At 42.5% G+C, this 975,175-nt stretch overlaps 5 protein-coding genes across 5 annotated transcripts; 4 read left to right on the forward strand and 1 right to left on the reverse strand.

The window, feature by feature from the left end:
* The first annotated feature begins 89,555 nt into the window (after nt 1-89,555).
* DESI2 (desumoylating isopeptidase 2) lies at nt 89,556-129,746 on the forward strand. Its single transcript, XM_054979273.1, has 5 exons — nt 89,556-89,958; nt 105,117-105,189; nt 106,615-106,708; nt 107,141-107,282; nt 125,592-129,746. The coding sequence occupies exons 1-5, from the start codon at nt 89,920-89,922 to the stop codon at nt 125,826-125,828; spliced, it is 585 nt and encodes a 194-aa protein (XP_054835248.1). The 5' UTR covers nt 89,556-89,919; the 3' UTR covers nt 125,829-129,746.
* Nucleotides 129,747-173,778: 44,032 nt separating this feature from the next.
* LOC129343720 (cytochrome c oxidase assembly protein COX20, mitochondrial) lies at nt 173,779-179,768 on the forward strand. The gene is made up of 4 exons (XM_055000098.1): nt 173,779-174,028; nt 177,228-177,342; nt 178,238-178,301; nt 178,936-179,768. Exons 1-4 carry the CDS (start codon nt 173,993-173,995, stop codon nt 179,072-179,074), a joined length of 354 nt encoding a protein of 117 aa, XP_054856073.1. The 5' UTR covers nt 173,779-173,992; the 3' UTR covers nt 179,075-179,768.
* A 5,227-nt stretch (nt 179,769-184,995) lies between these two features.
* On the reverse strand, nt 184,996-195,957 carry HNRNPU (heterogeneous nuclear ribonucleoprotein U). Its single transcript, XM_054975653.1, has 14 exons — nt 195,096-195,957; nt 194,413-194,524; nt 194,238-194,311; nt 192,110-192,249; nt 191,610-191,709; nt 190,560-190,672; nt 190,051-190,314; nt 189,735-189,854; nt 189,124-189,252; nt 188,638-188,806; nt 187,949-188,194; nt 187,168-187,379; nt 186,351-186,422; nt 184,996-186,078 (listed from the first exon to the last, which is right to left on the reverse strand). Exons 1-14 carry the CDS (start codon nt 195,781-195,783, stop codon nt 186,025-186,027), a joined length of 2,493 nt encoding a protein of 830 aa, XP_054831628.1. The 5' UTR covers nt 195,784-195,957; the 3' UTR covers nt 184,996-186,024.
* Nucleotides 195,958-208,438: 12,481 nt separating this feature from the next.
* Nucleotides 208,439-268,140, forward strand: EFCAB2 (EF-hand calcium binding domain 2). Its single transcript, XM_054981154.1, has 7 exons — nt 208,439-208,734; nt 239,340-239,424; nt 244,730-244,802; nt 261,847-261,926; nt 264,698-264,740; nt 264,831-264,897; nt 267,852-268,140. Exons 1-7 carry the CDS (start codon nt 208,662-208,664, stop codon nt 267,965-267,967), a joined length of 537 nt encoding a protein of 178 aa, XP_054837129.1. The 5' UTR covers nt 208,439-208,661; the 3' UTR covers nt 267,968-268,140.
* Nucleotides 268,141-308,991: 40,851 nt separating this feature from the next.
* KIF26B (kinesin family member 26B) lies at nt 308,992-974,921 on the forward strand. Its single transcript, XM_054994402.1, has 15 exons — nt 308,992-309,054; nt 309,692-310,093; nt 493,957-494,490; nt 559,086-559,252; nt 706,282-706,465; nt 822,102-822,311; nt 825,133-825,226; nt 827,129-827,391; nt 829,986-830,169; nt 835,355-835,514; nt 911,005-911,167; nt 928,385-931,802; nt 969,842-970,041; nt 971,538-971,688; nt 974,738-974,921. Exons 1-15 carry the CDS (start codon nt 308,992-308,994, stop codon nt 974,884-974,886), a joined length of 6,342 nt encoding a protein of 2,113 aa, XP_054850377.1. The 3' UTR covers nt 974,887-974,921.
* Nucleotides 974,922-975,175: the final 254 nt, after the last annotated feature.

Raw genomic sequence — 975,175 nt, forward strand, 5'->3', positions numbered from 1 at the left:
TATCCCGAAAATTTTCTGAAGCGGAGAGAAATTGGAATGTGTGGGAAAAGGAGGCATTTGCTGTAAAAGCCGCTCTCACTACCTGGAGGCATTGGTTAGAGGGAGCTCGTCATCCATTCGAGGTCTGGACGGACCATAAGAATTTAGAAGCCCTACGCAGTCCTCGAAGACTAAATGCTAAACAGCTGCGCTGGGCAGAATACTTTTCCAAATTCAATTTCACTTTAAACTTTTTGCCGGGCAAAACTAACTTTCTTGCTGATGCCCTCTCGCGCATGCCCCAACACAAAAGTAAAAGGGAGGAGACTATAGACACCGTCTTTTCCCCTACGCAATTAGGGGGTGTGGTAACAACGCGCAGTCGCACTGCCCAGCCCCCTCAACCCGATCAGGGGTGGAGGTTGAAGCTGAAAGCTGAAGTGGAAAAGGAGGGGGGAAAGTGCCCAAAGACAAACTGCAACAATCGAAACAAGGGGAATGGCTTTGGGGGGACCGCTTTTATTTTCCCGACAGTTTAAGAAAAGAAGTCTTACAGCGCTGTCACGATGCCCCTACAGCAGGACACTATGGGTACTTAAAGACGCTTCATTTAGTACAGCGCCAATTTTGGTGGCCAGGCATGCGCAAGGACATCTCCCAATATGTAGCATCCTGCCCCATTTGCCTCAGTGCCAAATCCCGCAAGGGCAAGCCTCCCGGATTATTACAACCGTTAGAAACACCAAGCAGACCGTGGGAAGTGATATCCATGGACTTTATCACTGATTTACCCCCCTCCAAAGGTCACAACTGTATTCTGGTCGTAGTGGATTTATTCTCCAAGCAAGCACACTTTATACCTTGCACCACTATACCCTCAGCTAGAAAACTGGTGGATATTTTTTTGAAACACATTTTAAAATTACATTCTTTTCTGTCTAAGGTGATTTCGGATCGCGGCGGACAGTTCGTTGCCAACTTCTGGCGGGAGCTTTTACAAATGCTAGATATTGAACAAGGTTTAAGTTCAAGTCATCATCCGCAAACCAACGGGCAGTCAGAAAAAACTAATCAAATCCTAGAACAATTTCTTTGCTGCTATATTAACTTCCAACAAGATAACTGGGTCGATTTGCTCCCCCTGGCCGAATTCTCTTACAATAACAGCGTGCACGCCTCCACAGGAGAAACTCCCTTCAAAGTCGTTTATGGCTTCCACTTCAAACCCTTCCCGTTTGAAGCGCTTCCCCCTCCTACTGCGGCTTCCAGAGACGTAACAGAATGGTGGGGGGAAGCTGCTCAACAATGGACTCAAATTAAAAAGCATCTCGACAAAGCCAAAGAGGATTACAAACGATACGCTGACCGCCATCGTGCGGCTGGTTGGGATTTACAACCCGGCGATCTTGTCTATCTTTCCACAAAGAATCTGAAAGTGGCTCAAACCAGCCGTAAGCTCGCATTGAAATTTCTGGGACCCTTTCCTGTTCGTAAAGTGATCAACAAAGTGACTGTTGCCTTGGATTTACCAAAGAATTTGTGCCACGTACACGATACTTTTCATGTTAGTCTGTTGAAAAAAGCTCCTCCTGCAGACCCGTGGCATATCCGTGCCCCTCCAATCCCAACTTTGATTGATGATCAAACTCATTACGAAGTACAGCAAATTTTGGACTCTAAATTGAAAAGAAATCAGCTGTTTTACCTTATCAGGTGGAAGGACTTTGACTCTGGGTTTGATGAGTGGGTGAATTCTGTACATGTTCATGCTCCTAGATTAGTCAAAGCGTTCCATTCTCGCTACCCACATAAACCTGGGGGGGAGCATCTTAGAGGGGGCAGAATGTCAGGTTCTGAATGCTTTCATGTATGTTCTTGCCTAACTGACTCCATTTTTAATCCTTTCAGTGTTTAAGTGCTTTCTTCACAGGTGCCAAGGTTCCCAGGCAGCTATCTCACAGAGAAGGATTGTTTTGGCTACCGCTGTTCCACCAAGAACCGGCCTTGAAGGACTTTCGCTTTCCTAGCTTCAAGGGGATTGTTTTGAGAACTATGGGGGGAGGTTGAGCCTGCTGGGATCTGTTACTTTGTATCTCATGCTTTGCCTGTCATTGGTAACAATTCACATGTACCATCCTGAATATTGTATTCAGGCCAGTGGACTATAATGAACTAATTCTTCAGTAAAAACCTTTTGGAAACAATGGACTGTTGTCTGATTGCAGAAGGTAGTCTGGAGTAAGGACATTATCTAGACACAGCTCTGACAATAATAACACCTAGCAAGTGTTCCAGACCTGGTGTTGGAGGAGTCAGGAGGACCCTCTATTTCACTTAAGGGCATTTTAGCTTTCCTACAGGAAGGATTAGAAAAGGGTCTTAGCACTAGCACCCTAAAATGCCAGATGGTCACTATATCAGCTGTTAGGGGATGTAGCAAGGGAAAATCTCTAAACCAACACCTTCATGTCAAGAGGTTTCTCAGGGGTACTACAATTCTAAGCCCCCCATAGGTTCATAGGTTCCCCACGTGGAGTCTCAACTTGGTACTTAAGGCTCTGTCCAAAGAGCCGTTTGAACCCATGGCTACATGCCCTTTAAAGGAACTAACCTTCAAAATTCTATTTTTGTTGGGGATTATTTCCACTCAAAGGGAATCTGAGCTGAATGCTCTATCAGTGCATAAGGAGTTGTGTATTTTCCATAATGATAGGGTAGTTTTACGACCAGACCTACCTTCATCCCTAAGATCAACTCTACCTTCCATAGGGGGGAGGAGATTAATCTACCCTCCTTTTGCGCAAATCCCCAACATAGGAAGGAAAAGGAATGACATTACTTAGATGTAAGGTGAGCCTTAAGATTCTATATAGACAGAACCAAAAACTTCCGTAAATCTGAATCCAAGTTCGTATCTTTCAGAAAGTAATATACGGGTAAAAGAGTGTCCACTTCCACTCTGAGTAGGTGGATTAGGGGATGCATTATCCTGGCCTACAAGGCACCTGACTTAGACCCTCCTGAGGGTATTATGGCGCACTCCTTAAGATAGGTAGCAACCTCAGCGGTCTACAGATCTTTCCCCTCCCTAGAACTGATCTGTAGGGTGGACACCCAGAAGTTGGTGCATTCGTTCAACAAACATTACAAGGTAGATGAGATAGCTTCAGCAGAGGCTGCATTTGGAAGGAGGGTGCTGCAGCACATTACCTGAGTCTGGAAATTTATTTAACCCTCCCTGGGGCAACCTGCTTTGTTATGTCTCAATTGTAAGGAATGCCCCACTCCCGTTTTGACCACCGGAGAATGGAAGATTTTTTTCACTTACCGTGAAGCATCCTTTCTTGGAGGTCCGGGAGTGGGGCATTCCTGCCCACCCTGTAGTGGTGAATGTGCTGCAGTTCCCTCTTTTCTCTGTGTGGAAAATAAATAGAAAAGGGGGAAATTACGTGAAATTCCAGCTAATGGTTTGTAGTTGTGTTGAGTTTGATGTTTAGAACTTGCAGGAAGGCGGAGGGGGACTGAGTCTTCTACAGAGGACAGAGAATCATGATCGTCAAAGGCTTGGAAACAAACTGCCAAGATGAGGGAAATCCCCTCCCCATCTGTGATCAATCAAAAGTCAACTGACCCTGCATTAGAGGAGGAGCTGCTTTCCCAATTGTAAAGAATTCCTCACTCCCGGACCACTGAGAAAGGAAGCTACACAGTAAGTGAAAATAATCTTCCATTCCATACAGCTTGCCTGATCTACATAGAATAATCTCTCTCTGAGATATACACAGGCTGCTCCAGGTGCACATACAGTTTGCCTGTACACATTGGTTTTCATAAGTGAAACTATATTGAATAACAAACTGGCAATTTTAAATCCAAGTGAAAAATCGAGAATAGGAGGCTTCAAAGTTGCTCTCTAGTTTTTTTACCTTTTAAACTAATAAAGAATGCTAATGCAGTACTGTTCCAACAGATTAATGCTTTTTAGATTTTAATTTATTTTACCTGAAACAATCTATATGTCCATCATACCTCTGAGAAAAATACAGCTTCTGGCAGCAAATCCAGTTTCTAAAGTGTCTGATCTTGTTTTTTGGAATTTTATAGCAAAATTATCTAAAGACTAAAAGATTGGCAAAGAATTATTTCAAAGCTGTCATCTGTGGGTTTAACTTGTTTTTTAAAAAATCTGAATTCCTAAAGTAGCATAATGTCATTCCGTGGCTAACCCTGTAATAAGAAGACAAAGGAATGCAGGCAGGCAGGCAGGAAGACTGCAGCTTGGTGGGAGTTCCTGGTCTTGTCCGAGCTACTAGGATTTCCAGGGGGATAATAAAGCACTGTCACCAGAAGTTAATCAAGAGAGGTTCCATTTAAAAGCCCTTTTTGTCAGAATTATTATGTATATTTACATATCAGAATTATGTATATTTATATTCAAGAAAATGCTTTAAAATCAATGTTTAAAAACATGCTGAAAAAGACAGAGAGCTGGATTCAAAGGATTGCAAGTGGAGTACCACTTGTAAAATAGATCTTTCCTACTTTCCCCTTTCCGCTGCAGCCCATTGTATTCCCTGAGAGGCTGGTCTTGAAGGTCAGGGGATCTTCAGAATTATGATGTGGGGTGACATTGGAGTTTGCAGTAGGAGGGAAAATCAGTGAAAATCTCCTCTGCTATTGATGGAAGTACCTTTCCACAGGTAGAAGACAATTTTGAATCCAACCTAACGGTATCTTCATTAGGCATTGTCCCAAAAGTCTCCAGAACCCTAATTATAGATAATATTCATACATTTGAATGTGAAAGCATTTTTCGAAGAATCTCTGTTAGAGGTAAGTAATTTCAAGTGCATTTGAGGTAATTTCATTTTAAGAATGCTATGTATCCATAAGCACCAGGTAGTAGATCTCAGACCGCACAGGCAACATTAACACTGCAGTCCTACGCAGAGTTATCCCAGTCCAAACCCACTGAAATTAATGGGTCTAGACTGGAGTAAATCTGTTTAGGATTGCACTGTAGGAGTACTTCTCATACAGTGGCATTCTCTGAGGATCCAGACATACTAATGCATATTAGTAATATGAAAATGGAAATGTTACAAACTGTTTTAAAGCACATGTGAATGGTAACATCTGTTTTTCTTGGGGTGGGGAATTTCCATTTAGCTCTAAATCGACAGGTGTTATGACAATTGAAATGAAACCTTCTTCATTTGGAAAAACATGTGTATCAAGCAATGTGGTATGTTAACAGAAAAAAGATTAATCTTAATTAAATATTACTAACAAATATATAGTGTTTTAAGGCATTTTAATTAAATATCACTGGTATTTTAAATTAAGAGTTCTTTGCATATTATTGTGCCCATGCATTCTCTCCATGTTTAAAGGAGAAAATATTCTTATATATAATGTTTATTGGAGGTAGATCACCCCAAAATTCTTTGTAATTTTAATAAAAACAGGAAATATTCAGTAAACAGTACAACATCTGACAATTAGATTATAGGTTAGATCTTACAAATTGCAATTGGAGCTCAGCCCATAGAACTCCCAGCCCCTTTTGCCTCCTGGAAAGGAACTCCTGAGTCCTGAACACCATGGGATATGACACAAGAAGGCTGCAGCTGGAGTGGGGAATACCTTGCAATGAACAACTCTATGTATCTTCTGCTTACAAAAGGGGCTCCCTTAGAACACTGTAGTTTCTACCTAACACTTTTGGTCCATTAAGACATAGTATGAAACCATGATTAATTCAACAATGCTTAGTTTGTGAAATCATGAACCAGTCTAGAAAAAAATCCTTGAAACCTGTTCCCCCTCCCCCCTCCCTCCACACACCACCTGTGGATCATTTCAGTGCCATCTTTGTTCCTCTGCCTCCCTATCAGGGTCCTGGCTGTTATCCCAGTCTGTTTTCCAGTGCCCAAATAGTGGCAAAGCCTCTCTATGTTACTTACTGGCAACTCTAGAGTGCAGCTGCCAAACCACACACGCTCCTTGCAGACTAGCAAAGAAAGCCTACTGGTTTTCAGAGTAACCATTTCCTCACTAGAAACTGCAGAAAACAACCTGCTGCTGCAGATAATAGTCCCTCTCCCCTTAGGGTTGCCAGGTCCCCTCATGCTCCTGGCCGGGGTGGGGGGGCGGAGAAACGACTCTGCGCTCACCTTTTTCTTTCTGTTTGGGCCCAAATTGGCCTGTCACACCACCTCAAGAGCATGCCTGGGAGGCCTGTTCCCCTACCTCCCCCCTGGCTGGCCAGGTGAGTAGTGGCGGGGCAGAGGGTGGAAGTGGAGGATACCTTGCCCCCACCGGGGACCTAGCAGCCCTTCCTCCCACACACACTTAAAATTAAACACCTTCCCAAACAGCCTGTCTCTGCTCCATGCTGTGCAATATTTTTGTACCTGAAGTTTGGCAGCTCTAAGCCTGAAAGTCCAGAGGGGCCTAGCCTAGGCTGCAATCCCCATTACCGGGGGCGGGGGTTGAGGATCATGCCTGAGAGAAACTTGTTTCCTTGTATCTATGTATCTATTGACCTGATCTTGTGAAATTTGCTGAAGCCAGTCAGAAGCAGGGCTAGAGCAGCAACCTCAAGCAACATTCTGAAATGCTGGTTCGTCGTCGTCCTTCTGTGCAGCCCCACATTGGGACTGCGCGTGCGCAGGCCGGCCGCGGAAAGATTTGACTAGCTATAGAACGCTGAAAAGGGGGACGCTCGCCCGTTCCGCGCGTGCGCGGTTCCGTTCCCGCCAAAACCGGCATACTTAAAGCGAGCGTCCCCCGCATTCCCTCAGTTCCTTTTTCGCCGCCGTCGGAATCGGTTCTTCTAGCGTGTTTCTCCTTCCACTCGTCGTTATGGCCCTCTTCAAAAAGTGCCAAAAATGCTCCACAAAAATGACCCACTCGGATGGGCATGATTTGTGCCTTCTCTGTCTCGGGGAAGGACACATTGTTCAATGCTGTGCTATTTGCCAGTCTTTTACGCCGAAGGCTCGCCACGACCGCTCTGCTCAGCTGAAGGCCTTCCTCTGGGGGTCTAACCTCCTTCCCCAAGACCAGGCGGGTAAGCTTGATGCGCCTCACTCGGCCGCTTCTCCCGCTCCCGGGCCGTCGTCTGACCCGGTTCGTGGTTCCTCGGATCCGACCCCCTCAGAACCGGCTGCGGTGCCGACTGCCTCTCCTGTGACCGAGGGCGCTGCGCGCCCGAAGAAGCACTCAGCAGAGCGCTCCGCTGTGGAACGGGCTGCTTCGGCGCTCTCGGCAAAAAAGTCAAAGTCTCGTTCCAAACATCACAAACGAGACGTCTCCGCTCCCGCCACTCGAGGCCCTTCTCCTGTGCTGGCAACTCTTTCAGTTCCTCCGGCTGATGCCTTGCACACGCCGTCGCCGCCGCACACGCCTCCGCCGCAGATGGAGGATGATTACATCTCGGTTCTGAACCTCCCGGATCCGATCATGGCCTTCGAGCATGGCTTGCCATCCGCTCCTGCCTCTGCTGACCCGTCCGTTCCGTCCTCCTTCTGGCCCCAGCAGCAGGTCCCGGACCCCCGTTCGGTTCCGACCCCATGGCTGCCTCCGGTGCAGAATTTCCCGGGCATAGGTGATGTGGCGACCTGGTCATCCTTCGTGTCCTGGCTCCAGTCTTCGGCAGCGCTTGTCCAACGCGCTGGCCTGGTTCCACCGGTACCTGCTTTCCCTGCTGCTGTACCAGAGATGTCCGTGAGACACCTGGGACACGCGGTCGCCCCTCCGACGCTGCCTCCAGTCTCCCGCACGGAACCGATGCCATCTGCCTCTGCGCAGGTGCCGGAGTTCTCCGGTTCAGAGGATGAGGAGGGCCTGGCTTCCCCGTCGGAAGCTTCCTCCGACCTTGCGTGGGATCCGTCCCCTGACGACGCCGTCGGTGAGTCCAGAGCGTCCTCTCCCACCGAAGATCATCGTATGCTTCCTGAGCAGATGATCCGAATGGCGGAAGCTTTGGAGCTGGATGTCACGTCTTCTGCCACGAAGCACAAGAGTAAGGTCCTCCAGGCGCTGTCCTCTGGTTCTTCAGCCTCTGTAGCTTTCCCTCCGGTGGAGGATCTCGTTGATGCCGCGCACAACTTGTGGCAAGCACCGGCCTCGGTTCCGGCGACTGGCCGGAACCTGGAAAAATGTTATCGGCTAAAGCAGGAGGATTGCCCTTTTCTTTTCGCCCACCCGAAGCCTTCTTCCCTAGTCGCCGATGAGGTCAACGCTTGGTTCCGTCGGAATTCCCAATCCGCTCCGGTAGATCGAGAAGGCCGGGAACTGGATGCCCTGGGACGCAAGGTCTACTCCTCAGCATCCCTTGCTTTCCGTATTGCCAACTTTCAAGCGATAATGGGATCGTACAATCTCTTCCTATGGAACCAACTATCCTCCTACATCGCTGACTTGCCCGCTGCCAGTCAACCCTTGGTCAAGGCTCTACAAGCTGAGGCTGTTAAGCTCGCGAAACAGCAAATGACAGCCGGAAAAGATGTGGCTGACTGTTCAGCTCGCTCCATGGCTTCCTCTGTGGTCCTCCGAAGGCATGCTTGGCTCCGCTCCACAGCCCTGCCTCTGGACAAGCGGACGAAGGTTAAGGATTTCCCCTTCGAGGGAAGTCTCTTATTCTCGGAGAAGACCGACGAGGCCCTTTCCCTCATGAAAAAGAATCACCAGATGGCTAAGTCCCTCGGCGTGATTGCTGACCAGTCGGCTTCGAGGTATCGTGCTCCTCAGTTCCAGTCCTTTCAAGCGCCCTACCAGTCTTCCCAGCCTTACCATCAGCGCCAAGGCCGCTATTCTTCAACTTACTACGGCCGCTGCTCCTTCTCCGGTTCGCAGAAGAGTGCTGCTAAAAGGTCTTCTCGGAACCGAGGGAAACAGGGACCTCAACACTCCCCGAAGGGTCCTGCGTCGGGTCCGAAACAGCTCTTCTGACTGGACCTGGACGTTGCCTTGCCTGCCTCCCAGGATGTTGGCCAGACCCCCTTGTTTGGGGAGAGGCTCTGACCGTTCCTGCCCGTTTGGCGGACTATCACTACTGACTCCTGGGTGTTGTCTATTGTAGAGCATGGCTACAAATTGTTGTTCTTTTGCACCCCCCTCTCTCTTTGCCCCCTCGTTATGCCCCAGTTTCTGGTTCTCTGTTGAATAATAATGTTCAGGAGTTGCTTCTAAAGGGTGCTGTGCATGTGGTTGATCTTTCCACCTCTCCCTTTGGGTTTTATTCTAGGTATTTCCTAGTGGATAAAAAGGATGGTGGTTCTCTCCCTATCCTAGACCTCCGGGGTCTCAACTCCTACCTAGTGACCCAGAAATTCCGAATGCTCACCTTGTCCAAGGTTATAGAGCTCTTGGACATTGGAGTCTGGATGGCCATTATTGACCTGAAAGACGCCTACTTTCACATCTCTATACATGAGGATCATAGGAAATACCTCAGGTTCTTCTGTGGGTCAGTGGCCTATGAATACACTGTTTTGCCTTTTGGGTTGGCTTCCGCCCCCCGAGTATTTACCAAATGTATGGCAGCGGTGGTGGGCTTCTTACGCTCTGAAGGGTGTGTCATCTACCCCTACTTAGATGATTGGCTCCTGGTTGGGCCCTCTGCCTCTGGACTTAGGGATCAGCTCTCCCTTGTCACTTCTCTACTCAATAGCCTGGGCCTTCTCATTAATTTTGAGAAGTCCATATTTTTGCCTACGCCAACGATACGGTTTATTGGGGTAGTTCTGGACTCCTCTTTAGGGAGGGCGTTCCTACCCCTCCCGAGGATCGTTTAAACCGTCTGGTTTCTATGGTGCGTTATTTTCTGTCTCACTGCTACCAGACAGCCTTACTTATTCAGACGCTCCTTGGGCTCATGGCCTCCACTACGAGTGTAGTGCTTCTGGCACGCCTCCATATGCGGGCCCTGCAAACCTGGTTTCTTAAACGCTTTAACCCACTTCTGATGTCCTCTCATTGGAAGTTCTCCATCCCAAGAGGTGTGCTGCGCTCTCTGGTTTGGTGGTCTCTCCCTGAGAATTTATCCAGGGGTTCTCCCTTTGGTACTTTTGTGGCTGACGTTACTGTCTCCACTGATGCCTCCAACCTCGGCTGGGGTGGCCGCTGTGGTTCTTTAACTGTGCAAGATGTCTGGTCGCCCTCTGAGGCTTCCATGCACATCAATGTGTTAGAACTACGTGCAATCCGGTACTCCCTTGCTTCCTTCACAGATTTGCTCCGGAACAAGCGGGTCCAGGTCCTGTCCGACAACACGACGGCCTGCTACTACGTGAACAAGCAAGGGGGAACGGTTTCACTCAGGCTCTGCAAGGAAGCCGCAAGGCTATGGTCTTGGGCGTCCCACAACAATGTCTACCCCAGGGCGATTCACATCGCGGGGAAGCTGAACGTGTCCGCAGACACCCTCAGCAGGGTGTTTCTCCCGCAGCACGAATGGTCCCTTCAGCCCAAATACCTCCTTCCAGTTTTCCACCAGTGGGGGTTTCCGGAGGTCGACCTTTTTGCTACGGCCTACAACAAATGGGCCCCTCTGTTTTGCACCAGGGCTGGGGTGGATCCTCGATCCCTAGGAGATGCCTTCCAGATACCCTGGTCCCCAGGCTTCTTCTATGCCTTCCCTCCAACCCCGCTCCTTCACAAGGTTCTTTGCAGGATTCGAGCTTATCGCACCCACTGCATCCTGGTGGCTCCATATTGGCCTCACCAGGAATGGTTCCCCTTCCTGCTCTCCCTTTCGAAGGGATGTTGCCTGCCGTTTCCACCCGCCCCGGACCTCTTGCTATGGGACGGTGTGTGGCACCACAATGTAGGGGTACTGAAGTTGACAGCCTGGCTCCTGCTGGCCACAGCATGACCTTCTCTGCTGAGGTCTTGCGGATCCTTTTGAACTCACGGAAGCTCTCCACTAGGCTGTCTTACCAACACAAGTGGTCCCGTTTTTCCCGTTGGTTGGCTCCCAAAGGGGTTTCCCCTTGGGTATGCCCTCTGCCTGTAATTTTTGATTACCTTGTGGGGTTGCACTCGAATGGTCTGGCTGTGACCAGTATTAAGGTCCACCTGGCTGCAATCTCCGCCTTTCATGAGCGGATTGATGGGAGAACTGTGTTCAGCCATCACCTGTCCAAGCAGTTTCTTAAAGGGCTTTTCAAAACCTTCCCTCCCAGAGCACCCCCGGTTCCACAATGGAGTTTGCCTTTGGTTCTGGCCCAATTAATGCTTCCACCCTTTGAACCGCTGGCTACCTGTCCGCTGGCATTGGTGACATTAAAAGTAGTGTTTCTGGTGGCTATTACCTCCTCCAGAAGGGTTGGGGAGATCTCTGCCTTTCGGGCTGATCCCCCCTTTCTTCAGTTTTTCCCAGATAAGGTTGTCCTGCACCCTAGTCTGGAATTCCTCCCGAAGGTGGTAACCAAATTTCATCTTCAACAGAAGGTTATCCTCCCCACCTTTTTTCCTAACCCCTCTTCCCCAGGGGAAAGAGCCTTGCACGCTCTCGATTTAAGACGTGCTTTATTGTTTTATTTGCATGCAACAGCAGCTTGTAGAAAGTCCCCTGCATTGTTCATTTGCTATTCTGGACCCCGGAGGGGTCTTCCTGCTTCCCCACAGTCCATTTCCCGTTGGTTGGTGTCTGCCGTTAAACTTTGTTACGCTAAAGCTGGTGTGCAGTGTCCTCTGTCCGTGATTGCCCACTCTACCCGGGCACAAGCTGCTTCTGCGGCATTCCTACGAGGGGTTCCGCTTCGAGACGTCTGTCAAGCTGCCACCTGGTCGTCTCCGTCGACATTCATCAAGCACTACTCTGTGGACGTAAATGCAAGACATGACTCGGCTGTTGGGACTGCTGTCCTGCACTCGTTGTTCCAGTGACTCTCACACCCGCCCCCATTGGTGAGTAGCTCGCTATACTCCCAATGTGGGGCTGCACAGAAGGACGACGACGAAAAACAGTGTTTCTTACCAGTAACTGTTGTTCGTCGAGTATCTTCTGTGCAGACACACATTCCCTCCCTCCTGCCCCGCTGTGAGTGCTGTTTGATACTACTTGGCCTCCGGCTGCTCAGGGGAACTGAGGGAATGCGGGGGACGCTCGCCTTAAGTATGCCGGTTTTGGCGGGAACGGAACCGCGCACGCGCGGAACGGGCGAGCGTCCCCCTTTTCAGCGTTCTATAGCTAGTCAAATCTTTCCGCGGTCGGCCTGCGCACGCACAGTCCCAATGTGCGTCTGCAAAGAAGATACTCGACGAACAACAGTTACTGGTAAGAAACACTGTTTATCTCCAGGATCTATCATATCAAGAACTACCAATCCTAGAGTTCCTTTTGAATAGGCAGGTGGGTAGGAAGAGGAAAGCAAAGCTCTATAAGACAGTGGGAGCAAATGCTTTTTCTGCTAGGATTTGCAGGCCTCAAAGATATGTGTTAAATTCACTTTCAGTCACAAACTGACATGGTCCATGCTGCCATGTCTGGTGATGAATATAAATAAAAATCAGGCCGCCAGAAACATAAGGAAGTAAAAGAAAGGGAACTAGCATTGCCAACTCAGGTTATGAAATTACTGGAGATTTGGGGGCTGGAATCTGGGGAGGGTGGGGTTTGGGGAGAGGAGGGAGCTGAGAGAAGTATAATACCATAGAGTCCACCTTCTAAAGCAGAACTTTTCTCCTGAGGAAGGGATCTCTGTAGTTTGGAGATCAGTTGTAATTCCAGGAGATCTCCAAGCCCCTTGTAGAGGCCAGAAACCCTAAAGGGAACAAAAAGAAGCCAAAGAAAACCAATCGATGCTCCAAGTTTTTTCAAATCATGCCTTTCTTTAATATGTCAGTCATAGAATTGCTTATGCTTGGTCAGCATTTATTTATCTCTCTATTGGATGTCTGCTGGTATGTAAATATTTACAAATTTGCATGTATATACCCATTACATGTTTATTGAAATGTTTTTGATATTAAATGTACTTTGATATTGACTGTTCATCTTCGTTCTTCTGTGAATTCCCACATTAGGGACTGTGCACGCGCAGGCCCACCAATGGAGAAACTTCTTAGCTTCTTTTGAGCTCCATTAGGGGCTGCTTCTCCCCGGTAACGTAGACTAACCATTTTCCCCACCTAAAATGGGTCCCATGACCTCAGAGGAGCAACTGCCTCTCCCTCAATTCTCTCTGAGTCGCTGTGAAGAGAGGAACTTTGCTTCAGAGCTGGTTTGTTTTTCCTTCTTGACTATCGAAGTACAGCTTGGACTGGACCTGTTCTTTGCTATTCTGTTTATCAATTCGGCTGTGTCATCTTGTGTTGTGAAGTTTTTCGGTGTGATTTTTTTGGACTGGACTTGGATTTCATTGTTTGTATCTCGATTCGGCTTTGGTGTATTTGGACCATGTTTCCCATGTTGTAATAGTTGAACACAGGAGCGGTGAGCCTGGCTGGTATGTTGGAAAAGTCTCTGTTTAAGCAATGTACCCAGTGTGGTACTAAAATGGCCAGGTTTGACCAACATGATCTGTGTCTTCTGTGCCTAGGTGAGGGGCATATGGTTGCCTCTTGCACCTGCTGCCAGCAATTTACTCCAAAGGCCAGAAATGAGAGAGCCCAGAGATTGAAGGCTGCACTATGGAACAAGATGTTTGCTGGGGCTGAATCTGTGATCGAAGAAGTCGGGCTCTTCTAGAAACTCGGCTGTTTCTACACAGAAAGCTAACAAGCCCTTAACCACTCCAGATTGCCATTCCAGAGCAGGATCTGTGGCTTCAGTAAGATTAACTCCAAGGTCAGATCTGACCACTTCAAAATCGCTGGCTTTGCATTCTTCCTTGGTACCAAGACCGTCTTCAGATCCCCCTGCTAAAAAGGCAAAGAAGGTGAAACATTCATCCAAATCTAGCTGGAGTCTAGAGCATTGGAGTCGGTCTAAGGAGTATAGATCCGAGGAGGATGTCATCTTAATCCCTCCCAGAACTCCGTCACCTCACTTCCACTCCTCGAATCATACTGTCTCGGAGGGTGAATCAAGAGGTGTGGATCTGACATCATTGGTAACCGATTTGGGCCTTTGGATGACTGAGCACAGTTTCGAGTTGGCATCATTTGCTGAGCCCGTACCAGTGCAGGAGTCATTGGGTTGGATTGGAGGCGAGACTCCAAGGCAATCTGCAACTTCTAAAGAATGGTCACTTACTCCAAGGTGTTCTGTGATCCCCAAGAAACCACTCACTGACTCCGAGTCGCCGGAGTGAGTATGGTTCCAAGCAGAGACACTCTTCGGATACGAGGGGAGCGATTCGACAGGAGTATCTTCTGGCCAGTTGCATTCCCCCACCATATCATTAACATTCAGCTAATGGCCCTCATGGGTTCAACACATCGGATCAAAGACCCTAGACTTCATCTGGGAGGGTATGGCTTCCACTGCCTTCACCAGCCCAACTTCACCCATTTTGCAACTCTGATGATGTGGATCTTGATTTCCGCCCGGAACCATTGGATAATGGATCTGAGGTCTCGTAACTGTCACTGGATGAGAACATGGCTCCGTCTTCAGGTTCACCATACAAAGATCTCTATTTGTATGCTGAGCAGATGGCTCGAATGGCACAGGCACTTGACCTCGATGTGTCATCTTCTGTGCCAAAGACATCGGGCAAGCTTCTGGGCAGACTCTATAGTAATGCTCCAGCTTTGGTAGGGTTCCCTATTGTTGAAGTTCTGGATGAGGAGATCCTGAAGACATGGGAGAAGCCAGTGGAGTTGTCAGCAACTTCTAAGAGGGTTGAGGCCATGTACAAGGTGAAGCAGGACACATGGCCCTCCCTCTTCAAGCATACAGTCCTCATTAGTGACAGGGGAGTTCCAGAAACAAAGACAAGGCTTTCACTCTATTCCAGCTGATAAGGAATGCAAGAAAATCGATGGATACGGCAGATGGCAATATTCTATTTCAGCCTTTAATCTCCATATTGGGAATCACATCAGGTTCTAATGGGGGGCTACCAGTTGTATTTATGGGAGAAGTTGGTAGAGTACGTTACTGGGCTCCCAGAGGATAAGAAGGCCATGTTTGATTTGCTACAGACTGAGGCCACAAGGGTCTCAAAACAACAGATGAAGGACTCATGTCATGTTTGGCCAGGTGAGTTAGAGAATTGTCAGCACTGAGGTCTGACTCTCCCTTCTTAATATTCATAGTAAAAGAGTGGTCCTTAGACCCAGTCTCCATTTCTTGCTCAAGGTCTTGTCACCCTTCCATTTAAGCCAAGATATCTCTTTACCTGTGTTTTTCTTCAACTCACAATCAAAAGCAGAAAGGGCAGTCCACTCTTTGGAGCTTAAAAGTGTTGTTGTTTTATTTGCACAGAACACAGGGGTGTTGTACTGCTCCTCATTTGTTTATGTGCTATGGGGGTCCAAACAAGGGTAAGTGTGCTTCTATGCAAACAGTCTCTAGGTTGTTTGTTTCTGCTATTCAAACTGCATATCAGCAGGCAGGTGTTGAATGTCTGTTGCATGTCAGGGCACATTCAACTAGGTCTCAGGCATCCTCCTCAGACTTCTTGAAAGGTGTGTCTGTATCCCAGATTTACAAGGCAGCTACGGGGTCTTTGTCAGACACGTTTGTTAGACAATATGCAGTGGATGTTGGTACATCATGGGATGTAGCTGTGGCAAAAGCTGTGTTGTAATCGCTATTTAAATAAAAGAAAGAACATACAAGTGTTACTGGAAATGGTCTCCTTGCATTAAATATGATTTATGGGGGAATTAGCCAGCAAGGAAGATGGCTATATGAGAGGTGGAAACTGGGATCTGTCACCTTTGTATACCAGGTCCCTTCCGACAATAGAACAGTGAGTCTGGTGCTTAATATCAAACAATAACTTTTATTGAACACAAGAACTTCATGCACATACACACAAATTACTGGGGGAAAATAATTACACACACAGAGTCCTAGGAAATGTAGCCAGAGATTGGGAATAGAGAGAGAGAGGGAGTAAGTATATCTACCTATCCTGGAGAGTGGTCCAGTCCGCAGTGAGGAGAGAGAGAGAGAAGCTTCAAACGTCCAGCATCCTCGGCAAGGCAAGAGGCTTAGAGCAAACCTCAAGGGAACAGCGCTTGTGGATCCGGAAATGTGTTCAAAGGAAGAGAGGCTTAGGGAAGAGACCCTAAGGGAGCAGCATCCTTGAAGCTTGCATGATTTGAATGGGGTCAGAGCTCTACCTTTATAGGTAAAATGTGCCCTGAGGTGGAGGAGAGTCCTCCTAGCAGTTAGGACAAAGACTCCAGTGGTCAGTTCCTGGGTTAGACAAAAGGTTTGAGTACTTTGATTTGTGTGAATGCAGATGCAAAACTAGTTCTAGCGCTGCACAAAAGGGACAGTTTTCTGATGAAGTATACCGGAGCTAGGTTAAGTGTTTTTAGGGAGGGAATGCATGGTGCCAGAAACAACTGTCTATACTTATGAATGTCATTTGATTAGCTCCTCAGTCATGGACAGGAGATCTCATCATGGAAGGAGGGAAAGGAATGTGCTAAGTGGGGGTGACTCTGCGAAGCCTTTGTTGCTCTGGGCACCAGCGGGGCTAGGGTAGATAGTAAAGCCAATCAAACCGTAATCACTCTGCATTCCAAGGCAGCATTTTTTCATGCCTGGTCCTCACAGGTGGGATGTAGCAACGGCAGAGGCTCTCTGGTGACTATACGGTAGCCATTTTAAACTCCAGAGGCTTGTAAACTGCTGTCCAACTGGCAAAGGTCGGGCTGACTGCTTACATAAGTATGTATAGTAGGACTGTGGCACAAGGTTGATCATGCTTTAAGATGTACATATGCAGGGCTCATTTTGAGGGGGAACGCACCGGAACACTGTTCCGGTAGTTCCCTCAAGTCAGGTGGCCCTGCCCACCTGACTTTAAAACATTTTCGGCCATTTAGGCCTTGATTGGAGCCAAAACAGCTACAATCGAGGCCAAAATAGCCCGGATTGGGTCGGTGCCAGATGGGGGAATCGTCCCCCGCCTGGCACTGACCGGATCCCAGCTGTTTAGGCCCCGATCCAGGCTGCAGGCCTAAAATGGCCATTTTCAGCAATTTTGGACCCATTTCAGCATGGATAAGTGTCGAAATGGCCCAGATTGGAGCTGAAATGCTGGGCAGAGGAAGCCTCCCCCGCCGGGCACCGACTGGGTCCCAGCCGTTTCAGCCCCGATTCTGGCTGAAACAGGTCAAAAATGGCCATTTTTGGCAATTTTGGGCCTGTTTCGGCGCGGAATGGGGACGAAACAGCCCAGATTGGGTTGGTGCCACGTGGGGAAAGCCTCCCCTGCCCATTACCAATATGGTCCCAGCCATCTCGGCCCCAATCGGGCCAAAACGGGACCAAAATGGCCATTTGGGGCTATTTTGGCCCCTTCCGGCCTGGATAAGGGCTGAAATGGCCTGGATTGGGGCCAAAATGGCCGTGGTCAGTTCAGTGTTGGTTGGGAGTCACCCCCCCACCCGGCACCAACCAGGTACCAGACATTTCGGCCCTGATCCTGATTGAAACAGGTCAAAAATGGCCGTTTTGGGCCCGTTGTGGCCCAGATCAGGGCCAGAATGGCCCATATTGGGTCAGTGCTGGGTGGGGGAAGCTTCTCCCACCCGGCAAGGACATGGTCCCAGATGTTTTGCCCCCAATTATGGTTGAAACAGGTCCAAAATGACCATTTTCGGCCATTTTGGGCCCGTTTAGGCCTGGATTGGGGCCAAAGGGGCCCAGATCAAGTGAGTTCTGGGTGGGGGTGGGTGCTGGGCCTTTTAGGCTCTGATTTGGGCTCAAATGGGCCCCAAATGGCCTTTTTTTGCACTTTTGGGCCCTTTTGGGCCCAGATCTGGGCCGAAACAGCCTGGACCGGGTCAGTGCTGGGCAGAGGAGGGTTCCCCTGCTCAGCTCCAACCAGATCCAATCAATTTTGGCCCTGATCCTGGCCCAAAATGGCAACTTTTGGCCATTTGGGCCATTTTCTGCTGGGATTGGTGCCAGAACTGCCGGGATCTGGTTGGTGCCAGGTGGGGGAACCCTCCCCTGCCCAGTACTGATCTGGTCCAGGCTGTTTCAGCCATGATCTGGGCCCAAACAAGGCCCAAAGGGTCACTTTCAGCCTTTGGGGCCATTTTCTGCCGGGATCAGGACCAAAACTGCCAGGATTGCGTCGGTGCCTGACATGTTGTTCGTGTCTAATGTTAGCTCATCATATTTTGCAGTTGATGTTGTTAATAAATAATGTTCTTTGTGAGATTCACCTTGCCTCCTTATTGTGTGCAGCTTAGTAACCTCCCAAACTGGGACTGCACAGAAGAACAATGATGAAAACAGGGTTGTACATACCTGTAACTATTGTTCATTGAGTTCTTCTGTGCAGGAATACATCCCTCCCTCTTGCCCAGCTGTGAACTCTCTGGCTGGTCCCATTGTAGCTCGCAGCAGCTCAGGAGAACTGAGGGAGGGGTGTCGCTTCTCTGAGATGGTGACGTGTCCATTTAGGTGGGGAACATGGATGTGATTCTGGAGAAGCGGTCCCTAATGGAGCTTTTAAGAAGCTAAGAAACGTTTTCTGGGTGGCAATCCTGTGCACATGCACAGTCCCAATGTGTGCCGGCACAGAAGAACTCGATGAACAGTAGTTACAGGTATATACAACCATGTTTTTTTCCCTGAATAGCACCTCTGCATTCCAGATAGTAGGAGGTTAATGATGATGTCATGGCCAAAACTCATTTGAACCATTGCCCAGACTGTCAATCATTCCTCTAAAGTTTAATTCCCAAACTCTGATTCATTGAATACAAAACATTCATAACTTTGGGGAAGTATTTGTACCTTTAAAGCAGTGTGTGCATATACAGAAATGACATCGTTATGCTGTTTTGATGTGCGTTATTAAATTGTAAGGTTGATACAGGCTAGCCCAATCTTGTCAGATCTCAGAAGATAAATAGGGCAGGCCCTGGTTAATACTTGGATGGGAGACCACAAAGGAAGTCCAGGGGTGCTACACAAAGGCAGGCAATGGTTTTTCTCTTGCCTTGAAAACTCTATGAGGGAGGGATCACCATAAGTTGGCTGTGACTTGACAGCATGTTGCACACACAAGAGTTATCTATACAGTAATAAAAGATGCCTATTTTACAAATGGAATGGTAGCCTGTATATTGCCTCTTTCTTTTTTGGAAGAAAAACCCTCTACACTGGGAAAAGCCAGAAAATAAAGACAATATTCTTGATTTTATAGCATTTTGGTTCATTTACTAGTGATGTGAACAAGCAACAAAATGGGTTGGTAGGGGGAGGGAGGGGAATGTACATTTATAGTAGTTATAGATTTCTTTGTGTTGTATTGTTTATATTGTTAAATCCAAACAATAAAAAATAAAATGTATGTAATATTAATTTGAGATTTTTTTCTCTAGTTCTTTCACATACAGGTTGGCTGCCCTTCCTTTAGACACCTGGTTGTTAAAAGGCAAGTTAGTATTTCATTTCCATACTCTTTTTTATTTATTTAGTAACGAAAGCTCAAATAAATAATAGAACTGATCAGACTCATGTATCTACACTTGCTATTTTTAAGTATGAATAATTACCCTTGATTTATTCACATATTGAAATATTCAGGATTATATGTAGCAAGCCCAATTGCTGGCAGCATGATATATGTTTAAACAAGTAGGGGTACATTTATATCACCTCCTATGGGAGGACAAAATTGTGAAATGTTGACTGCACAATAGTGCAAGGCTTTTGAGCAACAAAGCTAGTTGGGCAGCTTCATGCTCTCCTAATTCACATCTCAGCAGTCTATCATGCTATATTGTATACATGAGTATTCATTTATCTAAGCTAGTTCTCTCAAATGTTTAAAAGTTGCAATATTTGCAAAGAATCCTGTTTTAAATATTTCCTTAATTCTGTTTCTCTGTTTTGCACCCACAGACCTTCAAACTGTGAGGATCTGAATTTTACATTCACTATACCTCGGTAAGAAACACATACTAACTAAAAACAAAGCGGCTAGAAATATGTTTTTAGTATTCTTCTGATGCAGAAATCTCTAGCAAGCAATAGGCTGCATTCATATTGTTTCATACCAACAACTGTGCACTCCACTCCAGCAATGAGAATGCTGATCAGCAGTTTGTGCGTTTATATATGTTTGGTCTACTGGAATCAGAAAGAGTGCTTCTTAAAGGACTGACTTTTAATGATCTTCCATTATTGGTCAGCCTACCTACATCCCCACTGAGCAGTTTTTATTTTCATTTTGTTCTTTTTTCTAAAAAATACATTTGTTTCCCTTATATTCATTTTTACATATTTCATTTCACCTTAATGTCAGGCACCCTGCAGACCATAGTTGCCAGGGTGCACTAAAATGAAGCACCTGAGATATTCAAAACATCATCCAGTGAACCAGGGGAGGGTCTCCCATCCAAGTATTAACCAGGGCCCGCCCTATTTATCTTCTGAGATCTGACAAGGTTGGGCTAGCCTGTATCAACCTTACAATTTAATAACACACATCAAAACAGTATGAAGTACAGAGAAGAGAGGAGGCAGAACATGTGGTAGCAGCTCTGTCCTTGATGACTACAGTCTCTCTTCCCACACAGGCACTTCCTTTCAAGAAGCAACTCTCATTCCAACTTCCAGGGGTTAGAGGAGAAGAGCAGAGCAGGTGGTATCAGCCCTGCTGTTGTTGGTAACAGCCTCTTACCCCAAGCACAAAGCAGAGAGAGAATCACAGTAAAGACTAGAACAACAAATGAACCATGACAAACTAACTACACAACTCATTAATACATAAATAAATACCATGTAACAAACATTCTTATATCAAAAGTGCAAAAGTATACAATTACTAAAGTGCTCGAATATTCACAGTGAATACTTCCAGCTTAATTAACATATACAAACTGAAGCTCCACCAAAAACAGAACTCATAACAAACATAATGTTTAACCAATTTACAGATGGTCATATGCCACAATTAGACATGGGCACGAACCCAAAAAAATTAACGACTCTGCGGTTCATGGTTCGGTGCCAACGACAATCCCGAGGTCGTGAACCACAACGAACATTTTCCATTGCCGAACCAGTTCGCAGTTCGTGGGGCGCAGAACGGCCCCCATGGCACTTAGAGAGCCCATATTTTTTCTACTGCAGGTGAGCCTGCATCTGGTACTAATGTGAGCTCTCTGCCGAGGTGCCCACTGAGCTTAGCCCCAGGGCCTGGCAGCAGCCCTGGCACCAGAGGCTGAGTCTAGAGCCCTAGCCCAGCAGCACACCCACAAGCCTGACCACCAGATCAGGCAGTGATAATACTGTGAGCCCTCAGCTGAGGAGCCCACTAAGCTTGGCCCCAGGGCCTGGCAGCAGCCCTGGAACCAGAGGAGATAGATTCCTATCCCCTAAATCCAAGCTGGATTATACTCTCAGTCTCTTTCCCCAAAGGCTAGCAAGTGGCAAGCAAGAGCTCTGTCCCACTCCACTGCTCGCTGAAAGTGAAACCCAGCCTGGGAGACCACAGCTATTTATAAGCACAGGTCCCATTGAGCAACGCAGGAGATCTGTGTTTGGCCATCAGAGCTGCCTATCAGGGTTTGCAGGGATGAGATTGGAGAGCCCATGGCTACAGAACACCCCATTCCCCCTCCCTCCCCTGGGTGTCTTCTCCCAACTTGTAACCGCTTTGCAGCTCCGTGGTTGGAAGGAAGACCTGCTGATCAAGGTAAGCTGGGCTTCCATTCGGGTTTCCAGGGCGACAGAAGGAGCACAGACAGAGTTCAGGCATTCCCCCGGCTCCGTTTCCAGGGGAATTGATTGCTGGCACCTGACTGTCTGGCTTCCCGAACCGTGGCTGAAAGCACCAAACCAGGCTTCTTCCAAACGCTGGTTCGTTGGACGAGGACAATCACGAACAGCCGGATCGTGATCGTGCGATCGCCAATTTCGTGGTTTTTTGACGTTCATAATGCGGTTCGTGCCCATCTCTAGCCACAATTGTGCTTCTAAGCAGTTCAGAGTAACTTGTCCAAATTCAACACAAACAGCCTTTTAGTGTAGAAATGAAATGTACAATGGAAAGCAAAGAGCATATTTGGCTTCTAATAGATGCAATTACTGGAAAGCCGGGCAGCTTCATTGTCCCGACGGCAGCCAGCTTGTATCATGTTTTAGATGAACTTTCCTCAAAAGTTACAGCTGAACCAACAACAATTTATACCGTGTGTATCATATCATCAATCTCATTCTCCTGGCTGTTTGTTATGACTGGTTTTTGGCAGGGCTGTGCAATTATGTCACTTCTGGGAAGTGACATCATCACACAGGCCTTGTGCCGCCCCGGGAGTGCTCCCACACTCTGCAGCAGGCCAATTTTGGCCCATTTAGGGCTGAATCGGGCCCATTTGGGGCTGAAATTAGCCCGCTGCTGAGTACAGGAGCGCTGCCAGGGTGGTGCAATGGATCCTGGAGTGCTCCTGAACTTTGCAGTGGGCCAATTTTGGCCCCAAGTGGGTCCAATTCACCCTGCTATGCAGCATGAGAGCACTGCCAGGAGGACCCTGGCAAGCTCCTGCACTTCACAACGGACCAATTTAGGCTCCAAATGGGCCCAATTTGGCCCATATGGGGCTCAAATAGGCTTACTGCAGCACGCATGAGCACGTCACCTGGGAGCGCACCCCAGGAGGCACGTCCCCCACCTTTTCCTCTGCCAGCCAGATAAGTGGGGGCAGGGAGTGGAGGGTGAGAGCAGGAGATCCTCCCCCCCTAGCGGGCAACTGGCAACCCTAGCTGGACAACATGGAAGGAAGTGATCCTTCTAGTACCCAGGCAGTCAAAGGGAGGTCTGATTTGGATTGGCGTCTCAGAGACAATTTAAAATACGCACATTTCAAACCATTTCCCCAATAGAAATTACCTGCTGGATAATATAGAATAAATACTGGTGTTCATACTGTATTTATTCCACTACCACACCACTGCTAATTACAGGTATATATGGTGATTTTTAGTCAAGAAGCAGTACAGGGAGGAGGACTTAAATCCCTCCTCTAGAACCACAGTTGTAATACTAATCCATACCCCAACCCATCACCCAGCATCTGCTTTTAAACATAAATTTTTTTTGGATGGTCTTCTCATCTCCTACCTAACATGTGGTTTGGTCCTAACTTTAGGGGGGAAATCCCCTTAAAATAATCCAACTTGTCCATATGAAAGAATATTTAAGGTATGTTTGTTACCAAAAATGGTTCAGTTCCTGGGAAAATATTTAATCTTTTTTTCCTTTGCCATGTTCACAGTCAAAATCACTGACACACACCCCACTATATTTTATTTCTATGGGCTTGCTAGAGAGGCATTTTTAATGGGAAAATAGTATGGAGGGAAAGTTGAACTCACTCCCCTCAGCACCTGTTCAAAACAAATTAACAATCCCCCCACAATCACAATGCATTTTTTAAAAAATGAGAGATCAGTCTTAAATTTGCTATGAAAAGTGTAGTTTAGTTCTAAATCAAACAATTATATAGCCTTTTTATTACCTATTCCAAACACATATTATTGGGCTGTCCAATTCACTGACAGTTTAGAGAATGTTCTATTAAGAAACTGTTTTTAGTGATGTCCAGTAGTGTTCATGTATTCATGTATACCTGTAGCTAATATTACACATAAATTACACCGCTCGGTATAACTTATGAATATTGCCCTCCTGTTCAAAAGCCCAAACACCTGTTGAGGCACAGAACATCATGTTTAGTAATGTTGGAGATCCCAAAAACGTTTATGCCCACAAAAGCAAAAACAAAAATCAAATCATGAAGACCTTGGATGTGATATAAAAATCTACTATCTCCTCCTTCTTACAGCATTCTCATTTTATGGCAATATTAGGCTTTAAAGTGAATGTTGGAGAGTTCAAAAGACTTCTATAAGGCTTTTTTGATTGATGGAAGCCATCCTTTGTAAACACCTGAAACTTCCTAACCATTATGAAACCTTTCCTATCTGCACTTGGGTTGGAGCAAAGGTATAGGGAACATTTCGACTACAACAGTAGCTACAGTAGCTGTATATCTGGTTGGTTCTTAAAAACATGAAGAGATCATCAGGCTGTGGCCTATCATTTTTCTTGGTTCATTCTTGAAAATATTCTTTTTGTTGGGATATTTAATATCTAGTATACAATGGAAGAAGCCCTCAAACAAGTTCCAACAATTTCCCCCCATTGAAAGATGTCTCCTAATCCAATGAGGTTTACTGAAGATTGTTGGACAGAGTTGGGTGGGGATCCACCTCTGGGTCATTTACTGGCATGCTCCTCCTCTATATACATACACATTATATTCCATTAAGTCATAACCAACCTATGGCAATCCCAGCAAGGGGCTTTTAAGGCAAGTGAGAAGCAGAGAAGGGTTGCCAGTTCCTTCCTCTACAGAGACTTCCTTGTATTGTTGAAGGCTTTCACGGCCGGAGAACGATGGTTGTTGTGGGTTTTCCGGGCTGTATTGCCGTGGTCTTGGCATTGTAGTTCCTGACGTTTCGCCAGCAGCTGTGGCTGGCATCTTCAGAGGTGTAGCACCAAAAGACAGAGATCTCTCAGTGTCACAGTGTGGAAAAGATGTCGGTCATTTGTATCTACTCAGGAGGGGTGGGGTTGAGCTGAGTCATCCTGTAAGAGTTTCCCAGGGTGTGGAATGCTAATGGCGGGAGGCTTCACTGTATCCTGAGGAGGTTCTTTTCCATATGGATTGGTACTTGATGTGCTAATCTTCTCTGCAGGGCTATTGTCAAGGATAGAATGTTTTGTTAGCCTGGTGTTTTTCAGAACTGGCAACCATGCTCGGTTCATTCTTAAGGTTTCTTCTTTCCTGTTGAAGTTTTGCTTATGCTTGTGAATTTCAATGGCTTCCCTGTGCAGTCTGACAAAGTAGTTGGAAGTGTTGTCCAGTATTTTGGTGTCCTGGAATAAGATACTGTGCCCTGTTTGAGTTAGGCTATGTTCAGCCACTGCTGATTTTTCAGGTTGTCCAAGTCTGCAGTGTCTTTCATGTTCTTTTATTCTTGTCTGGATGCTACGCTTTGTGGTCCCGATGTAAACTTGTCCACAGCTGCAGGGTATACGGTATACTCCTGCAGAGGTTAGGGGGTCTCTACTGTCTTTTGCTGATCGTAGCATCTGTTGTATTTTTCGGGTGGGTCTGAATACTGCTTGAAGGTTATGCTTTTTCATAAGCTTTCCCATCTGATCAGTAATTCCTTTGATATATGGCAAAAACACTTTTCCTGTGGGAGACTGTTTTTCTTTGGTTGTTTGCTTCATCCTGGGTTTGATTGCTCTTCGGATTTCATTTCTGGAGTAGCCATTTGCCTGAAGTGCGTGGTTTAGATGATTAATTTCCTCATTTAGCAAGTGCGGCTCACATATCCGTCTTGCACGATCCACTAATGTTTTCATTATGCCTCTTTTCTGTCGGGGATGGTGATTGGAGTTTTTGTGTAGGTACCGATCAGTGTGAGTTGGTTTCCTGTAGACCTTGTGACCTAACTGAAAGTTTGCTTGCGGATGACCCAGGTATCCAGGAATGGGAGTTTTCCCTCGATTTCTTTCTCCATGGTGAATTGTATGTGAATTGTATACAATTCGCCATGGAGATAGAAATCGAGGGAAAACTCCCATTCCTGGATACCTGGGTCATCCGCAAAGCAAACTTTCAGTTAGGTCACAAGGTCTACAGGAAACCAACTCACACTGATCGGTACCTACACAAAAACTCCAATCACCATCCCCGACAGAAAAGAGGCATAATGAAAACATTAGTGGATCGTGCAAGACGGATATGTGAGCCGCACTTGCTAAATGAGGAAATTAATCATCTAAACCACGCACTTCAGGCAAATGGCTACTCCAGAAATGAAATCTGAAGAGCAATCAAACCCAGGATGAAGCAAACAACCAAAGAAAAACAGTCTCCCACAGGAAAAGTGTTTTTGCCATATATCAAAGGAATTACTGATCAGATGGGAAAGCTTATGAAAAAGCATAACCTTCAAGCAGTATTCAGACCCACCCGAAAAATACAACAGATGCTACGATCAGCAAAAGACAGTAGAGACCCCCTAACCTCTGCAGGAGTATACCGTATACCCTGCAGCTGTGGACAAGTTTACATCGGGACCACAAAGCGTAGCATCCAGACAAGAATAAAAGAACATGAAAGACACTGCAGACTTGGACAACCTGAAAAATCAGCAGTGGCTGAACATAGCCTAACTCAAACAGGGCACAGTATCTTATTCCAGGACACCAAAATACTGGACAACACTTCCAACTACTTTGTCAGACTGCACAGGGAAGCCATTGAAATTCACAAGCATAAGCAAAACTTCAACAGGAAAGAAGAAACCTTAAGAATGAACCGAGCATGGTTGCCAGTTCTGAAAAACACCAGGCTAACAAAACATTCTATCCTTGACAATAGCCCTGCAGAGAAGATTAGCACATCAAGTACCAATCCATATGCAAAAGAACCTCCTCAGGATACAGTGAAGCCTCCCGCCATTAGCATTCCACACCCTGGGAAACTCTTACAGGATGACTCAGCTCAACCCCACCCCTCCTGAGTAGATACAAATGACCTACATCTTTTCCACACTGTGACACTGAGAGATCTCTGTCTTTTGGTGCTACACCTCTGAAGATGCCAGCCACAGCTGCTGGCGAAACGTCAGGAACTACAATGCCAAGACCACGGCAATACAGCCCGGAAAACCCACAACAACCAGAGACTTCCTTGTTGGTCTCCCATCCAAGTACCCACTCTGCTTAGCTTACAAGATCTGATGGGACTGGGCTATATCATGCCACCTTCCCTCTGTTCCAACTCTAGGTTTCATACAATGCCATCCTGAGCAATGTTGCACCCTTGAATTTCAGTGGATTTAGAAGGGTGCAGTTCTGTCCATTTATGAAGTAGTTTCCACCTTTGTAGAGGAATATCCTTATGTGATTTATACTTCTAGCGTTCCATCTAAAAGAGCTTCATTTTGAAGGGGAATGATCAGTTCCATTTAGTGCTTAGCACTGGAGAATATTGAACAGCCAGAAACTATTGACAGAGGTGTGCATGTAGCTCTAGAATACTTTTCAGAAGGTGAGAGGTCCCATAATTTATTTTGATTATGGATAAGTACTGTTCAAGAAATTCACAGTTAACAGTAGTGTAACCTCTTTTTTTACATTAGGAAATATACATGGTTTAAAACAAGTGAAGACTTGGTAAGCATTAAGCATTTTATTTCAGTCAGTATCTGGTACAAATAAATGAAAAAAATTCTATACTAAATCACCTTGTTCCCCTAGACAATACGGTATAATAAGAACATGTTTGGTTGTCCAATTGATGCCTATTATGGAGATCCATTTCGTCCTTTAGTTATGCTGTAAGTATCATCATTGAAACATAAAATCTAATAGAAGAAACTTATTAGCAAGCTGTTATGTATGGGCCCTTCCCCCAATTCCCCATCAAATGACTTTGGTTTTATGATTAGGATTACAAGGATAAGAGGTTGAATTTCATTGATAGAGGATATGAGGAGGTATTGTTCATGCAGAGAGATAGCTCCCATGGTAGAAAAGAAAGGAAGCAGGGAAATATGGAAATAGTGAGAATAGCAATGGGTTTGTTGAGATTTTTAAAAGCTGTTTGATTGTAATAAACTGCATATGGTTGTAAGTTGCCCAAAGCATATGAGATCAAGTGAGCTTTAAAAAAAATTAGTCTACAAGTAGAAAATCTATATGTGGCAATCAACCCCTAAGTCCTGCCTATCCTTCAGGACTCTGAACAATCCTGGTGATTTAAGCCTTAGGCAAATCTAGGAGATTGCTAGCCAATCAGAGTCCATGGAACTCCACTGGTTGGGAAAGGGATGAGTCAGCCTCAGTTTAAGAAGGGAGAAGAGGTAATTTTTCATTGTTACATATCTCACAATTAAATACTATATTCTGTCTGCCTGCCTGTCAACAGCTAGGACAATCCAATAGGATATGGGTTATAGAAATTTGAAAAACAGATGAGACATTGCTGAAACAAAGCATAAATAATTAAACATGACATCTTTCACAACATGGAGACTACCCAGCAGGAGAGTATCTACATCCACAGACAGTACGCAGTAGAATAGTCTACAGTCCCTGTCCTTGTACCAAGGCATCTCTCTGAGCCATTTCTTATAGTACTGCCCTATTACCTGAGTAAAAAAGCCCTCCTGGTCCTGAATAATTCAGTATTGCATCATTTGTAGAAAGCTCACAAGAGTGGAAGCTTTCCTGATCTCCTCAGGCAAGCCATTCCATAAGGTGGGGGCTGCCACAGAAAAAGCACATGTACATACAGGCAGCTGTAGAGTTTACTCAGCTGTAAGTGGTATCTGCGTGAGGCCCTATTCAGATGAACAAAACTGCTATGGGGGGGGGGGCGTGTCGTGCAGATATGAGAAGGCCATGAAAGGTGATAATAAAATCCTTGAACTGAGACTGGTAACTGATGAGTAACCAGCAGAGAGACTGTAGAATGGAAGTAACATGCATTTCTGCCTAGCTTCTAAGTAAATGAGCCGCAGTGTTCTGTACAAGTCTCTGAGTTGACTTCAAGGAGAGACCTATGCAGGTCTGCCAAGATATGGAGAGTCTCTCTACATGTTACTTAGGAAAGAGTCCTGTAGTACCTTTAAGACTAACCAACTTTATTGTAGCATAAGCTTTCGAGAACCACAGTTTTCTTCGTCAGATGCATGGAGGGTATGAACAGTATGAAGAAACAGCCTCCATTGCCTCCAGAGCGTCAGGAGTATGGATCAGAAAACTGATTCCACTTCTCCCATACAATAGATGCCCCCCCCCCTTGAAGGGGCAAATGAAGAAACAGATCAGGCAAGTGAAGAAACAGGCTTTGGGTAGTGTTCATACTTTGGTAGTGTTTATACTTTCTGTTTCTCAGTGGAAATGCACATTCAACCTCCAGTGTACGTCTTCAAAGTTCAGCTGTTGCTTCTCTTTTGCAATGATTTGATTTCCAGGAGAGAAATAAGACTAGATCCTTATTAACTTTCTTTTTTATTGTTTTAGTCAAGATATTATACTATACTTTGTTATTTTCAGATATGACAGTGATACATTTATTGATGTTGTTGAGTCAGAATATGTATTGTGGGAGATTAATGGCAGGACAGATTTCTTTTACAACGCAACCATGAATGAGGTATATGATGTTTGTATGTTATATATCATATGAATTGGAATATGTGTACAGTTTTTATATTTCCTTTCATAAAGCTAAGCAGCTCAATCGCTAACCCCAGATGCCAATGTAATGCTGATTGTGGCACTGTGACAGCAGGTTTAATAAATATCTTATGCTGCCTGAGTAAAGAAATGAAACATTAAAAAAGAAACACTTGTTCTAAGGAGTTGAGAGCACAGTAGGTACACTGGAGTCCATAGTGACACCACCACACCCACAATATCCCTATGTTAGTAGCTAACCGATGCCCAAGCTAAGTTGACCCCCCCTGACATCAGCCACCACCTCCTCTTCACACACCCAACACTGCAAGGGAAGGAACATAGGGAAGACAGCACACTGTACTGTATTGAGGACCACACAATGCCCAGTATGAGCCCTGTAACTACCACACCCTTGCGAGCTCTGCAGATGAGAGTTTGATTTCTCTCCTACAAATAACCTTTTGAAATGTGATTACATAGGGAAGGAAGCATGGTCAATAGAACTGTATCACCCAGCCACATCCATAGTTTACATGCCAAACAAAATCCCCACAGAAACCCCAGGGCCTCTTTCAGGTAAAAGTTCAAACCGGGGGCGGGAGCGCATGCCACAGAGCTGCAGCCTCCTATCCCTCCCACCCCGCGTGTGCTGCCGCCAACACACGCCCCTGGCCGGGCACAGCCGCCACAGGCAGGCATCTGCGGCGGCTCAGGCAACCGAGCAGGAGAGCTCGGAGGCCACCCGTGCACAGTCAGAGCCGCCCGCCGCAGGCGCGCACACTCCTGTGATGACATCACACGTGACATCATCACACAGGCCGGGACGCACTCGCTTCCACACACTCGGGGGGGCGCCCGGCCAGCCGGCCGGCCACAAGCACCAAAAACCCTTGCCCCGCCCCTGACCCTGGTGGAATAATGCTCTGAAGAGTGGGCTTTTTGCAAGGCAAAGGACTAATTGATACTAGGACAGCAACAAGACAAAACAGAAGAAAACATTGCCAGAAGGTAGAGGGTAGTTGGCTTAAGAATCAAGCTAAATGTGATACTAGGTGTGTGTTCTTTAACACACACCTAGTACCTAGGTGTGTGTTCTTTACCCCGTAGTTCCCTGGGGTAAAAAGCTCATGGGCGGGGGGGACAAGAATGAGATGGTTTGAAACCCTCCAATAGAGAAGCTGATAATAAGGCAAGGATCATCTTTTGGCTGTCAACAAGCCAATCAGTAGTAAAATAGGAGAGAGAGAATCTAATCTATTCAAGCTAGGATTCTGGTGAATACAGGGAGCATGTCCTCCATGGTGTCAAGATGGAGAGTGTGTGTGTGATGAAGAAGAAGGAAGATAGTTCACCGAGCATAGCAATCTACATATCAAAGGGATTGCATCAGAGAGCAGATCTTCCTCTCTATCTCTATAGTAAATCCCCTCTATAACTTGAGACCAGAAACAAGGGACAGTGTATAAGTCCTTCACTTCTTATATTTTGCTCCCACTTGAGTAAACAGCCCAGCTGGCAACCCTAATGTGATCACCTACTCAGACACAAGCCTTTTCATTTGCTGCCCCTGTACTTTGGAACAGCTTCCCAGAGAAGAAGTGGGGGGAGAAAGTTCCCACCCTGCTAATCATCCAGCAAGTCTGTAAAACTGAATTGTTTAGAGTGGCATTTGGTGTAGACTCAGTAGAGCTTTTGGGGACTGTGTGTGTGTTATCCACTGTCAAGTCGCTTGACATGGCAACCCTATGAATGAAAGACCTCTAAAACGTCCTATCATTAACAGCCTTGTTCAGATCTTGCAAACTGGAGGCTGTGGCTACCTTTATTGCTTCCTCTTTTCCATCTGCCTTCCACTTTTCCTAGCATTATTGTTTTTTCCATTGAGTTTTGTCTTTTCATGATGGGACCAAAGTATGATGACCTCAGTTCATCAGTTTAGCTTCTAGGGAGAATTCAGGTGTCCAGGGGCACAGGGCCCCCTCCCCCTGGACTTACTCCTCCAATGCATGGAGCTGCTCCAATGGGCACACCAGGAGCGCTTGAGGCCCCTCCAGAGCTGGGCAGGCCTGCTGGGACCACAAGCGCAACAGGGAATGACAGGCCAGGCAGAAGCCTCGTCACAGTCTCTAACCTTGCAGCCCAGCCCCCAAAGAGGCACCCGGCCCACCAGGCGCAGCCGAGGCCCCCGCCCCAGAGTTGGTAGAGCCCACCAGAGCAACAGAGAGTGACAGACCAGGCCGCAGCAGCATTGCAAATCTCCAGTGCCATGACCCAACCTCCAGTGCAGCACCCTGCTTGCCACACATCCTGGCTGGCTTGAGGGCAGAGCAGCATTTTATATTCAGCATTATTCAGTCATATCTGGACAAAAATCTGCCTTCCATTTTGTTGCATATACGACTCTCACCACCGTCACTATATATTTAAAAAATCACTGTGCTCTTTTATTATATTACTTGGAAGAATATTTAATAATATATTTTTAGGATTCATCACAAAGCAGAATAATCTTTTGCATCTCATCATGTATTTTTATCCAATATCTTCTCGCCTTCCAGCATGTCCACCACATATGATAGAATGTTGAGTACATACATACATTTCTGACACCTTCCACTGTAATACTTGTTAGTTTTTACAATGTCCGTAGGGGCAATATACTATCTAAAAAACATTTTATACCAGGGCTGTTTTCACACATTGTTAACGTCGTGCAACATTGAGCAACACTCACAGAATGCTAGTGTCTTTATGGTGCAGTTTTTGACGTCATCACACCACAAAAACAGAATTGTGATGGGGTGATGTCAGAAATCGCTCCATGAAGACACCACCATTCCATGAGTGCTGCACGATGTTAGGTGGGTTGAATTTTTTTCATTCCCTGGATTTTGTGGAACAGATCTGTTGTTCTGCCTTTTTTTTGTTGTTCTCTTCTATTTCTTTGCACTGGTTATTATAATAGATCTCTTCGTTGCATGCAAGTTGTTGAAAAGCTGCGTTTAGAATTCTGATTCTATTTCTGTTACCTTTTAGTTTTGCTTCTCATATATTTTTGCAATTTTAAGAGTTTTCTCTGTCATCCACCTGGGTGTCTCCTGTCTTTTGGCTACAGGAATAGTCTTAGCACATTCTTCCTTGATGGTATCTCTGGTTTTGTTAGCAGTCAGACCCCTCCTCCAGCTAAAGGGCAGTTCATAGATATGAAATCATAAACACTCCTTCCTCATATAGCTGCCCGGACTGCAATATGCCAGTCAGGTAAAAGGGCCTGGAAAATATTTCCAAAAAAGAGTCAAAGTGGCTGGCTGACTAAACATCCCCTCCGTACCCCAGAAAGATGCAAAGCTTAGGACAATGAGGATCCTAGGAAGCTCTTGACTCACCTTGTCAACACCATACCTTACTTCCCCTCATGCATTGTCACCGCCAGTGCCAGGGTTTCTGGTGCCTGCGGTCAGCCCCACGTGTGCGTGCACTGTGTGCATGCGTGCACGCCAGAGTGTGTTGATGTCATCACATTATGATGTCATCACGCTACAAAGCTGGGCCTATTGGCTGGCGGGTGGCTGGGGCGGCGTGCGGAGGCTGCCCGCGCTCTGCATGCCACCCAGCTGCCTGCCGTGCCTGGCCCATGGCTGCTGCACCCTGCCAGGGGTGTGTAGTGGTGGTGGTGGCCGCAGCGGCTCAGGGCTGGCCATCTTGAAGCAGCTGGGGGGCAGTCACGCCAGCTCCGTGGTGTGCACCTCTGCCCCCAGCAGCCCCTCTGGAGCCCCTCTGGCGCCCCAGCACCCACAGCGGCCACCTCACCGCCTCAATGGTGGCACCGGCCCTGTGCATTGTCTGTGTGATTTGCCTGGCAAAGTGCAGCCATTGCCTGCACTGCTGCAGCAGCTACCAATTAGTAAGACTGAAGAGTACATTTTAAAATTTTCCTAAGAGCTAATTTCGTAGTGAGATAGCAGCATAAAATATATCTTTAAAATGTACTTTAGCATTTTACCATTAAAAACGGTGAAATGATGCTGTAGCATGAGGTACTGTTTTATCTTCAAAACATTAATGCTGAACATCTTTTATTTTTAATTGTATATTATATTCTTTTAACAGGCACAGTGCTTACGTTATGCCCAGGTTTGGCACAGTATGATTCATGAAGATGATGACCAAGACCTCTCATATGAGGAAATAGATCAAATTTGGGGACCACATGTAAGGGAATGTGTATTGTATGCTATCATTGGTGAAATCAACCAACTTTGAACCTGTTTTTCATGCTACTGTTTACAGTATTAGTACTGATAAGTATAAGTGAGCTAAAGAATTCCAGATGGCAATTCTATAGTTATAATCTTACAAGCAGGGGGCCTACAAGGACTTGGGGGTCATGTCTTTTTCTTCTCCCCCACTGTTTCCTCTTTCCCTTTCTGGAAAGCCCCACTAGTCTCCCCTTTTCTGCTTCCTTCTCTGTTTCTCTCCTACCTACCTTTATTTGCCCCCCCATGACTTCCGCTTTCCTTTCTACCCTGCCCAAGCAGCCTCTCCCTGGGAAAACTGTGGCCCAGTTGTGCAATGCCAGCTGAGCCAGTTACATTTTGTTTGGTAGCAGAGTTACCCAGTAAGAGGCTTTTCCCCCAAAGTGCAGTAATAAATCGTTGGGCAATGAAATTGCACCAATTTTCTTGTAAAAGAAAAGCATTACTTTTCCTGCACCATAGCTGACTAGCATCATAGCTGTTTGGTTGCAAGAGGGAAATTCCTCATTGCAAAGGAGAGAGATGTAGGTGTGACCTCTTACTTTGGAGACCACCAGACAAATGAGAGAATCTCTCTCAATGGAGACAAGAAGAGAGGAGGAATCAGGATGTTCATTGTTGTGTCTTCTGTGCAATCCCACATGGGGGAACTGTGCATGTGCAGGCCAAAAAGCACAAGGAACTCACCCAGCCTTTTCGCACACTTTTCTACTGGATGCAGCTATAAAAAGGCAGGGCAAGTGGATCCCTCCTCAGTTCTTCTTCAGCCATTGACGTAGACTCCAGAAGGGATGCAGCAGTTGGCAAAGCAGTCCTGAAGCGTCTTTTTCAATAAAGAGTTTCATGCCCACCTCCTGGGTAAGTTAGCTCATTAATCTCCAATGTGGGTACACATAAGACATGATGATGAAAACAGAGTTGAACCTACCTGTAACTGTTGTTCATTGAGTGTTCTTCTTTGCAGGCACACTCCCTTCCTCCTTCCATGCCATATGCTCTTTGCTATGCTACTTTCCCTTCTTCATCAGTGGCTTAGTGAACTGACAGAGGGATCCGCTTGCTCTGCCTTTTTATAGCTGCACCAACTAGAAAAGCACACTAAAATGTATAAACTTTTATTGAAATTTGATATGGAAGAAGAATGTATTAAAGATTGTACATTAAAATGGGTGAAACACTTTGTGTATAATATACAAATGGACCAGTGGCAAAATATGTGGGTAAAGGGGCACAAATTTACTTTTCTAAAATGACGTATCAGTGGTACGTCACCAGATAAATTAGCAAAAATGGGTAAAGGTATCTCAAACAAATGCTGGAAATGTGAGCAGGATAAAGGAACATTTTATCACCTTTGGTGGACTTGTCAGAAAGCAAAAAAAAACTTGGTCACAGATTCATATGATGATACTGAAAATTATGAAGAATATACAATTTAAACCAGAAGCCTTTTTGTTGGGTCTAATGGGCAAGCAACTGGAAAATAAATATGGTATTTTATTTCTATAAATGACAGGAGCGGCAAGGCTGTGCAGAAATGGAAAGGTACTGTACTGCCTTCAACAGATAACTGGATTGTGAAAATGATGGAGTTAGCTGAGATGGCTAAACTTACAGCTTTGATGAGAGATAAAACATTGTCTACATTCTTAACAATCTGGAAATCCCTTATTGACATTTTGTGTGAAATGGGAAAAGAAGAACTGATGATTTGTGGATTTGATTTCTAAGAAGATAAAATTGGGGGAAATTAAATAAAAGGGGGGATAATATAGAAAAGGTAATTTTTGAGGTATTAAGACTACAAATATAACGTTTGTAAGAATATTATAGGTGTTGTAGAGAAAATGGAAAATGATTTATTATATATGTATCATTTTTCTCTAGTTTCTGTTCTTTCTTTTTTATTCTTTTTTTCTTTCTCTTTCTGTTTTTTCTTTCTTTTTCTTTTTGTTTCTTTTCAGTTTTTAATGGGACTTTAAATTTATCAATAAAATAAAAATTGTAAGATTAAAAAGAAAAGCACGCAAAAAGGCTGGGTGAGCGTCTCATGCCTTTTGGAGCTTTGGATCATCCACAGCTGGCCTGCGCATGCACAGTTCCCCCATGTGTGCCTGAACAGAAGAACACTCGATGAACAACCGTTACAAGTAGGTGCAACCCTGTTTTCTCCTACCTTAGACAAAGAGAACTAATTTGCTAATCAAGAAAATAACACATACATGCAGAGAGACATTCAGTGCACCCCAATCTCCATATGGAGTTGCCTATCACAACAGTTGTATGGAACAGTACTTCGCTTTTCCCTGTTTCCCCCCGCAAACTATTTCCTTTACTGCTTCTCCTAGCAGTCCTCATTTCCTCATCTTTTTCTCCTTCCCACCCACCCACCAATTTACCTTTTATCTGCCCCCATCTTCAATTAAAGTTATTAATTATTTAGTTCATTTATGTCTAGACATGGACATGAACCAAAAAAATTAACGAACCAGCGGTTCGAGGTTCGGTGCCAATGACAAACCCGAGATCGCAAACTGCAACAAACATTTACTGTTACCGAACCGGTTCACAGTTTGGGGGGGGCGAACAGCCCCCGTTGGCACTTACACAACCCATATTCCCGGGGAATATTTTGCACGCTCTCCTACAGCCATCACCCACGTTTGGAGAAGATTGCAAAAGGGATCTTGGAGTTATACCCTCTCAAATCCAAGGCCCCAGGAAACTCCCACTCAATACAATTAGAGCCACCGGTTGACATTGGCCCAGTGTACAAAAGGTGGGTGTCGACAGCAGACACCGGGCCTGGTGGGCACGGGGAGGTGGGGGGTCTGGCCGCTCGTTGGTAGCACCCCCATGTGCTGCCCCCGCCAGTCCAAAGAAGAGCGCGCTGGTATTCCCTGCGACAGCAGGAATGTGGGTGATGGCGGCGGCTGCCGGGCTTGACGGACATGGGGAGGTGGCATCGAGCCGCCTCCCTTCAAGGGGTGAGGGGTATGGCCACTCTCTGGTGGCACCCCCCATGTGCCTTCCTGGTGCAGGCTGGAAGGTGTGTACTGGGGGCAGCTGCCGGGCCTGGCAGGCACAGGGAGATGGCAATGAGCTGCCTCCCCTCAGGGGGTGGGGAGGTCTGGCCGCTCTCTGGTGGCACCCCCCATGTGCCTGCCCGCCAGGCTAAAAAGGAGCACACTGGTATTCCTGGCGCAGGCTGGAAGGTGTGTACTGGAGGTGGCTGCTGGGCCTGGTGGGCATGGGGAAATGGTGATGAGCTGCCTCCTCTCAGGGGGCGGGGGGTCTGGCCACTCACCGACGGCACCCCCCATCTGCCCACCCACCAGGCCAAAAATGAGCACACTGGTATTCCCAGAGTGGGTGGGAGAGGACCTGTCATCATGAGGAGGGGGAATATTCCCCAGCATCCATGAGTCCTCACAAGGGGTGTGCAAAGGCTAAGTAGTTCGGCTTTCCCGATTCGGGAATACCCGAATTGAGAAGCTGATTCGGGAATCGCTGTCCCCCAAATCGCTGAGCCGATTCGGGAATGGCGATTCGGGAATGGCGATTCGGGGCGATTCGGGAATCTTTTTCAATGGGAAAAAGCCTCCCCAGGCTTCTCTGAAGCCTGGGGGAGGCATTGTCCCACCGAATCAACCCAAAATTGGTGGGAGCCTTCCTCTCACTCCCCTCTAACAACCCCCCAAGTTTCAGACCGATTGGACTTTGGGGGGCCATGTTATGGCCCCCCAAACCAGGTCCCCCTATCCTCGCCTAGAAAGGGCATAGCTTTAGGTTGCTGCTGCTGATCTTCATTCATTTTTTCCTATGGGGAAAAAATGAAGAGGCAGGCTTCCTTTGCCAGGGGTGGCATTTTGCATGCAAAATGCCCCCCAACCCTCAGGGGCCCTTCTCCCACCTCTACTCCCACCCCCCACCAAGGCTCAGCCTGCTCCCACTTGGGGGGGCCATTTCATGGCCTCCCCAAGTGGGTGCTCTTTTCTCTACAACCTACAGCTGGGGGAGGCTTGTCTTGCCAGGGGTGGCATTTTACATGCAAAATGCCCCCCAACCCTCAGGGGCCCCCAACCCTCAGGGGCCCCAACCCTCAGGGGCTCAGCCAGCTCCCAGTTGGGGGGGCATTTCATGGCCTCCCCAAGTAGGTGCTCTCAGCCCCCAAAGTCCACCCCCTACAGCCCCACACAAACCCAATTCCCCCCAGCTGCCACACACAGACCTAAAAACCCACATTAGCCCCTCACAGACCCAAATCCACCCCCAGCAGCCCTACACCCACCATAACCCCAGGAACAGGTTGGCCAGCCCCTCCCCTTTGGGAACTTCTAAACTCTCTTTCCCAGGGCAAATCCGCACAGCCCAGGGGTGCCACAATGGGAACACTCCTGAGTGCCAACTTGTCCCTGGGAAAGAGTACCTGACCTGACACACAGACAACCACCCCCTGACACCCCCACCACCTACAGAGAAGGCTGGCCAGCCTGCCCCATTGTTCCCAATGCTGGGAACCAACCTCACATCAAAGAAGGGAACACACATACAATGATTCAAGTTTAAAAAACCTTTATTTTCTCACTTTCAAAGTACAATAGGTCAACAAATCACATCAAATCACACTAATTGTCCCCCACACTACAGGACTACACAATTCACTACACATCAGAGAATCTTAATTTTTTTTTAACAAACTAAAAATTTTGAACTGAATTGGGTTATACAGTAGGAGTGCACAACAGGGCATGAAAACAGCAGTCCCCTAGACAAAATTAACACAACCAACTTCAAATCAGAGATTCAACAAAACCATAACAAGACCTTTCAAAAACACTTCATTTCATGAACTGCTTAAATTTACACAGCAGCAGGGCACAAAAGGGCATGAAAACAGCATGCTTGCGGTGAGTCACACTACACAAACATAACTCAACTAAATTAATATTAGACAATCAGCAAAACTTGAAAACAGCATTACAAGATGTGGGTTGCACAGCGGGAGGGCAAAATGGGTCAAAAACACTTTCTGTCTTGGACAGATGTAGGCAACACGGCAGCAGGGCACACCCACAGGCAGGACAGCATTGTCTTAGACTCTTAGTCAGAAAATAACACAACTATCATGAAATAAAATACTAATTTGCTCATCCCCTCGACACCTCCTCCATAACAACAAAATACCACACAAAAAGAATTTTTCTCTCTCACAATTTCTTTATTTCTAGGCGCGTGAGCCCATCTGTCAACCACCCCTCCATCACCAAACTTAATTGGGGGGAAACCACTGCAACAAGGTCCAGCAGAACCAATGTCATTTCCTTGGTCTATGCTTTCAGTTCAGCCACACAACGCTGGAGCTGGCACTGCCAAGGCACAGACCACTGGTATTTGTGGAGCGGTGTTGCAGAGTTCCCCCCCACACACACACACCAGCCTCAGCATGTAACTGGAAACATCTGCGAGACATCATTGGCTGGTGCCCATCCCCAACAAAATACCACACAAAAAGAATTTTTCTCTCTCACAATTTCTTTATTTCTAGGCGCGTGAGCCCATCTGTCAACCACCCCTCCATCACCAAACTTAATTGGGGGGAAACCACTGCAACAAGGTCCAGCAGAACCAATGTCATTTCCTTGGTCTATGCTTTCAGTTCAGCCACACAACGCTGGAGCTGGCACTGCCAAGGCACAGACCACTGGTATTTGTGGAGCGGTGTTGCAGAGTTCCCCCCACACACACACACACACCAGCCTCAGCATGTAACTGGAAACATCTGCGAGACATCATTGGCTGGTGCCCATCCCCAACTGTTCCCGCTCCCCCCCCCAAGCAAACCAAACAGCAACATTTCAACTTTTTTTTTGGTTTTTTTTTTTTAAGAACATTTGAACTCTTAACAAACATTTCAACTTTTTGGGTTTTTTTTTTTAATTCAACACTGAAAAACATTTTAAACATTCCAAACAGAAGGATCATCTGACATTTTCCCATTCCCTAATCCCCACCTAAGCAATCCCTATCTAACCTATTTCTCCCTCCAGTGGCAATCCATGTTTCTGGGGCATTGTTTTTCAGAATAAATTTGGTCCCACAGGATCTGTCTCAGTGCTGGGAGATGTTTTGAATTCCCTTGGGGGGCTTTCAAATTCCTGGGTGGATTCCCTTTGCCACTGGTTCCTAACCACCCTCCCTCTACTGGCCGGTTTTAACTGCATCTACAGGGTTTTATGCAGGGGAGAGCGCAATTCCAAAGGATTGGACTCACAGAGGATGCAGGCCACAAGTTGGGCTCACCTCAGTCATTCTGGTAGTCCAGTCCTGAGAAATCAAAGAGGCGAGAGTTGACCTTCAGGAAGGTCAACTGCTTGACTCTCCATGGGAAAAGGTGAGTGCGATGTGGGCCGACAATGTCGCCCGCATGAGAAAACACGCGCTCGCTCTCCACGCTTGTCGGAGGGCATGAGAGCAGCCGCTGCGCCTCGAGGGAGAGGTCTGACCAGACTGACTCCTTCTTGGCCCAGTAGCTGAGCAGATTGGTGGATAACGACTCGCAGGGCTCCGCGAGGTAGTCCCTGACCATTGCCTCCGCCAGATCCTCTCTCACGGTCCTCACGACCCCAGAGGGGATGAGGGCCCACAGGAGCATCTCCATCTCCATCGGCACTCCAGTGGTGGCCGTGGGGGGGGCTGCGCAGAGGGGGCGTCAGAGGGACCCACATGGCAGGGCCCCTCTCGCGTCCCCCCTGTCAACAGGTGTCCCCTCACAGCCTGCCTGCACCTCACCCAAGAGCAGAGGGCGTTTCTGGCTTGGGTGAGATTCCCGTCCCGCTCAGCGAAATTGCCCTTTATGCGCGGGTCACACATGGCCACCAACATGTATGACTCGTTCTGAGTGAGAGGAGTTAGCCTGGCAGCTATGCCACGCTGCAGCCTTCTCACCAGTGCGTGCACCGCTGGAACGAGGTCAGCACAAGGTGCGTCTGGGTCTACAAGGGTGGCCAGACTCCTCTGGAGCGTGTGCACCAGGGGAATGACCAGACCGAGGGTCGCCATGTCTGACGAGACTGCCACAGTGAAGTCCTTGAAGGGCTTCAGGACCTCCACTGTCTGGGTGACGGTGAGCCAATCCTCCCAGCTGAACTCACCCACCTGACTCGCCCCGCGGCTCTCGGAGAGCCACGCATGGAGTGCGGCCTGCTGCTCCACCAAGCGCTCAAGCATGGCGCAGGTGGAGTTCCAGCGAGTGCTTACATCAGTGATCAGAGCATGCTCCGGCACACCTGTCCTGACCTGTGTCTGGCGCAGTTCGTGCGTGGCTTTCACGCTGCGCGAGAAGTGACTCGTGAGCCTCCAAAATTTCTGGATCAGTAACTGGAGTTCACGAGTCCGGGTATCAAGGGGTTCCTTCGAGGAGCCCAACCCCAGTGCATCTCTCACCACTAGGTGAAGTTTGTGAGCCACACAGTAGATGCACTCTTGGCTCACTAGAAGCGCCGCTGCCCTCGTGTTCTTGCCACTGTCTGTCACCATGCATCCCACGGTGGCGGGTCCCTGGCCTACCCACTCTTCCAACTGTCTCCTCAAGGTGGCAGCGATGTTCTCCGCCATGTGGGACACGTCAAGCACCTCGGCGTGAAGCAAGGCCTTGCAGTAGCCGGCCCGGCGGTCTCCCATCTTTCCCTGGCTAGCTGTGCTAGGCACCTCCCCCCGGCCCCCACCCAGAACCGCCTCAGGTTCCCACCAGTGAGCAGTAAGCGAGAGGTATGCTTGCTGCACACTTGGGCAGGTCCAGATGTCGGATGTGAAGTGCACAGTTCTCCTGGCAACCCGGGACAGCTGTGCCTTCACATGGTCCCTGACAGCCCTGTAAAACGAGGGCACCACTGATCTGCTCAACGTCGTGTGAACAGGGACGGCTTACCAGGGAAAGAAATCGTGGAGCAGCCCTGAGAAGCTGAAGTCTTCCACTATGGAGAACGGTCTCCCATCCACCGCTACCATATTGACGATGTGGCGTGTGAGGCGCCGGCTCACCCTCCGGATCCCCTCTCTGGGCACACTAGGGCCCTGCATACCAAGCATCTCCGGGAGAGAGGCTTGGCATCCCTTCCCTACAGGAACCCTTGAGGGGAGAGCACCAGAGGAGCCTGCCTCCTTCTGACTAGCTGGCGGCCGTGTGGCGCCACTTGAACCCTCCTCCCGAAGAAGCACCGCCTGGTGGTGCCTCTTCATGTGGTTTTTCATCCCAGATGTGGTGAAATGCTGCACATCTCTGCCACGGCTGACGAGCCACCCACAATGCAGGCACTGGGCTGTTCGGGAATCCTCCGTGGTCTGGAAGTGCTTCCAGAATTCGGAGGTAAGGGGCAGCCCACACTTCACAGGAGAAGCGCTTTTGGGCCCACCCCGAGGCACCTCCTGTGAGGTGCTCTGGCCGGACACACCGTGTCCCACTCTCGGCCGGGCAGGTGGGGATGGATGAGGCTGAAGGGGCAGAGATGTGGGATCTTCCACCACAGTCTCTGCCTCTTCCTCCTGCATCCTCTCCTCCTGCACAGCTGCGAGAGGCCTGTTGCTGGCCTCAGAGGAAACTGGGCTGGACCGCCCCAGGGGGGGGTCTCACGGGCAGTTCCTCCAATATCCTCCGGGTTTCTGGGGTGATCGTGAGGGATGGAAAAGTCACATGCTCCACGTCCATCCCAGGAGACACCATATGCTGCCCCTCCTCCAGCAGCTGGCTCGCAGCCACTGGAGGAGGAGGAGCCTCAGCAGCAGGCCCCCGCCCAGTGCCAGCCCCTGCCTCACGCACCCGGGTTGGGGGTGGCCCTCCAGCAGCTGCCTCAGGAAAGAGAGTCTTGCGAACCCTCTTCCTGTCACCAGAAGCCAGGTTGGTGAACAGCAGCAGCGCAGGGGAGGGCCTCCTCCGCTCAGATGGGGGGGCTGCCGCAGCAGTCCCCCTCTCCCTCCCCTCCTCCCATCTAGATTTCTCCCTAGCCTTTCCCCCGGGGCCCCTCTCTGCTTTCCTCTCTGACATACTTTCCCCTCCCGAAATCTATACTGACTAATCAGAAAACCTTGGGAAAGCAAAGGTCAACTTTGTTTTTGAGACCTAAGTTACCTGCTCTAAATCTGTGCTTCTAGTGGCTCTGTGACTTGGAGATGAACAATCAAGTGCCTTTTTAAGCGACCCTATTTATGTCGGGGAACCTGAGCCTGCCAAACAGCTGAATTCCTCCGGAATTGAGCTGGCCCTAAACCCCAGTAGGTGACAGACAGCCTTAGACACTCACACACTAGTATGCCCGGGCCGGCCTGGCACCACCACGGGTGCCAGAGATGGGCAGTGGAACCCTAGTTATGGGGGCACTAATGGGAAGCCTATTGACAGCTATTCCAAATTTGTATATATATAGAATTCAAACCTAACTCTCACTCACTAATGCTTTTCTTGCTGAGTCCCTATTTAGTTTTTTTTTAAAAAATACACTTGGTTTCCCTATCGATTACGTTGAGGGCAATTAGCCACTGAATACCTACCAACTGGCCTACCTACCTGAGCCACTATTTAGCGGGAACAATGTTTCTGTGGTGTGTCGGTGTGGGGTGTGGATGTGGTGGTCTGAAAATGTGCCTCCCCCCTCTCAAACTAGCAAGAACCCACCCCTAAACCCACCCAAATGTAAACCCAGACTCACTCACCAGTCCTGCAGTCCAGCGATGTTCAGGCGGTCATGCAGTTGGTCCTCCTCTCCTCCGCGATGCTGTCAAGAAAGGTGGAATCATGTTAACAGAGTCAATAACACGCTGCACACACACACAACCCCCAAAAGTCAAGGCCCCGATCTGCTTTATGCCTAGACAGTCCAGAAGCCATTGTGAGGAAGCGGTGCCATAGTTAAAAGTCAGGTGGCATGCAGGAACACCCCCCCCCACAGAAAGGCTAGGGCCAACCAGTGGTAAAACACAACACATCCACCCTGCAGAGCAGGCCTATGTGTAGGCCCGAATCTGGAACACTCATTTTTTGGTGGAAACAGTAGATCAAGACCACCCCACACTCAAGCATAACAAAGGAAACAGTACAGAAAGCAAGCACAACAATCAATACTGACCCCCAACCCCCAAACAATGTCCTCTTGCCCATCTAGAAAATGTCCCTCCTAGCCCAATCCATAAAGACCAAACGTAAGCATATGCTAGCAGATTGCCACAGCAGCAGCAATAAATTCAAAAAACAAATTTGAAAAAAAACCCTTCCAGTCCTCCTCTCCAGATGTCCAGCAGCAAGCACCTAGCAAAATGGCACCCCGAATCACCCCGAATCGATTCGGGGCATGGCGATTCGGGATTCCCGAATCGATTCAGGATTCCCTGAATCACCCCGAATCAGAGTGATTTGGGATTTTTTTGGGATTTGGATTCCCGAACTGCACACCCCTAGTCCTCACCCAAGGGTCCCACTGAGGAACAGTGTGGCAGAGGCAGCCAACAGTACACACCTTCCTGCCTTGCTGGAAAACATGGGAGGGAGAGGACATGTCATCATGAGGAGGGGGAGGGAGAATATCCCTCAGCATCCACGGGTCCTCTCCCAAGGGTCCCACTGAGGAACAGTGCAGCGGCAGCAGCCAGCAGCTCACACCTACCTGCCTTGCCGGAAAGGATGAGAGGGAGAGGACCTGTCATGTGGGGGGTAAGTGGGAAGATCCCACCCCAACCTCCAGGCCAAAGAGGAGCACACTGGTATTCCCGGAGTGGGTGGGAGAGGACATGTCATTCGGACCAGGGGCCTGATCCCCCAGCCACCGCAGGTCCTCACCCAAGGGTCCCACTGAGGAATAGTGCGGTGGTGGCAGCCAACAGTACACACCTTGTATTGTCGAAGGCTTTCACGGCCGGAGAACGATGGTTGTTGTGGGTTTTCCGGGCTGTATTGCCGTGGTCTTGGCATTGTAGTTCCTGACGTTTCGCCAGCAGCTGTGGCTGGCATCTTCAGAGGTGTAGCACCAAAAGACAGAGATCACTGTGTCACCAGTCTTTTGGTGCTACACCTCTGAAGATGCCAGCCACAGCTGCTGGCGAAACGTCAGGAACTACAATGCCAAGACCACGGCAATACAGCCTGGAAAACCCACAACAACCATAGTACACACCTTCCTGCCTTGATGGAAAGGACGGGAGTTTTGGGACACATTCCCACCCAGCTGAAAGAGGTCCCGTCAGTCCCGTTGACAGAGGTGCCGCCACATTGTCAACCGACTGTATCTGTACACAATACAATCGGCTGTGCGAGCGCAACCAAGCTGTGTAACCAAGGAGGGAGCAGTAACAGGATAGTCCCTCGTGAAGCAGGGGCTGACCTGATCCACCGTCCTGCCTTTGTGGAAAGTAGGGGATGGGCAGGACAGAAGGCATTGTTTGGATGGGTCAGAGTGGTTCCTGAGACGGGGAGACGGAAAAGGGACAGCAGCAGCTGACATCAGCCACTTTCCTGTCTTTGCGGGAAGGACATCAGTCGAGTGACCCATTCCCCCCTGCTCAGAGGGCTCTGCGTTTGCAATGGATGGGGGCACCGTACGGCTGAACTATATGTGAAACAGTTCCTGAGCTGCTGCGCAAGTGCCCAAAGGAGCACTGAGGAGCTCAGAGCAGCATCACCCACCTTCCTGCCTTGCCGGAGAGGATGGGAGGGAGAGGACCTGTCATGTGGGGAGGTAAGTCGGAAGATCCCCCCGCAACCGCCAGGCCAAAGAGGAGCGTGCTGATATTCCCGGTGTGGGAGGGAGAGGACGTGCCATTCGAACCGGGGGCTTGATCTCCCAGCCACCGCGGGTCCTCACCCGAGGGTCCCTGTCATGGCCCAGTCTGAGAGTGTGGTCTCCTCTGGAGGAGAGGAGCCTCATGTAGCCATCCAGGACTCGTCAGGAGAAGAGAAGCCCTGTGTAGCCAGCCCTAGTCCTGATTCAGCAGAAGCCAGCAATCAGGAGCAACAGCTGCTGGCTGATCAGAGCTTGCAGTCAGCAGCTGAGACACCAGCACCCTCTAGCTCCGATACTACAGGGGAAGCTCAGCCAGGGACTTCTACAGGTGCAGCGCAGCCAAGAGCCTCCACCCCCCCCCCAGGTTCACCCACACCCAAGGAACGCTGCAGGCATGCCCAAGGAACGCTGCAGGCTGCGCCAGAGACTGGAACTGCAGGAGATACGGCGCAGTGCTCGCCTCTCGAGCCAACGCCAGCTGCTGGAGAGTGACAATGAGTAACATCAGGATGAAGCCCCAGCAGCTGGCTGAAAACCACGCCTGGCTATAAGAGCCAGTTTGGAGGAACTGCCGGGCGTGGAAGCAACGTGTCAATTACCTGCAACCACTTCCTGGTACCTTGCATCTCACTCTTGCCTGCACCTTGCCTTTATACCCTCGTGCTCTGACCTATGGACTGGACTTGGCTTGGCTTTTTGGATCTTGGACACACCCCTGGCGTTTACCTTGGGCTCTGACTACAGACTGGACTCGGCTTGTGACTCTTGAACACTCCTTGGCTTCGTGTTAGTACCTGGGCTACCAGCTTGGGCGGGCCCAGCCCATGACAGATTGCTTCCACCATAAAACTTCCCAGCATGGACATGGTGATGCCCACCCTGGGGAGCCTGGCGCTGCTGCAGGACCAGGTACTGCAATTGACTCAAGCACTGGTGACTTTGCAGCAGCAGATTGCCACCCTACTTGCTGCCCCTGCTGCACTGCTGCCTGCTAAATGCCCAGTGAAGCTTCCTGACAGTTTTGAGGGCGACATGGAGGAATTCCCAGCGTTTCTTGCCCACTGCCAGCTGTATATTGAACTCCGGGCCAGAGACTTTCCCACAGATAAAAGCAAGGCTGGCTTTATCCTCAGCTTGTTAAAGGGGCAGGTGGCAAGATGGGCCACACCCTTGTTACTGGCCAAATCCCCACTGCTAGGGGATTTCCCAAACTTTGTGGCCCACATTTTGCCGCCTTTGCGAACCCCCTGAAGGCCATCAAAGCAAACCAAAGAATACGTGCCCTCACGCAGGGGAATGGGACTGTGGCCCAATACACCACTGAATTCCAGTTACTGGCCCAGGACCTGGGCTGGAACGAAGCTGCCCTCGCCGACCAGTACCTGGAGGGCCTATCTGAGGAGGTATTGGATGAAGTGGCCCGATCCGAACGACTGAGAGAACTACAAGCGCTCATTCTCCTATGCTTGCGAATCAATGGGCGGCTAGAGAATTGTAGACAAGCCCATGTGCTAAGCTGTCCTCCGCCCCAGGCCTCACCTGCCAAGGCAGCAGAACCAGCACCCTCGAGCATGCCTTGTACTCATTTGCCTCCTGAGAAGGAGCGGCGTCACACCCACAACCTCTGCTGGTACTGTGGTGGGGTGGGCCATTACGCCAATGACTGCTCTGCAAAAAGGAGGGCCCCAGCTATAGCTCTGGAGCGGGCTCCTGCTAAACAACTTGTTGGAACAGCCAATGCCTCCTGTGACCATCCCGAACCATTCCTGGTGCCTGTAAAGCTGTGCCTGCCCAACAGCCAATGCCTATTTGTGTATGCCATGGTAGATTCAGGGGCATTCCACTGCTTCATGGATGTCAAGTTTGCCGCACAGCACAGGATTCCCTTGCGGGCAAAGAAGACCCCCACCGTAGTGGAGTCCATTGATGGGCGGCCTCTGCGTTCTGGGCTAGTGGTCAAGGAAACCCAGTACCTTCTCTTGCAGATCCAGCATCACCGTGAGCAGCTGTGCTTTGATGTTGTGGGCATCCGCCACTTTCCGCTGGTCTTGGGGCTCTCCTGGCTCTGTTGCCATGATCCGGTTATTCGGTGGGGCCAGCAGGACCTTCGCTTCCGGAGGCCATGCCCACATGAAAATAAACGCACTGGTCCAATTGCAGCCGCTGCACAAGGAGCCTCTGCACTACCGGAGATATATGCAGATTTTGCAGATGTGTTTGAGGCAAAAGGGGCAGACCAACTCCCCCCACATCGGCTGTATGATTGTGCTATTGACTTAATCCCCGGCGCCCCCCTGCCAGTGGGACGCCTGTACTCATTATCAGAGCCTGAGCTGGCCGCACTCCGGGACTTCCTCACAACCAATCTGCGTCGAGGGTTCATCCGCCCCTCCACGTCGCCCACCTCTGCCCCAGTCCTCTTTGTTAAAAAGAAAAGTGGAGAACTCTGGCTCTGCAATGACTACCGGGCCTGAACAAAATCTCTGTCCGAGACCGGTATCCACTGCCGCTGATCTCCGACCTCCTGGAGCAAGTTAAGGGAGCCCAGATCTACACCAAGCTGGATCTTCGGGGAGCCTACAACCTGGTGCACATCCGGGAAGGCGATGAATGGAAAACTGCCTTTAGTACCAGGTATGGACAATACGAGTACATGGTAATGCCCTTTGGCCTGACTAACGCGCCCTCGGTATTTCAGAGGTTTATGAATGACATCTTTCGTGACCTGCTGGATCAGTTCGTCATCATTTACCTGGATGATATATTAATTTATTCCTATAACCCGGCTCGACACTCCCAGCACGTGCGCGTGGTGCTGCAAAGACTCCGGCAGCATGGGCTGTTTGCCAAGCTGGAAAAATGTGCATTTCACCTGCCTGCCGTAGAATTCCTCGGCCATGTGATCTCGCCCTGGGGCATCCAAATGGACCCAGCTAAGGTCGAAGCTGTACAGACCTGGCAAGCCCCCTGCTCATGGAAGGATGTGCAACGATTTCTAGGGTTTGCCAACTATTATCGGCAGTTCATCCCCCGGTTTGCATCCATAGCTGTTCCTCTTACCTGGCTTCTCCGGCCTCGAGAACCCTTCCATTGGACACCGGAAGCCAATGAGGCATTCCAGACCTTGAAGACACGCTTCGTCACACAACCGGTACTCCGATACCCAGATACCCTGCTACCCTTCACAGTTGAGGCGGATGCCTCCAGCACTGCCATCGGAGCGGTGCTCTCACAATGTGCAACCTCGTCCAGCGTCTCCCAACCCTGTGCCTACTACTCTTGCCAGCTTACCCCCGCAGAAAGGAACTATACCATATGGGAGCGGGAGCTGCTGGCAATAAAGGCAGCCTTCAAGGTTTGGTGGCACCATCTGGAGGGGGCTCAACACCCAGTCCGAGTGCTCACTGATCACCGGAACCTTGAACATCTCCAAACCGCCCGCCGCCTCAACCAGAGACAGATCCGCTGGTCGTTTTTCTCCCGCTTTGACTTCAGGATCACGTATGTCCCCAGTTCCCAGAATAAGAAAGCCGATGCTGTGTCCCAGAAACCAGAGTACAATTCACCCCCGGGCTGGGAAGAGCTGCTAACTACTATCCTGGCTCCCGAAACTTTCGCTGCCACGCAACCCTCCCAGGGGCTGGTTGAGGAGATACAGGCTCAACAGGTACTGGACCCAGTTGCCCAGAAATACCTCCAGAAGGTCCAGGAGCCGCACCAGCTCCAGGCGGATGGCTTCGCAGAGGAAGACGGGCTACTGACCCACCGAGGCCGGATTTATGTACACCAGGCTCGCTGCGAATGAAAGTCCTGCAACTGGTCCATGATTCCAGACCCGCTAGGCACTTCGGCCGCCACAAGACAACCCATCTCTTGACCCGTGACTTCTGGTGGCCCTGGGTGCAATCAGATGTGGCTCAGTATGTGGCCGCCTGTGAGATGTGTAGGCGGGCCAAGGATCCCCCTGGCAAACCCTCTGGCCTTCTGCATCCGCTACCCACACCCACCGGGCCATGGAGGACTATTTCCGTGGATTTCATTACAGACCTGCCCTGCTCCAAAGGCCATACCTGCATCCTGGTGGTGGTGGACTTATTCACAAAAATGGCCCATTTCATTCCCTGTTCTGGACCCCCCACTGCTCAGGACACCACACACCTGTACCTTCAGCACATCTTTTGACTTCACGGGCGACCAGACCATGTAATTTCCGATCGGGGAGTTCAATTCACCTCTAGGTTTTGGCGGGCACTGCACTCCCTTCTTGGCACCCAAGTCCACTTATCCTCAGCACACCATCCCCAGTCCGATGGGCAAACGGAACGCACCAATGCAACCATGGAGCAGTATCTGAGATGCTATACAAACCATCAACAGGATGACTGACTAGCCCTACTGCCTTTGGCTGAGTTCGCATATAACAATGCAGTGCACTCCTCCACCCAACAGACCCCCTTTATGGCTAATTACGGCCATCACCCTCGCTTCTTTCCTAGCACCGCACCCTCGTCAGGAATCCCAGCCGCGGATGATCGCCTCCAGGAACTCCAATCCATGCATGAGCTGTTGCGGGAGCAACTCCAGCTTGCCAAGGAAAACTACAAGGGGGTGGCGGATCGGAAACGGCAACCTGGTGTTCCCCTGTCCGTAGGTGATCAGGTCTGGTTATCCACCTGCCATATCCACAGCCAACAGCCCTCCAAAAAGCTGGATGCTCGGTTCCTTGGACCCTTCGTGATCACAGACCAGGTGAACCTTGTAGCCTACCGCCTGCAACTACCACCGGCCCTCCCGATCCATCCTGTGTTTCATCGGTCCCTTCTAGTCCCAGCGTCACCCCCGGACCCGCACCATCCCGGGCCACCACCCCCTCCACCTCCGAATACCATTGAGGGGCAAGAAGAATATGAGGTCGCCCAGATCCTGGACTCCCATCACAGGCGGGGGCAAGTGCAGTACGTGGTGGACTGGAAGGGGTATGGACTGGAAGACTGCTCATGGGAGCCTGCCATGAACATTCATGCCCCCCCCCTGCCTAGTCTGACAATTCCATCGGGCCTATCCTCAGAAACCGGGGCCGCCCGGGCCACAGAGGAGGGGGGGCCTTGGGAGGGGGGATGGTGTCATGGCCCAGTCTGAGAGTGAGGTCTCTTCTGGAGGAGAGGAGCCTTGTGTAGCCAGCCAGGACTCCTCAGGAGAAGAGGAGCCCTGTGTAGCCAGCCCTAGCCCTGATTCAGCAGAAGCCAGCAATCAGGAGCAACAGCTACTGGCTGATCAGAGCTTGCAGCCAGCAGCTGAGACACCAGCACCCTCTAGCTCCAATACTACAGGGGAAGCTCAGCCAGGGACTTCTACAGGTGCAGCGCAGCCAAGAGCCTCCACCCCCCCAGGTTCAGCCACGCCCAAGGAACGCTGCAGGCAGCGCCAGAGACTGGAACTGCAGGAGAGACGGCGCAGTGCTCGCCTCTCGAGCCAACGCCAGCTGCTGGAGAGTGACGATGAGTAACATCACGATGAAGCCCCAGCAGCTGGCTGAAAACCACGCCTGGCTATAAGAGCCAGTTTGGAGGAACTGCCGGGCGTGGAAGCAACATGTCAATTACCTGCAACCACTTCCTGGTACCTTGCATCTCACTCTTGCCTGCACCTTGCCTTGATACCCTCATGCTCTGACCTATGGACTGGACTTGGCTTGGCTTTTTGGATCTTGGACACACCCCTGGCGTTTACCTTGGGCTCTGACTACAGACTGGACTCGGCTTGTGACTCTTGAACACTCCTTGGCTTCGTGTTAGTACCTGGGCTACCAGCTTGGGTGGGCCCAGCCCATGACAGTCCCACTGAGGAACAGTGCGGCGACAGCCACCTCCTGAGCCATCAGCCTCAAGGTTGTAAGCGGCGCTGTCCCAGACCCCGAGGGGACAACCTCTACCAGCTCAGCCTGCCAGAGCACTCTGCTCTCACCAGCATCACCCTCAGGGCAAAGTGATCCTCCCACTGACCCCACTCAGAAGAGCTGGTGGCCCCCTTTCTCCCCCCCATGGATGTTTCACTGGGTGAGGAGGGAGACCACAGTCTCAGGTGGTCCTCTTCAGGTGGCGAGTCAGGGCCGTCGAAGACAGGAGCTTTGGGTTTTTGCCCCTGTGCACCAGGACATCACAGGCACGGCACCGTACCACACAGGGGTCATCAGGAAGGGCCCGAAAGTGCCTTCATATGGAGGCATTGTAACGCCGACCGCTAACTGTCCCAGGGGAAGGAGGATTAACAGTTACAGGCTGCGCTGCAGGGCTGGACATGGACGACGGGGTGAGGGGTGGACTGCGGGAGGGGACACCACCAAGAGTTTGGGATGGGGATGGGAGGGATCTTACATAACACACATACCATTCCTCTAGGGATCCATCGCACACCCACCCCTCCTCAAAATGTTGAGAGAGATTCTCTCCCCCCTGCGCAAAGACCTCTTGGGCCTCCACAGCCCACATAGGTGAATTGGGGGGAGCAGGAGGACTCCCTGCAGCCCCTGAGCCACACCCACAACTGCTTTCCACAACTGAACCAGGAGGACTGCCATCGCACTCCACCCCACAACCACCCTTGGCAGCCAACCCCAGGCGGAAGACTCATTGTGCCACCAAACTAGAATTAAGGAGGTCAGGAAAGGAGATGACTCTGTGTGCCCTCCGCTGTGGTGCCCACTGAGCTCGGCTCCAGGGCCTGGCAGCAGCCCTGGCACCAGAGGGAGGGACTAGAGCCCTAGCCCACCAGTCCCACAGACCTGACTAGATCAGGCACTAATGTGAGCCCTCAGCCGATGCGCCCTTCGAGCTTGGCCCCAGGGCCTGGCAGCAGCCCTGACACCAGAGGGAGGGAGGGACTAGAGCCCTAGCACACCTCGCCCACAGATCTGAACAGAACAGGCACTAATAACACTGTGTGAGCCCTCAGTTGAGGTGCCCACTGAGCTTGGCCCCAGGGCCTGGCAGCAGCACTGAAACGAGAGGCTGAGGCTACAGCCATAGCCCAGCACACCAAGATGCCTGGGCAGAACAGGCACAGTGACTAAGAATAATAATAGTAATAATAAGAATCATAATTAAAATGATTAGGATTGTGATAATATCACGAATCATTTGTTGACCCCTCAGCTGAGGTACCCACCGAGCTTGGCCCCAGAGCCTGGCAGCAGCCCAGGCACCAGAGGGAGGGAGGGACTAGAGCCCTAGCACACCGCTCCCACAGACCTGACCAGATCAGGCACTAATGTGAGCCCTCAGCCAAGGTGCCCACCAAGCTTGGCCCCATGGCCTGGCACCAGCCCTGGCACCAGAGGGAGGGACGGACTAGCGCCCTAGCCCACCACTCCCACAGACCTGTCCAGATCAGGCACTAATGTGAGCTTTCAGCCGAGGTGCCCACCGAGCTTGGCCCCAGCGCCTCCACATAATGGTCTGACGCAAAGTTTCCCAGCGGCTTACTGGCTAGCAATACTAAGCAGGTTAGATGCAGCAGAGACCACACCAAGTAAGGTGAACTATTTACAGATTTATTTACAGAGATATATATACACAGTCCAATAGCCTTTACAAATCTGAGTGACAAAGTGCTTCGCCAGGCTCTGAAACCTTTGCAGACACACAATACACTGTACACAGAATACATTTATACAACTTCCATCCAATCAGCTTTTACCTTTGCACTCAACACATCTGGGTGATGCAACCTTGTAACCTTGGATGATCATATGACTTAGCTGTCACTGAGCTGTCACTTAGATGAGAACGATCTGACAGTGTCTGAATCTTGCCAGAGTTATTTACACACTCTGACACGCCTCCCAAGATTTCAGCATGTCAGACATAGCTCTCCTCTGTGTTTCACAAATTTTTCAGTAGATAAACATTTTGTGAATACATCAGCTACATTTTGTTCTGAGTTACAGTGCTCAATGTTTACATTCCCTTTTTGCACTGCTTCCCATACATTCTGATATCTAATATTGATATGCTTGCTACGAGTACATACACCTTGATCTCCAGCCAATTGTTGTGCTGCTGAGTTGTCACACATAATAGTTACAGGCTGTGTACATTTTACAGACATATCTTTTAACAATTGATGAAACCATTCAAGCTGTATAACACAGTCACTCAAGGCCAAATACTCTGCTTCACAAGAACTTGTGGACACATGAGCTTGTTTAATGGTTTTCCAATGTATCAATGCTCCAAACACATATATTGCAAATCCTGAGGTTGATTTGGAATCAGCACGATCACCCCAGCTTGCATCACTGTATGCAAATAGTGCCTCATTTGTGTTTGCCCTCAGAACTAATTTGTAATCCATAGTACCTTTTAAATACCTCAATACTCTCTTGGTAGCTTCCCAATCCTTTCTGTATGGATTGGCCTTTTTCTGACAGAGCCAGTTTACTGCTACACATATATCAGGACGTGTCCATCCTGCCACATACAACAATGATCCTACCAGTGATTGATACAATGCTTTATGCATAAAGACTTCATTATCTGGTTCCTTGCAGAAACTGGTAGTCATTGGGGTGTCTACACAGTATGCATCAGACATATTGTATTTTATTAACATCTGTTCTATTTTGTCTCTCTGACACAATTCATACCATCCATTCTCATTTCTGGACACTTGTACTCCTAGATATTGTTGAATAGGTCCTAGATGTTTCATTCTAAACAGACCCTGGATAGTATTCATGAACCAATCCAATTCAGACTTTGAATAGTAAAAGAAACAGACATCATCTACATAAATTAACAATTTGCATACTTTCCCCTGTATGTTTACTTCATACAGACACGGATCAGCTATACTTTGTTTGAATCCATGCTGTTTCAATGCATTTGTTACACATACACTCCATGCAGGAGTACTTTGTTTTAACCCATATAAGGCTTTCTTTAGTTTCAATACTTGTTGTGGCTTGCCACACAGAAATCCAGGTATTTGAACCATATATAATTCCTCACTTATGTCTGCATGTAGGTATGCAGTTTGAAAATCAAAGTAATCAATTCTCATACCCTTCTTGGCTGCTACAGTTAGTGCTGCCTTAATGGTTTCTGTTCTCACAGTAGGTGCAAAACACTCGTTGTAATCTTGCCCTTCAACTTGTGCAAAACCTCTCACCACAAGACGTGCCTTACATTGTTTACTTCCATCAGGCTTATTTTTTACAGTGAATAGCCATCTGCAACCAAGTGCTTTTTTCCCTTCAGGTAGTTCTGTTATAGTAAACACCTCATTACTTAGTAAAGACTCATATTCCGCCTCCATCACTTGCAACCAGCTCTGTTTCTCATCTGCATTTAGAGTTAATACCTCCTCATAACTTTCTGGTATCCTAACCATATTTGCAGAAGGAGAATATCTTTGAGGCGGTACACCCTTATTAATTCTTGAAGATACCGGGGTGCTGGTATTGGAGTTTGCCTAGGTGCTGGTATTGGACTTTGCCTACTATCAGAGGTTGATTGTACTGGAGCTTGTACTTCTTGTTTAACCTCTAAATTGTTTTCTGCATCTGCAGATAGTGGCACCAATACAGATTGCGGTAAATCATTTGCATGTACTTTTCCCCAACCAATTCCCTCACAAAATTCTGCTGATCTGCTGAAGCTTAATACATTTTCACCATTGGCAAACCTATATGCTTTCATTCCTGGCTGATACCCCAGGAATGTAAGTTTACGTGATCTGGCACCTCCCTTTTTTCTTTTTCCCAGAGGTATGTTTACCCAAGCTCTAGTTCCAAACACTCTTAGATGGCTTAGACTTGGATCCCTACCATACAGCACTCTGTAAGGAACATCATAAATTGCTTGAGTCCAGATTCTATTTGTAATGTAACATGCTGCCCTTGCAGCTTCTGCCCAAAATGACATAGGTAACCCAGCATCTGTTAACATGGAATGCATCATCACTTGGATCATCCCTGCTCGTCTCTCTGCAATTCCGTTTTCAGCAGGTGTGGCAACATTAGCAATCCTATGCTTAATGCCATTTGTACTAAACCATTGTGCTAACTGATTAGACATATATTCACCACCCATATCAGTTTGGAATGCTTGTATCTGGCTTTGAAATTGCTTCTCTACTCTTTTAGCCCATGTCTTAATTGTTTTATACACTTCAGACTTATGCTTTAAAGGATAGCACCACATAAATCTACTGGCATCATCTACTAGCAGTAACAAATACCTCCGTTTTGAATGGCTGTTTGGAAAAGGCCCAACTACGTCAGAGTGGATTAGACTCAGTGGTTTATCAGTGACTCTTTGACTCTTTTTGGCAACGGACTGCTTGTGACTTAAATTGTTTACAAATATCACAATCTAAGTATACTTTACAATCAGATATTTTCTCATTTTTTAACAATGCAAGTGTTTTCTGTATTGTTCCAAAACTGGCATGCCCCAAACGCCTATGTAGCAAATGAATGCATTTATCATGTAACCCATTATTTACCACTGACTGTGCCTTCCCTGTGTCAGCTTTCAACACATATAAGCCATTTTTCAATTCCCCTTTAGCAAGTTGCTTACCATCTTTCAGGATATTGCAACCCTTATTTTGGAATTGTATGTTAAAGCCAGCTTCATCTAACACAGAGATATTTAGCAGATTATTTTCTAGTGTGGGAACACACAAGCACATTGTCAAATACATAGTTTAGTGCTGGAAACACCGCACTCCCTTGGCAGGTCACCTCAGCACAGCGCCCATCTGCCATACTCACAGACTTCAAAGCTGAATACCTTGACTCCTGCAACAAACTCTTGTTTTTTACAATTATTTGAATTGCACCCGAATCGAGAATCCAAACAGATTGCTGTGCAGGTTCAGTAGCAACCACCAAGGTAGCTGTCTGCTTCTGTGATGAGATGGATTTCTTCTTTCCACGACTCTTCCTCCCAGCTGGGCAGTACCTGGCAAGATGATTTGCAGACCCACATCCAAAGCAGCGTCTCACTTGATATGCTGAAGAGCTCTGTGAAGATGAGCAATTTCCTCCAGCTGCTGCATTTCCACTGGCCTTGGCATTCCTCCCAGGCTTGGCTCCATGCCTGGACTTGGCTCCGTTCCTGGACTTGGCTTCATTCCCGGAGTTGACTCCCTCCAACTCACGCTGCAAATTTATTGCCTCAAAGTCCAGAATTCTGCCAGTAATATAACTCAAATTCAACCTTGTAGCTTCCACTGATTCCAACGCAGAAATCAAGGGATCGAACGAGGACGTAAGCGAACTCAGGATCAAATAGACCTTATCTTCCTCTGAGATATCCTTCCCACTCTGAGCCAATAACTGGAAATAGTTAGTCAGTATATTTAAATGCTCTCTCACTGACTGGACTGGCCGCATTACAGCTCTATACAGCTGTCTCATAAGCAAGATAAGCGACCTGGCAGAACTTGGCACAAAAACAGCTTTCAAGGCATCCTATGCCACTTTTGCTGTCTGCGTCTCGGCTACATGAAGGAGCTGTGAATCTCCAACACTCAAAATTATCAGGGCTAACGCTTTTTGATCTTTCACCGTTTCCTCAGCTGTCAGAGCTTGAGGGGGTGCATCAATGCAAGTCCACAATGACTCACGTATCAGCAGATGTCGCATCCTGCACGACCAAACAGGATAGTTGGTGTCTGTAAGCTTCTCCACCAGCAAAGACATTCCTGCTTGAGCTTGAGCCATGACTCCGTTGTTATCTGCCACCGGCTGCACACTCGCCTCCTGCTCCACCTTCTCCTCCGTATCCTCAAGGTCAGAGAGAGCTGGACTGCTGCCGGCACTGGACTGTATCTCCTCTGTATCTCTGTCACTCTCACCGGTCTCACTGGCTGACATTCACAGCTGCTGGCTCCCAACTACTCCAAACTCCACCGGAGCTTCCAGAGCTCAGCACACACGGCTGTAATGCACCAGTCTGCACTCCTGCTATGCCGCCAACTGCCAGTCTGGGCCCATAACCCTGACACAAAGCTTCTCAGCGGCTTAGTGGCTAGCAATACTAAGCAGGTTAGATGCAGCAGAGACCACACCAAGTAAAGTGAACTATTTACAGATTTATTTACAGAGATATATATACACAGTCCAATAGCCTTTACAAATCAGAGCGACAAAGTGCTTCGCCAGGCTCTGAAACCTTTGCAGGCACACAATACACTGTACACAGAATACATTTATACAACTTCCATCCAATCAGCTTTTACCTTTGCACTCAACACATCTGGCTGATGCAACCTTGTAACCTTGGATGATCATATGACTTAGCTGTCACTGAACTGTCACTTAGATGAGAATGATCTGACAGTGTCTGAATCTTGCCAGAGTTATTTACACACTCTGACATGGTCCGCAGCCTCGTCCCACCAGAACTCCTGTCCGCCAGTGGTGATTACTGGGCCCTCCACTTCCACGGAGAGTTGGAACGTCTCCCAAGTGTAATCCACCCCGGCCTCTTGCCCCGGCTGGGTCTCCGGTATAGCTGATAACTGGGGGTCCAACCCGCTGCTGAGCCCTGTGCCCGTGGAGTAGCGCGCAAATAAAGTCCCGTGGTGCTGCTCCTTCTCCTCCCTCGGCCAAGGGGCCCATTGTTGCAGGGTGGGCAAGGTGGACCACGAAAGATGGGTGGTCCCGCTCAGGGGGATCGCCCCCGGGCCCACAAAAGTCCACCTGGCCATTGGCCCCGGATCGAGGGGCAAGACCGGTTGGAGAGAAACGTCCTCCTCATCCATCCCTCCCAGCTCGAGCAGCTCTGTCGACAAGAAGCCGGTAGCCATCTCTCCGGGGTACGGGTTCGGAGGTAAAGATGATTCTTAGCAATATGTCAGTCTATGGAAGACAGGATACGTTGAAGGTGACTCCCAACCCTAGCAGCAAGAAATCCAAGCTCTCTTGAGTAAATGGGTCTTTATTGGGATATCATAGGCTTCTCCATACATATGTCCATAGGTTACACAGAAGCAATTACAGGCGTCTGGCTGTACACAGGTCTCTTGTTAAGAATACGCATTGAGTACATGATACATTATATCAACCCTGCCACAGGTTCCCCCACCTCTCCGGTTCTCCCAGACGAACATAATCAGTAGCGGGCCAGGAAGGAGCTGTCCCAAGGCCCGCTGCGGTGAGCCATCCGAGGTAAGGGCTCGACCGTCCTGGAATCTGGAAAGCAACAAGGGAACAAGTGCAAGAGGCTATTGCAACATATCTTAAGCTGGATAACAATATGGAGGGACAGTGGGCAACAGACCTGACATTTGTTCAGTTCTCTGGATGGAGCTTCTCTATTTTTGTCTTCTTCAAATTAACAATGGGACATTTACCACAAATCACTGGGGATGTAGGGAAAGCATTATAATCTACTTGTTAGATTGATTCATATACAACCAAGCATTTCCAAGCTTTCTATTTGTTCTTTGTTAAGATTTATCATGTTAGACACTATATGTGGGTGCAAAGACCAAATAACACCAATTTCAGGAAAAAATAACTACTTGAAAAGCAGTCATTGAGTACAGAAACCAATAACATACAGTTGAACACATATTGACTAACAACAACTGAGCAAATTAAAATTTAGGCATTTAAATGCAATTTTACCCTTTGTCAAGGACTTACTCCTATGATAGTAAAGGAGGTAGGCAGAATATCCTTAAAGTTTCCAGATTTTTTATTCTGTTCATCTCTTTTGTCTCTGCCATCTTGTTGCCCTTCTTTGTTTGCAGACCCACACACTCTCTACCAGAGATCCCTACCATGTACTCCAACAATGTGTATCTGCTCATACTTCATTTTAAAAAAACAGAGATTCTCTAAATATCCCACCGATCACTCTCTTGCTCCCAGTAGAAAATTACCAAGTAGAAACAGGAAGGTTCTGGTAGCTGTCATTGCATATGTTCAGCCACCCTAGGCAACGGACAAGCCTGTTTGTTTTAGGGACTATCTCCATCTTGCTACTTTTGCAGACTGAAAACTAGAAAGAAAAAACAATTCTGCAAGTTTTTGACTACCTGGCCAGCTGATTTTATGTTAGCCGCTGCGCTTTCACAAAATACAAATTCCATCATTCATTTTATTTATTATATTTAAAACATTGTATGTCACCTTTCCATCCAATTAGAACCCTCAAGGTAGCAAACAATTTAAAGGTCATTAAAATTGTGTGTGTGTGTGTGTAATCAGCAATTAAAAACAAACAAGGAGGGTTAGTTAGGGTAGTCCAGATGAAACAAAGCGTCATTACCCACAGGTGGAAGATAATCATCAAGGGAGATTGATGAATCTCCCTGGGGAGGGAATTATATATTTTTAAATATTGTGAAGTAGTAAACTCTTATACAGATTGCTGGAGTGAAGTATCACTTTACCACAAAAACAGAACCTACAGAACCAGAATCTTATTTGTAGAGCAGCATAAATCATTATCTTTGTTTTTTAATTTTATTTTATTACCGCAAATGACAAGCAAAGGTTCACATTGATAGACAAAAACATACAAACAAACAAATAAACAAGAACATAGAGGGAGACATACCATTTAAACATTTTACAGAATGTTTTTCCTTATTACTTAATAACTCATCCGTAATACTCATATCTTAACATAAAACTTCAGCTTTACTACGAAGATATCTGCATTTTTTCCACTTGCTTCAGCCTATCATTTGTTGCCACCCTTATAACCCTAATTTTCAAATCCACAGATCATTAGTTCTGACTTCTCTTTTATATACAGAAAGTCCATGAAAGGTTTCCAGATCTTCACAAAATTTGCTGTTGTTTTATCCCTCAGCAGTTCCGTTAATTTTTCCATTTCCGCGGGGACTTCCGGTTTGGGATCCATGGAGGTCTAACGCAGCTCTAAGTGCAGAGCTGACCGGGCTGCCGTTTCAGCGGCCGGAGGGGCACAAATAGCCCCCGGCCACCTGCTCTCAGGCGGAGAACAGGCAAAGAACGCTCAAAGACCTCAGGGCGCATCGATCTCGGGCGAGGGGGGGTTCTGTGCTAAGGACTCTCTCTCGACCCTTGAGGTCCCACCCTTTGACAGGTCGGCATAGATCTCTGCGGCAGACCCGGGGCCAGTGCGGCTGGCATAAGACCTTTGTGCCCAAGCTTCAACAGGGGGAAAACAAACGGAAAGAGAACTTAAGATTGAAGCAGTGATTACAACCCAAAAAGACGTTTGAAAAGGTAAAGATCACTATCTCCTGAATTGGGATGGACTGTTAAGAGTAACGAAGTTTTAAAAGGACTTTTTAAACTGCAACAGACTTATTATAAGGAGGGGGAAACCCGGCAAGAAATAGATTGGAAAAAGGACTAAGTAAAAAGAAGTAATTTAAGAAAAGGGACATTTGTTTATCATACCTGTGGTTGAGAATCGATAGCAGGCTGTGGGAAAATTGCTACCATCGCGAGAGCTGCAGCGGAGAGTCGGGAAACAGGAAGTACGTAATAGTGATAGAGTCGTCAGAAGGAGACGGCCCCTACTGGAAGACAGGAAGAAGGGCATCGCCATTTTTGAACAGGGAAGGGCTTTGGCTTCAGCAAGGGCGGAAGTAGGACATCTTGGATTGCAAAAGGGTACAGAGAAACCATAGAGAAAAGACGCCCGACATTTTGGATTTTCGGAGCGATTTTTGTTTATTTAAAGGACCGGGACTTTTAAATTAGTTAAAAGGATTTTCAATTTGGACGCTACGGAGCTAAGAAAACGTGCAGACTCGTGGGAGCGAGGTAAATCAAGCCCCACGATGTCGAAGAAAGAATGGCAAGCAGCCATAGAGAACTTGGACAAAAAATTCTGTGAAATGCTAAAGGAGCTTAAAGAAACAAAATTGGAGTTGGTGAAAGAAGTCAAAGATGTCAAAGAGACAGTTAAAAATGAGCTGGCAGAAGTAAAAAAGGGAATGGAGACGATACAAACCGACTTGCAGGCAGCGCAGCAAAAAGTTAACGATGTGGAGAAGGCGATGGACAATCTTACAGAGACGCAGCGAACGGATATGAGAGTAATGAGGGGAAGAATGGCAGTTGCGGAGAGTAAATACATGGAGAAGCAGCTGAGGTTTCGAGGTTTGCCGGAAGTAGAAGGAAAGACAGCACAAGAACAGGTGACTGAAGTGTTAGCTGAATACCTGGAAAAGGAGGAGGAGGAGGTTGTGGCTTTCCTGGATGTGGTGTACCGAATAAATTCCAGATTTGCGACCCAGAGAAAGGTACCAAGGGATGTGATAGTGCAATTTACGACAAGGAATGTAAGGGAAATGATAGTGACCAAGCAATTTCAAGATCCACTGATAGTTGATGGCAAGACAATTATCATTATGAAGGAGTTACCCAGATCGGTGCTCTTGGACCGGAAAAAATACAAAGTGTTAGTCCAGACTTTGAAAGACATGAAAGTAAGATATAGATGGGAATTACCGGAAGGGATATCTTTTGAATTTGGAGGAGTAAGAAAGCGCATCAGATCTGAATTGGAAATGGAAAGGTTCATGACAGACAATGAAAAAGACTTACCAACAACAAGGCTTTGAATATGGAGTGCAAAGTTTTATCGTGGAATGTAAATGGACTCAACTCACCTAATAAGCGAAAAAGTATTTTCCACTGGCTATTAAAACAGAAATGTGATATAGTTTGCTTACAAGAGACTCATATTAGAAATCAGGACGTAAAATACCTTAAAGTAAGTAAATTGGGCGTTGAATTTGTAGCGGCCTCAAAAAAGAAAAAAAGGGGAGTGGTATTATATATAAAAGAAGAGCTACAGCCAAAGGTGATAATTAGAGATGGGGAAGCCAGATTTATAGCAGTGGAATGTATTTGGAATTTAAAGAAAGTGTTGGTGATTGGAATATATGCACCTAATGGAGCTAAAGAGTGCTTTTTTGAGGATTTAAAGAAGCAACTAGATGAACTTTCATATGATCAGATAATACTTGCAGGAGACTTCAATGGAGTTACGAATTTGGAACAGGATAAGAAATCAGCCACTACACAAAAGAAAAGAGGACTATTACCAAAGACTTTTTTTGGATTAATGCAACAGGAAGCGTTGGCAGATGTGTGGAGAACACAGAATCCCACAAGCAGACAATATACCTTTTTCTCTGCAAGACATTCTACCTTATCGCGTATTGATATGATCTGGGCCTCAAAGGACTTAGTACTTTGGACTAAGGAAGCAGAAATAATGCCTATGGTAGGCTCAGATCATAACCCAATTATGTGGAAGTTTGGAAAAAGAATTAAGAGAAAAGGATGGAGAATAAATGAGGATTTGTTGCAAGAGGGAGAAAATATGGAAATGTTGAGAAGGGAGACTAAATTCTTCATACAGTACAACATGAATCAAGAAGTACCAACCAATAAGGTATGGGACACGTATAAAGCAGTAATCAGAGGTGTATTAATGGACTTAAATGGAAGACTTCGAAGGAAAAAAGAGGAGAAGAGACAGGAGATTATGGAAAAAATAAAAGCCAAAGAAATACAGCTGAAGAAAAGACCAGGGAAAAAGAAAATATATCAGGATATTAAAATCCTTCAGGAGCAGTTGACGGCTATGAACAATAAAGAACTGGAATGGAATCTTAAAAGACTGAATCAAAAGTCGTTTGAAGAGGCGAATAAACCTGGGAAATTTTTGGCATGGCAATTGAAGAAAAGAAAGGAGAAAAAGATAATAAATAAAATATGTGATGACAATAAAGTACACTTGGAACAGGTCGCTATTAGCAGAGCCTTTTATAAATTCTACGCTAAATTGTATGATAAGAAAGAAGTGAATAAAGATGCGATAGCCGCATATTTGGAGAAAATGAAGCTTCCAGTAATTTCCGAGAAGTGGAGAGTTAAACTAAACAGCGAAGTAACAGAAGAAGAGATAAGGAAGGCAATACAGTCAACAAACTTAGGAAAAGCGCCAGGGCCTGATGGACTTACAGCTAAGTTTTACAAGGCAATGGCCAATGAACTGGTACCGTTTTTAAAAGAGGTGATCAATGGTGTTTTGAGGGACCAAAGGATCCCAGATACCTGGAGTGAAGCAAATATATCATTGATCCCCAAAGAAGGACAGGACTTGACCAATGTCAAAAACTACAGACCTATCTCTTTACTCAATAATGACTATAAGATTTTTGCAAAGATCTTGGCGGAGAGAATAAAGGGATGGCTAGCCGAAGCTATTGGAGAAGAACAAGCAGGCTTTTTACCAAATAGACAAATTAGAGACAACCTAAGGACAGTTATAAATGCTATAGAATATTATGACAGGCGATGTGATAAGGAGGTTGGTTTCTTCTTTGTAGACGCTGAAAAAGCATTTGACAATTTGAACTGGGACTTTATGTTTGCCACCATGGAACAGCTACAAATGGGGGAAAGGTTCATAAGAGCAGTGAGAGAAATTTATAGAGACCAGAGTGCAGCAATTGTGGTGAATGACGAGCTGACTAAAAAACTGATTATTGGAAAGGGTACAAGACAAGGTTGCCCGCTATCCTCATTGTTGTTTATTTTGGTTCTTGAAATTTTGATGATGCAGATTCGAGAAGACAATGCAATCAGTGGTATAAAGATAAAAGACTTTTCCTATAAGGTCAGAGCGTTTGCAGATGATATAATGTTAATTGTGGAAGATCCAATTGAAAACATGCCTAAGGTAATAGAAAAAATTAAAGAGATTGGAGACTTGGCAGGTTTCTATGTAAACAAAAAGAAATCAAAGATTTTATGTAAGAATATGACCAAACAAAAACAACAGTTATTAACGGAAATAACAGATTGCGAGGTAACAAGTAAGGTGAAGTACTTGGGAATTGAATTGACTGCAAAAAATATAGATCTATTCAAGAATAATTATGAGAAATTATGGACTCAAATAGAGCATGATTTGATTAAATGGAATAGACTGAACTTGTCATGGCTGGGAAGAATTGCAGTAATTAAGATGAACGTGTTACCAAGAGTTATGTTTCTGTTACAGACGATACCAATCATTAGGGACTCCAAGCAATTTGATAAATGGCAGAGGAAAATATCAGAGTTTGTGTGGGCAGGCAGGAAGCCTCGAGTGAAAATGAAAGTGTTACAGGATGCAAAAGAAAGAGGGGGAATGCAACTGCCCAACTTGAGACTTTATTATGATGCCATCTGTCTGGTATGGTTGAAGGATTGGATCATGTTGAAAAATCGCAAACTGCTGGCCTTAGAGGGATACAAAAAATTATTTGGATGGCATGCATACCTATGGTATGACAAAGTAAAAGCAGATTCTATGTTTCTGCATCACTACATTCGGAGAAGCCTCTTCACAATTTGGAAGAAGTATAAAGAATACCTACAAGAAGGAATTCCCTCCTGGGTGGTTCCATATGAAGTAATAGATCCAAGAACGGTTGACAATGAACAACAGTGTTTAACGTACAAGGAGATAACTCAAATAGAATCTTCTAAAATAAGAATAAGAACGCAACAAGAGTTGTCTCCAAATTATGACTGGTTTCAATATAGACAAGTCAGAGATCTTTATTACTCAGACTGTGCGAAGGGAGGGATAAGGATGGAGGACTCAGAATTAGAGAAAGTAATTTTACAAGAAGACCAAAAGGAAATTTCCAAGGTTTACAAAGTGTTGTTAAAATGGTATACTGAAGATGAGATAGTAAAAGTGCAAATGGTGAAGTGGGCTATAAACTTTAACAAAGAAATAACAATGGAGGCGTGGAAATACTTGTGGAAACATACATTGAAAATCACGACATGTACCAATATTAAAGAGAATATTTACAAAATGATCTACCGTTGGTATCTGACGCCAAAGAAGATTGCGCTAGGGAACTCGAATATGTCTAATAAATGCTGGAAATGTAAAAAACATGAGGGATCAATGTATCACATGTGGTGGACTTGCGAGGTAGCTAGGCAGTACTGGGGGGAAATAATAAGAGTAATGAGTGAGATTTTACAATTTCAAGTTAATAAGAACCCAGAACTCCTGCTACTGAACTTGGGAATGGAAGACATTCCAGCACAACATAGGACATTGATATTTTATATGACGGCAGCAGCCAGACTTTTGTATGCGCAGAAGTGGAAAGTACAAGAAGTGCCAACTATTGAGGACTGGATTTACAAATTGCTGTACATGGCGGAGATGGACAAAATGACAAGAAAATTGAGAGACCTTGATCCAGGGCAGTTTAACACGGACTGGGGAAAGCTGAAACAATATCTGGTGAAAAAATGGGAGGTGGGAGGAGAACTGTGGCAGTTTGAAAACTATTGAGGTACACAGGAGGAGAGAAGTGACTATACCGAGGGGGTGGAGAGTTAATGGAAAAATTCTAAGCAACTTTATATGATTTTTAAGTATTATATTAAGTAGTGTTGATACTATGAGAATTATTGGGATAGAAATTAACTAATCTATATTTTTTGGAAAGATAACCGCATAACATAGAGTGAATATATACATACATACGTAAATTTAAAGATAGGTCTAATTGTTAGACTTATGGTATATGTATAGATAAAGAACAATATATAGAATAGAAGCCTAAGCAAATGACAATAAGTGTGTATAATAAGTATGTGTATAGCAGTATTGGAATTGATGTATAAAGGGGGGCAAATTGTTTGTCCCATATCGAAGAGAATAGAAGGAGTAAGATAAAACACAGGTTATCAAAATGAATATTGTTAGTAGTTTTAATGAAGAAGATAGATTAAGAGGTTTCTATTTATATGACAACTTATATGACAATCTATATGTGAAAGGAAGTGGAAATAGTGCTTAGAAGAATCTGAAAGTATATTATAATAAATAAATAAAATAAATATGAAGGGAGTAGAGGGAAAATGGATAGGGGGTTGGAAAACTGTTGGAAGTCAACAAATAGGGGGGGAAAGGGAGGGGGTTAGAATTAGAAGAAATTAAAGAATGTGATTATAATTGTTATTATATGTTTCTAATCCAATAAAAATTTTTAAAAAAAAAAATTCCATTTCCGCAATCTCCAACATCTTTATTAGCCAATCATCTACTGCTGGCAATTTATTCGATTTCCAGTATTGTGCATAAATTATTCTTGCAGCTGTTGTCATGTATCTAATCAAAATTCCAAATTCATTTTCTATTGAAATATCCACTAAACTCAATAGACACATCTCTGGCTTTAGTTGCAGGTTGGTCTTTAATTTTGTTTGCATTATTAGATGTATTTGTTTCTAATACTCTTTAGCAACCGGGCAGGACCACCACATATGGTAGAAGGAACCCTCATTTCTTTGGCAGTTCCAACATTTGTTTGACCTCCCCTTATACCTCTTCGCTAGTATTTGTGGTGTCATGTACCACCTATACATCATTTTATAGAAGTTTTCTTTCAAGTTATAACAATGTAAATTTTATACCATAATTCCTCATTTTCTCCCATTGCTCCATATGGATATTATATCTAAAGTTTTTAGCCCATTTAACCATACAGTCCTTCACTTGTTGTTCTTCTAATTCCACTTTTAGCATAAATTTATACATTCTAGATACTAAGTGATCTTTTTTACATAGCTCTTTTTCAAATGTACTAGTAGTTTCCTCCATACCATATGTTATGATGCTTACTTTCTCTTGAGTAGATTTTACCTTTAATCTTTCCCTTACACCCTCTGGGTAGATTGCTGCCACCAGGAATATTATATTCCAAGATATTTTATTTAAATTTTCCCTTTTGTAACGTGCCTAAGCGTCAGGCTCCTTCGTGGTTCTATGTGGCCCTGAGGATAGGAATGGGATATAGCAATGACAGCAATGACAAAACTTTTATTTTTTCGAGAAGCGTATCGGTTTCATAAAAGTAGTTCTCAGTTCTTAAAGTTACTTCATTTAAACTCATTCACACAGATCTCTTCTAAGGCTTCACATACAGTTAGCCTCCTTCTCTGACTCAATATTTCTCTCACAGAAATGCTTAAAACTCCTCAGGCAGCACACAGCTAGCCTGCTTTCTTCTGACTGATAAACTTTTTCTCTCCACTTCCAGTCTAAACTGCATTCACTCTGCCCACACTCTCAGTCATCAATCAATCATATGCCTCTCTTTCACCCCTACTCTTCACCTATCTCACACCAAGCATTTAAAGATACATGCATATATTTACTTGAAATCATTACACAATACGTTTTAAAATCGTTTTTAAACCTTTCTGATAGTTGCATATATGCAAACCACTGACAGTCAAAGCCTTTCTCTTTCAATTCCTCTCTAGAATGCATATTTGTCTCCCCTTGTGAGAAATTACATAGATCATAGTATGTTAAACACCTGTTTTTATACACTATTTCCCTTCTAAATAATGCCTCATGTGGTGAAAGCCATAATGGTATTTTTATTGTTATTCTTGCCTTGAACTTATTCCAAATTCGTGTCAGGGCTTGACGTATGATATGGTTCTTAAAATCTGCATTTACTTTAATCTTACAATCTTATCGTACCACAGGTATCCATATCTTAAGAACATAAGCATAAGAACATAAGCAATGCCATGTTGGATCAGGCCAGTGGCCCATCCAGTCCAACATTCTGTCACACACAGTGGCTAGAAATCCAGTGCCATCTAAAGGACTGTCAGTGAGGCCAGGACACCAGAAGCCCTCCCACTGCCTTCCTTCCAGCACCAAGACAACAGAGCACCACCTCCCCACAAAGAGAATACCATCTATCTCCTGTGGCTAATAGCCACTGATGGACCTCTGCTCCATATATTTGTCCAGTCCCCTCTTGAAGCTGGCAATGCTTGTAGCTGCCACCACCTCCTGTGGCAACGAATTCCATGTGTTTATCACCCTTTGTGTAAAGTACTCATGTAAAGTAAGACATGATCTTAAATCATGTCCTTCTAATTCCAAGAGTATCCTGTTCTTTAACTTTATCCAGTCCTTTAACCAAACTAACAGGCAGCTGCATAATATAGTTTTAAATCCGGCAGCCCCAAGCCACCTTTCCTTTGCATCTTGCAAAAGCTTTTGCTTAATACGTGTTTTTTTTCTTTGCCATATAAACTTCATTATATCTCTTTGCCATAACTCTAAGTGCTTATCAGAGCTTAAAATTGGGATTGTCTGAAACAAAAACAGCAATCTTGGCAAAACATTCCTTTTAATAACAGAAATTCTCCCATCTTTCTAGGTCTTTTTAAATTTCATTCCATACCTTGACATAGTTGTTTTGGAACAACGTCGTATTTTTATTTGTCAGTATTACTCCTAAGTATTTAACCTTTTTAAAATTGTAAATCCTGCTTTTTCCATCAGCTGGCTTTTCTCTCTTTCCTGCATATTTATTGTTAGCATCTTTGTTTTTCCTTTATTAACTTTAAAACCTGCTACCTCACCTAATTCCTTTAGTTTGTGCATTAATACCTCTATTCCCTCTAGGGGATTTTTTAATGTGAAGACCAGATTGTCTGCAAATGCTCTTAGTATATATGCTTTTTAACTTTAATACCTTCGATCTTACTTTCCTCTCTAATGGCTCTATTTAGCACCTCTAGTACCAGTATAAACAAGAGGGGCAACAGTGGGCAACCTTGTCTTGTTCCCTTTTGCACTTCGCATAAATTGGGTAGTTCTCCATTAACTATTATTCGGGCCTTTTGTATATTATAAATAGCTCTCACCTAGTTAATAAAATTATCTCCAAAGTGCATTTCTTCCAAAACTCTTATCATAAATTTCCAGTTTCTATTGTCGAATGCTTTTTCCGCATCGAGAAAGATTAGTGCTGCTTGTACCTCGTTATGCTTTTCCAAATATTCAATTATATTCAGCACATTTCTCATATTGTCTTTTATCTGTCTTTTTGGTAAGAATCCACTCTGATCTTCTTGAATACATTCTTGTAGGACCAAGAGCAGCATAAATCATTATCAATTGGATCTTGACATGGAACCCACAAAATTTCTCTGCCTGAGACACCTCAGCATGTGTTCATCAAGTGTAGGGAGATGCAATGTCAGCCAGGAAGCATAGTTTTAAAAGACAGAGCTGGTGGAGATTGCTCTTTGAAGGGTTTTTTAATTTCATCTTCACGTCCCCGAAGCCTCTGTCAACTTTACCTCTCCAGTCTAAAACTGTGTGGAATTGCAACCAGAGGGCAGTGAGGAATGGAAATGGGCTGGAGCTGCCTTCCACAAGACAATGTTGTGAAAGGTTGGCCACCATTTTGTGTTTGCTAGGCTACCCCATACAACATCATTACGGGCTCCCTGGTTCATGTATGTCTGCATACCTACCATTAATGTGTTTTGCATTTTATGCTGATCATAACTATTTGCTAAGGTTGTATTCTGTTGTATCATCTGAGAATATGTTAACTGCTAACATATAATGTAATGGGCCAGTGGGGGTTGACTGTTATCTGTTGGAAATATTTACTTTCACTTTTTGTAGCAAGTGTCCTTGGATGCAAGCTGCGGGCAGTGAGCAATATATCTTTTCTCAGAGACATATGATTTCATTCTGTATTCTGTCTAGCCAAAACTAATCAGTCCCCATGTAACTGGGGTTTTCACGCCAGAATGTTAATGAACCCAAAGGGTGGGATGTTTCCCTATAATTAGTAGTGGCTTTTTTTGAATAGTAACTTCTGCCAATTGCTACCTTTGTGCGAACACCCTGAACTGTATGGATCTCTAATAAAGTTGCTTCAACTGGAACACCTGTGTGTTAACTGTGGAGAACTTAAGGGACCTAACTGCCAGGGACTGACATTTTGGCAGAAGTCCTTTTATTCCTCTGAACCCAAGACCTCTGACATTCAACTACCGGTGCCATGCTGTACGAGTTGGGCCCAGGGACGACGGAGCCAGAGGAGCCCCAAAACATTCTAGAGCCCCAGCTGGACCCAGGCCCAGGAGATGGAGCAGCTGGGGGACCTTCTAATGAGATGGTACCCAGACCCCAATATAGCTTGGAGTACCTAATGGACATAACCATGGATAAAGATCCCGCAGGGATGCGTGGGCTCGGGGCATCAGTGGCTGCTCCGATAAACGAGGAACTCAGAGCGATCCTCAGGAGGGGAGCTACTCATCTGAGCTGGACATTAGCTACTCCCTGAGAGTGGGCACCATGCCAGTTGGTGACCCAAAGGACAAGGGAGGAAAAGCTACGGTAGCATGGCACAATTTTTTGCCACCGTTCTATTGAACTGGAAGAATTCTTCAGGCTAGAAGCGGCCAAAAAAGAGGAAACCTCCAGCGAACTTAGAGAACCCTTGGATTACTGAACCCTGCCACTAGCAGTGATCACTGTCGAAGACCCTGCAGGAATGCATGGGCTCAGCGCAGCAGTGGCTGTGATGATAAACCAAGAGTGGAATATGGCATCGGAGCATTATACTAGAACACTGATGATAAGGGGTGGTGGCACCCCTCCCGGAGAGCAACTGTGTGACTCTCCTAAAGTTCACCTAGAGGGTAATGGACCCATCAGGCTGGCATCCTGAGAGAGCATTACAGGAGGAGGCCAGTAAACAACTAAATCACAATGGTGGGCTGTATGGGCTGAAAAGGATGAACTTCAGCAAGACGTGGGACCATGACCCGTATGTCAAATGGAAAACGGGAGGACTGTATTTTGATGGGGGGAAATGTTGAGAACATGTATGGACCCAAGAGTGGGGCCAAAATGCACCCCCCCCCCGAGACTGTGTTGCTAACTCAAGAAGAGGTGGAACAAATCCCCCCCGAATATCAGGATTTAAAACAAGTGTTTGATGAAAAGGAAGCTGATGAACTCCCCCCCCCACAGGGCTACAGACTGTGCTATTGAACTAATCCCAGGGCAGAAGCTGTCGAAAGGGAAATTATATTCAATGAGCCAGGAAGAACGGGAGGAGCAGAGGGAATTCATTGATAAAAACTTGGTGTGAGAATTCATCCATCTCGCCAGCTCTCCCGATGCCACACCTGTATTGTTTTGTAAGAAGAAAGATGGAGGCTAAGACTCTGTACTGATTACCGGGGAATGAATGCTGTTTTGATGTCCAATGCCTATCCCCTCCTTCTCATTAAAGATTTGCTGCGCGTGGTGGCTCAAGGAAAGATTTTTTTCTAAACTGGACTTAAAAGATGTGTACTTCCAACTATGAATAAGGGAGGGGGATGAATAGAAAACTGCTTTCAACACCCCATTGGGACAGTTTGAATACTGGGTCATGCCATTTAGATTACAAGAGGCTCCTGGAGTTTTTATGAATTTAATTAATGAAATCTTACATGAATACCTGTACAAAGGTGTGGTGGTTTATCTTGATGATATGTTGGTTTATTCACAAGATTATGAATCGCATGTGAAACTGGTCAGAAATGTACTGAAGACCTTAAAGGACAATCACCAGTAAAACTGTCTAAATGTGAATTTCACAAGGAGAAGTTGGACTTTTTAGGCCAACGGGTGTCAGGACAAGGTCTAAAAATGGAAACGGCTAAAATACAAGGTGTGGGGTGGGATCCCCCTAAAACTAGGAGACAATTACAATCCTTCCTGGGTTTCACTAACTTCTACAGACTGTTCATAAAAATTTTTTCTCAAATCTCCTTACCCTTGACAGATCTGTTGAAGACAAAAGGGAAGGGACCCCAGGGAACAAAACCCAGTGCTAAACTAAACTGGACCAATGAATGCCAAAAGGCATTCGATCATTTAAAGAAACTGTTTACTTCAGAGCCGGTCCTGCAGCACCCAAATGAGAACCGTAAATTTATTGTACAGGTGGACGCTAGCAATGTTGCAATGGGGGGTGTACTCCTGCAAGCAGATGATGAGGGGAAAATGCACCCCTGTGGGTATGTTGTCTTTCTGCCTTTTGCCTTTCCTAGCTACTGTGTGAGAAGCTGAGGGTGAGTGGGTTCTGTGTAACTTGCTAGAGAGTAGTTCTGGTTAAGTTCTGTGTGAGGCTGTTGGGGGCTGAGTGAATTGCTGTTGTTTGCAGCTGGTTGCTGTTGCTCGTGGTTACAAGCCCCATCCCCTAGTGTCCTGGGGCCCTGCTGGGCTAGGCAGGAAGGCACCTTTTGAAACAAAAGGCTCCTCCTCGCCAGAGGCAGAGCAGAAGCACCTGAGCTGAGGCAAGAGCACATGGTGGAGAGCTGAAGCTAGAAGGTAAGGGTTTGTTGTCTTTCTGCCTTTTGCCTTTCCTAGCTACTGTGTGAGAAGCTGAGGGTGAGTGGGTTCTGTGTAGCTCGTGCATGCCCCAACATGAAAGCCAAAGGGAGGAGGTAATAGACACAATGCTCTCTCCAGCTCAATTGGGAGGGGCAGTGCTTACCCGTAGTCAAGCAACAAAGACAAATATGGCGCCTAACCTCTCAGACTGGGAGGAAAGAGTTAAAGAGGAAGTAACAAATGAGGGGGGCGCTGTACTGAAAGCCAAACTGCAAGAAGGGGACAATGGCAACTGGTACAGAAAAGGTAAACTGTATGTTTCAGCCAGCCTAAGAGGTGAAGTGTTGAAACAATGTCATGATTCCAAATTGGCTGGGCATTTTGGATACTTGAAAACATTGCATTTAGTGCAGAGACAATTCTGGTGGCTAAATATGAGAAAAGACATTTCTCAATATGTATCCTCTTGTTAAATATGTATAATGGGGAAACCCAGAGGAGGGAAACCCCCTGGACTGTTACAACCATTAGAAACCCCCTCCCGAACATGGGCTGTGGTCTCAATGAACTTTATCATTGACCTTCCCCCTTCAAAATGGAAGACTGTAATTCTAGTGGTGGTTGATCTATTTTCTAAGCAAGGCCATTTCATTCCATGCACCACTATTCCCATGTCAAAGAAACTGGCCACTCTCTTTATGCAACGTGGTCAGGCTGCACTCTTTTCCAGAAAAGGCAATTTCCGATAGGCGAGTCCCAACTTCTGGTGGGAGCTACTGAAAGTAGCAGGGATTGAACAAGGACTTAGCTCCACCCATCATCCTGAGACAGATGGGCAAACAGAAAGAACTAACCAGGTGTTAGAACAATTCTTAAGGTGCTACGTCAATTATCATCAGGATAATTGGACTGATTTCTTGGTTTTTGCCAAATATTTTAATAACAAGTAAATGCATAGTTCTGCAGGTGCCTCCCCATTTATGATAGCACAGGGCTATGAGGGCACAGCAATGCAATTTGCCCAAACCCCAAAATCTCAACAACCAGGAGATCTGGGGGAGTGGTGGACTAAGCTAATGGACCAATGGGGAGTCATCAAAAAGACTTTGTAGATAGCCAAAGAGGACTATAAAAAGTTTGCTGACAGGAAACGATCTGTGCCATGGAAATTGCAAGCAGGAGATTATGTGTACATCTCCACCAAACATTTGCGGGGGGAGCAACCTAGTAAGAAACTTGGATGGAAATTTTTAGGACCATTCCCAGTGAAAAAATTAATAAATGAAGTGACTGTAGAGGTGGACTTAACCAAAGAACTTTAAAAACATTCACGCAGTATTTCACTTTTGCCTCCTGAAAAAAGCTTCCCCTCCCCCCTGACAAATGGCATCCAGAGCGTGGAGCTCCCTGCCCCATCCTGGTGGATGGACAAGTGCACCATGAAATAGAAAACATCCTGGACTCTAAACTAAAACGTGGAAGACTTTTATTTAGTTAGTTGGAAGTATTTTGCTGAAAGTCACAAAGAATGGGTAGAGAGCTCAAACATGAATGCTCCAAATCTTATACGCAAATTTCATAGACTCTGCCCTGACAAACCTGGCCCGATATGAGGGGGGCCAATCTTGGGGGAGACAGTATGTCATGTATGTCTGCATACCTGCCATTAATGTGTTTTGCATTTGGCCTGAACATAACTATTTGCTAAGGTTGTATTCTGTTGTATCATCTGAGAGTGTGTTAATTGCTAACATGTAATGTAATGGGCCAGTGGGGGTTGACTGTTATCTGTTGGAAGTATTTACTTTCACTTTTTGTAGCAAGTGTCCTTAGATGCAAGCTGTGGGCAGTGAGCAATGTATCTTTTCTCAGAGACTGAGATAATTTCATTCTGTACTCTGTCTAGCCAAAACTAATCAGTTCCCATGTAACTCTTTGGGGGGGTTGCACCAGAATGTTAACGAACCCAAAGGGCGGGAAGTTTCCCTATAATTAGTAGTGCCTTTTTTTGAATAGTCACTTCTACCAATTGCTACCTTTGTGTGAACACGCTGAACTGTATGGATCTCTAATAAAGTTGCTTCAACTGGAACACCTGTGTGTTAACTGTGGAAAACTTGAGGGACCTAACTGCCGGGGACTGACATCCTGCCTTGGATTTGCACTATTTGCTGAAAGGCTTTAGAGACCTTTCTATGCATCAGGTGACTATTATTTGTTACATGCATAAAGTACATGCTTAATGAATTTAGTACAGGCCTAAAGTACTATTTAGTCAGCGTTAGAACTGAAGAATCCTTCCTCTCTGAGCTCATGTTTTTGTATTCAAAGTTTGGTCTTTTTTATATATTTATATTTCAATTTATATACCGCCCATCCCCAGGGGCTCAAGTTTTACAAATTCTTTCTTTGATGGTATATAGAAATATAAGAATGTGAATGTATGGGAGTTTCTAAAAAGATAAACAATTGTGTATTTGTTTCTAGAATTACAAAACATGTTTCAAATTTGAACGTGGACGTTTAAGAAATATGCATGAGTCATATCAGATTTTGAACCACTCTGGCATCAATTCCATCATTTGGCCTCAGTACCATACTGGCGTTTATTTGTTCAGGTTGAGGATACTGGACCCAAACTTTAGGTAATGTTAACATTTAATTTCATATGTGGACCCAGTGAGCATTATTCCTGACTTTGTAACCTCAAAACCAGTCTACTGAAATGCACTTTATGTGGGACTAGCTGCATATACTGTTGTATGCTGCTGCAGACTCCAATAACTCACTTCCTGAGAGTAGGTAGTATTTATAGTCCACTTTTCTACCAACAGGCACTCAAGAAAGCTTATAAATTAACAATTACAATATGTATAGTCTCAGAATAAAACCAATACACCACAACATGAAAACAAATGTCATCACATCACTTTTCAAGCCAGCTGTGCTTACTTTGGTCAGGCTGGTCACACCATAGAGCCAATGCATAGCCCTGGTGGCCCTTATCTCACACAATAAACATGCATATAATCAGAAATAAACAGACATCTGAACAGCCAAAATGCAATTGAATGTTTTAATTTTAAAAGCTTTAAATATTTCTTGGTCTTTCCAAACTTTCGTTATAGTTACTTTATTTCTGAGAGGGCACAGGAGTCCTCTCAGGAAAAAAACTGGTAACCATATTCCAAGCTCACAGTGTATGCACAGAGTTGACTGTTCACCCAACTATGTAGGACTCCTTTCTGTTCCTCAAAATAATAAGCTGAGACTTTTGAAGAGGCAAAAAATATTGCTTGGGCTTCTTTGGGGTAATTGAAGCAGTACATTTAATACATATCTTATTCTAATATTTTTATTACCTTGCTACTTATGTAGAAAACCTCCCTATCCCACAGGGCAGTTTTCTTATAGGATCAAGAGTCAAAACACTCCAAGCTGGAAAGTGAATCCTCACTTCCAGGATAGCAAGGCCTCCACCAGCCTCTTTGATTAACCATCAACTCAAGATCAAAAGGCAAATCTTAAGTCCTACCGGATGTTAAGCAAAATTAGCCAACCCTGCAAAGTAGGACACTTTGCAAACTTGAGTCCCACAAAACATTGACTCGGATAGCTATGGCAATAGGCCAAGGTGCTGGATTCAGACTGAAGCACTGGAACCCAAATAACTCCACACAGTATAATTAATAAAGTTTATTAAAAGAAGTGCAAGAAAATATCATTACAAAGGTGTGCAAAACAAGAGAAGAAAATAATAACCAGTTATGTTGTTGAAGGCTTTCATGGCCGGAGAAAATTATTTGTTGTAGATTTTTTGGGCTGTATGGCTGTGGTTTTGGCATTGTAGTTCCTGATGTTTTGCCGGCAGCTGTGACTGGCATCTTCAGAGGTGTAGCACCAAAAGACAGAGATCTCTCAGTGGCAATGTGTGGAGAAGATGTTAGCAGGTAATTTATATCTACTCAGGAAGGTGGGTTTGGGCTGAGTCATCCTGTAAGAGTTTTACAGGGTGTGGAATGCTAATGGCAGGAGGCTTCACTGTATCCTGAGGAGGTTCTTTTGCATATGGATTGGTGGTTGATATGCTAATCTTATCTGCAGGACTATTGTAAGATGTAGAGTATTTTGTTAGTCTGGTGTTTTTCCAGGACTGGAAACCGTGCCCTATTCATTCTTAAACTCTCTTCTTTCCTGTTGAAATTGTGCTTATGCTTATGAATTTCAATGGCTTCCCTGTGCAATCTGACAGAGTAGTTGGATGTGTTGTCCAGTATTTTAGTGTCCTGGAATAAGATACTGTGTCCTGTTTGAGTTAGGCTGTGTTCAGCCACTGCTAATTTTTCAGGTTGGCCAAGTCTGCGGTGTCTTTCATGTTTTTTTATTCTTGTCTGGATGCTATGCTGTGTGGTCCCGATGTAAACTTGTCCACAGCTGCAGGGTATGCGGTATACTCCTGCAGAGGTGAGGGGGTCTCTACTGTCTTTTGCTGATCGTAGCATCTGTTGTATTTTTCTGGTGGGTCTGAATACTGTTTGTAGGTTGTGCTTTTTCATAAGTTTTCCAATCTGATCAGTGATTCCTTTGATAAATGGCAAAACCACTTTTCCTGTGGGGGACTGTTTTTCCTTAGTTGTTTGATTTATCCTTGGTTTAATCACTCTTCTGATTTCATTTCTGGAGTAGCCATTTGCTTGAAGTGCGTGGTTTAGATAATTAATTTCCTCATTGAGAAAGTGTGGTTCACATATCCGTCTTGCATGGCCTACAAATGTTTTTATTATGCCTCTTTTCTGTCAAGGGTGGTGATTGGAGTTTTTGTGTAAGTACTGATCCATGTGAGTTGGTTCACTGTAGACCTTGTGACTTAATTGAAAGCCATCAAGACCCTCGATGTGGATCCAGACATCATTATTCTGCCAGCTGACAAAGGCAATGCCACAGGGATCATAAAAACAGAAGAATACAAAAGGAAGATTAAGGAACTTCTGGACCCTTCCACATACAAAAAACTAAAACGAGATCCAACCCACAAAATGACCAGGCTAACAAATGCACTGATCAGGAATTCCTCACTTCATCCCGACATGCACAGACAGAAAACTATGCAAGACAGAAGCACAGCCACCATGACTATATGGACTCCCTAAAATTCATAAGGATTCAATCCCATTCCAACCCATCGTGAATGCCATTGGTTCACCGACATATGAATTAGCTAAACATCTGGCCAACCTTCTACAGGACCACATCGGAAAAAACACGTCTTACATCAAAGATTCAGCACATTTCATCATCAAAATCAGTCCTCTGAAACTCAATCCACAGGACATACTCATAAGTTTTGATGTTGTATCCCTTTTTACTAATGTCTCAATAAAAGACACAATAGCTCTTATTCATCAGATTTTTACAGAGGATGTAACAGCCTTATTCCACCATTGTCTGACAACCAGTTACTTCCAATGGGATAACGAATTCTATGAACAGATGGATAAGGTGACCATGGGAAGCCCTCTCAGTCCGGTTATAGCAAACTTCTACATAGAACATTTTGAAAAAATAGCTTTAGAATCAGCACCCCACAAACCTGCAGTCTAGTTCTGGTTTGTGGATGATACCTTTATCATTTGGATCCATGGTGAGGAAGAATTAATGGAGTGTTTAAACCACCTCAACAATATCCACTCAAACTTACAATTCACCATGGAAAAAGAAATCGAGGGTAAACTCCCATTTCTAGATACCTTGCTCATCCTCAAAGCAAACTTTCAATTAGGTCACAAGGTCTACAGGAAACCAACTCATATGGATCGATACTTTCACAAAAACTCCAAACACCACCCTCAACAGAAAAAGGCATAATAAAAACATTAGTAGACCATGCAAGACGGATATGTGAACCGCACTTTCTCCAGTGGTCAATTGGGAGTGGGTCAGTCCTCAGAAATGGGAAGTGACTCCTCTCCAGTGCAGTGTCAGTCAACTGAACAATCCAAGAAGGGGAGGGGCTTCCTTAGCTCTTCAGTTTTTCCTGTTGTTGCTTGGGTGCAGGACGTCGACTGGAAGTGCTCCATTGAGCATGCGATGCCAACTACAAAAAAAGAAAAAAAAGAAAAAAAGAAGAACAAAAAGGAGATCTCCACACCCTGTAAAACTCTTACAGGATGACTCAGCCCAAACCCACCTTCCTGAGTAGATATAAATTACCTGCTAACATCTTCTCCACACATTGCCACTGATAGATCTGTCTTTCAGTGCTACACCTCTGAAGATGCCAGTCACAGCTGCTGATGAAACGTCAGGAACTACAATGCCAAGACCACGGCCATACAGCCCGGAAAATCTACAACAAACCAGCTAAATAACCAATCTAATAGCACTGCAAGGGCTTTCACTCCTAGCTAAACCAGATACTAAAAAGTCCAGTAGCACCTTTAAGACTAACCAACTTTATTGAGGCATAAACTTTCAAGAACCACAGCTCTCTTCATCAGATGCAAGAAGGCTGTGGTTCTTGAAAGTTTATGCCTCAATAAAGTTAGTTAGTCTTAAAGGTGCTACTGGACTTTTTACTGTTTTGCAGCTACAGACTAACAGGGCTAACTCCTCTGGACCTAAACCAGATGTTACCTTTCAGCTAGAGTACAAAACTCCAGACAAAACTTTAGAGTCCATAATCCAGAGAACAAAGGCAAGAAACCATATGGCTACAGGATTCTACCAGCAACCATCTCAACAAGAATGGCATCCAGGAACAAAGGACTGATCCCCAGCCAGGACCCAATCCTTAGGAAGGACAGAACGAGGGTTCAATCTTTAAGGCTACTTGCCCGCAGTGTAGTCCAATCAGCTTGACCAATCAGTTAAGGGCTCAACCTGGGATGATGTGCCTCTGCAGCTGGCATGTCTGCACAAGTGGGAACAAATCACTCCAATCCCAGAGTGCTGTGCATTAATGAGCTGGAAAGTGGGTGCGAAAGCTCCCTTCAATGTTCTGTCCTTGAAGCTCTCTGATCTTGCACCAGTGGCTGGTTCCATCTCACTGTCTTAGCTATCTGGGAACTTGCAGTGTCATCCTGATTGCACTTTCCCAGAGAAGGCTTCCTTTCTTCTAACTAGCTTCTAACTAGGCTGAAAAATCTGAACCATTGCTTAAAACAGGCCAAGAAACAGACACGGTTTTGCCAGTCTCTTGACAATTTATATATCTTATTACTTACAAAACTCTTTAAAAACTGTGGGTTAGCAATCTGTCATCTTGCTGAGAGTTGTTTTGTTGGTTACCTCCCTTTCTGTATTTACATGCTTGGTTAAGACTTTGTTATATTTGAAGGCCTCCATCAACCAATCCATTTTACTGGAACTGATGGGTTTTATGCTGTTGGTATTTTTGTTCTTGTTCTTTATTATTTTCTACATATTTACCTTATTTTATTGCCAGTCTCATTCTGGACTTGATCATTAGTGGGTGATTTGGGGGGAATGGAAGGGGAAAAAATGATGGAAATTAGCTTTGACAAGGCCCCTTGCCTATGCTATCACATCAGTGTTGATATCAGCACAGCAAATATTCAAATACAGTAACATCTTGTTTAACCCCCAGAGGGTCCCCAGGGTCATCCCTTCATAGTGTAGTTCTTATCATGGGAGGGAAGGAAAGTGCACTTTCAGCCACTGCATATTGGTATTATGTTTACCTAGGTTTCCCACCCGGAGAGTTGAAAGTATTGCTAAGACAGATTTCAGTTATTTGCAGGGCTTTTGTACATATGTGTGATGCTATTCATAAGTACTGAGTACCAGCCTAGTGCCCTGGCCTGTCCCATCAACCAGAGAAAGAGAAAATGGACCCTCAGGAACAGCCTAATGGGGATCTGCAGAGCGAAGGGGAGCACTGTGGAAATCAACACAACTTTATATATGAGTCCTGGCACTTTTTTTAAACAAACAAAAGAAAACCCAACTAGTTATTTGGATACTCTTTTTGGAAGAAAATTGAATTAAGATCAATCCAGTAGAGGCAAGCAGAGTAAATGAGCAAAATGGACACAGCTGAGGAAGGACTTTTCTATGCTTACTATGTAAAAAGTCAACCACATCTAATGCATCAAAATATAAGATATGGCAGGCTTGGCTTAAGCAAGGACAGCTGTGAAAGCCAGTGGCTGCTAAAATGCATGCAGAGGCTCTACCAGTGGAGAGACTTAAATTGCCTGTCTTAATGGAGTTCATCACAGCTTTAATATCAATGCTGGCATAACACCTGGAGCTCTAGTTTTCCAAAGCATTGCAGATAATAAGCATATGCTTCCAAAGAAAAATCTATGCACAGTAGTTAAAATGCAAAAGTTTATTTTTAAGACCTAGAAACATGCTGGCTGAAATATTTAAATGATCACTATGCAGTTTAATTATATATTTTAATTATGTTTTAATATTTTGACATATATATGTCAGAACTACTAAAGTAATATATAGTGTCTTCTCTGGATTTGTTACAGTTTTTGTGACTTGACTGCATTATTTGCTGTCCGAACATATGGTATCATTGAAAGGTAATTAAAAATAGACCTGGCTAAATATTAGATATTGTAATAGCACTGGAAAAAATACAAAGTTTGGAAAGCACAAATAACAAATAGCTTTCCTATATAGTTATCCCTCTTAATAATAGCAGTAACAAACTTGAAAATGGTTCTGTCATTACCATCTGTTTTGTTACCCCAGTCATGGTGGGCAATGTGCTCTCATTCTTTAAGGATTGCTCTAGCCATGACACAGGATAAGTATGTGATGTTTATTTTATTATCAGGTCTATACAATATTAATTTAACAGCATAAAGTGGATTATGTATTTGAGTTAACACAAACTTTAATGTTTAGTATTAGTTTCTGTTAAGATTAGTTTTATGTATCCGATGTTCAAGACAGAGAAACAAGGTGTAAAGTAAGAGCCAGCATATTGTAGAGGTTAGATTGTCAGACTAGGGTCTGGGAGACCCAGGTTCAAATGCCCACTCTCCCATAGAAGCTCACCAGTCATATCCTCTTAGCCGAACCTGCCTCATAGGTTTGCTGTGAGATCAAACAGAGAACAGGAGAATGATTTATACCACTTTGGATCTCCGCTAGGGTAAATAAATCAATAAAATCCAATCTAGAGATATTCAGGCATATCTTAGTCTGCATGAGTTGAGAAATAGGAAAAATAAAAATAGAAACCATCAACATAATTGTGATAAAGGGAGTTTTCCAGAACTCTTAATTAGGTTGGATGTTAAAACCGACAAAAAGGGGGGGAGGATATTTCAAGCCATGATATTGAAGCCTCATCTACTCATGCTCATAGTACCTCTGGATAAAATTAGCCACATGAAACCACAAGTTGTTTAAAGAGTAAATTATATGTCCTTCAAAATACCACCATTAAGTCTTCCCAACTTTAATCAGAACCAGTTTCTGAAAAAAAATTAATAGCTTTTGCTTCTGAAATTTAATTTTTATTTCCATGAACTACTGAACTTCCATGGACAGAGAATTGATTATTTGCATGGATTGAAGCAAGCATCTCTACTTTTTCATGTGTTCACTTATTTCCTGATTTAATATTTCCCCCCCAACCTAGACAAGTTTCTTTCACATGTTGCAGAAGATGGAAGAATTTTAAAGGCATCCAAGGTGGGAGAGAAAAAGTGGAGACAGAGAATTGGAGGGGAGAAACAGCAGAGATGACAAGGATTGAGGAGAAAAAAAGCAGTTATAGCGGGCAAGAAAACAGCAATGAGAAGTTTGGAAGGAGAACACCCCGCTGAGCCCCTTGTAGATTATTGTACATAGTTAAAAAGCCTTTTGAGGGAGTAAAAGGAACCATGTTGATATTTTAACACTGTGTCTTGAAAAGCATTTTATTATTCTGAAAGAATGTTTTTAATAAGAGGCTTTCCCTATTTTTTCAAAACCACCTGGTTTTTATTAGAAAGTTTGTTCCTGGGCCTTCTCATTTTGAGTTAACTTATAGCTCTTAATAGAACCATACCTTTTGAATGTGTGCTTTTCATTCAGATTAAAGCCTGCCAGAAACTCACTGTCATTGGCCAGAAAGGAGGGGAGAGCTGTTCACCAGAGATGTAGTTGCTATGCAAGTTGTAGATCCTAGTACCATTTTAAAAATACTATTTAAGAGTTATTAAAAGCTCTGTTTGAGAGTTATTAAAAGCTCTGTTTTCTCTCTGGAATCAATTGCAGTTTGATGGACAGTTTAAACTGGGTAAAAGGCATAAAAGGAAAGGATCAAACGCCCCTTTCCCAGTCTTCAAAGCAGCATGTGAGACCGCTAATTAATGTTTAGATCGCAGAAGTTTAGATCAAGCTTGACTTAAACTGCCCAGAACTTTCTAGAAGTGGGTAGCTTACTAGCCAAACCAGTATTAATCCATGACCGAACAAAGACTGCAATGCTATGTAGACTTGGAGAAAAGTACTACTGAAATATGTAGGGCTTTTTGCTGAGTAAACTCATATAGGATTGCTCTGCATGGATTTTGGTAGTTATTTTCTACTTGTGCTTGTTGCAGCAGTAACTTTACTTGGGATGTAGTATACCTGAGATTATAACATAATCCTGTTACAAAACATGAAACCCATACATATAAATGATGTTTGGTTTCTCTTCCAGCCTGAATGGTGTTAAGGTTGCTTGTTTCTCTATCATGATAGTAACACTGTTTTTGGGAGTTCTTGTCTTCAGTTACTTCAGATATGTGAAGATATTTCGGACAAGTGCTTTTGTTGATCCACCGCAGTCCCTTCACCCACGTCGTAGCGCGATAACTTCAGCAGATGAACTGAAGAAAGAAGAATAACTTGTCTGCCTTGTAATAAACTGTAACACAATGTAATTTTCCAACAATTTTTAATATATAAGTGTAACACAAAGATCTTTTTACCCTTCCCACAAAAATATCATAATCCAAAATGATTGTTTCTAGAGATATGGCACAATTAGCCCTGAGGCCCCTCTGTTATTATATATTTTATGCTAAATGTTGAGCATTTCCTGATAGCTCTGTTGTTTCCTTTGTCCTACCACAATGACTGTATAAGAGTAGTACAAATGTGAGATTCCACTGCTTTAGGGACAATTAGAGGAACTGATACAGTACTGAATTATCACAAGGTGTGGGACCTCTGAAGCCTAATCCAGTGCAGAACTGGGCATTCCTAAAACTAACTCTGCATATGATTGAGGTATACACTTGTTTTGCAGAAATCTTTGTGGCATACAGAAGTCACAATTTTTAATATTTCTTTTAAGATTTTTAAGTCAGTCAAGATTATTTTAATCTATTGTGTTATGTAGTTCAAACTGTTTGAGTTTATTATCCATTATATGACAATATATTTAAAAATTCTTGGATGTTTTTTGTTTCAGAAAATAAGAGTTTTCCTGTAACTTTAAAAGAGATTCAAATTGCATTCATTCTTAAATCTAAATAAAATATAAATGTATGAAATATACTTGTTATTTTATTATAATAGTATTATCTTTATAGTTTCTGTACTGTGTCAAAAAAAGGAACAAAACATGATTCTGCAACTTTTTTTAACAATTGATTATGGTACTAAGTTATTGTGTAGCATTATACAAAATGTGGATGTGGTTTTCAAAAACAGGATAGGAGACTTGGCATTACATCAAGTCTATCTATATAACCAGACTGCTTCCAAATCATTCTCTTGGGTGATTAGTTAGATGGTGTTTGTGCTTTTGCTGAATGTCCCAAATGATTTTCTTCTTTTGGTGGTTTATGAAGGCGATTAATACCCGTCTCCCAACATGTAGGGGATACTCATTATCATTAAGACTATCCCAAAAGAATGGCTAAGAGAAGTCTAGTTCTTCTCTACTTCAGTCAGAGCTAAGGAGATAACAGGGCATGTTTCCATGCTCAGAGCCTCAGCCATGAGTGTAAAGTGCTATCAAGTTGCAGCTAATTTAGGCAATCCCATAGGGTTTTCAAGGCAAGAGATGGAACAGGGGTGGTAACAACCTATAGTACATAGTAGTAAATTCTATGGTTCCTATTTCTTTACTGATGCATCTCTTTGAGACAACTTCCTTACAGTACAGCCCTTCTGAGTGAAAAGTCTTCTTGAATAATCCAGTTTTGCATAATTTGCAGAAAGCCAGGAAAGTGGGAGCCTTCTTGACTCTTCAGGTAGGCCATTCCATAAAGCAGGGGCCACCACATGTGTACAGGCAACTTGATTTTGCTCATGTGCAAGGTGGGACCTGCAGGAGACCCTGTTCAGATGAGTCAACCTTTTGTGGTGGAGAGAGAGGTGATCCCATAGATAAACCAGACCAAGGCCATGAAGAGCTTTGCATGTGATAGCCAATACCTTAAATTGAGCTGGGTAGCTGATGGGTAGCCAGTGGAGAGACTGCAGAATGGGAATAATATTCATTCTTCCAGCTCCCAATAATAACTGAACCACAGAGTTCTGCACCAACTGGAGGGGAGACCTACATACAGTATGTTACAGTAGTGAGGTCTTGATGTTACCATGGCACAGATCCAGATAGGCCATGTTTAGATAGGGGGCCATCTTCCAGGCTAGACTGTAGTTGTAGAAAGCATTTTTGTGACTGCCTTAACTTGTTTTTCTAGCAGTAGTGTTTTTATTTATTTAATTTGTTGGATTTGCAAGGGTCACACCATCAAAAGTGGGGAGAACAATGTCCTTCAAATTCTCTGCTTTCTCAATTAGCATCACTTCCATCTTGTCTGGGTTCAATTTCTATTTGTTTGCTTTTACCCATTTGACCACAGCTGTCAGGCAGTGACCCAAGATTTCTACTGCAACATGCAGTGACTTGGATAGCTAGATAAAAGAGTTGGATGTCATCTGTATACTGATGGCATCCAATTCCATAGCTATGGATAAGTTTTCCTTAAGACTTTACACAGAGGTTGAATAGCATGGGGGTGGATTTTGAGGTGGATTCTAAAGAGAATATTTCTCCACACAAAAATAGCTTGAAAATGTGGGTATGCACAGGGATTTTCATTATTTAATAGTGTATTTGATGTTACATAAAAATTTCATTATGACAAAAAATCCGGAGTGATTAAAATTATAAAGCGAAAACATTTTCCATTGGAAAAATGGGGGGGGGGTGTTATGGGAGGGGTAAACAGGCTTTCCCCAGAGCAATGTTCGCTCTAAATGGTGCAGTGTTGTGAGCCAGAAATCCAATTTGTGAGCAGCAACTTGCAAGTTGTGAGTGCGCCTTTTCAAAAACCAGAATCCATTTGATTAAAAGACTTTTGATTTAGGTTGTCTGGGGCATTGGTATTGGGTGCCATCAATATGCTGATGACACCCACTTAGGAATGTGGTTCTCAAAAGCTTATGCCTCAATAAAGTGGGTTAGTCTTAAAGATGCTACCAGACTCTTTTCTATTTTGCAACTACAAACTAACACAGCTAACTCCTCTGGATCTACGGAGAAGAAGAATTGTGCATCATCCAGCTCCACAATGCACTCACTCTCTGGCTATTCCCGTCTGTGTTTTATATAAAAAGGTGTTGTGAAGCATGCCTGCAAATGGCTCAGACACCATTTCTTTCCACATGCATCAGTGTATTGCCAGAGTTTTCTTTGCATTTTGGGCAACATCAGGCAGATGAGCTTCAGTAAGGGTTCCTCTTTGCCCACAAGCAAATCCTAAACAGAATGTGATGTGCAGTCATCCCTCCCTCTACCTCTGCTCTGTCTATTGGCATTTCCTGTCTCTTCTGTGGCCAGGTCTGCAGAAAGAAGAAAAAAGCTGGCTGAAGTTGCAGGGGGAGCACCTATTTAGCTTCCAGCTGAGAGCTGCTCATTTGGAACAGCCTAGAACTGGCCTTTAGTCACCCTAGAGGCTTCATGGCTTTAAAAACTCTTTCCTCTTTGTGAGTTATGATCATGGAATCTTTGAAATGAAATCAAGTCATAAAGCATAAAGTCAGCACTGAAGTCCTGCCTTCTCCTTGCTTGCCATTCTGTTTTATTACACTATACTGGAATGATATAGTCTCCCCTGAACATATAAGCAGAATGCCATTAATGTACAAAAATACTGGTAAAACTGAGGCCTTAGCTCCCCACGGAATAATTTAACTAGCGGAAAGCCTGTCGTACCAGCCTGCTGCGGCTCTTACCCCAGAGCCCGGTGAGGGGCTGGGAAAAAGCTGTGCGGGTGCCTGCCATGGCTCTTCTTCCAGAGCCCAGCGAGGGGCTGGGGAAAGGCCGCGCGGGTGCCCACCATGGCTCTTCTTCCAGAGCCCAGCGAGGGGCTGGGGAAAGGCCGCGCGGGTGCCCACCATGGCTCTTCTTCCAGAGCCTGGCGAGGGGCTGGGGAAAGGCTGCACGGGCGCCTGCAGTGGCTCCTTCCCCCCCCCCCCAGCCAGGCGAGGGGCCAAGGAAAGGCCGAGCGGGCGCCTGCTGCGGCTCTTTCCCCGAGCAAGGCGAGGGGCTGGGGAAAGGCCGCACGGGTGCCCGCCATGGCTCCTCTTCCAGAGCCCAGCGAGGGGTTGGGGAAATGCTGCGTGGGCGCCTGCCATGGTGCCTCCTCCAGAGCCCGGTGAGGGGCTGGAGAAAGGCCACACGGGTGCCTGCCACGGTGCCTCCTCCAGAGTCTGGCGGGGGGGCCAGGGAACGCCACGCGGGCACCTGCCATGGTGCCTCCTCCACAGCCCAGCGAGGGGCTGGGGAAAGGCAGTGTTGGAGCCTGCCATGGCTCTTCCCCCCCCCCCGAGCCTGGCGACGGGCTGGGAAAAGGCCGCACAGGCGCCTGCCATAGCTCTTTCCCCCGAGCCTGGCAAGGGGCCATGGAAAGGCCAAGCGGGTGCCCGCCATGGCTCCTCTTCCAGAGCCTGGCGAGGGCCCGGGGAAAGGCTGCACAGGCGCCTGCCACGGCTCTTTCCTCTGAGCCTGCCGAGGGGCCGGGGAAAGGCCTGGAAAGGCCGCGTGGGCACCTGCCACGGCTCTTTCTCTGAGCCAGGCGAGGGGCTGGGGAAAGACCGTGCGCACGGCTCTTCCCCCCCCCCCGAGCCTGGCAACGGGCCAGGGAAAGGCTGCATGGGCGCCTGGCATGGTGCCTCCTCCAGAGCCGGGCAAGGGGCCGGGGAAAGGCTATGCGGGCGCCTGCCACGGCTCTTTCCCCGAGCCCGGTGAGGGGCCGGGGAAAGGCCGCGTGGGCGCCTGCCATGGCTCTATCCCCTGAGCTTGGCAACGGGTGCCTGTCCTGGTTCTTTCCCTGAGCCAGGCGAGGGGCTGGGGAATGGCCACACGGGCACCTGCCATGGCTCTTTCCCCCGAGCCTGGCAAGGGGCCGGGGAAAGGCCACGCAGGTGACCACCATGGCTCCTCTTCCAGAGCCCAGCGAGGTGCTGGGGAAAAGCCACACAGGTGCCTGCCATGGTGCCTCCTCCAGAGCCCGGTGAGGAGCTGGGGAAAGGCTTCGTTGGCGCCTGGTACATGGGCGCCTCTTTCCTCTGAGCATGGCGAGGGGTTGGGGAAAGGCTGTGCGGGCACCTGCCGCGGCTCTTTCCCCGAGCTAGGCGAGGGGCTGGGGAAAGGCCATGTGGGCGCCTGCCGCAGCTCTTCCCCCCCCCCCAGCCCAGCAAGGGGCCATGGAAAGGCCGAGCGGGTGCCCACCATGGCTCCTCTTCCAGAGCCCGGCAAGGGGCTGGGGAAAGGCTGCACAGGCGCCTGCCATGGTGCCTCCTCTAGAGCCCGCGTGGGGGGCCAGGGAAAGGCCATGCAAGCGCCTGCCACGGCTCTTTCCCCAAGCCCGACGAGGGGCTGGGGAAAGGCTGCCCGTGCGCCTGCCACGGCTCTTTCCCCCGAGCCTGGCAAGGGGCCGGGGAAAGGCCACGCAAGTGCCCACCATGGCTCCTCTTCCAGAGCCCGGCGAGGTGCCGGGGAAAAGCCACACAGGTGCCTGCCATGGTGCTTCCTCCAGAGCCCGGTGAGGAGCTGGGGAAAGGCTTCGTTGGCCCCTGGTACGCGGGCGCCTTTTTCCTCTGAGCACGGCGAGGGGTTGGGGAAAGGCTGTGCGGGCGCCTGCCGCGGCTCTTTCCCCGAGCTAGGCGAGGGGCTGGGGAAAGACCACGCAGGTGCCTGCCACGGCTGTTCCCCCCCCCCAGCCCAGGGAGGTGCCGGGGAAAGGCCTCGCAGGTGCCCACCATGGCTCCTCTTCCAGAGCTCAGCGAGGGAAAGGCCGTGCGGGCGCCTGCCATGGGGCTGCCTCCAGAGCCCGGCGAGGGGCTGGGGAAAAGCCATGCGGGCGCCTGCCACGGCTCTTTCCCCCTAGCCTGCCGAGGGGCTTGGGGACCTGGGAAAGGCTGTGCAGGCCCCTGCTGCAGCTCCTCCTCCAGCGCCTGGCACCTGCCCTGTGCTGGGGCTTCTAAGCTCTGCACTGAGTTGTGACAATTCCTGCGTCATAGGGCATGAGCATTTTGGTGGGAACCCTAAGAATTTCTTCCTCCCTCCCCCCTTACATCTCTAATGCTAACTCTTCTTGCTACTGTCCCCTCCTTGACAGAGCAGCAAATCCCTAGATTGCAAATGGGGGGGGGGTCACATTACTAAGTGCTGTAATTAAAAAGCACGTAATTAAAAAGTTAGTTCTTTCCTGTGTACCGTTTTTAAAAATGGGGGGCATATTTAATAAAGGACGCTGAAATGGAACAGCCCAGATACCAATTTACCCATTTCAGTGAGAATAAGAACAGATATGTATTCAAGAAGCTGCAGGAAGCAGTCAAAAACCAAACATTTGAACTTTCCACCCTCGCCTATAGCTCCATACGCCGAGTTCTACCCGCGTAGCCTGCCGGGAAATGGGTTCCTCCTGCGCTGTATACTGGGAGCTGTAGTCTTAGTCTCATCTCCCCACTGCAGATGTGGGCAGACTTGTACGGTCGTGTTTTAATCCCTTGACTGAGATCGTGGGCGACCTGATACCTGTTCCTCATTGTAGACTCTCCGCCCGAGGAGCCGGCCTTCGGTCCAGAGGCCAACAGGGCTGAGCCGGGCCGTCTAAACGCAGCCGCGAGTGCCGATCCGTGCTGTACGCGGGGCGACGGCGTTTCCTAGGGGCGCAGCCCCGACTCCCCCTCCCCGGAGGTGGCTCCATGCTGCCGGTAGCCTCCGCCGCCTCCTTCCCCCCTCAGCAAGAGGCAGGACGAGGAGGCGGCGTCCCCCCGGGGTTCCGCCTGAGAGGGACCCCAGTGGAGAGCAGCCATCACGGGGCGCGGGAGGAGGATGGCGAACCAGCTGGTGATCCTCAATGTCTATGATATGGTGAGTGAGACCCGAGAAAGAGGCTACTTTCCGGGCGGGGCCTGGTGTAGAGCCCCATTCCCCCCCCCCCGTCCTTCCCCCGGGCCCCGGCCGAGAGCTGCCTTCAGAGTACAAAGAGGGCTTTTTGGCTAGTCCCTCTGGCTCTTGTTCCTTTTCGAAAAGCAATGAGACGCTCCGTGTCCTGTTTGTCGCGTTTAAGTGCATGCAGGGGTTTGGTTGCCCAAGTAATCTCCTCGCCTGCCGTCTTGTCGGGTGCAAGGTGGGTTACACAGGCGCTTCAGCCGGACAGCTGGAGGCACGGATGAGGCTGGCTGGCTTTCCCCTACCGTACCGTCCTCTCCACAGCCCCCCCCCCCCCCGGAGGCCCACGCGGTCAATTTACTTCCCCTTGGTTTTAAACCGGCTTTTTATGCGCAAGCTCACTTTACTCGCACAGGCGCGTTGCCGTAGATAATATACTTGTTTCATCTCTTACAAATGCTTGTAAATCTATGTCCGGTTTTAAATCTGGTTCAAAAATAGTTCAACTTTTCAAAAGTAGCGTCTGTGGAATTAAGAGCGTGAATGTTCAGCAACAGGTGTCTGAACTTTTTGTTTGCTTCTGGAGGTTTTCAGCTTCGAGAAAACTACCTGGCCAATAGAGGCAACCTTACCAGAACCTATTAACTTTTACAATATTTTATATATAACCGAAGACAGAAATAAGAATCAACCAGATGGTGCTTGAATCTCGTTATCACTATAGGACATTAAATCTATCTGTAATTCTTAAAGTGTTTCTAGTTGGTAAATTATCTTGATCAGCAGCACTTTAGAGGGCACTCTTAAACTTCAGTGGATTTAGAAGGGTGGAACTGTGCTTAGTGGGCATGGTAATGTTTCTGGCTCTCAGAAGAACCCAAAAGGTGGAAGTAATTAAAAAGGCAAGGGGGAAACATAACATCTTTTTTCAAATGGATCAGTACTGGCATAGTTATGTAGATTTAAAGCCTAAATCATAGAAACAGCTTGCATGTGGCAGTATGTGAGAAAAATCAAATACGTGAAGATTTTAATTCATTCTTTCTTTAGGCTAAAGTTCTCAAATCTTTTATTTTGCCAAACCATATGACCCATGTTTTAACAACTGATTTTTAATAACAAGGTACCAAAATCCCATGAAATAAGCTTTGGTTTGTGGAGTCGCTGAAATCTCTGCAAGTCTGAGCCTTTTTCACATTCTTCGGAAGCTAATTTATAGAACAAGAGCAACCACTGAGAAAGCCTGAGCAGAAAAAGTTCTCACTCTCTTAAGTGGAGGAGCTTTAGTAATCCCTGGTCTGATGATGGGGGTTGCCTTTTGGGCATGTGTGGGTGGAGGCTGTCCCAGGTGTGAAGAGTGTTAAAGGTTAACACCAGCAACTTGAATTGAATAAAGAGGCAAATTGACAGCCAGTGTAGCAAACTTACATTTGGGATATGTTCAAAATACCACCTTTGTCAATAATCTAGCTGCCACTTTCCACACCAGTTGTAGCTTCCATGTTGTTTTCAAAGCCAACCCTGTGTACATTAACTGTAGTTCAGTTTCAGGGTCAGCGTGGATTAAGTTGGCTAAGTTAGCCAAGTCTTTCAAAAAGAATAATTTCTGTGCCACGTGAATTTTTTTTAAAAAGGCATTTCTGGCCACTCGGTTTACCTGCTTTTTCAGCAAAAGGGCAGGATCCAACAGAACTCCCATGCTCATAAGTGATTTTCTTTTTGATGCATTTATGCTTTTATCAGCTGCAAGTGTCCTTTAAAATTGAATGGGTAAGCAACTAAACCCACAATTCTCTGCATATTTTAACAAGATACACAATAGGTTCTAGCTTTTTGTATATAGAGGAACTTTTCAGCAGCAAAAGCAAGAGTTTTTAAAAATGATAATAGTAGTTGACAAACTCAGGGGTGGGCTTTCTATGACTAGATTATGAGATGGCCACAGCTTCATCCTGGAAACTCATGTAATTTTAATTATTTTGGGCAGTAAGTGAGCAACTGTATCTCCCAGACTTGGTTGCAACGCTTACAGGCAAAAAACTGCACTTATTACTAACTCACTGTTCAGAGTTTTCTGGCAATTCTAGCTAAAACCAGGCTTAAGCTTTCTCTCGCCTTTGGATAATGAAAAATTGACCCTGCATCTGATGAAGAGAACTGTGGTTCTCAAAAGCTTATACTACAATAAAGTTGGTTAGTCTTAAAGGTGCTACTGAACTCTTTACTATTTTGCAACTACAGACTAACATCCTCTGGATCTATGACCCTGGATTGCATCTCGTATAAAGTACTTATTTTTCAGTTTAGAAGACAGTATGTTGGACTACCGCCAACATCCAGGAAGACCTGGATTTAAAATCCCCATTCAGCCATGAAGCTCCCTGGACGACATTATGGGTCACACACACTCTCTGCCTGATCTACCTTTGGCAGTGAAATGAAGAGGAGCAGAGCTACTTGGAAGGATGGTGAAACATAATAAACATTAACTCTCATTGGCTTATTCTGTTGCTTTCTGCCTCTCCCAGCCTTCATCTAGGTTGATACCAGAAGATTTTCTTCTCCCAGTAATAAGCAGAAGAAGATTTTCTTCCCACTCCCCTGGCAATTGGATGCCTAGTGGAAGGCTAGGTAGCTGCTGCTGCTTCTTCCAGGGATATACGTCCATCCATCTGGGTACCTGTTTGTTAAAATAGGCTTGAAGTGTGAATAGAGGAATTAACTTTTATTGTAAGGAAGGAAGTATCTAAAATATTCCCTAGCAATCTGATTGTCTTCTTTGGTGTAATTGCTGCCCAAATATATCAGTGATGTTAATACCTTGCAAAGTCAATTCCCTTATTACATCCTTGCAGGCAAACTGATTGTAACCATTTTAAGTGTATTTCTTTAAATGCTTGGTATGTTACGGAAGAAGAATGGGGTGGGGTGAAAAAGAGGGATGAGTGAGGTGATTGGTTGATGACTGAGAGTATAGGCAGAGTTGAGAAGTGTGAGTGGAGTGAAATCTGATTGGACAGTAGCAGTACTCTAGGAGCAGAGTAAACTGCAGGAGCTTTTAGTTACTGAGCTGAGAGAAAAGTATTCATTTTGGGTAAAGCAGACAACCTGTGGGGAAACCTGAAAGGATTCTTATTCTAGTTCAGTCAGGCAGTCTGTGTGAAGCCTGAAGTGTGTTTCTGAGAGAAAATACTCATTCTGTCTAAGTTAGGTAAACTGTGTGTGCGCCTGAGAGAGAAATTCTATGTATATCTGAGTGAGAGATTAATCTATCTAAAGCAGGCAAGTTGTGTGCAAAGGCCTGAATGAATCTGTCTCTGTTGAGTTTATTCACTTAAAGAAGACCTATGTGGAAAATTACTTCGTGTGACTGAATCTATGGAGAAAAACTATAAGAACAGATAACTATCTTTGAAACCACAAAGCTTAAGAAATAGTGTGAAACCAATACACTTCACGTAATAAAAAAGGTTTATTTTGGGTTTTTGTTCACCCCAGAGTATTTGTGATTTCTATGTATCTCTGTCTTATCCCCAGGGCCACATAGTCCCACAAAAGAGCCTAACTCTTGGGCACATTATTCAGGGAAACATTAAATTAACTAGTTGGAATTGAGTTCCTGGTGGCAGCATTACCTACTCAAAAGGGGGGGAAAGAAGAGGATTTAAGGCACCAAATTGAACTACATGATACAAAGGGAGTTGTGACACTGATATTCTTGTAAGTTGGGGTTGGAGATGTTGGCATATGTTCAGCACCCTTAAACATAAAAGGAGTATTGTAGCATCTTTAAAGAGTTGAACAGTGCAATCCTTAGCAGAGTTACTCCAGTCTAAATCCATTGATTTCAATTGGCTTAGACGAGTAGGATTCTTAGGATTGCACTTGATCATACCTTGCTCCAGCAGGTTGTTCCCCCCTAGAATCATTATGCACTCACCCAGAATTCAGCCACTTCCCCAAGGATGTGTTAGGATGAAAAAATACACAGCTATGGCTGCTCCCACCTAACAGAAAGTATATGACTGCAGCTTTGTATATTCATATAATCTGGGAATTGGCTGTCAGAACCAAGAAACACAAGGTTGCTTTCATGATGGACTCTTCCTGTTATCTGTTGGGATTCATTGTTATTAATCAAATATGCCAGTCTTCCTGCATTCTTGAAGAGCTTTTAAAAGAATGTGAAAGGATTTGCTTCGTACAGTGTTGTTTGTCTTGTAATTTATTTGTAACTTAAACTTAGTGGGCACTATTTATACCACAAATCTATCTTCGCCCCCGTAATCGCCAAGCCCCCTGGTACACAGAGGAGCTAAGGCAACGAAAGTGGGAACTAAGACGACTTAAGCGCGCATGGCGGCGATCTCGTGATGAGGAAACAAGAACATCTTATAGATTGCTTACAAAATCCTATGAGATGGAAGTGAAGGCTGTGAAGAAAGAATTTTACACAGCCTCCATTGCATCAGCTAGCTCACGCCCAGCTAAACTGCTTAATGTGGTACGTTCATTGGTCTCCCTTCCAGGTGGAGACCACCAAAATTTTAATTCGGCCATAAGCTGTGAGGCTTTTGCGAGCTTTTTTGCTGATAAAATCTTGTCTCTCCGCTGCGATTTACCGGCCACAGTTGATACAGTATGTGAACTAGAGGCCCCTTGGCCATCTTCAGGGGTGATATTCAATCACTTCAGCCCTCTTTCTGGGGAAGAGGTGGACAGGATTCTGCGGGGAATGAGGCCTACCACATGCCTCCTGGACCCGTGTCCATCATGGCTAGTGAAAACCAGTGTTGACAGATTACAGGATTCCATGGAGGCCATTGTCAACATGTCCCTGAGCTCTGGGGGTTTTCCCAGAGCACTTAAGGAGGCTGTGGTGAGGCCTCTTTTAAAGAAACAATAGTTGGATCCAGCCGACCCAATCAGTTACCGCGCAGTCTCAAACCTCCTGTTTCTAGGAAAGGTGATGGAGCAGGCGGTGGAGAACCAACTGCAGAATTTCCTGAAGGAGACCTCGGCCCTAGATCCCTTCCAGTCTGGTTTTCACCCGGGACACGGGGTGGAGACATTGCTGGTCACCCTCACGGACAATCTTCACAGGCACCTGGATCGAGGTGGATCGGCGCTGCTGATTTTATTAGATCTTTCAGCAGCATTCAACACGGTCGATTACGACCTTTTGACACACCGCCTCACCAATGTGGGAATTCAAGGGACAGCACTACAGTGGCTTGTCTCTTTTCTTCATGGTCGGGGGCAGAGGGTGGCGCTAGGGGATAAGTTATCGTCCCTTTGGCCACTAGTATGTGGTGTGCTGCAGGGGGCAATACTCTCCCCTTTACTGTTCAACATCTATATGCGCCCCCTCACCCAGTTGGTGCGAAGTTTTGGGCTTGGGTGCCCACCAATATGCGGATGATACCCAGCTATATTTGCTGATGGGCAGCCAGCCTGGATCTGCCCCAGAGGTCTTGGAGCATACTTTTGAAGCCGTAGCAGGATGGTTGAGGCAATGTTGGCTGAAGTTAAACCCTGCAAAGATGGAGATCCTGTACTTGAGTCACGGAAACGTGGATTCGGGACCCCGGCTCCCTGCACTCGATGGGGTGGTGCTTACGCCAGCTCCGAGAGTCAAGAGTCTGGGGGTGATCTTGGGTGCCTCCTTGACAATGGAGGCCCAGATCACTGCGGTTGCCAGGTCCTCATTTTTCTATTTTCGACAGGCCGGGCAGCTTGCCCCTTATCTTTTGCCCTGTGACCTGACTACAGTGGTCCAGGCAACGGTCACTTCTAGGTTAGACTACTGTAACGCACTCTGTGCGGGGCTTCCCCAGAACCTGATCTGGAGGTTACAGCTGGTGCGGAATGCGGTGGCGCGTGTCATCACAGGATTGCCGATGCATGAGCATATAACTCCAGCACTCCATCAGCTGCACTGGTTACCGGTGGAGTACCGAATCAGGTTCAAGGTTTTGGTACTAACCCATAAAGCCCTACGCGGACTGGGACCGGTGTATCTGCGGGACCGCCTCTCCCCATATGAACCCCAGAGGACTCTACACTCTAGTGAGAAACATCTGCTAAAGGTCCCTGGCCCCAGGGTAGCCCACCTGGTATCAATCAGGGCCAGGGCCTTTTTGGTCCTGGCCCCAGCCTGGTGGAACGCTCTGTCTAATGAGACCAAGGCCCAAGAGGATGGCCGGTTGATGGTGGAATAGGTCCTCCCTACTACCAATACCCCCATTTAGTAATCTCCTTTACTGCTAAGATTCTCTGGAGATGGCTAAGGTTTGGTCGGTTGGATTTTGTGCTGCTATGTTCATGTTTATATGTATTATAAATTGTGTCATTTTGGATGTTTTTTATGGTTTTTAATATATTAATTGCCTTATGTATATTAACTTGAATGTGTTGTAATCCACCCTGAGCCTGCTGGTGTGGGGAGGGCGGAATATAAATAGTAAATAAATAAATGAATGAATAAATAAATAAATAGACAACTACGTATTCTCCTTATGAAGTGGCCATTCTGACTGACTACTCTTAAATTTCACAATCTGCAATAACTATTGCCCTGACCTAGAAGGCCCAGGCTAGCCCAATCATCAGATTTCAGAAGTTAAGCAGGTTGGCCCTGGTTAGTAATTGGATGGGAGACCACCAAGGAAGTCAAAGGTCACTACAGAGAGGCAGGCATTGGCAAATCAGTTCTGAACATCTCTTGCCTTGAAAACCTTACAGGGTTGCCATGAAACAGCTGTGATTGGATGGCACTTTGCACTTACACAATCTTAATTGTCACAATATACAATAAGTATCAGTGAGTTTAGAGGATAGATTTTGCTTACAGCTGATTGTTGTGAATAGTAAAAATGCCTCATAGCACAATCCTGTTGTTTACCCAGAAGTGAACCACATTTTGTTCAATGGGGCCTATTTCTAGGTTAAGTGCATAGCACTACCTCTTTAGACCAGACTGTCTTACATAATCTTTATATACTTTGAGCAAGTAAAACTGTCTTAAAATTGTGAAAGAGAAAATATTTAATAGTGGCTTTTTGAGTACATACTAAATTTTTATGTACTGAAAATGGCCTCATAGGGGGAAAACATTCTCCACTTCCCCAGGATTCATGTCTCTTTATAAGCATCATAATAATACTGGAGTGTATCCAACCATCTATGGATTTTTGGAGCATGGTTTTTTGCTTCCTCCTTCCTACTGTAGCCCATTAAACACTTGAAATCTTGTTCCTGGGGATCAGCAGACCTTCAGGAACAGCATGAGAGGCAAAGTGGGGATCTGCAGTAGGAAGAGGAAATTGGTGGACGTTCCCATTCCCTCTTCTGCAAACAGAGATGCTGTCCTGTCAGAGAAACACCAGATACAGTCCAATATCCTGTAAGCAAGTAAGCATGCATAGCAGCAGAGAATCCTAAATCTATACTGTGATCCTGCATAAAGAGTGGAACCACCACCACTACCCCGCAGGACAACTAGCATTTAACTCTAGGTTTGACTATCATGTTCTGAATCAACAGTATCTCCTTAACAAATTAACTTACGGCAGGGCCAAGATATTCCTACTCGTTGCAATGAGACTTGTGAAAGCACAGCGTGGGTGTACTCCTTCATGACAAACAATCCGACTTGTTTGTTTATAACTTGTAGAATGACTGGTCTGAATGGGGTTATCTAATACAGTCTTCTGTCCCTTATTAACCCGAACATGCCCCAAATAGTCACATTTTTCTCTTTCCTCCTTAAGCCTTCATATATTTCTTTTTAAATCCAGCTCAAGGTAAAGTAGCTTCTGTAAGTAATGAAAGCACACACTATGTAGAGCAAACGAGTAATCAATATACCAGTGAGTGTTCTGCACTTCCAGAAAGCTACTTAATAGGATATACCAAGACAATCAAAAAGCAATCTATACATGGCACATGGGTGGGGAGATACAAATAATTTCTCCTAAGCAGCAGCCAAAGTTTTCTTGTTTGTTATGGTGATTGAAAGTATTAACAGGACCCACCAACCAAGCAACTATCTACACAGTTTAACTGATTGCCTCTTTAGTGTCTGAATTTCAGGTGATGCCTTCATCTGATATTTTGTTGAAGCTTTAAAAAAATAACAGGCTGGAAAAATAACAGGCTGTCCTCTGTAAGCAACTGAAGAAGAATCAATGAGGACTTGTGGGACATCATTAAATTAAAAGTATCTAGTTTCTTAACTCATGTGCTTATTCTTAGCATATTTTAGACATATTTTTACCTCTTGAATAAAGTTGAACTGTGAGCTTCAAGTCCAGTAGCACTTTTAAAGACCAACAAGATTTTCTATAAGCTTTCAAGAGTCAAGCTGCCTTCAACATATACAAGTAAGAATGGAGATCCCTGAACCTTTGAATCCCAATTACAAGGTGGGCGGGGTGTTGGAAAGAAGAGAGTCAGGATGCAAAGGTACCAATAAAATTGATTATTTTTTTAACAGCCTGAATAATTCATAAGTAACTTATATACTATTATTTTTGTATCTGCTGGTTCTCTGGAATTTTCAGAGGTACAAATTCTACCTATGTCTTTTTTGCAGGTTTTTGGATGTAGTCTGTAAAGTTAAGTACAATATTCTTTTTGTTTGTTTGCACAGAACAAACAAATGCTTTTTAAGGTGAATTCCCCCAACTTATTTCTGACTCTGAGTTAAGGTTGCCAGGTCCCCTGGAGCCCAACCCAGGGGGTAGTGGGGCATGAGGGGGACACCCCAAGGGGCTGATTTTCATCAAATCAGCCCTGTGGGGGGGAATTCCCTTCCTTGTCATGCCAGAAATGACGTCATTCCCAGCATGACAAAGAAGAGCTCTGGAGCTCCTGGGCCCATTCCTCATGCTTTCCCTCCCACCAGCCAGGATAGTGGTGGTGGGGTGGGGGGGGGCAGAGGCAGGGAGCAGGACATCCCGTACTCCCACTGGGTCCAGTTGCACAACCCATGACCCAGCACTTGTTGGACATACCATGAAGCTTGGCCCTTAGTTTTCAACAGATACCAGATGAGAGCAGTATTTCTCCCTCAGCTTTGTTCTCTTTTTCTGTCACTTGACTTAACCAGGGATTATGCTGGTGTGGTTTCTTATTCTCTTACTGGCCACATGCCACATGCCTAAGTTCCCAGATGAAACAAGGGAGCTATGTGTGTGTGAGAAAATACTGCCTTAACCAATCAGTTTCCTTTTCCACAGCCATTGCTCATTCTCTTCTGTTCTCTCACTCTTGCAATGGCTAGCAACAAATCTCAGCAATTCAATCAACTTTTGCTCAAGCAAAATCCATGACAAACAAAATGTGTTGATTTGGTGCCTAAAACTAAGGAGGCTACATGCTAAGTGAATGTCTGTGTAGAGGGAGCTCCACTGAAGAAAAAGCCCTCTCTGCTGATTATTCTTCTGCAACTTTAAGGGCAGGGACTTACAAGCCTCTGTCAGAAACCTTAGCTAATGGGATGTAGTAATGGGATGAGAGCCAGTTTGGTGTAGTGGTTAAGAGCGTGGGACTCTAATCTGGAGAGCTGGGTTTGATTCCCCACTCCTCCACTTGAAACCAGCTGGGTGACCTTGGGCTAGTCACAGCGCTCTGGAGCTCTCTCAGCCCCACCCACCTCACAGGGTGATTGTTATGGGGATAATAATAACATACTTTGTAAACCTCTTTGAATGGGCATTATGTTGTCCTGAGGGGCGGTATATAAATTGAATGTTGTTGTTGTTATTATAGGGTCAGGCAGGAACAGGTAAGAAGTGATGTGACAATGGGTGAATCTATGTTTAAAAGCCTGTCCTATGATTGCATAGTATAAGTAGAGCTATAGTTGGACCATTATAATACAGGTCAGGTTGTATGTCTTGCCTACTATTTTCAGGCTGGATTCTAAAAGAGATAAGGAAGAGTGACTACCACTGTAGGACAGTGTGATGTACTCCTAGATTCTTCTGAATCTCTATGCTGCAGCATTCAGTTTCAGGACTGTTTTAAATGGCCGCTTGCGGTGTGGTGTCTCTTTAGTGACAATTGTCTATGGAAGCTTTGTGCATGAAAGTTATCGGTAGGATTCTGGTCTCGTAATGAGATAGTGGTTAGCTCTTTTCCTCCTCCCTACCCTTCCCCAAATTTCCACGCAGGTTTGCAGTTGTAGTCATCAGCTTAAGTAAGGATAGCCAGCTCTCCATGTGGTTAGAACCATTACAGGGTAAGTTAAACTGGCTGCCAGGTACAAGTGCTCTTCTGAAATGACTGCTTGGTATTTCTTAGAGTGAAAGTTTGCATTATTTCACCAAATTTGTGTTCCTAAACCCCATTTGTTTAGATAATACCAATACGAGGATGGATTTAAAGCTTCCTAAGCTTGCTGATTCTCCCCTGCAACTTTTCCTCTGGCCTATTCCCCCCCTCCCAGTCAAATTTATTTCCAGTACTGGAGTCAAAACAGATATGTTAGCTTAGAAAAATGACCTCTGAGGGGAGCACTAATTTATAAATAACATGTGAAATGTCTTGTAATGAAACACATAGAAAGTGGACCCACTGGAAGCAGGACAGCGACTCAACCTACTTTAACCTCTGTAGGTTCAAATTCTTATTTGCAATATATCACAGGAAACTGTAGATGATTTTCTATGAATCCTTGTTATGCTGTTCAAAAACTGCTGTGGATGGATGGGTTGTACATTGTTTGGAGTGATAAAATAACTTGGAAGGCCCTGTGGTTTATTTAATTACTTTATTTTTATTTTACTTCATTTATATCCCATCTTTTCCCCCAATGAGAACCCAAAGCAGCGTAACATCATTCTCCTCTTGTCCATTTTTCTTCACAACACTCTTGTAAAGTAAGTTAGGCTGAGAGTGTGTGACTGGCCTAAGGTCACCCAGCAAGCTTCCATGGCAGAATGGGGAATCAAACCTGGGTCACCCAGATCCTAGTTCATCACTCTAGCCACTACACCACGCCAGCTTTCCTTTGCACTGACACATCTTACCTCACATTTTATGATTTGAGACAAAGTTGCTTCCTGTCTTCTATTATTCTTACATATTACTGGCTTTTGTTAAATGTGAATGCTCAGAGTCTAAAACTTCTGGTGAGTGCTATGAATACAACAGGTGATAAATCTAAATGGCTTGTCATAATTTGTTTTTTATGCATGTGTTGAATTAGCCAGAAGTTTTGGATAAAGAATTGTCAAAGGTGAATAGTCTGTTACCTTATTATATACTGTAGAAATTCTAAAACAATTGCATTTGAAATTATTTGCTGAATTGTATGATATTTATAACCTTTTCGCTTTTGAGGTGTTTGGTTCATGACATCAGCGTGACTAAGCTTTTGATTTAGGTACTGAAGCAATTACTTATAATTGCTGTTCCTGTGGGGGAGAAAACTAATCCTCTTTTACAGGAAGAATTATAAAACTTAGTAAGATTGGTGGCTGTTTTAATAGAGGACCAATTTCATGGATTTTTTCAGAATAGTTCACAATTCTGTTACTGATCACTGTTGTTGATTAGTAACTTTGTGCAGCATGTGCTTATACAGTGTTGAAAGCTCACATTCACATATGTATTATGTAAAAAGATTGTATAAAATCATAGGCATCTGAAAGAATAAGGGTGAAAGCTTCTAGGAGCTTTTCTTATAATGTATTTGAAATTGCCTTTCCTCTTTACTTTTTATTAGGAAAAAAAAGAATTATTTTCATTATATATACAGTTTAAATAACCAGCTATATGTATGAATAACAGTACAACCTGAGCCTCCAGGATGGCACAGAAAATGGTGATAAGGAGCAAATGAACAAGCTGTAAATTATGTAAACTTCTCTCATTAACACTTTTTCCCATTGGTATAAAATCCATGAGACCTGCTCATGATGTTAAAGTATTATTTCTCCAAAAGTAATCTAGCAGAAATAGCTATACATCCCACTAAGCTTTAAACATACTGGATGTGTAAGGTTTCTGTATTCTTCTTTTTTAAAGTTAGTATTAACTTTCTTCTTCAAAATAATCATGCCCTGATAGGTATTGGTAGGATCCTATGGAACGTTGGTGGGATACTATGTACCTTCACGCTTTTCCATTGGGGCCAACTGCTGCAGAGTACAGTGATTGCAAATAAGAGTTAATATCAAAAGTGTAGCTTTTCATGAGATTCTCATGATGTCTTTATCTAGTCCTGATAGTCCTGGGCATCTAGTCCTGAGCAGACAGCAGAGGGCAAGAAGGGAACCCTATTGCCTGACATGCATACTCCCTAACAAAACACCACTGAATGCAAATGACAAGACGTTATTTATTTATGTATTTATATTCCGCCCTCTGTGTGTGTGTGTGTGTGTGTGTGTATTTGTATAAACACAGTGGCACACTGTGTAGCCATCTCTGGAGTATTTTGGCAAGGAAATATGAGAGATGGAGGTGTCACTAGTAGGGAGGGCATATCTGCACTCCCCCGGCTAGGGAGCACTGCCCGGCATCAACCATATGCCTGGCAGAACAAGTCTGTCTTACAGGCCTGGTGAAAAGCTAATAAATCTCGCCGGGCCCTGGTCTTATTGGACAGAGCGTTCCACCAGGCTGGGGCCAGGACTGAGAAAGCCCTGGCCCTGGTCGATGCCAGTCAGGCCTCCCTAGGGCCAGGAATCTTTAATAGATGCTTATCGCTAGAGCGAAGAGTTCTCTGGGGTTCATATGGGGAGAGGCGGTCCCGCAGATACACTGGTCCCAGTACGTATAGGGCTTTATGGGTTAGTACCAAAACCTTGAACCTGATTCAGTACTCCACTGGCAGCCAGTGCAGCTGACACAATACCGGCGTTATATGCACATGCATCGGTGTTCCGGTGATGAACCATGCCGCTGCATTCTGTACCAGCTGTTACCGCTGGATCAGGTTCAGGGAAGCCCAGCATAGAGTGTGTTACAGTAGTCCAGCCTAAAGGTGACTATTGCTTGGACCACTGTAGTCAAGTCGCGGGACGAAAGATAAGGGACAAGCTGCTTGGTCTGTCGAAGATAACAAAAAGAAGACCTGGCAGTCGCAGTAACCTGATCCTCCATTGTCAAGGAGGGATCCAGGATCACCCCCAGTGTAAGCACCGCCCCATTGAGTGTAGGAAGCCAGGGTCCCGAGTCCACGTTTCCGCGACTCAAGTACAGGATCTCCGTCTTCGCAGGGTTTAATTTCAGCTGACTTTGCCTCAACCATCCAGCTACAGCTTCAAAAGCACGCTTCAGAACAGCTGGGGCCAATCCAGGCCGTCCAACAGCAGATACAGCTGGGTGTCGTCTGCATATTGGTGACACCCAAGCCCGAAACTTCACACCAACTGGGCTCGGGGGTGCATATAGATATTAAATAATAATGGAGAGAGTATCACCCCCTGCGGCATACCGCATACTAGTGGCCTACAGGATGATATCTTCTCCCCCAGTGCTACCCTCTGTCCTCGATTGTGGAGAAAGGAGACTAGCCACTGTAACGCTGTCCCCTGAATCCCCACATCAGTGAGGTGGTGGGTCAGAAGGTCATAACTGACGGTATTGAACGCTGCCGAAAGATCTAATAGAATCAGCAGTGCCGATCTGCCTTGGTCCAGATGTCTGTGAAGATCATCCGTGATGGTGACCCTAGAGCCCAACATATACATTCCCTAGCAAGACACCACTGATGGCTCTGTGTTGGGCCATTCCCACATCTGCCAGAATGATGTGGCAGGGAGTGCAGCAGCTGTCATAAGTGGCAACATGGGTGCTAAAGTAATTGTAGTGGTGCCCAACCTCTGACAAGGTTCCAAATGTTTGAGAGAGCTTTGGGAGCCCGCCATTCCTGTGCATCTTACTGCATTTTATTTCAGGAAGAAAGTAGAGAGGTGGTTGTTGTGGGTTTTCCGGGCTGTATTGCCGTGGTCTTGGCATTGTAGTTCCTGACGTTTCGCCAGCAGCTATGGCTGGCATCTTCAGAGGTGTAGCACCAAAGCATATAACGTCAGAAGATGACTGTATCGGTGAGCTGAAAGGGTCCAGGAAAAGTGGCCCGGCTCATACTAGAGGAGCGCGAAAAGCTCCAAGGATCATAAGGATCAACTTGGGTAGCGTTCTTAAATAAAAACAATGAACAGTAATCTACAATTCCATCCAAGGAATACCTTGTTTTCCTACATTCCTGCCTGCTTGTGCATCCTTCTTCTGAAAAATAATTCCTGGGGTTGCAGGAGTGCCTGTGTTCCTTACCATCAACTTTTTTCTGGCCTGTTTTCATTTTCAGATGGAAGATAGGATACTTCCCAATGTGTTAATTGCAATTCATTCCAAACAGTAGTCAAACTGCATTTTGCGTCAACTGAAATTTTTGGGTTTGCTTCAATGGCAGAACCAAATTAACTAAATGTTCCTGCTTAATTATATGGTATGTAGCCTACCTCAAGTAATTCGAATAAATATGTATAAATATGTACAGCTAAATTGAAAATCAAGGTGATGCAAGCTGGTGAATATCAGTCTGTCTATGGTGAATATCAGTCTGTGATATCTTTATACATTAATGTATAAATGTTTGCAATGGCAAACCACCCTGTAACAAAAAGTCTGCCAAGAAAATGTGATGCGACGGCCCATCCATGGGTCAGTAACGACTTGGTGCTTGCATAGGGAACTGCCTGCAAAATCCTTTCTACTTTCTTATCTCCTTGACCACTTTTACTGAAATACAAGTGCATATTCATCACCCTGACTGGAGATCTCTCCTTGAAAATTGTCTTGTTCCTCATCTGCTTTCTCACAGTTCCTTTTTACTTTACCTTTCCTTTGTTGTAGTTTTTTTAAAAAATTGTATATATTGTTTATAACTAAGAGTATTTGCAATTCTATTTGGTTTATATATATGCAGTGCAGTAAAGTCTAAAATGGACATTCGCACCAATATTGCACATCATCAAGCGTATAATTAAAAAAAGAGCTTAACCACATATTTATTTACCCTGTACTTACTATCTAAGTTGGCTTTGACTTCAAAAATATACATGAAGTATGTGAAATGTTGAACTAAAATTAAATTCCTCCCTCCTCCTTTTTCTTTTAAGTACTGGATGAATGAATATACCTCTTCTCTTGGAATTGGAGTATTCCATTCAGGAATAGAGATATATGGCAGAGGTGAGTAAGAAACACAATTTAACATTGTTGCTACAATTTGTCAAGATGTGTCAAAAAAATTCTCTAAAATGTAAATTGAGTATGCAGTTCTTGATAGGCAGTTTAAAAGGCAAGGAGATTTGTCTAGAAGGAGGGAAATGTGTGCATAAAAAATAAAGTAACTTTGAGTGACAGATTGAGAGAGGGATGGAGCAAAGCATCTTTTGAATGAGAGGATGTGACTGAAAGTGGATATATTGGAAAGGCTTAGGAGAGAGAAAAAGGAGAACAAAATTGGGGCTCGGAGGCAAAGAAGTTCATCATAGAAAGGGGTAGGCTGATAGGTAGGGCTTTGTAAAGTGAGGTCGTTAGGAAATGAAAATGTTAAAGAAGGAAAATATTATAAGTAAGATTAGAAAGGATTAAGTTTATTGCTTTGTAAATTTTCCTTTGATTTATATTTTTTATATTTCTTTTGATTTATGTTTTTCTAGTAATGGGCTGAAGGTCGAGAGAAGCACTTGAATATTCTGAACGTTATAAATATTGTGTCCTCAGCAGTTCTTCACCTAAGATTAATTGTTTCAGTAGTATCATGCTAGTCGGTCTTTGTTACCAAAAAGGGGGGGCTTAAATGAGTGAGGATCCAGAATGATCCTGGGGGCAGCATAGTGTTTTGGTATTGAGGGAGGCAGGAAAACATACTGCACCTTAGGTTCAAGAGATCTGAGCAGAAAGGAAAGGGATTACAGATCTGATGGGATATAAAGAAGTAAAATAAGAAAATAAGAGAGAGGGAATGACCATATGCTGGTAAGGAATAATCTCACTTTGTATGTTTCTCCCTCTGTGCAGGAAACCTGAGTATAACGTTTTGATGTTTTAATCATAATTTAGATTAGAGATATATACTTAAATAAAACCTATTCATTTTATGAACACACCATACTGTGTAATTTTATGTACTTAGTTATATATAATGGGTTTAATTCAGTGTGCCTTTCTGTGAACAGAAGGCATGGTTGGATCCAACTCTTATGACTTTTATGCTCTTCTTTTTACTCCTTTACATTTTAGATCTCATGATAAACTTGCATAGATTTCTTCAACGTTTGGGAGTTGTGAAGCGGGCAAGAAAAAAAACAAGCTTATCCCATGGCTTCAAAATCTTACATCTCTGCTTCAGATACAAATGTATTTGGCAGAAACTAGCTTTAATCATATTTATTATTGGAAGTTAAGCCAAAGGTATCCAAATGTAGTGTAAAAATTGCCTTTAAACATAAAGTCTGCGGCCTTATGTATGTGTATAAAGTGGCTTTACATTTGATCTGCAAAAATTTAGTTCTAAGCATGTGTAACAAATTATCAAGACATAAAAGGAATGACTTGGTAATTACTGACTTAAAATGTTCTATATAAAAATCTGATTTTTTTTTCTTTCAGAATTTGCTTATGGTGGCCATCCATATCCTTTTTCTGGAATATTTGAAATTTCTCCTGGAAATGCATCTGAACTAGGAGAAACATTTAAATTTAAGTATGCAACCTTTTCATTTATTGAAGTAAACTGAAATTTCTTATTTAATGTTATCGATAGATAGATGGCTTTTATCTGCTAATTTCAAATATCTGTTATATGTTTTGATCAGCTGAAAAGTGTCAACTGTAAAACATCTAGCTGTAATAACTGCTGACAGAATAGCATTGATAAGAATTTTGAAGCAACAGAGTTTATAGGGACACACACCTAAGTATGAACAACTGTCTGTAGCTGTGCACACACAAACTTGGAGTAAGACAGGAAGTAGTATAAAATTAAAAGAAAAGGGGTTTCTGGGCACGATGTTAAAAATAATTACAGGAAGAAATAAGACCATTGGTCTTACAGTATGTGGTGTCCAGCAAATTGGAAATGAGAACTTGTCCGGTTTGATAGTATACAACAGTTTATAGTAATCTTTTATTTTAGAGAAGCTGTTGTTCTTGGAAGTACTGACTTCATGGAGGAGGATATAGAAAAAATTATAGAAGAACTTGGAAAAGAATTTAAAGGAAATGCCTATCATTTAATGCACAAAAACTGCAATCACTTTTCTTCAGCTTTATCAGAGGTAAGTGCTAATTTAATTAACCTCAGACTGTGCTGAATGTAAAAAGGAACAGAATTTATAGCTTTCCTGGCAGCCCTGGATCTCTTTCAAACAGTAACAGGCCCCACGTATGAGAGAAGCCATACCTTGGACAATATTTTGCCTTGAGCCTTTGAAGAAAGGTCTTGTTGCAGTGTTGGAGATTTGGCCTGAACCATGATCTGACCATTATCTACTGAAGGCAAAAGTGAATATGGCCCCAACACCCTGCAAAAAGGTGAGACCGTTACAATGGTTGTCCCACAAAGGCTCCTGGACCCTTCAAGATTCCAAAATGCCGTGGGGGATTTTAGTATTTCAAACACATGCTCCATTGAGACTGCAGTATGGAATGTGAAGTTGCTTGAAGCTATTGATAATATTACTCCTTCCAGCTTCTCTGACCCTTGGGACAAAAGCCAATCCCGTAGCTTACCACAGAGCTGGGTGACCTAAAGAGGGTGGAAGACATCTAGAAAGATGCTAGTGGAAAACTTGAGAGGGGTTGTATAGAAATTTTATTTAAAAAGAAAAGATATGACAATAGCAAGTGCATAAAAAGAAGCTTATACAAATAGTACATTAAGATTAATTTGAGACTTATACTAATTTATACAAACAGTAAATTTAAGATTAGTTTACAACTTAAGCACTACATTTGAAATTAGATAAGAATGATAAAAATACAGTCAATTTTTTTTAATAACAGAACTTAATTGTGTAATAGCTTTCCTTCCCTCTCCTCAGTTACTTATGCAAACTTGAATATCAACTATTTTGATTAATCATTTCCCTATGTTTTATCCTCTTATCTTTATACTGAGTTGCCTTAATTAATCTTAATTCTGGCCTAAACAGTCAAAGAAATCCTTCCATTTCCCCCAAAATTCAGCTATTGATAATTATGTACATAAGTAGTTAATTTGGCCATTGATGCATATTCAAAGACCTCAACACCTCAGGGTACACATCTGCTTTCTATCTCGCTGTGTAGAGCAATCTTGCTGCCATCACCATGTAATGAAAAAGGTCTCCCTGTTCTTTTCTGACATTATTTGGTAGGATGTTTAATATATGTTTTTGATTCAACTCACATCTGAATTTGAAAATCTTCTGCATCTCTTCATATATCTTTATCCAATATTTTTGCGCTTTCTTACAAGTCCACGACATATGGTAAAATGTTGCATCGTGCTTTGGCATTTCCAATACTGTCCACTATAACCATTAGTGATTCTCACAATGTTTTGGGGGGTAATATACCATCTAAAAACATTTTATACCAATTCTTTCTTAGTGAGTGACAGCCTGTAAATGTAAATCCTTAGTCCATAAATCTTCCCATAGGTTCATTGGAATAGTTTATCCGGAATTGTCCATCCATTTTATCATACAAGTTTTAACTCTGTTCCATTTCTGTGTGGTATTGCAATAACGTTTTGTAAATTTTCCCTAAAAGATATTTCAGATCTCCAGATATTAATAGTTCAAATCCTGGTTTTTTTTCTTAACTTACAGCCTTCTTTAAGAGCCTGTTCTTTTAGCCTTGATACTGTTTGGTGATACATCAGCCATGGAATATTTTTGCCCTGATCTTGAATTTCTTGCCAAGTTTTCATATTTCCTTTATGATCAATCATTGACTCATAACTCAGCTGATCAATTCTGTTTCTAGTGGCAGCGTCATAATGAGCATTTATTGGTGACATCAATGGGGAGACCAGTGGGCTCTGTCTCTTTTTGCATTGAAACCATGTTTTAAGTAGCCCATCACTTAGTATGATTTCAATGATTTCTTAAGCCATAGATAATTATGAATGCTTTCTTTAGCATTCACTGTCTCCACTTTGATGTGTCTGCTACTTGGATTTATAATCCAATCTGTTATTCAAAATAGTGCTGCCAATTGGTGATACAGTATGATGTTCAGTACAGCCAGTCCTCCTCATCCTGTAATAATCTTACCTTTGGTTTCTTCCCTTTCCATATTAAATTGTTTATTGCTTTCTGCCAATTATTTAGGATCTTTTGGTCTATATACATTGGAATCATTTGAAATAAAAAATCCAGTGTTGGTAATATATTCATTTTAACAGCAAATATTCTTCCTAGCCTTGAAATTTTCAATTTTTCCCATTTCTGCAAATCTTCAGTAGTTCTTGTCCAAACTTTTTGATAATTATCCTTATAAAGAGTCCCATTCCACGCTGATATATATATATATCCCTAGGTATTTTATCGGCTTTGTAGTAATGGCACAATGCATTATTTTTTCTATCTCTTCTTGTTCCTCTGCCATTGTCGAAAATAACATTATCTTTGTTTTCTTTTTATTCAGCTTGTATTCAGAGTACTGTCCAAATCTTAATATTTGTTCCATTACATAAGTCAGGGAATTATATGGGTTTGTCACTGATATGACCACATCATCTGCATAGCTTTTCATTTTATATGTCTCTTTCCCCTCCTTTACTCCAGCAATTCTTCTGTCTTGCCTAATTCTCACTGCTAAGATTTCTAACGCAGTAATAAACAATAGTGGTGATATTTATTTATTTATTTATTTGCATCATTTATATTCTGCCTTTCTCACTGAGACTTAAGGCGGATTACACAGTGAGTGATTCTGCACACGTTGGATAATGCACTTCCAATCCTCTTTATAGATCATTGGGAACTGATTTTTTCATGCGCGGAACGAAAAATCCACCTCAAATGATTGATAAAGTGCATTGAAAGTGCATTATCCAATGTGTGCAGAATCAGCCAGTATGAGGTTAATATAATCAGTATCAAGTAAGTACATTTCAATACAATACCATAAGGTAAACATATACAAGTTTAAAGACATAGCATTAGCAAGGATCCAAGACAGTAGAGATACTGAAGCAAAACATAATCAGTTCTAGGACTAACATTAGACAGCATGGAGCACAGATGGTACATAGGAGTACATATTTAAAGCAGCAGATAATATATGAGGCAAAAATGATGATGAAGTCTATGATCCCCAACTTGTTAGTGAAGCACCTGAGACCCCATCCCTACAATGCAGCTGTCCTATTTGAATAAAAAGCCTTTTTGAACATGGGACATCCCTGATGTGTTCCTTTTGTTATCTCAATTTTCTTGATAAATCAGCCGTTTATTAAGATTGCAGCTTGCTGGTTGGTGTAAATACTTTGGATCCAATTCAAGAACTCTGTCCCACAATTCATTCTTTGCAGTGCTTTCATAAGAAACTTCCAAGACACACTGTCAAACCCTTTTTCAACATCTAGGACAGTGATGGCGAACCTATGGCATGCGTGCCATAGCTGGCACGCAGAGCCCTCTCTGTGGGCACGCGAGCCAAGTTGCCGATCACTAGGTCCAGGGCTCATTTGGAGGGGGAACGCCTGCAACGACGTTCCAGTAGCTCTGAGCAGAGATCACATGGGTTTTGGCCCTGCCCACGTGATTCCTTTTCCTCAAGGCTGCCTCCCTGCTGCCCATCTCTTAAGCAGCAGGAAGTGGAGGCATTAGCCAGGCTGCTGGGCCTGGCTTTCTAAAGAAGAGTAAGCTGCTTTGATTTAACTTGCTTTACTTTCAGTCATGGCTCTTGAGTGAGTGAGAGAGAGAGAAAGAGAGAGAGAGAGAGAGCTTGCAAGCCGGGCTGCTGGTCTAAAGAAGAGCAAACTGCTTTGATTTAACTTGCTTTACTTTCAGTCGTGGCTCTTGAGCGAGTGAGAGAGTGTGGGGGGAGTGCTTGCAAGCAGAGCTGCTGGTCTAAAGAAGGGCAAACTGCTTTGATTTAACTTGCTTTACTTTTAGCCGTGGCTCTTGAGAGAGAGAGAGAGAGAGAGAGAGAGAGAGAGAGAGCTTGCAAGCAGGGCTGCTGGTCTAAAGAAGGGCAAACTGCTTTGATTTAACTTGCTTTACTTTCAGTTGTGGCTCTTGAGTGAGTGAGAGAGAGGGAGAGTGCTTGCAAGCAGGGCTGCTGGTCTAAAGAAGGGCAAACTACTTTGATTTAACTTGCTTTACTTTCAGTCGTGGCTCTTGAGTGAGAGAGAGAGAGAGAGAGAGAGAGAGAGAGAGAGAGAGAGAGAGAGATGTTAATTAGTTGGGACAACTGTATGAGTTGTTTTTTCTTAACTAAAACCTCAGTATTCAGGTTTAATTGCAGTGCTGGCACTTTGAAATAAATAAGTTGGTTTTGTGTTGCAGTTTGGGCACTCGGGTTCAAAAAAGTTTGGCATCACTGATCTAGGAACATAAATGCAGTTTTTTCGCCTTTTCTTCTTGAATATTCAATTGCATTGAGGAGATATCCAATATTATCCTTCATATACCTCTTCAGGACAAAGCTTGTTTGATCTTCATAAATCACTTCTGAGATGCATCTTCTTAATCTTTCAGCCAATATTGTTGTAAATATCTTATAGTCCACATTCAATAAAGAGATGGGTCTGTATGATTGTGGTATTATGGGTCATTCCCCTCTTTGTGTATTAAAATTATGTTTGCTTCTTGCCACATCTGTGGTAAGATCTCCATGTCTCGTATCTTCTTCATCACTTTTTGCAAGGGCATAGCTAATATATCCTCAAAACACTTGTCATATGTTTCTGCTGGTGGAAAACGTGTGCTGAAACTGATAGAACATGCTACAGAGCCCACTGAAAGTCCTATGAAGCGGTGATGAGATCAGGACAGAAATGTTATTTTTCTGCAACCATTGCAACAGTTAGTTCATGACCATCCAAACTGTTCAAGGTATCTTAACATATTCTAACTCCTAAATCTGAATCTTTATAGTCTTAGCTGCCTTGCCTTTCCAAAGTTTTTTGCTGATAAAATAGCACAGATGTGCTCTGATCTGGATGCCAGGTGTAATATAGGCGAGGTGAAAGAGATACTTAATACACTGTCTGGTTCATGCATGGACCACTTTGAACCAGTTACAACAATGGATATTGACAGGATCCTGGAATCTGCAAAGGCCACTACCAGCGTGCTGGATCCTTGTCCATCTTGACTGTTAAAATCATGTGAGGACCGCATAAATGAGTCCTTGGGGCCTATCATAAATCCGTCACTAACTCAGAGCACCTTCCCTCAGCCACTCAAACAGTTAGTTCATCTTCATGGCTTCTGTGCATGTACACATTGGGACTGTACACACACAGGCCAGCGACAGAGAATATTCTCAGAACTTTCTAGAAGATTAGGAGTGCCTCTCCTTCCTTTGGTGCTTTCCCGCCAAAAACATCACATTAGCATAGGAAGAGGGGTGCTAATGAGAGACCTCAGGTCTCTTTTTGCCACCGCAGAGAGAACATTTCCATTGCTTTTCTCTGCTTTTCCCTCACCTCATCCTTGAGTCTGAGAATTATTTCTTTTAAAAGTTTTTAACACTCAATAGACATTCTAGAGAAGAATACAACTACATTTAAAGAAGAAAAGTTTCTTTCCCTTCATCATTATGGTTCAAGAGAGACTTCTTCAATATGCTGGAAAATGTCAGTCTGATTAAAGGCACCTCTCCCTCCCTGCATCCTTTATTACCAAGGGCTAAGTCTAAAGGTGTGGCCTGTCAGAGCCTCCTCACAACAGCTCTTTCTCCATGGCTGTGGCTTCATGCCAGCCTGATTGCTTCCCTAGCACCCTTCAGTACCAAGGGCTAAATCCAGAGGTGTGGCCTATCAGAGCCTCCTCACAACAAGACTGTGGCTTAATGCCAGCCTGATGAAAGGTAAGTCCAGATTAAAGGCAAGTCCAGAGGTGTGGACAGTCAGAGCCTTCTTACAATGGCTCTTCCTTCAAGGCTGCACTTGCGTGCCAACCTGATTAAAGGAACCTGTCCCCTCAATTCTGAGGGGAGAAGTCTGGAAACATGGCTTGATAAAGCCCTTGGTTTCAAGGCTCTTTCCCAGAGGCTTTGCCTGCATGGCTGACTAAGGTCCCTCCACTTCCTTGGCTGTGTCAGCTCTGAGGGGAGACACCTGGAGGTGTAACTTTGCAGACGCCTGGGATCTGAGATTCTCAGTCTGAGGCTTAGAGGCTTTTCCCTAAGGCTTTTGGAAATGTGCCTGCCTGACTTAAGGAATCCCTCCTCCTCTCAGGCTGTGCTTGGTTCTGAGGTGCAGTTCCTGGAGGCATGAATTAATACAGCTGACACAGTGACATAGCAGCCTGGATCCATCAATGTAATGATTGGGGTTCCTCAGCTGCTTCTATTTTAATACAGATGATAAATCTGCCCCTCTAAGCCCACTTCTTTTTGAAGGCAGTCCCCCCCGCCCCGGTCAGTTCCATGCATGCCCCTTTTTCCTACCAGGGAATGGTGCTGGCTCTCCTTAGAGTTCTCAATCTCATTGCTGTAAGATTCAGCAGTCATTTAGGAATGTGTATTTTAATCAGCACAGAATAACTTTTTTCAGCAGAAACAAAAGAACACAATGCTTAGCTCAGACCTTCCCTAGCACTCCTTCAGCCAGTTTACACAGACAATAATATCATTTGATTTATATACTGCCCTTCAGGACAATTTAATGCCCACTCAGAGCAGTTTACTAAGTGTGTTATTATTATCTTCACAGTAATCACCCTTTGAGGTGGGTGGGGCTGACCCAAGGTCACCCAGCTGTCTTCAAGTGGAGGAGTAGGGAATCAAACCCAGTTCTCCGATTAGAGTCCTAGAACTCTTAACCACTACACCAAACTGGCTGTAAAACCTGGACAAGAACTGCTCCACATTTCAGTATTCTGGGACTAACATAAAACATGAAACAAATTCCACAGCATTACAGTTGCCACTGCTAGGAGAGAGCTCTTGTTGCAGTTGTGTTCATCCTGTCTCTAGGGTTATTTCTGTATGACATCGTTTCTAACAAGAGCCATTTTGGTGTAGTGCTTAGAGCATTGGGCTGGGATCTGGAGAGGTATGACTGGGGCAGAAAGGTGGGGTTTAGATAAACTCCACACCCATCTTTTTAAAGGACATCTTATGTTGCCACTCAGAAAGGGTCCCCAGGGTAAGAAGTCATTGACACACAACATACATTGAATTGATCGCTGTAAGGGCTGCTGCTGCAAACCTTTAGCAAATTTCTATTTCATTCCAGTGGACATCATCATTGTTGTTGATGGCCTGCAGATTATAGTACTTAATCTCTAATTCGGTCACTGTAGACTGTGAATGCTGAAAACTGTTACCCTATGTGGGAAGCAGAATTCCCCTGCTGCAATTTTTCCTTTAAACTGCTAATCAACAGGTCATTATGATCCTTTTACCATCCCCTTTGAAGGAAGCATGAAACATGTTTTAACCCTATTCTGGGTATAAAGGGTACTGGCCAAAGTGCCTGCTCTGTGGAAGCCCTACTATGAGGGTGTGTCTCCAGGTGGCTCCTAGTCTTCTGCAAAATGACTTTGTCATATTACTACTACTTTCACCAAGAGTACTGGACATACTTTACCTTTCTCTGTCTTTTGTTTTACTGCATATGCTCCATGTCATTGCAGTGCATTGCAATAATGTTTCCTCGACTAACTGGCACGACCTCTAGATCCTCTGACTGGCGGCATGGACTGTTTGGCCTTGTGACACACTGTGATGGTCCATGGCCTGCCCTATTGTATGCTCCTTTACTGCCAGGGACACCATTGGGGAATGCCCTTGCTAATCCGCTGGCAAGGTAATCTGTTTTTGTTTTATCTCTTGGCTGTTTTTTGCTGTGCAGATCGTTCTGCTAACAGCACAAGGTTCATTGATGGTGCATACTGTTTGTCCTTTCTTTAGCTCCATCACACCTGCTTCACTGTTTTTATTATTCTGGTTTTCGTTATTCTGGTGTGGGCCTGCTGTGTTTTCACTCCCATTGATGATTTTGGCAGAATTTTTTTTATTTTATTTTTAACTTTTTCAATAACAACAAAAGGGAAGATATTCAACAGCAAATAAGATATTGTACAAAGATTTTTAGCGTTACATTATCACAAGGATTCTACATCTAAAAGCGATTATCGTTAGAGCTATGAAAAATAATAATTTGGAAAATTTTACCAACATGCCTTAACATTTACGTAAACAGATGTCTACCCTCCCTCCTGCTGAAATTGCCCACCCCTCCCTCCCTCCTTAACAAACCTTCCCTCCCTAACCTCCCCCTACCCCTACAAAGATAGATACAAATTGCTAGATGTATTGTCGAAGGCTTTCACGGCCGGAGAACGATGGTTGTTGTGGGTTTTCCGGGCTGTATTGCCGTGGTCTTGGCATTGTAGTTCCTGACGTTTCGCCAGCAGCTGTGGCTGGCATCTTCAGAGGTGTAGCACCAAAAGACAGAGATCTCTCAGTGTCACAGTGTGGAAAAGATGTAGGTTATTTGTATCTACTCAGGAGGGGTGGGGTTGAGCTGAGTCATCCTGTAAGAGTTTCCCAGGGTGTGGAATGCTAATGGCGGGAGGCTTCACTGTATCCTGAGGAGGTTCTTTTGCATATGGATTGGTAAGTACCAATCCATATGCAAAAGAACCTCCTCAGGATACAGTGAAGCCTCCCGCCATTAGCATTCCACACCCTGGGAAACTCTTACAGGATGACTCAGCTCAACCCCACCCCTCCTGAGTAGATACAAATAACCTACATCTTTTCCACACTGTGACACTGAGAGATCTCTGTCTTTTGGTGCTACACCTCTGAAGATGCCAGCCACAGCTGCTGGCGAAACGTCAGGAACTACAATGCCAAGACCACGGCAATACAGCCCGGAAAACCCACAACAACCACAAATTGCTAGATTCGCTAATCAAGTGTTATGCACTAAACAAAAAAAGAGAAGAATTACAGTTAAACTTAAATCACTTGATCATGTTATTTAAACAGCTCTCTGTACCTTGTGGGTATATACCCCACTCACGTACTTGGTATCATTTACCAAGGTAGAAGAGCTGTAATACTCCCTGGAGCTGAACCTGAAATAACATAATGCTTTAACTTTTCCCACCCCTGAACCTTAATTAGTAAACTAGAACATTGTATTTGTTAGAATATATACAGCTGCTTCTATGCAGAAAAGTTAGAATTATAAGCAGGCTACAATGAGGAAAATAACTATTAAGTATGTCTGATTGGAATTTTACTACCCTTTTGGGGGGTAGGAGGCTGAGATCTTTTCCTTTTAAGAGATACAGTCTCTGGGTCTATGGGTATCTCCAGATCCATATTCTTCAGCAGGGTCAAACCTGATTCTTGGTCTTCTGCCAAATAAGTGTTCCCTTTGTGTGTGACTCGGAGCTTTGTAAAGCTCGACCATCTGTATTCAATTCCTGCTTCTCTAAGAGTTCCTGTGATTAGTTTAAGTTCTCTTCTTTTGTTGAGGATTTCTTTCGGCAGATCAACAAAGACAGCAATATAAGACCCATTATAAGTAAGTGAGTTCTGTTGTCTGGCCATTTCTAAGATCTTTCTTCTTGAACTCCCGTCTGAAAAAGTTGCTAAAATGTCCCTGGGGCTTTTCCTTCGTGGATTATTTGGCAAACCAAGCCAATGTGCTGTGGTAATTAGAGGGGCAGTATGATCTCTGAGGTTTAGAATTTTTGTTAGCCATTTGTTCAAGAAAGCTGCAGGATCTTCATTTATTGCTTCATTTTCTGCAATCTAAATTTAAGATGAAGCTTGCGATTTGAAAGTTCTAGGGATTGAATTTTGCTTTTCATTAAGTCATTGTCCTTTTGCAAGGCTTGGATTTCATTTTGCAATGAAGTACTCAGATCCATTGCACAATCGGCCTTATGAATGGCTCTAGTAATGTCCAATTTTATATCTGATATCTGGTCAGTTAAATTTGTAATTTTATACAAGATTCTTTGCTCCATTTTTTGCAGCAACAAGGGCAGATTAGTTTCAGACAAAGTTTTACCTGTTGCATTTGCCTCAGGCGCCATTTTGAGTGCTTCTTCTCCAGCATTGTTTTGAGTCTCAGGCTGCAACGGCACTGGAAAGTAATCCTGGAGCTTTTTAGCTGACTTGCTATTTGCATTTTTCTTTTCTGCATTGTTCTTGCCTGTTATTTGAGTGTTCTTGCTTAAATGAGTTGCTTTCTTATACTAATTGGCTCAAGGGGGAGCAGAGCTCAGGTTTCTGCGACTGTCTTCATCCGAAGCAGCGCCACGCCCCTTTTGGCAGTTTTCATCAGCTCCTTTTCCTGCTCTATAGCAGTAGTCTCTGTTTTTTTCTTAGTGACAACTGCAGCTCCTTGACTACCATATCTTGCATCTCTAAGTGGGCAAGAGTCTTTACTTAAGGCTATAGCAGGATTTGGACCCTTCTTGTGCTGTTGACTATGTTCGAGAGACTCAAACACTCTAAACATTCCTCTTCCTTACTGGAGCTCCAAAGACATTCAAAGTAGGGGGTGTAACCCCTTGTTAAACTTTTGCTCTTCCCTGGTGCTTCATTTTTAGTGAACAGCATTTCCATCTGTGGAATGAGGACCCTGTGGGCTTCTATTCCATTCATAGAGTTTCACAATGTTAATGTGCCTAGTCCTAGCCAGGATTCCCTACTAGGGACTGGCTTTCAGCCCTCATGTCTCACAACACTATCAGTTGTATTAGTCATTCAGGCTCCAATAGAGACCTAGCAGTATCCTCACACAACTCTTCCTGTGTGGGTTGGTAGAGGCTATCACACTGTCCCTTGAGTGCATGACTGTCCAATGCCCTTTCCCTATCACAGCTCTCCCCACCAGAGTGCTGTTTTTTCCTTACTGCATTCCTGCTTGTACTTTGGCAGAGACATTATTAGAGAGCTCCCAGGTTCTTTAGAAGAACCTCTGGGCAAATGTCAATGAGATGCTAAGCATCTGTTGGGAAGATGGTCCTCCATAGTCTCTTATTTTGAGCTTCAAACCTACGTCCTTCAGTGAGTGAGCTTGTTACTATCCCAGTGTGGGACTGCACAGAAGTCAGAAAGATGAAAATAGGGTTGTACTTGCCTGTAACTGTTGTTCATTGAATGGTCTTCTGTACAGGCACACATCCCTCCATCTTGTCCCACTATGAACTCTCTGGAACCTTAGTTTTGGGGAGGGGTCTCCAGCGGCAACATGGAAAGAACTAAGCGAATAATGCCTCTGCTCCTGGTCATGTGATGATTTTCGTGGGAAAGTACCAAAGGGCAGAGGGACGCTCCTAGTCTTCTAGAAAGCTCTGGAAATCTTCTCCATAGCTGGACTGTGTGTACGCAGTCCTAGTGTGTGTCTATACAGAAGACCACTCGATGAACAATAGTTACAGGTAAGTGCAACCCTGTTTTATCCAGCTGTTATGTCTAGACAAAAATAACATGGCCAATTACTGCCCAGTCTCGAATCTGCCCTTTCTGGGCAAAGTGTTTGAGAGAGCAGTAGCTGACTCCAGGTTGCCTTGGATAATTCTAGTGCTTTGGGCCCTTTTCAATCTGGATTCAGGCCATGCCACAGGACGGAGACTACTTTGGTGGCTTTAGTTGATGATCTCAGCCTGAATATAGACAAAGGCCATGCTCCTCCTGGATCTATCTTCAGCCTTCAATACAGTAGACCATATCATCTTTTTGAGGCATTTGAAGGCAGAAGTAGGTATCAAGGGATGTGCCTTGGACTGGTTTAAACCGTTTCTCATGAAATGGACTCAAAGCGTTGCTGTTGGAGACCAGCAGTAGCGATCTTGGGGTGCTGCTTGACAGCTGCAGTTAATTAGCTGAAAGCAAAAAAAATTGAACTAAGACAAGACAAAAGTGATGGCTGGTTGAGAAGGAAGAGATCTTGGAGGGACATTGTACTCCACACTTTTGATAGAGCTCATCTGACCCTTGCAGACTCAGTTACGAGCCTAGGGGTTATACTTGATTTATTGCTACTGCTAGAAAAGCAAGTTAAGGCAGTTGCAAAAAAACACTTTCTACAACCTCAGTCTAGCTTGGAATATGGCCAACTACCTTGACATGGCCGATCTGGCCACCTAGATCCACAGTTTAGTAACACCAAGACTACTTGCATTGTACATGGGTCTCCCTTCTAAGTTAGAGACTTCTGTTGGTGCAGAAGGCTGCAGCTCAGCTACTATTGGAAGCTACAAGGAACATTAATATTACTTCCATTCTGCAGTCACTTCATTGGCTACATATCAGTTATCGAGCTCAATTCAAAGTATTGGCTATCACATACAAAACTCTTCATGGCCTTGGTGCTTCATATGTGTGGGACCACGACTCTCCCTGTGTTCCAGCATGACAGCTTTGCTCATACGAACAGCACCTTTTGCAGGTGCCACTTTGCACATGGGCAAAATCAACAGCTTCCCATACACGTGCATTCTCTTTGGTGGCCTCTGTCAGGGCCTGTCGCTGCCCCCACTGGGCGGGGCACCGGCTGGGCTGGCCCTGACATCAGAGGGGCGCCAGGGACGCTGCAGGACCCTGCTCTGTGGAAGGAGGGGCGGTATACATCACCCTGACTCCCTCTCAAGCCACTCGCTGGCCTGCTCAACCTGGTCTGCTTACCCTCTGTGTCTTCCATCATCTCCTCCTCCCAGAACTCTCCTCCAAGCCTCCACTCTCGCACTGCTCTGCTCTCACTCCACACCATCCCTCCTTACTCAAACCCACCACCTCAGAGCTCTTCCCAGCCAGCTTTTATAGGGCCATCTCTCACTACCCCGCCCTCCTTGCAGGTCCTGCCTGCCAGGCCACGCCCCTCTCTGGCCTCCCAGCATTGGCCTGTGCTGTCTCAAGCTGTTGCGGCAGGAGTAGCTAGCTGGGCTGTCTGGATCAGTAACAGCTGCATCACGTTGGCTGGCTGCTGGCCCTCTGTGGCTGAGCTGATTATTGAAGGTAGGCCCAGCTGTGGCCCCTTGGCTGGCTGCCCAGCTCTTCCCACAGAATGCCTTCAGCACCTCCACCTGAAGGGGCTGGTTTCTGAGCGTCTCCTGAGCCAGGTTGCTGCCTTCAAACTCAGGTGGAGGCTGGGGCGTGGCTCTGAGTTGCTGTGGCTGCTTCTCCTCCTTGGCAGGTAAGGGCTCTATTTGAGCTGCTGCTGGGTCCCTATTCTTCCTGCCTCTGCCCTCTCCCTCTGTCCTGCTCAGCCCTCTATCCTCTCCCTGGAGGGTGGGACTAGCTTGCTCCTTCATTCGGTGTATCCACTGGAGCGGTGCATGATCCGTCACCAGCGTAAAGGTGTTATTGGCCAGATAATATCGCAAAGCCCCCACAACGAGGGCTTCTCTCTCGAGGGTGGCATACTTCTGCTCCGCTGGCTGGAGCTTGTGACTTAGGAACAAGATGGACACCCTTTCCCCGTCTCGCTCCTGCATCGAGACCGCCCCGAGGCCTGAGGCCGATGCATCCGTTGCCAGGATGAAGGGCTTCTCAAAGTCTGGGTTCCAGAGCTTTGTGGTGTCTGACACGGCGGTGTGTAGGTCTTGGAAGGCGGCCGTCCGCTCTGGTGTCCTGCTGAGGCAACTAGAGCCGCCCTTCTTCAGGCAGTCTGTCAGGGGGGCTGCAAAATGGGGAATGAAGCACCCGTAGTAGCCAAGGAGCCCCAGGAACCGCCTGAGCTGCCGCTTAGTTTGAGGTTGGGGGACATCTCCGATGGAGGCCACCTTCTCAGGGGGAGGGCGGACCTGCCCACCCCCTATGATGAACCCCAGGTACTTGAGCTCTTGGAATCCCAAGTGGCTCTTCTTGGGGTTGGCCTTCAGCCCTGCCTTCTGGAGTGCGGTGAGGACTCTCCTCAGGTGTTGCAGGTGGGTGGGCCAGTCAGGACTGAAGATGACGATGTCATCAATGTAAGCCATTGCGAAGTCCTGACAGTCCCCCAGGACTTGGTCCACCAGTCGCTGAAAGGTAGCCGCTGCCCCATGGAGGCTGAAGGGCATGCAGCAGAACTGGAAGAGGCCCCGGGGGGGTGGCGAAGGCTGTCTTTTCCTTGTCCTTGGGGCAAACTGGTACCTGCCAGTACCCTTTTGTTAGGTCGAGGGCGGACAGGTACCATGTGGGCCCCAACTGTCCCACCAGGACATCCGCCTGGATGCATGGGGTACGCATCGAACTTGGCCACCTTGCTCAGTTCGCGGTAGTCAATGCAGAAGCGGGTCGACCCATCTGGCTTCGGCACCAACACGATGGGGCTGCGCCATTCACTTCGGGATGGTTCAATCACCCCCAGGCACAGCATTTCCTCCGTCTCCCGGTCCACCGACTCCCACTGCTTCCGGGAATGGGTTGCCAGGTGCAGACTGCCCCGTCTGGGTGGGGATGGCATGGTGCACCAGGTTTGTGACCCCAGGGTGTCTTGAAAAGACCCCAGGCACTTGCTTCCACAGGGCCTGCAGCTGGGCCTTCTGTGCAGGGTTGAGCTGCGGGTCCACCTTTGGCTCCTCGAACTCCGGGGCGCTGGCGGTCCATGGCAGCTCGCTGTCCGGGAGGTCTACGGGGTCTTCGGCCAAGACGCACTCGTCCTCTGGCCACTCATGCCACCGCTTTAGCAGGTTCACGTGCAGGGTCCTCCGTCGGCGCTGGCCCGACCCACATTGCAGCTCATAGGTGGTGGGGCCCAACACCCTCTGTATTTGGTAAGGGCCCCTCCAGGGGTCCCCCTCCTCCCGTGGGAACACTGAGTGGTGTACCAGGACCTTCTCTCCGACTTGGAAGGTCCTCATCCTTGCGCCCCGGTCGTAGGCAGCCTTTTGCTGCGTCTGGCTGCGAGTTAGCCAGCAGTTTGCCTCTGACTGGGACTGCTGCACTCGCTCACGGAGCTGGCTCATGTACTCCTGTATGGGGGAGCAGGGCTGCTGGTGCGGGGACTCCACCGTTCTGCCAGCCAAGAGAGCATCCCCCGTGGCTTGCACCCATATAGCAGTTCGAAGGGGCTAAAGCCGGTGGATGCCTGCGGGGTCTCCCTGAGGGAGAACATGAGGGGGTCGAAGTATAGGTCCCACTGGTGAGGCTTGTCCCATGTCATCTTCCTCAGGGCTTCCTTGACGGTCTGGTTCAGACGCTCTGCCAAACCATCTGTTTGAGGGTGGTAAGCCGAGGTGAATACCTGCCAGATCCCCAAATTCCGGCAGAGTTGACACATGGCTTTGGCACGGAATGCCCCCCCCCCAATCTGTCAAGATTTCGTCAGGCAGTCCCACCATTGCAAAAAGCTTGGACAAGGCCCGGACCATCCCCGGGGTCTGCATGGTATTCAGCGGGATAACCTCGGGGAACCGCGTGGCATAGTCCACAATCACCAGGGCAAAGCGGTGGCCCCAGGGTGTGTGTGGCAGCGGTCCGATGAAGTCCATCGCAATGCATTGGGCGTCTCCATGACGGGCAGCAGGGAGAGGGGGGCCTTTGGCGGGCAGCAGGCTGCCACCCGCTGACAGGTGGGACATGAGCGGCAGTGGGCCTTCATGTCTGCATTCACGGAGGGCCAGAAGAACCGCTCGAGGACCTTCCTCAGAGTCTTGTGGTGCCCCAGGTGCCCGGCCCAAGCGTGCTCATGGGCCGTGCGGAGGACCTGCCCGATAGGCTGCTGGCACAAGTAGTTGGCGGACCTCTCCCTGGCCATTCGGGGCACAGGCCAGGTGGACCCACACACCCCCTTGCCTCTCGATGCGAGGAAGCCATTGAGACCTCTGCTCATCCCGCACTAGCTCCTCCTCACGGGCTGCTGTCTCTCGCAAGTGCTGCAAGGACTCATCTGCCCCTTGGGCATCGCGGAATGGGCAGACTGCCGGGAGTCCAGCTGGGTCTTCAGCCCATGGTTCTGCCCCTGGTCTGACAGAGGGACCCTCGTCTGGGTCGGCGGCCTCCTCTACTTGCAGAACTGGGGCAACTTGTGGGTTTGCCAACCCCTCTGCCACTTCCCTGAATAACCTGGAGAACTGTGGGTTTGCCAACCCCTCCGCTGCCCCCCTGAGTAGCCTGTAGAACTCCGGGGCATCCCTTCCCAGCAGTATTGGGTGAGGCAAGTGGGTTACCTTGACGACCTCTATGCGGCAGCGCGCCCCCAGGTATTCCACTGTGATCCAGACCGCAGGATATGGCAGGGTGCGGCCCATCACATCTGTCACTGGGATCCAGCGGTGCACTGGGGTGGCAGCTGGGACGAGTTGGGTGTGGATGGCCCGAGACTGCGCTCCCTGAGTCCAACAGGGCCTGTAGGTTCTGCCGGCCTATCCTCACAGCGGCACATAGACTCTGCATCCCCTTGCCCGCTGAGTCGGCTGGTGGGTTGATTTCCCAAGCCAATGCACATACCACTGGCATCCTCGCTGTGGGGGTGCAGGCTTGCATCCGCTGCTCCACTGCTTGCGTTAGCTGTGCCTGAGCTGCTTGGAAGGCCACCTCCAGCTTCCTCCATATCCCGTCCAGGTGTTCCTCCACCCACAGTCTGAGGTCCGCTGGGGCTGTGGCATTGGGATACATCCCTTCCACTGGCACCTGCGTCGGAATGACCTTCCCTGTATGGGCCACCAACTTGTCAGGGCCTGTCGCTGCCCCTGCTGGGCAGGGCACCGGCTGGGCTGGCCCTGACATCAGAGGGGCACCAGGGACACTGCAGGACCCTGCTCTGTGGAAGGAGGGGCGGTATACATCACCCTGACTCCCTCTCAATCCACTCGCTGGCCTGCTCAACCTGGTCTGCTTACCCTCTGTGTCCTCCATCATCTCCTCCTCCCAGAACTCTCCTCCAAGCCTCCACTCTCGCACTGCTCTGCTCTCACTCCACACCATCCCTCCTTACACCCACCACCTCAGAGCTCTTCCCAGCCAGCTTTTATAGGGCCATCTCTCACTACCCCCACCCTCCTTGCAGGTCCTGCCTGCCAGGCCACGCCCCTCTCTGGCCTCCCAGCATTGGCCTGGGCTGTCTCAAGCTGTTGCAGCAGGGGTAGCTGTCTGGGCTGTCTGGATCAGTAACAGCTGCATCACGGCTGGCTGCTGGGCCTCTCTGGCTGAGCTGATTACTGAAGGTAGGCCCAGCTGTGGCCCCTTGGCTGGCTGCCCAGCTCTTCCCACAGAATGCCTTCAGCAGCTCCACCTGAAGGGGCTGGTTTCTGAGCGTCTCCTGAGCCAGGTTGCTGCCTTCAAACTCAGGTGGAGGCTGAGGCGTGGCTCTGAGTTGCTGTGGCTGCTTCTCCTCCTTGGCAGGTAAGGGCTCTATTTGAGCTGCTGCTGGGTCCCTATTCTTCCTGCCTCTGCCCTCTCCCTCTGTCCTGCTCAGCCCTCTATCCTCTCCCTGGAGGGTGGGACTAGCTTGCCTCTCCCTGCCTCCTCTAGCTCTCTGGGGCCTTGGCCCTTGGCCCTCCTCCCCTGGTGTAGGCAGGTTCTGGCCCTGGCTGCTGGCTGAGCCGGCAGGACTGCTGTCTTCTGGCTGCCTCCCCCTGCTTCCTCCTGTTGAGGCTGGGGGCTGTGCCTCAGACCCCGGACATTCTCCACTTTATGGAATGGCCTACCTGGTCAGGAAAGTTCCCACTCTCTTAGCTTTGCTGAAACTAAGCAAAACTGAATTATTCAAGAGGATTTTTACTTTGATAGGAGGGCTGTAATGTAAGGAAGTTGTCTAAAAGAAATGCATCAGTAAAGGGATAAGGAGGGGCTATAGACTTTACTAGTATTGCTGTAAGTATGCTTCTATTGGGCAATTCCTATGTTGTTTAATATGTCAGTCTTAGAATTGCTTATGTTCTGTTTCAGCATTTCTTCAACTCTATATTGGATTCCTGCTAGTTTTAAATCTTGTAGATTTGTATGTATATACCCTATTACAATGTTTATTGGAATGTCTGAAATTGACTGTACTGATTCATACTGTGCAATCCTCTTTGAGTCTCAGTGAGAAAGGTGAACTATAAATAAATAAAAATAAATAAATAAAACTAGGGTATTCTTTTCCACACTACTAAAAGTACATATAAAATATAACTGTAGTTTTATTTTAACTTCAGCTTCTGAAACTATACTGATGATTCATCATGTCATTACTATTGTTATCCAGTCATGTTAAACAATACATAGCTGAGTTGTTGACACTACTATTAGGACAAAAAAAGACATCTGTTTTGGATGCCCACCTTGAAGTTATTTTCAAAATGGCCCGTTGTCTGAAAATTATACTTATTATACTTATCTGACAGACAACATCACTAAAGGCTGAAATGTTCAATGTACTGTACTTGGTGTACCAGATGTTCTTGGTTAGTGACATGTATTTCAATTGATCAGAAATCTACATATTATTAAAAACATTGAATGCCTTTTTGAATTTCATCTAGATTCTTTGTGGAAAAGAGATTCCTCGTTGGGTGAATCGCCTTGCTTACTTCAGCTCCTGTATCCCATTTCTCCAAAGTTGCCTACCAAAAGAATGGCTTACACCTGCAGCCCTTCAATCTAGTGTAAGTCAGGAGCTTCAGGAAGAACTGGAAGAAGCAGAAGATGCTGCAGTAGCAGCATCTTCCCTGTCAAGCTCAGCATCCGGGTCAAGAACAGGACATCATTCAAAAATATAAGTTCTAAAGTACTATTAAATTGGAGTCTTTGGAAGCCTTGTTAGTAACTGACTTCATTAACAGAACTTTGGAGAGTGCTTCTTTGAATATGTCTTTGGTATGCAATTAGCTCTCCAGCTCAAGCCCTTGGTGTCTTCTGCTCAGGATTTTATATGTAATGAAAAAATTTCTGGGAGAAATGGGAATTTGAGGTGGACGTGCTGTCTTTTGTCTGATCAATAGCCTTGGACTTACTGAACTGCTCGTTTACAGTATTGTGTGCTGCTGTTTACAAGTCCCACAGGGACATCTGCCATTGAAAGGCAATGCGTTATTTAGCTCGATTGGACCGTCATAGTTTAAACAGCATCTCTTCCAACTGTTGCTGAAAATGGAGCAGGAATTGTTGAATACTGTGTGTAAACAGGGTACATACTGATCAATATAAAGTAATCTGTCCTACGAAGCAAGGTTACTTTGATATATAACTGAAATTGTGTGTTCTTTAAAATGTGACTGTCAGTTAAGTCATGGTTTTTAACCACTTATGAAGCGCAAATTAGTATTTTATTGCAAAGCCTAGTGGATTCAGCTAGATTTCAATCTTGTAAGTTATTTTTGTATTTTTTATTTTGGGGTTTTGGGTTTTTTTAAAAAAAAATCTAAACGTTTTGTCATGGAGATTTGAAAAAAACATTCTGAACTTCAGCAGATTTCTGAGTCCTCCGCAGTGCCTGTTTCACATAATTTAAAAATGTGGAGCTATAAGATACAGATGGAATACATAATTGATTGGTTGACATTTTCCTATAACATTAGGCAACATAATTCAGAAAACGTTAATTCAGCCCACAGTTGCAATGAGTTGTGATTTTTTAAAATAGAGCTAGTTTTCTCAGTTGCAAGAAATATGAAGGTCTCTTCTAACCCACTGTGTTAACAAGAACGGACCTTGTTATAAGTAAGTCATCCACATGTGTGCCCAGTGACACTACTTTTTAATTCTGCTAATCTATCATGACAGTATACTCTATAAGCTATAAAAAAATTAAGTAAAATTATTGAGACAGTAAAGGGATTCCATCTATTTGGTGGCTTTCTCATGGAGGTATTGTGTGTATACAGCCATGGTGGCACCAAATTGGAACGGACTTCAGATTTGCATTATGTATGCTGTCTTAAGGATCTTCCAGTTAAATGGGAAAAGGTCAACTGAAAATAATGTATAAACTGATCTGCTAGTTCATAGAAATCTGCATTGATGAACAAAATATAAATCTTGCATGTGCTATTTATGTTGCCTGGTTTGCTGATACCATTTAAACTGGAGATAGCTTTGGTGCAGATATCAAAAACGACGAGCCTGAAAAAAATAGGGCTGATAAAGTGATATTATGTATCATACATTTATTTTACAAATGTAAATTCCTAGACAGCAAAATGATCATATGGTTTTTGATTATCTACATTTTCAACCACTTCAATTTATATACTGGTGCCAATTAAGTCCTCGTATGTTCCATGTTGACAAACACAGATTGAGAGTTCCACACTCAGAACATGATTCCTAGGTGTATACAACAACCCTGTACACAGTGGAGAGAGGGAGCCCCCCTGCACAAAATTTTCCTGATCTGAAATGGCCATAGTATAGTACTGTTTGCCAGTGCTAGAGAAATGTGTGCCTAGCCTATTAGTACATCTAAGATTCCTCAACATAGTAAATAGAGAGCTCCCCAAGGCCATTTCAGGACAGGATAACAGCACTGGGCAGGGGTGAGGCATCAGTTCCTTGTCCCCCATATACCACTGTCACTGATTGAATCAAGCCCAAGAACATAATTAAATCTCAAGCACAGAAGTCTCAGCAAAAATCTCATCAATAGGTCTGTGGTAGAGGACTTTGTAATGTGTGGGTTGCCCTTACTGTGAAATCCTAAACAGAGTTACTCCAGTCTAAGCCCATTGAAATAACTGTTTTTTAAAGGGGAACTTGATGTAAAAGCTGCTTTATTACATAAAATACTATTATGTAAAACCATCCCGTTAAAAGTAAATTAATTCTCCACGATGTAATATGTCGAGAGTGTTTAGAATTTAGCAACAAAAAAAACCCCTTGTCTTAACAGTGCCATTATCATTGTAATTGAAACTTTTTATTTTGTAACTGTTCAGCATAACCCAATACTCAAAGCTGTTTAACTCTACTTTGGGTTAGATCTTAAAGGGCCATGAATGGATGGAGTTGGTAGAAGGGATTTTTGCTCTCGTGATCCCTCTTCCCAATTCAGCCTCCTGTGCATGTCCACAAGCGACTCCTGAGTGGGGACAACAGGAAGTGTGTGGAATGTAGCATGAAGGGCTGCAGTCAGAAGAGGAAATCAGCAGAAACCATCTCTTGACCTTTTGCACAAGCTCTTCCATGATTTTAACAAGAGGGAGGGAAATATTTCTGCCAGTTCCCTCTTTCAGTTGCAGCCCTTCATACTGCATCCCATGCTATTTCTGAGGCTGGCCTAATGCCTTAGAAGTGGCTTTTCAAGGAGTGCTAGAGCCTGCAGTGTGAAGGGAAAATCAGCATAAATCCTTTATGAAGTCACTCTATGGCAATTTAGGAGCCAACTACTTTCTTATACTGACTTCCTGAACTGAGATTTTGAAAATTCTTTTCTATGAAGTGTTGCTGGATTATATAAAATAGCTAACTAGTAGCAAAACATAAGACAATTTTTTTCTGCTATAACTATGGTAGAAATGATATTTTGTGTTTCAGATTGAAGCTGATGAAATTCAGATTCTAGCAATACAAGCTCTGGTTCAAACACCTCATTGCTCTGTGATGCACATAACTATTCCATATAAAATCATATTGGAATTGTCCTCCCCACCAGTAAACAGACAGTCCTTGTAGTTCTTTATGGAGCTGCTGGATTAGGTGACTCTGTAGATTTTCATAACATTCCAGGCAAACTTGATGAAGCAATTTAATCTAAATCAAATTTCTAGGAAACAATTGATTTTGTTCTGGTAATCCTAACAACACGATACTTATACATTTTACAATTTCATAACATAAACCACTAGGACATGTAAGAATTGCAAGGACATACTTAGCACAGGAACTAAAAGCTAATAACTTGATGGAGCATTCATTTTATTGGACTTTCCCATTATTTCTTTTTGATCCATATATTAGTGGTTCTACATCATGAACAAACAACATCTGAACCCTGAAGTTGATGCCACATTTTAAGTAGTGATGGTACCTTTGTACTTTACCACTTTACCGCTATGTACTCTCCACTTGATTCCTTAAAGCAGAAAAGCAACCCTGCCAAAGGCTGTTCTTGTATGTTAGCAATAGTTCCAGTTACCTTTCACCAGCATTACTACACAGCAGGGAGCACTCTGTCTACAATGGCCATATTGTGAGTTAAAAACTAGAACGCTCCTCTCAGCTAAGAGAATACTGGATATCTGTGGAGATTTTTCCAACCAAAACGGGTAGAAGAAATACGTTCAGGGTTCTCTAATCTGTTCAGTTTCCTGTACTTGATTTTTTAAAAGTTGATTAGTATACTTTTGTTTGTCTAACGAAAGCCATTTTTATTAAGATGCCACTTTTATTCAGGAAGCCAAAAAATGAATACTACATACTGTCAGTGAGCATCAATAATTTGAGAGTAGTTTCATTATAAGAATGAATGCAGTGTGTTTCTTATTGAAAACATGCAGTTCAGTTTTAATCACAACTGATACATGAATTTTCACTTTTAGATGGTTAAAGGTAATGAATCTTCACTGATACTTTTTTGTAAACTTGAAGTCAAGTTTACTGTAATGCATAGTATTTGAATGAAATAGAGAATATTGACTTTTGTTACTTTGATATGTCAAATGATCATAGACTTGAATCCATCCATTTATTAAAGAGAACTCTTTTTATAGAAGAAATAACACGTGTACTGTCGTCAACTTGAATTAGTACATTTATATTATTACATTTCTTTGTATTGTTGCAATAGTCTATCTTTGCTGGAATGCAACATTCTTTGAAGAAAAACAGACACCTCATTTAATATTCACTTTACTTTGTAGATTTAAAAAGAGAACAAGGCCAGTGTGTTGTATTATGGGGAGATATTGGGAAAATAAAACCCCATTAAAACCTGGCACAGCATATGATAAGTGGCAGCATTATACTTTTGAGATGGAGTTAAAGATGGGGACACATCCTTCCGTAGTATAATTGAAGAAAGGAATCATGATTCCCACATGAACTTCTGTACATTCATAGATAAACGAAAGTACTGACAAACCATCTAGTCCAATTGATTGCCCAAAGACAATGGCAATGATTCGTCAAAGTCACAGACATGTCATTCCTAGTCCTGCTAGCTAAGATCCTCACATAACTGGAAATTTTGGGGATTGTACCTGGTAGGCAAAACATCTCATAAACTGATAGCGAATTGGCCCTGATCTGTACATTCTTAAATCTGGAGATAGGAGCAATGAATGGACAAGACAGATCTTCCTACAGAGCTAAAAAATGTCCCAGGTTTGCAGAAAAATCTGAAATCTAAAAAAAAAATACTTTGGGGTTTTTAAAAAACCCCAAAATGATTAAAGGAGCTCCTATAGCTCTAACCAAAGGCCCTCATCTGCTATTGCTAGGAAACCAAAACTAGTCAGTATTCCAGGATTGGTTTCTGTCCAGAAAAGGCAGGATGGAGGGGGCAGGTCTCTTTCAAGGGCTGTTTTGGCCTATGAGAGAAGATTCATTGGGGCCAGGCCCAGAAACAACCATCAGATGGCTTGATACCACATGACTTGCATGATTCACCCAGGCCTGGTTGCTTACTACTGCTTACCAGTAGCCCCCCCCCCCCCAGCCAGTATAGTATACTGGTTAGAATTCAGAGAAGGATGTGGGAGGCCCAGGTTCAATCACCATTCTGTTGTGGAAGTTCACTGGGTGACTATCCAGTCACACATTCTCAGCTTAACCTACCTCTCAGGGTTGTTATGAGGGTAATATGGAGGCAAGCAGCATGATGTAAGCTGCTTTGAGTCCTCACTGTAGAAAAGTGTAGTATATAAATGAAATAAATTAGTAAATATAGATGAAGATGGGGAACAGATAAAAGGTACGTTTTTATTGGGTTTGAGGGAGAAAAGGACATATGAAAGGTGAGCATATGGGGGCTGCCAGGAGGAGGGAAAGAGGAAATAGTGTGGGGAAGGAGATGCAGGGAAAAGTAGAGTACTCTACACAGGTTTCCCACTATGCAGCTGGGGCCAGCTCAGCCAGCACCACATAACTGGTCATAGGGGAGAGGCTGCCTGGGGTGGAAGAAGGAAGGATGAAAATGGAGGCAGACAATGGTGGGTGGGAAGGAGAAAAGGAAGCAGGAAAATGGGGAGAGACTATGAGGGGAGAGGGAAGGGAAAGAAGATATGATGGAGGGGAAATGAGATCCTCCCCCAAGCCCTTGCGGGTCCTCCACTTGTATGTTCCTTCCCCCTTCCTCTTCCAAATAACAAGCAGGTCAACCAAACCAAAACAAAGCAAACTCTTCTAACTAGTGCTTCTAGCCAGTTTTGAGCAAGAGTTTGTTCCCAACCTCACTTATGACAAATCAGACCCTGTGTAATTAAAGCCCCATTAAATATCCAAAAACAAATGGTAGGAGGAGTAGGTTATCCAAAATTTCAGATGTTGACAGTGAGAGTATTAAATAATGACAGCAATAAGTTAGATTAAAATATCTAATTCCACAAGGAATCCACATGGTCCAGATGTTACCATTGCTTAATACTATCTATGCTAAGATTTGAGATTCCTAATAATATGCATGATTGGTATTTATTCCAAAGTCAAGGATGAGTAGGTTAAAATTCCCTGATGCCTAAAAGCCCTAGTTGTGGTTATTCAATCATGGCTCAAAGGGGGGGGGGCGGAATCCATCCAGACTCTTAACAGGATGCAACTGCATCAGACTGCAAATCACAAGGTGTCATTTAACACATTGATCATCAGTCCCTGGATCAGATTCCTTGGATGGGTCACAAAAGTGTCATGAGTTGCACTTTCCCCTCAAGTTCTAGAAGGAATTGCTGCTAGTGCTGTATTCCCTGTCAAGCACAAAGACGAGCAGCAGGACAATGAGGCAAAGTCACTTAGTGGAGGAGAGTAGACATGGGCACGAATGGGGAAAAAAAGAACATGCTGTTTGTTGTTCGTTGCCACTGACGAACACGAACAGAAGAACAGTAACGAACATGTCCCGTTAATGAGCATGTTCGTTGTTCTTTGGCGCCAGAGCGGGGAGACTTAGAGAGCCCATATTCACAGGGAGTGTTCAGCAGGCTCCCCTCCAGCCATCACCCAAGTTTGGTCAAGATTGCAATGCGGATCTTGGAGTTATACATTCCCAAATCTGACACCCCCAGGAAACTCCTATTTGACACAATGGAAGCCACCAATTGTCTTTTGCCCCATGTACAAGCAGTGGACTCTAGGGGCGGGGGCTTTGGCTGCTTGCTGGTAGCACCCCCCATGTGCCCCCTCTGCCAGGCCTCCCAGAGGCAATTTTCCAGATGGAAGTAAGTAAGGTGGGTGATGAGTGCAGCTGCGGAGCCTGGCGGGCTAGGGGAGGCGGCGGTGAGATGCCTCCCCTATAGGGGGTGGGTGGTGTGGCTACTCACTGGCGGCACCCCCCATTTGCCTGCCCACCAGGCCTAAGGTTTTTTATTCTCGATGTAGGCCGGAAGGTGGGTGATGAGTGTGGCCGCCAGGTTTGGCAGGCTGGGGAGGCGGTGGGCCGCCTCCCCTGTAGGGGGCAGGGTGCTGCTCGCTGGCAGCACCCCCCGATGTGCCCGCACGCCAGGCCTGTTTTTTTATTCCCAGTGTAGGCTGGAAGGTGAGTATTGAGTGCAGCTGCCGGGTCTGGCTGGCTGGGGGAGGTGGCTGGTGGGCTGCCTCCCCTGTAAGGGGTGGGGGTCTGGCCACTCGCCAGTGGCACCCCCATGTGCCCACCTGCCAGGTCTCCCTGAGGCTACTTTCCGCCAAGGCAGTAATGTGGGTCATGCCTGCAGCTGCCACATAACCAAATGACCCAGAAACAGTCTGCAAAGAAAACCCTCCAGCAAGACATGATGGCATGCGCGGAGGCCTTGCACACACAAACACACACCCTGGTGGGTCAGAGACACCAGCACACGTCCACCAGATGGGGACATTATTGCATTGGAGCCAATGCTCTTGTCCACTGCGTGTGGTGCAGAGGCTGTTACTGCACAAACACACTGGCTGGACATGGAGCATTGGATTAGGTGCATGGGATAGATAGGTTTATCAATGGACAGGTGCATAGCTGTATGGGATAGGTGTATAGGATAGAGGGATGCATGGATACATGAAATACCTGTATTGGATTGACAGGAGATACAGATACCATGTTCAGGGATATTGGGGAGACAGGTGAATCGCATTACTATCTGCGTTATCCCATCATTGGAAAGTTGGAAGGAAAGAATCAAGGGTGGGAGATGGGGCCCGCCCCTAACGTGTAGAAGTGGAGATTCACATGCTGGCCATTGACGTGGTGGAGGATGCCCTCCCCCCCTCGTGCGGGAGGAATCATTTCCCCTAGGAAAGGGGATTGTGGGCAGACAGGTAGGTGCCCACGTATGCAGCTGTAGGCTGCCCCCTGCATCACCCACCTTCCTGCCTTCGCGGAAAGGACAGGAGTCATGAGACCCATTCCCCCCTGCTCAGAATGGACAGCAACTGCTTCAGAGCTGCCCCTCGTGGCCAAAACCAGCAGCACCAGGCAGCACCCACCTTCCTGCCTTGATGGAAAGGGCTGGATGTGCAGGACAGGAAAGGTTAGGAAGGGTCATAGTGGTTCTGGACAGGGAGAGGTTTAAATAGGGACCACCATCCCCAAGAACTGAGTGGTGATAGAGCAGTCCACACCAGTCAGAGACACCTTTCCTGCGCAGGCAGGACAGGCACTTCAAATAAGTGGCATAGGCTCCCACCAGCATCTCCCACCTTCCTGCCAATACGGAACGTATGGGATGGACAGGACTAGAGGAGAGGTCATTGGGAAGGGTTGGAGTGGTTCCAGAGAGGGCGAGGTTCAAAGAGGGACCTGGAGCTTGACCGGGACAGGAGGACCAAGGGTCACCAGCCACATTGCACAGCAGGACCGTGAGGGCCCCAACATCCACCATGTTGTATTGCACAGACTGCTCTGGGAGAGGCTTGTCTGCCCCTCTTGTGATGAACTGGAGGCTGCCGCCAGCATCACCCACCTTCCTGTCTTCGCGGAAAAGACGTGACTGGTTATGGCAGTTCCCCCTTCCCATCTGCCCAGAGGGGACAGCGGCTACCGTTGATAGGGGCCACTGCAATGTACAGTTTTATGCACAACAGCAGCAGAGCTGTCCCTCATGGCCAGAAGCAGATGCAGTGAACCTCACCCACCTTCCTGCTTTCACGGAAAGGACGGGAGGGACAGGACAGGAGAGGTCATTGGGAAGGGCTGAACTGGTTCCAGAGAGGGATAGGTCAAAAGAGGGACTGGGAACTGGGAAGATCCCAACAGTTGCGAGGCCTCATCCAAGGAACCCACTGAGGTGCTCAGCGGCGACAGCTAACATCACCCACCTTCCTGCTTTCGCGGAAAGAATGGGAGGAACCGGACAGGAGAGGTTGTTGGGAAGGGTTAGACTGGTTCCAGAGAGGGATAGGTCGAAAGAGGGACTGGGAACTGGGAAGATCCTGACAGTTGCGAGGCCTCATCCAAGGAACCCACTGAGGTGCTCAGCAGTGGTAGCTAACATCACTCACCTTCCTGCTTTCGCAGAAAGGATAGGAGGGACAGGACAGGTTGTTGGGAAGGGTTGGACTGGTTCCAGAAAGGGATAGATCGAAAGAGGGACCGGGAACTGAGAAGATCCTGACAGTTGTGAGGCCTCATCCGAGGAACCCACTGAGGTGCTCTGCGGCGGCAGCTAACATCACCCACCTACGTGGTACGTGGGAGGGACCTATTCCCAACCCCCACTCCCAGAGGGGTCAGCAGGAGCCCATAGATAGGAGCCCCAGAGCTGTGTTGCCCTATCATCATCAGCAGCAGCAGAGCTGTCCCTTGTGGCCAAAAGTGGTGGAAGCTGACATCACCCACCATCCTGCCTTCGTGGAAAGGATGGGGTGGGCATGACAGGAGAGGTCGTTGGGAAGGGACATTCCGGTTCCAACCACAGACGGTGAGGATGAAAGGATGAAGGAATTGTCAGCTAGAGGACAGGATGGGCAGGACAGGTTGTGGGGAGGGGTCGTATAGTTGCCATCAAGAGAGGAAGAGGTTGAAAGAGAGACTGTCGGGGAACTTGTCAGGGAGAAGAGGACCACAGGTTGCCTGCCATGGAAGCAGCCATGAGAACTGAGGAGTGCTGGAGCCCGCTGCACAGGAGCTTGGCCGAGAGCCACAGTAGACTTGGGGAGGCTCAGAGGGCAGACAGGTCCAGGTCGAAGGTAGGGGTGTGCAAACCCAGACCGATTCGGTATTCCTGTTTCGGTTATTACCGAAACAAGAAACTGTTTCGGTAATCGCGAATACCGAAACGGCGAGCCGTTTCAGTATTCACGATTCAGTAATCGTTTCGGGATTCCAGCTTGTTTTGGTAATAGATTTCAATGGGAAAACCCTCCCCAGGCTTCCGGGAAGCCTGGGGGAGGCATTTTCCCACCGAATCAAGCCAAATTTGGTGAGGACCTTTTTCTAACTATCCTCTAACTACCCCCCAAGTTTCAGAAAGATTGGACTTTGGAGGGCCATGTTATGGCCCCCCAAACCAGGTGCCCCTATCCTCGCCTAGGAAGGGAAAGCTTTTTGCTTGCTGCTGCTTATTCCCTATTATTTGCTTGCTGCTGCTGATCTCCATTATTTCCTATGGGGAAAAAATGAAGAGGCTTGTGTGGCTGGGGGTGGCATTTTGCATGCAAAATGCCCCCAACCCTCAGGGGACCTCCTCCCACCTGTCCTCCCACCCTCCACCAAGGCTCAGCCTGCTCCCACCTGGGGGGGCATTTTATGGCCTCCCAAAGTAGGTGCTCTTCCCCCTTTCTCCACTATTTCCAAGGTGGGAAATAACAGAGGCTTGTCTTGCTAGGGATGGCATTTTGCATGCAAAATGCCCCCAACCCTCAGGGACCCTTCTCCCACACTTTTATAAACACTTAATTTCTGGAACTGCTTTAGGTTACACAGTAGGAGGGCACAACAGGGCATGAAAAAAGCATTCTAGACAGAATTCTAGACAGATTTAAAACAACTAACTTCAAATCAGAGCATCACCAAAACCACAAGACCTTTCCAAAAACACTTTATTTCTTGAACAGCTTTGATTTACACAGCTGTAGGGCACAAAAGGGCATGATAGCAGCTCATTACACAAAAATAACACAACTCAATATCAGACTATCACCAAAAACACAATAACCGCTATAAACACTTTATTTATGGAAAAGATGTGGGTTACATAGCGGTAGGGCACAAAAGGGCATGAAAGCATTTCACCAGACAAAAGTAACACAACTCACTTCAGATCACAGAATCACCAAAAATACAATTCCTTTCAAAAACACTTTATTTATTGAAAAGATTTAGGTAGCACAGTAGTAGGGCAGACCAAGAGGCATGCCAGCATTATCCTAGCCAGAAAATAACACAACTCAGTTGACATCAAGTAGGCACAACACAATACCTGAAAAAACCATCTTATTTGCTTAACCCCTCCAGATAACACATCCTCCATTGCAGAAAACAAGGACAGAATAAAAAATGCCACACACACACATTTTTTTTTTCAAAATCGTTAATTCTTGGTGCGTGAGGCCATCTCCCATCCCTCCAAAAACAAACTTAATAGGGGGAAACCATTGCAACAAGGTCCAGCAGAACCATTGTCATTTTTTGCAGCCATGCTTTCAGTTCAGCAACACAAACCTGGACCAGGCACTGCCACAGGCACTACACAGTGGCATTTATGGAGCAGTGTTGCAGAGGTTCCCCCCTCCCCCACACCAGCCTCAGCATTTACCTCGAAACAACTGTGAGACATCATCATCAGCTGGTGCCCATCCCTGACTCTGCCCCAACTGTCCCCCAAAACCAGCAAGCAAACCCAACAGTAACATTTTAACTTTTGGGTTTTTTTTTAACATTTAAAACATTCAAACAGCATTTAACATTTTTACACTGCACATCAGCATCCCATTCCCTACCTAAGCAATCCCTCCCTATCTCAATCTTAACCCTATTTCTCCCTCCAGCGGCAATCAACGTTTCTGGGGCATTATTTTTCAGAATAAATTTGGTCCCACAGGGTCTGTCTCAGTACTGGGAGATGTTTTAAATTCCCTTTGGGGGGGTATTCAAATTGCTGGGTGGATTCCCTTTGCCATTGGTACCTAACCACCCTCCTTCTACTGGCTGGTTTTTACTGCGTCTACAGAGTTTTATGCAGGGGAGAGTGTGATTCCAAAGGACTGGACTCACAGAGGATGCAGGCCACAAGTTGGGCTCACCTCAGTCACTCTGGAAGTCCAGTCCTGAGAAATCGAAAAGGCGAGAGTTGACCTTCAGGAAGGTCAACTGCTCAACTCTCCATGGGAGAAGGCGAGTGCGATATGGGCTGACAATGTCGCCCGCATGAGAAAAGATGCGCTCGCTCTCCACGCTCATCGGAGGGCATGAGAGCAGCCGCTGTGCCTCGAGGGAGAGGTCCGGCCAGACCGACTCCTTCTTGGCCCAGTAGCTGAGCAGATCGGTGGAGAGTGACTCGCAGGGCTCCGCAAGGTAGTCCCTGACCACTGCCTCCACCGAATCCTCTCTCACGTTCCTCATGATCCCAGAGGGCCAGAGGGCCCAACAGAGCATCTCCATCTCCATCGGCACTCGGGGGGGGGCGTGGGGGGGGCCCACTCAGAGGGGGCATGAGAGGGACCCGCACGGCAGGGCCCCTCTCCCGTCCCCTCTTGGCCTGCCTGCGCCTCACCCAAGTACAGAGGGCGTCTCTGGCTTGGGTGAGGTTCCCGTCCCACTTGGCGAAAGTGCCCTTAATGCGCGGGTCACACATGGTTGCCAACATGTATGACTCGTTCTGAGTGAGAGGAGTTAGCCTGGCAACTATGCCACGCTGCAGCCTTCTCACCAGTGCGCGCACCGCTGGAACGAGGTCAGCACAAGGTGCGTCCGGGTCTACAAGGGTGGCCAGACTCCTCTGGAGCGTGTGCACCCGGGGAATGACCAGACCCAGGGTCGCCGTGTCTGACGAGACCGCCACAGTGAAATCCTTGAAGGGCTTCAGGACCTCCACTGTCTGGGTGATGGTGAGCCAATCCTCCTGGCTGAACTCACCCACCTGACTCGCACCGCGGCTCTCAGAGAGCCACGCGTGGAGTGCGGCCTGCTGCTCCACCAAGCGCTCAAGCATGGCACAGGTGGAGTTCAAGCGAGTGCTGATGTCAGCGAACAGTGCGTGCTCCGGCACGCCTGTCCTGACCTGATTCTGGCACAGTTCATGAGTGGCTGTCACGCTGCGTGAGAAGTGACTCGTGAGCCTCCGACATTTCTGGAGCAGTAACTGGAAGTCACGAGTCCAGGGATCACGGGGTTCCTTCGAGGAGCCCGCCCCAAGCGCATCTCTCACCACTAGGTGAAGTTTGTGGGCCGCACAGTAAATGAACTCTTGGCTCACTAGATCCGCTGCTGCCCGCATGTTGCTGCCACCGTCCGTCACCATGCATTCCACGGTGGCGGGTCCCTGGCCTATCCACTCTTCCAACTGTCTCCTCAGGGTGGCAGCGATGTTCTCCGCCATGTGCGACACGTCGCGAACCTCGGCGTGAAGCAAGGCCTTGCAGTAGCCAGCCCAGCGGTCTCCCATCCTTCCCTGGCTAGCTGTAGGCACCTCCCCCCCACCCAGAACCGCCTCGGGTTCCCACCAGTGAGCAGTAAGCGACAGGTACGGTTGCTGCACACTTGGGCAGGTCCAGATGTCGGATGTGAAGTGCACAGTTCTCCCGGCAACCCGGGACAGCTGTGCCTTCACATGGTCCCTGGCAGCCCTGTAAAACGAACAACGTCGTGCGAGCAGGAACGGTGTACCAGGGAAAGAAATTGTGGAGCAGCCCTGAGAAGCCGAAGTCTTAAACTATGGAGAACGGTCTCCCATCCACAGCTACCATATTGGCGATGTGGCGCGTGAGGCGCTGGCTTGCCCTCTGGATTCCCTCTCTGGGCACACTAGGGCCCTGCTTACCAAGCATCTCCGGCAGAGAGGCTTGGCGTCCCTGCCCTACAGGAACCCTTGGGGGGAGAGCACCAGAGAAGCCTGCCTCCTTCTGGCTAGCTGGCGGCCGTGTGGTGCCACTTGAACTCTCCCCCCGAAGAATCACCGCCTGGTGGTGCCTCTTCATGTGGGTCCTCGTCCCAGACGTGGAGAGATGGTTCACATCTCTGCCACGGCTGACGCGCTGCCTACAATGCAGGCACTGGGCTACTTGGGGATCCTCCGTTTTCTGGAAGTGATTCCAGAGTTTAGAGGTGAAAGGCTGCCCACGCTTCACAGGAGAAACGCTCATGGGCCCACCCTGAGACACCTCCTGTGAGGTGCTCTGGCCGGACACACCGTGTCCCACTCTCAGCCGGGCAGGTGGGGATGGACGAGGCTGAAGGGGCAGAGATGTGGGCCCTTCCACCACAGTCTCTGCCTCTTCCTCCTGCACAGCCACGAGAGGCCTGCTGCTGGCTTCAGAGGAAACTGGGGTGGACCGCCCCAGAGGGGGTCTCACGGGCAGTTCCTCCAACATCCTCTGGGTTCCTGGGGTGAGCAGGAGCGCAGGGAAAGTCATGTGCTCCGCGCTCATCCCAGGAGACACCACATGCTGCCCCTCCTCCAGCAGCTGGGTCTCAACCACTGGAGGAGGAGGAGCCTCAGCAGCAAGCCCCTGCCCAGGGCCAGCCCCTGCCTCAGACACCTGGGTTGGTTGTGGCCCTCCAGCAGCTGCCTCAGTAAAGAGAGCCTTGTGAACCCTCTTACTGTCACCAGAAGCCAGGCTGGTGAATGGCAGCAGTGCAGGGGGGGCTCCTCTGCTCAGATGGGGGGGCTGCCGCAGCAGTCCCCCTCTCCCTCCCCTCCTCCCGTCTAGATTTATCTCTGGCCTTTCCCCCGGGGCCCCTCTCTGCTTTCCTTTCTGCCATCCTTTCCCCTCACGGAAGCTACACTGACTACTCAGAAACCTAGGGAAAACAAAGGTTCACTTTGTTTTTGAAACCTATCTACCTGCTTCTAAATCTGTTCTTCTTGTGGCTCTATTACTTGGAGACGGACACTCAAATGTCTTTTTAAGCAACCCTATTTATTTTTGGGAACCTGAGCCTGCCAAACAGCTGAATTCCTCCGGAATTGAGCTGGCCCTAAACCCCAATAACAAGTGAAAGCCTTATACACTAACGACACTAGTATGCCCGGGCCAGCCTGGCTCCACCACGGGTGCCAGAGATGGGCAGTGGAACCCTAGTTATGGGGGCACTAACGGGAAGCTTATTAACAGCTATACCAATATGTGTGTGTATATATATATATATATATATATATATATATATATATATATATATATATATATATAAATCAAATATAACCTTACTCTTATTAATGCTTGCCCTGCTGATCCCTATTTACTGTTTTAAACAAGCTATGCTTGGTTCCCTATCGATTAAGTTGAGGGCAATTAGCCACTGAACGCTTACAAACTGGCCTACCTTCCTAAGACACTATTTAACAGGAAAAAATTTTCTGTGGGGTGTCTGTGTGGGGTGTGAATGCGGTGTTCTGAAAATGTGCCTCCCCCCTCCCAAGCTAGCAAAAACCCACCTCTATGCCCACCCAAATGTAAACCCACAGACTCACTTACCAGTCCTGCAGTCCAGCAATGTTCAGGCAGACAGGCATGCAGCTAGTCCTTCTCTCCTCCTCGAGGCTGTTAAGAAAGGTGGGATGTTAACAGAGAGTCACAAACTGCACAACACCTAAAAGTCAAGGCCCAGATCTGTTTTGGGCCTGGACAGGCATAAAGCCACTGTGGAAAGCCAGGCCAGAGAGTTAAAAGTCAGGAGACATGCAAGCAGTTGTGTGTCCCCCCCACCCCCCAGTAAACAAGCTCCCAGACAGTTTCGTTCCACTGCTTGCCCAGAAAGATGGAACAGGGAGCGGTAATCCAAGCCATAAGAAAAGCGAGGCCTACCCTGCAGTGTAGAGCCTGGCCTGGTTTCGGCCTAGCCAAGCCCACAGGGCCAAAGCCACTGTGTGGAGCCAGGCCAGAGATCTGAAAGGCAGGCAACATTCAAGCAAGCAAATAATCCTGTTTCTCAAGCAGAAATAGTAAGCCAAGCCATGGGAAAAACAAAGGCCCACCCTGCAGAGCAGGCCTGTGGGCCATAGGCAACACAGTGAAGAGCCAGGCCAGAGATTTAAAAGGCAGGAAACATTCAAGCAAGGAAATAATCCTGTTTCTCAAGCAGAAATAGTAAGCCAAGCCATGGGAAAAACAAAGGCCCACCCTGCAGAGCAGGCCTGTGGGCCATAGGCAACACAGTGAAGAGCCAGGCCAGAGATTTAAAAGGCAGGAAACATTCAAGCAAGCAGTGTTGAAACCCCCCCACCTCCCAAAATTATCCTCAATCCAAGCCATAAGAAAACCAGACTAAACTGAAACATTTTTTAGCAGAGGCCAGCAAATTGGCCCGGCATCAATTAATTTAAACAAAATCTGTGCCTTCCCTTCCTCCCATCATTCCCCTAAAGAAAAAAAAATCCTACCAGTCCTCCTCTACTGATGAATGTCCAGCACAGTTGATACTCCACAGGCAGAAGTCCAGGCAGATGTCCACCAGGTGCAGTCCAGAAGTCCACGAAGGCAGGCAGCAAAGAAGCAGTCTCTCTTCTCTCTCAGCAGCAACAGAGGCAGACCCAGTCCTGCCACAAATTTAAATCCCCTGATGCAGCTTCTGCCAAAGATTTGAATCTATTGGCTGGAAGAAGGATGCAGCAGTGGGATTGGTCACTCCTAAGTCCCCCCTCCCTTGCCTTACCTCCCTCAAACTCCTACTCTATCACTCCTTCCTGCTCCCCCACCCCTACCTGGGAATTTTGGCAGGAATCTGCTTGCTTCCATTGCTTTTCAAATGCAAAGTACAATGCTAGCAAGCAATCAAGCACCTTGCATTTGCAAAGCAAAAGGATTCCCTCCTTTGCAGGAGGGGTGAGGGGTGAAAGAAGGTAGTGAGTCACTCACTCCTTCTCCCCCCTCCCCTCTTCAAAGAGCCTGCAGGAAGCTGTACCTTCCTGCAGGATTTTGCTAGACGCTTGCAATGTAAATGGCTAGCAAAATCAAAATGGCGATTCTCGGTTACCGAAATGATTACCGAAACATACCGAAACGTTTCGGTAATCGCTGTTTCGATATTACTGAAATGTTTCAGTAATACCGAAACAAACCGAAACAGGTTTGTTTCAGTATTTTTTCGGTTATATGATAACCAAATTGCACACCCCTAGTCCAAGGAGGGATGCCCAAGGAGGTTGAGGTTGACCTTCATGAAGGTCAACATGTCCACCAGTTCTGAATGCAGATGTGCATGGCAGGGATGGAGGAGGTCTCGCAGATGGGAGAACACCTGCTCGCTCTGTATGTGGGTGGGAGAGCAGAACAGAATGTTGGTTGCCATGATGGACAGGTCCAGCCATATGGAAGATTTACTCGCCCAATACTCCAAGGGATTAGAGTGGGGGGGGCTCAGTGGGCTCTGCCAGGTACTCTCTCACCATAGCCCCCGCCAAGTCCTCCACCGTGAGCAATGCGCCCACTGTGCTGCGTCCAACCACACAGCCCACCGACAAGGCCCAGAGATCAAATGAGGCCGTTTGGGTGGGTCTCTCCTGGCATGGCTCTCTTACCAACTCCTCCCACCCCTCCTCCTCCTCCTCCTCAGCTGCCTGCCCCTCACCCTGCCCGGTTTCCTTAGGCCAGCCTTCTCTTTCTGGTAACAGAGCACTGCTATGCAGAGCTCCTTTTTCCAGTGCAGCATCTGACCCGCCCGCATGGCGATGCTGCCCTTGATCCGGGGATCACAGAGAGAGGCCATTTCGTATGGAACCTCATGGCACAGAGGATGCAAGCGCTCGACCACGCACACCTGGATCCTCCTCACAAAGTCCCGGACCCTGGGGAGCAGCTTTTTCTCATGCTCAAGCTCCTTGGCCAGGAACTGGTCGAGCCCGTGGATCAGGGGGATGACCTGACCCAGCCTGGACTCGTAGGAGCAGAGGCACTCATTGGCCTCCTTAAAGGGTTTCAGCATCCGGGACATCTGGCCAAGGACTCTCCATTCCATGGAGCTGAGGCTCAGCTCCTCTCCCCTCCTTGGAACGTCTGTGGATGACAGAATATCCTACAATGGTCCCCTCTGCTCCACCAGATGACATATGTCATAGGTGGAGTTCCAGTGGGTGGGCAGGTCCTGAGAGTTGGTGCTCAGGGTCCCCCCTCCCCCTGCCTGTAGAACAGCTCATGGGAAGAGTTGATGCTGCGGGAGAAGTGGGAAGTGATGCAGTGGCAGCTCTCCAGCAGATTGCATGCCCACAAGGTTCCCTCATTCCAACTGTCCCTTGGCTTGCTCCCCAGCCCAAGCAGCCTCATCACCAGGTGCAGCTTGTGCGCCATGCACACCAGGCCCAGGAGGGATGCCTCTTTCAGGGCTGCCAACATGTTCCTTCCTGCGTCCATCACCATGAAGCCACAGAGAAACCCTTCTGCCGCCGCTGTCCAGTCCCTCAGAGCTGCCTTCACGGTGGTGGTGATGTGCTTCCCAGTACGGACCTCATCCATCTCCTGGGCCTGGAGAAGAACTACCCTGTAGCCCGGTGTCAAACATGGTTCCTTTTTATGGGGGCTAGTTCGTGGCCTGGGGTGGCGGAGGTCCTCTGGTTGCTACCAGTAGGCAGTTATGGCAAGGTACCCATGATGGCAGCCACTCCAGAGGTTGCCCGTGAAGTGTACAGTAAGGCCTTTGGTGGCCAACAGCTTCCTGACCACCATGTCTCACACAGACTGGTAGAGGGAAGGCAGGACTCAACGTCCAATGGTGCGCCGTGACAGCATGGAGAACCATGGGCCAAAATGCTGAAGCAGCCTTTCGAAGCCCACACCCTCCATGACAGACAGAGCGAATCCTTGCAGGGCAATCGTCTCAGCCACCACACAAACGCCTGCCTCCTGAGCTCTTGACCTCACCCTTTTCAACGGAACTATACTCGACCCCAATGAAACAACCTCCCCAAGGACAGCCTGCCTGACTGTTCCACTCCCTCCGGCAGCACCCTCGAGGCAAGGCTTCTTGCTTGGGGTGGATTCCGGTGACCCTCCCACTGATCCTGGCTCAGAGGAGCTGGTAGCCCTCTGTCTCCCCCGCCAGATGTTTCGCTGGCCGAGGACGGAGTCAACAGGCTTGGGTGGTGCGTCTTCAGGCACCTGGTCAGGACCGTCGATGACAGGTGCTTTGGGTCATTGTCCCTGCGCACCACAGCATCACAGATATGGCACCACACCACATGGGGGTCATTTGGAAGGGCCCGAAAGTGCCTCCATACAGACAATTTGAACTGTAGCCAACTAACTGTTCCTGGGGAGGGAGGATGAAGGGGTACTGGTTGTGGCACGGAGGTGGCAATGGAAGACAGAGTGAGGGGTGGACTGCAGGCAGGGACAGCACCAGAAATTTGGAATGGGGATGAGATGGATGTTTCATCGAACTCAAACCATTCCTCCATGGATCCCTCAGCCTCCTCCTCAAACATTTTAAGGAGTTCCTCTTCCCCCAGAGCCCCTTTGGCCTCCTCCACATCCTCCTCCACAGCCCCACAGGTGAATTTTGGGGAGTGGGAGTCTCTGCTGCTGCAGAGCCCTGCCCAGTACTGCTTCCCACGGGGCAACCGGGACAATCTTTGTACTTCCCCCCATGACCACCCTTCGCCCCCGGCCGAAGCCTCATTGTGCCAGCAAACAAGGAGAGAAGAAAAGGAGACAACGCTGTGAGTCCTCAGCTGAGGTGCCCACTGAGCTTGGCCCCAGGGCCTGACAGCAGCCCTGGAACCAGAGGGAGGGGCTAGAGCCCTAGCCCAGCACTCCCAGAGACCTGACCAGATCAGGCTCTAATAATAATATGAGCCCTCAGCCAAGGTGCCCACTGAGCATGGCCCCAGGGCCTGGCAGCAGCCCTGGAACCAGAGGGAGAGGCTAGAGCCCTAGCCCAGCACTCCCAGAAGCCTGACCAGATCAGGCACTGATAATAATGTAAACCCTCAGCCGAGGTGCCCACAGAGCTTGGCCCCAGGGCCTGGCAGCAGCCCTGGAACCAGAGAGGATAGATCCCTATCCCACCCACCACACACAGAAAAAATCCCAGCTCCAATGCACTCTCCCTGTCTCTCTCCCAAAGGCTAGCAACAGCTCTCTCCCACTCCACTGCTTGCTGAAACTGAAAGCCAGAACTGGGAGCACAGTGCCCTTTTATAAGCAGAGGTCTCATAGGGAAAAGCAGGAGGTCTGTGGTTGGCAGTCAGAACTGCCTAACAGGGTTTTCAGGGATGAGATTGGAGTGCCCATGGCTATAGAACACCACCCCTTCACCCTCCCTCCCTCCTAGTCTCTGGTGCCATGTAAACAATTGTAACCAATTTGCAGCTCCACACTTGGAAGGAAGACCTGCCCATCAAGCTAAGTTGGGCTCAGAATGGGGTTTCCAGGGTGACAGAAGGAGTGCAGACAGAGTTCAGGCTTCATGAACAGTGGACGAACGTGATGAATGAGGCTTGCGACGACCGCTTGTTCATTTGCAACGGTGCCTCATGAACGGCTTGTTCGCGAACGGACAAACAGGCTGTTTGTGGGTTTTTTCTGTTTGTAATGCTGTTCGTGCCCATGTCTAGAGGACACTTCCATTGTTTTGAGTCTTGGTTTGTTCTGAACTAAAGAAGACCTCCCAGTGGTCAGCCTGTCTTTCCTGTGCTAGCCTTGCTCGGTCTACAACTCACGGTCTTGGCCTGGACACTGGTAAGCTCAAAACTCCAGTCCCCCTTCCCATCATGTGGTTGTAGCATTAATGTTATACAAATTTCTGTCAAATGCTTGCAACTTCGTCCCATTCTGCTGCTAGTAGCTATGTACTTGTAATTAGGTATACTTGCTCCATACCTGTAATAGGTATAGAGTCCAATGTTTTACTAAGATAGGCCGATTCCAGACGGCCCTCCCCATGCCGAAACGTCGCGCGGCAAACGCGAAATATCGCGTTTTCTCGTGCGAGTTTTGCGCGACATCGCGCAAAACTCGCGCGAGAAAACGCGATATTTTGCGTTTTCCACGCGACGACGCGTGGCGTTTCGGCATGGGGAGGGCCGTCTGGAATCGGCCATAGTTACCTCCTACACTGAATGCTTTCTGTATTTTTATTGATTAGACTTTAATTTTACATGATTACATTACACTCTATATTTCATGCAATTTTTTTCATGCCTCCTGCATAAAAAGTTTGCCTCACAAGGAACTCACTACATTGCATCTGAAGATGTAGGATCTAATTCACAAAAGTTTATAAGGAAATGAAAACATTTCTGTGTGCCGCAATGCATGTACCCCCAATTAGCATGGAAGGCATTATTTTCCAAGTTACCAGTGCTCCCGAGGTTACAAATTCATAATGAGAGGGAATGACAACTCAAAAATAATTGCTTTGTTGGCTCAGATAAAGATTAATCTAGTATAACCTTGTGATCCAGCAGCACCCACATAAAGATGCCTCTGGAAACTCTTTTTTATTTTAAATAATATTTTATTTAAAAAAAAATGTGAAAATAAAAAGTGTTTAGTAAAAGTTTATACAAATACTAGGTTGGCAATTGAATTGAGACTTATACAACCTATACAATCTATATAAACAATATATATAGAGTTATTTTGAGACTTATACAAACATTGCATTTAAACTTACATTGAATTAATACCTCTGGAAACTCTTAAGCATGACATGGTCATCTCTTATTTATTCCTGCTAAGAGAGTGGTGTAGCGATTAGAGTGCTGGGCTGCAACTGGGGAGACCCAGGTTCAAATTAGCTGAACTTATATTCTCTCCACCTCACAAGTTTATTGTGAAGGTAAAACTGAGCAGCAAATCATGTACAGTGCCCTGACCTCCTTGAAAGCATGGGATAGAAATATATGATAAGAGGTCCCCTATTTAGCTACAATGGCAAATATATAATGTTAGAACAGTAATGGTAACGCTACATGCCTATTACCACAAAGGAAAACATAATCATATTAATAATAAATTATAAAAACATAATGCATTATTTATAAACCTTTTAAATGGAAGGAGAAATGTATATTATAGCAGGTGCAAAACAGGTCCATACAAAATAACCTAAGTCATCTCACAGGAGGAAAGTGTAATAAATCTAAAAGAATCAGTTCCAGGTCTTCCTCTACTGCTGGTTTATGATTTCTCCAGGCACTCAACCTCTTAAACAGTCCCAGCAAATAAACATTTTTCCTTTTATTCTGGTCTAGCCTTCCTTTCTTTTCAAGCCTGTTTTTCTCAGTCTTGTACTTCCCAAACTGTTGTTGATTTTTTTCTTAAGAATAGCTTAAAATACCATCAGTTGTCAGCAGCAGCACACCTTTGCTCTTTGAATTTTTGTTCTGATGTTCAAAGAAGTGTTGAATCTGTTATTCAGTTTCTTAATACTTTCTCTAAGCTCAGGTAGTTTTTCTGACAGTTCTAGCATACTCAGATTAATCCATTATTCTTTAAAGAAGCTATGGTTTAGTGATTTCAAATTTTGAGGATAGAATGATATTGTTAATTGTAATCTGTTTAAAAACCTTAATAATTAGACTTCTATTAAAACAACCTCCTAGGGCTCTTTTGGTTTATAAACTAAGTACATTTCCATGGATTGAGTTGATAAATCAGTATCTAGAAGCGCATATCTGTTTAGCCAACAATTATTAGTATTCCATGAAACGAATGACATCATTATTGCTTCAGTGACCTCACAATAACAAACAGCTAACTCTTATGTCCCAAACTAGACGTGGTCATGTGCTTAAAAAGTTCTGTGCTTGAATAGGTCTGCTGAATGCAGAAGTGGCAGAGGGCAGGTATCTGCATCTAGTTCAAAGTTGTGAGCTTCTTGAGTATGGAAGTGAAGATTCATGCAGTGCTAAGATCAGAAGCACATAATCTGACTGGTTACAGTTACATCCAGTAAAAAATGTTAGGGGGTGTATAATTTTTTTAGGTGAGGTATCTTACATTCAGGGTTGTCTTCCTTTTGAATAAATATGGTATTACAGATCAATTTTCCTGAGGAGAAGGACATTGCAGAGGCAGCATTACCTGGAGGAGAATATACTGGAAACTTTTGGTGTCTCTAATATTTGCTTAATTTACATGATTAGGATTTTTAAGAAATGCCACCTTTGCAGTATACTGTTACAGGGAAAAGATACCAAACAAGGGTAGATGGAAACTCCTCTGAATATTTGGGTTTTTCTGTTCTGTACATACCACATAGAAGAATGTACATTACTTTATATAATGGCTTGGGGGAGCACTAGTTATAAAGTGTGGGTGCTTCTCACTCTGTGTAATGTGGGTAGCTGAGCCTAAACCATGAGGGCACGTTCACAGGGAAAGAAGAGAGAAAGTCCTGGTTTGTGCTTTACTATAAATGCTGATTTTGCTTAGTGCTTTTGGAATTACAAAGGCCTGAAATTGACATAATGCTGTTTGAGATTGTCCTAATCTTTGACAGGTGATTACTCCGCTTTGTTGGTAAGGAACAGTATTCCAGTCCTGCCCAGCCTAGAGTTTATCCGTTTAAGGAACCAAAGCTGTTAAAGGAACTGAACTCCACTGACCAAGATGAGGCAGCTTCCAAGGAAGTGGAGTCTGGTGGCTGGAGGCTTCTGGAGTCAGTATTAAGAGAAGGCACACCTTGCATTTCCTTACAGTGTCAGATCCAGCTTGTGTTCCCTGTGGTTATCCAACAAATACTGATACCCACGAGACTACTATGGCATTTGAGTAATACAGCTTGGTGACCTGATCAAGGACACTTTAAGGCTGCCTCTTTAAAAGACTACAACTGGATACCCCACAAGGACTTGTTGGTGGTGGCGGGCATATAATTTTCCTCAGTATCCCCCTCTTCCACTATTTCATCTTTCTCTTCCCTAACAGCCCTCAAAGCCTCTCCCCTCCATTGTTCCTTCTCTCCTTCCCATCCACCTACCTTTAACTACCCCTGCCTTTCCTCCTACCCTCTCATGAGAAAAGTTCTGTCATTTATGCACACATCCATGCCATTTATGTATTCTCTGATATCATGTACTGATCTCATGCCATGCTAATATCGTTGTACTTTGTAATGTAGTCACATAGTCATGCCAATATTGGCCTGCCTAAAACCAAAAGTGCCTTGCTTTGCTAATGCTGATTTCACAGAACAAGTAACCAGCCTGTTATCTCTGAAAATATACTTCACTGACCTTGCAGAAGCAACCAGAAATGTAACCGTTTCACAGGGGAAAGAAAGACTTTGATTTCTTTGTAATCTTCTACCTTTTTCTGTCCAGACTAAGCTATTGTGTTCTCACATAACTTCTTAGGTTTTCGCACCTAAATGCAAACTTCTCCAAGGGAGGGGGAATAGTGCTAACTATATCAATAGTGCCTTTACCTGAATAATCATTCCTGCCAACTTTCCCATCTATGGATGTATCCATGAATTGATCTCTAAATAAAAGTCTTCCAATGCACTGGATTGCTTGCTGTGAGGGACTTGGGGGTCTATCTGCCATGGGCTGCCGTCCCTAGAACTGACAAATCCGGCTGAGTTATGTGCCAGGCCACGTTGTGTGAGTAGTGAGTCCTGTATTCACTGTGAGCCTGTCCCCAGCAATTCCTTCTTCATCAGGAAACATGAAAGGAGAGGGGACCTTTTCCAGGGCTGCATTGATCTCCTAGTTACAGAAATCAAGGTTTGAAAGGCTCAGCAATATTGTTGTGGTTGTCTAGTAAGTTCCAAAATGGCCACAGAGAGCTCAGCATTCTCTTTGTAAAGCTATAAGCACTGTTTCTATTATTTGTGGAAGTTATAATCCCCCAATGTATTTTAGATTTCATATTTTTCTGCAAACCTTGAACTTCCCCTATAATATCTCTAGGTTATCTTATTTATTAAACGTATTTAAAACATTTTAATGATGCCTTTCCACCCAAATAGCACCCCCAAGGAGGTGAACATGAAAATATTTGAACATTAAAACCACATTTAAAATAATATATAAAATAATGCAATAAAAACATAAAACACACAAACCAAAACCAAGGAGGAAGTGCAGTAACAGATTTTAGAGGTATGTCAAATAATAATTTAAAAAGCCTTCACTCAATAGTGGAAGACAACATTAGCGAGAAACAGACAAATTTCTCTGGGGAGCATTCTCCAAAGTTTTGGCACCACAACTAAGGAGGCCGTTTCATGATTGCCATCTGTCCAGACATAGATGGTGAGGGCACCCAAATCAAGGCCATTCAAAGATGACCAAAAATATAATGATGAATCATTCTAGCTAGACTCTCCTTAAAGACAAGACAAAGTGTAAAAGATGATCCAAAGGAGAAAGCAACTTTCCTTACCTCATTATTTGATTCACATCTAGGGATGTGCGTTTCGGCTTTCTGAATGCCGAAAGAAAGCCGAAACAAAAGTGTTTCGGCTTCTTTCGGGTTAGCCGAAACGTTTAGGAGAAATCCGAAACGTTTCGGCTAGCCGAAAGAAAAAAAGCCGAAACGTTTCGGCTTCTTTCGGCTTTCTTTCAGCTTTTCAATGGGAAAATGCCTCCGTCTTCCCGGACGTCTGGGGGAGGCATTTTCCCACCGAATCTGCCCAAAATTGGTGGGGACCTTCCTCTAACCCCTCTCTAAAAAACCCCCAAGTTTCAGACCGATTGGACTTTGGGGGGGGCAAGTTATGGCCCCCCAAAGCAGGTCCCCCTATCCTCCCATAAGAAAGCGAAGGAGCACCATATTGTTAGCATGCTGCTGCTCATCTTCTTCATTATTTCCTATGGGGAAAAATGAAGACGCAGGCTTCCTTTGCCAGGGGTGGCATTTTGCATGCAAAATGCCCCCTTGCCCTCAGGGGCCCTTCTCCCACCCTTCCTCCCACCCCCCACCAAGGCTCAGCCTGCTCCCACTTGGGGGGGCCATTTCATGGCCTCCCCAAGTAGGTGCTCTGCTCTCATCTCTACCACTGGCAGCTGGGGGAGGCTTGTCTTGCCAGGGGTGGCATTTTGCATGCAAAATGCCCCCCAGCCCTCAGGGGCCCTTCTCCCACCCCTCCTCCCACCCCCCACCAAGGCTCAGCCTGCTCCCACACAGCAGGGGGGCACACCAAAGGGCATGGCAGCAGTATCTTACACAAAAATAACACAACTCACTTAACATCAGAGAATCACAAAAGCACAATTCCTGTCAAAAACACTTTATTTCTTGAACAGCTTTAGGATACACAGCAGGGGGGTGCACCAAAGGGCATGATAGAAGTGTACTACACAAAATAATACAACCCACTTCACCGTTTTTGACAGCAGTTGTGTTTGTGTGATTCTCTGATGTGAAGTGAGTTGTGTTATTTTTATGTAGTACACTGCTTTCATGCCCTGTTGTGCCTTCCTACTGTGTAACCTAAAGCAGTTAAGGAAATAAAGTGCTTTTGACAGCAATATTTTGGGGTGATTCTCTGATGTTAAGTGAGTTGTGTTATTTTTGTGTAGGATACTGCTGCCATGCCCTTTGGTGTGCCCCCCTGCTGTGTAACCTAAAGCTGTTCAAGAAATAAAGTGTTTTTGACAGGAATTGTGCTTTTGTGATTCTCTGATGTTAAGTGAGTTATGTTAATTTTTCTGTGTGGGGGACTGCTGGTGTAATGTGTCATAATGCTTTGCCTACTTGTACTTTGAAAGGGAGAAAATAATTTTTAAAAAACTTTATTTTGTGTTGTTCGTGTTTTATTCTTTGTTGTGCAGTTGGTTCCCATCATAGGGAACAATGGGGCTGGCTGGCCAGCCATCTCTGTAGGTGGTGGGGGAATTTGAGGGAGGGTGTGTGTGGTTCAGGTGCTCTTTCACAGGGACCAGCTGGCACTCAGAAGTGTGCCCACCATTGTGGCAGCCCTGGGCTGTGCAGAATTGCCCAGGGAAAGAGAGTTTAGAAGTTCCCAGCATAGGGAACAAAGGGAGAGGGCTGGCCTTTGCCAGCCTGTTCCTGGGGTTATGGGTGTGGGGCAGGTGGGGGTGGATTTGGGTCTGTGAGGGGCTAATGTGGGGATTTGGGTCTGTGTGTGGCAGCTGGGGGTAATTGGGTTTGTGTGGGGCTGTAAGGGGTGGACTTTAGGGGCTGAGAGGACCTGGCAAGACAATCCTCCCCAAGCTGTCAGTGGTAGAGAAAAGAGCACCTACTTGGGGAGGCCATGAAATGCCCCCCCAAGTGGGAGCAGTCTGGTGGGGGGTGGGAGGAGGGGTGGGAGAAGGGTCCCTGAGGGCTGGGGGGCATTTTGCATGGCCCCCCAAAGTCCAATCGGTCTGAAACTTGGGGGGTTGTTAGAGAGGGGTTAGAGGAAGGTCCCCACCAATTTTGGGCTGATTTGGTGGGAAAATGCCTCCCCCAGATGTCCGGGAACACGGAGGCATTTTCCCATTGAAAAGCTGAAAGCCGAAAGCTGAAAGAAAGCCGAAACAAAGCTGAAAGCCGAAAGCCGAAATGGCTTTCGGCTTATTCGAAAGAGATTCTTCTTTCGGCTTTTGGCTTTTGGCTTTAGCCGAAATTTTTTGGCTTGCACACCCCCTATTCACATCCCAAGTCTTTGTTCCATCTATGCTGAAAAATCAGATAAGTAAGAATTAAGAAGTATTTTATAAACCTTTGACAAAGTATGTGTCTGAGACTGAGGCAAAAACTTTTCAAAATCTGTAAGACTTCTTGTTCTACAATCCCTCAGAATTCTTGTAGTTAAAAAACGTTTAGGTTAGCAGGCTGTCTGTAAGCAAGAAAAAGGTATGTGGGAGGGAAGTGGTACAATCCAGCATGTGTTGTAGGTTGTAGGCCATTAATAATGTGTTGAACTGGCTTGAGTTGTGTGAGCGGTAGGTGACCACCAACGGCGTTCTGTTGTTATTCTATTTGGGCTTGTCTTGTAGCAAGCTGTCCCTGGGAGTCATTCTGGCCTTTCCAACCATCTTTCTCACAATGTCAGGGAGATACTGTTGTAGATAGGTGCTACTGGACTCTTGCTCTTTTCTACTACTACAGACAGACAAACACAGCTACCTATCCTGATCTACCTCTAAGTAGGTATGAGTCAACTGAAGCTATAACAGGACTTGGACCTACTTCTTGTCCTATTGATTATGTTTGGGACTTAATCACACTAAACTTTCCTCTTCCTTATTGGATTTCCAAAGACATTGCAATAGGGTCATATCCCTTGTTAATTTTTTGCACCTCCCTGGTGCTTCACTTTTAGTGTATAGCACTTCCACATGTGGAATTTACTGTGGGTTCTAACCTATGTTCCCCCATTCATAATTTCACAATGCTAATATATCCAATGCCCTGACCAGGATTCCCTACCAAGGGTTGGCTTTCAGTAATCATGTCTCACAACACTATCAATTGTATTAGTTATTCAGGCTCAAAGAGCAACCTGACAGTATCCTCACACAACCCTTTCTTTGTGGGTTGGTAGAGGTTATCACACTCTGTATTAAGTGCATGATTGTTCAATGCCCTTTACCTAGCACAGCTCTCTCCACCAGAGTCCTGTTTTTCCTTGCCATATCCCTGCTTATATTTTGGCAGGGACACTTGTAAGGAGCTCCTTGCTTATTTACCTTTGGGTGAATGTCAATGAGATGCTAAGCTTCTGTTGGGAAGGTGGTCCTTCATAGCCCCTTACTTTGAGAGCTTCACACCCACCTGCTTCAGTAAGTGAGCTTGCTACTCTTCCAATGTGAGACTGCACAGACGCCACAAAGATGAAAACAGGGTTTTTTAAATTTTTGTTTGTTTGTTCGTTCAATTTTTAGCCTGCCCTCCCCGCAAGTGGGCTCAGGGCAGGTTACAATAATATAATTTGTACAAAGATTAAAACATTTAAATACATTTAAAACCAAAACAACAGTACATATACAGTCAGAGTGTCAAGATGGCGGCCCCCTCCATTCTTCCCAGCCACAATATAAACAAAGATGGGGTGGTGGTGGCACAGTCAATATCATTTCCATGAATTCGCATGTAAGGGAGGGAGGTGTTTTTATAGCCCCCCCCCTGTGGGAGACCGGTAGGGAACCTTCCAAGCAACCTAAGACTGGCCTCACTAAGACAGGTTGCACTTACTTGTAACTGTGGTTCATTGAGTGGTCTTCTGTGCAGGCACACATACCTCTCTCCTACCCCTCTCTGAAGTCTCTGGAACCTTAGTTTCTGGGGGATCTCCAGTGGCAGCATGTAGAGAACTTCCTCCTGGTCATGTGATGGTTTGGCAGGAAAGTGCCAAGAAGAGGAGGGGCTCCCCTAATATGTACAGAAAGCTCTGTAGCTGGCCTGTGCATGCATAATTTGAGGACATAATTTCAGCTATGCTCCAGTTGAACCATGGTTTCTTGCCTGCCCAGATAAAACTCTTAATCATAGTTTGCCATTTTTTTTACAGCAGCATCAGGAATAACTATCAGGCAATTAACTAATACATAGATCATCATAGGGTTCACCATCATAGTGTTGATTTGTCCACAAAAAACATAAATCAAGTGAATTCCAAATAGATATTCTTGCTAATCTTCTGTGTATCGATGGTTGTTGTGGGTTTTCCGGGCTGTATTGCCATGGTCTTGGCATTGTAGTTCCTGATGTTTCGCCAGCAGCTGTGGCTGGCATCTTCAGAGGTGTAGCACCAAAAGACAGAGATCTCTCAGTGAGAGAGATCACTGAGATCTCTCTGAGAGAGACACAGAGATCTCTGTCTTTTGGTGCTACACCTCTGAAGATGCCAGCCACAGCTGCTGGCGAAACGTCAGGAACTACAATGCCAAGACCACGGCAATACAGCCCAGAAAACCCACAACAACCATCGTTCTCCGGCCGTGAAAGCCTTCGACAATACATCTTCTGTGTATCATTCCAATTTTAGTATATGTGCTGCAGAAGCAAGCACCCAAATATATATTCTTAATGTCATTAATTACAAAATTGAAGTTATCTTTAATCATAGCACGGATATCAAGGCCAATTTACACCTAAGTATATGATAAATGTGGTGCATGTATTCATTTTAGAAAGCTAATATTTAATTTATAGCCCACTACTGCAGAAAAAGAATAGTTACTTTTAGCTGACTGGTTCATTTTTCTAGTGTCAGAAACACCACAATGTTATCAGTATAAAGACTAATTTTATAATGTCGCAAGCCAACAGTTATCCCCTTGATTTGCTCAGATTCTTGTATGGCTGTGGCAAGTGGTTCCAACAAAATGTTAAAAAGCAACATAAGAAGTAGGTTGAAAGGAATGCTTCTCCCTTATACTAACTGTACCATATACTAATTGTACTCTTCATATCGAAAGTTACTGATGGTGCTTTCCATAAGAGTGGCATGTCTTTCCACCTCCCGACCCATTCCCAAGCCTTTTCAGTTACGAGATTCCTAAGGTGATCTGTCAGATCTCTTCATTTCAGGCCTTCAGACAGGCCGTGGAACTGTTTTCAACATGTGTTCTTGTGTCTGAAATTTATTTATTTTTATTTTATTTATTTATGTCATTTATAGTCCGCCTTTCTCACTGAGACTCAAGGTGGATTACACAGTATGAGATTAGTACAATCCGTATCAAGTACATTTCCATACAGTATCAAGGACATTTCCATAAACAATACCATAGGGTAAATAGATACAAGTTTTAAAAGATACAGCGTTAGCAAGAATCCAATACAAAGTAGATGAAAATACTGAAACAGAACATAATCACTTCTAGGATTGACATTAGACAACATAAAGCACAGGTAGTACATAGGAGTACATATTTAAAGCAACAGATAATATGTAAGGCAACATAGTGGTGAAGTCTATGGTCCCTAACTCATTAGCAAAGCATCTGAGACCCCATCCCTACAATGCAGCCCTCCCATTTGAGTAAAAAGCCTTTTTGAATAATTTAGTTTTGCATCGTTTGCAGAAAGCCAGGAGAGTGAATTGTTTGGTTTTCAGTATGCTGATTGTATTGTTTTATTCATATTGTTTAGACTATGTAGACTAATTAGTTTTAATCATGTTTAGGACAAGTTACCCACCTTGACCTCCTAAGAGGAAAAGTGGGATAAAAATGCTTTAAAATAAAATAAAGAATACTGCTTTCAGATCCTGAGATTCTGCATACCAGTCTGTCTGTCTCTCTCGTACCTATTTCTTCACATATATTCACTTGCTCCTTCCCTGAACTCAGATGAGTCACCTCCAAGATCAGATGGTACTTGTCAGTGTTGGAAAAAGCAATGTCTGGTGTACAAAGAGAAAAAGAAGAAGACCCTACAGGGGCAGCAAGGGCTAGTTAGATAGGAACGTGATGACAGCCCCTCTCTTTCTATTGAGTGTCATTTCCTTGTCTTGTCTCCAGATTAGTACTCTCAGGGCAATATCCTGGTCCTTTTCTGAACTCCTCTCTCTCTTTAATCTCTATCTCTCAACTTTACTATCAAATATGTTAGTTCCTAAATAAACTTTCTTTACTCTTTAATCAGTTTGCATGGCTAATGTTGTGCAAACACTCTGCCAACAGTCAGAGATACCAGTGGACTATCTCCTAACAATTAGTACCTATTCAGAAAATACATTTGTAGCCATTAACCTAAAAAAGGATGGTAGATCAACAGCTATTGCAATATTTTGTGCAGTGTTGTTTTGTGTTGTTTACAGTTCATCTGATTGTTTGCTGCTGTGAAGTGCATCTGATTGTTTGCTGAGAATCACCACAAATGTCTCCTCTTTTAGAGCCAATGAACCATCTCCAGTGATTAACTGGCATAATTTACTCTCCATCTTTTTAGGTTTTCTCCCATTATCTGTTTAAAAATTTAGCAAGAATTGTGCAATGTGCACTTGCTGGTAATGATTGCATTTGATCTATTTATTAAAAAATCCTGCATCCAGCACCCAGACTATACCCATTGCCCATCAGGTATCAATACTGTTAGCTTTTAGCTTTGACAACACCAATTGCTTGTTTCCCGAGTGTGATGTTCCAGATATTTTCATCCTCCTAACAAGTGGTTTAACATTGACATCTTGGAGTGAATTGATCATATTAGGAGGAGTAGGACAGCTCAGCAAGGGCAGAAGCATAAATGCAGCACTCTACCACAGGTTCTTAGAAATTTTTATCTTATCCAAATATTCTTTCTAACTGTTGAAAATATGTAAATTATATATAAATATATAAATTGAGCCTGCTGGAAATGTGGGGAGGGCGGAATAAAAATTGAAATAAATAAATAAATAAAATATGTGTATGTGCACATACATTAATCAATATATTAATTCTTAAGATGGCCCTATCTGTGAATACTTAAATCCAGAGACTGGGACCATAAGCAGACAAGATGGTTCTTCTTTCTACAAACTGAAAATCTCAAAAAAAAATCTCAAAAAATACATTGGGGTGTTAAAAATAATAGAAATGGTGCCTGTAGCTTTAAGAAATGAACACCATCTTAGTGGCCACTGCTAGTGTTGCTAGGCAACCACAACAGTATTGCCAGCTTTCAAGCTTGGTTTCTGTCAGTAAAAGGCAAGGGGAGGGGGCAGGGACCTTTTTAGCATTTGAGGGAAGAATCATTGAAGCCAGGCCTGCCAGCAACATCTGAACAATTTGCTACCACCCAACTTGCATGAATCACCCATGCTTTGCTAGTGTCTACTGTTCAATAGCAACCACCCCATGGAAGCCAGTGCAGTGTAGTGGTTATAGTTTCAAACTAGGATCTGAGAGACCCAGGTTTGAATCCCCATTCAACAATAGAAGTTTACCGGGTGACCTTGGGCCAGTCATATACTCTCATGTATTCTAATATACCCTAATGTTTTTTAATATAAATGCACCTTCCAGCAGATGTTTTTAGGAGGTTTGGGGTTGGATGCCAGCAGTATGCTGAGGACACCCAACTCTACCTTTTACTTGATAAGCAACCAGAAGCAGATCTCTGTTCCTTGGCCCAATGCCTGGATGCCGTACTGGAGTGACTGAGGAGTAGGTGGCTGAAGTGAAATCCTTTGAAAACTGAGGTTCTGTAGCTGGGAAGGACTTCAGCTGTGGAAAATTTGTCACTCCTATTACTCAACGGAGCCCAGTTTTCCATGAAGAGTTTGGAAGTTTGGCTTGATTCTAAGCTTTCCAGGGACAAACAGGTTTCCATGATGGCTAGAATAGCATTTTCCATCTTTGCCAGGCCCAACAACTTTCCCCATATCTTTCTCAATCGGACCTTGCCACATTGATCCATGCAATAGTCACCTCTTGTTTATACTACTGCAACTTGTTCTATGTAGCACTACCCTTTGTTTTTTGTTTTTTTTAATTTTTTTATTGGATTAGATGTCATTAAATTGTACATTACAATCAGTTTCCTTTAATTTTTCCAATTCTAACCCCCTCCCTTTCCCCCCCTTTTGTTGACTTCCAACAGTTTTCCAACCCCTTGTCCCTTTTCCCTTACTCATTTCAAATTTATTCTATCTATCAAACATAAACTTTCACTTTCTTCTAAGCTTATCTATATAACACAATGCTCCTTCTGTCTTCCTACTTACTTTAACAACTAAATAATGCATAACTAAATAATACATTCTTGGCATATTTTCTTTTGATAATAATCATTTAGCTAATTTTGGTACACTATACTCTATCTTATAATCTCATCTTCAATATGGGACAAACAATTTATCCCTCATTTAGCATAATTTTAGATACTTCTATAAACAGTACATTCAATATAAGTCAACCAATTTAACTTATACTCTATATATTACTTTTTCTACATATCTTCATACTGTTTTAATTATATAATTATATTATTCTTCCATTATGCAACTATCCACCAAAAATAGTCAACCAATTTGACCCATATATACCTCCAAACTAATTCAATCAATTTAATACATGATCTATACATTAATATATATTTTCCCACCTTACTTAAATTCCTTCATTGCAATTATAAAATTATCTCCATTATACGATTATTGCCAGAAATGAAATTAATTAGTTTCTATCCTTATAATTAGTTAATTTCTATCATTATAATTCTTATAATAACACCTATAATACTTAATGCTATATATAATAGTCTAATAAAATAGTTGATTAGAAATTCTCATTTAACTCTCCACCTCCCGGTAAAGTCACCTCCCTCTACTTTTATTGTATTTCAGTAATTTTCAAACTGCCACAGTTCTCCTCCCACCTCCCATTTCTTCACTAAATATTGTTTCAGCTTCTCCCAATCCATGTTGAACTGACCTGGATCAAGGTCTCTCAGTTTCCTTGTCATTTTGTCCATTTCCGCCATGTACAGCAATTTATATATCCAGTCCTCAATAGTTGGCACTTCTTGCACTTTCCACTTTTGCGCGTACAAAAGTCTAGCCGCTGCTGTCATGTAAAATAGCAATGTCCTATTTTGTGCTGGAATGTCCTCCATTCCCAAGTTCAGTAGCAAGAGTTCTGGGTTCTTATTAATTTGGAATTGTAAAATCTCGCTTATTACTCTTATTATTTCCCCCCAGTACTGCCTAGCTACCTCACAAGTCCACCACATATGATACAAAGATCCCTCATGCTTTTTACATTTCCAGCATTTATTAGACGTGTTCAAATTCCCTAGCGCAATTTTCTTTGGTGTCATATACCAATGATAAATCATTTTGTAGACATTCTCTTTAATATTGGTGCATGTCGTGATCTTCACTGTATTCTTCCACAAGTATTCCCACGCCTCCATTGTTATTTCCTTATTAAAGTTTATAGCCCACTTCACCATTTGCACTTTAACTGTTTCATCTTCAGTATACCATTTCAGCAGCACTTTATATACCTTAGAGATTTCCTTTTTATCCTCTTGTAAAAGTGCCTGTTCTAATTCCGAATTCTCCATTCTTATCCCTCCCTTCACACAGTCCGAATTATAAAGATCTCTGAGCTGTCTGTACTGAAACCAATCGTAACTTGGAGACAACTCGTCCTGTTTCTTTATTTTGGGTTTAGAAAATTCCATTCGGGTTATCTCCTTGTATGTTAAACACTGTTGTTCATTATCAACAGTTCTCGGATCTATTACTTCATATGGAACCACCCATGAGGGGATTCCATCTTGTAGGTAATTTCTGTACTTCTTCCAAGTTGTGAGTAGGCTTCTCCGAATATAATGATGTAAGAACATAGAGTCTGCTTTTACTTTATCATACCATAAGTATGCATGCCATCCGAATATTTTTTTATATCCTTCTAAGGCCAGTAATTTCCGGTTTTTCAGCATCATCCAGTCTTTCAACCACACTAAACAAATTGCGTCATAATAAAGTCTTAGGTTGGGCAGTTGCATTCCACCTCTTTCTTTTGCATCTTGTAACACTTTCATTTTCACTCGAGGCTTTTTGCCTGCCCAAACAAAATCTGATATTTTCCTCTGCCATTTTTCAAACTGCTTAGCACTACCCTTGAAGGTGCTCCGGAGACTTTTGATGGTGCAAAATGTGGCTGCTAGGTTGCTGACCAAGTCATCATGTTCAGCTGATATAATACTGATTTTGAAACAGCTATACTGATTACCAGTTAGCTTCCGGATCCAATATAATGTGTTGGTCCTCACTTTTAAAGCCCTTCGTGGTCTGGGACCATCATAACTTTGAGTCTACCTCCCCTATTTTTTTTAATTAAATGTTTTTATTAATTTTTTCAAACACAACAAGAAAAACTACTACCAAAACAACATACATAACATACAGTGTTACAAAGAAGAATAAAGAAAGGAGCATATAATACAACAAAAAAAGGATTAAAGAAGAAAGTGAAGAAAAAAGAGGGAGAAAGAAAAAAAGATAAAGAAAACAGGCAATGTTGAATTGCCTTTTTTTTCCTTTACAATTTTTCTTTATTTAAACTATAAACTATACACCATAACATAGTAAACAATAAACATAGAGAATAAGAAAAAACACACAGTTCTAAACATAACACACTAACAATACATATATTTATATAATTAAAAGGAAAAAGGAAAAGAAAACAAGAAAGAAAGAAAAAACAAAATAAAAACAAACCTAGATTACACTACAGGTTGAGTTCTGATTTTCTCCGCAACAAGTATATATCATTTCTACACTTCTTCTAGGTTAGTCACAAATCCCCTCTTTTTTCTATTGTTCATGTTTCTTAATCCATAAATGCAGATGTCATCAAGTCCTTGTTATCCATTTCATGCAAAAAGTCTATTAACGGTTTCCATTCAGTCAAGAAGTTAACTAATGTCCTTTCTCTAATCAATGCAGTAAGTTTAGTCAACAATTCCTCCACTGTAGGCAATATTGTAGTTTTCCACTTTTGTGCATAAAGTACTCTTGCTGCTGTAATAAAGAATAAAAACAGTGTTCTAAAGCTTTTTTCCAACTGGCTGCCCGTTATTCCCAACAGAAGTCTCTGGTTTCAACTGAAGTTTAATCTTCAAAATCTTCTGAATTGATGATTGTATCTGCAACCAAAAACTCTTTGCTTTCTTACATGTCCACCACATATGAAAAAATATCCCTTCTTGTTTGGCACACATCCAACATACATTTGACGCCCCCTTATACATTCAATCCAATTTTTCAGGAGTCATATATCAATGATACATCATTTTGTAAAAAAATTCTTTAAGACTGGAGTTTAATGTAAATTTCAGCCCTCTTGTCCACATATTTTCCCATTGTTCCATTAATATATCGTGTCCACAATTTTTCACCCATTTAATCATACATTCTTTAACTTGCTCTTCTTCTGTCTCAAACCTCAACAAAAGTTTATACATTTTAGAAATAACATGTTCATCATTTGTACAAAGGGCTATTTCAAATTCAGTTTTAGATTTCTCAAAGTCATAATGACGCTTGTCTAATTTGAATCTCACCAGAATTTGCATATATGGAAACCACTGACAGACGTGCCCTTCTGCTGCTAAGTCCTCTCTTGATTTAATTTTAACTTGGTCCTGAGAGAATTCCAATAAATCCTGATAAGTTAACCATTTAGGTGGACTAACCATTTCCCTTCTAAAATGAGCTTCTTGTGATGACAGCCAGAGAGGTATTTTCGAACAAAACCTAAGTTTGTAATCTCAAATCTGGGAGGCCCAAACCTCCTCTTTCTTTTGCATCCCGTAGAGCCTTAAATTTAACCCTTGGCTTTTTGCCTTGCCATATAAATCTCGATATATCCTTCTGCCACTGCTTAAATGGTGCCTCTGTTATCAATACAGGAATTGTCTGAAATAGGAATAACATTCTAGGTAAGACATTTATTCCGACGCAAGGAGGGATTCCCAACCCTTTGTCATCAAGTGTCAACGCACACGCACTGGTTACAAACTTAAATGGTTTTATTTAACTTCTTCATACACGTAAGGAATCTCTCTGAGGTGTGAATGAACAAAAGAGGAAATGGCCTTAACAAGTTTTGATGGGCTTTGAATGCCCCAGAAACTGAACCTGTGGGGAAAGGCACTACAACTCCCAAGATGCACTTCTCTTAAAACTATAGGCACACATTCTAGTCTGGTACATATTGATTAATATATTTAGCTTGCTGCTGGAACAGTACAACATTCATTTTAATTGTAGCTATTCTTCCCAACGGCGATAATTGAATTTTATCCCATCTTAGCATATCCCTTTTAATTTCTTTCCAAGTCTTAATATAATTATTTTGGAATAACATACAGTTCATATTTGACAAAGTAATACCCAAGTATTTTACCTTTTTCTCAACTTTAAACCCTGTTTTGCTCTCAAGTTTCATTTGATCTTGTATCTTCATATTTTTAGTTAAGACTTTGGTTTTCTGCTTATTAACCTTAAAACCGGCCATTACACCAAATTCTTCAACTTTGTCATTAGAGTTTCAATTCCGTTCAAAGGGTCCTCCAGAATCAACAACAAGTCATCTGCAAAGGCTCTCAGTTTGTAGTTCTCCTGTTTCACCTTAACACCTCGAATTCTATCATCTTGTCTTATGTCCCTATTCAAAACTTCAAGCATCAGTATAAATAACAAAGGTGACAATGGGCAACCTTGTCTTGTGCCTCTTTGTATTCCACATTGTTTGGGTAACTCTCCATTCACGACTATCCGTGCAGTCTGGGTTGTATAAATCGACTTAGTCCATTTAATAAAATTGTCCCCAAAATCCATATCTTCCAATATCTTAAACAAAAATTTCCAGTTTAAATTGTTAAAGGCCTTCTCGGTGTCTAGGAAAATCAAAGCAACTTGTCTTTCATTATGTTTTTCTAAATATTCCAGAATATCCAATACTGTTCTTACACTGTCCTTTAGATGCCTTCTAGGTAGGAATCCACTTTGGTCCCATAGGATACTTTTTAAGATACTGCCAAGATCGATGCAAACAGCTTATAGTCATTATTTAACAGTGATATTGGCCTGTAGTTTCTTGTCAATGTGTGATCTTGTCCATCTTTTGGAATAAGTGTTATGTTGGCCTCCTTCTATGAGTTCAGCATTTTCCCTCCCTCTAAAATAGAATCCATCATCTTTTGTAAAGGCTGGAGAAGTTCATCCTCAAAACACTTATAGTAACTACTTGGGAGGCCATCTGGTCCAGGAGCTTTTCCCAACTTACTCTTTTTTATGGCTTCTCCCACTTCTCTTACTGTTATAGGTCCATTCATAATTTGTCTTTGTTGTTCCGTGATCTTAGGTAACTTCTGTTTATTAATATATTCATCTATTTTTCCACTGACACATCACAACTCTTATACAGATTTGTATAGTACTGATAGAATGCCTTTTGTGTATCTGCAGTGTCTGTTAGTGCCTTATCTGCCTCTTGTATTTTCAATATCATTCTCTTTTCTCTCTCCTTTCTCAATTTATAAGCAAAACATTTTCCAGGCTTATTTGCATATTCAAATGTTCTTTGTTTAGCATAATTCAATTTAATTTCCATTTCTCTTGACATTAACATCGATAGTTATTGTTGTAAGATCTTGATATGTTGCAATATATTAGTATTTCCAGGAGCTCTCGAGTTCTTCCTCTTTGCTCTTCATCTCCTCCAAGATACATTGCTTTTCCTCTTGGTTCTTTGTTCTCAATTGAGCATTATATTGAATTAGGTAACCTCTAATATATGCTTTATTTGCATCCCAGACCATTCTCATATCTGTACCTTTGTTTAAGTTTAATTCAAAATATTCTTTTAGTTTATTTTTAAAGTCTTTGATAGTCCCTTCATTTTGTAACAGAGCTTCATTTAATCTAAAAGTACCCCTTTCCCCCTATAAGTCATGGATAATGGATTATGATCTGAAAATGTCTTAGGTAGGACCTCTATTTTAACTACCTTGATGGCAATGTCCCTTGGTGTCAAAATCATATCTATTCTTGAGAAAGATCTATGTCTTTTTGAAAAAAAAAAGTATACTCTCTTGCGTTACCATTTTTCTGTCTCCACAAAACAATCAGACCTAAATTGTCCATTAGATCAAAAAAAACTTTCGGTAGTTTACCCTGGTTCATCTTAATATGTTTCTCAGAGCATCTTTGGATCGATCACTCCATTCCAGTCCCCCATCAAACAATAGTTTTCATATGCTTGATCTGTTAAGCAATCCCCAATTTTTTTTATAAAATCCAGTTTTATTCTCATTTGGCGCGTAAAGACCCACCACCAATGTTTTTGTCCCCTGTACATCAATTTCTGCTGCCACATATCTTCCACATTATCAATTTAGGTTTTAAATGTGGCTTGATGTATAAAGCAATTCCATTCTTCTTTTTGGTATCTGCTGCTATAAATTCTTCACCCAAAATTTTATAAGTCAGGAATTTTATATCTTTTCTCCTAATATGGGTTTCTTGCAAACAAATAATATCATATTTTTGTTTCTTTAAGTAGTGGAAAAAATTTCTTCCTTTTTGGGGCTGGATTTGTTCCATTAATATTCCATGTTAAACTTTGTAATCCATAGTGCTGTGAGATTTTAAAATTTAATAAAATGGGGGGGGATCCCAATATATGTAAAAGTAAAGAGCAGAGTTAAGTATGGGCATCCACTTCCTCCTCCTCTTTGCTCTGCTTCAATTGATGCCTATATTTTTCAAGAAAGTCTCTGGCTTTATGTACTGAGTTCAGTCTAAATCTTTGCCCTTGAAATGTAAAAAGCACACCTTCTGGAGTATCCCATAGAAAAGCAATATTTTTCTGTTTTAGCTTTTCCACCAGAAAGCTATAATCCTTGCGTTTACACAGAAATCGGATGGGAATTTCTTTCACAACTATAAGCTGGGCACCACCAATTATTAATTTTGTGATATAGTGCTGTTGTAGAATTTGCTCCTTCACTCTTCTTCTTACAAAGTAGACCAGCACATCCCTTGGGAGCTTTCTCATTTTAGCAAATTTAGAGTTAATTCTGTATATTCGATCAATTTCCATTTGCATTGCACTCTGATCCCAGTCCAAAAACTCCGCCAAAGCCACAGTCATTTTGTCTACAATATCCTTACTATCTTCTTCTGGGATCGATCAAAACCTCAGGTCAAATTCTCTTTCTTGCATTTCTAACAGTGCCAAGCTAATTGTTTTTCAATCAAAATATCATGAGAATCTACTTTGTTTTCTATTGTCTCAACTTTCTGCTTGATTCATTTTTACAAAAACTTGTTTCATAGATTGGTCCAATTTTTGAACTTGCTCTGTCATTTGATCTCTCAAAGCAACAATCCTTTTGTCTATTTGTTTTTCAAGGGAGTCAATTTTGGCCCCTAAATTCTTCCCCAACTCATCCATCTTATCAGTCATTTGTTGAAAATGTTTCTGAAATTGTTCCATTTCTGGAAGATCTAGAGATCCATGGTGAGTTTTTTTTGTAGTTGTCTTACTTTGTAAATATTTCTGTAGTTGCCAGAAGGTGTCACAGGGTGGCAGTAGACGTCTAAAATTCTCTTAGTAGTGTCTCTCCTTCACTATAGCAACTGTATCTCTTCCAAGTCCTGTTGCCATAACAACAGAAAGAAAACAATAACACAGTCCAGGTGTTCCTTATCTTGGATAGCCAAAACAGTCGTTTTCCCAGTTTCACTTTCCCAGCTTAACTGTTCATTTACTAAGCAATGCTTTTAATTGCAAAAGTACTTTCCCCCTAAAAATGTCCAAATCTACATTAATAAATCTTGAAAAAACATTCAGACTTTAGACTTTTCACTTCCCAGGTCTATAAATCCTCCAAAAAGCTGGAATAAGAAAGATTTATTCAAACATCCTTTATATCTCCTTTTTTAAAAGGCTCTCTCCCCAAAGTATATTATCTCATTGTCTTGGAGAAAATCTCTCTTCGTTAATTTAAATTAGTCTCTTCTAATATCAAGAAATGAGGAGCGGAAAGCTTGATGCCGATTATCAGCTCCAGCACTGCTATGAGTGAAGATAAGTTTCCCAGATTCCAAATGCTACGGCAGGGACCAATGCCAAAACCTCCTCACCAAAAACCGCCCCTGGCAAGCAATCTTAGGAATGCAGATGGGATAAACTCACGATCTGTCTTTTGATACAAGCAGATATTCGAGTGGAAAAACTCCCACATGGCAAATTAGCAGTGCTGTCCCTCAGCTCGCTTGCTGGGCATCCTCCTTCCTTGCCCTCCTCACCGGAACTCCCTTGAATCAAACTTTTAATGGAGAACTTTTCAAATTTATCCTGCACAACACAAAACATAGAGAGGAAATTTTCAATGGCTAATCTCTTTTCCATAATTTGAGAAAGGGTTCAAATAAATGTTGGTATTGGGTACTGTTCTGATTAGTATATGAAATGAAGACTTGCCATGTTTCCTAAAAATCTGACATTCTGGCAGTACCTTTAACAGCTCTAAATTGATGTGTCAGTTTTTCTATTTTCTATAGCTATTTGCCATAACTCAGAGTACCAGTGATGTAAAGATAACGATTATGCAGACTTCCAGCACTTTGGATGCTGCCATCAATGTGAACACTATTAATCCCTTGGATGACACCTTTCTGTTTTGTTCTCCCCATATTGTTGATGTGTGATATTTTCCATTTCTATTAATATCTTCGCCCAAAATTTTGATACTACAGGGCATGACCACCACATGTGAATATAATCGCCTAGCTGATTGCAACTTCTCCAACAGTTTGTGTTATTTGTGTTATTTATTCTAGCATGACATACCGGGGTGATATACCGTCAGCGTAAGAGCTTCAAGAAATTTTCCTTAAGGGCTATTGATACTGTTTTCCTTGTTTGAGTTGTCTATAATTTTCCCATATATTTTGTTCTATTTTTATCCCAGTGACATTTTCCCAAATTGTTTTCAATCCATTTGATGTGCTTGTATCTATTTCAATTAAAGATGAATATATTTTGGAGGTTATTCCTTTTGTGCTACTCATGTTGTAGTAAGATCCCTTCAAATTTTGTCAACTTTCAAATCATAGTTCACCTTACTGTAGGATTCACATAAAGAAGTATCTAATTCATTGGGATTCCTTGCAATTTTTCTTTTAGTTGCACAACATTAAGTGGAGCTCCATTTTCATAAAGAGCTCTCATTCTGTGAATCCTTTTTTCTTTCCATTTATTATATTCTTTCATTTTCTCTATGTAGGAAAAGTTTGGGTGTAATGTAAATGGAATTAGTGGGGATATTTCTGAGATCAGTTTGTTCTTCCATTTATTCCACATTTTTAATGTGGTGTATAAAAAGGGGAGAAACCTCTCCCATTATGAACCCCTCCCCCTACCTGCTTCATTCATCTTTGCAGGGCTTGCTCGTGATTCCTGGCCCTAGGGTGGCATGACTTTCTTCCACTTGGAAGAGGTCCTTTATTATTGTGCAGCTCTCCCTTTAGAATGCACTGTCAGAAGGCATTCATGCTCAGCAGGACCTATTGATATTTCTGAAACTGCAACAGAACTATTCCAGTGTGCCTTTGCTAATATTCTTTTGTGAGGCAGAGCAAATTGCTGTGCATTTTTATCTACCTGCATTTTTTATGTTGTTCATAGGGTTTTATAGGCTGGGGTTGGGATGAGAGTGGTTTTTAATTATTGAATTAGTTTGTTTTATTGTGATTTTATTGAATAGTATATTTTTGTATTGTTTTTAACCACTGTAATTGTTATGAACCACTTTGAGATCTTAATTGAAGAGAAGTGATAGAATGAATGAATGAATGAATGAATGAATGAATGAATGAGTCACAGGGTTGTTGTGAGGATAAAATAAAGGAGAGGAGAATGGTGTACGCTGCTTTAGGGTCCCATTGTGGAGACAGTAGTACAAATGAAGTAAATTAATAAATATAGCTGAAAGGAGTAGATAAAAGGCCGTTGGCTGGGAAGGAGAGAAGAAAGCAGGAAAAGGGAGACATTATGGGGCTTTCAGAGAATAATAATAACATTCAATTTATATACCGCCCTTCAGGATGACTTAACACCCACTCAGAGTGGTTTACAAAGTATGTTATCATTATCCCCACAACAAACACCCTGTGAGGTGTGTGGGGCTGAGAGAGCTCCTAGAAGCTGTGACTGACCCAAGGTCACCCAGCTGGCTTCAAGTGGAGGAGTGGGGAATCAAACCCAGCTCTCCAGATTAGAGTTCCACGCTCTTAACCACTATACCAAGCTGGCTCTCAATAGGGAATAGAAGGGAATTAGAAAATAGTGGAGGAGGCAGAAATGAGATACCCCTTGCAGGTGCCCTGCTTATTATATATTGAAGGGACTGAGGGTGCATACAGATGCACCTACAAACAGGGGTTGCTCCCCTCCCTCCAGCTTCAGACAGCTGTTCACCTTTAAAAAAATGTCTAGCATCTTCAAATTATTAACTTTTGTTATTTTTTTTAAACATGAAACATCTACTCTATAGAGGAGGGGAGGCAGTCACAAAGGCCATCCAAACAGCATTGTGTACACTAGTTCCCGCAGATGCAAACAACAATAGGTTTTTCCCCAGACCAGTCTACAGAAGAAGACTATATATTTGTCCAAATGCAGTGACTTCTTCCACTGCAGGCTCAATGCTAAGTTGTACAATATGTGCATGAAGGCACAAGCTACGCCTTTTGAAAGCTAAGGCAATTTCACATGTAACCACCAGATGGCACACAGAGTTAAATGTTTAGTTTTAAACAGTTAATATTTTACAAATACAGGATTAAGACACTTGAGCAATCGCTTGTAAATCTGTCCCAGTTATATGAGCTGGAGAAATACTGCATAGTCTGTAATATTTTCTCACATACAAGACCAGACTTGTCTCAATCAAGAGAAGAAGCTGCAAGCCTTCCCCTTTCTATGCCTAAAAGAATTCTCTTATCTTGCCTCTTACTTTGTCTCAAGTAACCTGCTTAGGGAGACAACTGCCATTTGAAAAGCAAGATATGAACACAGGGATGAATACTTACAAGCAGTCTCTCCACAGTTTCCTTCCTGGTTTTCTATTTCCCCCCACAAGAGAGGGAGATTCTGTTCTCTGAGGAGAACAGAACCAACCCACCCCATTATAACAGAACTTGGGGACACCCAGTGAAATTGATTGGCAATTGATTCAGGATGGACAAAAGGAAGTATTTCTTTATTCCTGGGAGTGACAGAGGTGGCACAAACTCCCAGTGGCCCTTGGACCACTGGAATTGTTGAATTCACTACCACCACCAGCCTAGTAGCTAGGGGTGATGGCCACTAGCATAGATGGCTTTGAAGGCAGGAAACCTCTGAAGACCAGTGCAACGTTGGCGGGGGCAATCCAGAGGCGTTAATCGTGTAAGTCTGTAGTTACAAAATAGTAGAGTCCAGTAGCACCTTTAAGACTAATCAATAAAGCTACAATATGCTACAATAAAGTTGGTTAGTCTTAAAGGTGCCACTGGACTCTTTAGTATTAGGGGGGAAGGCCTTGTTCATTTGTCTGGCCAATGTGTGAATCAGGATGCTGGTCTCTTTACATGTGCACTAAACACAAATGCAGAGATACAGTCTCTGTATCAGGCATCTGACGAAGAGAACTTGATTCTCAAAAGCTTATGCTACAATAAAATTGGTTAGTCTTAAAGGTGCTACTGGACTCTTTTTGATTTTGCTAAACACAAATGTGATTGAAGTAAACGTCAGCTCAACTCGCTTTTAAGATGTGACTTGAAGCTTACCTTTTAAAACCGTGTATGTGGGTAGGGGGAAATTCAGCACCCATCTGTGTATGGGTGGAAAGAGTGTCTTCATTTCCTCCTTCATACCCCGCATGCTTTAACTAGCAGAGAAGGGACCTGAGGGGAGAGCTATTTGTCTTACAGCTGGCTTCACGCATCTGCCCGGAGTGTAATTAGACTATATGGACAAATACTGAGCAGATGCGCTAAACTATTCCAGGGCTGGTATCAGTATTTGGTACGCTCAGCATCAAGAACCTCCAGTGTCTCCTTTAGTTTGGACTCAAAGTAGAAGGAAAGAAAAAATAGGGGAAAGGAATGAAGGAGGGAAAGGGAGGGAATGGAAAGGGAAAATGGAAAGAGAAGTGAGGGGGGAAGGATGAAAAAGGAGAAGAAAGAGAAGAGGGAATGGGTGCTGTAATCATGACAGGGTCAGTGTGTGCCTCTCCACCTGGTTTGTCCACCTCAAATGTGGCAGCCTTACAAAGTGAGAAAGGTTGGCTAACTGGGAGAAAAGCACTTTTAAATGGTGCTTGATCCAGGAGCAATGGGCAAAAAGGGTAACTCCTCAGGGCCCACTGCCACCAGGAGGGCAATGGGGCAACACCTCTAAAAATTGTAATGCCCCCTCTAGCTGTCATCTCAGATGCTCAGCAGCTTCTTACTTGCCCTGCAATTATGCAGATGCAAATAGCTGGGTGTTGGGTGGAAGTTTTGAGAGGGGATGCTGTTGCAGTGTAGCTCTGGCTGGCCAGGTGGGAGTGTCTGGAGGAAGCTACTGCTGCCAGGCTGCCTGGAGATGGCACTGAAGGAGGCTGCACACTGGCCTCTCTAGGTGATAATCATCTGCTGCCATGATCTTTAATTTTGAAATCTCAAGAGGCCTAGCTCAGATTACAGCAAAGATGTGGGCTCATTCCATGTAACACACCATCTGAAGATACAGATTATGGCCTATGGGGTTGAATGGGAATAGTATACAGGCACATAGTATAGAATGGGAATAGTATAGGCGCATTCCATGCTATTGGGGACCTTGGTCTGCCTTCCTTCTTTCCTTGGAAATGGACTTCCTTGTCAAGAGGCCTTGAATTTCTCCAAGCACATCTCTGCCATTCCAAAATATAGATTATTCCTTATTTATGCATCCTGGAGAAATATCCCAAAAAGGTCTGGGATTTTTTTAAAAAAAACCTTACATTGTAACTGCCCATCCACACTACATAGGATCTTCAGGCTGATCCTCCTCTCCTGCTCCTTCCTATGATAGCTACCCTCTCTGGGGATCTGACTGCTGAGTAGAGTTCTTTCTGACAAAGAAGCAGTGGAGAGAACAATAAGGAAAACTCTGGAATGCAGCAGTTGGCAATGATGTAATCTGGATTCTCTGTTCAAACTAAGCAGACCAGTTATGTCAATGTCAGACTGAACATTGTGAAAGCAACCACAGGCACCATTACACCCTGGACATAACTTTGCACACTGAGCAGGTAATTTACTGAACACGAGTGACCTCATCTTTGAGAAAGAAGCCCTTTTAGCAACAGAGTGTTATCTTTACCACCCACAATGATCCAAATTGTGTCGAGGTATGTTGCCATTCCTGCCACGCTCCAAAGTCCATTAGTATTATTCCTGTTCAGCCCTGATAGAATGATAGGTACTACAACTTTATTGCTCTATACATAATAGCTTGGCTTCAATATAGAGGAATGATCTATTATGCTAATTCCAATCTAGGAATTAGCGTAATAGAACGGCAGGTTAGCTGCCTATTATGCTAATTCCTCTTAAGGCTACTACAGACTCGTGTTTACTCTTTCCTCCTTTCCTTACCATTCCACTGGCTTTTAAAGTTTTTTTTTAATCTAATAGCCCTACACATGAATCCTCAGGAAAGGTTTTTTGGGTCAAATTACAAAATGTTTTCTCATCCCACAGGATCCTTCTAAAATAGCCAGTTGTAAAGGCCTCATCTGGAATACTGTGTCCATATCAAGTACAAAAAAACCTGCAGTGCTGGAAAAAGTTCAGAAGATTTCTAAAAGAAAAACTCACCCCTAGAAGACGCTCCCCTTTCAAAAATTTCTGGAAATTCTACATCTCTTAGCATCTATGCCCTGTTTCTTTAATGTCCAGGGCAGCTGGTTTGCTACTATGTGAAACAGGATGCTGAACTAGACACACAGTGCTCTGATTCAGCTCACACCCACTAACACACCTCTTGTACTTTTCATTGATGAACATGTATTAAAGGTAAAGGTACAAGCACTAAGTCATTATGTCGCATCACGTTTTCTTGGCAGACTTTTGTTGATTTGCCATTGCCTTCCCCAGTCAGCTACACACTTTACCCCCAGGAAACTGGGTACTCATTTTACGGACCTCGGAAGAGATGGAAGACTGAGTCAACCTTGAGCCTGCTAGCGGAACCCAGCGTCCGTCAGGATCAAACTCAGTCCTAACTGAGCAGAGCTTGAGCTGCAGTACTGCAGTTTACCACTCTGTGCTACAAGGCTCCTGAACATGTATTACAGCTAGCTTTATGACACTCGAAGTTACAATACCCTCCCACCCTCTGCCAGGATTATAAGGACTCCTTCCTTTTTCCACTCCCTGTATCTGATGAAGGGCGCTTTGACTCTCTCGAAAGTTCATAATGGGAAATCTAGTTGGTCTTTAAGGAATAAAATAGTGTTAGCAAAAACCTCAGCATGTACTCATTTTGCCGCTCTTAAAAAGTATTTAATATTATTATACGAGGCTGTCACACGAGAATTAGTGATCATGAAAAAGCTGTCTGCTTGCTTCCTGAGAGACTACAGCCTCGTGCAAACAACTCTGTATCAGGCATCTGAAGAAGAGAACTTGATTCTCGAAAGCTTATGCTAAAATAAAATTGGTTAGTCTTAAAGGTGCTACTGGACTCTTTTTGATTTTGCTACCACAGACTAACACGGCTAACTTCTCTGCATCTGTGCAAACAACATTAACTCTCTTATTATAAACCTTTATGCGCGCATAACCTGCCCTCGCATCTCCCACACCTTTCATTCTCTTGCTACCTAGCATATGCAGAACCCCATTACACCCTTTCTCTACTACTGCATGTACCGGGCAGCGGTCTGACAAGACATTTGCAGCGAGAGCGAGAGCGAGAACTCGGAGACGCGCAAAGAGAAGTGGGCGGGACTGGCTCAGAAACTGAGGGAAGCGGCGCGCGCGCCCAAAGCGCGCTCCCTGCTCTGTGACCCATCTCACTGAACAAAGGATTCTTTCTCGAAATCTCCTCTCCAGACCTAAAATGGCGCCCGCTCTCTCAGGATACCATAGAGACGAGGGGCCATACCGATAGAAAAAAGACGGATAGGAAAGGCGACTGGGTAGAGTGGCTGTCTCCAGCGCGGGGCCTCTCTGCGCGCCTCAACTTCCAGCTCTCTGGTTATCACTTGCGGACAGGAGATTGAAACGCTGTTTGTTATGGCGGGTGAGGAGGCGCCCAGGGACCCGAAGAAGGTAAAAGGCTGGAAGAGATGGTGGTCGCTGATACCTATCGTGTGTTATATTTAGGAAGGGTTGCGTCTGCTCCAAAGGAAATGGCTTATTTGAGGCTGTCTTCAAAAACATAAGATTATCAGGCTCGTCTTGATGGGCCAGTGGAGGACTCATGTAATTCCCATCCAGATACCGGTGGACGATGAGCGAAAGCTATGCTGCACTGACCTTCTTTACACTCGTGATAACAAATTAGAAAAATCTCTGCCTTCTATGTGGGAAACGTCTAATATTTGAAATGGCCTTTAGGGAGCATACGAGAAGGTTGGTGAGGATGGAGGATGTGAAGCTGCAAAACATCAAAAAACGTTGGCGCTTAAGACTGGAGAGGACGGCCTAACATTGGCAGTTTAGTAGTTCAAGGAGCTGAAAATGGCCCAGCCCTACTTGATTATGAGGCAGGCTACTAAATTATGAAAATAGTCCTTTTCAGTGCTCTACTATGTGCATGTAGCAGTCCTTAAATGTTTTCCTGTGCATACACAGGTGGAAATTTTGTTTCCACAATATTTATTTTTATTTACGTTATTTATAATCACTTTTTCTTACTGAGACTCAAGGCAGATTACAGTGTGAATTAGTACAGTTAGTTTCAAAAACATTTAAATAAACAATGTAATTTACAAAGATTTAAAACCAGCGGGACTCAAATACTGAAGTACTGAAACAGCATAAGCAATTCAAAGACTGACATTAAACAACATAGGATCTACCCAGTAGAATCATATTTACAGCAATAATAGTAAATGCCATGGTCTGCTGAATTATTCAAGAGGGGTTTTTACTCAGATAGTAGGGCTATACTGTAAGGTAGTGGTTTCATAGAGATCCATCAATAAAGGGATAGAGAGGACCACTGTGGACCATAGATTCCACTAATATTGCTATAAATATGATCCTACTAGGTAGTTCCTATATTTAAAATGATTAGGGTCTGTTTCAGCATTTCTTCAACTCTGTATTGGATTTCTGCACGTTTTTAAAATCTTGCTAAATTTGCATGTATATATCCATTACATGTTTTATTGAAATGCCTTCGATATTGATGGTAATGACTCACACTGTAATTTGCCTTATGAGACAGTAGTGTTCCTAGGCCACTATACCCTCCTGGCAGAAGGTGAGGGGACCCGCTATTTACCGGGAAGCTCCTTTTTGCACATGCACTCCCAATGCCAACATGATGATGTCAATTCTGGAAGTGACATCATCATGCCAGCTGCAGGAGTGCTCCTGTGCGCCGTGCAGGGCTGATTCTTTTAGAATTGGCCGCTTTGGGGGCAAAATTGGCTCCAAACAAAGCATGGAAGCACTCCCGCAGCTGGTGTGACGTTTCTTCTGGAAGTGATGTCATTGTATCTGCCAGGAGCATGTGCATCGTATATGTTCTCGGGGCAGGCAATTGCCGGTTGCCAGCAATCGGCAGGCCAGCAAGCAAAATACTGGGAGATTGCCTGCCACCAGCAGGCACCTGGGATCTCTAAATATTAGTGAGAAAGGTGGACTATAAATAATGTAAATAAATGGAATACTTACAGCAATAGTAGTAAAGTCTATAGTCCCTCCCTATCCTTTTACTGATACATCTCTTTGAGACCACTCCCTTACAATACAGCCCTCCTATCTGAGTAAAAAGGTCTCTTGAATAATTGTTTTGTATAGTTTTAGGAAAGCCAGGAGAGTGGGAGTTTAAATAGGTAATTATTACTTCTGCTCCATAAAATCATAATAGGCTTGTTTTACATCTTTTATTTACATATAAAAACAAAATTACTGGAAGGTGATAACTACCAAACATTAAGTTGAATAGAAATTGCACTGCAATATTGTAGTGCAATATTGGTTTTAAATATGGAGCATCCCTTGGATTTAAATATGGAGCATCATCTGTACCCTCATGATGTAATAGAAGTGTATTTTAAATAGAAAAATCAAAATCTCTGAATTTAAAATGTTTTTTTCTAAATTAATCTCATGCTTAGTATTTACATGACAGTGCAACAGTACTTATAAAGGACAAAATTCTTATATCATGCTCCCTCTTCCATATGTGGTGAAAAGTACATAGCATAAAAGGAGAGTCCGTTTGATTTTGGAAGAAAACGCTTCATAATCAATATATCTAATTCTCAGTATGGCAAAATTGGTGATATTTAAATCTGTGGATTGGGACCACTTTGGCAGAAGAGAGATTTTTCTCCATACTTAAAGGATGCCTCAAGCTTGCAGAAAAATCTGAAACCTTTAAAAAAAAATTTCCCAAAAAACACAGAGAATAAGTCTCCTGGGAGCCTCCTTCACCCTGCCTACTGCTGAAGCAGCTTCACTGAAAGTGGTGTGGGCCAGCCAGGCAAAGTTCCAGTGCCCCAACACCTCTAAAACAGCTGCTGAAGCAGCAGACTGGAGGTGGGTAGATAAGGAGGCGAGGGATTCCACACTCTCCTAGCATTCCCCCTCTACCACCAGACCTGGTGAGGGGGATGAGAGAGTGAAAGCCGCTGCTCTGCGAATCTCTTGATGAATAAGGAGAAGGGGGAACAGCAAGCTGGCAAGTGGTTGGGGAGGCGAGATGTGATTTCCATCTCACCATGAGTCTTGTAATCTTTGTGTAATAGCTATACACAAGCAGCAGTGGCTTTGGTCCCAAAGCAGTAATAACAGCTTGGAAAATCAAGAACTACTTTCCAGAAATCCCTTGTCCACTTTCTCATCCAGCCCCAATGCTTTTTTTCCTTTTTGTTTTTGCTCCCCACACTCCAAACTCTGAAAGGAAAATCAGTTTCACAGCCTCTTGCAATCTCACAGGTGGAACTGATCTGCTGCACTGTTTGTTAATAAGAGATTGCTGGTGACTTTGTTAAAAGAACATGTTGAATAACCGGATAGCAAGGCTGACCTGCAAGGTTTTTCCTCTCAAAAATCTATTTGTGCTGGTGAATAACAGAATTAAAATTGATTTCCCAGAAAGTCACAGAATTTTAGTAGGAACAACTCTCAAACGGAGCACAGTAATAGAAAAGGCTGTATGTGCTACAAAACTATTAAAGGTACAGGAATCTTCTCTGTAGTTGAATAGGCAGATAATTTTGATATTTTGGTCAGTAAACTAGGTCATTTAAATGCACAATTCTGTTAGGTTGTTTTGATGTAACTTTTTCAGTCTTTTAAACTGCTGGGAATACTTGATGTTGGAACCATTCCTTGTGCTCGGGAGTCAGTGCTGTATGGATCACTGGGTGCTTTAACTCTGGGCCTTGGCCACTTCTTAGCTACTAGTAAGTACAAATGAACGTTCATATAAATTTGGGGGGGCACCTTCTCTGTTAACATTCACCCCCTCACTTAATCATACACATATATGTGTACTCTCTTTCACACTTGTCATCCTCATGCTACTGAAATACATGCGCACAATATAATAGTTGACCATTAGTATTTCCCATTTCCTTCTTTACTCAACCCCTTCCCAGCAAAGGTATATATAGTCCTTTTTGATCCCTAGACCTTTTATATTGGGAGTTGTTCCTATGCACTGTAAGTGGAGCACAGTTCGTGGAATGAGCTTTCGAGCTCTCCATTCCCTCTACAACATCAGTACTCTCCACAGCACTGTTCCTGGAGTTGGGTGGACTCTTGGAAACAGCATGGGATGCAATGTGGAGGTCTGCAATAGGAGATGCATATTGGTGTTGTTTGAGTAGAAATGTTGTTTGGGCAAGTAGAATGAGGCTTAAGATCCAACCCTGCAAGTTTTTTAAATTTCATAGCAGTTGAGATATTTATAAACATTCTGTAATGCCTGAGCAGCTCAATCAGCAGCTAAAGCAGGCTCATTTCAATCAGCTGAAGCCAGAAATCTTGCTTCTAGAAGCTATGTTTTTCTTTACAATTTGCTTTCCTTTTATCAGTTTTATCTGATATTTTGGGTAAATTAGCTGACAATTTTTCTGCTAATGGTCTTTCTGTGCTTTAATTTAGTATCTTATTTGTTTCCTTATAACCATACTAAATACCTTCATGTTTACCCAAAATGGCTTTGGTGTCACAATTGAATTTATCAAAACTTCTCGAGTATGTAGCTGTATTAATTTGCTATGTTTTGTTTTGTTGCCATTATCCAACTGCTAGGTTAAACGTATTCAAGCTATGTGAATAATTTTTCCCCCTCAGGTAGAGTGAGACGATCCTGTCACTTGGGAGCGGGAGGCTTTATCCTGACAACATTAGGATGCTGGTGTGTATGGTTTTTCTGGAATTGATAGACCAGTGCTGCACGATACAGTATTAGGGCAGAATATATCCCCATATAAGCACAGCAACATGTAGAAGCATTGTACTAAACTCAGCAATGCCTTTCTCCTATAGCAGACCAGGCCAGTATCAGGAACTGTGCACCTCCTCCAACTCTATCCAGCTGCCCAACAGGGTCTTTTAAATTCACATAGGGATACAGTATAGCCATTGGTGTATAAAAATGGACAAATTTGTGCTTATTAATGCTTCTAAGCAAATGTCTTGTTTTTCCTAATTCCAAAAGGCAACTTTTACATTTGTGTATGCAAGCATCTTTATTCTCATAAACATTTGTTTGGGAGACTATGAGAGAGTGGAGGGTAGGCCCTTTAGTGCAACATCCCTAAAGACATTTGGGAGAACCTTCATCCCGTATAAGCTATACACATTTGTGCCAGCTGAAAGCTGTAGTAGAAGCTTATTCCATCTTTTGTTCTCCAAGTACTTCTGTTGCTTGCTGAAAAGTTTTGTGAAGATAGACAATTGTTTGTAGACTAATAGCTGGTTGAACTAAACATTGTCTCACCTAGTATTTGTGAAGCAAGAAGGATCATACTCCTTTTTTTCTGTTTAAGGTTCTACTGTCGATATAATAATGCAAAACTAAGGATCCAGCAGCGAATGATTCAAGAAGGGATGAGAAACAAAGTTTGGTTTGAAGGCACACAGTTTGATCCAGAGAAGCAAAAAACAAGCATTGAAAGGAGTCATTGACAAGTCGTTGTGCAGCAGAGATTGTGGGGAATTCTCTGTAAGCACATCTGCATGAAAACCAAATTGAGACGTCATAGAACATGGTTGTTGGTGCACACTGGGTTGAATCTGGTGGAAAAGTTTGTGAAAGGATGTGTTGGAGTGGATCTTTTCAAGCCTTTTCCAATCAGCCACCTTCCCACCAAGGCACCACAGTACAGTACATTGTAGCAACAAGGGGTAATCAGGTAAAATAGTCCTTTTTCTGGCATGGGGAAAGTGGAAAGATACCTACTCTGCCAGCACCTTCTGACTTATAAGAGAAGCAGGTTTCTTGCCTTTGGGTTGCCATAAAATTGGATTTGTATTTTACTTTTATATTGCTGTACACACCATGAGTGCATTAAATATAGCTAATTTGCCTGGAGTTCATAGGAAATACCACATCCCTCCCCTTCTCTCACACACACAATTTAGTCTTAAGAAGAAAAAATCTTGCTTTAGCTTAGTATATATTAAAGAGGATGCTGAAAATGTCTTTAGAATGGGTTACGCTGGTGTTGAATTAAGTTATTCAGCAACTAATAGATTAGACTTTAGTCCATAAATAGAAATATAAAACTTGTGAGCAAGATCTAATCAGATGTAAACACTTCCTGAGTCTTCTAAAATATGTTAAAGTTTTCCTATTAAATTATTGGGAACATTGGCTCGATCATGGTTTTGTGTGCATATTTTATCAAAGAAAAACGTTTGCTAAGCATTCTTTGCTACAGCAGGGCTAATGAAAATAATGTGTGTATTATCATTTTTTAAAGTTACAGGAGACAATGATGCTTTGCACTGAAGTGTGAATATGACTTGACTAATAGTTACTGCACAAAATGTTTACCAAACTCTATACATTAATGCACATCTAAAAACCTTAGATAATATATTAAGGCATTTCACCAAAACAGTCACTTTTTCACCAGTTTTATTCCTTGGGCTTCAGCCTCATTTCAGATGTTTCATGCATCTTCAAATTGCCCATGCCATCACTGAGACACATTCTAATGCAATACTGGATGACACTGTAATACCTAGGATTTTACATGTTATAAAGTTGGTGATACGGAATGCTGAATTTGTCCCTGCACTACTCTATTTGTGGTAATGAGTATCTTGACTGCTCTATGGCCACAATTCAAAGCTATTTAATCACATGAATAAAGAAACATCTATTCTTTCTTGATGTTTAGCCTTATCCACACTCCTGAAGCTTTTTTTTTTTTAGTTTGCCTCTGTTGCTATTTGAAAACTGCTACTGCACAAAGAAAAGTGTCTCCTTATGCACATGGGGTTATGTAGACCTAGAGTTCCCTAGGATCACAGTTTACTACATATATTTTACTGCCTTTTGGCCCGTTTACAAGGCGTGGGACCAAAAGGCACACACTCCAGGCAGTGTAATATCAGTTGGGGTGGGAGGCAATTCACCTCCCATGGCAAGCTCCCTTCTTCTGTGAGCATCCCTGACCATTAAGAACATGAGTTCAGAGGGCCACAAAGAGGTGGGAGAATACTGTTTTAACAAACTATTCTACTCACAGTATTTTGGATTCTGTCCCTAGATCACTGTTGAAACTACAGCATGGTCTGGTTTCAGCTGAAGATACTGAAAAGTTTATTCAGCTTTTATTTTTAACATCTATTTTAGACAATGTGTCAGTTCTAATAGTAGAAATTATAATCAAATCCATTTGTCTTTTAAAATGTGACTCATTGTCATCATTTATAATGTGCCTGGTAAGTTTTATAGATAGGTTATGAATATTAAATTTGGGGCATTTTAATTTAATACTATGTGGAAGCAACATGCAGAGGCATTTACATGAAGTTAATACAAACTAATAAAATGACTTGAATCAGGAAGAAGCCCTTTTAGAACCATCTATTTTTGTATCTGGAAAGTGAACCTGAAACAAGACCTATCTACCTCCTGTGGGGTGTATTTACTGTCCCAATCCTTGCTGAAAATACGGGGGGAGGATACATAGTAAAACGATACTATTATACTCTAACCTTCATTAGACCAAGAAACCCCATATTATCCTAATAGTAACTTGTAAAACAGGTAAATTTGTTGCAAGTGATTAAAGAAGTTGAGAAGCCCACCTGACAAATGTTCAAGACTAGGTTGAATATATGAAAAATCCTCCATCTTCAGTTGTTGCATATGACATTAGCATCTCAGACTCTAGCTCGCAACAGCATCTATTAGCATTTAAATTACCACAGGATTCGTTTCATCATGTATTAGAGCTTAACACCACATTTGTGTGCCTTATTAACATCGTCTTGATCTAACATTTGTATGCATACACAATGTTAATTACAACTATCAGTTGGTTCTTGAACCAACCAACCTGAAGAGTGTTAAATGGTAGAACAGGTACTTTGAAAATAGCTTTGTAAGTAACCCACTAGATGCTTGACAGCTTTTTTTCCTTGATGGCACAAGCTTAGTGCAGTTCCTGCCTTAGAATTCCTCCATGCATGTATTGTTTATGTATATCATGAAAAGCAAGTAGTTGAGAATGCAGTCTCTCATAGAACTGGAAATTGAGAGTCCAGTAACAGAAATTGAATTTAGCACCTTTCAAAAGGGCAGCTAACTACACGAGACACAGGCCCTTCCATGTTAAAGAAGCTTGGTAAAATGGGTAGAACTAACTAGCAGCCTACTCTTCATCGGTTTGCCTCCATGAACTGGTATATACCACTAGTACTCAAAAATACTGTATCTATTCATGTTTTGAAGCATTTCCAATTTCTGGCCCAAGGACACGTGAAAGACATTTTAAAATTTAGTAGCTGCCACTAAACCGACCAGAGGCATCAACTTGCATTAGACTTTAGACAAGAATTTCTTCTGTCAAGACTGAAGGGCCACGGTTGAATTATGACCTCGGCTGTATCATTTTATGAAAACTGTACAAGTCATGCAAATATGGTTCTTAAACCAAGGGAAGACTCAATGGCATCATCAACCTACACACGTAGTTTGCTTTATTTTGTAACACAACAGCAAATACACTATGCTCCCATTTTTCCATTTAGTGAATATCCTAATAAATCCAAACTCTATTTAAAAATGTAATCGAGAGCAGGCTTTGCTGCTGTATAAAAAACACCTGCATTTATCTTTTATATTACCCCTGAAATTTTTAGGGTGGTACAAAGCCCCATATGATGAACACTGTAGACAGAGTTGCTGCACCATAGTGGTTAAGTGGCATGGCTGCAAATTAGCACTCTACTGGTTCAAATCCCATGACTGCAATGAGCTCAGGTGGTGGCCTTGGGTAAACCTCTCAGCCCCAGCTGTATTGTGGGGATGATAATCACACTAAACGTGTTCACTGCTCTGGGCGAGGCACTAATCTGCCTAAAAGAGTGGTATATAAGCAATTACTACTACAGTGGCAAAAGAAAAGGTTTGGTACAACCCATAAGTGTGCTTGCTTTCTCACATCCCTTTTTCCACAGCATACCCATTTGACTTTTAAAAAGCTGATGGGGGGGCACCCAATGCCTGTCCCATACAGCATGAAGAACTACAGGGAAAGGGAACGAAGATTTTTGTCTATATAGGTCTCATGGCCTCCAACATCACGTTTTCAAGGACCAGAACATTATGTACACATGGTTAGCAAGATGAGCTCTTCCTCGTGTTATAAAAAGCAGGTGGTGAAATTCTTGATGCCTCTGTGGAATCATGTCTCCTTGTGCAAATACTACTTCACTCCATCACCCAAAGAGCATGTAACTGAATCTTCCAAGAGTCACTGTTCATTGGAGGAATATAATCTACTTTAGGAAGATGGAAGACCTCACATTGTTCATTGTAAGACTATAGGTAAACTAGTACTTAAATGTGCATACTCAGGCTTGAAGTAGCCCAAGAGTTAATTTACATTTCAAACATTACAAATGGTTGTGCAAGTTCCCCATTTTCCTTGTAGTTTTAGACAATTTAAAGAATTCAAGAGGCTGTTTTTTTTCCTTGGGAGCAACTATAATGCTCAAGTCCTGACAAGCAGAGCCCAGCGTGGTGTAACTGATTACATTGGACTAAGCTCTGGGAGACCCAGACTAATCAACTCTGCCACAGAAACTTCCTGGATGATCTTGGGCTAGTTGTGCACTTTCAGCCCAACCTACCTCAATAGTGTTACTGTGATGGCAAGATACTTAACTATGTAAGATACTTCAATGTATTGTCAAAGGCTTTCACAGCTGGAGAACGATGGTTGTTGTGGGTTTTCCGGGCTGTATAGCCGTGGTCTTGGCAGTGTAGTTCCTGACGTTTCGCCAGCAGCTGTGGCTGGCATCTTCAGAGGTGTAGCACCAAAAGACAGAGATCACTGTGACACTGAGAGATCTCTGTCTTTTGGTGCTACACCTCTGAAGATGCCAGCCACAGCTGCTGGCGAAACGTCAGGAACTACAATGCCAAGACCATGGCAATACAGCCCGGAAAACCCACAACAACCATAAGATACTTCAAGTCTCCAATTTCCAATGGGGAAAAGGGCAGGGTGTAAATGAAGTAAATAAATCCACAATTTGTAGAACCACCCATGATCATTCAAGTTTCACAGAATAGCTACGTTTAACATAAACAGACCCTGCCCCATCAGACCAGTAGTCTAACTTAGGATCATGCTTCACAAGAGGTCAGCTAAGTACCCTGGAGAGCCAACACACAGGACAGAGGTCATGGCGTTCCCCCATTGCCTCTTAAGTACTAATATCGAGAGCCTCTGAGTATGAAGGTTCCCTTTAGTTACTATTTCTAGCACCACTGAGGGACTTAAGCACCATGAAGCTAATCTTTAGAAACCATCTATGCTGGAGCTATTGCTACATCCACTAGCCATAAATATCAATTCCCTGCTGACAAAAGTAGCATTTCTCCTTTGTCCATGTTTTATCTGTTGCTTATGAGCCTCAAAAGTTGCACTGAGTACTATTGTTTAGAGGGGATGTTGCTTCTGTTCACGGTAGCAAGAATGGTAAAAAATTGCTCCTCTTTTCTAATCTGCTTCTGCTAGTAGTACAAGAGGCAGAGAATTTTTGCCATTAGGTGTACCCAAGTTCTCAATTCCATGCATAATTATATAACAACTGGTAATTCCTCTCACTTCAGTCTTTTTTTTTTAAATAAAAAGGCAATAGATTCCTTTCCTCCAACTCTAATTAATTGCACTTGCTCTGTTCTGCAGTTTTTCTGAGCTTTACTATATATTCCAACCTTTGCAAAAACCACCAGCCAGAACTACACATTATTCCAAATCAGAGTTGGAAGGGGCCATCTAGTCCAACGCCCTGCCCAATGCACACCACAGATCTAGAGGCATTACAATATTGGGTCGTTTTATTTTCAATCTTTCCCAATAATCATACAGAAACTGACTCTGCTTCCACATACTGAGCCATCATTTTCACTAGGATTTGCACTACAAACCTTTAACATTTAAACTTGCCATTGCAAAACCCAGACGTAACACAAATCTCTAAAGCTTCACAGACCTAATTATAGCTTCAAATTTAACTTTTTACTGGGTAACCCAAACCACCATCACCTCAAGGGCACGATACAGGGAAAACAACTGACTTTATTCAAGAATAAGACACCCTGAGCAACTCTAAGTGCAATTATATTTCCATGACTTTCCTGAAATTCAGAAATTTCCTTATTGATCACTGGACTACTAGAGAGCAGGAGGGCATGGTTCAGAAAGCTTGTTAAATGGTAACTTACTTAAACACAGAAGCTATAGTTAAGCATTTATTTTATGCTTGCAAAGGCATGCATGCTATGTGTATGTCCTTCATTAGAATTGTGTATTCTGCTATTAAAGGGATTTTAGACCAATATGGTGAGAATCCCAAAACAAGAGTAAAATGATTTTATTTTATTGCAAACAAACGTCTAAAGTTAATTTCTCCACCCACTATCTTTAAAGAAGTAGTAATCAGCAGGCTAAGGAGACACACCCATTTGAGAACTAACATGATTAAAAATTAGATATAAAATGGGTGAATCACAATTTCATTTGTTTACAAAATGGTGGAGTTTACTACTACAAGCACACTAAATACACAGTATTTTGTGGGGAAAAGGTTACAGACACAGCTAACTTCATATAGATCCCATTAGACAACTGGATTTACAACAAGTTTGTTTAATAAGAAATGGGCAAAGCCAGCTTTCAGAATCAAAATGCAGAACAAATGGGAAAAAATTAATGGTGTACCTTCACAAGTTGAGTCTCCACAGACAAATGCAACCAGGTTTTATACACACTCCACCTTCACTATTTAGCCTTAGGTTTGCTTTGCCTCAACCCAAACCATTTGCCAAATGATTAAAAAACCTAAACTCTCTAGTTTATTGCCAAAAGACGGTTCCGATTTCTCTTAGTTCTTCCATACCTAGAAACTGCATAGGGAGGATGGAGTGGAAGATGGAGTGTAATGAACATTATTTACATATCAATAATCATAGGGCCACAAGAAGCCTGGTTGCTCAATTTTCTGTTCTGATGACTCACGACTGTTTCTTAGAAATTGGGGAGGGGAGGAAAGGAAAAAAAAATCTTTAATAAGAGGACACCAGATACAAAGCAACATTTTACTTTTGTTGTGGTAAAAAAAAAATCACATTTTACAGATAAAATGTAGAACCCTGAAATACTGACACATTCTCTTATCGTGCACAATGCTGAGGTTCTCTTAAGAATCACTTTAAAACTGCAATTAAAAATGTACAAAAAAAAAATCAAACCCACAAAGCTTCTAAAAAAGGAACCTGCAGGCACTTCCTCTTGTGGAATGTTTAAAAAGTTAGCCTACTAAAGAAAACAGTCGACTTCTTGTGAAGGTTTTTGAGAAATATGGATCAGTTCATTTTATTTGGGAATTCAATAGTATCCTTGGTGATAATGCTGGCTCCATGGCTTCTGACCCCAGAATTGCTGCAAAAGACAAGATAGAAAATACCAATTACTAACACTAAAACACTATTTTGCAGTAGACTAATTACTAAGAGCTTTTGAGTTTGGAGGGAGGAGGAAGGACAGAACTTGTGAAGAGATCAACTACATGTGTCTTAATACTGCTTTTATATTTAGCTTTTGAATATACTTGAAGAAATGCAAAGCCCTAAAAAAGTATTATCTAACATTTAACTGATATGCTAAAGATTAAAGCTGTCTTCCATGATAGAGCAGTAATCTAAGTTACTTACACCCTGCTGCCACTGGTTGTAGCCCTGAGATTGATTTTTGTAGCCACGATTATTTCCCCTTCCTCTGAAGTTCTGCAAGTCAAAAAAATTAACATATAAAGTCTAATTGCATTCATACTGCAAACCACAAGCCTGTCAGTCTTCAGCCAGTTTGTTCAGTATAGCCAAGATGCTAGCTAATTCCAACTTGTTTCAGGTTAATGACTTGCATGAATGGACATGTTGGAGCATTTGCTGGCTTAATTTAAGACTCCTCATGTCAAGAAACTTAACTGCCAGTAATACCAACAAGATATATTAAGTATTAGAGCACTTCTGAATTCTTTCTATAGAATTAATGCTTTTATAGGTGACAAGTTAAATACTGCTCTTGAATATATGGAAACAGGTAGGAGTAAGTTGGACTAGAAAACAATCCATTCCTACACAAAGTATTCTATGCACTGCAGTGGCAGACTACATGTGAGATTATGCAACACAACCAAACTCATATAGCTGTGCTTCATGGAAAGAGACATGGGACCTAAGCATTTTAAAAGCAAATGCTCTTTTAGATGCCATACTTTCTTTAAACCCATGCATTCCCTACCTACACCATATTCTAAGCTTCCATTTGCTCTGAAGTTTAGCAGAGGCCAGTGCTAAACAGAGTCCAAGCATCTGAAGTTCAGCTAAGTGGCTGTGGACATCATGAGTCCCTCTCAGGGAGGGAATACTGGTTGTTGCTTATAACAGCAGTGTAGAACTTCTGATTGGTGGCAGAGATGCCACACAAGCTTCCAAGGAGATTGAAGGGCCATCTTCCTAGGTATAGTACCTGGTTATAGTTCCCTCTGTTGGGCATTCCACCTCTGTTGTAATTCCCTCTGTTTGAGTAACCGCCTCCTCCACCACCACCTCTGGCTGGAAAGACAGGTCCACGAGGATATAGATAGCCTATTGCTCCACCACTGCCACCACCACCACCTCCTCCTCCACGCTGGGGCATATTGCCACCTCTCCTGTTGTATCCACCACGATTTCCAGGGACTGTGGAAATATTTGTTAAAGCAACAAGATTGGACCAATGCAATTAAGTCTGTAAATACAACAACCAGCATATTATAATAAAAGGTGACTTTGATTAAGAGGTCAAAATACAAATCCCGGGAAAATCAACATCATCTGAAAGAGCCTGATCAGGGCCCACAGTTGGAAAAACTAGTGCCACAAAGCAGCAGCAATTATAAATGCTATACTGCAAACTACCAAAATGCTGTTCAGTCACTTGTCCGGCTTTAAAACTTCAGCAGTTATGGTCGTTTCAAGCTTCTCTTCATAATGTAAGATACAGTTAGTGACTTTTAAAACAGCACATGATGTTTAGGATGTTGGATTTCCCAACAAGTATCAAATATGACACTTCTGCACACCCACAGAAACATATCTTACTTCTTCTATAAGCACATATTCACTCCCTTTGCCTGCCTACACTACATTGAAGTGGAATGGTACTGTTTCTACCTCACATGAGCGCTCTCAGCACACTCCTCCTGAAAAGTGAGCAACTAAGACCCTGTGGATGGAAAGTATGGTAAAACTTAGTAAGTAGGTTCTACCTCCTCCTCTGAAGTTGCCACGCATGTTAAATCCACCACGTCCTCTCTGTCCACCTCTGTTAAACTGATTTTTACCACTCTTTTTGTTACTTTTCTTTGAACCAGTGTTTGGTTTCTTTTCTGGAGGAAGGGCCTTCTTGCTCTCTTCTTTGTACTGCTCCAAGAGCTTCTGGGCTTCTTCTTTTTGCAACTCTACATAGATTATTTCATCGAAACATTCCGACACTTCTGGTAGGGTAAAATTTCCTGTAACAGAGAGTCCTAGATATTCAGTATCTATTTTTGAAATTATCAGAATAAAGTCAAAGTCCCCCTCCTACATAAAGAATGCAAGACAAGTAATGGTCACTCAAGATGCTAGGAGTCCAGAATTCTTGATACATTCTCCCTATGAAGTTGTACTCTGAATACATGTCTACTAAATATGTTTAGCTTAGTTTTCTAGGGCACTTTATGCCAAGACAGCTTTGTGCATCTGCATGAAGCATATCACGACTGAGTAGTGTTAAGGGCTGCAGCAGAGGGAACACAATATAGTGTTGTCTTACAAAGTTACAGAAGTCTTCCAGTTTTTTTTTTAAGAGGCATTCACTGTTTTAAGGCAAGAAATTTTGAATCCTTAGATTTTACATTATTCCTTTAAACAGATACTCAACATCCTAGAACACAGTATAGATTATGTTCCATGCCTTTCATTTTGAGCACTGCATGCTCTGGAAGATCTTTTCCCTCCACCTCTGCCTTCTTTTGTGTTCTTTGCTTGTAGTCTTCATCTTTTGGGCAAACAACAACTGCTTTGCGCTGGAAGCCTGCAAACAGGCACATTTTTCTCCTCTGCGCAGCTGCAGACACATTTGTCTGAAAAAAATGCAGTAACTTACTACACGTAGCTGTCATTGTTAGAACTAAGTTAAATTAGTGTGTTTAGATTTCACCTCCACATGTATAATGCAATGAATGATTTTTTACAAGGAAGTTACGCACACGTTAGGCTCTAGATTCTAGGGTAACCATTCTCCCAATTTCAAATATGTTACAAGCATCAGTACAACAAGCGTAATTTCAGCTTTATGCCTCAAATTCATAATCTCCCACCAAAGTTTAGAACCTATCCCCTTACGCAATTGTAGCTTAAATGTATTCTGTAACTCACAAATGAATTTTGGCCCCCATACCTGATCCAGAATGAAATTCCGTTTTTTACGAGCAGCAATCTCAATGAACTTGCCAAGACACTGTGGCGCTCTCTGCAACAGTGTATTAAGCTTTCCAGTATCAGCCATCTGCCGCTTAAAACCAGCAACCTATAAAAACAGAATTACCCACTGTTGGTTGCCATTGTTCTGCTTCACTATTTTTCTTTTCTTATTGTTTCCTTCTATCTAGAAGAAATTAGTTTTAAATGAAATCTTGGTGGGGGGGGGGTGTTAAAAATTATTCCATATAAATCCCCAGCATACCTTCACATTCTATTATTTGGTATGCTATGCAAATCTCAAACAAAGTAGACAGATTTGAATAATAGCCAAGAGCTAAATACCTAAAATCAAGTTTTATCTACTTTTGTTGAGCTCCAGCACTGCAGTTTCAGAGTTACATTTAGGTTTGGGGGAGGCCATGGGGGGGGGAGTCCAGCACTGCAGTTTCTGAGTTGTGTCTGGGTTGGGGTGAGTTAAAATCATTTAACCTCTAGAGTTTTTGTTAACATAAGAACTCTATGTTGACGATTTTATAGTCATTATAGTCACCTTCTAAAGTAACTTGTTCCACAAAAGTCACTACTTACCATCATTTTGTCCATAATAGTATTTGTTCCAAGAATGTTGTACTTTCCAGGATTGTCTGCTGCATGTTTGGTAACCCAAGTAGTCTTCCCAGCTCCAGGCAAGCCAATCATCATTACTACCTAATAAGAGTATGAAGCCATTAAAAGTGGAGACTTAAAAAAAAAAAGCTGCATATTCTCCATCAGGGTTGCCCTGCGAATAAGCTCTTATTTGAGCTACTTTGCTTTAACTATCATAAACTGTTCTGAATCACTAAAGGAAACATTTATGACAAGGTGGCATTCACACATGAATTCAAGTTCAACCCTTACTTACTTCACATTCTTTCTTGTGCTCTGGCCCCTTGGGTCCCCTAACTCGATCCTCCAGGGGAACATTCTGGATGAATGTGTACCCCTCTGGTATGGGGAAGTAAGGTTCTTCCTTCTGCCCAAAGTTGAACTCAACTGCACAATTATGGCAGAGAACATGTGGGAAGATGGGCCTTCCAGAAAGAACTTCTTTATTGATTTTGAAAGCAACTCCAAGCTCTTGACCATTCTTTGAATAAGAGAGTTCTACTTCATCACCATCAAAATTCTGTCAAACCAGAAAATTGTTACAACTTGTATGGCAAAATTAAAACAGGTTCTAGTATTAAGTTTGAGATCTGTTCCTAAGATGTTATTACTGTAGTCTAATCTTATACAAATCTAATCTTAATAGTGAAAGAAAAAATCAATTATGTAATAAAAAGTTATGCAATTACTTGCGTTGCATAATCATTAAAAATAGAAAATCGCTAAACAGTGCCTGAAGTTCAAAAAAAGGAAACAAAAACTTACAGCAAAACATCCAATCACATCATTTTCATCAAATTTTTCACCAAAGTCTTCAATCTCACAATTGCATGTCTTTATTCCTTTTAAAGAGTATCCATAGGAAAATTCCTCTTCACCTGATAGAACATGAACAGGTGCAGTTACATATATAATTTGTTATCTTATATTGTATAGATCTGCATTGGTTCCATTATTTTTATGATGCTAGATTAACCTTTCATTACTGTATTTTCCTTACTGTATTTCTTCTAAAGTTTTGCTGATCTTACATCACAAGGACTGAACATAAGAAGGTATTTTTACAGTTCACATGCTATTTCATGATTCTCTATCTTCTTTCCTCCAGATCCCTATCCTGCATTGCAGAACCTTAGGGTCTTTGGGCACATGGCAGTGAGGAGGGCATGAATCCTGAAAATGGGAACCTTACAACAACTATTAACAAAAAAAATACTAAGCTCTCTGGGTTAGTGCAAATGTAGTGGGCAATCCCTTTAACCTCCCCCCTTGTTTCACATAATCTATCTACCAGGAGCATTGATTAAGTTTTCACCCTCACTCTACCAGGAAAGCATGTCGGTGCCAATTCTATTCCTTCCAAAGGCTTCACAAGCAAATCAAAATTGTGGAACTACAGCTAGGCAAGAGAAACATATGGGGTGTGTGCTCTTGCTTAAAAGCATCTTTAAGAATTTAACCACACTATTCCACTTTGATATCCTCAAGAAATGCACTGCTCTGCAGATACTGCAGGGTATGACTGGAATGAGAGTTTAGATAGCTTTTTTGGTACAGCGTATTTCATACGCATACAAAGATGTTTTAAGCAGGCTACATTTCACTAAGCAGTGTCATAGGTCTTGTATCTTCTGCCTTGAACTACAATAATTAACAGACAAGGCAATGGAAAAAATTCAGAATACTGTCATAATACCATGAGTAGAACTATACCAACAAAAATAAACATTCTACAGAAGTCATAGCTCTTCACATCCATTCTGCAGACAGCAGAACAACAGTTATGATTTAGGTTTTAAGAGGAAATACACTTACCAAGCAGCATCCCACTTGTGTTCAGCGACCAGCCAACTCTCACTTCATGTATGTCAATGTCTTTTGTATACAGATGCTTAACAGGGATCTTCTCAGTTACCTATTTTTTTCAAAAAACAGCAGCTACATGCTACAACCCATAGCCACAGGAATCTACTTTCCAAACTGTTTAAGTACATATGCAAGATTCATAGTTGAAATTGAACAATTATCCAAACTGGTACGCAAATAGTACTTTATCCATTGTTATTGAAGTTCCTATTACAAACTCTGAACAGAACTGTCAAGAGCAGAACAGTTTTAGTCACTGTCTTACAGATTCAACAGGACATTAAAGAAGGAAATCATTTTTCATTTGTTTGCTACAAACTAGATCAGTTTCTTCAAAACCATGGTAAAGCCACGTGTTTACTCCTCATGCACTATACGTAACTAAAGTGAACAGACTTCAAAAGCATTTTTTTCTTGCCATAATAGTGTTAGGTATTAATCTGGTTTACCTTCATCTCAAAGCAGACCTTTCCTTTGGATACTCCATATGAGGCTCTCCCTCCAGCCCAAAGAAAAGCAAAACTTTCCATAGTCAGTGAGGAAGCACTAAAACGGTCTCTTGAAATTTTAAAGTGTAGATCACAATTATCTGTTAAAGATAAAAACCACAGCTGCAATCCATTCCATCCTACAGATGTTTCAAACATTAAAACAGAATCCCTGTGATTACATCACCCTAACCATCACTGCTCAACATGGAAGACCCCAGAGACTACATTAACAGTTCAACAGATTTTAAGTACAAAGCATATTCATTAGAACTGAGAAGTAAATAGTGATTTAGTAGTCAGTGAATACAATTAGGACTGAAACGAAAAAGACATGAAGGATGCCAGGTGACTTTAGCATAATCTACCTCACAGACTTATTATGAGGAAAAAAAAACAGAACAGGGGAATGACATGCAGCTCATACCGAGCTCCTTAGAGGATATATAGGATTTTAAAAGGTTGATATCAAAATCAAAGCATTAGGTATATAAATTTGCCTCTAAATTGGCTGGGAGAAGGTTTAAAGGCAACAGTGTCCAGCAAGCACAGAGTGCCACACAAGAATACCAATGTTTCAGTACCCTGAACAATTATTCAAAATATGTTAAAGACTTTAAGCTAACTGCTGCCAGAGATGACTTGATTAATATTATAAATACCTGAAGTGCTCTGCCAGACAGTACTGTACAACTGCTGATATGAAAATGTCATGAGAAGTAAATAACCCAAGTTATATGAAAATGTTAAACTAAATTATGTGATTTGGGGTTCTTTTTACCACACTTCATATATTTTACATCATTGCCATAATTTTAAGAGCCCCGTGGTGCAGAGTGGTAAGCTGCAGTACTGCAGCCCAAGCTCTGGTCCCGACCTGAGTTCAATCCTGGCAGAAGCCGGGTTCAGGTAGCTGGCTCAAGGTTGACTCAGCCTTCCATCCTTCTGAGGTAGGTAAATTGAGTACCCAGTTTCCTGGGGGTAAAGTGTAGATGATTGGGGAAGGCAATGGCAAACCACCCTGTAACAAAGTCTGCCAAAAAAGTCATGATGCAATGTCCCCCCCCCCCCAAATGGGTCAGTAATGCCTCAGTGCTTGCACAGGGGACTTTTACCTTTTACCTACCATAATTTTAAATACTGTAATGAATCCTATAAAAATGAGTATGTTAGGAAAATTTCTCCCTGAGACTTTATCAAGTAAACCTAGAATGACTGATGATTTTGTTTTTGTTGATGTTACTTTAGTATATTTTCATTACTGTGCTGTAGCAATTTCAAACATATACTAGACAAATCACAACAGCATTTTTAACAGGTTTTAAAGTTTTAACTAAGAATCTGGAGCACAACCTTATCAAGACCTGTCTTCAAGAAAGAAGTCTTTTTGAAGATTATCTGAAAAGCAAACATTGTTGCAAGAAGAATTCACTGTTTACATTAGCAATGAGAACCTACTAAAACTGCTAGTCTGCTGCATGTTCCAATCAAATAAGGTCTTACTGTTCTTACAAGAGCAGAACTCTTCCACTGAAATTTATGCAGTGTTAAGGCTTAACTACAGCTGGATTGGTACAGATGTTGATAATTAAAAACCAGTTATGAACAGTAAAGAGTAAGAAATTGTAACACTGATTATACCCAAGTCCAAGATTATTCCATATCCCTACCCTTTTACTAATGCAACTCACTACTAGCTTTGCACTGAATTTTATCCACTCACTCACTTACAAACACCCTCTGATTTCATGCAATATTATAACTGTTGCTGTCACCATCCTGCTCTGCACAATCCTCATTACCATCCCTTCATTTTAAAGATACAACTGGATAAAAGAATTATATATTACTCTTTAGAAAATGACACAACCTGCACCCAAGAAGCCAAAACAAACATGATTTGGGAAATTTCAATTTCTCAAACAATCTTAACCAAAAGTGATGTATTTAAAAAAAAGAAGTCCAACAAGAGCTTATATACGAAGGGCGAACAAGAACTGCATACCTCTTATATGGCAGTATAACTAACATACTTCTTTTAAAAATTCTGGAGTCTTACCAAAGCATGTTTAATACCCAGGGTACTTACAAGTATCAAGACAAACCACTGTGTCATCAAAGTGCTCATCCTCCTCTTCAACAGGTGGTTGAGGAGATTTGGCCCTGATCAATTAAAATAAATTAATCTTAGATCATTCAATAGATCACAATACTGTACAATTAATCTCTCACAGCAACTAAATATACTGAGGAAAGTACTCTACCTGCTATATTTGTTTTCTTCGATATACTCAAAATACCCTCGTCCATGGTCTTCACGTGGCCTCTTCACACCCCTTTTCTTCTCGCCGGGTTTTTGCTCAGGTTTAGGTTCTCCTTAGTATTTTGGGTAAGAAAAAAAGGCCCGTTGGAAATCAAGTGGTATGGGGCACCTCACATTAACCTTTTCGCCTTGCGTTAACACCGTTACTATATCCTTATCTGCATTTCCACCCACTTTCGATTTCAACTCTCAGATTACCCGCCAACCTCAAAAAAGGCCCGCCTGTCTCTACACTTGAAGGATTGTGGCGCAACGCGAGGTCAGCCTCTACTAAGAAGAGGCCTCCGCCTCCATTGTGTTGAGTATTTGAACTCGAGCCCGCAAGGCCTTCTGAGCGGATGTGACGCTCAACGCCACGAACGTTCCCTCGCACGTTCCACAGCGCGCCCCAGCGGCTCCTGAGAGCCGCCCCTCCTTCCCTCCCGCGCCCCTTCCTCACGAAATGGCGCAGGTGCCCCTCCCCCACGAGGCACGCGGTGCGTATGGGCTGGAAATCCCCAAGCGGCGCATCTCTCTCTTCCCCTCCCCCCACCCCACAGACAAATAAAATGGCGGCGCGCCCTGACCCCGCTCCCGAGCCACAAACCGCCGCCACCGCCCATCCGGGTCCCACGCGCTACTCACCTCCTGGGCGCGCAGGCCCTCCAGCCTTTTGCTGCTGTTGCTGCGCGGGCGAAAGCTGCTTCGCGCCGGACTGGGCCGAAGGCGCGGAGGTCGACACCGAGGCTTCCGATGCGGGCCCGCTCGTGCCCTTTCCAGGCGCATCCTTAGCCGCAGTTCCTTGCGGCGGCGGCTGCTGCTGGGACCCGTGGCCGTTGGCGTTCCCCTCGGAGGCGGCGACAGAGGCCTCCTCCTCGTCGTCCTCTCCCTCCTGGAAGCCCTGATCGTCGCCATTCTCGTCGTCCTCCAGGTCCTCTGCCGCCTCCTCCTCCCCTGCGGCCACCCCCTCTCCGTTCTCTTCGCCTAGTTCCATGCCCTCCTCCTCCTCCTCCTCGTCTCCGTGGCAGCCGCCAAAGTCGGCCTCCTCATCGTCGTCGCAGGCCGCGGCCTGGCCGGAGCCGCCGCCTCCTGGCGCCATCTGCTCTTGGGCGCCGCCGCCGCCCGGCGCGGCCTCCCCCATCTCCTCCATGTTGCCATTGCCGGGCTCTCCGCTACCCAGGCCTCCGCCGCCGACCTCCTCCTGGTCGAGCGCGGCCTGGAGCCGCTCCATGAGCTCGGCCTTGAGGCCCTTGTCGGAGAGGCGCCGCTTCTTCAGTTCCTCCTTCAGCTCCGACACCTTCAGCTTCTTCACGTTCACCGGCGAACAGCTCATAGTGGCGGCTGCGGAACTCGATGCGGTTTGGGCGGAGGTGGCTGGTTCGTGCGGCTGCGGCAGCTGCAAAAAGGGACCCGCCTGGCGCCAAATCCTTTCACCGAGGCTCGCGAGGCAGGGACGGTGAGCGCGCCTGGCGAGGTCGAGCACGCAGCGTTGTGCTCACCCCGCCCCCGCCGCGCGCTTCATATACCCGCGCCCCTCCCCCGCTACCGTAACTGCCAATTCTTGCGCAGCAGTACCGTAACTTGCGAGTGCGGCAGACTCTGCCGATTCAGGTGGATGTCGCCTCCTAGAAGTAAGTCACACCGAATCCAGGAGGACTGAAAAGCCAAGCGCGCGACGAAGTGTCTTTCTAACGGAGCAATACTATGCACAACCACAATCCTAACACACCTGCAATCAAAAGGACTGGTTTCTGAGTAAACGTGCCGATATGAATTGAGAAACGTACAGTAAACATAATTAGTTAACGATATAGCTAGATGCTACGGTTAGGATCCTTTCCAGTATCTTGCACACATCGATCTTGGTGGTGTACAGTAAAAAGAACCATTGAATATGACCATCAAAGCAGCATAGTAATAAAGTTATTAAGAGATGCATCATCATTTTGCTCTGATTGCAAACCAAGGAGGGCATGTACAAATGGTACCTAAAGTTGAGGCATCAACCATCTCCAGAGTTTTAAGGTACAGAAATTTCACTCCAGAACCACATACTTACTTCTGCATCATGGACCTCAAAGAAAATCAAACACACATTTAATCCATTGATTACAATGAGATTTGAGCACGATTAATGTATTCTGGGTTAAAATATTTGTACTCCGCCTTTTTTGCCCCAACAGAGTTTACAAGCAATAATTAGAAAATGGAGGGGGGGAGGTAATCCGGTTTTAATCTATAGATATTTACTTTCCTCCCCCCAACGATACCTGCTGTTCATATCCCATCAGAAGCCCTGGCAAAACATTGCAGCGCCTCCAGAAGATCTCCAGCAATGGAGCTCTCTATCTCTTCAGGGAAACCGTTCCACAAAGTGGGGGCTGTGATGGAAAAAGCCCATGGTGGCTCTGCTCAATGCAAGGCAGGCCACCCTAAATGAGAAAACAGCCAGCAGTTAGCAGCTTGAAGACTGTAGCTGGTACACAGAAAAATACAAAATGTATATATAACAAGTTGATTATACAGCACCAAATACACCCAATAAAATTAAGAGGAATCACAACAGCATAAACTGGACATGTCATTAGTGAGAACCTATATTCATTTGCAGAGGAGGGGGCCCAAAGCAAAAAGAGGGGAGGGATTATGAGTGAAATAACAATAAAATCCAGCATTATCCTATGTTTTAATTGATCTGTATAAAAAAGCAGTGTCAACCAGCAGAAGTAAAAAAAGGAAAGCAGCAGCTTCTTCCCTACAATTTACCAAATTATTCAAAGCAGTCAAAATAGCCAAATAAACTATGCAAAGGCAAAGCGCATCATTTAATTTGCTTGATATATGCAGGCTGCAGATTTAAACATATCTGAGAGCAAAACGTAAAGCACGTTGTGGCTGTGATGCAACAGGAAACCAGAGGTGGATCTAACTTTTACCCAGATCAAGGTCTTGACTGGGTACTCCATGTTTTTTTCTGAGTTGGCCAAGTGGAAGGTATTGGTTGCTGCCTTCTGCATGACCATGAGATTCAAATACCCTCTACAAGTTAATACCAGTATGTTTAGGATGAAAGTGTGATGCCCTGCAGTATATTCAAGTGTTGTAATTAACTAAGAAAGAAACAGTATTATCATATAAGAACATTGACTGTGGGAAGATTATTGGACAATGTATGTCAGGGGTAAAACTAGTTTTATTTTCCCTGAAACTAAATTTTAATTCATAAACACAGCTGTAAATGTGGGGCCAAATACCTCCCATTCTTGCCAGTACAATACAGACACTTGACTGAAAACTTGAAGATGATCTTTTTAGGGAAACAAGTACAACCAATTCAGTTATTTGAAGTCTGAGGAAAGTATCTCATCATTATATGTTGATTAAAAGAACAGTGTAACAACAACAACATTCGATTTATATATCACCCTTCAGGACGACTTAACATCCACTCAGAGCAGTTTACAAAGTATGTCATCCCCACAACAATGAACACCCTGAGAGGTGGGTGGGGCTGAGAGAGCTCCGGGAATCTGTGACTGACCCAAGGTCACCCAGCTGGCTTCAAGTGGAAGAGTGGGGAATCAAATCCGGTTCTCTAGATTAGAGTCCCATGCTCTTAACCACTACACCAAACTGGTAACTGATAACCAAGTCAGTAATATAACCAGCATAAGCCACTGTAGAAAAAGCCATTCTTAAATAAGTGCTTAACCTTAAAAAAATTAAACGTGTAATTGAAGAAGCAACTCCATGAGTTTAGAGGACTTTTTGTTTGGACTTTGTATATATGAAAATTGAATACACCAGCAGTGGGGACCAAGAAGTTCCAATCCTACAAATACATACATAAATAAACAAACAGACTGTTCTCTCTCTGAGAACCTGATTTTCCTTTTGGCCAGCAGCTCTTCCAGTATCATTCTAGTTGACAATAGCCACTTTTACCAGGAGCATTTAGCAATGGTCAGATTGGCAATTAGCATCTGGTCAAACCTTAAATCTAATATAATGCCTGTATGAAATTGGGTCTCAATCTGTTTTCTCAGAAGACAGTACAAGAAACATGCATCAGAAACCAAATACATGTTTATTCAGAAGTAAATTTTATTGGGTTCAAAATGTCTGTCTTTTTTTTTAATCACCAGTGCATCAAGATTCCCTTTCTGTCATTCTTTACTGATGGACACATGCTCCTATGTATTGGCAAAGCAAATCTTGATGCAACTTGTGTACAGTCATATGAGGTTTGCTTTGGGAAGGGGCAGTATTTCATTAAAGCACATGTGGTCTGTGAAATTTGGAGGAAAGCAGATGATACAGTGCAGGAATCCTGGTGCACTGATTCTCACTTGTGAAGCTGATTGAGCTGTTATGTAGTTACAGTCTTTCAAATAAAACAGTGGAACATACAAATAAAACAGTATCATATTGATACTGACACATTGCTCACTTGTGTGTGACTTATATCCAAGTGAAACTGAACAAACATATTTTCCACACAAAGGACAGGCATGTGTAGTTTCCCCATTGCTGCTGAGGCTGTTAATACAGCTTAGCAGCAATGGGGCTTCCACATGGCATGTTCCTTAGAGTTTTCCTGCTCCAGTACCCCCAGTCACCCTACCATCACCAGGGCTTTTTTTTTAAAATCAGCAACTGAATATTGTTATGTCGATACAGCATTTTAAAATGTATTTAAGACATATCTGTGTCATCTTTCCGCCCAAATAGGTTCCTAAAGACAGAAAATATTTAAACATTAAGACATTTAAAACATTAAAGCTGCATTAAAATAAGGTCTATACAAAATACTTAAACAAATCATTAAAAATACATAGACATACAAACACACATAATTACGTAAGTAGGGAGGAGGGCCAATAAGAGGTTTTGAGGGTACACCAAAAAAAGTTTTCACCTGCTGGTGGAAGAAAACAATAGAGGGAGACGACAAAATATTTTGGGAAGGATGTTCCAAATATTAAGTGCCATGACTAAGAAGGTCCTTTGTCACTTGTGTAGCCAGGGCTTTTTTTCTGGGAAAAGAGGTGGTGAAACTCAGTGATGGAACTCAGGACCGCACAATGATGTCACTTTGGGTCAACTGGAACAAGGGGGGAGTTTTTAAAAGTTTAAATCACCCTTCGCGAAAATGGTCACATGGCCGGTGGCCCCGTCCCCTGATTTCTAGACAGAGGGGAGTTTAGATTGCCCTCCGTGCTGCCACACGTAGGGCAATCTAAACTCCCCTCTGTTTGGCGATCAGGCCATGTGACCATTTTCAAGAGGTGCCGGAACTCCGTTCCACCGTGTTCCTGCTGAAAAAAAGCCCTGTGTGTAGCTACAGAGAGTGGGGTAGGATTGCCACGCCTCCCTACTTTGAAACTGGGGGGTAGGGGGCCTCCTCCTTCTTGTTCTGTAATTCCGTAAGTAGTGTGAAATAGATAGTTTCTCTGGTTTTGGTTAACCCATCCAACGTATCATCAGTGATCTACAACCCATCCTGGAAAATGATGCCTCTCTCTCAGAAGCCCTGGGTGGAAGACCTTTCCTTGCCTACAGACAGCCCCCCAACCTGAAACAACTTCTCACTTACAATCATGAATCGACTAGCAGAGTCACCAGCACAGGTACCAGGCCCTGCAACAGACCCAGATGCCAGCTCTGCCCTTATATCTACCCAGGAAATACAATTACAGGACCCAATGGCGTCAACTATACTGTCTCTGGCTCTTACAACTGCTCATCCTCCAATGTGATATATGCCCTCATGTGCCAACGATGTCCATCTGCTCTGTACATTGGACAAACCAGCCAACCTCTGCACAAAAGAATAAATGGACACAAATCTGACATTAAAAATGGCAACATCCAGAAACCAGTGGGAGTACACTTCAATCTACCAGAACTTTCCATCAAGGACTTAAAGGTCACTGTAGTTCAACAGAAACCTTTCAAAAACAAAATCCAACGGGAAGCTGCTGAATTGGAATTCATATGTAAATTTGACTCAGTCAAGATGGGATTGAATAGAGACTATGAATGGTTATCTCATTATCAGAAGTAACTGACTTCCTTAACAGAAGCAAACTGATCTCCGTATCAGAAGCTACTGTTTGCATCTACTCCTCCCTCCCCTCCCCACTTATATATCTGACCAGTTTCGAAAGCTTATGCTACAATAAAGTTGGTTAGTCTTAAAGGTGCTACTGGACTCTCTTTGATTTTGCTACTACAGACTAACGCAGCTAACTCCTCTGGACCTACTATTAAAGAATTCTTCCTTTTGAACCATTTGCTGTTCCTTCTTCATATGGGAGAAGGCAATCCTTCAGCTATGTTGGCTAGCACCTTGAATTGGGCCTGGAAGCCAATTAGGACCCAATATAAATGGAACAAGAGTAATATGGTCCCTCTCCAATTAACATTCTGACCATAGCATTCTGTACCAACTGTAGCTTCCAGATAGTCTTCAAGGACAGTACCACATAGAGCGAATTGCAACAATCTAATCTAGATGTTATCAGGGCATGCATCATAATGGCAAGAGCTTTTCCACCCAGGAATGGCTGCAGCTGATTCATTAACCAAAGCTGGCGAAAGATACCGCTGGCCATCACTGCCACCAGTTTATTCAACAGGATACTCAGGTCCAGCAGGTCCCCTAAGCTACAAACCCGCTGATTTAGGGTAAGTGCAACCCCATCCTGGACAGAAGATATCCCATTTACCAGCTCAAACCTTCCTCCCACCAGTAGCACCCACTGCCAGCGCCAGGGTTTCTGGCACCCGCAGCCACCCCCATGTGCATGCGCACGCAGTGCGCGCGCACACCCCCTGGACTGTGTGATGATGTCATCATGCAGCAAAGCCGGGCCCATTGGCCAGCGGGTGGCTGGGGTGGTGCACAGAGGCTGACCGCGCTCCGCACACCGCCCTGGCCGCCTGCCATGCCTGGCCAGCTGCACCCGGCTGGGGGTGTGTGGTGGCAGCGGCAGCGCGCGTGGGGCTGGCTGGCTGCAGCAGCTGCGGGCCAGGCACGCCAGCTCCATGGCATGTGCCTCCGCCCCCGGCACCCCCTCTGGTGCCCGCCTCACCGCCTCAATGGTGGCGCCGGCCCCGGTAGCACCTCTGTTTTGTCAGGATTAAGTGCCAAACTAGAAGTGCAGTTTTTTAAAAGATAACCAACTCATGTTCCCTGCAGCCACACAGCAACTATGGGAAATGGCTGTTAAAAAATATAAGAGAGTACAAATAGGCTTGTAATGCCACTACAGGAATGGGCTCAAAATGCAGCCATTTTCCTATGCCAAAATAGCATCAAAGATAGATTTTTCTCCATTATTGTTGTTCCCTGTGGAGTATTATGTGCTTATGGAACAGCAAAAACAGGGAAATACCTCCCCCGATTTCAGTGTGGGAAACAGTTTGGGGGGGGAGCCCTTCCTCGCACCATGGCAGCTTTCCGAGTCCAGTTGGGCTCTAATTTATTTTTTACCAGTCATTGCTCACAGTTGTTGTGTGGCTGTGGGGTACTCACACCCAGCTCTTTAAAAACCTTGGTTTTGAGGTTGAGCTTGTTCTCTCTCATCCATCCCCAAACCGCCACCTGTTCAGTTTTCCCAATCTCCCTGGGATTTGCTGGAAGTGCAAGATGTACATATGTGTAACAGGTTCTCTGAATTCCCAGCTTTCATTTTTAAAGAAGTAAGATATGCCTTTTCCTTTATCTCTGTAAGAAAGTGGGCTAAAGACTTACTTTTCAGTTAATTGGAAAGCTGGGAATTCAGAGAACCTGGCAGTTATACATATTGCTGTAACATTATAACCATATTCAGTTGCCAATCACATCAAAAATAAAAGTCCTCCATGACAGAGGGAGGAAATGGCTACTGCAGAAATGGGGCAGGGAAAATGGCAGCTATGTGGGTGGGACCAAGAAAATCTGAACTTTCCCACATGCACAGCAGCCATTCAGGCTTTGCTACAACCTTTCCCAATCTTCTGCAGCAAAACAGGTTTGGGAAAGATTGGGGGAAAAGCCAGGGAAACCCTGGGAAGTATACAGATCCACCACAATGCACCCCAGTAGCATCAAATCTGGGGCAAATAAGCTGTGCAGAAACCTCCTAAGTAGCATACGCCCTGGAACTTCAAACCACCCAGAGAAATGCGGAGCATGCAACATTGTTGGCAGTGGGACTGTGTTTCCTTGGAGAAGAACTGGTGTGATTAAGCCCAGATAGAAGAAATAAATGCACTCCTGAAAAAAATCAGAGGTTTATTGTAGCATAGGGTTGCAAGATCCTCTTACCTCTTGGCAGGAGGGGGCAAGACCCAGCATTCACCTTTTTTCTTTCCTTGCATGTGTTATACGCGAGTGCCCCCATGCAACATAATGATGTCACTTCCAGCAGGCCTCTTCACCTGCCTTTCCCTCACCACTGGCCAGGGAGTAGGGAATCCCCTGCCTCCACTGGGGAGCCTAGAGCAGCAATATGCAGAGGAAATTAGATGAATCATGAAACAGAAGAGGATCTGTTTGACCAAAGAACCGTAAGGGTCAAACTTGACTCAGAAACTTAGTTGCAGAGCACCCAGTAGGAGAGGCACAACTTGCAACCATGGAACTTGTTACAGACTTCTTCAAACTACGTGCACTTGTGGACCAGAAATTGCAGAAGTAACTGGAGGTCTGGAAGTATATCAGGCGTACCTGGCTGCTTTCACATCAAGGTTATTTTCCAAGGTAGTCTGGTTACTGTTGCGATTTCATACCTAATGTGCATTAAAACCCTCCCCTCACTGTGTTCTCATGTGACCCTCAGGATTCTCTGCCTATCCTAATTTTTTAATTTTGAAAAATATGGATAACACAGCATAGAAATAATGTAATACCTTTAAAAACATTTTAAAATATCTTACCTATTTGCAGATACTGCTGATGAGCCCCTCCCCCCTTCCTAAAAGGCAAGGTGAGCTGATAGTGATTCTCTTCTGTTTTAAAAAAATTAGCATGAATATTACTGGATAGGAATAATGCAATACCTTTACAACTTTTTTATTAAAAAAAACCTTGTCCTCCAGCAATCCCCTGCTCTCAGTCTAAAAGGCAGTCAATTCTCTTTAGTTAATTTCTGCTGGGTACTACAATGGCTAATTATCTATCATACCTGAGTAGCTCTAGGCAAGGAAACTAGACAGATTTATAACATCTATTGATGGCTAACAGCCATCACTGGTTAAATTAAACCTCCATGTTCAGTGGCAGCAGACCAGTTGCTGGGATGAAGCAGAAGGAAGAAGCTCTTCCCTCATTCCCTGCTTGCAGGCTTCCTGGAGGCATCTAGTTAATCACTGCAAAAAATGGAAAACTTGACTAGATGAACATTTTGGTTTGATCTAGCATGGCTTTTCATGTTTTTTGTGGACTGTCTAGGGTCACAAAGAAAATGCTTCTACTGATCAGATAACTGGATAAATAATAGGGAATGCCTCACTTTCATGTCTGGCTTGAAACCTGACTACAGTTGGAAAGAGCGTTTGGCTAGATCACTGTTCTCATGAACCAAGCGGCTCTCTGGCAATTCTCATTGAGATGTTAACAAGTCGATACTATACAGAGTTACTCAAGTCTGAACCCATCAAAATCTGCAAAGGCTTGTATCAATAATATCAGACCAGCTTCCCTGAAAGGCAGCTTGTTTACCACTACCAGTACCCACCTAAAATCTAGTTATAGATGTTTAGTGTGTTCTGAAGTACACACTTGGTTGACTGGAATGGTGGTAAGTCTCAACAGAAATGGAGATAGCACGCATTGGAATAGATTTTTACAGATGTGGAGTCAAGTTTATTTTTTCTGCACATGCATTACATAATCAGGATCTTCAAGTAAGGGTCATGACATCATCAGTGGCATCACCAGCATCATAGCACATACACTGTTTATTTTTTGTGTGTGCTTATGTCAATAGATTAATATAAGGATTGCATTTGTTAAAAAAGATTGAAAAAGAATGCATGGGGAAGTCTTTGCACGAGGAAGTCTAAAAGGGGAGCAGCTCCACCACCCATATGTAATTTCTGATCATCCAGGAGGTGGATGCTGCACCAGTGGGGCAAATTGACCGCTGTTGGGACAAAGCTCAGAGCAGCAGCAACTATGTGCTTTTCAAACCATGTTGCTTTTTCTGGCACCAGAAGTGGCTACACCCCCTCCTCCCTTGGGCCACCAAGGCTTTTGCAATTTTTAAAAAAAAATCAATGTAATATTGATAGATTGACCTAAATTGTAATAATACATACGAAATAATACATACAACACATTCTCTGAATTCCCAGCTTTCCTTTCCTTAAAATATCAAGAGGGACTCAGGGCTCTCTGCAAAGTTTTTATGTTGTGTTGCAGTGTTTCCCCCCCCATCAGTTGCAAGGGTTTTTGTTTGTTTAAAGGCATTTTTAAAAAATTAAAATTCAGTGAAAAAAGGGATTGGTTGCTGTTCAACTAATCAGGATTCGGGGGATAGAGGGGAAGGCAAAAGGCAGGGCCAGGCCTCACACTGAAGAAAGCATTCTGCACTTTAAAAAAGTTGCAGTTTGACTTCACAGGAAAAAAAATTATTGGGTATGTGTGCAGGGAGAAAAGCTGCAGAAAATGTGGGGAAAGATCGATTCTGTGGCAGGTGCGGCCTTTCTACATGCAAAATGCAAAAAAAAAAGTCTGGGAAGCAGTTTGGAGACTGAATCGGGGCATTTTGACTTTGCATGCAGAACTCTGGAGAGAAACTCATGCAGTATGGCGCCAAAAATCCCCATGCGGTATGGAGCCAAAAATGCAGTATGGCGCCAAAAATCCCCATGCGGTAAAGACCAGAGATTTGTTTGAAAGTTTCAGCAAATTATGTGAAAAGGAGTGATCTGGTAGACATTAAATATTTGTATTACCAAAGGGTTAAGAAAAAGACTTTTCCAAAAAGTTTTTAAGAAAATGTATCAGAAAGAGGTCACATGGGCTGGTAACTAGATGTAGAGAACAGGTAGTAATAGATAAGTTTTCAAGACAGAGGGAAATAGTGAGGTCTCCTAAGTACCACAGTATCAGATCTGTGTTGTTGAATTTACTAAGAAATTAACTAGAACAATGAGAGAACGGTGAAGCAGAAAAACATTGTCTGGAAAATACCCAGGTATTCATGGTGGTGAAATCCAAAACAAACATGGAAGTGCTCTAAAAAAAAATCTCTTTAAACTTCATGTATTGGCAGCAAAATGACAGACATGGTGTTCTGTTAGTTCTGTTAGTTAGTGCTGATAGAGTGTGAATTGGCTGGGACTACCCAAGAAAGATTTTATGGTATGATCTCACTGAAAAACATCTTGGTGCAGTTACAAAGGCAAATTCAGTGTTTGGAATTATTAGGAAAGGCAGAGAAATTCTACTAATGAAAAGACATTTGGAGCATTTTAGTTTAGAAAAACAGAGAATAAAGGGAATGTAACAGAGACCTGTACCTTTACAAAAATTAGCAGAACTGTTAAAAAGAAGCTGAAAGGGAAATCCATAGAGGATGCTTGCAAGGTATTTAAAAACATACTAATTGGAGCCCAGACAAAATACATTCCTCTGGTTAGGAAAGGTACCTCCAGGTCTAAAATAAGGCGTGCATAGTTAATGGGGGAACAAAATAGAGGGGTTAAGTAAAAACCTAAAAATATATTAAAAATATTTATTATAAATGTGCACAAATGTAGATTAAAAACAAGTTTAAAACATAAGGCCTGAATGGCAGGCTACATGTATATGCTAAAACTTGCTAAAACATCTCAAGGTACAGATGATGGTACAGTGCAATGACCAACACAAAAAGACCAAGGTACAGTAAAAAATCAGACGCGTTTTGGCCCTAAGGCCTTCCTCAATGGCCAATTGTATACAATTTATAATCAAACACACCCACACATATAGAAACCAATCATGAAATGCTCCCAGTGTTTTATCTAGAGCTCTAGTATTGTGTAATAAAATACCATTATTGCAGTAGACCCAGGACTGCATTCACACAATGCTCTTCATTTATTGTTGTACTCTGAGGCTTGGTTTCCAATGTATAAGGGTGTGTTACATCAATCTGCAGTAAAGATAGAATGGCCATGAAGAGCATGAATGTGAATGAAATTAATGGGGTCTGAACTTGCAGAGACTGAAAGGGAAAGAGACGTCAGAGTCATTGTAGTGGATAGCTCAATGGAAGTATCAACCCAGAGTGCCACAGAAGAGGAAAAGGCAACAAATTATGCACAGGGTAGAGAAAACGAGTAGAGAAATTTTTTCTCCTTCTCCTGAAATAGTACAACTTGAGGACATCCTTGAAGCTGATGGACAGTAAATTAACAATGGACAAAAGGAAATATTATACAACAATTGAATAAAATGTGGAATTTGCTGCTAGACGATGTAGTAATGACATAGCTTTAAAAGAGGATTAGACAGATTCATCTAGGATAGGTCTATCAGTGGCTACTAGACATGGTGACTAAAGGGAACCTCCTCATTCAGAAATAGTAAATATCTGAACACAGTGTCAAGAAGTAACATCAGGGGAAAGCCTGGGCCTCCATGCACTGTTGTTGGCCTTCCAGTGTAAATGGTTGGCCACTGAATGAAACAGGATGCTGGACTAAAAGGGTTATTGGTCTGATCCACTAGAGCTCTTCTTCTTCTGTTCTAAAAAAAAAGAAAGAAAGAGAAGGGAATATAAATGGTATGAAAAGAGTAGAAAGAATTTTCCTTCTCACCTTCATACTCTTCAAATTCTCCAGATGTGTTTGCCTGGCTGCTGTCAAAACAGAAAGCTAGTCAAGATGGACCTTGTACTGATTCACTAAGGCAGGACTTATGTACATATTTTACCATCCAAACAGCTGGATAATTTTTTTTACAATTACTAGATTGTAATTGTAGCTATACAAATATAAAATTGGTGTTATATCTACAGCAACTGAATTCAGATGGGATGCATGTATGCCTCCCAACCATTCTAGGTATCATTTTTGTAGACCAATTTTATTTAAATTATGAAATCTTAATTAAAATGGACACCTCCGTGAATTCTGCTGTATCAAGTCAACAGGAAGAACCATAGGTTTCCCCAAAGACAAGTATAGCTTCCTTTTTTGAACTTCTACAGAGGTGAATTTAAATCAGATCTCAGGCCTAGTTCCTATTATGTTATCAGTGTTTAGCCCCCAATAATAACCTCTTAGCATTTACAGTTTGCAAATGTAGTTTTATAGATCTCGGCTTAGGTATAGGTAGCACTAGCTTTTATATCATAGTATGTCTTTGTACTATCCCATTTTTCAACTAAAATGGTTCCCAAAGCAGTTCCAAGGCATCAACATCGAATGCAAATACAACAATCGATACAAAATATTCTTTGGGAAGTGGTTTCTAGCTAGAGCTGGACCCAGGCAAAATGAGGGGTACCTGATTGCTTGTAGGCAGGCTTGAGCCACATCAATGCTCAATAGCAAGGAATTTCTGTATGCCCTTCCTCTATTAAAAGGTGCAGAGCTTCTGCAAAAAGTGTGCTAACTCTAATTAGGAAGTGGTGATGAATTCTACATTGTCAGAATGTTTAAATTAATTTTTCTTAAAGGCTACCCACTTAAGAAATTTGCTTAATAAAGGTGTAGCGTGGGTGTTTATATTTTTCTGAACTGTAGCTTAATGAAACACACGTAAACGCTTGCAAAACTAGCTTACCCACCACCCTCACCAAACAATTGTACAGTGTAAAGGTGCTCACGTAGGGCTCATAACTTTCTCTCTCTCTCTCTCTCTCGTCATTACAACGCATTGTGGCTAGTTTTCAGGTGAAATTAGTTTCACAACCAAAGGTAACTATGGAAACAGAAAGTACAGCTCCCCCCCCCCCGTAAAAAAGTAGGCTGTCACTAGCTTGTTTCATTTCCCGTCTGTTTGTTCCTTCTAACAAATTTTCCTACGCTGATGGAAATTTCCTTTAACTTTCGACCATATAGTAAAGGGGAAAAGGACACGAGAAAGCCAAGCCCGAAGGAAAGAGAAATCAGCTTCTTCTAATCGGGCTACGCTGCTTGAGACAGGCAGAATCGGAGTGTTTGCCGCCAAATCAGGTAGCTGGACGAAGAGGCCCGAGGAGGAGCTGACTGGGCTACAGCGAGCGCATGCCCTCGCATTTCCAGGGCAACCATTGTAGAAACAGCATGGCGACCGAAGAGAAAGAAGGAGCCGCTGCGGGTAAGAACAAACCGCCTGGAGGCTTCGAAAGCAGCTCTGTGATCTTCTTTTTCCGCCAGGGCGCCAGGGCGGCATCTTCTGGTGAACAGCCACCCGCTGGAGCCAGTGGGAACACACGCCCTTGTTATAAAAGCGGCAGCGCTCTCCGGTCATTACGTTTCCCCCATACCCTCATTTCTTCAGCAATTGGTGCCCACAGTTGATCAGATCTTAGGGTTGCCAGCTCCTGGTTGGGAGATTCCCGGAGATTTGGGGGTGGATCCTGGAGAGGGCGGGGTTTGGGGAAGGGAGAGACTTTAGTTGGCTATAATGCCATACAGTCCACCTTCCAAGATAGCCACTTTTTCCAGGGGGACTGATCTCTGTCACCTAGAGATTGGTTGTAATTCTGGGAGATCTCCAGCCACCACCTGGAAGCTGGTAACCCTATCTGATCTGCAGTTTCTGGAGTCAGCGCTTCACTGTTATCGACTCCCGCCCACCAATGAGCTTAGATTGGAGTAACTCTTAGGATTGCACTGCCAGTGGTACTTACTGAAGCCAGTTTTAAGAAGCATCAAAAGTAACTGGGACAGAGATGGTAAAGAGGGATGGTGGTCACAATTATTGCCCCAAAATGGCTAACTAAAGTCTTTGCCAGTGTTCACACAAATATCTTGAAGGCACTAAATGCCTTTAGTGAAAGGTATATCTTTACATCCTCGGTGAAAACTGTAATAGAGCTATCATTCAAAGTTCCAGAGTACTTTTTAAAAAATGAATACAATTCTTCAGAGAATCAACCCTTACATCTGTAACCAGTTTTTCTAGGGCCGTTTCCAGACGGCTTACCTGCACCTGGGACGTCGTGCCACGTTTCGGATCGTGCCGGGGAAAACGCGAAATATCGCGTTTTCTTGTGCGAGTTTTGTGCGACGTCGCGCAAAACTTGCGCGAGAAAACATGATATTTCGCGTTTTCCCCGGCACGATCCGAAACGTGGCGCGATGTCCCGGGTGCAGGTAAGCCGTCTGGAAACGGCCTAGGTCTGTTACTTGCTCTATTATAGTGGCTTGAAACATTCAAAGAGACAATAGAATTTTTTTAAAGTTTCCAGTGTCTTGAATTGATGGAAGAAAAGCACAGAATTTAAATATTGGGGGAGGGATGAGTAATTGCAGAGGGACATAAAGGCTTAGGATAATCCTGCATATCACAATAGTGAGATGCTGCTGAAATTCAGGGCTTGATGGGTAGTTACCTATGACATAATGGTTGAGACTTAACCTCAACAATTGGGTGTACAGCTTGAGTACTGAGATTTGGGCAAAGTGAACACCAATCTATTAATGAATCCTGGAACTCAATTGAATCCTGGACTGGAACATGGGGGGAGGAATTAAGTCAAATGACCACATACTTTGCTTCACATTCACAATTAATTCCTTCTCTGGGATTCTATAAATTGCTAGGGGTTTGGGCAAGTTAGTTCACCATCCCCTCTGCTTTCCTTTTCTTTTTTTTCAACTGACCTTAGCATTCCTTGAGCATATTCATTTATTTGTGGAAGGGTATCCCCATTTTAAAAACTTTACCAACTTTATTCTGTATATCTGGGGATATCCCTGAGTATACAGAAACCTTTATGTGTCCACAAGTAAGAATGATTTTGCTCCTCTACTGATAGGCATGGGATGAAGTTTAGAGGGTGTGGTGATATGATAATTTCACAGAGCTAGAAAGAAAAAGTAAGGTATTGAAGGCAGACTAAAGAGTGGAATTAGAGAGCATGTAATGAATGAGGGACAGGAATGTGGGAGCCATGTAGAGGACTCAAAATCAAAAAGAGTCCAGTAGCACCTTTAAGACTAACCAATTTTATTTTATTGTAGCATAAGCTTTCGAGAATCAAGTTCTCTTCATCAGATGCCTGATCCGAACTGGTCAAATACAGAAGAGGAAGGGAGGGGAAAGAACAGGACATATATCACAAGAAGACAGAATGCAATTAGTGTGAAGGCAATCAAAACATTCCTTTGCTTGTAAATGTAAACATCTCCTTTTGGTGTGGAGTCAGTTTGCCGCAGTGAAGGTATACAATTCCTATGTAGTATAAGCCCTCGATAACCACAGCTCTCCCTGCCAGCTGCATCTGACAAAGAGAACTGTGGTCCCCGAAAGCCCACAGGCACTCAGGCTGAGATAATTGACAAACAAAGCCCACACCAGGCGTCTCTGGGCTCCCCCAGACCACGCCTCTGTAAAGGAAATCTGTTACCTGTGATAATGTGATAACCATTCATAGTCTCTATTCAGTCCCAGCTTGACAGAGTCAAATTTGCATATGAATTCCAATTCAGCAGCCTCCCGTTGGATTTTGTTTTTGAAGGGTTTCTGTTGAACCACAGCGACTTTTAAGTCTTTGGTGGAATGTCCTGGTAGATTGAAGTGTTCTCCCACTGGTTTTTGGACGTTTCCATTTCTAATGTCAGATTTGTGTCCATTTATTCTTTTGCGTAGAGGTTGGCTGGTTTGTCCAATGTACAGAGCAGAAGGACATTGTTGGCACATGAGGGCATATATCAGATTGGAGGATGAGCAGCTGTAAGAGCCAGAGACAGTGTAGTTGATGCCATTGGGTCCTGTAATTGTATTCCCTGGGTAGATATAGGGGCAGAGCTGGCATCTGGGTCTGTTGCAGGGCCTGGTACCTGTGCTGGTGGCCCTGCTGGCCGATTCATGATTGTAAGTGAGAAGTCGTTTAAGATTGGGGGGCTGTCTGTAGGCAAGGAAAGGTCTTCCACCCAGGACTTCTGAGAGAGAGGTATCATTTTCCAGGATGGGCTGTAGCTCCCTGATGATACGTTGGATGGGTTTGAGCTGGGAGCTATAGGTGACAACCAGTGGTGTTCTGTTGTTAGTTCCTTTAGGTATGTCCTGGAGCAGACTGTTTCTGGGTACTAGTCTGGCCCTGTTGATTTGTTTCTTCACTTCATTTGGTGGGTACTGTAGTCTCAAAAATGCTTGTTGTAAATCTCTTAAGTGTGAGTCTCGGTCGAGAGCATCGGAGCAGATACGGTTGTAACGTAAGGCTTGGCTGTAGACAATAGACCGAGTGGTATGTTTAGGGTGGAAGCTGGAGGCATGTAGATATGAGTATCGGTCTGTTGGTTTCTGGTATAAGGTGGTATTTATTCGTCCATTATGTAGTTGTACAGTGGTGTCCAGGAAGTGTACCTGTTGTGTAGAGTGGTCCAGGCTTAGGTTGATAGTAGGGTGAAAGTTATTGAAGTCCTGATGAAATCTCTCAAGGGCTTCCTTCCCATGGGTCCAAATGATGAAGATGTCATCCAGGAATCTTAAGTATAGTAGTGGTTCCAGTGGATAGGAGCTGAGGAAGCGTTGCTCCAAGTCCGCCATGAATATGTTAGCATATTGTGGTGCCATGCGTGTGCCCATGGCTGTGCCATTCACCTGTAGATATAAGTTGTCACCAAATTCGAAGTAATTGTGAGTGAGTACGAAGTGACAAAGTTCAGTGGCGAGGTGTGCTGTGGTTTTGTCCGTGATAATATTCCGTATGGCTTGCAGTCCATCTGCATGTGGGATATTGGTGTACAGGGCCTCCACATCCATGGTTGCTAGGATGGTGTCATCTGGTAGGTTGTCAATGGACTGTATTTTCCTGAGGAAGTCAGTGGTGTCCCGTAAGTAGCTGCGTGTGCTTGTGGCATAGGGCCTGAGGATAGAGTCCATGTATCCCGAGACTCCTACTGTGATGGTGCATTTTCCTGAAACAATTGGGCGTCCTGGGTTACCTGGTTTGTGGATTTTGGGTAGTAGGTAGAATCTTCCTGGTCGTGGTTCCTGGGGTGTGTCCATATGGATGCATTCTTGTATGTCCGTGGGGAGTGTTTTTAATATTTTTTTGAGTTCCCTTTTGTATTGCTCCGTGGGGTCAGAAGGTAGTATTTTATAGAATGTTGTGTTGGAGAGTTGTCTTTCTGCTTCTTGTATATAATTTTGTTTGTCCATGGACACAAATCTGACATTAGAAATGGAAACGTCCAAAAACCAGTGGGAGAACACTTCAATCTACCAGGACATTCCACCAAAGACTTAAAAGTCGCTGTGGTTCAACAGAAACCCTTCAAAAACAAAATCCAACGGGAGGCTGCTGAATTGGAATTCATATGCAAATTTGACTCTGTCAAGCTGGGACTGAATAGAGACTATGAATGGTTATCACATTATCACAGGTAACAGATTTCCTTTACAGAGGCGTGGTCTGGGGGAGCCCAGAGACGCCTGGTGTGGGCTTTGTTTGTCAATTATCTCAGCCTGAGTGCCTGTGGGCTTTCGGGGACCACAGTTCTCTTTGTCAGATGCAGCTGGCAGGGAGAGCTGTGGTTATCGAGGGCTTATACTACATAGGAATTGTATACCTTCACTGCGGCAAACTGACTCCACACCAAAAGGAGATGTTTACATTTACAAGCAAAGGAATGTTTTGATTGCCTTCACACTAATTGCATTCTGTCTTCTTGTGATATATGTCCTGTTCTTTCCCCTCCCCTCCTCTTCTGTATTTGACCAGTTCGGATCAGGCATCTGATGAAGAGAACTTGATTCTCGAAAGCTTATGCTACAATAAAATAAAATTGGTTAGTCTTAAAGGTGCTACTGGACTCTTTTTGATTTTGCTACTACAGACTAACACGGCTAACTCCTCTGGATGTAGAGGACTGTTGATAATCCAGCCTTCCAGTCATTTTCATCCCTGTTTCACCTTCTTCTAATGTGTCTTTATTCCCCCCTTCTGATGTCCCAGCCACATTATGAACTTTTAGCAAGTTTATTGATCTGTATAAGGGTACAGAGAAGAAGGGTTTGTGTAATGATGATGATGACAAGGTATTGATGGAAAATGAGAGAGTACAGAAGGGAGAGATTTCAGATAGCTAATTGAGATTTCACAGGTAGATTCAGATAGCCAATGTTCCCATTGTTGTGAGGTTTATGAGGAAAATGAACATATAAAAGGACACAACATTGGATAATTTCCATAGTAACAAATATTTTTAGCAAGCTGAGTGTTCAGGCTTGCCAAAAACATGGTAGCAGCAGAACAGACTGAATACTGAAGATGTCAGTATTGTAGATGTCAATATTGTGGCTTTGATATGTAGGTTGATAACATCATTCATTGGTAATACTGGCCAGATGAACTTGTATTAACACATTTATAGTACCTATATAGTTGTCTTTTCCTAGTAAAATAATTACTTGACCCCTTTTCTTGTATCTAATCAGAGATGTAACCTGATGTTCCTATAAATGAAACTTTCTTATGCTAGGACGACTTTTTATTATTATTATTATTATTATTATTATTATTATTATTATTATTATTATTATTATTATTATTATTATTATTAATTACATTTCTAACCCGCCCTTCCCACAAAAAGCAGCCCTAACTGCGTAACACGCGTAATGGACCCACGTGTTGCTCTCTGGGTGATGAGAAATATATTTATGAGTACGGGGTCCACCAGCCCCTGAGGAAGTCATCAAGACGAAATCTGCCGCTTAGCTGGTTGCAGTTAGGGTTGCTTTTTGGTTGGACACCATAAATAATATCTGGGAAGACACCTGTATGAAAAGAAAAGAGAAGAAAAGATATAAAACACTAAGGATCATGTGATTCATACTTACCACCTCTTCTACTCACGGAGTACTTGCCTTGTTCCAAAGAGGATCGGAGCGGGACATGGAGTTCCCTGCATGGATTGGACTGTGAGAAAAGGACATTCTTAGAAATAATTTAAGTATATGAATGCACTGTTTGCACACTGTATGAATTTTCCACGCATATTTGATATAGCAATTGTCCTTTTGCTAGGAAATAATAATAGAATATTTTTCTTAATATCCGGGTGATTCTTCATTGTGTACATTTTGTTCTATACCGGGTATTGCCTTATTATATTGCATGTAGCCATACGTCGGGCAGTGGGCCAGTGGACACTGTACAACCCCACACTTGGTGGGAGACTGGTGGGAGGCTCAGTAAGGATCTCATGCTGGCCTCAACCATATGCCTGGTGGAACATCTCCGTCTTACAGGCCCGCCAAAATGATATGAGATCCTGACAGGCCCGGGTGTCCTCAGACAGAGAGTTCCACCAGGTTGGGGCCAGGACCGAAAAGGCCCTGGCCCTGGTTGAGGCCAAGTGAGCCTCCCTGGGGCCTGGGACCACCAGCAGATGTTTTCCAGCTGATCGGAGCGTTCCCCGGGATACATACGAGGAGATGTATGTAAAGACACCAGGTCCGCAGCCTAAGAAGAGGTGGCATCATCAACATGGACATTGAAATCACCCAAGACCAACAGCCTAGGGTGCTCCAATGCCCACCCTGATACCACCTCTAACAAGCTCGACAGGGTAGCTACTGGTGCACTAGGCGGTCGGTACACCAAGTAGATAGCCAAACTCTCCTCAGCATCCCACGCCAGACCAACACAATCAGTGCCAGTGATCTTAGGAGCAGGGAGTGTCCTGAAAGAGAAAGACTCTTGAATAAGTATTGCTATCCCACCCCCCACCATCTGTCCGGGACTGGTGAAGGACTGAGAAACCTTGGGGGGGGGAGTTCTTTCAAGGCGACTGTTTTGCCTTCCCTCACCCAAGTCTCGGTCACACATGCCAGGTCCACTCTCTCCGCTGCAATAAAATCCTGCAATGTTTTGGTCTTATTATTGATGGACCTGGCATTGCACAACACCAGTGCCGGAGGGTGGCTATATCTCCTAGCCCCACTACCAGCATGCCTTGGGATGGGACGCAGGTTGGAAGGACACTGAGCCCTATCACATCTCCGTGGCCTTCCCTTCCAGCCCCGCGTCCCACCACCATACCTCCCTCGACCCCAGAGTACTGGGATCCCCAGCCCCACCCCATCTCCTCCCTCATATCCACCGCCCTCTGCAATGCCCACCCTTTACTGCCATTCAATCAGCTAAAGTTACTAGAGCCTGAGCTGTTGTTTCCCGGCAACCAATCCATGTACACTTCTTGAAGCCTGAATGTGGCACTTAGGAATTTGAAGATTTGATTGAATTCGGTGAACAGATAATGTCTGTACCTGGTGTGGAGAACACCCAAACTTGGAGAGGTATATAGGAATTTGAACTCATGATCAGTTAATATCAGTTTCATGTATGCAGATCAGTGATCTCATCTGCCTATATTTTTATTTCAAGAAATAAGGATTTTCTCAGGTTAGTTGAACAACTTGGTTGTGTCCTCCCACGTTTTGTTGCCATAATAACAATGTTAACCCTAAAGTAGTTTCACAGACTATAAATAGTGTTGTAAGATGATAAAAATGCTTTTTACCTTTGAAATTTATGTGGTTCTGGAGTGAAGGTTAATAATTTCAGCTAGGTGTATTAATTCAGGTGTATCTTACAAATAAGGACAAACTGCACTTAAAAGTTGTATGTACCTCTTCTCACCCAGCTACAACACAGGGCTATTGGGGAAAAGGGAACTTAGAGGTTACTTTCCCTATATATACACTGCCACCATTTAAACTTGGCCCATTGATCAGGACCAGAGCATTTGGGGCCTGTGTGTGTCTTATTTTTCCTCAGTTAATGAGTTCAAGCTAGCCAAGGTTAAACAAAACAAAAATAAATTTTATTTATAAGATGGAATATAGGAGTGAACGGATTTTAAGCTAATACACAAATTGGAGTTAAACATGGAATGTTTCAATGTAAAAGAACAGGTTTGGAATCACCCAGTAATATCTGCTCCCTCTCCCAGGTGAGCCTGATATCATCAGATCTGATGATAAGTTAAGCAGGGGTGGCCTTGGTTAGTAATTGGATGGGAGACCCCCAACAAAGACCAGGGTCACAGAGGTAGGCAATGGCAAACCTGTTAGTCTCTTGTCATGAAAACCCCACCAGGAGTTGCTATAAGTCAGCTATGACTTGAAGGCACTCTCCACCATCACCACTCCTCAGCAGAGTCAAAACCCTTCTCACTCAGCAGCTCCCCAATGGACAAACTCTCATAAGCCCAGCAGTCCTTCCATTCCCATTGGCTGTTTCTCAGGAGAGAAGAAAGAGCTGGAGTCAGTCCTGTCTGTCACAGAGGGATCCTTACTAATAGCATCAATGATCTAATTTGTTTCATGACATTAGTTTCAAGTGGGTAGCTCCCTTGGGCTGTAGTAGAACAGCAAAACTCTAGTCCAGGGGAACCTTAAAGAACAAGAAGATTTCCAGAGTATAAGGTTCTGAGAGTCAAAGCTCCATTTTTACTTGTATCTAATGAGAAGGATCTCCATTCCTACTTGTATCTGACAAGAGGAGTTTTGACTCTCAAGAGCTGATTCCCTGAAAATCTTGTTGGTCTTTAAGGCACCACTGGATTCAAAACTTGCTGATTGTCTTATGAGGGGTCTGACACCTCCCAGCCACAATCAACTGGCACAAGTCAAGTAGAAAGAATAAGAAGGGCTTCCCAGGCCCTGCCATCTTTTGTTAGTTTTCATCTCTGTACTTCCTTCCACCACTAACACAAAGTAATTGTACCTTTTCTTCAATACAGGTGGAGTATAATTTAATTTCATCTGCTCAACTTTTCCTTCCTGGAATCTTACCTCTGCATCTGGCTGACCTACTTGAGTCCTAGGTGGCTGACCTTGGCCGTTTCCACACAGCTCCCCGCTGCTCGTAACAACCCGGATGATCATGCAAAAATGCGGAAGATCACGTTTTCTTGCACAAGATTTGCGTGACGTCACGTGACCTCACACAAATCTCTTGCGAGAAAACACAATCTTCCGTGTTTTTTGTGCGATCTTCCGGGTTGTTACGAGCAGCGGGGAGCCATGAGGAAATGGCCCTTGCCATCTTTTGGATTCCTGCAGTCTTCCTCTCTTGGCCAGGTGACTCCAGGGGGGCTCTGGTCCTGAGTCCCTGGGGGTGAAATAAAACACTCTGGGGGTCAGGAAACCCTTTGCATCCCAGGGCAGAGAACTGTCACAAATCTCCCCTGACTAATCCTAAGGTCAGAGTGTGAAGAAATGAACTCTTAGGCCATACTAGGTGTTAACTTGGAAGTCAGCCCTGAAAGGTAGACCACTTGCCAGCAAAACTATTATATGGTAGCTGGGTGAATTGACCAAGGTGCTGGTTTCAGATTGAAGCCCAAAACACAGGCATAGGATTAAATAATAATTGATTTTTTAAAAAGGTTGCACAAAAGATTGTATATTTAGAAAGTGTGCAAGGTAGGATAGGTGATTAAACTAAATAAAGGCTAATCAAACTAGAAGTCCTAAACATACGTAGCAGGGGCCTTTGCCAGGTATATAAGATATTACTTTGCAAACATTATGTCAAAGTCAGCAACAAAGCTCCAAACAGAACACAATGACCAAGAACTGACACTCTATCTGAATGCTGGTCGAAGAACAGAGAACTATAATGTAATTTCATTTTTATCCATATTGGCCAACAACGTGGGTAGAACCAATCTAGGACACGTGGTCATGGCTCTCGGAAGCTGATTCACACCACCCATCAGAGCAATTATCCCAGACTGGATTCTGATAAGCTTAACAAAACAGAATGCAGGGGACAATCTTCCCTCCTGTCACTTTGCAATGGGGTCTATATGATCTCACTTGCACTTATGTTTCACAAAACATGCCAGGGCATACCTCTCTGGGAACTGTTTTTTCCTAAGTTTAACTGAGTTACCAAGAATCCTTCTGTGGGCTCCCCCCTTGTCAGCCACCCCCCTTGTCGGGTCCGTAGCTCCTTGGTGGCCTCGCCTCCCGTCACACTCCCACTGCGGGGCGGGTAGCCTCTCTTGGCCTCAGAATAGGAGCTGGGGAAGGTGGTTGCAGCACCAGCATCCTTCTCCTCCCCCGGCTGCATGTGCCTCTCCTTCCTCCCAGGCCACGTCAACCGCTTCCTCCCCGGCTTCACTGAGAGGCTTCCCTTTATACTCTTTCTCCCTGCCTTCCCCAATCCATGCCCTCCCTTCCTGATCTGCTCCTCCTCCTCTAAACCCTCCACCTACCCTGGTGCCACCCCAGATTCCCTCCCCCAATGGTGGTTGCCCGCTGCCTTCCTGGTCCTGCCCCTCACTCTCGCCATGTCCCATCCCCTGCTCTGACACTCTGTCCTCCCAGCGAGTGGCCGCCATCTTGGCCATCACGCCCCTCGCCCTCCCCCATATGGCTGCTGGCCCTGACCTTGGCTGCAGCCGAGCCTGGCCGGGCTGGGCCCAAAGCTGAGGGCGAGGAGGGCCTGGGTTGCGGCTGCTCCGCCGCTCGTTGCTTGACTGGGGCTGCCCACCGCGGAACAGCGGGCTGGCGGCGCAGCAGGCTGGCAGCGGCATCCATCCGCATCTCCCGGCTCCTGGGAGCACCATAACTGGAACGGACCGGTAATACCTTCGCCAGGGTTCCTGCGGCGTTCTCCTGCGTCGGGGACGGGAAAGAGGGTGAGTGGGCCAGCCCCCCCCCCAAGTCTGGCATGGCTGCCCCCGCTGGACACCTTCTTTGAGCCTAATCAAGTAGGCTTACCTTAGCATATGCTTTGGCCAAGAAGCAGGCCTGGTTCTTGACACTTCCTGGAATCTTACCTCTACATCCTTCTGATCTCCTTGACTCCCAGATGGCTGACCTTGCTATCCTTTGGCTCCCTGCAGCCTCCCTCTCTCAACCAGGATCTCCCTCCCCATTTCTCTATCCCTCTTCTCCTACCTAGCCTCTAATCTTCCACATTTTTTCAACAACATGCAAACACCTTTTCCCATCTCAGGTGGTTTCTCCAGAGACTAGCCATGCAGAAGGAACACACTATGGGGTAACTTTAATCCAAGTTGAACATAGGGGGATTATAAATGAATGTTGTTATTGAATGCATTTGATTGCTATCATAAATTGTTTCTTTGTATTGTCGAAGGCTTTCACGGCCGGAGAACGATGGTTGTTGTGGGTTTTCCGGGCTGTATTGCCGTGGTCTTGGCATTGTAGTTCCTGACGTTTCGCCAGCAGCTGTGGCTGGCATCTTCAGAGGTGTAGCAGCCAACATCTTTTCCACACTGTGACACTGAGAGATCTCTGTCTTTTGGTGCTACACCTCTGAAGGTGCCAGCCACAGCTGCTGGCGAAACGTCAGGAACTACAATGCCAAGACCACGGCAATACAGCCCGGAAAACCCACAACAACCATCAATTGTTTCTTTGTTTATCATTAAACTGCTTAGAACTATCTTGTTTTTTACTTGATAGATTTAATATTAACTTGAAAGCCACCCCCTTTCTCTTTTTTGCTACTCTGTATTCTTGACTAGGATAACACAATTACCATATGGTTAAATATCTGTCTCCACTTTATTCTGTGGAGATATATAAAACTAGGCCACATCTGTGTACAGTGGGATGAAGCGTATGGGAATTACACGAATAGGGACACTTACATGTGCATACCCTAACATGGGTCTCCTTTTGGTGATAATAGTGTATGCTTAAACGTTCTATGGATTGTATCCTTTATGTAATTCTTGTAGTATTGGATCAATGGTTGATTTTGTGCTTGCAGAAAGGAACTTCTATTGGTGAAAGAAGAGAGTGACTGTGCCCCATATAGCCAGGGATGCCCTGATCCGCAGGGTAGCATTTCAGGGAATGTTGGGAGTGGGGACACCAGCATGATGGGAGAGGTGAGAATGTTCCATTTCCTGGAATATTTTGAATCCAACCCATAATCCTCATATAAAGCAAGTAAAGTCTTTTTTCAGCACATCATTGTATATGGATATAGTAGTGATTTACTTTATTAGTTATTAAAAGTTAAATTAATTTGATATTGAGTATTTGTTAGAAGAATGGAAATGTTCACATTCTGAATTATTTATACTTACTTCAGAGGATAACCAGTCTTTCTCTCAATCAAGGGAGAGCCAGTTTTGTATAGTGGTTAAGAGTGGCAGGACTCTAATCTGGAGAACTGGGTTTGATTCCCCACTCCTTCACTTGAAGTCAGCTGGGTGACCTTGGGTCAGTCACAGCTAGAGATGGGCACGAACCTAAATACGAACCAAAAAACCCCCATGAACCAGCCCAGTTCGGGGTTCGCGAACCAGGGTTCATGGAAGCTCGTTTCCACAAACTTCCACGAACTGGACTACTGGTTTGTTTGGTTCGTATTAAAGGGCCAGTTTAAATGGCCATTTCCTCAGGGGAAATGGCCATTTTAACTTTTCCTGCCACTTGCAAGCAGCAGGTCCCCTTTAAATGATCAGCTGGCAGGCAGCAGGGGAGAATCCCCCCACTCGCTGACTGCCAGCTGATAGTTTAAAAGCATCTGTCTTGCAAGCAGCAGGGCCCTTTTAAACTGCCCAACCCCCAGCCCCAGCCCCTCACCCCTCCCAAGCCCCAGCCCCAGCCCCCCACTTACCTTTCGTCTGATGCTGGGGTGGTGGAGGCCTCCTTCACTGCTCTGCAGGCCCGCGCAGCAGAGTAGAAGGCCAAAAACGCCCTTTCTGCCCCTCAAATGGCAGCCCCAGCATCAGAGGGAAGGTAAGTGGGGGGCTGGGGCTTGGGGAGTGAAGGACTGGGGGTGGGGCTGGGGGTTGGGGAATTTAAAGGGCCCTGCTGCTTGCAGGTGGCAGGTCCCTTTAAACTATCAGCTGGCAGGCGGCAGAGGAGGATTCCCCTGCCTGCCAGCTGATAGTTTAAAGGGTCCTGCCCCTTGCAAGCAGCAGGAAAGGGCCCTTTAAACGATTAAATGCCCTTTCCCTGCCGGAAGGGGGCATTTAAACCCCACGAACTGGTTCGTAACTGGGCCAGTTCCCTGCCAGTTCGTGGTTCATGTTTTGTGGAAACCTCATGAACCATGAACCCCATGGTTCAGTTTTTTTCTGGTTCGTGCCCATGTCTAGTCACAGCTCTCCAGAGCTCTCTCAGCCCCACTCACCTCATAGGGTGATTGTTGTGGGGATAATAATAACATACCTTGTAAACCTCTCTAAGTGTGGCATTAAGTTGTCCTGAAGGACGATCTATAAATTGAATGTTGTTGTTGTTGTTGTTATGGGGGTATTGTTAATATGGAAGCAGTATGTAAGAAAAAAAATTATTTCCTCAAAGAGGAAACTGATTTAGCAAATACAGTGTTAGATATTGGAAACTGATTCCCATAGGTAATGGAACAGTTTCTAAAAGCTCATCCACTTTTTAAATGTTATGATGCAAAAATTTTGTTACAGATTTTAGTCTACTAACCAGGATTCCAGTGACAATTAGAAACTACAGTTGACATTCTCAGTCTTACCCTACTCTGAACAATAACAGTCATCATACTAACTATAATTAATCTTTAGAGTATTCTTATGGATGGGTTTCCAAGAGCTTTCCTAGCCAGTGTCCTTTGGGTCCTATTAGCTTGAACTATGTCTGTTGTATTTTGCTGTAATTTTGATTGAGGTTGTGATACATAAACCATTTAGTCTGATTAAGGCCCTATTAAACTTGGTGAGACTGGCAGAGCAACTAGCTTTTATTTTCATTTTTATTCAAAATTTCCAAATACATTCAATATATTTGCAGAATCAAATAGCACAAGTGTATGAGAGCCAGTTTGGTGTAGTGGTTAAGAGCGCGGGACTCTAATCTGGAGAGTTGGGTTTGATTCCCCACTCCTCCACTTGTAGCCAGCTGGGTGACCTTGGGTCAGTCACAGCTTCTAGGAGCTGTCTCAGCCCCACCCACCTCACAGGGTGTTTTGTTGTGGGGATAATAATGACATACTTTGTAAACTGCTCTGAGTGGGCATTAAGTTGTCCTGAAAGGTGGTATATAAATCGAATGTTGTTGTTGTTGTTGTTGTTATGTGACATTTGATAGCATTTATAGCTCAATTTTAACAAGAAAGTTTCTAGCTTCTTTGGTGCTAATGTGCATAGTGGAGTCTTCTGCATAAACCAAACAGAATGACTATGCATCTAGCTGATTTTACACTCTATAAGCTAGCTGATTTGATAATGATAATGTATTTTAAAAAAATATCTAAATGTTCCTGACCCAATTTTAGGGGGCTTTTTTAGTCAGGGCAAATTTTAATTGGCAAAGCTGGAGTTTGCAGTCAGGGTTGGCATCAGCACATGGTGAGGTGGGACAACTGCCAGGGCCTGTGGCTTCTGATGGGGCCCACTGCTACTGAGTCCTTACTTACACATCTCTTCTGATACCTGCACACACACCCTTCCACTGCCTACTTGAGAGTGCTTTGTCATCTCTGCTCCCACAAGAACATAAGAAAAGCCATGTTGGTTCAGGCCAATGGCCCATCCAGTCCAACACTCTTGTCACACAGTGGCCAAAAAACCAGGTGTCATCAGGAGGTCTGCCAGTGGGGAAGGGACACTAGAAGCCCTCTCACTGATTGCCCCCCCCCAAACACCATCCCAGTTGCACATGCTGCCTAGTGTTGCTGCAGAAGGGCCTGTGGTTGGTTGGTGCACAAAGCAACAGCATTCTTGGGGGCCATAGCAGTAGTGCACCCACTACCCAGTACCATCAGGGAAAGGGTGTGCAGGCGGTGTGGGCAACTGTGACTGCAGGTGGTAGGATAGCTTGCAAATGGGCAAAGAAAGGACACCCAGGCAAGTGGTGGCAAACGGGTGGGAAGGTAAGAAGGGGAGCCTAGTAGTGAGGGTAAGTACCCCCCAAACCTAGAACTGGCACTGTTTACAGAATATTTGTTTATTTTTGTGTCTACTTTAGTGTTGGCATACTTCAATAGGAAATAAAGAAAAAACAGTAAATATGACCATTGCTTCTAACAATCAGTAGCAGTTATTATTTACTAAACTGCAAGTTATATTGTGCAAATATATATTTAAATTTAATGATGATTAAAAGTCCGATAATTAATCATACAAAACCTTTGATCACTGAACAAAAGCCCCTGCATTCTAAAAAGGAAGTCTTTCCGTTTTCCTTTTAGTATATGTAATAAAGGTAGGGCTAAGGCAGGGCTCTTTCTAGGACTACAGTGTTACGGAACTGAGCCTACTATTAAGAAGGCCCAGCATTATACTGTTGCCTTGACCTTTCAGCCTCCATTTTGTGGCATCAGGGTCTTACCTCCTGGCCTGTGATCAGCTCAAACTCAGGAATTTCTGATCAGGCTTTACCTACAGGTTGTTCTGGTGGGTTTTTGCAGGATGAAGGGGGTAAGCAAGTCAGAAAAGGTATGTGCTGGCAGGCTGCTTGGAATGATGAAATTATAGCCACAAAAATACAATGGCTGACTTACTAAGATGCAGACAAGCCTATACTCAGTGGGACACCTAACTCTGTATCTTGCTATCCAGGTCCCACAGGATGTAGTAGAAATCATGGCTTGCTGCCTGACAGCCATGGTGAAATGACTGAAAAAGAACACATTGAAATTGAACCCCGACAAGACTGAAGTGATGCTTGTTGGGAAGGCAGATATCTTGAAAGACATTGTACTCTCCACTTTTGATGGAGTTTGTCTGACTCTTTCAGACTTGGCCTAGGGATTATACTGGATCCAGTGCTACTACTAGAAAAAAATAAGGCAGCTGCAAAAAATGCTTTCTGTAACCTCACTCTAGTCTGGAAGATGGCTTCTTACTTTGACACAACCGACCTGACCACCTGGATCCATGCTATGGTAACATCAAGGCTTGACTATTATAATGCACTATACATAGGTCTCCCATCTAAGTTAACTAGGAGACTCCAATTGGTGCAAAATGCTGTGGTGCAACTGTTATCAGGATTGAGCAGGATCAGCCAAAGAAATACAGCTAAAAAAGAGACCAGGGAAAAAGAAATAATACCAGGAAATTAAAATACTTCAAGAGCAGCTAACAGCAATGAGTAATAAAGAATTGGAGTGGAATCTTAAAAGACTGAATCAAAAAGTGTTTGAAGGTGCCAATAAACCTGGGAAGTACCTGGCATGGCAATTGAAGAAGAGAAGGGAAAAGAAAATAATAAATAAAATTTGTGAAGACAACAAAACGTATCTGGAGCAGACTACCATTAGTAGAGCCTTTTATAAATTTTACGCTAAGCTGTACAATAAGAAAGAAGTAAATAAAGAATCAATAGCGACATATCTGGAGAAAACCAAACTTCCAGAAATTTCGGAAGCTTGGAGAAATAAATTGAACAGTGAAGTAACTGACGAGGAAATAAGCAAGGCAATACAATCCGCAAATCTAGGAAAGGCGCCAGGGCCAGATGGACTTACGGCTAAATTTTACAAGACAATGGCTAATGAACTGGCACCATTCCTAAAAGAGGTGATGAATGGAGTTTTTAGGGATCAAAGGATTCCAGATACTTGGAGTGAAGCGAACATATCATTGATCCCAAAGGAGGGCCAAGACTTGACTAACGTGAAAAATTATAGACCTATATCGCTACTTAACAATGACTATAAAATCTTTGCGAAGATATTGGCGGAGAGACTGAAGGGATGGCTCTCGGAAGTTATAGAAGAGGAACAAGCAGGCTTTTTGCCAGACAGACAAATAAGAGATAACTTAAGGACAGTGATCAATGCTATTGAATATTATGACAAGCGTTGTGATAAAGAGGTTGGTTTCTTCTTTGTTGACGCTGAAAAGGCGTTTGATAATTTAAACTGGGACTTTATGTTTGCCACTATGGAAAAGCTACAATTGGGAGAAAGATTCATCAGAGCAATCAAGGAAATTTACAGAGACCAGACTGCAGCAATTGTGGTGAATGATGAAGTGACTAAGAAACTGACGATTAGTAAAGGAACAAGACAAGGTTGCCCGTTGTCTCCACTGTTGTTTATTTTAGTATTGGAGATTCTGATGATACAAATACGACAAGATGAGGAAATTCGTGGAATAAAAATAAAGGACTATTCATATAAGGTCAGAGCATTTGCGGACGACATAATGTTAATTGTAGAGGACCCATTGGAGAACATGCCAAAAGTGATAGATAAGATCAAGGAGTTTGGAGACTTGGCAGGTTTTTATATCAACAAAAAGAAGTCAAAGATATTATGTAAAAATATGACTAAGCAGAAACAACAATTGTTAACGGAAACAACGGATTGTGAAGTAACAAGCAAAGTGAAATATTTGGGAGTTGAACTGACTGCAAAGAATATAGATTTATTCAAAAACAACTATGAAAAACTATGGACTCAGATAGAGAGAGACTTGATCAAATGGAATAGACTGAATTTGTCATGGTTGGGCAGGATTGCAGCAGTTAAGATGAATGTGTTACCAAGAGTAATGTTTTTGCTACAGACAATACCAATCATCAGAGACTCTAAACAATTTGAAAAATGGCAGAGGAAAATATCAGATTTTGTTTGGGCAGGCAAGAAGCCTCGAGTGAAAGTAAAAGTTTTACAAGATGCAAAGGAAAGAGGCGGAATGCAACTGCCCAATCTGAGACTTTACCATGATGCAATCTGCCTAGTTTGGTTGAAAGAGTGGATGACATTAAAGAACAAGAAACTATTAGCCCTAGAGGGATATAAAAAATTTTTTGGATGGCACGCATACCTATGGCATGACAAAGTAAAGGTCAACTCGATGTTCCTGCACCATTTTGTACGGAGAAGTCTATATATAATCTGGAAGAAGTACAGAATTTACTTACAAGAAGGAACTCCCTTGTGGGTGGTTCCATATGAGGTGATAGATCCGAGAGCTGTTGATAATGAACAACAATGTTTAACGTACAAAGAAATAACTAAAACTGAAGCATCTAAACTTAGAATAAAGACGCAAGAGGAACTATCACCTAATTACGACTGGTTCCAGTATAGACAGATCAGAGACTTATATAACTCGGACTCTGTAAAGGGGGGTATACGAACAGAGAACTCGGAACTAGAGCAGACCCTTCTTAAAGAGGACAAGAAAAGAATATCCAAGGTATACCAAGTACTGTTGAAATGGTATACCGAGGACGAGACAGTTAAAACACAGATGGTGAAATGGGCTATAAATTTTAATAAAGAAATAACAATGGAGGCATGGGAATACTTGTGGAAAACTACAATGAAGACAACGACATGTACTAATATTAAAGAGAACATTTACAAAATGATCTATCGTTGGTACATGACACCAAAGAAGATTGCGCTAGGGAATTTGAACACTTCTAATAAATGCTGGAAATGTAAGAAGCATGAGGGCTCCCTCTATCATATGTGGTGGTCATGTGAGGTAGCCAGGCAGTACTGGGGGGAAATAATAAGAGAAATGAGTGAAATTTTACAGTTTCAAATAAATAAGAACCCAGAACTCCTGCTACTAAACTTGGGAATGGAGGGAATTCCAGCCCATCATAGGACGTTAATATTTTATATGACAGCAGCAGCTAGACTTTTGTATGCGCAAAAATGGAAAGTACGAGAAGTGCCAACTATTGAAGATTGGATCTACAAATTGCTGTATATGGCAGAGATGGACAAGATGACAAGAAAACTGAGAAATCTGGACTCAGGGCAGTTTAACACAGATTGGGAGAAGCTGAAACAATATCTGGAGAAGAAATGGGAGGTGGGAGGAAAACTGTGGCAGTTTGAGAACTACTGAAGTATAATAAAAGTATAATAGAGGGAGGTGACTTTACCGGGGGAGGAAGAGATAAATGTGAATTTATAAGCAGTTAGATTAACAGATTGATATATATATAGATATATATAGGTTAATAGATAGAATATTGATAGAAAATAATTAATGATAAGGTTTAAATATAAGGATTGAGTAACCAACAGTATTTTCTTTCTTTGATAAGATTTATATAATGCACCAAACTGAATGTACAGAAGAGTCAAATTGATTGACTATGTGATGAGCTATATAGAATTACCATAAAAAGATAGAATGAGTTATATAGAGAATAAGTCAAATTGTTTGATTTAAATGTAAGATTTTTATGGTTTATGATATATAGGTTTATGATATATAGAAATATTTAAAACTGGAAAATGGGATAAATTGTTTATCCAAGATGGAAACAAAGACTTACAGTTTGGGTATATAACAAGAAAAGTAGTTAAGGATGTACTGCTTAATATAATGGAGAATGTATATCTGTTTTAGATAGAGGAATTTAATAGAAGTAAGGGAAAAGGGACAAAGGGTGGGAAAGCTGTTGGAAGTCAACAAAAGGGGGGGAAAGGGAGGGGGTTAGAAATGAAAAATTTGGGGAAAATTGAATGTAAATGTAAAAATAATGGATTCTAACCCAATAAAATTTTTTTCAAAAAAAAAAAAAGGATTGAGCAGGATCATGAGCATCACTCCCATTCTACAGTCACTCCATTGGCTACCTATTAGTTACTGTGCTCAGTTCAAGGTATTGTTTATCACATACAAAGCTCTTCATGGCCTTGGTCCGGCATACCTGCGGGACTGCCTCCCTCCCTATGTTCCCCTACGGCAGCTTTGCTCATCTGAATAGGGAACGGCCTGCATGAGGAGGTCAGGAGAGCCCCCAGTCTACTGGCTTTGCACAAACGACGCAAAACCGAATTATTCAAAAAAGCCTTTTACTCCGATAGAAGGGCAGTATTGTAGAGAGGGGGTCTCAGATGCTTCACTAATTAGTTAGGGACCATAGACTTCACCACTATGTTGCCTTACATATTATCTGTTGCTTTAAATATGTATTCGTATGTACTACCCGTGCTTCATGTTGTTTAATGTCAGTCCTAGAATTGATTATGTTCTGTTTCAGCATTTCTTCAACTCTATGTTGGATTCTTGCTCATGTTATGTCTTTGTAAACTTGTATTTATTTACCCCCTAGCATTGTTTATGGAAATGTCTTTCACAGGGTATGGAAATGTCCTTGATACTGATTGTACTAACCTCACACTCTGTAATCCGCCTTGAGTCTCAGTGAGAAAGGCGGACTATAAATGACATAAACAAACAAGCAAGCAAGCAAGCAAACCTACAGAGAAAATGATGCAGTCAGGCACTACCCGTTCTGTGACTATTATTCTAAGTTTCTCAGTCCAATAGAGGTGCTCTCTGAAATAATGTTCTTTTGTCTTGTCTTAGTATTGCCCCATAAAAGAACCTCTGGTGACACCAGCCTATTACTTAATGAATTATATTTCCAAGTCTCACTTGACACCTCACATTCCTAATGTGCCTTCTTTTTCCTTTCATTGGAAAGCTGTGTGTCATGAAAGCCACTCCGAGTTTGCATCTCCTCCCCAACTTAAGTCTCCCCCTGTATCAATCAGAAGGCTTGCCTCTGACTTCACTTGAATTTTCCTCACCTGGGAAAATCAAGCACCTGTTTCTATTATATCTTGATTCATATCAGAACTGTCCTGCCTCCTCCCAAACATCCACAATTTTTGGTTTTTAAACGTTGCCTGTTCTATACATTGAGTTCTTGCTCTGCACAGCCTTGCTGTACATCTCATTCTGGATCTCCATGGATTATTGTCTGGATTTCTGCTTGACTTCCCTACCAAGATCTCCCTTCTGGAACTCCAAACATTCTTATTTCTTATGCAAGTGTGAGGTCCCATTGGATCACTAGATGCCTGGATGCCAGCCTCCCTCAAAGGCTTCTCCATGCAGAAGAGGATGGGTAGACCCTTTCTCATTTATTTCCAAGATGGAACATAGGAGTGAACAGATTTTAAACTAATAAACAACCGAGTTAAACAGAGAATGTTTCAGTGTAGCAGAACAAATTTGGGATCAGTCATCAATATCTCTGCTGACACTCAGCAGAGTCAAAACCTTTCTCTTTTCAAAAGACACTTAACTCTCATTGGTCCAACATTCCACCCACTCCCATTGGCACTCTGTCAGGAGTGACAGAACTGGAGCCAGTCTTGTCCGTCACAATAGGTTAAGATGGGAAGCAGGAAAATGGTTAATTGATGGGTAGCTTTAATTTCCCTGAGGTTCCAAACCATGCCCTCAGCCATTCTAGATGGTCGTTATATGGATTTTGTATTTGTGGAGCTTCAGTCTCCAAAGACCTTCCACATTATATTTGTTTTGCCCTTGTATATGGAGTCCAGAAATAAATTTCTTGGTGAAACCCAAAAAACATTGATTTCTGCTCCTGTAGTGGAAAAACTAACCCTCCTTTCTGATTTGAATCCATGTATCTCTTACAGAGTAGCACAGTTTGCCCTGGCAGCTAAGAAAATCTGGTCTTGAAATGTGCTTAATTATTGAGAATCCTTCACCTGTGTATTATGAAGGTGCTAATGTGCTTTGATGTGTTTTTAATATTATCGTTTTATCGTTTATTTTTCATGTTTTACTTATGTGTTTCATTTGTTTAATTGTGATGACCCATATTTCAAAATGTTGCAGCCACACAGGATATAAGCATATAATAATTCCTTACTTATGTCAATATGTATATAATTATTTTTACATTTTGAAGTAAATGAATGAATAGGATAAAAATAAAAGGTGGTATGCTTTGGTGGCTGGCCAGCAAAGAATTTTGGAAAATAGCAAAGCAATTTTTTTGCCTGTCTATTAGAAATACATATTATGTTGGGAAAATGTACTGTAATGCTCTAATTTTTGTGTGTGGTGGTTCATCTAGAAACATGTATAATGATCACATTTTGAAAATGTTGTACTATAAAGCTGATAGACTGAACAACAGCTGGTTAAGTAGAACTGAATGAAATGCTTCAGTACTGGGGTATACACCAGAGATTAGGCGGCCAGATATATAAGAAAACAAATATTTCTTTTTATAATGTGAGTACAGGAAGAGTATAGTAGAATATACTTCATTGATTTGAAGGCAGCTTTTGATTCAATATCACGACAGAGACTATGGCAAAAATTGGAGTGGTCTACTATAGATAAAAGATTATTGGCTCTTATTTGTGCCCTCCATGATGAATCTTTTCTTTGGGTGAGGTATAACAGACAAGGGCATCTCAGTGACCCGATAAGAACCTATAAGGGAGTCAGACAGGGCTGCCTTTTGGCTCCCACTTTATTTAACTACTATACTAGTGACGTAGTTAAACATATGTCAGACCTTAAATTTCATCCACCAAAACTCGCCTCACGCCATCTACCAATTTTGTTGTATGCAGATGATGTGGTACTCTTATCAAGGACCCCTTTGGGGCTTCAGAGAGCATTGGACAGTTTTACCACCTACTGCCATAAAGAACACCTGATAATTTCAAAAAGACCAAAGTGATGGCATTTGCCAGGCGCCCGAAAAAGAAGGCTTGGTCAATGAGAGGGAATAAAATTGAACAGGTTAACAGCTTGGTATACTTAGGGGTAGTCTTTCAGGAGAATGGATCCAAGACAGCCTATTGTAATCTGAGGGCAGAGTGCGCCGAGAAAGCTTCACTTGCAATTTTGAGATTCTACCGAGCTAAAGGTGGCTCTTATGTACCGGCGGCGCTGAAACTTTTCCAGGCTAAAGTCATTAACCAACTCCTTTATGGCACCTTTTTGGGCAACTCAGATCGTGGTCTACATTCTCTGGAGAAAATTCAATCTAAGTTTCTCCGATCCATCTTACAAGTTCCACCTGGGATGCCCAATTCCCTACTCCGATTAGGAACGGGACAAATGAGAATGGAGGCAAGAATTTTTCTGGCCTCAGCCCGCCAATGGCTTAGGACACACAAGAATCCAAAAGGCCTTTTCCATTTAATAATTGAGGATGGCTACCAGCCAAAGTGACTACAGCTAACTCAGAGTAAATTAAAAAAGATGGGCTTCTCTCTTGAAGCTCTGTTGTCCCAAAGTTTGGATGCTGCAAAATTACAAATAAAACAAAGGGTATGTGACATTGAGCGTCAGCAAGACATAATAAAAAATCCTAAATTTAGAGCATCAGAGGAATCCAGATACCATATGAAGATGGCCGAATATCTAAATAATTTAGAATTCCCTCCCTATAGGAGGGCTTTCACTTTAGCGAGATGTGATGCCATGCCATCCAAAGTATTGGAAGGGAGATATAAGAAGTTACCATATGCGCAAAGGATTTGCGGGTGTCCTCTTGGAGAGGTGGAAACACTGGAACACGTTTTTTCACTGCCCCTTCCAGAAAAGGACTAGAGACTTGACAATTCTTCCCTTGTTATCTGGTCTGGAGGGGTTACCAGATAACATATCATTGGCAAAGCTATTGTCTGACAAAAATCCAGCTGTCACTAGAATGACAGCTAAGTTTTGCGCCCAGGTGATTGCACAAAACAGACCATCAAATACTGGAATGGCCACAAGGGAGTCTCCTCATCCTGATTAAGTTTTAAAGACATCTGCCTAATACCGTTTTTATATCAGGGGAATACAGTGAAACAAAATTCACTCAGGATTTGGTTAAGCTTACCACTATATTGCTGTATTAGGATATTTTATTAGAAGTATATGAATTTTAAACAATGTATTTTATTTTGTTATGCTTTGATTTATTATGTATAGCTGGTCTAAGGACCGTTACAATAAATACCTACCTAGTGGAATATATATATAGCTACCAGGGCTCATTTCGAGGGGGAATGCACAGGAACGCAGTTCCGGCAGTTCCCCAAAGAGGTCACATGTCAGTGGCCCCACCCACCTGACTCTCGGCCATTTTGGGCCTGTTTCGGCCTGGATTGGGGCGAAAACAGCCTGGATCGGGCCTCTGACAGGTGGTGGATCACTCTCCTGCTCATCAGCGGTCTGATCCTGACCATTAGGGGGCCCTTTTCAGCCCCTTTTTGCCATTTTGATGTCAGGGGGTGTGGCATATGCAAATCAGTTATACTAATTTTTTTTTGTTACTTACATTAACTAACAATACAGAGGGAAAGAAGGGGGCAGGGGAAGGAAAGAAAAAAAACAGCAACATATAACAACACTACACTACAAATAATGCTTTCCCTTCGTACTGCCATTATTAAAAAATTAAAACTTTGTAAGATATTGATGGAGTGGTTGACCTTGCAAAATACAGATTACAATCCAAATTAAGTCTTCCTCCCCCCGCCCCCCCGGGCCTCGGACGCAGTTCTCTCTGAGCAGCTGCAACCGCCCCCCTTCAGACTTCAAATCCTTTTCTTCTTGCTTGGTGTCTTGCTGAAATTCTTGGTTTTTGTCGTCAAAATCCCTTAGTTGATCTTCTGATGTTATCTTGTAAGCTTGATCTTTGTAACTAAACCAGATACCTTCCGGAAATAACCATTTATACTTTATTCCACGTTCCCTCAGAAGAGCTGCAAACCTTTTATACTTAAATCTCCTTTTCCGAACTAGGAATGGAACCTTATTACCCAGAAAGTCCAGGTCCGCATTGTATGAGTTATATAGGATAGTGTCTCGGATCCTCTTAGATGAAAAATCGATGATGATCTCGCGAGGCAGCTGACGCTTCGTTGCATATTTTGAAGAAGCCCGACGGACTTCCAAAATGGCGCTTTCTACCTCTTCTTTAGTTGCCCTCGCGGGTGTCGCCAATAGTTCCGAGGCAAGATCCCTTAAACCCTCATTTTCCTCCTCTTTCACGTTCTGGAGGCGCAAAATTGTCTGTGTTCGTTCCACTTGTAGCCCAATCAGCTGGTTCTCCACCAGCTTTAACTCTTTGTTCGTTGCCCTCACGAGTGACGCATTTTCCCGAGCAGATTTCTCTGCCCCCCCGCTACTTCCTTAATGGTTTTCACTTCGCTCTCAATTAAGCCCACCCTTTGATCTGTTTCATTCAGCTTGTCAACAAAGGGTTTTATGGCTTTGATAACCGACCTCTTCACCAAGTTCTCGAGCGACTCTCCTTTCCCCTGCAGGGCAGCCGAGATTGACTTGCCCAAAGCGGGACTCTGCTTTTTCGCCGCCATTTTAGGGGGGGGGACCGCCAACCAAATTCTGAAACTCAGCGAGGGGGAAGAAACCCGAGCCTTCTTAGCTTCAGATCCCACCTCTCCTTCGCGTGCGCTTGTAATAACAGAAGGGATTCGCTTACTTACAGGCTTCTGCCTAGTTCTGCTCTTTGCCGTTTTCCATGGCCCGGCAGCACACGAGGTGCCGCGCACATCTGCCGGCCTCCATAGGAACAAACGGGCAATTTACCCCCTGCATCGATTTCAGGGGGCTCTTCCCGCCGTGTTCCGGACCCTGCCTCCCTCACTGGGAGTTCTGGGGGTAATCTTCTCAGATCAGCCGCCCGGTCAGGCTGCTCGGGCGCTTCCTCCCGGACCTGCGGAGAGGAGCGTCCGACATGGCCGAGAAAACGAAACTGAATCGCAAATCAGTTATACTAATGACATGCTTCCGGTGATAGCAAGAGGCGTGGCATATGCTATTGAGTTATGCTAATGAGTTCCTCCAGCTCTTTTTCTACGAAATGACCCCTGATAGCTACTATTAGAATGTGTATCTATAAAGGTCCCTGCTTTTTAATTTTGTTAAGGCAAATTCATGTTGATATTTCAGTGGCAGATGGGTTAATATCCTATATTTATATTAATGATATAATAAAATTCAAACTTTTCCTTTGCTGCTTATATAGAATATGTAGATACATGAGGATGCAAAGAGGTGTTTCTTGTATCTTTTATGCTATTAAACTGGAAATATCTTTCATGAACTGACTATATTGCGTTATATGTGTCCTTTCAGGAAATAAACTCAAATTGAGCTGATTGTAAAAGCATCTTCAAACCTTAGTTAAATCAGTAGAAACTAGAATCCGCCTGAGAATTAGACTATACTTTGCATGGAAGAAAAGAGCAATTCAGACCGTCAAATTTTAATATTCTGAGGCTAGACTTTTCCCCATCAGTGGTGTGGTTGCTGGCCCCATTTGGCAGACTGTTTTATCTTTGTCTAGACGGTCTAGTTTTTCTGATGGCATTCCTTCTTCAAAGAATTTCTACTGCTTTGTGACGTTAAAGAAATTAAAAGGATTTGAAATTGATATGTTTCTAATGGATAGATACAACTGATGGTAAACATTTGCTAATATAAACTCTTCTATGATGGAATTTAGAAAAATTCATCAACTGAAAGCCTTTTTCTTAACAACACTGATTGTTGTATCTGTGTCAGTATAATTGCTTCTTTCCCCTTCACTGATTTCAATAATGGTCCTTTGAAGAAGAAATTTTAAAGCAGACAGAATGCTGCTTTGAGGATCCTGGTACTCTAGGGGAAAATGTTATCGCTGCTACGTTCAGATGAGAATAGTCAGAAAAAAATGAGAATTTCGTGTTCCACTGCTCACAAAGAGTAATCTAAAAGTCCTAAAGTATTGGAATTCAACTCATAGCATCCTGACAAAATCTCATGCAATCATACATTCTTCAAGATCTTGACTGAAAAATAATCAAATGCTCTTGAAATCAATGGTAATGCTGTAATTTCCAATAAAGAGAAAAGTTGTCTGAATAAAAGGTCTGCAGTTCTGGAATAAAAGATCAGGATTGCATCCAAAAAGTTGTGGAGAATATGAAGAACAAGAAAGGGACCTGCAAAGACCTGTGGAGAGGGGGAATCTCATTTCCCCTCCCCAACTATTTTCTTTCTCTTCCCTGAAAACTCATACCCTCTCCCTTTCTCCTGTTTCTCCCCTCCTTCCTACCTACCAGCCAACCTACTTTTATCCTGCCGCCTTCTGTCATTGAACCCAATAATGTTGGGAGGTACCCTGATCCCCCCCCCATCTTCACCTTTCCTTCCTTCACTCCCCTTGGCAGCCTCTGGGGAACCTGTGAGGACTTGCAGGGACCACCCCCCTTTCCTCTGTATCCTCCTCCCCACACCATTTCCTATTTTCCTCTTCCTGCCAGCACCCATATGTTCCTCCTTCCCACCCACCATATGCAAATCAGCATCATAATATCAGTAATATATTTTCCCCAGGTGGAACCAACAGTTCCTGTTAGTAGCATCAGAGGGAGGTATAACAGCAAATCCTCCTTCATTGGCCTATCTTGGACTAACTACTATTTGGATATTCCCTCCCATACCTGCGGTGGTGATTCCATCTGGTCATGTCACCATGGTATAAATAATGTAAGAGTTGGTACCTGAGTTTTCTCCTTTTTCTTTTTTGTCATTCGTATTATATTGCAGGCACTTGTTTTGAATTTTAAACCATCTTGAATGCAGTGGCAGAAAGGTGGTACATAAATGTAATAAATAAACAATCCGTTTAAGTGTGCAGAATTGGGAATCAAACTTATATTGACCAGAACCAAATGAGAAAAACTTCAGTCAAAACCAAAACAAAATAAGAAAATATAGTTCTCTGGTTCCTTCCAGTTCACCTGTTTTCTTCAGATTAAGGAAGCTATTCACCAAAATGGCATTTGGGGAGCAGAAAAAGAAGGAAAAGAAATTATTTCTGGCAGTTGATCAACAGCTGTTGGATGTATGTTCTTTTTAGAAATGTTAGGGGAGTGAACCCTCTGCTTCTCTATATACATTCATGTTCCAAATTATATTACTGGTAGAGAAGGTGAATTGTATCTAGGAGTGCAGTTGGTATAGAGGCTGATTGGGTGAAGACAGTGGCCGTTTTCACACTGTCTATAAATCGCGTGAGACTCACAGAAGGCTGCCAGCTTCCTTTCGCAATTTTTGATGCCATCTGTTTACAAAACGTCACAAACAGGGATTTACGGCGTTTTGTAATCGGATGGTGTTAAAAATCGCGAGGAAGCCGGCAGCCTTCCGTGAGTCTCGCGCGATTTATAGACTGTGTTAAAATGGCCAGCATTTGGTACCTGTTACAATCTTCTGTTCCATCCCTGTGCCACTACATCATTGTTCATTTTGGAATCGTTCCAATTTTAGTATATGTGCTGCCGAAACAAGCCCAGCCTACTCTTTTTAGTTAAAAAACTTACACAGACACTAGCTGTCAGGTTAAATTCACCCTTTTAGGAAATCTAACCCCTAAAAGTCCAATTTGCAAAGGGGTCAAACAGGGCAGCATTCTTGCCCCCTCATTGTTTAATCTGTTTCTAAATGATCTGGCCCCTACCCTGTCCGAAATTGACGGTCATTTTCCCAAAATTGGCTACTGCCATATTCCAATTCTCCTATATGCGGATGATACCATTATATTATCATGCTCTCCAATTGGACTAAAGCGACTTCTACATCAATGCTTGATCTATTGTAATAATAACAGGCTAACTTTGAATTATAAGAAAACAAAAGATTATAGTCTTTGCTAAAGCCTGGAAACCGTTTGCATGGTCAATTCAAGGAAATCCTATTGAGCAGGTAAAAATTTTTAAATATCTGGGGATTAACTTTTTCTACAAAGGTGGATGGGCTACACACTGCAAAGGTATTATCAATGTAGCAAGAAATAGTGCAGCCGCTATCACCCAGTTTTTCTATCTGAGAGGCAATAGACACGTTCGCATGGCTTTAAAAGCCTTTAATGCCAAATCGAGCTCTCAACTCCTTTATGGAGTGCCCGTATGGATTAGTACAGTCAATCACTCAATAGAGGGGGTACAGTCTTATTTCCTAATTCCTACGGAAAACTCTGGGTCTTCCTAACTGTGTCCCATACGCTGCAATCTGTCTTGAAACTGGACAGATGTTGGAAACTTGGGCCTGGCTTCTAACAATCAAATTCTGGCTTCGCCTTCTATTTAATTCCAACTCAAATTCCTTTACTTTTCTAATGCTCTCAGACTTCCACGAATTCAAGTGGTTGGAGCTAATCCACAAAAAAGTTAGGTGTATGGGTATATCTTGAGAATCACTTTATCTTGCATCTGCTCCAACAGCATTTCAGACAATTAAACGGAGGCTCTTAGACATTCAGTTTCAGGACCTGGCTGAGGCAGCTAGGAAAACCTGTACCCCAATTCACTTGGGACTGCCTCTGTCATCTGGCCAGTTAGCCGCCTATTTCTGCTCTCTAACTGATCCCCATCAAAGAAGGGCGCTAATGCTGGCAAGATTCAACATACTGCCTTCGGCCATTTTCATTGGCAGGTGCCAAGGGACCCCTTATGAATTCAGAAAATGCCCTTGTGGCCTGGGTGTCATTGAATCTGTTTCCCATGTTCTATTATACTATTTATTTTATTCTAAGATCCGAGACAAACCTTTGAACTCCTTTATTCATGGTGCAGCCTTTCTGATAATGTCAAGGTCCAGCGATTACTATCTGGTCACAACTTTTCTATAACCTCTAATATGCCAAGTTTTCTTCAATCTGCAATCTGTATCAGGGAAGCTATCAACTAATTTTATTGTACCTTTTTTTGCTCTGACATGCCAATAAAGGTTGTGTGTGTGTGTGTGTGTGTGTTTGTGTGTGTGTGTGTGTGTGTGTGTCATTTTGGAATCACATAATGCATAAAGTGACAACAGAGTTGATCTTCAAGAAAACTAGAGAAAGTTAACTGGAATATTAAGATCATATTAAGCCCTTGATTGATTATTACATTGATCACTAGCAAGCTCCATTAGAATTATTACATGCCTTTGGAGGAATTTCACACCAGTAGCATAAGGTTGTTTTAGTTGGTCTAGAGCAGCGATGGTGAACCTATAGCATGCGTGCCACAGCTGGCATGCAGAGCCCTCTCTGTGGGCACGCAAGCCAGGGCTCATTTGGAGGCGTGGGTTTTGGCCCCGCCCACATGATTCCTTTTCCCAGGGCTCATTTGGAGTCTAAACGCACAGGAATGGCGTTCCAGTAGAGCTGAAGAGAGGTCACGTGGGTTTTGGCCCCGCTCACGTGATTCCTTTTCCTCCGAGCGCAAGCTGAGTGGTGCTGGGCTTCAAAGGAACAGTAAGCTGCTTGGATTCCTTCTGCTCTGCTCCTTTACTTTCATTTGTGACTGGGGCGGGGGGGGGGGGGGAGGAGAGAGAGAGAGAAAATGAATGAGTGCAAGGTGAATGGTGCTGAGCTCCAAAGGAATGCAAGCTGCTTGCATTCATTCTGCTCTGCTCCTTTACTTTCATTTGTGATGGGGGGGGGAGAAAATGAATGAATGAGTGCAAGGCAAGTGGTGCTGGGCTCCAAAGGAACGCAAGCTGCTTACATTCATTCTGCTCTGCTCCTTTACTTTCATTTGTGACGGGGGCGGGGAGCGCTTTTAAGACAAAATATGTTAATTAGTTTGGACAACTGTATGAGTTGTTGTTTCTAAACTAAAACCTCAGTATTCAGGTTTAATTGCAGTGTTGGCACTTTGAAACAAATGAGTGGTTTTGTGTTGCAGTTTGGGCACTCGGGCTCAAAAAGGTTCACCATCACTGGTTTAGAATAAGCTTTCTAAACTTGCTGTATTGGTAGAGGCTACTTCTGCCCAGTAGGCCTCTCACAATTAATTTCTCAAAAATAAAGAAAAATTAGAGTAAACTTAGCAGTCCCCCTCTATTGCTTTCTTCCACCAGCAGGTAAATACTTTTTTGTTCTGTCTTGCATATCCCCAGTGACTATTATTGGCCCTCCTGTGTGTTCTTTGTGCCGTGCGTTTGTGTAGTCAAATGAGAATGGGAAGATTAAGATGGGAAGTTAAAGCATAATCATTTGGGTGTTGTTTTATTTTCCAGAATCTATAATAGCAGAGACCCAGAAGAAGATCACTGATGCTTTTGAGGTGTTTGATCATGAGTGCAATAAAACTGTGGATGTCAGGTTTGAAAAATCCTTCTCTAAGAAATATTACATTGATTTAGGCAAGAACACAATTACTGCAAATTCTAACAGCTTTAATTTTTTAAAAAAGTGTTATATTATTGACAAAAAGAGGCAAATAATTGTTCCAGAGAAGTATTTATAAGGATTATTTGTAAAACAACCAAAACATTCTAGATAAATTTTACAATAAGAGTTGTGAATAATATATAATCTAGGACCATGTAAATTGAAAGTCGAGGTAAAGTACATTCTGAACCTGTGCTCTGCCAAACAGTGTAGTTTGGACTTGCCACTATATTCCAAACATTAGTCCTCCAGTGCTTCAAACCTGCCTTATTCCTTGTGCTGGAGCAGTAGCCACCATCAGCATTGCTTTGACTATGTTCCAAGAATGCTTTATGGTTCCTTATAATTCCTTATGGACTGCACTGAGAAGGTGGTTGTTCGAGACCAGATATCATCAGTATGGAACTGACCTTTAAAGCTCTATACAGCTTGAGACCAGCTTAAGCTCTGTCTTCTCCAATATGTACTTACACGTTCACTCTGGTCATCTTTGGAGGCCCTTCCCCTGATGCCACCACCATCTGAGGCTAGACAGGTGGCCTTCTCAGTTGTTGCAACAAACCTTTTTTTCTCCCCCTCTATTGCTTTCTTCCACCAGCAGGTAAATACTTTTTTGTTCTGTCTGGCATATCCCCAGTAACTGTTATTGGCCCTCCAGTGTGTTCTTTGTGCCGTGTGTTTGTGTAGCCTTATTTATTGAATTGTTTTAATACTTTTTAAAATGTTTTAAATTTAAATTGTTCTGAAATGTTGTTTTAAATTGTTTTAGTGTTTTGATGTTCACCACCTTGGGGAACTTGTTTTGGGTGGAAAGGTGGCATACAAATGTTTTAAATAAATAAATAAATTCTATTCTGCAGATTGTGCAAACAGCAATGTTAAGGGAGGCATTTTTATTAAAAGCATTAGAACTATAGTATAATGGAACAGTCAGAAGGATGCTTTAATAAGAGAATAGGATCACATTGTATGTATAATCTCAGTTTTACAGCATTGTCTTCTACATCCACTTTCTGCATTGTTTACCTTCTATCATTCCTTAGAAAGTGTTTTGTTTGCACTGTTTTCTAATTCTAATGCTGTCCTGCTGCTTTTTATTGCATGTCTTATGTAGTCTGATTGCCTTGCTTTTAATGCCCTTTGAGTCTCAGTGAGAAACGCATGCTATAAAGTAAATAAAAATAAACAAACATTAAACTGTGCAGGAGCTTTTAGGGGCCACTTAGATCATTGGGGAGAGATTGGCTTGCTGGTGACCCACTATGCCTTATCTTACAGGTACTTGCAGGACTCCTCTCTCCTTAACATCAGTCCAAAATGAAACACTTTTTGCAAGATAGTTCTGGAGGCAGTTATGCTAGAGGTAGCGAGGATGCCTCTTAAGCTTTTGTGACAGAAATTTCTTCTTAAATAATAGCAGCTGATTTAGGAAGACAGCATAGTAGCTATAGGATGGCTTGTTTCCACATAGACTTGCAGACAAGGAATGTACTGGTTTGGGAGAGGAGAATTATGTAAGCCACCTTGGGTTCCTATTGGGGAGAAAGATGGAGTATAAATGAGGTAAATATACTTTGAAACACCCCCCCCCCCCAAATTTTGAACCATTTTCTCACTTAGCAAGAAGTTACAGTTCCTTTGATTTGAAACAGAGTTGCTTGCTCGTGTTTAGTTAGCCAGTGTCTTTTGGAGGAGAAAACCAAATAAACTGGAAGTAGTTTTAAATATACAATTCATCATAACTTTAAAATGTGTTTCTCAGTATAAATGTTTTAGATTATTTATTCATAGCAAGTGAAGGAATGTCAAAAATTAGTCATGTTGTCTGCAAAAAGTTGTGACAATTTGATTTTTTTACATTTCTGTGGTCCATTGTCATCTTATAATCTGAATAAAAGAATTTTTTCTTGAAGTTATGTGCTACGCATCAAGTCTATTAAAGATCAAGCTGACTTAAGTTTGTGGGAAGAGTTCATAAAAGTTCAGTTTATACATTGATATTTAAGCATATTTAGCATAGAAACAGTTCCAGTCTTTTTGTATTGTTTTCTGCCTAAAGGGTGTCTTTTTAAGATCCTGTATCATATGGTATTCTTTCATTTATGAAATTTGCTCATGTTCTTTTTTGCAGATGAATTATTTGAAAGGAGGTTATGAATAGCCAAACAGATTAGTTAAACCTGTATTTCAAATTATGCAATGTAGAAACTATAATAGCCCCAATCCAGAAAAAGCCTCCACTGTATGGCGATTGTACATGTACAACTGAGTACTTTTCTTTACAATCCGGCAGGCCCATTTGATGAACTATATTCTACAATGCAATCTTAAGCAGAGTTACGCTCTTCTAAGCCCACTGAAGTCAATGGACTGAGAAGGGTATAATTTTATCTAGGACTGCACAGTTAAACACTCACATGTGTAAAATGTAGTTAATGATTTGATATGGAACTGCTTGAATGCAAATATAAAAATGTACATGCAGATTTTTGTATTGAAGCCGGCAAGTATACATTGTCAAATACAATGGTGGTGGGGAGGAGACCATAACATTTGTTTGCTTAGCAGTAATTAATAATTTGTGACAGGAGATGAAAATATAGCATTGTCTAGTTAATCAAAGTACTAAAAATGTCTTCTATGGAACTCTCGGATATCCTTTGTAACCTGAATGAACCAGTTTTGTCCCAGTTTTATTCATAAATCTTGAGGCAGATTCCACCATGCTCCAACAAGTCTTGCTTCCGCTTAGTAGTAGTAGTAGTAGTAGTAGTAGTAGTAGTAGTAGTAGTAGTAGTAGTAGTAGTAGTAGTAGTTGCCTTTCTGGACAGACTAGTGCCACACTCAGAGCAGTGAACAAAGTCAGTGTTATTATTATCCCCACAGTACAGCTGAGGAGCTGGGGCTGAGAGGAGTGGCCTACCCAAGGCCACCTGCTGAGCTCATGGCAATAGTGGAATTAGAACCAGTAGAGTGCTAATTCACATCCCAACCACTTAACGACTACGCTTCCACTTAAGTTGGAGGAAGTCTTCTTAGGGTGGAAGCAGGATTCCAACTTTGCTCAGTGGTGTGGTAGGATAGAAGTAGGATCTACTCCCTTAAAACTAACCTTCAAATTGGAGGTGTTATACCCTTCTTATAGCAAAAATGTCAACTGTTGGTTAATTTCTCTAAGATAGTAGCACCTTGTACTGTCTCTCTCTCTGACGAAGAGAGCTGTGGCTCTCAAATGCTTATGCTTCAATAAAGTTGGTTAGTCTTAAAGCTGCTACTGGACTCTTAACTATTTTGCTACTACAGACTAACACGGCTAACTCCTCTGGAACTCAGTTCACAAGAACAGTAAATTAAATCTAATCAAAGTTAAGACCTCAGGCTAAATGTTAATAAAAAGGGGGGTGGGTGGGAGAGATACTGAGAGAGGGTAGGGTATGTGAAAGGGAGATGGGGTTTAACTGTTCCCTAGTGTCAAACTGACTGACCCTGAAACTATTAGTCCTGTATTTTTTTTAAAAAAAAATGCAGCACATGAAGGCACTGATCTTATTCATTTATTTGTTTAAATCTTAAAACTTTCTAGGTTGGTTTTCCATTATTTAAAGTGTCTTAACAGATTATTGAAATACATAAAGACAATAAGTATAATAACAAAAACTGAAATAGCCAACCAATGTCATTCATCAGTAGCCATGCCGAATAAAAAAAGTCTTGCAGTTTCTCCAGAAAGATAAAAGTGATATGGCTTTCCATACCTGATGAGGAATATGGTTCCATAAAGCAGAAGCTTCTGTAGAGAAGGCCCATAGCCTTTTCGCCACAGTTCTAACCTGGCAGGTGAAAGGCACCACAAACAGACTTCACTGTTCCGTTCAAGTCTTATATGGGAAGAGAGAGTCCTTCAGGCATGTGATAAGTGGGCACCAAGTGATAAAAGACTTCAAAAAGTAAGACCAGTGCCTTTTATTGAACCTGGAAGCAAATAGGCAACAGGTTGTATACATGCACATTATCCAACAGCAATCTGGTAACTGCATTCTATAATACTTTTGAGCAGAGGCAGCTCTATATAAAGTACATTCAGTAGTCAAGCCTGGAAGTTAGAAAAGCATGGTCAGGCCCAGGGGTTTTTTTCTGGGAAAAGAGGTGGCGGAACTCTCAAGAGGGAAATGAGGGAAAAACACACAAGATTCTTTGAAATAATATTATTTTCACGTGCTGTTGCTGAGTATTTTCAAGAGGTGCTGGAACTCCATTCCACTGCATTCCTGCTGAAAAAAGGCCCTGGTCAGGCCATTCTAGAAGTGATGAGAGCCTATGAAGTAAGTGGAGATGGAAAAATATTCTCTTAGCAACAACTCCTACCAAGGTCTTGTAAAGCAGGCTAAGAACAAAGAGTATTTTCTGATCTCTCAAGGAAATCTACACCCCATCAATCACAGGTAAATCAGTCTCTTCCAAAATGATGGCATATACAACTAACATCACTTCTGTCTTGTCTGAATTCAATTTTGGTGTGTTTCTGTCTTCCGATGACTGATTTAGGACCTAGATACCTGCTGTAGAGCAGATACATACTGTCGAGCTGAGTGTCATTAGTATATTGATGACTGCTTACCCCAAATAAATGAATTTCATTCAATGGCCTCATGTAGATATTAAATGATACAGGTGATTGTTTTGATCTTTCTGGTATCCTATTCAGCAAATCCAAGAGAAATGAATTGGAATCTTCACTGTGACCTAGTCAACAAGAAAGGCATGTCATTCCTATTAATTCAGCCAGGTGTTCCATATGGTAAAAAATAATATGATCAAGCATATTAAAGTCTGCTGAAAGGGCTACAGGATAAACAATGAGGTACTCCCTATGTCTTTCTGTAGATGTATATCATCCACCTGGGCTGCTAATGTATTGTCAACCCAATAACTAGCTGTGACGCCAGATTGGAAGGGGTCAAGGAACAATGTCTGCCTTGTTATGTAGTGCCAAAACCTTGTCTATTTTGAAGCAAAGAAGCAATTATGATATTTTAAGATGTTTTGATATTATGAATTCATTTGTGACAATTAACTCATCTTGGATTTTCACACTGAAAGCAAAAAAGCAACATAGGTCCCTTCATGCAAAAATATCTGATGGTTTTTTGAAAACATTTATGATTTTAAAATTCTGTTGATAAGGAAGATTTACATTCTATTGTAGATTTACTAATGAACATTTTCTGTATTTCAGAGAGATTGGCACAATTATAAGGTCACTAGGTTGCTGTCCAAGTGAAGGGGATCTACATGATATGCTTGCAGAGGTGATTTACATATTTTTAAATTCTACCATTTTACACCTTTAAACAATGCAGGGTATCTGATCTTTTTTCCTATATTAGCAGAAGTTAGAAGTATAATGCATGGGATTTTCATTCAGCAAATACAGCATCTCAGTTTGCCTTGTAGAAACACCTAGGGTTCCTATAGGAGCAGCATTGGTATTGTTACCAATACCACTTCTCTGAATGTGAAGTCCAGGGACAGTGCTACACTGTTCTTGTGTTAAATTAGAGAGCTCTGGCAATGTACGGGGACACAAGTCACATGGGAATTGCTTTTCTGTGATGATAATTCCAGAGAGGTAGCTGTGTTCGTCTATTGCAGCATAATTAAACAGAATTCCAGATTAATTACATTTACTTCAACACAAGCTTTCATGAGTCCAGAGCTCACTTCATGAGATTGCTGCTGGACTTCTGTTTGACTTTCCATGAACAGCTGCTATGTGGATGGGGTAACTTTTGAAAGACCCAAATGTATGGTTAGGGCCAGGGCCACTTGAACAGGTCTTAACAATGTATTTGATACTTCACCAGGAAGACTGCTGATTCCATCCCATATGATTGGATTTCATCCATGCAGCAGTGTCATTTAAACATTATTCAAGTTGGGTTCAAGCTGTTCTTGGAAAAAGCAGTTTTGACATGGCTTAGGTAATATGTAAAGGGGAATATACTGTATTGTCAATGTATTGTCAAAGGCTTTCACAGCCGGAGAACGATGGTTGTTGTGGATTTTCCGGGCTGTATAGCCGTGGTCTTGGCACGGAAATATACTGTGTTTGCAATCTGTTTATTTTCAAATAGTTTCAGCAAGAAGAACTGTTTATAAATAAAGTAAATAAAATAAAGTGAATAAATATGCCTCCTCATGGATACACACCTTAACGTCGTGAGGGGTTTGAGTGTGTCAGTGAAGCTGAGAGCAACACTGTCAGGAACACAGACTTAGTCATGAGTCTAAACTCCTAGCAGAGTCACTCAAGGTGGAATGGTCAAAGCTGAGGCACCTGAATAAGATGCATCCACCCTCTTCAGTAATCAACAGTCACATCAGAAGAAGAGAACTGACTGTTCCAATGGGGATGGGAGTGGAGGAATCCTTGAAGGATAGCCACTGAGCAGCAGCAGTAGTGGAAGGTGACATTGGCGGAGGATCTCTCACAGACAACGACAGTGACACCTCAGCTAACCTTGATTAGTACTGTGCAGAAGGTGACAATGGTAAACCACTTCTGATAATCTCTTACCTCAAAAACCTTATGGTGAGACAATCCAAAATGAAAGAAGATATTGTGGGGGAAGGACCCCCAGGTCAGATGGCACTCAGTTGGCTAATATGGAAGAGCAGAGGACAAGTATGAATAGTGCTGTTCTTAATGATGGGACTGGATTAAAGCTGAAATGACATCCAGTTGCTGATGTGAATAGATGCAAAAGAAACATTCAAAGCCACGTGACTCATATAATAGGAACATGGAATGTGAAAAATATGAAGCCAAGTAAGCTAGAAATCGTAACATAAGAAACGGAACATTTAAACATTGTAATCTTGGGTGTGAGTGAAATAATGCGCACTGGATTAGGACATTTTTCAATAAAATTACAAAACGTTTTATTGTGGAAATGATAAACTCAATGGAAATGGTATTGCTCTAAATGTGAAGCAAGAAGTAGCACAAGGAGTCAAGAGCTATAGTTCAAAGTCTGACTGATTAGTAGCAATCAGAATTCATGGAAGGCCTGTTAATATAACCATCATTTAAGTTTATGCCCCAACTACAGTTGCTGAGGAGGTAGAAATCTAAAACTTTTACACAAGTGTCCAAGAAGAGATTGATCATACAGCTAAACAAGATATGCTGATAATCATAGCTGACTGGAATGTAAAAATAGGAGACAAAGCAGAATCAAACATTATTGGAAAATTTGGACTAGGATCACAAAATGAAGCTATTTTAGCTATGGATACTGACTCCATCAAAATCTTAACAAGAATATGTCAACAAATATGGAAAACAAAATAATGGCCCACAGACTGAAAATGCTCAGTCTGTCCGGGGTCTGGGTCCCAGCCCCCAGACTTGGTAGGAGGGAACAGCAGGTCAACCGGGCTGACGGGCATACAGAGGGGGCAGCCAGCAGCCAGCAGGCCAACTGGTCAGACAGCAGACAGCAGGTCAACTGGTCGGCCAGCTGACAGCAGGTCAACCGGTCTGACTGGCAGGCAGAGGGGGCAGCCGGGGGACAGCAGGCCAACCCCTCCCATAGGCAAATGGGGCCAGAACCTGCCAGTGCCAGGGGCAAGGGGCAAGGGGCAAAGGCCCAGGGCCTCAGGAGGCAGGGGGAGACAGAGAGAGGCCAGCGAGTCCCACTCCCCTAGGGAAGGAAAGGGGACTAAGCAAGGCGGAAGGGGGCAAGGGCAAAGGGATTGGGGGCCCAACAGTCACCCACCCAAAGGCCTTACCTGAGGAGGAGAAGCAGCAGCAGCCCCAACAACCCAAAGCCACGCCCCAGCTAGAAAATAGTAGCCTGGCCCAGGAGTTGCCAAAAGCCAAGCCACTCCAGGTGGGGCTAGTGGAGGCACTCTGCATGAAGCCCTGGGCAACCAGCCAAGGAGCCACAGCTGGACCCACCTTCAACCATCAGCTCAGCCAGGGAGGCCGGGCTGCTAGCCAGGGAACTGCAGCTGGACAGGCCTTCAGCAATCAGCCAAGGCAGGGAGGCTGGGCAGCCAGGGAACAAGGCACAGCTGGTGCTGGTCAGTGGGGCCAGATCAGCTACCCCAGCTGCAACTGCTTGGTGCAGCCCAAGACCAGGCTGGAAGAGGGGTGGGACAGTAGAAGGAAACCCTATAAAAGCTGGCTGGGAAGAGCCCTGGGGTGGTGGATGTGAGTAAGGAGCGATGATGTGGAGTGAGAGCGGTGCAATGCAAGAGTGGAGGTTTGGAGGAGAGTTCTGGAAGGAGGGGATGAAGAAGGACACAGGGGGCAAGCAGGCCTGGTTGAGCAGGCCAGCGAGTGGACTGAGAGGGAGTCTGGGTGAGGTATACCGCCCCTCCTTCCACAGAGCAGGGTCCTGCAGCATCCCTGGCCCCCCTATGATGTCAGGAGCAGACCGCCCAGTGCCACGCCCAGCGGCAGCGGTGGCAAGCCCTGACACAGTCTACATTCCAGTTCCAAAAAAAGAGAATGTCAAAGAATGCAGAAACTATTGGACCTTTGTGCTAATTTCCCATACAAGCAAAGTGGTGCTTAAAATTCTACAGCAAAGACTCTTACCATATATGAATTGACAAATGCCAGAGGTAAAAGCTGGATTCAGAAAAGGAAGAACCACTAGAGATCACATTGCAAATGTATGATGGATAGCCCAGATGAGTCTGATCTCATTAGATCTCAGAAGTTAAACAGGGTTTGCCTTGCTTAGCAATTGGACGGGAGACCTCCAACGAAGACTAGAGTTGTAGGGCTGCAGAGGCAGGCAATGGCAAACCACCTCTGTTAAACTCTTGCCATGAAAACCCTGCCAGGGGTTGCCATAAGTCAGCTATGTCTTGAGGGCACTCTCCACCACCAATGGTGTATACCAGGGAATTTCAGAAGAAAATCAGCCTGTATTTTATAGATTATGGCAAAGCCTTTGACTGTGTGAATCATGGAAAGTATGGATAGTGTTAAAAGAAATGGGTGTGTCACAACACCTGATTATTTTGATGCACCTGTACTCTGAACAAGAAGCTACTGTCACAAAAGAATATAGAGGAACAGAATGGTTTCCAATTGGCAAAGGTATCAGAGAATGATGTATATTATCTTCCTATCTGTTCAAGCTATATGCAGAACATAGCAAAAGGAAAGCTGGGGGGATATAGTTAAGGTTATGTTGGATATTTTACAAAGGAATGTAATTAAAACCCCGGAATTGTTGTTACTATGTATGAACCTAGAAGACTTTGATAAAATGGACAGAGTTATGGTATTTTATATGATTACGGCGGCCAGAATGTGTTATGCCCAGTTGTGGAAGACTCAGGAGATACCATCTATGGAAGATTGGATTTTGAAAGTTCTGAATATGGCAGAAATGGACAAACTAACGAAATTGAAAGAACAAGAAGTATTGGAATATACATTAAGTTGGGAAAAATTCAAGAAATATGTGGAGAAAAAGTGGGACATGAAGGGGAAATTGTGGTCTTTGGATAGTTGTTAAGGGGGAGATAGAACTTTACTTAAGGTTAAAAGGGGGTATATTTTACTGTATCTTATTGGATTAGTATAAAGTTATAGTATTATAGTATTATAAAGTTAAGAGTAAGATAGTGTATTCATATGGGAAGTAATAAGGTTGAATCATAAGGCTGAATAGGTAATAGGGAGTATATATAATATTTTTGTGATGTATTAGAAGCAATAGATTTATAATATAGATAATAGGTATTTAAGGATTAGTATATTATATATATATATATATATATATATTAGTTAGTATATGTACCCATTATATACTTATATATTTTGTATACTCTTAAGTTAGATAAGTATTATATTGATATAGTTAATACAGTTAAATAGACTAGATTAGTATGTATTATATAGATATATATTATACATATTATTATAGATTTTAAGAATTTATAGTATATATTCTTTAGGTTAAGTTAGGTATGGAAAACTGTTGGGAGTCACTAGATAAGGGAGGGGGGAAAGGATGGGGAAAATGTAATGGGGTGGGAAATGATAATGATTATCATGTTTATGTTTGTTAATTTTTTTTTTAAAAAAAGGAAAGCTGGATTAGATTTAGAAGAAGGTGGAGTGAAACTTGGTGGAAGGAACATTAACAATTTGAGATATGCAGATAACACGATGTTACTGGCAGAAAACAGTGAAGACTTGAAATGACTTCAGTTACAGGTTACAGTAGAAAGCGCCAAAGCAGAATTACAGTGGAACATCAAGAAGACAAAAGTAATGACTACAGAGGAATTATGCAATTTTAAGGTTGACAATGAAGAAATTGAAATCATTAAATATTTTCTATTCCTTGGCTCAAACATCAACCAAAAGGGAGACTACAGCCAAGAAATCAGAAGAAGATTGAGACTTGGAAGAGCAGCCTTGAGGGGACTAGAAAAGTTCCTTAAGGATAAGGATGTCTCTCGGGGACCAAGATCAAGATAATTTATACTACGGTATTCCCCATTACGATGTATAGATGTGAAAGTTGGACAATGAAGAAAGCTGACAGGAAGAAAATTGCTTCATTTGAAATGTGGTGCTGGAGGAGAGTTTTGTAGATACCATGGACAGCCAAAAAGACAAATCAAGCCTGAATTCTCCCTAGAAGCTAACATGACAAAACAGAGGCTATCATACTTTGGTCACATCATGAGATAACAAAACTCTTTGGAAAAGTCAATAATGTTAAGAAGAGTTAAAGACAGTAGGAAAAAAGGAAGACCCAAAGTGAGATGGCTTATTTCCAGAAAGCGATTATGTAGACCCTGTAGCAACAGGCTGCTTCCCTGATTTTTTAGCTAAACCACTAACAATGCAAAGTTCTTTGTCTGACCTCCTCTGTCTTCTGATTCAGATTGCAAAACTGCAACAATGTCATTTGTCTGCCCCTCTCACTACCTGAAAGGAGCCCTCTTCCATAGGCAAAAGAGATTGATTTCTAGTCATTAGCTGCAATTCATGGAGTATCTCTATTAGAAAGCACCTTCAGCTTAATGAAGGATAGTCAGAATGGTCATCCAGAAATTTTGATGATATATAGACCACCACTCTACCCATGTCCTGCTCCAACAGCTTCACTCATCTGAGCAGAGCCTTCTACAGGTGCCACACTGATGATGGGCAAAATCAACAACTGCCCATACAGATTCCTTCTCTGTAGTGGCCCCCACTCTGTGGAATTACATGTCTGAGGAGGTCAGGAAAGCTCTCATTTTCGTGGCATTTTGCAAACTATGCAAAACAGAGTTGCTTAGGAGAGCCATTTTATTAAAGAAATCATGCCACACTGTAACAGCTTGGTCCAGCAAAATGCATTGTATCTCTGCATATGTAATATCACACTGTACATTGTTTAACATGTTGTGTTAAATACTTACGTTTTGGTCAGATGGCAGATCTGTTACAAATTTCTACAATCCTAGTCTTATTACATTGCTATTATTAGATGAATTGTTGTATTGATTGTATTAATCCTACACTGTATAACCCACTGTCAATCTCAGTGAAAAAAGTAGACTATAACATAAATAAATATTACAGAATAGATTTTTATTTATCTCAGGCCAAGAAAAATTAGTGGAACTCAGTATCTATTCTTTAAGAAGTTAACATAAATACTCATAATGCTAGGTAAGGTAAAAAAAATTATTGTGTCTATGATTTCTGTTAACATATAGTTGTTATTTTTGCCTGGTGAGTATGATCTTTCTGAAAAGACCTAAACATCTGGATCATTGGCATAATAGTAAGTAGAAACGAAAGTTGCATACAGTGTCTGTGTGGTACATTCTAGTCTTATGTGGAAAAAATGACAACCTGGTGCCATAGCGCCAACACATATTCTAAGGAGATTGGAACAAAAATTATAACTAAAACATAGTGGCTTTGGAAGGCCAAGTGGTTATGTAGTCACTGTTGTTTCATTTTGGACAGCTTTATTCACCTTTCTCAGCAAGGTAGTGTCTCTCTTTGGTCTAGCTTTGCAATTTACCCTTCTGCCATCACAGCAAAATTCTCTGTAAGGCAAATACTTTATTATAATAATGTCAAAATAATGACTGCGGTACAGATCATGAGCTGCTAATATAAACAATTAGAATAAAGCTGAAGAGAAATAATAAAAGAATTGTAGTGCCAAAATACAATCTAAAGGATATTCCTGAAGAATTATCCATGTAAGGAATAGATTTTCAATACTAAATTTAATAGATTGTGAACCAGAAGAACTATGGGCTGAAACCAGAGAGATTATCAAGAAAGAATGTGCAAAGACTATTCCTGTAGCCAAAAGAAAGGAGAAGCCTAAATGGATGACTGAGGAAACTCTTAACATTGCTAAAGACAGTCAGGAAGCAAAACCTGACAGAAATAGAGTCAGAATTCTAAATACAGCTTTTCAGCAATTTACATGTGGAGACAAAGAAATCTATTGTAATAACCAGTGCAAAGAAATAGAAGAGAACAACAAAAAAGGAAGAATAAGAGATCTGTTCCACAAGATCTGAGAAATCAAAGGAAAATTCAAGCCACAGCTTGGGATGCTGAAAGATCAACATGGAAATACAGTATCTAATCAGGAGAAAACAAAGGAACAATGGAAACAGTACATCATAGAAGAGATGAAAGGATGACAGATACCTTTGAAGAAGAATCCTTTGATGAAGAACCAGAAACCTTAGAAAGTGAAGTAAAAGCTGCACTCAAAGCAATTTGAAGAAACAAAGCACCTGGAGTAGATGGAATACCAACAGAGCTATTTCAAGCTACAGAAATGGAATCTACCAAAATCTTAACAAAAATCTGTCAACAAATACGGAAAACAAAACAATGGCCCACAGACTGGAAACTTTCAGTCTATATTCCAGTTCCAAAAAAAAGAGATGCCAAAGAGTGCAGCAACTATTTGACTATCATGTTAATTTCCCATGCAAGCAAAGTGATGCTCAATATTCTACAGCAAAGACTCTTACCATATATGGAACAAGAAATGCCAGATGTTCAAGCTGGATTCAGGAAAGGAAGAAGCATTAGAGATCACATGGCAAATTTACGATGGCTAATGGAGCACACCAGGGAATTTCAGAAGAAAATCAGCATGTCTTTTACAGATTACAGCAAAGCTTTTGATTGTGTGGATCATGAAAAGCTATGGATAGTGTTAAAAGAAACGGGGGTGCCACAACATCTGATTGTTTCAATGTGCAACCTGTACTCTGCACAAAAGGCTACTGTTAGGACAGAATATGGGGAAACAGAATGGTTTACAATTGGCAAGGGCGTCAGACAAGGATGTATATTATCTCCCTACCTGTTCAACTTCCACAGAGCATATCATAAGGAAAGCTGGATTAGATCTAGAAGAAGACGGAGTAAAAATTGGGGGAAGGAACATTAACATTAACACCACGTTACTGGCAGAAAATAGTGAAGACCTGAAACAACTACTGATGAAGGTTAAAGGAGAAAGTGCCAAAGCAGGATTACATCTGACCATCAAGAAGACAAAAGTAATGACTATTGAGGAGTTACACAATTTTAAAGTTGACAATGAGGAAATTGAAATTGTCCAAGATTTCTGTTCCTTGGCTCAATCATCAACCAACAGGGATATTGCAATGAGGAAATCAGGAGATTGAGACATGGAAGAGCAGCTGTGAGGGAGCTAGATAAGATCCTTAAAGATAAAGATCTTTATCTCTGGAGACCAAGATCAAGATAATCCAAACTATGGCATTCCCCATTACTATGTATGGATGTGAAAGTTGGACAGTAAAGAAAGCTGACTGGAAGAAAATTGATTCATTTGAAATGTGGTGCCGGAGGAGAGTTTTGCGGATACCACGGACAGCCAAAAGGACCAAAAAGTGGATACTAGATCAAATCAAGCCTGAATTCTCCCTAGAAGCTAAAATGACAAAACTGAGGCTATTGTACTTTGGTCACATCATGAGAAGACAAGATTCTCTGGAAAAGTCAATAATGCTAGGAAAAGTGGCAGACCCAAAATGACCCAAGACCCAAAATGAGATGGCTTGATTCAGTAAAAGCAGCAATGTCCTCCAGTTTGCAAGATCTGAGCAAGTCTGTTAATGATAGGACATTTTGAAGGTCTCTTATTCATAGGGTCGCCATAGGTCGGAGGCGACTTGACAGCACATAATACACACAATGTGTTTGGTTAGCTTCAAAAGATTGCCCTAAGTCATGAGGTGGTTTCCTTTTCCCCATAAAAACAATTAGCATCCTTTAATATTTACAGTTAGTATGTTAGTTTATTCTCTTCTGTCTTTTCCATTGGTATTGTGACATTATACTGGTAGTTACAGTGATCATACCTAATCAGTTTTATAGAAATATGTGCCCTCCCTCCAGTAAATAGCATCTTTCAGGAAACATTCAAATTGAGAAATTTTCATGGATGAGGCTAATTCCCATGTAAATACACATAGGACTGTAGCCTTAGAAATGCAACTTCACCTCTGCAAGGAAACCCTTCTGCAATAACTTTTTGACTTAGTTCTGTTCCGTGCATTACTATCAGACTATCTGTATTCTCATTTTATATCTAGTACTTATGGTGACTTTCAGACAAAAAAATTTTGATCTTCAGTACCAGTGCTACATTGTTTCTTCAAGTAGGCTGTTTTAGTTATTCCAGTGGAAGCAGATCAATATAGCAGCACTTTGTTCTTACAGTAACTAACATTTTTATAGAATTCGCAAAAAAGAAAACAAAAGGCAGGTAAAATGAATTTTGAGATAAGCAGCTTTGATCAGGAAGGAAATGGATGTAAACAAACATTCTGTGAAACAAGCAAAATTTTTTTTTAATAATATTTTGCATAAATGAACTATTACCACTAGAGGACAATGTTGAGTTATTAAAGTGTCCACTTTTGCTTGACTCAGGTAAGACTTAGGATAACTGTGAGAATAAATAAACTGGATAAGTACTCAGTATAGATTTTTTAAACCATAGATATTTATTGTGTAATAATTGAAACCCCGTTAACTAGGCTGTCTTCACTTTAAAATATAAACACAACCTTGTATTTTCCATTAATGGTTAGTGATTAGGGATACCTCATGGTCTATCTTACGGTAATATCTTTTTATCCACCCCTTCCTCCAAGAAGCTTAGGGTAGCATATATGGTTCTCCCATGCACTTATTCTCACAACAGTCCAGAGAGAGAGAGAGATTGACTCTCTCTATTGCACATACTGCTTGTATTTAGCATATACAGGCATGTAGCTGCATGTATAAAAATAGAATATGTTAATAACTGCACATATAACAAGATTGATAGATTTAAAGCACAGCTGCCCATTCCAAAATTGACCCTATAGAAACCCCAAACTGCTTCTTAAAATCATAAGGTTAGGCAGATGTGATCTCACCCTTGAACATAGGAACAAGCCACAGCCATGCTTAATGTAGAGATTCCTCACATCTCCTACTCACAGTCTCTCTTCTTCGTTACGGTATTGCAACTGAAGCATCCTATTTCTCTTGCATTGATATTTACATTGACATGTCCATGAGCAGCCCCTTAATGTGCACATGTTGCCCATCCATGTCCCCAGTGATAACGACTAGCCATGCGAAGTTCCCAGTAGATGCTTCCTGAGTCACTGCAAGGCCAACCAAGCACTGCTGACCCCAGGCCACAGCATCTCTTCTCTCACGTCTGGTTTTCAGCTGCTCCTTTTCTGAGGAAATGCACTGGCTGCAGCATCAGACCAGCCCAGGGTGCACCACTATACCACTAGCTTTCCGTCCCCCATCCCATCTAAGAATATGGAGATTGTTAGCAATCAGACCCCTTCCTCATACTAAAAGGGCAGTTTATGGATATGAAATATCATAAATCCTTTGCCTTAAGTCCCAGACACTGCCTGGTGCCAGGCAGTGTGGATGCCAGCTGGCCTGGAGCCTGGAAAGTTACCAAGGAAATGACTGACTGAATGTCCCCCATGCCCTGGAGAGTAGCAGAGATAATGAGGCTTCCTGAAGAGACTCCTAGCGTAATCCCATCTACACCCTTCCATGCTTCTCATCCAGCTAACCTAATCAGGCTATTCAGTGAACCTGATAGCCTTCCTGTCTAACCCTTACCAGGTCATTAAGCAATATTTTTACCTATAGTCCAGCCCAGATAGTCATATCACACCTTTCCCAACTTATTGTTCCACCTCTGGGCAAAAGTATTCTTTTTGGAAAAGTAAAAGGTAAAGGTAGTCCCCTGTGCAAGCACTGAGTCATTACTGACCCATGGAGGGAAGTCGCATCACAACATTTTCTTGGCAGACTTTGTTACGGGGTGGTTTGCCATTGCCTTCCCCAATCATCTACACTTTACCCCCAGGAAACTGGATACTCATTTTACCGACCTCAGAAGGATGGAAGGCTGAGTCAACCTTGAGCCAGCTATTTGAACCTGGCTTCCGCCAGGATTGAACTCAGGTCATGAGCAGAGCTTGGGCTGCTGTACTGCAGCTTACCACTCTGCTGCACTGGGCTCTTTTTGGAAGCAAGTATTCTTTTTGGATGTCAGTTTTGCTCCAGGCTACATTTTGCTCTATAACTGGGCTGCCCAGGCATGTGCTCAGTGTGTCTGTATTCTGGATCCAAAACACCCACCCTGAAGTTTGCTTGAGCCAGCGTGAAGTGCTGGTTGTTTTGCTACTGTTCCCATGGACCTCTACTCCCCTCTGAGGCTGGTAAATATCACCCTTCTCCTGAAATTGCTTTCCCATTTCCTCACTGTTTTCCTAGTTAGCTCTGTGTGTATGCTGTGTGTGATTTTCTGTGTGTTTGCCTTTTACCACTCTGTAAATAAAGAAACCTTTCCTGTAGAACATCTGCCTGTTTATTTGAGAGTTCTATAGGAGAGTAATCCTAATATACATAGGTGTAAATTTTCCTGTTTATCCCCTCTCGTTGCATCTCCTTGAATGCTAATTCCCCCAACTCACAAGGAAATCCCCCATTAGGGTAACATGTCCACTGGGATGGCTCATCCATACCTGGTTGCCCGGGGGATTCCTTGATGCCCAGGGATTGGAGGGTGACCCACCTGGTCTCCATGGATCATTTTGAAGAGGTGAGGGGGCAAAGATGCCCCATGACACCAGTGGAGAAGGTCAGGGTGACAGAACCTGGGGGAGCAATGGAGCAGCACATTACTTGGAGGGATTCATGCAGGCTCATGGCCATACCCTGCACCCAAGGCCACTTCATCTCCATCCTTGTCAATTCCTACCACAAGAAGGAACATCAGTGAGTGGTCGCTGAGCTGCCCCTGGTAGGCCACAATGGCGTCAACAGCCCAAGAAGAAGAAGAAGAAGATGCCGCCGCTGCCTGCTGCCGCCACCATTGACTCACAACCAGTCCTTGTGACCCCTTCAGTGGGGCATTTTAGGCATGAGATGAACAGAGGTGGTTTGCTCATTGCCTTCCTTGTGTAGCAGCTCTGGTCGTCTTTGGTGGTCTGCTATCTAAGTATTGACCATGGCCAATCCTGCTTACTTCCCAAGCCCTGTCGAGTTTGGAGCACTTTCTCTACCTTGGTCAAGTTAGGTTGTTGGTGGAGAATCTTCTTTGCCCTTTGGGCCTGGTTCAACTATGGCAGCATGCCACAGGTGAATAGAGGGGCAGGCACTGTGGAAACCTCTAGACTGTGAAAAGTATCCCCACCCCCAATGGTTACAGAATGGACATGGGAGGGGCTGTGGCTCAGTGGCAGAGCACCTGCTTGTCATGCAGAAGGTCCCAAATTCAATCCCCAGCATCTCCAGTTAAAGAATCTGACAGTAGGTGATGTGAAAGACCTCTGCCTGAGACCCTGATGTTCCACTGCCAGTCTGAGTAGCAAATACTGACTGTGATGGACCAGTAGTCTGATTCAGTATAAGGCAGCTTCTTGTGGGTCTTGTGTGGGCAGCAGCTAGGTACTTCCAGGCTATGGACCTCACTTCATGGGGATAATGGTAGGCGATGAAGTTTGGTGTGGGGAAGCAGCATAGGTTCCAGGGTGTGAGGAGACCCCCACCCAGATCCATGCTTCACTCCCCCCAGCCACCAGATGACCCACTAGGATGGAGGCGCCCTTTCCAGGGATGGAGGCACCCCTGCCAGGGATCCGGCAATGCACCTCTTGCCCACTCTGTACATCTAAGTGATACCACAGGAGGCACCTTGCCAGTGCACCTTGATACACCTTGATGAGTGCATCAGCACCCTGCAGCTCTCAAATGACACTTGCCAAGAGCAGTTCCACCTCAACAGGATGGTCATCCAAGCCCTCTTTGATGAACTTTGATGAACTGCAGGGCCAAGCACCTGCCACCAAAGCCATACCCATTCTGCAGAAAATGCTGTTGTCCTCTGATTCCTCAGCATGGGCTTGTTCAAAGTAGTGGTGGCCAGGGTGCTGGAGGTGTCTCAGTTCTTGACAAGCTGCTGCCTCTACAGTTTTCTGGATGCTGTGCTGCTGTGCCTGTAAGAACATGTGAGCTTCCTCACAGAGGAATTGGAGCTGGCCTCCATCCATGCCTGGTTGTCCACCTACAAGCTTCCTGAACGTCATGGGAAATATAGACTGCACCCATATTGAACTCATAGCTGCCCGGGACAAGCCACAGGTCTACTGCAAGCAAATCTACATCTGCAGCTTGAACGGGCAGGTCAGCTGTGGCCATCAGGGCATTCTCATAGACCTCATGGCTAAGTTCCTGGGCATCATTCATGATGCACAGATCTTCACCACACCTGGCATTAGCTGCCTGGCTGGAGACTGGATCAGTGCCCCCGCTGGGGGGGAGGAGGCCCCAGAAGGCTGTCTTCCCATCACAGATGACAAGGGCTACCCCCCCCCCACTCCTGTACTCGATCACACAATATGCCAGGGATGAGCCAGTGGACTGTGCTGCTTACATCCAGGCACATCATCAGACCCACTTGGTCACTGAGTGGGCATTCAGCCAACTAAAGGTATGCTTCTGTTGCCTGCATCACAGGGGCCACAGTGACAGTGTCAGAATATCTGGAACATCACCAATTGTGAGCGGGTCCGGGAACACACACAGTGGCAGGGACAATGATACAGGGCAGTCCTTCTGGCAGCCCCTGAGGGTACCTTGGCAACTCTGGCCCATGTTGCTAGTCCATGGTTCAGTGCCAGTGGTCATGTGAATAGATGCAGCCCCTGTCCAGGACTGTGGCATTGCCACAAGCCCCCATGTGTCCTGCATGGCACCATGGGCCCTTTCCCCATATAATGTCTCCCCTGTCTCCCAGCCTCACAGCAGTGATGGACCAGTCTGCATCCACCTCCATGGATGCACTCCATGCGGTCCAAGGTGAGACCATCTCCAACAGTGAAGAGAGGGCTGAGGCAACCATGGCCTTGGAAGGTGTTGTCAAGGGCTACAGTTTTGAGCCAGCAGGGCCCACGGGGCTTATGCCAGAGGTGGAAGCCATCATTCATGAACAGTGGCTCCTCAGCTGGGACCAGCAGTGAATCCAAGGCATCCATAAAAGCCATGCAGCCTTGGACCAGAATGTGATGTGCCCCCTGGCCCTCCCTAGTCCATCCCATTGAGGGAATGCCCTGTGAGAGCACAGGGGGCTGGCTATTCAGTGGTCCACAAGTGGACTGTATCAGGTGCCCAGCCACTCATATCCTGTGGCCTGGATGGGGGCAGATGGGGGCAGAACTGACCACGATCTATCCAGCATCCATTCCTCCCCCAGGCACATTGCTCATGGCCATACTGGCAGTCCTGCATCAAATAGAGGCTCAGCTGGGTCAGACGGTAACTATCTAGCAGTGCCTTTGTGAGGAGAGTGGTCAGCATCCGAGTCCTCATGCATGAGATGGAGCAGCACATGTGTGGTCTCCTGGTGGCTGTTGCGGACCTGCCATGTGGCAGCTGGCCCATGGGTCTTGAGGATACAAGGAAACATCTGCACCAGCTCACTGGGGCTGTGGGCAGGTCCTCCTTGATGCACTGCCTGGAGAAGGGCACCATGGCAGCAGTAGCTGCCATGCTCTTACTGATTGGCCCGCCATTCCAACAGGCAACCTGTCCCACCATTCCACTGGGCCACCCCCTCATTGGTTTGCCAGTGTTTCTTATACTGTTGCTGTGAAGTGTTCAGAGTAAAGCATTCTGAGCAATGTTTATAGTTTATTTAGAGTCGTGTTCTGTGTCCTATGTCATGGAGTGGGCCCTGCCTAGCCCAGTCCCAGGCTACGTCCACCCCATGGGCTTAGTGTCCCCAAGGGGGCCAGGGTTGTGTCACATGGCTGATAGCTTAGGAGTTTGATGGATGCTTCCAGGGGTACTGTGCAGGTCCTCAAGCTGCCATGGATGTTTCTGGATGCCAGCTGCTCTCCTGCATGTGAATAGATCACAGATGGTTCTTCTTGTGGGAGGACATCAACAGTGGTGCATCTGACCACCAACGCATACACACCTGCATGGTTCAGAGGCCATCTGTACACCCCAGCTGGGCTGCGGTGGATAGCATTCCCAGCTCTTTGTTGGGAATATCCTGGGGAATGGGGTGAGTGGCCAGGGGAGGGTGGGATTTGGGGCTGGAGTTCAGCAGGGATGTGATTTTTAAATTTTTTATTTAACAAAATGTATATCTCGTCTTTCTGCCCTCAGAAGGGCCACCAAAGAGGCTAGCAAATTAAAGCATACATAATAAAATAGCATTATAAAACCTTTAAAATAAACTATTAAAACAGTTAAAACCAGAATTTTAAGAATGTACAAAGATGCACAAATAAGAAAAACGTATAAAACAATTAAAACATTGGGCATGAAGGAGAAATCAATGAGGGTATGCCAAACAAGACAAAAAAAGTCTTCACCTACTGGTGGAAGATAGCAACAGAAGGGGACTGGCGAATCTTCTTGGGGAGAGAGTTCCAGAGTTTTACTGCCACAGGGTCCACCTCCATAAGTTGCTACTATCCCTAGGGGAGCTGATCACTGGGGGCTGGTGATTGGTTGCACTTCTGGGAGGATGCTGGGCCCCATAGTTGCTAACTATGGAAGCAGGGCATTGGATGTTGACCAAGTAGCCCCCCCCCAGGGCTCTGTTGGGATCTGGCCTCAGCTGTGAGTACAGCTCAGGGTGGCATGAAAGGGTCTGTGGTTGGCACCTGCCCCCCGCCCCAGCAGTCCAGCACTGTGCCACTATCTGCTGTGGCTGCTTGGGTGCAGCCTCAGCCCCTGCCTGGGAGAGTGTGGTGTACATTGAGGACCTGCAGGGGGGGGCTTGAACTGACATTATTTTTACTGGAGTGTCTATACTGTGGCCACTGTTCTGGGATTCTGCCATCAGGCACTGGCCTGGTGCCTTGGTTGCTCTGGGTTGACGTGCCTGTGGGAAAGATTCAAGGTGCACCCTTGAGGTGGGAGGGGCAGTCTCCATTGGGGGAATCAGGTCCTCTCAGGCTGCCAGCCCTTTGTGACTGCTTCCTCTGCTGCCCTGTCAAATGAATCATGCTGCCATACGGTGCATCCATTCCGCAAGTGTTTGAGCCAGCACTGTGGTGCAAGATGCTAAGTTCTGTGTACGCTGTGCCCCACAGCTTGGCATCTGGCCTGATCAAACACGGACTGGAAACTTGCCAGAAGCTGACATTGGCCAGAAAGGGGGTGGGGGTTCAGCAGGGGCCAATGGATGCTGGCTGTACTTCCTGTTAGCCTCCTGTGGTCTTTGGGGACCAAGTCTATGATAGCTAGTAGAGAGTGGTGGTCTTGGCCTCTAGAGTGCCTTTGTAGATTTTGCTATCATAACTCTGCACTGATGCTGGCAGGGGAGGTGTTTTTTCCAAGCTGGGATGGCTTAGGGAGCTGACTAACTCTTGCCATGCTACCAGGCCAGCCCTCTCCTCCACTGACACAGAAGGCTGTGAGTCCTCCCCCCCCCCCTCACCTCCCAGGGTTTGTGCTAAAACTCTTTAAGAGGGGGGCCTGGATAACTTGACGTTTTGTATAGAGGAAGTAAGCTCTCTGCCCAGGGCAATTTATATGTGGCCAGTGTTGCTGGGGAAAGAGAGATGTGGGTTGATTTGTCATGCCCAATCTCTCCAGCTATTTCTGTGGCATGTTACAGGTGTCCCATTTTGCCACATCAGTAGATGGAGTAAGGTACAGGGCAGGATTTTTGTTTTTCTTTTACTTTTTCATGTTGTTATTGCCTTGTTTTAACTTGATAAATAGTTTTCAGTTTCCAGTTTTCCATTTTTTATTTTTAGGTAGAAGAAGAAGAACCAACTGGTTTTATTCGTCTGGAAAAATTTCTTCCTATGATGACTAGAGTATTACTGGAAAGAAGGTAGGAGAGAAAATTTAAATTGTGCAAGTTGGGTCTAGTTATATGGTTGGTTTTAATTAAGATCTGTTCATAGTTGCATGGATAAAATGTTTTAGTGATAAAGAATAAATTTCATTGCAATGAAAAATTATAGATTTTTCTTTTAGAATATTTTTAGGCAAATGGAGAGGGAAGCAAACTGGGCCTATAGATACTACTGTACTTCTTATGCCTTACTGGTTTCATTTTTATGTCTTTCTAGATAAGTTAATTTAGATGAACTTCATTCATATGTCAATGTTTTTAAAATATATATATTATTTTCCTATTTATTTATTTGCTTACTTCTTTACACACCACATTTCTCCCCAGTGGGGATCCAGAGCAGCTTACATCATTCTCCCCTCCTTCATTTTATCCTCACAACAACTCTGTGAGGTAGGTTACCCAAGGTCACCCAGAACTTCCAGGGCAGAGTGGGGATTTGAACCTGAGTCTCTCAGATCCTAGTCCAAATTCAAACCACTACATCACATTCGTTTTGTGATTTTTGTGTCCTAATAGATGGATATGTACAGGGGCGGTGCAAGGGTTTTTGGCGCTTGAGGCCAGCCGGCCGGGCGCCCCCCCCCCATGCGTGCACAGTGCGCGTGCACCGGCCTGTGTGATGACGTCACACGTGACGTCATCATGGGAGCACGTGCACCGCCGCCGGCCCGATCACTGCAGTGGGTGGCTGTGACAGTGCACGGGTGGCCTCCGAGCTCTCCTGCTTGGTTGCCTGCACCGCTGCAGATGCCTGCCTGCAGTGGCTGCGCCCGGCCAGGGGCGTGTGCTGGTGGTGGTGGCGGCGTGTGAGGGATAGGAGGCTGCAGCTCTGTGGTGCGTGCTCCCGCCCCCCCGCGCCTCCTCCAGCGCTCCCTCCGGCACCCCACGCCTAAGGCCACCACCTACCTGGCCTCAAGGGTGCACCGGCCCTGGATATGTAGATGTAGATATGATTAATTTCAGATCATAACATTAATTTATTGGAAGGATATACTGTAAAAGTATCTAGCAGGTACAGTAAATGTACCTCACTAGTAGAGCAGAATTATTTTGTAAACCCTCAATAGTTTGTTGTTGTTGTTTGAAAATAGACTATATGGGCTTGGATTTAAATTTCACGTTAGCAATATTAAATTAAATTTTGCTGAAAAACTTTCTGAGGCAAATTTTTGAACAGATGATACTAGATATTGCCCGTACGTCTACATTTCAGTAAAAGAGTCTTGTCAAATTATTACAGAAGTCAAGTAACGCCTTACAGACTATGAGGTTTATTCCACTATGTACTCATGAAAGTGTATGCTGGAATAATTTTTTAGTCTTTAAGGTGCCTCTGATTTCTGCTTTATTTTATTGCTACAGATTAGCAGCAGATTTTGCTGCAGATAACCTCTGGGATTATTGTGATTATTGAAAGGTTCTTATTTCTAAAATGAAAGTCTATTCAGGAGTCATTTCTTATCATGCTAGCCTGTTCAATTAATCCCATATAGGCTGGGGCTAGTACTTGTTATTAAGTGTTCAAGCAAAGGCACCATCAAAGATACTGCTTTTTACTATTTACTTTTACTACTTTTTACTATTATGCAGTATGTTCCAGGGCAGAGTCCTGGTACTAAAAACAAATTTTGGGACAAAGCCAAATTTTGGGACAAAGCCTACAGGTTTGATTGTTCTTTTTTCACATTGCTTATTTTGGAATGTTACAACTGCTCATGCTGTCCTAAATAGCATGTTCCTGTACAGTTGTGATCATGGTTGTTTCTGGTAATATTGGCCAACTTATTTCAGAAAGTTTAGGGTCACATTATATATGATGTTGGAGTTCAGTGACTGGAAATCCAAAAGTGTTGTGTGGTCCTAAAACGCAGCTGTGGGGAGACCTGAAATGGATCAAAGCTACAGTACTGGGGAAGGGACAATTAACTCTTCTTTCTCTGTGCCCTTTATCCAATCAGAATTGCTCTCCCCCCCCCTCAAACCTGTGCTTGTTGTCTTTCCTTATAGGGACTTAAAAATAATTGGGGAGATGTATTTTCAGTCAGGGAAACAGTGCGGGGGTGGGGTGGGGGTAGAATGAATTACTCCTTACCCAGTGCAACAGCCTTACAAAGTGTCTTTGTAGCTGCTTCTTAGGACTATATAACAGGTTTGGCATTCCAGACTGAGTGGTTTGTTCCATCAGATAGCACATGACATGTGAAGCTGCTTATGCTTTAAAAACATGACACTAAGAGTCAAGCAACAAGTGACAGCGGCCATAGGTTCATTGTGTGGCCACCAATACCATTTTAAAAGCAGTTGTAATTCTCTAAAAATTGCCCCAGAGCTCTGATCCGGATCATGTGTTCAATGTGGTGGCCTTAGGAGTCCTTGTGCCCCGCCCCCATGCCTTGTCAGGTGCCAAAACAGCTCCTCATTGCTGTTTCAATACCTGAAAAGGTGCTGTGGAGACAGGGGACAAGAGCTTCTGGGAGCACTGTACCACATGCATGATCCAGATCCCTGTGGCAATTTTTAAGAACTGCAACTGCTTTTAAAATGGTGTTGACAGCCATGAGATGGACCTGTAATCGCTATCACTTGTAGTTTGGCTCTAAAATGAAGTGCCTTGCCTTGATGTTATACTGATGCCATAGACAGATATACTAGCCCAATTGGGTGGGGGATGGGGAGCAGTCCATTTTCCAAAGTAACCCTTCACATTTGTGTTACAGCACTATTAATTACTTTAATAATTTCAGATACCGACCAATTCCAGAAGATATTCTTTTACGTGCATTTGAGGTCTGTACCCCCCAAAAATCTATTAATGGGGAAAATATTTGGTAAACCTTGAGGCAATAGGAATAAAAATCAACCTTCTCTTATTTTTAGGTTTTAGATCAAAATAAATGTGGACATCTTACCAAAGAAGAATTGGTGAAGTACATGACTGAAGAAGGTAAAAATGTCTTCATTAAAATAAACTTTACATTTGAAAAAAATAAGGACAATTCTTTTTAGTATGGTACCATGCACACTGTGTGACAATACATATACACTGGGGATTAGCACTGGGAACACTGTTAATAATGGACAGATTACTACTTGCTCAGGTTTAGACTTACAGGGGTACCAAAACTCTGCAGGGATGGGGGATCGATTAAGATGGTCTGTCCCCATAGCAAGATGGATTCAACTGGTTTTCGGACAGCAGTGGGGGATTTTCCTGTTAATAGGGTTGTCGTTCCTGTCAATACCCTGGTTGACCTCGGGAATGAGGAAATGATGTTTGACACAATTGCTCTTAGACACCCTATCTCCTGTCTAAGTGCCCAGGGAGCCCCTTTTGCAGAGAGGCTTTAGGCAATGAAAGGCAGGGAAGAAGACTAGTTCAACAGTGGATAAGGACTTGGGATGAATCCAACAAGGTATGGGTTAGAGCTTATTTTAAAGGCTACTCTGGGCAGTGATGGCGGCAAAGAAACAATATCTCTCTGTTGCTATTGCATCTACACAGTGTAGACCTGAAGAACTGGTCCGGGTGGTCAAGGGTCTATTGGGTTCTGGCCTACAGGAAGAGATGGACCACTCTACAACTCACTGTGATAAGTTTGCCAAACATCTTGCAGATAAAATCTCTTACACTCATTCTGACTTGGACTGTACATTAGCAGTGACAAGATCAGATGGCTTCAGGATGCCAATTTGTCCAGTTGTGTGTGGTACCTTTCAGCTTGTCCAGTCTGAGGATGTGGACAGGATTCTTGGAAGTTTGAGACCTACCACCTGCTTGAACAACCCTTGCCACTCTTTCCTGCTTAAATCCACCACAGGGGAGCTGGCGGACTGGGTATGGGAGACAGTAATGCCTCCCTGAGAGAGGGGATGGTCACTCCTGCCTTGAAGTAGTCTGTCCACTCCTAAAGGGCAGTGGTCTGTACACTCCTAAAGAAACCACCTATGGGCCCAGGAGAGTTGAGTAACTACTGTTGAGTCTCAGATGTACCATTCCTCAGCAAGGTGATTGAACAAATAGTGTCTGGGCAACTTCAGGGATTCCCAGAGAAGCGGATTGTTTGGATCCATTCCAATCTGGTTTCGTACCTGGTCTCGGGACTGATATGGCCTTGGGGAATGACCTGTGCTGGGAGATGGATGGGGGAATGCAACTCTGTTAATTCTTCTGGACCTCTCAGTCATTTTCAATACCATTGATCATGGTATTCTTTTGGACTGCCATAGGTGTTGGGACTGAGAAGCACTGTTCTGTGGTGGTTTCAGTCCTACCTTGAAGATAAGTTTCAGAGTGTAGTACTGGGAGTCTGCTGCCTCACCCTTGGCCTCTTGCTTATAGGGTTCCACAAGACTCTAAAGGTCGTAAATGAGCAGGTTTGTAGCTTGCTGTTGGACTCTGATCTCCTGTTGATAAACGGGTGCCAGTGATGGCCAACGGTGCCTTTCATCAGCTCTGGCTGGTGAGCCAGTGCTGGACCTTCCTGGGTGGGAAAGATCTTGCCACTTTGGTGCATGCCTTGGTAACATCCAGATTAGATTCCTGGAACAGGCTCCATGTGGGGCTGCCTTTGAAGACTGTCTAGAAGCTTTAATTGATACAGAATGCTGAGTTGACTGGAATGTTGACTGGAGTGGGTCATAGGAACTGTATTACTTCAGTATTGTTCCATCTACACTGACTCCCAGTTTGCTTCTGGGCCCAATTCAAGGTGTTGGTCTTGATCTTTAAAACCTTATACAGCTTGGGACCAGCATATCTTAAGGACTGCCTTCTCCCATATGAACCTACCCATCAGTTCTGGTCATCTTGGAAGGCCTTGCTTTGAGTACTCCCACCATCTGAGGCTAGACCAGTGGCAACCTGAGAAATGGCCTTCTTAGCTGTGGTGTTTGCAGCTCCCTTCCCAGGGAGTTTTACCTGTCTCTCTCTGTCATTGTCTTCCGCCAGCAGTGAACTTTAGGTTTGTTTGGTGTACTCCCAGTAAACTCTTAGTGACTCTACTTCCTAGTTATATGTGTGTTTGTATATATGTTTTTAGTACATTTAAATACACATTTAAAAATTTATTTTAATGTTTTAATTATCTGTTGTTTGCCACATTGGGGATGCTGTTTTTGGTGGAAAGACAACAGAAAATGTTTTAAATAAAAAACAAATAAGTAAAAGTTTCACATGGGTAGCCATGTCAGTCTGCAGTAGAAGGGCAAGAGCAAGTAGAAGAGAAAGATTTGAGTCCGATAGCACCTAAGAGACCAACAAGATTTTCCAGGATATAAGCATTTGAGAGTCAAGCTCCCTTCGTCAGATACAAGTAGGAATGGAATTCCTGTTTATTGCAATGGAATTCCTACTTGCATCTTGAGAAGGGAGCCTTACTCTCAAAAGTTTTTACCCTGGAAAATGCAAATTTTGCTCTTGTTTACTAATGCACAGGTGACATTGTCCTAAAAGTCCAATGTTGTTGAATAATTTCCAAATGTCTTCTGCCCCCAATGTGCATCCAGGGTGGAATTTCCCCCCAGGTTATTTCTAGATAGTTTTAAGCCTCATTTATTTTAACATAACCATAGGTTCATTCAGACTTTTGTGATAGGAAGCTTGTATTTGCCACTTCAGAGTATACACATATAAAGGAGCCATGCTTTCTAATGAATATGCCTGTGTAAAACACACTTTTAAACATATGTATTTACCACATTCAGCCAATATACTTACAGATGATCATATATAAAATAGTATATACATTTTGATGCTATATGAAGCAGATATCAAATAATTATAGATATTAATGATGTAATGAAAGATCAAAGTATATTTCCTTATAGTTTGGGGAAAAATCACACCAAGAAGATTAAGCAGTAGAAAATATAATGTTCTAAATATTCTTTCTGTTTCAGGTGAACCTTTTACACAGGAAGAAATGGAGGAAATGCTCTCTGCTGCTGTAGATCCAGAAACAAATACTGTGCGCTACAAAGATTATATTACAATGATGGTTGTGGATGAAAGCTAAGCATTTCATAATGTATAAGTCTGAACCTTCTGCCTGTTGCATGTAAACTAATTTTCACTAGAGTTATGCTGTATTTGCTATGTGATTGCTGCATAGTCAGACTTTTAAAGGCTAATGTTGAAATCATTTATCTGTGGAAATATTGTCCTTTTTCCTTAGTAAATAAAAGATTTTTAAAAGGTAGTGGATAAAATTATGAATCTGTTTGGAAAAGAAGTTGGAAAAAACTATGATAAGACATGTAGTATTCAAGGGATAAATTTAGAAAACATTTTGAGGACAAAAATAAGTAAATTATTTAATGAATTCAGATATAGGCAAAGAAGCAAATATTTGATGATATAGCTAATATTTTGAATTGTAAATCATATTTCATTTTTAAACTGCACCTTATTTTTGTTCAGTGTAGGCTTGTGAATTTTTTTTAAATTAGCTGTTCAGGAAGTTCTGTGAAATGCTGCTCAGAAGTCATAAGGAAACTAGTTGTTTATTAAGTCCAGAAATCTGTGGAGGAGATTTTGTTGCAACTATTTTCTGGAAACTAAAAGCAGAGCATTGGCAAGGATCCTTGACTTGAGAACACTTTTCCCCTATTGTTTCAAGACAAGCTGTTGACTTTTAGGTATGTGTCACAAGGTCTCTCTTTACACATAGTAGGTTTTTAATCCATCCCAGGAAACTGGATTGCATCTAAGAAGTTTCTTCAAAATGAATTTTGTTTGTGCTGAAGGCCTGTTCAGAGATTACAACATCACAGTTTATTGTTGATTCTATTTATTATTTACCTAGAAGTAGTGGGGGGGGGGCTCATTAGGACTTGGGTCCCATTGTGCTAAAGGCTTTTAAAAACAAGTATGTTTGGAAACGTATATCTACCCACGTAGTTAGCAAACTACAATCAAAGTTGTAGATAAAGGCTGTAATCCTAAACACGATTATAAGGGAATAAATCCTTTAAGCTCAGTAGGGTTTACTTTTGAAAAAATGTTCTTAGGATTGTATAGAAGTGTGTGTTAGCACAAGACCTCTGCTGAATGGGCTCACAGAGAACAGAAACAAAGACCAATGAGATGATATCTTGTACAGAGTCATCTACCATTTGAAATGATGGAGGCATAAAATTATGAGTTATTTAGAAATCTCTTCTAAATGCCACTGTCTCCTTAGTCTTCTTGTCATTTCCCCCAGCTTTCCTAGCACTCCATCTTTTCCCTTTCCTACCAAGAGCAAAGAACCTCCTCTCCCAGTCTTGTGATGCTATATGATGCCTTACTTCAGTCACAGTATCTGAACTAGTTGTCAATATTCAATTATTGAAACTGTTAAAATATTCATGAATATTTCATGACATCAGCTGATGTCAAGGAAGAGGAGCATGTTATAAGGGAACTGCAGTTAGGAAGGTTTTTAGCCCATTACATTTATGAGATCATGAGGGAAGGACAATTTATCAATAAACACACATATAGAAGCCCTGTGCTCAAACCTTGCTATAATAATATTAAACATATATTGCATCTTTTGAGGATTTCGCATCTTTTGCATCTTTCAAAATGATATATCTATTTCCAAACTAGGCCATAGAGTGTGGATTATTTGAGCTGCAAACGGCTGTACCTAGTGTTCGTGGCTTTTTTTCGTTCATATTGCTGTTCATGCCCATGTCTAGCCATGACTCCTGGGTGCTCAAAAATTTTTAGTCAAGGTTATTGTTTACTTTTTCAGAGTTGCCTTCATTGATCCTACCAAGGAACGTTCCTTCTTATTCCTCTCAGAACCTCTATCTTGCCATTACTGAGTTGCTTTCCAAGGGAAGTATCCAGAGGGTACCCCAGAAGGAGTCTTCCCTGAGATTCTACTCACAATATTTTCTTGTGAACAGGAAGGATGGTGGAGTCTGCCCTGTCTTAGAACTCCATGGTTTGAATACGTTTATTAAAGTTGAGAAATTTTGAATGTTAACTCTATCTAGTGTGATACAGTACTTAGAACCAGTAATAGCTCTTAAAGATACATATTTTCATATTACCCTACACTCTGGGCACAGAAGTTACCTCAAGTTCCTATACAAAAATGAAACCTTCCAGTATACTGTCTTCCCCTTGGGTTAGCCTTGGCACCCCTTGTCTTCACCAAGTGTATGCCTGATGTTGTTGCTTTTCTCAGGTCGAAGGGGTGTTCTAACTACCCCTACCTAGATGATTGGCTCCTCATTGCCCTCTGAAAAGAACTGCTTTTAGAGCACATTGACATTACTATATGCACTATGTCATATTTGGTCCTCATGATTAACTGGAAAAAAATCTTTCCCTACACCTACCCAATCTATTCAGTTTATAGGGGCTAGGTTTGATGCTGTGGTAGGGAGGGCCTTCCTCCTGCTAGATTGGGCAGGATCACTCCAATCCCTCACTCTGCATTTCCAGAGTCCCTAAGTAGACTCCCTAAGTAGAGTGTTCCATCCACACCACGAGTGATTAATCAACATCAACTACATACATCCCATATTCCAAATGTGGGGATCCCCAGATGAGGATCTCTTTGCATCCTCCTCCAACACTAAGGCCAGAACCTTTTGTTCTTTGGCAGGCATGGCTCCCAACTCTATGGGGGACACTTTCCAAATCCCCTGGGACCAAGTCCTCTTCTATGCTTTCCTTCTGACAGCACTAATACCCAGTGTACTGTGCAGAATCCACCACTTCCAAACCCACTGTATCCTCATTGCATCCTTCTGGCCACACCAGGACTGGTTTCCTACCCTGTGGGCCATATCCCAGGGACACTTGGTATACCTGCCAAACATACCAGACCTCCTTCACAGGGGCCACATCCTCCACCACAATATATCCACCCTCAGGTTCACAGCATGGCTACTGTTCCCCAGACTTCCTCCTCGAAGGAAGTAGCCCTGATTATATTGAAAGCTCACAAGCCCTCCATAAGGTCCTCCTATGGACATAGGTGGAACCACTTTGTTACCTGGGTGGCCAGCACTACACATTCTCCCTTCTTATGCCTGCTGATTCTTATCTTTGAGTATTTATTATCACTACTAAAACAAAGATTAATTGTCTCCTCAATTAAGGTCCATCTAGCAATCATCTCTTCATAAATTGATAGATGGCAAGACAGTTTTTCCCACCATGTTTCTAAACAATTTCTTAAGGCATATTTAACACATTTCCTCCCAGAATGTCCCCAGTGTCATAGTGGAGCCTTTCACTTGTACTAGCGAAACTCATGCTGCCTCCATTTGAACTGTTGGACCACTGTGCCCCCATGTTACTATCCTGGAAAGTAGCCTTCCTGATAGCTATCACTTCTGTTAGAAGAGTTGGGAAGTTAACTGCTCTCTGCATAGATCCTCCCCCCTTTTTTTCCAGGAAAAGTAATATACTCTAGTTTGGAATTTCTTCCCAAGGTAGTCTTCAGGTTCCACCTACAACTAAGAGTCACCTTGCCTGTTTTTTTTCCTAATCCTACTTCTGACTCAGAACACTCTCTTCATATCCTACATTCGCTGTTCAACTAGACCTCTCAAACCCTCCTCCATTGGTGAGTAGCTTACTATATTCCCAATGTGGGACTGCACAGAAGACTGACAACGAAAACAGGGTTGTGCTTACCTGTAACTGTTGTTCGTCTAGGGTCTTCTGTGCAAGCACACATTCCCTCCCTCCTGCACCACTTTTAAGAGTTGACCCCTGGTGGCTCAGAAGAACTGAGGAATAGGGGGGCATTCTGCCCAACAACATGTTGTTTTGGTGGGAAAACTCCCACGCATGCATGTTGGGAAGAGGGAGTGCCCCCCACAGTTTTAGAGCTAGAGAACCTTTCTTCATGGCTGGCCTGCTGCTGAGCAGCCCCAATGTGTGATTGCACAGAAGACACTAGACAAATAACAGTTACAGGTAACTGCAACCCTGTTTTCCTTCATGCACGCATGCTCTCAGGCCTGGTGCAGTGACATCACTTATGAAGCAACATCATCGCTGCTTACCCCTCCAGTGCCCAGGAGGTTGGGCCAGGCACTCCTCCGGCACTCAAGCAGGCTCTTGTTTCCTGGGCATGGCAGAGGAGGCTGGGCCAGCAGGGCCAGGCGCTCTTGCAGTGCTCAGGCAGGCGAGGAGGCCTGCCGCTTCCCAGGTGTAGTGAAGGAGGCTGGCCTGGCTGGGCCTGGCGCTCCTCCAGCACTCGTATGGGTGAGCAGGCCTGGCTGCAAGTACATGCAGATCCTCCACTTGTATTGTTGAATTATTATTATTAACAACCACATATGTAATGGAAAACAAGGAGGAAAGGGAAGAAAAAGTTGCCCTATTGTATTTGCCTAAGCTGTGAATCAATTAAAAAATCTATCCCAGAAAAAATGTCTTTACTGCTGCAAAAAAATAATTCTGTGTTTACCTATATGGGTAAAAAATTAGTGACAGGGACTATAGAGAAGGCAACAGGAGGGCATTAATTCTGTTGTCATTAAATAAATTATTTGGTGTTTCCACAATGAACTCAGACTACCAAGTGCACTTTGTTTGAACTGAATATGAACCACAAGGAAAATGGACAAGCATCTGCTCTGCCAATAAATATTAGAAAGTTCAAACATGAGCCATAAAAGTTTACGACTCTTATGATAGCTTTGGCCTCTGCAGACAACTATGAACAGAACATTTAAAGAGAGATCGAAATGGAAAGGGATTTGTCTTTAAATAACTGAGATTTATGCTATTCTTGAGCTGTTAATCAGGCTTTTTGTGTATGAGATTTACACAACATAACTGACATTTTACAAGGAAATTTCATGGTTGTAGCTAAAGTGGTAGCCAAAAGAACCATTACTGCCCTGGATTTTTCAATTTCAGAGGCCTTCTGATTATCATAACATAGTAGGAACTTCTCCTTTATTAAATTCTCATGAACACAAACAGTGAAATTCTAAGCAGAGTTACTCCAGTATAAGCCCATTGATTTCACTGATAGTGTACTAAAAGCCTGGTAAATACAAAGTCCACAAATCCAGTGGTGCCAATTATCTTACTGAAACAGGTTACATTGCAGGAACTCCTCTTCCATGCAAAATAATCCCCCCTTTTTACCATTTCCTCCCAATTTTACTTAACATAGATACAAAAAATGAGGGGAGTGGGGAAGGAAACAAAGGGGAACAGATCTAAGTACAATATAGCTGTACAAGCAACCATAAAAGCCTACCTTACACAGATACAAATGCAAAACCACTAAACTGTTATCAAACAATATTTTCAACATATATTTAGAGTAACTTTTTAAAATATGGTTAATAAAGATTGACCATATTCATTCAAGATTGTGATTTTTTTCCTCTCGGTAAATAAGTTAATTTTATCACATTATAAATGTCTTTAATCTAGTAATGATTTTAAATATGTGTGTGTGTTTCTTTAAATGCTTGGTGTGTTACTGAAGAAGAATGGGGGGTGTGAAAGAGAGGGACGAGTGAGTGAAATGATTGGTTGATGACTGAGAGTGTAAGTAGAGTTGAGAAGTGTGAGTAGAGTGAAATCTGATTGGACAGTAGCAATACTCTAGGGCAGTGGTCCCCAACCTTTTTGGCACCAGGGACCAGTTTCGTGGAAGACAATTTTTCCACGGACCAGTGCACTTTATTTCTATTATTACATTATAATATGTAATGAAATAATTATACAACTCACCACAATGCAGAATCAGTGTGAGACCTGAGTTTGTTTTCCTGCAACTAGACGGTCCCATCCGGGGGTGATAGGTGACCACCTACCTTAGCTGCTCCCTGGAGCTGGCTCTGCACTTGCCCACCACTCACCTCCTGTGTGGCTCGGTTGCTAACAGGCCGCGGACCGGTGGTTGGGGACCCCTGCTCTAGGGGCAGAGATTTTTAGTTACAGAGCTGAGAAAAAAGATCAAGTCTGAACAAAGCAGGCAACCTTCGTGGAAGCCTGAACTGTGTGTTTCTGAGATAAAAAATTCATTCTCTCTAAAGCAGGCAAACTGTGTGTGTCTGAGAGAGAAAGTCTATGTACGTATATCTGAATGAGAGACCGGTCTGTCTAAATCAGGCAAGCTGTGTGGAGAGGCCTGAGTGGAATTTATTCTCTTAAAGAAGACCTGTGTGGAAAATTACTTTGTGTGACTGAGCCTATGTAAAGAAACTTTAAGAACAGATAATTATCTTTGAAATCATCAAGCTTAAGAAATAGTGTGAAACCAATATGCTTCATGTAGTAATAAAAGTTGATTTTTTTTGTTCACCCTTCTGCATGTGGGTTTTTTTCCCCCACCCCAGAATATATCTGATTTCTATATATCCCATTCTTATCCTCTGGGCCACATAGTCCCATGAAGGAGCCTAACACTTGGGCCCATTATTCAAGGGAAAAATTTAATTAGATTGGAATTTAATTCCTGATGGCAGCATTATCTACCCAGAGGATGTAAGAACAAAAGGGTTTCAGGCAAAATCTAACGACATGAGAGAAAGTAAGTTGTGACAAATCTATTCCAATCATAAATAAATACTGGATGGAGAAACCTTCCAGTATGCTGCAAAGTTTATTCTTGCTGTCATCTCTCTATATAAAGACAAGTGTCCTGACTGACTCATCAATGCCCAGCCCAAACCCCCGTACCTAGAAACATGAAATTTGAGGAGAACATTCCTTTCATGATGTAAACACCCACTAAGAAGAGATTTTAAGAAATTTGCCCCCTAAGGGGGTATAAAGGGGTAAAATGTGTTTCCCAAGAGAATACAGCTTCCCTGTATGGCTAACAAGCTGCTGCTTGCTTGCACCCTAGCCCACTGCCAGCTCAACCACTCTTCCCTGATTGAGCCAGCCTTTCAAGGTCATTTGCATATGCAGACTGATTTGGGCTTACAATATTCCACACCTCATCCCCTCCTCAGAGACAGTTGGAACACAGGTCATTTGTGTATGTGGACTGATTGGTTCTCGCCCCCCTCATTCTAAACCGTATGCAGTTGCTATTGGGAGTCATTGAATGTATCCTGAGGTAAAATGCACCTCCCAGTCTTCTCCTAAAAGTTCACTAGGGGTGCCAATCTCCCTGTGGAGCCTGGCTTTCCTGTGTGTCTGGCAGGCTCTTGCCTGCTTGCACCCCCCCCCCCCGCCTGATTGGTCAGCTGTGGAACTCTGTGTTCTGAGGTAAAAATCAGATAAAGGAAACTGCAGACAGTTAAAGAAAGACAGTACAAGACTTCTGAATAGGGATAACATGCTTCACTTTATTCAAACACCTTTGTGAAGCTCATGTACTAGGCTCATGTACTAGGCTACAAAACCAAGTAAAAAAAACCCACACAAACCAAAAAAATGTTACATACTCATAAGTATTATAACTGGATTTATTTTTAAAAAAATATTTTTATTAGTTTTTCCGGTAGGGGTAGGAGAAAGGGGGAAAACAAGAGACAAAAGTATCATACATTCTGCTTGAAACAGCGCTCTGCTTATCTACAAGTATTATAACTGGATTTAAAGTAGTTAAATACTGTAGCAAAGCAAGGGTATCAAGCTAGTTCCAGAATATAGAAGAATGTCATGATATTTCCTTGGGATGATTGTAAGATAGTACCGAGATTGCTAAGAATATGCTAGATAACACTGAGATGTTCAAATTAAGAGCTAATTTAATTTAAAATAAAAATAAATTCATGAAGTCTCCAATAATCATTATCCTGACAAAGACAAACATAATGCAGGATGGAAAGGACATTGTTCTTCTCACCATTGATGGAGTTCAGCTGACCTTTGCCAGCTCAGCTAAGCTCTTAGGGGTTATACTGAATGTGTTATTACTACTGGAGAGGCAAGTTAATGCAGCTGTAAAAAGTGCTCTTTTCAAACTTTGTCAAGCATGGAAGATGCCCCCCTAACTTGATTCAGCTGATCTAGTCACCTGGATCCATAACACAGTAATATCAAGATTAGACTATTATATTGCACTCTAGGTGGTTCTGCCCTTGAAGTCAACCCAGAGGATCCAGTTGGAACAGAATGCATCAGCTCAGTTATTATTTGGAGTGAGATGGGGGCCTGGCCTGGCTAGCTCAAGCTAGCCTGAACTCATTAGTATGGTCAGCCTGACTAGTACTTAGATGGGGGACCACAAAGGAAATCTAGGGTTGCTGCACAGAAGCATGCAATGGCAAACTATCTCTTAATATCTCTCGCCTTGAAAACTCTACAGAGTTGCCATAAGTCAGCTGCAACTTGATAGCAAAAAAAAAGCGGGGGGGGGGGGGGGAAGGGCAGGCACATTATATCCATTTTTCATTCGCCCCATCAGCTACGGGTTCAGTTCAAGGTACCAACTGTCACAATACCTGATCCAGGCCTTTCACTTAATATTTTTAACCATCCTAAAGCATGTCCCTCGGGTGTAAACTACCTTATTTCCCACACCCTCCTTTTCTACTGAAAGACCCATCTTCCCCCTTAGGAATGTGAGGGAAGTGGATTTCTTTTATTTTCCTTGGTTTTTCTACACAGGAGCTATTAATCCTTAAAAAGAGATCACATTAGATACCAAGACCCCTTTTCCCTGGATCCTACAGAGTTTGCCATGGGTTATATGGGTTGATGAGAACACAGGAATTAGGGAAACATACTCAAGGTCATTGCATTTCTAAGTATTTATTCATTTCAAATTTCTATTCCACCCTCCCAGCGAGCAGGCTCAGGGCGGATAACAACATATTAAAATACAAAATACAACTTTTAATGCCTTCCCACTCCAGTATGCTAGATGACACAAGTGACCAGAGCTTGGAGATGCTCTTACTTGGAAACAATGATCAGACAAGCATTAACACTTCACTCTTTTTAGAGCATCCAAACCCTTCCTGTCTAACTAATACTCTGACGTCCCTATTGACGCCCTGCCTATTCCAGGATACTTCCTGTCCCTTCTCCCTCCAAAATCCAATTCCCCTTTTCCCATTGGTTGTTGGAAGTTAAACCACCTCACGATCTACTCCCTCCTTGCAGCATTCCATTCAGCAGTTCAAATCTGGTTGGTCCAAGCTGAATGGGGAACAAAAGAGGGCAGAATCTTCTCTTATACATCACATTTAACTATCATGTAAAAAACCCTGTATGGTCTTAGACCCTCATATCTGTATGACTGCCTCTCCTCTTATATTTTACCATGAAAGCTCTGCTCATCTGTTCACGGCCTTCTGCAGGTGCTACCCTGCAAATGAGGAAGATCAACAAGCCTCAATATTCCTACAGCAGTAACTAGATCATTACTATGATAGCCAATGGATTCCCACTTGTTAGAAGGAGTGGACTTTGGTTCACCCAAGACTGAGGCCACAATCACTACAGATGCTTCAACACTTGGTTGGGGGTGCTCATTGTGGACATTTCTCTACCCACGGCACATGGTTGGAAAACAGGTTGCATATCAATATTTTGGAGTTCAAGATGATATGTTACTCTCTTATCTCCTTTGCAGATATGGTAAAGGGCAAAAATGGTCAAATGCTCATGGACAACTGCACAGCAATGTTGTATATAAACAAGCAGGGAGGCATGACTTCCAAAACCCTGTGCATGGAGGCCATACTTTACTGGGAATGGGCCAACAGGCAGAATGTATTGCTTTAGGCCATTCATATTTTGGGAGTGACCAACCTCATTGTAGCCAAACTGAGCAAATTAGGTTCCTCTACTCACGAGTTGTCACTGAAAGAGTCGTGCATACTGCCACTGTTCCGACAGTGGGGCTTCCCGGGTGTAGAACTGTTTGCAACAAGGAAGAATCAAAAGGCCCCCTTATTCTATTCCAGAGGGGGGTTAGACCTAATGTCCTTAGGGGACACTTTTCAACTAAATTGGTCAGGGTACCTATTTTATGCCTCCCTTCCCTCTAATTGCCCAAATGGTTAGCAAGATACTGGCTGAAGGAACGAACACCATTGAAGTGACTCCATTCTGACCTCGCCAACCGTGGTTCCATTGGTTACCACAACTGGCCAGAGGCAATTTTCAACAGCTGCCCATGGTTCCAAACTCATTCACCTACAAGGGAGTCCAATATCATGTTATACCCAGACTCAAACTGACAGCCTGGTTAATTCTTCAGTAGGGAGGCTCCCAGAAGGCATGGCTGAGGTTATCTTAAATACTAGGAAACATAACATCAGAAAATCCTATGTCCATAAATAGGACCAGTTCATTGATTGGGCCACGATAAGGAATTAGATCCTTCCAACTGTCCATTGGCCCAGATACTGGAATACTTACTAAAGCTTAAACAGGATGGTCTATCCATCTCATCTATCAAAGTGCATCTAGCTGCTATCTCAGCATTTCATTCCCCTATAGACAAAAGGACAGTTTTTTCTCACTACACTTCTAAATTATTTCTAAAAGGATTACAGAAGATGTTCCCACCTGATCACAGATTATTCTTCAGTGGTTAATGCACCTGGTTTTAGCAAAACTTATGACAAAATTGCTTGAGCCTTTGGCTACTTGTCATTTAAGGGTCTTGTCTATGAAGGTGGCCCTTCTAGTAGCGATTACTTCTCCCAGAGGGATAAATGAACTGGCAGCATTGCGTGTGGACTTACCTTTCATTAAGATCCACATGGAAAAGTTAGTCTAGAATTTCTCCAAGAAATTCTTAGAGGTGTTCTCTAAGTTTCATACGTCTCAGGAGATAATACTTCCAGAGTTTTTTCAATCCCCAGTATCTGAGGCTGAGAGGACACTTCCCACTTTAGATGTACGAAGGGCAATTCTTTTTTCTCTGGACCGCCCTTCAGGTCAAACGTTAAGTTACTTGACTGCTATGCAGGTCCAAATAAAGGGAAACAGGCTACTTCTCAGTTGATTGCTAGGTGAGTAGTCCAGGCCATCAGGATGTGCTACAAACAGGCCAACCTGCCTTGTCCTTTGGAAGTCCACCAGGTCTCAAGCATCCTTGGCAGCACTCCTGAAAGAGGTACCTCTGCAGGACATATGCAGAGCTGCAACATGGACTTCAGCTGATACCTTCATCAGACATTATGCTCTGGATGTACTCAACAAAAAGGAAGCAGCAGTGGGTCATGTGGTCCTACAATCGCTGATCCAGTGAAAAGCCTAATCCTCCTCCTTGTGTAAGGGGCTTGCTAATCTCCCATGTGGGACTGCACAGAACACCGACAATGAAAACAGGGTGCACTTACCTGTAACCGTTGTTCATTGAGGTCTTCTGTGCAGGCACACATTCCCTCCCTCCTGCCTTGCTTTGTGCTCTTCATGTCTTACCTGGAGGGCTTGGTGGCTCAGGAGAAACTGAGGGTTGGGGAGCGCTTGAACAACAGTTTCAGGTAAGTGCAACCCTGTTTTCTTCTTCAAATAAATTTTCACTTATGCTTTTTAATGACTCCCATTTCATACAATGCTAATGACTAATTAATTCCGGTTTCATTTCATTTCAATGCAATAAACAAGTAATGCCACAGTTTATTTTTTAAAATAAGGAATAGGAGTACAGCACATTTGAATGCAAGGAATGAATACAAATCAAGGCTGAATAGCCTGAAATGTAATGAGAAAAACTAATTTAGATTCTTTTTCATCTGCCAGTGCTGTTCTTCTGGGAGATGATGCAGTATAGTAGATAGAAGGTAACAGTAACAATCTGTGATGGCTCAACTGGGCTATACTATTTTAGACTGCAGACTGAAGTCATATTTTTATACAGCACTATGGCATGGCCTCATCTGGAATACTGTGTACAGTTCTGGTCACCATATCTCAAAATGAGATATTGCAGGATCTGGAAAAAGTGCAGAGGAGGTCAGACAAGATGGTTACAGAGATAGAGCACCTTTCCTACAAAGGAAAAGACTCTGGGACTTTTCAGTTTAGAAAAAAAGATAATTTGGGGAAACATGAGAGGGGTTTATGTAATTCTGCATGAGTGTCATGGGATGAAGACTCCTCAGATGTCTCCTCAGAAGAGGAGCTTCCCATGCTTTCCAATATGCCCCACTTTGTGTGCACTCCAGAAGCTCCCAGAGAAGACCACATGCCTCGTCTCCAACAGCAGGCTCCTGTTCAAGTTCTCTTAGGACCAGCGGACGAGGAAACCCCTGAGTAGACCTGGCCATCTCCTGCACTTTCAGAGTATCTCCCAGGAATGGAGGAGGCATGGACTAGATAGAGGGGTGTAGGCTTGGGAGCTTGAGACCTCCCACACTCTAGCCTCTCTCAGGAGGAGGAGGAAACTCTAAAGCTCTTTGCAGGAAGGTTTGGCAACCTATGTCTTGAGGAAAGGGAGGAACTCTCAGTTCCCTATGTAATCCTGCAGTTGAGTTCCAACCTTTGCTGGTTCAACATTTCCTTTCAACCAGCTTGTGCTTTAGTCTAGAGTAGCTGATTACTAAGTTCATGCATTCTAAGGCCACTCTCCCTTCCCCCCTCCCCTCCCCTCCCTAGGCTTCAGCTTCTGCCTTGACCCTTGGATCCAGCCCTGCTTGTTTCTTGCCTACCTGTGAAACATGAACCTTGCTGTCAACTTGCCAAAACAGAATGGGGTAAAGAAAGTGGATAGAGAGAACATTTTCCCCCATAATGCTCTCAGATGAGGGACCAATATCCTATCATACCGAGGATACCTCTCTGGGGTTGGGAGGAGGTGGACTTTTATAGTGGGTGATTTGATTATTGTTAGGAATATAGAGAGCAGGGTCTATGACAGGCATTTTGACTGCATGGGACTTGCCTGCCTGGTTCAAACAGGTTGATAGATAGTGCTGGGGATCATGTTATGGAGCACATTGGTACCAATGACATTGGGAAATGTGGTCCTGGAGGAAAAAAATAGGTTATTAGATAAAAGTTAAAGGCCAGGACTTCAAAGTGAGCATTCTCAAAATTGCTATTTGTTCAACACACAGGGCCAGCTAAAGAGACACAGAACAGGGTCTCAGTGCATGAATGAGAAAGTGGCGTCAGGAGGAAGGATTTAGGTTTGTTAGGCCGTGGAGAAGTTTCTGGGAGGAGCTATACAGAAGAGACAAGCTTCACTTGAACCCAAAGGCTGGCACTTAAACAGATGACAGAGCAGATTTTCAACTAATCCCAGGGGGAAAGCTGATAGGAACTGGAGAGCCTCCAGTTCCGGCCAAGTCAGTTCAAAGGAGAAATAGTGTAAACATTCCGGATAATATTGGTAGGAGCACAATAGAACCTGAGAGTGAGAGTAGGATGGCAAAGGAAGGCCATGTGCAGAGACAAAGGGGCCAAGGGTTGTTGGAGAGGGGAACATGTCACAGGTGTCTATATGTCAATGCTAGAAGCCTCTAAGCCAAGATGGGGCGCGGGGGAAATGGAGTGCTTGATGCTAAATGACAACTTAGATCTAGTGGGTGTCTCAGAAACATGGTGGAACAGGGAAAATCAATGGGATATGGTCATCCCTGAGTATAAGGTCTAAAGGCAGGACAGGGAGGGATGTAATGGGAGAGGTATTACGTTGTCTATCAAAGAGGGCATAGAATCAAATAAGTCAGAAAATATTAGGGGAATAAACTCTCCAACAGAAATGATATGGGTGGAAATACTGGGCTGCAAAGGATACTTAAAAGTGGGGATGAACTATCACCCATCTGATGAAACCCTTGAGGCGGATCTTGAGATGGAGAGAATATAAGGAAGCTGACTAAAGCAGATAATATTGTGATAATGGGTGACTGCAATTACCCTCACATTGACTGGGTAAACGTATACTCTAGTCATGCTCTAGAAATGAGATTTATTTATTTATTTTATTAAATTTATATTCTGCTCTCCTTGCAAGTGGGCTCAGAGCAGATCACAAAATACAATAAATACAATAAAAACATGGTAGCATAGATTAAAATATCAGTCAATAAAATCCATTTGAAACAGTCGTGCACATTTTGTACAATCCATCAGGCATTAACAGATCCATGGAGCAGGGTGGCCAGCTACCAAATGAAGACACAATCTGGGGAGACTACACCTAGTCATTCCTAGGCATCATAAATGCCTGTGCTGTGGAAATGTTAGTCACAAAACCAACCAGAGGGGCAGTGATCCTGGACTTGGTTCTGAGCTGGGCTGAATACCTGGTGTATGTAGATATTGTTTCTCCCATTGGGAACAGTGACCACAATGCTATTAAGGTCAGCATTATCGTCAATGGAAAGTTACTCCTAAAATCCAAACAGTAAGATTGATTTCAAAAGAGGAAACTTTACAAAAATGAGGGAAGTAATTAAAAGGAAGCTGAAAGAGAAGCACGAGACAGATCCTTAGATGATGCTTGGAAGCTATTTAAAACCACATAAATTGATGTGCAGGTAGAATCCATTCTCTTCGTTTTCAATAATCATTTGGTAAATATGGGAATGATTTGTAGTATGACATCTGATCAACAGTGATTGTCAACAATTGACAGTAAACTATAGACAAAACTAGAATATCAGAATGACACCACTCCACAATAAGAATGTTTGCACTTATTTTATAGTCCATCTTTGGACTATAGTCCATCTTTGTTGCTGAGACTCCAGGAAAATTACAGCGAAATTTGAAAAATTGAAATTAGAAAAAAATGTTGCAGAGAGAGATCGCAATGATGCATACGTGGCTAGATGTATGTATTTACAGTAATAAAACACACCTAGAGTAATAAAACGCACCTACATGACTGGGAAACTAGATTTTTTAAAAAAAATTGCAGATGCATGGAAACATTTAGAATCACAGAATGGGAAGATACACAAACAGATGTGCAACGTGAATGGTATTCATACCACTTCAAAACTGCATCAGATGTACTGGGCCTTAGACATACTCCAAGTAATGCTTCATTGCAGGATGGGAAGATTTATGATCCAGCAGCCAATTTGCTGAAACTAGACAGGTCTGGGTCTGATCAGCTGGGCACCCAAAGAACCCTATTTATGTCTCCTTGTATTCTTTAATGGAAGAAAAGCAGAATATGTGTAATGCAATATTGCTACTGCCTCTATGAGTAATTCCACTCTGATTATACCAAACTTTCATAGAATTGCATTTATTCGACCTCTAAAACACAAGGCTTAATCTACTTGTCGATTATACCAGATTTTTTTAAAAATATGAACATATTTAAAATTCTTGGCTGTTTTAAACTTAGAATCATAGAGTTGGAAGTCTAGTCCAATCCGCTGCTCAATGTAGGAACTGCCTAAAGTATCCCTGACAAGTATTTGTCCAACTGTTCCTTGAAGACTGCCAATGAGGGGGAACCCACCACATCCCTAGGCAGCCAGTTCCATTGATGAATTACTCTTAACATGAAGTTTTTCCTAATGTCTAGCCTGTACCTTCCCTCCTGTAGTTCAAACACATTATTTTGAGTCCTATTCTCTGTTGCCAACAGGAACAGCTCCCTTCCCTCCCGTAAGTGACAGCCTTTTAAATACTTAGAGACAGCCATCACATCTCCCCTCAACCTCCTCTTCTACAAACTGAACATTCCCAAGTCCATCAGTCTTTCCTCGTAGGGCTTGGTCTCCAGGCCCTTGATCATCCTGGTTGCTTTCCTCTGTGCCTGTTCCAGTTTGTCCACATCCTTTTTGAAATGAGGCCTCCAGAACCACACACAATACTCCAGGTGGGGGCTAACCAATGCCGTAAATAGTGGGACAATGACATCCTGTGATTTGGATATTATGCCTTTGTTGATACACCCCAAAATTGCATTCAACATTTTTGCTGCTGCATCAGACTGACTGTTCATATTTAGCTTTCCATCCACCCCTGTTCCGAGATCTTGTTCATAAACACTGCTACCCAGAAGAGTATCCCTCATCCAGTATGAATACTTTGCATTTTAGTTACCCATGTGAAGAACCCAACACTTATCCATATTAAATCGCATCTTATTCAAATCTGTCCACTTTTCCAGTATGTTCAGATCCTGTTGAATTCTATATCTTCAGGGGTGTTTGCCATTCCGGTTTGGTGACATCTACAAATTTAATGAGTAATCCCTTCACACCCTTGTCCAGATGATTTATAAAAGTATTAAAAGTACTGGACCCAGAACCAAGCCCTGTGGCACTCCACTGGACACCTCCCTCCAATCAGACGTGGTGCCATTGACAACTACACTTTGGGTACAGTCATCCAATGAGTTCCCTATCCATCTAACCATCCTAGAGTCCAGTCCACAGTCCTCCAGTTTACCCATTGGAACATCATGAGGAACCTTGGAAACAGACTTCTGGTTTGGGATTCATGAAGGTCTAACGCAGCTCAGGGAGCTGAGCTGTCCGTGCCGCTGTTTGTAGGGGCTGGAGGGGTGCAAACTGCCCATAACCCCCTGTTCTCAGGTGGAGAACAGGCAAGTACGCTCAAGAACCTGAGGGCGCATTGATCTCGGGTGTGAGGGGGGTTCTACATAACGAGCCCCCGTCCACCCTTGAGGTCCCACCCGAAGAAAGGTAGCCAAGATCTCTGCAGCGGCTCTGGAGTCAATTTTTGGCATAAGACCTACATGCCCAAGCTTCAGCAAACCAAGAAGGGAACCTGAATCGATTGGATAATCGAAGCAGCAACTACAACCCAAGAGAAACATTTAAGAAGGTAAAGATTGCTATCTCTCAATACGGGACAGATTATAATAAGAAATAAAGTGACAAAGAGAATTAGAAAACTGCGAGAGACTTGATATATAACTGAGAAAACTCCGGCAAATAAATTTCTAAAAAGTGACATTGTAAAGAGAAGTTAGCGCGGAAAAACGATTATTGTTTACATACCTGCGGCTAGGAAGAGATAGCGGACTGTGAGAAAGTTTTAACATCGCGAGAACTGCTGTGAAACGGAGAGGAACAGGAAGTGCGTCAGAACCATAAAGAGACTGGCGAGAAGTGGCTTGTAAACAACGGAAGTGGAATATCGCCATTTTGAAGTAGGGCAAAGCTGCGACTTCTAGGAAAACGGAAGTAGGCCATCTTTGATAAGGGTAAGGGCGGTTGCCTCAAAATAAAACCATAGAGAAAAGACGCCTGACATTTTGGACTGCGTAAATACTAGTTTTTAGAAAAACAACCTAAATCTGGACTTTTAAAAACAAAAGAAAATAATAAAGTAGCGCCATGGAGTTAAGGAAAAGAGCAGACTCGTGGGAGCGAAGTAGAGCTAGCCCCACGATGTTGAAGAAGGAATGGCAAACGGCGCTGGAAAATTTAGACAAAAAAGTTTCGGAAGGAAATAAAGAGCTTAAAGATATGATGCAAGAGATGGCGAAAAATTTGAAAGATTTTAAAGAGGCACTTAAATCGGAGATGGCAGAACTAACTAAGAACATGGATCAAGTTCAAAAAGACTTGCAAGTTACACAGCAGAGAGTTAATGCAGTAGAAAATGCGGCTGACACTTTGGCAGATGTGCAGAGAATGGAGATGAGAGGAGTGAATGGAAGAATGGCCGTAGCTGAATGTAAACAAACGGAAAAACAACTTAGATTTTGTGGAATCCTGGAAGTTTTGGAAAAATCAGCCCAAGAGCAGATTACAGAAATTTTGGCGGGTTACCTGGGTAAAGTGTGTGTGTGTGTGTGTGTGTGTGTGTGTGTGTGTGTGTGTGTGTGTGTGTGTGTGTGTGTGTGTGCAATTGGTTATCTTGAATACTGTTTATAAAATGCATGCTGAAATATTGTAATAATTGGTTTGTAGGAGTAATTATTATTGTACTTGTTAGTTAGGCCATCACAATTTTTTGTTTTGGCTACTGTTTCTCTCGTGACTCTCTCCTTTGCTGGACCCTACAGAAGACGGCAGTTCCACAGAATCCACACCGCTCAGAGACACCTGTGCAGGCAGTTCAGGCACTAAAAAGTAGTGTAGGCTGCTGCCAGCATCACCCACCTTCCTGCCTTCACAGAAAGGACAGGAGTCACGGGACCCATTCCCCCATGCTCAGAGGGGACAGCAGGTGCCCTGGATAGGAGGCACCATGCGGCACAACCATATGCCCAAAAGCGGCGGCTGCAGACATGACCCACCTTCCTGCCTTCTCAGAAAGGGCGGGATGGGCAGGACAGGAGAGGTTGGGAAGGGTTGTAGTGGTTCCATCCAGAGAGGGAGAGGTTGAAAGAGGGACCATTCGAGAACTTGTCAGGGAGAGGAAGACAAAGGGTTACCAGCCGCATTGCGGAGCAGGACCGGGAAGACCCAAAGGTGGTGGCAGTGCCGTGGTAGTCCCTCGTGCCCAACAGCGGTGGCTGCAGACATGACCCACCTTCCTGCCTTCGCAGAAAGGACAGGATGGACAGGATAGGCAAGGTCGTTGGGAAGGATTGGAGTGGTTCCGGACAGAGAGGTTGAAAGAGGGACCAGCAGCCCCAAGAACTGAGGGGGGCTAGAGCATTTCCACAGAATCCACACCACTCAGAGACACCGCACCTGAGCAGGCAGTACAGGCACTCCTAATAAGCAGTGTAGGCTGCCGCCAGCATCACCCACCTTCCTGCCTTCGCGGAAAGAATGGAAGTCACGGGACCCATTCCCCCCTGCTCAGAGGGGACAGCAGGTGCCCATGGATAGGGGGCACCATGCTGTACAACCATATATGCAACAGCAGCTGAGGTATCCCTCGTTCCCAAAAGCAGCGGCTGCAGACATTACCCACCTTCCTGCCTTTGCAGAAGGGACAGGAGTTGCGGGACCCATTCCCCCCTGCTCAGAGGGGACAGCAGGTGCCCATGGATGGGGGCACTATGCTGTACAACCATATACGCAACAGCAGCTGAGGTATCCCTCGTTCCCAAAAGCAGCGGCTGCAGACATGACCCACCTTCCTGCCTTTGCAGAAAGGACAGGAGTTGCGGGACCCATTCCCCCCTGCTCAGAGGGGACAGCAGGTGCCATAGATAGGGGCATCGTGCTGTGCAACCATATGTTCAACAGCTCCTGAGCTGCCCCTCGTGCCGAAAAGCAGCAGACAGCACCCATCTTCCTGCCTGCGTGGAAAGGACAGGAGTTGTGAGACCCACTCCCCCCTGCTCAGAGGGGACAGCAGGTGCCATGGATAGGGGTCACCATGTGGTACAACCCTATCAGCAACAGCTTTTGAGCTGCCCCTATCAGCAACAGTTTTTTGAGTGGCAGGAGAAGTTGTTGGGAAGGATTGTGGTTCAATCCAGAGAGGGCATGGTAGAAAGAGGGACCGGGAACTTGTCAGGGAGAGGATGCGATAGGCAGGACAAGTCGTGGGGAAGGGTCGTTTTGCCACCATCCAGAGAGGGAGAGATTGAAAGAGGGACCAGGAACTTGTCAGGGAGAGGACAAAGGGTTACCAGCCGCATCGAGGAGCAGGACCAGGAAGACCCCTTCATTTGTGAGCCATGAGCCGAGAAACCCACTGAGTTGTGGGACAGTGGCAGCAGCTGACATGACCCACCTTCCTACCTTCGCGGAAAGGATGGGATGGGCTGGACAGGAGAGGTTAGGAGGTGTCTGGCGGTTCTGGAGAGGAAGAGGTTGAAAGAGGGACTGGGAAATTGTCAGGGAGAGGATGGGATGGGCAGGACAAGTCATGGGGAAGGGTCGTTTTGGCACCAACCAGAGAGGGAGAGGTTGAAAGAGGGACTGGGAACTTGTCTGGGAAAGGAGGACAAAGGATTACCAACCACATCGAGGAGCAGGACCGGGAGGAACCCTTCATTTGTGAGCCATGAGCTGAGAAACCCACTGAGTTGTGGGACAGTGGCGGCAGCTGACATGACCCACCTTCCTGCCTTCGCATAAAGGACGGGATGGGCTGGACAGGAGAGGTTGGGAGGTGTCTGGCAGTTCCGAAGAGGAAGAGGTTGAAAGAGGGGCTGGGAAACTGTCAGGGAGAGGATGTGATGGGCACTAAACTATGTAACAAAATTCAAACTAAATTAATGAAGTTCTCAAAATACAGTTGTGTCAATACAAAAATGTCTATTCATTTAGAACGTTTTGGAGTGCGTAGAGCTGTGAGCACTTGATAATTTTGAACTTGCTTTATTGGAAAGTAGAAAGTTTATTGTTTTGGTGGACTACATATCGGCCCCTGAGGAAGTGGACATCTCTGAAACAAGCTGATCAATTCTTGCCGGCCGCTTGTAGGGCAAATAAGGGGGGACCCCCCATGGGTTCCTCTTTATCATTACTTCTCCACCTGAAAGATACAAGAACTCACAAGAACTTGACTCATTCACGGGTTTTCGCCGCTTGATTCATCTGTTCTTTGCTCCCTGCTACACCGGGCAGGGAGAGGAATGGCGTTACCCGGCAGTGTTTCCTTATCTTCATGTGGACTACAGGTCCTTGTTCTCTAGTGTGTTAGACAATACTTTGAACAGAGGACTGTGTCTATATTTGAAGACTTTGAGCAATACATACTGTGAGATACAAGTGACGTTATACGGTCTATTCTCTGTATATTGAATGTAGAAAATGTGTTTAGAGTTGATAGTTCACTTGTTATGAACTGAATAGACATTTTTGTATTGACACAACTGTATTTTGAGAGCTTCATTAATTTATTTCGAATTTTGTTACATAGTTTAGTGGGTAGCATTCCCGGGAACTGAGTTTGTGGTAAGGTAGCCATGATGGCAGCCGCTCCAGAGGTCGGCCGTGAAGTGTACGGTATGGCTTTTGGCAGCTGACAGCTCCCTGAGCACCATGTCTCGCACGCATGTCTCGCACCCTTTTCAGTGGCACTGTCCCAGACCCCGAGGGAACAACCTCCGCAAGGGCGGCCTGCCTGACCGTTCCGCTTCCACCAGCAGCAGCCTCGGGGCAAAGCTTCTTGCTTGGGGTAGATTCTGGTGACTCTCCCACTGATCCCTGGTCAGAAGACCTGGTAGTCGTCTTTCTCCCTCCGCCGGATGTTTCACTGGCCAAGGACGGAGACCATAGTCCGGGTGGTGTGTCTTCAGGTGCCTACTCAGGACCGTCAACGACAGGTGCTTCAGGTCATTGCCCCTGCTCACCAGGCCATCGTAGGCACAGCACTGCACCACATGGGAGTCATTCGGAAGGGCCCAAAAGTGCCTCCATACGGAGAGCTTGAAACGTGGCCCACTAACTGTTCCAGGGGAAGGAGGACAAAGGGTTACAGGTCACGCTGCAGAGCTGGCATTAGAAGACAGAGTGAGGGGTGGACTGCAGGCAGGGACAGCACTGAGAGTTTGGGATGGGGACGGGATGGATGTTTCATCGAATCCCGACCATTCCTCCATGGACCCATGGCCCTCCTCCTCCTCCTCAAAAAGTTTGAGATCCTCTTCCCCCAGCAGCAAGATCTCTTTGGCCTCCTTCACAGCCCCCACAGCTGAATCTTGGGGAGCAGGAGGTTCTGCTGCCCCTGAGCCCTGCCCAGTACAGTTCCTGCGTGGCAACCAGGACAATCTTTGCACTTCCTCCCACGACCACCCTTGGCCCCTGTCCGAAGCCTCATTGTGCCAGCAAACAAGAATTAAGGAGGAATGAGAAGGAGACAACACTGTGAGCCCTCAGCTGAGATGCCTACTGAGCTTGGCCGCAGGGCCTGGCAGCAGCCCCGGAACCAGAGGGAGGGGGTACAGCCCTAGCCCAGCACTCCCAGAAACCTGACCAGATCAGGCACTGATAGTAATCAGTGTGAGTCCTCAGCCAAGGTGCCCACTGAGCTTGGCCTCAGGGCCTGGCAGCAGCTCTGGAACCAGAGGGAGGGGGTAGAGCCCTAGCCTGGCACTTCCAGAAACCTGAGCAGATCAGGCACTGATAGTAATCAGTGAGAGCCCTCAGCCAAGGTGCCCACTGAGCTTGGCCCCAGGGCCTGGCAGCAGCCCTGGAACCAGAGGAGATAGATCCCTATCCCACCACACACACAAAAAAATTCAAGCTCCAATGCACTCTCTCTGTCTCTCTCCCAAAATGCTAGCAACAGCTCTCTCCCCTGCTTGCTGAAACTGAAAGCCAGAGCTTGGAGCACGATTCCTTTTATAACCAGAGGTCCCATAGAGAAAAGCAGGAGGTCAGTGGTTGGCAGTCAGAACTGCCTAACAGTGTTTGCAGGGATGAGATTGGAGTGCCCATGGCTACAAAACACCCCCTCCCTCCCCTGGTCTCTGCTCCCATATAACCAATTGTAACCAATTTGGAGCTCCACACTTGGAAGGAGCTATGTTGGGCTTTGATTGGGGTTTCCAGGGCAAGAGAAGAAGTGCAGACAGAGTTCAGGCAGTCCCTGCCTCCATTGCCAAGGGAATTGATTGAAGGTGCCTGACTGTCTGGCTTCACGAACAGCAGACGAACGCAACGAACGAAGCTTGCAACGACCACTTGTTCGTTTACAATGGGGCCTCACAAATGGCTTGTTTGAAAAACAGCTGATCAGGCTGTTCGTGGGTTTTTTTAGTTCGTATTGCTGTTCATGCCCACCTCTACGTATAACTCAAGAAAAGCTAGTATAGCTTCTAAGTGGGAATAATTGTGGTACAGTGTTAAAGTACATGCTTTGCATACAGAAAGTTCCAGGTTCAGTCCCTGGCACCTTCAGTGAAGGGTCTCGGGCAGCAGACAAAGCTACAAGAACACAGCATCCATTTGCTACATAAACTTCCAATAACTTTGTGATCTGAGAAAGACTGAGGAGGTAAAGGATGAAGTTGGGAATATCTCAGCATTCACATGATAGTAGACTGAGATACTCCAGCTAACAAATAGTTTATTTCCTCCCATATTGTCTACCCTACCAGTTAAGATCTGCCTCACAAGCCCTGCTCTCTGTGCCCCAGCTTCAGAAATGAGGCTGGTAGCAACCAGAGTCCAGACTTTTTCAGTAGTGGCACCTACCCTTTCCCTTGATTATTGCCTGATGCCTATATTGCTTTCTTTTCGGTGCTAGACCAAAACATTTCTATTCACCCAGGCTTTTAATTTTAATTTTTCAATAGAATTTTCTGTCTAAAACAGTGTTCTATTTTAATCTGGAAGTTGTTATTTTAAGCTGTCTGTGGTCTTTTTTATGGTTTATGTTTTTGTGCCAGGCTGGGTTTTTAATGCTGGATTTTACTTAATATCTTTTAATGTTTTGTTATTATTATTTTTATTTTTTGTAAGCCACCTCGACCAGGCTCCTGCAGAGTTAAAGGAACTATGGTATGAAAATCCCTTCCCTAGAGGACAGTTACTGCCAGTCAAAGTAGAAAATAGTGAAAAAATGACATGGTATGAGGTACTTCATATGTTCACAACTGAATTTAGCAAGCAATATTACTTCATTTAGCAGGGAATACCCCGCTTTATCGTGTTATATTAGGAGTTGGTGATTTCTGTCATTCTTCATGACAAATCCAAAAGCATACCACCATCCATTCATTGTACACTTGAACAGATTTTACTTTTCTGTCCTAATAGAAAAGAAACAGCAAAGACAGAAACTAGGATTATGTATATTTTTAAAAAAGAAATTAAATTCATAATGTGATAAAACTGAATTCACTGACATCCCACAGCTTCAGTTCCCTAGGGGCAAATGAGTACAATGGTGACCTATCTCAGAATGCTGGTCAAGTATACACAAAATAAATATTGTAATTTACCTAGTAAATAAGGGCTGGAATCCAACACACCTTAACCTGGGAGAAAGCTGCATTGTACATGGTAGGATTTACTTCTGAGTCACCATACCTAGGATGATACAGTGTAGATCCTTTGCTAAAAAAACTCTGTTGCCTTTTAAAAACAGGTATTTTTCTTTTGCATAAGATTTCGAGCTCTTCAATTACTGTCCCCGTGTTTTGTTTAGTTACTTTTACTATCATCTGACTCATATATACAAAAAGCAGGAACAATCTAGCCAGAAGTTTAAATAGTTTTAAATACAATTGATTTCCGTGGTGAAAACTTAACATGTAAATCTGCCAGTGAAATTAGTGATACTTAAAAGCGCTTAACTTTTGATAGCTTGTGCTCAGTATTTATGACCCTCAAATCTCTGATGGTTGTTTTTCCACATCATTCTCAGTTTTGTACATTCCCTAATTATGCATGATTTCCTTGCATTTCTAGATCTACAATGGAAAATTATGTCTAGGCAAGGGGAAATTGTATTCTGTCAGATATAAGTATTTGGATTTATAAAAGGGAAAGAAGAGGTAGAGTTGTCAATATGATGCATCCACATACATGAAATGATTGTTGACTGTAAAATCCATGCTTCATGTCTTTATGGCTAGCTGAATGTGTATAACACACTTTTATTGGTCATAAAACATGTATCGATATGATATTAATAAGTAGGCATTGATTTCTTCTGAGCAGAACACAAGATTTATGAAAGAAGGTACAATTGCATAGCAAAAAATTAGAACAGGACTTTGTGTCCAATCAATAAAACACTTTGAGATCCAAAGACAAATTCCACTCAAAATCAAATAAAACCAGTGAAATAGTCCCACCTGGAAAAACAAATTGCTTTAGGTATGAGTTGAAGTCTGCATTTATCAGGTCATTGTCTGTGAGACAGAACTGTTCTTTGAAATAAAATTAGAATTACTGACTGTGATTGAATACTAATATAACATAATGAACATCTCATACAGGAGTAGTCGATTGCTTATCCTCTCTGCCTACGGTTTTCTGTTATATGGGTAAAAAGATGACTTGAACTCCATGGGAGGAAAGTAACTTGGAGACTGAGGTTTGAGTCAATGGAAAAGTAGGGGGAAAGGGTTAACCAGCTCCTTTCTCCTGCTTTCCTTCTTTTAAAAAATTAAGCTGCTTTGGGTCTCTGTTTGTGAGAAGAGAGATCTAGAAGTATTCCAAACAAAGATGCATGTTAATAAATAAGCATCCCCCTTTCAAGCAACTTTTCTTTTAACAAAAGCTGTTGGACTTTTCTTATACATTTTTGCATATCAAGTTTAGACCTCATTTAAATGTAATTCTGGCAGGACAGAAGCATAACTGTTTGAGTTTGAACTTGCTTAGCATGTTATTTAAATCAGGCCTATGGACACAAGGTGGCCATATGTGCGACATTATCATACCAATGCAATGTCCATCTGTGCTGATGTTGAACATATAATGACTGAGGGCCCAGTTTCCATGAGTATTTACTTATGGTTGTTGTGGGTTTCCCGGGCTGTATTGCCATGGTCTTGGTATTGTAGTTCCTGATGTTTTGCCAGCAGCTGTGGCTGGCATCTTCAGAGGTGTAGCACCAAAAGACAGAGATCGCTCAGTGTCACTGAGAGATCTCTGTCTTTTGGTGCTACACCTCTGAAGATGCCAGCCACAGCTGCTGGCGAAACGTCAGGAACTACAATACCAAGACCACAGCAATACAGCCCGGAAATCCCACAACAACCATCATTCTCCGGCCGTGAAAGCCTTCGACAATACATCAGTATTTACTTACTTTCTTACTTGATTTATACCCCACTTTTCTCCCCAGTGGGACCTAAAGTGGCTGACAACATGTTCTCTTTCTCTGTACATTATCCTCACAACAATCCTGTGAATTTGTTTAGGCTGTGTGTGTGATTGGCCCAAGATCATGCAGCAAGCTTCCACGGTAGAGTGGGGATTTGAACCTGGATCTCACAGATCCTAGTCTAACATTCTAACCACTACGCCATGCTGCCTCTCTCCACAGTAGAGTAGGAGAGGTTTGCTTGACATGCCTTTTTGAGAGAACAGATAATGGGCTAAGAAGGAAGGGTTGGCAACTCAATATTATAAAAGGATGAGGTGTCACAGAACTGGATCTGACCTGACTTCTTAGTACTCTTCTTGCAGGCAGAGGACGGCCACATGCCATAAACCTCCACTTTGAAGGGACTCTGCCTTCCAAGTAGATCAGTGCTGTTTCCTAGTCCAAAGCCCAGTTCTTGTACTGGTTATCTGCTGTAGAACAGCAGGATTTGATTCCAGTGACTTCTTAGAGACCAAGGTCTTTACCGCACAGGGCTTTTTCTGTGGTTTTGCATGCACAGTCAAAATACCCTGATTCAGTCTCCAAACCGCTTCCCAGGATTTATTGCATTATGCACAGAGAAAGGCTGCATCTGTTGCAGAATCAATCCTTCCCCCTGGCTTTTCTGTATCTTTTTTCCTTGTGTACATACTCCAATGTTTTTGCCCCCAGCAAAGTCAAACTGGGGCTTTTTTGAAGTGCAGAATGCTTTCTTCAGTGTGAGGCCTGGTCCTGGCCCTGCCTTTTGCCCTCCCCCTCATTCCTGTACATCCTGATTAGTTGAACAGCAGCCAATCCAATTTTTTTCCTGATTTTTTAAAAATTAAATTGTGACATTGCAATGTGGGGGAAGGGGCCATTCTGCAATAGGGCTCACAAAAACTCTGCAGGGAACCTTGAATCCTACTTGATATTTTAAAGTTTTCACCCGTGCTCCCTGTACTTTTTAGTCTATTCTTTTTTGGCTTTTCAAAATTTTAGACAGCAACGTTGCAACTTTGGTGCCTTTAAAAAAAGGTTTAAAAACTCTTTTGGGTTTCCTCAGCCAATCAGCTGAGGAAACTGATGAGTCCTCAGCCAATTGGTTAACGAAACTGATGTGATCTCAGCCAATTGGCTCAAGAAACTGAAATATCCTCAAAGCTCATAGAAGAAACGGGGCATTTTTCTAGTGCAGTAATGAAAAACAGACGCCACTTCAGTTCAACTCCCTCAAAACGTAGAATTAAAGAATCAAAGCAGCATGAGGCTGGAACTGATGAATAAAATGGATCTGATCCTCATTGACTGAATACACAGAAAGACTGATGTAAAGTTCACCATGTGGAAGAGGCCTAACAAGATTTACAGAGTAGACCATCAAAGATTAATGCAAAACTAAAAGATCAAACACAAGAAATCTTAAGTAATAAAAACACGCAAAAGGAAAACGATATATATTTAGAGACAAGGCTCTCCGAATGAGAAAGCAGAACAAAGAATTGAAATCTTGGAAACCCAATGCAGAACCAATAGCCTGTGTTTTAGAGGCATTGGTAGAGAAATTTCAGGAACTGATGCAAGACTACTTGAAGATGCAAGGAGATTTTTCTGATATTGACCAGATATTTAGAGTGAATTCACGATTTGCATTCAAGAACAAACTACCTTGATATATACTAGTTTGCTTCACTTATAAGAAAACACAAGATGCAATATTTAAGATGCAAAGAGAATCCCCACTTAAAGTAGCTGTAAAAGAAGTGCCAAACAGGAGCTCCTTGTGCCAGGACCAGTGTTTGGACCTGACACTAGTGTATGTCTTCTGATAGGGGACAGTGTCTGGAGTGTGGGGATGGTCCAAAGATTGTTTTGGGGTGCATCTCCCCCCCAGTTTCTGCATGTGCTTTTTTCTTGGGGGTGCCCTACTTTGGAGCTGCTAGCACAAGAACTGGGCTTTGGACCAATAAACAGCACTGGTCCATTTGGAGAACAGAGTCCCCTGACCATGGGGGTGTATGGCATGTGGTAGTCCAAACTTGATGTTGGGTTACAGAGATTTTCAATTATCCCCATATTTGTAGTTTGGTTTGTGAACAGTAAATATGAACTGGGAACCAACTTAAGTGTCATGTAATATACTGCAAATAAAGAACGGAGAGCTACAGGAAGAAATGGCAAGAACAGGATAAAGATAAAGACTGAAACAAGCTTCCGAGTACTACTCTATTACCAGTGTTATTCTGATCATGTGCGTGATTTGAAAGAAAACTATAAATGTTGGTCATGTAAGCGTGGACTCAGCGTCAGGGTCGTATGTTCAAAATGGCTGTAACCTGGTCTCTATGGCCACAGACAAGAAGGTAGTTGTCCCCTAAGCCTCATCTAGTAAATGATGTGCTCCAGAGAGTAGACCGAAAATTAACCTTTTAAACTAGAAATAAGGGCTACGGCTGTGCACAGCACTTATAAACCCACTTATAAGCCACATTATCCTTCTTATAGATTTCTGTTCATACATATTTTTGAAGCATAAGCTGAAACAGGGAAATTTGCTTCCCTTAATATTTGCTGATGGCATGGAACTGAAACAGATTGCCAAATACAGACATCATAAGGTCAGGTGCATTTTACATATGTCAAATCAATACTGGCTTAGAGCAGATAATACTTATCTGTTTTCAGAGTCTTAACTTGATTGTTGTCTTTTTTATTTCTTACCTGATTATAAAAGGCCATTTGATTCTCCTCTTTATCATTCTGTATCATGAACCTTGTTATTTCAAAACTGGGTGTACCTGTTTTAACAGCAAGAAACTCACCTATAGAGCAGTCCTCAACAGAAGAACCCTGCTGCATGGGTCTTACCATCATGCCCTTATATCTATAAGATTAACATGGTAAGAACCAGGTCAGTATTCTGGAATGGCATACTGTCCCAGGGATATGATTGGGGGGGGAAGCCACAGGAAGATTTAAGTAATTATCTTTCATCACGTAAATAAAGAATTCCATCTCTCACGAACACTTTCCTACAAACTAACAATCATTCCTTTCAGTATAGTGTGTCAGTATAGTGTGTCAGAAATACTATACTTTCAAATATAAACATGCACTTTCAAATATCAGCCTTCTGAAATTTTGACAAAGGATAACTGATGCCAGTTTGGAACCATTAAAGGTTAATGAACAACAATAAGATTGAAGAGTCTTAGAAGAGCATTTTCATTTTCAGTAATTGCCTCGCTAAAATAAGCTTAAACATTGCTATTTTGATTTTTTAAAACCAAATAATATTTTTTAGAAAGTTCATGATTCCCCAAAAGACAATCTAAATGCTCTGCGTCTTTGTCTCCAGTAAAAGGCTCCTATAAATCTGGCTAATGTACTTGGAGAGTTACCAGAAGATCATATGGTCAGAAGAACTCCAATAAATTATATACACATGTTGCATGCATAGCCCACCAGACCCCACATGGACAGTGAAAGCTGCTTTAATTAACTTTCAGGAAGAGCACAGCAACTCCTGGCATGTCCCTACTCTTGACTCCACAGGCATACTGTTACTAAAATTAACATGAAAATTAGATTTGAAATACATAACATGACTTAGATTTTGTTCTGGTTTCCATCAGATTTAAATCTGAATACCACTACTGTGGTAAGGGATAACATTAATTCGATTCTACATTACATCATATTCTTATGTATGTAATACTTGTATCCATTTAGCAACTGCATTCTAGGCCCAGTTACAGATAAAATTTTATCTTTACTCCTAATTTTTTCAGTGTTCATAGCCAAAGTACATGCAGTGGTGAGATAGGAATCAAATACAAGCAACTTAGCCAAACCTCCTTACTATCATCTATGCGTTCTAGAAGTTACTCAGGTTCCTGGATCAAACCTTTGAATATGGAAGAGTGTCGTATGATGGTGGTTATGAATAGACATGGGCACGAACCAAAAAAAATTAATGAACCAGTGGTTCGTGGTTCAGTGCTGCTGATGAACCCGAACTAGCAAACCGCAATGAACTTTTCCCATTGCCGAACCGGTTCGAGGTTCGTGGGCGTCCGAAGCCCCTGTTGGAATTAGAGAGCCCATATTCCCAGGGAGTGTTTAACAAGCTCCCCTCCAGCCATTACCCAAGTTTGGTCAAGATTGCAATAGGGATCTTGGAGTTATACCCTCTCCAATCCAAGGCCCCCAGGAAACTCCCACTCAATACAATTAGAGCCACCGGTTGACATTGGCCCAGTGTACAAGGGGTTGGCCGTCAGAACTGCCTATCAGGGTTTGCAGGGATGAGATTGGAGTGCCCATGGCTACAGAACACCCCTCCCCCTCCCTCCCCCGGGTGTCTTCTCCCAGGTTGTAACCACTTTGCAGCTTCATGGTTGGAAGGAAGACATGCCAATCAAGGTAAGCTGGGCTTCCATTTGGGTTTCCAGGGCGACAGAAGGAGTGCAGACAGAGTTCAGGCATTCCCCCGGCTCCATTTCCAAGGGAATTGATTGATGGTGCCTGACTGTCTGGCTTCACGAATCGTGGAAGAACGCACCAAACCAGGCCTCTAACGAACGCTGGTTCGTTGGACTTGGACGCTCACAAACCGCCGGATCGCGAACAGAAGATTGGGATGTTCGTGGTTTTTTTACGTTCGTAATGCGGTTCGTGCCCATGCCTAGTTATGAACAACAGGCTATGAAAGGAGACTCCAACTTCTGTTGCCCTGGTGTATGGGTGGGGTTCTAGGGAACTGACAGGGCTCATGGGTGCATGGGGAAAGCAGGCACTAATGAGGCATTTCAGAGCCAAACTAAAAGTTAACTTTTTAACAAGTTCACCATGGATCCAACATAGCACCTGTGGGGAATGGCTTCTTTAAAAAAAGAAGAGCCTAAATGGGCTTGAAACTCTGCCATGGGAGGAAGGGCTCCTACCTCACCCAAGCTGTTTTCCTTGACAAAAACGGTGTGTGTGTATCAGGGGACATATTTCCCCATTTCTGCTGCTCCACATGGAGTATTCTGTGCATGTGAAACAGCAGAAATGGAGGAACCTCTCCCCTAGGGTGGCCAGTTACGATCAGCAGAGATTCTAATTAGCCATTGACTATCTGATAGATACTGCCGGATGAGTGATTTAGCTAGCTCAGTATGTATCTTGTGTGTATACAAGAAAATATTTTTAAACAGTATATTCATTTTAAAAATCATTTTATTAAACAGATCTTCTGCTTGAAATGTTGAAGAGCTACAATCAAAGTTATTTATTTATTTACTTCATTTATACCCCACCTTTTCCCCCAGTGGGGCTCCAAAGTGGCTTACATCATTCTCCTTTCCTGCATTTTATCCTCAGAGAGTCAGAATAACCCTGTGAGGCAGGTGAGGCTGAGAGTTTGCAACTAGGCCAAGGTCACACAGCAAACTTCCATGGCAGAGTGGCAATTTTAACTTGAGTCACCCAGATCCTGGTCCCATACACTAACCGCTACATCATACTGACTGAGTTATGCATACTCTAATTCCCTGACATTTTGTGGTTGGCTGTACCTCCTGTGACAGTCATTTTCTGGATGTGTTCAGCATCTTGTGTCAAATTTCCAAAAGTACCCACAAGCTCAAAAAGGTTCAAGATTCCTGACATACAGTAATGGTCAAATTAACATAGTCATCAATGGTCTCCTAATTTGCATATGCCAAAATTATTTATTTGTTACCTTTATAGTCCACCTTTCCCACTGAGATGTTAGACAGATTACAAAATATATATAAAAAAGCAATTAGACAGCATAAAACATCCAATATAAATGCAATAGGATTTAGGATTACAGAAACATCCAATATAAATGCAATAGGATTCAGGATTACAGAAATTAGGAAGAAATGCAAACAGAAAACTGTCTAAGGCATGGCATACCATAAAAGTGCAGAAAGTAGATTACAAAAGTAGAAAACAATGCAGTAAAAGCAAAACAATGCATGCAATAAGCAATGTAAGTTCTATTCCCTTATAAAAGCACCTTCCTGGACTGTTCCATTATTAAAAGGTTTATACAGACTGCTTTTTAAACAGTGTTTCAAACCCCACATAAGTTCCACATCAAATACAGAAAAATCAAACTATATGCAAACTGGTGTTTACTCTGACAGTGACCGTCAATTGTATTATAACTTACTGCATAACTCTATAGATCTGTGCCAGCTAGAAAGCTTTAGGAGTTTGTCTGACCATTGCAGACTGTTAAAAGCCAGCTAGAAAAGCACATTAAGGCAGCCACAAACATGTATTGTCGAAGGCTTTCACGGCCGGAGAATGATGGTTGTTGTGGGTTTTCCGGGCTGTATCGCCATGGTCTTGGCATTGTAGTTCCTGACGTTTCGCCAGCAGCTGTGGCTGGCATCTTCAGAGGTGTAGCACCAAAAGACAGAGCACCAAAAGACAGAGGTGCTACACCTCTGAAGATGCCAGCCACAGCTGCTGGCGAAACGTCAGGAACTACAATGCCAAGACCACGGCAATACAGCCCGGAAAACCCACAACAACCAACAGCCACAAAAATGTTTCTACAAACTCAGACTAGCCTGGAAGATTGTCCCTTACCTCGACACAGCTGATCTGGCCACCTGGATCCATGCCATGGTAACACTGAGACTTGACAACTGTAATACATTGCACATAGATCTCCCCTCTAAGTTAACTCAGAGTTTCTAGTTGTTGTAGAACACTGCAGCTTGGTTATTATTGGAAACTAGGAGCATGAATATTACTCCCATTCTGCAGTCACTTTATTGGCTACTTATCAGTTACTGGGCTCAATTCATTATTGGCTGTCACAAATAAAGCTCTTCACAGCCTTGGTCCATCATATCTTCTGGATTGCCTCTCTCCCTATGATCTACCACAGCAGCTTCACTCATCTGAACAGGGCCTTCTGCAGGTGCCATCTTGCGCATGGGCAAAGTCAACAGCTGCCCATACATGTGCATTCTCTGTGGTGGCTCCCACTTTATGGAATGGACTACTGGAAGAATTGTTTAACATGTCAGTCTTAGACCTGCTTATGCTCTGTTTCAGTATTTCTTCAATTCTGTACAGGATTTCTATTGGTTTGAATCTGTGCAAATTTGTATTTATTTACCTTAGTATATTGTTTATTGAAATGTCTCTGAAACTGACAGTAGTGATTCACACTGTGTAAAGCGCCTTGAGTCTCAGTGAGAAAGGCCAACAACAAATAACACAAATAAATAAAAATGTCTGTGATCCATGTGCTGACATATCTTGAAGGTATCCAGGTGTGAGGAGCTCCACACTGGTGTAACATCGCCACGATGCTGATACAATGGTAGAGTTGCCAGTTTGTGTTGTCCTTTGAAAGCTGCTTGATAGACCTGACAAACCTGTTATATGATAGGTGAAACCATACCTAACACAGGGATGCCATAATAGGGTACAATGTTAAGGAAAGTTGCATCTGTTACTCTGCTGTCTCTTGAGCAGCTTTCAAAGGCACAGAAGCCTGGCCAAAATCAGGATGGCAATACGTTTCTGATATGCTCTGAGAACTTAATTCCTGATGCTGGACAGTAAGTGTTTTAATCATTTCACCATATGTTTCTCTTTGTGTTAATGTAGGCTGACAGGGATCCTTCTACTGTAACCCAAAAGATCCTCTCTTAATGAAGTGGTATAACAATCACTCACTCACTCACACAAACAAACAAACAAACAAATGCTGGGCTATAGCAAGTGGAAGGGGTAATGTTCTAAGGGTTCATAATCATGGTTGGCAAGATGAAGTATGCAGTTTGGTTACATGAGTCCTGCTGGGATAAAAAGCAGCAGGCAGAGGTAATCAACCTAGTGAAGTGGGGGGGGGACAATGAATGCCTTGGAGGGGGCTTGAGGAGACAATGGGCAGTCAATCAACTAAATGATTTAAGTGGCCTGTCATCACTGATTAGCTTTGATCCTGTATTCTCATGTAAGTGGAGGGGGCGGGGAGAGATATACCACTCAGACCTCTTTACTCAGCGAGTGTACCAAGGGCTTGAATTTGGCACTTCAGGCATGTTAAACCTGTGCAGCTCCACAAAGCTAAGGGGTTTCCTTACAGTAGTAAACTGGATTTGACCAGGGCCAATGCCAGATCCTAAATATCCTATGATTTTTTGTACGTGTGCCCCTTTGGTTAGAAAGTTGCTCTGTTGTTTATGAATTGTGAGTTTTTACCCCATCTGCTCTCCCTGTTTGATGACTACCGCAAAGGTGAACTTTGCCTTAATTCCACAGTTCTCCATGGCAGGATTCAAATCCTTCTTTCCTGATTTCCATCTCAATAGTTTTTCCCAGGGAGCTTGTAGGAGATAACAAGGATGCCTTCTGTTGCTTACCTTCCCTTGTCCCCTTGTTGCTTACCCTGATGTTTCTATTCTCTTTGTCTGGGGAGGCCATTCTCTAGCCCATTTCCCCATCCCTCTCCTCAAAAGCATTGCTGTTGGCAGTTTGTGTGACAAAAGGGGATTTGAACCCATGGTCTGCAAGGCTGTTGTTGGGAATGCCACAAGGACCCACACAACAGAGGGTGGTTATGTGTGTGTGTGGGGGGGGTGCATGGGTGGGGGGGATACGGTGATGTCATGAGTGTGCCAATATTGCTATGTGTGGATTGATTCCTTCCATGCATGACTATCATAGAGGAATTGCCAGCATTCTGCTCTGTAATTGGTCAGTTTCAGTGTTTTCACCATAGACTCCAGTGGTAGCATTATACGCTCTCTTCCTTACAGTAATTGCTCTCTCTATTCTCTGCTGGGAGTGCCTAGGGCAACAAGTGAGCTGTGCTAATACAACACTGGCATTAGAAAACTTCTGGCATAGCATAACCACGGGTGGCTCTGCCTGTTGAGTTTGCTCAGTGAGACTGCATGGCCCAGTTTCCAAGACCTTAAAGAATATTGCAAAAGGAGGAGAAAGTGAAATCAGCAGTTCTCTTCTCTACCTCAGTTGATTTGAACAAAATGTTGGTAAGGTAAAAACTGAATGGAATGAAAAATAAACAAACCAAAACTTCAACTATTTCACATTGGCTAAACCAGAGACTAATTTGGATAATGTCAGCAGGCCATCGAATCAATTAACCTTGTGATAACTGATGATCCCTTCATTAAAAAATTGTTTAGATTACATTCTTGTACTTGACTGTTTTCCCTCCCCTGCTATAGTATTCCCATATGTGCAATGCAAAAATCTGATGCAATGGTAAATCAGGATTCTGTTGGTACATATGGACATGCATTGCACACTATTATCAGTAGAGGGCACTCTTATTCCACAGCATTTCCTCTATGGACTCCACTGCTTTAGAATGCAAATCCTTGCTGTTCCAATATGACATACTGGCAATATTTTGGGGATTTGCCATTTCATCTTCTGCTACTGCGATCAGGCCAATGAGCACCATTTGCTAATAACAGTATCTCACTAGCTGGTGCCGATGAATACAGAAAACACCCTTGGAAGATATCCTGAAGGCTAATGCCAAACTGTAGAACTTGGGTTGTGAATGGTTCTGGTAAGCACTGAGTCCATATACTTTTACAGTTCCTTCAGGATTAGCTCCGGTTCAAGCTAAAGGTCAGGTGCCTGGCATTTTAATTCTCTTTAGAAAGCTTAGGTGAAAATAATAAGCAACTTGGGAGAGGGCATTTACAGGTTACCCTTGCCCCATGATGTCACTATATGAATTTGTATTGGAGCAAAATAAAACAGAAGTTCAGTGGCATCTTAAATACTAACATTTATTCTAGCATGAACTGTTGTAATTCAGGGTTCACTTCTTCAGATGCCAAATAATATCCAAAAAAGTGAGTTCTGACTCTTGAAAGTTCATGCTGGAATAATTTTAGTATTTACAGTGCCACTGGACATCATGTACCACTCTTCTCCTGTTCAGTCTTCTAAAGCTATATTCAGAAATGCTTTCCTTAGGTAGGAACCTGGGCTGCTGTGTGAATAATATATGCAATCCTGTGAGTCTTTCCTACTCAATGATTGCCATGCCTTACAGTTGGGTGGTGATGGAATGGAACCCATTTGACTGCTTAATTCACATATTCCTCAGCAATGTATGATTGCACTATGGAGCACCAGCTCCCACACTGCTGTTGAGTTCATGTGAAGGTGGCCCAAGTGATCGTAAAGAAACAGACAATCCTACCAAGATATGTAGCTACCATAACGTATCTTCTTTGGAATCTCAATAGATCGTGTACTGCATCCTTAAATATGATCACGAAATTTGTGTGCAGGCAGATGATTCTTGATAAACACATTCTTCATGTTTTTATTGACAGGATGCCATCACTAGATTATCACTCAATTAGTACTTCTGTGCCACTAGGGTGATTTACAACTAATCTATACATGAACTTTAAGATACTACCTAGAATGGCTTAATATATTAATTTATTATTTAATATATTAATATACAAAGTTCAGTTAACAACTGAACTTACCACTCTTCTAGGCAGATCAGTGCCCCACTCAAAGTGGTGGACAAAGTGATTGTCATTATCTCCACAATACCATTAGGGAGCTTGGGTTGAGAGAACTGGCTTACCCAAGGCCACCTACTGAGCTCATGGCTGTAGTGGGATTAGAACTGGCAGAGTGCTGATTCACAGTCCAGCCACTTAACCTCCATACATCACTATCTTCATATGCATGGCAGTTCATTGTATGGAGTGTTTCCAATCCAGCAAACTACATTTTGAGGATGGTGATGATGTGGAAATGATCCATATGGTGAGTTGCACCACACATTACACAAGTGATGGGAGAAGTTCCCAGAGTCAGTTTCAAACACATGATTAAATTGCACCAGAACTGAAAAAGACACTACCCAACCCTGAGATGTTTGCAGTAAGGTAAATTTAGTGTCTGACAGCATCTTTGGACTTGATTGCAGTGTAATCTCTTTTGGTCTCCCTGTGAAGCTGTACAAGTTGCAAATGATCCTGATGTGTTTGGCCCTGTAAACACCTGTTCATCATACCCATAAACTTGTTACCTGTGGGGTGCCTGGTAATATCTCTGAAGTGTCACTGGAGCATGTCTTGTTTTTTCCCCAGGCAGATGTTGCAACTCCCCTGAAGCATTTGTCTTTTCTGAATGGTGGAAAACCATCTGATATTTAAATAGTCTCTTATGCTTGCTGCTCCACCAGTCAGTTGTAAAATATTGTCTCATTGACCATGTTTGAACTGGTGTCATGCACACTTATTGTTGCTTGTCAGCAAACTTTCGAGGGTTAACACACACCAAGATGCCGCAGCTTCTGTGCTTCCTGGTTTGTAACAAGTCAGTAGTCTGTAAACTGGAATTTACAAGCAAGCTGGCCAATCTGTTGCCCACCCCCCTTTGATCCTCATGTCTATAATCTCCCATGGTAGGCATACCATTACACTCAATCTAACGATCCCTAGCACAGCAGATGCAGTTCGGCAGGGACATCTAACAGCGCGTTAATTAAAGGGCTGATGAAGAACAAAGCAAATTTGCCTGTTCTTCATGAGATGATCCTGGAAAATTAAAAGTCATATACCGTGGCATAAATGGCACATGCCTGCTTTTGCTCACGACTGCATAGGGGCCAGACGACGTTTACTCCCTATATGTATTATCCTGGTTGCCACTATTAGCAACAGGGGGAAATATAGCATTTTCTCTTCAAAGTTCAGATAGAACTTGTTTATATGAATGTAACATATTTTAAATTTTTAATGTATTTTTTTGTGTTAGGTCATTTCATCTTGTGGGCTTGCAGAAAATAGGCCAATGAGCACCATCCTTTTCAGGTGCATCCAGTAAAACCTCAAAGAGAGCAAATGAATGGAAAGCCAAAGGACCCCTCTTGGCCATGCACGTATATGAATACAAACCTGGAAATGAATTTTACAACACTCCTTTGTAAGCAAATTGCGGCTTTTACAAGGGAGTAAGTAATAGTAATCATGTATATGCAAGAACAAATCTGAAGTCAGTTTCCTATCACTGTTATGCAACCAATGCATAATCTGCACAATGCTGTGAGTCAGTTGCTTCCCAAACACCACACAACTGAGCAGTGCAGTCTCCTCTGCAGACTAGTATAATCACTGTGCCAGTGAGTTGTGGTGGCAGGCATAATCCTGGGGCATCCTTCTCCCTACTTCTGCTCAAGGAATACAAATATAGTGTAGTAGTGTGTTGGACTAGGACCTGGGAGACCCAGGTTCGAATACTTACTCTGCCCTGAACACTTGCTGAGTGAATTTGAGTCAGGCACACACTCTCAGCCTCACCTCAGGGGATTGTTGTGAGGAAAATGACGTAAGCTGCTTTAGGTCCTCATTGAGGAGAAAGATGGGATTTTAATGAAGTAAATAATTTTTAAAAATTATGTTATTTATTCACTAACTTGATTTTTACTCTGTCTTTCCCCTCAATGGGGTCCCAAAGAAGCTTTTATTGTTCTCATCTCCTCCATTTGGGGATTCAAACCTGAGTCTCCCAGATCCTAGTCTGACACTCTACCATATTTATGCCACTTTCTGCTTTAAACGCCTTGGTTTCTTTGCTGGTTCAGACAAAGGTTCATCTAGCTGAATTCTGTGCTTTAGGAACAGCAAACAAATGCCCCAGGAAGCTCATGAGATATGAAACTCACAGCCGCCTGGTGTTCCTAAGACTTAGGAACATGAAGATTTTGATTAACTGAATTAACATTTCTAACTTTATTTTTTAAAATGCCACCTTGTGCCAAAGTCTCATCTTGTGTTCACGGAAATAATGCAAGGCAACTAAGCATTCGCTGAAGAAAATATATCATACCTGAGTCTAGCCCTAGCCACTTTTGCTGAGTGAGACCAAGACTAACATTACGAAAGGACAAAAATTCTGTCCACTCTCTTCATAACCATTTCCTGCCACACATAAAGACCAGATCCTCAGCTTTGGGCTTTTCTTAATAGGGAAGGCACTCCAGCCTCCTCATCAAGAGCTGCCCTTTTCTCTCACTTTCCCCAGTTCTTATGCTGTCATTTGGGGGAATGAGTAAGAAGACCTTTACAAAGTATTCTACATGTGGCCATGCCATGCACTTATGCAGGCACTAGAGCTTTATACTCTGGGACACAACTATTACAGCTGGTACATGATAAGACCAACGCTCCAAAGAAGCATTCTTCAGGTGTTCAGTCAAGTTCTTTGGAACAATCATACAATTTCTTATGCATTAGAATTAGCTTTGAGAACCAGTCTGCACATTACTTTGAAACTTTTTTTTAGAATGTTCCTGTTATCATGCAGGAAGCCTGTTGTATGAACTAGTAACAGTGATTATTTCCATGACAGTTGGAATACACAAAAAAGGTAGTTACAAACGGAGAAAATCACCCAAAGCACATGGGGCGCTATTTCACATAAACTATTAACCATGAGAGCAAACATAGCATCATAGCTAAGAAACTGAGGCATGTATCGAGAACTCTGCCATTCAGATCTTGCCTCTGTATGAAATCACTAGATAGCCTTAGTCAAGTTCTCTTACCCCAACTCCACATCTATAATATGAGGATAATAATAGTGACTTATCTGACAGGATTGCTGTAAAAATTAATGAGAATATGAAATGCTTTGAACTTTAACTGGTATACCTGCTATGTTTTAATACAATAACGGATGTCATGTAGAATGGTTTCAAATGGTTTCCATGTGGTAACTGTAGACTGGCCCTAAGGCTCTGATTATGTAGAGGAAATAAATACCCTGTACATTTTACTACACTGGCATGAAAGATTAGGCTAGAAAAACTCATCATTCCTGGTCAGGGCTATTTGTATTCCCTGATTACGTGTAGGCAAAAATTTCATATAGATTTGTTGTAGTTCAGAATATAGGTCTGTTTTTGGAAAATCTTAAGTTTTTGTGCTGCTTTAGTATCTTTGTATGTGTGTGCATGCAACCATACAATATTACTAGCTGACACGGTTCTGTATATATGCTTGTCATTGATCTCAATGAAATGTGGACTGCTCCCAAAAGTCTACAAAAGACTATGCGGTTCCAGAAGCAGAGATGCTAGTTACTACATAGATCCCACCCTGCCTCCTTTTCCCAAGGCACTCTCATTTCCACGCATCCAAAATCATACTGGATTCCCATCATAGCAAGTATGAGTAAAATTATTTCACCTATGTGTTGCTTTCTATAACATTTAACTTTCCAGCTGTGTTTGGATTTGGGAGAGCTGGGTCAGAACAACTTTCATCATGCCACTGTGCATTTTAACCAAAAGGGAGGAATTTGCCCTAATTTCTTCAGCTTATCTATGTCCTGCCAGCTGACTGGGGAAAAATCTTCAAGCCCTATTTCTCCATTTATAGTATAAAATAAAGGGTGGAAATTCCTCCATGAAGCAGTAGAGACCAAAAACTCCATAGTTAAGATCTTAAGAGTTTTATTATTAACTACTTGGCATTCAGAGGTATTTGTCTACACATGAAGCTAATATAATGTCAGACGTCATGCAGAAAAAGAAATGCCAGAGACTGCCACAGGTGTGTCAAACACTGCACCCTGTTTTTCTGCCATGTGCACTCTCTTACTCATATACCCCCCACCACATGCATAATGTCTGCAAAATCCTATTCAGTGCAGCCTCTGAGTATCAACCATCAACTAACTGGTTTGTTGGAGTCAAGTACATCCCCCCCCCCTCACAGAGGGAGGGGAAAATCACAAATGTCAGTCAAGAAATACTGCAAATAAAATGGACCCTCCTCAGTCAGTCAACAGCAAGCGGTCTGTAGTTAAGCGCTGGCAGCAGCATTTCCCCAGCCTTCAGCAGAGGCAGCGGTCTGCAGCTCCTCTGCTGCTCAAGGAGTGCTGCGTGTGCTTTCCCCTTCCCCTTACAAAACTGTCAGACAAAAATAGGCTGGAAGATATTGGCTGCAAGCAACTCCGAGGCTCCTCCCAGAGACTGGATCCCGAGATTTTTGGAGGATTTCTTTTAACAGTCCGAAACCGTGGTGAAGGAAACAAGTTACCATACCACCAAGTAGCACAGAGAGAAATTACTGCCTCTAAGAAACACCCACCTCTCCCAGTTCTTTTTCTCTCTTTCCTCTTCCTTTTCTAAAATCTGTATTGGATGTGATTATTCTTTCTAGATGTGGAGGAAAACTGGCACTGTCTGCTTGGGAGGAAAAATGCTGAGCCTTTGGATTTCTGCACAAATAAAGAGTGGAAATAAATGAGATGGAGAACAATGAGGACAAATATGGTCTGAAGAAAATCTAACCCTCTCTTTGGTTTCCTGATCACTGGCAGCATTTTTTGGGGGCTTCGGGATTTTGGGGAGAGGAAAAAAATCCCTCACATTGACTTCAAGTGCAGAGCATACAGCTGGTGTGAACCTTATTGGATCTGAAAAATTCCCTGTTGGATACAAATTTGTAGGAAAGTCTCCTGTGTGTACAAGAGATCGTCATGAATTCTGTGGCTGGGAATAAAGAGAGAATTGCAGTCACAACCCGAAGCAGGAAATATGGGGTAAGTTGTCCTTAAGCGAGAGAATGCAAGGATGCTTTAAAGCTATGGGCACTCTAATACAAAGGGGTTTTAGTCTCCCCCTGCAAGTGGGCATACAACACAAGCCAGAGCCTTAATCTTATTAAGCTGCATGTGTCCGACCAAGGTGCAGTTGGTAAATTCCCAGTTCTGTTATCAGTAAATTGTCTGCAATCTGGTCACGTTCCTTTCTCTACAATAGCAGATTTCTCTTGCCTATGGAACGCTGCTGAACTTTTGCAGCCTCGGATTCCATTTCATTGTCTAAGACTATCTATTTTTCTACAAATTTTGCAAAATATGCCATATGCCTTGTGACTCCCTTTTCTTCCAGCATAGACACACCGTTCCAGATTTAAGAAGGTCTTTACTCATGCAGACTGCCTGAAGAGCATGCACTATATCCATCCCTCCCCCGCTTCTGTATTGAAAATTGCTCTCAGGTGGCGACTAGATTTCTTGCTTGGAGACCAGACCCCCGGGGGGGGGATGTTTAGCCTGCGTCGAGCTATTGTTACTGCTAATCTCTATGAGTCGCCGGGGGACTGGACTCGATTAATAAATGAAAGTTTGCTATCCTCCTGTTCCGCTGATCTGCTCCCCCTTACTCTCCCCCCAGGTGAACGATCCCTGCTCCCCCACAAGATCCACGGCGCCTTTCTCTCCGGAAAGCTGGTACAGGAAAGCTTATGAGGAATCCCGGGCCGGCAGTCGCCCAGCCCCAGAAGGAGCTGGCTCCGTTCTGGGATCGTCCGGCACGCCTTCTCCTGGCTCGGGCACTTCCTCGCCCGGTTCCTTCACCGATTCGCCAGGCCCCGCTTCCCCAGGCATCGGCTCCAGCTCTCCCGGGTCGCTAGGGGGCTCGCCGGGTTTCGGCACCGGCTCACCCGGCTCCGGCAGCGGCGGAGGCTCCTCCCCAGGTTCAGACCGCGGTGTCTGGTGCGAGAACTGCAATGCCCGCTTGGTGGAGCTGAAGAGACAAGCGCTCAAGTTGCTCATCCCCGGGCCCTTCGGCAGCAAGGTGAGGTGGCGGCGAGGCCTGCTGACGCAGCAAGAGATGGGAACGAAGTCGTTTGAAAAGGCGCCATGCGAGGGGTCGTAGGAGTCGCGTCCTCGGCTCTGTCGCGCGTAGTAATTGCGGCGGGCGGGAGAAAAGCAAGGTCCTATGAAGCCTGCGGTCCTTTGGGCACGTGCAGCCCCAGCCCATGTCTCTTTACATGGAAGGAAATCCCACTTCGGTCAATGGGGCTTATTCCCAGACCATCATGCCTACACTTGTTGGGCCTAATTCGTCCGAGAAACGTGTTGCTCTGTAGACGAGCATTAACTTACACTGAGCGTTGAATGATTAAGAATTATTTCAGGTTGGTAGCTAGGGTTGTCAGGTCCAGGTTGGGAAATTCCTCGAGATTTAGGGGGTGGAGCCTGGAAAGGGTGGGGTTTGAGGAGGGGAAGAGCCTCAGAATGGTATAATACCATAGAGTCCACCCTCCAAAGCAGCCATTTTCTCCAGGGGAACTAATACCTGTCACCTGGAGATCAGTTGTAATTCTAGGAGATCTCCAGCCACCGCCTGGAGGCTGGCAACCCTATTGGTAGCCATGTTGGCCTGAGTTGAGTCCGGTGCACCCCAGAGACCAACAAAAGTCATCTGTATCTGAGGATGGTAGCTCTCTGACTCAAAAGCTCATACTCTGAAACACTTGTTGGTTTCTGAAGTGCCGTCAGACTCAAATCCTGCTGATTAAGAATTGGACTGGAATAAGATCTGCGATAGTCCTAGTTAAGGAGGCCTGCATTTCTTTGGGCTAACTGTGCGGTCAAGTCATGTCTCAGGGTGTATACTACCAACTCTTCATGTGGCAGCCTTAGTTTGCAATTCATACTTTCAGCCGCTACCACCACAGTTGTGGAGGTGGTCATGTGCAGGGCTGCCATGACACTGCCTCATCCCTTAAACTTTGCTGCTTTTAGTGAATTGTTTGTTCAGTCCTGGTTGTGGACATGCTGCTGCTAAAATTAGTGTTCACAACAGAGTGGCTAAAACCACAATTGGCATGTGTTAAGATGGTCACATGAACAGGCCTCAGCCTTGGACCTAGTTCTTAAGAAGGTAGTAAATCTTGCTGGAGTGTATCGCTTCATATCATAGGTTGGAGCTCCCACGGTTTTGCTGCTCCATACAGAAAATTCCTTCTGCATAGAGAACTGTAGCCTTTTTCAGGCGGGGAGGGGTGAGGCTGTGATCACTGTTTCCACTCTGTGTTGACTGTAAATGCATAGAATCTGTGCAGATAGAGCCGTTAACACATAGAGGTTGGAAGTGCTGATACTGAGTGCAGTACCACTGCTTCTCACACATTGATTCTCTCTGCATGTTGATGATATGAAAAGAGCTAACATTTGTGGAAAGAAGCGTTCTACCCAAGCCTTCACCATCCTGCTAGTTTTCAATGTGCGAGGTAAGGAGGAATTACCAGTTGTGTAATGTTCACGTGAAGTAATAATGGGTACAGCCAAGACAGGCTTATCTTCTCAGTGAGAATTAGCACTTAGCACTGGTTATAAGAACACTTTAAATTTTATTTATTTATTTTCAATTTTTATTCTGCCCTCCCCACATTTCCAGCAGGCTCAGGGTGGATTGCTGAACACTTTAAATTTGCAATGTGCAATAAGTATAAAAGAGTCATCTGTCTGGTACTACTAAGAATCTGAAATTACTTGTTGTTAATTGAATGTATTTAATTATGCTTGTTTTATTCTCTGATTCTTACATAGCAGTTAGGCAGGTGTTTGGATTCCTTACTCTGAAAATGTTGGTTAAGACCATGTTGGCCACTGAGAAGAACAATTGCTTTTGTTTTGCACTTTCTTAAAACAAAACAAAAATGGAGGAGCACTGATAGGAGTGGGCTTCAGGGTAGATATTTAAGAGATGGTCTGGCATGGCAGCACAAAGTTTTGCGTAAATGTTAGGTATTTTACCCAACATTTATGGTAAAACTTTGTGCTCCTGATTCATCCTTTAAATATTTGCTTTCCAGTCCATTCTTATCAGTGCTCCTCCATACTTTTTCTGTTCTTTGTTTGTGTGAGAAATGTCACTTTTCACTACAATTTTCATTGCAATTATACAGTATACGTTTGGCATGTTTCTGCAGCATGCTAACTGGCACACACATTAGAGTGCCATTGATCTAAAATTGCACTTGGATGATCACAGTTGATCACATGATATTTCACTTTTGCAGGAAGGGACATTGGCAGAAGAAAGTCATCCCTGTTACAGTAGGCTGGTCATTTGTATAACATAGCAGCAGCAACTTCTGCAATAAACATGATCAGTGGTGTTGAGAAGAAAATGGAAGTGTAAAAAAAAAGGGTGAAAATAGTCCTGAAGATTCAGTACTTATTTGTGGCTTTTGCTAATGGCTGCAGTATTTTATACTGAAGGGTCCATGGAGTATTATAATATTTCATGGAGTGGTTATATTACAAGCTGCTTGGAGGGTATAGCTAGGTGCCATATAGTTCTTTTATGTCACAAATGATCATGTGTGTGCACGCTACATTAGCTATATTGCTGAGGAGTGGCAGCTCCCATGACAAACCGGAGCTTTATAACATATAAGATTGCATCATTAAAGGCTTATTCATCAGATATGCTTCTGTTCTAACTTCTTCACAGTGCTTCTACATTACTGATTTAGTGTTTCCTCTCTTTTGAATGGTTACAGACATGAAAAACTTTGACTGTTAAAGGGAGCTGAACATATGAAAATGTTGAATCACAAACTATTGTGAATATAATACATGAGCCTTTCATTGAAACAACAAAGCTTCTTTGCATATAACTGAAATGATCCCTTTCCATACTCAACAGTCAATGCCAGTTAAAGCAAGAGTACTATAGCATATCATTAGTTTAGTATGTTATATTTTCATGCATTCTTTATTCATGGCTTTGTGATAAGGAATACAAGGCCCAGACATTTTTTTAAAAAAACCAAAATATCTTGTGTACACATTTACCACTCAAGTGTGTGTGCTTCATTAGCACATAGCACTACACTGAGATGTATGAGTATTCACATAGAAGGAATGTTTATGCTGTTACTGTTGATTACATGTTCGCAGAAAATATAACCAAGTTCAGATATTCAGTGGAAAAAATGGTATATTGGTACAGTCCTCACAAGAGCATAATAGTTTGAAATGAAATCGGGTGGGATGGTAATAATATTAGAATGGTCCTGGTTATGTATGTGAAGAATTGGCACGTGGTGCTGATATACAGCAAATCTTGTCTCTTCCTTAACTGATTCTCTGTACCAGTAGATGCTATATTACAATTTAAATAAACATGGTTCAGTTTGAGATTGTTTTGTCAAGGGCTTTACCATGTGGACCCTGGTTGTAGTGTTTAACTCTGCCCTGGAAAACCTGGGCTAAAGCTAAAGTATGCTACTGGACACCTGCAGAATGTCCCTTTCTTACCAATTAATAGTGATTGCCCATGGGTCCTGAAAGCCATGAACGGTGAGCTTCTACTCTTCTGTACTAGTCATAAATTGAGTCAGCAGTGGTGTAGTGGATAGAGTGTTGGATTATAAATCCTGGGAATCCTTACTTCTACAATGGAAGCTTGCTGGATGGCCTTGGGACTGACACACTTTCTCAACCTGGCCTGCCTCACAGGGCTGTTGTGAGAAAATGGAGGAGGGGAGAATGATATTCTAAGGAGCTTTGAGTTCTCAACTAGGGAGAAAAGTGGGATAGAAATAAATGCAATGCATAAATTGTGACTACTTTTAAAAGTATATTTGGCATTCTTTTGGATTTGTCATTTATGCTAGAAAGCGTATTCCATAATCAAACATAATTCCACAGGAGTCTATAATTTTACTTTAATTTTTTAATGATTGTGATAAACTTATTTCAACAATATTAAATCAGATATAACTTTATTATTTGCCCATTAAATAAGCACATGTAAAAATGTGCCTGAAAATGTTCCAGCAATATTCATCATACAACCCCTTCCTTGTGCTTCCTCCACACCTTAAAAAACACTTTCAGATCTACCACTGTTATTTGTTACATGGTCAGTGATTCCAAGGCATGGTTTTAAGACTAGTCGGGAGCCATTGTGTAAAATATCTCTGTCTTTAGTGGTGGTATGTGTAGATGGTATGTGGTCAATTGAAGATCTGTTTTTTTTGTTTAGATTGAATATTTAGCTTTTGGAGGAAAATTAACCGCATTAACGTTGCTCTATGAAGGTAGTAAGATGGAATTGCCACCTGGAATGCATAAAAAAACTTTGTATTGAAAGAACCATAGGAGCCCTTGTGCTGACTAAGGGTCAAAGAATTGGAAGCTTGGCTGTCTTCCATAGTAACCCTGTTAATGTTGTATAGCAAATAAGTTCCGTGAATATGATACAATGCCACTTGGTTTGCACTGTCAGGCGCAAGTGTTATCAAATGGTAATATTTATTCTTCTACTTCAAAGAGTTTTCTTTGGTGCATTGGATCAAGAGCTATCAACTGAAAACAGTTGTTATTCAAGGGACTCTAACATTGTTGAAATGCATTTATCATTATGTGCTTTTTGAAATAAAATATGGATGATTCTGAAGGCTAAGTAGGAGTTTCTGTGGGAATAATGGGTTTGTTTAACAGGAATTATTGCCAGTCAAAAGCTGCTTATACCAAGTGTACAAACATGGTGTTTTATCCTGAAGATAAAGTACCAAGAATTACATTTTTGGAAACTGCAATAGTTATAAGTTTATCACTTTACAAATATTAAAAATGATGCCCAAGAATTAGTGATATTTCTTCCAGAATTTGCTACTGCTGCACCAGTAGCAGGTAGAATGCTGAAGAAGGACAATGAGCTGAAGCTCAGAATCTCATGAATGCCTGAAGATATTGACTACAAGCTTTCTTGTAGCAGATACCAAAAGATGAAGCAAACATGAAATGTCCAGAAAAACATAAATGGCATGATACAATTATGACAATGTGAAGTATAAAAATGGATCAAGAATATACGCAGACCTTGAAGTCAGTCAGAAAAATATTACAGTAGTGAGACCCTTTGGAGCTCTTGGTTATAGACCTTCCGACTGACCATTCATTCATTCATTCATTCATTGTCTGCCTTTCTTACTGAGGCTCAGGGCGGATTACATAATTAAGTCAGTACAATCAGTAGGGTGAGCAGCCATCTGATAAACAGTGTAATAGCTCTAGGATAGCAGGAATCTGAAACAAGGCATTAGCATTAAAATGACATGTTAAACAATGCAAATAATGTTATTACATACGCAGGAACATAAGGCAGTGTGAACAAGATAAAAATGTACAGCACCAGATAATAATACCTATTAATAGTCTAGTCCTGTCTTCCTGAATTAGTATGTTATAATGTAGCCCTATTCTTTATTAAAATGCCCTCCTGAACAGTTCTGTTTTACACAGTTTGAGGAAAGCCAAAAGTGTAGGTGGCTTCCTGACCTCCTCCGGCAGGCCTTTCTAAAGGGTGGGGGGCACTACAGAGAATGCGCATGTAGGGACAGTTGTTGATCTTCCACATTTGCAGGGTGGCTCCTGTAGAAGGTCCTGTTCAGATGAACAAAGATCTTGTGGCAGGGCATAGGGGGCGAGGTAGTCCTGCAGATATGAGGGACCAAGGCCATGAAGGGCTTTGTGTGTGATAGCCAGTACTTTCAGGTGGACCTGGTAAGTATTAGACATAGGGCTGCCAGACTCCCGGTGGGGGCGGGGGATCCCCCACCCTCCCACCACCACCCCACCTACCTGGCCAGCGGGGGGGGCACACCTTCAATGCGCCCCCCTGCGGTGCTGCATGCCCCTGCGCACAGCAGCCGCCAGGATCAGGCCTGTTTTGGCCTGGATGGGGGCCCCTGTGGAACGCGAGAGCTTTCCTGTGCTCTGCAAGGGCCCACAAGGGACCCAATCCACGCCAAAACGGGCGCAGATCGGGCCCATTTTGGCACGGATCAGGCCCGTTGTGGGCCCCTGCAGAGCGCAGGAACACTCCCATGCTCCACAGGGGCCTAAAACAGGCCCGATCCGCACCAAAACGGACCCGATGCATGCCAAAATGGGCGCGGATTGGGCCCATTTTGGCGTGGATTGGGCCCGTTGTGGGCCCCTGCAGAGCGCAGGAATGCTCCCGCGCTCTGCAGGGGCCCACAACGGGCCCAATCCACGCCCAAACGGGCTGCGTGGTGACGTCACTAAGTGACGTCATCGCGCCTGCAGGAGAGTGCATGCGCGCTCTGCGCGCACCCCCCCTCCAGGTAAGAGCCAGGCCCCAAACTCCCGCTGGGAGATCGAGGGGGCCTGGCAACCCTAATTAGACAGCCAATGGTGTGACTGCACAATGCGTATAATATTCATGTACTGTCTAGTTCCTGATAAGAACTAAGCTGCAGCATTCTGCACTAAATGAAGTTTCTGAGTAGATTTCAAGTGGAAAACTATATAAATAGCATTACAGTAGTCTAGTCTTGATGTTACAGTGGCATGGATCCAGGTGACCATATCAGCCAAGTCAAGGTAGAGGGCCTTCTTGCAAGCTACACTAAATTGGAAGAATTTTTTGCAATTCCATCAATTTGTTTCTCCAGCAGTAATGTGTGGCCCGGTATAACCACTAGACTCTTGACTAAGTCAGCAAGGTTTAGCGGAACCCCATCAAAAGTGGAAAGTACAATGTTCTTCAATACCTCAAGCTTTCCAACTAGTATTACCTTCATCTCATCAGGGTTCAGTTTCAGTTTGTTCACTCAACTATTTAACCGTAGCATTTATGCAATAGCTCAAGACAACATTCCTTGGAGATTTGGATAGAAAGATATAGAGCTTGGTGGTGTCAGCATACTGAAGGCATCCAATTCCAAAACCACAAATGATTTCTCCAAAGGGCTTTACATAAAGATTCAATAGTATAGGGGATAAGACTGCACTATATGGAACTCCATAGGACAGATCCAACACTAATGATAACTCGTGTCCAATGGCAACTCTTTGAATCTGGTCCTTAAGGAATGATGTAAACCAGTCTGTTATGGAAATCAAAGAGATAATATTTTTATTCTGTTATTTCTTAGTTGGACTGATGCTGCAGCAGCAGAAATTAGGATGATGGATTTACAAGGGGAAGGCTTCATGGGAAACACATTAGGACAATAATGTGGGGGCCAACATATTATCTAGCTCTGTTTTGAGCAGCTTAACTGGTGAATTCATTGTGGGACATATCAGTTTAAGTTGGGGCAAATGCTATTTTTTCTTTGGTTGAGGTTGCTGGTAATAGCCAAAAGACCAGTCAACTGTACATTATCATTCTTGCCCATTTATCATTTATGAATCCAGCTGACTTAAGTTTTTTTGGGACTCCTGCTGATAACAGCCTGGAAATTTCATTAGCTCTCATAACTACTGTCAGCAAAAGGGCTTTCAAACCATCGTCAGCAAAATATATTTTATATTTTGTGTTTATTCCATACTTAAAATGCATATAAGCTGAATAGTTAAATATATGGCAACTATTAATATTATAATCCATTAGAAGTCTGCAGAGAATAACGTGTTTTATTATTCATCTGAATGTATGCATGGTTTTTTCATATTGAATAATCATGTACTTTGGAATATTTCCATATTTATATAATATAATCCTGTGCATGATTGTTGTGTGTCCTGACTGATCTTTATATATGAAACCATCAACCAGGTGTTACATGTGGTATAGGAAGACAAATGTTTAACCTGAAACAAGGGTACCTTTGACTTGCTCATAGTTATCACTGAAGTGTGGAACATTAACTCCAACAAGAAACATTCACTCACAATATGTCAACAGAAGGAAAATTTAGGGATTTCAGTTTTAGTTGCGTTGCACAAAACTGAGCTCTAATTACAGAAGAACAACCCTTAGTTTAACTGTTTAACTGCCCTGATCTCTACCATGTCTTCTGTCTGAGCTCACCCAGACCTAATCCAGTATTTTATCTGACAGGTGCATGGCATCCGCATAGCTGGTAAATGCAGGTAGAGTAGATGTTAGAATAATGTTCAGATGTACAAGATCCTCAGTGTCTACCACCTTACTGCGATTTTAACATATATTTTTGTCTGTGATTTACTTAGTGCAAATAATTTCTTTGTGTAAGTATAAAAACTTTTCATGCATCTTATAGTCTATTGTATATGTTGATATTATCAAAATCTATAAGTTTGTGTACTGTGAAAGGGTAATTGAGGGCATTTTCCTAGGGCCCATGTCTGACTTTCGGTCACATTCACATCTGTAGTTTGCTTGATCTTCACTATAAAAGGCAAAAAATGGATCTGCAGCAATACTGTAAGCTTGATGTTGTAATGGAAGGAGTGAAAAATAGAAATAGTAGAAAAAGAAAACAGAAAAGGTGGCTTCATAAAGTGCTTTAAGACAGTATGGGTTATTGTTGTATCAAAACAATCTCCAATTGTGGTCAGCAAAATTTTTAAGTATTATTATTGAAAATTAGTGTGGTATAGTATGCTTGACTTAGGAGACTTGTCCAAATCCCTGCTCAGCCTTGAAACTCATTGGGTGGCTTTGGGCAAGTAACCATCTTTCAGTTTAAACTATGCTTAGGAGAATAAACTAGCTATCCAAAAGTCCAATCTGATTCTGGACATACACAAATAATATGTTACGGAGAACAGAGGACGGTGTACCTTCCTTTCTCCCTCTGAGGCGGAGGACATCTTGGGTGATTCCCACCATCCAATCAGGGAGGCAGGAACTAACTTTCTTCCTCTTCCTATCTAGCCTGTGGGACCACCCTCTCTTCAGTCCAGTTCTGTTCCTGCCTCCAGGGAGAGCAGTTCTGTAGCAGACTAGCTCTGCTGCCTTGTTTCTCTCTATCTCTTATTTATCTTTCTACTTCCTCAAATCATTCTTTACCTTACTCCTTCCTTGCTTCATTACCTTACTCTCCTCCCATTTCCTCTTCTTTTACTCCTCTTGCCAAAGAAAGAAAAGAAGAGGACGAGATGGTCTCTAGAGAGTCATCGGACTCTGAGGAAAGCTTCATAGAGAAGAATTTGGGCTGTTCCCACGGAGCCGTCCTTCCGACGGAGGGAACAGGCCCAGCCGGCACCAGCATGCCTCTGAGGCTGTATGTGTTCCCCGGCAAGGAAATGGCCTTGGAAGAGATGCAGGCCTCTCAACAGCCCCCTCTTCCACAGAGGGAGCTTGTTCAAACAGCGTGCCTCAGCCAGCCAGCTGAGAACAGCGCCACCTGGTGGAGCTCAATTTTGGCGGGAAACAACGCAACGCACTTGACAATCTCCTGGCAGGAGAAACATGGCTGAAACATAATCCAGACACCCAGAGCTCTAGCCGACAAGCCCAGGAGGGCCACGTAAGTGTTCCCCCGAGCGTGTTATACCTCCAGAATTCCTGTCAGCAATTAGACTGACTGTGAGGGAGGAAATCCTGTTACTTTACCAGTCAGAAGCACCTTGGCCCTATAAAGAGTCCAGGAATCTCCTCAGCCCTGGCTCCATGTGAATGTGCCCATGCCAATCTCCTGGCTGGAGATTTTACAGCAGGCCTTTCCCCTTTGGATTTAGTCCTGCTTTTACAACAGGATCTAGCCCTGCCTTTTCCTGTCAGATGGGTAATGTATAAAGGGCGCAATGTTGCCGGTGTCTTTGAACCTTTTAACTCATAAGACTAACCAGGAGAGAGGAAATAGTGGTGTGGTGTCTACCTCCTCCTCCCTCCATGAGTAAGGCTGTAGCTCTGTGGAAGAGCTTCTGCTTTGTATGCAAAAGATCCAGGTTTGTTTCCCATTAACTCCAGTTTAAGAGATTAGGTAGATGAGGAGAAAAACCTCTTCCTGAGACCCTGGTGACCTGCTGCCAGTCTGAGGAGATAACACTGACCAATGGTCTGAGTCAGAATAAGGCAGTTCATAACGTTTATCAGTCAGGGATCCCCACGGAGCAGGGGGATCGCCCTCAGATAGAGTTTGTAATGACAGGGAGAAGGATGAAGTCCTTCCGATGTGGAAAAGGAAGAAATATCCCTACCAGAACAGTCAGCCCAGCTGTCAGAATCTGAGGTCTACCAGTATTTACTACCTAAGACATTCTCAGCCTTAGAGCTGTAAAAAAAATTAGCCTTGGGGGAGTAGGAACCTTAGACTGGAAATACCAAATCCAACCCAGGGAAACGAGTCGCTTCCTAGTGAAGGTTCCTCAGAAAAGGTCCTCCCATTTCCAGAATATTTGGGGAGAAGGTTCAAGGCTGAGTGATCTAAACCATAAGCCAATTAATCCCAAATTCGGTCCCAAAACAAAACAAACTGTACTCACTACCTTTCTTTGCTATGAGTTGTTGCAGGTACCTGCGATGGAACCTCCAGTGGCTACACTTCAGTCATCTGGGCTCTGGTCAGAAGATGGGTAAGGATCAGTCAGAGACCACTTAGACAAGAAGAGAGAGGCCGTGCTAACAAGAGCTCACGAGGCCGTGACCATGGCTATTAAGGCTACAGCTATTGTCTCAATTGCCTCAAGAGTGTCAGGAGTATGGATCTGGAAACTGATCCAACTCCTGTACAACAATAGCTGCCCCCATTGAAGGGGCAAACAGAAATGTAAGGGCCAGTACCTTCAAGACAGACATCATCCTGGATACATTTACCTTTTTCTTCTAGGATTATGGTCTTGACAGCAGTGACGAGCTGGCACGCTTGAGTAAGAGCATGGCCAGCAGATTCACACTCTAAAAATATCGTCCTGGCTTACCTCTTTCAGAGAGACAAGCTATTTGGGGGTGCCCTGGGAAAGATCTAGATTGAGACATAGGACAGAAGAATGTGTTGCCAAAAACACTCAAACAATCTGAGAGGAGATCCATTGGCCCTCAGCCTTTTATTCATAACACACACTACTAAGGTCCAGACAAGATTCCAAATGGCCATCCTGAGGTTAATCTAGGCAGCCCTTTAATAAGGGGGGTCTTTTCAAGACCACACTTGTAGTATAGTGGTTAAATAACTGAACAGTGATGCAGTACTCTGCAGGTTCAATTCTCACTGCTGCCATGAACTTGCCACATGGCCTTGAATAAACCAGTCCTCTCAGTCCCAGTTCTCCAGCTGTATTGTGGGGATAATGCTTACCTTTTCCCCAAGATCAAACAGACAGTTCTCCACACAGGGCAAGAGATCAACCTTAATACCCAGATCTCTAAGACAGAACTTGCTAGCTGTCCGGTGAGAGGCCAACTACTCTTTACCATCAAGCTTAGGTTGACAAGCAGGCAGGCCTTACAAATAGTCTCACAAGGCTATTCCATACAATTTGAAAGCTGCCCTCCAGAAACGGGTCTACGCAATCTTCTTCTCAGTCCCTAAAAAGAATAGGGACTGGAGGGTGTTATTAGACCTCAAGTTTTTTGAACAAGTTTATCAAATTGTATCACTTCTGAATGGAGACTCTGTGCTCAGTCGCAGTGACTAATCAATCAGAAGAATACATGACATCTACAGATCTCACAGAGACATACCTCCATGTACCAATTCTGACAGGCCATTAACAATATCTAAGATTTTATGTTTTTTAAAAAAAATTAAATTAAAAATTGGCAGTTCTGAGCCATCCTGTTTTGGCCTGTCCATCACACCAAGAGTATTCACAAAATTCATGATCAACCCCATCATACGTTTCAGGGACGGGGTATTCATGTTCACTTGTACCCAGATGATCTCTTGATCGGTTCAAGAGAAAATCTCACCACAACACTCAATTCACCATTCAGTTCCTACAAGCTTTGAACACCTGGGTTAGATCACAGTCACCAAGAGGGTTTTTTTCTATCCCTCACCAAAGAAAAGGTCAGGAGACCAAACTGCTGACTGAGACTGTCATCAGAGTGCAAAATCACTTCTCACAACACTACTGAAACTGATGGGTTTGCTAGTTGCTACCTACAATGCAATACCTTTGGGGTCGTCTATAGGCAAGACCACTTCAGACCTTTCTTAGATCTCATTAACAACAGATCATGGAGAAGACAGATCTTCCCATTCAGATACCACTTCAGATCAAAACCCATCTGAGCTAAGGTCACCAACCCAATGCAAAGCAAAAGATTCATGATCCTTCGAGAACAACAAATATTTACAGGTGTAAGAATCAGGTTAGGCATGTCTTCCTATCAATGACTTAGAAAGGTGAGCAATTTGTCTGGCCCTGTTCCAGTTCAGAGCTCTGTATGGACATGGTTGCAGACAAAATATATATAAACAAGCAGGGGGGATTCAAGACCTTGAAGTGACACAGGTGGCAGCAAGGATACTTACCTGGGAGGATGGTCACCTAGCTTCAATCAGAACTGTACACATCAAAGGCATATCCAATGCCCAGGCAGACTGGCTGAGGGGACAACGGGAATAGTCCCTTAAGAAACATCTCATAACATTGCGCTTCACAACACCTCATGAACCGGTGTGCGCCCCAACACAGCCATCAACTACCGGGGTACATGACAAGATTTGTTCTACTCACAAGCAGATGCCCTGACATTGCAGTGGCCATTAGGCCTCCTCTATGTATTACTACCCTTACCAGTAACAGACCATGCCTTTCCACCCTCCAACAGATGGTGATATTTCCACCTTTCATCCTACTGACCTCTCCGGTCAAGTTACAGCAGGGACCAATTTGGCTCTCTCATGTAGACTTACTCTGCTTAACTGTGTGGAAATAGAAAGGAACACCTTCCTAAGATGGGGATATTTCTGAGAGGTGGCCAACACTCTCCTAGCATTCAGAAAACATTTTATGCTCAGAATTTACAACTCTTATTGGGAAGCCCTCACTCAGTAGACATTTTACACAGCCCTGACCAAGCATCCATTTGAACCGGTCAAGGATGTTCCCCTGAGAAGGCTGAGAATGAAGACTATCTTTCTTATTATGTTCGCGTCTGCCAGAAGATTAAGTCAGACCTGAACACTGTATCTTTCCCAATAGTAAGGTGATGCCTCGTACTGTCTTCCAAAAGCGTATTCCAAACTGCATAGTTTGCAAGAGATAAGGCTACCATATTTCTACCTGAACCCTAAATAGACGAGGGAGAGGCTCTGACACAACCTAGATGTCAGAAGGAGGCTCTAGGCCTCTGCTCCGAATAGTGCAAATTAGAAAGTCAGTCTTACTGTTCTTAAATATATCTCATCTCAGTTTGGGGAAGAAAATGTCTTCAGCAGCAGTAGGTGCCAATAGCAAAACATACACTATCGAAACTCCTAAAAACTCTCTTCGCAGAGGTTCCTTGTGGAATACTAGCTTACTCTTTGAGGAATGCTACTACCAGTGCAGCGTTACACAGGAACACTTCTGTAGAAGAAGGCTGCAAGATTGTCAGTCTTGACCTTATTAAGATGCTACAAATCGAATCTATATGATTCAGCGGACACTGACTGTAGTAGAAAAGTAATGCATTGCATGATCATGGACGAAGACCACATCCCACCCAGAAACTGGAAACTGCTTTGGGAGCACCCAAGATGTCCTCCGCCTCAGAGGGAGAACGGACCTTTGGACACTTACCGTGAAGGGTCCTTCTCCTCTGAGGAAAGGAGGACATCTTGCCCTCCCCGGGTCTCCGTCCTTCTCTACCCTGCTGCCTCATTCTTCTACCTCCTCCGAGTTATGCTTTATTTACAGTACATGTTAATGCAACAGGTGTTTTTTCTCTCAGTATTGACAGTTGCTGAATGATAAATTCAATGTTACTGCTTTGTGGAGTCACCTGAACTGAAGAGAGGGTGGTCCCACAGGCTAGACAGGAAGAGGAAGAAAGTTAGTTCCTGCCTCCCTGATTGGATGGTGGGAATCACCCAAGATGTCCTCCTTTCCTCAGAGGAGGCGGACCCTTCACGGTAAGTGTCCAAAGGTCAGTTTTCTTTTCATGACTCTAGTGAAAATAATAGTATCATTTTATAGGAGATGCTGGGTATTGAACCTGGGAATTGATGTACACAAAGTATGTGCTCTAATACTGAGTACCATGGGTAGTTGCTGGATGAATAGATTTAGTTTATTCTCTCCTCTGTTAAAATCAGTTCATGATGGGAAGAAAATCCTCACCCCTTTTCTGAAGCTTTCCATCATTTTTTGTTCACATGCTCTTGATTTAGCCTTTCCCATTTCAGAGATGTTCAGTAGTCAAAGACTTGATGAATAATATTAATAATAAAAGAAGCCCTGGAGCTGATAAAACGGAAAATAGGTCCATGCTAGCTTGTGGCTACTTTAGAGAGACATTCCTAGTCAAGACAGGACAGTAATGAACCCTTCCTGAAAGCTTGGAAAGTGATAGAATAATGGAATTTCATTTCCGTCCAGACCTTTAATTTGTGAACAAGCACAGCCAGACTGTATGGGGACTTAATTTTGTAGTGCAAAAATCTCAGTCACCTAATCATTTCATTCCAAGTCAGTGTACTGCAAATAGGATTATTGCATTAGAAATGTGATTTTAAATGGCCTGGAGCAGTAATTTGTCAGCATTTGGAAGGATTAACTCCATTAAAGTTTAGGCAGCAACAACCAGTCTTTTGTATTGCATCATGGGGCACAATACCAAACACAGAGAGTAACCTGTCGACAGCATATTTTGCAACTGAATGTCTCTTGGTAGTGGGAATGTCTTTAGATTACTCTTTTTGCCCATTTTTAACAGCATCTTAAATTTTTCAGATTATGGAAATAAACTAGAAGAGTAGGAACAAGTCTTGGATTTATCAGTCATGCAGTTTGTATCATTTAGAATCCTAAGAGTCTCTCTCTCTGTGTTATGTCTCGTCAAGTCGCTTCTGACTTATGTGATCCTATTTATTAGTGATCTCCAAAACATCATTGACAGCCTTGCTCAGGTCTTGCAAACTGAAGAACGTGGGCTACTTCATTGGGTCAATCCATTGTTACCAGAACTGCTATTTTAGGGGAAATTAGCATGCAGTCTGGGTTTTATTATTGCGGATCTTGGCCAGCTATACTAGAGTCCGTCTTCCAGATCACTTGTGCAATAAAGAGGCAAGGCTAATAAGAATAAAATGTGTCTTTACTAATTGTGTTGCGTGTGCCTGAAATAACACATATAGACAAGGTACATACAAGAAACTAGGAAATAAAGAGTAGGAAAAATAGAGCCGTTTGCATTAGCAGGAGGACCCACTTGAGATCGACGGAACTGGGTATACTCACCTGGTCACGGCGTGGAAGAAAGATGTAGCAGCGAAGCGTAGCGGTATCTAATGCCTGCACTAGACCTGTAGAGAGAGGCAGCGGAGGTTCAGGATAGGAATGGCATGTGCACCTCATGGCCGGGGAGGCCTGCTTAAATACCCCAAAATGTACCCTGGGGCTGGTGCCTTTCCCTGTGGTTCTCAAAAGGGAAACAAAGGCTTGATGGCTCTACAACTATCCTTAATGGGTCACTTTAGTGTCTAATTGCATGATTGTGACACCTCGGGAAGAGGGGACAAAGGAGGGGAGGGGAGTGCCGGGCGGGTTGATTGGATTTGCCAGGACTCTGGCGTTGTCTTGATGGCATCAGCTCTGGAATGCGGTGGCTGCATTGAGATGCGTCCATTAGCTGTTCTGGACAGGCGGCACTTAGCTTCCATTCCGGGGCAGCTTCCAAGATATGCAGAGCGGGGCGAGGTTGGCTGCTGTGGACGTGACCGGCTCGCTTTCATGAAATGGCAGCCTCAAAGTAAACTGTCCAGGCTGGCTCTTTACTGCTTGGGAACATGGCTTCTTCCTTGGCATGGCTTGGGCTTGCTAGCAGGCTGCCCAGTGGCGAGGGCAGACTCAGTGACCGGCTTGCAAGGGGCTCTCCGTGGGAACTGACCAGGGGGTGCCTGGCCAGGCTCGTGGAGACTCCCTCCGGCTGGCACTGTGCTGCTGGCAGCATGGCTCTGGGCCCAGGTGAGATAGGTGCCCAAGGAGGCAGGAAACAGACATAGATGGCACAGTCCATTGCAGCAGGGAGAACAGGAAATAGGCATGGGCAATGCTGCCCTAAAACAGAGTCTCTGGTGGATCTTTAAAACAGCAACGCAGGAAACTGACACAGTCCATGGCAGGCCCCATAACAGGAGGAGGAGGTCCCTGGCAACACCATCTCATGTTAAGTTTTCCTTTTTGCCTACTACCTTCAACTTTTCCTAGCATTATTGTATTTTCAGTTGAGTCGTTCTCTTGTGATGTGATCAAAGTATGATAGCCTCTCTTTATTCATTTTACCTTCTAGGGAGGATTCAGGCTTGATACGATATAGAACTCACTTATTTGTCTTATGAGGTGTCCTTGGTATCTGTGAAACTCCTGTCAGCTTTCTTTGTTGCCCAACTTTCACATCCATATGTGGTAATGGAGAATAACAGTATGAATTATCTTGATCTTGGTCTCTAGGGACCCTTACTTACACTTAAGGATCTTCATGACTGTTCTTCCCAGTCTCAATCTCCTGATTTCTTGGTTGTAGTCTCCTTTTGGTTGATGATTTTGTAATTTGTGTAATTGTACTATTAAAACAGTATAATTCTTTAGTAGTCATTTTGGTATTCATCTTGGTGTAATCTTGCTTTGGTACTTTCTCCTTTAACTTTTATCAGTAGTTGATTCAAATGTTTACTGTTTTATTCCAGTAATGTGAAGTCATCTGCCTATCTCAAATTAAAAATGTTCTTTCCACCAATTTTTACTTCATCATCTAAATCTAACCCAGCTTGATGTATGATACGTTCAGCATATAGAATGAATAGACAGGGTATAGAGTGAATAGATAAAAATACATCCTTGTCCGATACCTTTGCTAACTGGAAATCATTCTGAGGCCTTTCTTTAGAATCAAAGTTATTAGAATCTCAGTTTTGAGATTTGTTTTATTTATCTGTCTTAGGAAGAAAAGCATCATTTGATCTCTTAGGCAGATTCTTGAACATATCTGAGTGGAAATCCACATCAGCACTCTCAAACTGTGCCCATCTCTCTGTTTAACTCCCTCCTATTGAAATTAATTAAACCAAAACCCACTTAATTTTGACTGGATTATGCTCCAGATGCAGTAACTACTGTTGCTATGTTCATTGCTGAAGTGTACCAAATACATTTGTAATACAGTCTGTAGAAGTTACTATTTTGTAGGATCCCTTGCCCTTGTACAGAATCTGACAATTTGCTAGAATGTGCCACCTTCTGAAATGCTGAAAACTATAGTGTTTTTGAGTTAGATTTAATTGACCTACTTAAAAAAATACATGATGTATGCTGTAAAATGTAAAAACACACGCTAAGGAGATGTACATTTGAAATTCAGATTCTTCAGATTGGTAATTGGTGTATGTCAAATACTGGCAGCATGGCATGGTTTCTTGTACTCTGGTATAATGTGAAAATCTTTTATGTCGTGTAAAAGAAATGTCTTTCTACCTGAAAATTGTCAGAAAGAAGGTGATGAATGTCAATAGCTATACCTTCCTCTTTGGGATCCTTGTAGTTGAAATTATATATTGTACTTGTTTATGGGGACAACAGGATGTTTACTGGGTGGTGTCTGAAAGTAGGGTGTGAAAAGACAATACAGGCAGGACTTTTCCTTCGATCACACCTCACAGTGTTCAAGGCAGTATTTTATGTTGTTTTTGAAAGACAGTGGGCAAAAGAAGCTGCCTTAAAATTTATTCATACCATTGGTATATCAAAGTCAGTCTTATCTACTCTTTTTGGCAGCAGCTTACCAGACTCTTAGGTCAAGGTCTTTCCCGTTATCTACTAACTGATCTCTTTAACTGGTAATGCCAAGGATTGAAACTAGATCCTTCTACATAAAAAGCAGGTGCTCTATCACAGAGCCATGGTCAGTTCGTTAACTAATGTTATGGTATTAGTTTTTAAAGAGCCATGAAAATATAATGATGGAACTATATTCACCTACCTCTCAGAGAAGATCTGTGTAGGACAAACTTTTCAAAAATGTTGTGGCATTTAAGCACTGTCTTTCTGAAATATGACTTCTGTATTAATGGTATTTTTTTCATCACATTATGAACATTATGTTGTGAATATGGTTGTTAGCATGGGTTTGCATGCCTGTTTTTCCAAAATACAAACTTGTTGATTAGCTATGAGAATGGAATTCTGGAAGTTTAGTAAAGAACTCACAGATCATAATTTTTGCCCTGCTTAAATACCTGCCTTTTGTCTCACCAGAACAGGAACGTATTTGTCGTATTTGTCTTATGCAGAAGAGAATTTTGCTGTTCTAGTTGAAGAATTATTCCACAATGACCTCTTTAAAAAAAATCTTCCATCCCAAATATGGGTCAGCAATATGTGCTGGGCAAATTGCCCAAACCAGTTCATTGTGAAAGGCATAGCAGTTTTGTTTACATAAGAAAGAAAGCAGTTCACGCAGACTCAGCCCCATCAGCAGTCTAATACCTTGGATTATTTTGGGGACATCAGATAATTGGGATGGTTCCAAACATCGAGCTGAACAGCTTGTCACAGCTTTCAGTGCAAAACACTTGACCATTATGCCCTGCATCATTATTCAGGCATGGTTTCAGCAGTTTGTAATATGTGAGTGTCACAAATGTCAGCAGAGTAAGGCTTGTCACATATGTGTTGGTATGAAATCTGTTAGCTTGTAGCACAAGGTGGCCAACATTCCTATGCATAACAGCAATGTACTGACATTTTCAGTGAGCAGATGCTACAAGATATAGGCCTATTGCTGCTGTTCCTGTCTCTGCAGCAATCCCACCCCCATTTACTTGATCATTTACACCCCATCACAGCTTCTTTACATTTTACAAAGCCTAATGAGGAGACTGGTCTTCTTTGTCTCCTCCTTTGTCATTCTCCAAGCCTGGTCATTGTGCCTACATGGATCTTTCTCTTCTCCACCTCTCTGTGACCTGCTGGTTCTATACCACCAAAATTCAAAAAAGAATAATGTATTAATTAAATATTTATGGACACTTTTCTATTTAAGAAGCCTTCAAAAGACATGGAATAGAAAAACAGTTGAAACAAAAGAACATGTACTGTACTACATGTTCTTTTCTACAAGAACAGTACTATTTCAAAAATGCCATGCATGCAGAAATCTTGCATCTCAACAGGGAGGGGGTGGGGGGAAATCCAGGCTAACTTTTCTTCTTGTGCCGCTTTCTCGATCTGCAGGAATATTAATCATGTTATTTCCCTGTCTGCATTCTGAAGTACAGACTCTGAAGAAGACATGAGCATGTTTTCTGAACATACAAGGGAGCTCAGTGACATTTGCCTGTTAGATTTGCTTATATTAAATGTATCCCCCACCCCCCCAGCCACCATTGTATTCATCTTAGACGTAGCTTGTCAGTTTTATCTATGTTTGCAGTTCTGTTTATTTTTGCCTTGTGGTGTGTTATGCTGCATGATTTTGTGGTATTCTTTTCTTCAAATACAGTCAAATTTCTTGAGCAAAACTGAGTTTGTACCCCACCCCCGTTCAAAAGATTGAATCCTCCCCTTTCCCTCTATTTATCACAGTCAGTTTTTAAAAGAGCACAATAGGCTGCATTAGAGCCTTCCTATCTCTTAGGTGCTATATTGCCAGAACAAAAGCTATTATTCTTCATTTGTCTGTTGGTTTCTTTGCTTGCTTTGTAAAGAAAAACAATAAAAACCTATTCTGTAGCAAATTGGAAGTCATGACTCCTTTGTTTCTCATTCTCTAATGGATGTTAACAGTTAATAAGTTCTCTAAATCAGGTTAGTATTGGTGGTATCATTCATATTCTCTAATACTGTGTGATAAGTGGTAAGTATTATTTTCTTAAGGAAGTACTGGGATTTTCTAAATGTTTGTACTATTCAAGACAAAGTGTAGCAATAATTATAAAGATGATCTTAATATGGTTTGTTCCATTCATGCTGAGCTCACATTTCAGCTTTCCTCAATTTTTCAAAAACATTGAGTGTGAAGTGCTTTCCAGCTATTGATTCTTCCTGTCAGGCGTTGTATGGAATTCCTGAAAGAAAACTTACAAGCGGTTTATGTGGTACTCCTTATTACAGTCAAATTTCTTGGCTTACTTGTCAGAACCCAAGAAGAAGAAGAAGAAGAAGAAGAGTTCTACTAGATCAGACAAAAGCTCTGTCTAGTCCTGCATCCTGTTTTCCACAGTGACCTTTGAGAACTCGGGAGCAAGACATGAAGGCAACAGCCCTCTCCTGTTGTTTGTCACCATCATCTACTATGATGATCATCTATAGACGGTCTTTATGCAGATTCAGTTTGACCCACAAGTAGGATTTTTACTTTTAATGGGAATTCAGTAGAGGAAGCTAACTAGCTGACTCATTAGGTCCATCATGTTGAAATGCCTGAGGGAAGATTTCATAAGCATATTTGTAGTAAGAGTTATGCAACACAAGCATACTTTGCTATCTCTAATAAGCTGTTTTGCTTCCAAAAGCAAACCTTTGTTTAGAAAGAAACCTTCATTCTTTAGAGAGAGAAATATAGTTGTCATTTAGGATCTTCTAACTAAGGAACTGAGTTCCAATGATTTCTTAATTGTAGAGTTTGCCTGCCACTGGTGATTGTTCATATCTAGCCTCTGAATGGGTAAAAATCTGTAACATGACACAAAAAGGTAAGCACATGGCATTTGTTCTGGTGAAGAGTTTGGTCAGAGGGAACTGACCCCTTCCCCTCTGTCCTGGTTTACCTAGAGTCTGCATTGCTCACTAATGTGAATTCTCTATTATGCACATATATTTGTAGAATCGTAGAGCTATAATTTTAAAGATTTTATTATTATTTCACCACAAAGATATTTTGGCAACAGTCCTATTTACGGTGGTTGTTGTGGGTTTTCAGGGCTGTATTGCCGTGGTCTTGGCATTGTAGTTTTCTTCAAATGCCACTACAATGCCAAGACCACGGCAATACAGCCCGGAAAACCCACAACAACCATCGTTCTCTGGCCGTGAAAGCCTTCGACAATACAGTCCTATTTACATTTACTAGATAGTTATCCCATTTAACTCAATTATGCTAGTCCTGCAAGGGAGATCAGTAGCATGAAACACTTGCTGCAGAGATTTCCACAGATGGAAGGGACTTCTGCTAGTGGAACTGAACCTCCCCACCTTCCCTCTCCAGCTGTTGCCCAAAATACCCCCTGAAATGCCGCTTGCAGGACAGAGGACTTCTAGAAACAACATGGGGGAGGGTCAGCGATGTCCAGAAGGAGGTGGAGTCAGTGAAAATTGGCCCACTCCCCCACAGATATCCTCTATGGAATCCAAGCCAATGTGTGGAAGTAAACTTTCATACTTGCAGGTGATATAGAAATAGATACACATCTGCATGAATAATGAACCCATTAAACTGGTTTTTATTATGATTGTATTGTTATTATTATTTATTAAATTATAGTCTGCTCTCCTTGTGGGCAGGCTCAGAGCAGATAACATGTAATAAAACCACATTAAAAACACATTAAAAATAAAATTCAGTACAAGAAAATGGCAACTCTCCACGGAGCCCATTTAGATGCATATTTTGGTACAGATGAGAGCAACCCTGAGCTGCTTAGAGGAAAGGTGAGATAAAAAGTACCAAGTAAAAAAATAACACTATCCTTTTAGAAAGTGATGTGCCTGATGGTTTTATTGTACTCAGGCCTCTCCATGGAATCCTCTCCAACTTTATATTTCTTGAATAGTAGCACATGTTCCAAAAAGAGATCCTAGTAGTGCTTTGTGGGTGAGTGGTCTTTCACACAGCATTATGTTGTTTCCTCATGTTCCATTCCTCTTTCCAATAATTGCTCTAGATTTCTTACGTGTTTGAAATATTTGAATGAACTTGAATGATGAATTGAAGAGAGAGGATGAACTGAGGGAAATTTACTAAATCCCCTGCTGGAACGTCTTGTGAAATAGCATAATTTTTCTGACAGTGTGTGGCTATATGTAAGTAGTTCCTGTCACTGGGTAAACACATTAGGCCAGCTAATACATCTTTGTGATTACAATATATTTAATGATCCTATCTATAATACAGTTATTAAAATATTACTATAATAATGTAGTCAATTTTTTTTCTAATAGAGAAGCTGCAACATGATTAATTAGCTATGGAGTCTTTAATTTTCCCCTTACACATTTAATATGTATGTTGAATTATGCATATTCAATTAAATCTAATTTCCATTTAGATAATGATTATTAAAAAGTTGATTGTGCATTAAAAAGCTCACAAAATTATTTTGATGGGAATATTCACAATTTCACATTGAGTAAGGGTCTTCTAGATCCTTCTAGAGATTCTTCAACCTAAGTGCTGGCTGCAGTAAAACATTATTAGGGAGACAGTATGTATGGGCAGATCAACTTTTAATTAGCCTCAAGGCCTGTGCATTACAAAAAAAAGCACTTAGAGTATCTTAGTTATTGCTCTCAATACATGCTGTGGCAGTAGCATGTGGTCCTTGTAGGTTGATGAGGTACCAGGGATCCCCTTTTTGGTTGAGTCTCTGAACAGTTCTGGAATTTTGAGGAAGGGTGGTGGTGCTGTGCAACCACATGGAAGACCTTATCTCCCATACTATGACGACTCCCTCTGACCAGATGAGTGACTCCGACCTGGCGGGCTCAGAGGAAGAGTGTGAGGACCAACAGGTCAGGAAGGGCCTGGTGCTGAAGAGGCACCAGCTGACCATGTGCCAGCAGCACCAGAGACTACTCTGCCAGAGCCTGTAAGCAAGTCCTTGCCACCTGCCTCAGAGTTCACCATTAGGCCCCTGCCAGGCATGACACAAATCTGTGCCCATAGGCCCTCAGGATTGCCCTCCCACGCCACAGAAATGGCAGTAGCAAAAGACCTGGACAGAGGCAAAGTGCAAGCCTGGCAGCACACCACTTCCCCGTAGACACAGAACAGAACACTGAATGCGATACTTCCTTGCAGAATCTTGGCCAGAGCACAGTGAAGCCTCCTGAACTTCAACACCTGCCAGCAAATGCAGGGCCAATTCCAGATGACTAACCGTAAGGTGCTTCATGCCGCCCTCTTCCGGATCGTGACGGGGAAAATGCGAAATACCGCGTTTCCTCGCGCGAGTTTTGCGCGACGACGCGCAAAACTCGCGCGAGGAAACGCGATGTTTCGCATTTTCCCCATCGCGATCCGGAAGAAGGCGGCATGAAGCGCCTCAAGGTTAGTCATCTGGAATCGGCCCAGGTCCAGAAAAAAATGCCTAGATGTAAGCCTTGTGTTTCAGCACCAGCTGTTTCAGCCTCAGAGGTCAGATGGCCAAGAGACTGACTGACTCCTGAAGAGTCCCGCCAACCAGACGCAGGATGCATACAGATTTTTTAAAAATAAAATTTCCTTTAAATTAAAACATCCAAGTTGAACAATGGAATTGTCATGATTGTTTGCATCCCTACTCAGAGTTCGCTCATCTGCCGTGTTGCAGACCACAATCCCCGGCTCTGCCCTCGAGTCCCTTGGCCTAGGCCACCTGGTCAGCAGCTCCTGCCCATATGTCACCTCAAGGTTTCCCCCTTGTACATCTCAGAGTGGCGGGCACAGGGCTGGGGTGGTGATTCTACTCGATAGGCTTCCCTTACATTGAGGGACAGTCCTCCACTCTCTCCTCCAGTCTGGGTGTGGAGCCCTCCTTTTATCCTCCTCCCCCTAGTGCTATCCCTGCCCTATTTCCCAACCCCCTGCCCCCACCTGGGCCAGGGTGGCCACACCTTCTTGCCCTATCCCCATCCCTGCTGGTTATAGGCGTTGCTCCCTTTCTCTCCTGGCTGAGCCCTATCAGGGCTAATGCTGGCTCTGGTTTGCCATGAATCAGGCAGCTTGCTGGCCTTTTGGCAGCAGGTGGGCCCAGTCTTCCTCTGGGGGTGGGGCTCTTGTACTCTGGCCATCTGGTCTGCTGTGGTTGCCAGCTGCCGCTGGTCCGCTGGTGTGGGTGCGTGCAACTGCACTGGATGGAGCGGCATCTGTCTCCAGGCACCATCGAGCCCTCTGGAGCCCTGGGGTTCTTCGAGTGGGCTGCCTGAGTGGCTGCCAGGCCTCCTTCCGACCAGGCCACCCTTGTGGTTCATGAGTTGTCCATCCACTGCCACTGGAGTCTCGCCCACTTGGGTGTGTGTCTTTCCCAGCCTCCTGGGGTTCAGCGGCAGTGAAGTTCTCCAGGAGGGTTGTTGCTTGTTTGAGTCCCGCTGGCTTGCTGCACAGGGTGGAAGGATGTTTAGCAGCTGCTCCAGGACCACTTAGCCCACGATTTTCTTCTTGCTCTCTATCATGAGTTTCAGTCAGTGGTAGGCAGTATCCTGTAGGTTGGTGACGAGGGTCTGTGGCCAATCCAATCACTGATAAGTGATTGCCTGAAACTTCAACCAGTAGGTGTCTGGTGTCATCTCGTAATGGTTTAAAATGGCGGCCTTTAGCTGATAGTAGTTGACCCCATCCTCCTTAGGAAGGGCCTTCAGGGCCGCCAGGCCTCACCAGTCAGGTAAGGTCTCACAATAAAGACCCACTGCTCTCAATGCCAGTGGGCAGCCTCCGCTGTCCATTCAAATGTCTCCAGGTAGGTGTCAATATTGTCATCTGCCCCTAGCTTCATCAGCTGGAAGGGGGTTCCTCAGCTGGGTCCCACAGCTCCGCCACTTGCTAATATGGCATCTCCCCAAGTTCTCTCTATGGCCTGCCATAGGCTGCAGATCAAGGATGCCTGGGCCTCCTGCCGTTGGGTGTTTATATCTCTGAGGAGGCAGCCTTGCTACTCTACCAGCCATTGACTGGGCCATGTCTAGGCCGGGATTGGAGGATTTTGGAGTTCTCCCTCTGAGGCGGAGGACATCTGTGGGTGTTTCCATTTGGGGAGGCAGGAAGCTGAAACCTCTTCCTCTTCCTTAGTAGGTGGGATCACTCCCTTTGCCTTCCAGTTCTTTTCCTGCCTCCTGCCTCTGGAAAGAGCGGTTGGTTCTTAGACTAGCTTAGCTACCTTCATCACTTCTTAAGCCATTCTCTCAATCTCTCTCTTTTAACCTTCTCTTCCTTTGAATTGCTCTTCTCCATTCCCTTCTTTCCCCTTTTTTCTTCCTCTCTCGTCTCTCTATATCTTGCTATTAAAAAAAACCATTTTGGAGAGAGACGAAGAGAGCCAAAGTGGGAAGGAAGCCATGGACCCAAGGGAGTCATCGGACTCCAAGGAGCGTTTCCCGGAGAGGGTCCCAGGCTGTTCCCACGGAGCCGTCCTTCCGGTGGCGGGAACAGACCCTGCTGGTGCTGATGAGTCCTCTCGGGCCAATCAGCTCCCTGGCTCACAAACAACAGAATTGGAAGACCGACCCTCCAAACGGCCCCGGCTTTCTAAGAGGGCGTCCATGAGTAAAGCGCGCAACAGCCAGCTGGCCAAAAGCGGCACTGACGGTTGGAGCTCTGTTTTGGCAGGAACACAAGACACAGCAGCGATCTTCCTGCCAACTAGCAAAGACATGCTTGCCAACCTCCTGGTAGGAGGAGCAACTCATCCTGATAATTCTAGCACGCAGAGCTCCAGTCGATCATCACATGAAGCCTGTGTAAGTGGCTGTTACCCTGTTTTGTCCCCGGAAGTGTTGTCAGCCATTAGACAAACTATGAGAGAAGAGATTCTGTCCCTCTGCAATGGGGATCCATTTTCTGATTTCTGCCCTTCCACATCCAGGATGGTCTCCTCCCAAGGGAGTCGAGATAAAAGTGGCCTGTGGCCCACTAAAGCGGCCCCAAAAACAAAGACGGGTGGCACACCTAGACAAATCAACCAGATGGGAACAGGGAGAATCCTCTCCCAGTGAAGACTCAGATGAAGGGGATTTTCTGCCTGAGGACAATGAGGAGGAGGAGACCCCTAACACTGATCAGTCCAATAGACTATTTCAGGCCAAGGACTATCAGTACCTCTTGTCCAAAACTCTGGCAGCCTTAGACCTCCAAGAGGCCAAGTTGGGAGATGAGGAGGAACCCAAAGCTGGGGGATCCAAGGGCAGACCCAAGGGAAACGGAACTTTTTCCTAGGGAGGAAGAAAGAGCTAAAGTATTCCCTTTCCCAGAATTTTTTGAACGTCAGCTGAAGGCAAAGTGGGCTATGCCAGCAGCCTGCAAGCACTGTCCCAATGCTCTTAAAAAACTGTATAACTTACCTAACTTTGCTAATGAGCTCTTGCAGATGCCGGTAATTGATGCTCCCGTGGCAGCACTACACTCACAGGGCCTGCTTTCCGAAGATGGTCAAGGGACTATCTGAGATAGTCTAAACAAAAGGTGATATGGCACTAAGGAGAGCACACGAAGCTATGTCTGCGGCCATCAAGGCTTTAGCTATTTTGTCAATCGTGTCCCGAGCAGCAGTCGTTTGGACCAGGAGGCTAATCCAACTGCTTCCGGAGAACAACAAGCGACTCCTTGAAGGAGCCAATAGAATCTTAAGAGCGAGTGCCTTCACGGCTTATACCACCCTGGACTCTTTATCCTTTATGTCCAGAGCTATGGCTGTATCTATGGCAACCAGACAGTTATTGTGGCTCCAGGCTTGGCAAGCAGACCTGCAAGCAAAGATCATCCTGATGTCATACCCCTTCCAAGGAGGGAAGCTGTTTGGAGACCAACTCGAGAAGATCCTGGTTGAGACCAAAGACAAGAAAAAAAGCCATGCCAAAATCGCTGAAGCATACCAAAAAGATGTTTTTCAACCCCCAACCTTTTCGCTCTCATCATACACTTCCTAGAGTGCATCAGGATCCAAAGCGTTCATGGAACTTCCAGCGAACCCAGTCTCGAAAGGGTCCCTTTCAACCCAGGAACCACAGGCAATCGACCAATCAAGTCAACAGGTTTGATGCAGACGACGAGGGGCAGAAGCCCTGACTCACTACTGGCTCCGGTGGGTGGACGACTACTTCTCTTTCAGGAGGCTTGGAAAGAGTCTCAGGCTGACGTGTGGTCCAGAGAAGTAGTGTCCGAAGGTTATTCCATAGAATTCACCTCCTTTCCACCGGAGTGGTTCCTCAAGTCTCCCCTCAAGAAGAATCCTCACAGAAGGGAAATTACCCTAAAGGCCATACAACACGCTGTGGAATCAGTTCCCCTCAACGAACAAGGCAGGGGAGTTTACTCAATATTCTTCACGGTCCCCAAGAGGAGTGGGGACTGGCACTCAATCCTAGATCTGAGGTACGTAAATCACTTCATCAGACTCCGTCATTTCAGAATGGAAACCCTTTGGTCGATAGTGGAGGCTCTTCGCCTGGGGGAATTCTTAACCTCCATAGATCTGACGGAAGCGTACCTTCACGTTCCGATCACCTCTTCTCACAGACAGTTCCTCCGCTTCTGTGTTGGAAACGACCATTTTCAATTCTGAGCAATGCCCTTTGGACTTCCTACTGCCCCAAGAGTCTTCACCAAACTCCTAGTGGTCCTCGTTGTCAGACTCTGGGAAATGGGTTTCCATCTTCATCCTTACCTGAACTGCTGATAAGGGCAGATACCAGAGAGTCTTCAATTCGGAACACAACTTTCATCATGAAGTTTCTAGAGAAACATGGATTCTTAATCAACATGAAGAAGTGTTCTCTACTACCATCTCAGAGACTAGACACCTGGGACTCATTATAGACACCAGGAAGGGGTGCTTCTTCCTGCCCAAAGAGAAGTCTCTCAAAACCAAGAGTCTAGTGTCGACTGTCATCAGACAACACTATTCCCGTCTCATGGAACTGTCCAAGCTCTTGGGCCTGCTGGTAGCAAATGCAGAGGCCATCTACTGGGGTCGCTTTCACGTCAAACCACTGCAATCCTTACTCAGACCCCTCCAAATAGCGCAGAGGCAAAACATCAGGATATACGTTCCTCCGTCAGTCAAGGACAGTCTACGTTGGTGGTCTATCAAACGCAGTCTCCAACAGGGGAAAAGCTTCACCACAGCCACTTCAGATTTATACGGACACAAGCCTATTAGGTTGGGGAGCCACACTGAACGGGTCCCCGGCCCAGGGACGATGGTCCAAGAAGGAAAGACTACTTCCAATAAATGTGATAGAAATGCAGGCCATCTTAGCGCTGCCTCATTTCAGACAACAGATCCTCCGACGTCATGTCCTGATTCTCACAGACAACATAGCAGCCAAGTGCTACATCAACAAACAAGGGGGGGACCAGATCCTCCAGACTGCAACAGGAGTCACACAGGATTCTCAGCTGGGCAGAGAGCCACCTCCTGTCCATCCAAGCCGAACATGTCAGGGGTGTCCTCAATGTCCAAGCAGACTGGCTGAGTCGACACCACTTTCATCCAGGGGAATGGTCCCTTCACAAGAGAGTCTTCCTTCTCCTTGTAGACCACTTTGGAACCCCGGAAGTGGATCAGTTCGCCACTCACCTGAACCACCAGGTTCCACGGTTCTTTATGAGATTCTTCCATCCAAGGGCGGAAGGCACCGACATGCTGACATCACAGTGGCCACTAGGGCTTCTATATGCCTTTCCCCCTCTTCCAACTCAGCAAGATACAAGACCAAAAAGCGGAGATGATCTTAGTAGCACCATGGTGGCCCAGGAGACCATGGTTCTCAATGCTACAATCGATGTCCATCAAGCAGCCTCTCCGTCTACCAGTCCTGTTGGACCTCTTGCATCAGGGACCAATCTGGTATCCACGCCCCGATAGGCTGGCCTTGGCAGGCTGGCAATTGAGCGGCAGCTTCTTCAATTGAGAGGGTACTCATCTGAAATTATTGACACCATGTTAGCCTCCAGAATGAAGTCAACTATCAAGATATACGACGTTACCTGGAAGGCTTTTACCAGATGGTGCAGACGTAAGAACATAGAATCGTTAGAACCGTCCCTCGGGAACATCCTATGTTTTCTCCAAGAGGGCCTGGATAGAGGACTCAAACCAGCCATCCTAAGGAAGCAGATAGTGGCTATCGGTTCAATCATCCCTACGATGGAGTGGGAACCCCTAGCCAGTCACCCACACATTCAACGATTCCTGTGTGGAGCTTCCTTGCTGAATCCTCCGGTGATCCATCGCTTTCCTACGTGGCGACTCCATGTAGTCCTGTCACCCCTTACCAAAGCCCCATTCAAACCACTATGATCGGTGTCCTTAAGATGGTTGAGGCTCAAGGTAATCTTCCTCATTGCAATAATGTCCACGCGGCATGTCATGGAACTGGGAGCCCTTTCTATTCGTTCGGACCTGTGCATCTTCCACAAGGATAAGGTTGTGTTGAGAATGGACCCGGTCTTCTTACCTAAGGTATACTCTAGATTCCACAGGGCCCAGGAGATTGTCTTGCCTTCCTTTTGCCTGGATCCGAGACACCCTAAAGAATGAGACTGGCATACGTTAGACGTGAGGAGAGCTTTAAAAGCCTACCTTGTCAGAATGGAGGGGATTCGTCAGACAGACGCACTACTCCTCAACGTTTCCCCTCTGCAGGTCAGCCAGCACATGTCATCGTCAGCTATTGCTTATTCCATTTGGCACGGAGCACTGCGACTAATGCAGCTCCCCATAGGAACGCGTCGGTAGAAGACATCTGTCGAGCAGCCACGTGGTCGTCTCTATCTTCCTTTGTTAAGCACTACCATTTGCATACCTAAGCTTCTTTGGACTCGGCATTTGGCAGAAGAGTGCTTCAGCATTTAGTACCAGATGAAGATCTTAACCCACCCGAGCCATAGAGAACTGCTTTGGGAGTTCCCAAAGATGTCCTCCGCCTCAGAGGGAGAATGGCCTCTTGGACACTTACCATGAAGGGTCCTTCTCCTCTGAGGCCAGGAGGACATCTTGCCCTCCCTAGATTTTCACTACTAATTCTTCTGCCTGATCCTTCTGTCTGTTGGTTTTCTGATTAACCTTCTGTGTTGTCATTCCTTTGTTTGTTACAGTTGGGAACAGTTTATAGTTGCAGATATAGTTCTATATTTTTTCATTGTATGAGCGATGACACTGCTTTTGGGAGTCACCCGAACTGGAAGGTGAAGGGGGTGATCCCACCTACTAAGGAAGAGGAAGAGGAAGAGGTTTCAACTTCCTGCCTCCCCAAATGGGTGGTGGGAAACACCCAAAGATGTCCTCCTGGCCTCAGAGGAGAAAGACCCTTCATGGTAAGTGTCCAAGGGGGCGTTCCCCCTCGAGGTCCATGATGAGGCCATCAGCTGTGTCACTGGTTGTGGGCTGGGAAACTGAGAATTGGAGGGCGCAGAAGAAGCATGGTAGGAGGTCTCGCAGTGTTCTTGCTGCCCACATTCTTCACCACTTCGTCATGATTTTTGGAAGCCTTATTCTGAGTTTACCTGTCTGCCATGTTGTCCCTGGGCCTGGGCCACCTGGTCAGCTGCTCCTACAAAGATATGCCACAGCTTGAGGATTACTGCTTGTAGGCCTCAGAATGGCAGGTACAGGGTGGTGATCCCCTAAAACCTTGCTCCAACTGAGAGGCTGCCCTTACATTCAGGGATAGTCCTCTGCTCTCCTCTCTGGTCTGGGTGTGGAGCCTTCCTTTTATACTCCTCCCCCTATTGCCATCCCTGCCCTGTTTCCCAACTCCCTGCCCCCAGGGTGAGGCCTAACACCTGGGCCAGGGTGGCCACATCTCTTTGCCCCCCCCCGTCTCCACCGACTGTAAGGGTTGCCCCCTTTCTCTCCTGGTTGAGCCCTCTCAGGGCTAATGCTGGTCCTGATTTACCATGCATCGAGCGGCTTGCTGGCCTACTGGTGGCAGGTAGGCCCAGGCTTCCTCTGGGGGTGGGGCCCTGGTGCTCTGGTCATCTGGGCTGCTGTGACTACCAGCTGCTGCTGGTCCATTAGTGTGGGGGCATGCGGCTGTGCCCCAGGTGGAATGGCATCTGTTTGGTGCGCCTGTCTCCTGGCACCGTTGGGCCCTCTGGGCCCTCCTTTGGACAGGCTGCCTGAGCAGCTGCTGGGCCCTCCCAGCTGCCTCAACTGCTCCAGCTCCTTCCAACTAGACCACCCACATCTTCTGCCTCCATGGGTTGAGGAGGTGCCACCTTTCTGGGCTAGGGAGGCCCTGCTCCTCCCACCGATATCTCTGTAGCCACTGCCATTCTGCTGTGGCCTCAGGTAGGTGTCAGCCTGGTCGCAGGGGGTAGGGGTTGTGTGGAGTCCAGGTTGTGCTACAAGGCTGACTCTGGACAGGAATATTTCAGTTTTCTTAAGTGGCTAAAAAACCCTTTCTCTTAATAGTCTAATTTCCCAAGCTTACTAATATTTACCCAATTGAAATAAATTGTGGCATGTGGCCATAGTTACCATCCACAAAATTATGGATTCTGATAGGTGAATCAAGTTGAAGTCACTGGTGTGTACAATGGGTTTCATTAGTATATATGAAGGTATACAACTTGTCACTAAAATCAGCCTCTGTACTAGAAGCACACAATTTTATAAAAAGGGTGTCTAGAGGAGACAGAACCATTAGTTTAACATCTGTTTCATGTAAACTACTAGACACATGTATTAAAGATAGAATTATTAGGTACATAGAGAAACAAAGCCTGCTGAAAACCAGCCTGGCTTCTTCAAAGTTCTTTGAGAAGGATAATAAACATGTGGAGAAGGGTAGGCATTATATACTTGGAGTTCTAAAAGGCTTTTGACAAGGTACTTTACTAGCATTCGTGGAATAAAAGGAACTGATCCCCTTACAGAGTAAAAATCGGTGAATCAACTGGAAGCAAAGTATAGGAATCATTCTGAATCCAGGTGTGGCAGCATGGAGAGTCTTCCTGAGTCTGGAGAACAAGGCTTGGAGGAGAGAAACTGGAGCTAGAATTCAAGGGTTGGAGCCTTGCATACTGGTTGACTCAGCAAGATTCCCTTCTCAGCCCAAGGCTGCTCTGGAGGCAGCACCTAGGACTTGATTGTCAAGACATAGCTGTGGCTAGAATCCTGCAAAGGATTACCTCTGTTGGCAGTGAGTTCTGGGCCAAGAGCTGGAACACTGGCTGCACTATGTCTCCATGAGGCTGCTTCTATGCAGGCCTGCCATCTCTATTATTCCTGCCAGGTGGTGACAGAGCCTGGATGGCTGATGGTCTTGTACTGGGCCCAGCCCATCTGTCCCTCCTACGGGGATATCTGTTGGGCCTCTCAGTGGCGAGGAGACAGTTGAAATGTGGGGCCTTGGTATGCCTTGGAAGCTGGGGGTCCTAGTCCAGTGGGGGTCAGGAATAAATGGACAATCCTTGCAATGGACAGAAGTGAGCAGTAGGGTCTCACATGCTGAGACTACACAAACCTGTAATTTCCATCTTCATGAATGAGGCACATTATACTACACTGCATTTCCTACCCTACCCTTTCCTAATAATAACCAGCATGAAATTGAGGCTGCAGTGATAAGGATTTCATGTTTCCCACTTGTACCATTTGCCTAATCGAATCTCCTTGCAAAGCTGCAATTAGTTGGGGGGGGCTAGCACAATACCAACGGGGAAATACTGATAATTTGCATTGTACTGTTAGCAGTCAGATCCCCCTCCCTGTACCAAAAGGGCAGTTTATTAATACGGAATATCATAAACCCCTTGCCATAAGTTTTAGGCACTGCTTGGCCCCAGGCAGAGCAGATGCCACTGGCCTGGGGACTGGAAAATTATCAAGCCATGAGTCACAGGAGGGAGGACTGACTGACGGCCCCCATGCCCTGAAGAGAAACAGAGATAACAAGGCTTCCTAAGAAAACTCCATGCCTAATCTCGTCAATGTCTTCCTCAACCTCTCCTCTCCCACTTATCTACTCAAAATTATTCAGCACATCTGATAGCCTTCCTGTCCAGTACTTACCAGGTCATCAAGCAATATCTTTACCTATAGATTATCCCAGATAGTGATATCAAACAGCTGGAGACAGCCATTAAGTCATTCTTTTGAGGAAAAGACAGCAGTTTTGCCCCAGGATATGTTATGCCCTATAACTGGGCTTCCCAGCCATGTGCTCGGTGTGTGAGTGCCTTGGTATTCATCCATGCACCCCCAATCCATTTGGGCTTCTTTGTGAAATGCTGGTCATTTTGCTGCTCTTCTGCAGACCTTCTCTTCTGTCCAAGGCTGGTCATTATCGCTTGTCCCCTGAAACTGCTTTCCTATTTCCTCACTGTTGTCATAGTTAGTTTTGTGTGTATGCTGTGTGTATTTTTCTGTATGCTTACCTTTTATTTCTCTTACAATAAAAAAACCCTTCCTATTGAACATTTGCTTGTCTGTTTGTGTTCTCTAACAGTGAAATCCTAAGCAGAGTTACTCTAAGTTGTAAGGGAACAATCCTCATATACGTAGGTGGAGAATCCCAATTACCCCCACTCACTAGTCTCATTTAATGCTAATTTCTCCAACTAATTTGGGTAACAGTACCTACCTTTCTATCCTACCATGATTAATAACACACTGCAGATTGTTTCTCAGGCCATGTTCACATGTCACAATAAGCACACGTACATCTTGCATGTATGGGTATACATCTGTTTGTAGAAAGAGCCAACATTTATTCACTTTGCAATGGAAACCAGGGAACAGTATCTGGATAAATACAGGGTTTGTATTGCACGTTGAGCTGTATATATATTACTGTATATACATTACTTTAACATGAGAATTACTCAATGGACATACTTAAAAAAACAAGTATAAACTATATATGAATTGTACAAGCATTAACTACAACTTGTGACCTGGGTTGAGTGGGACTGTCATCTTCTTCTACCCTGTGCCACAGCTATGATGCAAAGAGGGCCCTCAGAGGCAGCTTTTTAATATTGAAATAATCATCAGGAGATTGATCAGAGATCTTCTACATATGTAATTTGGTCCTTGGAGACAGGGCTTAGGAAATGGCTTCTGATAAAGGGATAAACGAAAAAGCCCTGCTGTACATCTAGAAATGCCTTAAGACCCTAATTCTTTACATAATAGACTCTCTAGCTTCACAAACAGAAATTATGAGATAACATATTACAAACGCAGCATCATCTTACTCATTTCTGTTCTTTGCAAACACATTTCACAGCATGAAGCATTTAGAAGAAGGAAACGAATGCAATTGCAGTGCTATCCATGATAGTGTACGGCTGAAAATATGACGGATATTTTCATGTCTGTATAAGCACACTAAAACATCACTGCAGTGATCCCATTTCTACACCAGTTAGTGGAATATTTTACAAAGCACATCTCTTTGTATGGCTCAATTTACTGATTACTATTTGCAGTATGTGGGGACTTGGAGATGCAGTGGAGATTGTTTATTTTATATGTATGTGGGCAGAATTCAAAGAGACAAGCTAAATAAAGCAAGAGATTAGAACTGGGCACAAAATAGGTGTCCAAGTTCACAAATCAGAAAAGCAAGTGAACAAGGATTAGACTCTCATGTGCCAAATGCCCTGATAAGTGACCTACCCACTAGACTGCTTTGCCTTATATTAGCTGCTCTGTCTACTGCTGTTGCTGATGCAGCAGTTAAATAATGGATGGTGGGCGCTTGAGTGCTCCCCTGTAGCTTTGTGTCTCTCTGTATTGCCTGTTTAATATTCCATTTCAGTTTAACCAAAGATGAAGCATCTTAAATGCCTGTATCCTTTAGGAGTCATTTTCATTGAGGTGAATTCTTGTGATGGCTTTTTATGAGCAATGAACTGCACATAAATATAAAAAAGGAAGGAAGGGCGTGGGGAGAGAAATGTTTTTAACAATTCTGTATTTGTTGTTCCTTTTTATCATTTACTGCAGTGAAATATTTACCTTTCTCCCCACACTGACAGGCATCATTCAATGGTTATGTACCAGAGAAGCCAATATAAGGGCTCTTTTTTGTGGCTGAAATATCAGGGGCTGTGTGTGTGTTGTGGGAAGCAAGGGCAAGAACAGTGCTTCTGGGGAACTAGTGCATAGTAATAATGCAAACAGATGACACTGATAAATGGCTCCCCTAAGCCAGCATCTGCAGCAGATCGTCAGGCTGAGAAGAGTTCCCGGCATACCCTATTCCTCGGTGTGAATGAAATCTCTGTTGAGCCATTATTTACCTATCTACCTGTGAAATTGGGGAGGGACACTGTGGATAGGATTCATTGCCCTACTGCAGGTTTTATTTGATTTTGCTTTAACATTCTGTTTGTGTGTCTCTCTCTGTGTTCCTGTTTTTTGTGTTGCCTTCTGCAGTGATGGATATTAGCAAGCCTGCTTCTAATTAGGCACATATAAAACTAAGTGGTTTTCAGGGTGAAATACAGGCTTTCTGAGGTCTGGAATTCTGTTTCCACTAAACAAAATGAATGTAATGGCCTCAGCTTTGTTCTTTGTAGTTGGGAGCAAGATAAGTATAAAGTATACTCTCAAGGCTTTCCTCCCTCAGCATGGCAAGAATAGAGAGAGGCAGAACAGTTTTAACTGTTCCTGTTCATTGTCTGGAAGATTTATGATTCAATGGAAATATATAAAAGATATCAAGTTTGATAAAAGGGTGTCATTTCCTTGCACATTGTCATGGCTATCTCTAAGAATTAGTATAGCAAAAGTCCCTGTCAAAGAATGGTTCATTTGCTCTCACTGGCAGTTCAAGTTAAATTCCTTTTTGTTAAGGAACAAAAGATGTGGTAGTTCCTAGCATCCCAATAGAATTTGTAGAATCTGCATTAAAGTGACCTTGTGAAATTTTCTAGGTAGAATATGAGTTATCTAATAATCTCTTTTCATTCACAAAGACTACACACTACATGGGTCATGTAATGCTTACTTTAGAAACACTAATCAAAAAGGAAATTGACACTGAGATAATCACAGGACAGAAGGGAGAAGGTGGCCTTGCAGAGTAAACTCCAAGCAATTAATGAGCAGTAGACGAATAAAAACAAAGGAATGAGCAAACAAAACTTGGATTGCAGAGGGATTGGAAGGAAGAAGCCATTTTACAAATGCAGTCAGATTGTAGTCTCTTGATACATTTCCACTGACTTGTAGTGTAGTCTGACCTGAACCAAAATCTTGCTTGTAAAAATGTACTTTAAAGTTTCCTGTTGTAGTGAAAGATACAGCTCTGATACTTTGAGCTTGTATTCAGTTTGTCACTATGTATTCAGTATGTATCTTTTCTGAAATCAAAGGGTAATGCTAAGCTTGACATCATATAAATGCCAATAATCTGTATATGGAAGAGCATTAAGGGGAGGTTTGTCTTCAGTTAGCATTTGAACCTGGTGAATAGTTTATTCAAATATTTGTCATGAGTTGGCAAATTTATTATTCATGTTTATATGCAGGCTTTTCTACAAGTTAGTCTCTCTTTCTATAAGATGGAGAAATATTGTTCATTACTATGTAGATTTTATTCCACTTAGTTATTACTCTGGTGTTTGATGGTCAGCCAAAGGAAATCAGGTTCTTTCAACATCTTTTGCATCCTAGGCTTGGAGATATGAACATACCTGGTTTGATCATTCCAGCAGGGTCTTCCTTCCCATTTGATTTTCTTCTGCTTATATTTCCAAGGACCAAACATGAGGACCAGGAAATGTGTGGACTTCAGACTAAAGAGAAGGAATCTAACTTTGCCTTTTTTAATTTTGAAAAGATCACAGGTATGCATGTCAAGTCTTCATTTGTCCTATTACAAGAATTAAGGAATAGTAAAATTGAATCCTGTGAGTTCAGTCAGGTATAAAGGGCACCTATATATTGGCAAAAGTCACAAGGAAGTCCAAGTTTGTGTTTATCACAGTACACTGATGGATTCTGTCAGGAACTCTCAGACATGTTAGAGCAATCAAAATAACCTCATTTGCTACAGTACTACTTATTTTACATAGTGTAGCTTCTTTTCCTCAAATGTGTGTACTAAAACTTTAAACCTCTTTCCTTTTGTCTCCTAACTAATAGCTCACCTGGAAAAGATTGCCCTTGGCTGTATGAATGTAGCAATTAAGTCTAACCCCTAAGACAGCAACCTGCTGTGTTGCCTGGCAGCCCACATTTATAGGAGCTGATGAAACAGAACAACTCAGGATTGTCTTCTTTAAAGCTTGTCATACATTACTATGAAGGGCGGGTTTGGGGCACACTTTAGTAGTTCTGGGGGTGACTATATTCTGAGAAATAGGAGTCACTTTTCTAGTATTTTCTTCAAATAGTGACAACCCCCATTAAATTTTGTTGATGTTATTGATGCTTTTTTTAAAAAAACCCTTTTTTAAAAAACAATTTTTTTAAAAAAATGACTGCTGCTATTGTCTTCTCGGTATTTCCTATTTAAAAGTACATTTTAAGTACATAATTTAGTACAGAGAACCAGCCACTCCAGTAAACAGAATTATTCCTTGTAGAGCTGAAATCCAGCATGCATGTTCATAGGTCCCACGGATTTTATCATCATAGAATTAATTTGTATAGGGTGTACACTGAAATAAGAAAATCAGGCTTTTTAGGTAACTGAAATCATTCCATACTGTGGTGTTTAGTGCATTTTGCTCCCAGCATCCCAGTTGAATGGGCAATTGTGGCATGATTGCTGTCAGTTGTCATCAGTTGTCATAGACATATTGCAGAGGTTCCATATGACATCACAAACAATGTGATGATTTCCCATTCTTTCAGAGTTGCGTGCCTACTTTTTTATTTTCCTCTTTTTTGTGATCTTTTTGTAGTTGTATTAAATAAAAGTGCAGTGTTACGTTTTGATGTCCAAAGGAAGGGGTCTAGAGACTAAGTCCTGTGAGGACTTGATCCCGGGAGTGATGTCATTTCACTGCCCTGAGAACATGCATGCGCACATGCTTTGCAGCAGGATGATTTGGGCCCCAAACGGACCTAATTGGGCCAGTTTGAGGCTCAAATCAGCCCATTGCAAAGTGCTTGCATGGTCCTGCACCTGCACAATGAGGTCACCTGGAAGTACTGTCACTGGAAGTGATGTCATCGCACGGGCCCAGATAGTTCTATCAGTGGCTGCTAGTCATTTTGACTAAAGGGAATCTCTGTTAACAGAGGCATAATACCTCTGAATACCAGTACCAGAAGGCAGCTTCAGAAGTCCTTGTCCTTCTTGTTGTTGGGCCTACAGAGCAACACTGTGTGAGACAGGATGCTGGAATAGATGAACCACTGGTGTGATTCAGCCGGACTCTTATGTTCTTAAGAGATTCAGCAGGGCTCTTTTTATGTTCTTTGCTTGTGAATTTGCTTTTTCTTTCCTCAAGTTCTTTCCCTCTGAGCTGAACTCTTATCACTAGAAGGATGTTTAACTGGGGGGAAAGCAGTGTAAACAAATGGAACAGCAAATTACACATGAGTTTTGCTGTGCCTCTGGTTCACAACCAGCCATATGGGCAGGTAAAACAATGTTTTTCAGACAATAAACATTTGCCTTGTGTCTAGAGGCAATGTCAGGAGATATGAACAGAATGGTAGGAAGAAGTAGCTTGATGGACAGTATTAGATGTAAGTTTAGGAAATGACATGTACTGTAAAGTTGCAAGGGTGAGTAGGTATTTGGAAGAACCTTGTAAAACAACCCACTTTTATAAGCTAATAAGCCACATTAGGAATTTAAGTATCATGGAATTTGTGATTACTGGAAGAAGTGGAGAACCATGGGTTGCTGTGCCATGAATTTGTTGAATTGCAGTCTCCTTGGCATAACATGGAGAAGTGGCGTGGAGCAGTGAGTGGATTCCTGTTTTTGTGCGCACAAGTGGCTAGATAGTGTCACAAGCTAGTAATGCTTCTTCAGTACCTCAAAATAACGGAAACATTCCTCCTTTGTGCAAAATCTTTCCCTGCTTCTCTGATCTTGTAAGCTTGAGGTATCTTGGGGTAAAGTGGCATTATACCCACTTTACCCCAAGACACAAACCCACTGGGTTTGTGTCTTTTTAGAAATTTAGGTTGAAACTAGAACAACATTTGTTTTATATACCACCTTTCAGGACAACTTAACGCCCACTCAGAGTGGTTTACCAAGTATGTTATGATTATCCTTATGAAAATCACCCTGTGAGGTGGGTGGGGCTGAGAGAGCTCTGAGAAGCTTTGATGGGCCCAAGGTCACCCAGCTGGATTCAAGTGAAGCAGTGGGGAATCAAACACAGTTCTCCAGATTAGAGTCCTGCTGCTCTTAAGCACTACACCAGACATGTGGAAGAGGAGATGGGTTTCAAGCCAGTGTCTCCACTCCTGACCTCCATGTGTTAGATGGATCTTTATACATATAGCCAATCATAAAAGAGTGGTGCTGAATCAGATGACGTGTCCATCTAATCTGACATCCTGTTTCTCACAAGCCTACAGACAGGGAATGAAAACATCCTCTTCTAGCAACTGATTTCAGAACACAGAGTTTTCATTAAAGTTTAAACTATCATGTCTAACTGATAGTCGTATCTTATCCTCTATTAATCTCTTTATTCCCCCTTAAAATATATCGTAGTTGGTGGCCATTTCTACATCAGGTGTCCCTAAATTAGGTATACGTGGCATGAAGAAGTACTTTCTTTTTGTTGGTCCAAATCTGCTCATCAGCTTCATAGTAGTATAGAAGAGGGAGAGAATATTTTTTCTATCCATTTTCTCCACACTATGCATAATTTAATAAACTTTTATAATGTGTCTACTTAGATGTCTTTTCCTCCTAAACTGAAAATCCTCGAGCTCTTTATTCTTCCTCATAGGAAAGATGACCCAACTCTTTGATCATTTGGGTTGTCCTTTTTGGCACCCTTTCCAGCTCTTCAATATCTTTTTTAGATGGGTGACCAGAACTATACAAATGCAGCCTTGTCATAGATTTATAGTAGGACATTGTGATTCTGGATTTTGAAATCCATTTCCTAATAAACCTAGCATGGAATTGCCCTTTCTCAGTGCTGCTACACAGTGAGTTGACATTTTCGTTGAGCTATCCACCACAAATCCAAACCTGTTTATAATCTCTCAACACTTTAAAACTCCCAGCATGCATTATATTGAAGGATCAAAGGCAAGACATAAGGGCAGAGGATAGACCCACATTTCAATATGACTTAGGTTGTGATCTTTAAAGTGCTGCATTGATGGGGATTAAGTAATCCCCCCCTAGTCCATCAACGTGTGCAGAGAACAACATGCTTTTGTTCCTTTATTGGGTTATTTATGCTTCTTTATTAAGTCAGTAGTATAATGATAGTTTCTCTGAAATCTGAATAACAATGAGGTAAGTATCTTTATACTTCTATTCTCAGGAGATAGGTACAAAGGTTTTGGAGTTAGGCAATACACTGTGGGATGCACACTTGAAAGAGCTGTTGTCAACTGTGACCTGAGTAGTCATGTGCTCCTAAATTCACTGTACAAGTATGTGATTGTCTCAATAGCCTATAACATACTTGAGGATTCAGATATATGAAAGATGACTGAAAAGTGCTCAGCCTACCAAACCTAACTCTATTTAGCATGAACAATTTTCAATCTCATCTCATACAATAAATGTGGCTTTATTGTGTCTTTCAGTAGTACTTTTGCTTCAGAACATTTCCAAAATAAACTTGAAATGATAGTTATTGGTTATTATTAGCTGTATTTTAATATAAATAAAGCATCTTTTATATTTCTGAAATACTGTTGAACATATTTACAAATAACTTGGAGTATACATGGTTATTTAGAAACTTCCTCTTGAATAAATCAAGGCTAATGAGAGTGAGGAAAAAGTCATTCTCTAATATACTTTCTGTGTTATTCTTGCCTTTCTTTGGCCTTGCCTATCTTCAAACAGCTGTTTTTATGGCCACAGCTAAACTCTAGCCTCCAAGGAGTATTTGCCACTTGGATAATTATAACTTTATAATCGTTTTAGGACATTTTCCCCAAAGGCTGAGACATAACTCAGGTAAATCACCTGTAATTCAAGATGTCAGATCTTTCACCCTATCACGTGTTCAGTATACTTCCCCAGAAGGTAAGAGTGGGAGGGAAACTTTGCTCTGAAAAATTAAAGCAGTTATCCTGTCATTATCCAGTGATTAGCAATTTTCTGTGTATTACCATTTCCCTAAAAATGCAGGATTGGAGTCCAGTGGCACTTTAGTGACCAACCAGATATTCAGAGTATAAGTTTTTGAGAGTCAGAGCTCCCTTCTTCAGGTATGTTGTTCTACTGCAGCCTAACACGCCTACCCACCTAAACTATCCCCTGAAAATGGTTATATGTCTATAGATTTTACATTTGAGTATGAAATGTTTGATCGTGCCTGTTACAACCCTCTTTATTTTTCAGTTTTATTTTGTCTTTTACACCCTCTTGGTAGATTGCTGCCACCAGGAATTATATTTGAAAATAGTTAATTTAAATTTCCCCTTTAATAACGTGCCCAAGCATCAGGCTCCTCCGTGGGACTATGTGGCTCCGAGTAAAGGAATGGGACATAGGATAACATATACTCTGAGATGGAAAACAACCCAAAATAAATGTTTATTTTTACAAGAAGTGTATCAGTTTCATGCTATTACTTAAGTTTGATGGTCTCAAATATAGCTCTCCGTGCTTAAAGTTTCTTTTCATAGGCTCAATCACACACATATACATAAACTCTCTCTCAGACATACACACAGTTTGCCTGCTTCAGATAGATCAATCACACACTCAAATATACATAGATTTTCTCTCAGACACACACAGTTTGCCTGCTTTAGACAGAATGTTTTCTCTCAGAAATACAGACACTCTCAGCCCTTTCTCTCTCTCTCAGTGACTAAAAACAGCAGTTCACTCTGCTCACACTCTCAGTCATCAACTAATCATTTCACTCACTCATCCCTCTCTTTCACCCCCATTCTTCATTTGTACCACACCAAGCATTAAACACACACACACTTAAAGTCATTACAATGCTATAAATGAAGTAGAGGAAAATGATGTGAGCTACTTTGGTCCCCATTGAGGAGAAAGGCAGTGTATAAAGAAAATCAATAAAAAACAAATGGATAGCTCACAGGGAAAGAAAAATGTTTTCAAATTGAGAGGAAGACTAGTATTTTATATTGCAGTGCTACATTTGTATTTTGTGTAAAACATATATGTAATGTGTTGATATAGAGGTATGTGTATAGCACTCCACTCTGTTTTGCAGCCACTAGCTCCTCTTCTCCTTTCTTTGCTCCTAACACTTGACACAGATTATCTCCCAAGGTATTGTCCCTGATGCTAGTTTACGTGACTGGGGTGTTTTCCACAGGGAGGCAGGCTGCCAATACAGTGCCGTGGCAAAGAGGCCAAGGTTTCCCTGTAGTGTAAGTTTCCTTGCCCTAGTTCTCTGGCAGTGGGCATTTCCCTTACCTCTGCACCACCAGGGCTTTCCAGTTTTTTTTAAATCCACAAATGAATATTGTATAAAGCAATAAGAGTGACAGGGTTTTTTTAAAAAAACCATTAGTCTCTAGCCCCTTTCTTTGAAGAGGTATGCCTCTCTCATATCTCAGCACCAAAAGGCATTTTTTTTACAATGAAAGCTAGGAATTCAGAGAACGTAGGGTTGCCAACTCTGGGTTGGGAAATTCCTCGAAATTTGGGGTGAAGTCTGAGAAGGAAGGGACCTCAGTGAAGTATAATGCCTTAGAGTCCACCCTTCAAAGCAGCCATTTTATCCAGGAGAACTGATCCCTGTCACTTGGAGGTCAGCTGTAATTCAGGAGATTTCCAGGTCCCACCTGTAGTTTGGCAGCTGTATTTACCCAAAAAGAAAAATTACACACACACACCATGGTGGGTGGAGGAAATGGCCACAGTGGGGCCAGGGGCAAGGAAAATGGCTCTCATTTTTCTCAGTTTTCCTACTCCCATGGCCACCATCCAGGCTTTGTTGTAATCTTTCTGAAAAATTCACAATAAAGCAGGTTTGGGAAAGATTGGAGAAAAGTTAGGGAAACCCTAGGAGATGCATGAATGTAACCCTATGCTGTGGAGAACCAGGAAAAAAACCCATTTCCCAACAGTATTGAACCCAGGGCAAATAACCTGTGTGGAAATGGCATTGGTCACACAAACTATATAATGATAAAAACTATCATCTCAAAAGAACATAAACAGCTAGATACATTCTTTCTAATGTATAATATTAATTTTCATATTTTATCAGTACTTTTTCTGCGTATAAGGAACACATATTCACTATTGTCTTATTCATTATATTTGCTTTATATTTTACCATGTTTCAATTCTTATCTAGCACCAGTCATTATTCTACCATTTTCTCATCCAGGCTTTTCTCATAATTAATGTCACCTAATATCCTGGCTTACTTATATATAGTTTTCTGACAAGTGGGACCAGTCTCTGAATTCTGTTATATGTTCAAGGCATATTATGAAGACCAGTATACAAAATATCCCGTTCATTTTGATGGTCTGCATTTCAGACTCTTATGCTTGGAGCTCAAATTCTTGTTTGGATCAGGCCAGTGTAGGCCCATAGTGATAAAAACTAATTATATTCTAATGGACTTTAATGGCTTGTGTGAAATGAGCTGATCTTTATCAACAAGCTCACATTGACCAGGGATTAAGGTTTCTACCTGGCTGGTTTAAAATGTGTCCAACCATTATTTGTATTTATTTTTTCCTCCCAGATACTAGTTTTGATCTCAACCATAATGTTAACTAATAGGGAATGAAAATTGTACATATATTTTGATAAATTAAAGCATGTAAATACTCCAATATTTTCATTAACTGAGGTGGTTGGTTGGCTCCTAATGGCACAAACAGTAGCATTTGTTGCTTTCATTGTGTGCCCAGCCAGCAGGGTGGGGCCATTGTTGCTACTAACTTTTCTGGCAATCTTTTACCTCACAGAAAAATAAAATCACACCTGTTGGCAGATCTCTTTTTCAATTTACTTCTGTATGGAATAACATTGGTAGGGGCTCATGGACAATATGCCTTTGTCTTTTCCATGGATGATGGAGCATTTCAGGATTCATTAATATGCTAGCTAGGAAAATCATTTTGTTAAGGTCTGCTCTGTGGAGGTATATTTAAGGATTGACCAAACATAGCAGTGTTTCCTCATCCACTCAGTTATACTCTTGGCTGAACAGAAGTTAAGTTATGCATTGAGAGTGAAAAGCAAATAACTGCATTTTATTTTTTCTACTGCATGTTTTGCTTGAGACTACTTGTACAGTGATTACTTAGGACAGTCTTTTCCAAAGGCAGGGTTTTGTAAGCCTGCTTTTGGGTGGCGGGGAAGGGAAAATAATCAATTTTTCTCATTTACATCCTAACTCCTCCTTTAACCTCTTCTAACCTTGTCTAACCCATTTTCTAACTTTTCAGTTTAAAAGTCAATATGTTCATAGTGGTGGCTTAGAGAAACCCCCTTTTAATTGCTTTATTCGTTTTCCTGGGAATAGGATCAGTTAGCACAGTTCATGTTTCTAAGCTACTTTATTGATTGGCAATCAAAAGGCTTGCTTGGATTGTCCTGTTGACTGGTATTCTCCAAAATATACAAAGTGCAAAGTGCTCATAGATACTTAAACATATTTATACAAAATTAGTCTCATTATACAATTTCATACTGAATCTTTCATAAATGAACCGGAAGACGTCAACTCCCTCCAAAACTGCTTAAAGTCCAAAAGCTTCTCTTATGTTTTCCTTTAAATTCCCAAGCAATAATCTATTCAGAGTTTTTTTCAATGTTTCTTACGATGGAATGGTGTACTTCCCATGGAGTATGTAACGCCAGACTGGTCTGTTTCTTAAGGCAAGGATATAGCCATAAGGCGTACCCTGATGGAATGCTCTCAATCTGAGGCCGGCTGTGAACAGATTTCGCGCCTGCTTCTTCAGGAGCTTAGCACCATCAATAATAGACTTTTAGGGAAACAAATCATTCCTGCGTCCCGGTAAAGGCGGCGTTGCTCTATCATTGAGAAAGTATTTTAACATACATAGAGGATACTGAGGGCACTCATCATGTATGATGCTGTATCTATACAACATGTTTTCAGTCTGTGGATTTTATTCAAGCCGTGGCACATATAACATCACCAGTAACAAAAGTGAGAGCTACTGTTGGTTAATGAGAAGTTGGTTGGGTTTGGTGATGGGAGTCTAAGATTCAGACAACCTCTTTGCCAGCCACTGGACTTACGAACTATTCACTGTTTCAGTGGACATTCAGTCTTTCAACTGGAGTGACACTGCATTGGATAGGAGTTTTGGGAAGCCAAATTTGAAACTGTGTAAGACTTTACAGTCGGAAAGTATAGTTCCCTGTGTGTGCACATAAGGCTTTTTGGATCTTAGCAAGGGTCAGTGATTATCCAGAAGCTCTTTTCCATACTTTGGATTGGTCAGCCAATTGACTTAGTACGGAAGCAGATCTAATGCTAAAATGAGTTCAGGACAGGTCTTTAGCAAAAATTTATAGTGAGGGAAGTTAGATACCCATCATCCTAAAACCCAAGACTCAGGGCCAAACTACAAGTGATGCCTGACACAGGTTGGACACTTGTCAGCTTCCCTCAAGTTTTGATGGGAAATGTAGGCAGCTTGGCGGAATGTTAGACAAGTGGCAGTTGAAAAGTCCATTGGACAGCAGTCGGAGAGCCAAGCTGCAAGACCAGGACGCCTACATTTCCCATCAAAACGTGAGGGAAGCTGACAAGTGTCCAACCTATGTCAGGCGTCACATGTAGCTTGGCCCTCAGTTGGTGGACTCTGAGTGAGGGGAAAAGGCATAGAGACAAGCTTGTTTGGCATTCCCTCACTGACACTCCTTTCTGTTTATGTGTTTTGTTTAATTGTTTTTAGTTTTATACATATATTTATCTTATGACTATACATGAAAGCTAGGGGAGAGAGCAATTAAAATGATAGGTTCCTAAGTTAAGGCTGGTAGAGGCTGAGAGCAGAGGATTCCCCACCCCACCCCATACTAGGGCACAGTAACCCTAGGAAACAATGGGAATTAGGTGAAACTGAGTGAAAAAGCTGAATGGATCCAACCCCTTATTTTTCTGTATTAAGAGATGGTGAGGATCAAGGCTGCTTGGTTATTACACCTTTTGCTTTCTTCTGTAGTGACTAGTGAGAAAATCTGGAATTTATCCTGCCTGGACATTATGCCCTTTAGTCTTAATCCCAAATTTTGTGTGTGTTTGGGGGGAGGGATTAAGTTTTACAGGGGGTTGACAGTGGTTATTCATTGGTGATTTAAAGGCATTCTACACATGCTCAGAGGCATGCATTCCTGTATATAGATAAATTACAGCAAATTGGTTTGCAATGATTAAAACTAAGTAACCAGGCTAAATGAAACTGGGCATTGATATTTCTCCCTTTGCCCGTTCGGCAATGCCCCACTTACTCCTGAGACAAATTTCTCACTGCAAATAGTAGAAGCTGTCCCAAAACTGTATGAATCTCACTACAATTTTTCTATGAAATGTTCTGCCTGCTTGCCATTGTGGATATTAAAGAGGTGATAAAACAAGTGAGAGCCAAGGGCAGAAAAATTGATAGAACAGAAGTAGTTGATAGAACAGAACAGAAGATAATTTGGTCAGGAAGTGGTTAATAAGCTAATAAAATAAAATAGCAATTTTACCCAGTCCCCTGCCCCTTCTTTCCCAGGTGATCAAGATAAAATCTGCTTGCAGATTTTCTCTTATATCTGTGTAAAGGGGTAGAGACATTAAAAAAATTAAACCTGAAAATTCACAGTGGAACATTTCATGTTTCTGGGGTAGTGACCACTGCCTCCAAATGCTCCCTCCCCCATAGCTTTGGGTCTGGTTTAGGAATAATTAGAATAGATTCCACCAACTTTTCTATTGGCAAAAGACTGAGAAAGGACTCCTTTGGTCCACCAAAAAGGCTAAGTTAGGGTTGTGGGAACCCATATGGACAAAAGCCACATTAGATGGGGGCTGCAGAGAAGAGGGAAATGATGAGATTGAGAAAAAAATCTGGTAGGATTCAATACGTTGTCTTAGGAAAATTGCTCTCCCTGTGTCTGTTTCCTTACTTGTGAAAATTATTTCACAGAGTTGTTATTCCGGTTGTTACACACTGAAGAGATAAAGTGCTAGAGTGTGAATTATTATTAGGAACGTAGTAAGATTAAAACCAAATTTTTATAATGCAGTGGATTTTCATTTTTCATTAGTGATTTTCCAAATCCTCTTAAAGATGTTTTTCTCTTTTGATCAGTAAGTTCAGTTTAGATGTAAAGTATATGAAAAGTTTGGAACAAGCTAATAAAGCAGTTAACTTTTTGAAACAACCAAATTTCCCTGGGGATAGACAAAAGTATGAAGCAAGACGTATTGCACCCAATAGGATAAGTGCTTTACAAGACAGATAATAATAGGAGTTTGACAAGTGAATGAATGATTATATTAACATCTCTCACACCGAAATTATGTAATGGAGCAAAGTGTTTTTAAAGGCCAGCAAGGTAGGCAACACCCTCATGCAACAAGTAGAAACAAACTCCAGTGGGTGTGCAAAGATTTAATGAAGTTGTTGTAGAGTTCCCAAGTGGATAAGAATTTAAAATTCACAAACATCTCAGTAAATATATAGACAACTGAAAATATTTCAGATTTTTAAAAATTATGTGCTTAAGAATGAAGGTCATACTGTTCATGGTATACATTCCAGTTGTCCCCATTTACCATGGTTGGTCCTCACTTATTGGTAGCTGGCCCTATTTTATTCCTCTCTCTATATATATCATGTCAGGGATGCCTTGTAAAAATACGAGCAGCTAGAGTTGTCATACTTTAGGGTTCAGCTTCTCTCAAAGAAGTTCTAGGTTAAATTTTTAAGTGAATGAAGTGAGTCTATCAATATATCTAACTCTCAGTGCCCCCACCCCCATCTAGGAATACTTAAATCCAGCAACTGGAGCCATGAAAAGACAAGATAGATCTTTCTACAAACCCAAGGAAAACCCCAGGTTTGCATAAAAATCTAAAATCTTTTTTAAAAAGGAGGGGGGAGGTTAACATAAATAATAGAAGCAGCTCCTGTAACTTTAAGAAATGTGTGTCCTCTCAGCACTCAGTGGCCATTGTGGCCAAAATCTTGTGCTTAAGTCCGTGTGTGTTCCTTTCTTGTCTTGTGCCTATGTGCTTGCTGGTAAATATGTGCACATAATCATCAAGACACCATTTAGTGCTCAGCCTGTTATTTCATGCTTTGTAGCATAGGCATATTTTGAACTGTTGATCATCTACCATAGAATAATTATGTTTTTGAAGTACATCTTCAAGAGCTAGAAGGGTGTTTGTTCTGTAGATTAAACTGAAGAAAAACAAACTATTAAAAAGTAAATTAATATAGAACAGAGAAGGTGAATAGAACCTTCAGCAATGTGTAATGGAGGCTGGACACTGTTCCTTAGTCTAAGAATTGGGATGGTACAAGCATGCCCCTGTTTTTGTTTGTGAAATGTGTTGGAGGCCATGCTAAATTTTCTCTAGAAAACTTTACCCTAGTTCAATTCTTCGCAACAACTGTAAATTATCTCAGGTTATGATGCCTAAACTAATCAACCTGGAGCTCTTGGAAGTCTGATCCAAAATGCAGTGAAATGAAAGGACATGGATTCAAGCAACTTGTAACACTGAACCTTTATTCTTTTTGCAAACAACTAGATAACCCAATTTTCTTTTAGTGCTGTACTGGTGCTGCTGATCAAGTAGTACCTGTAGTGCAATATTTTATTTCCAAATACTCGGGTTTAACTTGATGGCTCTTAAAGATGATTTGTACAGCTGTTCTCCATGCTAGATTGTGAGTTGGTTCATGAGGCTCATAATGTGTCGTAAGGTGGTCATTTGAGGGTTTCACATGGTACATAGATTTCTGGCAAGCCTGTGCTCTGAAATGAATTGTGAAGGTTTCAGAATTACGTTGTGATCCAGTGTTCATTTATTTGTCATTTATTTGTCGTTTTCCATTGCAGCTTCAGATTTTGATTATGAAGGCCTGTCTCTACTATACAATACTATATTGTATCAATTTTATACCAGCCTTAGTAGGTAAGGCTGCCCTCAAAGAATGCTGGAGGTTGTAGTTGAATGAATATGAGAAAGTTTTTTGTTAGTTTTCTTGTGCATGAAAGAAAAACCCTAAAGTGTAACTTTCAAAAGTATATATTATCAGTATAATATAGTCATGGGAAAAAGTATAGTATGCTCCATATAGTATGGGCCTACAGCAAGTGGAATAAATCTTATAATGTCTGTAATTTATCCAAGAAAGGTGATCATTATTGGAAAATTTGTCAAAGATTTTTGTAATTCCATAAGATCAAGGAAGATCTCCTGCACAAGATGTTTGTAAGAGTACTTTCATTAGTAATTGTGAAGAGTTCAGCCCTGTGATGATGATTATAGGTGAATATTAAAATATAATCAGAAGCTTTTGCTCTCTTACTGCATCAAACATACAGCACAAGCTGAAATTCAGGTGAATGGAGCTGGGTGAACTTGAAAATAAAATATAATAATGTAACGTGAAATCCAAAAATGTCTCACACAGAAATAATTCTACCCCCTCACACCGATTCTTTATTAATGTTACTATACTTTTGCTTTCTAAAATGCTTTAATGTGGGGTGAAGTGGAAAAAAAGTCAAAAGGGTAAAGCCTCTCTTTTCTTAGAGCACCATCTGGGAAGGGCAGGATGTGATGGTAATTGAATCAGTTCTGTTTCCTGCTGTCAGGGCGGGCCGAGTGCTCTGTACTGGTTGAAGTAGTGGAGCTTCTTGAGGCCGGGGTGGTGAGTGGGGTCTGAGGCTCCTGAGAAAGGGTTTGCAAAACCATCTGAAGATTTTTTTGCTCAGCATAATGATCCCCCCCAGCAGCTGATCTGTTTTTCTGTCAATGGGATGCAGTTCCATGTCTTCTCTGCAGGCAGGATGATTTTCTTGGCAATCTGAGATTATAATTACTTGTTTGAAGCCTACAGTGAGGGATGACTCTTGGCCAGTGATAACAAGACTATGATTGCACATAATTGCTGGAAACAACTTTGAGTTTTATTAATGAGATACTCAATAACATCTTGTAGATTGTTGTCTAATTTAACAGCCAATTCAGAAAAGTTAAGTGTCCCATAATTTACATTCATTTTTCTTTGTTTATACTACAGTGGCAATTACTGGCCATAACTGCCAATGTTTCAGATACAAAATATTTTTTCAGTGAATTTTTAAAAACAAAATAGCTGAGAATTATATGTAATTAAGATGTTATTGATTAGCTTTTTCCTGGAATGAGAGGTTTATTATGTCCTGTGTGGCAGAAAAGAGGAAAGACACTTGGAGCTCGTTGTAGAACGAATAGGGTGTGTGAGTGGTAACAAAACAAACGCTTTTGCTTTAATATATTCATCTTTTCACAGAGAGCTTATTGGCTATCCATAAAATTGTTTTAAAAGATTGTTAGAGCAGTTAAAATCTGGTTGGATTACTGTTTTCTTAGCACATAATGGAGAACTGTGAATATCCTTCTGGTTGTGTAGCAATTCAGATAGTTTTAATCTTCACCTGAGGTACAACAACATTCCGTTCTGAACTAAGAAGGTTTGTTTAAGATTTTCATAAGTTTCCAAGAAACTCTGAAACTCAGTCCACAGGACATACTCGTCAGTTTTGATATTGTATCCCTTTTTACTAAGGTTCCGTTAAAAGACACAACCGCTCTTATTAATCAGATTTTTCCAGAGGATGTAACAGCCTTAGTCTACCATTGTCTGACAACCATTTACTTCCAATGGGATAACAAATTCTATGAACAGATGGATGGGGTGGCCATGGGAAGCCCTCTCAGCCCGGTTATAGCAAACTTCTACATGGAGCATTTCGAAAAAAACAGCTTTAGAATCAGCACCCCACAAACCTACAGTCTGGTTCTGGTTCATGGATGATACCTTTATCATTTGAAGCCATGGTGAGGAAGAATTGATGGAGTTTTTAAATCACCTCAACAATATCCACCTGAACATACAATTCACCATGGAAAAATAAATCGAGGGTAAACTCCCATTTATAGATACATTGCTCATCCACAAAGCAAACTTTCAATTAGGTCACAAGGTCTACAGGAAACCAACTTACATGGATCGGTACTTACACAAAAACTCCAATCACTACCCTTGACAGAAAAGAGGCATAATAAAAACATTAGTAGACCGTGCAAAACGGATATGCGAACTGCACTTTCTCAATGAGGAAATTAATCATCTAAACCATGCACTTCAAGCAAATGGCTACTCCAGAAATGAAATCAGAAGAGCAATTAAACCAAGGATAAATCAAACAATGAAGGAAAAAAAGTCTCCCACAGGAAAAATGTTTTTGCCCTATACCAAAGGAATCACTGATCAGATGGGAAAACTTATGAAAAAGCACAACCTACAAACAGTATTCAGACCCTCCGGAAAAATACAACAGATGCTACGATTAACAAACAACAGTAGAGAGACCCCCTCACCTCTGCAGGAGTATGCCGCATAACTTGCAGCAGTGGACAAGTTTACATCAGGACCACACAGCGTAGCATCCAGACAGGAATAAAAGAACATGAAAGACACTGCAGACTCGGACAACCTGCAAAATCAGCAGTGGCTGAACATAGCCTAACTCAAACAGGACACAGTATCCTATTCCAGGACACTAAAATACTGGGCAACACATCTAACTACTTTGTCAGATTGCACAGGGAAGCCTTTGAAATTCATAAGTGTAAGGACAATTTCAACAGGAAAGAAGGGAGTTTAAGAATGAATAGGGCATGGTTTCCAGTCCTGAAAAACACGAGACTAATAAAATACTCTACATCTTACAATAGCCCTGCAGATAAGATTAGCTTATCAACCACCAATCCATATGCAAAAGAACCTCCTCAGGATACAGTGAAGCTTCCCCCCATTAGCATTCCACATCCTGGGAAACTCTTACAGGATGACTCAGCCCAAACCCACCTTCCTGAGTAGATATAAATTACCTGCTAACATCTTCTCCATGCATTGACACTGAGAGATCTCTGTCTTTCAGTGCTACACCTCTGAAGATGCCAGTCATAGCTGCTGGCGAAACGTCAGGAACTACAATGGCAAGACCACGGCCATACAGCCCGGAAAATCTACCAACCAATTCCAATACATTATTTTCCTGCCTTTGCTGTATTTATCATGGCAATAAATACAAATCGAGGGTATACTCCATGTGTTTCCCTTTGATTTCAGCTCCTAGTTTGGGCTAGCTGGTAATATCTGACATAGAAATAATATTAACTTTTAAGCAGAATAATGGAGATAGAATAGATATTTGTGAAATGTATGTTGCAGCCAGGAGGATTTAAGAAGACTGTAGTAGAAAGGCAAATTTCAGGATTATTTAATTCTTCCATACAGGGTGGGAAGTTTTGTTCAGTGTTAATGCCAGCAATTCTATGAAATGAATCCTGAAATTTCATTATCGTGTATAATGGTTCTCAGTTTTCTTTTAAAGTGAAATGTAAACCCATGTGGAGGATGTTGCTGTGGTCCTCCGTTATCTATGTGGAGAAATTAAAGCCTTTGGTTGGATCCAGCCAGTTTTTCCACTGGTGAAAAGGGAGGAATAGGTCTCTTTTTACCATCAAAAAAGTTATACTGGCGATTATGGGATCTTTCTTGACAAAAGCTTTGTGGGTTAGGGGCTATAGTAAGAAAGGGCACTGAGTGAGATTGAGTGAGAAAACTGACTGGATCCAATCCCATATTCCCATCATGGGCCATAGCATGGGAATCAGCTGAATGAGCATAGTAATACAGTGGGTGACACTGGACTGAATGTGCATCCTTTCACAAGCAAACTAGTAAATGTGAAAATGCAGGGATATCATTGCGGCATTGGGCAGATTAGTAATATTCACTTGTTCTTTCAGATTCTATTTCCATGCAGTGTGATCGTAGACTGAAGATGAACCTTATAAAGGTCAATTTAAACAATTTTTCTGACCCCTGCAAGTGGAGTCTTTCTAATCCTGGACTGTGGCATAAGGTGCCACCCAGTGTGATTATATATGAAAGATAGTTTTCATTTCTTTTGCTTTCAGTTGCAAGTCTTTATGCTGTCTTTATCAACATGTATAAGTATTTGTAATTCAGGAACCCTTCTCCCAAAAGATTCCATGTAACAGTTGTATCTTTGAAACTGGAGATAAAAGGTGTTGGCATTTTTGACATATGTCTAAATACATGATTGCTAATAAAGTCTTAGTTGTGTCTTCCAACGTCAGTTTAAAAAGAGATTAGTAGACTTTTTGAAATGAATACATTCTTGTTGGTGGGACAGTAAAGATTTGGGATATTGATGCTGTGGCCAGCCAGCCAGGCTAGGATCCAACTTGGTGGCTGGTCTGTGGAATGCACGGCTACCTGGGTGGCTTTTGTACTGGGCTCTCCTTCCCAAGAGCCCAGCTGTGGCACACTCCCTTGTGCTTGCCCCTCCTGGCACACCTCTGCCCACCCAGCCCCAGAGGGCCACTGCCACAGCAGCCTCGCCAGCTCATTCACAGGGCAAAGTGGCAGGATGTGGGCAGGCTGGTTGGCCACTCCCCGGGCGCACAGGAGGTTGGGTGGGCAGACCAGGCAGGTGAGTGAGTGACAGAGCAAGAGGCTGCAGGGCACTGCACTTTGGATGCACTGCGAGGCTGGAAGCAGTTTCGCCAGGCTGGGCTGAGATGGGCAGTTGGCTGACTGGCGTTGGCTACCCTCCTTCAGCAGCAGGTAGGCTGGCCTTGTAGATGTTCACCTGCTGCTGTACATGCATAGCTGATCTGATGTTATGCTAAAAATTACACTGACAAAAGAGGGCTGAACATGGCTAAAGAAAGAAACATTTCCAGCATCCATCCAGATAGACTAATTTGTACCCGAACTGAAGTGTGCCAGTGCCTCACATACCAGTACATTAGACAACAGTGTGCCTATTTCTAGCTCCAGATTAACAGCTCGTTCTGCCTTATGAGTTAGTATCATTATACTGATGTTACAAATAAGGCCAAAGTTATGCTAAGAAAATCGTGCTTTGCAAAATACTATGTACTGAATTTATGGCCAAGATAATATTTGAACTGGAAACTTTCTAGCTGAAACTAATAATATATAAATTAATTTCAGATTTACTTATTAGTTGACTAACTGGATAGAAAGCCAATGACTGATCAACTCAGAATTTGTTCATTAGTGGGCAGCCCTATACAGCAAAAGTAAATTTTGAGACTGAAACTATTTACTCATAAACAAACCAAATATATACCTCTGTTATTTATTGCTGGTTCAAGTACAGACTTACAGCATGGCCCTGGGCAAATCACTTTATACAACCTTTGCTTTAACTTACTGTCTGTAAAAATATCTATTGATTATACCTCATAGGGGTGGGGTTAAAAACACTAATGATTACCAGATGTTCAGATACTAGAGTGATGAGGACCATTCTAGTACTTTGATCAAAAGAGAAGCCATTAAAAAGGTCACTTAGAAGAGACTTTATTATTAACTCAGGGAGGCAATTAGTTCTCATGTTAACTACAGCCTTGCACTTTATTTGTCTCCACCCTTTCCTTCACAATGTATTCTTGTCTACAAAGAACAAAATAATCTGCAAATGAAGTGACACAGAGAAGGCTTTCACAACAACTCAGCCAGGGTCCATCTCATTTAAATTGGAAGAAAACGCTTCTGTATAAATTTAACTTTGCAGCTGTTTTGTAAAAAACCTAAGAAGTTTAATTTAAAGCTCTCTCTCTCAAACATAAGCAGACAAACTTAACCATTGCTTTATATAAGGAAAGGAAGGCCAACAGGGCTTCTAGTATCCGTCTGGGCACAAGATGCCTATTAGATTGACTGTGAGGCATGCTGCTTTTTAAATACACAGTGTTGTAACACAACATGTCTTTATTCTGTTAGAAATACTTAGCAGACACATATCACAAGAAACAGTGGAGGAACTCCCCTGCTGAGCTGACTGATGTACCATTCAAACCCTAGCAACAAACCAGGTAAATTAATCACAAAATAAACATGTCTAACCCAGCCCACCGCTTTTCTCTCACAATTCACTGTACCAAATGGCTAGAAGTGATTCAAGACATATTGAATGAAGAAGCAATGGTTCCAGAATCAAGACTAACAGTGCTATCCTAAGCGGAGTCACACCCTTCTAAATCTATGGACTTGATGGGCTTTGAAGGATATTAACTCTATTGAAGGTAGCACTGCAAATCTCTTTATACCCAGGATATTTTGAAAATTACTAAGAGGTTCACAGAGCAGCCAGGACAATGTTGACCACCTCACATGACCCAGGTCTGGTTGAGGACAATCCGAAAGAAATTGAAAGGAAATGCCAGAAGTCTTCCGGAATGCCATTTACCAACCAAGGCTTGTTTGCTAGCTGCACCATTCCTGGAAAAAGCTGACTTTGCCAATTACATGAGCCTTACTACTATCCAGACTTTGCTCCTTTAATATGCTCTTTGTGGGGCTGCCCTTGAGGACAGTTCATGGTATAAAATGCAGCAACTAGAGGGCTTGTTGGGACACACCACTGTGGAGGGCTCTGGCTGAATGGTACAGCATCTGCTTGGTGTGCAGAAGGTCCCAGGTTCACTTCCTGCCATTTCCAGTTAAAGAATCTGGTAGAAGGTAATAGGAAAGACCTTGAGATCCTGGAGAGCTGCTGCCAACCTGAGAAGACACAATGGTCTTATTCAGTATAAAGCAGCTTCATATGTCCATGTGTTCACTGGGAATATATTAAGTCAGTGTTATGCAATCTATATTGGTTTCTGATCTGCTTCCGACCAGTATAAGGTATGAGTTCTAACCTTTAAAGTACTAAATGGCATATCCCCTGATATTTGATCATCTCCACATGTACTCTCTGACCCAAGATCCATACATGGGATCTCTCTTAGGGAACCAGCAGAGATCTTTTCTGCTACTGCCCCTCATCTGCCCTCCCCTAGGAGCTGAGAATGGCCACATCCTTGGGGACCTTCCAGACTGGTTTAAATACCTACCTATTGTAGTGGGGCTTCAATGCAGAGTTAGGGGTTCTTAGGTATTCTGTACTAGATGTTGGTGCTACTGGGGGGATGGGGAACACCTATTTAATATTTTAACAGTTCTGCTTGTATATTATTTTGCTTTCTTTTAACTCACTGTGCCACTTTGTAATGACCTTTGGATACATACAATAAATGCTTTCTATCTGTTTTTGTTTTAAATTGTATTGCAATTGAAAGAAAGAAAGAAATGTATTATATTGCATCTTAGAAACATACTAGAAACTTGGCAGTATGTTATGTTCAATACTATGTAAATACGTGTACAAAAGTTCTCACCTCATGAACTAGCCATTGATTACTAATACTCCATGGTTAAGTTAATCATGGTGCTCCTCCACAACCTCGAGGATGGTTTACTGGAACGTGCTTTATGTCAGGCTGTGCTTACAACCAACTTGGAAATTGCAATAAATGCAAAATACAGTAGCTAGTCTTTTAAGTAAGAAGCATCGTGTGTCACAAATTCACAATCCACCATCTTAGACAGTTTACAGTGGCAAGTGAGATGTTTCCAAACTCAGTTTAAGGTGCTGATTTTGACTTTCTAGTCATGCCTCACTGTGAACTCTGTATTAATGAGGACTGCAGTCTAGCCCCATTGAAGGTAGGAGTAGACCATGTTAGTACTGCAATCCTATAACATTTTCTTGGGATTAAGCTCGCGATGTTTCCATGTGATCAGCAATGTAAGATCTTTGGATGTACATTTAGAGATAAAGATGTATAATTTAAAAAAGAAAACAATGTACTGTACTGGAAATTAGACAGTTTATGCACTGTACGAGAATCAGACAATGTGAATCAGAAAATGTAGCTCCCTATATAAACTCAGGTTGCCAGGTCCCCTACCCTCTTGGGGGGTAGCATTTACCTTTTCAGACGTCCTCTTGCATGCACGATGATGTCACTTCTGGGAGTGATGTTATTGCGTAGGCCTCAGGAGTGCTCCCAGGCTTTCAGTCAGGCCAATTTGGGTCCCCAAATGGGCCGAATCAGCCTGGAACAATGCTCGAGAGCACTCCTAGGGTCTGCGTAATTATGTCACTTCTGGGAGTGACATCACCATGCTGGGAGCGCACCCTGGGAAGTCCATTCCTGTGCCTTTTCCCCTGTTGGCCAGGTGAGTGGTGGCGGGGGGAGAAGGCTGGGAGTGGGGAATCCTCTGCCCCTACTGGGGAACCAGCAATCCTAATATGAATTTATGTGACGTATTTACTCATCACACCAGCATCTCCTAAACTTAACCTCCTGTAGAAGTTTGTTTGGTGGGGGCCCATTCCAGGCTGTTTTGATGCTAGTCCCACTGGCAACTCATTCCAGAGAAGTGAGGACTGTGATTTCTGGAAGATAGGGTTGCTAATCTCTAGGTAGGGCCTGGAGTTCTCCCAGCATTGCAAATGATCTCCAAATTACAGATATCAGTTTCCCCAGAGTAAATGGCTGTTTTGGAGGATGGACTTTACTGCATTATACCACACTGAGATCCCTCCTCTCCCTAAATTCCACCCTCCCAGAGTTGGAGGGCTTTTTGCTGATTTGGTGCAGTTTTTGCAAACAAAGCATATGTATTTAAACTGCTATTGATATTGTATCCCTTTTTACTAAGGTTCCGTTAAAAGACACAACCGCTCTTATTAATCAGATTTTTCCAGAGGATGTAACAGCCTTAGTCTACCATTGTCTGACAACCATTTACTTCCAATGGGATAACAAATTCTATGAACAGATGGATGGGGTGGCCATGGGAAGCCCTCTCAGCCCGGTTATAGCAAACTTCTACATGGAGCATTTCGAAAAAAACAGCTTTAGAATCAGCACCCCACAAACCTACAGTCTGGTTCTGGTTCATGGATGATACCTTTATCATTTGAAGCCATGGTGAGGAAGAATTGATGGAGTTTTTAAATCACCTCAACAATATCCACCTGAACATACAATTCACCATGGAAAAATAAATCGAGGGTAAACTCCCATTTATAGATACATTGCTCATCCACAAAGCAAACTTTCAATTAGGTCACAAGGTCTACAGGAAACCAACTTACATGGATCGGTACTTACACAAAAACTCCAATCACTACCCTTGACAGAAAAGAGGCATAATAAAAACATTAGTAGACCGTGCAAAACGGATATGCGAACTGCACTTTCTCAATGAGGAAATTAATCATCTAAACCATGCACTTCAAGCAAATGGCTACTCCAGAAATGAAATCAGAAGAGCAATTAAACCAAGGATAAATCAAACAATGAAGGAAAAAAAGTCTCCCACAGGAAAAATGTTTTTGCCCTATACCAAAGGAATCACTGATCAGATGGGAAAACTTATGAAAAAGCACAACCTACAAACAGTATTCAGACCCTCCGGAAAAATACAACAGATGCTACGATTAACAAACAACAGTAGAGAGACCCCCTCACCTCTGCAGGAGTATGCCGCATAACTTGCAGCAGTGGACAAGTTTACATCAGGACCACACAGCGTAGCATCCAGACAGGAATAAAAGAACATGAAAGACACTGCAGACTCGGACAACCTGCAAAATCAGCAGTGGCTGAACATAGCCTAACTCAAACAGGACACAGTATCCTATTCCAGGACACTAAAATACTGGGCAACACATCTAACTACTTTGTCAGATTGCACAGGGAAGCCTTTGAAATTCATAAGTGTAAGGACAATTTCAACAGGAAAGAAGGGAGTTTAAGAATGAATAGGGCATGGTTTCCAGTCCTGAAAAACACGAGACTAATAAAATACTCTACATCTTACAATAGCCCTGCAGATAAGATTAGCTTATCAACCACCAATCCATATGCAAAAGAACCTCCTCAGGATACAGTGAAGCTTCCCCCCATTAGCATTCCACATCCTGGGAAACTCTTACAGGATGACTCAGCCCAAACCCACCTTCCTGAGTAGATATAAATTACCTGCTAACATCTTCTCCATGCATTGACACTGAGAGATCTCTGTCTTTCAGTGCTACACCTCTGAAGATGCCAGTCATAGCTGCTGGCGAAACGTCAGGAACTACAATGGCAAGACCACGGCCATACAGCCCGGAAAATCTACCAACCAATTCCAATACATTATTTTCCTGCCTTTGCTGTATTTATCATGGCAATAAATACAAATCGAGGGTATACTCCATGTGTTTCCCTTTGATTTCAGCTCCTAGTTTGGGCTAGCTGGTAATATCTGACATAGAAATAATATTAACTTTTAAGCAGAATAATGGAGATAGAATAGATATTTGTGAAATGTATGTTGCAGCCAGGAGGATTTAAGAAGACTGTAGTAGAAAGGCAAATTTCAGGATTATTTAATTCTTCCATACAGGGTGGGAAGTTTTGTTCAGTGTTAATGCCAGCAATTCTATGAAATGAATCCTGAAATTTCATTATCGTGTATAATGGTTCTCAGTTTTCTTTTAAAGTGAAATGTAAACCCATGTGGAGGATGTTGCTGTGGTCCTCCGTTATCTATGTGGAGAAATTAAAGCCTTTGGTTGGATCCAGCCAGTTTTTCCACTGGTGAAAAGGGAGGAATAGGTCTCTTTTTACCATCAAAAAAGTTATACTGGCGATTATGGGATCTTTCTTGACAAAAGCTTTGTGGGTTAGGGGCTATAGTAAGAAAGGGCACTGAGTGAGATTGAGTGAGAAAACTGACTGGATCCAATCCCATATTCCCATCATGGGCCATAGCATGGGAATCAGCTGAATGAGCATAGTAATACAGTGGGTGACACTGGACTGAATGTGCATCCTTTCACAAGCAAACTAGTAAATGTGAAAATGCAGGGATATCATTGCGGCATTGGGCAGATTAGTAATATTCACTTGTTCTTTCAGATTCTATTTCCATGCAGTGTGATCGTAGACTGAAGATGAACCTTATAAAGGTCAATTTAAACAATTTTTCTGACCCCTGCAAGTGGAGTCTTTCTAATCCTGGACTGTGGCATAAGGTGCCACCCAGTGTGATTATATATGAAAGATAGTTTTCATTTCTTTTGCTTTCAGTTGCAAGTCTTTATGCTGTCTTTATCAACATGTATAAGTATTTGTAATTCAGGAACCCTTCTCCCAAAAGATTCCATGTAACAGTTGTATCTTTGAAACTGGAGATAAAAGGTGTTGGCATTTTTGACATATGTCTAAATACATGATTGCTAATAAAGTCTTAGTTGTGTCTTCCAACGTCAGTTTAAAAAGAGATTAGTAGACTTTTTGAAATGAATACATTCTTGTTGGTGGGACAGTAAAGATTTGGGATATTGATGCTGTGGCCAGCCAGCCAGGCTAGGATCCAACTTGGTGGCTGGTCTGTGGAATGCACGGCTACCTGGGTGGCTTTTGTACTGGGCTCTCCTTCCCAAGAGCCCAGCTGTGGCACACTCCCTTGTGCTTGCCCCTCCTGGCACACCTCTGCCCACCCAGCCCCAGAGGGCCACTGCCACAGCAGCCTCGCCAGCTCATTCACAGGGCAAAGTGGCAGGATGTGGGCAGGCTGGTTGGCCACTCCCCGGGCGCACAGGAGGTTGGGTGGGCAGACCAGGCAGGTGAGTGAGTGACAGAGCAAGAGGCTGCAGGGCACTGCACTTTGGATGCACTGCGAGGCTGGAAGCAGTTTCGCCAGGCTGGGCTGAGATGGGCAGTTGGCTGACTGGCGTTGGCTACCCTCCTTCAGCAGCAGGTAGGCTGGCCTTGTAGATGTTCACCTGCTGCTGTACATGCATAGCTGATCTGATGTTATGCTAAAAATTACACTGACAAAAGAGGGCTGAACATGGCTAAAGAAAGAAACATTTCCAGCATCCATCCAGATAGACTAATTTGTACCCGAACTGAAGTGTGCCAGTGCCTCACATACCAGTACATTAGACAACAGTGTGCCTATTTCTAGCTCCAGATTAACAGCTCGTTCTGCCTTATGAGTTAGTATCATTATACTGATGTTACAAATAAGGCCAAAGTTATGCTAAGAAAATCGTGCTTTGCAAAATACTATGTACTGAATTTATGGCCAAGATAATATTTGAACTGGAAACTTTCTAGCTGAAACTAATAATATATAAATTAATTTCAGATTTACTTATTAGTTGACTAACTGGATAGAAAGCCAATGACTGATCAACTCAGAATTTGTTCATTAGTGGGCAGCCCTATACAGCAAAAGTAAATTTTGAGACTGAAACTATTTACTCATAAACAAACCAAATATATACCTCTGTTATTTATTGCTGGTTCAAGTACAGACTTACAGCATGGCCCTGGGCAAATCACTTTATACAACCTTTGCTTTAACTTACTGTCTGTAAAAATATCTATTGATTATACCTCATAGGGGTGGGGTTAAAAACACTAATGATTACCAGATGTTCAGATACTAGAGTGATGAGGACCATTCTAGTACTTTGATCAAAAGAGAAGCCATTAAAAAGGTCACTTAGAAGAGACTTTATTATTAACTCAGGGAGGCAATTAGTTCTCATGTTAACTACAGCCTTGCACTTTATTTGTCTCCACCCTTTCCTTCACAATGTATTCTTGTCTACAAAGAACAAAATAATCTGCAAATGAAGTGACACAGAGAAGGCTTTCACAACAACTCAGCCAGGGTCCATCTCATTTAAATTGGAAGAAAACGCTTCTGTATAAATTTAACTTTGCAGCTGTTTTGTAAAAAACCTAAGAAGTTTAATTTAAAGCTCTCTCTCTCAAACATAAGCAGACAAACTTAACCATTGCTTTATATAAGGAAAGGAAGGCCAACAGGGCTTCTAGTATCCGTCTGGGCACAAGATGCCTATTAGATTGACTGTGAGGCATGCTGCTTTTTAAATACACAGTGTTGTAACACAACATGTCTTTATTCTGTTAGAAATACTTAGCAGACACATATCACAAGAAACAGTGGAGGAACTCCCCTGCTGAGCTGACTGATGTACCATTCAAACCCTAGCAACAAACCAGGTAAATTAATCACAAAATAAACATGTCTAACCCAGCCCACCGCTTTTCTCTCACAATTCACTGTACCAAATGGCTAGAAGTGATTCAAGACATATTGAATGAAGAAGCAATGGTTCCAGAATCAAGACTAACAGTGCTATCCTAAGCGGAGTCACACCCTTCTAAATCTATGGACTTGATGGGCTTTGAAGGATATTAACTCTATTGAAGGTAGCACTGCAAATCTCTTTATACCCAGGATATTTTGAAAATTACTAAGAGGTTCACAGAGCAGCCAGGACAATGTTGACCACCTCACATGACCCAGGTCTGGTTGAGGACAATCCGAAAGAAATTGAAAGGAAATGCCAGAAGTCTTCCGGAATGCCATTTACCAACCAAGGCTTGTTTGCTAGCTGCACCATTCCTGGAAAAAGCTGACTTTGCCAATTACATGAGCCTTACTACTATCCAGACTTTGCTCCTTTAATATGCTCTTTGTGGGGCTGCCCTTGAGGACAGTTCATGGTATAAAATGCAGCAACTAGAGGGCTTGTTGGGACACACCACTGTGGAGGGCTCTGGCTGAATGGTACAGCATCTGCTTGGTGTGCAGAAGGTCCCAGGTTCACTTCCTGCCATTTCCAGTTAAAGAATCTGGTAGAAGGTAATAGGAAAGACCTTGAGATCCTGGAGAGCTGCTGCCAACCTGAGAAGACACAATGGTCTTATTCAGTATAAAGCAGCTTCATATGTCCATGTGTTCACTGGGAATATATTAAGTCAGTGTTATGCAATCTATATTGGTTTCTGATCTGCTTCCGACCAGTATAAGGTATGAGTTCTAACCTTTAAAGTACTAAATGGCATATCCCCTGATATTTGATCATCTCCACATGTACTCTCTGACCCAAGATCCATACATGGGATCTCTCTTAGGGAACCAGCAGAGATCTTTTCTGCTACTGCCCCTCATCTGCCCTCCCCTAGGAGCTGAGAATGGCCACATCCTTGGGGACCTTCCAGACTGGTTTAAATACCTACCTATTGTAGTGGGGCTTCAATGCAGAGTTAGGGGTTCTTAGGTATTCTGTACTAGATGTTGGTGCTACTGGGGGGATGGGGAACACCTATTTAATATTTTAACAGTTCTGCTTGTATATTATTTTGCTTTCTTTTAACTCACTGTGCCACTTTGTAATGACCTTTGGATACATACAATAAATGCTTTCTATCTGTTTTTGTTTTAAATTGTATTGCAATTGAAAGAAAGAAAGAAATGTATTATATTGCATCTTAGAAACATACTAGAAACTTGGCAGTATGTTATGTTCAATACTATGTAAATACGTGTACAAAAGTTCTCACCTCATGAACTAGCCATTGATTACTAATACTCCATGGTTAAGTTAATCATGGTGCTCCTCCACAACCTCGAGGATGGTTTACTGGAACGTGCTTTATGTCAGGCTGTGCTTACAACCAACTTGGAAATTGCAATAAATGCAAAATACAGTAGCTAGTCTTTTAAGTAAGAAGCATCGTGTGTCACAAATTCACAATCCACCATCTTAGACAGTTTACAGTGGCAAGTGAGATGTTTCCAAACTCAGTTTAAGGTGCTGATTTTGACTTTCTAGTCATGCCTCACTGTGAACTCTGTATTAATGAGGACTGCAGTCTAGCCCCATTGAAGGTAGGAGTAGACCATGTTAGTACTGCAATCCTATAACATTTTCTTGGGATTAAGCTCGCGATGTTTCCATGTGATCAGCAATGTAAGATCTTTGGATGTACATTTAGAGATAAAGATGTATAATTTAAAAAAGAAAACAATGTACTGTACTGGAAATTAGACAGTTTATGCACTGTACGAGAATCAGACAATGTGAATCAGAAAATGTAGCTCCCTATATAAACTCAGGTTGCCAGGTCCCCTACCCTCTTGGGGGGTAGCATTTACCTTTTCAGACGTCCTCTTGCATGCACGATGATGTCACTTCTGGGAGTGATGTTATTGCGTAGGCCTCAGGAGTGCTCCCAGGCTTTCAGTCAGGCCAATTTGGGTCCCCAAATGGGCCGAATCAGCCTGGAACAATGCTCGAGAGCACTCCTAGGGTCTGCGTAATTATGTCACTTCTGGGAGTGACATCACCATGCTGGGAGCGCACCCTGGGAAGTCCATTCCTGTGCCTTTTCCCCTGTTGGCCAGGTGAGTGGTGGCGGGGGGAGAAGGCTGGGAGTGGGGAATCCTCTGCCCCTACTGGGGAACCAGCAATCCTAATATGAATTTATGTGACGTATTTACTCATCACACCAGCATCTCCTAAACTTAACCTCCTGTAGAAGTTTGTTTGGTGGGGGCCCATTCCAGGCTGTTTTGATGCTAGTCCCACTGGCAACTCATTCCAGAGAAGTGAGGACTGTGATTTCTGGAAGATAGGGTTGCTAATCTCTAGGTAGGGCCTGGAGTTCTCCCAGCATTGCAAATGATCTCCAAATTACAGATATCAGTTTCCCCAGAGTAAATGGCTGTTTTGGAGGATGGACTTTACTGCATTATACCACACTGAGATCCCTCCTCTCCCTAAATTCCACCCTCCCAGAGTTGGAGGGCTTTTTGCTGATTTGGTGCAGTTTTTGCAAACAAAGCATATGTATTTAAACTGCTATTTGTCATTGTTGCTCTGTATAAAGTGTGTCTCCCCATTATGCTTTGTGCATATATGTAAACTGTCGGGCCCACACCATAGAAAAGGACGTCTAAAAATATTTTAAATAAATTGAATAAATTCAAATGTTCTAATGTAACGTTTCAGTTTACTGGCACAAATCCAATACATTTTCACTGCATTTAAATCAAATTCACAGATGCCACCCTTTTCAGGCAACTATCAAATGTCAATATTTCATAAAATCTTATTCCACAGTTTTGGAACAGAAAGGGCTAAATTGTTGCACTGCTTTTTAAACTAGAAACATGTTGCAGGAAAAAACAAAAACAAATGTATTTTCTTCATTTTAAAACCAGGCTAGTTCTATTGAATATGAACTGCAAATGAAAAAGAGGGCTATATTAAATCATTTTTAGCTTGGCTGTGGTTCAGTTTAACATTAGCCCCTTTGTGAATCTTCATAAACAAGTAACCCATTCAAAAGAAAGGAAATTAAATGTTTTGCCTTGAAGACTGTTTTTTATTTCAAATCTTTTGTAGTTACAATGTCAGAATGTATATTTTGCTAATGTGAATTATCTTGTGTTTTCTGAAACATCTTGAAAAAAGATTTGGTGGAAGGATGGCCAAGACTAATCCCACCCCCACCCCCCAACAAAACAATTTAAAAAACAAAACAATTAGCTCATGGAGAAATCACAGGGGAAAAACCCAAGCCTATCTTCTGGAAGGAAACTCTTGTTTTCCAAAGCTTCAATACCATTTATTTCATAGTGACACTGTAGTATAGAAATAATCCTTATGGGAATATTATTTTAAAAGTCAAAAAGGCATTAATTTAAGGTTGCCATTGCCAACTCCAAATTGGGAAATTCCTGTAGATTTGGGATGGGGATTCTCTTCTCCATTTTATCCTCATAACAATCCTGCAAAGTAGGTTATGCTTTTATGTGACTGTTCCAAGGTCACCCAGTGAGCTTCCAGGGCAGAGTATGGATTTGAACCTGGGTGTCCCAGGTTCTATTTCAAGACACTAAGCACTACATCACACTGGTTCTAAGATAGTTATCTAACATGTTGTATAGTTGTATCCTTTCCATCTGGAGTTCACACCAAGGCCATTCACAAGAGGCAGGTTTGGGTACTCTGTTGTGGGGGTACCCAAACCTGGCAGATAGGTGAGTCTCTTTTAAAGCAGGCCCAGACTCTGCCAATGACTCCTCTGCTTTTTTTTCTTCTGTAGATTTAATCTCAGGACCCTTTTTCATACCATATATTTCTCCTGTTTAAGCACTACAGTAATTACAATATGATGCAAGTTTACAGGATGGCCTCATAATGCATACAAATGGAAATGGAACTGTGAGATGTCTGCCTTCCCTAAGCTCTTTTCATGTGAAGCAATTGCCTTTCCCTTGAGACCCTTGTGTTTCTGTCAGAGCTAAGTGAACATTTCATATAATTAAAGGAAAAAATGCTGTTTCAATACAGCTTTACAAAAAGCAGGCAATGAGTCTGCTTTTCTCTTTATCTGCAGCATTGGAAATGCTTCTTACAAGTCACTGGTGCCAATCATCTCCCTGCACTTCTTAACCTCTGGAGAGCCTATTACTAAGACGTCTATTGAAAAGAATGGGAATGAATGTTTACCTGCAAGAAAGAAAAAGAAACCCTAGCATTTCTGAGCCAGAAGAGCCTCAGGTGTAAACTGCACAGCTTGTGAAGTATGCAGCCTAGTGTCTGAAATAAGTTCCAGATCAAGGTTTAACAAATTATATGCTGCTATACTGTATGTAAACAATAGTATATGGGTTGGAACACGATCAAAGCGCTCACACTCTAAAATGAGCAGGTCAGTACCTGGAAAATATAAAACGACTAAATGAAAATTTTGCCTTGGAATGTGATTAACAGCTGGCCTTTTCCCAAACTCTACCTGCTCTGTATGGAGCTCAGTTTCTCCAGGACTTACTGAAATGTTAGGTAACAGCAGGCAGCAGGTGTGTAATCTCTATTCTTTCAAAAATCTGACTAAATATAATTAGGAGCCCAAACACAAAACTAGATGTTAACTTTTTTTTTAAGCTTTTTGACTTCTGCCCTTTAGCCCCTTAGTTTTAAAGTCATACCTCATATGGCATCCCTTCATAAACTCTTTGAAGGACTTCAGTGCAAGATTTTCCATAATCTGTGTTTTAAATTTTTGTATTTTTATGCTAAAGTATTCTAATTGATTATTTTTTCTATTTATATCCCACATACTTCAACAAAGTCTCAAGGTGGCAAGCTTCCCTTTGTTTTTGTTGTACTTTGAAGGTGGCTTTGGGTGAACATACATTATTACATGCAATGGCTTCTTTAAAGCACTGGGTTGGATCCTATGGATTTGTTCTGCTAATGACACAGTCTTGTTCCACCTTATGGTGCTCCACCTCTGTCAGGACTAGACATGGGCATGAACAGCAATATGAATGAAAAACCCCCACGAACAGCCCGTTCGTCTGTTCGCGAACAAGCCGTTCTTGAGTCCCCATTCCAAACGAACCTGTGGTCCTCGCAAGCCTCGTTCGTTGCATTCGGCAGCCATTTGTCAAGCCAGACAGTCTACTGCCTTTCAATCAATTCCCCTGGCAATGGCAGGGACTGAACTCTATCTGAACTCCTTCTGGCTTTCCTTCTGGCTTTAACCCTTCAGCTTCCAGCAGACAGTCCAGTTTTTGCCACTCAGAAGAGAAAGACAGCAACCTTTCCCGGGGTGCAATCTCTCTGAAACTTGGAGGGTCTTCAGAGGACACTGAGGACTATGTCCCCTGCAAATTTGGTGGGTATTGGACATTGGGAAGGTCAGTTTTATAATCCCTCAATGTAGCTTCCAACAGGCAGCACAGTTTTTGCCACCATAAAGAGAAAATGACAGCAAAGGGGGCAGTGCTGGCTCTCCTGGTGTGACAGGGACGGAGAGATTCTCTCTATCACACTGGCACCAGGAAGGAGCAGCCCCGTGGCGCTGGCTGTGCCCGTTATCAGAGGGGCGAGGGGAGTCTCTCCTCGTCCCTCTGACAGTAGGCAGAAGCAGCCCCACAGCTGTGGCAGCTTTGCCCACCGTCAGAGGGACGAGGAGACTCTCCTCGTCTCTCTGACAGCGGGCAGAAGGAGCCCCATGGTGGCAGCAGCTCTGCCCGCCGTCAGAGGGACGAGGGGAGTCTCTCATCCCTCTGACGGTGGGCAGAAGTGGCCCCGTGGTGGTTGTGGCGGCTCTGCCTGCTGTCAGAGGGACAAGGAGATTCTCCTCGTCTGACAGCGGGCAGAAGGAGCCCCACGGCGGCGGCAGCTCTGCCAGCTGTCAGAGGGACGAGGGGAGTCTCTCCTCATCCCTCTGACAGCAGGCAGAAGTGGCCCTGCAGCGGCGGTGGCTCTGCCTGCTGTCAGAGAGATGAGGAGATTCTCCTTGTCTCTCTGACAGCGGGCAGAAGGAGCCCCGTGGCACCGGCTCTGCCCGCTGTCAGAGGGACCAGGGGAGTCTCTCCTCATCCCTCTGACAGTGGGAAGAAGCGGCCCTATGGTGGTTGTGGCGGCTCTGCCCGCTGTCAGAGGAACCAGGGGTGTCTCGTCCCTCTGACAGCGGGAAGAAGTGGCCCCGCAGCAGCAGCAGCTCTGCCCGCTGTCAGAGGAATGAGGGGAGTCTCTCCTTGTCCCTCTTACAGAGGGCAGAAGTGGCCCTGCGGCGCCACCGGCTTTGCCCACTGTCAGGGGGACGAAGTGAGCCTCCTCATCCCACTGACAGCGGGCAGAAGCGGCCCCGCAGCGCCGGCTCTGCCCGCTCTTGCACCCGGCAGCAGCAGCCTGGCGGTGCTGGGGTGGGGCTGGGGGCTGGGGGTTGTAGGGTGTTTAAAGGGCCCTGCCCCTTGCACGTGGCAGGAAATGGCCCTTTAAACTATCAGCTGGCAGGCGGCAAGGTGGGATCCCCCCTGCCACCTGCCAGCTGATAGTTTAAAGGGATCTTTAAAGGGCCACGAACATATTCGTTAAGGGGACATGTTCACTTCTGTTCGTTTTTCATGGATGGCAATGAACAACGAACAGGGTGTTTGTAATTTTTCCCCCGTTCATGCCCATGTCTAGTCAGGACAAGGATCTAACACATTGTGTGGTAGCTCTATCTACATGAATAGCTGTTTTGGAGGGATCTGAATTAGTTTCCCAGACCAACATTTAATTTTGGTACCCCCTACAGGCATCATTCTTCATTTTTATGTGGTTTCTAGTCCATAGTTAAAGCTGGTGACATTTTAGTTGGCTCATAATATGACTGACCTTTTAGCTTTACTGTTGTATTATGAATTTGCACTTATTACAATTATTGAAATATTATTATTATAAAATATTACAGTTAATCAAGCCGACAGCTCAGAGCTCCACATGGAGGTCTGGAGCATGTATGGAGCTCTACACACCAAGAGCTTCTTATTCACATTGATGCTGCAAGCAGCAACTTGTGAACTCTGAAGACATTAAGGGCATATTTAACCATGTTTCTACAGGTAGGTATTATAAGAACTTAGTGGTGTTTCTTGGAAAATGCTTAGGCCTGGCTTTCAACAAATTCCATTGGGAAGAGAGTTCAGCAGAAGTGCAGCAGACACACATTATAGCTAAAGGCAAGTCCCTACATTTCCATCATGGATCAGCCATGTCTTTTCTGTAATGTTTGATGATACTGAAGACCTTGAAAACATGAAGTGAACACACATCCTAAAATCTCAACCAGTTTTGACTTTACTTCTTGTACAGCAGTGTTCCTCAACAGTAGTGAGTCTAATTTATTTTCTTTAAAAAAGATTATTGGACAACATTGGATGAGGTCAAGTTATAAAAAGATAGCTATTGTATAAAGACTATTTCAATCTAGGGTTTATTAACAAAGTTAATAGATTGTAACTAGCATGGCAATAGAAATATCCATATGAAGTAACAAGAAATTATTTCAGTGCATCTTGCTGTCTATCCATGCTATGATTTCAAACCATCCCAATTTCTGTCCCAGGATGTTTTGAATATTTTCTTTTCAGTACTTGTGTATTAGAATAGGCCATTAACTTGGCAGTATGTTATGTTCAACACTATGTAAATACATGTACAAAAATACTCACCTCATGAACTAGTCATTGATTACTAATACTCCACGGCTAAGTTAATCATGGTGCTCCTCCACAACCTCGAGGATGGTTTACTGGAACATGCTTTATGTCAGGCTGTGCTTACAACCAACTTGGAAATTGCAATAAATGCAAAATACAGTAGCTAGTCTTTTAAGTAAGAAGCATCGTGTGTCACAAATTCACAATCCACCATCTTAGAAAGTTTACAGTGGCAAATGATATGTTTCCAAACTCAGTCTAAGGTGCTGATTTTGACTTTCTAGTCATGCCTCACTGTGAACTCTGTATTAATGAGGACTGCAGTCTAGCCCCTATTGAAGGTAGGAGTAGACCATGTTAGTACTGCAATCCTATAACATTTATCTTGGGATTAAGCTCCATTGAATACAGTGGTATTTAGTTCTGAGTGAACAGGGATAGGATTGCATTGTGAGTCACTCAAAATAATCTGCATAGTAAAATGTCCAAACTGGTAAGTCCATGCATAGATCTCCTAACATACGGTCATGTTTAGTTTGGCTTTATCTTGATGGAATCCTGTGCACCTAGGAGCCATATAGTTAATTGCAACTTGGTTGGTCTGAATTGCCAAATTGTATGGAGCATAACCATGAACACATACTGAAAATATGTGGTTCCTGCCAGTGAATGCTTGGATTTACTCGCGATGTTTCCATGTGATCAGCAATGTAAGATCTTTGGATGTACATTTAGAGATAAAGATGTATAATTTTAAAAAGAAAACAATGTACTGTACTGGAAATTAGACAGTTTATGCACTGTACTAGAATCAGACAATGTGAATCAGAAAATGTTCAGAAGTCCTAGATGTATTTAGCTAAAGTTGCATACACGGATATGTGCATGTACCATTAACTGTCCAGAATTTTAATACACATCTTCAAGATGGTGTATAGTTTTCAGTAGTACTAACCTTGAATAGTATTTTAGAAAAGTATACTAACTTGTATAGCTGGAGGAGACTTCTATCTTAATTCAACTGTCAGAAAGACAAATTTTCCTCATTCCAAAGTCTCTTTTATCATTTATCACTTTTGATATTTTCAACTTACGTTACCTATAGAAAAGAGCTATATCTGATAAGGGTATATTTGTTAAATTACTATTGGGAATATAGCTACAGAAACAACAGTATTTTTAAAACATCGTTTGTATGGGGGAAATGGCTATTGAAAATTACAGGTGTGAAGATAAATAGAAGCTATGAAAAACATTTCAATTTGATTTTAGATATATCTTAAAATGTGTGTATAAAATGTATTCCTAATACTGTGTTAAATCATCATGTAATTGCACTGAATTGTGATTATGAGGACCTTTTAAAAACCATATTTACTCCCCTTTAAAGCACTAATACCAGTGGGGAAAGCGGTTTTGATTAGCAAAACTGAGTTGCGCTTGAAGAGTTAAAACCCCTCCTTTCTGCCTTCCCATGCATCCTTTGGCAGATGAATCTGCAGGTGATCTGTCACTTTCTCTTCTTTTGGTCTTTGGGTGAACAGGTACAGGGAGAGAATTCCATAGGTGAGGTGCTGCAGCAGATAATTTGCTGTCTCTTGTAGCCATCCATCTCACTTCAGATGTGGCAACACACCAACGATCTTCTGAATTGCTGTTTGGTAGGTTTATATGGGAGCAAGCAGTTCTGCGAAAACCCAAGTTCCAGACCATTTAGGGCTTTAAAGGTATGAACTAACACTTTGAGTTGTACCCAAACTATATTAGTAGTCAGTGGGGTTCTATTTTCTTCTATCTCAACCAGCCAATACTTTTGCTGCTTCATTTTGAACCATTTTGAGGCTTACCTCCAGGGCTTCAGCTTTAATTAACAGGCGTGTTTAGTGTAATTGTATCAAGAGGAAATGGTCTTCAGTTGAATAACATCAAAGAAAAGGAGAACCCACTCCAAGAAGACCATATAAGATAATTTATATCAACCAATGTACAGTCTGAGAATCTTTCTCAACGATTAAATTGCAGCACTAGAAATTAGTTCATCAGTAGTGGTTCTATGTACTGAATTTATATGTACATATATGTAATTGATTGCAAGCACTGATATGCTTCAATATGAGGAATTGCGTGTGGGTGCAAACTTTCTGATTAGAATTGTATATCCTTCAGGCACACAGTAAAGGCTGGTGAAGAAGCAAAGTGCTGTGAAACAGGAAAACACCAAGGCCAGCAAACCTGTTGCCATCTTCCCGCCGGGAGCTCACCCCCTCGGGGGTAGCTCGACGGTTGGGAAACCGCACCGAAGGGCTGTTGCGGTAATGAAGATTGTGTGCACACCACAAAAATAGAATGAAATACAATGTAATTTCTAGTGCTGCAATTTAATTGTTGAGATAGATTCTCGGACTGTAAATTGGTTGATATAAATTATCTTATATGGTCTTCTTGGAGTGGGTTCTCCTTTTCTTTGGTGTTTAGTGTAATAACAAAAAGAATTGTACCTGCTTCTTTAAAATCAGAACAACTGGGTTTTGTCTGGGATAAAGCTCTTCAAATCTTGACTATCCAGGCACATTAAGACAGTTGAGGGTGTTCCCTATCCATTGTTTTTTTACTCCTTTACATGAAGTTTCCTGACAAATACTTCATAGTCTGGTTTGTAGGGGATCCACCTGTTCATCCTGCATCTTTTTCAATGAAACAAACACATTTAGATGCAGAGGTCATTGTGCTTGTTCATTTTCATGCTTGTTCATTTTCTGCTTTGGCTATGCACTCCATGTTTGGTTTGAATGGAGATGGAGAAACTCTGATGCAGGACAGAGAAAAAGCAGACAGGCTTAATTACTTTTTTTGCCTCTATTTTTTCCCTGAAGAACTCAGGCACATCTAGAGATAGTAGAAAATGTGGCAGGACACCTGAGTGGCAAATTGACATTGACAGAGAGATTGTGGAGAGGCATCAGGCTGCATTGGATGAATACAAATCCCCTGGGCCGGATGGGGTGCACCCAAGAGTGCTGAAAGAACTTTCTAGAGAACTTGCAGAACCCCTGTCCATCATCTTCAAGGCCTCCTGGAGGACTGGGGATGTGCCACAAGATTGGAGAACAACAAATGTTATCCCAATCTTTAAGAAAGGGAAGAAGGATGACCCGGGAAACTACAGGCCGGTCAGTCTGACTTCTGTTGCTGGGAAGATATTAGAACAGATTTTAAAGGGATCAATCTGTAAGCATCTGAAGGACCGCTCAGTGATCCCGGGAAGTCAGCATGGTTTTGTTCCTAACAGATCTTGCCAGACCAACCTGGTTTCCCTCTTTGATCGAGTGACCAGCTTACTGGATCGGGGGAACTCTGTTGACGTGATTTATCTGGATTTCGGTAAAGCTTTTGATAAGGTCCCCCATGACATTCTGATGGGCAAACTGAAAGACTGTGGAGTGGACTATAGGACAGTTCGGTGGATAGGGAACTGGTTAGAGGACCACACTCAAAGAGTGGTGGTCAATGGCATTTCATCAGATTGGAGGGAGGTGTCCAGTGGGGTGCCGCAGGGCTCGGTTTTGGGCCCGGTACTTTTAAATATTTTTATCAATGATCTGGATGAAGGAGTGGAAGGGCTGCTCATTAAATTTGCTGATGATACCAAATTGGGAGGAGTAGCAAACACCCAAGAAGATAGAATTAAAATTGAACAAGACCTGAATACTCTGGAGAAGTGGGCAGCTGTGAATAGGATGCAATTCAACAAAGACAAGTGCACAGTATTACATCTGGGCCACAAAAATGGGAAGCACAAATACTGGATGGGGGATACACTTCTGGGCAGTAATATATGCGAAAGGGATCTTGGGGTAAGAGTAGACTGTAAACTAAATATGAGCAGTCAGTGTGATGCGGTGGCAAAAAAGGCTTATTCAATCCTGGGTTGTATCAAAGGGGCCATAGCATCGAAATCGCAGGAGGTCATAGCCCCTCTCTATACTGCCTTGGTCAGGCCACACCTGGAGTATTGTGTGCAGTTCTGGAGGCCTCACTTCAAAAAGGATGTGGTTAAAATCGAGAGCGTGCAGAGGAGAGCGACGAGGTTGATCAGGGGTCTGGAGACTAAGCCCTACGATGAAAGGCTCAGGGCCTTGGGAATGTTTAGTTTGGAGAAGAGGAAGTTGAGGGGGGACATGATTGCTCTCTTTAAATATGTGAAAGGCTGTCATTTGGTGGAGGGCAAGGAGCTTTTCCAGCTGGCAGCAGCGGGTAGGACGCGAAGCAATGGGCTTAAATTACATGCACAAAGGTACCGGCTGGATATTAGGAAAAACTTTTTCACGGTCAGAGTAGTTCAAAAGTGGAATCAGCTGCCTAGGGGGGTGGTGAGCTCCCCCTCACTGACAGTTTTCAAGAAGAGGCTGGATGAATACTTGTCAGAGATGCTTTAGGCTGATCCTGCACTGGGCAGGGGGTTGGACTAGATGGTCTGTATAGCCCCTTCCAACTCTATGATTCTATGATTCTGTGAATATTCCTGACTGGGCCTAAGGAGGTAAATAATATTGAATTTTTTTCCAATTGATTACATTTTCTAAATTGGATAATTTTTGGATTAGGATTTCTGGGCAGTGCCTTTCATGAACAAATAGTCAGTCCTTGAGTATTTAGGAAAGATGACTGTGATTACACAGAGCCAGCACTTGGCAAGAGCAAGTCATGTCAGACTAACCTTATCTCTTTTTTTGAGAGAGTTACTGCTTGGTTGGATCAGGGAAATGCTGTGAACATAGTTTATCTTGATTTCAGTAAGGCTTTTGATAAGGTTCTACATGATATTCTTGTTGACAAGTTGGCAAAATGTGGTTTGGACCCTACTGCTGTTAGGTGGATTTGTAGCTGGCTGACAGATCATAATAACATTGATAATAACATTTGATTTATATACTACCCTTCATGACAACTTAACTCCCACTCAGAGCAGTTTACAAAATGTGTTATTATTGTCCTCATGACAATCACCCTGTGAGGTGAGTGGGGCTGAAAGAGCTCTGAGAAGCTACAACTGACACAAGGTCACCCAGTTGGCTTTCAGTGGAGGAGTGGGGAATCAAGTGGAGAGTGGATGGGGAGACTCGCCTTGGCAATAGTACATATGAAATGGATCTAGGGATCTTAGTAGATCATACACTGAACATGAGTCAGCAGTGTGATGTGGAGCTAAAAAGGCAAATGCAATTTTGGGGTGCATCAACAGAAGTATAGTGTCCAGATCACAACAATTGATGGGATCACTTTACTCTGGTCTGAGTAGACCTCACTTAGAATACTGTATTCAGCTTTCGGCACCATAGTTTTAAAGGGATGTTAAGAAGCCGGAACATGTCCAGAGTAGGGTAATGAAGATGGTGAGGGGTCTGAAGAGGAAAGGTTGAAGAAACTGGGCATGTTTCCCCTAGAGAGGAGACGACTGAGAGGTGATATGATAGCTATCTTCAAGTATTTGAAGGGATGTCACATAGAAGATGGAGTGGAGTTGTTTTCTGTTGCTTCAGAGGATTGAGCCAGAATAGGGTTGCCAGGTCCCTTTGTTCCCCCAGGGGGAGACTAGGATGCTGGTTCCTACGTAGCTGTTCCATGGTGGTTCGCGCACATGCGCGCACACTCCCAGCTGGCGTAATGACATCACTTCCGGGAGTGACATCATCATGTGGGTCCAAGGGCGCCCTGGGCGGCCCCACGCGGCTGAATTGCCCTGCTGTGGGGTATGATTCAGCCCCACACAGGCCTGCTGCAGCCTGAAACGGGCACACCACGCTGCTGGAAGGGCACCGCTACACCTGAGGGGGGCGCCCTGGGGAGCACACACCCCACTGGCCAGGCAAGTGAGGGCAGGGGTGGGAAGGTGGGAGCAGGGGATCCCCCACCCCGGGCGAGGGAATGGCATCCCTAGGCCAGAACTATCAGCTTAAAATTAAATCAAAAGAGTTTTGGGCTAAACATTAGGAAGAACTTCCTGACAGAGTTGGAAGAAGCACATAAACAATATACGTGGAGGCTAAATAATTCAGTTTTATTGAAAGATGAGATTAGAGAAAAGCTAACACTAGAAATTAATAATTTTTAAAAGTAAAATATAAAGGATGGAATCAACCCAAATATTATAAAGGATGCGTTCAAAGCAGTTTTAAGGGGATAAATCATTACTCTGCAGTCTGCCCTAAAAAAAGAAAAAAACAAGATTATTATGGAATTGATGGCAGAAATTAAACAACCAGAGATCACTTACAGGAATACAAGTAGTAAAATAGTATAAAATAGTATATAAGCGACTATTAGCTAAAAGGAAAATTATTGAAGGTACAGAATCAGACCAGATACGAAAGCAATTATTATATTTGAAACAGAGATTTTGGTTAAATATGCCAAAGTCCTTAAAATTTTTAGCTTGGAGAGTCAAAGAATATAAACTAGATAGAAGGATAGATCTCTTAAAAGATGATAGAAGTTCATACTATACAACATTGAAGGATATAGCAAAACATTTGGCAATTTTTTATAAACAATTTATACATTTTCTCAGCTGGATCTGGACAAAATTAAATTATATTTCAAACAAAATCAGGTAGTAAAAAGACTTTCCCAGGAACATGCACACCTGCTAGAACAACCCATACAGGAGCAGGAAATGCAGGATGTGATAGCACAACTAATAAATCCCCAGACTATGATGGATTCACAGCGGAATTTTTTAAATTATTCCAAAATGAGCTTAAAAAAACCTTAATTGTATTGGACAACTTTATAATGGGGAGTTCCACAGACATGGGCAGAAGCCAATTTAATACCAGTTTATAAAGAAAATAAAGATCCAGTTGATCCGTCCTCCTATAGACCAATTGCTCTGCTTAAAGTAGATGCAAAAATATTTTCTAAATGTTTAGCCAATAGACTTCAAAAATGATAAGTAATTATACTGGAATGGATCAGACAGGGCTCATATCAAATAGAATGTTAATGGATAATATTAGAAGAACACTGAACATCATAAAATTTGGAAAAAATAGTAATCAAGATTCTTTAATTTTAGCAGTCGATGTAGAAAAAGCCTTTGATACCTTGGAAATAGAACTTATTAAAGAACTAATAAAAACAATAGGTTTTGGACAAAGAATGAGGACTGCAGTAAATGCTTAGTATAAAAATTCAGTGGCAGCAATAAAAGTAAACAATGTATTTTTTGGGGAAAATTGATAAATAGGGGAACAAAACAAGGCTGTCCTATGTCACTGTTGTTTGCTGTGGCAATGGAGCCCCTTGCAGAGCAAATTAAATAGAACACCAAGATTAAGGGGCTTAAAATAGGAGAGGTGGAGCATAAATTAAGTTTATATGCAGATATGACCCTGTATCTTTCAGATCCTCATACCTTACTACTTGAATTACAATTAATTCTAGATAAATATGCCTTCTTATCAGGAATAAGGTTCAATTAGAATAAGTCATTGATATATCCTATCATAATTAATCCCTCAGTCTGAATAGTATTGAAGTCAAGTTTCCCATATACTTGGGTAAAAGAAAAATGGAGATATCTAAGGGTATAGATACCAACGAATTTAGGTAAGTTGAAACATTATAATTATGATAGTACTTATAGGAGTATAAAAGAACAAATACAGAAATGGAGTCGGAAAAGCCTTACTTGGGCAGATAGATTGCATTTAGTTATAAGTTTTATTTTGCCTGGGTTTCTCTTTTTATTTCAAACTTTACTCATAATACTAACAAATCAAGAGATAAAGCTTTGGCAAACAACATTAAATAACTTCATATGGGAACAAAAGGCTCATAGGATCAATTTTGATACAATCGGAAGACCACAAGGCAGAGGAGGTCTGGGATTTCCAGATCTCTTGGGGTGTTTAACCTAGCCTCTCTCTTAAGAGCATTAACTTCAGAAAAACGACCGAATTGGGTACAAATCGAGGAATATTATATGAAGCCTAATAATTTGAGGGAGTTTTTTGGAATAAAAAGAGCATGTCTAATAGAAAAGACAATTGCCTTGGATTATCTAAATTGTCTACAATAATTAATCAAGATTGGTTTCCTCCAGCCCAAGGCAACCAGGAATTCACAGTCTGGGAGCAATCAGACACATTACATTCAATAGCACCAGAAGGTACGCTCCTAAAAAATCAGGAAACAGAGAAAAGAACTGGACATAAGATAAATTGGTTTAGATATTTACAGTTGCAAAGTCTATTACAATCTAAACATTTTTTTTATTAAAAAGTTTTTTTATTAGGTGAGTACATATTACAAATAACATTTTTATTTAAGACCTATATATCAATTTCCCCCCACCCTTTCCCTCCCCCCTTTTTCTCAGACTTCCAACAGCTTTCCAACCCTTATCTTATTCTATTCTTTACTTATCTATTCCATTTATATATTATTACCTCATATTTCCCTAATAAACTAAATTATATCCATTAAATTCATATCTATGGTTGTTGTGGGTTTTCCGGGCTGTATTGCCGTGGTCTTGGCATTGTAGTTCCTGACGTTTCGCCAGCGGCTGTGGCTGGCATCTTCAGAGGTGTAGCACCAAAAGAGAACCAAGGGAGCTGGTAGCCAAAAGTACATGTTAGATTAGGGCAAACTTTAATAAACTTAGAAATGTAAGGTAAAGGAGGCGATACCCCCATTGCTGGGTGAAAATGGAGAAACTCTGACAGGATAGAGAGAAGGCAGAAAGAGGCAGTGCCTATTTTGTCTCAGTTTTCTTCCTGAAGGAGAGAACAGGCCCATCTAGAGATGGTTGTAGGGAAGCCATGGCTTCGGGGCTGCTGGTTGACTTTGGCATAGAAGTTATGGAGAAGCACCTTGCTGCACTGGATGTATACAGATGCCCTGAGCCAGGTGGTGTGCACCCGAGAGTGCCTAAAGAATTTCCAAAAGAATTTGCAGATCCTTTTTTTATCATCTTCCAAACCTCTTGGAAAACAGGTGATGCACTGGAAGACTGGAGGAGGGCAAACATCATCCCAATCTTCAAGAAAGAGAAAAAGGACAATCCTGGGAACTCATAGAATCATAGAATCATAGAGTTGGAAAGGGCCATACAGACCATCTAGTCCAACCCCCTGCCCAGTGCAGGATCAGCCTAAAGCATCTCTGACAAGTATTCATCCAGCCTCATCTTGAAAACTGCCAGTGAGGGGGAGCTCACCACCTCCCTAGGCAGCTGATTCCACTTTTGAACTACTCTGACCGTGAAAAAGTTTTTCCTAATATCCAGTCGGTACCTTTGTGCATGTAGTTTTAGCCCATTGCTTCGCGTCCTACCCTCTGCTGCCAACTGGAACAGCTCTTTGCCCTCCTCCAAATGACAGCCTTTCAAATATTTAAAGAGAGCAATCATGTCCCCCCTCAACCTCCTCTTGTCCAAACTAAACATTCCCAAGGCCCTCAGCCTTTCCTCGTAGGGCTCAGTCTCCAGACCCCTGATCATCCTCGTCGTTCTCCTCTGCACCCTCTCAATTTTGTCCACATCCTTTTTGAAGTGAGGCCTCCAGAACTGCACACAATACTCCAGGTGTGGCCTGACCAAGGCAGTATAGAGAGGGGCTATGACCTCCTACGATTTCGATGCTATGGCCCCTTTGATACAACCCAGGATTGAATAAGCCTTTTTTGCCACCGCATCACACTGACTGCTCATATTTAGTTTACAGTCCACTCTTACCCCAAGATCCCTTTCACATATACTACTGCCCAGAAGTGTATCCCCCATCCAGTATTTGTGCTTCTCATTTTTGTGGCCCAGATGTAATACTGTGCACTTGTCTTTGTTGAATTGCATCCTATTCACAGCTGCCCACTTCTCCAGAGTATTCAGGTCTTGTTGAATTTTTATTCTATCTTCTTGGGTGTTTGCTACCCCTCCCAATTTGGTATCATCAGCAAATTTAATGAGCAGCCCTTCCACTCCCTCATCCAGATCATTGATAAAAATATTGAAAAGTACCAGGCCCAAAACTGAGCCCTGCGGCACCCCACTGGACACCTCCCTCCAATCTGATGAAACGCTGTTGACCACCACTCTTTGAGTGCGATCCTCCAACCAGTTCCCTATCCACCGAACTGTCCTATAGTCTACTCCACAGTCTTTCAGTTTGCCCATCAGAATGTCATGGGGGGCTTTATCAAAAGCTTTACTGAAATCCAGATAAATCACGTCAACAGAGTTCCCCCGATCCAGTAAGCTGGTCACTCAATCAAAGAAGGAAACCAGGTTGGTCTGGCAGGATCTGTTAGGAACAAAACCATGCTGACTTCCCCTGATCACTACAGGCCAGTCAGCCTGACCTCTGTCCCAGGGAAGATAATGGAATAGATAATAGATAGTATCTGACGAACAACGTGGTGATACAGGGAAGTCAGCACGGATTTGTTTCCAACAGGTCTTTCCAGAGCAACCTCATCTCCTTCTATGATAGAGTGACTGGCTTACTGGATCAATGGAATGCTGTTGATATAGTTTATCTGGATTTCAATAAAGCTTTTGACAAGGTTCCACTTGGTGTTCTGATGGGGAAAGTGGACTGGACTCAAGGATGGTTCAATGGATAGAAAACTGGCTGGATAACCTCACTCGAAGAGTAGTTGTCAATGGCATCACGTCTGATTGGAGGGAGGTGTCCAGAAGAGTGTCACAGGGCTCGGTTCTGGGTTTAGTGTTTTTCAATATTTTTATAAATGATCTGGATAAGAGTGTGAAAGGATTCTTCATTAAATTTGCAGGTAACACCAAAGTGGGAGGCAAACACCCCTGAGGATAGGGGTAGAATTTAACAAGATCTGAATAAACTGGGAAAGAGGGCAGATTTGAATAAGATGCAATTTAATATGGATAAGTGCCTGGTTCTCCATCTGGATGACAAAAATGCAAAGCATGCATACTGGTTGAGGGATTCTGGGCAGCAGTATGTGTGGATAAGATCATTGGATAGGGGTGGATGGGAAGCTAAATATGAGCAGTCACTGTGATGCAGCAGCAGAAAAGGTGAATGCAATCTTGCGATGTATCAACCAAGGCATCCAAATCATAGAATGTCATGGTCCCACTATATACCATGTTGGTCAGGCCCCACTTGAAGTATTGTGTGGAGTTCTGAAGGTCTCACTTCAAAAAGGCTGTGGACAAATTGGAACAGATGCAGAGGAGAGCAACCAGGATGATTAGGAGCCTGGGGAACAAGCCCTACAAGGAAAGACTGAAGGATCTGGGAATGTTCAGCTTGGAGAAGAGGAGGTTGAGGGGAGATATGATTTATCTTCTTAAGTATTTAAAAGGCTGTCACTTAGAGAAGATAGCTGTTCCTGTTGGAATGAGAGGACAGGACTCAAAAGAACGGGTTTAAACTACAGAAGGGAAGGTACTAGCTGGATGTTACAAAAAACTTATTTATATTAAAGTAATTCAGCAGTGGAATTGGCTGTCTAGAGATATAGTCGGTTCACCCTCACTGACAATCTTCAAGGAGTGGCTGGACATGTCAGGTTCTGACTGTGTTTAAGCCAAAGAGACTCCATTTTAATCCTGTCAGTATATTAAGTGTTTCCTTTGCAGGTGGCAAGCCCTCCGATGGAAGCTTCCAGTGAGGAGAAGAATATTATGTCTACAGATATCTGCTTTTAGAACACCCTTGAGAAACTTTCACTTTCTCACCCTTGGGCCGATTGTTTTGAGAACTGTGGGGGAGGATGTGGCCTGCAGGGAACTGCTATTCTGTACCTCTGCTTTTGCCTGTCATTCGTAACAATTTCTAAGCTCAGCCATGATCCTTGTATCTTGGAGTGTGGACTTATAATGGTTGTTTATCTTCAGTAAAGCCTTTTGAAATCGATGGACTTTTGTCTCATTGCAAGGGGTAGTCTGGATTGCAACTTTTATTCAAGCCACAGTCTGACAGGACAAATACTTGTTGGAGATGCTTTAGGTTGTTCCTGCATTGGGCAGGGGTTGGACAGCGGGTCTTAAAGACCATCGTCTTTAAGATACCTTCCAACTCTATGATTCTGTGAAGAAGTATCCATTATATTTGTATGAAATCTGTATATTTATTAGTGATTTATACACTTTTCCTGCTGTCAAGTCGCAGCTGATGTATGGTGATCCCTTACGGTTTTCAAGGCAAGAGATGAACAAAGGTGGTTTGACCTTGCTTTCCTCTATATAGCTACCCTGGATTTCTTTGGTGGTCTCCCATCCAAGTACTAACCAGGACCAACCCTGTTTAGCTTCCAAGATCTGATGCAATCAGGCTAGTCTGGGCTAATACATTTTTATCCTTCCATTCCTTCAAAGTGTCAAGGGCAGTGTACAGATGTGAGTTTTACTAGGTTAAGAGAGAATGACTGGCCCCAGGTCACCCAGCAAGTTTCATAGGGACATGAATGTGGGTCTCTCCAATCCTAGTGTGACATGCTAATGACAACACCACCATGCGGACCTGTATCTTGTGATGTGTATATGGTGTGCCAGACTGCAATGGCTGCCATACCATAACTGTAATGTCAAAAGGGCTAAAGATATTAAAATGTAGATATTTTCAGAATCCATGGCTGTGAAAATGCCTCTTTAGGAGGGCTTTTTTTTTTTAGAATGCCGCACATGAAGGAAAGGTTCTTACAGTCTCCTTTACGAAGATCTTTTTCTCCCTTGCTTCATCTGATACACAGCTTGCCCATTGGGCGTTCTTTAAAGCAAACTAGAGAAATACAATTCACATTTTATATGGACTGTGGCTTGCAAGTATATATACTACGCCACTTCTATGTCTCAGCAAGTCAGTTTTTAAGACTTATTTTAAGTTGTTTTGCTAGCATTTAATGAATACACTTGACCAGGGGTGTGGAAAAAAAAATTAATTCGGATTTCCCATTTCAGAATTTTCGAAGTGGGAAGAAAGGTCGGAAATAAGCAATTTTCAAAGTGGCAAGCCTGTTTGGTATGCTCTGTAAAGATTCAGAGCACACTGAAAAGCAACACTTTTCTTGCCGCTTGCAAGTGGCAAGAAAAGTGCTGCATTTAAACTTTCTCCCGCCGCTTATTTCACCCAATGGGAGGGGGAGGAGGGGGTTCCCTCCTCCCCTTCCCATCTGGTGAGGGGAGAGGGAACCCCCTCCTCTCCCTCCCATCAGGTGAAATAAGTGGCAGGGTGGGAATTTTAAACCTACACTTTTCTAGCCGCTTGCAAGTGGATAGAAAAGTGAAGGTTTAAACCTACCTCCACTCACTTCACCTGCTGCGGAAGAGGCCAGTAAATCCCCTGGCCCCTCTTGCAGTGCGTAAAGGAAGCGGCTGGGCAGCAGGTTGAAATCTGCTGCCCAGCCGCCAGGCGCTCATTTCACCCATTTTGGGAGAGGCCGGGGAATTCCCTGGCCCCTCTCGCAGTGGGTGAAGGAAGTGGCTGGGTGGCAGGTTTAAACCTGCTGCCTGGCTGCTGCGCACTCACTTTGCCCGTTGTGAGAGAGGCCAGGGAATCCCCTGGCCCCTCTCTCAGTGGGTGAAGGAAGCAGTCAGGCAGAGCAAGCCGAGGGGGTTGCAAAGCACCCCCTTTTTCATGGCTTGTAAGTCATGCAGAAAGGGGTGCTTTAAGTTTTAAACCCCCGTGGCTTGCTCCAGCTGACTGGCAGGGACTCCCCTGCCGGTCACCTGAAGCAAGCCAGGTGGGCGCCCCGCTGCTTTTTTCTCCCATGGGAGGGGGAGGAGGGAACCCTCCTCCTCCTCCTCCCACTGGGTGAAAAAAGCGGTGAGATGGGAAGTTTTAAAGCAAGCATTTTTCTAGCTGTTTGTAATGCAAACAGCTTCGGGGTGGCTGCTGCCACTTTGCCCGAAGCTTCCCAAAGCGACACAAATCGCTTCGGAAAGTTTTGCTTCGGTATTCCTGAATCGGCTCAGCAATTCTGGGGCTGATTTGGGAATCCTGAACATTTACAAATCAGGCCCGATTCAGGTTAAAAATGCACATCCCTGGACTTGACTATGCCAATCTTTGTATTCATGTCCTGTGCATAAGAACTGGCTTGTTTACGAGGCAATACTGTTATCATAGTATAAGTAAAAAAAAAATTATCTTCTTACTTCCGTATTGAAATATTTTAAACTTTGAATCTGTGAAGTTGTGGCAGGCAACTTTTAAATGCATGCAGGCATGCTATGACGGACCTCCCTTCACTCTTCCCACTGTGAGGCAGTTTTTCCTTCCAAAATTTCACTTTCCTTCCTTTGACTGAGCAGCTGCAAGGAGTGTGTTAATATTTCTGGTTTTGAAAGTTTGTTTGTCCCATCCTGACACACAGATATAATTCTAGCTTTTAGCCCATCCCAGGAACTAGATGGGGGAAAACAGAAGCCTTCTGCCTTTCATTCTTGGAAATGGCACTAGAAACTGTATAACATTCAAAAAGAAATAACTGTATTTAACTGGCGGGCATTAAGTTAGTGTAGTCAGGGTGGGGGTAAAGTTTTGTTGATATTACAGAATACGCTTCGTGTAACAGGCAAAATAATATCCTTGAAGCTTATTTTCATATATTCTTGGTTCTTAACAGTGAGAGGATTTTTAATTCATAATTTAGTTAGAGCAACAATGTTCCTTCAGAAAGTTTCCAAAGATAGTTCAGGTTTTCTGGATTTAGTCACTTCCTTTGTGCACCTAACTTGCTCCTTTCTTGAAACTAGAGGGTGTTTCTATCTCCTGAGTAGTCTAAAACCATTTCCCCTTCACAACAGACCCAAGGTCCTCCTCAGAGCCAACCCCCCTTCAAAACTGGGCTCAGAAGATATAACCCTTTTTCTTTTGAGCTTGAAAGGGAGTTGCAACCCACTACCCAATCGCTCTCACCGAAACACACTCCCAGTTCTCTGGTGTCTGTATAAAGTATACTTCAACTTATACTGACCCTTAGACTTTGAATTCTTAGATAGAATTCTTCCTCAGGACAGTAATACTACAGTTATGGCAAAGGAGTCTTCTCTCATCACTCTAAAAGTGAAGCTGTTTTCTTGTCATTCCCTGACTATAAATTCTGTCAGAAATCAACTAACTACCTTCAAACTGGTTGTAACTGACAGAAACTCCGGTCTCGAATAATTTAAAAAAAAACACTCCTCAGCACTTGGTTGATCATAAAGTGTTTTTTTTTTCAAGCTGGCGCTGACCAATCAAAAAAGAGAGAGAGGCTTGTCTCTCAAGCTCTCCATTCTAGGGAATAGGTAACTCTTCCCCTCCCATCTTTCTGATTTTGCTGCACTGCAGATACCTGCTGTTATATGCAGTCTGTCACACATGCATATTCTCTTTGAAACATCAGAAGCTCTGAGACAGCTCCACAGAATGAAGGGATAAATTTAATGAAATGTGAAGAAGAAAAGCTGGCAGCAAAAAATACTATTTTAACTTTTTTGATAAAAATGGAAAGTAGCAAAAGAGGCATCTGAATTAACGTGCTGTAATTTCCCAGCCTGATGCCATAGAGTTTGTATTTCACAGTCTCTACCGTATACCAGTTGGAGGGGAACAATTTATCTATGTTCTTCGTTTCATGTCATCAGTTTCCTTTTCTGTGTCACACATCCATCAACAGGTCTCTTTTCATTTACAGCCATACCGAATCATTCAGCGCTCATTTCTTTGTGCAGTCCTTTTTGCTGCCAACTATTTTTACAGTTCTATACATCACTGTGCAAGATTAAGATTTACCCATTTTGCACATAACATTACATGCAAAATCTCAAGGATGTCATTAAAGAATCTTGCATTTATAGGAGCCTGCTCTTATAAGAGCTGCATTACTGTTATTTCAGAAGAAAGGCAACTAAGCTGAGGTAAGGGAGAAAGATGTTTTATATGCCACATAGTCCAATCCTCTTCTCAGTTAAGATGTTCAAAGCGAAATAATCTCTGACTGATGGCTATCCAAAGGAATTCTGTCCCCCCCCGCCAATAATTGGTTTCATTGTCAAGTGCTCGTACCTTTATGTATTCCTAATGTTCAATTGAAATGCACACTCCTGAAACTTAAAACCAGCAGAGAACATGTCTTTGTCCTCTTCTGTGTGACAGCCATTCAGGTATTTGAACTGTGCTGTCCTGTCTTCTGTCTTTCAGCTAAGCATACCCAGGTCCTTCAACCTTTTCTCATTATCCAGCCAGTCCTGACCATCTTCACTGTCCCCCTCCGAATCTGTTCCAATTTGTCTACATGGTTCTTGAAGATGGTGTTGGAAACTACTCAATACTCCAAATAAGTTCCAATTAGTGTAGAACTGAGTGGAACTATTACTTCTTGAGCTCTGGATGCTGTACTTCTCTAGCCTAAAATTACATTAGCAGCAATTGCACTATGTGGCCTAAAATTGCACTAGCCTTTTCTGCAGTCACATTGTACTGCTGACTCATGCTGTGTTCTCTGCAAAAAGAGTTGTTTCATCCGTTGCAGGATTCATCTTAGTGAAGGCGAGATACCCATATTAGGAGTGAAGGCAGTGCCCCCAATGGAGCATTTTTCTCCATTAAAGTGGATAACTGTTCACTTATGATGGAACAATTAAAGAGGTGTGCTCAGATACCACCAAGGTGACTATTGAACTTGTTCCCTGTCTCTAAACCTGTTCCCAAAACTGTTCCTACCTACATAACTACATTTTGTACTGTCTTTGCCATGCTATAATATGACAGAATTTTGGGAGAATGGGATGGAATGTCAGGAAATGTAATTTATACATTCAAATTGCCACTTATATAGTGCAGTATGTAAACCATTTATAATGGAGTACTCCATTATACTACTGAGCCCATTTGCAGGGAGGGCAGGCTATAAATTGAATAAATAAATAAAATACTCCTGTTTAGTTTAGCACAATTGTTTTGAGTTAGGTTGTGGATCACATTCTTAGCTTTGTAGTGTAAAAGGCAGTTATATCCAGAAACTGTCCTGAGTGAAAAGGCAAGAGCAAAACACTCAAAAGTTGGGAGCGAATGCCCAAGGTAACACTCGCTGCCACCAGTCTCCCTGGCTAACCCTCAGCTTGAAACCAAGAGACAAATCTCAAAGTCCTACTGGGTCTTAAACATCAAGAAGTCAGCACTGCAAGACAGACCACTTTGCTGACTGATTTCCACAAAACAATTATTTGGGTAGTTATGGCAAACAGGCCAAACACTCAAAAGTTGGGAGTGAATCCCAGCCTCGAGTGAAAGTAAAAGTTCTACAAGATGCAAAGGAAAGAGGCGGAATGCAACTGCCCAACCTGAGACTTTACCATGATGCAATCTGCCTAGTTTGGTTAAAAGAGTGGATGACATTAAAGAATAAGAAACTATTAGCCCTAGAGGGATATAAAAAATTTTTTGGATGGCACGCATACCTATGGCATGACAAAGTAAAGGTCAACTCGATGTTCCTGCATCATTTTGTAAGGAGAAGTTTATATACAATCTGGAAGAAGTACAGAATTTACCTACAAGAAGGAACCCCTTTGTGGGTGGTTCCATACGAGGTGATAGATCCGAGAGCTGTTGATAATGAACAACAATGTTTAACGTACAAAGAAATAACTAAAACTGAAGTGTCTAAACTTAGAATAAAGACGCAAGAGGAACTATCACCGAACTACGATTGGTTCCAGTATAGACAGATCAGAGATTTGTATAACTCGGACTCTGTAAAGGGAGGTATACGAACAGAGAATTCGGAACTAGAGCAGACCCTTTTTAAAGAGGACAAGAAAAGAATATCCAAGGTATACCAAGTACTGTTGAAATGGTATACCGAGGATGAGACAGTTAAAACACAAATGGTGAAATGGGCTATAAATTTTAATAAAGAAATAACAATGGAGGCATGGGAATACTTGTGGAAAACTACAATGAAGACAACGACATGTATTAATATTAAAGAGAACATTTTCAAAATGATTTATCGTTGGTACATGACACCAAAGAAGATTGCGCTAGGAAACTTGAACACTTCTAATAAATGCTGGAAATGTAGAAAGCATGAGGGCTCCCTCTATCATATGTGGTGGTCGTGTGAGGTAGCTAGGCAGTTCTGGGGGGAAATAATAAGAGAAATGAGTGAAATTTTACAGTTTCAAATAAATAAGAACCCAGAACTCCTGCTGCTAAACTTGGGAATGGAGGGAATCCCAGCCCACCATAGGACGTTGATATTTTATATGACTGCAGCAGCTAGACTTTTGTATGCGCAGAAATGGAAAGTACAAGAAGTGCCAACTATTGAAGATTGGATCTACAAATTGCTGTATATGGCTGAAATGGACAAGATGACAAGAAAACTGAGAGATCTGGACTCAGGGCAGTTTAACACAGACTGGGAGAAGCTGAAACAATATCTGGAGAAGAAGTGGGAGGTGGGAGGAAAACTGTGGCAGTTTGAGAACTACTGAAGTACAATAAAAGTATAAAAGAGAGGGGTGACTTTACCGGGGGAGGAAGAGAAATGTGAATTTATAAGCAGTTAGATTAATTAATTGATTGAGATATATATAGATATGTAAAGGTTAATTGATAGAATATTGATAGAGAATAATTAACGGTTTAAACATGAGGATTGAGTAATTAACAATATTTTTTTTTACTTGATAAGACTTATATGCACCAAACTGAATGTATAGAAGAGTTAAAATGACTGACTATGTGATGAGTTATATAGAAATACTATAAAAAGAAGAAATGATTAATATAGAGAGAACAAATCAAATTGTTTGATTTAAATGTGGGAAATTTTTATGGTTTATGATATACAGAAATATTCAAAACTGGAAAATGGGATAAATTGTTTATCTAAAGAAGTATAGTTTGGATGTATAGTAAGTAAAAGAGGTAAAGATGTACTGCTTAATATAATGGAGAATATATATTTGTTTTAGATAGAGGAAATTAATAGAAGTAAGGGAAAAGGGACAGAGGGTGGGAAAGCTGTTGGAAGTCAACAAAAGGGGGGGAAAGGGAGGGGGTTAGAAACGAAAAATTAGGGGATAATTGAATGCAATGTAATGTAAAAATATTAATGTTCTAACCCAATAAAAATTTTACAAAAAAAAAAAAAAAAAAAGTTGGGAGTGAATCCCCAAGGTAACATTCGCTGCCACCAGTCTCCCTGGCTAACCCTCAGCTTGAAACCGAGAGACAAATCTCAAAGTCCTACTGGGTCTTAAACATCAATAAGTCAGCCCTGCAAGATAGACCACTTTGCTGACTGAGTTCCACAAAACAATTATTTGGGTAGTTATGGCAAATAGGCCAAAGTACCAGACTAAGGTTGAAACACTCAAAACACAAATAACACCCCAGAGGTACATTCAACAGAGTTTATCAAGAAGAGTGCAAAGATTACAAACATAAAAGTGTGCAAACAAGAAAGGAAAATAACAAAGCTGAATAACTGTCCTGAAGTACTAGACAGGCTTTGGTCCTCTGCCACAGATGTTACCTTGTCACAATAAAAGCACAAAGTCCTGATAGAGCCCAAAAGTATCCACCAGCAACCACACAGATCAGAGGGGGGCGGGCAGACTAAAATTAAGATCTTTGCCTTATTCCAAACTGGTTGCAATGGTCTGACCCTGATTGATCAACCAGGAGTATTGCACGATCCTCTAAATCTGGCAGATACTCACACCCAGAATCCCTTGTGCTGCTGATGAAAGTAGATGCAAAAACTCCCTTCTACTTTCTGACCTTGAAGCTCTGACTTCATCTTGCACCTGTATTCAGTTTCACTTTTGAAAACTGCAGCGTCTTGATGATGACTTCCCCAAGGACACACTTTCTATGCTTAGTCAGGCCTAGAAACCTGAATGAAAGGTTTGAAAATCCAGGAAACAGATGAGGCAAAGTCAGTTTCTTGGCGTCTAGTGTTTGTAGGTTTCCAAAATGGGAAAAAACCCTAAAAATATTTACATACATACAAAGTCAGTTTCTTGTCCTTCTTAAGCTCTGAGCAGCCTCCTGACCCTGTTTCACAACCATCCTTGATGAAGACAAAAAAAAGTCTTCATGGTGATCATTATGCTCTAATGATGCAGGAGGATATTGGCCTTACATGCATGACTGAGACCAGAATGGAGGATGACAATGGCCGTTTTCACACGGCCAAGTGCCAGGAAGATCGTGCGGAACTCACACCATAAAAGCGTCTTCCTAGCACAATTTCTCAGCATGATCCCGTTTAATGGCCCTTTTTCTGATGTCGTCGGGTCATTAAAGGGGATCATGCTGAGAGATCGTGCTAGGAAGACGCTTCATGCTGTGAGTTTGCGCAATCTCCCGGGGCTCATGTGAAAATGGCCTATAACGTTAACCCCAGTTAGATATCCAGCCTTTCACTAACCTGGAACTATAGGGAAGGGGCAGCAGAGGTGGCCATCATCCTTTAGCATTCTTTCTCCACTAGATTCTCAGTGCAGAATATTATGTATAGTTAGTGTTGATGTCCAGGGATAGGTTGGATATCCTTTTGGTTTACCATCTATCTACCTTGCCAATGAGAACCTGGCTGAGGTTGCACAAATGGTCCCAATGACCTGGAAGGGCAGGCGAGTTGGCCTGTGCCATGGTCAGACTGGAAGGCCTGATTGAGGCCTATCCCCTGCAGTATACACTCAATGTTTTTCATATGCATTGAGTTATTCCCACCTTACATTCAACGTATGTACATACATGTATGAACATGTTATTGAAACTTCACATATATTTAGGTACTGAATCCTGGTATCATTTTTGTAATGGTTAAACCACACCTCCACCTCCATCAGATGTTATATTGTTTTTATACAGTGAGTAGGTGTTTTATTAGAAAGCTGTGTTAATTGATTGTGATTTTATCTTGTATATTTTATCTTCTGTTGTGACCTGCCCTGAGCCCACTTGTGGGGAGGGTGGGATGTTGTTGTTGTTGTTGTTGTTGTTAACAACAACAACAACATAAAGTGAATGCACATTGGCTGTTTCTTGCAAACATACACACACACATATGCAGGATGTATGTGTGTTCACTGAAACGTGGACAGGGCTTCTCTCTCTTTCCTCTGTGTGTGTGTGTGTGTGTGTGTGTGTGTGTGTGTGTGTGTGTGTGTGTGAGAGAGAGAGAGAGAAAGAGAGAGAGAGAGAATGAATGAATGAATGAAACCCCTACATCAGTGTGGGTTGTTATTAATATGCTGATGACACCTAGGCATACTATTAAATAATCCATTGGATGCTGCTATCTCTGTCCAAAGACAGTGCCTGAATGCCTTGGTCAAGAGGTTGAGAAAGAATAAGTTGAAATTAAATCCTGACCAGACAGAGATCATGCTGGAAAGGCATCTGAGAGTGGTGGTTCCTCCATAGACTTGATGGGGTTCAACTGAGTATTGTGAAGAAGTTGGGAGTTTTGCTGGAGCCAGATTTATTACTAGAGAAGCAGGTGTCTGGTGGCGGAAAGTACTGTCAAGTCATAGTTGATTTATGGCACCCCCTGATGGGATTTTCAAGGCGAGAGACTAACAGAGGTGGTTGGCCATTGGCTGCCTCTGCGTAGTGACCCTGGTCTTCCTTGGAGGTCTCCCATCCAAATACTAACCAAGGCTGACCTGGCATAGCTTCCAAGATCTGATGTGATCAAGCTTGCTATGGCTAAAAGTATGTTTTTCAACTGCATTTAGCCCATAAGCTTTCCCTCCGTTTGCAGACTTTCTACCTGGTCACACAGATCCATTCAACAGATCTGAAGGATAAGTCAAAATAACAGAATATGTAGAATGTGGCAGCCCATTTACTATCAGTAACTAACCATCGGGAACATATAACTCCTATTGTACAGTCATTGTGTTGGCTGCCCATATATTTCCAAATTCAGTTTAAGCTGGTAGTGCTTACTTTTAAAGCTTTTTTATGGCCTTGGGCTCACATATCTGAAAGGTTTTCTCTCCTGATATGAGCCACTTCACTTAAACTGAAGGGGCCAATTCAATTATTGACTGTAGGTACTCTAGGTAGCTGCTGCAATCTTGTGGAACAGTCTTCCAGAAGATCTCAGGAAGGCCTCTTTTCTCCTGTAATTTCCTAAGGGCTGTAAGACAACTTTAAAAGAAAGCTTTTGTAATTCCATGGAGAATTGGTATAGTGCATTGGTTTGAGAGGCAGGGGTCTTTCATGGATGTAATTTGTACGGCTTTTGCTGATCATTTTAACAGTTTGATGTTTTAAACTTTTATCTGCTTTCAGTCTGGCAGAAAGGCGAGCTTATAAATATTTTTTTAAAAGAAGTAAATAAATAATACTTCTGTGGTACAGAAACAGAACCATGATAAAAAGTTTTGAAAGGAAATATCTAAATGAAGAAATGTTTTATTATGGGGAAACATACCTAATTTCATTAGAAAGATAAAGAATAATTTTTCTGCACAACACACATGCGCAAACACGTGATCTGACAGCAAATGACCCACAGAGGGCCTCATGTATTAGAGCCAGTAATGTTCATTTCTCAAAGCCAGAGCTATACAGGGACAATAAACAGCATCCTACTAAATACAAACTCCATCAGTTAACTAAAGCAAGAGCAAAACCCTGTCAAGCTATCTGGTTGTTGTCACTGTTTTGAAGTGCAGTAGTCTCTGGTAAAACTGATAATTCTCAGACTGAATGTCTCTTGTACAATGGCTGTCTGACAGTGAAGGGAGATTTTCCACAGAGAAATTGCAGTGCACTGAAACAACCTGAGGGCTTGTCTAGACTTGGACAATTTGCACTGATGATGATGCCTACATCAGTTCAGAGGTACCATGCACACTTCAAGATGCTTTGGATAATGCACTGTTCCTATTGACATGAAATGACTTATAATGAAATTATTTGATCATGATATTAAATAGTGGATAGAAATTTGCTGTTCTGAAAGACTGTTAGAGACAAAGTGGACTATTTTAACTCTCATCACTTGCTTATTTTTAGGAAACAAGACGTGATGTAGTTTCATTTAGTAACAGCTGTTCTGAAGGCATATATACACATGCATACATATATATGCATGCTACAGCCAGTTTGTATTTATTCCCAGCAAATTTTAGTTTGAGTGTGTAATCTCAAGAGAGGATTGCCCCCCCCCAGTCCAAATAAGAAGCAGACAAGTTGCTTGGGTATAAAATATGGGCCACTTTATTAGTTCAACATAAACTTTGAATTGGCAAGGGATCTAGCTAGCAGTACAGGTCAAGCTCTAGGGTCTCACCAGAGCTCTGCCTTGACCTGCCTGGGTGAGCCCCCACTGACTCAGGGGTGAGCCCTCCAAAGGATGGCTGGTACCTGGCAGCCAGGCAAGTGGTTCCCCCTTAAAGCACCGACCCCTACTGCCGAGAAGCCCATAGGGGTGGACTTGTCCAGGAGTCCCACGGGCAGCCTGCACTCGCAACTGGCTGCCATGAAGCCCACCAGCTGCTCCTTGTATACCCCAAATTCCCCTAAGGAAATGTGCCAAGGGGGTCACCATCCTGCTCAAATCCCATCCTATCCTGCCAATGCGGGGTTCGAGCCTCTGCTCAGACCCCTGCACCCCACAGGTGGCTTATGGCCAACCTGAGCCCTTGCCGAATATCTTCCAAGAATATGTTATTACCCACCACCAAAAGGTGGACACCATCAGCCTGGTAGAGGTCGGTGCGCTCTGCCCATATCCGAAGGTGAGATAAATAAATCCCCAATCCCCCAGCCATGGCAGCCCTTCCGCCTAGCCTTCTCAATAGCCCCTGGGTCCAATACTTCCCACCATATACACTTTGGGATCATTGCAGACCACAAAAGAAGTGTACCAGACCAGCGTTCACTTATCAAGCACAAATCTGCCTGAGCCTGCGCAGACAGTGCTAGGCCCTTCATCAAGCCAAGGTTGTTACCTCCAAGGTGGAAAACTAAGATGTGGGGAGGTGGGCTAGACATCCCCTCAAAAAGCAGTGGCAGCAGGCCGGACCACCTCAAGCCTCGGTGCCCCTGCCACTCCACCGTGGCCTACTCGCTAAGGCTGAGCTGGGACCCAAATGCAGTCTTCTTGGTTTGATGAGCCGCCCAAAAAACAAAACTGTGCCCACATATGGGGATATGAAGTTTCCCATGTCAAGCCCCAGTACCTGAAAAGAAAACAGATTCAACATACATTCACAGACCACCCAAGGGGTGCACATAGGAGCAGTACACAGAGGACTGCCACCGGCCCACTTTCTGAATCATCGTTACTGGGTACCCCATCACTGTGGTGGTAGAGGTGGCCCCAATTCAAAAGGAATGGGTCCCAAAATGGACCCCGCTCAGTCCCAACCCTGCTAGGGCTCGCCCAGTGACTGACCAAAACTGATACCTGGTCAGCGGAGAACCATTCTCATGCCTAAATAGAGGGCCACATCCCTCACTCCTCACTGTTAAGTAGCTCTTTAGCGCCTGCACAGGACACAGACCTGGCTCAGCACAAGGGCTCAGCAAAATAGTTGCCCCTTTACCCATCTGGTCAGAGGGACACTTTGTTCCCAACAAAGTGGATGTCCGACCCCTGGAAGGCCCAGCAGGACACATCTGAGCTAGAGCCGGCAACCAGCTCGCTGACCTACAACGCACCGAAAAAGGCAGTGAGGGCAGTGGCATGAAAAAGGGCCACCTCGAATTCTGAACTGCAGATCATACCCCACATGGAACCCAGGCCCTGCAGTAACAACAGGGAAATGGACTGCCGGTCATCCTTCCTTGTGCCAGCCTCCCAGCATCTTCCACAAACGGAAGTCCCCCATGGCCTTGGTCACCCCCTGGCCTTGCTGGCGAAGGCTGAAGCCGCGAGTTGGCCTCTAATGGACTTCACCGCCAGGCGCTTACCTCTTTGTTCCACACAGAACTGCATCAAGTGTGGCACAGGGATAGGCTATACCTGCTGCAGCCCCTTAGACTGCCTAAAATCCTCGAACTGACGTACTGCCCGATCATAGGACCTCCTTGTGCTGGGGGCGATCACTAAATTAATTGCCCTGCTTGCCTGTAGCATCCAAGTCTCCACAGATCCAGGGGCATCATGGCCAGCCACAAATTGGCCTCTGGTGTGAGCTGGTGAAACCTTTCCATCTGAAAGTGAGACAGCACATCTGCCACACCATTATTAATGCCAGGAACGTGCTGTGCCCGGAACAAAATGTTCAGCTGCAAGCAATGTAGCGTAAAAGCCCTAACCAGCCCCATGACCCTAATGGACCTGGAGGAGAGCGAGTTGAGAACGTGCAACACAGCTTGGTTGTCACACCAAAAGTGGACCGTGCTGTTTGCCAGCTCCCTACCCCACAAGTGGACCGCCACCAGAATGGGGAATAATCCAAAAAGGTTGTCAGAACTGTGGCTAGATAATGTCCTTACTCCAGACTACCTTCTGCAATCAGACAACAGTCCATTGTTTCCAAAAGGCTTTTACTGGAAAAATAGTTCATTATAGTCCACTAGCCTGAATGCAATATTCAGGATGGTACATATGCATTGTTACCAATGACTGGCAAAGCATGAGGTACAAAGTAACAGATCACAGTAGGCCCATCCTCCCCCCATAGTTCTCAAAACAACCCCTTTGAAGTCAGGATAGCGAAAGTTTCCCAAGGCCGGTTCTTGGTGGAACGTCGGTAGCCAAAACAATCAGTGAGATAGCTGCCTGGGAACCTTGGCACCTGTGAAGAGAGCACTTAAACACTGAAAGGATTAAAAATGGAGTCGGTTAAGCGAAGCAGTACAATACAGCATTCTGAACCTGACAAAGGTAAGGTCCAGAGTGAGGCCCCTACTCAACCACCAGGCTGGCCCTTGCTCAGCGCACCAGTGACCCCGAAAGTAGACCCTGAAACCAGTGGACCCAGAAGCATCAGACATCACCTGTAACTCACCTTCCAGGAGTTGTTCAGCCCTCCAAAAGGTCACCCCGTTGTAGGAACGCTTGAATTCCTCCCACACTTCCAGGTCAGCTCTCATCCGCACACTGATCCTGACCCTATGATGAGGCAGCCGCAAATTGCCCATGGGGTCACAGAGGCGCCGAAGGAACGCCCTCCCTGGGGCAACCACACGGCAGGCGAAATTAAGATGGCACACCAACTGCTGTAGCTCATGTAATAAAGCCTTGTGCAGCTTCCGAAAGGAAGCCAGGCACTCCCTAAGGTCACTCAATTTATCTTCTGGCAGCCGCAAATTCTGCCACACAGTATCTAACTCTATGCCAAGGAATGTTAAAACTGTAGCTGGACCTTCAGTCTTTCCATGCACCAACAGGACGCCCAACTCTTCGGCTAGATCCATAAACCCGGCTAGAAGATGGGCACATTGACCCAACTGGGTGGGGCCCATGAAAAGGAAATCATCAAGGTAATGGGCAGTATCCCGACACTGAAAGCAGGACCGTACCGCCCATTCCAAGAAGGTGCTGAAGCGCTCAAACACGGCACAAGACACTGAGCATCCCATGGGAAGTGCACAGTCCATATAAAAGTGGCCATCAAATGAGAAGCCAAGGAGCAAAAGGCGAAATGCCAACTTAATGCCACATTTGGCCAATTCAGTGCCCACCCCACATCTCCTGACCACCCGTACAGCTTGGTCAAATGACGTGCACCTCACAGAGCACAAGTGCTCTGGAATCGTATCATTGACAGAGTCCCCCTTAGGGAAAGATAAGTGGTGGATGAGCCTAAACTCACCCACTGCTTTCTTATGTATCACCCCCAGTGGAGAAACCCGCAGACAAGGCACTGCTGGGGTCGCAAAGGGACCCAAAACACGCCCTTCCGTGCACTCCTTGGCTATTTTGGCCCTAACCACTCCCTCCATACCTACCACCAAACATAAATTAGATGACATGCAGGGGGGCCTAGGGCCCTGAAACAGAATTCTAAAACCAAACTCAAAACCATCTAACAAATAACGTGCATCTGAGTGCCTGGGGTAAGTAGCAAGAAGCCTCCTAAGTTCCCTCAGTATTATGGGGCTGGGTCCCTTTTCCAGCAAAACTTTGGGCCCCACCACCACCTGCCTGAGATCCACCGCCTCCGCCACCCCTCTTATGCCACTTCTTGGGATGCTGAGGGCAGCCAGAGACTGGGTGGGATCCCCCACAGATCGGGCACTGGTGCTTGAAAGGGCATGGCTTTCTGGAACATGCTCCCTGATAGCAGTACTCCTAGCAGAGCAGCTGGGGTTGAACCAGCTGCCCCACAGGGGCACAGGATCCCTGGCCCAGCTACAGCTTTTGCAGTATATGCCCACTGTCAGAACACTCCCCCAGGTTAGGCTTCGCAGGGGCCATCAGTTGCAGCCACAGCTGCTGATGAATTTGGTCCCAAGGGATGTCTGTGTTCATGGTGGCCCCCATATGGAATTCTTCATCATATTGGAGCCAAACCGCTCCGGCGAAGTCCATATAGCCCCGGTAAATAATATCGATATACTGAAAAAGCGGGGCAGCCCACCAAGGTTGTGCCCTGGCGATAACACCAGTGTAAATCAACATCCCCGGGAGCCAATTGGCCCATGTCCTGTCCACCTTCCTGTGCTTCAAGCGTTCCTTCTCCCAGTCATCCAACTCCTCCTTCTCCTTCTTTTCTAACTCCCTGATGAGGAGCATAAAAACATCGACATGCTCCCCCTTCAGAATCTTCTCCCTGGTTGTCGGGATCAGGTGATCACCCAACGGCATTGCCATGTCCCCAAACGGAAGAGCATGGAAAAGAACAGACCCATAAGATGCCATTCCTGGCCAGGGCGGGTACCACTGCGTCGCTGAATAGTAACCCCACCATGGAGGCTGACTCGTGGAAGATTGAACCGCACCCCAGTACCACGGCACCTGACTACTAGACCCCTTGGAGGGGTGGGCACCACTAAGGTCACTAGGAGGAGCTGCCCACCCAGATTGCCCCCAAGGAGGTGCAGATGACAAACCCTTTCACCTCGTGTAAAAGGACATTGAAGATGATGTTTGCGGCTCCGTTGGAGGCCCTCAGGGCGCAGACCCGCCCCAAGGCCCCCAAGGCCATGAGCTCGTGTGGTGAGGCTGAGTTGGCTTACCGTCTCCCTCTGTCAGCTCCACAGCCACCACCACCACCACCGGTCCAGACTCAGCCGTCCACTCCTGCTCTCCAGAATCGGTATGCACAGCCTTTGCACCCTCTGTGGCTGGGTTGGTACCAGGTCCCTGGCTACCAGGACTACCTTCAAGAGCAGAAAGACAGTTTAGTACTTCCCTTAAAAATGTTGCCTTGGAAGCATTCCTGATAGCACCCACTCTCTGTATCCTACCCTGCCCCAATGGTGCACCACCCCTTGCTTTCTCCAAGGCTGCAATGCACTTAAGTATGTCCTGTCTGTCCAGGACATCTCCCTCATCATCAGAGGATGACGCTGGTGGTGCAGACCTCTTTGGGGCCGACCTTTTTGCAGGCTGCTTGCCCTTAGAGGACCCACTGGCTTTACCCTTCGGCATGGTTGGCCTAGTACAGAGACAATTGGCACACTTCAAGAAGATGCCCACCCTGATCCCACAAAATGGCCACTAGGAATTCTGAACCATGACGCACAGAGCACTAGTAAGATCAAGGCCAGCAAGGGGCCAATTCCAATCCCACTCCAAAGGAGGGGCAGCTATCCTAAGCCAAACCACTTAACCACTATGCCACAGCAGCTATGAAGACCAAAGCCTGCAAGGGGTGACCCTCAGCTAGTATAAAGCTGAGAAATAGAGAGGTTAAGAAAGCCTTGTTCAGATGAGTGAAGCTGCCATGGTGGAGCATAGGGGGAGAGGCGGTCCTGCAGATATGACATTTATTGTTCAAAAATGGTCAATTAAAACTTCTTTCTCAACCCCCTCCCCCAAATTAAGGGTGTTTTAGCTTAATTAAAACTGTCTACCTTATTTCCATATATGTTTTACACGGTTGTTGGTGTCCTCTTGTTGTTTGAAAGATATTGGTCCATTTTTGCTGTTTCATACTACTGTGTAGATACATGTTTTAGCTCTTTCAATTAAATCACAATTGGGACAAGAGTCCGCAATTGAATATCCTCATGGAGGATGGGTCTATCAGCAGCTGTTTACCACAATGGCTAAATTAAACCTTCATGCTCAGAGGTAGCGTGCCAATAGGGGGAAAGATTATTGCTCTCATACCCTACTTATGGAGTCATTTGAAGGGCCATTATTGGAAGCAAAGTACTGCACTAGATAGACTCCCCCTATAAAAACAACAATGCATTAGATTAAGCACTGCCCATGTTATCAGTCTTTCAATAAAAAGAAAACAGAGCTTGGGGTATTATTTGCTTATTATTGCTTTTTGCTGTTTTATATAGCACTATCACAATATATGATGCCTTACAAAGTAACATATGTATTAATGACAGATCCCTGCCCAAAGAGGTTTACAATCTAACAGTGTAATCCTATGGAGAGGTGCTCCAGTCTAAGCCCATTGACTTCAACATAGGATTGCATTGTAAATTTTGACAGAAGGCAAAACATAAAAGGGAGGAACAAAAATGGGATGGATACATGCAAATGCAATCACAGAATTATTCAAGAATTGGATGCAGATACAAACATTAATTACATTGGAAGCAAATTTTGCTCAGCCAGTGTGAGGAGTTTCAATTTAAGTGTTGGGTGGAGATGTGCACCATGGAGTTTTATATGGTGCAATGAAAAGCTTGTGCTTAGTCAGGAATACTTCACTCACCTTCCCCTGCTTTCTCTAATTCTGCTTATGAAATTCAAAGACCTCTCTAAAGTACTGATAGGGATATCAATCATATTCTATATTAGGTTACTAGCAGAGGAAAGCCATTAGCTTTTATATGTAATAACTGTGTCATGAAGATAATAAAATAAAATCCAAGAAATGCAATTTAGAAGGGCTTTCTGTTCCATCCTTGCAACTTTTGAAAATCTTTTATAATCCTATCCTCAGAGTCAGAGGAAACCTTATTTGCCATATTCTTTCAACTTTGTTCTGGGGGGTGGGTCTTCCTGTGTCTTGCTCTCATCAATTTTTCCCTATATAGGTTTGTAAACTGGCAGTACTTTAAAATAGATACCTAAATTCCATTTCAAAGGTTTTTTATTATAGTATAGTGTAATATGTAGTATCTCATTCTCCAGCAGAATGCTTTATGGCACTTTTACAGCAGTTTTGATTCAGCTTTAAGGCTAGAGCTTTTCACTCAGTGGCCAGTTGCTGAATCCCTAAAGGACTCAGGTGGAGCTAGTCCCAGTGACAAAGCTAGAAATAGGTAGGTGTGCTGTTCTTTGCAGACTGAGAATGGTTAAGACAAAGTCCTGTCTTTAGTTCCAATTTTAAAAGTTGAAACATAGACACATTAGAGGGTACACATGCACACAACCTATCTAAAGCAATGTAATTTGGGGGGGGGGTTGTAGTTGAATATGGCAGATGTATGCTAATTTGGTTTTGAATTGCTCTTGTATGGTATTCATACACAGTCACTTCATATTTGTATTACTCTTTTGTCCTAGTCAAATCTGTTTGACATGGAGCCCTAATTAACTGAATCCAATTTGTAGAAAAAGATAAGCTTCTTTTTAGATTAGCATTGATCAGCTGGTAATGTGGCCTTCCTCCCCGCTCCCGACTTCATAATTTCCCATATATTCGCTTGTCAGACAGATAAATAACTCTCCCTCCTGCCCCTTCACTTTTTTGATAGGAAAGTCTTTGAATATGGTTGTAGATCATATACATTCATTGTGTGGCAGGCATCTCAAACTAAAAGAGAAATGGTGCAATAACATGGCAAGAGAGAATTCTGATGAAAAGAAATTAACTTACCTACTTTGGTGCTTGGTTGCTGGGTCATGCACATTTAGTTTCTCTTCTCATCACTTGAGCTTTTGAACTCATGTTCTCATTATTTACCTTTGATACCTCAAGGTTAAAAAGGATTTAAACATCAATTGGAAGTTGCACGTGAATTAGTAATTAAAATAAAGTTTAATTATAAAATTCTAGATTCAGAATCCTGAACTGGTCTTTTTTACAGCTGCCCTTGAATTACTTGTAACTGTTGCATTGGGAGTTTCTTGCATCAACTACTGCTCTATCTCTGTTTTTAATCAGCCAGAATGAAAGACTGATGTAACCATTTAAGATCTAAAAATCATTGACTGCAAACAATGAGATCCTTTTGCTCATAGCTACAGTAATTTAATATGAAGTTGGCTTCTCTATAGCCATTGAAATACTTAATAACTAATGATGCATGTTACAATTTTGTGCTTTATTTTCCTTTTATGATAAGTTTTTTGGTTCATCTAAAATGCATAGGAATTTCTTAGCAATAATAATAGCTGGAAAAAAGAAACACTTGCACACATGTCCTTATTTGGGATGGAGACAACCATACCAGAGGATTGTGGGGTCTTGTTTTGTTTATCCAGTATAATTCTGCATTTTGGGAAGCTTCAGGAAAGTAGTTCTTTATGATTATACTACAATGATTTCCTGTGTGCTGAACAAATAGATTGTGCTGCCCATTTCTCATGTTACGAACATACATAGCTGCCTTATATCAAGTCACACAACTGGTCCATTTTGTCTCTGTAACTTATACTCAGCTTGGTAGCGACTGTGGGCCAAGCTAGAAGTGACAAATTACACTTGAATAGCAAGTGAACAGACTCACATATATTCCTCCCTGTTCACTTGTGCTCCACTTGCGTTCCACTCGATCACATAGGGAGGAATACATGTGAGTCTGTTCACTTGCCATTCAAGTGTAATTCGTCACTTCTAGCTTCGCCCTGTCCTGGGTCCTAGACAGGCAAAGGTCTTTCCCTGCATCTACTAGCTGAGATAATCAGAGATGCCAGGAATTATATGCAAACCACTCTCCATGTTTACCATGTGTTCTACCACCTCACCACAGTCCTCTGATCTATTGAATATTCCAAAACCAAAATGACCTATAGCTCAGATGCTCATATCAGGAAAATTCTAGTGAAGGGGAATAAGATAGAAAATACTTATTTCTCCTGGTGAGTTTGCCTATAAAACTGAATTGAATAGGTCTTCAGTGTTAAAACAGATATAGAGGCTGCCACTTGTTGAGTAATAATTGCTTCTAAGAGACCCACCAGATTTTAGTGGGGGAAATGTGTCTTTGAATAGTCTCCTACATCAATAATGTATTGCCTCTGGATTCCTAGCATGACCAGGAGAAGGGTTTCTGCCTAGCTTTGTCCTAGGCATGATAACATTTAATGGCATCAGTTTCAACAATGGGACTGTCTTCTTCCTTCACATTGCAAGTATCCTTAACAAATAGACTTTTGTCTTTTTCATCCAGATATGATTCATATATGCTATTTACTCACATCCACATTTTGCCATAGGTTTGTCTGTTGAGAAAATTTCTATGCTGCCTCTTCAGAACACCTGTCTGAGGCAGCTTACAACATAAAACATGATAAACATAAAATTAGTAAAAATTGATAAACTATTAAACCCTGTAGAGCCATAAAATAACATCATAAGCAGCTTAAAACAAGGCTCATAGAGGGTTGCCAACACTACCTTGGCAAATGCCAGGAGATTTTGAGGATGGTGCTTGGGAGGGTTGAGTTTGGAGAGCATGTGATGTCACTTCCTGGTGATGCTCTAGGAATTTCCCCAGCTGCTGGTGTAAAGACCATACAGACCTGGGAAAATTCCTAGAATTTACTGTGGAGGCGATTTTCCAGCTCCTGCCCCTCAGAGTCTCTCTGCATGAGACGCCTCGATGCATGTTCATCAAACGTAAGAAGATGCAGTGTTAGCCGGGAAGGATAGTTTAAAAAGACAGAGCCAGTGAAGATCGCTCCTCAGAGGGTCTGTTAATTTTATTTTCACCTCCCCAAAGGCTTTGTCAAAGGCCCAGTCTGGGAGTGGCGCCACCACTGTCCCCAGGCTAAGTCCTGCCTGTTCTGTGGCAGTAAGTTGGCCAGTTTTCTGCCACTTTTCACTGCACCATTCCCTTCCCTTTGTGGCCAGTCCAGCACTCCTAGAGGCGCTCCTAGATGGGGAGCGGAGAGGCAGGGGTGCTGAGGGCCCGGCCTATGAGCGGCACCGCCCCCCAGGCCAAGTCCCACCAGTTGCAGAGTACTGAGTGGGCCAGCTTCCTGTGTACCATGCTGTTTGCTCCTCTTCCTCGCCCTACCCTTCCCTTCCTCCTCTTCTCCTCCTTCCAGGTGTCCAATATTTTTAGACCCTTTTTTCCTGGACAGTTGATCAAAATATCAGACAGTCCGGGTGAAAATCGGACACCTGGAAACCATAAACCCTAGCATGCACAGATATGTGTATGTGGATTATGCGAACACAGATGTGCCTATTAGATTGCCGACGTATAGGAAAAAATGTAGAAAATGTAAAAGAATATTCTTTTCAGAGTGAGTGATTCTGATTTTCTATATAATTTCCCACAAGCATAGTAGACAGCCTGAACAAAACTGACTTTGACCTTCACAGTCTTTTTGTTCATTTATTTTAAAATCTCAGTATGTTTCTGTTGCAATAGGGGAACAAAATGGGGAGCTATTCTGTGGTTAATTTATCACCTGTGGTTTTTCATAACTGTTTCCCAAAGCCTCCTAGAGTAACTATTTGTTTCACATATCAAAGGATGCGAGATAAAATCTTGTTATGGTTTTATGTTTGTATTAAAAATTCTATTAACTCTTTTCCACAAGTGTGGCTTTGGATTAATTAGTTCTTCAAAGACTTTGAAAGGTATTAATAAAAAGGGCTTGAGGAGAAGGGAAGTAGGATTTCATCTAGATTTTATACTTTTGTTTAAAAAAGGAATATTCAATGTTTGATGTGAATCATTGCTATTGTGTAGGAATTGGAAAATCTACTTCCTAATAGAAGGAAAAGAGTATATTATTATTTTGATCAAGAGAGTAGAGCAACCCTATCTCTTACCCCTGTCAGCACTTAGGGACTTTTCTTTCTATGGAAAAAGGACAAACTCTGACTGCTTTTAATTAACTTTGGTTCTATGTTGATTGGCAGTCATAAACTGTTTTTATTCATTATATGATAGTTAGCTTATTAGATTGTAAGTTGCCATGAGTTCCTACAAGGTAGAAAGGCGGCTAATAAATAAAAGCAGGAAGACATTGCTATAGTAGTGTTTATTTGTGTGGGGGGAGCTTTGCATTCATATTGCAGCCAACCTTTTTTTTTTGCGGTTCAAAATGTAACTGAAGGTTTATTTACAGAAGGTTAAAATCAAAAGGCAGGTAGGCAGATGTTTGAACTGACGTAACAGAAAGGTTTTTATACGGCAACTTCACTGGTGTGAGGCACAAAACGCTTGGTTTAACACTAGGTTGCTGGCTTCTTTCAGACGTTGACACTGCTTCACAAATGTTTCCCTTTTAAAGCACAGACACAGCACGACTTAACCTCCTCTCCAGACTTAAGGGTGCTCCACTGAGACAAACCCTTGCTAAATACTGGGCAGGTGTTATAGTTATGAGCTATAACCCTGTTCCTGGCACTGAAGGGGAGACTCCTTTCTATTCACTTCCTTAGCCCACAATAATTCCCAGATCTCTCAAGTCTAAGCAGGAGTTAGTTATTGCAGCCAGCCTTGAGAGTAAAGTGGGATGATGATGATGATGATGATGATGATGATGATGATGAAGCATTGGCCTGGCAGCAACAAACTATGCTTTGGGTCCCCATTGGCTTGGAAGGTAGAGTATAAATGAAGTAAATAAAATAAATACAGTTGCTTCTGTTTTTCAACTGAAAGTGATGTCATTTGGGCCTCAGGAGCATGTGCTTGAGGGACATGTATCGGGCCTCTGCAGCTGCCAGTTGCTCCATCCACCACTTATGAGGGAAGGGACTAGCAACCCTACGCTCCTCTAGATATCTGTGCAATGATGTAAGGAGGAATTTCAGTGGTGGCAGAGCCTCCCACTGTGTTCAGATTCTAGGGAAGCACAAGGCGGATCCATCGGTATCTGGGTCAGATACCATCCATAGGTATCTGGGCCTTGGAATTTGTCTTCACAGCTTGCTCTGGCCATGTATTACTTTATGGCAACCAAATATTTAATCTAAGTTTGTGCCCAGAATCTCCTGTCCTTATGCTTCTCCTAAGTTTAAATCCCCCTTTAAAGTAAAATGTGGGTCAAAATGCTTCTTTTAATAAGGTCCTTAATTCATTGATCCTGAAAATACATACATACATGTTGCTTGTTTAGCACTTTCCATGCCCTGAACTACTTCTTTAGTGTTTAAAGTTGCTCTGATGGATATGTGATGGATATGTGTCTATGGTGCTTGAAATACTTCTTTATTGTTTAAAGTTGTTCTGATGGATATGTGTCTATGGTGCCAGAACTTCAGAACTTTGTTATATTTGACTGTTTATTGTTTTATTAATTGGTAATCATTTATAGCAAGCAACTTTGATTCCTGGTTACAATAAATTAACCATATAACCACTACCATTTATGTGTACTTTTTCCAGCTTGATTTCTAAATACACTAATGAATGAGGGCTCTTGATTTACTGAAACTTACTCATGAACAAGGGAGTTTGTGAAGCTGGGAGCATCATTTAAAACTGGTTCATGGTTGCATTGTAAAATGCCTGCAAAAAAAAAATTAAAACTGCATTAATGGGCACAGGCTGGCTGAAGTTGGTAGCGCACCAGAAATTTTTTTGCTGCATTTTGACTCGAAAGAAAGAATGGGACCACTACTTTCGAAGGAGAAGGTGCTGTGGTTCACACTTACTGGCATGACTGCCACCATTGGGAGACAACTTTAAGGTTATGGGCAGGTTTTGGTGCAGGAGGTAGGAACAAACAAGGTTAGAAGTGCTAGAGTAACATTCACACTTTTGTTTCTGTTTCAGTCTAAGTTACATCACTTATGGACCCCTGCAATACGGTGATAATAATAATAGTAAAATTTACAAAGTATTCAGAAAGATTATTAAAGAAGTGTATGCAAAGCATTTGGCATACTTATTAATATCATTTTCTAAATAATATTACAACTAATAATAAATATTATATTTATTGTAATTAAATAAAGCTTCATAATAATTCCCATATGTATACTGTGGTCAAATTTTGCATATTATGTTTAGTTTTTATACAGATTATGTATAGACATTCATTTGATTCCTGTTTCCAGGCTTGATAAAGAAAGACAAAAATGATAAAATTAAAATATCATATAACTTCTCTGTACTTGAGTCAGATGGTTTTTGCATCGTGTTCAAAAGCAGGATCCTTTTGGATGATTCAGCCACAGGGTTACCTTGGTTGTGATGCATTTATTAGTCACTTATTAATTCCAACATTTTAGAAATGCTAAGGAAGTTTTTTAGCATCATTTAAGAAGTTCTAAGCAAAACTTAAGGAAATTCACTCTGCAGTTAGTATGAAGAAATGGGTTTGGTTTTGCTTTTAAGCTTTTTTCTTGTTCCCTGAGTCTGAATATAACAACACATGGAGGAGCTGTCGTATTGGGCTCCTGGAGATTATCTGTATTCTCAGTTTCAAATCAAATATATTTTCAAACCATGGGATCAAAATGGATGACCTGCCTGGAACCAGTGAATTGATGTTGATTTGATGAAGTGTTTGGAATTGGTTTAACAACATCACTTTCAATTCCCCCCCCCCCCTCCAAGCCAGCTCGGTGTCAGAGATTTCTGCCTTTGACTGCAGACAGGAAAACCTACAGCTTATGACTAAACACCAAATTTTTACCCTGGGAGTAGAGGATATGATCATGTCACAGGCACCTACTGATACTTTCCATGTCATAACTGAGAGATACACCATTTGTCATGGACCTCAATGCAAGCTGGAGGCTTGACATTCCAGAATGGGTGCTTGGCAGGGGAGCAATGTGGGAATGTGGACATAAATCCTAGGCAATAATCCAAGGAGATCCAAAGGAGGAAGCACGTGGAACAGAACTGTGTGTTGGCAATTGAGTGAAAACCCATGGCATGCGGTTCAAAAGCTGAGCATTTTGGAATTATGATAACAGCATTTGATAGAGAGGTTAGACAATAGAAGGAAGAAAAAGTTTGATTTTCCTATGCTTGGAGAGAGACAGGAAAGTCCAGGAAGTGTCTTCTGATTGATGACAAGAGAGGCTTGAGGCAGAGAGACAGACATGCCAAAGAAGAGCTTTCACACCAGAAGGCTTTCCAAATAAAGAAGGAATAGGGTTAGAGTACAGGAGCCTGTGCCTCATCTGTACACTGTTCTCCAATGTGGCTCCAATCCCACATTCCAGAAAAGTGAGTGAGTCCATGCCCTGAAGTTGGCAGGTGTTCCCGCTTTGAAACAACTGTTGCCTCAAGGACTGTAATATAGGTAGACTGTGAGCCACAGGGCTCAGGGATGGAAGTAAAGGGCCTGTCCTTTCCAGCAACCCTTCTGCAGCCTGTGCACTCTCATCCCAGTACTTGGGCCAAGCTGGCCACAAAGAAAAGAGTATATAACTCCCACTTCAGCAGCTACCCAAGAAAAGAGCAAGGTGGGCTCAGTGGGGTGGTTTTAGTCCCCTTTCTCCACAATCAGCTTGCTTATTTCCAGGAGCCTTGGCAATCTCACACTTTTACCTGAGCTACTGTTCCTCAAGCTGAGGAAAGAGCAAGAAGGCAGAGAGAGAAGGCCTTTCCTCACTCCAGCTATAGAATGGCTGGTTTATGATTCAGCAGTGGTGGGGAGAGAAAATCCTACATGCTCAGAAGTAATCTGGTGATTCAAAAGTTTTGGGAATTGTATTGTGTGTGCGTGTAGGGGCGGTGCACAAGGCATACAGTGGCTCTTTTGATTGATGGTAATTGCTGATGAGACTCTCTGCAGGCCATGGAGTGACTACCACTGGGTTACAGTGAGGTGTCATGTTTTAGAGTAAAATTCATTGAGTTACATGCTGAGGTTCTTCTGTGCATCATTGTGTCCAACAGCACTTCGATTGGATCAAAACGCTTAGAATAATTGTTGTGGAGCTGGGTGGGCTTGATTGGATCATTCTCTCTCTCTGGCATTTTCTGCTGTGTCAGGAGACTACACCTTTTTGCAACCAAGCTAGTTAGGCATTGTACATTATGACTAAAAAACCACATAGTGGCCTGCTTCTGCCTATTCTGCTGCATTTGCCCCTTTTTTCCTGCAAATATTCTCCAGAAAAACTGCCAGACAAGCACTTGCCGGGATCTTCTTAAGTTTAGCAGAGCAGGTGGGCTAGTTACTAAGAGACGGAGACTAATGCCAACAAAATAGATGACAAAAGATCATGACAACATAGCCCTCTTGCCCATCCTTTTTCTTTAAAGAACTAATAAATACATGTGGGTGGTGGTGGTGGTTTCAGTGATCAAAACCATATGTTTGAGTCAGGGTCCCATGTAGCTGTAATTCAGCTTTAAAAGATGCTGGGCATCTTTATCTAATTTGACTCTGTATCTTAAACTTCTCTTTGTGAGATTCCGTACTTGCAGACAGTGCATCTTGGAAACCAGGGAAACCCTGAATGCTCTGGTTGTTGGCTTCCCAAAGGAATTTGGTTGGCCACTGTGAGAAACAGGGTGGATTAGATGGGTGTTTGGTCTGATCCAACAGGGTCCTTCTTATGTTTAGCATGTGAATGTAATTTTCTACGGAAAAAAATTCAAGATGCTTCACTGTAAGAGTCTGACCTTTTTTATTTACTTCATTTATGCCCTACCATTTTCCTCAATGGGGACTCTGAATAACCTGCCTTGAGTCCCAGTGAGAAAGGCGTGAGGATGTGAGTAAATAACATAAAGTAACTTGCATCATTCTTCTCTTCCCCCATTTTGTTTGCAGTGGGGCAAGTTTTTTATATTGTTTTTAAAATTACAGCATATGTGTGATGTTTCCTTGATTAGTTTCATACCACGGCAACTAAAGCAGTGACCATAATCTGGCAAGGAGGGAAGCCTTTCCATGCTTGTCAATGAGGTAGATAATATACTCTTACTCAAAAAGAATAATGCTTCTGCCTTTCACTTTTCAGGTTTTAATTTTATATCAACTCATGCTATGGTTTCAAGGAAATTGGGTGCTTTTTGTGTGATCTCCTCTGGGCAGGAATGAATTTGATTGCATATAATAGCTCCATTAGTTGGGCAATATAGGGCAAACCAATCAAGACAACCCCCTCAGTGGTCTGTCTCTACCCTCCAATCCCCAGTATAAAGATTTTTTTTTAAAAAACTGGAATTTAGAAGAATCAACTTAAAGATCCCGCCCCCCGGAAACTCATGACCATAAAAAAACCCCATAAGAAATATACCCTGTGCTTACCTGGACATAAATGGCCATGAAATTAACCTTTAATCATACTATTTGGGAGATGGTTGTAAGTCATGACAAAAGGATATTATTATTTTTGATAGTGTTAAAGTCCCTTATCACCATTGTGTGTTATGACAAGATGCTGAGCAAAATCCATTAAAGATATGGATTGAAATAAAGGCTTTTAGTTTTAAGTGGAAAACACCTGCTGATATCAATATTGGACTCTAATTGCAGACTACAGTAATAACTTATGGGAAGAGTTTTAACACCTCTTAGATCTGTAAATGCCTTTCCCCCTTCAATCTATTCTTCAGTCAGATTTACAATAATATATCTAGAATATACACTAATGATTAAGTTCAGGGATAGGTGTTATTATCTCTCACATATCCATTTCAGAAAAATGCTTCTGAGGGGATTTTTTTTCATGAGCGTTTTTTCCCCTGAACAAAAGAGTCAGACTTCTTTGTGAAGCCATTACTTTCCCCCCATGATTTAAAATCTGACATAACCAGGGGTTGCATTGTTGTTTCCCACATCAAAGTTCATTGGAAGATGTTAGCTTGAAGCAGCTCATCTATGGTGTTCTCATGGGCTAACTGTTTGTGTGCTTCATCTGGTCCAAGGCTATTGCCATCAGATGTTTTCCAGGTTCAAAGTTGTTTTTGTATTTGATCCATCAGCTCTAATGAAAAGCTGATGAGATTCAAGCAGGCACAGCCTTCCTGGATATAGAAGATTCTGAATCTGGACCAATATGGCAGGTCCCTGTTCCTCAACATTCATAAAGACCATGGTTTTTGTATTCCTAATCTTCTCCAGTGATTATGCTCACTAATGAGACTCCGTGTGGTGCTGTGGCTAGAATACCGTGTTTGGATGTGGAAAACCTAGAATGAATGCCTGCATGCCTACTTAGGGAGAGATTGTTGTCATCAAGGGAAGCTCTCCTGTCACCTGCTATACCTACCCCCAGGATGTGTAAAGGAAAACTACTAGAACACACAACCCTGCTTTAGTCAGGCCCTTGGTCTGTCAAAGTTAGTCTTGAGTATTTAGCAGCAGCTTTTCTGTGTCTCAAGTAGACATGCGCACGAAGAGGAAAAAACAAACAAACAGGCTGTTCGGTGTTTGTTCCCGACGACGAACATGAACAGCCAACCGGAACCGAACATGTCCCATTACCAAATGTGTTCGGTGTTCGTTGGTGCCGTGGAGCCCCCCCCCTTAACACTTAGAGAGCCCATATTCACAGGAAATGTGCAGCAGGCTCTTCTCCAGCCACGAGCCAAGTTTGGTCAAGATTGCAGTATGGATCTTGGAGTTATACATTCCCAAATTCGATGCCCCCAGGAAACTCCCAATCAACACAAATGGAGCCACCCTCCCCAGTTTGTGCCCCGTGCGGTGATCCTGAAGGCGTGCCACCTCCCCTCTCAGGGACTGGGGGTCTGGCCACTCGCCAGTGGCACCCCCCATGTGCCCGCCCACCAGGCCTGCGGGTGGGAGGAAAATTATCCACTTATGCAGCAAGGTGGGTGAAGACTGCGGACGCCGGGCCTGGCGGGCATGGGGAGGCGTTGGTGTGCCGCCTCCCCTCAGGGGGAAGGGGCTCTGGCCACTCACTGGCAGCACCCCCCCATGTGCCTGCCTGCCAAGCCTCCGGGTCCGAGGCGGACAATGCATCCGCTTGTGCAGCAAGGTCGGTGAAGACTGTGGCCGCTGGGCCTGGTGGACACGGGGAGGCATTGGTGTACCGCCTCCCCTCAGGGGACGGGGGGTCTGGCTGCTCACTGGCGGCACCCCCCATGTGCCCGCCTGACAGGCCTCTGGGTCGGAGGCAGACAACGCATCTGCTTGTGCAGCAAGGTGGGTGAAGACTGCGGCTTCTGGGTGGTCAGGGAGAGGAGGACCCAGGGGTTCTGGTCATGGCAATGAGCTGCACCTGGAAGGTCCTGCGAGGGGGATGGGAAGACCCCAATCTGTCAGCAGCTGCTGGCTTCATCCACCTCCCTGCCATCATGGAAATGAGGGGACAGGCGGTGCAAGTGTTAGGGAAGGGACTCGTGGCAGTACCTGAGAGGGAGAGGAGGAAAGAGGGAACACGAAGTGGTCAGGGTGGGAGACAGGGACCCAGGGGTTCCAGCCACAGCGACAAGCCACACCTGGAAGATCCTGCGAGAGGGCCTGGAAGACCCCAATCCGTCAGTGGCTGCTGGCATCACCCAACTCCCTGCCATCATGGAAAGGAGGGGACTGGGTAGTGCAAGTGGTGGGGAAGGGACTTGTGGCAGTACCTGGGAGGGAAAGGTATGGATTGGGAACGGGAAAGCTCCCAAGCGAGAGGTAGTTGGGAGGGGTCGGAGGGGTCCCAGAGAGGGAGAGGAAGAAATAGGGCAACGGCAGCAGCTGCCATTGCTTACCTTCCTGCCTTTGCGGAAAGGACGGGAGTCACGGCTCAGGACACATTCGCCCCCGGCTTAAAGGGGTCCAGTCAGTCCCGTTGACAGGGGAGCCACCATGCTGTGCAACCGACTGTATCCCTATACAGTACAATCGGCTGTGTGATCGCAACCGAGCCGTCCCTCGTGACCAAGGAGGGAGCAGTAACAGGATAGTCCCTCGTGAAGTGGCGGCTGACATGACCTGCCATACTGCCTTTGCGGAAAGAAGGGGATGGGCAGGACAGGAGAGGTCATTCGTAAGGGTTGGAGTGGTTCCACAGAGGGAGCGGTAGAAAGAGGAACCAGCAGCCCTGAGAAATGAGGGGGGCCAGAGCAGTTCCACACCGCTCCAAGACACCTTACCTGTGCAGGCAGTACGGGCACTATAACAGTTTGGGCGGCACCGCCAGACACCAACCACCTTCCTGCCTTCGTGGAAAGGAGGGGATGGACAGGACAGGAGACATTGCTTAGATGGTTCCACAGAGGGAGAGACAGAAACGGGACAGCAGCAGCACCTGACATTGGCCACCTTCCTGCCTTTGCGGGAAGGACATGAGTCGAGGGACCCATTCCCCCCTGCTCAGAGGGCACAGCGTTTGCAATGGATAGGGGCACCGTGTGGCTCAACTACATGTGCAACAGCTCCTGAGCTGTTGCACAAGTGCCCAAAGGAGGCTGCTGCCAGCATCACCCACTTCCCTGCCTTTGCAGAAAGGAGATGTCATGAGGATCTGCCTGTGCCAGGAAGGCCTATCAAGGTCTCAGAAGCCTGTTAACAGTGGGACTGGACCTGGCTAAACCTTACCCAAACGTGCCAGCCCTCATTCGAGACACTCACAGGACTCGATGGGCAAGGGTACGCTGCGACGGCGTGGAGAACCAAGGAGCAAAATGTTTTAGTAGCCCCAGAGCCACACCCAGTATTGCTTTCCACAAGTAAACCAGGAGGACTACCTTCACACTTCACCCCATGACCACCCGTGGTGGCCAACACAACAGGAAGACTCATTGTGCCACCAAACTAGAATTAAGGAGGACAGAAGAGAGAACATTATGAGCCCTCAGCTGAGGTGCCCACTGAGCTTGGCCCCAGGGCCTGGCAGCAGCCCTGCAACCAGAGGCTGAGGCTACAGCACTAGCCCAGCACACCCACAAGCCTGACCACCATATCAGGCATTGTCTGATACTGATACTAGTAATAATAATAATCAGGGTGAGCCCTCAGCCGAGGTGCCCACTGAGCTTGGCCCCAGGGCCTTGCAGCAGCCCTGGAACCAGAGGGAGGGGGTAGAGCCCTAACCCAACACTCCCAGAGACCTAACCAGATCAGGCAGTGATAATAATGTGATCCCTCAGCCGAGGTGCCCACTGAGCTTGGCCCCAGGGCCTGGCAGCAGCCCTGGAACCAGAGGGGATAGGCCCCTATCCCACCCACCACACACAGAAAAAAGCCCAGCTCCAGTGCATTCTCCCACTCTCTCCTCCAAAACGCTATCAAGAGCTCTGTCCCACTCTACTGCTTGCTGAAAGTGAAACCAGAACTGGGAGCGCAGTGCCCTTTTATAAGCTGAGGACTCATTGAGAAATGCAGGAGGCCTGTGGTTGGCAGTCAGAACTGCCTAACAGGGTTTGCAGGAATGAGATAGGAGTTCCCATGGCCACAGAACACCCCCTCCTCCCTCCCTCCCCCCTGGTTTCTGCTCCCACGTTACCAATTGTAACTGATTTGCAGCTCCACGCTTGGAAGGAAGACCTGCCCATCAAGCTAAGGTGGGCTTTGATTGGGGTGTCCGGGGCAACAGAGGGAGTGCAGACAGAGTTCAGGCACTCCCCCTCTCTGCTGCAGAGGCAATTGATTGTAGGCGCCTGAGTGTCTAGCTTCCCAAATGGCAGCCGAGCACAACGAACAAGGTTTTCACCAACCGCCTGTTTGGCTGGAATGGCGCATCATGAACAGCCCGTTCACGAGCTGCCGAGCGGCTTGTTCGTGGTTTTTTTCCATTTGTAAAAAACGGTTCTGTTCGTGCCCATGTCTGGTCTCAAGTCGAGAGATCTTTCACATCACCTTCTGCATGAAAACCAGGTGCTCTAGCACTGAGCCATGGATCATCCCCTTCCTGCTGGAAGAGAGGAAGGCAGTGCCTACCTGCTTGTTACCTGGTTGTTGCCATCATGGACAGGGATGTTACCACCTGTTCTGCCCCTTCCCCCATTCTATAGATTAGTCTGTTGAAAGCATGTCAACTGGTTGTTTAGTTACCTGGGCGTAACTATTTATGATATTGGTGGTTTTCTGTTTTGTTGTTGTTAACATTGTAAGCTATTTTGAGTTCAAACTGTGTGGCGAAAAGTGGGTTAAAATGCCTAAATAAATAAATAAATTCAAAATAATGCTTGGGTTCCCTCCATGTATTTCATGATAAACATGTTTGATATTGGCCACAGGGAGCTGTGGTCATTCAATCCCAGGTCCAGGTCCATTACATAGAGAAGAAAGGAATACATTAGAACAGAAGTCAGATTCAGATATGGTTCTGCTAAAAGCATTTAGAATTTTCATTTACAGAATGGTACAAAGTAAGGGTGTACGTAATGAAAATCATAAAAATAAAGAAAATAACTTTTTCTGGCCCTTACTTGTGACTCTCCCGAATGGAAATGCTAGTCCAGCCTCCTTGGTAGTCATGAAACCCCTTCCTCATGAAATCCATCGTTTTTTTTAAGGTTCTGGCATTTATCAGCAATGCAGCATGAGCTCACATTTCACTTTGAATTTCTATACTGACTTTCTCCTGTCCAATCAGATTGTTGCAAGGGAGGAGCAAAGAGCACTCCCAGCCAATCCTCCAAAGAGCTGCCATTCTCTTTCCCTCTTCCTTCCCCCTCCACCCATCTTTGTAGGCTGGAGAGAGACTTTAGAAATGCGTAATGGTGAGGTGGGGGCTTGCTTAGAGGCCGGTAGATTTTGTATATGTTGCCCAATTTTCTTGAAACTTGGGATTTTTTGAAGGACAAGCACAAGACTCTACTGCAACTCTAGTGACCTTTGGTTGAAAAAAATGACTCCACCTCTCCCCCTGAAGTCCCCCATAGAAAATAATAGAAGTATAATGATGGCGGGGGGGGGGGTTGCTCAGGGGTCCAGGGGCTTTACCCAATTTGGGTAAAGCCTACAGACAAGCTGCCTATTGTGTATGGGTGTGTGTGTGTGGGGGGGTGAAGGGTGAGGTCAGTCTTGTAGTCTCTGCCTCCATCTGTCCTGTTTGCCTGCCAGTAGATAGAAACAAAACTTTCACTACAGCCTAGCAGATGTATCCCCAGAGAATGAAACAGTTCATTCAAATATAGAATGCCTGCTTAATGAGAAAGCCCTCATAAAACCAGTGAGGACATAGTGATGGGTGAAAAGTGGAAACATATACAGAAATACCATTCAGGATGATCCTATTTAGCAGGAAGATGTGCTAATTGTTCGGCTTGGATGACATCCCTATCAGGAACATATTTACTGGATCTGTCACTCACCTCACTGTCCCTTCTGCTTCCCCTTGCCTGGGGAAATGAAACCAGACAGCAAGATTCCAAAGTAAGTGTCAAACTGAAATGTTGCAAATGCTCTTAAATACTACAAATACATTTGTTTGGATTTGAGGTATATATTTATTAAAAACAGATTACACATTCTGAACAAGATGCCAAAGGCAGTTTCAAAATAAATACTGTTAAAACAACACAATAATAATTAAAAATCAATAAAAATAGCACAACATTTTCTAGATGATGAAAACATCTAAAATATAAATAGCCAAAAAAATCACTATAAAGCAGCAATAGAAGTTAAATGTGAATGGCAGCATATAATAGGTTAAAAAAAGGGAGGCATAACATCTCAAAATGCTTGGGAAAATAAAAAAGGTTTGCTTATCGTGAAGAGTTAACAGATTTGGCAGCAGACAGGGTGAGATTGCTCCTCTGGTTAGCTGCCAAAATAGAAAAGGCCCTCTTCTTCATGGGCTGTTTTGAAGATTACCAAAGGGTCACTCTCTGGGGAGATACTGTTCAACTCTTTCATCCCATGCATCTTCCAAGATTTCAAATACCTCTCTCAAAACCTACAATTTGGTCTTTTAGTTTGGGTGCCTGAGTTTCAGAAGCAAATCCATGTAGAGAGTATGCTTTAATCTAAGTTAGTGGTGACCAGAGCATGGGTCACCATGGTCAGATCTTAATTCTTGTGTAAAAGCCACTGGTGAACCAGCCAGAGCTGGTTAAAGAGACTGCTACTGAATACTACTTTATAATACTGTATACTTATGAGACTTAAACATCTATTGCAAACATTCACAGTTCTCTGATGAAGAGAACTGTGGTTCTCAAAAGCTTATGCTATAGTAAAGTTGGTTAGTCTTAAAGGTGCTACTGGACTCTTTTCTATTTCCCCATTGCAAATGTTAATTTAAAAATGTCCTCAAGCTGTGCACATGTTCATTAAAGCAGATTATAACCCATCCAGTGTAGTCTGAATCCCAATTTCATGATTAGCATCATTGCTGACCAACAATATCTTAGTCTTAGCTTGACTGAGCCTCATTGTGTTGGTTCTCATATAGCCCACTGCTGCCTCCTGGTACTAGTTCAGGGTGTTCACTACCATGTAAGAAAATGAGAGAGTAGCATATCATCTGCCTGCTGATAACTCCATAATTCTAAATGACCTTTCCTAGCAGCTTCATATTGATGGGAGATAGCTTCATGGGGGATAAGATTTAAAATATTTATGAAAGGACATGATTCAGGTTGAACTTTGTTAGTATGTACCTTCCAAAAAAATACCACAAAGCTTTTCATAGTCGGAATAACATCACTTGATAATCGCTTGGCGATCAAGCTGATATTAAAGGGACAGCTAGAGGGACCAGTTTAAAAGCTGGCAACCCCCGTATGCTTACCTTTGAGCAAGTATATCTTTTACTGTAACTGACCTTATACAGTTGTTGTAGAGCTAAAGCTCTACCCCGAATTCTTTGAAAGGAGAGCAAGATATATAGATCCAATCTTTGGCTAGGACGAAATCCTTGTTTCAATAACCTTCTGTCGGCTGCATGAAGTGTCCACATTTGCATAAACACTAGATAATAACTATTTTGAGTCCAACTTCCTTCATCAGCCCAACTCACTTTGTTATTTTTTCTCCCTCTCATGTTGCTGATATTACATTGATAGCTCCCTGCTAGAGAATCTGTAAGCATCATGCTGAGTGAAATGAAGGGTATCACAACAGCCCATCAAGCAAGTCTTGGAGGGGAAAATAAACAACATACTCTATCAAATGGAATTGCATTTAATACATCAGCTCTGAGCATGGTATATTTGGATATCACACGAAATAAAACAATTCCTAAATATTTCCTTGGTTATGGAGGAATGTCCCTGTTTTTTGTTTTGTTGCCTATGTGGTCCTGCCTGTTGAAAGAATAGCTTTGCAGTTTGGTGGTATATTGATAAGCAAAATAAACCATCAGGTTCTGCAGTGGTGAACTTGGCTGCATGTTTGATGGACCACAGATATGCAATTAGTTGAAAATGATATAAGGTTAAAGCAAAGTGGAGGGTCATTGCTTTTCTGCTTTAAATCTTAAGGAAAAGGAAAGTTCGAAAGTCCTCACATCAGAGAAACAGAAATACAATTAGAGACTGACTTCTATGACCAGTGATTTTTTTAAACTGCAAGTTCTAAAAAAAAAAATGAAATGTGCTTTAAAAATGTGACTTTTTTGTACTGGTTAAGGTTATGGGACCAGTCCTTATGAGTGTACATACTCAACACCATTTTACCCTTGAGTTGGATCTCATCAGTTTCTCCACTCAATCTCACCCAATTCCCATTCTCACTGCAGCCTCTATCTTGTGTGGCTTTTGTCCATGTGGGTTCCATGATCCAGTACACAGCAGATCCTGCCATGCAATAGTGAAGAGAATTTTTATTTAATGCAGTTCTGTTTCATAAGGCATTGTACAGGAGCTACTGTAACATCAAGCTTTTTTCATTTCCAATTAAAAGGCAAAGAGCTATTTGATGTGGTCATTATAACCCAATTAGGAACTGTGATGTGATTTAATTGAAGATGGCCATTAGTGGGAAAAAGTTATCTTGTGCTATGTCTTGCACAAGCAGAAATGCAAAACAGGGTCTACGAAGCTGACTTACTGCAAGGGCTACTAGCAATGACTTTCTTGTTTTCCCCCTGTATAAGGACCAAACAAGACAATACATCTGCTACGAGTTGCATTGGGGTTCTCCAGCCCATTTTACAGAGACAATGTCAGGGAACTAACATCTCCAAACACTCTAGGGCCCAATTCAGCTTGTGGGCATGGTTTGTGGAGAGGAGCTTCAGCCTTATCCCCACACCATTTGCCTCCAATGGACGACTATCTGTGGCTGATTCAGCTCAGGAAAATGGCAAGGGAAGAAAGGCTGAAGTTCCTCCCCTCTACATGCCATGCTGCTGAGCTGAATTGGGCCCCAGGGAGCTTGGGAACATTAGTTCCCCAATGTCATATTTGTTTGCATAATGGGTTGGGGAGCTTTGATTTGACTTATGACAGATATATCATCTAGTTTGGCCCTAAGAGCTCTTGTCTAACTGGACATTTTCCATGACATCCAACCCATAGACTTATTGGTGGTCATAAAGAGACCTTGTTTCTTATTTTGCCAGTGGAAAAGGTGCTGGGATCTAGCCCATTGGTTGGAGGCTTGGACTATGCTAAGAAATTTAGAGTGCAATCTTATGCAGAGTTACTCCAGTCTAAGCGTATTGATTTCACTGGGGTTAGACTGGAGTAACACTTCATAGAATTGCAATGTTAATCTGTAATAGAAAGTTTTAACTTAATACTGAGACATGAACAATACTTTTTCCATCAACAAACATGAAATATAGCCTTGATTTATTTTAGCAGGTTTAATCTATTCATAATTAGACCATTGCATAAATTGTGTTGATGGTAATGGCCATTTGAACATTACAAGTAATAATGTAGTTCTTTTATTAGAGAAAAAGACATTTGGGGTAGAAGTATATTGCAAACATAGTCTCTATTGTGAGTTCATAAAGTAGGGCTGCCAGCTCCAAGTTGGGAAATCCCTGGAGATTTTGGGGGTGGAGCCTGGAGAAGGTGTGGTTTAGGGAGGGGAGAGGCATGAGTGGAGTCCACCCTCCAAAGCAACAGTTTTCTCCAAGGGAACTCATCTCTGTGTCCTGGAGATCAGTTGTAATTCTGGGAGATCTCCAGCTTTCACTTGGAGGTTGCAGCCCTATCATAAAGAAATGTATCCTGACTCCTTGTGCTGTACTAATTGAGAAATTTTTAAAGAGCCATTACATGCATGGATCTGCCTTGACCCATCTCTGAACTGGAACTACAGGCACACTGTCACTTTGCACTAGTTGAAGAGTTGGGCATTTATTTATTTATGAAGAAGCTAGTTGTGACTCTCAAAAGCACATATTGAAATAAATGTTATTCTTTAAGGTGCTACTGGACTTCGGTTTTATTTTGCTGTAACAGACGAGGACGGCTACCCCTTTGCAATAATAAAAAGAAGACTTGGCAGATAAATGATAAGTCACTCCACTTATACATCTCAGGCACAGGTTTTTTAACTCAATGCATATAAACACAGGAAAATGAAAATTTGCATTAGAATAAAGAAATACCGACTTCCAGCTTGGGATCCATGGAGGTCTAACGCAGCTCAGGGAGCTGGGCTGTCCGAGTCGCTGTTTGTAGGGCTGGAGGAGTGCAAACTGCCCGCAGCCCCCTGTTCTCAGGCGGAGAACAGGCAAGTATGCTCAAGATCTTGAGGGTGTGTTGATCTCGGTTGTGAGGGGGGTTCTACGTAACGAGCCCCCATCCACCCTTGAGGTCCCACCCGATGAGAGGTTGCTGAGATCTCTGCAGCGGCTTTGGAGTCAAATTTTGGCATAAGACCTACATGCCCAAGCTTCAGCAAACTAAGAAGGGAACCTGAATCGATTGGATAATCGAAGCAGCGATTACAACCCAAGAGAAACATCTAAGAAGGTAAAGCTTGCTGTCTCTCATTACGGGACTGATTACAATAAGAAATAAAGTGACAAAGAGATCTAGAAAACTGCAAAAGACTTGATATATAACCAAGAAGACTCCGGCAAATAAATTATTAAAAAGTGACATTGTAAAGTTAGAGCGGAAAAACGATTATTGTTTATATACCTGCGGCTAGAGAGAGATAGTGGACTGTGAGAAACTTTCAACATCGCGAGAACTGCTGTGAAACGGAGAGGAACAGGAAGTGTGTCAGAACCATAAAGAGCTTGGCGAGAAGCAGCTTGTAAGCAGTGGAAGTGGAATATCGCCATTTTTGAAGAGGGCAAAGCTGTGGCTTCAAAAAAAAACGGAAGTAGGCCATCTTAGACAAGGGTAAGGGCGGTTGCCTCAGAATAAAACCATAGAGAAAAGACGCCTGACATTTTGGACCGCGTAAATAACAGTTTTTACAAAAATAACCTAAACTTTGACTTTTAAAAATAAAGGAAAATAATAAAATCGCGCCACGGAGTTAAGGAAAAGAGCAGACTCGTGGGAGCGAAGTAGAGCTAGCCCCACGATGTCAAAGAAGGAATTGCAAATGGCGCTGGAAAACCTAGACAAAAAAGTTTCGGAAGGGAATAAAGAGCTTAAAGATATGATGCAAGAGATGGCGAAAAATTTGAAAGACTTTAAAGAGACACTTAAATTGGAGAGAATTAGCTAAGAATATGGATCAGGTTCAAAAAGAAATGCAAGTTACACAGCAGAGAGTTAACGCAGTAGAAAAGGCGGCTGATACCTTGGCAGATGTGCAGAGAATGGAGCTGAGAGGCGTGAAGGGAAGAATGGCCGTAGCTGAATGTAAACAAATGGAAAGACAAGTGAGATTTCGTGGAATCCCAGAAGTTTTGGAATAAACAGCCCAAGAGCAGATTACAGAAATTTTGGCGGCATACCTGGGAAAAGAAGAAGAGGAGATTGCAGCACTTCTGGACGTGGCATACAGAATTAACTCAAAATTTGCAGCTCAAAGGAAGTTACCAAGAGATATGATTGTGCAATTTACAACTAGAAATACAAGAGAGTCAATTGTGAGTAAACAATTTCAGGACCCATTAGAGTTTGATGGGAAAATGGTGAGAATCATGAAAGAACTGCCCAGATCGGTGTTGTTGGAGAAGAAGAAGTATAGAGAGCTGGTCCAGATGTTAAAAGACATGAAAATCAGATACAGATGGGAAATACCTGAAGGACTGGCTTTCGAATTTGGTGGTGTAAGGAAAATCATCAGATCTGGCCAGGAGATGGAGATGGAAAGGTTTATCAGGGACAATGAAAAAGACTTACCAAAAGGAGCTAAAATTTGATCATGGAGTGTAAAATCATATCTTGGAATGTAAATGGATTAAATTCACCTTTTAAACGTAAGACTATTTTCCACTGGCTGTTAAAACAAAAATGTAATATAGTGTGTTTGCAAGAGACACATATTAAAAAACAGGATGTGAAATATTTGAAACTTGCAAAACTTGGAAATGAATTTGTAGCAGCTTCCAAAAAGAAAAAGAGAGGAGTTGTATTATATATAAAGGAGGAGCTACAGCCAAAACTGGTTCTAAGTGATACAGAAGCTAGATATATTGCAGTGGAAATAATTTGGGACTCTAAGAAGATTTTGGTGATTGGAATTTATGCGCCCAATGGGGCAAAATTTATGCGCCCAATGGGGCGAAAGAAAATTTTTTCAAGGACTTACAGGAACAATTAGATGAATTGACTTATGATCAAATAATTTTGGCAGGTGACTTCAATGGAGTTACAAATTTGGAAGAAGACAAGAAATCTAAAAGTGCACAGAAAAAGAGAGGACTTTTGCCAAAATCGTGTTTTGCGATTAAGGAACAAGAAAGTCTGGAAGATGTGTGGAGGAGATAAAATCCGAAAAATAGACAATATACATTTTACCCTGCAAGACATTTTACACTATCAAGAATTGACATGATCTGGGCCTCCAAAGAACTGGTGGTATGGACTAGAGATGTGGAGATAATGCCCAAGGTAGGCTCAGATCACAATCCAGTTATGTGGAGATTTGGGAAAAATAAAAAGAAAAGAGGATGGAGGATAAATGAATACTTGCTGCAAACGGAAGAAAATATGGCGTTGTTACGAAGAGAGACCAAATTTTTTATACAGTGCAATTTGAATAAGGATGTACCAACTAACAAGGTATGGGACACATATAAAGCTGTTATTAGAGGAACGCTAATGGATCTGAATGCAAGAGCTAGGAGGAGTAGGGAAGAAAAGAGACTTAAAATTATGGAAAAAATTAAATCCAAAGAGATAGAGAATTGGAGTGGAATTTAAAAAAAAATGAAACAGAAGTCGTTTGAAGGCGCAAATAAGCCTGGGAAATATTTAGCGTGGCAATTAAAAAAAAAGGGAGAAGAAAACCATAACTAAGATTCGAGAGGAGGATAAAACATTGACAGATCAATCAGCCATTAGTAGAGCCTTTTTTAAATTTTATGCAAAGCTGTACCAAAAGAAAGAGGTGAATAGAGATTCAATAGCGGAATACTTGGAGAAAGTAAAGCTTCCAGTAATTTCAGAGGAATGGAAAGAGAAGTTAAATAGGGAAGTGACAGAGGAAGAAATAAAAGAAGCTATACAATCAACAAAATTAGGGAAAGCACCGGGACCAGATGGAATAACAGCAAAGTTCTATAGAATGATGGCCAATGAGCTGACACCGTTTCTAAGTGAGGTAATTAATGGAATATTACAAGGCCAAAAGATTCCTGATTCATGAAATGAAGCTAATATATCATTGATCCCGAAAGATGGACAGGATTTGACCAACGTTAAGAACTATCGGCCAATTTCGCTGCTGAATAATGACTATAAAATATTTGCGAAAATTACGGCAGAAAGATTAAAGGGATGGATGCCGGAATTTATTGCAGAAGAACAAGCTGGATTCCTACCTAATAGGCAAATTAAGGACAATTTAAGGACAGTAATAAACGCTATTGAATATTATGATAAGCACTGTGATAGGGAAGTTGGTTTCTTTTTTGTAGACGCGGAAAAAGCATTTGACAATTTGAACTGGGATTTTATGTTTGCCACTATGGAAAAGCTGCAAATGGGAGAAACGTTCACACAAGCAGTTAAAGGAATTTACAAAGACCAGTGTGCAGCGATTGTAGTTAATGATGATTTGACTAAAAAATTGAAAATAGGTAAAGGCACAAGACAAGGTTGCGCATTATCTCCATTGTTGTTCATTCTGATTTTGGAAATTTTGCTGATTCAAATTCGAGAGGACGATACAATCCGTGGCATAAAAATAAAGGAGTTTTCCTACAAAGTCAGGGCATTTACGGATGATGTAATGTTGATAGTGGAAGATCCAATAGACAATATGCCAAAAATAATGGATAAAATAAAGGAATTTGGTGATTTGGCGGGATTTTATGTGAACAAAAAGAAGTCGAAGATATTGTGTAAGAACATGACGAAGCAAAAACAGCAAGAATTAATGGATATAACGGACTGTGAGGTAGCTAATAAAGTGAAATATTTTCCACAATCTGGAAGAAATATAAGAATTACATGGAAAGTGGTATCCCTTCATGGGTGGTACATATGAAGTAATAGATCCAAGAACTGTTTATAATGAACAACAATGTTTAACTTATAAAGAGATAATGTCGATAGAACACAGAATACCAAAAATAAAGACACAAGAAGAGTTATCTCCTCACTATGGATGGTTTCAATATAGGCAAATTAGGGATCTTTACAACTCGGACTGTCTAAAGGGAGGAATAAGACTAAAAAACTCGGAGTTAGAAGAAGTGATTCTACAAGAAGGCAAAAAAGATATTTCGAAAATATACAAAATACTTTTAAAATGGTATACGGAAGACGAGACAGTCAAAGTCCAGATGGTGAAATGGGCAATAAACCTTCATAAAGAAATAACAATGGAATCATGGGAATACTTGTGGGAAAATACTTTGAAGATTTCAACTTGTACCAACATTAAAGAGAATGTATACAAAATGATGTATAGGTGGTATTTAACGCCTAAGAAGATTGCGCATGGAAATGCAAATATGTCAGATAAATGCTGGAAATGTAAAAAGCATGAAGGATCATTTTATCATATGTGGTGGACTTGTGAGGTAGCTAAGCAATACTGGGGAGATATAATAGAAATAATTAATGAGGTTTTGCAAACCCAAATAAATAAGAACCCAGAGTTGTTGCTACTGAACTTGAGAATGGAAGAAGTTCCAAGGCAGTACAGAACATTGTTATTTTACATGTCTACAGCAGCAAGACTTTTGTACGCGCAGAAATGGAAAGTGCAAGAAATACCAACTATAGAAGATTGGATTTACAAATTTCTGTACAAGGCTGAGATGGACAAAATGACAAGAAAACTTAAAGATCTTGATCCAGGAGAATATATTGCAGACTGGGAGAAATTGAAACAATATCTAGAAAAAAAATGGGATGTGAAAGGAGGATTGTGACAGTTTGAGAATTATTAATATGTGACTTTATAAAGGGGAGAGAGAAGTAACTTTACCATTAATGGGGAAACTTAGCTATTAATTAATCTAAGCTAATATTAGTAATAAGGAGATTGTATTAAAATAGATAGTTTAAACAGTGAAATGTAGATTGATATATTAGAAAATTGGAGATATAGAAGAATTTGAACATGCTTAGAATAAGTGATATAACATATATAGGATTTAGAAAAATTATGGTTAAGAGTAATTTCAGTAATAAGAGGGGTTTGGGGTTGGAAAGCTGTTGGAAGTCAGTAAGGAGGGGGGGAAAGGGTGGGGGCTGATATAATTTAGATAAGACGGGGAATTTGTGTATTGAATAACATTGTATGTACTCACCAATAAATTTTTTTTAAAAAAAGAATAAAGAAATACCAGCTAAACACATACAAATGTACTACAGCTTTGCAAACCTACAGGGTACAAATCTGAGATGAAGTATGTGTAGACTGTGTCCTTTCATTGTTAAGAAAAGCAACCAAGGGACTTCTGGTTTGGGATTAATGACGATCCGAAGTAGGCTAGGTATCTGGGCTATCCGAGTTACTGTTTTTTGGAAAGCGAGATGTTTTAACGCCTGCTACCGACCCCCCTTCAGGGAAAAGGGGGTCCTGAATGCTACGCAACCCCAAGAGAGTGTGATCTCGATGGTGGGGGGGGGGTTCTGAATCAAGGATTTCCCCCACCACCTTGAGGTCCCCTCGGAGAAGGGTGAGCTACTAACTCTGCAGTACCTCTGGAGTCATTTAATTGGCATAAGATCACCAGAAACCAAGCCTCAGTACCAGCTTTGACCATTTATAAGTGGAGGAAACAACACAGACAACCTGAAAAAGCAGTGCAAGGTAAAGATTGCTATCGGACTTTTTAAACGAGAACGGAGGCAAAAAGACCAAAATAAAAGTTTTTTTAAGGCTTAATCTAAGAGAGCAAACAACAAAGAACATTTATCGAGCAAAAAAATTTAATACTGGCAAGGTTTTAAGGACTAAAAAAGTGATAAGAAGTATTGTTTATGCATACTTGCGGTTAGAAGAGAGATAACCGGGACGGAAGAGGCAGAGGGAGCTGGAGAAAAAAGCAGGCAACATCGCGAGGCAGGACGAAACTGAGGGAGGAGACAGCTTGCTGCCTAGAGAAGACAAGAAGCCAGGAAGCAGGAAGAACAGCGAGAAGAAAGAAGACCCAGAAGCAAAATAAAGGAAGCAACGTGAGAGTATTGAGACCAGAGGAACAGGAAGCACACCATCTTATTTGAGGGAAGAAGCAATTCCAGCAACCATAGAGAAATAGCGCCCGACATTTTGGGGCTAAATTCTTTTTTTTTTTAGATAGTGAGGCCAGTGATAGTGAAATATACTAAGAGAAGGAAAGAAAAGAAGGCAAAACAGATCTGAGAAGGAGAGCAGATACGTGGGGCAGCTCTAAGCCGAGTCCTACAATGGCAGGGGAAAAAGCTGATAAGGAATGGCAAGCCTCAGTAGACGCAGCGATTGAAGGATTGGGAAAAAAAGTTACAGAAGGCTACAAAGAACTGAGTCAATCGATACAAAAAATGCATGAAACTTTGGCAAAGGATTTGAAGGGCATAATTAGGGCGTTAAGTAGCAGAATTGACCAAAAGTATGAATGGAATTAAAAACAAACTACAAGCAACAAATAATAGGGTGCAAGAAGTGGAGCAGAAGACTAATGATTTAGCTACAAATGTAAAGCAAGAAAACCAAGTGATGCAGGAAAGGATGGCAGTGATGGAATGTAAAGCAACGGAAAGAACTAAAATTTAGGGGCGTGTTAGAATCGACTACGCAAAGTGTGTAAGAACAAATGACGGATATTTTAGCAGAATAAACAGCCAGAAGAAATTACAGCAAATTTGGATCTAGTATACAGGGTCAATTCTGCCTATGCACAACAAAAGAATCTACCAAGAGATGTTATTGTGCAGCTAATAACAAAAAGAATGAAAGAGGAAATTATTAAAAGACATTTTGAAAATCCTCTATCACTGGATGGAAACAGGATTAAGATAATGAAAGAGATGCCTAGAAGAATTCTCCAAGAGAGAATAGAGAGCTGGCCCAAAAGTTAAGAGAGAAGGATATCAGATACAGATGGGAATTACCAGAAGGGCTCAGCTTTCAATTTAAGGGCTTGAGAGTCACAATTAAAACAAGACATGAAATGAAACTGTTTTTTGAAGAAAACATAAATGACTTTCCTAGAGTATTAAGGAAATAACAGAATGGAGTACAAATTAATATCATGGAATGTAAATGGACTAAACTCACCTCAAAAAAGGACAATTTTTCATTGGCTAAAGAAACAAAATTGCAATATAATTTGCCTACAAGAAACACATATCAAGGAACAAGATGTTAAATTCTTAAAAAATAACCAATTAGGAAGGGAATATATAGCGTCAACAAAAGAAAAGAAAAAAGGAGTAGTGATTTATATTAAGGAGGATTTGGACTCTAAATTAATTTTTTGAGATCAGAATGGAAGATACCTTGCTGTGGAAATCAATGTAAATGGTAAGAAAACCTTAGTAATAGGTCTGTATGCACCTAATGGTGCAAAAGATCAGTTTTATAGGGAAATAATAGACAAATTAGATGAAGACTCATATGATCAGATGATAATGGTAGGAGATTTTAATGGAGTTGTGGACTTACAAATGGACAGGAAAACAAAAGGCGGCAAACAGAAAGCCGGGAAATTACCAAAATCTTTTTTTGAATTAATAGAACAAGAAAAATTGGAGGATATTTGGAGGAAAGAAAATCCTAAATGTAAAGATTATACGTACTACTCTGCAAGACATCTATCATTCCCAAGAATTGACATGATTTGGACAACAAAAGAATTAGCTTTATGGACAAAAAAGTGGAAATAATGCCAAGAGTGAGTTCTGACCATAATCCAGTATTATGGAAAGCTACAATAGGACAGAAGAAATTACGATGGAGAATAAATGAAGATTTATTGCAAGATCAGGAAAATATGGAATATATACAGAAAGAAACAAAACAGTTTTTTCAAATTAATAATAACAATGAAGTTTCAACCCAGATGGTATGGGATACATATAAAGCAGTGACAAGAGGAATTTTAATTACACTAAATAACAAGGATAAAAAGAGAAAGAAAGAAAAATGGCAAGAAATACAAGAGAAACAAGAGATACAAGAGAAACTACGCAAAAAAGAACAGGAATTAAAGAAAAAAACAGGGAAAAAATCAATAATACAAGAAATTAAAATATTGCAGGAACAAATAAGAGCGATTGGAAATAAAGAACTAGAATGGAAATTGAAGACGTTGCGACTTCCGGTTTGGGATTATGGAGATCTGAAGTGGTCCAGGGAGCTGGACCATCTGAGGTGCTGTTTTTTGGCTGGCGTGATGCCTCGACCACCCACAGCCCCCTGATTTCAGCTAGAAATTGGGCAGGAACGCTTTGTGGCCCTAAGAGTGAGTGATCTCGGCAGAGGGGGGGTTCTAAATAAAGGATTTCCTTTCTGCCTTGAGGGCCCCTCGTAGAAGGGCGGCTATTATCTCTGCAGCAGCTTTTGGAGTCATTTAATTGGCACAGGACCTTCATACCCAAGCTTCAGAAACGGTTTTAGAGCAGAATTGAACAAAAGAAACAGTGAGTACAACCCAAGAAGAACAAAAGAAGTAAAGATTGCTATCTCCCCTAACGGACTTGATAATTAAACAAAGGCCAAAGTATATTGAATTAAAGAGACAGATACCTAAAGCGGAGGAAATAAAAAAGTGATTGGGAGTGGAAATTGTGACTTTTTGAATATAAGAGAGTTAAAAAGAGTGAAAAAGATGTTTTGTTTTGCATACCTGTGGTTTGAGAGATAACGATGCGGGGAAGGAGTGTGGGAAGCGGTTGGAAGATCGCGAGAAGTTGTGTACTCGTTAAAAGCAGTGAGCCGCGGCTAGAAGGGCAGGAAGTGTGTTGGGGGAACAACGGAAGGTGAACAGAGTGGGACAGAGGACCTGAAGAGGAAGCGGAAATTCGCCATCTTGAGTGTGGGAGAGGTTGAAGACTTCACCATAGACTATATCATAGAGAAAAAACGCCTGACATTTTGAAGAAGAAGGGAAAATCGCCATTTTGAGTAAGGGAAGGTTGTGAATTTTACCATAGACTGTACCATAGAGAAAAGACGCCCGACATTTTGAATGATATAAAAATTGGACTATTAATTTAAGATTCAATACGGGACTTTAAAGTGACAGGTGAGAAAACGGAGTTGAGAAAGAGAGTGGATTCATGGGGTGCCAAGGCAAGTCCAGCGATGGCAAAAAAAGATAAAGATAGAGACTGGCAGACGGCGATTGAAAGCTTGGACAAAAAAGTGACAGAGGGCAATAAAGAAATAAATGAAATTATACAAAAGACACAAGAAATGGTACAGGAATCGCAAAAGTAGATACAGGAGTCACAGCAAAATTTATTGAAGGATATTAAAGAGGCTATAAAATCTGAAGTGTGAACCAAAACAAGGCCATCCCCTGGAATACACAACAAGAGAACAAGGAGGAACCACTCCCCAGGAGCACAATATTCACTTAAACCTTTTTTTCTTTTTTTTGTATACTGAACCTTATGTATTCATTAAACTCTACAAGGATGTGTTAAACTGCTTATTACTATTCACACATATCACATTCAGAGGAGCTAATCACAAAAGTACATTCTTTAAATACAGGACATGTATAGTAACACCTGATCAATACAAAAATTAGTTCCTCAAAAGTACATAAGAACCAGGAAGGATCGAGAGCCAAGGGGGAGCAAAGTTAAATTCATTTGTTCCATCAGAATAACATCTCAGTTCTTAAATCCCCCAAAAGGTGGCAGTGTTGGTGTGCCCGAAGTGACAGCGTCGACGAGTTGTTCCGCTCAGCTTTTCGTCCGCGACTTCCTCAGGGGCAGCCACCGTTACTGCAAGAAGACATTTACTACAAACACCACCAATACAACACTACTCATTCGTTACACTGTAGCACCCTAGAAGCCCCCTTCCCCAGGGGGACAGGTGCATACCCTTATTCCACCATCCAGACCTTTTCTCAACCCTCCAGCAAGAGCGACATCGGCAAGAGCCTGGCGTGGCTGCCAAACTAATTGCCCAGAATATATACAACTAATGGCCAACAGGTGCAGTGGATTCCGTGGGGGATCAATCCAGGAAAGACTCGTAGCTAATCTCATTGTTGAGTCCTGCAGGGGCCATTGTTTTCAGGGAAAAAATCCAAAGGACCGCTGTGTAACCGTCCTAGATGCGCCTGGTAGGCAGATCGTCTTGCCCTGCCATATGTATTTACAGGCAGAGCAGTGGCCACATGGAAAAGTGCCCGCCGGTAAGGATTGCTGGTGCTCCAAGATCTGCTGTTGTCTCAATCTCGAATGAACCAAGCTGTCCCTAATATTCCAAGTTCTTCTAAATCCCATCATCGGGTATCTCGCACAGCCTGGAATATCCTGAACCAGCGGCCAGTGCTTCCTTATGATATGCTGAACCCTCAACGCATATGGGGTATAGTCTATAGCCCACCTGATAGCCTCCTGTGATTCCCGTGCCGTTCGTATCATAAGGTCACCCCGGGTTCTATTTGACGCCCGTGTGACTGCTGCGTGTAACACCTGCGCTGGATATCCCCTGTCCCGAAAAGCAGCCACCATACGCCTCCTTTCACCCTGGTAATCCTCTTCCCTAGAGGAATTGCGTTTCAAGCGGAGGAGCTGACCAAACGGAATATTTTTCCTAAGTTGGGGGGGATGAGAAGAGTGGTATGACAAATATGAGTTGCGGTCTGTTGCCTTATGGAACGGCCTTACCAATAAGGTATCTCCGCTCCTAAAGACAGTGACGTCCAGATAATCTATATAGTCCACCTCTGACCTCCAAGTAAACAAGACGATCTGCCTACCAGGCGCATCTAGGACGGTTACACAGCGGTCCTTTATTACGTGCCATACATCTGGCATTGTGTACATGATCTGTTGCCCGTGTAATAAAATTTACATTGGCAATTCGATCAGACCATTGAAAGTACGCATACTGGAACATGCTTCCAGAATTCGTAATAAAGTCATGGAAGCCCCACTTACCCCCCACTTCTTGGAGTCTAACCATGAGGCGACAGATTTGAGGGTGGCGGGGCTCTACAAAGCAAGTAGGGCAGTGAGTCTGCAACGTGAACTGCTCCGCAAGGAAGCATTTTGGATTTTTTCCCTGAAAACAATGGCCCCTGCAGGACTCAACAATGAGATTAGCTACGAGTCTTTCTTGGATTGATCCCCCACGGAATCCACTGCACCTGTTGGCCATTAGTTGTATATATTCTGGGCAATTAGTTTGGCAGCCACGCCAGGCTCTTGCCGATGTCGCTCTTGCTGGAGGGTTGAGAAAAGGTCTGGATGGTGGAATAAGGGTATGCACCTGTCCCCCTGGGGAAGGGGGCTTCTAGGGTGCTACAGTGTAACGAATGAGTAGTGTTGTATTGGTGGTGTTTGTAGTAAATGTCTTCTTGCAGTAACAGTGGCTGCCCCTGAGGAAGTCGCGGACGAAAAGCTGAGCGGAACAACTCGTCGACGCTGTCACTTCGGGCACACCAACACTGCCACCTTTTGGGGGATTTAAGAACTGAGATGTTATTCTGATGGAACAAATGAATTTAACTTTGCTCCCCCTTGGCTCTCGATCCTTCCTGGTTCTTATGTACTTTTGAGGAACTAATTTTTGTATTGATCAGGTGTTACTATACATGTCCTGTATTTAAAGAATGTACTTTTGTGATTAGCTCCTCTGAATGTGATATGTGTGAATAGTAATAAGCAGTTTAACACATCCTTGTAGAGTTTAATGAATACATAAGGTTCAGTATACAAAAAAAAGAAAAAAAGGTTTAAGTGAATATTGTGCTCCTGGGGAGTGGTTCCTCCTTGTTCTCTTGTTGTGTATTCCAGGGGATGGCCTTGTTTTGGTTCACACTTCAGATTTTATAGCCTCTTTAATATCCTTCAATAAATTTTGCTGTGACTCCTGTATCTACTTTTGCGATTCCTGTACCATTTCTTGTGTCTTTTGTATAATTTCATTTATTTCTTTATTGCCCTCTGTCACTTTTTTGTCCAAGCTTTCAATCGCCGTCTGCCAGTCTCTATCTTTATCTTTTTTTGCCATCGCTGGACTTGCCTTGGCACCCCATGAATCCACTCTCTTTCTCAACTCCGTTTTCTCACCTGTCACTTTAAAGTCCCGTATTGAATCTTAAATTAATAGTCCAATTTTTATATCATTCAAAATGTCGGGCGTCTTTTCTCTATGGTACAGTCTATGGTAAAATTCACAACCTTCCCTTACTCAAAATGGCGATTTTCCCTTCTTCTTCAAAATGTCAGGCGTTTTTTCTCTATGATATAGTCTATGGTGAAGTCTTCAACCTCTCCCACACTCAAGATGGCGAATTTCCGCTTCCTCTTCAGGTCCTCTGTCCCACTCTGTTCACCTTCCGTTGTTCCCCCAACACACTTCCTGCCCTTCTAGCCGCGGCTCACTGCTTTTAACGAGTACACAACTTCTCGCGATCTTCCAACCGCTTCCCACACTCCTTCCCCGCATCGTTATCTCTCAAACCACAGGTATGCAAAACAAAACATCTTTTTCACTCTTTTTAACTCTCTTATATTCAAAAAGTCACAATTTCCACTCCCAATCACTTTTTTATTTCCTCCGCTTTAGGTATCTGTCTCTTTAATTCAATATACTTTGGCCTTTGTTTAATTATCAAGTCCGTTAGGGGAGATAGCAATCTTTACTTCTTTTGTTCTTCTTGGGTTGTACTCACTGTTTCTTTTGTTCAATTCTGCTCTAAAACCGTTTCTGAAGCTTGGGTATGAAGGTCCTGTGCCAATTAAATGACTCCAAAAGCTGCTGCAGAGATAATAGCCGCCCTTCTACGAGGGGCCCTCAAGGCAGAAAGGAAATCCTTTATTTAGAACCCCCCCTCTGCCGAGATCACTCACTCTTAGGGCCACAAAGCGTTCCTGCCCAATTTCTAGCTGAAATCAGGGGGCTGTGGGTGGTCGAGGCATCACGCCAGCCAAAAAACAGCACCTCAGATGGTCCAGCTCCCTGGACCACTTCAGATCTCCATAATCCCAAACCGGAAGTCGCAACGTCTTCAATTTCCATTCTAGTTCTTTATTTCCAATCGCTCTTATTTGTTCCTGCAATATTTTAATTTCTTGTATTATTGATTTTTTCCCTGTTTTTTTCTTTAATTCCTGTTCTTTTTTGCGTAGTTTCTCTTGTATCTCTTGTTTCTCTTGTATTTCTTGCCATTTTTCTTTCTTTCTCTTTTTATCCTTGTTATTTAGTGTAATTAAAATTCCTCTTGTCACTGCTTTATATGTATCCCATACCATCTGGGTTGAAACTTCATTGTTATTATTAATTTGAAAAAACTGTTTTGTTTCTTTCTGTATATATTCCATATTTTCCTGATCTTGCAATAAATCTTCATTTATTCTCCATCGTAATTTCTTCTGTCCTATTGTAGCTTTCCATAATACTGGATTATGGTCAGAACTCACTCTTGGCATTATTTCCACTTTTTTGTCCATAAAGCTAATTCTTTTGTTGTCCAAATCATGTCAATTCTTGGGAATGATAGATGTCTTGCAGAGTAGTACGTATAATCTTTACATTTAGGATTTTCTTTCCTCCAAATATCCTCCAATTTTTCTTGTTCTATTAATTCAAAAAAAGATTTTGGTAATTTCCCGGCTTTCTGTTTGCCGCCTTTTGTTTTCCTGTCCATTTGTAAGTCCACAACTCCATTAAAATCTCCTACCATTATCATCTGATCATATGAGTCTTCATCTAATTTGTCTATTATTTCCCTATAAAACTGATCTTTTGCACCATTAGGTGCATACAGACCTATTACTAAGGTTTTCTTACCATTTACATTGATTTCCACAGCAAGGTATCTTCCATTCTGATCTCAAAAAATTAATTTAGAGTCCAAATCCTCCTTAATATAAATCACTACTCCTTTTTTCTTTTCTTTTGTTGACGCTATATATTCCCTTCCTAATTGGTTATTTTTTAAGAATTTAACATCTTGTTCCTTGATATGTGTTTCTTGTAGGCAAATTATATTGCAATTTTGTTTCTTTAGCCAATGAAAAATTGTCCTTTTTTGAGGTGAGTTTAGTCCATTTACATTCCATGATATTAATTTGTACTCCATTCTGTTATTTCCTTAATACTCTAGGAAAGTCATTTATGTTTTCTTCAAAAAACAGTTTCATTTCATGTCTTGTTTTAATTGTGACTCTCAAGCCCTTAAATTGAAAGCTGAGCCCTTCTGGTAATTCCCATCTGTATCTGATATCCTTCTCTCTTAACTTTTGGGCCAGCTCTCTATTCTCTCTTGGAGAATTCTTCTAGGCATCTCTTTCATTATCTTAATCCTGTTTCCATCCAGTGATAGAGGATTTTCAAAATGTCTTTTAATAATTTCCTCTTTCATTCTTTTTGTTATTAGCTGCACAATAACATCTCTTGGTAGATTCTTTTGTTGTGCATAGGCAGAATTGACCCTGTATACTAGATCCAAATTTGCTGTAATTTCTTCTGGCTGTTTATTCTGCTAAAATATCCGTCATTTGTTCTTACACACTTTGCGTAGTCGATTCTTTTTTTTTTTCCTGTTTATTAAACTTTTATTGCAGTTAAACCATTACAACATAGTAACATACACATATAACTTGAAACATTAACCAGTACAAAACTATTGTGATACAGGAGAGAGTTAAGTATATACAGTTAAAAGCTATATAATTCAACAAAACTTATAAGCTATAATGTAAAGCTTCTAGAGAGAGTAATTGTTTGGAGTATCTTTGATCTAGGCTGGATATTGTTTTTATCAACATATTCAAAAAATGGAAGCCATTTTTCCATGAACTTAGAAACTGCAGGAAACTGTTCAGCTATATAGAGATCGTTATTGGTTTTTTCCATTATGAAATGATTCCATACTTTTTCAAACCATGAGTCTACAGAGGGTGCATGGTCTTTCTTCCAGACCAATGCTATCTCATTTTTTGCGATTACAAAAAGAGTTGCAATCAATTCTCTTCTAATCTTGGGTATTGCTAAGTCTTCCCACTGGTCTAAAAAAATAATTTTGGGATCTAAAGGAACTTCATATCCTGTAATTGATCTGATTGATTCAATCACTTTTCCCCAATAACTTTTTATAGAAGGGCAACCCCACCAACAATGGGCAAATGTACCCGTCTCTCCACAATTTTTCCAGCATTGTGGGGAAGCAGATGGGTATATATAGGATAATCTCTTAGGCGTGAGATACCACCTATGAATAATCTTGAATGTTTGCAGCTTAGTTAGAGTGATATTTGATTTAAATATGGCTGAAGTCCAAATCTTATTCCATGTTTCAAGAGATCGATCTACATTGCAATCTTTAGCCCAGCTGGATTGACAAAGGATTTGCTTTTTGTTCAGTGTGTTCAGTAATGTAGTGTAAAGTATGGAGATCATTCCTTTTTTTTGAGCTGTATAAGATCGTAATATCATTTCAAACTCCGTCAGGGGAGTTTTCATTATTGATTTTATGCCGATTTGTTCCATCATATTTTTAATCTGTAAGTATCTAAACCATGACATTTTTTGCTTTAATTTGTTTTCTATTTCTGATTTCTCCATCAGGCCTGAATTTGTAGCGATGTCAGTTAATTTTGTTATCTTAGCTTGTTGAAATATATTTATGAAATCTGATTCTTGACCTGGAGGAAACCAAGACTGATTAAGAAATGAAGAAAATCTGGATTTTTCTGGAATTAGTTTAGCTTTAAATTTGTCCCATATCTGCAAAATTGCTAATAAAAACGTATTTTTGTTAATGCTTTTGGGTCTGTTTTTTTGTTTGTTCCATATTAAATCATTGAAGGAGAATTTGTCCAATTGAGTATTGGAAAGGGTGATCCATTCTGCTGTAAATTCCACGGAGATGAGTTGAAGTAAGTTTAGAAGTCTGATTGCTGCTTGATATAGGTTAAGATCTGGATAATTAAAACCTCCATCTCTAGATTTTCGTCTCAACGTGGAATATGAAATTCTTGGATGTTTATTTTGCCATAAGAAACTATTGATCATTGTTTGCCATTGAGTAATTAGCGTTATGGGAATTGTTACTGGGATTGCTCTAAAAATGAAAAGAAATTTAGGTAAAATGAATGATTTTATTAAGTGAAATCTATCGAACCAGCTAAGTTTTAGTTTATTCCAATTGATAATTTCAGCTTTAATTTGGTTTGCTATTCTTTGGTGATTCAATTTGATGAGATTGTTTAAATTAGAAGTGATATTAATGCCGAGGTAAGTTAGATGATTTGAGGCCCATTGATATTTGTAATGTTTACTAATTAGATTTTCAGTACTTTTAGAGAGGTTGATAGGAAGAATTTGTGATTTTGATTGATTAACAATCAGGCCAGATATAGCACCAAATTCAGATAACAGGGGGTGGAGATGTGTCATTGAGGTTGTTGGGTTAGTTAAGTAAATTAGCATGTCATCAGCGAAAAGTGAGATTTTAAAAGAGCTATCTTTGATAGGGATTCCAAGTATATTTTCATTTTCCCTTAGAGCTATTGCGAAGGGTTCCAAAGCTATAGCAAAAAGCATGGGAGATAACGGACAGCCCTGTCTAGTGCCTCTATTGATTACTATTTTTTCTGAGCGTAAACCATTAAGTCTAATATTAGCTGTAGGTTGCGAATATATAGCTCCAATAGTATTTAGGAACTTCTCACCAAAGCCTAGGAATTGAAGGGTGTTACATAAGTAATGTTTCTCAACCGAATCAAATGCTTTTTGGATATCTAAAGATAAGAACAATGCTTCAGTCCTGTTGTTGTTGCAAAACTCAATCAAATTTAAAGTTTTATAAATATTGTCTGTAATTTCTCTTTTGGGTATAAAACCTGCCTGATTGTTATGGATATAGTTGCTTATAAATGAGTTTAGACGTCGAACCAGAATTGATGTAAATAATTTATAATCATGATTGAGAAGTGATATTGGTCTGTATGAATCTGCTTTTGTTGGGTCTTTTCCTTGTTTATGTATAACTACAATATCAGCCATATTCCAAGTAGGGGGCAATTTACATTCATCCAAAACCAGATTACAGGTATTAGTTAGATGTTGAGCTAGCAATGTTGCATATTTTTTATAGAACTCTGATGGGTATCCATCAGGTCCCGTGGCTTTATTATTTTTGGCTAACTTAATTGCTTCTAGGGTTTCCTGTAGGGAGATTGGTTTCTCTAAAATTAATCTATGGTTCTCTTCCAATTTCTTTACATTTTTAAGTGAATATAGAAAATCCATAATCTTAGTTTGTTTGGGGTTTGTTGATGAGTACAAATTCGTATAAAATTCTCTAAATACTTGCAAAATTGATTTGGAGTCATGGCAATTTACTTTATTTTCATCTTGAAGTAGGTGAATATTATTTTTCAAATTCTTCTGTTTTATTTTATTTGATAGAGTTCTTAAGGCTTTGGGGGTATTAAACCAATATCTTTGCTTAGACTTAATTAAACTTCTATGTATACTGTTACTATCGAGCGTTTCTAAAGTTTTACGTCGGGCAGTTAACATTTGGTACGTTTTTTTGCATCCTGTCAATTTGTGTTCTTCCTCCAAAATTTTAATGGACTCTGCTAAGTCCTGTCTATATTTTAATTTTTCTTTGTTTATTTTCGCTGAAAGCGCTATAATATGTCCTCTTGATACTGTCTTAATCGTATCCCAGAGTATATTGGCCTTTATTTCTTCAGAGTTATTATCGGCTATGGCTCTTTCTAGGATTTTTTCTATTTCTTTAGCTGCTTGATAATTGTAGAGTAAGTGTTTCGGCAAACACCATTGTTTGGAGCTCTGTTTTTGTGTTTCTGATGCTATTAAAACGTTGACCCAGGAGTGATCAGAAATTAAGCACGATCCAATTTGGGAATCAATCGCTTGCTCAAGGAGTGATTCAGAAACTAAAATAAAGTCAATCCTAGTATATGAGTTGTGCCTTTGAGAGTAATAAGTATAATCCTTTTCCCCTACGTGTAGATGTCTCCATATGTCAATAAGGTTATGTCTTTTTAAGATGGGTGGTAACTTTGTCTTCCTATTTTTTGAGCGGTTTTTCCCTCAAAGTGTGTTCTATCCCATTTGTGATCCATTATGTAGTTTAGGTCCCCCCCTACTATGAGATGACCTTCCTGAAATTTCTCCAGTTTTCCTAGTGTTTCTTCTATAAAATTTAATTGTTGATTATTAGGGGCATAGATGGATGCGAAGGTGTAATCTTGTTCTTGAATTAAACCTTTAACAAATATGAATCTTCCTTTAGGATCTTTGAGGGTTTTTTTATGTTGAAATAAAAGATCTTTTGTAAATAGTATTGCCACCCCCCTCGATTTTGAATTACCTGCTGCATAGTATTGTGAATGAATCCAGTTTGCCTTTAGAATATCTGTATCATTATTTTTAGCATGAGTTTCCTGTAGAAAAATTACCTGAGATTTAGTTTTGGCCAACAATGAAATCACTCTTCTCCGCTTTATAGGATTTCCCAAACCTCTTACATTCAGAGATGTCATTTTGAATTTAGAAGCCATGTTTTAAAGTATATAATTCTGCTTCACTTATATAACACAAGTTTCAATCTACTACCATAATATCAAACAGTAAAGAATACACAATTTGGTGCTCTATTTTAATTCCACTCTCTTCTTTCACAAAAACTTATAGCTAATCTCTATATCCTATCTATGGGGGTTTTTTTGTTGTTTATTTTTTGTTTTTTATTTTTTTTGTTGTTGTTTTTTGTTTTTATTTTTGTATTTTTGTATTTCCCCCCCCCCCGAGGGAGTTTTCACTTATAATTTTCCTTATTTTTTTTTCCAGTAATTTTTAATTTTTTTTTTATTACAAATATAATATAATTAACTAAGTAAATATATGAACTTTGATATGCTTCCTTATAAACTTGTTACCTTATATACTATACAAAACTATACAACCCTTCCCTTCCTTCCCCTAGTTCTTAGAACTCGTATTATTAATAATCTTAAACCCCTACTTTCTCCCCCTCCCTCCCCTCCCTTTACCCTTAAGATATCAAATATCTTTATAAGCACTCTTAACTAAATAACAATTTAACAATCAATTTACGTGCTACCAGCTATTTCTTAGAACTTTCAAACTGTGTCGTTAACTTCACGCCACAGTTTTGGTAGGTAAAATTCCAAATGAAAAGTTCTAATACCACGGAGCTGTGTTGAAGCCTTCACTCTCCCCCCCCACCCCCAATCTCCATTTGTATTAATTGTAATATATTAGGCACAACAATAGCTGATTAATTCAATTAAAAGTTCTTATCCTCCAGAGTCTGCTAGGGATTTCTTATCGGGATCTTACTTCCCTTCTGTGGAGAAAGCATGTCCGTCGATTTTCTCTTCTGATTTTGCTTGCTTGTTTCCATGGGTATCTCCACGCCGATGTTATTCAAGAGTTCTGTTCCGTTCCTTAAATTTGTAGCAACATGATGTTTCCCGTTCAGAATCACTAATATCTTGACATGATTTATCCATTTATATCTGACGTTGGCATTTCTCAGCGCGTCTGTAATGGGTTTCAGTTCTTTCCTTATTAATAATGCTTCTCTCGGTAAGTCAGTATATATTTGCACTGGAGTTCCATTGAACAGTATTGAGCCTGATATTTTAGCTGTTTCAATAATTTTCATCTTTATTTTTTGATCAGGTATCTCTATGATTATGTCTCTTGGCACAGGTCTGTTCTTGTATTGCTTAGGAGTTCCAATACGGTAGGCTTTTGTAATCAGGGTGTTTACCCCTTCTTCTAATTCCAGGTGCTTTGCAAGCCATCTTGTGATTACAGGCATTAAATCTTCCTTTGGTATTAAAAGTTCATCAATCCCCCTCAGCTTCAAGTGATTCTGTCTCATATTGACTTCTAGGTTGATTAATCTTTCTTGCTGGTTTTCAAGAGCCTCATGCAGTAAGCCCACTTCTCTCTGTGCCGAGGAACTTGCGTCTAGGGCTTTATCTGCTTTTAGATTAGTTGCTTGCAAGTCCACTTTTATTTCAGCCAGTTGTGCCGTTAGTGGGGCAATCATTTTAGCGATTTGGTCTAGGATTTCATTCTTTAGTTTATCGAGCTGAGGGTCTAAGGTGATATCTGAGTTATGTACCTTTTCTATCGCATGAGGAGATAGTCCGTCCGCCATTTTGGATCTCTCCATTTTTGTTCCTTCACTCTGCGTTCTCTCCTTAGGCGCCGAAAAAAGCGGCTGTAAGTTTTTAGCTGCTTTCACTATGTTCTTTTTCTTCTTAGCGTTATTATTTTTCATAATATAACGATCAAATGTAAAGTTGTGTAGCTTTATTTGGAGAAATGGGGGTTGGGAGGAGCGGAGGTCTTCAGCACGCATCCATCCCGGAGTCAGCGACGCCACGCCCCTGCGTAGTCGATTCTAACACGCCCCTAAATTTTAGTTCTTTCCGTTGCTTTACATTCCATCACTGCCATCCTTTCCTGCATCACTTGGTTTTCTTGCTTTACATTTGTAGCTAAATCATTAGTCTTCTGCTCCACTTCTTGCACCCTATTATTTGTTGCTTGTAGTTTGTTTTTAATTCCATTCATACTTTTGGTCAATTCTGCTACTTAACGCCCTAATTATGCCCTTTAAATCCTTTGCCAAAGTTTCATGCATTTTTTGTATCGATTGACTCAGTTCTTTGTAGCCTGTATTTAAAGAATGTACTTTTGTGATTAGCTCCTCTGAATGTGATATGTGTGAATAATAATAAGCAGTTTAACACATCCTTGTAGAGTTTAATGAATACATAAGGTTCAGTATACAAAAAAAAGAAAAAAAGGTTTAAGTGAATATTGTGCTCCTGGGGAGTGGTTCCTCCTTGTTCTCTTGTTATAAAATCTGAAGTGGCAGAGTTGGCGAAAAATATTGATGAGATGAAAAAAGAGCTGCAAACAACACAGCAGAAGGTACAGGAGGTGGAAATCAGAACGGATGGCATAAAAGCAGAAACATCAGCATTAAGTGACAGGATGGTTGTGATGGAATGCAAAGCAACGGAAAAACAACTTTGTTTTAGAGGTGTTCCAGAGACAATCGCAGGATCAACCTTGAAACAAATCACTGAAATAATAGCCGAATTTCTAAATAAGGAAAAAGAAGAGGTGGCGGCCAGCCTGGATATAGCCCACAGAGTGAATTCAAGATATGCAGAGCAAAGGAATCTACCAAGAGATGTTATTGTCCAGCTAACTACAAAGAGAATGAAGGAGGAAATTATTAGAAAGCATTTTGAATCCCCGTTGGTACTTGAGGGGATAAGGGTCAGAATTATGAAGGAGTTACTGAGGAGAGTTTTGCAAGAGAGAAAGAAATACAGAGATTTGACACAGAAACTGAAACTTATGAATATAAGATATAGATGGGAAATACCTGAAGGTTTGAGTTTTGAGTTCCAATCTGTGAGACAAGCGATTAAATCAAAACATGCAATGGAAGTGTTCCTGTTGGAGAACAAAAAGGACTTACCTAAAACAAGTAGACTTTAAATATGGAGTACAAATTAATATCATGGAATGTAAATGGACTTAATTCACCTTCAAAACGCAAGGCAATATTTCATTGGCTTACCAAACAAAGATGTAATTTAATTTGTTTACAAGAAACCCATATAAGAGACCAAGATAATAAGTATTTAAAAAATAAGAAATTAGGAAAAGAATTTGTAGTGGCAACAAAGCAAAAAAAAAGAAGAATTGTAATTTATATAAAAGAATTGCAACCAAAATTGATTGTTGGTGATAGAGATGGTAGATATCTGGTGGTGGAATTTGAGCACAATGGGAAAAAAACATTGATTTTGGGAATTTATGCGCCTAATGGAGCAAAAGAACAATTTTTTAATGAAGTAATGACTCAGTTGGATCAAATGACATATGATCAAGTGATTGTGGCAGGGGATTTTAATGGTGTTGTGGACGTACAATTAGACAAAAAAACAAGTATGAGTAAGAACAAGATGGGAAAATTTCCAAAGTCATTTTTTGAACTTCAAAAACAAGAAAGTTTAGAAGATATTTGGAGAAAGCATAACCCAAAGACTAAGCAATACACTTTTTTTCAGCAAGTCACCAATCATTGTCAAGAATAGATATGATTTGGGCATCCAAAGAATTAGCAGTGTGGACTAAGGAAACAGATATTTTGCCAAAAATTAGTTCAGATCATAACCGTATGTTGTGGAGATTTGGAATGAGAAGGAAAAAACTGAGATGGAGATTAAATGAAGATCTCCTGCTTAGCCAAGCAAATTTGGATGTTCTCAAAAAAGAGACTAAATGCTTTATTCGATACAATGTGGATCAAGGTGTATCAATTCATAAAGTATGGGATACCTATAAGGCTGTTATTCGAGGAGTACTGTTAGATTTAAATGCCAGAGATAAGAAGAATAAAGAATTGAAATTGAAGGAAATTCAAGAAAAGATAACGCAAAAAGAGCAACAATTAAAGACCAGGTAAAAAGAAATTGCAACAGGAGATTAGAATGTTACAGGAACAAATAAAAGTGATGGAAAACAAGGAGATGGAATGGGAACTGAAAAGACTGAAACAAAAATCTTTTGAAGGAGCCAACAAACCTGGGAAATATCTAGCATGGCAGCTGAAGAAAAAGAGAGAGAAGAAAATAATAAGTAAAATTATAGAAGATGGAAAAGAGCTATTTAATCAAAATGTAATTGGGAGAGTATTTTATAAATATTATGCGAAATTATATCAGAAAAAACCTATTGACAAAAGGCTAATGGAGGAATTTTTTCATAAAATGAAATTGCCAGAGGTGCCTAAGAAATTGAAAGACAATTTGAATGCTAAAATTACAGTAACAGAAATTATGGAGGCGATACAAGCAACGAAAGTGGGAAAGGCGCCAGGACCATACAATCCAAAATCAGCCCATCACGTGGTTACTCTGTGGAATAATTTGCCTCCTGATAATCATGAGATGCTGATATTTCTAAACAAACTAATTACTCTAATTCTCTTGGCTTAATCAGATACCTTGATGTGGATAGCTCAGGCTGACCCAATCTCATCTGCTCTCTGAAGCTAAACAGGGTCAAAAAAATATGTGATTAAATGGATGCAGAACTTTAGAGGGCAAATACCTATGCACCAATGGGAACAGTTAATGGGAAAAAGGAATTAAGTTCACAGCTAACCAGGCATTAAGAGAAAATTGGTACAAAATGTTTTTCAGCTGGTACAACATTCCAAAGGATATTGAGAAAGAAGATAAAAACTATAAAGGAAAATACTGGAAATATCAATATATAGATGGAACCTTTTACCATATGTGATGGACTTGTAAAAAGACAAAAAGATATTCAAAGGAAATACATGGAAAATGCAGAATATATTAAAATTTAATTTTCCTATGGAAGCCAAGAATATGTTATTAGGAATATTACCTAATAAACTACCAAAAGTTTTGGAAGAAATATTTGAATAAATGGTGACAGCAGCTAGAATCATTTATTCAGCAAAATAGAAGTCAGACATCTGTCTAGGTTTAGTTGAATGGGGAAAAAACTTACTGAATATGCAGCAATCGTAAAATGAACAACCTATTTGAGAAAGAGATCTGTCAGGAAATTCAAGGGGAGATGGAATGTGTATTATGAAAGCAGGAGCCAAGTTTAGAATCATATTATGAGATATATAATTGATTCTCTTTTTACATTTGGATATATTATCTATTTGTTAAAAATTATAGTGGTTGCATAGAACTTATTGAATATGTAGTAATAGGGTTGCCAGTCCCCTGCTGGGGGCGGGGAATCCCCTGCTCCCACCCTCCACCCTCTGCCCATACTTACCTGGCCGGCAGGGGAGGCATGGGCCTCCTGGGGGTGTGGATCGGGCCTGGGTCGGGCCACTGTGGAGGGAAGGAGTGCTCCCACCCTCTACAACAGGCCGTTCCAGGCCAATCTGGACCTGATCTGGGTTGATTTGGGCCCAATCCAGGCCGATTTGGGCCAAATTGGCCCAACTTGAGTTGAATTGGGCCCAGTTCAGGCCCAATTGGGCCCAATTTGCCTCTCTCCACAGAATGCAGGAATGCTCCTGGGGTGGCTGCACACTGTGCGATGATGTCACTTCCTGGAAGTGACATCATCATGCAGGCTCAGGAGCGTGCACACACTTTGCGTGCATGCAAGAAAAAGCATGCAAGGTAGCTGCTAGGTCCCCTGCCTCCCACTAGGAGGACAGGGGGACCTGACAACCCTATGTAGTAATGTTACTGTAACATAAGTAAGTACCACTGTATTTAGACAGTGTTTTAAAACATTTAATGAAAGGGACATTGGAGAGATACATTTTTTGTTTTATATATTCTATTGAATTATTCCTGATTTATACAAATATGCTATATTATCCCTTTTTTCTTTTCTGTACCTCTTAATACTATTATTTTGTTCTTTTTTTAAATAACAAATATGTAACTAAAAAAAAGAGACAGACAATGGCAAACCATCTCTGAGCAGAACCACAAGTGACAAAAGGCACAGATTGGACACTTGTCAGCTTCCCTCAAGTTTTGATGGGAAATGTAGGCATCCTAGTCTTGCAGCTTGGCTCTCTGACTGCTGTCCAATGGACTTTTCAACTGTCATTTGTCCAACATTCCGCCAAGCTGCCTACATTTCCCATCAAAACTTGAGGGAAGCAGACAAGTGTCCAATCTGTGCCTTTTGTCACTTGTGGTTCTGCTCTCAGTTAGTCTCTTGCCTTGAAAACCCTATGGGATCGCCGTAAGTTGGCTTAATAGCACTTTATACACACATTACGTGTATGCTATCTTGAATTCCTGGGAGGAACGGTGAGATAAAACAGTGCAATCTGAAGAACATTTTCCTGGGAGTAAGCCCCATTGACTAGATCTGACTAGGATTCTGAGTAGACCTGTTTAGGATTGCTCTCAAAATGTACTATATAGATTGTAGAGCAGCTGCTTTCAGAGTGGAGAAAGCTCAATGGTGGGCCAGTTCAAGTCTGATTGATATCTTCCCCTGTTGCATGAATATTTTTCTCTCAATAGAAAGGGTGATGTTAGTATAAGTAAATAATACAAGTGGAGGATGTCAGGTTATAAAACTGGGAAGCATGAAGTCACGTTTGCATAAAAGTTAAATGAGATATTCAGACTATATGACTAATATATTAAAACTAATGCCATTTCTGTTGATAATCTTGTTCAAAACTCAGTACTAAACTCATAATAAAATATGATAGAAAAAATTATAAAGTTTCAGATTCACTCTAGGAAATTATATAAAATTAATGTTCCATCTGTTCACATTTCATCGCAATCTAAAACTACAAAAAAGCAGCTTGCAGCTTTCAAAGTGCTGCTCACAACACACACACTTCTGCAAGCCAACACAGAAACAGACATTTTTATTTCAGAATATTAACTGTGCTGGATTTAAAACAATGGATACATAATTCTTTGCTTTCCCTAGCTGTGAATTTTGTGACTATATTATGGTAAAGTCACAAAATCGTACAGTAGCAGCAGCTGCCCAAAAAGTTCCTCGGAGTTCTGTGATTGTGACAGTTAGCTCTCTGTGGAACAGAATAAATTTGAGTAGTTGCAACATGAATAGAAAGTGGTTAGTTGAAGAACTGAAAGGACTAACTGTCTTTCTAGAATGCTTGTCGTAATAAATGGAGACCCTAACACTTTGCAATGTTGCCCATGTTTTGAAAATAGGTAGAGGAAGGTAGCCACAAAAATGGCCAAATATATATATATATATTTTAATGCTGAAATGTGTCCTTGAAAACTCCTGGAAGCTTTTCTCTGGATTGTCTTGTCTTTTATTTGTATGTTGTATCTGACTTTGTAAAGACATGTACCTTTTAACTACAGACATTTACAGTTATATATCTAAGCAATGGAGAGTAAACTCTTTTCGCAGATTTTCCTGCATTTTAAACCATGTAGTATTTGGGCAGTGCAATCCTCAGGCCCCCTATGCCACTGGCACCGGAGTAACTACTGCACCAGTAATCCACTCCCTAAGGACGTTAACAGGAGAGCTGCACCAGTGGCCGGGACTGGCAAGGCTCGGTGAAGCTGCTGGTGAAAGTGTCTGCCCCACTGTTCTCCTGGCAACCTTGCCAGCATCCCCCAATGTCCACACCACCTCCTTGACAGGCGTGCGAGTGACAAGCAAAAGCACAGCCCATGCATAGGCCGTGACCCTCATTGCCCACCGACACCACCATCCTGCCCCAGTCACAGCGCCTGCAGTCCCACTGATGCTGAGAATCTGCCATCCCTGCTGCCATAGACTGTCACGAGGGTCATGGCTCAAAAATGCACCGCTGCTTCAGTGGAAACTGCCAGCATGCAGGCCCCTGTGAAGGAGAAGCTGGGCAGTCAGTCTGGGTGTCCGGACCCCAGGCATGCAACTTCTGAGATGACCTGAAACAGACAGCTCCATTCACATGAAGTGCCCCAGGGCCACCACCTGCTTTGCCACTATGTGCCAAAAGGCCCGATGGCGACTGGTGGCTGAGGTGCCTCAGACCTTGCTGAGGGCGATGCTGGCATGCTCCACCACCAGGATGTACAGGAGCACCTTCTCAGTCATGGTTCAGTTTGGCTGCCGCTGGCTGTTGCTCCCCTTGACCTTGTTGCCCTCAGACCAAGGATCACAGAGGAGAGGCCATGCAGAATGGGAAAGCCCCATGAGAGAGACATCCCCGCCCCTACCCCACAAACCACAGGATGGGCATGGAGCAGCTGGAAGCCTTTTGCTGGCCTTTGGGTGTGGGCTGGGGGGACAGGTGTAGATGCTGGCTCCAAGCGAGGTGCGACATGACCCCCTGAGGAGCTGGGCCTTGCATAAGCCACAGGAAGGTCTGCCATGTCCTGGGAGGGTGTCCATGGCTGGGCAGACAATGGCTGGGCTCCATTGTCACTAGTGCTGCCAGCAACCAGATGGAGTTGCCCTTCAGGTGTGGCACTGCTCGTCGTCTGCATCTCACTGTTCTACTCCCATGGCTGCTTGGGGCTCCAATCCTGTGAGGAAGACCATTGCATATTAGTTGCTGGAGCAAGAACCCAGTCACCTCAGCCTGCAGCTGCTCCCTCTTTCTGCTCAAGGTGGGTGGTGGCTAAGGGGTCTGAGCAGAGCCCTGCCATAGGCTTTGGGCATATCTTCCTCAAAACAGCTGCATCGAGCAAAGCTCCCTAGTTGACTTACTGTATGGCAGGCATGGGCCATGCTAGCTCACGGGCAGGGGCTGTACCCCCCTCCCCAGCGAGCCTCAACCATAGAGGCCAGTGTTTGGGGGAGTACAGGTGAGGGAAGAGGGGAGGCTGGTGTGAATGAGGAAGATGGGGCAGCTGCCTCCCCAGCTCCTTCTTACCCGCCGGTGTGCTCTTGCTTCTCCCCAAGCAAGGACTCATGAGTAGAGATGGGCATGGACAGAAAAAAAACCCCGAGCATGATGTTCGTTGTTCATTGCCATCCACGAACAGGGACTCACAAACAACCACGAACATGGCCCTGTTCACGAACATGTTTGTGGTTGGCTGTTCATGGGGGCCAGCAGACTCTCCTCCAGCCATCATCCAAGTCAAGATCCCTACTTCACCACTCCCAGAAACTTGACCTGAGCAGGCAGCAGGGAATGTACCAGTAATAAATAATAGCTTGGCCCCAGAGCCTGGCAGCAGCCCTGGAACTTGAAGAGGTAGATCCCTATCCCACCACACACAAAGAAAATTCAAGCTCCAATGCACTCACCCTGTCTCTCTAACAGCAGCTGTCTCTCCCTGAAAACCAGAGCTGGGAGCCCCCCTCCCCCCTGGTCTTTTCCTCTTGTAACAAATTAGGAGCTCCAGTCCACACTTGGAAGGAAGACCTGCCTATCAAGCTAAATTGGGCTTAGATTGGAGTTTCCAGGGCAACAGCAGTTTGGACAGAGTTCAGACAATCCCTGCCTAAGTTGCCAAGGGAATTGATTGCAGGTGACGGATTGTCTGGCTTGACGAACAGCCACCAACAGCAATGAACGAGGCTTGCAATGACCACCTGTTCGTTTAGAATGGGGCCTCACGAACAGCTTGTTTGCGAACAGCAGATTGGGCTGTTTGTGGCTTTTTTTGGTTCGTTTTGCTGTGCGTGCTCATCTCTACTCAGGAGACAGGTAACCAGCAAGGGAACTTGGGTGGTAGTTATTAATCAGACATTCTGGACATGGCTCTCCTCCCATATGTGAATGCGAAGCAAGCCCCAAATGTCTATGTTCTACTGGGTCGCTTGGGCAGGGCTGGTGGGGTGGGGTGTGTGTGATTGACTTTTCCTGTACAATGGGTGCCTATGGCCTATGCCATCATTTTTCATGTTGCAACTTTCTGCTACTGCTGGGACATGGTTGTCTGAGACATGATTGAATTAGAAAGATTTGAAAAAGTTCAAGGAAGAGTAAGGATAATCTTTAACATAAATACGTATCCAGAGGAGTTAACCGTGTTAGTCTGTAGTAGCAAAAATAGAAGAGTCCAGTAGCACCTTTAAGACTAACCAACTTTATTGTAACATAAGCTTTTGAGAATCACAGTTCTCTTCTTCAGATGCATAACATAAATATGTGACTCTGATGTCTACTACCAGCATAAAGTTAGGTGACTGTTTGAATACAATACAGGCTAGATTGGCCTGCTCCACCTGTTTGTTGGTAACAGCCAAACTGAAAGGCAAAGCATTTAAGATTATCATAGTGCCTTACTTCTCTCTCTCTCCCCCTGCTAATTGTAGGAGGAGGAAGAAAAGTCTAATTGCACTTTCACACGCATACAGGTGAAAGTAGCTTTTCCATCAATAGACTTTTAATGCTAATATAAAACCCAATATTGTCTAGAAGGCTAATTTGCTCTACAAATTCCACTTCTGTGTTAGGGTTGCCTTCTCCAGGTTGCGAAATTCCTGCAACTTTGGGGGGAGGGTGAAGCCTAGAGAGGGCAAGGTTTCGGGAGGGGAAGAACCTCAGCAGAGTATAATGCCATAGAATCCATTTGCAAAAACAGCCATTTTCTCCAGATGAACTGATCTCTGTGACCTGGAGATCAGTTGTAATTGTGGGAGTTCTTCAGCCACCACCTGGAGGCTGGTAATGCTTTCATACTATCAGAGGACCAGATTTTAACACAAACAGAAAAAGAGACACTCAAAGGCAATTTAAGGCTTACATATGAAATGTTATCAGGATATATCTACACAGCAATTAAATATGAATTTAACTTTCATATCTTCCTATAAAGAATTATATATGCCAAGTTCCCTGTGGAAGAGGGAATTACTAGTAAATCAGTTTAGGCATGTAGTGTAGTTTTATTGCTTGTAGCTGAAGTCAGCCCTGTTTACTGGAGTGCAAATGCAGATGTGAGCCTGTCCATAACAAGGAGTGATTTTTCTCAGCTTGGTGAGTTCTGATGCTTGAGATTAGATTGGATATGATCAATATAATCAATAGGAGCTAGAAATTTATAAAAAGCTCTAGTGATGTACCTCTTGTTATTATTTTTTAACTACAAAATCTATCTTAATTTCAGGGGCTTTTGCTAGTGAGGATGTTCAGTGCCAGGTTTGATTTTAGTAGTGTTGAGGTAAGTCAGCTGAGGATAACCTGGATCCACTTGAATTTAAAGAGGCCTGCTGTCTCAGAATGCTAGATTAATTGCTGGAGAAGCCCATGGGGGGGGGGGAGAGCATGTAGGTCTAATCATTGTGTAGCAAATGAGATGAAGCATTGCTGGAGGCTACCTGTACCATGAAGAGCTTTTCCCATTCAGATACTATTCCCCTCCCCACTCCATTGATTACTCCTTGACTCCTGACTGAGTACATAGAAAGCACTTTAGTTGCTCGGAATCATCATGGGAGATGGTGATCTTTGGAAAGAGATGGAGGCTTGTTCTCCAAGTCTCTCTGCTGTGCCATTCCCTCCCCTCCTGGTTGATTAGAGAACTTTCCAGCTGGCTCTGTAATCTAAGTAAAAGTGTATTTTGATTGGAGGCCTAGGTTGGTAAGATTACCAGCTACACTGAAAGCTTTTCTTTCCTTTCTGTTTTTTTTTCCAGTTGTCAGGAGCGGGGGGGGGTACATTTAGGGAATATTTGGGAAGAGATTTGTAATTTTAGTCTTCATTGGACCACACAAGTCAAGAGGCTGTTTCCCTACTCAGGCTTGTCAGCGGTTGACTTAAGCAGGGTAGGACTGAGACTAGATATATTTTCAGCCTGCACTTGTAGATAAGTGCTGCTAAGCCTGCAAGTCTGTGGTGTTTAGTAATAGGAGTTTATTGGTTTCTCTTCCTTGCACTCCACCCTACAGACTTAGTGAGTGAATGTGTTTTATGTGAGTATTTGTGTGTGTGTTGAACATGTGAGGGGGAGAGAAGCTGTAAAGGTTTCCTCAGCTCTGAATAGTTTCATTCAGTTCTGCTCAGAAGGCTTTCCACTTGAGGGTGTTCATACCCTGCATTAGTCAAACAGTTTAGCAGACTTTTATTAGGTAGCAAAGGAATGGGATAGTTTGACAATCAGTAGTTACAAGATGCAAATGCTTTGGGAGGCATTTCATTGCTTAAATGCCAACTTGCTGAACTTTCTGTTGAAAGAAAAAAGGAAATAATTCAAACATCAGCAACTTAAGTTTTATATTATCTAAAAATGATACAATGATAACAAAAAAATTTACAATACAGTTAGGGTTGCCAGGTCCCCCTAGCAACTAGCAGGGAGATTATTGGGTGTGGGGGGACTATGGGGACAGAGGGCATACTTATTGGTTGCTGCACACTCTCCCTAGTGATGTAATGACATCACTTCCAGAAGTGAAATCATGTTGGTAGCCCAATGGAACTGCTTTTGTTTTTTGGCAAAAACTTTCTGGGTTTTGCCCCCAAACCGCAGCTTCACTGGCGATGTGCTGACATCACTTCTGGGCGCAAGGGAAGTGACATCAACATGTCTGATGGTGACATTATGTTGCTGGAGAGCATACACATGAGCTGGTTAGTCCCCCATTTCCCCCTCTATCTCCCCCCCCCACTGTCCAGGTAAGCAAAGGCAGAGAATGGCAGCTGGAGGCAGGCAATTCCTTACCCCCAGCAGGGGGATGGCAGCCCTGATTACAACAAAGAACAGAAAGGTTGCTCTTAAAGTGTATCCAACATAGAGATCAGAGACAGGCACTTATACCTGTGGTAAACAAGAGTTGAAATTTGAATTCCTTTGGCAAAATCATGTCTGAGCCAGAGGTGAACTTCACTCCATCCTCAGTCTAGTGTACTGAGGGCTATGCATATTCCAAGAGTGCAACTTGGTATAATGTCCAAAGTATTTGAGGAAAAGGGGGTAGTAGAAAGAGCAATACAGAGACTGTCTACCTGCCCATCTGCTTATGCACCCTCAGTTATCTTGCTCATTATGTGGTCAGTCCTTCCATTACCATTCTCCGCTTGTAGCAGCATCAACTGTAAATAATTGGAGTTGGGAGGTGAAGTGAGGGGTGTTTTTTCTGTAGTTTGTATGTATAATCTGAACCAGAGAGGAACTGAGGGTTCATCTTTATGACTCTTTTAAAGGATTGCAGCATGTGGAATGAAAATGGTGCAGTCAGATGAACATGACTGCTACCTAATGTGCCTGGGTGAACCCCATAATATTAATGCCTGAAATGCCTGCCAATGCAGGCATCGCAGGTGCCATAATCATTTCTACTACAGTTGCCAATTCTGGGTTGAGAAATTCCTGAGGATTTGTGGGCAGAACCTGTGGAGGGCAGGGTTTGGGGAGAGGAGGGACCTCAGTGGGGTATAATCAGGGCTTTTTTTCTGGGAAAAGGGGTGGTGGAACTCATGACCACACAATGGTGTCACTTTGGGTCAGCTGGAACAAAGGGGGAGTTTTTTAAAGTTTAAATCACCCTAGGTGAAAATGGTCATATAGCCAGTGGCCCCGCCCTCTGATCTCCAGATAGAGGGGAGTTTCAGGGGGCAGGGCCACCAGCCATGTGACCATTTTCAAAATGTGCCGGAACTCCATTCCACCGTGTTCCTGCTGAAAAAAAGCCCTGGGTATAATGCCGTAGACTTCACCCTCCAAAGCAGCCATTTTCTCCAGGGGAACTGATTTCTTTAATCTGGAGATCAGTTGTAATTCTGGAAGATCTTCAGGCCTCGTCTGGAAATTAGTAACCCTGGTTTCTACTGAAAAATATTCTGATTTGGTGGAAAGAATATTGTACTTGAATCTAAAAAACCTAGATTGAAATCTTTTCTTATGGTTTGGGTGATTTTAGCAAAATTCATTTAGCTGCAGTTTCTCCCATCTGCTAAATCGAAGAAGCAATTACCTCTTTTATAGGTTTGCTGTGTTGGTGATGAAGACAAGAACTTTGCACATCAGCAGCAGTAATCACAATTAAGATGTGTGGATCCACAATAATGCACAGAGAATGGAAAATACATGGCAAAGAGAGGGAAGGGTCTTTGTGTGTCACTAGCCAGAACATTTTGTACCTCAAGTAGATGCACCCTTCAGTCCAAGATGTATAGCCTAGGATGTATTTTTATTGAGGATGTTGGAACACAGCTCATGCAGCATGCAAAGCTGAGCAAGTTTTGAGTTGTGCCCTACAGTCCATTGGAATATTGCAAAGAATGCTTGGCACTTCTCAGATTACAGTGCTTCATTGGCATCTCTAAAACAATTGTAGCCTAGCCCAGAGAACCACCATCTTGTTGAGCTTCTGGGCATTTTTAGAATTTTGAGAAAAGATAGTGGCACCACCATAAAATATTTACCTCGGGGCAGAACCAATCTCAAAATGACTACCACAAGCCAGAGACAAACTCTTCGGAAGTTCCCAGGATCTTTTGAAAATGGAGGTAACTGTACCCTAATGGGTCTTTTCTTCAGGTATCTTCTGTGCTTTTCTGAAGCACGTACTGTACTGTGAAGGCACAGGATTGCTAAGATTTGATAAAGAGACACCATTCAGCTTCAGTTTCCGAAAAAGGAAGGTTTATTCTTTACCCGACCACAGGGAGAGGTTTCCCGGCCCAGAGATACAAGAAACTCTATATCTGTGACCAATCCAAGAGTGTGCAATGTGCCTCATCTGCCCTGAATTAGTGCTTTCCAAATTAGTCAGCTGATAGAGACTGACCAACAGCTACCTGTTGTTTTGTTTACTTTTCATTCATTATCCCTTAGATACTATCTCCAAGACTCCAAACAAGCAGGAGCTAAGAAACACATTGTTTTGCACAGTGTTCCTAGGGACATCATATTGTGGATCACTGCTCTAATCTGTTTTCACGCTTTTCTATTTGCAGCTGATCCTGGGACCATTCACTATGGAATTTGCACAGGTGGCTTGCAATTAGTAACAGTATCAATATATCTAAACACTGCCCCATCTGTGGATAGTTAAATCTGGAGATCTGAAAAATGCCCCAGGTTTGTAAAAATACCTGAATTTTTAAAAATAAAAAACATGGGAGTGTTACCCCCTCCCAATAATAGAAACAGTGCCTATAGCTTTAAAAAAAGGAATGTACTCAGTGTCTATTGCCACACAGTATATCACCAGCCAGCATTCCAGTCATGTATATGTATATGTATATGTATATGTATATGTATATGTATATGTATATGTATATGTATATGTATATGTATATGTATATGTATATGTATATTGAAGCTGAACCCCACAAAGACGTAGGTTCTGTACTTGAGCCATGGGCAAGTGGATTTGGGACTCTGGCTCCCGACCATCGATGGGGTGCCAATAGTGCCTGTTCTGAGGGTTAGGAGCCTGGGGGTGATCCTAGATGCCTCCTTGACAGTGGAGGCACAGGTCGCAGCGGTTGTCGTTTTTTCATCTTCAACAGTCCAGGCAGCTTGTCCCTTATCTTTCGACCTGTGACTTACCTACAGTGATTAGATTACTGTAACTCGCTCTATGCAGGGCTTCCCTTGAGTCTGGTCCAAAATGCAGCTATGTGTGTTATTACAGGGGTGCCAATTGGAGCACATATAATACCTATACTGTGTCAGCTGCAATGGCAGCCAGTGGAGTATTGGATCAGATTCAAGGTTTTGATGCTAATCTATAAAGTGGACTGGGACCAGCATATCTGCGGGACTGCCTCGCCTTATATATGCCCCAGAGGACACGTTGGTCATCAGCTAAACAGCTATTGGTGGTCCCTGGCCCCAGGGAGACCCGCCTGGCCTCAACCAGAGCCACAGCCTTTCTGATCCTGGCCCCGGCCTGATGGAACTCTTTGCCTCTTGAAACCAAAGCTCGGCAGGATTTGTTGTCCTTTCGCCGGGCCTGTAAGACAGAGATGTTCCGCCAGGCATATGGCTGAGGCTGGGCCAGGCATCCATCGGCCATGTAGGGGGAGAGAGTGGATGAATGTTTAAATCCCTCCCCCACCAGACATTTTTATCACCACTTTATTTTCTTTTAACAGCTTAATAGATAATCACACCCGGCAATTACATCAATATTGCCTATGGGTTTTTATTCAAGTAGACATGGGCATGAACAGAAAAAAAAACCCAAACATGGTGTTCATTGTGCGTTGCCATCCATGAACAACTAACGTTGACGAGCATGATCCTGTTCATGAACATGTTCGTTGTTTATTGTTCGTGGGAGCCAGCAAGCTGTCCTCCAGCCATCAAGATCCCTACCGCACCACTCCCAGAAATTCTGCCAGAGCAGGCAGCAGAAAATTTACCAATAATAAATAATAGCTTGGCCCAGAGCCTGGCAGCAGCCCTGGAACTTGAAGAGGTAGATCCCTATCCCACCACACACAAAGAAAATTCAAGCTCCAATGCACTCACCCTGTCTCTCTAACAGCAGCTGTCTCTCCCTGAAAGCCAGAGCTGGGAGCCCCCCTCTCCCCTGGTCTTTTCCTCTTGTAACAAATTAGGAGCTCCAGTCCACACTTGGAAAGAAGACCTGCCTATCAAGCTAAATTGGGCTTAGATTGGAGTTTCCAGGGCAACAGCAGTTTGGACAGAGTTCAGACAATCCCTGCTTAAGTTGCTAAGGGAATTGATTGCGGGTACCAGACTGTCTGGCTTGACGAACAGCAACGAATAGCAACGAATGAGGCTTGCAACGACCACCTGTTCGTTTAGAACGGGGCCTCACAAACAGCTTGTTTGCGAACAGCAGATTGGGCTGTTTGTGGATTTTTTAAGTTCGTATTGCTGTTCGTGCCCATCTCTATATCCAAGTGCAGATAAGTAAGAGCTATACTGTTGTTGCTTCCTCTTGATATTTGCTTATTTATTATGTAAATTGAGATTTTAAAATGTTTTATGGTTTTTATGAATTTTAGACTGCTGCTGTTATTTTAACTTTGTTTTTAACTGATGTAATCCGCCCTGAGCTCGTTCGTGGGGAGGATGGAATAGAAATATAATGGAATAAATAAACATATATGTATATGTATTTGTATACCTATACGTGTACACACACACACACACACACACACACACACTTAATGCTGAACATTATTAATTATAAGGACTTCTCTGTTTTTCCTTTGCTCTTGTCTACATAAAGGACTTTTTGTGTTCTGTTTTGCATCAGAGACACATTTGACTAAGTGGTTTTCAACCAGGTGGTCTTTCTGTCCTTCCATCCTTCCTTTTCTTGCTTGCTCCTTGTTTCCAGCATGCCAGGAGTGCAACCTAATACCAAAAATATCATGTACTCATTGAAGTCAGCAAAGCATTCTATACAAGGTGCTGATGAAGAGGCTTTAAGATCATGGTCTGAGAGGATCTCTGCCACACACACCTTTTTAACATCCCCCCCCCACAATGAATAGTTCTGAAGAACTCAGAAGCTCACAATCTATGTTAGTATTTTGATTGGACTTAATAAAAGCTATTATATGGCTGTTATTATATGGTGTTTTGCTGTGGATGAACATGGTCTCTTTTAAAAACAGTATATAATATAACAGCAGTGTATGAATAGTGGTAGACTGGTTGCATGTCTTCTTCTCAAGTGTGTCTTATTTTTCCTTCGTAGAAAAATTGAATTTACTCTGTTCTATACTTTACCATCATCTGTGGTTTCTGTTTCTTTAAGAATCTCTGCAAGTCCTTTATCTCCTTTTGGTTTTGTCTTTGTGTATGTGTATGAGTACTAACCTTCTAATGTGAGAGTTTTGTGCTAATTTGAATCTGAGTGAATCAAACTATGAAAAAAACCCCTCTCAACAGGAAGGCAGGAAATAGCTTGCCAGAAAGCAGAGCTGCTTCACTTTGTACTGTTGACTTAACGACTTCTATGGAATTGTAAAAAATTAATAGGCTGAGCTATAGACGCTTCTCTGTAGTGTTGGAACAGTGGACCACCTGGGACTGTGCCAAAGAGCTAGTTATGACATTCAGAAGTAACCACTATTCTTTAGTATTTCTGTCTTCAGGAATGCCTTCTGGTTATGACTATAATGGGCTCATGCAACAAAGCAATTGTCACAGAAAGGCATCATTATTACAACATGAAGTATTTTATCAGCTATGCTTTTTGACACCCAATGAGCATGAGCAAAGGTACTTTCCCATTTTCGTAGATAATAAACATTAATCCAATTTGGGTATGAGAAGCCAGATGTTGTTACTACCTGCTGTGCTATTATGTCCTCCTGCTCTTCCAGGAAGAGAGTTCATATAACTTTACATTCTGAAACAGGGTTGTTCAGCAACAGTATTTTTCTCTTGACCCAAACCACATCTGTCAAGAAGCTCTTTATTTTCTGCTGAGGGATAGCCATTAAATGGACTGAGACTTTACAGGACTTCAATCTGAATTTTTGAATTAAACAAGTTTGGGAGTTGGTTGGAATTTTTGTGACTTTCATTTTTTATGTTGCAATTGCTGGTTTGGTTAGGGAAAGTGTAAGATTTATATATTAATTTTAATACTTTACACAGCTGTGGTTATTCTAAGAGAAACAAAAATGGGTGGAGGAAGGTTTTAATGCTGAAGGAAATTTCTTCAGTAATTCTCTGGTCATAAATATCAGAGGGATGTACATGCCTCCAGCTAGGTTTTATATTAATTAATTTTGTATCCTGCCCTTCTTCCAAAGAGTTCTGTAATGCTTCCTTATTCTCTTCCCCCATCACCTAGTTAGATGCTGAGATGGGAATTTTGGAAATCAGGAAGATTAAAATATACTAGTTGCATTAATTGTGGAGGGGGCAGCATGTGAACAAATCTGTTTCCTTTTTATCAGGGTTGGGAGGGAAGGAAATTGTAGCATGAAGCCTTCTTGAAATGTAAGAATTTGGGTGCAATGAGATGTCTGGCAGAAAGTATAATTTATAAAAATCATGTTGCTGCAGCAATTTCTCTAATTACTGCACTAAATCCACAGTGGACTTTTCTAACCCACTGCACTAAATCTGCTTGCTCAGGACTCCCACAGATTTCAGTTTATTTGAGCATTTTGTTATTTCAATAGAAGTTTTGTAATTTTAACAGTTGGGGGCTTCTGTTTTTCTCCAGTGAAATCCTAAGACTGGTCAAAGCAGAACATCATTGTAGCAATTAATTTGGTTTAAGAGGCATGTGTATACTTAGCTAACATCATCTGAAAAATGGCCCAGGTATGGAATGTACACTTTCCCCTCTGAGAAATAAAGCACTCAATTTTTCTTTTCTATCACTTTGCTTAGACAAAATAGCTCTTTGCTAGCAGCTTACAGCCCTAAATGAGGACATTAGAATGGTAAAAAGAAACATCCATGTGGTCCCATTGAGAAGCAGTCTTGGTTCCTGTTAGTGTTTCTTAATGAGTTTTCTTACTCCTCACTGGGAAGTGAAGGTCTTTATGCCACATTTTCTCAGGTCGATGTTCAACCATTGATTTTTCTTTTTCCTCTCACCCTTCCCACCATTTGATCACCTAATACAGGTCCTTGTTACCTTCTCCTTTTAAGAGCTTGAGCCCCTACACAGCATAAAGTAATAGGACATTTTAAAAAATAAAAGAAAGAAAAAAGTATTCCAGTAACAGGAAGAAACAGAACAATACAAGCAAAACTACGTAGTTGTCAACGAATATATTCAATACAGAGAACGTATCTAATTCTCAACATGGCTATATCTGTAAATACTTGAATCAAGAGATTGGCGCCATGAATAGACAAGATAGATCTTACTAGAAACCTAGAAAAGGCCTGAGGTTTATAGGAAACCCCCCCCCCTAAAATAGATAAATAAATGGTCAGTTGAACACCCTCAAAATAATAGAAGCAGTGCCTGTAGATTTAAGAAATGAATTCACTCTCAATGGCTGTTGTGGATATTGCTAGGCAACTATGACTGTATTGACAGCCTTCAAGCCTTGGTTTCTGACCGTAAAAGGCAGGGGAGAGAGCACAGCCCTTTCCAGAGCAGCTGGATACCGTGTGACTTCCATGACTAAGAGGGAAACTACATGAGATGCCTGGGCGCATGTCAGGTCCCACAAAGTTCTCTGGGTAGTATAGTCTTACAAAGAACAAACACTTGATGTGATTCTCTGTGGGGGTAGAGCGATGGGAGGGATTCTGTCTCTCTTGCAAAAAGCTTTGGCTCAGGTTTTCCTCCAGGAGTTTGGAGGTGGGAGGGAGGGAACGTAACAGAAGCCAGGAGCTTTTTGCTAGAGAGAATCCATGATGTGATTCTCCACTGGGGAGAAGAGTGGTGGGGGATTCTCTCTCTCTTGCAAAAAGCCGATCTGGATTTCCTGGCTCCTGTTAAGTTTCCCCCTCCTGCTGTTGAGCTCCTGGAGGAAAACCGAAGCCGAGGCTTTTTGCAAAAGAGAGAGACAGAATCCCTCCCATCATTCTTCCCCTGTCAGAGAATCACATCATGCGGCTGTTCTTTGTAAGAGCCAAACTACATGAGACAAATTATACACATATGACATGTGAAAGCACTTACACGTGTTTCCCCATTGGTTTCCTGTTCACTCGCATACTGTGGCTAGGCCACACTGCGCTTGATCTGCACTCAGTCCTGTGCTCGGACTGGCACGTGTTTCTTCCCCATTCCTCCCAGACGAGAGATGGTACCCCATAATGCACCTTCTCTTCATGCGCAAACCTTTCTCTGCAGCTTTTCTGAGAGGGATGTCAGGGCTTGCCACCGCTGCCACTGGGCGTGGCACTGGGCGGTCTGCTCCTGACATCATAGGGGGGCCAGGGATTCTGCAGGACCCTGCTCTGTGGAAGGTGGGGCGGTATACCTCACCCAGACTCCCTCTCAGTCCACTCGCTGGCCTGCTCAACCTGGCCTGCTTACCCTCTGCGTCCTCTTTCACTTCTTCCTCCCAGAGCTCTCCTCCAAACCTCCACGCTTGCATCGCACCGCTCTCACTCCACATCATCACTCCCTACTCACACCCACCACCACAGGGCTCTTCCCAGCCAGCTTTTATAGGGCTTCCTTCTACTGTCCCACCCCTCTTCCAGCCTGGTCTTGGGCTGCACCAAGCAGTCGCAGCTGGGGTAGCTGATCTGGCCCCACTGACCAGCACCAGCTGTGCCTTGTTCCCTGGCTGCCCAGCCTCCCTGCCTTGGCTGATTGCTGCAGGCCTGTCCAGCTGCAGTCCCCTGGCTAGCAGCCCGGCCTGCCTGGCTGAGCTGATGGCTGAAGGTGGGTCCAGCTGCGGCTCCTTGGCTGGTTGCCCAGGGCTTCCTGCAGAGTGCCTCCAATAGCCCCACCTGGAGTGGCTTGGCTTTTGGCAACTCCTGGGCCAGGGTACTATTTTCTAGCTGGGGCGTGGCTTTGGGTTGTTGGGGCTGCTGCTGCTTCTCCTCCTCAGGTAAGGTTTTTGGGTTGGTGACTGCTGGGCCCCCAATCCCTCTGCCCTTGCCCCCTTCTGCCTTGCTTAGTCCCCTTTCCTTCCCCAGGGGAGTGGGACTCGCTGGCCTCCTTCTGTCTCCCCCTGCCTCCTGAGGCTCTGGGCCTTTGCCCCTTGCCCCTGGCACAGGCAGGTTCTGGCTCCATTTGCCCATGGGAGGGGTTGACCTGCTGTCCCCCGGCTGCCCCCTCTGCTTGCCAGTCAGACCGGTTGACCTATTGTCTGCTGGCTGACCAGTTGACCTGCTGTTCCCTCTTGTCAAGTCTGGGGGCTGGGGCTCAGACCCCGGACAAGGGAGACTTGTTTACTCAATTGGACGGGGGGGGGGAACCTGCTGGGTTTCCGAGGGAGGGGTGCTAAAAATGGGGGTTCCACACCGGGTTCCACACCTCTGTTGAGATCTTGCAGCTCGGCCCACCAGGAAGTGGGGCATCTGCAAAGGAGGGTGGGCAATCCCCACTTTGGGAGCCACAGCAGCATTTCTTGCTGTCAGCCAGAATCAACTCTTTCCTGCCTGTTTGTCCCCAGTAACCTCCAATCTCCATTATTACCTAAGGGAAAACTATGGGGGCTCTCTGGGTGATGGGAGTGGCATTTTGCAAAATAAATCTCCAAAATTTTCAGGGCATCTACTGCTAACTATTTACCTTGATGGTTCTTCTTATGTAGTAGCTCTACATCAGTTGGATTCTTGGATCTTGTGTGATTTTTAAAATTGAATGTTATATCTATCTATCTATCTATCTATCTATCTATCTATCTATCTATCTATCTATCTATCTATCTATCTATCTATCTATCTATCTATCTATCTATCTATCTATCTATCTATCTATCTATCTATCTATCTATCTATCTATCTATCTATCTATCTATCTATCTATCTATCTATCTATCTATCTATCTATCTATCTATCTATCTATCTATCTATCTATCTATCTATCTATCTATCTATCTATCTATCTATCTATCTATCTATCTATCTATCTATCTATCTATCTATCTATCTATCTATCTATCTATCTATCTATCTATCTATCTATCTATTCTAGAGCACTTTGGCACTTTTCACTGATATGTAGAAAAATAGCTCATTAATTAAAAATAACAAAATATTGGAAAAACTTTTGAATGTGTAGATATTATTGCTATACCTCTGGAAGGGTTTTCCTTGTTGGTTAGCCTCCTGGTTTGAGCAGGGGATGCCTTCCCACCTTTCTCCCCAGCCCCACTCACTTGGCCAGCGGGGGAAGGAGTGAGGAGGCAGGCCAGGAGCTACTGGAGCACATGGAAAAATAGTGTGTGCACATGCTCCAGAGGCCCTGATGATGCACTTCTGGTTCAATGTTGAACCAGATCTGGCCCAGAGACATGGCATTCCATACCCCTGAGCAAGGAGTCCCCGATGACTACCACTTTCCGTTTTTTCCCACTTCCGTGTGGCCCCATGTCCTCTGCACACACTCTTCCAGATCTTTGGGGTTCTCCTTCCATTCTCATCTCCATCACCATCTCTAGCACTTCAAAACGATTCTTGAGCTCAAGTGGACCAGAGCGTCTTCTTCGTTAACGTCTTTGGGTTTGTACTGTAGATCTGAGAGGAGGCTCAGAAGGGAGATCAACTCTTTCTTCTCCTCCTTGACTTTCCTCTTCTTGGCTGTGCAGAGCCCCCAGGCTGTTGTCAATAAAATCCTCTCCCTCCTTGATCTCCTGAAAGGTGGTGATCCTCTCCTCCAGGCTCTGAACCTTTTCTTCCAAAACTCTGACCAGCTTACACTTCTGGCAAGTGAACTCCGTCTTCGATGTATTGTCGAAGGCTTTCACGGCCGGAGAACGATGGTTGTTGTGGGTTTTCCAGGCTGTATTGCCGTGGTCTTGGCATTGTAGTTTCTGACGTTTCGCCAGCAGCTGTGGTTGGCATCTTCAGAGGTGTAGCACCTCTGCTACACCTCTGAAGATGCCAGCCACAGCTGCTGGCGAAACGTCAGGAACTACAATGCCAAGACCACGGCAATACAGCCCGGAAAACCCACAACAACCATTGAACTCCGTCTTCACTTCTCTTCTCTTTGGACTATGATGGGCTCAGCTTAAATATCCAAGATCCTTATATGGTTTCTGCATTCCAGGGAATCAAAATCTCCCAATCACACCATTAAAACTGAAAAAGAAAATTATACAAAACTATACACAAATTACTATGGCTGTAGAATCAAACTTTTTTTTGGGGGGGGGGAGTAAAAATAGATTCTTGGGTCCAAATGCCTATCTCACTTGACTGTCTTTATCATACATGTATATTGTCTCATCTATCCTACAAGGTAATGAAAAAATAGGTTTTGGCATTAATAGTCCCTAATAATATCCATGGATCATGAAGGAAACATTCTCTTTCTACGTTTGATTAACTATACTGGAGGCCATATTTCCTCTTCATACATTAGAACTATTATAACAAGAACCTGGCTGGATCATACCAAAGCATCTTGTTTCCCACAGTCACCAACTACTAGAAACTCACTAAGCAGAGTTTGGGGGCTAAAGTGCCCTCTGTTGCTAAACAATAGCAATTGGTATTCAGACGTAAACTGCATCTGAAAATGGCTAGCAGCCATCAGTACACCTATCTTCCATTAATTTCTCTAATCTCTCTTTAAACTACTGGCCATATTTGACACTAACTTCCATATAAGAAATTATGCATTCCTAATCCATTAGACACATTCTCTTATCTTAGATGACCACTCTGTGTGTTACATGCCATCAAGTCACATTAATTCACCCTATGAATTAATGACCTCCAAAATATCCTATTATTAACAACCATGCTCAGATATTTGCAAACTGGAGGCTGTGGCTTGCATTATTGAGTCAAGCCATCTCATTTGGGGTCTTCTTTTCCTGCTGCCTCCTACCTTTCCTAGCATTATTGTCTTTTCCAGCAAGTCTTGTCTTCTCATGACGTAACCAAAGTATGATAGCCTCAGATTCATCATTTTAGCTTCTAGGGAGAATTCAGGCTTCATTTGATCTAGAACCCACTTATTTGTCTTTTTGGCCATCTGTGGTATTCATAAAACTCTCCTCCAGCACAACATTTCAAATCAATCAACTTTCTTCCTGTCAGCTTTCTTCATTGCCCAACTTTTACATTCATACATAGTCATGGGGAATACTATAGTATAAATTATCTTGATCCCCAATGACATAGTATTATCCTTAAAGATCTAGATCCTTTTCTAGATCCTTCATGGCTACCCTTCCAAGACTTCATGGCTGCATTCTCCCTTTTGGTTGATTGAGTCAAGGAATAGAAAATCTTTAACAATTTCAATTTCTTCATTGTCAACCTGAACACTGTGTAATTCCCCAATAGTTATTACTTTTGTCTTCTTGATGTTCAGCTGTAGTCTTGCTTTGGCACTTTCTCCTTTAAACTTCACCAGTAGTCATTGCAAGTCTTCACTATTTTCTGCCAGTAATTTGGTGTTACCCCCATATCTCAAGTTGTTAATGTTCCTTCCACCAATTTTCACTCCACCTCATTCTAAATTCAATCCAGTTTTCCTTAAGATACATTCTGCATATAGGTTGAACAGATAGGGAGATAACATACATCTTTATCTGACACCTTTGCCAATTGGAAACCATTCTGTTTCTACATATTCTCCCTCTTTGGAGGTTTTTAAGCAGAGGCTAGATGGCAAACTTACAGCAATTCTGATTCTGTGAACCTAGGTAGATCATGAGAGGTAAGGCAGGAAGGGTTATATCAGTGCTTAGTTCTCATGGCCCCTTCTTACATGCCCGGGGTCATACCAATCACCACCTTGGGGTCAGGTAGCAATTTTCCCCAGGTCAGTTAAGCTAGGGATCCTGACGGTGTTTTGACATCTTCTGGGCATGGAGCAGGGGTCACTGGGATGTGTGTGTATGCATGGCGGGCGGGAGTAGTTGGGAATTATTTTGTATTGAATACAAAAATTGGTTCCCTTAAAAAAACTCAGCTGTTATTCCCCACCCCCAGGAGGTTTTTAGCTTACTGGATGGCAAAGAAAAGTTAGGGGTAAAAGATGTATCATAGGAGAACTGGGACTGTACTGAAATGTAATAATATGTGATGCATTAATAAAAAAAAAGTTAGGAGCCTGGGAATCATGGAGAGGAAGTCTTATCAGAATATGTATGAATGGGCATAGGGCAGGGGTCACTGGGGGTGTGGGGGGAGGTATTTGCGAATTTCCTATATTGTGCAGGAGGTTGGACTAGATGACCCTGGAAGTCCCTTCCAACTCTATGATTCTGCCCTAACAGTTGCCTCTTGTTTGGAGTACAAGATGCACATCAATATCATTAGATGTTGAGGCACATCCATTTATTTTAACACTCTCCGTAGTTTTTCATGATTCATACAGTTCTCTTCTATTTCTCTGCACTGGCTGTTATAATAGTTCTCTTTATCTCTGCATGCAAATTGCTAAAAAGCTGTGTTTAGAATTCTGACCCAATTTCTGTCACTTTTTGCTTTTGCTTCTTGTCAATCTTTAGCAATTTTAACAGTTTCATCAGTCAATCATCTGGGCTTCTCCTTTCTTTTGGCTACAGGGATAGTCTTTGCACATTCTTCCTTAATAACATCTCTGGTTTTAGCTCACAGCTGGTTTCTGATCAATCAAATGTCTTCTTTACTTGGTTTTTAAATTCTTGAGGAAAGTTATTTAGAATATATTTTGGGACTGTGATTCTTTTAGTATTTCTCTTCAGCGTTATTCTAATTTTTTACACCAAGATCAGCTCCTGGTCTTCCTTTAGCAGAGAAAATAGAGCTTCTCCACTTCCAATTATGTAATCTGTTTGATTCCTGTATGGGCCATTCAGTGATTTCCACATATACAATCATCTGTTCAGTTGCCTGAAGCATGTTTTTACAATGAACACATTTTTGGCTTCACAAAATTCTATGAGTTGCTCTCCTGCCTTTTGTAATCCTGATCCAAATTTTCCAGTGTTTGAGTCCATCTTGTTTAGGTGTGTGATCATTTTCTTCCTGGACAGTAGCATAAAAGCTTTCAATGTCTTCCTTTTCAGCATCTGTAGTTGGGGTGTAAATTTGAATCATGATTATGAAATCTCCCTCCATGAAATCTGATTGATATTATTCAGTCAGACTTTGCATCATAGCTCTTGATTGCATGGGCTATGTTTTGCCTCACACTGTTTCTTTCAAGTTTGTCGTTTCCAGAGTAAAACACTTTGTGATTTGCTGACGGAAATGTCCTAATTCAGTGAAACTTTAGTTCACTCACACCTGGGATTACAATGTTTAAAGAATCCATTTCCCGTTTTACGATTTCAAGCTTACCTGGATTCATACTTCTCACATTCCATGTTCCTATTATATGTGGCACACAGCTTTGGACTTTCCTTTTGCACCTATTCACATCAACAACTGGACATCCTTTTGGTTTTAATCCAGTCCCTTCAATAACAACAGTGCTGTTTGTACTTATCCTCTGCTCTTCCCCAGTAGCTAATTGAGTGCCTTCCAACCTTGGGGTCATGTCTTCAAGCACTATATCTTCTTGCATTTTGGGTTGTCTCATAATTGATTTTTTTTAATATAAAATTTTTATTTTTTAAATAGAAAATAAGGAATAAAAAGTAAAGGGCGGGAGGATAGAAAGAGAAGAAAGAACAAAAAAAAGAAATTGCATATGTATTACATTTCACCATTCACTCTAATACATGTCTTAGTATTCTGCTAATCAGCTCTCTATTTGCAAATTTTTCCATTTATCTTCATTAATGCCCATAAAGGACCACATCTTAGTTGAAAATTAAATTTCTCCAAACTTACGATTTCAAGCTTACCTGGATTCATACTTCTCACATTCCATGTTCCTATTATATGTGGCACACAGCTTTGGACTTTCCTTTTGCACCTATTCACATCAACAACTGGACATCCTTTTGGTTTTAATCCAGTCCCTTCAATAACAACAGTGCTGTTTGTACTTATCCTCTGCTCTTCCCCAGTAGCTAATTGAGTGCCTTCCAACCTTGGGGTCATGTCTTCAAGCACTATATCTTCTTGCATTTTGGGTTGTCTCATAATTGATTTTTTTTAATATAAAATTTTTATTTTTTAAATAGAAAATAAGGAATAAAAAGTAAAGGGCGGGAGGATAGAAAGAGAAGAAAGAACAAAAAAAAGAAATTGCATATGTATTACATTTCACCATTCACTCTAATACATGTCTTAGTATTCTGCTAATCAGCTCTCTATTTGCAAATTTTTCCATTTATCTTCATTAATGCCCATAAAGGACCACATCTTAGTTGAAAATTAAATTTCTCCAAACTTATATTGTATCCATTTGTAAAAAGGCTCCCAAATGTCATTACAGGTTGTAATGTCCAATTCTTTCAATAAACTCGACAATTTGTCCATTTCAGCCGTCTCAAGTATTTTTTCGACCAGGTTTTCTTGTGTTGGGATAGTTGTCATTTTCCAAAGTCTCGCATATGCAATCCTAGCTGTTGTAATTATATTCAACATCTAATGCTTTTGCTCTTTATTGATCGGGACCTATATGTGGTTTAATTTAAAAAGTTCTGGTTTCAAAGGTAATGGAGTCATGAGTATCTGTTGTAACATTGTATGTACCATCTTCCAGAACTCCACTGCTTTTTTGCATGTCCACCACATATGATAATAAGATCCCGGTATCTTCTCACACTTCCAGCAATTATTTGACATATTTAAGCGAGATTTAGCTAACCTAATTGGGGTTAGGTTCCACCTATAAAACATTTTATATACATTTTCCCTCAATGAGGCCGATTTTGTCATCTTTAAATTACTTTCCACATTTGTGACCATTGCTCTAAGTCTATTGTATGTCCCACATTCTCGGCCCATTTTATCATAGTATCCTTGACCTCCTCCCCCTGTAATTTTGCCTCTATAAGTATAGCATATATTTTCTTTATCATTTTAACATTGGTACCACATAGTATCACATCAATATTTTCATCCTTTTCGTAAAAACCCACTGTTTTGTCTTTTTTATATCTAGATTCCAGTTGTGCCTGGCCCCACCATCCCAGCTCAATGTCTAACTCTGCCATTTCGTTTGGATTTTTTAATAGCCCAGCTGGTTTCAGTAAGATCTTATAGGTAGGAGTTTTCCCCTCTTTTTTTCAACAAAGGATATGTAAAAGCTTCAATTGGGGAAACCCACAAAGGAATTTTCTCATAAAAAGTAGATCTTATTGTTTCCCAGACCAGTACTAGTGCTTTCATCCAGTGATTTTTAAAATATTTATGATTTCCCCATTCTTTATACCAAAGAAACGCATGCCAGCCCATCAACAGGTCATGTCCTTCCAAGTTTAAAAGTCTTTCATTTTCCAAGGTAATCCATTCTCTCAGCCAGGTCAGCACACAAGCCTTATAATATAGGAGCCAATCTGGTAGGGCAAAGCCTGCTTTTTCCTTAGTATCTTGTAGGGCTTTCAGCTTAATTCGTGGTCTTTTGTTCTGCCAGATAAAAGATTGTACAGCCTGGTTAAGGTCTTTAAAGAATACTTGGGGTATTCCTAATGGAATATTTTGAAACAGAAATAGAACTCTTGGAAGAACATTCATTTTTATCACTGCTATTCTTCCCATCGATGATAGCTGAAGATCTTTCCATCTTTCCAGGTCTTTTTTTATTGTTTTTATCAGTATCCCATAATTATCTTCATATAAGGAGCTACATCTGTTAGTCATCCAAATTCCTAAATATTTTATCTTCTTTTCAATTACTAGTTGCGATTTTTGAGTTAATTCTTCCATCTGTCGTTTTTGGATATTTTTAGTAATCAACTTTGTCTTTTGAATATTTATTTTTAATCCTGCCAAAGCTCCATATTCTTTGATTTCCTGCAAGAGCTTCTGTATTGACGTTAAAGGGTCTTCTAAAATAAAAACTAAGTCATCTGCGAATGTTTGTACTTTGTATTCTTGCTTCTTAATTTTGGCTCCTTTGATCTCATCTGAGTTTCGAATCTTGTCCATAAGTGGTTCCAGTGTCAGTATAAACAAGAGAGGAGATAATGGACAACCTTGTCTTGTTCCTTTTTCAATTTCTATTTGTTCTGTTAGTTGGCCATTAATTGAGATTTTAGTCCTTTGTTTATCATAAATTCCTAGTATTATTCTAAGAAAGTTTTCTCCACACTGCATCTCATCTAGTTGTTTAAACATAAATTGCCAATTGAGATTATCAAACACCTTCTCTGCATCAAGGAACATCAGAGCCATTTGTTTTTCTGGATGAGCTTCGTAATACTCCAAAATGTTTAATATTTTTCTTATATTATGGCTAGTCTGTCATCCTGTTAAAAAGCCTGCCTGATCTTGGTGGATCATCTGGTCCATTAGTTTCCTCATTCTCCTTGATAATATAGTTGCAAAGATTTTATAATCTACATTCAGCAGGGAGATTGGTCTACAGTTTTTGATTTCCTTCAAATCTGTTCCATCCTTTGGTATTAAGCATATTATAGCTTCTTTCCATGTTCCTGGTATGGATTCTGTAACCCATATTTCTTCCGTCAGCTTCTTAAAGGGAGGAATTAAGGTTTCTTTAAAGCATTGATAATATTCAGCTGGTATGCCATCTGGGCCTGGAGATTTCCCCTTGTTTTGCTTTTTAAAGGTCTGTATTATTTCTTTCATAGTGATTGGGTCATTTAGAATTTTCCTCTGTTCCTCACTGAATTTCTTTAATCTCATTTTTTTCAAATAGACATCTTGTTGTTCTGGTTGGGCAGTCATTTTCCCATAGAGCTTCTTATAGTAGGATTCAACCACCTTCTTTATTTCTTCCTGAAGAACTTTCTCCTCTCTTTTTTCATCATTCAGTGACATTATTTGTCTTTTGGTATTTTCTTTCCTTAGCTTGTAAGCTAACCATCTTGTAGGCTTGTTTCCATTTTCAAAGTAATTTAGTTTGGCATATTTAATTTTCTTCTCCATCTCCTCCGTTAACATCAAATTAAGTTTATGTTGAAGTATCTTTATCTTCATTTTTGATGTACTGTTTTCAGGAGCATTTTAAAAGTTATATTCTTCTTTTTTTAGATTTGTTTCCAGATTTTGATATTCTTTGTTTCTCTCTTTCTTTTTACTTGCTGCATATCTAATTGCCAGCCCTCTAAAGAAAGCATTACTTGCATCCCATACTATATCTATGGTAGTTTCATTATTTAAATTTTGTTTGAAATACCATTCCATTTCTTTGGAAATTGTTTCTTTAAATTTTTTGTCTTTTAATAAACTTGTATTTAGTCTCCACCTAAATTGTCTTTTTTCCTCTTTTATCTTTATTAACAGAGGGCTGTGGTCTCCAATCACTTGTGGCAAAATGTCTATTTCTTCCATATCCGCCACTAATGATGTTGAGGCCCAACACATATCTATCGATGACCAAGATTTGTGTCACCTCTCCATTTTTCTGGAGGCTGAGGAAAGCTTGGCTAGAAGAGCTTCAGTCTCAGTCAATGACAAGACTCAGCAGGTAGATGATACATACAAATGGAGTGGGGAAAAGACAAACGAGGCCTGTTTCGCATAGCCTAGCTATATTCACAATACATAGCTCACCACCTGCCTAACTCTTTTTAACTTAGTAATTTGTGATACTATCATCTCTGCTACTCTTCTTCACTCTGCAGCCATCAGAGTATCCATTTTTTTGTCCTTGAGAGGATTCTAGGTTGTACTTAGCATTGTGAATAAATTCATTCCAGTAGATCTTTAAACTTTGCTTGAAACAGAACCCAACATTCTTTGTTTAAAAAGAAACATGTAGTTATAATCTTGAGTAATGTTCCGAGTTAGGAAGGGCTTTGTGATCTGCTCTCCTGCTGACACTTTGGAAATGCATGCCAAAATATCATGGACTCTTCAAGTTGACATGAAGTCTCACGAATGGACTTGTTTCTGTGAGGTTTCCTGCTGAATTTTAAATCCTGTGAAGTTCTGATAGTGTGCATAACTTGGCATTCTCCTGTTGCTTGTGCTATGCAGCCCAAATATACACAGCTTAAAGTCTTTATGCCTGTTTTATACACACCTGTGGGACTCATAACTTGCTGCTCATTAAACCCAGCAACTTGCCCCCTGGAGCTCATATAGGAAGTGTGCAGATGTCAAAATATAGTAGTTATGCTACTTGAAGCAATCTGTCTTAGGAGCTTCAACATATATACTGGTGAATTAACTTCCTTCATACCATATGTAGAACACGGTGAGTCATTCCAATCTCAGTAGTTTTTCTTGGAACAACCTCATAATAGTTCCATCAAGGATAAAGTTTGAATTTTATTATATACCAATTTGTAAGCTTCTGTCCATTTGGAAGCTGTTTTATTAGAAACTATTTCCAGCCATCCTATCCTGATTCATGTAGCTATGTGTGGTCCCAAATTTGGATCCCTTTAAAACTGCTTTTAGTAAGCACCGGTTGGGCTCATTTGAAGCCACTTTTGTGATGGACATGAAAGGACTCTTTCTTTAACAAGAAAGATACCCCCTTACATATGTTTTAATTTTATGTATTATATACAGTCCTGGGAAGGAAACTCTGGGACCAATGTGAAAACACTTTGTCAAGTAGCTATGCTTCTTTCTGCTGTCTTCCTGCTGAAGACTGTTTTTCTGTATTACTTTGCTGTCTATCTTTACTTCTGTCATGACAGTAATGATGGTGGTGGACATAATCCCCTTGAGGCTTGGGCCCAGAAAACTGATGAAGCAAAAGGCTGTGAGGACCGGTCAATGTGCAGCCTTAAGGTGCCAACACTTAGAATTTATTCAGTGTTTTAAAGCGACAGTTGCCTCGTGAGATCATTATTGACTTTTCATCTAAAAAGATTCGGGACACCATCCTATATAACTCATACAATGCGGATTTGGACTTTATGGGTTTGAAAGTCAAGATCTTGAAGGACGTTCCATTTCTAGTCCGGAAACGGCGTTTTAAATATAAAAAGTTTGCAGCTCTTCTGAGGGACCATGGAATAAAGTACAAATGGTGATTCCCGGAAGGAATATGGTTCAGATATAAAGATCAGGCCTATAAGATATTATCAGAAGATCAACTAAAGGATTTTGAGAATAAAAACCCAGAACTCTGCTGCACCGAGAACGAAGAAAAGGAGGAGCCGGAGGGGGGGGGAGGAGGAGGAGGAGGAGAGCACCGCAACAGCGGTTGCACAGAGAGAATTGCGTCCGGGACCTAGAAGGGGGAGGAAAGTTTAATCAGAATTTGAAATGTTTATTCTCTGTATGATTAACCACTCCATCATTATTCTATGGAGCTATTTTTGTATTATGACAGTATGAAGGGAAACATTGAAGTGTAGTGTTTAGTGTTTGTAGTTCATTCCCCCCCCCCCTTTTCTTTTTCCACCCCCATTTGTCCCTTCCCTCTCCCCTTTCCTTGTGATAGTCTGGTGTAGTGTTTTGTAGTTATGAAAATAAAAAAAATTAAAAAAAAAAAAGAATTTATTCAGTGTTTTACAGTGCTGAGATGCATTGACTTGTTTATTATAATATGTTTATTGCTTTTCCGGCCGTAGCCATAAGACTTGTTTATTTAAATATTTTAGTTATTTTTATCTTGCTCTTCTCCTATATCAGGAGTCAAAGCAGCTTACAAGTAAAATATATATGTAGAACACGGTACATACAAATGTACTCAAAAATAGACAACCCAACCCCTCCCAGTCCAACTGTATCATGGGTGGTAAGACATGGGAACACCCTGTTGTGGTGCTGATTCTTCTCACGCATAGGGTTGGAGAAAAAATGTCCTTTGCCCCTCTAGTTGGAATGAGAGTCAGACACAAAGGTTTTGGTAAAATGGGCCGCTTTATTAAATGAAACAGCAACAAGAAAATACGGCAAGGAGCCTAACTAGCGGTACAGGTCAGGCCCTGGGGTCATTCACTGGGACCCCACCCTGACCTGTTTGGGCGAGCACCCGCTGCCACCGGGTGCGATCCATCCATGAATGGCTGCAACCCGTCCTGGCCAGGCGGAGTGTATCGCCCCTGGAGAGCTCCCCCACCCGGCCGAACGGCAGCGGGGGGAGACTGGCTTGTCCAGGGGTTCTGCACCCAAGGGCGTCTGACCTTGCAGCTGGGCCAAACGGCAGCCTGCTGCTCCTGAAAGACCCCAGTTCCCCACCAATGGGGAGGTGCCAAGGGTGCTCACCGGCCCGCCACAAATATATCCCTAGCTAAATCCTGCCACCGCAGAGGCCAAGCCTCTGCTTAGGCCTCAGCGCTCCACAAATGGCTTAAAGCCAACCTAAGCTCCTGCCGTAGGTCATCCAGAAAAATGCTGTTGCTCCTGTAAGAGAGGTGCACCCCATCCCCTCTGTAGAGGGCAACAGACTCGGCCTGCATCTGTGGATGGGGAAAATAAATCCCCAACCCCCCCGTCATTATTTTGAATAGGGTTCTATTGGCCATCCGCCTAGCCCTATCAATCGCTCTGCGGTCCAGTGCCTCCCGCCACACATGGCGCAAGACTTGTTTATTTAAATATTTTAGTTAATTATTTTTATCTTGCTCTTCTCCTATATCAGGAGTCAAAGCAGCTTACAAGTAAAATATATATGTAGAACACGGTACATACAAATGTACTCAAAAATAGACAACCCAACCCCTCCCAGTCCAACTGTATCATGGGTGGTAAGCCACGGGAACACCCTGTTGTGGTGCTGATTCTTCTCACGCATAGGGTTGGAGAAAAAATGTCCTTTCTCTTCACAGAAGCTTAATGTGTAGAAATGGGCAACTGAAGCTGTTCATGGCATGGAGGTACCAAATATCTTCACAAGATAAGTAACATCTCATTAAGCCTCTGTTAAAGGGACAGGATAATTTTTTTCATCTAGCTGTTGGCAACCCTACACAGGGCCACAGTGATTGGCTAAGAACCCTTTGGCTCATGCCTCTGTCTTAGGTCAGGCTTTAAGTTATCTGCAAAAGGAGAAGAGGCAGATGCTTAGTCCAGGTCTTATTCAGCTTGCTCAAGTGTTCCAAACTTCCTCTCCTCTGGCCAAGCTTTAACTTACCTTATGCATGAAGCTGAGAAAGTTAACTAGTAAATTCATGGCATAGGCAAGATTAAATCTAGAAATTTTTGGATTCATAGTAGGAGTGTGCGATCCAGCTTTCCTGATCTGTGTAAGGCTATGGATGACAGGATATGGTAGACAGGTCTGTCCCATTACAACAAGAAATCCAAGCTCTTGGTTAAATGGTTTTTATTCAGAAATCCAATCATTTCCATATATATGTCCATAGAATTGTTCAGAGGTAAGAAAGCATCTAAGCAGTACACACTTCCTCCTCCCCCCCCCTACACACTTCCTTGATAGGAATAGAGACTTGAGGAAAGTACAACTCTAAATACCCAGTCATTCCCTCCTCCCACAAGTTTGCGTGGGAAAGGGTCTGGGAATGCATGAGAGCAAACTGTAACATTTCAGACAGTACAAGGTCACTCCTGTGAGCTTCAAAGAAAAGAGATAAGACAGCTGTGTTCTCAGGCTGCGAGAGAGACAAAAGTGATGGTTAGAGCATTTGCAAAATGAAATCAAGGTACAGCATTAGCCATGGTTCTACACAGAACAATGGCATGGATGTAGGGGTACAGACATGACAACCTGGCTATAGAGCTGGATTTATGCAGATTCAACATAATCTAGCTATACTTGATCAGATTAGAGAAGCCCAGATCAGATTGAGGAAGCCAGATCATGATCATGATCAACTGGATTAAACCAGGTTAATTTGATTTAATCCAGCAAACTCTGCTGCAGGCTGGCTTTTTTCCCTTTCCAGGCATAGGTGGTGGAATGAAAGACTGTCTCCTTTGTCCATGCCCTCACAGCTCCTCATGCTCTTAGCTGGCTCGTCTCCCAGCCTCTTCACTGGCTGCCTCATATCCCTGACAGCCTCATGCCAGTTTCCAGCTGTGGAGCTTGCCTCAGCAGTGCTTCGAACCACTTCACGCTGCCGCCGTCTCACTCGCTGCTACTCTGCCTCTGCTACCTGTGCCTGCTTTTCTCCACAAGATGAGACTGTGGATTCCCTCCCATCCCGTCTCCATCCCAACCCAAGCTCCAAAAGAGCCCTTTAAGCCCCTGGCAGTCGCCCTTTAAACTACATGGCTTGTCCAGTAAACTTCACCACTCCCTTGCTTCAGTTTGGGATTCTCTTGTTTGATATTGGAGTTCTCTGATTTGACACTGGTTCCCTTGCTGTAGCTTGCTTCTGTTGGCCTTTGTTGGTTCAGCTTGCATTGGGAGTGGGAAGAGAAGTTGCCTTTGCTTAAAGTTTCTCTTTGCCTGGAAAGACTTGTTAATGTTTTCCCCATAGGAAACGATGGAGAGTGGTTGGGGGCAGCTTGTTCAGGGGCCCATAGAATTGGACTCTGGTGTCCAATCATCCTGAAACTTGGAAGATCTTCAGCAGATAGAAAGGAGTAGGTTCCCTGCAAATTTGGTGGAGTTTGATTGAAAAATGTGCCCCGAGCCCCCTGAATAATTTTCCCCATAGGACGGATAAATTTGGGATTCTCTAATCCTACTGAACCAGATTAGAGAATCTGACCCGGATGTCAGGGATACCAAATTTTTATGGTATTCCTGATACCCACACCCAAATTGAGCTGTTTTTTTTCATAATTCATATCTGTCTTTTAACAACTAAGCAACACCAACTTTTTAACATCAAGGCAGGGAAATCTGTGAGCCAATGAGGGAAAAGACACACAAGGGACGGTACAGTGACAGGATTCATCTGGGTCAGCTGCTGTCAGCTCCAGGGAGTCCAGATTGTGACTCCATTCCCTTCTTTGGCTGTCAGAATGTATTAGATGTAATTCACCTGCCTGGTTTGATGTTGCAGAGAACAGGGTTCCATCTCTCTCTCTCGGCTGTGTATCAAGACTCATGGTGTTTGTTGAGTGTTGCAGACGCACAACACCCCCTGTAGCTGCCACAGTTACTGAGATATTTATATTGCTTGGACATTTGCTCAGCCTCTGGAAAGGTTTTATTTCATAAGATTTATTTACAACAGCGCACAGGATCTTTCATGCCGAACTGTATCTGGTTCTGAATATAAAATATAGTTACTCTCTGGTCAAGCCCATTGCAGAAGGCTGGTTAAGTTTCAAAGAACAACACCAGGCCTCTTGTATTAAGGAACTGAAGCAGGAGAACTGGCTAAGATTGTACAGCCTGACTAATCACCCAAGTAGAAAGCAAATACTAGGCAACTTCCTTGAGATGCTATGGAAAAAAGTTGGAACTCCTCTATTTCTTTTCTTGTATAAGTATGGCTGAAAACCATATGTGAATGCTGAGTAATATTCAAGACTATGCATTTTATGTCTCCCCTATTCAAATTCTTAAAAGATAACCAACATTTTTCACCCAGAATAAATTAGGCAAATCAAGCAATGTTCCTATGGATGCTGTATTTATATATCCATGTTAGAAAATTCATATTTGGCATCATGTGATAACTTGCCAGTGTGAAACAGCCATTGCAAAGCAAACACCACAGTATGAACTTTTTATTAGAATTATTTTCAATAAGTCAGTTACTTCACTCATTCAAGTTGAGATTCCTCAACTGATCCAACATATGCATGTATGAATCAGTGCAGCATCCTAGATTTTCAAGAGGGTTTTTTGTTTTTGGCAAGAACCAGACTGACAGAAGACAAGGAGAAAAGAGAAGCTAGGGAAGACATGATGGGAAAAGTGGCATTTATGATCGGACAGGACCTTCCAATAGGACTGTTTAGTAGCTTTCCCACATAGATGACTGGCACAGTTAGCTGCCTCGTTTAAAGGACCAAAGTTCCGTGGGAAAGAGCTTTTGCCTCAACTGGAGTCTCACTTAAATCAAACCATATTCAATCAAACCATTGAGAGAGGAGCCAGGTTTTGTGCAAGCAATGAAAAGCAGGTGTGAACCATGCATACATATTCTGATAAGATTTCTTCTCCATGATTTCCAGGCTCCTAACTTTGCCATCCAGTGAACTAAAAACCTCTGGGGTCGGGGGAATAACAGCTGAGTTTTTGATGGTACCATGTTCTGTATTAAATACAAAATAATACAATTTGTGCAGACTATCATGGATGTATTATGATCCTCAGCATCTTTTACAGGGTCATTGGAGACCATTCGTAACTATGATGATGATAGCCACTGTGGTGTAGTGGTTTAGGATCTGGGAGACCGGGCTTCAAATCACCACTCTGCCATGGAAACTTGCGAGGTTACTTGGGAACAGTCACACACTCACAGGCTAACCTACTTCTCAGGATTGTTGTGAGAATAAAATAATGGAGAGGAGAACAATGTAAGCCAGTTAGGTCCTCAGTGGGGTATAAAAGGAATAAATAAATGTTATTTTCATTTTGGGTTTTTCACTTTTTAAGCATTGTATAGTAGAAATGGTAGGCCATTCTGCATGCCTTTGATTCTCACACTAAACAGGATTGTCCAGTGTATAATTCTATCAGTTCTAGTCCCCATCCTCACCTAGGCCTCTTTTGAGCTTTTGTTGACAGAACTGCTTTTCAGCCACTTTGCATAAAGAGGTATCGTGATTTATGAACCAATTAATCTTAGCACACTGAGTAGCTGTTCATGGTAGTTAAACAGTGAAAATAAAATGTTTGAGCATATAATAAAGATGGAGTGTAATTAATATGACCTCCCAACAGTGAATACTCCTTTATCCTCTCCTCTGGCACACTCGGCATCATCTTTCTGATATACAAACATTAGCTTTGTAGAACTCTGTTTGCTTTGCTCAGACCTCCTCCCACTACCACCTGGGATATAAGCAAAACCCACACCGGTTAACTGGGAACAAACAGGATAGTTAGCACTTTCATGTTCTGTTTGTAAGGTTCCTGGTGCAAATGGCAACAAAATGCAGACCAGAAAAGATCTTAAACTGATCCAGCAAGCCAACTCTGTGTTCTCGTTTAAGGGGAAAAATATTTAGAGTAGAGTTGTTACGCGGTGGGGAATTTCATTTTCCGGAATTAAGTTTTTTAGATACAGCCATTGATTCCTCTTACTCTCTTTTTTCTCTTATTCTCTTAATTCTTTTTTCCCTTTTTTATTTTCTTTTTTTCTCTTATTCTCACATTTTCTATAACTTCAGCCCTTACAGTTGTTTTATGCTGTACACTAAAAGGTGCTGCTTCAGCAGGAAAACAGGAAAACTTGGGAAGACATTGCATGCCTCTGAGTAGCTACAGAATGAAATTTTGAAAATTTGTAGAACCTCCCTGCCCCTCCTCTCTTCAAATTTCAGTTTGATCAAAAAGGAGTTGATTAGAAACTGAATCCAAATTCCTAAAAATAAGAAAAAGATTGTTGGATTTCAGGCAATTAAGGGAATGTCTCTTAACAAGTCTACTTTAGAGCAACAGTTCCTGAAGTGGTAAGACACAGTGGACTTTATTGATAAGCTAACTCGGAATTTGTCCCAAATGTCTACTGGTGATGTTGAACTTCTAGGAAACTATGGTTTGTAGATCAATCAAAGGACCATTGTGATTGTCTTTGTATAAATTTGACATAGATTTACAGGCTTCTTTTTTATATATAGATGCTTTTTTCTCACTCATTCATTTTTACCTATTCCATTGCTCTTGTCTGATCATATGTAGAGGCTTTTCATTAGTGATGCTGTGTAAACTGTCTAGGATTTATTCTGTAGAGTGCTGCATTATTCTGTTCTCTCCCCAGTGCTGTTTAATATGTATGTAGGGCCGCTGAGGGTCACTCTAGACGTTACTTCTTTTATGAGTTTGCTGTGGAGCTGCTTCACACAGCAGCTCCAGAGAATGGCTTCTGTTTAAAAAAGGAGAGTGCAAATGGGCTCTGAAAGCTGCTGCGGGGGAGGGAGAGCTCTGACCTTTCCCCCAAGCTTTTTTCCCTGTGCAAAAACAGTGCAGAGGGGAGACATTCCCCCATTTCTGCTGCTCTACGTGAAGGTATTGTATGCATGTGTAGCAGCAGAAATGGAACACCCCCCCCCCCCCACACACACACTGTTTTTGCACAGAGCAAAAAACCTTGGGAGAAAAACAGGCACTCTCCCTTCCCTAGTGGTAGCTTTTCAAGCCCATTTCCACTTTACTTTTTTATAGAAGGCATTTCCTGGAGCTGCTGTGTACACAGAGCATGGGTTGGCTTGGTGGCAAACTCATAAAAGGAGTAACGTCTAGAGTGGCCCTGAGATTGTCCACAGGTTTAGATTTCGGTGTGATAAATATGCTAATACCCAGCTCTGTATTTCACTAAGCCTACAGAAATGGCTGCCTCTGTTATGGGCCTGTGCTTGGAATTGGATACACTGGTCCAGTGAATAGGAAAGAACAAGCTAAAACTGAATCTTGATGATGCTAGTTGGTGGTGCTGATGTCCCAGAGGGGATTGCTATAGGATAGGATAAGTTTATTTCTTCCAGGCTATATGAAGAGTTTAGGGAGTGCCCTTGGACACAGCCTTCCTATAAGAGATATAGGATGGTATAGTTGCCAAAAGCTTTTTCTTTCAATTACATCTTATATGAAAATTATCATCCCTTTTTGACTCAGCTCATCCAGATTCAGTGTTTACTACTGTAATCCTGGGGATAGATTGCTATAAGACTACACTGAGCTGGTCTTGAAAAAAAATCTCAGAAAACTTAATTAGTGCAAAGTGTGACTGCTTATCTTTTAACAGGAGTATGCTGATGTGAACATACAGTAGGTACATACAGCACCTGTTCTAAAACGGCTTCATTGGTTGCCTATTTGTTTCTAGGCTTCAGTTTAAGGTGCTGGTTCTTACTATTTATGACCTGGGACCAACATATTTGGAGGACTGTGTCTCCTGGTATGTACCCATGCACCAATTTTGCTTCTCTCAATCATTTCTACTTCCTGTATCATCCTACAGGAATGAGAGAGCATCCTTGGCTGTGGAGAAAGTAAGGTTGCCAACTCTGCCCTGGGGAATTCCTGGAGATAGGGAGGCAGTGCCTGTAAAGGGAAATATTTGGGGAGGGATTTCACCTAGAATCTATGGTATGCTGTAGAGTTTATTCTTTCAAGCTGCTGTTTTCTCAGTGGGAACTGATATTCCAGCTAGATACTGTCATCCCTAAGGGACTGAACCCGGTATTGGACTGGTCATGTTATTTGTGAATGGTCATTACTGCATTGGTGGTGATGTACCTTTAATTTCTTGTTGAGCTCTTTCCCGCAGTTAGTATATATGTAACTTGTTAGATTTTGTCCTCACCTCTGTATCTGGGTTCCTATTATGGGTTGGGAGAAGTGAGAAACATCTTTGAATAGTCTTAAGTGTTGAACTAGATATTGCAATTAATTGCACTTTGATACAAATTGTAAAGAGGATTTAAAAAAATTAAACGATTATATGCTTTAGGGAGACAACTGCTGGTAGAACGCTCTTGATAAAGCTGTTTTGAAACAGGAGAATTGCTAGCATCCTGTTGAGCATTTCTAGGCGGCTGCAGATTCTTCTCCCCGTGAGACTTGGGGGTCCTTGGTGGATCCTCCCGCCTAGGACATGGCTACTGCACCGGTGACTTCCGCCTGGTTGGATCTGCATCTAGAAAAGAACAAGAAAGATGGTTACAATCAAATGGGAAAACTTACCTTTGAATCCAAGTCTCCGGACTATACTGTTTGACTGAAAAAGAAAAACATCTTTTGATGGTCTTTATTATTACTTGTATGTTGGAATTGTGAATCTTGGATGTGAACTTATTTATTGCTGTACTTACTTTGCTCATTTGGGCACCTTGCACTTTAAATAATTTAGTGTTGTAAAATTTTCAAATATTAATTCTAAATTCTAAAATATTAAATTATATTATAATATTATTGCACGGTGCACTTTAAGAACAATTAGATTGTTAGATTACTTCCGCAGTAGGTTGTAGTTCTTTCCGGTTGTGTGTACTCCATGGCGTCCCTCTTGGAGGTTGGCAAACCTAGGAGAAAACCTAGTGAAATAGCTTCCCGGAAGAGGTGTGCTTTCCTTGCTGGTTTTGTAGCAAAAAGCATTCCTTTTCTAGAGCAGTTTGTTGAATTGGCTTTCTGTTACACTATGTGATGGCCATTAATATTTCTTGTGGATGGACTGTATTTTTTGTTTGATCTTTGTTTGGCAAACAGTTTCAGATTACAGTGTAAATGTTTATGAGTGTTATTGTTTTGTTGATTTATATATTTCTGTGCTAGGGTATATGTTTGTAAGCAACCTGGTCTCCTTTGTAAGTAAAAATAGGGATAGAAGTTAAACAGATAAATATATAAACAGTGTGATGTGCCCATGGGTGCAGACTCCTAATCAAGATTAGGGACTGAACAAGGTATTTTCAAAGCTGCCGCATGGGCCTCCACTTGAGTAGAATGCTTAATTTGGTTGGCTACCAACAGGGCCATGACAGGACAGGGCACATCTCCAGAGATCTGCTCAGGGGGACTCACAAAACTAAAACAACAACAACAACAACAGTGTAACAATAACATCATTAAAACTTTAAAAATCACTACAGAGAACCTGTCGGGACATAAAAATAGCATTATAATGCAGCAACATAAAAGCAGTATTCAGCAGCATATCATAATAATAAAACAGCTCTTAAGCTAGAGGCAGGCCTGGATGTAGCAACTACAATGAGTAAGATATCCCTTCAGTTAAAAGCCTGGATGAAGAGATATATTTTGTCTTGGCTTCTAAAAGACAGGGAGGTAGTTACCAGCCAAATTTCTTGGGGGAGGGCATCCCAGAAGCAAAGTGAGGAAGCCCTGTCTTTAGTTGCCAGCCAACTCTGCTCATACATAGTTCATATCAGTTCCAGACAGTCCAACTGGTACAGGCTTCAATAAATAAGTTGTTGTTTTCGTTGTACGTGTAGACCATCCTCCAAATCGAAGGGAACTGCAAGTCGTCCTCCCAAAGCAGCCTACAGGTCTACGCCAGCTGTTTGTCAATTCCCGTTTCATGAAAAACGCTTCCTCACGGGCATGATGTTATGACTACAATAAAGACATATACTTAATACTCTCTGGTCTACACTAATTTTTTAGAACATTGAACAAATATAGTTCCCATACTCACTGATCTCACAGTACACAATCACTCCAACCACGGAGCAATGCCATGCCGCCTACTAATTAACACAAACTCTTATACCCAGTGGCATTAAAGGTACAGTATCGCGACGTACAATCTACAATATACAGTTACAAGAACATATCCACATCACATATAGAGTAAATTATTTCTGGACTATCACAAAATTACAAAAAACAAGAAAAATCCATCTCGTGATTTAAACCATCAGGGGTTCTGCTCCTAAAATTAAAGATACAGTCTGTTTCAAGCTGTAACAGCCTACGTGTGCGGTCTATATGAGGTTTGGATTCCAGTACATATAAGACCAACACCCTCATATCTCTTGCCCTATGTTGTTGTTCCATGAAGTGGGCCACCAGAGGGGCCTCTATTACCCCATTCCTAATACGCTATAGATGTTCTTGCATCCTGACCCTTAGGGGATACGTAGTACTGCCAATATAGACCAAGGCACAACTACATGGAATAATATATACAATGTTGGCCATTTTACAGGTGGAAAATCTGCAGCGATACTTCAGGTGTCCAATCGCAGGGTGGGATATCTCATCGATCTTAACCATTAACCCACAACATTGCAATCGCCACATGCATAATGCCCCTGTGGCGATGCACTTAAAGGGGTGTAACTCCTAAACTCAGACCTCACTAGCATATCTTTGAGATTCCTAGATCTGCGATACCCTATAGCTGGAGGTTCTCTGCAGCCAGGAATCCCTTCAACTAGGTGCCAATGTTTCCGTATAATTTGGCCAATCGCAGGGGCAATGCCTGTATAATCAAGTGCCCATTTAATCCTAGTATCAGGCTCACATGTCTGTTTAGCCAGGAGATCCCTACGTGTGTTTCGCCTGCTCTTTTCCGTGCTGCAGATTTTCCACCTGTAAAACGGCCAACGTTGTATATATTATTCAATGTAGATGTGCCTTGGTCTATATTGGCAGTACTATGCGTCCCCTAAGGGGTAATAGAGGCCCCTCTGGTGGCCCACTTCATGGAACAACAACATAGGGCAAGAGATATGAGGGTGTTGGTCTTATATGTACTGGAATCCAAACCTCATGTAGACTGCACACGTAGGCTGTTACAGCTTGAAACAGAGTGTATCTTGAATTTTAGGAGCAGAACCCCTGATGGTTTAAATCACGAGATGGATTTTTCTTGTTTTTTGTAATTTTGTGATAGTCCAGTAATAATTTACTCTATATGTGATGTGGATATGTCCTTGTAACTGTATATTGTAGATTGTACGTTGGGATACTGTACCTTTAATGCCACTGGGTATAAGAGTTTGTGTTAATTAGTAGGCGGCACGGCATTGCTCTGTCGGACCGCATCCACTGGTTGGAGTGATTGAGTACTGTGAGACCAGTGAGTATGGGAACTATATTTGTTCAATGTTCTAAAAAATTAGTGTAGACTAGAGAGTATTAAGTATATGTCTTTACTGTAGTCATAACATCATGCCCGTGAGGAAGCGTTTTTCGTGAAACGGGAATTGACAAATAGCTGGCGTAGACCCGTAGGCTGCTTTGGGAGGACGACTCGCAGTACCCTTCGATTTGGAGGATGGTCTACACATACAACGAAAACAACAACTTATTTATTGAAGCCTGTACCAGTTGGACTGTCTGGAACTGATATGAACTATGTATGGTCATTGATACATTGCATGGATTGTGTATAATTATATCGGATTTGTAATTTGTATGTTCACTGTGCACTTTGCACTTATATACTTGATACTTTGATTTAAATTACATAAAATTTTGATACAATTTAGCTTTATACTACATTGCCTTCCAATTTGGTTGTTGTAGCTTGTTAGCAGGTGAAGGTGCCCCGGTGCTGTCGTTTTAGCCAACTCTGCTCTGCAGGTAGAAGCGTAGAGAGCAAAGCTTGAGAGGAAATTCTTAATAATAATAATCTGTTGCTTATATACCGTTCTTCAGGACAGATTAGTGCCACACTCAGAGCAGTTAACAGTGTTATTATTATCCCCACAACAGACACCCTGTGAAGTAGGTGGGGCTGAGGGAGCTCTGAGAGCTGTGACTGACCTAAAGTCACCCCATTGGCTTCAAGTGGAGGAGTGAGTAATCAAACCCAGTTCTCCAAATTAGAGTCCTACTGCTCTTAATTACTACACCAAACTGGCTCCCAGCTGGTGGGCTGAACAAAAGTTGTGAAGGCAGACCTTCAAACTATTATTATGCATAAATCAACTTTTTACCAGTGCAACCTGTTTTTTTTTAATGGTAGAAAATTAATCTGTTCATATTAATTGAAGGCACATAGTGGGTAGTAATTATGATTGGGTTTGAATTATGAAGCTAATTCATTATAATGATTTCTGTAAGGAGAAATTGCCCAGACAAGTCTGATTTCATCAGATCTCAGAAGATATGCAGGGTTGGCCTGGATTAGTAATTGGATAGGAGACCTCCAGAGAAGACCAGGAGTGCAGAAGCAGGCAATGGCAAACCATCTCTGTTCGTCTCTTGTCTTGAAAACCCTAGCAGGGGTCACCATAAGTCAGTTATGATTTGACAGTGCTCACCACCACCAAGGCTGAAATTGCATAATGAGTAATAGTGCACTTTGGAAAAATAAACTGGTTCAATAGCCCAAATCTGACTCTCAAATATGACCACTAATTTTAGTTGGTAGAATCATGGAGATCTTGCAATATCATTCTCCAAAGTCTAGAACTGAAATAACTAGTGTTAACCTACAATAATAACTTCCTTTCCCCCCCCCCCCTTCTGCTTGATTTTCAGGACCCAGCATTCTCTTCAGTGATTCATGACAAGCTACAGGTGCCCAATACTACCCGGAAGGCTTGGAATGAGAGAGACAATCGGTGTGATGTATGTGCTACACACCTGAACCAGCTGAAACAGGAGGCCATTCAAATGGTGCTGACACTTGAACAGGCTGCCAACACTGAACATTGTGATGCATCTCCTGGTTCCCCTCCTCCCCTTCCCACTATTCCAGCTGTAGTGGGATCCCGACATATGGGCAGCTTGCAGCCCAGGGATTGGGCATACATGTCTGCTCCCTGTGCTACTTCCAATTATGCTGGCTTTCTACCTAACAAACTCAGCGGGAAACCTAACAACATAGGGATCGTTAATGGGATGGAGAAGAAAAATGGTTCCTTGGGACACCAGGCAAAGGTCAGCGTACAGATGGCCACCAGTCCAAGCAATGGTAACATCCTGAATTCTGTGGCTATTCAAGCTCATCAGTACCTAGATGGCAGCTGGTCTTTGTCAAGAACAAATGGTGTTACCCTGTATCCTTACCAAGTAAGTAGAACTAGAACCATCTTTGAAAGCCTTCGGTATTCTTCTTAGTAATCTTCTTTCCTTAAATGAGGTATGCAGTCCTGAACAGTTTTAGATGTGGTAATTAATTAATTTAAGTTGTCTTGCCTTTTCCCCAAGGACCCTAGGATGAAAGATGCCCATCTGCATCATGACAGGCTTGAAAATATAGAAATTACTTGGTTTTTCTGCTGCTCTCAACTTTAGAGAAAGAGTTGTAGAAGAGTTTGACAATATTTATTTATTAATTTAAAATATTTACACCCTGTCATTTCAGTCATCAAATGATAAACATTAATGCTATATTTTTAAATAAGAAAACTCAATTTGTATATCTTGCAGTTGTTCTTTTAACTAATTTAAGTCTAATTTAAGTAGAAGCACAGATAATTAGGAAATATTTTACACCAAAGGAAAAGGATAGCATGATCACTAGAGAAACAAACATGTTATAGTTAACTAATTATAGTTACTATCTGCAGAACATCACTCTTGTTTCCCTGGGTTTAGGGATGGGACAGTCTCTTCCCAACTTGATAAGGCTTACCGCCCCGCCCCCCCCCCCCGCCCATGTTCCAATACTTGACAAAGATGAGACAAAGGGGTTGTTTAAAGGGGTGCACTACTATGCACCTCTTTTGGCAGGAGACTACCTCCCTTGCTTGGACCAGGGACAACAGAAGACCTGTTCTCCAGTTTCTGCCACAAACCAATTCACCAATAATATTCCCAGTTATCAATCAGAGGCTTACCATCCATACTTGGTGAAGGAGAAATTGGTTCTTTAGCACTTTACAAGGTCCTCCATCAGAGGAAAGTGACAGCTTAGCAGATGCCTCACTACCTGCTCTGGGCTTTCCTGAGACATCCATCACACTAAAATAATTGTTATTGGCCCTCCTGACTGTTATGTGCTTGTGTGACCATATTAGGGCTGCCAAGTCCCCTTACCCTCCCAGTGGGAAGGAGGGGACCCAGCACTTTCTGGGGTGATGTTTTCGCACGTGCATGATGCACTTCCAGTAGGCACTTCCAGTAGGCACAATGTGCACTTCCAGTAGGCACAATGACATCATTTCCGGAAGTGACGTTATCGTGCCTGGAAGCAGGTGTGCTCCCACCAATTTGGGCCCCTAGGAAGCATGGGAGCATGCCCACTATCGGGCATGATGACGTTGCTTACAGAAGTGACATCGTTGGACCCAGTAGGAGCATGCCCACTATGCGCTGGCCCAGGAGGTTTTTTTGCCTCCTGGGCCCATTCCCTGGATCTTTTATCCTCGCTAGCTATGTGAACGGCAGCAGAGGGCAGAGGGTGGGAGTGGGGTATCCCCTGCTCCCACCGGGGGACTGGCAGACCTGGACCATAGTCATTGAATTGTTTTAATACTATTTTAAATGTTGTTTAAAATTTAAATTGTTTTAAAATGTTGTTTTAAATTGTTTATGAATGTTTTAATGTTCACTGTCTTGGGGACTGTGTTTTGGGTGGAAAGGCAGCATACAATTTTTTTAAATAAATAAAAATTAACACTCCCCCCCCCCCACACACACCCCTTAGTGCACCTGGGAGTCTGCTTGTCCATTCCAGGAAATAAATTTGTATTATTTTGGCAACAGACAAGCTCCATTCATAACAGCTCCCTCACTATGGAAGAAGCTCCGTGAGGAGGTGAGGGGGGCTGCCATCTCTAGAAAATTTTAGAAGGCCTTGCAGGCTATTCTGGCTGCTAGGGCTTTTAATGGAGTGTAGGCTTCAGGCCTAGGAGGACAGAGAAGTTATTAGGGGGTTTATTATACCTAAGGTGCTTTGCATTTAGATTTATATTCTTCCTTCAGCCAAAAAAAGGAGTGTCAGGGAATAAATATTTTAATTAATAAATAAGAACAAAATAAATACAGATAGAAGGATGAAATTGTGGTGTGGAGTGGAGGAGGAGAGCAAATTCCTTGCTTTTATGATACTTAAATGTTGACAAACACATATCTTATTTGTTTGTTTAATACTTCCTCCCACTGGATTATACCCTGACCTGGAAAGTCCAGGCAAGCCTGATCTCATCAGATCTTGGAAACTAAGCAGGGTCGGCCTTGCTTAATAATTGGATGGGATATCTCCAGAGACGACCAGGGTTGTAGAGGCAGGCAATGGCAAACCACCTCTGTTAGTCTCTTGCCTTGAAAACCCCAGCAGGGGTCACCTTAAGTCAACTATTGTCAGAACTGTGGCTAGATAATGTCCTTACTCCAGACTACCTTCTGCAATCAGACAAAAGCCCGTTGTTTTCAAAAGTTTACTGAAGAAAGAATGCATTATAGTCCACGAGCCTGAATACAATATTCAGGATGGTACATGTGAATTGTTACCAATGACAGGCAAAGCATGAGGCACAAAGTAACAGATCTCAGCAGGCCCAACCTCCCCGCATAGTTCTCATAACAATCCCTTTGAAGCTGCGAAAAGCGAAAGTCCTTCGAGGCTGGAACAGCAGTAGCCAAAACATTCCTCCTCTGGGAGATAGCTGCCTGGGAACATCCTGGCACCTGTGAAGAAAGCACTCATAATACTGAAGGGATTAAAGTGGAGTCTCTTTGGCACTAGCATACCTGAAAGTATTCTAAACATGACATTCTGCCCCCTCTAAGATGCTCCCCCCCAGGTTTATGTGGATAGCGTCTATGGAATGCCCTGACTAGCCTAGGAGCATGTACATGCACAGAGTTCACCCATTCATCAAACCCAGAGTCAAAGTCCTTCCACCTGATGAGGTAAAAGAGCTGATTTCATTTTAATTTAGAGTCCAAAATTTGTTGTACTTCGTAATGGGTCTGATCATTAATTAGAGTCGGAATAGGAGGGGCACGGGTGTGCCATTGGTTTGCTGGAGGAGCTCGCTTCAACAAGCTGACATGGAAAGTATCATGTACGTAGCGTAAATTCTTTGGTAAATCTAGGGCAACAGTCACTTTGTTGATTACTTTACGAACAGGAAAAGGTCCTAGGAATTTCAGAGCCAATTTGCGGCTGGTCTGGGTTACTTTCAGATTCTTTGTGGAAAGATAGATAAGATCACCAGGTTGTAAATCCCATTCCGCCGCACGGTGGCGGTCGGCATACTTTTTGTAATCCTGTTTGGCTTTGTCGAGGTGTTTTCTAATTTGAGTCCATTGTTGAGCCGCTTCCCCCCACCATTCGGTGACGTCTTGGGATGCTGAAGTAGGAGGAGGGAGCGCATCAAACTGAAAGGGTTTGAAGTGGAAGCCATAAACTACTTTGAAAGGAGTCTGTCCGGTGGAGGCGTGCACACTGTTATTGTATGAGAATTCTGCCATGGGGAGCAAATCGACCCAGTTGTCTTGCTGGAAATTAATATAACAGCGGAGGAATTGTTCTAATATTTGATTAGTTTTTTCTGATTGTCCGTCGGTTTGAGGATGATGGCTTGAACTTAAACCTTGTTCAATACCCAGCATTTGTAAAAGCTCCCGCCAGAAGTTAGCAACGAATTGTCCGCCGCGATCCAAAATCACCTTTGACGGAAAAGAATGTATTTTTACAATGTGCTTTAGAAAGATATCAGCTAGTTTTCGAGCAGAAGGTATAGTGGTGCAAGGTATAAAATGAGCTTGCTTGGAGAATAAATCCACTACGACTAAAATACAGTTGTGCCCCTTGGAGGGGGGTAAATCAGTGATAAAGTCCATAGATATTACTTCCCACGGTCTGCTTGGCATTTCTAAAGGTTGCAATAGTCCTCGTGGTTTGCCTTTGCGGGATTTGGCACTGAGGCAAACGGGGCAGGACGCTACATATTGGGAAATGTCTTTGCGCATGCCTGGCCACCAAAATTGACGTTGTACTAAATGAAGTGTTTTTAAATACCCATAGTGTCCTGCCGTAGGGGCATCGTGACAGCGTTGTAAAACTTCCTTTCTTAAACTTTTGGGTACATAGAAGCGGTCTCCCCAAAGCCATTCCCCTTGTTCGGATTGTTGCAGTTTGTCTTTGGGCACGTTCCCCCCCTCCTTTTCCACTTCAGCTTTCAGTTTTAGTCTCCACCCCTGATCGGGTTGAGGGGATTGGGTTGTGCGACTGCGTGTGGTCACCACACCCCCTAATTGCGTAGGCGAAAAGATGGTGTCTACTGTCTCCTCCCTTTTGCTTTTGTGCTGGGGCATGCGTGATAGTGCATCGGCCAGAAAGTTAGTCTTGCCCGGTAAAAAGTTTAACGTGAAATTGAATTTAGAAAAGTGCTCCGCCAACCGCAGTTGCTTGGCATTTAGTCTTCGGGGGCTGCGTAGGGCCTCTAAATTCTTATGGTCCATCCAAACCTTGAAAGGATGACGGGCTCCTTCTAACCAATGTCTCCAGGTAGTGAGAGCTGCTTTTACAGCAAAAGCCTCCTTTTCCCAAACATTCCAATTTCTTTCCGCTTCAGAAAACTTTCGGGAAAGGAAGGCACAGGGCTTGAGTTTTTCGTCCTCCCCCCTTTGCAAAAGTACACCTCCAATTGCGGTGTCGCTGGCGTCGACCTGCACCACAAAGGGGCGATTTTCATCAGGGTGTTGCAGAACGGGTTCTGAAACAAACTGTGTTTTGAGGTGGTTGAATGCTGCTTGGCATTCTGGTGTCCAAGGCAATTTGGCACTCGGTTTTTTGGCTTGGTCCCCCTTGTCTTTGGTTTTTAACAGTTCGGTTAGAGGGAGTGTAATTTGAGCAAAGTTCACAATGAATTCTCTATAGAAGTTGGCAAAGCCCAAAAAGGATTGTAGTTCTTTGCGGGTAGCGGGGGTTTGCCAATTTTGTATTGCTTGTACTTTGCCCGGGTCCATTTTCAAGCCATCTTTGGAGATGCAATAGCCTAAGTAAGTGAGTTCTGTTTGGTGGAACTCACATTTAGATAGCTTGATGGGCAGTTTGTTACACATTAGAGTGGTCAAGACCTTTTTTACAAGTTCTGCGTGTTCCTCTTCAGTCTCCGAATAGATTAAAACATCATCTAGGTACACCACAATGCCTTTGTATAAGAATTCATGCAGTACTTCATTGATCATGGACATGAAAACCGAGGGGGCCCCGGCCAGGCCAAATGGCATAACTAAATATTCATACTGGCCGAGGGGCGTGTTAAAAGCGGTTTTCCATTCGTCCCCTGCTCTGATACGAACATGGAAGTAAGCGTCTTTCAAATCCAATTTCGTAAAGATCTTACCTTGAGCCACGACGTTGAGTAGATCTGTAATGAGCGGGATGGGATAGGCGTTGCTGGAAGAGACAGCGTTAAGTCCCCGAAAATCCGTGCACAGTCTTAAGCCCCCATCCTTCTTTTTGACGAAGAGCACTGGCGCAGCATGTGGGCTGTTAGCAGGTCGAATGAATCCTCTTTGAAGATTGATGTTAGTGAACTTGCGGAGTTCTTCCCTTTCGTTAGGGCTCATGGGATACAGACGGCCCTTGGGCAGCGAGGTGCCCGGTAAAATTTCCATGGCACAGTCCGTCCTCCTATGAGGAGGTAAAGTATTAGCTTCTTCCTCTGTGAAGGCTTGGGTGTAAGCTCTGTATTGCTTGGGTATTTGGTTGATTTCTTCCTGGGTGAGGAGAGCAGGCTCAGTGAGGGTAGGATTGTTACCCCAATTTTGATCCCAACGATGATTTTTGCAAGCATCATGGGTGAACGTGATGCTTCCCTCTGCCCAGTTGATGTAGGGGTTGTGATCGCACAACCATCGGCTTCCCAGGATTAAGGGGTATTTGGCAGTGGCACTAATAACGAATGATCTTACTTCCCAATGTTGTCCCATGCCGGTTATGACCGGAGTGGTTTCAGTAGTGACTGGATTCATGTTAGTGCCATCCATTTGCTCAAAAATGACAGGCGTTTCCAATTCTTTAACAGGAAGTACTAATCCATTCACTAGGGCTGGTGCAATAATGTCTCTAGAGCAGCCCGAGTCTATCAGAGCTTGCACATGGATGTGCATTTTTCTGTCTGGGTTCACTAAGGTTATCGGTATGAAGAGTATGGACCCTTGGGGTCTGTTCGAAATAGGAACTGACTGAGGTTTGATCTGCCGTTTGGGTCCTTTTACGACAGATCCATCTCGTTTCCCAAGGTGGGACTCTCTGGATTCTCCTCCCCGATTAGAGCTGTTGGATCATATTCCATAACTTCTTCCAGCTCTAACCCTCTCTCGGGAAGGTTTCTCCGAGGAGCTCCTCTGCCTCTCGCTGTTCTAGGAGCTGGTGTTGGGCGCGGTGGCGCCGGGTAGGCTGCGGGGGCTGGACGTCTTAGTTGGAGCGGAGGTCTTTGCACAGGCCGGTACGGACATTGCGCCGCAAAATAACCACTTTGGCCACACTGCAGGCACAACCCTTGTTGCCATCTAGCATCTCTCGCTCCGCGAGTAGCATATCCAGCACCTCTGCCTCCCCTGACAAGAACTGAGGAGCGCCTTTGACCCGTATGTTGTTGTTGTTCCACTAATCGGACTTCTAGCATGCGGTTTTCTACTTCACAAGTTAATTGGATCCATCCTAGTAGAGTGGGAGGGTTATGTTGCATAAGGGCTCTATCCAACAGCCTAGGATTTAATCCCTGTTTGAACAAAATTATTTTGGTCGATTCCTCACACCTTGGGCATTTAGCGGCAAGTTGTCGGAATTTTGTAACATAGTCTCTAGCCGACATGTTGCCTTGCCTAATAGACTGCAATTCAGTCCGGGCTCTAGTTTCTTCTAGAGGGTCTTCATATTGGGCTCGGAGTGCGTCCACTAGCCCTTGAAGAGTATTCAACTCGGGGGCACCGATATCATAAAGTCCTACATACCAATCTGCAGCTTTGCCTTGGAGTCTTGATCCAAGGTGTTCAATCTGACTGGCCTCACTTCCGAAAAGATGTCCCCATCGATTAAAGAATTGCACCGCTTGTACGAGAAAGAATCCCAATTTTGATGGGTCTCCATCAAAGGTAGCTTCCAACTTCACCCAGCCCATGGGGAGTTCTTGCCTGGGAGCTGGTGCTGGCATCGGGTAAACGTCGAGCGGGGCGAGTTGTAAAGGAGGTTGCTGCGGAGTGGGCGGTGGTAGCAACGGAGGTTGCTGAGGCCGAGGTTGAGGTTGTCGTGGAGGAGGCCCCCCCGGGGTCGGCTGGGGAGGCCCTCTAGGTACGGGTTGTAGCGGCGCTGGCCGGAAAGGTGCTGGCTGGACTGGCGGTGTACCTCGAGGCGCCGGCAATCTGGGCGCTGGTAACAGAGGAGCGGGAATTGGTCCTTGGGGTGCCGGTTGTAACGGGGATGGGTGAGGAGAAATAGGCTGAAGAGGTAAAGGAGTTCCTCCAGGGATTGGCTGAATTGGTGTTAGGGTCCCTCTCGGCCCCGGCGTTTGGAGTGGCCAGGGAGTGGTGCCTCTACCAATCGCGCTCGTCCCCAGGATGATTCGCGGCGTACCCCCTCTTGGTAAAATTCGTGGCTCACTCTCTTGGGTCGTGGGTGGTGGTACTACAGGGGAAGCGGGCCCCGTAGGACGTTCCGGTTCCCCACCTCCTCCGCCGGATCCGTTGTCATCTGTTACGACCGGATCTTCAGGACAGGGGTCTTCTGGACAAGGGTCTTCCGGACAAGGGTCTTCCGGGCAGGGGTCTTCTGGACGAGGTCCTTCCCCGGTATCAGGCTCAGGATCTTCAGGTTCATCTGGCTGTTGCGGCCATGGCTGGATTGGGCCCTCGGGACGGGGCACCAGGCTTTGTAAGGTAGACAAACTTTGACTGATGTCTGGTAGACCAGCTGGCGGTTCTCGTCCACCGTCCCCCACCACAAGTACAGACAGCAGGTGGACGGCGTGGGCTAAACTTTCTTCCATGCTTGCTAGTCTGGTCTCCAAAACTTGCACTCTATCTGGATTTTCCCCCTCCTGTTCCGTGAACTCAGTAGCCTGCGAGGTCGGCACATATTCGGCATGTGGTCTCGTGGCTTTCATCTGTTGCCAAGGCAATGTTTCTTCCATACCTTGTTCTTCTTGTGATCTTGCAGCTAAGATCCCTTTCGCCAAACCAGTGACCGCTGAAATACCAGAGTCAATTGCAACAGTTCTGCTTTGAAGCTGCATCCAATGGTGCTCACTTACATCTGGTTGCCCCGACCACGGGGTAACTTCTGAATAATCCCAGCTTAGGACACCGCGGCGGGACGTCTCCCACTCCGTTTGCTCGGTTGTCCTGTTCCAGTAGAGCCACGGTTGGCTGTTGGCATGCTCGGGTATCGACTCTAAACTTCGTCGACTATCCATCTGTGATTGCGTGAACATCGTACTAGCCCTTCGTTCCCTCGTCTCCCTTGGTCTCGTGCCCCACTGCGTCAGGGTGGGTACGGAAAACAGTGGTTTGGCTGTAGCTCTAGGCCGGGTATCTGCACTGCTGGGAGCGAGGATGTAGAGTGTAGTAACAGAGGAGCCGTTGCCTCTTGGTACGGGTCCTTGAGGTTCCAATCCTTGAGAGCCGGGGGAGGCATACGGATCAAACAAAGGGTCCCTGACTGGGACTGCTTTGGAGTCCGTCTGATCCGGCCTAGGCATTGGAAAAGGTGATTGGTAACAAAATGTCAGAACTGTGGCTAGATAATGTCCTTACTCCAGACTACCTTCTGCAATCAGACAAAAGCCCGTTGTTTTCAAAAGTTTACTGAAGAAAGAATGCATTATAGTCCACGAGCCTGAATACAATATTCAGGATGGTACATGTGAATTGTTACCAATGACAGGCAAAGCATGAGGCACAAAGTAACAGATCTCAGCAGGCCCAACCTCCCCGCATAGTTCTCATAACAATCCCTTTGAAGCTGCGAAAAGCGAAAGTCCTTCGAGGCTGGAACAGCGGTAGCCAAAACATTCCTCCTCTGGGAGATAGCTGCCTGGGAACATCCTGGCACCTGTGAAGAAAGCACTCATAATACTGAAAGGATTAAAATGGAGTCTCTTTGGCACTAGCATACCTGAAAGTATTCTGAACATGACAACTATAACTTGACGGTACTTTCTGCCATCACCACCACATTGGATTATATCTATAGAGAATTTGTAGAATTTGTATATATTGAGTAATTATACAATGGAGACCGCTTCAGTCAGTGGATAAATGTTTACTGGTGGTCCCCGGCCCTAAGGAAGCCCGCCTTGCTTCAACCAGGGCCAGGGCCTTTTCAGTCCTGGCCCCAGCCTTGTGGAACGCTCTGTCAGTGGAGACCCGGGCCCAGCGGGACATATTATCGTTCTGCTGGGCCTGTAAGACAGAGCTGTTCTGCCAGGCATTCGGTGGTTGAAGGGGGCAGTGCCATGTCGGCCTCCCACCTTTGGGGTGGGGGGTGGGGTTCTCCCCACCATTGCACTTTAATGTACTTGGTTAATTTATTTTATTATTGCTTATTGTATGTTGATTTTAGAATGATTGTTTTCTTGTTTTTATTGATTTTAACTGTTGTTCACTGCCCAGAGCCCCTGAGGGTGGGTGGTTTATAAATCAAAATAATAAAATAATAAGTCTCTGATGTTATTTCACATACCACAGTCTGTCTACTTGAATAGGGAGTAGAGCTCCCAGTATAAGACATAACATGCAGAGGTATAACATGCAGCCCTATTTGTACAATCCTCATCTCTGACATCCATCCTGAGGTTCATTAAATTAACACTGCAAATAATGTTAAAGAACCATATATAACTATATACTTATCAAAATCTATAGGGTGTGTGAGGGGTTTTTGTTTTACGGCTGGAAGGGTAATGAATGTGGACTCTGCAGTCATTCATAGCATAAAATAAGTAATTGGTTCAGTTTTATTATTAAATATTGTTAAGTCCTGGTTGCAGTAATTATGTTAATACAAACTAGGGAATAGTAATAATAGCACATGGCTTATGTGAGTAGTGAACCAAATATGGGTCTCCAAGTTTGATCTTCCAACAATTGCATTGTTGAAGTGAAAGAAATACTATGGTATGTGAAATACAAGATAATTTTATGTTACAGTGAAAAGCTAATGAAAATCAGCTGATGAACAGTTGGCAATAAAATTATTAGTTAAAAATATTTAATTATCTAAAAATCTATTAATTTTGTCTGCTTTTGTTTTTTATACAGCTAGATTTTTTAAATTATTGATATGCCTGTGCATATTGTTAGTTAGAATCTATGATGTCATGAAGAGGATGTAAATTGCTATAGTTATGAAATAAATATTTTATCTTACCACCTAATCCTAAACATGTTAACTAGGAACTAAGTTTGCCTCCCTTTCTGGGTATGCTTCTTTGTCTTTAAGTAAATGCGCAACAGACAAATACATCAGATAAAGCTTCACATGTTTGCAAGAAAATGCTGCATCTCTTGAATTTCAGTTTCATGCTGTAAAAGAAAATACAAAAAAGAGATAACCACAAGTTACTATTATTTTCCTGTTAGTCATTTTTTTTTGGCTTCAGTGTATCACAACATTCTTTGTACAGCCATATTAATTCTAACAATGTGTCTGAAACCTAAACCAAACTGCTTTCATGATTTTTTAAATTCTTAAGTGAAGCACTGGTGATTCTGGAATTTGAAGATTTTCTTCCACTATTTTCATGGAAGATACAGCAATTGTAAACTGCACAGCACAACAGAACATAGTTTTGTTGAGGAGATTGTTGGATACAAAATCCTGTTAAAGACTGCATTTTAGAAATGCTGAGCTAATAAGACCAGAAAAAATATTGTCTTTGGATAAAGAGCATAGCAGGTCCACCAGTGGGGTTCATTTCCCTCTTCATCATAATTTGTCAGACTGATGCCCAAGAACAAGGGCTGTGAGAATGGCTAGACTTAGTGGCTCCTGATGTGGGCATCTCCCCATTGTAAATTAGTGTTCAGTTAGTCTACACAGCCTGCCAGAAATGCTTGACTGCTTTGTGAAGGCTGATCTTATTTCCCCTCTACTAATTCTCTGCCTATAAAATAAAATATTGGCATTATAATAGAATTCTGCTGCACCTGGAGGCATATTTACATATTGGGAAAGGTTCTTGTTTCCTTGCTTCCAAAAGAATGATTCATCCCATCAGAAAAACACCCATTACTACCCAATAGAGTTGCCAATGTTTCAACTAGCCCTCTACAGAGCCAGCAGTTGTGGTAGTTAGAGTGTTGGGACTAGGATTTGGGAGATGCAGGTTCAAATCTTCACTCTGCCATGAAAGCTTGCTGTGTGACCTTGGGCCAGTCATTTGAACCTACCTCACAGAGTTGCTGTGAGGATAAAATAGAGGAGAGAAGAATGATGTAAGCCACTTTGTGCCCCTATTGGGAAGAAAGAAGAGATATAAATAAAGTTTATTTATACATACATACATACCCCACCTTTTCTCCCCAACAGAGACACAAAGCAGCTCATACCATTCTCCTTTCCTCCATTTTATCCTCATAACAGCCCTGTGAGGTAGGTTAGGCTGAGAGAATGTGACTGGCCCAAGGTCACCCAGAAAGCTTCCATGATAGAGCAGGGATTTGAATCTGGGTCTCCCAGATCTACCAGATCCTAGTCCAACATTATAACCACTACACCACACTGGCTGTCAAGTAAGAAAGTAAGTAAGTAAGTGCTGGAAAGGCAGCAGGAGTCTGGGGGCTGTTTTTCTTCTTCTTCACAGTATCACTGTGTAATTATCTACCTGCTAGGCAGAAGTTTTGGTTGTGGGCTCAAAGCAATGAGTCTTTTCATTTCTTTAAGGTCAAGACTGCTGATGAAAATGCTAGACAGAGATATACTTAGAGAAGACCTTTAGGGACATGCTGAGAGTCACCAGGTCCAATTGGAACTAAAATATTAAATTGTAGATTTCTTAACAAAAATATTCAAATTGTCCCCCAAATCTGCCTGCTTTCTAGGCAATTGGAGAGGAGAAAATGTAACAGTGCGGGGAGGGGGGGGGGTTGGTCTTTTTCTTTTTCTTTTTTACCAGAACAAGGAAGTTTCAGAGTATGGATTGGCAAAACAGTGCAGAAACATAGAACCAGGCCCAGTCGCTTATTGTTTGAAATGTCTTTTTTTTCTTTGCGGGCTTGGGCTTTTTAGCATCAAGTTACTAATAATTAGTTTTAATAGGGTCATAAGTCATCAGTTGACCTTCTTGCCATGAAGTCATCATTTGAACTAATACATTATTGTAATTGGCTAATTATATCTAACTTTCTTGTTGTGTCTTTATTCTTTTACCATAAGGAGAAGTTAAATTTCATTGTAATTGTAACTTTTAAAAACAATTACTGTGGTGTGATTTGATTTTGCATGGCATTTTTATGCATGGCTTAATGACCCTAGAATCATTCATTTTTTTCCTTCATGATCCCACATTGGATAAGGGAAGTGAAAAGGAAAGAGTATCCCAGCGACTGAAAAGAGCTAAGGAGGCTTATCCTGCCAGTATGAGAGCCCCATGACTCAGCTGTGATAGGAAGAAGCAATCTGCGAGTCCTTAAAAACAGTGAGATAATCCTTTAATACAGTGCATGACATGAGATCATAATTAGCAAGGATTTGGATTCTTGACTTTCTCCACTCTAGTTTGTTCAGATGTGAGATTCTGTCTTCTTACAGTAAGACTATCTGGAACAATCTGGGTCTGAGAAAGCTGGAACAAAGAGCAAACAACACAACAAAAATGGATTAAAACGTGTAACTTTCCTGATGAAAAATTACTCTCAAACTATCCTGTAAAGAACTGTACCTTTTAAAAGAGGCTTGCCGTAACATGTTTCAAGCACCTATTTTATATAGATTTGGATATATTTAATTCAAAAATACATTTCTAATCATTCTTGTTTTCATGGGCTTGTTTATGCCATTTTTTAAAAAAACCATTAACTAGTTCCGCTTTTGATATATATATACAATCAAATAATTGATTGTAGGTAATTGGTCCCTGAATAATTAGGGGCTCTTTCCTCAGGTTTGTTTTCAACTTTGGATAAGAACATATGTGTATGTGTTTGTGTTTGTTATGTGCTGTCAAGTTGCCTCTGACCTATGGCAACCCTATGAATGAAAAACCTCCAAAATGTCCTATCATTAACAGACTTTCTCAGATCCTTCAAACTGGAGGACGTGGCTTTTTATTGATTCAAACCATCTCTTTTTAGGTCTTCCTCTTTTCCTACTGCCTTCCACTTTCCCTAGTGTTATTGACTTTTCCAGATAATCTTGTCTTCTCATAATGAGACCAAAGTATGATAGTCTCTTAGTCTTGTCATTTTAGCTTCTAGGGAAAATTCAGGCTTGATTTGATCTAGTACCCATTTATTTGTCTTTTTGGCTGTCCATGGTATCTGCAAAACTCCTCTAGCACCACATTTCAAATGAATCAATTTTCTTCCAGTCAGGTTTCTTCACTGTCCAACTTTCACATTCATACATGGCAATGAGGAATGCCATAGTTTGGATTATCTTGATCTTTGCTCCCGGAGAGACATCTTTATCTTTAAGGATCTTTTCTAGCTCCCTCACAGCTGCTCTTCCAAGCCTCAATTTTCTTCTGATTACTTCATTGCAGTCTCCCTTTTGGTTGATGATTGGGCCAAGGAATAGAAAATCTTGAACAATTTCAATTTCCTCATTGTCAACGTTAAAATTTTGTAGTTCCTCAGTAGTCATTACTTTTGTCTTCTTGATTTTCAGCTGTAATCCTGTTTGGGCACTTTCTCCTTTAACCTTTATCAGCAGCCGTTTCAAGTCTTCACTATTTTCTGTTAGTAACGTGGTGTCATCTGCATATCTCAAATCATTAATGTTCCTTCTGCCAATTTTTACTCCAGCTTCTTCTAGATTTAATCCAGCTTTCCTTATGTTCTGCATATAGCTTGAACAGATAGGAAGATAATATACATCGTTGTCTGATACCTTTGCCAATTGGAAACCATTCTGTTTCCCCATATTATGTTCTGACAGTAGCCTCTTGTCCAGAGTACAGATTGCGCATAAAAACAATCAGATGGTGTGGCACCTCCATTTCATGATTCACACAGTCAAAAGTTTTGCTTTTGTATAAAAACACAGGCTGATTTTCTTCTGAAATTCCCTGGTATGTTCCATTAGCCATCATAAATTTGCAGTGTGATCTCTGGTGCCTCTTCCTTTTCTGAATCCAGCTTGAACATCTGGCATTTCTTGTTCCATATATGGCTGTATAATTTTGAGCATCACTTTGCTTGCATGGGAAATTAATGCAATTGTCCGATAGTTGCTGCACTCTTTGGCATTTCCCTTTTTTGGAATTGGAATGTAGACTGAGTGTTTCCAGTCTGTGGGCCATTGTTTTGTTTCCTATATTTGTTGACAGATTCTTGTTAAGGTTCTGATGGACTCCATTTCTGTAGCTTGAAATAGCTCTATTGGTATTCCATCTACTCCAGGTGCTTTGTTTCTCCCAATTGCTTTGAGTGCAGCTTTTACTTCACTTTCTAGGATTTCTTATTCTTCATCAAAAGATTCTTCATAAAAAGTATCTGTCATCCTTCCATCTCTTTTGTATAGTTCTTCAGTGTATTGTTTCCATCTTTCCTTTATTTTGTCCTGATCAGATACTGTATTTCCATGTTACTCTTTCAGCATCCCACGCCATAGCTTGAATTTCCCTTTAATTTCTTGGATCTTTAGGAACAGATCTCTTGTTCTTCCTTTTTTGTTGTTCTCTTCTATTTCTTTGCACTGGTTATTATAATAGATTTCTTTGTCTCTGCGTGCAAGTTGCTGAAAAGCTGCATTTAGAATTTTGACCCTACTTCTACCGCCTTTTGCTTTTGCTTCTCATCTGTCTTTAGCAATTTTAAGAATTTCCTCAGTCATCCATTTAGGATTCTCCTTTCTTTTGGCTACAGGAACAGTCTTTGCCGATTCATCCTTGAGAATATAGTTCTTCTGGCTCATGATCAGTTAAACTTAGTATTGCAAATCTGTTCCTTACTTGGTCTTTAAATTCTTCAGGAATATTATTTAGATCGCATTTTGGCACTATGGTTTTTTTTAGTGTTTCTCTTCAGCTTTATTCTAATTTTTGATATTAACAACTCATGATCTGTATCACAATCAGCTCCTGTTCTTGTTTTAGCAGCAAGAATAGAGCTGCTCCATCTTCTGCTTCCAATTATGTAATCTCTTTGGTTCCTGCATTGGTCACCCGGTGATTTCCATGTATACAATCATCTTTTTGGTTGCCTGAAGCATGTATTAGCAATGAGTGTTGGCTTCACAAAATTCTTTTAGCCTCTCTCCTGCTTCATTTCATAATCCTAGTCCAAATTTTCCAACTATGTTTGATATTGCTTTATCATCTACTTTTACATTCCAGTCACCTAGGATTATCAGCATATCTTGTTTAGGTGTACAATGAATTTCTTCTTGGACACTTGCATAAAAGTTTTCAGTTTCTTCCTCATCAGCAACTGTAGTTGGAGCATAAACTTGAATGATGGTTATGTTAACAGGCTTCACCTGAAGTCTGATTAATATTATTCAGTCCAACTTTGCATTTTAGCTCTTAACTGCTTGTGCTATGTCCCACCTCATTATTAGAGCAACACCATTTCTTTTGAGTTCATTTCCACAGTAAAACACTGTGTGATTTTCTCACTGAAAATGTCCTGAGTTGGACATTTTCTTTGGAGGGGTTTCCCTTGGCTGTTATCAAGGGGAGCCACTCCAAAAGGCATTCCCAACCTTCAGGGGCTTCCTCCAAAAGCCCCCTTCGAGGCCAGTAACAACTGGACCCCTCCAGACAGGGCAGGTCAGCTGTGTCTTGGAGAGCTCTCTCCAGTCACACCTGAAGCTCGCTGCTGCACTTCCAGTGTCCTGTGATCGTTGATTCCTGAAGGGGGTGGATGCATCTTAGTCTGGTGTCTCAGCTTTGTCCTTGAGTGACTCTTCTAGGAATTTAGACTCTTGACCAAGTCTGTGCTCCTGACAGTGTTGCTCTTAGCTTCATTGACACACTCAACCCCCCTCACCACATTAAAGTGTGTATTCAAGACGGAGAAAAATATATAACAGAGTTCAAAATAAACAACAGATATCCAAGAACAGTGATCAAGAGAATGAGAATAAAATAGCCTTAGATTCCATGTCAATGAAAACAAATTTAGAAATTTGCCAATTCTAACTTTTAAGTAGGAGACACAAATTTGAATGCAAATTTGCCAAATTTATCATTTTTCTTGTCACTATCACTGAGATTTCCTAAGAATCTAATTGATAAATAATGTATGACTTGTCCAAGAATTAAATTTCTAGACTGAAATAGAGCACCTTGTAAAACAGTTACACTTTGATTTAGTCTGGCAAGCTTTACAGAATGACAGAGCCTATGTTGCATTTAAAGCTACAATATGCTGATCAGGGCCTACCTATATGTTACATTGTCCCTGGGACTGCCACTCAGACTTTCATTCAGATGTTGCTTGCAAGTTCAGTGCTTGGAACTCAGATCCAAGTGCAGGGGCCTAATTTCAATTAGAATTTTGGTGGTGTGGAAAGAAGGGGCTTCAGCCTCCCCCTCCAATTGTGCGTGAGTTGATTATATTAAATAAAGTTGATTGTATAAATGAGCAAAATAAATAAGCACACTAACTTCATATTTCTTGATTTCTCCTATATTTCTGACTCCCTTCTTTTTAACCACTCGTATCATAGATTACAAATCTGTTTTCTTTGATGGTTGACTGAATGCTTCCTGTTTAATTCACCTGTTTTAATGCTTCTTGATTTCTTTGTTCACTCAAGAAATGTTTCCTGCTTATGTGAGTATCCTCTTGGGGATGCAAACATCTGCCTATATTTCATGGTAATTGGATAAGTAGCTTTTTAGATGCTATAGCCAACATTTTTAGTTACGATCTTTTATTTTAATTACCTATGAAATGGATCCCTTGCATGAGTAGTACACTCCCTGAATATTACATAGAATTGGATGGAAAACAAAGAAGGAGCAGCTGGAAATGTATTGTTTTCCATTAAAAAAGAGCATTCTAAAATTAAAAACCCTTTGGTTTAAAAGAATAGTTAAGGCAGTTATAACTGTACTTGTGTTCCAAAAAGCATGGAAATTATAAGTTAAGGCTACTGCCACATGAGCAGTACATATGTTGTATAGCCTGACATCTCGTGCTCACTTTTGCTTTAGGCACAATGAGTTATACTTTCCTTTGTTCTTTTAGATTTTTATCCCCAAATTGGCTTTGCTGTTATATTCATTCTTTCTTTTCAATAGTTACCTATGGCATTCATTTTGACACATAAGCAAATTCTTAATAAACATTTAGATAGTACCAACAGACCTCGTGTTTAGTTTTGTACTCCACATTGCAGAAGAAGAAAAAATGGGGTTGAATGAATGAAAAATGCCAATTGACCAGCTGCTTCTGAACTTTACACCTGCTGTGGCTGTATTTTCCTGAAGAACAAAGAGAGGTTACCCATGACCAGAGGTGATGAAGCATCACTCCCAGATAATGAAATGACTTTAAATGCAACCAATATTCTCTAAGGCAGATTAAGACAGTGCTTCACCTTTCACAACCACCTGATGTCTTTGGTTGTCTCATGGAGAGTTCAAGGATTCAAGAATAGAGGGTAATGACCTGTCACCTTTTGAAAGAGTGAGTCTGTCAGTCATGCTTAAGGTTAGGAGAAAGATCTCGGTTGAACATCTGTAACCTTGATTCATAGAGAGACAAAGTGAGCTCCAGTTTTAATCATTCAAGCCCTTCACTCAGATAAACCTGCACTTTTAATAAATATTTTAAAGAGTTACTAGGCAGTCTACATTTAAAAAAAAAACAGTCAAGAACTGCATTTAGCTAACCTAGAAAATATTGGCTATCTGACAATGGTCTACCGAATAAAAGCTTTAATATTAATGTAAATAATGTTTTATATTCAATGGATTTTACTGTTCTTTAGCAAAGACTGTATTCTGAATGCTTAATATTTCAAAATTTTAATATATGAAATGACAGAATAGTAGCAGAAAAAAAATTGTCCCTTGTCAAACAGCCAGAATCAAACAGCAAACTATTTGTTAAAAAACATGTGAAGTAGCTATGGCTTTCAATGCTTTGAAATTAATATTTTGGTATTTCAGTATTTAGGAAAGGGGAAGACTACTGTAGTATGTGTTTGTGTTTGACAAGTAAATAAGATAAACCCCTAATTAGCTGAAACCCTTAGTACAGAAATCTGAATGTTCAATTATTGTCTTCACTGGGTTTGTTTCCATGTTGAACTGACCAAATTGTGTTATGTTATGGACCGCAGAGTTATTTTGTGCTCTATTTCTTTTGAACTACAGCACCTCATGTACCATGGTAAGCTACTTTTGTAAATTTTGACCAACTTTATTGTAGCATATGCTTTTGAGAACCACAGTTCTCTTCGTCAGATGTATCTGATGAAGAAAACTGTGGTTCTTGAAAGCTTATGCTACAATAAAGTTGGGTAGTCTTAAAGGTGCTACTGGACTCTTTACTATTTTGTGACTACAGACTAACACGGCTAACTCCTCTGGATCTTTTGTAAATTCTGGATGCTTAGCTTTATTGGAACATGTGCCTACTGTACTACATGATGTCACTTAAGGTTCATGAGGTTCGAGGGACGACCTTGATTACAAAAGTAGTAGGAGAACAAGTGGAAAGAAATTTAGGAACAATATTGGGATATGATTTTTCTTGAAGATCTCCCCCCCAAAAACAATTCACATGTTGATTGGCTCAAAAGTCCTGCAAGAATGGGGAATCAAAATGGCAGGCAAACAACCATTGTTCGATAGATAAGTTATAACTCTGTTATGATTTATAAGCCATTTATAGCACAAGATAATTTTATGCTCTTTAATATTTATATAAGGTGTGAATTGATTAAAATAATTTAACATGGCATATGCAAAAAGATCTCTTAAGATATTATAGCTACTGAGACACTGACATTGTCATTATATACTTTTAAACAGGGATCTATATATCTCAGAAAAACAGTTACAAATTACTCAGAAAAACCTTGACTATATTGTACTTTGACTAGAATCATAGGATTGGAAAGGTACCTCTAGGGTCATCTAGTCCAACCCCTTGCACAATGCAGGAAATTCACAAATACCTCCCCCTACCCTACCCACCCCTACCTTTACATCATGCCTAGAAGATGGCAAAACACTGTCAGGATCCCTAGCTGAACTGGCCTGGGGAAAACTGCTACCTGACACCAAGGTGGCAATCGGCCTTAACCTGGGCATGTAAGAAGGGGCCATGAGAATTAAGTCTGGTGTAACCCTTCCTGCCCTCCCTCTCATGATGTGCCTAGGTTCAAAGAATCAGCATTGCTATCAGATGGCCATCTAGCCTCTGCTTAAAAGCCTCCAAAGAAGGAGAGCCCACCACCTTTCAAGAAAGCCTGTTCCACTGAGAGACCACTCCTTCTGGAAGTTCTTCCTAATGTTGAGCTGAAAACTCTTTTGATTTAATTTCAACCCATTGGATATGGTCCGACCTTCTGGGGCAATGGAAAACAACTCCACACCACAGTCAATATGACAGCCCTTCAAGTACTTGAAGATGTTATCATATCACTTCTCAGTCATCTCTACTCCAAGCTAAACATTCCGAGCTCCTTCAACTTTTCCTCATAGGACTTGGTCTCCAGACCCCTCACCATCTTCATTGTTCTCCTTTGGACACGTTCCAGCTTGTCTATATCCTTCTTAAGTTATGGTGCCCAAAACAGAACACAATACTCTAGGTATGGTCTAACCAGAGCAAAGTAGAGCAATACCGTTAGTTTGCATGATCTAGGCACTATGCTTCTGTTGATAGAGCCCAAAAGAACTAGAATAGCTGCTTGTAATAATGACATGATTGAAGTGCATACGTCTGTTGGACACCAGGGTGTGTGTCTGTACTCTTCCCTGTCCTCTGATGCCATCCACCACTCATCTCTTGGTCACTCTTATGGCCTTAGATTGAAAGGGCCAGGTGTTTTGTTGGCATCTGGTTTCTCCTCCTTTTACTGAGTCTGCATACTGCCAGGAGTAGGTGGATGGACATGTTGTCATGGCTGCTTTCAGGCTTTCAGAAGAAATGTTAGCACATCACTCAGGCTTCCTAAGGGCTGCTTATGAGACCTCTCATAAAAAGTTGAAATCTTCCTCCAGGTCCTGCTGTAGTGTCATCTCACTTCCCCTTTCTACTGCCTTTGTTCAGTAACTCTACTATAATTCTTTTGCAAAGGACATGTTACCTTACATAAATGCTGAAGGAAAAAGTACTACTGATTTGAGCTGTGATAGGTGACTGTACAACCATTCATAATGGCTGATATACTGAGCAGAGGTTGTTGACCATTTTGCCCCCCTCCCCAGCAACAGTTGTGGACTTAGCAGCAATATGTGAATTCTGATTTGGGAGGGGAGGGGGGAGAGACGATACATCAACATCGTACCTCAAATTTGCTGTGGAAAGCTACTTGCTTTTCCACTAAAGAGTTTATATTCTCCCTATTCAGGCTTATTATTATTTGGTATTTACAAGTATTATTGTGTAGGGGTGAAGAGAGGAAGCTGTTCCTAAGACTAAACAATACACGAGTGAGCAGCAGTTAGGGTTCCCAGGACCCTATACCCTCCTGGCAAGAGAGGTGGAACCTAGTACTTATTGGGAATCTTCTCTTTACACAGGCAAAGCACTCCTGCACTCCTGGTGCAGACACAATGACATCACTTTCAGAAGTGATGTCATCATGCTGTTCACTGGAGTACTTCCCAAACAAAACGTAGGAGCACTCCCACGGCACAATGATGTCACTTCTGGAAGTGCCATTCTCATATTCGCTGGGTGCATACGTGCTGCGCATCTTCCCTGGGTGCCTGCCTGTGTTGGGCGATCTCTTGGCGGCTGGGAACCTCTTATTTGTCACCAGCAGCCAATGAGCAAGCAGGCAAACTACTGGGAGATAGTCTGCCATCAGTGGACACCTGGGATCCCTAGCAGCGATGCTTTGTTAGTCTACAATATAACAACAACCACGCATATGCCTAACTAACAACTTCAATAATGCATTTATTTACACATTCATTCATATACTAATCACACAGTAAAAAACTATTTACACGTATAAATCTTCATTTCCCACATGGAAAATCATTAACACAAAGCAGGTACAGAGGAATATGGACAGTCTACCAGTTCCAAAAGCATTTAAGGGTAAAAGTCAGCACTAGAACTTTGAACTGGTCCATGAACCAAACTGATATCCCATATAATTCCAACATATGAATATGTCTGCTTCCTTTCACATATAACATCGAGATGGGGAGGCAAGGACAGACTGGTTTTTTTTATATCAATGGGGCTATATGTATTAGGAAAGATCACAGTCCTGCCTTACTTTCCTGCTTTCAGTTGCCCCCAGCATGTTTCTTCAGCTGTCTCTGTTCCATTTCCGGAGCCAGGCTGAGAAGAAAATACTGAGGGTGAGGAGCTGCAGAAAGTTAAGGCACAAGAAAGGCCCAGTTTACCTCACTGGTGTTAAAATTAGAGTCTCAATCCACACTTTATAAGCAAATGGAGCATGCTACTTGTTATCTCTCAAACATCTTGTTAAGCACCAAGGAATGCCAATTTCAGATTTTTTTTCAAACTTCTGCAAAACCAGAAAGCAATTCAAACCAGCAAAGATGTTTTTGTCTGTCACTTTGGTTGAACTGGATGACCAGCTGAAAGCCCTTAATTTTAAAAGCAGCTTTCAATACCAATATATCTTTCTTTAAATTTCACCGATGAACATTTGAAAGCACCGTAGTTTATGTGCCTAATCCAATAATGATTTTTGAGAGAATAGATGATAAATCAAGGGATTAAGTTGTTCTCAGATAAATGAAGTTTTTAGGATTTAAAAAGAGGGAAGGAAAAGGACTTGTTAACTGCTGCCTTATTTGATGATCTTGTCAGCTATGACAGGTGCCCACACCCTCGGTAATAATCCTAAATGCCCTGAAGCAATGTTAGTTAAGCCCTGGGTCTTTGATTATCTCTTGAGAATTGCATTGCTTCTCCTACTCTGTTTTAAACATTGACAGAGGCCAGTTCATCATGTGCCAGTTCCTACTGGAATTAAAAGTCAGAAGGAGGATAACAGGGTACCAAGGAAAAGAAACTATAGAAAAGGCATGGAGTTCCACAGAAACTGTCCTGCTGGGATGAGTAAAAGAGTGAGCAGATAATAGAAATTTATGATTTAGAGTGCAGTCCTACTCAGGCCTATTCAATAGGGCATTCTCTCAGGAACATGTTCTTAAGATTGCTCTATTAGCTGCTTTCCAGAGTTTACACCAGCTATTTTGGAATGCAATTCACAGCCTTTGCAGTCAGTGGAAGATTTGCCATTGATTTCAGTGGGATGTGGATTATTCCTTTGGGCCCTACATAATGCACTTCTGTCTTTGTTCATATATGGCCACACAAACCGACGCACATTCTTTCTTCTGGTAATAGAAACTCATTTGCTGTCCTATAAAACCTAGGGCAGTTTAAATTGAGGGTAAGTATATGAGGATATCACACTCAGTCCTGACTTCTATGTTTGGATTTATTTCTATATATAGTTACCCTCAATTTAAACTGCCTTGTGTTTCACAGGAGAAGTATTCAGCGTGTTTTCTTTATATTGGAATAGGAGTGCTTCACATTTTTGACAAACGGACATTTTCACCAAGTGGGTTCTCCTAGTCTGCACAAGCATTTGCCATAATAAAACATCTTAGTCTTTAAGGCATCACAAAGTGTTCATCATCGTGTCTTTTGTTCCGTCCCACATGGGATCTGTGCATGCGCAGGCCAGCCATGGACATTCTAAAGCTCCTAGAGGGGCGCTTTTCACCCAGGGGCAAGTATAAAAGGTGGGGCAAGTTCCTCACTCCCTCAGTTCTTTTGCCACTGCTGAAGAAGGACACCTCTTTGATATGTTCCATGGACCCACTTGCTGCATGCAAGTCAGGACCTTCAGTTCCATGGCATCGGAGGCCTTCTTCAAGAAATGGGAAAAGATAGGCCCATGATTACATTTAATTCCAGATGACAAACAAAGACTAGCTAAGATCTTGCAAGGAGATGATCTAAGGCTCTCGAAACAAAAAATTAACACAGCCAGGCATATTGGGGATTACTCATCCTGAGCTATAGCTTCTGCTATAGTCATTTGTAGACATGCATGGCTTAGAAACACAGCATTAGCCCCTCACCATAGGACGATCTCTTTGAAAGATCAGACCTGTTGTTGTCTACTACAGACAAGGCACTGAAAAAGATGATAAGGTGACAGCTACATCCCTTGGTATAATGTATCTCTATCTAAACCCGTTCAGGCAACTGTATCCTCCATATAATAGACACCATCGGTTCAATTCCTAACCAATGCATTCTGCTTCCAGAGGCTCTCAACAGCCTTCATCCTCTACCTCTGCTCATCCTTGCAGGAGGCATATCAGAACCAAGTTAAAGGATGCTTATCGATCCCCTAAAGATCAGTCTGGTCCTAACAAACAAGAGTTTTTGACGCCAACCTTCCTTGCTGCTTCCTTAAGTGGTCCTTCACTTCCTCTTCACTTCCTTTTGGGAGTCTGTAACTCAAGAGGCTTTGACGCTGTACATTGTCAGCCAAGGCTATTGCCTAGAATTCAAGACACCCCCTCCAAACATTCCATCTCTGTCCAGCCCTCTGCCTCCTCCCACCTTGCTCATAGAGGAAGTAGAGACATTGCTGACAAAGGGGGGCATTGAACAGGTTCAATCTGCTTACACAGCTGGAGTGTTCTTCCATTAATTTACTGTAGACAAAAAGTCAGGGGGCTCATGTTCCATTTTAGACCTTCATTCCATAAACAAGTTCATAGTATTCAAAAAGTTTTGAATGTTATTAAGAGATGTTTTACCCCTGTTGAAAGTTCAGGTTTAGTTTGCTACAGTGGATTTAAAAGATGCATATTTTCATGTTCCAATAATTAATCAGTTCAGAAAATTCCTTCACTTCCAATGTGGTTCCAAGAAATACCAATACAAAGTTCTTCCTTTTGGTCTCTCCACTGCCCTTATATCTTTATGGTCATGGCAGTAGTGATAAGTAGAGATGGGCACGAACCGAAATACAAACCAAAATTAAGCACAAACCAGGCTGATTCGTGGTTCGTGAACCAGCGGTTCATCAGATCCCATTTCTGACTAACCGCCACGAACTTTAGGCTGTTTCATTTGGTTCGTTTTTTTGTTTGTCACTACAGACAGCCTGGTGCCAATCAATCAGTTTCCTAGGCAACAGGAGATGGACTTCCTGCAGACCTTTTGCTGACCCGGAAGTGAACTTCTGCTGGCCCAGAAGTGATGATTTTCTGACCTGGATGTGCCATTTTCACGAACCCAGTGAACCAGTTCGCGAACCAGGGGCAGGTTCGTGAAAGTTCGTGGTTTGTGGTTCATGAAATTTGACAAACCACGAACCACGTGGTTTGTCAGGCTATGGATGACAGGATATGGCAGACAGATCCCTCTACCATTGCAACAAGAAGTCCAAGCCCTTGGTTAAATGGTTTTATTCAGAAATCAAATCATTTCCATATATATGTCCATAGGATTACTCAGAAGCAAGGTAAGCATCTAAGCAGTAAGAGCAAGATTGACAGGAATAGTAACATGGGGAAAATCCCTCCTCTTAACTCACAAGTTTGCTCCTTCCCCCTCCCAACAATAAACAAGACTTTTGGCGTGTGCTTCGGGTGAAAACGTTTCACATATTTATACTATAAAGGAGAATCACTGAGAAAGCAAAAGATCAAAGTCAAGACATAGCTGTGCCTGGGAGTGAGTAGTCTACAAGGTCATGAACACTGAAAGTTTCTACAGTCCGTTAGATAAACACCTGCATGAAGTCTGTGAAAGAAACAGTTATGGCATTGACAATATGACATTAAGTTACAGTATGAAACATTGGTTCAGTGTTAACATTGGCATGGATGGGGTTGACATGACATTCTGCCTCCCTAAAGATGGCCCCTCCCCTCAAGGACCAGGTTTGTCAGGATAACATTTATGGAAGTTTGACACAAGTCTAGGTGCATTCATATGGGATTGTTCTACCCACTCCCTGTAAGATTCATCAAATCTTTCCACCTGACTATTTAAAAATTTGTTGTGTTTTATTTTGGAATCCAGGATTTCTTCTATTTCATAATGAATATGTCTATCCACCAGCATTGGGTGCCCCCCCATTCTGGATGCCATTGGTCAGGTGGGGGAGCCTTTTTCAGGAGGCTAAAGTGAAATACTGGGTGGAATTGTTTTAAATTCTTGGGGAGTTCAATTTCTACAGTCACTTTGTTGATTAATTTCTTTACAGGAAAAGGTCCTAAAAATCTCCACTCTAATTTTTTACTAGGTTGCTCTCCCTTAATATTTTTGGTGGAAATGTATACAATGTCTCCTGGTTGCAGTTTCCATTGTTCAGAGTGTTTTTTGTCAGCAAATTTCTTATAGTCCTATTTTGCTTTGTCCAAAGTCTTTTGGATGATTCCCCATGGGGAAGTTAAATTAGTCCACCATTCCTCTAGATCTCCTGGTCATTGGGATTCAGGGGTTGCAGCAAAAGGCAAGACGTTTCCCTCATATCCATGTACTATTTTAAAAGGGGTGGCTCCTGTAGAGCTGTGTATTGAGTTGTTATATGCATATTTGGCAAAATTAAGAAAATCAATCCAATCATCCTGCTGATAGTTAATGTAGCATCTTAGGAATTTTTCAAGCACTTGATTTGTGCGTTGTGATTGTCCGTCGCTCTCAGGATGGTAGGCGGAGCTAATTCCTTGTTCAATTCCAGCAACTTTGAGAAGCTCCCGCCAGAAGTTGGCAACGAACTGTGAACCTCGGTCAGATGGACCTCGGACAGTTCTTTCTTTCTTTCTTTGATCAGAGACATACTCAGTATGGTGGCACAAGGGAAAAAATTTTCAAAGCTGGATCTGAAAGACGCTTACTTCCAGATCAGAATAAGGGAGGAATGGAAAACTGCCTTCAATACCCCCTTAGGGCAATTTGAATATCTTGTAATGCCTTTCGGCCTACAGGGGGCGCCAGATGTATTCATGAATTTAATTAATGAAGTGCTGCAAGAATATCTGTGCAAAGGTGTGGTTGTTTACCTAGATGATGTGCTGATTTATTCTGCTGATAAAGAATCACATGTGGAACTGGTCAGAAGGGTGTTGACCGCTTTAAAGAAGCACAAGCTGCCAGTAAAATTGTCTAAATGTGAGTTCCACAAGGAGGCTGGATTTCTTGGGGTACCGGGTATCACGTCAAGGACTTAAAATGGACCTGGCAAAAATCCAAGCTGTAGTAGGGTGGGAACCACTCAAAACAAGAAGGCAATTGCAATAGTTTCTAGGGTTCACTAACTTTTACAGACCCTTCATAAAGAACTTTGCTCAAATCTCTCTCCCCCTCACAGACTTGCTAAAAACCGAGGGGAGGGGAACGCAAGGGGAAAAAATCTAGTGCTAAATTGATTTGGACTAAAGAAAGGAAGCTTTTGAAAAGCTGAAAAAATGTTTGTGTCAGAACCAGTTCTACAACACCCAGACCAGAACCGGAAATTTGTGGTCCAGGTTGATGCTAGTGGCGCCGCCGTGGGGGGGGGGTCCTCCTACAACCAAATAAAGAGGGGAAATTGTATCCCTGCACATATATTTCCAGAAAATTCTCTTGAGACTGAACGCAATTGGAGCGTATAAGAGAAAATCTTTTGCGGTGAAATTTACACCCACTACCTGGCAGCATTGGTTAGAGGGGGCTACAATTCCTTTTGAAGTATGGACTGATCACAAAAACTTAGCAGCGTTATGCACTCCCCGTAGACTGAATGCCAAACAGTTAAGGTGGGCAGAATTCTTTTTCAAATTCAACTTCACGTTGAAGTACCTTCCTGGCCGATCAAATTTCCTAGTGGACACACTTTCGCACATGCCCCAACACAACAGTCAGAAGGAGGAGATAATTGATACAGTTTTCTCACCAGCTCAATTTTGGAGGAGCGGTGACAACACGCAGCCAAGCTGCAAAAACACAAAGCAGCATGAAACCTGATCTTTTAGAATGGGGAGAGAGAATAAAAGCTGAGACCAAAAGAAAGGGGGAAAGTGTGCCCAAAGCCGAACTGAAACATGAGGGAGATGGGCACTGGTACAGAAGGGGCATATTATACATCCCAACCAGTTTAAGGAAAGAAATCTTACAACAATGTCATGATGCCAAGACAGCTGGACATTTTGGGTACCTTAAAACCCTACACTTAGTACAAAGACAGTATTGGTGGCCAGCGATGAGAAAAGATGTTTTTCAATATGTATCCTCCTGCCCAGTGTGTATAATGGGAAAATCTAGGAGGGGAAAAACCCCTGGACTCTTGCAACCCTTAGAAACCCCTCCTAGACGGTGGGCCATAATTTCAATGGACTTCGTTGCTGACCCCTAGTAAAAAATTAGGGTGGAGATTTTTAGGACCTTTTCCTGTAAAGAAATCAACAAAGTGACCTTTGAGATTGCTACAATACATAACCCTGGAGATTGAATGCCTTGCGTCCCCCGCTATTTGTGGAAATTATAATTAATTGGTGGCCTGATGAAGGAACTTTTTGAAACGAGCGAAGTGTGAGAAGGCCGGCATTGCTCGTTGCCACTCTGCTTATCCATTGCCTCGTGTCAATTTCATTTTCGGCTTCGCCCTTTGTAATCGCACGGCTTCGGGGTCAAGAAGTGACGGCTCCCTAGCTGACTTACCAGCAGCTTGAAACAACACTATAGACATATTATGGGACATTATATCTCTCCTTGTATATAGACCTTGAGTCATTGTACTACCATTGCTTTAAACATTGTGAATGGTTGTCCAAAGTTAAATTATTGTTGTAAACGGTTTTCCCTGTATGATATGTATAATTATTGAATCTTCACAATACAATCGTATATTGTGGTTGGTTATAGCACACTTCCTTTTTTCCCTGGTTAGTTCTAGTGGGCCAAACCAGGGAATCACTGTCCCAACACATATCTCTGGTTCTGAACACATTGGACCAACTAGGCCTCAGGGTCAATCTGGAAAAGTCATTCTTGTTTCCCCAAGAAATGGTGGGTTTTGTGCGTGCAGTTTTAGACTCCTCTCAAGACCTTGCCTTCCCCACTCCAGACAGGATAACCAAATTTCTTCTCATTCTGAACAAGGTCCTCTCCTGTGGGTACCAAAGCACAAAGCAAATACAAAGACTGTTAGGTTTTATAGCCTCCCTGATTCTGATAGTTGGGTTTGCCAGACGGAGGCTTTGTCACCTCCAAAACTGGTTTGTCAGAGAGTTCCATTCACACTTCTGGAACTCATACAAGTAGTTCTCTATCCAATGGCTCATCCACAGGTCCCTGAAGTGGTGGAACAACAAGCACAACCTCCTAGTGGGTACTCCGTTTGGTTCTTCCCCAATCCAAATTTCCATCAATACAGATGTTTTCCCTGTCGGATTGGGGAGCTTGCTTTGGGACCAATCAAGTAAAAGGTACATGGTCTCCTCAGGAATTGTCTCAGAACATCTGCCTTCTCAGGGAGATAAGATATGCCCCAATGGCTTGCGTTCACCTAGTAGAAGACAAGAATGTTCAGATATGCATGGACAATACCACTATCATGCATTACTTAAGCAGGCAGAGGGGCACAGCCTCTCTAGCTCTCTGCCAAGAATCTTCAATCATATGGGAGTGAGCTATCCAACATCAAGTAAGTCTCTCTGCCATTCACATAGCAGGCAAGAACAATATTCTGGCAGATGCCCTGACTTGGTCCAAAACCCAGAATTATGAATGATCTATGCACATGAAATTTCTCCACCTCATTTTTTCAAGATGGGGCAATCTGACCATAGACCTCTTCACCACACACTTCAATAAGAAGTATGCACAGTACTGCTTGAAGGCAGGGAAAGGGAAGGCCTATCTTGAAGAAGCCTTTCAGATTCCTTGGTCAAGCACCTCCCTTTATGCTTTTCCCTCTCTGCCCCTTATGACTTTAACCCACAGCAAAATGATGAGGGAGGGATCCTCAGCAATAATAGTAGCTCCTTTCTGGCTGAGGCAGACCTGGAGTGCCACTCTGTTTCAGATGGCCCAAGGCAGAACTCAGTGTCCTCTAGCCTCAGATCTCCTTCAAGACAATGTAATTTTCCACCATGACCTGAACACTTTAAAACTAACCACATGATTTGTCTCTTCCCTAAACTAGTTTTTCCCTCCCCAGTCAAAAAGATCCTTTTAGAAGCCAGAAAACCTTCTACCAGGAGGTCCTATCTGGCAAAATGAGATTTTCCCTTTGGGTCAAAGGTAACAAGCTGAATCCCACCTTTTGTTCCTTGTGTTCCATTTTACATGTTTTGATTTAGTTAAAGGACCAGGGTCTAGCTAGCTCTTCCATTAAAGTCCATCTGGCAGCCATTTCCACCTATCATGACACGTAAATGGGAAATCTCCCCCCAGTTGAAATGCAAATCTTTCTTCAGAGGCCTAGCTAACCTATATTCCTCAGCTGCCAGTCCCATACCTCAGTGGAGCCTCTCCTTAGTTCTAACCTCCGTTATGCATAAACCCTTCCAGCCCCTAGCTACTGCTTGCTCAAAATGCTATCAGCTAAAACGGTCTTTCTGGTAGCCATAACTTCAGCTAAGAGAATGAGTGAACTGCGAGCCTTTAGGTCTGACCCTCCTTTTATTAAGATATTTTTAGATAAGGTCATTCTCCGTCCAAACCTCCCTTTTCTGCCAAGGTATTCTCTGCATTCTATGGTCATATAGATCCATAGGAGTTAGCTGTGTTAGTCTGTAGTAGTAAAAATAGAAGAGTCCAGTAGCACCTTTAAGACTAACCAACTTTACTGTAGTGTAAGCTTTGGAGAATCACAGTTCTCTTCTTCAGATGCATGGAAGAAGAGAACTGTGATTCTCGAAAGCTTATGCTACAGTAAAGTTGGTTAGTTTTAAAGATGCTACTGGACTCTTTTCGATTTCTGCATTCCATGTGAACCAGGTATCTTTTTTCTGACACCTCAGGACAACTCAGTAAGACTTTTGCACACTCTGGATGTTATACATGCTTTGTGCTTCTGTTTAGATAGGACAGCAACTTTTTGGAAGGACCCTAATCTTTTTGTTTCATTTAAAGGGAACAAAAATGGGTCAGAAAGGCTCTACACAGACTATTTCCAAATAGATAATGTGGCTAATTAAGACTTGTTACAAACAGTGTGACCAATCCTGCTCACTACACATATGGGTACACCCCATGAGAGCACAGTCCACTTGATCGGCTTTCAAACTGAGCATCCCACTAGTTGATTTATGCAAGGTAGCCCACCTGGTCAATGCCATCTATATTCATCAATGAACAACAGTTGCAGGTAAGTGCAACCTTGTTTATCTGATGAAAGGAACTTGGACTCTCAAAAGCTCATACTTTGGAAATCTAGTTGATTTTTAAGGTGCTATTGAACCCAGATTTTGCTCTTAAGGTGTCACAAGACTTCTGATTATTTTAAAAATAAATTAAAGTGATATTGACTGTTTCATCTTAGCTTCATCCTTTGTGAAGAATATTTCCAGTCATGTCCAAATGAAGAAGGCTAGGAAAACAATATGGAAGACACTATCCTTTACCTCTTACTTTGCTGGTTTTATTTTACCTTTGATTTACTGTGGACGTAAATTGAGAATATTTGAAATGGTCTGTAAACCTTCAGAAGAAGTCTGGATTCTGACAAGAGGCATCTAGCAAGCAGTGCATTATTTGCTGTGTAATAACTTTGTTGGGTTTCAAGACATTTGCTGTCTATGAGAAGAACAAACATTGTATTGGCACTTTAGATTTGTAATACACTCTTACAAGAATGAACCAAAGTTGAAGATGGTGACCCATCTGCAATTAACATGAATGAGATTTGATTAGTGCAGTTTAGCCCTGCCTCTGCTGAGTGTCTTCATTGTCAAATCTAGACTGTGCTGGAATGGTTTTAATTACATCTATTGTAAATCTGTTCAATATTCCCAGTTGCCCAATTAATTTAATCTTCCTGTTTGCTTCAGAAAGTATCAACCAAATCTTCTCAAACTGATTTGAATAGCTACCTATGTTCTTAGATTAATGTCAAGAACATTATGTATTAAAATTATTAAATTGATTTTTAGTGCAAGTTCTTCGAGCCTGGATGAGAGTTGTGAGTAGAGGCAATGCATGTGGATCTTACATTATATATTTTAGTTTAAACTAGGTGAGTTCATGAGAAATACATGAGTTTAGCAAGAATCTAAAAACAGCTTTACACAGCACTGTGCTTTTTCATGAACAGAATCAAACTGTACCATGCTGTGTAGCTCAGTAGTAGAGCATCAGGTTGGCATGCAGAAGGTCCCAGGTTCATTCTCCAGTGGTCCCAGGAGTGGGGCAGTCCTTACTTTTGGGATATAGCTCCTCCTCTCCGAAGGCAGGGTCAGTCAGCTGATTTTGATCCCAGAGGGGAGGGGCTTGTCCCTGGAATCATCAGTCTTTCTGGCCCTGACATCTGAGCAGGATGTCTTCAGCAATGTTCTGCAGAGCGCAGCAATCCTGGTGAAGAAGAAACTGCCAGAGATGAGCCGGGCGTGGCAGCATGTACCTGTAATCCCAGTACTCAGGGAGGCCGAGGCCACAGGCAGTGTGGAGCTTTCAGGGGAAAGGAAAGGCCCTGTCGCCTACCCCACCCCTGTTTTGCTCAGAGCGATGGCGAACATTAGAGCCGGAGGTCCCTAGGTTCTCCTGTGCTGGAATGGTTTTAATTACATCTATTGTAAATCTGTTCAATATTCCCTGTTGCCCAATTAATTTAATCTTCCTGTTTGCTTCAGAAAGTATCAACCAAAAACTCCACTGAGGTTCCCCACCTTTGGGTTGGGAGGGACCTCCCCCCCCGACAGCCAGAGGGTGTGATGTTTGAGTCCGTGGTAGACTGTTGTAGAGACCGATATTATCCAGAACTCCCTCAGGCTCAGCAGCGGCAGAGGGCCTGCTCCAACCCCAGCAGCCCCGACTGAACCACGGTAGGACTGATCCTGTGAGTAATGGGGGCAGCGAAAGGAAGGAGGGAGGAAAAAAGAGTAGCAGAAACCTCAGAGCCAGCTTACCGTAAATAAAAGGGAGCCCTCCGGACTTCCGGTTTGGGATTCATGGAGGTCTAACGCAGCTCCATTTGTGGAGCTGACCGGATTGCCGTTTTAACCGGCCGGAGGGGTGAAAATAACCCGCGGCCGACTGCTCTCAGGCGGGGAGCAGGCAAAGAACGCTCAAGACCCTAGGGTGAGCTAGATCTCGGACGAGGGGGGGCTCTACACAAGGAGTCTCCCCCCCGATCCTTGAGGTCCCACCTTGCGACGGGTCGGCTATAATCTCTGCGGCAATTTTGGGGCCAATTCGGCTGGCATAAGACCTACATACCCAAGCTTCGATCGGGGAGGGAAGTCGAGAGGAGAATTTAAGATCGAAACAGCGATTACAACCCGAGAAAGTTGAAGAGAAGGTAAAGATCGCTATCTCTTGAAACGGGACAGATTGACAAAAACAGAGAGGAAAGAAAGTAGATTTTTAAACTGCAACAGACTAGTGAAAAGGAGGTGAAGACTCGGCAGGAGTTGTATTTTAAAAGAGACTAAGTTTAAAGAAGTTATTACAAAAATCGGACTATTGTTTTGAATACCTGTGGTTTTGGAGCTGTGGGAAAAAGACACCATCGCGAGACCTGCTGTGGGAAGACGGGAGACAGGAAGTGCGTAACAACAATAGAGTGGCTGGAGGGAAGCGGCCCTTGCCAAAGGACAAGAAGTGGGGAATCGCCATCTTTGAAAGTGGAAGGGTCGTGGCTTCAGCGGAAGAGGAAGTAGGCCATCTTGGATTACAATAACATAGAGAAATCATAGAGAAAAGACGCCCGACATTTTGGATATAAAAAATTAATTTTGGCAAAGATTGGGACATTTAAAAAAAAGGAAAACGTTTAATTATACGCCACGGAGCTGAGGAAGAGAGCAGATTCGTGGGAGCGAGCTAAAGCAAGCCCCACGATGTCGAAAAAAGAGTGGCAATCGGCAATAGAAAATTTGGACAAAAAACTTATAGACATGATGAAAGAACTTAAGGACACGAAATTGGAGCTTATTAAAGAGGTCAAGGAAGTTACACAGACAGTAAAGTCGGAGCTGTCAGAAGTGAAAAAAGGCGTGGAAACGATTAGCAGTGAATTACAAGGAACGCAGCAGAGAGTTAAAACAGTAGAAGACGCGATGGAGAATTTAATAGACACGCAACAAACAGAGATGAGGCTGGTGAAGGGGAGGATGTCAGTTGCAGAAACTAAACACATGGAGAAGCAGCTTCGTTTTCGTGGTCTGCCAGAAGTGGAAGGGAAGTCAGCGCAAGAACAGATGACTGAGGTGTTGGCTGATTACCTGGGGAAGGAGGAGGAGGAAATTGTGGCTATCCTAGATGTGGCGTATCGTGTGAACTCGAGAATTGCAACCCAGAGGAAACTACCAAGGGATGTGATTGTGCAGTTTACAACTAGAAATATGAAAGAGAGGATTGTGACAAAACAATTTCAAGATCCATTGGAGATTGATGGCAAGACGATTATTATAATGAAGGAACTGCCCAGATCAGTGTTATTGGACAGGAAAAAATATAGAGTGCTAATTCAGACTTTGAAGGACATGAATATCAGATACAGATGGGAGTTACCGGAAGGAGTGTCCTTTGAGTTTGGAGGGGCAAAAAAACGCATCAGATCTGAGCGGGAGATGGAGAGATTTATCAAGGACAATGAAAAAGACTTACCAACAAAACTATGAATATGGAGTGTAAAGTATTATCTTGGAATGTAAATGGACTAAACTCACCGAATAAGAGAAAAAATATTTTTCATTGGCTATTAAAACAAAAAGGTGATATTGTTTGTTTGCAGGAGACCCATATTAGAAAACAGGATGTAAAATATTTAAAATCTGGAAAATTGGGCAAAGAATTTGTAGCGGCTTCCAACAAGAAAAAAAGAGGAGTGGTGTTGTATATAAAAGAGGAGCTGCAGCCAAAACTTGTTATGAGAGATGTGGAAGCTAGATTTGTAGCAGTGGAATGTAATTGGAACTTAAAGAGAGTGTTGGTAGTCGGACTTTATGCACCTAACGGTGCAAAGGAAAGCTTCTTTGAGGACTTAAGGAAGCACCTAGACGATCTTGTATATGACCAGATAATTCTTGCTGGAGATTTCAATGGAGTGACAGATTTGGAACTAGATAAAAAGACTACAAAAGCACAAAAGAAAAGAGGACTATTGCCAAAGCTTTTTTTTGAGTTGATTCAACAAGAGACTCTCGAAGACGTATGGAGGAGAGAATATCCTAAAACCAGACAGTTTACTTTTTATTCTGCAAGGCATCTTACATTATCAAGAATTGATATGATCTGGGCCTCAAAGGACTTAGCGTTATGGACTAAGGAGGTAGAAATAATGCCGATGGTAGGCTCAGATCACAACCCAATTATGTGGAAATTTGGAAAAAGGAGAAAAAGGAAAGCCTGGAGAATAAATGAGGACTTGTTACAGGAAAGTGAGAATATGGAAACATTGAGAAGAGAGACTAAGTTTTTTATACAATACAACGTGAATAAAGAAGTACCAACCAGTAAAGTTTGGGACGCGTACAAGGCGGTTGTAAGGGGCATACTAATGGACTTAAATGGCAGAGCAAGGAAAAAGAAAGAGGAGAAGAGACAAGAGATTGAGGAGAAAATAAAGGCCAAAGAAGCACAGTTAAAAAAGAGACCAGGGAAAAAGAAAATACATCAGGAAATCAAAATTCTTCAAGAACAGTTAACAGCAATGAGTAATAAAGAATTGGAGTGGAACCTTAAAAGACTGAATCAAAAAGCTTTTGAGGGTGCTAATAAACCTGGGAAATATTTGGCATGGCAATTGAAGAAGAAAAGGGAAAAGAAAATAATAAATAAAATCTGTGAAGAAAATAAAACGTACCTGGAGCAGACTACCATTAGTAGAGCCTTCTATAAATTCTATGCGAAGCTGTATAATAAAAAAGAAGTAACCAAAGAATCAATAGCATCATATTTGGAGAAAACTAAACTTCCAGAGATTTCGGAAGCTTGGAGAAACAAGTTGAACAGTGAAGTAACTGATGAAGAAATAAGTAAGGCAATACAATCCGCAAATCTAGGAAAGGCGCCAGGGCCAGATGGACTTACGGCTAAATTTTATAAGACAATGGCCAACGAACTGGCACCATTCCTAAAAGAGGTGATGAACGGAGTTTTCAGGGATCAAAGAATTCCAGACACTTGGAGCGAAGCGAATATATCATTGATCCCAAAAGAGGGCCAAGATCTGACTAACGTGAAAAATTATAGGCCTATATCATTACTTAATAATGATTACAAAATTTTTGCGAAGATATTGGCGGAGAGACTGAAGGGGTGGCTCTCGGAAGTCATAGAGGAAGAACAAGCAGGCTTTTTGCCGGACAGACAAATAAGAGACAATTTAAGGACAGTGATCAATGCTATTGAATACTATGACAAGCGTTGTGATAAAGAGGTTGGTTTCTTCTTTGTAGACGCTGAAAAAGCGTTTGACAATTTAAACTGGGACTTTTTGTTTGCCACTATGGAAAAGCTACAATTGGGAGAAAGATTCATCAGAGCAATTAAAGAAATTTATAGAGACCAGACTGCAGCAATTGTAGTGAATGATGAATTGACCAAGAAATTGACGATTAGTAAAGGAACAAGACAAGGTTGCCCGTTATCTCCATTGTTGTTCATTTTAGTATTGGAGATTCTGATGATACAAATACGACAAGATGAGGAAATACGAGGAATAAAAATAAAGGACTATTCATACAAGGTTAGAGCATTTGCAGATGACATAATGTTAATTGTAGAAGATCCATTGGAGAACATGCCAAAAGTGATAGATAAGATCAAGGAGTTTGGTGATTTGGCAGGTTTCTTCATTAACAAAAAGAAGTCAAAGATACTATGTAAAAACATGACTAAGCAGAAACAACAATTGTTAATGGAAACAACGGACTGTGAAGTAACTAGTAAAGTGAAATATTTGGGAGTTGAGCTGACTGCAAAAAATATAGATTTGTTCAAGAATAATTATGAAAAATTATGGACTCAGATAGAGAGAGACTTGATCAAGTGGAATAGACTGAATTTGTCATGGTTGGGCAGGATTGCAGCAGTTAAGATGAACGTGTTACCAAGAGTAATGTTTTTGTTACAGACAATACCAATCATCAGAGACTCTAAACAATTTGAAAAATGGCAGAGGAAAATATCAGATTTTGTTTGGGCAGGCAAGAAGCCTCGAGTGAAAGTAAAAGTTCTACAAGATGCAAAGGAGAGAGGCGGAATGCAACTGCCCAATCTGAGACTTTACCATGATGCAATCTGCCTAGTTTGGCTAAAAGACTGGATGACATTAAAGAATAAGAAACTATTAGCCCTAGAGGGATATAAAAAAATTTTTGGATGGCACGCATACCTATGGCATGACAAAGTAAAGGTCAACTCGATGTTCCTGCATCATTTTGTAAGGAGAAGTCTATATACAATCTGGAAGAAGTACAGAACTTACCTACAAGAAGGAACCCCCTTGTGGGTGGTTCCATATGAGGTGATAGATCCGAGAGCTGTGGATAATGAACAACAATGTTTAACGTACAAAGAAATAACTAAGATTGAAGTATCTAAACTTAGAATAAAGACGCAAGAGGAACTATCACCCAACTATGATTGGTTTCAGTATAGACAGATTAGAGACTTATACAACTCGGACTTTGCAAAAGGGGGCATACGAACAGAGAACTCGGAACTAGAGCAGACCCTTCTTAAAGAAGACAAGAAAAGAATATCCAAGGTATATCAAGTACTGTTGAAATGGTATACTGAGGATGAGATAGTTAAAACACAGATGGTGAAATGGGCTATAAACTTTAATAAAGAAATAACAATGGAGGCATGGGAATACTTGTGGAAAACTACAATGAAGACAACGACATGTATTAATATTAAAGAGAACATTTTCAAAATGATCTATCGTTGGTACATGACACCAAAGAAGATTGCGCTAGGGAATTTGAATACATCTAACAAATGCTGGAAATGTAAGAAACATGAGGGCTCCCTCTATCATATGTGGTGGTCGTGTGAGGTAGCTAGGCAGTTCTGGGGGGAAATAATAAGAGAAATGAGTGAAATTTTACAGTTTCAAATAAATAAGAACCCAGAACTCCTGCTGCTAAACTTGGGAATGGAGGGAATTCCAGCCCATCATAGGACGATGATATTTTATATGACTGCAGCAGCTAGACTTTTGTATGCGCAGAAATGGAAAGTACAAGAAGTGCCAACTATTGAAGATTGGATCTACAAATTGCTGTACATGGCTGAAATGGACAAGATGACAAGAAAACTGAGAGATCTGGACTCAGGGCAGTTTAACACAGACTGGGAGAAGCTGAAACAATATCTGGAGAAGAAATGGGAGGTGGGAGGAAAACTGTGGCAGTTTGAGAACTACTGAAGTATAATAAAAGTATAAAAGAGAGGGGTGACTTTACCGGGGGAGGAAGAGAAATGTGAATTTATAAGCAGTTAGATTAATTGATCGAGATATATATAGATATGTAAAGATTAAGTGATAGAATACTGATAGAGAATAATTAATGATAAGGTTTAAACATGAGGATGGAGTAACTAACAATATTTTCTTTCTCTGATAAGATTTATATGCACCAAACTGAATGCATAGAAGAGTTAAATTGATTGATTATGTGATAAGTTAGATAGAATTACCATAAAAAGATGAAATGAGCAATATATAGAGAATAAATCAAATTGTTTGATTTAAATGTGGGAAATTTTTATGGTTTACGATGTATAGGTTTATGATATATAGAAATATTCAAAACTGGAAAATGGGATAAATTGGTTATCTAAAGACGTACGGTTTGGGTGTATAATAAGTAAAGGAGTTAAAGATGTACTGCTTAATATAATGGAGAATGTATATTTGTTTTAGACAGATGAATTTTATAGAAGTAAGGGAAAAGGGACAGAGGGTGGGAAAGCTGTTGGAAGTCAACAAAAGGGGGGGAAAGGGAGGGGGTTAGAAACGAAAAATTAGGGGAAAATTGAATGTAATGTAAAAATAATAATGCTCTAACCCAATAAAAAATTTTTTTCATAATAAAAGGGAGCCCTCCTTTGTTTCTCTTTCTTTTCAGCCAGGACTTGTGAGGTGCACTTTCACTTTCATTACTCCTTTTGGCAGGAAAATTTCTGTTGGCAGAATGTCAGCAAAGGCAGGCCTAGCCACCTCACAGGCCTCAAATAGCGTAAGCCTGCAGCCTAGAGTTTCCAAACTCCCAGGCCTCAGCCCCTCCTGGGCCTCTCAATAGGCCAGTGAAAGAGAAATGCCTAGGGGCCTGGATGGCAGAATGTCAGGAAAGGCAGGCCTAGCCATCTCCCAGGCCTCTAAAAGTGCAGGTCTGTAGCCTAGAGTTTCCAAACTCCCAGGCCTCAGCCCCTCCTGGGCCTCTCAATAGGCCAGTGAAAGAGAAATGCCTAGGGGCCTGGATGGCAGAATGTCAGGAAAGGCAGGCCTAGCCATCTCCCAGGCCTCTAAAAGTGCAGGTCTGTAGCCTAGACTTTCCAAACTCCCAGGTCTCAGCCTCTTCTAGGCCTCTCAATAGGCCAGTGAAAGAGAAAAAGCCCAAGGGCCTGGACCCGTCAGGCAAGAAGGCCTAGAAAATTTTCTGCTGGTGGTAGGTCAGCAAAGGCAGGCCTAGCCTCCTTCCAGGCCTCAGAGAGTACAAGCCTGCGGCCTAAACTGGCCCAACTCCCAGGCCTCGGCCTACTCCCAGGCATCTCAAGAGACTAGTGAAAGGGAGAAGGTCTGGAGTTTGTATCCACCAGGCAAGGAAGCCTGAAGTGAGTTGCTGTAATGTTGTGGTTAAGTGCTGAGCCATGAATCATTACCCTGCTGGTTCGAGTCCCATAATTACTTGAACTTGGTGGCTGACCTTGGGTTAAAGTCTCAATTACCTAGCGGTTCTGGGAGAATAATGATGATTCTGACCTTATCACAGCCCGTGACTGTGATATCACAATCCAGGCAAGCCAGATCTCATCAGATCTCAGTACCTCAGCAGGGTTGGCCTTGGTTAACAATTGGATGGGAGACCTCCAAAAAAGACCAGTGTTGCAGAGGCAACTATGACTGGATGACATTTTCCACCACCAAGGGGAACGAAATTACATGCCCCCTATTTACATAGTTGCAGCCAAAGTTACTATTTAACAAATGAACTGGCATGGCCCAGGATGTAAATAAGGAATTCAAAGAGGTCCTGAAGGCATACCAATAAATAGTTTAGCGGCTAGACTCTCAGATGGGCAAGAGGGGCATTCCAGTATGGGGGTCTGACTCCAGATAGGTAAAGGAGTGCCCCCTCCCCAGATTAAAGATGAGGCAAGGTCTATTCAGAGCACATATCTCGGTTAAGCCTTCAACCTGAGGACCGTGAGCTATCCGTTTTTTCCCTCAGCCAAGAAGAAAGGGGAGCTGTTAAAAAAAGGGAAAATTCTCTAGCAGGTCTTCCTCAGGAGCCGTATCCTAGAAAGCTCCCTAAGGTGATGATCCAGTCCTCCCTAGAATCAGGAATAATCCCATCAGGGATTCCCTTCCAGTAGTCTCTCATACTTGTAAAAGTCTAAGAGGGAAACTCTGGCAAAACTAACTTATTTCCTTCCCCTCCCAAGTCTTATACATTAATTCCAGGGGTTACTGAGAGGATCAAGCTGCCATTGGTGGATGATCTGGTAAGCAGCCTGCTGTCTAATCCTGTGCTGCCCGTTGACAAGGATTCCAGCATCAAGTAGTTTGAACTGGCTATGCGCAGAAAATTGGAAGTTTCCGCTACATCCTTCAGAGCATTGGTGACAGCTCCACTCCTTCCTAGAGTCACTTAGCTTAGAAATTGGAACGTGAACCATTTGCCCCAAAGCCAAAGTAACCACGGTTCCTTTCAAAGATATCAACCTGTCTGGAGAAATGCTAAATAAAGGAAAGCAGACCAGACATCGAGAGGAAGGTAGTACCTTCTCCCTCAACAAATCCAATCAGAATACTAAAGGGCCAAAGAAGGGAACTCAGTGTGTATATACACCAAGGCAGTAGGTGTGATGGTGTTTGGGGGATGCTTACAATGTTTGGCAAACCCTTGGCATCTAATAATAAGAAACAGATGGGTGTTGGATACTGTGATCGGTGGAATTCAATTCTGTGCCACCTGGTCCCTTTTTCCCTAGATCCAAAGGAATTTGGTCAAATAAAATAGACGCCTAGGAACAAGAAGGTCGGAATGGAAAGGCTAAAATTTGTCATGACAGTCATTCAGAAGGGAGATTGTCTGGCTTCCATCAATCTCTCAGAGGCACTTCCAACATTGGGCCCTTTCCTTTGACCTGAAAACGCCACCTATGGTGTCATCAGAATCCTAGTATCACTGATAGCATGGCTAGGCCACGGAGAGTAGCTCCTTTCCCATATCCAAACGACATCTTGATCTGTGCACTTCAGAAATGCCTGTTGCCATCCCATGGCATGTTAGATCACAAGAGGTCCAAGATAGTTGAATTGCCAGAGATCCTCAAATAGGAAAACAACCAGTGGCTGTACCTCATTCAGTCCCATGAGGGTGTCCCATTCAGGAAACCAGAGAGAACAGTGATGACCATGGACATGTCTTTGGGGATGGGGATCCCACACCCAAGGAAGAATGGCATAGAGCATCTAGCTGAAGGACAAATTATCAGCAGGGTAAACCTTTTGGAACTCAGTGCCATCAGACACGGTGTGGTGGAATCTCAGAATCTTCCCACAGGTTTATATGTTTATACAGAGGACAACTCTGAGGGGGAAAGACATGGTCTCAAAACCTGAAGAATCTTTCAAGCATGGATCCCTGGCACCTCCACTGCAGGAGGGCCCATTGATGCAGGGATCAATACGACACCCCTGACCAGCTCTGACAAACCTCACAGTGTGGAGGTCGAACACAAACAGCTAATAGGGTTGGACTAAACAGAAGGCATGATTTGTACTATGCTAGCCTCCAGGAAGAGTTCCACAGAGTCTATAAAAATTCCTGCCAAGTTCCCAGAAGAGTGCATGGATAGAGTCATGTAATCTTTCAGGGCTAATTAGGGAGTTACTAACCTTTCTTCAAGAGGGGTTGAAGAAAAGTCTTAATACCAACACCCTTAGACAACAGGTCGTGACCATCCCAACAATTAGGGGTTCTAGGAAGGGACGTTCCCTTATATATCACCTTCATGGAAATGGATTCTAAAAGGGGACTTCATTGTAGAATCTTCCAAGGGTTCACTGTTTTTTTTCCCACGTGAAAACTTAATCTGGTATTGAGAGCATTATACAAAAGATGCCTTGAGCCTATGACCTCATGTCCCCTAAAGGAACTGACCTTTAAAGCCATCTTTCAGATGAGAATAAAATCAGCTAGACAAGTGTCAGAATGGCAGGCACTAGCCGTAGATAGAGAGCCATGCCCTTTCCTCCAAGATAGTAGAGCAAATTATGATCAAAAACAACTTTCTTCCAAAGATGAACTTCATGTTTTCATAGGACAGGAGAGATAGTACTTCCCTCCTTTTAATCCAATCCAAAGCATGGGAAGAAAATAAATAAATAAATAAATAAATAAATAAATAAATAAATAAATCTCACTACCTTGATATATGTAGAGATGTGATATTCCACTTCTGCAGGACTAAACTGTTTCAGAAGTCTGGGGAGCTAGTTGTGTGTTTGGAGGAGGTCCTTCTTGGGACCCAGAGTGTCCTTTTCTTGGCTAAGTAGGTAAAGCAGAAGGTACATAATTCTGGCTTGTCAAGCCAGAGGTCTGAAGATGCCCATAGATGTCAGGGTGCACTCACTAAGGGAAACAGCGACACAGGCAGCCTATAAATCCTGTAGTCATTAGAAACGATTGATAAGGTGGTCACATGGAAATCAGTATATTCTTTCATCAAGAAATATAGGATAGATAAGTTGTCTTCCCCAGAGACAACCTTTAGCAGGAGGGTACTACTACACACCCTCTAGGCCTGGAAGCCGGACTGCCCACCCTGGGGTAAACTGCTCTTGTATGTCCCAAAAGGAAGGACTGCCCCACTCCTAGGACCACCAGAGAATGGAAGATTTGTATTCACTTACTGTGAAGCTTCCTTTCTCGGTGGTCCAGGAGTGGGGCAGTCCTGCCCACCCAAGTTTCTTGTGGGGCGGCTTCTAGGATTGGATAAAGAATTAGGGCAATAGTCTTCCTCCCAGTGGATTCAAGGGAGGGATCTGTCTATTTAAAAACATTGAAGGGAGTTATTATTTTCCCTTCTGGTATCGTGATGGGGAGTCAGGGCTTGGGAACAGACTGGTGATTCCAGGGACAAGCCCCTCCCCTCCAGGATCAAAATCAGCTGACTGACCCTGCCTTCGGAGAGGAGGAGCTATATCCCAAAAGTAAGGGCTGCCCCACTTCTGGACCACCGAGAAAGGAAGCTTCACAGTAAGTGAATACAAATCTTCCAATCCCCAGCATCCCCAGCTAAAAGGATCAAGTGATAGGTGATGTGAAAGATGACTTCCTGAGACACTGGAGAGCTGCTGCTAGCACGATTGACAGGTTCCTTTACCCTCCCAGTAGGAGAGGGATGGACCCTGCACTCATCTCGAGTTGATCTTCTGTTTGATCCAACTGCAGCATTCGTCCAGGAGTTATCACACAGGCCCCGGGAGCACTCCTGCGCTTCACACTGGGCAAGTTCTTAAAGAATCAGCCCGTTTAGGGCCCAAATAGGCCCCCATGAAGCACTGGAGCACCCTGGTGCCTCTGCAATGATGCCACTCCTGGGAGTGGCCTCATTTGGCTGTGCCGAGAGCATGCCTCAGGAGGCCCATTCCCCTGCCTTTCCCCCCTGCCAGCCAGGTGAGTGGTGGCAGAGGCAGAGGGGGGGTGCCAGTCTGAGAAGACAATACTGACTCTGACAGACCAAGGCACCTTCATGTGTGTGTTCAAGTGAATTACAGGAATGTTCTTTTGCCTGGAAATTGCAACATGGGAAGCACACCATAATTAAATAGTAATTAGGAAGAAAAAGAATAAAAGGAAATCTGACATAACAGTTTTCAAATAGTATCTGACATTTCCTAAAATACTTGCCCAACTCCAGAGAGCTGTGGCTTGGATCAAAGTGTTTCTGCAGATGGAAGGATTTCTGCCTGCACTGCATGATTTTCTCACCTCCTCCGTCCTGCTGCAGCCCCCCTCTCTCAATACTGTTCCTAGGGGGATTCCTTCTGTTCATAGAAACACTCCACTTGATCTAATCCATGATCTGTTACAGAGAGGTACACACAGACAGGGCCAGATTAAGACATGTGGAGGCTCTAAACTATGTTTAAGAGACTCCATAGCATTATAAAAAAAATAGTGAATTTTAGTAATTGTTTTGTTCTAGAGGGCTCATAATCTAAGGCCTTAAAATATAGCTTACATAGTGTGTACGTAATTGCAGTTCTGCACACAAATCTCTAATACATACAGGAGTTTAATGCTTTCTAGAGAGGAAAATGACTGAGAAAAACATAGTAGGTGTAGCTTCCTTATGGGTTGTTGTATTGCAGCAATTAAATTTAACCATAGCAGTAAGAGATACTCTGTGGAAATTGCTAATAGGATGTTTCTCACAAAGTAGGCTATGTGATTTGTGGTGTTGGTGAATGTCTCAAAACCAATTTACACAACTGCTTAATCAAGCATGAGCCATAGCCTAAATATGTAGTAGTGTGTGCTCAGTTCTCAAGAGAAGCAGCATTCTAAGATTGGGAATGATGAAGTTTGTTTTAGAATCTTGATTTCTTTATAAATCATTCTGGGAATAAAGTCCAAAAAGCTGCATGCAAGTATTACTTTGGAGGTTCTCATGAGAGAAAATGATCAAATCTGCCTTTCCTCCCCCCCCCCCCCGAAATATCACTATGACTCTGCTGCTAGAATTCTTGGCAAGTCTTGTATTTGTTTTACATATTGGTTACTTAACTTTGGGATGTATATCAGTAATCATTTAGAAAAACTTCAGGTAATAATAAAATTGCCCTGACGGGGAAAGCTCTGGTGAGCCTCATCTCATCAGATCTCAGAAGCTAAGCAGGGTTGGCCTTGGTTAGTCATTGGGTGGGAAACCTCCAACAAAGACCAGGCTTGCAGAAGCAGGCAATGGCAAAAAGAGACTTCTATTAGTCTCTTGCCATGAAAATCCCACCAGGGGTCATCACAAGTAAGCTATGACATGAGGGCATGTTCTACCAATAGTAAAATTATCTAAAATATTTATTAAGATTTTCAAAAGAGAACCAAAATGATGATGCCTGGGATTGCTGCTACATATTATTTCATGCTGTTCCGGGGCAGAATTCTAAGTAATTCACTCCATGTTATTTTAATTCCATCACAGTGTGAGTAATTTCATTGAAATATATTTGTTTGAAATTGGTTTTCTATTTATTATCCAGGTATTAATCTTTATACATTTTTGTCTCATTTTTTCATTCCCCCCATTTCCCCACCCATTCCAGATTCATTGTGTGTTAGGTAATGTATGCCTACTTTATGTATTTTGTTGACGGGGTGCTGTCTGTGATATTTTCATACCATTCAGGAAGGCATTTGGGCCAAAACGCGCCTAGTTTTATTGGCTCTGTACATATGGCAATGAGTTGTACTATTATACCTGTTTGTTGGTGATTTTATTTAATTTATATACAAGGTTTTAGTACGTATATGATTAAACTTTATCCTAGTGTTTTTAATTCATATTTTTAGTCATTTTCAACATTTTTATTTTTTCTGTTCCAACCTTCTTAGTTACACCCCACCTCCCATTGCTGCTACATAATCAAATACTGGTTAGGATGTGGCTTTACTGGCTGATGTGCTCCAGGGCAACATCACCAAAGTTGACATGCTGGCACTCCTCCACTTGAAGCCAGCTGGGTAACTTTGGATCAGTCACAGCTCTCTGAGAACTCTCTCAGGCCCACAGGATGATTGTTATAAGTATAATAATAACATATTTTGTAAACCGGTCTGAGTGGGCGTTAAGTTGACCTGAAAAGTGGTATATAAATCAAATGTTGTTGTTACATATGTCAGCAACAAATATTCAGGAGGAAATTTCATTTTACAGTCAACAAAATGTGGGCTCCTGCTGGTGTTTGAGTATGAGACTGTAAATGATTTAAACATTTTTCCTTCATTGCATTGCTTTTTGTGGTGATTATTAAGGAAACACATGGGTTGGAGTCATTGGCTTTGAGCCTTTTAATCAGTGAACAATAAATTCCAGTTGAGAGAACAGAGTCCTTAAAGTTCCCAGCAAGCCCAGTGCCCTAAGGGACAGAGCAGGAATGTGACATATCTGGCATTCAGATGTTTTACTGAAGATGGATTGTGGTCCATGTAGAAATAAACAATAGCTAGTGCGTATGTACAGTGGAATAAGACCTAAAAGTTAAATGATTTATCAGTTTCAGCTAATCTAATGTTCAGTTGGCACAATGCTATTAGCACAATGTTGTTATAATTTTCCTGGATGTATAAGAAATTAATAGTGAGCAAATATTTGCTGGAATTAAAATGGCTAATTTTCATTTCTGCCAAACTTCAATCAATGTTATTGCCCTGTGGGCTCGGTTTAAGGTGCTGCTGATTATCTTCAGTGTAGCATTGTTTTTTTTTTTTGAAAATTTTTTTTATTGGGTTAGGATCAAATGTTTACACATTACAGTCAATATTCCCATTTCCCAATTTCTAACCCCCTCCCTTCCCCCCCCATTTTGTTGACTTCCAACAGTTTTCCAACCCTTTATCCCTTTTCCCTTACTCTTTATATATTCCTCTTTCTAACAAATATATATTCTCCCTTTATTCTAAGCAATACTTCTTTAACTATTTTTAATACTCTGTACCCTGACTATGAGTCCCTTTTTCCATAATGGATAAACAATTTATCCCATTTTTCATTATTCCACTTTCAAATATTTCTATATATCATAAACTATGAAAACCATACATTCATATAAATCAACCAATTTAACTTATACTCTATATGTTATTCATTCTATCTTCTTCTTTCTATTTTAGTTATATTTATTTACATTAGTATTTCTATTCCCCTTCAATCATAAGTCTATATATGATATCAATCAATTTGACTCATATACAGCTTCAAATAAACATATTCAGTTTGGTACATTGTACGGAATCAAAAAGAAAATATTATTAGTTAGTCAATCCTTATAGTTAACCCTTATCATTAATTGTTTTCTATCAATATTCTATTTATTATTCTATATATATCAATCTAATATCATAACCCTGTGGGCTCGGTTTAAGGTGCTGCTGATTATCTTCAGTGTAGCATTGTTAAGAGAAATTCTCTTAATTCCACTTTACTCAATTTCTCCTGAAATCCAACAGTCTGTTTCTTTTCCTCTTTTTAGTCAGTTGAAGTAATTTTCTAATCAGATTTGTTTCGATTAAAGAGAAATGTGTAGAGAGGAAGGGCAGGAAAGGAGGTTCTGCAGAATTTCACTCTATAGATGCTCAGAGGTAGGTAATGTTCAAACTTTGCTATCCTCCTGCAAGAGCACCACACTGTTCTGTCACATAAAATAATTGCAAGAGCTGAACTTACAAAAGCGTGCATTGATTTCTCTTTAAAGAGACATCATAGATAAATGAAAGAGAAATTCCTCTTTTAATGAGAAAAAAGAGAAGTGGAATGAATGACTATATCTAAAAAAGTGAATTTTGGAAAAATAAATCCCCCTCTCCAAAGTAATGGTACTTCAGAATACCCAGCATATCTCAAGATACACCCACTCACCCAACCCCCGTCTCTGACAAGGGACAGGTTGGCAGCTGAAGCACCACTTGCATGCAAACTCCCCTCCCCGCCGCTCCAAGAAACATGCACCCCTTCTGTGAAAAGTAAGACCAGGAAGGCAGTGGAACCCAATGAGGGTCACACTTGCAGTCCCCAGCACTCAGGGTCAGCTCCCCAAGTCTTGCAGAGGCAGCTCCATAGAGGCGGGCAGAGGTGGGTTCTTAAACAAATGATGGGAATGCCCACTGGGGGAGAGGCTGGAAGCCCCCATTGGATGTGATGGGAGCCATGAATGCCCATCGACTAGCAGCAGCTGCAGTAAAACAGATTACTGCATAGAAAAGATATAATGAGAATGCAGGGTGAACCTCAAGAGCCAGGCTCTGGTCCCCGGATGATGGCCTCCAGAGTAGAATGATGGCTTGCACATCCAGAGAAACTGCTCCAGGGGCCATCCTCCCATCCCCAATGCAAGTCCATCCCCACAAACAGCACAAGAGAGAGTGGTCTGGCCTCTTGGGGAAGGGGTCCCAGAGATCCTAGGACGTTGCTCCACATCTCTCCCCTTCGGCATCAACCTTGCTCCCCACATGCAGTGGTTCTCTGTTTGGCTTATCAGACACCAGCAGTGCTGTTGGATAATGAGAGCCCTCCATAGCTCTTACGCTACAGTCACGCTGTCACCCAGTCGCCATGGCCCAGTGCTGGCAAGGGGCCTTGGCAGAGAGGCCAAGTGCAGAGAGGTTATGCAAACATAGTGGGGTTACACCATTGTAAGTGGGCCAGCACCAGTGTACCCCACACTTATGCTGGCGTAACTCATAGTTGACTCCCTGTGTACTCCCCCTCCCTCAGAACTACGCTGTTAGATTCTGTCTTTGCTATTTGTATGTTGAATTTTGGTGGAAATTTTGAGGTGACTCACTTAAGTTCTTTGTTCAAGCCAAAGTGAATGAACAGAGAACCTTTGGCTTTAGGAGTAACATGTTGTACAAAATAATATGCTGAGTCTAAGCATCCTTTCTTAGAATTATTCAATTGAATTAATGGGATTTACTTACAGTTTGTGTTTTGAGAGTATGTTGAAAGAGATGAATCTACCAAGCACCCACTGCTGAACAGTGGTACATTCATTATTTGTATTTCCCATTATTCATTATAGGATTTCTGTAAACTTTCCCAAGTCTCCTTGAAATGTCTGGAAGCTGCACTGGTTCTGTGATAGGCTGAAGACTAAGTTAAAAATTATAATGGATAAGGTATTTTTCTTCAGTTTGCCTATAATAAGAGAACATGGAAAAGGAAGGCATTTACACAAAAGGGAATGGAGATGTTATATATAGAAGTAGTCTCTAGAATTAACTGCTGTAGGAGGTCAATGTGTCATGTAATATCTTGATGTCTTTATGGCCAATAATTAGCTTTATAGTTGTTCCAACCTGTGATAAGGCTAGTCAGACTGTTTGCAATAGATCATAAGATGATCACTTTCAGGGTCAGGAAAGAATTTATTTCACCTTAATTGTTGTAAGGCTGTTGCTTGTTCCTTTTGAATTTTGTTTGTACAAAACTCAATACTTGATGCTACCATAAAAATAAGATGATAGCATCAAACGAATAACTGATTCATTCTAAGATGACATGCCTGTAAGATTGTTTGGGTCTGTTATGGCAGAAGACAGAACAGTTTTAGTGGAAAATGTTGATAGAAATATATTTTGCTCATTTATTAAAATGTGCTATATACTCAAGCATTGTGCAGAGATATCATGTAGTTAGCCAAATAGTATTTCCCAGCTTCAGTGAAGTTCTTGGTTATTGCTTCCAGTTAGTTTTGATTTTGTAAGCCAGCTTAAACTTTTCAAATTGTCTCCTCAAGTCTTGGGAGGTGACACAGATTTGAGGACTGTATTATCGCTTGAACATTGATTTAAATTAAGTTGTTAAATGTGTGAACAAGAGCTGAAGAATAATGGAAAGAATTGAACTGTACCCCTGATTGCCACCAAAAAGGGAGAGAAACTGGTGTCTCAAACTCCTCCTTAAGTCTGACTTTGGGCTATAGAAGATGGACCATGGAAGACCAACTGTGAGACAAGAAAAGTCTGTCTTGTGGCCTGCAGAGAAAACACTGAATTCGTCTGGGAGTGGGACATTCTGGGAGAGGCTCACTGTCCTCCCCGCTATTTCACAGCAGCTTCTATGGTTTCTAGTATCCACCAACACCAGCAAGGAAGGGGGAGGAATAGATGATCGTCGTCGTCCTTCTGTGCAGCCCCACATTGGGACTGCGCAGGCGCAGGCCAGCCGCGGAGAAGATTCTTTTAGCTTCTAGAAATGTGACGGGGACGTTCGGGCCCACCGCGCATGCGCGCCGGTGTTCCCGCCAATTTCGAAGTACAAGTACCCGAACGTCCCCGGCATTCCCTCAGTTCCTTTTTCGCCGCCGTTCGAAAAGGTTCTTCAGCTGTCGCTTGTGTCTTCCGACTTTCTTCTAGCTGTGAGTTGCCGTTTCCTTCTGACTGGGAAACGCCTCCACTATGTCCCATTCCGCTTTATTTAAAAAATGCCAACAGTGTGGCACTAAAATGACCCACTCTGATGGTCATGACCTCTGCCTCATCTGTTTGGGCGAGGGGCACGTCGTGGAGCGCTGTAAGTTTTGCATGGCCTTCACTCCGAAAGCGCGGAACGACCGCAAGGCCAGGCTCCGGGCCTTTCTTTGGGACGCCAACCTTCTACCGCCCAAAGCCTCTGGGTCGTCCGGGAGCAAGCCCAGCTCTGTCGCCCCCTCGCCGGCTCCTCATCACTCGTCGGAACTGCTCGTCTCGGCTCCGACGGAGGCGTCCGCTCCGGACGGTTCGATCGCCTCTGGTTCCGTGAGTGCTCCGTCCAGTCGAAAGGCGAAGAAACGTGCTTCTTCGAAGCCTTCTTCGAAACCTGTGGCCACCGAGGCTTCTTCGGAGCCCCCGCCGAAGAAGGCAAAGGCCAAGTCAAAGGCCAAGCGCCGTGCTCTGTCGCCGGCCCCGGCCTCGTTGGCTGGTTCCTCTCCTGGACCGGCCCCTCCTCCTGAGGACGTCCGGAGTCTCCTCCATACCCCGTCGCCTCCTCACACACCTCCTCCGGTGATTCCCGACGACTGCGAGTCGATCCGTGGATTTTCGGACGCGTTCCAGGAGTTTGAGCGCTCTCTGCCGTGTGCTCCGGTTCCGGCGGAGGTCTCCATTCCATCGCAGCCAGTCTTCTCGGTTCCAGCACCGTTTCACCGGTCCGTTCCGTTGCCTGCTGCTCTGCCTCCTTGGCAGCCTGTCCCGGGCCTAGGGAACGTGGCCTCCTGGCAGGATTTTGTGGCTTGGATTCAGCAGTCCGCTCCCTTTCTGCCTGGTCCTTCGGTGCCCCTGGCCACGGTTCCGGCGCCCTCCACTCTGCCTCCAGCTCCGCCTGCCACTCAGCCGCGTCGCCATCTTTCGGCACCCCAGCCTTCTACCTCGGTTCCGGCTGACCGCCCGTCGGTTCCGACGCAGACCCCAGCAGCTTTCTCCGACTCTGAGGATGATGAGGGCTTGGCGTCTCCGTCTGAGTACTCGTCGGACGCGGCCTCTGACCCTTCCCCTGATGATGCTGTGGGGGAGCTCCGCTCATCGTCCCCTAATGACGATTACAGGGTGTTTGCAGAGCAGATGGTCCGAATGGCCGCAGCACTGGAGCTCGACGTCGCCTCCACGACCTCCAAACCCAAGAGTAAGCTGTTGGAGCCGTTGTATTCGGGCTCTCCTGCCTCGGTGGCGTTTCCTCCTGTCGAGGATCTCATCGACAATGCCCTGGCACTCTGGCAGACCCCTGCTTCTGTACCGCCTACGGCCAAGAAGGTTGAGAAATATTATCGCCTCAAACAGGAAGATTGCCCTTACCTCTTTGCCCATCCGAAGCCCTCTTCCATCGTGGCCGAGGAGGGTCAGGCTCGGTTCCGACGGGGCTCCTCTTCGGCTCCATCGGATCGGGAGGGGAGGAAGCTGGATGGAATTGGTCGGAAGGTGTATTCTTCGGCTTCCCTGGGGTTCCGGATCGCCCATTTCCAAGTAATAATGGGCTCTTACAATCTTTTCTTGTGGAAGCGTCTGTCGTCCTACCTCTCTGACCTCCCCGACGATCGCCGTCACTTGGTCAAGGCTCTCCAGGCTGAGGCTTTCCGTTTGTCGAAGCAACAGATGACGGCTGGCAAGGACGCTGCCGACTCCGCGGCGCGTGCGATGGCATCCTCAGTGCTCTTGCGTCGGCACGCCTGGCTTCGATCTACTGCCCTGCCCCCCGAGAAGAAGGCCAAGGTCGAGGATTTTCCGTTTGAAGGTCCTCAGCTCTTCTCAGAGAAAACGGATTAGTCCCTTTCTCTTATGAAGAAGAACCAGCAGACGGCCAAGTCGCTCGGGGTTGCGCCTTCGGTTCCGCAGACGGGTCCGAGATATCGGTACGGCAGGTTCCGGTCCTATCAGTCCCCCTACCAGCAGTTCCACCAGCGCCAAGGACGGTTCCCCTCCGGTCAATCCTATGGCCACCGTTCCTACTCTGGCCAGCAGCGCCACTCTTCGAGACGCTCCGGCCGGTCCAAGGGACGACAGCAGCCTCCTTCGCCCAAGCCCTCGACTTCAGCGCAGAAGCCCACGGTCTTCTGACTAGACCAGGACGCTTCCCAGTTGGTCTCCAAGGACGCTGTTAATGTCCTGTTCTTGGACAGGCTACGGCCTTTCTTGCCCCGTTGGCAACTCATTACTACGGATACCTGGGTCCTCTCTGTTGTGGCCCGTGGTTATAAGTTGTCGTTTACCACTGCACCCCCTCTTTCGCACCCACCCCGTTGTGCTTCTTGTTGTAATGTTGTGTTACAAAATAATGTTTTGGAGTTGGTTGCCAAAGGTGCTGTCCGGGTGGTCAATGTCTCTACTTCCCCTTGGGGGTTTTACTCAAGATACTTTCTTGTGGATAAGAAAGATGGGGGGTCTCGTCCCATTTTGGACCTTCGGGCCCTTAATACCTACTTGAAGGTGGAGAAGTTTAGGATGCTTACCCTGTCCCGGGTGTTGGAACTCTTAGAGTCCGGCGTCTGGATGGCCATTTTGGATCTCAAAGACGCCTACTTCCACATTTCCATCTTTGAGGGCCACAGGAAATATCTCCGTTTTACCTGTGGAGGCGCTGTCTATGAGTACACGGCCTTGCCCTTTGGCCTGGCCTCGGCGCCCAGGGTGTTCACTAAATGTATGGCCACCGTGGTGGCACATCTACGGTCTAGTGGCTGTTTTGTTTATCCCTATTTGGATGATTGGCTCCTGGTGGGTCCCTCCTCTGACTCCCTCCGGGCCTCTATCGCCCTCACCTTGTCCGTCCTAGACGGTCTGGGGCTAGTGGTCAATTTGGGGAAGTCGGTCCTGTCCCCTGGTACGAGCATTAGATTCATTGGGGTCCACTTTGACTCTCTGCTGGGCCGGGCTTATCTACCCCCGGACCGCTTGAGCAGGCTGTCCTCCCTGGCCCGCCACTTCGTGCATAACCGGTTCCAAACTGCCCTCCTGATTCAAACGTTGTTAGGTCTTATGGCCTCCTCCACAGGGGTGGTGTGTTTTGCACGCCTGCGCATGAGGCCTCTACAAAATTGGTTTGTTCGGGTTTTCAACCCCCTCACTATGAGTCAACACCATGGGTTTTCCGTCCCGAGGGTGATACAGCGGACATTGGTGTGGTGGACTGACCCTGAGAATTTGTCCAAGGGTTGTCCTTTTGGTCCCTTCCTGCCGGAGGTCACCGTCTTCACGGACGCTTCCAATCTAGGCTGGGGAGGGCGTTGTGGACACCTGTCTGCTCAAGGTGTTTGGTCCTCCCTTGAAATGGGCATGCACATTAACCTGTTAGAGCTTAGAGCGATCCGTTACTCCCTTGCTTCTTTTGCAGATGTCATTCGGAACAGGAGGGTTCAGGTCCTGTCGGACAATACCACAGCCTGCTATTACCTCAACAAGCAGGGAGGAACGGTCTCGCTCAAGCTCTGCAAGGAGGCGACTACACTCTGGACTTGGGCCATTGCCAACAACGTCCTGCCCAGGGCCATTCATATTGCGGGGGAGAACAACACGGCAGCAGACACGCTGAGCAGGGTGTTTTTGCCCCAGCACGAGTGGTCCCTCAACACGGTTTATCTCCACAAGGTTTTCCGCACATGGGGCACGCCTTTGGTCGACCTCTTTGCCACAGCCCACAACAGACAAGCCCCGCTGTTTTGCTCCCGGGCCGGGATTGGCCATCGTTCACTGGGGGATGCCTTCCAGATACCCTGGTCTCCAGGGCTCTTTTACGCCTTCCCGCCCTTCCCGCTCCTTCACAAGGTCCTCTCCAGGGTCAGGGCCTTCCGAACCCATTGTATCCTGATTGCCCCTCGGTGGCCTCGCCAGGATTGGTTCCCCCTTTTACTTTCCCTGTCACAGGGGCGGTGTCTCCCGCTGCCACACGCCCCAGACCTGCTACTCAGGGACGGAGTGTGGCATCACGATGTGGCAGTGCTAAATCTGACTGCCTGGCTCCTCTGCGCCCCAGACTAGGCCTCTCTACTAGGGTGCTTAATGTGATTCTGAATGCCCGAAAACCATCTACCAGGTTGTCCTACCAGAGGAAGTGGTCTCGTTTCTCTAGGTGGTTAGCCCCCAAAGGGGTTTCCCCTTTCACTTGCCCGCTGCCTGTCATTCTGGAGTACCTCCTGGACCTGTGCTCCCAGGGCCTGGCGTTCTCCAGTGTTAAGGTGCACATGGCTGCTATCTCTGCCTTCCATGAGCAGATTGATGGGAGGACTGTGTTTGCACATTGGCTGTCCAAACAGTTCCTGAAGGGCCTACTAAAGTCCTTTCCTCCTAGGGCCCATCCTATTCCTCAGTGGAGCCTGACCCTGGTGCTCTCCCGTCTGATGCTCTCCCCTTTTGAGCCCCTGTCTACCTGTCCCTTGCCTCTGCTCACACAGAAGGTGGCCTTTTTGGTTGCAGTCACTTCCTCCAGGCGGGTTGGGGAGTTGTCTGCTCTGAGGTGTGACCCCCCCTTCCTGCAATTTTTCCCCGGTACGGTCATGCTCCACACTAGTATGCAGTTCCTGCCCAAGGTGGTTTCAAAATTTCACCTGCGTCAAAAGGTGGTCCTTCCTTCCTTTTTTCCTACACCCTCTTCCCCAGAGGAACGTACTCTACACACATTGGATGTGAAACGTGCTTTATTGTTTTATTTACATCGCACCAAGTGTTTCAGGAAGTCTCCTGCCTTGTTTTTATGTTACTCTGGCCCTCGCAAGGGCTCGCCAGCTTCTGCCCAGTCCATTTCTCGCTGGATTGTGTCTGCAATTAAACTTTGTTATCAGCAAGCTGGAGTTGGGTGCCCGTTGTCGATTACTGCTCATTCTACTCGAGCACAAGCTGCCTCTGCTGCCTTCCTGCGAGGAGTGCCACTCCAAGACGTCTGCCAAGCTGCAACGTGGTCTACCGCTGACACTTTCATTAAACATTATTCCATAGACGTGAATGCACGCCGTGAATCCGCTGTTGGCACGGCTGTTCTGCACTCTCTGTTCTCATAGACACTCACACCCGCCCCCATTGGTGAGATGCTAGCTATTCTCCCAATGTGGGGCTGCACAGAAGGACGACGACGATAAACAGGGTTTCTCACCTGTAACTGTTGATCGTCGAGTCTCTTCTGTGCAGACACACATTCCCTCCCACCTGCCCCGCTGTGAGTGCTTGGTTTCTCCATTGTTTCTCAGGCGGCTCAGGTGAACTGAGGGAATGCCGGGGACGTTCGGGTACTTGTACTTCGAAATTGGCGTGAACACCGGCGCGCATGCGCGGTGGGCCCGAACGTCCCCGTCACATTTCTAGAAGCTAAAAGAATCTTCTCCGCGGCTGGCCTGCGCCTGCGCAGTCCCAATGTGTGTCTGCACAGAAGAGACTCGACGATCAACAGTTACAGGTGAGAAACCCTGTTTTTCCAGGTAGCCTGGTCACGTCAGATCCTGGAAACTAAACATGGTTGGCCTGGGTCAGTATTTTGAGTGGTGGAAGCAGACTGATGGTCTCCCTCCTTCTCTTGGTCTCAGCTGCGGCTGAGGTTGCTTTTCACAACTTGGCAGTGATTTCGAGGCACTGGGCTGGATCCACTGGCATGAGTTGTACTGATTAGGATCTGGGAGAAGCCAAAGGGTACGTGCCTGTGTGGGCTGTAAGGTTTCACCCTGGGTGGCAGGCACCACCAGGGTCATGCCTGGATAGATGCTATATGCTTGCCATCCCATTGTGCCCAGAAAGCATGCTGGGAAATGCATGCAGTTGAGTGGCAAGAGGCAATTCAATGTAGTGGAACCATTGCTCCATGCTGCACAAATGCTCCAGTGTCTGTAACCAATAAAGTTGTGGCCTGTTTTCATTCAAAGATGGTGTGTCGTGTATTTTTTTGCCCAGGGCACTAGCCTTACAATTAGCCTATATGGATGCAATGCTTCCTTAATTGAGGGTAATTTCCCTCACATTTTAAAACAAGCAGTGGTTTGTTAATTAGCAACAACAACAGAAACCTGTTTCAAACTGGTGGGAGGGGGAGCTACGTGGTCAAGCCCATATTGGCAGAGCTTTTCCAGTCTGGCTTCAGACCTGGTTATATGGTGCAAATGGCATTAACAGGCTTAGTGAAGGTTGTGCATCTACAGGGTGTTTTGTTGTGGGGATAATAATGACATACTTTGTAAACCACTTTGAGTGGTTTCATGGATGACTTTGAGTCATCCTGATGGGTGGTATATAAATCGAATGTTATTATTATGATGATGAATAAAGCAAATAATACCCTGTTGATTCTCTTGCCTTTTGATGACATTTGATACAGTTCACTGCTTCCTTCTTCAAGTGCCACACTGGAGAACAGTGCTTAGAAGAGCCACAAGTGGCTGGATGAAGAGCCCCATGTGGCTCCAGAGCCACTGGGGAAGTATCAGTGCCCTGCTGGATCAGGTGAAGAGCCTAGGGTCTTAAATTCTGGTCTGCTTCTTGAGAAACAGGTGCGAGCTGTTGCTGCAAATGCCTTCTTTCATTTGCATCTGGCCTGCAGAATCTCATCCCATCTAAACTGATCTCGCTTAAGCTTATTCATGCTTTTCTAACTTGCAGACTTGACTACTGCAATGTAATCTGTGTGGAGCTGTCCTTGAAGACTATGTAGCAGTTTCAATCAAGCTAAAATGTTGCTGCCCGTTTGCTAACCGTAACCTCGTACTGAATTTAACTTATTTAATTTAACCTAATTTATACTCCACCTTTCTCCCCAGTGGGAACACCTGAAGTGGCTTACATCTTTCTCCTCTCCTCCATTTTATCATCACAAGAACCCTTTGAGGTAGGATAGACTGAGAGTGCATGACTAGCCTAAGGTCACCCAGCAAGCTTTCATGGCAAAGTGGAGATATGAACTAGGGTCACTGAGATCGTCCAACACATTAGCCACTGGACCATACTGGCATGCATATTCAGTACCAATTACACTGGTTATCATTTTGCTCTAGCTTTGTTTCAGGTCCAAATATTTGTTTTAACCTTTAAAACCTTTCATGGCCTTGGGACCCTTACACTGAAGAACCATGTGCCCATGTATTTATTGAGATCAAGATAAAATGCCTTGTTGGCATTTCTGTCAAGCCACCTGGTAGAATCAGTTTAGGGAAGAACTGTTCCTTTCTCAGCAGCAGCACATTCATTCTGGAATTAACTCCCTGAAGAGGTAGAGAAAGCCTCTTCAGGGAGATTCCTTTTGTTTTTCCATAAAGACTGGAAAACATCATTATTCCAGATGGTATTTGGAGAATAAGGTTTTATGGCTTCCATGTAATTTGATGACTTCATGGTTTGTTGTAAAATGGTTGTATGGTGCTGTTTTATGATTATTTATTGATCAGAGCTGGTAAATTAGGTTGCCACAAGGTTACGGTAGAGAAAAGAACAGAAAAATACATGGAAGCAGCAGAAACTATGCATTTTGGCTGAAATAGCACAACTGTTGTCATAAGATAGCAGTTGTATATAATTCATTATGGTTGCTAGGGCACAACCAAGACTTCAGGAAGGTAAGAATGTCCTTTAGCTTTATATATATCACACACACTAGATTACTTCGCTTGAAATATATTTTCTGTGGAATCTGTAGCAAGGTTGGAATTAATCTGAAACAAAACTCTAAATGCTTATGTACTGTTAGAACATTAATACTGGAAATTGTAACTGCAATATGGAAAACGACACTGCATGAGGCAAAGTGGATACATAAGTCAAGCTGATAGCAAAATGATCGGTGTTACAATGGTGGAAGGATCCTCATCCTTTCTTTGTAAAGAACTGGAGGATGCAAATAACTAAATTAGCTACATGCTGAATTCGTTATTATAAACAGAGACAAGAAAAATCGAGACTTTAAAATATGGAAAAGCTTTCTAAACTGTATTAGGCTATCATGGATGTGATTTTCTTGCATTATGTTTATCATTTATTTGCTAGTTTATACACTCATTAATTTGCTTTGTATAAACCCAACAAAGTGTTTGAAGAAGGTAACCTTCATGTAATCGCTGAAAGGGAAATGAGGGAGGGAGCAGAGAACAAGAAAGAGAGAGAGAGGCTAATTTGTAATACTGTTAAAATATTTTTTAAAAACCAAATAGAATGTTAATAACTAAAAAGTTTGGGGTGATATGGGAACTGTTAATATAATTTATGGCTATCTGAGACTGAACAGTATTTTATTCCATCTTTGATCACTTAAACACTATTCTAATAAGACATTTCAAATAAAAACTGCCATCATAATGCATCTTTGTTGCTTTCTATAGTTAGGATTATGAAATAGACTATATTTTAGGTTTTTCATTTTGTGTTTGTATTTTAAAAATCTAATTAAATAAAGTAAAAACATGAAAATTGTCATGTATGCTAGATCGAAGATTGATCTGTACTGTGTACTACCATGATACAGAGATTATGGCCAAAACAACAATTTACTTAGTTGTTTAATCAAGAGGCAGCTAATGCCTGGAAACATCTTTCTTCCATTTCAGAGTCCTAATCAATTGTTACTTGGATTGGAGAGCTATATTCTTTCAGAAAGGATTGGTGTCTTATTTGTTACATGTGTGATCTGTCTTTTGAAGAGCTCAGGGCTATATTTTCTGCCTCCCTTTGATGCAAAAATTCTGTAAGTTGGTTGTTCTGAGAGTTACCAAGCAACTTGCCCAAAGTAATTTGGACAGCTTCATGACTAAATAGGGACCACCTACCTCACTAGGTTGTTATAAGGGTAAAGTGGAGGATAGAAAATTATGTAAACCACTTTGGATCCCCATTGGGGAGAAAGACGGGGTATAAATGGAGCAAGTGAACAAATAAATGTTTTGTTTTCCCTGAAGGGAGGGTGGTAGTGGTGAAGAATTTGTGGTGCCCATTTTGAATGTTTGGCTGCATTGATTCATCCTCAGTCATGTGAATCAAAGATCTAGCCGTTTCCCTTTTTGTAATAAAATGGTATTTCTGGTATAATGAATCCCCCCAGTTTACAAAAAAGTGGAGAAGGAGCTTCCTTTCTGTTCTTTCAAATTAATGCAGAAAAATGTAGAGAATAACATCCCCTTGTTCTCTGCTGTCTTTTCATGATACAATTTTCTTCCTGCCACACTGTCTGCAGTAATAGTTTGTCATATATCTTTTAAATAAAGAGTAATGACACTGTTTAAAATGTGCCCATATGAAGAGGCACTAGTTCTTTATATTGGTTGTGATCTTGCTGGAGGTTAGAAGGAGGCTGTTCTCTAGCTCAGCAATGCCATTTCAGCAGAGGCTGCACACTGACACACTTGGGTAGTTTCTGGTGCTGTTCCTGTCAGCAGGGAAGTGAAAGGTCAACGGCTTACAGATTGCTTTTTGTGATGTGGGAGCAGTTATAGTAAGATCTCAACTTCTTACAGGGTCCTCCTGACTCTAATGTCTGGCTGCTTACTTGTGGATAAGTGAAATATCTAACTATAATAAATACCACAGGCAAAAGTTTTACAAGTTGTTGTAGCAGTTCTCAAGATGCCTGGCTGAGAAATGTTCGATGATGATGTCTCTGCAGCAGCAGTGGTGCTTATGGGCCTTTCTTATGCAATTTGTTTTCCCGTATATCAAAGGCTCCAGTTGAATAATATTAAATTAAAGCACTTTTAAATATCTAGTCATAGAGATTTGTTACAGTTTTGCCTAGTAATACATATTTTAGCATATAAAGGGGGTGGCATGTTACCTTCGGGGTCATTTTCCATTTGAGTAAATAAGCTAAGTACTAAACAGTGAAAAAATGATAAAAATAATAAATATTAGGCAGGATCCAACCAGCTTTTCTAGTGGTGAAAAAGGAAAGGCCCTCTTTGACTACCAAAAATGTTAAGCTGAGGATGAGACCTACATGATAAAAGCCAGGTGGGATAGGGGTTGTAGTAAGGATGAATGCTGGGCAAAATTGAGCAAAAAACATGGCTGGACCCAGCCTATTCTCCTCAGTCAGTGACAACTGGAAAAGGTTGTACAGAATTTTGAAACGATTCTAAAGCCAGGGCTAGGCAACCCTGGCACGCATGCCAAACTGCAACATACCAGACTATTTTGTTCAGCACACAGGTCATGTCCTTCACCCAAGGGACTGAGGCTTGGGCTCAGATTACTCCCAGTGTGTCTAGCCAGGTATAAACTTCATCTCTCACCCTTCCTCTCTCTCACACACACATGCACGCACATGGTTATTTCCCAGCACAAAAACATCTTTACAAGTAAATGTTGTGGGTTTGCAGTCAACCCACATCCCCATAGGAATATTCTGCCTTGTTGAAGCTTCATCTCTCCCTGAGGTGAGATTTAGGTCCAAGTTTCCTACATTTAATTGCTTTTCTTTTCTCATTGAGTTTTTGGATAACTCAAGATGCAGCCTGCTGTGAACTTGCTGTTGTACTGCCATTCTTAATTAAATAATGTGTCTTTTCCCATAGAATACGTATAGCATGGTGTTGTGGCTAGAATGAGGAACTAGGATTTGGGAGAACCAGGTTCAAGTCCCCAATCTGCCACAGAAGATCACTGAGTGACCTTGGGCCAGTCACACTCTCTTAGCCTATCCTATCTCACAAAGTTGATGTAAGAAAAAATGGAGGAGATGTAAGCTGCTTTGGGTCCCCATTGGGGAGAAAGGCAGGGTATAAATGAAATGAAATAAAATAAAATAAAATATTGTGCAATGTTTAGTAGCCTTATATATGTGTAGACCATGGCATCACCAGAAGAACTTTATCCACTCTCCTTGGAAACCTCTGAGTTCTAAATGCATGCTTCTTGTCATGGGAGGCTTCTGATAGGGGGGATGTTGCATCCTTTCCCAGAGAGTTCACTTGTGTTCTGTGTGGATTAGGGATGTGTGTGTGTACTGGGTATAGTCAAGCTGCTGTGTTCTTCCACTGTCTCTGCCTATTTGCCCTTGCCTTACCTGCAAGGCTAACATGGTTGGTGTGTTGCATAGTGATTGTCGGGTGGAAGAAGGGCTGATAGGAATGCTTTACAGTGGTGATGTTTCACCAGCATCATTTCGCATCTTGCTTCTACAGCATAGCAGGATTGTAGCTGTGGCCCTTAACTTGTCTTTCTATGCCATTTTAAGCTATTTATTTCATATGTTCATACATTGTGAAGCTTTCTGTTTTGGAAGATAATAGAGCTTGGTCATTATTATTATATTATTATAAAAGAATTCATATATATGAGTGAGGATTATTGTCACTTTTTGAGCAATCAGCCTTACTTCTTTAATGACTAGGAAGGGCTGACTTCTTTAATGACTAGTATGTCCCTGAACATACTATCAGTTCCCTTTGAGACTCTTCAGAACAGGGAGATAGCTGCAATGCAGCTGAAACTAAGCAGCTCTGTGTCTGGTCAGTGCCTGGGTGGGAGTCTTCCCAGGAATCTTGAGAAAGCTATGTTGAGTTTCAGGATAGCAGAAGGATGAGTTATAATAGCAGCACAGCACACAACAACCACAACAATATTGTAGGTACACAGAGATAGTCCAATTTTCTTTTTGCTCCTTAATTGAATTCTTAAGGGCCCGTTGATGCTGGCCAGACAGAACACTTCCCATCATAATGTAAATAGTAGACATTTGCATTATGTCATTTTAGCAAAGCTCATACCCTACCACACATTTTGTTAGTCTTATAGATGCTACTGGGCTCTTGCTCTTTTCTACTGCTACAAACAGACTAACACAGCTACCCATCTTGGCATATGAGAGAAGTTGATCAACTATCGGTTGTATTTTAACTGGATGGCTTCCATTTTTGCTTCTTCATCCCTGCATGCCAAGAGCACAGTCTGATACCAGCTAGCTCCTTCTGTTCCCAGTGAAATCTGCTAAGCATCCTTAGCTAAGCAGAGGAAAAGATAATAACATGGCCTGAAGGATGTGTTTTTCTTCCCCATTTTTTTGTTTTTTAAACATCCATCCTAATGAAGCATTCTGGAGAAATCAAAAGCTTGCACAGTGTGTTATTTTGGTTGGTCTTAGTAAAAGGAATTACATGGATTTTGTTTTGAGATTTCTGTGGACAAATAGGGCTACCTATTTTTTAGTATTCAGCTCAAAGTGTGATCTGAGTACTAAGCTAGATTTTTTTTAAATCAACAGAACATTTTCATGTGACATCAGAAGATTCATTTTTAGATATGGAAGCATGTGGAAAATGAAACTTATTTATTATGAAGACTCATGATAAATCCAGAATACCTCATATCATCTGTGCTTCATTGCCAACATAATGCTATAGGATGGAGCGCAGAACTTCTAGCTAGAAAAGCCACAAAAGAACTGTGTTAAAATGAAATATTTAGTTAGTCATATTGAGAGATGGCGTGCAGTGTAGCAGTTATAAAGATAAGTATGAGCTCAGGATTCCCAGCTCAATTGTCAGTTCATTTTGTAGTCATAGACAACCCACTATCAGCTTCATTTGTAACATTTCCTTAATAAACTGGCAGGCCTTACAGTATTATAAGAGTTACTGAAATAATGCTGATAAATGTACGAAAGAAAGATGCCATATAAATACTGATTCCAAATGACCTGATTAGGAAAAAAATGTGATTTTAGGTTGTTTGTTAAAAGCTTGAGAATCCTGAGAATTTTAAAGTAAGCTTCTAGACCTCAGTGTTGTAAGGAAATCTTGAAAGCATGATGGCGCTGTATGCTCAAAGTGAGTATTTCTAAGCATAGGCATATACCTAAAGATAGCCACATGGGGGTGTTGTGACAGTGACTCATCCCAACCTTTGTTGTTGTATAGGCAAACAGCTTCAACAGAGGAGAGAGGCACATATGTTATCTCAGCAGAAGTAGTATAAGAGGCCAAGATGAGTGAGAGGCTAAGAGCAAACAAGATAAAAAACCATAGTAATTCCTCCCTCCCTTTATTGCTTCTGTAAACAGTGTCTATACTGAATTACTATTGGTAATTGTCGATAACATTATTTGATTAAAAAGTTCAGTTTAGTCAGGAAGACGGCTCCCTCACTTGACACGGCCGAACTGGCCACCTGCATCCATACCATGATAACATTGAGACTAGACAACTACAATGCACACTTACATAGATCTCCCCTTGAAGGCAACGTGGAGACTCCAGTTGGTGCAAAAGGCAGAGCATGCATATTACTCCCATTCTGCCGTCACTCCATTGGCTTCTTGTCAGTTTCCATGCTCGGTTCAATTTGGCTACCAAAGCCCTCTGAGGTCATGGTCCTTTGTCTTTATGGGACTGCTTCTCTCCCTGTGCCCCACCACTGCAGCTTCACTCATCTGAACACAGCCTTCTGCAGGTGCAAAAACAACAGCCAGCCGTACACGTGCATTTTCTGGGGTAGCACCCATCATATGGAATGGCCTTTCTGAAGAGGTCAGGAAAGCTCCCACTCTCCTGGCTTCCTGCAAACTATGCAAAATTGAATTATTCAAGAGGGCTTTTTACACAGGTAATAGGGCTATACTTAAGGAAATGGTTCAGAGAGATGCACTGGTAAAACGATAGGTCTGTAGACTATTACTGTGTACTGTCTGTTGCTGCAAATATACTTCTATTGGATAGTTCCACATTAATATGTTCTATGAATTTGCTTATGTTTGTTTTAGTATAGTTTTCTAGCTCTGTGTCAGTTTTCTATTATGTAATCCACTTTGAGACTCAGTGAGAAAGGTGGACTATAGTGTAAATTTTTTTTTAAAAAACCATTTCGTAAATGAAAATTCCCTTCTTGTATACTAGTTCTTACGTTCAGTGGTCTTCAGTCAAATGTGTCACATTTAAGGTGACAGCTTAAGTTTAGTTTCCAGGGTCCGAGATTGCCTACTTTGGTGAGAGGAGGCCAACAGTTCCTTCTCTGAACAGGAGAGTCATCAAAATGCTGAAGCCTGGCCATGTAAAAGAATATAGGTTTATTAAGCAGCTGATCCAAATCAGTGTGACAGAATTAATCAAGAATTGAATGCCATCATAAACCCAACCAACTTTCACTTTAAAAGTGTTACTTTTATTGCCTAGTGTTTAAACGAAAATCACTTATATTATATGGAATAATTATATCAGTGCAGACAACGTTGCCTGCATGAGGGAAGGGGCAGAAAAGAAAGGCAGATGCAGGCAGTGATATTTCATACGTATGAAGATGATATGTGTAACTGGGAGCATTTTCAGATAATAAAAGCCTTACTATATGATCTTCACCTTTTGATATATTATTTTAAGGAATTATAGCCCACAATATGTGAAGTACACATTCAGCTAATCATAATCACATCTTTTTAATGTATTTCAGACACATCATACTCCTGATCATCAAGCCCACATTTCAGTTTGCATCAAGCAAGGCCACATTTTGTCACTCTCTAATGTTTGTGGAGATTTCCTTTAATAAATAGGCTTTGACTAATGTCTTCAGGTTCCCCACTGTGCTCAAATGGAGCAAGGATAATGGTTTACACTTTCTCCTCCAAACAGAAGGAACATCAGAGCTATAATGGAAACTTAAAATGTCAGAAGGTTATTTTAGCTCATTACTTTTAATGAAAATGAGGTGAAGTCCGAGCCAAAGTGCTTCAGTTGTTGAGACCATAAATGTGTTTAAAAGGTCACAAAAGTGTGATGAATGTAATACTCCTCTTCCCATCCCCCCAAATACAGTGGAGTGGACTGAAAAGACATCCAGTGAACTTGTTATATCTTTTTTTATCTTTAGATCTCCCAGTTGATAACTGAGACTGGCCGAGAGGGTCTGACTGAAGCTGTGCTGAACCACTACAACGCAGATAAACCTTCCTTGTACAGCTTCCCTGGTTCCCAAGCCACATGTGCTACCAGTGACACATCAACTGGCACCTCAGTGGCAGCTTCCTTTTTCGCCAGGTAAGAGCCAAAATCTGGCTGTTCTCTTCATCTCTGCTTTGACAAAGAAGAGCAAGTAAGAACTGATTAAAGGAGCAAATGATATGGACATTGTTTTATATAGAAATTTTAATTCAAATAATTTTTTTGGTCTGTTCCAGTTAGGATTGCCAACTCTGGGCCCGGGAATTCCTGGGGATTTGGGTGGTGGAGCTGGGGAGAGGATGGACCTCAATGGGGGATAATGCCATAATGTCCACCCTCTAAAGCTATCATTATCTCCAGGGTAATTGGGCTCTCTAGTCTACAGATCTGTTGCAATTCTAGGAGATTGCAAAGCCCCACCTGGAGGTTGGCAACCCTAGTTCCAGTGTAAGGTTTTTCTGCATCAGTGCTTTTCCTACATGAACACTTTGTTTAAAAGGGAAGCAAAGATAAATTCATTACTTCCTTATGGGTTCACCTAGAACCTTAAATATCACCATGACATAAAACTGCACCATCTGCCATATGAGTTGGATTCAGTGCAAAATTCCACCGGTGGAAGGGAGGATTTTGCCAACTCCCCCTTCCTAAGGCAAACCTATGACCCCCCCTTTCATGTTGTTCCTTGGGGAGATGGTCTCTTGTTCCCCAGAAACAACATTTCTGGCTGCAACAGGATGGGAAAGGCAACAAAGTCTTGCTCCACTGATGGAAATTCCTTCCATCAGTGGAGATTTTGCATGAGATCCAACTCACTGTGTAACATTTTACACTCCACTTTGACTTTGACAAAAGTGGAGTGGACTGAAATGGCATCCAATGATCTTGTTATATTTTTTATCTTTAGATCTTTAAGATGCCACAGACTCTTTTTTGTTCTGGCATCAACAGACTAACATTGCTATGCTTCCAGTACTGGCCTTAACTAGCGTATATTGGTTATGCTAACCTTGACACAACATACAGCTATTGTCAAAGCTTTTGAAAAATGAAGAGGTGTCAGTAATAATGTGTGTGCTTTGCATGCAGAATTTCTCAGATCCAGTGTCTGGCATCTTATGGGTTCACAGATCACAAAGTGTTCTATTTCTGAAACTTGAGATAGCTGATGCCATGTAGAATAAACTGGTGGTCTTTAACCATATGTCCCTTGTACTGATTCATGAGCCCCTGTGTAGTCATTGTTGTTGCTTTTCAAAAGCCCTGCTGTTAGTGCGCACATGTAGAGCAAAAGTGCCACTGCTCTTTGCAGGCACACTGAGAGCAGCAGCAAGATGGTATCACTCAGTAATGGAGTCTTTTTTTTTAGCACAGGCAGTTTCAGATACACACACCCTTTCCCCGCAAAAGCCCTCCCTCGTCTTCTGTTCTTTCCTTCACCCAGTACAACACAGCCCAGTTACTCTCCACCAGTTGGTCTTCAAAGGCTCTATTGATATGCTTGCTACACGTAGCTGTCTTTCCCATGAAAGCTCTTTTTTGCCATTTCTTTCCTCCACCTGTCCCAGCCTCCCCCCATCCTCACTAAGTCCTCCAGTGATCTGCTCACTTGCTTATGAAAAAAAGTAAAAAATCCAGCAGCACCTTTAACAACTTTATTGAGGCATAAGCTTTCGAGAACCACAGCTCTCTTCATCAGAAGCATGGAGGGTATGAAGAAACTAGTCAGAGATATGTAGGTGGTGAGGGGAGGGGGGAGATGGTGCACGGAGTAAAGGCCATGTAGAGGCAAATCAGATGCAAAAGTCATGAAAGAGAGTAGTCTTTTAAGGTTGGGGGAGGGCAAGGACTTCTCTCTAACAACCATGAACCAGCTAACAGAGTCACCAACACAGAAACCAGACCTTGCATCAGACCCAGATGCCAACTCTGCCCACGTATCTACCCAGAAAATCCAGTTACAGGACCCAATGGCATCAACTACACAATCTCTGGCTTTTACAGCTGTTCATCCTCCAATGTGATATGTGCCATGTGCCAACAATGCCTCTGCTCTATACATAGGACAAACCAGCCAACCTCTGTGCAAAAGAAAAAATGGTGCATGGAGTAAAGGCCATGTAGAGGCAAATCAGATGCAAAAGTCATGAAAGAGAGAAGTCTTTTAAGGTTGGGGGGGGGCTGTCTGTAGGCAAGGACTTCTCTCTAACAACCATGAACCAGCTAACAGAGTCACCAACACAGAAACCAGACCTTGCATCAGACCCAGATGCCAACTCTGCCCACGTATCTACCCAGAAAATCCAGTTACAGGACCCAATGGCATCAACTACACAATCTCTGGCTTTTACAGCTGTTCATTCTCCAATGTGATATATGCCATGTGCCAACAATGGCCCTCTGCTCTATACATAGGACAAACCAGCTAACCTCTGTGCAAAAGAATAAATGGACACAAATCGGACATCAAAAATGTCAATATGCAAAAACCAGTAGAACACTTCAATCTATTCCTTCAAGGACTTAAAAGTCACCATAGTTCAACAGAAACATTTCAAAGGCAAAATCCAACAGGAAGCTGCTGAATTGAATTTCATATGTAAATTTGACTCAGTCAGACTTGATTGAATAGAGACTCTGGATGGTTATCTCATTATCAGAAGTAACTGCCTTTCAGGCATTCCATTCAGATTTAGCTATGGAGGGGAAGGGTCACACCTCTGTGCACTCCACCTCTTTCATGACTTTTGCAACTGATTTGCAGCAGTGATAAGGCTAGGCTGTGCCAGGGGAAGTGAGGGAGAAGGCAAGGGAGAGCTTTTGCAGGGAGGGGTTCTCTGAATCTTTCTTATGCTGGCTTATGTATCTTGATGTTCACTTGTGCTTCCTATCCCCAGCTGCCTTGCTCTGCTGTCTATAGGCCTGGTCTTGATAGCTGCAAGGTCATAATTCTGAGTCCTTGTGAAGCCCCTGGAGATGTGCCATGGTATATCTGTGTTGTTAGTCAACACTCAAGCGAGGTAGAGGTTGCCTTTTTATTGCTTAGCTCAGTTCTAATCACCAGCTCCCAAAATGATTAGTCATATTGCACCCTGGCTGGTTTACTCATTACCTTCACCTGCTCCCTTCCAAATTCTAGGTCAGCTTTTTCCAGTGAGTTCCTTCTCCAGGTGACCCCTAGCTCTGGAAAGCACATTTGAGAGGGTTAACACCTGTGGTAGCTAGGTCATCCAGGCTTGGGGCAAGTGGTAGTTGTTGCCACTTGGCCAGGAATGCCACCTTCCTGGTCCAGGGCATTAAGGTCATCATGACCAGCACCTTGAATTGAACTTGGAAATGAACTGGCAGCCAAAGTAGCTGTTTCAAAATGGGTAACATATGTTCCCGGTAGCTAGCCCTGACAGTAGTTGGGCTGCTGCATTCTGGACCAGTTGTAGTTTCCAGGTTGTCTTCTGGGGCAGAATATCAGCATGTCAGAGACTGAGCTTGGCAAGAACTTTCTGTCTAATGTGCAAACTTTTTCACTTGCAGTTGTTTTTTTTCCTTTAGTGAAGCATTAAAAAAAGGAATTTCTCATCTGGAGTGGCACAATTCACTCTATCCTTCAAGATTCTACTGCTTTTATATACATATACTTATATTTTTATTTTATTTATTTATATTTTATTTATATTGTGCCCTTCCCACACCAGCAGGCTCAGGGCGGATTATAGTCACATACAGGTTAAAATACATAAAACAGTTAATATAAATTAAAAAGCCATGAGACATCCAAAAATTATGCAATTAATACATAGCATACAATTAATATATGCAATTAATACAATTAATATATGCAATTAATACATAGCATACATATGGTACATAGCAGCACCAGATCCAACCGACCAGTCCGTAATCCTCTACAGAGCATCGTAGCAGTAAAAAATTACTAGATGGGGTTGTTACTAGTAGGGAGGGCATCTTCTGCAATCAGCTGGCCAGAGGAGCTCCGCTTAGAACCGCCTGTACGCCTGATGGAACAGCTGTGTCTTGCAGGCCTGGCAGAAAGATAACAGGTCCTGCTGGGCCCTGGTATCCTTAGACAGCGTGTTCCACCAGGTTGGGGCCAGGACCAAAAAGGGTCTGGCCCTGGTCGATGCCAGGCGGGCCTCCCTGGGGCCAGGGATCTTTAGCAGATATTTGTCACTAGAATGAAGAGTCCTCGGGTTCATATGGGGAGAGGCGGTCCCGGAGATATGCCGGTCCCAGGCCGTTTCCGCACACGTTGAATAATCCACTTTCAATACGCTTTAGTTATCCTTTAGAAGTGGATTTTTTGTTCCACACGTGGAAAATCAGTTACAAATGTTCACTAAAGTGTATTGAAAGTGGATTATTCAACGTGTGTGGAAACGGCCCCAGTTCACATAGGGCTTTATAGGTTAATACCAAAACCTTGAACCTGATTCGGTACTCCACCGGCAACCAGTGCAGCTGACGCAGTGCTGGCGTTATATGCTCACACATCAGCATTCCTGTGATGACATGCGCCACAGAATTCTGCACCAGCTGTAACCGCTGGATCAGGTTCAGGAGAAGCACTGCGTAGAGTGCGTTACAATAGTCTAACCTAGAGGTGACCATTGCCTGGACCACTGTAGTTAAGTTGCGGGATGAAAGATAAGGGGCAAGCTGCCTGGTCTGTTGTAGACAGAAAAAAGAGGACCTGACAACCTCAGTGAGCTGGGCCTCCATTGTCAAGGAGGCATCCAAGATCACCCCCCAGGCTCTTGACTCTCGGAGCCAGTGTAAGCACCGCCCCATTGAGTGTAGGGAGCCAGGGTCCTGAATTCATGTTTCCGCGACTCAGGTACAGGATATCCGTTTTCGACGGGTTTAACTTCAGCCGACTTTGCCTCAGCCATCCAGCCACGGCTTCAAAAGCATGCTCTAGGACATCTGGGGCCGATCCAAGCCGGCCATCCATCAACAGATATAGCTGGGTGTCATCCACATATTGGTGGCACCCAAGCCCGAAACTTTGCACCAACTGGGCAAGGGGGCGCATATAGATGCTAAACAATAATTGGGAGAGTATCGCCTCCTGCAGCACACCACGTATTGGTGGCTGACGGGACGATAGCTTACCCCCTAGCACCACCCTCTGTCCCAAACCGTGAAGAAAAGAGACGAGCCACTATAGTGCTGTCCCTTGAATTCCCACACTGGCGAGGCGGTGGGTCAAAAGATCATAATCAACTGTATCAAACGCTGGTGAAAGATCTAATAAAATCAGCAGTGCTGATCCACCTTGAGCCAGGTGTCTGCGAAGATCATCTGTAAGGGCGACCAGCAATGTCTCCACCCCATGTCCCAGGCGAAAACCAAACTGGAAGGGATCTAGGGCTGAGGTCTTCTTCAGGATATTCTGCAGCTGTTTTTCCGCCACCCGCTCAATCACCTTTCTCAGAAATGGGAGGTTCGAGACTGGGTGGTAATTGAGCGGGTCGGCTGGATCTAACGAAGGTTTCTTTAAAAGGGACCTCACCACAGCCTCCTTTAGTGCTCTGGGAAAAACCCCAGAGCTCAGGGACAGGTTAACAATGGCCTCCAGGGAATCCTGTAATCCATCAACACCGGATTTCACCAGCCATGACGGGCATGGGTCCAGGAGGCATGTGGTAGGCCTCATTACCTGCAGAATCCTGTTCACCTCTTCCCCGGAAAGAGGGCTGAAGTGATCGAATATAGCCCCCGAAGACAGCCAAGGGGCCTCCAGTTCACATACTGTATCAACTGTGGCCAGTAAATCGTGGCAGACAGGATTTTATCAGCAAAAAAGCTCGCAAAAGCCTCACAGTTTATGACTGAATTCAAATTTTGATGGTCTCCACCTGGAAGGGAGACCAATGAATGTACCACATTGAACAATTTCACTGGGCATGAGCTAGCTGATGCAACGGAAGCTGTGTAAAAGTCCTTCTTCCTAGCTTTCACTGCCATCTCATACGATTTCATAAGCAATCTATAAGATGTTCTTGTTTCCTCGTTGCGAGATCGCCACCACACGCACTCAAGTCGTCTTAGTTCCTGCTTTCGTTGCCTTAGCGCCTCTGTATATTGGGGGCTCGGCGATTATGAGAATGAAGAGGATGATGGGGAGCGATTTCATCGATGGCCTCAGAAAGCTGGCCCTGCCAGTCCTCCACCAGCTCATCCAATGAACCGCCGTGGAGCATCGGCTCCCTCAGAGTATTCTGGAAACCAATGGAATCCATAAGTCTCCCAGGTGAGCAAAAATTTGCTCACCGCCCTTGCAGGGGGTGGGGGCGGCATACCCAACTGAACCTCCAGAACTGCATGGTCTGACCATGGCACTGACTCTACTTTGTCCAGAACTACGTTCAGTGCCATCCCAAAGACAAAATATAGCATGTGGCCTGCTTTATGTGTGGGGGCCGATACAAACTGGGAAAGTCCCTGTGTTGCCATGGCTGATACCAGGTCCACAGCCTGTACAGAGGTGGCATCATCAGCATGGACATTGAAGCTCTCCAGCCAGTACTATCAGCCTGGGGTACTCCAAGGCCCACCCTGCCACCACCTCCAACAGGCACAGCAGGGTGTCTGCTGGTGTGCTGGGTGGTCGGTACACTCCACACCAGTCCCACAAAATCAGTGCCAGAGATCTCCTGGATGGGGAGCGGTCTGAAGGAGAAACCCTCTTGGATAAGGACTGCCACCCCTCCCCCCGACACCCCATTCGAGACTGATGAAGGACTGGACTTCTGGCTTGGGATCATGGTGGTCTGAAGTGATTCAGGGAGCTGGATCATCCGGGTTGCTGTTTTTGGGCTGGTGGGGTGCTTAGATCACCCACAGCCCCCCGATTTCAGGTAGAAGTTGGGCAAGGACACTCGTTCGCCCTAAGAGGGTGTGATCTCGGCAGATGGGGGGTTCTGAATTAAGGATTCTCCATCTGCCTTGAGATCCCCTCCCATAGGGGTTGCTAATATCTCTGCAGCAACCTTTTGGAGTCATTAAATTGACATAGGATCACCGTACCCAAGCTTCAGAAACAAATTTTAACCAGGATTGAACAAAAGAGACAGAGTACAACCCAAGAAGAGTTAGAGAAGTAAAGATCACTATCTCCCCTAACGGGCTTGATTTTTGCTCAAAGACTGAAACGTTTTAAAGAGACAAATCCCCAAAGCAAAGGACAGTAAAAGTAGTGGGGAGTGGAGAACTGTGAATTTAACGATTTAAAGAGCTTAAAAAGAGCAAAAGGAGCTTTTTGTTTCGCATACTTGCGGTTTGGGAGATAACAACGCGAGGGGAAGAGTGTGGGAAGCGGCTGAAATATCGTGAGAAGTGGATTGCCTGTAATATAAACGAGTGGTGGCTAGAAGGGCAGGAAGTCGGTGGGAGCAGAGGAAGAGAAACAACGAGGGACAGAAGACCCGAAGAGGAAGCGGAAGCTGGACATCTTGAGTGTGGGAAGGGCAGATGACTTCATGTGAACGGTGTAACTGTGTAACAGGGAAAAGCGTCCGACATTGAAAAAACGAAGCGGAATACGCCGTCTTGGATGGGGAAAAGTGGAAGGCAACCATAGAGAGCACCATTTTGACTACTGGAAAAAGATAAAGTTTTCCCTTCACATTTTTTTATATCATTGGACAAGACTGATTTAATTAAAGTAAGAAATATAAAAAAGGGAAGACGGAGTTGAGGAAGAGAGCTGACTCATGGGGTCCTAAGGCAAGTCCAATGGCGGGGAAAAAAGATAAAGATTGGAAGGCAGCGATTGAAAATTTGGATAAAGAAATAACATAAGGTAATAAGGAAACAAATGAAACCATACAAAAGACGCAAGAAATGGTTCAAGAATTGCAAAAGCAAGTGAAGGACTCTCAGTTGAATTTAGTGAAAGTGATTAAAGAGGCAATAAAATCAGAGGTTGCAGAATTGGCAAAGATTATTGATGAAATAAGAACGGAACTCCAAGCTATACAGCAGAAGGTACAAGAGGTGGATGTGAAAACGGAAGGTTTAAGAGCAGAGGCAGCGGGAGTGAGTGATAGGGTTGTTGTAATGGTATGCAAAGTTATGGAAAAACAACTTTGTTTTAGAGGCATTCCAGAAGTAATGGTTGGAACAACCTTGAAACAAGTTACTGAAATAATTGCAGAATTTCTAAATAAAGAGCAGGAAGAAGTAGCAGCCAATTTAGATATTGCCTATAGAATTAATTCCAAGTTTGCAGAGCAAAAAAATTTACCAAGGGATGTTATTGTCCAGTTAACTACCAAAAGAATGAGAGGAAATTCTCAGAAAGCATTTTGAATCCCCATTGGTACTTGAAGGGAAGTGTGTTCGAATTATGAAGGAGTTACTGAGATCAGTGCTGCAAGATCGAAAAAAAATAGGGATCTGACTCAAAAGTTGAAAACCAAGAATAGAAGATATAGATGGGAAATACCAGAAGGGTTGAGTTTTGAGATTCAATCTGTGAGGCAAGTTATCAAATCTAGACATGCAATGGAAGTGTTTCTGCTAGAGTATGAAAAGGACTTACCAAAATCAACCCGATTGTAATTATGGAGTACAAATTAATATCATGGAACGTAAACGGACTTAATTCACCCTCAAAGAGAAAAGCAATATTTCATTGGCTGGCTAAATAGAGATGTAATGTGATTTGTCTACAAGAAACTCATATACGAGAACAAGATGTAAAATATTTACAGAATAAAAAGTTAGGGAAACAATTTGTGGCAACAACTAAGCAAAAGAAGAGAGGGATTGTACTCTATATTAAAGAAGAATTGCAACCGAAATTGATTTTAAATGACAAAAATGGAAGATATGTGGCAGTGGAATTTGACTGTAATGCTAAAAAAGCCCTGATTGTGGGAATATACGCACCAAATGGTGCGAAAGAGCAATTTTTCAATGAAATTAAAGACAGACTTGGACAGATGATGTATGATCAAGTGATTGTGACAGGGGATTTTAATGGGGTAGTAGATGTGCAATTAGATAAAAAAATGAATTTGATAAAAAATAAAGGAGGGAAACTGCCAAAATCTTTTTTTGAACTTCAAGGACAAGAGGGTTTGTAAGATATATGGAGGAAATATAATCCGAATGCCAAACAATATACTTTTTTTTCAGCAAGACATCAATCTTTTTCAAGAATTGATATGATTTGGGTATCTAAAGAGCTTGCTGTGTGTACAAAAGAAACGGATATTTTGCCAAAAGTTAGTTCAGACCATAATCCTGTGTTTTGGAGATTTGGAACGAGAGGTAAAAAAAGGAGGTGGAGAATAAATGAAGATCTTTTGAGCAGTTATGCTAATGTGGAGGTTATTAAGAAAGAGACTAAAAACTTTATACAATATACTGTGGATCAAGGAGTGGCAATTCATAAAGTATGGGATGCATATAAAGCTGTGATTCGAGGAGTGCTTATGGACTTAAATGCCAGAGATAAGAAAAATAAAGAGTTGAAGTTGAAAGAAATTCAAGAAAAAATCAAGCTAAAACAACAGCAGTTAAAGAAAAGACCGGGCAAAAAGAAGTTACAACAAGAAATTAAAATATTGCAGGAACAAATAAGAGCAATGGAGAATAAAGAAGTGGAATGGGAATTAAAAAGGATGAAACAAAAAGTATTTGAAGGAGCCAACAAACCAGGGAAATATTTGGCTTGGCAATTGAAGAAGAAAAGGGAGAAGCAAACAATCAGTAAGATTGTGGAAGATGGGAAGGAGTTGTTTGATCAAAATTCAATTGAGAGGGCATTTTTAAATATTATGCAAGGTTATATCAGAAGAAATCAATTGATAAAAGGTCAATAGAAGAGTATTTTCGAAAGCTGAGTTTACCAACGGTGCCCAAGAAACTGAGAGAGAAATTAAATGCTGAAATAACAACATTGGAAATTTTGGAAGCGATACAAGATACATAAGTGGGGAAGGCACCAGGACCAGATGGACTTACAGCTAAATTTTATAAAGTAATGACAGAGGACTTGAAGCAGCTGATGCAGACAGTGATGAATGCAATTTTGGAAGGCCATGATTTGCCGGAGACATGGAATGAAGCTAATATTACATTAATACCAAAGGAAGCACAAGATTTGACTAATGTGAAAAATTATAGACCGATATCTTTAACAAATAATGATTATAAGATTTTTGCAAAAATATTGGCTGAGAGGTTGAAGATCTGGCTGGTAGAGTTTGTAGGGGAGGAGCAGGCAGGTTTTTTACCAGATAGACAGATAAAAGTCAATCTGAGGATGGTATTGAATGCGGTAGAATATTATGATAAAAACCCAGGAAAACAAGTTGGTTTTTTCTTTGTGGATGCTGAAAAAGCGTTTGACAATTTAAATTGGGATTTTATGTTTGCAATGATGGAAAAAGTGCAGATGGGCAAGATGTTCATTCAAGCAGTAAAGATGATATATAAAAACCAATCTGCAGGTATAATTGTTAACCGGGACATAACGAAAAAATTGGAGATAAGAAAGGGAACAAGACAAGGATGCTCACTCTCTCCATTGTTATTTGTAATGGTATTGGAAATTTTACTTAGACAAATACGTGAAGACGATGAAATTAAAGGTATGAAGATTAAAGGGTATACATATAAGGTGAGGGCCTTTGCAGATGATGTGATGGTGACAGTGGAAGATCCGCTCCAGAATATGCCAAGACTGCTGGGGAAGATAAAAGAATTTGGAGAGTTGGCAGGATTCTATATAAATAGAAAGAAATCTAAACTGGGGCTGTTGTGGGTTTTCCGGGCTGTATTGCCGTGGTCTTGGCATTGTAGTTCCTGACGTTTCGCCAGCAGCTGTGGCTGGCATCTTCAGAGGTGTAGCACCAAAAGACAGAGATCTCTGTCTCTGAGAGATCTCTGTCTTTTGGTGCTACACCTCTGAAGATGCCAGCCACAGCTGCTGGCGAAACGTCAGGAACTACAATGCCAAGACCACGGCAATACAGCCCGGAAAACCCACAACAGCCATCGTTCTCCGGCCGTGAAAGCCTTCGACAATACATCAAATCTAAACTGCTTTGCAAGAATATGTCTAAACAAGAACAGCAAGAGTTAATGAAGATAACGGATTGTGAAGTGGTTCATAAAACAAGGTACCTAGGTATTGAGTTGACTGCAAAAAATATTGATTTATTCAAGAATAATTATGAAAAGTTATGGCAGCAAATAGATAAAGATATGGTGGTTTGGAATAGGTTAAATTTGTCATGGTTGGGTCGCATTGCTGCAATTAAGATGAATGTTCTACCAAGGATAATGTTTTTAATGCAGACAATTCCAATAGTGAAAGACAATAAGCAATTTAAAAAATGGCAAAGGAAAATGTTAACATTTGTGTGAGCAGGGAAAAAGCCTATAGTTAAGATGAAGTTGTTATATGATGCAAAGGAGAGAGGTGGACTACAGCTACCAAATCTGAAATTATATTATGAAGCCATATGCTTGGTTTGGGTGAGGGATTGGATGCTGTTGGAAAACCATAAACTATTGACATTGGAAGGGTACAATAAAACCTTTGGATGGCATGCATATCTATGGTATGAAAAGACTAAGGCGGATTTGATGTTTTTGCACCATTTTGTGAGGCGAAGTCTATTTGCTGTATGGACTAAATATAAGAGATATTTGAATGAAAAAACACCAACGTGGATTGTACCAGCAGAGGTTGTCAATCCAAGGACTGAATATGAAGGAGAGGAGTGGACGACATATCAGAATATTCTTAGAGTGGACCAGGATTTATATAGTATTAAAAACAATGAAGAATTGCCATTTCGATATGGTTGGTTTCAATATATGCAGATAAAAGATCTGTATGATTCTGATCGGAGGAAAGCAGGTTTTAGGGCAGAAAATTCAGAGCTGGAACAGTGTTTACTTCAAGGGGGGGGGAAATTGATATCTAAAGTGTATAAAATTTTGTTGAAATGGTTTACAGAAGACGAGATAGTTAAGTTTCAAATGGTAAAATGGGCAATAAATTGCAATAAGGATATATTGATGGAAGCTTGGGAGAAATTGTGGAAGAATACTATAAAGATATCAACATGTACCACGATAAGAGAAAATGTGTATAAAATGATTTATAGATGGTATCTTACACCAAAAAAGTTAGCTAAGGGAAACAGTCAGATGTCAGATAAATGTTGGAAATGTGGGAAACATGAAGGTTCTTTTTACCATATGTGGTGGACGTGTGAAAAAGCTAAACAGTTCTGGGGGGAAATAGTAGATGCTATGTCAGATATATTGCAGAAAAATGTTGTTAAAAACCCAGAATTGTTATTGTTATGTATGAACCTTGAAGAATTTGATAAAATGGACAGGATAATGGTGTTTTATATGATTACGGCAGCTAGGATATTATATGCACAGTTGTGGAAGACAAAGGAGATACCATCGGTGGAAGATTGGATCTTGAAGACATTGAAGTTGGTGGAAATGGACAAACTTACGAGGAAACTATGAGAAGAAGTTGCGGAAGGATATATAATACGTTGGGAGAAATTTAAGAATTATATGGAGAAAAAGTGGGACATTAAAGGGAAGGTGTAGTCTTTGGATATTTTTTAAGGGGAGGATAGTGCTCTTTTACTTTAACTGAATATAGAGATAGAAATTTTAATATTATATTGGAAAAGAATAATATAGTTTGTGATAATATACCATGTTATAATGATGTATTTTGTTATAATACATTTGGTTATAATACATTAGGTTATAATGTAAGACAGGATTTATAGGGTAGGATTATATGATATACCAGATTATGATATATTGTAGGACATTATAATAAATGCCTAATTTAAGTTGTAAGAGGAAAAAATGAGACAATATATCTTAAAGTAATAGCGAAAATAACAATTTTGAATGTTATAGACATGGTATAGTAGATATATAGTATTTTGACATGGAATATTATAGATTATATTATTACAGACTATGTTATTATAGAGAGTGTATATGTGGGGTAATAGAATATATGATTTATTACTAGAATATACTAGATATTATATAGTATTAAATATATGGTACATATTGTTAGAATATATTATATGTTATTAGATAACTATGTTATATAGGATTTAGGTTGGTTAAGGATTATATACTAAAAGGTAATAATGTAAATTAGATGAAGGGAATGGAAAACTGTCGGAAGTCAACAGAAAAGGGTGGGGGAAGGGTGGGGGATATTATTATATGGGGGAGACAAAATATTGTGTTGTATGTGAGAATTGATATAATGACCCATCCAATATATTTTTTTTAACAAAAAGAGACTGATGAAGGTTGTTGGGGGTTTTCCGGGCTGTATTGCCGTGGTCTTGGCATTGTAGTTCCTGACGTTTCGCCAGCAGCTGTGGCTGGCATCTTCAGAGGTGTAGCACCAAAAGACAGAGATCTCTCAGTGTCACAGTGTGGAAAAGATGTAGGTCATTTGTATCTACTCAGGAGGGGTGGGGTTGAGCTGAGTCATTCTGTAAGAGTTTCCCAGGGTGTGGAATGCTAATGGCGGGAGGCTTCACTGTAACCTGAGGAGGTTCTTTTGCATATGGATTGGTGCTTGATGTGCTAATCTTCTCTGCAGGGCTATTGTCGGGTGTGGAGTGTTTTGTTGGCCTGGTGTTTTTCAGAACTGGAGCCCATGCTCTGTTCATTCTTAAGGTTTCTTCTTTCCTGTTGAAGTTTTGCTTATGCTTGTGAATTTCAATGGCTTCCCTGTGCAGTCTGACAAAGTAGTTGGAAGTGTTGTCCAGTATTTTGGTGTCCTGGAATAAGATACTGTGCCCTGTTTGAGTTAGGCTATGTTCAGCCACTGCTGATTTTTCAGGCTGTCTAAGTCTGCAGTGTCTTTCATGTTCTTTTATTCTTGTCTGGATGCTACGCTTTGTGGTCCCGATGTAAACTTGTCCACAGCTGCAGGGTATACGGTATACTCCTGCAGAGGTGAGGGGGTCTCTGCTGTCTTTTGCTGATCGTAGCATCTGTTGTATTTTTCGGGTGGGTCTGAATACTGCTTGAAGGTTATGCTTTTCCATAAGCTTTCCCATCTGATCAGTAATTCCTTTGATATATGGCAAAAACACTTTTCCTGTAGGTGACTGTTTTTCCTTGGTTGTTTGATTCATCCTGGGAGATTAAGGAACTCCTGGACCCCTCCACCTACAAAAAACTAAAACGAGATCCCACTTGCAAAATCACCAGGCTAACAAATGCGCTGATCAAGAATTCCTCACTACATCCCGACACGCACAGAAAACTATGCAAGACTGAAGCACAGCCACCTAGACTATATGGACTCCCCAAAATACATAAAGATTCAGTCCCACTCCGACCCATTGTGAGTGCCATTGGTTCACCGACATATGAATTAGCTAGACATCTGGCAGATCTCCTGCAGGACCACATCGGGAAAACCTCGTCTTACATCAAAGATTCAGCAGATTTCATCAACAAAATCAGTTCTCTGAAACTCAATCCACAAGACATACTTGTCAGTTTTGATGTTGTATCCCTGTTTACCAAGGTTCCAGTAAAAGACACTATTGCACTGATTAATCAGATTTTCCCAGAGGATGTAACAGCCTTATTCCATCATTGTCTGACAACCAGTTACTTCCAATGGGACAACGAATTCTATGAACAGATGGATGGGGTGGCCATGGGGAGCCCACTCAGCCCAGTTATAGCAAACTTCTACATGGAACATTTTGAAAAAACAGCTCTAGAATCAGCACCCCACAAACCCAGTGTATGGTTCCGGTTTGTGGATGATACATTCATCATTTGGAGCCATGGGGAGGAAGAATTGAGGGAGTTTTTGAATCATCTCAACAACATCCACCTGAACATACAATTCACAATGGAGAAAGAAAGTGAGGGAAAACTCTCATTCCTGGATACCTTGGTCATCCGCAAAGCAAACTTTCAGTTAGGTCACAAGGTCTACAGGAAACCAACTCACACTGATCGGTACTTACACAAAAACTCCAATCACCACCCCCGACAGAAAAGAGGCATAATGAAAACATTAGTGGATCGTGCAAGACGGATATGTGAGCCGCGCTTTCTCAATGAGGAAATTAATCATCTAAACCACGCACTTCAGGCAAATGGCTACTCCAGAAATGAAATCCGAAGAGCAATCAAACCCAGGATGAATCAAACAACCAAGGAAAAACAGTCACCTACAGGAAAAGTGTTTTTGCCATATATCAAAGGAATTACTGATCAGATGGGAAAGCTTATGGAAAAGCATAACCTTCAAGCAGTATTCAGACCCACCCGAAAAATACAACAGATGCTACGATCAGCAAAAGACAGCAGAGACCCCCTCACCTCTGCAGGAGTATACCGTATACCCTGCAGCTGTGGACAAGTTTACATCGGGACCACAAAGCGTAGCATCCAGACAAGAATAAAAGAACATGAAAGACACTGCAGACTTGGACAGCCTGAAAAATCAGCAGTGGCTGAACATAGCCTAACTCAAACAGGGCACAGTATCTTATTCCAGGACACCAAAATACTGGACAACACTTCCAACTACTTTGTCAGACTGCACAGGGAAGCCATTGAAATTCACAAGCATAAGCAAAACTTCAACAGGAAAGAAGAAACCTTAAGAATGAACAGAGCATGGGCTCCAGTTCTGAAAAACACCAGGCCAACAAAACACTCCACACCCGACAATAGCCCTGCAGAGAAGATTAGCACATCAAGCACCAATCCATATGCAAAAGAACCTCCTCAGGTTACAGTGAAGCCTCCCGCCATTAGCATTCCACACCCTGGGAAACTCTTACAGAATGACTCAGCTCAACCCCACCCCTCCTGAGTAGATACAAATGACCTACATCTTTTCCACACTGTGACACTGAGAGATCTCTGTCTTTTGGTGCTACACCTCTGAAGATGCCAGCCACAGCTGCTGGCGAAACGTCAGGAACTACAATGCCAAGACCACGGCAATACAGCCCGGAAAACCCCCAACAACCATCGTTCTCCGGCCGTGAAAGCCTTCGACAATACAGACTGATGAAGGACTGAGTATCCCGGGGGGTGGGGGTCAGCTCACCCAAGGCGACTGCCTCGCCATCCGTCACCCAGGTCTCAGTCACACATACCAGGTCCATATTAGCTACTGCAAAAGTATCATGCAGAATTCTGGTCTTATTATTTATGGACCTGGCATTGCACAACATCAGTGTCAGAGGGGGGGTGTTAACTTCCTAGCTCCAACACCTGTGTGCCTCAGCATGGGACGTAGGTTAGAAGGGAACCGAGCCTCTCCATGTCTCCGTGGCCTTCTCCACTTTGACCAAGTCCCATACACATAGTGTATCTCAATTTCAGTAAGGCTTTTGATAAAGTTCCACATAATAGTCTGGTTGACAAAATGTTGTTTGGATCCTATTACTGTTAGGTGGATCTGTAACTGGTTGACAGATTGCACCCAAAGAGTGCTTGTTAATGGTTCCTCATCTTCTTGGAGAAGAGTGACAAGTGGAGTGCCTCAGGGATCAGTCTTGGGACCTGTTTTGTTCAACATCTTTATAAATTATTTGGATGAAGGAATAGATGGAATGCTAATTAAATTTGCAGATTACAAAATTGGGAGTGGTAGCAAATACGTTAGAAGACAAAGTCAGAAAACAGGACGATCTTGACAGGCTGGAAAACTGGACTAAAAGAAAGAAAATGAATTTCAACAGAGATAAATGTAAAAATTTGCATTTAGATAGGAAAAATCAAATGCATAGTTATAGGATGGGGGAGATTTGTCTTAGTAGTAGAATGTGCAAAAAGGTTCTAGGGGTCTTCACTGCCGGCGCCAGGATCTCTGGCACCTGTGGCAACCCCCCTTCTGCGCGCGCACAGCGCGTGCAGAAGGGGGGTTGCCACAGGTGCCAACTGCGCAATGGTGCCAACTGCGCACAGGTGCCAACTGCGCAATGATGTCATCGCGCGATGATGACATCGCGCAGTGCAAACCGGGTCATTTGCCGGCGGATGGCTGGGGTGGCGAGCGGAGGCTGCTCCGTGTTCTGCACGCTGCCCCGGCAGCGGCTTGTGGCTGCTGTGCCCGGCTGGGGCCGTGTAGCGGTGGCAGCGGCACAGGGCTGGCTGGCTGCAACAGCTGCGGGCCAGCCACGCCAGCTCCGCGGCGTGCGCCTCCGCCCCCAACACCCCGTCTGGTGCCTCTCCAGGGCCCTCGCACCTGAGGCCACCGCCTACCTGGCCTCTATGGGCGCACCGGCCCTGGGGGTCTTAGTAGACCATACACTGAACATGAGTCAGCAGTGTGATATGGTAGCTAAAAAGGCAAATGTGATTTTGAGCTGTATCAACTGAAGTATAGTGTCCAGATCACACAAAATGATGGTTTCGCCGTACTCTGTTCTGGTTAGAGTATTGTGTTCAGTTTGGGGCACTCAATTTAAGAAGGATATAGACAAGCTGGAACATGTCCAGAGGAGGACAACGAAGATGGTGAGGGATCCTATGAGGAAAGGTTGAAGGAGCTCAGTATGTTTAGCTTGGCGAGGAGATGACTGAGAGGTAATATAATAACCATCTTCAAGTACTTGAAGGGCTGTCATATAGAGTGGTTTTCCATTGCCCCAGAAGGTCGGACCAGACCCAACAGGTTGAAATTACATCAAAAGAGTCTTCAGCTAAACATTAGGAAGACAGTTAGAACGGTCCCTCAGTGGAACAGGCTTCCTTGGGAGATGGTGGGCTCTCCTTCTTTGGAAGTTTTTAAGCAGAGGCCAAAAGGTCATTTGATAGCGATGCTGATTCTGTGAACCTTGGCAGATCATAAGAGGGAGGGCAGGAAGAGTTTCTTAAGTACTTAGTTCTCATGGCTCCTTATTACATGCCCAGGGCAATGCAGATTGCCACTTTGGGGTCAGGAAGCAATTTTCCCCAGGCCAGTTTGGCTAGTGATAACGAAGGTGTTTTGCCATCTTCAAGGATGTTTTCACATGGCCAAGCACCTGGAAGATCGTGTGAAACTCACAGCATAAAAGTGTCTTCCTAGCACGATTTCCCAGCACGATCCTATGTGTTGCATTATGAAACATGTCTGGAGGAGAGAAGAAGAGATGATGTGGGGCTATTCTTTTGACAGCACCTGTGTATTGGATGTAGCATGTAGCCAGTGTGGTGTAATGGTTAGAGAAATGTCAGACCAGGATATGAGAGAGCTAGATTCAACCCTCACTCTGCTTTGGAAGCCTACTAGGTGACCTTGGGCCAGTTACACACTCTAAGCCTCACCTACCTTACAGGATTATTGTGAGGATAAAATGGGGGAAAGGGAAGGAATGTAAGATGTTTTGTGCCCCCATTGGGGAGAAAGGCGGGGTATAAATGAAGTAAATAAATAAAAATAAATAAATAAATATGTGGCCTCTGAAAAAGAGACTTGAGAAACTGTGAGATGGGAGATCCATTCAAGAAGGATAAATTGATCTAGACTGGATGAGAGAGAGGGGCGGGGAGAAGCTGTGTATAGTAAACTTACTTTGCACCTGTAAATTCCATACCATCTTGCCAAGAGGCTGAATACGCATGAGGAGTAGGTCACTTATGTAGTAAGATTTTTAGTCCCCCTCCTTTCCCCCACTTATAGCCTTCAAAGCACCTTACAAAATTCATCAAAATACAACAAATTAATAACACAGAGACATATAGCTGGTAGACAGATGTTTCTGTGTCCCCTCCTCAGTACTCAAGTCCTTTCACTGGTACTCTGGCTGTAGTTCCTCCTTCAAGATTTGTTGATGATGAGTAAAAATACTCCTTTCCAGAAATAGGTTGCCAAAGTAACTTTTAGTACCTGATATTATCAGACTCTGCTGGGAGGAGGAGTCTTCTTTTGTGCAGGCACAATGGAAGAGTACCTGACAGCTTCTTCCCCTCCGGGTAATGGCCCTTGCAGTAGCAGCTGGAAGTTGAAGGGCTTAGGAAAATGTTTGGTTTTTTGCTAGTCAAATACGCAGATTCTAACAATATGTCATTTTATTCATTCAATATACTTATTCATTGTACATATATTGAATATACTATATCCAACAATAAGGTTGTGAGATAGCTTCTCAGGGTGCATGTTAAAAAAAATATAGCAAGCTGGGTTTTCATTTTTTTTCTCTTAGCAGACCATTTTGAAAAAACGTAATATGTAACGTAATAAGATTAGAAAAATGCTCAGTTGGAATGCTGGCTGAAAATTAACAACATCTGTACAACATTTCCCTTGATATTTCAAAGCCCAATTCAGTGTATTACACTAGTAGGGACTGGTGAACAGAGTGGTTCTTGTCAGCCTGTAAGTAGTTTGAAAGGTGTCTCTGTGTTTGAGTTTTCCAGTGGAAAAAAAATTAAAGTTTGAGTTTTGTTTTTTAAAAAATTCTGAACCTCTGAACACTTGTAGTTGGCTTTTAATTTGATCGGAAATGTTTTTTCACTCAGTATTTATGAATTAAAGCAAGAGGGAGACTTAATCACCCCAAATTATAGACTTGTTTTGGAAATGAAAGGTTGTTTTACTGTTTCTTTTCCTTTTGTTGGAGAAAGTATTATGTAAATATTTAGAGGGCTCTAATCTTTGTGTCCTTGATTTGACACAATTTAGAGATGCCTACAGATATGGTTCTATTGATTCAAACCACTTAATAATTTGTGGTTCACCCATCATCAACAATTTTAACTAAACAGAAGTGAAATACCCATTTAAACATTGGTCAGAAATCTGGCTGTAATATTTATTTTGGCACAACTCTAGTAATGTAAATAATTCTCTCCTGAACTTTCATGGCAAGTGGGACATTGGCAGCAAATGACTTAAAATTGTTTACAGATTTTTTAGCTTGGATTCTGCATTTTGCCTTTTAAACATGAAGTCTGGACATCAAGGAAGAATTCTGGACAAATACTTCTAGCAAATACTTTTTGAAGGGAATGTCATTCTATTGTTCTTATATTGCCTACACCAGAATAATCCCATTGATTTCTTGAACGTCTGATACTACCATGAATATATTACTTGAGCCTTGCAACTTCAGTTTTTTAAAAAACCAGAATTATGCATTCTGTAAAAGAAAGCAAATCTGTATGTAATCCCAGGGATTACAATTATTTCTAGCGGCAGTATGGAATTTCCCCCCTCATCCTTTATGTGATATAAATCTCAGGGTCTAATCAGAGTCATGTTTTCCTTATAACAATAGCTTGTCTAGAAGAATATTCATAATTCGGCGTAACTTTGTCTCATGAACAATTCATTGGTCGCTGAGAACTGAAATGTTACAATCAGTAATGAACATGTTATTCAGAAAGGATGTGGGCACTGAAATATACTGTACCTACTGTGGAATGATGCTTGAGGGACTGTGGCTGCTAGATTTTCACCAGCCACTCCACTTGGCCTGCTTGTTATTGATTACAAAGGGAACAACTAACAGGCTACAGTCCACTGGGATCCTCATGCTTATGCTGCAGAAATTAATGGATGCTACAGAAATTAATGGATGAGTGTAATTCCCATTCAGTGCCCTGATGTTTGTTCAGGAGAGGTTCCTGGTAGATAAGAACTAACAGGACAGGTCAGGCATTGCAGTCATCAGGGCCTGTCAGAGCTGTTTGTACCTATCCAATTGGGATGGATATGGAAGACAGTGCTTGAGTTACATGCCTCAAAAACAAAAGCAAATAGAAGGTTCTTACCTGGTTTTAGTGATTTCATGTGATTAGAGAAAAAAGGAGCGTAATCTTTTTTCAGGCTGATACCTTCCACTCTGTTCAGTGAAGCTGCCTTCTTGCACCCTCCGGAGCTTTCCACCAGCGGAAGTGGCAAGTCCACTGGAGGAAGAGCATCGTCCATTGGAGAAGAGCTCCTTAGGCTGAAAGAAGGCTTCAGTCTTTGCTGAGCACTGTGGTAGGAGAGAAGCCAGCATGTGTCGGTATGCAACCTTTACATAGTAGTAGTATAAGGGAGGGGAAAGCTTCCTTAGGTAGGAGGAAGGCTTCAGACTTCACTGAGCAGAGTGGTAGGTTGCATGCCTCTCTTTTGCTTCTCAGAGCTAGTTCATCTGGTCGCTTTCTCCTATACAACACAAAACAGTCAAAGCCCTTCAAGAGCCATGCATGTTCTTGAAACTGCATGGAGATGAGGAAGCGTGAACCGGGTGGTACAGTGATTCAGTTGGAAGCAATTCTGGGTGATTATGACATGTTATTTTTAGCAGCTATAGTAACTGGAATCATTACAACTGCATCCATGTACTGTCTGGTTCATTTCTGATAATATGAAGAGTAAAGTTACTGTTTTTGCCAGCCACTAGTAATGACTTTTATTCTGGGAGAATATGGATCAAAGCATTCATGAATATCCATGCAACAGAGAAACTAAACAGCAAAAATGTATGGCTGCAGTATTTAGGCACACTAGTTCAACTGATATCAAGTTCATGATTTCATCCCAACTAATTTTAAAGTAGCTAGAAATGTTTTCTGCCTTCTTTATGGTCTCTGTGCATTATGCTGATGGGCTTTTCGCCCTTGCAACTCTGACAGCACATTTCTAAAAGAGACTTCTCCTTCACCTGCCACAGTAGCATTACAGAAATTAATCTGTAATTTCCCCAAATTAATCTACAAAAGAGAAAGGAGTTCGCTGGGGGAAAGTCTAGAATCCTGCACCATCTGTAAATTAAGGAGTTTCAGTATTACGTTTTAGGTTTTTCCTCACAGGGCAATAAAATGGAAATAAAAAGCATGTACCTTCTGTGTAGTCTTGTCTCACTTAGCTTTATACACTGTGCATTACTGTTTGTATGATTTTTTTAAAGCATAACACAGAATTCATAGATAGTTTTTATGTTCTGATTTGGCTGGAGAAATAAATGTTGATGACATATAATCTGCACTGATCAATACAACTAGAGTTCTGTTTGTGGTGACTAGAAATAAATAATAGATTTAGGCATTCATAGTTCCACTAAAACTGCTGAACTTTATAGTTCTCGATTTCAGATACACTTGTAAATTTTAAACTATAATCCTCTGATAACTGCCTTCCCATTATACTCAATAAGACAGTTGTTACAGCACAGATGAAGCTCCTTTTCAAATTCCTGCCAAGATTTACTATGTCTGCCAGGTACTATTAACAAGGCTGCTAAAAGAACTCGTGTTTTCTTAAGACAGCAATTCATTCAGCTAACTTTCCCCCATCTAAATAGTAGGTAAAAAGTGGTGAGGTGACCACTTGAAATTCTAAAGGAACCTCTGTGTAACTTCAAGAAAGTTAACATTTGTCTGGCTTCCAAACTGGCTCAAATGTCTATAGGTATCCAATATGGTTTTACTTAAGAAAAAGACCACAGTGCGGTAGATTAAATTGTAAGACACCCATGTTGTTTGCATTCATAAGCTGTTTTGCCCCATATCATAATTTGCAGAGCCATCCTATGGAACTGCTATACCAATGATCCATTGATACCAGTTTAACATCAGCTTTTACAACTGAAAAAGTTTAAAAAACAAAATACTTGAAATACATGATGCCATCATGTCTGAGGCTCACTGTGGTACATCCAGTACTATGTTACACGCTACAAGCAGCTACCCTTCTGACAAGGGGCAGGGCAGGGCAGTCTAAGCATCTCATCCAGGCAACTCCACAGTTGAATTTGGAGAGAAACCTCATGCCTTCTCCTAGGCAAGGGTTCAGAGGGGCTTTTTTGAAGGCAGAGAAAATGGACATGCTAGCAGAAAGAAAAAGGGAAGATCCAACTCCATGTTCACACAAGATATCCTGTCATCACAGGAATGTTAGCATTGGCTGGTGTATCTCCAAAATAGGAGATTTAGTTGTCATGCCAAGCCTCTCCAGTTGGCATAGTGAGATCACAGAACTGTGCTGTTAGGGTGCTATCTTTGCATCGGCTGAGTTAAATTTTATAGAGGAATTCACTGTACAGAATCCAATCAAATTGTTCTCTGGGGGCCAGTGGCTACCTACAAATTGATATAAGAGACAAGCAGTGCAGTCCTAAGCAGAGTTATACCCCTCAAACTCCATTTACATCAATAGGTTTAGATGGGAGAAACTCTGTTTAGGATTGCACTGTAAGTTTGTTGACTTTACAGCTTCATACCCAGTATGAATGAATGGATGCATTGGGACAGAAAAGGGGGAAAACAGGAGAGTCAGTTTGGTGTAGTGATTAAGAGTGGCAGGACTCTAATCTGGAGAACCGGGTTTGATTCCCTACCCCTCCACTTGAAGCCAGCTGGGTGACCTTGGGTCAGTCAAAGCTCTCAGAGCTCTCTCAGCCCCACTCAGGGTGATTGTCATGAGGATAGTGATAGCACACTTTGTAAACTGCTCCGAGTGGGCATTAATTTGTCCTGCAGGGCAGTATATAAATCCAATGTTGTTGTTGTTGGATCTCTGAGTTAACCTGTGTTGCAGAGTTGTGATGACAAAGTGGTTCAACCCTTTTTATGTTGTCTCTTGTGAAGGTGTGGGGATATAAGTGATAGTAACCAAGCTGGTGTGAAGAAGCAGAGGAAGGTAAAGTCATAGACAGCTTGTAGACATTTGTATTAGGCAGCAAAATATCTAAGAATACCCCCAGAGTTGAGTATCCTGCATTAAATAACAGAAAGTTATAATGTGCATATATTATTCAAAGGCTCCTTTTATCTTGCAGAAGAACATGTACATTTAAGTTAGTATTTATTGAATCCTCAAAGCATACTGTCAGCCTGAGAGCAACCATCCGGCTTTAAGTATAACACCAATCTGCTAGCTTAAGTAGCTCATACATAAGACTTCACATATATGTGTGGGCTTGTTTGTTTGTTCGAGAACGGGTAAAATCAGAATTGACAAAGCTCAGTCAACATAAGTGATGGGCATGTGGGTACAAAGGCCTTCAGTAAGATTTGCTCTGTTCACCTATGTGAAGAACTAGCTGATAAGATGACCCACCTGAGTCAATAGGATTAAGTAGTCCCATGTGGTCTTAGTGTGTGTGAAATGTGGCTAAGGCAAAAGGTATCAGATTTTCTGGGATGTTTGAAACAGTTGCTCAGTCACATAAAAGTTAAACTATGGGATTAGTGACTTACTTTCAGATAAAATAAAATCCTCTTGTAAAGCACTCAAACTGTGTGAAAAGTCTGTTATGACTTTTGACTTTTACTGCATATAATTTTCAATTTAATTCATTAATTTTGTCAGGTTCTAGTGGATTAAAATGCAACTTCGTATTTTCCCTTCTGTTCCCACTTTGCCTCTCCCCACTCTTTTTTCACTATGTGTTGCTGATACTTTGATTTATTCCTCGTTTTCTACTAGATATTTGGATATGCATTTTTGTTTGTTCCCTTTTTCATCTCATATTCCTCCAACATTAAGATGTTGCTTTTGTCTTCTTAATATTTCTAGGATTCATTGTTTTCTTTCTGTTGATAATGCTCATTCTTTAGTTTGTTCTTTGATTTTATCTCAGTTGGAGTTTTTTGCTTGTTAGTTTTCTGTTATCTCATCTTTGGTCTCTTATTTCTGCCTTTCAGTTTCTTGAGGTTTTTATTTTTTTGGTTCCCACACTTGATCATGTTACTCTGAGCTAAACTGTAAGAGAAGAATTACATGAGGATGCTCATGTGGAGTCACAATGTTAGCCGGGAAGCTGAGTTTTAAAAGAGATTGGAAGGCTCTATCAATTTCCCCTCTCTACAGAGCCAGCAAAGATCACTCCTCAGAGGGTTTGCTAATTTCCTCTTCGCCTCCTGGAAGGGGAGGTGAAACCTATAATTCCAGATGAGTAGCCATGTTAGTCTGTAGCAACAAAATAAAAGAGAGTCCAGTAAAATCTTAAATACTAACAAAAATTGCTGAAAGTGTATGACTGTCCCAAGGTTACCCAGAAAGCTTCTATGGCAGAATGGGGGGAATTCAAACCTGAGTCTAGCACTACACCACACTGACTTTTTTGAAGAGCAATCTCTTTCAATTTATCAAAAGCCATAAATATTTATAAAGGTCTGCAAGAACTAGACAATGTTCAAAATTATTTTAAAAAAACTGTCCACTCCAAAGCTTATAATCTAACAAACACCACAAGAAAATTGTTAAATAGTGGGTTCAGACACGAGGTGATTCAATAGCTCTTTATTTAGCAGGAACACAACACACACTGACAGACTGAACAGAAGTCCTCAATATATATACAGCAGCTCCACCCCCAGAATAACTGATAGCCAATGAGAATACATATTTTAGAATACCATCATCTGCATAAACTATATACACTGTTTGAAGTAGACAGGCCACTGATTGGTCTTTATTATAGAGGACCGATTGGCTGCTGTCATGAGAAAGTAACCAGTGATATTGCAGGGATTATGGACCAATGAGAATGCAGGCTTTGGGAGCCTTGACTGAACCTCAAGCTCAACACAGTATAGTGCATTACAATCAATACAGTAACTACTTTAGAGGCCTTGCTCGGCCCAGTACACAACACCCCTCCCCCCTTAGTTTGGAATACCCTGTTGTTCGCAGATAGGCTGGGGAAGATGAGCCAGAATACATTAGAGGCCCTGAGACCAATACATCACACCCCTTCCCCCCTAGTGTGGAACTACTTGATGCCAACAGAGTCCTGGAGTGGGAATGGGGAAAGGTGAGCCTGCCAGAGCCTGCACGGTGCAGTCGCTCCAGAGTTCTTTGGGGCCGACAGCCCCGTGTTCCTTGCTGGCTTTGCTCTGGAGGTGCAGTCTCTTGTGGGAGTTTGCGAGCCACTTGAGGCCGTGGATTGCGGAGAAAAGTCCCGGTTCTGTTTCTGCTCCCATAGCGGCCAAGGCAGTTTAAGCTGATGTAATTGAGTGCAGAGTGGACCTGATGCTCCTTCCGACGGCTTGTCTTCACTGCTGGCGTGGAGACGGGCGGCCCTTTGCGGCGCCCTGATGAAACGTGCCTGGCAGGGAACTTGCTGTGTGCCGCTTTGCTTATGGATGGGCTGCCTTGTTGGACTCCGGTAACGCGGATGCCCAACGCCTTGAACCAATCAAGTCCCACCAAACTCGTGCAGTGCCCCTTAACCACAACAAGAGGAAGGGGGCCGTGAAAGTCCTTGTAGCCGACCACAACTCGGCCAGCTCCAACCACTGGAACCCGACGACCCTGGAGATCCATCAGGCGTAGACTGCTGGGCTTGAGCGGCTGGTTCTTGCCCTTGGAGCACAGGCGGTTGTAGGTGTCCCTGGAGACAATTGAGAGCGCTGACCCGGAGTCAACCTCCATGACACACAGTGTTCCCTCAATACAAACCGTGGTGTAGATCTTATCTTTGTTGCCTGCTTGTGTGTGCATGATGACAGTTGTGGTGTGGCATTCATTCAGCTGGCACTCTCTTCCTCCTGGCCTTTGGCAGCGCGGAGTGAGGCGAGGAGACTGCTGCGGAGAGCCTCCTTTCCTGACAGTTATGCAGGCCCGAGCGATGTGGCCCTTCTTTCCGCATGCCCGGCAGTTGGCATCCCGGAACCGGCATTTCCTTCTTTCGTGGTCTCCCCCACAACTAGAACAAGGGGAACCGTAGTATGGCTGCCTCTCAGAGTGCTGGGCTTGCACTGCATGGAATCTGTGCACACCGTCTTCTTCCTCAGAGCCACTGTCAAAATCCCCATAGTGGACTGGCTCCTCGTTCAGGGGCAGATCTGGACTCCGCCAACGTCGCACCTCCCGGGTGGACTGGTCTGCTGCTTCAGCTGCTAGTGCTTCTTTGAATGCTGTTTGGAAGTCGAGGTTCTTCTGCGTGAAAAGCCGGCGCTGTAGCTTCTCATCACGAAGGCCACACACCAGGCGATCACGTAGTGCCATCTCAAGGTCAGGGAAGTTACATTGTCTGGCTGCCTGTCGGAGGGCTGTGACAAATGCCGCTATCGATTCACCTTGCGCCTGGTCTCGGCTGTAGAACGCATGTCTGCAGGCTATCTCAGATGGCTGTGGTGAGAAGTGCTCCTTGAGTCTGTTTTTTATTGTGTTGAACGCTGTAGTTTGAAGCTGGGCTGGCGCCACTAGTGCCCGTGCTATATCAAACGTGGAACGCCCACACACGCTGAAGAACGTTGCTCTCGCGAGATCTGTGTCTTCAATCTTGTTCGCCTCAAGGTAGAAGTCGAAGTGGGTAATGTAGGATTCCCAGTCCTCGGCTGTTGAGTCAAACGGTTCGAAGTGGCCCTTAGCGGCCATGTCTGCCTTCTGGACGACGCGAGCGTATGTCGGATGGTGGAGGTGACAATTCCTCACGCTTAAGATTTCAGCTTAGGTCTTGGGGCTGCCTACCCAAGCACCTTGTTAGTGATATCACTCTGGTATTGGGGCTGCATACCCAATCAGAGATCCCATCCTCGTCGCCAGTGTTAAATAGTGGGTTCAGACACGAGGTGATTCAATAGCTCTTTATTTAGCAGGAACACAACACACACTGACAGACTGAACAGAAGTCCTCAATATATATACAGCAGCTCCACCCCCAGAATAACTGATAGCCAATGAGAATACATATTTTAGAATACCATCATCTGCATAAACTATATACACTGTTTGAAGTAGACAGGCCACTGATTGGTCTTTATTATAGAGGACCGATTGGCTGCTGTCATGAGAAAGTAACCAGTGATATTGCAGGGATTATGGACCAATGAGAATGCAGGCTTTGGGAGCCTTGACTGAACCTCAAGCTCAACACAGTATAGTGCATTACAATCAATACAGTAACTACTTTAGAGGCCTTGCTCGGCCCAGTACACAACACCCCTCCCCCCTTAGTTTGGAATACCCTGTTGTTCGCAGATAGGCTGGGGAAGATGAGCCAGAATACATTAGAGGCCCTGAGACCAATACATCACAAAAATAAAAAGGAAAACAGAAACAGGGGCTGATACATGAAGATGGGAAATACCTGAAGATTGGGAAATACCTGAAGATTTGGAGGTTGAAGCCTGGGAGGGGAGTAACCTCAGAAGGGTATAATATTATAGAGTCCACCTTCCAAAGCAGCCATTTTCTCCAGGAGAACTGATCTCTCTTGCCTGGAGATCAACTGTAATTCCAGTTGATCTCCAAGCCTCACTTTGAGGCTGGCAACTCTAGCTTGAGACAATAAAATCAGTGTACACTTCCTGAACCAAATGTGTTTTGAAATGTTTGCTAAAAGGGGTCAGATCTCAACTGCAACTGCAACTGGAATGGGTTAGATCTCAACTGCAAAGGGCACAGCCAAAGAAAACAAGCAACAATAGATGGTAGAAATCCACCATTTAGAAAGCAAAAACAACCCCCCCCCCTCAAACACACACACTTGAGAATTGAAGAAACACAAAGGAGAATAAATCAAAAGCAAAGAAAAGAAGCAACAAAGAGTCTCGAGCCCACTTGGTTGGGGAGGGCGGACTATAAATCTAAGTAAATAAATGAATAAATAAAATAAAATAATAAATGTGTTGTAAATGTGCCACAATGACTGCTGTCTTGGTGACAACATGGCTACCATTCTAGAATGCAGAGAGAGCAGCAAAAGAGAGCTAAGCTACAAGAGACGAATTACATGAAGACACGCATGTGAAGGGAGTCATAATTAGAGATGGGCACGAACCACATTATGAACATCAAAAACCCACGAAAATGGAGATCGTGTGATCATGACCCAGCGGATTGTGATCATCCACGGCCAACGATCCAATGGTCAGGAGAGGCCTGGATTGTGGCGTTCGGGCTCGGTTCGGGAATCCAGACACTCAGGCGCCAGCAATCTATTCCCCTGGCAACGGAGCCAGGGAAATGCCTGAGCTCTGTTTGTCCTCCTTCTGTCGCCCTGGAAACCCCAATGGAAGCCCACCAGGCTCAGCTGCCGCCAGCCTCAACCATGTTCCTGCCCTCGGTGGGAATACCGAGGCACTCCACTTTGGCCTGGTGGGTGGGAACATGGGGGGTGCTGCCAGTGAGCAGTGAGACCCCCCGCCTCCTCCCCGTGCCCACCAGGCCCGGCGGCTGCCGGCATCACCCACCGCTCCTGTATCGCTGGGAAGGGAACAACGGGGCACCCCTCCTCTTTCGTCTCCACGATCCACAATCCACGGTTTGGTTCGGGAACGGGAGATGTTCGTTGCTTTTCGGGAATTCGGGATCGTGTTCTGCACTGAACCACGATCCGCTGGATCGTTAATTTTTTTTGGTTCGTGCCCATGTCTAGTCATAATGTTAGCTGGGAAGCTGAGGGCCAAACTACAAGTGATGAATGACACTTAAATGGCAAGTGTATTCCTCCCTGTTCACTTGCCCTCCACTCAATCCACTTGCCATTCAAGTGTCATTCGTCACTTGTAGCTTGGCCACCAGTTTTAAAAGAGATCAGAAGGCTTTGTCAATTTCCCCTCTACAGAATCAGCAAAGATTTGCTGGCTCAGAGGGTTTGCTAATTTCCTCTTTGCCTCCCAAAGACTCTGTCATTCTGTCTTGTCTTGTTTCTAAATATCAGTTTATTCCATTTCCTTTGATTTCTAAGATTGAAGCTTGGCATGTTTCATAGTCAAAGAACTCTGGTATGATTTTTTAATAGTTCAGGAAGTAGGTATTCTTTTAGTTCAGTAAGCAGATATTTTAGATCGATGCACCTCCAAAATTCACTCTGAGATTTTTTAGAGAGAAACATACACCCCAAACTCAAACTCATTAGCTTTAAAGGAGAAACAATATTCTAAATGAAAACAGATCTCTTTCTCCTTGTTCCAGTTCTTTGTTTAGCAGTAAGGAGGTTGCTTACATTTATCCCAGATGTTCATGGAAACAATTCCTCTCTTAATTTACAACAGACTCTTGCCTTGTCTTTTTATTTGTTATAACACTTATGGACATGTAAAGATCTTGTAGTATTGTATTACTATTGAATGGCTTGTCAAAAAGCACGTATTTAAATGTTGTGGGCAAATCATAAAAAAATCTAATGTTATAAATCATAACATTTTTCATCTTCATGCCTTCATCTTTCATGCTTTCTCAGATGCCAAGCTTTATATATAGTCTGTACACATGATCAAGCACGAATTGAAGGTAAACCCTGTAGGGCCCTGGGGCCAATCCACGCAACCAAATTGGCATGTTGAGAGTTTGGGTTGAGTCAGTGGACTTATAGGACTGCCACCAGGAGGGTATAGGGACCTAGTAGCAGCCCTAGTGGACTAGCACAGTAACGATGACTTGTTTTTCAGTAACGATGGCTTGTTTTTCAGTCAAGAATTTGCTCACAATTTCCTAGCAGCTGCCAATAAAAAAGAGGAAAATATTGGGTCAGAGGGATGAGAAGTCTGATTGTACAAGCTTACCTTTAGCAGCAACCTTCATTTGCTATTTCAATTCTAGCCCATACTTAAAATAATACAAATAGTTAGAATAAGAAAAAGTACATGCTTTCTTTGATAGCTGAAGCAATGCTTTTAAGAGATACAGAAGTGTCTGACCCTGATCTGTAAATGGACTGGTCTTCCTAATTAAATTTCTGTATTTAAACATGAAAATAAGTCTCACACATATATGCTGATCCTACACCTGATGCTTCTGGAATCTGGATTGATCTCTTTTGGTCAGCATTTCAGGACACTGCTTCTTCCTCAGGATTTTCATAAGTCTGTTGTAATAATATGATGATATCAAATATCAAAGCATCAACCAGGAGCAAATAATTGACAGAATTTAAATGCTACCTCTCCAGAGTTCTGCTTGAGATGCACATGTATTATTTATTTATTTAAACATTTTCACCTCATCTTTCTTTGTGGTTCAAGGCAACTTTTACAATAATAGATTAAAATATTTACAGTAAAAATAAAATAACTCCCAACCCCTCTTAAAATGATACCTGTCATTAAAACCCCTCAAAAGCCCTGGCAAACAGAGAGACCTTGCAGCTCCCCCTAAAGATCTCCAAGGTTGGGAGCTCACCTCTTCAGAGAGCCCATTCCACAGAGCAGGAGTCACATTGGAAAAGGCCCAAGTTCTGGTGGAGGCCAGACAGGCCACCTTGAGAGGTAAGATTGCCAGCTGAAGGCTGCCTGAAGACCATAGAGTGCACACAGAGACTTATGGAAGAAGATGGTATTATCTTAAATAGTACATATGAAGCTGTCTAACTATATGACACCAGTAATGCACTTAGCCTAGTGCTGTATACTCCAACCATCCCATATTGTGTCCACAGGTGCCATGGTGCCTACCAGTGTGTTTTCCAGCATCTGCTTGCTGGCCCCTTCCACACTCCTTCCATATCTCTTTTCAAATGTCCTTGTTCCTTCTGACTTCCTTCATCCTATGAATACTCCTTTCTTTCCACTCTTTCATTTTTACTTTTCCCATTCCTTCCTTCCCCTTTCACTGCACCTTTCCCCCTCTGTTCTTAATCCTCTATCTCACACCAATTCTCCAGACTGTAGGCAAAAGGCAATGGGAGGAAGATGAGATTGTGTTGGTGGCAATAAGAGAGGAGGAAGCAAGCTTCAGGCACCTCTTGCAAAACTGAACAATGACCATAGCTTAAAGAGTGAAAGTGGTCCTATGAGAAGAACCAGAAGAGTTTGGCTAAAAGAGTGGATGTCACTGAAAGACCGCAAACTCTTAACATTGGAAGGTTATAAGAAGTTGTTTGGATGGCATGCCTATTTGTGGCAGTATAAAATAAAAGCTGATTCTATGTTTTTGCACCATTATATTAGAAGGAGCCTCTTCACGGTCTGGAAAAAATATAAAAAATATCTGGGTGAAGGTATCCCCTCTTGGGTGGTACCGTTTGAAGTGATTGATCCGAGAGCTATCTATAATGAAGAACAATGTTTACCATATAAAGAGATACTGATTATGGAACAAAAAACTATAAGAATCAAAACGGAGGAAGAGTTATCCTCCTGTTATGGATGGTTCCAATATAGACAGATTAGAGACCTTTACAACTCGGATTGTTCAAAAGGAGGAATCAAATGGAAAAACTCAGAGTTGGAAGAGACTATACTACAAGAAAGTAAGAAGAAGATATCTAAAATTTATAAAATACTTTTGAAGTGGTATACAGAGGATGAGACAGTCAAAGTACAGATGGTGAAGTGGGCAATTAACTGTCACAAAGAAGTAACAATGGAGTCATGGGAATATTTATGGAAAACTACATTGAAGATTTCGACTTGTACCAGTATTAAAGAGAATGTCTATAAGATGATTTATAGATGGTATTTAACGCCTAAGAAAATTGCGCTTGGAAATGCAAATATGTCAGATAAATGCTGGAAATGTAAAAAGCATGAAGGATCATTGTATCATATGTGGTGGACATGTGATGTAGCTAGACAGTACTGGGGAGATATTTTAGAAGTAATAAATGAGATTTTGCAGACCCAAATAAAGAAGAACCCAGAGCTATTGCTACTGAATTTAAGTATGGAAGATGTTCCTATGCATACAGAACATTACTATTCTACATGATGACGGCAGCAAGACTTTTATATGCGCAGAAATGGAAGGTGCAAGAAACACCAACTATTGAAGACTGGATATATAAATTGCTGTACATGGCAGAAATGGATAAAATGACAAGAAAGCTGAGAGATCAGAATCTGGCAGAATTCTTTACTGATTGGGGAAGACTGAAAACATATTTAGAAAAGAAGTGGGACGTGAAAGGGGAACTATGGCAATTCAAAAATTATTAGAATGGGTTTCTTTTTATTGGAAGAGATGGAATCTTTACCATATGGAGTGAAGTATTAGCTAATTGTTAGCTTAAATTTAAGTGGATTTGGAGTTAATAGATATTGGTAAAATTAATAAAGTAGATATTTTATTTAATTGTTAGCTTAAATTTAAATATATCTGAAGTTAACAGATAGTAATAGATAACAGATTTTAAGTTAATAATAATAGATCTGAAGCTAACAGATAGAGCTTAGCTTAACAAAGCAGAATGTAAACATGATATAATGAGTTATAGAAAAAGGCAATAGATTAGGAATAGATTAAGATATAGGGTTGGAAAGCTGTTGGAAGTCCTGAAAAAGGGGGGAGGGAAAGGGCGGGGGGAAATGATATTGAGATGTTATTTGAAAGTTGTATGTATTAATATTCTCACCTAATAAAAAAAATTTCAAAAAAAAGAGAAGAACCAGAAGAGACAGGGAAGGAGGAGGAGGAGGAAGGGAATGGAAGTTTTACACTTCTCTAGTCTCAGTCAGAGACACATACCTCCCAAGTACCTGCCAGATCCAGAATACCTTTACACACATCAGATAAAATTCGTATAAAAACTTATAGACGCCACAGTTTGGGCTTCAACTGGATTCCTCATCAGATGGTAACTAAGGGCATCTACCACAATTTATTTCAGTTGGATAAATATTGGCAAGCAGGCAATTGCACTAATGCCTGAAAGTTTTCATGCCCCCCCCATCATGTTCTGCCAGGGCTTCGGCAAGGCCAGGGGTGCGTGTGCCTGCCAGGTGAGCCTTGGGCATGGCCAGGTTTGGGGTAGGCCTCTGAATGGTGGGAGGAGGGGGGCATACATCACCCTTGCACCCTCTCACCCTCTGGTTGGGCTGGCTTAACCACCTCCTTCGCTTTCTCTACGTTTTTCTCTCCATTCCTGTCCCAGTCTCCTTCCTGCCACCTCACTCTCTCTGTTACCTTCTGCTCCAAAACACTCCAAACACTCCACCCCTCTTTCTTTGTTGAGCCCACCTTTATAGGGTCTTCCTGGGGTGTCCCCGCCCTTTCCCATGGCCCCAGTCCTATCGGGTGGCATTTCTCCATTCCTGTGGTGATTGCCAGTGCTGCTGGCCTGTCTGGGCATCTCTGGGTCATTCCTTCTGTCCCGGCCCTTCCCTTCACCCTCATACCCTGCATTGGGGGGGGGGGAAACACCTGGCTGGGCTGCTTCATCTGGCTCAGCCTGGCCTCTGTTCCCTCGGGGTGGCTGTCAGCTTCCTGGAGCTACGTCATCCCTGCAGTAGGTTGGCCCGGCATGTGAAGCTTGCCAGGTGAGAGGGTGATAGCTTCCCGCCCACTGTGGCATGCGGAAGTGGTCTGTGCTGCCCTGAGAGTGTCTCGCTGCTTGGGCTGGTAGCTTGTAGCCTGGGTTCTGGCGGGCTCTGCAGGGTACACCTGGCCCCATCCTCCATTGCCATCAGCTGCTGTTGTTGCTGCGAGGGAGTTCTCTGAACCTCTGCTACTGGTGGCTGGCTCTCTGCCAGTCGCTGCCACTTCTCCTGTTGCTGGTGCCTGGCTGCCCCCCGCCCCCTTGCTCTATGTGGCTGTGCTACCTCCTCCCCAGCTTCAGCTGGGTCCCTGCCAGCATCTCCGGATGCTGAATGCTCAGGCTGGGGTAAATCCTGGGGGAGGTGGGATAAGTCTGAGAGGAGCATGGTGTCCATCCCTGGATATCCCCTACAAAAACTGAAACCATTCATTTCACTCTGAATGTTTCCATTAGTTGAAACTTTATTAAAATTATATATGATGGAGGATTATTGTTAATTTCCGGACAGTCATTTTGTTTTGACGCACACAACCACCTACAGGAATTCTAAAGATGCCTATAGGCTCAACAGATTTGGGGACCTCAAGTCTATATGTTTGGCAGCAGCTCCCACAGGTTCTCAGGCAGAGATCCCACCCTTATATAATACCTTTTAAACTGGTAATACTAGGGATTAAACCTGGGATTGTTTGAATTCATGCATCCAGTGTCTCTGACACAAAGCTTCAGCCCTCCCCATGAGCATAATTACCCATGCCTGGTGATAAGGAATCTAGTATGGCTCTAGGAAGTGGTTATCCTTCACATGATGGGTTGTGTTTCCCTCATGACTGCAGAGCATCATGTTGATTGCTAGCCTTACAAAAGACAAACCTATTTTATTATGTTGCCCACTGAGGGCCAAGCTACACATGACGAATGACACTTGAACGGCAAGTGGATTGAGTGGAAGGCAAGTGAACAGGGAGAAATACACTTGCCATTCAAGTGTCATTCGTCATGTGTAGCTTGGCCCTTAGATGCGTTGGATTCTGGAGGCATGGTTGACACAGATAAACCTGCTAAAATAGGTATCAGCTATACACAATGTGAAGCAACCATATATTGCTGTCCCAGGAATGCTAAAAAGATAGCTTAAAGACATCAGAACAGTTTGATACGTGGTTCATGAGCTTCATACTCAGATACCCCTAAATTTGGCTACAAAGGCCATCTCTGCTTCCTAGCAAGAGGTACACCTCAATAACATTTTAAGTTCAGTATACAGTATTGTATACAAGTAAATACAATGATAGAATCTCTGCTTGTATTCTAAGCCTTTATTAAAACATGATTATCCAACATTTTTAATACTTGCTGAATCAACAGAAAACTATAGTATCCATTATAACTACATAGATAATTAAGGAGAGCAATTACATCAGTCTATGAAAGTATTTTACCCAAAGATACATAGTTTACAGGCAAGGAGTCCCTTCTAAGAAGAAGCTCCCAATCAGTTCAGCTTCTCATATTTATAGAGTTTCAGAACCATCTCCTATTGATAACTGACTTTCCCTCTTGAGAAAGGGGTCACATTCTTTGCTAACACATTATTTTTATAACTTCAAACACCTTAACAAATTTATCTATAGTTGAAACATCTTCTCAAAGATATATACACTTTTTAAATTCTTGCTACTTCGTTCTTGCTACTTTTTATCTTAACAAAGTCTATATAAAATTAGTGATGACAAGTTTCTCATATTAATATCTTCTGACTCTCAACCAATACATCTATCCTTGAATCATATCTTAACCTCTGAAGTTGGACGATCTTGTCATTTTCAGATGCTCTCTGCACCTGGGCTTCAATGCATAGTATCTAATGAAATGGGTTAAACAGCTCTTCTAATCTACACAAGGCCAAACAATTATGTGTCTCCTTTGTTTCATATTCCTATCCAAGGTTGCTCTAGGACTCCAGATTCCTTTTGTGGCATGTCTAGCTAACGGGCCAGGCTAGCCCTGTTTCTGTATGTAAAGATATTCTTTCAGCAAGACCTTGTCTGATGATCTCATATGCTGGGAAGAACATATAGGTGAATGTAATCTTACAGGTACTTTGGAGCCAAGCCATTTAGGACTTTAAAGATCCATGCTAGCACTCTGAATTCGCCTAGCAGGAAGCAGAAACGGAAAGTTTACAAAGCACAACACTTGTATAGGCATTGAACCATCTTCTAAACAACATTTTAGTGACAGCATTTTGCACCATATGAAGTTACTGAATCGTATTGCAAGGCAGCTGCATGTAGAATGTATTGCAGTAGTTCAACTTGGACGTTACTAACACAGTGTTTGAGAGTTGACTGGGCTGCTTTTTTCAGGAATGGTGCATTTGGCAAACCCGATGAAGCAGTTTCTGGCAACCTCTATATGAATACAGACGAACCCTGCTGGATCATGCTAGTGGTCCAATTATCCTGCTTTACGCAGTAGCGAACAGTTGCTCTGGAGGACTGGCCAATGGAGCATAAAGATGAAGGGCGCCCCCTGGTGTTGCTTCCTTGCATTGGAATTCAGAGGCTGATTGCCTCTGAATATAGAGGCCCCCTTTAGTCATCATGATTAATAGCCAGTGTTGGACCTCTCCTCCATGAATCTGTCTACTACCTTTTTAAAGCCATCTGTTCTCATGGCCATCACTATGTTCATTGGCACTGAATTGAGCTGTTTAATTATTATTTGTTGAGTAAAGAAATATTTCATTTTCTCTATGAACTTCATTGGGAGTCCCTGGGCTCTAGTATGAGGGAAAGCGAGAAAAAGTACAGTTTCTCCTCCCCATGCATAATTTTCTAAACCAAAAAGCCCCAGACTCATAAAATGGGTGAGCCAACCTTTTTTTATCTTGGTTGCCATCTTCAATGCTTTTTCTAGCTTTGCACCGTCTTTTCAAGATGTAGCAACTAAAACTGTACACAGTAATCCAGATGGGGGTCACACCATAGGTTAGTATAGGATCACAATATTGGGATATTTTATTTTCAGTCTCTTTCCTAATAATCCCCAGCTTTCATATTGATTATAGTGGTAAATAAGTGGTTGATGGATATCCTTATATCCTTCTAGTGCTATGTTTTCTTTTATGGAGAATGTGCCATGATCTCAGCTTCAACTTGACATATTCCTTGATTTTTTTTTCTCCTTTTCCCCAAAAGGGGTATGTGCTGCTGTTCGGCACAAACATGGCATCTTGTGCTTGCAAGCCTGAATGCTAATTATGGTTTTATAGTGAGTATTTCCTTTGTGTGCTTTTGTTTTCAAACAACCAATTATTTACACATTGTATGGCTGGAGCAACACAAAGATGACACTGAAGTGTGCAAATTAATGCTTGTTGCCAAATTATTTAGATTATTTTTTCTCTTTCCTTTCTTGCTGGCAGCAGATCAGATCTGGAAACTTTCCAGCTCACTTATGGGATTGTATTGGTCCAACTGGATTCACCCAGCCTCACCTGCATTCAGCCTGTGTTGAGTTGGCATATACTGAGGAAATGAATGTAGAACAGGCCAAGCAACTCATGCAGTCCTGTTTGTTCATCAGCTATTGCGGAAAAATATTATAAATGTTAAATGTCTTCAGTTTAGGCAGTTCAGCCTAAGCTTTTAAACCCAGTGGATATTCTTGAGTGGATAGTTTACCTTCAAAACCTGTGACAGCACTCCCCAAACTGGCCCCAAATGAACTGTGGGAGCACTCCCTTGGCCAGTGCAATGATGTCACTTCTGGAAGTGATGTTGTCGCGTCTGCTGGGAGTGTGCCTGCAGTGCATCTTTCCAAGTGTCGATCTCCGGGCAGCCAGAAACCTCCCACCAGTCACCAGCGACCGGCGGGCAAGCAGGTAAACCGCTGGGAAATTGCCTGCCACTGGCAGGCACCTGGGATCCGTATTAATTTGAGTTCCTCAGGCAGGGTTTACAGATTCAGTCTGAAGGTGTCTCTTTTACCTTCAATAGTTTCATGTCAGGGACACATTCAAGAACCATAGATTCTTTGTCACCATGTGACAGCCTGCACAGCTGTTCCAAAGCTCTCCCTGGGACAGAAATTAGAAATTGTCCATATCCCTGCACTGGAATTAAAGATTTTTTTAAAAAAATTCTAGCCAAGGCTGCATCACTTGCAATGCATGAGCATACTTTAACAGCATGGGACTGGTTCTGGGATGCTATTTTGACTAAAGAAAAAATTAAGCGTAACTAAAAATGTAAGAGAATTGATTAAAACCACCGGTATATAATTTATCAATATAAACTACATAAGATAGATTTAAAAACATCCACAATATGGTTCAACATATAAGTACTAAAACCTTGTATATATTTATTGTGAGTGTGTAAATTATATTGATGGAGTGCTGTTTATAAGATATATATTCTACTAAGGGAGGCTCTTGGTCCAAAACGTGTCTGATTTTTGGTTCTGTACATATGAAGATTAAATGTACTAATATATCTGTTTATGTGTGATTTTACTGTGTATATATATATAAAGTTTTAGTACTTATATGTTGAACCATACTGTGGATGTTTTTAATCTAATATTTTAATCTAATATACTTTAATTGATGAATTAAATTATATACTGATATTTTTAATCAATTCTTACATTTTTAGTTATAATAATTTTTTCTTTTGTCCCAATCTTTTTGAACATGCCGCATTTCAAAGTTGTTGTTTTCTCTCTCTTTTCTTGTCCTTATCACATGCTGTTTTGACTACCAGAAATATTTGCAACCTTGGGTATAGCAATAGAATCTGATGGTTGTTGTGGGTTTTCCGGGCTGTATTGCCGTGGTCTTGGCATTGTAGTTCCTGACGTTTCGCCAGCAGCTGTGGCTGGCATCTTCAGAGGTGTAGCACCAAAAGACAGAGATCTCTCAGTGTCACAGTGTGGAAAAGATGTAGGTCATTTGTACCTACTCTAGGCAATATTCCAGTGGACTGACTGCTCTTCTTTGAACTGAAGATCCCTCCCCCAGCCATTAAACAGGCTACTTTTGAATGCTCCTCAGTTGCAAAAATGGCTTAGCAAGTGGCAGCTGCTATTTTTGAAGTGGAAGACAAAAAAAACCTAGTTGCTTGCATCTTTGGATCCTAGTTATGTCATTTATTTCTTTTTCTTGTACAGTATCTCATATAACAACTATAACAAACAAATGAATATACATCTTAATTTTCAAGCTAGCAATTGGCATAGAGAACATTACAGATATAGGCAATAATTCTCTCTTCAGCAGATTCATGATTTGTTGTTACTCATATATATTAGAAATTTAGAGGAAGATACTTTCTCAGCCTGAAACTTAATATCCATGTTCCCCTGAGAACTATTTAGGATTGATCTCAGTAGAATGCTGGGATTACAGCGGTGTATTGAACAACTGGATGTCTCATAATTGTGCTATGAAAGACAAGCGTGTTCATCTTGTTTTGAGCCCTTTACTATTGATGAGCATTGTTGTATAGATTAATATAATTTATAAACAGGCAAAAACATACAAGGTATTGATAACTTTCGGTCCATGTGATATGTGGAGAAAATATTTGTTGTCATAGCAAAGAAAGACTGTTGTCAGAGGCTTCCACTAAGTCTCTTGAATACTTTTGACACACGAATAGTTATGTTTGTCAGAACTGTGGCTAGATAATGTCCTTACTCCAGACTACCCTCTGCAATCAGACAACAGTCCATTGTTTCCAAAAGGCTTTTACTGGATAAAAAGTTCATTATAGTCCACTAGCCTGAATGCAATATTCAGGATGGTACATATGCATTGTTACCAATGACTAGCAAAGCATGAGGTACAAAGTAACAGATCACAGTAGGCCCAACCTCCCCCCGTAGTTCTCAAAACAACCCCTTTGAAGTCAGGAAAGCGAAAGTTCCCAAGGCCGGTTCTTGGTGGAACGTCGGTAGCCAAAACAATCCTCTTCTGTGAGATAGCTGCCTGGGAACCTTGGCACCTGTGGAGACAGCACTTAAACACTGAAAGGATTAAAAATGGAGTCGGTTAAGCGAAGCAGTACAATTCAGTATTCTGAACCTGACAATGTTAAGATAATGAAATCATAACAGTGGAAAGCTTTAGAAAACACCTCTGAAACCCAGATTCCTAGACCAGAAGAGAAGACAAGATGGCTCACTGCTGGGGTTTACACTGGTCTTTTCTGCACAGGGCTTTTCTGCCAGTTCTGGTCCCATACAACTTTTGTTGTGAGTCAGCCTGTCACGCCAGCTGTCTTGCCATCATCTGTCAAGTCCTCATCGGAGGACGAGGAACTGGAAGAGCCCACGAGGGATGAAGGACTGGAAGAGCTGGGGCTTGCAAAGCCCGCAGCAGAATAGCAGGACCAACAGTCGGGAACCAACAAAGAAGCCTTTCAGGGCAAGGGCTTGTGCGAGGCTAAGGGGAAACTGTCAGCAGAGGAGCTGGTGCACTGGCATCCTCTGAGCGATAGAGGCAGCGGGAGTGGAAGACAATCTGGGAGCGATGGAAGAGCGTCCGCCTCCACACTCAACGCTGGGCAGTGCAAATCTTTGAGGCTCTAATGAGAGGAAGAGGGAACACCTGCACCTCAGCATCTTAACTAGAGCAGAGGAGAAAAGGAGGACGCCGAGTAGGGCTCGGCATGGAAGCAACCTTCTTCGCCACTCCCTGTGACCTGCATTCCTGTGCCTGGAAGCTCTTGACCCTATCTGGCATCCTGCTCCCCACGGATGAAACTCTTGACTTACAACCTCTGCTCAACTTCTGGACTTCCACATGCCTGCTTTGCTTTTGGATTGACTTACTGATGGATTGACTTGGACTGTTGGATTTGCTCTTGGACTGCCCTGACCTGCTGTTGAGTGACCTTGCTGACCAGGTGCTCTCAACCCAGCCCATGGTGGGCATCCTAGACCCTGAGTACAACAACTTTGATGTATCCTCCAAGTTCTGCATGCATGTTCAAAATACTGCAATTCCAAACTGCTCCCAGACGTTTTTACCATTCTGCACAGAGAAAGGTGTGTCTTTTGCAGAATTGATCTTTCTCCAGCTTTTCTCCCAGCATGCATATATTTCCCCCTCAAAGTTAAGACAGCTTTTTTTCAGTGCAGAATGTTTTCTTCAGGGTAAGCCCTGGCCCTGCTTTTCAGCATCTCCTGCATCCTGATTGGTTGGACAACAATGTGAACACCCTTTCTTCTCCTTTCTTCCCCCACCACTCTTGGCAGCTGTTTAAAAATAGTCATTGTTTTGTGTTGTGTGTGCACAGTAGCCTTGGCAATTAACCTTGACAGTAAATCATCTTCTCAAGTGGAAAAAGCACTGCTCATAAATACCTGTGTTTTTCCTGTTTTTTTTTAATTAAACACCAATGCTGCAGAGTTGCTGTTTCACCAAAAAAACCCAAACATTAAAAAAGGGTTTGCTATGCTGGGGGAAAAGCTCTACGATGGCTAACATGAAAACTACAGAGAGCCCTGAATCCCACTTAATATTTTGAAACAGCTTACTTCCAGAACACTTCAGCTAATCATACAACCCCTCTAATGTCTAAACATTACAACATTACTATGCTTATGCAAAATATAAGAACCTGCTGATGTGTTATCTTCCTCTCAAAAGCCTGGAGCAGAATTGGGGCATTTTTCTAGTGCAGAAATTTAAAAAAAGATACCACTTGGTTTGACTCCCTTGAAGTGCAGAACTAAAGAATTGAAGCGTTATGAGGCCGAAACTGATGAATAAAGTGAATCCAATCCTCATGGGTTCAACATGCAAAACCCCTGATGTAAAGGTCACCATGCAGAAGAGGCCATTCCCCCCCCTCTTTGAGTTTTTAAGTCAAAATAGAATGAGAAAGAGGGAGGGAAAAATGAGATTGAGAAATGCCAGAAAGAAGAGAAAATAAAGGAAAGAAGAAACAGGAGAGTTGGGAAAATAAGAAAGAAAGAAAAAGACAGGGGAGGAGCAATAAAAATAGAGGTGTCTTGTAGGGGTGTACATGCTTAAATTGGTTTAATTCAGATCCAAGTATCAGGGATACCTTCAAAATTTGGTATTCTGGTTTGGTATGATTAGAGAATCCTAGATTTATCTGGCTATTATTCCTTATGTTGATAATGAACCAGGGGGAGCTGGAGGGCATTTTTCAAACGAATTGCCCAAATTTTATTTATTATTATTATTATTTTATCGTATTTGTATTCCACCCTCCCCGCAAGCAGGCTCCGGGTGGATCACAGCATTAAAAACATTTAAAACATTCCATATAAAACATTTAAAATTTTGCAGGGAAATTTGCAGGGAACCTACCATTTCAATAAAGACCTTACATGTTTCAAGAAGATTGGACCCCAGGGTCCAATTCTATGGGCCCCTGAACAAGGTGCCCCCTTGATCTATGGGGGAAACATTTCCAAGGCTTTCCAGGCAAAGAAACCTTAAGCAAAAGGGCAATCCCTGACCAAATGCCTCTTCCCAAAGCAAGTCCCAGTGCAAGCTGAACCAAAAACAAAGCCCAACGGAACCAAGCTGAAGCAAGGGGATCCCCAAAAGTCCAGAACTGAACCAAAGCGAGGGATATTGCTGAACAAGTGTCACTCACAGAAGCCAGACAGAACCCAGGGCCAATGGGAGAACACCACAGAACAGAACCAAGCAAGTACCTACATTATCAGAAACAGCAGCAGAACGCCAAGCGCAAGACAATGGCAAGCAAATATAATTGTAACTTAGTATAAGTTTCATCCCTCTCCCAAGGAAGGCCTCAGAAGTGAGAAGGAGGGGTAATTGTGGGTAACCCAAATTCTCCTCTCTGCAGTCTGCTGCAGCCTACACTGTCACTCACTGGTTCCGAGGAGCCTTAAGACAGAGCTGCAAGTTGCAGGTGCCCTTCATCACTGGCCCTCCTGTTCCTTCCCTACAAAGAAAAAAGTTAACAAGAACAACACAATAGCATTTTCTAGATTTCTTTTGGGTGTTTCTGCAGGTTTGTGTCTACTTATTTGTGGCACTTACATAGTATCAAAATCTCTACTTTCTCAACCATCTCTCTCTAAATTTTCCTGTTCCAGTGGCAAGAGAAGAACATTTCTGTTGCTGCTTTTCTTACTTTTCTGCACATATTTGTGCTAAGAGTATGCTGGTATTATTCGAGTGCGGGGGAGATTTCAACTTGGAGTGTGCACTTTATGGTGTGCCAACTGCAGGGCTTTTTTTCTGGGGAAAGAGGTGGGGGACCTCTCACCTGGGGCAACTCCTGGCAGGAGGTGGCGCCCCTGTCACTACATGTGCGCATGTGCAAAGTGTGTGCGTGCGCCTAGGCAACACAATGACATCACTTCCGGGAAGTGACATCATTGTGCATGGTATGGCCACCACCCCCCGAAGAAAGAAAGAGAAAGGGAAGACAAGAAAGACAGACAGACAGACAGACAGACAGACATGGAAAGAAGGAAAGAGAAAGGGAGGGAAGGAAGGAAGGAAGGAAGGAAGGAAGGAAGGAAGGAAGGAAGGAAGGAAGGAAGGAAGGCATGGAAAGAAACATGGAAAGAAGGAAAAAGGAAGTAAGGGAGGAAGGGAAAGAAGGAAAGACATGGAAGGAAGGAAGGAAGGAAGGAAGGAAGGAAGGAAGGAAGGAAGGAAGGAAGGAAGGAAGGAAGGAAGGAAGGAAGGAAGGAAGGAAGGAAGGAAGGAAGGAAGGAAGGAAACATGGAATGAAACATGGAAAGAAGGAAAAAGAAAGTAAGAGCAGAACCACAAGTGACAAAAGGCACATATTGGACACTTGTCAGCTTCCCTCAAGTTTTGATGGGAAATGTAGGCATCCTGGTCTCGCAGCTTCGCTCTCTGACTGCTGTCCAATGGACTTTTCAACTGTCACTTGTCCAACATTCTGCCAAGCTGCCTACATTTCCCATCAAAACTTGAGGGAAGCTGACCAGTGTCCAATCTGTGCCTTTTGTCACTTGTGGTTCTGCTCTAAGGGAGGAAGGGAAAGAAGGAAAGACATGGAAGGAAGGATGGAAGGAAGGAAGGAAGGAAGGAAGGAAAAACATGGAAAGAAGGAAAGAGAAAGAAAGGGAGGGAGGAAGGAAGGCTTCAGCTGGGAGGGGGAAACCCCCTCCTCTCAGCTGAAGTCTTTAAACTGTTTGGGGCTTCCCCGGCTTCAGCTGGGGGCTGTTTGGGGCTTCCTCGGCTTCCCCCAAGTCCCAAGTCATATCCCCCAAGTTGTGCTGCTGGAGGAGGGGGAATCTCCAGCAAGCCCCTGCCCAGTGCCAACTCCTGCCTCAGACACCTGTGGGAATGATGCTGCTGATGCTTCTTCAGAGAAAAGGAATTTGCAAGCCCTCTTGCAGTCATCACCCAAGCCAGAGGCCGGGCTGGTGGATGGTAGCCAGAGCAGGCCTACTCCGTGCAGGTGGTGGTGAGGGGGGGAAGCTGCAGCCCTACCCTCTCTCTCCTCTTCACCTTGCTACTCTTCGTATTCACCTTTTCTCCAGGGCCCTGCTGCACTTTCCTTTTGTTCATTCTGCCATCCGCTAACACTAGTACTGTTTTGGAGTGAACCTGCTATATGCTACATTAACTAACACGGCATACTAACCCCCCCAAATTTACCAACCCAACAAAAGTTTTAAAAAAAAAACTACTCTGACTGGTACTTACTCTAAAAATTTGCTTATTGTTTTGGCTGCTGTTAACTAGCTACACACTAGCAAGAAGATTAATTCCTCTTCAGGAATCAATCAACTCCCTGAAACCCAGACTACAGGTCAGCCTATGGCACTAGTTCTTTCCAAAGCATCTGGGAAGGATCCCATTCCCCCGGTGGGGGTGGGGGATTGCCCGCTTTCACCATCTGCCCCCCGCCTCCACTTACCTGGCCGATGGGGCAGGAAGGCATGGGAACAGGCTCCCAGGCATGCTCCCGGGGCAGCGTGATGACATTACTCCTGGGAGTGATGTCATCATGCCACCTTGAGAGTGCTCCTGCTGATTCTGCCCCCCCAATGTGTCTGTTTAGGCCCATTTAAGGCCAAAATCAGCCCACTATGAAGCACACACACACTGCTGCACTGGTGTGGGGGCAAATACGTGTGAGGAACATCATAGGCCAAGCAGGAAAGTAAGTGCCAGGTCCCCTACCTCCCCCTGAGAGGCTAAGCAGACCTGGTAACCCTAGCACTTGGCCTGGCTTCACTGAAGCCAAGAAATCCAGAGCAAGGCAGCAGCAGTCAAGTTACATTTTTACAAAGGGTGAAGGGGCTATTTATCTATTTCACTAGAACAGCACACCTGAACCCTTCTTAATCCCTCAGCAAGCCTGTTTAGGGGAAAACTGTTGGTCCTTAAAAGCTAAAAATTAATTTGTGTTTTGTCGAAGGCTTCCATGGCCGGAGACCAATGATTGTTGTGAGTTTTCCGGGCTGGATCGCTGTGGTCTTGGCATTGTAGTTCCCGACGTTTTGCCAGCAGCTGTGGCTGGCATCTTCAGAGGCGTAGCACCGAAAGACAGAGATCTCTCAGTGCCATAATTTGTGTTTGTTTGTTAACAAGGCCTACACCTAATCTATGCTATAAAAGCTTTTGAAAAGCCCACCTACTTTTGTGAACAACCCAACAAGAGCACCCCAAAGGTCTACTAATGGGAAAAACAATAATAACAGTAACAACTCCAGCACAAAACAGCACACCTCTTACTGATGAAAAAGCGATCCCCTCCAAACCAGAAAAGGAACTCTCAGCAACAAGTAGCAAGGAGAAATTCTTGCCTTTAAACCAGAAGAAGCAACAAGAGAAAAGCTATGCCTCCCAAAGAATAGCAAGTCTTTCAATAAAAAAATAGCAAGCAGCAGCAACTCTCTTGCCTTTAAACCTCATGCAAGTAACACAACACAATAAAAAAGAGCTCTCCCAGAAGAACAGACAGCAAATAAATGGACAGCAACTAACTGCAAACAATTTAGCAAAAGCCAAAGCACCCCTCACAACTGCAAACATATTTTTAAAAGATAAACTGTAAAAAAAAAAATCTGTCCCTTCCTCCATCTTACCCTATCCCCCTACCAAACACCCAGCCAACCCCTTTCCCTAGATAGAATGGTTATTGTTCCCATAAACTCTACTGAAGGTTCTGTTTCTATTTAATATGGTAGAATAGGGGTTATGACTGCTCCAGAACTGCACAGTTGCCTGTAATAAGGATCACATACATAATGACATTGTCTGGAATAAGGTCCAGGGCACAAATCTAGGCGACAGGAGAGGGAGGGGAGGGAATGGGGGAACCATAGAGTTTTGCCAGAAAACTGAAGTGTCATGTCAGCAGTACAACATTACTTTCAGGTATCTGCCAGAAGTGCCATTGGTGTGATGCCGATTTTTTTTCTAATACCCCACCCCACCCCGGCTCTCGGCAAGCCAGCAGGCAGCCTAGGAGACCTTTTCTCATTAAATATATCTAGTCATCTTTCAGTTTATCTGGAGGCCTTGTGCCTTTTGGTCTGCTTACTTCAGTCTGTAAAGGCTTTCAATCTGTTGGGCCTAACTGAGGTGTTATCATCATGTGGGAATCCTCCTGAATGTTACCTGCTGCAAAGCCTGTGCTGAATTGAACCTTCTAGAAGCCTAGCTTTTTCCAAGGATTGATTCTCCAGGATAGATGAAAAGCAAAACTAATACTGTAAAAGTGGAATGAAGCACCAAGGATCCTGGAAACTGAAGTATGACACAGGGGTGACTCTCTGGCAACTTCTGTTATAATTGAGAGAAGAAGAGGGCAAAGATGGAAGAAAAAAGAACTAGAAGGACAGCTGGATGAACTAACTAGGCAACCAGGGCTAACTCCTGCTAAGTAGCAGAGTAGTACGAAGTCTCTTTAAAGGCTGAGGAGAGGAGTTGCTGCTGGAGATAGTTTTAACATGGTCAGTTTAATGTGGGAGGGAGCACCATGGCACAGTCATGCAAACTTTTCTGTATTTGTTTGTACTATTGTGTAATGTTCTGTACTGTGTATTGTATAATGTTGCTGCTACCTTTTGTTCAATATGCAAATAATAGCCATGAAAAATAACCAAATGCAAAATAAGGATACAAATAAAGCAATATTGTTGAACATTATTCAGTCTATGTATCTAATTTGAAAGTATATTCAATCCACATACCTTGTTTATGTGCCAAGACACTAAATCTCATAACCTCAGGCAAACCTGGCCCTTCATATTCATAAATATATGAGCAGTAAATTTGATGTACTATAAAAGAATCTCAAAACTTTAAAGTGCAAGTGCTCATAAATTCAAATATATCAGAATAAATACAGCAATTTGCTCCCATCTAAAGAACCATCCTTCCATGGAAATAGTTCTTCCTTCAGTGGAATGGCCACTTCCATTGGAGGAAATCTCCTTAAGCTGCAATGAGACTTCAAACTTTGCTGAGTGGAATGGTACAATACAAGCCACTGTTTTAAACAGAGCAGTGTGAGTCAGTAAATACCTTTCATTAGTCAAATAACCAGTTGTCACAATCTATAATATATAAGGTTAAAAAATGAAAGCAATTGTATCCATTAGTTTCTATGTCTATATTTTGCTCATCTGTTTCTTTTAAATAAATCTTATATGCACAGCTGCACAAAATCTTATTTCCACAGTGCACAAGTTTTTTTTTAAATTGCACAAAACGTGTGTAGTAGCATGTAAAAATAAATCATGCCCATTCCTATAATGCGAAGATGCATTTGGTTTGTTCTGTAGCCTAGCTTCAGTTCATAAGAGTCCGGTGAAACTGAACACAGTCCTAGTCAATTCTCCTCATTTATACTCTGGACCTAGGATGTTCTCCAGAATCTTCTGTAATGCACTTGGGGTTTCATGGCATACCCTTAGAAATCCATTGGCAGACAAGTCAGCGTGGAAAGTATTGCTTAAAGGAAGATAGTCTGGGGGAAATGATCTACTCTAAAGGAACAAATACTGAGATTGTTTCCATAAACATTAATATCATTAGTTTCTAATGTAAGCTGGTTCTTCCCAAGGAGAAATGTGCCCCCTTATATAATTACAAAAACCTTTGGCCTGAATTCTATCACTTTAGATCACAAGTTCCTGATAATGAATTGAATGCAAGTCTTAGCCATTCAGATAATTGTGCTGGAAGTACACATACTCATTAGCTGCATATTCCCATTATAAAATTCATTTGCATTGCTTTTTATTATGAATTTTGTGAAGTGTTATGGGCCATTGAACAGCTATTTGAGTGCAGGTTGCCCTCAGTAAATGATGCTGAACAGCATTAGGCAAACCATGCTTCTTTCTGAAGATACTTTTAATTAAATTTCAATTGACCTAAGGAAAAAAGAATTACAGTTATTAAGAGGTATTTCTGCTGATGGTAGCCTATAAGGAAGATAAGGCTGGGGGAAGGAAATCCATCTGCTCTGTTTCTTAGTATATGATTATACACAAGGTTTTTTTGGTGAGATCTTTATTCAGACTGGGAAATATGAGCAGAGAAAGTGTTAATCTGATGGATTCCAATATCAGGGGTGCATTGAAGAAAATTATGCTTAAGTCTCATTGAAATCATTGAGATTTAAGGGCTTAACTGTGCTGTACATATTTCTATATACTGTCAACCATGTTGCTGGCAATAGGCAAATATTTCATAATTGTACCTGGTTCAAGTTTCCTCTGATTGCTCCCAGAGGGTGTGAGCCACAGCCCTGCATATAAAGGAACTTCACATTCCCTGCATGAAAGGAGCCATTCTTTATGGACACAGGCATTTCCCACAGTGCACATGGAACATTTCCCTGTCATTGATTTAGTTTACAACATAATGAGTAACTGTATGTAAACAAGTCACCTTTTTAAGATCCCCAAAGAAGAAGTAAGCTCCTAGCTGAACAAGGACGTTCAGCCACATCAATGATAAGGTGCAAGGAATATCCAGCAATACATTCTGAATATTAGTATGAGATGATGTCGATGAGAGCTCTTTCACTGCTGCAAGTATAGGGAATGGCAAGTAGTCTCCCCAACTTTTGCTACCTGCAAAGCAGAGGTTGGGAGGGACCTTCCTCCTGCATTCCAAACAAGCCACATATGGCTAATCATGAATAATATGATCTGTAAGCCAGATCTAAGCAAAAAGTATAATTCGTACTACTGGGGCAATGAGACCAGGATGCTGTTGGAAGGTACATGATACAGTAATTATGCTCAAGCAGACCTGATTTGATTCATTGCCTGGATGAGAAATCTCCTGGGAACCCTATATATGTAATCTTGAGTTTCATGATGGAAGGAAGGTGAGATATGAATTCAATAAATAAAATACATATTTCACATTTAAATAGAATCATTGCCTGGCTTGTCTGATCTCATATCAAACTATTTCCTGTTGTGAGGCCAGAAGACCTCGTCACTATTATAATGGAAGAAACATTATAATAGTGAAGCCTCTGAATTCAGTCTTAAATGAATCAAAAATTGAAGATTTAGAGAATAGGAGATGCTGAAATAATCTTAGATTTCAAAGTTGCTTTGGAAAAGTGGAGGGATCAGATCCAGAAAATTTCATTGGTAGACGATTCTCCCAACTCTGATTAGGGGGTTGCTTCTGCCATTGAGCATGCACATAGAGTAGGGTGTTTATTTGAAAAACTGGTCTAGACTGTTACCATATATAGAACGAGGAATGCCAGATGTTCAAGCTGGATTCAGAAAAGGAAGAGGCACCAAAGATCACATTGCAAATGTACAATGGCTAATGGAACATACCAGGGAATTTCAGAAGAAAATCAGCTTGTGTTTTATAGATTACAGCAAAGCTTTTGACTGTGTGGATCATGGAAAGACATGGAGAGTCTTAAAAGAAATGGGAGTGCCACAACATGTGATTGTTTTATTGCGCAACCTATGCTCTGGATAAGAGGCTACTGTCAGGACAGAATATGGGGAAATAGAATGGTTTCCAGTTGGCAAGGGTGTCAGACAAGGACGCGTATTATTTCCCTATCTGTTCAACCTCTATGCAGAATATATCATAAGTAAAGCTGGATTAGAGCTAGAAGAAGGTGGAGTGAAAATTGGTGGAACATTAATGATTTAAGATACGCAGATGACACCATGTTACTGGCAGAAAATAGTGAAGACTCGAAACGACTACTGATGAAGGTTAAAGGAGAAAGTGCCAAAGCAGGATTATAGCTGAACATTAAGAAGATAAAAGTAATGACTACTGAAGAATTACACAATTTTAAAGTTGACAATGAAGAAATTGAAATGGTTCAAGATCTTCTAGTCCTTGGCACAATCATCAACCAAATGGGAGACTGCAATGAAGAAATCAGAAAGAGATTGAAACTTGAAAGAGCAGCTGTGAGGGAGCTAGATAAGATCTTCAATGATAAAGATGTCTCTCTGGGAACCAAGATCAAGATAATCCATTACTATGTGAAAGTTGGATAGTAAAGAAAGCTGACAGGAAGAAAATCGATTCATTTGAAATGTGGTCTGGAGGAGAGTTTTGCGAATACTGTGGACAGCCAAAAAGAGATACTAGATCAAATCAAGCCTGAATTCTCCCTAGAAGCTAAAATGACAGAACTAAGGCTATTCTGCTTTGGTCACATCATGAGAAGACAAGATTCTCTGGAAAAGTCAATAATACTAGGAAAAGTGGAAAGCAGTAGGAAGAGAGGATGACCTAAAATGACCTAAAATGAGATGACTCAATAAAAGAAGCCACGTCCTCCAATTAGCAGGATCTGAGCAAGTCTGTTAATGATAGGATGTTTTAGAGGTCTTTCCTTCATAGGGTTGCCATAGGTCAGAGGCGACTTGACAGCACATAACACACACACACACACACACACACAGACTTTGTAACCTGATGTACACACCATACGTTAAGAGAGGATTTTAGCCAAATCCGGCAACAAAGTCTCGTTTCAGTATGAAGACTCTACTATCTGTGTCTTCTGAGAAATATTTCAGAGTAGAGGTGGACACAGTCCTGAAAACCCCCACGGACCATCGGACCATGGTCCATTGCGGTTCATGAACCATGAATTTTTCGCGGACCCGCCCTGTTCACGAACCAGTTCGTCAATTCATGGTCCTTCACTTCTGGGGGCCCTAGGACCTCCCCTCTACACTCAGAGATGCCAAACTTGCAATGAGGTGTCATCAGGCTCTCCTCCAGCTACCCTCCAAGTTTGGCCAAAATTGCATTTCAGAGGTCCGGTGGCGTGGACCATAAGTTCTGTCAGTTACCCGTGGGGTTTCTCCCTCCTTGTGTATCTTTTGAAGTGATTACGGGTACAGCCATTGTTACCAGTACTGTGAACTTATTATGGCTTCGTATAAAGAAGTGTTAGCTTTCTCTACAGAGGATAGGGAACAAATTTTGGCTGGTGTTACCTCAATTATGAGTGATTCTGATAACACCCCCAAAGATGACTGGGAGTCTTTAAAATTTTTGAAATGTAAAAGGATTAAGTTTGAACTACATGCGGCAACCCTGTTTGATTATGTGCAGACCTCACGCATACCACGGGGGCTGAGGATTCAGAAACCCCTGGGTATGTTTGCGTTTGATGAAGAGTTCAAATCGGATTGGGCTGCGATTTTGAACAAATGCAGCTTAGACTTAATGTTGCTCATTATCAGAAGGAGTAAGAAAGAGAGTGCAGAATTGGTTAAGGACATAGAGAAAACAACGGAGGCTATTCGTGCACCCCTATCATCGGCGGATTTTGAGAAGCAATTAAAAGAGATAGAACAGGAAGTGAAGGCGTTTGAAACCCGCACTAGGGAGATTAAAATTAAGAAATATAAGAGGGATACTCTTGACTATGCCAATAATAAAGTATACTACTGGTGGGATAACTCCAATACCAATAAGGACAGTCAACGTAGGGTTACATGGGCAGAACCCATTAGATCCTTTTCAGACTTGGAGACGTCAGGTCTTTCCGACAGCTCAGGAGATGAGGGCCCTAGTGGCCGCCATCTTCGCAGTAGAACAGTATACTCAAACAATAGACCATCTTTTTTAGGCAAGGGCAAAAGGAGAACCTTCCACAAACCGAGGTAAACAATCTGGTTATTAATTTATCTGGCCGCCATTTATCCCTGACAGAAGAATCAGTACTTAACAAAGGTCTTGGATATGTTCCCACACCAGGTTATTATCCCTTCCAAACTCGATTGGATCTTTTCAAATTAATCCGACAAATTAAACTTAAAGAATATTTTAGTAGATCGGAGAAGGAAAGAGAAATTCCAGGGTTTGATGTCCCTAAGCGACTTAAGCATAAATCTACATTTATTCCCCCGGTCTCTGACCACAGAATCGATACATTCAAATACATGGTCCTGAGAGATGTGAGAAGGTTAGAAAGTAAACCTCAACAACCTTGGAAAAATCTTACTGGGGCGGAAATTAGAGCGATTAGATCACTGAAGGAAGATAACACCATCATAATAAAACAAGCAGATAAAGGAGGGGGAGTGGTTGTTCTGGATCAGGAGGTGTACTTAGGGGAGGCTCGGAGACAGCTGGGCGATACATCTAGTTATTTAAAAATGCCGTCGGATCCAACAGACCATATTAAAAACATCATCAGGGTGGTCTTGTGCGAGGCTAGAGAATCAGGTGACATTGATGAATTATTGTATAAATCCTTACAGACCCAGAGCCCCCGAACACCATTATTTTACATCTTACCAAAAATACATAAAAAGGTCTTCCCTCCCCCGGGCCGCCCAATCATTTCGGGTTGTGGGTCCCTTTTGGAACCACTTGCCATTCTTATGGATTCTGTTCTCAGACCAGTGGTGGCTGGAATACAATCCCTACTACAGGATACCAGGGATTTCATTAAACGTATAGAAGGAGTCCATATGAAAGAAAGAGCAGGGTTTCTCACTATGGACGTGTGCTCGTTGTATACCATCATCCCACATGAATCGGCACGAATGGTCGTGGAGGAAGCTCTGACTATTAATCAGGACTGTCAGCTTCCGAAAGAATTTTTGCTCCAACTGTTAGACTTGGTGCTTGAAAAGAATTATTTTCGGTTTGAGGAGGATTTCTACTATCAGCTTAGGGGAGTAGCGATGGGTAGCCCGGCGGCACCTAATATAGCCAATCTGTTTATGAGTAGATGGGAGAATCGATTCATCTTACACCCATCTAACCCATTTGGGATAAATATAGTTAAATATTTTCGATTCATAGATGACCTTTATTTTGTGTATGATGATATTGAAGGTGTAGAAGATTTCTGTGGCTGGCTTAATAGCAGGGATCCTGATGTCAAATTTACTTGGCAGTACAGCAAACAGAAAATTAACTACCTGGATGTCATCACTTATAGAGGTGGGGATAATAGGATTGGAGTAAAAACTTATAGTAAGGAGACAGATAAGAACTCTTACTTGGATTTTCAGTCCTTCCACCCGCACCACCTAAGGGAGAACATCCCCTTTGGGCAGTTGCTTAGAATCAAACGTAACTCATCATGCACATCGGATTTTGAGAAAGATGGAAGGTCGTTATGTAAACAGTTTGTTAGGAGGAACTACCCAGAAAGGGTTGTACATAATGCTTGGTACAGGGCAGGTCTGGTGGATAGGAAATCCCTCTTTGAACCTAAGACCAAAGAACAGAACACCAGAATAGTATGGGCATTAGACTACACACCAAGAGCCAATCAGATCAGAAAGATAGTTTTTCAACACTGGAATCTGGTGGAAAGCATAACGGGATGTGAAATGAAACCTAGGGTTGGTTTTCGTAAGACCAAAAGCCTTAAAGATATGTTAATAAGGGCTGATGTTAGTGGGGGAACCCATGTACAGCGATTACCAAAGGGGAACTTTAAATATGGGCAATGTCAGATTTGTGCGATGCTATATGAAGGCAAGGAGATCTCCATTAAGGGATATAGACATATCATTGGCCATTTCGCAAATTGCCAAACAAAAGGGGTCGTATATGCCCTTAAGTGCCCATGCGACTTGATATACATTGGCTGCACTCTGAGACCCATCAAAGTGAGGGTGCTTGAGCACATCTCACGAATCCGAAACAACATGATGGAGGCACCACTTACTCAACATTTTAAGGAACAGAATCACCAGGAGAATAATTTTAAGGTGATGATTTTGGAAGTGGCCAATAGAGGTGAACGGGAAGGGGTCCAGTCTTGGCTCCTCCGTCGGGAGGCTTACTGGATCTTCAAGCTCGACTCTGTTAAACCAAAGGGATTGAACAACGAATTATTACTTAACTGCTATTTATAAAATAGGGTTGCCTCGATGGGGATTGACTTATTGGGGGTCTGTAGCTTTAACGAGGAAGGTAATCAATTAGCCAGCCGCGATAAGAGTGTATTTTACATGAACAGTGGGCGCGCCAGAGAATGCACGGCCGCCTTTCTTCGGGTCGACTGTTTGCCAATTTGTATTACGAAAATGTACCTCTGATGTGATGTGTAAGTATAATAGGGGAATTTTGTATCATTTGAGGTATTAATGTTATGAAACTGGGAAGTTGATGTACCTCTATCCTTAATAGGAAACACGCTCCTGACGAAGTGGGCACGAAATCTGATGTTTGTAGCCGGCCCCAGATTGAGCGTGAGGAAGGGCTTGTTCCTTACCTGCACATCCATTTTCATCTGAATGGAGAGGATGACACACTGAAGGAGTGTTAATTGAGAAATTGAAGAAATATATTTAAAAGAACTGTCGTATCTTCAGGATTTTCGGTTGTACCTGGCAAAATTTGTCGATGCAGTACCTATTGTGATTGTAGAGTTCAATGTTTTGTATAATAAGTGATGTGTATGTAGTTGCATGAGAATGAACTGTTAAATATTTATTGAATGGTTATAGTAGCACTTGCACTTGCACTTTAAAGAATTTTTCACTTGACTTAGTATTTGGCGTGGACCATAAGTTCTGTCAGTTACCCGTGGGGTTTCTCCCTCCTTGTGTATCTTTTGAAATTCAAGGTTTTGGCTATCAAATACAAAGCGCTTCATGGCCTTAGACCCTCATATCTGCGGGAGTGCCTGTCTCCTTATGCTCCGCCGTGGCAGATTTATTTATTGGAACAGGGCATTCTGCAGGTTCCACCCTGCAAATGAGCAAAAACAAAAGCTGCCCACATTCTCTATGGCAGCCCCCCCATACACACACACCTTATGGAACAGCCTGCCTGAAGAGGTCTGTAAGCTGCAAAACCAAATTATTTTGGAGGGCTGTGTTGTAGGGAAATGATTCAAAGAGATACTTTGATAAAGGGAAAGGGACTCCAGACTGTACTACTGTGTAGTGTCTGTTGTTAAGTAGCTTCCTACTGAGGAGTTTCCATGTCTTTTAATACATCATGTCAAATAGCTCATGGTTTGTTTCAGTATTGTATCAACTCTGTATCAGATTTTCCATTTGTTTTCAATTTCTACAATATATACCCTAATATATTCTTTATTTGGATGTCTCAGCCATTGATCATGTTGATTTCCACTGTGTAATCTGCCTTAAGTCTTAGTGAGAAAGCTAAACTATCAATAACAGTAATAAATTGTTATTATTATATGAGACTAAGGGAGAAGACAGAGATGATGCATATGGAGGATGATACCTATATCTTCCTTAAATTTTAGTTGCTCTGGCCAAAAGCCCCCCCCCCCTTATTGGATTATCTTATTGTACCTAACCAAATAAGATGACAATAGTGAGTGATGTGAATAATGAAGGGGAAGGAGGTGGTAGAGGGTGGTAGGGAGGTTTGGGTTTCCCAGGCCAATGAGATGTGGCTCAGTTTTCCATGAGGGTGGGCTATCACCACGTCACTTGGTCCCACCTGGCATGTGGAAGCTGAGGGGAAGAAGGGAGGGGGAAGGCATCCGTTGAGAATTTAGGGGGCAAGGGGGAAATAATTGAGTTTATACCAGGTGCAAAAAAACCTTTCAGGAGACACAGAAAAATAGATAACATGAACAAGAGCTATAAGACAGTGTTAATTCTTGGTAATGGTGGTGATAGAGAGTGCTGACTTACGGTGACCCCTGGCAGGGTTTTCATGTCAAGAGACTAACTGAGGTAGTTTGCCATTGCCCGCCTCTGCAACCCTGGTCTTCGTTGGAGGTCTACCATCCAGTTACTAAGACCCACCCTGCTTAGCTTCCGATATCTGACAAGATCAGGACATTTTCTCCATATTAGAAATTATACAGGCTATGACTTGAGGCACCACACACACACACACATTAAAAACATAACTCAAGGCATCCCTGATGCATAGAATTATACCTTTCCCACATAGATACAAAACTATGTATCATAAGCACCTATGTAACTTGTTTCTACTGCTGATAATTATGTTAATTTGGCTATATTTTTTGCTAATTTCTTGTACCATTATTATTTATCTGAAAGGAAAACAAAATGTTTTTTAAAATTATGACAGTTTCCTTGTCTCAGTGAGAACCATAATCAAAGTAAATCAAAATATAAAACGATGTGATTCTGATTCTTCTTGATTCTGATACCTATTTTGAGTTTTTGCCGTAGCTACTATAGGCAATATAGTAAGTGAAAAAGGAAGAGAAATGCAGCTGTTGCTTTAAAATAGAGATGATTGATGGCAGAGGTTTTTTCCAGGACCGGAATGTGAACGACAGAGCTGTCTTGCCTGAAATAAGGCACTTGAGGAGAATGGCTATGGTGACCTAACCAATCACATTTACTTGTGTGAGGAAATAATCTCTGTACACACACCACTGAAATGAATTAGAAGATGCAAGAGAGGGATTGTGGCTTACTTGTGGAACATCTGCTCAGCATGCAGCACCCGCAATTAAAAGGGTTTCTGAAACTTTTCTACCTGTGACCCTGGAAAACTGCTGCCAGTCTGAGAGTCTTTCTACAAAAGACATCTTACACAGGGATACTCAAGTGAAAGATCTTACATTTGTTCTCCCATTGTGGATAGACATGCACTGCTAGGGAGACAGAGTACACTTGAATATAAGACCACTCAGCGAGTAAGTGACTTTAACGTCCCTGTGTAAGATGTCTTGTGTAGAGAGACAAGTAGACAAGACTGACATGGATGGACCAATGGCCTGATTCAGTATAAGGCAGCTTCATGTGCTCATGTTTTTGTGTTTCTAAAAATATACATGTAGACCTGGAGACTGGGGTACAATATGTATTACATCAAATTTAATTGCAAAACTCTAAATCATGTTAATATTTTTGGGCTGGGAATTAAATGCTGTTTTCCTCCCAACTCTGCACTGGAAAATGTCTGAAATTAGACATAGCTGGACAAAGTGATTTAATAAATTTTTTTCCCCTGTCATGAATCTTCTAGGAATTAATAATAAGTGGAATTCCACGTCCACAGATAAAAATATTTCTGGGAACTTAGTTGAAAGCTAAATGTTTTTCTTTCATTAAGACATTTTGCAAGCCTGCAAGAACATGAATTAGCAGCTTTGATTATATTATGAAGTGTGGGAAACTTGGAACTGTGGTTTTCAGAGCAGAAAGAAAAATAACTGCTGAAGTCTTTAGTTCTTAATTCTGTCTTTGCAATGAACAAAGAGACGCCTTCAATTTAAACATTTTTTAAAAAATTGCTAATCTTATTTTAACTGAAAGAAAAGACAGATTCATACATGATATTATTGAATATATTCTGTCATGTTTACCTTACAATTGTATTATTCATATTAAGAACGTAAGACAAGCTCTGCTGGATCAGGCCAATCATCCATCCAGTTAATCATTCTTCTTTAAACAGTGGCCAGCCGTATGTTTTTGGGAAGTTCACAGGCAGGTTGTGGAGGCAACATGCTTTCCATGTTGTTTGTCCAACAGCATCTGCCTTCAAGAGTGCCATAATAAGCTGTGATATATACTCCATGAATCTGTTTCCCTTTTAAAGATATCTAAGTCAGTGTTCATCCCCAGATCTTGTAGCAGCAAATCCCTTAAGTTAATGTGTTGTGCGGAGAAGTAGTTTATTTTGTCTACCCTGTATCTGCTTCCTATCTATTTCATTTCTTAACCTGTTCTAGGTATTATGAATGTTTAAATAAGCAATTCCCATACTCAAGATCCTAAACTGAGTGTTTAAATAATAGGACTAATGAAGAAGAAAGGTTGCTAACTGCGCTGTACAAAATTTGTAATTCTGTAGTAGTTTCAACCCCCCTCCTCGAGTCTTGTTCAACTATTCAATTAACTCCAATCCATGGGTATAAAGAAGGGGGAAAAGATCCTCTTATGGAAGCTTCTTTTGCTTGCACAACAATAGGATCCAACCCCTAAAATGAAAATATAATGTGGAATTATTTGAGATTTACCCCATTGCAGTTTCACTTGCTGCATTCTTTTTTTCTTCTAGTAGTGGTGGTCCTTTCTCACTAGGATGGTTTTTGCCAAATGAAATAGTTTATGTAGTTTTATGTGTTACATTAAATTTATATGACAAGCATTATTATTTCTTCTTAACTAGTTGAACAGAGTGAATGAGTCACTTGTTTCCTGGACAGGCTGATGCATTTATGTCTTGGCTACATTCGCAGAATTGTACCTGAATCACCAAGCTTTAATTGTGAGCTTATCACATTTGCTCTTGCTTAATAGCTTAAGATGCAATGAACATGACACACAGTATTACTACATGATGATACTCATACTTAAGATAGCAGCAGCATGTGTGATATGTGTAATGTATGTTTTTAAAAGTAAAAATGAAGTCAAATCTGAAATAGACTGCTAATATAACTTGCATGTTCAGAAGGATATGACACTAGGTTTTCAGAAAATTTTGCAGTTAATTTATTTGAATGCTTCCACAGCAGAAGTCATTTTCATGTGAACACGAACTTTATAAAGGCTTTTGTCATATCTGTGAAGGACAGGAACTAGATTACATGTGCACTGTTTATTGTTTCCTTTTAGCATATTGTTTTTATTTGTCATTTTCAAAAATTTAAGTATAGGAGCTGGAGTGATAGACATGGATCCACGGGAGCATTTACATGGATTTCTGCCCATGAAGTGCAACTTTCTTGCTTTCTCTCTTGCACTACAGCCCAGAGTACCTCCTGAGAGGCTGTTCCTTGGGAAAGGAGGACCGCCAGAAGCATCTTTTCAGGGGACATTTAGGCCTGATGTGAAACAGGGAGAGTTTGTGCTCCATAGGTAGAAATCCTTCAGTCCGTAGAAACATTCCAGTGGATCCAAGCCCTATTGTTCATAGAACATGTGGCCCATTTGTGAAAGCAACAGCTTTGACATGCTGGCTTCCAGGCTTCTTTCAGCTCTAGCAGGGTAGACATTGCTAAGTGTGTACATTCAGAGGTAATAAAACAGCATGTTTTAATTAAACTAACTATAATTAATCTATCATGGGTGTGGCTCCATGGCTGTTTGCTGTTTGGGGACCTGCACGAGTACAGCTTCCCTGTCCTCACATTCCTGCCATCCAATGGCAAGTGAATTTGTGATAGGTTAAGGCTTTGCCTTTAGTTGGGCACTTTAAAACTTGCTGGAATATCAGCCAGGCTGCTGGTGAAAGAAGCAGTGATAGATAGCACTGAAACCAAAAACTGGTGAAGCAAACCAGGAATTGATGTTCTTCTGTGGGCTAATTCCTGGCTTCACAATCTGACATTAGTTAAAACATGCAATGGTTGGCATTATGTCTGGACCCAGAGTCTCTTCATTACAGAAGAAGCCTGGGGCACAACACAGGGCAATCCTAACACTGCGCATTTACTAGAGAATTAACTGCATTGAATTTACTGTGCTTCCAAATAAATATGCACAAGCTATATAAATTAGTAGTAGGTAAAGGTAAAGGTAGTCCCCTGTGCAAGCACCGAGTCATTACTGACCCATGGGAAGACGTTGCATCACAACGTTTTCTTGGAAGACTTTTTGTTACGGGGTGGTTTGCCATTGCCTTCCCCAGTCATCTGCACTTTACCCCCAGGAAACTGGGTACTCATTTTACTGACCTCGGAAGAATGGAAGGCTGAGTCAGCCTTGAGCCGGCTACCTGAACCCAGCTTCCGCCAGAATCAAACTCAGTTTGTGAGCAGAGCTTGGGCTGCAGTATTGCAGGTTACCACTCTGCGCCATGGGGCTCCTAAATTAGTAGTAGCACAAGCTATATAAATTGCACAAGAACAAGGTATAGAAATTAGTGGTAGTGGTGGTGGTATTAGTAGTAAGAGAACATTATTGGGATGGACCAGCTATCCCATGAGATTCTGGATGTTCAGACATGTATAAGCTTCAGCCCTGAGGTCTGTCATTACTCAAACATCCAGATTTCATATATGGTTATACAAATACTTTTTTTTGTTTGTTTTTATTTTCATGCCACCTTTTTCTTGGTTAGTAGGGGAACACATTTTCTGATTTTATTTCTTTTATACCTTTTTATTTTATAATCAGTTTTATACCATTTACCATTTTAATGGCACTGTTTCTATTGAATTCTGTTAACATGATCAGGAAAAAAGGACAATTACAGTTTGGTTGTGAGTGCTAAAGAATCGTAAAACCACCTTGAACTTTTGAATTAAATCAGAATTGTCACAAAATTTGTCCTAGTTTTATTTTGGTCCCCAGACACTTAGAATATAGGATAAATGTTTGTCATTTTGTACTGCTATAACAAGCACAATATCCTGCAATGTTCCTGAGGCTAAATACATTAGTGATCTTCTGCTATCTTTCTTTTTTATTAACAATATGATAGAGTAGTTCAACATCTCTAATTTACTTTTATTTATCTTCCAATTTTTCAGGTGTTTGATTTTGAATGTAGGGGTGTTAAAAATCACTTTTCTATTTTGTAAACTGTAGAAGCAAAACAGTCTGGACAATGTTGCAAATCAAGTGCATAATATATAGCAGTTTTATTTGTTTTTGTTTTACAATTTTCTTTTGCATACCTGCTTCAGTGAGTTTTGGAAAATTAGTGATCACACAGAAAATGGATAATACAAATTTTGTTCTGTTCTTTTTGATCCCACAAACTCTTACTGTATATGTAGGAGGTAATGAAGTACCTTGTTACATGTCAATAGAGAATACAATTACTACTCAAATATTTTATGCAGGAAAGAAGGTGAAGAAAAGGTCACTGCTGAAATCTGTACTGTAGAGATGGGCACAAATTGAAATATGAACCAAAGTTCATGACAAACCAGGCTGGTTCATGGTTCGCGAACCAGCAGTTCATCAGAGCCCATTTCTGTCAAACCGCCACAAACTTTAGGCTGGTTCATTTAGGTTTGTTTTTTGGTTCATTACTGCAGACAGCCTGGTGCCAATCAATCAGTTTCCTAGGCAACAGGGGATGAACTTCCTGCAGACCTTCTGCTGACCCATAAGTAGCTTTCTGCTGGCCCGGAAGTGACAATTCACTGATCTGGATGTGACATTTTCACAAAGCAAACAAACCGGTTCACGAATCGGGGCAGGTTCGTGAAAGTTCGTGGTTCATGAAATGCAACAAACCACGAACTGCACAGTTTGTTTTTTCCCCAGTTTGTGCTCATCTCTACTGTACTGACACTCAGCAAGAATAAGGAAATCTTTTTTTTAATTATTCTGACATTCCAGCCTTTTAGGTTCAGCTGAACCAGAGTTGGTCTAAATTTATTTCTTGTACATAGCCGCTAATGTTACTGCAGGGTTTGATTCCACTGGCATCTTAGAGGCCAACAAGATATTTAGAGTATAAGCTTTCAAGAGTCCGAGCTCCCTTCTTCAGACATGAATGGGAATGGAGATCCCTGTGCTTTTGTATCCCAGCCAAAGGTGGGTGAGGTGTTACAAGGGAGGGTATCAGGATGTAAAGGTATAATGCAGCTTGACTGGAGCAGAAATTAGCATCCTAAGTATCTGTTCAGTCTTTGGAGGGGGAGGGGGTTTCCATTGTTCTGAATTTGTGAATAAACTCTGTTTCAGCAATCTCATGTTGTAGTCTGCCCTTGATGTTTCTCTGTTTGAGGACAGCCACTTTTAGGTCATCAATGGAATGTCCTGGAAGATCAAAATGTTCTTCCACAGGCTTTTGAGTGTTGTGATTTGTAATGTCAGATTTATGTCCATTTATTTTTTTGTGTAGGGACCAACCTATTCATCCAGTGTAGAGAGTAGAAGGGCATTGCTGACACGTGATAGCATATATAACATTGGAAGATGAGCAAGTGAATGAACCTGAGATGGTATAACAGATATTGTTAGGTCCAGTGATTGTGCTGTAGGACTAAATATGGGAACAGAGTTGGCATGTTGGTTCCAGAGTCCATGTCAGTGTTGGGAAGTACATTATTATGAGTGAGAAATTGTTGAAGTTTAGGAGGCTGTCTGGGCAAAAAAAGTTTTGCTTCCCAATGCTTGTGAATAGAGATGGGCACGAACAGTAATACAAACAAAAAAAAGCCACAAAAAGCCCAATCTGCTGTTCATGAACAAGCTGTTCGTGAGGCCCCATTCTAAATGAACAGGTGGTCATTGCATGTTCGTCCCTGTTCATGGATGGCAACGAACAATGAACATCATGTTCGGGTTTTTTTCTGTTCGTGCCCATCTCTACTTGTGAATCAACCTGGCCATGAATCAATCTACACAGGAAGTACATTTTCTAGACACCACTGAAAAAATACATAACAGATGCTTAAGAACCACCTTATATCAGAAACCTACTGATATACAAACATATTTATATGCCTTCAGTCACCATCCTAAACACACCAAATAATCCATCGTCTACAGCCAAGCTCTGTGTTACAACCACATTTGTTACAATTCCTCTGACAGAGATTTTCACCTGCAGGATTTACAACAAACATTTTTGGTACTACAGTACCTACCCGATGTAGTAAGGAAACAGATCAACAAAGCCATGATGATACCAAGGGATAACCTGTTACAAGACAGGCCCAAACGAAACAACAATAGAACATCATGGTGGTCACATACAGCTCTCAGGTCAAACCAGTTCAACACCTTATCAGTGAATTGCAATCTCTGCTGGACAATGATATGCTTCTCTCACAAGCATTGGGAGGCAAATCTTTTCTTGCCCACAGACAGCCCCCTAACCTTAAACAATTTCTCACTCATAATAATATACTGACAATACTGACATGGACTCTGGGATAGAGGTGGGCACGATCCAAAAAAAATACTGATCAAGCCGATCGTGGATCTGCACCGCCGCCGAACCCAGGTAACCGATCCTCACCAATCAAGTCCCGTTCCCGATCTGGGATCGGGAATCGGGGAGGCCAAAGCGGGAGGGCGCCCCGCTGTTCCCAGTGATACAGGAACAGTGGTTGGTGGCGGCGGCTGCCGGGCCTGGCGGGCATGGGGAGGTGACGAAAAGCCGCCTCCCCTCAGGGGGTGGGGGGTCTGGCCGCTCGCCGGCGGCACCCCCCATGTGACTGCCCGCCAGGCCAAAATGGAGTGGGCTGGTATTGCTGCACAGAAAGGAAAGTGGGTGGTGACGGCGGCCTCTGGGCCCAGCGGGCATAGGGAGGCAGTGACGAGCCGCCTCCCCTCAGGGGGCGGGGGGGGTCTGGCACTAGCCCCCAGACCTGACCAGGCACTAAAGTGTGTATGTGAGCCCTCACTCAGCTGAGGTGCCCACCAAGCTTGGCCCCAGAGCCAGACAGCAGCCCTGGAACCAGAGAGAGAGAGGGACTAGAGCCCTAGCCCACCACCACTCCCCCAGACCTGACCAGGTGATAATGTATGTAGGTGAGCCCTCAGCCGAGCTGCCCACCGAGCTTGGTCCCAGAGCCAGGCAGCAGCCCTGGAACCAGAGGAGATAGATCCCTAATTCCCTATCCGCTAAAGCCCAGCACAAAACTAAAGCTCTCTCTCTCCAAAAGCGGCAAGCAAGAGCTCTGTCCCACTCCATCGCTAGCAGAAAGTGAAGCCCAGCCGCGGAGCACGTGGCTATTTATAAGCTTGGGTCTGCAACGCAGGAGGGCTGTGTTTGGCTGTCAGAGCTGCCTCTCAGGGTTTGCAGGGATGAGATTCGAGTGCCCATGGCTACAGAAGAACACCCTCTTCCCCCTCCCTCCCCTCTCTTTTCCCAAATGGTGATGCGTTGCTGGCATTCCCCTGGCTCTGTTGCCAGGTCAATAGATGGCGGGCGCCAGAGTGTCTGCAATCCCGAACAGAAACCAATCGATCCGATCAAGCCCTGAGCAAGCGCCCTCCCCGAACGCTGGATCTGTTGCCGTGGACGGAACTGATCAGCTGGGCCCCGATGGCGCAAACACCATTATCGGGGTTTTTTCCCAATCGTAATGCCGGTCGTGCCCATCTCTACTCTGGGACCAGAGCCTGCAATAAACCAAGATGCCAACTCTGTCCCCATATTTACTCTGACAGCATGATCACTGGACCTAACAAAATCAGTTTTACCATCTTGGGTTCATTCATTTGCTCATCTTCCAATGTTATATATGCTATCAAGTGTCATCTGCAATGCCCTTCTACTCCCTACATTGGACGAACAGGTGAGTCCCTATGCTGAAGAAGAAATGGACATAAATCTGACATTAGAAATCACAACATTCAAAAACCAGTGGGAGAACATTTTAATCTTCCAGGATGTTGCACTGCTGACCTAAAAGTGGCTTTCCTCAAACAGAGAAATTTAAAGGACAGATTACAATGTAAGATTGCTGAACTTGAATTCATTTACAAGTTTAGAACAATGGGCCCTTACGGTTGAATAGACACATAGGATTCTTATAGAAAAGAGTTCAGTAGCACCTTTAAGACTAACCAACTTTACTGTAGCATAAGCTTTCAAGAATCACAGTTCTCGTCTTCACATGCATGAAGGGTAAGAAGAAACTGGTCAGATATATAGGTGGAGAGGGGAGGGGGGAGTAGATGCCATCAGTAGCTTCTGATAATGGGATCAGTTTGTGTCTGATAATAAAATCAGTTACTTCTGATAATGAGATAACCACTCATAGTCTCTATTCAATGCAAGCCTGAGTCAAATTTACATATAATTTCCAATTCAGCAGCTTCCCGTTGGATTCTGGTTTTGAAAGGTTTCTGTTGAACTACGAATTATGGGACAATTTACGGGACACCACTGACTGCCTCAGGAAAATACAGTCCATTGACAACCTACCAGAGGACACCATTCTAGCAACCATGGATGTGGAGGCTCTGTACACCAATATCCCACATGCAGATGGACTGCAAGCTATCAGGAATATTATCCCGGACAAAACCACAGCACACCTCACCATTGAACTTTGCCACTTCGTACTCACTCACAATTACTTCAAATTTGGTGATAGCTTATATCTACAGGTTGATGGCACACGCATGGCACCACAATATGCTAACATATTCATGGCGGACTTGGAGCAACGCTTCCTCAGCTCCCATCCACTGAACCCACTCCTATACTTAAGATTCTTGGATGACATCTTCATCATTTGGACCCTTGGGAAGGAAGCCCTTGAGAGATTTCATCAGGACTTCAACAACTTTCACCCTACTATCAACCTGAGCCTGGACCACTCTACACAACAGGTACACTTCCTGGACACCACTGTACAACTACATAATGGACAGATAAATACCGCCGTATACCAGAAACCCACCAACCAATACTCATATCTACATGCCTCCAGCTACCACCCTAAACATACCACTCGGTCAATTGTCTACAGCCAAGCCTTACGTTACAATTGTATCTGCTCCAATGCTCTTGATTGGGATTCCCACTTAAGAGATTTACAACAAGCATTTTTGAGGGTACAGTACCCACCAAATGAAGTGAGGAAACAAATCGACCGGGCCAGACTAGTACCCAGAAATAGACTGCTCTAGGACAAACCTAAAGGAACTAACAACAGAACACCACTGGTTGTCACCTATAATTCCCAGCTCAAACCCATCCAACGTATCATCAGTGATCTACAACCCATCCTGGAAAATGATGCCTCTCTCTCACAAGCCCTGGGTGGAAGACCTCTCCTTGCCTACAGACAGCCCCCCAACCTTAAATGACTCCTCACTTACAACCATGAATCGGCTAGCAGAGTCACCAGCACAGGTACCAGACCCTGCAACAGACCCAGATGCCAGCTCTGCCCTCATATCTACCCAGGAAATATAATTACAGGACCCAATGGTGTCAACTACACTATCTCTGGCTCTTAAAGCTGCTCATCCTCCAATGTGCTATATGCCCTCATGGGCCAGCAATGTCCATCTGCTCTGTACATTGGACAAACCAGCCAACCTCTGCACAAAAGAATAAATGGACACAAATCTGTCATTAAAAATGGCAACATCCAGAAACCAGTGGGAGAACACTTCAATCTACCAGGACATTCCATCAAGGACTTAAAAGGTCACTGTAGTTCAACAGAAAGCTTTCAAAAACAGAATCCAATGGGAAAATGGTGAATTGGAATTCATATGTAAATTTGATTCAGTCAGGCTTAGATTGAATAGAGACTATGAATGATTATCTCATTATCAGAAGTAACTGATTTCATTATCAGAAGCCAACTGATCCCATTATCAGAAGCTACTGATTGCATCTACTCCCCCTCCTCTCTCCACCTATATATCTGACCAGTTTCTTCTTACCCTCCATGCATCTGACGAAGAGAACTGTGATTCTCGAAAGCTTATGCTACAGAAAAGTTGGTTAATCTTAAAGGTGCTACTGGACTCTTTTAGATTTTGCTAGTACAGACTAACACGGCTATCTCCTCTGGATGTTGAACTACAGTGACCTTTAAGGCCTTGATGGAATGTCCTGATAGATTGAAGTGTTCTCCCACTGGTTTCTGGGGCTGGAGTTGTTGATATCTGGATGTTTTTGGATTCTGGTTGGTTATACTTTTTAAAGGTTATTTATGATTTTAAAGTTTGTACACTCCCTTGAATCCTGCAATCCAGAAGAAAAGCAGCATAGACATATTTTAATTAAATAATAGGCTCTGAACTTGATGTCAGTAACTTGGTAATACTTAAAATGCCACAGAGTTGTAGAAGATATCAAAAGGGGAAAAAACCCACAAAAAGTCCACTGATAGATAGCAACCCGGAGATTATTTATAAAAAAAGGGGGAAGGTGAATTAAAGAATCAAAATTGTCCTTTAAGGAAAGGGATGTGTAAAAGGGTGATGGTGATGTAGGGATGTATGGTATTAAGGCAGGATAGAGAACTCCAGGTAACTTCTTACCCAGGACAGGATCCATTCCTTTTGGTTCCTGCACAGCCAGTTGAAATTTTCTTGGATGCCAGAAGAGTAATTTTTATGCAGTTTATTTAATTTTTTTTTAAAAAGCTGTCTTGATCCAAGCATGATAACGAAAGGCTTGATCATTCTGTCACAGGGTACCATAATGTCAACTATTAATAAACATGAAATAGTGTAAAAATATATTTGTACACTGACTTAGATATTTCCTGCTGAGATTATTTTGGAAATTATACAATACATAATGTAGTCCTAGAATGGAAATCAAAGATGTGCCATCCAGCATGATTGAGTGTAATGACACTGAGGGAGGCTGAAAGTATTGTCTCAATTCATCATGTTCAAAGACAGATACCTTATATTTCATATGCATCAAGGGAGACTTCAGAAACACTCATTCTAATAGCTCCAGTTTCACATTTGTTTTTGTGCAGTGGCTTTGAATTCTTTCATTTACTTTTCTTGTTTGGATTGACCCTTTACTGCCCAGTGTTCAATTATTTACTTCCCAATGTTCAATATATATAATTCTCAACATGGCCCCATCTGTGGATACTTAAATCCAGAGACTGTAGCCATGAACGGACATCTTTCTACAAACCTCAAAAAAACCCGTTTGCATAAAAATGTTATATCTAAAAAGAATGACCCCCCCTCAAATAATAGAAGCAGAGCCTGTAGCTTTAAGAAATGAAGACCCTTAGTGGCAGTAGTTCAGCAACCACAACAATATTGCCAGCCTTCCAGCGTTCATTTCTATCAGTAAAAGATGGGAGTGGGGAGCAGAGGCTATTGCGAGGTGGGTGGTATGAGCTATTCAGGTATGTTATGAAGCCGCTAACTTACCTTGCTCCCTAGAAATTCATGCTCACTCCAGTAAATCACATCCTCTCTGGCACTGCTGAATGGAGTTCCCTTGCAGGACATCTGTAAAGCAGCGACATGGTCGTCATCAGACACTTTCACCAGATACTAGATGTGCTGGACTGAAAGGAAACAGCAGTGGGACAAGAAGTTCTTCAATTGTTATTCCAATGAAGAGCATGCCCACCATCTGAAGTAAGTAGCTTGTTAATCTCCCATGTGGGACTGCACAGAAAGACAGACAATGAAAACAGAGTTGCACTTACCTGTAACTGTTGTTCATTCACGTCTTCTGTACTGGCACACATACTCTCTCTCCTGCCTGCTATTGCTTTTCATTGATACTTAACAGGAGCCTGCGGCTTAGGAGAAACTGAGGGTAAGGGGACGTTGCCTCCTAGAATCTAGCTGTTTTGGCAAGAAAACACCTGTCCATGCGCTCTGGAGAGGCGGGTGCCCCCTAGTGGTAAAAAAGCTGTAGAAACCTCGCCGTTGAGGAGGCTTGCTTATGTGCTGTTCCTTGTGTGTGCCTGCACAGAAGACGTGAATGAACAACAATTACAGGTAAGCGCAACTCTGTTTTGCTGTTCAATGGAAGTCATCCCATGTAAGCCAAAGTGGTGTAGTGGTTAGAGTTATGAACTACAGTCTGGGAGTCCCAGGTTCAAATTCCCATTTTTTCATGGAAGCTCACTGGGTGACCTTGGGCCAGGAACATCATTAGCCTAAGGTGCCTCATAGGGTTGTTGTGAGGATAAAATGGAGAAGAAAAAAATGCTTTAAGCTGCTTTTGAATCCCTATTCTGGAGAAAGTTGGGGCATAAATGAAGTAAATATATTAAAAATATAGCGGAAGATAGGTGGAGATAAAAGATAGGTTGACTGGTGGGTGTTAAGGAGAGAATGAAGCAGGAAAAGAGGATAGGCTACAGGGCTTTCAGGGAAGGGAAAGAAGTAATGGGGGAGGGTGAAAATGAAACGCACTTCTCACAAGTCCTTGCAGTTCCCCCATTGATTTCAATATAAATCCTTGTTTGACTTCAGTGAGTGTTCTAGTGGAGTATGAGTTACTGCAATTAAACTATGCAAAATGCTTCTTACTGTAGCAGTCCTTATGTAGTTTTTGCTACTGACCCAGTTTCTCTGGCTTTTTAACAGACTTCTAGGAACTTATTTTATTGTTTTACAGCTCCATCATCCACACTTAAGTATTTTTATGTATTTATTTACTAAACAACTTCTATCCAACCTTTCTCCCTGTTGAGAACCCAATGCAGGTCACATCATTCGCCTGTCCTCCCTTTTATCCTCACAGCAATCCTGAGGTAGGTCAGGGTGAGAGGGTGTGACTGGCCCCAGGTCACCCAGCAAGCTTCCATGGCAGAGCAGGGATTTGAACCCGGTTCTCCCAGATCCTTGTCCAACATTCTAACTACTACACCACACTGGCTCTGTATGAAGCATGAAGGTAATGATGGGCAAAGTATTTCATAATAATTGCTTGATAAATAGCGAGCTGAAACATTGCTGCTGACAACTATGTTGGTCTGTTGTGCAAGTGGAGAGATGACCCTGCAACTAGGGTTTAGTATAGCCTGGTAGCTGGTGTGTATGTTTGTGTGATGAGCGCTGTAAGTCACCAATGTTGATTAATGGGCACTTTGTGGGCCATTATGTAGCAGGACTAGGGATTTGCCCAAGGACTTGAAACCAAACAGAATCTTAAGAAGGAAAGATTTTATTAGCCGGCTGGCTCAGCTGTGATATAAGGAATCACTAAAATTCTGAGCCCAGAATAGAGAGAGTTCAGCTGAAATAGTCAAGCTTGCTTACATCACATAGCATGTGGTACATAGTTGATTACAAGTTTACAGTATTTCATCAAGATTATTGCCCCAGACATGACCTTTTCTTTACACAGCATAAATCAGACATTTCTCTTAATTCAGCAGTTTCATTAGCTTTCAAGCAGTCTATTCTAAGATACACAATGCAATATACTTCCTCTTTTCTTAGGCTACAGGTTTCCTGTTGCAACAGTATCTAGCTGACTTGACAGCTATATTTTACTCTGAAGAAGGATTTTATTTAATCTTTCTTAAATGTTAGTTAATCAGAACAGTATTATAGCACTTATTAGTTAATAATCAATATAATATAAAACATTTTCCTTGAGGCCTGCTACAATTGCAGTTGCTGTGTTCTTAGCTCTCCAGGATTTAAGAGACAGCAAAGGCAGAGCCAATATTACCTTAGAACTGACACTAACTATTTGTTTGCTGCTTCTACCCTACTAATACAGTTCATTGGCAGATAAAATATTGTAAAGGCTCCTTCATTAAACATTTCTGTCCAAAGAAAATAAATCCTGTGGAATGCATCACCATTTGTGGAGCAGAGGAGAGTTTGAAAAAAAATTGTTCTTTGCAGTAGACCCTTCAGCATGACATCAAGTTACTGCAAAGCAAACAGATGCTCTAAAGGATTGTTCCCTGGATGTTTCAGGTGGGTAGCCATGTTCGTATGCAGTAAAACAGCAAGATTCATGTCTGGCAGCACCTTAAAGTTCAACAAGATCTGATGAAGGGATCTTTGACTCCCCATAACTTATACCTTGAAAATCTTGTTGGTCTTTAAAGTAAAATTGGACTTGAATCTTGCTGCCCTAGATGTATAGCTGAAATAACAGAAAGAAACTATATTTGTATCATTGCACTCTGAGGACAGGTTTCGTTTGTCCCTTTCATTCCACCAACCAAGTAATGATTTTACTGCTGCCATGTATGAATGATCATATGCACCAAAACAAAGCTAAAGAAGTGCTAAAGTATTTGCATTCCATCATAATTACTCTTGTGTGATCAGAGGAGCTGGAAATTGAATTGGAAACCTCAAGAGCTTCCAAGGCGATAAGACTGCCAGGGATGCGAAGGTTATCATTGTCAGTTCCATGTGCTTAATTAGAAGTTGAGGAGAAGATTATCATTTACTCCACCAGAGTGTCAAAAATTGTAGTTGGAAATGAAACTGATCACAAAGAGTATGTAGAAAACAGAGTTTGTGGACCGTAACTAAAACCTGTTTATCTGAGGAAACCACTGGAAAGAGAAAGAGAAGAAAATGCTGTGGCTGGCATTTCTCAAGCAGAACTTTGAAATGTTCAATGAAATAATTAGTTGTAATCCACTACCTTGCATACAAAGCTTGCAAACTGTCTCTTGCCATCAAAGCAGTCTCACCTTGTTTTGCTTTTTAATTTGTGTTACTATTTTTCTTTTAACTTTAAAGATATGAGCTCAAAAGTTTTCTCTTGTTCTCACAGTGGGATATGGTACTCTTTTCTCCTTACTATGCAAGGCATAGGTGATTAAATCTGAATCTGGGGTTTCTTAAAGTTAAGTGCTGGTGCCTCACTGATTTTGGCAGAAAAAATATATGTGACAGGGAGATAGACAAGACATAAAGCTAGAAGCTGCAAAAGAACATGCAAAGTTGCCATGTTACATATCAGATCATTGGTTCACCTAGCTCACTATTGTGTATTTTGCCTGGCAGTGGCTCACCAGGCTCGCTGGCAGAGAAAGGCCAGCAGTTGTTATATGAGATCATTTAATTGGAGGGATTGAATTTGGGTAGGGATGTGCAATTTGGGTTTGAAATTCGGTAAAAATACCAAATTTTACTTGATTCAGTAAAATTCAGTATTACCAAACTTAAATCTGTATTACTGAATAAATTGGGTAACAGCAAATTTAAGTTTACCAAATTTATATGGTGAAATTCGAGAAAGCAAAGAAATACGGCTTCCTGCCTTTTTTTACCAGATGGGAGGAGGGAGGAGAGTGAATCAGAGGAAAAATGGGGAAGGGAGAAGGCGGGGGGGGGGGATGAGAGTGACCAATTTTTGCAGCAGCTCTCCTTCTCTGGCCAATGGGATTCTCAAGAAGGAGAGTGCCTTTTTAAAACTGCTGCAGGGAGTTAAATTAGGAGGGTTGCCTCAGTCAACCTCCATTTCGCTCTGGCCTGGAGATTGAGAGACACTGCCTGCCTGCTTGCTGCTGCTGGCTTTTTCTCCTAGCCTGCTTTAGACTGCAACTGGATCCTGCTGCCCAGTGAGTGGAGTGGATTCCTGGCTGCTGCCTGGTTTGAGAGTCATAGACTCACTGGGTTTTTTCTCCCTTTGGGGGGAGGGGGTTGGCCTGGTGTCTGGGAGGTAGAGGGGTGGGGAGATGGAAAAGTATTGTTTAGTTTGCATTTTAAAAACTCACTTTTTGCTGTGTGTGTGTTGGGAGGTTGGTCTTTTGTGTAGGGAGAGCTTTGGTTTCTGCCTTTTGAAGTTAGTTATATTAACTGTTCATTTTGCTGCTTATTCTTCTGGGGGGGGTGTTTTATCCTGTTAATTTGTTTGAAGTTTTATAGTTCTTGTTAATTTTATTAAATTTACTGGTTCTTCTGGGGGAGGGGCTGTTTCCCCCTGTTGTTGGGCTTTCTTTAAAGAAGTTTGGTTGGTGTTTTTTCTGGGTTCTCTTTTATGTTGTCATAGAAGTTTAGTTTGGTCAAGTTGTTAATTGTTGTTGGTTGTTCTTCTGGAGAGGTGTATGTTTGTTGAGGTGCTTGATTCAGTTTGTTAACTTAACCTAGTGGTGTTTGGGTATACTTTTTGAGTATTCTGAGTTGTGAAGTGTGAGTTTTTAAAAAGTGTTTTTAAGATAGACTAGTTGTAGGTTTTCCCCATAGGGAATAATGGTGTTGGGAGGTGGTGGGAGTCACCTTTGGAGGACATAAAATGGTCCCCCATGGTCCAGTCTTTATGAAACTTGATGGGTCATTAGAGGACAGTTATGAGTAGGCACCCTGCAAATTTGGTGCAAAACTGACCCCCTCCAAGCCACCGGAAATTTTCTAATTGAGTTTCCTATCGGAAACAATGGCTGAATTTTATTGAATTTGCTATGTATTACCGAACCAATCTGGAGAATAAATTTGATAGTCACCAAATTCTGAATTTTTTTCCAGTTTGGTATTACTGAACCGAGTCAACCAATTTTTTTTCTTGTGCACACCCCTAAATTTGAGTGCTTCTCCAGGCAAACCACTTGCTATGCCACTAAACCACAGCATGTCTTGTTGCAGAGGCTTAGTTCATTGTTGTAATGTAGGATGCTGTTCAGGAAATTGCTTCCCTGGCATTTATGAGATGCAAAGTGTTAGAAGGTAGCGATGTACTTTAGAAATCTTGTGTTTTTTTTTTAAAGTAATACTTGAGCACAGTCCAGAAACACACACACAGATCTTACCGAAAGTCCTGAAGGAGAGAGAATATAGACTGCCAGATCATTCCTTGCTTCCATTCAGGTACTACTGCTTTTGAGTTTAGCTTGAAGTATCTAGTAGTGTTTTCTATTTAAAATCCCTCTAAATAGCCTGCTCAGTTGTGGCATAAATTACTAGTTGAAGTTTGCACATGAGAAAAAGATTGTCCCCCAGGCCCCAGTATGGTTTGCATTCCTTTATATGCAAACCAGCTTGCCTATGCTTCTGGTTATGTTAGTTTTGATAACAAATCTATATGCAGTTTCACCCCCAGCTGTTGATTTAGTTCAGTAGCTTTACATCAGATAACTTATTGAAATAGAGTTGTATGACAAGTGGAGGTGGTGGTGGTACTGGGAAGTCTGTAAGAAAACTGAAATATTTCTGAAGTACATGAGAGAGAACAGTAGGTTGGGAGGTTTGCAGAAAAACTATTCAATTAATTACCAGTGTACAGAATGCAAGAATGGAATTGCCTAGGGATTGTTGTTTATATTTTAGTGTTACTTTTAGATCTTGCAGATGTGTTCACTTCTAGTATCAGTAGAGAATTCTTATTTTACTGCAGCGAGTAGCATAATTTAGCACAAAATAACTTCTCTGTAAATCTTTAGAGTGATATGTAATTAGTATGTAATTTTGTTCCTAATTTTATTAAAATATTGGTCTAGGGTTGATTTACTAATAATCTATATTCAAGCTTGTTTTCCAAATAACACTCATATTTTAATCTGTTCTAGAGTAACTATAAAAAGGGAATGTGTAAGTGTATCAGAAATTAAGACTGTCAAGAAACAGGCCCAGGCTTTTGGGCCTAGTCAGGCCACAGAAGAGAAGTGTTAGTAGTTCCCAGTAGGGTTGCTATGTCACTTTACCTCCCAGTGGGTGGCAAGAGGACCCGGCACTCATCTTCTGAATTTCCTTGTGAATGTGCAAAGCACATGCATGCTCCCGGAGCAGTGTCATAACATCCAGTGACGCTCAGGAGCACTCTCGGGGGCTGCATAATGACATCACTTCCAGGAGGCCTGTTCCCCTGTCTTCTCCTCCTGTAGGTTTGCCAGCTCCTGATTGGGAAATTCCTGGAGATTTGTGGGGGGGGGGGAGAAGCCTGGAAAGGGCAGTGTTTGGGGAGGGGAGGAACTTCCGCTGGCTATAATGCCACGAATTGCACTTTCTGAAGCAGCCATTTTCTCCAGGGGAACTGATCTCTGTCACCTGGAGATTAGTTGTAATTCTGGGAAATCTCCAGCTATCACCTGAAGGCTGGCAACCCTGTTCCCCTGCCAACCAGGTAAGAGATGGCAGAGGCTGTGAGTAGGGGATGCCCTTCCTCCACTGGGGGACCGGCAACCCTAGTTTCCAGAGACATAAGGAGATGGAAATGAGGCACACAGGTATAGATGAGATCATGGAAGATCAAAGGGCTTCGAGCCAAATACCAGGAGAGAGGCTTGCTTTCTATGTCATTAGTTCAAGGAACCCTGGTAGGAACAAATTGCTCTGATTGCAAACATTTCAGCTGCAGAGAGATGTTGTCACATTTCTTAGCAACACCACTGATGCAGGATCAGACCATGCTACAGGCAGCATAAGATAAAGAACGATCTTAATTTTGATTTTTTGCTTGTTTGTTTGCTGTTTACAAGCCAGTTTGAACTGGATCTGGCAACCAGTATAGGTGTCTGCTGTAAGCTTTCTTTTCCTGTACTTGAGACTTCTGTTGGACTGTGGTGATTTGATCTGAGAAGGTAACATCCAGTTACTGTCAGTTGGCTTAGGATTGCATTGTCAGTCTGTAGGTGTCCTTCCTTGTAGGGCTAACTTCTTGATTAACACCCGGAAGGACTCGAGATTCTGTTCCTTGGTATCTAAGCTTAGCGTTGGTTCTGAGGAACTGATGGTGGCAATTGTTAACCTGGTGGCAAGGTTCTTGTCCCCCAGAAGTGTGTTTTGTTCTTGACACCCCCCCCCACACACAGACTCCTTGAGAATTTGAGAAGTCCATGATAAAGATACAAAATTTAGGCCATAATGCATGACATTGCCCCCCTTTTAGATGTCTTTTTAATATGTACTCAAACTCCCCTACTGGCCTCTTTTATTTGAAAAAAGTACTTTCTTGTACTCATGCTGTCTGAGGTAGAAAAAATCCTGCACTGTGGACTAAATTCCTAACATGGCATTAGTTGCTTAACAAATAGAGTTTAAGGCAGGGAGGCAGTATGAATGGCATATGGTATAATATCTGTTAGCATATCGGATGCCTTGACTTGGAACATATTGGCAGTGTTTTTCATTCTTTTTGCCAAGAATTTGTCAGAATTGTTCTGGTTTCTCTCAGAACTCTCAGAAGAGTCTTCAGGACTGTGTTGAGGCTTATGTTGTCCTAAAATCCATTGTGGGCAGCTCAATCCAATACCTGCTTACTAGGATTTAGGCTGATTCTGTTCCATTGACCTTAATACAGCTAAAATGGCTTCATCACAAATATTTTTAGTTTAACTGGTCTGAGTATCGGGCTGTAAAAATTTGGCTGCCATCCAGTTTGGGGATAAACCTGGATTATACAACCAAGATGTTATCTATTCAGCAATCAATGAACTTGCACAGCCATCCTGCTCCCTCCCTCAGAATCTGGTTAATTACATAGATGCAAGTTACTTTGGCAGGTCATATTACTTAAAGTTATCTCCCATAGTACTTTATGCACATAGGTGGAGGTACCTTTTTCTCAGTCAGTTAATTGTAAAAGTTCAGTAGTCTAATGAGGTTATGTTCTTTCAATTGCATACCATGAATGATGGAAAGATCTTTGAGATAGCTTGGAAGAATTATATATTGGTTACAAATGCGTGTCAGTTGCTCTGGCACATCATGAATATATCTGGTTTTTTTTGTAGCAAATATCAAAGAAGTAAACACATTGGAAGAGAAAACATGGGGCATTTTATTTATTTATTTATTTTCCACAGTGCCTACCACACACACATGTTTATCTCAATTAAATTTAAGGAGCTTAAAATTGCAAAATATTACAACCATGGCATAAGAAATTTTAAAAGTTGCTTACACTTGTCTTTTCTGTTGAATCTTTTCAAAATCAATGAACACCTACTGCATTGGCATCCACTTGAGATGTGAACGTCTGAAAGAAAAATTGGAATAATTTGAGTATTTTTTCCCATGAGGGTTGTTTCCAATTTTGGAAAGCATTGAAAAATTACATAAAGTATTTTCTCTTTTGGGATGAATGAAATGGTTTTTAAGACAAGGTTTGGCTCCTTCAAAATGTGTAATATGAAGATTTTTTTGACATTATAGAATGAAAATAGAAAACCTTTTCAAGCATATATTTATTGCTTAAATCTGATTAATTTTGACTACAAGCAAAATATATTATATTATGTTTATGATGATGATACAGTATTGAAGAGTTTGGTGTTTTCAGTTTTATATAGTTTTAACTTGATATCCAAGTGTGTTGCTAGTCCTGACTGTTGGAATATGGTATATCTGCAAATGCCCACAACCACAAACACATATTGCTTTCTGCACTGTAAATACTTTTGCTAGCAACTTTTGTGAGGGAGGGGTTGCTGAAGAAATGGACAGAGTAGGTAAAAGGGGGGAGCAGGATAAACTGTAGCTTTCCTAGCCTGAGGCAGGGGATCCACCTACTTACCCATGTGGGGTTCCTTTTCCTTGCACTTGTTGGAGGAGTGGAGGCTCTTGTTTTGTGAACATTCAATTGCCCCTAGTGCTCAGTAATTTTCTAATAGCTTTACAGAGCCATCCTACGCAGTTATACCCTTCAAAGCCCGTTTACTTCAGTGGAGTTAGAAAGGTAGAAAGCCTCCGTTAGTGATCTGGTCCCAGTGTTTAGAAATTTTCCAAAGCCCTTTCTCTACAGAAAGTTCCCAAGGTGTACTAACAGATGTATGTCGAATCTGCTCAGGCATTTGGTTTGTTTAGTCTAACATTTATATCCTGCCTTCTGCATTGAGCTTCATGGGGACTTACAAAAATATAAAACACAAACTCAAAACATATTAAAACTACAAAACCAGTGAAATATCAATAACTAAAAAACAAATCCAGACAAAATCAGCAGATTTCAATCTCAGTTCTGGAACAAAAAAGTCTTTGCTTGTCAGTCATATGAAAAGAAGGAGCAAAGCAACTTCCACCTTCATCGCGTGTGGCCTTAGATGTCAAGAAGAGGCACCTTGAACAGAGCCTTTTGTCTGACTGCCACTTGGCAGCTAAACAGTAGGAGATTGGAGCACAAGAGAAGGGAAGGGAGATCTGAAGGTCTTCAAAAACTCCAAGCAACAACTTCTTGCATTTCCTTTCAAATCTCTATGAACAGCACAGAGGATGTTATTATGCCTCTATTCACACAATCTTTAGATAACAAAGTTAACAGGGCTTGAATTTTTCTAGTGTTTTTAAACTTGGTATAAATAGTCCCAGCTGTATCTAGATTACAACTCATGTGAGAAATCTTGCATCAGTGGGTTGAACAAGACATGATGGTTTGTAACTCCAGTTCAATGCTTGTTAATTTTTGCCAGGCAAAAATTGGTTGAGTGAAAATGGGTAGTAAAAAGGGGCAAGACAAAAGGACAGCTCCACCCTTTATTATGAGTTCAGATGCTTTTTCTTAAGGCATTCAATAATACAAGAAGATGCCTCATGGCTCTGTAAATCTTGCCTTTTAAAATGAAATAAAATGAAAAATGAAATTAGATGAAAGATAAAAAACACAAAAAACAGCTAGAATTCTGCTCAGTGTGTTATCTCAGTATCATCAGCTTCATTCCAAATAAATGTCTACATGGCCATTTCCACACGGCTCCCCGCTGCTCATAACAACCCGGAAGATCGCGCAAAAAATGTGGACGATCGCATTTTCTCGTGCGAGATTTGCGCAATGTCACATGACGTTGCACAAATCTTGCACAAGAAAACGCGATCTTCGGTGGGGGGGAGGGTCAGCTATTTCTCATTAACTGCAATAGGGTCAAACAGGTACCTATAACATAGTGGTCTTGGATTTTGCATGTTGGAGCAATAAGAATAAGCACCATTTGTTCTTAACAAAGAATAAAGTATGGCAAAACAAGAAAAGATTATGTCAGCCATAAGTTAATCATTCACGAGTGTCTAGGGAAATGTCCTATTAGGATTCTGCAATTCTCTTTTTCGTGTTGAACTATAATCAATACTTGAATTATAATTATATACATCAACAGCTGCCTCAGTCACCATCTACTACATATATGGTAGAAGGGAACTTTCCAGCAATGTGGACTTACAAAACTTCATTTAATAAGTCAGGCAATGCGAGCATCTAACAAAACCCTGACCCTGAGGTGAGCAGTGCCTGCCTGTCACTGAATCTGAGCAGGCAAACAGGAAACGATAGAGGGGACTGGCTACTGGTTATCAGGAACCATACAGAGGAGGGTTGGATTTTGTCTATTTAGGCCAGAGTCCCAGCTAGGGAGACAAGAAATGCTTAGCCCTAGCAGATCTTTACTTTATAAGAGCCAGGCACAGGAATGCAAGAAATGGGCCACTGAGAGCATGGCAGATGGATAGGTTGAGGTTCTAGCCCAGGCTCCTCTGAATTTTATTTTGTCACAGTACAAAGACAGACAGAAATGGCCAAGAGAAATGATTAGTGAAAGGAATAATCTCTGTCCTGTGCATCTCTGTCATTCTGTGCTATCTTGCCTCTTCCCTAGAGCAGCTCCTGATGAGGGGACGAGCCCAGCACTGGGGGAGCAGATCCCTGCTCTTACAAACTTAAAGTGAGATCAAAAAGTTTTATTACTGCAGATTTTGAGTTGGGCTTTTTATGTAACAGGAAACAAAAATGCTCTTCAGAACAGACAGTTCTCTGATTTAAGGACTGTTACACAGGAAGTGATTGTTCTTGGTACAGTTTGTAATTTTAAGAAGGCATAAGATTTCCAAGCTCTTTCCTGATTTTTTTTCAAGTGCCTCTTAAATCTGGCTTCTCAACCCAAAATCATAGGAATATTTTGTATAGCACTCTGCAGAAATAGTGCTAGGAATGTAGCTTATGTGAACTAGTAAGAGTGGCAAAAAATTGAGAGGAGTTAGGAGCCTCCCTAACTTTTCATCCCTTTTTCACACAGTACACATCATGTTTCAATATGAAACTGGCAACAGTGGGACTTCCAGTTTGGGGTAATGGTGATTCGGAGCTCCGGATCATCCGAGGTGCTGTTTTTCGGCTGGTGGGGCACTCAGATCGCCCACAGCCTCCTGATTTCAGCTAGAAATCAGGCAGGAACGCTTGTAGCCCTGAGAGTGAAGGGTCTTGGCGGGTGAGAGGCTCTGAATAAAGGGCTTTCCTCCCAAGCCTTGAGATCCTCCTCGGAGAAGGGCAGCTAAAATCTCTGCAGCAGCTTTGGGAGTCATTAAATTGACATAGGCTCGTTGTTCCCCAAGCCTCGGGGACGGAATTGAACAGAACTGGACGTTTGAAGCAGTGAGTACATCCCAAGAAGTTTGTGCTAAGTTAAGATTACTATCTCCCCCAACGGACTGTTTTACCGAACAAAGACCGAGTTTTTAAAAGAATGAAAGACTGAGATACCAAGCTGAAAAAGCATACTAAAAGACTGAGCAGTTTAATTTGAGGTTTGAGAGAGAAAAAAAGCTAAAAAGAGCTAAGAAAGAATATTGTTTTGCATACCTGTGGTTGGGGAGATAGCGACGCGGAGGGCAGATCATGGGAATCGGAAGGCACACCGTGAGACAGGAAGTGGAGGATAATAGACGGAGAGGAAAGAGAGAGAGAGCGGCGAGGGAGGTCAGGAAGATCAGGAGGACTCGGAAGGAAAACAACATCGGAAGAGGAAGTGAAGCACCCACCATTGAAAGTAAGGGAAAGGAAACAGAAGTAAAGGACTTACCATTGAAAGTAAGGGAAGATCATCGTAGTGACAGCATTACCATAGAGAAAGATCGCCCGACTTTTTAAATCATAGAGAAACATCTCCCGACATTTTAAGGATAAGGAAAGCCTCAATTGCCATTTTAACAGAGGGCAAACGTTTAACATTTTGATGTATAAAAATAGAGACTTGAATTAAAAAGAAGACGGAGCTAAGAAAGAGAGCGGATTTGTGGGGACCCAAGGCAAGTCTGATGGCCTCCAAAAAAGAAAAGGATTGGCAGGCTGCCATCGAGAATTTGGATAAGAAAATAACAGAGGGAAATAAAGAGGTTCTGGAGATGATACAACAATTACAGCAAAATTTAATGACGGAAATGAAAGAAGTGATTAAGTTGGAAATAATGGAGGTTAAAAAAGAGATGGAGACAATAAAAACAGATTTACAGAATACCCAACAAAAGGTGCAAGAAACGCAAATTATGGTGCAGGATGGGGAGAAAAAAACGGAAGCTATACAGACAGAGACTGTGGGTATGGGCGAAAGAATTGTGATGATGGAATGCAAAGCAATGGACAGACAAATTCGTATGAGGGCGGTCCCAGAAAAAATGGATGGATCTGCCCTGAAACAAGTAGCTGAAATATTGGCAAAATTTTTGGGACAAACAGAGGAGGAAATGATGACCCACTTGGATATCGTGTATAGAGTCAATTCAAAATATGCAGAAGAATTTACCAAGAGATATTATTGTCCAATTGACCACAAGGAGAATGAAGGAGGAAATTATTAGAAGACATTTTGAAACTCCACTGGAAATAGCCGGGACACAGGTTCGAATTATGAAAGAAGTACCACGAAAAGTACTCCAGGATTGGAAAAAATATAGAGATTTGATACAAAAGCTGAAGGCAGCTGAAATTAGATATAGATGGGAGCTGCCAGAAGGAGTGACTTTTGAATTTCAATCAGGGAGACAAGTGATTAAATCAAAATATGCAATGGATGTATTTCTGATGGAGAATGGAAAAGACTTTCCTAGTTCATCCAGGTTATAATTATGGAGTACAAATTAATTTCATGGAATGTTAATGGACTCAATTCACCCTCTAAACAAAAAGCTGTGTTACATTGGTTATCTAAACAAAGAAGTAATTTGATTTGCTTGCAAGAGACTCATATTAGGGATCAAGATGCCAAATATTTAATTAATAAAAAGTTAGGAAAACAATTTGTTTCGGCAACAAAGCAAAAGAAGAGGGGAATTGTTATATATATATATAAAGGAAGAATTGCAACCCAAACTAATAGTGTCTGATAAAAATGGAAGATACCTGGCTGTGGAATTTTTATGTAATGCAAAAAAAACCCTTGATACTTGGACTATATGCACCAAACGGCTCCAAGGACATATTTTTTAAAGATTTACGAGAACAAATGGAGCAATGGACTTATGATCAGGTAATTATAGCTGGAGATTTTAATGGAGTGGTAGATCTGCAATTGAATAAAAGTTCATCAACAAGTAAAGTAAGGACAGGGAAATTACCAAAGTCTTTTTTTGAAATTCAGGAGCAAGAAAATTTAGAAGATATCTGGAGAAAATATAACCCTAAAGCGAAGCAGTATACGTTCTTTTCAACTAGCCATCAATCTTTTTCCAGAATAGATATGATCTGGGCATCTAAAGAATTGGTAGTGTTTACAAAAGAGACTGACATTTTACCGAAAATTAGCTCGGATCATAATCCTGTGATGTGGAGATTTGGAATGAGAAATAAGAAACGGAGATGGAGAATTAATGAGGATCTTTTGAGTGACCCAGAATGTGTCGAGGTGCTTAGAAAAGAAATGAAGTTCTTTATTTAGTGTAATGTGGATAAAGGGGTGTCAACGCATATGGTCTGGGGCACATATAAAGTAGTAATTAAAGGTGTGTTGATAGACTTAAATGGTAGAGATAAGAAGAAAAAAGAAGTGAAGTTAAAAGAGATCCAGGAAAAAATTATTCAAGTAGAACAGCAATTGAAAAAGAGGCCAGGTAAAAAGAAATTGTTGTATGAAATAAAGTTACTGCAAGAACAAATCAGGGTTATGGAAAATAAAGAAGTGGAGTGGGAGTTGAAGAAAATGAAGCAAAAATCATTTGAAGGAGCTAATAAACCAGGGAGATATTTGGCGTGGCAATTAAAGAAAAAGAGAGAAAAAAGAACAATAAGTAGAATTATGGAAGAGGGGAAGGAATTATATGATCAAGGGCTGATTGAGAGAGCATTCTATAAATATTATGCCAAACTATATCAGAAAAAAACAGTGGACTATGGAAAGATAAGAGACTATTTTGACATGATTGATCTACCTAAGGTACCAGAGAAGTTGAAAGAGAAGCTTAGTGCTGAGATAACAACAATGGAAGTGCTACAAGCAATACAAGCTACTACAGTTGGTAAAGCTCCAGGACCAGATGGAATTACAGCAACATTCTATAAAGTGATGGCGGAGGATTTGAAACAACTGATGCAAAAATTGATGAATGAGATAATGGAGGGGGTAGAGATGCCAGACACATGGAATGAGGCTAATATTACATTGATACCGAAGGAGACATTAGACTTAAGTAATGTTAAGAATTATAGACCAATATCTCTAACTAATAATGACTATAAAATATTTGCAAAGTATTAGCGGAAAGACTTAAGACCTGGTTAGTGGAATTTATAGATGAAGATCAAGGTGGCTTTTTACCGGAAAGGCAAATAAAAAATAACTTACGAGTGTTGCTGAATGCCATTGAGTATTATGATAAAAATCCAGGGAAGCAGGTTGGGTTTTTTTTGTGGATGCGGAGAAAGCGTTTGACAAATTGAACTGGGATTTTATGTTTGCAACAATGGAGAAGATGCAGTTGGGAGAGAAATTTATACAAGCAATAAAGGCAATATATAAAAACCAGGCTGCAAAAATAATTGTTAATTCGGATGTGACAAAAAAGTTGGAAATAAGAAAAGGAACAAGACAAGGGTGTCTGCTTTCCCCACTTCTGTTTGTAATGGTATTGGAGATTTTACTTAGGCAAATAAGAGAAGATAATTCAATAAGAGGATTGAGGACAAAAGGATTTGAATATAAAGTGAGAGCTTTTGCTGATGATATAATGGTGATAGTGGAGGATCCAATAGAGTGCATGCCAAAATTGATGAAGAAAATGAAAGACTTTGGAGATTTAGCGGGATTTGTAATAAATAAGGTGAAATCCAAAATACTGTGCAAAAATATGACTAAACAACAACAAAAGGAGTTGATGGATAAGGTGGAATGTGAAGTAGTGAACAAAGTTAAATACTTGGGAGTGGAAGTGACAGCGAAAAATATTGATTTATACAAGAATAACTATGACAAGTTATGGCAACAAATAGATAAATATATGATTAGATGGAATAAAATGAACTTGTCATGGTTAGGTCGTATTGCAGTAATCAAGATGAATGTTCTTCCAAGAATGATGTTTCTACTACAGACAATACCTGTTGTTAAGGATAGTAAACAATTTGAAAAGTGGCAGAGAACGATGTTAAACTTTGTTTGGGCTGGAAAGAAACCCAGAGTTAAAATGAAAGTACTTTATGATGCAAAAGAAAGAGGAGGTCTACAATTACCAAATTTTAAATTATACCATGACGCGTTGTGTTTGGACTGGTTAAGGGAATGGTTGTCATTGAAGCATTTGAAGTTATTAGCATTGGAAGGATACAATAAATTATTTGGATGGCATGCATATCTATGGTATGACAAAGTAAAAGCAGATTCTATGTTTCTACATCACTATGTAAGAAGAAGCTTGTTTGTTGTATGGACTAAATACAAGAAATATATGGAAGAGACTATACCAATGTGGATCATCCCTGCGGAAGTAGTAAATCCAAGAACAGAATATGCAGGGGAAGACTGGTTGTCATATAAAGAGATTCTTGAGATAAAACAGAACAATTATTTGCTCAAAGGCAATGATGAATTGCCATTCCAATATGGATGGTTTCAATATATGCAGATAAAAGATCTGTATGAGAAAGACAAAAGGAAAAATGACTTTAGATCACAAAACTCTGGGATTGAGAATTGTTTGCTTCAGGGGGGGAAGAAAATAATTTCTAAAATATATAAGATATTATTGAAATGGTTTACAGAGGAGGAGGTCGTTAAAGTTCAGATGGTTAAATGGGCAATAAACTGTAATAGGGAAATTTCAGTGGAAGCTTGGGAAAAGGTATGGAAAAATGTAGTTAAAATTTCAGCATGTACCACGGTGCGTGAAACTGTTTATAAAATGATGTATAGATGGTATTTAACACCGAAGAAGTTGGCCAATGGTAATAATCAGATGTCTGATAAATGTTGGAAATGTAAACAGCATGAAGGTTCATTCTATCATATGTGGTGGACTTGTGACAAGGCAAAGCAGTTCTGGGGGGATATAGTAAAAGTTATGTTGGATATTTTACAAAGGAATATAAATAAAACCCCGGAATTGCTGTTATTATGCATGAACCTAGAAGACTTTGATAAAATGGACAGAGTTATGGTGTTTTATATGATTACGGCGGCCAGAATGTGCTATGCACAGTTGTGGAAGACTCAGGAGATACCATCTATGGAAGATTGGATTTTGAAAGTTTTGAATATGGCAGAAATGGACAAGTTAACAAGGAAATTGAAAGAACAAGAAGAATTGGACTATACATCAAGCTGGGAAAAATTTAAGAAATATGTGGAGAAAAAGTGGGACATGAAGGGGAAATTGTGGTCTTTGGATAATTAAAGGGGAGAGAGAAACTTACTTAATATTAAAAGGGGGTATATTTTATTGTATCCTATTGGATTAGTATAGAGTTATAGTATTATAGTATTAAAAAGTTAAGAGTAAGATAGTATATTCATATGGGAAAATATAAGATTGAATAATAAGGTTGTATAGGTTATAGGGAGTATATATGATATTTTAGTGATGTAATAGAAAGAATAGATTTATAATATAGATAATAGGTACCTAAGGAATAGTATATTACACACATATATGTATCTTTTTTTATTTAGTTAGTATATGTACTTACTATATACTTATATAATTTTCATACTTTTAATTAAGATAAGTAGTATATTAAGCATAGATAGTTAGGATAAGTAAATAGATTTCACTGGCAACAGTGAAAGGAACAATGATGTAGGAGGGTGGGCAAGTAAAAAGGTGGGCAGCAAAGATCAAAAGAGGCCTTCCAATGTTCCTGTCCTCTAGTAATAACTATGGTGCAGTTTATGGGACAGCCTACCAATGGATGAGTTTTAATTTTAGAGCAGACATAGCTATTCAGGGATTATGGGGGGTCACAGGCCATTCAGAACATTTTTCCATATACATGCACTAGATATCAGAACTAGCAGATGAAAATGCTCACTGATAGTCTTGCTAAGGGGAATTAATGGATTTTACTTAGATGTCAAATTTGCTTTATTGATGATTTTTGACAGATTTTTCAGTCTGCCAAAAGCAGTTGTGAGAAATGATGATGACTAACTGAAGCAGCTTTTTCCGAGACAGTGCCCCCATTTACAGTGGGTGTTGATGGGAAAATGTTCCGTGTCAGTGGACTATCATGGGAATGAATGCAATATACACCGACAGCCTCAGCATATAAATCATTCTTGCACAGGAAAGTCATGGCAGCTCCAGTGTGCAGCTGTGTGTTCAACAGTGAATTAAGTTTTGACATCTATTCTGCACCCTTTCCTGTATTCTGTCTCAGATTTCCCCTGTTGCTTCTATCATGAGTTATACCACGCCAAGGCTTTTACAATGCATGTTCTCCTGCATCATGTCCTCTTTCCCTTTGACAAATTGCTTTTCATTCAGCATACCTATAGCACCTTTCCATGGAAGTAAAAAATTGGTATTTTCTTCTGTGGAGCTTTCTTCTAGTGGAGCTTATCTGACCTTCTTCTTCTGATCTAACCTGTCCTTGGCTCTGTGGATATACATCTAGAGGCTTATCTGTATCCGTTTTCTTTCTTTCCTTCTTTCTCAACGAGGTAGTGCAATGTTGTCCATCTATGTAACCCTCCCTTCTTTATGGTAGGTCAAAGATTAGGCAGTTTACCTTATATAGTGGTGGGGGTTTTTTTCCTGCATCAACAGTTTTCTTGCCTTTCCATGGCTTATGGAGAGCCACATTCACAATTACCTTCAAGCAAAAGAGCCACATTTACTTTCAACCCTGGTGTGAGGTTTGGACCTCAAGGTGGCTTACAACTCACTCATTCTTCTTGTGGCAGCTGTTTCAAAATGGAAACTACATGCCAATTACAGGCCCCGCCAGGCAACTCACTTGCTTGGAATATGGGGTGGATGCCACACTGGAGATCAGTGCTCAGATGTCAAATGTGCCACGTCAAGGAGCCACATGTGGCTCCTGAGCCACTGAGACTGTCTTTTGCTTGCATTATCTTCCAGTTCTGTAATCCTCACCCTACTGCATTGTTTTGTAGAGATCTTTGCTGTTTGATTGAATTGTTTTTGTAATCTGCTTTGAATCTCAGCAAGAAAGGGGGGTTATAAATAAAGATGGTAATAACAATAACTCTGTACTGTGCCCTCTGCTGTATATATTTATTCAATTCTTTGGTTGTGGGATTAAAGCTTTTTTTAAAGTAATACAGAATACATATGTATTGGCTGTATATGCCGTGGATGGTTCTGTTGCCTTTTAATCCCCCACAAACTACTTTTGTGAATAAACACTCAGTCCAGTCCTGTTCCAGCACTTAATCTGATACTATTTATTAATAGTTGCCACCACCAGGATGTTACTACTAGTCCCCTGGGTGCATAAAAGCAAGCACAAGCTGTTGGAAGGACTGCACCTCATCTGTAACAAGCCAAGTCTTGTGCTTCTCTCAGCTTAATTACGCTTAAGGCTGTTTTTAAAAAGAAGACACAAAACCAAACAGTCAAGCATTCATGAAACACCAGTACAGTCTAATGTATGAGCCACCATGTGTAACTTAGTAACCATTTTGAATGCAGAAAATACAAAATAAAAATACCATTTGTTGATTAGTTTAAAGCTTGCAGTTACATTACTAATTCTTTTTCTAACTATGTTCCATGATGGCATCATACTCTGACTCCAAACATGTATCAGTCCAAGTGAGTCCAAAGATATTGGATCAAAGGCATTGATTATATTTTAAGAGCTTTAATATACAAAACTCCCCACTTGACCAAGTGCAATAGGATAGCATATTTAGAAGATTAGATTAGAATATTGTACGTCAACTGTTGTCAGCTACAGTGGTCAGAAAAAATGCACGCCGCAGACAAGGCACCTGTTAATTTTTAATATCATTGAGAATGGTAAAAAGAGACAATGCTCAAAATCCTTTCCCAGGAGTGTCAATATTTAGATAACTTAATACTTAAGTATATTGAAATTTGGGGAAAAAATTAATGTGCAAGAAAGATCTGACATTCAATACAGATTAATGCAGCTGGGACCATGAGTAATCACAGTGGGAAGAATGAGTTAGAAATCCTTCCCTTGGATCTCTCCATCCATGGGCTATAAGCTCATGGAGCCAGCAGACCAATTTCCTCTATCCTCTAAATATGTAAAGATAAGATATGGAATGAGGAACAAAGGAGGAACAGGGTAGTAATTGGGATAAGGGGTTAATATGGCAAAGATGATACATCCTTGTTAATGATACTAACTATAAGTTTAGAAAAAAAGTCTGGTCCACTAATTGGGACAATCTGGACTGAATAATCCATATTTATTGCATTCAGGTACATATGTTTTAAACAAATATAAATTCTAAATGGAATTCCTCAGACCGATCCTCCAGGGAGTGTTACATTGTCTATTAAGGTATATTTAATTGATCTGGCCTTATATTTGAAATGTCACTGAGGCATTTTTGAAAATGCTTGGTTAATCACAATGCCTCTGATATAGTAATATTTAGGAGGAAGCAATTTAAAGATTAAAAGATGTCACTGTGCAATGCTGTATAAATATTTAATTGTCTAATCATGACAACTCAAATATCTTATCACTGGAAACAGAGAAGTGTACCTGAATTGATTAACATGTGCTGGAAAAATCTTAGAGGAGCTGGCAAAAGGAAATGAACCTTTGGGGCAGATGGGTGTTAGGGAGGGAGAATTGAGATAGTAGCAGTTGTCCTGAAGAGGCACTTTAATTTGGGATACCCAGGGAACCCACTGTGTCTGTTACTTATCAGTACCTAAATGAAATCTTGCAATCAAGTATAGGTAAATTCCTATGTATATGTCAGGCTCTCTACATGTTATGAAGTACCTAGGGACGCTCAAGTGAACCTCATTTCATGTGTCCCCCCTCCAACTTCCGATGCACTTGCTTGCGCAGTCATGCTTGAATTTGCTCCCCATGAGTACATTCACACCTTCAATATGAGTTCCTCCTCAATTTCAAAATATTGTGAAGTTGGCAGTTTATTTAACATACTTAGAAATAAACTGTTTCAGACGACGTTCACCCTGGCAAGGTGTTTGGCCCTTCCTTCTGCAGTATTGGACGACAGATACAGTAAAATCCCTTATCTGGAAAGGCTTTGCTCCTGTCCGCTAAGAGAGGTGGAAACTATAGAGCACATGTTTTTTAGCTGCCCATATTATAAGGAAGCACATGATGAGACGATCACACCATTATTAGGTCCAGAGGAGTTAGCCGTGTTAGTCTGTAGTAGCAAAATAGAAAAGAGTCCAGAAGCATCTTTAAGACTAACCAACTTTACTGTAGCATAAGCTTTCGAGAATCACAGTTCTCTTCGTCAGATGCATCTGATGAAGAGAACTGTGATTCTCAAAAGCTTATGCTACAGTAAAGTTGGTTAGTCTTAAAGATGCTTCTGGACTCTTTTCTATTTTGCCATTATTAGGTAATATCTCTGGTCGCACTGAAAAAGTTAGACCTGATTATCTCCTATCCAATAAGAATGCCAAGATTACCAATCAAGTCGCCAGATACTGCTTGGTGATATTTAGGTCTCAGAAATTATATTGATTGTAATTAGATCTTAATTTTAAATTATTTTGTTTGCTTCATTGTATGCTTGGAATTTTCTTTTTCAGTGTAAATGTGTTATATGATTGGTTAAATAACTGTAAATAAAGAATTGAACTGAACTGAGTTCCTCCTCAACTGCTAAAATTATTCCAGTTTCCCCCACCTCCCACATCCATTCATTGAAATGCAGATCTTGACAGCATCTCACACCTTAAAGAAATGCAAATTGGCAAGTCAAAGGAGCCTATAGCAAACTGGCAAGTCAAAGGATCCTCACAGCAAAGAAAACAGAGCTGGACTTACTTGAAGATACAGTCACACAAAGGGAGCTCCTGTGAAAATGGCATGCACGTGCACCAAGCAAGAACAACCTGCATGTGAATTAAAGACCACACATAAAATCTTGCACTTGAGCATCCTCAGGTAGTTCACAATGTGTAGAGAGACTGTGTGAGTGTAGTCCTCACAGCTTGCCTGGATTATTACATTCATTACATTCTTCTGAACAAAATATATTTTCCATCAATTTCTCCTAAATACAAGTATGAAAGAAGTCAATCAAAAATCCACAAGAGCTTAAAAGAGCAGTGTGGTGCAATTCATACATTCAACATGCCAAAACTGTATGATTTATTAACAAGGATGTTTACTAAGTCTCCAGTTTCATCTTTCAGATATGGGTACTGCTTTATCAAAATGTCAGAACTAAGAGAAGTACTGTATGCGATAAAGCCAGCCTTTTCTGAAATGAGGCATTGATTATATTTTTAGAGCTGTTATATTCTTGTATAAAATATGTTTTCCTATAAAAAGCTTTCCCCTAAAATAAGGGAGACTTAGCATGTCAGCAGTGCTAAATTTCCTATTACTTAGTGCCAACCTAAATGTTGCGTGCATGTGAATGTAACATTACCTTGGTGTCCCTTTTTGAACTTGGAAAACCAGTTCTTGTGGGAGAAGGTGCAGCTCTTTAACAATTTCAGTGTCTACTATTTCTCTGCTTCAAATCACCACAAAGCAGACTTTGTGCTCTCAAAATTCTAGATGCATGTTCCACACCTGGTACTTCATCACTCTGCATCAGGAGCACTCCCATGATTCGCATGGGGCCAATTTGGGCCCCAAACAAGCAGATTTAGGGCCCCAAACAGCTCAGAGGGAAGCACATGCAAGCTCCCAAGCCTGCACAATGATGTCACTTCCTGGAAGTGACATTATCACACAGGCCTGGGAGCGCACCCGTGAAGCATTAATGCAAAGAGGGACAGAAAAGTAAGTGCTGGCGCCTCCTTCTGCTGGGAGAGTAAGTGGACCTGGCAACCTTATTCCCAGGATTTTTGGATTTCAAGAGAGAATGGTTGTAGTGCTCCAGCATCCAGGGTTGATGAGAGAAGATAAAAGAAAGAACTGTGAGAATGGCCATGTTATAGAGTAGTGATAGTTTGATTAATCGTGCCTTTGTGTTGTGTCCTGCCTGATTCAAAATGTAGGAGAGAAGTAACTTGGTATGTGGAACCATTCAGTGGCTTTTTTGTACCTTGATTACTTTTCTGTTTGCCTCTGTAATTTCTTCAGCATCTGGTTTCATATTTACTCATCTTTCTTTGCCTTATTCCAACAACTTCTAATTTTATCAATAGATTATAGTTTGTTTACAGAGGTTGCGCCTTACAACGTAGACTCACACTTTCCCTGTCGTATTTCTGACTGAGGCAGTTCTGGACTCAAGAGTTATATTTTCCGTTTTTACCATGATCCTTTTCAAATTACAGTTCAGGAACAGCATGACACAACCCTTCCCACCCTAAAAAGACAACACTCCTGACAACTTTAAGCCTCAACAAAGTTGGTTTGCTCATCCATAAAATACTGTCAATCTCTTGTACCAAGTAAAGTACCAACAAAAGAGGGCCGCCTTGCCCAATCACGTAGAATGCCATATGTTGTTTGAGATGCGTGTACGGTGGCAGAGCTATTGCCTTGCTTTATCAAACATAAATTCAAGTTTTGTCTTCTTTAAAGACAACAGGAAGTGGGGGGGGGTTTGTTCAATGTATTGAAAAGTGATATTGCAAATATATGCTAGGTTAAGAGCATGACTGTGTTCCACATGCAAATGTTTAAATAAATAATAATGCTTTCAAAAACTGTATGGACAGAGATAACTAGAATCTAATATTTAGGGGAGTTCTGTCTACTACAATAATTGAAATTATTTTTGAGTGCCAAAACTGATCTTTGAAAGTTGTGAAACAACAAGTATATTACATTTATGGTTTCTGCTAGTAATTTTCACTGCTGTATTCTTGTTATACAGAATATGATGCTGTGCAGAATACATTTTACATAACCTAGAGTCTGTCCCCACGTGGACATCTCCAGAAGACTGTAGTTCCTTGACAAGAGGCTGTCAATCATTGTAATCTAACTATCAATCATTCACCCTTTCAAATTACATCCACGCTTCTAGTTGGACTTAGCACTATATATTTATTTAAAACATTTATATAGAAGTAACAGCAATAGCATCAACAAAGTATCACCCATAAATAAGTTCCTTTTTCTAATTAGGTAATGAGAGACAATGACAGTATGTCCCTAAAAGAATGAAAGATTTTGATAAAGTTTTCAGCAAGAGTGATCCAAACATGGAGATTATACACTCCTTTGACTCTGTGATGGAAGATAAGCTGGTTTGTTCACTTGCCACCCAAGGCACATGTATGGTGCACTTTATCTCTTCTGAGTTCCTTACCATAGAGAGAGAATCTGTTGATCTGATAATTAAATTTGGGTGTGATGAAGCGCTGGGTTTATCCTTAGGTATTGCTTCATCGTCTTGACCCCTGGGACATGCTATTATTTTGGAGGCAACAGCCACCTGTGAGATATACATTTTTGTATCTAATATTGTGCTGGAGGGAGGGAGAGCAGTTGTTTTCATGATATACAGTTTCCATTACCAGTCAAACTATACTGCAAATAAATATTTTTGGCAGCCTTTTAAAATAGGTACAATCAATGCAATTTGCTCCTATGTTAAGGTCAGAGTTTGGCTGCCTGGTCCAAAAATAAGTGTGTTCTTCAGGCTGAAGGAGAAGGCAAATGAATCTTTGATCCTCTCTTTTAAGGCCTAAAAAGGGTAGCTCTGATATAAACCTCATTCATTCCTGTGTTCTATGGCCAGTGGACAGGGGATATCTAAAGGCACCAAAAGTGTGACAAACAACTGTGTCCCCTTCTCTTCTAATCACCCAAAATGTACATAAAGAACACTCATCTGTCTCCAATAGCTGTACTTGACATAATTAATGTTTCTCTTGATTTATGCTACACTGTAGTATGTCTCGCTGTGCTTTAAGGATATGACCAAAATGTATTGTGATGTCAATGTAAAAATGGCTAGTAATTTCAAAGGGGAGGACCTGGTTCCATCTTACTATACTGCACAATAAAAAACATAAAGGGTCTGTTGAATGTAATACTTCAGTTGAAAATAGCAATCGTTACTATATATTTTAAGATAAAATTTTGAAAAGAATAAAGACGGTGTTCTGGCACCTCTTGAAAGTATTCTCATGTCTGATGGCCCCGCCCCTTTCTTCCCTGGTCAACCCAAGTATTGCTGCTTTCAAAACTGGCATTTTTTCCCACTAACGGGGGGATTCCCCTCCCATCAGCTAAAAAAAGCTGTTTTAAAATGCTGGCTACTTTTTCAGCAAAGGGGAGAGGGAAGAGGGACCCCCTCCTCCTCCTCCCCTCAGCTGAAAAAAGTAGGAGCATTTGAAAGCAGCAACATTTTTCTTGCCACGCAAGAAAACTGTTGCTGTTTTCAAAGCCTGCAGCTTTTCTCAGCTGACAGGAGGGGATTCCCCTTCCATCAGCTGAAAAGTGGCTGGCTTTTGAAAGCAACACTTTTGTTACCATTTGCAAATGGCAAGAAAAGTGCTGCTTTGAGCTACGGTGTGCTCCATAAAGATTCCTGAATCATTAAGGAGCATACCAAAGCATTTAAATACCTGAATCTCAAAGCAGTTTGCTGCTTAAGAGTTCCACCACCTCCCCCACCCCTGCCCCGCAAAAGCCCTGCAAACATCCATTTCTTAGTAGGTTGCAGTGCAGATTCAAGGATATAAAGGATTTAAACTGCTGGAGTATATGGCTGGTGATTCCTGTCCTTGAGCCTGTCCAGATGAGTTGTCCCTTCCAGTGCTGTTCTTCCAGGTGAATGGATAGGGTGGGCCAGAGATGGTGAGAAATGAGAGACTTAAATTTTGTTCCTGAGGGACTTTTTAAAAAAAATTTAAGAGATCTACAGCAATAGAAAAAATTAAACTTATATTTTACAGTACTATCTGAGATTTCTCAAGCAACAGGTGCACATGAGTATTCAGCTGTGTTAAAACTGAGCTGTGCCCCTTAATGTTCTATTTTAACGGGCTGTGTGTCATCCCCTTTAACCATAAAGAATGTGCACGTTTTCAGTTTTTACGTTTAATGGTACATTCCTTTAGAAACTACACAAGGCTATTCCAAGGATCAGGGTTTTAATTAAAGGGGTGAGCCTCCACCTGTTCTTGCAAAACCCTCTCTTCTCTTAGGGAGGTTTTTTGCAAGAATATTTTGGTTTTTTCCAAAATAAACAAAGGGAAAAAAACCTAGAGGATCCTCTGCTTTCCCCTATGACTCAAACAGTGGAAATGATGTTACCCCCAACTATTCAGAGTTGTGAGATAATTGTATGACTGGGATGTGTGCATACTGGCTTCTGGTCTTACAGGTAAGCTACATGGATCCCATTAGTTGTAACCAGCTCACAGCCTAAACCAGCTCACAGCCTGCTGCCTCTGTCTTCCTTTCTGACATCCCACTGGGCTTTCATGCACGAATCCATTAATGGTATCCTAGGCAGTCCCATTTGTTTCTCTCCTCATGTTCACTGAGTCATGTTTATTGCCTACCACCCATAGGATTGTTTTGTATCATAGAGAGTTTTGATTGTTTTGTTTCTCATATATGCCCCCCTTGCAGCTGCAGCGACCTTTGGCCTTTCCTCTGTATTCCCAGTCTCCTGCTGAGGAGCATGGAGAAATTGGGCCTTTTAGAAGTCTGCCTTTTGGAAGCCACTGTTCCGCTTGGCTCCTTAGAGCCAGCCACATCCAGGTTTCACAGATAATTGCTGTCATGAGCTATGACAGTTTTAGGCACTGCACCACGTGAGTCCCACCTTTGAATACTGTGAAGAAACAGATGCAATATAATTGCAGTATTCCTACGTCTTTGGTAACAACACACATTCATACCTCTGCAGTTTAATTATAAGCATATGTATGTTTTGTGTATATGTATATACATAGTTGAAAGTAATATTTGGTAGAAATATGCAAATTTATTATAGCACTTGAATTGCTTTGGTTATATTTGGTGATAAGGTCAAAGTGCTAAAAATATACAGTTGGATATTTTGTTTTTGAAAGCACCTGCTCTGCAAGAGAGTTACTAAACTGCAGTATGCTAATGGGCGCTCCAGCAAGGCGTTACTTTCTCTTTGCTTCTAAGACTCACTCTCTCTGCCAATCTGCCCCCCCCCCAGCTTACCCACGCGTAAGAATGCCCATGCACCTGTGGACACTTTCATTCTCACATACTCAGAGCTTTCCCAGAGAAGACAGAAACTGACGCTGTTTCCCCTTCCTCAATTGCTCAGTGATTTATTCCTTGGAGAGGTTGCAAGTTGCAACATGTTATCTAGATCTGCTACAGATGGGAAAATTTGGCGATGATCCAGGAGCTGAGTGGGTTAAGAAGTAAGAACTGGTTAAAACCAGAAGCAGTGTCTTGAGACTTGGGCATCCTGGAGGACCAGAATACCCTTGTAGTTTGGATCCCCAAGTTCCTTCTTCATCCCCTTGTGGATTTTAATGCTTTTTCTTCCTTTACCATCACACTGTTGTACTTTCTGGTGACATGGCTGCAGATCTGCAAAGAATATTTGAGTGAGCCATCCTGTTAACTGGCTCGAAGAAATGGATTGCACATTTAATTATTTAGCTATAACGTGAAAGGGCTGATGATGGACTGGAGAGCTGTGTAAGTGGATATGATTTTTTTAAAAATTCGATCAGTAAATCAAGGGTTTTGGTGCCTCCTTTTTGTTTTAAAAAAATTCTCCTGTTAGCATATACCTTTTAAAGATATAATGAAAATGTTCCTGGTTTTGCATTTCAGTTGAGACTGGCAGTGGCAAGCAAGTAGTATTGAAATTATGCAGTCTTGTTATTGAATGGATGGTTGAATAATGCATGTGAGTGACAAGTTTGAATCTAGACAGTTCCTTATCATTTTGGTGCAGAATCTGCAACATGCTTGGATAGATCAAAACTAGCCAGATATAGCACTCAGATTTTTATTGTAATAATTGTAGGAATTGTCATTTTTGTCTGATGTAGCTAGTTCTTAATAACTTCCTTCCTATCTGACATATAACACTGCTGTAAATTTAGAGAATCTCTTGGTTCTAGCATGTGAACCTTCTGGTGTAGGGTAAATACTGAGGTAGTTTTCTGCTTTATGGTTGCTGAGGTATAACCTCAGCTGTTCCTAAAAGAAAATGGTTTTGTTCTTCTTTGCCATTGTAAAAGTCCTGACCACATCCAGATTATTGATCAGGGATTGTTACAAGTATCTTATTTGCCCTGTTTTTGTCACCTCCTTTACAAAAAAGGTAAAGAACCAAAATACTGACAAAAATATAAATAAGTATAAAATGTATTTATTTTTATTTATTTTATTAGACTTCTATTCTGCCCTCCCCGCCAAGCAGACTCAAGGTGGATCACATCATTTAAAACAATAATATATGATTTCATACAATTTCCATAAAACATTAAACCATTATAAAAATCTAAAGCAGCTTTAATAATTAAAAAAAGTTTCCAAGATGGCAGCAGTCACTGCTTGGCTATTTATTTGTTTTCAATTTCACTTTGGGTGGAACATAGGCAGCAGCTGATATGATTGCCAAGTAATCAAGCAAATGATACAATTGAAACAGGGTGGTGGGCAGATCTAATAGGGAGGTTTAAACCATTCGCTTCCTCCTCCTACAGGGCTGGCAGAGGCCTAGCCCAGTTTCAGCCATATGCCTGGCAGAACATCTCTGTCTTACAAGCCCGGCGGAAGGATAGCAAATCCTGCCAGGCTCTAGTTTTGATGGACAGAGAGTTCCATCAGGTCAGTGCCAGGACCAAAAAGGCCCTGGTTCTTGTTGAGGCTAGGCAAGCCTCCTTGAGTCCAGGAACCACCAATAGTTGTTTTTCTGCTGATCGAAGCATCCTCTGGGGCATTTATAGGGAGAAGCAGGCCCACAGATATGCTGGTCGCGTGAAATGAAACAGGGAACTGTCCAGGGTTGGCCCTCCTGTCTCACACTTATTGGCTCTGAGAAAGCTTTTAGAATCAGCAACAGGCCACCAGTAGCATACAGACCTGGCAGGAGGATGTTGGATGCCAAGTCCAGGCAGGCAGCAGGGAGGTGAGGCTGAGGGAGCCACAGTTTGGGAATACATGACTGGCCCATTCTCTAAGCTGATCAGGCTTGCAGTGCAGCTCACGGGACAGGCAAGGCTTAGCAAGCAAACTACGACAGCAGAGAAGTGAGGTTTATGGAAGCCACCATAGACCTGTGCTGGCCAAAGGCAGAGACTTTTGAGGAGGAAGATCATAGAATCATAGAGTTGGAAGATGTCTTACGTACCATCTAGTCCAACCCCTGCCCAATTCAGAAACAGCCTAAAAGCCCAGTAGGAGACCCCATGGGTGGTGGACCCATCACTCTCTAATGCCCCACCCCAGAAACAATGGGATTACAGGGGCACTCTGCCCTCAGACTGTCTTTTTATAAGCCAGCTCAAAAAGTTAAAGGAGGAAGAGCCAGGCCACTCCCAAGTGGCTTGAGGAGAGGTGTGAGGCAGAAGAGAGAGAGCCCTGGGTGAAGTAGAACAACCCCTCCTCTCTACAAACTAGGTTTAGCTGGGAAAGGATGTTGAAGGGTGTTCCTGCCCTTGACTGAGTCCTATGAGACACAGAACCTGACAGGAACATTTCCTCTTGTTATCGTTCTCTTTCAAGACAGAGTACTGGCACATAGGTACATGTGGAAGCTAAGCCATTTAGAAGGCTGGAGATTGTAGAGGACCCAATGCATTACTATATCATACCTTTATGACCCATAAGCCTCTACCCTTTCAGTTGGTTAACTTCCACATATATTTATATATATTCCACATATATATTCCACATAAATATATCTCTCTTATATGAGATAATGATCTTGATGTCTCTGAGGGTAATGGACTGGCTGATGCATCTCAGCTTCTGGAGCGTGTGGATAAGGCACAGTTAGAACTTTAGCCAACTTGTATGGGCAGAATTAACAACTGCCCATACACGCACATTCCCCCTCGTGGTCCCAACTTTATGAAATGGCATGCCTGATGAGGTTAGGAAAGCCTGGCTTTCCACAAACTGTACAGGAGGGCTTTTTACACTGGGTTTCATCCTCACTGCCACCACCCCAGCTGAAACAAGGAAAACACTTTCACACGCAAACTCATGTAAGCAGACATTTAATAATAATTTCCAGATAGTATTTCATCTTGTGAAATAATGTGTTGTGGGAAGTGGCATTGTAGAATTAATGAGTGTAAAATCCTATGTTAAACGTAATGTGAAACTACTATTACAATTCTGCTTCCAGCATATTGGAAAACAATCATGTGTAATGCAAAGGATTCTTCACGAGGAAGCAGCAATCAACTTTTGTCTCAAAGAATTCCTCCTTCTTTTATTCCTATTAGACCCCAATCCGCCAGCTGCTGCGGACAATTTGTGATACCTTCAATTCCCAAAATGTGGGTCCCATTGGTTAAGTAACACTCCATCGTACTCTGGGAAGGCCCTTTTTCTCCTTTCCTATGCAAATATTAAGATGTTTGTAGTTTCTTTCCATAGCTGAAGTCTAGTTCTAACTGAATTTAAATCTGAGCAAATGAGATTCATTGTATCTTTGATGAATAGTAAACTGTCTGAGACTCAGCACTAATTCTTATAGAACGTCACTTTGGAGCATCCTTAGAGCTCCCATGCTGTACTCTAGAAGCCATTGTGTCATCATGAAAGATCCTGCCACTCCTTTTCTGGAGGACCTTCTCTTGTCATCTATTTTGGTGCCACCAGTTAACAAGGTCAGCAGCAGCACTCTCCTCTCCACTTCAGATTTTGCAGCTTTAAATTTGGATTTTCTCTTTGACAGACTCATCCATTTTTGCTGCTGCTGCTAAATTTAACCAGCGAAGATTACTGCACCCAGTATTATTAGAGACTAATTAAAAATAATGCTCTCCAAATGTCCAGGCATACTAGTTTCCTAAGACCGCCTTACAGTCTGCAGTCAAGAATTCGAAATAAGCTTCCTGCTTCACGAGATAACTTTAAATAGTTAGAGTCCCCACCCCCCTTCATCACACTAAAATATCTGGATATTAGCATCATGAAATACAGTACAGCTTGCCTCTAGCTTGAGCTAGGATTTCAGTTTGGCTTTAAGGAAAAGTACAGGTTTTTCTAATTCTGCTTTTCCTTAAAGTCTCAGGCTTGGGGCCATGCTAGAGCCAGGCATGCTGTGTCCAGTGCACATCTCATTACAAGACTCACACAAGTCCATCTCACATTATTATAAAGATCCCCTTTGCAGCACACATTGTTTTTGGGACTAAAGCAGAAGCCTTTATGTTTTGATTATATTAGACAAGACACTTAATATCTTTGTCTCCATGTTTCAGGATCAGTCTGGAAACCCTGGAAAAGAAAATGCTGTATCTTACCTTACCAGAAACTTAATAGTGATTTCTGTTAAAAGTGCAGTGATCAGTACTTGGTAAAGTTCAGCTTATTAATAATTTTATTTAATATGCAAGTGAATAAATATGAAATAAATTTTTGTGTACTCAAGTAAATTGACTTATCTGACTCCAATTGTTGATTAAAATTCAGCATCATTAGAACTAGGCCTCTGTCTCATGCCAAAGACCCCTAGTGTAATCAAATCAAGAAACTGGATCCTTGTTCGGATTTTCCATTGCAATTCAGTGTTGTACATCCTTAGTAGTTCTAGATGAAGAACAAAAGGCTTGGAGGTAAGCTTGCCATCCTCCCCCAGCTGCGGCCCCCTGGCCCTGCTCACCTGGCTGTTGGGAGGGAGGCAGCATGAGGGGGGGAGAAGTGGGTGCAGCACTCCACCTCTCCACCGTTACGTTGGAAATTGATGTCATTTTCCAGTACAATAGAGGAACCATGGAGAGCGCTGAAGCTCAGTTCAGTAAAAATGGCCAGTTTGGAGATAAGTACCCTGATGCCCTCCCCCTCCCCCCGCAGCCCCTTGCAAGCTTGCTTTGGCCCCTGGTACCCCTGGCAACCCTACTGTTATGCGCAAACTTTGCGCTTCTGTGGTATCTTTCTCTCTCTTAGCCAATCACAATGACAAAAATTAGTCCCGGAGTCCTGTTGAATTGAAGCAAATGGATTGTTTAATTAAACAATGGATGAGCTCCCCTTTACACGAAAGTAAAGAGATTCCCTCGTGCTCAGTGCTCATCAAAGCTACAATAGAAGTGCAAAGCAATTAATACCCTTAGGTTAATTATAATATTACAGTATTCTAATATTTGTTATCTTATTGGCTCGCAGTCTTTGACACAGGTGTCTAGGGTCAGTCTGATTGGAAGACGCAATTTCTGGGTCGGCTACCTACTTGGTTGGAATTCCAAAGTTTGCAGCCCCTTATCTTGTCCTTGCGTTTGTTCTCCTTGGAAGGACATCTTCCCCTTTTGCTACTGTTACCTTCAATGGCGCCATGGAGTCTCAATTTGGCAGCCTTGGGGCCTTCAGATAACTGGGGTCCGTGGGCAGAAAGGAATGTTCCCCCACTTCTGCCCATTCTCCCATTTTTGCAGTCTTGAGGGAGATAATGCCACAGGTGGCTGACCCAGCTTGCTGCATAAATCAGTTTCTACAAATGGCTCTCTTGTATTGAATCCTATTGGAATCCTATAGGTTAATATAACATATGTGTAATATTTCTACAAGTGCATCTCCTACAAGCAATATATTTAGTCCTCAGTTCTTATAGAGTTTCAGCTTACATTCTTCTTTGGTCTTCTTGTTTCAAGTGTCATATTCTTACAGGTTGCATTACAAATACTACATTGGCTCCTGAGCATAGAAAAAGTGCAAGGCATGTAATACTGAAAGGCACAAAATACTGAAAGGCACAGAAGTGGTATATAAAATCCCTTTCTTCAAATCCATATTCCTCACTACTTAGAGGATTTGTGAGTTTGAGATAATGTTGGACAATGTCACCATCATTAACTATTGGAATGTTAAATAGATCAGCATGAAGACTTGTAAGTTAATTTTCAAGTTCATGTTCATTGATCCATACTGGTAGTGTTAGTAAAGGATTTGGGGATAATATCTAACCCAGACTTTACTGGGGAGGTTGGCTGATTTGCCCATTTACTTTGACTATAAATCTCACTCTTGTAATTGTATGCTTTCATCTTGTAGGTTACATAATTTTACTGCTCTTCTTTCATGAATTCCCCAGGTCTCCATCTATAAACTCACCAGCAAATCTGAAACTTCTGATGCTGCTGCTATCTTTAATGCTAGTTTTCTTCTTCCCTTCTAACCACTGCTAAAATTGTTATCCAGCCATACTGCCCGAGCAGAAGAAAGGGAAGATTGCAATTGCGAGTTGACTACTAGATAGCTGCCAAACAAATAACTAGATTAGTATGAAGATGGTATGTGGTTGTGTCCTGCTTGCCTTTCTCCTTGATTAGCAGAGTTACTAGACTAAGTTTTCAGGAAGGCATGGAGGTTAGGGAACAAACATAAGTAGCTGTAAAAAGAAGCCTGTGATAATAACTGATTGGTGCCCCCAACAGCACCTGGATGGAAACAAGAGATGGAGGAATATAGTGCTATACTGTGTTGTTACAAAAATTAGACATAGGTATAAGATGAATAAGAACTTCTAATTGTTAAAATCAGTTTTGGTAGTATCTACTGTACAAGAAAACCTCAGAATTGTTAGCCACTATATTTTGAATACCAGAATGGCCCAAAAGACTAGTGAAAGAGGGGAAACACACAAAGTGGGGACCTGCAAGTATTTACAGGGGGCATGTCATTTTCCCCTCCTCCACCATGTTCTCTTTCCCTTCCCTGTCCACTCTATAGCTCCTCCTCCTTTTCCTGCTTCTCCTTCTCATCCACCTTTGTCCACCCCCATCTCCCCCCGCACTTCTACCTTCTCCTCTAGGGCCCTGTTGTGTGGTGCTGGCTGAGCCTGGTCTAGTTACATGATGGGGAACCTGCAAGAATTTGCAGGAGATACTTCACTTTTCCCTGTATCCCCTTCCCTGGCAGCCTCCATGTACTCTCCTTTCCCAACATCCTTCTCTCCTTCAAACCCACTAAACAACTTACCTTATGTCTGACCCTTCATCTATATTTATTAATTTACTTCATTTATATACTGTCTTTTTCTACAGTGGGGACCCAGAACAGCTTACATCTATCTCCTTGTCTCCATGTTATCCTTACAAAAACCATAGGTTAGGCTGAATGTGTGACTGGATCAAAGGCACTCAGTGAGTTTTCACAGCACAGTGCTAATCTAAACCTGGGTTTTCAAGATTCTGCTCTGAAACTGTAATGAGTACACTAATTTATTTTAATTTAATTTAATTTATTGCATTTTCCCTCTTCTTGGATAAACACCTAAACACGGTGAGAGGGTTTAAGTGTGTCAGTCAGAATCTTAACAAGAATCTGTCAACAAATATGGAAAACAAAACAATGGCCCACAGACTGGAAATGCTCAGTCTACATTCCAGTTCCAAAAAAGAGGATGCTAAAGAGTTCAGCAACTCTCAGACTATCACATTAATTTCCCATGCAAGCAAAGCGATGCTCAAAATTCTACAGCAAAGATTCTTATCATACATAGAGCAAGAAATATCAGATGTTCAAGCTGGATTCAGAAAAAGGAAGAGACAGTAGAGAACACATTGTAAATTTATGATGGCTAACGGATCATACCAGAGAATTTCAGAAGAAAGTCAGCCTGTGTTTTATAAACTACAGCAAAGCTTTGGTGTGGTGCCACAACATGATTGTTTTGGAGCGCAACCTGTACTCTGGACAAAAGACTACTGTCAGGACAGAATATGGGGAAACAGAATGGTTTCCAGTTGGCAAGAGTGTCAGACAAGGATGCATATTATCTCCCTACCTGTTCAACCTCTATGTAAAGTATATCATAAGGAAAGTTGGATTAGATCAAGAAGAAGGTGGAGTGAAAACTGGTGGAAGGAACATTAACAATTTGAGATAAGCAGATGACACCACATAACTAGCAGAAAATAGCAAAGACTTGAAGTGACTACTGATGAAGGTTAAAGGAGAAAGCGCCAAAGCAGGATTACAGCTGAACATCAAGAAGACAAAAGAAATGACTACTGAGGAATTACACAATTTTAAAGGTGACAATGAGGAAGGTGAAATTGTTCAAGATCTTCTATTCCTTGGCTCAATCATCAACCAAAAAGGAGACTGCAATGAAGAAATCAGAAGAAGATTGAGACTTGGAACAGCAGCTGTGAGGGAACTAGAGAAGATCCGTAAGATGTCTCTCTTGGAATCAAGATAAAGATAATCCAAACTATGGTATTTCCCATTGCCATGTATGTTTTTTTTTATAATTTTTTTTATTTTTAATTACTAACCTCAAAAACTACAAAAAAGGGAAAAAGGGAACAGGGGGAAAGGGAAGAAACAACATATAAAAACACACACACTACATCTACAAGTATTGCATTCCCTTCATAATACAATTATTTAAAGTTAAACTTTTTAATATGCTCTTAGATTGGTAGATCTTATAAAATACGAACTACAGTCAGGATCAGGTCTTCTCCCCCCCCCCCCACGTCTCGGTCGCAGCTCTCTCTGAACAGCTACAGTAGCTGCGCTCACTCCCTCCTCCCCATTCCCCCCTTCAGATTCTAAATCCTCTCCTTGCTGGAACTCTTGATGATTAAACACAAAGTCCCTCAGCTGTACTTCCGATGTTATCTTGTAGGCTTGGTCTTTATAACTGAACCAGATACCTTCCGGAAATAACCATTTGTATTTTATTTCACGCTTCCTCAGAAGAGCTGCAAACCTTTTATATTTGAATCTTCTTTTCCGAGCTAAAAATGGAACGTCCTTCAATATCGTAACCTTGTTACCCAGAAAGTCCAGGTCCACATTGTATGAATTATATAAGATGGTGTCCCGAGTCTTCTTAGATGAAAAATCGATAATAATCTCGCGAGGCAGCTGACGCTTCGTTGCATATTTTGAAGATGTCCGGCGGACTTCCAGAATATCACTTTTTAACTCTTCTTTAGTTGCCTTTGCGGATGACGCCAAAAGTTCCGACACCAAATCCTTTAAGTTTTCACTTTCCTTTTCCTTCACATTCTGAAGACGCAATACCGTCTGAGCACGATCCACTTGTAACCCTATCAGTTGATTCTCTAAAACCTTTACTTCTTTGTTTGTTGCTTTCATGAGTACTGCGTTTTCCCGAGCAGACTGCTCTGCCCCAGACGCTACGTCTTTAATGGTTTTCACTTCGTTCTCAACTGAGCCAACCCTTTGACCGATTTCATTTAGCTTATCAACAAAGGGCTTCATAGCTTCAACGACCGACCGTTTAACCACCTCTTCAAGGGACTCTCCTTTCCCCTGCAAAGCAGCCGAAACAGATTTGCCCACAGCAGGGCTCTGCTTTTTCGTCGCCATCTTGGGGGGGGGGGAGTCCGCCAACTAAGTTCCAAAACTCAATGAATGGGAAGATATCCGTACCTTCTTAGCTTCAACTCCCACCAATCCTTCGCATACACTTGGAATGACAGAAGGGATTCGCTTACTTATAGGTTTTCACCTTAAATCTGCTTGTTGCTGTTCTCCATGGCCCGGCAGCACGCGATGTGCTGCGCAAGTCTGCTGGCATCCGTAGGAGCAGACGGGCAATTTACCCCCTGCATCGACTTCAGGGGGCTCTTCCCGCAGCGCTCCAGACCCTGACCCCCTCACTGGGAGTCCTGGGGGTTAACCCTCGCAGGTCAACCACCCGGTCAGGCTGCTCGGGCATTTCCTCCTGGACCTGCGGAGAGGAGCGTCCGACATGGCCGGGAAAACGAAAACGAATCTCCCATTGCCATGTATGGATGTGAAAGTTGAACAGTTAAGAAAGCTAACAGGAAGAAAATTGATTCATTTGAAATGTGGTGCTGGATGAGAGTTTTGTGGATACCATGGACAGCCAAAAAGACAAATGAGTGGGTACTAGATCAAATCAAGCCTGAATTCTCCCTAAAAACTAAAATGAGAAGTCTACGACTATCATACTTTGATCACATCATGAGAAGACAAGATTTTCTGGAAAAGTCAATAATGCTAGGAAAAGTAGAAGGCAGTAGGAAAAGAGGAAGACCTAAAATGAGGTGGCTTGACTCAATAAAAGAAGCCATGTCCTCCAGTTTACAGGATCTGAGCAAGTCTGTTAATGATAGAACGTTTTGGAGGTCTTTAATTCATAGGGTTGCCATAGGTCGGAGGTGACTTGACAGCACATAACACACACACACACACACACACACACATTGCATTTCTAACCTGCCCTTCCTCTGAGGGCTTAGGGAGGGTAACAACATTAATAATATTACAATGACATAAAATACAATATAAAATCAATAGTACAATACAAGTTATAAAATTAAAACCAAATACAAGTGGCAATGTGTGATGTTAATACACTCATCAGGAATTCATTAGGGTAAAGAGGGCAGGCCACAGATGTCTCAGCCAAACAGTGGATCAGGCCACAGCAGAGAGGCCGACCAAGTAGCCTGCCCAAACCTCAATCACTACCATAGGCCTGGCGGAACATCTCCATCTTACAGGCCTGGCAGAACTGTAACAAGTCCTGCAGGGTCCTAGTCTTGGTGTAGAGGGTGTTCTACCAGGCCAGTGCCAGGGCTAGGCGAACATTCTTGGGGCCAGGGACCACCAGAAGATGTTGGTCAGCAGAACGAAGGGCGCTCTGGAGAACATATGGCTCACACACTCTGGCTTTTGTGGGGGAGAGGAGGGTTTGCTTCTGAACAATACCAAGCCTGAATGAGTTGTGCAAGTCATGAGGTATCAAGTTGCATGGTGGTTGCTTCTGGGCCTGGCCTCAATGAGTCCTCCCACAAAGGCCCAAACAGCCCTGGAAAGGCCATGCCCCTTTCCCCTGCCTCTTATTGACGGAAACCAAGCCTGGAATGCTGACTAAACTGTTATGGTTGCTTAGCAACAGCCACTGAGGGCATCTGATTAAATCTACAGGTGATACTTTTATCATTTTGGATTTTTTAAATGGTTTTTTTAGATTTGAGATTTTTCTGCAAACATGGAGCATTTTCAGGTTTGTAGGAAGATCTGTTTCGTCCATCCATAGCTCCAATCTCTGTATTTAAATATCCATAGATCAGGGCCACTTGGTTTAGTATATAACATTTTACACACACACACAGAGAGAGAGAGAGAGAGAGAGAGAGAGAGAGAGAGAGAGAGAGAACACGAACTTCTCAAAAGAAGATGTAGTAATTTATAGGTTGACAGCCCTAATTTGGGACTAGAGAAAAATTCATAATGTGTTTTCAGCCAGTTTTGGCTATAATTTTGCATCCAGTTCTACCAGTGTTATAGATTTTAACAGGTATGGGTTCCTTAGGATATTTATTTGTAAAGCATTTAAAATAGACTATACAATTATAGCTAAAACAGACATTACAGAGAAATCTGATTTATTATATATCTGATTAGACAAGCACTTATTAATTCCGATAATGTAATATACTTAAACTTAAGCATCACTCAGTGAAAAGGTTCTTTAATTCCTGCCACCCCCAGCCTGCTAATTTCTGATGTTCATTTTAGACTCAGCATTTGGCTGTTTAATGCTTCTGTATCGTAATGGAAGTATGAATTAACAAATCAGAAATAACACAGAATGACCACGATACCTTCACTTTTCCAATAGCAGCTTACTGTATCTTTAGATCTCTTCTGTGACATCTGTAAATAGCTCCTAATACATCTTATTAAACTTCCATGAAGACTATTACATTTGCTATTAAAAGTAAAATGATTAGCTGCCAAGGGCACGGTTTTTGATGGAGCCTGCCGAGCAATTTTTCTTAGTGAACAAGTGAGTTCAGATATGTTGTTATTTTGAGAGCTTTTTAGAAAAGAACTGATTGAAATCAGCAGAAATGCTGAGAGGCAAAATGGAAGACCCAAGGTGAAAGGATAGGAAAAGAAAAAAACTCTGCTTTTCTCTAAGGAGTTTCACACACTGTCCTGTTCAGATCCAAGAAACTCTAAACTGATAAAACCAGCCAGCAAAGATAAGTCTCAAACTGATCAATACTTTACAGATAGAATAAAGCTTTCATTCAGCTTTCAGGAGGGTTCTGGTCAATATAAACAGGAAGAGTTATTTCATTATTGTGAGCAATTCTTCTGCTCCAAACTACTTACAGCTTCATTGTTTATACCAAATAAATATCAAGGAATAATGAAAAATCACTTCCAACTATTATTTGGTTTTCTTTAATGAAATAGGTTATCTGGCTTTTGATTTGAATATTGTACAGAAACTGCTTTGGTTGCCTTATGCTCAACGAAAGACGGGAGGAACACGTTCCAGTTGGCTGTTCTGGATCTCTGCAGCTTTCAACATTATTGGACACAATAGCCTTCTGATGTGAGACTGGATACTCTGTTCTTATGGTCCGAATCCATCTTGATTTAGCCATTCTTTCTCCTTGAAATTACTTAAGGTGGATTATGTTATTTTCCAGACAAGATGATGTTGGCTGGAAAAGCTGATGTTTTAGGGATATTAGAATCAGTTGTTTTGGATGGAGTGGAGTTGGTATTTGCAGACGAATTTAAATGTTTAGGAGAGTTCATGGACCAGTCTTTACCATTTGAAAAGCAGATGGCACGGTCAGTATTAGCTTTCCCTCTCCCCTTTCTCAGACAATGCAAACCTGGCCATGCTAATCTATGTAGCCTCAAGGTTGGACTACTATAACATGCTATATTGGGGATGCCCTTGAAGACAATCCAGAAACTGCCGTTGGTTCAGAATGCATCAGCCCAATTATTGTCAGTAGCCAGTAGGTAGGTGCATATCTTGCCTATTTATACAGCTACATTGGCTTCCAGTTTGTGTCTTTTAAAGCCCTTCATGACCTAGGACCATCTCTCTCCTGTTCCTGAGTGCCAATTACAGTCCTCTAGGTCTCACCTTCTGCTTGCTCCCTTCTACAGTTAACTGCCTGGAATGCACTGAAGACTATTCCTGTCCATTAGTGGCTCCTGCTGTGTAGAAGGGGCTTCCTAAGAGAATGCCATCCCTAGAAGCTTTTAGGTGACTCTATAAGGCTATTTTATTTGGTAAGTCTTTTATTGGGGTCTGAGCTGCAGGCATTATCTTGGGGAGTGTTAATGAGGTTTTATTGTATTACAGATTGTTTTAGAATTGTAAGTTGTCTTGAGCCACATGGGAAAGATAGTGTATAAATACTATGTTGTTAATTATTATTATTTTTAAAAATCTCAGAATAAAAGAGATAATTAAAATCTGCAAATACAACAATAAAAACAGATTCAAACAACCATAGCTCAATCAGTATACGATCTACTGTGTGCATTGGCTATTAGCTAAATAGAGTTTCTATGTTCAGAGGCAGTGTACATCTATCAGATGCAGAAGATAGACTTCCTGGAATTGTCTTGCTGGTCGTTGTTGAAAACAGCCTGTCAGACTGAATGGACCCCAAGCAGCATTGGTCCTTGATCAGTTGTAGATATAGTGTAGATACAATGTTATTTCATTACCAGTACTTATCCCCTTGGGGGGATTCTCCAAGGGCCTTCTTTCAACTTAAATAGCTCTTCTTCCAACAGAAACTTGCTGGTGGAGTGATAGGATAGAATCTACCCTCCCCATGATCATATTTCTTGAGCAGGCAAATATATTCATCCCTCCAGTTATGACTTCCCTTTGAGATTTGTAAGATTTCTTGTTTTCTTTGGGCAGACGATGAAAGTTGGGGATATGTCTGCAATCATACTCTTTCTTCCTCTGTAATTACATCTATAGGTGGCAGTCACTAATGTGATGATAAAGTGAATAAGAGCTTTTTGATTGTGAGCACTGTGTATTTGCTATTTCTTTAATTATAACCTTACTTATTAGTCCTTACTTCCCATTATAAACAGTTTTATTTCAGTTTATAAAATTAAGCAGCTGTTCCTTGAAAACAAAAGTAAATGTCAAACTTTTGCTTAATTATCCAGCAGTCATCAAATCAATGGGTAGTATACCCCATAATAGAAAATTAATTAGCTTTTTACTGAAAGACCAAAAGGTAATAAGGGAAGAGTTGCAAATTATAAGAGCTTTATATCCTATGCAAATTCTGCCTGTTGATATCTTTCACACCTCCATACAATTTAATGTGTTTCAGCAATGAATTACTCTTTTGAGTAGAGCATATTCAATTTCATGTCATTTTTCATTTCACTTGATTGAAAATAGAAGAGTGAGAACAAAAGGTTTATTTAAATACAGGCATTAAAAGCTAACAATGCTAATGCATTACAGACTCATAATTTTTTTTTCAGATAATTTAGTTTGTGGCACAGTTTAGAAGCAAAAATGTTTACGGAGACCTTCTAAGAAATTAACGCTTGCAAAAGCTGGCTCTTTGTAACTCTTAGATCATTATCAGGTAAGAATACTCAGCATTTTGCAGGATTATTTCCTTAGTCATCCAAAATACAATACAAGTCTGTGGAAATGGCACAAATATGCTGCATGATCCTATGCTCGGCCTGTGAGTTCAAAGAGGCTTAGGGCTGCATTGAGATTTCATATTAAACTGCAGTTAAACTCTAGTTTGCCATGATGGACATGAACATAACATATGCATCATGCCAGCATCCGCCCCCTTGCACACAGTCATTCCATGCACTGCAAAAACAAATTCCAGTTGAAAAGAAACTCAGAATACAGATACCCAAGCAAATTGGAGTTTGATGCCCACACACTGGGAACTCATAAGCCAGGATTCAACCCTGGGTTAGAATCTCAGTTTATGAGAGGCATACAAACCTAATTTACCCAGGTGCTTGCGTTCAGAAGTCTCAGGCAACTGGAGTTTGTTTTCACACTCTATGCAAGAAGGAAGGAACAAGGGACATCCAGAGGCAGGGCCATTTTATCCAATGAATAAAAAAGGCAGTTGCCCAGGCTCACCACTCTCAGGAATCTACTTCCAGGTCCATAGAAATGCTTCATCTAGCAGAGCAGCACCTCCTCTCTCAGTTGCATGTTCTTCCTCCACATATGTAAAAGTTTCAGAAAAGCTTTTGACAAAGTTCTTTATAATTTTCTGATGGGTAAACTGGTGGAATGTGGACTGGATCTTAGAATGGTTAGATGGATAGGAAATTGGCTGGATAACTGCACCTAAAGACTAGGTGTCAGTGACATCACATCTGATTGGAGGGAGGTGTTCAGTGGAGTGCCACAGGGCTCACTTCTGGGCCCACTGCTTTTCAATACTTTTATAGATGACCTGGACAAGTGTGTGAAGGGATTCCTAATTAAATTTGCAGCTGACACTAAACTGGGAGGAGTAGCAAACACCTTTGAAGACAGGGATAGAATTCAATAAGATCTGAACCCACTAGGAAAGGAGGCAGATTTGAATAAGATGCAATTTAACATGGATAAGTGCCAGGTTCTCCACCTGGGTAAAAGAAATGCAAAGCATGCATACTGAATGAGGGAATACACACTGGGTCGCAGTGTGTATGAACAAGCTCTTGGGATATGGGTGGATAGGAAGCTAAATATGAGCAGTCAATGTGATACAGCAGCAAAAAAGCAAAAACTGTCTTCGGGGGGGTATTAATAAAGGCATAACACCCAAATCACAGGATGTTATTATCCCACTATATTCCACATTGGTCAGGCCCCACCTGGAGTACTGTGTGCAGTTCTGGAGGCCTCACTTCAAAAAGAATGTGGACAAATTAGAGCAGAGGAGTGCAACTAGGATGACCAGGGGCCTGGAGACCAAGCCCTACAACGAAAGACTGAGAGACTTGGGAATGTTCAGTTTGTAGAAGGAGGAGGTTGAGGGGAGACATGATTATTCTCTTTAAGTATTTAAAAGGCTTTGAGGGAAGGGAGCTGTTCCTGTTGGCAACAGAGGATAGGACTCAAAACAATGGGTTTAAACAACAGGAGGGAAGGTACCGGCTGGACGTTAGGAAAAACTTTTTCACGTTAAGAGTAATACAGCCGTGGGATTGGCTTCCTAGGGATGTGGTGGGTTCCCCCTCATTGGCAGTCTTCAAGGAGAGGCTGGACAAATACTTGTTGGGCTGTTCTTGCATTGGGCAGAGTGTTGGACTAGATGGTCTGTAAGGCCCCTTCTAACTATATGATTCTATGATTCTCTCTGCATGAGACATCTGACATATCGAATGATGCAATGGTAGCTGAGAAGGGTAGTTTAAAAAGAGAGAGCTGATGGCAGGTCAAAGACTAGAGCTGTGTGAAGGGGCTGTAAAATGCCAGAAGGGAAATTTCATCCCATTATAACCTCTCCAGGTCCAAGCCCAGCTCCAGAAGGCAGCTCCAGCCCATTTCCATTCCTCACTGCCCTCTGGTTGCGATCCCACACAGTTTTAGACTGGAGAGGTGAAACTGATAGAGCCTTCAGGGAGGCAAAGATGAAATTCACAAACCCTGTGAGGAGTGATCTTGACCAGCTCTGCCAGCCACAGACACTTGCTGGGTGACCTTGGGCCCCTCTCATACTCTCAGGGATATTGTGAGGATAAAATGGAGGAGGGGAGAAAAGGTGAGTTGTTTGGGGTATCTAGGGAGACAAAAAGTGGAGTATAAATAAAATTAAATAATAACAAAGAGTTTTCCAGATTAACTAATACAGTATACGGGGTTCAACACTTTTCACTTCTTGGATACTATAGTCTCCAGAAAAAAATGAACTGAACACCTTTAGTTCTCCCCCCCCCCATCTTCTCTCATGAACTTAGAGCAATTTACAATATTAAAATGTAAATATTTTAGAGTATGTATTTAAGGGGAAAACACTCTTCAGCCCACTGTGTATCTGTTAACTACCAGCTTTCTATTAAAATATCAACTTTATTTCATGCTTTTCTTTCCTTGGGTTAATAGATCATTCAAGGAATGCTCCCCTGTACTGTGTGGTAAACATTTCCCCAGCATTCTTTGCAGGCCCCCATTCCTGGGCCATCAACCAAACTAAAGGAAGGGTTAACCTGGAGGAGTTTAGCTAAGCAAATGCCTTGCAAGGAGGAAGGAAAAGAGAGAGGTGGAGGATCATTGGCTGCAGGACAGGCATTGAAAGTCAGAGAGCCAAGCTACAAGTGATGAATGACACTTGCCTGGCAAGTGAACAGACTCACGTGTATTCCTCCCTGTTCACTTGCGCTCGATCAAGTGGAGAGCAAGTGAATGGCAAGTGAACAGGGAGGAATACACGTGAGTCTGTTCACTTGCCAGGCAAGTGTCATTCATCACTTGTAGCTTGGCCCAGAGTCTCTCTACAGGAGAATTCTTAGATGAGGATGCTCAAGTGTAGGGAGATGCAATGTTAGCTGGGAAGAGTAGTTCAAAAAGACAGAACCTAAGACTATGTCAGTTTCACCTCTCTACAGGAGGGTAGTTTTAAAAGACAGAGCTTGCAGTGATCACTCCTTGGAGTCAAAGATGAAATTAACAAACCCTCTGAGAAGTGATCTCTGCTGGCTCTGTCCAAAAGATGCAGAGAAAGCAAGAGCGAGAGTGCTTTGCTGGTTGTGAGGCTGTCAACACTACAAACTACCCTTCCTGGAGTCTGCAATAAATACCATTCAATAGAACAATCAATTAGTCGATTTATACTGTTAAAGTGCCAACAGTGCTCTAATAAATAAATCAATTACATACAATTATTGCACCATTCCATCATGCCAAAAATACATACATACAAATCCATTAATTATAATACATATATTTGTGATGTCGTCCAACTGGTGGGGACAAAATCTCCAAGTTTCCAAATTTATGTAGTAAATTATGTTGTAAATTTGTAGAAGTCCCAGAAGCGCTTGGACGGTATCCCATTGTGTAAACTGTCTCAGCGTGCTGAAATAGTTTTTCTTTCAATATTATAATGTTGCCACCGAGGCTGCAAAATCACAGAGATGCCAGTGCTGTGAAGTTTGCATTTAGAATGTCACAACCGTGCCTACGGGTTTTGCTGGCATATATTCATTCCATCCTGATTCGTATATTTCACTTCTTCACAGGCTGCTTTGTACAATATCTATTTCACAGCAAAACAAAATAAATTATCTTAAGCAAAAGTAGTTACATTGGTTATCCAAACTCACAAGAAAACAGTTAACTTACAATTTGCAACACACTCAGTATTTCACCACCCTGTTGGTGGTTCGATGCTGTGGTCGGCTACTAAACCATTGAATATTTAAAGCTACACATTCTTAAAGGAGACAGCAGCCAATTAATCATACTACACTAAGGTACAATGAATACTTATAAACCCAGTATATTATTAAGTCCATAGGGTGACAGGCTATTTAAGCAGAACTCTACCTGTAACAGTTTCTGTTGTATATTCGTTCCTTCCTTCATATCCAACACATCTAATAAAGAAACTTTTAAGGGTTTCTGTGGCAAGCCCTTGTCTGGATGCACACCTCTCTGTTGCACCTCTCTTTGCTGCCTCCCCAGCACAGCGCTTTTCTCCTCCTCCTCCATCTCCCCCTCCTCTCCCCTCCCTCCCTCTTTTGCACTGAGAGAGCCACTCGCTCACTCTGCCCCCCCTTTCTTTGGAGCTGCTCTAAAGGCCTGGCCAAGAGGTCAGTCTCTCTCTTGTGTTGCTTCGCACCCCAGCAAACAAGCCTTTTTGTCATCCTATTCCTCTGCCTTCTCTCACTACTTCCCCTTTCCTTCCATTCCCTGCAAACCATAGTGCTTGCTTGAAGTAGTCTGCAGTAAAAGTAATTGCTGGAGTTTGCAGTGCACTGCTTGTCCTTGAAGGCATGTAGATTTCAAATAATGGATGTTTATAATGTCCAGAAAATAATGGATGTTTATATGTCCAGTATTTTCTCGTTTAAAACTAGGCAGTCTGGTTCAAAACTGGATATCTGGGTAGGACACTGCTACCAGTTCCCTCTGCCTAATCCTAAGCTTAGTGACTGAAGAAACCAAGTCTTAGTTTTGCTGGGTGTTAACCAAGTAGTCAATCCTGTGAGATAGGACACCTGAAGACTGTGTTTTACAAGAAAAGTTATTTAGTAGTTGGAACCAAATAGGCCATGACACTAGATTCAGATTGAAGTCCACAAACCCAGTAACACTCAAGAGTATAATTAATATAAATATTTATTGTGCAAAAAAATGGACAAACATAGAAATTGTGTAAGACAGGAAAGAAAATGTTATGGTCTAAATAACTAAAGTCTAAAATCTTATCAGATTTTTGTTGCCCAAATTCAGATGTTAACTTGTCAGGTCAAATCACAAAGTCCAAACAAAACTCCAGGGCCATTGGTCATCCAACTGCTGGTCCAAAATATCTAAGAACAAGATGGCAGTCCAGAAGCAAAGAGGCTAAGGCAAGATGGCCCAGAGCAAATACCCAAACCAGATACCAGTCCAAGAGCAAATACTTATCCATACTTATCCCATGTTGTCTGCAACATGGTGTGATACTAAGGACCAATCAGGGCAGATGTTGGTAAGATGTGTGATATGGCTCTCTGCAGCTGTGTCATGACCCTAATCTAGGGTTGCCAGGTCCCCTTTCTCTCCTGGTGGGTGGGCAGGTACCATCGCACTTAGCCACAGGCCGCTTTGGACCTCAAACAGGCCCAATTCGGCCTGTTTGGGGCCCAAGTTGGCCCACAGTGAAGTGTATTGTGCTCTTGGGGCAGCACAATGACAACACTCCTGGGAAGTGATGTCATTGTGCTGCTCCAGGAGCGTGCCTGGGAGGCCCATTCCCACTCCTTTCCTCCCCTCTGACCAGGTGAGTGGTGGCGGGCAGTGGAGGGTGGGAGCAGAGCAATTACCCTCCACCTGAACTCTAAGCACTAATGAGTAGAGGTGGGCACGAACAGCAATACGAACAAAAAAAGCCACGAACAACCTGATCAGTTGTTCTTGAGCAAGGTGTTCATGAGGCCCCATTCCCGATGAACATGTGTTCATCCAAGCCCTGTTCATGGTGTTCATCAGCCATTTGTCAAGCCAGGCAGTCTGGCGCCTTCCAATCAATTCTCTTGGCAATGGTAGGCACAACTTTCTGAACTCTGTCTGAACTCCTGTTGCCCTGGAAACCCCAATCTAAGCCCAGGGGCACTTCACCCCCGACTCAGCCGCTTGTCAGGGAAAACCCTGACAAGGGCTGATTGCAGCCTGCCAGGGTTTAAATTTCCTTCTCCTTGCTGCTGCACAGCGCAGGAATAGGGACATTTAAATCCCCCACTCAGCTGCTTGTCAGGGAAACCCCTGACAAGCAGCTGAGTGCAGCGTGCCAGGGTGAAATGCCCTTCTCCCTGCTGCTGCACAGCAGCAGGGAGAGAGGCACTTCACCCCCAACTCAGCCGCTTGTCAGGTTTCCTGACAAAGTCTCCCCCCCTCCCTCCAGCCAGCTGGAAGGAGGGAGACTTTGAAGGGAAGGAGGTTCCCCATGCCGTTTGCAAATGGCATGGGGAACCTTCTTCCCTTCGGAGTCTCCCCTCCCTCCCTCCAGCCACGCCATTTGCAAACGGCATGGGGAACCTTCTTCCCTTTGGAGTCTCCCCTCCCTCCTTCCAGCCAGCTGGAATGATGGAGACTTTGAAGGGAAGGAGGTTCCCCATGCTGTTTGCAAACGGCGCAAGGAACTTTCTTCCCTTCCACGTCTCCACCCTCCCTCCCACGAACGGCCATCCACGAACATGTTCGTGAACAGGGTCATGTTCGTGGTTGTTTGTGATTCCCTGTTCGTGGATGGCAACGAACAATGAACATTGTGTTCTTTTTTTTCCTGTTTGTGCCCACCTCTACTAATGAGATGGAATACAGAGGACAAACCTCCTTCTCCAGTTGTTATTGATGAGCTAACTGGACCTGGATTCTGCAAACACCATCTCTAAAGCTTACCCCTCTGGAAATAGGTAGTTCTGAGTTTCAGTAGATTTCCAGAGTTTTCTTTTGTGGACTTTACTTTCAATTTAACATATAGTGGGGTCTTGCCTATTAGGGACAAGCATTGCTAGATTATTTTGGAGAATAGTGGAACCCCTAGTATTGCAGAAAAATATGAAAACATTAAAGAGGATGGGGTTACAACCTCCCCAATAGACTACTGGAGTCTGTGCAAATACAGGCAACTGCATCTGGATCAGGTAGGCATGTGGATAGGGAGGCAGGACAGGACAGGAGAGAAGAAGTTAAAGCATCTGCCACTAAAGCAGTGGCACTGTAGGTGGGCAGAGTGGAGGAAAGGAAAACGCTGTCTCCCACCTGAAGCCAAAGTGGGCTGGCAGCCAGGCAGTCAGAGTGGCAGGGGAGGAGGAGACTGAGTGAGAGTATTGAGGAGGGGACAGGGGGTACTGGTGGGAAGAGGGATGTGGGAAGTGGAAGAAGGAAGAAGCTAGAAGAAGTTGGCACTGAGCACCAGCAACGTTTGGGCTGGGACGAAGGCTGCAGCGGTTTTTGGACTTTTGATCTCAATACCTGCCTCTTCTGGTTGCTGCCTTCTTTCCTTCTGGTGGCGAGAAGGAGGATGTGGTAGGAAGTGCAGAGAGAGGGAAGCAGCAGGAGGGCAAGAGGGAGGTGGAGATCAGTATTGGTTGTAAGGAGGAGGGAAGAAGGAGAGTGTGGAAGATGGAAGGAGAAGGTATCTTTGGGAGGAAGGTATAGAAAAAGCTGCCGGGGGAGGGGGTGTTGCCAGAAGCCAAAGAAGTTTCCCATGAGTTTCTCATGGATTCCCAGTTTTAGTGCTATAATAAGTACTATGTGGAAATCTGGTTTTGGTTCTGCTTGCAACTGTTTGTGAAAAAATAAAGATAGAGCAGCATAAAACTGTCCTGGGGTGGAAAGCAGCCATATAATTGGAACAGTGCTAGGTGGTTGTAAATATTTTATATAAAGTAGTAATTGCTGCTCATTGCCTTAGAGAAACATTGCTAACCCCACAGTGGTGGGCCCCTAACTTTGTAGGAAGTGGCTCAAATTTTTTTAGATACAGTTTTAAGTTCAGTGCAGGAGGCAGCTTTGCAGTGGTGGTCAAGTGTATTTTTAATATGTTCAAAGTAGTGAGACAGCCTCTTCTTTCTGAAATATTCTGGCTTCCACTATTTTGATTTGCCAAGTGCAAAATACAAAGATAGGCATCACAATATCTCATTCCAGTTCAATTTCCTGTGCAGTTTTTCTGTCAGTAAGAGCATTAAAATACAAGAAACAGAACTGTGGTTTTGTATCTAGTATTGCTTTCTTTCAGAGGTCATGAAAGATTTAGGCTAGCTGCAGCTGGGATGAACCAACAGCTGCAGCGTGCATGGCCATACTTTTTCATTGCAGTTAGTGAAAGAGTATAAATCCTGTAAACTCCATGAAGTCGCAAACTGGATAACTCACTTTATAGGGCTTTCAGGATCAGCTGCACTGTCTTGATGCACAAGTGTAAGAAGATTCCTTTTAAAATATAATTTCAAATCTGTAACTTTGAATACTTTATTAAGACTTATAAATCAAAAGCATGAACATAACCCAGATCTCTCTTGCTGAATAACTTCAAATGATCGTTGACAATAATTTCTCCATATTTCAGATTCAAGAGAAAAGTTTCCTCTTATTCAGCTTAATTCAGCTTAATTTGTCTCATTTTTAGCTAAAATGCTAAGTTTATGATTTTTGTTAAATTTTGTTGCTTTAAAGAATAATAGTTTAAAAATATACATAATGTATCTGGAAAGAGAATGCTGTCTCCTTTCAGACATGTTATGTATATTGTTTTTATTTATATAATATTAAATATATTTAATATTTACATTATTTATAGTCCACATATCTCACTGAGACTTAAGGTGGATTGCAAAGTGTGAGTCAGTACAGTGAAAAGACATTTCAATAAACAATGCAGTAGGGTATATACATGCAAATTTGCAAATATTTAAAACCAGCAGAAACCAAATGTAAATGTTGAAGAAATGCTGAAACAGAGCATATACAATTCTAAGACAGACATATTAAACAACATAGGAACTACCCAATAGGATCATATTTATAGCAATAGTAATAGATTCTATGGTTTTTCATACTTACAGTAATAGTAGTAAAGTCTACAGTCTATAGGATAATACATTTAATATTTACCTTTAATTTTTTTCTTTTTTTTTGTCTGAAGGTTAGCTATGTTAGTTTGTTGTTAAGGGCAATTGAGTGTTCACTGGGAGAAAACGAGAAGGGAGGAACTGGGATGTAACAACTTATTCTGATCATCACCTTCTGCCCAGATGCTCTAACAGTTTATAGCATAGTTTATGCTTATTAGAGGTAAATTGAAATTAGGGTCAACGATGGACTCCTAATCTCCATTCCCCTTTCATGGTACTGTGCTGTACCATTCATGCCCAAGCTAGGCTAGATGGGCAGCTTCTTGCTTAGCAGTCAATGCTGTAAGACAACTGTGCTGCAGAACTGTTGGTCCAGTTTCCTGCACTCCTGAAACTTCATGTCCCGTTTCCTGCACTCCTGAAACTACAGTGATTCCGTAAGATGCATGTACAATTGCATCCATGAGCTAAAGTTTGTCCAGGAGAGAAACTTCAGCTCAGGAATTCTTGCACTGTATAAGCCTTTCAGATAGGGTTGCCAGGTCCCCTTACCTCCCAGTGGGAAGGGGATGACCCAGCACTCACAGCATGATGTGGTGCCATTTCTGTGAGTGACATCATTGCACTGACCCTGGGAATGCTCCCGTGCTTCATGCCAGGCCACTCCTTAAAGAATCAGCCCATTTAGATCCAGAGGAGTTAGCTGTGTTAGTCTGTAGTAGCAAAGAGTCCAGTAGCACCTTTAAGACTAACCAACTTTACTGTAGCATAAGCTTTCGAGAATCACAGTTCTCTTCATCAGATGCATTTAGCCCATTTAGGACTTAAATTGGCCCAGTGCAAAGGCCTGGAGGACCATTCCTGTGCCTTTTCCCCTGGCAGCCTGGTGAGTGATGGCGGAAGGTGAAGGCTGGGAGTGGGGGACCCCCACTGGGGGATCAGCAACCCTACTTCCAGATTGTCATATTTTGCTAATGTAGTATGGTATAGTATAATGAACCAGCATCACATTGATCTTAAAAATATCTGAAGACCTTAAAATGATTAGGGCTATAATTGGGAAGAAATAGTACTTGCAGGTAAATGTAAATGGTTGTAATAATAGTGCTCAGTTGCCATTTAAATTGAATGAACTGATTTTGCTCAATAATAATTGATTTTGAAGCTAGAGGTTTAAATTTCTGTGTATAACTACAAAAAGTTGTACGTAATGTTTGAAAGGAAAATTATGGCAGGGGCCACTAACCAAGTTGTGTGTATTCTACATGGATATTGTGCATACTGATCCTCACTTAGGGCATGATCCCCTGGTACTTATGTTGAGAGCCAGCGTGATGTAGTGAAGAATCTTACTTTACAAGACTTGCTGATGGATGATGCATCGAAGTTGCATGAGAAGTGTACAAGAAGATAGAAGATCTCGAAGAATGTGAGAAGCTAGAGATTGTTGATGTATTATAGCATTTAGAAATGGTAAAGTTAAGTACGGGAAAAAGAAGAACATAGCTTAAATATAGGACCAGCAATGGCACTGTGCTATCACTATCTAATGTTAACTTCAAGTTAGGTTGGGTGTGTATTGTAGATTCTCTATAAGGACTTGAAATAATATACTTCAAATGTATTTCTGTTTGGTTCTGTATTGTAATTAATTAGTTGTATATCGTTCTTCAATAAAACTTTATTTAAAAAAAGAGAAGTGTACCATTTATACTGTTTAATTTTAAATATCTCTTCATTGATTCTTGCAACTACATTAGTTTTACTTCCCACCATATTTCTTGCACCATTAGTTCTTTTTTTAAAAAAGATTTTTATTTTTTTTATTAGCTACATTGACTAACAATACAGAGGGAAAGAAGGGGGGCAAGGGAAGGAAAGAAAAAAAAACAGCAACATATAACAACACTACACTACACATAATGGTTTCCCTTCATACTGCCATTATTAAAGAATTAAAACTTTGTATGATATTGATGGAGTGGTTGACCTTGCAAAATACAAATTACAATTCAAATTAAGTCTTCCTCCCCCCCCCCGGGCCTTGGACGCAATTCTCTCTGAGCAACTGCAGCCGCAGTGCTTGTTCCCTCCCCCCCCTTCAGACTTCGCCTTTTCTTCTTGCTTGGTGTCTTGCTGAAATTCTTGATTTTTGTCCTCAAAATCCCTTAGTTGATCTTCTGATGTTATCTTGTAAGCATGATCTTTGTAACTGAACCAGATACCTTCCGGAAATAGCCATTTGTACTTTATTCCACGTTCCCTCAGAAGAGCTGCGAATTTTTTATACTTAAATCTTCTTTTCCGAACTAAAAATGGGACGTCCTTCAGTATCTTGACTTTATTACCCAGAAAGTCCAGATCCGCATTGTATGAGTTGTATAGGATAGTGTCTCGGATCCTTTTAGATGAAAAATCGATGATGATCTCGCGAGGCAGCTGATGCTTCGTTGCATATTTTGAAGAAGCCCGATGGACTTCCAAAATGGTGCTTTTTACCTCGTCTTTAGTTGCCCTCGCGGGTGTCGCCAATAGTTCCGAGGCCAGACCCCATAAATCCTCATTTTCCTCTTCTTTCACGTTCTGGAGGCACAAAATTGTCTGTGTTCGTTCCACTTGTAGACCGATCAGCTGGTTCTCCACCAGCTCTAACTCTTTATTCGTTGCCCTCACGAGTGACGCATTTTCCCGGGCAGACTTCTCTGCCCCCCCGCTGCTTCCTTAATGGTTTTCACTTCGCTCTCAATTAAGCCCACCCTTTGATCTGTTTCATTCAGCTTGTCAACAAAGGGCTTTATGGCTTCGATAACCGACCTCTTCACCAAGTCCTCGAGCGACTCTCCTTTCCCCTGCAGGGCAGCTGAAATTGACTTGCCCAAAGCGGGACTCTGCTTTTTCGCTGCCATTTTAGGGGGGGGCGCCAACCAAATTCTGAAACTCAGCGAGGGGGAAGAACGAGCCTTCTTAGCTTCAGATCCCACCACTCCTTTGCATGCGCTTGTAATAACAGAAGGGATTCACTTACTTATAGGCTTCTGCCTAGTTCTGCTCTTTGCCGTTTTCCATGGCCCGGCAGCACTCAAGGTGCCGCGCACGTCTGCCGGCCTCCATAGGGACAAATGGGCAATTTATCCCCCGCATCGATTTCAGGGGGCTCTTCCCGCTGCGTCCCGGACCCTGCCTCCCTCACTGGGAGTCTTGGGGGCTAATCTTCGCAGATCAGCTGCCCGGTCAGGCTGCTCGGGCACTTCCTCCCGGACCTGCGGAGAGGAGCGTCCGAAATGGCTGAGAAAACGAAACCGAATCTGTCTTGCACCATTAGTTCTGATGCTTTTCAATTTATCCCAGCTCGAGATTTTCTACTGATTCTCACATCCGTTGTGGTGCCTTTCAAACTCTGCAGTGCATGCAACACAACTCTTCTGTAATTCTGGACTCTATACCCCTGATAAATATTAGTAGTTGAGCAGTGTCTATAATGTCATTGCTGTCACCTAATGCCAAAGTAAAAAAAAATGATTTTTTTTGGCCTTGACAATGAGTGACATACACAGCTCCTCTCCTAGTTCTTCAACATGCCTGGTGATTGTAGATGCAGATAAACTGATACAATTAACACAGGATACCTTATCAGGGCACATTTCCTACATTACTTTAACCATGCACTTTTCAACAATTCACCATCTGTGAATGGCCTACCACTCTCAGCAATACATTTAGCAACATGATAGCTGGCCCTCACAGTATACAGATTCTCCTCAACATGCTTTCTAAAACTACAAAGCTACAAAAACTTTGATTTTTAAAGAGAATTTATCTTGTTCACTCATAGCTCTCCTTAATATATTGAGTAGCTCTTGTGACAGGATTCAAAGTGCTTTTTAACATTGTATTCCTTTAAAACTGAGGCAGTTGCAAGAAATATCAGGCAAACTGCTTTATCCTTGTTTAAAACAAAGTACTCAGTAGTCCATTTGTCATTAAAGACATGGTGCTCATCTGCAATTTTTTGTTTCTTTAAAACAAAATTTTCTTTTTCAGATATCTTCTTACAGAATTGTTAGCAGAGCGAGAGACTTCCGGTTTGGGATTAATGGTGATCTGAAGGAGCCTAGAGATCTGGGCTATCCGAGGCACTGTTTTTTTGGAAAGCGAGGTGCTCGAACGCCTGTTGCCGACCCAACTTCAGGGAGAAGTTGGGCTTGAACGCTATGCAACCCCGAGAGAGTATGATCTCGATGAGGGGGGGGGTTCTGAATCAAGGATTCTCCCCACCACCTTGAGGTCCCCTCAGAGAAGGGCGAGCTACTATCTCTGCAGTACCTCAGGAGTCATTCAGTTGGCTTAAGATAGTCAGAAACCAAGCTTCAGTAACAGCTTTAACCAACTATAAGCGAAGGAAACAGCACAGACAACCTGCAGAATTGTCACAAGGTAAAGATCATTATCGAACTTTGCAAATTAAAATGGCACTGAAAAGACCAAGATAAAAATTTCAAAAGGACAGAATTTAATAGAGTAAACGACAAGGAACAATTGTTGAGTAAAAATTTTGGGCGCTGGTAAAGTTTTAAGGACTAAAAAAGCAAAAAGAAATATTGTTTATACATACTTGCGGTTAGAAGAGAGATAGCCAGTGTGAGAGAGGAGGTGTGGACTAGGGGAAACATCGCGAGACAGGAAGTAAACAGGTGAGGAGACAACTTGACGCCTAGAGAGGACAGCAGAGGGCAGGAAGCAAGAAGACCGACTGGAAGAAAGAGGACCCGGAAGCAAAACAAAGGAAACACTGGAGAGGCTACAAGGATTACAGGAACAGGAAGCATGCCATTTTAAGTGAGGTATGAAGCGAAGCCAATAACCATAGAGAAGTTGGTAGAGAAACCACAGAGAAAAAACGCCCGACATTTTGGAATTAAGAGAAACTATTTTTAATTGCCAAATAAGACACATTTAATTATATTGAAAAGAGAAGAACATAAGAAGTCAAAATGGATTTAAGGAAAAGAGCAGATATGTGGGGAGGCACGAAGTCGAGTCCCGTGATGGCCGGAAAGAAAGCAGATAAAGAATGGCAAGCCTCAGTAGATGCAGCGATTGAAGGACTAGGGGAAAAAGTCACGGAGAACCACAAAGAGCTGCTACAAAAAATGCAGGAAATGCTTGCAAAAGATCTAAAAAATATGAAAGATACTATTAAGGCGGAAGTAGCGGGACTGTCAAAAATATTGACGGAATAAAAAAGGAATGGCAAGCAACTAACAACAAAGTTGAAGAGGTAGAGCGAAAGACTAAGGATATAGTAGTGAATATAAAGCAGGAAAATCAAGTAATGCAAGAAAGAATGGCATTGATGGAATGTAAGGTGATGGAGAGGCAACTAAGATTTCAGGGCGTGCAGGAATCAGATACACAAACTGTACAGGAACAAATGACAGAAATTTTGGTAGAATTCCTAGATAAAGAAACAGAGGAAATAACAGCAAATATGGATCTGGTATACAGAATTAATTCAGCTTATGCACAACAAAAAAAGATACCAAGAGATATTATTGTGCAGTTAGTAACAAAAAGAATGAAAGAGGAAATTATTAAAATGCACTTCGAAGATCCCTTAACAGTGGAGGGAAACAGAATCAAGATAATGAAAGAGATGCCAAAAAGGATTCTCCAAGAAAGGAAAAAAATATAGAGAGTTGACCCTGAAACTAAGAGAAAAGGACATTAGATACAGATGGGAGATACCAGAAGGACTAAGTTTCTACTATAAAGCTTTAAGAGTCACTATCAAGACAAGAGAGCAGATGGAAAAGTTTTTTGAGGAAAATGTGGAGGACTTTCCCAGACCATTAAGAATGTAACATAATGGAATACAATGTATTGTCGAAGGCTTTCACGGCCGGAGAACGATGGTTGTTGTGGGTTTTCCGGGCTGAATTGCCGTGGTCTTGGCATTGTAGTTCCTGACGTTTCGCCAGCAGCTGTGGCTGGCATCTTCAGAGGTGTAGCACCAAAAGACAGAGATCTCCCTGTGACACTGAGAGATCTCTGTCTTTTGGTGCTACACCTCTGAAGATGCCAGCCACAGCTGCTGGCGAAACATCAGGAACTACAATGCCAAGACCACGGCAATACAGCCCGGAAAACCCACAACAACCATAATGGAATACAAACTACTATCGTGGAATGTAAATGGACTAAACTCACCCCAAAAGAGAAAAACAATTTTTCATTGGCTAAAAAAACAAAATTGCAATATAATGTGTTTACAAGAGACACATATTAAGGATCAAGATATTAAATATTTAAAAAATAAACAATTAGGAAAAGAATATATAACATCGTCCAAGCAAAAGAAAAAAGGAATAGTGATCTATATTAAAGAGGCTATAGACTCTAAATTAATTTTTCAAGATCAAAATGGAAGGTATGTGGTTGTGGAAATTAATGTAAATGCTAAAAAAACATTGATAATAGGTCTTTATGCACCCAATGGTGCAAAAGACCAGTTTTTCAGAAAAATAATGGACAAATTGGATCAAGACTCATATGACCAGATGATAATGGCTGGAGACTTCAATGGTGTTGTGGATTTACAAATAGATAGAAACATAAGGGGAGGTAAAAAGAAATCTGGAAAGTTACCAAAAATATTTTTTGAATTAGTCCAGCAAGAACAACTTGAGGATGTGTGGAGAAAAAAAAATCCAAAAAGCAAAGATTTTACATACTACTCCACGAGGCATTCGTCATTTTCAAGAATAGACATGATTTGGACATCAAAAGAACTAGCTCTATAGACAAAAAAATTGGAAATTTTGCCAAGAGTGAGTTCAGACCATAATCCAATACTATGGAAAGCAATAATGGGCCGGAGAAAAGTAAGATGGAGAATAAACGAAGATCTATTACAAAATCAAGAAAATTTGAAGTATTTGAGAGAGGAGACAAAGCAATTTTTTCGAATAAATAATAACAATGAAGTTTCAATCCAGCTGGTATGGGATACATATAAGGCAGTAATAAGAGGAAATTTAATTTCATTAAATAACAAGGACAAGAAAAGAAAGCAAGAGAAATGGCATGAAATACAGCAGAAATTGTATAAAAAAGAACAGGAACTAAAGAAAAAACCCGGGAAAAGATCAATAAGACAAGAGATCAAAATACTGCAGGAACAAATAACATCCATCAGTAACAAGGAATTAGAATGGAAATTAAAGGTATTAAAGCAGAAGTCATTTGAAGGAGCAAACAAACCAGGAAAGTACCTAGCCTGGCAACTGAAGAAGAAAAAGGAGAAGAAAATTATTAATAAAATAATAGAAGAAAGAAAAGAATTGAAAGATCAACAAACAATCAAACGTGCCTTTTACAAATATTATGCGAAACTATTCCAAAGGAAGGCAGTAGACTTGCAAGAAATAGATCAGTACATGCAAAAAACAGATTTACCAAATATATCAGAAAATATGAAGCAGAGACTAAATGCTCCAATAACAGAGGAAGAAATTATACAAGCAATTGAAGTAACAAAGATTGGAAAAGCACCAGGACCGGACGGGATCACAGCTAAATTTTATAAAGTACCGATATTAAAAAATATAATGAATGATATACTTCAAGGAAAAGGACTTCCAAACACATGGAATGAAGCGAGCATTGCTTTGATCCCGAAAGAATCACAAGACTTGTCAGATGTGAAAAACTACAGACCAATTTCACTGATAATCAATGACTATAAAATAATGGCAAGAATATTAGCAGACAGGCTATAGATATGGCTAATGGATTTTATAGGAGCGGATCAGGCTGGATTCCTACCAAACAGACAATTAAAAGACAAGTTGAGAGTGGTTATAAATGCTATTGAATATTTTGACAAATGACCAGATAAAGAAGTTGGCTTTTTCTTTGCAGATGCAGAGAAGGCCTTTGACAATTTGAACTGGGACTTTATGTTCACATCAATGGAAAAGATGGATTTAGGTAAAGAATTTATAGAAGCAGTGAGAACAATATATAAAGAACAAAGAGCGACAATATGTGTCAATGACGACCTGACAGAAAAGTTTGAAATAAGGAAAGGTACAAGAAAGGGATGTCCACTATCACCATTGCTTTTTGTTATGGTCTTAGAAATATTATTAAGGCAGATTAGAGAAGATGACAACATAAAAGGGATAAAAATAAAGGGATCTTCTTATAAGTTAAGAGCTTTTGCAGATGATGTGATGTTTATAGTAGAAGACCCAATACAAACCTTCCCAAGATTACTGGATAAAATTAAAGAATTTGGAGACTTAGCAGGATATTTTATAAATAAAAAAGAATTGTTAGCAGAGCGACAGTTGCAGAGTTTCAATATTATCCTTGAATACAGAGTTGAAGAAATGTTGAAACATAAGCAATTCTAGGACTGACATGAGACAACATAGTACTACCCAGTAGGGTCATACTTAAAGCAACAGGTAGTACCTAAGGCAACATCTAGATTATGGGGCTGCTCTTGGAAAGTGCTCAGAAACTTCAATTAGTACGAAAAGCTGCAGCCAGGATTCTGATGGGAGTGGGTCCTAGGGACCATATCACTCCAGCATAGGTCTGTCTTCACTGGCTGCCAGTCTGTTTCCAGGCAAAATTCAAGGTACTGGTATTGACCTTTAAAGCCCTATACTGCTTGACGCCAGCATACCTTTTTATTTTTTTATTTTTTATTTACGTCATTTATAGTCCGCCTTTCTCACTGAGACTCAAGGTGGATTACACAGTATGAGGTTAATACAATCAGTATCAAGTAAGTACATTTCAATACAATACCATAAGGTAAACATATACAAGTTTAAAGACATAGCATTAGCAAGGATCCAAGACATGGTAGAGATACTGAAGCAAAACATAATCAGTTCTAGGACTAAAAGTAGACAGCATGGAGCGATGGTTGTACATAGGAGTACATATTTAAAGCAGCAGATAATATGAGGCAAAAATAGTGATGAAGTCTATGATCCCCAACTTGTTAGTAAAGCACCTGAGACCCCATCCCTACAATGCAGCCCTCCCATTTGAGTAAAAAGCCTTTTTGAATAGTTCGGTTTTGCATCATTTACGGAAAGCCAGGAGAGTGGAGGCTCTTCTGACTTCCTCAGGCAGGTCACTCCACAGTATAGGGGCCACCACAGAGAAAGCCCATGTACGGGCTGCTGCTGAATTCACTTGTGTGCAGCCTGGTACCTGCAGGAGACCCTGTTCAGATGAGCGAAGCTGCCGTGGAGGAACACAGGGAGGGAGGCCGTCCCGTAGGTATGCCAGACTAAAGCCATGAAGAACTTTGTATGTAATAACTAATACTTTGAACTGAGCACAGTAAACGATGGGTAGCCAGTGGAGCGACTGTAGGATGGGAGTGATGTTCATGCTCCTGCTCGCTCCTGATAACAATTGAGCTGCAACATTTACGCACCAGTTGGAGCCTCCTAGTTAACTTAGATGGGAGGCCAATGTATAGAGTGTTACAATAGTCAAGCCTTGATGTAACCATAGCATGGATCCAAGTGGCCAGGTCAGCTGTGTCAAGATAAAAAGCCATCTTCCAAGCTAGAGTGAGGTTGTAGAAAGCATTTTTTGCCTCTACCTTAACTTGTTTTTCTAGTAATAACGCTGGATCCAGTATAACCCCTAGGCTTTTAACTGAATCTGCAAGGGTCAGACAAACTCCATCAAAAGTGGGGAGTACAATGTCCTTCAAGATCTCTGCCTTCCCAACAAGCATTACTTCAGTCTTGTCTGGGTTCAATTTCAATTTGTTGTTTTTCAACCATTTCGCCATGGCTGTCAGTCAGCAATCTAAGATTTCCACTGCATCCTGCAGGGACCTGAATAGCGAGATATAGAGTTGGGTGTCATTTGCATATTGATTAAATCCAACTCCATAGCTGTGAATGAGTTCTCCTAAAGGCTTTACGTAGAGATTGAATAACATGGGTGATAAGATTGCGCCCTGCGGAACCCCGCAAGATAGTTCCCATTCTGGAGATAGCTGATCTCCGACAGCAACCCTTTGAGTCCGTTCCATGAGAAACGATTTAAACCAGTCCAGGGCACATCCTTTGATGCCCACTTCTGTTTCTAAATGCCTCAACAGGATGGCATGGTCTACTGTATCAAAGGCTGCAGACAGATCCAATAGAAGCAGTAAGGAGGCATGGCCCTTGTCCATATTCAGACGGAGATCATCCACTAATGCTACTAGTGCTGTCTCTGTCCCATGCCCTGGTCTGAAGCCTGATTGGAAAGGGTCCAGAGTGTTAGAGTTATCCAAGAAGGTCTGGAGTTGGTCGGCTACCGCTCTCTCAATCACTTTGCCCAGAAAGGGCAGATTAGAGACTGGGCAATAATTGGCCACATCATTTTTGTCTAGGGATGGTTTTTTTAAGTAGCAGACGGATAACTGCCTGTTTGAGCTGTTGGGAAAAGCTGCCCTGAGTTAGTGATTGATTTACAATAGACTTTAGTGGCTCACTTATGTGGTCCTTACTTGAGGTTAACAGCCAGGATGGGCAAGGATTGAGCGCACAAGTAGTGGTTTTCTTAGACATCAAGATTTTGTTAAGATCTGTCATTGTGATTGGTTCAAAGCAGTCCAAATATAAGCTGCATGATGTATTTGGCATTTCTTCTATCTCGCTTGCATTGCAGCAAGCATCTAGATCAGAGCGTATTCGTGTTATTTTATCAGCAAAAAACTTAGCAAAGGCCTCGCAGTTAATTGTCTGTTCTTGGGACTGTGAAGGTTCAGATTTAGGGGTTAGGAGGCGTCTGGATATTTTAAACGATTGAGATAGTTGTGAACTAGCCGATGTAATAGTTGCCAAAAAATAACGTTTCTTTGCCACTTTCATTTCCACTTCATAGGTCCTCCAGTGGGTTCTATAGCATATTCTATCTGCTTCTGCATGAGTTTTTCTCCAGCGCCTTTCTAAACGTTTTCCAACCCTCTTTAAGTCAGCCAGCTCCATGGTGAACCATGGGGCTGGTGTCCGTCCCAAGGACCGAAGCGGCCAATAAAGAGCAATGGTGTCAATGGCTTCAAGGAGCTTTGTGTTCCACATTCCTACAGCAGCCACCACAGGGCATGTGTCTGGGATTTTAAAATCCCCCAAGGCATTTTGGAATCTAGAAAAGTCTATGAGTCTTAGTGGGGGAATCATTTTAACTGGACCCCCAATTTTGTGGGGCGTGGGGGCTATGTTAACTTTTGCCTTCAATAAATGGTGGTCTGACCATGGTTCTGGCCGAATCTCCAATGTTGAAACAAGGTTCTCTTAAAGGCTCAGTGCAAAATATTAAGTCTAACGTGTGGCCTCTTTCATGAGTAGGGCCTGTCACAATTTGCGAGAGACCCAGGGTTGCCAGGGAAGGTATACATTCCTGAGCCAGACCTGACTTTGAACACTCAGCATGGATGTTGAAGCCCCCCAGAACAATAAGTCTAGGTGTCTCCAGCACCATGTCTGCTAGCAGCTCTGCCAACTCAGAAAGGGTTCTTATGGGGGAGCTAGGTGGTCTATACACAAGAAGGATACCCAATCTATCTTTAATATTTAGAGACAGGAACAAGCAGTCAATACCAGCTATAGCTTGCACTGGAGATCTACGGAAGTTGAAGGACTCACGAAGAATAATAGCAACCCCTCCTCCTCGGCTACTATAGCGAGGTTGGTGTAGGACCACATAGCCAGGGGGAGTTAGTTGGGAGACACACCTTGTCATTTTTCTGCAGCCATTTCTCTGTTAGGCAAGCCACATCAATTTTCTCTTCCTGCAACATCCTTGCAATGCATGCAACCTTGTTCCTAACAGATCTGGTATTGCATAGGATTAGTGTAGCAGGAGGGGTAGAAGCGGCCCCATTGTCAGCAGGTGGGATACTAGAGAGGTTGAATAAGCAACGAGTATTACTGCTCAGTGCAGGGCACCTTTCGTAAGTCCTGCTCCCATATCTACCAGCTCCCAACTGCACCTGAATAGTAAATTTGCCTGACATTTTCTACCAAGCAAATAAGTAGTATGTAAGAAGGTCAGGATTGTACCCTACAACCACATATTACAATATTAAACATACTGCTGGCCTCAATTCAGTCTACAGTCAAGGGCTACAATCTTCAAGTGTTTACACAAGCAGTGTTGATTGGTTCTTGCAATCATCTCAAGCAATTTCTTCTCATCCTCTCTTGTCCTCCAACGCATTTAGCTGATGGCTGCTCCCGGGCTGCGCTCCCCAGTCCATTGACAACCTACCAGAGGACACCATTCTAGCAACCATGGATGTGGAGGCTCTGTACACCAATATCCCACATGCAGATGGACTGCAAGCCATCAGGAATATTATCCCGGACAAAACCACAGCATGCCTCACCACTGAACTTTGCCACTTCGTACTCACTCACAATTACTTCAAATTTGGTGACCTCTTATATCTACAGGTTAATGGCACAGCCATGGGCACACGCATGGCACCACAATATGCTAACATATTCATGGCGGACTTGGAGCAACACTTTCTCAGCTCCCATCCACTGAAACCACTCCTGTACTTAAGATTCTTGGATGACATCTTCATCATTTGGACCCTTGGGAAGGAAGCCCTTGAGAGATTTCAAGGACTTCAACAACTTTCACCCTATGATCAACCTGAGCCTGGACCTCTCTACACAATAGGTGCACTTCCTGGACACCACTGTACAACTACATAATGGACAGATAAATATCACCGTATACCGGATACCCACCAGCCAATACTCATATCTACATGCTTCCAGCTACCACCCTAAACATACCACTCAGTCGATTGTCTACAGCCAAGCCTTATGTTACTATCGTATCTGCTCCAATGCTCTTGATCGGGACTCCCATTTAAGAGATTTACAACAGGCATTTTTGGAGCTACAGAACCCGCCAAATGAAATGAGGAAACAAATCGACAGGGCCAGACTAGTACCCAGAAACAGCCTACTCCAGGACAAACCTAAAGGAACTAACAAAAGAACACCACTGGTTGTCACCTATAGTTCCCAGCTCAAACCCATCCAACATATCATCAGTGATCTACAACCCATCCTGGAAAATGATACCTCTCTCTCATAAGCCCTGGGCGGAAGACCTCTCCTTGCCTACAGACACCCCCCCAACCTTAAACGACTTCTCACTTACAACCATGAATCGGCTAGCAGAGTCACCAGCACAGGTACCAGACCCTGCAACAGACCCAGATGCCAGCTCTGCCCTCATATCTACCTAGGAAATACAATTACAGGACCCAATGGTGTCAACTACACTATCTCTGGCTCTTAAAGCTGCTCATCCTCCAATGTGATATATGCCCTCATGTGCCAGCAATGTCCATCTGCTCTGTACATTGGACAAACCAGCCAACCTCTGCGCAAAAGAATAAATGGACACAAATCTGACATTAAAAATGGCAACATCCAGAAACCAATGGGAGATCACTTCAATCTATCAGAACATTCCATCAAGGACTTAAAAGTCACTGTAGTTCAACAGAAACCTTTCAAAAACAGAATCCAACAGGAAAATGCTGAATTGGAATTCATATATAAATTTGACTTAGTCAGGCTTGGATTGAATGGAGACTATGAATGGTTATCTCATTATCAGAAGTAACTGATTTCATTATCAGAAGCAAATTGATCCCGTTATCAGAAGCCACTGATTGCATCTACTCCCCCCTCCCTTCTCCACCTATATATCTGGCCAGTTTCTTTTTAACCTCCAGGCATCTGAAGAAGAGAACTGTGATTCTCGAAAGCTTATGCTACAGTAAAGTTGGTTAGTCTTAAAGGTGCTACTAGACTCTTTTCTATTATTGATTTCATAATTACCTATTTGACAAGTGGATGCAAGACTCAGTGTGTGCATGTGTGTGTCTGGCTCTGTGTTAGGATTACAGATGTGAGCTCTATTTATTAATTAACAAATCAAGGCAATGAATTGCTGTGTGATTATAGAGTACCTCTTGCTGAATTTGGCCAGCAGATGATATATGTGGCCAAAGGCTGAATGAGTTAAACCACCCAAGATGTAAAAGGGAAACAGGTCTGAAAGGTACAGCTTGAATAGTTTTATTGTTGCTATGAAACATAAAGAACCAGCACAAGCATTAAATGTTTACTGGGCATTTAAGAGACATATTTATAGGTCTCTGTACCCACGTACAAGTAGGAACTAAAATTATATCCAGATCTCAAGACTTTTTTGTAATTATTCAATGGAAATAGCATAAGAGTTGGAGAAATGCACAAATGATGATGATTTTCAGCTGATGATTTTCAGTTCATTCTTGATTCATCTTACTCTGTAGAATCTTTACAATCCATAGAGGTTTAAGTCTTACTGTCCTTGATTAGCTGAGCTCAGACCCAAATGGTACATTAAGCAGGTATAATTCCCCCCTCCCTCCCCTTTTTCCCCTTCTTTTTTGTGAAGCCGCTGCCAGGTGTCTGTCTCCAAAGGGAGAGCAATGGGGCAGGGGCAAGGAGCATATTAACTCTTTCTTTTGTTCCAGCTTCCCACCCCCCCTTCAAATCGCACCCTTTCGCAACACTTTTGCACTCTTGGAGACAAAGAAATATGCAGCTATATCTTTTCTCCCACAGAGAACAGGTTGGGGAGATTATTTGAAAGTGGACAAAAGGTGGAGGAAAGTATTAAGCAGGCTAACTCTCATTGCAGCTTGAGTGGATGCTTTATGCTAAACAAAATTCTGTGACGTCATGTTCTTGGAGCCTTGGACTGCATCTAGAATGAACAGCAGCTTGTATTTGGCTTCCTTCTTGTGATAGAAAGATGGATACTTTTCCCTTTGGAAGACTGCCAGTGAGAATTCACATTGTGCTTCTGTTATTTATCAGACTGTGAAAGAAAATGAAAGATTAAAGCCATTTATTGTTCAGAGCAAGGAGAAAAGGAAGGGGGATTGTTGCAGAAAAGTAGACAACTTTCTCAAGTTAGCATTAGCTCTGTTAAAATTGCTGGTTTATGCAGGCAAATGGTTATCACGTGATTATCACATGTTGCATGCCACCCTATAATGAAGCACCAGTGGCACCACCATTATGTCCTTGTTTTTTGTATAGTTGTACAGGGATTTTATATAACAGAAGAAAAGACGAGAGAGGGGGTGGCTGCACTCAGACATGTGTTTGCCTGGTCAACTTCAAATCTGTTTCCTCTCTACAAACTGGGAATCTAAACTTTTAAAATCCTAGTTAACAATCAGTTCAGTTTGGGGTAGGGGGAAGGAACAAACTGCTCAGGTGCCTACATTTGGATGCTACAGCAAATGGAAGTATGGAGGCTTCCCAAATTGGGAAGCTTTCAAATGGGTGGAGAGGGTGTGGATACATTTCTTGACTATCTTCCCATAAGTACAGAGGAAGTGCATAGCTGTCATTCTGCCACTTGCTTGGTTTTTCACTGAGAGAGAGAGAGAGAGAGAGAGATGTAGCACATATATTTTACATCAGTTTCTCAGTTACAGGCCAAAATGAATCCAAGTTCTTTGGTTTTAATGCCATCTCAAAGGTTAGGACTGTCAAAATGGCATATCATTCTAAAGTTCTGAAAAGGCCAGCTATCTTCCAACAATGTTTCTTTTTCTTTAAAGAAAATGTCAGCTATGGATCTTTTGATTCAATAAATATGTTAAAAAATTAAATCACTAGTTTAAAAACGAAAGAACGTAGTCTCGAAGAGTGTGAGTGGAGAAATGTGTGTGTGGGGAAGAATAAAGCATCTTAGAATTTATTACATTAGAAATCATTTTAGTTTTAACTATAGGTAATTATGAGTAAAGGACCACCTTTTCCCATATAAATCTTCCCATCAACTTCTAAGTCATCTTCTAAGGCCTTGCTTGATGTGCCCCGGCCATCTGAGGGTAGACAGGGTGGCAACCCGAGAAAGGGCCTTATCAGTTGTGGCATCAAAGCTTTGGAACTAGGGTTGCCAGGTCCCCTTTCCCTCCTGGCAGGAGGCGGGGGAACTGGCACTTACTGGGAAGATACTCCTCATATGCAAAGCTTGCACACGCTCCTGGAGCCGATGCAGTGACATAACTTCTGGGAGTGACATCATTGTGCTGGATGTGAAAATACTCCTGTGCTTTGCTCAGGTTCAGTTCTTTAAGAATTGGCCAGTTTGGGGCTCAAATTGACCCCAAGTGAAGAGTGGGAGCATTCCTGCAGCCAGTGTGATGTTGGCCCGCCGGGAGCCACACCCACTTTAGGCTTGCCCAGGAGGTATTTTACCTCCCAGACTCATTCCCTGAGCCTTTTCCCGCACCCCCCACCAAGGGCCTGGTAGTCCTATGTGGAATTCCCTGCCCAGTGAGATTTGTCTGTCTCCTTTGTCATTGTAAGAGTGTGAAGATTTTTCTGTTTTGTTTGGTGTACCCCCTTCCTCCAGAAAACATTTACAGACCCTTCTTCTTGGTTGTGTTTGTATGTCTGTATGTTTTTATTGTGTGTGTGTGTGTGTATATAATTTTTTAATGTTTTAAATGTTCTAATGTCTGATGTGTGCTACCATGGGGGCCCTATATGAGTGAAAAGGCAGCATATCAATATTTTAAATAAATAATAAATTAATAGATAAAGATGTATTGAGAGTATAAATTGACCTAAGGTAAACTGAGGCGGTTATCATTCTTGACAAATAATTGACTATGGAGGTTGAAAATGTACAGTAAAGGGTTCCAAAACGCCAAAGAGAGATTTGTGTAATCTCTACAATTCTGCACAGAAGAAAACTTTCTGTTTAACTAATATAATTAATGTAGGTCAAGATAAGGAAAATCAAAGAACAGTGAATGAAAAATTAGATAATTTAAAGAAAGTTTAGCCAAAGGCATTAAATACTATAAATAGATAACTGAGATTTTCAGTTGGTGCCCAATGAGCTAGCTAAGCATGGTGTCAAACTTCTCTTGTGTCCTTGGCCAAATTATTTAACACAAAAGTGAAGTAGGTTGGCTTTTTCAAAAAAGGCATTGGTGGTTACCAGGAATAAAGCAAGGTTTCCTTTGATCCATCTTTTAGTCCATCTGGATTAGACTGGGAAGCATATTGTAGATTCACCCTTTCTAACCAGGGTAATATGCTTAGCTATGTAGTCTGACTCAGAGCTGTCTCACTATGTATCATATTAGTTACAGTGACTGGGCCTGCCAGCAGTATCACCCTGCCCACCCTAGAGGCCAGCAGAGAGGGAGCTTGCAGCAAGCTGGGGAGCAGTCTCCCTTCCATCACAGCCAGGGTCCTGAGAGAGAGTCCAGAGGCACCAGGAGTTTAATTGCCAACATTCTTTATTGCAGTTTTTGTTGCAGGGAAAGTAGGAGAGTTAATGCCACTCTGCATGCCCTTGAAGTCACTGTTGTGTACTTTACCTTCTTACTACCCCCAGCTTCTCTGAATGACCACTTCTAAGGCCCTCCTAACCATCTGACCTGCCCCTCACCACATCCAGGGCTTCTAGCCCATCTCTAGCCCAATGGCACTCCTTCCTCTCTTAAAGCAGCCCTGGATACTGCTACTAACCATGCCTGGCGGTTGGGATGCTCAGCCACACCTGGCTCACTGGCCACTCCCCCAGCTTTGGTGACATTCTAAGCTCCTCAGCCTGGGCCCCGCCCGGTTGCCCTCTCCTGCCCTGTTGCACCTGTCCAACATCCTTTCCATTTCCTGGCTGGGATGGTACCCTCAAGTACATACACTTTGGATGGTTTTATTAGATTTTTCATTATAGACAGGAGTTGGCTATGGCATATTTTGATAATTCCTTACACAAATCAAATATTGCAAATTGATTCTATAGCTGTTTTTGTCCAATAGATGATGTTGCACCAGTGATTACTGTGTAAAGCTCAAATTAATATAGAGAGGCTTTCCTAATATTCAGAATTGTGCCTGATCTTGTTATTAAAGGAGGATAAAATTCAAAATTCCCTACTATATTAAAGATAATTATATTAAGAACAGCTCTCTACCTTAAATTGAGTTTCATAATGTAACTGGCATATATACCAAATGTGATTTTTTTAAAATCACAAAGTGCACAACTTTTGTAAGCTGCCATGTTACTGGGCAGAGCAGCAACTAATACTGCCACCCTAAGCAGTTATGCACCCTTCGAAGGCCTTTGAAATCAAAAGGCTTCCAAGAGTGTAACTCTACTTAAGATGGTCTGGTAAGTTTCCTCAGCTGTTAAACTGATGTAGAACTGAAATCAATTTGTTCCCAAATGTTCATCTCAAAATTTCCATTGCAAATATAGGCATTTCTAGCATTCTCTACATCTGTAAATATTGACTATGTGAATTTGAAATCCAGTGATCTCTCTTGAAAAGATTACATACAAAAGATTTATTACTGTACTTAACTGCAACTTATATGAAAATTTAAGATGGCCCCCCTTTTTTAATGGCACAGGCAGAAAAAATAACTTTGCCTTCCTTTTAGGTAAATGGTAACTAAACCAAAAATACATTTTTTTGGTGTTATAATGCATCCAGTTGCTAAATATAATGACAATAGGTAATCTCCAGAATTCTTTAGAATATCATTCATTTATTCATTCATTCATAGTCCACATTTCTCACTGAAATCCAAGGCAGATTATGCTCACTGAGATCCAAGGCAGAGGATATGAGTATTGTTATATCCATTTATGGTTAATTGGCTCTTAAAATTCTTATCAATTTATTTTACACACAATAAGTTAAATAATCTTATTTGGAAGGCATAATGAATATTTTAAAATGTCTTCTTGAAGATTTGGTATTTATAATAAATATTACAATTAGACTAAGAAGCAAACAAAATAAATCAGTAATACTAATGTTAAAATCAAAATATTTGGAGTCTTTTTATAAAGTTCAAACCTTAAGAATAATTTTCAATACTTTATTAAGACTTAACTCAGTCTAGATGGAGGGGGAAATGTATATTTATATAGTCTTGTTAATTTTCCCTCCTTTTTTTTTCTTTTGGAATAACATCTTGGTATATTATATATATATGGATTAACATACGATATATCTAGATATTGAGATTTCAAGAATTATTGAAGCTAAGAAAGATTCTGAGGATTTATATTACATTAATTGCAGGTAAGATGAGCAACGCAGGAAGTATAATTATTTGGAGTTTATCCCCTCTTATAGAGTTTATTTTTAAAATATATCCCTTAGTATTTTAATGAGACCCAACGTCGTTGATGGAGGGGGGACATTTCTTTAAAAAAAATTTTTTTTTATTGGATTAGAAATCACTATAATATCCATTACAATCAATTTCCTTTAAATATTCCAGTTCTAACCCCCTCCCTTTCCCCCCCTTTTGTTGACTTCCAACAGTTTTCCAACCCCTTATCCGTTTTTCCCCCTACTCATTTCAAACTTATTTTATTCTATTAAACATATACTTTCACTCTCTTCTAAGCTTATCTATTATAACACAGTGCTATCTCTATTCCCTTTCCCACTTAATTTATCAACTAAATATTACATTCCTGGCATATATTCTTTAATAATAACAATCATTTGTCTAATTTTTGTACTCTATATTCTATCTTATTCATTCTTGTCTCGTCAATATGGGACAAACAATTTGTCCCTTATTCTACATAACTTTAGGTACTTCTATAAGCATTGTATACATTCATTATAAGTCAATCAATTTAACTTGTACTCTATTTGTTGCTCTTTACTTCCTTCTGTCTTATATTCATTCTATTTTAGTTATATAATTTCTCCATTATACAATTATCTGCCAGAAATAAAATTAGTTAGTTTCTATCCTTGTAATTCTTATAATAACACCTCTATTACTTAATACTATATATAGTAGTCAAATAAAATATTTGCTTAGAATTTCTCATTTAACTCTCCTCCCCTCGGTAAAGTCACTTCCCTCTTTTGTTATATTTTCTTTGGTGTCAAATACCAACAATAAATCATTTTGTAGACATTCTCTTTAATATTAGTGCATGTCGTGATCTTCAATGTATTTTTCCACAAGTATTCCCACGCCTCCATTGTTATTTCTTTATTAAAGTTTATAGCCCACTTCACCATTTGCACTTTAACTGTCTCATCTTCTGTGTACCATTTTAACAACACTTTATAAGTCTTAGAGATTTCCTTTTTATCCTCTTGTAGAATTACCTCCTCTAATTCCGAATTCTCCATTCTTACCCCTCCTTTCACACAGTCCGAGTTATAAAGATCTCTAATCTGTCTATATTGAAACCAATCGTAACTTGGAGACAACTCATCTTGCGTCTTTATTCTTAGTTTAGAAAATTCTATTTGTGTTATCTCCTTGTACGTTAAACACTGTTGTTCATTATCGACAGTTCTCGGATCTATTACTTCATAAGGAACCACCCAGGAGGGAATTCCTTCCTGTAGGTAATCTCTATACTTCTTCCAAATTGTGAAGAGGCTTCTCCGAATGTAATGGTGTAAAAACATAGAGTCTGCTTTTACTTTGTCATACCACAGATATGCATGCCATCCAAATATTTTTTATATCCCTCTAAGGCCAGTAATTTGCGGTTTTTGAGCGTCATCCAGTCTTTCAACCACACCAAACAGATTGCATCGTAGTAGAGTCTTAGATTGGGCAGTTGCATCCCCCCTCTCTCTTTTCCGTCCTGTAATACTTTCATTTTCACTCGAGGCTTCTTGCCTGCCCAAACAAAGTCTGATATTTTCCTCTGCCATTTTTCAAACTGCTTAGAGTCCCGAATAATTGGTATTGTTTGTAGCAAAAACATCACTCTTGGCAGCACGTTCATCTTAACTACTGCAATTCTTCCATGACAAATTCAATCTATTCCATTTGATCAAATCTTGCTCTAACTGAGTCCACAGTTTCTCATAATTATTCTTGAATTATTCTTGAATAGATTTATAAACTGAATAGTGAAGTAACGGAGGAAGAGATAAAGAAGGCCTTCTTTATCTCTTCCTCCGTTACTTCACTATTCAGTTTATCTCTCTCTCTTTTTTTTTAATAATATTTTTTATTTTTTATTAACTACATTAACTAACAATACAAAGGGAAGAAAGGGAACAAGGGGAGGAAGGAAAAAAAAACACAACAACTACAACATGTAACAACTATGCTACACAAAATGTTTTCCCTTCATACTGCCATTATTCAAAAGTTAAAGCTTTATGTTATATTGATGGAGTGGTTGACCTTACTAAATGCAAATTACAATTTAAATTCAAATTAAATTTTCCTTCCCCTCCTGGGTCCCGGACGCAATTCTCTCTGAGCAACTGCAGCCGCAGTGCTCGTTTCCTCCCCCCCCCCTCAAACTTCTCCTTTTCGTCTTGCTTGGTGCACTGAAATTCCGGATTTTTATCCTCAAAATCCCTTAGTTGATCTTCTGATAATATCTTAAAAGCTTGATCTTTGTGACTGAACCAGATTCCTTCCGGAAATAACCATTTGTACTTTATTCCACGTTCTCTCAGAAGAGCTGCGAACTTTTTATACTTAAAGCGTCTTTTCCGAACTAGAAATCGGACGTCTTTCAATATCTTAACTTTATTACCCAAAAAGTCCAAATCTGCATTGTATGAATTATATAGGATAGTGTCCCGGATCCTCTTAGATGAAAAATCAATGATGATCTCGCGAGGCAGCTGACGCTTCATTGCATATTTTGAAGTAGCCCGACGGACTTCCAAAATGGCGCTTTTTACTTCTTCTTTAGTTGCCCTCGCGGGTGTCGGCAGTAGTTCCGAGACCAGACCCCGTAAATCCTCATTTTCCTCCTCTTTCACATTCTGGAGGCGCAAAATTGTCTGTGTTCGTTCCACTTGTAGCCCGATCAGCTGGTTCTCCACCAGCTTAAGCTCTTTATTCGTAGCCTTCACGAGTGACGCACTTTCCCGAGCAGACTTCTCTGCCCCCCCGCTGCTTCCTTAATGGTTTTCACTTCGCTCTCAATTAAGCCCACCCTTTGATCTGTTTCGTTCAGCTTGTCAACAAAGGATTTTATGGCTTCACCAACCGCCCTCCGCACTACTTCCTCCAACGACTCTCCCTTCAGGGCAGCCGAAACTGACTTGCCCAGAGTGGGACTTTGTTTTTTTGTTGCCATTTTAGGGGGGGGGGAAACCACCAACCAGATTCTGAAACTCAGCGAAGGGGAAGAACAAGCCTTCTTAGCTTCAGATCCCACCACTCCTTCGCGTGCGCTTGTAGTAACAGAAGGGATTCGCTTACTTGCAGGCTTTCGCCTAATTCTGCTCTTTGCCGTTTTCCATGGCTCGGCAGCACTCGAGGCGCTGCGCACGTCTGCCGGCCTCCGTAGGGACAAACGGGCAATTAACCCCCCGCATTGATTCTGGGGGGCTCTTCCTGCAGCGTCCCGGACCCAGCCTCCCTCACTGGGAGTTTTGGGGGCTAATCTTCGCAGATCAGCCGCCCGGACAGGGTGCTCGGGCGCTTCCTCTCGGATCTGCGAAGAGGAGCGTCCGACATGGCTGAGAAAACGAAACCGAATCGCACTATTCAGTTTATCTCTCCATCATTCCAAAATTACTGGGAGCTTCATTTTCCCCAAATACGTCGCTATTGAGTCGTTATTCACTTCTTTTTTGTTGTACAGTTTAGCATAAAATTTGTAAAAGGCTCTACTAATAGCTGTCTGTTCCAGATATACTTTATTATCCTCACATATTTTATTTATTGTCTTCTTCTCCTTTCTCTTCTTCAATTGCCACGCCAAATATTTCCCAGGTTTATTTGCACCTTCAAACGACTTTTGGTTCATTCTCTTAAGATTCCATTCCAGTTCTTTATTATTCATTGCCGTCAACTGCTCTTGAAGGATTTTAATATCCTGGTATATTTTCTTTTTCCCTGGTCTTTTCTTTAGTTGTATTTCTTTGGCTTTTATTTTCTCCATAATCTCCTGTCTCTTCTCCTCTCTTTTTTTCCTGGCTCTTCCATTTAAGTCCATTAGTATACCTCTAATTACTGCCTTATAGGTATCCCATACCTTATTGGTTGGTACTTCTCTATTCATGTTGTGTTGTATGAAGAACTTAGTTTCCCTTCTCAACATCTCCATATTTTCTCCCTCTTGTAACAAGTCCTCATTTATTCTCCATCCTTTCCTTTTAGTTCTTTTTCCAAACTTCCACATAATTGGATTATGTTCTGAGCCTACCATGGGCATTATTTCTACATCCTTAGTCCAGAGCGCTATGTCTTTTGAGGCCCAGATCATATCAATTCGTGATAACGTAGAGTGTCTCGCAGAGTAAAACGTATATTGTCTGCCTTTAGGATTCTGTCTTCTCCATACATCTTCCAAAGTTTCCTGTTGCATTAATACAAAAAAAGGCTTTGGTAGTAATCCTCTTTTCTTTTGTACAGTTGGTGATTTTTTTGTCCTGTTCCAAATTTGTAACTCCATTGAAGTCTCCTGCAAGAATTATCTGGTCGTAAGAAAGTTCATCTAATTGCTTCCTCAAATCCTTAAAGAAGCTTTCTTTTGCTCCATTAGGTGCATAAATTCCAATCACCAACACTCTCTTTAAATTCCATGTACATTCCACTGCTAAAAATCTGGCTTCCACATCTCTCATCACTAATTTTGGCTGTAGCTCCTCTTTTATATACAATACCACTCCCCTTTTTTTCTTTTTTGAGGCCGCTACGAAGTCATTGCCCAATTTGTTCAGTTTAAGATATTTTACATCCTGCTTTCTAATATGAGTCTCTTGCAAACACACAATATCACATTTTTGTTTTAATAGCCAGTGGAAAATACTTTTTCTCTTATTCGGTGAATTGAGTCCATTTACATTCCAAGATAACACTTTACACTCCATATTCATAACCTTGTTGTTGGTAAGTCCTTTTCATTGTCCCTCAAAAACTTTTCCATTTCTAGTTCAGATCTGATGCGCTTTTTCACTCCTCCAAATTCAAAGGACATTCCTTCCGGTAATTCCCATCTGTACCTTATTTTCATGTCCTTCAGAATCTGGACTAAGGCTTTGTATTTTTTCCGATCTAGCAACACCGATCTGGGTAACTCCTTCATAATAATAACCGTCTTGCCATCAACCTCCAACGGTTCTTGAAATTGTTTACTCACAATCATTTCTCTTATATTTCTAGTCGTAAATTGCACAATCACGTCTCTTGGTAATTTCCTCTGGGTCGCAAATCTTGAATTTATTCGATACACCACATCTAGGATAGCCACAGTTTCCTCCTCCTCCTTTCCCAGGTATTCAGCTAACACCTCGGTAATCTGTTCTTGGGCCGTCTTTCCTTCTACCTCCGGCAAGCCGCGAAACCTCAGCTGCTTCTCCATACGCTTGCTCTCCGCAACTGCCATTCTTCCCCTCATCACCCTCATCTCTGTTCGTTGTGTGTCTGCAAGGTTCTCCACCGCATTTTCCACTACATTGACTCTTTGCTGTGTCGCCTGCAGGTCATTTTGTATTGTTTCCATTCCCTTCTTCACTTCTGCCAGTTCATTCTTTACTGTCTCTTTAACCTCTTTCACCAGCTCAGGTTTCATATCCTTAAGTTCTTTAATCGCTTCTGAAAGTTTTTTATCCAAGTTCTCTATAGCCGTTAGCCACTCTTTTTTCGACATCGTGGGGCTTGCTTTACCTCGCTCGCACAAGTCCGCTCGCTTCCTTAACTCCGTGGCGCTTGACTTAGTGTCCTTTTGTTTTGAATGTCCCGGTCTTTTTGCAAAAAAGTCATTTAAAGAGTCCAAAATGTCGGGCGTCTTTTCTCTATGGTTCCTCTATGGTTTTTGTAATCCAATATGGCTTACTTCCTCTTCCGCTGAAGCCGCAGCTCTTCCCCTTTCAAAGATGGCGATTCCCTTCTTCCTGTCATCCGGCAAGGGCCACTCCTCTCCAGCAACTCTATCACTGTTACGTACTTCCTGTTTCCCGACTTCCCACAACAGTTCTCGCGATGGTAAAGCTTTCTCACAGCCTGATATCTCCTTGTGACCACAGGTATGTAAAACAATAGTCCAATTCCTTTAATAACTCCGTTTAACTTAGTCCTTTTTCTAATATAGTTCTTGCCGGATCCTCCCCTCCTTCTAATCAATCTGTTGCAGTTTAAAAGTCTGCTTTAGTGCTTCATTGCTTTAAGTAATCTGTCCCGTTTCAAGAGATAGTGATCTTTACCTTCTCCAGCACTTTTCGCGGGTTGTAATCGCTGTTTCAATCTCAAATTCCCATCAGCTCTTCTTGCCCCTGTTGAAGCTTGGGCATGTAGGTCTTATGCCAACCGCATTGGCTCCAGGACTGCCGCAGAGATTTTAGCTGACCTGTCTTCGGGTGGGACCTCAAGGGACGGGAGAGAGTCTGTTGCGCAGGACCCCCCCTCGCCCGAGATCGACGCGCCCTGAGGTTCTTAAGCGTTCTATGCCTGTTCTCCGCCTGAGAACAGTTGGCCGCGAGCTTATTTTGCCCCGCCGGCCGTTAAAACGGCAGCCCTGTCAGCTCAGCACTTAGAGCTGCGTTAGACCTCCATGGATCCCAAACCGGAAGTGGGGAGGGGGGACATTTCATTTTGTACTCACCAGTATGGGGGACCAGATTAATAATTAATCTGACTCACATATTGGATATAGTGACTGTTAAGTTCCCTATTTCTTTCTTTTTGAAAAAATACTTTTGTCTATTATGTTTTTATTTTTGCATAATATGTTTGTATTATTCCTTATTACTTTTGAGTTTTATGTTTATGTTCATAGATTTATCTTTCTGGGCACTTTAATAATAGGTGAAACATATAATTGATATCGTTTTAGATTATGAGTTTGGAATTGGGGGAGAGGGGTAATAGTATCTATTATATTCTAAATATGTACTCTATTTTATTATTATTATTCAATTTATTGTATTATATATAATCTCCTAGATGTACTTAATAGTTTTTCATAAGGTTCTATGTATTCTCAACTGTTCCTTTCTGTTCTTTGTTCTTAAATAAATAAAATTTATTACAAAAAAAAGAAACTCCCTAATAGGCCTATGTCCACATCAGCAGATGGTACCCAACAGTGCAGAATATAGTCCCTGTCCCTATCAAGACATCTCTCTGAGCTACTTCTTATAACACAGCCCTATAATCTGGGTAGAAAGTCTCATGGAACCTCTATCCGTTCTGTTGTAAAATCCAGTTACTTATGTAGTTATATATGATTCTCACAAATGAGCCAATAGCAGCTCATTCTGTATTTTAAAAATTCATAATCAAAATGGATATTCAAATTTTACTTTGAAGAAGGGCTGGTACTCACCAGTATGGGGGACCAGCACCATTTTCAGGGCTCTTCTAAGTCTGAGGGGAGGGGTTATGGTGGAAATTAGTACAACTTTATATATGGGTACTGGCACCTTCTCTCTCTCTCTCTCTCTCTCTCTCTCTCTCTCTCTTTTTTACAAAAAGGACTGCTTTGAAGTTACTTATTTAAAATGTGATTAGTGAATTCAGCATATTCAGCAAAATGCAACTGTTGCAGATATAAATTTCATTTATAATCTGATGTAGACACAGTTGTATGCAAGTGTACTGGAATGTATTGGGTTTGTTCCTTCTGAATTAACCGTTTTGAGATTTTCTTTCTAGAGCATCTGGAATTTCATATTGGTAAACAATAATATGTACCACCTTTTGAATATGTTATTAATATTACCAATTTTTGCCTCTTCACAGAATTTGGTTACCTTTAATGATGTTTTGGATATCATAATGTAGTTATTTCTATTAGCATATTTTAATGATAAGGACTGAGGCACAGAATGAGCCAAGTGTGAAAAGTTTAATTTTAATGCAACCATTTGGGATTTTCAGATAAGAACAACACCATTGAAAGAAAACCAGCTATGGTTTTCTCATGCTGAGTCAATTCTCAAACACCAAACATTAGAAGCAAGTTACAGCCAAATATTATTTATTTATTTATTTTATTTTATTTTTAACCCGCCCTCCCCGCAAACGGGTTCAGGGTGAGGTACAACATTGATTAAAATACAGCTTAAAATCAGTTATAAAAACAGATAAAATACTGTGCCCCTTTCGTGGCAACCAGTGGGAGTGGACTCTCCATACCCCTTGTATTTTAAAGCAGAATGGCTGCAATAACCTAGATTTGAATACAGAACTGTATGTTTTTTTTTAACATTTTTTATTCTTTTTATTAACTACATTAACTAACAATACAAAGGAAAGAAAGGGGAACAAGGGAAGGAAAGAAAAAAAACCAACAACAACATATAACAACTACACTACACAGAATGCTTTCCCTTCATACTGCCATTATTAAAAAAAATTAAAGCTTTGTATAGTATTGATGGAGTGGTTGACCTTACAAAATGCAAATTACAATTCAAATTCAAATTAAGTTTTCCTCCCCCTCCTGGGTCCCGGACGCAGTTCTCTCTGAGCAACTGCAGCCGCAGTGCTCGTTTCCTCCCCCCCCCCTCAGACTTCTCCTTTTCTTCTTGCTTGGTGCGCTGAAATTCCGGATTTTTGTCCTCAAAATCCCTTAGTTGATCTTCTGATAATATCTTGTAAGCTTGATCTTTGTAACTGAACCAGATTCCTTCCGGAAATAGCCATTTGTACTTTATTCCACGTTCCCTCAGAAGAGCTGCGAGCTTTTTATACTTAAAACATCTTTTCCGAACTAAAAATGGGACGTCTTTCAGTATCTTAACTTTGTTACCCAAAAAGTCCAGATCCGCGTTATATGAATTGTATAGGATAGTGTCTCGGATCCTTTTAGATGAAAAATCGATGATGATCTCGCGAGGCAGCTGACGCTTCGTTGCATATTTTGAAGAAGCCCGGCGGACTTCCAAAATGGCGCTTTTAACCTCTTCTTTAGTTGCCTTCGCGGGCAGAACTGTATGTTTTTAAAATAGAAAAGCATTGCAAACAGTAGTTCTCAGTAGCTCAGTCAAAGTCAAATCAACTAACAGTTCAACCCTAAACCTTAAAGTCCACTGAAGTCAATAGAGTTAGAAGAGTGTAACTCTACTTAGGATTCCATTTTAACCTGCTAGTTTGCGTGCATGATTCTCTAATTTCTACAAACAGCATAAATCAGCATTAGACTGGAAGTAGACTAGATTGTTTAATGAGGTGTCAGACTTAAAATAGCTTTTGCCAGGGTCTTTATAAGTTTGTTAATTTCAGGTGGTGTTTGAATAATACTTATCATTAGCATAATAATGATTGACTGCTTACTTCCAAACACTCAACAGGTAATTTCCCTGCTCCCAATAGCTTAGAGAAGACAAACATTTCTTTGTAAGGCAAAGTCCTTTTGTGGAACTGAATTGTCTCCCATAAATTGCCATTTGTGACCTCATTAATTTGGTGATAAGATGCAATGTGTTCTGTGTGCTAAACTGAAGAAATGAAGCTTAATTGGATTTATGTTTAACTGTTTGTTGGTTTAAAGAAATGCCTAGGCTTCTTAGATCAGCAGAATTATCATCTCAAGATAATTGACATAATCAGACTTAAAGGTGTCAACTTATGTCAACTTAAAGGACTCTTTTGGAGTCCATGATCATACATGATGTTTTTGAGTTTTATAAAATTTTTTTTGAAAATATTCATTTTCCTCTGGCTTTGTTTCTTCTACAGAGCTGCTCAGAAGTTAAACCTGTCTTCCAAAAAGAAGAAACATAGGCCCTCCACATCCTCAGTTCCTGAATCTCCTCTGTTTGCTACCAAGTTTAGCACTATTCTACAAACTTCTTCTCCACCTGCTCCACCATGTTTGCTGAGGGCAGTCAACAAAGTGAAAGACACTCCAGGACTGGGCAAGGTAGGAATTACCCCACTAATACTTTTTTCTCATAAAGAAAGAAAACTCTTGTCAAGAGCTACTTCATACATTGCACAGCAAAAAATCTTTGCTGGCTGCTGTCAGGCTCTGCCAGTTAGATCTCCAGTTACTTCACTGCAGATACTTCAAGAGTCCAGTAAAAGTTTCTTTATTAGAGATCCATCAGGATCAGTGCACTCAGACTACAGCATTGGCAGAAGTGATGTAAAGGGGGAAAGCAATGTTAGTTATAGGGCAAGATTCCCGCCTTGGGATAAAGACCGTTAGAATTTAGGCGCGCAGGGCCTAGGAGGTTGGAGGGGGTAGGGAAAGGGAAGACAAGGATGAGCTCATTTCATGTCTCAGGAAGATATGGCTCCTGCCAGCATTCCAACGACACTTTCCCATGCCAGTCGAGAAAGCAAAAGCAGCCACCTGTGAGATAAGCTACTCTTAGCTACATAGTCAAACATACCCAGATAGTTCTTTACACATTCTCAGAGGCCCAGAGTACAGAGAATAATAGACATACATGGCAGATAAGCAGGGCACGTCTGACAGCTGCACTACTTACAAACATGTAATGTGTGAATAGCAAGGCACTTTCCTAAGTACTGTGGAGCTCCAGTTTTCTTGGTACTTCAACATTTGTTTTTTAGAAACATGCACCTTCTGTTAACACTTTACATATTTGTTCTGGAAATTCTGTTAGAACTCTGATATAGCTGCTGCAAGCAAGATAAAGGGAGAAGAAACATTGACAGCGTGTTTCAGCAAATTTTCTAAAGTACCTCAAGGAACAATATACATTTGAGAACAAATACATCTCAGTACATTCAAGAGCATTTTAAGACAATTGTCTAAAATAATAACGTGAATTTATAATCTCCTACCTAGACTGCAAAATATTCTGAGTTTTAATAGGCTAGTAAATTGATGTTTCAAGTATAAATGGATGAGAACTCCCTTTTAGAACAGGAAAAGGGCAAACTTAATCCCTTTGCCTTGAATCTACTTTAGCATTTCTATGGATGGAAGGATTCATGTTCCAGAGCATGACTTTTCCAGCTCCTGCTACAGCCAAGAGTAAAGGTAGTCCCCTGTGCAAGCACCGAGTCATTACTGACCCATGGGGGGATGTCGCATCACGACATTTTATTGGCAGACTTTTTTTTTTTTACGGGGTGGTTTGCCATTGCCTTCCCCAGTCATCTACACTTTACCCCCAGGAAACTGACTACTCATTTTACTGGCCTTGGAACAATGAAAGGCTGAGTCAACCTTGAGCTGGCTACCTGAACCCAGCTTCCGCCAGGATCGAACTCAGGTCGTGAGCAGAGCTTGGGCTGCAGCACTGCAGCTTACCACTCTGCACCACAGCCAAGAGTACCCCCCTCAATTTTTTAGAGGGCATTTGGGGCTGTGGGGGGGGGGGAGGTTAAAAAGTCACAATTCTTCCATCCGCAGAAATGCTTCAGTTGGATCCAAGCCTTTATCTCTAGTGTTTCAACAGGCAAAGTCTAACTAGTGAAGCTCCAGAAATTTGAGAGGGTAAGAACAGCATGATGTCATTCTGCTGTACCTTTTAATGTCCATCTCATAAGCAAAGGAAACTTTTGTACTTGGCTTGGCCTTGTACTTGGCTAGGCCTTTGAGCATCTGATCAATGCAAAAGTGTAGTTAATGCAATTGCATTTATACTGACTTGTAAATCTCTCTGCTTGTTTTTTAATATATAAGCAGTCTAGATATTTACAAAATATAATAAATGAAGCATGCTTTGCATCAGTGATGCCTCTGCCTCATGCCCATGATGAGATAGTAGAGTGCCACTCTAGAGTCAATGGGGAAGAAGTTGGGACTGATAATTTGGGGCTGAGAGCAGTATAGCTAGCTGCTCAGCGTGTCAGTAGATGAGGAAGCAAGGATGGTTTATAACTGGAACAGAAAAAAATAGAAACTATTGAAGATAAAACCTAATGTTTCTTTTGCATATTATGAATTGGATGCAGACTAATTGGATGCACTTCCATCAGGGGAACAGACCTTGCTGGATTCCTCCCCCTCCCCCACACTGCAGCCCATTGAGCTCCTTGAAATGTTGCTGTGGTGGGTGGGCAGGGGACCCTCAGGAATGGTACGAGATGCAAATTCAGAATCTGCATCATGAAAGGGGAATTGGCAGAAATTACACTTCCCCTTCCATTAGCAGGAAATTTAATCCAGATTCAACTCTACTTGTTTAGAAGGGCACCTAAAAATGTAGAGTGGATGTGCCAAAGTATGTCTGTACCAGAAAAATATAGAAATATAGCTGTGTTGAAAGATCTGTATTGTCTATTGTCTAGAAAGATCTGCCTGTCTATTTCCAGGCACAATTCAAACTGCTGGTTCTTACCTTTATGGCCTTGATCGTCATGGGGGTTCCTCCCATGCTGTCCAGCCCCTCCCCCTTGAGGCTTGCATGCTGTCAGGTGCCAGGCCAAACTATTTCTTTTTATCAAGGCATTTAATTAAGGGGTTAATCTTTAATCTTTTAACAACATTTTTATATTATGCTTTAAGTTTGAATTCTGTTTTAAGAGAAACATTTTAAGGTGCTTAATGTTTTATACTACTATTATGTTCTCAGTGGGTTCTTAATGCTGGTGTTTCTTAACATTTAATGATTTTAAGCTCTTTTATTACGTTTTACTTTGTAAGTAATCACAAGCATATCCCCTTGAGAGACAGCACAGAATTTTTCTAAATAAATATGTAATAAAGAGGGTGGAGGTTGCCAGGGGGTTGGACTAGATGGTCTGTATGGCCCCTTCCAACTCTATGATTCTATGATTCAAGACCCTAAAAAAGGAGGAAAATCTTAAAACAACCCAAATAAGCAGTTTGAATGTTATTAAGTTTTGAAGGGGGAAATATCTTTGTCAAGCGTACTATTTCTTGGTAGAGAAGCTTCAAGAAGCTTGAAAGCTTTCTTGCATATACTTTCTCAGTTTGCCCCCTGATAAAAACATTTTTTTAAATGTGCCAGGACTCAGTAAATGGTTTATTTTAGAAGTTTTCTTCCTATTTTTGTTTCTGTCATACATGTATGCATGCCAGAAAGCCGAGGGTTAGCTGTTGATGTCCATGAAGTATAACTTGATAGGAACTGCCTTTTGTTGCTACATAGTTTGTGAAGCAGCCCTAAAAACAATGAGGAAAAGATAACAGTGTAAAGGAGGAGCCCTCTCAGATTCATGTATGATAGATGACACTGAACATGCTAGTTTGATTGATTTTGGGTATGTATGAAACAGATTTTCAGGAAAAGGTTATTTTCAATTTCTGTATTTCTTTACAAAATATTTGAAGTTCATTTTAGGGGGGGGGGGGGGTTATATCAGATTGGAAATATGTTGGGTTCTGCCCCTGCTACATATATACTTGTGTTGATTTTATGTGAGAAGTTTGCTAAGGTTCCATGAAATATAAGTATTGTCAAATTTCCCTCTAATTATCTTCCTCAGTCTTTCTTCTTCTGTCAAAATGGGTTGTTGGCTGAAAGTGATTGTTCTTCTCTGAAGTCATTGTGCTGTGGTCATGCAAGAATATCGACTCCTTTGGTGGCTATTTGCTCACTTCCTCTGATGTCACAACTTTTACTGTTATCTATTGTAGGGTCATTTATGCTTTGGGCCACACAACTCCTTGCTTGGGAGCAAAGGAAAAACTGAATTCCAAGGTTGAGCACTAAATTCCAAATTGGCTGAGCGCTTTTACAGCCTTTTGGAAAAATGTATAACAATATTTTTTAAGATGAAAGGTAGAAGGATAAGCTCTATATTTTTATTATTAGTCACATTTAATATTATTTTAAAATATGCAGTAGTAGCAAAAATAATTCGTTAAGATTACATGTCATACAAGAAAACCTACCAGACCAGAGAATCTCAAGAGAACCAACTTAAGCAAGGAACACTGATGCAAGCCCATCACAAGCAATGTCAAACTAGAGAATCCCAGCAGAACAAAGTGCCAGTGTGGCAAGCCTGACCGAACCAACAGTGCTTCATCACTGGCACTCCCCCCCCTCCACCTCTCTAAAGAAAAAACACAACAGCCAATACCATATGCATAAGCTTAATTTTAGGTGCTTTTGTGGGATATGCTTATATTTGTTTCAATTTGAGATACTTGTCTACTTTCCTAACAACTCTTGTTCGTATATTTGTGGAAGGGTGTTCTTTAGGAAAGTGGCATGAACAATATTTTTAACACTATTTATTTTCTTCACAGAAGTGCTCCCTCTAACATCTGATCCCATTGCCTGGGAGAACTGCTACCCTCCCCTTCTCTCCCGTTGCCTGGAAAACTTGCAAAATTAAAGTAAAACAGGCCTGGGATCCTTAAAATGCCATACCTAAATATTTACATATATTTCTGTAATTTTTCATTTTCTGGAATACCAATAAAATATTTTTGGAATATATGTTTGTACCAGAAATATCCAAATGCACATTTCTAATAGCAGATGCTGGACTGGAAATCCAGGCTATAACCTAACACCTGCAAAATTGTGGAAGGAGAACATGCTTTATAATGGAGAAGCTGTGGATTGCAGAAAGATTGTACATCAGCAAGCTGCATTCTCTCTGCAAACTCCCCCCCCCAGTTGCTTTTATCATCAATGCTGTAAAAAGAACCCCAGCTGGGGAAAAGGCATTTGATGGGAGGGGTCTTCAATGGGAAACAGGTGGACAAACATACATTTCCCACCTACTGCTTCTCCACTGCAAACTATGTGCACATGCATACACAAATGCCTCTTTGCAGGTAGTTGGTGACAATGTACATTTCCAGACTTGAGTCTGCTTTGGAATGTCTAGTTGAGCACTCAGTGAAACAAGCTATTCACTGTGGTTTTGTTTTCATTTGCTATTAAAGTCAGAAACTTAATCAAGCCACTAGAGAGCACATAAGGTTAATGCAATTCACCTTTTTCTGTTGCAAAACCCATATTGTTACCAAGAGGAATATGCTTACTCATATTAATTTTAGGATACACATTTATTCTTTCCATCTTGAATACTTGCCACATGTATTCATTCCCCAGTTTTTCACAGGGGTCTCAAATGCACATAATAGGGTTAATTCACATACTCTGAACAGTTTTGCATACAATTTTAATCTTTCTTCCTGTATTTCTCTGGCAAGTTACTCTGTAATTATGACCTAAAGTCCATAGATGTTCATTGTAGTGTTCCGATCCATTTGCATTTGTAGTGCAATTTATATTTTAATAATAGCAACAAGATGTCACAGTCTCCTCTATCGAAGGCTGCAGATAGATTTTAGACAACAACTCTCACCTGCTAACTGCTCCCCAGCAACTGATAATTAAACACATTCAGCCTTTGAATCTAGATGCCCAATTTGGCTGTCATGGCTACGGCCAGTGACAGATCTGTCTTCCACAAGCTTGTCCAACCCCCTGTTGAATCCAACTGAGCCAGTGGCTCAGTTCCACAAGTTTATGGGTCTTCCACAAGTCAGCTGTCTGTTATTAGGGGAAAGAAAGAAGTTTATCTTGATCTTTCTCTACATTGTGCATTATTCTATAGACTTCACCCCTCCATGGCCCTTTTTCAATACTAAAAGCCCCAAATGTTCATAAGGCAGGCAGTCCAAGTCTGTAATCCCTTTTGTAGTCCTATACTTTTCATAGGTCTTCAGTATTTTTTTAAAAAATATATCAAGCAGGGATGGGCATGATCCAAAAAAAATTGCCGATCCAGCTGATCATGGATCAGCGCCGATGATGATCCCAACTAAACGATCCACATCAATCATCTCCCGTTCCCGATCCGTGGATTGTGGAGGCCAGAGCAGGGCGCGATGCTATTCCCAGCTATGTGGGAAGGTGGGTGTTGGCGGCGACCACCGGGCCCGGTGGGCATGGGGAGACGGCGACGAGCCGCCTCCCCTCAGGGGGCAGGGGGTCTGGCCGCTCACCAGCAGCACCCCCCATGTGCCCGCCCACCAGGCCAAAAAGGAGTGCGCTGGCGAGAAAAGAACGGTGGGTGATGCCGGCGGAATCTGTGTTTGTGTTTGGCCATCTGTGTTTGGCCGCCAGAGCTGCCTATCAGGGTTTGCAGGGATGAGATTGGAGTGCCCATGGCTACAGAACACCCCCTTCCCCCTCCCTCCCCTGGGTGTCTTCTCCCAGCTGGTGACTGCTTTGTTGCTCCGTGGTTGGAAGGAAGCCCTGCTGATCAAGGAAAGCTGGGCTTCCATTCGGGTTTCCAGGGCGACAGGAGGAGGGGAAACACAGCTCAGGCATTCCCCTGGCTCCGTTGCCCCGGGAATAGATTACTGGTGCCTGAGTGTCTGGCTTCCCGATCCGAGCACGATCCAGCCCTGATCCAGCCCCCTCGCGATCGCTGGATCGTTGGCCGTGGCCAATCACGATCCGCTGAGTCACGATTGTGTGATTGCCATTATCGTAGGGTTTTTTGGATCGTAATGCGGATCGTGCCCATCTCTAAGCAGGACTATGTCAAGTATTCAAATTAAATTGAATCAGGGATTATTGCACTAGTTTCCTTGACTTCTCTCATTAACCATGCTGCTCTTTTCTCAGCACTGTTTCTGTCCTTTCTCATCAATGATATAAATTCTAGCTAAACTTCTATTACTGTAATTTTAAACTCATTCGTTTTTGACTCTCCTGACCCTTCCTCTCATTTTTCCCTTAACTAATCGTGCCATGGTTGAGGTTGCTTCTTTTGACGTTAATTGTGGCTGTTTTGGATTTTCCAGGCAACTTACTGCTCATGTTTATTTTGAACACATTACAGAAACACAATATACTAAATGCATAAGATATAAAAGTTAAAAGGCAAAGAAACAGAACAAGCAAAGAAATGTTAGACTACAGAAAGTAGTATGGAATACATGAACAAAAGGTAAAGGCATACAACTAAAGAAATCCCAAGGGCCCATTGCCTGTCCTTAGAAAGGACATGGTGGACAATGAACGGATAAGCCATTATGCATTTCAAAGACAAACAACAGCCTTCTTAGTTAAAACAAAGCTTCTAAATTCTAAGTATTGCAAAGCAAAGTATTTCTGTAGTTACCTATCAGAGGCTCAAGGACTAGGAAGCCAAGATAGCAGGAAGACAGAACACTCAAAGCCTGGTGGGCCCTCAAGGCAGGTAAATCCCAACAAGCAAAGTGGTCATGCCTCCTTCCTAGACCTTTTCCAAGGTTACTTTGCTCTGGTGTGGTAATGGAGTTGCATCCCAGTCTTCACAGGTGGGATCATAATTTTTCACTTTTCTGTTTACTGCAGCGCCCCATTTTGATCCTGGCCAGGGGAATATCCCATGATCTCAAAGCAACAATGCCAGCCAGAAAGTTCTTATCAGATGACTCATTTCCTCAAAATGTATCATATCAAGATGTTCTTGTTTTTCAGACTTGCAGATGTAATCTCAAATTCCTGTCCTTGCTGCTGCTTAGGATCTTGAGATGCATCTTAGTGCATCTAGTGATGCATCTTAGGATCTTGAGATAACTATTTTGAGACTAGAGTTCATCGGGATTATACTTACATACAGTTCTAGGGATACTTCTAAAGTATTTCTGAGTAGTTTGTTTGCATCTAACATTTGTTCCTGAAGCATCAAGAACCTACAGAAACTGCTATTTCCTTTATTATTAAGCTCATATGACCAGAAGTCTTGAGCACAAAACCAGTACACCACAACATGATAAGAGATGTTGCAAAACATGACAAACTAAATGAAAGCAAGATACAGAACAATAAAATACATGTGTCTCATAAAAATCTAAAACACATTGGATAAAATAGGCCTATACAATTTCTCATATGATCAACAGGATAGAACTCATTTTAGCAGCATTTTAAAGAGACCACTATTGCCAAATATTTTGCAACAGACTGAGTTATTTCTGAATCAGAGTCTGCTAACAATAAAGATACTACCCAGGACTCAATAGGAAGCTGGTATTTATATAGAATAGGGGTAATCCAAAGAGCCCTGGGGACGGTTCATTGATCACAGTATTACAATAGGTGATATACAGCCTCTATTGCACCCCATACACAACAACACAAGTGATCTGAAAATAGGATCACTTGGCAAATTGTCCTCTCAGTTCTACCATCATCAGAACATTTAATCTGGCAAGCATAAAAGCATGCCTGTGGCTAAGGATTGTAAGGAATTTCAAATATGAGGGGAGGGTCATAGAAGGAGGGTTCCCTAATGCACAAGTGGAGCATATACACACCTTGCCTGGGTTAGTGTGCTGACATGGTCAAGGTCAATGAACTTCATCCTGTTCAGATTTGATGCTTCTTAGTAATCCATGTTCCTAAGTGTTATGAGGGAAAGGCCAAGGAGCTCAAGCCTACTTTCTACACACCTCTCCCAGATCCTTCTGAAATTGTCTTCCTTTAGAAGGTTCAAAAGCCCCCCTTGGGCATTAGGTACAGAAAAGTGGACCTTCAGTCTCAAATTAAAGGCAGCAGTCCAGTCCCTGGACTCAAATGAACACTGTGCAAACTCTACTCTAAGTACAGTTCATGTGACATAGCTAGGCAATCCACCCATCCGTCAGGGGAACTGAAGGAGTGTATAATCCAAAGACACAGGGCCAAGCTACAAGTGACGAATGACACTTGAACGGCAAGTGGATTGAGTGGAGGGCAAGTGAACAGGGAGGAATACACTTGCTGTTCGAGTGTCATTCGTCACTTGTAGTTTGGCCCTCAGAGACTCCACTTATCCAGATGGCTGCCCCAAGCAAGACCTGGGGAATTATTTTAGCATTAAAGGCATAATGGCTGCAGGTACATACTGATCTCCTTTTAAATAGAAAACTCCTAAAAGAGTGTTTGCATTGGTCCTAGCAATTTCAGTTGCTGAGTGGACATGGGCTTTACAGGTGAGGCCACATGCTCTATTTTCCCTCCCTTGACAGTCAAAGTCTTCTGTCTAGAACAAGGCCATTTTGAGGGGGGGGGATCATTATTTTAGATTTATCATAATTTATAGATAGCCCCTCCTGAATATAATAATAAATGCATTTAATGACTTACAAAGACCAACTTCTGATCTAGATTATAGCACCGTTTTGTCTGTATAAAGCATAACAGGCATTTCGTGGCAAGCCAATATAGGTGCATGGTGTTAATTTTTGAAGGTAAGGAATCTTGTTATTTACATAAAGATTAAAAAGTAGAGGGGCTAGAAGGCAGCATTGTTTAACACCTTTGGATAGGAAAATAGGACCAGTCAGTTGGCCCTCTGGTCCGCAGCAAATTTGTGCTGTTGGATTCTCATACAATTTAAAAATTAACAAGAGAAGCCTTTTAGATAGTATCTTGGGACTGAATCAAAAGCAGTCCTAAGATCCGTAAATGCTGTATAGAAATGGTCTCCTGGAAAGGATGAATATTTATCAGCAAAATGATACCATGTGGGACAGTGATCAAGAACTGAAACACTCCTCCTAAATCCTGCTTGTTCAGGATACAGTATAGATTCTGAGTCTAGCCAGTTCAGAAGCTTGGAATATAAAGAGGCCATATATACTTTGCCTATTGTTGATAACAAGCTAATCGGCCGATAATTTGTAGGATCATTCTTGGCCCCTCAGAGTTCCATGAACTCTGCTATCCTTTTCACACTGGAACTTTAAAGCATTTCAGCACCTTTTCTGCTTCCCATGTTTGCAGGACGTTCACACTTGCAAGGTAGTCATGGGACGCAGAATCGATATTTGTCTGCGGCATCTCCAATTTTTCTCACTGCAGATATACCGTGAGTTTATTTTGAAGCTGCTGAGAAGTTGTGGCTGGCGTGATTAATGTAAGTGTGAACTCTATACTCCCTTTATGCTTCTCTCCCCTCTCCTTTTCCCCGGGAGCTGATTGGTCTGTGCAGAATTAACCACTCCCACCCTCCTCAGCTCTCTGAACTCCGTGTCTGCCATTTTTTTAGTAAAGCGAAGTAAGAGCCATAAGGCTGCTTCTCCGTTGGCTTCCTTCTTACCAGGTATGCACGCACTCCATTATTTTTTCCAAAGCCAGGAATGATTCCTAAGCTTGCTGCTTATTCCCTGCTGGCTTTAAAAGCCAGGAAAGGGTTAAATGGCTGCTTTTCCCTTCCTCCCTTGAGGGTATGTGCACTCTCTCTCTTTTTTTTAAAGCTATGAATGATTTGTAATGTCAAAATGTTACTGCTTAATCTATCCTGGCTTTAAAAGCCAGGAAAGGGTTAAATGGCTGGTTTCCCCTTCCACCTTCAGTGGTATGAGCACACACTTTTATTTTTTTTCAAAGCTAGGAAAGTGTAATTTTACTCCTAATTTCTCCTGGTTTCAAAAGCCAGGTAAGGGTTAAATGGCTGCATTTCCTACCTCCTGGTATCTTCTGCCAATGTAAAAAAAAAAAGCATTTTGCACAGCTGTTTGCAAATCAAAGCAGCACAGAGGGAAAGAAGCAGCAGCATTTTAACCCTTTCCTGGCTTGACTTAAAAAAAAATGAGAATGGTACAAGTTTTCCCCCAGAACTCTGCCACCAATCACCTCTCCAGTGGGCAAAGGACAGCTTAATCAGCAAAAGCATAGGGGGGATGTGTTCCAATATTGCAACGTTACTGCACATGCTTAAAGTTTTTTTAAAAAGTGTGATTTACAAAGCCCTGAAAACCTGAAACTACACCCAGGCTTCTGAAATGAAGCACAGACGCCAAATCAAAACTGCAGCGGACAGTATGAAATGAATGGGTGCAATGCCAAAGCCACTGTGATGGGGGGGGGGAATGTTCATAAATGGTGGTTTAAACTGTAAGTGTGAAAAGGGCCTGCATCTTGGCAACTGCTTATCAATTCAGTTGGCATAGTGTCACACAGCATATCTTGTTCTTGATCCCTTTTGCCAACATCTGGGCTTTTCCAGATAAATCCACAGGTCCTTCTGAAAACAGTGAAATAAGCACTGTAAATGAGATCAAAAGTCCAGCAAGCCATGCTTGCCCTTCACACTACAACTTCCAGCTCAGGTTTTCTTGAAGGAGGGGGTGTCTTTCATTGTAAAAATCTGTTTGGAAGAGATCCATGTCTGAAGAAAAAATCTCAATATTACAGATAGTTTTCTCATGTTTACAACTGATTGAATTTAGGTATAACCCATCGCTCTATCACTCTTACCCCTCTGTAGTCATAGCAAAAGTCTCAGTTGCTGTGGGGGAAATTACAGAATAAGGGATTGAAATCCATTTTGTTCAAGAAAGCAGGCGAAACTCAAAGTACTTTAGGTTTCTCATGGCAGGACTCTACAAAGTCTAGAGACACCTCCCTTCTAGTTAGTTCCATGACTGTTTGAGGGCAGATTTATGAAGAACATGGATGCTATGAAAATTTTCAAGCATTTTAGAAATAATTGGGAAGACATGAGCATGGAATATGTTACAAGCATAGTTGATGCAATGTGGAAGAAATAATTTAATTCCCATTTAAATCAATGGTTCTTGAATAGAATTACTGTCTTAAATCCCATTGATCTCAATGGGACTTTATACCACTTTCTCTGATTAGCATCCCTTGTTTTTATGGGGTAGTATTCTAAATACTATAAATATGCACCTCCATCCTTGCCTTCTCCTCAAACCCTATTTTATGTCTCAATTGAAAGATTTTCATATACTTTGATAGACATGCAGAGGCATTAAGATTACTTACAATTAGAGAGGGGCACATACTGCAAGACGAACTAAAGTTGGTCACTAACTGGGCCGGTTCATGCTTCGTGAACCAGCAGATCATAGAAGCCCGTTTTCCATGAACTTCCACAAACTGGTCTGCCAGTTGTTTGTTTTGTGTAAAAGCCCAATACCCCTTTCTGTGCCTCTGGGAAGCAGCACAGAAAGGGGCATTTCACCCCTGATCAGCTGCTTGTCAGGGATCTCCCTGACAAGCAGCTGATCCAAGCTGGTAGGGGGTGAAATGCCCCTTTCCGTTCCGCTTTGCAGCAGCATGGAAAGGGGTATTTAAACCTCACGAACTGGTTCGCAAACTGAGGCAAATTCATGAAAGTTTGTGGTTCCTGGTTTGTGAAATGGGACGAACCACAAACCACACGGTTTGTTTTTTTCTCAGTTCGTTCTCACCTCTACTTACAATGAAAGCCTAAACAGGGATACTCCAGTCTAAGACCATTGATTTTGATGGGCTTTGACTGGATTAACTCTTCTTAGGATTTCACTGTTAGTAGCTCAGCAATGGCACATGATAAAAATATGAGCTGACTCGTCTGTGAAACAGTGGGTTGCCATTTGGTGTTTTTCTCCCTCCTGTGACTGCTTTCTCAGAAAACATATTGACATTATTTGGGATTTGGATTGAAGAATGCCTTTAATCTATGTTTCCTCTTGACAATACAATAAAGAAGGCACTGCAGTCTAACAAGATTGCTTTGCTATTACTTTACCTTAATTTCACTTTCACTGCTCTAACAACATACCTCTGCTGCATTAATGGACTTATATCTACATCAAACGAACTTACTGCAGCAGGGACTTCTAATGAGAGAGTAATGGTGGAATCATGTGTCATGAGTCTTCTCTGACCCCTCTTTCTCTTCTGGATCAATTCCCATTGAAATCCAATTAAAGCAAGACATGTGTACTGTAATGTGCTATATATTGCAAATTAGTTAGCTGTCTCAGTCACACACAGACACACTTTTTGCTCACAAGTGCTTCATTTCATATTTGCAATACTACCATTGCATGCTTAAAAATAGATTTTCAATCTTCATAGATGCTTCTTAAAAATAGATTGTTGCGCGTGTGTGTGTTTGAGAGACCGGGGGTGGGGGACACTCCTCTTTCCTAAAGTACAGCAGCTGGGGTTGTTATACTTGCATCTCCTCAGCATTGTCTTCTTTGCTCTAATATCTTAGCCATTGTATTTTTCTTTATTCTATTGTGTACTTTGTTTTTGATTGAGCGACAGGCCATCTAATCTGGATCTATGACTTGTGAATAAAGCAAGTCCATCAGAAATTAGAGTGGAAGTAAAGGGGATTTAACTAGTTATTGGATTTTGGTAATAAAAATATTGCCAAGCTCAAGTTACAATATTTCAGGAAAGATTTTTGCTAAAGGGCTGCATCTTGAAAATGAGTAGGCTTGATTAATAGAAGCAGTAACAATCCATTGGTCGATCAAAACTATTTCTGGCTAATCAGACTATAAGCATTCTCAGAAAGCCTGCCTGGATCCCCAGGGGGCTGCTGGTCACCCTAAGCAGTGTCAGAGGGCAAATTTTTTTAGAAAAACACCCAAACTGGCAAGTGAAGCCTCACTAGGCCAGAATAGCGAGCTGCCACCAGCCTCTCTTGACTAAACCAGCTGTGGAACAGAGAGGCAATTTCCAGCCCTATAAGGTTTTAAACAGGAAGTCAGCCCTGAGAGGTAGGCACTTGGCAGGTTGAGTGCCACCAAGCAACTATTTGGGTAGCTGTGACCAAAATGGATCAAAGTACTGGATTCAGATTTTATTTACGTCATTTATAGTCTGCCTTTCTCACTGAGACTCAAGGCAAATTACATAGTGTAAGTACAATTAATATCAAGACATTTCAATATATGTATACTGGGTATGTACATGCAATTTGCAATATTTAAAGAGAAAAAATGAAAATAAAGGTTTAAAGATTTAACGATGTTGAAACACAGCAGAGGCAAATTCCATGACTAATATAATAAACAACATAGGAACTACCCAGTAGGATCATACTTATAGCAATAGTAGAGAAGTCTATGGTCCCTCGCTGTTTACAGTATTGTAATGATGTCTGTGGTCCCTCCTTATTCCTTTACTGACAGGAATCCACCAGTGGCATAGCATTCAGAAGGAGGAGCAAAAGATTCCTCCGGGAAAGTATGTTCCTTAGGGAAGGGGGGTAGAATAAAGTAAAGACCAGCCACCTGCAGCAGGTCCAGATGACTCAGCCAATCATAAGGGATTTAACCTGTGATGATAAGTCCTGCAGTTACTCTTCCTCACAGGAGAAAAGAATTAATTACCACTCCTATAATACTACAAGTTAGTAAGCTAGAAGGCTGGGGACAGCCTCCAACAACTCTCTGTCCTTGAGAGCTGTTAATATTGTGGAAACTGTTAATATTGTGGTCCCCCAAAAGAAAAAAAAGTCCCTAAAGCCCGACCCAGAATGTTGAACAGGAAACAAATTAAATAAATGAGTTTACCTACACAAGACAGGGCACTCAGTACTTGTTCTGAGCCTCAGAAAGGCTTGGAAAATAACAAGATGCCTTATTGTATTCTGAACAGAAGCAAATAAGATGTTCATCCCACCCTCTTTAGTCATATAGCTGTATGACCAATCTAAAACGTTAAAAATGTTTATTGATGAATGATCTTTTGCAGGGTAACTTGTCTTCATTGAATAAGTTTCCTTTAAAAATCTCTCAAAGAATCAAAAGTTGAAGAAGGATAATATGGCACTATTTTCAAAGTCCCCCCGCCCCCTGCATTTAACTGTTACATGACTGGAAATTCTTTTCATCACAAAATCAAGATTTACCACATGAATATGAATATGAATACTGGAAGAAAGCATCTGTCTGGTGAAAGGTATAATCTGGCAAACATGTATGTGTTATATGCCATCAAGTTGCCTCCAACCTATGGTGACCCTATGAATGAAAGACCTCTAAAATGTCTTAACAGACTTACTCAGATCCTGCAAACTAGAGGACGTGGCTTCTTTTATTGAGTCAAGCCATCTCATTTTAGATCTTCCTCTTTTCCTATTGCCTTCCACTTTTCCAGAGAATCTTGTCTTCTCATTATGTGACCAAGTATGATAGCCTCAGTTTTGTCATTTTAGCTTCTAGGGAGAATTCAGGCTTGATTTGATCTAGTACCCACTCATTTGTCTTTTTGGCTGTCCATGGTATCTGGAAAACTCTCCTCCAGCACCGCATTTCAAATGCATCAATTTTCTTCGTCAGCTTTCTTCACTGTCCAACTTTCACATCCTTACATAGTAATGGGGAATACTGTAACTTGGATTATCTTGATCTTGGTTCCCAGAGAGACATCTTTATCTTTAAGGATAGTCTCTAGCTCCCGCACAGCTTCTCTTCCAAGACACAGTCTTCTTCTGATTTCTTCATTGCAGTTTCACTTTTGGTTGATGATTGAGCCAAGGAATAGAAAATCTTGAACCATTTCAATTTCCTCATTGTAAACTTTAAAATTGTGTAATTCCTTAGTAGCCATTACTTTTGTCTTCTTGATCTTCAGCTGTAATCCTACTTAGGCACTTTCACCTTTAACCTTTATCAGTAGTCATTTCAAGTCTTCACTATTTTCTGCCAGTAATGTGGTGTCATCTGCATATCTCAGATTGCTAGTGTGCCTTCCACTAATTTTCACTCCACCTTCTTCTAGCTCTAATCCAGCTTTCCTTATGATATACTCTGCATAGAGGTTGAACAGGCAGGGAGATAATATGCATCCTTGTCTAACACCTTTGTCAGTTGGAAACCACTCTGTTTCCCTATATTCTGTCCTAACAGCTGCCTCTTGTCCAGAGTGCAGGTCGCGCATCAGAACAATCAGATGTTGTGGCACCCCCATTTCTTTTAACACTCTCCATAGCTTTTCTTGATCCACACAGTCAAAAGCTGATTTTTTTCTGAAATTCCCTGGTATGTTCCATTAGCCATAGTAAATTTGCAATGTGGTCTCTCGTGCCTCTTCCTTTTCTGAATCCAGCTTGAACATTTGGCATTTTCGTTCCATAAATGGTAAGAGTCTTTGCTGTGGAATTTTGAGCATAATTTTGCTTGCATGGGAAATTAACACGATAGTCGCAACAGTTGCTGCACTCTTTGGCATCCCCCTTTTTAAGAATTGGAATGTAGTCTGAGCATTTCCAATCCATGGGCCATTGTTTTGTTTTCCATATTTGTTGACAGATTCTTGTTAAGATTCTGGTGGACTCCATTTCTGTAGCTGGAAATAGCTCTATTGGTATTCTATCTACTCAAGGTGTTTTGTTTCTCCCAATTGCTTTGAGTGCAGCTTTTACTTCACTTTGTGGCAAATATAAGGAAGTTGGCAGAGTTGTAGCAGTTTTTAAACAATTAATGTACAATGTTTTTTATCATAACTAATTTTTGCCCCTTCAAAATATACCTACAATTTATCCTTTTGCTGTTTTAGATATAATCCCAATATCTCATGAAATACGGCTTCCAGAAGAATGTATAGAGAGTAAAATCTGAGGTCAAGAAAACCAATGGACATGCCTGTGAAATATATTGTCATTAATCAGAGATATGGATATGCAGTGTTATGTTAATACTTCCATCTTTTGTACATAACTAGAATGCAGATCCAGATGCAATAAAAAGACATGGAATGAACAAGCTTTGTTAGTAAGCATTGCATCCACTGTTGGTCATATTGTAGGTAGATATCCTTGCATTTTGTCCTTAGGTGTTAGCAGTTAGACCCCCCCCCCTTCATGCTGAGAGGGCAGTTTCTTGATGGAATATCATAAGCTCCTTCCTCCTATGCCATACATTTAAGGCAGTGCCTGCCCCAAGGCAGAGTGCATGCCAACTGGGAAGGAGCCTGGAAAACTATCAGAACATGAGTCAGATTGACTGACTGACTACCCCTCCATGCCCCAAAGAGATGCAGAGATAATGAGGCTTCCTGAGAAAACCCCTGTCTAATCTCATCTACACTCTGCTATACTTCCCCTTCACTGCCTATCCTAATCAAAGCTATTCAGCAAACCTGGTAGCTTTCCCATCCAGTAATTATCAGGTCATCGAGCAATATTTTCACCTATAGTCTACCTCAGATAGGAACCATCAAACTTGTCCACCTCCGGTTACAGCCATTAAGCCATTGTTTTGGGGCAAAGATGTCCCAGGGAACATTTTGCTCTATAACTGGGCTTCCCAGACATGTGTTCTGTATGTGTGTGTTGGGACCCATCCACACACACCAAAATTCGTTTGGGCTTCTTCTCTTCATGAAATTGCTTGTCGTTTTGCTGTTAGACCTCTGTCTACAGAACTGGTAATTATCATCCTCCCTAAACTGCTTTCTTCTTATTTTCCTCCCTGATTTTCTTAGTTAGCCTTGCATGTGAGCTGTGTGTGATTTCTATATGTTTGCCCTTTTATTTCTCTTTAATTAAAAAAATCTTTTTGGTTGAACAGCTGCCTGATTTATTTGAAACCTTTCTAAGGGAATAATCCCCTAAACATTGGTATAGATTCCTAGTTACCTCCACTCACTTGCTAATTTCCACTCACTTGCTAATTACCTCCACTCAAATGCTAATTTCCCCAACCAATTAAGGAGACCTATTTGGGTAACACATATATGACTTCTATATCTGTGTTATCAACTTGGAGAGCTGTCTGGGCTACAGCTATCCAGAGAAAATACTTCATTTTCCTTATCTTCTTGTGGATTCATTTTTGTGGACATCAAGTATACATACTACTAGTAAGCAAATCAGTGGATAGTGGAACAGTTGATACCTTGTGTACTACTAGAAATAATTTTTTGGTAAGAAGTTTCTGGTACATGGGACAGCAAAGCACTGGATGTAGAAGAAAGGATGTAGAAGGAAGGAGTTTAGTAATAACAGAATGGTATTACTAGTTTGGGATACCATCATCTTTAGCTTCATCATCTTTGCTTGTGTGAGAACTTGTTTTATTTATTTATTTTTCACATTTCCACAATATGTCTTAATAACAAATTCTAGAAGCCATATAGGAATTGACTTGATAAGTAAATCTTCATATTATCTGATGTGCATTTTCACACAAAACCAATATTCATCATACTGAGAATGGCTGTCCAATTGCCTTTGTAGGGTTGGGAGAAAAGGAGGGGAATCTGCTTTGCTTGTAGTGAGTGATCGTTCCCCTGCCTTTATTCTGAGGAAAAGAGCAGAGAAATGTCCCTGTAGCATTCTGAGAAATGAAAATAATATAAAATGAAAATAAAGGAATAACAATAAAGAATAATAAAATCATGAAAGTAAGCCATGCATAATTCATATAAAAAGACAGCATAACCAAATTGCATTAGGTACAGTTTGTTTAAATTATGAAGGCGTTTGGTACCTGGCAGAAGGTCTGTTGTTTGTGTAGCTATTTTATTGTTTGCATGGCAGCTTTATTTGTTTAGCAAGGTAGATATAAAGCAAGCAAGGTAATATATAGCAATCATACAAAATATGTGAAAATAACAAGTTGTAGCATAATTTTTCTTACAATACCTCAAGTTTTAGCAGAAAAATTTGGGTGTCTGAAGAAGGGAGCTTTGACTCTCAAGAGCTTGTACCTGGAAAAATCTTGTTGGTCTTTAAGGTGTCACTGGATTTGAATCTTGCTGTTCTATTGCAGACCAATACAGCTATCTACCTGAAAGAATTTTTCTTTGACTTTGAAAAATCTGTCCATGTGTAGACTATTTTTGGCAACAGCAATGTTTCACAATAAAAGCATTTGTGAAATCCATGTTTTCTGGAAAGTCCATTCAACTTCTGAAATATGGATTGATAATATCCATCATAAGAACATTTAAAAGGAAGCAAGAGAAAAAACTATCTTTCCTTTTGAAACGTCAGCACTGGGACATATAGCAAGTCAAAAGTTAATTGCTGTAGGACAAATGAGAGTTAAAACCATTATCCCCTGGAAACAATTTCTGAGGGGAAGAACAAAAACTATTTCTCCTCAGGGTTGCCATGGTTACTGATATAGAAAAAAGGAGGAATACCCCATGAGGCATTTTAAGAAGACATGTGCGTTCATCACTGTAGTCAAACCAATTGTTCTATAAATTAAATAGTTAGTTCCACTTGGAATGAAAGCCAGGTGGCCTTTAGACCTCATGTTAGAGTGGCCCATAACAGAGTTATTCTTCAGGAAACAGGTCTGATTGATCTAACTGTGATCTTAGTTGGCTTAGTTCCAGCTAAGTGTCTTCTTTTTAAGAAAATATGTTTAATATGTTTCAGTACAAGCTGGGTTTTTTAAAAAAAACCTAAAGTTACCTACAGTTGAAGAACAACTACTGTGTTCAGTCCTAGGTCCAGTCCTACAACCACACTGCCTATGTATAGTTAATTAATCTTTTTAAAACAAAACCTGTTTTGATGCTGCTATGTCTTCCTTATGGTTTAGTAACACTAGGTTGTGTATGTATTTGGTTGTGCTAGAAAAGTGTATATGTGAGAAGCAAGGGGAGATTTATAATTTAATTTAATTTATTATATTTATATTCCGCCCTCCCTGCTTTCGCAAGCTCAGGGCGGATGGGAACTAGTTATAGCTGCCATCATCATTCTGGGGTAAGGCCTTGTCCATAGTTCTCTGTTAGTATCATAGAGTTCAAGAAACAACAGAATGTCTGGACAGGGGCAAAATGAAATTTATTTTGCCATCTCAATGATATGACAGTCAATATAAGTAATATTTGAGGTAATATACAAGTTACTGGGCAACCGATTTAAGTTTTTGGAGACTAGAGCTTCAATCCCAAGCACATTTACCTGTGTCCAGTCTTGGAAGGGCCAAACACATTCAGGAAGGCAAGGGTCAAGCTGAGAGGACCCATCAAATGATCCAGGGTTATTAAGAAAAATGGTTTGCTCTATAAACGGAATTAAATCCAGCTGGAACTAAAGAACTAAAGAATGGTCATAGATCAGGAACGCAAGAGTGGCATCTGAGGGCCAAGCTACAAGCGACAAATGACACTTGAACGGCAAGTAGTGATCAAGTGGAGCGCAAGCTGAGCACAAGTGAGCAGGGAGGAATACATATGAGTCCGTTCACTTGCCATTCAAGTGTCATTTGTCACTTGTAGCTTGGCCCTGAGACAAATTTCACACTCCTGTGTTGCAATCAAGTCATTTCTGTGAATTTTGAAGCTACAGTTAGCCCTTGTATCCAGAAATGATGCAACAGTCTAAGGAAGGTCCTTAAAGGATTAGTCTCTATGCCTGGAGCTTTACATCCCATTGCCAGTCTAGCTGGATGCATTATTTACTCTGGTGAGTGAGGAATGGGAATTATAGGGCTCTCGATCGTGAGGCTGGTAGCTTTTAGTTTCTTGACTGATGTGTGTGGTTACTGCTCTAAATTACTGAGTTGTTAATAATTGTTGAAGTCCATGGACAGAAGCTTCTGTGATCCATTCCACTGAACTCCAGAATCCCCTAGATCCTTCTATTGAACCTCCCTCTGATACAATGTCCTGGGCCGTCGTCACACGGGCTTAAAATTAGCGCGAAAATTGCGCAATCTACCGCAAAATTCCCACCTTATTCTGGCACTGTTGCGAGTCTGAGATTTCTCCTCTGGTCTCAATTTTCACGCTATAATCTGCTTCCGTGTGACCATCCGGCATCGATTTCTATCTCATAATGACGGAATTTTCCCTTTCTTATCTTGACCCGTTATCCCAGACGCCCTTTCGCGCTCTCCTGCAGCGAGCTCCTTTTTTAAAAAAAAAACAAACGTCCTTATATCGCTATAACGTCATAATATTATAAAAATACAAAGCAATGAAAGAGTGTTCTTTCTATGCTGCTCGAGCAGCATAGACCGAAAAAGTCTTTCCGCTGCCCTTCGCCTCCGACGGAGGGATCGCAGGTGTGCATGGCACAGAGTGAACGTGCTCTGAACCATCAAAACAACCAGTTGGGCCACCAGAACTACAAGTTCACTCGGTGGAGCCATGGTTGAGTCTTCGGCGATGGGGATCACGTCAGACAGGGGTTTTTCTCAGAACAAGAGTATATTTATGGATGTTCAAATTAGGAAGAAAAACAATCTTAGCCAATGTTCAAGCTGCTTCCAGGGCGGGAAAACTTGGCCAACCTATCCTGCTCTTTCGGGGTTGGGCTAACGTTTGGTTATAACGATGTAATGTCGTTATAACGCAATAAAGCGGAAAAAAATTTTTTTAAAAAGGGGGGAGGAGTTTTTTCTGTGCCCGTTCAAAATGACGGCACAGAGCGCTACAGTGTGAACAACTCGAAGCGGGAGGAGACGGTATTTGACAAAAGATTGCGTCATGGCGCCGATAGGAACAATAGCGCCACATAATGGAAATTTGACGGAATAAACGCCCGTGTGACGACGGCCCTGGTCTTGATCAAAGCTGAAGTCATGACAACTTGAAGAAGTTTATAATTTCTTGAATAGTCATTTAGCTTAGGCAATAATAAATGAGTTGTGTGATGGAGCTTTTAGCATCACTCTTTGATTTTAAACACATTATAAAATTGAATATTGAAATCAATGGTTTATGTCCCTATGCAATAGAGCTTCAACATAATCAATAATAATAAAATGGACATGAAAGTACTGATATCTGTTCCAATGGAAAAGTGCACTCTCCCTTCCCTTTTATTTATGTTCTTTTAATATGAAAGAGAGTAGAGCTGAATATAGCAGACTACACCTCTTTGAGAACAGATGCATGCATTAACTTTGAATCATAGGTTATAATTAAAGGCTTTGAAATGTTACCATTTATGGTCAAGCTTCTCAATAACATTTAAAAAAACTTTTTCTGTTTCTTAGATCATAGTTATGTAGCTACTGTTTGGCATTAGGCCACTTCCAATTTTCTCGGCAGCTCTTGGAAGTATATTTTGAACACAGGTCCTTTTAATTTTTACTTATTCATTGAGATTGAAATACCCATGGAGAAGGTTATTACATATTAGGAAGGTCATGATCAAAGAGACTGGAAATTATATGTTCTTGTAGTAAATGCTGAGTAACTATTGTAGACTTGGTATTCTCCAAATCTAGGAGCCCTACGTAGTGTGTCTTGGGTTGTATCACGGGCAAGTCTAGTAAGTATTCACATAATTATAAAGGCCTTTCAAGCTTGTGTACTTTCTCAAGCTTTCTAAAGTTCTCCTCCTCCTAAAACTTTTGCTTTTGTTATTTGATTCTTCTCTGCATGCACCCAGGGAGCCTTGCTCAGTGGAAGTTGACAGGATGGTAAAGCTGCTGGAGGCTTTGTTGCAGTAGTGCTATAATAACAGAGACTAATGATTCAACTGAGCCTGTTGGTTCAGCCACAAGGTCACTTGGCTTTTCTTTTTATTAAAGACATTAGATTTATCTTGAGTAAATATGCAGTTGGTGGTGCATTGGAGAAGATCTGAGGACTTGATATATCTGTATGTTACAGAGAATAAGTATTCTATGTTTCTTAGTTTGGTAGAGAGACAGTCCTTACCTCATGTTTGGAAAAGAAGTCTCAGAATGTTGTGTGTGTAAGGGAGGGATGATCCCATAATAAAATCCCGCGTGGCTATGATATATGTGTAAATACCACAACCATCTGAGCAGGAATGGTTGTGTTTGTCCTTATCCAATTGTTGCTCTTACAGTGGGAAACCTCCAGATGACTGGCCCTGCACCATGTTATTATTTATACATATACAGGAGCCATGTGGGATTGAACTGAGAGGAGGTGGCTCATGCATTGCAATAGATGTGTGTGAAGGAGGTCATAACTAGACATGGGCATGAACAGAAAAAAAGAACATGGTGTTCATTGTTCATTGCCATCGACGAACAACGAACACTGATGAACATGATCCTGTCACGAACTTGTTCATTGTTCATTGTTTGTGGGAGCCAGCAGGCTCTCCTCCAGCCATCAAGATCCCTACCGCACCACTCCCAGAAACCTTACCTGAGCAGGCAGCAGGAAACGTACCAGTAATAAATAATAGCTTGGCCCAGAGACTGTCAGCAGCCCTGGAACTTGAAGAGGTAGATCCCTATCCTACCACACAGAAAGAAAATTCAAGCTCCAATGCACTCTCCCTGTTTCTGTCTCAAAATGCCAACAGCAACTCTCTCCCTCACTGTCTGCAAAACCAGAGCTGGGAGGCCCCCTCCCCCCTGCTCTTTGCTTCCTCATAACAAATTTGGAGCTCCACACTTGAAAGGAAGACCTGCCTATCAAGCTAAATTGGGGTTAGATTGGGGTTTCCAGGGCAACAGCAGGAGTTCAGACAGAGTTCAGTCAGTCCCTGCTTTTGGTTGCCAAGAGAATTGATTGCAGGTGCCAGATTGTCTGGCTTGACAAACAGCTAGGAAGGAGGCTTGCAACGACCACCTGTTCGTTTAGAATGGGGCCTCACAAACTGCTTGTTCGCGACCAGCTGATTGGGCTGTTCGTGGCTTTTTTTAGTTCGTATTGCTGTTCGTGCCCATCTTAGTCATAACTAGCTCTCTATCCTAATGCATGACGAGATTTGGATTTAAAGAATACCTTCTTAATTTTATTTATTTTGTTATTATTAATTTTGCTATTTTATAGGTAACCTGTTTTTTGTGATTGCTACAATATATGAAGCTTTTTTCTCTTAGCTGCTTCAACAGCTTGGATAAGAAGTGAAAAGCAAATCCAATCAGTCAGTCAGTCAATCAACTTATGAGAAATGCATGCTGAAAAGTATATAGTTTTCCCTGGTTTGATGGCATTTTAGATCATTCCCGGATATGAGTTATGTTTAGTTCTGCATATTAGTACTTTACTGTGAGTCAGGTTGGTTTACATCATCATGAATGACAGTAACTAGGATTGTGGGCACAATAATTATAAAACATAATTAGCTTGTTTCATGAGTATCTAAAGAAGTTGCTACAATAATTCCCTTTGGTATCTTATATTATAAATAGTCTATACAATTGAGCAAGGATTTTGCGAAACTTCTTCATTGCTGTGTTGATGTGCAATTGATCAGATTCTCTGGGGAGGTGGCCATATTGTAGCATTCTGAATTGATTTCCCTGGAGATCTTTTCATTTTGTGGACATTTTCCCATTTGTTTCTGTACTGACCCATAGGCATAGCTTTCAGAAGGTATCTGACATTACACCATTAGAATTGGAATGCCCCTAAAAAGGCACAGAAAAGCATGTTCTAAATGGCTCATCCCAAACTATAAGAAATGTAAGCTAAACCAAAGAGTTAGTGAGGGTCCCTGAAGTATGATTACTGATACTTTTTTCTTTTTTCAGAATTAAAAATGAAAATAAACACTGTAATCAATTAGATGATATAGTTACAGTAAATATGGTTATTAAATGAAATTTTAAAGTGTTTGACAGCTCTTGTGAGGTTGAGACACAAAGCCCAGTGCACATTTAAGAGAAAGGAGTCCCACTGAATTTGGTGATAGATTCCCATATAAGTTACATAGGATGACAGTTTAGATGAGTTATGATGATCTGTTTAGAGCAAATAACTGATCATACAAATGGTCTGCTTGCAGTGTTCCAGTTCACAAAAGTGTCCACTATCTTGTCTGAATCTGTAACTGTGTCATTGCACTGTTATTTTCAGGAAGGAGCCAATAGCTGATCATAGAAACTAATTAATCATATGTCCAGATATTGTTTATGTCGATTCTAGACTCCTCTGGAAAGAAAGAAAAAAACATTTCCAAGATTCTGTAGATTTCTATTAAATCTCTTGCCTAGATTTCTTATTTAATCCATGCTGAAATCACTTTTCTATGAATAAGGTCAGTACATAAGGATTTTTTTTAAAAAAAAATTCTAGCTGAAAACAAATAGTACCCTTGATTCAAAGTACCATTGTTAACAATCCTAAGCAGGTTTACTCAAAAGTAAATCTAATATAATTAACCATGGTTTATTCCTAGGATAAATGCCCTTAGTACTGCAGCCATGTATATGTATGGCTGCAGTACTCATCCCGAGCATATGGTCCCACTTAGCACAAGATTTGTGGGCAAGGGAAGGGCTAAGTAGATGGTCAAATGTTGGAAGAGGGGAGTGAAGTTGTAGTTGAGGGAGATGAGAAAAGGAGAGAGCACTGGGACTCTTATACTCTCTTGGCTTTTTAAAGGAACAGTCACTTTAGCTAGTATTAGAATAAAACAATAGATGTATAATACATGTATATTTGTTTTACAATACTATAGCAACATTTCAAAAGAGTGAGGATGGCACTACACCAGCTTGTCAATTCTGCCCATGCATTTCTCATAGAAAATGGGATAGCCCCAGTTCCTTTTATACTATGTACCTGGGTGGTTAAGAGCCCCGTGGCGCAGAGTGGTAAGCTGCAATACTGCAGCCCAAGCTTTGCTCACGACCTGAGTTTCATCCTGGCGGAAGCCGCGTTCAGATAACCAGCTCAAGGTTGACTCAGCCTTCCATCCTTCTGAGGTCGGTAAAATGAGTACTCAGTTTCCTGGGGATAAAATGTAGATGGCTGGGGAAGGCAATGGCAAACCATTCTGTAACAAAAAGTCTGCCAAGAAAACATTGTGATGTGAGATCCCCTCATGGGTCAGTAATGAATTGGTGCTTGCACAAGGGTCTACCTTTACCTGGGTGGTTCATCCATATAAAGGTAAAGGTGCAAGCACTGACTCATTACTGACCCATAGGGGGACGTCTCATCATGATGTTTTCTTGGCAGACTTTTTACGGGGTGGTTTGCCATTGTCTTCCCCAGGCAATGCCTTCCCTAGTCATCTACACGTTACTCCCAGGAAACTGGGTACTCATTTTACCGACCTCGGAAATACGGAAGGCTGAGTCAACCTTGAGCCAGTTACCTGAACCTGGCTTCCGCCAGGATTGAACTCAGGTCGTCGTGAGCAGAGCTTCGTGGTGCAGAGTGGTAAGCTGCAGTACAGCAGTCCAAGCTCTGCTCACGACCTGAGTTCGATCCCGGTGGAAGCTGGGCTTAGGTAGCCGGCTCAAGGTTGACTCAGCCTTCCACCCTTCTGAGGTCGGTAAAATGAGTACCCAGTTTCCTGGGGGTAAAGTGTAGATGACTAGGGAAGGCATTGCCTGGGGAAGACAATGGCAAACCACCCCGTAAAAAGTCTGCCAAGAAAACATCATGATGAGACGTCCCCCTATGGGTCAGTAATGAGTCAGTGCTTGCACCTTTACCTTTATATGGATGAACCACCCAGGTAAAGGTAGACCCTTGTGCAAGCACCAATTCATTACTGACCCATGAGGGGATCTCACATCACAATGTTTTCTTGGCAGACTTTTTACGGGGTGGTTTGCCATTGTCAAATGGCAAACCACCCCGTAAAAAGTCTTCCAAGAAAACGTCGTGATGTGACATCCCCCCATGGGTCAGTAATGACTTGGTGCTTGCACAGGGGACTACCTTTACCTTTTAATCCATATATGAAAAATTAGGGATAAAATTTGCCTTCAGCTGGATCAGCCCGCTTAAACTCTGCACTTTGGCATCTGCCCTTCTGCAAAGGCCTTTGCCATGCATGCATATCATTTAAACATTGAGATTTTGCCTTTAAATTACTGTCATCTCTCAGGAGCATGCTGAGCTATGTGCTGGCAAAAGATCTAACAGCAGCGTTGTCGTCTGGCCACACAAAGGTGGAGGCATGCACACTGATTGATAACAGCATGTGCAGATGTGATAAACATAAGGAGGCCCACATTTCTTTTGGGAGAGTTGAACAGCAACACAAACGAGGAAACAGAGCTCCCCAGGAGACTCGTACTTGATGTGCAGTGGGCATCATGAATCTTTTCAGGTTGCAGGGAACAATTTAGCATGAGAGCATTTGAGGGAATGAAGCATTGCCAAAACTGAACTCCACCAAGCTATTTTCTAACATATAATGGCATATTAATAATGCAGGGATGATAATAGAAATACAATTTTAAAATAACTAGATAGGAAGACAAACAGTTTTGAGACTCTGGGTAATGAAGATTGCTTTTAACTGCCTCAGAACAGTGCAGTAAGTATAGGAGAAAATATTTCCAGGGCTTCCGGGACTCTTTTGATTAATTTATTAGTATTAATTAAAGGCCCTGATGGCCTAGGGTAGCCACATCTCATCTAATCTCAGAATCTAAGCAGGGTTGGCCCTGGTTAGATACTGCAAAGGGAGTCCAGGTTCACTACACAGAGGCAGGCAATGACAGCCCACCTCTGACAGTGACATCCTAAGCAAAGTTACTCCAGTCTAAGCCCATTGAAATCCTGCTTAGGATTTCACTGTGGTTGTCTCTTGCCTTGAAAACCCCAGCAGGAGATGCTGTCAGCTGCAACTTGACAGCACTTTGCACATGCTGACTATGGAGCTTATCTCTGATGTTTATTGATGTTTATTCGGTGTCATTTTTGTTCAGTTTTTAGTTTAGTTTTCTGCTGTATTGGGGAAAATCATTTGCAGATTTGGCTTCTCTGGTTGGTTTAAATACTTATCCATGCTCACGGGCGCAAAGTGTACTACCATTCTCACAAGCCTATGTCTGTGCCACTGTGTCTTCTCACAAAATACTTTAATTGCCACACATCTTTCTGGTAGTTGATAGTTGAGCGGTTTTGTATTTTTGCATCTTCTCCATATTTATTATTTATTAACTGGAGTAAATGTTATACACTAATTTACATTGTGCATCTGAAAGTGAAGCTCTCAGGAAGGTCAGTTTGAATGCTTAATACAAGTAAACTTAAAAGGATAGCTGCAGAACCAAAGTTGCCAACCTCCAGGTAGTGGCTAGAGATCTTCCGGAATTATATCTGATCTCCCAGCCAAAGAGATCAGTTCCCTGGAGGAAATGGCTGCTTTGGAGTGTGGACTGTATGGAATTATACCCAGTGAGGTACCTCTCCTCTGTAACAACTCTATACAGAACATGCATTGATGCCACCAATGTCTTGCTGAGAAGTGTTTTTATTTGTTAAGTTCCCAGTGTGTGAGTTCCAAAACAGTGCAAATCATACTTTCTGCCACCTAGTATGCTTAGCAGTTGAAAGATATTTTGCCTTATAGGATTTTAATTTAAAGAAATAATTTACTTAGCAAAAGAGCACATTGTGATGTAGTGCTACAGAAATACCCATTTACGATTACGAACCTTTTAAAAGATCAGCAATTCAGTAAGTTAAATGGGTGGAGAAATCATACGCTAATTTTGTTCGCCAAGCAATAGGAGACAATGAAAAAAAGAGATAAGTTTAATAACTCAAATCCTTCTCCATGCCTGAACAGCTGAACTGTGTGTTGGGGATTTTCTTTGTGTCTGAAAGAATGGAATTTCTCTAGAACAGGCTGAGGCCTAACAGCAGAGCTGCACTAAAACCTTGTCCTCTGTCAGCCCCTGTATTTATTTATATTTGGTCAATGGGGATAGTATAATATTAGCATTCACATTTTACCAGCTTGCGTGTTAACATCTTATGGTGTTCTAAGTAGGCTTGCCAGCCTCCAGGTGATGGCGCGCCCTGGAATAGACGGCCGCCCTATCCGGTTGATGTAATATGAGAATCTCCGACCATATGGAACCAGAGGCAGTGCTCCCGTAGAAGAGGACACGAAATCTGTGGTTTCTAAGCTGGCCCCAGATTGGGCCTGAGGAGGATTTCTACATCTCTCCCACCTCTGCGTTTGCTCTGTGCATGGAAAGGACACCAGAAAGAAGGAAAGAGACTAATGCAAGGATTTAAATTTATACAAACTTTATTACACCCGGACATGTTGCAATAATCTTGAATGCACTTTCTGTATATTGGATTCATTCTTGTTCCTGAAAGAACTGCACAAATCTGTATGAATGTTTAAATTATACAGCACTGGCACTTTAAAAATTGAACACTGTGTGAAGCATTGTTTCATTGTATTCCCCGTGGGCTTGCCCTTTCTTTCATACCAGCCTCCAGGTGATAGCTGGAGATCTCCTGGAATCAGGGGCGTAGACTTTCCAATTTCCCGGGGGGGGGCTGGGGCTGGGCCAGAGGTATTGCTATGCCAGTGACATCACAGGGAGGAGTCAATGACATCACAGGGAGGAGCTTCCATTGCTACCATCTATGGAGGTGGAGCCATGGGAGATTTAGGGAGGGGCTCCGCACAAATTTAGGAGGACTCAGCCACCCATGGGAACACCCCCTAACAATGTCCCTGAGCTGGGCCAAACCTAGGAAAATGTGGGAGTTGGTCAGTAGTTATAGTGCTATCTCAGTGATCTCTTGCTGTGTCCTGTTTTTGAAATTCACTTTTAGGATAGTCACTTTATGATCTATAATTATACATACCATGTGTATAGGACAAACTAATGGTCATAAATTTGACACTAAGAAAGACAACACAGAAAAGCCTGTAAGGGAACATTTTTAAAGTTTTCCTGGACGTTCATTTACAGGAGTCTTGATTCTGTCTTATTCATAAGGGCGACTTAGTACTGAAATTTACTAAATTATGCCATTGCAGATACCTTCGTTTGGTAAATGCATGGTTGAAGTCTGAACCAGGGCAGAATACAAAACAGTTGCCATGCACTTGATTTCTGAGCAGTGTACAGAGTGCAAAGTAGTAGCAAACTCCCATCTTCTCACTTCAAACTCATATCCTATAAGTGCGTACAAGCACATTTTGAGGCAATTCAGAACAGTTCTAGTCATGACCCCAAAGAAAACACCCAGTTATACTACCTAGGATTTTATATACCTTGCTTTCTTAGCACACTATTTAAACTCCACCTTAAAAGACATTATTAACCAAATCACAGCCTGGACACAGGGCAAAAGGAAATTTTTAAAAGGCCTCTGATCTGCACCCCCCTTCCAATCTTGCTCATGCAGATAGGGCTTCTCATTGCTTCAGAGAGAGAGCACTCATTTTTAGGAATTGTCCTTTTCTGCAATAGATACCACCTCTCCATTTAAACATGGAATGGAAATTGAAAGAGGAGTTTAGGAGTGGCTGAAGCAGTCCCCCCAATACATTACCATGAAAAAAACTAACTGTTCTCCCACACCCAGCAAAAAAAAAAGCCACAAACAAGCAAATAGAGCTATTTCAACAAGGAAACATAAGGCCTACCTTTTCCCAGTGTTCCATTTCCAAAATACAATGTAATGATAAGGTTACTGGAAAGTAAAATAGATACTCACTTTTTTCCCTGTTAAAAGGAATAGAAACTGGTCCTTAACAGAGTAGCATTGACTGCAGAGAAAATGTGATGATGGGTGGCTGGAGCATGCTGGCTGGTGTGAGTGTATAAGTTTTAAAAGGGAAGCAGTTTTAGAAAAATTTTAGTTTTAAAAAAGAAGTCAGCGTTCTTTATTATAGAAACTCCGTACTTTGATAGGAAAGAGAAGAGAGCTTCCTACCTACAGATCTGTTCTGAGGAGGAAGTCCTCGTGAGTAGACATGGACATGGAACAAAAAAAAACACAATGAACCAGATGGTTCGTGACTCGTGGGTTTCACAAACCACGGAACTGGACCAGTTACGAACCAGTTCACGGTTCATGGGGTTTAAATGCCCCTTTCTGGCCTTAGCAGTGGCAGGGAAAGGGGCCTTTAACAGTTTAAAGGGCCCTTTCCGGCCTTGCAAGCGGCAGGTCCGTTTAAACTATCAGCTGGCAGGTGGCAGGGGGGATTCCCCCCTCCACAGCCTGCCATCTGGTAGTTTAAAGGGACCTGCCTGGCAGGGCACTTTAAACTGCCCAAACCTCAGCCCCCTAATCCCCCCAGCCCAGCCCCACACTTACCTTATCCTGCAGTGCAGCATCCTTCTTCTCCTCCCAGGAGGGGCAGAAAGGCCGTTTTCGGCCTCTTCCACCTCTCTGGGGGCCTGCAGGGCAATGGAAGAGGCTGAAAACGGGCTTCCTGCCCCTCAAATGGCTGCCACAGCAGCCATTTGAAGGGCCGGAAGGCCGTTTTCAGCCTCTTGAAGGGCAGGAAGGCCGCTGGGGTTTGGGCAGTTTAAAGGGCCCTGCCAGGCAGGTCCCTTTAAACTATTAGCTGGCATGCGGCCGGGGGGGGGGGGGGAACCTGCTGCAGCAGGGCCCTTAAAGGGGCAGTTTAAATGGCCATTTAACTGGGGAAATGGCCATTTAAACTGCCCCTGTAAATACGATCCAACGAACCAGCATACAGTTTGTGGAAGTTCCGTGGAAAGGAGCTTCCACAAACCCTGGTTCGCAAACCCCAAACCACCCTGGTTCGTGGGGTTTTGGGGGCCGTATTTAGGTTCGTGCCCATCTCTACTCCTGAGTAGTAATCTACACATCAAAGGGCAGTAAAACAGTAAACAGATGCTCTGACCTGTCTATCTTTCTAACTCTCTGGTTTCTCCCTCTCTGAAACCTGAGCATTAGTGGAATCTTCTAACATTCCCTGAATGTAAATTGTTGTCATGCACTTATATTGCACTTATATCCAACAGAGGTCTTGCAATCTGACTGTTCCTACATTGAAAATGGGCTAAGCTAATTAACGTGTCATAGTCAAAGGTATTTTAAGGCAGTGTATACATTCTTTTTTATATAAAATTTATTTTTATAAATATAAGCAGAACAGAAAAAAGAAAATAAAAACAATAGCACAATTATAATTATGTCAAAAGAAAAAGAGTAAACATAATTCAACAAACAATATAAATAACTCATGTTTTTTATATCCAGCACATATAAATCCTTGAATGTGTTTGTCAGAAAAGAAAGTATAGTCTCCAATATTCAGATTTTTGATCCTACAAGCATCTTCCAATTTTAACATTTCCATATAATTAAACACATTTTGGAGAAGATGGGGGGAAGTGAAGAGAGGGGAGAGACTTCTGAGGTGAATGCTCTCTGGATTTATGGCTGTCAAAATCTCACATGCTCTCTGGTCCTTTCTTTTATTTATGTAAACCACTTCAGTCACCCACAATGTAAAAGAGACACAAGCTTGGTTGATAGTTTGTAAGCTTTGTGTTCCCTTTGTAAGATCAAAAATCTTTTAGACATTTAACCCACTGAAGCCATCATATACTATTTAAGATATTACTTCAAAAATAGTTTCTTGATAGGAGGGGAGAGAGAGCACATTTTGGGGAAGTTTGCCTTCTTTGTCCCCCCCCCTCTATTTTTATTAGATGCATTACCCCATTCATGTCTCCGAAGATCATTATCTTCTTGAAAATTGAAAATGGATTGGAAAATTTTTTCATAAAAACTTTCTCTTGCATTGTTTGGTGCATATATTGTTGCTAGTGTGTAAATCTTGCCTTACAGGAGCCTGATTTTCAAAATCAAATATCTTCTATCAGAGTCTCTTAATTCTTCTGTAACATTTATTTGTAAATTGTTTATACAAACTGCAATACCTTTAAAAAATGATAAATTCTTATTAAACACACTAATACGTACAAGCAAAAAACAGGAACAAAGCCCCAAAGAATTACAGAAATTATAATATGATATAATAGGAAGGGGGGGACAATCCTGTGCTTCATCAGCTATTGTAACTGAGACCCTCATGTGAGATCTGAGGGGGCTTGAGCCCCTTAGCCCCCATGTAGTTCACTGGCTGCCCGGGGGGGGGCCTCAGCCCCCCCAGCCAAATCCGGGAGGGCTTGATCCCCTCAGCCCCCCCGTAGTTTACACCTATGCCTGGAATTACAGCTGATCTCCAGGCAACAGAGACCAGTTCCCCTGGAGAAAATGACTGCTCTGAAGGGTGCACTCTATAGCATTAAACCTCACTGAGGCCCCTCCCCTCCACAAACCCCACCCTCTTCAGGCTCCACCTCCCAAAATATCCAGGAATTTCCCAACCTGGACTTGGCAACCCTAGTTCTAGGACTTGTATGGCAGCAGATGTTAAGATTGCTCTGATAAAATAATAGGCCTTGCCAGGCATGGCTCCCATTGGCTTAGTTGCTCTGATATCAAGTATGACAGCCTTAGGCCTGGTGGCAACTGAGTGCTGAAGCTACCTTGGGCCAAGATGAAACGCAAAGTATAGATATTTTAATAAATAAAGGAGATTTGGGAAACATTAGAATTCAATCAGTAACTTCTGTTAACTAGAATGGCATTGGTTGTTGTGGGTTTTCCGGGCTGTATTGCCGTGGTCTTGGCATTGTAGTTCCTGACGTTTCGCCAGCAGCTGTGGCTGGCATCTTCAGAGGTGTAGCACCAAAAGACAGAGATCACTGTGACACTGAGAGATCTCTGTCTTTTGGTGCTACACCTCTGAAGATGCCAGCCACAGCTGCTGGCGAAATGTCAGGAACTACACTGCCAAGACCACGGCAATACAGCCCGGAAAACCCACAACAACCATCGTTCTCCGGCCGTGAAAGCCTTTGACAATACATAGAATGGCATTATTGCCTACTTAGCATAAATGCAACTGTGTTTGTACTATGAGTAAAAAAGGCAGGCAGACTGTAGTTGCTGCTTATTTGTGTAATTTATTTATTTGTGTCATTTATAGTCTGCCTTTCTCACTGAGATTCAAGGCGGATTACATAGTGTGAGATTAGGACAGTCAGTATTAAGGACATTTCCATAAACAATGCCATAAATATATATAAATTTACAAAGACATAGCATTAGCAAGAATCCAATAAAGAGTTGAAGAAATGCTAAAACAGAACATAAGCAATTCTAGGAGTGACATTAGACTGCACACATGGCCCTTAGGCCTGGGGCTATTAAACCAGCCAGCCAAGAGAGGCTGCTGGGCGTGGACACAACGCATACGATTGCTGTGAAGCAACTCACTCTGCCTTACCCTATTCCTGAAAGCCTGACCTCGGACTGTCTGTCCCTACCTAGCCTGACTGCTGGAACCCCAACCATGGACTTAATGACCACTTCTGAAACCCCAACCTTGGACTGAACCACCATGCCTAGTCTGACTTCTGGAACTAAGGTTGCCAGGACCAGGTTGGGAAATTCCTGGAGATTTGGGAAGGTGGCGCCTAGGGAGGATAGGCTTTATGGAGGGGCCTCAGAATATTATAATGCCATACAGTCCACCCTCCAAAGCAGCCATTTTCTCCAAGGGAACCGATCTCTATCGCCTAGAGATCAGTTGTAATTCTGGGAGATCTCCAGCCACCACGTGGAGGCTGGCAACCCTATCTGGAACCCCAATGTTGGACTGAACAACCACACCTTGCCTGACTTCTGGAACCCCCACCTTGGACAGAACAATATTCCCTTGCCCGCCTTCTGGGCCCCAATACTGGGAACCTGCAGGCCAGTACAGGGAAGTTCAATGGCCTTCATGACCTGAGGTTTCCCAACCAGCATTTCCTCCATCTTTCCAGGGTTCATTATAAGTTTGTTACCAGCATCTCATTAAATACCTGTGTGAATACACTGAGTAATTAAAGAAATTATCCATTTCTACAATACAATCCATTTTTACAAATTACCCAGTTTTACAATAACATCAAAGTAACATTATGCTGGTTTTGCTCCCTGATTGGACTGAACGAATCAGATTCTGATTTCAGCCATTGATTTCATGCATGTTTAAGATCCGTCCAATCTAGGTCCCCAACACAGCACCTGTGGGTGCTGTGGTGCCTGCTGACACCTTTCCTGGCATCCACAAAATGTTTTGAGAAAGTGGGAGGACTCAGGAGGCTTCTGCCCAGCATGACAGTGGATAGTGCTCCAGAGAAGAGTAGTTTAGGAAATGCTCATACAAGCAGAAAACCCAAAAGGAGTTGTAAGGGGGCATCTCATCCTCCCTCACTAATTCCTCTTTCCCTTCCCTGAAAGCCCCCAATCATTTCCCCTTTCCCTGCTTTCTTCTCTTCTTCTTACTTACCAGCCAACCTACCTTTATCTGCTTCTCTGTCTTCAGCTTTCCCTCCTTCCCTCTCCCTGGCAGCCTGTCCCCAGGAAAACTCATGCCAAGTTGCATGGTGAGGAACTGTAGACTTGCAGGGGTGCAAGGTACCTCACTTTCCCCTGAATCCCCTTCCCATACTATTTCCTCTTTCCCTTATCCTGGCAGCCCTATATCCTCACCTTTCCCTGCTTCCTCTTCTCACCCACCCACCTTTAATCTGTCCCTCATCTTCTTTATTATGTATTTATTTCATTTACATCCCACTTTTCTTCACAATAGGAATCCAAAAGTTTATATCATTCTGTTCTCCATTTTATCCTACCTGTGATGAAGTAGGTTAGGGTGAGAATGTATAACTGGCCCAAAGTTACCCAGTGAGTTTCCACAGTAGAGTGGGGATTTGAACCTTGGTCTCCCAAATCCTAGCCTGAAACTCTAATCGCTGTACCTCATTGGCTTTTGTGGTGTGGCTGCTGCTGAACAGTAGTGTTAATGGACAGTATTAATGTGTTAATATGTTAATAAGGTTTTTATTGTATTTTAACAGTATATTTGTTGGAAGCTGCCCTGAGCCCACTTGCGGGAAAGGCAGGGTATAAGCTGAATTCATTAATTAATTAAATAGTGACCAGCTAGGCCTGGGTGAGTCTTGTAAGTCATGTGGTAGCAAGTAGTTGCTGGTGGGCTTGACCCCAATGAGTCCTCCTTCAGAGGTCAAAAAATCCCTGGAAAGGGCCAGTCCCATCCCCCTTTCTTTTACTGACAGAAAGGAAGGCTTGACAATAGTGTTGTGGTGGCGCAATAACAGCCACTGAGGGCATCACTTTCTTAAAGCTACAGACACTTCTTTTATCATTTTTAAACCATTTTTTAAAAAAGATTTTTCATAAAATCTGAGGCTTTTCTCAGGTTTGTAGAAAGATCTGTCTTGTCTGTCCATAACCCCAGTCACCTGATTTAGGTATCCACAGATGGGGCAATGTTGAGAACTAGATAGATGATATAGAGAGAAAAGTATATGCTTGCATGGGTTTGTAGGCATGTACTTAGATTGGCTAGATTTATGTGTGAGGTTTCACATGACCATGCCAGCTGAATAACACAGGATAAAATTCCAGAAAAAATTCCAGAATATGGAGATTCTACATCTTCATTTTATGCTACCTAAAAATATTTGTCCCTTTATCAACACAAGTCAATCAGCCCCTGAGCATCATACTAGAAAAACTCTAGAGCAGAATCTCACTGCAAGTGAAAGTGTTCACTACATGACTGATATATGGAAATTTCATTAAGGCCTTGGCAAGTAAGCCTGAGAAAAATTTTGTATTTATTTTCCCCAAGTGCAAAAATGTATTACATAAATTAATATTTTATTACCTTACATTCTGTAGACCTATGAGTTATTTCTCAACCAAGTACCATATGTATGTTGTGCAGTGTTGTTCTTCCCACCTTGTGTTAAAGAAAGGATTCCTATATGCTTGTGTATTTAATCTGGTGTTGGTAGACTGTTATTTTCTCCAATGACTTCCTTTTTTTATCTGGGAATATAGGTATTCATTTAATTCAACCGGAGATTTGAATATATGCATGCAATTTGAATTAACAGAATATATTTGAGAATGTTCCTCTCACATTCATTTATATTTTAAATGCACCAGTTTAAGAACGTAAAATAATAATTGCCAGGTCAAAGACTTTATGTGCACTTTTATGTAACTTTTAGTCTTATATTTTTTGCTGAGACTAAAGGCGGATGTTGAACAGCATCAGTTCAATGAATTGTTCAAGTCCTTAGACCAATCAGTTTGTAACCACCAGTAATTCCTCAATCTCCTTTTTTGGCTGTATTTGTTCACTGATCCAGTTACTGTGTTGTACAGGAGAACTTAAGTAAGCACATAAAGGAAGACTGCTGCTAGATCAGGGGTTTTATAACTAGCTCACTGTTCTTTTTGACCATTTTTTTTTTTGCTTCTGTGTTGCTTCTGTGACCAATTTGGTCACATCCATGTAAAAACAGTGTTATAGATATACAAGTTGATTCTATTGGCCGGTGCTCCAATGGGACATTTATTACATGCTTCTGTTAGCAGCCTACTGTTATATGCCTGACAGATTATGTAGGAAAAAAACAACTTCAAATGAGAAATTAAGTGCTTCTGAGAACTAGCCTCACAGACTAGTGTCTGCAGTCAAAAAGGCTAATCGTTCAAATGACAGACACACATGCTTGGCTTTCCTCTTTGTGCTGCCTTGATTGAGACAAGACGAGCATGCTGCTGGCCTTTTGCAGTGGGTAATTTTGTTAGAACAATATTCTCCAGAAAAGGCTTTTATACGCCAGGGATGACATGTGTAGCAAATTGCTTACAAAGCCCAGTCCGTCAGGCCTCTCTTTCTACAAGATGCCAACCCCCCTGATAGAAGAGCACTGCAAAGATGGAATGCAGTTGCTTGCCTCTATTGCTCCTTGTAAACAACCTCCTTTTGTACTGGGTATCTGCCATGGGTTTTTTTTCATGGTCTGTAAAACTTTGTGGGAACTTGAGATAAGCTATCTAATTATAAAAATGAAATGTATACTTTAATTACAGTTGTCTATTATTTCCAGAGTTAGTGACCATGACATGACATGATATAAAATGTGTAATTTTGGACAACATGGTTGTTCTTTTAATGTTTCCAGTAGCTGGAGTAAAAGCAGTGTCACTCCCTTTCTTTCTTGTGCTTCAGATTAGGGCAGAAGGAGGGCAGCACAATCTCTTCCATCCTATGAAAGGTGGAGTTCACCTTCAGAAGGAAGACTGGTTCGGTTCTTAGTATTCCTCTGTCATTTTGAAAAAATGCATAGCTCCCTATCTACTGATAGTGCCTGCAACTCCGACACTTGTCTAGCTAATGTGATTCCCACCAGAAAAGATGGGCTTAAAGGTCAGTTCCTTTAGAGGACCTGAGGCCATAGGCTCAAAGGGGTCCTTGGATAATGCTCTCAGTACCAAATTAAGATTCCACGTGGGAAACTGGTGACCCTGTGGAGGATTCAACAATGAGATTCCCCTTGAGAATCTCTTGATATGAGGGTGATCTACTAGGGAATTTCCCTTTCTAGAACCCCTAATGACTGAGATTGGTGTAGTGGTTAAGAGCGGCAGGACTCTAATCTAGAGAACCATGTTTGATTCCCCACTCCTCTGCTTGAAGCCAGCTGGGTGACCTTGGGCTCTCTGGAGCTCTCTCAGCCCCACCCACCTCACAGGGTGATTGTTGTGGGGATAATAATGACACACTTTGTAAACTGCTCTGAGTGGTTGTTAAGTTGTCTTGAAGGATAGTATATTAATCGAATGTTGTTGTTGTTGTTGTTGTTGTTATATGGCCATCACCTGCTGCCTAAGGGTGCTGGTTACTAAGGCTTTTATCCAACCCTTCTTGAAGGAAAGATAGTATCTCTGTAATCTCTGCACCGATAAGGGTTCCATGCCTCTATCTATGCACCACCTCTGGAAAACTTGCCAGCTATTGTGGAACTCTTCTTGGAGGATAACATGGTACTAATTATGCCCTCTGCATAACCTAACCCTGTCAGTTGTTCACACACAACTCCAGGCTGTGAGGTTTGGCAGAGCTAGTCAAGGGTGTGGTATTGTTCCCTGCATTAACAGGTCCTCCTTCAGTGGTAGGTGCCAGGGATCCATGCTCAATACCCTCTTCAGGTCATGAAACCATGTCCTTCTTGGACAGAAGGGTGCTATGAGAATCACTTCTGCATATTGCTCTGTGATCTTCTGAAAAACTCTGTGCAATAGTTGTATCAGCAGAAAAGTGTACAGGAGTTCTGGAGATCACTTGCAGTTCAAGGTGTCTATCCCTATGGCTTTGAGGGTTTCTTCTTCTTGAAATGAATCTTGGGACTGGCAGTTTTGATCATTTACAATTAGGTCCACCTCCACCTTGCCGAATCTTCGGAAGACTGGTTGGAAAATCTCTCTGGATAGCATCCATTCCAATTGGTCCATCACTCTCCTGCTTAGCCAGTCCACCAGGGAGCTGTCCTGGCCTACTACGTGTACTGTTTTTAGAAATTCTAGATGATTTTCTGCCCATTTAAGCATGATGCACAGTTCTTTGTGTAGTTACTTGAATTTGGTCCCTTCTTGCCAGTTCAAATATTCCTTGGCCATCATACTATCCATCTGTATTAACACGTGGTGACCTGTGAGAATATTCAGACTCAATCTGATGGCTCCAAGCTCCAAAAGATTTCTCCTTTGACCAAGTGTCCTATGTCATTCTTCCCTGGGTGTGGGTTCTCCAACCCCATAGACCCGTGTCCATGTTCATTACCATTCTCTTTGATTTCCTGAAAGGAATGCCATCATGGAACCAGACAAGATTTGTCTATCAGGGCTACTACAATTATGGTAAACACCCTGGGTGGCACTTTCAGGTCAAAAGGCAGAGCTCGATATTGGAAATGCCTCTGAGAGATCTATAGAAACTAGAAATTCTCCCTTCTGAACAGGTCATCTGCAAAGCAAACTTTCAGTTAGGTCACAAAGTCTACAGGAAACCAACTCACATGGATTGGTACTTACACAAAAACTCCAATCACAACCCTCAACAGAAAAGAGGCATAATAAAAACATTAGTAGACCGTGCAAGACGGATATGTGAACTGCACTTTCTCAACGAGGAAATTAATCATCTAAACCACGCACTTCAAGCAAATGGCTACTCCAGAAATGAAATCAGAAGAGCGAGTAAACCTAGGATAAATCAAACAACTAAGGTAAAACAGTCTCCTACAGGAAAAGTGTTTTTGCCAAATATCAAAGGAATCACTGATCAGATGGGAAAACTTATGAAAAAGTACAGCTTACAAACAGTATTCAGACCCACCAGAAAAATACAACAGATACTACGTTCAGCAAAAGACAGTAGAGACCCCCTCACCTCTGCAGGAGTATACCGTATACCCTGCAGCTGTGGACAAGTTTACATTGGGACCACAAAGCGTAGCATCCAGACAAGAATAAAAGAACATGAAAGACACTTGGCCATCCTGAAAAATCAGCAGTGGCTGAACATAGCCTAACTCAAACAGGACACAGTATCCTATTCCAGGACATTAAAATACTTGACAACACTTCCAACTACTTTGTCAGACTGCACAGGGAAGCCATTGAAATTCATAAGCATAAGTACAATTTCAACAGGAAAGAAGAGACTTTAAGAATGAATAGAGCATGGTTTCCAGTCCTGAAAAACACCAGGCTAACAAAACACTCTATACCCGACAATAGCCCTGCAGAGAAGATTAGTACATCAAGCACCAATCCATATGCAAAAGAACCTCCTCAGGATACAGTGAAGCCTCCCTCCATTAGCATTCCACACCCTGGGAAACTCTTACAGGATGACTCAGCTCAACCCCACCCCTCCTGAGTAGATATAAATGACCTGCCAACATCTTTTCCACACTGTGACACTGAGAGATCTCTGTCTTTTGGTGCTACACCTCTGAAGATGCCAGCCACAGCTGCTGGCGAAATGTCAGGAACTACAATGCCAATACCACGGCTATACAGCCTGGAAAATCCACAACAACCATTACCATTCCAAACTTATTTGTTTTAACGTATCTATTTTATTTGACCAATTCTTTTAGATCTGGAGGAAAAGCCTAGATGGCATAGAGTTGAATTCCATTAAATACCCATTGGGCACTGTATCCAGCACCCGTTGCTTACCGTCTGTTGCCAAAAGTTTGCAAAACAGTGTAAGCACTCTCCAATCCCAATTGTGCCTGTTGCCTCGGCATCGTCACACTGCGGTTCCCTTCTTGGGCACCTTGATATTCTGATTGATGTTTAGTCTGCTATCTTCCCTTGAATGATCTGGTGTATCCTGTGTGGGAAGGATACTCTCGAACTCTCGAAAGGACTGAAACCTCTATCTTGAATTCCCTTCCTTTGTTTTTGAGGGAAGGACTTTCTTCTTTTCTTTGTCCTGCATCAGATAATTGTCCAGAGCTTCTCCAAACAGATTGATGCCTTTGAAGGGGACCATGGTTACTTTGGCTTGGGCTGAAGATCCATATCCCAGTTCCTAAGCCAAGTGTTGTGCCTGGCTGCCACGCTGAAAACTATGGTTCTTGCTGACAATAGCAGAGCATCTAACAACATGTCCGTCACAAAGCCTGTTGCCAGAGCTATTTTCTCCGTTCCATTCTTCAGTTCTTTGAGGACTTTGCTGCTCACTGCACTCAGGCCTGAAAGCCCAAGAGAATGCGGCTCTAGGAAAGAGCGAAGTTACTGCTGGTGCTCTGAGAGATATAGCTGAAGCTTCACATTTCTGTGCAGAGCTTGTTCGATCCATCTGACTCAGGAAACCTTGGGCAGATGGTTCGTGTCAATGGGCAGCACAGGATTAGATGCCAGGCTGGTTACCGGATCATCCACCAATAACTGTTGAGAGCCATTTTGGTGTAGTGATTAAGAGTGGCGGGACTTTAATCTGGAGAGCTAAGTTTGATTCCCCACTCCTCTGCTTGAAGCCAGCTGGGTGACCTTGGGTCAGCCACAGCTCTCTGGAGGTCTCTCAGTCCCACTCACCTCACAGGGTGATTGTTGTGGGGATAATAATAATATACTTTGTAAACCATTCTAAGTCAAAGTCAAAAGAGTTTATTGTCTATAGCCATAGGCCGTCACAATTCACCAAACATTGACTAATAAACAATCAAGTCCCTTATCACAGTTTATATAGGTTACTAAAATTAATTAAAACAATACAGTATGCCAAACTATCCCAGGGATCACGAAGCAACCTCATTCAGTACCACCTTAGATCTTATTTTTTTGGCTGCGAGTGCAAACTGAGAGACTCTATAGGACACATGATTATCAGTGTCAGATAACAAAAACACAATCTTCTCGATTTCAGAGTATGTGTTTGTCACTGATAGGATTCTAGCCAAAAATTTAGCTCTGGGTACACTATATAATGGACACTATATAATGGTTGTTAAGTTGTTCTGAAGGGCAGTATATAAATCAGGTTTTATTATTATTATTATTGATCCTCTTAGTAGCCTCTGGAACCACTGTATAAAACTTAGAAAAAGAAACAGGGTGATTAGCTTTGGGTTTTGCCGGAGCTTCCCACTCAGCCTTCATCGAGGCATAAAAGGCTGCTGTGAGGGGAAAACATGAAGGAGTTGCTCCCACTTTTGGGGGAGGGGATGTTCTCTCCAACCCCTCTAGGAAATCTGAGTGTCAAGATGCTGGCAGCATCTGCCATGCCCATACCTGGGGGGTGGGGTTTAGGGCTGGAGGTTATGACGTTATAACTGTCTGTTGCAGCTGTGTTTCCCAGGATGTGAATTCTTGACTTATCTTTCTTAGACTATGCTTGGTCCTAGCTGCTGGGAAACGAGCCCACTTAACCTTAAACCTTATGTCCTCTCTTGTACAGTTAGTTCCCAGCAGATTTAGTCAGCCTCTAGAAAGGGGGTGGTGGTGGAAATGTTAGTCTGTAAATGATATAGGTACTTGATATGTAGGTATGCCTCTTTCCTGACAATGAACCCAGTAAGATCATGAACTAGCAACTTTTACTAAAAAATAGCTCTTACTAAAAAATAGTGGAATCTTTTGAAGGTTACTCAGCAGATCCTTACACTGGGTCTGGTTCCTCCTTCCTCTTTGCATTATAGGAAATATCTAGGACCCTCAGCACCTTAAGGAGCAGTCTAACATAGAGAATTTCCCCTCTTCTAATAGTTCCCCTTCCTCCTTGGCTGAGGAGGAATCCAATAGCTCAGAGTCCTAATTTTGGCGGCTTAACAGAGGGGTATGCTCTCTATGGAACTTGCCTCCTCTTTGATCTTGGGGAAGGGGGGAGAGATCCAGCTCCTTTTCCCTTTCTTGGAGTCAGACCCCCCCCCAATTGGGTTGCCCCTCTTGTCCATCTGAGGGTCCAGCCACTAGGCTACTGGGAGGGGAAAACCTGAAGGAGTTGCTTCCAATTTGGGGTGGGTGGGTTCCTTCAGCACCTCTTTGAATTCCTTCTTATTTCCATCCTTAGCCATGCCAGTAAATTTGTTATAATAACAACAACTACGCTGATATATCTCTCTTCTAGCCAGATTAGTGCCAATCAGAGCTATGAACAAGGTCAGTATTATCATTATTTCCCCAATACTTCTGTGGAGCTGAGGATGAGAGGAGTGGCTTACCCAGAGCCATCTACTGAACTCATGGCAATTATGGGATTTGAAGCAGCAGAGTGCTGATTTGCAGCCCAGCCACAACCACTATGTTACAGTAGCTCTTATTTTGGCATCCTTGCCTGATAGGTCCTGACCCTGGACTTTCTCTCTTTCAGTAGCCTGTTGAAAGGCCTGGGAGAAGGCCGAGGCTGGGGAGGGGGGTTGGCAAATCTAGGTTGCAGATTGCACTCCCATCAACAGAAATTTTCCTGCGAAAAAGAGAAAGCATGTGAGAAAGTACACTTCAGAAATCCTGGCCAAAGGAATGAGAAATAAAAAGGGCTACCTTTTATTTGGGACAAGCTGGCTCCAAGGCTTCTGCTGCTCTTCTCACCCTCCTAGTTCCATTTGTGGTCCCTGTTCCCTGCTGTATCAGTCTTACCATGGTTCAGTTGGAGCTGCAGGGACTGGAGCAGCTCCTCTGCTGCTGCTGAGACTTGCTCCTTCCAAACCTGTGGGAGTTGCCAAGAGTGTCAGGCTGTGTAACAAGCTACAGTGGACTCAAAACCACACCCTCTGGTCATCTGAGGAGGGGCTCCTCCCAGCCCGAAGGTTGGAGACCTTGGCAGGAGTCCGTGGTTACAGCCATGGAACAAAGGAGTACCTAGGGCTGTCGGCTCTATCACTTGCTGTTGCTCTGAAGCGTTTCGGGGGAGTGGTATAGTCTTTCCCTTCCTGTGCAAGCTCAACTCTGTTCTTTATCTGGGATTGCTGTGCTCTGTAGAGCACCGCCAAAGACATCCTGCTCAGAAGGCAGGGCCAGAAAGACTCGATCCCTAGGACAAGCCCTTCCCTTCCGGGATCAAAATCAGCTGACTGACCCTGCCTTTGGAGAGGAGGCGCTGTATCCCAGAAGTAAGGACTGTCCCATTCCTAGGACCTCCAGAGAATTCCTACTCAGAAAAAAAATATGGACGATTCATGGGTTTATCCTGTTTTATTCTACAACAGCAGTGTGTGACACATATATGTGCATTATATGCCTGAGTGTTCCTCCACTGATTTTTATGGCTGAGGAGGACCTAGATTTCTCTGGTTCAGATCCAGTACTCTATGTACTATGCACCAATTAACCATTTTAAAAGGTCCAAAATAAAACAGAAATCTAGTTGCTGCTACATTCTAACATGGCTACCCATAAGTATGAGATATGCAATCTACCCAGCATATTTCCCTAGGTGAATACCATTATGTTCCTGGAGAATAAGTTATCTTTGCTGTATCTCTGTGGTAAGTCCAATCCTTTTAAATGGCCTAGCTGAGTGGGTGCAGAGAGCACCTTTACTGTCTGCATTTTGGAAAGCATGCAGGACAGTTCAATTTTAAAGGGTATTTGGTGAAAGGTAAACTATTTTTGCAGATTTTATTGCATTTTTAATCTGTGTGTTTTTAATTTGTGCATTCTTTTAATTTTGTTAATGGACTCTTAGATCTTGTGTCATTAAACCTGTTGCTTTGTTAGTTGCTTCAATATAAAGAAATAAGGTAAGATATAAATATTTTAAATCAACAAATAAATAAACTTACCATCTCTGAAAAGTACTTTGCTGGAGGATATTGTTCTTACATACTGCAAAAGCTTGCCTCTGCCTTAGCCAGTTTTTGTTCCATTCTTCCAGTTGTATGCTACAGCTTGGAGTATAGACGTGATATTTGCATGTAGTATATCTTACATAATTTAAATATTGGGTTGGATCCAATATTTAAAATTTTACAGTAGCAGTAGGCATTTCCATCAGCAGAGCAGAACTTTCCTACTTCCTCCAGCTCATTCATTTCCCCCCTCCCCCCAAAAGGCTGCTCCTGGAGAACAGGGGGCCGGTATGTGAGGCAATTTGAGGGTCTTCAGAAGGAAAGGGGAATTGGTGGAAATTACAATTCTCCTTGTTACTTGAAATTTACTCTGGATCCAACCCATTATATTTATAGTAGTTAGTTACCACACTTACAAGTTTTATTCACTTTTCAATAAATGCATTATAACAAGTCATGCATTACATAAAATGAATAATTCTTAGAAGCTTTCATGGTAACCACCACCTCCACATAGGGCTGCCGTTCCCCCGCTGGGGGTGAGGGATCCTCCGCTCCCACCCTTCACCCCCTGCTACTACCCACCTGGCTGGTGGGGGGGGGAGGTGAGATGGGGGAATAGGCCTCCTGGGTGCACTCCCGGGGTGGAGCAATGATGTCAATCCCAGAAGTGATGTTTTTATACCACCTCGAGAGCAGTCCTGTGCTTTGCAGCAGGTTAATTTGGGGCCCCAAATGGACCAAACTGGGCCTCTTCGGGGCCCAAATTGGCCCACTGCACAGTACACACATGCTTTGTGCGTGCAATAAGAGGACAACTAAACTGAATGCTAGGTTCCCTCTTTCTGTTGGTAGGGTAAGGGGACCTAGCATCCCTACCTCCACACCATCCCTCCCTGACAATGACATAGTGTGTGTGAGGCACGGGGGTGGGGGTGGGGATAACCAAGCACTTGTCCTTTCCTAGCTAGCAAAGCATCTGTGTAAAAGGAGATCAAGCTGCCTCAAGGTGATCCAGTTAGTCTCAACTGTTAAACAATGTTCATTTATGGATGCTAAGAAACGATTATTTGACAATTGGACTTTGAGGGCCTCTTTTCTCAGGCTTATTTCTTAGTCAAGTAAAGTTTGGACTTTGATGCATCTGATTCAGATTTCTGCTGTCAAAGTACATGTGTGATTTCTCTTGACACTAGAATTATATTTGTCTCTTCCTGCTTTCCACTTTCTCAACTGTTTTCCATTCAACCATGTCTGTTCTGCTTTCTTTTGCAGAGAGCTCTTTTTTCCTGACCTGTGATCTTTTTGAAGTATTACTAATAATAATTCATTTTTTTCCTACCAGGTTGTCAGGATCTGTTCTCACAAATGACCCTTACACATTTCACTTGTGATTCTAAGATACCTGTATGAGCCACCTATTTTTTAAAAATAGAATATTATAAGTTGAATGATGGATTGCCTTAATAAATAAAGCTGTATATAAGAACTGGTCCCTTATGGTATGCTATGCTTCTTGGTCTCGCATCAACATAGTATTCAACAAGGCATTCAGTCAGAGTATAAGGGGAAAATTTACCTAGCGTGAAGAACTGTATTTCCCTTTCTCAAATTGATGACTCATTAGCAAAATATACAACTTTTACTTTGTCCAAATACTGTGTCAAGTAAAAAAAAAAAGGCCAAGAGTGATACTAGGAACAGAAAAATTTGTGGTTCATGACATCAAACAGTAATTGGGAGGGCCTGCACCTATTGTTATGTGGAGTTTCAGGCCTAAAGTCAAAATCAAGGTTGTGTTTATACTGCCAATTTATTGTTTTTTTGTTCAATAATATAAATAATAGTCAGGAGAAGAGTCCTTGAAAAATATCTGTCCCATTCGTTTCATATACAAAATAATGCACGTGCTGATCTGCCTCCTCCAGTTAAATAAGTGGGTAAGCACTAGACATGGGCCCTTTTCACACTACATACCTGCTTCCAGAACATCATGAAATGCAGCGCAAAAAACGCAGAAGGTTGCATCTTCTCGCGCGAGTTTTGCGCAACATTGCACAAAACTCTCGTGAGAAGACGCTAACTTCCGCATTTTTTGTGCTGTGTTTCGCAATGTTCTGGAAGCAGGTATGTAGTGTGAAAAGGGCCACTGACACGAACAGCATTACAAATGGAAAAAACCCACGAACTTGGCGAACAAGCCATTCGTGATGCCCCATTCTAAACAAACAAGTAGTCGTTACAAGCCTCATTCGTTGCCTTCTTCAGCCGTTTGTCAAGCCAGACAGTCTGGCGCCTTTGAATGATTTCCCCTGGCAACAGAGGCAGGGACTGAACTCTGTCTGAACTCCTTCTGGCTTTCCATGTGGCTTTAACCCTTCAAAGTACTTCGGGCAGAGAGTCCCGTTTTTGCCACTGTGACAGCAAATGACAGCAAAGGGGGGGGCATGACTCATGCCTTTCCTGGGGTGCAATCTCTCTGAAACTTGGGGGGTCTTTGGAGGACAGTGAGGACTATGTCCCCTGCAAATTTGGTGGTATTGGACATTGGGAAGGTCAGTTTGCAACCCCTCAAAGTAGCTTCCAGCAGAGAGTCCCGTTTTTGCCACTGTGAAGAGAAAATAACAACAAAGGGGGAGACCCATGGATCATGCCTTTCCTGGGGTTCAGTCTCTGAAACTTGGGGTGTCTTCGGAGGACAGTGAGGACTATGTCCTCTGCAAATTTGTTGGGTATTGGACATTGGGAAGGTCAGTTTGTGGGGTGTTTAAAGGGCCCTGCCCCTTGCATGTGGCAGGAAAGGGCCTTTTAAACTATCCGCTGACAGGCGGCAGGAAGGAATCCCCCCTGCCATCTGCCAGCGGATAATTTAAAGAGATCTTTAAAGGGCCGCAAACAACAAACACCAAACTTGTTTGTGAACAGGGTCATGTTCGTTACTGTTCATTGTTCATTGTTCGTGGATGGCAACGAACAACAAGCAGCTTGTTTGGGGGGGGATCCGTTCACACCCCTGTCTAGTAAGCACTGTGGAATGCTGGAACTCAGTATGTGTACTGGAATAATTGTCGTCATAAGATGTAGTTGAAATGTTAACTGAGGAATCCTGAGCCTCCTTCCATGGCCTCATTGCTGAGAAAAGATTGTGTATCTGAACTGTAAGGTCCGAGGCAGTAGCAAAAAATAACCACAATTATGCAATACTAAATACTGTTTAAACAAGGATAGAAGATGTGGGGAGAGGAGCAACTAGGAGAAACATGCCCCATGAGTGATGATGCATCTTATAGTGATATCCCACAGGCTATATCCTGGATACTTAAAGTGAACACAAAGAGACCAATGATGCTGAATGTATAGAAGTCTTCTGAATCTGCCACCAGAACAAAGACAGGAGGTCTCTGTCTTCCTTATGCGGAATGTGACAGAGCAGGTATTACAACTGGGAGTTGGCTGAGGCAGATGTACATTGCTGCTATTATTAGCTCTCAGTGTGTATGTGCAAGCATCAGCCACAAAACCATGCCCTTATTGCACTGCTTGTGTGGGCATCTGTCAGTCCTTGGCAGTTCAATCCCAAAGCTCCTCACAAGCAAGAACACAGGTGTCTTGGTTAAGGTAACTTTATTAAGAATCTATCAGTACAAGGTCTTTACTCTAAGATAGCCGTTGGCAGAAGTGATCATTCAAACAGAGACTAACTAGATATAGGTAGATTTTCCTGCCTGGGGTCCATTGCATTCTGGCGCGAACATCCCAGAACTTTGTGAGAATTGACAAGAGCATTTAGACACAGCAGCGTTAGGTCATTTTTGTCTGTGAGAATAATTACAAGTTTCATTACACATCTGGCCTTCAAGGCCATTCCCTGTTAAAAATGGAAGTACATATTTATAACTGATAACCAAACCCTCCTCCGACCAGCACAGTGCACTTTAGTAACTCAGTAGAAGTTGCAAACCAAAACAGCATTAACTCAAAATAGCCAGCAAAACACATATACATCAATGGCAGGGATGGATGCATTCCTGACAGCAGCATTGTGTCCCACAAATTGCATATATTTTTGTAAGGAAATTGCAGTGAAACTGAAAGAACCTGACAAATGCATAAGGCTAAATCCTTTGCATTTTGGTCAGACAAAATTTGCATTGCAGTAGTTTTGTTGCAGATGGATTATTTATTTGTGCCTTCATGCTTATGTGCACTCTCTCGCTCTTTCTCAGGCACGCTTGCCCAGATCATTAAAATACTATCACTAATCTGATCCATAAAAGCCTGCATAATTAGATTAGCTTTGTGAATGGCTCAGACTTCATAAAGTTTTGTTAGTAAAACAGAAAACCTCTACTAAAAATTTTAAAAGTTCTATGTGCCTGTTCTTTTTAAGGTCTGCAGTAATGGAATTTGTTAGATGCATTGACCTCTCAGCTGGTGGCAAAACTCATGTTATGCTAGAATCATTTAGTAAACAGTTTGTCTTTATATTTTGTTCAAGTATCATATTAAATACTCTGCTTTTTTCCTGGGAAGACCTGATTCTTGACTACGGTTTTGCTGTTTCATAGTTAGTTGATCCTGGTGTGCTATGCTAAGGGGCTTGCACTTTCAGGCTGTCTTAGAGGATATAGGGTACCTTCACTTTGATGTTACAGACTGCAAAAGGAAAACTCATCTGAGATCTGCCATTAAATAGCATCCCTGTGTTTCTTATAATATGGAAGCACCATGAACCATTTTTTAAAATGTAGTAGTGATTCTCATAATACTGAATTCTGCCCTACATAACAAACTCTATGGCATCGTATGATCGTGGCATTATGTGATCCACAAAACTCTGCTTTTATAGCTTGACAGTGAACTGCTTCCAAGGCAATCAGATCTAAGGGCTGTGTGGGCCACCATTCCCCACTGTCGCTTGACAGTGTGGTAGTGGAGCATGGCAGGGGTGGGGGAGGACTTTGGCTCCATACCAGTGTGCAAAAGTAGAAGTGAGACAGTTGTGTCAGCAGAACAGTCTAGGATTCACCCAAAACTTGACAGTTTAACCAACAAGTTTTGATTTAATCATAGAGTTTCCATAGGCTGGCAACCTGGGTTGGAATCCTTACAGAAAACTGTTTAGTAATTCATTTTTTAAATTTTGTTATAGGCATTGTACATCATGATTGCAGTATAATTATTTTTCCATAGCTGCAATTTCCTTAGCCCTCAGGTTTTGTAGTTGTTATATTATTGTGCCTGCATCATCTATGCCTGTATAAAACAGGAAGCAATGTCTTCACTTGATAATTTTATATCTTGGTTTCCCTTTTTGAAAAACCAATGCATACTGCCAGATATCTCAGCAGCCTCATTTATATTGTTTGTCTCCACTCCCACTTGTCTGCTGAGTTGGGAGAAGGAAGGAGCAGAGGGACTGGACAGGAAGGTGAGGCTGAATAGAGCCCATGAGCCTCAAGGTTTACATTTCTCTCAAGAAATTGACTATTATTTACTTAGAACATATAAGTTATTGTGTACATTAGAAAGAATTGAAAGTAATTGTGCATTTGAGCTTATTTTTTCAAATAAGTATCTGCCTGGAAGCTTATATTATACAGATTCATAGAAGTTATATCCAACAGTGACTACTAACTAAGATGACTAGAGGAAACAGCCCTATACAGAGGCAGTACTATCTGAATACCAGGGTTAGGAGGTAGCATCAGGGGAAGGCTGTGACACTTGTACCAGGTTTGTTGGTGTCCTGAGAAAATAGTTGGCTGCTGTGTTAAATAGGATGTTATAATAGATAGACCACTGGTCTGATCCAGAAGCATCTCCTTATGTTCTCCTTATATCAATGTATAAATGAAGTAAATAAATAATGAATATAGGTGGAGATGGGGGGACAGATTGGTTGGTTGATGTGTGGAAAGGAGAGAAGGAGGAAAGGAAAGGTGAGGATATGGAGGCTGCTAGGAGGAGGAAAAAGTATAGTGAGGGTGATACAGGGGACAGTGAGGTGCCCCCTGCAAGTTCTTGCAGGTTTCCCTCTGCATAAATGGGCGCGGTGTCCAGCACTTTGCAACTCAGCCATAATTTTCATGAATAGAGGCTTCCAGGGAAGGTAAAGATGGGGTAAATAAAGGTAAGTTATCTACTGGGTGGGAAGGAGAGAAGGAAGCAAGAAAAGGAGAGAGGATAGGGAAAAGAAAAAGAGAAGGGAAGAAAGAAGAAGTTGTGAGGGGAGAATGAGAAGCCCAACCAAATCCTTGAGGGTCTTCTCCTTGTATGTATATAACAGAATTAGTATCCTTTAATTATGCTGCCATGTTTAGGTGACAAAATCCTAGGGGCCTAGAGAGCCAGGCTAGGCACTGCTATTCTGTTAATATAAATTCATCAGTACCTTTTATTGAGAAAGATTGGCCCCTGACTTTGGGACAGCCATAATCTATCCCCCTGACCTATCTCACAGTATGATTGTGATAGTAAAGGGAGAAAGGTAACTATGTACACTATTCTTGCTTCTTGTACAAAAAGTGGAATATAAAAAAGAATGGAATGGGAAAAGTATGATGTGCATAAAGATAACCTACTCTATGGTAACCTACTAGCAACAAAGCCCATTGTGTTAGAAAATATAATAGGCTCCAGCGAGGCCTTGTGAGGGCTGCGCTGCCCCACGGCAGGGCCTTTTGAGGGCCACACTGCCCCCTTGTGGGGCCTGGCTGGCATGCTGGGCCTTCCTGCTGCCTCTGTGGCCGCTGCAGAGCTTTGGGAGGGCTGCTCTGCCGCGCTGGCTGTCCCAAGGCCCCACAGAGGCCAGGAGGCCCAACGTGGCAGTGGGAATGCCTGGTATGGTGGTGGGAAGGCCCTCCCAAGGTACCATAGAGGCCTGGTGTGGTGGCAGGGAGTCCCGGCGCACTAGCAGAAAGGCCCAGCGTGGCAGTAGGAAGGCCCTCCCAAGGCCCTTCAGAGTCCCAATACAGCAGCAGGGAGGCCCAGCATGGCCCCATGGCCCTCCAGAGGGCCCCACCAGAGTGATGGAGTATCCTGGACCCCCGGAGGCCATGTTGCTGACGACTCACTTTTTATCCTGGTGTGCCTGCAAAGGAGTAGTTGCAGGCACAGGCACATCAGGATAAAAAGTGAGTCATCGCCAATACAGCTTGCCTTTTATATAGTAGGATTAAGCAAGCAAGTCATATGATTTGTTTTCATGTATTGTTTGGGTTAACTCTGGGTAGTGTGCATGTGGGGGCCCCCCAGCACTCTCTGTTTGGGGGCTCAAAAAGTGAAACAAGACCATTGTAAGATCTACCTTCTCTGAAGGAAGACAGCGCTACACTGATGGAACAGTATATCATAGGGGCATTCTACCTTTGGGTCTAGAACCAAATAGGGCTCTTTAGAAGAGAAAATTAAATCTTTAAGTTAAAGGGTATTATATGGGTAGATGGAATTTTACAACAACCATGAAGAGAATGGCACCCACAGATCTTTATTAGATCAGGGCCGGCGCCAGAGTTTCTGGCGCCTGTGGCCACTCATGTGCGCGCGCGCGCGCGCTGCACGCGCGCAGACCGCACATGCACGCCACAGACATGCAGCCATCCAGCCCCGTGCCGCCGCTGCCACATGCCCCAACTGGGCACAGAAGCTGCGAGCCGCTGCTGGGGCAGCGTGCGGAGGCTGCTCCATGCTCTGCACACCGCCCCAAGCAGTGGTTTACGGCTTCTGCACCCAGCTGGGGCATGTGGTGGCGGCGGCAGCGGCAGCATGGGGCTGGCTCGCTGCAGCAGCAGCTGCAGCAGCCCAGTCACACCAGCTCCGCTGCGCGCACCTCTGCCCCCCCGACACCCCCTCCGGCGCCTCTCCAGTGCCCTCGCGCCCGAGGCCACCGCCTACCTGGCCTCAATGGGCACGCCGGCCCTGTATGAGATGAACTGGCTTCCGAGAGATGCTTTAAAGGAAGTTATATTATAGAGTTGAACAGTTTCTGGTAATTCAATTGTGCAGGGTGCTCATGTTATTTATTGCATATTGTGAGATCTTGTATGCGCTATTTCCTAATAAAAGGAAGAGCAAGAATCAGGGTTGGGTTGCAGAAACTTTATGGATTACCAATCAACGTGTCAGTCATCAGGAATGTTAAGTTTTATATTTTCAGTTATACAAATGGTATATTGGCTGTATGTTGATCACTTGCTCTGAATTTTGACAGTTTGGCTGTTTAATTATAAAAGATTGCATCCTCCTGGTATATCAGAACTAAAGGATCATCCTGTAAAATACTATGTTGAAGGCTTAGTGGTAACCATTGAATAACCCCAACAGCTGAAATTTCAACCATCAGTCTTGAGAATTCATGTATCAGAAGTAAATTAAAAAGGAACCAAAATTCCAGATGAGCTACTAGGAGAGATTCCAAGTTATTCATAACAGGAAGTTGCTTTTACATAAATCACTCTTTTTTTCCTTTAGCCAAGTCTGTCTGGTCGGTTGCAATTTCAACATAAATTTTAGAAAAAGGGTTAGCTTGTGGATGTGCATTTTCTGAATGGACTATTCAACATATTAGCCTTACTGTACATGCCAGTGAGTAGTAATGCCCCTGCCAAAAAACATAACCCCCAAACTGAATCATATACCAGAACATTTCTGAGTTTTTTCAGTCTGTTTGAAAAAACAATTTTCACATGCAATTGAGTCATTCTGAAAAGAAAGTCTCTCACATTTTGTGGATTAGATTTTCAAATTCGGGTTATTTCTTGAAATAAGAAATGAGTGCCTCTTAAAATAAGAAATGATAAACAACAGTAATTAAAGTATCAGCTGCCTTTTCCTGCCAAAGGATGAATAGCAAAACAGCTCTGAAAGTCCACTGTTTTTGAGGGAAGTATATGGTTTATTTTGTTAGCCTATGCAGTCCTTGTTTGTTGTGAGGCATAATGTGAGCGTTAGAAATAAGTTTGCCAACTGGGAAAAAACCAGTTTAGGGTTGCCAACTTCCTGGAGAAAAAATGTCCTGACTCTTTAATAGAGGCTTAATGGGGAGTTATTTACCAATATATTTATCTCTACGGTATGGAAAGCTTCAGCTTATGATTTCCACATATTAAGCCTCTGTTAAAGGGAGAGGGCATTCCCCCCCCCCAGTTTTATTGGAAACCATAATTCATCTCTGTATAACAGCATGATGATCTGTAAGAAGCAGGAGGTGATGTTTTACATGGCAGGGAAATGAGCAATAGAGTTATCATCTGCTAATATCAGCAAATCAGTATGTTATTAAAAACACAGAAGCAGAATCTAGTTTTTAAAAGTTAGCAATGGGAAATATAGTCATCCATATTAGACTGATAAATAATTAGAAAACCCAAAGGACCTGCCCGAAGGTGTATATTATAAACATGCAGTCAACATGCAGTCAACATCACTGATGCAGTAGGGTTGTATAACCTACTGCTGATAAAGAAAGGTATGACAGGTAAGTATTGTACAAATAACTCTGCCTGAAAAGAATGCAGCAATTAGTTTGAAGATCACTATATCCAGAGCTATTCTGGACCATTTGTCTGCTTTTCTTCACATTGTTTCTAGAGTTGACCCACCACCAAGCTATATTTCTAGCTGTTCAGTTACTAAGGTCAATACTAAAGTTGGCTTCTTGCTATCAGAGATCTCTCTTTCACCTATTTTCCATAGCCATTATTCTGTGTAGGAAAAGGACAAATGAATTCTCTCTGTCTGCTTGCTCTAAAGGACGATTTCATGTAAAGAGCTTTCCATACTGTGATAAGACCTGGTTGAACTTGAATTCTTCAACTGTGTGCCTGAATGTCAGGAAAAGTAAAGTGATTGCCATTTAACAACAACAGCAACAACAACATTAGATTTATATACCACCGGGACAACTTAACATCCACTCAGAGCGGTTTACAAAGTATGTTATTATCCCTACAAACAATCACCCTGTGAGGTGGGTGGGGCTAAGAGAGCTCCTAGAAGCTGTGACTGACCCAAGGTCACCCAGCTGGCTTCAAGTGGAGGAGTGGGGAATCAAACCTGGTTCTCCAGATTAGAGTCCCGTCGCTCTTAACCACTACACCAAACTGGCTTAGCTTGTGCTCCATGATCAATCTGTGGTTTTAAAATCCCATATAAATGCAGTTTATAAACTGTCTTAGATTAAGCAGCTCAGACCATATAGAGTTACAAAGAAGATTGTTTTAGAGCACACCTGGAAATCAAGATAATCTAATGCTTATGTAAAAAGCATCCTAGAAACAAAGCACCATTATGGGAAAGTTTCCATCTAATAAAGCTCTGATAATGGCCATCACAGACATTCTCGGTCAGACCTTATTTTGGGTTTTAGTCATGGAGGAAAGCTAATTATATGGGACACAAAAACGTATTTGCAGGACTCAGCAAAGTTAGATTTTTAGAGTCTTTGTGGATGGCAGCTGCAGGGCATCAATCTGGATCCATGATAAATGATTCTGACATTTTCAGCAGATAGAACTCACATGGAAGGCCTTTTTATTTATTCTCAGATGTCAGATTCTGCATTATTGATCAGCTGCCATTCATTAAAGGTTGCTACACACTAGGAAAAAAACCATACAGCTCCTGAGCTACACATAACATAATGAATTATTCCATTTAAAAGAGGTTCTGAGAAAGTGTTGTATGAAGAGATCTTCCAGCATCAAGCCATCCTAAAATTAAGAAAAATCATAACAATTGCTTGCAAGTACAGTTTATAAGAGATCATTTATGCCGTGGATGCTAACAGGCCAGAGAATAGCCAAAAAGCTATTCTGTAACTGTTATCTGCTGACTAGAAACCTGTAACTTATTATAACACTTAACAAGGTACTAAGGAGTAGTGGAGAGCATTACTCCAGTTCTGGCTAGGGAGACTGTTTAATGGATCTACAATGCTGATCTGCTCAAAGTTAGTGATGGAGTAGTGGTGTAGCTCTGTGATGTTGCACCATTTGAAGAATAAAGATTGACATAATGTGACATAATTGAGTTAATTACATTTTCAAAATTATCTTTCTGTAATTACTTTGCCTTTAATCTGCCTTCCCCTTGCTTCATACAGTGGAAGGGTCAAGTTCAAGCCTACACTGGGTAAATTTTAGTAGCCAACAAGAAGTGAATTACACATGTTTATACTGTTGTAACAATGTAATGTTTAACCCCAAATGTATTGCATGCAGTAATTTTTCTTATAACCATATATTCCTCAGGTTTAAAACCTAGTCAGTCCAATTACCTTCAAAGATGTTCTTTAGGGCCAAATTCCACAAGCATAAATTAGTTCAAAGTCTTTGTGGAATACTTGCAAAACCAACCCTAAATACTGATTCAGTGCAGATTGTATCAGAGATCATAGCACGTATCTCATAATTTTAAAACTGTTTTATTTTGTTGCATGCAGGAAGTCAATCAGGAGGCTGGATTAAGTGGTTGGGTTATACTTGTGTTCACACAGTATCATAAATAAAAATATTTGCTGGAGGAGCATCATTAACCAGAGGAATGGTGGTCCTGCACATAAGTGCTGTTACCTTAAACTCTTCACACATTTCTGATAATAATACCTGATCACACTGTGTCTCAATTTGAGAATCTAGAAATTATAGTTTATTCTGTAGAAATGATTTTTAAGATTTGCCACATTACCCTTTTTAGAACTCCTCTAATGGAGTTGTTAGAAATATTTGCATCTCTAAAAGTGCAATCCTGAGGCTTTTCAGGCATCCAGGACCCCTGAATAACTACAGAACCACCCAGTCCACTCACTAAGGACTGTAGTGGGAGTGCTGTGCCAGTGGCTGAGCCCAGCAATGCATGGCCAAGAAAGAATGCACCCTAGTTGTCCTAGCAACGCTGGCAGAATCCACCAATTGGAGGATGGCTGCCGTTGTCAATGCATGAGTGGTAGGGGAAAACATAGCCAGTCCACGGGCTGGGCCACTTTGGCCATTGCCAGCTGCTAATGCTATTCCCTTACCCTGCAGAGAGTAGGTGCACAGGGCAGTAAGACCACTGCTATTGGGCTTGCCGCTCCCTAACAGAGGTGCCTGCCTTGAGAGAAGTCCTGCCCGGGGTGGGGGGAGTTATCCTGAAGGTGCAGACAGGACACCCACCCACTTGCTCACCCAGTCCCCATTCCTAACAAGAGCCAGGCTGGCAGCTGAAACACCGCTTGCTTGCAAACTCCCTCCTCCCTCCACCACCACCACCACATTGAGAAACATGCACCCCTTCCTTGAAAAGCAAGACTGGAAAGGCAGCATGACATGGTGAGGGTTGCACCCACAGCCCCTGGCTCCCAGGATCAGCCCCCCCCCCAAATTTTGGAGTGGCAGCTCCTAGAGGCAAGCAGGGGGCAGGTCTTGAAATGAATGATGGTGTGACAGAATCGGCAAGAAAATGTCTGGATTGCCAAATGCTACATCCTGCAAGAGGCAAGTAAAGGCTTGAAACAGCAGCAGGAAAGGAGGGTGATTGACATGTTCCACTTTCTGTGGCTAGCCAGAGAGAGAATAGCAGTTGGTGTTAGAATGATAAGCTGACAGTTAGTGCTAACAGAAGGAGGGATTGACAGTTGGAATAAACTGAAGAGTTGGGGAGCTGGAGCCTGGCATCTGACCAGAGAGGGTCAGCCAGAGAGTCCTTTGTGTGAGGAAGAAAGGGAAAAGTGTACCCTTACAGAAAAACAAAGTTTATGAAGCACTTTTAGTCCTCGTACTAAAGTGAGACAGACAGCACTAAATTGTACTGAGTCAAAAGAGATCTGGGAACTCGTAGTTGGCCCAGGTAGTGGGTAGAAAGGAGTCTCCCTTCGGCCAAAGGGGTAGGGCTATAGCTGGAATATAAGTACTACTCCTGCCCAGTATCTAGAGAGGGTTTTAACTCAGTGGAGTACCCTGAGGTCTGCAGTAAAAGGGAGGGAGTGCTGTGGGTGCATAAATTGAAGCATCTAATCTGTGAAGGGGTGAAAAAGGAGGAACTGTACTACAAAGAGATCAAGTCTGATAACACCAACTTCTCTCACATAAGTCAGCCAACACAACCAGAACAAGTGTTTTATGCCTCACACGAATGAAGTAATTTGTGTAAAAATCACCTACTTCTTTCAGATTTTTAGTACCTGCCTACTTATTTAACTATCCATCTTACCTGTGAATAAACCATATGTTTTAAACTTCAATAAGCCTTGTGTGCCAGTTTGATTTCTAAGGGAAATGTAAACCCCTGTTCTTCCCTCTACTTAAATTTGGCCGGGTAACATCACAACATATATGTTCCTTAAGGGAGGGACAATAAAGAAAGTTAGAGCTCTACCAACACAACCATGCTACTGAAGGCTTCCGGGTCCTGTAAACAGCTTCATACACTTTGGGAGGAAAATTTTACCTCAGAGTAGGGGAAGGACAGCATAAGCTTGAGTCAGCAAAGGGTTTGCAGCAGATGGGAATGCCTACTGGAAACAACGGGAGAAGCTGGAAGGTCCACTGGATATGATGGGAGCCATGAATGCTCATCGACTTGTAGCATATTTATTAAAATATATCACTGCATTGGAAAGATGCCAGAGGAATGTGGTGCCATGCTCTGAGGGCCCTCGCCCTATCTCCCGCACAAGATCACCAAAGTCCCTCCCTGCCTCCACAAACAGCAAAAGGAAGAGTGGTCTGGCCTTGTGAGTGAGGAGATCCAGAGATTCCAGGACATCACTCCACATCCCCCTTCCATCCTGGCATCAAGCCCACTGCTGCATGCTACAGTTTTCTGCCTGGCTTATTAGACATCAGAGCACTGTTGGAGAACAGGAGTCCTTCGTAGTGGCGGCCCTCCAATACACAGACAACATTCCAAGCCTCACTCCACCTGCAGTGAATTTGAGGAGGGGAAGGGGAAAGCTGGGGGGGGCTGGATCCTCCAAGGTGCTACTGGACACCTGCTTCTCTTGACAGCAGAGCCACACAAAGGCACAGAGGCTCATGGATCCTCTTCAGGGCCACCCCATCCGTCCCAGCCCAAAGCCAGAGACAATTTGCTGGGATGAGTGAAAGGGCAGCCCCACAGGGAAGTGGAGGGGGGTCTACTGTCATTCACAGGCAAGCAAACAGGGAGGCTGTCGTTGTTTGATACAGACTTTATTGAACTGCCAAAAGTGAAGAGGATGGCCAGCTGTGTGTTGCCAACTTCCCTCACCTGGGAAGGAAGCTGTGCCTGTTTGCATGGTGGCCGGGGCCAGGGAAGCCATTCCTCATGCTGCATCCTCGGGAATGGAGCAGACTCACTGGCTGCCTCAAGAACCACTCCTGGGGCTGGCTCAACTGGCAGTCAAGAAAGATTATTGGGGGCTAGAACGGCCATGCTCCTCAGCCTCAAGTCGCGATTTGCCTGAAAGGGAAATGGAGACCTAAGTAGTGAAAGGTCTGGACTTGCACAAGCCACAGCCAGGTCTGCTACATTCTGGGAATGTGTCCATAGACAAGGGTAGCAGTGACAGCAGCTCCATCATCACAGATGCTGCTGGCAATGAGGTAAGGGAAGCTTCTCCAGCAGGAAAGTGCTCCTTATCTGCATCTAGCTGTCCTGCTCCCATGGCTGCTTGGAACGCAGATCCTGTGAGGAGACAATCATGAGATTGTGTGCCTGCCATTGCAGGGAAGTTATAAAAGCAAGCACCAGTCACCCCAACCTACAACCAAACTCCCTACTCTGCCCAAAGGGGGAGCCCGGCTGAGGGAGTCTGGATGGAGCACCCACATGGTGTGCTGGATGCCCCCCCGAAAAAGCTGTGTTGAGCATGGTTCCAAGATGACTGCCTCCATGGTAGGCATGGACCATGCTGGCCTGTGGGTAGAGGCCACGTCCCCCTGGTAAGCCTCAACCACAAAGGCCTGCATTTGCAGAACTCAACTGGGACTCAGGAGATGGGTTACCTGCACTGGAATGTGGATGGTAGTTGTTAGACATTCTGGACTATTGCAAGGCACAGTGCTCCACCGCAATAGAAGTTACACTGGCTTAAGTCTGGGATATGCTGGTGTAACTCCTAGTCGGCTCCCTGTGCACTTTTGCCCCCCTCCTTTGGATTGTGCTGCTCAATTCTTCAGTTATAAATCCTCCAGATTTGGTAACCTTTCTATGGGACTGAATATTGAATCCGCTTTGTTGATCTCCTTGAAAATCTCAGAGGAATTCAACTGGATTCTTCTGTGAAGTTCTGCAGTATTATTTTGCCAAATTGTCCCAATTACTCTTCTTTCTGAATGTGTATAAGAGAACTCCAATAATTTTCATGTTGACTCTTATTTGCCAGTGATGCTTCTGATGTGATGCTCTCCCAATTCCAGGAGTCTCTATGAAGAAGCTGTAAATTAATCCTGACAAAATGGAGGTGCTACTGATGGAATGAAGGATTGACCGAGAAATTGCGGTGTCTCTTGTTCTGGATGTGGTTGCACTTCCCATAAAGGAACAGATTTATAGCTTGGGGATGCTGCTGTACCCAAACTTTCTGTTGGATAGGCAGGTGGCAATGGTGGCCAGAGATGTCTTTCATCAGCTTTACCTGATGAGCCAGCTGGGACCTTTGCTGGGCAAAAAAAAAGATCTTGTCACTGTGGTACATGCCCTGGTAATATCTAAATTAGACTACTGCAGTGTACTTTGCATGGGGCTGCCCTTGAAGAGTGTCTGGAAGAGCAGCCCCAGCTGGTTTGGTGTAGTGGTTAAGAGTGCGGGACTCTAATCTGGAGAACCGGCTTTGATGCCTCACTCTTCCACTTAAAGCCGGCTGGGTGACCTTGGGTCAGCCACAGCTTCTAGGAGCTCTCTCAGCCCCACCCACCTCACAGGGTGTTTTGTAGTGGGGATAATAATAACATACTTTGTAAACTGCTCTGAGTGGGCATTAAATTGTCCTGAGGGGCAGTATATAAATCGAATGTTATTATTCTACAGCCAGAACTACACCAGTCTTGTTCCACCTATAGTGGCTCTCAGTTTGCTTTAGGGCTCAATTCAAGGTGCTGGTACTGACCTTTAAAAGGTTGTTGCCAACATTCCTTAAGGATTGCCTACTCCCATGTAATCGCTGTAGTCATCTTTAGGGGGCTGTGCTTTGATTGCCTCACCATCTGGGATTGAAGAGGTAGCAACCTGAGAAAGGGCCTTCTTTGTTGTAGCATGAAAATGATGAATTCTCTACCCAGGGAGAATTGCCTGTCAATTATCTTCCATGAGCAGGTGAAGACTTTTCTGTTGTGTTTGCTGTTCCCTCAATGACCCTCATTCCTGTTTAAGGAGTTAAGTGTCTATGCGTTTGTGTTTTGCTGAATTTTTAAAATTTGAGAGAGGGAGGGAGGGAGAGTTTGTTTTAGTCTTTTGATTTATCACTGCCTGGGGGACCTTAAATTGGGTGGAAAGGCAGCATGAAATGTTTTAAATAAATAAATATTCACCTCAGGTTTCCCTTCAGATGAAATCTGGTTGATGGTTCTGGAAATATATCAAACTTTCCTGAGCATTTTGGTACTCTTATTATTTCTGATAAGTTTCTGTTCTTTAGCTCTTAATATTTAGATTTGATCCCCTTGTTCTAATTTAAATTCACTAACTCTGCTTAGAATTGCTTCAAGAATCACTTTTCTTTTTCCTAAGAGAGAAAAAGAGAGGGGGGAAATGGAGATGCGCTCCTCTCCTACAATTGCCCGATGGCTCCCCCCGCCCCAATTTGGAGGCCCTGGTACTTATCTTTTTTTATTGTTCATGCACACAAAGTGCATGCATGCTCCCAACTCAGCATGATGATGTCACTTCCATGACGTCATTGCTAGAGCACAAGAGGCTGGATGGACTGGCTGGCTGCTCCTCGGGTGCTTTTGACATGCAACAGGCTGGGCAGGTGAGTGGCCCAGCTGTTCCCTGGGCACGTGGTAGACTGGGCGATTGGGCAAGCTAGGGTGCACCCCGCACAGCAGCAGGCTGGGAAGGCGTCCAGTATTTCAACTTTGTTTCCCTCGGACAGTCTGGCAAAAAAACAGATTGTCTTAGGGAAAACCAGACACCTAGCAACCTTATCTCCCCTATGTCTTTAAGCTCCTGAAGCCATGTTTTAATCTTATTTTTTCCACTATGCTTATCACTGTATGGTGGTTTGTTCCAGATCTAGAGACATGGTACCACATACTCAGTTATGTCACTTTCTATGGTAATGCCACCCCCTTGGACTTACATTAGGGGCTCCCAGAAGAAATTCTAACTTCCTGCTTCTGTTTCCCTTGATGTGTATTTATTGGTCAGGATTCTGCATTTGGTTCTACCTGCTAAATTCCTACACTTTTTTCTACACAAATATCTGAATCAGCTGCTTTTTATTAAGTGAATGTGATTATCAGCTTTCATTCGCCAGCTTTTTATCTGATTGCACTGCTGCTCATTATTTACTCTATTGACTTTCTGTACAGAACTAAAACCTTCCTTTGCATGTAATCATGGAAACCATTGGCATAAATAATAATGTCTAGCCGACCTTGAATATCCTTTGTCTTTGTGACAGTGGGATCATTTAGTAGAAATTTATCATTTTTATGCTAAAATTCTTGATTCCACAACAAAAGATCTAGCTTCCTAAAGAAGACCTCTAGTTCTATTTGAAATTGTGATAAGGAGCCCATTAATTAGAAATATGGTATTAATAGCTGCATAATGTTTAAAAACTGTAGACTAATGCTTGTCTCCTTCACAATATTTTAAAGACCGTTTTTAATGTAGGATTTGGAGTCTATGAAGAATTTAGAATAGAAAACCTTACTTTCGCAATGTTTTGTATACCTCATTGTATATATCTGCTACACACATGTTCACAGTGGTGTTGTAGCTCTGACATCTGTGAATCACATTGGTTCTGTGCTCATGGATGCCAATAATTTGGGGAGCAGTAGACAGTATGAGTGAAGTGGATTCTACAATGTTCACAGATGTTCAGATTTCTGCTATTTGTACTCAGCTTGGTTCATTTTTTCAAAGTTAAAATCAGAGTAAGATAGAATTGGGTATAGGTAGTTTAGGTTGGTGGCCTTGTTGGTCTGCTGTAAACACCAGTATTTAAGTCCAGTAGCACCTTAGAAATCAACAAGATTTTCAGAGTGTAAGGTTTTGAGAGTCAGAGCTTCCTTCTTCAGGTGTCTGGCTCTGACCCTTGAAAGCTTACATTCTGAAAATCTTGCTGGTCTCTAAGGTGCCACTGGACTCAAATCCTTGGGTATAGGCATTTCCTCTACACTACTGGTTAGTAACTAATTTAGTCACAGTACTATATAAAAGCTCTGCTATATATGATTCTTGAGGCAAATTTTGACAGAAAACCATTTTCTCCCACCGTCTTGATCTACCTTTGACTTAGTTGTATTATATTCCTGCATGGGATGTATTTATCATCTTGCTTGATAGATATAGGCAGTGATATATCAGTGCTGTTGAGATATATAGGCAGTAGAACAAGTCTTTCAGGAGCTGATAACTTGGGTGCTGTAATATTTATTTAAACTTTTTATACTCTCCCTCCAACGGGGAACCAAAGTGGCTTATACCATTCTCTTCACCCCCATCTTATATTCACAAAAACCCTGTGAGGTAGCTTAAGCTGAGAGTGTATGACTGACCCAAGGTCTCCAAGCAAATTTCCATGACAGAGAGTGATTCCGCACACATTGGATAATGCACTTCCTTTTTTCCTTTTAATTAATAAATTTTTATTGGATGGGTCAATATATAGTCAGATTAAAACACAAATACAATCCATTTCAATTCCCACAAGTATATTCCCCCTCCCCTCCCCCTTTTCGATGTTGACTTCCAACAGCACTCGAACCCCCCGCTATTAATATCACATTATTTCTATGTTATAGTTGTTCTTATCTTGTTATTAGTAAAGATCTTAACTATATCTTATCTTACTTAGTATCATTAAAACCCTTCAAAAGACCATAATTGTCCCTTAACATCCCATTTCTTTTCCATATATTTTTTCAACTTTTTCCAATCTTCCAAAAATGTTTTTGGTTCTTGATCCTTCAAGTTTTGTTGTTAGTTTGTCCATTTCAGCCATGTACAACAATTTGTTTGTCCATTCTTCAATTTCAGGTATTTCTTCTTTCTTCCAGTATTGAGCATATAATATTCTTGCTGCTGTTATCATATAATATAACAATGTCTTATCCTTTCTATTAACATCTTCTAAGTGCAAAGATAGTAACAGCATTTCTGGATTTTTAACAACATTATACTGGAGTATCAAAGACATCTCAGCACATATTTTAGTCCAAAAGTCTCTAGCCTTACAGCAAGTCCACCACATATGAAATAGAGAACCTTCATGCTCCTTACATTTCCAACACTTATTAGATAGCTGCTTATTAGCTATGGCTAAATTTTTCGGTGTTAAATAACATCTATATAAAATTTTATAGCCATTGTCTCTAATAGGGGTGTGCAAGCCAAAAAATTTCGGCTAAAGCCGAAAGCCGAAAGAAGAATCTCTTTCGAATAAGCCGAAAGCCGAAACGGCCAGCCGTTTCGGCTTTCAGCTTTCGGCTTTGTTTCGGCTTTCTTTCGGCTTTCAGCTTTCGGCTTTTTCAATGGGAAAATGCCTCCATCTTCCCGGACGTCTGGGGGTGGCATTTTCCCACCGAATCAGCCCAAAATTGGTGGGGACCTTCCTCTAACCCCTCTCTAAAAAACCCCCCAAGTTTCAGACCGATTGGACTTTGGGGGGCCATGTTATGGCCACCCAAAGCAGGTCTCCCTATCCTCCCATAAGAAAGCGAAGGAGCAACATATTGTTAGCATGCTGCTGCTCATCTTCTTCATTATTTCCTATGGGGAAAAAATGAAGAAGCAGGCTTCCTTTGCCAGGGGTGGCATTTTGCATGCAAAATGCCCCCCAGCCCTCAGGGGCCCTTCTCCCACCCTTCCTCCCACCCCCCACCAAGGCTCAGCCTGCTCCCACTTGGGGGGGCCATTTCATGGCCTCCCCAAGTAGGTGCTCTGCTCTCATCTCTACCACTGACAGCTGGGGGAGGCTTGTCTTGCCAGGGGTGGCATTTTGCATGCAAAATGCCCCACAGCCCTCAGGGGCCCTTCTCCCACCCCTCCTCCCACCCCCCACCAAGGCTCAGCCTGCTCCCACTTGGGGGGCCATTTCATGGCCTCCCCAAGTAGGTCCTCTCAGCCCCTAAAGTCCACCCCTTACAGCCCCACACAAACCCAATTCCCCCCCAGCTGCCACACACAGACCCAAATCCCTACATTAGCCCCTCACAGACCCAAATCCACCCCCACCTGCCCCACACCCATAACCCCAAGAACAGGCTGGCAAAGGCCAGCCCTCTCCCTTTGTTCCCTATGCTGGGAACTTCTAAACTCTCTTTCCCTGGGCAATTCTGCACAGCCCAGGGGTGCCACAATGGTGGGCACACTTCTGAGTGCCAGCTGGTCCCTGTGAAAGAGCACCTGAACCACAGACACCCTCCCTCAAATTCCCCCACCACCTACAGAGATGGCTGGCCAGCCAGCCCCATTGTTCCCTATGATGGGAACCAACTGCACAACAAAGAATAAAACACGAACAACACAAAATAAAGTTTTTTAAAAATTATTTTCTCCCTTTCAAAGTACAAGTAGGCAAAGCATTATGACACATTACACCAGCAGTCCCCCACACAGAAAAATTAACACAACTCACTTAACATCAGAGAATCACAAAACACGATTCCTGTCAAAAACACTTTATTTCTTGAACAGCTTTAGGTTACACAGCAGGGGGGCACACCAAAGGGCATGGCAGCAGTATCTTACACAAAAATAACACAACTCACTTAACATCAGAGAATCACAAAAGCACAATTCCTGTCAAAAACACTTTATTTCTTGAACAGCTTTAGGATACACAGCAGGGGGGCACACCAAAGGGCATTGCAGCAGTATCTTAAACAAAAATAACACAACTCACTTAACATCAGAGAATCACCCCAAAATATTGCTGTCAAAAGCACTTTATTTCCTTAACTGCTTTAGGTTACACAGTAGGAAGGCACAACAGGGCATGAAAGCAGTGTACTACATAAAAATAACACAACTCACTTCACATCAGAGAATCACACAAACAGAACTGCTGTCAAAAACGGTGAAGTGGGTTGTATTATTTTGTGTAGTACACTTCTATCATGCCCTTTGGTGCGCCCCCCTGCTGTGTATCCTAATGCTGTTCAAGAAATAAAGTGTTTTTGACAGGAATTGTGCTTTTGTGATTCTCTGATGTTAAGTGAGTTGTGTTATTTTTGTGTAAGATACTGCTGCCATGCCCTTTGGTGTGCCCCCTTGCTGTGTAACCTAAAGCTGTTCAAGAAATAAAGTGTTTTTGACAGGAATTTTCTGTGTGGGGGACTGCTGGTGTAATGTGTCATAATGCTTTGCCTACTTGAACTTTGAAAGGGAGAAAATAATTTTTAAAAAACTTTATTTTGTGTTGTTCATGTTTTATTCTTTGTTGTTCAGTTGGTTCCCATCATAGGGAACAATGGGGCTGGCTGGCCAGCCATCTCTGTAGGTGGTGGGGGAATTTGAGGGAGGGTGTCTGTGGTTCAGGTGCTCTTTCACAGGGACCAGCTGGCACTCAGAAGTGTGCCCACCATTGTGGCACCCCTGGGCTGTGCAGAATTGCCCAGGGAAAGAGAGTTTAGAAGTTCCCAGCATAGGGAACAAAGGGAGAGGGCTGGCCTTTGCCAGCCTGTTCCTGGGGTTATGGGTGTGGGGCAGGTGGGGGTAGATTTGGGTCTGTGAGAGGCTAATGTGGGGATTTGGGTCTGTGTGTGGCAGCTGGGGGGGAATTGGGTTTGTGTGGGGCTGTAAGGGGTGGACTTTAGGGGCTGAGAGGACCTACTTGGGGAGGCCATGAAATGGCCCCCCAAGTGGGAGCAGGCTGAGCCTTGGTGGGGGGTGGGAGGAGGGGTGGGAGAAGGGCCCCTGAGGGCTGTGGGGCATTTTGCATGCAAAATGCCACCCCTGGCAAGACAAGCCTCCCCCAGCTGTCAGTGGTAGAGATGAGAGCAGAGCACCTACTTAGGGAGGCCATGAAATGGCCCCCCCAAGTGGGAGCAGTCTGAGCCTTGGTGGGGGGGTGGGAGGAAGGGTGGGAGAAGGGCCCCTGAGGGCTGGGGGGCATTTTGCATGCAAAATGCCACCCCTGGCAAAGGAAGCCTGCTTCTTCATTTTTTCCCCATAGGAAATAATGAAGAAGATGAGCAGCAGCATGCTAACAATATGTTGCTCCTTCGCTTTCTTATGGGAGGATAGGGGGACCTGCTTTGGGTGGCCATAACATGGCCCCCCAAAGTCCAATCGGTCTGAAACTTGGGGGTTTTTTAGAGAGGGGTTAGAGGAAGGTCCCCACCAATTTTGGGCTGATTCGGTGGGAAAATGCCTCCCCCAGACGTCCGGGAAGACGGAGGCATTTTCCCATTGAAAAGCCGAAAGAAAGCCGAAAGAAGCTGAAACGTTTCGGCTTTTTTTCTTTCAGCTAGCCGAAACATTTCGGCTTTCTTTGAAACGTTTCGGCTAACCCAAAAGAAGCCGAAACACTTTTGTTTCAGCTTTCTTTCGGCATTCAGAAAGCCGAAACACACATCCCTAGTCTCTAATACTGGTACATGTTGATATTTTTAATGTATTTTTCCACAATTGTTCCCACACTTCCATTGTTATTTCATTGTTACAGTTTATTGCCCACTTTACCATTTGTACCTTGACTGTTTCATCTTCTGTGAACCATTTCAATAACAATTTATACATTTTAGAAATTGCTTTATTACTATCTCCTAACAAAAGTTCCTCAAATTCTGAATTCTTAATTCTAAAACCTGTCTTCCTTTGATCTGTATCAAATAGGTCTTTAATTTGTCTGTATTGTAACCAACCATATTTAAATGGCAACTCCTCATTTGGTTTGAGTTTTACCTCCTTATCTACTACGTCTGTTAAGTCCTCGAGGGTAAGCCATTCTTTTCCTTTATATTCTAGGTTTGGGTTGATCACCTCAGCTGGTATAAGCCACAGTGGTTTCTTCTGAACTATAAATTTTTTATACTTTAGCCAAGTCAACAATAAGTTTCTTCTCAGATAGTGGTGCTGAAACATTGCATCCATTTTGTACTTATCGTACCACATATACGCATGCCATCCAAAAAGTTTGTTATAGCCTTCCAAAGTTAACAATGTATGATTGGCTAAAGACACCCATTCTTTTAACCAGACTAGACATATCGCCTCATGGTAAAGTCGAAGATCAGGCATTCCACCTCTTTCCTTAGCATCACAAAGTACTTTCATCTTTACTCTTGGTTTCTTCCCTGCCCACACAAATTCCGATATTTTCTTCTGCCATTTTTCAAATTGTTTTTTGTCTTTTATGATTGGTATTGTTTGCATTAGGAACATAATTCTAGGCAACACATTCATTTTAACTGTAGCAATCTGACCAAACCATGATAAGTTTAATTTATACAGCCCGGAAAACCCACAACAACCATCGTTCTCCAGCCGTGAAAGCCTTCAACAATACATTAATTTATTCCATTTTATCATATCTCTTTCAATTTGTGTCCAGAGCTTTTCATAATTATTCTTGAATAGATCAATATTTTTAGCTGTCAGCTCTATTCCCAAATATTTAGTCTTGTGTACCACTTCACAATTTGTTAATTCACACAGTTCCTGTTGCTTCTTCTTGGTCATATTCTTAGTTATTATTTTTGACTTCTTTTTATGTATAAAAAAGCCTGCCAAATCTCCAAATTGCTTAATTTTAAGCAGTAGTCTTGGCAAAGTTTGTAGTGGATCTTCTATTATAAACATCACATCATCTGCAAAAGCTCTCAACTTATATGAAGATCCCTTTATTTTTATTCCTTTTATGTTGCCATCTTCTCTAATCTGCCTTAGTAATATTTCTAAGACCATAACAAATAACAATGGTGATAGTGGACATCCTTGTCTTGTACCTTTCCTTATTTCAAACTTCTCCGTCAGGTCGTCATTGACACAGATTGTTGCTCTTTGTTCCTTATATATTGTTTTTACTGCTTCTATAAATTCTTTACCTAAATCCATCTTTTCCATTGATGCAAACATAAAGTCCCAGTTCAAGTTGTCAAAGGCCTTCTCTGCATCTGCAAAGAAAAAGCCAACTTCTTTATCTGGTCGCTTGTCAAAATATTCAGTGGCATTTATAACCACTCTCAAGTTGTCTTTTAGTTGTCTGTTTGGTAGGAATCCAGCCTATAAAGTCCATTAGCCATATTTTAAGTCTGTCTGCTAATATTCTTGCCAATATTTTATAGTCATTATTTATAAGCGAAATTGGTCTATAATTTTTCACATCTGTCAAATCTTGTGATTCTTTCGGGATCAGAGCGATGCTCGCTTCATTCCATGTATCTGGAAGTCCTTTTCCTTGAAGTGTATCATTCATTATATTTTTTAATATTGGTACAAGGTCTTCCTTCATTACTTTGTAGAATTTAGCTGTGATTCCGTCCAGACCTGGTGCTTTTCCAATCTTTGCTGCTTCTATTGCTTGTATAATTTCTCCCTCTGTTACTGGAGCATTCAGTCTCTGCTTCATTTTTGATATTTCTGATATCCTTGGTAAATCTGTTTTTTGTATATATTGGTCTATTTCTTCCAAGTTTACTGCTTTCTTTTGAAATAATTTCGCATAATATTTGTAAAAGGCACGCTTAATTGTTTGCTGGTCTTTCAATTCCTTTCCTTCCATTATCCTATTAATAATTTTCTTCTCTTTAAAAAAAATCTTCCCTTTTTTCTTTTTCAGTTGCCAGGCTAGGTACTTTCCTGGTTTGTTTGCTCCTTCAAATGATTTCTGCTGAAGTGTCTTTAATTTCCATTCTAGTTCTTTGTTACTAATGGCTCTTACTTGTTCCTGCAGTATTTTGATCTCTTGTCTTATTGATTTTTTCCCTGGTTTTTTCTTTAACTCCTGTTCTTTTTTATATAGTTTCTCCTGTATCTCTTGCCACTTCTCTTGCTTTCTTTTCTTATCCTTGTTATTTAATGAAATTAAATTTCCTCTTATTACTGCCTTGTATGTATCCCATACCATCTGGGTTGAAACTTCATTGTTATTACTTATTCGAAAAAAATTGCTTGGTCTCTTCCTTTAAATGTTTTATATTTTCCTGATTTTGCAATAAATCTTCATTTATTCACCATTGTAATTTTTTCCGGCCCATTATAGTTTCCCATAATATTGGGTTATGGTCTGAACTCACCCTTGGCAAAATTTCCACTTTTTTGTCCATAAAGCTAGTTCTTTCAATGTCCAAATCATATCTATTCTTGAAAAAGATGAATGCCTCACAGAGTAGTATGTAAAGTCTTTACCTTTAGGATTTTCTCTTCTCCACACATCCTCCAACTTTTCTTGCTGTACTAATTCAAAAAATACTTTCGGTAATTTTCCAGATTTCTGCTTGCCTCCCTTTAACTTCCTGTCCATTTGTAAATCCACCACACCATTAAAGTCTCTAGCCATTATCATCTGGTCATATGAGTCTTGATCCAATTTCTCTATTATTTCTCTGTAAAACTGGTCTTTTGCGCCATTGGGTGCATATAAACCTATTATCAGTGGGTTTTTTTGCATTTACATTAATTTCCACAGCCAGATACCTTCCATTCTGATCTTGAAAAATTAATTTAGAGTCTATATCTTCTTTGATATACATCACTACTCCTTTTTTCTTTTGTTTTGACGATGCTGCATATTCTTTTCCTAATTGTTTATTTTTCAAATATTTGATATCTTGATCCTTAATATGTGTTTCTTGTAGACAAATTATATTACAATTTTGTTTCTTTAGCCAGTGAAAAATTGCTTTTCTCTTTTGGGATGAATTTAATCCACTTACATTCCACGATAGTAGTTTGTACTCCATTGTGTTACATTCTTAATGATCTGGGAAAGTCCTCTAGATTTTCTTCAAAAAACTTTTCCATCTGTTCTCTTGTCTTGATTATAACTCTTAGCCCATTAAAATAAAAGCTTAGTCCTTCCGGTAACTCCCATCTGTATCTGCACTTCCAATAATGCACTTCCAATCCTCTTTATAGACCATTTGGAATAGATTTTTTTGTGTGCGGAACAAAAAATCCACCTCAAACAATTGATAAAGTGCATTGAAAGTGCATTATCCAACGTGTGTGGAATCACTCAGTGTTGGGATTCGAACCTGGGTATCCTAGATTGTGCTCTAACACTTGGCATTATGGATCATGTTTATGATAAATACTCAAACATCTTTAGTTAAGAAAATGCTCTCTCATGCTTTTACTTACCACAGTAGCTATATATAATTGCTGTAGTTGTTAGCTAGATAAACAACCCCAAAAGGAGTTAACACTATTGTTTAAAATATGGCTGTGTATATGAGGCCAGGCAGAGCCATATACTTTGTGATATTCATTTGGTTTCATGCCAGAGGATAGGCTACACAAACATTATAAAAGTAAGAAAATCCCTACATGGTTTTTAAACACTGTTGTATATTTTGTGCCAAATGTCTTAGGGCAGAGTTTAATGGAACTAATTTGACACTTGCCAGATAGAAAAAAAAGTAGCTAATTATATCAGTCTTTTTGTGACTCAAGGATTTTTGATACTTTACCATGTTTCTTGTGGTCAAAATAAAAGGGAAGCCAATTCTGTAAACTTACCTGGGATTATATTTGCCCTACAATTGTTAAGGGAAATAAATCTTTTCAATGGTAAATAGAAATTGACTTCTAGCAAGAGGATTTCAGAGGAGATACACAGTATGTAATGTCTTTTTTTGTTCACATATACATTCCCATGTTTTTAAATACTTCAGTGACCTTCATTTACTTCAATAGTTAATTTTATATTTTTTAAAAAATGAACAATTCAGCAGTGTAGCTGCAGATAAATTATAATTGTATGAACAGTAATTGTGTAATTATCTTTTCTAAAGCACTTGTAAGGGAATGCAAAGAACCAAGACCCAACAACCTTTTAAAAGAATGACCAGTTATTATTTCTGTCTTTATATAAAGAACAAGTGTATGAGTGGGGAAGGACTTAACATTCCATACAACTGTTTTATTTTATTCAGTATGTTTTAAATTGCAATTTCTAAGCAGCCTTGAGCCAGAAAGAAAGGGGGGATATTAACACATATATAAAAATAACCAGTATCCATATTTTATTTCTATCATTCCAATACACAGAGTCAGGCTGAGAGAAGGGTCTCATGTAGGGTTGTCAGCTCCAAGTTGGGAAATTCCTGGAGATCTGGGAGGTGAAAGCTGGAGAAACCTGGAGAAAGTGGAATTTGGGGAGGAAAAGGACCTTGGCATGGCATAGTTCCATAGCGTCTACCCCCCAAAGTACCCATTTTCTCCAGGTGAACTGATCTCTGTGGCCTGGAGACCAGTTGTAATTCTGGGAGATCTCCAGCCACTACCTGGAGGCTGGCAAGCCTAGTCTCATGTAGTTGTAAAAAACATTCTGCGGAGAAGAAATGGGGGAACTAAGATTGCCTGCTGACTGGGGAAAAATATCTGCTGTACTCCTGTGCTTTTAACAACAACATGGTATGCTAGAATCAACATGCAGGTGACCATAATCATCTTCTAACATCTGCATATCAAGCTACTGTTGAAAGTACAGGATAGAATTTAGTAAAGTGTGTTGGCAGCCTTGTAGGGAAAGGAAGAGTTGCACTTGACATTCCATATAGGCCTCAGTGTCATATTGTTTCCAGATGTGAGGAGGAAGCTCAGCAGGCTATAATGCCATCCAGATCTCTGTAGTCTGGAGATCAGTTGCAATTATGAGAGATCTTCAAGCACCACTTGAGGTTTGCAACCCTATTCTCCAAATCAGGTTTGAGATGAACAAGGGAATCATATGCTGTGATTTCCCTATGAAGAAGAACCAAGTGCTCAAATTATGAGGGAAATGGTAGGGAGGGGTCCACTAGATCTATCCCTCCCCTATCTCCCAACATAACCTCCAGCCCCAATAGGCAGAAGAGAACCTAGTTCTCTTCTGTGTGGTTCCTAATGGCCATTTGAGTTGGACGCTCCCTCTCCTGCTGCCTTGCTGGAATTCAAAAATGTTTGAAAGCAGTGAGTGAGGCATTTCCACTTGGCAAGAAAGTTCCCTCGGTCAGTGTATGCAGGAACCTTTAAAGAAGCTGCGACTCTGAACATGTTGCAAGAGATAGAAAAGAGAACGTTTCTGATTAAACAATCATGATTTCTGACATCTCTAATTATGCTTACTGTTTACTTACTGGTTTTTAAATAATCTTAATTCTAGTGTAACTTGCTGCCAGCAAATAGCCTGCCAAAACTTGGAGTCCATCCTGTTACAAACTTGGCTGTTGCTACTGGTGGCTTCAAACCTGCTGTCATGATCTGGCTGTGCCAGAAAGATCTAGCAAGGCCTCAGAAGCCTGTTAGCAGTGGGAATATGCCTGCCTACAATTCCCAGGAGCCCCTGGGCCATTTGGGCACCCTTTTGGGCCAATCAGAACACGGGGCTAGTGCTATATAAGTCTGGGAGGAAAAAAGCCTGGGTTCTTTCTCCCAGGGAGCAGGCCAGACGAGGTTTCTGCTGGGGAGAGAGGCCCTCATCCAGGTAGGGTGAGAAGACAGGCCTGGAAGACAGAGGGACAGTGAGTTCAGTCGTGCTAGGGCCATTTGTTTATTTTGCTTTCACCCATCTATTGTTGCTAATGCACCCTGCTTGTTTGTTTGTTTGATATTAACTGACTTCCTTGTAAATAAATCCTTTTTGTTTGTTGTTACACTGCTGGGTCCTCATGCCTGTCTATTGGCCAAGCTACGGAGGTCAGAAGGGTTGGGAGGGTACTCTGGGCCTTCCCAAGGGACCCTAAATCCCAGAGTGGTGGCAGTGTAAGGTGGCTCACCCCACTTGATGCATGACTCCTGCCCTTTATCTGTCTATGCTAACCTGGTCTATTTAAATACATTTACAGTGTAATCAATGGGCTTAGCCTGGAGTAACTCTTCTTAGGATTGCACTGTTAAGCTCCCTGATACAATATGAAGCAAGTGAAAGGAGAACTATGTAATGGCCAGGGTTCCTCACAGAAAACAGATTTCAGGGGGGTGACTTTTGTATGGCAGTTATAAGCAGTCATCTTTTTTGGAGGAAGATGATGGCTACTGAAGGGCCATTTCCAGTTACTTGCCAGGGGTGTACTATGTTTGTCTTCCACCCTGGGGACAAGAACGACTTTATTTGTCATAAGTACAAGCTTGATAGTGTTACTAGAAGAAAAAGTGAAGAACCTGGAGGAACAGATTGCTACCCTTCAAGAGATCAAAGAAGGAGACTTCCAGTTTGGATTCATGGCCGTCTGAAGCAGCCTAAGACTTGGGCTGTCCGAGACACTGTTTTTCTTGGAAAGCGAGGCACTCCAACGCCTGTTTCCACCCCAACTTCAGGGAGAAGTTGGGCTCGAATGCTACGCACCCCAGAGAGCATGTGATCTTGGTGAGGGAGGGGGTTCTGAATCAAGCACTCCCACCACTACCTTGAGGTCCCCTCGGAGAAGGGTGAGCTTCTATCTCTGCAGTGCCTCAGGAGTCATTAAATTGGCATAAGATCGTCAGAACCAAGCTTCAGCAACAGCTTTTACCAAAGAATAAGCAAAGGAAACAACACAGACAACCTGCAGAATCGGCAAAGGTAAAGATCATTGGTTGTTGTGGGTTTTCCGGGCTGTATGCCGTGGTCTTGGTATTGTAGTTCCTGACGTTTCGCCAGCAGCTGTGGCTGGCATCTTCAGAGGTGTAGCACCAAAAGACAGAGATCTCTCAGTGTCACAGTGTGGAAAAGATGTTGGCAGGTCATTTGTATCTACTCAGGAGGGGTGGGGTTGAGCTGAGTCATCCTGTAAGAGTTTCCCAGGGTGTGGAATGCTAATGGCAGGAGGCTTCACTGTGTCCTGAGGAGGTTCTTTAGCATATGGATTGGTGCTTGATGTGCTAATCTTCTCCGCAGGGCTATTGTTGAGTATAGAGTGTTTTGATGGTTGTTGGGGGTTTTCCGGGCTGTATTGCCGTGGTCTTGGCATTGTAGTTCCTGACGTTTCGCCAGCAGCTGTGGCTGGCATCTTCAGAGGTGTAGCACCAAAAGACAGAGATCTCTCAGTGTCACAGTGTGGAAAAGATGTAGGTCATTTGTATCTACTCAGGAGGGGTGGGGTTGAGCTGAGTCATTCTGTAAGAGTTTCCCAGGGTGTGGAATGCTAATGGCGGGAGGCTTCACTGTAACCTGAGGAGGTTCTTTTGCATATGGATTGGTGCTTGATGTGCTAATCTTCTCTGCAGGGCTATTGTCGGGTGTGGAGTGTTTTGTTGGCCTGGTGTTTTTCAGAACTGGAAACCATGCTCTGTTCATTCTTAAGGTTTCTTCTTTCCTGTTGAAGTTTTGCTTATGCTTGTGAATTTCAATGGCTTCCCTGTGCAGTCTGACAAAGTAGTTGGAAGTGTTGTCCAGTATTTTGGTGTCCTGGAATAAGATACGGTGCCCTGTTTGAGTTAGGCTATGTTCAGCCACTGCTGATTTTTCAGGTTGTCCAAGTCTGCAGTGTCTTTCATGTTCTTTTTTTCTTGTCTGGATGCTACGCTTTGTGGTCCCGATGTAAACTTGTCCACAGCTGCAGGGTATACGGTATACTCCTGCAGAGGTGAGGGAGTCTCTACTGTCTTTTGCTGATCGTAGCATCTGTTGTATTTTTCGGGTGGGTCTGAATACTGCTTGAAGGTTATGCTTTTTCATAAGCTTTCCCATCTGATCAGTAATTCCTTTGATATATGGCAAAAACACTTTTCCTGTAGGAGACTGTTTTTCCTTGGTTGTTTGATTCATCCTGGGTTTGATTGCTCTTCGGATTTCATTTCTGGAGTAGCCATTTGCCTGAAGTGCGTGGTTTAGATGATTAATTTCCTCATTGAGAAAGTGCAGTTCACATATCCGTCTTTCACGATCCACTAATGTTTTCATTATGCCTCTTTTCTGTCGGGGGTGGTCCACACTGTGACACTGAGAGATCTCTGTCTTTTGGTGCTACACCTCTGAAGATGCCAGCCACAGCTGCTGGTGAAACATCAGGAACTACAATGCCAAGACCATGGCAATACAGCCCGGAAAACCCACAACAACCATCGTTCTCCGGCCGTGAAAGCCTTCGACAATACATCGTAAAGATCATTATCGGACTTTAAAAAATGGAACGGCAGTAAAAAGACCAAGGGAAAATAAAGTAATGGACAGAATATAAAAGAAGAGATGTTTAGTAATAGAAGCAGAGTAAAATTGATGACGCTGGGGAAGTAAATAAGGACTAAAAATTTGAAAAAAACATCGTTTATACTTACTGCGGTTAGAACTGAGATAACCAGAATGAGAAAGCGGAGGGGGGACTGGAGAAACATCGCGATATGGGAAGTTAACAGCAGAGCAGACAACTGGATTCCTAGCAACGACAGCAAAGCGAAAGGGAAGAGGATTGACGGAAAAAGGAAGCAAAATAAGTATACCACTGGGAGGCAACGAAGGCAACAGGAACAGGAAGTGCGCCATCTTAAGTAAGGTACGAAGTTAAACCAGAAATCATAGAGACATTGCAATGGTACCATAGAGAAAAAACACCCGACATTTTGAATTTTAAAAAAGCTTTCTTTTCCTTTTCTTTAAGAAATTTTAAGAAAAGGCAAGGTTTAAATGATTCAACATGGATATGAAGAAAAGAGCAGACACATGGGGAGGCTCGAAACTGAGCCCCACGATGGCTGGGAAAAAAGGAGCAGATAAGGAATGGCAAATTTTGGTGGATGCTGTGATCAAAGGACTGGAAAAAAAAGTGGCAGAGAATCACAAAGAGTTGTTACAGAAGATGCAAGAAATGTTGGCAAAGGATTTTAAAGAGATGAGAGATGTTATTCAAGCCAATGTAGCTGCACTGGCAAAAAAGATAGAGGGAGTAAAGGAAGATTTGCGAGTAACAACTAAAAAAGTGGAGCAGTTGGAACAAAAGAGAAATGACATAAAAGTAGAACTGAAACATGAAAATCAAGTGATTCAGACAAGAGTGGCAATGATGGAGTGTAAGGTGACGGAAAAGCAGTTAAGATTTCATGGCATTCAGGAATCTGAGACTCAAACCACACAAGAACAAACGACAGAGATATTGGCAGAATTTTTAGGGAAAGAGAAGGATGAAATAACAGCAAATATGGATTTGGTGTACAGAATCAATTCGGAGTTTGCACAACAGAGAAAGCTACCAAGAGATATTATTGTGCAATTAGTGACAAAGAGAATGCAGGAAGAGATACTTAAGAGGCATTTTGAAAAACCTTTAATAAAGGAGGAGAGCAGAATTAAGATAATGAAAGAAGTCCCAAAATGGATTCTCCAAGAGCGGAAAAAAATATAGGGAATTGACCCAGAAACTAAGAGACAAAGACATCAGATATAGATGGGAAATTCCAGAAGGTCTAAGCTTCTATTACAAAGCCTTGAGAATTATCATCAAAACAAAGGAGCAAAAGGAAAAAAATTTACAGGAAAATGCAGAGGACTTTCCTGGACTATTAAAAATCTAAAATATGGAGTACAAATTAATATTGTGGAATGTGAATGGACTAAACTCACCTCAAAAGAGAGAGACAATTTTTCATTGGCTAACGAAGCAAAATTGTAATATAGTATGTCTACAAGAGACACATATTAAAGATAAGATATAAAATATTTAAAAAACAAACAATTGGGGAAAGAATATATATCAGCATCTAAACAAAAGAAGAAAGGAGTAGTGATTTATGTAAAGGAGGCTGTAGAATCAAAATTAATTTTTCAGGATCAAGATGGAAGATATATGGCTGTGGAAATAAATATAAATGCGAAAAAAATATTGGTAATAGCTCTCTATGCGCCAAATGGAGCAAAAGACCATTTTTTTAAAGATTTATTGAATAACTTAGATCAGGATGTATTTGATCAGATGATATTGGTTGGAGACTTCAATGGTGTGGTGGACTTGCAATTAGACAAGAAATCAAAAACAACCGTTAAAAAATCAGGGAAGCTACCAAAAACTTTTTTTGAACTAGTTCAACAAGAACATTTGGAAGACGTACGGAGAAAAGAAAATCCGAAAAGTACTGAATTTACATACTACTCCGCAAGGCACTTATCTTTTTCACGTATTGATATGATTTGGGCAACAAAAGATTTGACTCTATTGACAAAAAAAGTGGAAATCTTACCGAAGGTGAGCGCAGACCACAATCCAATGTTATGGAAATGGACAATGGGTCGAAGAAAATTTAGATGGAGAATAAATGAGGATTTATTACAATATCAGGAAAATTTGAAGTATTTGAAAGAAGAAACTAAGCAATATTTTATAACAAATAACAACAATGAAGTCTCTACACAGATGGTATGGGATACCTATAATGCTGTAATGAGAGGAAATTTAACCTTACTTAACAGTAAGGATAAGAAAAGAAAGCAGGAGAAATGGCAAGAAATTCAAGAAAAAATATATAAAAAAGAACAACAATTGAAGAAAAGACCAGGAAAAAAGTCGATTATACAGGAAATTAAAATATTGCAGGATCAAATAACAGCCATTAGTAATAAAGAGCTATAATGGAAGTTAAAGACATTAAAGCAGAAGTCATTTGAAGGAGCAAATAAACCAGGAAAGTATTTAGCCTGGCAACTGAAAAAAAGGAAGGAAATGAAAATTATTAATACAATAATGGAGGAAGGTAAAGAATTGAAAGATCATCAACTAATTAAGCGTGCGTTCTTTAAATACTATGCTAAATTATTCCAAAAGAAATCTGTGAATGTACAAGAGATAGATGGGTATTTAAGGAATCCCCACTTACCAAAGCTACCAGAAGAGATGAAACAGAGACTGAATGCTCCAATAACAGAAGAAGAAGTCATACAGGCAATTGAAGTGGCTAAGATAGGGAAAGCACCAGGACCTGATGGGATCACAGCTAAATTTTATAATGAAGGAGGACCTAGTACCGATTTTAAAAAATGTAATGAACGATATGCTTCAAGGAAAGGGTCTCCCAGATACATGGAATGAAGCTAGTATTGCACTGATCCCAAAAGAAAGCCAAGATTTGACAGAGTTGAAAAATTATAGACCCATATCACTTATAAACAATGACTACAAAATAATGGCAAGAATACTGGCGGATAGGCTCAAAATATGGTTAATGGACTTTACAGATGAAGATCAGGCCGGATTTTTACCAAACAGGCAGTTAAAAGACAATTTGAGAGTAGTGATAAATGCTATTAAATACTATGATAAGCGACCTGATAAGGAAGTTGGCCTTTTTTTTGCGGATGCAGAGAAGGCCTTTGACAATTTGAACTGGGATTTTATGTTCGTAACTATGGAGAAGATGGATCTAGGTAATGAATTTATACAAGCAGTGAAAACAATTTATAACTTACAAAGGGCAACAATATGTGTTAATGACGACCTGACAGAGAAGTTGGAAATAAGGAAAGGAACCAGACAAGGATGTCCACTATCGCCGCTTTTGTTTGTGATGCTTAGAAGTATTATTGAGGAGGATTAGAGAAGATGATAGTATAAAAGGAATAAAAATAAAAGGATCCTCCTACAAATTGAGAGCATTTGCAGACGATGTGATGTTTATAGTGGAAGACCCTCTACAAACCTTGCCAAGACTGCTGTACAAAATAAAGGAGTTTCGAGATTTGGCGGGTTTCTACATAAACAAAAATAAGTCAAAAATAATAACTCAAAATATGACTAAGAAGAAACAACAAGAATTAAGTGAATTAACAAACTGCGAAGTGGTACACAGAACTAAATATTTGGGGATAAGAATATAGACTTGTTTAAGAATAACTATGAAAAGCTCTGGACTCAAATTGAAAGAGACATGATAAAATGGAATAAATTAAATTTGTCGTGGTTAGGTCGAATTGCCACAATTAAAATGAATGTACTGCCCAGAGTGATGTTTTTAATGCAAACAATTCCAATTGTGAAAGATAAGAAACAATTTGAAAAATGGCAGAGGAAGATATCAGAATTTGTCTGGGCAGGAAAGGAACCAAGAGTCAAGATGAAAGTTCTTTGTGATGCTAAGGAAAGGAGGAATGCAGTTACCTAATCTAAGACTTTATCATGAAGCAATATGTTTGGTGTGGCTAAAAGAATGGGTGTCTTTGACCAATCATAAGTTATTAACATTGGAAGGACATAATAAACTATTTGGATGGCACGCATATATGTGGTACGGGAAGCATAATATGGATGCAATGTTTCAGCACCACTACCTGAGAAGAAATCTACTGTCAACCTGGCTCAAGTACAAGAAATTTATAGAGCTAAAGAAACCACTTTGGATTGTTCCAGCTGAAATAATCAACCCAAATATGGAATATCAGGGAAAGGAATGGCTTACCCTCAAAGAATTAACAGTATTAGAAAATGATGGGTTGAGACTTAAGTGAAATGAGGAGTTGCCATTTAAATATGGTTGGTTACAATATAGACAAATTAAAGATTTATTTGATTCAGTACATAGAAAGAATGGTTTTAGAATAAAAATTCAGAACTAGAGGAACTATTATTGGGGGATAATAGTAAAGCAATATCTAAAATGTATAAGTTGTTATTGAAGTGGTTTACAGAAGAGGAAACAGTCAAGGTGCAAATGGTAAAGTGGGCCATAAATTGTGATAAGGAAATAGCAATGGAAGCATGGGAACAACTATGGAAAAATACCTTAAAAATATCAACTTGTACCAGTATTAAAGAGAACGGTTATAAAATGCTGTATAGATGGTACTTAACACCGAAAAAATTAGCCATAGCTAACAAACAGTTATCGAATAAGTGTTGGAAATGTAAGGAGCATGAAGGTTCTCTGTTTCATATGTGGTGGACTTGCCAAAGGGCTAGAGACTTCTGGTCTAGAATATGTGCTGAGATGTCTTTGATATTACAATATAATGTTGCTAAAAATCCAGAAATGTTATTACTATCTTTACATTTAGAAGATGTTAATAGAAATGATAAGATATTGTTGTATTATATGATAGTAGCAGCAAGAATTTTATATGCTCAATATTGGAAAAAAGAAGAAGTACCGAATATTGAAGAATGAACAAGGAAGCTGTTGTACATGGCCAAAATGGACAAATTAACTAGAAATCTGAAAGAGCAAGATCCAGAAATTTTTCTGGAAGACTGGAAGAAGTTTAAGAAATATTTGGAAAAGAAATGCGATGTTAAAGGACAATTGTGGTCTTTGGAGGGATTTTAAATTTTATTAAGTAAGATTTTAACGAAGGGAATATATATAAGATCTCTACCATGGGTAACATAATATAATTGTATTATAGTGAAATAATAATCTCTATGAATAAACGGGGAGTTCGAGTGTTGTTGGAAGTCAATAGAGAAAAGGGGGAGGGGGTGGGGTGGGGTTATATATTTAGAAAGGTTTAATTTGGATAAGTTGTATGTATTAACCAACTATTTTATATCACCTCATCCAATAAAATCTATTTAATAAAAAAGAGATCAAAGAAGGAGAGGATTTCATCAACAAAAGTCTTCAGGCCCTGCAAAGGGATGGGAAGAGTGATGGAAGGGACAATAAAGCATTCATTTTCCTAATAAACCTCCTCAGAGATTAACAGCACAAGCCAGAAGGCTCAGAGTAAAATGGCACTCAGTGCCACTGGCATCCGCAGTCAGGATGCCATTTGTCGGGAGGGGGAGCTTTCTTCAGGAGGCTGAAATGGAAAACTGGGAGGATATTCTTTAAGTTCTTGGGTAGTTTTACCTCTACTGTTATTTCATTTATGATCCTTGTGATCTGAAATGGGCTCAAGAAGCTCCAGCCTAGCTTCTTGCTCGGCTGCTCTCCCCTTAAGTGTTTAGTAAAGATGTATACATAGTCTCACACCTGTAACTCCCAAATAGTTGATCTCTTTATCAGCATATTTTTTGTACTCCTCTTTGGCTTTTTCAAGAGTCTTTTTAATTATGTCCCATTGTTTTGTTAGTCCACCATTCCCCCAAGTCACCTGGTTGCTTAATTTCTGGGGTCCGGGTAAAGGGCATTGCTGTGCCTTTATATCCTTGAGCTGCCATGAAAGGGGAAGCACCTATTGATGCGTGGACTTTATCGTAACAGTGTTTGGCAAAAACTAAAAATTCGGCCCAATTATCTGTAGGTAATTAATGTAACATCTTAGGAACTGTTCTAGTACTTGATTAACTCTTTCAGTTTGGCCATCCGTCTCGGGATGATAGATGGAGCTGAGCCCCTGCTCAATCCCTGCTACTTTCAATAGCTCCTGCCAGAAGTTGACAACAAATTGTACTCTGCGATCTGAAATTACCTTATCAGGAAATGAGTGCAACCTTACCACGTGCTTCATGAATAGACTGGCCAGTCTTTTTTCGGTGGGGATTTTAGAGCAAGGGATGAAATGAGCTTGTTTCGAAAATAAGTCCACCACCACCAGAATCACAATTTTTCCCTTAGAGGGGGGCAGGTCGGTGATAAAATCCATGGAAACCACTGCCTATGGTCTCTAGAGGTCATAGCAGTCCAGGCGGCTTGCCCCCCCCCCTCGTTTTCCCCATTAAGCATACTTGGCAGGCAGAAACTTATTGAGAAATATCTTTTCTCATGCCAGGCCACCAAAACTGTCTCTGTATTAGGTGCAGTGTTTTTAAATATCCAAAATGCCCGGCTAATTTGGAGTCGTGACATTACTTCAACACTTCCCCCCTTAAGCTGGCTGGAATGTACAATTTCCCTTGTTTGTACCAGCCTTCCTCTTCACCTCTTTGCAGAATGTCTTTAGGCAGGGCATCCCTCTCCTTCCCGGTCTCCTTGGAGCCTCTCTCCTCCCAGCCTGTGGGAATGGCATCAGGTTTCACTTGCTGGGATTGGCTTCTGGTGATTACAGCCCCTCCCAACTGAGTCGGTGAAAACATAGTGTTTATTACTTCCTCCCTTGGCTTTCGTGTTGGGGCATGCACGATAAAGCATCCACCAAGAAGTTAGATTGGCTGGGGAGGTGCTTCAGTATGAAATTGAATTCAGAGAAGAACTCCACCCACCTTAAATACTTGGCGGCGAGCTTGCACGGTGTTTTTAGCACTTCTAGGTTTTTATGGTCAGTCCATACCTCAAAAAGTACTTTGGCCGCCTCTAGCCAATGCCTCCAGGTAGTCAGCGCCAATTTAACCGCACTGGCTTCTTTGTCCCAGATCGCCCAGTGGCATTCAGTTTCAGAGAATTTTTTGGACACATATGCACAAGGGTGCAGGTTTCCCTTCTCATCGGCTTGCAACAGGACCCTCCCATGGTAACGTCACTAGCATCCACCTGTACAATAAATTTACGGTTTTCATCTGGGTGCTGTAGTGCTAGCTCTGAGGTGAACAGTTTTTTTAATTGCTTGAATGCCTCTTGGCATTCTTGAGTCCAAGCTAATCTTGCGCTTGGCTTAGTTATTTGTGGCTCTTTTCCTTTAGTTTTTAACAGGTCAGTGAGGGGCAACGATATTTGAGCAAAGTTCTTTATGAAAGGTCTGTAAAAATTGTCAAAGCCCAAGAACTATTGTAACTGCCTCTTGGTCTTGGAGGAGTCCCACCCCACTACTGCTTGTATTTTTTCAGGTTCCATTCTCAATCTCTGCCCTGAAACTCTATAGCCTAGAAAATCCAGCTCCTCCTTGTGAAATTCACACTTGGATAGTTTTACGGGTAGGTGGTTATTATGCAGGGCTTTCCGTTCCTGTCGGACCAACTGTACATTTAACTCATAATCTCTTCAATAAATCAAAACATCATCTAAATAAATGACCACACCCTTGTACAGGTACTCATGTAAGATTTCATTGATTAAGTTCATGAACACCCCAGGGGCCCTTTGTAATCCAAAAAACATCACCGTGTATTCAAATTGCCCCAAAAGGGTGTTAAATGCTGTCTTCCATTCATCCCCCTCCCTTATTCATATTCCGAAATAAGCATCTTTCAAGTCCAATTTTGAAAAGATTTTCCCTTGAGACGCCACACTCAATAAGTCTCTGATGAGAGGGAGAGGGTAGGCATTTGACATTAACACTGCATTAATACCCTGATAGTCAGTACATAATCTTAAACCCCCATCTTTCTTCTTGCAAAACAACACTGGTTCTGCATGGAGGGAGCTGGTGGGTCTGATGAATACTCGCGCCAGATTTTTGTCAATGAAGTGTCTCAGTTCTTCCCTCTCCCCCTGGTTCATGAAGTACAATTTCTCTTTCGGCAGCTTTTGTCCGGGGATCAATTCAATAGAACAGTCCGTAGGACTATGAGGGGGGGGGGGAGCTCATCCGCCTCCTTTTCATCAAACACTTGACTTAAATCCTGATATTCGGGGGGGATCTGCTCTAATTCCTCTTTCGTAAGCAGAACCACCTCTAGGAGGGGGGTGCTTTCTCACCCCACTCCGATCTCCACACATGATCAGGGCAGTTTTCTATGTTAAACTGCAGCACACCCATCTTCCACCTTACATACGGGTCTTGGTCCCACAGCCACCGTGATCCACTTCAGGGAATTTAGTGGCTGTGCTGACAACAAAAGTCCTGGATTCCCAATGGTTCCCCATCCCTAGCAGGACCGGTTCCGTTGCATAAGTAGTGAGGGCCCCTTTCATCTGGGATCCATACATCTGTTCAAATGCTATGGGGAGGTCTAATTTGCACACGTCCAACCCCAGCCCCGTGACTAATGCGGGGGTAATTAAGTCTCAAGTGCATCCCAAGTCTAGCAATGCCCACACTCGTATATGAGTCCCCTTTTTGGGATTTACTAAAGTCACTGGTACGTAAGTAGGATCCTTTTAGGTTTCACCTCATCTGGTGTTAGTCCATCCTGGACCTGTCGATGGGACCGCTTCATGGCTGGTCGGTGGCATTTCCCACCAGCTGGATAGGGTGATCCTCCTCTTCCGATGGGTCTTCATTCGATCCCTCGGAGCCTCCTTTGGTGTTGAGGCCAGTCGCCACTTTGCTTCTCTTCTTGGTGGGTTTCCTTAGGGTTTTGATCGCTGGGGGGAGGTCTTTTTATGGTGTAGCTCCACTCTGCTGCTCTTTCTTTATTCCCAGGACACTCTGAGGCAAAATGACCCGTTCCCCCACACCATAGACACTGCCCTCTCCTCCAGCGGCTTGCTGTCTCAGACTCCGGGGCACTGGTTTGGGAGATCCTTTTTTCTTTTCCCCCCATGTCAGAGTGAGATTTCTTGGCTCCCACCTGGAACTGCATCTCGATTCTCCACCTCACATTTGAGTTGTATCCACCCTAGCAGGGTTCTGGGATCATCTTGCACTAGGGCCTTTGCTACTAAATCGGGGTTTAGCCCAGCCCAGAAAAACTCAATCTTGATCCCTCTGTCCAGTCACGCAGCTTTGCTGCGTACTGTCTGAATTAGGCGGCATACTCACGCACGGTCAGTGGCCTTGCCATATCCTCTTTAACTTTGTCCTAGCCTGCTCCTCCTCTAGAGGATCTTCCAACTGGGCTCTCAGTGCTCTCAAAAATGCATCAAAGTCCATCAATTCAGGGACTTGGGCCTCATATAAGGTAACGTACCATTTGGCTGCGGCACCTCCCAGTTGGGACCCCAGATGGCTTACCCGACTCTGTTCGTTTGAGAAGGCGTGGCCCCACTCTTGGAAAAACTCCATGGCTTGCACAATAAAGAATACCAACTCCTCAGAGCTGGGAGCAGTGGCCCCCCAGGAAATGCTGGTGCCTGTGGCCCAGCTGAGCCTCTGGGGGGGGGGTGGGGGACTGGCTGGTTGTTCTACCCTCACATCTCTCCGGAGTGGGATAGCCGGCCTATCCGGCGCTTGTGGGGTGCCTGTCTGCAATCCCTGGTGCCTCCGGGGTGGGATAGGGTGTGTGGGACAAGTGGGTTGGAGCAGTGTGCTCCCATTCCCTGCAAGATCCTGTTGCTACCAAGCATCTTCCTCTGGCAAGCACCTCATCAGTTCATGCAGCCCCCACACCACCTGGGTCATTCCCCTCTTTAGTTCCTCCATCTTGTCTTGCACTGTCTTCGAGTCCTCATCCTCGGAGTCCAACATGTCTTGAGGGATGGCAGGGCTCTCTGCTCGGTTCACCCCATGACCTTGTAATAATCCTCCATTCCCAGAGCATCCAGGCTGGCGGAGTGGGGTCAGCGTCCTCCTTCTTGGCCCCTTTGAATCTCCCATGAATGAGGCTCCTTGGGAATGCTGTGTCTCGATGGGCCCCTTGCCTCCTCCTCCCTGAAGAGTGTATCAAGCCTGGTCATGTTTCGCTCTGGTTTAGTGATCCATTGATTCCCAATCTGATCGCATCTTTTCCATCAGCATCCTTCGCTCGGTGGAGGTTTCAGTCCCCCATGGTATGTAGCTGCCTTGCCTCTCAGCTAGGCTTAGCCCTGGCTCGTACCTAGTGTCCCACCACAGGTCCACTCTCTCTCTCATCAGCGTAGCCGTACTGAGCCCACACAGGTCTGTGTGGTCTTTTAGTTCGTAATTCCCTGAAGTGCAGCATCTTCCCGCCATGGAAGCTATGACCTCGTTCAGGGTGCTGGCTCCAGAGATATTTCTAGGGACTTTATTTATTTTATTATTTATTACTTCAATTTATAAACCACCCATCCTCAGGGGCTCTGGGCGGTGAACATCAGTTAAAATCAATAAAAACAAAAAAAACAATAATTCTAAAATCAACATACAGTAAACAATAATAAAATAAATTAACCAAATACATTAAGGTGCAATGGTGGGGAGAACCCCCCACCGCAAAGGTGGGAGGCTGACATGGCACTGCCCCCTTCAACCTTCAAACACCTGGCAGAACAGCTCTGTCTTACAGGCCTGGTGGAACAATGATATGTCCCGCTGGGCCTGGGTCTTCATTGACAAAGCATTCCACCAGGTTGGGGCCAGGACTGAAAAGGCCCTGGCCCTGGTTGAAGTAAGGTGGGCTTCCTTAGGGCCGGGGACCACCAGAAAACATTTATCCACTGATCAAAGCGGTCTCCAGGGAACATACAGGGAGAGGCGATCCTGAAGATATGCCGGTCCCAACCCGCTCAGGGCTTTAAAGGTAAGAACCAACACCTTGAACCTGATTCGGAATTCAACCAGAAGCCAGTGCAGCTGGCGGAGGACAGCTGTGATATGTGACTGGTAGGATATACCAGTCAGGACCCGTGCCGCCGCATTCTGGACCAGTTGTAGTTTCCGGATCAGGCCCAGGGGTAGCCTAGTGTAGAGTGAGTTACAGTAATCTAGACTGGAGGTGACCGTTGCATGGGTCACTGTAGCCAGGTCCTGGGGCGTCAGGTAAGGGGCAAGTTGCCTGATCTGACGGAGATGGAAAAATGCAGACTTGGCAACCGCTGTGACCTGGGCCTCCATCGACAGGGAGGCATCCAGGAGCACACCCAGACTCTTCACCACTGGCAAAGTTGCCTATGGTGTCCCATCCAGGGCAGGGAGCTGGATCCCAACATTTGGCAGACCCCATCCCAGCTACAGGACCTCCGTCTTCACTGGGTTCAGTTTCAGCCTGCTGTTTCAACCACGCAGTCATAGCCTCCAGAGCTCTGGCCAGATTGTCCAGGGCTGTGTCTGGCCGGCCGTCCATCAACAGAAAATGTTGTGTGTCATCCGCATATTGATACCAACCCAGCCCAAACCTCCGCACCAACTCGGCGAGGGGGTGCATGTAGATGTTAAATAACATTGGGGAGAGTATTGCCCTTTGCGGAACCCCGCACACCAAGGGGTGACGGGGCGATAGATCTCCCCCAAGCGCCACCCTCTGTCCCCGACCCTGGAGAAGGGAGAACAGCCACTGTAAGGCTGTCTCCCTAATCCCCACGTCGGTGAGGCGGCTGGCCAACAAGTCATAGTTGACCATGTCAAATGCTGCTGTGAGATCGAGTAACAGAAGCAGTGCTGACCCGCTTCGATCCAGATGCCTGTGAAGGTCATCTGTGAGGGCAACCAAGGCTGTCTCCGTCCCATGGCCAGGAAAGAAGCTGGACTGGAATGGGTCCAGGACTACAGCATCATTCAGGAATTCCTGCAGTTGTACCACCACCACCCGCTCAATCACCTTGCCCAGGAATGGGAGGTTCGACACTGGGCGGTAACTGGACGAGTTGGTGGGGTCCAAAGATGGTTTTTTCAAGAGGGCCCACACCACCACTTCCTTTAATGCTCCAGGAAAAAACCCAGGGCTCAGGGAGATGTTAACAATGGCCTCCAAATGGTCCTGTAGCCCCTCCATGCTGGCCTTCACCAGCCAGGATGGGCAGGGGTCCAGAGGCCAGGTGGTTGGCCTCATCCCCAGCAGGATCCTGAGAGAGCAGCCTGAAATGATCTAATACAGACCCAGAAGATGGCCAAGGGGTCTCCAGTTCCCTTACTGTATCAACTGTGGATGGCAGGCCACGGCGAAGGGACAAGATTTTGCCCTCAAAATAGCTCGCAAAAGCCTCACAGCCAATAGTCGAATTAAGAATTTGGTGGTCTCCCTGAGAGAGGGAGACCAAGGACCGAATTGTTTGAAATAATTAAGCTGGGCGTGATCTAGCAGACGCAATGGAAGCAGCAAAGAAATCCCTCTTTGCTGCTTTCACTGCCACCTCATAGGCTTTCATAAATGTCCTATAAAATATTCTTGCCTCTTTGTCACGCCCCCACCTCCACACTCGCTCTAGTCATCTCAGAGACCACTTCATCTGGCAAAGCTCTTCGGTGAACCAAGGAGCTACCCGTTTGCAGGCTCGGAGAGGACGGCAGGGGGGAATAACATCGATGGCTTCAGAAAGTCAGCCATGCCAATCATCCACCAGCTTATCTAACATATTGCCAGAGGGCATCGGATCCCGCAGAGCCGCCTGGAAACCAATTAGATCCATAAGTCTCTGTGGGCGAGCGTTAATCCGCTCACCGCCCATCCGGGAAAGGAGCAGCATGCTCAAACGAGCCTTCAGAACAAAGTGATCCGACCATGGCACTGCATCATAGGCATCCAGGACCACCATCATCCCTGCCCCAAAAATCAAATCCAGCGTGTGACCAGCTTGATGCGTGGGAGCCGAAACAAACTGGGAGAGTCCTAGGGCCGCCATGGAGGACACCAGGTCCATGGCCTGCATGGAGGTGTCATCATCAGCATGGACTTTGAAATCCCCGAGAACCAAAAGCCTTGGGAATTCCAAGGCCCAGCCGGCCACCACCTCCAACAGATCAGACAGGGAAGATGCAAGTGCAGTAGGCAGTCAGTACACCGTGCATATTGCCAACCTCTCCTTGGCGTCCAACGCTAGGCCCACACAATCAATGCCAGTAATTTTTGGGGTGGGGAGTGGTCTAAAGGAGAAAGACTCCCAAATGAGCAAAGCCATGCCTCCCCCCCCCCCGACCACTTGTCCTGGACTGGTGGAGGACTGTGTAATCTGGGGGGCTAGTTCTTTCAGAGTGACTGTCTCGCCCTCCCTCACCCAGGTCTCGGTCATGCAAGCCAGGTCCACATTCAATGCTGCAAGATAATCTTGCAGCGTTTTGGTCTTACTATTTATGGACCTGGCATTGCACAGCGCCAGTGTCAGAGAATGGTTTAATATCCTAGCCCCACAATGAGTATATCTTGGGATGGGACGCAGATTGGAAGGGCACCGAGCCCTACCATGTCTCAACACCCTTCCCTTCCATAATCTGCTCCCACCACCGTACCTCCCACGTCCCCAGATCACTGGGATCCCCAACTCTGAGCCGGCCTTCTCACCAATGATCATAGTGCTAACCCACCACCCTCCCAAAATCAAACAATCAACCAACTATCAGCAACTAAGCTATCAGATATGCATAAAACCCCCAATACCCTACCAAATTAACAACATGAACAATACACATAGACTACAATAATTAACACACTTGGTACAAAAAACAACGAACAGCAGCAAGGCAAGCAGTGCAAGCAGTCCCCTAGCAGCAGCCTTATAGGCTGGAGCAGGCAAGGGGTGGGGCCAGGCAGATGGAAAGCCCAGCCCTTGATGGAAGAAGCTCCCTTGGCAGCAGCAACAGCAGCAGTGCAGGCAGACCTCTGGCAACAGCCTTTGTAGGCTGGAGCAGGCAAGGGACGGGGCTGGGCAGATGGAAGAGCCCAGCCCTTGATGGAAAAAGCTCCCTTGGCAGCAGCAACAGCAGCAGAGCAGGCAGACCTCTGGCAACAGCCTTTGTAGGCTGGAGCAGGCAAGGGGCAGGGCTGGGCAGATGGAAAGCCCAGCCCTTGATGGAAGAAGCTCCCTTGGCAGCAGCAACAGCAGCAACTTCTGCCAAAATGTCAGTCCTTGGCAAGTAAATCCCCAAGTTCTCCACAGCAATCACACAGGTGCTTTGGTTGAAGCAACTTTTATTAGAGCTCTATCAGGTTCAAGGTGCTCAGACAGTATAACTGGCAGAAGTAATGTGTTGAGGAAAAGCCTGGTTAGTTATAGGGTAATGTCCCACCTGAGGTTAGTAGCCCGTTGAAATTCTGGCGTGAACACCAGAGACAAAAAGTATCAGAGTTTAGACTACAATAGGCAACAATAGCAAATTGGGAATGAATTCATCCCTGTTCTCAGGGAAGATACAATCCAGACTAGCTGCATCTGGCCTCAAGGCTGTTAGCTACAAAAGTAAAAGTGTTTAACTTCAAAGGAGAGATAACATACTGAAGTTCCAAATAACAGGCATTGAACAGTACTCTGAACTCTCCATAGTGTCAGAGGATCAATAGATTGCAGATAACATACTCATGGCATGTACTGCAGGCAGACATACATGACAGAAAGGTTTGCATCGAAATGGCCCCTAGAAAGGTCATGCACCATCTCCCCATTAACATTTAAAAACTCAGTTGCCATATTGACTTTTATATAAAATCGTATTCAGGAGTCTTGTACCATCTTTCTTCAACTGTCTGCAGTTTCCTTGATCTGATTTTTACCTCAGAATGCAGAGTTCCACAGTTAACCAATCAGAGAGGGGGGGGGTGCAAGCAGGCAGCAGCCTGCCAGCCACACAGGAAAGCCAGGCCCACTGGGAGATTGGCGGTGCTAGTGAACTTTTAGGGGAAGACTGGGAGGTGCATTTTATCTCAGGACACATTCAATGATTCCCAATAGCAACTGCAGGCTGTTTAGAGTGTTGAGGTGAGGACTAATCAGGCCAGATATGCAAATGACCTTGAAAGTCTGGCCCAATCAGGGAAGAGTGGCCTAGCTGGCAGTGGGCGGGGAGGGGGGAGCAGACAGCAGCCTGCCAGCCACACAGGGAAGCTGTTTCCCTATGGGAAAACACATTTTACCCCTTTTTACCCCCTTAGGGGGGCAAATTCCTTAAAATCCCTTCTTAGTTGGTGTTTACATCATGAAATGAATGTTCTCCCCAAATTTCATGTTTCTAGGACCAGGGGTTTGGGCTGGGCGCTGATGAGTCAGTCAGGACAGTTTTATATATATAGATTAGAAGGTTCTACAGAAATGGAACGTTGGAATGCTAGCACCCCCGTAGCAATTACGGAGCAGAATAATTTGGATTAAAATCCCTATGGACTTCTTTGTTCTTCATGAATTAATTCAATGTTGAAATATTTATGAATTTGTGTGATAACTATGACTTTGTAATTTACGTTCTTGAAGTTCTTGAAGCCTCTTTCATGACTTTTGCAACTAATTTACACTTACATGGCCCTCACTCACTGCACCCTCTCCCCCCTCCCCTCGGCACCTGTGTATCTCTGGCCAGTTTCTTCATACCCTCCATGCATCTGACAAATAGAACAGTGGTTCTTGAAAGCTCATGCTGCAATAAAGTTGGTTACTCTTAAAGGTGCTACTGGACTCTTTACTATTTTGTTTTATAGATGTTCATTTCCCAGTCCTTTATAAGAAACTTTTAGGTTTACATCCATTGTGTCAAGATATGTATAAGTTATAGATTTTATAGCACTGTTCATTTTTGTGGCTACTTACAGCTAAAATGTATGCTTCCTTCCATTATTTAAAGCAGTAGCAATGAGGTATTACAAAGCACACTCTTTATTAACCTCCAATAAGCCTGTTCTACAGTCAGTAATTGCTATTACATTGATGGAGTGCTAATATAGCTTGATAGCTCTGCTCTGCCTCTGTCTCCATGGACAGTGCCACTCCAGCTTACCCCCTCTCAATGTAATGCATGTCCAATAAAAGGTGCCAGAATGACTAATGGGACCAAGTGAATCATAAAGATGCACTGCCCAAAGTGAGACTGCTGTAGTCTTAGGTATCACATAAGGAATGAAATAATCCAAAAATAAAAGCTTACAGTTGGAGTTATTGAGAGGTGCTATTACTGTATTCACCCCATTCCAATGTTCAGTTTGTGATAATTAATACATTGCCACCCCCCTCCCCGACAACGGACTGTGAGGAAGAACAATCATTCACATGTCACTGAATCAGAATTTCAATGACATTTGAAGAGCCCAGAAATAAGATTATAACGTGGATTCTGCTTCACAATATAACTTAGGGGTAACTGTTCTTGAGATCAATTACAACAAGCATAAAACATTTAAAGACACCTCATAAAATGCTATGAGCCTGACAGAAGAAAGATTCCCATTTGGTTACGCAGAATTTTGCCAAATTCTTATAAAAAACCTCTTCCTACCAAAGAATAAATTAATTTGCAAGAACTTTTGTTAAAAATAACCATTTTTGTCCAAGCTTTCTTCTGACCTGTCAACAAATCCCAGCAAGGCAGATGGAGTAGCTCTAAATTATATGCAGTAACATCTCCAAAAATACCTTAGGAGCTCATGTTTTACTTTATGTGGAATTAACCTGAGATATATGTGGGGTTCTGTACAGTCAGTTACATACAATTAACACTGTGCTGAATGTTTTTTTAATTTCAATTTTCTGATTGAAATAGCTATTCTAGTGGAGTAAAATTTATTCTAGGAAAACTCTTTTAAAACAATTGAATGTTCACATACAGTTATTCCGTGCTATTATTTCCCCTGGCATTTTACCGCTTTTGTTCCTGCCCCCATGCTACTGCCTCTTTCTTCTTTAATTCATTATTTGGTCATCCTGGCCAGTCAGGTTCAGGAGTCACATAGTGAATGGTTTGATGTCACTAGATGATGCAGCCAATAAGATTCAGAATGCAAAATATGAGTGATCCTACCCAATCTGTGCCCTCTAATTGTGTTGTCTTTTTGTAGAGAATCAGTCATGCAGTGAACATAGTGGCTTTTTACCATGCTACTTAGATAATCAGACTGTGTGACAGTGTCTTTGAAGGCGAATGAAGGCAATTGAGAGTAAGAACAAAACTAAGGGCAATGTAAATTAATAAGCAGAGTTGTAAACAGGGTCAAAAAGTTATCAGAAAAGAGACATATTTTGCCCCTGCTTAAAATGTTCACAAAATGTGAGTAGTATCTACTGGAAATCAGCAGCAGAATCTGGCAGAAAGGCTGGTTGGACTTGTTTACATCAAGTAATATATCTTGAATTTCTGATCGTAGGGAAGTAGTCATTAGTGCTGTACAAAAAGCAGTATGGAGAATATGGTACATAAATGCTCAATTTCTTCCTTTTGAGTTGAAAAAAACCCCTTCCATTTATATCGCAAAAATAAATTCTTGTAAATTAGTTTCCAGTAATCTTGACTGTATTTTACTTTTAGTCAGAGCTGTTGCTGAGGTCTCTTAACTGCTAAAATAGAATTGAAAGGTTTTTTTTAAAGCCCATTAAGTCTTGGGCTGCTTCTGAGTTGAACAAATTGCAATTCTTCTTCCTTCAGGCAAGCTCCCTGGTGCAGTGTATTTCACAGCCCTCCTCTGACTTTAAGACCAATATACCTACTTACTCATAAATTGCATGTGAAATGGGAATGCAGTCAGCCGTATGGCTCCATCAGTTCTGCCTGATGAAATCCATTTGACTTACTTTTTTCATAACTATGGCTATGGTATCTACTTGGATTTTAAGTTATCTACCAAAGACAAATCTTTTATAATTTGCATGTCTGTTGTACTTTTCATATTGTACTTTTCATCTTAAAATACCTAAACCATTCTGCAAATATTATTGGATCTTGAGTTTCCTTGAGAGAAAAGAAATTATTTTTCTCAGTTTACAAATGGAAGACCTGAAAAAAAGAGAACAGGGCATTCTATATTTTCTAAAGAGAACATAGGAGAAAAAAATAGTGCAGTAAAGGATCTCCACGTAAAGGATCTCAGATAAGAAGACTGGGAAAGTGATCATATCACTCTAGTCTTGGCCTGTTTACATTGGCTCCCAGTGTAGGGCACAAACTCAGTTGTGGTACCAAAATGCTGGACCTGTCTGCCCAGAGGAACTTGTCTGTCTCCTTCAGTTGCTGTCTTCTGCAAGCAGGTGAAGACTGTTTTGTCTGGCATTCCCTCAATGATCCCTCTTTTCTGCCCTTTTTTAAATTGTTGTTTTTATTTATGTGCATTGTATGTGTATTGTAACTTAGTTCAAACTGGTTTAATGATATGTTTTTAATATGTATGATTTTAATGTTAGCTGCCATGGTGGCCCTGATGACAGTGGAAATTCTGTAAATAAATAAAATAATAAATAAGACTTTTAAAATAATTAAATAATAAATAAGACTTTCCTCTGCCAGAGAAATGAAAGCGGTATTGCCAGTCAGAATAGACAAGTAAGACAATACTAGGGAAGACTGGGTAGTGGTCTGATGATGCAAAAGGCATTTGTTCATAGTTGGCTAAGAATGCTTTGTAAATTAGATTTACTGGAGAACAAAATGCAGAAAAATTTCATGGATTTGAAAGCTGAGCTGACACATTGAATGCATGAGATGGAGGGGGCTGCTAAAGAAAATATGTTGCAGATACCGGCAATGGAGGAGAAAACTGAGATACTGGATAGTAAAGTGGAGATGTTGGGAAAGAGTTTGAGACACACCAAAATAATTTGGCTTTACGGGAGCTAGGAAAGAAGGAATTCTCGCTGAGATTTCATGGGCTCAAAGAAAGAAAAGATGGAGATATTAGACAAAGAGTGGCCAAGGCACTAGCCAATCTTTTACAGATAGATAACCAAAAAATGGAAACAGAACTTGATAAGATGTACAGCATTTCAACCAGATATGCAACTCAAAACAAGCTAGCAGGAGATGTCATAATACATTTTGTGAGGAAGATGATCAGAGATCGTGTACTCCAAACACATTACAAGAATAGACTGAATATGGATGGAATGGACATGGCGATTATGAAAGAATTACTGATCAGAATTCTGCGCAAACAAAGGGATTACAAATTTTTAACTGATAAGCTGAAACAGAAGAATCTCCCATTTACATGGGACAAATTAGAAGGGGTGATCTTCACCTTTAAGCAAGAGAGACTCAAATTGATCTCAGTTCCAAAAGCAAGGGACTTTTTTGAAAGACACTAGAAAGAGTGGGAAGAACCAAAGGAAGAGCTACAATATTCTGGACTGAAAGGGGAAGAAGAGGAGGAACAAGAGCTGGACAGCAAAGAGAATTTGAGAGATGATTAAACCCAAATATGAAATACAAATGTATATCATGGGATATAAATGGGGCAAATGCCCCACAAAAAGGCAGAAAATATTTCACTATTTGAAAAAATTAAAAATCGATATTATCTGCCTACAAGAGGCTCACATAAGAAAAAGAGATATCAAGTACTTGGAATACAATTTGGTGGGGGAGAGATAAATTTGTTTCATCTTCAGACAATAAAAAGAAAAACAGTGTGGTACTGTATATAAAGCCATCAATGAAACCTGAACTGGTACTAACTGATAGTCATGGGAGATATGTAGGGGTGAAGCTGATGTTAAATGGAACCAAAACTTTGTTAGTGGGAATTTATGCACCAAGTGAAGAAATGGGGGTATTCTACAATCATCTGTGGGGAAAGTTGGCAGATTTATTTTATGAAAATTGTATTATGGGTGACTGGAATAGGGTAGTTTCTCTGAAAACATATAAAAGTTCTGAGAAAAATATTAAGAGTACAGAAGGTAAATTACCAAAGATCTGTTTTGATATGGTCAACAATTTGGGCCTGGTTGATGCTTGGAGACAAAAAAAATGGGGATTCAAAAGAATATACATATTACTCAGAGAGACATAAATCCTCCACACGTAGCATTGACATACCAATTCTAACATCAGCTGTACCATTTAAATAATGGCAAAGAGATATTTCCAAATTTGTTTGGCAAGGGAAAAACCAACAGTTAAATACAAAATATTACAAGATGCAAAGGGAAAGGGGTGGCTTAGGACTACCAGATTTAAAGTTGTATTTTGCAGCCTCATGTCTGATGTGGATGAAGGAATGGATGACACTGAAAAATAACAAACTCCTGACACTAGAAGGACACAAATTGCAACTAGGTTGGCATGCCTACTTATGGCATGATAAAGTAAAGGATAATGGGAATTTCAAAAGTCACTATATAAGGCGAGCAATTTTGAGAATATGGAATAAGTATAAACCAAGACTGTCCCCGAAGATGCCATTGTGGATTTCACAAGAAGCTTTTTATAGAAAGGAAATGATAACAAAACAGGACTGGTTGACTTATGGAGACTTAGTAGTGTTTCTGGAAGAGAAGTGTAAATTTTTTAAAAAATTTTATTTTTAACTTTTTCAATAACAACAAAAGGGAAGATATTCAACAGCAAAATAAGATATTGTACAAAGATTTTTAGCGTTACATTATCACAAGGATTCTACATCTAAAAGCGATTATAGTTAGAGCTATGAAAAATAATAATTTGGAAATTTTACCAACATGCCTTAACATTTACGTAAACAGTTGTCTACCCTCCCTCCTGCTGAAATTGCCCACCCCTCCCTCCATCCTTAACAAACCTTCCCTCCCTAACCTCCCCCTCCCCCTACAAAGATAGATGCAAATTGCTAGATTCGCTAATCAAGAGTTATGCACTAAACAAAACAAGAGAAGAATTACAGTTAAACTTAAATCACTTGATCATGTTATTTAAACAGCTCTCTATACCTTGTGGGTATATACCCCACTCAGGTACTTGGTATCACTTACCAAAGTAGAAGAGCCGTAATACTTCCTGGAGCTGAACCTAAAATAATATAATGCTTTAACTTTTCCCACCCCCGTGTCAGACTGTGGCTTATTAAAAATTGCAATCCAGACTATCTCTTGCAATTAGACATGAGTCCATTGGTTTCAAAAGACTTTACTGAATATAAGCAACCATTATAGTCCACTGGCCAAGATTCAATATCTTGGCTGGTACACAGATGTTGCTACAAATGAAGGTAAAAGTTAAGATACAGAATAGCATAGCCCAGCAAATCCCATCCTCCCCCCACAGTTCTCAAAACACACGGCTTGAAGCTGAGAGAATGAAACTTTCCCAAGGCTGGAAGGGCTGTAGTCAAAACATTCCTCTTCTTTGAGATAAGTGTTGCTGGACTGCTTGTCACCTGCAAAAGAAGAGCTTGAAACACTGACAGGATTAAAATGGAGTCTCTCTGGTTAGAACACATAAGAAACATATGTCAGACCTGACATTTCTGCCCCCTCTAAAATGTCCTTCCCCCTGGTTTGAGAGGATAGAGATTGTGAAAGGATTTAATCAATCTAGGGGCATGAACATGAACATCCTCCACCCACTCATCAAACCCAGAATCAAAGTCCTTCCACCTGATAAGGTCAAAGAGTCTATTAAGCTTGATTTTAGAGTCCAAAATTTGCTGTACTTCATAATGGACTTGGTCATCAATCAGAGTTGGTATGGGAGGAGCACGGGTGTGCCATTGGTCTGCTGGAGGGACCCTTTTCAGTAAGCTGATGTGGAAAGTCGGATGGATGTGGTGAAGGTTTTTGGGCAAATCGAGCGCTACTGTCACTTTATTGATGATTTTACGGATTGGAAATGGTCCCAGGTATTTCAGTGCTAATTTACGGCTGGTTTGGGCGACTTTCAAATTCTTTGTAGACAAATAAACGAGGTCTCCGGGATGTAATTCCCAATCGGCCGCACGATGGCGATCAGCGTATTTTTTATAGTCCTGCTTAGCTTTGTTAAGATGCTGTTGAATAAGAGTCCATTGCTGAGCTGCCTCCCCCCACCATTCTGAAACATCATGGGAGGTAGTTGCAGGGGGAAGCGCTTCAAAAGGAAACGGTTTAAAATGGTATCCATATACTACTTTGAAGGGTGTTTCTCCGGTAGATGCATGTACACTATTGTTGTAAGAAAATTCAGCTAAGGGCAACAAATCAATCCAATTGTCTTGTTGGAAATTGATATAGCAATGGAGAAACTGTTCTAATAATTGATTAGTTTTTTCGGACTGTCCGTCGGTTTGCGGATGGTGTGCGGAACTTAAACCTTGCTCAATTCCCATTAGTTGCATAAGCTCCCGCCAGAAGTTGGCAACGAATTGTCCGCCGCGGTCGGATATTACCTTAGATGGAAAAGAATGGAGTTTTACAATGTATTTCAGAAAAATATCCGCGAATCTTTTTGCCGAAGGCATTGTAGTGCAAGGGATGAAATGGGCTTGCTTAGAAAACAGATCCACAACTACTAAAATGCAGGTGTGATTTTTGGAGGGGGGAAGATCTGTGATGAAATCCATAGAAATAACTTCCCACGATCTACTTGGAGTTTCAAGGGGTTGTAAAAGTCCAGGAGGTTTGCCCTTACGCGTTTTGGCGCTGAGGCAAATGGGGCATGAAGCTACATATTGTGAAATGTCTTTGCACATGCCTGGCCACCAAAATTGCCTCTGAACCAGATGAAGAGTTTTTAAATATCCATAATGGCCAGCTGTTGGGGCATCATGACAGCGGTGTAGTACTTCTTTTCTCAAAGTCTTTGGTACATAGAATCGATTACCCCACAGCCATTCCCCCTGTTCGGATTGAACTAATTTGTCTTTGGGTATATTATCCCCTTCCTTCTCGACTTCGTTTTTCAGTTTTTGTCTCCACCCATTGTCTGCCTGAGGAGGTTGCGCTGTGCGACTGCGCGTAGTAACCACACCCCCTAGTTGGGTAGGCGAAAACACTGTGTCTATTGTCTCCTCCCGCTTGCTTTTATGTTGGGGCATGCGCAAAAGGGCATCTGCTAGAAAATTGGTTTTGCCCGGCAGAAATTTGAGGGTGAAGTGGAATTTTGAAAAGTATTTCGCCCATCTTAACTGTTTGGCATTGAGTCTTCGAGGACTGCGTAATGCTTCTAAATTTTTGTGATCCGTCCAAACTTCAAACGGATGATGCGCCCCTTCTAGCCAATGCCTCCAAGTGGAGAGCGCCGCTTTTACAGCAAATGCCTTCTTCTCCCACACATTCCAATTTCTTTCTGCTTCAGTAAATTTACAGGAGAGGTATGCACAGGGTTTGAGGATATTATCTGTTCCCCGCTGGAGGAGGACGCCTCCAATCGCCGTATCGCTGGCATCCACTTGCACTATGAACGGGCGATTTTCATTGGGGTGCTGCAGCACTGGTTCGGATACGAATTGCTGCTTTAATTGATTAAAGGCTAACTGGCATTGTGGCGTCCAATTCAGTTTAGCTTTTGGTTTTTTAGCTTGCTCCCCTTTGTCTTTGGTTTTTAGAAGTTCAGTAAGGGGGAGAGTTATTTGGGCAAAGTTTTGTATAAATTCTCTATAGAAATTGGCAAACCCTAGGAAGGATTGCAGTTCTTTACGAGTTGTGGGGGTTTGCCAGTCTTGAACAGCTTTTACTTTGCCCGGATCCATTTTTAACCCATCTTTTGAGATGCAATATCCCAAATAGGTAAGTTCTATTTTGTGGAATTCACATTTAGACAGTTTGATGGGTAAATTATTACACGAGGGTAGTCAATACTTGCTGCACTAGGCGAACATGTTCTTCAGAATCAGAGTAAATTAACACATCGTCTAGGTAAACAACTACTCCCTTGTACAAGAATTTGTGCAATACTTCATTGATCATGGACATGAAAACTGAAGGGGCCCCGGACAAGCCAAAAGGCATAACTAAATATTCATACTGTCCCAATGGCGTATTGAACGCGGTTTTCCACTCATCCCCCTCTCGTATACAAACGTGGAAATAAGCATCTTTTAAGTCCAATTTTGTGAAGATCTTACCTTGGGCCATGACGTTGAGTAGATCCCTGATGAGAGGAATGGGATAGGAGTTTGTGGAGGAGGCTGCATTAAGTCCTCTGAAGTCCGTGCACAGTCTCAATCCCCCATCCTTCTTTTTAACAAACAGTACTGGAGCAGCATGGGGGCTGTTCACTGGTCGGATGAATCCCCTTTGAAGATTAGTGTCAGTGAATTTCCGGAGCTCCTCTCTCTCATTTGGGCTCATGGGATAAAGTCTACCTTTAGGTAAAGTGGCTCCTGGGATGAGTTCCACTGCGCAATCGGTTCTTCTATGGGGAGGTAAGGTGTTGGCCTCTTCTTCGGTGAAAGCTTGTAAATAGGCTCGGTACTGTTTGGGTATTTGGTTAATTTCCTCCTGGGTCAGGAGGGCTTGTTCTATAAGGGTAGGATTCTTACCCCAATTCTGGTCCCAACTATGAGACTTGCAAGTATCTGTTTTGAAGGTGACACTTCCAGCTGCCCAATTAATGTCCAGGTTGTGATCCCACAACCATCTGCTTCCCAAAATTAATGGGTATTTTGCTGTAGAGCTAATTACAAATGATCTTGTCTCCCAGTGTTGTCCCATGCCTGTAATGACGGGTACTGTTTTGGTAGTGACTGGATTCATATTAGTGCCATCCATTTGTTCAACAATGACTGGATTCTCAAGTTATTGGGAGCACTAATCCATTCACTAAAGCTGGTGCAATTATATCTCTGGAGCATCCAGAGTCGATGAGCGCTTGCACCCGAATATGGGCCTGTCTTTCAGGATTAACTAATGTAACAGGCATGAATAGTATGGACCCTTGAGGTCTATCCACTATGGGAACTGACTGAGTGTTGATCTGCCGTTTGGGTCCGCTTACGACAGATCCATCTTGTTTCCTGAACTGGGACTTTCAGGCGCCTCTTCTCCGATTAGAGCGGTTGGGTCAAAGTCCATAACTTCCTCCAGCTCTAATCCCTTTTCGGGAGGATTTCTTCTGAACGTACCTCTCCCTCGCGAAGTTCGTGGAGCGGGCGTTGGGCGAGACGGCTGAGAAAGGGTGGTAGGGGCTGGACGCCTTGGTGGGAACGGAGTTCTTTGCCCAGGCCAGAAGGGACATTGCGCTGCGAAGTGGCCGCTTTGACCACACTGTAGACACAATCCTTGTTGCCATCTAGCATCTCTCGCTCCTCTAGTTGCGTATCCTGCCCCTCTGCCCCCTCTGACGATTATGGAGGTTCGCCGGTGGCTGCCCGATTGCTGTTGCTCAACCAGATGCACTTCTTGCATCCGGTTTTCTACTTCACAAGCCAATTGAATCCAACCCAAGAGCGTGGGGGGGATTATCTTGCATAAGGGCTTGATCTAACAGTCTGGGATTCATGCCTTGCTTAAACATGATTATTTTGGTGGATTCCTCACACCTTGGGCATTTGGCAGCTAGTTGTCGGAATTTTGTAACATAGTCTCTAGCCGACATGCCACCTTGCCTGATCAATTGTAATTCCGTTCGGGCTCTACTCTCCTCTAGTGGGTCTTCGTATTGCGCTCGGAGTGCATTTACTAACCCTTGTAGGGAATCTAATTCTGGAGCCCCCAAGTCGTATAATGCTACATACCATTCCATGGCTTTTCCTTGCAATCGGGATCCCAGAAGCTCGATTTGACTAGCTTCATCTTCGAACAAGTGTCCCCAACGATTAAAAAATTGCAGGGCTTGTACTAGAAAAAATCCCAACTTCGAGAGGTCCCCATCGAAAGTAGCTTCCAACTTCACCCATCCCATTGGTAACTCCTGAGGTCTGGGAGCTGGTGCCGGGAGCGGGTAATATGGTACAGGCACCAATTCCTGTCTTGGCTGCCAGTCAGGTTGGCGCGGGAGCGGTTGCCTCGGTGGGAATTGGGGCCTTGGCTGCGGGATCACTTGGGGTCTCAGTATAGAAGGCGCTTGTGGCCTTGGCTGAGGCCTTAGCAGTCGCGGAGCTGGAGGGCCTTGAGGAGGCAGACCTCTCAGTCTAAACGGTGGAGGGAGTCTAGGCCCTGGAAACCGTGGCTGCCCCCGTGGCAGCGGCGGGAGTACTGGAGCCTCCTCTTGCGGCTGTATCGGGCGGACCGGTAGCTCCTGTGGCTGTTCTTGTGGTTGCTCCGCCGGCAATTCTTGGGGTTGCTCCTGCGGTTGTTCTTGGGGCTGCTCCTGCGGTAGCTCTGGAGGCTGTTCTAACGGTGCCTCTTCCTCATCATCTCGAGGTCCTCCCGGCTCCTCCAGGGGAAGTTCCTCCGGTCTCTCATCTGCCGGCCCCTGGGGTTGGTCCGGTGGTTGTACTGGCTGTTGCTGGTCGTCAAGAAGTATTCGTGGTTGTCCCCTCGGGACCATAGCTTGCAGGGCAGCCAGATTTTGTTCTACAACTCGGCTTGAAGCACCTGCCAAAGGAAGAGCTACAATATTCTGGACTGAAAGGGGAAGAAGAGGAAAAACAAGAGCTGGACAGCAAAGAGAATTTGAGAGATGATTAAACCCAAATATGGAATACAAATGTATATCATGGGATATAAATGGGGCAAATGCCCCACAAAAAGGCAGAAAATATTTCACTATTTGAAAAAATTAAAAATGGATATTATCTGCCTACAAGAGGCTCACATAAGAGAAACATATGTCAGACCTGACACCCCGAATCTTAATTAGTAAACTAGAACATTGTATTTTTTAGAATATATACAGCTGCTTCTATGCAGAAAAGTTAGAATTATAAGCAGGCTACAATGAGGAAAATGACTATTAAGTATGTCTGATTGGAATTTTACTACCCTTTTGGGGGGTAGGAGGCTGAGATCTTTTCCTTTTAAGAGATATAGTCTCTGGGTCTATGGGTATCTCCAGATCCATATTCTTCAGCAGGGTCAAACCTGATTCTTGGTCTTCTGCCAAATAAGTGTTCCCTTTGTGTGTGACTTGGAGCTTTGTAAAGCTTGACCATCTGTATTCAATTCCTGCTTCTCTAAGAGTTCCTGTGATTAGTTTAAGTTCTCTTCTTTTATTGAGGATTTCTTTTGGCAGATCAATAAAGACAGCAATCTAAGACCCATTATAAGTAAGCGAGTTCTGTTGTCTGGCCATTTCTAAGATCTTTCTTCTTGAACTCCCGTCTGAAAAAGTTGCTAAAATGTCCCTGGGGCTTTTCCTTCATGGATTATTTGGCAAACCATGCCGACATGCTGTGGTAATTAGAGGGGCAGTATGATCTCTGAGGTTTAGAATTTTTGTTAGCCATTTGTTCAAGAAAGCTGCAGGATCTTCATTTATTGCTTCATTTTCTTCAATCCCTCTAAATTTAAGATGAAGCTTGCGATTTGAAAGTTCTAGGGATTGAATTTTGCTTTTCATTGTCATTGTCCTTTTGCAAGGCTTGGATTTCGTTTTGCAATGAAGTACTCAGATCCATTGCACAATCGGCCTTATGAATGGCTCTAGTAATGTCCAATTTTATATCTGAGATCTGGTCAGTTAAATTTGTAATTTTATACAAGATTCTTTGCTCCATTTTTTGCAGCAACAAGGGCAGATTAGTTTCAGACAAAGTTTTACCTTTTGCATTTGCCTCAGGCGCCATTTTGAGTGCTTCTTCTCTAGCATTGTTTTGAGTCTCAGGCTGCAACGGCACGGGAAAGTAATCCTGGAGCTTTTTAGCTGACTTGCCATTTGCATTTTTCTTTTCTGCATTGTTCTTGCCCATTATTTGAGCGTTCTTGCTTAAATGAGTTGCTTTCTTATACTAATTGGCTCGAGGGGAGAACAGAGCTCAGGTTTCTGCATCTGTCTTCATCTGAAGCAGAGCCATGCCCCCAAAGAGGAATGTAAATTGAAGACAAAGGAAGAATTACTAGCTAAAGGTTATAACTTATAAATGTCAATGATTCTTTTATGTGCAATTGTTAGAAAGGTTCAAACTGGATAAAAAAGAATGGGGATTTCAGCAAGATGGGACAGATTTTTAAAAAATGTGTACAGATGATGATCATATAATTAAGAAACTATAAATTGTTGAAATTTGATACAGAAGAAGAATCTGTCAAAGAATTTATGACAACTTCAATGAACTCAGAGGCTTGATGAGAGTCATTCCGTGGGGGAGTGTGCTGGAAGGGAAAGGAGTGAGTGAAGAGTGGGCTCTTCTCAAACATGAGCTTTTGCAAGCTCTTGCCCTCACTATTCCAGCAAGACGGGAACATGGTAAGGGCTCCAAGAAACCAATGTGGATGAACAGAGAACTCCAGAATAAGCTAAGGGAGAAAAAGGAAATGTTCAGGAAATAGAGAGAAGGACAGACCTCTAAAGAAGAATATATGAGGGTTACTAGGTGCTGGAGATCAGCCACCAGAGAAGCCAAAGCTCAGTATGAGCTGGGTCTGGCCAGGGGGGCTCACTACAATAAGAAAAACTTCTACTGATATGTGAGAAGCAAACACAAGGTAAAAGACGCAATTGGACCACTGTTGGGTGTGGAAGGAGAAACAGAGAGGACAGAGGGAAAAGCAGACAGGCTTAATGACTTTTCTGCCTGTTTTCTCCCTGAAGAACTTGAGCCCATCTAGAGATGGTAGTAGACATGACAGGACAACTTGGTGGCTAGTTGACATTGACAGAGAGGTTGTGGAGAGGCACCTGGATGCACTGGATGAATACAAATCCCCTGGGCCAGATGGTGTGCACCATCCGTGGTGGAACAGCTGCGGGGGTTCCTGAAGGATGTCTTGGGTTCCATCTAGGAACCAGTCTGGGTTCCATCTAGGACATGGAATGGAGATGTTGCTGGTCGCCCTCACAGACGATCTTTGTAGACATCTGGATCGAGGTGGCTTAGCGCTGCTGATATTATTGGATCTGTCGGCAGTGTTCAATACAGTCGATTACAATCTGACTCACTGCCTTGCCAGTATACGAGGGACTGCCTTACAGTGAATTGTCTCTTTTCTCCACAGTCGGGGACAGAGAGTGGCGCTTGGGGAGAAATTGTCATCCCATCACCCTTTGGTGTGCGGGGTCCCACAGGGAGCAATACTCTCCCCATTATTGTTTAATATCTATATGCGCACCCTTGCCCAGTTGGTGTTGTCAGGTTCTGATTGTGTTTAAGCCAAAGAGACTCCATTTTAATCTTGTCAGTGTACTAAGTGTGCTTTTTGCAGGTGGGAAGACTACTGCTGGAAGCCTCACAGAGAGCGGAGGATTGTTATGTCTACATACATCCACCTTCCTGCTGCCCTTGAGAAACTTTCCTTTTCTCACCCTCGGGCCGTTTGTTTTGAGAACTGTGGGGGAGGATGGGGCCTGAGGGGAACTGCTCATTCTGTACCTAATCCTTTGCTTGGCATTCGTAACAATTTCACAGTTCAGCTAAGATCCTTGTATCTTGGAATGTGTACTCTAATGGTTGATTATCTTCAGTAAAGCCTTTTGAAATCAATGGACTTTTGTCTTATTGCAGGAGGTGGGCTCAGTTGCAACTTTTAGCAAGCCACAGTCTGACATTTTGTTATGAATCACCTCTGTTCCAATGCCTTGGCCGGAGGAGACGGATACCAAGGCCGAGCCCGACAGGGACCCTTTGTTTGATCCATATGTCTCCAGTATGGAAGGAGTGGAACCTACTACGACAAGTCAACCCATTCCATGGGGAACGGAGTCTGGTCCTGCTACAGCGTATCCCCTCATACCCGAGAGAGCTGGCACCCAGGACACCCAGAGGGAGTTGGGAGCTCGACCGCGGGCGGTGGTGGAACCCCTGATATCTCTGCCTACACCGAGGCAGTGGGGCTCCAGGCCTAGAGAAATGAGGGAGAGGAGAGCAAGCACGATGTTCTCCAGGTCGCTCATTGACGTGAGACGGTTGGTCGGTTCGTCAATGGAAGAAGGACCTAGCATCATTTGGGAGCTACCCAAACAGTCCCGAACGCCAATCGAGGCGCGGGCTAGTAACCAACCATAGTTTATGTGGAATAAAGAATCTGATCAACTGGAGGAATGGGACCCCAGGGGTACCGAGAATACCCAGGATTGGGAGACCACTCATCATGACTTGATGAGCTGGGACTACGCTGAAGTGGCTATGTGGACAGGGCAGCGGGAGGCAACTGATCAAAGCTGGCAGCAACTACAGGGCCGAACTCAAGCTGTAGATGCGGGAATTTCAGTAGTAACGGGACTAGCTAAAGGAATCCTTGCTGGAATATCGGAGGAAGGTGAGACGGCAGGTGCTACCAGAATGGGTGTGATTTGACCCTGGTCCCCGCTACCACCTCCTCTGAGGACTATATGGATACAGTACAATTCCCGAGTGAAATGCCCCAGGAAATGCCATATGTGGATGTCGATACCTTGGTGCCAATTCACGTCCAGAGACCGGAGGATAGGATCAGTACGATGGAAGAGAGCCTGGCTCATGCAGTTCATCTGTTATCGGTGCTAGTCATGGAAAGGAGAGGTGAGGGGCTGCAGCAAGTGGCTGGGGAGCATCCTAGAGCTTCGGTGAGCCAAGGGGTAGCAGCCCTACAGCAGTTAATGCAACAACAATCGGTGCCCGTCCAGAGGGATCTCCCAGTTATAACACCAGCACAGGGTCAGGTCCCCCCACCAATCATAGAACTACCAATAGCGCCGGAGGATGATCAACAACAGCCAGCGACGATGACGCCCGACCCTCCACAAGGGCCACCGGACGTATTGCCAGATGACCTCCCGCAGGGGCCTCCTCCACCTCCTCAAGTCGATAATCGTCACCCGGCAGGACCCCCGGGAGACAGGGGCCAAGAGAGACCTCGAGAACTGCCTCGACCGTTGCTTCAACCACGAGAGCAGCCTTCTCCCTTACAACCTCAACCACAAGAGCAACCTCCGAGACTCCCACTGCCGCAAGAGCAACCACCTCATCATCCCCCCAAGAGGTCCGGCACTGCAACCATTCTGACCTCATCAAGTACCTCCAGGCCCGATACGTCCTCCCCAGCTGAGGTCTCAACGAATACAACCTATCCCAAGTCACCCGGACCCACAACCCAGACCGAGACCAGTGCCCTTACAGTATTACCCTCTACCAGCACCAGCACCAGTCGCTCGACAACAGGAGTTACTGATGGGGTGGGTGAAGTTGGAAGCTACATTTGACGGAGATCCTTCAAAGCTAGGATTCTTCTTAGTACAAGCTCTACAGTTTTTCAACCGTTGGGGACATTTGTTCGAGGACAAAGCCAGTCAAATCGAACACCTGGGATCCCGATTGCAAGGAAAAGGGCGGAATGGTATGTAACTTTATATGAATTGGGGGCCCCGGAATTAGACACCTTGCAAGGCTTGGTGGCGGCTCTTAGAGCGCAATATGAGGACCCGTTAGAAGAAGATAGAGCCCGAACGGCATTGCAAACAATAAGACAAGGTAATCTATCTGCCAGGGACTATGTTACTAAATTCCGACAATTAGCGGCTAAATGCCCTAGATGTGAAGAATCAACAAAAATTATTCTGTTTAAACAAGGCATGAATCCTAAATTACTGGATCGGGCACTCATGCAAGATAATCCCCCAACCTTATTGGGTTGGATACAATTGGCCTGTGAGGTGGAAAACCGTATGCAGGAAGTACGTCTTGTAGAGCAACAGCAGGCAACAGGGCACCGAAGAACGTCGGTGATCGTTTGAGGGGGAAGAGGAGTAGGATCCGCAGCCAGAGGAGCGAGAGAAGCTAGATGGTGACAAGGATTGTGCTTACATTGTGGTCAAAGCGGCCATTATGCAGCACAATGTCCACTCAGGCCTGTGCAACGAGCTCTGCTCCCGCCAGTGCATACAACCTCTGCCGCCCTTCCCCCACCATACCGCCCAACGCCCACTCTCAGAACTGCTAGAGGACGAGGCACAGCCTGCAGAAACCCTCTAGAAAAAGGGTTGGAATTAGAAGAAGTCATGGACTTAATCAGCCTTAATCGGAGAGGAAGAACCAGAGAGCCCGAATTCGAGAAACGAGATGGATCTGTCGTAAACGGACCCAAACGGCAGATCAAAAACCCGTCCATTCCAATGGTGGAAAGACCAAGAGGGTCCATTTTATTCATGCCGGTTACTTTAGTCAATCCAGATAGAAAAACACATATTCATGTACAAGCACTCATTGATTCTGGATGCTCCAGAGATATCATCACACCCGCTCTAGTCAATGGACTAGCGCTCCCAGTGAAAGAACTAGAAATACCTGCCATTTTTGAACAAATGGATGGCTCCAACATGAACCCAGTAACCACCGAAACTAAACCCGTAATCACTGGACTGGGGCAACATTGGGAGATGAGATAGTTTGTAATCAGCCCTACTGCCAAATACCCTTTAATCCTAGGCAGCCGATGGTTGTGGGATCACAACCCAGACATTGACTGGCTGGTCGGGAGCATTACATTTCGGCAGGACGGCTGCAAAAACCACCGATGGAACCAAAATTGGGGTACTAATCCTACCCGGATGGAGGAAGCCCTATTAACTAAAGAAGAAATCAACCAAATACCAAAGGAATATAGGGCATTTTTGCAAGCATTCACCAAAGAAGAGGCAAACGCCTTACCTCCCCATAGGAGGACAGATTGTGCAGTAGAAATCCTTCCAGGAGCCACTCTACCCAAAGGGAGATTATATCCAATGAGTCCCCTAGAAAGAGAGGAGCTACGCAGATTTATTGACACCAACTTGGAAAGAGGATTTATCAGGCCCACTAATAGTCCTCATGCAGCACCGGTACTTTTTGTGAAAAAGAAAGATGGAGGACTAAGACTGTGTACTGATTTTAGAGGTCTCAATGCAGTTTCTTCCACAAATGCATATCCAATTCCACTCATCAGAGATCTTCTCAACGTCGTGGCCCAAGGTAAGATCTTTACAAAATTGGACTTAAAAGATGCTTACTTCCATGTTCGTATAAAAGAAGGGGATGAGTGGAAAACCGCATTCAATACGCCCTTCGGGCAGTATGAATACTTAGTCATGCCGTTTGGCCTGTCCGGAGCACCTTCGGTTTTCATGTCCATGATCAATGAAGTTTTACATGAATTTTTATATAAAGGGGTGGTCGTTTATCTAGACGATGTGTTAATTTATTCAGAAACCGAAGAGGAACATGTAAAATTAGTACAACAAGTATTAACCACCCTCACGTTCAATAAATTACCCATCAAACTATCCAAATGTGAATTTCACAAGTCAGAACTCAATTATTTAGGATACTGCATTTCCAAAGATGGGTTAAAAATGGATCCAGCCAAAATTCAAGCTGTACAAGACTGGCAACCCCCCACTGCCCATAGAGAACTGCAATCTTTTCTGGGATTCACCAATTTCTATCGAGAATTCATAGAAAACTTTGCCCAGATAACACTTCCCCTCACAGAATTGCTAAAAACAAAGAACAAAGGGGAACAGGCTAAAAAACCCACGTCCAAATTAATGTGGACTCCAGAATGCCAAATTGCTTTTAATCTTTTAAAGCGGCAATTTGTGTCGGAACCAGTATTGCAACATCCCGACGAAAATCACCCATTCATTGTACAGGTAGACGCCAGCGATACGGCGATAGGCGGAGTCCTCCTGCAAAAAGGAGAGGACAATAGCCTTAAACCTTGTGCCTATCTTTCACGCAAATTTTCAGAATCGGAACAGAATTGGAATGTCTGGGAAAAGGAAGTGTTTGCAGTCAAAGCAGCGCTTTCCTCTTGGAGGCATTGGCTAGAAGGGGTGCGTCATCCTTTTGAAGTGTGGACAGATCACAAAAATTTAGAAGCGTTGCGTAGCCCCAGAAGATTAAACGCTAAGCAATTAAGATGGGCTGAATTCTTCTCCAAATTCAATTTCACCTTAAAATTTTTGCCCGGTAAAACAAACTTTTTAGCTGATGCCCTGTCGCGCATGCCCCAACTAAAAAGCAAGCGGGAGGAGACAATAGACACAGTATTTTCGCCAACGCAACTCGGAGGCGTGGTTACGACACACAGCCGCGCGGCACAGCATACTCAAGCAGAAAAGGGGTGGAGGCAAAAACTGAAGTGGAGAAGGAGGGGGAGGATATACCCAAAGAAAAGCTATCTCAGTCCTAGCAAGGGGAATGGCTATGGAACGATCGTTTCTATGTACCAGTTAGCCTGAGAAAAGAGGTACTACAACGTTGCCATGATGCTCCGACTGCTGGCCACTATGGTTATTTAAAAACACTTCATTTGATACAAAGACAGTTTTGGTGGCCAGGTCTACGCAACGATGTTTCTCGGTATGTCGCTTCCTGCCCAACTTGCCTAAGCGCTAAAACTAGAAAGGGAAAGCCTCCAGGACTATTACGACCCCTTGAAACCCCAAGCAGACCTTGGGAAATCATTTCCATGGACTTTATCACTGACCTTCCTCCCTCCAAAAACCATACATGCATACTAGTCGTGGTGGATTTATTCTCAAAACAAGATAATTTCATCCCTTGTACCACAGTGCCTTCTGCAAAGAAATTGGCAGACCTTTTCATAAAGCATATTGTAAAATTACACTCTTTTCCATCAAAGGTGATGTCTGACTGCGGTGGACAGTTTGTTGCCAACTTCTGGTGGGAGCTTCTACAGCTTATGGGAGTAGAAAAAGGTCTTGGCTCCGTCCACCATCCACAAACCGACGGACAATCGGAAAAAGCTAATCAAATATTAGAACAGTTCCTCCGCTGTTATATCAATTTTCAACAAGATAACTGGGCCGATCTTTTGCCTCTAGCAGAATTTTCCTACAACAACAGTGTGCATGCTTCCACAGGAGAAACGCCCTTTAAAGTAGTGTATGGTTATGACTTTAAACCATTCCCATTTGATGCTCTCCCCCCTCAAACAGCGTCCAAAGATGTAGCGGAGTGGTGGGGGGACGCCGCACAGCAACGGACTCTAATTCAATCAAATCTTGAAAAAGTCAAACAGGATTATAAGAAATACGCAGATCGCCATCATGTGGCCGAATGGGAATTACATCCAGGAGATCTTGTTTATCTTTCCACAAAAAAATTGAGGATTGCTCAAACCAGTCGTAAACTAGCTCTCAAATTTCTGGGACCTTTTCCTGTTCGTAAAGTAATTAATAAAGTGACTGTAGCACTTGATTTACCAAAAAACTTACGTCAAGTCCACCCGACATTCCATATTAGCTTATTAAAAAAGGTTCCCCCTCCAAATCAATGGCATTCCACTACTCCACCAATACCTACTCTGATGACCAGATTCATTATGAAGTGGAAGAGATTCTGGATTCCAAAATCCGACACAACAAGTTGTTTTACCTTATCAGACGGAAGGACTTTGAACCCGGCCATAATGAATGGGTAGAATCTATCCATATATGTGCCCCCAGATTACTGAAAGCTTTCCACACTCAATATCCTCATAAACCTGGGGGAGGAGCATCTTAGACGGGGCAGAATGTCAGGTTCTGATTGTGTTTAAGCCAAAGAGACTCCATTTTAATCTTGTCAGTGTATTAAGTGTGCTTTTTGCAGGTGGGAAGACTACTGCTGGAAGCCTTACAGAGAGCGGAGGATTGTTATGTCTACATACGTCCACCTTCCGGCCGCCCTTGAGAAACTTTCCTTTTCTCACCCTCGGGCCGTTTGTTTTGAGAACTGTGGGGGAGGATGGGGCCTGAGGGGAACTGCTTATTCTGTACCTAATCCTTTGCTTGGCATTCGTAACAATTTCACAGTTCAGCTAAGATCCTTGTATCTTGGAATGTGTACTCTAATGGTTGATTATCTTCAGTAAAGCCTTTTGAAATCAATGGACTTTTGTCTTATTGCAGGAGGTGGGCTCAGTTGCGACTTTTAGCAAGCCACAGTCTGACAGGTGTGAAGTTTCGGACTTGGGTGTCATCAATATGCAGATGACACCCAGTTGTATCTGATGATGGACGGCTGGCCTGACTCAGCCCCAGATGTCCTGGAACATGCTTTTGCAGCTGTGACTGGTTTGTTGAAGCAGAGTCAGCTGAAACCGAACCCAATGAAGACGGAGGTCCTGTACTTGAGCCACGGGGGATTAGGTTCGGGACTCCGGCTCCCGGCCCTCGATGGGGCACCATTAGTGCCAGTTCCGAGGGTTAAGAGCCTAAGGGTGATCTTGGATGCCTCCCTGAAAATGGAGGCACAGGTCACAGCGGTTGTCAGGTCCTCTTTTTTCCATCTGTGGCAGACTAGGCAACTTGTCCCTTACCTGTCAACCCGTGACTTAACTACAGTGATCCAAGCAATGGTCATCTCTAGGCTACATTACTGTAACTCGCTCTACGCGGGGTTGCCTTTGAGCCTGACCTGGAGATTACAGCTGGTACAAGATGCAGCGGTGCGTGTTATTACAAGAGTGCTAAATAAGGTGCATATAACACCGTTCTTATCCAAGCTGCATTGGTTGCCTGTGGAGTACTGGATCAGATTCAAGGTTCTGGTATTGACCTATAAGGCCCTGTGTGGACTGGGACCAGCGTATCTACGGGACTGTCTCTCCCCATATATTCCTCAGAGGACACTATGATCAGGGGACAAACAGCTGTTGGTGGTCCCTGGCCCCAAGGAGGCCCGCCTAGCCTCGACTAGAGCCAGGGCCTTTTTGGTCCTGGCTCCCACCTGGAAGAATGCTCTGTCTGCTGAAATTAGGGCCCGGTAGGACAGAGGCCTGCCGGGCCTGCAAGACAGAGTTGTTTCGCCAAGCATATGGCTGAGGCTGGGCCTCCACTGGCCTGAAAAAAGGGGTGTATAAAATCTTAACCCTCCCTGTTAAGGCTGTCCACCATCCTGTTTTAAATGTGTATTAATATACTGTTTTAATGTAGATGAATTTTTATTGTATTTTAATATGTTGTTATCTGCCCTGAGCCCGCTTGTGGGGAGAGCAGAATAGAAATACATACATACATACATACATACATACATACATACATACATACATACATACATACATACATACATACATACATACACAGAGAAAGAAAGAAAGAAAGAAAGAAAGAAAGAAAGAAAGAAAGAAAGAAAGAAAGAAAGAAAGAAAGAAAGGTGTCCAGTGGGGTGCCACAGGGCTCAGTTTTGGGCCTGGTACTTTTCAATATTTTTATTAATGATCTGGAAGAAGGGGTAAATGGGCTACTCATTAAATTTGCTGATGATTCCAAATTGGGAGGAGTGGCAAATACCCAAGAATATAGAGTTAAAATTCAACAAGACTTGAATACTCTGAAGAAGTGGGTGGTTGTGAACAGCATTCAATTAATTCAACATAGATAAGTGCACAGTATTACATCTGGGCCACAAAAATATGAAGCACAAATACAGGATGGGGATACACTTCTGCATAGTAGTGTACGTGAAAGAGATCTTGGAGTAAGAGTAGACTGTAAACGAAAATTGAGCAGTCAGTGTGATGGGGTGGCAAAAAAGGCAAATTCAGTCTTGGCTTGTATCAAAAGGCCCATTGCATCGAAATCATAGGAGGTCATAGTCCGTCTCTATACTGCCTTGGTCAGGCCGCACCTGGAGTACTGTGTGCAGTTCTGGAGGCCTCACTTCAAAAAGGATGTGGACAAAATTGAGAGGGTGCAGAAGAGAGCAATGAGAATGATCAGGGGTCTGGAGACTGAGCCCTATGAGGAAAGGCTGAGGGCTTTGGGAATATTTAGTTTGGAGAAGAGGAGGTTGAGGGGGGACATGATTGCTCTCTTTAAATATTTGAAAGGCTGTCATTTGGAGGAGGGCAAGGAGCTGTTCCAGTTGGCAGCAGAAGATAGGACCAGAAGCACTGGGCTTACATTACATGCAGAAAGGTACCGGCTGGATATTAGGAAAAACTTTTTCGTGGTCAGAGTAGTTCAAAAGTGGAATCAGCTGCCTAGGGAGTCAGTGAGCTCCCCTTCATTGGCAGTTTTCAAAAAGAGGCTGGACAAATATTTGGCAGGGATGCTTTAGGTTCATCCTGCATTGGGCAGGGGGTTGGACTAGAAGGTCTGTATGGCCCCTTCCAACTCTGTGATTCTATGATTCTGTGATTAATAATATGCCTGTTACGTTTCTCTACCGTTTTTACTCTGTAGACTGTTATGCAGGCCATTCTTGGCTCTTTGTAGTTGTCTTTTTGTTATGTTTTACTTTTCTCTTTTGCCGTCTTTTAACTTTTACACAATAAAAATAAAAAATAAATTAATAATATTAAAAAGAATGCTTTGTTAATATTACTACCCAATAGGGTTCCGAGGACCCCTAGGGATCAAACTGGGAGGCAGGGACTTGGGGGGAGGGAGACAGTGGGATACTCCCACAGTCCCCCATTGTGCCAGAAAATGATGTCACAATGGAGGAGCTGTGGGTCATGCTGAAGCCAGATGAATTAAAAATGGCATGTTTGGAGAAGATTTTTAATTAATCTGTCTTTTTAAATGCATCTGTTGTGCAGCATGACGGGGAGCACAGGAGCACATGTGTGCACACTCCTCCCCCACCCTCCCCCCTTGCAAACCAGGCCAGTGGGGCCAGGGGGCAGAAGTTGGGGACAGGGGTTCCCCTGCCCTGGGTGTGGATGTGTGTCAAGCCTACTACCCACTGGGCAGATTAATAGGATCCAGAGAGACCTTGGGTCACTTCTTGCTCTGTTTGTTACTAATTTTACATTATAACTACCTTTTTGAAATAAATAGTACAATTCAATATCCAACCAACAACTAAACTACACCAGCTCTCACTTCATCCCATTTTAGGATTATCTTTAAGATATTAATCATCCTCATCCAGTTCATTCACCTGATGTGCACCTAGTAGCATTACTTATGAAACAGAAGGTTTTTTCTTTGATGGCAGTTGTAATATTTCTAGATCCACCAAGAGACTATCTGAATGAGAAATGGCTTAAAATAACTTTAATATGAAGAGCAACTAAAGCATCTTGTACAGTTCCTAAGTCTTATAACTAAGATCATGTGATTTTAGAACAGCTCCTCCAACTACCAGTTCCCTAACAATAAGCATATAAAAAATGTCTCTAAATTATAAATTCTTTCACTACAGAGTCTGTGATAGATAGAAATCCCTCCATTGGTTTAATTCATTCCTTAGAGATAAGAGTAAGACATGTTAATTGAGTGGCAGAGTCATCGAGTTGGAGTGATGCAAGGATCTATTCTTGTCCTATGCCCTTTTATATCTATATTAACCAATTGAATGAGATTGTTTTACAGCTTTGGAGCTGGTTGCTATCAGTTTACATATGACATTCCACTATATTCCTTTAACTAGGGTCTGTTTTCATTAGATGGAGTTTGCAGGAGCCAGCTTCTAATCACAAAGTCATGTGACTCGTATGTTGGCCTCAGTTCCTGCACATGAAGTTCCCCTTCTGGATTAGGACTGTGACATGCATGCAGAAGGAGCTTAAATCTTCCCCCTATGCAGTTAACCCGAATTGGAACAGCTTGATCCAACCAAATATGAAACCTCATTGTAAATACTCATGTCTTTATTGTTATTTATATAGCCTAATCAAATGTGTGCTACTTTTTCTGTGTGTTTGCTGACAGGTGAAGGTCATGGTGCGTATTTGTTCTACACTGGCCAGGGACTCTTCTGAATCCAGCGCCTTCTTAAAGGTTGATCCTCGCAAGAAGCAGATTACTCTGTATGACCCGCTTTCTTGTGGTGGCCAGAACTCCTTCCAAAAGAGAAGTGGTCAGGTGGTGCCACCCAAGATGTTTGCATTTGATGCAGTTTTCCCTCAAGATGCCTCTCAGGTAGACATTGTGTCTAACTGGCAATGTATCATTTTCAAGACTATTGTTGTTGTTGTTGTTGTTGTTAGTCTCTAGACTGATTTTAATTTTCTTTAAAATAAACAAAAGTCAAGACTGAATTCAGTTAGTGCCAGGGCATATGTTATTGTAACCATAGAGGTACTATAGAAAATGGCTTCCCCATAGTGAACTGCACTTGAACTGTAACTGTAACTCTTAGAACTGTATGCTGCTGGGAGCATAACTATCGGGTTTGGAATCCTAGCAGTTATCCAGAATGAGTAGTTGGGAGCGAAACTTAAACTGCTTTATAGCAGTCGTACTCACTGCAGTTCATGGAGAGCCGTATTCACAATTACCATGAACCAAAAGAGCCACACAACTACATATCCTGTGTGCTACCTCGCCAAACACAGACATATAATAATATAAGATATAACTATTAATATTAAATATATAACTATAACTTTTTAAATTACCAGAGTACCTCTGAGCATATGGAATTGTCTCTCCCTATCACTGCTGAAAACTTAGCAAGCCCATGTGTATCTGGAGTGAAGGAAAGGGCATGCAAGTCAAACTTACGACACAAAACAGTGTGCAAGCTTTCAAATTTTCCACAACTCTTCATTAAATTGGATGTTAAAAAATAAATATTTCCCTATGTTCAAAATTCCCTTCAAGATGAACTCGAGTGTTGTAGGAGAGGAGGTGAATAGAACCTCTCTCCATGCTAAATTTTCTGCTTGTAAGAAGTTTTGTGTGTTAGCATTCAATAATGGTATGCTTCATTCTACCCCTTCATTCAGTGGCAAATGTTAATCCAGCCTCATACACAGAACCTCCACAACCTGGATATAATCATTATGGACAAGTTGTATTGTGTTTTAAAAACAAAGCAATATTTTGTCTTAGGGCCATATTAATAATAAAATTAACCCAATTTCTAAATAGCCCACTTACTTCCAACCCTAGCATGGGGTCTACACCTCAAATAGGCACACAGCTTACCCATCCTCCAGTCTTTCCAGTGATGTTTCAAGGTGGGAACTACCTACCAACCACTGACCCCACCAGGCAACACCCTTGTCCATTCTCCTGAGATATAGGACAGGTGCCACATTAGGAAGGTGTGCTCAGAAGAGCCATAGGTGGCATGTCAAACCGCCACATGTGGCTCCTGAACCAATGAGTGAATATCACAGCTTTGTACAGTAAAGTTACAGACAAGCAAAGATTATTCTCTGTGGAAATTATGCAGAAGTTATGATCTATATTCAGGACCTAAGTAACTTGAACCAGCAACACTACCAAAGTCAGCTCAAATGGAGGGGGGGGGACCCCATGCAATGCACCTAAATGATGTGATGAGTCCCCAGGGGAATATAGCTTTACAGTTGTTGTGCAGCTTCCAAAAATGTCTCTCTCTACTAAATTGGCCTTGATATACAGGTGTTGAAAGTGCAATGTTGGAATATTACTGTACAACCAGTAATTTAGCCCTGGCAAACATAAAGAGGTGGCATCAAGAATATCCTTATCCAGAGAGCATTCAAAAATAGATCCTTGAGATTTATGAAGGCAGATGTTGGTCTGAAAGATCTGAACCTTACGGGAAGTGTCACAGCCATAACATTGGCCATGCTTGCACCTCCTCTTCAGTCTGCAGATAATAAACATTGAGACTAAAAGGGCTGTGTCAGATGGAAAGGACTGGTAGCTGTCATAAAGATGCTTGATGGCATTAAGTTCCATAAGATCTCACCCAGCAGCCTCATATATGTACTGAATGTAAGAGACAAAGGCAGAATTGATCCCTGTGAGACCTTCCAAGTGAAGTATTATGATGTTAAAGAATCATTCTTCACCACCCTATGGGAACTTCCAGCCCAGGATTGTATAGAAGCATACAAAACTAGTCCAGCAGTCCCATGCTAGGTTGCACAGTTGCATTTCAAACTTATCTATTTATTCAAATAATTTATATATCACCTTATAATCATGATGTTCTCAAGACTGTGGCCAATGAAAACCAGTGGAATTAAAGCCTACTGGAATATATAATAAAACTATAGTGTCCACTGGTTTCCTCCTGGCCTATCTTGTCACTTTAGATCCTAAGTGCAATCTCAGCATTGTGCTAAGGCTTAAAAAATGTACTGTGTGAAAAATGAATTTGGAGAGGATTGAAGAAATAACTGCTTGGGGGTTTAAGAACACTTTTAGTTAATGCTTTTTGAATGTATTACTTTGTATTGTGATATTAGCCATAATGAGAGAACTCTGACCCTTTCTGTAAGACTGACAAGTTTGCTAGTATCAAAGGCTGCCTGCAACTGGAATGTCTTAATAGCCTTCACTAGAGAAGTGAGGTAGGAGATGGTGCAGGAACTTGCTGAAGAGTCAACATCATGAGCAGATTTTTTTGAGCTTGGGCCAAATGGCTTGAGGCTGTTTCATTTCCTTCCTTCCTTACGTTAGATGTTGATGATCCTCACCATTACTGGACCAATCTTCTCGGAGGTATGGGAGTGTGTACGAGGGTTGCCAGCCTCCAGGTGTTGACTGGAGATCTTCTTGAACTACAACTGATCTCCAGGCCATAGAAATCAGTTCCCTTGGAGAAAATGGCTTTTTTCAAGGATAGACTCTATGGCATTATACCCTGATAAAGTTCCTCCTCAAACCTCTTGGCTCCATCCCCAAAATTTCCAGGTATTTCCCAACCCAGAGCTGACAGCCCTAGTGTGTGTGTACACACACACACACACACACACAGATTTATTTTTTTTAAAAAATAATCATCTTGTCTTTGTGATAGGCCGAAGTCTGTGCAGGAACAGTAGCTGAGGTGATCCAGTCTGTGGTGAATGGTGCAGATGGATGTGTATTTTGCTTTGGGCATGCCAAACTAGGTTAGTATATTTGTTTTCATAATCAAAATATTCTTTTATGATTGCCTTTATTTCAGTCCTTTCAATATTCTAATCATGTTTGTATATCCCACTATCCTTGCTGTGCTCTTCTAATGCCCTAAAGTGACAGAAGGAAACTGTGACACTCTTCCTCCATTAGGGTCTTACAGTAATGACCTAAAATTATAAAGAATGTAGCCACTTTTAAATTATATATTTTTGGAACTCACTGTCTTGGATTAGTTTTGAAAAATGGTTACCATCCAAAGTAATCTTTACCTGAAAGAGTTAGTTGTGCTCTCAGGTTTCTTAACCTAAAGCAAAGTGATACATCAAAACTGCCCCATGTTTAGATTTATACATCTGGAAGTAATTGACCAATAAGAACCAATGATCTCTGACTTTGCATTTGAATTTGTTGGATTTTTTTCTTGATTTTACAATTTTTACAAAAACAGCAACTACAGAACGCCCAGTTTGAAGCTAGTTTGCAATCCTGGTTTGGAAGGGGAACACAAACTTCTGCTTGTTGGTTAGGAAGTGAATGCAATCAATGGTTTATATTAAAGCAGAATTCACTAATTGATTCCAGCTATGTGAGGAGAATATGTGTGAGCACAGGGCTAGTTTATATAAAACAGAACCATGGAGTTACCCAGAACTATGGTGTCATGAGTCAGCCCCAGCCTCGACTGGCCACCTTACCTATTGCTTCAGAGTCCTCCTCAGAAGATGAGCAGGAAGGGCCAGAAGGGTCTTCTCTAGAGCCAGAAGCCCCTGCAGAAGCTATTGGAGAGGAAGAGCAGTCAGAAACCACTGCTGCTGCTCCAGGGGGAATTCAGCAAGAACAGCCTGGAGCTTCTGCAGAGACTGTCAGGGATGAGGAACAGCCAGAAACCTCCACAGAGGCTGTAAGAGACAAAGACTCCCCCAGGGCAAAAGCGAAACCTGAGCACCTGGGGCCAGCTGAAAGGAGGAAACATAGAGATAAGTCAGCTCTGTTGGATAGGCGAAGGAGTGCCCGTTTACAGGCGCAACACCGAACTGAATTGTTAGAGAGAGAGGCAACAGCTGTTCCTCATTAGGACAGCATAAAAGGAAGACGACGAGGAAACCAAGCGTGGAAGCAACTCAGCTCGCCACTCCCTGCTACCAGAGCTCTACGCCTGGACGCTCTTGCCTTGCCTTGCCTTGCCTTGCCTTGCCTTGCCTTGCCTTGCCTTGCCTTGCCTTGCCTTGCCTTGCCTTGCCTTGCCTTGCCTTGCCTTGCCTTGCCTTGCCTTGTGCCCTGCCCTCCCCTGCTGCTGGATTGGATTTTGACCCCGGCCTGCTTTCTGACTACTCTTCTGCCTGCTCCTCTCTCTGACTGACGTATTGGCTCTGACACCTGACCTGACTTCTGGACTACTGACCTCCTGCCTGTTGTGTTCCGCCCTGCAGTACCAGTGAGCCTTCTGCCTGCTGTGCCCAGCCCTGTGCGCGACATATCCCTTTATGTCCTGCTAGGGATTCAGCATTGAAGGACAGTGTGTTGTAGTGATTTGAGTGCTGGACTGGGGAAGACACATGTTCAAATGCCCATTTAGCTGTGAAGCTCATTGGATGCCTTTGGGGATGTCACTGTCAGCCACAGGGGTGTAGTAAGGGTAAAATAAATGAGGGTACCACCATGAATTCCTTGGGAAAGGAGTGGGAAATCATGGATAGATAATTCTATTTTTAAGCACTATTTCATTGCCATGGTAAAATAAACCATCTTATTGTGGAATGCAGATCAGTATTTGGTCCTATGGAGCAAAATATTTTAATACGTATATGTTTTTGTATGACCCCATTCTTTTACCTTTTTTTTGTTTGGACTGATTTTTATTGTCTTCCTTTCTTCCACTCCATTCCAAACAGGAAAGTCCTACACCATGATTGGAAAGGATGATTCCATGCAGAACCTTGGCATAATCCCTTGTGCCATCTCCTGGCTTTTCAAGCTGATTAATGAACGAAAAGAGAAGACAGGAGCTCGTTTCTCAGTCCGAATCTCAGCAGTGGAAGTGTGGGGAAAAGAAGAAAATTTGAAAGACTTGCTGTCAGAGGTAGCAACAGGCAGTTTACAAGATGGTCAATCTCCAGGTGTCTACCTTTGTGAGGACCCTATTTGTGGCATGCAGGTGAATACAAAGCTCTGTTAATACACAGAGGGTGATTCCGCACGAATGGTTTTCCCTGCTTCAGCTTCTAAATGACCTCGATTTTTTCTTGTGCTTCCACACATGGGAAGGCAATCCTAGCAGCAGATTTGAAGTCACTGCATGTTTTGTCCGTTTTTTTTCCATCCTGCTTTCCCCCGACTTATTTGTCCATGCGCAGCAGATTAGGGATTTTAATCATGCGGAATTCTTTATCCGATGTTCTCCCCACCCTTGCCCTTTTCTCTCTCCCTTCGAATCAACTTAATTTGATTGGCCAATCATGTTTTCTAAGCTACACCCACTACCCTTTCCCTTCCCCTCTTTAAAAAAAAAATGTAAAAAAAGTTGCAACGTTTCTACAAATCTATGCAGAAACATATCCTGTGTCACATGACAACAGCTGACCAATAACGGGTCCATTTTACAACACGCCAAATTTGATACTTGTTGCTCGCTGACAGCTGACAGCTTCTGAGGTAGAGTGAAAGTGTGATGGAGGGACTTCAGCGTTCAACTAGTGGTCTAGGCGTTTCATGGAGGGAGAAAGAGACCGTCCTCAACACAACACCTATCACTAAACCACACTGCTCACAAAGAAAGCGGGAAAGATAGACGCGGGGTCATTGGTAACAATTTTCCCTCCAAATGTCAATAGCCAATACTCTTCCACAATATCGGCGGGAAGTGCTCTGGCCTATCCAATATGTTTATTTGATGCAACGTTTATGTGTAGCAACGTTTTTTGTGAGAAATTTTTTTCTAATGTGTTGGTTTGATGCAACGTTTATGTGTAGCAACGTTTCTTTTGGGGAAATTTTTTTTTAAAAAATGAAGATGTGCATCATTCGACACTTCCCCCGGAAAAAAGCGATGAGGAATCGATTTTTATCCTGTCAAAAATTCCTCATGATGGACTTTGAGCCGATGAAATATGCGAAACAAAAGCCTAATGTGGAATCGGGGAGAAGTGGATTCATAGGACTCCACCGTGGCATGACTGCTCAGAAAGTCCGTTCAAAATTGATCATGCGGAATCCCCCAATGTATACCTTTTGGTACAGTGTTTTTACTAGGATGGCTTCAAATTAAAAAAAACCCCACAAAGCTTGCATTCTCCAACATGGAAGTGTTTATTCTCAAACACACGAGAAACTTTATGACCTGCAGCTGCAGGGCCATCTGCTCTCCTGGCCTAAATATTTGTGCCTTTGGCATAACTTGATGTTGAGCAGGGACCTTTGTTTGCTGTACAATGAGAAAGGATTCAGATCAAACAAATTTTGTTCCTCCTATAATAATTTCTCCATTGTATATCAACACACTAAAATATTTACAATATTGCACAAATAGCTTGAGGCTAATAATATGACTGTTTATATCTCTGTGAACTGCTTTATTTATGGCCTTGGATTAGTAATGTTGTAAGAAGTATTAATAGCTACTTATTAATTGCTGTCAAGAAGTGAATATGAATCCTTGTGAAACCAAGAATAATTCCTGTATTCTTCAGGCAGGAACACCCAACTGATTCCAAACAAAAAGGCTTCCTGGATAAGTTGAAAGATGCAGTATGCAAATCACAGTTGTCTTGTGATCTTACAAAAAATTGTGGCTCCCTTGCTGGCAGGAATTCCTGATAGCTTTCCTGTTGACATTGTCTGTTGTGCTGTTCTTACAGACACTACTGCCTTTTTCATGTGGGATGTTACTTTGCTTAGAAAATAATGTATGAAGAAAGGCTTCCAGAGAATGTTCCTGATAATATAAATAGTCACACAGTCTTTGTTCAGTGTTTTATTGAAACCATGGGCTCTTTAAACATGCGGTATAATACACCTTCAACGAAGTCTGAGAAAAGTCAAAAGCATTCCCTCCCTCCACCATTAAGAACAAATAATTGTCACTGCCATAGACTTCATTTTTTTATAACTGCATGTGGTTCCCTCATCTTGCCAAGTATTATTTTTATAGACTTTGTCCATGTTCTAATATTATAACGAACTGTGTCTCTCCCCACCAGTAGTAGCAAATGGAAAGAAGTAGGAGAAATGTAGACTATTGTTAATAATGGAATGTAGAATATTGTTGTGTCCTGATATGATAAGTTCTCTTAAATACTATAAAGGTGGAACTATATGTGTGGCTGACATGTTGAGGGTCACATCTCGCTTGACCTAAAAAAAAACAAACCCCTCTTTAATACTTGCTGACAAGAGGAAAAGCATATTGTAAAATCCATTATAATCCCAAAGTTTAAATTATGGGAAAGTCCAAGTAAGTGGAGATTTGAGCAGAGAAAAGCCTTGATGGTAGAGTATCCAATGCCAGCTGGGGGTAAGAAGCATGGAAATCAGAACAAGAAGCTTAGTATCATGGATTTGGGGCAAAGCATCTTGCTTTTTTAAAGTGAAGACATTTCAGCATGGAAATTCTCTTTTGTCCAAATGGTTCTGCAGAGCAGAATGTTCCCTTATGCAGAACATGTTCTTTGGTGTTACCAACAGAAAATTACTTGCCAGTGTTAAATCTTAATAAGCACATTTTATGCGTTTTGCATTGTGCATATTTTGCAGCTTCAGAATCAAAGTGAACTCCGGGCCCCCACTGCAGAGAAAGCTGCCTTCTTCCTTGATGCAGCTATTGCCTCACGTCGAAGCAGCCAACAAGATTGCCATGAAGATGATCACAAGAATTCCCACATGCTCTTCACTCTACACATATACCAATACCGAATGGAGAAGAGTGGCAAAGGAGGAAGTAAGTCTCATGGTTTTGCTATCAATTTTTTAAAATTCTGAATTTAAATTAGTCATTCAGATGATAGTGCAATATAAATGCATATGCAAATGGTGTATTATATTATGGACAGTCGTGAAATGTGGAGGCACATGGATATATCCAGTCAAATCTAGAAATCTTATGTTTGGGGCATGTATTGATGAAGTGATTTCAAATATGTAAAACCTTTAGGAGAACTCATTCGCAGCTATCGAGTTGGGTGTCATCAATATGCAGATGACACCCAACTCTATATCTTGCTATCCAGGTTCCTGCAGGATGCAGTAGAAATCTTAGATCGCTGCCTGACAGCCATGGTGAAATAACTGGAAAACAACAAATTGAAATTAAACCCAGACAAGACCGAAATGATGCTTGTTGGGAAGTCAGATATTCTGAAAGACTTTGTACTTTTGAAGGCGTTTGTTTGACCCTCACTTACTCGGTTAAGAGCCTAGGGGTTATACTGGATCCAGCACTACTACTAGAAAAACAAGTTAAGCCAGCTGCAAAAAATGCTTTCTGAAATCTCACTCTAGCCTGGAAGATGGTTTCTTATCTTGACACAACTGACCTGGCTGCCTGGATCCATGCTATGGTAACATCAAAACTTGACTATTGTAATGCACTATATATTGGTCTTCCATCTAAGTTAACTAGGAGGCTCCAATTGGTGCAAAATGCTGCAGCTCGACTGTTAGCAGGTGCAAGCAGGAGCATGAACATCACTCCTATCCTGCAGTCACTTCATTGGCTACCTATCAGCTACTGTGCTCAATTCAAGGTCCTGGTTATTACATACAAAGCTGTTCATGGCCTTGGCCCGACATACCTAAGGAACCGCCTCCCTCCCTATGTCCCTCCACAGCAGCTTCGTTCATCCAAACAGGGTCTCTTGCAGGTGCCAACCTGCACATAGGCAAAATCAACTGCAGCCCGTACATGGGCCTTCTCTGTGGTAGCCCCTACCCTATAGAACAGCTTGCCTGAGGAGGTCAGGGAGCTCCCATGCTCTTGGCTTTTCGCAAACAATGCAAAACTGAATTATTCAAAAAGGCTTTTTTACTCAGATAGGAGGGCGGTATTGTAGGGAGGGCTTCTCGGATGTTTCGCCAATGAGTTGGGAACCATGGGCTCCACCATTATATTGCTTTACATATTATCTCTTGCTTTGAATATGTACTTGTATATACTGCTTGTGCTTCATGTTGTCTAATGTCAATCCTAGAATGGGTTGTGTTCTGTTTCAGCAATCCTTCAACCCTGTATTGGATCCTTGCTAATACTATGTCTCTGTAAACTTGTATTCATTTACCCTATGACACTGTTTATGGAAATGTCCTTGACACTGTATGGAAATGCCTACCCTTGTCCTTGCTACTGATTGTACTGATCTCACACTATGTAATCTGCCTTGAGTCTCAGTGAGAAAAGTGGACTATAAATGACATAAATAAATAATTAAAAATAGTGTGGTTCAGGATTGGTCAAAGAACAAATCATGATGTATTTGACAATAACAGTAGAAATTCTCATTCATGTCTCTTACCTAAGCCACCTGGGTGCAGTTTTCATATATTGCTTGAAGGAGACAGCTGTCTCAGTCTAGCTTAAAAGTTTTTCAGATAACAAAAAAGCCAAGAGATTTCAACTTCTTTTATAAGTATCCCAAATCAGCCTTGGATCACTAGCTGAGTTACTTCCCCAAGTGCTGAGCTAATTGGCTGAATACTTTCCCTTCCTCTTTGGCTGCCTTGTTCAGTGGACGTGTGGCTTGCACTCTGCCTTTCCAGATTATATTTGCTTCTCCTTTAGCTTGCCACCCTGACACTTAGCCAAATCAAACCACAGTCAACTGGAAGTTGGTATTTTTTTAATAAACAAATGCCAGGAAGCCCCATCACAAAATGCTCTTTCTGACACAATGAGAAGATATGAGCAAGCCAGTTTGGTTAAGAGCAGCAGGACTGTAATCTGAAGAACCAGGTTTGATTCCCCACTCCTCCATTTGAAGCCAGCTGGGTGACCTTTGGTCAGTCACAGCTTCTCAGAGCTCTCTCAGCCCCACCCACATCACAGGGTGATTGTCATGAGGATAATAATAACACAGGTTGTAAACCACTCTGAGTGGGAGTTGTTGTCCTGAAGGGCGGTATATAAATCAAATGTTATTATTGGTGTTGTTGTTAGTGGCCCTAATAACTCTTCTCTCACCACAGAACAGCTTTCTTACTCATGCTATAGAAACCAGCCCACTTGGTGGAGGAAATTGCCTGTTATCATTATGTAGCTGTTGTCTAAATAACTGAACAGTCCAGTCGTAAAGTCTTGCATCTGCTCTGCTGCTCTCAAATCTGTGTGTCAGCCTTGCTTCAGATCAAGAGTGAAAGTCTAAATAGCATGACAGTGGCAATAAACGTTTTAGTTGCTGTAGCTTTTTGGATTGTGTGTGATGCAGTTTATTCTTCAGGGTATAAGAGAAACACCAATGAATATGCATTAGACTTCAGTGTACATTTATGTGTACCTATTCTGAGTACAATTACGTAAATATAAATAAGTTCAATATACATGTATGAAACAGTCCAGATGTCTTATAAACAGGCAATTCTGTTTTGTGTGTCTTTTGGTAATATCCCCCATAGCATTCACAGACAGAACTCAATTAACTAAGGGTTTATTAGTTAACAACATGCACCCTCCAGTGGAAAGAGAGGATGTGAGTGTTCACATTAGCTGGCTAACATCTTGTTGCATATTGTGGCATATTGGGTCCAAACTCTGCATCTGTTCCTGAGGACTGGAAGGTAGCTAATGTTGTCCCCATCTTTAAAAAAGGTTCCAGGGGAGATTCGGGAAATTACAGGCCAGTCAGCCTGACGTCAATATCGGGTAAGTTGGTGGAAACTATTATCAAAAATAAAATTAGTGGGCACATTGATGACCAAAAGCTGATGAGGAAAACTCAGCATGGGTTCTGTAAGGGAAGATCTTGTCTCACCAATCTGTTAGAGTTCTTTTGAGGGAGTGAACAAACAAGTGGACAAGGGAGACCCGATAGATATTGTTTATCTTGACTTCCAGAAAGCTTTTGACAAAGTTCCTCATCAAAGGCTCCTAAGTAAGCTCAGTAGCTATGGGATAAAGGGCCAAGTCCTCTTGTGGATCGAAAACTGGCTAATTAATAGGAAACAGAGAGTGAGTATAAACGGGCACTTCTCACAGTGGAGGGTGGTGAGCAGTGGGGTGCCACAGGGGTCGGTATTGGGTCCAATGCTTTTTAACTTGTTTATTAATGATTTGGAATTGGGATTAAGCAGTGAAGTGGCTAAATTTGCAGATGACACGAAATTGTTCAGGGTGGTGAAAGCCAGAGAGGATTGTGAGGCACTCCAAAGGGATCTGTCGAGGCTAGAAGAGTGGGCATCCATGTGGCAAATGAGGTTCAATGTAGCCAAGTGCAAAGTAATGCACATTGGAACCAAAAATCCAAAATATAAATACAAGTTGATGGGGTCTGAACTGGCGGAGACTGACCAAGAGAGAGATCTTGGAGTCATGATAGATAACTCACTAAAAACGTCAGCACAGTGTGCGACTGCCATAAAAAAAGCTAATGCTATGCTAGGGGTTATTAGGAAAGGGATTGAAAACAAATCAGCCGGTATCATAATGCCTCTGTATAAATCGATGGTGAGGCCTCATTTGGAGTACTGTGTACAGTTCTGGTCGCCACACCTTAAAAAAGATATCATAGCACTGGAAAAAGTACAGAGAAGGGCAACTAAAATGATTAAAGGGTTGGAACACTTTCCCTATGAGGAAAGATTGAGGCGCTTGGGGCTCTTTAGCGGTTTACAAGATAATGCACGGGTTAGAGAAGGTAGAGAAAGATGTGTTTTTCTCCCTTTCTCACAATACAAGAACTCGTGGGCACTCTATGAAATTATTGAGCAGTTGGGTTAGAACAGATAGAAGAAAATACTACTTTACACAAAGGGTGATAAACACATGGAATTCGTTGCCACAGGAGGTGGTGGCAGCTACAAGCATTGCCAGCTTCAAGAGGGGACTGGACAAATATATGGAGCAGAGGTCCATCAGTGGCTATTAGCCACAGGAGATAGATGGTATTCTCTTTGTGGGGAGGTGGTGCTCTGTTGTCTTGGTGCTGGAAGGAAGGCAGTGGGAGGGCTTCTGGTGTCCTGGCCTCACTGACAGTCCTTTAGATGGCACTGGATTTCTAGCCACTGTGTGTGACAGAATGTTGGACTGGATGGGCCACTGGCCTGATCCAACATGGCTTTGCTTATGTTCTTATGTTCTTAATACTACAAGTCACAAGGAAGAAAGGGAAAAAAACACAGAGCTGCTGAATTACTTTCTTAATCATAGTTCTGCCCTCAGGCTGTGAACCAGGACACATCCATCCCTAAATCATACTCCTCCTGAGTACATAATGTATATATATCACATAAGTTAGTATAATGGTCACTCTAAGGTGGGGGTAATTGATCCTTTCCAAATTGCAACTACTGTATATTTTGAAGGGGATATCTATAATTGTTTTCTGCCTGATGTGACTCATATATTTATGTATTTTAAACTAGAGAACCTTTCTAAGTACAAAATGTATTGTATGAATTTTCCCAAACAGAGCCACTTTAAACTGAACTATTTTAAGCTTCAAGCGGAGGGTGCCTGTCATCTTTGTTAGTATTCAGAGTGGTCTAGCAATATCTAGGCAGATTTCATTGCCTTTCAAAGAATTGTCTTTATTTATTTACTTCATTTATAGTTCTGCTTTCTTACTGAGACTCAAGTCATATTACAAATTAAAACAGTGTAGTGAGAACAGTATAGTACAACCAACAATATTAATAGTCTGAAGCAATTAGAAATACTAAGCAGCATTAAAACAAACAGTACCTAAAAGACTGTAAATGAAATGAAGTTTCACAGCTGAAGGGACAACCACAAGAAGGCAGGGGGCATCCAGAGCTCAGACCCTTTGAGGAGGAGGATTACTTTATTTAATGGAATTTTAGGCTTTCTTCATTTAGTAAATGATGAAGAGCATTTACTTTAACTCCAAGCACTATGGTTGCAGTGACACATCAGGAAACTAATTCTTTTTTATCTTCCTTGTGTTCTCTTTTGGCAGTGTCTGGAGGCCGTAGTCGCTTGCACCTCATTGACCTGGGTAGTTGTGTTAAACCCCTCAGCAAAAATCGAGAAGGAGGTTCTGGACTCTGTCTTTCATTGTCAGCTCTGGGCAATGTTATCCTTGCCCTTGTCAATGGCAGCAAACACATTCCATACAAGTAAGTCCATCTCTGTTTATGATCCTATAAAAGAAAACCATTGATCACCCTTCGGCCCTTTTGAGAATGTAAAGGCAAACCAGTGATCTCCCTTACCCTCACAGAAAAAATGGCTCCCAAACGCCTCAGATCAACACCAAAAGTGAGCTCCCCACCACCACACACACACTGATGGCAAATCAACTTGGATTTGAGATAGGAGGACATTACTAGATAAAACATTTAGAGGGTGGGACATGAGTACGAGGTATTGGCTAGTAAGTCTGAGTAACAGAAAATGTTAATTTTTGAACCTCATCTTTGTAAAGCTGGAACAAATGTACTCATGCTAGTAAATAAACATTGTGGCAAATAGGAATCACCTTTAGATGAGTAGGCAGGAAAGCTTACATTATCTGGAAGAGAGATTATTCTGTTTGCTTTCAGGTCTTTGGTGTTCCAGAAGTATTTATTTATTTATTTAATTCAATTTATACCCCACCCTCCCCACAGATGGGCTCAGGGCGGCTAACAACATTAAAAAATACATTAAAATCACAAAAACATAAAAACCATAATATTTTTTTAAAAAATCGTTTAAAAAGTCCAGGAGCAGGCTATTTAGACAAATATTGGTCCGTTTACGGGCATAGCAGATGGCTGAGAGCAGCCCCAGAAGTAACACACACAGGTAAGTTTTTGTTGATGGGCAGCTAAAAGTTTTTATGAGCTAGTAACTTCTGTGGCTCATTTACAGGGCTGCATTTATTTCATCTTCATACTTAGTTGTGTGAAGAATTAGTTACAAGTGCAGTAATAATAATGTGTGCTTATATACTGCTCTTTTCAACAGACTAATGTCCCACTTAGAGTGGTGAACAAAGTCAGTGTTATTATTATCCCCACAATATAGCTGGGGAGTTCGGGCAGAGAGGAGTAGCTTACTCAAGGCCACCTGCTGAACTTATGGCAGTATTGAGAGTTGAACCAATGGAGTGCTGATTAGTAGCCCAGCCACATAACCACTATGCTGTAGTGGTAATGGAGAAATATGAGCACTCCCATGGCTGGAGTGAGGTGGAAGGTGTTTGTAGGTATGGAACAGTGGATAGTGAAAGGTTTACATAGGCCTTATTATTAAGTTGGCTAAAGATATGTTGGTTCCCTATTGGAAAGAATCATAGGACTGTGTTACCTGCACAATATCCACAAAGTACAGTCCTTTACTCTGTGCCATTTTCCTTCTATAATCAAAAGCACCCAGGGTATAAAACAGCCCCAAAATGATTCCTCTTCTAATTGTCTTGGGATTCATGGTCTTGGGATTTATAGACAATGCCTGCAAGACGGTGATAATGCTGATTGGAAAGTGGAAATCTTGAAGAACGTTGTGCTTGCAACTTTCAGTGAGATTAGCTTGGGTCTTGGGATTCATAGACAATGCCTGCAAGACAGTGATAATGCTTATTGGAAAGTGGAGATCTTGAAGGACATTGTGCTTGCAACTTCCAGTGAGATTAGCTTGGGTCTTGGGATTCAGAGACAATGCCTGCAAGACAGTGATAATGCTGATTGGAAAGTGGAGATCTTGAAGGACATTGTGCTTGCAACTTCCAGTGAGATTAGCTGACCCTTGTTGATTTGATTAAGAGCCTTGGGATTATACTAGATCCAGTGTTACTGCTGGACAAGCAAGTTAATGCAGCTGCAACCCCCCCCCCCAACCTTTCTTCCAACTCAATCTAGCCTGGACTTGGTCAATCTGACCACTTGAATCCATACCAGAGTAACAATGAGACTATATAATAATGCAGTCTTATTGGTCTCCTCTCAAAGGCAACTTGGAGACTGCAGTTAGTGCAGAACACTGCTGCTCTGTTATTATCAGGAGATAGGCATAGCATGCATTTTAGTCCCATTCTGCAATCATTCCAGTGGCTGCCCATCAGTTATTGAACTCAGTTCAAGGTATTGGCCCTCATATCTGCAGGACCACCCCTCTCCCTATGCTTTGCCATGTCAGCTTCACTCATCTGAGCAGGACCTTCTGCAGATGCGACCCTGCTAATGGACAAAAGCAACAATTGCCTGTGCATATGCATTCTCTGTTGTGGCACCCAAGTTAGAAAGGCTCCCACTGTCCTTGTGGAATGGCCTGCTTGATGAAGTCAGAAAGGTTCCCACTATCCTGGCATTCCACAAACTATGCAAAAGTGAGTTATTTGGGAGGGCATTATTACACAGATAACTGAGTTCTACTTCAATGAAATGGTTCAGAAAGATTCTGGAGTATATTATGTATGGTACACACGATTCGTTTGCTGTATATATGGTCCTACTATGTAATTTCTGCATTGTTCAACATGTCATGTTAATACTTATGACTTGTTTCAGCTCTGTTTCACATTTCTGCTCAGTTTCAGATTTCTGCAATCCTAATCCTATTTTATTGCTTATTGGATGTCCCATTCTGTTGGTTGCATTGTTTTACATAGGCGGATTATAAATGATGTAAATAAATATATGCACATTGCTGTATAGTGAGTCACATTGTTATTGGTTTCATATAGAGATGATTATAAAAATGCCTCTGCCATTATTTGACTATTCTTTTGTTCATCTTCTTTGGAGGAATCATCAAAATAGATTTGATGTGTAACAATTGTGGGGACTTCTGGGAAGATGCAGTGATGTCCTCCATCAATGAAAAATCAAACCCTAACATTATAAACAAACAAAACTCAACTATTTCGTGTAGATAAGTTTGGCATCTTTTTCTTTAAAGTAAATTATCTCATCCTTTCTCCAAAGAACTCAGTGTGAGATAATTTTCAAAAAAGTTGCTGAACAATGCTCAGAATGCTTCCCTTCCTCCATATTATTCTCACAACAACCCTGGAAGGAAGGATAGACAGAAAGAGAGTGACTTGCAAAGATCGCCAGTGATTTCCAGGGGTGAATGGAGATTTGGACTTGGGCCTTCCGTATCAAAGACCAATCACTACTCCACACTAGCTCTTAATAAGATGTAGCTGCTGTATTCTAAAAAATTTTTTAAAGCCGGGGTGTGTGTGTCTTTTATCACACTGAAGACAAATTATGACATAAACTTGAGCTGAGGCACATTTTGTCAAGAGTATTTGTTAGTGGACTAGGATCCATGAAATGTTACATTGCACAAAACATGTTAACCTTTAAGATGCACAATACTCTGTTGTTTCTGCTACAACAAATTAACCCAGCTATACTCTCTTGAATTCAAAATCTCCTTAGTGCTAGGAGGTTTTGAACTATCACATAGCTTACAAAAAGATATGACCTGTTTGTCATATTTGGCAACTGTGGGAGTTTGTATTACTGTGGTGAATTGAAGGGAAATTAGACCAAGTTTAGACATAAAGCATATAACTTGCTGTCGTTACTCTTTCTTTAATATAAAACAATAGGTATTATGTGTTCAGATTTTAAAGTGATACCTAACCTCAGCAGTCCCATAGTACTTTCTGAAAGTCCTCTATGCTCCTGATTTCATAAGCAGTATTGCTTTTCTAGAAAAGAGCACCTATGCAGAATCTGGCAGTAGCCATAAGCCCCAGTTCCTGACCTCATATAGCAGGACCTATGAAAACAGGCAGGACTTCTAGGTCCAAACTGTCCAGGGAACACAGCCATGGCAGGGGAAGAGGCACATGTACCCTTTTCCTGCCAGACAAGTGCTTGGGTGTTCTGATGTGTATGTAAGTGTGTGCATGGTGTGTGTGTTTGCCAAAGATGTGGATGATGATGAGTCTGGAATAGGGATGCCAGACCCCCGGCAGGGGCGGGGGATCCCCCACACCCCGCCCCACTTACCTGGCCAGCAGGGGGTGCGCACCTTCCGTGCACACTCCCCTGCGGTGCTGCGCATTCTCGCACACAGCAGCCACCAGGATCGGGCCTGTTTTGGCCCGGATTGGGGCCGCTGCAGAGCGCGGGAGTGCTCCTGTTCTCCACAGCGGCCCAAAATGGGCCAATCCATGCCAAAATGGGCACAGATTGGGCCCATTTTGGCACAGATCAGGCCCGTTTTGGGCTGCTGCAGAGCGTAGGAGCGCTCCTGAACGCCACAGCGGCTCAAAATGGGCCCGATCCACACCAAAACGGACCCATTTCAGGTGCTGCGGAGCACTCGTGCACTCCACAGCACCTCAAAACGGGCTAGGTGCCATCCATGGGCACATTTTGGGCTGCTATAGAGGACAGGAGCGTTCCTGTGCTCCCCAGCGGCCTCAACCCAAGCCCCTATGGAGTGTGGGTGTGCTCTCAGGGCTGCGTGATGACGTCACTTCCCAGAAGTGCGCGCGTGCTCCCCCCTGCGCAGAGGTAAGAGCCAGGCCCCAATCCCCTTCTGGGAGATTGAGGGGGCCTGGCAAGCCTAGTCTGGAAGTAAGCTACCAGTTGAAAAGGCTAAGGATTAATCCCTATGAATATAAACTTCTGTAGGACCCAGAATATCTCTTAAGGGGATTTACCAAGACTCTTCAGCGTTAAAGAGTTATCTTATGGCTAGGTGCCATCGTACTTCTATCCAACTTCAGCAACATCCTCATCCATATCGCTCTGCTGCTGTTGTTTCTCAGTTCTCCCAGGCGTCTGCTAGTTCTGCTTCATCATACCTATCACAACAGCCCAATATACATCAGATGTTCCTTCTCTTAGGTTTCCTTCTCCTTCTCACACAATTATGCATGTAATTTTGGGGGGGGCCTAGTGAAAATACACCATCATTTTGTGTGTTTAGCATTCCATTTGTGAATTTATTAGTTTCTTTGTAATGCAATAATTCTGCTGAACTCAGATATACACCTACATAATACAGTTTTGTAGTTCATTCAAATATCAGCCGGAGCCCTGCACCTGTTTTCAAATGGCAGAAGGAAAATGTGTTGTAATACACTGACTCCCTTAAACAGAGAAATATTGCAATGAAAGCTGGTACACAGATTCAGGAGAAATTCTCTTTCAAGTATGAACCGCACTCAAGCCTACTACTTGATTTAAAGAGGGACAGAAAAAAACAACGCTAAGTGATACCTGATTGCAAAAATATATATAAATTGAAACCATATACATTTGAACATGTGTTTCTCCCCGCCCCCGCCCCCATGTCCCTTTTCAGAGCAGAAAGAGAAATTCAACAGTGATATATTTCTTGGAGATAGAGAGATTGGTATGAAATTTGGTGTGAATGTTACAGACACAATTCAAATTTGAAAAGGAAATGTAGAACTTGACCTCTATTTTGCAGGGATCAAACCCATTTGCAGGTGTGAACGAGGCCTCGCAAAAAATGTGCTTAACTCATTATCACTTGTCATCAAATGAGGATTAAATGTCTTTCTGGTATAATAAGTTCACTGGTGAATGTGGATGATATTTTGTTTTTGAAATTCCATATTGTTTTTCTTCTTTTACCTCAGTTCTTTCTTTGCCTCCAGACAACCTATTATTCCTTTCTCATCCTGAAATGAGGCCATATTGCCTCTGGTTAAAGGAAAATTGGGTATTAAAATGATGTGCTGACCACCTCTTCCAACATCCACATCCCTTTATAGAGATTGGCTAGTTACTTGCTTATTTGTTTGAGAAAGGATTGTCAGTGGTAGGTAATCACTTTTTTGTTTCTAAAGTTGGAACAATTAATAGCCAATTCATTATCAACTGTTGCGTTCAATCATCCAGTCAAAAATGATACGTGAGATGTTTCAGTTCTCTCTTGATGAAACTATTAAAATCACTATAGGCTGGAGCCATATATTTTAGGGCACCCTAAATCTCTGTGACTTTGTAGTCTTCTTCTTGACTTGAAATTCATAAGATGTTTTTCTTGCAGTAAGAATGAAGTCTTGGTTTTAGGAATATATAGTGCAATCCAATGCAGAACTACCCCAGTCTAAATTCATTGATTTCATAGGATTCTACCGTTGCTCTTCTCGTATTCTCATTAAATGCTGACCACTTTGGAAATAAGTGTTTTCATGTAAGAGTTTTCTCAATAGCTTTCCCTTCCTCGTTTTAATAAATTGAGCACTAATTACTCATGTTAAATATCCATGAACTTAAAAGTATGCAATAGTGATAATCAATGTAAAGGTGCAACTCCAAATTTCAATGGGGCTTCAATGACTGAACTTCCTGGCAGGTTGCCGTGACTAATAATATAGTAACATTGTGCTGTGTTTTCAGTGTATGGATGATTACAGTTCTAGTTGATAATTGTATATGGATTATTTACTTATCATTGTCTGTTAAAATTGGTTCCTATAAATATTTGCCAGTAAGTTAAACTCTACAACTCTGCATCTGACCAAAATATGATTTCATAATAACCATTTTTCCCAATCAAGTGGAGCTTGAAATTTGCTTCTGCTGCAGGCTTTTGACAATATCAGTTAAAATATCCCTGTGATGTCTATAAACTTTCTTGTGTTTGTTATGGCCTGAAAGGAAGGCAGACTGAAGAAAAACTGGAGAAATGCCATTATGCTAAGTCTACAGAGTATTGGTGTGAGTTAACTACAACAGCTGTTTTCATTGGCAATGTGTGACAATGTGTAGAAGAAAAGCAGCACCAAAAACGTCTTCCACTCGCTATACTGGCAGTCTCCCACTGCACTGATTCACAGCTGTTGTTCTGTGTTTCTTCTGGGTTACTGTAGACATGCAGGTGCCAGAACACTTGTTCATGTTTGCATCTATCCCATGAAAAGAAGCACAAAGCTTTCTCTCAATAAGCTATTTACAGAATCTGTTTGCAAAAGAAACATTCTCCCTGTTTAAACATTTTTCCAACCATCAAATAGAAACAGTCCTGAGGATTTAAATTCTATAAGAACACACAGAGCTTGAGAGACGATGCTTAATCTTGATTCCACTGAGGTAATAGCAAGCCAGTAAAGTATCTTTAGTTACTGGAGGATCACCTCTGTCCATGAATGAGTGCTAGATTATTTCTCTTGGGTAGCTTCATAGGATTACATTCAAATCAAGAAGATAGGCAAAGATGGACGGCATAACCAGAAAATCATTAAAGAACATGTAGAACATATGGGTATTGCCTACAACAAGGTTCTAATGCTGCAAAGTGAGGGAGTAAAAGGAGTGTCCAGTACTCAGTAAAGCCCCAGTCTTCCTGAAGCGTTCCTCAACCAGACATAAATTACTGAACAGAATAATCTAATATACCCTTGGTTTTTGTAGAGAACACCTTTACTTAATAAAGAGAAAGTGCACACAGATTATCATTATCAACAATAGAAATGTATAAATAAAGTCATGTTGAAATAGCATCATAAAATTCTTATATCACATAGAAGCAGTCCAGAAAATACCACATTAGCTGCTTAGCTGCAATATACTCTCGCTTCTTTACCGAAAGACAAGATTACCCATAACCATACATCGTTATTAGTTATATCTAAAAAGGAAAGTCTATATTCTATTCAAATCAGAGTTTTCTGAATAAATCATGCCCGTCTAGGTAAGTAACTCCTTTTGTCCCATTGTTCAGAACATTCTAATGATTTGCTTAATCCCCATGTTGACTGCACACATGAATTTGAATTCCTTATTCCCAGTCGAACATTCGACTAATTCTGAATGGGACTGACTAAAATGAATTAATATTTCAAGTGTTCCAAATTAAATTATTTAAAATTCAGGCCTCCTAAGAATCAAGGCACTGTCACTGGGAACACAATGGGAAGTCTCTCACAAGCCCTCCCTGGCTGACCGACTTCCCTTTCCAAGCTTGCTCAGCTGTGCTAGCAGCAGCAGGAAGGACTTGCAATGGGTGTGTGTGGGCATTGTTGGCTGCGTGAAACCATGGGAGGCTTTATCACCACAAGTTAAGTTTGAGGGAGGGAAAAGGGAGGCAAAGGAGGTCTTATGGTGGGAACATTGCTTGTTTATTTACTTTATTTTTACCCATCTTTCTTGCTGTGACTCAAGGTAGATTATAAAATTTAAAAAACAATTAGATCAGATAGCATAAGACATCCAATAAAAAGGCAATAAGACCACCTTTACAGAACAGGAAAACTATGCAAACAAACAGAAACTGTCTAAGGCATGATATACCTTAATGCAGAAAGTGGGTTGCAAAGGCAGAAGACAATGCAGTAAAAAGAAGGTGATATATACAGTAAACATTGCAATAGACTAAAAACATATTCCCTTATAAAAACATCCTCCTGAGTTTTCCATTGTAGAATATTTCAAATCCTTTAAAAAAAATTTCTCTTAAATGGTTCTGTTTTTCACATTCTATGGAATAATACAAGTGTTGAAGCCTTCCTTACCTCTTCAGGCAAAGTTTTCCACAAGGTGGGAGCCACCACAGAGAGTCTATCTGAATGGGCAGTTAGCGATCTTACCGAGATGCTAGGTGGAATCTTCCAAAAGCTTTGCTCAGATGAGTGGAGCTTTCTTGGCAGAGCACAGCAGGAGAGGTCATCCTGCTACTATGTGAGTCCATGGCTATTAAGGGCATTACAAGTGATTTTTAGAACCTTGAATTGAACCAGTAGTAACTGATCAGTAATCAATGAAGTGACTGCAGAATGGGTGAGATACACATTCTTCACCTCAATCCCAATATCAACTGAGCTGTGGCATTCTATACCAACTAGACTTTCTGAGTTGTTTTTAAGGGCAGACCCATGTAGAATGTACTACAATCTTATATTTGGACTCATTATGAGTGGGACTTATACTCCAAAGAGAATGGTATTGATTTGGGCTAGGAATGGATAGTTTCAAACCCAGGGGACTTCCTTTTGGAACTGCTCAAAGTTGGACTTGCCCCCTACCATATGGCTGCCCTACCCAAAAATGAATGGAAAATCCTGTGTGCAAAGGAACTCCAAGTGTAGACTGTAGAAATCTTGGCTTCATGAAATATCCTGAATAAAGAGGCTATTTTTTATTGAATATAGAATTCTAAAACATGTAAAAGCTACTTTTTAGAGAAACAAAGATCACATTCCATCATTCACTAAGTTTTATAGGACTCACTTCAACAGTGGAAAGATTTTAAGATGCATGTAGTAATTGTTACTACTGATTTATTTCTGTAAATGCTTTCAAATCTACATTAGCATTATATTTTCAGTGTCTGATTTCTAAGATGAATGTGTCTCTTCTGTTCTCAAATGAATACTCATTTGTGCACATTTTAGATACTAGTTTACAGAGCTCCGTGTTCCAAAAATGATGCAGCCATGATAATAATTCATGGTAACATTGTTTTGGAAATAATCATTTTATACAGTGTAATGACTATTGGAATGCAAGAGATGTGTTTAGAAATGTGTGAGAATATATTAAATAATACCAGTTTAAATTTTTAATTTATTTTAGTTCATAAATCTTTGTACAGACACTTTTGAATTCTGCTGCATTCCATATTTGGGTTTCTATTACTGCCTAGTGGCATCTCACAGCTTGATGGATAGTGTTAAGGGCTACAGTGGTGTGCATTTGTTTGAGCAAATAACTTTTGAAGAATGGCAGGGATATTTTACCTTGTGATGACTTTCCATGTAAAAATCATTTGTGTCTATTCACATGGAGGACTGCTTCACAACAGCCAATTTCCATATGATCTCACTTCCATGCAGAAAAACTACAACAGGACAAACGCAAATATATTTGATTGTCAGGATTGTTAGGAAAAGTTAGTAAATCCATGAACTGTTACATGGAGGATAAGCCTTTTTGATTGTTGCTATTTCAGTATTTCGAAATTAGAGGAATCTAGATTGACATACAACTAGCAGTTCTGAAAGTAGGATTTAAAACGTTCCAGTTAAATCCATCTGATCTTTACCTGATAGTCTGCAGCGTGTTGATCAGATGTGCTTTGTTCCTGTACAGTGGAGTTTTCCTCCCTCTCTGCACATCTGATCAAACTCTAGTGTCGATTTCTTCGTAGCTGGTAAGGGCTGAGTTGGATATTCCCTATAAATTCTATCTAGGAACTTCAGAGCTGCCTAGAGTCAATCAAAAAGAATTACTAGTGGCTGACACTGGTAAAGTAGGGTATAGAAAGAGATTGCTTAGGTGCCAACAGTAGGTTGTGATATGACATCAAAAGCATGGTCACACAGCTGTTCAGTGGCCAGCAATACCCATCATGAGTGGACTGTCATTGGCCTGTGATGATAGATGCCTCACTTGCTGTTCAGCCATGGTGACCTCTTACTTCATTCCACTTCTTGTCACTATCTGCAGCTAAATCACTCTCTTTTAAGTTATAACTGTTTTTGGTGATAGCATCTCTCTCGCTGGAGGAGGAATTGGAATGGACACCCTTTGTTGTCAGAATGGTGATGGTTAATGAATATATGTATATCCTTGCTCAAACCTGCTCTGTTGATACTGTTATCCTTTATTTTATTTTTTTATTTTTATTATATTTTATTTGTAGTCTGGTCTCCCCACACACAGGCTCCGAGCAGATTGAGAACATATAAATACATATAGTAAAACAATTAAAACTCTGGTAGCAGTCATAAATACAGCAATAAAAACATATGAAGTTAGCCCACATTGTACCCTACATCTAACATCCTTAAGTTCCACGTGGCAGGGTGACTGAGATTTAATAAATACAGGTTGGGGCACATATCCCCCCCACACACACACACACACTGGGAGGAGCTGGTTGGATCATTTGCCTGCCTCAATCTGCATAAGCCTGGCAGAACATCTCCACCTTACAGGCCCAGCAAAATGATAACAAATCTTTTTGAGACTGGGCGTCAACAGACAGAGAGTTCCACCAGACTCGTGGGCATTAAGGGAAATAAATATCAATGTTGGATCTCAGCCAAACAGTTAATAAGGCTTCATTATCTCTGCCAATTCTAGCATTAAAATCACCTGCTAGAATAACCACAATGTCTGAATAACTCCCCATTAACTCATCATAGAAGCCCACTATCATGTTCCAGTTTTCATTCATGGTTACTATACTGGCAGCAGGGAGTAGATAAATTGAAGGATAATTGTCCAAAGTGACCCGAACAGCCAAAAGCAAATCATGAGAGATCAGAACCTTGATTGAAGCAATATTTAAAGCAGTAGAAATAGGACATGATAATCCAGCCCTGAGTCTTGCTCCCTTGGCAAGCATTCCTAGTGAATGGAGCATATCCCAGGAGAGCAATTTCTTTTAAGGCCCAAGTGTATTGGAGTAAAATAATGTCACATTGAGGTAAGAATGAGCAGACGTGTGGCAACTGTATTTTAGTATCCCGAACTTCTATATTCCAGCTCAGTATTTTATATTGATACGCCTCAATTAGTCACATGTTATCAGGCTGTTCAATGGCAGGCACCACTGAGACAGCACTTCCATTCTTGGGCTATTTCTGAATGATTGGTTCAAGGGGAATAGGGGCAGAAGACCGATCACCTGGCAAGGCAGAACTATATGAGATTTTTTCTCTAGGTACGGGATGATATTACCCATCAGTTTAAATGCGTATTGGGAATCATTTTTATTTAGGCCTATTGAAGCCTCCTCTAATTCCACAATTCTTTCTTTTTTTAAACAGTCCCAGTCTTACAAACTTCCTTTGTCTTCCCTTCCCTTGCAATCAAGCAAATCTGTAATACTAGTATATTTAAAGTGGCAATATCTCCATTAACTTCCTGAGATTAAACTGATTCATGTAATCTATCTAAGGAAGGCATAACTTTATTAAATTGTTGAGAGCTCAGAAGATTATAGTCTCCTAATAGATTATCCTCCATTTCTGTAGGCAGTGGGTCCTCGATGTCACTGCTGTCCTGAAAGACATTAAATCTATTACTTATCTTAATATTAGGTTTAAAAAACCTGTCAAGCTTAGTTTGTTTGGAAGAAGGCAAGAAAGGGTCATCAAAAGGGCAATCTCTTTTTCTTCTCATAACTAGCGGTCAGATGGACACACACACACACACACAAAGACAGAGTCAAGTTCAATTTAACAGAATTACCGTAAATAACTATAACTGTAGCTAACTGTAGTGTGAAAGAGTGTGGAAGTCTCCCTGTCACAAGTCTCCTATCACCTACCAACCAACTCCCCCATGGCCTCCCTCTCACATAATAGAGAGAGTAATTAAACCAAGTCAGCATCCTCACAAGAACGTAGTAAAAAAAATCCCCAAACGCTCAAGCCTACCAAAGAAGCTACTTTAAGATAACAGCCCGCAACCAGAAACCAGAAAAAAGGAAATAATAGAAGTTAAAAGAAGAATTAAGATTAAAATCAAGATAAATTAAAATAACTTTTCATGGAGCACAAAAGAACACCATCACCTAGCTCACTGTCATTGTATCTCTCTCCCCTCCATTGCGTGGGGAGACAACTGCTCATTGTCTGCTAGATCCTTTCCCCTATCCTTTTGTATACCACTCAATTACCTTTATATTAATTAGGTTTTTCCAATGCTAAGCAAATGCTTCCACAGATAAGATTGTTTGGAGGACTAACTAGCAACTATGTGTTTTTAAAAGGTGGAGCTGGGCCAAGAAGACGCTCACTGTTTCCAAATCACCTACTAAGAGTGACTCTACTAGCTGGAGTCTCTACCATTTGGATGAGGATGAGGAACCAATTACAAGCACTCTTTGGGTGCAATTTGTCAACCAGTTACAAAACCACCTAACAGCAGTAGGATCCAAACCACATTTTATCAACTTGTCAACAAGAATATCACGTGGAACCTTATCAAAAGCCTTACTGAAATCAAGATGAACTATGTCCACAGCACTCCCCTGATCCACCAAAGTAGTAACTCTCTCAAAAAAGGAGATAAGGTTAATGTGACAGGACTTGTTCTTAAGGAGCCCATGCTTAGTAATCACAGCCATATTTTCTAAACACTCAAGGACTGACTGACTGACTGACTGATGATTTGTTCCAAAATCTTTCCAGGTATGAATGTCAAGCTCATGGGTTGATAGTTACCTGGATCCTCCTTTGTCCCTCCTTCTTGAAAATGGGGACATTTGCCCACCTCAAATCTCCTGGCACGTCACCTGTTGTAAGTCGGCCCAGCCTCCGCCATTTTAATAAGCAGTTTTGGATATGGCTGCTTGTGATATTAAAGATGTTCAAGTCTTGAGTTAAAATGGCTGATGTTTTGCCACTAGAGAGCCTCTATCAGTTGCTGAGTCCCGCCCGGGAGAATGCGGCATGCATGGAATGCTGCACAGGAATGCAGAGTGATTAAGAGGTGATTGGATTTACTATCCTCCTAGCCCCAGAGGAGCCCAGTGCAACAAAGGTCTTACAGAGTCATCCCCACTTAACACATTCCTTTCCCTTCTTCCGTGATGAGATCTCCTGTCCTTGATTGAGGAGCTAATCAAATGACATTCATAAGTATATACAGTCGGTCCTAGGAAAGTACAGTCCTCACCTTAAAACCATCAACTTAGCTCCGGTGGAATTCACTAACAAACTATCCCTTTTGTACAGTGCTAGAACAAGTTTTGCATTTGCTTTCACATGCCCCAGCAGCTACCCATCAAGGCAATCAAACCTTTTGTTAAACCCAAAAACCAACCGTTGGAGCCTTTGTTCTAACGGCTAGGTGGGCTCTTCCACCTCAGGGCACATTTTACCTATAAAAGGCCACATTTTACCTGGGGCCTCATTCAAATCATGCATGCTTCCTGAGTCCAAGTGTCACTTCCCTAAGCCTCTCTCTCATCGTACACGCTTCCAGATCCATAAGCACTGTTCCCTTGAGGTTTGCCCAAGCCTCTTGCTCTCCTTGCCAAGGATGCTGGCGTTCGAAGCTACCGTCTTCTCCCGCGACTGGACCCCTCTTCAGGATAGGTAGATATATTTGCTCCCCACCCCTCCCCTCTCTCTTTATTCTTAATTTCTGACTAAACTTCCTAGGGCTCCGTGTGTGTGTAATTATTTTTACCCCGTAATTCTGCGTGTATGTGCATGTCATTTTGTTCTTAATAAAAGTTATTGTTGGACCTTAAGAACCAGCCTCGTTTGCTATCTTGGGAAGGGACCTGGTAGAAACTGGTGACAGATCCTTGCGGTTACTGGCTTCTTGCATAGCCATTCTCCTTGCTAGCTAATTACCCCACAAATCATTTTATTGCAAGGAGACCAGTTCCGGTAACACTGTTCTCCAAGGATTCTCAAAGATGGTAGACAGAGTCTATCATCAAGTTCCTTTAGTATCCTAGGATGCAATTCATGTGACACTGAGGTCTTGTTTTCATTTAAAGATGCTAGGCATTTACATACCACCCCTATGTCTATCCTAAGATGCAATTCCCTTCCTTCTTCATGTGTTCTCTTTTTGCCAGATTGAGCACAGATCCCCTTGCTAGAAAAGATCAAGGCAAAGTAGGAAGTAAGCAGTTCTGTCCTCTTTTTATCACCTGTTAAAATCTCAAGTTAGTCTCAAGCCATACAGGGCTTTAAAGGCCAGCACCAGCACCTTGACTTGTGCCCAGAAACAGAGTGGGAGGCAGTGCAGATGAACCAAGACTGGAATGATATGGTCTGTATGACCTACTCCAGTCAACATCCTGTCTGCAGCATTCTGCACCAATTGAAGTTTCTGACCACTTTTCAAGGGCAGTCCTGCATAGAGTGCATTGCAATAATCTAATCTAGATGTAACCTGAGCATGCACCACCGTAGCCAAATCTTTCTTCCCAGGAAAGGCCATAGCTGGCTAACCAGTCAAAGCTGGTAAAAGGCACTCTTAAGCCCAGCTGCCTCTTACTTATCCTGCACTGGATCCAAGAACACCCCTAAACTATGGGCCTATTCCTTCATGGGGAGTACAATGCCATCCAGAACAGGTGACACCTTAAATCCAGGATCAGACTTTCTGTTCACAATTAGCACTTCCATCTTGTTGGGATTAAGCTTCATTTTAGTAGCTTTTATCAATTCCAAAACTGTCTCCAGGGACAGGTTCAGTGTTTCTACAGCCTCCTTGTGATCAGCTAGAGGCACAAGATAGAACTGATATTGGTGACAACCCAGCCCAAATCTCCAGATGACCTCACCCAGCAGTTTCATGTAGGTGCTGAAGAGCTGAGGAGACAAGATAGAGCCTTGCAGGACCCTGCAGACCAAAGCTCAAGTGGCTGAGCAGCAGTCCCCAGCACTATCTTCTGAAAACTACCCATCAGGTAGCACCAGAACCACTGCTAAATGGTACCTCCCAGTCTCAGCCCAGAATGGCAATGCAGAAGGATACCATGTTCAATGGTGTCAAAAGCCGCTGAGGGGTCCAGGAGAATCAACAGTGTCTTGTATTCCCTCTGACCGTCTCCTAGCACAGGTCATCCAAGGCTGCACTAGGAGATGGACAGGCTGTTTCAGTCCTATAGAAAGGCCTGAATCAGATTGGAAAGGATCCAATCTGCTTCATCCAGGAATGCTTAAAGTTGTCCAGCTACCATCCATTGAGATTAGTTGATAGTTATTGAAATATCCTGGGTCCAGGGTAGGCTTCTTTAGTAGTAGGTACACCAAAGCTTGATTCAAGGCTAAGGCAACTACCCCCTTTCTCAAGGAGGCATTAACAACCTCTTGGATCCGGACAGACAGCCCTCCCCCCTAGCAGAAAAGGCAAGGGTCATACAATGGTGGTAGTCCTCAAGTCTCCTAGGATCATGATCACATACTCAGATGAACTAAACTGAAAAGTATCCCAAACAGCTGGATGTCAGCCCCTTGGCAACATCTGACCCTGTGACTACTAATGTAGAGCCCAAGTTGGTATGGATGTAAAAGTTTTATCTGCCAAGTGAGCACAGTGGGGTACTGGGCAGCCCATCTCCTCCTGCAGGCCAGATCCCAACAAGCCTCTGACCAATCAGCCTCAGCTTTCTCATGGCTGTCTTTAGAACAATTCAAAGGTACTTTACAACTACTGTAATAGGCAAATAATTACAAATTGCTTCAGAGAATTATACAATAAGTGCTTATGATTTACAGGTGTACTTAATGTGAATGTGTACCTTTGAATACCCATTCTTGCCAAGTATACCCAGCTGTTTGAAGAAAGAATGTTGAACAGATCCAGTGCCAGTTCAACATATCTACTAAGGCACAAATTAGCCATCAATATGCACTTATTGCTCCAATGCAACCTGGCTGGAGCTCAGTTAGGTGCGGGTACAATCCAGCCCTATATTCTCCTGTATTCCAGGGATGTGAAGGATCCACTGAACATACATAGAATATCATTTCTGCAAATGAAATGATAATTCATTTCATGTGTTAATTAATTTTTATTGTTGTTGATTTGATCTAGAACCTACTTATTTCTCTTTTTGGCTATCATCATAAAACTTTCCTCCAGTGCTACATTTCAATTACTCAACTTCTTTCCTTCCTTTCTTAATTGTCCAACTTCCATATCCATACATAGTAATGGAATATACCATAGTATGAATTACCTTGATCTTGGTCTTCAGCAACACTTCCTTAAGAATCTTTTCTAGTTCCTTTGTGGCTGCTCTTCCAAGTCTCAGATTTCTTGGTTGCATTCTCTCTTTTGATTGATGAATGAGCCAAGGAATAGAAAATCTTAACCATTTCAATTTCTTCATTGTTAACCTGAAAATTGTATAATTCCTCTGTAGTCATTATTTTTCTTTTCTTGATATTCAGCTGTAATCCTGCTTTGGCACTTTCTTCTTCAACCTTCATCAGGAGTTATTTCAAGCCTTTACTGTTTTCTGCCAGTAGTGTAGTGTCAGCTGCCTCTCTCAAATTGTTAATGTTCTTTCCACTAGTTTTCACTCCACCTTCATCTAAATCTAATCCAGCTTTCTTTATGATGTGTTCTGCATATAGGTTTAACAAAAAAGGAGATAATATACATTCTTGCCTGACACCTTTGCCAATTCGAAACTATTCTGTTTCCCCATGTTCTGACCCAACAGTAGCTTCTTGTCCAGAGTACAGCTTGCACATCAACACAATCAGATGCTGTGGCACTCCCATTTCTTTTAATACCATCCATAGATTTTCATGATACTGTCAATAGAAAGGTTTGCTGTAATCTATAAAACACAGGCTGATTTTCTTCTGAAATTCTCTGGCATGTGTGCACTGTTAACCATTGTAAATTTGCAATAAGAGCTTTGGTGCCTTTTCCTTTTCTGAATCCAGCTTCAACATTTCTCATTCCGTATATGGTAAGAGAGAGTGCTGCTTCTGGAAAGACAGGACATTTCAATGCTACTTCACAATCCAAATGCCATAGATCCCCAACTGCAATCTACCATCATATTCTCCTTTGCAGCTTTTGGATGGTATTTCACTTTTTTGCCCTATGTCTTTTTATTATACATAACAAAATAAAGATTATACTTTCCATTATAGTTACAGACTGTCGTTCCTTCATGGTCTTGAATTAATATTACAAAATTGAATATTATTTATAAATATGTATGTCAATACATATTTATGTCAATACATGGAATGAACATCACATATTAACAAGATTTTCTGGGGGGAGGTGAATTGTCTCCTATCTTGAAGCTACACACAATCTTCTAGTTTTACATTGGGGCAACATAAGAAACCTTCGTTATAGACTAATTTTAATAATTCGGTGATTTTAAAATCTTTTATAGGAGGTATTTTACACTTCACCAGTTTTATACTATAATAGTTAAAGCAGTATTGTTCTTTTCTTACATTCGTAACTAACAATCTTCATAAAATACAGAAGGGTCTAAAAGTAGAGCCTAGAATATAATTCACTTTATTTCTTTTATTTAATACCTCTTCTGCCTGTGGTTTAGAAATAATTCAAAAGGCTTTCCTGCAAACATCTGGTATGTTTTTTTCTAGAGATGGCCTTAATTCTTTCATGTGGAAAAAGAGACAATATCCCCTAAACCAGAGAAGCATACAGAAAGAGATGTGTATGTGTAACAGAACATTTTTCTAAGCAGCCCACTACCCCCAGCCAGTACTGCTTTTGAACTAAAGCTTTTGATTTCACAAGAAGGCTGTTTTTCAGGGAAAGGACCTGCTGCTCATCTCTTACATGCTTGTAAAGAGGCATACTGGGTTATGGCAGAAGTTATATTGTGCAGAAAAGCTGTAGGTAGTAGTTATAGACAAACCCGTTATGGATACATTGGGCTAGAGAAGGTTATCTACCATACACACTCTATTCTTAGAAATGATGAAATATTTTTGTTGAAGTATAATAGCAATATTTCTCCTTTAAAATATTGTATTCCCTTTTGCATATCACAGCATTGGAATAATGTTTACAAACTGGAACAAATTCAAAGGAGAGAAGGAAAAATGATTAAAGGTCTGGAGGGACCTTTAATCCTCCTCATTTAGGAGAAACTAGGAGACTTTCTAGCTTTAAAAAAATGACTAAAGAAGCTATTAAAAAATTTACAAGATTTTCAAGGATATAAATACAGAGGGCAGAGAGTTATAATTTGTACTTGCACTAGTGGGATCCTTATAGAATTAAAGACTAGGAACAAATGAAGGAAAGGCGATCACAGAGTCATAAATCTATCAATATGTAATGAACTCTCCATCTTCAGAAATGGCAGAATTTTCCTTGTACATGTACATGTAGATAAGCCTATACCTGGTTTCTAAAGATTGTTTTCTCTAGAAGTGTACTTTGGGCCATTGGTTTATTTAACACACTTCTCATATATAGCATCTGGATTAAAAACTTTCTGTAAATTTGCAGTATTACAAGAGGAATCTGCCCTGAGCTTGCTGGAAATGTGGGGAGGGCGGAATAAAAATAGAAAATAAATAAAAATAAAAATATAGGCACAGTTCTGATGATACTGGCTTGAACACATGATTTGAGTCCAGTGGCACAGAGACCAACAAGATTTTCAGAGTGTAAGCTTTTGAGAGTCTTAAGGAGGGACCTCTGACTCTTGAAACATCAAATCTTGCTGTTCTACTGCAAGACCAACATGGCTACCCATCTAAAATGTTTTTGGACTCAGGTGAATCATGAGAGAAATTATATGAGACGCCCAGGCACGTGTCGGCTCCTACAAGATTCCCTGGGTAATGGTTTGAAAGGCCCAGCTTCAAATCCTCACTCTTCCAAGAAAGCTCGCTGGGTGACCTTGGACCAGTCTCTCTCAGCTTAACCTATATCACAGAGTTATTGTTAGGTTAAGCTGAGGTGAAGTTAGAAGGAAGAAAGGGGAATGATGTTGTAATCCACTTTAGGTCCCAATTGGGGAGGAAAGCAAGGTATAAATATCAAAATAAATAAAATAGAGGGCTATTCCTGCTGTCTTTTCCTGTTGTTCCTATTCTCTCTGTCCAATCAAGCACAAAATATATGTTTAATGAAATGGGCCTATTTCTATCTATATGGATTGGTAGTATTATTTTCTGCAACTGTTTTTTTGCCTCTTTGATTGTCCTTGTGTTAGAACATTCAGTCATATAGCAGTCAAATCAAACCCATTAAACCGGAAACATTACCACTCCTTTAAATTCCCCTTTGTGAGAGATTTGAACCATTCGGGATGTTTATATAGTGGTTAACAGTGCTATAACAGAGATTTCATTTGAAACTTGGCAAAGTTGCTTTTTACAATGCCTTATATGGGTCTCCTGTGTTACCACTTTAGTGAAATCCTACATTTATTCTTCCCATCTGGTATCATTTCTGTATGTGTTACATAAAACTTCAGATGGAGAGGAATGACTGGTTACAAAACTAGAAGAAAGGTAAGATCTGTTGTCTTTTATTCAGGGCATTAATTTCCAGTACCAGTTCTAGCCAGCTGAGCATACAGTCACTGCTATACTGCTAAAAATTAGATCTCCATCAAATGTTTGTGGAAGTTTGGTTTTTGATATGACAATAGGCATTTCACATGGAAGGGGAAGCTCCTGCTGAAAGACAAGCCACCTCTTCTGAGAAATAACTTTTTTATTATTTATAATGGTGACTCCTAGTTAGCATCTTTTTGGCACTATAATTGCCATAGTTAACCATATTTTTCAACATCATGATGATTCGCATTGTATTTCTGTGACAACATTCACTGATAATGCACTTTACTTAAAAAGTATGCAATCACTTTTCTATCTGGGAGATCTGTCATTCAAACATACAAAAAAGAATACTTTTAAAAATCTGACTCAAACCAGAATTTCTTTCTTTTAAGATGGTAGGAAAGCAAGACACACCCTTGCATAGTTTCAAAGTTCTAGAAATTTAAGGCCCTTTTAAAAAGCTGAGGCCAGACAAAGTGGATCCTTCCCTCCCTTTTTGTCTGATTACATGATGTTTAGAAGAAAGGAGCAGGGACAAGCAGCTACCCCATAGTGGAAACTCAAACTGCAAGCTAGAAATGGCTTGTAAAAAGACAGGGATGGTTAAGGCATGCATGACATGCAGCCTGGAAACAAAGATCCTCTCTCTTAGTACTTAAAATGGGGTGATTCCTTGAGAGGAAGGTAGAAAGGCAAAACCAACAGCAAGTGCCTAACATGATCTGGTCAGAGAGAAGAAATTCCAAATCAATGAGATTTCAGATGAAGGAATGGGACATGTACACACACACCATCTGGAACTGGCTTTGCTAGCTTGCTGATTCCAAAGCAGACTTTGTATCCTTTTATAAACTGGACAATGGCCAGTCCTTAGAAATCATGGAGATCATAGGCATGGTTGATGATGGCTCGTTATATGTAGTTCCCTGGGGTTATTTATGCGTACATGTTCATCATGATGATTACAACATAAACTTATGGCTTGCATCAGTTGAGTGTATTAATGGGGTCATCACAGATATAGGCCATTTCCACATGCTGTTAAAGCGACAGGCTACTTACTGAATGCTGGCGGGTTTTTTTACAGATTCCAGATGCCTCCAATTTCAAAGTGGAAGCAGGCAGTTTCACTTTCGTTTGTTCAGCATATTTTGTGAGAACGGGATTTCCCACTCTTTCCTGTGCCAGGTTAAGGATGCTGAACAAATGAAAGCCAAACTGCCTGCTTCCGCTTTGAAATCGGAGGCGTCTGGAATCTGTGGAAAAAAACACCAGCATTCTGTAAGTAGCCCGTCCCTTTAACAGCATGTGGAAACGGCCATAATGCATCAACGTTTCAGAATTCTCACATGTTCTCCAAGGCATTGTTTTTAGTGGAGTCAGTTCACACATTAAGCTGGCAAAGATCATGTATAGAATAATCATCTAAAGGGGAATCATACACATGAATGTTTATCCCTCTATGTATTCTTTTCGGATATTTTCTGAGTATATTTTCAGTACATTCTTAGAATTTAAATAGCAGCCATCCACACTCAGAACTGTGGATTGATTGAACAAGAAATTATTGATTGCATGCTGCATTCTCTCTTGCAATCATAGTATCACGTTCTCATGTGCAGAGAAGAGGACATCCTGATGCTTGGGTACTCCTGCTCCCATGATCCCTGGAGACAGGATATTAGGTCATTCCTTTCCTATCTCTGAGGAGAGGAAGGACCTCTCCTTTCTTCAGTTCTTTTCCTGCCTCCTTGTGCGTGCAAGACTCTGCTGGAGATCTGACTGTCTTTTCTCTCTCTCCAGAGATCCTTAGGTCATCTTTTCTTTTCCTAGTGTGCTTAGTGTGCCTTCAATGTGTGTATTTTCCTTTCTATGTTTACAATTGGGGGTAGGGGGAGAGAAAAACTTCTTGGTCTTCACTCCTCTGTTCCACCTCTGTTGTAGTGACTGGCTGCCAGAACTCCTGCAGTTATGTCATCAACATTTCAATCAACTAATTGGAACCGCTATGCCTAATGATTGACCTAAACAAAAGTGGAGGAGCAAATTAGCTGCTAAAAGCAAGGCTATGGAGCAATAGGCTATAACAAAGTACTTAGGCTGGCTGCAGTTTTGGTGGGGAAATTGCGTCTCTCTGCTGCAGCCATTGCCAGCGGTCTGTGTCAGCTGCCACTATCCCTGCAGCTCTCACGCAGACTGATCAGGATGTGGTGAGTAAACAGGTTAATCCTATTTCCCTGGGCCCCTTGGGATGGGGTGGATGCATTTGCTGCCCCACCAGGTTTTCAGGAGTGGCTGATCAACTTCTTTCATGAGGAGGTGATCAGAACAGAGCAATCTCAGGGCGGAGAGAGGCACAGTTCTTCAGATGCGCCCCTGCCCCCACTCCTACATTCCTCCTAAGAGTCAGGCTACTCAGGGCCAAGCTACAAGTGACGAATGACACTTGAACGGCAAGTGAAGAGACTTACTTACATGTCTCTACTGTAGTGACAAGAAGCCTAAAAAATTGGACAGTGGATGCCACATCCAAGTCTAATGTAGCCTTTCCCGGGGGGTGGGGAAGCTGTTGGACAATACCCTGGACGATATTGTCATAGATACCAAGGATAAAAAGAAGACCATGCCCTTTTTCTCCAGGCAAGTGAACAGACTTACATGAACAGACTTACAGACTTACATGTGATCAAGTGGAGCGCAAGTGGAGCACAAGTGAACAGGGAGGAATACATGTGAGTCTGTTCACTTGCCGTTCAAGTGTCATTTGTCACTTGTAGCTTGGCCCTCAGTGGCTCAGGATTCTCTTGCAGACCAGCTTCAAGTTACTAGGAAAATCCCTTTATAGCAGGCCTCAGATCCCAGGGTATCCATGTACACTCCTACCTGGATGACCTACTCATCAGGTCTCTTTCAGCGGAGACGACGTCTAATGACATGCAGTCCACTTATCCAGTATCTGTTGTTGCATGGCTTCCTCATCAAACTTGAAAAGAGCTACTTGAATCCTTTGCAGGTGGTGACTCATCTAGGAGCAACTGTGGATTCAGTCCACATGAGACTCTTCCTCTCACCAAGAAAAGTAACAAAGCTAAAGAGTGCAGCAAATTTAGTCATTGCTTCGAGGTCAATGGACCTAATGTTCCTGAATAAACTTCTGGGATCCATGATTGCAGCCATTGCCACAGTTCCTTGGTCCTGAGCACACTACAGGAACCTTCAGTGGTTCTTGCTCCTCCACCAGCAGTCAATTGCCCTCAAGTGTCACTTGAGACTAAGAGTCGATCCACAGCTGCAGAGTTCTCTTTGTTGGTGGACCATCTCTTTGTATCAGCAGAGAAATCCATCCAGAGATAGACACTAATCATTACAGGTGCAAGTCTCTTATACTAGGGCAGCGATGGCGAACCTATGGCACGTGTGCCACAGCTGGCATGCAGAGCCCTCTCTGTGGGCATGCGAGCCAAGTTGCCAATCGCTTGGTCCAGGGCTCATGTGGAGGGGGAACGCCTGCAATGGCATTCCAGTAGCTCTGAGCAGAGATCATGTTGGCCCTGCCCACGTGATTCCTTCTTCTCAAGGCTACCTCCCTGCTGCCCCTCTCTTTAGCAGCAGGAAGCGGAGGCAGCAGCGAGGCTACTGGGGCTGGCTTTCTAAAGAAGAGTAAGCTGCTTTGATTTAACTTGCTTTACTTTCAGTCGTGGCTCTTGAGCGAGTGAGAGAGAGAGAGAGAGAGAGAGAGAGAGAGAGAGTGCTTGCAAGCAGGGCTGCTGGTCTAAAGAAGGGCAAATTGCTTTGATTTAACTTGCTTTACTTTCAGTCCTGGCTCTTGAGTGAGGGAGAGAGAGAGGGAGAGAGAGTGCTTGCAAGCAGGGCTGCTGGTCTAAAGAAGGGCAAACTGCTTTGATTTAACTTGCTTTACTTTCAATCGTGGCTCCTGAGTGAGAGAGAGAGAGAGAGAGAGAGAGAGAGAGAGAGATGTTAATTAGTTGGGACAACTGTATGAGTTGTTTTTTCTTACCTAAAACCTCAGTATTCAGGTTTAATTGCAGTGCTGGCACTTTGAAATAAATAAGTTGGTTTTGTGTTGCAATTTGGGCACTTGGGCTCAAAAAGGTTGACCATCACTGTACTAGGGAGTCCACTGCTCCTTCAGCCAGACCTAAGAAACATGCTTCAGAAGAGGACATGAGTATCAATTTCCTGCAACTCAGGATGATTTCCCTGGCACTAAAATTCTTCCTGTAAAAACATCTCAGTGCCTCTATATTTGTGTTTGAACCAGGTAACACCGCGGTCAAGGCTCATCTCAATTGCCAGGGAGGCATGTTATCCCAGACACTTCAACAGGAAGTACCCTTGTTCATGAAATGATCAGAAAGATACTTAGCATCCCTCCAAGTGGAGTACATCACTGGTGCCTCCAATTAGCATGCTGATGGACTCAGTCAGATTTGACTGGATCAATAGAAATGGTACCTGTCCAAGACTTTGTTTAAACAAATGACTCATCGGTTTGGTCAGCCCTGTGCAAAATTCTTTGCTTCTCCACTCAGTGCAAAGACAAAGCACTTCTTCCATTACAACTGTCCACGCTCCTACCCAGGTGGCTGCCCGGATTGCTTTATGCCTTTTCTCCAATTCTGCTGATCTACAGCATGCTGCACAAACTCAAGTGAGAGAGGGTGGAACTGATCTTCCTGGCTCCACACTGGCCGAGGAGATACTGGTTTGAACCTGATTGCACTGTCACTCCTACCTCCCAGCACCCTTCTAGCCCTGGCAGACACTCGGTTACAGGGACCAATAAATTTCCCAGATCCAGTCTGACTGCACCTGACTGCTTGGAGATTGAGCAGCAAGGCCTTCTAGATCTAGGGTTCTCTGTACATGTTGTGAAGACTACAATAGCAAGCAGGCGGCCATCAACAGAAAGGATATATAGCTGCATCTGGAAAGCATTCATCAGATGGTGATGAAGGAAATGCAAGATTCCAATGAAGGCTAATATCACCAGCACTCTTTCCTTCTTACAAGATAGACTCGAGCAAGTACTTAGAACTAAAATGCTCTGTAGACAAGTAGTGGCCCTGGCCTCTGTTCTGCCTCTAGTTGAAGGCGGCCTTTTTTCATGCCACCCAGCTGTCAAGTGTTTCTTCAGAGGAGCAGCGTTTTTCCCCCCAACCTGCCAGTAATTCACAGTTTTCCCTCTTGAAGACTTCATGTGGTTCTCCAAGCACTTACAAAACCTGTTTGAGCCACTATGAAAGCTATCTCTTAGGTTCCTCACACTTAAGGCACTGTTCCTTATAGCCCTCACCTCTGCCAGATGCATATCAGAGTTGGGAGATCTGTCTATAGTTGACAGCCTTCTAAAAGGATGTGGTAGTTCTCCAACTGGACCCTTCGTCCATCCCAAAGGTGTATTCAGTGTTACACAGATATCTGGAGGTGCACCTTCCATCTTTCTTCTGTTCAAGGACAACAAGCAGAGGCACACTTTGTGTTTTTCAATGGAAAACTCTGAAAGTCTCAGAATTAAAGAAAGGAGGGGTCCTCCAGAGGAGGGAAAAGAATGACCTAATATCCTGCCTTCAGGGATCATGGGAGAAGGCGTACCCAAGCATCTGGATGTCCTCCTCTACCTCAAATAGAAGGAACCTTCATGGTAAATTCAAAGTTCCTGGCTCCACAATATTAGGAATGATATTTAGGGATTCTGTTTTCAGCAGATTTCTCCTGGACCCCCCAATTTAGAACAGCACTTAATAAAGCAAAGCCTTGAGCAAACGCTTTAAATAGGTTTTTCCACAATATTCCTGGAGTGATGCAAGCTTTTAATCTGAAATTGGCCCCCATTATTCTTTATGGCTCAGCTATTTGGATTAAAACTATCTCTGATAATATCAATCAACTCTTAGCACAATTTCTTAGGAAAATATTGAATATCCCATGTTGTGTGTCTAACATTGTATTCTGGGCAGAATTTGGACACCTAACCCTGGAAGCAAGAGCATGGCTATATGCCTTTAAACGGAGATTAAAACTGCTCTATGCTGAAGATGGTTTGTTAGACGCTCTAAATCGGGATACCCACCAATCAACTTGGATGAAAGTCCTGGATGAAAAACTGATGATAGTTGAAATGTTGATTGATGATATTTTTGAGATGGGCAAATCCAAATCATTGTCTCTAATTAAAAACTGTGTCCTAGAAATTGACCATAGCAGCTTGATTTCGAGAGCCTGCAGAGTTTGTTCACCCCTATCTTTTGGTCTTTCCCAAAATCAATACCCCCTATATATACTATTTTACCATCCCATGATACAGCAGAGATTTCTTGTTTGCAAGATTGAATATTATACCCACAATGGTTTTAGAGGGGAGATTTTTTAATAGGCCGTATTCCAACAGAATTTGCCCTTGTGACCTTGATGGGATTGATACATCCTTTCATGCCCTGTTTGAATGTAGGTTCTTTGAAAATTTAAGGGATTATTTTATTAAATCCTTAATTAACCGACTGTCCCCTTATACTCCAGAAACCCTGGATCTTTTGCTTAGCAATAAGGATCCTGAATTTACCTTAGCAATTGCTAAGTCCTTTTAGCCCTTGCATCCAGAAAATATAAGGAATAAGTATTTTCTGTTGCTCAGGATTTATAAATCACTGAGCTTCTAAGAGAATAAAAGGAAAGGAATGCTGGGGTTCTCAGAGTCTCTACACTTCACTAAGTACCTAGGGACATTCTAGTGAACCTCATTTCACATGTCGCTTCTCCAACTTTCCATGCAGTTGCACAGTCAGACTTCAATTTGCTCGCCGTGAATACATTCACGTTGCATATCAGTTCCTGCTCAGCTTCTAAAAGTATCCCAGTTTCCTCCACATCCATTCATTGAAATGCAGATCTTGACATTTTCTCACACCTTAAAGAAATGCAAATTGGCAATTCAAAGGAGCCTACAGTACTTGTTCTCACAGCAAAAACAGAGCTGAACTGGCGCTTTGCCCTTCAGAATCACTTGCAGATGCAGTCACACAAAGGGAGCTCCTGTGAAAGCAGCATTCACATGCACTGAGCAAGAACAGCCTGAATGTGAATTGAGGACTACACACACAGTCCTGCACTTCAAGCATCCCCAGGTACTTAGTAACGTATAGAGAGACTCTCACTCAGGGCTTGTGCTGTGGCCAAACAGTTCCATGAGAGGGCTCAGCCAAGATGAAGGCCTGGGACCTTCAGAGGTAGGAAACAGGCTTATGTCAAGTAAAAAATTAATACAGAAAAATAGTGTTCCAGACAAAGCAACTTTATTGATGTAGGCATATTTGTGACAGATCCATACATTACACAGATCTCACACATCCTTTAAAGGTTTCATTCCTAGTTGTATACCACTTTTGTAAGGGCCGGTTGAATCAACCTTGCACCTGGTATTTTATCCTCAATGTGAGGTGAGCAGTATAAAACAAGTGTCTTTCATTTAATATCAGATCACCCATGTATACCATGTAAAGAATTACTATTGTCATTCTTTTCGCATTTTATGTGGATTTGCCTTTTGTGACCATGTGTGATCCTTGTTTCATATCTTTCAGGTAACTCTTTGGTTGCCATTATTCTTCATTTTCTTTTGATTTTGGGATACCTCAAGGTATAGTTCTTGGTTCTTGTTTTCAGTAAGTCTTTCTCCTTCAGCCTCTCTTATAGGATCTTTTCAAATTATTCTTTTTTAATTTCTGTCCTAGCCCATTCATGTCTATCTCCTTCTCTTTTTTCATACAATTTTCTTGCTGTTTCTTTCTGGTGTCAACCTCATTCTATTACAGTAATGTTTCTAAAACAGAACTCCTTTGTTCTCCATCTTCTGCTATTTTCCATCTTTTTCTTTATCATTAAATTCCGATATAATCTACCCTTAAGTGCATAATGCTTGTTTTTTTATATAGGTAAGTGCTAATTAAATCTCTCAGAGCTGTTCTCTTTTCTTCCATCTTCTACAAAAACTATGATTAACACTTTTTAATCATTTCATATCTTGTTTATTGTGATACTCCTCTTTCCAGTGTAACTATTTTCTCATCTTCAACTTTTTTTCTCTATCTTTTCTTTTTCATGTTTTCATCCGTTGACTCTTCTTGCCCTTTCTTTTTAAAATGTAATTTTTTTAATAAGGAGTGAAATCTACCAGTACCTTATTTCACTTATCTCCTCTGCTAGAAGCACATTTTCTCACAGTTCAGCTGAAATTGAGCCAACCTGGGGGGAAAAAGACCTTAAGACAATGTGGTACAAGCTAGGGAGGAATGGTTAGCTCCCCTTGTAAGCTCCTGTCTGTGTAAAAAAAAAATAGACCAAACCAAGCTTTTTACATAAATGGTGCAGGTTTATTTACATTATTTATATATTTATGTATAAATTCATGAGTTATAGTCCCTCTGCAAATATTTCGTTCCATAGTTTGTAATCCTATAAGCACAGACTGTCTTTTCACATTCTTTTGCAAAGTGTTTAGTTATATGTGCTGTGTAAATAAACCTAATCTGCTGGTATCATTATCTCAGTTTTATAATTTGACTACCCCAAACTCTATAGTGGGAATGAATGGTGCAAAATGAGGTAAATTTGCATATATTTATCTAATCAAATCTAGTTTAAGCAAGTAATTGACCATCCTTCTGTGTGTTCCTTCCAGATGCAGTTCTTGATATTTTTAGTGGGATGACAGAAAAAGAAGTTCCTAATTAATTATGCTATTAGTGATCAGCCTGTTCATTTTATTTCAGGAATAATCAGCACAGTAGGTCACATCGGTTGTTGCAGTTAGGTTAAAAAAAGTGGTGTGTGTGCTTTTATTTAATAGTCTAATATCTTCATTAATATCAAAGAAGTAGGAGATAAAAGTATAGTTTTAGGTTTAGAATTCTACATGTTTTTCATTCCTATACACAGACCACAAATTATTTAATCATATTACGTTGTAACACAATAGATGGAAGCGGAAATGCTAACATTCTACTTTGTTCTTTACAGGGGTCATTTCGTAGAAAAAGAGCTGGAGGAACTCATTAGCATATGCCACGCCCCTAGACATCACTAGAAGTGTGTCATTAGCATAACTGATTTGCATATGCCACACCCCCTGACATCACCTATCCTGGCTGTTTTGGACCTAATCCTGGCCATTCAGGGCCGAAATTGGGCTCAAAATGGCAAAAAGGGGCCCTAAATGACCAAAAGTGTCCATTATGGGCTTTTTTGGGCCTGGTTTGGAGCCGAAACGGCTCAGATTGGGTCAGTGCTGGGCAGGGGAGGGTTCCCCCGCCCGGCACCAATCCAATCCAGGCTGTTTCGGCCCCAATCCAGGCCGAAACAGGCCTAAAATGGCTGAAAGTCAAGTGGGCGGGGCCACCTGACATGTGACCTCTTTGAAGAACTGCCAGAACTGTGTTCCTGTGCATTCCCCCTCGAAATGAGCCCTGGTTCTTTATATAATAATAGAAAATGCAACATCTTTAATTGTTCTTCTAAAAGTTTAAAACCACAAGTCTCTGATTAGCAACACTTTCTGCATTCCATATATTTAATCTACACTGTGGTTTGTATCGTCTTGTTATATATAGCTTCTCCATGCTCTATAATTTGTTCTAATTTTTAATATAAATTATCATTCCAGTTGACAAAATTAAAAACTACTGCTTTTGTGCCACACAGTTACTCACAATTATTGTAAATTGCTGTAAGAGGCATATCTTCCTTCAACTGTGAAATTTCTTCACATCTCTTTGATATTACAAGGCATATGACCATTTATCCAGTGGTATGGGAGTGGGTCAGTCTTGACTGACGGGAAGTAGCTCTTCCTCTTTTGCAGGGTCAGTCAAATCATAAGATCCCCTGTGGGAGGGCTCTTCCCTGGCGCGCCAGTTTTTTACCAGCCCTGCTCTGGCAGGGAGTCAAATCGCTAGCTCTTAGAGCAAACGATCCCCCCCCAAAAAAGAAGAGGAAAGGTAAAGGAAATCTGAAGAAATTGGGGATTGAAAGCAAAAGCTGGGAGAAAGAGAGGAAAAGGAAGGGCTTGTCCCTCCACCCCGAACCCCTCCCCCACCTCCAACAAGACACCGAGAGACACGGAGCAGCCCCTCAATTTTCTGCGGCGGCGGCGACAAACGGTGCAGTTGAAGGAGGAAGTTGTTGGCTGCGTGGTGCGGCGAGGAGGGGGGGAAGCTAGCTGGTGCTGGGTTGTTGCCATGGCAATAGTGCTCCCAGCATATCTTTACACCGAGGGGGCAACACCACAGTGCAGCTGAGCGTCGGCATGCAAGGAGAGGACAAACGAGGTGCAGGCGGTGAGACGGAGTGCCGTGGAAAGCGCAGCCACGAACTTCGCAAAAGCACGTGTGCAATAGCCGTGGAAGCAATAGACCTCGTCTCCCCTCTACAGGACCAGTAAAGCGTCCCTGCAGGGCACTGGGCTTGGAAGGGAGTTTGCTCACGTGTAGGAGCAATCAGGGTAAACTGTTGGGAGAGGCTGAAAGTGCTCTTAATTAGTGCACTAAGCTCTTTCTCTTTCTCCCTCTCTGGTGTTTTATCTCTCCCTCTCCCCCTCTTTTTCTCTCATTTAGGAGGGAAAGAAATTTGGCGGGAATGGCAACCCAGGTGGGTGCGCATGGGTCTAAGATGGCGACCGGGAGAGCTGAGGACCTAGACCTCTCTAATTCCCCTGCCTCCACTCCTCCTTCGCAAGGCCCCAGTAGTCAAGGCCAAGAGGGTGGCCAGCTAGACCTCTCAGGCCCAGAGGCCAAGGACAACCTGCTGACCTGGATTAAGTCAGAGATGAAAAAAGGTTTCAAGGAAGTGATGGATACTATCAAGGCCCAGGACACTTCCGGAAAGAGCAGGTCTAACACAAGGCAAAATAAGAGGACTAGGTCCTTGCTCCCTTCTACTCTCCCCCCCCTGCTAAAAGGAGCAAATGACAGGAGAGTTACTTGGAAGGGGACTCTAGCCTTTCTGAAGAGCTCCAATCAGATTCTGAAGTCTCAAGGGAGCACTCTGAGAGTGAGGAGGGGGAGCTTTCGGAAGAACAGGAGGGAACAGGAGAAGTAATTCAAACAAGACTCTTCTCTCAGGAAGTCTATTCCAAATTAATCCCCAAAGTCCTGAGGACATTGGAATTGGCCCAGGTGGGTATGGGCAAAGAGGAAGCAGACCCTGCCTTCCCACAAGGTTTAGAGAGAGTTCTTCCTAAGTTGGGCAGTACCCAGACTGGAGTACCTCTGCCAGCAATTTTTCATAGTATCCTGAAGGCAGAATGGGAGAACCCAGCCAAACCTAAGGTAGTTCAATCTGTGTTTAACAAGTTTTACTCCTTAGCTCCAGAGGCTACAAGAAAGATCAAGCTTCCTGTAGTGGATGACCTGGTCACTAGTCTAGCCACCACATCCGTGCTACCAACGGATGTAGAAGGACTGCCCAAGGACCCATCAGATAAGAAAATCGAGCAGACACTTGGCAGGAATTTCGAGGCTTTGGATGCCTCTCTTAGGGCTTCAGCTACTGGGTCCCTCTTCGCTAGAGCAGCGTTCACTTGGGCCTCCAACTTGGCGACAGCGGGCAGAGAGGTACCGAAGGAAATAAAAAATGAGGTTAAAAAGATTGCATTGGCATTGGCCTTCGCAGCAGACGCTTCCCTTGATTCTTTCCAAATGTCATCTAGGGCAATGGGATTCAAGTTGCAGCAAGGAGGAATACCTGGCTGAGAAACTGGGATGTAGACCCTCAGGCTCGAAGCAAGGTCGCAGCGATACCATTCACAGGAGCCAAATTATTTAGAGAAGACTTGGACAAGTATCTAGTGGAGGATACACAGAAAAAGAAGGTGCTCCCATCGAAGAAGAGGGACACGAAAACTAAGGACAGACACTCCTTTTGTGACCCCAAGCATCCCAGTAGGCAGAGTACATCTAGACCTTACAAGAGTAGGTGGCAACCAAGACCCAGGAGTGACAACAGGTCTTTCTCCTTTCGAGAGACGGGTCAACAGACCAAAGGTCAGAAGAAAGCCCATCAAGCATGACTATCCTCAGACGACAAACATGCAGATCGGGGGCAGACTTCAGGAATTCTCAGAACAGTGGATAAAAACAGTGACAGACAAATGGGTACTAGAGACAATATCAAAGGGCTACTCACTAGAATTCCAGAGGAGACCCCCAAATCGTGTGTTTCTCATACAACGGAACTCCAGGGAGATGAAACATCTGCAAATTCAGGAGGCGATCCTACACCTTCTTACTATCAAGGCAATAGAACCAGTTCCTACACCTCACTGGAACAAGGGAGTGTATTCGTTGTTCTTCATTGTTCCAAAGAAGAACGGGGATGTCTGAGCCATATTGGATCTGTGTTGGCTGAATCAGTTCATTGTTTCACGCAAGTTCAAGATGGAGACCCTGAGATCCATCATGGGGGCCATACAGAAAGAGGACTTTCTGGCCTCCATAGATCTATCTGAGCCCTATCTACATATTCCTATCAGGGGGGCACATCGGAGATACCTATGCTTTGCATACAATGGAGAACATTACCAATACAAAGCTCTCCCTTTTGGACTCAAGTCTTCGCCCAGGGTGTTCACGAAGGTGTTAGTGACCTTAGTAGCCGCCCTCAGACTACAGGGAGTCTCCCTGTTTCCTTATCTCGATGACATCCTTATAAAGGCTCCCTCCCAGGCCATTCAGACGACTATAGCATGTTTAGAGGATCATGGATTCGTGATCAACAAGGAAAAGAGCACTCTCTCTCCTACACAGAGAATATCACACCTGGGAGTGATTCTGGATACTACCAAAGACAAAGCCTTCATCTTGGAGGAGAGACAACTCAAGATAGTCTCCTTAGTGACATCCATTCAGAGGGAGACGGAAGTAGAGGTCATGCAGTTGGCAAAACTTCTGGGAATGATGGTATCCTGCCAGGACACTCTGACATGGTCCAGATTCCATACCCGTCCACTGCAGAAGTTGTTAAGACCCTTTCAGAGGATCATAACACACAAGGAACACCGGCGCATAAAGATACCACGGTCACTGAAGGTAGAACTGAACTGGTGGACAGCACCGCACAGGTTCAAGGAGGGGGTTCCTCTCAGGGAACCACAACGGGTTGTAATGACCACAGATGCAAGCCTGAATGGATGGGGAGCTCACGCAAAGGGCAGCATGGTCCAAGGTGCATGGTTACTAAAGGAAAGAGAAAACAGCATAAACTGGCTGGAACTGAGGGCCATCAAGTTGGGACTCTGGGAACTTCAGGAAGTACTGAAGGGACGCCACGTACTGATACAGACAGACAACACGACAGCGAAGGCATACGTGAACAGACAAGGAGGAAACAGGTACAGAAGGATAAACACGGAAGCAGAGGAAATCATGCTGTGGGCAGAACAGAACCTGAAATCAATCAAGGCAGTACACGTGGCAGGTGTACAGAACACAGTGGCAGACTGGCTGAGCAGGAACGAAGTAGACCAGGCGGAGTGGATGCTACATAGGATGGTCTTCAGCCAGGTGTGTCAGAGATTTGGGGAACCACAAGTGGATCTTTTCGCCACGACTCAGAACGCCCACCTACAGAAATTTTTCTCCAGAAGAAGAGAGCAAGGGGCGCTAGGCATAGATGCACTAAACGAAGAATGGCCCGCAGCTCTTCTTTATGCATTTCCTCCGCCGAAGATCCTAGACAGGGTACTTCAAAGGATAGTTCAACAACGAGCAGAGGTAATAGTGATTGCTCCCTTCTGGCCACGGAGACAGTGGTTCCAAGAATTGAAACAACTCTCGGTTGTGGAGCCATGGAGACTGCCACACCGGAAAGACCTCCTGTCACAGGGGAAGATTCTTCACTTGGACCCGAGATCACTGAAGTTAGCAGCCTGGAGATTGAGCGTGAACAGCTCACTAAACTAGGATATACTGATTGTGTCATAGCTACTATGCTGGCCTCCAGGAAGAGGTCCACAAACAGGAGCTACAATAAAACGCAACAGACATTTAATGACTGGTGCAGAAAGAGGAACTGTGAGCCATTGACGGCACCAGTGACAGAAGTACTATTGTTCCTTCAGGAGGGACTGAGTAAAGGACTTAGTACCAGTACACTCAAGAGACAAATTGCGGCCATCTCGGCTGTTAGGGGGTCTAAAGGGGGAACGTCTCTCACCAGGCACCCATACACCCAAAGGTTTTTGAGGGGGACCGTGCTCATTAATCCACCGCAGGTCCATAGGTTCCCTATGTGGAACCTGAACGTCGTTTTAAAGGCACTTACCAGGGAGCCTTTTGAACCTATGGCCTCTTGTCCTCTTAAGGAATTGACACTTAAGAAGTTATTTCTAGTGGGACTTACCTCAGCTAGGAGGGTTTCAGAAATCAGGGCCTTGTCAGTGAATAAAGAACTCTGTATATTCCATAATAACAGAGTGGTACTCAGGCCTGATCCTACTTTCATCCCTAAGGTGAATTCCGCTTTCCATAGGGGTGAGGATATTGTTCTGTCATCCTTCTGTTCTAACCCCAAACACGAAAGGGAGAAGGAATGGCATAAGTTAGACGTGAGGCGGGCATTAAGTTATTATTTAGACAGAACTGCACCTTTTCACAAGACAGAATGTATGTTTGTCTCCTTTAGAAAGGGCTCGTCAGGGGAGAAGGTGTCCACCCCTACTCTGAGTAGATGGATAAGGGACTGCATTTCTCTAGCTTATAGGGCTAGACAGATTACTCCTCCAGAGGGGGTAATGGCTCATTCTCTGCGGGAGGCAGCGACTTCTGCAGCATATAGGGCCTTTCCCTTCTCTAGAGAGGATCTGTAAGGCAGCTACGTGGAAGTCTGTGCATACTTTTACAAGGCATTACAAGGTGGATGAGATAGCTTCGGTAGAAGCAGCGTTTGGAAGGAGGGTGCTTCAGCACGCTCTGTGAATGGATCTGCCTGCCCTAGGGTGTACTGCTAGATGTATATCCCGTCAGTCAAGACTGACCCACTCCCATACCACTGGAGAATGGAAGATTTGTATTCACTTACCGTGAAGCTTCCTTTCTTGGTGGTGTGGGAATGGGTCAGTCTAAGCCCACCCAGGTGTTTAATGTTTTGAGTTATTGGGTTGGTGGTTAAATGTTGTATTAGTGTTACAGTTTTGTTAACAGAGTGAAGTACAGTATTAAAGGACAGAGCAAAGCAGCAGAGTCCAGAGGGCTTGGAAAAGAACTGGCACGCCAGGGAAGAGCCCTCCCACAGGGGATCGTATGATTTGACCGACCCTGCAAAAGAGGAGTAGCTACTTCCCATCAGTCAAGACTGACCCACTCCCACACCACCGAGAAAGGAAGCTTCACAGTAAGTGAATACAAATCTTCGATTTTCTTGCACTTCCAACTTGAGATCGAATTTTTTTAAACATCTGCCTGAGCCTGCCTGTGTGGAGAGGGCAGAATAAAAATGGAAAACAAACAAATAAATAAAATCAATAAATAATAGCTATCTTCATATCATCTGATACAAATCAAAGTATTATCCCTCTGCATTTTCATAGTGGTGATAAACAACCTACTGCCAAGATTATGTTCATTATGAGAACATAAGAACATGAGAAAAGCTCTGCTTGATGAGACCAATGGTCCATCAAGTTCAGCAATATTTTTCAGTACAGTGGTCAACCAGATGCCCTGGAGGATCATCAAATAGTATAGAAGCCAAGGCCCTGATGCTGCGTATGCTGATGCTGCCTCCCAGCGCTGGTATTCAGGGGTTTACTACTTCTGTATATGAAGATTCCCTTAACTCACTATGATTCATAGCCATTGGTGGACCTATACTTCATGATTCTGTCTAACTCCCTTTTGAAGCCATCTTACACTTGTGGCCTACATCCACTGGCAGTGAATTCCACAATTTGATTACGCATGATGCAGTTAAGAATTTTCTTTGGTCTGTCCTGAACCCATTGCCCATCAACTTCACTGAATGCCCCTAAATTCCAAAATCTTTTTCAAACTCATTCCTGGCCAGTTCAGACCCCATAATCATATATTTAAAATTAGGATGTTTTGTTCCAGTGTTCTTTACACTTAGCAGCACTGAACTTTATTTTTCATTTTGTTTCCCAATCACCCAATTTAGAGAGATTGTCCTGTAAATGTGAAAATGTAATCATCTGTAAATGTGGCTCCTACACTGCTCATCCTAATTTCAAATTATTTATGTACAAATTAAATAGCACTGGCCCCAGTATCAATTCGTGTGGGACCCCACTGTTGACTTTTTTCCACTGCAGCAACTGTCCATTTATTCCTATTTTCTGCTTCATGCTATTTATCAGCTTTTAATCCATTAGAGAATCTGTCCTCTTATCCCATGACTGCTAAGCTTACTCAGGAGGAGTCTTTGTTGAGGTACCTTATCAAAAGCCTTTTGGAAGTCCAAGTATATAATGTCTCCTGGATCACTCTGCTCCGTATGCTTGTTAAACTGCTCAGAGAACTTCAAAAGTTTGGTAAGGCAAGATTTCCCTTTGAAGAAACCATACTGATTTTCCCTCAGCCTGTTTGTTCTTCAGTGTGCTTAATAATTGCCCCTTCAGTTGGAATGAAGAGACAGACACAATAGTTTGGAACTAAAGGGCTGCTTTATTAATATAACAACATATAGGCAACACGGCAAGGGCCTAAACTGATGGTACAGGTCAGGCTCTGGGGTCACTCCTGGACCTCCACCCTGACCTATCTGGGTGAGTCACCCACTGCCCTGCCTGCGAGCCATCCATTATATGGCTGGGACCCGGCCCGGCTAAATAGTTCACCCCTCTAAAGCTCCCCTGCCTGGCCGTAAAGCTGTAGGGAGAGACTGGCTTGTCCAGGAGTTCCCCACCAGGGCATCTGTCCTCGCAACTGGCCCATAAAGCAGCCAGCCACTCCTAACAGACCCCAGTTCCCCATCAATGAGGATATGCCAAGGGTGCTCACTGGCCCACTCATTTCCCCCCTAACTTCTGCCCTGCCCCAGAGTGAATTCGACCCACCAAGCCCATTACCTACCTCATCTGACAGTGCAAGGTAGGTAAAAAAACTCCCCTCCCTAAGTGCCAATTGTGGGAGAGAAGAAAAAATTCCTACCTGGCCCCAATAACGGCAACCAGCTAAACCTGCACTGAAATAGGGTGAGGTGGGTGGGCCGAGCATGAAGTGCAACTAGAGAGCCGGAGGGGACAAAGCAGGCTTATAAAGCCTCCAGCTCCTCTCCCCGGTGCATATCTGGATGCCCAGGAAAAGTGCTGTCTGCCTCCCTCTATCCAAGGGGGAAATAATGGCCTCTGGCCAAGGTGGCTGTTGTCACCAGCTGGGAGTGCCAAATTCTCTCTTTAATAACAATTTCTACTGATTTATCTTCTGATATTTCTACTGATTTATCAGCGAGCCTAAACAAATTTTAGGCTCGCTGACTTGTAATTCCCTCATCCCTTCTGGATACCTTTTTAAAAACTGGGGTGACTAGGAAAAAGCATAACAGCTTAATACCTACAGTTAATGACTTTCAATATTTAGTTTCATGAATAAATAACTGATATTTTTATATCCTGTTTGGCAATTAATTTATACCTCAGCTTGCAGAACATGGCCGAAACGTATTCTCTCCCTAGAATATTCACTCATTAACAAGTGACAGTATCAAGAAATCTCCAGAATGCTTTTTCATTTAGCCAGTTTGCTGTAGTGGTTAAGAGTGCAGGATTCTAATCTGGAGAACTGGGTTTGATTCCCCACTCCTCCACTTGGAGCCAGCTGGGTGATCTTGGATCAGTCACAGCTTCTAGGAGCTCTGTCAGCCCCACCCACCTCACAAGGTGATTGTTGTTGTTGGGATAATAACACACTTTGTAAACCGCTCTGAGTGGGTGGGGGATTTCGCATGATCGACTTTGATCGGTGCGGGACTTGTCTTGTGGGGTTCTACAGAGCTCAGTCTTATCCCTATGCTATTCGATCTCTATGCAAAGCCTCTCAAAAAATCATTCATGGATTTGGAGTCGGTTGTCATCAATATTCTGATAGCACCCTGTTCTATAGATAAATCACCTGATGTTAAAATAAAGATCCTGAATCAGTGTCTTACTGCTGTAGTTAAATGGTTAAGGGTGAAAAAGTTGACAGTGAATCCTGATAAGATGGAGGAAAAGCTGGGGATGCTGAGGTCTTGAGGAGCATTATGTGACCATGGACAAGGTCCAGTTGACACTTGCTGCCTCAGTCAAGAGCCTATTCTGGAACCAGAACTATTACTGGAGAAATAAGTTAATGCAAATTCATTTATCCTGGAAGATGCCCTCCTACCTTAATTGAGCTGATCTGGCTGCTTGGATCCATGCTATGGTAACCTTAAAGCTAAACTACTGTTTTGCTTTCCGTATGGGTTTGCCCTTAAAGACAACTGAAACTCCAATAGGTATAGTACACCACACCAGTGTGCTTCAGCCTGGTTACCATCGGCTGTTAGTCATAACACACCCATTTGGCCTATTCTACAGACACTCCATTGGTTACTGATTAGTTACCGTGTTCAGTACAAGGTTATGTCATTATCATCTACAAAACCCTTAGTGGCCTTGGACTCACATACCTGCAGGAACTCCTCTCCTGCTGTGCTCCACTGCAACAGCTTTGCTCATCTGAGCAAAGCCTTCTAAAGGTGCCACTCTGCTAATGTGCCTGTGTATTCTCAGTGGTGGCTCCACCATGGGGAACAGCCTGTCTGAGGACATCAGGAAGGATCTCATATTTCTATCATTCTGTAGAATATGCAAAATTGAAATGATCAAGAGGGTATTTTTAAATTTTTAAAAGATAAAACTGGGAATAATTCAGTGAGGTTACTTGGCAACAGGTTTAAGGCACCTGATCTGATTCAACTGTGGAAGCCACAGCATTCAGCAGTGTCTGGATGAATGGCCATTTGGAAATTGTATCAAAAATACTCACTGTGCTCTGTGAAAGAAGATGAGGCATAAATATAACTAATAAAATGTATTTATTTAGGGAATTTATATACCACCTCTGCAGAGACCTGCTCAAGGAGCCTACCTATAAAATATAATCTAACTACTGGATGCTTGCGGTGGTGATGACAAAAACAGGAGATAGCTATGACTGTCATGCACATCTTTGACCTTCCTGCTGATACAAAACTAACAGAAGTGTGGGTTGTGTTCAAATAATCGTGCTCAATTACATGATGGTGCAAGGTCTACAAAACAAATCATCATATGTTTATCACCTAGATACAGAGTATGAGGAAACTGTTAACATTAATAGAATGCTTAATAGCATCACAACTGTAGTCAGCAGTACAGATCATTTTTACTCAGATGCATCTTGCTGTATTGCATTTTATTTTGTACCACAAGTCACTAGTTCCAGACAAGCAGTGGGCATAGGAGGAAACATTTTTCAAATGTTTCATTATAGATTGTTCTTGACTTTGCTAAATAGTTGTAGTCTGATAATGAATGTTTTTGGCATCTGAGGTAACATATGTGTGCACCCATACCTCCTAGTGTACTTTAATTACTTCCTCACTTTCTGCCTTTCTCATTGGAACTCAAGGTGGATTACAGGTATGATAGAACTGTTCGATCAGCAAGCCAGTTACAAACTATGATAACATTTGAATCTAACTGCAACAATTCCTAGTAAAAGAAAGCTATTCAGTCAATCAGAGAGCCGATTACAAAAAAATGATAACGTTTGAATCTAGCAGCAAAGATGATACAGCGGGGCTAGGATTGAAAAACTGGAAGAAAAACACACCTGTCTGTTAATTATGGAAGCTTGGAAAGTTCTTTACATGTTTCAGAAGTCTCAAGGCAATGCTATATAATGGTATTGTATTAGTTTTATAGTTGTTCAAGAGACCTTCTTTGTTGCCTTTCAGTTGTCTTTATAGTCAAATAAGTGCATTAGCAGTAGCATAGCAGGACTTCCGGTTTGGGATCTATGGAGGTCTGACGCAGCTCCATGTGCGGAGCTGACCGGACTGCCGTTTTAAGCGGCCGGCGGGGGCAATCCAGCCCGCGGCCGACTGCTCTCAGGCGGAGAGCAGGCAAAGAACGCTCAAGACCTCAGGGCGCATCGATCTCGGGCGAGGGGCGGTTCTGCACAACGGGCCCGCTCTCGACCCTTGAGGTCCCACCCTGTGACAGGTCGGCTACGATCTCTGCGGCAGTTTCGGGGCCAATGCGGTTGGCATAAGACCTACGTACCCAAGCTTCAATAGGGGAAAGAAGAGTAGAGGAGAAATTAAGATTGAAACAGTGATTACAACCCGAGGAAAGTGAATGAGAAGGTAAAGATCACTATCTTCTGATACGGGACAGATTGTTAAAAATAAAGAAGAATAAAAGTAGATTTTCAAACTGCAACAGGCTAATTATAAGGAGGGGAAGACTCGGCAAGAGTTGTACTAGAAAAAAGACTAAGTTTAAAGAAGTTATTAAAGAAATCGGACTATTGTTTTGAATACTTGCGGTTATGGAGCTGTGAGAAGACTTTACCATCGCGAGAGCTACTGTGGGAAGTCGGGAAACAGGAAGTACGTAATAATAATAGAGTTGCTGGAGAGAAGCGGCCCCTGCCGGAGGGCAGGAAGAAGGGAATCGCCATCTTTGAAAGGGGAAGAGTCGCGGCTTCAGCAGAAAAGGAAGTAAGCCATTTTGGATTACAAAAATCATAGAAAAACCATAGAGAAAAGATGCCCGACATTTTGGATTTTCTAAAAGCTTTTTTTTGCAAGAAGACCGGGACATGTAAATTAAAAGGACATTAAATTTTACGCCACGGAGTTAAGGAAGAGAGTGGACTTGTGGGAGCGAGCCAAAGCAAGCCCCACGATGTCGAAAAAAGAGTGGCAATCGGCAATAGAAAATCTAGACAAAAAACTCTTAGAAGTGATTAAAGAACTTAAGGACATGAAACCGGAGCTGATTAAAGAGGTTAAACAGACAGTGAAAAGTGAGCTGTCAGAAGTGAAGAAAGGTATGGAAACAATGCAAAATGAATTGCAAGGAACACAGCAGAGAGTCAAAGTGGTGGAAGGCGCGGTGGAGAATCTAGCTGATACGCAACAAACAGAGATGAGATTGATGAGGGGGAGAATGGCGGTTGCGGAAAGTAAACACATGGAGAAGCAGCTGAGATTTCGCGGCTTGCCGGAAGTGGAAGGAAAGACAGCGCAAGAACAGATGACTGAGGTGTTAGCTGAATACCTGGGAAAGGAGGAGGAGGAAGTTGTGGCTATCCTGGACGTGGTATATTGTGTAAATTCAAGAATTGCGACCCAGAGGAAATTACCAAGAGATGTGATTGTGCAGTTTACGACCCGAAATATGAAAGAGAAGATTGTGACTAAACAGTTTCAAGACCCATTGGAGATTGACGGCAAGACGATTATCATTATGAAGGAACTACCCAGATCGGTGTTACTAGATCGGAAAAAATATAAAGCGCTAATTCAGATTTTGAAGGACATGAAAATCAGGTATAGATGGGAATTACCAGAAGGAGTGTCCTTTGAATTTGGAGGGGCCAAAAAGCGTATCAGATCTGAATGAGAGATGGAGCGATTTTTAAGGGACAATGAAAAGGACTTACCAGCAACAAGATTATGATTATGGAGTGTAAAGTTTTATCTTGGAATGTAAATGGACTTAATTCACCGAAGAAGAGAAAAAGCATTTTTCACTGGCTATTAAAACAAAAATGTGATATCGTATGTTTGCAAGAGACCCATATTCGAAAACAGGACGTAAAATATTTAAAATCGAAAAAATTGGGTAATGATTTTGCAGCGGCCTCTAATAAGAAAAAAAGAGGAGTGGTGCTGTATATAAAAGAGGAGCTGCAGCCAAAGTTTGTAATGAAGGATGTGGAAGCCAGATTCATAGCAGTGGAATGTATATGGAATTTAAAGAGAGTGCTGGTAGTCGGAATTTATGCACCTAACGGAGCAAAAGAAAGCTTCTTTGAGGATTTGAGGAAGCAACTAGATGAACTTTCATATGACCAGATAATTCTTGCCGGAGATTTCAATGGAGTGACAAATTTGGAATTAGATAAAAAATCATCAACTGCACAAAAGAAAAGAGGACTGTTACCAAAGCTGTTTTTTGAATTGATACAACAGGAAACCTTAGAAGATGTATGGAGAAGACAAAACCCTAAAAGTAGACAATTCACGTTCTTCTCCGCAAGACATTCTACACTATCGAGAATTGACATGATCTGGGCCTCAAAAGACTTAGCGTTATGGACTAAGGAGGTGGAAATAATGCCGATGGTAGGCTCGGATCACAATCCAATTATGTGGAAATTGGGGAGAAGGAGTAAAAGGAAAGGATGGAGAATAAATGAGGATTTGTTACAAGAGGGAGAGAACATGGAGATGCTGAGAAGAGAGACAAAGTTCTTCATACAATACAACATGAATAAAGAAGTACCAACCAACAAGGTTTGGGACACCTACAAGGCGGTAATTAGGGGCATACTAATGGATTTAAATGGAAGAGCCAGAAAAAAGAAAGAGGAGAAGAGACAGGAGATTGTGGAGAAAATAAAAGCCAAAGAAATACAGCTAAAGAAGAGACCAGGGAAAAAGAAAATTTATCAGGACATTAAAATACTTCAAGAACAGCTGACAGCAATGAATAACAAAGAATTGGAGTGGAACCTTAAAAGATTGAATCAAAAAGCGTTTGAAGGTGCAAACAAACCTGGGAAATATTTGGCATGGCAACTGAAAAAGAGAAAGGAAAAGAAAACAATAAATAAAATTTGTGAAGATAACAAAACGTATTTGGAACAGACAGCCATTAGTAGAGCCTTCTATAAATTTTATGCTAAACTGTATAATAAGAAAGAGGTGAACAAAGAATCAATAGCGGCATATTTGGAGAAAATGAAGCTCCCAGTAATCTCGGAAGCTTGGAGAGATAGATTGAACAACGAAGTAATGGATGAGGAAATAAGAAAGGCAATACAGTCAACAAATCTGGGAAAGGCGCCAGGGCCAGATGGACTTACAGCTAAATTTTATAAGGCAATGGCCAATGAACTGGCACCATTCCTAAAAGAGGTGATCAATGGAGTCTTAAAGGATCAACGGATTCCAGATACCTGGAATGAAGCTAACATATCATTGATCCCCAAAGAGGGTCAAGATTTGACTAATGTGAAAAATTACAGACCTATATCGTTACTTAATAATGACTATAAAATCTTTGCGAAGATACTGGCGGAGAGAGTGAAGGGATGGCTTTCGGAAGTTATTGAGGAGGAACAAGCAGGCTTTTTGCCAGATAGACAAATTAGAGACAACCTAAGGACAGTGATCAATGCTATTGAATATTATGATAAGCGTTGTGATAAAGAGGTTGGTTTCTTCTTTGTTGATGCTGAAAAAGCGTTTGACAATCTGAACTGGGACTTTATGTTTGCCACTATGGAAAAGCTACAAATGGGAGAAAGATTCATAAGAGCAATTAAAGAAATCTATAGAGACCAGAATGCAGCAATTGTAGTGAATGACGAGGCTACTAAGAAATTGACTATAAGTAAAGGAACAAGACAAGGTTGCCCGTTGTCTCCGCTGTTATTTATTCTGGTATTGGAGATTCTGATTATACAAATACGAGAAGATGAAGAAATTCGTGGAATAAAAATAAAAGATTTTTCTTATAAGGTCAGAGCATTTGCGGACGATATAATGTTAATTGTAGAAGACCCAACGGAGAACATGCCAAAAGTGATAGAGAAGATTAAGGAGTTTGGAGATTTGGCAGGGTTTTATATTAACAAAAAGAAGTCAAAGATATTATGTAAAAATATGACTAAGCAAAAACAACAACTGTTAATGGAAATAACAGACTGTGAAGTAACAAGTAAGGTGAAATATTTGGGAATTGAACTGACTGCAAAGAACATAGATCTATTCAAAAATATCTATGAAAAATTATGGACTCAGATTGAGCAAGATCTGATTAAATGGAATAGACTGAATTTGTCATGGCTGGGAAGGATTGCAGCAGTTAAGATGAACGTGTTACCAAGAGTAATGTTTTTTTTACAGACAATACCAATTATTCGAGACTCTAAGCAGTTTGAAAAATGGCAGAGGAAAATATCAGATTTTGTTTGGGCAGGCAAGAAGCCTCAAGTGAAAATGAAAGTTTTACAAGATGCAAAAGAAAGAGGCGGAATGCAACTGCCCAATCTAAGACTTTACTATGATGCAATCTGCCTAGTGTGGTTGAAAGACTGGATGATGCTGAAGAATAAGAAATTATTGGCCCTAGAGGGATATAAAAAAATATTTGGATGGCATGCATACCTATGGTATGATAAAGTAAAAGTGAACTCTATGTTCTTACATCATTATATACGGAGAAGCCTATATGCAACTTGGAAGAAGTATAGAGATTATTTACAAGAAGGAACCCCCCTATGGGTGGTTCCATATGAGGTAATAGATCCGAGAGCTGTCGATACTGAGCAACAGTGTTTAACGTATAAGGAGATAACCCGAATAGAATCTTCTAAACTTAAAATAAAGACACAGGACGAGTTATCACCAAACTATGATTGGTTTCAGTACAGACAGATCAGAGATCTCTATAATTCGGACTGTGCAAAGGGAGGCATTAGAACAGAAAACTCGGAACTGGAGCAGACACTTTTAAAAGAGGACAAGAAGGAAATTTCCAGGGTATACCAAGTGCTGCTGAAATGGTATACTGAAGATGAAATAGTTAAAGTACAAATGGTGAAGTGGGCCATAAATTTCAATAAAGAAATAACAATGGAGGCATGGGAATACTTGTGGAAGAATACAATGAAGACTACGACGTGTACTAATATTAAAGAGAACATTTACAAAATGATTTATCGTTGGTACATGACACCAAAGAAGATTGCGCTAGGGAATTTGAACACTTCTAACAAATGCTGGAAATGTAAAAAACATGAGGGTTCCCTGTATCATATGTGGTGGACGTGCGAGGTAGCTAGGCAGTACTGGGGGGAAATAATAAGAGTAATAAGTGAGATTTTACAATTTCAAATTAATAAGAACCCAGAACTCCTGCTACTGAACTTGGGAATGGAGGACATTCCAGCTCAACACAGGACATTGCTATTTTACATGACAGTAGCGGCTAGACTTTTGTATGCGCAAAAATGGAAAGTACAAGAAGTGCCAACTATTGAGGATTGGATTTACAAATTGCTGTATATGGCGGAAATGGACAAAATGACAAGAAAATTGAGAAACCTTGACCCAGGGCAGTTTAACACAGACTGGGAGAAGCTGAAACAATATTTGGTGAAGAAATGGGAGGTGGGAGGAGAACTGTGGCAGTTTGAGAACTATTGAAACATAATAAAATGCAGAGGGGGGTGACTTTACCGGGGAGTGGAGAGGCAAATGAGAATTTCTAAGCAGCTACCTTGTTAGATTGTTATATATAGAATAATACATAGAATATTGATAGAAAATAATTAACTATAAGGATTGATTAACTAATACTAATTTGGGTAAAAACTGTATAATGCACTAAATTGAATAAGTCTACCTGAAGATATATATGGGTCAAATTGATTGATAACTTTTGATGATAGTTATATAGATGTATAATCAAAGTAGAATAAAAATAACAATATAATTAAATATAACTAAAGCAGAATGAAGATAAGATATGCAGAAAAAGTAACATATAGAGTATAAGTTAAATTGGTTGACTTATATGAATGTATGGTTTATATGGTTTATGGTTTACAGAAATATTTGAAATTATGAAAAAATGGGACAAATTGTTTGTCTAACATGGAAGAAGGGACTTAAAGATAGGGTACAGAGTATTAAAAATAGTTAAAGAATTATTGCTTAGAATAAAGGGAAAGTATATGTTTGTTAGATAGATGAATTTAAAATGAGTAAGGGAAAAGGGACAAAGGGTTGGAAAACTGTTGGAAGTCTACAAAAAGGGGGGGAAAGGGAGGGGGTTAGAAATTGGGAAATGGGGGAATTGATTGTAATGTGAAATTAAATGATTCTAATCCAATAAAAATTTTATTAAAAAAAAAAGCAGTAGCATAGCATTTGTACGTGTATCTACTGCTTGTTCATAACTCCCTCAATTGCTTCACCAGCATTGTTGGAAGCCGCCCTGAGCCCACTTGCAGGAAGGGCGGGGTATAAGTTGAATTAAACAAAAACAAGAATAAAGTTTGTTCCAGCCTCCTCATGGTTCCCTTAGCACCAGCTATACCATCTTAGGTTCATTCAGTATTCATCATCCAACGTTTTATATGCCATCGAGTGTCAGCAATGCCCTTCAACTCTCTATATTGGACAAATGGGTCAGTCCCATCACTGAAGAATGAATGGACATAAATCTGTTATCAAAAACCACAACATTAAAAAACCAGTGGGAGAATGTTTTAATCTTCCAGGAAATTCCATTGCTGACCTAAGAGTACAAGTTCTCAAGTAGAGAAATTTCAAAGGAAAATTACACCACAAGATTGCTGGAATCGAGTTTATTTGCCAATTTGGAAGAATGGATCCCCCAAAGTTGAACCAGAACATAGGATTTTTCTCACATTACAGATGCTAATTTTCTGTACTGTGCACCTCTGCTCTATCAAATTAATATATATTATATATTATCTTGCCTCCTGACACCCTAATTTACAATTCCCCTCTCACTCTCTGCCTGGATTATAAGGACTCCTTCGTTTTCCCACTCCTTGTATCTGATGAAGGGAGCTTTGACTCTCAAAAGCTCATACCTGGAAATCTAGTTGATCTTAAAATGTTACTGAACCTGAATCTTGCTCTTGTAGTTGATTATCCTTATTTGAGTTTGGTGAGGCCATAGGCAGTCACCAGCTTATATTGTTGTTGCTACTCTTTCCCTCTAATCATAAGGACATCAGAGAGAAAGCTGGCTAGTTCAGGTTTGTGTTTATCTATGTTAGTGAATTTACTTCATAGTAATTGTAGCTGCACATCTGGCCTATCAATGAGCTTTTTAATTGGCCCCCTCAGACCCATTCATTTGCTTGGATTGTTTGGAAGCCTTTGAAATAGTGTACCAGTCAAAGATAACATCCATTCTAGTTTTATGTTCACTGAAGTGCCATACCACAGATCAGAAGAATACACCAATGACAGTGTCACTACAAGTCAGTACATTGAGGCTCACCCACTATACTAAGTTATATCAGCATAACTTACTTCACAAGGTTACTGGAAGGCTCAAATAAGTGCTCAGAACTCCACATGCAAATAGATGAGGATGGCTACTTGTATAGATGTATTCTCTGTTGTGACCCCCCCCCCCACACACACACACACATACACCTTGTGGAATGACCTGCCTGAGGACATTGGGAAGGCTGCCACACTTCTGACATTCTGCAAACTACATAAAACAATCGTTTAGGAGGGCATTTTTACAAAGCGAATAGTGCTATAGTGTAATGAAATGGCTCATAAAGGTTATTTATCAATGGAACAGAACAGTATTCTATGCCACAGTTTATGGTATGCATTATCTGTTTATTGAATGTATTATGCTACTGTAACTGCATATAATATATTAATAGCCGAGTGGCCCTGATCTGTGGATACTTAAATCTAAAGATTGGAGCCCTGGACATACAAGAGAGATCTTCCTACACACCTGAAAAATGCCCCAGGTTTGCAGAAAAATCTGAAATCTAAAAAAATACAATAGGGAGATAACAAAAACACCTGTTGCTAGGCAAACAGCAGTTTAATTAGTATTCCAGGTTTTGTTTCTGTTAGAGAGAGGCAGGAGGAGGGGCAAGGCCATTTCCAGGGTTGCTTTGGCCTTTGAGGGAGGACTCATTGGGGTAAGAACCATAAGCAGCCACCGGATTACTTGATACCACATGACTTGCATGACTCATCCAGGCAAGCTGTTTGCTACAACCACTCCCCAAAAAGCCAGTGTAGTGTAGTGGTTAGACTTTCAGAGTAGGATCCCTGGAAAACAGCAAGAGTCCAGTAGCACCTATAAGACTAACAAAATTTGTGGTAGGGTATGATCTTTCATGAGCCACAGCTCACGTCTTCAGATACCTTCAGAGTAGGAGCTGAAAGACCAAAGTCTGAATTGCCGCTCTACTGTGGAAGCTCACGGGGTGACTTTGATTCAGTAACACATTCTCAACCTAATTTACCTCTCAGGGTTGTTGTGAGGATAATATGGAGGCAAGGAGAATTATGTAAGTTAGAGTCCCCATTGTGGAGAATACAATATATAAATTAAGTAAATTAATAAATAGATATGGGGAGCAGAAAAAAGGTTGGTTGTTTAATGCTTTTGAAGAAGAGATGAGCGTAGGGAAAGGTGAGCATATGGAGGCTGCCAGGAAGAGGGAAAGAGGAAATAGTATGGGGAAGGAGATTCAGGGAAAGTGAAATGCCCCCCGCAAGCCCTTGCAGGTTTCCCACTATGTAACTGGGCTTAGCTCAGCTGGCATCATGCAACTGAGCCATAGGGGAAAGGTTGCCGGTGGGGGGGGGAGAAGAAGGGGGAGGACAGTGGGCAGACAATGGAGGATGGGAAGGAGAGAAGGAAGCAGAAAAAGGGGAGAGGATATGGGGAGCAGGGAAGGGAAAGAGGACATTGCGGGGGAGGAGAAAATGAGATGCCCCCTGTAAGTCCTTGTGGGTCCTCCACTTGTGTTCAAATTCTGTAATTCCATTATCTGCATTATTTGACATATCACATCTGGTATGTTTTTGCTTTGTTTCTATTTTTTAAAAAAATCTTGGTCCTATTACACTGTTTATTAGATATCTCATGCTATCATGCTACTTTATCAATTGTTTTATACTTTGTAATTTGCCTTGGGTGTCAGTGAGAAATGGCAGACTATAAAGTAAATCAAATCAAACCAATAATAAAAATAAAACCACATGAATTAGTCAATTTTCTCAATTCCAATGAAACTTTTTTTTAATAGCAGTGGCATGAAGATAACTTGTTTGTTGAATCACAGCACATGTAGCTTCACCCTGTGCAGACAGTAGCTATGAAGAGTGATTTCACCTAGTATCATGTCACACCACATTTTATGTTCACTGGTCTTCTTGAATACTCATTAATCATGTTCCAGGTAAAAACAATGGAAACTATTCTGAGAAGCAGACTAAGTCTCAAAGTTTATATTTTGCCTAGCATTGTATTTCCACTTTTCCAATATTACTAGTTGGCTACCATCTCCCTGTTCATGTGACTTTCTGTTGATCGGATGATATCTCTCTTCAGATTTTTCTAAGACTGAAAGAATTCTACTTTAGATTCAAATAAGGATCTCTGAATGTATATGGTTTTGTTCAAATTAAGATGTTTTGAAATGCAATCTGATTTTCTGAGGAAACTGAGAAATCTCACTTTGTAATGATCCCTGGATAGGTATATGTTGTCCATAGATAGTAATGGTTTGCTCTGGGGTTGTTTGTGGCTGATCAAGGAGGAGTGTTTCTACTGCTTTTTGCAGATGCCCTCCAACTGATGAACAGCTATGGATTAAAGATCCCATGTCAAAGTTCTGAATTTGCTTTTTCCATTTAGTCCTAAAAGACTGTTTGTTGATGGGGATGTTGATGACTGAAGAGGAATACTTAACAGGACTATTAGGGATAACGGAAAATACTTAAAGGCTTCTTGTTTGTGGCTTGTTTGTTCTATTGCCCCTGGATATGATAATTTCAGGCTGTTATAAAAGCATGCATTTGAAGAAATAAATTGTATGAACTGAAGCACATTTATAGGCAAGATGAGACTTTTAATTTGTAGCACTTCTACTTTTATATAGTGCTGCTGAGCTGCAGGCAGAAAACACTAGTAGGCTGGCACGCAAAAGCTTTCTTCTCCAGATGCCAAATAACTTATTGGGTGACCTTCCCAGCTTCCTGGAGAGTTGATCTATTTATACTAGTTGCAATTCCAAACCAAGTGGCTTCTGAAATTGAACAGCAGTCAATTTATTTTCAAGTACCACTCCATTTGGAATTGCAATTAGGATAACAAGATCAGCTCTCCAATGCGGGAAATTGGGAAGGTCATGCTGTAAGATTGTTGGCATCTTGAGGGGCAGATTGTATAAGTGTGGAGGGGCTGCTACTGCAGATCAAGGAAATCCCACCTGAATGAACTAATTTTGAAAACCTGAACATTCATGAATATGCATGAAATAATCACCAATACTAGATGTTAATTTCCCTGACATTCCGCATTTGAGTTGTAATGATCAACAGTAAGGGCAAGCCAAGCCATATCTTTTAATCTTTTTTAAATATTTGGGACTACGTTGTCCAGTGTACGGTGTGATTGGGTATAAAGAACTCTGGAATATAAAACCACCTGATGTGTAATTGGTGCTAAATATCTATCTATCTATCTATCTATCTATCTATCTATCTATCTATCTATCTATCTATCTATCTATCTATCTATCTATCTATCTATCTATCTATCTATCTATCTATCTATAGATAGATAGATAGATAGATAGATAGATAGATAGATAGATAGATAGATAGATAGATAGATAGATAGATAGATAGATAGATAGATAGATAGATTTTATTTAAAAAAGAAAGTATGAAAATAGAAAGTACATAGTAAAAGATTATACAAACACTAGATTGGAAATTGAGTTGAGACTTATACAATCTATATAAACAGTACATATAGAATTTTTTGAGACTTATTCAAGCACTACATTTAAACTTACATTGAACTAGTAAAGGAATACATTCGAAATTTTCCATACCTAAACACAGTTGAATAATAGTTCTCCTTCCCTCCTTCCCTTTCCTTGGTTAGCTTTGCCTTTACAAACTACAATATCAGCTTTTTTCTTTTAATTCTTGTCTTTATATAATTCTTGCCTTAATTAAAGTTTCTGCCTAAGTAGTCAAAGAAATCCTTCCATTTCCCCCAAAATCTGGCTATCGGTCTATTATGTAAATAGATGGTCAGTTTAGTCATTGATGCATATTCATAAATCTTATCTCTCTACTCTAACACATCAGGACAGATGCCTGTTTTCCATTTTTCTGCAAATAATACTCTTGCTGCTGTCACCATGTAACAGAAAAGATCTCCCTGTTCTTTTTTAAGTCTCCTTGAACTTTCACATAATCCTGAATCAGCTTTCAAAATTCATTCTCAAGATCTTGGACCTCTATTATTTCTGAGATACTGCGAAATCTCAAATTTTTACTCCTAAATTGGATTTCTAATGTCTCTATTCTTTGATCAGCATCTGTTAGGGACGATGACTGTTGTGCTTGTGATGCTTCAATTTGGTCTTGCGACTCCTTCAGTTCTTTATGTTGTTCTTTAATTTCTTGGTACTTTGCTTGTTTTCTTCATTTTTTTGTTATTTCTTGCAATTCAGTTGAGACCTCAGTCTGTTTTGTATATCCTTTCTAATTCCAGAAAATGTTTCTTGTGATTTTTCATCTGTTTTCTGGAGCTGTGTTGACAGTTCCTGAACCTCTTTCTGGATCTCTCAGACTAGATCTTTAGTGTTTTGTACCAGCTCCATTGTTAGGGCCTGAAATTGCTGTGAAAGAGAGGATAAGACCTTTTCTGCTATTAATTCTATTTCATCTTCAGAGCAGAGTTCAAGTGTGCCTTTCCTCATACCTTTAGCCATTCTTTTGACTTTGGCCAGCCTCCTTCATCTCCTGACAGCTGCTAACAATCTTTCCATACAAAAATAACAATATATAATCCCATCAGCCCTCACTCCATCAATTAAATAATAAAATACTCAACCCTTCAATATTTAGTTAAATCTTCAATTAAAATGTTCTTATAAACTGGTCTTGCATAATAGAGATACCAAATACATATAAAACATCACGTAGCAAGAGCAAAGAACCCTATATGAACAAATTAAATAATATGTAGACACAATTCAAAAGATATACGATGATAGTTAATTTATTTTTTTTTTGAAAATTTTTTTTATTGGGTTAGAATCCATTATTTTTACATTACATTCAATTTCCCCCAAATTTTTCATTTCTAACCCTCCCTTTCCCCCCCTTTTGTTGACTTCCAACAGCTTTCCCACCCTTTGTCCCTTTTCCCTTGCTTCTATTAAATTCCTCTGTCTAAAACAGATATACATTCTCCATTATATTAAGCAGTACATCCTTAACTACTTTTCTTGTTATATACCCAAACTGTAAGTCTTTGTTTCCATCTTGGATAAACAATTTATCCCATTTTCCAGTTTTAAATATTTCTAGATATCATAAACCTATATATCATAAACCATAAAAATCTTACATTTAAATCAAACAATTTGACTTATTCTCTATATATTACTCATTCTATCTTTTTATGGTAATTCTATATAACTCATCACATAGTCCATCAATTTAACTCTTCTGTACATTCAGTTTGGTGCATATAAATCTTATCAAAGAAAGAAAATATTGTTGGTTACTCAATCCTCATATTTAAACCTTATCCTTAATTATTTTCTATCAACATTCTATCTATTAACCTATATATATATATCAATCTGTTAATCTAACTGCTTATAAATTCACATTTATCTCTTCCTCCCCCGGTAAAGACACCCCTCTCTTTTATACTTTTATTATACTTCAGTAGTTCTCAAACTGCCACAGTTTTCCTCCCACCTCCCACTTCTTCTCCAGATATTGTTTCAGCTTCTCCCAGTCTGTGTTAAACTGCCCTGAGTCCAGATTTCTCAGTTTTCTTGTCATCTTGTCCATTTCTGCCATGTACAGCAATTTGTAGATCCAATCTTCAATAGTTGGCACTTCTTGTACTTTCCATTTTTGCGCATACAAAAGTCTAGCTGCTGCTGTCATATAAAATATCAACGTCCTATGATGGGCTGGAATTCCCTCCATTCCCAAGTTTAGTAGCAGGAGTTCTGGGTTTTTATTTATTTGAAACTGTAAAATTTCACTCATTTCTCTTATTATTTCCCCCCAGTACTGCCTAGCTACCTCACATGACCACCACATATGATAGAGGGAGCCCTCATGCTTCTTACATTTCCAACATTTATTAGAAGTGTTCAAATTCCCTAGCGCAATCTTCTTTGGTGTCATGTACCAACGATATACGATGATAGTTAATTTAGAAATCAGTTTAAAAGCTCTTCAACTGACCAGCAGATGGCAGCGTCTAACCAGCAAAGAGCAGTCAGAGTTTTTTTAAATGATTGTTTACTTTATGTCAGCCATGTTGTCTGTGTAGTTTCTAAATGTCCCAAGGAGACTGTTTGGAATTTCAGAAAAGCAATTATAAAGTTTTCTTTTTAAGTTACCTTAAATCCGTTCCTGAATAAATATTTGTAAATACTAAATACTAAAGAATTGTATATTCTTTAGTATTATACTATGTTAAAATAGGAAGGGTTTATATAGTGTATAAATATTTATTGTAGTATTTATTCATATTTATATAACACTTTAGCACTGTGCACTTTAAGAAAAAGAAAAATATAAGGAAAAATTATTATACGATTAGGGAATCTATACTTGTGTTTCCTCCAAATAGGAGTTTCCTTGTATTTGTAGAAGTAACAGTTTCTAAGGAGCCCTTGTGTTAGTTGTTTTCAGCATCTACACGTTTCACCCAATTAAGCCACCAGGAAATAGTTTTAGGGAATTATCATGTCTGAGTAAATGGACTGTTTGGTTGTATGGTTTAAAATGAAAATTCTGCTTTGTTGCTCTTTGAAAAAATCACTAAAATATGAGTTCATAACTTACTCAAGCAGGTGCAATTTTCTATTTGGCTATTGCTGCTCACTGCATTCCCCTCTGCTTGTACACAGTAGCTGTATGTGTCATGGATGAAAGATGTAAGGAATGACAGTGGTTAAAATGTCCCCATACTTGATTTGTTCTTGATGTCTCTTATTCTTGTTTATTGTTGTGGGCATAGTTTCCTTAATTTGGGTCTCTTTTATTGCCTTACGGTGCTAGACAGATGCTTTCCTGAAAACTACTTGGTTCCTCTAGTTTATGTTGTAATTGTCGCGGTGAGGGTGGAATAAAAGTCCAAAATAAATAAATAAATGTATCTATTTAGCTCTAACACTTCAGATTTATTGATAAAAGAATTTAAACTCTAAAGGAATGTGGACATTGGAGTGGCCTTTGCATGAAAGTACAAGTGCAGAAGTTGCACTGAGAAAGGAGGTACCAGATTAAGTGGGAGGAGGGGGGTTTCCTCCATGTGGATTGTGCATCTTCACTGTCTGCTAGGAGTGTAGATATGGCATAAAATGCTGGTTTTTGCTGTCTGTGAGCTTACATAGGGATGTTTTGATCATAAGAGTTAGTGAAATTGTAGCAAGCCACAGAACATGCTTTTTCTGCTATTGTCTCTAGCAGCAGAAAAGAGCAAGAGTCTAGTAGCACCTACAAGACTATAAAAATTTGCAGTAGTGTATGAGCTTTTGTGAGCCACAGCTAATTTCTTCAGATACCATCTACTGCTCTTTTCTACTGCTACAGACAGACTAACATGGCTATTCATTTTGATCTGTCTCTAGCAGTGTTTTCTTATCAATAGATTTTAAATGTAAGATGTGTTCTGATAATTATAGTGGGTAAGTGATTTATATATTATTTAACACATGTCCATCCATATTCTCGTCCTGTTTATTGTAGTATATATAATTATTTTATAAAATATTTTTTTTAATTTATTTTGGTAGGTTAGCATATACATCCAATATAAAAACATTCATTATTCTTCCCTTAACTAGTGTATGCCCCCCACCCCTCCCTCCCCCCTTTTATTTTGACTTCCAACAGCGCTAGAACCATTCTATTCCTGATCATTACATCTAATTTACATCTAATCTTTTTGATTACAGGTAAAGTCACTTAATATCTATCTTTCAGTAGTTATCAAAGATTACTAATTTCCTTTTTACATCCCATTCATTTTCTAAGTAATCCTTCATTTTCTGCCAGTCTTCTTGAAATTCTTTTGAGTTTTGTTCTCTCAGTTTTCTCGTCATTTTGTCCATCGCCTCCATGTATAACAGTTTTTGAATCCATTCTTCAATTTCCAGTATCTTCTCGTTTCCAGTATTTTGCATATAACAAACTTGCTGCCACAATCATAAAATAATAATGTTCTATCTCTAACATTAATCTTTTCCATATTTAATCCTAACAGTAACAGTTCCGGATTTTTACTCAAATTAACCTTCAAAATTTGCCCCATTTTCTCATGAATCTTAGCCCAAAAGGATTTAGCTTTTTCACATGACCACCACATATGATAAAAGGAGCCTTCATGTTGTTTACATTTCCAGCACTTATTTGACATATCTGTACTCATATTGGCCAACTTTTTTGGTGTCAAATACCATCTATATAACATTTTATAACAATTTTCTCTTGACACATGTTAATATTTTTAACGTATTTTTCCACATATATTCCCAGGCCTCTATCATTATTTCTCTATTAAAATTTATTGCCCATTTCACCATCTGCGTCTTAACTACTTCATCTTCTGTGTCCCATTTCGATAACAATTTATATATCTTAGAGATCATCTTTGGTCCCTCTCCTAGCAATATCTCCTCTAGTTCTGAATTCTTTTCCCTAAACCCCACCTTCCTTTTATCAACTTCATATATATCATTAATTTGTCTATATTGTAACCACCCATATTCGAATGGTAGATCTTTTTGACTCTTCAATTTTTAGACATTACCTTCCGTCGTCAATAATTCTTTTTATGTTAGCCATTCTTCTCCATTATATTCTGAACGTGGGCATATCACTTCTGCTGGGACAATCCACAATGGTCTTTTCTCCCCTACAATTTTTTTATATTTTTGCCAAATCTTAAATATATTCCCTCTTACATAATGGTGCTGGAACATACCATCCATTTTATGCTTCTCATACCATAAATACGCATGCCATCCAAATACATTATTGAAACCCTCTAGAGCTAACAATTTTTGATTAGCTAAGTTCCATTCCTTTGACCATGTTAAACATACTGCATCATGATATAGCTTTAAATGTGGTAATTGTAAACTACCATAGTATATATAATTTTTAATCGATCCAGTTATGGTCAAATCTATGTTTATCAGTACAGGTTTTCTCTGACATATGTATCTGGACCCTTACTAGTTCACTAATTAACGGAGACTACTTTTTAAAAACCAGAACGTATTCCAAACTGCCATCTATAAAGAGATACATGCTCATCTAGAGTAGAAGTCTGCTCCTTTGCATTTTATCCTCAAGAGTGGTTTTTGTGGTGGGGTGGAGTTGTTTTTTAGGTTGACATCCAGGAACAGTGATAGCTATGACTTGACATCACACAATTGTATGCTAGCAGCCAAGGAGCTCACTGTCACCTGTCCTTTGACTACCATTCCTGTCCAAATACAAACACTATCCCAGCTGTAAACAATATAGAAAATGTGATATACTTTCCTTAATAAGGATGTTTGCTACAAGGAAGGCAAAATCCATTGCTGGTGATAGGCAGTTTGTCAGATGGGTAAAATTTCTTCCTGGTCCCATTAATTAGCTACTGCAGAGTGGTCCACTGCAAAGGTGATAATCAGTGACAAATCAGTGATTAAGGTTAAAATTCAAGGGTAGGAGTGCAGGCTTGGCTGAAAGCTCCAAAAGATGATGAAAGTCTGAACATCAGTTGTACAGCTTTGGTGGTGGTGGTGGTGGAAAGTGCCCTCAAGTCATAGCTGACTTACGGCGACCCCCCTGATGGGGTTTTCATGGCAAGAGACTAACAGAGGTGGTTTGCCATTGCCTGCCTCTGCAGCCCTGGTCTTCATTGGAGGTTTCGCATCCAATTACTAACCAAGACTGACCCTGCTTAGCTTCTGAGATCTGATGAGATCAGGCTCACCTGAGCTAGAGCTTTTTATTTCCAATAGAATTAGATAGTTTTGATTATCTGCTATATTTTAAGGTTTTATTTATTGTATGGTATTTTGAATAATATTTGAGTACTTGCTATATGGTATATGACTAGTTTTGGTTCCACTTTCCTCTGTCATTTCTAATGTATGTGGCACAGTGTTATTTTGATATTTCATAGAATCATAGAGTTGGAAGGGGCTTTACAGACCATCTAGTCCAACCCCGTTAATGCATCAAAAGCCTAAAGCATCTCTAACAAGTATTCACCCAGCTGCTCTTTGAAGACTGCCAATGAGGGGGAACCCACCACATCCCTAGGAAGCTGATTGCTCTGTTGGATTACTTTTAACATAAAGATGTTTTTCCTAATGTCCAGCCAATAGTTTTTGTACTGTAATTTAAACCCATTGTTTCAAATTATATCCTCTGTTGCCAATATATCCTAAATGACACCCTTTTAAATACTTAAAGAGGGCAATCATGTTTCCCCACATCCTCCTCTTCTCCAAACTGAACATTCCCAGATCCCTCAGTCTTTCCTTACAGGACCTGATCTCCATGACCTTGATCATCATGGTTGCTCTTTCTTCACCTATTCCAGTTTGTCAACATCCTTATTGAAGTGAGGCCTCCATAACTGAACACAATACTCCAGGTGGGGCCTGATCAACATGCTATACAGTGGGATAATGATATCCTGTAATTTGTATGTTATGCCTTTGTTAATACAGCCCAAGATTGCATTTGCATTTTTTCCTGCTGCATCACCCTGACTGCTCATATTTAGGTTCCTATCCAGCCATATCCCAAGATCTTGTTCACACACACTGAAGTGAATCCCCCATCCTGTATGCATGCTTTGCATTTTTGTCAACCATTGGAGAACCTAGCACTTATCCATGTTAAATTGTGTCTTATTCAAATCTGCATTTGCCCTTCTCCAGTCTTCTAGTACATCACCTGTCTTCCAAGAGGCCTGGATGATGATTTGACAAAGGGTGTGCAGACTCTTTTGAAAGTTCTTTAAGTACTCTTGGGCATACACCATCTGGCCCAGGGGATTTGTACACATCCAGTGCAGCAAGGTGCTTCTCCACAACTTCTCTGCCCATATCAACCAGCAACCCCCAAAACATGCTTTGTCTACCACCATGTCTAAGTAGGTCTGTTCTCTCCTTCAGGAAGAAAACTGGGGCAAAGTAGGCATTGAACTTTTCTGCCTTTTCTGTGCCCTCTGTCAGAGATTCTCCATTTTCACACAGCAATTGAATTATCACTCCCTTCACCTTCCATTTTCTCCTCCCATATCTGAGGAATGGCTTTTGGTTGTGATGAGCCCTCCTGGCCAGTCTCAACTCATTCTGAGCTTTGGCTTCTCTGACAGCTGCCCTACAGTGCCTAGCTACCCCTAGATACACTGTTTTGGATGCATTTCCTTTCCTCAGTTTATTGAACATCTCCTTTTTCCTCCTTAACTCATCACAGAGCTCTCTGTCCATCTACATTGGCTTCTTAGATCCCTCTACCATCCTGTGGAATGCAAGCCTGCAAGAAGTCTTCTTTTAAGAGAACCCACCCTTCACTTGCTCCTTTCCCTTCCAGAATTCTTGTCTGTGGAATAACTCTCATTGTATCTCTGTTTGCTATGACATGCTCAAATATATATGCACAGTCAAACACTGACCTGTGCTATACTAACATTCTTATGTAACAAAGCTACTAAACTTATCCCGGCTGTAGATTTTTAGCAATCTTGTCCATACTTCATACCTTAGCATCTCATAAATCCTCTCTGACATTCCCATATGACCTTCCATTTTTAACTAGTACTTGCCTAAGGGAAATGATTAATAATAATGAAAGAAAAGCTCCATGCAGACCATTTTACCTTACAAAAATGTGGCTGTTTTTCAGCACCATGCATGGTTCCTTATCCTTATTCTTTCCTTACTCTTTTCCTCATTGTTATTTTTCTTTGTAACTCTTTAGGAATTGAAATAATTTCTGTTTGTTTGTTTGTTCAGCATACAAAACACTATTAGACTTCATATCTAAGCATAATTTTCCATTTCTTTAATATGTTTATTAAAACAGTGTTGTACAGGTGGCTGGTACTAGTGCTAAAATAAGATGCAGGGAACAAGAAGACCCCAGGATTCACTGCCTACTATCACAACTCTTTCTTAATCCCTGACTGTAAAATGGGATTACTTGCAAGTTTCATCACAAGATTCATTAACATACCTTGAGAATTAGGCCAATGTATATCTAATCAGAAGAATGCATACATAACTTAGCTTCACTATATTGAATGGGGATGCCCAGACTTCTGACCTGTCCCTTTCATTGAGGAGTACTAACAACCACTGTACAAGGAGTACAGCTGTACAGCTGATGTCTCTCTCGTTACCATTTTTAAAGCATTATATTTCTACTGAACTATACTCTTTAATACTACTTAGTGGGCCATATAAAAAGACATAATATTCATCGTTGGTCTTCTTGTGCAGTCCCACATGGCTTAAAAATTCTACGAAGGGGCACCTGTCTCCCAGAGTGCATGCGCAAGTATTTCCCACCAAAAAGATGCCCTCCCTCTGCAGAGACAGCACCCCCACCCTCAGTTCCTCTTTTCCTCCTGGACAGAGAGGTTCTATTCAGCATGCATTGTGGCTTCTTCTTCTTCTTTATCAAGGTTAATTCTTCCAAGAATTCGTGATAAAGATCTCTGAGAAGACAGAGAAAGCATTGTTTAAAATGTGCACAAAATGTTCTGCAAAAATGACCTGTACGGACAGGCACGATCTTTGCCTTTTTTGCCTAGGGGAGGGCCATAATGTCCCAGCCTGCAAGACTTGCCAAAAATTTACCCTGAAGGTGCGGGTGGAGAGGTTTACCAGATTGAAAGCCTTGCTGTGGGAGCAGGCACTTTCTGCATCCAGCAGCCCAGCTACTAAGACAGCAAAATCTTCTGCTCTGTCGGAGTTGGCCGCACAATTGCATCCGACAAATACAGAACCATTGACTTCAGGCATGTGTTCACCTTTGGATCCAACTGCACTGCTTTGGGCTCGAAAATGCTTTTTGACTCCATTGCTGGCTTTGGCGCCAAAGCACAAGAGAGGAACCTACTCATACAATAACCAAGAGAAGTGCAAAACACAAGAGTAGACAAAACAACAAATCACTCTGAATAAATGTATCAAAAATATTCTAATGGAGTAACAAAAACTCTCAAATAAATAATAAAGAAACAGTCAGTAACAACATTCAATATGCACAAATTATCCAAAGCAATAAAGAAACAGTCAATAATGTACATTCAATATACAAAAATTAGCCAATCGTGCACTACCACCCAACGTAAGTGCACCTGTATGATAACGACAAATCAGTGAAAAAGGAAGACGTCCTGAATGAAGTCAATCTAGACTTGGTCCAGTAAAGGTAAGTAAAGGTAAGTCCAACAATAAATTCAAAATGTAAAATGCAATTAAGTAAGCCAAACTTTGGTGCCAGGTGGAGAACAATCCAAAGGGCTACTGTAGAGCTGCCTGCTGTGCCCGACAGACAGGGCCGGCTGCGTTCCGCTGTTTCGTGAAGATCACGTCATCAGGGGCGAAATTCTACCACCAATAATACAAAAAAGCACATAATACTATGTATTTTCTTATACAATAATTTAAACTGCAGAATTATATATATAAATACAAAAAGACTTACCAACAGTCAAATGTAACTTCTTGCACAGTACCAAAATGATAAGTCAGTTAATCTCGGCAAAGTAACTAGTGGCATATTAGCACATTACCAAATAAACCGGATAAATATATACTGAAGATAATTGGTCTGGGGGTGCTCCTAGCAAAACTTACAGAAAGCATGAGAGATCAAGATCGCTGTTTAACCCTGCGGGTTTGAGGCTCTTTAAGGTGAATATCCAATGAGCCTCCTTCCTGAGTAATATTCTCTGGAGATCACGTTTGGGTATCCCTGGATCAGAAAATAAAACTGTAAACTTAAAGTCATCATGTCTGCGTCCCTTATTGACAAAGAGTTCTACCATTGGTGCGTCCATAACCTTAAGTCTGATTCTCAACATGTATTCTAGAAGTTGGGTTTTAAGGCGTCTAATTGTACTCCCTACATACAACATATTACATTTACAGATTATTAAATAAACAACACCAACAGACAGACAGGTGGTAAACGATTTTAGTCTAATTATGGCTTTGGCGCCAAGACATATGAGCTCTTCAGATCTGAATATACATCATCGGATCCAACACCCATCTCTGAGACACAAAGCCTTTTGGAACGGCCTCAGACTTGAAATCTACACCCGACCCTTCCATCTGCGAGCAGATCAGAACTGGTGAGATAAAAGCCATCTTGACAGCACTTGGAGTCAAGGGGACCGCTTGGCACAGACCCAACACCAACCACTACCACTGACTCTTGCCCAGCGTCGGCAGTGGAGAGAGAGACATGCAAAAAGACATTGGAGGAGCCACCTAAGAAGAAGGCACGGTCAAAATCACGGCAACCCTTAAGAAGTTGGAGAAGACAAAGCACATTGCTGACATCGAGAGGGTCTCTCCTGAGGTCCAAATTGTGGAGGCTCTAAGAACACCGTCTCTTCATTCAAAGTCACAATCTGGATATTCATCGGAGGAAGAGGCCAGCTACCCAGGATTTCTCCAGATTGAATGGATTGGGAACAGGTACCAAACCAAAACCAAAAGACAAGATTCTCCAACACCTATACTCAGGGAATCCAGCAAACATCACCTTTCCTATCATTGAAGGTTTTGTGGAGATGATTATATCACTTTGTGAGAAACCAGCATCATTGACACCAACTTCAAAGAAGGCTGAGGGATTGTACAAGACGAAAGAAGATGTTTGTCCCTTCCTATTTTTTCACTGTCCACCATCATCCCTCGTCATGGAGGAAATACAACCAAAGCATAGGGCCCTCATTTTCATTCTTCACCTCTGAAGATGCCAGTCATAGCTGCTGGCAAAACATCAGGAACTACAATGCCAAGACTGTGGCCATACAGCCCAGAAAATCTACAACTAACATTTTCAGAATCTCACTTATTCTAAGTTAAACATAAAGCCTTCTTTTTTCTATTGTTCATGGTTCTTAATCCGTAAATCCAGATGTCATCAAATCCTTATTATCAATTTAATGTAAAAAATCTATAAATGGTTTCCATTCAGTCAAAAATGTAACTGTCTTTTCCCTAATCAGTGAAGTAATTTTTGCCATTGATGTAAACTCCAATACTTTTATCCACCATTCCTCTAGGCAATGTTGGAGTTTTCCACTTTTATGCATAGAGTACTCTTGCTGCCATAATCAAATATAAAAACAAAGTTCCAAAGCTTCTTTCCAACTGGCTTTCCATTATTCCCAACAAAAAAGTCTCTGGTTTCAACTGGATTTTAATCTTGAAAATCTTCTGAATCGATAATTGTATCTGTAACCAGAAACTCTTTGCCTTCTTACATGTCCACCACATATGAAAAAATGTACCTTCTTGTTTAGCACATTTCCAACATACATTTGAAGCACCCTTATACATTCTTTAATTTGAATTTGGCCTAGAGAAAATTTCAATAAATCATGATAAGTTAACAATTTAGGTGGACTCACTATTTCCCGTCTAAAATGAGCTTCTTGCAATGTCAACCAGAGAGGTATTTTTGAGCACAACCTAGGTTTGTATTTATTCCATACTTTCCAAATGGCATGCCTTACATAATGATTATTAAACTTTGCATTGGCATTAACTTTGTCATACCATAGATACCTATGCCACCCAAATTTTAAGTCATGCCCTTCAAGGTCCAATAGTCTTCTATTTTTTAACATTATCTATTCCTTCATCCAAACCAAACAGTTGGCCGCAGAATGTACTCTCAAATCTGGTAGACCCAAACCTCCTCTTTCCTTTGTATCCTGTAGAACTTTAAATTTAACCCTTGGTTTTTTGCCTTGCCATATAAATCTCGATATATCCTTTTGCCATTGCTTAAATGACACCTCAGTTGTCAATACTGGAATTGTCTGAAATAGGAATAACATTCTAGATAAAACATGCACTTGAATTGTAGCTATTCTTCCCAACAACGATAATTGAATCTTATCCCATCTTAACATATCCCTTTTAATTTCATTCCAAGTCTTAATATAATTATTTTGAAATAACATACAATTCATATTTGACAGAGTAATACCCAAAAATTTTATCTTTTTTTCAATTTTAAATCCTGTTTTGCTCTCCAGTTTCCTTTGGTCCTGTACTGTATTTTGGTCTTCTGTTTATTAACCTTAAAACCCTCCACTACACCAAATTCTTTCAATCTTGTCATTAAGGGTTCAATTCCCTTTAAAGGGTACTCCAAAACCAACACCAAATCATCCGCAAAAGTTCTTAACTTATAATTCTCCTGCTTCACCTTTAAACTTCAAATTCTTTCATCTTTATGCCCCTGTTCAGAACTTCACGTACCAGTATAAATAACAAGGGTGACAATGGGCAACCTTGTCCTGTACCTCTTTGTATTCCACATGGTTTGGTTCCCCATTAACAACTATCTGTGCTGTCTGGGATGTATACCTCCTATTCCCCTCATAACAAGGGCGATCATCAAAATCCAGTCAGATAGAACCAGTCCCAGCATAGTAACCCCCTTCTAGTCATGTCAGCCATGGTTTTATCAACTGGTACAGCTCTCAGGGAACACTTTCTGGCATCTACCTCTTGTGCTGGGTCTCCTCAGTTACAGAGGAGTGCAACACTATGATATAAACAGACTCAAACTGATGGCATGGTTCATTCTCCAGTAGGGAGACTCCCAGAAGGGGTAGCAGAGGTCATTTTAAATGCTAGGAGACCTAACACTAGAAAATCCTACTCATTTAAATGGGAAAAGTTTGTTGATTGGACTAGAAATAGGGAAATCGATCCCTGTAACTGCCCATTAGCACACATAGGCCGATTCCAGATGGCCCTCCCCATCGCGAAACGTCGCGCGTTGTCGCGCAGAAAACGTGATATTTCCAGACGCGCGACGTTTTGCGATGGGGAGGGCCGTCTGGAATCGGCCATATTAGAGTTTTTGTTACAATTGAAACAAAATGGGTTATCAAACTCATTCATCAAATTGTATTTAGCAGTAATATCATCCTTTCATGGGTAGACAAAAAAATAGAAAAAAACCCTATTTTTTCCCATTATATGGCCAAATTGTTTCTTAGAGGATTACAGAATATGTTCCCGAAAGCAACTACTATCATACCACAATGGTCTTTACACTTAGCTCTTGCTAAATTAATACTTCCACCCTTTGAACCAATGGCTACATGCCATTTACAATTTCTTTCCATGAAGGTAGCTTTCCTAGTGGCCATTACATCTGCTAGGAGAGTAGCGAACTAGTGGCCCTCTGGGTGAACTCACCTTTTATGAAATTCACAAAGAGAAGGTAGTTTTTAGACCAAACATAGAATTCCTTCCCTAGGTAGTCATCAAATTTCACATTACAAGAAATTATACTTCCAGTTTTCATTCCTACATCCACTTCAGAGGCATAGAGCAAGTTACACCGTTTAGATATCCATAGGGCAATCCTATTTTACCTAAATCACACAACCACTTTCTGGACAGATGATCAGTTGTTTGTATGCCATGCAAGACCTAATAAAGGGGAAAGAGCCACATTGCAGACAATTGCAAGATGGGTCATCCAAGCTATCAGAGCGTGTTATAAGAAGGTGAACTTCCCTTGCCCCTTGGAGGTTCATGCCCAATCTACCAGATCACAAGCAGCATCTGCTGCATTCCTCAAGGTGTACCTCTCCAGGATATCTGCAGAGCAGCCACGTGGGCATCACCTGATACATTCATCAGACATTATGCATTAGATGTGGCAAACAGAAAAGAGACCGCAGTGGGCCAGGCAGTGCTCCAGTCCTTGTTCCAGTAGAGAACCAACCCTCCTCCACAGTAAGTGGTTTGCTAATCTCCCATGTGGGACTGCACAAGAAGACCAACAATGAAAACAGAGTTCTGCTTAACCTGTAACTGTTGTTCATTGAGGTCTTCTGTGCAGGCACACATACTCTCCCTCCTACCCTGCTTGGTTCTCCTCTTACTTATTGGGGAGGCCAGTGGCTAGGAGTAACTGAGGCCGGGAGGCCAGGTGGGAGGCTGGGTGTCTTTTCAGTGGGAAACACTTGTGCATGTGCTCTGGGAGACAGGCACCCCTTAGTAGAATTTTTAAGCTGTAAAACCTCACTGTTTGGCAGGCCCGTGCACGCTCAGTCCAATGTGTACACAGGAGACCTCAATGAACAAGTTACAGTAAGGACAACTCTGTTTTTTGCAGTATTAGGAGGCATAATGTTAATATTTACTATCTACATGAAATATATGTATTTTACTTACTATTTACTAATAAATGCATTACAATAAGCTTCAGGACATACATTGTCTTAATAATCACATATTTAGGTGGTTAATAGCATTTGCCATTGCCCTAGTGCCAACCAAGAGCCTACGAAATGTGATTTGTATGAGCATGAACACATGCCCTAGCATGTGAATTTGCATAATTAAACATACACACACACTCAGCTTACCCCTTTAATGTTGGTGTCATTGATGTTTTTATCAGTGTAGTTTTATATGCTAGAATCCTAGGAGACAATGGAAATAGCAGTAGGAAAGGAGAAAGATAACAGATTTATGACTTAATAAGTTTTAAAACCTGGAACAAATGCATAATAAGATTATCTAAATAATCTCCCAGGGAAAAAATACTTGATCTGATGTATTTATATTAGATCCCATACTTCGTATATTTCCTTGTATTTGTGGAATAATTGCTTGTTTGTTATGCTGTTTATCAGTAAATAAAATACTTTGATTTTTAAAAAGTAGTTTGACATTCCTGCATTTTATACTTTGTTCTAGTTATTCACATTCCACTTACAATCATGGGTACACAGCAGAATAGAATTTTCCGTGGAGACTGACTTAAATATTTTAAAGAAAGCTGTCAGAGCGTATTTGCTAGAGTATGGATGTCTTTAAAAATGCAAACCTAAGAGTGTGACTTAAACTTAATAGATGATGACTGGATGGAAATTTGGCAATCTTATAGCTTCACAACAAAAATAATAAACATAAAACGACAAATAATAAAGTTATTGACACACTGATACATGACACCATTTAAGTTGCACCACGTAAACAAAACAAACTCATCTAAATGCTGGAAACATTGTGATGAAAAAAGGTCATATCTACATTGTTGGTGGGACTGTGTACATATTCGGAAATTCTGGGAGTCAGTAGTGAAGGAAATAAAATCCATATTACATTATGACATTCCGTGAAACCCTGAAATTATACTGTTAAATCATTGGTCAGAAAATGAAATACCAAAAGTCAGGATTAAGTTAATTTGGATACTTTTGTCTATAGCAAAGTCAGTAGTTGCATCAAAATGGAAACAGACAACACCTCCATCACTCGCCGACTGGTACAACCAAATTTGGGACTATTTTATAATGGAGAAAATAGCTGATCATTTAGCTCACTATGACAATCCAAAATATAAATCTTGCTTTTCAGAACAATGGTTCCCAATTATGGAACACTTATAAACAAATGAAACAGCAATACAAACAAGACCCAAAAGTGACTATTATAACCAACTGTTGAACTATTAACGAGGAGAAGGTGGGATCCACATGTTATATATTTAAACTGGACCAAAATGTATGGTCTGGGAAAATGCCTACTAAAAAAAAAAGTTTGTTAACAGTGTGTCTGTTTCTATGTTTATTGTTATGTCATGTAAGTTTTATAAAAATCAAATAAAATTGTAAATTAAAAAAAATGCAAACCTAGATTGTGTCTGAAAAACCTATGCCTTTACATAATTTTATTTTCATTTCTCTTCTTGTTAACATAGATAACTGTTGTTGTAAATTTCTTATTTGATAAGAAATATTTATATTCCCTGCAGACTTTTTAAATCCATCTTCTTTTGTTTTAATCTCATCCACAATATTCTCTTGTCTCTTCTTCTTTAAATTATAATTATGTTGTATCAAATGACCTTTGATAAAAGCTTTACTTGCATCCCAGATGATTCTCAAATCAGTACCTTTATTTAAATTAATTGCAAAAAATTCTTTTAATTTTTCTTACAGTTCTCAACAACGGCTTCTTTTTGCAACAATGCTTTATTTAATGTCCATCTAAAAGTACTAGATTTCTTTTTAACAACCAAATTTTCAGGATTATGATCAGAAAAAGGGTTTGGCAGAATCTCTACTTTAGAGACCTTAGTAACTAAATCTCTAGAAGTCCAAATCATATCTATTCTTAAAAAAGATCTGAGTCTTTCTGAAAAAGAAGTATACTCTCTTGAGCTACCATTTTTCTGTCTCTATATGTCAACCAATACCAAATTATCTATCAGAGCAAAAAAAACTTTTGGCAATTTACCTTGCATAATTTTAATATTTTTTCCCCACAATCTATTTGTGGAGAAATTTCTCCATTCCAGTCCCCCATCAAACACCAACTTTCATATAAGAGATGTATTAACTTGTCCATAAGTTGTTTGTAAAAAGACCTTTATCTTCATTTTGTGCATAAAGTCCCAAAACCAAGGTCTTCACTCCGAGTAAATTGATTTCTACCCCTGCAAACCTACCATGTTCATCTGTCAATACCAATTCTAGTTTCAATAGGAGTTTAATATATAATACAACTCCATTTTTCTTCTTAATATCTGCTGAAACAAATTCTTCATCTACAGGCCAATTATAGGCAAAATATTTTACATCCTTTTTTCTAATATGGGTCTCTTGTAAACAAATAATATATTGTTTTAATTTTTTCAAATGAAATATTTTTTGTTTAATTTGAGGAGCATTTGCTCTATTTATATTCCATGTTAGACATTTATAATCAATAATTAAACCCCGATTTTAGAAAAGTCAGTACTTGCACCATCTGCTTCAAAAAACTTCCTTTTCTGATTTCCAACCACGGCCAACCAGGGATCTCTTCGCTCTCCAGAACTACCTCCCTGTTTGACTGGGTAGGGAAAATCTCCTCTTCTTAGAAGATCTATCCCCTTTAATTTGGCCCATTTGGGAGTCTGTCCTACTTCCCAAACCTCCTTACCAACTTTCCCCAGTTCTCCTGCTGGTGTTAAAACTGCTCTCAGTTAGGACTCCATCTCCCCCAATCCTTCACACTCAAGTCCTCTCAGCTAGGACTGAAAACAGCCCCTCCTCTTTCCAGCTCATGCTTACCCAATCAGGTCCCTTGGAGTAGCCTGTCACTCAAAGCTCTCTGATTCTGTGAGGGATTAACCCTTAATAGGCCTGCAGCGTGTGTACAGCACTTTCAGACTTTTAAAAATGTACAATCTATCACAAATGGCATTTTGGATTTCCCAAGTTACTCCAGAACTTTGAACAGATCAGAACCATCTCATTCTAGGATCCACCAGCACATTCCAGAGTGGGAACCAGTAATTTCTTGGGTCTTTAAATATGAGAGGAAGATTATTCAATCTCTGGGTAGAGCCCAACAAGATTCCCTAGGCTGGCTGCATCCAGAATGCTCTACTATGGCACGTCACAGATAACTATGACAGTAAAAAATGCACATGTCTTTAGGACGCTCACTGACATAGTATAGTCTTAAGCAAGGAACCTTTCTATCTGTGGTTGGTTTTGGCCTAAGGAGGAGTCATATCATCCCTCACTGCATGCATTCCATCAACTTGATTCAGTGAAGTGAATTGATGAGAGAGGATGCCTGATACAGCTGACCTGATTGCCAAGATCAGTCCCAGTATACATTATCAAATGCATCAAATGGTCATTGACAAAACAACCATCAAAATAAATGGTAACAGTCCCCAGAACTTGGAATTCCAGCTTCATTCCTAGGAGGAAACCTACCTATCTGGTCTGTAATATGGTGGAGACACAGAAAGCAATAATCTAACAAGCACACCATAGTAAATAAGCCTCTTTCAGAATGTCTCGGTATTCTTTGCATTCTTTGCATGCTTAATTTAAAAGGGAAACAAAATATTGTTATCTTTTTTAGAATTCCTCTTCATCAAACTAGCTGCTGCACAAGAAGTCACCAAGCATCTGAAAATATTAGATGGTCTTTCTCAATGAAAAGAGAAAAATCTTTCTTTATTCTGACAGAAATGCAGCATCAAGTTTTTTAAAAAAGCTGCTCTGTGCTTATTTGTCAGGTATGTTTTGGATTATAATAGATGCAATAAAAATTACCAGTGGTTGAAATGGCTGGAAGATAAAATAATAAAAAGGCAGCTCTGTGGTTTGCATCTGATGGCATCTTCCCTGTGATTAATTTTTTACTCAATCATTAGCATATACCATTGAAAGAGATAATTGAATCATTGAGTTGGAAGGTCCAGGTCTGCATATAAAATGCAAAATGTTTGCAAATTGTGTGATTAGTAACATTTCCTTTGTAATTTTATTCTTGGGAGCAGTTTAGCCAGATATGATAACAGGGGAGGCAGCTAGCTGTAGCTTTTAGCAAAGCAGAAGAGATCAGCAAGATAAAGCTAGATAAGAATGACAATTTTTTCATAGCTAGGAATTAGACATATGTGGCTTTTAAATTACCTGTTGATACTTTAAGCATAATCCTAATAAATTCCTCTTTCTAGTTCTTTTTGATGTACTACACAGGAATTCACTGTTTCTCATCTCTCTTCCAAAAGCGAGTGATTTTCAGTATAATACAAACAGGGTTTAGGTGACCTACCCACATGTATCATTTATAAGTCTCTAGGAAAAGTACATCAGTTTGCTGATGATGGTTCCATAAATTAGATATTCTCAGGAGGACTAAATGTAGTCTATTGCCCTTTTCCCACTGTCATTCCACGTTTTGTGTTGATGGAAGCATGAGTAAATGAAAGGTTTGGTATTGATTTCTGTGCAGATGTTAATAATTTCCTTGTACATCTTCTTTGGAATGTTGGTTACTGATGCACAGAAATTGATATCACAATTGTTCCTTGATGAAGAAAAGATGCACTAACCTAACACAGCAGCCTTTTATCTCTGACATGGTGGGATCAAAGCTGAATTAGGTCACCAGCAAAGCACATGCACTTCCCTGACTCTAATCTTAATGGACTTTTGTTAACACTGAAAAAAAATCATATGTTGCAATGAGATTGAATAGTTCTGCCCACAGGAAGCTGCGAACTAGAAGAATCAGCACTGAATGAAAGATAAAACTTGAACTTTTGGTCAAAACATTTGGTCGATGCTTTATATGAGAAGAATAGGGAAAGTTTACTGATAGGATCCATTTTGGGAAGTGATACTTCTTGTAATCCAGTGGCTTCAGTATCTAAGAAAAATGTAAATCATCAAGCATTTGGAAATAATGTTCTAGTTCTGTACAATATCTGCACACAGTTGTTCTACCATTGCTAAGTCATAAAAGGTAAAATACACATAATTTTAAAATGCCCATCCAATGTCCCTTTCCTTGCAAAACAGCTATCTTACACCAAGCTTCCATCAAAAATATAATACCAATAAAACCACAATAACCATAATTTGTAAACCTAATCTAAAAGAAGCATAACACATGCACTCATCATACCAACAGAATGAATCTGGCCCATATAAAATGCATCCTTCATCTCAAAGTGTACTGAAATAATGAACAGTTTCTGCCTTATTCTTGATTTGAATGGATCGTGTAATTCAGGCATATCTGGAGTTATAAAACAACCTCTTGTTCCAGTACTGTGCCCAAAAGTAGTACAAAAGACTGATTAAAATTTTCCACGTAGCTTTGCTGTTTGTTTTGTTTAGAAGTCCACAATGATGCTTTCATACCTGATGGGAATTGTCTCTCTTAAGGGAAGCATTGACAGCAAATACAGTCTTTTTCATTGTGACATTTATAAAGTATGTGGGTTAGAGCATAAACCTAATACTGAAACCAGTATTAAGATTGAAATTCACTTTGGTGAATGCCTAAGAAATTTTAGCTAATATCAATTCCAACATTGTCAGGTGCTATGTGATACCATTAAGGTGGTGGCCATAGAGAAGTACTTAAATAATTCAAGAGACTTTAAAATGGATATGAGACATGAAACTTCTAGGAAAGATCAGGGGTTTGGAGTGAGGTGCCATCACTAAGTGGATGAAGTACAGTCTATTTCTTCTTAACAGCAGAGTTGAGTGGGACTGTAGAAGTTCTAAAAATATGCCTAGATAAGGTAATGGGATGGATGAGGGCTAATAAACTAAACCTAAGTCCAGACAAGACTGAGATATTGCTGGACAATGACAAAGCTGCTCGAGGGTCAAGGAGTCACCATGTCCTGATGGGGGAGGGGGTTGTATTCCCTTTGAAGTGTAGTATGCAACTGGTACTTCGAATGTCCTTTTAGCCAATCATAATAAGAGACAGACATGGAGTCCTGCAGATGAAGCAATCTATAGCAGATGAAGCTGCTATTTTTAATATCTTTATACAATGCTTTTAATGTTTTATGATAATGTTTAATGAAATGTTTTTAATGTTTTTAATGCTGTTATCCGCCCTGAGCCTGCTTGCGGGAAGGGCGGAATATAAATATGATAAAATAAATAAAAATAAATAAATAAAATCTATAACCATTTATTAAACAATGGAGGAACAGTTACACAAAGAGCACAAGGTCCCCTTGTGCCCAACGCTCATCAAAGTTACAATAGCAGTACAAAGCAATTAATACCTTTTGGTTAATTATAATATTTGTTATTCTATTGGCTCAGAAAACACAGTGGCCCCCATTGGCTCAAGTGGGCGACCACCTTTCGTGATACAAGTGTCTAAGGGTATTCTGACTGGAAGAAACAACTTAGGTCAACAGCATAGTTACAGCATTACACGATCGCTATTTCTTTATCTTATCTGTCCTTGGTTTTATCTCTGGAAGGAACATCTTCCTTCCTTTCTCACACATCTCTTTCATAGGCTTCTCATTCATGCTCATTCCTTTGGTCTATGTAACATTTAATAAAGGCGCCCTGATGTCGCTTCTGGCAACCTTGTGGGCTTCAAGCGGAGAATATTTCTCTGGGTTCTGTGGGAGAGAAATGCTCTCCTCCCCTGGAATGTGCTTATAATTACATTAAGTCCCCCATCTCCTCTTTGTGATTTTCTCTCTCAGTCTTGAGAGATGTTGCTAATCTTAGCTAGCTTTCTTTGCAACATTTTGCATGGACAGTTTCACAAAGGGGTTTCTGTATTAAGTAAGAAACAGGTGTCAGAAATCAAACAGGTGCTCATTAAACTTATTAAGTGCAATCTGCTGATAGCAAGCTTCACAGTACTTTGATCTTACATTTCACAGTGATTTACATGTGTAACATACATTCTGCTTTGGTCTTTTGTTTCAAGTTTCATTTTCTTGCAAGTTGCATTACAAATACTACCTTAGCTCCAGAGAATGGTAAAAGTGCATAACAGTGATAGAAAGCACATAAGGTTACATAAAATCTCTTTCATTAAATCTATTTCCCACAGAAGGAACAGGTTCATAGCTTGGGGGCTGCTGATGGATCCTGGCCTATGGTTGGATGCTCAGGTATCCTCCATGGCATGTAGCACCTTTTATCAGTTTCACCTGATATGTCAGCTACAGCCATTCCTTTAAAAGTGTGATCTGACCATAGTAATCTGTGCCCTGATCGCATGTAGGTTAGATTACTCTAATGTGTGCTACATGGGGCTGCCTTGGCAAAATGTCTGGCAACGTCAAATGGCCCAGAATGCAGTTGTCAGGCTATTATCAGAGGCTGGATACAGGGATCATAACACTCCTGTGTTGAAGGATCTGCACTGGCTGTTTCCAGGCACTATTCAAAGTGCTGGCTCTTAGGGCTGGAGTACTTAAAGAACTGCCTCCTCCTATGCAGTCCAGCCCACCATTTAAGAACTTCGTCACAAGCCCTGTTTTCTGTGTACCTGCCAGCAAATGTAAGATAGTTGTCAACCAAAGACAGGGGTTCTTCAGTGATGGCACCTTGCCCTTGAGGATCGCTTAGTCCCTACCTTCCTATCTTATAGGTGCTAGGCCAAAGCATTCTTTTTTACCCAGGCTTTTTGATTAAGGAGTTGATTGTTTAAAATTATTTCTCTAATCTTCTAGCCTGGGAACTGTTTTATGAAACTGATTTTAAGCTGCAAAATGTTTTGTGTTCTTTTTTTGTTTTTGCTCTGGCTGGGCTTTGGTGCTGAGTTTGTTCATTTGAATTATGTTCTCTGGAAGGAAGGTACTCTGGACAGATGACATAGACATATTCTTAAATAAATAAGTAGTGCGCTACAGCATCCTAAACCAGTGTTTTCAAACTACTAGTGTGGATTAGTATATATGCATTAATCAGAAACATAAATATATCTAAACAGCATAGTAGGCTGCTGAGACTGGCACCAGCACTTGTTGTAACCTTACTATGGTTTCATATGTGGCATCTAACTTCTAATAGCATGGGTGAGAATTAATAATATTGCCAAACAGCCACAGTATGTCAGTGGCTTTTGTACAATATCATGTGCTGTCCCTGCAGTCATCCATTGTTTGGGATAGTAGTCTGTTACTGCAGGCAAGTTTGAGCTGAATGCTGTTCTACATATCAGGATAAAACCAGCAACAGCTAAGGGTCTCATCTTGACAAGGCTTATGTACATTTGGTAGAAATAGACAACATTTACAGAGTTCATTTGTTTACTAACTACCTGTCCTGACTATGTTACCTTTCTGTGTGATGTAGTGGCCAAAAAACCCTTTTTGTAAATTATTTAAAGTTGGCGGATCATTAAGATGAATCATGATCCTTCTGTGTTTATGTATTTGTGTACATGGATTTTACAGTGTAGTATAGTATAGTGGTTAGAGAGTTAGACTAGGATGACCTAGGTTAAAATCCCCACATCACAGAGTAACCTTGGGCTAGTCACTGTCTCTCAGGTTAACCTACCTCATAAGGTTATTGGGAGGATAACAGGGAAGAACAATGTATGCTGCCCTGAATTCCTTGGAGAAAGTGGAAGATAAAATGGGTGGATGGAGGAAGGGATTGCATATGTCCAGTGCTTGTAGTGGAACCTTTTGAGTTTTTCATCAACACTGTGTCCATACAAGGGGTGATCTTCCTTGGTATTTCTACTTCACATGTTCAAATGCCTTTTGTATAGGCAACAGGAAATGCAGCAGCCTAGTATGAGTTGGAGAAAATGGTGCCGAGTCCTGTTTCCAAATCTGTCCTTCCGGGCACTTGCACATTCCAGCTTTATTCCACAAATCCCCTGTATATGTGCCAGGAAAACGTGCTTTCATTCGAAGCTGTAAAGCTGTAACCTTTTCTGTAATGATCTGGGAGCTGCAATTGTGAGAGGAGTAGTAACCTAAACACACAACTGTATGCATCTCCACCTGGCACCAGAGCTATGAATGGAGAGGATCCTGTCAGTGCTAGAATCCTGATAATCCCCACACATGTAGAGATGCAGGCAGGAGAGACAGCCTCCCCACAGCTGCCAGAAGACTTATAGTGAATCACTACAATCACTGCAACTTGAAGGGAGTTCCTCTGGGATTCCAAAAATGGAATACTAGTGATAAGGATTGTTAAGGCAACTGTACATTTTCTCTTGCACATTTTCCATCCCTTTCAATCGGGCATGCACAGAAGAATTTCCCCATGGATTGTGCCCTTGTTAATGACATTGAATCCATTATTTCCTCCGCCAGCACTGCAACATACACGTACAGTTCACGTGACTCCTGAACTGTTGAGTGCAATGCTGACAGGAGGAAGAATATCTTTCAAAAGAAGGCTTTTGTTGAAATTTTGACAGTATACCACTGCTCACCGTAACAGGCTGGTTGTATTAATGGGATACGATTGTATGGTTTCTTCATTGCCAAAGCAATTGTCATGCAATACCATTTCCAGGTCTCATTATAATCATTGGGAGTGCTAGAGGAGAGGCGGAGGTAGCAGCCACAGACTATTAGAATTTTAATACGGAGTCCATTTAGTGGCACAATGAGTGACAGGGAAAGAAAATGGCACAAAGTAATCCCATCTTCAGTCATCACAAAGAATGAGCAGAGGTGAATCTAGTGCAATCTCTTAAGGCCTGATTCTTCTATGCCTTTGCCTTTTAGTATAACACCTTATGAGAAAACAAACTCCAGTTAGCTGCACTGGTTGTGAATACACTCCTCAAAGTAGTATTACTGCTGGGATTAGCCAGGAAAATAAGTCAGAAAAACTGTAAAAGGGAGAGACTCTAATTTCAGCATAGGGATTTTCCAGCTTGTTCAGCTGCAAATGTAGTACACTAGAAGGCTGAAGAATAATGCTAATTAGTATTCCATTAAAAAGGAAGAAATCTTGCTGAGACCTGGAGTCGCATCCCGACAGTCAAAGTGAAGCATGGCTCACTAATGTAGCCTTAATTCTTTTTATTTTGCAGAGACAGCAAGCTGACCATGTTGCTCCGGGAGTCCCTCGGGAACATGAACTGCCGTACCACTATGATAGCTCACATTTCAGCAGCTGCAGGGAACTATGCTGAAACACTTTCCACAATCCAGATTGCATCAAGGGTCTTAAGAATGAAGAAAAAGAAAACTAAGGTAAGGGAAGGGAGAGGACTCTTTTGTTGTCTTGCACTGGGAAAAGCTGAACAGCCAGAGAGATCTTACCCAAATCGGGTAGGCAACAAAATCAATATTAATAATTTCCAAGTGAATGGCATTACATCTAAGAGTTAGGAGGTATTCCTGGGTTTAATGTTTAAAAGAATGATCTGGTGTTTATGTCACTCACAGAAACCGCAGAGAGTTCAAACTCTCCTGAAGCATACTTAGAATATCTTTCTGGCACTCAGTCCTGGTTGAAAGTCCAGTTGGTACGCTTCATGATCATCATTCACACTGGTGACCTGAGAATTATTAAACATGAACTCAGATCAATTAACAGTTTCCACAAATATCACTGCACAACAATCTGTGCACAGAAGGAAATCTCTGCAATAGAATAGGCTTTAGTGTGTGACTTCAATGCTAATTTCCCGTTTTCTCCCTATTATTCTTTCAACTAGCCCAAACGTCTTCTATTAACATCTTCTAGGTCAGGGCAGTGTTGAATCTTCTGTTCGTTAATCCAGGCCACACATTTGAAACCAGTCTGATCTATCACCTAGAAAATGAAAATGAAAGTTGAGAGGCTAGGTATTTTTATCTGAGGCCTGTGTTATTTTTTTTAATAAATAATAATAATGATGACTTTTTGAGACAAGATGAGTTACCAAGTAGCTGTGCTCATAGCCTTTAGTGGACCTACTTTTCAGTGCTGGGATTTAAACCAAAGTTTATTGGTCCGGCAATTTGGGTTGGATTCTGTGGATCCCATTCTGCTACCAGCAATGCTTTCAAGGAGCACCAAGAGCTTTCCTGTACCAGGGGAAATACCACTGTTAGTGGAATGGATCTGAGACACCCAACCCATTGTGTTTCCCTTACAGAAGAAGTAACAGCTGTCTGTATGGAACTAAAAACAATAATAACTCCTTCTCATGCAGACTCAGCGGCCAAACTAGACATGTCAATGCCCTGTGACGAGGATCTCCTTTCTTTTACTTCAAAGCAGCTGCATGGGCCTGCTAATTTGGTTGCAAAGTACCACTATTGAAGAGGATGTTTTACCCTTCCCCACAGGTGTTGTGTTCCCCATCTAAACCTATCCCCTCCTGCAGCTGCTATTAGGTCTGCCTGAGAAAAAATAGATACTGATGCCATCCTCACCCCTCAGTTAATAGTAGCTTCAGAAGAGGAAATTTAGATTGGGGAAATAGTGAAGAGAAAGAGTTAAATACTCCCCCCTCCCCAATACTACTTCCCAGGACAAACTAGCAATCTCACATGACTGCTGTGTCTCAGGTTCTGAATGAAATGGCACAAATGCCCCTAAGATCTTCCAGAGCTGTTCTTCTCCATGTTCTGTCATGTGCAAGAATTAGAAGCAGAGGCAGTGATTTTTCAAAAGTGGTGTCTAAGTATGGAGGATCTTACTAAATATCACTCCCCCTATTCCTACCATGTAAAGTTTTATTTTATAGAGTCCTTCAATGAGCCAGGTGATGGTCTTTTGTGATTACTCTTTTAGTGGTTTACATTTCATTGATCAGATTTTTGTAATAGTATTCTGTCACTGGATGTTTCTGTAGCTTGCAAGTTGCCTTGAAAAAAGATGTATACATTAAGATGTAAAATGATAGGCTTACTGTAGGGCTTCTGGAAGTAGAGCAGAAAACCATGTGTGCAAATTACAGCAAATCAGGTTTAAATCTGATGTCAGGTTTCTGGAAACACTTCTTAAGTATAGTAATATTGTAATAAGAAAATAACAAGAGAAGTTGTTGAATCTTTCTCTGGAGGTCTTCCAAATAATGACTAAATAAGCATCTAGAATGTGTTACTAAAAATCTATGGAACTTACTTAAATCTTGGAAGAAGGAGGCTGAATTAGTAGATCCCTGTAATCCACTCCAACCAGTAATTCTGGACGTTTTTAAAAAATATAGAGGGGTAAGTGTAAGTAGAGAGTAATCACTTTGGAATATAATTGTCCCCTTGCCCTTTTCTGCCCTTTCCCAAGAGAAGATGTATAAATATATTTTCATATTAGTAAGACTGGAATTTTCAGCATGGAAAACATAATAATCAGTAGTACAGCACATGTAGATCCCTCCTGCAGTCCCTGCCATTTCCAGTTAAAAGTGTCTCAGGTTACAGGTGTCAGGAAAGACCTTTCCTCTCCTTAGCTCCAGGAGAGCTACTGCCAATTAGGTAATACTGAGCTAGTTGGACCAATGGTCTGACTCAGTACAAGCCAGAGAAGAAGACTGCACCAAGTACAGAACAAGAAATAAAAGAACAACGGTACATTGAGAAAATGGTTTATTTCAATATATTGCCCCTATGTGTTTTGCTAACGTCTCTTCAGGAGGGTCTGTAAAAATATCAGTGAAACATGTCATTAAAAACACTTAAAAGAAAAAGAAACACTTTAAAAGACAGTAGATACTGAGCATGTACAAAGTATAAAACTATCCAGAATCACAGAGCCACAGAATGTAAAATTGTATTATAGAGGAATTACTAAGATTTTTTTTTATAATAAATTTGTATTGGATGGGTCAATATATAGTCAAATTAAGATACAAATATAATCCATTTCAATTCCCATGAATATATTCCCCACCCCCTCCCTTCCCCCCCTTTTCGATGTTGACTTCCAACAGCACTCCAACCCCCCGTTATTAGTAACACATTATTTCTATACTAAAATTGTTCTTATCTTGTTATTAGTAAAGATCTTAACTATATCTTATCTTACTTAGTATCATTAAAACCCCTCAAAAGACCATAATTGTCCCTTAACATCCCATTTCGTTTCCATATATTTTTTCAACTTTTTCCAATCTTCCAAAAATGCTTTTGGATCTTGATCCTTCAAGTTTCTTGTTAGTTTGTCCATTTCAGCCATGTACAACAATTTTCTTGTCCATTCTTCAATTTCAGGTATCACTCCTCTCTTCCAGTACTGAGCATATATTATTCTAGCTGCTATCATCATGTAATATAACAATATCTTATCATTTCTGTTAACATCTTCCAAATGCAAAGACAGTAACAGCATTTCTGGATTTCTAGCAAGATTATAGCGAAGTATCAAAGACATCTCAGCACATATTTTGGTCCAAAAGTCTCTAGCCTTACGACAAGTCCACCGCATATGAAATAGAGAACCTTCATGCTCCTTACATTTCCAACACTTATTAGATAGCTGTTTATTGGCTATGGCTAATTTTTTCAGTGTTAAATACCATCTAAATAACATTTTATAGCCATTCTCTCTTATACTGGTACATGTTGTTATTTTAAGGTATTTTTCCATAGTTGTTCCCATGCTTCCATCGTTATTTCATTATTACAATTTATAGCCCACTTTACCATTTGTACCTTGACTGTTTCATCTTCTGTAAACCACTTCAATAACAATTTGTACATTTTAGAAATTGCTTTACTATTATCTCCCAACAATAGTTCTTCAAATTCTGAATTCTTGGTTCTAAAACCTGTCTTTCTTTGGTCTGAGTCAAATAAGTCTTTAATTTGTCTATATTGTAACCAACCATATTTGAATGGCAACTCCTCATTTGGTGTGAGTTTCACCTCCTTATCTGCTACTTCTGCTAGGTCCTTGAGGGTAAGCCTTTCTCTTCCTTTGTATTCTAAATTTGGGTTGATCACCTCAGCTCGTATAATCCACAGTGGTTTCTTCTGATCTATAAATTTTTTGTACTTTAGCAAAGTCAACAGTAAATTTCTTCTCAAATAGTGGTGCTGAAACATTGCATCCATTTTATACTTATCGTACCACATATATGCATGCCATCCAAATAGTTTATTATAACCTTCCAAAGTTAGTAATTTATGATTGGTTAACGACACCCATTCTTTTAACCAGACTAGACATATCGCTTTGTGGTAAAGTCGAAGATCAGGTAACTGCATTCCACCTCTTTCCTTAGCATCACAAAGTACTTTCATCTTTACTCTTGGTTTCTTTCCTGCCCACACAAATTCCGATATCTTCTTCCATTTTTCAATTTGTTGTTTGTCTTTTATAATTGGTATTGTTTGCATTAGGAACATAATTCTAGGCAACACATTCATTTTGACTGTGGCAATCCGACCAAACCACGATAAGTTTAATTTATTCCATTTTATCATATCTCTTTCAATTTGTGTCCAGAGCTTTTCATAATTGTTCTTAAATAAATCAATATTTTTAGCTGTCAGCTCTATTCCCAAATATTTAGTCTTGTGTACCACTTCACAGTTTGTTAATTCACTCAGTTCCTGTTGCTTCTTCTTGGTCATATTCTTGGTTATTATTTTTGACTTCTTTTTGTTTATATAAAAGCCTGCCAAATCTCCAGATTCCTTAATTTTATCAAGTAATCTTGGCAAAGTTTGTAGTGGATCTTCTGCTATAAACATCACATCATCTGCAAACACTCTTAACTTATAAGAAGATCCCTTTATTTTTATTCCTTTTATATTATCATCTTCTCTGATCTGCCTTAGTAATATTTCTAGGACCATCACAAATAACAACGGTGATAGTGGACATCTTTGTCTTGTACCTTTTCTTATTTCAAACTTCTCTGTCAGGTCGTCGTTGACACAGATTGTCGCTCTTTGTTCCTTATATATTGTTTTTACTGCTTCTATAAATTCTTTACCTAGGTCCATCTTTTTCATTAATGCGAACATAAAGTCCCAGTTCAAGTTGTCAAAGGCCTTCTCTGCATCTGCAAAGAAAAGGCCAACTTCTTTGTCTGGCTGCTTGTCAAAATATTCAATGGCATTTATAACCACTCTCAGGTTGTCTTTTAGTTGTCTGTTTGGTAGGAATCCAGCCTGGTCCTCTCCTATAAAGTCCATTAGCCATATTTTAAGTCTGTCTGCTAGTATTCTTGCCATTATTTTATAGTCATTATTTATAAGTGAAATTGGTCTGTAATTTTTCACATCTGTCAAGTCTAGTAATTCTTTCAGGATCAAAGCAATGCTCGCTTCATTCCATGTATCTGGAAGTCCTTTTCCTTGAAGTGTATCATTCATTATATTTTTTAATATCGGTACAAGGTCTTCCTTCATTACTTTGTAGAATTTGTAGAATTGTGATTCCGTCCAGACCTGGTGCTTTTCCAATCTTTGCTACTTCTATTGCTTGTAAAATTTCTTCCTCTGTTACTGGAGCATTCAGTCTCTGTTTCATTTCTTCTGATATTTTTGGTAGGTCTATTTTTTGGAAATATCGATCTATTTCTTCCAAATTCACTGCCTTACTTTGGAATAGTTTCGCATAATATTTATAGAAGGCCCATTTAATTGCTTGATGATCCTTCAATTCCTTTCCTTCCTCAAGACGGAGATGTTCCACCGGGCATTTGGTGGGGGCTATGCTGTCCTCTCGCTGGCCATACCACTGAAGACCTTCCACCACCCATGCAGGACAATGCTGCATTTTAATATTTAATATTCTACACCCGCCAATTTTAATGGTTTTTTATACAATGTTTTAATGTTTTTATAATGTTTTTACTGTTTTTAATTTGTTGTCAAACCACCCTGAGCCTGTCTGACGGGGAGGGCGGTCTAAAAATGTAATTAAATAAATAAATAAATAAATAAATTATCTTGCTAATAATTTTCTGCTCTTTTTTCTTCTTCAGTTGCCAGGCTAGGTACTTTCCTGGTTTGTTTGCACCTTCAAATGACTTCTGTTTTAATACCTTTAACTTCCATTCCAATTCCTTGTTGCTGATGGCTCTTACTTGCTCTTGCAGTATTTTGATTTCCTGTCTTATTGATTTTTCCCAGGTTTTTTCTTTAACTCCTGTTCTTTTTGGTGCAATTTCTCTTGAATTTCTTGCCATTTCTGTTGCTTTCTTTTCTTGTCCTTATTATTTAAAAAAAATAAATTTCCTCTTATTACTGCCTTATATGTATCCCATACCATCTGGATTGAAATTTCATTACTGTTGTTTATTTGAAAAAATTGCTTTGATTCCACTTTCAAATAATTCAAATTGTCCTGATTTTGTAGTAGATCTTCATTTATTCTCCATCTTAACCTTCTCCAACCCATTGTTGCTTTCCATAATATTGGATTATGATCTGGACTCACCCTTGGCAGAATTTCCACTTTTTTTGTATTTAAAGCCAGCTCTTTTGATGTCCAGATCATATCAATTCTTGAAAATGATAAGTGCCTCGTGGAGTAGTATGTAAAGTCTTTGGCTTTAGGATTTTCTTTTCTCCATACATCCTCAAGTTGTTCTTGCTGGACCATGTCAAAAAATACTTTTGGCAACTTTCCAGATTTCTTGTTGCCTCCTTTGATCTCCCTGTCCATCTGTAAGTCCACAACAGCATTAAAGTCTCCTACCATTATCATCTGTTCATATGAGTCCTGATCCAGTTTGTCCATTATTTCTCTATAAAATTGGTCTTTTGCACCATTAGGTGCATAAAGTCCTATTATCAATGTTTTTTGCATTTACATTAATTTCCACAGCCACGTATCTTCCATTCTGATCTTGAAAAATTAATTTAGAATCTATAGTCTCTTTAATATAAATCACTACTCCTTTTTTCTTTTGCTTAGACGATGTTATATATTCTTTTCCTAATTGTTTATTTTTTAGGTATTTAATATCTTGATCTTTAATATGAGTCTCTTGTAGACAAATTATATTACAATTTTGTTTTTTTTAGCCAATGAAAAATTGTTTTTCTCTTTTTGGGTGAGTTTAGTTCATTTACATTCCACAATATTAATTTGTACTCCATTGTGTTACTATATTAATGTTCTGGAAAAATCTTCTGCATTTTCCTCAAAATTTTTTTCCATCTGCTCTCTTGTTTTGATGATAACTCTTAAGGCTTTATAGTAAAAACTCAGTCCTTCTGGTAGTTCCCATCTATACCTGATATCCTTTCCTCTTAATTTCTGGGTCAATTCTCTATATTTTTTCCTCTCCTGGAGAATACCTTTTGGCATTTCTTTCATAATCTGAATTCTGTTTCCATCCAGTGTTAAGGGCTTTTCAAAATGCCTTTTGACAATTTCTTCTTTCATTCTCTTTGTTACTAGTTGGACAATAATATCTCTTGGTATTTTCTTACATTGTGCATAAGCTGAATTAATTCGATATGCGAGATCCATATTTATTGATATTACTTCTGGTTCTTTATTTCTGTCATTTGTTCTTGTGCAGATTGTGTTTCTGATTCTTGAACGCCGCGAAATCTTAATTGCCTTTCCATTGCCTTACATTCCATCAACACCATTCTTCCTTGTATCCCTTGATTTCCCTGTTTTATATCCATTGCAAGATCCTTAGTCTTTTGCTCAACCTCCTCCACTTTTTTATTAGTTGCTTGCAGTTCCCCTTTTATTGCATCTATATTTTTTGCCAATCCCACTACCTCTTCCTTGATAACATATTTTACCTCCACCTTAATAGCCTCTTTCATATCTTTTAAGTCTTTTGAAAGCATTTCCTGCATTTTTTGCAACAATTCTTTGTGATTCTCCGCCACTCTTTTCTCTAATCCTTCAATCGATGCATCCACTTGAGCTTGCCACTCTCTTTCTGCTTTTTTTCCAGCTATCGTGGGGCTCTGCTTCGCATCTCCCCACGTATCCGCTCTCTTTCTTAAATCCGTTTTGACTTCTATAGCCCTTCTCTCCTTTCAGTATATTTAAATGTCTTTTTTAACAATTTAAAAATAGTTCCTTTTAAATCCAAAATGTTGGGCGTTTTTTCTCTATGGTTTCTTAACCTTGTCTTTTTGATTACTGGCTTTACTTCATACCTCACTTAAAATGGCGTACTTCCTGTTCCTGAAGTCCTTGTAGCTTTTCCAGTAGTTCCTTTGTTTTGCTTCCGGGTCTTCCTTCTTCTAGTCGATCTTCTTTCTTCCTGCCCTCTGCTGTCCTCTCTAGGCAGGACCTTCTCTGCTCCCCTGCTTGCTTCCCATCTTGCGATGTTTTCTCCAGCCCAGCTCTTCTCTCACGCTGCTTATCTCACTTCTAACTGCAGGTATGCATAAACAATATTTCTTTTCCATTTTTTTGTACTTAAAACTTCACCAACATTCAAAATTTTTCTCAATAATTAATCCTTGACATTTGTTCTATTAGATTCTGTCCCTTTAACTTTTTTTATCTTGGTCTTTTTACTGTTGTTTAATCTATAAAGTCCGATAATTATCTTTACCTTCCAACATTTCTGTGGGTTGTCTGCGCTGTTTCATTCACTTATATTTGGTCAAAGCTGTTACTGAAGCTTGGTTTCTGACGATCTTGTGCCAATTAATGACTCCTGAGGTACTGCAGAGTTGTTAGCTCACCCTTCTCCGAGGGGACCTCAAGGTGGTGGGGAGAATCCTTGATTCAGAACCCCCCCTCACCGAGATCACACTCTCTCGGGGTTGCGAAGCATTCAAGCCCAACTTCTCCCTGAAATTGGGTCGGCAGCAGGCATTCAGGCACCTCGCTTTACAAAAAAAACAGTGCCTCGGACAGCCCAGACTTGGGCTCCTTCAGATCGTCATTAATCCCAAGCTGGAAGTCAGGAATTACTAAGATTTTGACATAAATCTTAAAGCAGTATTAAAAATTTGAGGTATTGTATATAATGCTTTAAGATTTATGTCAGGAATTACTAAGATTTTGACGTAAATCTTAAAGCAGTATTATATACAATACCTCAAATTTTTAATAGTATACAAGTATACTATTAGTGGACAAGTATATATACAACTAACCTATATAATAGTATCAGATACTATCCACAGTAGCAATTGTTCTGAAAATGAAGTGAACTGGTCTGTCTCACACTTTTACCTATAGATAACAGCTCAAGACTAGAGATGGGCACAAACTGCATTACGAATGTCAAAACCCCAAGAAAATGGCAATCGCGCGATCATGACCCGGCGGTTCGTGATTGTCCATGGCCAACAAACCAGCGCTTGGGAGAGGCCTGGATCGTGTCGTTCAGGCTCGGTTCGGGAGGCCAGACAGTCAGGCGCCAGCAATCTATTCCCCTGGCAACAGAGCCAGGGGAATGCCTGAGCTCTGTCTGCCCTCCCTCTGTCGCCCTGGAAACTAGAATGGAAGCCCAGCTTTCCTTGATCAGCAGGGCTTCCTTCCAACCACGGAGCTGCAAAGTGGTTACAAGTGGGGAGAAGACACCCAGGGGAGGGAGTGGGAAGGGGTGTTCTGTAGCCATGGGCACTCCAATCTCATCCCTGCAAACCCTGATAGGCAGCTCTGACAGCCAAACACAGTCCTCTTGTGTTGCTGAATGGGACCCATGCTTATAAATAGCCATGGGCTCCCAGGCTGGGTTTTACTTTCTGCAAGCAGTGGAGTGGGACAGAGCTCTTGCTTGCCACTTGCTAGCCTTTGGGGAGAGAGACTGAGAGAGTACAATTGAGTTTGGCTTTGGTGGATAGGGATCTATCTCCTGTGGTTCCAGGGCTGCTGCCTCGCTCTGGAGCCAAGCTCAGTGGGCACCTTGGCTGAGTGCTCACATTGATTATTATTAATCAGTGCCTGATCTGTTCAGGTCTGTGGGAGTGGTGGGCTAGGTCTCTAGTCCCTCTCTCCCTCTGGTGCAAGGGCTGCTGCCAGGCCCTGGGGCCAAGCTCAGTGAGTACCTCGGCTGAGGGCTCACATTAGTGCCTGATCTGGTCAGGTCTGTGGGAGTGGTGGGCTAGGGCTCTAGTCCCTCCCTCCCTCTGGTACCAGGGCTGCTGCCAGGCCCTGGGGCCAAGCTCAGTGGGCACCTCGGCTGAGGGCTCATATTGATTATTATTAATCGGTGCCTGATCTGTTCAGATCTGTGGGAGCAGTGGGCTAGGGCTCTAGTCCCTCCCTCCCTCTGGTTCCAGTTCTGCTGCCAGGCCCTGGGGCCAAGCTCAGTGGGCACCTCAGCTGAGGGCTCACACAGTGTTATTAGTGCCTGATCTGTTCAGATCTGTGGGAGTGGTGGGCTAGGGCTCTAGTCCCTCCTTCCCTCCCTCTGGTGCCAGGGCTGCTGCCAGGCCCTTGGTCCGAGCTCAGTGGGCACCACAGCAGAGGGCACACAGAGTCATCTCCTTTCCTGTCCTCCTTAATTCTAGTTTGGTGGCACAATGAGTCTTCCTGTGTTGGCTGCCAAGGGTGGTTGTGGGATGAAGTGCGATGGCAGTCCTCCTGGTTCAGTTGTGGAAAGCAGTTTGGGGTGTGGTTCGGGGGCCGCAGGGAGTCCTCCTGCTCCCCCCAATTCACCTATGTGGGCTGTGGAGGCACAAGAGGTTTTTGCACAGGAGGGAGAGAATCTCAACATTTTGAGGAGGGGTGGATGGGTGATGGATCCCTGGAGGAATGGTATGTGTGTTATGAAAGATCCCTCCCATCCCCATCCCAAACTCTAGGTGGTGTCCCCTCCCGCAGTCCACCCCTCAACCCGTCGTCCATGTCCAGCCCCGCAGCGCAGCCTGTAACCGTTCGTCCTCCTTCCCCTGGGACAGTTAGCGGTCGGTGTTACAAGGCCTCCATATGGAGGCACTTTCGGGCCCTTCCATTTTTTAAAAAAAATAATTTTATTAACATTAACAGCTATCATCAAACAAAACAACAATTTACTCAAATGGGCCCTTCCTGATGACCCCCGTGTGGTTCGGTGCTGTGCCTGTGATGTTCTGGTGCGCAGGGGCAAAAACCCAAAGCACTTGTCTTCGACGGCCCTGACTCGCCACCTGAAGAGGCACCACCCGAGCCTGTCTCCCTCCTCACCCAGTGAAACATCCATTGGAGGGAGAAAGGGGGCCACACGCTCTTCTGAGCAGGGGTCAGTGGGAGGATCACTTTGCCCTGAGGGTGATGCTGTTGAGAGCGGAGCGCTCCAGCAGGCGGCACTGGCGGAGGTTGTCCCCTCGGGGTCCGGGACAGCGCCACTTACAACCTCGAGGCTGATGGCTCAGGAGCTGGCTGCCGCCACACTATTCCTCAGCGGGACCCTCAGGTGAGAACCCGCGGTGGCTGGGGGATCAGGCCCCCGGTCCAAATGACACGACCTCCCCCTCCCACGCCGGGAATACCAGTGTACTCCTCTTTGGTCTGGCAGTTGTGGGGGGATCTTCCCACTTACCCCCCACATGACAGGTCCACTCCCTCCCATCCTTTCCAGCAAGGCAGGAAGGTGGGTCATGCTGCTGCTGGCAGCCTCCTTTGGGCACTTGCGCAGCAGCTCAGGAACTGTTGCACATATAGTTCCGCTGCGCAGTGCCCCCATCCATCGCAAACACAGAGCCCTCTGAGCAGGGGGGAATGGGTCCCTCGTCTGATGTCCTTCCCGCAAAGGTGGCCAATGTCAGCTGTTGCTGCTGCTGCTGCTGTCACGTTTCCGTCTCCCCCTCTCAGGAAGCACTCTGACCCGTCCCAACAATGCCTCCTGTCCTGCCCATCCCCTATTTTCCACAAAGGTCAGGCCCTGCTTCACGAGGGACTACCCTGTTACTGCTCCCTCCTTGGTTACACGCAGCTGATTGTATTGTGTATGGATACAGTCGGTTGACAATGTGGAGGCATCCCTGTCAACAGGACTGGTGGGACCTATTTCAGCTGGGTGGGAATGTCTCCCGCAACTCCCATCCTTTCTGTCAAGGCAGGAAGGTGGGTGCTGTCGGCTGCCACTGTATTACTCCTCAGTGGGACCCTCGGTTGAGGACCTGTAGCTGCTGGGGGATCTTCCCCCTCCCCCTCCTCATGATGACAGGTCCTCTCCCACCCACTCTGGGAATACTAGCGCACTCCACTTCGGCCTGGCAGGCGGGCACATGGGGGGGGGTGCCACCAGTGAGCAGCCAGACCCTCTGCCCCCTGAGGGGAGACGGCTCTCTGCCGTCTCCCTGTGCCCGCCAGGCCCGGCGGCTGCCGCCAGCACCCACCATTCATGTATCGCTGGGAATACCAGCATGCTCCACTTTGGCCTGGCGGGTGGGCACATAGGGGGTGCCACTAGCGAGCAGCCAGACCCCTTGCCCCCTGAGGGAAGGTGGCTCTCCAACTCCTCTCCGTGCCTGCCAGGCCCTGCAGCCGCCGCCAGGACCCACCTTCCGGCCTGCGCCAGTAATACCAGTGCGCTCCTTTTCGGCCTGGCGGGCAGGCATATGGGGGGTGCCACTCGAGAGCAGCCAGACACCCTGCCCCCTGAGGGGAGGCGGCTCAACGCTGCCTCTCTGTGCCTGCCAGGCCCAGCGGCCGCCGCCAGCACCCACCATTCATGTATCGCTGGGAATACCAGCGCGCTCCACTTCGGCCTGTCGGGCGGGCACATGGGGGGTGCTGCCGGCGAGTGGCCAGACCCCCTGCCCCCTGAGGGGAGGTGGCTCTACGCCGCCTCCCTGTGCCCGCCAGGCCCGGCGGCTGCCATCATCAACCACCTTCCTGCCTGCGCAGGGAATACCAGCACGCTCTTCTTTGGCCTGGCGGCCGGGCACATGGGGGTGGCACCAGCAAGGGGCAGACCCCCTGCCCTCTGAGGGGAGGCAGCTTGTCGCCATCTCCCCATGTCTGCCAGGCCCGGCAGCTGCCGCTAGCACCCACCTTCCGGCCTGCGCCGGGAATGCCAGTGTGCTCCTTGGCAGGCAGGCACATGGGGGGTGCCGCTGGCGAGCGGCCAGACCCCCCACCCCCTGAGGGGAGGTGGCTCTCTGCCGTCTCCCCGTGCTTGCCAGGCCCGGCGGCTGCCACCAGTACCCACATTCCTTTCTTGACTAGAATATCAGCGTGCTCCACTTCGGCCTGGCGGGAAGGCATATGGGGGGTGCCGCCAGTGAGCGGCCAGACCCCCCGCCCCCTGAGGGGAGGCGGCTCATCGCCGCCTCCCCATACCCGCCAGGCCCGATGGCCGCCGCCAGCACCCACCTTCCCACATAGCTGGGAATAGCAGTGCTCCCCGTTTTGGCCTCCACGATCCATGATCCACGATCTGGTTCGGGAACGGAAGATGTTCGTTGAGGTTCATTAATTCGGGATCATCGCCGGTACCGAACCACGATCCACTGGTTCATTAATTTTTTTTGGCTCGTTCCCATCTCTACTCTAGACTCTTATTTAATCCTTGAGATACCAGAATTTTTAGTTCGAAAATCATTTCCATTTCTTTTTTCAATAACACTTGTCCTTGCGGCTTTCAAATTTAAAAACAGCCCAGAACAATGTCTGTAGAGCTATGTTTGTATTGTAAAATGTGTTGAACAAGAGGGGCATTATTTTTTAAAGATGAACATTGCTTTTATGCCCTGTGGTTCTTATTCTCAGTTTTCTTAGTATTTTGCCAACATACTGTTTCTTACATGAACATTTAATAATATTCATTACCTCATATGAATTACAAGTGGTAAAATTGTTCAGAGTGTATACTTCCCTGTCCGGTGGATTAATTAAAAATTTGATGCTAATGATGAATTTGCAGAATGAGTCATTACCACAAGGAAAATACCCTCTTTAGCCATTATCACAAGGAAAATGCCCAACAAAAAGCACTGTGAATTTACAGGTTGATAAGTGTTACTGTGTATCAATCAATCTTTTAAATTAGATTGTTCTTTTAAATGAAATTTCAGGTTTCTTGTCACATATAGGAATATCACCTAAAATGTACCAGTGTCTACATATGCTCTTCTTTAGATTAATACTTAATTGGTTGAAGGTGAGGTTTCATGTTAGTCTCCCAAGGTCAGTTTTTTTCTTAGCAATAATTGTACCCTGTTGCAAGCATGTGCTGATTGCAGCACCTGATACAGGTAACTTCCAGTTATCAGATTCTGTCTTAAAACAGTAGACTGTCTGTGGAAGTCCTGTACATTTGTACAGTTTCTCCTGATCCTGTATGGCAAATTCCATTTTAGATTAAATGGATGGAGACTAAGAAATGAATTTTTATCTGTGGGTTTCTTATACCATTTGTAAAAATCTTTCTGTCCTTTATGTTAACCACAACATCCAACAAATTAATCTGTCTATCATTTGAATGCATATAGCCCATACTTTTGCATTCCTCCAATACAATCCTAATTTCATTTTGAATATATTTAACAGAGTCATTACTGCATAGAGCATAATGTAGTCTGTGGCTAACCTGTCTGTGATCTGAAGCCAAGGAATAGAAGCAGCTCTTCAACCATAGTTCTAGAATAAGAATATTTAGGGAGCAATCCTAAGCAGGTCTGTTCAGAAGGAATGGAGCTTATTCCCAGGAAAAGGGCATTAAGAATTCAGTCAGTTGGTAGAATATTCCACAAGAATGGAATGGAAAAAGCCTAAGGGTAGCGATAGAAGATCAAAGCAATTCACTCAAATGGAATATATTTCCAAATAACAGCCTAACTGTTTTAAAAATGCTCCTTGTTTTCATCTCTGTGTTTCAGCTAACTTATAAGCCTTGGTGAGTATAGGTTTCAGTCCCTAAACAATGCCCTCTGAAGTATCACCAGTGTGGACAATGAAAGCATTTAGTGTAAGTGATTATAAGCTTGGGCTTTGAAAAGCATTTCATAATTGTCAAAGGGGGCAGAATCTACGATGCATTCCATAAACAAGCAGATTTCTGCCATGCATACCCTATTGTATTGTTTATAGAATGTCTCAGCTGTTGATTGCATGGCCTTACACTGTGTACACGGTGGATAAGGTGGACCATAAATAAGCAATCTAACAAACAAAATGAGGATGTCTAGTCAGAAGTGTCTCTGACCACACTCAGTAGTTCTTAACAAGTATGCTTAGGATTCCAGCCTCAAACACTTTTCTTCTATGTATTATAGAACAACTTTGAATTTTTGTAGGTATTGTCCAACTGACTACCTTATTCAAGCATGAATACTATTGAGGGTCAGCGTAAATCCAAAGTAAACTGGTAGGTAAGCGAATAGACCATGAATATCTCCTATAAGACCAGCACTGATCTCTTCCAAGGACTGTGTTGCCTTGAAGAAGTCACTGCCAGTGAACTTTAGTTTTCATCTGCAAAATGGAAAAAATATTGCCCCCTTTTGTAGGGCATGTACTACAAAGGAACAAAACCATTTGCAGAGTTAAGATTTATGACAGAACCATGTACTTTAGAAAGTATTTTTACTTGCTTTGATGCTGTTGAGTCCCAATGCACATGAACAAGCAGACAGATGTGGTAATTGCTTCAAACCATTACTGCTGCTTAAAATGCCAGAGCACCTTGCCATGTGTGCTTGGTAATTTTCTCAACCTCACCACAAACCACTAGTATGGGAAAAGTCACCAGATTCCTGGTGAATGGATGAATACAATTGAGCAATGTATTGTCGAAGGCTTTCACGGCCGGAGAACGATGGCTGTTGTGGGTTTTCTGGGCTGTATTGCCGTGGTCTTGGCATTGTAGTTCCTGACGTTTCGCCAGCAGCTGTGGCTGGCATCTTCAGAGGTGTAGCACCAAAAAGACAGAGATCTCTCAGTGTCACAGTGTGGAAAAGATGTAGGTCATTTGTATCTACTCAGGAGGGGAGGGGTTGAGCTGAGTCATCCTGTAAGAGTTTCCCAGGGTGTGGAATGCTAATGGCGGGAGGCTTCACTGTATCCTGAGGAGGTTCTTTTGCATATGGATTGGTGCTTGATGTGCTAATCTTCTCTGCAGGGCTATTGTCGGGGATAGAATGTTTTGTTAGCCTGGTGTTTTTCAGAACTGGAAACCATGCTCTGTTCATTCTTAAGGTTTCTTCTTTCCTGTTGAAGTTTTGCTTATGCTTGTGAATTTCAATGGCTTCCCTGTGCAGTCTGACAAAGTAGTTGGAAGTGTTGTCCAGTATTTTGGTGTCCTGAAATAAGATACTGTGCCCTGTTTGAGTTAGGCTATGTTCAGCCACTGCTGATTTTTCAGGTTGTCCAAGTCTGCAGTGTCTTTCATGTTCTTTTATTCTTGTCTGGATGCTACGCTTTGTGGTCCCAATGTAAACTTGTCCACAGCTGCAGGGTATACGGTATACTTCTGCAGAGGTGAGTGGGTCTCTACTGTCTTTTGCTGATCGTAGCATCTGTTGTATTTTTTGGGTGGGTCTGAATACTGCTTGAAGGTTATGCTTTTTCATAAGCTTTCCCATCTGATCAGTAATTCCTTTGATATATGGCAAAAACACTTTTCCTGTAGGACACTGTTTTTCCTTGGTTGTTTGATTCATCCTGGGTTTGATTGCTCTTCGGATGGCTACTCCAGAAATGAAATCCGAAGAGCAATCAAACCCAGGATGAATCAAACAACCAAGGAAAAACAGTCTCCTACAGGAAAAGTGTTTTTGCCATATATCAAAGGAATTACTGATCAGATGGGAAAGCTTATGAAAAAGCATAACCTACAACAGATGCTACGATCAGCAAAAGACAGTAGAGACCCACTCACCTCTGCAGGAGTATACCGTATACCCTGCAGCTGTGGACAAGTTTACATTGGGACCACAAAGCGTAGCATCCAGACAAGAATAAAAGAACATGAAAGACACTGCAGACTTGGACAACCTGAAAAATCAGCAGTGGCTGAACATAGCCTAACTCAAACAGGGCACAGTATCTTATTCCAGGACACCAAAATACTGGACAACACTTCCAACTACTTTGTCAGACTGCACAGGGAAGCCATTGAAATTCACAAGCATAAGCAAAACTTCAACAGGAAAGAAGAAACCTTAAGAATGAACAGAGCATGGTTTCCAGTTCTGAAAAGCACCAGGCTAACAAAACATTCTATCCCCGACAATAGCCCTGCAGAGAAGATTAGCACATCAAGTACCAATCCATATGCAAAAGAACCTCCTCAGGATACAGTGAAGCCTCCCGCCATTAGCATTCCACACCCTGGGAAACTCTGACAGGATGACTCAGCTCAACCCCTCCCCTCCTGAGTAGATACAAATGACCTACATCTTTTCCACACTGTGACACTGAGAGATCTCTGTCTTTTGGTGCTACACCTCTGAAAATGCCAGCCACAGCTGCTGGCGAAACGTCAGGAACTACAATGCCAAGACCACGGCAATACAGCCCGGAAAACCCACAACAGCCACAATTGAGCAACCTCTCAGTAGAGATGTTTAAAAATGCCAACACATGCATCACTGCTATTGAGCTTGCCTTGGGACTGTATTTCATTTGGGAAACTGACATTTAATTTGTCTTTCTGTTCATAGTATACATCAAGCTCTTCTGGAGGAGAAAGTTCTTGTGAAGAAGGGAGAATGAGGAGGCCAACCCAGCTGAGACCTTTCCATTCTCGAAATGTGGTTGATCCAGACTTCCCGATTCTTCACTTGTCAAGCGATCCAGATTATTCATCTAGCAGTGAACAGTCATGTGACACAGTAATTTATGTGGGGCCCAATGGCACGGCCCTCTCTGACAAGGAACTGACAGATAATGAAGGCCCCCCGGATTTTGTCCCCATAGTTCCTGTCCTTCAGAAAACCAAAAATGAAGGCAAGCTGGAGGAAATGAATGAAACAGCCTCCAGCACCTCTGAAAAAGACTGCTTGAAGTGCAATACTTTTGCAGAACTGCAGGAGAGGTTAGACTGCATTGATGGCAGTGAAGAGACAGACAGATTTCCTTTTGAAGAACTTCCTGTTCAGTTTAACTCAGACCAAATGACTAAGTGCCCTTTGTCCAGCCAAGTGGCAGAGCCCATTCATATGTCAGAGCAAGACATGGAAGATGGCATAGCAGATTGTCAACATCCAGATAAAGATGACAGGGAAAATCTCAATACAGCAGCCAACAAAATACAGGGAAGTCACTCACCTATTCACACTGGGGTACTTCATGATACTTCCACTCCTTCCTCTCCTAGAAGTGTTACAGGCAGTCCTAGTAGCCATATTTCCTCTTCCCAACAAGCATACTATACAGATCTGCAAAGCAGCCGAGAAAGTCTTAACACCTGTGGCTTCGTAGAAGGCAAACCTAGGCCAATGGGTTCACCACGGCTTGGCATTGCAAGTCTTTCCAAAACATCTGAATACAAGCCACCAACTTCTCCTTCTCAGAGATGCAAAGTTTATACCCAGAAAGGGGTATTACCCAACCCTGGACCTCCACCATCATCACTAAGTAAGGACTCTGGAATGGTGTCTAGTGAATCTCTGATGCAGCCAGAGATCCGTACTCCACCCATTGGAATGAGCCCTCAGATTATAAAAAAGTCGGTGTCTTCCAGCAGTGTTGGTTTTGGAGAGTTAATGGATGATGAAGAGCAGACCCTACAATCTCTTTCTCCCACATCAAAGAAAGAGATTTTGAGTACCACCATGGTCACAGTGCAGCAGCCGTTAGAACTGAATGGGGAGGATGAGTTGGTATTCACTCTGGTTGAAGAGCTAACCATTAGTGGGGTTCTAGAGAATGGGCGGCCAACAAGTATTATCAGCTTTAACAGTGATTGCTCTGTGCAGGCTTTGGCCTCTGGATCTAGGCCAGTTAGCATTATCAGTAGCATTAGTGAAGATCTAGAATGCTATGCCAGTACAGCTCCTGTTTCTGAGGTCAGCATCACTCAATTTCTGCCTCTTCCGAAAATGGGACTGGATGACAAAGCTGATGAGGCTGAAAGCCGGCGCTCGTCTATTAGCTCATGGCTGAGTGAAATGAGCACCGGCAGTGATGGAGAACAATCATGTCACAGTTTCATAGCACAGGCATGTTATGGTCATGGGGAAGCAATGGCAGAAGCTCCTGTGTCTGAACTTGCAAGGACTGTACAGAATAGCAGCATGGTCTGTACAAATGATAATCAAAAACCAGTGTCTGAGAATATGTTTGTTCTTCCAGAAGTTGTTGAAGAAAATATTAATAAAATGTCACCTATCAAAGGCTGTAAAATATCAGCCCTGGGAAAGACTACAGTCACTGTTTCAAACACCACAAGCCTAAGCAGTTGTGAAGGCTTCATTCCAATGAAGACCAACATCACCGTATATCCATGTATTGCTGTTAATCCCTTTAAGGTTCAAGAAACTCATGAAAACGTATCGGTAGCATCTTTGTCAGCAAAAATCCCACCTCCTCAAGAAGTAAAAGAATCCAGTTTAAGAAAAGAGATAAAATTTGATGATCCTTGGTTGAAGAGGGAAGACAATGTAAAGAAAGAAAACAATAGTGCAAGTGTTGGGCCCAAGTCTGAAGCTGTACCAGAGCAGAATAAGAAGCAGAATGCAGAAGACAGGTTTAGTACCAGCAGTAGTGAGATCTCTAGCTCCCCAGGATCTGAAACTCTGAAGAGAGTTGTAGATGGGTGCGAAACAGGAATACTGAATGCTACAAACCACAGCCCATTTCATTCCACTGAAAACATGAAGAACATCTGCTTCACAAAGGGATTCCAGAAGGGCAGCAAGCCAGAAGAACTGGAGGGAGTTCCATATCATTTTGTTGAAGAGAACAAGACCATGAGCTCTGGTGTTGCTTCTCAGTCTTCAAAAGCTAGTCTAGAACAAAGGATTGCTTCCCCCAAGCACTGTATTCTGACACGTCCAAAAGGAACACCACCATTGCCTCCTGTGAGAAAATCTAGCTTGGATCAGAAAAATAGGGCCAGCCCTCAGCATAGTGCTTGCAATAGTAGCACAGGAAGCCCTTCCAACCAATCAGCTTCTTTTCTGGCTTGTTTTCCTGATGAACTGAATGGGAAACAAAAGGGTTCCACTATGGAGAGTAGTACTAACAGTAGCAGTAAGCTGTTTAGTGCCAAACTGGAACAACTGGCTAGCAGAACCAATTCCCTGGGAAGGTCTAGTGGGAGCCACTATGAGTGCCTCTCATTGGAAAGAGCAGAGAGTCTGTCATCTGTCAGTTCTAAGATGAGTCCTGGGAAAGATACCACAATGCCCAGAGCTGGACGGAATCTCAGTCGTAGTGCAATGTCTTCACCAACAAACTCAGGCATTTCTCAGTCTGCTGGTGCCTCTCCAAAGGCAAGTCAGTCAAAGATCTCTGCAGTGAGTAAGCTCCTTTTGGCCAGTCCTAAGGCTAGAAACCTTGCTGCCTCAACCACCAAAACACTTAGCTTTTCTACCAAGTCCCTTCCTCAGTCTGTGGGACATAGTTCAAGCTTGCCTCCAAATGGGAAGAACATGTCCTGGTCCACTCAGTCTCTCAGCAGGAGCAGGGGCTCTGGACTTTCTTCAAAACTGCCTCTCAGAGCTGTCAATGGGAGGATTTCAGAACTCCTGCAGGGTAACACAGGCACCAGAGGCTTGCAGTTACGCCGGAATTCAGATACTGATGAACGTGGTGGGATTCATGGAGATGAGAAGCCGCCTGTTCACCTGCTGCCTTCACCTTACAGCAAGATCACTCCACCTAGGAAGCCTCACCGTTGTAGCAGTGGTCATGGAAGTGACAACAGCAGTGTCCTGAGTGGGGAACTGCCTCCTGCCATGGGGAAAACAGCCTTGTTCTACCACAGTGGAGGAAGCAGTGGGTACGAAAGCATGATGAGAGACAGTGAAGCAACAGGGAGTGCTTCTTCAGCACAAGACTCTATGAGCGAGAACAGCAGCTCGGTCAGTGGGCGCTGCCGAAGTCTCAAAAACCCTAAAAAGCGTCCAAATACAGGTATGTCCTTGGTTGCATCCAGACAAAATAACATTCAGAAATGCTAACTACATTTTAGAATATGCTAGGTTTGCAGAAAGCAGGAGAGTCTCTTCATTGGAAGAATATGCACACTGTACTTTTAATAAAAGTGCTTAATTTTGACCCTTTATTAATGCTCATTCATACCTATTCAGCCAATTCTCAAGTCTTTCCTGTTGAAATCTCTGGCATTGAAAATGCTTTTCAGTAAATACATAATGAAGAAATTAAGAAAAAGAGCATAAAAAACTAACTAAATGCATGTCCACAACTGCTGAGGCTTGTTTACCATTTCTTTTACTAGAAGTAATTTACACTAGCGTAAACTGTGATTATATTTCTTTTGTAAGGGCATTTTTTATAATAATAACATTCGATGTATATACCTCCCTTCAGGATGACTTAATGCCCACTCAGAGCAGTTTACAAAATATGTTATTGTTATCCCCACAACAAAACACCCTATGAAGTTGGTGGGGCTGAGAGGGCTAGAAGCTATGACTGACCCGAGGTCACCCAGCTGGCTTCAAGTGGAGGAGAGAGGAATCAAACCAGGTTCTCCAGATCTGAATCCCACCCTCTTAACGACTACACCAAACTGGCTCTACAGTCCATTCTGCTACAAATGTGTGGACAGTTTATTCACTCTTTTGATGGAAATTACTATTTTGTTTTAACTCGCTTAATTTTTTTCATAAAGTAAAAGCTTTGACCATTGTTGATTAGAACAAGGAAGATGTTTGACTGTACATAATTCTTCAGTTCGCAGGACATCATTGTTCCTAATTACATCTCTAGCTGGTTTAGTAAAATAATTAGTGCTTTTTTAATTTAAAAAAATTATTTAAAAAGAAAAGATATAATAGTAGAAAGTGCATAAAAACTTATACAAGCACTACATTTAAAATTAGATTAAACTAATAGAAAGATACAGTCAGAATGTATAACAACACAACTTCATCGTATAGTAGCTCTGCTTCCCTCTCCTTAGTTACTTATACCCAAACTTTAATATCAGCTGTTTTAATTAATCATTTCCCCTGTGTTTTATCATTTTATCTTCGTATCAAGTTACCTTAATCTTAATTTTAGCCTAAGTAGTCAAAGAAATCCTTCCATTTTTTTCCAAAATTCAGCTGTTGGTCTATCATGCACATAAATAGTTAATCTGGCCATTGATGCATATCCATAGATCTTATCTATCCACTCTGACAAATCAGGACACGTATCTGTTTTTCATTTTGCTGCATATAGTACTCTTGCTGCTATCACCATGTAACGAAAAAGGTTTTTCTCTTCTTTTGTAACATTATTTGGTAGAATGTTTAATAGCATGTAACCCGAGCTTAAAAATCTTCTGCATATTTTCATATATCTTTATCCAATATTTTCATGCTTCCTTACATGTCCACCACAAATGATAAAATGTTGCATCCATGCTTTGACATTTCCAGTATTGTTCACTATAGTCCTTACTAATTCTTGCTATGTCTTTGGGAGCAGTATACCATCTAAAAAAACATTTTGTACCAGTTCTCTCTTAATAACTGACAGTCTGTAAATTTAAATATCCTTAGTCCATAGCTCTTCCCATAGAGTCATCGGAATAGTTTCTCCAAAGTTTTTCATCCATTTTATCATACAGATTTTTAATTTTTCCGTTTCTGTGTGGTATTGCAATAACATTTTGTAAATTTTCCCAAATAAATGCTTCAAATCTCCATACATTAATAATTCAAATTCAGTTTTTTCTCTTAACCTGCAGCCTTTTAAAGGAATTTGTTCTTTGAACCTTGATACTGTTTGATGATACATCAGCCATGGAATAATTTTGCCTTGAGTTTGAATTTCTTGCCAAGTTTTTACATTTCCTTTCTTATCGATCATAGATTCATAGTTGAGCTGATCAATTCTGTTTCTAGTGGCAGCGTCATAATGAGCATTTATTGGCAACATCAGTGGGGAGATCAGTGGGCTCAGTCTATTTCTGCATTGAAACCATGTTTTAAATAGTCCATCTCTTAGTATATGGATCCTGTCCTGTTTTTCAATATATTTCAGTGACTTCTTAAGCCATAAATAGTTGTGTATGCCTTTTTTAGCATCTGCTATCTCCAATTTAATGTGTCTACTACTCAGATTTGTAATCCAGTCTGTTATCCAAACTAGTGCTGCCGCTTGGTGATACAATTTGATGTTCGGTGTTGCCAGTCCTCCTTGTTTTTTGTCCTCCTGTAATACTTTAAATCTTACCCTTGTTTTCTTCCCATTCCACATGAAGTCATTTATTATTTTCTGGCACTTATTTGATCTATATGAATTGGGACCATTTGAAATAAAAAATTCAATTTTGGTAATATGTTCATTTTAACAGCAGAGATTCTTTCTAGCTACGAAATGTTCAATTTTCCCCATCTTTGCAAATCTTCAGTAATGTTTGTCCACACTTTTTGATAGTTATCCTTATAAAGATTCTCATTTTGTGCTGATACATTTATCCCTAAGTATTTTACTGGCTTTGTAGTAACGGCCCAATCTGTTATTTTTTCAATCTCTTCTCATTCCTCTGTTGTTGTCAAAAGTAACATTATCTTTGTTTTCTTTTTATTCAACTTATATCCAGAGTAGACATGGGCACGAATGGGGGAAAAAAATGAACACGCTGTTTGTTGTTCATTGCTGACGACGAACACGAACAGATGAACAGTAACAAACATGTTCATGGTGGACTCGAAGGCAGGCCACCTCCCCTCTAGGGGGCAGGGAGTTTGGCCGCTCGCCAGCAGCACCCCCATGTGCCTGGCTGCAAGGCCTCCCAGAAGCTACATTCCACCAAGGTATAACGGTGGGTCATGTCAGTGGCTGCTGGGCCTGGTGGGCTGGGAGAGGTGGAGGTGGGCTGCCTTCCCTCTAGGGGGTGGAGTGTGTGGCCACTCACTGGCAGCACCCCCCATGTGCCTGCCCACCAGACCTCCCAGAGGCTACTTTCTGCCAAGGCTGGAAGGTAGGTGAGGTCAATGGCTGCCGGGCCTGGCGGGGTGGGGGAGGTGGTGGTGGGCCGCCTCCCCTCTAGGGGTGGGGGGTTGGCCACTTGCCAGCGGCACCCCCCATGTGCCCACCTGCCAGGCTTCCTAGAGGCTACTTTCCACCAAAGTATAACGGTGGGTCATGTCAGCGGCTGCTGCATAACCAAATGAACCAGCAACAGTCTGCAAAGAAAACTCTCCAGCAAGACATGATGGCATATGCGAAGACTTTGCGCACAAACACACACCCTGGTGGGTCAGGGACACCAACATACGTCCACCAGATGGGGACATCATGGGGCCAATGCTGTTGTCCATACCTCACGTGGTGCAGAGGCTGTTGCCACCCAAACACACCAGCTGGACATGGAGCATTGGACATTTAGGTACATGGGATAGACAGGTTTCTCAATAGACAGGTGCATAGCTGTGTGGGATAGCTGTATAGGATAGAGGGATGCATGGATACATTGAATGCCTGTATTGGATTGACAGGAGAGACAGATACCATGTATGGGCATATTGGGGAGACATATGGATTGCATAAATATCTGTGTTATCCTGACATTAGAAAGTTGGAAGGAAATAACCAAGGGTGGGAGGTGGGGCCCGCCCCTAACATGTAGAAGCAGAGGTTAACGTGCTGGCCTTGGAGGCAGTGGAGGATGCCTCCTCCCCATTGTAGGGGAGGCATCAGTTTCCCTAGGAAAGGGGATTGTGGGTAGACAGATAGGTGCCCACATGGGGAGCTGTGGGCTGCCCCCCGCATCATCCACTGGACTGCCGTCACAGACATGGCAGTCTGTTCAGTGCACCCTACAGAAGATGGCAGTTCCACAGAATCTGCACCACTCAGAGACAGCTTACCTGTGCAGGCAGTACAGGCAGCTACTGCCAGCATCACCCACCTTCCTGCCTTCGCAGAAAGGACAAGTGTTGCAGCTGGGACCCATTTTCCCCTGCTCAGAGGGACAGCAGGTGCCCATGGATAGGGGGCACCATGTGTAACAACCACATGTGGAACAGCTCCTGAGCTGCCCCTCATGCCCAAAAGCAGCAGCAGCAGACAGCACGCACCTTCCTGCCTTCACAGAAAGGGTGGGAGGGACCCATTCCCCCTGCTCAGAGGGGACAGCAGGTGCCATGGAATGGGGGGCACTGTGTGGCACAACCGTATCAGCAACAGCTTTTGAGCGGCCACTTGTGTTCAAAAGCGGTGGCAGCTGACATGACCCAACTTCCTGCCTTCACGGAAAAGACGGGATGGGCAGAACAGTAGAGGTCATTGGGAAGGGTCATATTGGTTCCATTCACAGAGGGCAAGGATGAAAGAGGGACCATCCGGGAACTTGTCAGGGAGAGGATGCGATGGGCAGGACAAGTCATGGGGAAGGGTCGTTTGGGCACCATCCAGAGAGGGAGAGGTTGAAAGAGGGACCAGGGCCTTGTCAGGGAGACGGGAACAAAGGCTTGCCGGTCGCATCGAGGGGCAGGACAGGAAAGACCCTTTCATTGGCAAGCCAGGAGCCAAGAAACCCACTGAGTCGTGGGGCAGTGGCAGCAGCTGACATGACCCACCTTCCTGCCTTCGCAGAAAGGATGGGATGGGTAGGACAAGGGAGGTAGTTGGGAGGCATCTGAGTAGTTCCAAAGAGGGAGCGGTTGAAAGAGGGACTGGGAACTCATCAGGGAGAGGACTCCTGCCTTCACGGAAAGGACGGGATGAACAGGACAGGAGAGGTCATTGGGAGGGTCTGAGAGGTTCCAGAGAGGGAGAGGTTAAAAGAGTGACTGTTAGGGAACTTGTCAGGGAGACGAAGACAAAGGCTTCGTGGCCGCATTGCGCTGCAGAACCGAGAAGTCCCCCAAAATTCCGAGCCATGAGCTGAGAAACCCACTGATCTTGTCAGCGGTGGTAGCAAACATCACCCACCTTCCTGCCTTCACAGAAAGGACGGGACTGGTCATGGTGGAACCCATTCCCCCCTGCCCAGAGGGGACAGCTGGTGCCATTGACAGGGTCCACAGTATTGCACAACTGCATGTGCAACAGCAGCTGAGCTGTTCCCCGCACCCAGAAGCCACCGCAGCTGACATCTCCCACCTTCCCGCCTACGCAGAAAGGATGGAATGGACAGCAGAGGCTGTTGGGAGGGGTCTGAGCGGTTCCAGAGACAGAAAGGTCCAAAGAGGGATCGGGAACTTGACAAGGCGAGGAGGACCAAGGTTTATCAGCTGTGTTGTGGAGAAGGACCAGGAAGGAAGACCCCAACATCCACTGTGAAGGATTACGCAGACTGCTCCGGGAGAGGCTTGTCTGCCCCTCCTGTGTCTTAGTGGAGGCTGTCACCAGCATCACTCACCTTCCTGCCTTCGTGGAAAGGACGGGATGGTCAGGACAGGAGAGGTCATTGGGAAGGGTCATATTGGTGCCATCCAGAGAGGGAGAGGTTGAAAGAGGAATGGGAACTTGTCTGGGAGAGGAGGACAAAGGGTTACAAAGATTTACTCGCCCAATACTCCAAGGGGTTGGAATGGGGGGGCTCGGTGGGCTCCGCAAGGTACTCTCGCACCATAGCCCCTGCTGAGTCCTCCACTGAGATAGACGTGCCCATTGTGCTGTGACCAACCACACAGCCCACCAACAAGGTCCAGATCAAGTGAGGCCATTTGGTTGGGTCTCTCCTGGAGTGGCTCTCTTCCCACCTCCTTCCCACCTCCTCCTCCTTCTCTGACGCCTGCCCCACACCCCTGCCCGGTTCCCTCCATCCTGCCTTCTCGTTCTTGAAATGGAGCACAGCTGTACGGAGCTCCTTTTTCCAGCGCTGCATCTGACCTGCCTGCATGGCGATGCTGCCCTTGATCTGGGGGTCACAGAGTGAGGCCATTTGGTATGGCACCTTGTGGCGCAGAGGATACAAGCGCTTGGCCACACAAGCCTGCATCCTCCTCAAAAACTCCCAGACCCTGGGGAGCAGCTCTTTCTCATGCTCGAGCTCCTTGGCCCAGAACTGTTCGAGCCCGTGGATCAGGGGGATGACCTGATCCAGGCTGGCCTCATACGAGCACAAGAGCTCGGTGGCCTCCTTAAAGGGTTTCAGCATCCAGAACATCTGGGCAAGGACTCCATTCCATGGAGCTGAGACTCAGCTCCTCTCCCCTCCTCAGAACGTCCGTGGATGACAGGATGTCCTGCAATGGGCCCTTCTGCTCCACAAGACAACATATCACAAACCCTGGAAGACCTGGTAGCCCTCTGTCTCCCCCTGCTGGATGTTTCGCTGGCCGAGGAAGAAGACCACAGGCTCAGGTGGCGCGTCTTCAGGTGCCTAATCAGGACCGTCGATGACAGGTGCTTCAGGTCATTGCCCCTGTGCACCAGGCCATCACAGACACGGCACCTCACCACATGGGGGTCATTCGGAAGGGCCCAAAAGGGCCTCCATACAGAGAGTTTGAACCGTGGCCCACTAATTGTTCCTGGGGAAGGAGGACAAACGCTTACTGGCTGTGCTGCGGAGCTGGCAACGGAAGACGGAGTGAGGGGTGGACTGCAGGCAGGGACAGCACCAGGAGTTTGGGATGGGGACGGGATGGATGTTTCATTGAACCATTCCTCCATGGATCCCTCGCCCTCCTCCTCCTCAAACAGTTTAAAGAGTTTCTCTTCCCCCAGTGGCAAAAGCTCTTCGGCCTCCTCCACAGCCCCCACAGGTGATTTTTGGGGACTGGAAGTCTCTGCTGCCCCAGAGCCCTGCCCAGTGCTGCTTCCCATGGGGCAACCGGGAAAATCTTTGCACTACCCTCCATGACCACCTTGGCCCCCACGCAAAGCCTCATTGCGCCAGCAAACAAGAATTAAGGAGGAAAGAAAAGGAAAGAACACTGTGAGCTCTCAGCTGAGGTGCCCACTGAGCTTGGCCCCAGGACCTGGCACCAGCCCTGGAACCAGAGGGAGAGGGGTAGAGCCCTAGCCCAGCACTCCCAGAAACCTGACCAGATAAGGGACTAATAATAATGTGAGCCCTCAGCCGAGGTGCCCACTGAGCTTGGCCCCAGGGCCTGACAGCAGCCCAGGAACCAGAGGTAGGGGTAGAGGCCTAGCCCAGCACTCCCAGAAACCTGACCAGATCAGGCACTGATAATCAGAGTGAGCCCTCAGCTAAGGTGCCCACTGAGCTTGGCCCCAGGGCCTGGTAGCAGCCCTGGAACCAGAGGGAGGGGGTAGAGCCCTAGCCCACCACTCCCAGAAACCTGACCAGATCAGGCACTGATAATAATAATAATCATTGTGAGCCCTCAGCCGAGGTGCCCACTGAGCTTGGCCCTAGGGCCTGGCAGCAGCCCTGGAATGGGAGGGGATATATCCCTATCACTCCAAACACACAAAGAATCCCAGCTCCAATGCACTCTCCCTGTCTCTCTCACAAAAGGCTAGCAACAGCTCTCTCCCACTCCACTGCCTGCTGAAACTGAGAGCTAGAGCTTGAAGCATGCTTCCTTTTATAACCAGAGGTCCCATAGAGCAACACAGGAGGTCTGTGGTTGGCAGTCAGAACGGCCTATCAGGGTTTGCAGGGATGAGATTGGAATTCCCATAGCCACAGAACACCCCTCCCCCCTCCCTCTCCCCTGGTGTCTGCTCCCATGTAACCAAGTGTAACCAATTTGGAGCTCCATACTCGGAAGGAAGACCTGCCCATCAAGCTAAATTGGGCTTAGATTGGGGTTTCCAGGGTGACAGAATGAGTTCAGACAGAGTTCACGCAGTCCCTGACTCCGTTGCGAAGGGAATTGATTGAAGGTGCCTGACTGTCTGGCTTCACGAACAGTGGACGAACGCAACGAACGAGGCTTGCAACTACCACTTGTTCATCTAAAATGGGGTCTCTCAAACAGCTTGTTCACGAACTGACGAACGGGCTATTTGTGTCTTTTTGCATTCGTAATGCTGTTCGTGCCCATGTTTAATCCAGAGTACTGTCCAAATCTCAATATTTGTTCCGTTACATAAGTCAGGAAATTGTTTGAGTTCTTCATTGATATGACCGCATCATTTGCATAGCTTTTCATATTATGTATTTCTTTCCCCTCCTTTATTCCATCTATTCTTCTATCTTGCCTACCTCTCACTGGCAAGATTTCCAAGGCGATAAGAAATAATAGTGGTGATATTGGACACCTCTGTTGTGTTCCTTTTGTTATTTCAATTTTCTCCATAAACAAACCATTTACTAGGATTGTAGCTTGCTGACTGGTGTAAATACTTTGCATCCAATTCAAGAACTCAGTCCCACAGTGCATTCTTTGCAGTGCTTTCATGACATTGCGGCAGACCAGGCAACTTGTCCCTTACCTGTCTACCTGTGACTTAACTACAGTGATCCAGGCAACGGTAATCTCTAGGTTAGATTACTATCACTCGCTCTACGCAGGCCTACCCTTGAGCCTGACCTGAAGATTACAGCTGGTGCAAAATGCAGTGGCACGCATCATTATGAAAGCACCAAGTAGGGCGCATATTACACCAATATTGCGCGAGCTGCATTGGTTGCCAGTGGAGTATCGGATCAGGTTCAAGGTCTTGGTATTGACCTATAAGGCCCTGTGCGGACTGGGGCCAGCGTACCTGAAGGACCGTCTCTCCCCGTATATTCCCCAGAGGACCCTCCGATCAGGAGAAAAGAAATTATTATCAGTCCCAGGCTCCAAGGAGGCCCGCCTGGCCTTGATTAGAGCCAGAGCTTTCTCAGTCCTGGCTCCTACCTGGTGGAACGCTCTGTCTACCGAGACCAGGGCCCGGCAGGATCTACTATCTTTCCTCTGGGCCTGTATGACAGAGTTGTTCCACCAGGCTTATGGCTGAGGCTGGGCCTCCGCTGGCTGGAGGATACAACATCTACCCCCTCCCTATGAGAGCTGCGCACCACTGTTCTTAAGCTGCTGCTATGTCCAACTGTACTGTTGCACTATTTGTAATTAACTGTACTGCCGCCATCAAGAAAAAGAGTACTACTATTTTATATTTTTGTATGATGCTTTTAAATGTTTTATATGGAATGTTTTAAATGTTTTTAATGCTGTTATCCGCCCTGAGCCTGCTTGTGGGGAGGACGGAATACAAATAAGATAAAATAAGATAAAATAAATAAACACTTTTTCAGCATCTAGAAACATAAATACAATTTTTTCACCTTTTCTTCTTGAGTATTTAATTGCATTAAGGAGATATCTGATATTATCTTTCATATATCTCTTTAGGACAAAGCCTGTTTGATTTTCATGAATTACTTCTGAGCAGGGCTTGTTTTCTGGGAAAAGAGGTGGTGGATCTCTCTATTAGCACATGTGCCACCAGAAACACACGATGACACTTCCGGAAGTGCAGCCATGCCCCAGAGCACTCCCTCGATTTGGGCCCGCTTGCCTCCCCGCCCCTTAGCTGGCAGCAATGTTCCCTCTAAGCGGTGCAGTGTTGTGAGCCAGAAATCTACTTTGTGAGCAGCACATTGCAAGTTTGGTCATGCCTTTTCCAAAACCAGAATCCATTTGATTAAAAGACTTTTGAATTAGATTGTCTGAGGCATTGGTATTGGGTGCCATCAATATTTTGATGACACCCACTTATACATGTGGTTCTCAAAATCTTATGCCTCAATACAGTTGGTTAGTCTTAAAGGTGCTACTGGACTTTTTACTATTTTGCAACTTGTCAGACTATGGAATCCCAGTTATCTAGAGTTTGTCTCCCCCCCTTCTGCAAGAAGCACAAGGTCTCTTGGTTTCAAAAGGTTTATTGGAAGATTATGCTCAGGATACAGGGGTCCATGATCCAAGGACTTGAGGCCCTTGGCTGAACCAAAGCTTTGTTGAGAATGACACATGAAATGAAAATGAAGCCTCCCCCCTTAGTTCTGTCTAGAAGGCCTGGGAAGGTGAGGACATCAAGGTCAGCCGGGCTGATAAGAGTTCTTCATTCCCATGGATATAGGCAGCCTGGGCAGCACCTGGGCCTGGAGGGAGAGAACTGAATAACTACAGGTTATAACAGGAGAACATGGCGTAGCTGTTGCTTGAGAACTGACATTCTGACATTCTGCCTCCCTTAAGACCCCTCCCCTCACCCTTCTGCCCCTGCTTTCTCTGAGTACGTTTTATGGAACTTAGCAATCAGTCTAGGAGCATTTACATGAGAAGCTTCCACCCACTCATGATACCCCTCCTCAAAGTCTTTCCACCTAATTAGGTAAAAGAGCTTATTGTATCTGCGTTTGGAATCCAAGATTTCCTCAACTTCATAGTGAACTTGGTTGTCTATCATGGTTGGGTGTGGCACCAATTTGCTGGGATGCCATTCATCAGGAGGTGGTACTTTCTTGAGTAGGCTGATGTGGAAAGTTGGGTGGACCTGGCGTAGATTTTTTGGTAAATCTAGTTCTACAGTCACATCATTGATCACTTTCTTTATTGGGAAGGGTCCCAAGTATTTCAGGCCCAACTTTTTACTAGGTTGTTCTGTTCTGAAGTTTTTTGTGGAGACATACACCTTATCTCCTGGGTGTAATTTCCATTGTGCCACACGATGGCGATCTGCATACTTTTTGTAGTCTGCTTTGGCTTTGTTCAAAGTTTTTTGGATTTCTGCCCATTGTTTTGCCAGGGTGGTCCATCATTCGCTCAAGTCTCCCGAGCGGTTGCTGGGAGGTTGTTCTTCGAAGGGGAACGCTACTCCGTCGTAGCCATGGATGATTTTAAAGGGAGTTTCTCCTGTTGAGCTGTGTACCGCGTTGTTATACACGTACTCGGCAAGATGCAAGAGCTGGGTCCAATTATCTTGTTGAAAATTAATATAGCATCAAAGGAACTGTTCTAGTACTTGATTAGTTCTTTCAGACTGCCCATCGCTCTGGGGATGGTGGGCGGAGCTTATTCCTTGTTCGATGCCCGCCACTTGTAAAAGCTCCCGCCAGAAGTTGGCAACAAATTGAACTCCGCGATCTGATATTACCTTGGAAGGAAAATAATGCAGTCTTACAATATGTTTCATGAATAGACTGGCCAACTTTTTTGCTGAAGGAATACTGGAGCATGGGATGAAGTGGGCTTGTTTGGAGAACAGATCCACCATGACTAGAATACAGGTGCAACCCTTAGATGGGGGAATATCAGTAATAAAGTCCATAGAAATCACTTTCCAGGGTCTGTTGGGGGTCTCTAATGGTTGTAGTAGTCCTGGGGGCTTCCCCCTTCTGGGTTTCGCCATGACACACGTAAGGCAGGAAGCTACATATTGAGACATATCCCTTCGGATACTGGGCCACCAAAACTGCCTTTGTATTAAATGTAAGGTTTTTAGATATCCGAAGTGGCCAGTGGTCCGAGCATCATGACATTGTTGTAGCACTACCCTTCTCAAACTAGCAGGGATATACAGCCGATTTCCCTTAAACCATTCTCCAGCCGCCGTTTCTGTCATTTTTCCTGTGGGCGCTTGTTCCCCCTCCTTTTCCACTTCGCTTTTCACTTTAGCTCTCCACCCCTTTTGGTCATCGGACTGTTTGGTTGCCTGGCTACGAGTAGTAACCACTCCCCCTAATGCAATATCTGGGCTGGTACACATGTATTGTTATGAATGATAGGCAAAGAACAAGATACAGAGTATCAAACCCCAGCAGGCCCAACCTCCCCCCATAGTTCTCAAAACAATCCCCCTGAAGCTGAGGAAGTGAAAGTTTTCCAAGGCTGGAAGAGCTGTAGTCAAAACATTCCTCTTCTGTGAGATAGCTGCTAGGGAACGTCTTGGCACCTGTGAATAAAGCACTAAAAGAATTAAAATGGAGTCTCTTTGGTTATAACATACATGAGAGCATTCTGAACCTGACAGAGTGGGGGAAATACTGTGTCAATAGTCTCCTCCTTCCTGCTCTGGTGTTGGGGCATGCGCGAAAGGGCATCCGCCAGGAAGTTAGATCTGCCTGGTAAGAAATTCAGAGTGAAATCAAACTTAGAAAAGAATTCCGCTCAGCAGAGTTGCTTAGCATTAAGGAGTCGGGGCGTTCTGAGCGCTTCTAAATGTTTGTGATCAGTCCAGACCTGAAAGGGATGTCGTGCCCCCTCCAAACAATGGCGCCAAGAATCAAGGGCAATTTTAACCGCAAAAGCTTCTTTTCCCCACACACTCCAATTCCTTTCTGCTTCTGTAAATTTTCTGGACAAATATGCACAGGGCCGTACCTGACCACTTTCCCCTTTTTGCATGAGGATGGCTCCAATGGCCAAGTCACTGGCATCCACTTGTACTATGAATGTTTTATTCTCATCGGGGTGTTGTAGAACCAGCTTGGTAGTAAACTGATCCTTCAGCGTTTTGAACGCTAGCTGACAGCTTGGGGTCCAAAGGAGTCGGGCTGTGGGTTTGGCTGTTTGCTCCCCCCTTCCTTTTGTCTTAAGTAATTCCGTAAGGGGGAGAGCTATCTGGGCAAAGCCTTCAATGAACTGTCTGTAAAAAATAGCAAAGCCCAGGAACGATTATAATTGTTTGCGTGTGGTGAGCGCTTGCCACTCTTGCACAGCTTTGACCTTTGCTGGGTCCATTTTTAGTCCTTGTCCTGATATGTGGTAGCCTAAATAGTCCAATTCTTTTTTGTGAAGTTCACATTTGGACAGCTTGATTGGGAGCTTGTGGCGCATCAGGGTGGCAAGGACTTTCCGGACTAATTTTACATGTGCTTCTTTATTTTCTGAATAGATAAGCACGTCATCAAGGTAAACAACAACTCCTTTGTACAAAAATTCATGTAGGACCTCATTTATCATTGACCTGTAAACCAAAGGGGCCCCAGATAAGCCAAATGACATGACCAAATATTCAAATTGGCCTAAGGGGGTATTGAACGCGGTTTTCCATTCATCCCCCTCCCTTATTCTAACATGAAAATATGCATCTTTGAGATCCAACTTTGAGAAGATCTTACCCTGCGCCACTTCACTTAGCAGGTCACGGCTTAGCGGGATCGGATAGGCGTTGGTCGTAGACAGCATTGATGCCTCGAAAGTCTGTACACAGTTGGAGCCCCCCATCCTTTTTCTTCACGAACAACACAGGAGCTGCATGTGGGGAGCTAGCCGGGCGAATGAATCCTCTCTCCAGATTCTTGTCTATGAATTTTCTGAGTTCTTGTCTTTCTGCCGGACTCATGGAATATAACTTTCCTTTGGGGAGCTTCTCTCCTGGGATTAATTCAATAGCACAGTCCGTGTTCCGGTGCGGCAGCAGGCTATCCGCCTCCTCCTCACTAAAGGCTTGAGCCAGGTCTTGATACTCTGGAGGGATTAAACTTAGCTCTTCAGCGGTTAACAGAGCGACCTCTGAATTCGTGGGGGCTACTGTACCCCATTCTGCTTTCCAATGGTGCTATTGGCAATATTCCGGATCAAATACTATCATTCCTTTGGCCCAGTTGATGTAGGGATTGTGATCCCACAACCACCTAGTGCCTAAGATGAGTGTATATTTGGCTGCTTGGCTTACAATAAATGGACGCACTTCCCAATGTTTGCCCATGCCCATGGGCACTTGTTCTGTTTCTAGAACCACTGGGTTCAGGTTAGATCTGTCCATTTGTTCAAAGACAATTGGGACTTTCAGTTCATGCATTTCTAGACCCAGTCCATTTACTAGTGCTGGTGCTATAATATCCCGGGAGCATCCTGAGTCAATTAAGGCTTGGACTCAGATGTGGGTCCCCCTCTTAGGATTTACTAGCATAACGCGAACGAATAATATGGCCCCTCTTTCTCTCACCTCCTCTGGGGTGGTCTTCTCCTCTATCTGCCGTTGGGGCCTCTTCACGACAGATCCATCTCATTTCCCGATGGCGGGCTGAGCTCATCGGCCTCCGAGACCTGTGCTTCAAACTCCATGCATACTTCTTCCGCCTCCAAGCTGATTTCTGAGCGCCCCTTCTTATGTAAACCCCGGCCTCTGCTGGATCGTGGGGCTGGAGTGGGATGCACTGGGGGTGCCAGCACTTGCCTCCAAAGAGGGCACTGGGCTGCAAAATGCCTGCTGTTTCCGCATTGGAGGCATAGGCCTTGTCTCCATCTCGTTTCACGGGCTCCTCTCGCAGCGGGGGCACCCCGTCCTCCCTGCTGACTTGGCGGGGCTCTTCGGGTCCCCGTGGCCTGTTGTTGCTCCACCCTTCAAACAACTTGGGTGCGATTCTCCACTTCACAAGCCAGTTGTATCCACCCCAGATGCGTTGGGGGGATCATCTTGCATTAGTGCCCTGTCCAGTAACCTAGGGTTCATCCTGTTCTGAAAGAGTACAATTTTGGTTCCTTCCTCTTGATGTGGGCACTTGGCTGCTAGCTGACGGAACTTGGCTGCATAATCTCTCACTGACTGGGGCCCTCGCCGCAAGGTTTGCAGTTCCATGCGGGCCCGTTCCTCTTCTAGAGGGTCTTCATATTGGGCTCTGAGCACGGCAATAAAGGCTTGCAGACTCCCCAGCTCTGGGCCCCCCGTATAGTAGAGGGTTACATACCACTCAGCTGCTATGCCTTCCAGGCAGGCCGCAAGGTGCATCACTCAGCTTTCTTCATTGGGGAATAGGTAACCCCATTGATTGAAGAATTGTAGGGCTTGTACGACAAAGAATCCCAATTTGCAAGGATCACCATTGAAGGTAGCTTCCAGCTTAATCCATCCCATCGGTAGTTCGCCCTCACCGGCTCCTCCCAAGTCAACCGGTTGTGCAGGTGGTTGTCGCGGTGCAGGAGATATACCTTGGGGACGCGGCTGAACCAGCACAGGTCTTGGTAGCGCTCCTGGAGCAACCGGACGCAGCTGAGGTGGAGGTGGGACAGGGAATCTCCCTGGTGGCCCTGCTCCCCCTGGTCCCAGTTGCGGCGGTGGCGCCGGCCCTCGAGCCAGGTGGCCCCCCGCTGGAGGGACTCCCGCTGCTGGACCCTGGGGCGCTATCCCTCCTTGCACACCATTTGCGGTGGGTGTGACTCCTCCCGGTGGCGGTGGCAACGGGAGTGGTGGGCCTTGCGCGGGTGGGGCGGCTGGTCTTGCATTGCCCCTAGCTTCTGCTAGTTCAAGCAACTGGTGTAGTCCCGCTGGGACATGGGCACCGGTGCATCCTGCACCTTCCTCCCCTTGGACTAGCAACGCAATCAAATAGGTGGCTTGTGCTAAATCTGCTTGCATCACCTCCATTTGGGCTTCTAAGGCTTGGCAGTGGTTCTCCTGTTGTACGTTGAGGTCTGGCTGCGTCTCTTCCTCTCCGGGCTGCTGGAGCAAGCTCTCCTCCCAGGCTCTCTGCTGGCAGTCAGCTCTCTCCACAGCTTCCTCCGTGGTTTGGGCTCCTTGCAACTGGGCTTGGGGGCCAGATGTCGCAGTTGCCCCCGAAGGGACTTGGTCTGACATCTCAGTCGTGCTAGCCACCCAACCCTTTGTAATCCCAGTCACTGCTAGTACTCTGTAACAACATTTCAAACACCCCTTCCCAGCCTCCCCCCTTAGTCCTGTCTAGAAGGCCTGGGAAGGCGAGGACATCAAGGTCGGCCGGGCTGATAAGAGTTCTTCATTCCCATGGATATAGGCAGTCTGGGCAGCACCTGGGCCTGGAGGGAGAGAACTGAATAACTACAGGTTATAACAGGAGAACATGGCGTAGCTGTGGCTTGAGAACTGACATTCTGACACAACTACAGACTAACATGGCTAACTCCTCTGGATATTAAAGAGTACATCTGTAACATGTGGAGTTCACTGTCACATGAAGTGGCAACTGCTAGAGGGTATTAGGAACTTTAAAAATGATTAGAGAAATGTGTGGATGAAAGATCAATTCACAGTTATTTTAGCATAAGAATTAACTGGGGCAGTATAGCCAGGCTAGCCTGATCTTAGATCTCGGAAGCTAAGTAGGTTTTGCTTATGATTGCTTTCCAGTGCTGCAGTTTTGTTGGTACATAAACAAGAGTCATAATTAAAGTATTGCAAGCTACCCTGCCTTTTGGATGGGGTGGGATAGAAGTCCAATAAGGGAATAAATAAAGTCAAAGCTACGGTGCTATGTATTATTGCACTTTTTCTAATAATAATAATGCTTTGCATTTCTATAGCAATTTAATTGTTCAGAGAGTATTACAGATATTACTGGTGACCCTTACAATGGCCCTGGAAGGTAGGCCAATGTTGTTCTCATATTGTGGATGGATGGTTGAGAGTACCTAAGGCCACCTTGTGAGCTCCTGGTAGACATGAGATTTGAACCAGGGACCTCCTGGATCACAGCCCATAGCCATTCTTACTTCAGCTTAATAGGAAACCCTAGAGCAACAATATCTCATGGCTTAGATTGGCTTTTCCAGATACTATAAAGGATATAGACACCCATCACTAGTTTATGACTTTCCACCTAAATCTGACAGAAAGCAGTGGCATTAAACAGTCTTAAATCCAGATTCTTCTAGTTTCCTAGGTTGTGGGACTAGGTAATGTCTAATTTATTTACTTATGTTATTTATGGTCTGCTTTTCTCACTGAGACTCAAGGCAGATTACAGTGCAAATCAATATGATCTAGGGCTGGGACATTCAATAATACAATAAGGTATGGACTGCATAAATGTGAAAACAAGCAGAAAGTTGATACACAGTCAAAACAAAACAGAAGCAATTTAACATGACATACTGTTAGTCTCTTGACCATTTAAGTCAGGCTTTGCAAAAAACTGCATGGAAGAGTCAGCAGAATGCGAAAAAGAAAAGGCTGGGAAGCAACCCTTATAAGCATCTCCTTACCATTTCCCCATTGACTGAACATAGACTCCACTTGACCAATGAAGCTCCACCCTTAGAGTGGTTGACACCAGCTCATGCACTGATCTCTACTGAAACATTCCATCCTTTTTAATTCCAGGTTTCTGAGTGTTTTCACTTTTAATGTCTAATTTGTGACCATTTGTTCTCTTACATCTTCTCTCCTAAAGACCCCCCACCTCAAGAGGGAGGCTCATAGAACAACCCCCTTTTTCCTCTGTGGGACTGGCTGGCTGCACAAACAAGAGCCAGCTGCAAGCTGCAGCGCCATGGCTCACCACTGGCCTCCGCGGGGGAGCCTTCTGAGAGGCTCCTTTGCTCCCAAAGACTAGGGCGGGGACAGGGAGGGAAGTGGCTGCCTACCCTGTTAATCTTGACAATGGCCAGTCCAAGTGGCTGCCTCACCTGCCCCGCACAGGTAGTGAAGAAGTCCCAAGACTCACCTTCAGCCTCACCTTGCTCCACGCGGCCAATCTCGGCTTGCTGCCACTGGGCGCTGCTGCCTTGCCTGCTGTAGCTCCCACTGCTGGGCTCTTTGCCTGGCTCCGCTGGGGGCGGCAGTGGCAGTTGTCCCCCGGGTGCTCCTCCTTCTCGCCCTCAGTGGGCGCCTCCACCGACACCACCATGAAATTGGTGGGCAGGACAGGGGCTCTTTCCCTGTGGGGCAGCTGAGAGGGGAGTGCCCTGCCGAGCTGCTCCTTCACCACCGCCTCCAGCCAGCTGCGCACCTCCTTCCTTCTCTCACCCCTTGCTTGGCACAGCGGTAATGGCAGCAAGAAGAGCAACAGGAGGACAGCTGTCTCTTCCTTTCTTCTCCCTCCCGGCCTGCCTCTCAGCCAGCCAGGCAGTGGCAGCGGCTCAGGAAGGAAAGGAAAGAAAGGGAGGAAGAAAAGACATGGAAAGAGGAAAGGAGGGAGGGAAAGAAAGAGGGAAGCAAGGAAAGAAGAAAAGAAAGACAAAAGGGAGAGGGGAGGGAGGGAGGGGGAAAGGCTGGAGAAGAGGCTGGGAAGCAGGCGGCCTGGGAGAAGCTCCACCCAAGGAGATGGTCCATGGGTATTTGGGCGCTGGGCCACCAATCACATGATCTTTTTTCAGAGGTGCTGGATCTCAGATCTGGGGAGATCCCACTGAAAAAAAGCCCTGCTTCTGAGATGCATCTTCTTAATCTTTCCACCATTATTGTTGTAAATATCTCATAGTCCACATTCAGTAAGGAGACAGGTCTATATGATTGTGGTATTAATGGGTCATTTCCCTCTTTATGTATTATGTTTGCTTCTTGCCTCATCCATTGTAATATCTTCCTGTCTTGTATCTCCTTCAGCACTTTTTGCAAGAGTATAGCTAATCTGTCCTCAAAAAGTTATAATAGGAGGCTGTGAGTCCATCTGGACCTGGAGCCATTGCAGCCTTTTGATTGTAAAATGTATCTCTTGTATTACTTGATTTAGAATGTTTGTATACTTGATTGTAAACCCTTTGATTGATGTCTCTTGCAAGTATTTCTCCATCTTTTCTTCTTTTATGGCTTCTTCTTTGTAAAGGTTGGGAAAAAATGGTGCTTTTCTTGTCACTGGACCTGTCTTATGCTGAACTATATAGCCAAGCACTGCCCAGCTTCCTTTTGAGAACGGAGCTGTCTATATTTGTTCTGACCATTGGAGAGTTTTTTCACTCCAGTGCTTTCTTTCAGCTTTCCTTTCACATACCAGTGCTTTCCTTCAGTTTTTAACTAAATTTGAAGGTCTCCACAGGCAGTTTCGAACTACACCCAACCAGGGATCTCTTCACTCTCCAGAGCTACCTCCCTGTTTGTCTGGGTAGGGAAAGTCTCCTCTCCTTAGAAGATCTATCTCCTTTCTTTGGCCTGAATGGGAGTCTCTCTGTACCTACTTCTCAAACTTCCTTGCCATCTTTTCCCCAGTTCTCTTGTCTGTGTTAAACTGCTCTCAGTTAAGACTCCATCTCCCCCAACTCTTCACATTCAAGTCCTCTAAGCTGGGACTGAAAACAGCCCCTCCTCTTTCCAGCTCATGCTACCCAATCAGGTCCCTTGGAGTAGCCTGTCACTCAAAGCTCTCTGTTTCTATGAAGGATTAACCCTTAACAGTCCCACAGCTGTGTGTATACCACTGCCAAGCTTTTTCAAATTTACAGTACGTCACAGGAGCAATAAGAACATTATTAATCGATGTACTGGAGAAAGACATAGAGCATTTACACAAAAATACAGCTGAAGGTGTTCCTCCTGAATCCCAAAACTTTCTGCATAAAGCAAACAAACAAAGAAAGAAACGTTAAAAAGTTATAGAAAAATTGCAAGGAAAGGCACTAAAATTCAGTTTGTTTATTGTTCTTATTATTTAAAAGATAACAAAAATGATCTCTCCTTTTCCATTTACTTAAGAATATTGTATTTTTGGAAATAGGAGGAGTGAACAAAAGGAAACAGAAAACCTAACTGCACATAATGTTTTAACCATGTTCTAGAACGCAATGCTTCCTAAGTGTGTGGTGGCCTAATTTGGCTCAGGGCCACGGATCACAGGGACATGGGGCTTAACCTTCCCCTGCACACTCTTTTTCCAACCTGAAATGGCTCCATTGGGGAAAGTCACATGCTGCCATGTCATCATGTTTACTGCTCCCAAGGGAATAAATAGCAAGTCATTAAAAGTTAATGATGATGATGATGATGATGATGATGATGATGATGAAGTTGGTCTCTCTCTGAAGAGTAATGAAGGCTTGGAAGATGAACTAATAATTTATTCACTCTTTCTGCTGCCGTGCTTTGCTCCTGTTCATTCCTGTGTTCCTCTGCTGCTTCTGTTGGGTTTTCTTCCTCTTTTCATTTTAATTCATTTATTATTTATACCCTGCTTTTCTCCCCAGGGGGGACCCAAACAGATTTACAACATCATTCTCCCTTCCTCTATTGTATTCTCACAACAACAACCCTGTGAGGTAGGTTTGGCTGAGGGAGAGTGACTGGTCAAAGGTTACCCATCAAGCTGCCATGGCAGAATGATTCAAACCCAAGCTTCCTAGATGCTAATATTTTAACTACTATATACAATGGAATAACTCATTCTCAGCTCAAGGCTAGTGCTGCACAGCTGCATTTGAGGGCTCAGCAGAACTTATGCTTCAAGATCCAGCCCTTATAGCATGGTGTACACATCAGGTGATGATGTGTACAGAGTAAAATGTTTGTCCAACCTTAGTTCAAGGAGTATGCAAGTGGAGGGAAGTAATATACACATGTGTGCTATCCCTACTGTAACTCACAACGTCATATAGGTAAGAGCCCTAACCTCCTACAATTTCAGAAGATAGAGAACTCTGTGCATTGTGATTAGCTTACAAGAAATATGAACATACCCCAGGAGGAGTTAACTGGTACACTTTTCTATTAATGTAGCTAACAAGTGCACCCATGTTCTGAGAATTCCACTGTGTGGTGTGGTTTCTGCTCTTCTACTCAAATCCTACCCCCCACCCCCCAATACTTTCTGCAGTTCATAGGCTAGCACACACTGGTTTTATTTCTGATGCCTGGCCTACTCTAGAAACATTTCTCCTCTTATGGTATAAGATCCTTCATGTACGGTTTTTGATAAGCAGCTGCATAAGCATCTGTCAGGGATGGTTTAGTTCTAGAAAATACATAATGTATGTGGATGGCTTGATTCTTAAGCTCCCCTCCAGCACTCAGGCACTTAGGGGATTGCTTGCCCTGTTACCCTGATGCAGCTTGGATCCATTGACCTTCTGCACATTGTATAAAGCCCATCTTTACTAAACTGTGCAAAGAAGGTGAAAGTGCAAAGGAAGGGGAGAAGGTCAAAGGCTAATTTTGAGCTAGAATTGCTCCATTTTTGAATGCAGACCAGCATTTTGAATGGCTGGTGTATATTTCCAGTTTACCCTATAAGATAGAACAGATCACATTTAAATATTTTTCAGTGCTTTTTGAAAACAATTTCTTTAAAAAATCAATACAATTTCTTTCCCCTCATGGATCATTTACCATTTAATACTTCCTCACAGAATATTTTCTTTTCATCTCCCTCCAATAACAAGATCTAGTTGGTTTTTAAGGTCCAAAGACCAACTAGATTTCCAAAGGTGCTGTTGGACCTAGATCTGCAGACCAACACAGCTACAGATTTATGGGGTCATAAAAATAAGATTAAAACTGTAGCACAAGGCTAAGATTAAATTGGGATGCAAAAGGAAACCTTTTAGCATTACCATATGGATCAGAGAAGTAGCTCAGTGTTTCTTCTCAGAACAAGATTCACTTTTGCTATTTCCTGCCCATATGTAAAGATTGCCATTGTGAACTGTAAAAAAAATGTCAGGAACCCAAGACATTTTGGCTTGGATATCATTTTAATGTGTGGTGTCAAGAGCATTGGACCCTTCCTGATTTGCTGTCATGGATACACATTGCTGTAATGAATATGGTGCTGTAGATATGCTCATTTCAGGTCAGGAGACCTTGTCCAGTTTATTTATGATTATTATTAACAGAAACAATAGCTGTCAGGCATGATCAACATGAATCAACAGAGAGCCCCTTTAAGAGAGACCACAAAGACTTTTAAGGAAATCACAAGCAGTCTGTCAAGTTTCTCAGTTACTTATGAAGCGTAGACACACTGGAGAGCCTGATCCCTTTCCTCTTCTCCTGGAGATTACGGCCTCGTTTCTTTTACTTATTTCTTAAGTGCATTACTTGTATGTACTAATGTGTTATTGATCAAATGTGAGAATCAAAGGGTCCATGACAAGTTCGGAAGCAAGACCAATTTGCTTTTCACTTTTAATCCGGATTAAAGTCCAGATTCTAAGTACACAGATATGGTTGGAGGTAGCTGTCTGCTTCTTAGCCTAAAAAGACATCTAGCATGCGTGAGCACACATATATAGATGCATTCTGCCATTGGTCAACTAGTTCCCTGCTCTTTAAATCATATATTGATCTTTCTTAGAGCTTCAGCTCTAAACTAAACTCTGCATCACTTGGACTTCTACTGCAGTGTTATCCAAAAACAGGGAAAGGGTAGTTCATGGTGGTGTGTAGGATTCTACCACAGTAAGTTACAAGTAGCACTCTTCTATCACTTGACAGGATATAATATGACATGATATAATAATGGTTGATATCATTTATTGCATTATTATTGTCCCATTGTACATTTGTATTGCTTCATTGTGTATTCCAGGAAGCTGAGACAGGGCTATTAAGAGAAAGAATCTGCAACCCTATGCACATTTACTTGAGAATAAGTTCCCTGGGACTTTATTTCTGCAAAAAAAAGTCTTTAAGATTGTTCTGAAAGATAAGTGAGAAATAGGTAAATATGTGTGAGAGGGAGAGAGGGAGAAAATAAGCCTTCATTGGTTTGGCTTTTTGACCTTGAACTCAGTTAACTAGACCACAGATTTTATAATGCTCTTGTTTTTTTTCTAGCAGTTCAGTGGATGGTTTCAGTTGTAATTATCTTTTTGTGACAGACCTGTCCTCCCTCACCAACTCCTAGCATCTGTGTAGCTATTTATTCTATGGTTTCCCACTTCATCCCATTAACCTCTGATCCCCCAAGAGTGAATAGGCACTATGGTCACCTTTTCACCAAGTAGGAAGGTATGATTAATTAACAAGATTGTTAATATATAACATATATATTATTCAGGTTAGAAGACATTAATGGGAAATTATTGTATTTATCCTGAAATAAAAGTTACTTGGATGAAAGTCATGAAAATGTGATAGATGAATAGATATTACCCAAGCTAAGTAAAGCATGTCTGAGCAGCATTGATTCTAATGGGAGAGTTTGGGATGTGCCCACCCACAACGAATCAAGGGAACTCAAAAAAGCTTCATTTTGGCTTGAATTATACCTTGTACCTTTTAAAATTAGACTCAGTACTGATGCTGGTCTGGAAACCTTGCAGCTAGCAAAATCATGATTACACCAACAATTAGGGAATCCATGTAGTCCAGGAGGCAAAAAGAAAAACACTTGGATGTCAAAGATCAGAGTTAAAGAGCCTCTCACTATACTCTGTGGCCAATAGTGGCCAAGTCACTATTTCTTAATCTAATTGCTTATTGTTAAAACTGGAATAATTTTAATTGCAGGTGGGTTTAACTATATGAGGATGTAATCTGTTAAAACATGAAATACTTTATTAAGTAAGAGTTCTGTATAAATAAATAAGGATTACAAACATCATGCTATATTTTGTTACAATTGTTCTTTACAACAAAGGCATTTGTAGCCTGACATAAAAACTTCTTTTCACCTCTTTCTCATTAATTGCTTCCTTATCCTCTTCTAACATACTCCTTAAGACCTTTTTAGCCCCCCCTCCATTATTTACTGGCTCCTAGTTTTTTTGGACCCTCCCTTAGCAAGCCCTTGAGTACTGACTCTGAGTGATAGTGAATACCATTTGCAACAGGATGAGGTTTTAAAAGTAAACTCTACAGATTAGTTTTTTCCCGCAGGCTATAAAACAGACTCATGCCTTTAAAAAATATACAGATCAAAGTGTTCTTGGTGTGCCTGAAACTGTGACTAATTTTTACCTGTAACGCTAATTCAGAGAGAATTAGTTTCCCATTCTTTGGAGTATAAAACTCTGTATAGATCTCATGTACTTTTGTCCTGTATGTTTGTTTGCCTCTGCTTTTCCCTGAAGCAATTAGTTCAGAACTGGACCATGCAAAATACAGGAAGAGTAACATGCTTGAGTTTGTAGGAATGGGCTACCTGGTCACTCTTTAGAGAATAGCTTGTTATAGGCAGACGATTGGGCCCCAATGTAATTTGCTGCTGGCTAACTGCCTGCTGGCAAGGTCTGGACTAGCTCACTTGGAAGGGAGATCAAGGAAGTAGTTTGGAACCATGGAAGAGTTTATATGGGTGACTGGTTTGGGAAAGAGAATCAAGTGTCAGTTCTTCAGATATGGCTAGCAGGGGACTTACTTACCCTTAGTTGATCTTGTATGTTGAAGAAAAGCAAAAAGAATGTTTTAACAATGAGACTCACTTATATCCATACTTCTTATATCCACATCTTTTGCCCACACTAGATGACTGTACTGCCACACTTGTTTTGTTGTAGTGGTTGTTAAGTATTGCTACTCATCCTGAGGGTAGAAGTCCAAATAAAATAAATAAGGTCTACTTTGCTCAGATTTCTGTTGCAGATGAATCTGTATCTTCTTAATAACATTTGGCTGAAAGCAGAAAGCAAAAGGAATAGGATTGCCTTAATTGAGAAGTGAGAGGATTATGTCAGATTATCTCTGCATTCTCCTAATGGCAGTGCATGTGCCCACTGCTGGTGGCCCACTGTGACCTGGTTTATATGGCTGATGAGTAACTTATTCTGATTTTTGGTAAAGAAGGGAGTAAGGAAAGGGGCAGGAGCAGATCTTTAAAAACCTTTGGGCTCATTTGAGTTTCTTTATTATGTGAGTGACCAGGTAATGCTTAGAAGGTAAAACTCATTACAACATTTACAATTATATTTATTTTGTTTTTAATCTTCCCTTTGTGCATTTGGTAGATGGATTAAAAATACACACAACTATTCTAGAAAGTTCAAATGCTCAAGCTTTTCCACACAGCATGTGAAAAGGTGCTTCTCTTCTGAAGTTCTCTGAATAGCATCTCTGTATTGTGAAAATTATGAGTCCTAATACTCAGGGGTCATTTCGTAGAAAAAGAGATGGAGGAACTCATTAGCATAACTCATTAGCATATACCACACCTCTTGACATTGCCGGAAGTGTGTCATTGGCATAACTGATTTGCATATGCTACCACCCCTGACGTCACCTATCCTGGCTGTTTTGGACCCAATCCTGGCCATTCAGGGCCAAAATTGGGCCCAAAAAGCGGCCGAAAAGGGGCCCAAAATGGTCAGGATCAGGCCGCTGCTGAGCGGGAGAGTGATCCACCACCCATCAGAGGCCCAATCTGGGCCATGTCGGCCCCAATCCAGGCCAAAACAGGCCCAAAATGGCCAAGAGTCAGGTGGGCGTAACCATCTGTCATGTGACCGCTTTGGGGAACTGCCGGAACTGCATTCCTGTGCGTTGCCCCTCAAAATGAGCCCTGCTAATACTAGAGGATATGTTATAAAATAAGTTCTTATTAATGTTAGCCAAACAAGTGGATCATTTCTTACTGTGGCCAGATAATCTGTTTGAATTCATGATACCCATAACGTAACACAGAATACAGTGTGCTTAAGTGGACTAATTTTGATCTCAGCATTTGGAATTCTGACTCCCTCTTGTGCCAAACTGTCTTTTGCATGCTCACTTCTGACTTCCTTCACAACTGATGATGATGGCAACACTGATAGTCATAATAATAAAAGAAACTGATAGTTCTCTGAGTGCTGGGTGACCACTTTTCAAAGCAATCCTATGCAGAGTTACTCTAGTCAGTATCCAGTAAATCAATGGACATGGAGTGGAGTAACTTTGCACAGGGCTAGACTGTTTAATACTTAAATGCTGACTGGAAAGCAGAGATTGGGAAATGGGCCCCAACCATTTTTGTTTTAATCATTAAAAACAACAGCATTGATTTTCCTAGGTCACAGCCAGGCCATTTCATGCAGCAAATTTGTGTTGAAAGGGATCTGAGTAATCATTTTTTACACGCTTGACTACTGCGTGCCAACATTGAGCTTTCAACCTCACAAATATAGAGATGATTTAATAGAGGAAGCGGCAGTGGGCTATTGTGCCCATTGAAAGCAGTGTGGTACATGCATGATTGAGTTGGACATCATTAGACTACTTGTAAATAAAACTTGCTAACTTGGCAGCCTCAGAATTAGTTCACAGGAATACCATTGCTTGTCTGGAGCTGCCCATTCTTTTTTTTTTTTGGAAGACTGGGAAAGGGACTGAGTTAATACTTTTAAAACAAAAACAAAAACTATGCTATAGTGCCTGTGCCTAGGACAATAACCATCTCAGAATCATCTCCCTGTACAATAGCATCAGACAACGGGCAAGAAATAGTGGACTAAAAATTTGCCCAAGTGAAGATACGTAGTTTGGGGGGGGGGGGTCACTAATCAACAGATGATTGGAGATGTGTGTGTGTTGGACACTATTTGCTATATCCTAAATCTTCCTTGGAACTTCTCTCAAATTACTTGTCAATTGGCCATGCTCACTGAGTGGCTGACTCCTGTCAGTGCTTCAGTAGCGCTAATTTACAGGCTCTAATAGTGAGATTCTAAGCTTTAGCCCATTGACTTCCATAAATTTAGAAAAATGCAATTCTGCTTATGATTGTGGGGTAGGTGGTCTGCCTTACAACTAATGGTTTAAGCTAGATCTGGGAAAATAAAGCAGTTGTGGGACCATTGTGGGGAGGGAGGGGAACCCTCCCTGTTCTGAATTTCTTCCTTAGTGGGTCATGGGAACCACTATTCTGAATAATGCTTTTTATGGGATCAGATAGGGGGCACTGGGGAGGAGTTTATGGAACCAAAGGGGCAGTGGTCCCCAAAAGTTTGGAAACCACTGCTCTAAGTAAAGGCATTATTATCTATGCAAGCAGACCACTGACAAGGGTTTGCAGGGGGCATCTCATTTTCACCTCCCCCCTAGGGTTACCATGCATCCTGCTATGGCAAGGAAAATCCAAAAGTGACACAGAGTAGCTGTAGGAATTGCCAGAAACTCTATGGTTTTACCCAGTTTATGGTAATTCCTATAGTTACCCTATGTTGCATCCGGGTTTTCTCCAGAAGTGATGTAATGATGTTGGTGACATTGCTGATATCACACACCCCAAGTTCTCAACCTTACCTTCCCACCAGTTGCCAGGCTTGGCCTGGCAACTATACCTTTCCTACTGTTTCCTCTGTCCTTCTCTGAACGCTCCATAGCTTTCTTCTTTCTCTGCTTCCTTGTCTCCTTCCCACCCACCAGCCAACCTACCTTTTATCTTCTTCTATGTTCAGCTGCAATTATTATTCATTTCATTTGTATCCTGTACTCCATTTTATCCTCACAACCACCCTCTGAGGTAAATTAGGCTTGAGAATATTTAATTGGTCACCCAAGGTCACCCAATGAGCTTCCAACAGAGAGGGGATTCGAGCCTGGGTCTCTCTCTCCTTGCCTTTTACTGAGAGAAACCAAGGTTTTAAGGCAACACTTTGTGATTGCCTAACAATGGCCACTGCGGGTATTTGTTTCTTACAACTACAGGCACTGCTTGTATTATTGGGGTATGGGGGGATTTAATACCCTCACTGTATTATGTTTTAGATTTTAAAGTTTTGTCAGGTTTGTAAAATGTTCTGTCTTCTCTGTTCATGGCTTTAATGTCTCATTTTAAGCATTCACAGATTTGCTGAGAATCAGATCTATTGTGATAGTAATGGAATTCACTGCACTTCAGCAGCCCACAGTGGTTTCAGCTACCAGACATATAGTGCCAGGCTCAAACAAGCTCAACATTTTGATATCTTTACTTGGGAAATATAGCACTGCAAATCCCATGTACAGTTAGAATAGACTAGGGTTAATTTGCTAAAGTTGAGTATATATGATTGGATGATGCACAGAGGGATTAGAGTCTTGTCAAATGTTCAGGTTGTCCCATTGACCTTGTGACCAGAATGTTGTGGGACTGGTGCATAGTCACCTCTAACAAAACATTGTTACTGTGCATAATTTTGAATATTTCAACAGCTAAAGTCTCTCCCCATCAGAGATTTATTAATTCACCCTAAAATGCTGTTCTGTGGATTATTTTCTTTCACAATCCATTCTGTGAAATCATATAAAACCAGGACAGAGGGAGGGGGCTCAGAGGCAGCAGGAGTTCTTCTCAAGTTATGAAGTATCTTCAGTGTCTAGACTAATAAGTAGCTCATTAATCAATGCTTATTTAAAACAGATTTAAATCAACTTCTCTGCACGTAGGAAAGACTTGTTCCCTCACCAAAACTGCTATAATTTATTATATTCAGCAACATGAATATACATATTTACAGGAGGTAAGAACCCAAATACATAAGCATAGAAGGAATCTGATCAGTCAAAGCAGCAGATTACTGGATCTTTCAGAAAGATGAACATCTAATCCTAATAGTTAATAGAAACCTGAAATGTATGGGTGATGGCAAGCAAAATGCCCCTTGTTTCATACTTTACAACCTATCTTACTATTCTTTCTTGGCTGAGACAAGTCCTGAGACATCATCATTAAGTTATATAATAATAGCCAAATGGCTCCAAACTCTGGAGATTGGAGTCATGAATGGACAAGACAGATCTTCCTGCACACCTGAAAAATGCCTCAGGTTTGTAGAAAAATCTGAAATCTAAAAAAATGCATTGGGGCATTTTAAAACCCCCAATATGATAAAAGGAGTGCCTGTAGCTGTAACCAGATGCCCTCAGTGGCTGTTGCTAGGCAACCATTACAGTTTAGCCAGAATTCCAGGCTTGGTAAAAGGCAGGGAGAGAGGACAGGGCCTTTCTAGAGCAGTTTTAGCCTTTGAGAGAGGACTCATCAGGGCCAGGGCCAGAAGCAACCACTGCGCAACATGATGCCACATGAGTTGCATGACTCACCCAGGCCTGATTGCTTGCTACTGTTCAACAGCAGCCACTACATGAAAGTCAGTGTGGTATAGTGGTTTCAGAGTAGGATGTGGGAGACCCAGCTTTGAATTATCACTCTGCTGTGGAAGTTTGCTGGGTAACCTTGCGCTAGTCACTCTCAGCTTAACCCACCTCACAGAGTTGTTGTTAGGATAATATGGAGGCAAGAAGAAATATGTAAGCTGCTTTAGGTATCTATTGTGGAGAAAGGCAGTATATAAATGAAGTAAATTAATAAATATAGATGAAGATTGGGCAGATAAAAAGTAAGTTGTTTAGTGGGTTTGAAGGAGAGAACAACAAAGGGAAAAATAAGTATATGGAAACTTCTGGGAAGAGGGAAAGAGGAAATAATGTAAGGAAGGGCATACAAGAAAAAATGAAGTGCTCCCCACAAGTCCTTGCAGCTTCTCCACCATACAACTGGGCCTGGCTCAGCTGGCCCCACACAGCTGGGCCATAGGGGAGAGGCTACTGGGGAAGTTGGGAAATGTGAAAATGGGGGGCGACAGATGGAAGTGGGTGGGAAGGAGAGAAGGAAGCAGGGAAAGGGGGAGAGGCTTTGGGGGTCGGGAAGGGAAAGAGGACATGATGAGAGAGGGGGGATATGAGATCCCCCTCCACAAGTCCTTGCAGATCCTCCACTTATATCTAATAATAACATGAGTTGGTTTTGCCAGTCGTAAAAGTAGCAAAATCACTTACAGACCAGATGGAGCCGGCAAAGTCCTGTAGACCGGTTTACACAAAGTTACAAAACTGGCAAGTGAAGGAAAGTCCTCCAAGTGCCCTGTAAATCTGCTACCAGTCCCTCAGCGGTTCCCAAAGCTTAGGAGGGGAGGGACACCACTCCGAGCCTATAAGGGAATTAACCAAAGCAAAGTCTACCTTGCAAGAATGGTGTTGCAAGTAGAATTCACAGCAAAAGGTATTTGAATGGTAGGTGGTTCACAAGAACTAACAAAAGTGAGTTCAGCAAAATGATTTAAAGTTTTGAGACTTCAAAGTCACAAACCCACACAAAATATAATTATTTTAATTAAGGTGCAAGTTCACATTAAAATGCACAAGACAGAATGTGAGGAATAAAATAACAAATCCTATAGCTTTGTAAGCTCTAACTTATACATACCAATATCATAGCAAAAGATAAATCACAAAGTTGTCAAGAAGGTGGGAGGAAAAATCTCTAGTCAAGAGGCAAAGGCTGGCTAGGCTTCACAGCAAGGCAAAGCGGATGGGCGCCTGGAATTCCATCTGCAATCAGAGCCAGATTTGAGACGATGGGCGAGTTACAATGGAAGGATTGCTGTAACCCACTGCAGATCTGAAGTCTCCATGTGAGGTTAAGGATTGTTATGCCATCCTTGCCACTTCAGTGGGGCGGTCCCTGCTCCAATCAAGTGACAGAGAAGTGATGTCATAGTCAAAAGGAGATTACATGCAGAAGGGGTTGAGTGCAAAGGCGGCAGTCCTTGGCATCAAGTTCCCATCTTGCAGGTGCAATTAGTTCCCAAAGTCAAGAATGTTAATTGGCTACTGACTGTCCAGAGAAGCTCAGTTGCTCACAGCGTTATCTCCAAGGTCAGAGAGAGCTGAAAGGCTGGAAAAAGCTCCGTTGTCAGAGAGCTGCTAGCAACAAAGAAAGGAAGGTGGAGGTTGGGCAAAAAGGAATGTCTTAACGAAGCAGCAAGGCCCAGCAGGACCTCTTGAGCAAAGTTTCAGAAACGTGTTCTCTGTAAAACTAAATAGAAAAGCGTTTTTCTCTACAGTGTGCTGCTAGAAATTCAGAAAATACTGCTGTAAGCTATGCAGTACATACAACCACAAACATTTTGTAATGTAAGACACTTCCAAATCACAAGATTTATTAAAATAATGTCAAATATTTACAGAAGTTAATCTTGACAAAAGCCAAAACCATTTTTTAAAGAAAACAAGTCTGAGAGTTTAATTATTATGGAGTTTCTAAAGGTTAGGGTTATTATTTCGAATGCTAGTGGGGAAGGAAGAGTACCTGTCCAAGGGAGTTTTGGAAGGAATCAGCAATCCTTGTGGGCAACCATTGCACCAGTTCCATCTGCAAACTTTCATAATACCATATGAATAGCCTATCCCTGGCCTTACCCCTTGCTTTCACTAGATAGCAGCAGTGTAATTTGCTTCAGAATGATCCTTGAATCTGTTATGTAAATAAAGATTCAGCTAAATATGAACTATTGTTTTCATTTCAGCATTTGGGAGGGTGCACAGAGCTGTTCCACTGTAAAAAGTAAGAAAAGTTTGTTGCAGATGGGAAACTGCCTGAAAGCTCTATGTAAACCATCTTGAGCTTTCAGAGGGCAGAGTCAAATATTAATATAATGACTATTAATAGTATGTTTCTCAAATGACTAATGGATAGTAGGAGAGGTGCTTATTAAATTGATATATGTTGGGCAGAGTCCTAATTTTAGTTGTTATTAGTAGAACCAGGTTTCCCCAATTATTGTTTTGAAATGTCAAGTTACCACAGCTGTTGTTGCACAGCAGCATCATTGGCTTTATGGTTGGAGGAGGAGAGATAATTTGTAGCCAGTGACTTCAGTCATGGTAATATTCCAGGAAACAAGAGATTGACCTCTACAATAGCAAAAAACAGACGTACAGGCATACTAGAGGTACAAAGGAAAAATCACCAAATGAGATAAGAGCAAAAAAGATTTAATACAGAACACAGTCTTCATCGTCGGTCTTCCAATGCAGTCTCACATGGGACTGCGCTTGCTCTGGCCTGCCAATTTCAGAGATTTTTTTTTGCTCAAAACCACTAGGGGGCACTCTCACCTCTCAGAGCACATGCACAGCGATCTTCCTGCCGAAACGGCACCCTAAAGGCAGGGCACCCCAATCACCCTCAGTTCCTCTTTCCCCACCGTTGTGAAAGGAGGTTCCAGCTCAACGTCGTCTGTAGATGGAGAAATAGGGAATGGAAAATTTCTGAGAAAGTGCTCTTTAAGCGATGTGTGTCATGCGATCGCAAGATGACCCACTCTGATGGACTCTCAAATTGCTTGTTTTGCCTCAGTGAGACCCATAACACTCAGGTGTGCAAACATTGCCGCAATTTTATGCTGAAGGCTAGAGCGGAAAGAGCGGGCAGGCTGCAGGCTTCCCACTGGCAAAAAGCCATGGCAGCCGCTGACCCTCTGGCTAAGGCACCTCCACCTGCTTTGTCTGGCGCCCCTGAGCATTCCGACCCATGTCAGGGTGGATCAAAAACCCCACGCTCCCGACCCTCACCATCACACTCAGAGTCGAGACCACCAGCAGAACCCTCTACGTCAGATCCGACAGGTCAGAGCACTTCGGAACCGACGATACTCACCCAGTCAGATCTGATTCCTTCAGGCCCCAAGACCCCTTGGAGCCACACCCCTCTACATAGGCCATGCTTCCACTGACTCCGACGCAGCATTGATCCACCTCAACGCCTTCTCCTCAGGTCCAACCCAACCAACCCTCGACTTTGAAAAACCTCGGTGCGACTTCAGAGCAGACACTCTCCTCCAATCCTGCTGTTAAGAAGAAAAAGAGACAACACGCATCTAAGAAGGAGAAAGCTGCACTAGAGAGGGTGCTATCCCCTTGACCACTTGAGGGCGAGTGGGATACAGGGCTCAGTTCTGAGCCGCCCAGCAAAAAGACGAAGGGATCTGACCATCGGGCCTCACCTCAGGGCGTATCCATTTTGTCCAGGGAATGGACTGAAGATGAGATTATAATACTAGAGAAACCTCCCATGCCTACGGGTCGTTCCAGATCCCCTATCCCTAGATCGTGGACACCACAGTCTTCAAGGGAAGAAGGTGAATTACTGAGAGGGCGTTCAGCACCCAAGAATATTATGGGGATAGCTCTTATATGAGAGACTCTTGGCGAAGGGGGCTTACCCCACCCTATTGTCTTGACTGTGAAAGGTCCTGTTACTCAGACGTTCGTTCTAGATATCGCACTCTGTCACCAGACAGGGCACACTATGGCTCAAGATCCAGAGCAACTTCCCATCTCTCTGATGAGGAACAGGAGAAGGAGACTTACCACAGGCCTGGTGACTCCCCTCTGTTGGATCCATCCCCCAATGACACCATAGGGGCTACTGAAGAGGCTCACCATCTGATGACTTCCGAGCCTACACTGAGTTGCTTCAACGCATGGCCAAGGCTCTGGAGATAGACATCATCTCCTCGGAACCAAGATCTACTGACAAGATATTAAAGAATATTTACTCGGGATCTACCTCCAGCATTACATTCCTGGTAATTGAGGGTTTCATTGACATGTTCAAGACCCTGAACTTGAAACTGGCCCCTACTCCCGCCACCAATAAAAAAATTGTAAACATGTACAGGGTTCGTGATGAGCTATGCCCATACATCTCCATGCAGAGCAAACCTTGGCACCCTCTCACTCTGCACCCTCCAATAAGGAAGGGAGACGTCTCGACTCCATGGGTAGAAAAGTCTACACCTCAGCAGCATTTAATATTAAAATCGCAAACTATTCCGCTATGATGGCAGCTTATCTGTTACTACTGTGGAATAAGATCACCACATCCATCCCCAAGGTGCCAGAGGACCAGCGTATCTACCTGAAGGTAATTCAAGAAGAAGCCATTAGGTTGGCCCAACATCAAATTAACGCAGGTCAAAACATCGCAGACACTTCAGCCAGGACTCTTTTATCAGCTGTGGTCATTCATCGCTATGCATGGCTTCGAGCTACGGCTCTCCCTCACGAGACTCGAAACAAAGTGGAGGATCTCCCATTGAAGGGAACACCCTGTTTTTGGAGAAAACGTATGAATATTTATCCCAGAAGAGGAAAGATAGACTTACCGCCAAATTCCCACAGCAGTCATCTGGAAGAACCCCGTATAGATCCTTCTCTAGGAATCGCTCTCAACACTTCCAACCCTATCAAGGGTATGCCTACCAATCACAGCGATCCTTCCAAGGCCCTCAATTCTCCTTTTCTAAGAGGAAATCTACCCACAGGAGTAAACAGGGGTCTTACCAGAAACAAGCTAAGGAACAAACCCACATTCAGAAGCAGTTCTGACAATTACAGAGCCAAGATCCCTAGTTTGGGGACAGGCTGAGTCCATTTTACCATGCGTGGTGCAGAATTACATCCGATTCTTGGGTTCTCAAAATTATCCGTTCTGGTTATAAAGTTGAGTTTATAACTTTACTCAGTCTGAGTATCCCTACTTTCTCTGAGTCCATGTCTCATTTGGAGATTCAATCAGAGTTAGAAGCCCTTCTAGAGGAGGGAGCGATTGAGGAGGTGACGAATGATTTTGATCATTAGGGGTTTTACTCCGGGCTCTTTGTGGTGGAGAAGAAGGATGGAGGTTTTAGGCCCATCCTTGACCTTTGTGGTCTAAATGAGTCGGTTAGGGTTCGCAAATTCTGTATGACTACCCTTCAGGCAGCGCTGACATTTATTCCCCCGAAATCTTGGTTCGCGATCTTAGATCTTAAAGATGCATACTTTCGTATTTCTATTTTTCTGGAGCACAAAAAGTTTCTGTGTTTTACATGGGGCAATCGCATTTTCTAAGGTCTTACTGTTTGGTCTCTCTTCAGCCCCCAGAGTGTTTACTAAGTGTATTGCTGTGGTTATAGCCTTCCTCAGAACCAACAGTTGTTGTGTTTATCCATATCGGGACGACTGGCTCATCACATGGCACTCAGCAGAGGATGTTGAGTCTCAAGTCTTGGTCATACTACCTGTCTAGACCTTGGACTCTTCATTAATCAAAAGAAATTGAAACTTACCCCATCTGGATCAGTGCAGTTCATAGGGGCAGTCCTCGATGGTGAGCAGAACAAAGGCTTCCTCCCCCTTGAAAGGGTAACAAAAATTAAGACCCTAATTTACCAGTTTAAATGTTGCAGGTTTCAATCTGCTAAGCTTATACAGACCCTACTAGGGTTTATGGCCTCCACCACAGTTGTGGTGCCTCTAGCAAGACTTCATCTGTGGCCCTTGCAGTTGTGGTTTATTTCTATTTTTCAAGCAGATAGAGCTCTCAAGATAGGAAGTTCAGCATTCCACAGGGGGTAATTAGATCCTTAGACTGGTGGCTGAATAGTAATAACCTCCTCGAGAGAGTTCATTTTGGTCACAAGTTACCTGATGTAACCATCACCACAGATGCCTCCACCATTGGCTGGGGTGCTCATTGTGAGGGCTCATATACACATGGCTTATGGGATGCTACTGAACGGAACTTTCATATCAATCTATTAGAGATGAGAGCAGTCTCATATGTGTTAACTTGATTTTCGGATGCGGTAAGAGCCAAGAATGTCCTCATTCTCACGGACAATACGACTACCATGTTCTGCCTAAACAAGCAGGGGGGCACTGCGTCAGAATCCCTCTGCGAGGAGGCCCTGTGGATTTAGACTTGGGCCATGAGAAACCACACCCTAGAAAATCAACTGAGCAGACTAAAAGGGAACAATCACGAATGGGCTATAAAGGACTCTTATTTAGACCCCATTTTCGACTATTGGGGCACCCTTCTTATAGACTTGTTTGCCTCAGAAGAGAATCACAAACTAGATCGCTTCTGCTCTCGAGGTGGTGTAGGTAGAGGGTCACTTGGAGACGCATTTCAACTCCAGTGGTCAGGCCATCTTTACTACCTGTTTCCACCCTTCCCCCTCTTGACCAGGGTGGTGAGCAAAATTCAGGCAGACAAGACTTCAGCTATTCTGATAGCCCCTTATTAGCCAAGGCAACCGTGGTTCCACGGGTTGATGAAGTTGCAGTCACAACTTTACCACTTCCCACCATACCCAGACCTCTTGCTGTGGAAGGGGGTCTTACACCACAGAATAGACAGAATAGACTCAAACTGACTGCATGGCTGATACACCAATGAGGTCCTTTTCGGAGGGCGTGACTCATGTCTTACAAAACGCTAGGCGTTTGTCAACTAGACAATCATATAACATTAAATGGGAGAAATTCTGTACCTGGTGTCGGGAGAAAGAACTGGATCCTTTTGAATGCTCCCTCCTGGAGATATTGGAATTCCTTTGGGATCTCAAACTAAAGACACTACTCATCCGTGAAAGTATATTTGGCAGCGATATCTGCCTTTCATCCCCCTGTAGATAGATAGTTTTTTCACATTACACTTCCAAATTGTTTCTGAGGGGATTAAATAATCTGTTTCCCCCGATTACCACCATTATCCCACAGTGGTCTTTAGTTACCACTCATATTAGCTAAGCTCATGTCTAAACCATTCAAACCCATGGCGACATGCTATTTGAGGTTCTTATCCATGAAAGTGGCCTTCCTGGTTGCTGTTACTTCTGCCCGGAGGGTTGGCGAATTGGCAGCATTATGTAGTGAATCCCCCTATCTGAAAGTCCACCCTGAGAAGGTAGCCCTCAGGACCAAGGTCGATTTCTTACCCAAGGTAGTGTCTAAGTTCCATTTCTCCCAGGAAATAGTCCTACCAGTCTTCTTTAGAAATCCGTCGACTGAAGCAGAAAAGGCCCTTCATACGCTAGATGTCAAGAGGGCGCTCCTCTTTTATTTAGATTGTACCAGACCTTTTCTGTCAGACACTTAACTTTTTGTCTGTTTCTCAGGACCCAAGAAAGGGAAGAAGGCAAGCTCCCAGACTTTAGCTAGATGGGTGGTCCAAAGGAACTTATTGTCCATTGTCCAACTTACCTTGTCCATTGGAAGTCCATGCTCACTCTACCCGGTCCCAGCTTCTTTGGCAGCACAGATGAAGGGTGTTCCTGTACAAGACTCCTGCAAAGCTGCTACTTGGGTGTCACCTGATACTTTCATAAGACACTATGCCCTGGACATCCTGGACTGGAGGGAGACAGCAGTGAGTACAGCAGTCCTGCAGTCCATCTTCTCCTGATGCATTCTCATCTTCCTCCACCCAGGTAATTAAGCTTGTTAATCTCCCATGTGGGACTACACTGGAAGACCTTGATGAAAAAGAGTGTTGCACTTACCTGTAACTGTTGTTCATCGAGGTCTTCCGTGCAGGCACACATACCCCTCCCTCCTTCCCTGCTAATGCTCATTATTCTTATAGTGAGTACAGCGGTGAAAAAGGATTGAGGGTGATCGGAGGTGCCCCGCCTTTAGGGTGCCATTTCGGTGAGAAGACGGTTGTGCATGCTCTCCGAGAGGCGAGGGTGCCCCCTAGTGGTTTTGAGCTTTAAAAATCTCCTAAATTGGCAGGCCTGCGCAAGCGCAGTCCCATGTGTACCTGCACGGAAGACCTTGATGAACAACAGTTACAGTAAGGGCAACACTGTTTATTCAAGAATGTGAACAACTATCTGACATCAAAGTGGGTAAGGACAAAATACTGTGAATGGGCAAAAATGTGCAAATATGTTGGATCAATGGTACAATGGAAAAATGCACCTCAGATGGCAAGTCTAACATACAACCAATGACAGTATAGTAAAAATAGATGACAGATAGCTACCTAGAGTTTGTTTCAAAACTAATCTTCAGAACTCTTCCAAGTTGTTTGTAGACTGCTGTCTGCTTGTTCAGGAACTTTGGGTCATCGTGGCAGTTATTGAGTTCTTACAAAGATAAGGCAATCATTTCCATTCTCTCACGCTTATTTATTCACGTTATTTATGTTACTGCACCAGCTGTGAGTCAGCAAAAAAAAAAGTCATATATGTATATTTTCACTGTGCTCCTCTTCTGTTGGCACAGGATTAACTTTTAGCAGCCAAGAAAGTCCATTTGAAATCTGCTTGAGGTTGTCTGCCCATATTCTTCTAATATCTCCTAGGAGGCACAATGTAGTAGAAAATGAACAAACAGAACATATAATCCAATAACTTTCTTCTTTTCATACATACAAGCAAATTTATCTTTTCCCCACTTTCCCTTCCTTTCCTCATCTATTATTTTTAAAGTATCAGTTCTCAGCAATTCAAGAATTAGCACTAGAACTGGATTTTTTAAAAAAAAATGTTTGAAAGAAACAAGCTGAAACAGTACAGCTTTCCAGAGACAGGTTGGTTCATCTTTCATTTGTACTTTTTAATAATGGTGAATGTTAATACACTGTAACCAATCACATACATAGGTCACACTATATTGTGGCTTACCCTGTATTTCAAATAAACTCCAGGGATTGTGACTGGGAGACCATACAAACGAGTAGTATGAGGGTTACTTTATGATGATTCCACCCTCTGTTGATAGAGTGCATGTTTTGAAGGCTCAGAGCTTTGCAATGGACATGTACATTCACAGGTAAAAGTCTGCAAGATTGTAATATCATTGTGTCTTGGGTGTTAATGTTCCGAGCTAAATGAATCTTAAGTCATTGCTTTTGCTTCCACTAATTCTCTTGCATCCTGTATGCTCTTCCTTGCAGTTTGCTCCTTGATAATATAGACTTGTCATTAATGCTTGCTTAGGTTCTCAGAGACGGAGACTCATTCCAGCTTTATCGCTTGACACAACATCCCCAGTAAGGAAACCTACCAGCCCAGCAGTACGCTGGGTAGATGGACCCTTACGAACTGCCCAGAGAGGAATGGGAGAGCCCTTTGAGATCAAAGTCTATGAGATCGATGATGTAGAGCGGCTCCAGCGGCGGCGCATGGGAGACAGCAATGTGAGAACCTCCTAATAGACTTATTCCCATTCCCTAACTCCAAAGTTGTGTGACATGCCTTACTGTATTATGTTCATTCAGTTTGAGTTTCCATTCAACACTTATCCTAGGGCTAAGGGAAAGATTTGGAGGGTTTTCATATTGAATTTTAGTAGTAGTAGATTAAGTAGTAGATTAAGAGAACAGATATGCATAAAGAAGAATGTACATGTAAAACTTTTTCCTCCATTTAAGTGAGTAAGTTGTAGGAGAGAAGAGGTTTTTGCAGACTAGAACTCCTTCACACATAAGACATCTCTGACTCAAAAATATCTTAATATAATAAGCAATTAAGACTAGAACTTTGAAGGGATTCCACATTTGTGGGCCGGAGAGTACAATTCTGGGTTTCCATTCCCTGGGGTAAGAAGTGTCAAAGCACCCATGAGGCCTGAACATGTAGAAGGATTTGGTAAAAAAAAAATGTTTGCTGGTTCCTGGGCAGGACCTATTATTTTGAAGTCTAACCTTTAAATGACAGCAGTGCAATAAAGTAAGATATTTCAGGGTCACATTAGACGTAATGTTTGCAAATGCATGGCTCCAACCCTGTATTTGCTAAGATAATTAGAATGCAGTGCTTCCCAAGAGGAAAGTGCTTCCCAAGAGGAAAAAAAATAACCTCTCACATGCCTGTTCACACATTACAGAGTACACAGATTTGGTCTGGTTTCCTCACCCTGTGTCCTTTGTAACAGTCACACATGAGTAGCAGGTTCTCCTCAATTCCTGCACATATGGTGACCAATTCAGATTGTAATTGTGGTTCATGAGGAGAAGAGGCTTCAGCCTTCCTTCCCCCGTGCCATTTTCCTTTCTTGCAGTCATCCTGGGGGTATGCTATCTGGCCCATGATCAGGTGGTTCCCCAACAGACCAAATAGTGTCCCCTGGCCCACTTCAGGTCAGGAAAATGGTGCTGAGGAGAAACCTGAAACCCCTTCTCATGCACATCACATTCAAGATCATTCGTAGTTTTGGATTCTAACTGGATGGAAGTGGAAATGATAAACTGACCAGGAAGTAAATTTGAATGGGAGAATTGCATGTGGCAGATGGCTTAAGGCCATTGAGTCTCTCAAACAAATCTTCCTAGCACCCACATGGGCATTTTATGGGATGGCTATATGGTGTTGGGAATTAGAAATGTAGCCTTGAAAATAAATGTTTCTGCTTTGGGAAAATGTGGTGTAACAACAATCAGAACATCTGAAGAAATGTATTGTGAAAATGTTTTCCTTTGACAAGGTGGCTGATAGCTATCTGCATCAAGTAAAAGAACACAATTACCCAGCAATCTCTTCAATGTTGAAGGTTTACATGCTTAATTCCCCATTTATTGAGTTTTTATAATTGATACTACCACTTGGAAGATAATGTGGTTGAGAGAAATCTAATCTAGCCTTAAACATTCTTTTTCTCTCCTTGATACTTTATTTCCTATATCTTATTGGGCAGGAGTTGATTTGCTTCAATGCTAAGCTGAAAATATTGGAACACCGGCAGCAGAGAATTGCAGAGGTCAAGGCCAAGTATGAGTGGTTAATGAGAGAGCTGGAAGTGACCAAACAGTACCTGATGCTGGATCCTAATAAATGGCTCAGTGAATGTAAGGTTTTACTGCCTATACTTGGTTTATTTCTTCGACACATATAGAAGTTTACCTGTGCCATATCTAAGTTATGAGCCACTGTGTGGGTAAGCAAAGATGAAATTGACATTTGACCTAGAGGTAGATGTATATGGACTATGTTTCTAGGACTATTTCATACATAATTCCCATTAAACTCTGACAGTAAAAACAAGTGGATCTATTTGCTCAAGAGCTGAATCCAAGAATTGTTTAGCACTGTAGTGGGGAATATTGCCATCACTAGATTAGTGCTTATGCGTCTCAGTCCACAGCTCTTGAAAATGAGATTTTTTTCGCCTTTGCCCTGAGATTGCTTAGACTATGAATTATATTATAAATCTGCTCTTCTGCTGTGAAATACTACTTCAAGGAAATTTGACCCTCAATTGAAATGACTCACAAAAGAGCTTAATTTTAGTTCTTTATATAGAAAGAAAAGGATAAAGTTCCCACAGTTGTCCTAACAGGTTAAAAGAATCCCACCTTCAAACTATGAAGATATTGCTAAGAAAACAACATGAAAACAACACAGATACAACCAATATTTTACATTTAGTTGAGGAAACCACCACTAGTGCAAATGGTTAAAACACAACAGAAAATTCTTTTGCTACTGACTACTTAGAGATACTAGAGAGTTTTGTTATGTTTTAAAACAATGTAGAGTTGGTTATTCTTTGAAAAAGGCAACTTTCTGGGCTAATAAATGCAGGCAATCTGGCCTCATAGTACTTGCTTACCAAGAAAAAAGTTGCATGATGACATAGATATGGTTTATACATACTAGAGGTTCTGTAGAGCAACAGGTCAGGAAGGTGAATCAGATTAGCCAACTGATCATTATTTATTTCTAAACCGTCTATATTAACTAAGTAGTGTGAATAAATCAAAAGCCTGACAGGCCATGCCCTCAGTCAAAATGCACAAGTGGAAGAAAAAGTAATAAAGTAAGATTAGGTCAACAGTTGGTTCATTCATTCATTCATTCATTCATTCATTCATAGTCCACCTTTGTCACCGAGACTCAAGGCAGATCACACAGTGTAAATCAATAGGATCAACAACATATCTACATCAACAGACCACACCTAGTAGTATGGTCTACAAATCTCATCCTTATTTATGGAACTGCATATGTCTTTTTTTTGCAGCTGGGAGATATAATAGCTGCAGGGTTCCACTATGTGTATATACAGCAAAACAGACATGTGCCCCACATGTACATATAATGTACATGAGTAATTACACCGAAGTGATTCTGATAGAAGAAAGTCATGTATGAAATCGTTCCTCCTTAAACTTAGTTGAATTCTCCTACAGAAAGGAACAAGATAGTTATACACTAGGCTACAGTTAGTTGTTATTTTTTCAGTGGGATTGCCATTTTAGTGTGTGTCACAGCAAATTGGGGGCACCCAAAAGACTCAAATTTATTGCACCATTAAACTTCATGGATTAAGATGCATAAAAGTATTATCTTCAGTTGACAGAAGTACAGAGGGAGGAAGATTTTTGAAAATAGTGGGGCCAAATCCACAAATAGTGGGGCCAAAACACAAATCCAGTATAAAAATGCAAAGGGTAGCAGTGGGGCTGTGACATTTTTGCACAGCCCCCAGATGTGTATTATAAGACCAATCAGTGTGTTAATGCTACCTTTCTAGTTATCCTACATTGATATAACACCACTAGTGGGAAAAGAGCTCTCTAATAATTTGCTGAACAGTAGCTGTTTTAGTTTGTAAACAAGTTCAGATTGGCAAGGACAGATTGGCATTACACACACACACCATCACCTACAACTGCCTGGTAAAGTCACTACAACATATCATAAATGATCTCTGTCTTGAACAATTAGGATTTAAAAGGCTTTGCATAATACCCCTGTTTTTGATTACAGACAGTCCCCCATCTTAAAATGGCTTACTTAAATTGGAAGATGCATGCTCAGAGACTAGGCTCTGCAGAATATTCTGATGCCAACTCCTTCCCAGTATCTACTACTGAGGAGCTAATACCAGCCATACCATCAGACGTTGCTTCATCTACTCATTCTCTAACATCATAATAGGTATCCCCTACTAACAACTCCCTTCTGCTCTTTACATAGAACAAACCAGTCAGTCTCCATGAAAGAGAATAAATAACACAAATCCAGTATAAAACTGCCAACATTCAGAAACTAGAGGGAGAACATTTTGGATTCCTCTATGATACTATGCTGCTGACTTCAAATTCATCATACTTTAACAAATGATCTTCAATATAATTGTGAAATTGCCAACTAGAATTATCATTAAATTTGATTATGTTGAATTTGGATTTAAATCAGGTTCTGAATTTCTTTCCCACTACAGTGTACAAGTAATACAAACTTGCTAGAATGACCATACTACCATAATGACTGCTGTTTTGAATGGGCCACTATTATTATATACTTGTGGGGCTACAGACTTTCTGCTACCCCTTGAATTTTGTGATCCTTTGACCTCATTGTTTACAATGCTTCTTTCAATGTTCTTGTGTCTGCCACAAGAAGGTAATGCTTCCTATATCTGACAAAGTAAGTGCTAATGTTCACTTACAAATCATTGACAGTGAAGCAATCAAGGGATGAGACAACAGACTGGGGCTAAAAGTGTCACATCCTTATGATGCAGCTTCGGCTCACTGCTGGGGTATTCTGTGCTTCTTGCTGAATGTTACATGAGAAAGTGAAACTAAAGCCAAAAATGTCCTTCCCCTAGTCCAAGAGGAGAAGCAAAAGCATAAGAACCGCTAAAGAACTGACTATTATAGTGCTAAGCTCTTTGGTAGCCCCCATTTTCCTCGGACACTTGGATCCAATTTATTAGTTTATATATGTGTGTATGTATATATAATATATATACACATCTATATACATATATACACACACATACACATATGTGTGTGTGTGCATGCTTCATGCTGAATGTTATGCTGGGTGTGTTTCCCTCCTCCTCAGCTTTTATTTGATTGCCAATACTTATTTCTTTTCTCGCAGTTGACCTGGAACAGGTATTTGACTTGGATTCCCTGGAGTATTTAGAAGCTCTTGAGTGTGTGACGGAGCGCCTGGAGAATCGTGTCAACTACTGCAAGGCCCACCTCATGATGATCACCTGCTTTGACATCACTTCCAGACGTCGGTGAAACATTAACTTCAAGAATGTCCCAGACTGCTGCCCCTCCCCTGCCTCCCTTCTGAGATGTACCCCAAAGACACAGAATGAGGATGAAGGTTGGTGTCATGTTTTGACTGTCTGTGAGAGAAGAGATTTTTTTCCCCCTCGAGTATGCCGAAGAATGATGCATAAACCGAATAGGTGATGCTGAAAGAAGCAAAGACACTGAGAAATAAGGGTGTGAAGTCTCCTAGCCTGAAAGAGCACTTTGAGAAATCTTTAAGGACAAATCTGTAAATAGGAACTGCTGGCAGAAG

Source organism: Eublepharis macularius, chromosome 1 (genome assembly GCF_028583425.1).
Source record: "Eublepharis macularius isolate TG4126 chromosome 1, MPM_Emac_v1.0, whole genome shotgun sequence".
In the NCBI taxonomy this organism is placed as follows: domain Eukaryota; kingdom Metazoa; phylum Chordata; class Lepidosauria; order Squamata; family Eublepharidae; genus Eublepharis; species Eublepharis macularius.

Excerpts from the sequence above, each read along its gene's own strand:
- LOC129343720 (XM_055000098.1), top strand. The coding sequence starts at position 173,993 with ATGGCGGGTGAGGAGGCGCCCAGGGACCCGAAGAAG. Across the intron at positions 177,343-178,237 it reads TGGCCACTTCTTAGCTACTA|GTAGAGTGAGACGATCCTGT; the intron begins GTAAGTACAAAT and ends TTTCCCCCTCAG. Across the intron at positions 178,302-178,935 it reads CTGACAACATTAGGATGCTG|GTTCTACTGTCGATATAATA; the intron begins GTGTGTATGGTT and ends TTTCTGTTTAAG.
- DESI2 (XM_054979273.1), top strand. The coding sequence starts at position 89,920 with ATGGCGAACCAGCTGGTGATCCTCAATGTCTATGATATG. Across the intron at positions 89,959-105,116 it reads TCCTCAATGTCTATGATATG|TACTGGATGAATGAATATAC; the intron begins GTGAGTGAGACC and ends TTTTCTTTTAAG. Across the intron at positions 107,283-125,591 it reads TTTCTTCAGCTTTATCAGAG|ATTCTTTGTGGAAAAGAGAT; the intron begins GTAAGTGCTAAT and ends AATTTCATCTAG.
- HNRNPU (XM_054975653.1), bottom strand. The coding sequence starts at position 195,783 with ATGAGCTGTTCGCCGGTGAACGTGAAGAAGCTGAAGGTGTCGGAGCTG. Across the intron at positions 189,855-190,050 it reads AGCACAAGAAAGAATGTGAA|GTAGTAATGATGATTGGCTT; the intron begins GTAAGTAAGGGT and ends TACTCTTATTAG. Across the intron at positions 186,423-187,167 it reads ACAGAGGGAACTATAACCAG|AACTTCAGAGGAAGGGGAAA; the intron begins GTACTATACCTA and ends TTTGACTTGCAG.
- KIF26B (XM_054994402.1), top strand. The coding sequence starts at position 308,992 with ATGAATTCTGTGGCTGGGAATAAAGAGAGAATTGCAGTCACAACCCGA. Across the intron at positions 559,253-706,281 it reads GCAGCTTCCTTTTTCGCCAG|AGCTGCTCAGAAGTTAAACC; the intron begins GTAAGAGCCAAA and ends TTTCTTCTACAG. Across the intron at positions 830,170-835,354 it reads GAAGAGTGGCAAAGGAGGAA|TGTCTGGAGGCCGTAGTCGC; the intron begins GTAAGTCTCATG and ends CTCTTTTGGCAG.
- EFCAB2 (XM_054981154.1), top strand. The coding sequence starts at position 208,662 with ATGCCCTCGCATTTCCAGGGCAACCATTGTAGAAACAGCATGGCGACC. Across the intron at positions 244,803-261,846 it reads TACATGATATGCTTGCAGAG|GTAGAAGAAGAAGAACCAAC; the intron begins GTGATTTACATA and ends TTTTATTTTTAG. Across the intron at positions 264,898-267,851 it reads GAAGTACATGACTGAAGAAG|GTGAACCTTTTACACAGGAA; the intron begins GTAAAAATGTCT and ends TTTCTGTTTCAG.